Below are 1,153,433 nucleotides of genomic sequence, written 5' to 3'. Positions count from 1 at the left end.
GGGAAGATTTTTCTTTTCTGTGTGTGTTTTCTTCTATTTCTTTGTTTAATGTTTTATAATTTTCATTATAGAAATATTTAACATCCTTGTTTAAATTTATTCCAAATTATTTAAAAATTTTATAGCTATTGTGAATACTACTGAACTTTCAAGTTCTTTCTCAGTCATAGCATTGTCTATGTCTACAAAGGCTATATATTTTTGTGTGTTTTTATATCCTGCTTCTTTACCAAATTCTCTTATAAGTTTTAAGAGTCTCTTTGTGAAGTCTTTAAGGTATTCATATGATCTGCAAATGAGATGAATGATATATTCATGTCATCTGCAAATGGGAATAATTTGACTATTTCCTTTCTATTTTATATCCATTTGAATTCTTTTTCTTGCCCAGTGTTTCTGGCTAAAACATCTAGAACCATATTAAATAGCAATGGTAAAAGTAGGCATCCTTCTTTGGTTCCACATGTTAATGGAAATGCTTTCTCAATCAATATGATGCTGGCTATGGGTTTGTCATATATTACCTTGATTTTGTTAAGGAATATTCCTTCTATATCCAATTTACTTAAGGTTTTTATCATGAAAGAATGTTGTATTTTATCAAATGCTTTCTCTGCATCTATTCAGATAACCATATGGTTTTTGTTCTTTGGTTTGTTAATGTGATGTACCACATTTATTGATTCGCAAAATGTTGATACATCCCTGCAAGCCAATGATGAATCCCACTTGGTCTGGGTGAATGATCTTTCTTATGATATGTTGGATTTGATTACCAAGTATTTTGTTGAGGATTATGCATATTTATTCATTAAAGATATTGATCTATAGTTCTCTTCCTTTGTTGTATATTTTTCTGATTTGGAATTGAGATAATGCTGGAATAACAGAATGATTTGGTGAGGATTCCCTCATTTTCAACTGTTTTGAATAGTTGGAGAAGAATTGAAATTAGTTCTTTTTTAAATATCTGGTAGAATCCAGTAGTAAAGCCATATGGTCCTGTACTTTTCTTTGCTAGGAAAATCGTTATTTCTGATTCTATCTCTGTATTGGTTATTGGTCTGTTTAAGTTTTCTATGTCCTCATGTCTCAATTTAGGTAGATTGTATGTGCTCAGGAATCTATCCACTTCTTCTAGATTTTCCACGCATATATCTTTAGCTTGTGATTATTCTTTTTATTTCTGAGGTATCTGTTTTTGCATCTCATTTTTAATCTCTAATTTTATTGATTTCAATGTTCTCCTTTTTTTGTTTTTTTTGGGCTAGTGGTTTATCAATATTGTTGTTGTTGTTTTTCAAAAAAACAGCTCTTAATTTCCATGATCTTTTGTATTGTTTTCTGTTTGTTTCAATTTTGTTTATTTTTACTCTAGTTTTAATTTTCTCTAATTTTGGATTTCTTTTTTTCTTGTTTCTCTAGATCCTTTAGATGCATTGTTAGATCTTTTTTTTTTGATGCATTTCCTATTTCTTGATGCAAAGACTAATTGATAAAAAGAATGTATTCTGCAGCTGTGGAATGAAATATTCTGTGGAAATCAATCAGGTTCATTTGGTCCACAGTGTAGATTAACTCTGTTCTTTCTTTGTTGATTTTTTTGGTCTGGTTGGTCTGTCCACTGATGAAATTGGGGTTTTGAAGTCCTCCATTTTTATTGTATTAGAGCTTTAGATTCTTTTAGAAACATTTACATTTGCTTTAAATAGTCAGGCACCCTGGCATTTTGTGTATTTATCAACTTCCTGTTGACTTGTTTCCCTATTCTTCTTTGTGTCTTTTAACAGTTTTTATGTTAAAGTCTGTTTTGACATAGAAAACCTATATAGACCCATAACTGAGAAAGAAATTGAAACACTAATAAAGGCCCTCCCAACAAAGAAAAGCCCAGGACCAGATGGATTCACTGCTGAATTCTACCAGACATTTAAAGAAGAACTAATTCCAATTCTCCTCAAACTATTCAGAACAATCAAAAAAGATGGAATCCTCCAAAATTCTTTCTATGAAGCCAGCATCACCTTAATCCCTAAGCCAGAGAAAGATGCAGTATTGAAAGAAAATTAGAGACCAATATCCCTGATGAACATAGATGCAAAAATCCTCAATAAAATTCTTGCCAATAGAATACAATAACACATCAGAAAAATTATCCACCCAGACCAAGTGGGATTTATCCCTGGAATGCAGGGATGGTTCAATGTCCACAACTCAATCAATGTGATACACCACATTAACAAAGTGCAGAAGAAAAACCATATGATTATCTCAATAGATGCAGAGAAAGCTTTCGATAAAATTCAACACCCTTCATGATGAAAACTCTAAGCACATTGGGTATAGAAGGAACATTCCTCAATATAATCAAAGCAATTTATGAAAAACCCATGGCCAGCATCCTATTGAATGGGGAAAAGTTGGAAGCATTTACACTGAGATCTGGTACCAGACAGGGATGCCCACTCTCACCACGGCTATTCAACATAGTTCTGAAAGTTTTAGCCAGAGTCATCAGGCAAGAAAAAGAAATTAAAGGGGTAAAAATTGGGAAGGAAGAAGTCAAACTATCCCTCTTTGCAGATGATATGATTCTTTATTTAGGGGACCCAAAGAACTCTACTAAAAGACTGCTGGAACTCATCGAAGAGTTTGGCAAAGTAGCAGGATAGAAAATCTATGCACAATAATCAACAGCCTTTGTATACACAGGCAATGCCATGGCTGAGGAAGAACTTCTAAGATCAATCCCATTCACAATAGCTACAAAAACAATCAAATACCTTGGAATAAACTTAACCAAGGACGTTGAAGATCTCTACGATGATTTTTACAAAATCTTAAAGAAAGAAATAGAAGAGGATACCAAAAAATGGAGAAATCTTCCATGCTCATGGATTGGAAGAATCAATATCATCAAAATGTCCATTCTCCCAAAAGCAATTAACAGATTCAATGCGATACCAATCAAGATACCAAAGACATTCTTCTCAGATCTAGAAAAAATGATGCTGAAATTCGTATGGAGACACAGGAGACCTTGAATAGCTAAAGCAATCTTGTACAACAAAAACAAAGCCGGAGGCAACACAATACCAGATTTCAGGACATACTACAGGGCAGTTGTTATCAAAACAGCATGGTGCTGGTACAGAAACAGATGGATAGACCAATGGAACAGAATAGAAACACCAGAAATCAATCCAAACATCTACAGCCAACTTATATTTGATCAAGGATCCAAAACCAATCCCTGAAGCAAGGACAGTCTATTCAATAAATGGTGCTAGGAAAACTGGATTTCCACATGCAGAAGCATGAAGCAAGACCCCCTACCTTACATCTTACACAAAAATCCACTCAACGTGGATTAAATACCTAAATCTATGACCCAAAACCATCAAATTATTAGAGAGCATTGGAGAAACCCTGCAAGATATTGGCACCGGCAAAGACTTCCTGGAAAAGACCCTGTAGGCGCAGGCAATCAAAGCCAAAATTAACTATTGGGATTGCATCAAATTGAGAAGTTTCTGTACTTCAAAAGAAACAGTCAGGAGAGTGAAGGGGCAACTGAGAGAAAGGGAAAAAATATTTGCAAACTATGCTACAGATAAAGGATTAATAAACAGAATCTACAAAGAGATCAAGAAACTCCACAACAACAAAACAAACAACCCACTTAAGAGATGGGCCAAGGACCTCAATAGACATTTTTGCAAAGAGGAAATCCAAATGACCAACAGACACATGAAAAAATGTTCAAGATCACTAGCAATCAGGGAAATGCAAATCAAAACCACAATGAGGTTTCACCTCACCCCGGTGAGAATGGCTCACATTCAGAAATCTAACAACAACAGATGCTAGAGAGGATGTGGGGAAAAAGGGACACTAACCCACCGTTGGTGGGCATGCAAACTGGTAAAGCCACTATGGAAGTCAGTCTGGAGATTCCTCAGAAACCTGAATATAACCCTACCATTCAACCCAGCCATCCCTCTCCTTGGAATTTACCCAAAGGAAATTAAATTGGGAAACAAAAAAGCAGTGTACACCTTAATGTTTATTGCAGCTCAATTCACAATAGCTAAGACCTGGAATCAACTTAAATGCCCATCAACAGTAGACTGGATGAAGAAATTATGGGATATGTACTCTATAGAATACTATACACAATCAAAAACAATAAAATCCGGTCATTTGCAACAAAATGGAGGAATCTGGAAAACATTATGCTGAGTGAAATAAGCCAGTCACAAAAGGACAAATATCATATGTTCTCCCTGATCGGTGACAACTAACAGAGCACCAAAAAGGAAACCTGTTGAAGTGAAATGAACACTATGAGAAACTGTGACTTGATGAACAACTTAACACGTTATCCCTTTTAGTATTTTGTTTGTTTGTCCTACTTAATACTATTGGTTGAATTCTGTAATTAATACACAGTTATTCTTAAGTATTGAAACTTAACTGAAAAGTGATCCCTGTTAAATATAAGAGTGGGAATAAGAAAGGGAAGAGATGTACAATTTGGGACATGCTCAAGCTGACTTGCCCTAAACGGTAGAGTTAGAAACATACCAGGGGATTCCAATTCAATCCCATCAAGGTGGCATGTTCCAATGCCATCTCACTAGTCAAAGTGATCATTTTCTGTTCACAATTTATCATAACGATAGGACTAAGAGTCAAAGGGATCACATATACAAGACTAGTGTCTGCAAATACTAACCGATAGAATAAAAATGGAGAGAACGATCCAACATGGGAAGCGAGATACACAGCAGACTCCTAGAATGGCATATGTCCTAAACAGCACTCTGGCCTCAGAATCAGCCCTTAAGGCATGTGGATCCGGCTGAAAAGCCCATGAGAGTATTTCAGGCATGGAAAGCCAAGACACTCTGGCAAAAAAAAAAAACAAAACAAAAAAAAAACAAAACAAAACAAAAAAAAACCTTAATGAAAGATCTCCACGAGTGAGATCCCAGTGGAAAGAACAGGTCATCAAAGAAGGAGGTACCTTTCTCTGAAGGGAGGAGAGAACTTCCACTTTGACTATGACCTTGTCTAAAATATGATCAGAGTCGGTGAACTCAAAAGGCTTCCATAGCCTTGGCAGCTCATGACAAGAGCCTAGGGTGATTACTGATGCCATAAACAAGAGTGTCAATTTGTTAAGTCAACAACAGGAGTCACTGTGTACTTACTCTTCATGTAGGATCTCTGTCCTTAATGTGCTGTACATTGTGATTTAATGCTATAACTAGTACTCAAACAGTATTTTTCACTTTGTGTTTCTATGTGAGTGCAAACTGTTGAAATCTTTACTTAATATATGCTAAACTGATCTTCTGTATAAAAAGAGAATTGAAAATGAGTCTTGATGTGAATGGAAGGGGAGAGGGAGCAGGAGATGGGATGGTTGCAGGTGGGAGGGAGTTATGGGGGGGGGGGAGCCATTGTAATCCATAAACTATACTTTGGAAATTTATATTCATTAAATAAAAGTTTAAAAAATTGTATTTTAATTCTATTTGTATGTGCCAATATTACTCCAATTTGACTTTCCATAAATCAAAAATAAATATACTTTCTTTCCCACCCCTCCAAAAAAAAGGCTGTTTTGTTTGAAATTAGAGTAACTACTCCTGCTCTTTTTTGTTTCCCATCCATTTGCATGGAACAACTTTTTTCATCTTTTCATTTTCAGACTTTTCATTCTGTGTTTAACTTTGTTGGTGAGATGTGTTTCTTTTAGGGGGCAAATAGATGGGATTTTTTTTTAATTCCATTCAGCCAAACTGCACCTTTGATTGGAGAATTTATATCATTTACATTCAAGGTTATTACTGATAAGTAGCAAAGTAGTTCTCCCATTTCCCCTAAATATCCCAATTGCTTGTTCTGTATTTCCTTTTACTAGGATATTTTCTTTTGCTAGGATGTTTTCTGCCTTCACATTCTTCCATGATGTTGACTATCTTTCTCTGTTTTTGTATCATTTGTATGTCTGGAAATGTGATGACACATGCATTCAATTTCTATTTTTTAGATAGTTTTTATTTCACCTTCACTTATAAATGAGAGCTTTACTGGGTACAGTATTCTGGATTGACAAGGATTTTTTTTTTTTTAACATGGACTATGTGTTTCCATTCTCCTCTAGCCTGGACAGTATCTGATGAGAAATCAGCTGCCAGTCTCATTGGAGATCCTTTGGAGGTAATCTAGCAATTCTCTCATGCAGATTTTAGGATCTTTTCTTTATGTTTTAATGCTCAAATTTTGACTATATTGTGTTGTGGTTAAGTTCATTTCTGATCATGTCTATTAGGAGTTATATGTGCTTCTTGTACTTGGATGTCCCTTTCTGTCTAGAAATAAGGGAAAGAGGGGCTAGCATTGTGGCATAGTAGATAAGACCACCACATATGGTGCCAGCACACTATACCGGCACCAAATATTCCACTTCTGATCCAACTCCCTGCTAATGTGCCTGGGAAAGTAGCAGAAGATGGCCCAATTTTTGGGTTCCAGCCAGCTATGTGGAAGATGCATAAGAAACTCCTGGCTGATGACTTTGGACTGGTCCAGCTTTGGCTGCTCTGACCACATGGGGAGTGAAGCAGCATGTGGAAGATGTCTCATTCTCGCTCTTGCTCTCTTTCTCTATGTCGCACTCACTTTCAAATAAATAAAGAAATCTTTTTTAAAAAATAGAGAAATATTCTGCTATTATTTCATTGAATAGGTCTTCTAATCCATTTCCTCTTTCCAAACATTCAGGAACTCCTATGACATGTATGTTTGGTCATTTGATAGTATCCTATAAATCTTGAACACTATCCCCCTCCCCCCCCCTTTTTTTTTTGGTCAACTGATATATTTCCAAAGATATTCTTATATTTCAGATATCCTTTCTTCTGCCTCACCATGTCTGTTAAGGCTTTCTAATGTATGTCTATTTGACATATTGAATTCTTCATTTCTAATATTTCAGTTGGATTTCCTTGCAGAATTGTTCATCCATGTTGTGTATGGATTTCTTGAACTCATATATTTGCTTCTCTGTGCTTTTGAGTTATATCATGATCATCCTTTTGAATTCCTTTTCTGGCATTTCATCAATCTTTTAGTCTTTACATTGTAATATTGAAGTGGTGTTGTGTTCCTTTGGGGGAGTCATATGGTCTTCCTTGTTCATTTTTTTTTATTTTTATGTTTCTTGGGTTTTTGTGGAAACACTTGTTGATTTCCTCCTCTGAAGGCTTTTGTCTTTGAAATATGCCTCTTTGGCTTAGTGGAGTGCCTGCTCCATCAGTCGATAACCAGAGGCATACATTTGGTGGAATCAAGGATCTCTGGCCTCTGCTCAAAGGCAGGGCAAGAATCCAGGGTGACAAACAAGTTGGGTATGGTTTATCTTGTCTATTGTCATCAGTGGGGAGGGAATGACCACGTTGGCTGGCATGATCACAGTATCAGCCTCTCTCTGCCAAGGTGAACCAACTACCCAGGGTGAGCCCAGAGTGCCCAGGTACCAAACCCTTGTAGGCACATGAACTACACAAAGGACCTGTGTGTTCCTAAGTGTGAGCATGGAGCGCTGATACTCTGAAGCCAGATGTAGTGATTGCCCAAAGACCCAAACATACGCTATCTTACAGTCATAGAATTCCCGTAGTCACATGGTGCAGGTCTCCCACAATCACTGGGAATAGAGAATCTACTCTCAGCTCTCCAATCCTCCCCCATCAGAAACAACCAGGGTCATCCCAGAACCAGCTGCCTAAACAATAGAGATTTATTGGTACTCTGCCTTGGCAAGTTAATACTGAGCACCTTGATAGAATAAGGAGAGGAGAGCACTCCATGGGCTTAAGTAGATACCCTTCCCCCTCCATCCCTTCAGGCCAGTCTCAAAGTCAGTAGGGACCACAGATTTATCCCTCTGATAAAATCTCCCAGTCACATGTGAGCCAAAGCAGCATCTATTTGCCTTATTCAGATAGAGTTTTCTCCCTGCTAGTTGCTGGGTACCTTGCTCCAAAAGGATGTGATCCCTTCTAGCCACTGGCTGTGGGAGTCACTGGTGGTATCTTGCTCACTTCTCTGTGATTGCACTGTTCCCACTGCTCCATGGCATCACTCTTCTTGTAGAATTTTCACTGCAAAGTTCTCTGCCACTGTCCCCTGGGAACACAGTTTCTCCCCTTTTCTTCTGTTGTTTACCTGTAGTCAGAATCAGCACGTCTTTCCCTATTCAGCCATTTCAGCCATTTTGGATCTTGTCTCTCTAACTAGCGCTTATTCTTTTTTCAGGAATTGTGATATGCTCATTCTTAGGAAGATCCACCTAATACATGACCAAAATATATGAAGAAGTTATACAATGCTATATAAAAAAATAAACAAAACCTGACTAAAATACATGGGCATGGGTCCTGAATATACACAGTAAGACATACAATGGCTAATAACTATATCCAGCTAAAACCTCAAGAAACTTTTGTGTAGCTTCTGAATGTCTTTCTCCGCATAGCTCCCTTTTCTTTTTTTTTTTTTTTTTTTTTTTTTTTTTGGTGTTCTACTCTACAATGTTCAGACAGCCCCAGCCTCTCTTAACTCTGATTTCTGTTACCTCAATAAAGCACAATCAGTGTGTACTTCTTGGGTGTCCCTTTCCTGATCTGCAGTCTGAAAAGTGTCTCCAGACATAAATTTAGGCTATTTTATGTCATTCTTCAGAGAAAAAGTTTACTGTGTTTCAGAGGTTGAAATTTGGTTTTTCTTATTTCTCAAGTCCTGAAAATAGTTGTTTCATATTTTGTGAAGTTTCGTAGTTCCTTACAGCAGGATGACAACTTTCCTTCTATCACTTTGATTTCCAAACAGTTTTCTTGTGTCCTATAGAATATAAATTGCTTGTTCAGTTTTCACTTTTCCCAATAATAAGACATGAATTCATTGAGATTTAGCTGGAATACAACTCCAGGTTACCTATATTGTAGTCCGAATCACTTTTCCCATGGAAACAATTATTTTATTATTAGTCCAATCATTCTTTCTGGTCTTCTCTTCCTTAAGAATAATTCTATCAAGAGACTTCTTGAATCTTCATGCAAATTCAATCCAGGACCACTGGACTTCCTGACAATCCCAAACATGACTGTATATTAGCTCTTAGAGGTTCTAACCTTACCCCCAATGTTTTATGAACTTGTGAGATTCCCTTACTCTTGGTTATACTGCATGCATAATAAAACTGACTCATTCTTCTTCCCTTTGCATTACATGGTTGTTGGCACTTCCCATCACACATGAGTAAATATGACAAATGATGTAGAGGCTCAACTGCCAAAAATTAGCTGAGAGACTACTTGGTTAAAACAGGTACATTCCTCATTTGGCTCGTTTTTGTGTATATTTGATTTTAGTTGATTTTATCAGGGGATCTTGGTCATGCAGCATGGTCTACATTCTTGGTATTAGCTTCCCTATGGAATAGTATTTTCCTGGTGTACTATAGTCACTCAGAGCTTTCAAATGACTGTCATATTATCCTTCTAGTTAGGTTCATCACCTGTTGATTATTCTCAACCAATCATACAAACATTCACAAATTATGCTTAGTATTTCCTGATTGAGCACTAATAGTAGCCCTGCACACAGCCTTTGTAAAATGCCAAATGGCCCCTGTGTGGCTGCAGTGACCCAAACTCAGCTGCACACATGATGATGAAGATACCAAGGTGAAACCTTGACCCAAAGGAGAGAATTATTAAAGATTTTAGGAGGCCATTGTTTTAGACTGAGCTTCTCTCCCAGACCAAACCAAAATCCATGCTAAAATTCCGGTCATCAATTGAAAACAAACTGTTTAATTAAACTTCAAGAAACCAGGAGAAACAGCCAAGCCCTCCAACAGGTCAGTTTTAGATGACATGATAAGAAGTTCCTTCTGCTATAACTTCACAATGAAAATAATTTTGAAATGATCAATCTGATTTTTATTCCTGTTTCTACTTTCTGTAGTCCTTTCCCACCCAGAAAGCTAACTCATTCTGCTGTGTTCATCAGAGGACCTATTCTATTTTGTAGAATGAGAATTGCTAATAAAAAAGCCAGTTAGATCTTTAAACTAAATTTGTTGAAACTTTATGTTTTGACAGCAGCTAGAAAAGCACTTTTTGTTTTCTCTTGAAATTTTCCCACAAGGATTTGCCTACAGTGTTCATGTTTACTTCTAGTCTGTATTTTATGGAAAATGTTCTGCCTAAAGCAATGATTTCTAAACATTAGCAGGCTGAAGAATCACATGGGCAGTCATTAAAGATTCATACGCAGTAGTCTTTATTTTCCTAATATCAAATAAAATCTAGCACCAAATCCCTCTATTTCCAAAAGCTAATAAGGAATTCATTTCTGTTACTAATTCAGAGAGTCTTCCTTTTTCTAAGCATAATATGGTTCTAGGGATTTTACTCAAAGCAGATTTGAAGGCATAAAAAACTGTCTGCATGTTTTGATTCTGTATTTTTGCACATTCCCTAAAAGGAGGTAGCCCTTTTGCTTTTCACCAGACTTGTACAGAGGAGAGTGGTCTTTGTCCCACATGAAGCTTTGGTCCATGGTGTACTCTGTGGGGATGCACCACACATTCATTCTTCTCCTAATAGTTTCCACTCCTTAAGCTCCGTCAAGGGGTAGGACAAGCACTCTGGGGATTTTTAAAGATACTTTTCTCTCCTGATTAGGGAACTCTCTCTGCTTCTGTTCTCTCTTCTTTTATTTCCCCCCAAGCACTGGTCTCCTTTTCAAGCACATATGTTATTTCTCAATTTTCTCAGAAATTAGCGTTGAGGTGGCAAACCCAATCTCTCTGCTCTTCCACCATCGCTGAGCTACAAGGACATGGCCATCTGCCTACCTGATTGTAACAGAGAAGAGGCATGACAAGAAAATACTTAATCACACCCATGTACAAGTGAATATTTCAACCATTCACCCTGTCAGATTGAATTTTTTTCTTTTTGCATCTGAATGGTCTTGCATGTGGTTGCTGTGCTGTTTTCTAAATACATTTTAGCAATTTAGCAGAGCTAATGTGTATTATTTTGAAATCTATATTATGTTAACTTTTACCAGACAGACATTTACAGCTTCCTGCACTTCTTGGGGAAACTGAATTCCATTTGCTCAATGGGGATAGAGCCTGCAGGAGAAAGAGACGAGGTAATTTTGTAGGAAATTGAAATGTATCCCTCTGATGATTTGGGGAGAAAAATGGAAAGAGCTCCTAATGTAGCAAGATTTTTTTATTTCAGCATATATGTATTGAGTATCTACTCTGGGTGCAGTCATAGCACACTGTTTTAAGTATTGTAGATGGATTCAAAGATGGTCTCTACTCTTCAGAAGCTTGCCTTCTGACAGACTTGGTGCCACATTATGCGAGCCTCCTACTCTCCAGCTTTCCACTTTCCTCTCTCCCTCTATCCCCCCTCCCCCCCTCCCTCTTCCTCCTTCCTTTCCACACACACACAAGCACACCACCCCTTTCTTTCTTCATGTACCCTTCCTGGCATTTCTCCTTCATTCTTCCTGTCTGCTTAATTTTTACTCTGCTGTGAATTTTTCTCATCTTAATGAGAAACTTCTTTTCCTCAAATTGCAACTTGGCTCATAGCTAGTCTGGTGACCAGCTAGTCCTTTTCCTGCTACCTTTCACTTAAATCCTAATTCTTAAATGCTCCCATCATTTGTCATTTATAACTCCCACTGAAGTGCATGAGTTCATATGTGTTTTACAGTGGTGCCCTGTAGCAGGTGGGTAGCCATTATTATTTATGTGTTATGGTTATATCCATTAGGTGCAAAAAGACACTATGGACGACCTTAGTTTAGTAGGCACAAGTGAAGATGACAACCTGCAAGCCCTCAATGAACAATTCCTTTGCAGTCACTATATTGCCTTTGAAGTCTCTTTCCGTGCTTGTACTGAAGCCCTTCACCCTATACAAGGTCGTGTCCTTCAGGAACACCCAGATCATTTTAGTGACTCATCATCTTGAGCCAGGATCTATGTTTTACTCATCTCTCTTCTGTCAGGGTGGCACATTCTGAGGACATAATAGCTCCTCCATAAACAGCTGATGGTAAAATCCAAAAGTAATTTATTTCAGAAAATACAGTGCCCTGGGGTTGGGCAGGCAAGGAGAGCAAAGAGGAGCATCTGCAGAATGAAACTGAAGGTTCTCCTGGTAATCTGGGCAGTTGGGTATGCACAGCTTGTACATTTCTCCCTGATGAAATGATGGGGACATTGCAAATGTCAAGGCGCTATTGTATCTCTTCCTTAGCTACATTGACTGCATTTTAGGTTTCGGACTCCATCGAATGAAGATGGAGAAACTTGACCTTTAATACGGAGGTTAACAAACCTGGAGAGTCCTCATCTAAGTGCTCTGGGAAGATTAGCACTGCTTCCTTCTGCTGCTCCTCCATTTCTCCATTTTACTTATGCTGCATATAGAGTATGCGACAGAGAAGCTTAACTTAAAGAGGATGCTGTGGCTCATTATGCAAGCCACATGGCCATAGATTTCATGCCTTTAAAACACTTCTTTGTGTGCCTAGACTACTTTTTTTTTACTTCAGAGGAATTCATGTATTAAAACCTCTACATGCAGCAGCCTCATGAAAATTAACACCTGCGTTCTCCTTGCTGCAAACAAGACCAGTTGAAGATTACCATTTTTAATAAAGATTGAAATTCTTTGAGTTTTATTGCCACCAATGGAAATGTTATTATGTCACATTTATGTCTGAAACAAGGAGAGTAGATGGATTTCATGATTTGATTAACATTTAACAAATATAAAGTTATCAAAAAAGAAAAAGATAGTGCATGGAACTGTCTCTTACCTAAACAGGTGATTTTCATTATTCAAAAATAATTCTTAAAAACTGTTCCTGTTTTGTGTAAAAGATTTCTGACTGATTGTTTTATTTATGATTAACAAGGCATGTGGAACATCATCTCTACTCTCTGCCATTTCACACAATATCACTTCCCATATAATCCTATTCCACACTTACCCACTCTGCAAGCCATTGTCATCTCTACTGATTCTGCAGATGGCACCTTGTAGAAGAAAGAACAAGGACTCAAAGTCCCAGTGTGACCACAATTGTGACAAACTCTGAGCCCCAGTTTCTACATCAGCAACATAAAGATAATAAAATTGTTGACTTTTATTTGACAGAGTTGTAACCAATGAGATAAGTCAAGGAATGTATTTATAAATCAGAAAAGACTATATGATTCTATTTACCACTTTCATTATCCTTCCTTTGCTCTGTGGAGTCTGCCTGGACTTAATGTAGTACTCTGTTTGTACTCTGTTATTGTGTCTGTTTGCAAATTGTTTTCTAAGCCTCCCCAAGCCCTTTTCATGACTTAAACTCTTCAAGGACAGGATTATACCTTCCGTTTCTTCTTCTACCCAGTGCCTCCTGTACACACACAAGTGCACTTAGGAAATGATATTACCTAGAATGTAAAGTGCCCTGAAAAGCAAGGGAAAGGAATGATTTTGGATCATCCACAGACTATGCCACCGACAATCTCAATAAAGTCCTCCAGTCTAACGACAGCAAGAACAGGGCAATGTGTACTATAATGTATACTACAGCAGCCTTGAGATAAAACCACAGATAAAATGACTGTAATGTTAGCAGTGCACATTCAGGGGTAAAATGCAAAAGAGGTGAAAGGTTTTTGTTTTTAGTTTTTTTTTGTTTGTTTGTTTTTGTTTTTGTTTGTTTGTTTTTTTTTACTTCTTTCTGGATAAAAGCACTGCTCCCTTATGAAGTGATCTATTAAGTGGGGAGCTGCAGCCCCAACAGTGGTTCCCACCTTTGGGCAATTCACATTGCCATTGGCTCTTTTCTATTGATATTGACTGCCTCCATTAATACCTTAGGTCCCAGTGTAGACACAATCCCTTTAGTATAGACAGCAAATGTTGAGAGGACAATAAACCAAAAGAAAAACAATAGCAAGACATGTCAAACCAGTACATTTTGTAAAGCGTAGGTTCTTTCTAGTCCTTGAGAGCTGTCAGCTTGCTGCTGTTATGCCCAGTTCAGTCGTCCCCAAAGACCACCAAGGAGCCGATACTGCTGTAAAGCATACAAGAGTTTCATGGCAGGCCCAGGCCTGGTCTCTCAATCAACACCGACGCAACAGGTCTGAATTGAGAGCCCCGACCCTTCAGGTAACAGCATTTTTATAGGGTTTTCAGAGACATTCTATACATCATGGTACCATTTAGCAAATCATCTCATCCCGAGGGAAATTCAAAGGACATCTCCTAGAATTGATTAGGGCATCCAGTGGCGGGAACGGACCTACTAAAGGTGGTTGGATGGCTTTGGGGTTGATGCCTTTTGAACTGATTGGCCGAAGCATAGGGTCCGAGCTGCTGGGGTGTACAAGCCGAACTGCAGGGTCTCGGGTAGCTATCAATCACCTTATCTGCCCTGAGAAGACACCAGGAACTCTAGGTATTTCTCTGTTATCTGTTAATTGGCTGTTGCTAGGAGAGTTTATTGCAAGGGGAGTTCATTTATTTACTTTTAGGAGGTTCTGGCTTAAGGTTGAGGGCCTGGTCAGGCCCAAGTTACAAGATGGAGGCCTAATTTAAAATAGTTACACCTTGATCCAAGCTCAGGTCTCACACTGCCAAGGTTGAAATTTCATCCACTTCTAACAAATAACTTGATTTCTTCCACCATGAGCTGCTACAGCTTCATAAGCATCTTGCCCTGCTTTGTTACTTCCAGAATGCTTGATTTCATGTGGAGTTAGCCATCTTACACCCTCTTGTTCTATGCTACTTGCTTATAAACGTTGGTATAAAGACTAACCGAGAAACTTGACTAACCTAACTAAATTTCTAACTATCATCTTCCTCTGGCTTGACTGACAACCTAATTACCTTCTGCCTCTCTATCACCCTCCCAGGACACTTTCATTAATTTTGTAACTTCATAAGAGAAATAATTTCTGGCCATTGCCATAGCCAGTGCTTGAGATCCCACACATTTTACAAATAAGAAATGCTCCATTGCATAAGGGCATCTCATTTCATAATAAAAATTATATCCACACAGCATGAATTATGCACAGGCAGAAATAAGGGCTCCCTTCTTCACACTGTAGGAAACTGATTCTTACCTTTTGAAGATTTCCACATTAATTTTCAGGAAAACCTGCGGATTTAAGGATTTGGGTTTCTATGTTTTCAATTTCAATCCTTGTAGCCTACAATAAGGTAATTATTAGTTATTACTTCGTTATTGCTGTGGCTGGGACCTGCCTATGCTACTATTGGGAGCGCGTTAAAAGAAAAGTCATTTACTTTCCTTCTTAGAGTCTCCAGACATTTCAATGTATCAAAAATTATTACCTGACTCAAACTGATGTATCCAAAAACTGAAAGAAAACTGAAACAAAGAAGGTTTTTGAAAAAACTTAGAATAGTTTTCCCCAATGGTAACAATTTTCAACATTATCATAATGCAGACATATTCACATCTTTCTTAGATTTCCCTAGTTTTACGTGTGTGTGTGTGTGTGTGTGTGGTATTGTATGGTTATTTTTCTATTAGGGATTGTGTACCTATCTCCATAATGAAGATACTCAATAGATCCTATATCACAAGACCCCTTTGTGTTGCCCCTTTTATACCTGCCACTGCCCCTCACCCTAGCTCCTGACCCTAAGCATTGCCTATCTATCCTTCATTTCTAAAATTTTTCCACTTTAAATGTCATAAAATGGCAGAAATATACACCATGTGTATAGCCCAAGGTTTTTTTAAACATTCACCTCCTGGAGACTCTCTGGACTGGTTCCAAGTTTTGACTCTAACAAATAAAACTGCTACACACATTTGTTTGTGATTTTTTTGGGGGGAGTGGTGAAAACAAAGTTTTCATTTCTCTGGGATAGATGCCTAAGATTGTAATTGCTGAATCACATGATGGTTTCATGTTTAGTCTCATGAGAAACTGCTGATTTTATTTTCAGAATGGCTATCCTATTTTAACATCTAATCAGTAATACAGAATGGTCATTTCTCTGAATAATCCAGGCCAGCTTTTGTAGTTGTAACTGCTTTTTAAAAATATTTATTTATTTGAAAGGCAGAGTTATAAGGGGCAGAAGTGGAGAGAGAGAGAAAAGTCTTCAATCTGCTGGTTCACTCCCCAATGGCTGCAATAACTGGAGCTGGGCCAGTCTGAAGCCAGGAGCCAGGGTCTTCTTCTGGGTCTCCACGCAGGTGCAGGGGCACAAGGACTTGGGCCTTCTTCCACTGCTTTCCCAGGCCCTAGCAGAGAGCTGGATCAGAAGTGGAGCAGCCGGGACTCGAACCGGCACCCATATGGGTTGCCAGCAATGCAGGCGGCAGCTTTACCTACTATGCCACAGCACCGGCTCTGTGACTCCTTTTTAAGTTAGCCATTGTGTAGGAGTGTAGTAATATCTCACTGTGGCTTTAATTCATGTTAGTGTGATGGGGAACCCAGCCACTGATCTTGAACACCTTTGCACGTGCTCATGAGCCATGCGTATAGTGTCTGTCCTTCACAGTAAAAGACATGTTCCATTTTGCAATTGGATTATTTCTTTTACTATGAGTATTAAGAGTTATTTATAATTTGAGATTTTATTATTTGTCAGATGCATACTTTCTGTTTTCTATTCCAAGAGTAACTGTATTCTCTTGACTTTAGTTTGCTTTCCATTCTCTTCACACGAACTTTCAATGAGCAAAGGTATTTTTTATGATGAGGTCTAATTGATAAAGGTTTTCTTTTATAGACTCTGCTTTTGGTGTCAGGCATGACGATCTCTCATTAGTTCAAGAATCCAGAATGTTTCTACATTTTTTCCAAAAATGGCTTGTTGGTTTTATGTTTAAAATCTAAGTCTCTGATGTATTTGATTTAGTTTTGTATAACAAAGCTGTGAGATGTAGGTGGAGATTCACTTTTTACCTTTGGATGTTCTGGTGCCCTAGCACGTTTTGTTGAAAAGGTTATCCTTCTTCCTGATTTTTTTTTTCACCTTTTCGAAGTATCATTTGATCCTATCTGTGTGGGTTCACTTCTGGGTTTACTAGGTGCTCACTGGGACTCACATGTCTTTTCCTCTGCCAGTAGCATACTATCGTGATTATCATAGATTATCGTAACCATATAGCAAGACTTAACATTGGGTAGATTAATTTTCCCTTTACTCTTCTCTGTCAGGCTTGTTTTAGTTATTCTATTATCTGTTACTGGAGTACTTATAAACTTCCTTATGCCTACAAAAACGTCTTGCTGGATTTTGGTAGAGACTGCTTTAAACTTACAAATCAATTAGAGGGGAGTTGATATTTTCACTATGTTCATTCTTCCTGTCCATGACCTTAATTAGGGATTTTTCACTTCTTTCATCAGCATTTCATAATTCTTAACATATAAACCCTATGCGTATTTCATTAACTATGCCAAGGTATTTTATTTTCTTTGGAGCACTTATATTTTATATTGTTTTTTTTTTTAATTGCAGTTTCTGTGTTTCATTGTCAGTACACAGAAATTTGGCTGATTTTCTGTGTTTAACTTACATCCTATATTCTTAATTAATTCACTCACTAATTTTAGAAGTTTTTGTAAACTCTGGAATTTCTAAGGTAGAAAATCTTGGCACGTGCAAATAGGGATGTGTGTGTACATAGCTTTCCAACCTGCATATCTAGATAGGAATTCCAGTACTATGTCGATTAAGACTGGTGGGAATGAACATTGTTACCCAAGTAATATTTCTTTAAAACATACTGGAAAAAAAAATGGGACACATTCAAGTGAATAGGATTTGTCTTGCCCAGTTTTTTTTGAAGAACCTGGACTGTTTATCGTGGACAAGAATGATAGATATTAAAGATTTTCTTTTAATATTTGAGAGCTCATTTTGGGGCAAAAAAAGTATAATAGCTTATGTTGCCCCATGATACTGAGTGAAATTTAGAAAACCTGCCAAAAGGAAGATTTTTGACTTGGAAAAAGAAAGAGCACTACAGTAAGGTCTGTCTTTGGCATTGGGTGAAGGATATGTCACAGAGGGGTGGTTTTCTTTTCTGAAGATTTCAAACAGAAGGAAAATTGCCTTCTATGAAGAGAGACTATGTAGAAAATTCTCCTCTTTGAGTCCTGGGTGGCCTCCCAGGACCTTTTCCATTTTCCATTCTGATATACTAGGAGGCTATGATTGTCTCTCTTTAAGAACACATTTTTCTTTTGTGCGGTTACTGAATCATGTTCTTTGTTGTTGTTGCAAGGATGACTTTAGACACAGAAAAAGTGTTCAGCTCAGAAAACTAATATGTAATGGATGGTCATGGTGATGATAATCCAAGAGTGACCAAACCACAGAGAAATGATAACCCTAAATAGGCTTAAGTATAGCAATTAAACCTCAGCCACTTTTTCAATAAATTGTTTTTCCTCTTTTACCTACATACTTATCATTTTTCTCCACTCAGTCTCGATATTTTCTACTCAAAACAGTGCAAGTGATCTTTCAAGCTGTTCATAAAGAATACATGCTTCTTTGCAATTGTTTTTCATGCTTATAATTACCTGCTTTGTATGATTAGAGTATACAATTAACAAAACTGAAATAAAAAGAAGAGAAACAGAGATGGAATGTGGAGCTAATGAAGATGACCAGCAGTGAAGGTGTCCAGTATGCAAACAGAAGGGATTCACTCTCAAATCCATGCAAACACCAGATTGACACCTGAGAGTATGCATTTCTTTAAATTGTGTGTCCTGGGCACGGAGATCATATCACCATAGTCCAGACCCCAGGCTCCTGACCCATCCTCAAGTAACACAAGCATAAAGATATCATCTGAACAAGGGACACTCCATCAGTAGTTGATAGTAACTTGTATTTTTAGTATTATAAATATTCAGTGCAATGAACAGAAAGTATTAATTTTTTAATATTATGTTCACAAAGCTTTATTGCTTACAGCAATTCCTTATACAATGTGTTGTCTTCTTTTGTGGCTTTGAGCTTATTACCCTAAATTATAAGTCATAGCTCTTGCATGTTAAAAAATTACATACTAATTATTTCTTGAAATTGGTTCAACTGGTTACTCTATGGTATAGTGAAAGAAGCATGAGCTAGGTACCTTATCTGTCTAAATTCTAGGTATGTCATTTAGGAACTTTGGTTGCTGAAAAATGCATTATCTCTTTGGTTTCCTGAGAGTTGAAATGAATTCAGTTTTCTTCTCATATTGTTTTAATTATTAAATGAAAAAATCTTACTGTCACTAGTGCTAATAGTTATCATCTGCTATACCTGATTATGAATAAACAAAGTATGTATGGCTGTGAAAGTAATAGGGCATACATTTGGTGAGCACACTAGATAAGAGATTTCCAAACCTTCCCTAGTATCAGATTCTGACACAGTTTAATCTGGGGAGGCATTTGATTAACTGTATTTTCAGTGATCTCCATAGGTAAATGAAATGTGCTGTGACATTTGAGAGATTTCCCTAGAGAGCAATAAAAGTCTCTTCTGACTTTGCCTCTTACAATTACTTAATAGGTTCTCTTTTGAGAATATTTATTCTTTTGCTAATAAACACTAGAGATTCCTTGTGTGCAAATGGAAACCATTTCTTCCAGCATCATCTTGTGAACCTACCCGTTTTGTTGTGTATTTTGAGAACTATTTTTAATTTTAAAAAAGTCAAATAAAACTACTTAGTTTTCTTTAAAAGGCATCATTGTCAGTTTCTGTGATATCTGTTTCTTTCTCACTCCCTCCCTCTTCCTCTCTTTAAGACATTTGAGTTCAACAACATCCTCTGTGTCAAATTCAGGATAAAAAAGATGTTTGTTGGGTGGCTGCTATTATCCATGACTGCCACGGTGAAACAATCCATGCCACTAGTCCAGCCTGCTGAGCTGTTGCTGATAAGACCCCTTATGCTTGGTTTGGCATCTTGTTCAGATTCTATAGCAAAAGCTCTTTGACTCTCTGGGGAACAACATGAGTGTCATCTTGGTGGCTCGTGGCCAGCATTCCGCCAGTGGAAAGGGGTCTTCAGGCACAATCCAGAATGTACCTACTACTGAGATGCCTAGGCAGTCTTACTCTCTGTGGAGTTAAGACCTGTTCTCTGGCCCTTCATTATGGCAGCCTTGTTTATGCTAGGGCATACATCCTTCTGAGTTCAATCTAGCTCATTCTAGAAGATGTTTTCAAGGATGCTGTTGATATTTTAGGACTAAATATTAAGGATGAAATGCAGGTTCCACATGGTTTATAGAGGACATACACCTTTCAAATTAACTGAGATGGTTACTTTATTCCTATAATGTTGTCACTCAAAGGATGGATTCTCAGCTGTAGGGAAGTGGGAGACTCAAAGGTCATTAACTCTAACATCCACTCCATTTAAAATCCTTTGTAAAACTATCTGATAAATTGTTATCAGTACCTCTGATTAAAGCCTTGGATTGACAAGAGACTCACTGCATTATAAGAAAAGTCATTTAGTTCTGAAGATCCTTAATTTTTACAAGATATTTCTAAATATTAATCAGTCTCTCTAATATCCAACCATTTATCTTATTTATATGATGGAAAAGCCACGTAGAATAAACTTAATTTCTCTTCTGTATGTAAGCTCTTCAAATATTTGGCAATTTTTTTTCTTTTCATGCCTTCCCTTCAATTAAAATAATTCTGCTTGTCTAGTCTTCATATGCCATAGTATTAAACATCCATAGAAGTCTCATCGTCTTCTTTATAACCTACCTGTGGTCACTTACATACTCAAATGCATATATGTGTCCTGACCAGGGAAGGTTAATGTAGGATTATATTATTCATACCAGATAGCATATTTTCAAAATGCACGTTTTTATCACATTAGTATGTTTCAAGGACCTATCATCTTACCGAAACATAGTAAACTTGAGGTCAACTAAAACTCTGTATGTTTTCCACATGAACTGACAATAAAATCCAGAATTAATAAGGTATGAAAAAAAAATAAATTCAACTTGATTATATTGGGATTAATGTATAATCTCAATCTTTCATCTGAGTTTTTTCTATTTTTTATGTTAGTCAAGTATTAGTTCTTTGTTCAACTTTAAAAATGGAAAATATAATATTATTTCTATGGTCTGTACCAACTATAATATTCTATTATCCCAGGCAAACCACATTTTCTCCTATAGACAATTTTTTTAACCAAATTTTGGGAGTTTCCATTTATCATAACAAGGTTCTTTGTTGTTATAGTGTTTGTGTTTTATTTCTGTTGATAGTCATGTTAACAACTGGGAATCCACAGGTAAACAGATATAGAATTCAGTTATTCCATGAAAAACTCCTAAGTGTAGAATGTAATTAGACATCTTTGATTCCAACATAGAATTGAGAGAAAATACTTGTAGTAGTTAGGGTTCAATCTGGAAAGCATACCCCTACTATGAATGATATGAAATAAGGGATTAGATTGTACATGCTTGTAGATATTATTGAAGATATTCATTGAAGGCAATTGTGTGTACATTTAATGGTGAGCCAATTGCTTCTGCATTCACTAGGGCAAGCAGTTGGGAAAATATTGAGCAACAAGTGGAGAACAATGAGGACTGACTAGACTTTGTAAGGATATACTGGAAACCAAATGGACAAGCTGAAACCTACATCTATGTCTACCTAAATCTTGATCATATAGGTTACCTACAGAGGGAATGAGGTCCTTCTCTAAGGAAATTTATATGTATCTGGCACAGCATTTGGAGAATTTGAAGAAGGAGAAAATATGAGAGAGAGAGAAGCTGAGGCCCATTTGCTATACCACACCAAGAGAAACCAGTACATGAGCAACAAATGGGAATAGATTCTGATGGTCATAGAATGCTACACTAAACTTCACTTCTGTCTTCCAAATCTTAAGCAATTTTCTTTATTATCAATGTTAAGTTGGAATGACAGAGGAAAATGAATTCTGAGAGAGATACTTCAAGACAAGCCCAGTCCACACAGTGTAACATCACTAAAATAATAGCATTTTCTCACCAACTTGGCATTTCAAGATCTAGAAAAAGATCATAGAAGAAATCCATAAAACAAATGGGAAAACAAAAAGTGCTGGTATCAGTTGCTTTTATTACATAATGAAATATAATGGCATAACAACTGAAAAGTCTAAAACAGTGTGTTCACATGAAGAAACTTCAAACTGTTCATCATAATAAAATGCACCAACAAACAAAACCTAGTCTGTTTTAGAGCAGGTATGAATTTAAACTCATATAGTATTACCCATCCACTTGGTAAATTTAGTATGTGTGAGTGTTTTTATGTGCATGTTCATGAACATGTGAGGGTTGGTAAGTATAGGGATGTGGCTGTGCGGATAGCCTTGCCTTTTTCTCTGAGTGACTCCCTCATCCCACTTCCAGTTATTACCACTTCTCCACAAGCATTCATGCTATCCAACACCTAAATTATTAGTTCAAGATTATGCTATAGGTGCCATTATTTTATTTTGTATTCAATACAATTTTATTACCATGCAAGTAACATTTGGTCAATTTATTCTGTTGTGGTTTCAAACAAAGAGACACACGTTTGTAAGGCATCTTTATTCTGAACATTGTAATTACATGTAGTGCTTTGAAAACTCAAAATGCGTTCCATGGCCCATAAGTAAATAGATCTAGGATGCTGAGTATGTCTCTATAGACACAACAGCTTCAAGTCATTCTGTTTTCAGTTGTGCTTTTCTACTTGTCAGGGTTTTCCAGGGAAGCAGAACCAATGAGAGAGAGAAAGAGAGAGAGAGAGAGAGAGAGAGAGAGAGAGAGAGAGAAACTTTGTGTAAGAAATTGTGTCATTAATTATGGAGGGAGGTTGTCAAGTCCTAAGCTCTGCAGGGTCAGAAAGAGCCAAAAGTGTGTGGATGGTATAGTTTCAGTCCAAAGGACCACAGATCCAAGACCCATGGAGAGCTGATGTTTTAGGTCAAATCTGAAGGTTGTCAACTAGGGAATTCCCTCCTCCATGGGGGACGTTCAGTCTACTAGTTCTATTCAGGCCTTCAACTAATGGGATGAGGGAAGGGAGATCACAGATTGAAATGTTAATCTAATATAAAACATCTCCACAGAGAAAATCAGAATAATGTTTATCCAATGATCTGGGCATTATGCTCCAGACATAAAATTAACTATCATAATGTTAAACATCAAAGAGGGACTTAAATGGTTTACACTAAATTTGATGAGTTTTTCGGTTTTACTTATTTTCTACTATATCCCTTCAAATAAACTCATCATCCACACAAAATAATGTTCTTGAGCTTTACAAAATGATTTTTGGTTAAAGTGGCAGAAAGAGTGATCAACAACTTCCTCCTCCTCCTCGCATTTCTTCTTCTCCTTCTTTTACCTCTTTCTTTTTGATCTACTGGAGGTAAAGCACATCTTTCACTCTTAAGAAACTGAATTCTGGCCAGTGCCACGCCTCACTAGGCCAATTCTCTGCCTGCGGCACTGGGACCCCAGGTTCTAGTCCTGGTCAGGGTGCCGGGTTCTAGTCCTCCTTGCTCCTCTTCCAGGCCAGCTCTCTGCTGTGGCCAGGGAATGCAGTGGAGGATGGCCCTAGTGCTTGGGCCCTGCACTGTGGGGGAGGCTGAATCCGGAGAGGCCTAGAGGAAATTTCCTGAGCCTGCCTTGAATTTGAAAACCTGTCTTTAAATTTCAAATCCCTGGTGGCAAACACCCCAGCCCCAGGGCGCTTTTGCCTAATGATCATTAAGATGGCATAATAGGAGTGGCTAAAACTCTTTTACTTCACATCACCCCACCCCTTGCCCACATCCTACCTTTATATAGCTGTACCTCAGCTATACAAACACCTCCCTTTTACAATAAACAGAGATCCTGGAGATCCTGCTTCAACTGGGCTCCCCACTGCCCAGTTGAATGAGAATTAGATTAAGGGAGTCCCCCGGGGCTCAGGGAAGGCTGAGTGGCTGGTGATGCACTTCCTCTCCTCAGGCAAGGCAAGCTGCGGGCAGCCTGCCTAATTGTCCGCAGGTGATGAGGAAGAGTGACTGCACTGCACCCGCATGGGAGACCAGGAGGAAGCACCTGGCTCCTGGCTTTGGATTGGCACCGTGCACTGGCCGCAGCACGCCAGCCTTAGCGGCCATTGTGGGGTGAACCAACAGAAAAAAAGGAAGACCTTTCTCTTTGTCTCTCTCTCTCTCACTGTCTAACTCTGCCTGTCAGAAAAAAAAAAACACCTGACTTCTATGACTGGTCTATACTCCAAAATCTTCCCTTTCTCCTTAACCATCTCCATCACACTGCTGAGTCTTTCCCAGACTAGCTATAACTATATGTCATTCTTGAAATACCAGACTATTCCAGACACTATACATATTTCTGTTTATTAATGGAGTAAGATGCCAAATAAAAGAAATGCTTATTATGCTGTTTTGCCAGATAAGAACAGTTGAATGAGAATTAGATTAAGGGAGTTATTAAGAGCAACTTGGCACAAGAGGATGATGGTAGATGAGATTTAGATGCTGATGATCTATTTAAAGTCAGGAATTCTCAGAAAATGTAGGTATTGATGTTTTCATTGGCTACTTAGAATAGCAGGCTTGTGCTTTTATGGATTAATGCCACAACAACAATAAAACTGAGCAGCTTTTGATAGCCACATGTGTTACATAACATTCTATTTTTATTGAACCTCTGGATTCTGGATAAACTTTTCAAAGAATAGAAGTTCTCCTCTAGCCAACTAAGAACATTTCAATTTCTCCTATTAATTAAACATTAAGTTTTCCCTATGGTTTAGTTAATTAATCTTTGAAATATAAAAATCACCATGTGGAAGACAATTTATTGTAAAGTGATCTTTATAAATCTAAACTTATGTCATGATAATAAAAATAGAAGATATATGAAAAGCAAACACCCGAGGGGGAAGAAACAGAATGTGTATCTTCTTTTCTCCTTTGCACAAAATAACTGATTTTATTTTTTTCTCATATTATTAAAATACTTAATTTATATGCATCAAATTGGCAATTTAAATTTCAAATTTTATAATTCTGTTGGAGTAATGTACTAAATTCTCCTTTGAGTAAGTTGCATTTATAATGAAGTCAAACATTGCTGCTTTGCACATTTCTTGACAGTTCATAAAGATTACTTATGCCTTCAGTATGTTTTTAATTTCTATAACGTTCTCATCATTTTCAAATAACAAGAGAATTCAGTAAGGAATTAGTCAAAGCCTCCTTGTGGCAAGGATCTTCATGAGTGCTTACGCTCATTACTTGAAATAAATACTGAAGCAGGTTAATTACCAAAGCACTATATATCTGAAATCATTTAGGAGGAGGAATCGTGCCTAGTGCCGTTTGCTGCCTTACAAACTGGTGTTATATAAGGTCTAGTCAGCCTAACACAAACATGATGGATATTTTTCAAGGGATAAATATTTTCCAAGTAATATAGTAGAAGATGTACGAAGCACCAGCTGTGCCTCTGTGATGGTGCCATCACAGGCCAGATGAACACTGCTCCTTGTTTCCTGGATAGCATAGGGTTGTGAAAGCTGGTGATGACTGGTCTGAACTAAACAACTGAGTGATGATTCCTGGCTGTTGTGATTTCTGTTTCTGTAGCCTCGGAAATGGTAGCATTGTTTTTCTTGGTGCATGTGATTTATCATCAGCAATCTGATGGCATATTTGAGGCATAGATGTGGAAGAATGTTAAAGTGCAATCTATTAGATTAGAGCTAGAAGCCAAATTGTGGAGAACAACATTGATAAGGTTAGCGAAGAAAGCAACATCAATTATTTGTAACCCTTGGGTCTTTCACAGTCAGTAAGAGTAACACTTATGTATTCTACTAAAGATTGGGTGAATTAAGCAAAATATCTTAAGTACTTACAAAAGATGTCAGAAAAGAGAACAGTCATATGCCTGAAGATGTTCCGTGAATTTTTAGCCATGGTTAGGTGTTTGGAGCATTTGGAGATGTTCTATGCCTGCCAGCTTGTGGAGCAGACCAAAATTAGAGTGAGTCCTATTGTTTATATATAACTGGTACATGGGAAATCTGAGAAGTGTGGACCTGTTTGCCTTTAATATATGCACTGGAAAAATGCTGAAGCTATCAGTTCCCTGTTCCAAAGAGTTTTCATAATAACAGGGCAGAAGGGATCAAGTAGGCAAGTGAAAGGAGCAATTGTGAAGGCAGAGAAAAAATGGTCGTTGGGTCAGAGAATGTGGGCTAAGAAGTCCTAACATCTATGAGAAAAGCAAAGGATGTAAGGCAGATGCAGAAGTAAAAGGAGTGGCATCCGGTCATCACTTGGGAAGACATTAAGTATATTTTGTCCTTTGTTCTGGAACAGTGAGGGCAGAAAGTGATAGAACAAAAGTGAATAGAATAATTGAGAATGTGAGGAGCTCTAAAGGGCCTCCACAGGGGCTTGAAGAGGTGAATTTAAGATAACAAGCATGCTGTTTGTTATGTGTATACTAATCTAAGGACTTTTTTTTTTTTTGTTACTGTCTTATGTTTAGAGAGCCTCCAGAAAAGCACAGAAATAACATTAATTAATAGATTCTCAAAATGCTATCTTTGCTACTAATGTTACCTTACATTTGCATAATGCTCAACAGATTTCAAAGTGCTTCTGTATAAATTAGCATATATGACTTTCACAACCCCTTTGAGTTATGTAGGACAGGTTCCATATTACTGACCTTATAGGCAATGGAATTGAAATGAGATTTAGAAGTGCTTTATTGTCTTTTCCACCATCAACACAACTTGCAAAGAGGTGGACTGGTGCTCAGACTCCAGTTTTTTTTAAATTAGGAAACCAGATATCTAAGTGGTAATCACATTAATTATGTATCTCATATATAGGTATAGATAGGAAACATTTTTGAAAGTTAAATGCTTAGTGTTTTGTTTTGATTCTCAAAATGAACAAGGAACAAAAGCTTTGTGCTACATTTGACAATTATTCTCCCAGGGATAGAATCTTAGTTTGGAAAAAATCTTGGTGTTGTATTTATGGTTCCTAGTTTTCTCACAAGAAGTGGAAATGAGAAATAAAAGATAAAATAGATTAGACTGTGAAAGTAAAGAAAGATTGAGGCCAAGTAAGCAGAAGGATGATTTACCTCTTGCCTTGGTACTTTGAATTATTAGGAGCCACTTCATAGTGTGGGATGGCTTTCTGGTCCTTTAAAAACTCTGAACAGAAATCTCATAATTGAATCAGCTTTATTTCATGAGATAGAGCAGTAAGGTATCTGCTGAACTTCTGAACACACTTCTGAACTCCAAGTTTGTGGCATTTTCCAATCATGACCAGGGGCAATGAAGGCTACTGGGCAAACAGAACCAGCCAGGACTCAAGTTCCAGCTTTGCTCTTTACTGCTTGTCACCTACACTTGTTAATGTTCAAGTTCACATGTCCACATGAAACTACTGCTGACATCTGCTCCATAGTTTGTATGGAACACAACATGATTCAGAGTGAGTAAAATGACTTTGTCAGCATCAGTTATTATCACCCCTATCGCAAAGATTCCACCTTGAAGCAGTCCTCTTTGCAGACTTCTACGATCATATCTGGAATTTCCAGATCTGTATCACATTGAGTCAAGGACAGAAACTTTAGAAAAGTTTGTGTTTTCTGGGCTGGACGTGATGACAGCCACTAGCGAGGAGAGGGAGGTAGACACAGCAGCTGCTCTTGCAGCTGCACAAAGTTGCTGACACAGATTCAGTTGGGAAAGCACTGAATGAGTGCAGTAATTTGGTGGAGAAAGGCAGAGAGGAAGCAGAGCAGGCCGCAGTGAGGAATGACTCAGAGTTTTCCCTACCCAGAACTTTGTTCTGCTGGAGTTCTCTTCAGCATTTTTGTCATTGTAAATTGGAGGCTTGGAATCAGCAGGAGACAGAAAAGAGTCTCTGATGAACCCCCAGATGGAGGTGCTTTGTTTCTTGAAAATAGAGAACGAGAGGTACACTTGCATACAGAAGAGAGGCACAGAAAATGTATGGATGTCAGAGACAAAGGCGGCTGTTAGGTGACTGCAGAGGGAGCAGCTCCACTGGGCAGCCCTACGGGGATCTTAAGAAATGGTTTCATTTTCTCCTGTTCTTCTTTTTGAAGAAGAGGAGAGAATTTAGGCTTAACACTACTAAGTAAAAGAAAGCTAATATTTTCAACATCTAAGATTAATTCCAGCCCAGTGAAATAAAGCCAACTTACATACAGTACATTTACTGGGATCCTCATTTTGTGTTAACAATTAGAGCAGGTAAATAGACCATGTTTTAAGAATTTAGTGCTAAAAATAATAATATTTTTTTTCTAAACCATGATTTTATAACTTTATCAAATGTGTAAAGTCATATAAGCACCACCACAATTGGAAGATAGAACATTTCTGTTTCAATGAAATCATTCCCCTATAAAGCTTTGCTGACAGCCCCTCATCCTGCACTTGACCTTGGATCACAGTGATCTGTTTCTTTCTTTTTTTTTTATTTTTTTATTTTTGACAGGCAGAGTGGACAGTGAGAGAGAGAGACAGAGAGAAAGGTCTTCCTTTTGCCGTTGGTTCACCCTCCAATGGCCGCTGCGGTAGGCGCGCTGCGGCCGGCGCACCGCGCTGATCCGAAGGCAGGAGCCAGGTGCTTCTCCTGGTCTCCCATGGGTTGCAGGGCCCAAGGACTTGGGCCATCCTCCACTGCACTCCCGGGCCACAGCAGAGAGCTGGCCTGGAAGAGGGGCAACCAGGACAGGATCGGTGCCCCAACCGGGACTAGAACCCAGTGTGCCGGCGCTGCAAGGCGGAGGATTAGCCTAGTGAGCCGCGGTGCCGGCGGAATTACTTGTCTTTTTAACCTGAGCTATGATACTGGGTGTGCAGTAGAATCTTGTGACTTTACACTATCACATTTGGTTAAGGGTTTGAAGATTTTGCCCACTTTTTATTTGATTTTATCTTTTATGATTTAGTTATAAGACATTATATATTCTCTGGGCATGTTTAATGAAATTGAGGTTTTGCAAATGTTTTCATCAGTGTTATGTGTCTTAGTTTTTACTTTATGGTTCATCTTTTTTTTCTGTTCCATCTAGGAAACAAATTACTTCTACATTTTCTTCTATTAGTTTTATAGTTTTTGACTCTCACATTCGGGTTTTGATCCATTTAAATTACTTTCTCTATATGGTGTGAGGTTAGAGCCATAGTTTGTTTATTAATTTATTTTATATACAAATATCAAATTGTACAACATCATTTTGTGAAAGGACACGACTTTTCTGAGTAAAACAGCCAGGTGCCTTTATTGAAAATTATTTGACCACATTTATTGTGTGTCTATCTCTGGACTCAGTTTTTTCTACCATCTACCTACATACTGTAATTATGAAAATATGACACTACCTTGACTACTGCAATTCATACTAATCTTTTTATTTATTTGACAAGTAGAGTTAGACAGAGAGAGAGACAGAGACAGAGAGAAAGATCTTCCTTTTCCATTGGTTTGCCCCCCAAATGGCCACTACGGCTGGAACTACGCTGATCTGAAGCCAGGAGCCAGGTGCCTCCTCCTGGTCTCCCACGTGGGTGCCGGGGCCCAAGCACCTGAGCCATCCTCCACTGCCTTCCTGGGCCACAGCAAAGAGCTGGACTGGAAGAGGAGCAACCGGGACCAGAACCCAGCACCCACATGGAATGCCGGCGCCACAGGTGGAGGATTAACCAAGCAGGCCACCACAACAGCCTCCATACTAATACCTATCTTGAAATCAGATATATGTGCTTCCAATTATGTTCTTTTTAAAGTTGTTTTGACTACTTCAGATCCTATGTATTTTCACATAAGGTTTCTTCAGATGACCTACCAGACTTATTTCAGATTATTTTTAATTTATAAATGAATTCGGAGAAACCTGACATTATAGTGTTCTTGTATTCATCTATTTGTTCTTTCAGATTTTATTTCAGCAATTCTTTGTAGTTTTAAGCACACAGATCTTGCACATATTTTGTTAAATTTATCACCAAATAAATTATATTTTTGATACTGATATAAAATATTAATTTGCAGTTTTGTTATTAGTAAATGGAAATTTAATTGATTTTAGTATATTGTATTCACATCTGAAAATATGATAATTTATTAGTTTGTAATAAGTGGAGCAGCTGGGTCTTGAACCAGCACCCATATGGGATGCTGGTGCTTCAGGCTTAACCCACTGTGCCACAGTGCCGCCCTCCATTATTATTTTTTAATAAGATCTATTTTCAATTAACTTTATACACATAAGATTAACCCTACACTAAGTACAGAGTGCAACAAATAGTAAAGCCCCATCTTAACAGTCAAGACAAAGGCGTGTTCAAAGTCATCACATCTCAAAGTGTCAGTTTTACTTCTATAGATTACATTTTAGGTGCTCTATTAGTTACCACAGATCAGGGAGAACATATGGTATTTGTCTTTTTGGAACTGGCTTACTTCATTAAGTATAATGTTTTCTGGTTGCATCCATTTTGTTGCAAATGACAGGATTTCATTTCATATTTTTAAAAGATTTATTTGTTTATTTGAAAGAGTTACACAGAGAGAGGAAAGAGAGAGAGAGAGAGATAAAGAGAGAGAGAGAGATTGAGAGAGGTCTTCCATCTGATGGTTCACTCATCAATAGGCCCCAACGGCTGGAACTGAGCTGATCCAAAACCAGGAACCAGGAGCTTCTTCCAGGTCTCCCACGCAGGTGCAGGGGCCCAAGCACTTGGGCCATCTTCTACTGCTTTCCCAGGCCATAGCAGAGAGCTGAATGCAAAGTGGAGCAGCCGGGACTAGAACCGGCATCCATATGGGATGCCGGTGCTTCAGGCCAGGGCATTAACCTGCTGCGGCACAGCACTGGCCCCAGGATTTCATTTTTTTACCACTGTATAGTATACCACAGTGTACATATCGCATAATAGTTTTTTTTTCTTTTTTTCCTCCACAATTTCTTTATTCAGTGTGGGTTGATTCTATACTATAGCTATTGTGAATTGTGCTTCAATAAACATGAGTATATGGATAACTCTATGCCGATTTCATTTCTTTTAGGTAATTTCACAAGAGTGTGTTGGCTGGGTGATATGGTAGGTCTATATTCAGATTTCTGAAAGTAATATACTTTCTATATAATTTTAAATGTAGAATTGTTATTATATTTACCTGGTGAGTTTTGGTTAGAATAAAGGATTTTGAATGTTTTCACCAAAAATAAATGGTACATGCTTGAGGAGAAAGATGTGCTCACAAGTTTTGAGTATCACACAGTGTATACATGCACTGAAACATCTCCTGGCACCCACAATAAGTATGTACAATTTTATGTGTCAGCTAAAATGTAAATTTTAAAAATGTTTGTAGTGAGGATATGTTGCCCTAGAGATTTCTTTGCGGCCAGTTTTTGAACTATAAATTCAGTGTCCTTAAATGTTATAAGATGATGCTTTGGTAGCTTATGTTATTCTCTATTCTCTATTTCATCTAAGTTATGTATTTTGTTGGCATACTGCTTTCAAAATATTTCCTCATTACCTGATCACTTCTGTGGTATAATGAGGTACTCCTTTTTTTTTAAGATTTATTTATTTGAAAGTCAGAGTTACACACAGAAAGAAAAAGGTAAAGAGAGAGAGAGAGAAAGAAAGAGGTCTTCCATCCGCTGGTTCACTCCCCAAATGGCTGCAATGGCTCGAGTTGGGCTGATCTGAAGCCAGGAGCCAGAAGCTTCTTCTGGGTCTCCCACAAGAGTGCAGGGGCCTAAGGTCCTAGGCCATTCTCCACTGCTTTCCCAGGCCATAGCAGAGGGCTGAATCGGAAGTGGAGCAGCCAGGACTTGAACCAGTGCCCAAATGGGATGCTGGCACTGCGGGCAATGGCTTTACCCGCTACACCACAGTGCTAGCCCAAAGGTGCTCATTTTTTTTCTTGGTGTTCATCATTTGAGTCATTTGTCATTTAATGTGATCAGACTGGCTAGTGATATATTAATTTTATTGGCCTTTGGGAAGAAATAAATTCGATTCCATGGTATTTTTCTCTTTTTTTGTGTGTGTTTGTTCTCTATTTTGTTAATTTTCTCCATTATGGATATGATTTCCTTTTTCATGCTTACTTTGTATTTACATTTATTTCTTCTGTCTAGTTTTTAAGATGGAAGCATAAATCATTCATTTGAAATATTTCTTCTTTTGTAAATTATAAGCCTTTGATGCTATAAATTTCATTCTTAGCTCTGCTTCAGCTGCATCCTCATTTCCAGTTTAGTTCCATTCTATTCAGAAAACAGACTTGGATTAATGGCATTCTTTTAAATAGACTAAAAGTTGTTTTAAGGCTAGAAGACAGTTTGTTTGGGGGAATTTTCCAAGTGCCTTTGTAAAGTAAGCATATTCTGTTATTGTGCGTAGAGTATTTGAATGGCTGTTAAGTGGATGATGGTGGTCAAGCATTCTACATATTTAACATTTTTCATCTGCCTTGTCTGTTAACTCCTAAGATGGTAGTATTGAATTCTCCAGTCAAATTGTGAATCTGTTTCTTTCTACCTTGAAGTCTATGATTACTGTGTACCTTTGCTTCCGATATTTGAAACTCGACTATTTGGTATTTATGCATTTAGGATTTTATGATGTCTTGATGAATTTGTCCTTTCATTTTAAAAAATATACCTGTCTCTAGCAGTACCCACTTTTAAAATCTAGTTTATATGATATTGATATATCCATTCCAATTTTATTATACTTTAATTCAGGTTTATAGAGGTCTAATTTACATATAATAATGTTCAGCCTTTAATTGCACTCTTTAGGAGTTTTACCAAATGAATACATTTGTGCAGCCGCCATCCTAATCAATACAAATAAATTCTGATCCTCAGAAAAAGTTCCTTGAGACCCTATTGGAGTCAAACTTCTTTCATTTCTATACTTTGCAAATCTTCCATTTTCTTTCTTTGCTTATGGATTTTCATTTTCCATTCGATTCTGTAGACAGAATCAAATAATATATGCCTTTTTTGTGACAATACTATTAGGATTTTACTCCTTTTTATTGCCAAATAATACCCTTTTCTAATGATTTACTCCCCTTTGTTCATCTGTTAACCAGGTGATGGAAATTTGGGCTTTTCACTTTAGACCTATGTGAATTGAGCTATGTAAGGATTCACAGAGAGTACTTTCTGTATGTATTTTCATAAAGTTCTAAGCTGTGGGAGGTAAACAGTAGAAGCCTTGGCACGGGAGAGTGAAGATGGTCAGGAATTTGAAAGCACAGTACAAGTAAGTTGAAGACAATTTCAGTGAATCTGATCCTAGAGGAAATTACACCTTTTGTAACTAAAATCCCACAGTGGCTGATTTAACAACAAGAAAAAGAAATAGCTTAATGAGGGGCGGATGCTGTTGTGCAGCAGGTTAACGCCCTGGCCTGAAGCGCCAGTATCCCATATGGGTGCTGGTTCAAGTCCCGGCCGCTCCACTTCCAATCCAGCTCTCTGCTATGGCCTGGGAAAGCAGTGAAGGATGGCCCAAGTCCTTGGGCCCCTGCACCCGCATGGGAGACCTGGAAGAAGCTCCTGGTTCCTGGATTTGGATCAGCTCAGTTCCGGCCGTTGGGGCCTATTGATGAGTGAACCATCAGATGGAAGACCTCTCTCTCTCTCTCTCTCTACCTCTCTCTGTAACTCTTTCAAATAAATAAAATAAATCTTAAAAAAATAGTTTAATGAAACCATGTTAGAAAAAGCTAGAAAAAGTGCCACACAAACTAGTAGGAATAGCATTGTCCCATATCAACTTAAGAATGAGTTTAATATAAAAGTGATGAGGGTATGTTTGTTGCATCATCAAGGTTTTAAGAAATTACTGCCATAATCATACCAACGTCGCTTTTATTGCAGGAACTGAATTTTGTCAATGTTGTCAAAATTAAAGCCAAACATTTTTGCCACATTTTTATAAAAATAGATTTTTCCATGGCTAACTTCCTCAAGTTGTGCATTTCTGTTTTAATGAAGGTTAAACTGATGGGTGGATCCCAAGTCACCTACCTGTACTTCAAATACAAAGGAAGATATGGGGGCTAGTTTTTCTATGGATAAGTACTATTTTGGAGAGGCTGAACTTGTACATTTTAAGAGTTCCTCAGATGCTTTAATAGTTGCTAAAATATTCAGAGCATCAAGAATATGTAGAAAACATCTTCCATATTCTGATTGATACTTCTATTTGAATAACAAGGTAGAGGCCACACTTACTGTGAAAGGAATAAGGTAGATAAGGTTGTTTTGTATTCGACTACTTTTTGTTATTTTAACTAAACTACCTCACAGCAGTTTCTTGGGAAAGAAAAGGTTTATTTGAGCTTACTATTGGAGGGTACGCCTAAGGATTTGGGGGCCCATAGTCTGATTTCTGTGGAAACACATCATGGTAGGTTCAGGGGAACAATCACGTGGTTAGCAGGGAAGCAGAGACAATAGCGAAGCAAATTTTGAACTCAATCAATACTCTGGCAAAAACCACTTTCCAAGGGCATAAGACTTCTTGCCAGACCCATGTCTGAGATACCATCTCAACCCCTAATCCATGGATCATTAACATTAAGACAAAAGGTTTTAAAAATTGGAGAGAAAATTCCTACTTAACCCATATCAGGAGTAGTAACCACAGATGATCCTAAACAGATTTAGGTTTAATGGGCAAAAATAGGCATAAAATAGAGGAAAACAGAGCATAAGCCCTCTGAAAATAGAAACATTTTTTCAAAATCTTTGTTTTTGTCAGCTTTTATGTTGTCTTGTTTTACAATTATCTTTTTTTTTAAAAAAAAGATTTATTTATTTATTTGAAAGTCAGAGTTACACAGAGTGAGGAGAGACAGAGAGAGAGGTCTTCCATCTGCTGGTTCACTCCCCAATTGGCTGAAGCGGCCGAGCTGCGCCGATTCAAAGCCAGGAGCCAACAGCTTCTTTCAGGTCTCCCTCGTGGGTACAGGGACCCAAGGACTTGGGCCATCTTCTACTGCTATCCTAGGCCATAGCAGAGAGCTGGAACAGAAGTGCAGCAGCTGTGACTCTAACTGGCACCCAAATGCGATGCCAGTTCTGTGAGCGGCGGCTTTAGCTGTGGCACCACAGTGCCGGCCCCAACCATTAACTTTTTACTTAAAGAAACTAAGTATCAGGTATGTAATATGTATTCAATTAATGTTTTTTCAAGATGAATATACTATATTGGTACATGGAAAAGAAAATACTACTAATTTCAATTTCTGATTGCCTAAAGAAAAGTGTACTGGGAAAATTTTTATTTGATAAAGAGTTCTTACTTGATAAAATTACTTTTATATGTTATATTTAAATCCAAGTTTTCTCAGTTGAGTGATGTTAAAAATGAGTTTAATTTAATACCATTATTTACACATCACATTTTCAGACATGCAGTTATTGCTTATGTAAGTCAGTATATACTTGACCATATTAATACCACTACTTAGGAGTGTTACATTTGATTTCACCATATGAAAGTCAAAAAATTAATAATCATAAGACCCTTGAAAGAGGACGATTTACTTTATCAAAGCCTGATAGAAAAGTAGGGTGGAGCTAAAGAGTATAAAGGAAAATTAAAGATTATTGAGGTAGTAATGATAAAATAGTATGTATTTACATTTCTGTAATTAGACTATCTGCGAATTTTTTCTGAGATACTGTTTGTAACCATGATGGCCCCCTGCTCCAATGTCCCTTCAAGTGAACTTCTTGTGGGCTGCATAGCTGATAACTGTCTAGCTGCTGAACCTTCAGATTTACCATGGATCATGGAAACTTCCCTGGGGTGCATCCAGCCACTGTAGAGGCATGGCTAAGAAAGAGGAGCCAGGCTATCCATGCCCCATGTGGAATTCCTTTAAGAAGCAACTTCGGCTTCAAGATCCCCTATCACCTTGGAATCGAGACCTAAAGACCTTTCTTCACAATTCTTCCTTTCCTTTCTTTTGTTCACAAGTGTCAGAGCTGTTTCACTGAACACGCTCTCCTAACCTAAGCTCTCTCCCCTTTCCATTTATCTTTGAATGGCATCCTGTTTCTTACAGTAATCTTACTACTTAGTCATATTTTCTGTATCTTACAGCTCCTCAAATGGCACAGTTATATCAATCAAACTAATTTTTAACTAAAAATAATACAATTAAAACATCATCATTGGAAGGTTTATCATATTGGTGATGTAGACTCAATTAACCACCCATGAAGAAAGTGTAGCTTTTTTCTTTTTCTTTTATTTTATTAAAATTTTGATTAACATGTAACACATGTACATTTTTATAAGATACCATGAAGTATTCCAACAAATATACAGCATAAGCTATTAAATTAGGCAATTAATATTTATATTTTCTTACTTATTATTTATGCTATCAACGCTTCTATTTCAGTTATTTAGACAGAATGTAACATATGACTGTAAGCTAGTTGCCCCATTATGTTGAGGTACACTATAGCATATTATTTCTATCTGTGTTTGGTGCCCCTTATCTATCTTCCTGCTATCTCCCTCAGCTCCTATCAATCCAATCTCCTAGCAATCACTATTATAGTTCATAATGACTTTTAAAAAACTTCTACATATGTGAGAGAATACACTGTATTTGTATTTCTCTATGTGGTTTATTCACTTAACACAAATGACCTCAGGTTTGATCGATTTTGCTACAAATGTCAGTGTTTCATTTTTCATTTCAGAAGAATATTCAATTGTGTGTACATATTTTCTTTATCCATTCGTCCACTAGTGGTTACCAGGGTTGATTCCACTTTTTGGCTATTGGGAATTGTGCTGTGATGAATATAGGAGTACAGGAATATCTTTGATAGGCTGAACTCATTTTCTTACATGGTTTGCAGGTATTTTCTCCCATTCTGTTAGTTGCCTCTTCACTTTGTTGAGTGTTTGCAGTGTGGAAGCTGTTTAGCTTGATGTGATCCTATTTGTCTATTTTTGCTTCAATTGCCTGTGCTTCTGGGATCTTGTCAAAGAAGTCTTGTTTGATACCAATGTCTTGCATTATTTAGCTGATGTTTTCCTCTAAAAATCTGATGGCTTCAGGTCATAGATTTAGGCCCTTAATCAATCGTGAGCTTATTTTTGTATACAGTGTTAAGCAGGTATCTTGTTTCATATTTCTGCATGTGCAGATCCAATTTTTCAAACATCATTTGTTGAAGACCTTGTTCTTTCTCCATGGATTGATTTTAGTTCCTTTGTCAAAGATTAATTTGTTGTAGCTTTGTGGGTCAATATCTGTGATTTCCATTTTGTTCAGTTGGTCTACATGTCTGTTTTTGTTCTAGTACCAGGCTACTTTGTTTATAACTGCCCTGTACTATGTCTTGAAAGTCTGGAATTATGGTGACTCTGGCTTTGTTTTTTGTTATTTAAGATTACTTCAGTTGCTTGGGGTCTCTTGTTTCCCTCTGAATTTTAAAATCATTTTTGTAGATTTGAGAAGAATGTTGGTATTTTGATAGGGATCACATTAATCTGTAAATTGCTTTTTGTAGTATGGACATTTTGATGAAATTAATTCTTTTGATCCATGAACATGGAGGACTTTTCCATTTTTGTAAATTCTATTTCTTTCTTTAATGGTTTATCATTTTCATTGTAGAGGTCTTTCGCATCTTTGTTTAAATTTATTCCAAGGAATTTATGTTTTTTGTACCTATTGTGAATGGTATTGATCTTACAAGTTCTTTCTCAGCCATGACATTCTCAATGTATACAATGGTATTGATTTTGGGGTGTTAATTTTATATATTGCAACTTTACTAAACTCATGAGTTTCAAAAGTCTGTCAGTGGAGTCTTTTGGTTCCTCTGTATATAGGGTTATGTCATCTGCAAACAGAGATAATTTGACTTCCTTCTTTCAAATTGATATCAATTTGATTTACTTTTCTTGCCTAATGGTTCTGGCTAAAACTTCCAGAACTATATTGAGTAGCGATGTTGAAAGTGGGCCACCTTGTTTGGTTTGAGATCTTAGTGAAAAGGTTTCCAACTTTTCCCCATTCACTAAGATACTCACTGTGGGTTTGTTATAGATAGTCTTGGTTCTGTTGAGGAATGTTCCTTTAATACCCAATTTGCTTATGATTTTTATCATGAAAGGATGTGGTATCATCAAATGCTTCTCTGCATCTATTGATACAATCATGTTTTTTTTTCTTCAGTATGTTAACATGATGTATCACATTATTGATTTGCATATGTTGAACCATCCCTGCATACCAGGGAAAAATCTCACTGGATCCAGGTGAATTATCTTTCTGATGTGTTGTTGGATTCAATTAGTTAGCATTTTCTTGAGGATTTTGATGTCCTCAAGGTTTTTTTGCATATTACCCTATTAGCATATATATATTTTACAAATATTTTATCTTTATCCATATATTTTCTCAACAGTCTATCAATTCTTTCCTTTCCTGTAAATATGCTTAGAAATAGAATCAATCAAGAAGGTGAATGATCTGTGTACTGAAACTTTTTGATAAAATAAATCTAAGCACAAATTATTGGAAAGATACCCTGTGTTCTTACAGTGGAAAAAATATAATAACATGCTTATATTACTCAAAACAATTTGCATGGCCAATGCAATTCCTGTCAGAAGTCCCATGGCATTTTTCACAGAAGTAGAAAAAAAAACAATCCTAGGCATCAATTTTTTGGGGAAAAAAAACCAGAAAACAAATATGGAAGCATCACACTAGCAGATTTTAAAATATGCTACAAAGCAATTTTGTAGTAGCAGTGGGTACATTCCAAGACCCTAGTGGCTACATGTAATACCAAAGCCTCCATAATCTATGTTTAATTTTTTAAATTTTATTTGTTAATTTTATTTTTTACAAAGACTGAGAGACAGCAAAGCAGATAGCAATCTGTCACCCACAGATTCACTCCCGAATGCCTGTAAAACCTGAAGCTGGGCAAGGCCAAAGCCAGGAGGCAGGCACTCAGTCCCATATTGGTCTTCCATCCATATTGGTCTCCCAATGCAGTTTGCAGAGACCCACATACCTGAGCCATCATCTGCTGCTTCCCTGGTGAAGATTAGCAGAAAGCTGGAACTGGGAACAGATCCAGGCTCAAAAACCAGGCACTCTGATATAAGATGTGGTGACCTGAACAGTGTCTTAACTGCTATTCCGAATACCTGAAGATCTTAGTAGCTTTGGAATACAATTATTTTCCTAATTAAGTCAAGAACTAAACATTTTCACTTAAAGCAAGCACTTTATGATTTTTCATTGGCGTAACAAAATTGCCATTATTGCTACTGTCAAGGCCCATTATTAAGTAAAATAATGATTCCTTTAACCCGATCACTGTGATATCACTGTGGTCACTGATAGAGGCCTAATATGTCCTGACAGACAGGTAGTATATACAGCATGGATACACTGAACAAATGGATGAATAGCATCCCAGGTTGAATGGAGCATAACAGCATGAAATTTCATCACACTACTCAGGATGGTTTGCAACAGAAACCTATGAGTGGCCTATTTTAGAATTTTTAATTTAATATTTTCAGACCATGTTGATTGTGGCTAGTTAAAACTTCAGAACATGAGAACAGTAAATGAGGTACTGCTGTAATTAGTAAAGCATGGCACTGACACAAGAACTGACCTATAGACAAATGGAGAGGATCAGAGAACCCAGAAACAAAACTTCAACTTACGGTCCATTGATCTCTGACAAAGTTGCTAAGAGCACACAATGGGGAAAGTATAGACTCTTCAGTAAATGGTGTTGGGAAAACTGAATATCCACATTCAAGTACGAATATGGGCAGGTTTTGTGAGATGCTTTTGTGAACTGGATTTAGTTTAAGACTGCAGAGGAAGCAATAGTCATGATGGCCTAAATCTGGTTTGGCAAACTGGAAGTTGAACCAGCAGACATGAAGGGGTATGTAAAGAGTCTCTGTACTTTCTTGTCAGTTTTTCTATAGGACTAAAACTACTTGAAAACAATTTCTATTGATTGAAAATAAAAAGAATCAGTTTATAAAATTTCTTAGAAATAGCCAGCCCGATGAGAATCCTATCTCTGGTGCCTTAAATGAACTTCTTCTGCTATTACTACCTGACTTTGAATATATTATAATGTTTCTTTTTGGTCTCTAGTAAGTAAAGCACATTGATTCTAGCAGATTTTGGAGAAAGACACGTTTTTCAAGCCTGAGAGTATGTTGAGTACAAAATTGGGGAGTCCATGAAAACTAGAAAGCGAAGGACATATTTTTTTTCTGCTAACAGTGTTGTCAAGTATTTTTAGCTAGAGAATAATATGTAAAGGCCAAACAACAAAGAATAACATGTTACTAGAATCAGATGCAAAGTTTTGAAGCAAATTTTTTAAATAGCTTTTACATTTGTTGGGAAGATTAATGAGACAAAAAGTTATTCAATATAATCTTGAAAAGAAGATAAGTGAGTTTGGCTTGTCAGTCTCAAGCTGTCTGGAGTAGTTCACGCGTTCCCACTACTGAAAAACCAAACTTCTAAAGAGAAATATGTGAGAGCTACTCCTTGCAAAGATGTCACATTTCAGCGCTGTGATCAGACTTCTAGCTGCAGGTGTTAGAAACGGTCATTTGACCTCTGCTTTGCTGACTGTTCTGTAAGTGTGACCTATTAGAGAGGCAGGATGTCTCCTAAACACACATCCGTCCTCGTGGCCCCACCCATGCAGACTGATATTGAATTCCGCAGTGACAACTGGAAGTCCAAGGACAGCAATAGGTACTGTAGCTCTCCGTGCTCATTCTTGCTCTTTTCCTTTAAAGGTAGCTAAATGTAAGGAGGTGTGTTACATCCACCATGGAAATTGAAGACAAGAAAGCACAAAATCTGTGGAAAGGGGGCAGATAAGAGTTCCTCTCAAAGATGAATTTTTTATGAGGATCAGATTTAGGGGTAAAATCAGTAAAAAGCCCACAAGGGGAATACATAAGAAGAACATTGATAATAAACTCATTAGGAATGTCTCCAAAGAATATCTTAGTAGCAATTCAAATTCTGAGAATGTCTAGATATGATATTAGCTCAGATGGAGGGTGATATGTCGGGCATTTGGGGTGTTACTAGGGGGAATTAGAAGACAACTATTGGAAAGAAATCGCTGTTGGTAAACCAAGGAATGAAAAGATGCATGTGCAACCTTGAGATTGAAAATTAGCAATGCAGTCTCTGTAAAATAGTTTCCTTTATCTCAATATCCAAATCAAGATTCTTTTTAATCTAGGAGACGGATAACTGTGCCAGTTACAAGTATTTGGAGACTATTTCCAGATTTCATGCATCCACATAATGTTTATTTTTATTGATGAGAGACAGTTAATTGCAAAGAGGAGTACAAAGCTGGAGGGGAAAGTGTGTTAATGAACACCCAGACACATTTATCATTTTTCTTGTTTCTTTGGACATTTTTAATGGAAAAGCTCTAAAACAGAGGAAAAATAATTCTTGATCTCTAGAGGAAAATTTCAAACTTTTCAGTTTTGTAATTTCTCTGAAGTTTCTACCTAGGTTAACATTATGTTTACCTAATTTTCTTTTCATATCATTCTTCTTTTAGATTTTTTTTTCCCCTCGATGTTAAAACCTAGTTAATTGTTGCTTTGAGTTTCTACACCACGCAGTCTCTAAGTAATCTTTTCTTTCTGCCTGTATTCTTTTTTCTCACTGCAACTTCTCTTCCAAACAGGGCATGTTTGTTTTATTTGAAAATATCAATAAAAACACTCAGAAAAAAAGGAGTAGCAGAAATGTACTTCCAGGGCCATGTATTTTCCCACATTAATTGGCTTCACTTAGTACTCGTCTGTTTTCACCAGGCTCTTAGTTGCACCTGCTCTAAAATATGGCAACTATCCCCACAACATTTCCTTTAAGCCAAACTCCTCAGGGCAACTTGCCAGAAACATACCTGAACGTGTTTGGATCAAGAACACAAAATTTGTGTGTTAATAATCCTAAGTATGTTTATTTCATATCTTCTCTCTACTGAGCCAAGCACTTTCAGTGTTTCATACACAGTCTCATTTTTTTAGGATTATGGTAGACAGAATCCTAATATGTGCCTTCATTATTCTTGTCCCTTGGTGCTTCAAACAAATGTTAATCTAGGCACTAATGGGAAGGGGTTTTAGAGATGGAATTCAGGTTACTAATTAGCTGACCATAAAATAGAAGATTGTTCTGGATTGTTCTGCGGGGTCCAACACAATCACCTAGGCCTGAAAGGCAAATTAATCAGAGCGATTTGGCAGAATAGAAGAGATGAGGCAGAAGAAGAAGTCAGCGAAAGTGAAAGCAAGGGAAGGATTCTACTACCCTGAGGCTGGCTGTAAAGATGGAGGTGGAAGGTCAAGAGCTAAGGAATGCAGGTGGCTTCCAAAAACTAAAAAGGATCCCTGACCACAGGAAAAGACATGGCAACTGCTATCCTACAACCATGTGGGACTTAATTCTGCAAAATAAAACAAACAAAAATGGAACAAGGTTGTAAGGGGAGTCATCCCCAAAGTCCCTGGAAAAGAACACCTTGATTGTGCCCTTATGAAATCTGGAGTAGGGAGCCAGCTTTGACACACTGTATCTCCTGACCTACAGAAAGGGGCAAACAACAAAGCCATGATGTTTTCACTAAGTTTGTGGCCATTTGATATAGCATGAGCTGAGAAGAGTTAGATACACAGAATGTTTTTTATTGAACACCTATTATACACAAATCTCTGTGCCAGCATCTAGATGGGACAGAACAATGAGAAAGACAAGTTTTGCCCTTTCTATGATTTTTATTCTAGAAGAGGGGATTTATATATATATATATATGCAAATACATATTATATTTATATATAAATATGTATTATGAATAATATATATTTATTGTATATATATATATATATATATATATGATTTGTGTGGGTAAAGCCACCACCTGTGTCTCATATGGACGCTGGTTTGAGTCCTGGCTGCTCCACTTCCAATCTAGCTCTCTGCTATGGCCTGAGAAAGCAGTAGAGGATGGCCCAAGTCCTTGGGCCCCTGCACTAATGTAGGAAACCTGGAAGAAGCTCCTGGCTCCTGGCTTCAGATCGGTGCAGCTCTGGCCATTTCAGCCAATTGGAAAGTGAACCAGTGGATGGAGCACCTCTTTCTTTGCCTCTCTTTTGCTCTCTGTGTAGCTTTTTCAAATAAATAGATAAATATTTTTTTTTTAAAAAAAAGCTCATGGCAAAATTTTGCATATAACTACCCGCTACGCCACAGTGCCAGCCCATATATATGAGCTTTTTTCGAAAGAGAAAATCTCTGGTTTTCACCAGCTTCAATGATGGGCCTCTACATTAAAAAGTGATAAAGTCTTATTTAAAGCCTCTTTGTCTAACTCTTCCTATTTGAAGCAATAAACCTTTTTCCAACTGTATATTCCTCCTAAAAGTAGTCCTTGACAGTAAGTTCTTTCATTCTAGATCTCGTCTCCACTGCTGACTTCACAAGTAATGAGGAATTCACCTTGTTGTTACAACACCCTTGGTGAGGCGTAGCACTCTGGGAAGGAAGGGCAGGTGATTTTAAACACAAAAAACTAACTAACATATAAAACATAGGTCTGGGGCAGAGAGCTAAAGATGCCGCTTGGAATGCACCTATCCAATATAAATGTGCCTACATCCCTGCACCTGATTGCAGCTTCCTGCCAAAGCACATCCTGAAATGCAGCAGGTAATGTGCATGTAGTGGAGTGCCTGTCATGCATGTGGAAAACTCAAGTACTCAGAATGAGTTCCCAAGTCCTGGCTTCAGCCTGGCCCAGACCTGGCTGTTTCTGGCACTTGGGGAATGAAGTAGATGAAGTAAGATATCTCTCTCTTTCTTTGTGTGTTCATCTCTCTGTTTGTTCACCACTCCCCTCACTGTGCCTTGCAAATAAGTCAAATCAAATAAATAAATAAAAGATTTTGAAAACTTCATAAATCCCTCAGTCAACCATAAGGTTTTAAAATTTTAACCATTATCATTATTGTGTATAAGTGATTGGGGTAAAGTTAATGACAGTACTAATCAAAATGTAGCTATCTCACAATTTGATTCATCATAAACACCTTTTATGATATTTAAAACATGTATTTTTTAAAAAAAATTGTGTATAATTACTTAAACTGTAAAAATTTAAACAGAGAGCTTAACCATTACCTTTATATACACCCATGTAACCACCACTGATAAAGTTTCAGAATTGGGCTGATGTGGTGTGGTGGGTTAAGCCACTACTTGCAATGTGGGAATCCCATATGGGTGCTTGTTTCTGTCCCAGCTGTTCCACTTCTGATCCAGCTCCTTGTTAATGTGCCTAAGAAAGCGGTGGAGGATGGCCCAAATGCTTGGGCCCCTACACCCATGTGGGAAACCCAGAAGAAGTTCCTGGCTCCTGTCGTGTGCCTGGCCCAGCCCTGGCCATTGAGGTCATTTGGGGAATGAACTAGTAGATGGAAGACCTCTTTCTCTATCTCTCTCTCTCTGTAACTCTTCCCTTCAAATAAATAATAAATAAATAAATCTTTGATATCCAGACCATTTCTAACATCATAGGAAGCTCGCTCTTGTCCCTCTCTCAGTCATTACTCTTTCTTTGAAGTTATTCAGTCTGATTCCAATAATGAAAACTGATACTTGCTTCAGAACATTTATGTTTAAGCTTAAGTTGAGAGGAGACAGTTAAGAGAAACAAGGAGGACAGGATTGGGAGGGGTTCCTGAGTATTTAGATACGAGTCTCAGAAAGAGAAAGAAAGAAAGAAAACAAGGCGATCATTGCCTTCTTCCCCCACAACCCCAGAGTGTTACGACTCAATTAACAGAGGTGGGAACATTTTGCAAAGATCACATAGTTTGCTGCTGAACATTAGCATAAGGTGCCTCCAACCTGCAAACAAATTGGATCCCCAAAGCTCATTTATAAATTCATCACTCGGAATTCAGAGCCTGCTTCTGCACAGAAACATTGTCATAAATATCGTAACTGATGGTTGGGATCCCAGGTTACTCATAGAAGCCTATATTAAGCATAATGTGTCTGAAATATTACACATTTAAAAAGAAAAATAGGTTCAAATCCACCACACACATAATTAAGCAAAACAGAAAAAATGAATAATTGTACTTATCTTGAAGTTGGCACTTTAGAAAAGCTAGGTTTAATTAGAGTACATATGTGACATTAATTTATTTAAGCTTTGAAGGAATTTTGGGGCCATTTTCAAATACTTTAGGTGAGGTTTTCCTTTATTTCCTTTTTGAATTTTTTAGCTTGGAGCTATCATGTCTTCTCCTTACTCTGTTGCTGTGGTCAGTCAGTAAACCCAGCCCTGCCTGTGTTCATCTGCTATTTGTGATCAAGCGGCTCCGACAGAGAGTTTAATAAGAAGAGAAATGGTCTCTACATTTTCTCCCCTTGCATTCAAAATCAGTGGCCAAGGGCTACTCTGTTGTGCTCTGAAATATGCCAGTGACTTTGTGTGGAGACCGTGGTCGCTGTGGGGTGCTGCAGGCCAATGACTGGGTTCTGCCGAGACCCTCTGGTTCTGGAAGACAATGGGCAGATCTGCCCTGACTGCTGATTTTGGCCAGTGGTCCCCCTCATGGCGTTTCTGGAGCTGCTGTCAGCTGAAGAGCAGACAAGGAGCTGCCAGCCAACATTCCGTCCCATCTCCTTCACTCGGACTCCCGTGGCAGTTGACTGCTTCCTTGATCCTCCTCAGTTTCTGTCCCTTGTTCTCCCAAGCTGTTTCTTCTAATAAATTCTTTGTATGCTTCATCCCATTTTAGTGTCTGCTTCTTGGAAGACCAAGGCTGAAACTGAAATGCTCTTTATTTAGAAGCTGCACTAAGTCTGAGAATATTAAGTGAAAATAAGTTGGGGCTAGAGTTATGGAACAGACATATATATTCTACAGGGCTCTAAGAAGAAACTGGTGTAAGAAATTATTTTTGTCACAATTTATTTTTATTAATAGAAAATAAACACTTATTCCAGTTTCAAAGTTGTTATACTTGGAGTTGTTAATAAAAATGAATTTAATATAATCACTTAATAATCCTGCATTGACTAAGACAATGAAACCGTGGCTTAAAAGAAAGTATTTGGCATCATTTGCTCATAAGTCTTTCAGAATTTGTTCTTAAAAAGTTTCTGAAACATTCTTGCTTGTCAAGTACAGGAATTGCAGAGCTCTATGATAAAGCCACTCTGGGACAGCCAATGGGAAGTTGAGCAATTATCATAAAAGGACTCAATGCATATTTCACCCAGTAACTTGGGCTACACAACAATCCCTCCCCTCCACTTTAGCTCAAGAGGGACATGCTTCTAAGCACTGAGGTATGAGGAGGGGAACTGTTATTTGCTGTTAGAATTGGTCTTCCCAGATAATAACAGTGTATCTCTGGGGCAGATCTTGGTCCTTAATGTCTTGTGATTGTAGAAAATTCTGTAAATAGTGTGGATATTCAAACACTGAAAATGTTTAATAAGGTACATTACTCTGGCAGAGTAAGGATCTGCTGCTTAGTATCTTTTTAAAAAATATATGGAACATGGGTAGGTAAATCAATCTTAAAGCATACTTAGAATACTGTATTATTTATTTATTTTTTTAAAAGATCTTATTTATTTAGAGGTAGAATTATAGACACTGAGAGGGAGAGACAGAGAGGAAGGTCTCCCTTCTGTTGGTTCACTTCCCACATGGTCACAATGGCTGGAGCTGTGACATTCCAAGCCTGGAGCCAGGAGCCAGGGTCCAGGTCTCCCACACAGATGCAGGGGCCCAAGGACTTGAGCCATCTTCTGCTGCTTTCCCAGGCCATAGCAGAGAGCTGGATTGGAAGAGGAGCAGCCGGGACTAGAACTGGTGCCAGTATAGGATGCCGGCGCTGCAGGCAGAGGATTAACCTATTGCACCATGGCACAGACCCCAATACTGCATTATTTAAACCAGTACTGATTTTAACAAAATGTCTATAATTCGAAAGTAGCTGATGAAATTAAATATAATGTACAGGAAGGGAGGCTGTCACTTGCAACTGTTGCTTAGAGAACTGAAAAAGCAAGTGCCCTTAAAGGCATTCTAGAAGACGCAAGCAGGCCCCCTTCCCATTCTTCCCTATGGGATTCACACTGAGACTGGGCTAGCAAACTTCTGAATAGTTCAAGAAAGTCCACAACGTGTCTAAAAGTCTTTTACACAAAAGAGGTCTATCTTCTTGCATCAGTAAGTGGTGCTCATCAGAAATTCCTAATAACACAAAGATGGCAGCAGACCCTACACTGATCAGATGCCAGGAATAGGAGGAGGACTACTATGTCAACTTAGTGCCTCTGCTGGCCTGTTCCAATACGTTGTTCATCATTATGAGCAATGTTTGGCCAGGACCTCTTTTGGGCATTTCTTCCTAAGTGCAATACACAACAGATAAGGGCATAGAGGTGGTAATACAGGGAAGCTACTCTTTCCAGCTCAGAAAGAGTTGATGAAACCCATATATGAATTCACAGAATCCTGTAGCTGTGGATCGTGGCTAATGTAGCCATCCAGAACCAACACTGTGGACCTCGGCAGAATTTTCCTGTACCATTCCAAAAACTCTGGATAGGGATTTATAGGATCCAATGGCCCATAGATAAAATGAATGGGAATAGTTACAAAGGCAAGTACCTCTGTATAATTCAGCACAAACTTCAAAAAGTTCATGGAAAATGGAATTAAAGGATGTTTATCTTAGTGAAAGAAATTTAGAAATTATTGCATAGCATAGATTCTTCATGCATACAATGTGAATTTTCATGAGGTTTCTGAATGCCCCTGCATTAACGTTGAGAATTGAAATCTTGCTATTCACACTTACTAGTTCCAGGAAATTTTTTAGTTGTTGTCAGTTCTTTCAGATTTTCTAGAGAACTGTGTCATCTGCAAGCAAAAGCAGTTCATTTCTTCTCCTCTCCATCATTATACTTTTGATTTCCTCTTCCTGTCTGTTGCATTAGCTGACTTCCTGCAGTTGAAAAGGAGGGCGAGAGAAGACATTTTTCCCTTTCCTGATGTTAGTGGGTGAGCTTCTGGTGTCTCACCATGATGTACATGCTACTTGTAGAGGATTTCACCTTTTTGGTAGATATTCTTTATCAAATTTAGAAAGTTCTCCTTTATTCCTAGCTTATGGAAAATTTTTATCATAAATCAAGTATTAAAATGCTGCTTTTGCAACTATAATAATGTGGATTATTTTCATTAGCCTGTCAATGATGACTACCTTAATTGATTTTTTGACTGTTGAACCAGCCTTCCATCTTTTAGTAATTCCTCCTAATTTATGATATATAATTTTTATATATGTTTAATTAGTTTGATAATATTTTGTTCAGGATTTTTCCTTCATAAAAGGTATTAGTCTGTAATTCTATTTTTTTATAATATCTCTCTGGTTAGGCATTCAGAAAGAGTTAAGTAATATTCCCTGCATTTCTATCTTTTGAAACAGGTTGTGAATAATTTGTATAATGCATTCATTAAATGTTGGCAGAATTCACCCAGTGAAATGATCTCGGACTTGTGTTTCTGTTTTGCAGTATTTCTTTCTGAGGGCAGCATAACCTGAAACACTGTTAGCTGTCTGTTCAATTACTTTACTTTATAGATCTGTTCAGGTTGTCTATTTCTTCTTGTATGAGTCTTTACTATGCCTTTCATAGAATTGGTCCATTTCACACCTGTAGGTTATCATATTTGTGGTCCTAGCATTGATCATATTTTCCTGTATGTACTTTTTAATTCCATGGGATGTATAATGATGTTCCCTCTTTAATTTCTTTTTTTTTTTTTTAAAGATTTACTTATTTATTTGAAAGGCAGAATTACAGAGGTAGGAACAGATGGAGGGAGGGAAAGAGATCTTCTATTCTGTTTCATTCCACAAATGGCTACAAATGCTAGAGCTGGGCCTATCCAAAGCCAGGAGCCAGGAACTTCTTCCCAGTCTCCCAGGTAGGTGCAAGGACCCAAGGACTTGGGCCATCTTCTACTGCTTTCTCAGGCCATAGCAGAGAGCTGGATCGGAAGAGGAGCAGCAAAGACCCGAGCTGGCACCTTTATAGGATGCTGGCACTGCAGGTGGAAGCTTTACCCACTTCGCCACAGTGCCGGCCATACCTGTTTTATTTCTATTACTTATTTGTGTATTCCATTTTTCTTTTTCTTGGTCCGGCTAGATGTTCAATAATTGTATTGATCTTTTGAAGAAGCAGGTTTCAAGGGTGGGCATTTGGTGAAATAGTTACGATGATGTTTGGTATGCCTACATCCTTTACAGTAGTGCCTATTTAGAATCCTGGGTCTGCTTCCAATCCAGCTTCCTGCTAATGTGCACCCTAGATGGCAACAACTCATGGCTCAAGTGCCTGCATCCTGTGCCCCTCTGAGAGTCCTGGATTGCAGTTAAGGCTCTTGGCTTCAGCCTAGCACAGATCTGGTTGCTGTGGGCACTTGGAGAGTGAACAAACAGAAGGAATGTATCTGGACTATATCTGTCTCTTGCCGATCAAGTAAAATAAAAATAAATAAATAAATAAAATTTTTAAAAGCTGCTTTGTTTTATTGATTTTTCTTTATTGATTTCTTTTTTACATTTCTTTGATGTCTACTCTAATTTTTAACTCTGATTATGCTTACTTAAGATTTGCTCCTCTTTTTCTAGTTTCCTGAGGTGGGAATTTAGATACCTTATTTTAAAGCTATTTTCCTTTTCTAATGTATGCATTCATTATTATAGAGTTCTCAGTAGTAACTACTTTTGCTGCACTGCACCAGTTTTGTTGTGTTGTCAATTTCATTCAAAATAATTCCTCTTTTTTCTTGAGCTTTCTTGTTTTACCCATGTGTTGTTCCGAAGTGTGTTGCCGAGTCTCCATGTATTTGACTGTCAGTGCATGGATGTATTTCTGGACCCTGTATTCTGTTCTGTTGGTCAGTGTATCTGATTTTCTGCCATCCTCATGCTGTGTGATTACCAGAGCTTTCTGGTCTACTTTGAACTCATACAGTGTGATGCTTCCAGCTTTGTTCTTTTTATTCACAACTGTTTGGGCTATTTGTGGTCCTTGGTGGCTTCGTATATGTTTCATCACTTTTTCTGTTTCCGTGAAAACCTTACTGGAATTTTTATGAAGAGTGCATTGAATCTGTACATGGCTTTAAGTGGTATGAACATTTTTGTTTTATTATTTTCTTAACTTTTATTTAATAAATAGAAATTTCCAAAGTACAGTTTATGGATTACAATGGCTTCCTCCCCATAACTTTCCTCTCACCCGCAACCCTCCCATCTCCCGCTCCCTCTCCCATTCCATTTGCATCAAGATTCATTTACAATTATCTTTATATACAGAAGATCAGTTTAGTATATATTAAGTAAAGATTTCAACAGTTTGCACCCACATAGAAACACAAAGTGAAAAATACTGAGTACTAGTTATAGCATTAATTCACATAGTACAACACATTAAGGACAGAGATCCTACATGAGGAGTAAGTACACAGTGACTCCTGTTGTTGACTTAACAAATTGACACTCTTGTTTATGGCATCGGTAATCACCCTAGGCTCTTGTCATGAGTTGCCAAGGCTATAGAAGCCTTTTGAGTTTGCCGACTCCAATCTTATTTAGACAAGGTCATAGTCAAAGTGGAAGTTCTCTCCTCCCTTCAGAGAAAGGTACTTCTTTTGATGGCCTGTTCTTTCTACTGGGGTCTCACTCGCAGAGATCTTTCATTTAGTATGCACATTTTAACAATAATAATTCTTCCTATTTGTAAACATGAGAAATTTTACTATTAAGTTGTATTTTATTCAATTTCTTTTATCATTGTTTCACAGTTTTCAGTATATAGGACTTTTATTTGCTTGCTTAAATTCATTTCTATGTACCTTTTCCTTAATTATAAATGAGATTATATCCTCTATTTCCTTTTTAGATATCTCCTTGTTAGTGTATGAAAAACTTGCTGATTTTTTTTGAAGATTTACTGAAAGTGACAGAGAGAGAGAGAGAGAGATCTTCCATCCTCTGGTTCACTTCTCATATGACCGCAACATCTAGGGCTTTGCCATGCTAAATCCAGGAGGCAGGCTGACCTCCACATGGGTGGCAAGGCCCCAAATCCCTTGCCATCTTCTACTGCTTTGCCAGGTATATTAGCAGAGAGTTGGATTGGAAGTGGAGTACTCCAATATGGCATGCCAATGTCGCAAGTGTCAGCTTAACCTGATGTGCCATAACCCTGGCCCCTAACTGCTATTATATTGATTTTTATCCTGCAAATTCACTGAATTCATTTATTGTTTTTAAAGTATTTTTGGTGTGGTCTTTAGGCTATTCTACAATATAAGTTCATGCTATCTGTAAAGACATCATCATTTTTTGTAATTTAGATTCCATTTTCTTGGCTGCATGCTCTGGCTGGGATTTCCAGTTGCATTCTGAATAGAAGTGGTAAGACGGAAATCCTTGCCTTGTTCCAGCTCTCAGAGGGCAAGTTTTTAGTTTTTCACCGTGTAATATCATCATATACAAGGGGTCTTCAAACAGTTCATGGAAAATGTGTTATGAAAAAACATGGCTTAGATTTTAATTTTTTGGCTCACATATAGCTATATTTTAATTCTACTTTCCATGAACTACATTTGGCCTTTGATTGAGCTATATTTCTTCTATACATCATTTTAAAAATTTGAATATGAAAAGATGTTGCATTTTGCCAAATGCTTTTTCTGTATATATTGAAATGGTCTTATGATTTTACTCTTTATTCTATTTATATGTTATGTCACATTTATTGATTTGTGAATGTTGAACATTCCTTGCACCTCAGAAACAAATCCCAATTAATCAATATGAATGATCTTTTTAATATGCTGATGAATTCAACTTGCACCTTTCTTGAGAATTTTTGCAACTCTCTTCATCAAAAATATTGGCCTATAATTTTATTTCCCAGTGGCATTTTTGTTTGGTTTTGCTATCAAGATGTTTATATCAAATAACAGTGTTTGGGGGCAGCGCCGTGGCTTAACAGGCTAATCCTCCGCCTTGCGGCGCCAGCACACCGGGTTCTAGTCCCGGTTGGGGTGCCGGATTCTATCCTGGTTGCCCCTCTTCCAGGCCAGCTCTCTGCTGTGGCCTGGGAGTGCAGTGGAGGATGGCCCAAGTGCTTGGGCCCTGCACCCCATGAGAGAGCAGGAGAAGCACCTGGCTCCTGCCTTCAGATCAGCGAGATGCGCCGGCCGCAGCGGCCATTGGAGAGTGAACCAACGGCAAAAAGGAAGACCTTTCTCTCTGTCTATCTCTCTCACTATCCACTCTGCCTGTCAAAAAAAAAAAAAAAATCAAATAACGGTATTTGGATGTATTCTCTCATCTTCCATGTTTTTGGAAGAGGTTACAAGGGACTGGTATTCATTTTTCTTTATATTAGTTAAAATGAACTTGTGCAAGCATCTGGTCCTGAGCTTTTGTTTGTGGAAAGGTATTTAACTACTGGTTTTATCTTCTTATTTGTTATTAGTGTCTTTAGGCTTTCTCTTTCTCTTGATTAAGAATTGGTAGGTTTTAGTTGCTAGTAATTTATCCCTTTCTTTTATGTTGTCCAATTAGTTGGCATACAATTATTCTTAATACTTAATTGTGATATTTTTACTTCTGTGGCATTGATGTTATATTGTCTCTTTCATTTCTGGTCTTGAATTCGCTACTTCTCTCTCTCTCTCTCTCTCCCCTCTGTTTTTTGTTTCTCTAAAAAATGGGTGCATAATTTTGTTTGTTTTTTGAAAAAAAGCATTATTTACTTATAGTGATATGTTATATTGTTTTCCTGTTCTCTAAGTTATTTCAACTCAGATATTTTCTTTTTGTGTTCCTACTGCTGATTTAAGTCTTTTTTCTTGTTTAAGACACAAAGTTAGACTTCTTATTTGAGATCTTTCTTTTTTATGTTTATTGCTACAGATGAGTCTCTTAGAACTGTTTTTCTGTATTGTGTAGTTGCTGTATAATGCTGTTCCCATTTTAATTTGTATCAAGTATTTTATTTCTATTTTGATTTCTTCTTTAAACCATTATTTGTTTAAGAGCATGCCTTTAATTTCTATATACATGTACATTTTATAAATGTTTTTCATATTAATGATTTCTAGTTACATACTATTGAGCCAGAAAAAATATTGATGCAATGTCTTCTTTCTTAATTTGTTAAGACTTGTCTTGTGGCATGACATGTTATCTGTCTTGGGGAATGTTCCATGTATGCTTCAAAAACATATATATTCTGCTAGTCCTGGATGGAAAGCTCTAAAGGCTTTTATTTCTGTCAGATCCTTTCATCTATATTGTTGTTCAATTCTACTGTATCCTTATTGATCTTCTGTCTAAATGATCTATCCATTGCAGAAAATGGGGTATTTTGGAATAGTATTATTGTTTGTATTGCTGTCATTGTATTTCCCTTTACTTTTGTTAATATTTGCATTATATACATTAGAGTCATGGAGTTTGGTGTATATATTTATAAATATTAAACCTTCTTGATGAACTGACCTCCATTCTCTCTTTTGACAGTTTTGATACAAATTTTATTTTGTCTGATATGAAAATAGCCATGAAATGCTTTTTTTAAAATCCCTTAACTTTCAGTACAGGTATATTATTAAAGCTAAATTGAGTTTCTTTTGGCAGCATACAATTGTATTTTTCAAAATTTATTTGGCCACTCTGTGTTTTTTTGATGGGATAATTTAATTAAGTTATATTTAATGCAATTATTGCTAGGTAAAGGCTTAAGCACTGACTTTTTTCTTTCTGTTAGTATAGTTTCTTTGCTCCATTCCTCCTTTCTTGCAGTCTTCATGGTTGATTGCTTGACATTTTTACAGTGGTATGTTCTGATCAATTTATCTTTCTGGTGTTTACTATAGATTCTTTCTTTGTGTTTAGCACTAGTATCATGCAACAATTACAACAATCCTTTCTAATATAAAACAACATAATGCAAAAAATCTGGGCTTTAACTTTTCTTCCTCTCACATTTTATGTTATTGATATGTGAACTTGTCTTTCTTAAATATAATGTACCCATTAACAAGTGATTGTAATTGTAGTTATTTTTAATACTTTTGTGTTTTAAATTTCATCCTAGAGTTTAAAGTGATTTTCATTCCCCTATTAAAGTATTAGAGTAATATGAATTTGCTGTATGTTACTTTTATGGCAAGTTTTATACTTATACATGTTTTTATGTTGTTGGTGCCTTTGTGTTTCACCTTGAAGAATTCACTTTAGTATTTCTTGTAAGGCAGATCAGTTATGATGAAAGTACTCAAATCTTTCTTGTAAGGCAGTTGTAGTTGAAGTTGTATGTTCAAGAGTTCTTCAAACAGTTCATGAAACAAGCAGATGGCAGAAAAACTGTGAATTACAAACATTTTTGCAGCAAAATAAACCTAGATATTTTTAAAAGATTCATTCATTCATTCAACAGGCATAGCTGCAGAGAGAAAAATCTTTCTTCTGATAAGTCACTTACAACTGGCCACAACAGCCAGGGCTGGGCCAGTCTGAAGCCAGGAACTTCATCCAGATTTCCCGCAAAGATGGCAGAGGCCCAAGCACTTGCACCATCTTTTTTGCTTTCCCAGGTGCATTAGCTGAGTACTAGATTGGAAGTGGGACACCCAGGACTCAAATGGGCACTCATCTAGGATGCTGGCATTGCAAGCAGTGGTTTAACCCACTGCATCACAGCACCAGCACCAGCCTTTAACATATATTTTAAAAATCTATATCAGTTTTCTTTTGTTTTATTTGAAAGGGAGAGAGACAGAGACACAGAGGTGGAAAGAGAGTTATCTATCTGCTGGTTCACTCCCTAAATGTGCATGCAGTCAGGGCTGCACCAGGTGCAAGTGAGGAGCCTGTACTCCTTGAATAATTGCACCATCATTTACTGCCTGCAATGGCATGCATTAGAATAAAGTTGGATCAGAAACACAGCAGCCAGGTCTTGAGCCAAGCTCTGGGATACTGCATGTGAGCATCCCAAACAATGATTTAATTGCTGTGCTAAACATGCACCCCAACTTATCTTTTAATTACACTTTTCCATGAACATTTATAAAAATTTTATTTAACATAAACAAATTCCATATTTTATACATACAGATTTAGTAATATAGCGATACTTCTCATCCTACATTCCCTCCCTCCCTGACTTCTACCCTTCCTCCTTCTTCCTCTCTTATTCGCTCTTAATTTTTGTAATTATCTACTTTCAGTTTACTTTACACCCATAAGACTAACCCTACACTAAGTAAAGAGTTCAACAATCAGTAAGAAGAAAAAGAAAAGAAAAAAAAAACAAACAACAACAACAAAAAAAAAGCACTGTTCCTCAACAGGAGAGACAGGGACTGTGAACAATCATCGAATCTCAAAATGTCAGTATCATTCCTACACATTACATTTTTGGTACTCTGCTATTTACCACAGATCAGGGAAAATATATAATATTTGTCTTTTGGAGACTGGCTTAATTCACCAAATGTAATGGTGTCCAGTTGCATCCATTTCGTTTTTGCAAAACACAAGATTTCACTTTTTTTTTTTTACAGCTGACTAGTATTCCATACTATATACATGCCATAATTTCTTTATCCAGTCATCAGTTGATGGATATCTGGGTTGATTCAGTATCTTATCTATTAAATATAATCTCAAATGTGATGAATTATTTTTTTGCTGCTTTCAAAATCATCTTTGTATCAACTTTTGAAAAATTGATTATAATACAAATCTGGTGAAGATCTTTTTTATATTTAGCATGTTTAGTGTTCTTTGGACTTACAGGGCCTGAATAGTCATTTCTCTCTCCAGATCTGTAAAGATTTTTTTGATTCTTTCTTCTTTTATGTAAACATGTTATTAAAATACAGAATATACACCAAGAAATATATGTATGTGTACAGATAAATGAGATTTTTTTTTGTGCTCTGAACACACTCATAACTAGCACCCAAATTTAAAAATAAAAAATTACAAGTATCCCAAGAGTCCTCAGTATCTCCCCTTCCATTTCTTTCTTTTTTTTTATACCATGTCATTTACATGGTATGATTCAGTGGAGCAATGTTTGTAACTATGTACTCAATGATATGGCTTCCACAAAATCTTTATATCCTGTATATCAAATTCCACAAATAAGAGATAATAGCCATTCTAACTAGGCTGAGGTGATACCTAATTGAGGCTTTTACTTGCATTGCCCTGATGGCTAGTGATCCTGGGCATTTTTCATGTGTCTGCTGGCCATTTGTATTTCATCCTTTGGAAAATTGCCTTTTCATATATTTTGCCTATTTCTTGACTGGATATTTTGTTTTATTGTTGTTGAGTTTCTAAAACTCCTTATATGTTCTAGATATTAATACTATATGAGATGAGTACTTTGCAAATATCTTCTCCCATTCTTTCAGTTGCCTCTTTATTTTGATAATGGTTTCCTTTGCTATTCGTGTTCTTCTTAGCTTGATTTAATACTGTTTGCCTATTTTTTTTACCTGTGCTTCTAGATTCTTATCCAAGAAGTCTTTGGCTATTTCAATGTCTTACAACATTTCTCTATGTTTTCTTCTAGTATTTTGATGATTTCCTATCTTAACTTTAGATCTTTGTTCCATTGGAAGCTGATTTTTGTATTGGGGGTAAAGTAGGGGTTGTTTTTTCAATCTTCTGCAGGTGAAAAGCCAATTTTCCCAATAGTATTTATTGAAGAAACTCTTCTTTCTCTTGGAAATGATTTTAGCTTTTTTGTTGAAGACTGGTTGTAGATATGAGGATTAACTTTTAGGCTTTACGCTCTCTTCTATTGGTCTACATGTTTATTTTGGTGCCAGTACCAGGCTGTTTTGATTATAAAAGCATTGTAGTATGACTTGAAATCTGATATTGTAATGCCTCTGGATTTGTGTTTATTGTTTAAGATTGTTTTGGCTCTTCAATCATCTTTTGTGTTTCCACACAAATTTTAAGATTTGTTTTTCTAGTTCTATGAAGAATGTCCTTGAAATTCTGATTGAAATTTATTTGTGTAGTATGGACACTTTTATAAAATTTATTCTTCCAATCAATGAGCATGGAAGATTTTTCCTTTTTTTGTGTCTTCTATATCTTTCATTAATGTTTTATTATTTTCATTGGAGAGATCTTGTAAATCTAAGTTAAATTTATCCCAAGGCATTTAAATTTTTCTTTTTTTGAAAGATTTATTTATTTATTTGAAAGGCAGAGTTATGAGGGGGTGAGGAAGAAATCTTCCATCTGCTGGTTCAGTCCCCCAAACAGCTGCAGCAGCCAGGGAAGGGCCAGACAGAAACAAGGAGCCAGAAACCAGGAGCTTCCTCTGTGTCTCCCGAGTGGGTCCAAAGGCCCAAGCTTATGGGCCATCTTCTGCTCCCTTCCCAGGTACATTAGCAGGGCGTTGAGTTGAAAATGGAACAGTGGGGACTCATACTGACACTAATGCCAGTGTTGTAGGAGGTGGCTTTACCTACTATATCACAATGCCAACTCCCAGATTTTTATTTCTAATATCAATGGAACTGATCAGATAAATTCTTTCTCAACCAGAGCATTGCTGATGTATAAGTATGCTGTTGAATTTTATGTGTTAATTTTGTATCCTGCAATTTTGCTGAAGTATCTTATGCATTTTTATAGGGTTGGGAACTCCTAAGACTCATATAGTTGGTGTGTGATGGTATCCCATATATTTGAATATTGTCTTTGTTCTTTTTAACTTTTTCTTCTTCGACTAAAATATTTCAAAAGACCTGTATTGTAGAACAGGTATTCTCTTGAATGCATTTCCGAGTCTGTTGCTAAGGCTTTCTACTGACATTCTTATTTGACTTACTGAATAGTTCATTTTTAAGATTTTCTTTTAGTTTGTTTTCAGTATCTCTATCTCTTTGCAGAATTTCTCTTTTTTAAAGTATTAATTTCATTAATTTGAAAGATAGAGTTACAAAGAAAGAGATATGGAGAGACCAAGAGATCATCTAGGTTCACTACCCAAATATCTGCAATGCCTAGGGCTGGGCCAGACTGAAAGATCTCCATCTGGGTTGCCCTGTAGGTGCAGAGTCCTCTGCTGTTTTCCAGTGTACATTAATAGGGAGCTGGATCAGAAGTGAAGCAGCCAGGAACTGAACTGCTACCCATATGGGACATTGGCATTGCAGGTAGAAGCTTAACATGCTGTTCCACAATGCCAGCCCCCACGATTTCTCAACCACATCATGCACTGATTTCCTAATTTCATTGAATTGTTTCCATGTATTTATGAGTAACCTTGCAATAATTATTTAGAAGTTTTTTTAAGGCATTTCTTCAGTCTCCTCTTCTTCATAGCCCAATATTGATGTACAGTTGTGTTCCTTTTTTGGGAGTCATATTGCATTTGCTTTTTATTTATCTTGTGTTTATGTATTGATTTTTGTGAATCTGGGGGATTTCTTCTTTCCATCACTTCTGGGTGGTGTTTTCAAATTTTATAATTAATTAATTAATTAATTATTGAAAAGCTTTATTCCTAGAGATTTGAATCCAGGGCTTAAAGGAGTGCCTGAGGCTTACACTTGAGTTCCATGTGTATATATGCTGAGTGAGATGGGGAGCTCAGACCAGAGTTTGGCAGTGAGGCTAGAGTCCAGAGTGTCATCCAAGATGCGGATGGTGTAGCATCTCTGGCTACAGTCAGTGGTGGGCAGGGGATGTTGGAGCCAACTGATTTGTTTGAAGTCTCACCTTTCTCTGTGCCAGGGTGAGCTAGTAAACTCACAGTGAGATTCACCCACCCAAGCATGTGCACCATCCAAAGCACCAACTCACTCCATAGACTGTCTGCTGATCCCACTATGAGATACATTCCCAGTGGGCAGAGTAGGGCTCTAATTCTCCACAAACTGGCTGGGTACATAGGAACCTAGAAACAACTTGTGATTTTTCTTAGCTCTGTGGCTTTTGCCCAGAAATCTCACAATCATAGGGTACAGGGGGGATCTTCTTTCCACCTTTTAAGTTTCCCTGTCTCTAGCAGGTGGCTTATGGTAGCAGCAGGACTGTTTGCTGTCCACTGAGACAGAATAGAGTTCATCAATGACTCTACCACAACAACCTGACTCTGGCGATTTGATGGGGGAAAGAAGAGGGAAGCAATGTGTCTTCCCTTTATGGAGCAAAGTAATCACTCATATCCTGTCAGCTCCCTGGGCTGGACTTGAAGTCAGTGGGGACTATGAAATTCTTCCTCAATTAAAGCTTCCTGTGGAAGTAACTGTGAAAGTGCTTCCTACCTAATCTTTACAAAATGGCATTTTCTACCTGGGAGCTGATTACGTAGATATAGAGGTGGTTGGTGACCCAGCCAGTGGTTGAATATCTGTTCTCTCTCCTTGTTGCCCCATGGTGTCTCTCTTCCATTCTGTCATTTCTCCACTGCTGGAAATTTTTCTCAGCCAGTGCCCTTGGAACATGGTCTTTCCTTTGTTTCTCTGATAGCTTTTCATGGCTGAGGTCATTGCACCTTCTTAGTATTCAGCTATTTTGAATTTCTAAGGCATTATTTCTTTAATTAAGCATTCTATCTGCTTTCTCTTCCTTTGCTCCTTATTAAATTTCTTTTTTTTTCAAATATTTATTTATTTATTTGAAAGTCAGAATTACACAGAGAGAGGAGAGGCAGAGAGAAAGAGAGTCTTCCATCTGCTGGTTCACTCCCCAGTTGGCCGCAATAGCCAGAGCTGTGCCAATTTGATGGCAGGAGCCAGGAGCTTCTTCCAGGTCTCCCACGTGGGTGCAGGGGCCTAAAGACTTGGACCATCTTTCACTGCTTTCCCAGGCCATAGCAGAGAGCTAGATCAGAAGTGGAGCAGCCAGGTCTCAAACCGGTGACTATATGGGATGCCGACACTTTAGGCCAGGGTGTTTACCCACTGCGCCACAGCGCCGGCCCCGAAATTTCTAAAATATGCATAATGGTTTGTTGGATAGTTTTCCTTAAGTCCTATAAGCCTTTTTCATTCTGTTCTCTGACAAGGTAATTGCAAATAATTTGTCTCTCATTCATTATTTCTTCTGCTTTATTGAGTGTGCTGTTGTAGTTCCCTGGGATTTTTCATTTCTGTCATTGTGCTTTTTAGCTACAGAAAGCAGAATTTTGTTCTGGTTGCTGTCTCTGTTGAACACCCGATTTTGTTCATGCATTGTTTTACTTATTTTGTTTAATTGTGTATTTGTGTGTTCTTGTAGTTCACTGAGCTCCTTTAAGATGATTATTTTGATTTTGTTATTAAAAATTTCATATGTCTCATTTCTTTTTGGGTCAGTTACAGGTAGTTCCTTTGGTAATATCGTGTTGCCCTGATTATTCATGATCCTGTGGCCGTTTTGTTGTTGTTTTCATTGTTGTTGTTGTCATCTACACTTTTGAAGAAGCAGACATTCAGTAAGGAAGCTGTTCTCTTGTCTGCATTTTTAGAGATTCTTTGTAGGATATCTGTTAGCTTCTGTGGACAGGTTTGCTTTTAGAGTCTTTGAGAAGACTACACTGATGATTAGGACAATAGGACAGTAGGTTCCTGATGTCAGACCTGGGATTTGGGATCACTAAGGCAAACCTGTAGCCTGTGCCAATGGGGTCAGCCTGAATTCTGGAACCACAGTGGCCAGCTTGGTTCTCAATCAAGATGTGAGCCTGGATGCACAGGGACTGACATAGTAGCTGATTTGGACTGATTTGGACATGTAGCTTTATTGTTGAAGACTGGCATGTGGTAAGATAGGCCTATACCCTGAGCCCACTGAAGTTTGAGTCTAGGGGGTTAGCCTGCCTTTGGGATCCATGAGTCTCAGACTTGTCATGGAGTGGATTCAGAGACTATTGTTTTACTTGTCTGCCTAGAGTCTGGAAAGAAGCCTGGCATTGCAGGTATTGAGCTAGATCCTGAAGATGTATGAACCAATCTGTAATTTGGGTCCATGGGCTGTTGGGTCAATTGACCTATCACTGGGGCTTGAGGATAGGTCCATTGTAGCATTCTTGGTGATCTGACCAGTGGAATATAGCCTTCAGCTGGTTGTGCATATACTGGCCTGGCACTGGACTAACAGGTAGGTCTTCAGGGATCGGTCTGAAGCTATATTCTTTGAGGTTGGCCTGGTATATCTGGTTTTGTAGATCAATCCTTCTTCTGTAGTCTACAGCTGGATGCTTATATACATCTATGTGAATACTGCCTAATCTTGCAGGTGTGGTGATGCAGTTAATGTAAAAATGTTCTTTCTACCCTCTATAAAACATCTTTTCTTATTTCTATTCCTGACCAAAGTGCCATAATCTCGCACCTTGATTCCTTACCTCTTGAAAAGATATGTTTGCCAGCACTCTGGCCTCAGAATCAGCCCTTAAGGCATTCAGATCTGGCTAAAAAGCTCATGATAGCATTTTAGGCATGGGAAGCCAAGACACTGTGGCAAAAAATGATCTACATGAAGTATTTCTGTGAGTGAGATCCTAGAGGAAAGAACGGGCCATCAAAGAAGGAGGTAACTTTCTCTAAAGGGAGGCAAGAACTTCCACTTTGATTATGGTCTTGTCTAAATAATGTTGGAGTTTGTGGATTCAAGAGGCTTCCATAGCCTTGGAAGCTCATGACAAGACCCCCGGGTGATCACTGATGGAGTCTGTGGATTCAAGAGGCTTCCATAGCCTTGGAAGCTCATGACAAGACCCTCGGGTGATCACTGATGTCATAAATAAGAGCATCAATTGTTAAATCAACAACAGGAGTTATTGTGCACTTGTTCCTCAGGTTGGACCTCTGTCCTTAATGTGTTGTACTATGAGAATTAACAGTAAAACTAGTCTTCAGTCAGTACTTTATACTTTGTGTGTTTGTGTGGGTACAAGCTGTTGAAATCTTTACTTAGTATAGAGTTGATCTTCTGTATATAAAGATAATTTAAAATCATTCTTAATGAAAAATGGGATGGGAGAGAAAGTAGGACATGGGATGGTTTGCAGGTGGAAGGGTGGTTATGAAAGGAAGAACTGTTATAATCTAAAAGTTGTATCTATCAAATTTATATTTATTAAATAAAAGCTTTCTATCAATAATAGATATGTTTACATGTGAAAAACAATTCAAATGAATTTTTCTGCAAGGATATAGGCACTAGAAAGCTCTATTCTGCCATCTTGCTGATGTTATTGACTTCTGAGTCAAATTGCTTATGCATATACAGATTTATGTTTCCTAATATTCTGTTATACTAAAAAATGTACAGGCCATATAAAATTTTAAATTGTTTTAGTAACTTCAAGGGTAGTCTGTTCTCATTTCTCTATGTTTAAAAAAGATCTTATTTCTCTCATTTATAGCTTTCTTATTTTTTTTATTTTCTTATGTATTTGAGATTCAGAGAGAATGAGAAAGAGAAATATATGTATACAGAGCTCTCATTTGCTCTTTCATGCCAGAAACACCCAAATGGTTGGGGCTGGATGAAGCTAAAACCAGGAGTCAGAAATTCATTCCAGGTCTTCAATGTGGGTAGCATGGACTCAGCTAGTTGAATTATCATTCACTGTCCCCTCTCAAGGTATATGTCAGAAAGAAGTTGTGGTTGGCAGGAGAGCTAGTGCTTGAAACAAGGCCCTCTAATATGGGATATACATGTCTCAACCCAGCATCTTAACTGCTATTTGAAACACCCATCCCTTTTCTCCATATTTTAAAAAATTAAATTTAGCATCAAACTTTTCAAGTTCTAGAAAAAAATAACTTCAGCTAATACTTTAAGAACAAACTCATTGCAAGATAAATTTGAGAAGAACTGATAGTTTCACAATATTAGGTGTCTCTAGATTTTCTCTTCACAAACATGATGTGTATTTACATTTATTTAAATATTTCAATAAGACTTTCAGTCACTTATTTGTTTTCTGTATTATTTCAAATGACATAATCTTATCTTTATCTGTAATTTTTATTACAGTAGCTTGATAGTCTTATCTTGCATTATATAACAAAAAGCACTAGAATTTGTATATTAATTTTGTGACGAACTACCTTACTAAACTTAAATTTTTCCTACAGATCTTTTTTAGTTACTTCATTTTTCTAGTAGTAAAATTATGTTAATACCAAATAGTAAGTTAAGCACTTTCCTGTTCAGTATTCAGTTATATTTATTTCTCTAGCATAAATATAAACTAGCACTTCTAAAGTATTATTAAATAACAGTAAAGAGAGCAGGTCCATCAGCTGTCCTAACTTTAATGGAAATTCTCTTATTCCACAATTTAGCAGAATGGTTTGATTATTGCTAATTTAATTACATTTATCAATCATAGATCCATCTATTTTTTTTTTAAATCCAATAGCATCGACTTTTGTTCATTCATGTTAAATCACCTGAAATGAAATCTGTTGCCTTTAAATGCTCATTAATGTAAATGGCTGAACAAATCCATTTCAATGGGTACTCAATATCCCACATAGTTAAGTCAATTCAACACAGTCTCATGACAACTCCCACACCAAAACAAATCTAATTTTGGATATTCTGTTAAACATTCTTGCATAAGATACTCAGTGCCATGGTTTTTAAAATTCTGTCTAGTTAACACTGGAATCCAATAAACAAATTTCTTTTTTAAAAAAAGTCTTGTTCTGTTAATAATACATGATTACAGTTAGTTGTTATTTGCAATATAATACTTAGTTTTCAGGTGCTAATATATAACATATGAGTTCCAAATATATATTTATTAAACAATATTGAGTTTTCTTTTCCAGTATGCTACTTTTCCAGGTTTGGGATTTTACTGACATAATGGCCGAAAGAAATACATTGGGAAATTTTCCTTTTATGTCTATAAAAGTGTTTTTCCTATTCCATTTCATATAAACCCTCAGTATTACAGTACCTGAGAGTGCTACATTTTATTTTTGTTAGTAATCATTGTTTTAATCACTTATTCATATTAATTTTTCTTTCAACAAAATAAGCTTAAATTTTTTTGCTAATACTGCTGTCTTCTACATTTAATTTGTCAGTGTTCATGCTTCTCATGTTTCCTACCTTTTGCATTCCTAGTTTGATTTTCACTACTTTAAATTGAGTAATTTATTTTCATCTTTGTTTATTGAAGCAATATATAATGATAAAAATCTTTATGGGTGCAAATGAGTTTCATCTCACTTTTGAATACACAATATTTCTGCTACTGTGATTTTGAAGATATTCTTTTGTCTCAGTGTTGATTTCTTCTCTGGACTGAGAGTTAAAATTGCATATTTAAGTGGCTGGTAATATCGTGTTCTTCTGTTACAATTCTTTGAATTTCTATTTAGATTGAAATATGATAAGAGAACGTCATCTAAAGTATTTCATAAATTTTAATTCATGTTGTTCTTTTAAGATTACTATATCACAAATATTTGTAAGTATTTCCCGAGGATATAATCATATTATCATAACTGCTTTATCATGGGTTTTATGTATACAGGTATATATAAAGAGCATGTCAATCAATATCATTATTCCAATTATTATATATTTTGAACATTCAAAAGTATATTAAAATATCACTATTTAATTTTATTGATTCCCCATTGTGTTTTCTGTAGCCTTGGCTTTCTGTTTTTATGCTATATTAATTCATGACTTAAAAATCACAACGGCAGCACACTAATGATTATATATTGTATTATTGAGAAAGCTCCCTTTTGCCACATTTCATATATTAATACCTTTAATCAAACTTGTTGAGAATATCAAATTGCTTTGCATCTGCATTTGCCTGCTTTGTCTTTATTCTTCTGCTTTGAACATCTTGAGTTTTATTTACCTTAGGTATATTTTTTGTATATGACCAGTTGTTTTGTTTGAAAGGCAAACTGCCTGAGAAAGAGATAGAGAAACCTCTCATTTACTGGTTCATTTTTTTTGTTATTGACTAAGCAATTATTTTTAATTTTACTGAAGATATACAGTTTGCTTGTATTTCATATATATGGATTTCAGAACATAGTAATAATTCCCATCCTACCCACACTCCTATCCAGGCTCCAACCCCTCTTCCTCCTCCCTCTCCTATTCCCACACTTAATTTTTTTCTCAAAGACCCCTTTTATGTAAAAAATATAAACTTTATGCATTTATTAAGTACAACTTTAGGAATATAGTGATTCTTCCCACCATACTTGCCCTCCAACTCACACTCCCACCCCCCCTTCCTGCCTCTCCCAGTCCTATTCTCTACTAAGATCCATTTTCGATTAAATTCATACACAGAAGACCAACTCTATACTAAGGAAAGAGTTCCAGAATTTGCATTTTAAAAAAACTTCCTCAACAGTTGAGACAAGGGCTGTTCAAAGTTATTGCATCTTGAAGTTAATTCCACTTATTTTGTTTCTTTAGAAGCTTACTTAACTTTAAATGATACATTTTTTTGCAAGCACTTAGACATAATTATAAACAATTCTTTGAGGATAGGGGTCCTGCATGGGAAGTTAGTGTACAGTGACTCCTGTTGTTAATTTAACAATGAACACTTATGTATGATGACAGTGATCACCTGAGGCTCTTGATATGAGCTGCTTGGCTATGGAAGCCTTTTGAATCCACAAACTCCATCAGTATTTAGACAATACCATAGCAAAGTGGAAATTCTTTCCTCCCTTCAGAGAAAAGTACCTCCTTCTTTGATGAGCAATTTTTTTCCACTGAGGTCTTACCACTGACATCCTTCATATAGGACACTTTTTGCCACAGTGTAGATATCCGTTAGGTCCATTTGATTATATTGTGTTGATTAATTCTGTTGTTTCTTTACTTATTTTCTGTCTGGTTAATCTGTCCATTGCTGAAAGTGGTGTATTGAAATCCTCCATTACTACTATATTTGATCCTTTAGACCATTAAAATTTCTATTAAATAGCCAGGTGCCTTATAATTAAGTGCATATACTTTTATAATAGTTTCATCTTCCTGTTGAATTGATCCCTCAATCACTACATAGTACCCTTCTTTGTTTCTTTTAACAGTTTTTGTGTTAAAGTCTATTTTGTCTGATATTAGGATGGATACAGAAGCCCTTTTTTGGTTTCTGTTGGCATAGAATATCTTTTTCCATCCTTTCACTTTCAGTCTGTGTATATCTTAGTTGGAGAGATGTGGTTTTTTTTTTTTTTTTTTTTTTTTTTTTTGAGTTTGAGAAGATCTTAGTGTATTTTTTTTAAACTTTTATTTAATGAATATAAATTTCCAAAGTACAGCTTATGGATTACAGTGGCTCCCCCCCCCATAACTTCCCTCCCACTCGCAACCCTCCCCTTTCCCGCTCCCTCTCCCCTTCCAATCACATCATGATTCATTTTCAATTCTCTTTATATACAGAAGATCAGTTTAGTATATATTAGGTAACGATTTCAACAGTTTGCCCCCATATAGCAACACAAAGTGAAAAATACTGTTGGAGTACTAGTTAAAGCATTAAATCACAATTTACAGCACAGTAAGGACAGAGATCCTACATGATATTTTTTAAAAAATTGATTAATTTTCTATGCAATTTCCAATTTAAAACCAAGTTTCTTTTTTCATTTTCAATTATCTTTATATACGGAAGATGAATTCACTATATACTAAGTAAGGATTTCATCAGTTTGCACACACACAGAAACACAAAGTGAAAAATACTGTTTCAGTACTAGTTATAGCATTACTTCACATTGGACAACACATTAAGGACAGATCCCACATGAGACATAAGTACACTGTGACTCCTGTTGTTGATTTAACAATTGACACTCTTGTTTATGGCGTCAGTAATCTCTCTAGGCTCTAGTCATGAGTTGCCAAGGCTATGGAAGCCTTTAGGGTTCGCGACTTCAATCTTATTCCAACAGGATCATAGTCAAAGTGGAAGTTCTCTCCTCCCTTCAGAGAAAGGTACCTCCTTCTTTGATGGCCTGTTCTTTCCACTGGGATCTCACTCACAGAGATCTTTCATTTAGGTCTTCTTCTTTTTTTTTTTCCAGAGTGTCTTGGCTTTCCATGCCTAAAATACTCTCATGGGCTCTTCAGCCAGATCCGAATGTCTTAAGGGCTGATTCTGAGGCCAGAGTGCTATTTAGGACATCTGCCATTCTATGGGTCTGCTGTGTATCCCGCTTCCCATGTTGGATCCTTCTCTCCCTTTTTGATTCTATCAGTTAGTATTAGCAGACACTAGTTTTGTTTGTGTGATCCCTTTGACTCTTGGACCTATCAGTGTGATCAATTGTGAACTGAAGATGATCACTTGGACTAGTGAGATGGCATTGGTACATGCCACCTTGATGGGATTGTATTGGAATCCCCTGGCACATTTCTAACTCCACCATTTGGGGCAAGTCTAATTGAGATGTCCTAAATTTTACATCTCCTCCCTCTCTTTTTCCCACTCTTATATTTAACCAGCATCACTTTTCAGTTAAGATTTAAACACCTAAGAATAATTGTGTGTTAATTACAGAGTGCAACCACCAGTACTAGAACAAAAAAATACTGAAATTAATGAAGTATTACATTGTACATCAACAGTCAGGACAAGAGCTGATCAAGTCACTGTTTCTCATAGTGTCCATTTCACTTCAACAGGTTTCCCCTTTGGTGCTCAGTTAGTTGTCACCAATCAGGGAGAACATACGATATTTGTCTCTTTGGGACTGGCTTAATTCACTCAGCATGATGTTTTCCAGATTCCTCCATCTTATTGCAAATGACCAGATTTCAGGCAGCAAATAGATGGGTTTTGTTTTTGAATTCATTCAGCCAGTGTATATCTTAACTGGAGAGTTGAGGTCATTTACATTGAAGGTGACTATTATAAGTAACACCTATGCCCTGCCATTTTTCTGTAACTCTTTCTATTGTTTACTTTGGATTTCCTTTGTACTTTTACTGGGAGATTTTTTTTGCCTTTGCCTTCTTTCTTAGTGATGACTATGTTTCTGTGTTTTTGTGTGCTGCACATCCTTAACCCATCTTTTGCAAGGCTGGACAGGTGGTGACAAATTCTGTCAATTTCTGTTTGGTATGGAAAGTCTTTATTTAACCTTCATTTATAAATGACAGCTTTGCAGGGTACAGTATCCCAGGTTGACAGTTTTTTTCTTAAGACTTGGAATGTATCTCACCATTCTCTCCTAGCCTATAGGGTTTCTGATGAGAAGTCCACTGTGTGTCTGATTGGAGATCCTCTGAAAGTATCTGGCGGTTCACATTTTAAAATATCCTTTATGTTTTACTGTGGAGAGTTTGATTACAATGTGTCATGGTGAAGATCTTTTCTGGTCATATCTATTAGGAGTTCTATGAGCTTCCTGCATTTGGATGTCCCCTTTTTTTCCCCAAATGCGACATTTTCTGTAATTATTTCACTAAAAAGGCCTTCTAATCCTTTCTCCCTTCCCATGCCTTCAGGAACTACTAGAACCTTTATGCTGGGTTGATTGATAGTATCCTGTTGATTCCCAACAGCGTTTTTTACTTTTACCAACTTATTCTTCTTTTTGGTCTGAGTGTATAATTTCCTGCAATTTGTCTTTTTAGTCAGATATTCTTTCTTCTGCTTCACTAATTCTGTTGGTAAGGGTATCCACTGCATTTTTTCTTTGTCGTATTAAATTCTTCATTTCCAAGATTTCGTTATGATTTCTTTTTAAGATCTCAATTTCATGACAGAAATTTTCTTTCATGTTATGCACAGATTTCATTAGTTCTTGCATTTGTTTCTGATTACTTCTAAGTAATCCTACAATCAATTTTTTTGAATTGCATTTCTGGCATGTCTTCAATCTCTTCATCTTCACAGTCTAGTTTTGAGCTGTAGTTTTCTTTTGGGGCATCATGTTGTGTTCCTTTTTCTTGTTTCTTAAATTGGTGCATTTATCATTTGGCATTTGTGGAGATACTCTTTGGTTTCTTCTTTACTTTTTGCTGTGGTGGCATTTAACTTTGGACTATCCCTCTGTGGATTAGTGGAGTGTCTATTTTTTCAGTGAATATCTAGCAGTGTGTGGTGGGTGTGGCCAGGGATCTCTCTTCAGTGCTCCAGGGTGAAGGGACTGTCTAAGGTGACACTCAGGTTGGGCATGGTAAATCTCTTTTCCTTTTTTAATCATGAGGGAAAGTTTTTTCTGCTCTGTTGGCAAAGACTCAGCTTTCCTCCTCTCTTCAAAGAAGACCAGTGCCTTTGTGCTATCCCCATTGGGTATAATATTCATCTGCATTGCCACAAGAATGACACAAAGAATCTGTATAGTCTTCCATGTAAGCACAGAATCCCCAGCAATGTCCTTCACTAGAGAACCAGGGAGCCCTGGGTGTGTGCATCCTCCCTGAGTGACTGCCCAAAGATGCTGCCATACCCTGAGTTCTCCCATGCAGCCTCAGTATTTTCACAGTCCTGGATATAAGCCTCCCACAGTCACAAGCATTCAGTTGCCTGTCAGTTATCCCACCATACTCAGGATTCTCTGCTCGGATGGTTGCTTTTCAGAGGCACAAGCTGGTGCAGCTGTTACATAAGTCCAAAATGGTGCCCTCCTTCTATCACCTTATTACAGTATGCTTTGTAGGGTGATTGGGGAGAGGGAAATGTGCCCCCCCCCCTTTTTTCTCTCCTCTAGTTTGGCAGGTGCACTATCCCCTGCAGAGCTCTAAGCCATATTCCCCCCAGGCTCTTGCTGCATCTTTATTGGCAGTGGCTTAGGCAGCTGCAGTCTGGTCTCAGCTCACTCGCCAAAGCTGGTATGGTGACTCAGCTGCTGGTTTCCTGAGCTGTGTGCATCCACATCCTCTACATGGTCCAGAGTTTACCTCTAATTTGCACGGAGTTTCTTCTGCTGTTTTCTCCATAATTATTCCCTGAGACTGCACTCTCTCCACTTTTTTTTAAACTATCTTCTCCTAGACTATAGCAGTAAGCTCACTTCCTACTCAGCAATCTTAACTCAATCTCCCCACTCTTAATTTTTACAAAGATCTATTTTCAGTTTACTTTATACTCAAAGGTTAAGCCTACACTAAATAATGAGTTCAACAAATAGTATGAAGAAAAAACAACTGTTCCTCAACAGTGGAGACATAAGCTATAAACAATCATTGAATCTCAAAATGTCCATTTCACTTCAATACATTACCTGTTAGGTATTCTTTTAGTTACCTCAATTTAGGGAAAACATGTGATATCTTTTTGGGACTGGCTTATTTCACTCACTATAATGGTGTCCAGTTGTATCCATTTTGTTGTAAAAGAAAACATTTCTTTTTTTTTTTTAACAGATGAGTTGTATTCCATAGTAAATATATATACCATAATTTCTTAATCTAGTCATCAGTTGATAGACATCTGGGTTGAATTCATATTTTAGATATTGTATAAACATAGGGGTACAAATAACTTCCATCTGCTGATTTCATTTTGTTTAGGTAAATCCCCAGGAGTGGGATAGCTGGATCATATGTTAGGTCAATACACAGATTTTGGAGGTATCTCCATAATGTCTTCCACAGTGGCTACACCAGTTTACATTCCCACCAATAGTGGATTATGGTATCTTTTTCTGCACAACTTCATCAGCATTTATTGTTTGTTGATTTCTGTATGAGCTCCACTCTAACTGGGATAAGGAGAAACCTCACTGTGGTTTTGATTTGCATTTCCCTGATGGCTAGTGATCTTCAGCATTTTCTTATGTGTCCATTGGCCATTTGAATTTCCTGTCTTGGAAAATGCCTGTTCAAATCCTTTGTCCATTTCTTAATTGGATTGTTTGTTTTGTTGTTGTTGAATTTCTTGAGTTCTTTATAGACTCTGGGTATTAACCCTTTATAAGTTGCTTGTTTGCAAATATTTTCTCCCATTCTGATGGTTGCCTCTTCATTTTGCTGAGTGTTTCTTTCACAGAGCAGAATCTTCTTAGCTTGATGTAATCCCATTTGTCAGATTTGGTTTTGTGATTACCTATGCTTCTGTGTTTTTTTCTAAGAAGACTTTTATTTTAAGATAATTTTATTCTCTGCTCCTTCATGTTTGCTTGGATATCTTAATCTATTTCCCTTTGGCCTTATCTAAAAATGTATGTTTATGTCCAATTTTTATGCGAAGAAATTTAACCCTTTCTTCATTTATGCCATCTCTCCCTTTGGTAGTACAGTTATTATTTTCATTCACAATGCTTCATCAAAGTGTTTGGTTAAATAAAGAAGTATATGGTTTAAATATGGCTATATGGATGATTTCAAGTTTTGTAGCCAAGACTATTAGTTTTCTTCACACTAATATCATAAGAGAAAAAAATGGCTATAATAATGTTGTATAATAGATCTCAAACAAAGTTGTATGCAAAAATAAGTATTACATATTCATGCATTTGGGCTCAATTGATCCTGGTTGTGCTTGTCTCTGAATGGCATATGGGTTTCAAAACATTTTCAAGTATTTCTAATCTTTCTTGGACCCTAGAGATAACAGTCATTTTTTAATGAAAGGGAGGACAAGAATGGAGTTCAAGTACAAAAGCATATTTTAAGTCTTTACTTGTATCAATTCAAGTAGCATCCACACAAGTCACAAGAACAAGCTCAAAGCAAAAGTCGGACAGTACATTCCTTCCACCATGACAAGAATGTGGCTATATGGTGTTACCACAGAATAGTTGTGACATGAAAATAACAATTCAATATTTCATATCTCTTTGTTAGTCATAATTATTATATGTAAAAATTACTAATTCTCATGCAAAGACCCCCAAAATCTCACCAAATCATGGTAACAGACATGAAGACCAGGAACAGAGTATCTACATTATGTATACATATAATTTCTTTTTATTTATTTATTTATTTGACATGCAGAGTTACAGACAGTGAGAGACAGATCGAAAGGTCTTCCTTCCGTTGGTTCACTCTCCAGATGGCCGCAACAGCCAGAGCTGTGCCAATCTGAAGCCAGGGAGCCACGTGCTTCCTCCCTGTCTCCCATGAGGGAGTAGGGGCCCAAGCACTTGGGCCATCTTCCACTGTTTTCACAGGCCACAGCAGAGAGCTGGACTGGAAGAGGAGCAACCGGGACTAGAACTGGCACCCATATGGGATGCCGGCACCGCAGGTGGAGGATTAACCTAATGCGCCATGGCACTGGCCCCTACATATAATTTCTTAAATTCCAAAAACCTATGAACTTATTAAACTAAGATTCTTATAGAATCCAAAATAAAATTATAAAACATGAATAGAAAAACACAATAAACACTCCCATTCAAAAAGTAATAAAAAATGTACACTTTGGTAAATGGCCCATAGAAATTTCACACTGTTGGGCAAATATTGCCAGGTACACAAATGCGGGGAGCAGACAATGTTCTGTTTCTCTCCTTTAAGATTGGTTTCATTGCCTTTCATTATTCGTGGATGCTTTCTGTAATCTCAATCTTCACTTCCTCGAAAATCTCCATTGCTATTTCCTCTCATAGGAAAATTTGCTTTTCTTCAGATCAGAAGAGATCTTTTAACCCACTTCCTGTCTGCAGAAAGGCTCAAAAATCTTTACATTTGGAATACTTTCAGTCATTTTATTCTATACTATGGGGATTTTTCCAATATAATTCTCTCAAAGATTGTAAAATTTCCATATATTTAATACTATCAAATGTTCAATATTGCAAAAGCAGAAACACAATTATTTCTGTGGCATGCCTCTCATTTTTATTGTGATTATAGATTCTTTGCATACGTCAGATATTGGAAAAACATAATCCTAAAGTTTCTATGAGCTCCTTCTTTTTTTTCTAGCTATATAGATCTAAATCATGTTCATTTCATCTTTTCTGAGATATTAAATATATTACAGCCACACCTATTTTGTCATATTCTGAGGTAGCACTTTATAGGAATATCAGAAATTCTTCAGAGACCTCATCTTAATAACCAAATACTTAACATGATGAAAAATAGCTAATTTATAATTTTAATAAATTCTAGATTTCTTTGTTCATTTTTCTCCCCAATCTGTTTTCACCCTGGTCCATTCTTTCCATTTTATAGAGTTTTATAAAATGCATCATGCTGCAGACACCTGGGGATCTCAGCATTTGACCAAAAAATCTCTTCAATCAACACACATGAATATTAGCTATATTTTCTGTTTTCCCTATTACCATGCATAACAAGTTTACCAAATTTTTAGTTCCTACATAGAATAAAATGACATTTTACCCACTTATTATAATTTTATTCACAATTTTTCTAACCTCCTATAAGTTTCTTTGCCACCTCTTGCCAAGATCCAAAACCACTGTCACTAATTTTAGATATTTATAATAGCATCTCCCCTGGTAACAATTGTCACAATAATGCTGCATAACAAAGCACCCTAAAAGTCATCTGCCTATAGCAATAAATCTCTTCATCTGTGCAATGTGGGTTATTTTTAAATTATTTATTTATTTACTTACTTATATTTATTTTAAGTGTAAAGAGAGAGAGAAGTAAATAGAGAAGATAGAGTTTTACACACACATACTCACACACACTCACACACTCACACACACACACACAGAGACATATTTTGATTTGCTCTCCAATACTTGCAACATCTGGTCCTAAACCAGGCTTATAGCAGGAGCCCAGAACTCAATCTGGGTGTCCCATGGGATGGCAGGAGTGCAAATACTTGCGCCATCTCCTGTTGTCTCCAACAGAAAGCTGAGTGTAAATTGGAGCCAGGGCTCAAACCCAGGCACCAAGATACGGAATGCAAGCATCTTAACCACTCGGCCAAATGCCTGTCCTCAATGTGAGTTATTTGCAACTTAGTTGACTAGACTGGGTTTGGAACCAAGACTTAGATTAGATAAAAGTCTGTACAATGTGACACTAGTTCACCATCGGCCAACAACTATCTGTGATGTTTTATTATGACTAAAAGAATTCAAGAAGGCAAACCCAAATATGTAAACATATTTCAAGCTTTTGTTTCTGTTACATATACTAACATCTTATTGTCAAAACAAGGCAAATGGCCTAGCTGAAAGAAAAGAGGTAATTATACTCTGCTCACCATGAAGCCGTGACAATTATATGGATGTATATCCATATCAGAGGAACATGAATAATTTAGAGCTCTAATTCAATCTACCCAGACAGTTTTGTTGTTGTTGTTGAGCAGAATTCAATAGAAAACTTCTAAAATCATATTTCACCCTGATACATATTAATTAGTACTTTATTATATCAAAAATTCTTGAAAATAGAGGTCAGCAGGAGGGGCATTCTTGAATATTTCATGTTCAAGCTATATAGATTTCCCTATGTTTATCTTCTAGTATAGCTACACATTATCATGTCCATATGAATCTAGTTATTTTGTTTCACAAGATAGCTAAACAGGACCACTTTGAGAGAAATTTTTGGAGTTCCAGTATCTCATAGGATGATAATAATAGTGTAAGGTAAAAAAAATTCCGTATAGAACAAAAAGAGGAGAAAATCAACTTTATAGGATTCATGCCTATAGCATACTGAGGACTTGGAAAACCCTACGAGAATTGCCATATAAAAGAAGGGAAATAAACTCCCGAATACCACAGGCATAGCTCTGGAGGCTGTGACTTTGAGGGGAGTTGAAGGTAAAAGAAGATACAAGACAAGTGGGCCAAGAGAGGGAATAAAGATAAGCTACCCCTGGAAGAGAGAATCCTCCATTTAGTATTTTTTTAAAAATGAAGGCAGATTTGTTACCAGTAACTCAGAACAGTAGGACGCAAAGAAATTCTGTGGGCAAAACTTAACAGTTTTAGGAAGGTACTGCTTCTGGTAAAAAGTGAAAACTTGGAACATGCAGCCCCTCTTCTGAGAATTGTTTATGACAATGAAAAAGGAAACAGAGGTAGACATTAAGGAGTATTATTAAAAAAATTACGGAAAGGAAGTGTTACCAAGGATTATGTTTCTGGACAAGCTGTCTTTTGATATGAAATCATTAGAAAAATAGTACTATTCTATAGAAACAAAAAAGAAACCAGAAAAAAAATACAGCTCTCTCACCCTGAAATAATGCACTTAACTAACAAAGAGAAAGATCCTTTTCAATCTATGCAGCATAGGAAACTGTATAAAGTCCTCTACCCACATTTTCATATACCTGCTTACAGTCCCAGAAGATGATATCTCACAAAATGGGCAAATGGTAATCAGTATCAGCAATGTAGATACACCATAGAACCTAAGATTAAAATTTTGAGGTTATGAAAATTTTTCCAACCAAAGGGTCAGGAAACAGAAGAAACTATAACACCCCCACTCTGTGTTAAATCTTGTTAAACAAGCATCTAAAGATACCTAAATACCACTTAAATTGGAAATTCAAACATTCAGAAAAAAACATCAGAGCATTGTGAAACTGGAGCAGAAGGGCCAGCATTGCAGCATAGCAGTGTAAGTCTCTTGCAACACTTGTATCCCACATCAGAGTGCTGTTTTGAGTCTTGGCTGCTCAGCTTCTGATCCAGTTTCCTGCAAATGCAGCATCTGGCAAGTGATAATGGCTCAAGTAACTACGTGGGAGATTTCATTTGCAGTTCCTGTCTCCTGGCTTCAGCCTGGTATAGCCCAGCTGTTGTACCCATTTGGAAAGTGAACCAGTAGGGGAGAAGATCCCTCCCCAAACTCCTCTCTCTGTCTCTCTGCTTAATAAATAAATACATAAATATTTTAAAAAGAAAAATAAATAGAAGTTGACCACAGTCATGAATGAAATTGAAAAAAAGCAAAAAGTCAAAGGGAAATGAAGAAATTTAACCATTAAGTTAAAAAATACCAAAAGGGGAATAAGTTAAATTGACTAAATAAAAATATGGATAAATGTCATTAAAACTGAAAACAAAAGATTTCAAGAAAATTAATTAAGTGGTATAAAAGGATCATAGTAAAATGATTGATAAATAGGCAAATGAAGATACATGTAATTAGATTCCCTGAAAATTAAAAGTTTAAATGAAGATGGTAACAATATTGCAGAATTATTTTTTAAACTACTTTTCAGGAAAATTTATCAGGGTAAAACACCTGAATTTACTTATGTAAAGATTATTACTTAGACAAAAATTAATCTGAAAGAAGCAAAACATGCCATGACTTGTATACAAATGTCAGAAATTAATATTAAAGGGAAATAAAACTTAAGAATTATAGACAAAAAGATCAAGTCATATATTAAAGAATGAAAATTAATGTTAGCATCATTTTTTTTAACAATAACATATAAAACAATAGCAGAATTGCATTTTTCCAAAAAATCTAGGAAACAAAATGTAAACTAAAAGACTATGTGCAGTCAACTTGTTAAGATATATTAAAATGATAATAAGTTGCATTTAACTTCCCAGGACCACTAAGAGCTATATTCAAAGACCTACTACTGAGCACGTTCTAATCCAACCAAAAAAGACTGAAGGAAGAATAAATCATGACCATTGCAATAGTTTGAGATGACCAATATGTTTAGTTTAGATTCTGCCCTATTGTACTGTTTAGTTACTGCGTAGTAAGTATATTTAGAATGCTTTCTTATTTTTTTTCTTTAAAAGCAAGATGGTGACAAGAATAAAATTAATATAAATGTAATGCAAGTACAAAGTAGAAGGAAATGATGAGGAAAAGAAGAATAAGCTTAGTGATTATCCCACAGTAACAGAAATCCAAAGAAACAAAACTTAGGATAAAAGCCAAAGAGCTGAGTGATAAGTAAGTAACAATAGATATTTTAAAAGGCATAAGTATTAAGCTAAATGTGAACAACAATAAAAATTTTCTGAACTATCAAAGAGTGGAAAGAGAATAAGACCTTGCAAAGAAAGTAACATTTTAAATGTGAAATAATTTACCAAGTAAATATAATTAAGAAACATTGTATTCCTTTTTTTTTTCTTTTTTTATTTTTGACAGGCAGAGTGGACAGTGAGAGAGAGACAGAGAGAAAGGTCTTCCTTTTGCCGATGGTTCACCCTTCAATGGCCGCCGCAGTAGGCGCGCTGCGGCCGGCGCACCGCGCTGATCCGATGGCAGGAGCCAGGTACTTATCCTGGTCTCCCATGGGGTGCAGGGCCCAAGCACCTGGGCCATCCTCCACTGCACTCCCTGGCCACAGCAGAGAGCTGGCCTGGAAGAGGGGCAACCGGGACAGGATCGGTGCCCCGACCAGGACTAGAACCCGGTGTGCCAGCGCCGCAAGGCGGAGGATTAGCCTAGTGAGCCGCGGCGCCCCATGTGAAGAGATAGATAGGTCTGGGCCTCTTAACTTACAAGGCCTAAAACCCACCAGATTATTATCAAGCCCCTTCTATCAGGTTCTATTTGCCTCTCAATCAGAAAACTTAATTGTAGCTTAGACAGCACCTTTCTTAGCTCCTCTAATAATGACTCTGTCCTTTGTTCTAGACTGTCTAGTCCACTTGGGCCTCATTCCTTTGTAATCATAACCTCTACTCTACCTCCAATGGCTCTACTCCCAACCTGTGTGTACTGATGGTCCTCTTCCCCACTTAATGCTGTATAATTGTTCAGACCTGGTTAATGCCACTCTTAGGATCATTGGTTACTATCCTCACCCTGTCTTTTATGACCTTGTCTAAATATGATCAGAGTCGGGGAACTTGGAAGGCTTCCATAGCCTTGGCAACTCATGACGACAGCCTAGGGTGGTTACTGGCGCCATAAACTAGAGTGTCAATTAGTCGGGTCAACAACAGGAGTCACTGTGCAGTTGCTCCTCATGTGGGATCTCTGTCCTTAATGTACTGTACATTTTGATTTAATGCTATAACTAGTACTCAAACAGTATGTTTCACTTTGTGTTGCTATGTGGGTGCAAACTGTTGAAGTATTTATACTAAATTGATCTTCTGTATATAAATAGAATTGAAAATGAATCTTAATGTGAATGGAAGGGGAGAGGGAGCGGGAGAGGGGAGGGTTGCGGGTGGGAGGGAAATTATGGGAAGGGGAAGCCATTGTAATCCATAAGCTGTATACTGGAAATTTATATTCATTAAATAAAAGTTAAAAAAAATGTAAAAAAAAAAAAAGAAAGAAACATTGTATTATTAAATTATAATTGAGCTCATATCACACAAAACTGATTTTTGAATTTCCTCACAAAGAAGAATGCAACTCTCTATTTATAAGCCTTGGATAAAAACAGCTATTTGAAAACACCATAGAGCTCAGAACAGCAGACAGAAACTGAAGGATTCAACATGTGGAAGAAAAACAAACTGGGTGAATGTCCTATTTCTGATGTTCTCCCTGGAGGCAGAACATAATGAAGTACATGCTGCGTTGGGCTGTACAAACTTGACTAGAAACCTGAAGCATTATTGGCATAACAAGTCAGAGGAAAAAGAAATGGGCCATCACGGTGGCTGGAATGGAAAGGGTAAATCCTGGAAAGGAGGGAGTATCAGATGAGGAGACCCAAAGTCTGTTTAAAAACTTTGCCCAAATACCTGGCTAATCCCTCAACTATGAATGCACAAGAAACATCCCAAAAAGGCTCAAACAGACTAGAAGAGTGAAAATTACATTTGCTGTAGATTATGAGTTAGATAGTTGAGAGTTTAAATTCAGCTATGTTAACAATTAAAACAAACACAAAAATTGTTATTGTTCAGAAGATAACAGAACTCACAATTCTATAATACATCTGTCACAATATCCAATAAATATAACATGCAAATTTAGTAAATAAATGAAGAAACAGGAAATATGACTCATACTTAAGAGAAAAGAAAATCAATATAAACAAGAATGGAGATGACTAAAATATTAGAATTGGAAGACAAGAGTTTGAAAGCAGCCACTATGAGTACACTCAGTGATAGGAATAAAAGTATAAGAAAGGAATTTATGGAAGCTGGCATTGTGACATATTGGATAAAGTTGCTGCCTGTGACACCAGCATCAAATACAGATGCTAGTGTACTCCACTTCTGATCCAGCTCCATGGTCTGGAAAAAGCACTGGAAGGTGGCCCAAATGTTTAGGTCCCTGCCACCCACATTGGAGACATGGATGAAACTTTTGGTTCCTGGCTTCAGTCTGACAAAATTGGAGCTGTTGCAGCCATCTGGATAGTGAACCAGTGTGTGGAAGATCTCTCTCTCCCCATCTCTCTTTGTAATCTGACTTTCAAATAAATAATTTTTTTTGAAAAAAGGAAACAAATTGATATAATTGGGAAGAACTAAAAGAGAGGAGCTTGAAGACTCTTTGTTTTAAGAAATGATAAAGGAGGGCAGGTGTTGGCCTGACAACAAGACCATACCGAGAAGCAAGACCCATATCAGGAAGTCTGAGTTAAATACTCACCACTGGTTCCTGACTCCAGCATCCTGCTAGTGCCTACCCTGGGAGGCAGTGGTGATGACTGAAATAATTGGGTTCATGCCACTCACACAGAAGATTTAAACTGAGTACCAAGCTCTTGCCTTTAGCCTGATCCCACTGGAATTTCTTGCTTTCTGGTATTTGGCGAGTGAACTGATGAAAGGGAACTGTCTATATTTTTTGTAGAATGTACAAATAAATTATTTTGAAAAAATAAATGAGAATTTTTTAAAAGATTTTTTTATATGAAAACCAAAGTTACATATATATCTATATGTGTATCTATATCAGTATCTATATATCTACATCTAGAGAGAGAGAGAGAGAGATCGTCCATCTTTGATTCACTCCTCAAGTGTCTGCAATGGCCAGGGCTGGCCCAGGCCAAAGCCAGAAGCCAGGAGCTTCATTTGGGTCTCCCACAAGGGTGGCAGGGGACCAAGCACTCAGGCCACATTCGTTGCTTTTCCCAAGCCATTTAGCAGGGAGCTGGAGCCCAAGTGGAACATCTGGGACTTGAACCAGCACCCATATTGTATGCTGGCATCAGAGGTTGTAGCCTTACCCACTGCACTACAACACCAGCCTCAGGGGATGGATTTTTAAATAAAAACAAATAATATGTCTAAACAAACAAACAAGAAGGATAAAAACTATTTCTCGTTTGTTGTTTATTTAAGATTTATTTGTTTGTTCGAAAGACAGAGAGAGAGAGAGAGGGATAGATAGCCAAATCTGTCCACTGGTGCATCCCCAAAATGGCCGAAATGACCAGAGATGGGCCAGTCCAAATCCAGGAGCCAGGAGCTTCATCTAGGTCTCCCATGTGGGTGCAGGGGCCCAAACAATTGGGACATCCTCCCTGCGTCCCCAGGCACATTAGCAGAGAGCTGGATTGGAAATGCAACAGCCAGGGCTAAAATCAGTGCCTGTATGAGATACCAGCACCACAGGAGGTGGCTTTACCCACTATACCACAACACTAGCCCCCCCCAAAATTTTATATGTCATACTTGATATATCTCCAAATTTCTGCAGTCACAGCAGTTGTGTCTTGCCATATGAAAAAGCAGAAAGTGCAATAGAACAAAGTAGAAAGCTCAGAAGAAGAGTTTCATACAAATAGAAATTTAGCATAAGTTAGGACATTTCAATCACGGTTAAAGATGAAACTAATTCACAAATGTGATTGGTGAACTGTGTAGCCATTTGTCAAAAATAACGTTGAGTGTGAATTCCATAGAATACACAAGAAATTTAACTGTACACAAATGGAAGAAAACACTGATTAATTACCTCATAATCTGGATATTGGCAAAGGTTTTCTACTTGCATCTCAAAATCCTCATGCAATCAAATAAAATTCTGTCCAATTCAACAATATTTAAAAAACATTTCCTTGAAAAATAATAAATCAAACATGAATCAGTAAGTGGAAAGATTTTTGTAACATTTATCACAAGAGCTAACATCTGAAATTTACAAAGAATCTTGACAAATCAAGGAATAAAACCAAAACAAAAGGAGAAATGAAAATGTGTGTTTTTTGTGTGCATAGAAATGTACATATCTCCTCCTTTTTCTTTTTTTTTTAAATTTTTTTTTGACAGGCAGAGTGGACAGTGAGAGAGAGAGAGACAGAGAGAAAGGTCTTCCTTTTGCCGTTGGTTCACCCTCCAATGGCCGCCGCAGTAGGCGCGCTGCAGCCGGCGCACCGTGCTATTCCGATGGCAGGAGCCAGGTGCCTATCCTGGTCTCCCATGGGGTGCAGGGCCCAAGCACTTGAGCCATCCTCCACTACACTCCCTGGCCACAGCAGATTGCTGGCCTGGAAGAGGGGCAGCCGGGACAGGATCGGTGCCCTGACCGGGACTAGAACCCGGTGTGCCGGCACTGCAAGGCGGAGGATTAGCCTAGTGAGCCGCAGCCATATCTCCTCCTTTTTCAAAAGAAATGCAAGAAGTGTAAACAATAGAAAGATTAAATTTGTTACTTAACTGAAGGTATATCCAAACATTAGAAACTGCGTGAAAAAGAAATAGATTTAACTACAGTTTGATTTAATATTTTTATATTCAAGAAAATTGAATTCAACAAAAAATTGAAAAAAAAACCCTAAATCTGAATAAGAATACAAGCAAATTCCTACCTGCATATACAATCAAAGAGAATAAGAGAGGATTTAATCTAAATAACTGTTATATAAAATATTCCAATTGTATTCTCAGTAGGATGTCTTGTGGACCAAAGAATCTTCATTTTTAATTAGTAGGTTTGCTAACAGTAGTATTTTAAATGTATTAAATCTGAAACTGTTCCATATGTATTGTATGATTGAGCAAAATAAATCCATATATTGGTATCGATGCAGTTTCCACCTATGGAAGAAAGAAGTTAGAAATGTGAAATGGGAGAGAAAGAAGAATAACTCGAGTGTTGGATTTGAAATGAAGTTGTAAGTATGAGTTAGGGATTTTATAAATATATATTTCCTCACTCTGTTTTATGGTAAAGCTATTAGCAATAATACACCCATTGTAATAAGTATACTTAGCACCTGGATTTTGATTTTATGAGTACTATTTGCCACTGAAAGAACCTAAAGCTCCTTGAAAACTGGCTGTGTCACTAGGACTATGCAGAGGAGACAAGGTATGCTGTGTCACTAGGACTATGCAGAGGAGACAAGGTATGCCTGAGACATCCTGGGTCAGAGAGTAAGACGTTTTCACATGTTGATAGAGATACACAAAGAAGGCACAAAAGCAAGTTTGGAGAGACTCCCCTCAGCTAAATTTGGGACAATTTGAGTAGCAAAAAGAGATAAGGATAGAATTGGCTTATAATACATTAAGGAAGAACTATATCTGTGAGCCATAGTAATACTAATTTTCAAAGGACAGGGGAAGAGGGAATTAAGGGTAATATTTTTTTACTGAACAATGTCAATTAATAAATGAAGAAATGAATTTAGGCCTGAAATTTCAAAGGAAGATAAAACCATTGAGTTATAGATTTGGGGGTAACAGTCTCACATATGATCTCATAGATTAGTTATTAATTATAAAAGGGGAATGATAATATCACAGAAGAGAAATGTGGTGAACACTACCTTTGCCAAATGGACAAATTTAATATTACCAATATTGGGACCAGAATTGTAGCTCCTTTCTTCTGCAGTTGAAAACTGCCTCAATACATTTATATGGATTTATTTGCTCAATCATTCAACACAGTTGAAACCATTTCAGACTTAATACATTCAAACTACTACTGTTAGCAAACCTATTAATCAAATAATCAATTAATTAACTAAATCATAATTAATATCATCAATAGCGGGCTAAGTGGCCACCTGTCACATTTGGGTGCCAGTTTGAGTTCTAGCTGCTTTACTTCCAATTCAACTCCCTGGTAATGAACCTGGGAAGATACTACATGATGGCACAAGTGCTTGGGCCCTTACCACCAATGTGGAAGTTTCAGATTGTACTCCTGGCCCCTGGCTTCTGCCTGGCCAAGCCTGATTGTTGTAGCCATTTGGGGAGTAAACCAGAAGATGGAAGATGTCTACCTTTGTCTCTCCCTCTCTCTCTGTAACTCTTCCTTTCAAATAATTAACTAGATATTTTTTTAAAATATCACCAATAGTATAGTCTACCAAAAGCATGCATATTCTGCTATCATAGACTGAGAATGTTGTAAAATCTTTAGTGTAATATTCTTATGAAAAATGTTGAGCCATGTAGGATCATTCTCTCCTTTTTAATTCTATCATTTATTTGCAGACATTGATCTTATTTATGTAATCCCTTTGACACTTAATCCTATCTTTTGACCAATTATGAACTTAAAATGATCACTTTAACAAGTAAGATGGCATTGGTACATGCCCCCTTGATGGGATTGAATTAGAATCCCCTGGCACATTTCTAGTGCTACCATTAGGGATAAGTGCGAGTGAGCATGTGCTGAACTGTACATGATCCTACACGGGAAGCAGGATACACAGCAGACTCATAGAATGGCAAAAGCCCTATACAGCACTCTGGCCTCAGAATCAGCCCTTAAGGCATTCGGATCTGGTTGAAGAGCCCATGAGAGTTTTGCAGGCATGGAAAGCCAAGACATTGTGGCAAAAAAATGACCTAACTGAAAGATCTCTGTGAGTGAGATCCCAGCAGAAAGAACAGGCCATCAAAGAAGGTCGTACCTTTCTCTGAAGGGAGGAGAGAACTTCCACTTTGATTATGACCTCATTTAAATAAGATTGGAGAAGGTGAACTCAAGAGACTTCCATAGCCTTGGCAGCTCATGACAAGAACCTCAGTGATTACTGATGTCATAAATAAGAGTTTCAATTGTTAAATCAACAATGGGAGTCACTGTGCACCTGCTCCCTATGTAGGACCTCTGCCCTTAATGTGTTGTGCTATGTGAATTAATGGCAAAACTACTACTCAAACAGCTCTATACTTTGTGTGTCTTTGTGGGTGCAGTCTGTTGAAATCTTTACTTAGTATATACTAAGTTGCTCTTCTGTATATAAAGATAATTGAAAATGAATCATGACAAAGAATGGGATGGGAGATGGAGTGGGAGATGGGATGGTTGTGGGTGGGAGGGAGGTTATGGGGGGGGGAAAGCTGGTATAATCCAAAAGTTGTACTTTGGAAATTTATGTTTATTAAATAAAAGTTGAAAAGAAAAAAAAAGAAAAATGTTAAGCCAGGGACTGGTGTTATGGTTAAGCTGTTGCCTAAAATGTCTGCATCCCATATGGGAGCCAGTTTGAGTCCTGGCTTTACCACTTCTGATCCAGCTCCCTTCTAATGCACCTGGGCAAGTGGTGGAGGATGGCTGAAATCCTTGGGCCCCTGCACCCATGTGGAAGACCCAGATGAAATTCCTGGCTCCTGGCTTCAAGCTGCCCCAGCCCCCTACCCATTATGGCCATTTGGGGAATGAACCAGTGGAAGGAATCTCTTTTGCTCTCTCTCTCTCTCTCTCTGTCTCTCTCTCTCCTCCTATCACTCTCTCTCTCTCTCTCTCTCTCCCTGTAACTCTGCTTTCAAATAAATAAAATAAATCTTTAAAAGAAATGTTGAGCCTGAATCACAGGGAGCCATACAAATCCAAATGAGAGACATTCTAGCAAAGAAATGGCTTGTGTTTCTCAAAAATAATGTCATGAAAACAGAAAAAGCTAGATTCATTTTTTACAAGTTTACTAGAGAGTGATGACAACTAAATGCACCATTGGATCCTAGAAACAAAGTGGGGGAAAGACACATGGAGCATTATTGGAACAATCAGTGAAATTAGAATATGGGTAATATAAGGTAATAACAAATCAACATAAAAAATGTCTTCAATAGGGATTTTATTATGGTTATATAAGAGAACATCCTTGCTGCTATGAGCTACATGCTTAATTATTTAGAGATGATAAATTCAAGAATTGATGACAGTGAATGAAGGATATAAATGTGTTCTTTTTTTTTTTTTTTTTTTGGTAACTTCTAAACCAATTGTTGGAGGAAAATAACATTCAAAACCAAACAAATTCCAAAAGTGAACATATTTTATTTGTTGGTTTTGAAAGTCAGAGACAGGCTGGTGCTGTGGCTCACTAGGCTAATCCTCCACCTGAGGTGCCGGCACCCCGGGTTCTAGTCCCGGTTGGGGCACCAGGTTCTGTCCTGGTTGCTCCTCTTCCAGTCCAGCTCTCTGCTGTGGCCCGGGAAGGCAGTGGAGGATGGCTCAAGTGCTTGGGCCCTGCACCTGCATGGGAGACCAGGAAGAAGCACCTGGTTCCTGGCTTTGGATCAATGCAGCGTGCCGGCTGTGGCCATTTTGGGAGTGAACCAACCTTTCTCTCTCTCTCTCTCTCTCTCTCTCTCTCTCTCGCTGTCTAAATCTGCCTGTCAAAAAAAAAAAAGGCAGAGACAATATTAATTTATCCTTGAAATTTAGGGAAGTGAATTATCGTGTAATGCTCTGTACCCTCAATGTAATTTCAGAACCAGGATATAGATAAAAATTAGATTTGACATGAACAATTCTGAACACTGCATTTGCACTTGGAAGTAGCATGCTGTTAGTAGCCAATCCTACATTTAAATATAGTTTTGAAATCTACTTTACCCATTTCCAGAAGGGAATTCTCAGGGAATTTCTCTTCCAGGGAAGAATACCCACACAGAAAAGAACAACATGATATCATCAAGGATAAAATTTGCTTCCCAGTTACTCAGTACTGTTGATTTGTGGAAAAAATGAACATGTACAAATATTCCTTTTTTTATTTATTTCCCCTATGACTGGATTGGTAAAATGAAAATGTCCTTTTATATTTTAGATGTTCTAAGTTTTGTGTTGTTGTTGTTGTTGGGGGGGGGTGGGTCTAAGTAAGATGCTAGGGTAGGGACTTTATTACTAGAACTTAAAGGAAAGTGAAAAAAGGGATATGATTAGGCCATGCGACAGTCTCTGAATCTTGAGAGGCAAGTGCTACTGCTGCTGCTTCTTTATTATCACTCTTGACTGGATATGACATTAGGTAAGAACCTCTGCAACCAACTTGCAATCATGAAAGGAAGATTAAGGGAAGTCATCACAGATTGCTGAGTTTTTAGCTCAATCCTTCAACTGACTACTTCTGGACTTCTTATATAATAAAATGATAATTGCCTGTCTTGTTCAAGCTACTCTATTTTGGTTTATGACCCAGTTCAACTCACTAGGGTAACGAGGAATGTGTCACAAAAACTAACATAGACCATGAAGGATTTAATTCAGTTTGAATGTCCCCGGTGTCATTTCCCTTAGGAGCCTGTGTGCCCAAATATAGTACACTACCACTAGAGATAAATCATATCCTTAACAAGTGTAAAAATAAAAATCCCACAAGGGAGAATTGATTGAGCTATGTCAGATGAGTGGAAGAAGCTGAGGTCCTTAGGAGAGAGAAAGGACAGAGTGAAATTGAAATCAGACCGGGGTTTCCCATACCTATCACCTGGAAGCATTAGAGGCCAGGATGTGTGGTATGAAACAAAGTGATGGTGAGGAAGTGGCCTTTGGTGGGTGAGGCTGAAGAGAAGATATGTAGAATAGTCATGTTTAGAAAGGGGAGCATTGAGTAATTAACCCCAAATTATGCTATTTGTAGTTGGGAATTTGAAGGGTGTGAACTTTCCTCAGTCTACTTAATAAAATATTTAGAAGTGATTATACGACAACTCAAAAAATAATAAATCTTGATGAGGGTAGTTGATCCTGAGGCCTGGCCAATATTAACGCTCCTGCCAAAGCAGCCCTGGCATTTGGCTTCATCACAAAGGCAATCCTGTGGATGCGGAAGCATCTGCTCTCCTCCTGACTGCTGATGTTGAAATGAGAGCTGTTCAATAAAATATTTATAGCTATCACTTCCACTGGTGGCTAGATAGAAATAAAATGGCAAGAAACCAAATTTCTAATAAATATATGAATAGCCATTCAGTTGACCACCCTTTGACATGAACATCATTCATTATTCCTGATTCTCTTTCGATGTGTGCCTTGTCAGAAAATCAAAAATAAAAATAGTCTAGGCCTCTACTTCAAAGTGTGTAAAACAAATGAGTTCTGTCCATACGGATAACAATAATCACTTGCTGTGAATTTTTCTTGTTTAAAAAACCAGATTGCCAACTCAATCATCTATTAGTTAACCCATTCAACACAAATGCCAGATATTGTGGCTCCCAGCTATTGTCACAGGTTCTTCTGTGGATAGAAAAGCAAAATTAGCATTCCCAAAACTTACCTGTAAGTGTTTCATTACAAAGGGGACAACAAAATAAAAGTAAAATGGACTTAGTTCTTTGTTTTTTTTTAATATTAGATGGTTTATTTAGTGTTTTATCTTTATTATTTTTTAGATTTTATTCAGATTATACAAGTTTCATGTATTTCATATATACAGATTTAGGAACAAGGTGAGGCTTCCCTCCCACCCACCCACATTCCATCCCTTCCCCTCCTTTCTCAAATTCCCATTCTTAATTTTTACAATGATTTATTAACAGTTTACTTAGTGATCATGTAGTTAACCCTACTCTAAGTAAAGGAGTTCAGCAAATATTATGAAGAAAAAAAATAAACATAACTAAATGAAAGATTCTTCCTCAATGGAAGAGACAAGGGCTGTAAACAATAATCCATTCTTCAAATGTCTTTTTCACTCCAATATATTACATTTCAGGTATTCTATTAGTTGCATCAGATCAGGGAAAACATATGATATTTGTATTTTTGGAATTGGTTTATATTATGAAGTATAATGGTTTCCATTTGTGACCATCTTGTTACAAAAGATAGGATGTTTTGTTTGTTTGTTTACAGCTGAGTAGTACCATAGTGTATATATACCAGTTTCTTTATCCAGTCAGTAGGTGATGGACATCAGGGTTGATTCCATATCTTAGCTATTGTGAATTGTGTTGCAATGAACATGGGGGTACAGATAACTCTTTCATATGTTGATTTCTTTTGGTTTGGGTAAATTCTCAGGAGTGGGAAGGCTGGATCATATGGTAGGACTACATTCAGATTTCTGCGGTATCTCCATACTGCCTTCCACAGTGGTTGCACCAGTTACATTCTCACCAGCAGTGGATTAAGGTACCTTTTACCCCACATCCTCGCCAGCATCTCTTCTTAGCTGATTCCTGTATGTGAGCCATTCTAACTGGGGTGAGGTGGAACATCTTGTGGTTTTGATTTGCATTTCCCTGATAGCTTGTGATCCTGAGCATTTTTGCAAGTGTCTGTTTGAATTTCCTCTCTTGAAAAATGCCTGTTTAAGTATTTTGTTCATTAATTTACTGGATTGTTTGTTTTGTTTTTGTCAAATTTATTGAGCTCTTTATATATTTTGGATGTTAACCCTTTATCAGTTGCACAGTTTACAAGTATTTTCTCCCATTTTGTCAATTGCCTCTCGGTTTTGCTGAGCATTTCTTTTGCAGTGCAGAAGCTTCTTAGCTTGATGTAATCCTATTTGTCAATTTTGGCTTTGATTACCTGTGCTTCTGGGATCTTTTCCAAGAAGTCTTTGCTTATGCCAATGTCTTGTGGAGTTTCCTTCACGTTCTCTAATAATTTGATGGTATCGAGTTGTAGATTTATGTTCTTGATCCATTTTGAGTGAATTTTTGTGTAGGGTATAAGGTAGAGGTCTAATTTCATTCTTCTGCATGTGGAAATCCAGTTTCTCCAGCACCATTTGTCAAAGATAATGTCTCTGCTTCACGGATTGATGTAAGTTGGTTGTAGATGTAGGGATCCATCTCTGGAGTTTCTATTTTGTTCCATTGGTCTGTAAGTCTGTTTTTGTGCCAGTACCAGGTTGTTTTCATTTTAACTGGACTTAGTTCTTTGCCAGATGCATAAGGTTATTCTATTTGGATCTTGCCCTGAAATCAGTCTCAGCAGTGACTCACTTGAAAAAACAGTAAATAAAGACACTTGGGCCACAAAAGACAATCCCTTTCAAAAAATTGACAGACCTCAATTTCAATATCTAACATTTTCAAAATTCTAGTTTCATTGGGTCTCTGTGTTAAAACCTATGGTGCACATTTTCTTTTACTCTGTAAGCTCTTTAAAAACAAATGCTTCTTTTACCATTTTACGTAGTGTTTCTCAATGCCTTTCTCCATCCTCACTCTCTCAGTTCTTCTTTGCAGAGTTCTTCATCTTGTTTACTCCAGCTTTCTTATTTATTGAACAGTGGCTTGAATGGAGAGGCATAAAACATATGTTTTCCAGCATCTTGTAGGCCTCCACAAAGTCAAGCAAAATGTTTTTATAATACCCTTTTCTGTTTACAAACCAGTCTCTTTAATATTCTCTCATATTTGAGTGGAATTCATGTAGGATAACTACAGGAATCATTTCAAATTCTACTGTGTATTGTCAACCCAGATTCCATCTTGAGATTCTAAGAACTTAAGGAATTTCAATTTCTCATGGGAGGGGACTAGAAAGAGAAAAGTTGGCTTCTTCTTACTTTAAATCTGGCCTCAGAAAAGAATTATAGTAAAACAAAACAAAAAGCAAATTTTGCAATAAAAGTTTTGTTAAGAGCAGTTAGAAATTTGACTATAATCTTTCTCATAAATTTTGCAATGCTTCTAAGATTTTGGGAAAGTCATTCTTCCAATCTCTTGAAATTTATTTCACTTATATGGTATTTTCTCCAACCCCATTTCTCCCAATTTTCATCTCTTAATTTCCTAACTCTGCAAATCTCTCATTTTATGTAGTCTTGATAAATTGCTTTAGTTTCACTTCATCCACACTATACATTATCCTTTATTATTGTAACCAATCTATTATATAGATAACATTATTTTGTTAATGATTTTTCCACTTTACTCATTGCTTGGATTTTTTCCAATAAAGAAATGCCCAATCTGGCATAATGAGGACATAAGGAGAGTAAATGGCAAATATTTATAAATTATTATTATTCCTTTATCCCCATCACAACTGAAAACACACATACGAACACAAATATGGTAGAAGTGAAGGGAGGAAAATTATTTCTGAATGCTTACTCTGTGTTAAGAAACATATTAGGGGGGGCTGGCTCTGTGGCACAGTAGGTTAATCCTCCGTCTGTGGCGCCAGCATCCCATATGGGCTCCGGTTCTAGTCCTGGCTGCCCCTCTTCCAATCCAGCTCTCTGCTATGGCCTGGGAAAGCAGTAAAAGATGGCCCAAGTGCTTGGGCCCCTGCACCTGCATGGGAGACCTGGAAGAAGCTCCTGGCTCCTAGCTTCAGATCAGCACAGCTCTGGCCGTTCCGGCCACCAGGGGAGTGAACTAACAGAAGGAAGACCTTTCTCTCTGTCTCTGCCTCTCACTGTCTGTAACTCTACCTATCATATAAATAAATAAAATATTTTTAAAAAGGGGAAAAAAAGAAACATATTAGGTTATTTTTATAATCGTGCCACTTAATAGAAATTTGACTCTTAGAAGTAAATGCAGGGGCAGGTGCCCAGGGGCTTTAAGCTGCCACTTGGGACACCATCCCACATCGAAATGTCTGGAATCAAATCCTGCTTCTGACTTTGATCTAGCTTTCTGCTGTTGCTACCTTGGTAGGCAGCAGATTATAGTTCAAGAACTTGTTGGGGACCCAAATGGAGTTCCTGGCTACTGACTTGAGCTTTGCCCAGCCCTGCCTGTTGTAAGCATTCGGGGAATGAATCAGTGGTTGGAAGATCAATATCTCTCTGTCTCTCTCTCCATCTCTCTCTCTCTTTCCATCTCTCTCTCTCTCTCTCTCTCTCTCTCTCTCCCTTTCAAAAACACATTAAAAAAAAAAGTGAAGTTGCGGTGAGCGTCTGGTGTGCCTGGGTTTTGGTCCCGCCTGCTAATGTATAATGGAAGGTAGCAGTGCCAACTAAAGTAGTTGGGTCACTGCCTTCCATGTGAAAGACCTACATTGAGGTGCAGGCTCCGGCTGGGCTTAGCCTGGGCCAGGCTTCACTGTTGCAAGCATTTGGAGAATGAACCAGTAGATGGGAGGTATCTTTCCCTCTGTCTCTGACTTTCAAATAAACAAAAATGTTTAAAATAGGAAAAATGAAGAAGTTCGATGTTCCCTATATTCTTTGGCCAACAATTTTGAGTGGGCCATGGACTTCAGGAGTCCTCACCTTGATAGTTACATCAATCATGAGTTTCGAAGAAGGGATTCTCAAACTTTACTTTTCACATCAGGATATACTTGATGGATGATTGCAGGACCCTTCCAAGAAGCAGATTTTGATAAATATAAGTGGAGCCGTAAATGAGATTATGTGAAGCAGATGTAACTACAGAAGTGGCTCGTGTTTGTGTGTGTGTGTATGTGTGTGTGAGTGTGTGTTTGTATATTTATATAACAAACATGAGCTGTCACACTGTTAGTAATACCAAATTATATTTGTCAAAACTCACAAGGACTTGTAGGTTCAAAGTAGTTGTTCAAAATAAGTAAGCAGCAAATAACCAATGTTAAAGTACTTCTAAACAGGTCTAGGTTACCTCAAAAGAAGCAACACACTTTATCCAGCTGGCTGCTGAGAGTTTATCAGTGGAACAACATAAAATGTATCTGTCCTTGTGGAGCAATGACTTTCACATACTAAAGAAGCCAACAGATACTTGAGGGGAACCTTCAAAAAGTTCATGGATAATGTCTATTGCGAAAAAACTAGGCATGGATTTCTCATTTTTTGCCACCAAAATAAACTTATCTTCTAACCTAATGTTTCCACAAACTTTTTGAAGTACCCAGGTGAAACATATATAAAATAGTAAAAAGTTCTTTTTGGCTTACAAAAAGAAAAACAATCCAGAGACCAAAAAGAAGAGAGAGGATGGGCATGGTGTAATTTTAGATAAGACGTTTCAGGCAGATCTCTCGAATGAAATATTAGGTGAGCACAGCCTAGAAAGAGCTGAAGAAGAGTAGCCCATCAGACAAGGCCTCGAGGCAGGCATATGCTCGGAGACAGGATGGGTGTGAAGAAATAGGGTCAGAAAGGTAAGGGAGGACCTGGTCTGGCAGAGGACTTTGATCTTATACTAAGTGATGGAAAGTCATTACAGTGCTTTCAGCAAGGGTGTAACATGATCAGATTAATGTTTTAAAAGGATCACCACAGCTACTGAGCAGAAAATAGCTGTTGGGGGTAGGAATACAGACAAGTGTTCAGGAAGCTCTTGCAATAATGCACAAGGGAGATGTGACCAAGAGGCCTTGAAAACAACTATCTAAAAGTATGTTCTACACTGTGGCTATGAAAGATAGTAGACTGCTCTGAGGAAGGAAGTCTACTGGAGATAGGAATACGGCAAAACAAACAGGTCCTTGATCTATCTGAGAGTACCTAACACTATAGAATAATTTAGAATAATTTTATTTTTGAGAATGAGGGCAATTGTAAGCTCAAGTGTTTATTAATGCAACTGTAATAAATCATGTTTAGTGATGTGCATTGCTTTATAGAAATGATTATATATTTAATATGGGTGGTCTGCAGGTATTGTAGAGAGGAAGGAGAAATAGAAGGCACCCCCAATTTTGCATATTTCCAATGCCTGTCTCTGGAATGCCTGTATTCCCTTGTGCACTTTGGACATTTTTGCATACTTGACAATGGCCTACCCCTCACACTTGATACTTAGTAGTTGCACTGAAGCTCCTGAAGAAGTGTTGAGGTTCAGTAAACTCACAAGCACTGTTAGAGCTTCAGGACATGTTTTCTGCAAGTAGGCCTATACATTGATCAATATGCTGGAAGGTCAAGAGATGTGAATTTTTTTCCAACCATTGCAAAAAGAAGCCCATATGTTGTAGGAAATTCTTTTGGCTCAGACTTCACATGACTCTGAACATTTCAGAAATATAAGAACTCAGGGCTGGCATTATGCTGTAACAGGTTAAGCCGCTGCCTGCAATGTCAATGTTCCATATAAGTCCTAGCTGCTCCGCTTCCAATCTGGCTCCCTGCTAATGCACCTGGGAAAGCAGTGGAAGATGGCCCAAGTATTTGGGCCCCTGTACTCATGTGGAGAACTGTATGGAGCTCCTAGCTACTGGCTTCTGCTTAGCCTATCCCTGGCCATTGTGGCCATTTGGGGAGTGAACCAGTAGATGAAAGAACTCTCCTTCCTCTATATAACTCTGCCATTCAAGTAAGTAAATAAACCTTTGCAAAAAAGAACTCCTATACAAGATTTCTCCCAAATGTAATTAGTATGTTAAATCAAAGGATTACAGAAAGTATGCTACTGTGGTAGGCAAAATATTAATATTAGATGAAGTACATAGAGTATCATATTTTTTTTACTCTAGAATTACTTTCCTAAATAATCATGTACAAACACAAATAGTGGATTTTCTCAGTCTGAGTTTCCTCATCTGTGAAAATATGGAATAAATAACCCAAAAAGTCATTTTCTACTCTTGAATTCTGTCTTTTTGTTGAACAGAATTCTGTGGCCAACTTCTCTCTTAATTCTTTGATTTTGCCTGTGTTTTTTTAAAACCTTTTCCTTTTATTCTATTCCCTTTTTAATTTCTAGCATCCCACACCAAAGTTAAAACAAAGAGTAAGAAATGTTTAGAGGCCTCCAGCCTGTGTGAGCATTCCTTTCTAAAACAGTCAATGAGTCTGTGTGAAGATAAGAGGAGAAAAGTGTGGTAAGTCCTAAGAGCGAAGGACCAATGAGAGGAATGAAATGAACTCAACACAAAGTACGTTGGGGCAGAAAGAAAAAGATAACATTCTGTATTAGGTTGAAAAGTAAAGTTGTAGGACCCTTAAATTTGAGATGTCTTCCAGTGTGGGTTCTTACTCCTGTTAGCTCATCTGTCCCCTGTGGGCAGTGGTTCTGGACACATGTAATTCTTTTCTCTGACCTGGACTTGGTCATCTTGCCTGGAGAAGGGAGAGGTGAGGCAATGTCTCCTGACCAGGGTGAAATGAGCAGAACAATAGGAAATTTCTGTCTGGCCAGGCACAGGGCATATTACAATCCCTTTCTTACAGAAAATGAAAGAGAGATTAGTGGAAAGACTAGGAAAAGAATAACCTGATATAAGATAATATTAATTATAAATAATGTGTACTCTCTTTTTCCTTTTTTATTTTTAAATTTTATTTATGGTATACAAGATTCACGTACTTCTTATACACAGATTTAGTAACACAATGATACTTTCCACCTTGCCGCCCAAGCTCCAACCCTTTTTCCTCCTCCGTCTACTATTCCCAGCCTTAGTTTTTACAAAGATCTATTTTCAGTTTACTTTATACTCATTAGTTTAACCCTGCATTAAGTAAAGAGTTCAAAAAATAGTATAAGAAAACAAAATGCTATTCCTCTATAGTAGAGACACGGGGTGTAAACAATCATTGAATCTCAAAATGTCCATTCAACTCCTCTACATTACATTTTAGGTACTCTATTAGTTACTCCAGATCAGGGAAAATATATGACAGCTGTCTTTTGGGGACTGGTTTATTTCACTAAGTATAATGGTTTCCAGTTGCAGTCATTTTGCTGCAAAACACAGGATTTCATTTTTTTTTTAAGTGAGTAGTATTCCATTGTGTATATATACGATAATTTCGTTATGTAGTCATCAGTTGATGGACATCTTGGTTGAATTATTTAAAGACTATTTCAATAAAGAAATTAATAAGTTGGTAACACTCTGCTGCTTTTAAAATGTTAATGAGTCTAAATCAACCACTCATGTTGGGGCGGGTGTTTGGTGCTATGGTTAAGAAACTGTCTGGGATTCCCATATCCCATATTAGAATGCCTGGTTTTGAGTTCCTGTTCTACCTCTGATCCTTGGAGGTAGCTGGTGATGATTCAATTACTTGGTTCCTTTCATCCATATGGGAGATCCAGATGGAGTTCCAGGTTCCTGGCTTTGACCCAGCCCTGGCTGTTGCTGTCATTTGGGGAGTGAACCAGCACCTGGAAGATAACCCTTCATGCCCCGACCTTTCAAAGAAAAACCAAAACTTTACAAAAGAAATAGTTCACCACTAAATAATCATATGACCTCTGCAAATGACTTTCTTGGACATCAAATTCCTCATTTATAAAATGAGGCAGTTGGAATTGATGCCTCATCTCTTTTTGGACAATTTCTGTTACTATAAATGGAATCTTGTAAGGCTTATCCGTAAAAATGGGAATGGTTTAAACAGACTGCATCTGGACGCCATGCTCCCTTCTCAGGACTTCTTTTCTTCTAGATAGATTTGGTCGTGAGTCAAATCTTCAGTAATGCAGCATGCTGTTTAAATATGGACAGAGGGTAGAGAGATAGACAGAAGCAAAGACAGAGAGACAGAGAGAGACAAAATATACCGAAATAGCAGGAATGTTGAATTGAAAGGCAGGTCTGTGGGATTATGTTTTTTTTCTTTCTATTGCTATTTTCCAGTTTTATTTTTATGAACATTGTAATTGTTGAAGATTATTCCAGCTGAAATCACTGAAGTACTCTCTGTGTCTGCCATGAGGACTGGCTGCAATGTTTTCTTTGACTGTCTTGCTTTTACATTTGAGGTCAGAGAGCCTACTGTGAAGGTTTAGAATCTCTTTCAGACTTAGCCTTGAGCTTGATGATGTTCATGTTGAATTTTCTTGCTGCCAATGTGAAAGAACACATTCTGTAATTTTTTATAGAGTTGGTCCTAGATGAATTTTTTAAAAAATCTGATAATAGATTAGCTTTCCTTTTGATCTGTGAATAGTTTATTTCTGGGAAGAAGGTAACTGACTGGAATACATATTTCACAAGACTCTTTTTTGCAATAGAGCAGCACTAAATACATACTTGGATGCACTTACCTGTACAGTGACTTCCTTTCTACATCATAATGTGTGCCAAAAATCTGCCTAGCAATTAGTGATTTCCCTTTGAAGGCACTAAATGCTACTAGACAGCATTCTATAATTTCTGGACTTATTTTCTTGTTTTAGGTAGTCAATCCTAGTGCCAAGATCTTTACAAGGTGTGAAGTAAACTCAGACACACCATTTCTATAGTGGCCTGACTCTCTAGTGCACTCATATCAATAATGGCAGGCACTAATGCCAACTTAAACTTGATAAATTCAAGAAAGAACAGATAACTAAGAATACTTCAACTATTGGAATGATTATCTCAAATTACCCGTTTCTTCATCAAAACTATCCTTGAATTACAAATCCATTGGCATTTTTGATGGAGAGTGAGTTATGTTTAAATATCTGACTCTTACACGAACATTCAAATAGCTATCTAATCCTTATCCTATTATTACTATTATTGTTATTGTTATTATTCTTTCATATGGTAGAGTCACAGAGAAAGGAGGAGAGAAAGAGTTTGAGAGAGATCTTCCATCTGCTGGTTTACTACCCAAAGGGCTGCAACGGCCAGAGCTTGGACAGGCTGAAGCCAGGAGGTCAGCTTTTTTGAACCATCCCCAACTGCTTCTCCAGGCTCATTAGCAGAGAGCTGGATTGGAAGTAGAGCTACTGGGACCCTTACTGGCACCTATATGGAATGCCAGCTTTGTAGGCAGAGACTTAACCTGCTATGCCAGAACACCACCTCCTAATCTTTATCCTTGCCACAGATGTAAATAAATACTAGATACTGAATGAAGCAAGAGAAATGTGACACTAAAAACAGTCCCCAACTCACTTCCTCACTTCTAATGTGGCTATTAGTTCCTTGAGAGCAAGGCTTTGCCTAATCTGTGAATGTGTCTAAAATGTTAATTTAGATAAAGAGCTTTCTTGTCAATTACTTGAGTATTATAACTCCCTGCTGATATCTCCATTAACAGTGTTTCCCCATTATCTTTTTTTTTAAAGATTATTTATTCATTTGAAAGTCAGAGTTACAGAGAGAGAAGGAGAGGCAGAGAGAGAGAGATCTTCCATCTGCTGGTTCACTCTCCTATTGGTCACAATGGCTGGGGCTGTGCCGATCCAAAGCCAGGAGCCAGGAGCTTCTTCTGGGACTCCCACGTGGGTGTAGGAACACAAGGACTTGGGCCATCTTCTGCTGCTTTCCCAGGCCATAGCAGAGAGCTGGATCATAAGTGGAGCAGCTGGGACTCAAACCAGCACACATATGGGATGCTGGCATTGGAGGCAGAGGCTTTACACACTGTGCCACAGCGTCAGCCCCACCCCCATTATCTTCTGAAAGATAATGTTGGGGTAGATGAGATGCCAAAATTTGGGTATCAAGCCGGCGCCGTGGCTCAACAGGCTAATCCTCCGCCTTGCGGCGCCGGCACACCGGGTTCTAGTCCCGGTCGGGGCACCGATCCTGTCCCGGTTGCCCCTCTTCCAGGCCAGCTCTCTGCTGTGGCCCGGGAGTGCAGTGGAGGATGGCCCAAGTCTTTGGGCTCTGCACCCCATGGGAGACCAGGATAAGCACCTGGCTCCTGCCATCGGAACAGCGCGGTGCGCCGGCCGCAGCGCGCTACCGCAGCGGCCATTAGAGGGTGAACCAACGGCAAAGGAAGACCTTTCTCTCTGTCTCTCTCTCTCACTGTCCACTCTGCCTGTCAAAAATAAAAAAAATAAAAAAAAATTTGGGTATCAAATGCCACAAACTTGTAGACTTTCGTGTCTATTTAGAGGCAGAGGAAGGCTGTGTAATTCATGTTTTCTCATTAGTATAACTAACTGCATTTACTTAGCCAGAGTCCCTTGGAAGGTTTTCTGACAAAGGAAGCTTTTCCCAATTTAAACTTCACCCCAATTAGACATGTTGTCCTCTTCAGCTCCTCTTCATCATTTTTTGTAATTTTATCAAAGTTGACTCTGGTTCAAACACATATCCTCCCAGATTTCTATCAAAAAGACAAGGCATATGGCTATTTTAACTTGAAGAAAAATTTATACAAGGGATGGTCACAGATCCCAAGATATTAATTGACAAACATTTGCTGCAAATTTTCTAGGAATTATAAAATAGGTCTGGTTTAAGATGCAATATAATCCACAATGTTTGGGGACAGGTTATTCAAATGGGTTTTCCATTTTACATGTTTCTCTGTGAGTTGGTCCATTAGTAGTTCAGTGATAACATACTGAAAATCAGTTTGTGGGAGACCAGTGCTGTGGCGTAGTGGGTTAGTCCTCAACCTGTGGCACAAACATCCTGTATGGATGCCTGCTCTGCTTCAGATCCAGCTCTTTGTTAATGGCCTGGGAGGGCAGTAGAGGATGGCCCAAGCCCCAGTGCCCCTGCACGCATGTGGGAGATGTGGAAGAAGCTCCTTGCTTCTGGCTTCAGATCAGCCCAACTCCATCCTTTGAGGCTAGTTGGGGAGTTAACCAGTAGATGGAAGACCTCTCTCTGTCTCTGTCTCTCCCTCTCTCTGTAATTCTGCCTCTCAAATAAAATAGATAAATCTTTAAAAAAGAAAACCAGTGTGTGATTTGAAATGAGAGTGCAAAAGAGAGGATTTCTCAACAACACATCCCAGGCAAGCAAAGGAGGACTGAATATATGGTCCTTTTACCTCTCTAGCTAGCTATTTAGCACTGTTTATAAAATTGACCATACCAAAAAGAGAATTGCAAAGCCAAAAAGAATTGACAGAGTGACTAAAAATGTCTTCTTGGGGAGGTAATTTGGTTTGTTATTATTAATGTAGCTAAAATAACAAATAAAAAGTAATGTTTAAATTTTTATGAAGCACACATTCCTATTGTGACATGAATGGAGCTCCTGACTTCAGTATTTATGATTTTTGTAATATTTTAAAATCATTTAATAAGATTATGACTCATATTGCTCTCTTTTGATTATTTTACTTCCTGGTTTTATATATATATATATATATATGTGTGTGTGTGTGTGTGTGTGTGTGTGTATACACACATATTTATTTGAGTGACAAAAGTAACAAAGTAAGTTAGTTTTTCATTAATGATTATACACAGTTGGGTAAATCAAACTATGTAAGTAATAATAAAAAGCATCTTTGAAAGTGTATAAGTCATGAGACTATTTTATAAGAAACTATCTGATGTGTTCTTTTTTTTGACAGGCAGAGTGGACAGTGAAAGAGAGAGAGAGAGAGAAAGGTCTTCCTTTTTCTGTTGATTCACCCCCCAATGGCCACTGCGGCCAGCACGCTGCGGCCGGTGCACCACGCTGATCTGAAAGCAGGAGCCAGGTGCTTCTCCTGGTCTCCCATGCGGGTGCAGGGCCCAACAACCTGGGCCATCCTCCACTGCACTCCTGGGCCACAGCAGAGAGCTGGACTGGAAGAGGAGCAACTGGGACAGAATCCAGCACCCCGATCGGGAATAGAACCTGGTATGCCAGCGCCACAGGTGGAGGATTAGCCTATTGAGCTGTGGTGCCGGCCCTGATGTGGTCTTACCCAATTGTGTGACATTGGCCAAGGGGTGCATTGTTAGTCCAGCTTGTGACTCCTGTCTGCCTTACCTGTCCTTGCAAGGTCTCAGGTCTCCTTTTTATGTTTTTTTTTTCATTCCATAAGAATTTTATTGAAGTCAAAATGTGTTCAAGAATAACACTATTCCAAGTCACTACAGTATTATAAAATACAGTGTTTAACTTTTGCTCATCATGCAGCACATAGTACAAATGGGGATAAAAGGTAATCTATATGAAAAGTCACAAACAAGTGAGAAAGGGGAAAGTATGACTTATTCATTTTTCTATGCAATTATAAATAGAGGTTGAATATCCTTTATCTGAAATGCTTGTGATGAGAAGTTCCTCAAATTTCAGAGTTTTATAAATTCTGGAATATTTACATAGGCTTCACTTGTTGAGCATCCCTAATCTGAAATCCCAAATCTGAAATGCTTCAAAATTCAAAACTTTTAAGCATTATGTCAGTGCACAAAATGTTTTGGATTTTGAAGCATTTCAGATTATGTGTTTTTGGATTCTCAATCTGTACAATAGTATCATTAATAGATCCTACTCAAATAATGATGAAAACAAAAATAGAAATAACATATGAAGAAAGAAGAGTGTCACATAATATATACGATTAATGATGCAGAAAATGTAAATCAACAGGAATAAGATGAAGGAGGTGTTTCTGTAAGTGTACTTAGTGGTAAGGATAAACTTTTTTAGTTAATTAATTTAGTTGAAAGGAAGAAGGGGTGAGAAAAAGAAATACAGAGAGGAAGAGAGGGAAAGAGAGAGAAAAGGAGGTGTGACTCAAACCCAGGCACTTTGATATGGAATGCAAGTATCACAGGTAGTTGCTTAACCTGCTTTAATACTCCAAGAAAAAGAAAATTGTCAATGTAAGTTTGACCATGAAATATTGATCTATAGATAGGGAAATAAGTGTCAGATCATTTGGCATTTCCTTTCTATATAAGGTATTACACTTTACTATCTTCTAATATGCCATGCTTTTTATATTTCTTCAACTTTTAAAAAATGAGGAAAAGAAAAGTGTTGACTGGAAAAAAACACATTGAAACAAATAAAGGACTAAACCTTAGTATTGTAACTTCTACCCTACTCTAGCAGAATACAGAAAAGAAGAATTGGTTCATTCTGTATCACTGACATGTTTCAACTTAAACAGGTATGACTTTTAGATATCACAGTCCCATACACTAGAAACAGTAAGGGGAATGAGCCAGAGTCACAGTGAGAGAGAGAGCTGTTAAACAAGGGCATGGGGAGGAGTGTGAAGGTAGGGCAGAGAGGATCAAAGAAATCCAATGAAGTGGACCAGAAAAATAAACAACCCTAAAGCAAAATTTGCAATAGTCTGTAATACAAAAACAGAAATAAAAACGGGGATGAGAACTGCTAGCCACTAGGTAACAGGTGAATAAGGAATCTGAATCCAGCTTGCTCAGTCTATCTGAACCTGGCCAGGTGTGAGAACATTCATCAAGCTCTTGATAGACTACAGCACCCATCCATGAGAAATCTCATTTCTGGACATTCGGCAGTCCTTGACCTTGAAGGCAGTTCCGGACTGATAGTCATTCTAACTTGATAAATGATGATTTCTCAAAGAGAAATGCAATTCTCCCACTCCACCATGACCCATATATACACACAGCCACACACACACACACACACATACACATAGACATGGTATAAAAATGTATAGCTCCACACATGGAGAGACTCATGAATGTGTGACATACTCACCAAGCCTCTGATAACAGTGGTGCACTTGATGCATTCAATATAATTGCAGATACCAATGCCTGTGTCTGCTCTACTCAAAAAACTCTCAGAGAAATCCTAGCTATCTGACAGCAAGACGTACAAAGGAGACCTTGCCAAACAGTAACAATACAACTGCTCATTACAAATAATGCCTGGGGTTGTGAGTGTGCTATGTGCAGAACTACAGAGGGCTATAATGTGCTGGAATTTCATTTTTTTCATTTTTTAGTATAAACAAGCATATTGATATTTTCTATCCTTTTTTTACATTACTATTACTGATTTATTTTATTCAGTTATCCAACTAAATTGTGAGTCTCATTTGATGACAGTGATATACCCCCAATCTGTATTTCTGGTTGCAACTATTACAATTCTATATTTCTATCTCTCTTTATCTGTGACACATGATCATTGACTGCTGTGCCTTGATTTATTCAAAGTTTCCATTCATTTCTGAAACAATAATGGTAAATTGGGTATGTATGACATTTAGTGTTCACAAGGATCAATTATTTCTATAATGAACCATAGGGTGAAGTATGTCTACATGGGTAAATATAGTCATTTTTTAAATAAAATGTCAGGTATGAGAATATCCTTGAGACCCAGTCATGGATTCCTTTTTTGCTGTTAGAAATGTTCTATGTTCTGAGATATCCGAATTCATAATGAATTTTGAAATTATAGATATACAGTGGCAATGATCTCTTGAGTTATTAGTTATTGAAAATGTTGATCCACTCCAGAAATTAACCACCATTCTGAGACCCTGTGATGAGTAGACCTCCCTTGTACTCCATGCTCCTCATCTCCCATCAGCTAAATTATATGTTTTCCAGTGTCAAGTATTTTTCCAAATATATTTATGACAGCCTTATATGTTATTGTGATTACATATCTTAACTAATTAACCATTAAACCAAACAAATAATGAAAGCAAAAGCTAGTATTTCAATGAAACTATGCTGCATCATTTGAATATATTTGTTAATGGTGAGCTGTAAATACAGTCAAATTAGGTAAGATGATAGGACTAGTCCATAAAAATATAAAAATCTGTAAAAAAGAATCCCATTGTAGTCTGATGTTTCAGAAATTTTTCAGATTTTTGTAAGAAAGGTACTGGGCTTATCTAATGAAAAGGATTTGAGTTTTTATCAAAATAGTGGGAAGTGAATATATATTTGTAAGTTCTAAGTTAAAATAAATGTCTGAAAATATTACTTAATCTCAAATGTCTAGATATAGTACTTCTCTTTATTCATCCTGTATTTGTTCAACTTCAAATAGTCCTTCATGTTTATACAATTTATTAATTTTCATTTATTGGAAAAGCAAAGAGGGTGAGAGAGAGATTTATTCACTTATTCATTCCCCAAATATCCACAATGGCAAAGACAGGAGCAGGCCAAAGCCAGGAGCCTGGAATTTATTCTGGGTTTCCCACATGATGAAACCAATCTAAATTTCTGAGCCATCACCTGCTGCTTCCAAGAAGGCACATTAGCAGGAAGCTAGATTGGAAGTGGAACCAGGATTCAAACCCTGGCACTCTGATATGAGATGTGGGCATCATAAGTAGAGTCTTAACTGCTATACCAAATGCCTGCTCCTAGTTTGTGTAATTTAGGTGATCCTTCAAAACTTGAAGTGGAATGTATTTTTCACACATTGACTAAAGATCAATTCCTTTTATTATAACTACATGCTTAAAGTAATAATGGTGCAGTGGCTATATTCAGTGGCATAGTCTTTGCCTTCAGTGAACTTGAAATTGAATATGAAAGTATATTACCTGTACACACAAGGACTTATATGAGTGGCACATATAAGAGTCAAGGACGTGTATGAGTGGCGCAAAGTAAAACAGTAGTTCACACCCAGAAAGGTAGATAAAAGACTTATTTCTTCTTTTTTAAGATTTATTCATTTAGTTGAGAAGCAAAATTACAGGGAGAGTTCTTCCATCCACTGGTTCACTCCCCAAATGCCATTGGCAGCCAAGCCCGGGCCAGGCAAAAGCCAGGAGTCAGGAGCTTCCTCCAGGTCTCCCCCATGGGTGGCAGAGAACTAAGCACTTAGGCCATCTTTTGCTGTTTTCCCAGGTGCATAGTGGGGAAATGGAACTGAAGCAGCCTATTTGAACTGGCATCCCTATGGAATGCCAATATCACAGGTGGAGGCTTAGCATGCTGCATCACAACACTGATCCAAAACGTATTTCTTTAATCAACAGATATGTTTAGAAATACTGTTCAGCTATGCTTAGTCTCCAGGACACAATGATGAATGAGTCCGACTAATCCTTTCCTACGTGATATGTCTGACTGAGAAGGTACACCTTGAGTAGTCTGGGAAGGATCCTGATCAGTAGACACAGAGTTTGAAGAAAACAAATGGTGAGATATATGGGTGACTTAAGTAAAATCAGGAGAAAGCTCAAGATCCATTGAGTGGTTAGTGAGTAATTTGGATATAGAATGAAGTATCTAAGGAAGAGTGTAGAGAGACAAGGTTGAAAAGGCATGGAATATGACACTTCTGTGTAAAGACAATTAGTTGAAAAATTCTGCACCTTTAAGAGCATATTTCCTCTTCAAATCTGGACAAGATTCTCAGAGAACACCATCACCAAAGTCCTATATAGATCTAGATTTCTTTTCTTGTATTCTGAATTTAAGTCACCTTTCTGGTCTTTGGAAGCCAGTCAGCAGCCAAAAACATTTCTTAGAAATTTGAGTAGTTCTGGGGCTGGCTCTGTTGCACAGCAGGTTAACACTCTGGCCTGAGGTGCAGGCATCCCACATGGGTGCCAGATTGAAACCTGGCTGCTCCACTTCCAATCCAGCTCTCTGCTATGGCCTGAGAAAGCAGTGGAGGAGTTCTTGGGCCCATGTATCCATGTGGGAGACCCGGAGGAGGCTTCTTGCTCCTGGCTTCGAATTGGTGCAGCTCCGGCTATTGCAGTCAGCTGGAGAGTGAACCAGTGGATGGAAGACTTCTCTATCTCTCTCTGCCTCTCCTCTCTGTGTGTAACTCTTTCAAGTAAATAAATAAATCTTAGAAAAAAAAGAAATATGAGTAGTTCTTACACTCTCATCTTGGGCTGGAATAAACTCAGTACCAGAAGATGAAGAAATAGAATTTTTTTATCCACATTACTCAATCAACTTTTGAAGTTCTGCTAGGACACCCCATTAATTGATTGAAAGTACTACCACATTTGAAGCCACTGGGAAGAAAGTAGAAGTATTTCTAGCTCCTACTGGTCCCTGTAATTTCTTATCTAAAGAGTGTGTTTTGCCCCCCTGAGCCTTACATACAAGAGTGTCATCTAGATTTGGAATTTATAGCTTCTTCTTTTTTATGTTACTTGCTTTTATAGCTCAGGCTTTACAAATTCTCAGACTATGTCTATATAATGCCTAAAAAGATTTATTGGGCAACAAATTTGCTTGGCCATTTGCATCGTAATGGCAAAAGCAATTTCTTTACCCAGAGTAGTTTATTTTCCTTTCAGTTGCAAATGGGGATATTTTAAGGGAAAATACATTATTTTGGTTCAAAGGGGAGATATTATAGCTCCTTATTTCTGACACCTGTCAATGTACCACTTCAACAAAAGTTCTTCCTTGGCCATGATTTTTTATGTCTTGACTCAAATGACCCCATACTATATTAAAAGAACTAGTTCTTACACATTTTAAATTTCAAAATTATTCTTTAGACTTATATAAACAACTCAGAATGATAACATCTAAAGGAAAGAAAGTATTATTTTATGAAAGAGGGAAACATTACTTTTAATTGTAGTCTTAGACTACTATATTAACAATAAGAAGGGAGACTGGCATTGTAGAGTGCTTGATGAGAGTGCTGACTTGACTCCTGGCTACTCTGTTTCACATCCAATCTCTGCATATTAGGCATCCTGGGAGGCAGCAGATTATAGCTCAAGTCCTTGGGTCATTGCTACACATATGGGAGACCCAAATGAAGTTACCAGACTCCTGACTTCATCCTGGTCTAGCTGTTGCAGGCATTTGGGCACTGAACCAGAGGATAGAAGATACCTCTCTCTCTGCCCCCCATCCTCCCATACTTCTCTTCTCACTCTCTCTCAGTTTTCCAATAAATAAACATTAAAAAAAGAATCCAAAGGACTGAGCATTATATTTTTTGTTTAGTCATATGACTTTGGACACATTTCTTGAGTTTGGGAGACAGTAGTCTTTTTTTTTTTAAAGAAATTTTAAAGACTCATTTCAATTTTTAAAAATTAACCTGCCAGGTGGAGGCCCCCACCCCTCCTGCTTCCTGCCTGACAATCTTCCACAATCTCCCAGGTGCAGCCCAGTATCTGCATCTCAAACACCCTGCTACCTTCCTCCTGCCCATAAAGTCCTTTGTTTCAGACCTTGCACAGGAAGAAGCTTCTTAACATTTACATCCATTAAGTCTTTCTTTCCAGGAGGAAGCATCAGTTTGCAAATAATTTCTCCCATTCTGTCATTTGCCTCTTCATTTTCCTAGTGTTTCTTTTGCACTATAGAAACTTCTCAATTTGATGTAATCCCATTTGTTAATTTTGGCTTTGATTGCCCGTGCCCCTGGGGTATTTTCCAAGAACTTTTTGCCTAGCTAATGTCTTGCAGGGTTTCCCCAATGTTCTCTAATAATTTGATGGTATCAGGTCATAGATTCAGGTCTTAGATCCATTTTGAGTGGATTTTTGTGTAAGGTGTTAAGGTAGGGGTCCTGATTCATACTTCTGCATGTGGAAATCCAGTTTTCCCAGCACCATTTATTGAAGAGGCTGTCCTTCAAGGAGGGAGTTGAGGTTAGGGAGTAGCAGAGATAAGTGGTGGTGTTTGAAGTATGTAGGTTCTAACATTCACTGAGTACTTAATATATGCCAGGACTTTATATATATCTTATTTCAAGTGATCCTTGCAGTATCTTTAGGGAAATAACCAGAGTCCAGAGCAGTTAGGGTTTTTACCCAGGGTCGCATGGTTGGTGAATGGAAAACCCCATTATCTGTTTCATGTTACAACTTGATATTTCTTATACAGCACACTGCTTCACCTAAAGTCTCTTCAAGCATTCAGGTTCTTTCCCTTGAAGCTCTACTGTTTGGCTTCTTTACATATCACATGCCAGCATTTTCCTTTTTAGCTGCAAAATTTCTAGAGTGAAATAATTCGAAGGCAACAAGATAAATTCCTACCTTCTGATTTCTTTTTGCACTGCTGTTTTAACAAGATCATGCATGTGAAGTAGCTTTACAACCATGAGGTATTGTTATTATTAGATGAGCACAGTTACTCACTGTGGGCTCTTCAGTCTGTGATTAGAATTGTCTCATTTCAGATACCCACAAAAATCTTCATTCTTTTTCTTCCTTGTTGGATTCCACAGAAATTATGTAGCCATTTCCAAGATCTCTGAAAAGTACACTGGCAGGCACTGGGACAGTCCAAAGAGACCCGTAAGGCGAGACTGCAAAGTCTGTTATAGAAGATATTGTGCATACTGCCTTCTCTTGCTGCACTCAAGTAGTCAGTGTATAATATAGGCAAGAATGAATGGCAGTCACACACTGCTACAGATGACAGTTCTCTAAGGGAGGGAGGTGCAACTCCAACACAAGAAAGGTAAAAATAGATGATCCCTTTCTTTAAAAACATTTCCTTTTTCAGTTTAGTGCTTCAGTATAGAATTCACAAGGGGACTCTGGACAAAAGGTGCTTGCACAGGTGACTATTTGGAGCAGCAGTTAACACACTACTCAGGACACTTGCATCTCACATCACAGTGCCTGAGTTCAAGTTCTGGCTCCACTTTTTTTTTTTTTTTATTTTTGACAGGCAGAGTGGACAGTGAGAGAGAGAGACAGAGAGAAAGGTCTTCCTTTTGCCGTTGGTTCACCCTCCAATGGCCGCCGCGGTAGCGTGCAGCGGCCAGCGCACCGCGCTGATCCGATGGCAGGAACCAGGTGTTTATCCTGGTCTCCCATGGGGTGCAGGGCCCAAGGGCTTGGCCATCCTCCACTGCACTCCCTGGCCACAGCAGAGAGCCGGCCTGGAAGAGGGGCAACCGGGACAGGATCGGTGCCCCGACCGGGACTAGAACCCGGTGTGCCGGCGCCGCTAGGCGGAGGATTAGCCTATTGAGCCGCGGCGCCGGCCCTGGCTCCACTTCTAATCTCCACTTTCTTCTAATGCACACCCTAGGAGGCAGCAGGTGATGGTTCTGATACTTGGTTCCCTGCCACCCACATGAAATCTCTGATTGAGTTCCAGGCCTGTGGCTTCGGCCTGGCCTGGCCCAGTTGGTTTGGCTTTTGGAAAGTGAACCACCTTGCTTGCTCTCCTCTTTCAAATAAAATAAAAATAATTTTTAAAAATTATTTAAATATTCAGTTCTATAGATATATATCTAATTTTTCTTGCAATGAAATTTTGGGGGGATTTGTTTTATGTTTTCCTTTTGGCTTCTTCTACACAGAAAGAGAAAATCCAACTGAAAGTGGAAGGAACTTCCAGAAATTCCTGAACCCCTCAGAAGACAAATCATTAGATGAAATGAAAATGACATCACAGTGACATAGGAAGCTTTCCAGAGCAAAGTACCATCCCTTCGCTGAGGGTTAGCCATGGAGGTTGACAGGCTTTATAAACTTCTGAGATTTTTGTAGGAGTGGAAGGCAGCTGCAGGGAAGGGAAGAAATTGCCCCTAAACAAAAAGTTAGGAAAGGTTTCTATGTGGATACTTTATTTTTCTTATTCTTGATAACCAAATAGTGATAAAGGTGTGTTACATAACTTTCACCTAGTTGTAAAAAATGGCCATGTTTATGGCCATATCTTCCACCATGATGTTAAGAAGGACATCACTCACACCATTACAGAAAGTGAACATCACAAAACATGAGCTGAGAATTCCAACAAAATCTCCATATACACACACATACAAATCTCCAGGTTCAGGGTTCCTGAACTCTGGCAATGTATCAGACTTACATGCACTACCATCTACACCCAAATTAACGCATCAGGGAATAGCACCAAAATGTCTGCCATTTATCAAAGTTCCACTAGTGACTTTATCCAGCCAATCTGAGAACCACTTTCTTATGTTGTAAACAGTGTTCCTTAACTAAAATGAAGTGTATGAGCAGAAATAGAATGAGATACAGTCTTTGCCTTAGCAAAGAATATTTATGAAAAAAGTCTCTAAGTTTAAAATATGTTTAAGAAATCTTTGATAATAATGCTGAGGTCATGGGGACAGGAATGCATAAGCTCTTTCTTGTCACCCACAAACAAGTCATTATTCAATTGCTAGCTATATTCAAAAAATATCTGCCCTGCACCTAGCACTCGGCCAGGCTCTATAAGAGATACAAGACATTTTGAAATGCTACTTACAGACAACTTGGGAAAACATGATACAGACAGTAATTAGAGCTTATGTCTTTAAAGCAATATAGACACAAGTAGATATTACATGTAATATAGTATATGTTGCAGGCAAATATTTAATTTAGGCATTAAGGCCATTAACTTTTTATTTTAATTGTATATGAAAGATGGGAATACAAGAGACAGAGAAACAGACAGAGAGAAAGCTTTTATCTGCTGATTCAATCCTCAATTGCCCAAAACAACCTGGGCTGGTCCAGGTAAAGCCAGGAATCCAGAACTCCATCTGGGTCCCTGACATGGGTACCAGGGAGCCAAGTACTTGAGCCATCACCTGCTGCCTCCCAGGGCACAAATTAGCAGGAAGCTGGATCAGAAGCAGAGTAGCAGACTAACCCAGCACTGTGATATGGGAGAAAGGAGTCCCAAGCAGCAACCATTGCTGCCATAGCAAACTCCTATCTCAAGAATGATTTTGAGGCAACATTAGAAATTGCTGAGGATTATTCTACACCAAATTTAAGGATACCAAAAAGTGCTTTGTAACATAGTTTTTGGCTTTTTTTTTTTAAAAAAAAGGATTTATTTATTTACTGGAGAGTCAGAGTTACACAGAGAAAGAGAGCCAGAGAGAGGTTTCCTATCCACTGTTTTCACTCCCTAAATGGCCACAATGGCAGGAGCTGCACTGATCCGAAGCCAGGACCTTCTTCTGGGTCTCCCACGCATGCCAGGACTTGGGTCATCTTGTACTGCTTTCCCAGGCCACAGCAGAGCGCTCAAAGCCAAGAGCGTCTTCTGGGTCTCCCATGCAGGTGCAGGGGTCCAAGGACTTGGGCCATCTTTTACTGCTTTCCCAGGCCACAGTAGAGAGAGCTGGATCAGAAGCAGAGCAGCCGGGATTCAAACTGGCGTTCATATGGGATGCTGGCATTGCAGGCGGCGGCTTTACCCACTATGCCACAGCACCAGCCCTGTTTTTTGGCTCTTTAAAACTCAACTCTATTCCAGTGACTTAGAAACTCAGGTGATATCTCTAAAACTTAATTTTCTTATTGTCTAGTAACAGAGTTTGGACTAGGTATCCAGGGGGTGGCTGGGATGGAATAAATGAGTCATTCTGCAGATTTTTCTTTATCATGGATTGGGGGAGGTGCCTGTGCTGATGGCATCTATGGGAAGGGATCAAGGACATCCTATGCAAAGGAAAGCCCCACACAGCAAAACTGTACCTGGTTTCAAATGTCAATGGTGCTGAAGGACCTCTGTCCTTAACGATTTGTACTATGAGAATTAACTGCAAAACTTGTTTTCAAACAGTACTTTATACTTTGTGTGTGTTGGTGTGGGTGCAAATTGTGGAAATCTTTACTTAGTATAGAGTTGGTCTTCTGTATATAACGTTAGTTAAAAACAAATTTTAATGAAGAATGGGATGGGAGAGGGAGTGGTGGTGGGAGAGCAGGTATGGGTGGAAGAACCTCTATATTCCTAAACCTGTACCTATGAAATTTGTATTCATTAAATAAAAGCTTTCTTTAAAAAAATAGTGAACTTGAAGAAACTGGAATAGATGTGCTTAAAAATTTCACACAGCATTTAACATTTTGTGGTTCTTAGGTATTGTTTCTCAGTCATTAACAGGCCTAAGAGTCACTAGAGATGTTCATAAAATGCAGATTGCTAGACCCCAACAACTACATCTACCAGGTCTGCTGTGTGATTAAACAGTCTGGAATTCCAGCATGTCCATGAAGTGATTCCCTTGCACCTGAGTCCTACCTTAACTGCATTCTGGGAAACTTTACTAAGATAAACAGCAGCATTGAAGAAATCTAGGTTGATTGTTGAGAAATAACAGAGCTAGACATTATTTATGAGTACCTCATAATTCATAATCCGAAAGCCCACTGAGAGATACAAGGTCTTGCAGCTTGTTAGAGACAAGGTAGGACTTGCACCTGCCTAGTTTTAGCTTTAAAAGCCATGCTCTAGCTGCTCCGCAAATGGCCTCCTGACAGCCTTACAGTTTGGGTAAGACAGATAAGCAGTGAATGAAGCAACTGCAAATGTCCAGCAGAATACTGGGCAATGTGGAAGAGAGATTCTCCGCTAGAGACAGAGAAAGTGAATTGTTGCAGAGGAAATGAGACCCTTCAAAGGACCTTGACGTGAAAAATGAAGATTGAATTCAGTCTCATAAAGCCAGGGTTTCTCAGCCCTTGCTAAAAGCTACGGATGCCAAGGCCCCACTCCAGAACTTGAGATCTAATTGGTTTAGGGTGGGGGTCATGCCTCAGGAGGCCTTAAAGGTCCTCAGGTGGTTCTCCTCGGTACCAAGAAGACCACAGGTGCTGCTGAAGCTAGGAGAGGCGAGAGTCTGCAAAACTACCAAAAAGGATTAACCTGGTGGTAATGATGAGACTCGATCAGGGCAGAAAATGGGGGAAAGGGCTCAGTTTCGAGATTATTGTAGAAATGTAGGGGTGTGGAGATGAGGACCCACACAAGGGAATGGGTCAGAAAGCACTGGAATCAGAGGCTCTCCCTCAGCTCTGCTGATGTTGACACTGGCTTGTGATATGCCCTAGGAACAGTCACTTAATGTTCCTGTCTCCACTTCTCATATACCACAGAAGTGCCAAGAGATTTGAGTTAAATAATAAACCATAAAGCAAAAAGTACACTATAACGCACGATGCATGCTTACTATATAATGAAAATGGTAGACAAGTTCCCACTGTGAAACTGACCAGGAAAAGATACTTCAAAGGTATTCACTGGTGGAACTAGGAGAGCCTTCTAGAAGTAGTAAGAATGGTGGGAAAGGGAACTACTTCGTGAAAGGAAATGGCAGTAGTGGTACATCAGAAGTTGTCCATCGGGGCAGTTTTGCCCTGCAGGGGACACTTGGAGATGCCTGGAGACATTTTTTGTTGGCATAACCACCATCATTTAACGTATAGAGCCTAGGGTTGCTGCAAAACGCCGGCACAGAGTTTTATCTGAGGCAGTGTGTAAACAGCGCCATGACGGAGACACCTGGTGTAGATATCACAGGTTTGGAAGGCACCATGAGCATGTAATTCAATTCCTACCACTGATCAATTAGCCGAAGTTCAGAGATGTCATGACTTGATATCCCCAGCCAGTGGAAGCCACGATGACAGAACAGAAATCCAACATTTCCGGCTCCCAGTCAGTGGTCTCTGGAGCAGACCTGTGTGACCCAACCCCCAACTAGACAGGCTCCCAGAGATCAAATGAGAGGGGCCTGGACCCAGCTGGGAGGTAGGAGCTGCGTGAGACAGGTTTCCTCGTGAGGTAACCAGAACAGGTGCGGCTTATTCCAAAGAACTCAAATGTGGGGAGGGGAAGCAGGGGCACAGGGAGGTATAAATGAGGAAGAGCAGAGGGCCCAGACGACTCTCCGAGGGAAGCGCAGAGACGCCGTGAGTACCCTCTTGATCCTGCCACTGAGAACAAGTAAAAAGGAACAGCGAACACCACGCAATCAGCACGAAAGCCAGGCAGGCCTCGGCTCCGAACTGGCCATTGGAATTTTGAGGTGGAGGTCACCGCGACATTTGCAGAGCGTTTCCCTTGAGTTGTTGGGGAAAGACTGGGGATTTCAGAGAGAGGAGCGGCGGGACAACGATGACGCGTGAGCACCAAGTTCCAAGCGCGCTTCCTCGTGAAAAGGAGAACACTGGGGAGACAAGGTCGAGCCAAGGACTTGAGGAGGCAGAAGCTTCACCTGTGTGCGCAGAGAGCAAAGGGGACTTGGTGGCATTGGACGGACCGCGCACAGCCGCCTGCGAACGCAGGGCCGCGGCGCTTCCCGCCTGCGCGCACTAGATGGCAGTAGCGGGGCCCTTTCGGCTCGCTTCCCGCTCCTATAAGGCGCTGCTTGTTTAAGTACAGTCTCATTTAGTTGGAGCTGCAGGGGAGTGAGGGAGAGGAGGGTAGAAGGCGGAGAGCGGGAGCGCTTGAGGGAGAAGGGGGCTCGCGGTGTTTGCAGCAGGCACAGGCGCCGAGCGTCCACCCCGGGCCGGGCTCGCGCGCTCCCAGTCACAGCGAGGCTGTTCTGGGTCCGGCCGTTGCGCGGCAGGAGCCTCGTCAGTCAGGGCTGCCGGCGCCGGGGGAGCCCAGAGGGGACCCCAGGGACTCGAGCGGCGCTGTTGGAGCGGAGAGCGCGAGCGAAGAGGCGAGAGCCGGAGCGCGCCCGAGAACCTCCAGCGCGGCGGAGACATGAGGACCTACTGGCTGCACAGCGTCTGGGTGCTGGGCTTCTTCCTGTCCCTCTTCTCGTTGCAAGGTAGGGTGCGGACTCCCTGAGCCCCCTCGCAGCCCGCGCTCCCGCCGCCGGGCCCCGGGTGGTCGGGGCAGTGAGGAGCGCTCGCCTTTGGGCCGGAGCGGGGGCGCCTTTCCAAGTCCTGCGGTGCGCGCTTCCGTGTCCTTCCTGCTCTTCGCCCCGGCGGAGTGCTGAGGCGTGCGGAAGGCTGCGGGCGGCAGACTCGCTGCGACGCCTGCGTGGGCGGCGGTGGTGCGGAGAGTGGGACCCGGTGTGTGTGTGTGTGTGTGTGTGTAGGGGTGGGGGGTGGCGACGGAACTGGGGCTGCTCCTCTGTAAACTCCAAGCGCCCCCGCGGTGTTCGCTGTCCCCGCGTCCCCGGTGCTGATAGCACTGCATTCCTCCTCTTTCGGGAGGGAATTGGCACTTAAGTTTAGAAGGAGACTGGGTATCCGCTCGGGCACCTGCTACTGGCATCTGCGTGCAAAATAACCCTTACGGACTCTCCTGCCGCGAGTGGGGAGGAAGGTTGGGGGGTTCTGAGTGAAGAGAGAAACTGAATTCATGGGTTAGCATAATAGCTGTGCTGGCTGGGAATGGTCAGTGTGTTTCGTGCTCAGAGGACTAAACGGCTAGGGCTGGTGTTTACTTTGAAGAGGTTTTTGGGTCTGAGCTCTGACGAGATGATGAGATGAATTGATGAAGGTTAAAATTGAAAACGTACACAGTAAGTGCATTTCACTTATAAGCCGGCATCCTCAGCCTTTCTATGTGTCCAACGTCCCTCTAATACACAAAGTCATTCAAACATAATGCATCCTCCTTCTAATCTCCCCAGCTCACACCTCTACCCGTGACAGGAGCCTTGCACAATTAGCCACAGAGCCCGAGCTGTATTACTCTGCTCTTACGGGTCTACTACAGCTTCATGGTCGGGCATTCTGCCATCATTGGGACCTGTACTTGGCCCCATTCATCATGCTACTGAACATGCAAGTCTCTCCATTTATACACACATGCACTCAGACACACACAGACCCTCGCGTGAACACTCAGCATGCAATGACCAGACTGGCAAACCTCCTCTTGATTTTCTTCTGACAGCTGGTTGCTAATGTTACGTTTGTGGGTTTCATTTTTCATTGCTGGGGGATATTTTGTGTAGCTGTAGAGCCCTCTTGCCAAATGAAGGGAGAATAGACTCCCTGGCTGTTGACTAGTTGAAGCATTGCAAGTGAATAAATTTATTTACAACATTGAAGTTACATTTTGATATATGCTTAGGGGAGCAGCTGGAATTCACCCATAACACAATTGCAAGTTACAGGTTCTAAAAACTTCCTCATCTCAGAACTCACTGACCCATTTCTTCTCTATCTAAATTGCAAGGTCTTGTAATACACAATTCTTCTAAGCGTGCATGCATGGAAAATAGAATCCCAAGCCCGACTTGGCTTTTCATATTTTATTCCTTCACATTTTTTTCCTCCAAAGCTCCCAGGACTTCCTCTGATTTCAGATACTGCTGCAATTCAGTTTTTCCATACTGAGACATTAGCATCGTGACTGTACTATGCTAGCAGCAGAGGTTAATCCCTTTCGTTCCTATTCCGTTTAACTCGAGGAACTTAGCTCTTGAGATAAAATGCCAAGAATGAAGTCACTCGTACGTGTTTCTGTTAAGTTTGAAGAAAGCTGTGGAATATTCATTACACTGCCAAGGGGTCGCGTGAGTGAAGGGCACGTCAGAGTGCTGAGCTGAGGTTAGATGGCACTTTTAAAGGATTGGGACAGTCCAACGGAGAACCGAACCAGGTAATTGTATTCCAGGAGATCCTCCATTTAAAAAAAAAAAAAAAAATGAAGGCTCGCATTATTCTTCAATCATACCAAAGTGAACTATGGTGACAGTTCCTCGAAATAGAAAATCTGGTATTATTTGGCTAAAGGAGATAGCTTTTCCTCCTAGAGAGTATTGTTCTTTCCAAAATGAGTTCTTATGGATTGTGAAAGCAATTCAGTGAATTGCACCCCAGTTCTCATGCTTTGGGATCCCATGATGTCTGGTACAGACCAGGTACCATAGTAATTTGAAGTTTTAGGGTGGGAGGGAAAAGTGGTGTTGTCAGATGAGAAATGTAAGGCAGGTAAGAAATGTAAAGGCCACTCAAATAGTTCATAGACTTCCTTCCTGCCTTGATCATGGCAAGGGTGGGATGCTCTCCTTCTCCTTGCACAGGTTCCTGTGTGGGCTACACACACACACACACACACACTTAGTGATGTCAGAGTATGTGCCCCTTCGAATAGGCCACATCCCTTGTTTACTGCCTCCCTTCTCCAACAGTTACTTCGGTTTCTCATGATTGTGCTCATGAATTCATAGCTGAATGCTGTTCTTAGTGTTCCTTTTTACTTAGATTCGATTTGTTAAATATTCAGTACTTTTAGGGATACGTGGTACTGAGGTGGAGAGATGTCTACTGAATAATTTGGGTTGACCCCATAAGAGTCTGTGTGGTTGAAATCATTACTTTGTGGTCATGGTCCTGGGCAAGTCAGACTGGTGATATTTCAGTAGAAATTGTGTTCTGCTTCTGAGTGATGTAAAAATGGTTACTTGGAAAAAGGTCCTATGAGATACATTGGTCAAGATATGTTTGCATATGAATAAATTACATGTGAATTTTCTTATTTCTACAACTGTCCTAGAGTACTTTGGTATAGTTGATGTCTGTACGACATCCTTGTGATAGTCAATGGGACAGTTAGTAACTTCTGAGCAATGATGACTTGGTGAGATGACATGGTTAGTAGCTCATTTGAGTTTTAATCCTTGATACTGTGGTGCCTGTAGTTGATATTAATGACAGCGCTGTTGATAAAGTGTCTAGTTCTCAGGGGAATGTTCTCTAGACATTTATGATTGTGCTCTTATCATTGCACTTACTCCTAACCTTGAGCAAGCAAATTGGGATTTTTATAAAGGGGAAACAAGCAAACTCAGAAGCAAAAACACCTAATCGGAACTCTCCATTTTGTGCTTGGTTTAGTTTGAAGCTTCTGTTTCACTGGCTCAGATCTGGCTGTGTTTCCTTGTCTGGCATCTGTCCCTTCTTTCTCATGCTCCAGATCCTTTGCCAGAGAGCAGCCACTGCTTTGCTCTGAGGTTGGCTCTGGTCTCTCCCTTTGGCATCTGGGACAGCGGTAGTTGTGTGTCCTTTGGGGATGGCAGAAGACATGAACTGCACTTGGCTGCCCATCCCCCATCTCTGGTTCATCTGGGCATGAAGGTCCCCTTGGCTTCTGCTTACAGCCAGATTTGGGCTGCTTACTGACCAGGAGCAGAAAAGACAGTAGCCATACTGCATCAGAGGCAGCATGACCAACCCCCTAACAGGGAGCCCTGGGGCAACTGCTCAGGGAGGAACCAACAGAAATGCCTGGGATGGGAGCCTGTTCCAGCCACTGATTCTGCCTTTCAAGAACATCTTGCAGTAGCTTTGCCTAACCTGCTCACGAGGGTGCTCTCCATCCCTCTGCCCATTCTGTCACACAAATGGGTCAAGTCTTTCCAGAGGCTTCTTACAGCTCTCTGATGTGGATTAACATGAGACCCTTTAAGAACTGTCTTTTTTGAGTCTACACTATATACTGTTTTAATATCAAGTATAGTGGCAAGTGAATAAAATTTTTTCTTAACAATTCTGATTTTACTGGGGGTAACTTAAAAGGAGTTAAGCACTGTGTGAGGTCTGGTTTTCTGCTAGGTAGGGACATCGGTCTTCTCTTCATTGTCATCTCTATGATGGGAAACCTAGAACAGGTTCTTGAGTACTGAGTGCACTGCAGTGAGGTCCCACTGCTTCAATGTAGACGAAACATGGGTTTCCCCCCCTCTTTTTCTTAAGATATTTGTCTTCTGAAGAAATTTGACAATGCTTCCTTAAAAATAATATATTGACATATTGAGAAATCTAGGCTTTTCCTTTTGTTGGTGGTTGGGCATATCTTATCCCAAGCTTTCAAAGATGTTTATTAGTACAGCCCCCTAGCTCGGATTACTGCTGTGACTTCGATCGTCTTGTCTGTCTGCTGTTATTTTCTGGTGGGAGTTATTTCCAAGTAGTTAGTTAATCTGAAGAGGCACTGTGCAGCCTGGAAGCAAAGAAGTTGACCAGAAGAGTCTTAAGGTTTCTTTGCTTTCCTTTGATAACTGTCAATTCTGGAAGACTGTGGTTCATTTAACACATCCTGAAGCCACCATATCTTCTATCATAGTGTCATGCTATGAACATCATCATTTCTCTTGAGATATGCCTCAATAGTACATTTTCTTCATTGTGTATTTCTATCCTGGCTAGCATACTTGAAGTGAGATATAAAGAAATATTTTTGTTTAAACTATCCCTCATTATATACCTGCCATGATCCATGATTTCCCTGTATGCTCCACCATAATTCATAATCTTAAAGCATCTGCTGTCAACAAACAATGCTAGTCTGGACACTAAGAAGGGAAGATATTCAAGTGGAGAAATCCCTGGGGTACACATTAGAAAACTTAGCTACTAGTTTTGAATTCATTGATCATTTCCTGATGATAAAACCTAGTATTTCACGTGAGCCTCACTTTCTACTATTACTGAATTGGAATATGCATGGCTATAGCATGGCATTATGCATGCATTGCATGTTATAAAGCTTTGAGTGAATGTATTATTTGCTTCTACCAGAGAAGATAGAGTTAAATTAAAAGGAATTATCTGGCTGCTTGCCACTGACTGAACAGAATTCACCAGTGTTCATAGCTATCTGCTTCTCTCTTCGTCCATGCTTGCTTTCTGTCTCTGGACTTGGGTGAGAGCCATATTGAGCTCCCAGTGCTAATTTAATGCTGAAGGGAGATACCAGTATTGATATGGGGTTACATAAGCTGCCTCTGCGTTCTCAATTTGCTGAAAGGGCTTAAGCCAGAAAACAACAAATTGAAAGAAAACACGTGTCCACTTGTAATTCCACGCTAACCACCACCCTTTGTTTGTTTCCCTTTTCTCCTAAGCCAACGACAATCTCACTTAATATGTTAGCTTGCAATACTGAGGAATTGCTGAAGGAAGGAAGAAATGTTAGGGGATCTAGATTCCAATTAACTTTGCCACTGTGGCTGTGCAACTCTGTGTGAATCACTGTTTAGTAAATGAGAGTGGGAATCTCCAAGATTAATGAATCTTGCTGAGGGTGCCAGTGGACCAGAACTCTGCTCCCATCCCCATCCCCTCTTTTTCTATGCCCCCCATTTTTCACTTTGGTAGGAAAAGAGAAAAAAAATCGGTATTTGTATACAAAGAGGTGCTGACATGTTTGACACGCAAAATTCACATTTATCATCTTTTGAAATATCGGTGATATTAAGGGGTTCCTTTTAGGAAATATTTATGGGGCCATTTCAGGGATAGGATTGGGTACATTTTAATGAACAGAGCAACTTAGTTTTTAGAACTTTACAACAACAACACAACTTAAGTGTCTGGAGGAAATGAGTAATTTATGTAAGTGTTGTTATCCCTGCCCTGCGTTTTTCTCTCCTGCAGAATGCAATTTGCGCCTAGGGGTGAGCAGGAAGACCAGTTAACCTCTCCCCCTTCTCTGCTTCTTTCGACCTGGCAGCCTCAGAAGCTGTCTCCTACCTGCAGGAGGAGAGATTTGCATTCTATCTGCTAGCAGAGAGCAGCAGGCCGCTAGGAGGAAACCCAGATTAGTGGTCCCTAAACAATTCTTGTGGACATGATGGCTGGGTCAGCCTGATCCAGGCAGTCGGTGACCAGGCCAGCCTTCTACTGGGGACCTGTGGTCTGCAGGGGAATAGGGAGGAACTGCCTGGGGATTGCTGCCTCATGCAGCAGAGATAAGACTAATCCCACTGACCTGCCCCAGACCTGTGCTGGCATATCAGATGCAGGCTTGAAACTGGTCCTAGTAACAGCTATGGTTTTGTTACTGAAATTTTAATTTCCTATCTTTCCCATTAGGCAATGATGTGGTTTGTACTGAGGAGGAAAAAGAAGAGCAGGCATTCTGTGGATTGAGAGCTATTTCTGTGTGCGGTATGAAGCATGAGCAGTATTGTCAGCTAGTGTGGGTATATGCAAGGTCCAGGGTATAGGAAATGGGTGATCATGCAAGGATAACAACTAATATCCTCCTCTTCCTTCCTTCCTTACTGTTTTCCTTACTCCTTCCATAAATACTTATCAAGCCTCAAGGGTACACTCTCATAAACTTCATAGCAAGGAAGCCAGATACTTAAAAGATAATAAATTAATTACTATTTTGATAAAATACGAAGGAGAGTTGAGGATACCATGAGAATATATTTTAGATTGCTTCTCGGCCTTTAAGATCAAGTGTGGAGCATATGTTTCAGGGAGACTAAGCTTAGTTTGAGTTAATAAAAGCTTTCCTGAAGAAACTGACATGTAATTGGAGTTCGAATGATGGTAGAAGTTAGTCAAGTGGAGGGGGTGGTGGAGGCAGCGATGGCATCAGACCTGCTGTGGCTTTGAGGAACATGGGAAATGGGCATCTTCGGCAAGTGAGGGAGTGAGGATGTGAAGACCAAGGAGGATGCAACAGCAGCTAGCATGTGGGGCTTGAGGTGCATTCCAAGAGTGGGAGAGGGAGAGGGATAATGGTCATGTGGACTGAGGTTGTGGCATCGGAGGCAGAGTGAAGTCACTGAGGAGTTTCAGGGACCAAATCCTCAGGACTTCATTGAGCGAGAATCTCTGGCATGGAGACGGGCTATCAGCCAATGTAGGTGTTGTATAGGATCCAAGGCTTACAAGAGAGCCATGCACAGATTTTACCTGTCCCTTAATACTGGCCTATTACCAACAACCTTGTGGGATCTTAAGCTATTTATACCATACAGCTGAGCAAAGAGGCCCGAAGCTAGTAAAAACGGGGATTGGCGTTGAAGCTTAGGCTGCCTCCAAATCGAGGTTTTTTCCCTTGCACTGCACTGCCTACTCTAAGTAATAGGATGTGTGAGATTGACTTAGTTTTCAAGAATTATGCATGACTAACCACCTATGTGGCCTTGGGCAAGTTATGTCTGATTCTGGAAGTAATCTCTAAGGTGTCTTTAAGGTTAAAAAAAAAAGTATGATTTAACTCTGATTGGGGAGAAGTATATTCTTAATTAACAAAACAGCTGAATTGAATGCCTATCTTTAAAAATAGTACTTAAGTTTTATTACATTTGAGTGCATAAAGAAAAAACTAATTCCTAACAAAATCTTTTCAAGAAACTCTTGCTGACCAGAGTTTATGACCAGATTATAAAAGAGCTAAACTTTACTTAAACTGGAAGCAGCACCACTTATTTCCAGTTGCATCATTAAGTTCACAATATCCGTTCCTTTTTGGTACAGATTAGGCCTTAGAAATAAGACTTATATCTGGATATTTGTGTTTAATATGCATTTTTAGTATTACTAAGTTATTTCCTAAAAATAGATGACACATGATGAAGTGTAAAGCAGAACGGTATGGTAAAGTTGAGAGAACTGAGGACAGGAATATAAGGATATGGACTTAGACCTGTTACAGGAGGATTTATTGTGGGGAAATGATAGAGATCTACATTGTGAAAAATACCAGGAACAGATGAATAGAAGGAAAAATGTTCATTCTGCATTTGAGTTGCAGTATGGTCTCTGGCCTGAGTGGAGTTAAAGTTCATGTTGGGAAGTATTTCCAAAGAAGCCTGGAGAAACGGAATGAACCTTGGATGCCAGGCTGAGCCATTTGTACTTGATCCTGAAAGAAATAAAGAGCCATTGATTGGTCCAGGAAGGAAGTGACATAAAGGAAATGTTGCTTCTGGAAGACTACTTTGATGCCAAGAAACCATTTGCATACGTAATACAGAGTCAATTTCAAGGCTTGCTTTTGTCTACTGCACATTCCAAGCCACTTAGGTTTTTAAAATAAAATCTATGAATATGTGCAGCAAAAGTGTAATTTTTAGGTCAATAGGGTCATGCAAACAGTATGAATATCTGGCATAACATCTTTTGAAGACACAAATGGAATACAGATGACTTTCACATATGGGATCTGTGTAAGTTTTAGGTATGCATGTTGCAAGGCAGTAAAACAGTTAAAGATATGTGTATATGTGTGGGTAATAATACATAGTATTATAGTGTGTAGTATATGATGAGTAGCTATAGTGAGGATGGCTTTTCCTAGATTGCCGGGTTTCCGATGTAGACCATCTGTCTAGTTCTGTTCTTGTATAATATATGGTGAGAAAATATTGTTAAATAAACCTTGGCAACACTGAAGGAACTTTGAAATACTTCCCATTGCATTTTGAAGCAAAGCTTGCTTTTTTATATTCTTAGAATGACTGAAGCTATGTTGTTGCCTAGTATGATTTAAAGCATCACTTGTATTTTTAAAAGTGTATCATTACAAATTAATGTGCTTATTGCAGAAATGAGAATGCTGAAGTAAGAAAATCTAAAAAATCATACTCTTTAAGTACCAGAAAAACCCCTGTTAACTTATTTTCTTAGTGACCATCCAAGACTCTACCCACCCAGAACATACATATTAATGTTACAAAATGATAAACAGTTTACATGTACCTTGTGATTTACTTCTTTGAAGAGTATGTCATAAGAATTTTTATGTATTAAATATAAACACCTGAAACATCTTTGATAATAGTCTCATCATAACTTATTCATCAGTCTTCTAACCTTAAATGTAACTTTTGGTGAGTGCTTTGATTTTTAAAGTAGAAAAATATTACATGGTGCCATCCATGATTAATCTGTCCTTGCTTTATGAACACAGTGGCTTTTAGCAACCTTAGAAAATTTACTAACAATGCAATGTATGATATTTACAGAAACCATGTTGGTCTTCTCCAATAGCTTATGTTGGGTTGCCTGTTCAGTGACACACCCTGGTCAGAAGATTTCATTATTTCTTCTTAAGTGCCTCTGCACTCACAACAATTTACTTAAGAAGTACTTCTACATACACTAGCTCATTTGGCCTCCGAGAATACTCTATGAGGAAGAAAGAAAAGTAAGAATATTGGCACCTCTAATGTAAAACATCGTGGGCTGCCTGGCAGTATACAAAGAACTCTAAAAATACTTGTGTTGGTATTATTCAGCAGTCATGGTTATCTCCTTTAATCCTTAATTTATTTTTGCTGGAGATTATTATTATCCTTTTAAGGGTGACAAAACTATTAAGGGTTATTATAGCCCTTTAAGGGATGAGGAAACTGGGACTTAGGGAGGCTTAGTAATTTAAATGAAAGAAAACCCTGGCCAGTGGTAGAGCAAGCCATGCCCTGTTCCCTCATGGGAGAACAGTCCTTCTCCAGGGTGCTGCTTCTGGCTGCAGAACATCACAGGCTTAATGTTTTCCCCTGGGATTTGAGTTCATTATGAAAGGGAGTTTCCCAGGCTCCTGTTTGACTGGTTGTGGGGAAATCTCTCTGGCTAATCTCAAATCTAGAATGTGGCAGTTTAAAAGCACATTGGCATTGATCTAACATCTGTAGGTCCTACCTCAGTGTTACTTTTAGAATTTATAGATGGATGCCATCCAGCATGAATGACTCGCCTGTATTTAGTTTGTCAGTTTGTTTTCAAAGATCGCATGCATCTAGCATCCTTGGTCTGTCTTTGTAAACTATGGAACTGGCAAAAACGTTTAATTTACCGGTTTTCTTTACCTTTTTGCCCTGGATATGTGTTTTCCTTCCTCCGGCCAGATGGTTTGGGTGATCCCCTCCCTTGGCTCCACTGACAGAACTTGGATTAGGTTCTTCAGTGAGTCTTGAGCAGCATACCTGTGCCTTTTGGGACTCTTCAGTGGTATTCGATAGACCATGTTTTGTGGCCTGTTTCTCTTGATCTGTTTATATTGTATGTTTACTTGTGTGTACCTTTTTCATTCAAGTAGCTCTTACATGTTACCAGTTTGTAATAAGACTTTTTCGAACTCTTGTTTTTACCATGGGCCTACATTGAATGAAGACTTTGAGATGTTTATAAAGAGTTTTAAGATATTATTTATAGGCTTTTTTTAAACTAAAATATTTTTAATATTGTATTAAAAACATATAAATATAAAAATATATTTTTAAAACAAAATAAATGAATCATTTATTTTGTCACTGTTTGCTTCAGCTAATTTCTTCAGGTGCCTTATACCACTTTGTCATTTGCACCATAACTATCATAGGCTACAATTTCAAAGGCCCATCAATCTCATCTTTTTAAAAACAACAACAACAACAAAAAAGCCGGTTGTTTCTGGTTTGCATGTAGCAATTGAGGTCTCATTGTTAATGTCTGCTTGGGGGTTCATTTGCAATGAAAATTGGTTCTATCATAGTAAGATGTTTTATTTACTTCATATAGCATTTTCAGCTACAAACATCCCATGTAACTCATGAGAGCATATTTTCAGTACAATTGTATGTAATCTGGTTTCTAGTTTCAGATTCTGCTTCTTCTGTCCTCCACTTCATTTCCCTCAAGCTGTCATGGACATTTATAGAAAGTGTCCAAATCTCTTCATTCCTGTTGTCACTATTCCTACTGTAGGTAGCTTGTCTCCTGTCGCAGCAGTTCTACAGGTTCTTCATTGGCTGATGGGAATTGGGCTCCTGTGTGAGGCAGAGTGACCCTTATGGTCCTTTCACAAACCTGTAGGTCAGTAGGGGGTTTAGAAAACCTGGACAGCCAGAGTCCAGTTTGGACTCTGACACACTCATTGAGCAAAGTCACTTATCTCTTGCACTTAATTCTGTCACATGCAGTGAAGGGATTGGAGAAAATCATAACTCATTTTATCTAATGCTTCGCTATTTAAAATTGAAATGTGTTCTACTTTTAAACATTAATTCATTTTATAAGGACATACACAAAAAGGAAAGGGGAAATACCAAACACAAGGGACTAGATGTCAAAAGAGGAGTAAGAGAAACAGGATGAGGTACAGAAATTAAAAAGAAAAAAAGACATCCATTTCATTTGTGTGTTTCAGAGTTGACAAATCGTTTTTGAATACTGAACATTTTTCTATGTCTTCACAACTTTCTCTTGTCATTAGTTTATTTTAAAGTGCATTTAAAATATAGCCAAACTTTTGCTTATCTTTTTCTGCAGTACTTACACTGAAAGCAAGGTTGAGTTTAACTCATAATCCATAGAAGGGCAATTTCAAAGAACCTACCGATTGGTAGGATACACTTAATGATGGCATATAAGTCTCAGGAGGACAGTAGTTACCTATAGAAAATTACATTCCCATTGCTTGTGATTCCTATAGTCAACTAATCAAGTGATTTTTTTAATGTGTATGGCTACTGACAGCAGTGGTGAGCAGATGATCATATGAATGTTTTAATGGAATCCATCATTGCATCCTGTTTTTTCCCAAGAGGTGGTAATAATCAAAGTAAAAAGTGTTTTCTCTGATACTAGCCTCAGTAATTTTATTTTATTTTTCGACAGGCAGAGTTACAGAGAGAGGTCTTCCTTCCATTGGTTCACCCCACCCCCAAAATGGCCGCTATGTGCACTGCAGCCGGTGCGCCACGCTGATCTGAAGCCAGGAACCAGGTGCTTCCTCCTGGTCTCCCATGCAGATGCAGGGCCCAAGCACTTGGGCCATCCTCCACTGCCTTCCCAGGCCACAGCAGAGAGCTGGACTGGAAGAGGAGCAACCGGGACAGAATCGGGCGCCCCGACTGGGACTAGAACCTGGGGTGCCAGCGCCACAGGCGAAGGATCAGCCTAGTGAGCCACGGTGCTGGCCACTAGACTCAGTTTTGACATCTCCATAACCTTCCTCATATCACGTCCCTGTAGACTAGAAGGTGCCAAAGAGATGGCTAATGAATATTAAGTAATATTCCACATTGATTATGAGTCAAGTAGAACTGTACTCCTAAGGATTAGTAGTGCAGTTTGGACTCGAGGAAGGATTCAGTAATTGGTTTGTGAGCATGGCAGAAAGGAGACATGATTGAGGCTCCTGTGTGTGTCCTCCTACTGTAGTCACCTAACTAGCACGTTACCCTATGTCTTGTTCTTGTAAGTGATCTCCATGTTAATCTTGCTTAAAGATCTTCAGTTTTTTCTGATTCTTGTTGAACTCACGTGTGTTCCAATAACTGATCACCTTTGTGAAATGAGCAAAGTACATTTTGCTCCATATGAGCCATGTTTCACTATTAGACCAAAATTTGTCTTTGCTTTTTCACTATTCTGTGCTCAGGTGTTTTTGTTTTAATCTTAGTAAATAAAATGGCCCCTTAAACTGCCAACTTTTTCTGGTCATCCAAATGACTAAGGTGTGAGTTCAACGGAGTTGTTTTATTCACTGTCAAATTGTTGCTGCCTCCTAACTCATTCTTTTACTTTGCTTTCAAGCTTAGGCTGTCTTCTTTTTTTTTTTTTTTTTTTTTTTTGGGGGGGGGGGCAGGCAGAGTGGATAGAGAGACAGAGAGAAAGGTCTTCCTTTACAGTTGGTTCACCCTCCAGTGGCTGCTGTGGCCGGCGCACGGCGCTGATCCGAAGCCAGGAGCCAGGTGCTTCTCCTGGTCTCCCATGCAGGTGCAGATGCAGGTGCAGGGCCCAAGGACTTGGGCCATCCTCCACTGCCTTCCCGGGCCATAGCAGAGAGCTGGCCTGGAAGAGGGGCAACTGGGATAGAATCCGGCGCCCCAAGTGGGACTAGAACCTGGTGTGCCGGCGCCGCAAGGCGGAGGATTAGCCTGTTGAGCCACGGTGCTGGCCAGGCTGTCTTCTTTAGAGGTAAATTGATTCTTCTATAGCTTTTCAGTTACTAATGCCTATAAGTCCCTCCAGAAGCCCCATTACAGAAAATATGGCCTTCTAGAATATAGTATTACAGTAGGATATCTCAAATGATGTCTGATACACAATGAGAGATCAATTTCTTATTTGGAAGTAGACAGTGCCATTTTCCTATCACCCTTGATTTCCGTTTAGAAATTCACTCATCATCCCCATGTGAGAAAAGGGTTGGGAACGGTCTCATCTTATTGGCCTTGAAAAACCAGCATGGAATTCTAATAACACCAGTCTACCTGGAGTACTGCAGCTGGGAATGGAATAAAAGATTACAGACAGAAGCTTCACACTGAAAGTCATGGTGATGGAGTACAAGTGAGGGATTTTGTAAGCCAGGTCTTCAGCCATTTCAAAGCGATCAAATACAAAATACACAATGGTTTCAGCTTACGGATTCATTTAATCTCATTATCAACATGTTATAGGTGAAGAAAGTGAAGTATGGAAAAGTTTAGATTGGCTAATATCCTACAACATGATAGTAATAAAACTTGGTTCTGTATCTGTGTAGTTTGGCTCTAGAATTGACACACTTAACCCTTATACTACACTGCTTCATAATATTCATGAGGCCATCATTTTGTAAATAAGAGTTTGCCAAGAACTTCCATGCACACGATCATTATGTAGTAAAGAAAGTTCCAACAGGCCTTCCAAATTTCTGAATTCTCAGTTTCGGCTCTAAATGGCCTTTGTGTACTGGGTTAACTAAGACTTGCTACGCTAGTGAGAAACTGGTTGGAATGTGCTCCACTAGATGTAAAGCCACTCGGAGGTGGTAGAGAATGATGGTGGTGGTGACAGTGCTGGAGAGGACGGTGCTGCTGTGACCAAGGTGAGTGCAATGTGGTTGTGTAATCCCCATGAGAAAAGGCAGGCAACATTTACAGAGTGAAAAGACTGAAGCAGCTTTTTAATACAAGGGCTCAGGTTTTAATATCAGCTACTGTAGCAGAGAGAATGTTTGATACTGCCTGAGAGAGGAAGCAAAAAACATATATTTTGAGTAAATAGGGTCAGTCTTCCTGACAGCATTCAGCCCAGCAGATACTCTTTTCTGTGATAGAACCAGAGAATTGCCCAAAATTTTCTATCCATAGGAAGATGGTTTCAGATGATACAGTGGGAAAAGGTGTTTTTCTATACATTAGCTGTATTACAGAAGGCGATAACAAAATACACTTTTCTTGGACAATGCTTACCTTGGATTAGATTCAATGTATTATTTAGGTTAAGACACGGAGATTTCAGAGATTGAAGTTGGAAATTTTGGTTATTAATTCCAGAGTATTCTCATATTTAAAATAGAGCTAATTGGTACTTCAGAGTACCAATGAATTAAGGATCTCATTATCACAAAACATGTACAATTTTGATAGAACATTTACTAGTATTTTCGTTTAATAGCCTGTGATCCTTTACCTTGAGAATATTTCTAACAAAAATTCCTCTCCATTAATTCAACAAAACAGACTGACAAGTAACCTTTACTTGCGTTCCAAAATAAAGATGTGCTTGGATGTTTACCACACTGTCAATGTTTATTCAACTCTCCTCCTTAGATTCTATATCTCCCCAAGCCTCTTCTTTAAAAGGCTTTCCTCTGCTAGATCCTTGTAAACAACACTTGCCTGCCTTTCAGTAATTTTTTTCCCTAGCAATCCACAGCTCTACCTCTGTATTTGAAGTTTGGCTTCAGTGGGTCTTTGAAGGCTGACTTCATTCTCCTGCCTTGCATTCGTCTCCATACACTGCATCATGCAGCTGCTGCTGCCCAGGAATCTCCGTCAGGCCCTGCGTGTGCCCTGCCTGGCCAAGCCACGTGGCTGAGAGCATCCTTTACAAGTTGATGTCACTGCCTTGAAGATAAAGTGCCGACAAACTGGAGCTGTCAGAAAGTTGTTGCCATATGGAGTAAGTGAGCAGCCCAGTGACACCTGGGGAGTCAAGTTGGGCTCTAGCAGAGAAGCCTGTCCCTTTAGGCTGAAGTTTCTTTTTCTCTTTTTCATTTTTTTGGTAATAGTTGTTAGAGTTCTGAGGAATTGTCTGGCTGTTCCCCCTTGTGCAAGGACAGGATTATTTTTATTCCTCTGATAAATTTTAAACAGTGTTTTATTCTATAACCAGCCTTCCAGTCGTATGATGTGTGCATACACACACAAATTCAACTTAACATTATATATTCTGAATCATATCCCTCAACATCCCAACTCTTCTCAAATTAAATGATTTTTATAATATCTTTCATGCACTAAAGTGGGCTTGACATAACCAGATTTTCCCAACTCCAAACACTATACAATATCAGAATGCAAATGCTGCTTTTTCTAAATTTGCTAGTGACAAACACCCTTGCTTTACCAAATTAATTGCTGTTAGAACTTTTTTTTGGGTATATTGGTTACATAGATGGCATAACTTTCAGTGGGTATTAATTGATCATATATGACCAGTATATGAATGTACACAGCTAAGTTCTTCTAAGAATAATCTAGAGACCCTAGGTCCATAATTCTCAAAATATCATCCCTGGATCAGCTGTAGGGGTACCATTGGGAGCAAATGATGAACTCAAATGAAGAGATTCCTTTCACCTAAGATCCAGTAAAATCAAACTCAAGGAAAGGCCTGTAATCTGGCCTAATAAATCTTTGAGGTAATTCTAATAAACGCCGACATTTGAGATGCCCTGCTGCCTTTGGCTAGAAGCCCAAGGAGACTTTAACTATCTCATGGTGGTGAGGTTATATGAAGACAATGAATGCTGGCTGTCAGAATGTCTTCTACATAACCTGAAAGTGTGCAACAATATTGTGCTTTTTTCCCCTCCACGGTTTAGATCTTGGCAAGTTTTTTACCTGACAGGAGTGACATGTTGTCCTCCATCATAGAAATTTGATGAGAAAAGTAACACTAGTTATCTTAGGAAGTAACACTCCAGATACTCAAAGGTTGAAAAAAATGGGACTATGTGTCTCAAAATTCGGGGCAGTGTCAGGGCAATAGACAGCTTCTGACTCTCATCACAACCTTAACATGTGACCTAGGACTTTGTCCCAGGTGATGTATCTGTCCACCAGAATGGTCAAACAAGGGACTGTTTTATGGTGAATCCTGAAAGTGCTGCATTTAACTTCTGATCACATTCCTTAGGGTGTGGACCATGAGGTGTAGCTGTAGTAATGCAAGAGGAGACACACTTTGGTAAACTGCCGTTGCTATCACAGTAATGCCTGTTTTCTACATAATTCCATTCATGTTCTCACTGGAGAACTTTATTGAGAAGATGTTGACATCCTGGGTCAGGAGTATAGAAAAAAACTAATAGTTCTTACACTGTTAATTTATGAATAGATTGATTTTTACAAGTGACTCAGAGACCGCAGGGTTCTGCAAAAGCAGAACTCGTGCCACTGGGTTGGAGATCAATTCTTTGTGTCTTCATTTGGATCCAGTATCCAGATTTTGAACTGATAGACATGGTAGCTTATTTTAAAACTCACTTGCAGTTATTACAGATAAAATACTCCAATTTCAAATCTCCAAAACTCCATAAAGCTTGAACTAGGAATCAAAAGACCTGTGGATCTTTGTCAACGAGATAATTGGCATCTCTAAACAGAAACTGCTTTTTCCATGAACTAGTGGAGTTAGACTGGATGGTTGTGATGATCTCGTCCAATGCTAAAAAGCCACTGATACACGGGAATTTGCATATTCTCTGCCTGTAATTACTTGTCAATATTTACTAAGTGCCAACCATGTCCAAGATATTGCATTAGGAGTCTGACAAATCCCTGGATAGAACCACTGATCTTAAGGAGTTCATGGTCTTTGAAGGAAATAAATATGCTAGCAGATAATTATTAAGTAATGAATAATAGAAATTGTGTTAGCCATTTCACAGAACTGGTTTAGTAAAATAGGAAAATTGAGAATGTCAAGCTGATATCTATTAATAACCTGGGAGCTAATTACTTTTGTTACTGTCCATATTTCACACATCTTTTCTCACAGAAAGTTTTTGACATATGCGAGTTAGTGCTGTGTATGAGACAGAAATCCAATGTTCTTTTTCTCCAAATGCAATTATATTTAATTATTCAATAAATTCTACAATCTAAATTTTTTTATTTAAAAAAAACTCTGAGCTAACTTAAAGTTCAGCCGTTCCATTTGAGGTAACTTCAACTGGTTATGTTAAAAAAAAAAATTGGCAAAGATCCAAATAGGATTTATAGGATTTATCAAGGTTAATATTATGTCAGTTTTTCTGCTTTATGTAGATATTGATATAACAGCAAATTTATATTTGCTGTAAAGCAAGCCAAATGACTACTATTTATTTCACAACTAATTGACTAAAAGCTTTGAGTGTATTTGGTTTAGGAGGAGTTTAAAGTAAAAACCTACTGAAACAGAAGCTTATAAAGATACTCTCTTCAATTCAACGGGTTACATATTTTTATTGTGTATTAGATAGATATCCCTGGTTCTCCTCACCCAAGTCTTGCCAAACAAAGGCTAGCATACAAAACTACTTTGGATACTAATAGATAATGCTAGAGTTTAGCCCCAAACGTAAGGATAATTATTTTAGCAAAGCAAGATTGTAAAAATTAACCCAACAGAAAGACCCATGCAGAAACAACAGGACTGATGAGCCTGTTATCTGCTACCTCCGTGCTTGCTGTTAACAAGCCTTTTATCTTGGAGGACACTGAGCATCTGGGATCTCAGCACTGACACCGATTAGTTACAGTGGTTTTCTTTGCCCTCCTTTAAGAAGTCTGATAGATACACCTCCAGGTATCCTGCAAAACTGGGCCCTAATTGGCCAAATGAATGGCTGTCTCTTTCTCAATCTAAATTGAAAAGTGAGTTTGCGCCTGTGAGATGAGACAGTGTAGAATGGAAAAGAGATCCCAACTGCAACTCTACTGGTAGGCATCAGTGTGGCCTGCTAATTTCTCCCCAACTCATTCCTCAAATAGCTGCTGAAATGATCCTTCTAAACTCTCCATCCATCTATCTTATCTTGTCTTAAAAAAATCCCCCAAAAGTTCAGGAGGTAAAGTAAGAAATCTCAGATTTAACATGCAATATCCCTTCTATTCCAGCCTTTTTCCTTTTCACTGGTTCCAACACTTGGATGCTGTTACAGTAACAGAGCTACCCCATCCCATGGCATCTTGTACTCTGTTGCCTTAATCTTGAAGTCTTATGTTCCCATCCTATTCTGGTGGCAAATGTATCCAATCTTTCCTTAGTCCAGTTGTACAACTGAACCTTATGTAGCCTTGAAGTCCAGTCAATCCCTTCACTCATCAGTTTGGCAAACATTACTTAAGCTTTTGATATATGGTAGGAATTGTTTGGCATACTGGGTATTTGATAGTTTAATGGTATGTGTGTGTGTGTGTGTGTGTGTGTGAGAGAGATTCACTCTAAAGGTAGAGATAGTAAACAACTAAGCAAATGAGTAATATAATTTTCAGATAGTTTTCTTCATTTTGTCAATTTCTAAGCAATGACAAGTGTGCCTAAGGGACTTTGCATGTGATTACGCCATACATGACACAATGAACTCTACATTCTACCTACCTGAATTCCAACATAGTATCAGACACATTACCTACACTTAATACATCTGGATGAATGAATAGTCTATAGTTATTCACACTACAACTTCATCTAAGAAATGAAGAGTGACAAGGAATCCTCTTGGATTCTAGAAGGAGATAAACTAATTTTAATGTCTTAATTATAGCATTCATTATACCTGAAAACATTTTGATAGTTTCTCAACATAGTAAGTTGGAACTAAAGTCCACATCTTTAAAATGCTTTTTTTCTAATCATATGTCCACTGAAGAGATACTAGAAGATTGTATTTTCTGAGACTTTGCTGAGTAGATTTCTCCTGATTCAACGATAGAACCTATTTTGTCTTTTGAAACTTAATTGTGAAATGTTTTGAATGATACAAGACTACATTTTTTTCTCAAATACTAAGTGAATTAAGTTATATTCAGTGACAATATTGGAATGTGTTTTAAATCTATATTTATAAAATCCAATTGAAATAATCAAAATGTGTGTTATAAAATTCATTGTTTCATTAAAATATTTCATATACATTTTGAATATAAAGCAAAAAGAAAGAAGATAAAATAGCAGCAGAATTTAACTGAAAGCAAAGTATAGAAAATCTTTGGATAAAATAAGCATAATAGGCAAGTATCTGGCAGTTTCAATAAAAAGAAAATGTCCAAAATTACATATGATAAAGGGCTATAACTACAGATAGGGAGATTTAAAAGTACAGAAAACTTATTTTTGAAGGCCACTTGTTTTGAAAATCCTAGTAAATTAGGTGCTGATCCAAGGTAATTGTTAAAAATTCATCCAAATATTAAATGGATAAATATTGAGGAAAAATAGAAAGTTTGAAAGAATTCTTTTAGAAATATTTTATCCTATGCAATAGTTTCATAGGGAAATTGTTTGAAACTGCTAAGGTAAATTTTTATAATAACTTTCTAAAAGCTCAGAAAAGCAAGTTTGTGAGAAAGATGAACACCTTCTCTACTGTTATAAAGCTATGTAAGCATAATATTAAAACTTTGCAAAGACAGCCAGGAACTGCATTCTCTTCCTATATGTGGAATCTAAAAAATTAGGCTCAAAGAAGCTGATAGTAGAATGGTGGCTGCCAAGGACTATAGAAAGGGGAGGAAGGGACTGGGGAGATGTTGGTCAAGGGCACATCAAAATATTTTTTTAAAGATCTGTTCATTAGAAAGTCAGAGTTGGGGCCGGCACTGTTGTGTAGTGGATGAAGCTGCTGCCTGCAGTGCCAGCATCCCATATGAATGCCAGTTTGAGTCCTGGTTCAATCTGCCTCCCTACTAATAGCCTGTAAAAACAGTAGGGGGATTGGTGCCAGTGCTTGGTCCCCTGTACCTGCATGGGAGACCTGGAAGAAATGCCCAGCTCCTGGGTTAGGATCAGCCCAGCTCCAGCCATTGTACCCATTTGGGGAGTGGACCAGTGTATGGAAGACCTCTGTCTCTATCTCTGCCTCTGCCTCTCTGTAGCTCTGCCTTTCAAATAAATCTTTAAAAAAGGAAGAAATATTGAGAGAAGATGCCATTGGAGAGAATGCCATTTAAAGTGTATTATTAAACTCTTTATGTTACCCAGCATGTTATAACATCCTAATGTTAGAGATGCACCATTCTTAATGAAAACATAAAAATTATTTCCCTGTGTTTCATAAATATAACATTAGGAACATAGTAAATATTCCTATCAATAACTTTCAAATCTTAAAGGTTTATTATCCGTTTATTTGAAAGGTAGAGCAAGAGAGAGGGAGAGAGATCTTCCGTCTTCTCTTGGACTCTCCAAATGGCTGCAACACCCAGGTCTGGGCAAGGCCAGAGCCAGGACCTTCCACTCGTTCTCACAGGGTGTGCCATCCAGTGCTGCCTGTCCACGTGCATTAGCAAGAAACTGGATTAGAAGTGGGAGGCCAGGACTCCTGCAGGTGTTCCAGTACAAGATGCTGGCGTCACAAGCGGTGACTTCACCACAATACCAGGCCTAAAACATTTTTCTGAAATGGGAGATAATCTGAAGGTGTCTGGTAAGAGAAATGTTGTTTGATGTATTCTAGGAGATTTTGGCTAATAAAGTCTTCGCTGCTAGGAAGAAAAAGACAATAGGAGGTCTATTTGGGATGAATGTTTATTTGGCAAACCCAGAAGAGTCGACAGAAACATTATTTAGAACTAATGACAATTTTCTAGATATTTGGCTATTCACAAAATAATCAATACTTTCAGCTTTATAAAATGAAAGGAGCTATGATGGATGATAATTGTACAATATTATGAATATATATCTAGTATCACTGAAATGCTTAAAATGGTAAGTTTTATGTAAAGTATAGTTTACCACAAAGAAAACAGAGTAACTGTTACTTTTTCCACATAAAAATGCGGAAAAAGTATACCAAGGAATATCGCATACTTCTGAATATGGAAACAAACTTTAAAGGCAATTTCATTATTTACATGAAAAACTATAGAAGCTATGTTTCTCTTTTATAACTGGAGATATGTCACTGTTCTATGAACACTATAAATGTCAGTTCTTTTTGACTTAATATATAAATAATCTGTCTTTCCCAACCACACTTATAAATTCCTAGAACTTTCTGCAGTTGTGAAGTGAGATTGATTTCAAATTACAGGAGACCATGATAGATAACTCTTAATGATTCACAGGCAATCTTCTAAACGTTGTTTGCGCTACCTGACTCATTCCTCATAAAACTCTGAGATAGTCATATTAACCCCTAGATACAGTTTAGGAAACTGATCATTCTATCATTAGTCCTCAATAATGTGGCCAATCATTTCCTGATTGCAGTAGCCAGTATTTGAACACAAGCGTTCTTAATTCCAGGGTCCATGTTCTTAACAAAAATAATAGTAGTACTGAGGAGAGTGGTAGGCATAGCTGTGACACACAGCACTTGCTCACAGGATAAAGAATTTTAGCCAGGTTGACGAGAAAAGTATATTTCATCCAGAAACACATTCTGTGAAGGTTAAGAAGCAATTATTTCATACAGGTGATATGACAAATCTATGGGGAAAAGAAAGATATTCAAACTATGGCATACAAAGGTTGGTGGACTATTTGAAAAAACTGAACTTGATTCCGTATTTTATGGCCAATAAATGTCAAATGAAGAAATTTAAACATGAAAATAAGGGGAAAATCATTGGTTTTCATGGCATAGGAACATTTCCAAAGTATTAAAAACTTTAAGAAAAGTGACAATAAAACTTCGTGATACAAATATTCTCTCAGAATAAAAAAAATTTATTTTAAATATGTGTGCACCCCATAAAAAGCAGTAAAAATGAGAATGGATAAAATATAGATAATAGCAAAATTAAAACTTGGATATTAAAAACTAAACTCACTGAGTTATTTTGTTTAAATAAAATTTTTTTAAAAATATTTATCATTTCAGAGGTAGAGTTGCAGAGAGGGAGAGACAGAGAACCATCCTCTGGTTCACTCCCCCAAATGGCTGCAATGACTGGAGCTGAGCCAGTCCGAGGCCAGGAGTTTCTTCCAGGTTTCCCACACAGGTTCAGGGACCCAAGCACTTAGGCCATCTTCTACTGTTTTCTCAGGCCATAGCAGAGAGCTGGATCGGAAGAGGAGCACCGGGACACAAACCGGCACCCATGTGGGGTGCTGGTGGAGGCCTAACCTACCGAGCCACAGCACCGGCCCTTATTTTAATATTCATTTACTTGAAAGACTGACAGAGAAAAGGAGACAGAGCGAGGGACAAAGAGCTTTCATCTGCTGGTTCACTCTCCAAATGAGCTGTAGCTGGGCCAGGCCAAATCCCAGAGCCTGGAACTCAGTCTTGGTTTCCCTCGTAGATGGCAGGGCCCAACCACTGGGGTCATCTTCCAGTGTCTTCCCAAGCACATCAGCAGGAATTTGGATTAGAAGTGGAATAGCCAGGACTTGAACTAGCACACCAGTAGGGATGTGAACATCTCAAGAGGTGGGTTACTAAATTAAGAACTGAACTGAATAATGTAGTATGCACAGCATGATGTAGTGATTCAAGAATGAACTTCAGAACTATCAGTGTTCTTCCAGCATTCATTGTGTAAACTTAGCCAAGTTCCTGAAATTTCCATCTCTGTCCTGCTAACATGGTCAATACTTAAAGTCAAAGCATTCTCCCTGTTCTAGTTCTCATTTCTTCTGTTTATATTTACAAAGGGAAAATGTAGTTGTGCTTATTTTAATCCCATCCTTAATTTGACGTATAGAGAGAACACTGCACTCATCATTTGGAGGCATGATGATAAATTCCATCCCTCTGCTTACTGATGGAGTGTGCAGGACAGATCACCTTACATCAATTAAATTGGATTGGATTTGACCAGCGATTTTTTAAAATTTATTTATTTACAAAGCAGAGTTATAGAGAGAGGTAAAGACAGAGGGATCCTTCATTGGCTGGTTCACTCCCCAGTGGGCTGTAACAGCCAGGGCTTGGCCAGGCGAAAGTTAAGAGCTGGATATTTCATCCTGGTTTCCCACGTGGGTACAGTGTCCCAAGTACTTGGGCCATCTTCTGCTTTCCCAGGTGCATTAGGGAAATGGATCAGAAGTAGAGCTTCTGGGACTTAAACCGATGGCCATATGGGATCCAACATGCAAAACAAGAAGCAACTGTCTTTGAAGAGATCCTCAGGTGAAATTCAGGAATAAGAGCTCTGCTAGTTGTAGAATTTCCATGTTGGGAACTCAATGCTGTTGATTTCAGTGCTCTGGGAAACAAAGCTGTTAAATGTGTTGTGGAATTGAGATGTGATCTAGTTGCTATAGAGTAAAATAGTCACATAATTATGAAGTAAATGTAAATTATTGCCATAATGTGTGTTTGTAAAGTAACGACCCATAGTGCCCACTTGAATCCTCAAAATGTGTGTGTGTTTATTTGGTTTTCTAACATAATGCTATCTGTTATTAGGTGGAAGCTGAATTCACAATTGTTTTCAATAGGGTGCCCCTCACAATTTTTCTTGTCTGCTAAGATTTCCTACAGTGCCTCTAGGCTGGCTGTCAGTCCAGATGGTTGTGCGGGTTGTGCCAGAGCCATGCTCCCTGCATATCTTAACAGTGAGGTTGCTCCTGGAGCAGGATGATTGGCATATAGCAATTCCTCAATGACTGCAACTAGGACCTCTGAACACATTTACCATCTGTTGAACAGAGATAGTATTTCAGGACACCAGAATGTATTTAATAACTTCTTCAAGGTTCTCTCTTGATTTCCCAGGATGATCACTGATAATATTGAGTAAAATTTGTCCCTAGGTAGGGCTCCATCAATTCCACAATAACAATTCTTGTTTTCCTTAGAAATTGATATCTTGTAGAAGTCTATGGTACTTATTTGATTAATCTGATTTTAATTTGAAGATGAGATTCTTCGAGATATTTTTCTCAGTGGTTTCTGTCATTAAGTAAGCAAAGGCTACTTTGTATTACCTGAAGAGATTAACTGATGAATAGTTTTTACAATATCTTAATACACTGCATGTGTCAGTTTCTTACATGGGCCACAGGAATTTACAGAATCTAACTTCCTCTGTACAAATGTTAAATACTTAAGGGAACACATTCTGGAATACTAGTGAAAGCTACATTTCTAGGTGAAGTGTCTTAGAAGATAAAGCGGTGTCAATAGTTTTTTTGACTCTGATCTCAGCAGAAACTTCTGCAAATTTGAGGCAGTGGGCAACATTTTTACTTGAAAGTTATCTCATTTGTGTCCAGACCTCCAAGGTTAATACTTACGGACAGGGTCTTTATGTGTAATTAACATGACTCTTGACGTAGCAGATCAATCTCAAGATTCTAAAAATGTCAATTTAAGCAAACTTGTGGGCTTTATATTAAATGCAGAATATAATGTGACCACTGAGATGGTGCTTTGGTGGGTTGCTGTAGACATTAACAATGGGTTTTAACATGTTCATTTTCAGGAATGACTTGAGTAGGCATTTTCATGACATTTCGGAGAATTTTAAGCAGATGCCTTTCAATTTTTATTTAGCCTTAAGGATATGCTTGTGTTGCAGGCAACTCAGACATAACTGCCTGGAGCTAGTGCAGAAAGTTCCCGGGCTCATCAAATGAAGAACAAGGTAGGAAAATGTGAATTAACAGAGCTTCCCAGAGAATGCTGTCAGGTGTATTGATGAGCCTTGAGTGTGGGGTTTGGCCTCAAATATTTGGATTGACCAGGTGTTTTTATGAAAATATAATCATGACTATGTGATCACTTGAGCATAAAACTGAAAATGTATTTGAAAGGAGATCATCTCAGTTTAGCTAGATTTAATGTAGAGATTTCTAATCTGAAGATTACAATGGAATGACCAAATGAAGCTTCACCTTATGCACCAGTTTATCTTAACTTCTCTTGGGATGATAACTTCAGCCTACTAGAATCTGCACATTAAGCCTTTCTCTCTAGAAGAACATAATTCAATGTGTCACAGACAAAGATGCCTGTAGGTTAATTGGACAGTCAATATGAAATGCTTAGAATCATACTTATGGCATGAGAAAGTTTTTATTTAGAACAGATTTGTATGTGACCAAGGATCCATCAGGATGCAAAGCTGATACATGACCTAATTCCCCCGTATCTGTCTCAAAGTAGCCTCCAGGTCAGTAGTTGCAGTGAGTCAGTGTAGGTTAGAGGTCCTACTAACAGGAGGAACAGATTCTCTTCACTTCTGGGCTTTATTCATTATTAACCCTGGGACCACAAAATTCACATTGCAGTGCCAAACTCTGCACTCTAACTTGCATGCCCCCAGATGTAATGTGTTGGATACAAATGTAAAATTTGTAACTAAACTATGGAGTCCATGAACAGTACAACCTAGGATTTATAATCAGTATCAAAGTTCTGCATAAACAATGGAAGTTTTCTAGCCCAAGGCTTTCCTAGCAACTGCAGGTTGGCCTTTTCCTGTCATGTGTAGATTTGCACACCAACTTTACAATCATTTTTAGGGAGAACATAGAACCTCTTAAAGTGGAGTTTCAGTATATTCCAAACTGCAGGTGTGTATGAGCTATTTTACTGATATGGCTGGATCTCATGTTGGGTGTACAGACAGGAGTTTGTGTTCCCAGTTTTACAAATATTAAAATGTAAGGCAACATAACTTACACAGAAAAAGAAATACGTTGCATGGAGGTTCTGTTTTGTTTTTATTTTTGGACAGTTTCAAAAACAATTTATTACTTAGAATTTCAGTCAAGTTAAAAATTTCCGAAGACCTATGTCATATTGAACCTCAAACTGTTGAATTTTCAAGTCTAGTGTGAAGCTTCTCTAATTAGACAGTATGATTGCAATGCTATGTCTCATGGGATTGATTTTTGAAGCAACAATTAAGCCTTTCCCAAGAAATAGGTCAAGTTTCTAATTCTTATTTTCCTGACATAATAGAAGAAAAAGGTGTTATCGTCAGATTAATGGAAGGAAGATGCAAGAAATATCAGCAAATAGGGGATAGGAAATAGGCTCCTCCCCATCCCTGTATTTGAGATTTGCTGTAGTTACTAACTGCTTGTTTCAATGTTCATTTCTGATAGACACATTGACTTCTGGTTCTGCTAAAAACAAGATAAAAGTAGAAAAGGGGAAAAAGCTATTAGGTGAAAATCTGAGAGTTTGCTGTTCCCCTAGTTCTTTGAATTAAGCCGCAGTGAGGAAGGAGATTCTGATTTTCAATTGACTGCACTTTTTCTGTGCCTCTAGCCCAAGTGGGTAAGGCATTGCAGAAGGGGAAGATAACTAGCCTAAAGAAATAGGTGGTTTCCGTTCATGTAAACACTTCTTACGAAGAAGCCTTGTGATGTTACAATGGAGTCACCTCCTGCATATTTGCAGTTTATGAGACAAATTCTCAGTGAATTTTCTACACTGCATTGCATTATAAAAATAGGAATTAGTCTTGTGTTCTCTCTCTCTCAATACTAAAGTGTCCCCACAATGGTAGTTATGAAAATGGCACTACTTAATATTTTCCTTGATAGAGTGATCCAAGGGGAGCCCTGGGAGAGTGCTGCTTGGCTCTGTTATTTTCCAACCCTTAGGCAAGAAGCCGTTTGTTTCGACATTTAGGCAAGAACATGTTAAATGTGAAAGTACGGAGTAGAAATCCCAATTTGTCAATTCACATGGCATTCACCTAGAGAAAATATTGGAAAACTTTAATCTATCTCAAGGCATTTAAACCGAGCACAGACACTCCAGTGACACTTTAAATTTCTTCTTCCTCCGGAGAAATTTGGGCTCCATTACACAGATCCCGAGGAGAGATCTTAATCTCTTTTAAAGGACATATGCTTAGAAAGGTAGAGGAGTTATGCACAGAGGAGTGCAGAGCATGGAAAGCTGCTGCTTTCTGTGTGCCTGCTGACCAAGGGAGTTAGACGCCTCTCTTCTGTAGCTGCTGTGACTGTGTTTGTGCGGTGCTGCTTTTGGTTAGAGCATACTCCTCATCTAAATTTGGTAGCTCCTCGATGTTTGATAGATCTTTTTCTTTGAGAGATGACTGATTTCCTTGTCCAAGTTAGATCCTCTCCTGTTAATCTCAATTCATGGTCATCTTTTCTTTGAAATACTTATTACTGTGAGTGATTGTATGTTTCTGTGTTGAACTGAAACCTGTTTCTTAAAACACAATGTCAACATTGTGAAGGCAAGACATATTCTTAATCTTCCACATGAGTGGAATTAATAGTGCCTAGCACAGACTCACACCCTTCAATAATCCACAATATTACTTTTAAAAATATGAACAGTACTACTTACAATACATTATTTATAACAAATAACCCGAGTTGAAGTTAATATATATTATAGCCTATAGACATGCATGATTTTAAAAAATCAATGTAATCATTATTATAATGAAAGAAGAAATAAAGCATAATTAAGAGACTTCATGTATTATAATATGTAAATAGGCTCACAATAATATGGATAAAGTAATGAGGCATGTGCACATATGTGTGGCACCACTTGGATGTGGCCATTGACCACTAAGAATGATAGACTATGGTTGATTTTTTTTTTGTTGTTTTTTTGCTTAAGTGCTATGGCATGGCCATTGATGATGTAATATTCCTAAGTAATGACCTAGTAGTCAATTCTGAACCAAAAATTTTATAATATTTCTTTAATATATTTGTGTTCTATCAATAAGATAGTATTGTTACTTCTATAAAGGGTAGACAGAGAAGTTTTATTAAAAGATGATGAATTGGCTTCTCACCCACATGAACATTCAGGGGAATATTCAGGTCCTGAATGACTGGGTAAGTCATGCATTGGTGAGAGTGTCCTGAATATGTCAGTGTTTCCAGTATCCCTGGGTACTCCCCAATCAATTCAAAGAGCTCCCTTAGTTATTGTCATAACTAAACCCCATGTCAGCTGAATTCCAAAGTTGCCCACTGTAATTTCTGTAGTGTCACAACTTTTTAAAATTTGTTTATATAAAAGGAACAGATGTCATGTGTTTTACATATACAGTTTTAAGAACATAATGATACTTCACATCCTTCTTCCTCCCTCCTTAATTTTTTTTTTTTAATTTTGGATGACATAGCTTCAATTCACTTTTGAGAACTTCTGGCCATGCCTATATATATATATATATACACACACACACATATACATATACACTTTTAGATTGTTTATTAGAGAGGCAGAGAGGGAGAGGGGAGGGGGAGAGAAAGAGAGAGAGATCCTTTATCCTCTGACTCACTCCCCAAATATTTGGCTGCAAGGGCCAAAACTGGGCCAGTCTGAAACCAGGAGCCAGGAACAACTTGTGAGTCCCTGACATAGGTGAAGGGGCCCAAGAAGTTGGGCAATCTTCTACTGCCTTCTAAGGCAATAGGAAAAAGCTGGATAGGAAATGGAGCAGCTAGGACTTGAACTTGTGCCCAAATGGGATGCTGGCACTGCAGGCAGCGGCTTTACCTGCTATGCCTCCATGTCATCCCCTGGCCATGCCGAATGTAGGTGTTCCATATGTCTTCAATGAATGTTTCTGACACTGTCATTGTGCATTTCTGGTTTATTATTTATGTCTTTTGAATGTCTTCTCTCTATATACATGCTGTTGCAACTTGTTTATGAAAACTCAAAATTCAAAGTGGCAAAACTCAAAATTGCATATTTAATTGAACAAAAAAACAAGTGCTAAAGTGGTGGAACTGGTGAGGCTAACAGAGTTCCTATCTGCCATTCCCCCTCACAGACCTATGCTTTATTGCTTCAGGAACTTTTGATTTTTAATTCCCTTGGCTTCCAGCATGAACTCAGATGTCCACTTTTTCTTTATCTGACCCAACACTCCCAACACTGGTGTTCCTGTTCTAATCTATAATATGCAGATGAGTCACTACTTGCATTAAGAAGCTGGAGGGCAAATTTCCATGAGGCGGATCTGTCTGTGAGGTGCTCAGACCTTTTGCATGTTTTCTTTCATCTTCTCATTGTACATGTTTTTCACATTTGAACATTATTCTCTTCATTAAACTGATTTTCATATCAGTGAATCCAGATTTTACCAAGCCTGGAAAAAGACTTCTGAATGATAGCAGTAACAAAGAGTCCACGTATCAAAGGCTTTTCTAGATTACTTTTCTATATCTACATGAATGACATTTTTATAATTTACTACAATAGAATGTCAGTTGGTGTTTGCAAGAAAAAATTCTCGAAAGCTAAAGTATTTTTCTTTGCAGGTGTTTGAAAATGAGGTATGATGATGCCTATGCTTTATGTGGACTTCAGTATTATCTCAAACCAGATAGTTAACCTATTTCTTACAAGTTACATTTCTTTTGTTAGGCTAAACAAATGCTTACACAAAGTGCTGAGAATGAGTTGTTTCAATGGAAGAAATACAAGGTGTTATTGTAAGAATTTGTGCTTATGTAGATATAGCTTTACTTTCAGAACTGGGCCTATGATTGTTTAGGGATGGCTAAACCTCAAACTGAAAGTTAAGATAATGAGACCAATATTTTCACAGTTTCTTGAATCTGAAAACTTCAAAATACCTCCAATGGGAATACAAATTGGGTATTACACAAACAGAATGAGAATACGCACACGCACGTATACACACACACATATTTATATAGCCACCTGATTTGCAGCAGGAGTCACTGGCAGATGGCAAGAACAGAACTGCTTGATCTGTTCTCTCTGGCTACCTGGTGAGCAAGCTGGAAAGGCAGTGAGAAAAGTCCCAATTCTATAAAGCCAAGCGCATGTGAAATCAAAATGACAAGTTAAATACATTTAAATCAAGTTGATTTTATAATTTAGGATGTTTATATCCATGAAAATAGTGAAACTTGATTTCTTCTTCTCTAATCCACTTAGAGCACCTGCTGCCTTTATCACTCATCATTTATCATGGCACTTAATCATATCTCCCTTGTGTTGTTACCTGTTTTATGGGCATATATCTTGCCTTTCTAATTAGATTACAAACTCTCATGGGATAATGAGTATCTTTTTTTCTGAGAAAATTATTTTCACTATCTTGCTTGCTTTTTGACCTATAGGAGGTAATCCATATATAATTATCATAACATAAAATAGTAAAATAAAGATGTTGAACAATATCATAGCTCATTTCCCATTCCAGAAGTCTCTTAGCAATTCCTATTTGAGTAAAATCTTCACATACGTCATCTTCTCTTTCTGCAAGGCATCAGGTGAAACCATAGATTTCAAGGAATGATTGACATCACCCGTAGACACTTCAGATAATGCTAAAGTTTCCTTGTTGGTGCCCTTTAATCATAAGAGAGGGCATTACATTTCTGGAAAAACACATTGTTTGGAGAAATTGTTTTTCACCACCACTCCTCTGCTGGATTCTAGAACACCAGACTCATATGCTCTTCTGACTAGTCTGTTGTTATGTTGCATAGCAAAGGTTTTCAAAAATTCTTAAACTATCTTAATGTTGATTGTTTTCTGTACACCTAAATTGCTTATGTAGATATATACTGATATGTATGCCAACATTCTTTTATGTACATAAAAACAGTGGTGTCAGTTCTAGTGCTGAAAACATATCATTCTGCCTTCTTTTAATCTAATGCATGTAAGCTGTCTGTCTGAGGTCATTACCCACATTGGATGGACAACTGAGTGTGTTTCACCTTACTGTTTTTACATATTTTGCTGTAATTATATGAACATGTCCACCATGTTTTACCAGAGATAAGTAGATTCTGTAGTGCATTTCTAGTAACACTCTTTGTGTAGGAAGTTAGTAGGTATTACTAGAACAGCTTTTCATGGTTAAAAGCATTTGGAAGAATCCTGGGCTTTTGGGCTCAGCCAAATATTAAATAGTTCTTATGGATACGAGACTTCCCAAAGCCCGTGATATATTAAAGCATTGTCTAAATCTTTAAGAGGACCATATATTATATAGTGTTTTTCAAAGTTGTTTAATCTCAAGAAATTTTCCCAAAACATTCTGAGGGACTGATATTTCTTAAAATATTCAGTAAGACATTTATAATAGATGAATTTGTGATTACCTTGTTCTAAACATATTTTTGTAAATGCAATTATTTTTAACTTTTATTTAGTAAATATAAATTTCCAAAGTACAGTTTATGGATTACAATGGCTATTCCCCCCCCCCCATAACTTCCCTCCCACTGGACCCCTCCCATTTCACGCTCCCTCTCCCATTGCATTCACAGCAAGATTCATTTTCAATTCTCTTTATATACAGAACATCAATTTAGTATATATTAAGATTTCAGCAGTTTGCACCCACACAGAACATAAAGTGTAAAATACTGTTTGAGTACTAGTTACAGCATTAATTCACATTGGACACACATTAAGGACAGAGATCCCACATGAGGAGTAAGTACACAGTGACTCCTGTTGTTGACTTAACAATTTGACACTCTTTTTTTTTTTTTTTTTTCAGTAATCTCCCTAGGCTCTAGTCATGAGTTGCCAAGGCTATGGAAGCCTTTAGGGTTCGCCGACTTTGATCTTATTTAGACAAGGTCATAGTCAAAGTGGAAGTTCTCTCCTCCCTTCAGAGAAAGGTACCTCCTTCTTTGATGGCCCCATTCTTTCCACTGGGATCTCACTTGCAGAGATCTTTTCATTTAGGGTTTTTTTTTTTTTTTTTTTTTTTTTTTTTTTTTTTTTTTTGCCAGAGTGTCTTGGCTTTCCATGCCTGAAATACTCTCATGGGCTCTTGAGCCAGATCCGAATGCCTTAAGGGCTGATTCTGAGGCCAGAGTGCTGTTTAGGACATCTGCCATTCTGAGTCTGCTGTGTTTCCCACTTCCCGTGTTGGATCGTTCTCTCCCTTTTTGATTCTATCAGTTAGTATTAGCAGACACTTGTCTTGTTTGTGTGATCCCTTTGACTCTTAGACCTATCGGTGTGATCAATTGTGAACTGAAGATGATCACTTGGACTGGTGAGATGGCATTGGTACATGCACCCTTGATGGGATTGTATTGAAATTTTAATAAACAATCCCATAAACTAATTCTACAAGCATTAATGATAAAACAACAGAAATACATACTTTTATTTTAAATAAATCACAGAAACTGCTGACCTTAGGTGATTCTAGTATTTGTCCTTAGGTAATGTGAGTGGTCATACTCCTCCTGTCTGTGTGTGTGTTGTCAGTAAACCAGTTTTGTGGTGTTCTAGATAATAGAGAGTTAAATATTGCTGTCTAATATTCTTCTTGGTGCACTGGTCAGTACAACAGACTGAGCCTCATTTAATCCTCTAGAATCATGTTTTGTGATGAGCATCTAGTCTCAATTTATGGGAGTGTAGCTGTAGAAGATTTAAAGACAGATATGAATTGGTATTGCTCCCCCACCACATCCTGAAATCTATAGTTTATGTGAAAACATATCAGCTTATTTTCCCCTTTATCATAAAAGGAAGAATGAAATTGTATAATTTTCTGAGAGGTAGACCAAGGCTACCTTTCAACAAAAAGTGTGAATCCTCAGTTAAAGGAGAAGGGATCCAATATGTATTGATTACCCATTATATTGCCATGACACATAATCATCAGAACCAAGCTATAAGGTTCTTAAGATTACTTTAAAAATAGAGAACACTGGCACCCTGGGTTCTAGTTCCAGTTGGGTCGCCGGATTCTGTCCCGGTTGCTCCTCTTCCAGTCCAGCTCTCTGCTCTGGCCCGCGAGTACAGTGGAGGGTGGCTCAAGTGCTTGGGCCCTGCACCTGCATGGGAGACCAGGAGGGGGCACCTGGCTCCTGGCTTCAGATCGCTGCAGCACACGGGCCACAGCGCGCTGGCCATAGTGGCCATTTTGGGGGGTAAACCACAGAAAAGGAAGACCTTTCTCTTCGTCTCTCTCTCTCACTGTCTAACTCTGCCTGTCAAAAAAATAAATAAAAATAAAAAATTTAAAAATTTTCTTTCCTACCCTTCCTCCTCCCAGATAGAAATGTTGACAGAATTAGAATGGAACCTGAAGTAGACAGATGTCAGTCATCCTCTTCTCTTTTCCTCATATTGTATTCCAAGAAAAAGATACAGTGCCTTGTAAAAGTAATCTACTCCATGTATTGAAATTTTAAAAAACAGTCCGACTTTCAACTTAGACTTTTAAGATATTTGTAGTTAATGTGAAATTTTATATCTATCAAATATATACAGAAATACACACACACACACACACACACAATTGGGGATGTCTTCAGCTTCAAATACCACAACACTGTAATGATAATTTAAACAGAAAGAGAAAGGAGGGGAAATGAGGGTGTGACACAGAGGCAGAGTCCTCTGATACACTGATGTACCCCCCAAACATCTGCGATAGCCAGGGGCCCTGCAATTCAATCTAGGTCTCACATGAATGGCAGGAACCCAGCTATTGCAGTCATCACTGGTGATTCTGATATGGGATGTGAATGTCTTAACACTGTATCTTCATTCCTAGGCCAAATGCCTGTCCCATGCTAAATTTTTTAAAGTCACATATCAAGAAGCCTGTCCTGGAGAAATGGGGGACTGACATCTCTGCTGTTCTTACCTCTCTTTCATGCTGTTTGTTTGAAAGTTCTCAGGTATCACACTTGCATTAAAAGCACATGGAAGGGGATCTTCACATGGTGGAGGGATGGGCCAGGTGGTGGAGACTGGTGCAAGTGATTTGTACCCCTGTGATCAGCAAACATGAACACCTTTCTGGAATCCACATCAGACATCTGTTTGTTTCTCTATGACAGTGTGTCCTATGACCACATCAGGAAGTTGGAAAGTGAGATCTTGCCTAGGCAGGCAAATAGCTGGCCTGAGCATGGTCAAGGTTTTCTTGGGAGAAGGGAATAGATATTATGTAGGTTACTGATAGTGCCTGCTACAATATGCCACTTGCTGCCTTATTGGCTTCAATTCACATTTCTGTCTGAGTTTTATTAAGTTTATTGATTGGTTGTGATGAATCAGCCTTCACCATTTCAAGGTCTGGAGATAGGTTATTTCTAAATATAATAGAAGGGGGATTTTTGCTTCAATATGAACCTTAAACATAATTCTAGATACAGATTACATAAACTACGTTTTCTGTTTTTAAGAACTAAAATATTCTGGTTATATATTCAAGAGGGTCAGTGCTTCCTTTCATAAAATACCGTGAACAATAGCATTTCTTCTTTGTAAAACATTTTGTTCCAGGGAGAGTCTATGAAGTGGCACTTGGAGCTGAAGACAGAGAAAGTAATAAAACGAAAGTGCGTTTCAGAGGTTTTAGAAGACAATTCGGAAATACCTATCAGAACTTAGAGCATGCGTGCCCTTTGACCCAACAGTTTTACCTTCAAATGTCTATGATAAAATAGTTACTGTTGTACAAAATTATAAATAGAACACAGGAGATGTGCTACTACAATTTGTTTAGTGGTGAAAATTTGGAAACTGTCAAAGTAGTTGTCCATAAACATTTTCTTTTTTTTGAAAAAGAAAACACTTATTTGTACAGTGAAGTTAGGGAGAGGGAGAGACCGATCTTCCATCTGCTAATTCATTCCCCCAATGACTAAAACAGCTTAGGCTGGACAAGGTTGAAGCCAGGGACCTGGAGCCTCTTTTGGGTTTCCAATATAAGTGACAGGAGCCCAAGTATTTGGGTTACCTTCCACTGTCTTCCCAGGCACACCAGCAAGGAACCGGATTGAAAGTGGAGCAGCCTGCATGTGAACTGTCACTGAGATTGGATGCTGGAGTCACAGGTGGCAGCTTAGCTTGCTATAACACTACGTTGTCCCCCCCACCCCACTGATGTTTTTTATGTGTTGATATTACCTTCACTTTTATAGTGAACATGATTTCTTTCATGGTAAAATAAAGCAATAGCAACATAGCTGAAGGAAATACATGTGATTTCTCTGAGACTGAGTTTACTCCTCTTTAGAGTTTTACCCATGAACGTGCATGTATTTATCTGCTAGGACTGCTGTAAGCAAATAACCAGAGACAGAGCAGCATCAACAATTGAAAGTTCTTTTCCCATGGTTCTGGAGGCTGGAAATCCAAGATGAAGGGGCCAGTAGTTTTGAGCTCTCCTGTGCTTGCTTTTCTTAGTTTAGAGATGGTCGTTTCCTCAATCTGTCCTCAGTAGGTCTTTATGTTGTGCATGCCGATCTGATCCTTGGTGTCTTGTTTTTATTAGGACACCGGTTCTATTGGATTAGGGCAATGTCCTTTTGATCTCCTTTATTTAAAGGCCCAGTCTCCATTGCAATTATTTTGAGGGGTAGGGGATCAACATGCATTTTTTGCAGAAGGGGGCACAATTTAATCTGGAAAAACATCAAAGATAGAAGACATTCATCATATGAAAGAAATTGAGTTTATCATTTCCTCCCTCAAGTTTTGGTTTCCCAAAATGAGATTTTAATACAACCTTAGAATAAAGGTAGACTGCATAAATCAGACTTGTTTATTGGTTCTTTGGTACTTAGTATATATATGACACTAAATTTTTTATTTGAACTAATTTGAACTGCGAAATGTCAATCACCCATATTGGAAACTATTTATGCATTGGATACCAGTGTAATCCAACAGCATTTCTTGAGTATATGGAGGATGGATTTAGATAGCGTCTTTCTTTAACAATAGGGCTTCCCAGGCCCCTTTTAATTTAGCAGCAACTATCCCCACTCTAAGACATGGACAGGTGGGATCTAGGGACCTTACTGTGTGCCTCGGTGAAAATCCCTACACCAGAAGTGTGGGCTTTTTGTCCAGGTCAAAACATCCTTTTTGTTCTTTAAACCCTGGTCTCGGAGTCTCCTCTGATCCTGTGTCCCTTGCCCTTTCCCTTCACCTTTACATAGTTTTCTTTATTCAGTGTAACTCCTCCCGACTCTTCTGTTTAGGCCTTTTGGAAGCCTTGTGGTCTTGTGAACCAAATCTTGCAAAGCTTTTTGACAGAACTGTTTGCATGTCTGCATCTCCATACCTGCAGATAGATAGTCCACTGGGTGTAGAACTTGTACCTCGGCGCTTATGAACTATAGATGGTAGCTGTTCTCTGGGAGAGATTTTTATCCCCCTGTTGGGGGACTTCCTCTGAGTCCTTGCCATTTGATTGCAGTAATTTCTAACTTCTGCCAGCCTGCCATCCATGGATCTTCAGTGTTGAGGACCCTAGGACAAAACCTACTATTTTCTTCTCTCCACTGGTGGGAGGATAAATGCATGTTTGTACAATCATGGAAATATTCTGCTTTATAAGACTTTGATTTCCTCAATCCTGCACCCTTCACTTGACCTTCACTGTAGACAACTACTTGTAGGTTCCTTACTCAGAAATATTAAATGCCAAAATGCCAATCTTTGATGTCTTATCTCTGCATTAGTCAGATTTCTGTGATGGCAATAAAATACCTTAGACAAGCTACATATGATTGAAGCTTTATTTTGGCTTGTGGTTTTGGGAGGTACCTTGTCCATAATCAGCTCTCCTGTTGATGAGAACATTTGGGGAGGCTGGAGGATGGCGAAAGAGGAGCATCTGTGAAGGAATGAGCACATGATGAGACAGGGAACAGCGGCTGGACCCAGCTTGGTACTCTAATCAAGCCTCTCACAGCTACCATTTAAGGCATCTCTCCAGTAATCTGGGACTCGAGGCTCATCTCCTAGACACCATAATTGGATTAATTGTCAGCCACCCTCTAGCCATCTCCTTCACACCCATTCCTGCTGTCTCATATGCTAAATCACAAAGGTAGGTCCTCACCATGCTCACTGTTGGATTATGTTTGTTGCCTTTGTAACATTGCTAGTTTCCTTTTTCAGCTCTGGGCCTTTTGGTATCTGAATTATGCTGTTTCTGTTAGTGGTTGGTGACCTTGTGCCTTGTGTCCATCTACAAAATCTTAATGTGTGCTATAATATATATAAATATGTATAACACATATACATACTTGCTGTCACTTCACCCTCACAATCCCAGCAGGAGAGATGAAACAGGCTGCATTGCCTGCCTTCCAGGTAGTTTAGTAACTAGAACCTCAGCAACATTAGATCACTTGTCTAATGCCCTGGTGGTTCATAAAAGAGTATAGAACAAAGCACACATTTTGGGATGATTTCAAAGATTTTTCCATGGATTAGGGATATTTAAAGTGACAGTTTTTTTTTTCATATTTTTGCCCAGAAACTAATGTCTTGACATATGAAGTACATGAACAAAGAGTTTTTAGGTTTGTTTTTTTTTTTTTTTTTTTAGTCCAAAGTGGTCCGAGTCCTATTCAGCTTCTTTTTTTTTTTTAACTTTTATTTCATGAATATAAATTTCCAGTGTACAGCTTATGGATTACAATGGCTTCCCCCCCCCCATAACTTCCCTCCCACCCACAACCCTCCCCTCTCCCATTCCCTCTCCCCTTCCATTCGCATCAAGATTCATTTTCAATTCTCTTTATATACAGAAGATCAATTTAGTATACAGATTACAACAGTTTGCACCCACATAGAAACACAAATTGAAACATACTGTTAGAGTACTAGTTATAGCATTAAATCACAATGTACAGCACATTAAGGACAGAGATCCCACATGAGGAGCAAGTGCACAGTGGCTCCTGTTGTTGACCCAACAAATTGACACTCTAGTTTATGGCGCCAGTAACCACCCTAGGCTGTCCTCATGAGTTGCCAAGGCTATGGAAGCCTTCCAAGTCTGCCGACTCTGATCATATTTAGACAAGGTCATAAAAGACAGAGTGAGGATAGTAACCAATGATCCTAAGAGTGGCATTGACCAGGTTTGAACAATTATACAGCATTAAGTGGGAAAGAGGACCATCAGTACACACAGGTTGGGAGTAGAGCCATTGGTGGTAGAGTAGAGGTTATAATTACAAAGGAATGAGGCCCAAGTGAGCTAGACAGGGTCTAGAACAAAGGACAAAGGACAGAGTCATTATTAGAGGAGCTAAGAAAGGTGCTGTCTAAGCTACAATTAAGTTTTCTGATTGAGAGGCAAATAGAACCTGACAGAAGGGGCTTGATAATAATCTGTTGGGCTTTAGGCCTTGTAAATTCAGAGGCCCAGACCTATCTATCTCTTCACATGGGGTATATCCTAAGGGAGGTGTGAACCTCCTAGGGGAAGGCACTCTCTTGACTTTCATAACTTGGCTGGCCTGGGAGGAGAGCTGGCCAGGAAAAGTCCAAAGTGGTCAGAGTCCTATTCAGCTTCTTTACTGCTATTCTAGTTGCCCCAAAATACATTCATACATACATACATATATATATGAATGCTATGCAACACATTTTGGATAATTTTGTATCTCTAAACATCCCATAGCCTTATTATCAAGAATAAACAGACATGTATCAATATATAGTGATTATACAAACTTTATTTTAACAAGTGGAAAGAAAGTACACAATATAGAGATAAATTAAAGTGCCTCCCAAGAGAGAAGTAAAAACAGTTTGATTTCTTAGGTATTGGCCCTGGAACCTGTCTTATTTAAATTTTCATAAATGATTTGGAAGAGGGAAAGCATGGTGAATTATCCAAGTTTGCAGATGACACTAAACTCTTCCAGGTAGTGAAATGCCAAGCAGATGGAGATAAACTGCAGGGAGATCTTGCCAGGCTGCGTGAGTGGGCAGAAAAGTGGTAGATGATATTCAGTGTGGGCAATGAAAGGTAATTCACTTAGGAAAGAATAATACAAGCTATGCTTACAGGAAAATAAATTGAGTTATCTATTTGTCTCATAAAAGATAGACACTTTTAGAGACTATTCTTTGAGATAACACTAAAGTATCTTGACAATTCAAGAAAGGAATTGAAAATAAGCACACAGAAACATTACTCTCGAATTAAATGATAGGTCATAACATGGAATATTTAGTCCATTTGTCAAATAGTGCTAATTGAATGACTATTTTGCATCAGACTCTGTTCTGGAGATGGAAGTCTGCTCAGTCATTGCATCTCAAACAATTCTAAAATATTTACAGATGGTTAATGATGATAGACTGTGAATTAGCAACTATATCAAAACTTCAAACATTAATAAAATTTGTGACCATTTAAAGCATTTCCCTATCTCATTTGATATTATAATTACCTGTATGATAGAATTTGTTTTTCTGGTAGGTTTACAAGTGAGAACTCCGAGGGGGAGATGCTTTGAATGGCTTTCTTAAGTTTGTAAAATAATGGAGGACAAAGATTAAAACATTGGTTTTCTGACTGCAGGGTTTGTTCTTTTCCTCTGGCAGGACAGTACTCTACTTAACAAGTTCTTAACTGAAGGAATTTATTACCTCCCAAAGCAGAAAGATTGGAAATAGGTTCTGATGGGTGTATATCACTTTCAATATCTATCATTTTTATAAAACAGTATGTAGCTTAAGAATCCTGGGTAAGTTCTAGACTGTCACAAACAACAACATTTAGATCAAATGGGACTGTTAGACTCTAGTGCAATGGCAGAAGGGAGAAAGAAAATCCAAAGAACATACAACTCGGGTTATGCCATAGAGGTAAAATATCTGCCTTCTATGTAGGCTGGCATTCTTCATAAATATTGCAAAGCGCAACTTCTGAAGTGATGCATTTTGGTCATAAATTAGTGAAGGATCTACAGATCAGAGAAGAATGAGATCAGAAAATCTTAGCCAGTAACGCAGGTAATGGTAGAGTCTGGAGTTAAAGAAACTGAAAAGTGAACCAAACAACAAAGAAAAAGGACAAAGGCTGTGGGACTGAGAAGGAAAAGGAAGGAAAAGGAGTGATGGAAAAAAAATGTGGGATCCAGAAAGTGAAATTCTTATGTAATGTGACTAAGATAAAGTCAGGCACAAGCACATTATTTTTCCAGAAATATTATTCTGGCTTTTCAAGTCATTAAACTTGTGAGCTATTACCCTGGATTAACTTAATTATTATGATAACATAAACTTGTACTGAGGATTTCTTCTTAAAGGACAGATGATTATAAGGAAATACATGTGATCCTCAGTGGATTTCCTCTTATTTTTCTACAGTTCAGCTTGTTTCTGCAATGTTGGCCACTTGTGAGTACAACCCCACTCTCTAATTGTTGCCTATGGCCTTTGGCCTGGTAAATTCTTAAATGTAAAATATACTCCTTTACTAGTTCCTCAAAGCTTACCATCCCTAGAGACCAAATCCCCAATCTTCTCATTCTTTGATTGTCTTTACAAATAGTAAAATTTTCCTATCTTAATGAGAATTAGCATATCTGCTATTATACATCTCTAGTACCTGGAGTTCATATAATTTTACAGTAAGTAATTTGTGTGTTAGTCTTGCTGTAACAAATACTATTGAATGTATGTAAATTACTGGTGGGAAAGGAACATGCCTTTGAATTTTTTTTTCTATTTAACAACCTTGTCCTTCGTGCTGAAATATAGTATACACTTGTTTGATTGCCTCACAGATTGAAATTGTAATTTGAAAGTGAACACAATATGTATCACCTACTTTGAAGTGGAGAATAACTATGGATTTTATTCTGAACAATTATATTTTGCTTAGAAAATGAGATTTCCCAAATTCGGAGACAATAACAACAACAACGTTTTCAAATATAGCCTGACAATGCTTTTCCCAGTTGAAGAAGAGTTTTCTATCTATTGCAATACTACTCACATTTTCCCCCACTTAAAACTATTGTTCAGTTACAGCCGTTTTCCTTTCTTGGCCATGCAAAGCTTACTTCTTAAATAGTCATTTTGACATCTTGTTCTTCTTTCATATTCAAAACTACTTTTTGCCATTTATGAATAGACTTGGATTTTTTCCTAGAAAAGTCCTGTTGTGACAAGTGTGGGTGTCACAGCACCTGGCTTTGGTCATTTAAAATGTAAACCAAGAAATTCATATAGCTGTCATCATTACTTTAGGAGCATAACATAATTAAAGATGGTAAACAATAACAACAACAAACAGTGGGAGTGCAGTCCAAGGATAAGCAAATAGGGGATCAGTGAGGGGGGTTCTTGGGAAGCCAATGATAAGAAAAGGACAGTAGATGGAAGCTGAGATGTATTGTATCTTAGGACAAAGAACACACGAAACCCTGTAACATTCACTAGGCTAGATTTTGTCAACGTAGGCATTTGGAATGGTGCGGGTAATCTGTCAGAAGACCCTTGAATTGTGGCATGAGAGGAATTGAAACCACATTCCCAGACATTGAAGCCAGGTGTGAGCACATCACTAACTCATTTGCCCCTGCTGAAGTAACTGCATTTATGTCAGATTCAGGTTTGCATCCTTCGTAGCACCTGACGTTGAGTGACCATTACATAGAAACTAGTGAATTCTATTTGGTTAACCTTCATGTACCAACAGATTACCTAGTGATTATGTTAGCTGAATGCAGACCTATGGAAAAAAATAAGATGGGAGCAAAAGTTAGGCTTTGTGGACCAAAGAGCCAGGGCAACTGAGAAGTACTGGTCAGGGTGTTGAATGAACAATCAGTGGGCAAAGGATAATCATGGAAAGAAATCATGGGGTGTTAGACATGATTTTTCCTGATGTCTTAATTTTTTATAGGTCCAAAACTCATTGACTCTGTCTTGGTAGCCTGGTTCAGTAGTTCTGTTGAAAAAATGTGAAAATATTCCCTGTGCCCTCAAATTCCATTTGCAAAAATCTGTTCAGTCATTCCCCCCTCACTTATTCCATTGTACTGTGTCAATAATTCTGGCAGGGGACTCCTAATTTGTGAATGTTCTGTTGTTCCAAGTGTTTTCTTACCAGCCTTTCATCGGTAGCTATTTTAGCAGTGTCTTCATCACTCCCTAATTGTTTACTGTTCTTTGGTGCACTGCTAAAAAATGATTCAGTATTTCTGCCATTGTTGAGTAGTCATTGATTTTATGCCTGCCCTATTTACTTAGTCTATTTTCTCTTACTATCCTTTTGATTCAAAAGCTTTACATATACTTAGTATTCTTATTATTTTTAATCCCTTTGGCTAGTACTAATGTGGCTATTTTTTGTGGTCATTATCTTTCAGCTGTGTAAAACTGATTCATACTCTCCTACAATAAACTATTGTTTCTCATTAAATGCTAAATAATAATGCATAATGATGGTTGTGCAAGAAAATGGAAGAGTACAGCTCTTGCAGTAATCACAGCCTAAAAGAGGAAAGAGAAGACAGACTCACATGGCCCAAACCTCACCTGTTATCAAGTAATCACTATCGACAAAATAAGAAGTATGTAAGGATCTTAGTAGATGGCTCGTAGTGACTGCAGGGAGATATATTTACATGGTAATATTTTTATGGAACCTGTGAGTCTTAAAGACAGCAAATGTGAGAAAACATTAAGAAAAAGGATTAGTATGATAACCTTTGCAAATTAGAAAATGTCTCAGTATCTGGACCCTGAAGTTATCATCTGGGTATATGATGTTGGGGAGTAAGTAAAAACATGAAGGGAGATAATTAAGCCCAGATTCGATACATGTATTTGTTTACTCAAATCCTTTGGAATATTTTAATTACATTAATATACAATTGATTGTATCACATTTATTCACTACAGGTGTTCTTCATAACTAAAAGTAAAAAGACATTGAATATTTTTTCTTACCCAGTGACATGGATGGGGCTGAAGTGGTCTCAGGTTGCAGTATAAAAAGCCCAAATGCAATGGAAATAGCAGACATTATAATGATTTTTACTATTGACAGCATATATTAGGTCAAGTTCAAACACCTATGCAAATTTTCTGAAGAATCACTAACTTGACACCATTGTGCTTATCCAATCCTATTTATAATTTCTTTGCAGTTGAACCTCATTTTAGCCACTGACTCCTGAACATATCATTATCGAAGTTGCTCTTTTCTTTATGCTGTCCCATTTGATCTTTTGAAGTTCTCTGAATCTTTAGACCTAAGTTTAAGCCTTTTATTTTTCAGTAGCTCTTTTCTTAATGTTTTTTAAAAATTACTTGGAAGAGTTGCTGCCATATAGTTATCACGTAGGTGATAGCTCTGGTTTTGAATCAGGATGTAAAATGTGAACTCTTTAGAGGCAAAGTACCAGTGCTGCTTCTATATCCCATAGTGGCAAGAAGAGTGTTAACATATAATAGATTTCTGATATAAAGTTTGTGGATTTATTAATTGCCTAGTAATGTTTGTGTTGTAGAGGCAAAATAATTCAGGGCAGAGGCATGAGCAATTCTTTACCATCATGGATTCTGCAGGTATGGATTTGAATTACTAGGTAAATAATAAACCAAAACCAGTAGTGGCATTTCTGTGGAATCTAAACAATGAATTGTGTCTTAGTGAACATAAAATGATACCTACTTCAAAAATCCTCTCCCCACAATGAGATTCTGTATTCTCTCCTGAAGGCTTATAGTCATGCCTTTTATTGATTTCTGTCTGCAACACCCAGTGCTGTTTGCTTGGTATTAAATAATAGTGATGACAGCAACAGATAACAAAGAGATCCATTCCTTTTAATGTCAGAATACTCTGAAGGGAGTTCAATCATTTGTCTGATGGCTCAATAGTAGGGTGACCATATAATTTATTGTTCAAGCTGAGCTACCTCTGACAATGAAACTGAACTTTATTAGTAAGTACATTGAGACCACAAACATCAAGAAGGGCTGTTTGATATAAACTGAGATATATGGATATCTTACATATTATAATCTCAGTATCGGCTTATGGATTAATGAGAAAGGTTGTAGAATAGAACCTGTTCTAGATACTTATTTACTCTTCTTTCTTGTCTCATAATTGATTCCTTAGTTGCCTCATGATAGACCTTAGGAATTTTGTACATTAAGAATCCTACCAGTAGAATGGCAGCAAAACCACTTACACAATTTTTCTAGCTTACTTCTTTCTAGCTATGTAGAAATCCACTTTCTTCTTTTCCATTATAGACTATGTATGTGATCCATTTTTATCTAACTCTCTAGTGATGTCAGTTTTACTATTTGTAACACAGGACTTTAGCATTTAGTTTTTGCCTATGGCTGGTGCAGAAGCCCAGAATATGTTAGTATGTTACTCTTGGGGCTACTTAAGGCAATGGTTCAATGGTGGAATTTATGACTCCTATTTATACTCAAAATTATTGCAGTCAGACTTCTCATAAGTATGTCTATGCCAGAAGAGGATAATGAATTAAGGATTAGTTACCAGATTAGACCTTTTGAAGAAGTTACATTGGAAGCCTCTTTTGAACCAAGAGGAGTTTCACCATATAGACAGAATGATTTGGTGAATAGTTAAGTTTAACACCTGATAATAAGAGTAGTTTAAGCCTACCCTGTCAATATTATTAGAATAGTAGGTAAATGGGAAAGTGTTCTGTAACAGTACTTTGACTCTATCCTGTGAATATTATAAGAATTATACACAATCCTGGGGAGCAGTGAATATGCCATTCTGCAATCCATTATCAAGTTCCATATCATCTTCCACATGTTTAAGTAGTTGGTAATAAATTACCACAAATTTTGTGCTAAAAAAAAAAAAAAAAGAAAAGCTCCAGGAATTAACAAGTTTTCTGAATTGAGGTTAAATACTATTTCGTGGTTAACATTTTACAAAAATAATGTTTTAAGGAAGAGTATAAGAAGTGTTCATTCCCTGGTGGTCTAGTGGCTAGGATTCAGGTTTCAAGTATTATTGAGTGTGGAAAGACATCATGAAATCAAGCATTAGATAAGAAACATTGTTCAGGGAGTGAGGTGTAGAGTATTCTGAAGTTCAGTTCAGTGTCAAGAGAATATGGCCTACTAGAAATCGCTTGATAGCTACACAGGGACGCTGAGGTACTTGTATCTCAATGGCCTGTCACGTAACAGGAGACAGTGTACTTGGGGCACAGAAAAGACTCAATTAGTGTTTGCTCAGGAACTAAGAGTTCTGAAGTGTGAAAGACTCTGTTTCCTAATGTCAGAGAAGGAGGTGCCAGTCTGACCTAACGCCAGTCCCTCCACCACTTCCCCTCCCACCTCTCAGTGGTACCCTTTTCTTTGAACCCCTTTTCTCGTCACACTACGTGTACTCTCTGCATTCTTACATCTTATTTAACATAAAGTGTAATGTTGAACCATATGGTTTCTGTGAACATCCACGTTATGTTCAAAAATTCATCATCACTAGTTTGCTTAATTAATTTTGTTGACATAAACAGGATCTTTGGCCCAGCAGAAAAGGTAACAGATGGCATCTAAAACCAGAAATAATCATTAACCTGTCCTATGGAAGGTGTGAAGCAGCATGTTTGGAAACAAGTGTGGCTACAAGATGATTCCTTGTAAACATCTAGGACATGGGTTCTTGAGACATTTAGTGAATGAGGAGATGCAAGGGTTGAACAGTGGCACACAAAAGGACAACTAGAACTTTGCAGAGTGAGGAGCTGTGAGTTCTCAAGGTCATAAACGTATTCAGTACTTTGCAATAAAACTTCCAGATGTTTTGCTATAAACAGCACTTATTTACAATTTGATAGATGCTGTCTTCAATATATTGAACATGATTAAAAATTGTGTATTTCATGTTAACATAGCAATTAATAAAATACTTACTAAATATAAGTATACAGATGTATCTGAGCATAAGTGTAAACTTTATAATACTAAGTGAAAATTGATTTTTGATTATATATGATAGTGCTCATATTCCTTTAGGTGTTGATCAAGTGTTTTCACTATTTTGTTTCCTATCTAGATTCTTAGAACTCTTTGATCCTCTTCAAAAGGATGCTGTCAAATTTAACCACAATTGAATCTTAGGCTAATATTTGTATAAACAAGTAATAAACACAGAAAAACATCAACTCTGGTTCTAAACTTACTGTGACAAATACTGTGTTATTACAAGTTATTTTATCATTTTGTTCCAATGTTTAAATATTTGTAATAACATTTTTTTTGCCTTAGGTATTAAAAGAATTTGAGCCTTCCTCCCCTCACATACTCAAAAAATTCTTGCGGGAAGAGCTGCTTAGCTTGCTTCTGTGGGGAGCTCACCGATGTTGGTAAACACTGGGAGCACCAAACATGCAGTCATCTAGAGATTGCCATTGGCATACATTTTCTGGGCTGCTTTGTCAGTGTAAAGAATCCAGATGTCGCGTGAAAAGTCAAACCTTCACTTAAAAAAAGGCTCCCCCAAATGAAGATGATTAGAAACTGGTGTACTTAAAGCTTTATTTTTAATTAAAATCGCAGTATTGTTTTAACATGATCATACCAGTATAGCATAAAAATACGTTTTTGCAAAAATTTAAAAAATGAAGGAAGGAGGGGATTGAGGAAGGGAAAGTGAAAAGGCAGAAAGAGTATAGTTTCTTCTTAGAATTGAAATTCATTGAAACACATGAAAGCTGTTCTCCTTGATAATTTTTTAAAATCTGAAAAAATAATGTAAACTGAATAACTAATGAACAGAAAATTATTTTTCTCTCTTCTGAGAGCTAGAAAATCCAATATCAAGGGACTAGCAGACTTGACATCAGGTGAGAGACTTAGGTAGAAACTTCTAGTTGTGTTCTCACCTTGTGGAAGGAGGAAGACAGCTTTGTGGAGCCCATTTTTGGGGGAAGCTAATCCCACTCAAGAGACCCTCCCAAGTCCCTACCTCCTATTGCCATCACCTTGGAAGTTAAGATTTCACATACAGGAGGACACAAACATTGAGACCATAGGATTTTGCTACTATTTCCACCCAAAATCACTTTGTTCTCACATGCAAAATATATTTATTCAATCCCAGTGCCCTCCAACACATTGTATCTTTTTTTAAAACTTTAATTTAATGAATATAAATTTCCAAAGTACAGTTCATGGATTACAATGGCTTCCCCCCCCATAACTTCCCTCCCACCCGCAACCCTCCCCTTCCCCATTCCCTCTCCCCTTCCATTCACATCAAGATTCATTTTCAATTCTCTTTATATACAGAAGATCAGTTTAGTATATATTAAGTAAAGATTTCAACAGTTTGCCCTCACATAGCAACACAAAGTGAAAAATAATTTTGGAGTACTAGTTATAGCATTAAATCAAAATGTACAGCACATTAAGGACAAAGATCCTGCAGGATATTTTTTTTTAAATTGATTAATTTTCTATGCAATTTCCAATTTAAAACCAAGTTGTTTTTTTTTTAAATTTTCAATTATCTTTATATACAGAAGATAGATTCAGTATATACTAAGTAAAGATTTCATCAGTTTGCACCCACACAGAAACACAAAGTGTAAAAATATTGTTTCAGAACTATTTACAGCATTACTTCACATTGGACAACACATTAAGGACAGATCCCACATGAGATGAAAGTACACAGTGACTCCTGTTGTTGACTTAACAATTTGACACTCTTGTTTATGGCATCAGTAATCTCCCTAGGCTCTAGTCATGAGTTGCCAGGGCTATGGAAGCCTTTAGGGTTCGCCGACTTTGATCTTATTCCGACAGGGTCATAGTCAAAGTGGAAGTTCTCTTCTCCCTTCAGAGAAAGGTACCTCCTTCTTTGATGGCCCCGTTCTTTCCACTGGGATCTCTCAGAGATCTTTCATTTAGGTCTTTATTTTTTTCTTGCCAGAGTGTCTTGGCTTTCCTTGCCTAAAATACTCTCATGGGCTCTTCAGCCAGGCCCGAATGCCTTAAGGGCTGATTCTGAGGCCAGAGTGCTGTTTAGGACATCTGCCATTCTATGAGTCTGCTGTGTCTCCCCCTTCCCATGTTGGATTGTTCTCTCCCTTTTTGATTCTATCAGTTAGTATTAGCAGACACTTGTCTTGTTTGTGTGATCCCTTTGACTCTTAGACCTATCGGTGTGATCAATTGTGAACTGAAGATGATCACTTGGACTAGTGAGATGGCATTGGTACATGCACCCTTGATGGGATTGTATTGGAATCCCCTGGCACGTTTCTAACTCCACCATTTGGGGCAAGTCCAATTGAGCATGCCCCAAATTGTACATCTCCTCCTTCTCTTTTTCCCACTCTTATATTGAACAGGGATCACTTTTCAGTACACATTGTATCTTATTTTGGCACCAGTTCAAATATGTAAAGACAATAGTTTCATGCAAATAACTTTTACATCAGAGGAATGAAACTCAATACAATTAGCTCTGAGCCTGATTGCTCTCCAACCATGAACTTATGAAATGAATGGATAATGTGCTTCCAATACAATGGTGGGGTAGGACGGACAATTTCATCCCACGAAGGAAGATCAGGGAAGGAAGAAGTAGAGACAAGTCTCAAGTCCCAAACGCAACAGAGAAAAAATGGGATACATCAGGCTCACTGGAGCAGAGCCAAAACAGCTTTACCAGACAGGGATGATGGAGCCTTGAAAGTTCTGGGCGGGGCCAGCTCTGTGGTGCAGAGGGTTAACGCCCTAGCCTGAAGCACTGGCATCCCATATGGGCGCTGGTTGGAGACCTGGATGCTCCACTTCCGATCCAGCTCTCTGTTATGGCCTGGGAAAGCAGTACAAGATGGCCAAATCCTTGGGCCTCTGCACCTGCCTGGGTGACCTGGAAGAAGCTCGTGGCTCCGGTTCGGTGCAGCTCCAGCTGTTGTGGCCAACTGGGGAATGAACCAGTGGATGCAAGACCTCTCTCTCTCTGCCTCTCCTCTCTCTGTGTAACTTTTAAAAAAATAAATAAAAGAAAGTTCTGGGCAGCACTGTACCCCATCACTTGGGGTGTTCTGCCTCTCCTCTACTTTTTTGTTAGGTGCAGTCCACATGGCAACTCTAAAAGGTTGGAGGACATCCCTGTTCTTCTCCCAGGCTGGACTCAGATGCTGATAGCTCTAGACAACTTCACCGGGTATTGCCCTAGTGGAGCGTGCTTACAATGGGCCTACTTTTGCCATGGTATCTGCTTCAGGGGAGAATCAGAGGCTCCATCTATTGAAATACAGGTGAATAGACATCTCCCACAGTTGGTGAACTCAATGCTGTGGTGGAAAAGGCACTGTACAAATGCCACTAAGATTTACTCCCTTTGTCCTCCAGAGGAGTGATTACTATGGTTTGCACTGCACAGTCGGGGTTCAGAACAGAGCCTTGAAATCATTCTGCCCTCAGGTCTCTTGTATTCTGGGCATATGGTGAGAGGGAAACCCTCATCTCTGGAATGCATTTGTTTTTCCCTTGTCTTGATGAATAGCACCTGGATTCCATAGACATCCACCACCTCCCCAACCTACCCCAGTAAATGGTGGCTCAACCATGACCTTGTTCTCTTTCAAAGAAGCTTTCTCATTTTTTTATGATGTGGTCAGGCTGAGAATTTTCTAGCTCTTTAAAGTCTGCTTCTCTTTCATTTGAAAATTCTATCTTTAAATCATTTCCCCCCTCTCTTGCATTTCACTGAAAGTAGTTAAGAAAACTCCTTCTGCTTTTTCAGCACTTTGTTTAAAAATTTTCTTCTGCCAAGGATGCTATTTCCATCACTCACAAGTTCTGCCATTCACAGAACACTGGGATGTAAATGCATTGCCATTTTATGACACAGATTACTTTTTGTCCAGTTTTCATTGACATGTACTCTATTTCCCTCTGAGACCTCATCAGACTGGTCTTTACTCTGTTCATGACCGCTTAAATATTTTTGGGAAGATGGAGGCTTTTTCTTCACTTCCTCTCCTGAACCCTCACCAGATTTCCCCTTCGCAGTCTGTTCACACAGTGTACGCTTTTCTCACATGCATTTCTGAGCTCTTCTAGCTGCTGCTTGTTACCCCATTGCAAAGGCACTTCACATTTTTAGGTGTTTGCTATAGCAAGCAACCCAACTTCTCAGTATCAATCTTATTTTTCCAAGTCACACATCTGCTTATTGGTAGTGAAGTGACAGTTTACATGATAATGACTTGGCCTTGGGATGTAGTGTCTCGGGTTATCAAGACAGAAGATGCACAGTTGTGCAGCATCTGGACACAAATGTAAATACATCGTCCTCGGCCCGAGTCTGTCATTCCCTCTCCCTGACCCTCCACTCCAACAGCATGAGCCTGAGGCATTCAGAACATCTAGACTTGATTGACATTTTTGAGTGACTTTTATGCTTCAGGAATGATCTGATTTTGATGCTGTTCAAAAGGACTAACACAGATAATCAGTTGTAGAGGATGAACCCACACTATAGCTGTTGCTGTGTCTCATGTCTAGGTATAGGCATTAGCCTACCTGGGTTTGTTAATCATACTTGTGTAAATATGAAACCTGTAACACTAAATATTATAAATACCAATATTTTACTAATTTACTAATTAATTACTAATACTTTGTCATACTTTAGCCTTTCTTAAAAATTCTAATTTTTATCTTCCCAGTCCCTCTGCAAGGAAATCTCTCCATATTTGGAGAAAATGAAGTCAGACCAACATCCCTCTCTCCTTACTAAGGGAGGGGAAGACCAAGTTGACATTCAGATCCCTGGTTTCAGGAACGCCATGGTACACATTTGTTCCATTCCAGCATCCCACTCAAATCATATTAGTGGAGAATATCGGAGTCTTCTGTGTATAAACAGTGATGACTTGCTGTGAGCATTCTCAGCAGAGGAGGAGTGGACCATTACAGCTATTCCTATCAATCCACATGAACATGAAGCAGCAGATTCCTACTCTGTGGCTGAGCTCAGAAACTTGCCATTTTAGTAAAAAGCCCTAAAATAACTCAATTCTTATTTGGAAAGGGGGGAAGGGTAAGTGAGAAGAAAATGCCCTCAACCTTCATTCATCTGCTCACCTATTATCGCTATAATGAATATTATTGCTGGGGATTTTTCTGAGTGCCTTGGATAAAACAGTGAACAAACAGCTGTTGTCACAGTTAATCAATTACAATTACGCTAAATTCAATGAAGGATATAGTGTATGAAGATGGGCCTCATCAGTGTATTGGAATGAAGACTTCCAAATATCAAAGCATTTAAGAACTGTGTATAGTGATGCTGAATGTGGACCAGGTAAGCGTTACTAGTTCTACTCATATGCCAAATCCATCTGTATGTGGGCACAGGTAGGTAAATTTGAATAGTCTGGTATTCCTGGACTCTGCTAGTGATAATCTTTGATCTCAGAGACAGAGAAAACTATTTAAACATAACTTCCTGCTCAAGATAGAGTCAAAGTCTTAGAAAGTTGGGGGTGAGAAACATCACACTGAAGCCAAGCACCAGGGGGAAGATTGTCATCTTCTATAGAAAGTCATTCCACATCCATTATTGATCCCAGAAGACTGGGAACATCAATACCTTCCCTGATTTCCTGAAAATTTTTTTCTTACCTATTCTTTCATGGACTCTCAAGGTGAATCTAAAAATGAGGCTGAATGTTGGATACTTGGATGTCATAAGAGTAGATTTGCATAGTTGTATCAGTACTAGGAGCTTTATAGCAGGTGGGACTGTGAAAACATAAGTTATGCTAGTGGTTTCAAAGGCTACTGTAAAGGCCCTTCCATTTAGATTTTTTCATTTTTTTAAGATTTTAAAGTGGGTGGGGGAGATTCCATCTGTAGATTCATTCCTTAAATATGTTCAACAAGTAGGATTAGGCCATAGCCAGGAGCCAGGAACGTAATTCAGGCCTTCTGTGTGGATGGCAGGAACCCAGTTGCTTAAGCCATTGTTACTGCCTCCCAGAGTCTGCATTGGTAGGAAGCTAAAGTTGGGAACCAGATTTGGGAATTGAAGTCAGGCACTCCAATGTATGATGCAGCCATCTTAACTGGTAGGTTAATTGCTCACTCCCATTTTGGCTTTTAAGATCATTTCTGTGCCATCTAAAGATGATTAATGCTGAGTCAAAAATTGCTATGGTCAGATTTTTTTTAAGTCATCTAACTGTGCCTACTCCTTGGCTTTATCAGTGAGATAGATTCTCTGATGATCAAACTTATTTTTGAATTTCACCTCTCAACTCTGAGTAAGAAGGTTATTTGCAGTTTATTGTTCAGTCTGTTTTCTGACTAGTTACCTGATACTGCATTGATTGTTGGGTTTTATTGGGAAAAAATCCACAATTCAAATTGGCCTATCTCTTCCCAGGAAACAGTTCCTTTACAGTTACTGTTTACATGAAGGGTTTTCCAAGTGCTATAGTTAGTTTGCAAGGAGTTTCTTGGGTCAGATACAACTTGTCTTCTCTTTCTCTGAGGAAGGAAATAAAAGTACACAACATCCTAGTTTTTGTTTTGCTGACTGTATGTTAGACAATTTCTTTTCCCTTTTGCTCCTTTTGTTTATATCGTCCCATTGCATATACCTAAAGAAAAAAATGTAAAAAGCTGTATTTGTTACAGCAGCCTGATTTTATGAAAACAAATGTAAGGTATCTTCAGAAAGGGAGCCCTAGTGGTCAGGTGGCTGGACAGCATTAATATTATCTTCATAAATTCTTCTTTGCCTGGGTAACTAGCACATAGTGATGGAATCCAGCTTTCTGGACTGTGTGATCAGTTCAGCTGAATAACAATATGGCTCACCCTATGTACATAGAAATGCTTTGAATTTCCATACTAGGGAAATGGATAGTTTAATAAGACTTGTAATTATGTCAAGTATGCTTTACTTCATTTCGCCCACTCATGACCTGCCCTAGACAGACACAGCAGATATCCAAGAGTAAAGAAATAAAGGAATCACATCTTGAAGCAATCATGAAAAGAAGGTAGAAATCAGAATATCACACACTGTCTCCCTCCATGAGGCTCCTTAACTATCGTCTCCTTCTTCCAGACTCTGATTCCATGATTTTGCTATCTTGAGACTCAACAGCAAGGTATGCTCACCAAGAGAAACTACTTGACTTCTGGCCCACCCTTTAGCAAAACCACATTGAGGTTTCTCCTCACTCCAGTTAGAATGGCTCCCATATAGAAATCAACAAACAATAAATGCTGGTGAGGATGTGGGGGAAAAAGATAGCCTAATCCACTCTTGGTTGGAATGTGAACTGGTGCAGCCACTGTGGAAGACAGTGTGGAGATAACTCAGAAATGTGAATATAGACCTACCATACAATCCAGCCATCCCATCCCTGGGAATTTACCCAAGGGAAATGAAATTAGCATATGAGAGAATTATCTGTACACCCATGTTCATTGCAACTCAATTCATAATAGCTAAGATATGTAATCAACCCAGGTGTCCATCAACTGTTGACTGAATAAAGAAATTATGGTATATATACACCGTGGAGTACTACTCAGCAGTTAAAAAAATGAAATCCTGTCTTTTGCAACAAAGTGGATGAAACTGGAAACCATTATACTTAGTGAAATAAGCTGGTTCCCCCAAAAAAGATACTGTATGTTTTCCCCAATTGAGATAACTAATAGAGTACCTAAAATGTAATGTATTGAAATGCAATGGACAATGTGACATTCAATGATTGTTCACAGCCCTTGTCTGTTCTCTTGAGGAACAGGTTTTTGTTTTTGTTTTTTGTTTCTTTAAATGTTTTTATTTATTTGAAAGAGAAAATTACACAGTGAAGAGAGGCAGAGCAGTCTTCCATCTGCTGGTTCACTCCCCAATTGGCCACCAAGGCTGGAGCTGTGCCAATCCGAAGCCAGGAGCCAGAAGGCTCCTCTGGGTCTCCCACGCGGGTGCAGGGCATCCTCCACTGCCTTCCCAGGCCACAGAAGAGCTGGATCGGAAGTGGAGCAGCTGGGACTCAAACTGGCGCCCACACGGGATGCTGGCACCGCTGGTGGCAGCTTTACCACTACACCAGAGTGTCAACACTCCCCCTTTTTTTCTTCATACTGTTTAAGTTCTTTACCTAGTTTAGGGTTAACTTTATGATAATTAAGTCAACTGAAAGTAGATCTTTGTAAAAATTAAGAGTGGGAATAGGAGAGGAAGGAAGAAGAAAGGTTGGAACATGGGTGGGAGGGAGAATAGGGTGGAAAGCATCACTGTTCCTAAATCTGTATATATGAGATAACATGAAACTTGTGTAACTTAAATAAAATTTTAAATGCTCTGTTATTGAAGGAAAAACATAAACATACCCATTTCCCACTTTGTTCCCTGAACATTTCCTAAGAACCCTATTTAACATCTGATCATCTCCAACATTTGTGACCAGAAATCTAATGAAGTAGGCCACATGCATAGCTTGAACCAACTTCCTACAGTGTCACAGAAAGAATATGCCTTTGGAGATAATAAAAAATATACAAAGAAGGCTTGATTTACCCCAAAATCTTTAACCTTCACTTCCCTATCTGGAACATCAGAGTTAGCGGTAATTGATTTGTCTAATGAATACATTAGCATATTCAAATGTTTCCTGAATAATTCTTTGCAAGGTTCTGGGGTTATAGCATTGACCAAAACAAACTATTTCCCCCCTCCCTACCCCTCACCAGATAGAGCCCATATCCTAATGGGGAAAGACAAGAAAATACACTATAGAAAAAGTAAATTACATAGTGTATCTGAAGTTAGTTGTAACAAAGAAAATTAGGTAAACAGAGCTGGAGCAAGTGTGAAAGGGCCAATTTTATTTTATTTTTTTGAAATGAAGGTAAGGAAAGCTGACAGTGAGATAAATTCTTGATGGAAGTATATGAACAAGGGATGGGTATATCTGAGGGAAAAGTGACCCAGCAAGAAGGTACAGAAATCAGGATGGTAAAGCCAACACATGCATGGAATTATCAGAAGGCAAAATGTTAGGTTCAGAATGAGCAAGAGATAACTGAAAGGAATGAGATTGAGTAGGATCTTGTAGACCATGTCAGGGCTTAATTTTTCTCTGAATAAGAGGAAGAACCATGGAAAGGTTAAACAGAAAGATGAGTGTTCTGATTGAGGATTTAAATGGATATTTTTGATCATAATAGTCTGGACAGGAGGATGAATGTGGCAAGTGACATCCTCCTGTAGATGTATTTAAGAAGCTATTGTACATGCAGATGGACACAATGTGAACTTGGGGAAAGGAGATAATAGTGAATGTCATGAAAAATGGTAATATGAGGGATACATGCTGATGGTAGAGATGCTGGGTCAGTGATGGGTTGGAGGTTGGGTACAAGAGAGTTAACAACTGTAGGGTCCAAGCAACTCAGAAAATGGAGTTGCCATCAACTAAGGGTAAACCAACAAGTAGAAAAGTATGATGGAGCCAGTGAGGTGATTTTGAAACATTAGAAGATACTGCCCTGATAACAGTATTTTGTGAATATGCTTATCCACACTGAGATTTTCTTAGTTGTATTTCCTAAGGATCATAGGGATTTTTTATTGAGGTGTGTGGAATGGAACACTATAACATAATGCTTTAGGCTGAGAAGCTGAAACAGTAAACACTTCTCAAAATTCTGCAGGCTAGAACTTCAGGATCTAGGTGCCCGAAGGTTTGATGGTTGATGAGGACATGTTTTGCAAATGCTAAACAGTCATCTTCTATGTCCTAAACATTACAAGAGTGAGTGAGCTCATTGGGATCCCAAGTAAAGTGGCAGTAATGCTATCCTGGAGGTTTCCACCATCATGAACTCAACACGCTTCATCTCCTAATACCATCACATCAGGTGCTAGATTTTAAACACGTGAATTTGGGGACTGGGTGGAGGGAGAGGGCACAAGCATTCAGTTAATTTCAGGGAAGGTCATTTGGGAGTATGGCTTCTAGAAACCAAAACTGTGTTTCAACTTAGGAAGTTTGGTACAACGTCTAATACATGGGTCCTGGACCGGTGAAGTACTAGTCTGTTGATAACCTTTTCCAACTCCATAATTTTCTTGTTTTGTTAATTTTTAAAGTGAAGAATGAAGTTTAATTAGTGTGATATATTCCTCTTCCATTTTTATGGCTGTCAATTAGAGTAACTCTATAGGAGAATATAGGGGAAGCTAAAAAAAATTTTCACAATTTTGCCCTCATTCATACACTACTGCTATAGAAGTTTACTAGAAAAGAAGAATGAAGGTCCTTGTGTATTTAACTAAATCAAATCAGACAACCAAATAGGATAATTGAGTTTGACGCCCTGTGGTATGTAATAGGATATTTTTGGATTAAGTCAGAGTGTTCATCCCAAAAATTGATATTATCATCCAGTTGTACTAAACATATGGATACTACACCATCAGTCTATCTGTTATAATATGGGATATGTTGGTCATAGGACAAATTAAACTCATCTTGTGGTTGTCTTCTATGAATGTGGCATATATTTATAGTTGCTATTGTTTTATGAAAGATCCCATTGTATGTATCTTTTGGATTGAGAATTTCCCTTTGAAGCTACCTGACAAACTGTCTGGGTTTATGGTGGCAGATGAGAAATATTTGTAAGTTCAATGCTATTAAAATCCATATTTCTCCATTGCTCTAATGCTGGCATTCCAAGCACACAGGCAGTTATGCAAGAATTGATTTTTGCCATGGATGGGGTGGAGGTCTGTGCAAGCCCCTTGGTCAACAACCAGTTCTGGAGGGGATGTGAAACCCATTATTGATCCAGAGCTGAGAAATCAGTGACTGTTGTATTATATAATTATTGATGGAGCCAGAAAATGCCACAGGCAAAGCACAACTTACTATTTGTTATGCTGGATTGTCTTTCTCATTTGTGTCAGGCTGCTATGTTCCACTCATGTGTTCCCATACCATGTTTATTTATACTATATGCAGTTAGCTTTCATATTTCTCTTGTGATTCAAGCTTGGAAAATGTTACACTGGTTTTGTTCAGAGGCTGAAAAATTAAAAATTTTTTCAGACATTCTAATGTGCCCAACCTGAACACCAAAGTCTAGACCCAGGGAAGATGGGGTTATAAGAAAGAAGTGTGACTGGTGGAAGAACCTCTTTTCTGGTTAACTTTGTTTTATCTCCCTTTTTCTTACTATGTGCCCCTGCTGGAGAATACTGACTGAACACCTGCTAGCTGTAAGGACATCTAGTGGATGCTTAGGAAGGGAAAGGAGAGGTCTGAGAATGAAAAGATAATATGGTTGTAACCCACATGCTACATAAATTGCTCCTGTGTAATAATCTAGACTAGTTGGTTCTACCATCTCATATCTCTCATTTCATTGTTCCTTTCCGCCTTCTCTTGTGTGCTATTTTTTTTCTTCCTTTTTGTGCTTATCAGCAAACTTAGTTAAAAGATAAAAACACTAGCTTATTGCATAAATATCATACTATGACTGGAATAGATTCTCCAAAGATTATTTGTTGGAAAACTTACGAGTGGGTTAATATCATTGTGGGAGTGGTTTAGTTACTGCAGGAGTATGTTCCTGAAAAGGATGAATCTGTCCATCTTCACTACCACCGCCATGCTCTCTTGTGCTTCCTCCTTCCTGCATGGGATGACATAGCATGAAGGTCCTTTCCAGATGCAAGACCCTTGACCTTGCACTTGCCAGCCTCCAGAGTTACAAGAAATAAATCTCTGTTCTTTATAAATGGCTCCTGTCTTAGGGATTCTGTTACAGCAGCACAAAACAGACTAAGACAGCGTGTCTTTGATTCTACAGCCATGTCAAATTTATGAATGGAACAACTATCTACAGTAGAAAAAATGACTTATTAGGAAATAAACTATCTCCCTTTTTTGAATTTATTCTGGGTTTCAAGGATGTGGGTAAGCTATGAACAGTGAAAGGCCACCAGTACATAATGAATGTTGTAGTTAACATTCAACAACTGACCGCTCTTAACAGATGGTTTGGTAAGATTATCAAATTACCGTTAAGGATCTCAATTTTTTAAAATAAAATCTGCCAATAAAATTTGAATATGCTAAATATTGTCCTAAAGAGTTAAAGAAGGAATAATGGCATGCTATGAGGAAGGAGATCTAAATTAAATTTAGGGAAAATATTTTCAGTTCTGTAGGGTGATGATGCTGATGCCGGTGCATCTTTGTGGGCATAAGCACTACAGACCTTTACTCTTACAAAATGCATTATAGAGATGCAGATTATAGTAGTGTATTTGAAGTTTCCTGGTAAATAAACCTCATGAATGTGTTTCCTTCAACGTCAAATTCAATATCCTAATGTTCACCTGTTAAACTGAGGGCTTTGCGATTAAAAACAAATTAAGCTGCCACCATGTTGCTTATGTATGGATAGCATAACACCAATCTGATTTCCAAAAAAACAGTCTCCTGTATTAAAATGTGAACTCTTTGTCCATCTATGAATACTTCAGGGTTTTTGTGAGAACTATTTCTGTTCAGAAACCATGGAAATAGCTTAGACTTTTATGTGCATTTAACCTTTGCATGAATGATGTATTTAAACACCAATAATTACTCTTTAATTCCTTGACTTAGTTTTTGTTATGGTGAGAATGCTGCCTTTAAAAATTTGAAGTTTAATTTTTCCTAGTTAGTAATTTAATTTCTTCTCTTATTCTGATATGAAAGTAATTTACAATTAAATGGTAACAAAATCAAAGTTGATAATTAAGACAAAATATTTTTCTTCTCATAGATTGTCTACAGGAAGCTAGATTAAATAGGCAAATAAAATAAATAGCAAATTTTATACAAAACTTCCATGTATAGCAGACACAAATGTTTAGAACTGAAGACTCTGACAAAATATTCAATTGAATACTTCTACCTTAAAATCTCAAACTGATACACAAAGACACTTCATTTCTAAGCCATCTCTCCCCTCCAGTCATAATTAAAAATCAACAAAGTATTAAATATGTGAAAGCTGAACTTAGGTAAGTCGTATAATGGATTACTTTTTCCCTGATATTTCTAAGTGTTGCAGATCTCATAAACTCATGTGTGTGTGTTTAACTTGGATATCATGAAAGATATATCTATGCTCAAAGATAAATTTACTAGAAATGTTTAAAATTCTCACAGTTGACATTATTACAAGAAAGACATTTTCCCTGTTCCTAAGGTTTGTCAAAGGAAAAAGGTAAAAATAATCAACATGCTGTAAAAGCAATTGGTCAAAGTTATTAATGAGGCAATTCTTTCTGTATAAGGCATCATAGAAAAAGTAATCAGAGAAAATTTGACAATAAATTGCAGGATACTTTGGATTGTATGACATTTTTATTAATAAAAGTCAGCTTCAATGGAAGAGATCGACTATGTGCTTGCAAATACAAATTTCAAACGTTATGCATTATATACCACCATGTTCTTTTATCTTGAACCTGGGGCAAAGTCAGTTTTTGTGGACCTTGTGGCATTCATAGTTTTGCAAAAAAATACTTTGGAAAAATTAATAAAACCTGAACATGTTGCTTTCCAGGATCTTGGAAGAGAGCTCTGCTTGTGCTTTTTCTGAAACTTAACTTTCATTAACTACAGGACAAATGATTCTGTCTTCATTAGTTTACTTAAATCACCAGAAATCAGTCATTAATATTTGATGCTTGTTTGTAAATTAATAAATTAATAGAATTGCATACCCATTGTTTTGGTTAGGGTTACTCTGTTAGAGCAGGCAGTCACTCATAGTCCAGTGGCTTAACACAATCGAAGGTTGCTGGGGCGGCAGCTGTTCTACAGTGAGGTCTCTATACCACAAAAGGATAAACATATATTTCTTGAGCATTGAAAATCTGACATACTCATTTTTTTCCTTTCAAAGTTACTATATATCAGACACTGTACAAGATACTAAGAAAGAATACATCTGACAGAGAGCTGAAAGTTGAACTGTGGAGTATGATTAGAAATGGCTCTAATGATGGAATGTAAGTTGATAGCCTAAAAGAACTAGAATATAAAAAGACAGAATCTCCTCCTCCTCTTCCTTCATGTTTCTTCCCTAATTTCCAACATCTTTTTTGCAAACTTCCTGTGTGAGTTTGGAAGCATTTATGTTAATGTGGAAAATGATACCAAGTTACAAAGAAACTGCCTGAAATGAAGTTATGAAATACACTTTTTAGAGAACATGCACATTACTTAAGAATTTTTGGTACACCATTTGAACCTAACAAGAGAAAACATACCTTTTAACAACTAGCAGAGTACTTAAAAAATCAAAGTCTATTAGAGGTCCAGAGATCTTCTAGTTACTTCTCAATTCTTCATGTGGTCAGATGTATTCAGAAGAGTGGGTAGGAAGTCCCAAAGGAACCTGATTTTGGAGTAGTTTCCTGTCCTAACCAAATGTGTGAGAAGTTCATTAATAGCTCTTGGGTTGCTAAAGTCAAAATTTAGTTTATTTTTATTTAATTAACTTTAAGTTTTGGATTAACATGGTACAGCCTTTTTTATGGGGCATAGTGTAGTACTTCAACACATGAAACAAGCACACAAGGCAAGTAGCCATTCCGTTTCCCTGTGATAGTAAACTAGAACATATTACCTTCCCTTGACTCCATGCTGGCACACATTACCTAACTTCTCCCCACCCATATTCCCCCACCATTCCCAGCCTCTATTAATCATTATTTTAGATTCATATTATCTATATTATGCATATATTATGTGATTCCCAAGTATGAGGAAAAACATAGGTATTTGTCCATTCTAGCCTACTCCATTGAATAATAATCTCTAGTTGCTGCATTTTGTTGTAAATATCAATATTCTGTTCTTTTTACAGCTGGGTAATATTCTGTTGTATATATGTACCACATTTTCTTTATCTGTTCATCTGTTGGTGGATACCTTGGTTGATTCCATATCTTGGCTCTTGCAAATAGTGCCACCATATACATGGGAGTTCAGATATTTCTTTAAAATGCTATGGAAATATTTTCAGAGGTGGAATAGCTGGGTTAAATAGTCAATCTATTTTTAGTTGAGAAACCTCCATACTATTATCTATAATGTCTGTGCTAATTTGCATTCACTTCAACAGTGTATTACAGTTTCCTTTTCTTAACATGCAATTTCTTGTATATTTGCCTTCATGTTCTTCAGATCACCCAGCTCCTGAGTGATGGCTGCAGACCTTGAGCAGATACTGCAAAGAGGCATGCTAGGAAAATGAGCAGCATAATCGGGGAGAGGGGGAAAAGGCAGTGAGATGACTGCTCATTGAGTCCAACAGCATCTAAGGTATTCAGGAGACATGCTGAATTTAAGTCTTAGAATGGACATGATTCTGAGCATTGAATCTACGTGGGAGGTCCCAAACACAATTCTTTCGTATAGCATAGTTGTGCTTTTGAGCACCAGGTAGTTAATATACAGACTCTGCCAATGTGCTGAGGGATGTTGGAACGTATATCATGGTTTGATTTAGGTATGATAAACAATAGTACCTATGTAGATTACATAGACTCTGGATCAACAGACTGGATTTGGGGGAATACCTCCAAGCAGTAAGTTGGGTTAGATGTTGACAACTTGTAGCAGGCAGGGAGTAATGGGATCAGTGACTAAGGACCAGCTTTGTAACATAACTTTTTGGTACTAGGAGGACAAATAATTTCTGAGTGGTAGGGCTATCATGTCTCATACTGCTATGCCCTAGCTAACATTACATCTCAGGAACTTGAGTAGATCTCGGTATAAAGACGGAACCATCAACATGGACTTGGAGAAAGGAGTGTAGACTTCGGAGGTCAAAAGGCCTGGATTCATATCTATCATTTAATAGTTAAGTGACAGTTGTCAAATCCCATAAATTATCCAGGCTTTACTTTCCTACCCTAAAACATGGAATTAAGGTTTCTTCTTTGGGAAAAAATATATATTTTGGGTTTTTTTTTTCTCTTTTTTTATTTTTTATTTTTTTATTTTTGACAGGCAGAGTGGACAGTGAGAGAGAGAGAGAGAAAGGTCTTCCTTTGCCGTTGGTTCACCCTCCAATGGCCGCCGCGGTAGGTGCGCTGTGGCCGGCGCACCGCGCTGATCCGATGGCAGGAGCCAGGTGCTTCTCCTGGTCTCCCATGGGGTGCAGGGCCCAAGGACTTGGGCCATCCTCCACTGCACTCCCTGGCCACTGCAGAGAGCTGGCCTGGGGTATTTTTTTTAAATATTTATTTACTTAAAAGTCAGAGTTACACAGAGAGAGGGAGAGGCAGAGAGAGAGAGAGGTCTTAAACCTGCTGGTTCACTCCCCAGGTGGCTCCAACAGTGGTAACTGCACCAATCCAATGCCAGGAGCCAGGAGCTTCTTCTGGGTCTTGACGTGGGAGCAGAGTCCCCAGGACTTGGGCCATCCTCTATTGCTTTCCCAGGCGATAGCAGAAAGTTGGATTGGAAGCTGATCAGCCGAGACTCAAACTGGTGCCCATATGGGATGCTGGCACTGCAGGTGATGGCTTTACCTGCTATACCACAGTGCTGGCCCCGATTTTGGGTATTAATGGACTAATGTGTTTTCATGTACTAATGATGCCTGAAAAAACAAGAAGAGCTGTTTTTGGATGTAGCTGCATACCATAGTAAGAGATTCAAAAAACATTTTTGAGAAATCTCTGGGCATCATTTAATTGACTAGAATTGAGGTTCTGAGGATTTAAGTAAGCTATTAGTATCGTACCATAAATAATAAAGCAAAAATTTTCAATCCTGAACAATTTTAGCCCAGTCTTATTACACTGTATCATGTTGTTTCTAAAAAAACAAACAAACAAAAAAAAAAAAACCAGCAATGAGGTGAGTTTTAAGACTTCATACAGCTCCTACATATTTCCTATTAAAAACAACCTGTAAGCAACAAATTTTGGTTGAAATTGGCTCTTGGGTATCTTCTCCAGCTGCTTGAGTTTTCTGGGAAAAGTATTTTCCATTTCAGTGTCTTAGCTGATAGGTAGAAGAACAGAGATACTGTTGAGGTGAATTCTGATATGTCCTTGTGCGTTGTGAGCCTGGTGAATCCTTGTGGGACGAGAACGTGGAGCATTTGGATAATGCTATACTGGGGCTTTGTGAGTCTTTTCTTCTATCACTTGAATTTAAGGCATATTTGTAATTTCAGAGTCTGAACTAATTCTGTACTTACTAATGTGGACATAGGTTTTGAGCTTCAACCTAAACTGTGCTTCTCAAGAATACTGAAATTTTAAGTTCTACTCCAGTCTTTTTAAAGATTTATTTATTTGAGAGGCAGAGAGGGAGGCACAGAGAGAGGCAGAGAGAGTCTGCCATCGACTGATTGACTCCCCAAATGGCTGTAATGGCCAGAGCTGAGCTGATCCAAAGCCAGGAGCTTCATCTGGATCTCCCATGTGGGTGCAGGGGCCCAAGGACTTGGGCCTTCTGCTGCTGCTTTCCCAGGCCACAGCAGAGAGCTGGATCAGAAGAGGAGCAGCCAGGACTCGAATTGGTGCCCATATGGGATGCCGGCACTGCAGGCAGTAACTTTATCTGCTACGCCACAGTGCCAGCCACTACTCCAGTCTTAAATCAGCTCTTTTGTTCCAGTCTTGTGGACGTTCAACAGGTTTTCTTCTCTGCTTCAGAGTTTTGACTCGCTCTCTTCTCAGGAAGAGGATGGCCTCTCCTTAACCCTAAAACGGGGAAACTGGCCAGTTTTTAGAGTTCTGTTACCTTCACTGCCCCTACCAAACTTCAGCAACCTCTCTGGACAGCACCCTTATTCATCACCAGCACTTGGGTGCCGAGGTTGTGGTGAAGGTCTAGCACATCTACAAGTGCTGGAGTGACTGAAAAGATCCTGACACATCACACAATACACATTACTCTGCATGGCCTTGGGCCGTGAAAACCCTCTCTATGGAATTTGTAAAACCTATTAAAATACAGACTTTGGATACCATGTGTTCTCTTTTGTTAGGGGAAAAAGACTATCAGTCTCTCAAGCAGGGGTTGGGAAACCTCTATAAAAGATCAGAGAGTGAATATTTTAGGTTTGTGACCATTTAATCTGTTACATTCACTCTGCTCATGTACCATTAAAAGGGGTTTAAGAAAATGTATAAATGGGTGTGGCTGCATTCCAGTCATTCCTCATTTAAAAACAAAAACAGGCTGTGGTCTGTATTTGGTCCACAAGCATTAGTTTATTGATCCCTGACTTAAAGTCCTGGAAAAGTCAGACTGGAAACTGATCCCATTCAACCTGCTCATTTTACAGATTACAGAATCAGAGTCCAGTGAAAAGATGTAATGTAACTAAGCTTGTTCATAAAGAGTTCATATTTGGAGGTTAATTTTATTTATTTATATGAAAGGTAGACACAGATATAGGGAGACATAGATCATCCATCCGCTAATCCACTCACTCCTCAAATGGTGGTAACAATCAGGTCTGGGCTAGGTGGAAGCCAGGGGCCAGAAATTCCATTCCCAAATCCCATATGTGTGACTTACTACTTGAGCCATTATCCTCTGTCTTCCCAGTCACATAAGTAGGAAGCTGGTTTGGATTGGAAGTGATGTAGCTGGAACTCAAGCTGGCACTCTGATATGGGATGCTGACATCACACGTGACAGCTTAAATCACTTTGCCATAGTGCCTGCATAAAACCTAGTTTTAATTCTCCATCGGAATCTCCGTTGTATCAAGACATGTCCTGCTCTTTCATTCATCTTCCTCCAGGAGTGTCTTCTGTGCTTCTAATCATGATGGAGACATTTGTATCACTGGTAACAGCAATGAAGCTCTGAACCATTTTTTTTTTATTCAGGAGGAATATATTTTTGGAATGTATCTTTCATGTTGAAGTTTGACACAGACATACAACTGCATATCTGGGAAAATTCTTATTTGGAAACACAAATCATTTTAGGAAAGTTTTTGAGGGATTGTCTGAAAGCCTCTTTCTTCTAACACTTTCCATTCATGACCAAACATATTAAGTGTAATGTTTATCTCAAAATCACAGAAGAGACATAAGTAATGTTTAGAATGAATTCAACAATCATCTGTATTTACAGAGGCCTTTGTAATCTTTTCATTTTATGACTTTGGACTAGTTATAGTTTATTCACTTGAAGGAATAATAGTCTTGATAAAACAGGATCCAGACAGAGGCAGCATGATGGCTGTCTTCAGAGAAATTCCGTACTGTGCCTGCTATGAGTTCATATAGCATTTTTACTAAACTTACCAATAAAGAAGAAAGATTTTTTTTGACAGGCAGAGTTAGAGACAGAGAGAAAGGTCTTCCTTTTCCATTGGTTCACCCCCTAAATTGCTGCTACGGCCGGCGCGCCGCACCAATCCAAAGCCAGGAGCCAGATGCTTCCTCCTGGTCTCCCATGCGGGTGCAGGTCCCAAGGACTTGGGCCATCCTCCACTGCTTTCCCAGGCCACAGCAGAGAGCTGGACTGGAAGAGGAGCAACCAGGACAGAATTAGGCGCCCCAACCGGGACTAGAACCCAGGATGCTGGCGCCACCGGCGGAGGATTAGCCCAGTGAGCCGTGGCGCTGGCCAAGAAGAAAGATTTGGTAGTAACTTTTAAAACTGTCTCATGGGTGGAAGATACATTCATCTGGATTTTTAAATTGTACTGTACAGTCAGTAGCGTAGGTGTTTCTATTAATCACAAAAGCATAATGAAGTCCTTCTCAGGCCACAGAGTGCACGACGAAATGTAGAGTGCATTTTTGGCCATTATCCAGTTTGTTTGGTCAATGTAGACAGTCAATCTAGGCAATTGAGGACCTAAATTGGATTTTCTGGCCATAATTATTCCTGTTTGTCTATACACATCCATCAAATTTATCAGATAATTGCCATATAAGGTTTTTCGTTATTCTCCTGACTTAAATTGCCTAACATGAAAAGAGGACTGGCCTGAGAATGAGCCTTGGACCTAGTTTTGGTTATGTCTATAAGTGTTTATGTGACCTTTGGGAAAATTTCTTTAACATCACTGCATCTTTGTGTTTTTCTGAATTTGTATTTGTACAGACCTTGTCATGTCTGAAATAGCCTTTAACTGTAATGATCTTAGAAGTAGATCAGGTCTAAGGCAGTGATTTTTAAATGTATTTAAGAATTTGATCTGTATATTTAAAAATGATTAGGATGGTAAATCTCATATTACACATTCATAAATGTTTCTAAATTGACTTGAAAATAACAGAGCCCATCTATCACTTTCAGAATGAGTAATCTAGTTATGTGGCCTAAACATTGAAATAACAGAATGCCCATTTTTTTTTAGTCATTAATATAACCAAATAGGATAGTACATTGGATATTCAACTTACTACTTTGACTATTTTGACTGACAGTTGAGCAGGCTTGACCCTGATGGTTGCTTACCAAAGTATCCAGGCTATTCACAGGAAGGGGGGTCAATTCCATGGAGATGATTCACTTATGCAGCACACAAGCTGGTTAAAAGCAAACCATAACTTTCTTCTCAGATATAGAAAAAAAGGATGATAAATGCATATAGAAACACAGCAGACCCTGAATAATTAAAGCAATCTTAAGCAACAATACAAAGCCAGAGACATCAAAATACCAGATTTCAAGATATACTACAGGGCAATTGTCATCAAAACAGCCTGGTTTTGGCACAAAAATAGACATGTAGACCAATGGAACAGAACAGAAACTCTAGTCCATGTGTTTACAGCTAGCTGATCTTTGGCAAACAAGCTAAAATAAATCCCTGGAGAAAAGACAGTCTCTTCAACAAATGGTCCTTATGAAATTGAATCTGTACACGCAGAGGTATGAGACAAGACCCCTACCTTAGAACTTAAACAAAAATCAACTTGCAATGGATCTGGGATCTGAATCTGTCATCTGATAGCATCAGATTACTAGAGAACATTGACAAAACTTTCTAAGAAAGTGGCAGAGGCAAAGACTTGTTGGTGAAGACCACAGAAGCACAGAAAATAAAAGCAAAAATAGACTAATGAAATTACATCGAGCTAAGAAGTGTCTGCACTGCAAAGGAAGCATGCAACAAAGTGAAGAGGCAGCTGACAGAATGGGAGAAAACATTTGCAAAATCTGCAACTGATAAAGGATTGATATCAAGAATCTATAAAGAACTCAGGAAATTCAACAGCAAAACAAACAATCCAGTTAAAAAATGGGCAGTGGAGATGAATAGACATTTTTCAAAGGATGAACTTCAAATGGCCAACCTACACTTAAGAAAATGCAAATAACAACTGCAGTGAGGCTTCACTTCATCCTGGTGAGAATGGCTCTCTCTCCCCTCCTCCAAAAAAAAAAAAATAATAATAATTAGCAATGGTGCGGAGAAGAGATGCTCTAATCTTCTGTTGGTGGGAATGTAAACTGGTCCAGCCACTGTGGAAGATAGTATGGAGATTCCTCAGAAATCTGAAAATCTACCATATGACTCGGGTATCCCACTCCTGAGAATGTACCCAAACAAAATGAAATCATCATATGAAGAGTTACCTGAATCCCCATGTCTATTGGAGTTCAATTCATAATAGCTAAGATACAGAATCGTCCCAGATGTCCATCAAAAAAAAAAAATGGGAAATAACCACTCCTACATCATAGGAGATATAAATAAGCAAATCTTTAGAAAAGTGTTAGGTATAATAAAATAACAAATACATTATTGAAGAAGAAAAGTGGTGCATATACAGTATGGAATTACTACTCAGCCATAAAAATAATGAAATCCTGTCTTTGGCAATAAAATGGATGCTTAGCAAAATAAGCTAGCCCCCAAAAGCCAAATACTATGTTTTCCCTGATTTGTGGTAACTAACATACAGACTATAAAAAATGAAATATAAGCAATAGTGACATTTTGATATTTGATTGTTACATCCCTTGTCTATACTCTTAAGGAATTGATTCTTCTACCTACTACTTGAATTCTTTATTTAGTGGAGAGTTAAGCTTGTGATTATAAAAAAAAATCTGAAAGTATGTCATTTTAAAAATTGAAAGAAAAAGGCCGGCGCCACGGCTCACTAGGCTAATCCTCCAGCTGCAGCACTGGCACCCCAGGGTTCCAGTCCCAGTCGGGGCTCCGGATTCTGTCCTGGTTGCTTCTCTTCCAGTCCAGCTCTCTCCTGTGACCCAGGAGTGCAGTGGAGGATGGTCCAAGTGCTTGGGCCCTGCCCCTGCATTGGAGAGCAGGAGAAGCACCTGGCTCCTGGCTTCAGATTAGCGTGGGGTGCCGGCCACAGCACGCCGTAGGAGTGGCCATTGGGGGGTGAACCAACGGAAAAAGGAAGACCTTTCTCTCTCTGTCTCTCTCTCTCGCTGTCCACTCTGCCTGTCAAAAAAAAATAATAATAAAATTGAAAGGGAGGAGAGTAAGTAGATGCATGGCAGGAGGGAGGATAGGGTGGGGTGTATCATTTTGCCCTTAAATCTGGATATATGAAATACATGACATTTTTTCATCTTAAATATTAAAGATTTTAAAAACAAACCATGTGCTTGCTTTCCATTTAAAAAGTTGCAACGTAATACCTTATATTTCCTCCCTTGGGAGGAGGAAGAGGTGATCTGAGCAAAATGAGATGTTTTAAGATAGCCAGTATTCTAAAATTAAGTAAAGTAGCCCAAAATGATGTACCAGATAATGTAGTGATTCATCAAATATTTTTTTAATATGTGAATTAAAGTATACATTAATCAACCTGCCAGTATCTTAAAAATGACATCAAATTAACATCTTTGGAATAGAACTTGTGGTGGAATTTAAAGGAAGTGACATAGTTTTCTCCCTCCCCAAATGATCCTTGACCCTCTCAGTTTATATTTCCCTTGACTCCTAACCTTACCAGCTATGACTACCTGTTACTGTTTGCAATTTCTCTATTTCATTCGCTTCTAAATCTGACTGGCCTGTCCCTGATTGCCTTATCTCTGCTTTTCACTGGCTGGCAACCTCTGAATGAGCCCATTTCATTTTGTACTTTTCACGTTCTGAAGTTTCCTCCTCCAGCACTGTAACACTCAGGGCAGCATTATCTCAGACTTAAAAATCATTCACTCTTAGAGAGGTTGAGATTTTTTAATGCCTCAGTGGTCTTTCACTTAGCCAAGGGTGATTGCAATAGGAAGATGGGAAGGAAAGTGGAAGTGTCAGGAGATCAGTACTGGTTTTCAGCTGCTGGAAGAATTAAAACCCCCAAGAGAGGTGAGAATATTACTCTGCTAAGCTGCTCTCCACCTCCACTTCACCGGAGACCTATAAAAACAATGACTCCCTATTTCATTCTCAAGTCACATCAGACCTTCCCTATTCCTGAGTGGTTAATCTGATATTACAAAATCTTGACATTATCTTTTATTATTTTCTTTGAAATAAAACCTGATAGCCAAGTAAAAACCAAGAAATGCCGGTGATGGCTTAGCTAGGTAGAAATATTAAATCATCTGTTCTCTGTGCTTGTTTTTTTCAACTATTAACTGCAACTTGGTTAATACACTAAGCATTAGTATCAACACAAATTTATAAATATTGTAGAGGAAATTTATTTTAACCAACAGATATGATCAAATACAGGAATATTACAGTTAGCACAGTTTTCCATGGAACTACAGATGAAATTGATTCCTGCATAGAAATGGCCTGCAATAAGTAATTTACTTTGCAATATTCCTCATTAGTTGCCTGGGCTCCACTCTTAGCATTTTGGATTTAGTAACTGTGGGGGTGGGATTAAATATTGCCCATTTCTAACCATTTTCCAGATGATGTTGTTGCTGCTAGTGTGAGGACCATACTGAGAGAACCACTCTTGTCAGACATTCTGATATTTTTTCTAGAAGGTGTTACTTTAATATAAATGTAGTTATAAAACCATCATATATCTTTATAGTCTTTTATTTACAGAATCACATTCTTTTATCAAAAAATGATTTCAGTTAGGATAGCATGCATCTTCATGCAGCAAAGATTTTGTTAAACTGGAAGGGGAGGGCAGTGAATGACCTCTTCTCTGTAGATGGGAAGGCTTAACCTTTTTTTCAGTGATAAATTAATTGCCTTTGAAGTTTTTTCATCTTTATTGAAAATAATTGACAAAAGTTGTATATGTTTATAGTGTATAATATTTTTTCACATGTTATGAAATGATTACAATTCAGTTAATTAATACCTTTGTCACTTTTATATTTCTTAGTTTCTTTTTACTCTTAGCAAACTTTATAATGCAGTATTGTAACCTATAGTGACTTACTGTATATTAGATTCACAGAACTTATTCTTCCTGCATACAGAAACATTATGCTCTTTGATTAGCATCTCCTGTCTCCCTCTCCCCCAACCCAAAGAATCAGCTTATGTTCTCAGTATTTAAAATATTTTCTATCATTCTAATTTACAATTAACCTACTAAACAAAGCTCACCCAACAGCCTAAAAATTGAATGTTTATGTTATTTCAAGTTTTCCTGAATCATACATAAGTGAAATCATGCAGTATTTCTCTTTCTGTTCCTGGCTTACATCATTGAGCATAATGTCTTCCAGGTTTATCCATATTGATTTCCTTTTTATAGAAAGATTATTTTTTACTTTATCTGAAATGCAGAGAGATAAAGAATGAGACAGAGATCTCCCATCCTGTGCTTTACTCCCCAAATGCACACACAGCAGGACTGGGCCACGCCGTAACCAAGAGGCAGGAACTCCACTGAGGTCTTCCACGTGTACACTTGAGTCCTAATCTGCCTGCCAGGGGTACATTAGCAGGACACTGGAAGGTAGGACTCTATCCCAAGCACTCCAGTATGGGATGTGGGCATCCCAAGATGTGGGTTAACCTTCTGTACCACAATGTCTTTTTAAAATTTTTTATTTTTATTTGAAAAGTAGAGAGTGCTTTCTTCTGCTAGTTCATTCAAATGGCTGCAACAACCAAGTCTGGGCAAGGCCAAAGCCAGGGGCCAGGAATTCCATCATGTTCTCACAAATAGGTGGCAGGGGCCCAAGTGCTTGGGCCATTTTCTGTTGCCTTCTCAGGCACTTTAGCAGGAAGCTGAATCCAACATGAAAAAGCCAGAGCTTGAACCGTCAATCAGATATGGGATGCTAGCAGTGCAAGTGGTGGCTTAACCTTCTGCACCACTCCAGAGCCACTTTTGCTTTTTTTTTTTTTTAAAGATTGATTTATTTATGAGAGGTAGAGTTACAGAGAGAGGGAGAGACAGAGAGGTCTTCCATTCTCTGGTTCACTCTGCAAATGGCTGCAATGCCAAGGATGAGTGAATCTGAAGCCGGGCACCAGGAATTTCTTATGCAGGTGCCCAAGCACTTGGGCCATCTTCTACTGCTTTCCTAGGCCATAGCAAAGAGCTGGATCGGAAAAGGAGCAGCAGGGACTAGAACCAGCACCTATGTGGGATTCTGGCACTGCAGGCGGAGACTTAGCCCATTAGACCATGGCACTGGCCTTCTCTACTCTTTAGTGATCAACAATTTTTCATTATATATCAGCTATAGATACTCATATAGATTCTGGATGTGAATGAACCCTCTACTTATTTCCTACATTTGATCAACCATAATATAGTTACAGGTTGATTCTGGTGAAACCAAGTTTCCATAAGTCAACTTACATACAACTCAACTCATAGATCATCTGTCTTCTGCAGCCCAGATGGCACTATTTTTCTGCCTCTCCAACTTGATTTGTGTCTGGCTTCATCGCTCCTATTGCCTACGTACCAGTTATCCAGGAATGCTGTGTGCTTAGATGGTGCCTTTATTCTCAATTGGAGTGGCTATGGAACACAAGTAAGCTGATTAGAAATAACTTTTGTGCACTGAATTAGATCAGTAATACATATAGGGCCTGAAATTGCTTAAAGAAATATGGCAGTGACCTGAACTGCATTTCCCAGAAACAGTAGAAAGCATAAGTGATTAAAAAAATACACTCCGCTGTCATTTCTTATTTTGGAAAGCTTTCACAAATAATTCACGTTAGGAAATAGTATCTATTGTCATGTTGTGCTGGCAGCATATCAGTTCTCATGAAGTTAGCTCTGCTGCAGTACAGTCGGAGCAGATGCTTCAGCACACTTAAGACATTCTGTAACCTGTGGGAAAGTGAAGGCTTGAAAAGGCTGCTTGTACCTTAGGAAAACCCTAGGTGAGGGCCCAGACTTCTGAGGTGACCTAGAGATGCCTTCTGTATTCACAACATCTGTGCATGTCTTTACACAGCCACCTGCCACCCTAGAAAACTTGTGAAAAGTCTACAGTCTGGCTTATCTTGTGGCAAGAAAAAAAATAGTCTACCTACTGCAGCTAAGACTTCCCAATTCAATTTTGTATATGATTTCTCTTTATCTGACATTATTACATTTTTAACAAATCTCTTAGGACTAGGATAATGAACCTTGAGGGTTATTGACAATAACTTTGCCCATAGGAAAATTATATAGTTTATTAGAAACAGGCTTATTTAAATCAGAAATTTAACTGATCAAGTGAATCAAATGATAGATTCCGAAGGTTATGCACATTCAGACTCTGATATATTCATGGGCTAGAATGGAAAGACAAGAGCTTTTGTATCTTTGCAATTTCTGAACTATTATCCTTCAAATTTGAATAAAGTAATCCAAAGGAAAAGCAAGTTTATGCTTACTGAAGACGCTGTTGTGCTTTAAAACTGTATCATCACTTCAGTAGTCTCTTATGAATCTATTTGCTTAAGTGACTGCCATTAGTTCACTCATGTAATTTCTTCAAAACCTCATCAAGAAACATATGTTTCTTGAATGGTTCGTATCTTAGTCCTAAAATATAGTTTATCATTTTGGAGGAGAAATTGCTTTGCATTTATATCAAATATAAGTCCTTGGTTGCAGTAAAGGATTGACCTACTTATTAAAAATGATGGCAAGAATATGAGCTAGTATGCACATCATTACTATCTCCCACTTTTCTCAGCTAGTCACTCAAAGAGCTCAAATTCCAAGCTGAGTCTTACACCTGTAGCTCCTGGGTTCTTCACAGTTTGTCATATAGATGCTTTATCCTATTTGTAAGGAGCTTACATAATCACACAGAACACAGAAGAAAAACATAGAAGTCAAAAACCTAAAGAGATACTACAGGTCTATGAACTAGCAGCTATGTGCACATGATCACTGTTATGTGGACTTAGGACACCCCTATGAGCTTAATTTATTTCTGATCTTGATAGAAGTTTATATTCTTTCCTCTGAAAATTTATTTGGTGTATTTTACATACTTTCCAAAAATCCAGCAAAATGTGATTTTCTTGTTGGTCCATTTCCCAGATCCTTGCCTTCTGAGCAATTCTCAAGGACTCTATCCAATTACTTTTTATTTCATTATTATTTATTCTCAAATTGTTCTGATTTTTACTGGATAGAATTGCTTGAAGTTGGTTATGATATCCCCAGCATATTTTGATCATTTTCTTATTTTCTTGAACAATAACATATTCCAAGCTAACTTTGTACTTTCTCTACCCCAAGTAGCCACTCTTCAGAGTTCCGATTGTCTTTAGAAGACACGATCTCAATTACTTGTTTATCAATAAACAGTCACTATATCCCTATCTCCAAATCCACAAGAGATAATAAACTATTTGGTAAGTTATTAGTATGTTCTAAAAATATTGTATATCTAAACCACTTTGCACAAAATTGATAACAGGAATTAATATTTATTTACACATGCAGAAGGATATACATATTTATTTCTCTTTAATCCTATCACTGTTTCATAAATATTGTACTTAATCCATCAATAATACAACATGCTCTCGTTAATCCCAAGAAATAATTAGAAAACATTTATGATAATGATAATATTACTTTATACAAATATTATACAAACCCATTAAATCCTTAGGGAAAATCACAGCTGGTAAGAATGTCAGATGCCCTGTATTCTGTAAAAGAGATAGTAGGTCATTGATTTGGTATTTAATGGAAAATTAAGCTAACTACATCATAACAAGAACACTGATTTTCGTCTGTGCCCTTAAATCTTCTCTAAGATAGTCTTTGGCAGTAAACCCTACCTTATATGTTCTGTTTCTCATGATTCCTATAAGACATTCCAGTTTTATATCCTTTTAAAAGTCATGTTTTGTGACATTTAACCGTTGACAATGGTCTTAGTGATAGGTCAAGATTTTTCCATTGAGCCTTTGCAGCTTGCTTTGTTATTGGCCTATGGATACTGCTATACTAAATTACTTGTTCTGATACGTCTTTTAAAAGTAGTGACCTGCTTCATGTCACAGTGTTCTTTGAATAATAAGTGGCCATTTAGTGACCATGCAACTACCTGCATAGATTAGAATAATGATGGACAATTTACAGGTATTCACACCACTCCACTTAAGGATTTATGCCTCTATGGTAGTTTTTATAAGGTGGTATTTCCTGCATAGTAATGCATAGTAAGTAGTCTCTTTCAAACTACAAAAATGATCCCAGACTTTGTATTAAGAATATTTTCAAAATAATAGAGATATAATATCTGTTACAAAGTTGCGTTCAAATGTATCATCCTGGAAGCCTTTTGACCTCGTGCTATGTACCGCTGACACTTACAAATTGGAAAAATTACTTAGCATTTTGGATTCTCAACTTTAACATTTATATAAATAGAATTATAATTATATTTAACTTGCAAAGTTTTAATTAGGTAATTTATATGAAAGTACTTAATGTTTGGGAATATACAAGTCATAACACAATGTACTTAAGTCTTTCCATCTTTTCTTCCAGTAGCCATCTAGCTCTTCCTGATTTGCTATTTCTCTCTTAAAGCTTATGTTATGGTTACTTATATGCATCTCTCAAGAGTTGGAAGGCTAGAGTCTGAGGTTGTTGCATTCTGCACCATGGCTAACATAGTACTTTACAGAAATATCTACATGCTAAATATTAAATTTTTATTAGGGCTGTATTAGTGAATGTTTTATACTCATCGGTTGGGGGAGTCAGTTGCCAGGGAAAACATATTATATTCTCCAAGTATCAAGTAAAATATCATGATTTCATGATGTACACACTGGAAAGAGAGGGAGATGGACAGAGACAGAAAATGGAGGTGGGAGACAAGCAGAAGCAATGCCTGTCACTTACTGGGTGAAGGGTATAATTGAGGAATTCTTTCCACTGCAGGAGGAACACTGTCTCTGTCAATACAATTGGAAATAGAAATAGCAAAAAGAGGAAGATGGGATCAAATGCTGACAGTCGAGATGAGCCAAAATACGGAGGAACCATAGATGTAGGTGGATGCATAGAGAAGCTTGTAGCTGATAGTGAACCGCTGGGGTATTCCTGAGTCTAGGATTCGGAAAAGACCTCCACAAAGAGCACGAAGAAGACAGTGTTGACTTGAATGTTCAAAGGAGGACTGATGTGATTCTGAGCCTGCAGCAGGGTGGCTCAGTGCTCTGGGGAGACCTCTCTTTATTACTTTCTAGCCAAGTGGTTTCATAGCATGCTTCGTGTTTGTAGTGGGCTTAACAGTCATGTTTTATTAATTAATCCTTACAGCCTTGCTCTGGGCCACATTTGTATTATTAGCCTCATTTCACAGACAAGAAGGCTGGCACACCGTGGCATTCAGCTTCCATAGACATGTAGCAAATGAAGGATCTTCCTCAGAGAAAGCTACAGGAGAGCCCTGAACTGTGACAATAAAAAAAGAAAAAAAATAAAAACAAAAGAGAGGACTAATTTAGGTTAGTCTGCCACCCCTCTCTTCAAGATTCACTTCTTCTTTATTTCTGGTCTAATTGGCTACCCCTTCAGATCCAGCAAGATAAAAAATGGGTAGTCCCATTTTTATTAAAATGAAAGAAAAGAAACATGCTACAAACCTGTCATGAGAATCCCATTAATCATCCAGGCAATCGGATTACTGGGCACTGCAATCAGTATTAACGACTGATGTCCGAAACTATCCACTTGGCCTTGTCATAGGTGACATCTTAGCCATCCTTTCTGTCATCCAGGGAAGTCGCAGACAGTTCTGTCCAGAGCGGTGGAGGTGGGGTGGAAGGGCAGAACAACTGGCAGCTCTACTTGGATTCGGTGGTGGATAGGGCTCTGCAGTGACTCTAATCTCTAGGGAAAAGTCATCAGACATTAGGAAAATTTTTTTTTTCAAAGGCAGCAAAAACACCTATCCAAAATTTCTGGTATTTTGTGAGTGGCCTTACATGTGGCAATTCAGATTTTATTCACTGTGAATATTTCATAAAGTTCATAGAAAATATGTCCTATGAGAAAACAATTCATAGATTATAGTTTTGCACCAAAATGAGCTTATTCTTTAATTCCATTCTCCATGAACATTTCGAAGCCCCCTTGTATAGTCCATGCACCTAAAATGCAAATTATGTAGGATCTCTGTCTTTAATGTGCTGTACATTGCTATTTAATGCTATAATTAGTAATCCAATGGTAGTTTATTCACTTTACGTTGCTATGTGGGCAAAATGTTGAAATCTTTACCTAATATATACTAAACTGATCTTCTGTATATAAAGAGAATTGAAAATGAATCTTTACATGAATGGAAGGGGAGAGGGAGCGGGAAAGGGGAGGGTTGCGGGCGGGAGGGAAGTTATGGGAGGGGGGAAGCCATTGTAACCCATAAGCTATACTTTGGAAATTTATATTCATTAAATAAAAGTTTAATGAAAATGCCCTTACCTCTTGATTGTTTAATCTATCCTTAGCTATTCAAGTCTAGCTCAGTGCCTTAAGGACTGAAAGGCATTTAGCTATTCTGTGAATGACCATCACACTCTTTCCACCATTTATGTGAAGTGCTTCCTTAACTTGGTATTTAAATTCTGCATCATTTTTTTATTTTTGTAAATATATTTTGTCATCTTAAAGTCATCTTCTCTGAAATAGCATGTGTCGTGTATCTGGGGTTTGAATTGGATCTAGTGCACTATATTCTCAATCACGGATCTTTTCCTCCTGCGTTTTGCATGTCAGAGAAAACAAGGCTGCCACCCATTCATTAGAAGCTTGAGATTTTAGTGAAGGCTTTTAGTTTTAGTGCTGGTGATAGGTAAACAGATCCCAAAGGGAAGAGTTTGAAACTGTAGAAGAAACATTCTGTATTGAATCCATCCATTTCTTTGACAAATGAGAAAGTCTGGGGTCAATAAGAATTGTAGATAAAAATCATAGTGTTATCAAAGTGGAGTGTCTATCATTCCCTTCAAAACACACACATACATATCATATCCTGGAAGCCACCCAAGCCTCTGTGGAGGCTCAGTTGTATACCTGAAGGAAACCAAACTGTTGAAGTGACCAGAAGATGCAAAGGTGGTCAGACTGCTGTCAGCCAGTACATCCTGGGCCTTTGGCCTTCATGTAAATTAGTGGTTGCTGATAGGGGATGCATGCATAAATGCAAATTGACCCACCAGCTGAGATGCTTCTTGTTATGAATCACATCAGGCCCCTCCCCTGTCCCAAGAGGGGTCTGGTTAGTTTTTCAGAGTCGGCACTCCACAGTATTTTCAGTAAGACTTGATGTCTTTGCTGTGTCAGGGTCTCTGGTTGCCAGATTTCTGAGCTAATTAAAATGAATGGACAGGTCTTGCATTTTTTTCATCCTTAGTATGTTATTGGCAGAATTTCTAGACTCTCAGGTCAGAATTTGTGGAAACAAGTCAGGAAACGCTCTGATTGGCAGCTCAGATCCCTACCACAATATAAGCTCTACAGAACCACCATTGCTTGGGTGACCTTACCTCCCACAGCTATGGGCTGGGCACTGTTTTGATTGAGGGGATCCCACTATGTTTTACAGGCAGGGATTGTGACTTCTTCAATTCTGTATCCTCTTTTCCAGATGCGGTGTTGGGTACAAAATATTGCTTCAAAAACTCTTCAGTACTGATTGATTTAATAATCCATCCCTTAAAATATAAACTGCATCAGGCACTTGTAACTTCACACAGTGAAAATGAAGGGAAGCATGGGCACATGAAATTTGCTTTCCATCGTGATCCCAATACTGCTCTAACATCATTTGATCTTACTGGACTGATTTCCCCTTTGGTGTCTTTTGCTATGCTCAGCCATTGGTAATATTCCAGGCCATCTGTCTGGCTAGGCTGGTCATATATAGTAGCAGCAGAGATTTTCCTGTCTGTGCATAGAGGTCATTGTCACAGAAGGAGTAAGGTCAGCTATTGTAGGACAAGCTCTGAAGAACTGGTGGAAGTAGGTATGTGTAGAATAGTTTTGAAAATTTAGATTTGGGGAATGGGAAGCTCAGCAGAAACACAGAAATTGAGCAATTGAAGATGCATACAAATAGCAAAATGTATATCAGAAAGGGATCATGGCATTTTTGCTTACAAAATCAGATAGATAGAATTTTGTTGCACTCTTCCCAGACTCTGCACTTGTTTAAATCTTTGGTATTTTAATAAAAGGCAGCTATGTATTGACACTTCTGGTTGTTAACCAGTTGTTGAGGATGATTTTCAGGTTGCTTTTGTAAGGCAGTCCTTCACTCCATCATTGTGGTCTCCCCAGTTTCTGTAATTGAAAGTCCCTTTTGTCAGTAAACAAAGCTTTGAGTATTATTTACGCACATTGAGGTGTGAGTGACCTAAAGTGATACTTCCCTTAGGCATATTTTTATCTCACAGGATAAAACAGAACAGTGATTAAACCACAGATACAGACTGCTAATGGCAGAATTCAAAGTGTCACCTATGATCAATGGGAAGATATTTTTATAGTCTGGGTCCTTTCATGATACTCATCAACTTACCCTACTAGCATAATATCACAGCCCATACATAAAAGATGCAAGCACATATTTATCCTAAAATATATCGGATATGATTTTTTAAAAATCATAAAACTTTAAGTATGAATAGATTCTTCAAAAAGCTGCAGGGCAAATTGAATTCAAAGGTAGTTTTATTTTGGTACAAAGCATTTCAAAAATAGCTTATATGAGGAATCTTAAAATGTTAAGAAAAATCATATTATGGAAAAACTATGCATGGATTTTAAATATTTGTGCACTAACATAAACATTTTTCAATCCCATTTTCCATGGGTTTTTTAAGTACCCTGTATACTGAATTCAAATGTTAGCTGAGTATTCTGCATACATTTGGTTGCTTCCTCTTTGTTTTCACGGAGGTTAGAAAATTGAAACAATCTATAGGTAGAGTATTGGCCAAAGTTAAACTTCATGACCTAAAGTAAGTTAAGCCAGATCTGTACTATGTCATCGACTTCATTGCCAATTACAGGAAATTGCTGTATTTTGTATTAATATACATTCCAAGTAATCCAAGTTCTATTAAAGAAGAACTACTACAAAAAGCTTAAAACTTCACAAGCTTGCTAGCGTGTCATCTGCATTTTCACCTGGAGCACAGCAGTTCTTATGCAGTGTTTAATGAGTAATGAAACAGACCATCAGGATGAGTAGGAATTGTATTCTGAGATACTCTACTGATGTTTTCAGGTCTAGGCAGGTTGTTGTTAACCTGACTATCCCTAATTTTTTAAAGATTTGTTTGACTTATTTGAAAGGCAAAGTTGGAGGGGAGAGATCTTCCATCCGTGGGTTCACTCACCAAATGACAGCAAAAACCAGGGCTGGGCCAGGCCAAAGCCAGGAGCCTAGAACTCCATTCAGGACTCCCATGAGAGTAGCAACTGCCAAAGCACATAGGTCATCTGCTGCTGCTTTCTCAGGCCTGTTAGTAGTGAGCTGGATTGGAAGTACATCAACCCATATTTGAACCAGCACTCACATGGGATGCTGGTATAGAAGGCAGCAGCTTACCTGCTCTGCCACAGTGGCTCCCTGTTTATCCCTCTTCTAAATGCTTCATAGGTTATTGCATCCTTATTTTCTACTTTCACTGCCTATTTCCTCAATGTTTCCACCATCCACTTCTTAATATTCTTCATTCCTTGTGAAACATAATCTTGATGACATGGAATTTGTCACTCTTGTTTTCCATCTTGTGCCCCTCCCTCCTTTTTTGTTGTGGCTTTATTTCCTGTTTGTGGAAGACTTGACAAGGTGATGCATTAAGTTGTGTTTTTCTGTAAGCATACTTGAACAATAATTTAGAGATCATTTATTTGGAAGATAATCTGAGAGGGAAAACAGTGATAGGGTGGGGGAAATATGACTGAGAATGGATAGAAAGTAAATTCAGGCTGTGTCAGTTACCACAGGGGCTCAGTAACAATGGCAAACATTGGGTCACTGTGATGAACCAGTTCCAGAGTCATCCCAGGTCAAGTCAAGGAAGGTGAGTCTTTTTTTTTTTTTTTTTTTTTTTGACAGGCAGAGTGGACAGTGAGAGACAGAGAGAAAGGTCTTCCTTTTGCCGTTGGTTCACCCTCCAATGGCCGCCGCGGTAGGCGCGCTGCGGCCGTTGCACCGCGCTGATCCGATGGCAGGAGTCAGGTGTTTATCCTGGTCTCCCATGCGGGTGCAGGGCCCAAGCACTTGGGCCATCCTCCACTGGACTCCCTGGCCACTGCAGAGAGCTGGCCTGGAAGAGGGGCAACCGGGACAGAATCCGGCACCCCGACCGGGACTAGAACCCGGTGTGCCGGCGCCGCAAGGCGGAGGATTAGCCTAGTGAGCTGCGGTGCTGGCCAAGAAGGTGAGTCTTTCAACTTCTGTCTGTCATTGTTTGGCAGCTGTCCCGAAGAAAGTAACTCTTCAGCACATCTGATAGGCCCCCTGGAGGTAAGACCAAGTTCCCAAATGGACAAGGCCTCCAAGTAGAGAATCACACACACTGGCAGTAGGCCATGGCATGTTTTGCCTGGAATGGTACCAAGTGAACTTGGATAGTTTAACCAAGAGTAATGGGCCACAGGCCCATTCCTGATAAGGAAATTTGGACTATGTGAGGGGTCACTGTATTTATCTCTTTTTTTAATTCCAGTATTTTTATGAGTAGATACTTTTATTTATTTCTACTTATTTGAAAGGGAGGGAAGGAGAGAGAGCAATTCAGAGAGAGAAAGGGAGAGAAAAAGAAAGAAGGAAAGAAAGGGAGAGGAAGAAAAAGAATATCTTCTATGGCTGGCATTGTGACATAGTGGGTAAAGCTGCTGCCTGTGATGTTGACATCCCATATGAATACTGGTCTGTAACCGGCGCCACGGCTCAATAGGCTAATCCTCCGCCTTGCGGCGCTGGCACACCGGGTTCTAGTCCCGGTCAGGGCACCGATTCTGTCCCGGTTGCCCCTCTTCCAGGCCAGCTCTCTGCTGTGGCCCGGGAAGGCAGTGGAGGATGGCCCAAGTGCTTGGGCCCTGCACCCCATGGGAGACCAGGAGAAGCACCTGACTCCTACCATCGGATCAGCGCGGTGCGGCGGCCATTGGAGGGTGAACCAATGGCAAAGGAAGACATTTCTCTCTGTCTCTCTCTCTCTCACTGTCCACTCTGCCTGTCAAAAAAATAATGGGAATGCAGTGGAAAATGGCCCAACTGCTTGGGCTCCTGCCACCCACATAGGAGACTCAGATGAAGCTCCCTGCTTTGGCCTGGCTGAGCCCTAATTGTTGTGGCCCCTTGGGGAGTGAACCAGTAAATAGAAGACTTAATATTCTCGCTCTCTCTCTCTTTCCTCTTTTATTTCTTTCTCTTTCTCCCTCTTTGTGTGTACCTCTCACTTTCAAATAAATAATCTTTTTAAGAAAAAAATCTTCCATCTACTGGTTCATTCCCCAAATGGCAATAGCCAGGATGGACCAGTCCAAATCAAAGAACCTGAAACTCAGTGTAGGCCCATTTAGGTCTCCTACATGTGTTGCGAGGACTCAGGTACTTACCCATCATCTGCTGCCTCCCAGATGCACATTAGCTGGAAGGTAGAATGGAAGCAGAACAGGGATTTGAACCCAGACACTCGGATACAAGATGCTGGTGTCCCAAGTAGCATGTTAATTGCTGCAGCAAATGCTATTTCATATTCTCAGAACAACCAATGGTTCTGATACGGGCTAGAGCTACATGTGAATACTTCATTAGTCACATTTCAGTTTAAAATTTGTTCTTGTATCGTAATGATTTATTTCTTGTCTGACTTTAGTGTAGATATGTTAAATGAATAGCATGATAAACCATGTGTGCTTATTGCAAGTACTCAACATGAGTCAGCCGGTCCTCATCACGGCACCCCATATGCAGCAGGCATGGTTAGGGTGTTGTTTAATTGGGCAGGTGAATTATACTTGCCCTGTAATATCCAGTGTCTCCATCAATGTTGAGGATATCGCTTTCCATAGTCTCTGCTTGAGAAGCATTTTGTGCCTTTTGTTGTACTCTGTCCCATTATGATCACATGCAGGAATCTTCCACTAAGCCTCTCTGCCCTGTACCCTGCAAGTACATATTATGTGTCTTACACAGACAAACCGTCTTTTCTCATACACAGGCAGCAGATGTGATTAGAGAGAAATCTAATTTATCTGAAGTACTATAGAAATGGAAGGAAATTACTTCACAGCAATATTTGCAAATGCGTTCATCACAGACTTTCAGCTATTCTGACGCTAGCAGATGATGGCTTTGTGATCTCGATGTGGTCTATTTTGAACTGCTTTCTAATGGTCTACATAAATTTACTTCCTTCTATATTCAAGTGTTCCGCATGGAGTATTAGACAAATGCTTTGGACAAGGGGGGAGTTAGGTGCGTGTGCAGTTTTTTTTTTTTTTTTATTTCTAATCTCTGTAGCAAAGACATCTGGATTATTGTCAGGTTTGTCTAAGTATGACTTGTTTGAATTTTTATATCCAAAGTTGTCTCTTATTGGAATGTTTTTATATCTCATGTCACCTTGAATTTTTGATCTGTATTTAGAATGGAAGACATTTGGTTTAACACAAGACATGAGGTAGCTATGTTCTCTGGACGCTTGGTCATCTCATACCTATTGTATTTGCTGCACATACATTCTCAAGCGGTTAAGCAAGAATGTGCGAGGAGAACCATAGAGGAAAGATGCTAATGGGACCTTTGAAAGTCTGACAGGTGTTTTGTAGGAAGAAGAGAAAGATGATACTTTAAATACAAAACCAAATAGTAGACCCATAACTAAGAGAACGTCTATTGAAAGGATTAGCTAGCTACTTGCTCTTTCAGGTCTGTGGGGTTCACAACATTTACTGACACTGCTTTTTATGTACATGTGTGCCTCTCTGAGGTGTGAGACAAACCCCACTGAGCTGCAGTCCCCTCATCTGTGGAAGGACATGTGTGGCTGTCAGTGTCTTCCAGGTCTGTACTAACATGAGGCTGCCTGGTGGTTAAATCCATGTGCATGAAGGTTTTACTTAGCTTCAATTCTTTTTTAGCCACAATAAGACACAATTTAGTAATGTTTGTTCTAGATTTACTTTTATTGTTTTTTTAAAGATTTATTTATTGGAAAGAGTTACAGAGAAAAAGAGGTCTTCCATCCACTGGCCCACACCCCAAATGGCTGCAACAGGCAGAGCTAGGCCAATCTGGAACTAGGAGCTTCTTCGGGGTCTCCCACATGGGTGCAGGGACCCAGGCACTTAGGCCGTCTCCTACTGCTTTCCCATGCCATATTAGAGAGCTGGATCAGAAGTGGAGCAGCCGAATCTTGAACCTGTGCTCATGTAGGATGCCAGCACTGCAGGTAGTGGTTATATCCGCTATGCCGCAGCACCAGCCCCTAGATTTACTTTTCTTAGCCATATCTCATTAATAGCAATCATATAAACAATTGCTATATTCTGAAAGAGAAAATACTGAGCTACAGGAGTAATAAGGTTACACATACCAAAAAAAAAAATCAGTCAAAGAACAACAATCTACCATTTATAAACATTATGGGATAAAATGTAAATGTCACTGATGGAGATCTATTTATATGCATCAAGCTATAACCTGGCACTATGTATTTCAGTTTTGCATTTTGCCTTTCTTACAGAAGTTTCCCAGAATGTTGTGGAAATTGGAAATAAATGAATGCCCATAAAAATAATATCTCCAGGCAATTGCAATATCTGATGTAAAGAGTATCTACAGGTTGTGAATTTTAACCACAGTTGGCTTCTTCTGAAAATGCTTATAACACAACCCAGAGGCACTTAAATCTGATACATTCAATGGTTTGGGGACCAAGTGGATAGATACTCTCAACTTATATTTAATTAATACATAATAGATTTAGTTGCAGTCAATTTTATTTTGGATAAGGTGGAGGAAATCCAATTTTGCTGTGTTTTCTTAACAGTTGGAGAACTAGCTTTGGGGAAGAAGTCAGAGAAGGGAAGGATGAGAATACTAAATGGACAAAGGAGAATTCTGGTGATACTGGGTTTCTTAGCATCAGTAGACACTAGCAGCATGTTCCTATCTTTTTAAGTCTACATATTTAGACATGTTTCAAAAAAACAGAAAATGTAGGAATCAGTACCTTGAAAATGGGGACATGAATATAAGAAACAGTTCATAGTGACAATGAAAGACCATTAAAATCACTTTACAAAATAACTCTGCTTTATGCTTTGCTTTCTCAATATTGGATATTGAGTCAGACCCAACTAATAGAAAAAGCAGACACTAGGAAGTCTGTTAAATATTTATTTATTAAAAACATAATTTTTCTGAGGGCAGTCAGGGAAGACAAAGCTATGTGTTAAATATGAGCTCCCTGTCCAAAAGAGAATATACATGGGCTGCCCTGAGCAGGGCTCCCCCAGGCTGCAGATGAAGAGCTGGGACCTTACTCACATGCAGTTATTAACACTCCCAATAAATCCTGAAGATCACGATCCCATTGATATATGTCGTGGCAGAAATAGCTCAGTACACGAAACGACAAGAAATGCTGTTCCTGTCATTGGAGAGATACGGTCGCCCACATTAAATCAGGGGCATATGGAGACACGGAGAGCCTGAGTTCATAATGCTGGAACTTCATGGCTACCACGGTTCCAATTTTATCTCACTCGGTTGTTCGCACCATGAGGTTGACGGAGATCACTGCATTGGAGATAATGGTGGCCAGTGGTCCTCTGCCAGACAGGGCACCTGGAAACCGATTTTTTGTGAAATTTTGTGGTTTATGTAAACTTCTGACAACTGTTGTACCCTTGCATGGGCCATTTCAATTTGACTCCTTGCAGTTTTATCATTTGGGAGACAAGGAAAGAATGTTTACTCTCTTCTATGGGTATGTTATGAAAATTCTACAACCCGTTTCTTCTTTGGTCATTAGGGAATGCAAGTTCATGTGTCTCACACACACACACACACACACAAAAATACCACTTTCAATATTGCTGTTCTTGGATATGTCTGGTTTCTAACCTAAAAGTAGAATCGGTGAGCCCCTGAGAGAGGACTTCTGCTGTGTGCATGGTGCCTTGTGAGTAGCAGAAGTGTTTCAGGGGCTTGTGGACATCAAAGGAGGTGAGGTGGTCGTGTGCAGTCAGCTGGCATGGTGACTCATTCCTACTTTGTCTCCAGAAACATGGGAGTGATGTGTGCAGTAAGTAGACAGTTAATTTGCTTTCTGTGATTCCTGTCCATGGCCAGCCAAGGTAAAAGATGCAATTCAACTGGTACGGATTCTCTCAAGGCTAGTGACATGCTAAAGGGGAAACGAACAGAGGGAAGCTGGGGCAAGGCAAATCACACTTAGTTCGATTAGCTCTCCCTTGCCAAGGAGAGGGAAACTGCAACTCAAGGGTTATCAGCCACGTGCTGAGTGCCAAGCAGAACATATGATTTGCAATCAAAATCAGACCTATCAGACAACATGCTGTTCTCAAATGTTCAAGGAAGGGTTTCGTTATTTTATTGAAGCTAAATCTGGAAATGTCATGGAAAAAGACAGGCACATTCTCTGAGAACCGAGGGACTTCCCAGTTGAAAGTATGCCTAAAAAAAAAAAAAAAAAAATGACCTTTCCATGCTAGTCTGGCCCTATACCTTCTGGACTTTCCAGGGCTATGAGCAGACACTCTGTTTTACAGATAGGAAAAACGGTAAAAAAAAAAAAAATAAATAAAATAAATAAGGGAGTGGAGATTAGGAAGAGCATTTTCAAAAGCAAGCAACAGTGTATGTAAAATCTCTGATAGTGAGCCCGATACCAGAATGAACAGAGGGGAAGAAATGAAAGGCCATGGACTTGGGATGGTGTAGCTAAGTAAAGTGAGGCATGGGTGTGTGTGGGATGTGCTTGGATCCACTACGTAAGCAGACACGATGGAGACTCACTCCTACAGAGTTCACAGCTCTGTTAGGGAGGTTGCCATTTTCTATTCTTCATCACGACTCTAGTTTCATTTTTTTATTTCAATTTTTGGCCAGTCAGGTATGAAAGCCCAAGGTGTTTTGGTACTAACTTAAGTGGTTTTGATTTATTATCTGAAACCAGATTTTGAAGTTCCAGAGGCACTTGCTCTTCTCCCAGTCACTTACTGTGTGGAATAGTAAGCTTGCTGTTGGGTGGATTTTTTTTTTCTTTGTTCCAGATGAATGACTTTGACCTCTTCTCTACATTGCCAGAGAATTGGAAAATACACTACAAAATGAAATGGAAAAAAGCACTGGGCATCTGGAATAAAAGCTGATGAGAGAAAGTATTGCCTGGCATTTTTGCAGAGGGAGATATATACATAGACAGGACAATATAGTAGATTCTGGGAACTGGGAGTACCAGCAGTCTACAAGCCAGGGTGTTTGTTAGGCAGTCCAGTTTCCAGCCAGCCAGGAACTCAGACATGTGAACTGACACTTCAGATTCTTATACTGCTGATTTAAAGAATATATTTATTACAAGTATTGTAGGAACTCACTTGATGCTGCTGTATACCTCTCTGTCTTTGAAAGGACCCAATGTGGGTGAGTGCTTGGTTCTCAGAACTATGAAGAGAGATTTGATAAAAATCTTTGGGGAGCTGTGAAACTTAAAATTGACCACATTATGACATTTACTTGGGATTCTAGGAAGTTCACAACCAATGGTATTGCCTAATTTAAGCAAATATGAAGGGACTTCAGAAAGCTGATGGAAAAGTGTGATTAAAGAATTAGTTTATTTTGGGTCTCAAAATGTTGAAATCTATACATAGTTCTGCCATAATATGAACTTCCATGAACTTCTGGAGAACCCCCTTTTATAGATACATATGACTCAGCTCCCTTTTTTTTATCTTTCCTTTTGTGATTTTTGATATATTTTGAAATTCACAGGCATTTTTGAAACTTGACACAGGTTTGTGAATGAGACTTTTAAAAATGAGCTGCACCTCTAAATATTAAATACATAACGATAGGGTGAGGTAGATGCTACTAAAACGGAAACCCAAGTACTGATCTGGGTTTCTAGGTTTGCCTCCTGTACAGTAAATGCTTTTAGCATTATTATATTAATGGATAACCTTTAGCCCTCACAGATCCAAGATGTAGCAGTAAGAATTTTATATTGCCAAGTACTTTATTTTTATAATTTCATTCACGCTTGACTATAACCCTTCGAGTTAGGCAGTTGAAGACAAAACAGATTTTGAAGGACTGAGTTTTCTTATACAAGGTCAAAAATCTAACAAGTACTGGAGCTGGCTTTCCAACCAGGCTGTCTCATTCCAGATCCCACTCTGTTCATTCAGATGGTAGATCTGAATTCAAATCACTATTCTATCACTTAGTAATGGTGTAATCCTGGGGAAACACTATCATTTTTCTCTATCTTACTTTAACAGTCTCTAAGATGAGAGTAATTCTACCACTAATCTCAGTGTTTAAAATGCTAAAGAACAGTGCCTGGCACTTAGAAAATGCTCAATAAGTGAAAAACATTAGCTATTGTTATATTTAGTGAGTGTGTCCATAGTATACATAATTAAAATTCTTTCCCTACCCATACAGACATTTCTTCAATATTCAATTAATCATGTCTTATAACCCCTCACACATATGCTGAGGCAGTGACTGTTCCCAGGAGAACAGTGCTGGAATATACATGTCGACATTTCAGACATAAGGCAATGCCAAGGTCGGTGTGTCCCTGGAGAAGCCTGGCTGCCAAGAGACCTTGCAAGGCAGCGTTTCCAGTGTGAATTCATCACAACTGGAGTCCAGACCTTGGCATTGCAGGTCCAAGTGCTTGGTCTGGCCAATGCCCAGAGCTGATTATTCAGGGCAGATGACTTGCGGCAACTCACAGAAGACCAAAGCATATAAATTGGAAAGCCACTGTATTAATTTACAATGAAAAATATTCCTGTTAACTGGACCAGACATTTGCATCAGTCTGACCAGTGATTTCCTGCCCTGTAGGAAAGCTACACAGGGAGCTACATTGAAAGAAGGTTGCTTGGTGAGCAGGATGCTTGTTTCAAATGCTTAGTCTCATCAGGTTCTAATGGCAGCATACATCCATCTCCATCTACCTGCCAGAAAGCACAGACTTTCTGAGCAGTCTGACAATGCCAAGATGTCCCTACCGTAGACAGGTGCAGGATAGAACTCTGACTTTCCTATTTCCATGATGCTATGGCTGACCAGTCTCTGCTTCAGATTGTCATTTTCTTTCCTTAGACATGTTCATTCTCACAGGAAGCCTGCTATGGTCCAGGAGCCTTCCTGTCTCTTCCTGGGAATGTGTGATCTTTGCTCATTTAATATTTCTGTGTTAGATGGCATCTTCATTGCTTAACTTTCCTAATTCTTATGGGTACTTTACAAACCACATAAACAGTACATAATCTTTCTGATGTTATCAAAGCATCATCTGCCTCAAATTATCTCTGATTCGGAATCATCATCCAGGTAAATTCCTGCTAAACGCAACTTCTCCCTGCTGAAATCGACTAAGAGTCTGTACATCAGCTGTCATACTATCAGTGTTACCAAAATGTAGCTCTATCAGTTGTTACTAGCCCCCCTTAGTGTATTTAAGACAAAATGGGCCTTCCTTAATATGTACTATAAAGACTTGACACTTTACCAATAATGATAAAAGCATTTTTGGAATTATTCACATTAATTAGGGAACCCACTGGTTATCGACAGCAGTGTTAAAAAGATGTTATCATGAACCTCTTCTTGTTGCCCATCAATCACATCTAGGATAGAATCAAATATCCTGAACACCATCAAGAATAATGTGCACGATCTTGCCCCTGGTGCCTCTTTGATGAGCTTCCTCCTGTTCCTCTACCTCTCGCAGCCTTCATGAGTCTTGAAATATGGTAACCGTACAGTCACATCTGATCCTTCACTGCTGCTGTTCCTCTGCCTTTGGACACTGACACCTTGGTTCTGTATTCTGTGTGTTCAGGTCTGTTCCAAAGTGACCTCCTCAGAGAAAACTTCGAGTGGTCTCTTCTAGAATACCGTCTTGTCACTCTATTACCTTGCTTTATTGTCCTTCCTTGAGTCATCATCACCTGATGTAGTACCCTCATTGTCTTTCTGAATGGGGTGTATCTCAGGAGACAGAGATTTGATACTTCTGTTTACTAACTGGCATATAATGGGTGCTTAGATAATATTTTGTGAATGAAAGAATGAACTACGTAATAACATTTTGATGATCATTAGGTTTTCCTGCCTTTCATATTAAGCCAACCATCCAAGCTTTTAACAAATGTTATATAGGTGCTGACTTTGTCATTTTTGTGATGCTTTATCATGGCTGTGTCAAAAGAAGCCAGGGTAATGGTTAGACTTGCTCAGAAGCTTATTCCAGGGTGAATATCCAAATCTTATTCCATGTCAAGGACTTTCCTAGAGATTGCATTTAATTATACCTTCTCTATTTCCTTTGCAACTTGCTTGTCTATATACTTCCTCACAATTGAATAAATCAGTTTTAAACCATCCTTCCTTCATTTGCTCCCATGAATGGTAAGGTGGAGAAGGAGCATATCAAACAATCACCATGCAGTTATAGCACTCATGTGTCCCATCCTCTATTAGCACATCTCCTACTCCTCTTTCAGGCCTTCCTTCTGCCACCTCTCCTATCACTACTCTCAACAAAGGACATTGTAAGTAAGAAATTGAAACATTTGTTGAATTCTGACTTCAGAGAACTTCTTCTCTTGTCCCGTTAAGTGTACCTGGGTGAAACATGATTATTGTACTGTTAAACCCAGAACATTCCTCAACACAATCAAGGCAATTTATGAAAAACCCACAGGCAGTGCCCTATTGAATGTGGAAAAGTTGGAAGCATTCCCCGTGAAATCCCAAACCAGTCAGGGCTGCCCACTCTCACCATTGCTATTCAATATAGTCCTGGAAATTTTAGCCAAAGCCATTAGACAAGAAAAAGAAATCAAAGGGATTCAAATTGGGAATGAGGAAGTCAAACTATCCCTATTTGCAGATGTCATGATTCTATATATAGGGGATCCAAAAGACTCCACCAAGATACTATTGGAACTCATTGAATAATTTAGTAAAGTAGCAGCATATAAAATCAGTACACAAAAATCAACAGCCTTTGTATACTGATACAATGCCATGGCTAAAGAAGAATTTCTAAGATTAATGTCATTCACAATAGCTACAAAAAAAATCAAATACCTTAGAATAAATCTATGCAAGGATGCCAAAGATCTGATGAAAATTACAAAACATTAAATAAATAGAAGAAGATACAAAAAAGGAAAAAATCTTCCATGTTCATGGTTTGGAAGAATCAATATAATCAAAATGTTCATTCTACCAAAAATAATCTACTGACTCAATGCTATATCAATCAAAATACTAAGACATTCTTTTCAGATCTAGAAAAAAGATACTAAAATTCATATGGAAACATAGGAGACCTTGAATGGCTAAAGCAGTCTTATACAACAAAACAAAGCTGGAGGCATCACAATAACAGATTTCAAGACATACTACAATGCAGTTGTAATCAAAAGAGCCTGGTACTGGTACAAAAATAGATGGATAGACCAACGGAAGAGAATAGAAATGCCAGAAATCAATCCAAGCATCTACCACCAACTTACATTTGACCAGGGAGCTAAAACCAATCCCTGGAGCACGGACAGTCTATTCAAACAAATGGCACTGGGAAAACTGGATTTCTACATGCAGGGGTATGAAGCAGGACCTCTGCCTTATACCTTACATGAAAATGCATTCAAAATGGGTTAAAGACCTAAATCTGTGACCTAATACCATCAAATTGCTAGAGAACGTTGAGGAAATTCTGCAAGACATTGGCACAGGCAAAGAGCTGGTGAAAAAGACCCTAGAGGCACAGGCAAAGCCAAAATCAACAAATTGGATTATGTCAAATTGAGAAGCTTCTGTGCTGCAAAAGAAACATTCAGGAAAGTAAAGAGGCAACCGACAGAATGAGAGAAATTACTTGCAAACAATACAATTGATAAAGGATTAATACCCAGAATATGTAGAGATCAAGAAACTTCACAACAACAAAACAACCCAGTTAAGAAATGGGTCAAGGCCGGTGCCATGGCTTAACAAGCTAATCTTCCGCCTTGCGGCGCCGGCACCCCGGGTTCTAGTCCCGGATGGGGCGGCGGATTCTATCCTGGTTGCCCCTCTTCCAGGCCAGCTCTCTGCTATGGCCCGGGAAGGCAGTGGAGGATGGCCCAAGTGCTTGGGCCCTGCACCCGCATGGGAGACCAGGAGAAGCACCTGGCTCCTGGCTTCGGATCAGCACGATGCGCCGGCCACAGCGGCCGTTGGAGGGTGAACCAACGGCAAAAAGGAAGCCCTTTCTCTCTGTCTCTCTCTCACTGTCCACTCTGCCTGTCCCCCCCCCCCAAAAAAAAAATGGGTCAAGGACTTAAACAGACATTTTTCTAAAGAGGGAATCCAAATGGACAATAGATAAATGAAAAACTGCTCAGGATTACTATCCATTAGGGAAATGCAAATCAAAACCACAGTGAGGTTTCACCTCATTCCAGTTAGAATCGCTTTCATACAGAAATCAACAAACAACAAATGCTAGTGAGCATGTGGGGGAAAAAGATACCCTAATCCACTATTGATGGGAATGTAAACTAGTAAAATTGCTATGGATATCAGTTTGGAGATACCTCGGAAATCTGAATATAGACCTACTATTTGACCCAGCCATCCACTCCTGGGAATTTACCCAAGGGAAATGAAATCAGCAAATAGAAGAGTTACCTGCATCTGCAGGTTTATTGCAGCTGAATTTACAATAGCTAAGATATGGAATCAATCTAAATGCCCTTCAACTGAAAACTGGATAAAGAAATTGTGGGATATGTACTCTATGGAATACTACACAGTGGTAAAAAAAATGAAATTAAGTCATTTGCAACAAAATGGATGTATTTGGAAAACATTGTACTTAGTGAAATAAGCCAGTCTCAAAGGATCAAATACCATATGTTCTCCCAGATCTCTGAGAACTAATAGAACACCTAAAGGAAATCTGTGGAAGTGAAATTGATACTTTGAGAAGCAATGACTTGAACACCCTTGTCTGGACTGTTGAGGAACAGTTTTCTTGTTGCTGTTTTTGTTTTTGTTTTCTTAATGGAGAATGGGCCTGGGAATGGAGATGGAGGAGGAGTTGGGAGGGCAGGTGTGATGGGAAGAATCACTAAAGTTATGAAACTTATTAAATAAATGGTTTCTTTGAAAAAAAAAAAGTTAATGTGATGGGTGTTTATCGTAGAAATTAAGGCACCTGTGTCCCACATTGGCTTGCATGTGTTTGATACCTGGCTGTGGTTCCTGACTCCAGACCCTGAAACCGTGGGCCTTGGAAAGCAAACATTGGGTTCCTACCACTCACATGGAGTCCTGGATTGAGTTCCTGGCTCCCAACTTCTCGATTTGGCTTACCTCAACTCAGTCTGCTATTTGTATTGGAGGGTGACCTAGTACATGAGAGATCTCTATCTATTTGTCTCATTTCTGTCGGTTTTGCAAGTAAAATATTTTTTAAAAAATTAATTTTGTGCTTTTTTCTACCTTTTTCACAGAAGTGTTAATATGGAGATAATTAACCAAAAAACCTAAAGCTTCCAGTTTTTCTTTTCTTTGGTTTATCATGACAAGTTAGACTTTTGAAAACTATTGACATCTATAGGACATATATATTACAGCAGTAGGAGAATATAGTTCAATTTGATTATTATTTGATTATTTGGAAGCATTCTAAAATTTTCTTTAGACTTAGATTTGGAGGGAGAGATATTGTTGGTCTCTATTAAAACTCCGCAAACCAGTTCATAGATTTTTGTCAGTACAAGTTTTTTTTTATTATCTGTTGTTCTGAGTGCCTTTACATTTTGCCTAAGCAGCATGCAATAAAAGTTAGACTTGCCACTTAGATTAATTTACCCTCAGAATACCCAGAATGTGTCACTGGGATGTCTTTGCACAGGTATACGCATGCTGCTTAGGATACTATTCAACATTAAATGCAAAAAAGAGATGTTCTAAGCCCTTAAAATGGCCACAAACTGAGAAGGAAACACGAATTCTGTTCTGATGAATCATATTTAGAAATGCTCTGGCATTTCAAACTTACTCTGTATTGAAAAATATGCACGTTGGCTTTGTATTTGTACGTGTGTATTTCTTAATATTTATAACAGACCAGAAAGATGGGCCTGCGATATTTATTACTGCAATACCTGAGTAGGCTGCTAGATGGCTCTTTGCTTTGTAATCCTGTGTCTCTTCTATCTAGAAAGTTTTCTCTGTTAAGACTTTTTGCTTGGCTTGCAGGCTGTAATTGAAGAACACATTCTCCCAGGGACTGATTAAGTCAGTTGCGTATGTTGTGACTGCCATTTCCCAACATTTTGTGGAGCTGTGACACGATAGATGTTGTGTTTGATATGTTAACCATGTTGCCTTCTCTCTCTGACCCTATCTACAGTCAGTCTGCTGTAGAGCTGCCATTCATTCTCTGCACTTGTACACATGACTGGAGCTGGATTGTAGTTTGTATCACTTTGTTAGATTTTTTTTTTTAATATCATTGATTTTTTTTTTCTCTATGTGAGATCTGGGATGATCCAAGTAGGTCTTATCAGCTAGGGGAGTGAGATGACTAGCCCATGTGGCTTAATTTGAGAAATGGCAGGAAAGGTATTGAATCACCAAATAATTTCTATCCAGGTATCAATCAAGATGCCTGACATTCCATTTCCAGAAACGTTTCTTTTCATTCACACTTTGCCTGTTCTCCCCTTGGGAAGGATTGAACACTGATAGACTAATATACTAGAATGTATGATGCTCTTACTATTATTTGGAGGGATGTTTGCCTCTGTTCTGGGGACTGGAAGGAACACAATTGTGAAGAACCATTTTCCTCATAAATTTTAAAGATAGATGATTTTCATTGCTATTGAATGAAATAGGAATCCAGTGAAGACAACATTTGTTGTATTTTTTCCATTTAAGTAGGTGGGATGAGATGAAGCACTGAACTCAGTTTTGATAAGAAAATAGCACTCTAGTTTTCCACATAAGGAAGAGGTCATGACTAATGTTACATCCCTATCTGTTGATATTTTCAAAGAGGGTGGAATAAGAATTGAACAGTTTAGGTCTCTGTGTGTTTTCCCAATTTATGGAATTCTGAGAAAAAGGTAATCTCTCTACCTCTTGTCTCATCATAATTAATAAATGAGAAGATAAACAGATAAATATTTAAAAGAATTTCTGTCTGAATTGAAGGGAAAAATATATTGTCATTGTCTAGCACAAGACCTGGAAGGATGTTCATGTCTACGGCGGAGTTGGAACCATCTAATAGGAATTATCTTCATGATAATTGCAGATATAAGTGTGATGCATGTAAAACATGCAAACATCCATATTCTATGCTATGTGTGATTTTCGATCTTAAGACATGTACTAGTATAAGCAGGTGAAGCAACTAGTATGAAGTTTCATCTAAAAAGGAAAGCCTTTGATTTTTTGAGGGGAAGCAGAATGCAATCTACAGCTCCACCTTTGAGTTCGCCTTGTGCTCACCAGATGGATGGGATTTTTCCCTTAGTAGCGTAATTTGTTACTGTAGATTGGGCTCAAGGAGTTCCATGGACTATTTGAAGCAGAACCAAAGAGATATTGGAAGAAGGCAGAGAAGTACTTTCCAGTGCTTTTCCCACTGTAGGATTACCAACTGAACAACTATCCATGCATACTAAAGCATGACTCAAAGTATAAATATTTTCTTGAAGTGAAAAGGAATTAATACGTCATTAAATATGGAACCTGGAAGAGTTGTCTGAGATCATCTGACCACAAGTTTTTCAAAATTTTTTTTGTGTTAATGGAACCTCTATTTCCCAAATAGATTCTTATGCATAATCTCCCAAACCAATTATATATGTGTATATTCATATGTACATATACCAAATGAGGTACAGCCTAATGATTTAAGGCAAAATCAGCAACAAGCCCAACATAGGAAAGTTTAACGAAAATTATAGGTAAAATAAGCTCCCAAAATACAGATATGCAAATAAAATACAAACATACAAAGAGAAGTACACCTTTTGGGAAAGATTAATCTCCAATAAAGAACTAAAATGTAAACATTTGAGCAAAGCATGGCATTCTTAATGCTTGGATTATCGAATTGATTATGAGATAGTTGGGGAATTTTCTATGTAATAAGCATTTGGCTTATTAATGATGCTGACAAATACTTATTCTGTGCTTAATGCATCTCCTTTTATCTAATGCACCATTGGTGCCAACCTAAGATCATTGAACTCTCTAGTGTATGTTCCACCTAGCACCCAAAGATCTCAAACACTCAGGAGTCCCATATTAAGTTCAGTAAGCTCATTTAGACTATTTCTCCTAAGCAGACATACACACTACAAGGTGTCTTGTTTGTATTTTTAATTATTTTACAATACAAAAAAGTCTTATATAAAACTTTGTTTAGAAACACAGAATCTTATTATAAAGCAAATGAAAACCTTACGTAAAACGACTGCTAAAACACCAATAAATGCCTGTTTTATCTAGTTGAAGTCACATTGAAATAATTTTATTTCTTTCTTTCATGCTAACAAGCATTTCACATTTTTAAAACTCCCTTCAGGAATAATATTTTGGTGACTACACCATGGTATGTCTATATATATCATAGTTATATTAATATTTTATGGTTATTGAGACAACAGATACAAATATTCAATGATCAGCTAACATTGACTGGCAGAAAGTGTGTGTATATGTGTATTGTGCAAGTTGATGGAGGGGTTGGGCTGACGGAAAGTATCTTTCCCAATTAAATTTACTTTTTTTTATTTTTTTAAAAAAATTTTTTGACAGAGTGGACAGTGAGAGAGACAGAGTGAGAAAGGTCTTCCTTTGCCATTGGTTCACCCTCCAATGGCCGCCGTGGCCGGGCCATCCTCCACTGCCTTCCCGGGCCACAGCAGAGAGCTGGCCTGGAAGAGGGGCAACCGGGAGAGAATCCAGTGCCCTGACTGGGACTAGAACCCGGTGTGCTGGCACCACAAGGTGAAGGATTAGCCTAATGAGCCACGGGGCCAGCCCCCAATTTAATTTAGTTAGGGACAAGCTAAGGATTCATTTAAATCCTGACAAGAATACCGACAGTGAACTAGGAAGGAATGGAACAGAGAAGTAAAACAGAGAGGGATAGTGTTGCAAGAAAAGTTTAGGAGAAAGGAGGGGGTCACTAGAGGGAGAGGATATTAGAATGGAGGGAAGGGAGGAAGCAAGGTATAAAATAAGATAAAATAGTCGGCCTACTAGATTCTTGATGAGTTGCCAAGATACCTGGGATAGAATTAGGCTTTCAAAATAAGGTGTTTAAACTCAACATCTTGTTCCCTTCTTGTAAGAACCAACTTCACTATTTTATTTTTGTATAAGCTTATGCATTTATTGGTGATATATTTCGACTTCTGATACAGGGAACTGTAGCATTTCAGAAGCCAGCCTTATTTCCAGGAATCTGTGTTACATTTGTAGAAATCTAGAATTAGATTTCCCACTGCCCCTTCACCTCTTCAACTGCGTGGTATAACCACAACCATCTTTGTGATGGAAGTCCTGAATCCTTGGCCTCGTACCAGCACAGTCTCCTGGGGCTGCACACAGCAGTACTCTGAAATTCCTACTGACTAGCTCCTTCACAAGACTGATGCTGAAAGGGCTTTGCTTCTGCTTTCAGCATTCATTACATTCCTTATAAATGAAACATGAATGTAATTCATATTTCTTCTAGGGAGAGAAGTTTTAGAGGCTTCATTTATTCATTCATTCAACAAATATTTATCAGCTCCCTCCTGCACTAAAATACCACAGCAGGCACTGTGAGGGATACAAAGACATGTAAGTATAGCTTCTACCATTAGGCATCTAGTCTACCAGCATGTGCTGTTAATTTTACTTACTCAGTATCTCCTGCCTCTGTTCACTTCTGTCCATCCTGGATTACTTTATCTTAACAATTTGATCAGATAATGTCCATGCTGAAAAACATTGTCAGACCAAGTTTTTAAGTCCTAACTGTAACATATAGATCCTGGTAGGATCTGGACATAGTTAACCCTCAGATAACACCTTTTGGTACTCCAAACTTGAAGTTATTTTGGGTTTTTTTTTTTTAAACCAGTCCTCAATATGTAATGGTTACTTTATTACAAGCATTTTGTGTATACTGTTTCTTGTGCTTCTAAACTCTCCCTACTTTACAGGTCCTGCCTCTTAATATTTATATACCAAATTGCTATTTAATATTTGCATCTTAAATCAGATATAGCATCATCTATGAATATTTCCCCATCTTTCATGTACATCTCCCCTGTAGATGTAGACCATATTTACTGCCCCTTCTTTGTGTCCCATGACATCCCGTGCTTCCATTCATCATACCTGTTCATTGCTTACTTGCATTAGATTAAAATTCTCACAAGACAAATATTGTGTCTGCCTTGTTTTCTGTTGTGTCCATATCATGTATCACAGTGATTCCTCATATACTGTATTTCACACTGAGACTATTTTTTTGCCTATTGCTATTTTGACAGTAAAGATTGTTTGCAGGTATAATTATTAACTTTATTTAAGGCATACAAATTTCATGTATTTCATGTATACAGATCTAGGAACATAGACATACTTCTCACACTGAGATATTTTAATTGATTTTTTAAATACTTATTTATTTATTTATTTGAAAGAGTTACACAGAGAAAGGAGAGGCAGAGAGAGAAGTCTTCAATCTGATGGTTCACTCCCCAATTGGCTACAATGGCCAGAGCCAGGAGCTAGGAGCCTCTTCAAGGTCTTGCACTTGGTTGCAGGGGCCCAAGGACTTGGGCTATCTTCCACTGCTTTCCCAGGCCATAGCAGAGAGCTGGATTGGAAGTGGAGCAGTCTGGAGTAGAACTGGTTCCCAAATGGGATGCTGGCGCTTCAGGCCAGGGCATTAACCTGCTGCGCCACAGCGCTGGCCCCTTAATTGAATTCTTAAGAAACCTGTAGGGGCCGGTGCCGTGGCTCACTTGGCTAATATTGTGCCTGATGCGCCAGCATCCCATATGGGTGCCGGGTTCTAGTCCCAGTTGCTCCTCTTCCAGGCCAGCTCTCTGCTGTGGCCCAGGAAGGCAGTGGAGGATGGCCCAAGTGCTTGGGCCCTGCACCCGCATGGGAGACCAGGAAGAAGCTCCTGGCTTTGGATTGGCACAGTGCCAACAGTAACAGCCATTTGGAGGGTGAACCAACAGAAGGAAGACCTTTCTCTGCCTCTCTCTCACTGCCTATCTCTGTCAAAACAAAACAAAACAAAACTGTAATTTCATTCAGGAGGCCTTACATTCATCAGTAATGTTCTATACACTGTACACGTCATATGTTCATGTCAGGTAAGACTACATATGATTAAGTCTAGTTTCAAGGGAGTGTCAAAAGTGTCAGAAGTCAAAATAAATATCTGAATGATTGGAAGTGTCAGGCAAGATTGCATAGAAGAAGGCAAAGTTGAATTGCATCTTGAAAGGGAGATAAACTTTCATAAAACTACACTGTGAAGCATTCAAGATAGTGTCAATTGACTGATTTGTAATATAATGCATGCATCATTCTTACCTGCCATATTAGTCTTTTATGTTAATTATATAGTACCACAGATTAGATAAGTTACAAGGAAAATAGCTTTAATAAGGTTCACTGTTCTGTCCCGTGATTGAGAGGCCATTCCTGGTGGTGGCCTTGTTCCTGGCTGAGTCCCAAGGCAACACAAGGCATCGCATTTATAGAGCATATGTATGTGTCTCCAGTGGTTTCTATTCTTTTAATACCACCAGAATTCAACTGTGGAAGTTCCCCACCTGATGATTTTTCTAATCCTAATCTCCAAAATGCCCCATCTCTAAACACTGTAGTCAGAATAAATTTCTTCTTTCTTAATACTTTACAATGGAGATTAAACTCCAGTGTGAATTTTGAAGATGATAAATGAAAGCACATGAAAGAAAAATAAGATTGACTATGTATATTTATTGGGGAGGAAAAGTATACTGAGAAAAAGTAGTAAGAAGATTTGACAAGAAAAGTGATATTGTGGAGGGTTGTGAATGTTGGGCTCGAGAGCCTGAATGTCCTTCTGTATGCAGTGGAGTCAGGTTCACATCAGCACTCAAGGAGCAGAAAAGTGTCATCTGAATCCTCTGTGGCGTACCAGACTGGCAGTAGTGTTTCTGTTGGATTGGAGAGAGAAAAGGGAAGGAAACAGCTCATCATAATGAAAATCTGCACTAGGATGGTGAGAGTGGTAAGATTGTAAAGACATTCACATTGAAAAAAAAAAGTAATGATAAGCTAAAAATGAGTCTTCAATTCAAAAATCTAAAACTGATATGAACAGTTGAAAAATATTGTGACGTAGTAGAGGGGGAGCTTGGGTGAGGGTAATAAAATTGTCAGGATAATATAGAAAGTCATACTGGAAGATTGTCAGGGTCACTGAAGATTATGTGTATTTGTATTAAAACACATAGAAATTAGCTACAGGGGCTAATAAATGTCCTGTGGTGTATGTCTTGATAGAAACTTGCAATATTGAAAATTATAAGAGGGTGTGATATAGAAGTCAGAGTTGGGGCTGTACATTTAGGAATCATCTGAATATAATATGCTGTGGAATCCCTGAGTGAGTTTCTTGAGAGCCAAGGCAGAGGTTTCAGATTTCCAACTTCGTTCATAATAACTGTAGCAGTGTATATTACTTGATTTATCTCTGGTGTTGAATTGGCAGAGTGGTGGTGGTTGGACTAAGAAGCAAGTGATAAGAAAAGGTAAGGGTTTAAGTACTGAGAATCTAACTTCCACTGAAGATGTCACATAGTCTCTCCCTTGGAGAAGGGATTGAATAAGAAGTTGGGCAACTACTTGACTAAATCTTAGAGTAAATCTGAGTGATTATAGGTCTTGTGGTTTTTGCATTAGTGTGTAAAGATGTTAACTAAATTTCAAATACTAAATGATATTTGAATAAATCATGTTGAACAGTATGATCAAAAGACTAAGGAAATAAAGAATAAGAGATGGGAAACCAAGGGAGTATATGTGGATCTAAATAAATAAAACCCAATGTTTATTGAATACTTCCTGACGCTTTGCCATTTATATACATATTATCATAGTAATATTTACAATAATGTGGCACTGTACTCTTTCCTCTTATCAATGAGAAAGTCAAAGCCCATCTAGGGTCTGGCAAGGATTAAGGTTCATGAAAGCCTGATATTGCAGGTTCTGAAGCCTGGAGAATTTCTCTGAATGGAAGCATTAACTAAGAGGTGAAAGAGATAATGTAGGGACAAGAATAAAGGTGAAGGAAAATGTGAACTGGCAGGTGTTAAGTGAAAATCAGGTATCTGAAACTAGACTGGAAGAATTGTGGCAGTGTAGATAACAAGAGCTGTATAGAGTCACCATGTCCTATATCCTCAGAATAGCTTCATCATTTATGAGGTTTCTTAAAAGCTGGCGTAGTTCACTCCCAGGAAACATTAGAAGTCTGGTAAACAGGCATGAGAATTACTCAGTTTGCCCACTCCTGACATGTGTTGCATGTCCACAGGGGCTCTTCAGGATTTATCAGGATCCAACATTTCCTGATCGTCCCCTACTGTATGAGGAAATAAAGAGGGAAAAAAATTAAAAGGTATCTCGGGGGCCAGCACTGTGGCGCAGCGGGTTAACGCCCTGGCCTGAAGTGCCGGCATCCCATATGGGAGCCAGTTCTAGTCTTGGCTGCTCCTCTTCCTATCCAGCTCTCTGCTGTGGCATGGGAAAGCAGTGGAAGATGGCCCAGGTCTTTGGGCCCCTGCGCCCACATGGGAGACCTGGAAGAAGCTCCTGGCTTCGGATCAGAGTAGCTCCAGCAGTTGCGGCCAATTGGGGAGTGAACCAGTGGATGGAAGACCTCTCTCTGCCTCTGTTCTCTCTGTGTAACTCTCTGACTTTCAAATAAATAAAATAAAATCTAAAAAAAAAAAATCTTTAATGTCACATAAAAAGGATATCACAGCAAATATTACCAGCACTCATTGCTGCAAGTGGAATGAGAGTAACTTGCAAGTACAATTCATAATTTCCTCAGCTCGGGCACATGCTTTAATCTGTGGGTGAAACTGTGTAGCCATTCCCTACAGAAAAAAACCATGGGCGGGAAGGGAAAAAACCTCCTTGGCCCTCGGTGACCTAATAACATGGGGAGTGAATTCAACCCATGGTCAGTAAATCTCCCTGGCTAAAAAGATGAGCACCAAATGAATTTCTTGGTTGACAGCAGAAACCTTTAATATGTGTGGGGACCATTTCCTGGTAACCCTTGCCTTCTTTGACATGCCACTATTGGATACTGGTGATCCATGTTGCCACTGTGCTGCATAAGGGCTGACTGGTTTTTAATTAAATCCCCCTAAAGGATGGTCAAATCGACCTGTCTTTGCTGAAAGAGTGGTTGTGACCCGGTGTCCTGGGAATACATAGTCCCGCTATGGCCTTGCTGTCTCCCCAGAGGCCGTCTCATTGCATCACTGATCAATGTCTCCCACTCCCTGACTCCCGAGTAAAAGCATGACCAAGACAGAGAATGAAAATCTAGTGTGGTTTCCATGGCAACATTTTTAGAAAGAGAGGAATGAACACATGAAAATGGAAACTCTTCTGTGATTGAGGTTCTGAACATCAGCTAATTTGTTGCCTTTTTTCAAACAGTCACTGCCAGGTTTATATGTGTCTGAACAGGAGTGATAGTATCCTATTGAATTCTTTCAGTTACAGCATCTTTCACAGGAGGTGGCAACATGTAGCCCAAGGCCTAAATGAAGAAAAAACAAAGCCATACATGTACATTCTTGGTCTGATTTTGAGAGAGAGAAAGAATGAATGAATGAATGAATGAATTTGAATGGGAATATCTTCCTTCCACTGGTTCACTCGCTAAGCACTTGGACCATCCTCTTCCACCCTCCCAGGCACATTGATGGGAATTTGTTTTGGAACAGGAAGCAGGATGGGAAGTAGATCAGCCTGGACTCTGACCAGCAATCTACTATAGGAAGCTCACATCCATGGTGGTGGCTTTATCTACTGCACCACATTGTCAACCCCTTCTGGTCTCTGACCAGTGCTATATGTGTAAGAAGTAAGAAAAGAGTTTGACGGGCTGGCATCGTGGTGTAGTAGGTTGAGCCTCTGGCTGTGGTTGGTACTAACATCCCATATAGGCGCTGGATCCTGTCCTAGCTGCTTCTCTTCTGATCCAGCTCTCTGCTTGTAGCCTGGGAAAGCAGTGGAAGGTGGCTCAAGTGCTTGGGCTCCTGTACCCCTGTGGAAGACCTGAAAGAAGCTCCTGGCTCCTGGTTTTGAACCAGCTCAGCTCTGGCTGTTGTTGCCTTCTGGGGAGTGAACCAGTGATAGAAGACCTCTCTCTGACCTCTCTATAATGCTGCCTTTCAAATAAAATCTTTAAAAAAAAAAAGGGTTTGGTAGTGCAGGCAGAATAGATGAATTAATGAGGAGCAGAGAAATTTATATTTGGATTAAGAGGCCATAGAGGCTTTCTAAGATACTCTTGGGTTACTTATATAGGAGGTGCTTGAGAAAAGTTTCTCATAAGTGTATTAAATTTCTGGGCTACAGGTTGTAAGGCGTGAAACAGAGATTGCCATGGCCTGCCGTGGAATGACGCATAGTAAAGAGGAAACCTTAAGAATGAGGATCACTGTGGTACCATCAGGAGTAAGAGAAATTTGGAGGATGGGACTTCACATCATTTTCAGTTTGGGGAAAAGCTATCCCTGTAGTTTCCATTGATTGCATTTTAATTGATAGCAGCAGGAGTAGCAAACTGTGACTTCAGATAAGCTTTCTGTAGTTTGGAAATTTTCAGCTGTTGCATGGGGATGGGAACTACCAAGCCAGGAAAGGGAAGGAGGTCAGCCTGAAAGGAGAACCACCAGCAGCTGTAGTTAGAATCACTCTCCACTAGCCTTCAGCAAAATGTCCTTGTAACTTTCTCTAACCCTTATCTTGAAAAGTGGAAGCCTTTTGGTTTATAGTTTAATAGAACTTCCATCCCTAACTATTCAAACCTTAAATCTTAATACATGTGTCTAAAATTCATCCAAGTCTCTCTCTAATGTCACATGAAGGAAGAAAGCATTTCATGTTCTTTTGCATATTTTCCTCAATTCTTTCTGAAAATGATAACCCTAGGGTCTCATAGCATGCCTTCTGCTTCTGTGCCTAATTTGCAAGGCAGATAGTATGGTTCCAAATGGTCATTGATAGGTAAGAAAAGGAAAAGGAAATAGTGACTGTTTGATGTCAATAACAGGGAAATGTAGGCTTGGGTTTAGTTTAATTCTGAATCCATGATAAAGAGGATTAACACTAAAATGAAACAGTGCTGAAATTAGCAACTTCTCTACTTCTTGAGGCAAAGTGGAAGTTTATTTGCCGTGTTTAGAATTCATATTCTAGAAGTAGAGATCCATATTCCAGTCCAGACCCTAAGACTTCCTAGTTCTGGTACCTTGGGCAAGTTACTTAACATTTTTCAGCTTTTGTTTTCTCATCTATAGATTGGAGATAGACATACACAGCACCAGTTTAGGAAATAGTTGTGGTTAGGGATGGCTACTGCTTGTAAGAGCGAAGATGGCCAGATTGCAGTAAACTTAATACAGTAGGTAAGGGAAGGTACTCTGTACATGAACAAAGCTGCAGATTAGGTTTTTTCAGGTGTGTAGTCACTCATCTTCATGTGTACTGAGAGTGATAGGAAGATAGAAGCCACAGAGTCGCATAGGTAGGGAGTGTCTTACGAAGGGGTGTGTGTGTGTGTATGCAAGCAAGCCAGGAGCACATTCTTGTACCTAAAACTAATTTGCAGGGATAAGTTCTCTTACTTCCTTGCCTAGTCTTGAACAGAAGTTTAAAAAGCACAAAATATCAGAATGAGATGTAGAAGGTTTAGCATCTTCAATTATACATATACAGAAGATTTCTCAATCAAAAGCAAAGCTGAGAATAACTACTATTGTTAGAACAATGTCCCGTTTAGGTAGTTGTAGTGATACTTGTCATCTTGCCTTAGATTTCAACTCATCATTTGACCTGCCATTTGCTATGGAAGTTTTACAAAATCTATCTTTGATAAATAATTCCTCTAAGTACTCTGGTTCCTATGAAACCCTAATGCGGGTTAGATGTGTTTGAATACCGCAGTTTCTATATAGCACAGCTTCACCTTTCTGTCTGGGAAGACAAAATTGAAGCCTGTTACTTTAGAGGTGAGAAGTAGACGACTTTACTCTTAAATTATCTCAAATACAACCAAATTGTCAATGACTTAAGGCTGCCCTAATATCTACAATGTGGTCCACTTTTCCCTATGTATTTTTATTCCCACGTTTATAAACTTGGAATTAAAGTATCCTTATGGCTCATCATACTTCAGTTTTTCAAGCTGGTAACCTCTTGTCCCATTTCCATTCATTCTACATGTGGGCTATAGATTGGATATGCTTTACAATACTTGCCTTCAATAGTTTCTAAATAATTAATGCAGTACTAATATTGCTTCTTTTTCCTTACCAATTGTTCTTAAGTGTAAAATCAATTGCAGATTAATTGAAACTTCCTCACCACTTTCCCTTCTCTCTCCATAAATTAGCTGTTACTTTCATTTTCTTTCATGGATCATCTTTCCTCTTCTCTTCAGGCATTCTCAGAGGGCATCTAAAGTTCTTTGGCTCTGTAGTTCTGAAGTGTGCAAATTTGAAGGAAGTCGGTCTGGAGGGAATTAAATTAACTGGAAGCACTCTGATTTTTGATTAAATTGCTTCTTTCAAAGATATTATAGAACATTCCAGACATTTTCAGATTTTCTTAAAAGGGCGGGGGCATTAAGGTTCAGACACTTTTGGTTCCTTTTTTTTTTTTTTTTTTTTTTGCTTAAGATCTGTACTCAAAATACCTTTAACATGTTTTCCATACAAAGTTTCAAACATTAAGAAAATACATTCATTGAATTTAATATGGTGAAAATAAGAGATGGCAGGGCTGGTGCTGTGGCGCAGCAGGTTAAAGCCTTGGCCTGAAATGCCGGCGTCCTATATGGGCACCAGTTCCAGTCCTGTCTGCTCTACTTCTGATTCAGCTCTCTGCTATGGCCTGGGAAAGCAGTAGAAGATGTCCCAAGTGCTTGGGCCCCTACACCCACGTGGGAGACCCGGAAGAAGCTCCTGGCTTCAGATCAGCTCAGCTCTAGCAATTGCAGCCTTCTGGGGAGTGAACCAGCAGATGGAAGACTTCTCTCTGTCTGCCTCTGTCTCTCTCTGTAGCTCTTTCAAATAAATAAAATAAATCTTTTTAAAAAATGAGAAGTAGGAAATGAGGGGTACAGAACAACTGTAAAATGAAAAGAATGTGCAAAGTAAGGCTGCATCCTAAAGCTAAAGGTGAAAATCCTCTATGACTGAGAATTTATTGACAGTGGTCAAGCACCAGAACAACAACACACAGAAAGAATAAAGAGGACACTTCTGTAAGGCACATACTCTGAATATAAGACCGTAATACAGAGAAAGATGTTACCAGTTGTGTGCACTGAGGGTAGAAAAATCTATGGGTCTTTGTGTGTCATTACTGGGCTGCTCGTTAGCATTGTTGCACCCTCTGGACTGGTAAAAGCAAGTGTGATTGTGAAAAGTAGAGGAAGAGCAGCCCCTCTGTAATCATCGGTGTGACTCAGGTCTTGGTTAATGCGATCAGGCCCTGTGATTCTTTACTGCAGGCTGTGCCTCACCAAGCACCTCAATAGAAATGGAAAACAGCATCAGGAAAACAGTGGCCACTGAACATCTGCACATTTGTGTAGATCAGATCATGTGGATGATAAGCTCAAGTGTTCAATTATTCTTACTACGGTTAGCTTGCTTGCTTCAGGTAAGAATTTTGAAGATGCAGCCCAGAATTAAAATGGTGGTTACAATTTAGAAAATAGCCAGTTAGTCCTTCTGAAACAGAACTCATCCTGTCATACTCCTAAAATTCTTTAGTGGATTGCAAATGTTAGTATGAAGTCCAAGTCTATTAAGGTGACTTTTGGGGCAGACGTCCTGGTGGTATACCTACTTTCGTTGTTCTTATGTTTTTCTTTCAGTTGCTACTGAACAACTTGAATTCGTTTTTAAAGATTTATTTATTTGAAAGTCAGAGTTGCACAGAGAAGGAGAAGCAGAGGAGACAGAGAAGGTCTTCCATCTGCTGGTTCACTTCCCAGTTGGCCGCAAGAGCTGGAGCTGTGCCAATCCAAAGCCAGGAGTCCGGAGCTTCCCCTAGGCCATTCATGTGGGTGCAGGGACCCAAGGACTCGGGCTGTCTTCTGCTGATTTCCCAGGCTATAGCAGAGAGCTGGATCAGAAGTGGGGCAGCCAGGACTTGAAGCAGCGCCCATATGGGATGCTGGCACTGCAGGTGGCAGCTTCACCTGCTATGCCACAGCACCGGCCCCAAGTTGAATTTTCTTAAGGGACACAAATGATCCCACCATGATTCAAGACCATTGGGCATGCTATACCCTATATTCCATTCCAGTCTTGTTCTGTGGTCCCTCCTACTTTTAATTCAAGATTTGTTTCAAGTATTAGAGTATGCAGGAACCCTTCCCCTGTGTGGTCCAGGGGACTTTAATTTTGCTGTTCATAGCAGCATAGCAATAATGCCCTTTATGGGTCCATCTCTTGGATTAGCATGTAAGTCAAGAAGCTTTAGGGAGAGGCCATGTATTCTCCATTTTTGTTTCATATTGCCTAGCAAAGTAGCTATTAAATTTGGGAGAATTCAATTTCAGAGGACATGGGAATATTTTATTAGAAAGTGCAATGGTGGTGTTGTCCACATGAAATGCAGATACTGAAACCTAGTCATCAAGGTAGAGATACTAGGAGAATAGAGCCTTCATGAGTAGGATTAGTGCCCTTGCACAAGAAATCAGAGTGGCCTTGCCCTTGCCACTGTGTGAGGACATGGCCAGAAGATGTCATCAGTGAGGAACATAACCTCACCATATACCAAATATGCGAGCTCCTTGGTCTTTGGCTTTCCAGCTTCCAGAACTGTGGGGAACAAATGTTTACTGTTTCTAAGCTACCTAGTTCATGATGTATTTGTTACAGCAGCCTGAATGGACTAAGACAGAAGGAAAGCTAAAGAGCACTAAATAGGATGGGGGACGTAAGCAGAGAGCATGTAAAATTTTGTTCAACAGCTGATGATTTTGTGGAGATGAACATCATTCTATAAAATAAAAAAACTGTACTATGAATGATGAGCTACCCCACAGTACTCCTATCATGACTGTGCTGTGTAACTCTCAAATCTTCCTGTACAAAGTTGCCTTTCATTATATACTGTGATGTGTGTAAAGGTGTGTGTGTGTGTGTGTGTGTGTGTGTGTGTGAGTTATAAATCAGAGATGTAATATTTGAATTCTTTTTAACATGTATTCCTTTGAAAGGCATAGTTACAAAGAGAGAGGGAGAGATACAGAGATGTTCCATCTGCTGGCTGACTTTCTAAATGGCCACAATGTTTAGACCTGGGGTAGGCCAAAATTAAGAGCCAGAAACTCCACCTCAGTCTCTTAAATGAATGACAGGGGAGAGCACTTGAGCTGTCTTCTGCTTTCTCGGGCACATTAGCAGGGAGCTGGATTGGAAGTAGAATAACTGGGACTCAAACTGGTGCTTGGAAGGAATGCCAGCCTCACAAGTGGTGGCTTAACTGGATGTGCCATAGTGTTGACCCAATATCTGAATATTTTTAAAACCTCTCAAAGACAGGTTTTTTGCACACAGTAGGTATTTCATAGGCCTGTATTTAATAAAATATTTTTGGGATGAAATAGCTTTGGAAGAGAGGCTCTGTGAAACTGTTAAAAACCAAAGAATGTTAAATCTATATTCTTTCTGCATACTGGTCATAATATTTCTTCGACATATAAAGAAACTGACATTTTAAAGGATGAGGCTATACCCCATATTTCTTTTTATCTGTCAGTGGAATTAAATGTTCTTCAACAAAAGTTCGTGGATAGCTCTACTAGTGGGTATCCATACCAATGAATTTTATTTGAAAAAATATGAATGGTATTAAGCAGAAAGAAGTTAACTCATTAAAAGTGTCCGATTTTTTTCAATAATGTGTGGTATTATAATTGTTGAATGAAAGCATGGGCATAACCTAAAAACTCATTATAAATGCAAATTCTCAAGTTACCTTACACTTAGGAAGAGAAACCCTGAGGTTTAAGTCCAGTCCTGTGTTTAACAAGCCTTCCAAGTGACACTGGTTCACAATACATTTTGAAGCTACCAGAAGCAATGTTTCATTGTCGCCAGGAGCTTCAGAGGTAGCATTGGAGGACCCGGGGTTTTCTAGGATTGAGCATTCTCTGAGAACTGGGCTCAGTCCAGATTTTAGCACATCCCTGTTTCCCCTCTCAAATGCTCTTTCTTGACTGAATCTGATGTCTAGAAAGCATAGCCCACATCTTTGTGCAGTAGAAAACACTGAGAGTTGTCATGAGTAGCAAAATGTCAAATGCTGCCTGAAACTTTGGATTCAGCAAATAGAATAAGTCAGGATAGAAAACTTGGCCAGTAACACTGAATATGGTTATAAGTGGATTTTTCATTTTCCCATGTTATATTATGGCACATGGAATAATAAAACAGGCTAGTTGGCAAATGTTACATGTTGGGGAGTGATAGCAGACTGTGCTAGCTACTTCTGTACCTTTGAGGCATTGGAGAATCACCTTTTTAAAAATGTAAATATTGATGAAACTGTTTTCTACTCCATTTTATCCTCTTCCTTTTTCTGTTTTGTTTTGCTGTACAGTTTTTTCCTGTCCACATCTTTCTGATCTATATACCAGAAAAGTTTAATAGACTACTGAAAGTATATTTGAAAATCATATTAAAATGAATGTCCATTCACTTCTTTTAAACTCCTTAAAATTGATTGTTCCCTCATAGATTATGATTTTAATATTTGCTATACAGTCTGATTCATAGCTTAGTGTTACTTCAAGACTCTCCTAATTAGAGTGGTCAGTGAGAAGTCTCTAAAGAAGCAATGCAGTTAGTTGGTAGTCTTATTTGGGTCAATGAAGTTTTTAAGCATGCATTTATTTATTTGAAAGGCATAGCTGGAGGGAGAGAGGGAGGAAGGGAGGGAGAGAATGAGAGAGGTCTGTCTTCCATCCACTAGTTCACTCCCCAGATGGCTGCAATGGTTGGGACTGAGCCAACCCAAAGCCAGAAGCCTGGAACTCCACCTGGATGGCACTGGTCCAGCTACTTGGGCCATGTTCTGCTCTTTGCCCAGTTGCAGTTCAGGGAGCTAGATTGAGAGTTGAGCAACCAGGGCTCAACCAGGGCTCAAATGGGATTCCAGCGTCACAGTGGCTTAAGCCACGGCACCACAACAATAGCCTTATGGGTGAATGATTTTGGTGGCTAATATTTTTTTTTTTACTTAAATGCCTATGGAAGAATATATGTTTGAATAAAACCATATGAAAAATCTCACCTCTTCAGATCAAAGAATGTATACATAGGATGCATATCTGTATTATGCACATCATATGGAGAGAAAATGAAGAGTTAGAGCTCCCTTGAGTTGTACGTCTAGGAAGCCCTAAAAGTGCCTATGTGACTCAGGTCATCTTAAAAAATAATATACAACATATAAAATAAAGAGATGTTTAATGGATTATAAAATCTGTGCTACCTACTTATATTCTAGTAGTAAGTCTATTCATTATTGTCATTGTTAATAATACTAATATATACTGAATCTGAATATATTAAAAAAACATTGAATTATCCACACAGGATAATTTTCCCTCTGGGATTTAATCGTGGCTTTTGAAGGAGGCAAAAAGTGAAATCATGAAATGCTGAGAGATTCATACCTTTCTGCTCATGGCTCTAACCTTCATTAATATTGATGTGAGGATCTGATTTTATGTGGCAGAGAAGTAGGTTAAATGGAAGCCTATGTGATGAGTACGAAGTGTAGGAATGTGGTATGCAGGTCAGTACACTGACACATGGATCAGTAGCCAGATTAGAAAGAGGGAAAAAGTTCTCCCTTGAGTCAGAAAACATCATATCTCTGTTCTTTTTGGTCCACAAGTAAGGTATTCACTGATGGTGAACTGTGTCTTCCTTTAACACAGGAGGCCCCTGTTCCACTGTCTGGAGAAAGATCTTGAGACTCCAGGTAAATGTCAAAAAAGCAGGTTTATTTTGGCCCCATGATTTGTTATCAGCACAGAGTGTGCCAAGTCTTAATTTGACTTAGTATGACATTCTCTTCTGCCTGTTTCTCTGAGCTGAGCTCAAATTATTTCAGATACAGTGACAGACAATCCTCTTTGAAATGATACACGATTAAGCATTTTGATCTCTTTTACTGCAGTATGTATCCAGTGACATTGTGAGAATTTCCTATGACTAAGAAGCAACTGTGAACAGTTATACAATAGTTATTAACAGAGATGGGTGAACTAGATCAAAGAAAGAAGACCTGCACTTGAATTTAGTAAGAGAGCACAGACATTGCGGGTCTGGTATTTGGCATAGCTGTTAGAATCCTGCTTGGGATGTTGGCATTCCATATCAGGTGCCTAAGTTTTGAGTCCCACCCCTGCTCCTTTCTAACTTCCTGTTACAGTGCAACCTGAGAGACAGGAGGCAATTGCTTAAGTCCTCGGGTGCCAGCCATCCACATGGGAGACCCAGATTGAGCTCCCGGCTTTTAGACTGTCCCAGAAGGGGCTGAAGTAGACATTTGAGAGAATGAAAGAGTGCGTGAAAGACCTCTCTGCCTTTCATATACGTATAACAGATTTTAAAAATTAAAGAATTTTACATTGTATCACTCATAAGATCTTGTGAACTAATTGGATGAAGAATAATTAAGATTTGGATAAGAAACAATAAGACAGAATTCAGGAAGGAGCTGCCTCTCATGAGTCATAAACAGATCCTGACCTAGCACCTTGGACACTTTTCTGAGTCAGAAATGAACCACTGCACTATTCCAGTAATAACATGGGGATACAATAAAGCATCCTCCAAGGAGGCATTTAGTGGTGAGGTAAGGCTGAGAGCCTTCAAGGACATTTATCTCCATAGTAGCAACGTTTGACTCTTTGTGGTTTCCACAAATCTCTGTAAAAAGCATTGATCGCCACTGTCAGTATGACTAGAGGAAGCGCTGATGCATAGCATGTTTATGATAAAAAAAAAAAAAAAAAAACCTCACTTACTCAACATGTGTCATGAGGTTTTTATTCTCCTGGGAAGACAAAATTTTCTCTTCAAAGAAATTCTTTCTTCATGTAAAATCTTTATTATACTATTTTGGTTTTTATTTAAGATATAGCCTAGTGCAAGGACCAAGATGGTTATGCTTGCTGTGAGACTTTAATCAAGTCACTTTATTTCTCTGATCTTCATTATTAATGTATTTAAAAAAGAGATTGGTGTTCCTCTAATACATTGTGCATAGTGGGATTCTATGGTACTTACTCCAAAGATGAAAATGTCAGTAAAGTGATCATCAATATTCAATCACCAACACCTGTGGAGCATCTATGAGTTATTTGAAATTGTCAATCTTGGGCCTGAAGGATGTAGGAGATAAAATTGTGATAACATAGCTTCTGACTTCTGAGAATATTTAGTAAGTTAGGCAATGAAATGAAGAAAGTATTAACTGCCTTAAGAATATTACAAAGTGCAATTATACACACCAAGGTTTCTCAGCCTCCTTACCCTTTGAGACAAACTAGTAATTATTTGTTTGGGATTTCCTGTGCGTTACAGCATTTTAGAAGCATCCATAGCCTCTTTCACTAGGTGTCAAGATATGAACAGTATTCCCATCATTATGACAACTATAACTATTTCCAAACATTGCTCAATATTGACAGGGATGCCAGTTAGAAGCACGACACTAAAGGATCACAACTTCAGTAAGATTTTCAGAGAAGATGCATTATAGAGGCTTCATTTGACCTTGGTCCTAAAATAGGGAAAGTAAAACAGTCTAGCAAAACAGAATGAGGTTATATTTTGTAGGACCCTAGTGTTGCCACTGGGGAGCACTCAAAGTTGGGAGATGAGGATTATGGCGGGTGGTAATTATAAATACTGTAGTAGTTGAACCTGGTCTTTGGAATGGTCCAAAACTATATTCAAATTCATAATTAAACACATTGCTAGTTGTGTGATGTTGGGTAGGTAATCTAATAATTCTACATGTGATCCTAACTGTAATATATAAAAATAGAGCATGGTGTCTGACATACAAGGTACGTCCTGTGTTGATCACATGGAATTATGCATCAAGCACAAGGCCTTTGCACCTGAGTCTACACGTGAATTACCGGTTTTTTTGGAAGTAGCTTGTTAATCATAATGAAATACTTACTGGGATGACTTATTTTTACATGTAGAAAGGATCAGTGATATTTCTAATAAAAGCCATCTAACCCTTTGATAAGCTTTCTTAATTATTGTAGAAAGAAAGTATTTAAAGCTAGAATATGAAAATTGAGAATTTCACATGAGTTCAGGGAGAGGTAAAGTAAGCCTAGGTCAGTCTTAATGTGTGTCAGGGCTGGAAACTGCTGCTGAAGTAGTTGGTAGGGCATGAACAACAGCAGTTGCATGGCTCACCGATTCTAAAGGTTTGCATCCCCATGATGATGTTGGAATGTGAAAGTCAGCCCTCAGCTATGTCTTCCTGTTGTGCAGAGAAAATTGGAGCATTCATGTATCTGGCTATGTGGCTGTGCTTGGCCACTATCCACAGAGGAAAGGTAGCGTTTTCATTTTGATTCTTATAATATATAAAGTGATTATACAGATACAGCCTTCAACATTTTTCAGTAAACTTCAGTTAGCCATTCAAATAATCTTCTTAACACTGCCTTGATTCAAGTAACTGTAAAGATTAAAACCTGTAGTTTCCAGTTTGGGAACTTTACCTCCACAATTTCAGTGTATTCAAGTCTTGAAATAAATGATCGGGTTAGAACTAAATTAAGACAAATTTCTATGATCCTTAAAACTGTTGGCAGCCAATTCCTTAAGGCCAGCATTTCTTCTAAGCATTGAATGTTATCCTAACATTCAATGGACAACATGGACAGATATTGCTATAGGAACTGTGAAGCTTGAGCCTTTTTTTCTTTCCCAAGGCTCACTGTTTTATCTTGCTGCTGCTTCAGGTAGGTTGTTGCCTTAGTGCCAAACCCAGCAATACACACATGAGTATCACTAATAGGTGGCAGCTCCAACAACAGCTCCTTAACCATCTCTGGGAGAGAAAGGTGATAAATGTCACCATGGGAGATTAATTGCATATGTTCTGCATGACATGACATCCCATAGTACTTAAGAAGATGTTTGTGGTTTTATAAAGCATATTGTAAATATCAGGCTCAGCTTTGGCTGTGACCCTGCCAAACATGGGGCTAATGTCATTTGTCATATTCAGACATTGCCTTTTAAAAAACATCTTTGTATAGGCTGCTGCTAAGGTGTGATGTGTGTGAAGTGTCTGAAGAAATTGTCATCATGTAGAGGGATAGAAAGCCTGCAGGAAGAAGGGAGGAAAGGTAGTGGGTACTGGGATGGAGCAAAAGTGTGGCTCTCAGTGGAATGGGGAAAATGTTTTAGTTGTCATTGTCGTTTTACTTTTTGATGAATGAAGGTTACGGCACAAATTTTTTCACATCCTGCATAATGATTATCATTTTTTAGAGATTTATTTTGTTTATTTATTTGAAAGGCAGAGTTATAGAGAGGCAGAGGCAGAGAGAGAGGTCTTCTGTCCACTGGTCCACTCCACAGATGGCTGCAACAGCCGGAGCTGCGCTGATACAAAGCCAGGAGCTTCTTCCAGGTCTCCCCTGTGCATACATGGGCCTAAGGATCTGAGCCATCTTCTACGGCTTTCCCAGGCCATAGCAAAGGGCTGGATCAGAAGTGGCGCCCATGTGGGATGCTGGCCCTGTAGGTGGCAGCTTTACCCGCTGTGCCACAGTGCTGGCCCCAAGATGCTCATCTTTTGACCTTGTTTTTAATGTTTTTAATGAGAACAGAACATCAGGGCTGGCCAGGGAGGAACTGGATGCTTCCAGTGTCTGACTATGCTGAGGCTTTTTGGAGTTCTTGCTGTGAGAAAGAAAAATGCAGTGAATGGATGCCATGATAGTGGTGAGGAACAGCACCATCTCACTGTTGCTCAACTATGAGTTTAGTGGGTAGTTTCACAAGTGTCTACCATTTGCCTTCAGAGTTGAGCCAAAAATTATTTGAATTTAGTATGTATCTTTCCATCTTATGAGTGATGAATCTGAACTCGGCACACATTGTTGAAAAGCTTTAACTAATTGTCTGGTCCTAGGGAATTTATTCTTCTAGACCTGTGCATGTCTCACTCTTCTCAAACTGAATGGAACCAGGGTGTAATCTTGGTTGGAACAGACGGATGTTCAGGGCATGTAACCTTTCCTGGAGAAAGGAGCTATGGTGTGCTCCGTCCATCTGCCCACTGCAATGATCAGCCCGTGATTGTTCCATTAAATAATCAGCCTTATTTTGGACACTCCTTCTACCTGAGGCCTCCAAGGCTCAATTCTGCTACTGCCTTTGCCTGCTTTCTCCTGTGAGTTAACAAGAATGTGCGATTTCTCATGGCTGGTAGTTTAAAATTCCTGGTGGCAATAGAGAGGCAAAATAAAATATGAAATTGCCTCTGAGGGGAAACGGGGCTTAGTCTCTCAGTGCCTACGTTACTGTGATAGTGCATATCTTGTGCTGAAGCCGAGTCTGAGGATCATGTGTGTGCGCATTGTCTGCCGTCTCTGTCACGTGCTTTCTCGGGTAGTGAAGGCGAGGGGTGATGAAGCTGCCACAAGCCTCCCTCTACTCCTCTCTCCCCTGTTTACCTGCTTTCTTTCTCCTCTGTGCTCCTCCGCTGTTTCTTCATTTCTGGCTTCAGTTCCTTTCCTATGTTGCGTTTGCAAGTTTGCTTTCAAGTGTTGAAGCTGAGAATTATGCAGTCACCAGAAGGGCCAAAGTGCTGCTAAGGTTCGGCCACACTGTGAGTGAGAAAAATATTTGCTGCTCTGAGATTGTCTTTATTGTGATTAAAAACTAGCATCCTTTCCATTAATTCACTTGAACATTTATTCCCAACAGTTCTTTATTGAGCTTTTCTTGTATGACAACTATTGAGTTGTGTTGAGAATGAACAGTCTGTAAGGCACTGAAAATAATGATGAGATTACAAGACAATGCTGTGCATCCTGGAAAGAGTATTTGACAAGAGCCAAAGACACCATTAGAAATAATTGTTCACAGATAAGGAGTGGAGAGACTGGAGGAAGAACCACAGAACAGTGATGTTTGACATGAAACTTGAAAGGATTGGTAAAATGGATAGATCCATTGCATTCAGAGGTATGTATGCCTGTGTGGAAGCATGGAAGAGCCTTCCACTGTGGTGTTGTGTGGGAAAAGTAATTTAATTGGATAGGACTTCAGAAGATCAGAGTGAGTGACTGGAGAAGGGGTTAGATTGGGAGTTGACCTGGGACTTTCTGATAATTTCCTCTTGGAAAACTACCATTGGTAGAACTGTGTCATTTGGATTCAAGAGAAGAAATTCAAGACAAGGAGATCTATGTAGAAGCAATAACAATAATCCAAGCATAAACAGGCAATTAGTATCTGCTGTAGAAATAACTATATAATATATACATGTATAAATACATATAGACAATAATATGAATGCATGTGGAGGTTAGTTCTGTGTTGGAAGTTTAGAAAATATGTTTTGGATAGAGTGCTGAGTTGAGATATAAAGGGTAAAAACATAGGTTGGGGAGAGGAAAAGAACTTTCCTAGATAAAATAGGACACAGAAGAATGGGCTATCTCAAGAAATGGAATAGGAAAGGGTGTGATAATGACATTGCAGTTCAGTTGGTGTTGCTAGAATGAAACATGAGAGGCAGAAGAGATAAGGAATAACTGTAGGTGGGAGATGGTGATAGACATTGTATTCTATGATCCTGAGCTTGGATTTGGCTTATAAGTGATTGGAGACACTGAATTTCAGCCAAGTTCAGAAACAGGAAGTTCTACATTATTCAACAATAACAGTGCATACTAAACATTCGTGGAGTTATTTTGTGTCAATCAAAAATGAAAAAGTTTAAAAATAGACCTCAGTCTCCTAGCAGTATAGGGGATGGATTTGAGGTAAGCAGACTCAGAAAGAGAGACAGATACATTTGGCATAGCCCAGACACATAATGAGGAAAGGGTGAAACAGTACAGAACAAAAGTGGATGAAATCTGAACATTGTTATTGTATTACAGTTAGTTGTATTGACATCATAAAACTTAACATTTTTACTCAAATTATGTGTTTGATTATATATTCAGATAACAGTTGGTGTCTTGGTTTGGTTTTTTTGAAGAAGCAGACCTTGAGATGAGAATTCAAGTGATAGGAGCTTGGTTTGGAAAGAAAGAAAATGCTGGCAGGAAAATAGGAATTAAAACAAGGAAGGACATTTACCAAATAAAGGGCATACTCTAGAGCAAATTTGCTCTGTGGTAAACTTGCCCTTCATCCTGCTGAGGAACTTTGGAAAGCAGTGTAGAACATAAGCTTTAAAGATACCTTAGGGGCCAGTGCTTTGGCATAGCAGGTAAAGCCTACAGTGCTGACATCGCTCATGGGCACTGGTTCGAGTCCCAGATGGTCCACTTCCAATCCAGCTCCATGCTAAAAGGCCTGGGAAAGCAGTGGAAGATGGCCCTCATCCTTAGGCCCCTGAACCCAAATGGGAGACCCAGAAGAAGTTCGTGGCTTTTAGCTCCGGCCACTGAGGCCATCTGGGGAGTGAGCCTGTGGATGGAAGACCTCTCTCTGCCTGTCAGTAACTCTGCCTTTCAAATAAATAAATAAATCTATCTTTAAAAAAATAAAAAGATAACTTCAAAGATATACATAACCCAAGGAGGAGGGAGCATGCTTATTGATTAGCTCTCATCTATTATTGGTTGAAGACAGAGAATGTTAATTCCTGTTACTTCTGACTTATTATGCAGATAGTTGTAGATGTTTACAGTAGCAAGTCAAGGGAGCATGCTCTGAAATGGAAAGGCCCTATGAATACAAACTGGAGAACAACAAATTCTGTGAAACTTGGTTAAAATAACAACCGAGTTCATGCCTAGATTTTTGGTTTGGGTCAATGACTAGATGATGATTTTTTTAATTGTTCAAATATGAGAAGAGAGGCCGGCTCCACGGCTCAATAGGCTAATCCTCCGCCTAGCAGTGCCGGCACACTGGGTTCTAGTCCCGGTTGGAGCTCCGGATTCTGTCCCGGTTGCCCCTCTTCCAGGCCAGCTCTCTGCTGTGGCCCGGGAGTGCAGTGGAGGATGGCCCAAGTGCTTGGGCCCTGCACCCCATGGGAGACCATGCGAAGCACGTGGCTCCTGGCTTTGGATCAGCGCGATGTGCCGGTCGCAGTGCGCTGGCTGTGGCAGCCATTGGAGGGTGAACCAACGGCAAAGGAAGACCTTTCTCTCTGTCTGTCTCTCTCACTGTCCACTCTGCCTGTCAAAAAAATATATATATATGAGAAGAGGAATGCGTTTAAAAGAAAATATGCATTCAATTCTGGACATATTGGACCTCCCCAGAATATTCTCTATAGCTGACTATGGGTTTCAGATTCAAATATGAAAGGGAGATTTATGTTTGGATGTCATCAGCAAGTAGGTAATGTTGAAATAATGTAGACAAGTAAGATCATTCAGGTAAATTGTGCAGTGGATAAAGGAAGTAACACTAGAAATGATCAGCATTTTCGAGTGCATTGGGAAGAGTCAAGATGTATGCCATTAGGACATCAGGCAGTTTTAAGAAGGAAGGGAACTGAGCAGTTTTAACTGCAGCCAAGACTAGCACCAGGGTTTAATGATGTACATCTAACTGACAGTTGTTTGGTCTTCAGTGATACCAGTAAGAATGGTTTGGAGCAGAATGATTGATATGAGATTGCACTTGGTTTTGTATTGAGTGTAATTCTCTTCTGTGAGCGAGATGAAGGTTATATGGTAGATAGAGGAGATTCTTTTCAAAGAGGGTTGTACAGTACACTCACAGACCAAATGAAGAGGAATTAGCAGGAAGTAAGAAGCTGAATGAAGTTGGTGCATAGAGGAGCGGGATCTCAGAAACAGCAGCACTAACTGGTCTAAGTGAAGGGAATGCCAAAGCCAAAGTAAAGGTATCTCATCATATGAGGCAGTAAGAAGAGGATGAGGATGAGTTTGGGTGTAACTCGGTTACTACAAGGGACATGTGAGAATCTACAGAGGAGAATGCCCTAAAGTCTTAGTGCCGTTCAAGATTCCAGAGGCTGGTTGCTCTGCTGAAACTGCATGGAGTGAAGTTAAGTGGGAGACTGAAGGTGAATAATGAAAGTTAGGAGGAGTTGTTGTGGAAATAGGAGGAATCTGAGTTCAGATGAAAGGGTTGTTGAGTCCCCATTGATCTTGCAGATTACGAATTTGTAGCCCTATGATTTCCTGTTTTTTGTTTTTTTTTTTCCAGCAGTACTTAGCTATGTTAGTGTAGAGAGGAGAAGACTGGATTATAGTGTTCATTTCTACTTCATAGGATAGGGGATCCACAACAAAGAACATCAAGGATGCTAATTTTCCCTCTACTTCCTAGTGATAACCACAGAATTTATAATGAGTGATTGCTCTGCCTTCTTATCTACCCATCCTTTCCTCAGATTCTGGTCTATATTTTGCACCTTACATCATTTTCTTTCAGACCAATACTAACATCTTATTAGATCCACTGTCTTTTTCTTTTCCAGTTCTTATAATCATTTAGACCTTTCTGTTGTATTTGCAAGCATTGATGTTTTATTTCTAGAAAAATCCCTACTCCAGTTAACTTAGCAGTGAAACCTGAAAACTCATCATGGCTTCAGTAAATGAAAATTTTACCTTTTATTTGTGCTACCTGCCCAGTTATGCACTGGGGATTGGGATGCTGTGTACCTTTTAAACATTCCAGAACCTGGCCAATTCAGAGTCTGTCTCCCAAGCTACACAGTCTATCACAATCTCCATAGTCTTGGTAGCAGAGGAAAGTATTTTGGCAAATCCAACATTACTACTTGTTATTTATTTATTTATTTATTTATTTTGACAGGCAGAGTTAGAGAGAGATGGAAAGGTCTTCCTTCCATTGGTTCACCCACCAAATGGCTGCTATGGCCAGCGCACTGCGCTGATACGAAGCCAAGAGTGAGGTGCTTCCTCCTGGTCTTTCATGCGGGTGCAGGGGCCAAAGCACTTGGGCCATCCTCCACTGCACTCCCAGGCCACAGCAGAGAGCTGGACTGGAAGAGGAGCAACTGGGACAGAATCGGCGCCCTGCCCGGCAGGGACTAGAACCCGGGGTGCCGGCGCCGCAGGTGGAGGAATAGCCTAATGAGCCGCGACACCGGCTCCAACACTACTTCTTGAAGCTTCCATCCAGAAGTGATACACATTGATGTTCACATTTTATTGACCAAATCAAATCATCTGGTCATTTCTGAATTCAAAGTGGACAAGTATATACTGTATTCTTAATGTCAAGAGGAGAGACAGGATACTTGTGAGAAGCCCCACTGACTATTTTGAGTTGAGTTTCTATAAGAATTTCACCATTCAAATTCTTGGTACCTCATCCACTCTTATCTACTAGGTTTTCATATATGCCAAGTTCAGTCCGGAGCCATGGCTCACTAGGCTAATCCTCCACCTGCAGCACCGGCACACCGGGTTCTAGTCCTGGTCAGGGCACTGGATTCTGTCCTGGTTGCCCCTCTTCCAGGCCAGCTCTCTGCTGTGGCCCGGGAAGGCAGTGGAGGATGGCCCAAGTGCTTGGGCCCTGCACCTGCATGGGCGTCCAGGAGAAGCACCTGACTCCTGGCTTCGGATCAGTGTGGTGCACCAGCCGCGGCGGCCATTGTAGGGTGAACCAACGGTAAAGGAAGACCTTTCCCTCTGTCTCTCTCTCTCACTGTTCACTCTGCCTGTGAAAAAAAATTAAAATTAAAAATTAAAAAAAAAACATATATGCCAAATTCAGACCTTACCCAGGTATTTATCAAATTCTTTCCCAAAGGGCTCATTTTCTTCTCTGATTTGCAAACTCATGATCTTTGTCTTAACATGTGGTCTTTCCAAGGTAAAATACTGTTCAAAATATCCTAAATATTTCCAGTAGCATGTTTTGCTTTGACCCACATTCGAGTAAAATACTACTTAAAATACTATTCTGAAACTGACCTCTGCTCGTCTTGGCTGCTTTTGTCCATTAGTTCTTCTGGAGATCCAGTATCAGAAGCCTGAAATTTCTTTCTGCTGTTGTTACTCTTTCATGGATGCACACACAGGTGTTTCAAAAATACTGTCTGCTAATTTTTGTCTTTGCCTACCTTAAAGACAAAATGGAATTCATATTTTCTTACAGTTACCCATCTCAGTCACCAATCTGTGTGGGTTTGTTTCTCCCATATAATAATCCATCCTACAGTTGACACCATCTAGGTGTCCAATAATTTTACTTAATTCTTACATTATGCACTTGATTTATTATTAACAACAAGGTTGAGAGCTCAGTATCACATACCATCCCCACTTCCAATGCAAATGGCAAGCCCTGCGTTGTGACTGGTACTTCGCACAGAATGACTATCCATCAAGATTAAACAACTCCTCATTGGGCTTATTTAACTTGCTACAGTGACTTACAGAAATTGGGGAAACATCTTACGTTTACCTGTTTTTGAAGAATATTACAGTGGATACAGATTTTAAGTATTTTAGTAGGTATGAAACAGAATATGGGGATTAAAAACAGAATACTTAATTCTACATTTACAGGTAATGTATAGAAGATACATATTTTTTATGTTTCAAATAACATCAGAACCTCTTCTGATGAAATGGTTTCCTCTATACATATTTTTACTAAAGGCAAAGTAGAGACTGTACTATTTTTAAGTTTAAGTGTAAAATGTGAAAATTTCATAAACTACAAATGTATAAGTAACTATCACCCAGATGAAGAACTGGAGCAGTACCATTCACCAGATGCTACATTATGCTCTTTCTCAGACATTGCCATACCACACATTCCCATCCCAAAGAAAAGCACTTACTCATACCATAATTTGTTTTGGTGCTTCTGAAATTTATATGGATGTGATCATAAGATATGTACTTTTTGTCTTCATTCTTATGCTCAATATTTTATAGGATTAGTCCATGTGTTTGCATATATCATTGTCTACCAGTATTTCTATATTTAAATGTAAGTACTCTATGCTTGTCCATTTTACTGTGGGCATATATTTGTTTACAGTTATATGTTACTATGAACAGATCTGATATGACCATTCTTATATTTTGCTGAATCCATGTATACATTCCCATTTGGAAGAGTGACTTGATTTATGCATTGGAATTAAGCATTTACTGGCAAACAGTTTTCCAAGGAGATTATACTAATGTACATTTCCACCAATGCATCCAAGAGTATCAGTTGCTGAATGTCCTTGTCAGCTTTTGAAGTGTATCTGTCTTTTATGTTACCAGTTTGGAGGGTGTTTGGTCATACCACCTTGAAAAGTTAATTTGAATTTTTTTGATAACTGGAGTATCTCAGCTCTTTTTCATGTGTTAATATTTCAGTATACTCTTTGATAAAGTAACAAAGTCTAATGGCTGTTTTATTGAGTTACCTGCCTTATTGATTTCTAGGAATCATTTACATGTGGTAGATTTGAGTTCTTTGGTGGTTATAATTCACATTATACACCAAAACTGTTCCAAAATGGATCAAAGATCAATATGTCACTGGTAAAACAATAGAGAATCATTAAGGCAGGGATCCAAAAGATAGAACACAAAAAAGTGCTACTCATAAAAGAAATAACTGGCAAATTAGACTGCATGAAAATGGAGAATTTTTTTTTTTTTTTTTTACAATTTCTTTATTTTCATCCAAGACATTTTACTTGCGTTGTCTTCATTCTAGGACATTTCAGTTATCTGTCTGGTTAGGTATTAAGAGACCCTGCCATATCAAGGGGAAAACAGACATTATAGAAGTCCAAGTTTTTTAAGCTTTCATTTAATGAATGCATTGTTCATAGGTACAACTTTATAGGAATATAGTGGTTCTTTCCCTCATACTGCCCTCCCACCCTAACTCCAGTCCCACCTCCTACTCCCTCTCCTGTCCCCTTCTTCATTGTGGTTCATTTTTAGTTTTACTTTATACAGAGGACCAACGCTATGCTAAGTACAGATTTCAACAGTTTGCATACACACACACACAACATATAATGTACAGTTTGAGAGGCTGGCACTGTGGTGCAGCATGTTAACAACCTGGCCTGAAGTGCCGGCATCCCACATGGGCACCGGTTCAAGACCTGGCTGCTCCAGCCTCTCTGCTATGGTCTGGGATAGCTGTAGAAGATGGCCCAAATCCTTGGGCCTCTGTATCACCTGGGAGACCCAGAAGAAGCTCCTGGCTCCTTGCTTCAGATTGGCTCAACTCCAACCGTTGTGGCCAACTGGGGAGTGAACCATTGGATGGAAGACCTCTCTCTCTCTGTGCCTCTGCTATCTCTGTGTAACTCTTTCAAGTAAAATAAATATTAAAAAAAAAAGTACAGTTTGAGAACAAGTTTTGCAGTTAATTCTCATAGCTCAACTCATTAAGGACAGAGGTCCTACATGGGGAGTAAGTATACAGTGATTTCTGTCATTTCACAATTAGCACTCTTAACTTATGATGTCAGTGATCACCTGAGGCTCTTGCCATGGGCTGCCAAGGCTATGGAAGCCTTTTGTGACCACAGACTGCATCAGTATTTGGACACCACCATAAGCAAAGTGGAAGTTCTCTCCTCCCTTCAGAGAAAAGTACATCCTTCTTTGATGGCCCCTTCTTTCCACTGGGGTCTCAAAGAGATCCTTCTTGTAGGATATTTTTTGCCACAGACTCTTGGCTTTCCATGCCTGAAATGCTCTCACAGGCCTTTCAGCCAGACCAGCAAACCTTAAGGGTTGCTTCTGAGGTCAGTGTGTTATATTTACAACGAATGCCATTCTAGGAGTCTGCTGTGTGGGCTGCTTCCCATGTGTCCAAATTTTTGTTTTAGTTATTTTAGGTTCCTAGTTGGTGAAGTTCCAACCTTAGGAAAGTTAGTAGATAACATATAAAAAACAAGGAGAGTCTGACTAATATCATTCTAGTTCAAATATAAGAAGGACTCACTTTGGAATTGGTTCTCTGCTTTTACTTTCTGTGTAAGTTTAACATGGTTTTGTTACCGGAGAAATTGCAGGGTTCTTGTCTTCGCGCAAGAAAGAATTCAGGCGTGAGACAGAGAATAGTGGGAGGTAAAATAGCAAGGTTTATTAGGAAGGGACATCTGTCAGGACAAATGAGCACCTCTCCAGACAGAGCCTGAGAGGCTGGGGAGGAGGAAGGAGGGAGGTTACATGTTGAGTGGAGAGATTACACCTGACCAGGCCAGGCGGGCGATTCACCAAAGATGCAGAGAGCTGAGAGCACAGTCCAGTTGAGGCTGGGGGTTTTTAAGGAGATGGGTCTTGCTTCCCCACCTCTGCTCCTCCTGGAACAAAGGGCTTTTTGGATGTAAATAGAAAAACTTCTCTTGAAGGTCTGAAACAAACGACTTTATGGATGCAAATGTTATCAGACCAGAGGAAGGGAGCAGGGTGTTTGAGATGCAGATACTAGGCTGCACCTGGGAGATTGTGGAAGATTGTCTGGCAGGTTATCAGGTAGAAGGGGGCAGGGCAGGATTAGAGGGCCAGGCTGCCCCTGAAACATTATGGGGATGACTTTGAGATGCAGATGCATATGCTGGACATAGATGTCTTCTCTTTAGGCCTGTTACACACACATAAGCTCATAACTGACTTCCTACCTAACAGTTTCACTAGTTGAATTATATAAACTCTAGCAGACATGTGTATGTTCACATCAGGTTGTTCTGGGACATGGTTAGGCTAGCGGACCACTGACCATTCTTCTCAGCCATTGTTTATAATATGGGTTGATAGAATTGAATCCCTTATTTTGTTCTAAATTTCCTAACTGGAATTCTATGTGATAACTAACTACTAAGAAGAGAGGAAGATAAGGTTTGATGTGAGGCTTTAGGGTCAATTTATCCTGTCCAGACAGTAGAATCCTGGGATGTGATCAAAAAGCCCTTGGATAGAATTTAAGAGAATGTGGTTGAAGTTTTAGCTGTGTCGCTTAAAAGCCAGGAGACTTTAGATTGGGCTCATCACGTTTTTCCTTCTCTTTTTGCCTCAGTTTGCTTATCCTTAAACAAGATCATTATACTAAGAGTCAGCTTCTGAATTTTAGTTATCTTACTGTGGTGAGAGATAAAGGCATTTTTTAAAAGTCAGCAATAAAGACACAGAGTGAAAAAGAATAGCCTTTCTGATCAGCTTTAAGGGTTTGATGTTTCAGTTCTGAGGACATCCGGGGAAAGGGTGGAAAAGCAGGATTTGCCATTAATTATGGTCAGGCTGCTTCTTCAGGGCTGCACACCCAGGAAGGGTATTCCATCTTCAGAGACAGAGGGAGAGGCAGTGACTAACTGGAGGTGGCCGAGAATAATGTAGAACACAACTTTGTTCAAAACAGTACCTTCAGTTCATGGCTATGCTAGCCAAGAGAAGACATGAAGTCAGAGTCACTAACAGAATAAAAAGTAAGGAAAAGATTTTTTTCTTTGTTTTAAAGATAGAGAAAATATTACTCAACAATTAAATGGAAGACAACTTTGGAAAAGAAGTGAGAAATACCTACATATCCTTAAAAATTTTCACATAGAGTGGAAAAGATGGTATAAGTGGATTGAAAAGAAGGGGGAAATGAATAATTACAATCTGAGCAGGAGGAACTGGGAAAGAAAAGAAAAATATCCCAAGGGTGAGTACAAATAAGGAGAGGAGTCTCAGAACTGCAATGGAGATAAAGCTCACAGTGTGATAGGGATGGATAAGATAAAGAGGGTGAAATACAGTCGATTTGGTTTGTGAATCATTTGCTATGCAACAAGCTCCTATCTTTGTCAGTAGTGATGGATAACTAATGGGGACCTAGTTATTCCTTATGCTACTTCTTAAAACTGTCAGGAGAGGTACACTTCCTGCTGGGGTCACTGCAAATGCTCTGAGGTCACTCCTGTTAGCAAAGTAGAAGGAGGCGTTATACAGTGGGAGTGAGTACTGGGGGAGAACAGGTTGGGTGAGGAGCACTGCAAGTAGTCTCATTAGCACAGTCAAGCTTGGTGCCTGATTAATTATGGACTACTTGATAACGTCCTGAAGTCCTGGAAATCAGGAGAAACGGTAGAGAAAATTGAATGCAATTGAAGAACTGGTTGTGTTGAGAACATCATTAACATATTTTTGCTGCTGTTATTCTTCTTGGCATCTGCTCTTGTCACAGCTGACTGTGGGCTTCCTTAGCTGCAATCTTTGGAACAAAGTAGAGACAGGGAAAGAGAATGGCAAGGGGGGAAGCTGTTACCTGTGTAGAAGCCCAGCAGTCCACTGGGGTTTGAAGCCAGTGCTGTTCTCTGGCGTAGGCCTTGCCTTTATTTCTTTCCAAGATCCCAGTGTCAGTTTCCTGTAGAAGTCGGCTGGGTGTGGGTGAAAATGGTTGAGATGTGTCCTTTGGGACTGAGCTTAGAAAGCTCATGTCTGTGTATGCCAACTGGTGATCATTTGCTGCCACTCAGAATCAGACAGGTTTCTGTTAGGAAGAATGTAATGAAACCTCATCAGTGTTCAAGGTCTGACTAGACATCTCATTGCACTGGCACCTTTACACGTGTGAATTTTCAAGACATCCAACTTTTTTATCCCTCCTACAGACTTCTGAGCTTTTTAGGGCTCTCTGTGTCTGTATAGTAACACATTCGAGAAAAAATTTTGAGGGAAAGTTTGCAATATAACTATTTTCACCTTAGTCCAGGAACAAATTTGATAGAAACCACACCACAAACAAACCCAGAGGATACAGTATTTTCTTCTTTGTCCCTGGAGAAGGGAAGTGGGTGTCCACCCACTGAAATGTTGGAACTGTAGCTGGAGATGGTGCTGCTTTCTGAGACCCAGAACATGTTTCAGCTCCGTGAGATGTCACCTGACATGCTCAGTTCTGCCTCTGGTTTGCAGGGGGAAAGTGTGTCGCTAGAAGGCTGTGCAGAACGCCGGGGTCTGAGGAGCAGCAGCTGCTTTTGCTGGCTTTTTTAGTGCAGATAATAAAATAGCTTGGAGAGTATCACATGAGATTGAACCCTTCTATAGAAAATACTGCCCCTTGGGGTACTGCCAAGTTTTATCTATCCCAAGTGTTTTTCTACTCAGTTAATTTTTTCTCCTTCTCTTTCATTTTTGTTGAAGAAATAGAAGAACCAATCGAGATTGAATAAAAATTGACCTAAATGCTCATTAGAACACAGGCTTTCTAGTCGATCTTCAGATACATTTTATTTACACAGAAACCACAGTAATTCCTTCCTTATACTATAGCCCAAGGGCATGGATAAATTCAGGACCTAGACTCAAGAAAGTGTTCCCAGGCAAATGGGGAGAGAGGGAAATGCAGAGCCCTTAGGAGCAATGCTTCTCAACAGTTGTTTCTTAAATTTTTATACAACAGATGCTTTACCTCAGCCAGAAACTGTTCTTTTGTTTATGTTTGTTTTCTCATCTTAGTAGAAATTCAATTTACAGGTTATTTTTTAAAACCCTCTGGTATTTCAGTGTTGAAAAGTAATGTTTCAGGAAGAAGTTTTCCCAGGTGAATCTCAGATTTTCCCTCTTCTAGTAACAAGCAGACCCAACCAGATACACTAGAATGTTGATTCTATGAAAACTGGTCAGTTGACGCATAGAACACATCTATGGGCAAGGTAATCTGTTGGACTCGATATTGACAGAATGAGTGTGGAAAGTTTCACCAATAACCTAAAATACTTTAGCATTACTAGTAGTCCAGAAAATTCTGACGGAAGTCTTAAAATTGACTTAAAATCTTTTTAGTGGTATTTTAAAAATTATTCAATTATTTGTGAGGGAGAGTGAGGGGAATGAGAAAGAGAGTGATCCCATCTCAAATGACAATGGCTGGCTGGGCTGGGCTGGGCTTGGCCAGGCTAAAGCCAGCAACCAGGAACTCAGAGTAGCCCCCCATGTATGTGGCAGGATCCCAGCGACTTGAGCCATCACCAGTGTCTCCTAGAGTCTGCATTAGCAGGAGGCTAGAGTCAGGATGAGGCTCTCTGATACAGGATGCAGGTGTTTTAGCAGACTTCTTAAACACTGACCTGAATGCCAGCCTCTGCTCTAATTTTTTTAGTCTTATTTGTGCATGTAGATCTGAAAATTAGAGTTAGGCATGAGCAATGACTACTTCAATATTTTAATTTTTATTCAATTCCGGAATTTCACAGTACACCAAGGGCTCAGCAAGAAGCCCTGAAATGCAGCTTCTAGATGAGTTAAATCCGTTCTTTGCTGAGCATTGCACTTGCCCCACTGATTTGTTCTAGAATGCCCATGGGAATTTCTAGCAGGATGCAAATTGCACTCACAACCACCATGAACCAATAGAGGGAGGAAGGGCATGAACAATGCACCTCAAAAGCCTGACTGAAAACAAAAGTATATGTCTCATAGATTGACTCTTCAGTCATTAGGTGCTTCAATTAATACACTAGAATCCCAGAAGATGACATGCTGATGCCATGGGATGCAGGTGGGAAAAAATCATGTTTTATCTTCCAAAATTTTGTCAAATTTTAAAGAAATGGGCCACTAAAATCTGGACGCTGACTTTTTGAGACTGTTTTTCTCTTTAATAGCTTGCTGCTTTGTTGAAATTATTATATACCTAAAGATGTTTTCAAACAGGAAAACAGTTTTCCAACAGTGACTTGTCGGCTCATTACTGTTTGTAATAATCCTACTTCTCAGTATGTTTCTCTGTATTACACGGGCTGATCTCGACTTACGGATTGGCATGCTTTCATATAACTTGAGGTGGAAAGACTGCCAGGAGATGCTACTATAATAAAAATGTAACAGATGCTGAAGGGAGTCAAATTATTTATTCTCAGTTTCTATATATTGCATTTCAAAGTATTGTTTTTATTTATAAACAATATTCTACTGTGCACATTAACTCAACTTGTTATTTGTGCATTTTTGAACTTCTTGTTTACTTTAACTTATTTAATATTTTCTTTTAAACTCTTGTGTTAATTCTCTTTTAGTCTGAGGAAGAAAGGAGTATTGTAGTTGAGATCTGATGAGCATCCCTTGTAATTCAAGATTGCAAATGAAATTGTTGACCAGATTGGCACCTCTGAGCTACAACTCATGGCTATGTTTTATTAAAATAAACATCTAGAATAGAAAGAAAATCGACAACAGACCTTCAGATACTTTGTCGTCATGCTGTTAAGTGTACAGATGTTTTAGAAACATCTGGTGTGGATGATTTTGTTTACTTTCATGACTGTTTAGTATGGCACAGACTCAGATGTCCCTTTAATTTGAAGACCCCAGTGATTTAGAACAGAGAGATTCAAATTATCTACCAGAAGCCTTAGTAAAAGAATCTATTTTACATCATCACTGTATTTGTGCTAATTCACAATGCATCCACATCAGCTCCCACATAAATATAGAACAGAAACAAGTTTCACAAACTAATACACAGCCTTTAGACATGTGATGAATTCTGTTCTTTCCTTTTTCCTTGCATTCCTTCAAAGTTGAATAAATATTAATTTGATTGCTCATGGAATTAATGGATTTCAGCTCCCATTTAGAAAACTTTTTATTACTTTGTACCTTCAACTCGGAGTGTTCCCTTATAGGAGAGTGTAGAATGACCTTACGGAGTGTAAACTTAAGATGAAGTCCAGAAAAGGAATTCAGTTCAAGTTATAATCTATACACTGACATTATGTGAGTTTGTAGTATACTGGTTGATACGTTATTAACTTGTTTGTGCTTGTAGGGGTCCCACCAAAGAAAGAGACCGTGAGTTTAGGGGCCAGAGGCTTCCATTTTCCATTGCTTTTCAGCAGTTGGCAACCTTCATGAAAACTTCCTGGGGAGAAAAATCCCCTGTCAGTAGCAGCAGACATGATGCCAGCTCTCCGAGGAGCTGTATGCTACTTGCAGCCGATGCTGTCCTTGATTAAGTGTAGAGGAGACCTAGTGTACCACCTTAGGCTCTGCAGGTGGGAGCTGATGTGCCCTGCCACAGATTGAATATTTGTGTACCCTCACAATTTGCATAGAGAAATCATAACCTGAGGGTGATGGTATTAGGAGGTGGGGCCTTTGAGATGTGATGAGATTAGCGCCTGTATGAAAGGTGATCCAAAGAGTTCCCTTGTGTATTCTTCCTTGGGAGGTTAGCAGTAAGAAGACTGCTGTCAGTCAGGAAGTGGGCCTTTACTAGGCACTGACTCAGCAGCATCTTGATTTCGGGCTTCCTGGTCTCTGGAAGTGTGGGAAGTAAATTTCTAATGTTGATAAGCCCCTGAGTTTAAAGTTTTGTGTTAGAGTAGTGCACATGGACCAAGACTGCCCAATTGCAGAAGGTCCTTTAAGCTTGTCTTTAGCACCCACACACTACCTGCTTGCTTTTGCTGAGTCACCTGCCACATGTCTTGACCTAGGTAATCTAGAGGTGAGATTACCTCCTGTCAGAAGTATTTAAGTTTGTCATTCAGCTTTTAACCATTAGTATGAGCGTGTTACAGTATAGATCTAAAGCAAATCTCTATCATGTCCTTATTACCTTCAAAGATTCATAAATGCTGAAACCCTTAAACAATGTTACTGTTACCAGTCTTAGAGAACTTGAAATCTTGCCTTTTGTTAATGATTTCTATTGGAAGAAGAATAAACCTCAAGCCTTCATAATATACACCAGTATTTTTTCTGGAAGACATCATTTGCTTCTGTTTGAAATCATTCTTAAATTTGTTTTTTTTAAAATTTACTTACTGATTTGAAAGGCAGACTTAGGAAGAGAGAGAGAGAGAGAAAGTCTGCCATCCATTGGTTCACTCCCCAAATGGCTGCAGCGGCCAAAGCTGGGCCAATCTGAAGCCAGGAACCAGGAGCTTCTTTTGGGTCTCCCATGTAGGTGCAGAGGCCCAAGGTGTTGGGCCATCTGCTGCTGCTTTCCTAGGCCACAGCAGAGAGCTGGATTGGAAGTGGAGATCCCTGGACTGGAACTGGTGCCCATATGGGATGCCAGCAATGTAGGTGGCAGTTTTACCTGCTATGTCACAGTGCCAGCCCCTGTGATTCCTAAATTTGAACTTACTTTTTCACTTTATGGAAATGGAAAACAGTTGTTCCTTTGCACTGTTGTAGAAACAAAAGAATGCTAAAGCTCTACATATTTATGTATTTAATTATAGGATGAAGAATATCAATCTCTTAGGTTTTTCCCTGAGTATTCTTAGTAAATATTACTCCTACAGCTGTATGCTCTTTTAGGTTATTTTCATGTCATTACCTTTTGGTAGCTTTGAGATCCACAAGGAGAGAAGGCCTACACTTCCAGGAATGGAGAGTCCCTACCTGCACTTCCGGGGATGAAAAGTCCTTGTCAAGGTCCATAAAGGTCAACCAATGAGGATCAGACCTGCCTCAACCTTTTAACCCCTATGCCCTGTATCTATAAAAGGAGCCCTCCCAACCTCTGACGCACAACTTCCCTGGCCCCCGCTCTGTTGGGACCAGGGAACCTCACCAGGGAGCGGAATCCCAATAAAAGCATGTGAATTAATTGATTCGTCTGCCTGGGAAGATTTGTTAGGCGCCGGACATCTTGCACCTTTGTCCCTTACTGTTGATGTCAGAATTGGTACTCAAGATTCCTAAACCTAAGAGTTTTCATCACATATCTCAATTTTTTTCCATATCAGTGATTAAAATAGAGAAGACATTCAGTAATCCTTTAACTGTACTGCCATTTGGCTAATAAATGTTCACTTCTGGCTTTGCCTATATGTTTATTTTTCTTTTCCTTATTTAGCTTATTTTTTTCATTTGCAACCTTTTCTAAAATTTCTGAGACAAAAATTTTATTTGTAGGGTTTCTATATGACATTTCAATACTTGTCCACATTATATAATATCCAATCAGAGTAAGCATTTCTTCTCATACGTTTAGTACTTCTCTGGTAAAAGCATTCAAAATCCTTCAGTTCTTTTTCACCTTGGAGAAATGTACAATGCATTATCATTATCTGTACTCACACTACTGTACAATAGCGTATCAAAACTTCATACTTCAAACTATACTTTGTCATATATTCATCAATCTCTACCCTTTCATCAGCTTCCTTCCTTCCCTGGCTTTTATAGCTACCATTACACTGTTAACTTCTAGGAGATCAACATTTTATATTTTTGCATGAGAGAGATCATGTGGTACTTGTGTTTCTGTGTTTGTCTTATTTCCCAGAATATAATGACTTCCAGCTCCATCCATGTTGTTATAATTGACAAAATTTCAGCCTTTTATGGCTGAATAGTATTCTAATGTGTATATATTATATGTGCCACATGTTTTCTGTCTGTATAACTTGATGAACATGTAGGTTGTTTCCATTTCTTAGCTACTGTAATGGAATAATGCAGCAGTAGACATGGGAGTGCTGATGTATCTTCAGTAGACTCATTTCATTTCTCATGAGGTATATATTTCAATAGTGGAATTGCTAGAATATATGGTAGCTCTGTTACTAGTTTTTGTTTAAAACCTCTATATTGTTTGCCCACAATGACCGTATTAATTTGTAGTTTCCCAACACTGTGCAAAGCCTTTCTTTTCCCACATCCTTGGTGACACTCATTATCTCCTGTTTTATATAATAGCCAATATAGTTATAGTCGGATGGTAATTAATTGTTGTTTTACATGGCCATTTGTATATCTTCATTTTGTAAATGTCTGCTTAAATCCACTGCCCATTTTTACTTATTTTTGCTGTCAAGTTGTTTGAGTTCCTTAGATATTCTGGACATTAATTCATTGTCAAACGTAGAACTTTCAAATATTTTCTCCCATTCTGCATGTTGTCTTGTCACTTTGTTTACTGTTTCCTTTGCTGTTCAGAAGCTCTTGAGTTTGATGAAATCCCATTTATCTATTTTGCTTTTGTTTCCTGTGCTTTTGAGGTCTGAACCTAAAAACCTTTGCTTGTTCTAATGTCTTGAAGTATTTCTTCTGTGGTTTTTTCTAGTAGTTTGAAGTCTTAAATCCATTTTTAGTTGATTTTTGTCCATGCCAAGAGATGGTGTTCTAGATTCATATTTCTGCATGTGGATATCCAATTTTCCCAGAACCACCTGTTGAATATACTGTCATTTTTCCAGTGCATGTTAAGACATTTCTTGATATGAATGAAAATGGAAATGCAACATACGGAAACCTACAGAATATGGCAAAAGCAGAACTAAGAGGGAAGTTCGTAGAAAGTTCACAAATAGAAAACTCATCACTGCCCTGTAAAGAACTAGAAAAACAAGCACAAATGAAATCTAGTATGTGGAGAAAATAATAAAAGTTAGAGTAGAAATAAATGAAACAGATAAAAGTACAATGTGGAGGGGGCACGTTGTGATGCAGTGCATTAATCCACCAATTACATGTGCCTACATCCTGTATCAGAGTCCCTGGTTTGAGTCCTGGCTGCATCATGCTTCCAACCTAGCTTCTTGCTAGTGTGCCTAGGAAACATCAATTGATGGCCCAACTGTTTGCTTTCCTGCCAGCCATGTGGCAGGATAGAGTTCGTGTATTTGGCTTGGGCCTGGCCTACCCCTGGTTGTTGCAGGCATTTGGGGAATGAAACAATGTGTGGGAGATCTCTTCCTTCTCCCACTCTCTTCTATCACTTTGCTTTTCAAATAAATAGATAAGTATTTAAAAAAATACAAAACTATAAATGAAATTAGTTCTTTGGGGGTAAAAAAGCACTTAGCTAGACTAAGAAAAAGAGATTCAAATGCAATCAGAAAGGAAAAAAGAAAACTTTATAATTGATACCACAGAAATACAAAAGGATTTTTAGGAATTATGTGCAATTATACAGCACATTTGATTACCTAAAATAAATGGACATATTACTGCATGTAGCTACTACAGTTCCTCAAGATAATTCAAGTACTAATTTTATTTCATTACACCTACATTTTGTGTGTCTAAGGAGTTAATCACAGTCTCTTCAACCCATTGTCTAAGTAATCAATGAAATAGTCATTTTTTATAAGACTGATGTATCCTGAATGCTAGTTGTTAAGTGTATGCAAGATAATAACATGAACAGATTACTCCTTAGAATATTTATATAGCCAGTGGTGGCTATTGTGATCTTCAAAAAGTGCATGGAAACTGAATGTTATTAAAAATGTGTGGATTTCAGGCCGGCGCCATGGCTTAACAGGTTAATCCTCCGCCTTGCGGTGCCGGCACACCGGGTTCTAGTCCCGGTTGGGGCACCGATCCTGTCCTGGTTGCCCCTCTTAGTCCAGCTCTCTGCTATGGCCCGGGAAGGCAGTGGAGGATGGCCCAAGTCCTTGGGCCCTGCACCCGCATGGGAGACCAGGAGAAGCACCTGGCTCCTGGCTTCTGATCAGCAAGATGCGCCGGCCGCTGCAGCCATTGGAGGGTGAACCAACAGCAAAAAGGAAGACCTTTCTCTCTCTCTCTCTCTCTCTCTCTATCTCTCTCTCTCTCTCGCTATCCACTCTCCCTGTGCAAAAAAAAAAAAAAAAAAAAGTGTGGATTTCAAAATACTTTTTGCACTAAGTAAACACATTAATCTATATTCCATGAACCTAGTGAAGTACCTTCTATAGTGCAAGAAACTAATTGTTTTGTGATCCTGATACTTCTCAGTGTGTGGAATTCACATGTCAGCCGCACATCTACTTGACTTCAATGAAATATGTTAACAATTGCACAAAGCTGTGCCCTTATGGAAAATGCATTGGCTGCCATTTGGTTTTCAGATGGTACACTTAGTCAAAGCTGAATTTAAGTTGTCTCTTGTTCTTTTAAAGAGTATCACATTTGGTCAGATTAGCTCATTTAAATGTTTCATGAAATGAACTAACACACTGCAGGTACTAACTGTATATACTAACTGAACTCGGATAGAAATGTCGGTTGGGAGGAATATTTGATTGTTTTCCGTGGTTATGTTGAAAGCCAGGTGATGAAGACATCTGGTAACGAAAGAAGATAGGAAAGAAAATACTCTCCGAGTTTGGAAATGTTATTTTAGTCTTTCACCTGCTTTGAGATGAAATGCACAAGATGCAAATGACAAGATGACTAGGCTATCATCGATAGTCTCTTGTCACAGAGGACCTTAGAGATTCCTGTGCCGCAGGGAAGCGTGGGAGAAGAAGCAGTAGATAAATGAATGCTTTGTGAGTCCTAAGTTTTAGAGAGTAAGAAACTGAGAAACGACACATTGTAGATAATACCACTTATATTGAGAGAATTTCATTACAGCTCTATCATTTCTACACCTTTATTCAAAGAAGTCTTGGCTGTTTATAGTTTTTGTTGCTATATATTCTGCCAACATGCATCTTGTGTATGTGTTTTTTCTTCCCTAGGATTGATTCATTTTCTTATACATCGTGGACAAGAATGCAGATTCACTGATAAGAGGAGTAACACAGGGATTCATCCACATGGAACCAAATAGAGACATAGTTACTGCTGTGTTTGTTCTGTCCTCTTTTTTTTTTTTTTTTGACAGGCAGTCTCCTCTTTATTCCATCATTCACTAGGCATCTATTGACTGGCTCATATTCTGTATGGTTTGGATGGAGTGGGAAACAAAAGGAAACATGAAGTACATAGCTTGCCTGCCAGGGTTTTTGTAGATTATGTAGAAATACATTTTATAGTTTCATGAAATAATGCATAGTGATAAAGGGGTAGTATGTCTTTATGAAAAAATAACAATAAACAGAGTTGTGGGTTTCATAGGCTGAGGGGATTAGATAATAACACTCAGATTACCTACCTCTAGGCCAGCTTTTAGGACAGTTCTGTCTTTAGGAAAGAAAAGCTTATGAAGTTTCTGTTCAATAATCCCGGTGACTCAGAATCTCATTAACCTGACTGCTGAACCATCTATATTCTGTTCCAGGGCTTGTACCCTGTGCTATACCTGGGACAAAGCCATAGCAGTATGCCCTGTTGACAACTGTTAATTTTGTTCTCCTGTACTTGTAATGCCTTTGATTTTCAAACAAGGATTGTGTGATAAAATTGCCATACTTGGGAATGAGTTGTAGTCTTTTAGTCTGCCTGTTTTTACAGAATTTGCTAATAACATAGGAATATAAAAGTTCTAAGGATAACTCGGGGTAATAGATTAGCAGATATATACAAGAGAAGGCCCAGAGGCTTTGTTTTTTTGGTATGGCTTATTTCTGACATGTTAGATCATAAATAAACTTCAGTAGGCTAAGACAGCATGATGCCAGTGGACTAAGAGGAGAATGAGAGTTAAGTGAGTGAGAATAAAATAAGGATGAAAAGTGCATTTCATGGAAGGGTAAAAGCAACAGGGTAGGAAGTATGAAACTAGGGCCCAGAAGAGCAGAAAATATGGTGTATTTGTTATTGCATCCCAAATGTCTAACATAGTCTCTGCAACATAGTAGATAAAATACAAAACCTGCTGAGGACCAATTGAGAGAAGATGTCACGTTGGAGATTCCAGAAGTATATTAACATAAAATGATAGTTGAAAAATAGGGGGTGGTGCCACTATTGTATACCCAAGTCAAAGAAATAGGACACTCCCAAAAAATCATCTGAATTTTGAAGGATTGTGAGGCCAGGTATTGTCTGGAGGCAATTTTCCAGTAACAACTGGGATATAACATTTCTACAGTTTGATCCTACACACATGCATATACATATAGAACAAAAACCTCACAGATAATAATAGCAGGAAGTAATCATAAAGTCTACCGGGGAGCAATGAACAAGCAGGTCTCTTATCCCAGCCACTTGAGTTTGTGGGAGGTATGTGGGGTACAGGGGAGGGAAAGGCAAAAACTTTGGACAAGATTGGATGCCACATGGTAATTTTTTAAAAATATACATTTTGCAAGAGAAAGAAAATTTTAATTAAAAATGAGGGCTTTTGTTCAGAACAGAGTAGAGATTGCACATAAAGGGGCACAGATAGAGCCAGTCTTGGAAGAAGAGAGTCTGGGAGCAATGGAGATGATCTGAATAAGGCTTAGAAACTTGGGATTATAAAGAAATGATGGAATTAGGGGAAATCATACCAGCAGGAGTGGGAATTTTGTTTTTGAAACTTTTACTTATTTTTCTAGAATTACTAGGTATGCAAGTGGAAATATCTAGTGAGTAGTTAAACATGGTTAAATGCAGTTACGTAAACCATTTTATAATGCCTACCATTTTCATTACTTTCCTTTCAATTTTTGATACATTCTGGAGGAAATGGACACTGTGGAAAAACATAATCAATCACTGCTGTTGAGGAGCTTAACATTGCTTAAGATGCTGAAGGTGGCATTTAATGAGCACTTGTTAGGTGTCAGGAAGGATTTGACAAGCTTTAAAGGAAGCAATTTTTATTGGCATAAAAGGCATTGTAAGATGAGTACCTGTATTGTCTCTGAGCCATAGGGCACATGAAAGGTAAATAAATAATCCTACATTCACACAGAATCCAGTAATGGAGTTGTGATTGGACGAAACTACATGATTTTTCATCTTGATAATGAACATTATAATCTTTCAGACAACCACCAACCAAACTCCTGTTTGTGGGAAAGTTGTGCAGAGTATTCGTTTTGCTACATTTAGCAAGAGCAGATGGGACGATGGAATGGGTTAAACAATAGAGGGAGTCAGCACTGACAGAATAATGTGAGCCGCCGTGTGAGCAATACAAAGAGATGAAGGATGACACATCATAATTCAATGGGACGATCAGATGTGATGGATTTCCTAACCACCCAATCTTTCACTGACAAGCTTGTCTCCCTTTCTTTGTGATTCTGCTTGATTACACTGGCCTGCAAGATGCCAAATAGCCCTAGTGTTAGAAGGCGCTATGATGCACTGTCAATCATTCACTAAGAGGCGAGATGAACTAGGTTACAGATAATCCCTAAACTCTTCCTAAAATTTTGTGAGCTGGTTGTCTGTGCTATCCTAAATTCACTCAATGTCTAAAAACCTGGTGTCTTAAAAACCCAGGAGAGGAGAGATTGGTTCAATAAGGTTGCATAATCTCAGATCACTAAATGTTAAGTTACTTGAGTTCTACGAGGAACAGCAGTAGTGCCTAACAGATTCTCTGTGTTTGTGCAATTTAATTTAATTTAATTAACAGAGGACCAGTCTATAACTCTATACATGTAAAATTATAGACTCTTACCATGCCAAATTTAAGATGTTGACTCAGATCCATATGTATTGACTTGGAGTGATGTCCATAGTGTCTTGTTGGTGAGAGAAGTTCCAAAATATAACACATACTTGGATTCTACTTAGGTTACCTGATTGGAATACACTGCTTTTAGAGCTCTCTAATTGAACAATCTGAGGATCAGCTAGCATAGCAGCTGAGTGTGAGGGATATAGAATGAGACCACCAGGCTTTGAAACCATGGCACACCTCTGAGTGAATGCTGCATTTTTCTCTACCTCAATTTCCAAATTGGCAAAGTGGGTTATAATTGAATGTGCCTAATAGAATTCTATTGACTATTAAGAAATCATATGTATAAAAACATTACCATGCCTGGTTTATAATAAACATGCAGATAATTTATTACTCTTATAATAGAGAAATATGGAAGAAGGTTTACTAAAATGTTAACTGTCATTTCTTTCTTTTTGTATCTTTAAGTGGAAGCATTTTTTATACTTTGATAACAATAGAGGATTATTTGTTAATTTTTAAAGGTTTATTTATTTTGAAAATTAGAGCTACAGAAAGAGGGAGAGACAGAGAAATCTCCCATCCACTGGTTCACTCCCCAAATGGCCACAGCATCTGAGGCTGAGCCAAGTTAAAGCCAGGAGTTTCATCTGGGTCCCTCATGTGAGTACGGAGGCCCAAACACATGAGCCATCCTCCACTGCTTTCCCAGGCACAATAGCATGGAGCTGGATCATAAGTCGAGCAGCTGGGACAGGAACCAGCATGTATTTGGGATGTTGGTGTCACAGACTGGTTTTAGCCGCTGTGCCCCAGTGCTGACCCCTCTTGGTCAATTTTGTTAAGAAAATAGCATAGATTCTTTGTCTTGGAAGGAAATTTATATAGTATTTTTTCCTAATTTTCTGAGTGCGGAGACCCACATTACAAGTTTCTTAGCACACTGATCTTCAACCTCTGCACAAACTTCTCATGTTATCTCTTACACCATAAGAGGTATGAGGACAAACCCTCCATTTTCCAGTCTCTTTGAATGTTTCATGGAATAAGTATTGCCTAAATAGGACTTTAATTAATTGTGGTTTTCAGAAATCAAGTCATTTCTCTCCCAAGTCATTGCCACCCTATCATGGGATACATCTAGATTGTTAATGCAATTCTCATTCTCTCTCTCTATGAGAGGATTTCAGTAACATTGCCTCCCAGGGCCAAAGGGAAAACACCTACACCTTAGCATTGTCCTGAGTCTTTTTCACAAGAAGATCTTATCCACAGAAGAGTTCGACTTTCCTATCATTAGCCTTAACATCTGTCCCCCAAATAGCATCATGTTTCCTTCAATGGCTGTTGGAGAAGATTGCATCAGGAAGAATATAGCACAAAGGGCTGCTCATGAGTGAATGTAAATTTCCTACTCTATCCTCTCAAGTTATTCCAAGCAAATATTTCATACAGTAGTTCCCAGACTCATGATGGGCTATGACGAATAGGAGTAAACAAGAAGTGTGTGTTTAGAATTCAGCTTTCCTTTTTAATTTTTGGGGGGTTTTATTTTATTTGAGATGTAGAGTTACAGAAGGAGAGACAGGTCTTCCATCTGCTGGTTCACTCCCCAAATAGCTGCAAGGGCTGGAGCTGGGCCAATCCAAAGCCAAGAGCTTCTTGTGGATCTCCCACGTGGGTGCAGGGGTCCAAGGATTTTTAGCATCTTCTACTGCTTTCCCATGCTATTTGAAGAGAGTTTAATTGGAAGAGGAGCAGTTGGGGACACAAACCAGCACGCATATGAGATGCCAGCACAGCAGGCTGAGGTCTTGCCTACTCTGCCACAGAACCAGCCTTTTGGGTTACCTTTTATACCTGGGATCCCTGTTTTTTGGGCTAAAGGTCTGTTAACTCCATGACTTTGTCTGAACTCAGATTACCTGTAGGCATTATAATGCCCAAGGCTGTTTTCAGAGGAAAGCTTTAGCCCAGAAAGTACCATGTCTTTGAGCAGATCTGAGTGGTATTTGCATCAACATTACAATATTTGAGTAACAGATATAGTTGGAGGTTACATGACACACAGCTCTGGAAGAGTAAGAAGCCATGTACAACTCTAAGTGTTAAATACGCACATAATGTAAAAGAGTAGACATCTACCACTTGCATTTTAACAGGCATTAGAAAAACGGGTTTGCTCTTGCATCATCAAAGGTTGCTGTCCACTTTGTCACTGTGAAATGCTCCCTGCGGGTTGGTGCTGTGGTGCAGCAGGTTAAAGTACTCGCCTGAAGCGCCGGCATCCCATATGGGCGCCGGTTCTAGTCTAAGCTGCTCCTTTTCCGATCCAGCTCTCTGCTATGGCCTGGAATAGCAGTAGAAGATGGCCCAAGTCCTTGGGCCCCTGTACCCACGTGGGAGACCTGGAGGAAGCTCCTGGCTTTGGATTTGCGCAGCTCTGGCCGTTGTGGCCATCTGGGGAGTGAAGCTGTGAATGGAAGCCCTCTCTCTATGTCTCTACCTCTCTCTGTAACTCTGTCTTTCAAATAAATAAATCTTTTTTAAAAAAATGCTTCCTAATCTTTGGGTAAGGAATCAATGCATGCAAACCTGCTCACGTAAGGCCAGGGAATGAGAGTGAACAACTTCCTCCCAGCAGTGCCTCTCTGTTCTTGCTATTACTCCCTTCTTTTGGTGATCTCCAGGATTCTTGGCTCTAACTATCTACTTGGTTTTATGGCAACCCCAAGTTCCTTCCTGAAGCTGATCTCTTATGGCTTGTACTATGCAAAGACACTATGGCTCTGCTAAGACAATAAGCTAAAAAAAATAAAGTACAGGGGCCAGTGTTGTGGTGCAGTAGGTTAATCCCCAACCTGTGGTGCTGGCATCCCATATGGGCACTGGTTCTAGTCTCAGCTGCTCCACTTCCAGTCCAGCTTTCTGCTATGGCTTGGGAAAGCAATAGAAGATGACCCAAGTCCTTGGACCCCTGCACCCATGTGGGAGACAGGGAAGAAGTGCCTGGTTCCTAGCTTTGGATCTGTGTGGCTCTGGCTGTTGCAGCCATCTGGGGAGTGAACCAACGGAAGGAAGACCTTTCTCTCTCTCCCTCTCACTGTCTGTAACTCTACCTCTCAGATAAAATAAATAAAGTCTTTAAAAAAAAATACAGTTGCATTGAAGAATATTTGAAAGTACCATAGTGGTATTAAAATAGATATATAATCTTCTGGAAAACTTTACCTAAGAGAGATGAGGATTTTGCTGACCTCTGAGAAATTTTAGTTTCCTATTTTTATTTTGAGGTTCTTATAAGAAAACGTGGATTTTAATGTGACTTTGATTACATAGCCAATGCAACATCATGACCCAGTACCACCTTTGTTTGCAGCACTGATCCTGAGGTCTAACAAAGACCACCAATAAAAATGGAAAGCTGTGGAAATTCATGGGTGCCTGCTTATCTACTTGCTGGATCTGTGCCTCAGTTTTCCCTTGTATAAATCATAGATATCGTTCTTTTTAGTTGAGGTTAAATGATGAAGCTCTCAGTTGGCTTACTTTGCCACTTTGATTTTTTTGTTCTTCAGCCCCAGCTCTTCCTCTCACCTCTCATAAACAAAGTACATTTTTCTTGTTCTTATTTTATACATGGTTTCATGGCTTTATCCTACTTTACTGAAGGGCTTTATCCTTTATAGATTCTTTAGAACTTACTATACTACTTTTTTCTTAATTTTATATTATCAGTTGGAAAATCTGTCAAGGAGAAAAATATATTTTCAATTAAAATTGATACAAATCTGTCTTACTGACAAGTATGGCAATTGAAAATGCATTGTTTTATCAAAGGAAAAACAACAGCATGCCATCTCCAGTTCCTTTGTGAAAAATACATTTTTTAATAATTAAAATTATAGCCTTTTTACTTTCTATATAATGAATATAACAAGTATTACCTTATAAATGTAGTTTCAGGAATGATAGTATAATCCTTTCCACTGTCATTATTGATTAATTTGATTAACATTATTCCTAAAATACTACAAAGAACTATTTTAGCATTAATTAAATTTATATGAGGCCTCAGGTAGGAGCTGTGCAAGAGATATTGCAAGAAAAATGGCTATACTCCTAGGTCAGTGATTTGCAATTGCTCTTGCTGGCAGTTATCTGAATTTTGAAAGAGCATGAATGATCAAGCATGAATATGTGAGGCCATATTAAAAGTATAATTGTCTGAGAAGACTCGAGGCTACCTTTTTTCCCCCATAGTCACTATTTTCACTCTTCTTTCAGCAATTCATATAGCTTAACAAAAATGAACTATTGGACGTAATTTATTTTTACAAAGACTATCATGGTATTAACATGGGATTATCATTTAGAGATATGTTTTTGACCTTATAAATTAAATGAAAATACATACTTTTCTGCTACTTATTTAGATGAATAGAAAACTTTTTTTATAGTGTTAAGATGATGGCTCTACCTGGCAGGTAACTATTCTTTTTTTTTTTTTCAATTTTTATTTAATAAATATAAATTTCCAAAGTACAACTTTTGGATTATAGTGGCTTTTTCCCCCCATAACCTCCCTCCACCTGCAACCATTTCATCTCCCGCTCCCTCTCCCATCCCATTCACATCAAGATTCATTTTCAATTATCTTTATATACAGAAGATCAACTTAGAATACACTAAGTAAAGATTTCAACAGTGTGCACCCACACAGATATACAAAGCATAAAGTACTATTTGAATAGTAGTTTTACCGTTAATTGCAATAGTACAACACATTAAGGACAGAGATCCTACATGGGGAGTAGATGCACAGTGACTCCCGTTGTTGATTTAAATATTGACACTCTTATTTATGACGTCAGTAATCACCCGAGGCTCTTGTCATGAGCTGCTGTTAACTATTCTAATATGTTTGTTACCATTATTGTATATACACTGGAGTGCTGACCATCTAATTTGAAATGAAATACACTGGTTAAAATTCACTAATATATTCAAGCAATTTTTAAGACTCTAAGCCCTTTCTCATGTCCTGGAGATAACAGAGACATAATCTACATCTTCCATGGAGTTTTCAATGTACTGGAAAGTAATAAACAAATGACAAATCGTTTCTAAGCATCCTGGTAGAATTATGTAGAGGGCATAGTGGTGGCTTTAGAAAAAGAGCTACCAACTATTTGTGGAAGTATTGTGTAAAGCAGTAATTCTTAAATTTAGTTTTCAAAGTCAGGATTACATAACTAGGAGGCAGGAAGGGGAAACAAAGTTATTCTTGCAGAAAACATGTTAAAAGTAGGAAATAGGCTAAGACCTGGAAAGTCAGGTTTAGCAGACTGTAGTAAGAGATAAGGCTTACATGAGCAGCCTTAGAACACATGAGGCACCATGATTGAGTTTGGGTTTTAAGAATATGATCTGATGGCAATATTTCAAGTTACATTTAAGGGTGGTGAAAATATATTTGATGTGTTATGAAAATGGTTAGTCTATTGTAATCCAAAAGAATTATAGATGGCAGGGAATAGGAAGAGATCTTGAAGAGAGGTGAAAAGATTTAAAAGCTTTATCATGAAGTTTGTAACAACTTGGACCTTGATGGGAATGGAAGAAGTTTGGGATGGAAGGGAAGAGTCGGTGGTAGCCATTGTCATTGGGTTTGCATAACTTAGTGGATGTCATTGTCAATAACTGGAAAAAGGAATAGAGGAAATAGAAGTTTAAGCAAGGTTCTGGTACTGGTATAATAAATTATCTCCAAAATTAGCCATTAGGAGAACAAGCATACAGCCTATATTTTTCTTTTGTCAGAAGTTTGGGAACAACTTAACTGACGAGTTATGACTAATGGACTTTGATGCAGTTGCAGTAAAGATGTTGGCCACAATTGCAATCATTTGAAGGCTTAAGTGAAGCTGTAGGAACTGTTTCCAAAATAGTTTATTCCACGGTTGTTGTCAGGATACCGGTTTCTTAACACATAAGTTTGCTTGAGTATCCTCATGACAAAATAATTGTGTTGTTGTTTTTTTTTTTTTTCTGAGAGTAAGTGAGTAGGATCAAGGAAGAAGCCACAGTGTCTTTTATGACTTAGCCACATAAGTCACACATGCCAGTTCTAAAATATGGCTAGCCTATCATCGCACAGTTCAGCACAATCTAATACGGGAGAGGACCTGAAAAAGGCAAAGATACTAGGAAGCATGCATCATTAGGGCCATCATGAAGCCTTGTACCACAGGGCATGTTGATTGAATTGTCGGTAAGTAGCAATCTCAGGAAGTAGTAAATATATATATATATATATATATACATAGTCTGCAACAATTCCATCCAGAAACAAGATTTTGATGGATGATAGACAAAGGCAAAAACATAACATTAGAGAATATCTACATTCAGAAGTCATTCAGAGGGAATTACTATATTAAAAAGACTGAGGGGGCCTGCGCCATAGCTCACTTGGTTAATCCTCTGCCAGCGGCGCCAGCATCTCATATGGACGCTGGGTTCTAGTTGCGGTCGCCCCTCTTCCAGTCCAGCTCTGTGCTGTGGCCCAGGAGGGCAGTGGAGGGTGGCCCAGGTGCTTGGGCACCTGCACCCACATGGGAGAAGCTCCTGGCCCCTGTCTTTGGATCGGCATAGCTCCAGCCGTGGTGGCCATTTGGGGGGTGAACCAATGGAAGGAAGACCTTTCTGTCTCTCTCTCTCTCTCACTGTCTAACACTATCTGTCAAAAAAAAAAAAAAAAGAAAAAAAAAAGAAAAAAAAGACTGAGAAAGGAAGAATCAGAGAATGGGGTCAGTAGTTAGATTAGTAGTTCAGAAACTCAAAATAGTTTCATGTAGTATAAAATTAAAATAATACACTGGGTTTGGAAATTAATTAATGACCTTTGCCAGTGAGTAAGAGTACAAAACTAATGACACAGAGCATGAAAAGGAAGTTAAAAAAAAAGACTTTAAGTCATAATTACACTTTCAGGGACTTGCATAAGCCATCAGAAAGGGGGTCTATGATGGCCAGCAGAGTACATGAGGAGATCAGGTGTCTGGTGGGAGGAACCTGGAGACAGAGAAAATACGGAGAAACTGAGGCAATAGTAGGGGCAACCGAAAGAGGAGAGTAGTAAAGCAGAAACATTTCTCAGCAAAAGGCTCACTCTACATTTGGATAAAAGTTTTCTCGTCCTCTGGAGTCAATTTTTGCAGAGATATGAAATAGGCTATGGGTATTGTTAGGGGAAATTAATTTTCAACTGCTGGAGAGCAGATTTTTCTCTTAAAAAAAAAGTTCTTGTGACAATGTGGTCTAGAATATTAGAGTTGAAAATAGGTAGCTTGGAATACTCTTGCAAAGAGTGGAAAGAGATTACCATACCAAGATGGCTCAGTGTTCACTGAGAATAAAGAGCACAGATTTGTGGTGGCACCAGAGGATACACTGAACTTAGAAATATGGAGATAATAAAACTAGGTCACTAAGAGAAAATATTCTCAGGTGGTTCTGATGGTCTCTGGTTTTAAATACTTTTTACATTTACTGTTGTGTAATCAAAGATGGGTTAACCTCCCTGAAGCTGTTTCTTCATCTGCAAAATGTAGTTAATAATAGTATCCATCTACTAAATTATTGTGAGGTTTAAATAAATACATGGACAATACTAAGAAAAAGTACATGGTGTAAGTGTACATTAAAGTAGCTATTATGAAACTTGTGGTTATTTATTTATTTACTGTATTAAAGAGGCTTGCTAGGGTCGTGTCGTGGTATAGCAGGTAAAGCTGCTGCATTCCATGTGGCGGTGGTTTGTGTCCTGGTTGCTTCACCTCTGACCCAGCTTCCTGCTGATGACCTGGGAAGAGTAGCAGAAGATGGCCCAAGTATTTGGACCCCTCCCATCTACATCTACATGGTAGACCTAGAAGGAATTCCTGGCTTTGGCCTGGCCCAGCCTTTGCTGTTGAAGCCATCTAGGGAGTGAACCAGAGGATAGAAGATCTCTGTTTCTCTGTAACTATTCAAAATAAATAATCCTTAAAAAAAAAACTTAAAAAACTTTGTTACTTTAATAAACACATTTAGTTAGAAGCATTTTTATGAAAATGTTTGAAATACAATAAATGAATTCTTAGATTTGTAATCTGATTTTATAGATCAAGGCATTAGATTTATGTGCTGAAAAAAAATGCAGAGACTAATAAGTCAACAGCTACACATGCCATGTGATACAAGATAGCGTAGATAACCAATGGACATTCCCACCTGCCTCTCTGTGTGTGTGTGTGTATGTGTGTGATTTTTTTAACTCAAAAGAGAATCTAGAACCCAAATCATTACAAATATCGTTAGTATCTCCTTTTTTGAAATCTGTTAAAAGCAAATAGTTTTCCTTTTGGATCTCCTGTTGTTAACTTTAAAGGGTTCAACATTCTACAATTATGTATAAATATGCATGTGAATTTATCCGAAAAGCTCCATTTTGCAGTTGTCTTTCAGTCCACCAGAATGTTCTACAAAACCTAGGTGAAATTTAATAATATTGTGAACTAAAGCTATGTTACAGTATATCAATGTTTTCCTACATGGTTATGGCCAGAAGAGAATTTGTTGGCATTAATTTATTTTAATGGAAACGGTAGGCTTTCCAAGTTGTTAAATTGGCACAGGTACATTTTAGAATGTTGCATAAGGCTTATTTCAGTTCCAGAAGGGGCCAAGGTTTGATCAGGAGATAAGATAGCTCAGTATTTGCAAGAATAACCTGTACCTCACGGAAACAGATTATAGCGTTACACTTCATTTTGGACTGATCTGTTTCTTAGATTTTTGCCTTGATGATGAATTTTCTTCTCAAGCATAAAAAATGAAAATATCAACAAATACATTACAGAATTCTTAGATATCTAGAGTTATTTGGCATATTAAATTAACTGATATATGTAAAGCATTGAGGAAGTGTTGTAAAGACCAACCAATGTAAAAATAAATATTAGAAACATTGAAAAGAATCATTAGCATGTTATTTTTGTGTTGCTATACCAAAATATTTGAAGCTGGATATTTCATAAAGGAAGTTCACTTAGTTCCATTTCTGGAAGTCTGAGAGCTTGGATTCAGTATCTGCTCAGCTTCTGGTGAGGGCCTCATGGTGAATTGTGTTATGTGGTAGGAATGTGTGTTTCTGAGAGGGAAAGAGGGGGAGATAGCTGAAGAGTTACATAAAACTAGAGAGGGAGCAAGTTGACCCTCATGACAACCAGTCCAGTCCTGTGAGACCTGGCTCACTCCTGTGAGATTAAACATTAATGCTTCCTGAGATGGTGTCTCCGTGACAAAATCATTTTACTTCTTACGGTTTTACCACTTCTCCTATCAATACTGTTAAATTGGGGATCAAGCTTCTGGCACATTAACTATTGGGGCAAAAGTCATATCTAATCCAAAGCACATGAAAATGTAGTTTTTATATCTGAAACAATTGAACCAGGTACTTAATGTTGTATGTACATCATTTGTTAACTGCAGAGCGTTTTAGTGATCAGTTTGAACTTTGAAAACAAAGGGTAACTCACTGATGGGAAAGTAGTTAAGAAAGATCAAATAGATAATTGTTGGATTAATCCAGGTTTATTATTGTATCTATATACATTTATGCTGTCAGTGAGCTGGCATAACCTTATGACTTCCTTTCTCCTGATGAAGCATGACTGATTCAGCTTGTCATATGTGTGACCCCCAGGCTTGATAAGCATTGTGGTACACACTTGGCTTTTGGGGAGAGGAGCTCTATGGGTTTACCTGTTTTCCCATCTATGCTGTGCTTGGTGCAGTGCTGCACTTGGAATGGCTCACATTGATCTCTTGATTCTGTGGTTAATTAAGATGTATTTTGCAGCACAGCCCATGGATTCCAAGGCTCATAGGATTAGTCAATAGTTTTCTGCAGCCCTGCCATTAGCAGGGCTGTCTTAAAGAAATAGTCTGGTTTCCTTAGAGCATGTGCATTTTCTTATATTTCAGGAGAGTTGATGTTCTGTCCTGCAGTCAGAGATGGAGGTAGTCAGCTGTGAGAAGGTAGACACATAAATGGACTGGAGTTCTAATTCCAGCCCAGAGCATTGCACCCAAGAAAATCTGGGCAGAATTAGTCTGTCTGAACCCAAGTGTTCATCTATAAGGAGAGACAATTCTTGCTACTATCATCATAGAATTGTTGTAAGTGTCAGATTCATTAGTGTGAAATAAATTGTGTTGAAATCTATGAAGCATAATACATGAGCTTTGGAATTGGAATGAGTCAGTACAAAAATTAGAGTGTTAATTTAAAATATACATAGGAAGAGAATGAGGCATAAATTCAGAGGTGAAAGGAAGAAGTGAGAAATGAGCTGTGGAGTTGAAAGTTTGGAAGGGAGACAGTGCAGGGGAGTGAGACAGAAAAGCTATACTTTATAGGAAAATAAAAGGGATGCAAGTAGGGGAACAGGAATGAAGAGGCATAATAGCAAAAGCATGAGATAAAAAAGGGTATGGGCTGATGGCATGTCCAGTGCTTTTAGACTATTGTGGGTCTGGTGCTGTAGTTATTGGTATGCAAAGAACTGCTAATGTGTGTCCTTTATCATGCAGATTTTCATGTTAATACTATGGAAGAATTAACAAACCCTTAGTCTTCCAAAGATTCTTGCTTACTGACTACAGTAGACCTGATATTGGAAATGACCCCCTAAATTCTATACAAAAATGTGGCCCTTGAAGTCCCCCAAAAGTGCCATCTGGGTTGCCACATATGCTACTGGAATTTGGGGTGCCATATGATATCACCATATGCTTATTAATAAATCCCCAATATTAATAAGCCTGAGAGGGTTCTTGCCCAATATTTAGAGAAGAATTCTAAATACCGGCACAGATAAATGAGGCAGCATGGTACATTTTAAGCCTTTATTTAGTGAGAAAGATGCATAGAAGAGTGAGAGCTTTATCTAAGAGAGAGAGGTAAATCTGGGTTCTTACCCAGCACCAGGAACCAGCCACATGGAGGAGCATCTAGGCCAGGAAGCCTAGGGCAGGTGGCCCAAAGGCCACACACCCTGGAGGCTCAGGGCTACAGCAAGGCCCCTCCTGGCAAGAGGCCAGCGAAGAAGAGAAAGGTAGGACACACTGTGTCCCAGGCTTTTAACCTACTTCCAAAGGGGAGTGGTTAATTAACCTGATTGACCAGTGGGCACCCAGGTGTGGCCAGGTAGAGGCAGGAGGTCACACAGGGGCGTGGTGAAGTTATCAGGTAGGGTGTGAGGTCACACAGGGGCATGGTGAAGGCGTGGTCTTCCAGCTCACAAACCTAGTGGATTTTAACCTGTATGCCTGCCGACTTCAGACCCAAAGCTGCTGTCTTGTGGTCTGACTTAGTAGTCTTATGTCCTTAACTCTTATAACAGCACACACTCAGCCAACCAAGTGATCACCACAGTCATCCAAAGGAGCTGGCCAAAAGAGTTTGCAGATGTCACGTGGGTCTAGCAGTGTGTATGTCTCCCTGGAAGAAGAATCCTGTAGTCACCAACAGCTAAACTATTGCATTTAGATGAAAGAAAGAAGGTAATGGAGTTGGTGTAATTTGTTGAGGAAATACTTGATTAGTTAAGACTAGCTTACATAAATTTCTTAAGTATTGTATTTATTTTCAACAATAGGTATGAGGCAAAGAAAAGTGATGGACTTACTACACTGCCTCGTTTGAAAGAATTTATTTCAGTGAGTTGAGGGAATTTCACACATAACTAGCTGTGAGACTGAGACCTAGTATAGGAGAATGGATTTTCTGTGTTATTTGACTAATATATTTCAGTCCCTACTATCAAAACTAAAGCACTTATCAGTGACAGTGGAAAGAAACTGGATTTCAGTTTCAGATAACCATTGGATAAATTGTCCATTTTCCTAAGACTACAAAAATGATTGTTATATCATAGGGTTTATTTTTATTATTGATTTGGGAAGTATAATCTTTTCCTTCATGTGTCTTAAACCCTTAAATTATTGGATTAAATTGATCAGGTGACTTTATGAAGACTAATTTTTGACTAGAATCGCCCTCTGATGGTGGATACTGAGGAAACGTGTGTTAATGATGACTTTATGATGTACTTAAGTGTATAACACTTCTATCAGGATTATCACATTTGGTGATATAATCTGAATTAACTCATCTGAATCATAAATAAAAATCCTGAATGTCTGTTAGCACAATGAATACTGAATGATTAATCCCTCTGTCAGGATTTGGTTATCCATTCCCTCAAATTACCTTAAATGTCATTAAATTTTGTTGCCTAACTCCATACAAAATGCAATTCAGAGGTGAGGTTTAAATAGAGAAAGCCAAATGATAAGCGTATTTCTTCTGAAATAAAACAGATACTTAGAATTCCAGGATTTTATGGTTCAAGTTTTTAAATTTGTGAACCACCCAAATACCTATTATAAGAGGTAATATAAGATATTGCCAAACATAGGATTTGAGTTAGTTACATAAAGGCCAATCAGTGGCTTACTACGCAATAATCACAATGCAGCATGAATTCAGGGTACACATTTATTTCCATAGACTCAAACGCTCACACAGGGTCAGAAAGGGACTCTTAACATTTTACGGGGAAAATATTATTAACTCAGGAGTTAGAGAACATTTAAAAGGTAACTCATTAGAATGTCAAAGGTGAATTTCTTTTTTTTTAATCAAAGGTGATTTTCTTCTTTTTAAAGATTTATTTATTTATTTATTTATTTGAAAGTCAGAGGTGGAGAGAGAGAAAGAGAGGTCTTCCATCTGCTGATTTACTCCCTAAATGGCCACAACGGCCACTTCTGGGCCAATCTGAAGCCAGGAACCAGGACTTTCTTGTGGGTCTCCTACATGGGTGCAGGGGCCCAAGAACTTGCTTCTGCTGCTTCCCCAGGCAAATTAGTAGAAAGTGGGATCAGGAGTGGAGCAACTGGGATTCAAACTGGTGCCCATATGGGATGATGGCACCGCAAACGATGGCTTATCCAATAGCGCCACAGCACTGGCCCCTGAAAAATGACTTTATTTAAAGCATATTAACTTCATCATCTCCTCTGAACCTCTCAGTTCCTCTGTCCCCATTTCCAGGAATATCTGCCTGGGACTTCAGTCAAGGAAATATGTAGATATCAAATCTAAACTTCGTTATTAAGTAGTAAGGCTTTCACTTAAATCTATATATAACTTCCAAATGTGTAACTCCTGGGGCTGCACTGGGCCGTGCCTGTAAGTACATGGCATGCTTAGGAGCGTAGGTCTCTCCAAAGCTTGAATACCACGGTGCTGCTTAGCCCTCTGTGTTCAAGCCCAAGATCGTTAGTTAAAGAGAATTTAGCTTCACCAGATTTCAGGTCCCCTCTCTCCCAGAGATCACTGTGCTTCTATGGTGCTGGCCAACTTTTATTGTTCCAAGATGGGAGTTGCGTAAACATAAACTTTGGCTTTTGGGAAGTTTAAGGTTGGGATATTCTGAATGGTGCTTTTGTGGAAGCAGTACTCTGGGTCTCTTAAAAGCACACTTCACAGAGAGGAGTTGCATCTCTCTCAAATCCCACAGGCATCTCTCCATACTTAGTATAGAGAGAAAGAAGTTGCTAATGGAGTTTAAAAGGTTATCTTCATTACTAAAAATAAATGTAAAATGAATGGCCTTCCTTCTAAAAGGGAGCATTTGGGATGGTCATTGTTAAATGAAATGAAAGGAAGATGAGTTTTGATGATGTTATGTGCTGTTCATAACCGTCAGCCACCGCATAGTCCTCCCTGGAACCTGATTAGGCTCGAGGGCCCTCGTAATGTTCCAAGGTGTGTGCAGATCAATTTCCTGCATCATTTCTGCCATGGTAAATCATTTATTGGGATGAATGTTTTACAAAGGCAGGCAAGAGCAAAACTCATGAAAAATAAATATGGTAAAATACACTCGTCTGTGCTGCATCAGGCTTCAAGGTTTCATCGTGTTTAAATTCTCTGTGGCATTGAAGCAGTTAGAACATTTCCCCTCATTTGGTTGCGCGGTGGCCAGTTGAACTCAATTAACGCTTGGTGCCACTGAGGCCAAAAGGGTACATTTTATTTCCTCACATATCATTTGACGCACTCTATTCCATGACCACAGATTCCTTGTTCTGATCCCACAAGCAGTTGTCAAATTAGGGAGTGGGACCCAACAAGGAGGGAAGGATTCAGTTCTACTCATCCTTACTAAAGACAAAAGCAAGCCAGCCAGCAAACAAAAGCAAGGAAGTGCCAGCCACACTTGGTGTGCCACTGAGCCTGAGTTCTAAGAATTGACAGAATAGTATGTGTATTATGCACACTCAAAAGTTATTTCAGGGGCTGGCACCATGGCTCACTTGGTTAATCCTCCGCCTGCGGTGCCGGCACCCCGGGTTCTAGTCTTGGTCGGGGCGCTGGATTCTGTCCCGGTTGCTGCTCTTCCAGTCTAGTTCTCTGCTATGTCCCGGAGCGCAGTGGAGGATGGCCCAAGTGCTTGGGTCCTGCACACGCATGGGATACCAGGAGGAAGCACCTGGCTTCGGATTGACGCAGTGCACTGGCTATAGCAGCCATTTGCGGGGTGAACCAACGGAAAAAGGAAGACCTTTCTTTCTGTCTGACTCTGCCTGTGTAATAAAAGAAGCAAAAACAAAAAACACAAAAGTTATTTCAAAGTAAATTATTTTAACCACTGGGCAAAGTTAAAAGAATTGGTTTTCTCATGATAAAGCTATTTTGCAACTGAATATTTGAGTTAAATCCATCCCTCAGCTGAAAAGGTGTCATAATAACCATTAAAAGAAAGCAAATAAAACCCTGACATGAATAGCAACAGTGAGGACTTTGGTCCCCAAACTCTGATGCTTCCTGTGTTAGATAAAATGATGGATAAAGTGCTAAGCTACATGCTCTGGTTTCATATCAGACACATTTCACAATGGGATTTAGTTCTGAACTCATGACTACCTGTAGAAGTTTTTTACTTTTTTAAATTATTTTTTTACATCTTACTGATAAACAGAGACTAAAAAAACTCCTGAACACCATGGAATTAGTGAGGTCATACCGGGCTTCAAGTCAGTTCTGTCTGAAATTTGAACGATGCTGTGTGTGGCTGTGTCTAAACAGGTTCCAGGTAGAGCACTGGAAATGTGTCCCAGCAAGGTAAGCTCATGTCAATCATGAAGGGAGACAAAGAGGCAGCAGCATCTTCAATTGGAGTAATATCATAGAACGGAGCAGAACACGGATCCTCAAATGGGAAGTAAAGATTGTAAATGACAGGAGAAGTCCTCTAAATGTCTCTCCTGCGAGGACACCTTTTCATGGCTGCGCCATCTTGACTGGGTTTTGATTAAATCTCTCCAGAACCTTCCTTGGGGAATTCTTCAGATTCTCTGGTGCTGTCCTTTGTCGAGAGGAGGAACTGAGAATATTTCTGATTGCCATTTCATTCCCGGAAGCATTTAGTAGATTTGAATTAATAACTCTTGTACACTTCTACTCCCTCACTCTACCCAGTCCATCTGCTGCCTTGCCATATATCAATCTAAGAAGGACTTTACATTTAAAAAATCAGTTCCCAGTGCAAGGATATCAGCGATTCATCCTGATTTTAAACACTTCCTGAAATACGTCCAATCACATTTCCAGCTGTTTCCCCAGTGTGCGCACTCTGCTGTGGCCACATTTTCATCACTTACATCGGGTACATTACTCTCTTCACCTTTGCTTAAGTGTCCTGTTCTGTCCTGTAATTTTTTTTTCCATCTCTGATGCGCACATCTGAATCAAGTTATTGAAAAAGTGTTTAATATTTAGAAAATCTAGTATAAAGGATTATTAAAAATGGTCCCTATGGGCCAGCCTTGTGATGTAGTGGGTAAAGCCGCCACCTACAATGCTGGATCCCATATGGGCACTAGTTTCTGTCCTGGCTGCTCCACTTCTAATCCAGCTTCCTGCTAGTGGCCTGGGAAAAGCAGTGGAGGGTAGCCTCAGTGCTTGGGCTCGAGAGACATGAGAGACCTGGAGGAGGCTTTTGGCTCCTGGCTTCAGCCTGGCACAGCCCTGGCCATTGAAGACATCAGGGGAGTGAATCAGAGGATGGAAAATACCTCTGTCTTTCCCTCTCACTCTATAACTCTATCAAATAAATAAATAAATTTTGAAAAATAAATAAAAATGTTCCCTATAGTCTAAAAAAAAACCATTGCAAGGCTTATTACCAGCCTTTTCTATGTTTTTAATGAAGCATAAATGTATATATATATATGTATATGTATATATATAAATATACCTTCAAAATATGGGTCACATTATACAACATTTTTACTTTTTACTGCATGGCAGTATTTTTCACATCATTAATTATTTTTAAAAATTTGGTCTGGCATTGTGGTGTAGCAGGTAAAGCCAACACCTATGACTTGGGCATCCCATATGGACACCAGTTTGTGTCTAGGCTGCTTCACTTCCTATCCAGCTCCCTTCTGAAGGCTGGGAAAAGCAGCAGAGGATGGTCCAAGAATTTGAAGTGCCTGGCTTTGGCCTGGCCTTGCCCTGGCTTAGCCAGGGGTATTGGGGCCACCTGTGGATTGAACCTACAGATAAAAAAAATCTCTGTCTCTGTCTCTTTCTCTCTCTCTCTGTGTGTGTGTATATATCTGTCTGTCTCTACATCTCTCTGTAATACTGACTTTCAATAAAATCTTAAAAAAAAAATTCCATCATACTTAATTTAGGAAAGTAGTACTCTGCCATCTAACAGTTTTGCCTTAATCCTCCCTGCATGAGTTATCTCTTAATAAATAAACTTGTACATAATGTACCTCTATCTTTTATCATATCCCTAATATAGACTCTTAGGTGGGAAAAATTTTTTATCTAAAAATACGAATATTTTCAGATCTCATTATTATTGAAAAACTACCCAGAAAATTACCTCAATTTATATTCACACCAAAAAATAAGACATTGTCTAATTCACCCTAAAGTTAAGTATTATCTTTATACTGCTTCCCAATTTTATAATCTTTTATCCCAAATGATTTCTTCATTTGTTATTCAGTAGAGTTCAATCTTTAAAACTCAATGGTTATTTTTTTTTTTACAGTGATGTAACTCTATGGCCTCTGCCTGTTTTCTTGCTCTTCCATAAAAGAGTAACAAGAAAATGAAAATTATCAAATTTTTGTTTTACCTGAGTTTTCTAAAGTCATATTGTTGAAATTAGGCAAGAATTGGTAAACCTATTTAAAGCCATAGTACAATTTTAGTCAGTTACTGCTGTGACTGCTTTTTTTTTTTTTCTTTTGAAGAAAGAATGTGTGTCATACAAGGGTATGGTTGCTCAATTTTCTATTTGTCAAATAGCTTAAATCTCTAGACTGTTGACTACAAAATGAAGGAGGAATGGGCTGGTTTTTTTGTTTGTTTGTTTGTTTTTTTGTTTTTGTTTTGTTTAATTAGAAAGGCTGGTTTGATGTAAAACATGGGTAGGGTTTCCATCTATTTGTTCTAGATCCTGGTCAAAAAAAAAATTTTCTCAAATTTTAGTTGTCACTAAGAATGTGAGTTGACTATTTTGATTGGAAGCCTAAGCAATTGTCAGCATTGAAGTCCTTTCCAAGAAAACTAGAACTGGAATTATTTGTCCTTCATTGTAATGTTTGAGTACAACCAGTTTAACATTTGCTATTTCTTTTGTTTAAAAGATTTATTTGAAAGGCAGAGTTACACACACACACACACACACAGTCATTTTATTCACTGGTTGGCTCCTCAAAAGGCTATAATGGTCACAGTGGGGCCAGACCAAAGCTAGGTGGCTAGAACTCCATCCAGGTTTCCCATGTGGGTACAGGAGCCCAAGAACTTGGGCCATCCTTTGCTGCTTTCCCAGAGGCACTAGCAGAGAACAGGTTTGGAAATGGAGCAGTCAGGACTTGACTTGGTGCTCATATGGGATGCTGGTATCAGGCAGTGGCTCAATTCTCTGTACCACAACGTTGACCCCAAGTATTTGCTGTTTCTCTGTTTTTTTTTTTTTCTTTTACACTTTGTTTTTCTTTTTTTCTTTTGCAAGAAATGCAATTTCAATTTCTGTTAGGTCTTGTAACTTGAAAGATTTCTGGATATTACTAAATGGCATATTTTTTGGCAAAGAACATGGAGTCTACCTATGCATTAGCAAAACCAGCTTACAACAGTTAGAATAGGAAAGGATTGAAATGTAAACTTTTTGAGCCCTAGTTTTCGCAACTGTAAATATTCACAGGTCTTGATAGGATGAATTCATGTATATGAAGCTTAGAACTTTGATTTCTTCCTTATCTTCCTTTATAATCCAACCTTATCTATGAAATTCTGATTCAAGTACTTATCTGATTTTGTGAATGGGAAACTTTTTGTTACAATTTCTTGTTCATAAATGCATGTCTTTTTTGAATGATAGGTCCAAAATTGTGAGCTAGATTGTTATCAGAATTTGATAGAACATGTGTTAAGTAATTTCTTGGGCTGCCAATAAAAACATGCATTTTTATCTTTCAGGTAGAATCCAAGTTAATTTTGGTAAGTTAAAAAATCACAGAAAATCAACAAAGTTGTTGAATAAAGCCAGCGATTGAGACAGGCACCTACATAGCATTTCCTTCAAACAATCTATACCTACTTCACCATTATGCATAAGTTTACCTTAGATGGGAGATCTTTAATAAGTCTCTTGGATCTGGCTCAGTGTTCCCCAGACTTACAGAGCCAACTTGGAAAAATAATACCCAGGCACCCAGGCGCTGCACATCTCCTTCAGGCCGCTGTTAAGAATGATGTTGCGAGACACATTGCTGGAAATGAAGGCTTTACAGCTGTTTGAGAAAATGTCCTCCAGTTTGTAAGCAGTGCTGTTCCCCCCTGCAGTATATACTGATCCAAGGTGAAAGGGGAATCTATGTTATCCCTAGTTAACTTCAGGATTTCTCTTTCCTCTAAAATCCATTTGAACTAAGGAATGATAGTTACCAGTAAGAATGACATTGTATGCTGTGTTTTTAGTTTTAATTAAAACAAAAAAGCCCCTATTTTATTTCTTTACACGAACTCTCTTGTATAGAGCCAAAGCATGAAATCTATGTGACATCTTTTCTTTACCCTTGTAGTCACATCTCTTTTGTCTCTTACCTTTGGAGTCCTAGCTTGCTGTGCAGATGTATAAAATTAGTAGGCCTGTACCTGATGCATCAAATTAAAACAAAAATACTTGCTGATCAGATAATAATTAACCACTTTCTGTATCACTTTCCTGTTGGATATAAAGTTCACTTGCAAAGTGGTTTTCTGTTTTATGCTACTGTTTTTGTAGGACCATAATTAGAAACTCTGAAGAGAGATCTTCTCAATCACATTAGGATTTGCACAAAATTTACTGATGCCCAATGCATGTTCTCAGAGTTGGCTGATTCCAAGTAAGCTAATTTACAATGGGTAATAGTGGGACTTTACACTGAGTTCCTTTTGCTTTCGTTTTTACTTTCAAGAGTGAGATTGTTAGAAATATTGACTGGGGTATAGAAGTTGAAAACTTGATTGCTGACAAAAACTAATCATGCTCCCTTGATCTAACCCTATTAATGAGATACTTACAGCAAATTTCTAGGAGTTTGTCTCACAGAGCAAAGAAAACACAATCTGTTAGTGAGAGGGTCTTATCAACTGTTTCCCTTATCAATTGTTAGGAAGTTATAGCAACTAAAGACACAGGTTTGCTCATCCGATTTGGTATTTGTCAGTATGCACAGTGGTGTCTGAAGGACCCTGAGAGGTACCTTTAACTATAAGTTTAGGTCAGACTAATGGGTTGTAATGTTTTGCCTAGCATCTTTAATAAAACATTTTCTGGCTTATATTCATCATCCAAACAATATTCACTGATCCATATTACCCCAAATGAGAGGCTCCTTTAAATCCTTCCTTGACCACGGAGTAGTCCGTGATGTTATTTACCTTTAATATGATACCTTAGAATGGCAAGATGCATTCTTAGGAGAAGTGTATTTCTTCACTGATTCATTACCTAAAGAACCTCATATATATCTCAAAGACTCAAAAAGGAGCCAAATTTTGCACTGTTTTGTTTGATGGATTCAAAGAAAACCCCATATTCATATTAAAAATAATTCTCTACCAGACATATGAAAGGAATAAGACTTACTTACATGTACCGAACATAGAAACTCTTCAAAGTCTTTGCTTCTCAGTGGTGTGCTTTTTAAACTTCACAAGAATGAAAGGTGGGCAGATCAATGTTCATATTCCTATTATAAAGATAAGAAAATGAAGAACATATGAATTAACTGATTTGTGTTAAATAACAGTTCTTAACATTTTCTGAGTCACTGGCTCTTTTAGAAATATGATTATAAATCATATACTCTATCCCAGAAAATGTACATGGAAAACATACCAATACTCTTTACATCTAATTTCAGGTTAATAATCCCTGGACCAGGTAATAAGTATTAGACTAGCCAGGACATAAGCCCAGTTAACCCTCCTTTCAAACTTAGTCTTCTTCCTTCTCCATGTTTTGTCCTATTATTTGTAGCAAAGATGGGCTTAGAATATTCTCTCTCTCTCATAATGTTGTGTAAGATTCAGTATCTTTTTACAGAAAATACACCTATTACATATTTTTTCTTTCTGTACAATATGCTACTGAGCTATATAAAACCTGTGTAAATTAATTCTGCTCATTTCCTCTTCCACACAATTTCTACTCAAGTTTCTTTTTTCCATGTTGCTTTCCCAGTCCCTATGGGATGTGGAGACAGCATATGCTGATATTACAGTTTCAGACTGTACAATTTATGCTTCACACATCAAAGAACGGGAACTTCGTAAGCTGTGCCTTCCTTCCCTGCTCTTCCACTACAGAAACAATATATTAATTACATCTCCAAATATTATTATAATGATGTCAATGTTAACTTGTAAATTAGAGTCCTTATGAGTTATGGGAGTTGACTTTTTGTGTTTCTCTCCATTGTTTTTCAGATTTGGAAAAAGAATGGAGAAAAGAAAGACTAGAACGACTGTGTATAACACTTTGGTAGAACAAAAACCTTACACAAAAGCATCTGTGTCCTTTGTTACCTAATTGCTTTCTCTCTGTACAATTCTTATTTTCTGATCTCAAATAGGGATAACATCTTTTTCTCTGTCTTTTCTCTTGAAAGGAAACTTCATTAACAAATTAATCCAGTGCCCTTATTTTTAGTTTACTTTTTATCACTTTTTGTCACTAGATTTTAAATGAAGAGAATATTTGAATTAGAAAAAACTGCAAACTCTTTTATATTGAGTACCTAAACACAATCATCATAATTAATTTCAGTACAGAGGTTGGGTATTCTACCATTGCTCTAAGCAGTTTTCTTTGGGAGATGCACAACATCAGATCTGAGTGTGTGTAAGTTTTATTGGTCATTGGTTCTCTAATCTGTACTGCTTTGCTTTCAAGGAAGGCTGTTACTGCTCCTTATGACCTGTACTGCAGACCTTATTTCCTTATAGCTCCTTGTGTATGAGGAGTCTGATGAGTTGTCTCTCAGTAGTAGAATTTGAACCTTGTTCAATCCCATTTTTTTATTTTTAAAGATTTTTTTCTTTATTTGAAAGGCAGAGTTTCAGAGAGAAAGAGGGTAAGACAGGTATCTTCTGTCTGCTGGTTCACTCCCCAAAAGGCCACAACAGCCCAGGTTGGGCAGACAGAGCCAGAAACTTCTTTCGGTTCTCCCGCATGGGTACAGGGGCCCAAGCACTTGGGCCATCTTCCTCCGCTTCCCCAGGCCCTTTAGCAGGGAACTGCATTGGAATTGGAGCACCCAGGATGTGACCCGGAGCCCATACGGGACCACGACTTTACCTGCCATGCCACAGGGCTGGCCCCTGTTCCATTGTTCTTACTTCATCTCCTTGATGAAGCCATGACCTTCATTTTAATGATGGCATTGACATTTTTTGTCACACTTACTGCATCATTCTGTATCATTGTTGCTTCCTCTTGGCATGCCAAGGAATTATCAGTCAATATAAGCAATCTGGAATTGTGACTAGCACCAGGCAGAAGGAGGAAGCTTGAGGGAAAGTGGAAGATGGGACACAAGGTGGTAGCAGTCCTTCAGGATGCAGAAGTGAGAGGACAGGGGTACCATAGGATAATGTTAATGCCAGTTGCTTTAATCACATTCGGTAATAATATACAGCTCCAGTTTGGACTATAAAAGTAAACTTTTAGAGTCTTGATTTCTATTTATCTCTTCTGGCTTTTTTTTCTTGTCATTTTCTTATGTGTGTGAGTTAATGCATGTGTATCCATGTGTGCCCACATGTCTCCCACCCCGGCTTATCCCATTTTATTATTATTTTTTGCTCTTAGAATTCCTCCCCCAAAGAATGGCTCAAGTGCTTGGCTCCCTGCACCCGCATGGGAGACCAGGAAGAAGCACCTGGCTCCTGGCTTCGGATTGGCACAGCGCCAGCCTTAGCGGCCATTTGGGGAGTGAACCAATGGAAGGAAGACCTTTCTCTCCGTCTCTCTCTGTCTCTCTTTCTCACTGTCTATAACTCTACCTGTCAAATAAATAAATCAAAGAAAAAGAATTCCTCCCCCCATACTTTCTGTCTATTTGTACCTGGATTTAAAAAGACTGCCTTCAATTTGTAATTCGTTACGGTTTGTTGAAATTCTTTCTTCATTAACAATTCTTATGGCCTTAATAATAAGTTCTAGTGGGGCCCGGAGTTGTGGCTCACTTGGTTAATCCTCTGCCTGCAGCGCTGGCATCCCATATGGGCGCCAGGTTCTAGTCCTGGTTGCTCCTCTTCCAGTCCAGCTCTCTGCTGTGGCCCAGGAGAGCAGTGGAAGATGGCTCAGGTCCTTGGGCCCTGCACCGGCATGGGAGACCAGGAGGAAGCACCTGGCTCCAGGCTTCAGATCAGCACAGCGCCGGCAGTAGCGGCCATTAGGGGGGTGAACCAATGGAGGGAAGACCTTTCTCTCTGTCTGTCTCTCTCACTGTCTAACTCTATCTGTCAAATAAATAAACTAATTAACCTTTAAAAAAAAATAAGTTCTAGCAAATCATAGAAAATGACTTGTGGTGTTGTGACTAGCTCATAATTTAATAATTATATTTTGTTGAAATGTGTTTAAGTATAAATGGCAAACAAGGGAAAAGTACATCAAAACTACCCTTTATGTAAAGTAATATTTTTGCAATAGTTAATGTAACATCTGTTAAAAATCTTAAGGCTTATTTTTCTGACATAGTTAGTATCTGATATATTTACTTATTGATCAGCTGATCAGTGATATTCAAGTCATTATTTCTGAATTTCTTTTGGCCTTTGGTCAGTGATTATGGCATAATATTCCCAGAATAGCTGCCTCAACTCTCAGTATGATGTTCATATTAAAGGCAGGAAGGAGAAGCGGAAAGGAATTATGGCACCTATTGGTCCTTTTCATTTAGGAAACCAAACGTCTTCCTATCAGGCCTCAATAAACTTTGGTTTACGTCTTACTGGTTATATCAGTGTTCAGTTCTGTCTCTCACGATCACCCTACCCACAGAGAGTGATAAAAAATAATTGTTTATCTTTCCCAGCATCTACAAAGGAAGTGGTCTGAGGAGTATTGTGAGTAGATGCGTCAGTTAACTGAAGAACCACATTTCTTTACTGGAAGATAATTACAAAATAGTTGAACACACACATACACATACACACACAGGCTAGATAGAAGTATAAAACAAGTCACAACTCAAAGAATGAAACTAGAGATGGTTCTTGGCAAAATATTCGCTATCTTCGTGTGTCCTTTCTTTAAACTGTGCATTTTGAGTCTTCTCAGCAATTGATTTTGTTTGGATATAAATAAGAACTTAACAATGGAGATTAGCTAATTATGAATTGATCGGTAGGATTTACAAAATGAACTACCATAAATGCTTCTAGAAATCTTGTGTCTTCTTTGATATCCTTAGATAGTCAACAAAGATTTTAAAATGTGTCTGTCTCGGTAGCCTTTCTTCCTCTACCATTCAAAGTCATATTTTGGTTATCTTAGTAGAGAGAAAGTGAAAATATGTTGCTCTTCTCATGCCATCTTTTCTACTTTATAGCATAAGTTCAAGAATTTTGGTGAAGCTGGGCCTCCGATGGCTAATTTGATTCATGTGTGCCTTAAATGGGAACAGGAAATTTAGGTAGGCATGAGACAGTTCCATGGGCCTGCAAATCTATTTATTATTATTGAGCTGGAGAATTACAGAGGTGAGTGTTTCTCCCTGCAACTGGGAAGCATCTAGGGAGAGTTTTCCGAGTCCTTATGCCTTTACATGCTTTAGTTTGTATCTTTCTGATTCTGTAAGGAGCAAATTGGTGAATTATAGGTCTGTAGTGAAGGGTAATCATTTGTTAGGTTATGTAGGGTGCCTTTCCTTGATTGCAGTGTTCAGCATTGAATATATTCACTGCACCTCTGATCCATTTGTTGAAATGTAAATTATATGAAATGTTTGTGAATTTATAAAAATCAAATGCACTGTTGAAAGTCATGGCTTGTGAACTAAAGGCAATGGATTTTGCTTTAAGTGAATACTTTATTAGGATTGGCAGTAGAAAACTGTGAACATAATGTTTTTGTATACCTACTAAGGTACTATTTGGTAATACTGTGGAGCCAAATAATTTGCTTATGCTAACACAAATGGGAATGACAAAATATTTGATACATTTTCTAATTATTCTTTGATTTGTTCCATAATTTAAATGTATTCTCATTTACTTAGATATTTCTGGAGTACTCAGTTTTAGAAAAATTATCATGGAACTTTTACATGTCTATAATAGAGGTCTCTAGCTATACAATACAGCAGTACTTTATTTTTTTCCAGAACCCACTGAGATACTAAAGTTTGTTCTAGAACTATTGTGTATCTCATGATACTTCCCCCTTCCCAAACCATCCTTAGCTTATGGCACTTAAATGAAAACTTGTACAAGATTCTCCTTGCCTTCCAACCTACAATCTATAAACACAGCCTTCACTGATTATGAATTAACTGATGCTAGAGTTTTGCTGTCACAGTTGATGAGAACCTATAATTAGTGCTCCCAGGTGTGTTTTGGGAGACAGAGGACAGGTACATTCTGGGAACTCATTCATTTCCTGATGTGCGTTCCTCAGATTACAGAATTGTCAACCTGTAGGTTTTTTAGAAATGTAAAGAAAATCCCATGTAGCTAGAAGGAAGGAATTAAAGTAGCAACTTATGCCATGGTGTACATTAGTGTCCCATGTCTCATCAGATGATATTTGAATGATTGTTTTACCTGTAGACTGGTGTTTGCCTCATTCTGGGTGGCATATTGCCCAAATGCACTCGACCATCTGTGGTAACTTGTACAAAAAGAGAATATTCTTGGGCTTTGAAATACACTAATGGATTTTATGAAGATGGTGGACTACATAAACTTGGGATAGGATTCACAGCATGGCAAAAGTTTCTTTGTTCTCATTACTCCTAGGTCCCAGAGAAGTAAGGGTATTATGCTTATCTGTCCCATTTGTCTCAGTTTTTACAGAGTGAGTTATGTGGCTTTCCCAAGATCTGCAGAACAAGCACAAAGTAAACCAATTAAAAAGGTGATTGGATGAGATATTTCTCCTTGCTGACAATGTTCTCTTTGCTTTGTTAGAGGAATGGGGTTATTCTGAAATGCCTCTATGCCTATTTTTCTCATTCTTGATATGTTCAGGAAGACAAGAAAATATTTTACCCAAATTATATAAATTGTTATTATTTCATCAACACACTTGTGCCTCTTGACATTTGTAGAGAGACTTTTATTACTTGGTTTTGAAGCAATGCTCATAACTCCCTAGTAAATAAGAAGAGGCTTGTACATGCTCTTCATAGGTAAGATCTTTGATGTGCTCAGTCATTTCATATTCATCGGCATTAAAGAGGCACCTGGCTAGTATAAACTATGTGGAACAGTTTAAAAGTATGTCATTCTTTCCTTGAACATACATTTATTAAGTGTCCATTATATGCCAAACTGTCCAAGGTGTTATGAAGAAAAAGATAAACAAGATAATTGGAAAGCCTCTGCTCGTGGATCTCAAAGATTAATAGCAGAAATCATGCAAACAATTAAGGACAATACAGTGCTCCAAGTATTGAAATAAATGACCTTATAAACAGGTGATGGCTCCTTGTAATGGATGCACCTGTAATCCTGATGTTATATGCAGTACCCCATATGTGCATAATTTTTTCAAGCCACATTATTGTAAGATACTAGGGTTGTAGTGTAAAGAAAGTCTTACAGCCAGGGGCCCAGGAATTTATAAACACTGTTTTGTTCCAATTGCTTCTCTCTCATGAAGTTGCTGAATGAGCTGAACTTGATAAAGGGCGAAATTGCTTATGGGTCCTAATGCAAGGCTTTCTGAAAGACTGTATGGATACTTGGGTCCATGCCAGACTCACTGCCCTATAGAGGTGCAGTCATCTCACCAACCATCCTGTGGATAAAATTCAGCAGCCAATGACCTGGATTGTGTTCCATCAAATTAGCCACTCTTCTCTTCGGTTACTACTAGAAGAAGATTTAAAAGGAAAATGGTGAAGGACAGACAATCCATTATCTATTGATAATAGGGTAAAGAGTGGCACCTAGGAAACATGAAACAAGCTGAGATTTAAACCTTAAGTATTCACCAAAGAAGCAGTGGCAGAGAAGGTTTTTGGAGAAAGACTGATGGCACAGTTCCCGCTGCCATAACTCTTCTTCAAGAGTATCTATCTATATATATATATATATATATATATATATATATATATATATCTTAATACACATCATACATATTAACAATACCTACACATGCCTTAATACAAAGAATGCAATTTTAAGTTTACAGCAAGATGAGATTGATAGATGATTTTTTTTTCAAGTACCTAGTTCTTAAATAATCTGGATTAAGAAAACATTGAAAAAACTGGTTTTGGAGGTAGTATGACATAAACAAGATAGATTTAAATATGGGAAGGAGGGGATAGGATAGGATGAGTAGGTAGAAGACACTGAAGAATGGTTGGAGGCTACTGGTGATTCAGTCAGTGTGTCAGATTATAAACAAAGGAAAATAACTGACTAGCTGTAGTAGGATCAGAAGACAAGCAGTCCCATCTAGGAAGAATGGGATTCTCTGCTACTGAGAGCCCAGAGAAGGTCGTGCCACAAGAAGTCAGCTTAGAAGCTGCCACTGATAGGAGACTACTGGTCAGTGCACCTTAGCTATGTCAAATCCTTGAGCAGCATTGTAAATTCTTGCTCTTTGAAACCCCAGGGTCATTACATTCCTCCTTTGAGATCCAAAGTCACAGGTCAATTCAGTATCCTGGATGCCAAGTTAAAAGAGAAGGGATTGCTTGAGCAATTTCAGCTTTTGGTAACAAGAGGAAGGGGGCTCTTTTCATTAAAATGTGTGCACTGAGACATACCACACTCCCACCCCCTATCCTCCCACTCCCCCCAAAAAAGAATCGGGAACTGGTTAGTCGCAAACAAACTATATGTGTCTACTGCATCCAGGAAGCCTTTTGTTCTTCTGAAATCTCAAATTTATCTCCACTATGCTGACCACACTCAGAAGCAGATGAACAAACTGATAATCAGAAACATAGTAGCTTTCTTAAAGACCCAGTGACTCCCAGAGAAATTTTGACAGACTTGAAATAGGAGGAAAGGGGCCGGCGTCGTGGCTCACTTGGTTAATTCTTCGCCTGCAGCGCCAGCATCCCTTATGAGCGCCAGGTTCCGGTCATGGATGCTCCTGTTCCAGTCCAGCTCTCTACTGTGGCCCAGGAGGGCAGTGGAGGATGGCCCAACTGCTTGGGCCCTTGCACCTGCATGGGAGACCAGGAAGAAGCACCTGGCTCCTGGCTTCAGATCAGTGCAGTGCCAGCTGTAGTGGCCATTTGGGGGGTGAACCAAAGGAAGACCTTTCTCTCTGTCTCTCTCTCTCTCTCTCTCTCTCTCTCTCTAACTACCTGTCAAATAAATAGAAAAAGAAATAGGAGGACAAGTGGTAATAGTAGCAATTGGAGGTGATTGAAAAAGTCTCAGAGTGAGTCAGCCAAATGTGTTACTGATGCAACTATGACTTGAAAAAATTCACTTAATTTTGATGGCTTTTAGTATCTTCAGCAATAAAATGCAGGAGGGATTTCTAATTGCCTGTTACATATACTCTTATATGTATTCATGTATTCATCAAATATTTATTTTTTATCTTCACACTAGCTAGTAATCTAGGCATTGGATAACAGTAAGCAAACCTAACTGATTTGCAACTTTCATAGAGCTTCTATTGGATACATATACTAAACTTATAGGATAACTGGAGAGGGAGAATTAAATCAATAATTGTGTTTTGAATATCCTGAATTTGAAATGACTATTAAGTAACCACTTAGAAATGTCAGAGTAAAGGGAAGAATTGAAAATATAATTTTAGTGTAATAGGCATACAGTGTGGTATTTACAGTCATAAAATGGCCTTAAGTCCTACACGTTGTGAGGATAAATTACAAAGAAGGTCAAAAACTTAATCCTTGAGTATTCTAATATTTAGGTGTCTGTCATTATAGACACCATTGAAAGAGAATTTGACTCCTGTGATATAGGAAGAATTGAGGACAGTTAAGGAGAAATGGTTCAAATCTATGGAATGCACCTTTGTGTTTGGTAAGTGTGCTTTCAGTTAAGTGCTATTAATGAGAACCCATCTGAAAGAAATGGGGAACACGATGGAAGATGAGAATGTAGAAACACAAAGTATGCTCATTGCTATTAATACTATTAGGAATATTGTTAAACTACTGGTGCCATATGCTGAAGTCACCATCATAGATCTCTTCTAATTATAAGGAGAACCTTTGCATTCTAGGATCAGAGTCTTCATATAGTTGCATCTATATTATATGTCTTTGCTCTGAAACAAGGACAGGAAAAAGGGAAGCTTGATAAAGATGGTGTCCTAGCTCCAAACAAGAATCACATAATGGGAGATTATCTAAATGAAAAGCGGATTTTCAGATACTGTGTCTGCATTGTATCTTTTGCACTCATTGTGATCTCTCATTTCAAATGCAACTACAATCATTTTGACCACCATTCTTTAACATCTGGCTAGTAGATTTTTCTTCCTCCAACTTCTCTCTGTTATGAACCATTACTATATTAGATTAGTTTTCATCTGCATCTCTGATCATCGCACCTCCAGATAGAAAATACTCAATTTCCCCCCTAATTTTCCACAGAATAAAATTCAAATTCCACAATCGGGAGTCTAAAGCACTTCATGATTGATTCACAGCCAGGTTTTTTTTTTTTTAAAGTTTTATTTTCTGATTTTTTTAAAGTACCCTCCACAACAAGACTGAATTAGCATTTAAGGTGGATTTTTACTTTTGCATAATGCTACTCAGTTACCATTCCTAAAACTGTCCCCATGTTTCTGTCTACTCTTCGAGTAAACCTCCTAGAATTCTACTCCAGGAGGAAATCTATTTTCCATACTGGATGCACAACATCATCGAGAATTTTGAATATATATGGGGGTATATATGACACACATAACATATACATACATGCATTACATAACAGTAGCAAGGATATATTCTGACAAATGTGTCATTAGGCAATTTTGTTGTGCAAATATTATAAAGTTTATTTATACAAACTAAGATGGCTACAACATTACTAGGTATGACAATATTATCATACTACTATCATATATGCAGTTTATGGTTGATAGAAACATTTTTATGTGGCCAATTTGTGTGTATGTATACATAGAGACTTATTAATTTCATTTTAATTTTTGGATTACCCAGTCTTTTGGCTTGAGCATTTTGCATCCTATAGCTCTGTAGAAAACTATAGCCCTTTCTCAGTTGGCCCAAGATATTCATGATTTTCCAGGGGTTAAAATTTCTTGATCATTTCGGCCTCTGAATTTCTTGAATATTGTCTTTTAACATTTAATTCAAGTGAAACATATCCTTGTGTTGTTTCTCACACAAATAAAAATTGGTTAAACAAATGAACAACAAAAACCTACTGAAGATGTGATTACAAGGAGGGATCTGGTTTTCCCAACACACAAACTGGATTTTTGATTGCATATTTGACAGTGCTATGCTTAAATAGTTTTTGTTTGGAACCTTTTTGCTGTGGAACAAATTTCCCCCATATGTAGCAACTATTTTTACACTACCTTCTAAGAGGGCCACTTCCTTTCATTATTTAACTTCTGATTACAGTTCAACTTTTTTTCTTGGTTACCAGGTTTCTAAGCCATCTATGATTTGGGCTTCATCCTTTGTACAGAGTGGCCTATCCTACCATGTATACTAAAATCATTCACTTCCCAAAGGGCACTCTTAAATGTTAGCTGTTAAATTTTTTCTACCTGATAATGAGTTTATCATACTCATATTTCACTAGGCAACAAATTTTCAGCACTTAGAATCATATATATGTGTTCTGACATATGGGGCATTGAGTAAATTAGGATGAATGTGCGAGTGCTTCTTAGTGTTTTTCTATCAGGTTAAGTTTTTTTTTTATTTTTTATTTTTGACAGGTAGAGTTGTAGGCAGTGAGAGAGAGACAGAGAGAAAGGTCTTCCTTCCATTGGTTAACTCCCCAAATGTCCACTATGGCCGGCACTGCACCGCACCAATCCGAAGCCAGGAGCCAGGTGCCTTCTGGTCTCCCATGCAGGTGCAGGGGCCCAGGCACTTGGGCCATCCTTCAATGCACTCCCAGGGGGCCACAGCAGAGAGCTGACTGGAAGAGGAGCAAACGGGACTAGAACCGGTCGCCCATATGGGATGCCAGCACCGCAGGCGGAGGATTAACCAAGTGAGCCATGGGAACAAAGTGTCTATTTTTGTATTTCTCCAAATAATTTATTCAAAACTCAGCAGAAATGCATAAGAATGGGTCTAAATATTATTAATAGTAATTAAATCATGTATCTAGTTGAATAATTATTTATTTAAAAAGAGTGAACAGAAACCATGAGTGGGAGGGACATCAGGTTGGGTTGAGATGACAGTCAAGGACATTTCTGTTTGCACCAGTGTGTTGGTTGAAGTTTGTGTTAGTTTCTGTTTGCTGTTACTTCTGTATTGAAATTAAAGACGATCAAGTCTTCAGGACTCAGGAAACCTAGGTGTATTGCTCACTGATACACAATGGCATTCATGTAGAAGCTGCTTCCACCATTGTCATTGGTTCCCCAGGATGTATCAGGTCTCCCCTGTGGGACAATACTACCTCCTCCTGGCAGGCACTGCCTTATGTTCCATATATAGCTCCACAGCACTTAGGTGTTCAATCAATTTTTGTTAAAGTGAATTGATTAGAATTGGGAAGTTCTGTGAGTTTCTGGGTATTGACTCTCATCTTTGTTCCACTTTAGAAATGGCTACATCTTTTATGTTCTCCAGAGACGAAAGCATATACCCAATGTTTCTAAGTAAAGACTTTTTTTTTCTACTTTGAATATTGAAAAATTGAAGAAAACAAATGAAAATGAATGAAATCTATAAAGATGAAATAATGGAATATCCTTTTTTTAGATGAATCAACAAAACCAATACTCTAAAGACAAGGTATTTAATCAAATAAATAAATCAAATGCTAAGTTAAATTAAAGGCCATCAAAGAGAAATAGTTTTTCAGATCTTTAACAAGGATGAAAAATTGAACCATATGTCAGAAATAAGAATGTGTTGTTTTGTATAACATAGCAACGTTTCTCAAAATGTGGCCTGCATGAAAAATAGTCCAGGGAGGGAGAGCTCTTACTCCTCGAAAGAGAGAGGTGGTTTAGCTAGAGCAGTGCCTGTGATAGATAGGCAGATTCTCGAATGGGAAAACAAGTGTTTTGTTTTGAAATCTGCTAATAAGATCCATGCCAATAGAAGACTAAGTAGTTTATAAAATAAAAATTCACTTTAAATACTCAAATAGGTAATAGAGATGCTTTAGAAATGTTTGAATCCCCACTCTCCAAATTAACATGCTCGAGTACCATTATGATGCCTGAAACATGGAATAAAGCTTTTTGGATCTGTTTTCACCCAGCTGGATTTGGATTTCAGACACCAGTACTCAATCCCTGAGTAACATAAGCAAATCACCCACAATAGTCTCAAATTCAGTGCCTTAATTTATGAAATACGGGGAGCAATACTTTCTTCAAAGCATTAGTAGATTTTTTTCTATACAGGCCAGAAAGTAAATATTTTGAGTTTCATAGGCTAGATAGTTTGTTACAACTCAACCCTGTCATGGTAGTATAAAAGTAGTCATGGACAGTGTATGAATAAACCATGGCTGTATTCTGATAAAACTTCATTAGCAAGAATAGACAATGACTTAGGTTTGCCCTGTGGACCAGTCAGCTAACCCATGTCAGGCACTGACTTGAGTGGTGGCAGTCACAAATAAACCAGATACAGTAGATAACCTGACATAATATTTGTCATATAGAGAATTTTGAATAAATGCATTGAACCAGTGCATCAGTTGAGAAATCAAAGAGTGGATTTGACCTGATAAGTGTAATTACTGTCTCCAAACTTAGTATTTTTCTATTTCACACACCACTTTTTGTTTTTATGAGATCACTTCATAGTCCCCACTGAAGTCCCAAATTTAAAAAGGCATTACCATTGTGCAGTTAGAAGTTTGTTAAACTCTTTTCTTAAAACATTTCTGAAACAATTGGCTTAGAATACTCAGGAAAGCTCAATGCTGGGACTTAGACAAAATTCTCTATCACATTGTTTACTTAGCAGTGCTCCATGGATGAGGACTAGAACATAGGAATGATGTTTTATAATAAAATAATTTTGAGAAAAGCTGTGTTGAAAAAATGTTTTTATTACATAAGTCCCCACAGTCTTTGATGTTAAAAAGGGGTTGAGGGGGCCTGCATGTGGCATAGCAGGTAAACCCACAGCCTGCAATGCCAGTATCTCATATGGGCACCAGTACCATGACATGGCTGCTCTGTTTCCAATCCAGCTCCCTGCTAATGGCCTGGGGAAAAGGTAGAAGATGCCCCAAGTGTTTGGGCCCCTTCCACCATCGTCTGAGATGTGGATAATGCTCTTGGCTTCAGCCTGGCCCGGTGCTGGCCATTGTGACCTGGTGGGTGCAAGAGGACTACATTCTGCAATTTCCCAAATATTATTTAGGAAATTTTTAAATTAAGTTTCACACATCTGTAACAATTTGGCGAATGCAGTCTTTGGAAAAAAACTGCTTGGGTAAACCTTATTCTGTAACGTAAGTTGAATTTTGGTACATTTGAAATAAATGGTATGAATTCACACCTCTGAAAAGGAACTTGGTAAACCCAGGCAAGGAAGGTGCTAGCAATTTACTGTTAAAATTCTTTTTCATTCAACCATTTCTTCTTTCACTTATTCAATGGCATTTCATTATTTTTTTCTTTTCAAGGTAGAACAGTATTCTTCTTTCAGAAAGTAAGAGGCACCTTTATGAATAGAAAGTTTAGAGATTCTAAAATAAATGGCTAAAATCTAAGCCTCTTTGTTTCACATCTATAAAAATCTTACTGGGCTTCATGGGAAGATAAACTTTTATTTCCAAAGGAACTTGAAAGTTATATGAAGATAAAAGAAGCGCAATAGTGAATGAAGTAGAGTAATATTTGGCAATAACCTGCTGGAGATCTCATCTGAATTAGAAAGAACTCTGATAATAGATCTCTTATAGTTTAGATCCACAGAAGCTTGAAATAGGGTTGAGTCATCCTAGTTGAAACCAATATTCTTGAATTAGAGTCATTTGAAAGGTTTGATCATAAATTTCATTTAAGCAGAAATAAGGAAGATGAATGATTTTCAGGCAGTCCTCTGAGTGTCTAACAGCACGCTTCTCCTTTGGACTTGAAGAAACACTGGAAAACGCAAACTAGTTCAACTAGGAAACTTCCCTAAATTCAACATCACCAATCACCATTATTTCTGTCTTAAGGCTTTCCTGTGATGTTGGTATCACAGAGGACACAAATCGTCTTATGAGTATCCTGATATAGAGAAACAAGTATCTTCTAATTCTTAATGTCTTTCACCCTTCTCATTCTCACCCCCTGCCACACACATGTGTAGTCGTTAACTTTTCAGAACTGTTTTCAGTATAGTAATTTTAACTACATTTTTATTCTTGTACAAAATCAGCCCAAAATAATACTATTTATAGGACAACTGAGACAAGAAGCTGGATCTATACTCTGATAAACTGTGGAATTGAATGTTGCCATTATATGTTACGGATGTGTAGTAATCTGTGTTTCTACAGTGTTTGATGTTAAGTGTACTTAGAATGATCAGTTAAGGTTTACTTTTCAATATAAAGTAGAATTGGTGACTAAGACCACCCAGCCTAAAATTGAGAGTGTTGAACCATTTTTAGATGAATATAAGTTTTCCAGTAGCAATACAGAGGAGAATTACACCTCCCAAATACTTATCTCTGTTAATTCTATGGTTAAAATTCAGGCAGGGAGAATATATGTAATAGTGTGCAAAGCAATTTCTGTAAGATAGGTGAAACATGGCCTTCTCTTAAATTAAAATATTTTTTTATTTGACAGGTAGAGTTAGACAGTGAGATACAGAGACAGAGAGAAAGGTCTTCCTTCCATTGGTTCACTCCCCAAATGGCCGCCGCGGCCAGCGCTGTGCCAATCTGAAGCCAGGAGCCAGGTGCTTCTTCCTAGTCTCCCATGAGGGTGCAGGGGCCCAAGCACTTGGGCCATCTTCCACTGCCTTCCTAGGCCACAGCAGAGAGCTGGACTGAAGAGGAGCAACTGGGACTAGAAGCTGGCACCCATATGGGGTGCTGGCGCTGCAGGCAGAGGATTATCCAAGTGAGCCATGGTGCTGGCCATTAAATTAAAATCTTAAAAAATTCCAAATCCCCCTAGAAATGGATTGGAACAAGGCTGGGTGGAGAGTGTAACTTGACCTTCAGATTAAAGTTTTAGGTTTGTGAAGACTGAGGAGGACCTATCTACCCAGCTCAGTAGGTTCCTCAAAATGATGGAAATAGAATCAGGAGACATGCTATTCCTTAGAGAACAGCTGCTCAAATCCACAAAGAGGATATTTTTGCTTTCTCCTTATGTGACAGACAAGTAACACCATTCCAGGATCTATCATTATTAATATCACATATGAAATGAAAATGGTCCAATTCAGAGCACACAATTCTCATTATTTTTTCAGTCTGTAACCCTTGAAAACTGGATATCAATTGCGTTCATTCCTTTTCTTCATACAGCATCGAAAAATGCAGAGGATAAAATGCTGAGAAATATTTAGGAAAGAACCTGAAGTTAATTGATGGAATTAATGACAGAAATACAAAATGAATTGTGAAAAAGAAAAGTAACTTACTCTTAATAAGCCCAGCAGAGCCAGTGTAATTAAATAGCAGCTGTGGTATCTTTTAATTATTTTCCCTAAACAACACTATCATTATATATGACCAAGAAATAACTTTTCTGTATTTATTTGGCGAAGTAGCAAAAAACAAATTGAAACTTACATTATCAATTGCAAAAATGGCATTACTGTGGATTGGAAGTAATTTGAAATTACACCTAATAGGACAAAGCACACTCCAAATTAATGTATAGTGCTACTAGGAAATAAATGAGTTCTTTACTCTTAAGTCTTCTTTTTTAAAGAGAACCTTTAGCAGTGGAAGCCAAATAATTGTCCTTAAAACCATGGAATGAATCAAAGCAACCATCATTGGCATTCATGATTATCGGAGAAGATTTTCTTCTCTTTGAATCATTCTTTCTTTATGCAATGCAGGCAGCAAAGCCCTGTTGTATGACATAGAGCCTTTTAGGTCATTTCCTTGATGGAACTTTCACATCACTATTCTCTATTGTCTGGTTTCTTCTTTTCCATTGCACTTTGTCTCTCTCCTACTTCTTACAATTGCTGCTTGTGTACCTGCTTCCAACCATTGGTAAGACTGTATATGATATGACTTGTAAACAAGGAACTGCTCTTAGATAAGTCATTACGTAGGGACTTCTCCAATGTTTACCCGTGAATTATAATCTGTTAGCTTGGCAAAAACTTTGCCTTTCCTGAGAAATGTCTGAGAAGGATATTGATTAAGAATGGACCCTTGCCTGGCAATATTTGTACAATTTAAATTTACTTGAGGGTTTTCAAATGTACTCTTCCTTTTATGGTAAGAGATGACTGAAAGAAAAACTAATTCCTTTTAAATAAAGAGTTCTTAGTTGATAGTAGAAACATAGCTCACCAAAAGGATAATAACTTTTTCTGAGTTAGCAGTTATTAGATCAAATTGGAACACGCACCTACATATACATTAGTATTCTATATTATTTACTGTCCATAGTCTGTTCATATAATTCCCTGCATGTGAATGGTATTTTCCTGCTTGCTTAATTTTAAAAAAAAGTAATTCAAAGCAATCATAGATTCTGTCATCTTATGTTCTTGCTAAATGTTCTAATAAATTTGTCTTCTCTTTCTTAAGCATCTTTATTCATTTCTAGTTAGTAGAAAATATCATTCATCTCAAGCTGTTGATTTCAGAGTGACGGTCAAACATGGCTTATTATTTGCTGGTGTCCTTTGGTGAAACTTAGATGTCCTTCCAAGTCTGTCTCAAATATTCACTCCTTAGTAAGATGTTCCTCTTCATGTGCTTTGCTATTGACTTCTAAGTTTAAGCCTCTTTTTTGGCCTTGTGTTTAATTTATTCCTAGATTATTTTCTTTTTCCACTGTCCTGCTTTTCAAATCTGACACTATCACCTGAGCAAGTGAAACGCCACTTCACATCATGGGAAAAATAGACTAGACCTCTCCTCTTGGCTCATATTATGTGGCAAATGTGTTGAGCTGAGAGATATCCGAGCTTTGGGTTGAGGAATTAGTTTTAAACTCTATGAATGTAACTTGGAGAAAGGATAATCTGAGTGTCTGTTATCTAAACCTGTGACTCCTCTCAGCATACTGTGTGTGGATGAGGTCCATTGTACATCACATTTATTGAAAATAATACAACTGTATGTTTTCATTATATTCTAGAACATTTTACATCATGTGTAAATCTGTCTTCAAAGATACAGGATCTTGGGAGTTAGCACTGTGGCTCAGTGTGTTAAAGCCTTGGTCTGTGCTGCCAGCATCCCTTATGGGCACCTGTTCAGGTCCTAGCTGCTACACTTCCAATTCTCAGCTCTCTGCTAATGTGCCTGGGAGAACAGTGGAGGATGACTCAAGTCCTTCCGCCCCTGCACCCATGTGGGAGACCTGGAAGAAGCGCTTGGCTTTGGACTGGCTTGTGGCCATTTGGAGAGTGAATGAATAAATGAACAATTTCTTTCTTTCTCTCTCCCTCTCTCATTCTCTCCCCACTCCCCTCACTCCATAACTTGGTCTCTCAAATAAATCATTAAAAAAAAAACTTATAGGGATCTTCAAATGCAACTGGCAAAGAGGAGGGAAGAAGGTCTAGAGCATATGAAATAGGACTGGGATCTAAATGGAATATAGGAATGGTTCCCAAGGTCAGGATCAGAATGGCTTTGTAACTATTTGGCAGCACAACATAAACAGAGCACAAAAGGGGCTAATGAACTCAAGCCAGGTTTAAGCTAGTGCATATATCTTTAAACCAGTATCTGTATGACGAAGAAAGGCTACTGTTGGTTAACAGGTCTTGGGAGCAGTGATGCGTACGGTATGATAACACTAGATGTCATATTGATGAAAGCTTGACAAATTGATAGTATTCAAAAAGTCATTATTTCTATGGAAGAACCCAGCCAAAAAATAATATTAGGAGAGTCAGGTGTATCTAAGGTGAAGAGAGGGTATTAGGGAGTCATTTAGTTCAGCTGGGCTCTAGCTATATCTTCAGTTTTACAATAAGTCAAAGAAATTCCATTGTATGCATTAGGCCAATATGAGAGGTAAGTTCTATTTAAATAGACTAAATAAGCACACTGCCTCATGTGCATATCCTGGGCAGACTTATTGATGTGCGTGACATGTTAACATGCAGTGAAAGTGTTAAGTGACTTCTAAGGAAGTCAATTTTTCCTATGTGCACTCAGCACTATGATAAAATATCTAAAATTCAAATTAACATCATATTGTCTCCATTTTTCATGTCTATCTTCAATTTAGATCATGGATTCTTCAGAGCAGACATAAAATTTCTTTCAGTTCGGAATCTCAGTGCCTAGGATGATGCCCAACACAAGCACACAAGAAATGCTTATGGACAAGTGAATGAATGAGAGAACTAACAAAGCTGTATTCCAAGGACGTAGGATACAACTCTGAAAATGCGTGCCTTCATCACTTAATTAAGCAGGGTTCAAGCTAGGGATGATGTAATGTCTGTGACAGATGGTGGGCTATGGATGAGGAAGAAGTCAAGGGTGTCTTCTCACCCATCCTCTGCTTCTTCCTGAACCAACAGGATGTGAATCTCTGTCCTAAGAACACAGTGCCACGTGCCGCCATGCGTGTGCTTCCTTCCGGTGTGGTGCTAGCAAAACAATGGCTAGCATATATCCTAGTGGAAGAAGGTTCTTGCTCTTTGATATTGCCCCATGGTGTCTTGTGAATGTGACTATTTCCTTGTGGAGCTCAATACAACTGTCCAGGGAGGGAAAATAAAAAAGGTATTTGTGTTCTTTTTTCTCTCACATCAGATTTTTTTTTTCCACTGAGGGCTTTAATGAGAAAGAGTCTGAAAACTAGTATTCTTCATGGAATTTTTCTGTTCTGGCATCGTATCGGTTTTCTAGATAATTATCACATTGCTGTGGGAGGTGTTAGTGGCTGCATTCATTTGGAGGCTGTTTGGATTAATTGTGCAGTTGATGATCCTGAACTGTTCAGGCCCGAACTTCACTGCCATAAATACAGAGGAGTACTTGTCCCCAACTTGTAATGAGGAACACATTTTGTCAAACTGCTTCTTAAAATCCAAAATTTGGACTTAAGTAATACTTTAAAAAAAAAAATTTGGCTTAATCTTCACACCTACTTATTTCAGAGTGTTGAATTACCAAGTAAGCCAGGAGAAGATTATACTAAAAATGGGACTTTCATATTTGAGAAGGTATTGAACAGAGATTTTGCAGAAACCTCATGGGATTTTATTCAAAATATAACTTGATTAATTTTCAATAATACTCTCTGGTTTTGGAAAACTGCCTCTGAAAGTCTCTTTTTTTCTTCCCAATGTATGTAAAGATGTTTAGCTTCTTTAATTTTTTTTAAAAGTAGTGTTACAGGGGATTATTGAAGATCTAAATCCCTGGTGAATGCTGTTGGTTTAAGTTTCTGAAAAGATTTATGATAAGTTGTTTTGGAAAAGTATGTTCAAGCATAAAATTCTACTAAATCCAACTATTTGGCCCAAAATGTGCCGAGTGCCTACTCTGTAGAAAGCTTGTCAGATGTTTCAGACAAACTTGATTATAATTTGAAGTTAGCACAGTCAATCCAGCTTTGTTGTTTTTCTCAAGCAGGATGCAGGAGACCTGGTTCATCCCCCAGATTCCTGCAAGCGCTGGGACTCTGCCTGGGCTGGGAACTGGGAACTGGGAACACAGCCCAGGTCTTCTACAGGTGAGGCAGGAACCCAGTAATCTGAGTGACATCAACATCTTTGAGAACATCTGGGGGCAGGTCATGTACCCTAAGCTAAGGTTGCCTGACGTAGCAGGTTATTGGAATTCTCAAGTCAAGGAGGTATGTGACCAAGAAGGGCAACTATAGCTTTACCCAAGGTTCTCGGGTAAGATGTGCAGGAGGATAAGACAGCAGAGACTCCAGAATGAAGAGGTCTCACAGAAAAAATGACTTTCCCTCTACCTAGACGACTCTTCTGACATCTCTAGGGTGCCACCTCCTGTCACCTATGTCTCCTCCTGTGGAGGCTTTTACTGGTAATCCATTATGAGTCAGCACTGCCCACACATTTTCTAGCCTCCCCCCCCCCCATATAATTTTCTTTTTATCACTACTTAGCAAGGTACTAGAGGACATCAAAAAGTTCATGGAAAATGGAATTAAAAGATAAGTTTATTTTTGTGCAAAAAATACTCTGATATCCATGCATACAAGGGCTCTTCAAAACACTCATGGAGGGAGCCATTGTGACATATTGGGTTAAGATGCCCCTGTGATGCTGGCATCCAAATTGGAAGCCAGTTCAAATCCTGACTATTCCACTTCTGATCCAGCTGCCTACTAATGTGCCTGGGAAAGCAGTGGAGGGTGGGCCAAGTGAACTAATGTGCGAGACCAGGAAGAAGTTCTTGGATCAGCTCAGCCCAGCCCTGGCTGTGGTGGACGTTTGGGGAAAGAACTAGCAGATAGAAGATCTGTCTGTCTCTCCACTTATAATTCTGCCATTATGTTAAATAAATATGTCTTTAAACACTTGGGGCCGGTGCCGTGGCATAGTGCTGCTGAGTCGTCTGCTTTACTTCCAATGCAGCTCGTTGCTATGGCCTGGCAAAGCAGCATAAGATGGCACAAGTCCTTGGGGCCCTGAACCAGTGTGGGAGACACAGAAGAAGCTCCTGGTTTTGTTGGTCAGCTCAGCTCTGGCTGTTGAGGTCATTTGGGGCCAGAGCTGTCACGCAGCGAGTTAACATCCTGGCCTGAAGCGCCAGCATCCCATATGGGCAGCCAGTTCGAGAGCCGGTTGCTCCACTTCCCATCCAGCTCTCTGCTATGGCCTGGGAAAACAGTAGAAGATGGCCCAAGTCCTTGGGCCCCTGAACCTGCGTGGGAGACCCGGGAGCAGCTCCTGGCTTCGGATTAGCGCAGCTCTGGCTGTTGCCGCCATCTGGGGAGTAACCAGTGGATAAAAGTATTTCTCTCTCTTTCTGGCTCTCCTCTCTCTGTGTAATTCTGACTTTCAAATAAATCTTTAAAAAATAATTAAATCTTGAAAAAAGCTCATGGAAAATATGCATTATGAGAAAACTGCATGAATTTCAAAATTTATTGCAATAAAATTTACTTTTTAATTCCATTTTTTCTGCAAGCCATTTGAAATACCTTGTATAACAAATAGTTATATATTTGTTAATCTTTTTAAGATTTATTTATTTGAAAGGCAAAGAGGCAGAGCAAGAGAGAGAGAGAGGGAGAGAGAGAGAGGTCTTCTATCTGATGGTTCAGTCCCCAAATGGCCACAATGGCCACAGCTCAGTTGATCTGAAATCAGGAGCCAGGAGCTTCTTCTGGGTCTCCCCTGTGGGTTCAGGGAGCCAAGAACTTGAACCATCTTCTGCTGTGTTCCAAGGCCATAGCAGAGAGCTGGAAAGTAAGTGGAACAGCCAGGACTCGAACTGGCAGGCATACGGGATGCCAGCACTGCAGTTGGCGGCTTTACCTGCTGTGCCACAGTACTGTATTTATTTATCTTTTGCCACTAAAACAAAAACAAAGCCTCTTGAGGGGAAGGTCTTGATCAGTTTTGTTCATCTCTGTTTTTCTTGTGTTTAGATCACTGGTTGGCAGGTACTAGGGCCTGCTGAGTGAATGTATTTGTTCTGAGAAATAAATGATACCAGAATGCTTGCCTGTAGGAAAGTGGGCAAGTTGAATTAGGACTACAGGTAACAATGAGTAAAGGGTAACTAGTAGGAATAGGAAGGGTTGCAGGTATGTGGGAGGGCAGAAGTACCTTTAGAATTAAAATGATAAATATCAAACTCCAAGATCTTTGACAAATGCTGAGAGAGGAGACAGGGAGAGAATGAATGAATCATGAGGCCTAAGGTAAGGTTCCTGAAGTAGGAAGCCATTCAAATTCATGAGGATGAGAAGTTGTAGAACAAGATTCCAGGAGAGCTGAAGTTGCTCTGAATTTTGGGGGTAAGACAGGGGGAAACCTGGGCTCAGTGTTTTGAATCAGCGGGTCAGAAATAAATACCCCCAAGGAAAGGGCTGGAAGAGGAGAACCAGCCTTTGCTGAGTGCCTCCCTACGGCCCATATATCCTTGCCTCTGATTTCTGGGGAGAACTATGATGCTCGGAGGGTGAAATGCTCAGAGATACGTAAGTGAGAATCCACACAGCAGCAGTTAAAGCAGTTTTGTGGCACAAAGTCCCACACTCGCACTACAAGATCCTCCCCTGCTCAGTTTTGCCTTCTGAGTTCCACATCCCCCATTCTGTTTGTTTCCTTCTTCCTTTTAACTGATTGTCCTAAATAGGAAATATTTTAGAAGTTTTTAAAACCATTCTAAGTCATTTTTCTCTCTTCTCTCCTAGTTTGGAGGGAAGATTTGAGAAAGCTCGAAAGACTACAAGTAAACTACTTTCCAGAATGAGCAGGGTTTTTAGCTGGTATTTTTGGTTCATAAAGGGGAAAAAGAGCACATGAGAACAAATCACAGTAATAAAAGAAAATGGTGTCAACATTTGTTTGAAAAATAAATGCATTGCAACTTAAATTTCTAGAATTTAGCCAAGGAAAATTATATCTCCATTAACTTAAAATACCTTCGTTCCTAAAGATTTAGCTACTGCCTGCAAAATGCCCCATGTGACATACTTAGGAATTATGGGGATAATGGTTGTTAAGAAAATCTCTAGGAGGTTCCAAAAGGATTGAAATGATTTAGGCATAAAATAGAATTTTAGCTGAGTTTATAGCAATACTGCAATATGTATTTTTAATTTTGCGCATGGGGATTGACTATAGGACAAAATAAGATTTCCAAAAAACATGGAGTCTATTCGTTATAAAGGCAAAATGCAGCTGTGTGTTCTGTTATACCACTGATTACACATTTGCAATGAAGTTGACATGCCTATTGTATGGGTATGCCTACAAGTTGCCTAACTATTCAGGAGATCCCTAGTTAAGATTAGGTCTGATGGAAATGTAGTCATGACTTTTTCATTACCTGTATGATGCACATTTTCATTACTTTTAGTTTTGTATAACTTTGTGTATTGCATATTTAGAGATTAGTTCTTTAATAAGTCAGTGGCAGCTCTCAATTAGGAACTTTCAAATTAAGTTGGCTCTCCACGGGAATGTGGAATATCCTCCTGAGAAAAAAATCATCTACTTATTCAAAAACATGTATTTATCAATGTGTACATATTTGATATTTCCCTATGATGTGAGTACTCAGGAATGAAAAAAGGTAAAATATCCCTACTCTCCTGAAGCTTAAATCCAGTAAGGGTGAGAGAACACACACACACACACACACACACCAGAATTCCCTTTAAATAAGAGTTACAAAGAAAATGGGCTCTAAGGGATGAGAAAATGCTAGGAAAGTGAGAATTGGAGGGATGCTAACTTAGGTTGTTAAATAAAATCTCACTCTGAAAGTATGACTTTTGAACAGGATTAATTTAGACAAGTAGGAGGAATAAGAGGAGATAAGTTATTGGACTTATGAAGAAATAACTTATTAGAGGCCAACTGTTTTTGCAAAATAACTTTTAGGCTATTTCAAGTGATATTTATAACTGCATAGCAGTAAAAGGATTACCATGCTCCTGTTGAAGGTGGTGAATCTGATATTCAGGAAGATTGACTGATTTTCCCAAGATAATCCAATATCTAATTGAGTCAGGATTAAAATGCAGATCTCTGTGGTTTCAGAAAAACATGTTCTTTCTATTGTACTAAGCTATCTCTTGAATCATATATACTCATCTTTTAATATCGTTCTTTTCTCTGAAAAACAGCTCTGTGTAAAATGAGACTTTTTTAGACAATTTCCCCTGTAGTCTCTTTACAGAAGCTGTATTTGAATTTTTTATTCTCAGCGTATATTTTCTCCTGTGTGTCAGTAGTTGCTGGATGCTAGAGACAGAGTTGCTCCAGGGAGTCCTAAACTAGAGAAGGGGAAAAACAGACAAAGACACATTTTAAGGAACTGTGACAGATGCTAAAATAGGTTCAATATGGGAGACTGATAGGAACTGTAATCTGGCAGGTGAAAAAGAGAAGAGGGGAGAGCATTGCACGTAGAAGTGATAAATGTCTGGGTCTTGAAAGACTTAGCCAGGATCAGAAAGTTCTGGGGAGGAATGCCTTCTGAAGAGAGCTATTATATTCTTACAGTCTTTTGTAGCTAATTAACTAAAAATGAGAAGTCAAAACCAACAGCGTTTCCTTCTCTCATGATTTTAGGTGTTAGAAATACAAAATCGGTATCTGTGGCCTGAAATCAAGGCTGAGCCAATCTCTTTTTGGAGACCCTGGAAGAGAAACTGTTCCCTTGAGCCTTTTAGTTTCTGTGCTGGCTATTGGCATTCCGTGGCTTAGGGCTGCGTTGCTTCAATTTCTGTCTCATTCTTCACATGCCCTGTTCCTCTACATGTGTGAAGTTTCCTTCTGCCCCTCTCATGAGCTTATGTGCAATTGTATTTAGGACCCACTCAGATAAATAAGAGCCTCCTTATTTCAGAATTCTTAACTGACCTATACAAAAAAGGCCCCTTCTTCCCTCCATTCTACTACCCTCCTTTACCTTCTCCCTTTTTCTTTCTGTTTCTCACCATATAAGCTTACACTTACAGATTCTAGAGATTGAGATGTAGTTACCTATTTAGGAGGGGCGTTTTTCAGCCTACAATAAGAATCAAAGAAAGTGTCATGCAGGTAAATCAGGTATTTAGAGGCCGTAGGCCACCAATTACTGTATTCAAAATGAGGATCTGAATGGGTCTAGGGAAGTCATTGAATTGCGTTGACTTTGCACTTATTTTTGGAAATACTATACACCATTCATTAATTTCATAATACGTTATTTATTTGGTTAATCTGTGTGCTAGAAATTAGGAGAGTATAATGGTAGGACAATAGCTGTGGTCTCTGTCCATGTAGAGATTGCAATGTAGGTGATGATAGACCACTAAAAAAATCAAATGGGCAAACTATGCAAATAGACCCTGATAAATGGTTTGGATGGAAATACAAGATTCCATTGGTACTGACAAGTCAAAGGAAACGAAAGAAAATTCTGATCATGTTCCTTAGTGATACATAATGTATAGAAAGGTTTTTAGCTAGTCCATCCTTTATGTAATACTCCCCCAGTCCCTAGTTCATTTTTAGGTTGTTTTTCTCCACTGAAGCCTAATTCTATTCTCTGTGTCTGGTATCCCCAGAGATTTATTTTCATGATCTCCTTGAGGATGCAGCATGAGAATTGAGATCTAATGGATGTGTCATAACTGGTGAAAATTTGGAGGTAACAGAAGAGCATTCTGGGAAGACATTAAAGTGCACTGAATGGATAAAATTGAGACCAGTGCAGCTACTTTGCAGAAACAGAGCAAGATGGGTAGCATGAGATGCACCAGGAACCATGGGCAGAAGTCAAATGATGAAGGGCTTTCTAGGCTACACTCAGCTGCTGCTGCTTAAAATATAAGCATTGGGAAATAAGGGAATAGATTTTTGGGTTTCTGTTCTCCTATTTTTTGCTTTTGCAATTTCACCTACAGTAAAATTCCCTTTTTGGGGTACTGTTTGACACAATCGCATATATTCATGGTAACGACATCCATAATCAAGATATGACCCATTCTGGCACTCCTGCATTTCTTCATGCTACCTGTTTGTGGTTAGCACCTCTTTCCCATGGCCCTTAGTGAACATATTAAACAGAGAGGTCTTGCAGCCATGTAGAAGATCAGTTGCAGAGACAAACTAACATTCAAGTGAAAAAAGTCATGGCCTGCTCTCATGGTAGCAAATTGGGGTAGGCATAAATTCAAGAGCTGCTTAGGATCTGCAATCTAGAGAACTCAGGGAAGTTAGATATTTTAAACTGGGGAGTGAGATTCCAGGTCTCTGTCTTTAGTAGCTAGAAAACTAACGGGGAACTTCAGGGGGTAGAGAGAACACTGTTGGAATTACGATGAGGCAGTGGTTGAGTTCAGTTTGTGGTGCAAGTAAGACATTCAGAACTTGTTGGTGGTTTGTGGCTTTTGCATCCTAATCTCATTAGATAGGTTTGAACTAAAGATTTGTATTGGGTAGATGGGAAATTCTGAAAGAATATTAGCCCTTTTCTCACACATAGCAGTTTTTGTAAGTTTAAAAAATATTAACAGTATTCATTTTGTGTAATCTTTTTTTTTTTTTTTTTTTTGACAGGCAGAGTGGACAGAGAGAGACAGAGAGAAAGGTCTTCCTTTTGCCGTTGGTTCACCCTCCAATGGCCGCCGCAGCCGGCACGCTGAGGCTGGCGCATTGTGCTGATCCAAAGCCAGGAGCCAGGTGCTCCTCCTGGTCTCCATGCGGGTGCAGGGCCCAAGGACTTGGGCCACCCTCCACTGCACTCCCAGGCCATAGCAGAGGGCTGGCCTGGAAGAGGGGCAACCGGGACAGAATCCGGAGCCCCGACCGGGACTAGGACCCTGTGTGCCAGCGCCACAGGCACCTATTGCAATAGCACCTACATTGCAATAGTCTATTGAGCCACCGCGTTGGCCTCATTTTGTGTAATCTTAATACTCAGAATTGTTTTAACTGTATGTGAATTTAGTCTTAGACACAACCTAAAAGTAAACCACATTTCTATTTTACAGATGGGAAGAGAAAAGTATAGAGAAATTAAGAAATAGGCTAGTTTCGCAACTAGTTAACACAAAGAAGTTGGTAATGTACATACAATAGATAGGTAACTCAATTACTAAAGACTTCTTCAAATACATTTTATTAGATGGTTAAGATAGAAGTACTTACTGTACTAAATTAATCATAATTGTCTCTAAAGCTTTTAACTCTATAATGCAATGTGTATTTATGCCCTCTTCCACCTTATCTGCCATCAAGCTAGGAGAAGAGCAGAAGCTGGAAGATTGTTTTAAATATTTATACCCAACTCTAATGTGCCCTTTCTTTCCCCTTTCACAATTACACATCGCCACTGACAAACACTTGGAGGTTGACAACCACAGGGTTTGTGGTTAGTGTTCTGAGGTTATTGATTCATTGTGAATATTAATGGATCTTAGAAGTATGCAGCAAGTATGTACTGAACAAACAACTGTGGAATTAAGGGTGTCGCCAACATAGTAAGAGTATGTACCCAGGTGCTAATGACCCTAAACAGTGAAGGTGTAGCATAAGTCTGCTTTATGTGGACCATTTGTTACCTATCAGTATTACAGCACTGGATTTATAGGCATACTCTTTGAAGAAGAGTGAAAATCAGATTGTTTTCAATGTATCCACTGGGTCATATGGACACAGTTCTTTAATTTAGCTAAGCTTGAACAGGGTGCATTGATTGTATGTATATATTGTTTTTTCTTATAGATATATTATTGAAATTTGAACTGTACATTTCATATGTAATTTCATTTCCACATTTTACAATAACGTATATTTAAAGGAATATTCTTTTATAAAGACCTTCACAAAATAAATGAGCATTCTGAACTATCTACTTTGTTAATCTACGTGTTTATATAATACATAAGGATATAACAATGTTCTTCTATATTCATGTTTAAGGGGGTGAAATTTCAAATTTTGATTCATAGGAAACATAATTTTTCTTTCAATCTTGCTGTATAATTTGAAGAGCTGAGGGTCTCTATCCTATAATTTTTTTAAAAAGGATTTATTTATTTGAAAGAGTTAGAGAGAGAGAGAGAGGTCTTCCATCCGATGGTTCACTCCCCAGTTGGCTGCAATGTTCAGAGTTGAGCTGACCTGAAGCCAGGAGCCAGGAGCTTCTTATGGGTTTCCCACATGGGTACAGGGGCCCAAGGAGTTGAGCCATCTTCTGCTTTCCCAGGCCATGGTAGAGAGCTGGATTGGAAGTGCAGCAGCTGGGTCTCACTGGTGCCCATATGGGATGCAGGTGCTTCAGGGTGTTAACCCGCTACACCACAGTGCCGGCCCCTCTCTCCTATATTTTTTAGAAGATTTATTAATTTAATTTGAAAGGCAGAATTACAGAGAGGAGAGACAGAAAACGGTCTTCCATTCGCTGGTTCACCTCACAAATGGCTACAATGGCTGACTGGAGCTGGGCCAGGCCAGAGCCAGGAGCCTAGAGCCGCCTCTGGGTCTCCCACATGGGTATAGAGGTCCATGAACTTGGGCCATCCTCTGCTTTTCCAGGCACATCAGCGGGGAGCTGGATTGGAAGTGTAGTAGCCTGGACTCAGTGCTGCAGGCCGTGTCTAATCTGTGGCCCCACAGCAACAAAACCTTCCCCCTACTCCCACTCCCCACATATTCTAAAGAATCAAGAAAGAAATCTCTTTACGCTGATTTTTTTTCTGGCTCTGCCAAAAACAAAAACAAAGCTCAAACAAATCAAAATAAAAAGCTAAAAAAAATAATATAAATGCATTTGATTTGCTAAATTTAACATAAAACTTTCATTTTAATCTATGAATTTTTACCTTTTTGCAATATTGAAATCTTTTCCATTACGTCAGATGCAATACTGGCCTTACTGTTGTGTTGTGTCTTTTTGCTTATTTAGTATTCACCTATGTTGAGAAACCTAAGTGAATTGGTAAATGGATCAATGGAGGTGATGTTTTGCAATAGACTACTAGTGTCAAAATGTATTTGTCATCTTTCTTTTCCTAAAGATTGAAGGATTATTGGGCAATGATACTCCAGCCTGCCATATTCACATTTGAGAGCATGAGATCCAAGTTTCTGGAATGGATTAAGAAGAATAGATGGCCGGCACCGTGGCTCATTAGGCTAATCCCCTGCTTGTGGCGCTGGCACCCCGGGTTCTAGTCCCAGTTGCTCCTCTTCCAGTCCAGCTCTCTGCCAGCTCTCTGCTGTGGCCTGGGAAGGCAGTGGAGGATGACCCAAGTGCTTGGGCCCTGAACCCACAAGGGAGACCAGGAGAAAGCACCTGGCTCCTGGCTTCGGATCGGAGCAGCGCGCCAGCCGTAGTGGCCATTTGGGGGGTGAACCAATGGAAGGAAGATCTCTCTCTCTCTTTCTCTCACTGTCTAAATCTGCCTGTCTGAAAAAAAAAAAAAAAAAGAATAGATAATGTACCCCTACTCTAGGGGGAATTAAATGTAATATGTCAGAGATAAAAGCTCAGAAATTTCAACTTTATGTTGTTCTTTTCGGTTTACTCCCCATTTAACCTTTAGAAAAGTGAGATAAATAAAGATGAGCAGTCCATAGTCATTTCTTTTACAAAAGAGTTGTGAAATTGTGGCCCAGCTCTTGGGGCCTTAATGTAGATTTTCGTGGTTTTTTTTTTTTTTCCATTAATTTACAATGCCACAGTTGTTGGTTTTGTGGGGGGAGAAACAATACAAAAACCTAGGCCTAGTTGTTAAGATACCTACATCCCATATTGGAGTACCAGTGTTTGATGATAGGCTGCTGACCCCAGCTTCTTCATAATGTAGATCATGGGAGGCACTTGTGATGGCTTGCTCAAGTACTGAGACATAGATTGAGTTCCTAGCTTCAGATTTCCCTCTTGGAGGCATTTGGGGAGTAAACCAGCAGATAGGAGTTCTCTCTCTTTCCCTCTCTCCCTCTATCGTTCCCTCCTGCCATAGGAAATAAATAAGTAAAAATGTTTAGAAATTGAGAAAACAGAAGCCAACAGAGTATGATTAAAACAGAGAGAAACACATTATATATTAAAAAAAAATACTTGGCAATGATTTTATACTGTTAAATCCTATAGAGAAATAATATAGGAAATGCTTATAATGTAACATAAAACAAGATCCATATGTGTGCATATTTTACAATTCCAACAGTTTTTCAAAATTACCAAATCATAAGCGTGGTGGGGGGAATAGAAAGAGAGACCAATATGTTAACAGTTGTCATATTTTGGCAAAGATTATATATTCTTTCATATTTTTGAAATGCTGCATTTCCTAAGTATTTTAATGAATTTGGCCAACTTTTATAATATAAAAAGACACAATCTAATAACAAGAGACATAATCTGGTTGATAAACCATGAGTCTAATTAGGGTTCAAACCAAAAAATATAGAAATGAACAACAACTGAAGCTGATTTTCAGGATACTTTGCTTTCTGTCAAATCCTGCATTTCCATCCTCATCACATCCCATTTGTATTTCTCCCCGGTAATCTACCAGAAAACCTTCAAGACCTCTTTCAGCTTAAACTTCCTACTCTTTCTATCCTATGTATGGAGAGATTCTTCTGAAATCTCCAGGGCCAGCACTAAACTCACCCACACAGCTGCTGTCATACATCATTTGCAGCTAATATGATAAAGCAAATATCAGTAGATGATATTGTAGAACCCATTTATCCTGGGCAAGTTTTAAAGCATTATAAGCACTACTGGGGAAATATTTTTATATACAAATGGAGAGCTTTACCATAAATGTGAATTCATGGACACCTGGATCTGAATCCTGTTTCTGTCAATTTGAAGTTTGCTCAACCTTGCTTTTGTAAGCCTCAGTTTTCTCATAATTGCAGTTGAGAAGATAATACGTACGGATTTGTTGTGAGGATTAGTAAATCTTGAGTACATGCACTAATCTCTTATCTCAATCTGAATAAGATAGGTATGATGAAGATGACAGAGCATTGCATTAGAACCAAACTTTAGCCCATGCTTCTACAGTTCATGTGTAATTTAAATCAATTTAATTAAACTAACGTTTATAGAACATTTACTATAAGTGAAGTGGTATTCAAATATGTTCACTTTTTATAGATTATGTCTTGCCTGGTAGCTAACCAATCTCTGGAAATCTGTGTTTTAAATAGGATCTATGAAAATATAGTGTAGTGGTAGGGCCATGACATGCTTCAAAAAAGATTTTAAATTATTCAAATTACTACTTTTGTCACTTTTTGTCCCCTCCCAAAGTGGGCCTCACTGACTTTGTGGCAGAGATGTCATGAAGTCATAACTTTGTCCTGTATTAGCAGTCATTGGAAAGGTTAAAGTTTAAAAACAATGAACAAAATAAAAGAAGAAATTAATGTGAATCTTCACTGGCCCCTAAACGTACTCCCTGAGCTCTCTACATCTGAGAGATGGCAGAGATGAGAAGGGAGGGTAGATAAGTATTGGTTTTCATTTTTAAATGAGTTTTTCTGAGGATCAGAGGATTTCTCTTTATATCTATTTCACCTTGAAAATGGCATCGCTGGGTTCCCAGTAAAGGTTACTCATGGATCTGAGGATTTGCCTTCTGACTCAGAGTTTACTGGCATTTGCTAAATGTTTGGCTTTGTATTCATCTTTGCCTTTGACCATGATTAAAGTAAGGCATTGTCTCATTTATTAGATAACACTCCCTGTGCTGAATCAGGTTGAATCATTTGACATTGGCCCCACAGTGGTTTGAATTACCCAGTGAATCTTCTCAAATGTATTGCAACCAGAACCTGTTTCTACTACATTTTGATTCTTGTCTTCTCTGGCCCCTTAGTGTTGTCGAAGGCCAAACACTAGCTGCTGGAAGGTAACTGCTATGGCCTCTCCAGAAACACACGCTTCACATGTAGCTTGAGATACTCCTTCAGTGGGAGTTTTTGAAACATCAATTGCCCCTGTATCCCTTCTTCTTGGCTGTGTTTCTGTAAAGACCACATTTGGGAAATACAGTGTGTAAGTGGAGTTTCTTCCCCAGTTACAAATGCTAAAATATTCCTTCCTAGGTCCTCATGGAAAAGGTCAAGAAATTAATTTTGGATGAATATCTTCACCTTCTTAGCCAGTTGCTGTATTAATGATCTCAAGACGAATTGCTCCTTAAACTGGCCCCAGCACAGGTCAGAGTGGAGTGAGAGTATTCTCTATTTAATGAGGCAAGGATCAATGCCCCTCATATTTTATCACTGGCATAGAGGTGGAAGGAGTCATCGTGGAATAGAGAATGGCTTAGGAAGCCCAGCACCATTTATGGGGATATGAGTTCTGCTAAGAAGCTCACCAGCTTTGGTGAGTCTAAACATTTTTTCCTTTTGCTTGATACCTTTTTAAAACTTCTGAAACTTACTTGAAAAGCAGAGAGAGAGATCTTCCATTGTCTAGTTCACTCCCCGGATACCTGTAACAGACAGGGTTAAGTCAAGCTGAAACCAGGAGCCTGGAACTCAATGTGGGTCACCCATTTGGGTGGCGTGAACCTCAGTACTTAAGCTACCAGCTGCTACCCCAAGGGTGCACTTTAGCAAGAAGATGGAATCCAAAGTAGAACAAGGACTCAAACTCAGGCACTCTAATATGGGATGTGGGCTTCCCAAGTAGCTTCTCAACTGCTAGGCCAAACACCCACACTGCTTGCTGCTGTTTTTTTTTTTTTTTTTTTTTTTTTTTTTTCAGAACAGCTTAAGTAAAAATCACATTTTTTATTTCACTTTTAATTTTTTTCAAAAATACCAAACTATAAAAGAATGAATAACACCTGTATACTAACCATCAAAATTCAGTTATTATTGTGTTGACCAACTTATCACTCAGTATTGCTTTCTCAATATATGTAAATATCAGTATTTGCTTACCAAGCATCTCATAATAATTCCAAATTCACTTATAAATATGACACTTTATACCAAATAATAAATAAAATAGTAATTCCTTGTATCTATTAATTTGTCTCCCAGTTATCCCATCAATATTTTATAACTTTTTAAACTAACTTTTCTGTTATAGTTGTTTAGTTTCTTTTAATATAGAAACATATATTAATATTTTTTATTTATTTTACTTTTTACAGAGACTAGATGAATTCTCTTGTGACTATTTTTAGCATAATCTTCATTTATTTGCTTTCTGGTATTTTAAATTTCCTGTCTAGTCTCTGAGTTTCTTGTAAACTGGATGCTTGGTTTCAAAGCTTAATTAAGTTCTTGGGTTTCTTTTTTATTTTCTTTTTGGCAAGCATACCTTGTGGATGCTGCTGAGTAATTCATAGTACATGCAAAGAAGAGATACATAATGTTAGATTAATTTGTTTCCAAGACTGAGGAAGTGACCAGTACATCTCTCCACTGAACTTACATCTTTCCGCTGTCAATATTAGTAAGTGAACTTTGACATGATATTTTATCAATAGATCCATGTGCTATTGCCTAACAAGCATTGTCCTACTGGCTTTGATATCCATTGATGATCCTAGCTTTCTGAATGAATTATTTCATTCATGGTATTTGTGGTGATTCTCTAATTCTATCCTTTCTGGCATTCTTCTGTAATATTAAGCTTCATCAACATACAGGGATGAACTCTGGTTATTCCTATAGAGGAAAGGTAACTTACTTGATTGTTTGTATTCTAATATCAATTTTCAGAGTATAAAATTGGTGTAAAAGTCATCTCTAATGGCATAAGTGCAAGTTTTTATGCTTTCTCATCTGTAATATCAAGGCAATAGATATATTTTAATTTTTTCAGTATCATAATCAATATTAGTGGTTTTTTTTTTTTGATGCCCCATTGTCTGAGATTTGGGCCATGAGAACCTCTTTAAACTGCCTTCTGTGTCTTTTCTATGGCCCTTGTTAACCTTTGAGTGCTCCCTTGTTTTCCTGTACAGAGTTAATGGTTCCCTTTGTTCTTACCCCACCCCGCATCAGGAATATGGAGTCCTGTTTCCTTTTACTAAGGAATAGAGACCAAGATCTTGGTGCTCATTGAGTTCACTCCTACCTGGAAACCACTGCTTCCAGAACCTTTGAATATACAGAACTAGAAAAAAATATTTTTAAAAATATTTTATGTATTTGCTAGGTAGAGTGAGAGACAGAGAGAAAGGTCTTTCTTCAGCTGGTTCACTCCCCAGATAGCTGCAACAGCCGGAGCTGTGCTAATCTGAGCCAGGAGCTTCTTCTGGGTCTCCCAAGTGGGTATAGGGGCCCAAGCACTTAAATCATCTTCTACTGCTTTCCCAGGTAATAGCAGAGAGCTGGATGGGAAGAGCAGCAGCCAGGACTAGAACCACTACCCATATGGGATGCTACCACTATAGTTGGAAGATTAACCTGTGCCACAGTGCTGGCCCCAAAAATATTTTTTTTAAAACATCATGAACTAGTACTTAATACTATAGATAATTCCCCAAAGTTTTTTTGATACCTGTATCTGGTTTTCCTATTATATTTATTTTAATAAGCTGAATTTTAAGGCCCATTTTACTCTAGTTAGACATTTATATTGCTTAGTTTATTCACAGAATGGAATGACCTGACAAATGTGTTCTGTTCTTGCTTCTAAATTCTGCATGCCAATCAAGCTTACCAAGGTGCTTGCCAAGTCTTTAAAATGACAGTACTTCTGAGTTTATTGTGTGTGCGGATTTTAATCTTTTTAACAATATAACTTTTGGATAAACTTTGGCATATTTATTAAAATGATAACCTTGATATTTAGGAGATTCCATGGAAATCCAGTGCAACTCCCTTGACTATGGGTTCTAATCCTAGCACTCATTTACTCTGCGCTTGTATTTGGCCTCTGAATTTTTCTCAAGTCAGCTGTTTGGACAGGTTCCATCTACTGGCCAATTTGCCTTCCTTTCCCTATGTTGTTAGAGTCCTCCTGCCTGAGATAAGAAGTTGTTCATTTCTGAGTTCTGGGTGGGGCTTCCAGTTGTAACTACAGTTATTGTGGAACTTGGGTATATGTGGTGGGCAAAGAGTAGCACAAGCAATTTGATGATGTATTTAGGGAATATTTAAACCATTTGGGTGTCTAGGAAGCCTGTGTGCAGTTTGGGAAAGCTGAGATATCAGAGCAGAAACAGACACGGATCATCTCAGTGCCAGTTTTGTGTTTTGGTTTAATAAACTACAAAATTTTAAGAATCAAACAGTCTCAAAAAGAATAAATGGTGGATGGTGAACCGATGTTTGAATCGAGAAACTTACAGAGGAAAACTCTGCTCTTAGATGTGTACATGCAAAGTCTCCCCAATGAAAAAGTTAGGAGTAACAGCATTAGCTGAGGTAGTTTATATCTGTGCAGTGGGTTTACTCTGCTGCGAAGTTACTTTTTTTGTGCTCTAAGATTTTTTGAGTATTGGCCAAGAAGACAGATTCTTCTCTTTGCAAATAAGGCATAGTGATTTTTTTTTTCTAGAAGCTCAGAGCTTGCCCTCAGTTCCCACCAGGTGCTTCTTAATGTGCATGACAACAAGGCTGTGGTGTCCTTCCACTGGTGCCATTGATTGTCACAAACAATCACTGTTGACAAAATGATCCACAGGGCACATTGTCATTGAGAGTGGGTGAATTTTTGGTGCAAAGACGAAAACTGTCTTCAGAATTCAAAACAGGGAGCCTGAACTTGACCTGTTGTGAGTAAATACCATCTTCAGGACTATCCCATTGCATAGCTCCAACTCCGTGGGGTTTAAAGTGGGGACACCATTCAATAGGATCCTTTTAGAACAAGGAAGCAAAGGATTCAAAAACTTTACTCCTGCTTTTCCAAAAGTGTAGGGGAGAAGATGTGGTAACTAGCCACATTATGTCTGTTCCTGCTCTCCAAGCAATGCTATTGGCCAACTGCTTTCCTGACTTCATGATCCTTTAGGGTAATCTTCTTAGAGTTGTATTTATGAAATGCATGAAATCTGTTCTCTATATAGTAATACAAATTTAAGAAATAATTTTTTCAAGGCCTCCTTAACCTTCCTTAAACACTTCTCAGTGTCTCCCATCTGAAATGGTAAGGTTTGTCTTTGACTATCTAGTAGAGCAAATGTCCCTAGAGATGCCAGAAAGTGTTTGACCCTGTCACCTGATACATTTTTGGGTCTTTGCAGTTCAATTGTATGGGCATCCATGGAGAATCAGACAAACTGAAATTAGCCAAGCTTGTAAAACATGAGTTGACTGTAAATGATATTTTGAGCTCGACATATTTAACCAGTTGCTAGCATCAGAGTCAGGTGGAATTTTAGTAGTTATGTTAAAGAGTAGACAGTTTGTTAGCATTAATTCTGAACAACGAAATAATTATCCTATAATTTTAATAATGAATATACTATTTTCCCAATATTTTTCTATATGAGATCTATAATAGCTTTTGTTATCTTTTTTTTCTTTTTTTAAGAAAAGATTGACTTATTTCTTTGAAAGGCAGAATTATGCAGAGGCAGAGAGTTGGTCATCCATTTGCTGGTTCACTCTTCAAACATTTGCAACAGCTAGAGCTGGGCCGATCCGAAGCCAGGAGATTGGTCGTGGTCTGCAAGTGGGTGCAGAGGCCCAAGGACTTGGGGCATCGTACACTGCTTTCCCAGGCACATTAGCAGGGAGCTGGATTAGAAGTGGAGCAGGTGGGACTTGAAATGGCACCCATATGGGATGCTGGCACTGCAGGCAGTAGCTTTACCCACTGTACCACTGCACCAGCCCTAGCTTTTGATATTTACACCCTACAGAGTCCCTAACAGTGCAGAGCACAGGATAAGTGCAGACTGAACTTTGAGGAGTGTGTGTCTGTGGGTATAAGATTGACAGAAAAATCTTAGGATAGTTAGCAAAATAATAAAGGAAAAGCAGATTTTAAACATGCAATGCTTAATATCTGATACACAGAAAAAGAGTTATAAAATAGAGTATATGATTCAATGAATAGAAGGAAAAGAGCTAAGGTAAGTTAAGACATAGAGTTTCCAAGAAAAAGAGATTCAACTAGAGAAAATGTAATCTAGTGATATTAGTAGACAGACATGGGCCTATTGGAGAAACAAATGATGAGTCATGCCCCTGAATGGTATCCAGGGAAACAGAAACTCCAGAAATATTAAGCAGTGTATATACAGTGTTAGCAAAATTATGTAGAAAGCAGTAGTGCTAGAGTTGTTTTTCAAAGTCAAAACTGTGTGACAAGTAACTTTTTGGATAAAAATTTATATATTTATAATACTTATGTACCTCGTATTGTTTTTTTCTAGAATAAATTATGTCCCCAGAGAGAAATTTAGCCAGGCCCATCTATTTTCCTGTACATCTAACCGGTAGCTAATTTGTTGAGAGTTTGTGAAGGTACAGGCAGAAGGGGCACATTGTTTGGGCGATGGGATGTTAGGAAGGGCGGAATGTTCAGCAAACAAGCAGCAGGGCAACTGGAAATGCAGGCAGAAAAGACAGAAGGGCAGGCAGAGCTGAGGCGGCGTTCAGAGCAGACCGGTGCTTCAAAAGAAATGCATACTGGACCTATACGGAAAGGAAAGCACAACTACAAAAATGAGAACTTAACCTCTCACATCTGAGTGGCGCTATGAGGAGGTTGCACATGGAGTGAGGGTGAGAAGCGAGAGCAAGTCACAATGAAGTGTAATGATAAAGCGAAGCAGCTAAACCCTTAAGTTAAATACTAAACAAGGCACTGAAGTGGGGCCAACACTGTGGCACATCGTCTTAAGCTGCCCTTGGAGATGCCTGCATCCCATATTTGAGTGGTGGTTCACCTCTCAGCTGCTTAGCTTTTAATCCAGCATTCTGCTAACACACTGGGGAAGGCAGTGGAAGATGGTGCAAGTACTTGGGGCCTGTCACCACGTGGGAGACCTAGATAGAGTTTCTAGCCCCTGTCTTTAGCCTGGCCCAGGCCCTGCTACTGTGAACATGTGGAGAATATTTAATTCTTGAGAATAATTTTCAGAGCAAAGACAATGAGAAATGTATGATTATAAAATGATTAAATATATATATATATATATATAACCTATACCAAAGCACACATTCAAATGTACATAGAATAAATCATTATTTGAAGTAGGGGGATGAACATCTAAGGGAGAGTAGGACAACAGATCATCAGGAATGAGAGGAGGAAAAGCTGAGACATACTGTCCTTGTATGCCTCTCATTTGCAGAGCCTTTTCAGGGCACAAATAATTTGGAAGGCAACTTAGAATCACTTTCCCATGGGAATAATATATCGAATTAGGTTTCTAGGCATGTTCTCAAAATTATTTTTATACAAATATGAATCTGCAGTATATAGTATATCAGCAGTAATATTTTACTATTTCAGTAGTTTGACTTTAATTAACCACTGTGTCTCAGACTGTCTTTAATAAGCTTGGCAGATTGAGGAGTTTCAAGAGCTCAAATGACTTGTTAGTTTCCACAGGCATTTAATAGAACCTCTTCCCCAGTTTATGAAGTCAGGCCATCTTCCACACTTTGCTTCCTATTTCCTTTTCAAAAATGTCTCATTTTATGTTATTTGAAAGTAATACACCTTGGGTAGTCATTAAATGCTAGAATATTTATTCTTTGCTTTTCAAAATAAAGAAGGCCTTTCCACCTTCTGGTTCAGGACTTATAAAAAGGTATTTTAATTTATTTTGCTAACAAACAATGATGTAACAACAGCAATTAGAAGTATATTACATCTTATGCAGGGGTAGTATCAGAAAGTAGGACGTTATTTAAACGAATCTTTTGGTGGTGTATAGCTGGCTGCCACTAAAACAATGTATAAATAAAGTGAGAAAATAAGATAATGTTACATGAATAGAAATGCATAATAAATTCTACACAAGTAGAATTGAATTTTTACAAATGTCATTTTAACATCTGGCTCTGTAAGAAGATAGTTTAAAAATCTTTCTAACAGTCCTTAAATATTTTATTTTTGCTGACAAGGAGAAAAGAAAAATATTATAAAACAAATGTATTGAAAAGTTCCTTGACATAGAGACAGTAACCCTTTACTGCAGACAAATCTGGGAGGAGCAGAAGAATGGCTGGAGAGAAGTAAAAATGTAGAATGCTCGAGAATGGAAGAGCAGAAAAGGGCTTGGAGGCGAACGGGACTAGTAGGATGCAAGTGGCAAGTCCAGTCGATAGGCCCTCGCTGGCACTCCAGTCAGAAGGACAAACTGTTTATTGTGGCAGAGATGTCAAAAGTCTGCTTCCTCCTTCCAGCCAAGGACTTGATGTTTTTGTTCTTGTTAGTTGTATCCATGTCCTTAACTTGTTTAGAGCTCTTTGAACTAATTATTCAAGTTCATTTGTTCAAGGGAAATTAGAACCCTCCTACCCTACCCTCACCAAAACCTACCTTTTTAAGTATTTAACTTTTGTTCTGGAAATTGACGATACAGAATTGTGGTAATGCATAGTTCATACATTCTAGTTTTGTGCATAGTAATACAGAGCCTGCTGCTGGCCTGTGGCATAGATGTTTCTATTTAGATCCCAAGGATGACCAACTCTACAAAAGAGTCCTATATTTGGACATTCATGTTCACTGCCTCCTTGTACTTTACTGTTTTCATTACCTAAATCTCTGCTAGTATATCTCAAGAATGATGTTTCCTTGTCATTTTGGTTTCAACTCCAATACTACCTTTCTATATGACTTCCATTAGCAGTCAGAAGGACGCTGGCACTTTTTATCCAGTTACCCAATTTTATTATTTTTATCTAAACTTATCACCTCTGTATTATTTTGTAGCCTTTCTACAGATAATAAGTTAGAGTATTGTAAGATGAGTCATTCATATTCAATGGTGAATCTCTAACACCTAGAAAAATGCTAAGTCACTTAGTTGATCCTCAGTAATGATTAGATATATTAATATGAGCTTATTCTGTACCTTTCTTCTAAACCCATGTATTTATGCTCTACCAGTTGTCAGAAGGATTTTTTTTAAAGATTTATTGATTTATTTGAAAGAGTTACACAGAGAGAGGAGAGATGGAGACAGAGAGAAAGGTCTTCCATCTGATGGTTCACTCCCCAATTGGCTGCCATGGCCAGAGCTGCGCCAATCTGAAGCCAGGAGCCAGGAGCTTCCTCTGGGTCTTCCCATGTGGGTTAAGGGCCCAAGGGCTTGGACCATCTTATACTGTGTTCCCAGACTATAGCAGAGAGCTGGATCGGCAGTGGAGCAGCTAGGTTTCGAACCAGCGCCCATATGGGATGCCAGCACTGCAGGCGGGGGCTTTACCGCTATGCCACAGGGCCGGCCCCAGGATATTTACTGAAGTTCTCATAATTTTCCTGTAAATGCTTCCCCTTTCCTACCATAAAACTAGCAATTGTATTTCTTCAGTCCACAAACATTGAATACAAATATAAAACTCTCTCTTACTCTGTTTTTTTTTTTTTTTTTACATACAGAAGACCAGTTTGTATATATTAAGTAAAGATTTCAACAGTTTGCCCTCACATAGAAACACCAAGTGAAAACTACTGTTGGAGTACTAGTTATAGCATTAAATCTCAATGTACAGCACATTAAGGACAGAGATCCTACATGATATTTTTTTTTAAGAATTGATTAATTTTCTATGCAATTTCCAATTTAACACCAAGTTTTTTTTTTCATTTTCAATTATCTTTATATACAGAAGATCGATTCAGTATACACTAAGTAAAGATTTCATCAGTTTGCACCCACACAGAAACAGAAGGTGTAAAAATACTGTTCCTTACTCTCTGTTTTGAGGGAAGACTTAAGTAGTTCTTTGTATTCACCTTAGTAATTTAACATGTAACTGATAACATCAGAAAGGTCATCCACTCATAAATTCTGGAAGATCCCTACCCTCATAGTAAGTTCCTGAGAAAGGCTACAGTTGCAGAGAGATTGCTTGGAAGCCATTTTGATCCCTTGGGCAGAAACATTGGGAAAGTGACAAGGATCAGATACAGTATGTGGTGAATAATATGTTTCAGTTGTCTGATGCCTAATGGTAAAATCTTGACCCCAGGAACTGTGATGGAGAGAGGAAGACAAGAATACCATCCTGTGAAGCATCTCGAGAATGCAACAATGACTTGGGTAGGGTTCCCCTTTTTGCCCTCATAGGACTTTGAGAAGAGCTTGCTTGAGTTGTCAGATATAAACCTGGGCCTTGATTTCCTTTTTTTCTCCCCATTTGTGACTGTTTATAGGCAAAGATAGAGAATTCATCTCCGCTTCTCTTGGAATCATCTTTATAAATTCTCCCTTACTTGCCTTGTTGTAATTCTAGGTAGTAGTAAATGGGAATACACTAAAATTTAAATGTCTTTCTTATTCTTTGTTTAATTGGCAGAGAAACAACATTCAAACATGGGTGGAGTTTGGAGTAGTAAGTGTTGATGAGTCAGAAAAAATTACATATGTAAACTGGATAGAATACAAAGAAAGCTGATTAGGTACTTTTTTTTTCTAGTAAATGGATCTGTATTGGAATAGAGCATTAGATTTCAAACAGAGTAGGGGAGGATCAAGAAGGCAGTGTAATTTTCAGTTATTTTAAGGTCCAATGCCCAGTCTTTTCAGAGAATCTTTCTGTGTCTTTGATTGTCCTTGATTGCCAGGGACTTGAGAGGTGAGAATGTCTGACGTTATGGGATGATGTACTAATGGGGAGGGATGGAAAGGGGCTCAGTGAATATATGTAATGGTAAAGAGGTAGGACACTTCCTCAGGGAGATTCCTCCTTTCTGTAGGGCAGAGGAGGAGGCGAGAGGAAAGGCTTCTGAAGAGCACACACTGTAACTCAGTTTTTCTCTCATCCATAATTTGATATTTAATTTATTGTCCAATATGGGACACTCTTCACAGTAAAGCAAGGGACTATTAATAATTAAGATTTAATAATTAGAGATTTAATTTACTCAGAGATTACATCATCTTAATATCTTCTATATAGGCACCGTATAAAGTCTTTCATCTCATTTAAAATAAATTAAACTCAGCAACTATGGTGGATCTGCGATGAGAAAGATAAATGGTATTATTTTAAACACTTGAGAAAATGCTTTACTTACCATTCATCCTATATTGCATCTTCAAAACTGAATTTCAGTTGGCTTGGGAGTTCCCCCTAGTGAAGTCAATTAGTTTCTATCAGCCATTCAACCTGACTTAGTGTGAATGCATGCATTACAGCATTTTTCTGAACTTATTTTTGATTGAGACCTAGAAATTCAGAGTTTGTAAAGTGTAGATACTAGAGAGGTGTATGTGTGTGTGTGTGTGTGTGTGTTAGGAAGCAAAAATTAAGAGAAGTCATCAGGTAAAAAATAAAAAAAGGGCTATAGTCCTCTTTAAAAAAAAAGAAAAAATGTATTTGAGAGGCAGAATTACAAAGAGAGAAAGAGTTATTCGATCTGCTGCTTCACTCCCCCAGATGGCTGCAATAGCCAGAGCTGGGCCAACCCAGAGCCAGGAGTCAGGAGCTTTTTTGAGTCTCCCATGTGTGTACAAGGTCTCAAGCAGTAGTGCCATTTTCCGCTGCTCTCCAAGGCACATTGGCAGGGAGGTTGATCAGAAGTAGAGCAGTTGGAACTTGAACCTGAACCTGTATGGGATGCCAACACCACAGATGGAAGCTTAAACTAAGCCACAGGCCTGGCCCTGCCATAGGCCTCTTTACATCACTGTCCTAAGTGTGCCTGAAGGATGAACCCTGATTATAGCAGGGAAGTTCCGATTACTTCTGCCTTTTCACCAGTACTGAGTTTTGCTACTCTACTGTGCCAACCAATTTAACAGAAATTAATTTTATAGTTGTTTCTAAAAGTTTGCACGACAAGGGGTAGGTGTTGGCACAGCAGTGAAGTTGCCAGCTGGGGCATTGCCACATCTCATATTAGAGGGCTTGGTTGAAATCCTGGCTCTTCTGCATGCTAACACACACCCTTGGAGATGGCAGATGATACCTCAAGTTCTTAGGTCCTTTCTGCCTCTATGGGAGACCATGATTTGAGTTCAGGGATCCTGGCTTCAGCTTGGCCCCAGGCTGTTGTGAATATTTAGGACACGAATCTATGGATGGAAGATCTGTATCTGTCTGTTTTTATGCTTTTCAAATAAAATGAAAATAAATCCTTAATTTTTTTAAAAAGAAAGGAGTTTTCATGATGAAAGAAAATAAAGCAAAGAAAGAATACCTGAGAGGATTAACTAGTATATATTAAAACCTTTGAATTACAGGAATAAAGTCCTAGATAAACACCAATTCATTATCATAGATTTCCTCTGTTCTTGCAAAGAGAGCTAGAAAATCCATATGGTCGCATTTTAGTCCTATCAAGTAACATTTCAGAAATTCTGTCCTCAGAGCTCAAGATATTTCAGACATATGGTTTTGCCTTAATACGTCCCGATGTCATCTCATTCCTCCATTTCATTTTACATGTGTAGACTAAGCCAACATGGATTTTAAGTGAAACTGCCTCTCCCTTAGACATTCGAGCACCTGACTCAGAATTAAACTTCTAACATTTCGTAGGTCAACCTTAAATCAGTGAACAGAAGGTCTATTGTACATTTGTCTGAGGGGGAACATGAAAAAAAGTGAATGGCTTGAGAAGCTATGGTAACTAAAGCTGCTAGCAGAGAAATGTGACAGTCACAGAATGTTCTTGAAGCATTGGGCTAGAAGAACAGATTTCTGATTTATGCTTCAGTCTGGAGATGGTGAAAATCCATTTGTGAGAGTTTAATGTGAAGAAGGCATACACTCTGAAAAATTAAGTTTACAGAAATCATACTGCATATGAAATAGTCATTTACACATGAATTATGTTTAATTACTGAATAGATTAGAAAATATAGATTTGTGTCTGTTTATATCGTCTATAAACAAATACCGGTTTATTAAAATGACACATAAGTGATGTGATCTCATTACTTCTGCTGCATGGGCTAGGTAAGCTCCTCTGCCATCTCTGGAAATCTTCATACCAACACTTAACAGAGAAAGAAGACTCCAGATGTAGAGTTACGTGGATCATTAAAAATGTTGCCTCCACTGGTCATACTCCCACCCTCAATTCCTGCTCAAGGAAAGGGTGAAACATCCTACCACACCTCCACGTCTTCAGCACAGAGAGTTCTAGAAGCTTTGGAATTTAGAGATGGTGAATTCATTTGTGAGAGTTTAGTCAGTGTGAGGAAAGCATGTACTCTGAAAAATTGAGAGCAGAAAGATTTGCCCTCTTGTCATTCTGTCCTTACTCTCACAGTAACAGTTATGGAAAGAAAATATTACTTTCTGGGAATTATTCCAGAAAAGAGGAACTAAACAATAAACTCAGTGGGCAAAGGCAGAGGGAAATGAGATCTAGAAAGTCTAAGAAAGAGCATGTAAAAAACAAAAAACAAAACAAAACAAAAACATTAGGCAAAGATGAGAAAGAAAACTTTTCAAAATTATTAAAAGAATAAATATAGTGAAGAAGCTAATTTTCAATGTGAAAAATGAATGAAAAATTACTGTACATTCTAAACTAGTTTCTGAATTACCAATAACTCAAGGAGAAAGAAAAACTAAAACTAAATGTAAAAATAGAACATTAATTTAAAGCCATGATATTGATGGCTAAGTGTAGTGTTGCCTATGATTCTTGTTTTTAAATATCATGAACTGTCTGTATGTACCTTAGTATTAAGATATTTCAGAATCTGGCCGGCGCCGTGGCTCAACAGGCTAATCCTCCGCCTTGCGGCACCGGCACACCGGGTTCTAGTCCTGGTCGGGGCACTGATCCTGTCCCGGTTGCCCCTCTTCCAGGCCAGCTCTCTGCTGGGGCCAGGGAGTGCAGTGGAAGATGGCCCAAGTGTTTGGGCTCTGCACCCCATGGGAGACCAGGAGAAGCACCTGGCTCCTGCCATCGGAACAGCGCGGTGCGCCGGCCGCAGCACGCTACCGCGGCGGCCATTGGAGGGTGAACCAACGGCAAAAGGAAGACCTTTCTCTCTGTCTCTCTCTCACTGTCCACTCTGCCTGTCAAAAAAAAAAAAAAAAAAAAAAAAAAAAAGATATTTCAGAATCTATGCAGACTTAGAGTTGAGTAGGTAATACATGCGGATATCTAAATTATTTGTTAATCTTCATTTAAATAATCTTGGGTTTTGTATACAATTAAAAGAAAACCTAACAAGAATACAGGGAAAGGTCTAAGATGTAAAGAGAAAATAGTATAGGAAATAAAAATATATATATGAAAAGCAGCTTTTTATTTTTCTGATTAAAATTTGTATATTCCCAGTATTTTTCCTTAAGAATTTGAAATGTGACATATCTACTTGTGATCCTGGCTCCACCCGCATTTCCTGCTGGGCTTACTGACAGATTTGCTCATTTACTTACCTTTCCTGGCAGAGCAAGCTGTGATACATCACTGGGTAAATTGCATGTGCTTTTGCTTTATATTTTTTCTAACATTCATATATTTGGACTGTGGTAGAAAGCTGGAGAAATACGGTGTGTGTAGTTCTTAATAGTTGGCAGGTCTACTAATATTTCTTTGGTATTGGTTCTGCTTCTTTTCTAAACCTGATCCAAAAATAAATGGAAATACATTAAATATATCTAAACACTTCTTGTGCCAGTTTGGTAACTGCCTTTGCCAGTGTAATTTTTGATTTTCCTTCCTAAGAGATTCTGTTCTGGAGATTTCTGAAACAAGAACTTTCTGTGACTTTGTGCACCAGGGCAAAAATGTCTGTCAACCTTCATGACATTGAATGAGAGTCTTGGAAAACCACTTTGTTGATTAAAAAAAATTACTGGACAGAGAATTTGTTTTCCCCTCCTGACTTAAGTTCAATTTTCCCCTTCATTTGCTAAAAGGTTCGGTCTCTTAAAGCGTGGCCTGCATATTTGCTCTTTGCTGTGCTTAGACAATATGGACTTGACTGGTATGCTACATACAGGCACCATGCAAACCTTAAAACATAGCTGGGTGTACGTAAAGCTTCAAACCAGGTTCACATGCTTCTCTATATACCAGCAACCTGAAATATACAATGGTGACTCATTAAATTGGGAATTTCTGTCCTCTTTGCATTTAGAAAATAAATGATTGCTTCCCATGGGGGAAATAAGAAAGGAAAGGGAATGATTTTTGTAATAAATACTATGTAAATAATTTTTATTCATATGGACCCATTTATACTAAAAGACAATCTCTGGCAGATAGGACAATCAGAAAGAAACTCATGTTTGTGAGTGATTAAGTAGCCTTGAAAAGTACTGAGATAGTATAAGAATTGAGTGTAAGTATTAAGTATAAGATTCAATATATTGGAGGTAACAAGAGAATTGAAGACAGATCCAACATTATTGGCCAGGATAATACTGATTTCAAAACATCTGTCTTATTGTCAAATATTAAATTATATTCTGTATGACACTCTGCATATACAAGGTGACTTCAAAAGGTTTTCAAAAATTGAAATGAAAAGGTAGATGTATTTAGGCCCCACATTTTGAAATCAGTGCATAGATTTTTTTTTGACCATGAACTTACTGAAGACCTTGCAATAGCCTGGATGTCATATCTCTTGGACCTTTTTAATAGTGATATGGAGAAGGTAAACACACTCTCCAAGTTATAGGGGAATACATTTTTAAAGGAGGGGATGGATGGATACACCTGTTTGAAATTATATTTGCTTTTAATATTTCCACATCATCTGACTTGGACATACAGACAATGTGGTTGTAGCAGCTGTTATCCCACTCATCATTCGGGTTGATTCAGCCATTCTGGCTGCTGACACCATCTGACACTTAGTCTGTGACACTTAACCTTCAGACAAAGATCCCTAGTGGATGGTGACATTTTCATGGATTAACTGAACCTTTTCCTCTTTATCTCAATGCTTCTGCACTCAGACACAGCTTTTAATTCTTCATATTTACCAGGTTTCTACTGCGTTTTATAAAATTGGGGCTTGACAGGTAACACATCAACTATTACCTTGAAAACAAACCAGACAATGACAAGGAATGACTTGCAGATAAAGTCAGATAGTCATCTAAGATCTACTCATAGTTGAGATTTTCTCTTTGATTTAAATCCTATTAACTGAGAATCAATAAAGTTTCACTAAAATGGTAAATCATTGCCTTAAAGACAATTTAGAGACATGAAATATTAGCTCAGAAGTCAAAGGATGTGGACTCAAGTTTCAACTCTTCAATTAGCTGACCACATGACCTTGAACCAGTCATTTAATCCTTTTAGATCTTGGTTGTTTCATCTGCAAAATGATGGGAGGGTGTTGGACTAGAGCACCATTAAGTTTTATGAGATATTTAAAAAGATTAAAATTTTTTCAACTCTAATATGAATCTAAAAGTTCAGAATCCAAAAGTATTCCTTCAGAAGGGAAGCATGATCTTTGCGATGCCAATTGTTTTACCATATATGATCATATGACTGATTTAATTCTGTGTAGCAAATCGGCACAATGCAGCAGCTTAAAATGACATAGTTATTATCTCACACTTTCTTTGGGTCAGAAGTCTGAGCACAGCTTATATGCATCCTAACTCTGGGACTCACAAGGTTGCATTCATGGTGCCACATGGTGCATGCTCTCCTCTGGAGGCCCAACTGGGAGAATCCATATTCAAGTGCATCCATCTTGTTGGAGGAATTCACTTAGAGCTGTACAGTTGAGGGTCCCAGATTTTTCAGACTGTTCGTTGGAGGTAGTGCACAGGTGCTAGAGGAGCTATAATTTTTTTTTCTGTTTTGTCTTTCTAGATAAGACCACTTACTTCATCAAACCTGTGAGGAGAATACTTAGTGCCAGTCTTCCTAAATGGAGTTCTATATAATGTAAAATCCATAGTAGTGATAACTCCCATTGCCTTTGTCACTTACAGTAACTCGATTATAGGAATAGCATCTCATCACATTTGCTGAATTCTGTTGGTTAAAATGACATCAAAGGTCATGTCCATCCTCAAGGGAAGGGGGTTGCTCAGAGGTGTGAACAGCAGCAGACAGTAATCATGGTGGTCACCTTTGGGTCTATCTCAATAGTATTAATAATATCTGAACTTTCACTTTGTTCTTTATATTGCTAAGAGTCTGTATCATCATTACTTATTTTATCTTGGCAAAGATGATACAATGAATTTCTTCATTTTATTTATGCAAAAAATGAAAAAGAAGATCAGTAACTTACCCTAAGGAGATTATTTTGAGTGTTTTGATCTTTCAAATATTTAAGTTTCCAAAACTTGTCCCATGGAGGCTGTCTATATTCAGCCTGTTTCATTGTTGATAAAGCCAACACTAAGCAGTAGTGTGTAGTTTGAGATTTCATAGACAAAGTAGCTAAGCTCTCAGAAATGTAAAAAAATCAGACAAGGAAGTAGCATGTATCTTTGTGAAGACATCAAAGAAATTTTGAATGCTTGTAGATAAGTGAAGCACAATGACACTGGTTGAGGGTATAGAGTCCTAGGTGCTCACATGTTGGTCTTTGCAGGTTTTTCAATGGCAAGATCTGTGCAGTGGCAATAGATTGGTGGGAGATAAGCTGAAAACCCTTGATGCTGTCTGTGGAGTCCCTGGAAGACTGCCCTTGCTTTTCTGGAATTCATAGACTCAAACTTTGTAGCCCCCTACATCCAAAGAGAAAAGTGATTCCAACAGAAACTTGATTGTAAGATAGCATGACTTTTCAGTCAGGAGCCAGCTATATTCGAAGTAAAACTGAAATAGCTATATAGCACAGTTTCTTCTGCTCCTTCTACCAATGTGCTATGTGAAGCCAGAGTCAGGTTCATTAATACCAATGAGAAATATTGGGTTTAGTCTATTTTTCAATTCACTTAGCTTTCTTTTAAAAAATTGAGAGGTTTGTCTTTGTCATATGGTGTGTCATGATTAATCAGATATATTGGATGGGCAAATGGTTTAATAGTTATTGCAATTTGTCACATCAGACATGGCTTATCATGCATTATTAATACCTACATGTAAAATTAGTTAAACTGGGTCTGGCTTCTGTTCGAGAGTGTGTGTTCACAGTAGCGAGTTTGAAATAACCCTCACAGGGATGGTTTAGCCAATATCATCTTATCCTTTCATTTCAGTATCAGGGCATCCTCAGATGATAATTAAGTCAAGGAAAGCTGCATGCAGTAGGAGGGCAAACAGCCATCCCATTGAGAGGAGGAGGTTTCACCTTCATTAACATCGAGACCCGAGAGGTCACATAATCTAGAAAGGTGCTGTTCTTTTTTTTTTTTCCAAAGCAAGATGAAAGTTCAGAAATGTGTTTATTTTTTTTAATTCATGTTATTTGCCAGTGTTAAAATGTGTTTATTTTGGTACTTGTTTTCTTTTGCTAAATTTGGTAAATATTCAATTATACGTTTTAAACAAATAATAAATCTTGGTGCCTGCTAGAAGTAGATAAAATTGCAGAACAGTAGGTATCTTGTTCATGTCTACATGTCAGTGTCTTCCAGCAGTAACAGGTTACTTTTAGGCGTATGTAGAAGTCAGGTCTTCTGTGTTTCTACTTCATTCTGGAAAGGGCTTTTGTCTGTGTGTCTAATATTAACACCCACTGAGTAAATTTTTCAGGTGTTTATTCCATTAAAAGAGAGGACTTTGTTACAAGATAATTAAAACCCTGGTGCAACCTTGGCTGCCTCATATTTTTACATTACTTCTGATTCCAACTGCTTCTGTTTTCTTTTGTTCTAAGGATATAGCATTCCCAGTACAAAAAGTCCTAATGGTCACTCCAGTGGTAGTGCAGATTTCCATCCTTCAAACTCTGCGCTATGCCAAGTAGTTTTACATTTTCAGTAACTACTAGAAATTCCCATATATTAGCAAAAAAGTTATATTTTATCTAATTGATAAAATCCATTTTCTAAAGTACTTACCACCTACTACATACAGTGAAATGTTTAGAAGTATTAGAGTCTATAGAGATCATAATACACTTGGGAATAGAAGGGTAGAATATTCAGCTAGAGTGTAATTTTTATCAAATTTGGGACATATGGATTTTGTATGTTACAGATATTCAGACATCTGCTTAGGCTCGAGTTGTCAGCTAGCTCTTTATGAAAAAGTTCAAATTTGAATTTGGGTAGAAGTTGGCTGCAATTTAGATGGGTAAATGGACAAGGAAGAATACTGCATAAGAGGAACAATGTTAATAAACGTATGGGATTGTTGAATATTGTGAGTGCTGCAAGTGACAATGTGAAACTGACTTGTTAAGGTAATTGCCTTAGGTACATAGTGTAAAATGTCAAATGATGGGCTACTTTTTACATGGATCAATAAAGCAGTTAGGTTTCATGTACCAATTGATTAGGGGCTCCTGGACTTTCTGTTTGCCTCCAGAGAATTGGCATATTGAAAGTACAAATTCACCTAGGAACAGTAAGAAGAGTTAGTTTTGAGATGTAAAGTTAATGTTGGCACCCAGTTGACACATAGGTGATAGGCGGAAGAGCATGTTTCAACCTTTTTAAAGTATTTCTGGCCGGCGCCGCGGCTCACTAGCCTAATCCTCCGCCTCTGGTACCGGCACCCTGGGTTCTAGTCCCGGTTGGGGTGCCATTTCTGTCCCGGTTACTCCTTTTCCAGTCCAGCTCTTTGCTGTGGCCCGGGAGTGCAGTGGAGGATGGCCCAAGTGCTTGGGCTCTGTACCCGTATGGGAGACCAGGAGAAGTACCTGGCTCCTGGCTTCAGATTGGTGCAGCATGCCAGCCATAGTGGCCACTTGGGAGGTGAACCAATGGAAAAAGGAAGACCTTTCTCTCTGTCTCTCTCTCTCTCTCTCTCTCTAAATCTGCCTGTCCAAAAAAAAAAAAAAAAAATTAAAAGTATTTCTTTCTACTGAGGGCATTGACACAAGAGCACCTTCTACTTTGTGGAAAGGATCATGATGTAGTAGTATAAGCTGTAATCAATCACTGAGTGTTTGTGAATCTGAGGCATCTTACAAGTTTCATGTTCATCCCAATAGAATTTTTATTTTAGCTGAGTCTATTTAAAATTTGTTTCTGAAATTTCAAAAGGCAGTAAAATTGTAACTTCTGTCAATGAAGCCTAGAAATACTTCTGCCATGATGTTACTAAAATGATGACTAGTGATTGGGTTTGCCTCAGTTTTATACCTGATAGATTCTTCATGAATTTTCATAAGCAAAAGAAAAGTATCCATAATCTATGACATCAAAGTGGATTTGCTGTTTAATACAGTGCCATTTATGCTATTTTGAAGTAAGCTTGATTGTCTTTTCTGGAATGCATCCTCAGTGCACTCCACTTTGTGTGTAGTGATGGTATAGAAAATATCATCTTTAGCGAATGTTTCCAGGTACTGTCTGAACCTTCTATACATAGTCTGTCCTTCTTTTATAACTTGTACGTGAATGTATATTCAATCTTCCTTGTGTTGTTATCGTGACCAGGATACTCCCCCTGATAAATAATGATAACTTTATCCATGAGATTGTTTTCTATAGAATAATTCCTATCGATAAGACTTACTTTTTTTTTTTTAAATCCAACTAGGATTCTACAAAGTTTTGCTTTAAATATGCAAAGAAAAACAATCTAGTAAGGCTGGCTGGCTAATTCTAGAGTTATTTTAATCCTAGTGAAGAATTTTAGGCACATCTATAATTTGTATCAAATAGTTTTTATATTGTTCAACAAAAAACTGTATAAATTAGTAGAAGAATCATAATGTTTAAAGAAGCTTTAGACTGTATTCCTTCTAGAGTTTTCTGACAGATGGTCAGCAGCTGCAAATTATTTGGCATGCATTTACTTTGAATCTTTTTAAGCCTGTAAGTAACTGGAAGTTAGATGCAAAGATACAACCAGAGTATACAAAGAAACAAGTTTACCTCAATCCTGACAGTACCTGTCACATTTTAGCCTGTTGATTTACACCTAGATGCTACCTTCAGAAGGCACTTGAGGATTTTATTTTTCCTGTGCAGATTCTCCTCTTGAAAACTAATTGGTGTGGTGGTTGTTTGGCCCAACATTTAGGATGCCTGTTAAGTGGTTTGTGTCCCATATTGAAGTGCCTGGGTTTGGTACTGTTGCTCTTGATTCCATCTTTCTGCTAATGCACACCATGGGAGAGAGAAAGAGTGGTGATGGCTCAGCTGATAAATTATGTTCCTACCATGTATGTGGTAGAAGTGGATTGAGTTCTCAGTTCCTGACTTGGGCCTGGCTCAGCCCTGAAGGCATTTGGGAAGTGAATCAGAACATGGCACATGGAAGTAATTGTCTGTCTGCCTCTCAAATAAACACATGAATAAATAAATTTAAAAAACAGTAATCAGTATTGGGTTAAGAGTATATGGAAGAACTCTAAAATTTCTAAAATCTGAAAATACAGAGTCTCTCTTTGGCTCAGAAGTATCTAGGATGACAATCTAACATACTTCTAACCACATTATCATCTACTTGATAATTTCCACGTGCATAATTCATTGCCATCCATTGCCAATTTATATATCGGGAAAATTTTATAAAGAAAGTTAGAATTTCATTAACACTGCACCTGTGCTCTAGATTGCAACATGATCTTAAAGAAGTATAAAATATCTGGGTTTCGTTATGTTTTATTTTCAGTTGACAAATAATTGTATATATTTATGGGGAACAGTGGATGTGATATTCTGCATATATACATTTGGAAGATGCATGTTAATAATAAAATTAGGCTACTTAGCATTTCTATCACCTCAAATGATTTTCATTTCTTTTTTTTTTTTTTAAAGATTTATCTATTTTGCAAAGCAGAGTTACAGTGAGAGGGAGAGACTGATCTTCCATTTGCTGGTTCACTCCCTAAATGGTCACAACAACCAGGGCTTGGGCCAAGCTGAAGCCAGGAGCCAGGGACTTCATCCAGGACTTCCACATGACTGGCAGGGGACCGAGTACTTAGGCCATCTTCCGCTGCTTTTTCCAGGCCATTAGCAGGGAATTGGATGAGAAATGGAGCAACCTGGACACAAATCAGCACCTATGTTGGACGCTGATGTTGCTTTACCGCAATGCTGTCTCTCCATTTCCTTCTGACAAAAAACCTTTAAAATCCTCTATTTTAGCTATTTGGATGCTTTCAATATGTTGTTATTAATCAAAATCATTAGATTGTGCAATAGGACATCAGAACATGCTCCTCCTGTTCACCTGAGACTTTGTAAGCCTGGACCAAAGTCTCCCCTTCCCCACATCTCCAGTCTCAGGTAACGATCATTCTCTTCTTCTGTAGGTTCAGCTGTTTTAGATTCCATGTTTTAGTGAGATCATGCTGCGTTTGTATTTCTCGGCCTGGCTTATTTCACTTAACGTGAAGTCATAAAGGTTTGTCGCTATTGTTATAAATGATGGAATTTCCTTTTTTTTGTTTTTTAAAGAATATTGTCCCATTATGTATATATACAAAATACCTGAATGAATCATTTCTTGTTTTTTAAAAACCATTATTATTTGTAAGATTTTAGTACTATTTGGGATTAGAGAAAGAAGGTGGAAAAGTCTGTTTACCTGAATCCCCCCGGATGTATGGGATGTATTGTTCTGAGGAGTTGCTGAGGTGTTACCTTGTATATTTAGACCAAGGTCTTCTAAGATAGGAACCTTTTGATACTTGACATTCCTTGAAAGGGCCAAAGTTGCAGACTGTGCCCAGGACTCTTTTTTTCCTTCTCAGTGCCGCCTTTTTAAGAAACTCTAATCCTTTTCCAAGCAGGATTTTTGAAGGATTATTATTATTGCTATTGTTATTACTTTGGTGAGTAGTTCACACTAAAACCAATGACATAAGTGACAGGGTGAAACAGGCAGTGTGTGAAAGAGTAGGCTGCCTATGGAATGCATATGCTGCCAGAGAGAACAGCTTCCCATCCTAGCCATGCAACATCTTCAGCAAAGCAGGCATAGAACTCAGGAGTCTTATTCCCACTGTTCCACCATCGCCACCCAATGCTGCTCTGCCTTCCTCCACATACCAGTAAATCATTTGGATGCAAGAAAAAGAAAAGGAAAGAAAAAGTTCCTCAGTATCAAGAGAAGTGAGATGGCAAGAAGACAATGAGGCGTTGGGAAAGACACTGGTTCCAGAAATTGGATTCTGGGCATGTATTGCCGGGATGGAGGACTTTTATTTAATTTTATAGAAAAATGTTCGGGTTATTTTACACTGAGATGTGAAATCTCATTTGCAGCTAAGCCCCGGAGGGAGTAAAAGGAACTAGAGGAGCTCATAAAGACAAACGTAATAGGATTAATAAGAAAAAGTCTGAAGACATAAGCCTTTATTGTAGGAACTCAGTGCTAAATTTTAGCATTGATGAAGGGTGAAATGTCGATACTTACCCAAACAGTTGTGCCTTCAGGGAACAACAACTGAAGGATGATGCCTTCATAGGTTTATGCTGCCTGGACAGATTATCTGTTCGTCTCATAAGAGGGGCCACGCCGGTTGAACAAGAAAGGAAAGTCACTGTGTGCTAACCACTCCTGAATCCTCATTCCTAGAAGTGATTCTCAAATTGTATGTTAGCTAATTAAGGGAAAATTTAGGGTTGCATAAAAATTCATTGAATTAAGGATTGGAAAATCACTTGATAATCAATGGCCAGAATGTTAATTGCTTATCATTTTGACTTGAGGAAGATCAAGCAGGCCTTTAAATCTAGAACGGCCATTCATATGAGAGCTGCAGATTGCTCTTGAACATGGATTATATTATGTAAGATGGTAATCAAATTGTTGGTGCTAGAGTTTTTTTTTTTTTCTTTTTCTTCTTTTATAAAAGTTGATTGCTATGAAATGATTTTGGCTGAGAATGTGGCTGCTGAAGCTATTTAAATAACTATACCAAAGGGGACATCATGTAGTTATTTTAACTGTGCAGTCATAGCTATTCAGGGTAATATTTGCAGCACCTATATTGTAAGTGGATAAAGAAGAAGGTGTTGACTTTAGGCTAGGAAAAGTCTGGTACTGATGATTTCAATTCGCATAGGGCTTCATTCATTTTTCTAATTTATGGTGCTGAATTGACTTTTTCCAGTATTACTTTCCTAATAATATGAATTTTTAAGTATTAGTTTAAAGCAGTATTAATGCTGGCAATTTGACAGTTTCAGTGAACTGAATTATTATACCTATCAGGGGAACCAGTTTGACCATTTTATACACTGTAGATAAAGATGCAGCTGTAGTTCAGAAATAGTGTGAAGCATGAGAGGACATTTCCATCTGTCAGTGAAATCTTTGTCAAACACTCACATTTCATATATATAAAAATAGATGGATATAATGGATTCAGAAATTGAAGCTATAGGTGGATGGATATATGTCTTAGAAAACGAAGATTAACATTCTAAGTTGATGCAAGGCAAGAACATGTATAAAAAGACATCCTTGATTTAAATGTTTGAATGATAAACACTTAAAAATTTGTGTTCAAAGTTTGCATTGTGGCTCAAAATGTTGAGTCATAGCCTGTGACACAAGAATCCCATGTTAGAGTGCTGCTCTGCCTCTGATCCAGCTCCCTGTTAATGCATCTGGGAAAGGAGTAGGAGGTGGGTCAAGTATGTGGGCCCTGCCACTCTTATGGGAGTTCTAGAATCCTGGCTTTGCCTTGGCACAGCCCCTGCCATTCCACCATTTGGGGCCTGAACCAGCAGATTGAAGATTCTTTGTCTGTCTGTCTCTCTCTCTTTGTGTGTGTGTGTGTGTCTGACTTTGAAATAAATCTATAAAAAAGGTTATTCTCAATAATCTGATAACCAGTGCCTTCATATGCAGTAGAGACATTGTATATAACTCCTCCTTCTAGGAGATTATCTTAATGAGGTGATGCCAGTTAGGATGGCCAATTCTTTTTTCCATGTTTGTTTAATTGAAGCACATCTAACCTAAAAGCCTATATTTTAATACAAAAAGACTTTTACTTTAGGACAGTTTCATTCAAAGAGCAGTGCGTGGTCCCGCAGTGTCAAATGGAGATGTAGTTTTCCAAAGGGAACACAGATTTTAGTTTAGTTATTAGGAGTTCCTGTTTCTAGGGCTTGGACATATAGAAAAATGAACTGAAGGAGAGAAGATCCTTACATATCACATTTCCTGTCTTCATTGTGGCTGTCCTCATCATCATGGTTACCATTATCATCTCCAGAAACATCGCCATCCTCAGACCTTAGGTCTCCTGGTTAAAAATGATCCCTGTGTATATAGCCAAATCTATTACGAGCAAAATGTTCAGTCTGGCTGTTTCTTGCAAGGCTGTTTTGGCCTGAAATGCAGATGCTGGGTCCAATGTTTTGAGTATCCACCATGTGGCTTGGTTCTAAAGATGGGCCCCAGCCAGTGTGAAGCACTGAATGTTCTAGCCCCACCATATTTCCATGGAACCAGCATTAGTCTTAATTTTACAGCTTTATTCACTGATTCAAACTTGTTGAAAATGGTAGATAAAAATGAGATGTGACCAAAAATCTGTCCACTTTTATTTGAGTGAGTCATCAATACAGCCATGCAAATGACAAGGTCTTGTAAACACCAGCTACACTGATGACTGGGCTGCCTTGCTGAGCCAATTGGAATGGCTATCTCTGATTCAAATGGGGCACAGAGATGAGGGCTAGACTCTTGCCAAATCATGCTACTCCCAGCACTCTAATTTTGTTGCATTTTTATTTAAACTTCCTCTTCAACACTGAGCACTGATTACTGAATGCCCTCCTCGTGGAAATACTCTGTCTCTTTATGAGTAAAACAATGCAATCATTTGATCTTCCCTTCCTTTCCTGACTTTTTCTCCACACTTCAGGACTCTTGCAATAACAGTTTTAGGAAAAGGTTCAGCTCCTTTATGATTTGAATAAAGGATTCATTGAGAAATGGATGATAGACCTGGTAACAAGTGAGAGAAAATGCAATTGGGTGCCTGAAGGAAGAACTGAATATCTACCTTCATCCATCACTACTGATTAGCTACTGCATGAGAGAGGCAGAGACAGAGATAGAAAGAGAGTGGAAATAACAAATGTATTTTGGAGAGAGGCTTGGCTTTGCTGCCTTGTTTTTTCTGGCTCATCAATCAACTCTGGTGTGGCTGATAGGTGGCTCTGTCACTCCCACCTCCATAATACCCTCCAGAGAATCTGTAACTGTGACAGGCATCCCCAGGCATGCAGTCCTTGCAGTAGCAATACTGCACAGAATGTCTGAGTTGCAGTGTCATACTGTCTGATGTTTCTATTCCAGCTTACCTTAGGAGAGTGTGTTTACATGATTCTGATCTATTCTCTCAGGTTGTGGCCTTGCTAGTCCCTCCTTGGGATCATTGTTGGCAGCATGCCCATCATGTACACATCCCTGCACAATGAGAGGCAATGAGAGGCTGACATTACATAAAACATTCACAGGAGATGTAGTAGGGGTTGGGAGTGTCCATAAAAATGTTGAAGCCATCCAAGTGTGAAATGAAAAGATGAAGAAAATGTTTTTTTCAAAGCCATCCATCGCCATTGACTGTCCCGGGGCTCACATTTAATGTGTGAGTTGTTCGATACCTTCCTTTTACCTTTGCAGCTTAGATTTGGGCCTCCTCCTGGAAAGCACACCTGGAAAAACACAGTTGCTAGGAAAGTCATCTTTGTATATAACAAAAAATTTTGTAGCAAATCTTTCTATGGGCATTGTTCATTCTCTGAGGAGGGTAACATCTTGGCTTTCATTCAGACACATCCATATGAGTGGCTACTAAATCACACGCTTTAACTTCTGATATGTGAGAGTGAGAACCTGTGTGCTTCCCTCCATTCTGTTGTGGCTGTACCTGCTCTGAATGAGAAACTCATGAGGTTGTATCACTTAGAGCAGAATGAGGAGCTACTCTGAAAAGACATTATCCATTTTCTTTACACTGTTCCTTGATTCAGTTTCCATTTTTCTCTAACACATGGGTAATAAGCTGTGCAGTGTTGGAGACTGATATGAACGCTCAGTCTGGGAAGGTTGACTCTTCAGTGTACATTAGCCTTTGTGTGTTTTCTAGTTATCTTACTCTAAGGGAATTCCTCCAGGTGAACAAGACATGCATGAGCTTCAGTGAGAAGTAAGGTGAGGTACTAACATTGTATTCTTACTAGTAGTCAGACAATGACTAATGGGCTTATTTCTTTGGATCCATACAATGAGTGAATGACCATTAGTAGTTCGACCTGAAACACATGAAAAGTGAATCCTTGACATGGACTGAAAACATAGCCAGTGCCGCTTTCCTTTCCTAACTTGCCTACAGACTTGATGGTGACGCAGTGGTGTCTTTGCTGCCTACTATCCTCTTTGACTCCCTAGCATTGTGTGTCTGTATAGTGCTCAGGCTTCTCTTTGGAAGACATTCAATACCAATGTCTCTTGGAATCACCATCAGGAACTTCAAATTTAACTTTCAACTTCTTCCCTCCTCAAACAGAGAGGTCTCCCAAGTTCTGGTTCTCTTTCCACATGATGCCTTAAACACCTGAACTGGACCCGGAGCTCAGAATTCAGTGTGGATCTCACATGGACAGGAGGGTCCAACTTCTCCCTTATTTTAATCGGCTGTATCTTTTTAATGTAAACCTTAATATGTTATAATCCTTGCTTTATGCTTGTGGCCAAAGCCTCTGTTCTCTTTTTCAAGATATATTTTATTTATTTGAAAGGCACAGTTACAGAGAGAATGCTTCCATCCACTGGTTCACTTGCTAAATGGTTGCAATGGCCAGGGCTATGCCAGACTGAAACCAGGAGCCAAGAGATTCTTTAGGGTCTCCATATCATCGCAGGGGTCCAAGCACTTGGGCCATCTTCCTCTGCATCCCAAGGTGCATTAGCATGGAGTTACTTGGGAAATGGAGCAGCCAGAACCTGAACTGATGCCCATCTGCAATGCTGGCATCACAGGTGGCTTTTTCTGCTGTGCCACAATGGTGGCCCCAGGATCCAGTGTCTTAAGCTATCACTTGCTGCTTCCCATGGTGTGCTTGGGTAGGAAGCTGGAGTTGGGGGCAAGGCAGAGACTCATATAAATGGTAAGAATGTCTTAAGCAGTGTCTTAATCATTGTGCCAATCATCCCCTCAAACAGCATATCCTTTAAAACTCTGAATTTCCATGGAGCAAGTACTGGATTATTTAAACCAATGTCAAAAAAGAAATGTGAAGTAGTAAAATGATTTAAAAATATATATGTACATATGGAGAGGTATGGTTTGAGAAAATATCTACTTGGTTAAAAATCCAGTTTTATTATTTGTGGATAGACAGGAAACATGCTTGGCAGGCAATAAAAGAATGGTTCACTAATTTTATGATATATAGGTAAATTCAGAGTAATACAGATTCGAAGAATCAAGAACACACATGCACAGAAATGAGACCGAAAAGTAAATACTTGTTTACTATCATGTATATTCATGCTTTTGTAATGAAAGCTTCCTTTTTAATTGGAAATTCTTGAAAGAAAGGAGCATTCCTCTCTGTGCTGGGTGCTTGGCTGTTGTCCCAGAACCCATTTTGGGTGTGTTTGAGTAAAACTTCTGATCTGGCCATTATCTGAAACAATGTCTTTATATAGTCATCTTTAAGGATTTCTGGCTATTTCAGTGGTTTCAAAAACCAGCTTCATTAATTGGCAGGTAGTTAACTATTCTACACTCTACTTGTCTACAGTCAACTCAAGTAATTGGAATATATCCATCCATCCTTAGAGGATGGATGCCATGTTAATAAAACCCAGTATGTTAGACCTGAAACTTCTGAAATCAGGACCTGTGTGTATATTAATGAATAATTCTAGAATTACAGTTGCAGCATTGAAGTCAAAGATTGTTATTAAACTATCATAACAGCCATTGGCACACCTCATTGTGGCACTAACTCCTAATCCTCATATGTGTTTAATTAGTATAATTGACATGTGCATTGACATGTGTATTTTACTTCATTCCCCAAAGCCTGGTTTCCCATTGGAATTTTATTTCTCTGATTGTAGTGTTCACATTTAGATAAAATAAGCTCATGGGACAACACTTTTCTCAGGCAAAGGCTAATAAAAAGGAGGACTACATCTGCATTAGAGTTGGTACACCTCAGGCTGGGCCAGGGTTGGAGTTGTGACTTCCTCGGAAAATGCCGTAGTGATGAGTGCTGAGAACTCACTGTTACTTACTTGGAGCCATCATGAAGTTTTCCAAGAAAGCATAGTAAAAGATAATAGAAAATGAACCTTAAATCTATGCCAGTACAGGGTTGAAGAGAAAGGTGCCAACTGACTAAGGTTGCAATATTCAATCTTAAAGTACAACTAGAATACTAGTTTTAATAGGTTTACTTATTTCCTTGAAAGAGTAGAGAGAGAGGAGAGGGGGAGAGGGAGAAGGAGAGAGAGAGAGAGAGAGAGAATTTCATTGATCCATTGGTTCACTCCCCTAAATGGCCATGATGGCTAAAGCCATGAGCCAAGAGATTCATCCTGGTCTCCCACAGGGGTACACGGGCCCAAGCGCTTGGACCATCTTCAGCTGCTTTACCAGGCACATTAAGGAGGAGCTGGATTAGAAGTGGAGCAGGCAGGACACCAACCAAGGCCAATATGGTTTGCCAGCATTGCAGGCAACGGCTTAACCAACTGTGCCACAAGAGCAGTTCCCAGAATATTACTTTTAAAAATCCTTGTACTTTAAAACCATCCATTCAAACACAGCTTATCACCATGTAGTAGTATAATTTTGGATGATTTATTTGCATATCCTTTTAAAGGGTTGGTAGCATCTACCTCCCGAAGTAGTTATGTGAATTAGAAATAATCCTTATAAAACATACAGCACCTTGTCTAACACAACACTGTTATATAAAATATTGCAGGTACAATTATCTTATGTGTCATTAGCATAGCCATCATCCTCATAGTCATTATCACCACTTCACCACTGTCATCATCATTACTAAGTAAAACAGCTGGGAATTTTTCTGAATGTCTATGTCATCTGTGTTTCCTTTTTTGCTGCTTCATTACAGGTATGTCAGTTTAATTTCACCACAACCTTAATTTGGTTACACATACACTAGGTGATGTCTTTAAGAGGTAAAATATAGAAGAGTGTGTGGCCTGAGTATCCTGAGGTGGGCATTTTGGTGCAGGTTGCGTTGCAGGCCATGGTGTGACATGGTGTATTTTTTTAGGTAGGAAGAGTAATGTGGAGATCTTTGCCAGTTTGATACTACTCTCAGTCATCTGTTTCTTTGTTCCCTCTTTTTTTTTTTTTTTTTTTTTTTTGACAGGCAGAGTGGACAGTGAGAGAGAGAGACAGAGAGAAAGGTCTTCCTTTTGCCGTTGGTTCACCCTCCAATGGCCGCCGCGGCTGGCGCGCTACGGCCGGCGCACCGCGCTGATCCGATGGCAGGAGCCAGGTGCCTATCCTGGTCTCCCATGGGGTGCAGGACCCAAGCACTTGAGCCATCCTCCTCTGCACTCCCTGGCCACAGCAGAGAGCTGGCCTGGAAGAGGGGACAGAACCGGCACCCCGACCGGGACTAGAACCCGGTGTGCCGGCGCCGCAAGGCGGAGGATTAGCCTGTTGAGCCACGGCGCCGGCCTCTTTGTTCCCTCTTACTCGAATTGCTTGCTATAGTCTCACATTTCCTCTTTTGCTATCCAAAGTCTTTTCCTTTCTATTGCAATTTTTTTTCAGCACATGGAAAACAAGCACATTTGCCTTTCTTTTTCCAGGTATCCAATTAAGACATGTTTTAAAGCACGTGCTGTGTGTGTGTGTGTGTACATGCATGCTTGTATGTTATGACTTGTTATTACTTCTCCTGACTCTGGCTTGGCAACTATATTTATCTTAAAAAAAATGGTGTAATTTGCTTTTCTAATTTTCAAAGAGAGCTCTCCTGGTTGCATGGGGGTTGAATTTTCCAGTGGCTGGTGCCAGAAAACTGGGACTGCACACAGAGCTCTGGGCTAGGCAAGAAATACTTCATTAGACTCGTATTCCACGAAGACACTTTCGCTTCTTAACGCCTGTGATTTTAATTAAAACCTGGAAAGTAAAGAATTCTCTGATTGTATTAATGCTTTCATTTCCATTAGGATGGTAGAGCTTATAAACACTATCTGGGTTTATAAATTTGTTCTCATGCGAATCATAAGTGTACAATGTCACACTGAAAGCTATACTCCACCGGCCCATCTGATCCTCTTACATATTTTTCTTCCATTGCTTCCCTGTTGAGAATCTCTCAGAGGAGTGATCCCTGATTTTCTTGACCTCTGAGTATCTCATCAACATCATGACCCCTGGCTATGCTAAATCTACATGTTACACTGAGTTGATAGAAGGAGGCTTCAGTGGTTCATTTGGATGTAGATCTAAAATAAAAATAAATAAAATTTAAGCCATTATATTCAGATGGGGAATAGGATTTTCTGTTTTCTATAAATCTAGATTTCCTGGAGCATTTACTCATGTACATATATTTGTTTGTACATAGTATTTGATTAATGTGCTACCATTCTCCTTCATGTGTCTCAATAAATGTAACCAGATAAACAAATAAATTATTAAGACTGGAACAAAAATATATAGAAATAGTACTTTAAAAAGTATTAATTTCAGTGAAAATTTTTAATTAAAGTGATCTGGGGTCCAAATGAACCACGAATTGGACATAAATCCATTATATAGACACATTGTTCTCTCAATTTTTGAAATCATGGCAGTGTAAATGATAAATATAGAATATTAAGGAAGTCAGTGTTCTTTGAAAAGGAATCAGCCCTGAGAACTACCTCCTATTAATTAGAGACTTGAATAGCTTCTGTTCCATAAGTATTTCAAGAGTGTGGTTGCACTAGAGCTTGAAAGTGTTGATTTTAAGGATGTGGATACTTTCTGCCAGTATCTTCTGAGAATTAAACCTCAAATTGGCAATGAGAGATTATGTATGCCCTCTTGGGTGAAAAAAGTGATTCTGAGTGACCACATGTATTGCCTTTGCCACACATGGGAGCAGGCTTTCCTCCTCTGAGTAGAATTTTGTGTTTCCAGCTCTTCTCATCAGGAGAGAAGGTCTCTGCTCACTTTGTCTACATCTCACAAACATAGGAATCTCATAGTAGGAAGGCTGTTGGCACTCTATATATGCCTGGCATAAATAGATCAGAATACTGCTAATAGGCACGTCTGTGGTGAAATGTGCCAAAAACGAACATGTTTTCTTATAACGAATTATGCATAGCACAACAAACATATGTATGGCAGAGAAATTTAAAGTCTACTAATTGTCATAATTATAAAATAACAAATTAAAATAGTATATACCCAGGGCTCCTCTACCAGCCCTGGCAGCTCTGCCAAGAGTTGGATCACTGGAAATGGACCTGCCCTGGAGTCGAAGGATGCCCAGGTCAGAGCCACAGATCTTATTGGCTCTAAGCTGAAAAGCCCTTCACTCAGCCCAACTTCCAAAGGGACCACTGCAGCTGAGGGGATGGTCAAGTAGGGTCAGCAACATTGCAGGCAGAACTGTAAATTTCTTGTTAGAGATGCCCCCTGCCTTGACCTGGCCAGCTCTCCTCCCAGGCCAGCCAAGTAATGAAAGTCAACAGAGTGCCTTCCCCTAGGAGGTTCACACCTCCCTTAGGATATACCCCATGTGAAGAGATAGATAGGTCTGGGCCTCTTAACTCACAAGGCCTAAAGCCCACCAGATTATTATCAAGCCCCTTCTATCAGGTTCTATTTGCCTCTCAATCAGAAAACTTAATTGTAGCTTAGACAGCACCTTTCTTAGCTCCTCTAATAATGACTCTGTCCTTTGTTCTAGACTCTGTCTAGCGTACTTGGGCCTCATTCCTTTGTAATCATAACCTCTACTCTACCACCAATGGCTCTACTCCCAACCTGTGTGTCCTGATGGTCCTCTTCCCCACTTAATGCTGTATAATTGTTCAAACCTGGTAAATGCCACTCTTAGGATCATTGGTTACTATCCTCACTCTGTCTTTTATGACCTTGTCTAAATATGATCAGAGTCGGTAAACTTGGAAGGCTTCCATAGGCTTGGCAACTCATGACGAGAGCCTAGGGTGGTTACTGGCGCCATAAACTAGAGTGTCAATTTGTTGGGTCAACAACAGGAGCCACTGTGCACTTGCTCCTCATGTGGGATCTCTGTCCTTAATGTGCTGTACATTTTGATTTAATGCTATAACTAGTACTCAAACAGTATGTTTCACTTTGTGTTTCTATGTGGATGCAAACTGTTGAAATCTTTATACTAAATTGATCTTCTGTATATAAAGAGAATTGGAAATGAATCTTGATGCAAATGGAAGGGGAGAGGGAGCGGGAGAGGGGAGGGTTGCGGGTGGGAGGGAAGTTATGGGAGGGGGAAGCCATTGTAATCCATAAGCTGTACACTGGAAATTTATATTCATTAAATAAAATTTTTAAAAAATAGTATATACCTTTATTATCAAAATTAAGTGGGCCTTTTATTAAAGAGTATATATCCTATAGGTACCTAAATGTGCCTTTATGATCTTGATTGAGCATTTTGCCAGAGTATCCAATTAGATTCTTGACCAATTCCTGTCTGTCCTGGATGTGAACATTTTAGAAAGGCAATGGTGGCCAGCGCCGTGGCTTAATAGGCTAATCCTGCGCCTTGCAGCGCTGTCACACCGGGTTCTAGTCCCAGTCGGGGCGCCGGATTCTATCCCGGTTGCCCCTCTTCCAGGCCAGCTCTCTGCTATGGCCTGGGAAGGCAGTGGAGGATGGCCCAAGTCCTTGGGCCCTGCACCCGCATGGGAGACCAGGAGAAGCACCTGGCTCCTAGCTTTGGATCAGCGAGATGCGCTGGCCACAGCAGCCATTGGAGGGTGAACCAACGGCAAAAAGGAAGACCTTTCTGTCTCTCTCTCTCACATCCACTCTGCCTGTCAAAACAAAATAAAACAAACAAAAAAAGGCAATGATAATAGTCCTGTGTGTATTGGCACAAGATTGCTTGTTTACAAAGACCATGTTTACATATATTTTGTCTGTCATCACAGTTACTTGGCGATTGAGGAAGTTTGTGTGTGTGTGTCTGCATGTTTGACTACATATGGGAGATGAGTTTATTTACTGGGTCTAACACCTAGGTCACATATAGTTCCTAAAACATGAGTGCATTGTATGGTTTATGTATTTCAGTAGCCTATTAACTTCTTTTTAAAGTGTTCCTAGGGATTGTCTCCTTTTGGTTTTTGGCTTGCGTTGACCTGGAGATCATTTTCCTTTTGCCTACCCAGTTTCCCATGTTTGTGAGTTATATTTCCTACAGTAGTAGAGATTTTATCTCTAAGGGACATAAAAGTACACAAAAATGCCATTTTACTCACATGATAATGAAACTCTCATCTATCATTATTTGCATCTTCCAGAAGATTGCAGTCACTGGGATCTCTTGTCTTAGCCTGGCCTCAGAGCAAATTGAGAAGTGAGGGGAAAGGAGAGGCCAAGAAGTCATCTCAGCACTGACAGTGGCTGACTTAGTGGCTGTGTTTTGGCATCTGTAGCCACAAGGGTGTGCTAATCCCAAGCCCCTCATTTAGCAGACAGGCCTCTCCTGGGCCTAGCAGCCCTCCCTTGGGGAGGTAATCTCTATGACCACAGGACAAAGCAGACACACCTCTCCTGGGCCTAGCAGCCCTCCCTTGGGGAGGTAATCTCCACGACCACTGGACAAAGGAGCTGAGGAGCTGTGGTCAGGTTTGGCAGACCCTTTCAAGAAGAAGAAAGAGTGAAATTCAGCCAGTTGGGCATTGTTCTTTCCAAATTTAGCCTTCAGAAAAGCTACACCACCTCCCCAGGAGTAAAGGGATGGAGAGAAGCCAGGAACAGGCATAGGAAAAATACCCTCATAAAGAGATGAGGAGCAAAGAAAAATCAGTCCTTTCTAATAATATATTTACCTAACTGAATATGTAATCACTGAATAACCTGCAAGATTTAGGCCAAGGAAATATGGCACGGCCTCATTTAAAATAAATCTTGGTAAATATTAAAGAAGAGCTGTTCCACAAAGGGGATGCAGTATTGGGATTTTCTGAAGATCAGTTCAAATTGCAATGGAGATGGAGCAGAAGTTTAGTTTTTGGAGTGTGTGCATAATTGTCAGCCTGTTATCAAGCCTCATTTTGATAAATGGTTGTGAACTAATCATTGTAAGGCTTGCTTACCAATGTCATTCCGACAGTTCTCAGCAGCTGTCTGTCCTATGTGTTCAGCTGATAAGAACCTAAGGACAGGCTCTTTCTGTTGAAGGTCCTTGCAGCCTCTGCATGATCAATGGGGGTTGGAGACAGGGTGCAGAGGAGAGGGCAGATGGATTCTCCTCCCCTGGCTTCTGGAGCTTAGCAAAGGGATGTTATTGAGATATCCTTCCAAGTAATTTAAATAGAAGTGTCTGCTAGCAAAATGAAAACAAATGGAGAAGGCAGTGACACCCACACATGGGGCTTGGTTTCCTGCTGCCTGCAGCCCCTGTGGGAGAGGCAAGCTGGCACTGCCATCCAGAGGAATGCATCTCAGTCAGGGGTGGGAGCTGTCAGAGTCAGAAGGGAAGAGGAGGTGGTGCTTTCTGATGGCTTTGTAAGCTCCCTGGGATTCTCTGACATTGCTGAATCTGTTAGAGGCCAGTATACAGTCAGCTTAAGCAAAATGGGCTTTCTGACTCCCAAAGGGTTACAAACTCATCAATCGGTCTAATCAGTGTTATCTCCTTTAGAAGGGCCATTGGGACCTCCACAAATGCGACAGTTCAATTCTTGGTGTTCTCTCTGCCCATTCATAGTCAAGGGAAATCTGCAGATACCACTTGAATCCTGCTGGCTCAGGAGTAGTTTGGTGGCATTTTCTCTCTTTTACCCTATAATGTTGAGTACTGTTTCCAGCTTAGTCCCACCATAGCTGTTCTCTCTCCACTGGCTTTGTTCTGTCCCTTCCTCTTCATCTCCCAGTTAAAAAAATACTAGCAATAGTCTTGGTGCTTTCTTTTGACATCTAGGGACTTGAGAACAAAGCTTAACTTGCACCTTCCCTTCTGCATTCGCCAGTGCTTGCTGCTCTCTAGAAATGAGGTGAGTTATTTGGTCCACACTATTTCATGAGGCTTGTATGTATACACTTGAAAGAGATATAGACAGGGAAAGCCTAGAGTATTCACAGTGCAGTGTGGTATATCAAGGGACCAACATGGAAGAAAAATATTACCTGCAGAACCTAGTTGGATATGTGTAGGATAATGGTGATGGCTCGGTTTCTGCAAGGGAACAGAAAATTAGACTTTTTGCAGGTAAGTATTGAGAAGGATAAAGAGTATTTTGACCATCCACACTGAAAGCTACATGTTTAGTGCTAAGACTTTCATTAGGGTGACTGAATTCTTAGGATGAGTGTTAATAAAAGTGAAATGATTCTTATTTCCAGGAGTTTTTTTTTTTCCCTTAGTGGTTAGTAAATTGCTTGCTATTAAATTGATTAGAGGGGTTAGGGAAATAGATTCTGGTTTTACAGTTCAGAATGCCATGTCAAGCATGTCATGGTACCCTGACTCACATGTTCCAGTGTCACTCCCGCCCACAGATGATAGAAGCTGGTAAAGTCAGGGGACCAAGGATGGGGAAAAGATACTGTGTTACTTTCTCCTGGTACCTTTAGAAGCCAAAGTTTTCTACCATAGTACTGAAACTGGCAGAAAACTAAAGAGGTGGGATTTGGGATGAAATTATGTGCTTGTATATTTTTTGTGTGTGTTACTACAACATGCTGGAAAAAAAAAAGTCTGGTAATTATAATATCCTTCATATAAAGGATACTTCAAAAAGTCTGTAGAAAAATATAATTGAAAGTATTATTTAATTTTGATATTGGGATATATTTTAATAGTACATAGAAATGCATATCATGAAAACCTATGGATATATCTCAAAAAAAATCACATCAAAATAAATGCTTACCTTAAATCCCAGATTTCCAATTCTAGCTTTTTATGAACTTTTAAAAGTATTCTCATAGACAATTTTATTTTCAACTTCATCCCTCTGCATTTTTGTTTTCATATTTGTAAAATGAAGATAATGCTGATGGCTAGTTATGAAAATGAAATGAGACTTGTGAGTTTCTTACTGTGTGGTTAAGCTCAGGTCTTCTGAGAAGCAAAAACCCAGATGCACGAGATGTGCAAGTGATTGGGAGAAACGCAATGAAGGAAAGAGAAGGTGGGAGCTCCAGATGGCAGTGTAGATCTGACACGTGACTAGAAGAGTATTATAGGGGTTATGTTAGAAAGGCTTTTGACTATGGTTCTGAGAAAGACTCAGGCCACAAAAAAAGATGTCTGCTAGAGGTGTCCTGCTCTGGGCAGAACTTGCCCAATTCTCAATCCCCCGTTGAGTCTTAATAATGATGTCACGTGAAACTTTGTCTCAGTGCAAGCACCAGTGGGTCCAAAAGTATAAAAACTGCCAGTAAGGTTGGCCTCCTTAGAAGAGATTGTTTTGAATGGAGGCCTAGAATGTAGTAAGTACTTAAAATAGTTAATTATTGTTACCATTTTTTTTTTTCAGATAACGGAGCTGCATTCCTAATGACATTGCATGATTTAGCTAGGGTCTCTTATAATAGAATCACGATTTAAGCCTACAATTCTGCCTCTGAATCTTATGTTCTATTGCACACATCAGACAGCTGTTCTTTAATAGTGTATACTTAATGCATTTTCTTTTGTGATAGATAATAATCTCATTGCAAGTAACAAAACCTTACCCAAAGCCTTGGCATTGCATAGCCTTCTTGTTGGCCTTTCAGAGAAGTTTGGTTCATTCCTGTGACTTCTTGGGAACAGCATCTTGCCTTTAGCATCCAGAGTCTGGATCTTGGGATTTGGGCAAAGGCAAAGTCTGGGGCAGCATCTTAGCCCTCAGGAAGCCCATGCTACTCTTGGTTTCAGAGTTCAGAGGACAGCATGTGTAGCTTCTCTGTGCATGTATGGAGAGGGTATGAAATAACATTGTGTATATTCTCTACTGGAATAACATTGTGTGTAATTTTCACTTCAGTTTCCTAGTATCCTAATGGCCAGATTCTTTGAAGCAACCAAAATTACCTTCTGTGGTCTCCAGTCTGTTTTTCAGTGAAGAGATCTTAAAATTTCCCTTTTCACCTAAAGTTTTAAAGTTGTTTAAGACAACTTACACATAAATCCTTTTAAATATCTCTTTGAAAGTTTCAGTGTGTGTGTGTGTGTGTCTGTGTGTGTGTGGGGGGGGGAGGGAGAGAGGGAGGAAGGGAGAGGGAGAGAGAGAGAAGTAAGACTATAACACAGCCATTCTCCAGTGAATATGCTTAGGTTCCAGCAGGCCAGCTTCTAATTGTCCTAGTAGACACACAGCTGCATTGTTAGTTTTTGAGCCAACAGCACAAATGGAGTACAATTTCTGGGATGATGTCATGTTTAAATAATTACAGTCTCTTATTTATAAATAGAATTATATATCCATGAATCAGTATGTGCGAAATTGTGTATTGCATGTACAGAGAGACACACTCAGGTACACTGACACTTGTGGCAATGAAACATAAATGTGAGGACAAACTTCAAAGAAGTCTGGAGCAAATGCTGATAGAATCAGGCCTTGAGGTGGAGAATTGTAGCAGCCTCCTGTGGTGGAATGGAACTTCTTCCCAAGATCACATTAGTAAAGCCTTCCTTTTCATGCGTAATCTAATATAAAGGCTTCAGTCCCACTATCGCAATGTCCTCATGGCCGCCAAAGCTAACTAGAGGCAATGACTATCCCCAAGATCAATGAATAACAACAGCCAAGATGTCTTCCATGGAGGCTGCTAAATCTACCACTGGAACAGACTCCCTGAGAGGTGAAAATTGGTTTATTTGTACCCTGCCTTTTCAAAAGAAGATAGGAGACAAGGGAAAGAGGTCACACACACTGTCAACTGGCAAGATGTGCCCAACCAACAAACCATTAACATTGGGTTGAAGTGATTTTGCATGGACTCAGAAGGCCCCAAAGAATAAAACAGGCCACTTGTGGATTAGATTAGTATGTGAAGGTTAAATCGGTCATCTGATTTTTGCTTCAAGTAGATGCAAGAAAGACTTTAAAACCTAATCTAATTGATACTGGTCACTTTTAGACATTCCAGGTCAAAGTAAGCATAAGCAACTTTGGCAGAACTCTAATAGTCATCTCTGAAAGAACATCCCAGAATAACCCAGCCATCAGGATTGCTGCAAGGAGTTGGATTGCCTCAAGAGGCTTGAGTCTAGTGAAGAATGTCAAGCAAGTTTCCCATACCCAGGACTTCTTACCTGCCTGAGTTGTGGTGCTTCTTATTCAATGTTCACTGAAATGACATTTCTAACTCAACCCGGAGGCCCGAGTTTCCTGCAGTGATGGGTATCTGTCTTCATCTTGGCTTTTTCCCCTGGCATAGTTCTTTCCTTTACCATCTCCCAAATAAAGAAAAGTACTCTTTTATTTGAACTAAAGAGGACAATTCCAGTGGTCACAAAAACAAATCACAAGGGTCAGCACTGTGGTGTACTATGATAAGCCTCTGCCTGCAGGGCTGGCATCCAATATGGACACTGGTTCAAGTCCTGGCTGCCCACTTGCAATCCAGCTCCTTGCTAGTGGCCTGAGAAATCAAAGAAGGTGGCCTAAGTTCTTGGGCCCCTGCACCTACTTGGGAGGCTGGAAAGAAACTTGTGGCCCCTGGCTTCAGATAGGCCCAGCTCTGGCTGTTGAGTTCATTTGGGGAGTGAACCAGTGGATGGAAGAGCTCTCTCTGTCCCTCTTTGTAACTCTTCCTCACAAACAAATAAGTCTTTAATTAAAAAACAATTACAATACAAGAAAAATTATGTCTGTACTCTAGCCAAGTGGTTGACTTTCAACACCAATATTTAGTAGTAATTAAATAGATAAGATATTTCCTTGGAGTTTACTTACTTATGAGCATTTAACCTATAAATTACTCCTGTGATTTTTGTATGTCAATAGGTTTTACTTTATTACTCTGAAGAATAATCCCTATTCTCTTCTTTCCTCCTGTGTCTATTTAGTCATAAGTCTTGAAAATCACCAACACTTTCTCATACTTCTAACATCTCCAGTGAAAATAAGAAAGGGTTACAACCATAGACCATGTGACTGATTTGAATTGCCTGTGATTATCAGAAAGGTTTTTAGAAGTACCTTTGTGTCTTCTCTTTTAGCCTCATTTTATTGCAAAAAAAAAAAGTGTTTATTTAGTCATTTGAGGTGTTCAACTCATATAACAAGATAGCAAATATGACATTTGGTAAGGAACATTTTACAAAGGGTGGATAATATACTTCCCATTTCACACAAGAGGAAATTAAAGACCAGTAAGGTCAGTTGACTCTCTTCATGGGTTTTTACCAGATACAAGTAGATCTTAACTCTGAACATAACATCTATATAATCTGTTCACTATAACACGGGAATATTTTGTCTCTACAATTGCATCCATGTCACCATTATAATCTATCCTTAGTGTTGTAACCAGAACTTTATTTTTAAGAAATAAACCAGATAAGGTTGCTCTACTGCTATGAAACTTACCAAAGGATTCCCTCTGTATTCAGAATAAATATAAAAATGTTACTACCTACCCTTGATGATGTATGCGACCTCAGCTTAAACCACTCTCCTCTACTCTTACAAACTCAAGGCATGCCCATCTTCTTCCTCTGACTGAGTACAGAAAGCATATTACCTTGTTTAAGACTTAGTACTTGCTGTTCTTCCTGTCTAAAACTGTTGTGAGATTTTTGTATTACCTCCTCATCTTGTCAACCATGTCAGTGAAAACGTAGATATTTAGGGTAACATTTTGAAAATCAAGTTTCTTTATAGTACACATTATCAAAAATTATCTTTTTATTTGTTCATCTGCTTACATGTCTATGTTATGCTTCTTCTTACATTTCAGTGTAAATCACACAAAAGTTGAGACTTTGCCTTCTTTTTTCTTTGCTGAGTCCCTAATACCAAGATCCTGAGTCTTTTACATTGCTATTGTTTAGTTTTACTTAAAAACTCAAAAGTCCTTTCTTCACATGCTAATAGAATCTTCAGACATCAGTGAGAAGGTAAATACTAATTTTTAACATAAAGCTTTCATGATAAATGCCACGTGGTAGCCTATAAGACTGTATGCAGTATGTTCAGAAATGTATCTATGCAAAACACCAATGGTGTGGACCAAATGCTAAAAATAACTATATCTCCTTTGCTATAGTATTATTTTACCCTAAGTTTTCTACAGTGGACTTATTTTGCTGTTATAATTGGGAAGAAACCAATTTTAAAGCACAAAATAAAATATAAAGGAGAAAACCTGTTTCTTCACTGCTAAAAATATTGTTTTCTAAATTTACTCTGCTGCCCAATAGGTGCTAATGCTGGTATTGACCTGTTCTCCAGTTCCTGGGCCTCAGCTCTTCTACTGTGTCTCTTGGGATGGCTTCGAGTATTTCTCTTCAGAATGAAATTGAGCTTATTTATATCTGCAGTGCTTGGTACTATGTATAATTCTCTAGGAATAATGCAAATGATGCAGTGTGAAATGGAATCATCTTCTTCCATTTTCTAGATAATTTCTTGATGCTTATTGCGGCTTCAGTTTGTGTGTGAATTTTTGACAATTCAAATTTTGGAATCAGAAATCTAGGCCATTTTCTCCAAAGGATAGCTATTATTCCTATACTCTTCCCGCTCACAGGTGTATATGTAACTTTGGTTGTAATCACAAATGACACCTAACATTGTATGTAAAATATGTCAATGCTTCATTTTGTCTTAATCTTCTAGCATATTGAGTTGTTCTAAACCCTAGGTCCATTCCCAGCTGATTAACTTTTTTCTGCCCAAATATTCATGTTGTTTACAAATGTGATGGTCTCTTTTTTTCTTTTATTGTCACTCTTTCTTTTTTTTATGACATCTTTTTTTTTAAATTTTATTTTTTAACGGTTATTTAATGAACATACATTTTCAAAGTACAGCATATGGATTTCAATGACTTTCCCCCAATAACTTCCCTCCCACCCGCAACCCTCCCCTTTCCCACTCCCTCTCCCTTTCCATTCACATCAAGATTCATTTTCAATTCTCTTTATATACAGAAGATCAGTTTAGTATATATTGAGTAATGATTTCAACAGTTTGCACCCACATAGAAACACAAAGTGAAAAATACTGTTTGAGTACTAGTTATAGCATTAAATCACAATGTACAGCATATTAAGGACAGAGTTCCTACATGAGGAGTAAGTGCACAGTGACTCCTGTTGTTGATTTAACAAATTGACACTCTTGTTTATGGCATCAGTAATCACCCTAGGCTTTTGTCATGAGTTGCCAAGGCTATGGAAGCCTTTTGAGTTCACCGACTCTGATCATATTTAGACAAGGTCATAGTCAAAGTGGAAGTTCTGTCCTCCCTTCAGAGAAAGGTACCTCCTTCTTTGATGACCTGTTCCTTCCACTGGGTTCTCACACGCAGAGATCCTTCATTTAGGTCTTTTTTTTTTTTTTTTTTTTTTTTTTTGACAGAGTGTCCTGGCTTTCCATGCCTGAAATACTCTCATGGGCTTTTCAGCTGGATCCAAATGCCTTAAGGGCTGAGGCCAGAGTGCTATTTAGGACATCTGCCATTCTATGAGTCTGCTGTGTATCTCGCTTCCCATGTTGGATCATTCTCTCCCTTTTTTATTCTATCGGTTAGTATTATTCAGACACTAGTCTTGTTTATGTGATCCCTTTGACTCTTAGTCCTATCATTATGATCAATTGTGAACAGAAATTGAAAACTTGGACTAGTGAGATGGCATTGGTACATGCCACCTTGATGGGATTGAATTGGAATCCCCTGGTATGTTTCTAACTCTGCCGTTTGGGTCAAGTCAGCTTGAGCATATCCCAAATTATACATCTCTTCCCTCTCTTATTCCCACTCTTATATTTAACAGGGATCACTTTTCAGTTAAGTTTCAATGCTTAAGAATAACTGTGTATTATTTACAGAATTCAACCAATACTATTAAGTAGAACAAACAAACAAACAAAAAATACTAAGAGGGATAACATATTAAGTTGTTCATCAACAGTCAGGGCAAGGGCTGATCAAGTCACCATTTCTCATAGTGTCCATTTCACTTCAACAGATTTCCCCTTTGGTGCTTGGTTAGTTGTCACCAATCAGGGAGAACATATGATATTTGTCCTTTTGAGACTGGCTTATTTCACTCAGCATAATGTTTTCCAGATTCCTCCATCTTGTTGCAAATGACCGGGTTTCATTGTTTCTTACTGCTGTATAGTATTCTATAGAGTACATATCCCATAATTTCTTTATCCAGTCTACTGTTGATGGGCATTTAGGTTGATTCCAGGTCTTAGCCATTGTGAATTGAGCTGCAATAAACATAAATGTGCTGACATCTTTTTTTTTGTTTGCCAATTTAATTCCCTTTGGGTAAATTCCAAGGAGTGGGATGGCTGGGTTTAATGGTAGGGTTATATTCAGGTTTCTGAGGAATCTCCAGACTGACTTCCATAGTGGCTTAACCAGTTTGCATTCCCATCAACAGTGGGTTAGTGTCCCTTTTTCCTCACATCCTCACCAGCATCTGTTGTTGGTAGATTTCTGAATGTGGGCCATTCTCACCGGGGTGAGGTGAAACCTCATTGTGGTTTTGATTTGCATTTCCCTGATTGCTAGTGAACTTGAACATCTTTTCATGTGTCTGTTCACTATAATATTTGCAACCACCATGCTTATTGTAAAGTGTATTGTATCTACTAACATTTGTATTCCCTTCACAATGGAATTAGAAGTAGATGGCATGCTTATAGTTATGCTGCAAACGTTAATCAATTGATTATAACCCTTAGTCATAATTCTGGAAACATTTTACAAATATTTCCCAATTTTGCACTTTAATATTTTCATTGTTTTAAAAATGGTTGAAGAGGAGTGAGAAACAAGTTTAAGAGAAAACTATACCATTATAAACCTACATAATATTTTTCAGCATTCCCCTAAAAATCTCACTTTGAACCATTGTGGTGCCTTACATTTGGAGGAAAACTTTGACTAGAGCTTGTTGCTTAGGTAAACAGTAGAGTGAAGCCCACCCCTGCCACAGTATCCTGTGAATGGGAGTTGACAATTGATCTGTGCTGATAATCCCTATTCATCACAGGTTTGTGAAATATCATCCTATAAAACTGCCCAGGCTTTTGTACAATTTTCAAATTAAGAAAATAGAATACATCCTTTAAGTTTGCCCCTAGAAAGAAGCCTATTAGAATCAAATGTGTGGATATAGTCCTATTTAGGATTAAACTTGATTGAATTCATAGAAACATTTTAATGTTAGTAACATGTAGCAGCAATGGTCCACTGTTTAGAGATGCTAACCAAAGTTCATCATAGTAGAAATCCTAAATAATTTAGATAGTGGTTCCAGAATTGGAAGTAGAAGTATTTTGTCTTCTTTACAACTCTGCAAAGTCAATTTTAAATTGTTCAGCATGTTGAAATGAAAGAGTCAAGAACCAGTGGTTAGGAAATGAGCAAATTTTGAAGTAATTACAACCATTATTAAACCACCACAGGGGTATTAGGGAAAAAAGGTAACAACTTAACATAGAAATACAAATATTTAATTACTTTGGCCTGTCACTGGTCATGTGACTCTATCATTAGTTTTGAAATTTTGGTAACCATTGCAATATGACATAAGAAAATTAACCTAGTCAACTTATCAAAAGGATAGATATGATAAAAAATGTATCTGAAATTCCAGAATTCTGGGAAATTATCATCAATCTTGAAGAAACCAGAGAGACTGATTTTGCTTAGATCAGTGAAACCGCCGTGACAACATTTTTACTGTTACGCACACATCTGTAGTTATCAGAATATGATGCCAAAACAAGTTTCCTTAAAATATCGAATTTCAAGTTTTTATTTCTATTTAAAAACATTGAGTAAACCAATGTAAACTTTGAGAAAAAAATGGAAGCCATTTGGAACATACCATTCTCATATTCTCTTGGTAGCACTGGATGACAATTTCTCAGCCATCTGGCAGTGTCTGAGACATCTAGGGCACTGGGTTCCTCCACTGTTAATGACCTATTGTGTATTACACTAGGAGCCATGTAAACTGTTCAAAACAATTAGTATGCTAAGCACATCTTAGGGATACTAACAAAATTTGAACATGCCCATTGGTTTCTAAGGTTGTTGAGATTTTTTTTTTAAGATTTAATTATTTGAAAGGCAGAGTTACAAGGAGAACAAAAGGGAGAGAAAAAAGGAGATGGAGAGACCCATCTTCCATCTGCTAGTTCATTCCCCAAATGACCACAACAGCTAGGGATAGAGCAGACAGAAACCAGGAGCCTGAAACTCCATCCAGGTCTCCTACCTGGGTGACAGAGGTCCAAGAACTTGGGTCATTTTCTGCTGCTTTCCCAGGTGCATTAGCAGGGAGCTGGATGAGAAGTGGAGCAGTCTGAATTGGAATAGGTGCCATATCGGATGCTAGCATTGCAGGCAGCAGTTTAATCCATTGCACCACAACACAGGCCTCAGTTGAGATTTTCTTATTGTTTGAATTTTCTCACTAGAATTGATTTTCCCAACTCTGAGTGTATAATATCATTGAGCATAGACAGGCATTGGCATAGAAGAAATTAAGATAGGCAGTTTGACTCTTTGAGTTCCTGGGGACATCTACTCCAGGCAACATAGCATTACACGGTCATGAGACATATTAGAAACATAACCACTGAAAGGAGTACAACATATTTTTCAAACTCTGGGAAAGCCCAGATGCCTCCTTGGGAAAGAATTCTGAAGCTCAGACAACTGCAAATGCTTATTTTTTTCCAGGCTATCATCTTGGTGATGTTTAAAAATATAAATATACAGTAAAGGCTTACTCAAAATGCAGCTGGCTGGTATAAATCAGTTGTTTGGTGATGGGCAGTATGTTTTGTGGAAGATTTTCACCCATTAGGAATGACCCATTTTATATTTTCAAGGGCTTGTTGCCTTTTTCCACTTAAAATATTTTATCATCTTGCTCCCTATAATTTATGTATGTCTGCCTACATACATTGTATATGCAAAGATTTTATTTATATTGATTTATTCACCTCATTCTGTATTCACCATACACTTAGTCTGGTCTCTAAAGAACTTATAGTAAAAAAAAAAAAAAAAGTATGGTAAACATTAAGTAGCCCATCTTCAGCATTTTCTCCTAATGCACAATTATTCCAGTTTCGCAGATGAGGAAACTGGCATAGAGGAAATAAAATGGAGCTTCAAAAAATTAGTGGAAAACCACATTAATTATATATTAAATACATTATCCTTGAGTTAAAAGATGGTATACATTTTACATGAACCTTTTGAATCTCCCTCGTATAAATTCTGTAATTTCAGAATGAATGTTTACTGCCAAGGAAATTTTGACTTCTTTCATAGCACAGAACTGTTCTGGTTACCCATTTCCAGACTAATGTCAGACACAAATTTAGTCTTGTTTATGTAGGCCTTTTATTTTACCTAACCTTGTGTTTACTCATGATTGCTGAATTGTTTGCTCTCAAGACAAATTCCTTTCCACCACTCCTAACAATCCATCTCTTTACCATTGATTAAATAGGTGGACATTTGAAGGGTTCTGTTTCTCAGATAATTCAGATAACTGAATCTATAATCAGTTGATCTGGGGTGTTTATTCCTAGATTGATGTCTGTTTTGGTGACATCAGAAATTCAGGTAGCAGAAAGTGACACTCTAGGCAATCGTAAGCTTAGTTCAAATGTGAAAATCAACATCAGACTCATCTGTTTATTTGTATGTTTGCTACTGTTCACGTTGGTGTAATTATCAGCATGTATATCTCATAGTCAAGAAGCAAGTAATTTTTTTCTTTTATTCATTTTTTAAGGTGAACAAATTGCATATACTTCATAAATACAGATTTAGGAGCATAACAGTATTTCCTACTCTACTCTTCCTCCCTCCATACTCCTACTCTCCCTTCTCCTTTCTTCATTAGTCTTTTAATTTTTACAATGACCAACTTAGTTTATTTTATACTCATAAGATTAGAACTATGACTGGTTAATGAAAATGTGGTATGTATACACTATGGAATATTATTCAGCTGTAGAAAAGAATGAAATCCTCTCTTGCAACAAAATGGATGCAACTGGAAACCATTATAACTTAAGTAATTTTCAAAGCTGAATTGCAATACATGTTCTGTCATGTGTTCATTTTGGACTGCTATGAGCTGACACCAGACCCCAGAGGAAGCCTACAGCCTGCTGACAGGCAGTGCCTAGTGACTCTTTTTCTGGGAGAGTTGCAGCCATGCACTCTGATGAAACCGTAACAAAGAAAACATATGCAGATCTCCCCATGGTATGTTATTCCAGGAAACTGTAAAGTGTTTTCATAGGATCATCCAAATATGACATTTTCTCACTATAAGCTATTTCTATCATTTTTGTTAAAATTCCATAAGGCTGGGATGCACATTTAGCCTAGGGGATAAGATTGTCTGCATTGCACATTAGAATATCTGGCTTCAATTTCTGTCTGTAGCTCTTGACTCAAGCTTCCTGATGATACAGACCCAGGGAAGTTCAAGTACTTGGATCCTGGCACCCACGTGGGAGACACAGATGGAGTTCTGGGCTCTTGGCTTTGCTTGGCCCAGACTAGGGTATTGCAGGCATTTGAGGAGTGAACCAGCAGATGGATGATCTCTTTGTGTTTGTCTCTGTGTCTCTGTATTTCTGTCTTCTGTTCTTCAAATAAAATGAAAATAAACATTAAAAAATGTTTTAATGGTTCAGTGAGACATCTGCCTACAACATACAGCATATCAGCTATATCTGCTTATTTCTGTATTGATTTAAAGACTCACTTTCTAATATCCTGTGTTTGTAGCATGGTTTTCCAAGGTGACCATAAATAACTTTTCCAATCCCTTTTCTCTCTTACAGAAGCTGGCATAGTGCAGGGTAGACATTTTTTGAAAGTTGCCAGCAGTTGAATTAAGACTTGTTTGTGTGGGACCAGAGAGAGCTTATGCATTCACAGACTGATTACCTGAATACCTTTATTAAAGGTTTGTTTCATATAGACACTTTTTTCATAAATATTCTTTCCTAAAGGAAATATTGTATTTCCTTATATTTCTGCCCAAACTCTTCATTTTAGTTCGGGGATAGTGTTTACAACATGGGAAAGTGGTTATTTTATCAAATAGTAGGGATAAAGTCACTTGTGGAAACTTCATAAATAGAAGACATCCAGACCCCATCCCTTAATGCTTTAAATTTGGTGTGGATGGTGCTCAGAAATTTGTTTCACTCTGGACCAAGCTTACAGTTGGATGATTCAGATACGCTTTGAAAGTTGGCTGAATCATCAGAATAAATTTGGAGCAGTCTTCTCCAGTGATGATTGTGAGTTTCATACAACCCTAAGGTTCTGGTCTGAGGTAGCCAACCTCCATAATCAGAGGTAACCTAGCATCCTATGTTGAGGAACATAATATGTGTAACCACGAGACCTTCATGAGAAAGCACAGCAATGCAGTCATTTGAAGCAACAGAAATTTGAGATTAGTTAGACACTGTGTCTGTTAGTCTCTATAGAGCTTATATACTGTACCTAAATGTCTTTAGATGGCCCAATCTAAAACTAAGTAGTGCTAGCCAAAGAAAACACAGGTGGCACCTATTTTGAGGTTCCTGCTGAAAAACATGTCTTCTTGTCTATCACCTGGAAATGATGACTGACCAGATTTTTATTAAGCATTCATGAGAATATCACAGTCTGTGATCTTGGGAATACATGTATAATTTTGTCACACCTAATTCATAATAGCTGATATTTATTGAGTTGACTTCTGTGTCAGATATGGCATCACGTACTTTCATAATTTTATAGGTAAGGAAATTTATGCTTTCAGGATCCCAAAAGAACTACTGAAGTCCAAATTCCTTTGATAATTTTATCAACACTCAGATTTTTGTATATGTACATACATGTATGTATTTGTGTGTATACACACAGGTACATGTTATGTAGTTGTGTCTTCAGTGAAATAATTAGAATTGAACATTTTGTGATTGTCAGAGCACCCTGTAGATTACTTGATTTCCTGGGTGAGTACTAAACCGAGACCGAAGAGCAAGAGGGATTGTAAGAAAATATAGGCAGGGGTGAGGTATCAATCTTGATAAACAAATGCCAACACAGTACTGTATTATATTTTTCCCTCCACCTCCACATCCCAACACACCCCGATCACATCTGTTTAAAACCCAGTACACTAAGAAACATTCTTTAACCAGAACTATGAAGTTCTCAGAACTCTGACCTTAATTCACATTTCGTTTCACTGTTCCAAGAGAAAATGGAGGTTCTTTCAACTTCCCAAAAGGAGAATTGCTCCCCACCAGACAGCACTGTACATGTTGTTGTTCTCTGTATAATGCCCTCTACTTATTCTTCCCCTTGCTCTTGTTGTCCCTCTTGTTTGATTTTTAAATGACACTGTGTGAAGAGACTCTTCTGAGCCCTGCATCCACATTCTCTGATACTCCAAACTTAGATACTTTTATTGTTTGTACTTACATGTGTGGTTTTGAAACTATTTATATCCTTTTCCCACACTGAGGAGAGGTAGAGCTGTCTTGTCCACCATTGTAACCTAGCTCATGGTAGTCATTTCATTGCTGATTAGAATAGTAAGTAGTGGTTACTGACACTGTTATACAGCTGAGAATGAGGAAATCAAAGCTTAGGTTTGGTAACTGTTACACAGTCAGCATGTTTGAACCTACAGTTGTTCAATTCCAGTGTCTACTTTTTCCAATGTGCTTTAGAAGCCCTGAGGGTTCGGGCTGGTGTTGCAGTGCAGCAGGTTCACCTGCCATTTGTAATGCTGGCATCCCATATCCAATTTCCTGCCTGGGTCCTAGCTGCTCCATTTCTCATCCAGCTCCTTGCTAATGTGCTTCGGAAAGCTGCAGAAGATGGCACAAGCATGCCTCTGCCAGATGGATTTTCTGGGCTTCTTGGATCAGACTGGCCATTGTGGCCATTTGGGGAAAGAACCAGCAGATGCTTCTCCCCAGCAACAACCCTCTCCCCGCTGCCTCTGCCACTCTACCTTTCAAATGAAGGATAAATCTATAAAAAGGGACAGGCGTTGTGGTACATTGGGTTAAGCTGCTACCTGAAACACCAGTATCCCATATGAGCATGGTTTTGTGTCCCAGCTTTTTAACTTTCTTCCCAGCTCCCTGCTAATGCACCTAGAAAAGCAGTGGAAGATGACCCAAGGACTCAGGCCCCTGCCACCTGCATGGGAGACCTGGTTGGAATCCAGGCTCCTGGCTTTGATTCACACAGCCACAGCTGTTGCAGTTATTTGCAGAGTAAACCAGCAGGTGGTTTTCTATCTCTCCTCTTTTCTCTGCATTTGAAACAGAAAAAAAATATAAAAAATATTTTTAAAAAGTTATGAAATAAAAGAAGAAAAGAAACTCTAATAGTCAAAGCCTGTCTAAAACGCTCAAGACTCAGGTGATTTTGTTTCTAAAACAGTTACAACATTTGATTGTTGTCATGAGCAGTAAGTAGTTGCTTGATGGGCTGACTTGGGCCATCATTGTTCTACAGATGCAGACCTGGTCTGATTTTCCTAGGAGAGTGGAAAATGGTGCTTGTTTCTAATCACATCGAGACTAGTTTTGCAAATTGATGTTTTATAATAATTTGTTTTGATGTTTAAACACATCCTAAAAAGGAATCTTCTTTTTATTCTTAAACCACATTATGTGGAGATTTTCACCTTCACTTGTTAAAGTTATAAGGAATTAAAATAGGTAGAAGTGGAAAATATGATAAAATATAGAAAGACTAATGAAAAACAGAAATAACAAGGACAAATAAGAAAATTAATCATGAGCCAAAGTATTCCCAAAGTCCCTCATATTTAAATATGAAAACCTCCCATCTAATAGAGATGGATTTTTAGCAACCTGAGCTTGTAGGAGGTTGCTTACTGCTTAGAGGAGAGCAAGAGTTTTGTAGCTGAACACATCTGGCATTGCATTGTGTATCACACTTGTAATCAGTGTGTGAGTGTGCAAATTAATGAATGTTTCTAAGCTTGTTTTCTCATCTGAAAATAGGAATACAAATGAATATCCAGTGCCAACTTTAGTTGTAAGGATTCACTCCATGGATCCTTCCAAATTCTTACCTAAGGAGTAAATGATTACCAAGTACTCTTGTCTCTTCCAGAGCACAGGCTGTGTGACAGCTACTCAGAAGGTAGCTATGTTCTTTTACCTGTTTCCTATTCTTACTTGCAGTTTCCAGAACAGAAATAACCAGTTATCCCATACCATTAATAAAATGTCCTGCTGTTTATTTTTTCCAAGTATTTCTGATGCTAAATGCTTTGTTAATTATTGATAGATTCTTAAACAATTGGAAAGTAAGGTTCTGAAATACTCAAGAACATTCATAGGATACATAGCTGAAAATGGCTAGAAATGGAGCTGAAATATAAAACTGGGCTACTACCTAATCAAATACTTCTGGAAACTTTTCTTTGCTTACATGGCATTGATCTGCCACCATAGGTACTATTCTTCTCACTTTACAAATGAGAAAACTAGGGCATAGAATAATTGTTCTTCTGGTTCTTTCATATTCTGGTTCAATGTTGATACCTACATGCTTTACTTAACATTGGCTTTGAGCCTTTGTATGCACTGTACTCCCCATGTAATGTTGAAAGGGAACATTCATGTTCTCTTCTCTACCTTTGTGCATCTCAAAACCTCTGCCAGGTATTATCTTCTCTATAGGTTTTCAGTCTAAAATTCTCTCCCTATTTTCCTAAATATGATTTTTCTTGCCTGACACTGAATCACGGGCCATTCTGCTTGATAATTGGATTCTTTAACCATGCTGGAGATTTAGTGAGTCCATTAACCTAAGTTGACACACAAATCAAGGAACATTTGTTCAGTTCCCATGGCATGAAAAACCTCTGTGCTTTAGGCTGCTACAATATAGTATATAGTTGGCTAAGATATTGTCCCTGCTCCTCAAAAATTTAGACCACCACCTGTTGACCTCTATGGGATTATTTGCATATATAAATAAATACTTGATATGAATAAATGCATAAATAAATGCTGTTGGCAAGATATGTTTCTAGATATCAGGGAGACTTAGCAATAACAGAATGCAACTTCTTTCTCTTTGTATGATTTACGGTCAAGATGAGAGAATATAAACACTCTGCAGTGGGTAGACCCAATTACTTATTGCCACCTTTATGAGGAAATTGTGACCCTTTGGGTTCAGAGCAATCCTCTGAGTGAAACCACAATATGACCTTGAATAGAAATGAATTGACACGCTTGCTTCTGACCAAAAAGCATCCAACTCTGGCGTTTGTGGGAAGCTAATCTGTAGGAACCATTAAAGAGCTTCCACTTTGCATTATCACCCATTTTATGAAGCAGGAAGACGCTTTATGTTAATTCTGTAATTTGAGCATTAATATTGTGGTTATACATCCTGTAAAGTAAAGCTGTGTGATTACCAAAAAGCTGGCACATGAAACATCCAGCAGTTCTCACAGAGAGCTCAAGACATATCCAATGACAAGCAGCCTGGCTGTGCCAGGGATCTACTAGATATCCCTTTTCTTCCTGGAGTGATTGTACTCTTCTTTCCTCCAGTATTTTACCTCAATCCTCATTTTGTCATTTTTTTAGGACTTGCCTGTACTCATTTAATTTCCATCAGCCAATATATTTCCATTGATTACACAGTAGCTAACTCTTAATACAACTCAAGAGAAATAACTTAGGCACAGAACAGTCCATACGTTTGACTTTGTGTGGAGGAAAGGCACAAGTTGCTCAAAGCTGAGCTCATGGACTATGTGTCATGTTGGTAGGGCAAACAGTACTAGCTTGATGATCCCAACCATGTAAGTTGTGGTTCAAGATGTTGTAGAATTTTAGGAAAATTACATAGGAAAATTACATAATTGGCATGAGAAGTAGTGCTTTCCTTGAAGCAAGCACTCAGTCTTGTGTTCTGCCTTTTTCCAGGTTAATGCATATTTTTGTATCTTAGAATTGCTTATGGATTAAGTCAGCAAGAAGACAACTTGTGTGTATGTTTCTGAGAATGAAAAGCATGAGTAGATTTTAAGTGCCATAAAAGCAGGGACCATTCTATCTTGCTTATTTCTTTTTTTTTTTTCCCTAGCAGATAGGAAGTGCTTAATACATATTTATTAGCTGAGTGTAAAAGAAATAACTGGAGCTTCTGAGTATATATTAGAAGTATTGTTGGCAATTTACAATATAAAGAGTATGATGTCACTTTAATGCATCTTTCCTCAAGGAAGGATGGGCACATCTAAAGAAGAGAGTTCTGTGGGATAGGGTGGGTTGGACAGCCTGGGACCCAGAGGGAGAATGAATAATGTTTGCTATACTTTATGTCCTTGCAGACTCGATTCTCTCTCCATCGTATTGAGAAAACTGCGCTACCTTAATAGCCTCAAGAGTACTAAGTCATTGGTATAAATTGAAGAGACCTTGAAAACACTACATTTATTTCAAAAATGACCAATAATTTTACAATAGAAGTTTCATCTGTGTTTTCATTTTGTGTAATTTATGCTACCCTCTTGGGATCTTCATTAGACATAGATCTGAAGCCAGTCTTCTGCCACCCTTGAGGATGTGAGAAAAAAATGTGTACTTTAGTGCTTCTTGATTTAGCTACTAAAGGAAGAAGTTTCCTTCAGAGATTTGGTGCTTAATTCTGAGAAAGCAAAGGTCTCTAGATCATACAGTTGCAAAACTATGAATTTTATCAGATGTAAAGTATCTCACTTTGTATTTCTCTTGCTTAATTACTTAGGGTTTCACAAAGGTTTATGATATCAATAGAAAAATTCATATAGTCATATGTAATTGAACTACTTGAGTGAGATTTAATCTTTTGCCCTGGGAAGGGAAGCTTCAAAGACTGTTTGAAAAAGAGAAGAGGCATATTTGGAGAGAAGGGATGTGAAAGACAGTTGAGGAAGAAAAAAGCACATGTTCAGGACTAGTGGAGGAAGTATGCAGAATATGTAGTCATCCCTGGGATGTGTATAAAATGACCCTTTAGTACAAAGCCAGATGAACTGAAATAGATTCTGTTAAGGAAGACTGTAAAGCAGCAAAACCTGAGTTTCTACCTCTACCTTCTTGGCTAACCATTTGTATTCCATCAGCTACTGGTGTTGGTTTAGGGTATATTGAGGCCTGCAATCAGTAACTGAATTAAGCATGTTTGTGGGGATATGCTTTGGCCCTGGGACTTCATTTGGAAGACTTGCTTTGGAATTTTTCATGCCATGAGTAGTCTTCTCACTTCATGTGAAATCGGAAAAGACCCCCTAAAATTTGCACTGAAATGTGGCCTCTTAAAGTTCCCTAGAAATGCTATTTGGGGTGCCACATGTGCTACCGGAATTTGGGGTGCCTTATGATTTCACCACAGGCTTATTACTAAATCCCCGATATTAATAAGCCCAAGAGGGTTCTTGCCTAATATTTAGAGAAGAATTCTAAACACCGGCACAGATAAACGAGGCAGCATGGTACGTTTTAAGCTGTTATTTAGTGAGAAAGATGCATAGGAGAGTGAGAGCTTATTTAGGGGATAGAGGTGAATAGGGCTTCATACTGAGCACCAGGAACCAGCCACATGGATGAGCATCTAGGCCAGGAAGCCTAGAGCACATGGCCCGAAGGCCATGTGTCCTGGAGGCGCAGGGCTACAGCAAGCCCTGTCCTGGCAAGAGGCCAGGGGAGAAGAGCAGGGCCAGGCCACACTGTGTCCCGGCTTTTAACCCACTCCAAAGGGGAGTGGTTAATTAACCTGATTGGCTGGTGGGCACCCAGGTATGGCCAGGTAGGGGAATGAGGCCACACAGGGGCGTGGCAAAGGCGTGGTCTTCCAGCTCACAAATCTGATCAATTTTAACCTGTATGCCTGCCTACTTCACATGCAGACATCACTCTGAACCTTCAACCAACACCACTTTTAGGCTCAATTAAATTGGAAGTGGGAGTACAACATTCTATGTTTCTGAAGTTGACCAGGGAGTTAATGGATTTGGAAAGTGGAGGTCGCTGAGACTTAATGGGAAGGAACAACTTGTGGTATCTTCTATAGAGGCAGGCAGTGGTAACCAACCCGTCCTCCCAGATCTGCTCAGGTAATGTTCACCCTGTGCTGTCAAATAGCAGATGTGCTTAAGGGATGAAGCAGCAGACATTCAGTGCCATAGCTCTGTGCATGAATACTTTGTAGGGACAGACTTTTATGGTTAATAAAAACTTCTTCTATTTACTTTGAATTATACCGCCTAATATTAATATTCATACTTCAGTTTTAAAGGTAATTCAACCAGTATCATGTCAACTACTCTTATAGTAAAGTTAATTTATCTCTGTTTTCTGTTTTTTTAAACTTTTATTTAGTAAATATAAATTTCCAAAGTACAGCTTATGGATTATAATGGCTTTCCCCCCCATAAATTCCTTCCCACCCGCAACCCTCCCCTTTCCCACTCCCTCTCCCATTCCATTCACATCAGAAAAAAGAAAAGTTAATTTATCTCTCACCCTTCCAGAGTTGTCAGTAGGGTGGGTGAGTTTGAATGTAACCACTTTGAGGGTTAATCTGGGAAGAAGGATAGATGAAGTTAAATTATTATCCTGGAGAATTTAGAGAAGGTTTTAAAGTTTTGACTTGATTATATATTTCAACATATAAAGCAGAATCCATAATTTTGCTTTTGCATTTTTAAAAGATAGATACATTTTGGCCAGCGCCCTGGCTTAACAGGCTAATCCTCCGCCTTCTGGCGCCGGCACACCGGGTTCTAGTCCAGGTTGGGGTGCCAGATTCTGTCCCGGTTGCCCCTCTTCCAGGCCAGCTCTCTGCTATGGCCCGGGAAGGCAGTGGAGGATGGCCCAAGTCCTTGGGCCCTGGACCCGCCTGGGAGACCAGGAGAAGCACCTGGCTCTGGGCTTCGGATCAGCGCACTGGCAGCAGCGGCCATTGGAGGGTAAAACAATGGCAAAAAAGGAAGACCTTTCTCCCTGTCTCTCTCTCTCTCTCACTATCCACTCTGCCTGTCAATAAATAAATAAATAAATAAATAAATAAATAAAAGGTAGATACATTTTAAAAGGTAAATACATTTGAAAGGTAGAGATACATGGAGAAAGAGACAGAGATCTTCTATCTGCTGGTTAACTCCCAAAATGGCTGCAATGGCCTGGGTTTGGGCCAGGCTGATGCCAGAAGCCAGAAGGGTATTTCATGTGTCCCACGTGGGTGCAGGGGCCCAAATACTAGGGCCATCTTCCATTGCTTTCCCAGGGAGCTGGATCAGATGCGGAGCAGCTGGGACTCAAACTGGCAGCTGTACAGGATGCTGACACTGTAGGTGGAGGATAATCTTCTATGCCTCAGCTCTAGCCTCTGCATTTTGTTTTACTATGAACACCAACAATTGAAGGGTATTAGAAGAGGAGGACTACTATTAACATTTTAAATACTAATCAATAGGAAGTTGAAAAGTGGCTAATCTGTGTAGAGTATTACGGAAATGTGGAGAAAGTTCAAGACTCTGGTCTTGGCAGTATATACTCTAGACACAGGGACAAGATGAGGCTACTTCACTTAAAAGAGGAAATCTATGATTAAAGGATAAAATGTGTATTGTGTGCACTAAGTTCTGTAGACCTTTAGTGGAGGAAAATTCAAGAAATGTGAATAATGAAGAAAGACAAAATAAAGGGGTGATAGCTGAGATGGGAAGATTTTAAATGCTTATTATTATTTCTGATTAATTGCTGAGCCCTGCATTAATAACCATAAGGCACTTTCACAACCTAAAAGACTCTTAATGACCATCTTATCACCTTACATCTCCCTATGTTGTCCCTAGTATGCCACCCTTAGAAATTTTTAGTACTAAAAAGTCTGCAATCAAATGATTCTATTCTTGGGATACCCTGAGCCCTTTCACTAGAAAGACAACTCTCTGATTCAGTTGAGAAGTTCTTTGTCATCTTTTTAAGTTCCCCTGAAATATTACTACTTTGGTAAAATTCTCTTAAGTTCTCTTGTCCTAGATATTTTCTATCTCATGTGCCATTATGGACTATCTCAGTTTTGGCTGCTGTAAAAGCATACCATAGATGGATGGCTTAGAGAATGAACATTGACTTCTCAGTTTTTGGAGGCTTAACTTCCAAAATCAAGGCACAGCAAATACGGTGAGGGCTCAAATCCTGGATTGTAAATGGCTGTGTCCGTGTTTACTCACCGTTAGGGAGCAGAGGATGATCATCTCTTGGATTTATCTTCTTAAAAGGGCACTAACCCTTTAAAGAAACTGTAACCTCATGAACTAGCTACGTACCAGTGTTCCCACCTCCAAATAGCATCAAATCAGGAGTTAATCTTCACTTTGAATTTGAAAGGGACACAAACATTCAGTCCTTGAGCTGAACTTTGCAGAAAACTGTCTCATCTCCCATGTGATGCCTTGATATTATGAGTGTTTGTTGTAATGCCGCCCTCCAAGTTTGCAAGTGACCTGAGCACAGGAATGCTGTAGTTGTTCTCTCAGTTGTAACATTCAGTCCCAAAGCATGTCGGTTGAATAAGTCCATTAATGTGACATATTTTGAACGTCAAATGGCCTGGTGAATTAGGATTGCTGATGAATTAAGCCTGAAGTTTCATTTTCATTTTAGCTATCGGCATCCAAACATTTTCAATAAAGAATGTCAATTTCCTGCCTAATTACAAGGCATACAATGCAATGATTCATTTGTTAAGCCTTGAAAATGTGGATTGTTTCATTTTGAACAATAAATCTCTCACTTTAGATTTTCATGGCAAAAATGCCTAAGAATTGGGTTGAGTCTACCAATATAAGCCATACCTGAAAGTTAATCTTTTGAATAAATCTGACACCAGCTTCTTTTCCCTGTGACTTGTCTGTTTTCTCCCCAAATGCTGGATATGAGAAAGGTTTCTGTTTAATTTAATGAAAAATTCAAAATCAGAGTGTTGCTGTCACAGGGAAGAAAGCAGTGAGTAACAAGTACATAGACAGAGGAGGACAAGGGATCCTTGGCCGCAGATTTCTAATACCAGCATTATTAGCCCTATACTGAGAACACTGTTCACCAATGGCTTTGCATCATTTCACTTCTCATCCTGCGAATACTAAGGAAAGTAAAATCGAAAGTTGATCTTACACTTATCATTAAACTGAAGGAACAAAACGAGGAAGGACCCTTGCTGTTGATCATCACAACTTTGCCTGGGCTTTGCTCAGGCACTTGTTACTAGTTAGTTGAATGGGAGGATAGACAAAGTTCATATTGTGGTTGGTTTTGTTGCATACACCCTACTTTACCACTGAGAAGTAAAAGTCTCTGCCTTCCAGATAGGTTGATAGATTTCAGCAAACATGTGTCCATGGGAATATTTCAATCAACTTTTGGTAAATGAACTTTGAAAAAACTTATTTTTATCTCCTAAAAATGCAAGGGGATTCAAAAAGTTCATGGAAAATGTGTGTTCTCTTGTAACTCGATTTTCCATGAGTTTTTGAAGCCCCCAAATCAGTGTGAATTATCATCTGTGAATTAGATTTTCTTCTGGGTATTAGGGCCATGTCCTGTTGATCTGTTTGTCCTCAGTCCAAGGTACATGGGTGATTCTCAGTAAAGGGTGTTAAATTCCTAAAGCAAATCTGTGTGTGCCCTTGGAGAACTAATGCCCCTTTGAACAATCAAACCTAGCAGCAATGTCAGACAAGGAGGCAATTGGGTGCAGTGAGAGCAATGTTAATGAGGGTCCTGGGACTTCTTGGTGACAGCAGGTGGGTGTTTAGGTGATGCTTGTGCTGGCTTTTAGAGGAGAGGCAGATCTGTATCAGACCCACGTGCCTAGGAGCAGCATTCTAGGTAAAGAAAGGTACAGGCATGGGCTTGTTAAGGGCCTGAGGAGGACCTTTTCCAAAGTGTCAGGGCCGCATTATGGAATTTTGTAGATACTATGAAACTGGGCCTTCTTGGACAGGGTGGGTTTCTCTTGGCATCCAGAACTCCCCCACGAGCTGAGCATACCTCCTATGCTTCCCTGTGGACTCGACTGAAGGCTGGCCCAGCACAGCCTTCCTATTGTAACTTTCACTCCCTCCAAATCACAAAATGAAATGGAGTTTTCTTCAAAGTGACAGCTAAATCTCAGCCCCTCGCCAGCTGCTGTAGCAGTGCCGCTTAATTCTGTAATCCTTTTGCCCTCCATTCCTCGTTGTGGTTAGCAAATGCCAGGAAATGTTGGAGTGACAAGTGAGTTCTCTGTGCCTGACACCTCTGCCGGAAGACTTGATAAACTGCAAATACCATCACAGTCATTTTTCAGGTGCAGGCTCAGAAGCGTGCCCAGGGAGGAGCCATTCTGGGGAGGCAAAACACTCCCCCTCCCTGCCTGCCTGCCTGGTTCTCAGATTGCTATGTACTCAGTGTGTTTCTCAGAGCAGATTTCCAGGCAACCCTTCTGGGGGAGATTTTCCTTTACATCTTTAAAACTGAGTGGCACAGAATCTCATGTTCTGCTTCCTCTCCATGGAAGATATTCTGTCCTGCCTAGGGGAGAGGTTCCAAATCGACAGACGCCACTATGAGCGTCAGGCCACATCCTAGAGCTTGGCAGTGTAGAGCCATGCTGTGAGTGGTCATGATTTTGCCCACAGTCTACACCCTGCAGGGTCAGTCTCACAGGAGCTTCCTCTGCTGGGGAACCTTGGGCTCTTCTCCAACACACTGTCATCTTGGTTTTCACTGTTCCGAGAGGGATAGCTGACTCACACAGCCTGGCTTCTCTCTCTCTCTCTCTCTCTCTCTCTCTCTCTCTCTCTCTCTCTCTCAGTATTAGTATTCCATGGTACACTCTTAAGCAAAACCTGAGCAAGGAATTAATCTGTCACTAGGAAAGAATGCACTGGACAGTGATTTATGCAGATGCTGTACTCAAAGTGATGGCGTTCATTTCATCTTTACTTCTCGGAGGCAACACACAAAAACTTGCTTTTAAAATAAGGTTGCAGCTGGGTGGCCGGGCACTGCTGGAGCTGGGCCTCCCTGGTTCTAGCCACCCAGCAAATGAGTAGACTCACACAGCAGGGTTGAATTTGGGGATTTCCCGATTCGTGATGCCTCCACTCTCCAGGTCTTAGGAAAAAGCTGCTCCACAAATCATTTATGAACTCACGTCTGTCCACCCTTCCCCCTCACAACGCTCATCTCAGAAACTTGCCAGGGTCTGATGAGCCCTTGCTGCCCTTCTTCACAGCCCACAGCACTTTGAGATTCTGGTCATAACCAGGGGAAGATTCATTAGGCTGGCATTCCTTCTAGCTGGCTGCCGCCTTCACTGTTTTTCTGGCAGTGAGGCTGGGAGTCTCCCGAGAGAGCTTATTTTCCTGAAATTTCCTGCGGAGTTTTACATACATATGTGGGCTGGACGAGCTTGTGAGAATCCAAATCAAACTTAGCCCTTGAAGTTCAGACTATCAGTGGGGGAAACCCAAAGCAGATACGTCGTCCCTTGTCACCAAGCACCCAACCTTCCTCCTCCTGTGTTGGCTCCTGGACGACCCGCCCCGACCCCCAAAGCCAGAGAGAAGTCTGCGTTACTCTGCTTGTGTACTGAGCAGCAGGCAAGACCCTTGGATCCTGCTCTGTCGGGCGGGGCGATTTCTGCAGACATTTTTCTTGCCATTGTGGTTGTGATTACTCAGGTTTTTTCCCACCCCCACCGCTGTCTAGAGATTCATCTGGGATTTATCTCCATAATGAGAAAAGGGAGATAGGGAAATGCTGGAGTATTTTTCTCTGCCTTAGATTATTTGTCATTCTGATACTCATTTTAAAAGATGCTTTTCAAATATTTAAATGTATGTGTGCTCACATAACAGTTCCTCAGGATGAATTGCAGATGACACAATCACTGCTTTATCTCCTTTATGTGCTGGGTCTTTTTCCTGAGCCACTTGCCAACAGAAATTTGGTCAGGAGAAAGGATAGGTTACAGAGAATCTGAACTCTGATCTCTGCAAATAGCAGTTTTGCTCTTATTTCTTCAAAGATCCTAACCCCAGTGTATTGGTTTCTTTACCCATCATTTCTTGCATGCCCTGAACAAGCTGGAACTGACAGAGAGCAAAACTCAAATTTTAGTAATCTAAATGTCCTCCACGTGCCTCTCCCCTTTTCAGACATACCTTTCACCAAATAGGACCGGCTGCACAGAGTTAACCCCATTTGTAATCCAACCCCCACTTTGTTGGTAGAGGATCACTGAGACCATGTGCAGGTTTAGCTGTGCTGGTGGTAACAGAATTTGAAATGCAGAACATTGAAAGGCCCAACACCAATCACTGTAAGATGGTTGCTTATTTCTAGAGAAGCCCAGGAGAAGATAAAGAATCCCCATTATTAAAGTTTGTTGGCTGGATTGGAAGTGAATAAGTAGTAGAATCTAAAAAGGTTGCTTAGTAAATTGGTAGGTCAATTATTCACTTCAAAAACATGTATGGAGTATCTGCTATGTGTCTCTTTGTGTCCCAGTCACTTGAATTTATCCTGGAAAATAAAAATACGAACACTGGTTAAATGGGCCTTGACTGGACCTGGGGTAAAGAGATGTGAAATGGATGTGTAGCAGATCGTAAGGAGCAGTAGTGAAAAATAGGAGTTGCGTGGGAAGAGGGCCCTGTGCTGGCCTTAACTGGGAATGGGACCAGAGAGAGCAGGAAGGGCAGTATCAGTTACATTAAAACTCTAAGGAAAATGACAAAGATGCACCCACTCTCCCCAGTTCACTGTGGTATCAGAGAGGACAACACTGATGAATGCTTTGTCATGGCATTAAAAGGGGTCCGTGTAGGGCAACGTAATGGAGGTCTTGTGCCCTCCATTATTAGAGAGTCAAATTTTGAGCTGAAAATGACAGATCTTTCCCTGGCACAAGACATACTTCCCAGCAGCAGTCCAGCTTCCTGGAACTCAGCATACAAACACTGAGTCTCTTATCAATTAAATTCAGAAACTAATCATTTAGGGCCTGGTTTTTGCAAGATGCTGTGTCAGAAGCCTGAGCTTTGTGGTGGCTGCCATGACTCAAGGATGATCACACTGGCGGTCATTGTTGACAGATCAGGTATCACTGACGTCATCCCTCAGTTCTCATCTTTCTTCAGTTGAAGCAAAAATCCTCCCAGGTGATGTGTGTTTGGCCTACTATACACAATGTTCTGTGCACCTCTCTGTGAGCTGCAAGAAAACAGAGGCTGTGGTTTTTACATTCACAGTGATTACCATATATTGCAGGAGACAAGAGATAGTTACTTAATAAAATCACACAGTGTTTTAAGATGATTAAGTGTTTAAGATGATTAAGTTCTGAACTGTGTGGTATAGCATGGAGTGAATTGGATATGTAGAGGACTAGGGTCCTTAAATACCGTTTTTGATTTTTAGGTAGAAAAATTGTGAATGGAGCCACAGAGGATGGGTAATGAGAAAATGGCCATGGCATATGCTCTTAACTCACTGTTTTTCTCCATGAAATATTTTCTGTTTCTTTGCTACACTAAATATAGTTCATTGGATTTTTCAAAAACTCAGAGACTTTATAAGCATTCCTAAAAATTGTATCCATTGTTTGTGAGTACAGATCCTTTGAAAAACAGGTTATCTCCCAACTTCTCTCATTTTTCCATCCCCTTGCTGTCTAGCACAGAGGTCTTGGCAAGGGGAAAGTATTTAATAAATACCTGATGGGTGGTTTGTTATTGTATGTCATATACAGAAGTCCAAGCCATAGTCCAATAAATGTTTGCTAAATTGAATTGGAAAAAATATCACTTATTCTGTTCTTTAGACAATGAATTGCATAGGTGAGCCTGGTGAGCTGGCTTAGGCACAGAAGACGATCCTCACAGATCTAAGAGGGGCTAGCAAGAGGCTGGAGAAGGACTACATGCTTCTTTTACAAGACTGGGGGGGGTCATGTATAGGTAGTATATATTTCAGGAGAATGTTCTAGAGGTAAGTGGTACTGTCCTGGGCTATTTGCTTAAATGTGATGGCATTTTCATTTTCATATAACTGGTCCATCACAACTGGGAGCTACCCTACTTTAGATGTCTGAGTAAGTCCTAGTTATTCTCTCCCACTTTGCTTTAGAGGTGGCACTCTAATCTCTCCACCTTCTTCAAAAATACCAACTTGCTAGAATGTCCAGATTAATAACAGGGGAACTTGTATGGTTTTCGTCCTACTTTAAGTAGTGATGTAGCCTAGACCTTCATTACTCAAATCCCAGAATGCCAGGCATACCCAACAGTGCCAGTGTTTTATTTACTTTGCATTGTCCAAGAATTTTTGATCTCCATTGAAATAAAAAGCAAGCTTTGAGAACTCTATCATCCTTGAAATTTAACTCAGGTTTCTCAGTTTTTCCTTATAATCTGCTACAAGGCCTTGTAGCTCAGAATATTCTCAGATTGTCAAGGTGAAGGATGCTTTTGGCATTTGTCGCAGGCTACTTCATTGTTGTGCACAACGGTACTCCCAGCCCCTTACATTGACGGGCATCTGGCATTCCTGGATATTAAATACCAGTGGGAACCTCAGTTACTATGTTAACAAAAAAGGCCCCACATATTTCCAAACACTCGCAGCAGGTGATGTCTCCCGCTTGTTTAAAACACTGGCATGGACTTGTTGGAATGACTGAGTTTGGAATGATAGAACATTGCTCCATTATTTCGCAGTGGCTAATACCCAATGTAGAATTCCTACCACTGGGATACCACATATAGCGGCTTTGCATCTACAGGTACAGAGTAATGGAGCATTGCAGGCACGCTGTAGGCCTTCTCAGACAATTCAGAGGCAGTGTGGGGAAGCCATGCCAACAGACACAGATGGGCAGGAACGCCAGCCTTGTCATACTGATTTACCAATTATGCATTGTCTTCAGTGTACCCTTTACTGTGTTCAATCTGGTTTCCTAACCCCCTAAGCACAGTGTTTGTTTTTCTGCCACATCTTTATTACCCTGGATTTATTCTATGCATGGAAACGTTAAAACCTCTTAACTCCTGTGGGAAGATGTAGAGCCACAGAGATTTGTACAATTAACTGACACAGTTTAGAATGTTTCAGAGGACTTGACAATATTAGTGTTGTCATTACCATTGATGTTTATTTTATTGCATTTTGGGATGTAGATTAAAGCCTTGTAGCAGCTTGGTATTGTGGAAAGCCTGAATTCTCTGTTCCTATGTCCTGTCACCAACTAGTTGGGTAACACTGAACAAGTCATTTCCCTCAGTGGCCTTCAGTTTTATCATGTGGAAAAATATAAGACTGGACTTAAATCTAAGTACAGGATTTCTATAAATTTTAAGATTAAAAATGTATAGCATTTTGATGGATTAGATAATAATGAAATAGAAAAGATCAGGGAGAGGAAGGAAGGTGAATGGATCCCAAGTCACTAACCTAAACACACCACGGTTTTATTCTTTGCTTCCTTACCTTCTGGAGACAGCACAGTTGATGTGGACTGTGTTGCTTGACTAAAGCCAAGCCTCCAGGACTTGCATAGGTAGAGATGCAGTTGTGGTTGTACGTTGTCAACCAAGCACAAGCGTTCTCCTTAGTCATACCTCACCTTTGATTACCAGTGAAGCTGTGCGAAATGGCCTGCTTTGCACATCTGTTTAACCACATTTATTGTACTCAATGTGTATTAATCCCCATGCCTTAAAACATGATTAAGACAAAACCCGTATGTTAAAATCTTGCAATGGGGATGGGGATGTAATGAGAGAGGTGGTACCTGACAGGTACAGGGCTAGAGTTGGGATTTGAGTATTATGGCAGCGCTGAGGAAACTGTCCTCTTGTAACTATGGATGGTGAGATTAGGAAAAGTTTCCCAGAGGAGGTAACCTGTGGGTAATGATACAGTTGGACTTTAACTTACTTGGAACTTGATTCACAACTTCTTGAAATTTCATTTTATTTCATTCTTTCTCTCCCAGTATGCTTTCACTTCAGTGTTGGGAAGTGAAGTAGTAGCAGTCAATATGTTGATACTTTTCTCCTATACCCCACCTTTATTTGAAGGCCCTTCATTACCATCTAATGTAGGAAGATGACACCAGACTCCAGTCTAAATATAGCCAGTAAATTTTTGAGTTGTATTTAAAACAAACCTGTTTAAGAATTTCCAAGAATGATGTCATTGATTCAGATTTTACTATCATTTTTATTTGAATCAAAACCACAGGTTCTTTGGGTCTATGCTGAGAAGTACTTGATTCTGCAAGTATAAATGATTAAAATAATTTATAGTGTTTCAGAAGGCTTGTGTGTACTGTAGACTAATGTAGATAGACATACCATACTTTAAGCTAGGAGGACGGAAGTCAAGATGCTCTGCAGATATGAATGGAGCTATATCTTCCCCGAAAAAAAAAATACATCTATCAATACTCAATTATTTTGAATTGAATTTTAGGAGTTTCCCAAGCTTCTCGAAGCTTTGTGTCAATCTTAGTTTACGTGATTAAAGAGAATAAGAAAAGTAGAAATAGTCACAGAAGTCCTCTTTCCCAGGCTTATTAGAGAATGTATTGTGTTCTGGTGGCTTCCACTTTCTCGATTCCCCTACACCCTTGTCTCTGCCCTTAGGCAATCTGCTGTCCCTCAGCCCAGCCATCTGCTCTTAGCAATGAGAGAGCAGTGTGGAAGCCATAAATCCTGGCAGACATTGCAGTCTGGCCCTGTGAAATGACAGCATGCAGTATGGATTCTTTGGCAAGAGATGAAGCCATGGCTACAAATCCAAACACTGTAAACCAGATGATGGAGTGGAATGAAGTGTCTGGCTTTTTCCTTAACCACCAGGTGATATATCCAGAAGCCACTATGCATCTTTGTCAGTGACTGTTGGATATTGAAGTATTGTGATTAACTTCTTAGAAAAATGAGAGTAGTAGATCCTATTTCATGCAGACGTATTCAGAATTTCTCATAGCGCCCTCAAAATAGTTTGTGATTTAACTTAAACATTTCTTAAACATTGCAAAGGTCACTTTGTATGAGGTGGGTTTTTATTATTGATTGCTTCCAAAATCATTTTATTTAACTCATTCAATTCCATTGTTTTGTGCACCAAGTTTATGTACTCCATAGGGAAAAAAAATCAGGTATTTTTAGATTACTTTTGGAAAACATAGTAAGTAGATAAAATTGAATATTTGCCAAGCTCAGCAAACATGGCAGATTTTGCTGTTAGCTATATGGATTCATTTAGTGCGATGAGTGTTCAGGCAGTATAGTCTGAGTAGATGCTCTAGCAGTCATTGGGATATGGAGATGGCAGAACATAAACCTGAAGAGTAAAAATGTGGCCAGATCTTAAGAGGTATAAAATGTCAAATACTGAAATAGGATGAGTTGGACGTTAAAAGATTGTTTTAATCCATGCTTCAGAATCCTTTGTGACTCTCTAAAGAAGGCTTCCATGTAAGTGCTAAGTAAGTGTAAGTAACTAAAATTAGATATTTGCAGGCAAGCCTTGAAGTTGGCTATGATGAACAATAGCCACATGACTTAGGGGATGCAGATGTATGGAAAGTGATGTGCCCTTTACATTCCACAAGGCTGTACAGCTGCTTGAGGTCTCCAGAGGCTCTCTCTGCCTGCCTTGTCCCAATGTGGATGCAGGTTCTGTTTGATTCTATGTTAAATAATTGGGTATACAGGTCACAATTGTTTACTGTGTTACCCACCAATGTCTGCACCAGAAGCTAGGCTTTGGATGCAGAATATATACAAATACCTATGCAGTTTATCATTTTGCAAGTAACATTTTATTATTTTTTTAAAAATTTAATTTTATATTTTATTATTAGTTTATGCTATAGAATTTTTTAAAATATTTGAGAGGCAGAGTCACAGAGAGGTTTTTCATCCCTTGGTTCGACCCCCAAATGGCCACAGTGAGAGGGCCTGCACTGGGCTAAAGCCAGGAGCTTGATCCAGATCTCAACCTGGGTTCAGGGGTCCAAGGACTTGGGCCATCTTCTCTTGCCTTACAAGACACATTAACAGGGAGCTGGATCAAAAGTGGAGCCGCTGGTATCAAACTGGCACCCATACAGGATGGCTGGCACTGCAGGCCTCAGCTTTAATCTGCTGAGCCACAGCGACAGCCAGTTGTTCTATAAGGACAGCATTTTATACTACCCTCAGCTAAAACATATTTTAAATTCAGATTATTTTGTATTACTCAGCAATAAAAAATAATGAAATCATGTCTTTTACAACAAAATGGATGCAACAGGAAACCATTATATTAGTGAAATAAGCAAGTTCCATAAAGACAAATACCATGTTTTCCCTGATCTGTGGTAACTAACAGAGTACCAAAAAATGTAATTTATATCAGCAAAATTGACATTTTGAGATTTGATTGTTGTTTACATCCCTTGTTTCTACTGCTGAGGAATAGTGCTTTTGTTTGTTTCTTCTTAGTATTTTTTGAATTCGTTACTTAGTGGAGGGTTAATCTTATTATAAAGTAAACTGGAAATAGTCATGGTAAAAATTAAAAGAATGAATAAGGAAGGAAGAAAGAGGTTGGAACATGGGCAGGAGTGAGGGTAGGGTAAAGTATCACTATGCTCCTAAATCTATATATATTAAATACATGAAATTTTTTACCTTATATAAAAAATAGTTTAAAAAATTCTTAAAAATGGAATATAGGGGAATAAGATAACAGAATCTAAATTCAGAGTATTTTATAATTATGTTTAAAGTTTAATTTTTGTGCATATTAGAGAATTAAGGATGCTTTAGATAAATTTAACATTTGTTTCCAAACAGGGCATGGAGGTTTTCTCAGACTTTTCCAATGATAATAATTTTAGAATAGTTTTAGAGAGTAGTAGTTTCCTATTTAGGTAGAGTAAGCTCATTGTATCAATCCAATCTCTTAACTTGAGTGACTCATAGTGTTTATGAAGTATCTAAAATATTTTAGGTAGTGTTCCAGGAGCTTAGCTTTACTAGCTTTAGTTCAGGCATGGTGCTAGTGGCCAATATCAGTCATGGACATTCATAGCAATGAGTTGAACCATGTGAGTCTAGGGCTTTTGAGTCTACAGCTGTTGCCAAGTTGAGTGTTCCCACGCTTCACTTTCCTAATTTATAAAAAGGAAATGATACCTGTTGCTTCGTGAGGGAAAAATAAGTTTGTACAATGAAAGAAGGATGCAAAATTTTAATTATGTTGTGATGATATCATTCCATAGACAGTATAAAATTGTATATTTATTGTAGTTAGTGGACATAAAATCAAGTGAGTGACTTAGTTAATGCTCTCATCTCTCTTTGATGTACTTATTTAACCAAGGAATAAGTACTTTAGAGTTTCAGTCAATATTTTAAAAGAAGTCCCCTCAAGGAGAGTTCGTAAGTGCCAAATAATAATTATAATTAGATGTTCACACCAAGTTACTAGAGTAATAACGTGTTAAAATCTGTTATAGTCCCAAACATTAAAATTACTAGTGTTTATTTTTATTATTAACTGAAATTGTTCCATTCTTATCAATAAGGAAACCAAGAGGCAAACAACTTATTTAACTGTTGAGGTGCAAGTGATTTAAGAAATTCCTAAGGGGAGTTCACATGTTAATGATTTGCTGAAGCCAGAATAATATAGCCTTGCATGGAAAACCATATTCTCCTTAGATTTCTGGACTACTCTGCACTTCTACTCTAGCAGTGACCAAAATGTTTCCTAAAGCTGTATTTGTAGTTCTCTGACATGTTCCTGACATCATAAGAACTTTGACAGTGATTGAATTTATGTAGTGGCTGACACATGATAGGCAAGTTGTTGACTTGTACATTTGTATTTCTGTAAAATTCTGTTCCCGTTGCAATGCATGTTGATGCGTATAATCTGGTTTCCTTTTTCCAGTCCCACACTAGATCCCCTCAGCTAGATTGCTTGCTTCATGGATCCCTGACAGTAACTGGCAGGACCCTAACTTCTGATTCCCAGTCTGGTGTTCGCATTCCTCAGGAATCTCCCCTTGGTGGTCTTTACATCTGAATTTCAAGCTCCGACTAAAAGGTGTTCTGTGGGGGTGAGAGGAGGCAGTTTTCCATCTCACTGTTCTTCTTCAGTTTGGACACTCAATCCTCCACACTGTTGTGCTCATCACGTTAGGGTCAGGATTGCTGAAATGTGAAATGAAATCTGTGGCAATTTATTACTGTTTATGAGAAATTCGGTGACATAGCTGAGCCGACTTGCTTTCTACTATCGTGTATGAGATCTGAAAGGATCAGCAGATAGATTAATTTAAGGCCGCTTTTGCTGACACTGGTTACCTCTAAATAGATAATCATTTATCAGTAAATTACTTTTTCTGAGCTAGGTACTTTCTGATCAACATGTTCATTCTTATTTTCTGCATTCCCTCCCTTTCTCTCCACCTCCTGCCTCTGTGTGTGTGTCTCTCTCCCTCCTCTCCCCCCCCATCTCGCCTTCCTGATTGCTCACACACACTTTCACTAACATGTTTCCCCTCACATTTCCAAACATGCATACTCCCCAATAAACACGCCTTTCAAAGTAAGCATTAGTTGAAGTATCTGTATTAATAAAATATCCATTTCTGTTGGCTAAGTGAAAGTCCAAATTGAATATAAGTGGCCTCTATATAGGGGGAGCCTGTAATACCCATTATAAGGGAGGGACAAATACTAGAAGAAACAAGGCTTAATGGTACTACAGTATTCAGAAAAAGATTAGAAGTTTATTAGCACTACAGCATACTTGTGAAAAACTTGTGAAACTAGATCTTGGATGTCAACATCAAACGGTGTGCTTTATAAGTGCCTTTCTACTTGCTGTTGAGCTAACACCTCTTGCACTCTCTAAGAGACTGTCTGGTAAATATAGGGTATGGTATAATGAAGATGGGTTTGATTTACTTACAAAGAGCTCTGGGTGGGAAAAGATAGCAAGGAATCCCAGGGTTTTTGCAAGTCTGAAATGAAATGCCAAGCTGTGGGTTTAGAGGGGGAGAAGAAAGAGAGCAGATGAAAATTTAGTTGCAGGATTGCATTGTGGAAGGTGTTAAGTGAAATTATAACTTTCGAAATTCGTTAATTCATGGATGGCAGAAACTAATGCCAACTTGAAGTTGAGGTTTCTTACAACTTTAATTTGCAGTGATGCAACTAGTATCTGATTTTGTGATAGTGACAACATTTCTAGCACCGAATAGTCTTATTTCAGCACCATGGCATCAGTTATTATATATTCCATTATCAATATCTAATTACCATTAATTAGCCTTGTTCTATATTCTTTCTAAACTGTGCCTAGTACTACAAAAAGTTTATGGGAAAAGGAAATTAAAAGATGAGCTTCTTTGGGTCTTTGTTAGGGTACAGCAGGTTAAGCTACCTCCTGAAATTCCATATGGCACCAATGTGAGTCCTTGCTACTCTACTCCCAATCCAGCTCTCTGCTAAGGCAACTGGGAAAGGTGCAAAAGATGGCCTAAGTTCTTGGGTCCCAGTGGAATTCCAGGCTCCTGACTTTGACCTGGCCCAGCCCTGGCTGTTGCTGCCATTTGGAAAGTGAACCAGACAATGGATGATTCATACTCATCCTTTCTCCCTCCCTTGCTCCCTCTGTCCCTCCAGCCCTCCAACTTCCTCTGTTACTCTTTCCCAGAAATAACTAAGTCACTTTTGTTGCAAAAAATTGGAAGTCTATGCATAGTTTTTAAAACAAATATTTTCCTTGAAAGTTTTGAAGTACCCTCGTATATCAGGAAAGTAAAGGTCTCTCCTGAACTAACTTTGTTGATTAGAACTATCTTAGTGTTGCTGAGCTTTAGAAGGCAAAGGTGCTGCTTTGGTTCCAGGATCAAGCATTATAGGCTTGGAAAGCTGGCCTGGAAGTTAGACTGCTTGGCTGTAGAGAGAGCCCTAATGCAATTGCATCAGTGACTGAGGTTCTGGAGGGCTGCTCTGAAGAAAAGGACAATTAACTGCCTTCATTTTATTGCATGGAGCATTTTAAATACATTTGCATTTGGCATGTAAGTGGATGTCTATTAAATGCCTACCTAGCCCCTAGTATTCTACTAGTTGTATAGGTCTCTGGTGATGGTAAAGCCAAAAGAATCGCAGTGGACCGTTTTTGTTCCTTCATATATGTGAACTACTGTTTCATTGATGAATGCAACATGCTCTGCTCCTAATTGGGAAGAGTCCTTGAGGGAAAGGTCTGTGTACAACACTGGCACCTAAAAGGGTCTCGCATCCACAATAAGTGTGTGCCCTTCAAGGAGAGACTGATTTAATGACTGAAAGCTGGCTAGCTATATGCTAAGTCATTGCTATGCTCACCTCTTAGTCTGTGAGAATGGTAAAGAACAGAATGACACACGTACTCTGAGAACCGATTGTCATCAGAGATAGACTGCTGGTGGTGGGAGAGGGAAAATCCTGAATGAAGACATCACTATGTAGGGTCCATCCTTTGGAGACAAAGGGCGCTTCTGTTGACATTCTCCATAGGAGTGTGTGTGCTTCAAAGCAGCTGGTAGTCACTCAGTGTGTTTAGTGTTCAGTTTTACATCCTCAGCAATCCCCTTTGCCTCCACCGTCAGCATCTGTGCTGAGTATATTCCTTAGCACTCTCCCTCTAGGCCTGCCTACTCTTTTTTTTTTCATCAATATCCTTTCTAATACCTACTGTCAGAGCCACTAAAAACTGTGAGGTTTGTTTCTTGACAAATGTCCCATTTTCACAGGCAGTTGAACTGAACTGCAGCTTGTGCTCCGTTCAAACATGTCAATAAACATTATTGCAAAGATGTAGAAGCAATAATGGGAATGTATAAAACTCACCTTTATTGCTTCTTGCCATGAATTTACACGCTGCTCTAAGCAGCTTTCACTCCCTCAAGAAGAAGCTGCAGGAAATCTGTTTTGGGTTGTGGGGACTGAAGATGCTGATTTGCTTGCAGTCTTCCCTGGAGACTGCAAGCAGAAGATGACCATGCCTCGCAAGCTGAACCTAAGCATGTTACTTCAGGCCATAATGATCTTTTGTAAAGAAGGCTAGTTGTCACAGGTGAGAGGAGGGTCTTACAGGGTGCAATATCCAATGTCACAGAACAGGAATGCTCGTGACAATAAGGATCTCAAGCACAGAGATATTCTAAAACCAGGTTTCCATGGCTGTAACTATTCACTGAAAGGAACATTGTATGGGATGAATATAAAACAGACCGACCGGTGGCGGCAGCGGGAGAGAGACTTCACTCTAATTTATTCTGCTCTGAAACAGAACATAGCGCCTGGAACTGGTTGGGGTCATCAGGATGGAGGTAGACACTGGAATGCAAAGTTACTCTTTGTGAATAGTGTCTGGATTTTGGATTGCTGCATCTTTGAGAGACATGTTGAGGACGAGTGTTTCCTGTGGTGAAATGCCCCAGAAAGGTCTCTGAGTAGGTTTATGATACTATAGCAATACGTTTACAACGAGGAGAGGCTTCCAGGGGGATAGATCAACCCACATTTCTATAGCTGTAGGTCTGCGTATGGTTAAGTTGAAGTAAAGGGAGTTTATGAGAATTGGTGTCAGAATCACTTCCACTTCTTAGTCTTGTTTATCTGTGTATGGGTTGTCTGTGTTTGTGTTTATGTGCTCCATTTATTATGCTGTCTTTTTTTTTTTTTTTTCAGGGACTTGGAGATATTTTAAAGCTAAGGCCAACTCACACTTTTTTTGAATTTTCTTCCTTCTCCTTTCCAGAGCCAATAACAACATTTGGAATCATCAATTTCACTTATCAGCTCCTAATAAATCAAAGGAGTTTTGGCATTCAATAGTGACAGTGTGTATACCATGATGGGCCCTGGTTGAGTTTGAGGTAGAAAATAATGCAGAATTTAAAAAGAAAATATTTTAATAAGTGTTATCAGAATAAGCTGTATTCTCAGTGACAAAGCGAAATTATCATTCAGGTAGAAAGAATAATAGAAAAGGTATATTCAACTTTCTCGATAATTTGATTGTGTTAATTCAATCAGCCAGTATTTACTGAATGCCTGTTTTGTGCCAGCCACTGTTAGACACAAGGCTCTTTAAGGAAATCAGTTAGAATGGGGAATACTCTTTTCTCTCTCCTCACTCTAATTCATTAATTAGTTATTTTTAATCACAGTGAACAAACATTCAGAAGTCAGAGGCAAGATTCAATCACAAGGGTATTTTCAGAAAAGTGCCTTTTAGTCTTGATTCAAGACAGGATTAGATAATCTGATTATTCCCACACTAGTCCTCAGTGCTCTGACTATACGGTTTCTTGTGTTCCTAAAGCCCAGTATATGGAGCCTTTACCCCAATCTCAAGAGAGATGGACAAAATCACTTTCCTAAGCTCCATAGACACAACCACTCTGGCTACTCCGCTAGGAGTAGTTCCCTGACTCCTGCTTTTCCAATCTAGATCACTCAGGGAAGATCTGCTTAGAGTTATTCGATGTGTAGTAAGAAGAAAAGTCTTTGTTCTTCAGTATGAATATTACAAAATAAAAAGCTGTCACATCAGTGCCCAAGACAGATACCATGTTTCCTTTATATTTCAGAGAGGAGCAGCCTTTAACCTGGCAACAGCTGTCGGTGCTAAGGTGGACAGGCACTATGGGAGTAGGAAACAAGTTAGACTGCGGTGCACAGGGAGGTCAGAAAAGTGCTTTTTAAGTAGAATGTTGAAGCATAAGTAGAAGGCAGTGAACAGAAGGGAATCTTTAGGAAGGAAGGAAATGCCAAGAGAGGAAAGATGCACATGGTCCGTGTGAGGTACTGAATGAAAATCAGTATGACCAGAGTAGAAAGGCCAGGCATGGAGATGTTTGGAAACTATTAACTCTGGGAATAGTAAGGGCCCATACCATGGGAAACCTATTCAGGAAATCATTTTATTTATTGAGTACTGGCTTCATTTTAGTGAAGAGAAGTCATGAGAAAGTGTGAAATCTTCCATAAACTCCGTATCCTTCCTTGAGGTTCCTAATGTGTTGTTAACACTATTATGAAGCAAAACTGACAGCAGGGTGGGGATTTGGTGGAACAGCTAAGCCATCACTTGGGATGCCTACATCCCTTGTCAAAGTCCTGGGTTCAAGTTCCAGCTCCAGTTCCGATCTAAGGCACTGTTAATGCACATCCTGAGAGGCAGCAGGTGGGGACTCAAGTACTTGGGTCCCTGCTACCTACAATGGGAGACACAGATTGAGTTACAGGCTCCTAGCTTCAACTTGGACCAGCCCTGGCTGTTGCAGGCATTTAGGAAATGAAACACAGGGAATGAACTTACAGATCAAACATCTCTCACTCTCTCTGTCTCTCTCCATTCAAATAAATGAAACAAATAATTTAAAACGATGGTTATTTGTGTTTCAAAGTCTCAGATTTCAGAGGGAAACTGAAGAATGCTATCCTGAAGCCCTATCTCACAGGTGATGGTACTGTCATCTCTCATGAGTTATGTAGTATAGGAGATAAGAGAGAAGAGTATAAATAAAGATAAATGTCTGGTGCCCTAGATTACAGTGTCCTTAGCTCCTAAGGTTCCATTCCTGTAGTCTAGGAGGCATTCCTCTTTCTGTTCTTGATACTGAAGTATGTATGACTCTATCCCTATTACATACTATCTGAATGGCAGTTGGTCTGATTCTTGGTGGCTTTTCTATCTTATCATGCCACTTGGAAGGAATCCTGATACACCAGTTCAATAATTTCATATGGCATTAATATGGCCCTCACTGATTTGGATCAATTGAATGTTAAGATTTTCTATCCGTGTTTCCACATGGAGACGTATCTGTGAACTTCACCACTTTCTATTTCATTCATATTGTAGATTTTTCCATGTCCCTCAGATAAATGCTCTGCTAAAGACCTATGTGTCTGCCAGCTTTAACTCTCTGATGATATTGAAGGATGCAGTACAGAGGACATGTACAGCCAGCACATGCAAGGGCTGTACCTCCTCCAGCTATAGGCCTGCATAAGCTGAGAATAAGCTTGTTGGCTGAAAGAGAAACGGAGAAAGGTACAGAGCAGGTGGAGGAATGGACAAAGAGAGGAGAGAAAGAAGAGAGAATGGAACAGAAAAGGGGCAGGGAGGACTGGAGGAGAGGTTGCTTTTGGAGGATGAAAGAAGATATTTCTCCAATGGATGTAGAAGTGAACTTCGTACTCTGGTTTATTTTCTTTGGTTATCATTTGTAGCATTATTCATCAAAAATAGTCTCTGCTTTATTATGTGATATACTGAAGATAATCTGATTATCCTGAGCATTTTACATTACCATGAACTTAAAAGGATCAGCAACCTCTGCCCTGGTAGGATTTGATCTTAAAGGGTAAATGAACAATAAACTATATTATGCCCAGATAATAGGAAGCCATCTTATTTTCTATTACTTTGCTGATGTTCAGTTTCAGTCACAGGCTTCCTGGTAGAAGTTGGACAGGAGGAGTTCAAAACACTGTGTCCTGTGCCTATGGCACAGATGGCTTTTATTCAATAAGTGGGCCAAATTGCAGTAACCAGAACCTGGAACTTTTTGTGCTCACAGAGGTGATGTATGTTCCGGGAAATGATGTTCTGGCTCCAGGTAATACAGAGTAGCCAGGCTAACACAGTATGTGAGACAATGGACTCCAGAGCAGATGAGGGACATATTTTAATGGTTGGCAAAACCACCATTTTCTTAGATAGTGGTGCAAACAGAAACCTTAGAGGTACATAGTAGCATTAGGAAGAGTATCAGTCTCGGGCCAGTGATGGAATATGACTTGGGAAGAGAGACCTAAAGTTCCTGGGTGACCACCAAGAATGGATTATCAGAAAAAAAAAGCAATTTCAATGCATGTTCACATGGTTGCTGACAGATAGTTTGAGCTCCAACGTCCTGCCCTTCATCCAGTACTCTTCTCATCTTTCTCTGCTTGTCTATTGAGTTGTACGATGCCAATGGGACGTGCTGTCTTCTCTGCTGTCTCCTCTGTACATCCCACTTGCCTGCAGCTATGACCCTTCCCCTGCGCTCTGGGCAGTTTTGTGCAGCTACTACCCTGCCAGAGGCCTCCTGATTGGTAGGAAGCTGATACTTCCTCAGAGACCATTCTGCTGGCTTGGCATAGCTCAAATTGCATCTCTTGGCTCTTGTCCACTGCTGTCCTATTCTACTCTAATGCACTGCCCTTGCCAGTTGGTGGGCTTCTGATAAACTCATGCTGTAGATATTGCCCATCTTGTGTTCTTCAGGATGTACTCATTTTGTACTTGGATCCTATGTTACTAACCCGTTGACTGCCTTGCCTTGCTGCCAGTGGACTGGCCTGATCTGATTTAAATGTTTTCTATTGAGACATCTCCTGCCTGGCTGGCATTTTATTGCCTGTTCCAGTGGGTAGATTCCTTCCAAGGGGTTTAGTGCACCTTGGGCTCTATCTTCTACTCACATTGGCTATTCTATGGCTTTTACCATCCTACTTGGAAGGATGTACCCCTAGCATTCAATTGCTTCCATATTATGCTTGACCTTCTCTCCCTCTAAATTACCTCCTGCTAAATTCTGCTTTGTCAGTGGTACCCTTATCTCTCACTTGTGATGTATTCTTCAAAGCACATTAACTTCTATTTGACTAACATATGAATCACTGGGAATGCTTTTGCAGTATTACATATTCCTGCATATAAAAAGATCTTTTAAAAAAAACAAATCAGATTCTCACTATTATATGATAGTGTATTTATGACCTACTGTCAATGAAAAAAAAAAAAAAAGATCTGTTGAGCACTTACTAATTGCCAGATTCTGGTCTCTTCTTACTGCACAACTTCATGCTTATGAGAGACTCTTGGGAACCCTTGGCCTCTTCATCTCAAGTGAATCTTGAAAGGAAATCCAGTTCATTTGTTTTACTTTAGAGATGGCAACTGCCCAAGTATTCAGACAAATGAGTTTTTAATTTCTGATGGCTTCAGGAAGAAGCTCTACGGAACTCATCCTAGTATTTAACAACTTTGTTAGGGGTATGTCATATCCAAGGTAGTATCTTGAGCTCTACCTCCCACCCCACTAATAAACTCTGTTGTATCCCTTATTGCCATAAGTGAATGTAAGTTTCAGGGTTTTCTCTTTTCCTTAAAATGACTCATTAAAATAAAAAGACTACTAAATTTTGCCCTATATCTTCCTTTGTCATATCTCTGTGTTGCAAATTACTCCAAGCTTTTCTTCTTAAAGGATTTGACTGCTTAGTTCTCAATCCAGTGCTTTCCAGCCTGTGCTTGTAAACATTGTGAGAGGAAAGCCCGCCCTATGCTCAGTGCTTCTGTCCTGGTTGCTCCCCTTCCAGTCCAGCTCTCTGCTGTGGCCCGGGAGTGCAGTGGAGGATGGCCCAAGTGCTTGGGCCCTGCACCCCCTGGGAGACCAGGATAAGCACCTGGCTCCTGCCTTCGGATCAGCGCGGTGTGCCATCCGCAGCACGCTGGCCGCAGTGGCCACTGTGGGGTGAACCAACGGCAAAGGAAGACCTTTCTCTCTGTCTCTTTCTCTCACTGTCCACTCTGCCTGTCAAAAAAAAAAAAAAATCAAGAAATAGAAAATATAGGGACCATCCACCATCTTACCATGGCTATGCTTAAATCCCTTCAGTGGTTGTCTAACCAAGTTTCCCTGACTTACAACATCATGCTGATCACATGGAAACTCTGCATGGAACACCTTTCCTGTATCGCAGATCTATGTCTTGACCTGTTCCATTCTGCTCCAACCTTGCTGGACTGCATTGAGGCTCTGGAATATCTAAGTTGTTTTCTGCCTCATGTTTTCATTGGTTGCTGTCTCTATGCAGATCCCTTCCCATCCTTCTGCATGATCTGAACCTGCATCATCTCTTAAGATTTCAATTTCAGTGTCATCTTCTCATAGATGTCACCACAACCACCCCTTCTCTTATTCTGTTTGTTTTGCTGTTTACTCTCCATCCCTTTCCATTTAAAGAATTTTCAATAACGTTCATAGGATATTTGTGTACATATTTTTTGTCTCTTGGCCCATTCAGCCATGAACTAGGTTAACATACAGACCTTACTTACTAAGCCCAGTGTTTGGTACATGGTAGGCATTTAATAATACTGAATGAATCTTACATAGAATAATGAGCCTGTTTGTTGTGAGAGGAGGAGGCCCTGTGAGTTCCTGGCATCTCTTTGGTATTGAAGAATCTGCTCCTACATGTGCTATCTTCCCCAGCCATGCAGAAAAGTAGAGAAGCTAGAAGCCAAGTGTAAGTTGCCAAGATTTGAAACAGTCAGTTTATCCTGGAGATGATCATCACTTCACATGCTTAAGGCTGTAGTTAATTTAGTTCTAGTTAAGCTGACATCCTGTAAGAATAATATAAAAAGACACAAACAGTATAAAATGAAAGAAGATAAAGGCAAAAGGATAAAGAAATCGACTAGCTTGGCTCTGTCTTCAGTTACCTGTCCTTTCTATGTCTTGCCTTTTGATTCATTCGTTTTCAAATCAATACATACCTTCTTGCTACTACTTCCCAAAACTTTACATCTAGTGTCAATACTTCTTGGTACCTTCAGTTAAATGTGCCTGCTGAACATATACCATGTTGGCAGTCCTCTGTTGCTATAAATGTAACAGATCTGAAACTAACCTCAGTAATTTCAATTACTTATTCATTAACTGAATCCATCAAGATACTACTGCAGACGCTCAGGTTACGATGATGAGTGGACAGCCTTTCTAGCGCAGAGGACTGATGATTAAACAAATGATCTCATAATGTGGAGTTATGAATTACCGTAAATGCTATGTGTAAAATGTAGTGTGCTGTGGGAAAATATGCTAGACAGCCCCAAATTAGTTTAGGAGGTTATGGAGTTCTTTGGGAAAATAAGATCTGACAGATATGTAAAATGTGATGGGAAGAACAGAGGAAGCATATATAAGGCAAGAGGAAAGTATGTATGAATACCTAAAAAGTGGGAAAGATGGTTGTTTTCAAAGAAATAGAAGGAGCACTCTGCCTGGATTGTGATGAGAGAAGAATAAGTGGTAAAATGGACAGTGTTCCCTACCAATTTACTTGTTCATCTCTGATGTCGCATTTCTCTTTATGTTTGCTTTGTTCATTACTTTGTCCTCCAAATCGAGTCACAAGGACCAAACATGTTTTTCCTTCTTTTTATACCAGAATATGTCTATGAGAAGATGACTCTAAAATTGAAAAATTAAGAGGCAGGTTCAGATCATGCAGAAAGATGGAAAGGGATCTGCATAGAGATAGCAACCAATGAAAACATGAGGCAGAAAACAACTTAGTATAAAATGCATCACTCTAGTAAATAAAAAAAAAAGTGGATTTTGTGGACATGATCTTTTTTTTGAAAAAACAGATACATGGCATTTTCATTTGAAATATAGATGTTATTTTGAAAATATACAAGCAGTACACATTTAATATAGAACAGGTGAATAACACGAATGAAAATGAAAACTAACTTACTCTTTGATCACCCAAGAAAATCTGAACTTTTGCTGTTCATTACTCCATTTTAACTTTAGAATACATACACCCAGAATTTTGTAAACTTTATAACTTCTTTTTGACATTTAAAAATATTAAGCTAAAAAGAATTTCTATTCTAGAAAAACTTATAGTTATGATGTGTTTCTTTTCCTCAATATTTCATTGTAAATATTTTCAAGATATTGAAAAAGTGAAAAAATTAAATTGTGAACACCATATGTTTAATACTTGGAATCTATAATTAACATTTACAAAATTGCTTTAGTATCTCTTCATTTCACCACTCATGGATCAATTTATGATACATTTTATGATATATTTCCAAATAAGATACAAAGTGTTTATTGAATTATAGATGCTCTTTATGTATCCTGTGTCCACTTTCAGATATATGCAATATTAATAGTTTCATCCAGTCTTTTGTTCATCTGTTGGTTTTCTTAATGATGCTTTGATGAACTTCATTTCTAATTTTGATGAAGTCTAACATATCATGTTATTTTTCTTTGTGGTTATTTTTTTCTGTATCTCATTTTAAAAAACCTTTTGTCAATCCCCAAATACAGGATTTATATTTACTCCATTTATATTTCATCTTGTGGTTTCAATATAGATTGTTTTAAGTCTATCTCCTGTCTTCTATATTAGAGATTGCCTGCCTTCAGCTTTCTTTCACCTACAAATTTGACAACTTGTTGAATGTTTAATAGGAAGGTACCTTTTTAAAGTAATTAGAACCTGTAACACCGGCATCCCATTTGGGCACTGGGTTCTGGTCCTGGTTGCTCCTCTTCCGGTCAAGATCTCTGCTGTGGCCCAGGAAGGCAGTGGAGGATTGCCCAGGTGCTTGGGCCCCTGCACCTACATGGGAGACCAGGAGGAGGCACCTGGTTCCTGGCTTTGGATTGGTGCAAGCACCAGCCGTGGCGGCCATTTGGGGGGTGAACCGATGAAGGGAATACCTTTTTCTCTGTTTCTCTCTTTCACTGTCTATAACTCTACCTGTCAAAAAAAAAAAAAAAAAGTAATTAGAACCAAAGATCACAGTTACTATCTTATCATTCAGAATATCTTAGGAGATGAAGTCAAATTATCTGCACACCTCCATAGCACAGGAGAGTCTGTGACGGTGACCTAGAGCCATATTTCTAAAATTTGGTGTTGTTTCCTTACATGCTCACAGTTGGTCTTCCCTGAGTTATTTTCTGAGATTTTTTTTTTCTCCAAAGAATCTGTCTATCCCACCATGTCGTAATCTCCATTGGAATACACCATATGTATATCGAGCAGTTCAGAGACTTATTAGTTAATATTTATAAAAAGAAAATGTTTAAAATTTTTTAATTTAAAAACTTTTCCTAGATTTTCTTATCTTGGCCTGAATCTAGGAAATGTATCTGTTGACATTCTTTTTTTTTAAACTTTTATTTAATGAATATAAATTTCCAAAGTACAGCTTATGGATTACAATGGCTTCCCCCTCTCATAACTTCCCTCCCACCCGCGATCCTCCCCTTTCCCACTCCATCTCCCCTTCCATTCACATCAAGATTCATTTTCAATTCTCTTTGTATACGGAAGATCAGTTTAGTATATATTAAGTGAAGATTTCAACACTTTGCCCCCCCATAGCAACACAAAGTGAAAAATACTGTTGGAGTACTAGTTGTAGCATTAAATAACAGTGTATAGCACCTTAAAGACAGAGATCCTACATGATATTTTTAAAAAATTGATTACTTTTGTATGCAATTTCCAATTTAACACCAGGTGGTTTTTTTTTTTTTTCGTTTTCAATTATCTTTATATACAGAAGATCGATTCAGTATATGCTAAGTAAAGATTTCATCAGTTTGCACCCACACAGAAACACAAAGTGTAAAAATACTGTTTCAGTACTAGTTATAGCATCACTTCACATTGGACAACACATTAAGGACAGATCCCACATGAGACATAAGTACACAGTGACTCCTGTTGTTGACTTAACAATTTGACATTCTTGTTTATGGCATCAGTAATCTCCCTAGGCTCTAGTCATGAGTTGCCAAGGCTATGGAAGCCTTTAGGGTTCACCGACTTTGATCTTATTCCAATAGGGTCATAGTCAAAGTGAAAGTTCTCTCCTCCCTTCAGAGAAAAGTACCTCCTTCTTTGATGGCCCTGTTCTTTCCACTGGGATCTCACACGCAGAGATCTTTCATTTACACATTCTTTACACCTGGATATTTTGGGCTCTCAGAGAGGTTAAGTTACTTACTCATTACAATTGGTAGTAAATTCTTACAGAAGAATTTAAACCAAGAGTCTTGTTTGATACCCAGTGTTTTTCACTCTTGGAAGTTGTTACTGTGAGGGGAAAAGAAGTCTAACAAAACATAAACTTACCTTAGGATGTGTGCTACTCCAACTCAGAAATGAATTCAAAATATTCCCAGAACTCATTTTTCACAGTCTCCTATAGACAAATTTACTCAAATGCATTCATTGATGATAACGGTTAAGTTATACAGGATAAAGTAAACTTTTGCAAGTGACCCAAGACCAGAGTTAAAGACACTATAAGATGTCAAAAGCCAGTTGCAGAGTTTCTTAAAAATTTGACCATGAAAGATATTATTTTCATCATTTTAATTTTTTTATAAAAGATTTATTCATTTGAGTTACAGAGGGACAGACAAAGATAGAGCTTCTCTGTCCTCTGGCTCACTTCCCAAATGGCTATAGTGACTGGAGCTGGGCCAAGCCAAAGTCAGGAGCCCAATACTCCATCCAGTTCTCCCTGACAGGTGCTGGGCCCAAGCACCCAAGCTACCCTCCACCACCTTCCCAGGCACACCAGTAGGGAGCTGGACTGGAAGCGGGAGCAGGCAGGACCTGAACCAGTGCTCATTTAGGGTGCTGGCTCGAAGATACTACTTGAAATAAGGGTATAACCTCTTAAACCAACAACCTTGAAACAAAAGGGACTCAATGACGTTTTGTTTTTGTTATTGGAAAATCAGTCACATTAACTGTTTTCATGTGATACTGAATCCCTCCCAGTGTGCCCTTAATGAAAACTCTTCCGTTTTCAAGGTGAAAGCCAAATGAATAGGTCTTTCCTTGCACTGCTTCAGTGCAGTGTTCAAACTCATGGCTGTACCTTCAGATTGCCTCAGTAAGCTAATGTAAAAATCTGAATTGGTTCAAAAGTAATTCCTATAAAGGAAGACTATACAACAAGCTCAGTTATCTCCGGTCTTTCTGCTAATGAAACATAAACTTGCCCTGACAGAGGTACTCATCTTAAGTACAGTTGTGAGAGGTCAAGCAACTGTATCACTTAATCTCTTGCTTCCTTTTCTTACAAACATTGGATAAGAAATAAATTAACTTCTCCATGATAGTTCAGAGGAAATAAGAATGGTGTGAATTTTCCCTTGCATGTGACAAAGCGCAAATGCATCAGCATCACTGTGGGGCAGATAATTGGCCAGTTCTTTCCATTACAGCTTCTGAGACTGAGAAGTGAACTGACATGTTTAAAGACACACAATAAATAAACATCAAAGCAGGGAACAGAAGTCAGCATTTCAAGTTTACATTTAACCAGCTAATAACTTTGGATGTCTTTGAAATCAGAAGGAGAATCCATAGAGAGTGACTACATTACCAACATCTTCAGCGGTGCTGCATGAATGGCAGCATGCAAATACAGCTTGTCTAAAAGTTTGCTTCACTTGTTGCTTGGCACTGGAAGATGAGAATCAACCATGTACTCTCAGGGAGAGGGGCCTCTGGAAATAAGGTCCCAACCAGTTACTTTCTGGCTGATTCAAAGTTGCTGATGGAAGTCAGGAGGACAGGTAAATCTTCAGTTCTGAGACAGCAAGACTGACTTGTTGCTTGACCCACATGATGAGTCATTTTTCACTCTCACCTGTGACACAGACTACTCATTTACTAGCTGTTTGTTTCCCTTCTCAGTATTCTGTCTGCATAGTTGCAGCAGCTGACACATAGAAAAGAAGAGAAAGAGAACAAGTTGGCAGAGAGTCAATACTTCTCAGTGTTTTATTATTACGGAACTCTAGTAGCATTTAGTTGGTGAGTCTGAGCAGAAAATGAGTATTTCTAAAGTGACTCAGTTTTCAGGGGAAATGATTAAAGGCATAACAGCAACAAAAATCCATGGATTAATTAGCAGGTCAGTGGCGGTTGAGTAGCTATTACTAAATAACATGGTTTGCATACAAGACGAAGAGTTAGTCTTTGACAGGTTTCCCGCTTGGGTGTTTGGCGTGTTAGAATTCCAGGTCAGTAAGAAAAGATTCCCATTGATGGGTGGATGGGTAATGAGATCAGAGGACATAGTACTTGGATTTCCTTCAATTCTACACATTTAAGACTTAATCTTATTTTCTGTCAGTGATACATCCTTCTTCCTATAGTTACTGCGAGTGAGGTCTGAAGACTTGATTAATAATGAATAAAGAGAGCACAGCTAGCCATGCTGTGAGAGGAGAAAAAATCAGGATCAGCAAAAGAAGACATGGGTTTTTGCCAGCTGGGACAAACAAGTTCTAGGAGAGTGGAAGGGCAAGTGACAATCTATTCTTTGCAAGAGATACAAGTTTCAAAGGAAGGAAAGCAACACATATACCAAGAGGACTACTGTTTCATAAATTCCTGTAACAAATATTTATGGAGAGCGCTCTTCCCGACATACTTACATTTACGTATCTGGTACCCTATATGTATAATATATATTGGCCAATATATGTGTATACATTCACATAGTTATTGTGTGAGTGTGTGTGCGTGTGTGTGTGTGGTAGAGGAGAGAAGGCAGAAATAATAAAATACAGAAGTCAATTAACTACTAGTGTAGAGAAGTGCTATGGATAAAACACAAAGTAGAGCCTTTTAAGAGACTGGAAGTTCAAAGGGCTAGCATAAGTCAAGTTTCAGTATCAAATAGGGGTAGTCAGGGGAAGCCTCCTGAGAGGTTCAGCAGAGGTTTGAAGGTGACACGAAAGTTTAGCTGTGCAAATATCTGGGGAAGACTAGTCTAACCAGACCTAATAGCTAGTGCAGAATCCCTGGAGTCATGTTGGGGTCGGTAGTTAGGAATGGAGAATAACAATGTGTTTGGAGTAACATAGGCAATGAGAGTGGAAGTAGTGGGGATGGGTCAGAGGTCAGGGGTTGGGTATTACAGATCTTGATTTGTCTCCATTAGTACCCAGTTTAGAGGACTGAGCCACAGACCTCCCTCTCTCCTGAACCTACGTGCAAAAGGAGCAAGGCAAAACATTTATGATAGTTCCAATGAGAAATAATATTGCTATAAGAATTGTGTAATTATTCAGAAAGAAAGATCCTTGGGGCTTTTTGCATAAATGCAATGAAAAACATACAGTCGGGAGAGCCATTTATGTATAGAGGAGAAATCCGTTCTAGGAATTGGGAGCAACTAGATTGTGCTAATGTGCATAATAATCAAACTGTCAGAGTGTTTTTGTTTTAGGTCTGCATCTAGATAGGCACTGCCTAGAACATTTTACCTCACTTCCAAATGATTTTTATGCCTGTTAAAATGTTGTTTTCATTTCAATTATTAATTGAGCCAGTAATGCAATTATGAAATACAACTTCTGCTGATAGCTGTTTCCAGAAGGCAGATTGAAAGGACCTAGGAAATAGAAAAGGAAATTCAGGAGAGTTTACCTCATCAGAACTCATTGTGGTATAAGCAGATGTTGGAAGATGTCAATAATCAAACATGCCACACAATCTCCTTTTTTCCATTTTGATTAGAATGAATTGAGAGTGTGAAGATTTGATATTGGAGCTATTCCTTAGACCCCTTTTAGGGGCTTCATGCTGTACCAGATTGACCTTTGGGACACTACTGGTTTTAGTTCCTTCTCTTTTGCAGAATTTCCATTCCCAGTAGGATCCAAACAGGTGACTAAACCCACTTATGAGTATTGTGTATGTGTGTGTGTTTGTGTGTGTGCACACATGTGCTCCCATGCTCAAACATGCTGGAAATGTTGTTTTATTCAGGCAAAACTTCACTGTGAATGTTCCTGGGCTGAAGATAACAATTCAGAGGATATATTGGCTGCTGGATTATGCTTAATTTTAGGAAGAGTGATTTGTCATCATTAGCAGATGTATTTTCAGAAATAACGTGGAACCTCTATCATAAACATAGCTTTATATCGGTGTTCCACATTTCAAAGAACTATGAACAGGGAGCCAGCATCATAGTGTAGCAAGTTAAGTTGTTGCTGGCAACTCTGTCATCCCATATTGGATTGCCAGTTCATATCCCTGGTAATCCACATCTAATCCAGCTCCCTGCAAATGCACCTAGGATTGCAGCTTAAGATGGCTCCTGCAGTTGGGCCTCTGCTGCCCCTCTGGGAGACCCAGATGCAGTACTTGCCTTCTAGCTTCACGCTGGCCCAGACTTGGCTGTTATGAGTATTTGGGGATGGAAGGTTTCTTTCTCTCTCCATCATCATTGCTCTGTCTTTAAATAAATAAATCTTTTTTAAAAACTGTTGACAATATTTGTTTCTTTGAATGAGTCTTTCAGGTTTACCAGCCTTCTGTTTCTCTTTAAACTCAAGCAACATCTGTAAGATACCGTTCAAGATGAGAATGGGTAATAATTCCCATTTAACCTCTTTACATAACTAAGTGGCAACAAATAATGTCCTCTCAGGACCACAGAAGGCACACCCTTGAGTGCACTGAGTTCTCTGTTACAACCATCACGTGTTCATGTGCAGTGATGTGTCAGATGAAATATATTTTGTTGCATAATATCAGAGTAAAAACTAAGAATACTTCCTGTTTCTAGTCTTTATCTGCTGTTGTCTCCCTTGAGAGTGTGTGGCCACTTAATAAAGGCTCTAGACTAAATTGAAGAAAATAATTTTTCTCTGCTGCCAGGGAGCTTTTCTAGTTTATATTGTTCATTGCTTAGCTACTCAGTAAATTTTCCCCTTGTATTGTGGGGGTCTCACTTTCCTACTGTGCTGGAACTTTCAAAACCATATTGGAATCACTCATGCTTCTTCCACATGGGCCTGATCTTTATGGACTGGTCCTTTACTATCTTATTGTATGTGATTCTTTTATCAGCTGCTTATTGTTTAGCATCTGAATGTAGGAATTTCAGTTTGCTCAAGATAATGCAAAGAATTTGTCTAGTTCTGTGAAAAGGAAAATGTGTATGTGGGCATGTATATACACACAGTTATAAGAAAAAAAATGAAATTCTGTTTTGTGCAACAAAATGATTGGAGGGCATCATGTTCAATGAAATAAGCCAGACATAGGAAGACAAATACTACATTCTCCCTTATATGTGGGATTAAAATTAAACTCAGAAAAAAAGTTTTACTGTAATTGCAGTATTTCCTAGAAGTTTAAATAAAAATGATAAAAATGGAAAAAGTTATTTTTTCTTGTATCAGAGAACCTTACAGTATAAAACAGAGATGACTGTATTAGAGATGTCTTCCCACTGTCCCACAAAGTTGAAAACTTGCTTCAACTTCTAGCCTTCAAATCGTATTCACTTCTGTGGTTGCTCCAAGTGAAACATATCAAAGGGACCCTATAGAGTGCACACAGCCAAAATGGATTCCCTAAGTCTAGTTAGTCATTAAAGTTCCCATACAAAGCTTTGTTGAATAACACAGGCCTTATAATTCTTCCCAGAATGGGGATACTGCCTCTACTACTCAGGGCCATAGCCTCCCTGAATGAACTGGGTTAACTAAGTGAGGTAACTGTTTTACAGAATTGGAAGCCTTGTTCATAAAATTTTAGCAGAATTGGCTTGTACCGACCCTGTAATGCCTTAGTATTTGAGAGTATGTGGCACAGTAACAAGCAATCCCAGCTTCATGAGATTTTAAGATCTATAAAATATTTCAAAGGCAGAGTGACACAGAAAGAGGTGGTAGAGAGATCATACATCCTTTGGTTCACTCTCAAAATTACCACAACATACGAGGCTGGAGGCAGGAGCAAGGAACGCCATCTGAATCTCCCACATACATACCAAGGGCCAAAATGCCTGGGTCATCTTGCTCTGCTTTCTCAGATGCAAAAGCTGGGAGCTGGACTGAAGCTGAGTAGCCAGAATTTGACCATCACTCTGATAAGAGATGCTGGTGTTGCGAGTGGAGGCTTAACCTGTTGCTGCATAATTTCAGTCCCAGTCTGTGAGATTTTTGCCAGAGTTTCTATAAGCTCTGCTTTGATTCACATGCAATATCTCAGCCATCTCTCATAGTTCTTCCCTGTCTGTTATCATACAAACCTGGATATAAAGTTAGACAGTGGAGCAGAGCTGTTCTTAGGAGACCTAAGAAAGAGTAATCTTTTTCAGTTACAGTCCCCTCCATTCCATCAATGTTTGCGGATTTTTATCCAGACAGTATGTGGATTTTTTAAAATATTTTATTTATTAATTTGAGAGTGAGAGTTACAGAGAAATGGGGAGACAGAAAGAGTTCCTCCATCTGTTGGTTCACGCCCCAAATGGCGGTGATGGCTGGAGCTGGGCAGATCTAAAGCCAAGACCTTCTTCTGGGTCTCCCACATGAGTGCAGGGACCCAAAACACTTGAGCCATCTTCTGCTTTCCCAGGCCATCAGCATGGAGCTGGATCAGAAGTGGCGCAGTCAGGACTCGGTCTGGCACCCATATGGGATGATGACAACACAGGAAGAGGCTTAACTTTCTATGGCACAGCGCTGGCCCTAGAATGTGGATTTTTAATAAGACTAGCAATGATGTACTCATCAATCCACATTTGAAAGACCATTTTTGGGTGAGAATCTCCTTACTTCCTAGTGTGAAGAGTATTGGTGAGTCTGTACTCTGCTGAAAAAAAAAAAATTTGCTATTCAATACTCAGTGATACTCCATTCATAAAAACGTATTATACTTTGTTCAGTGATTAAGGGAGTCATATAGGATATGGACCACATCTTACCAAACAAGGTGAGATGCAGGACAAGCCCTAGCAATGTGTGTGCCTGTCTGTTTCTGTGCTCTGCGCAGCCCCCCCCCCCCCCCCAGCACCAACAGATGGGCAATGAAATTTCATCAGTGGCAGGGCTGCAATCTCTGGCCTTTGTTCTGAAGCCTTTTGACTGGTAAGACCAGCTCAGAAAATGGGTGAGCTGAGAAATGGAGGTTTAAACAAGACAAGGAGTCCTGTCAGCTTCTCTATCTTGACTAATAAGAAATAATTTGAAATACCACAGGTCAGAGAGAAGACAAGAATTTTATCTTATGGTCCCTTTTTTGTTTTAAAAAACTTATTAATATAAAGCAAACAGATTTCATGTATTTCATAGGTACAATTCTAAGATGACAACCATCTTTCCCCCACTTCAGTCCCTTTCCTTTCTTTCCTTTTTTTTTTAAATTTTTGCAAAAACACAAGTCCACTCTAGGATGACAGGCTTAATGCACCAACAAGTGCATTTACTTCAACAAGTAAAAAGTAGAAAGACACTGAAGTACAAACAAGAGTTAACACAGTGATCAAATCACAAGATATCTGATTCGTAAACAAAATTCATTTTTGTATTTTACATTAACTACCATGTATCAGAGAAAACATACACTATTTTGTTCATGGTGCCTTAAGATCACAGAGATAGCGTAAATACCGTCTACCACAATGAGCGCAGTGGTTCTCCACTAAAATTATTTAAGATAGCCCATTAGTGTGAATGTCGTCAAGATTTTCTGTTCAGCATATTTTATGAATTAGTAACAATGTGGAGCCTGGAAATTCCAAGAAGAGTACGTACTGAAATTTATTCAAAGCAACTCTTCTCCTAGCAAATTAGCTTTATTTCAACTTAAGGGAAATGATATTTACCTGAGAAGCTGACAGAATACCTAACAGTAGCACTTTTAAAAGTTGTCACCAATACTATTAGGTTGAAAATAAACCACTTTGTGTAAATGAGAGCACTTCATTTCCAATAAAGCTCCTAAAATTCTACAATATTGTGTAAGTCTGTTACTTGGGAGGCAGAGGAGAGTGAGACAGCTAGAGAGCAGAGAGTGCTCCCATCTGCCGGTTCGTTTCCTAATTGCCTGCAGCAGCTGGAGCTGTACTGGGGTGTAATTTGGGAGCTAGGAACTCAGTGCAGGATTCTCACGTGAGTGATGGGATTCCAGTTACGTGAACCATCTCCACTGCCTCCTGAGATCTGCATTAGCAGGAAGCTAGACTGGGAGATGGGACTGGAACCTGGGTACATGGATGCTGAGTGAGGGCCTCAGGATCACTAGGCTAGATGCCTGGCCCAACGTCTTTTAAACATGTTTTTAAATCGACATATTTGAGAGACAAGTCAACAATATTGTTGAGGCCCTATAATGTGAGGCATTTTGTTAGGCCCTGTGGGGGACTCAAATATCAGAGAGCTGTGTCCCGAAGTCTTAAGCTACTCATAATCGAGAGGGATTCAGCACACAAATAACAACGAGCAAATCATTGTAATGGAGAACAATTGTCAGATGAATCACTGGCACCTTGGGACTTGATGTCATTTATTTAAGTCGGCAAACAATGGAAGGACATAGGGTCTGTGGATTTATATTGATTTAATCTATTTAATTACCTTTCTTTTGAACAACTTCATCATTTTAGATTAGTTTCTGTTTCTGCGTTGAAAGATTCTCTTTACCATAGTTTTCTTCAGTGGATTATTTGGGTGCTTCCGCAAGTTTAATTCTTCCCTGTATTGGCTCTTGTGCATGAATATGTGTGTCAGTGCATTTATTAAAGGAAGCTTTAATGGAAACACCTGCTTGTTCTTGATTCTCTTAATGAATTGTCCTGGCATTACTAAATGGCACCACAAACCAATTATGATACGCTGTGTAGGAGCCATGCACTGACATTGCTTGCTAAAAGTAGGCCACTTCTTTTTCTAATTCTTTTGAGAATGGTGTATGCATGAATTACATCTATTCTGTGTATAGGAAAATACCCCTAACTTACGCCTTAATAGCACTTTACAGCTTACAAAAGGTTTTCAAGATCATAGCTCACCTAAAGCTCCTCCCCATCTTGCATTTCTGTTTCAGGATTGGCACCACCGTGAACACTTATGTATACACTGCTCAAAGCTGGAAACTTTGGCATCTCCTTTTTGTTCTCTCTTTCACATCAATAGATACTCTGTCTCCAAACTTCATTCTGTTATTGAAGCAATCTGCCTTCTTTCTTCTGCTGCCTTGTTCACCATCGGCTAAATTTTATTATAATGTCTTGCCAGGCTTAATGCTATGATGTCTTGTGGGTTTCCTTGTCTCCACTTCTGCTTTTCCTGTCATGTCCCTTTCTAAACAGGGAGCCAGAATAATCTTCCCAAAATTCTAATCTGATGATAATGCTCCTTTGCCCACTGCCCAGCTGAACATAAAACACTGACTGCCAATTGTTCTTAGAATAAATTTTAAACTCTTTAACCTGGCCTAATAATCGCCTGATTGATCCAGGCCTTTCTTCTTTCTAGGTTTATCTTTTCACAGCACTTACATAGCCATACATAATTATTCAATGTAATCATGTGAAATTGCCACTAAACCATTTTTGGGAAGATAAGTGTGTCAGTTTTTTACTGTTCAAACTAAAATAGGCTAGAATTCCCCCCCTCTTTTTAGCCTATGTGTACACTTCACCTTCCACCGGGGTATATTTTCGCTTGTTCTTTATCTGGGCATTTCTACCTTGTCAATCTGATTTGAATCTAGACTTAAAAATTAATCTGTGGAAGCGTTGTCTGATTAATCACCATGCTTTCCATCCTCAGTTGAATATCCCCGTTTTTTGTTCTAATCTCTGCACAAATTGAACTAACTGTACCACAGTATGATGATCTCATCTTTCTGTGTTCTGTTAGTAGCATCAGTTCTCTGAGAGCAAGGGACAGGCTTATTTTGTCCACAAAAGTACACTAAGTGTCTGGCACAAAACCTAGTGTATTGTAAGCTTTCAATAAATGCTTATTGAATGAAGAATAATTAACCTAATAAGATAGTGCAAGGAATAGGATATTTTTTTCCATTATCTTAGGACTTAGAAAAAATTGGTGATGTTTCCTGCTTTTGATACAGAATGATTTATGATTTATAGTATTTGCACTAATTTTGTAATTTCCTTTGTTTCTTAATTATTTCAAAATAAAACATTGAAACAGCGGTGATGTAGGTGGACCCGATGTCTTAATTTTTGTTTACATATGAGGAAAGCAAGCCTTGGAATGATATAATTTGTACATGGTCACGTAAGTGTTAACTGAGAAATGCATAGCCTGAATGTTTTTGAGTACAAAGAACATTTTACCCTCTTCTGGATCTTCCTGTGGACCTAGCAACCCAGTACTTTGTTCTGTCCATGGAAAACTTCATACTCTAACCTAGATTTTGTGATTATTTTCCTAACATGAGAATCTGAACAAGAATGAAACAGGACAATATGTTTAGACTAGACACTTTTTGTTCTATCATTGTTATCTCATTTACTTATGTGTATTAGTTTCTTTTTCAAAATATGTTTCACTTTGTGTTTAAGTGGTAGAATGTACTAAAACATTTACCAAGGTAGAACACATTAACATATTTATCATTTCACAAAGATATAGTTTACCTTACCCTGACCCTGTGGCAAAGAGAAGTTATAGCCTAGACTCATTAAGCAAAACTCCGAATACACTAAACTATTAACTAAAGTCCTCATGCTGCATCGCTAATCTCCTGAATTGTTCATCCTATGTATTTACTACTTTGTGTTCTTTGCCCTAAATCTCCTCCATTTCTTCCCAACCACCCTGTGACTCTGTTAACCACCATTTTATCCTCTGACCTTTCTATATGCTTGATCTTTTCTTAAGTTTGATTCCTCATTTCAATAAAATCATGGAATACTTTTTTCTTTCTGTGGCAGGTTTATTTAGCTTAGCATTATGTCCTCTAAGTTTTTGTGTGTGTGTGTGTGTGTGTTGTAGCAAATGATAATATCTTCCTTTGAATGATACTCCAGTATGTATATGTGTGTTTCAGTTTATCTGTTCATTCATTGTTGGACAACAAGGTTCTTTTCATCTCCTGGCTACTGTGTCTACTGTTTTAATTAACATGAAAGTATGCGTATCTTCAGCTGGTGGTGGTTTCATTTCCTTTGGTGATATCCTCAGATGATTTTTAGGTCATATTGTAGTTATATTTGTAACTTATTTAGGAACCTCCTATTATTTTCCATAATGTCTGTGCCAATCTATATTCCCAACAGTGTACAAGAATTGTCTTTTCTTCACACCCTGCCAACACTTGTTATCTCTTGTCTTTTGATAATATGTATCCTGACAGGTATGAGGTGGTATGAGGTTTGACTTTGTATTTTCAAGATGGTTAATGACATTGAGTATATTTTCTTACAGCTGTTGGCCATTTTTATGTTACTTTCAGAGAAATATCTTTTAAGGTCCTTTGTCCTTTTTTAATTCAATATGTGCTGTGTTCTTGATTTTTGTAAGTTCTTGATAAATCTTGGATATGAATCTCTTGTCTGATGTATTGCTTTCAAATAATTGTTAAGCAGCCTATATGTTATCTTTTCATTATGTTGATTGGTTGTTAAGTGCAAAAGCTTTTTAGTTTGTTGTACTCCTGTTTATTGACTTTCGTTTTTCCAGCCTACTTTTTTGATGTGTTAAACAACAAAACACTGCCAAGACAGAGCCAGACAAAAACACTACATGGAAAGAAAACAGTTAGCCAATATTTCTGATTAACGTTGATGCCAAAATCTTCATAAAATATTAGCAAATTCAATTCAAAACCACATCAAGAAGATTAAACATCATTGGCAAGTGTCATTTATTCTTGGCATGTAAGTCTGGTTTCACATACATAAATCAGTCAGCATGATACATTAAAGACTGTAATACAAAATCATATTGATAATGCAGAAAAACCATCTGACAGAGATCAGCATTCCTTTTAAAAACTCTTAACAGTTTACATGTAGAAAGATATTTCTTCAACATAATAAAGACCTTTTAGGGAAACCCCCAGAAAGTGTTATAATCAGTGAGATTTTACCTTAAAATCTGGAATAAGGCATGGGTGCCCACTCTTGTGCTTTTATTCAAAATAAGACTAGAAGTACTATCTGTAGCAGTTAGACAAGAAAAAGTAATAAAATGTATCCAGACTAGAAAGGAAGACATGAATTTGTTTATATGCATAGAAAATGTGATCTGATATGAAGCAAAACTCAAAGATTGCCCCAAAACAAAAACTGATAGGATCTAATAAATGAATTTTAGTAAAGTCTCAGGATATCAAATTGACATAAAAATCCATGGCATTTATGTACATGAATAATGACCTAGCCAAAATACAAATAAGAAAACAATCCAATTTATAAAAGCAGCAAAATATTAAATACTTAGGAATTAACTTATACTAGGAGGTAACAGGCCTGTATAATGAAAACTATGAAACATTGACAAAAGAAATAGAAGAGAACACAAATATAGTTCATGCTCGTAGACTGAATGAATTTATATTGTTAAAACTATGCATACTACCTGACATACATAATTAAGTTTCTATCAAAATCCTAATGTCATTGTTCACAGAAATAGCAAAATATAAACTTCATACAGTACCACAAAAGATCCCAAATGGGTAAAATAATTCAAGTACAGTAAAAATAAAATTAGTCATCATGCTTTCTGAATTCATGTTTTATTAGAAACCTGTAATAATCAAAACAATATAGGACTGATGTTAAAATATTTACAAGTAGAGCAGAATACAGAGCCCACAGGAATTCACACATACATACTCAACTGTTTTCCCACAAGGGCACCAAAAAAGGCAAAAGGAAAGGAATAGTTTTACCAATGAATGTCATTGGGAAACTGGATATTTGTCTGCAGAAGAATGAAATTGAACACTTTACTTAGATAATGCCTGAAAATCAGATCAAAATAGATCAAAGACTTAAACATAAGACCTGACACCATAAAATATTAGAAAGAAACATTTCTCCCTTAAAGCCTAGATTCTAGAATTGTCCTAGATAGTCATTTCCACCTGCCTTTTGTTACTTTGAACTGAGCTCGCTTTGCTTAAATAAGTTCATTTATTCATTACTCAATATTTATTAATTTTCCATACCCCTCATTATACTCTAGAAACTGAAATGAATAAGGAATGAAATGCAGACTGTTCCCAAGGAGCTCATATTCTAGCAGGGGAGAAGGACCCATGAAATGGAGGGCAGTGTCGTAACTACTGCTTTAGTAATTAATACAGAAATCTAGGTGTACAGATGAAACACCTAACTTGAGCTTTAAATGTATTTAAACTATTCTTAAAGGTTTTTTTTCTGTTTAAAATGCCTTAAGTTGGGCAGCTGGAGGAAACTGGGTTGTGTTATCATAAGACTGAATAATATGGTGGATGCGATGGAAGGATTTGATAGAAGGAATCAGGTGCAAAGATGCACAGACAAAAAAGACCTTGAAATCAGCTCTCTCAAGGAGCCTTACTCCACCTGAAAAAGCACTGACTATAGCTGAATATCACTGATCCATGTCTTTCCATTTTGAAATAAGGTTATTTTCTCACTTCTCACAACTTCAGATACTTAAAGACAAGGTGTGCAGAGGGTGGACCTTGCTATTCTCTGTTGGTTGGGGATAGAGAATGAATCATCTCCATTGTTTTCATGAGATTGTTGATACTGATCCTCATTCTTAGATGTTTATAATGATTTTTCCTGAAAAGTGAAAAGCCAGGGGAAGGAATCAAAGAACAAACATAGCATTGTAAAAGTCAATGTATTCCACTTGGGACTGGCTTATATTTATATTCTCCCTGATCGGTGACAACTAACCGAGCACCAAAAAGGAAACCTGTTGAAGTGAAATGGACACTATGAGAAATGGTGACTTGATCAGCCCTTGCCCTGACTGTTGATGAACAACTTAATATGTTATCCCTCTTAGTATTTTTTTGTTTGTTCTACTTAATACTTTCGGTTGAATTCTGTAATCAATACAAAGTTATTCTTAAGTGTTGAAACTTAACTGAAAAGTGATCCCTGTTAAATATTTAAACATAAGAGTGGGAATAAGAGAGGGAAGAGATGTACAATGTGGGACATGCTCAAGCTGACTTGACCCAAACGGTAGAGTTAGAAACATACCAGGGTATTCCAATTTAATCCCATCAGGGTGGCATGTACCAATGCCATCTCACTAGTCCAAGTTTTCAATTTCTGTTCACAATTGATCATAATGATAGGACTAAGAGCCAAAGGGATCACACAAATAAGACTAGTGGCTGCAAATACTAACCGATAGAATAAAAAAGGGAGAGAATGATCCAACATGGGAAGCGAAATACACAGCAGACTCATAGAATTGTGGATGTCCTAAATAGCACTCTGGCCTCAGAATCAGCCCTTAAGGCATGCGGATCCAGCTGAAAAGCCCATGAGTGTATTTCAGGCATGGAAAGCCAGGACACTCTGTCAAAAAAAAAAAAAATGACCTAAATGAAAGGTCTCTGTGAGTGAGATCCCAGTGGAAAGAACACGTCATCAAAGAAGGAGGTACCTTCTCCGAAGGGAGGACAGAACTTCCACTTTGACTACAACCTTGTCTAAATATGATAAGAGTCGGTGAACTCAAAAGGCTTCCATAGCCTTGGCAACTCATGACAAGAGCCTAGGGTGATTACTGATGCCATAAACAAGAGTGTCAATTTGTTAAGTCAACAACAGGAGTCACTGTGCACTTACTCCTCATGTGGGATCTCTGTCCTTAAAGTGCTGTACATTGTGATTTAATGCTATAACTAGTACTGAAACAATATTTTTCACTTTGTGTTTCTATGTGGGTGCAAACTGTTGAAATCGCTACTCAATATATACTAAACTGATCTTCTGCATATAAAGAGAATTGAAAATGAATCTTGATGTGAATGGAAGGGGAGAGGGAACGGGAAAGGGGAGGGTTGCGGGTGGGAGGGAAGTTATTGGGGGGGAAGCCATTGTAATCCTTAAGATGTACTTTGGAAATTTATATTCATTAAATAAAAGTTTTTTAAAGAAAGTCAATGTATTCCATTAAATTGTTTCGCCTCTTATCTTCCTTTTTTTGTTTTTTCCTTTAGGTAAGTGAAATAGTTACAGGACTGCCTCTGCATGCAGTGACCTTGTCCTCTGATTATACCGCAAGTTAACATTCCAGTGTCTTCCATCGCCTTTACTTGACTCGTGAGTTCACCCAGATGTGCTAAATAAGCATATGTAGGATTAAGATATGTCAATAGTTATATTTCTCAGTAATGTACAGTTGTGCGTTTCTTTAAGGTAAGTGAACCCATTCAAATGTTGATTTTGCCCATACATGCACTAAATAAAATACTAATCCATTTACAGCAATATCCATAGTAAACAACAAACCTGTCCACTTTTATTTTTTCATTTTTCATTGGTTTACAGTAAATAAGTTTTGGGAGGAAAATTCAAATATTAGACTACTTTAAAGTTTGAGATATACCTTCCTTTAACTATTTTGTTCCTTTTCTCCTTAAGAGTTATACTAAAAGATAAAGAATTGTCATAAATTTTGTTGTGCTCTGAATTCTGGCTTCTTCCCTATGTAGTGTCCAAATCTGATGAGAGATCATTATTCTCAACTTGAAGAAAATGAGTTCTTAGCAGTGCTTTGTGCAATAGAATTTGCTTGGCAAGATGGGATGTAAATAGAAAAAGTGGAAAAAGAATACTTGGAAGTTACTAAGTGTTAGAACAATGACTGCTCCTGGAAAATTGGCAGTTCTCTTCTCCTCTGTCCTGGGCTTGGCCACTGTCCTGGCTTCACACTTAGCTATTCTTCAATTCCTTATCTTATTCTCAAATTCAGCTTTTGTTTTCTGCATAGACTACATCAGCTATGTTTAATTTGACAGTTTGCACTTACTGTGGCCATCTCAGATGTTCCAGCAAACTGACTTGTATGTTACTTGTGTATAATGCAATGCAGGCACACCTGTCCTCCACAGAGTTACACACCTCCTATTTCGCAATAATTTTCCTAGCTGATGGAGCTCATCGAGCCAACCCCTTTGCTCACCTGATGGGGACTGATTTTTTCTGAGGGGCTGCTGATTCCCTTGTTTGAATTCTGTCATTGATATCCAGGTGTGAAATTATTAATTATGAAGCACAATGCATGGTGTTACAGCAAAAGATTAAACAGCTTTCCTTGAGGATCATTGTTGGAATGGACCATCTGTGATAAATTAATATAAACTAAACACATCAGTTTGTTACATTACTGTCTCATTCAATAGTTAACTACTGTGTGTCAAAGTGAGTCTTGCTGCATATGGAAAATGTAAGATGGATGTATTTCTGTACATTGTTTAGCTTCTAATTACAGAAGTAAAAATAGGCAATGCACTACTGTCTTAAGGGGAAAAAAGAAATCAGTACTGATGTTGGTGGAGAAGGTAATCTTAAAATTTGGAATTTGTGTCAACTCTACTATAGTTCTACAGATTTTAACGGAATTAATAGTTGGATAGCCCTGGAGACATAAGTCAAGAGCGTGAACCCAAATTTTACCTTTTACCAGTGGGAAATATTGAGCTAGCTGCTTACTCTTGCTGAGTTTCTGTTATTGTTTTTTTAAATATGCAAAATGGGTATAATGGTAGCTACTTTCAGAAGTTACAGTGAGTATGCAGGGAAAAAATTTCATGAGATAATAAGTGTCACACTGTAAATACATCATATATAATCAATAGTAGCTGACATGGGAAGGTGGGAGAAGAGAGCTGGGGAAATGGTGGTGGTGGTAAGCGGCAGTGGTTATAACAGTGGTAATGATGTTTTGAGTCTTGAAATGTTAGTGTAATTGCTTTTGTAAAGCTTGTTTTTGTTCTGTTTGTTGTTTACTGTTGTCAAGTAAATATGGACAATCACCTAACAGAGAATTTTTATTGTTGTACTCTTGATATTATTTACAACCACCTTAGAATAATGGACAGTTGCATTCTTAGCTTTTAGTCATAGATTCTCAGTGTAAAAGATCCAGTTTTGATTGATCTTAAGTCAAATTGGCTAGGTGTTAGTGTTACTCCATTTTCATTATTACAAATAAATACCTAAGGTATTACAATTATGGTGGTATCAGTTTTATCCTAAACACTCCATTATTGTTACCATTTGTAATTTATTAAGCTTTGTAGTATTCCAGGTGATACCCATTTATTACCTCATTTAACTCCATGAATAACCATTCACTTATTGAATGTTTTCCATTTGATAAAGAATCACACTCTGAGAAGTGAATCAGGTGTGCACGATACAGTGAGAGAGCAGCAGATCTTGATTTTAAGGCAGACCTGCTTGACTCAGCATACATACCCTCATTCACTTTTTTATACTCCTTTTTGCAATAAAACATTGCATAGGACCTCCCTGGTCCATGCTGTGACTACTCTGGGGGTCTAGAGATGTGGGGACTTTTTTCTTTCAGGGAAGTACTCTCTGTGTGATCTGTCCACCCCATTGGTATTGTAGGGTTTTTCAGATGAGGAGACAGGACACCGGAGAGTCCATTCTGAGAGTGTGCTGCTGGATAGCTATGTGCTTCTACTTTTATCTAGAGGGTACCATCAAGTCTACAAGCCATCAGGCATGTAGGCAAGGTTATACATCAGCTTAAGGATTTGGGAAAAGGAATTTGGTCTGGGGGTCTAACATAGGGATTAGCGCTGTGTTGTAAATCTTCAGAGACAAGCCCATTTAGATTCTTATGTAAATGTACAAATTCCTGAAAATACTTCAGGTACCTACATATGACCATTAGCTTCCTGCTGCTCCAGCTGCCACATTCCTTTGGGGGCAGGTGTGCCCATCCCCACCCCAGCCTGTTTTGGGATAAGCACAAACTGCGGCCTTGCCTCTAATTTCGGGGGGGGGGGGGGTATGCCCCCCCTGAGAGGCACTTATGCAGCATCTCTTCATGGTATGATATCTCTTTGCATAGCTTTTTGACACATCCCAGATCTGCATGTCCAAGGTATTGGCTTTAACAAGGCACTAGATTCCATGTGGTTTCCAGCCATCAGTTATGTTGAGCAAATTTCCATTGGACAGCTGTATAGCACTATTGATTTCATTCTATAAATATGTGGCAAGCAGTGCTGTGCTAAGAAATATGAGAGGTTATCAAAAAGTTCATGGAAAAACAGAATTAAAAGATAAGTTTGTTAGCACAAAAATTAAGTCTGCTTATAGTTTATCCATGATACTCATTAGCCATGAACTTTTTAAAGTCCTCCCCTATCTTTACTTTGGATACATGTCTAGTGTCTCTTGGTTTAAATTGAAATCTCTGTTAGACAGCAGTGCAGAACGACTGAGTAACAGGCCCCACTTCAAAAATATTCCCATATTCAGCATCACCCAAGAGAATTTCTAAATCCTCACCATCTCCTTTCTTTTGATTATATTTTCAAAGAGACTGAATTTGGATTTATGTGATCTGCCTCTCCCAAATACTGTTCTTTAGTTAGTGTCTGCACTCCTCTGAACTGTATCCTTTGAGCACAAGGCTTTGATGCTTCTTCAAACCTTGATAGGCCCTTTACACATTGTTGGAATGAGTGTAAAGTCATCTCTGAAAGTGGATTTTGGTCAAGTCATGGAGAATGAGATACAAAATTTCAGGTGTCTCTGGGAGGCTAGGAGGCAAGGGTTGCTCCACCGCCAGGTAGAGAAGACTGCATAATGAGGTAGGAGGCATTTTTGCCTATTAGGCAATTCCCCCTGGGACCAACTCCATGTATGGTTTCTGTCACACTTTATCTCTTTTTTGAGTAAGGCAGAAGGTTTCTGGGAATAATGATCTGCTTTCAGAAAGTACATGTATGTTGAAATTGTCTGCCTCAGGCTACCTGTATTGATTGTTTTGAAGAAAATGCTTGATTAGCTAGGAACACAGCTTGGCACATATTTTGTTCTCTTTTTCAAACTGGATTTATTTTTCTCAAGGTAGGGATGGGGATGAAGCAGAACAGATACAAGGGTAAAGGAGTGTTTTTTTTTAATATTGAATATAAAGAGAACAGATTTCATGCATTTCAAAGATAGATTTCTAAGAACATAAGGGCACTTCCCTCATTCCCTCCCTCCCTCTCTCCTTTCTTGTTTTTTCTTTTAATTTTTGGGTTAACATACTATCAGTTTACTTTATAATCACAGACTTTATACTTCCCAAAATACAGTGTTCAACAAGTAAAACGTAGAAAGACCTCTGTTCCACATGAATAGAACCAAGGGCTATAATGATAAACAGATCATCAAATGTCAATTTCATCCTTATATATTCAGAGGTTTTTTCTTTATATGTTAGCTACCACAAATCACAGAAAAATACAAAATTTGTCTTTTTCGGTTGTCTACTTATTTCACTAAGCATAATGCTCTCCACTTGCATCCATTTCGTTGAAAGGGATAGGATTTCATTCTTGTTTATGTCCGAGTAGTACTCCATGGCGTGTGCGTGTGTGTGTGTGTGTGTAATATTCTCTTTCTTCAAGTCATCAATTGATGGATGTCTGGGTTGATACCATATCTTAGCTATTGGGAGTTGAGTTGTTGTAAACATGGGGATGCTCCTTCATATGCTGATTTTATTTCCTGTGTGCATATTCCCAGCAGTGGATTGGCTGGGTCATGATGTAAGAAGACTATGTGTTTGGTTTAAAATTTGAAAAATGAAAACCTCTGAATAATAACAAAATATAAACATGCTTTTAAAACTGTACAGTAGTATATACGTGTTGGTTATTCTTACAGGTTTTAGTATTTCACTTCATGCTAAAATCTGAAAGGAACACTGTAAAAAGAGTGCTGAGCATTCTGTGGAAAAATGTTCTATGCAAATCTGTCTCATCTGTGATACTTTCAAGGACTAGAGGAGGAGGAAGGATTTCCCTCTAGTTCTGATGTAGACTAATGACCAAGTAAGTACACATGGAAATTTTTCCTATAAAACAATTACATTTATCTAAACATATTCAGTTGTTTTTATAATGACTCCATACCCAGTAACACAAAGACACAAACTTAGTTTTCCCCAAATATTTTATGCTGTATTCCTGAGGCTTCATTGAGGAATTTTATGTTTCTTAACTGATAAATGTGTAGGATGCACTCCAGTTGATCAGTATCCTTGAAGTTTAACTCCAGAGTGGAACCCAATGTTCTAGTTACCATCTGGCTAGGTCAACTCAAAGGTGTGTAATGAATGAATAATTGTTACAGAAACAGACAAAGTATTATGGCAGTTTCCCAATTGAGGACACTCAATCAGACCTCAAGTGAAGTTCTAGGAGTAGAAATCTGGGTTGCTATGTGTATGTTATCTTCCCAACCACTGGATTTTGTCTATTCCCAGCCTGCTCCTCCATGTATCAAATAGGTGATCTGAATGAAGTTCCTTCTTTATTGTGGGGATTAATAAAATTAATTTATGGAAGTCACTGAAAATATTCTATGGACAGCAAAAAGTGCTCAAGACATATTCATTCTTATAAATAGAGTCCAGGCAGTTTCCTAAAGGAAATTCTCTTGTACATTTTAGGGTCTTTCATACAACTGCTGCCAGCATGAAACCAACCATCTTTCTATAGGGAAGATATATCCTCAGGGGTCTTTCTCCATTTGACAATGGAGATGGATCCATAGATTAATTATGAAGCTTTGTGTCTGCCAAGCACCATGTTTTCAACATTCATATTTCTTCCTGAAGGAAAAGAAATATTTTTGACTTGAGTTTTTAAACTATAATATTTAACTGCCGGTTTGTGCAATTAATCAAGTGTTTTCGTAATCTAGTTACTCTCTTGGACTTGTAGAATTTCAAATTTGGGTGGCTAGAATTGTAAATTACTTCACATATCCAAGCTGGGCCATATGTATAAAGGGAAGTAGGAGAAAATAAAGGAATAATTTAGATAGTACAAGGCCAAAAAAATCATCTGCTGTTCAGAACTGCTTCAATTATTTGAAGTGGAGTGGAAGATTTATTTAGAATGAATAAATTTCACAAATTCATGTCAGACAGTAAAGTTTTAGACTAGCAGAGGATCCTACATCAACTGAACCTGAGGTGTTGGAAAATACATATAGCCTCTTCTTCTCCCAGTCTAGCTAGCCTGTGTCTGAACGTCTTTGTATTCAGCATGGTCTCCATTCCTTCTTTGGATGGATCTGTTAGAAAATTCTTTGTTATTTAGACCTGTGTTCTCTCATTCATCTGTTTCTACCCTTGATTGCTCTGTAGACAACCAATTCTAACTTTAGATTTCTATTCTAAAACATTGAATATATTCTTGCCTTTCTTGACATGATGTTTCAAATTCACCAAACAATTTAGCTCATTTTCTTTATCCTCTGTAAATCAATTAAATAACTGCTAGGAGTTTTGATTGAGAACTCAAAGCAACTAGATAACCCAGTGCCCCCACTCTGGCCAAAGGTCACATCTTAGCCTTTCTTGGACAAATGTAGATTTCTCCATCCCCTAGCAGCGTTCTGATCCAATTTTGATATTTATCCCAGGACAAATAGCTGCAGAGGTTCTGTTTTTCGGAGAAATATCACACAACTGTACCTTTTACTCTCTGAAGAAATGTCTTTCCTGAAGAGTTCTATATTGACTGTCAATTTCAAATTATAAAAACAAAAGCTAAGAATAAAAGGGAGAGGAAAATAAAGAATTGAGTAAAGTGAAAGAGAAAGGGAGGAAAGAGAAAGTAGTAGTAGTTGTTGGGGTTTATTTATGAGTTAGAACTGATGTAATTGTATAACACAGAAAAAAAAAGTAAGCAGGAAACCTCCTTGATTTGTGATAGTAAATTGAGCACTTTGATACATAGTAAATATTTTTCTAAGGGCTTTAAATATAGTGACCTTCCTAGTTTTTCCTCAAACCAATTGAAAGAGGTTTGCTCATCCCCATTTCTGTCATTGAGACAACTGAGATACAGTGAGGTTGTATAACTTGAATAAAATCACCCACCTAAGAAATTATGGAGCTGGGGATACATTCCAGAAAATATTATTCCAGAGTTCATAAATTTAAAAGAAATTTTGATTCTATCAGTTAGTATTAGCAGACAATAGTCTTGTTTGTGTGATCCCTTTGACTTTTAGACCTGTCAGTGTGATCAATTGTGAACTGAAATTGATCACTTGGACTAGTGAGATGGCATTGGTACATGCCACCTTGATGGAACTGTATTGGAATCCCCTGGCACATTTCTAACTCCATCATTTGGGGCAAGTCCAAATGAGCATGTCCCACACTGTACATCTCTTCCCTCTCTTACTCCCACTCTTATATTTAACAGAGATCTCTTCCCTCTCTTATTCCCACTCTTATATTTAACAGGGATCACTTTTCAGTTAAATTTAAATACCTAAGAATAATTGTGTGTTAATTACAGAGTTCAACCAATAGTACTAGAATAAAAAAAATACTAAAATGGTTAAAGAATTACATTGTACATAAACAGTCAAGACAAGAGCTGATCAAGTCACTGTTTCTCATAGAGTCCATTTCACTTCAACAGGTTTCCCCTTTGGAGCTCAGTTAGTTGTCACGGATCAGGGAGAACATATGATATTTGTGCCTTTGGGACTGGCTTAATTCACTCAGCATAATGTTTTCCAGATTCCTCCATCTTGTTGCAAATGACCGGATTTCATTGTTTTTGACTGCTGTATAGTATTCTATAGAGTACATGTCCCATAATTTCTTTATCTAGTCTACTGTTGATGGGCATTTGGGTTGATTCCAGGTCTTAGCTATTGTGAATTGAGCTGCAATAAACATTAATGTGCAGATGGCTTTTTTGTTTGCCAATTTAATTTCCTTTGGGTAAATTCCAAGGAGTGGGGTGGCTGGGTTGAATGGCAGGGTTATATTCATGTTTCTGAGGAATCTCCAGACTGACTTCCATAGTGGCTTAACCAGTTTGCATTCCCACCAACAGTAGGTTAGTGTCCCTTTTTCCCCCACATCCTCTCCAGCATCTATTGTTGGTAGAATTCTGAATGTGAGCCATTCTCACCAGGGTGAGGTGAAACCTCATTGTGGTTTTAATTTGCATTTCCCTGATTGCTAGTGAACTTGAACATTTTTTCATGTGCCTGTTGGCCATTTGGATTTATTCTTTTGAAAAATGTCTATTGAGGTCCTTGGCCCACCTCTTAAGTGGGTTGTTTGTTTTGATGTTGTGGAGTTTCTTGATTTCTTTGTAGATTCTGGTTATCAACCCTTTATCTGTTGCATAGTTTGCAAATATTTTTTCCCATTCTGTCAGTTGCCTCTTCACTTTCCTGACTGTTTCTTTGGAAGTATGGAAACTTCTCAATTTGATGCAATCCCAAATGTTAATTTTGGCTTTGACTTCCTGTGCTTCTGGGGTCTTTTCCAAGAAGTCTTTGCTTGTGCCTATATCTTGCAGGGTTTCTCCAATGTTCTCTAATAATTTGGTGTCAGGTCATTGATTTAAGTCTTTAATGCATGTTGAGTAGATTTTTGTGTAAGGTGAAAAGTAGGTGTCTTGCTTTATGATTCTGCGTGTGGAAATCACATTTTCTCAGCACAATTTATTGAATGGACTATCCTTACTCCAGGGATTGGTTTTGGATCCTTGATCAAATGTAAGTTGGCTGCAGATATTTGCATTGATTTCTGGTGTTTCTATTCTGTTCCATTGGTCTATCCATCTGTTTCTGTACCAGTACCATGCTATTTTGATTACAATTTCCCTATAGTATGTCCTGAAATCTGGTATTGTGATGCCTCCGGCTTTATTTTTGTTGTACAAGATTGCTTTAGCTATTCGAGGTCTCCTGTGTCTCCATATGAATTTCAGCATCATTTTTTCCAGATCTGAGAAAAATGTCTTCGGTATTTTGATTGGTATTGCATTGAATCTATAAATTGCTTTTTGGAGAATGAACATTTTGATGATATTGATTCTTCCAATCCTAACTGATAGAATCAAAAAGGGAGAGAACGATCCATCATGGGAAGCAGGATATACAGCAGACTCATAGAATGGCAGATGTCCTAAATAGCACTCTGGCCTCAGAATCAGCCCTTAAGGCATTTGGATATGGCTGAAGAGCCCATGAGAGTATTTTAGGCATGGAAAGCCAAGACACTCTGGGGGAAAAAAAAAAAAGAAGACCTAAATGAAAGATCTCTGTGAGTGAGATCCCAGTGGAAAGAATGGGGCCATCAAAGAAGGAGGTACCTTTCTCTGAAGGGAGGAGAGAACTTCCACTTTGACTATGACCTTGTCTGAATATGATCAGAGTCGGTGAACTCAAAAGGCTTCCATAGCCTTGCCAACTCATGACTAGAGCCTAGGGAGATTACTGACACCATAAACAAGAGTGTCAAATTGTTAAGTCAACAACAGGAGGCACTATGTACTTACTTCTCATATGGGATCTGTCCTTAATGTGTTGTTCAATGTGAAGTAATGCTATAACTAGTACTGAAGCAGTATTTTACACTTTATGTTTCTGTGTGGGTGCAAACTGATGAAATCTTTACTTGATATATACTAAATCGATCTTCTGTATATAAAGATAATTGAAAATGAATCTTGATGTGAATGGAATGGGAGAGGGAGCAGGAGATGGGTGGGGTGTGAGTGGGAGGGAAATTATGGGGGGGAGGGGGAAGCCATTGTAATCCATAAACTGTACTTTGGAAATTTTTATTTACTAAATAAAAAAACAAAATTTTAAATTTATTTAAACAACATATTTTATGTATATAATTTTAAGTACATAATGATATTTCAACCTCCCACCTTCCCTCTTTCTCTCTTTGTCTCTTTTAACATTCGTGATAATATGCTTACTAAATATACTTAACATTTTCAGGTTCTCAGTCTTTAATCTCATCAAAAACTCTCTGAAGCAGGTGATCATTATTTTCTACAGGTAAAGAAATATTTACCCACATATGCTTGCCTGTATTAACACATCTCATTAGTGGTGGAGCTGGTATTCAGATCCAGCCCTGCCACCATGCTGGAGACAAAAATCCTACTGAGGGTGTTCAGGGTGATTGTGTTTTAGAGGATGGAAAGTGCCCATAAGCACTCAGCATATGTAGTACTCCACAAGGATTTAAGAATGCTTAGCAATGTGTGAGCAAAAAATTGTTGTAATGCAATCTGGTTACACAAGTGCAGATAAGACTTAGAATAGTTTATCTGATGAGGGAAGATACATGTACTCTGTTTCTACATGGAACACACATGCAGCAGGTGATTGAAAGAATTAAGGAAGAAAAGGTTTAAAGAACAATCACTTACCTAGTAAAGTTGTCTTGAAGAAGGAATAGTTCTAGAATTTGCAGAGTGCAGTGTGTCAAGTTCAGCTTGAACACAAACCTGTACAGATCCAGGGACTGTGAGAAATTCTGGACTAAGATGTATTTAGGATGCCCACTTGATTATCCCTGAACCTTTCTCAGCTCTCATAATTGAGGGAGAGCAGCTTTATTCTTACCCACTTTTGTTTTGAAAAACATAGCCTAAGACTCAGTTAAAGTGCAGTGATTCTAAATATCAAGTGCTTCCTTCTGTCCCATTCACTGAATTGCAGCCTTAGTTTTCTTAATGGACGGACATTAATTCATCTTTACTCAAAAGCTCACCATCCCCCAATTCCTCATAGAGAGAACCTTTACTACATCCATGCATTTCCTTGGTTGTTTTGCATTGAACATGTTGTTTATAATGTAACTTCTTCCTCAGATGGGCTTCTATTATGTTTTTTGCCACTTCTTGTATCTTTGAGCATAAGAAATAACTGCAGCTTCCTGTTTCCCTCATGAAACTCAGATCAAACATCTTATTAAATCTGTTCTCAGTTAAATTAATTATACCATAAATTTCCATACCTCTTCGGCAGATGTGTTTCACATATAGTAAAACTGATATACTTCCCATGAGTTGCCAATTTCCCAAATAAGGTTATCAAAAAATTCTGTCTACTATCAATATAATTTCATAAATGAAAGGACCCTTGCATTCTCAAATTATAGGTTGAAATAATCTTACCATGGAGGGTGGTTATTTACATTGTAAAAAGGATACCTTTAGGAAAATAAGTAATTCAATAAGGTTATGTTTTTTATCATAGTAAGCCAGCATTTAGAAAATGCTCTGATAATACACCTGTAGGTATGTTGTGATACCCATAGCTTTCCACATGCAGTTATAAAATATCTCTTAGCAAAGGCAATTATTGTGCATAACTTAGTCATATCATTGTTTTTACAGCTCAAAACAAGAAGTCATGGAATCACAGATCATCAGTGTTTGGGAGTCCTTGAAATCATTAAGTTTTTGCTTTATTACCCCATGTCTTGATGGCCATGTAGTATCCTGTGTAGGTTATCTAGAGCTTGTTATTTTTTAACCCTTTTCTTATTTATCCCTACCATATAGGTTAGGCCTAGGGTTTGCAAAGAAGACTAATGTGATTCCTTTGCCCTTAGGTATTTACTGACTCTGCTTCACACCTGGCTGCCCACCTGCCCTTTGGATATTATTCCTCACTTCAGCTCCCTTACAGCTGAGCTGAGACTTATTAACAAGGTGAGGCCCAGGAAACCCTGAAGTCATAGGAAAGAATAATGAAAAATTAGGGAGCACAGCTATACTTAGGTCTTTTACATCCGTGAGTTTTTACTGTCAAGAAAACCTTTTGAGTTGGTGTAATTTGCAATTATTTACTGGTGACAATCTGTTTAAAAGAAAATCAGAAACTTACTGGAGTTTTCTCAAGGGCATTCTGATGACTGTTCCCAAGATTTGTTTGCCTGGTTTCAATGACCAGGGTTTTTTTACGTGTCTAGCGATGGGATTTGTATAGGAGTGGAGGCTGAGCTTGTATGCCAGTGGAGGTTTGGTTTCTAGGATATGTGATCTGGGTGTTTACATGATTATACACTGCCCTTACATGCTGACTCTTTTCCTGGCTGTTCAGTGTACCTGAAACTTTGCTAAGAATTTTTTTAGAAATCAGAATATAGGTTTCAGTTCATGCTTTCCTCTCTAGTTGAAGCAACCCCTGTCCACTGTACCCCTGTCCATGTTACAATTTTTTACCGCAGTCATTGTAATCTGAAATTCTTATGTGATTATGTGTCTGTATTCCCCAAAAGATTATTAGCAGTTATTTGAAAGCAGGTTATTTGAGTTATATAACTGTATTTCTAACATATAGAGTAGTATCTAACACAGAATATGTCCTCAATGAAATTGTTGAAGAAATGTGTTCTTCAGGTAAAATTAGAATTATTTATTCATCAGAATATCACATCATCTTTGCAAATGGATATTTTTTCCTCACATTTTATATTTTTCTAAAGAGATATGAGGTGTTTTAGAAAATAAACAAAATTGCAATTTCAGGTTACAAAAGACATCTAACTATTTTGGAGACCTATCAGTCTTTCTGTGTATGGAAAATATCCTTTTAAATAACCACCTTTATATTTCCATATCACTGTGATTTCTCTTGCACATTTCGGAAGATACATAAACTTAAGATGGCCAGACTGAGGAGGAAAATTATATTCAATTTTAGGTAAGGAATGGATACCTGGATGCAATTGCTCTTTATTGTCAGCAGGGGTCTCAAAAAGTCTTTTACCCACCAGTGTGTCTATTAACCAAGTTACTTGTTTTATTGTTGTCAACAGCGTGCACACACATACTCTAAAATGCATTAAATACATTTAACATGTTCTTTTTAAAATTACATATTTGTTCATTATAAGTATTGACAACTGTTATTTATTGTTTACCTAGCCATAAGTTGCTAAGTGTATCTTAACAAGAATCAAAGCCAGTGTAGAAATAGGACTTTATTTGTGTTTCCAATTAAGGGTCACAAAATAAAATTTGTAATGCATTTCTTGCCTTTAAACAAGTCCAAAGAATTGTATGTAACTATCAGAATTAGTATAAAAACAGACTGCCACTCTTCATTCTGACTCTTTATAAATTATTTCAATGATTATTCATGGAGCAAATAAATGTAATTTGCCTTGTTTAAAAAAAAAAGTAACTTCCACTTATTTTTCTTTTCTTTGATTCAAGAGACTAAAAAAGAGAGAGAACTATCCCATCTATTGGTTCATTCCCCCAAAGGCCCACGACGGCCAGGGTTGGACTGGACTATAGTTGGGAGCCAGGGCCAGGTCCAGGTCTCCCATATGGGTAACAGGAACACAGTTACTTGAACCATTGCCACTAGCTTGCATGGCCTGCACTATCAGAAAGCTGAAGTTAGGAGCTGGATTTGGACCACACACCCACACCCTCTCTGCTCAGATACACCAGGCACAGATACACCAGGACTTTTCAGGCATAGTAACTGTCAGTCATAACCACCACAACTCTGGTTGCAAGAAGTGAGTCAGATCCTGGACGCAGTTTCTGCTACCCTCCCCCACATCCTGTTGGCCTGACCCATCACCACAGCAGGTAGTTCTTCCATCCAAGTCTTTTTCTTCCTATCTGGTCTTTCATGTTCACTTGTTGTTTGACAGTGCACTGACAGCTTTTTCTAAGTTGGCATCTCTTCCTTACTCTGATTACCAATAGAAATTCAAGGTTTCAAATCATCATGACAAAAATTAGTTTCAACAAAGGTCATCTTTACCTGGGCATCCATATCATTTATTATGAGGCATTCTCCCAAGTTATGTGCTCCTTGTTGATGGTATCCCTTTCTTCAACAACATCTATCTCTAGACAGATGGGTAGAAAGATGGATAGATAGATGAATAAGTAGCTGAAAACTATACAGATAAATATGTCTTGAGTTATAATACATATATGTTTAGTAATATATTCATATATATGTTATGTAACATACATAAGCTAAATACATTCATATTTGTCTATACTTTGCAGCTTGTCCAACCTTATTGTAGAACCTAAAGATAGAAAGAATTGACTCAACCTGGGAGTCAGCTTCACCCTTTCTGCTGACCTCTGAACTGGTCAAGGAAGGTGAAAATCCTACTTTCAAAACCTCATGATTTAGCAGAGGCTATAAACATCAGTATTTGAAAACATCATGAACACTTACAAAGAGGCATGTTGCTCACTTCAGCACCGTGTATACTGTGTATGTTATATTAGGAATGGAACTGCAACATCTTGTACTAAGGGTGATGCCTACTGAAAGGGGGTCAATAAGCCCACTATGAAGGGATAGGTCAATCACATATTGTCATAGAAGAACACATGTGTAGAAAGGAAAAAGGGTGCAGTAGGCCTAAAGAGGGAATGGAAGAAAGGCTAAGAAATGTGTGAGGTTCTATAGACTTTCTCATCCTTGAGATGATTTGCGTTCTTACTAGTGTCTTGCCCATCGCTTCTCAGCCTTTTGGCTAAGATGAAGTGTAGAAGCAGCTTTCCTAATGATGAAGAACAAATGACACAGAAAACACTTGGAAAAACATTATGATGTCCGTTCAGTCACTTTCTCTTGGGCTCAGTTCCAGGCATACATCAGTGTCTGGCTTTTTCCATATATTTTTGTAGGTGCTCTTGTCTTTATCTGAAATACTGTTATATTTTTTCACCCAGTGGGCCCATTCTCCTTTCTCAGTTCTTAATTGTTTTAATTCCTCAAAGTAGATTTTTCTGGCCAAAGTATATAACAACATCCTGATTTGTTCTCACAGAACCTCCTGATTTGCATTGTTTATGCTTACATTTACCAATGGGTTGTTTGTCTTGCCCAGGAGATTGGGAATCTATGAAAGCTTTATCTGTTCTCCTCACTATAATGTGCCTGTGACCCAGCACGGTGACTGTTGCATAGTAGGTAATTGATAAATACTGAGATGGATAATGTGTGTGTGTGTGTGTGTAACCATGTGAATAAGTATGAAGAGGCTGAAGCAAAGAGTCTCTTATAGACTCTGACATGAAACTCAAGTCTAGATGGAATCCAGTCATATCCTTCAGGCAGTTTCAAGTGCTTGCATAGAAACTGTTATGTACTGAAGTGATCCATGGTCTGTAGATAAATACTAAAAATAAAAGTTGATGTGAATATTTACTGGTGCATGGCTCCGTATGTCCCAGAGGTACAAGTATAAGTGTGTGTGTGTGTGTGTGTAAAAGCCTCTTAGAATACTGGAACTGATATTGTAAGATATTAGACAGTTTTTGCCTTAAAAGATGAACATGCATTTTTGACAGCAGTGTAAATATCATGAATATTTATTAATTACTCTTCAAGGAGTTGTACAGTGTGGTTTAGAAGTAATCCCTACCTATATGGAAATTTGCAAGCTATAATAAATGACATTTGTGTGGGTGGCAAGGTGAATTTCTATGAACCAGAAAATGTCCATTGACAATTAACATATTAGTAGATTATGCCTGTGTTGACACTTCCAGTCTCAATAAATGGTTTGTCTCATTATCTGGTGTTGTTATTGAGCTATTAGTGCTATCTCATGCACCAGAGCTTTGTTTATTAAGGGAAGTTAAGTTGTGAAGTGAATGTGTACTACTTGGTTTGTTTCCAAGGATAGTTTATATTTTCTATCATTTTATCCTATACTAAAGAAAATGCAAATCCATCAAGGTCTAAATTCATTTAAAATGTTCACAGCTATATCTACAACTCCCAGAAAAACTCTCATAACAAGTTAAGGGCTCAAGAAATACGTGTTAAACGAATTAATAAGTCCAAAATTGTGGTTAAATTTTGAATGTCGACCATGTGTCAGACATTCAGCTAGATGCTTTGATTCTTTAAATCTTCACTCTAAGTCTGCAATTTTGTGAAGTTAGCCCATCTTATACATAAGGGAACTGACTTACAGTAAGATTATTATGCTGATTAGTATATTTCCAGTGAGCAATGAAGAGAGCATGAAGCCTCAGACTCTCTGACTCCAAAGTTTGCTTATCTTCCATCATCCTGCTCGTGTTACTAGATCAAGAGACACTGAAAGATTTTACACTGAAAGACTTTACACTGTATGACAGGCTTGGATAGAATGTTCTTACTATGTTGATGTTGATGTTGTATAATGAATAGATGGGGAAAGATGTAATTAATAAATACCACACAGAAGTAACCACAAAGGCAAACTTAATGATAATACAAATTAGTGAAATTCCAGGCTTTATGGGTTATAGATGAACTGTGCTAAGTAATTCCAAATAAACATGACTGCAGGGGAAGATAAGTGCAGTACTTTAAGTAGTATTAGGTGTGAGATGCTAGACCAAATGGATCCCCTGTTCTGATTCAATATACTTATCTGTAAAATGGAGATAATGATGACTAATAAATACTCTAGTGAGTACAAAGTATTTATCACAGTGACTGACAAACACTGAATAACAGCTGTTAACTATAATCGCTCATTCATTCTATTCCAGAAATAAAAAGACATGACAAGTGTTCTCCACATCTCATGAATTAGAAAAGAAAATCCATTCCAGGGGTGTGTGTTTCCACAGCAGTTACAATGCCTGCTTGAGACGCTGGCGTTCCAGATCAAACTAACTGGCTTTGCGTCCTGGCTCTGGTCCTGATTCCAGCTTCCTGTTTTCTGTACCCTGGGAGGCGGCAGATGATGGCTCCAATACTTAAGTCCCTGCTACTAATGTGGGAGGCCCAGACTGAGTTACTGGCTCTCTGCTTCAGCTTGGTCCAACACTGGCTGTTGCAGGCATTTGGGAAGTAAACCAGTGGATGGAAGATTCTCCCTCCCCTACTTCTTTCTTTCAAATAAATTTAAAAATTTAAACTGAAAATGGCATATTTTCTGTTTAAAGATGATGTATCCATCTTCTTGTCTCTGTCCATTACTCTGTGGATCATCTAGAATTAAAACAAACTTTGATTAATTCAATCAGAACAATGTAATTGTCTTCCCTTATCTGGTGCTTGATTGTATGCTTTTTGTGAACTTTTCTTATATAGTTTGTTGTTTGTGAAGTGAGAGGTAATCAGAGGTTATAGGACTAGTGATTGATAAAAGAACAAAAGAACAATATGTTCTTTCATGAATAGCATGCTACCAATTTTGTCTATTAGAACCCTAGAGTTTAGTCCTCTTCTGACCCTAGTGACACCAGTTCTCTGAGGACAGACACTCAAGATTTTAAGACCAGTAAAATCTCCTCTAATGAAAATTCTATATGTGCCAATAGAGATAAGTGGTCAAGATAACTGTAAATTATCTCACTCATCTTAAATTGTCATGGCAATTTTAAAATGCAGAAAATAAAAATTCTAGCATTCTAAGAAATAAACTTATATTTTTCTGCATCTTCTTCAAGGATTGATTATATTTCTTTTTCTACCCTGCATTTATTTTTAACATTAAATCAACCATGTTTCCATGTAGCCTATTATTCTTCCTGAACACTTTTTCAATTGGATATATGTAATTATAATGTGCTTATTCAATCCCTCATGATAGAATAAAAACTGTTTCTTGTTCTCCTTTCCAGAAATAACACTACAAAAATTGTTGTAAACACATTTCATTGTGCTTCTTGGAGGATGGATTTCTAAGGATAAGATTTCTTCAAGCATTTGAAACATTTTATGACAACTAAATTTTATACTTACTATGATTTTTTTAAAAGATTATTTATTTGAGAGAGAGAGAGAGGGAGGGAGGGAGGAAGGGGGAGGGAGAGAGAGGTCTTCCATCCACTGGTTCACTCCCCAGTTGGCCACAATGGCTAGAGTGGCACCGATTCAAAGACAGGAGCCAGGAGCTTCTTCCAGGTCTCACACATGGGTTCAGGGGCCCAAGGACTTGGGCCATCTTCTACTGCTTTCCCAGGCCATAGCAGAGAGTGGGACTGGAAGTGGATCAGCCGGCTCTCAAACCATTGCCTAAATGGGATGCTGGCACTGCAGGCCGTGGCTTTACCTGCTACACCACAGCGCCAGCCCCTACTGATTATTTACTTTTTTAAAAATTTATGTATTTATTTGAAAGGTACAGAGAGAGATATCTTCCATTGGTTCACTCCCTGAATACCACAGTGGCTAGGGCTGAGCCCAATCAAAACCAGGAACCAGGAGCTACTTTCTTGTCTCCCAGATGGGTGTGGGGATTCAAGGATGTGGGCCATCTTCTGCTGCTACACTGCCAGGCACATTATTTAGCTGGATGGGAAGTAGATCAGCCGGGACTCAAACTGGTGCCCATTGGGATGCTGGCATTACATGCTGTGTTTTATTTGCTGTACCATAATGCTGGCCCCAGCTACTAATATTTTGATATTTTCTTATTATGAAGGGGACGTTCATGTAATGCAGACTTTGATAATTTCTATCCTGTATATTTTTTTCTTAAGTTTAATTTTGCATGCCAAAGTAGTTTGATGTTTTTCTGTTTCTTTGAACATTTTAGAAATTCTATAGTTCCTACATGAATTTGAATAAACAATGTATAGTCAGCATTTTTTTATCTTAAAAAAAAAAAGAAGATACAGGATATATTTTCTTTTTCATATAATTACCATGTCCTAACCGATTGCGTGACTGGAGCTCCTATATTTTCTTTTTCAAGCATCAAAATGCTAAGCTGTTTTCCCAGGATTATTTATCTAATTACATTTTCGCTGCTCATTGTTTTGTGGTGCTTGCTTTGTCATATATTATATTCTTATAAATAACTGAGTATCTTTATAGGCATTTCAAAAATGGGATTTGACCTATATAAAATAATGTTGACTGGACATTACTCTAGGATGTTGATTGAATACTTCTGGGTGGCATCTTATCTATGGCAGGTTGTTAACATTTGAGTGTTTTATAGAAGTGAATTCTTGAAGAGATGTTGGTGAGTGCATTGGAAACCTTTTAAAATGGCTGTAATTAGGTTCTCCAGGAGAATGTTACCGGCTTTGATGGGCCCCTCAGTGGCAGTTTTAGTGGCCTATCCTATTGACTGACAAAAGATTGTAGGGGAATATTTAGTGTTATTTTAATTAACAACTCCTAAAAGAAAATGTCAATTATCTTCCATTAGCCTGAGGCATTATCTTTCCAAAATTTTCCCTTACCCTCCTTAAAATTGTATATAGAAAATTATCTCTCTCATTCCCCCGCCCCGGACATCCATTGCCTTTTGGAGTTGAGACCACTCTTCAGTTGTTATTTCCTGAGTTTTTGATTTTAATTTTTTTAAATGCCTCCTTCCAAATAACTTCCTGGCAATGACAGAGACTTCATATGGGATGTCTGTTTATGAGACAGCAAAGCAGAATGTGTGGCAGTCCCAGAATACACTCAAACACATACATGCAATTATATGTAATTATATGTATAATTAATAATATGTGTGTTGCAAGCAAAAAGAAATTACAAATGCAATTGTGTACAAGGAAATGAAATACGAAGTGATCTTTCAGATGCAGAATGGGCAAATGTGAGTTTGTAGATGCCGTCTCCGAAATACGTGGGGTTTGGAGTGTCACAAGCTTCAGTGGTTAGCCTGATTGTTCCACTTGCTGTGTGTTGCTTTGAGAAAATATTGCAACGTCTGTAAATCTTAGTTTTCTGTGTGAAAAGGGGTGATGACAATGGCTCTTTCCTTAAAGAATTGCTGTGAGAGTTAACACAACACATCTTACATCTGTGTCTATCACCTGGCTCGATGAATGAATGGTGATTGTGATTATCACTGGCCAGCCCTGTTAGATACATACCGATATTTTAAGTATTTTAAGGTCTATATGCAGAGAAAATAAAGAGGATGTTCCCAGTAGAGACACTGTTACCCCTGAGATTTGTTGCAAGCGAACATCTCTGCTTGTATTGAGGGACCACTTGGCCCTTGGAGGAAGTTAAGAGGGGTTCCTAAATCAAGGAGGTTTGAAATTTAATGCAGCATTTATGAGCATACGTTTTTGTTTTCTGAAGGTCATATGTCAGAGAGTATGTCACTACTTAACAGAAAAAATGCCACCCTAGGAGTTTTCAGTTTGGCTGGTGCAATGAAATAATCTCGATTGTGAGATTGCCTGCCTAGGCCTATAGCTCTATCACTGGCACTTGTCAACTTCCTGCTTTCCTGAACTATGGAAATCCCAAGTCGTTATGAGCTGGCAGAGGTTCCTTAACACACAACAGATTGTTACTTAAAAGTCACAAAAAAGTTGGTATTTGGGACACTAAAATAGATTCCCTACTATGCTTTTAATGGACTGTGTAGTAGCAGAAAAACAAGATTTTTTTTTTTCATTTCCTCTGAACAAATGAACAATTAGAGAAAGGCAAGGAAATTATTTGGTCTGTTTATTAGAATGCAAATAAATTGTATCTTTGTAATAATAGGTTATACTCTATGTGCCTGTAATTATTTACTGTATCTTAGGTGCTGATGACAGCACTTTATGTATTCACCAACTGTTCGTTAGAGGAAGCCTAGCAAACAAGAGGTATTGTGTTTTAGTTCTTTGCTGATGAGGTACCTGAGACATGTAGTGATTAAGTAACTTGTCCAGAATGGAACCTGAATTTGAACTGAGCAATGTGGTGCCAGAACACCTATTTTTTTTCAAGATTTATTTATTTGAAAGCCTGAGTTACACAGAGAAAAAAGAACAGGCAGAGAGAGAGAGAGAGAGAAAGTCTTCTATCCACTGGTTCACTGCCCAGGTGGCTGCAATGGCCAGTGCTGCGCTGATCCGAAGCCAGGAGCCAGGAGCTTCCTCCAGGTCTCCCACTTGGGTTCAGGGGCTCAAGCACTTGGGCCATCTTCTGTTGCTTTCCCAGGCCATAGCAGAGAGCTGGATCGGAAGTGGAGCAGCCGGAACTCAAACCGGCGCCCACATGGGATGTTGACACTGCAGGCGGTAACTTTACCTGCTGCATCACAGCGCTGGCCCTAAATAACTGCTCTTAACCCATAGCACTCCTAGTCTCTCTACATTACATTAGGCTCAGCTTTTGGGGAATTGAACAAAGTCCTTGGGTATAAAGAATCTAACAGGTGATATTAAGGCTATCATCCTGCTTGCATTCCTCTGGATCTTTGTCTAGAATGAATCAGTCCTTTTGAAAGTAATATAATATACATTTTCTTCCACTTGTCCGCTGTGAAATTTCACAGTTGTCATTGCACCATCTGAAAACATCCTTAGCCCTCCTGAACATTTGTTACCACATTCACAAAGCATTTGCAAGCAGTGGTCTCGTCAGGTACTAAATGTTTTCTATTTCATACTGTATTCCGAAATCTGTGGAGTTTGTCATCCTTGCCAGTGTACTAATGCCATCAGTAGAATGTGTGTGTGTGTGTGTTAGTCTGTCTGTCCATAGCCAGCTTTCTCTACTGTGCCCAGCAGTTTCTAAGATTCAAAGTTTGCACACATTGTACCTGTGGAGTTTCTCTTTAGGAGGCTGTTGGCATGGGCTGTTGAGACAGAGAGGTCTGATGGGTGAACCCAGAAAGAGCGGCAGGGAAAGGGACCAGAGGGAGAGCTCCGCAGAAGAGCACAGGAGGAAGGAACCTCCAGAGGGTGACTGTATTTTCAAACCTGCCTGAGATGCCTTTCCGAGAGCTCTTACACTGGAGTATGTGGTTTGGCTAATTCTTGAGGAAAGGCAGTGAGTGTGAGATATACATGGGGAAGGAGGAGTGTGAGAAATTTAAATCTTCCACAGCATGTTAAGTCAATAGCTCTATTTTTGATAATTTTTTTAAATTACCTTATTTCACACAAAAAATTTGAATTTCAGCTCAATTTAATTTTTTAAACTTTTATGTTAAATTATTAAAATTATAAATGTTTAGTGGGTACCATGTAATATATTCAGAGATACTTTAAGAAATCATACATTGTGTGATGTTCAAAGCAAGGGAACATACTTAACTCCTCAAACACCATTTCTTTATGGTGAAAACATTAAATCCTTTTTCTCTACTATTTAAAAATATATATCCTACATTGTGGTATCTGTTGCACTTTAGTTTGTTTTTGTTTTAAACTTTATTTTTTTTTCAAAGTTAGAGTTACAGAGAAAGGCATCTTCTAGCCACTGGTTCACTTATAACCCCAAAGGCCAGAGCTGGACGAAGCCAAAACCAGGAGCTAGAAACTTCATCTGGGTCTCCCATTTGAGTGTCAAGGGCCCATGCTGCTGGGCCATTCCTTGCTGCTTACCTGGGTCATTACCAGGGAGCTGGATCAGAACTATAGCAGCTGGGATACATACTGGCCCCCTTATGGGATGCCAGCATCACAACCAGCAGCCTCACCTGCTAGGCAACAATGCTAGATGCATGTTTTTGTTTTTTAAACCAGTTTATGGAGACATAGACAAAAAGCTGAGTATTTAACATACACAACTTGATGAATGGTGAGATAAGTATATACCGTGAAACCATCGCCACCATCTGTACCGTAATGCATCCGTAGTCACCAAAAACATCTTCCCACCTGGTTTTAAAAGGGAGACTAACCCACTGTTGGTGGGAATGCAAACTGGTTAAGTCACTATGGAAGTCAGTCTGGAGATTCCTCAGAAACCTGAATATAACCCTGCCATTCAACCCAGCCATCCCACTCCTTGGAATTTACCCAAAGGAAATTAAATTGGCAAACAAAAAAGCTGTCTGCACATTAATGTTTATTACAGCTCAATTCACAATAGCTAAGACCTGGAATCAACCTAAATGCCCATCAACAGTAGACTGGATAAAGAAATTATGGGACATGTACTCTATAGAATAGTATACAGCAGTCAAAAACAATGAAATCCGGTCATTTGCAACAAGATGGAGGAATCTGGAAAACATTATGCTGAGTGAATTAAGCCAGTCCCAAAGGGACAAATATCATATGTTCTCCCTGATCAGTGACAACTAATCAAGCACCAAAAACGAAACCTGTTGAAGTGAAATGGACTTTCTGAGAAACAGTGACTTGATCAGCTCTTGTCCTGACTGTTGATGTACAATTTAATATTTTATCCCTTTTAGTATTTTTTGTTCTACTTAATCCTATTTGTTGAACTCTGTAATTAACACACAATTATTCTTAGGTGTTTAAATTTAACTGAAAAGTATTTGCTGTTAAATATAAGAGTGGGAATAAGAGAGGGAAGAGATCTCTGTTAAATATAAGAGTGGGAGTAAGAGAGGGAAGAGATGTACAATGTGGGACATGCTCAAGCTGACTTGCCCCAAATGGTGGAGTTAGAAATGTGCCAGGGGATTCCAATACAGTTCCATCAAGGTGGCATGTACCAATGCCATCTCACTAGTCCAAGTGATCAGTTTCAGTTCACAATTGATCATAATGATAGGACTAAGAGTCAAAGGGATCACACAAACAAGACAAGTGTCTGCTAATACTAACTGATAGAATCAAAAAGGGAGAGAACAATCCAACATGGGAAGCGGGATATACAGCAGACTCACAGAATGGCAGATGTCCTAAACAGCCCTTAAGGCATTCAGACATTCGGATATGGATGAAGAGCCCATGAGAGTATTTTAGGCATGGAAAGCCAAGACACTCTGGCAAAAAAAAAAAAAAAAAAAATAAATAAATAAATAAAAATAAAAAAATTTAAAAAAAAAAAAACAAAAAACAAACAAAAACCACAAACACCCTAAATGAAAGATCTCTGCAAGTGAGATCCCAGTGGAAAGAACGGGGCCATCAAAGAAGGAGGTACCTTTCTCTGAAGGGAGGAGAGAACTTCCACTTTGACTATGACCTTGTCTAAATAAGATTGAAGTCAGTGAACTCAAAAGGCTTCCATAGCCTTGGCAATTCATGACGAGAGCCTAGGGAGATTACTGACGCCATAAACAAGAGTGTCAAATTGTTAAATCAACAACAGGAGTCACTGTGTACTTACCTCTCATGTGGGATCTCTGTCCTTAATGTGCTGTACATTGTGAATTAGTGCTATAACTAGTATTCAAACAGTATTTTGTACCTTATTTTCTGTGTGGGTGCAAACTGATGAAATCTTTTTAATATATACTAAATTGATCTTCTGTATATAAAGATAATTGAAAATGAATCTTGATGTGAATGGAATGGGAGAGGGAGCGGGAGATGGGAGATGGGAGGGAAATTATGGGGGGGTGGAAGCCATTGTAATCCATAAACTGTACTTTGGAAATTTATATTTACTAAATAAAAGTTAATAAATTGTTATTTTTTATGATAGGAAACCTTAATATATGAGTCATCTCCTGGCATTTCTTAGTGTAAGGTGCTAATAATGTAGGCACTGTGCATCACAAGGCTATACTCATCTTAGATAACTGAAATTGGGTTTTGCTTTCCTACATGATATCTATTTTGTTTTAAGGCAAGATAACAAGGTTTGCATTCTAAAAGTGCCTTTGAACCTTTCCCTCCCTGATAGAGACTTAATGACACCTTGGGTATAAAAGGGCCTGACCCCAAAACAGCTGCATTGTGTCCTGCCCCATCGCAAACCATGGGGGTCTGCCTCTCCTCAGACTCCATGGGGTGAGAGATGCTGAGCTTTTCATATAGCTCCATGCTATGGATCTGGATAGGTAGAAGAATTTACTTTAAAGATTTCCTTTACATGTCTGAGAAATAAAGCTGCTGTATATAATAATATAGCACAGATTACTCTTCAGCTGTCTACTCTGATTCTCACAGGTAAAGAATTGTCGAGTGATAGAAAATTTATCCTTTTACCTTTGAGAAGTGTTTGCTGGGACACACTCAAGAACTAGTGACATTATGATCATGCATGTGTGAGAGCATAGTTTCTGAGTTATAAATGATAACCAAACACCTCAGTTATGATACAGGGAAAATATCATGCAGTAAAGGAAGGAAGAGTGCATGTAGTGATAATAATAACAGCATATATGTTGAAATACAACAGTGCCGGGAGTCTAACAGTCATACTAATAACAGCAGTTTTTTTTTTAGGATTTACCAAATGCTACTCCAAGGGCTCTCATTTTTAGTATTACTTCATTTAAATAAAACAAGGAAATGGACAGAAAATTTTAGTAACTTGCTTAGTTCATCCTGTCTTTTTATTCAGAAGTCAAAATTTGCATCAGGTGTGTTGGATATTAAAATCCATATTCTCCTTGCTCTCCCTACGCAAAGACTCTCAGTGACTCACATAAAAGGCTCAGTAGTATGGTAAGAAAGGAAAGGATGACTCAGCAGATATTCAGAGTCTATCTATCAAATGTCTTAACTTCTATCACATGTAATCACTCTTTGTCCAAAGGTTTACAAACCCAGAAAAGCCCATTTCATTTTCCAGAAGTGGGACTGCTATGTTTGGAAAGAACTAAACCCTGGTACACAGATGTATCTAGAAAATAACATAGCTGCAATGCTTATCCCACAATAAAAAAAACCTGATAATTTCTTACTGCATTAAAAAAATGATATGACTAATTTGGCTCCTGCTCCAAATTCCTGCCAGTGATCATGGCTCAAGTAATTGTGTTCCTGCCACTCAGCTGGGCAGTTGGGGAATAATCGGTGAAGGGGGCTTCCATGTGCCTGTGTGTGTGTGTGTGTGTGAGTGTGATGTGTTTCTTCTAGAAACAACAACAAAACTTTGCCTCAATTTTTGTCAGTATCTTCCCAGGCCTCAGATAGAAGGAATGTTTAATCTCATACTGAAAGGAGGGAAATTTCAATTTTCAGTGATTTATAGAAGAGTATTTCAAACAATTAATTGAAAATGGAATAAAAAGTTTATTTCTGGTATAAAATACTTTAAAACTCATACACAAACAGGGGTCTTCAGAAAGTTAATGAAAAATGTCTGTGGAAAAAACTATGCATAGTATTCAAAGGCTTTTTATATTAAAAAGTGAAGTTCTTCCCAGTTTTATTTATTTATCTATATGAAACACAGACAGCGAGAGAAATAGAGAAATCCTGCATTCCCTGGGGCACTCTCCACATACTAACAGCAGCCCCTTTCCACAAACATTTTGAAGTAAACATGTATTTTGCTTCATCTTCCATAATAGAATTGAAAGAATATGCGGAGAGCCTGCAAAAAATGACAGGTTACTCCTTTACTAGTCTTTCCTAGACTGTATCAAGGCATCATTCATTTTGGGGATACCTCATGGCTGATGTTTTAACTAAGCTAGTTCTAGAAATTTTTGTAATTTTTAATATAAAATGGAGTGATTGTTTTACCTCAAATAGTTTCTCAAATAGAATTCAGGTACCACAGAAGAAAATACATGCACTATGAATTTTATTTGTGTGTGTATCTGTGAGACTATATGCACTTGTAATGTAAACTTTTGTTTACCATACTCTATCTGTAATATTAACATTCAGACTGCATTGATTTTTTGATAAGTTACCTTGCTATATTCACACTACCAGTGGCAATAGCCTCTCAGTAGATCATTGAAAGGAAAGGTTGGGAGAGAAGCCTAATTGTGCTCCTGGCATGTTAGATCACCTTTAAAAAATATGCATATGTAAAAAAGTGGCATCTATTCTTTGAAGAAATATTCTTAATATCCAGCAAAATAGACACACTATTCCTATTTGTATCTTAAAGGAGAATGAGAACTGGAATTGACCATGCAAAAATCCTTCTGTTAAGAGAGCATAAGCATTTGTGTCTATGGCCCTGAAAAGGGACTATAAAATCAGAAATTAGGGGAATGTTTGTATGCATAATTCCAAGGAGGAAATTAAATCAGAAAGGCTTTGAAAAGAGAGTAAATTAAGATACAAGTGGTTGCAGAATTTGCGCTATTGTCAGTGCTTGTATTTCACCGCCCATCTAATTACGTGGACTTGTATCAATAATACCTCTAGATGGAAAAAAAAAAGATTGTAGCAACAAGTAACAAAATAAAGCATAAACTATTTAAATTACGTTTATGCATGAAGGTGGAATACTGTATTATTACAGTATTTGGCTATAAACTGGTCCTTATGTACATTCAGGTAGCAATAAATTACAAGTATTTATACCCTGGCTGGTTAGAATAGGGTATTCAAGGGGACAAATATGAAGGGACAGGCTATGCTTAAAATAATCCCTCTCGAGGCGCCTTTCTCTGAAGGGAGGAAGGAACCTCCACTGTGATACGGCCTTGACTAAACAAGTTCAGAGTTGGTGAACTCAAGGGGCTTCCATAGCCTAGACAGCTCATGGCAAGAGCCTCGGGTGATTGCTGGCGTCATAAATAAGAGTGCCAATTGTTAAATCCACAATGGGAGTCACTGGGTACATGCTCCGCACGTAGGATCTCTGTCCTTAATGTGTTTTACTGTGAAACTTAAAGACAACACTACTAGTCAAACAATACTCTATACCTTGTGTGGTTGTGTGAGTGCAGCCTGTTGAAATCTTTGCTTAGTATATACTAAGTTGATCTTCTGTATATGAAGGTAATTGAAAATGAAACTCGATGAAGGGCAGGATGGGAGAGGTAGTGGGAGAGGGGAGGGCTGCGGGAGGGAGGGAGGTTGGGGGGCAGAAGCCACAATAATACAAAAGTTGCACTTTGTGAATTCATATTTATTAAATTTAAAAAAAACTCAAGAAAAAAAAATCCCTCTCAATAAATTAATTCATTTACTTTTTAATTATGATGGCTAATTTTTGCCACTTGTAATTTATACAGCATATATTGAACTTTGATCCTTGTGAATCCTTCCCTAAAATAGAAAAAAATAACACAATTACCAGTTTAACTGACAAGGAGCGATTTTAGGAGCTAATTTTATCAACATAATATTAAAGAAATTGATGTTCAGAATAGGAAGCCACCTGTTTTCATTTATTTAAGATTGAAGCTCATATTAGAGAAAGAATATTTTTCTCTAAGGATTGACTCTTGAAATACATGATCATTAACACAGAATAGTTGAGTGAATATAGAAGAACAAAGCTTTGGTTTAACCATTTTCTAAATGATTGGTTTAAGAAAAAATTCAAGTTCCAGATTTTCTAATAGCACTTTCATAATTGTATAAAGCCAAGTTCAGAGGTCAACAGCCATGAGTTTGGCAGGCACCTATTGTATGATTCTGTGTTCACACAGTTTAGAAGGAGAGATCATGCATTTACCTCACAAGGATACTTGCACTCAAAGTGCAGGTAAAGAATAAGGTGTGGAGAAAGGATGTTTTGTGTTTTGTTTCTGAGAGAGTAATGATCGCTTAAAAAAAAAAAAAAAAAAAAGGCAGGCCCTGCATCATGGCACAGCAGGTAAAGCTGCCTCTTGTGACTCCAGCATCCCATATGAGCACCAATTCAAGACCCAGCTGCTCCGCTTCTGATCCAGCTGATTGCCTGGGAAAGCAGCAGAGGATGGCCCAAGTGCTTGGGCCCCTGTACCTATGTGGGAAACCAAGAAGAAGCTCCTGGTTCCTGGATTTGGACCAGACCAGCTTTAGCCATTGTGGCCATGTAGGGTGTGAACCAGCAGATGCAAAATCAGTCTCTCTCTCAACTCTGCCTTTATTTTCTTTTTTAAAATTTATTTATTTATTTGAAAGGCAGAGTTACAGAGAGGGAGAGAGAGAAAGGGAGAGAGGGGGAGGGAGAGAGAGGTCTTCCATCCACTGGTTCACTCCCCAGATGGCTGAAACAGCTGGAGATGCACAGATCTGAAGCCAGGAGCCAGGAGCTTCTTCTGGGTCTCCCACGAGGGTACAGGGGCCCAAGGACTTGGGCCATCTTCTACTGATTTCCCAGGCCATAACAGAGAGCTGGATCAGAAGTGGAGCAGCCAAGACTTGAACTGGCATCCATATGGGATGCCAGCACCGCAGGCACCAACCCCACCCTGGGTATTTTCCTTAGCCTTTCTGTTTTCCAATTTCCATATTGTAATACTGTTCCATAACACTGCTGTAGTACTAGGACCTTAAATTGTTGGGAAGATGACCAGAGTTAAGATAAAGTTCTGAGTATAGAACCTGGCAGATAATTACCATTAAGTTTTGACTATTTTTCAAATATTTATTTATTTATTTGAATGGCAAAGTTACAGAGAGGCAGAGACAGAGAAGTCTTCCATCTGCTGGTTCACTCCCCAAATGACTGCAGTGGCTAGAGCTGTGCTGATCTGAAGTCAGGAGCCAGGAGCTTCTTCTGGGTCTCCCACACGGGTGCAGGAGCCCAAACAATTGGGTCATCTTCAACTGCTTTCCCAGGCCATGGCAGAGAGCTGAATTGAAAGTGGAGCAGCTGGGTCTCGAACCAGCGCCCATATGGGATGCTGGCATTGCAGGCGGAGGCTTTACCTCTATACCACAGTGCCAGCCCTATTATTTTTAAAAACCACAATTCTCTTTGGTAGTGAGCAATGGAAAATATTTGCTTTTTTCCTCTCAAGTATCTCTTCTCTTCTTGATAGCTTTTTATTTTCAATAAACCTAAAAGAGTGCATTTATTTAAAAAAATTTAAATTTAATGATAATTATGTTCTCTTTTCTGAGGATTAAAGAACAAACTCTCCTAGTTCTCACCTTGGTTTACCTGAGGAAAGAAATTGTTTTTCGGACAGGTTTTCTCCCCTATTGAATTCTATTTGGGCTTTTGAGGTTTTTAAAAATGATGCGGCTCACTAGGCTAATCCTCCGCCTTGCGGCGCCGGCACACCGGGTTCTAGTCCCGGTCGGGGCACCGATCCTGTCCCGGTTGCCCCTCTTCCAGGCCAGCTCTCTGCTGTGGCCAGGGAGTGCAGTGGAGGATGGCCCAAGTCCTTGGGCCCTGCACCCCATGGAAGACCAGGATAAGCACCTGGCTCCTGCCATCGGATCAGCTTGGTGCGCTGGCTGCAGCGCGCCTACCGCGGCGGCCATTGGAGGGTGAACCAACGGCAAAAGGAAGACCTTTCTCTCTGTCTCTCTCTCACTGTCCACTCTGCCTGTAAAAAAAAAAAAATGATACTATAGGGATCGGCAATGTGGCGTAGCAGGTAAAGCCACAGCCTGCAGTGCCAGCATCCCATGTGGGCACCGGTTCAAGTCCTGGCTGCTTCACTTCCAATCCAGCTCTCTGTTATGGCCTGGGAAAGCAGTAGAAGATGGCCCAAGTCCTGCACCTGCATAAGAGACCTGGAAGAAGCTTCTGGCTCCTGGCTTCGGATCGGCTCAGCTCTGGCTGTTGCAGTCATTTGGAGAGTAAACCAACAGATGGAAGATCTCTCTCTCTCTCTCTCTCTCTCTCTCTCTCTCTCTCTCTCATTCTGGCTCTACCTCGCTTTGTAACTCTCTTAAATAAATAAAATCTTTAAAAAAAAGAGAGAGATACTATAAAGGAGTGGGCAGTTAAGACACTCCTTGGTGACACTTACATTCCATAACAGTCCTTGTATTCAAGTGTTCCTCTAATTCTGATTAAAGCTTCCTGTTTATGCACATCCTGGGAGGCAGCAGATTATGGCTCAAGGACTTGGGTCTATTGCAACCATAGACTCCATTGCGGGCCTTTGGCTTTGTCCTGGACCAGTTCTGGCTACTGCAGGCATTCTGAGAGAGAGACTTCTGTCTTTCCCTGCCATTCTCTTTCACTGTCTCTTTGCCTTTCAAATAAAATGACAATAAACAAAAATTTGTGAAAGTAAAAAATATTATTAAATGACATCAAATATATCATAACTGCAGTTTGCAGCTTATAGCTTGTGAAGGTGGATGTTAATTCAAATTAATACAGTTGCAGAATGAGGTGCTTCTGAATTTGCACCTCATGTGCTATTGATGACTCCTTGCCAACTCCCTCTGCACCTTCTGCAGTCAGTGCTGTTCTTCAGTTTTCACAGCTGAAAAGCAATCTTCACTTACTAACCCAGGTCTTAGAAGCTATAGTTCTTACACTGTCCCTCTGTATGGTGCTCTCAGCTACTTAATTCATTTATATCTAGCCAACTAAGAAATACATTTTTCCTTTTTTCTTACAAACTGTCATTTTTTATGAAGCATAGAAACAACAGATAATGTTGCCGAAATCTCTTTGACCATATTACTTCCTAGTTTAAAAACTTTTGGTGGTAACTTATTACATATTTGGTAAATTCAAACTCTTGACGGTAATCACCAGGGTATACCCAAATACATGTAGTTTATTCCAGACAACCTGATATTCCAACTCTCATTTGTGGCTTGAACTTTCCCTTCTCAGCCTGTGATGTCCCTATACCTTAACTTATGGCATTGTCTTTGTAAATGCTCTGATCAAAGAACCCTTATTGATTAGGTTCCCTATACACATTCTAAATATTCCAAGCTCAGTAGATTTGAATACTTTTCTTTTGTGACATTCTGTAACAGTTTAATAACATCAAGTTGCTTAAAACATTTCTGGGTCTTATTTACCATGTTCAAAAAGTATAATTTATATTTTATTGCACTCATGGCTAGGTTGAGCATTTAATGAGATAATATAGGGAAAATTGATTGAAAAAATGCCATATACAAGATAGTCAACAACAGTGAACATTACTCTTGATTTCTGCATAATAATTTATTAATACTATAAATTACATGTATTTGTGGCCTGTTACAGGTTCTACATTCTTTGTTCTACATTTCTGAATAGATTGCAAGTTCTGTAATAGCTGGAGTCATCTGTTAGGCATGTTTTTATCTCCACTTATACTAGTAGAGGGTTTCTGTATATAATGCAGGTAGAATAAACAGTTTTAAGATTAAGCATAGAAACCATTTTCCACTGTGCCCTGTGACTAAGAAATCAACAGAGCAGAAAATATGCTCTAGCCCCTGTCAGGGGAGGTTCAGGAACTTGAAATAGTGGCCTTTGTATGAGCCTAAATGTGGAAATGAGAGGATAAACTCTAACTCTGAGAACCTTGGCCAGTGCCGCGGCTCACTTGGCTAATCCTCCGCCTGCGGCGCCAGCACCCCAGGTTCTAGTCCCAGTTAGGGCGCCGGATTCTGTCCCGGTTGCTCCTCTTCCAGGCCAGCTCTCTGCTGTGACCTGGGAGTGCAGTGGAGAATGGCCCACGTGCTTGGGCCCTGCACCCGCATGGGATACCAGGAAGAAGCACCTGGCTCCTGGCTTCAGATCGGCACAGTGCACCAGCCGTGGCAGCCATCTGGGGAGTGAACCAACGGAGGGAAGATCTTTCTCTCTGTCTCTCTCTCACTGTCTAGCTCTGCCTGTCAAAAAATTAAAAAATTTAGATCCTGTCCAGGACAATGGCTTCTTGTCCAGTGTCACATTTGGATAAGCTTGATGGACATTACAAACAGTTAGAATTTTGTACCTGCACATTATTTACAAAACGTTGCTTCCCATTTGATCATATCTCTACTTGCGCATTCACTGTCTACTGTGTACATTTATATATGACCAAAATATTTTCCTTAATACCTACCTATTTTTCAAGACTGTTTTTGATTTATTTTATCTATTTGAATGGCAGAGTTAGACAGAGAGGCATAGAGATAGACTTCTCATCTCCTGATTGACTTCCCAAATGGCCGCAACAGCCCCTCTTCAGCCCAGCTGAAGCCAGGAGCTTCATTCAGGTCTCCCACATGGGTGCAGGGTCCAAAACACTAGGGCCACCCTCCACTGTTTTCCCAGGTGCATTAGCAGGGAGCTGGAGCAGAAGTGGAGCAGCCTGGACGCAAATGGGTGCCCAGATGGGATGCCGGTGGCACAAGTGGTGGCTTAACCAGCTGTGCCACTACGCTGACCCTAATGCCTAATTTTTTCAAGGTTCGTTTATTTAAATAGGAAAGAGAACGAAGGGGAGGGGAAGGAAAAGAAAAGAAGAGAGGTTGACAGTCTCCAGGTTCATTCCCCAAACGTCTGCAACAGCCAGGGCTGGGCCAGGTGGAATCCAAGAACCAAGAATTCCTTCTGAGTCTCCCATGTGGGTGGCAGAAACATATTTGGTAAATTCATACATGGGCCCTCATATGTCCCTCCCAGACACATCAGCAGGAAGCTGAACTGGAAGCAGAATAGTTGGGCCTCCAAGTCCACTCACATACCGTATGTGGCCATCCCTCGAGGCTGCTTAACAAGCTGCACCCCAGTGCTTACAGCATTGTATCTGGAAGGACTATTGTGAATACATGTAGGAGTCCTACTATTAAGGAGCCCATAATCAATTACAAATATGAGTTTTTACTGCAAGACTTGAGGAAATGCCTGCATTACTTTGACTTGGTTACTGCTTGAAAGTTTGCAATCAGTACTCACGAGAAAGTTTTATATATTTGAATTTATGAGGGTTAATTGGGAGAAAATAAATTTGTATTAAGCAGCTATAGGAGATATAAGTATCATTTACTTTTTTTTTTTTTAAGATTTGTGTTTATTTATTTGAGAGGCAGAGTTACAGACAGTGAGAGGGAGAGACAGAGAGGTTTTCCTTCCATTGGTTCACTTCCCCGATAGCCTCAACGGACGGAGCTGCGCTGATCCGAAGCCAGGAGCCAGGAGCTTCCTCTGGGTCTCCCACACGGGTGCAGAGCCCAAGGACATGGGCCATCTTCTGCTTTCCCAGGCCACAGCAGAGAGCTGGATTGGAATAGGGGCAGCTGGGACTAGAACTAGCACGCATATGGGATGCAGGTTCCGCAGGTGGAGGATTAACCTGCTGTGCCACAGCACCAGCCTGGATAAGTATGCTTTACTGTTAATGAAAAGAAGGGATATGAAGATGGAAGAAATGAAGAGAAAGAAAAAGTTTGCATAAACGCAGAGGAGCAAGGATTCGCGCTACTTAGTACCCCTAGCTGGGGCAGTTATCCAGCTCTGCACAGGGTTCTGAGAACTCAACTTCTTCTGAGTGCTCCAGCTTCTTTGCTCTTGAACTGCCAGGCTTTGATAGGTCATCCTAAGAAATGAGTTTATGGGCTTTGTTAGTGGGTCTGACTTGACTCTCCCTGCAACACTCAGACTTTTCTGAGAAAAGCGTGATTTTTACAGCCTGTTTGAGGGTATGAGTTGGAGGAACTGTTATGAAACCAAAATGAGTCCATGTACCACCACCGCCCCCCCATCACAAGGCTGACATACTGAAGCCATGGTCTCTTGAAAGAGATGCTGTATCATAAGCAAGCAAGCAAGCAAGCAAGGAATCTGAAACGGTCCTTAAATCTGACTCCTTGATGGGTCTGGGGAAAGCTTTCATAGATTAGGTAGGAAACTCTAGAAACTCCCAGAGGCAAGTTCTGAATGGAGGGGCTTGGGATCTGGCCAGCATGGTGAAATGGGATTTAATTCCAGATTTCATTAACAGACCTATCCCTTCTGAAAGGGTTCCAGTATATTTAAGTTCCCATCAAACCTTGAATTCTGTAGTTCACATGACTGGAGTGTTTGCTTCTGCACATGCCCAGTTTGGGTGACCTGCAATTTTCTGCTCTGGGTTCCCTCTCTGTGCAAACATGTTCTATAAAGCAGGGACTTAAAAAAACTTGATCTGAGGGCCAGCATGGTATGGTAGGTTAAGCCCCCACCTGTGATGCTGGTATCTCATGTTGAAGCACTGAATCATGTCCTATTATCTCTGCTTCCAGTGGAGCTCGCTGCTAATACACCCATGTGGGAGACCCTGCTAGAATTCCTGGCTCATGGCTTTGGGCTGGCCCAGACCTTACCGTTGCGGCCATTTGGATAGTGAACCAGAAGATAGATGGTCTCTTTCTCTCTATCACTCTGCCTTTCAAATAAATAATAAATGTTTTTAAAATGCATCATCTAACCAGTTGTTAGGGAGTAAGATGGAGGAATTTCCAGGAAATAAGGTGGAAAATAAGAGGCATTTGAGTTTGGAATGTGTGTTTGGAGAATAATAAAAGGGCTGCCAGATATCAAAACCAGAAATGATGTATATGTAATATTTGTCCACCTGCCCTTATATTAGGTGTTAAGAACTACTTCATTAGGCTTCAAATAATCACAGCTTTCTCTGAATTCAATTAAAAGAATTCCATCTTCTGGTTTGACTTTTTCCTAACTGACCTGCATCTGAAGTTCATGTATATGCAGATCTCCAGGGTCCTACTGAATCGTATTTTATAAATACCCCATTACTGTTTGTAACCAAAGTCATTTGTGATCCATTGGGGGGGTGGGGGTCTCCAATCGAAAAGGAAACAAAGTTGCTAAGCCTTCGCTTGACAGGGCCGCTAAGCCTTTGCTCATAGAGTTTGCCGCACTTCCGCATCCCAGTGACTCAGTTTCCAACAATCCAAGATGGCGCCCGGGGGAGGTACCTAGCCTGACAGGAGACTTCCATATTCGTGAATAGTATGTGTCTTCAGCTGTGATGGGCCCTTGAGGTTGTGCCCGGCTCACGTCCTGCCTTACCTTTCAGCTGGTTGGCTCGGTTCCCTTGTGCCCTGGACAGCCCCCTTTCTGTGTCTGTAAAAGCTCTTCCCCTCCCAATAAAGTCGGGAACCCGGCTGCACCCTGGGCGTTGACTGATCCACTGGCTCTGGTGTGGTTCCTTTGCAGTCGACACTCATCATCCTGCTCGGCCCCTGAGCACCCCAGGCTGGCCCTATCGGACCTGCTGCCCCGTGACAAGCAGCAATCCATGTGACAGATGAGCCTCTAATGTTAACCTCAGCCATGTTAACATGAAACCAGTGTAAGAAATGGTCCCACTCCTGCATGTTTCTGTCCTATCTGGGAACAGTCCTGAGCATCTTGTGAGCAGGGAAGAAACTGCAGGTGCCTTTAGTATGTATGGCATAAAAATGTGAAGTGAAAAAGGACAAAACGTGAGAGAACTTGGAGTAACTAGTCCTGACCTCACTTTACAGATGGGACAGCTACGTAAGTGAGATGTTCTCTCTCTTGGCTAAAATGCAGGAGCAAGGACTAGAAATGACCTCTCCCAGAGTGCAGTACAACCCTTCTCCATGTGATTGTCTCACCCAACCCAGTATTTTTAGTCTAGGCCACCTCACTGTCCCGTTGGCTACAAAAGCACAGAGATGATTCTACCTCATGCCAACTTGTAGCTGCCTGCTCTAGGACGCAGTTGAGTGCAGCACTGGAACCTGAGAAGGAAATGGTTCTGCTGTGGTTTAAAGTCTTTTCTGCACTCTCTCCACCCACATATATTTACATCTCCTGCATTCCTAACTGAATTACAGTCAAATGCTTCATTACAGAGGCTCAGCCAACAGGACCTGCCCTGGGGAGTGTATTCACAGACAAATGTATTATTCAATAGCTTGATCTGATCATACAAAATTTGCACTATAACTGCACGCCCTGAGGAAATTCCTTTTATAAACCTAAATGATTATACTTAAAAGAATAGTGTAGAAAAAAGAAAAGTCTATGTGCAGGAAGGGGGAGGGGCTTTTGGCTGTTTGCCTGTAGGAAGCTCACTGAGGAGCCTCTTCTGGGTCTCCTCCCACCACACCCACCCCTTTCCTACTCCAGAACACTATTTCCTTCTCTTTAAGGAGCCTCCATTTGATAGCTTTAAAGGGAGGGGAGAATGATGAATTTAATAGAGATACTGCATTTTTTAAATAATGGTTTCTGTGACAACAAGACAAATACTTTCCACATACCCATATACCTTGGATCTTAGGCACAGAAGCACCAGGCAAATAATTTATCTGAATAGTTAATGTGATTATGAAAAAAAAAAAAAACCTACTTGGTTTCTATCATGTGGGAATGAATACTTGTATATTAGAAATCCACCTGCAAGATAAAAGTAGTTCTGATGAGAGTCAACAATTTCATAACATGAAACCATTCCCTGACCAAAATGATTTGACTTAAACAAATCCTTTTAAATTCTTCAGGGATGGACATCCTTAGTTTCCTCCTAAAGTGGTTTATGCCCACATCCATATAAATAAGGCCACTGCTTGCCTTCTGTTTTCTTAAAGTGCACACCTAGGCAGAGTTCTCGTTGGTCATTCTGTAAGGGCTATCCTGGCTCTAACTGACCAGCTTAAAGTGACAGATGCACCACATTCATGTAATATTCTTGCAGTGAGCATTGGTCAGCACAATGCTTTGCAATTGATACTTCTGCTACTCCCAGCTCCAGCTCTGCATAGAGAAGCCTATCTATTATTAAAAACCCTATTAGCAGTGGTAAGATTGTACTACTCTCTTACTACAGCTGCTGAGTGTTATCTAATTGGTTTTTATTACTTCAAAAACCCTGGGAGTGTGGAGCTCAAATGCACATTCGTGAACAGTTGTGCTCTTTCCTCTTGGAGTTGTTGGAGATGCTTTTAGACCATTTAGATTTTCTCAACAGGAAAGAGGGAGCACATTAGAGAGTGTTTTGTAGAGTCCTCAGAAAGGGACTACAGGCCCAGGAGTAGGTGTAATTCCCCTGGGACTCAGCTACATGAACGCAGATCCTATGTGTGGTTTTCCCCATTATTATCTGAAGCACAGGGCTGGTGCTTGCCTCCACACTTGCAGATTTATCAGTTTCTCCTGTGAATGAATGCTATTGCTTGTTCTCTGTAGACTTGATCTTATTTGCATTTTTAATAGGGAAGTCATAAAGTGAGTAAATGAAGCCATTTTTAAAAAGTTTTATTTATCCAAAAGTCCAAGTTGGGGGGGGTGGAGAGAGAATGAATTAATATCTTTCATCTTTCCATCTGCTGGTTCATTCTTCACTTGATCACTATGCCTGGGGCTGGGCCGGGCCAGGCCAAAGCCAGGAACCAGGAGCTCCATCCGGGTTTCTTCCATGGGAGGCAGGGGTCCAAATTAATCAGGCCATCCTCTGCTGCCTTTTCCAGGCCATTACCAAAGAGCTGGATTGGAAGTGGAACACCTGGGACATGAATGGGTGCCCATATGGGATGCTGGGGTCACAGGCTGTGCCTTAACTCATGGCACAACAACACTAGACCCCAGATGAAGACATTTAACACTGAACTCTTAGAGTTGGCCTACACAAAATGCATTTCTATGCAGTCGTGGATGTGTTGTTAGAAAAGATGTTTTGCCAGCGCCGTGGCTCAATAGGCTAATCCTCCAGCTAGCGGCGCCGGCACACCGGGTTCTAGTCCCAGTCGGGGTGCCGCATTCTGTCCCGGTTGCCCCTCTTCCAGTCCAGCTCTCTGCTTTTGGCCCAGGAGTGCAGTGGAGGATGGTCCAAGTGCTTGGGCCCTGCACCCCATGGGAGACCAGAAGAAGCACCTGGCTCCTGATTCGGATCAGCGTGGTGCGCCGGCCCCGGCAGCCATTGGAGGGTGAACCACCGGCAAAGGAAGACCTTTCTCTCTGTCTCTCTCTCTCACTGTCCACTCTGCCTGTCAAAAAATAGTAAAGAAAAGATGTATCCTTTGACCAGCCTCAGTGATTACTGTCTGTTTCCCCTTGAGATATTACAGGTTTTGCTTGAAATGAATAGTAGTAATAATGACTATTTGTAGTGGTTATATTGCTGTGTATGGTAATTTTTAATAATGGTAACCACGGTAGCATTAGTGTTTCCTCTGGTGACTTTTTTTAAAAAGGGCTTTGTTGTTTTCTTTATTACTTTGAGCCAACATAGACATTCTAAACTGCCCCTGATTACACAAGATTTGTTTGTGAGTGCTCAGTTTGAAGTCTGCTTTAGTTCTGCATCTCCTTCCTTCCTGCCTCCAAAAACCAGGCTTCTCTCTTAACCACCTCACTGAAGTCATATCCAGGGCTTTGTATTTTGCTCTCTTATTTTTGTCCCTTTTGATCTCTGCTTTGTCTTTAACCATGTGGTCCTCAATAAGTAGTAGTAGTAGGGAAACTTGTTGAATACCTATTATGTGCAAGATTCTGTGCTCGTTGCTTATTAAACACTGTCATTCAAGTGTTTCATTAACCTCCCTGAGTTCTCACAAAATCCCATAGTTGAAGAGTACTGTAGTCTCCAATTTGCAGGTACAACCAGTGAGACAGAAAGAGGTGCAGTCACTTGTCCTAAACTTCCCACTTCCTAGGGGAGCAGAGCCTCCATTCTAGAAGGCCTCAGAGATCCACAGTCACTGCTTTCATTAGCACTCCTGGCTGCCTCTAAGAACTCCCTCTGGCTTGTCGTCCAGGATGCCCTTGCCTCTCATACCTCTCAGGCCAAATTCAGCTGAACAGCCATCGATCAAGTGCCCGGTCGGGGCTAGCACATGGCCGCCTTCACAGTCTCCTCTTGTCCCCTTGCCCGTTAATTCTATTCAGGAGGGAGAGATTAAAGGTAAAATTATGCTGTGGCTTCTAAGGTCTTGGAGCTCTCCTCTGGATGGGGAGAAGACCCACAAGGGGAGCACGGAGGAGCAGCACAATCGGTCCTATCCCATGTCCTAATTATTAATAATTTCACTAGGATCCTCTCAATGCCCCAGTCTCATCACTGTAAATTCATTCCATTGCTCCTTTTCCTTTGACCTCCAAATCTAATCAGTTACTAAATGTTACTGGTCTCCCCCTTTAACTTTTATCTCTAGGACCATAACTCTACCCTAGGCTCTAATTATTTCGCTTCTAATTATGATCCTGCCATCTGAATGGTCTTTGTTCTCAAGGGTTCTATCCATTCCAAACTAGTTATCCCTGGCCATCAGCACTGTCCCCCACTCTGTGATCCGGGTCACAGAGTGATACCTGCTCTTCGAAGCCCACCTGGATCACACCACACTTAACTGCCCCTTGTCCCTGTTCCATTGGGAACCAGCCATGGTTTGAGTCATGTTTGTCATCACATTGCCTGTTATATTCCTGTGGCCTAGGCCATCTGTTGTTATTCTTTGTATCTGTAAGACCTAGCAGTGCGTGGTATACACAAAAAACAATTCAAGTCTACCTAGTACTGAATGTACACTTGACTATGGGAATAAGTGAATGAATAAATGAAAAAGAAAAAACCTAGTGACTCTACAGGGACTTCCACTTGCTTACCTTGCCAAGTCCAGGTGTCTCACCATAGTCATGGAAGCCCAGGGACATAACCTTCCTTTCTCTCCATTACAATTGTCTTGGGTCTTTGTTACTTTAGCTCTGGTTTGCCTAAGCAGATACACTTACTGTCTCATCATGTGACACTTTCTTTTTGTGCTGGTAGTGAAGGCGTTCCTTTCTCTCAGAACATACTTTTGCATGTTTCTTTCTTGCATTCTTTGTGTACAAAGTCTGCCGCAATTATCTTACTGCCCACATTCACCATCCCCTTTATTCATATGAATAACGATTGCAGTAGACTTATATAGGGCTGTTGTTTTCATGATACTTTACTGAAGAGATGCTATGCACCAAAGAGTTGGTGTGATTTATTCAGCATATTTTGCATCAAGTGTCCAGGGACCAGGATCACAACATTAACATCTCATATGCACCTATGCGCCTATGCATGACCTACAAGCCTTGGTTTGCTTGTTTGGCACAGACTAAAGCTTATTAGCTACTTCATGAATTTGCTGTTAAAATTATAGGAATCCATGCATGTAAAAGATAACATAGTCAGAAAATATTTTTCCCACTGTAAAATATTACATAAAATTGCTATATTTAATGCCTGTAACTGCATTCTCAAGACCCCAAACAAATGACGAAATGAAGAAATACACCTTGCTCTCATCGTTCCTGCATTACCTAACTCTGTGCTTTCTGTCCTTGTCTCTCAGGAATTTCTTTCAAATATATCTCAACTGAATTACCCTTCCCAAAACTAGCCCTTCCTTTAACAAAGACACTGTTTATGGAGTGACTTGATGATCTCTACACCTATCAGCAACCTGGATGGCAAACCCATCGTCCTCCATTCACAGATGAACCACTTGTGGCTTAAGCAAGTCCACTAACCTTCACTGGTCACGGGACTAGCTAATTTTGAGGTAGAATTTTAATGCAAGGTTATCTCTCTCAGAAGTTCACACATTATTCATGGTCCTAGGTTGTCTCAGTTACCCTGGGACCTTATTCATTTTTTACTGATAACCCCATTTCACAGCAAAAGCAGCATCCTGATCAGTGGCTCATGAGATGTAAAAGGAGACAAAGGAATCACCTGCCATTCTGGGTGTCTTATGTGGGGCACTGTCCTGTTGGGGTCAGCAGGTTGGCTTCTTGCCATTCAGGGATGATGCCTTTTATAATGAGAAGTTAAAGAGATAATTATGGAAATTAATTCCTGAACTGCTGTGGCCTGTGAACTCTACGAAGCAGAACTTTGAATATCAAGGGCAGTGCTGCAATGCAGAGCAGAAAAGGGAAACCTTACCTTAGCAATCTCTTAAAGAGGGAGCTAAACTGTTTCCATGCACAACTGTGTGTGTGTGTGTGTGTGTGTTTTCACATGCCATGGTATGGTGGCAGGCATCTGAATGTTCCTGTCACTTGATACACACAGATGGCCCATTAACCAGTTAACTTGTTGAGCTAAATAGGCTAAATCAAACTAAGTGTCATCAACTTAATCTGCAAGAATAAAAATAAACTAGGATAAGTGTGTCTGAAATGGCATCCAAAATGACTGGATGAAAAAAGAAAGAAGAAATGAAAAGAGAAAACCAAATGTAATCCCTAATCTACTCACTTCTTCCCATTTCCAGAAACTGCCTAATCTACTTTTGCAGATAGATTAGAAAACACCCCAGCTTGCAAAAGCTTGTCAGCACCTTGCCACGTTGCACACTAAGTTGACACCAAGCTCAAAGCATGAAGAAATTCAAGGTTAATGCTGATAAAGTCATTTCTTAGATTTTTTTTTTTTCCTTTTGAAGGACAGTGAGCAAGACATAGACACACACACACACACACACACAGAGCGAGCTCCCATTTGCAGGCTCACCCTGCAGCTCCCACAACCAACAGAGGACCAAAACCTGGGGCCATTCAGAAATTCAACCCAGGTCTCCCACATGGGTGGCAAGACTTCACTTGAACCATCATGTATACCTACAGGGTCCACATTAGCAGAATTGCTGGAATCAGGTGCCAGAGCTGAGAACCAGAGCTCAGTGTCGGATGTGGGTTGCAGGCTTCCTAACCACGAATCCAAATGCCCAACCCTATTTCCTAGATTTTTAAATATCCTTTGCCCATAATCTGCTTTCTTTTCAGGCAGTCCAGATTCTTTGTAGCCAAGTACATCAGCTAATAAAAACAACAGTAGACATATTCTGAGTGTGAATTCTGAGAAGTCACCTCAGAAACATTCTTTCTGGAATTCTGTGGGTTAGAGGAAAACATCCACAAGTAATATCCATGTATCACGAAAACAGAAAGGAGAAAGAACCACGTATTTCCATTTTCTAATACTACCAAGGTGCACACCTCCTGTAATTTTCAGAGACCCACACTATAATTCACTCTCTGTCCTGTGATCTGCCTCTTTTCTCTCTCTCATTAGATTTAATTCAGTAATCACACCCTACAAGCCATTCAAGCAGAAATACCCTTGCTGATTGCAACTTTCGCCAGCTAGACCATGAATATTGCTGCAACGTGTGTGTGTGTGTGTGTGTATGTCTGTGTCTACCTTTGAGAGAAAGAAATGCTGCCTTCAGCAGCAGCTGCTCTCTGGCTCTCTTTCTATTCTTTTCCTATACTATGTCCCTGCAGTTGGTATTCCATTCCTCTAGGATAGTATTGACAGTAGAGGAATCTTCTTCCATACTGTTTGCTACTTAATGTGAAATTCTGTTACCTCCCTTTGTTATTTGTGTGTGTGCTATCCATCCTTGTGCTAACCGTGGACCATCACCACTTCTGAAAGGCTTGAATGTTTCAGTGGCTCTTGTGGGCTTTTGCAACTGAGATTTCTCCCTAACCCAGTTCCCCTTTCACTTCAATATCTGTCCGTGCTTGCTTTTTGTCCACATTGCTTTTTGTTTGTTTTGTTTCTCACTTACCCTCTCATATCTACTCCCCCCTCCCCAATTTGTTTCTCCAGTGTAATTATCTTTTTCTTATTCACAGGTGACCTTGTGAACATGATTTCTTTTGCTCCCCGTACCTCCTCTCTGGCATGTATTTGTCATTTTCCCTTTTCCTCTGGGAGAGGATGAGGAGTAGCAGTTGCTGACTGGTGTGTGCATTTTAGTTCAGAAGATGTTTCTGCATCTTGCCACTGCCCTGTTTCGTGTCTGAATGCATGAGCAGCATCACTCAAGTGGAGCTAAAGCTTAGCCGTCTGAAACTGCCAATGCATATCCCATAAAAAGTAGTTCTGGGTTCCCAAATGAATATGCAGCATTGATCTGTATTTTAGAAAAGCTAAAGGGTCCAAAGAGTCTAAGATTTTATATTTAAAATAATTTTCCCTTATGCAAAGCCTGAAAGAATTGTTGATTTACATTCTAAAGGATAGAAGAAAAGCCATAGCATTTTGTTATTTTGAGCAGTGAGACCAGAAATTCCAAATGCATATTCTGAGGCAAGCACAAAACAAGCCACCAGATTTAAAAGGGAGTAGCAGTGCCTGGAGTAAGGGCATTACCAGCCAGTTGACACCAGTTTGCCTTGTGTTTTTTTCTGACCTAGCTCCATCTGTTTCCATTTTCCTCTTTTTTCCAACACTAAGTTAATTTGTTCTCTTTCTGTACTTAGGAATGATTTAAAAACCATGATGAAAAAGCACAAGAAGATGTAAAGAAAACAAAGTTCTAGGATTTCTTTTCCCACCCATATATTTAGTAATTCTTATTTGGTTGCATAAATTTGGATTGATATAGTCAATTATCATGCATTTATATATGTAATATGTGTACAGAATATATATACACACATATACACTTGTTTATAGAATGTAATGTGTATATATAATGGTGGATAAACCAAAGGACAGGCAAGAATAGGTATATGTCAAATACACAGCATTTCTCTTTAATGGGAGAAATTAATTGTATGGATACAAAATAGGTACCATCAAATAACCCTTGAGAATATGAGGATGAAAAATACGTTTGTTGCCTCTCAGAAAGGGCTTTAAAGAAACACAAACTAAGAAAATAAGAATGAAGGGTGGGTATTTGGTGCAGCAATTAAGATGCTACTGTGGACTCCCGCGTCCCTTCGCAGAGTGCCTGGGTTTGAGCCCTGGCGCCACAACCTGCTAATGTATACGCAATGAGTGGCAGATGATGGCTTAGGTAATTGAGCTTCTGCCACCGACATAGGAGACATGAGTTAGGTTCCTGGCTTTGGCACGACCCAGCCTCTTCTGTTGTAGGCATTTGGGAGTGAGCCAGCAGGTCAAAGCTCCTTCTCCCTGCCTGTGTGTATTTCTGTCTTGCAAATGAATTGCTTTTTGTATTTTTTTAAAGAAAGGGTGAGAGGGAAAATAAAATTCATGTCCATCAAGCATCTACTAAGTGTTTAAATGCAGAATTGCATTCATATAGAAAATAAGTTAATATAATTCTCTAGTCCTAAAATAAGAAGTACTACTATTTTTGTAACCATGAAAATCGGGACTCATTTAAATTAAATCGTTTTTCTTCACACCATGAAGTTCTGTTACTGGTAATAACGAAGAGTTGATTTGATACCAGTTGACTTGACTTCAAGAAATATTTTTCTTGTATTTATTTGAGGATTTATTTTTCCTGTCTACAATTAAGTATCTTCTCTGAGTCAGAATGATATGATTTATGATCAATTTTGGAAATTATTTTTCAAATAATTTTTGTAGAACTCTGCTGCTCCACAATACAAGAAGTTGAGAGATGTTTTAGGTGAGCATCTTTTTAGCTGTGGGTAACAATATTTCTGAATCTTCCCCAGAGCCAGGAAAGAAAAGCCCAATGTTGGGCCCCATCTGTAGTTCACTCAGGTGGGGATTGCCATGGCTGTCTTCTTATCAGCTGAACAGTCTACAAATTAAAGGAACCTCCACTTGTCACTAGCCCTATCTCTTTTAGTTTGTGGCCGGTGAATCCCAGAATTCTCTGTCCAGAGAGTACTGGACCCATTTCCTAGATCTTCATAGGCCTGTGTTTGTAAAAAGTATTTGAGCCAATTTGCTTTATTTATTTTATTTTTTTAATTTTTTGACAGAGTGGACAGTGAGAGAGAGAGAGAGAGGCAGAGAGAAAGGTCTTCCTTTTTCCATTGGTTTACCCCCCAATGGCCGCTGTGGCCGGCGCGCTGATCCGAAGCCAGAAGCCAGGTGCTTCTCCTGGTCTCCCATGCAGGTACAGGGCCCAAGGACTTGGGCCATCTTCCACTGTACTCCCAAGCCACAGCAGAGAGCTGGACTGGAAGACGAGCAACTGGGACAGAATCTGGCGCCCCGACTGGGACTAGAACCCGGAGTGCCGGCACTGCAGGCGGAGGATTAGCCTTTTGAGCTGCGGCGCTGGCCCCAATTTGCTTTAAAAAGTAAAAAGAGTCATCTTTCCTGTTTAACTTGAGATGTCCACAGACAATGGCAGCTGCTGATCTTAATTTATTGCAGTGACGCATTGTTTAGCCTAAAACTCACAGAGTACTCACAGGTGGATACAGCACTGAACCCTAAGAAAGTGGCTTTGCCCATTGCTAGAGGTACACCAGCTTGTCTTCCCATAGAGAATTTTCCAGTTCTCAATCTCTGCTTCCCGTACTCTTAGCATATTGAGGGAGACTTAGACTAGGAATTATAGCTCTTCCTTTTCCACATTAAATGAGCATGGAGTATGTGACATATGTGTTTGTGGACATTTCAGATTTAAATAGGCTACAGCTCTGTGCAGAACAATATGGAAAGAGAGTATGTCCTGTGTTCTGAAAATAAGAGCAGTATATCCAGATGCAGGTTTTCTGAAAATATCATTATTAGGGGTATTTCTCTGTTGGTTTCTCCAGTAACCTCTGAGTAACAAGAGTTTTAGTGTTAGGATAGCTTAATGAGGTGCTAATGAGCAAAGAAGAACTGAGCCCTGTGTTAAATCCCCAATACCGCTTTGTTTACAAGGGGTCGAATGCTCTTTGCATATTTCTGTATGAGCAAAATAATTACTTTCTAATCTCATTTCAAATATCAGTCACCGTGTTTTTAGCCCACATACAAACATACGTGCATACATGTGCACCCAAACATGATTTAAATGGATTAAGCAGAGTGGACTAGAAGCGGATTATGTTCAGTGGAAGAAGGCTGATCCACTCATCTTTATTCACTTCCCTCAGAGTTAACTGCTGACTTATCAACAATGAATTTGAGCTCAGCTTGAGTCAATCATATTTCATTCTGAATTGACAGGTTACAATCTACCTATTGGCATCCTGCTGACAGCACATGTTACACAGTAGTGATAGCTGCCACGTGCTGGACATGTCCAAGATGAGCATCTTTAGGAGGACTTTTCCAAAAAAGTAGTAAGTTATTTTAAATAACAAGTCTTTCTTTAAGCCCTGGACAAAGAAGCTTGTGTGACTTAAGCCACACTGAGGAAGCACGTGCGCACACTCACGAGGCCATCACACAGAATCAGTTTCCAGTCCACCTAATAAATATTTATTTTAAAGCTTTATTTATTTATTTGCAATGTCAGAATTAGAGACCAACCTTCCATCAGCTGATTCAGTCCCCAGATGGCCACAATGGCCAGCAGTGGGCCAAGAACTTCATTCAAGCTGCTCACGTGAGTGCAGGGGCCCAGACATTTGGGCCATATTCACCTGCTTTTCCCAGGATATTAGCAGGGAGCTGGATCAGAAGAGGAGCAGCAGGGACAGGAACTGGTGCCCATAAGGGATGCCAGTGTCACAGGTAGGAGTTTGACTTGCTAGGCCACAGTGCTTGCCCCATAGAACCCTTTTATTTAACAAGGGATAGATTGCTAGTATTTTGAACAACTAGAGAGAAGGCTTAAATGTACTTATTTCAATCATTCAAATTCATTTTCTTGGAAAGTTAAATGAGTAAAATTCAACAACCTGCTTTAATTACCTATTTTTTTAAGAACTTTGTTCTCAGATCTGTGTAATCAGTTGTCAGTGTACTAAGCCAGGATTTTTTTTTTTTTAAAGCCATGGTAATTCCCTGGTTTGGTATGGTTATGATCTTGAAACATGCTTACTTTTGCCATCTCATTTTAATGGTCATGAAAAAAACACAGACATGTCAGTGTGTCAGACGGAACAATCCCATCGTCTTTGGATGTAGAAAGAGGCAGTTGCAGGGATGTTGACCTTAAAGCTTGAATCATCATGAGGAAACTCATCTTGATAGACTGGGAAGCAGTGTTTTGTAGGTATTGATGACAACAGAAAAGCCATGAAAATTATGAGCATTCTGGGCCATTTTCTGGAGGGAGTCTGTAGTTTTATTTAGCTGAAATTTTGGTCATGCTACTTCAGTTCCGTGTCATGTGGGGTCGCAAGTGTCAGTGAAGTAATTAGGATGTAATTGAAAGTAGTGAGTGGCTAATGATGGTTTTAAGGCATAGAATAATAAGGTGATAGCTGTGTTCTAAGAAGATTAATCTGTCAGCAGAGTGTAGAAGTGAGAAGACCACGTATTTTCAGGTAAGGGGCAACATGTGTCTCAATTATAGTGATTCTAGTGGGGGAAGAAATGGGTTTGACAGATAACATTCCACAGGCTGTTGTAGCAACTGAAAGTGGTAATCCAGGCAAAGGGTGATATCCAAAAACATTAGGAGCTGTGAACTTTAGAACTGAGTCTGAAATATTGGTATCAAATTCAACAGCAAGAGACATTGCCGAGAAAGAATGTGGAGGGGAGGGTCATGGTGCACGCAGGTGAATGTTTATAAGAGGCATAGAGGAGCACAGATGAGGTGTACATATGAGTTACACTGAAGACTGTGAAACCCTCATCATTGAAAGTATTTAAATAGGGGACTGGATAAAGTCTGTAAGGGAAAATTCTGTGTACAGTGATGGGTAGGAGTGTGTAATACGCTTTAGGGGGCAGACACAGTTGGTTAGAAAAAAGCCACTGATGAATACATAACAGGAGAGGAGATTCTCGGGAGGAAAAAACTTTTTTGAAAGCAAGAAGATAACAAAATTAAAGAGATGAGAGAGCATGGGGAATTCCCAAAGTAAATTGGTTGGGTTGTTAGAGGCTTCTTGCAGACTCCCAAGAAGTAGACAATTAGATGTAGAAGTGATACAGGATGAATAAAGGAATAAGGTGGACAATGTGTTAGTAGAAAATGATTTTCAGAGCATGGATGAGGGCTTAGACTTTGTGTCACAGTCGGTTAAACCACCCACTAGCAACATCCACTAGTCTAAAGTGCGGGTTCCAGTCCCAGCTACTCTTGTTTCCCACCCAGCTCCCTGGGACACACCTGGGAAGCAGCATGTGAGAACTGAAGTCCTTGAAGAATCCTGCCACCTGGCTTCAATCCTGGCTTCAAGCTGGCCCAGCCTCTCCTGTGGCAGCCATTTAGGAAAAGAACCTGAGGCTGGAATATCTATCACTCTGAATTACAAATAAATGAATCTTAAAGCAAAGAAACATTGATAAAGGAATTGGACAGAGGGACAGTTTAACTGCGATGAGGGAAAAAGGGAGATGGGTGTGTATGTGTGTGTGTGTGTGTTGCATTGCTTTTTTTTTTTTTTTTTTTTTAAGATTTTTTTTGCTTGTTTGAAAGAGGGAGAGAGAGATTGATCTTCCAGCCACTGGTTTACTCCCAGATTGCCACACCTGCCAGGGCAGGCCAGGCTGACGTCAGGAGCTTCTTCCAGGTCTCCCGAGTGAGTAACAGGGGCCTGAGCACTTGAGCCAGCTTCCACTGCTTTTCCCAGGCCATTAGCAGGGAGCTGGGTTGGAAGAGGAGCAGCCGGGAGGTGAACTGACACTCCTATGGAGTGCTGGCATAGCAGGCGGTGGCTTTACCCATCGTACAACAACCCCAGCTTGGCTGCTTTTGTTTAGCTTTTTACTTATCTGTTGGTTTGTTGAGAGAAGGAATCATTGTGTGTGTGTGTGTGGAAAGTGGACAGAGCCAGGGGGAAGGGAGAATTAGAAAGGACAGGACAGAGACAGCGAAGCTTTAGATCAAGATTCCTCAAGAAACCAAAGGCGCGATGTTTCACATTTTCAGTGAGGGCATTAATGAGGCCTGAAAAGACAGTTGCTTTTATTCTTCCTTTGTGAATGAACAAAGGCAGATTGTTCCAGATAAAGAGGATTGTTGAGGTGAGGAGGAAATTTTCTGTTTTGTCCTCAGAAGAGCAGTCGATTCAGGAGATAAGCCAAGGCAACCACAAGTCCCTAAAAATGGGAAAATGGGAACAGGAAAATAGAGAACAAGGAGAGGGGAGCACCAAATAACCCTTCCCTGTTCTTTGATTTTGGGAAGGGCGAGCCCTGCGCAGAGGTCTTTCGGCTCTCCTGTTTTTAATGCAGCCGGGGAAATCAAAGGGCTGCGTCACACTGACAGCGCTGAGCATAGCATGCCTGATCTTGTCACTTCAGCTGCCACTGCCTTGCATTCAAGAGGGACCTCGGTCGTACTCCAGCCTCAGAAAACAGAATTCCAAGCAAGACACAGCAGGCTCCAGTCATTTATATCAAAAAATAAAACAAACATAGCCATTTTCTACAACTACAGCTAAGACACAAGTGTTGGTGCTTATTCGGGAGGGGAACAGAGAGAAAAAGATGAGGGGGACCTCCGGAGGACAGGAAACAGGAAGGCAAAGCAGACCATGCTTTGTGTCTTCAGGAACACAATCCTTTCTCTTAGCAGAGAGGCCAGATCTCTGTGGATCCTGAGTTTTCAGCTAATTGAAATGGGGAGTTTCTCTGTTGCTGCCTTAGGTTAAAAAAAAAAAAAAAAAAAGAAATGGTTGATGGAAAGAATCCTTATGTCTTAATTCAGAGATTTTATTTGCAGATGTAGATCATCAAGGTCAAGCTGGTTTTGTCATTTCTGAAGAAAGCTGGTGGATTAATTACTCAGCATCGTTAGAGATGACAACCAAGGGGGAATCCACCCCCCCCACACACACACACACGAAGGAAGCATCAACTGATGCTTTCTTGAGGCTTAAAAGTCCCACAGTGTGCTATGTACCTGCTGGACAACCGAGGAAGCCCATGATGTCACTCCGTGCAAGCCCAGAGGCCTGAGAAACAGCATAGCTGAAGGAGTGACTCTCAGTGTGAGGCCTTTCCCTGAATGTGTGCTGCGAAAATGGCCTTCTAAGTGGCACAAGAAGCCCCTTTAGTCTCCAGGTTAAAAGGACAGAATCCAGTAAACATTGGAGCATGAATCCAAGAGCAGAGCACACTGAGAAGACTGCCACTGAAGTCTTAGAAAGGATTGGACACAGCCACTCCACAGGGCATTAGATTCCGCTTCCCTGATGGGCTCGCATTATTATTATTATTATATATTATCATCAGCCAAGTTCTGAGAAACAGTACTTGCTGTTTATTTCGGGCCTTTAAAAATTTTGTCTATGAGTTGGCACTGTAGCATACTGGCTTAAACTGCCGTTGGCAACACCAGTATCCCTTATCATAGTGCTGGTTCAAGACCGGACTCCTTTGCTTTCAGTCTAATTTCCTGCTAATGCAACTGGGAAGGCAGAGAAAGATGGGTCATGCTCTTGGAACCCGGCCTCGCATGTGGGAGACTAGGATGGAGTTCCAGGCTTCTGGCCTACGACTGGCCCAGACCTGGGTATTGCAGCCTTTTGGGGAGCGTACCAGCAGATGGAAGATTTCTCTTTGTTTCCCTCTCTGGTTTTCCTTGTCTTTCTGTGTCATTCTGCTTTTTCAATACTTTTTTTAAAAAAAAATTGTGCAAATATTTTCCTCCTCAGTAATTCTTTCTCCAGAATAAATAGGAATGTTTTCGTTTTTTGTTTTTATTTTTTTAGAGAAATTTCATTCCAGAACTACTTGCCTGTCTTAACATAGCACTAGTTGCTGTGTATCAGTAATGTTGCAGCTGAAATTGTTCCCTTCAACTCAGTAGAATATGTGAGAGTCTGTGAAACAGCTGATGGACTCAGTATTGCTCCACAATCTAGCTGGAGCCCAAGGGAACTGTAGAGACCCATTGGAGTAGGTTTATATTTAGGTAGGGCCCCTTTCTAATATGTTGTATTCCAGACCATTTCCAGGACTGATGTCTTTATCTGGGGCTCATAGGATGGTCTTGTCTTGGCATTACTGTCTTCCACTCCAATTCTGATCAACTTTGTTTGTTTGTTTTCCTTATCTTAACAGTTGCTTTGAAATTGACTGGCAGCTTCTTGGGTAGGGCCACATTGACTCTTCATTGGCTGAATTGTCCTCAGAATTCAGAAACTGGCTCACGTGTCACCTGCTAGATAGGGGTAAACTAGTCCCCTGAGTTGACATGGAAATCTCAAAACAAATTTATAATTTGAAAGTCAGACCAAGAGAATCCATCAACTCACCTAAGTTGTCCTGTGATTTACCTTCCCCATCCCTCTGACAGGTCAACCCTAGTAAGATCAGGCAGTCTCAAAGGAGCATTTATTTATTTTTTTAAAATCAGTCTCCCTTTTTTATTTGAGAGGTAGAGTTATCGACAGTGAGAGGGAGCGACAGAGAGAAAGGTCTTCCTCCTGTTGGTTCACTCCCCAGATGGCTACAGCAGCTAGAACTCTGCTGATCCAAAGCCAGGAGCTTCTTCGCAGTCTCCCACTTGGGTGCAGGGACCCAAGGACCTGGGCCATCTTCTACTGTTTTCACAGGCCACCGCAGAGAGCTGGATTGGAAGAGGAGCAACCAAGACTAGCACCAGTGCCCATACAGGATACCTGCACCACAGGCAGAGGATTAACCTACTGCACCACGGCACCGGCCTCAAAGGAGCATTTAATAAACATGTTGGGACCAAGGCTGTATACATCTGGCAAAGGGAAGCTGTGATTTATAGCATACTATTCTTCTTAAGCTCTTGGTGTCTGTAACAAAGTTTGCCTTATTTTGACTGAGCCAAATTAATGAGCCAGGCTGATTCTGGATGGCTGCCTGTATAGTACATTGGGACTTAACAGAGGGCTGGGCTCTGACTCGGCCTCCAAATAACAGTATCTACTTTCTTGCCATGGCATTGTCTTTCTGTTGGGTTTGGCTCATATGTTCAGATTGAGAGCGATTTCTCAGAAAGCATACAACACACACATAGTCCTCTGCTGGCAGAAAATCTCAAAATGTGTGACGTGTTTGACGGAAAGATTGCTGGTGGATTTGTAAGCCCTTACTGCCATATGCTGTATTTTATGAATATAATATCAAATGCTATATTTGGAATATAAGCTGCATATTGTCCTGAACCTTCAGTAGGTGCAGCCTCTTGTGGTTGGACATAGCAAGCTCAGGGAGAGATCATAATGAACTCATACTCCTTCAAAAAGTAGTTGAATTAACTAAGAAATAGTACACTAGAAAACCTGGTGTGGAAGCATATTACTTTTATTAAAATGATAGAGAAATGTAAGCATTATACTTTTTATTTACAATTATTTATTTATGTTGAAGTCAGAGGGAGAGACAGAGAGATTTTCCATCTGCTGGTTCTTTTCCCAGATGGCCACAACGGCCAGGGCAGGGCCAGGCCAAAGCTAGGAACTTCACCTGGGTCTCCCATGTGAGTACAGGAGCCCAAGTACTTGTACCATCTTCTGCTGCTTTCCCAGGCCATAGCAGGAATCTGAATTGGAAGTAGAGCAACTGGGGAATGAACCAGTGCCCATGTGGGATGCCAGTTTTGCAGGCACATGTTTTACCCACTATGCCATAGTGCCAGTGCCAGTTCCATTATTATCTTTTTTAAGGAGGCTTGATTAGAAAAATACACTAACAGGTATGAAAATAAGCTTTCCTTTTTAAATATTTTACAATAAACCACCTCTTCAAAATAAAAAATAATCTTTAGGAAAATAATTAGTTCAATTTTAAGTTGGGGTATCATTTAATTAAGTTTACATTTTGGTTAACCAAAGTAATTAATCATTTTTACTATGTTGAGCTTTATTTTATTTCATAAAGAAGCAATATCCTTGAACAATCAACTTATTCATTTTTGGCTTCCATATAAGCTATTATGAAAGTTATAGTGTCATTTGAATATTAAACATATACATTATCTTCTGTCTCATGACACATTCTGTAAAAGTAATGAATTTTAATAAAATTTGATAGAATAGTAAGACGTGGAGGTTTAATTTTATATATTTCTGTTTCATTCTGACACCTCGAATCAAAATTATTATCATTTTTAATGGAATAATCTCTTATATTTTAAGTAATATCATTCAATTTGGAATAGAGGTGTAATAATGTACCTATGGAAAAAAATGTATACTGTATTCCATGTAGACAATTCCTTGGAAAGCTGAGGTCAGGAATTTTACAGTTAGGTTTGGTTTTATTTTAATGTTCCTGCAAGTTATCTGAGGATAGAATATGTAACCTTAGTACTTCTAAATAGTCCTTTAAAATCAGAGTGAGAACATTTTGTGTTATTTGGATTTTTAGCTGCATAGCTCCATAGTCAACAACCATTAGGTATGCAAAGACGACATAGTTCAAAGCAAGATTCAAAGACCTCTATCAGAAGAAATTGCATAACTGGTTTCTGTGTCCTTATACATGATTTTTTTTTCTAAATAAAAATGATACCATATCTGGCCCAGGGCCTTTGACTCCTTCACACTGGCAGACATGAAACTTCTAAATTCTAGCACCATCTGTATGTCTTCAATCCTAAGAGATGTATTGTCTCTGCTGCCAGGGCCAGAATCAACTGCAGCTGCCAAATATTAGACTGAAAAAGGAATGTAAACAGCTTGGCTGAGGGGTGGCTCCTGGTGCACCTGTAGTTTTGACAGCTTTGCTGCTGCTTGAGGAGGAAGCAGGTTTCGTGTTTGTTCTTCAAGAGCACTTCTGGCATCCAGGTATTATGCAGGCATGCACTGCCAGCTGTGAAAGATGCTGCTTCCTTGTCACTTCAGAGAAAGACGCGCCTGCAGGAAGATCCCTCGTGATGCTTCTCTCAGGGAGCCTGGGGAAGGAAGACCAAAGGGATCCAATGCAAAGCACACATGCTCGAGGGACAAGGGTCTGCAGTGAAGTCACTTCTTGCATTCCAACTTCATAGTGGAACTGCAGATAAGAATGACCTCATTGTAACTTTCAAAAAATGAGTCCATTTATGAACGAGTCAAAAAAAATAGCAGGGACCAGTGTTGTGACACACAAGGTTTCTGTGCCTTATGACGGTAGCATTCCTTTTGAGGGCACTGGTTCAAGTCCTGTATGCTCTGCTTCTCATCCAGCTTCCTGCTAATGCGCCTGGTAAAGCAGTGGAAGGTGGCCCAAGTACTGGGACCCCTGGGATGGAATTTTAGGCTCCTGGCTTTGATTTGGCCTACCCCAGGTTGTTTGTGACCATGGGAGGAGTGGAGCAACAGATGGAAGATATCTTCCTCTCTCTATCACTTTGCCGAACAAGTTAAATACATACATAAAGCTTTTTTTCAAAAAAAAAAAAAAATGACAAGGAAGTACATATAGACCTGATTTTGACTGTGTCTTCATGCATCCAGTTTTTGATTGTAAGGAAGCAAAGTAGGGTAATGTTTATGTCAAGACATCATAAATGTAGAAAAATAGAATATTAAATCTTTCAGTCTAATTAAAAGAATATGCATCCTAGATAGTCTACTACTGTTGCATTCATTATTTATTTCATGATTAAATTAAACATGTCTATACCTTCAGGCAGATTTTAAAAATAAAACTTATAAAGACATATTTGTTATCAAATATTAAATCCATTCAGTAGTTAAAACAATATGATTTAACTGATGTAATGGATCAGTACAACAGAGTGTCTAAGATAGACTTAAGAATACAAAGGATTCTCATGTGTGATAAAAAGGTCATCTCAGATCAGTGTTGTGTTAAAGATACATTATTCAAGATATTGTGTGCGTCAGTTGGATAACTATTAGGGAGAAAGAAAGTCTAGAATAATTATATTAATCACCTTAAATTATACTGAAGTAAAGGTGAATGAAAGTCTGAAACACAAAATTTGAATAGAATCATGAAGATAACTTCGTAGAAGATAACTTAAGTCAAAAAATATTTAAAATTATTGAGTAAGAGAGCTCCTAACACAAAAAAACTAGAAAAAAAAAGGAAAAATTCACAGATTTTGATTATATGTACCTATAAACTTTCAAAAGACAAAAAGTAAGTTTAAAATAAAAACTAATGGAAATATTTTCAATAATGTGTGAAACATTTACATCTTTAATAAGTAAAACTCTTAATGAGATTTAGAAAACAAATTTTTCTCTAGGATCACCTTTTTTAAATTTGATTGATAAAGCAGTAAACAAAAAAGGAAATTTGAGTATCTATTAAAACAGATAGTAAATTAGTAGATAGATACCTAGAAGGATAGGAGGATAGGCAAGGGAAGAAAATTTAAAGGAAAGAGAAAGGGAGAAAGGAAATTGTATAATTGTCTACTTAACAAAGTGGACAAAGATTTGGAAAATTGGAAACTATTGTGTACTAACATACAGTGTATTCTGATATGAATTTTTCATAGATTTGATGCAGAAGTTTCCATTCTAGAAAGTTTCTCAGGCTAATATTTAGGCTATGAAAATATTCACATCAGAACACTTTATAATAACAATTATAATAAAAAGCATACTAATATATTTAATTGAATAAATGCTTATCATATGGTTGCATTTTAAAATTCCATTGAAGTAATGATATAGAATCAATTTGAGTAAAAAATGCAGAATAACATTTAGGGTGTTTTCCTTTCTGTATATCCTTATGCATTCATATTATTACATATGCATAAGAAAGCATAGTAAAAAAGGAATATCAGTATCTTAGTAATGACATATAGCTGATATGTCATTTTGCATTTGTACATTTTTGGTGTTACTATACTTTGAGAGTGTGTCCTTGTGACAATTAATAACGCATTCTACATGAAGGAACTCTGTGGGTGAGACCCCAGTGGAAAGAAGTGTTAATCAGTAAAGGAAGTACTTTTCTCTGAAGAGAGGAGAGAATTTCCACCTTGCTTATGGCCTTGTCTGAATACTGATGGAGTTTGTGGATTCAAAAGGCTTTTTCCTTGGTACTTCTTTAAAATTTTCTAAAAAAAAAAAAAAGTGAAATTAACTTCAAGATGCAATGACTTTGAACAGCCCTTGTCTGGACTGTTGAGGTACAGGTTGGTTGGTTGGTTGGTTGGTTTTTCTGTGCAAATTGTGAAAGTCTTTACTTAGTATAAAGTTGGTCTTCTGTGTATTAAGTTAATCTGTATTAAGTTAATCGAAATTAGATCTTAGTGGAGAATGGGACAGGGAATGGAAGGAGGGAGAAGGAGGAGGAGTGGGAGGGCAGGTATGGTGGGAAGAATCACTGTATTCCTGAAGTTGTACTTATATGAAATGCATGAAGTTAAATAAAAGGTTTCTTTGTGGGGGAAAAAAAGGAAAAAAAAATTTTACTAGTTCTAACTTTGAGTTGCTTCTTTGGGGTTCTTTTAAACATTGTGCATTTTACCTTGAATAAATGGAGATGATTGTCCCTGTGCTTTCTATTAGCCATGTCTTAGCTGGGATAGTGTAGCCTGAGGGGATAGCTCCCTGGCCTTACCTTCTTTCTCTGTTTACTGGTTGTTCACTCTTGGTCTGTTTGGCATTTTGTTTAACCTGTATTTCAGAAATACTCAGCATATCTTGTAAGATCTAACAATCTAGTTTATAATTACTTTGATTATTGTAAAATCTTGAAATTTGTTGGGTCAATAAATAGATGGTTTGATTTTTCATTCTCTTTATAACAACATGGAATGCTCCCGTTTCCTTTGAACATGTCTCACTATCCACAAAAAAAAGTCTCTATAAACAAAATTAAGTTTAATTCAGTCTAAAGGAAAGTACTTTTAAAGGCCATTTTAAGGATGGGGGAGATAATTTAAATAAATTATCAGATGCTCATTTTATACAGATGAGTGCTGCTAATTACAATCAGTCCTGTCTATTCATTAAAACTAGCCCAGCAAACGTGGATAAACTTTGTCAGCGGTTAGTCACTGCACTTACTTGAAACCTTTAGCATATTTCTTTATATATGATACATTATGTGCATTTTAGAATATTTAGATCATTTCTCAGACATCCCTGGAGATTTTTTACCAAAATTCAAATTTTTGCATGAATCCTCCCTTGTGATATGTTTAGGTTTTAGCCATATTCAGTGCTGTGTTCTTGGAATTCTCAAAATTTCTGTCTATATTCTGTCAATTTTTAGTTGTTTTAAGTTAGCAGATACTCCTAGTTGTCTAGCCAAGCTGTGTGTACTAGGAGAATCACCCAACTGTTCTTGCAGGCAGTTGGATATTGCATAATTCATTTCTTATTTGACTTTCCCAGGGTGGTGTCATATAAATTAACACATTCTCCATTTCATTACTTCCTAGGCCTGTGATGGAAAAATCAAACTGATGCTTTATAAAAACCCCACAGCATACCACTTGTTTTTCTTTCCTAGAATCATTAGGGAAAACCATGTACTGATTCTCTGTTTTATGCCTTTTATTGTTTCTCTAAAAATTTATATTTACTATTGGAAGCAGAGCAAATGGCCTCTCTGTTTACCTGTTCATCTAAGCATGTTTTTGATTAACAGTGTAACTTGCTGTGCTGTTCTATTTTTTATATTTTTTCTTATAGTAATAAGCTCACCCAATCAAAAACCTGCATAACAATCTCCAACCAGAAAACTCTGAGCCTGTGCCATATTATATAATAGCTTAACCTGTGTCCCTACACCTACACTTTAATACATTTTCAGCAGCTATAATTTTTGTTCGAAGATAAGCTAAGTGTGCAAGATAGCATGATGCATTGAAACAGGACAGAGGACATTCTGTCACTTTACATTTGTTTCTCTGGTATCTGGCACTTTGTGTGGCACACTAGGGATATTCCCTGAATCCTTGTTGACCAAACAGATGTGTTTTACTTACTAGATTTAATAGAGCCTGAAAGTGTAGGGATGCCCTTATTTTTAGAACAACTTCAACACAATACATTTCTAGAGTCACGGCTATTTGATCCCTACCAGGAGCAACGTTATAAGTTTTAAAACTTGATGATTCCTTGAGAGTCCTTTTATCAACTTAATAAGTAATTTAAATCTGCTATAATTAATTTCTGAGAAACCTGCAGAAGCCTATTAGTTGCTATTTGTAAACCAGTTGATACTAACCTCAGAGAGCTGGTTGGAATAAATCAGCCTATATTGGCTAAATATGCTGCCCTGGCATCTATCCAAATAGAAACATACAATTTCCATGATCCAGAAGAGGTAATTAAATTTAGCTTAAAATGCATCTAAAAGTCATTGTCTGATGTACTGGCCCGTGGAAATAAATAATTACATATTGCATTAATAGAGTATCTATTTATCAGAAGTTCAAAGCATTGTTTTAATAAGCAGATATTCATATTGTTATGGTAAACTAGAAAAGAAGTCCATGTTTCCTGTGTACAATTTACTGAAAAATTCTGCTTCATGGAAATCATTGGCAGATAAAGAAAAAATCATTCTCTCTTGTTACAAGTCAATATTGTTATTGTCCATAGTAGAATGTATCACCCTGCAGCCCCCATCAAGGGCAGGGCTGTGGTTCCATCTTTCTTCTTAAAAAGTGAACGAGTCTTTGAATACATGCAGCACCCTGATTGTTAAATGCTCAGCCTCTGTCTTAGCTATGACCATGGTTTCTATGTTGTTTCACAAATTTCAAATCTTCATTGCTTTTAATCTGAGAATACCAACTGAAAACCTCTTTCCTTCCCTACTACTGCTCTCTCCTTCAGCCTTTTCTCCCTATATTACCACATACACATACACACAAAACAGGAAGCTGAACATTAATATACCATCTCTGACCTAAGGATCTTCCCTAAATCAGAGATTATGATAATCTTCCCTTTCTTTCAAGCCAGGCTATGTTACCTGTTAGGTCTTCTCCGGACCTCATTGTGGTCTACTGTACTACCTGGAGTTATAATAAGTATTTACTTCTCTCTGCTTTGGAAAATTTAAAGTTTTGAAATTAACTTGCTAATTTGGTTGTTCTTTCCAATCTTAGAATGGCTGATAGGTAAAACATGTGTTTTTGGCCTTCCTGCTAAGACCTGATTGAAAGACAACTCCTTTAGAAATTGTATTCCTGGCATAGGGTGTGAGTTCTCCCTTCCTACAGATGACTTTGCATCTTTTTCTGTGTTGTGTTTATTATCCATTAAAAACATTCCTCCTTAACTAGAGCTTTGTCTGACTCTCCTTAAAATTGGTAAAATTGTTTAAGATTCAGTTTTAGTTACTTGAAAGGCAGAATTAGAGAAAGAGAGAGAGATCTTTCGTCTAGTGGTTTAGTCCCCAAATGGCCACCAGCAGTCATCACTGGGCCAGGTGGAAACCAGCAGCCAAGAGCTTCTTCAAGGTCTCCCTCTCAGTGGATGCAGGAGCCCAATTTCTTGGGCCATCCTCTGCTGCCTTCCCAGGCCCATTAGCAGGGAGCTGGATCTGACATGGAGCAGCCAGGACTGGAATCAGCATCCATATTGGATGCTGGCATCACAGGTGGCAGCTTTACCAGCTACACAACAACACTGGCCGCAAAATTTGGTGAAGTTGTTACTCAGAACCCAATGTGCTTCCTCAGAAATTCAAAGCATCACTTATGTCTGTAGTGGTTCACCACCGCTAATTGGCCCTTGCTGTAAGAGGACAGGAGACTCAGTTTTGTGAGCTGGTACTATTTAATGAGTATAGAATTATGTTCAGGGATATCAACAATAAGTATTATAGAAGATTTACAAATCTCAAATCAAGGGGAAACAATGTGAAATGTAGTTTTATTTTGTACCTGACTTTGGATTCGGTTAACCAGTGGAACATACATACTAGCTATGATCTAGTTTATTTTTTTAAATTCATTAGATATAACTCAATTTTCTGTAAACTTCAATTTTCAACAATATATTATCTTCATAAAACTACATTTTTAAAATTTGCAATGAAAATGAAACAGGAGAAATTAAAAAATCATTGGAGAAATTTATCCTTCATTAGAGCTCTTTTGTTTAAATAAACGATGAAAATATTTCTGTGTATCTGCTTAATAACTCAGCGAGGGTAAACTTCTCAGATAGTTTCACCAAGGCCATGGGAAACCAACAAAGAAAGTGATGTTAAATTGATAACTTCAACATTTGCTGTTAACATATGTGGATACTAATCTATTGGTGTGACAATTCAGTGGTTGTGTGTTATTCTTCCCTTTCAATTTTCAGAACAGAAGAATGAGAATTTGCTCCAGTGTTACCAGTTTTGATTTGATGAAAATCAAAAGGTTCCGAATAAAGGACAAATCATTATGAATTCTAGGTGTTACAATCACTGTGGGAAATGGCGATTTGATTCTGTTAACTCACTAATTCAATTAAGAATCAACTGGCAAGTATCATCTTAGAAGAGCTTCTGAATTTTTTACCTAAAAGATATTGTATAACCTCAGGGTTTTGTGAAATTGGGCATGGTAGTTATAGAAGTCCCATAATTTTCAGCAATTTTGCTTTACTAAATGAACAGAACTGCAACTCAGGTAGGAAATGGCTATGAAATCTGGGTGTCTTGAAAGAAGGCTTCTAGACATTTTGGAATTTTATGTAAATGTAATTGTTCTTGGAGTTTGAAGGACATATCTAAGTTTAGGAGCAGACCTACAAAGAGAACAGGAAGCTTCCAGGTCCTTTTAAATAGCACAGTTCTAAATGCCACCACTCTGTGCTTCCCTCTAACAAGCACTCATCCTAAAAATACTTACTTCACAAACAGCTATTGGAATTTTAATATGTTCTAGGAACTGCTTCAAAGACTTCACGTATTAATTCATTGAGTCCTCACAACAAAGAGACAGAAATATTTTAAGTACCTTTTCCCAAGGTTAAACAGTGAGAAGTAGGCAAAATGAGGACTTGAACTTAGATAGCTCTAGCCTCTGCTTCATACTGGTTTTCAGCCCATCATGAAAACTATGCTGCATGTTGAAAGCAAATAGCAATTGGATTAGATTAGCAAGATTGAATGTCCTGGCATACTCAGTCAAAATAGATACCATATAATTCACCTGGATTTTGTTTATCAAACCAAATTAGAAAGCAATTGTATTAGCAAGTAAAACTGCAAAGTTTAATTCTGCTGGAGAACAAATTTACTACTTGTGAACTGTGCCAACCCATTGATGACAATGAGAGGAGGCATTTCTGAACCACTTGATTTCTTGAATTTCTCTCAGCATCTAAATGGCACTTGGGTGTCTTGGTGAATCTCGTTCAGCTGGTGGACTCACAATCTTAGTTTTAGTTCAGAATTTTGCTTGCCTTAATGCAATTTGAATGCAGAGCCAGCTACTCTCTTAGGAAGCCAAATTATGGTTTATATTGGAAGTATCAGGCCGGCACCATGGCTCACTTGGTTAATCCTCAGCCTGCGGTGCTGGCATCCCATATGGGTGCCGGATTCTAGTCCCAGTTGCTCCTGTTCCAGTCCAGCTCTCTACTGTGGCCCAGGAGGGCAGTGGAGGATGGCCCAGGTGCTGGGGCCCCTGCACCCACATGGGAGACCAGGAAGAAGTACCTGGCTCCTGGCTTTGGGTCAGCGCAGCACCAGCCGTAGCAGCCATTTGGGGAGTGAACCAATGGAAGGAAGACCTTTCCCTCTGTCTCTCTCTCTCTCTCACTGTTTGTAACCCTACTTGTCGAATAAATTTAAAAAAATATTGGAAGTATCTGCTATGGAAAGATGTTTGTGCTAGGAAGCTTGCTCCTAATGGCATTGGGTTAGGAATTTTCATTCATTGAGTCTCAGCTCCCTCAGACGTGGAAAAAAGGATTTGGAATAAATGATCTGTAAGATTTCTTTTAGTTCAAAGATTCTATGATCCACTGAATGAAAGAAAAAGCACTTACCTTTGGTAAAAAGGCAAGGTAGCATTTACAAAGATCTTCATAAATAGCTAAATAGGAACAAGAGGAATAATTTAATTTCCATTCCAGAATTTTTTAGGACTTGTACAGTATTAAGTTCCATTTTTTAATTTATAGTTGTAACCTTTCCTTACACCCCCCCCCCCACACACACACATAAAGAGAGGGAAAGGGATAGGGAGAGGGATGGGGTGCGGGGAGAGAGTAGCATTCATGAAAAAAGTTATCTCTGCTTTGGACACTGGAATTTTAAAATCTTATTTATTTTTTCCTTTTTCGGTTTGTATTAATATAAAGAAAAACAGGTTTCATGTGTTTCAATGATATAGTTTTAAGAACGTAACAGAATTTCTTTCCTTCCTCCTTCCGTGGCTTTTAAAACATTTTTTTTTAACTTTTATTTAATGAATATAAATTTCCAGTATACAGCTTATGGATTACAATGGCTACCCCTTCCCATAACTTCCCTCCCACCCGCAACCCTCCCCTCTCCCGCTCCCTCTCCCCTTCCATTCACATCAAGATTCACTTTCAATTCTATTTGTATACAGAAGATCAATTTAGTATAAAATACTTCAACAGTTTGCACCCACATAGCAACACAAAGTGAAACATACTGTTTGAGTACTAGTTATAGCATTAAATCAAAATGTACAGTACATCAAGGACAGAGATCCCACATCAGGAGCAAGCGCACAGTGGCTCCTGTTGTTGACCCAACAAATTGACACTCTAGTTTATGGCGCCAGTAACCACCCTAGGCTGTCGTCATGAGTTGCCAAGGCTATGGAAGCCTTCCAAGTTCCCCGACTCTGATCATATTTAGACAAGGTCATAAAAGACAGGGTGAGGATAGTAACCAATGATCCTAAGAGTGGCCTTAACCAGGTCTGAACAATTATACAGCATTAAGTGGGGAAGAGGACCATCAGTACACACAGGTTGGGAGTAGAGCCATTGGTGGTAGAGTAGAGGTTATGATTACAAAGGAATGAGGCTCAAGTGCACTAGACAGGGTCTAGAACAAAGGACAGAGTCATTATTAGAGGAGCTAAGAAAGGTGATGTCTAAGCTACAAGTAATTTTTCTGATTGAGAGGCAAATAGAACCTGATAGAAGGGGCTTGATAATAATCTGTTGGGTTTTAGGCCTTGTAAGTTAAGAGGCTCAGACCTATCTATCTCTTCACATGGGGTATATCCTAAGGGAGGTGTGAACCTCCTAGGGGAAGGCACTCTGTTGACTTTCATTACTTGGCTGGCCTGGGAGGAGAGCTGGCCAGGTAAAGGCAGGGGGCATCTCTAACAAAAAAATTTACAGTTCTGCCTGCAATGTTGCTGACCCTACTTGACCATACCCTCAGCTGCAGTGGTCACTTTGGAAGTTGGGCTGAGTGAAGGGCTTTTCAGCTTAGAGCCAATAAGATCTGTGGCTCTGACCTGGGCATCCTTCGATTCCAGGGCAGGTCCATTTCCAGTGATCCAACTCTTGGCAGAGCTGCCAGGGCTCTTCACAAGCTGACTTCTGCAGAAGCCCAGGCTTACCACATTGAAAGCCACTGCAGTGGACTGGCCTGTTGGGTCTCCTTGAGGGCAGATCACTGCACAGATCAGCCATAAATAGGCCTGCCACCCATTGCTTCTGATGCCTAGCTTTCTTTTCCTCCTGGTTTGTGTTAAAGCAGACCAGAGGATGCAAGTCAAGGGAGTGCCCGTGTCCCATCTTTAATCTTCGGTGGCCTGAACTACAAGTCTATAGTCACAGGCATGTTCTGTAGTAGTTTTTCTAAGGTAGACAATGCCAATGAGGAAAATTATATTCTCACTTTAAAACTTTCTTTCCCTTTGGTCTGAAAGGGAGGTTTTTTTTTTTTCTACTTACTGTATACTTCGCTGATGGCGATGTGAATCTCGCTATGAGATTATTGGTTAAGTTCTTATTTTGGCTATGCTATTACAGAAAAATGTCAGCCATCTCTTATAAGGTCTAAAGATTAAATTGTGCGTCCCACAGATTCCTTCATAATAGAATTAGTTCCCTACCTTGAAGAGAATAGAGAAGTGAAAGAACAAGTTGGGCTTAGGATAGAGAAATGAGGGAGCAAGTCCTAGATCACTTGCTGACAATAGCAATATTACATGAATACTTAGCAAACCGTTTCAACCCTTAGATAAGAACTTATTTTGTGACAGCATGCTCTTAATTTACTCTATGATCACAGGCTTAATACTCCACCAGACACAGTGTTCAACATGGAAACATAGAAGGACCATTGTCCAACAAATCCCTACATGTTTCATTCTTCACGTTGGTTGTGAGGAAATACTGTAATTCACTGTGTCTTGAGAAAGACCTGGAGTATTGCAGCTTATGTGAGATGTGAACATTCCTAGTTGTTCATGGAAGGGTAGGAACAGGTTCCTGTAAGCCATTGAAGGAACATGAGAAACCTTTCTGGAATGCCACTTTTACTTACCAATTACAAGGAGAAGGGTTGCTATTTCTCTATTAAAACAAACATACAAGCATAAATCACTATGCCAGAGAATAAAAGAGTGTATTAATGTCAAAGAAACACATGGATTCAAAGAAATTCTTATCCCTAAAGCAGATGCTTCAGGTAACCACAGCCAACTGCAGAGATACGTGTTTCCTTTCTTCTGTGTCTAGGATACTTTGAAGGAAAAAAATCTGAGAAGCAGTGGTGTTGAGAATATCAAATATTTATTGGCATAGTTTGCAATATAAATAAAAGTGGAAGCTTGTCTTTTATCATCAGATGCAGTTTTGCATAATGAAAAAGCATTTTCTTTGAGTGAAACAGAACCAGATCAGACTGATAAGTCTGTCATTAGCTTTGTAGACTGGGAAGATAACTTCATTTTGCAGAGCCTCTGTTTCTTCATTTAGAAAAGAGAAACAATCAGTAAGGTTACCATGAGCATTATATTAAGTCGCTTAGGTAAGAATCTTTCTGTAGTAAAATTCATAATAAATATCTATTTCTTATTCTTTTCCTGCCGGGAGCTTTCATGGTTGCCTTTTAGATGATCTCAAATCTGACAAGTAAATGTCTTCAGGATTTATCTTCTTATGGGTTTTAAAGAGAAAAATCTTAAATGTTGACTGATTAAAGGTGGTGTCAGAATTTTTTTCTGTAAGATTTTTTAATTAATTTATTTTAGAAGTAGAGTTACAGTCAGTGAGAGGGAGAGGCAAAGAGAGAGGTCTTCCATCTGCTGATTCACTCCCCAAATGGACATAACAGCTAGAGCTGGGCTGATCTGAAGCCAGGAGCCAGGAGCTTCTTCTGGGTCTCCCACATGAGTGCAGGGCCCACGCACTTGGGCCATCTTCTACTGCTTTCCCAGGCCATAGTAGAGAGCTGGTCCAGAAGAGGAGCCGTGGGGCCCTGAATGAGTGCCCATATGGGATGCTGGCTCTGCAGTCAGAGGCTTTCTACACCGTAGCACTGGCCTCCCAGAATTTTTAAAGTTGCCATCTATTTTCATGGATTTGCTGATTTTTTTTTACCAATAATAGCAATACTATTTATACTCACCATGCAGAATGGATATACATATATTCCCCAGTCATACAGAGTACATATACAATAGATAAAGAATACAATGCTAAAAGAAATTATAAGATATCTGCAGTCATTTACGAATAGATATATCTATGATCCATAAAGTTTGACAAAGGTGCAGATCCCCTAACTCTCACTTATTATATTCCCATTGCTTCTTTTTACTTCCCTACCCTTCACAAATATTTCACGCCATGTTAAATACTAGGGATACAAACAGAACGGACAACATTCCTTAGAGAGCTGATAGATCTGTGAAGAGGAAAGGAGACAAATAAATCAAAAATTATATCACCATCAGGTAGGTGAGTACCACTATGAATTATCCATCTTTCTCCCTAGAATCAGGACCTGATATCTAGTTTCTTTCACATAGAGGCTCTGCTGTATTTTTCTCTGGGTCCAGAACTTTCTAAATGACATCCTGTTCACCTCCCTGATGCCATTTATTCAGTAAATCTATCAAGCAGAGAAATGTGCACTGCCACTCATTGGCATTCATGTAGAAAGCCCATGTGTTGCATTAAGAACCGCAAGGTTTGAAGATGCAGGGAAGCTTGTATAAGGAAAGTTTGGGCATGCAGGATTTAAAAATCAATATCAAAATTGCCATCACTCTCAAAATAATGAAAAGTAGAATAACCCATGGAGAGAAGAGATAAAAGGACATGAAAGCAAGGGAAGAAAAATTTAATTAGCTATTTTATAAGAGAGAAATGCATTTTGAATAAAATCAGCAACGTTGGATGAAGATTACAGATAAAAGATAATAGATTTAATTTTTACTTATACTAGAAACATATTTAGTTTATTCAGTTTTTATCAATTTTGATTTTCATTTGCTAATTAAGTATAGTCTTGCTTTTCACCTGGACTTGAGGTTTACACAGAAGTCAGTTATCAAAGCCAGTCGCCCTAACTATTTCATTGGGCAGGTTTGCATGATATTAAGAATGTGTCTAAAATCAGTGGCTATCAAATACCTGATTTGTCTGGGTGTACAAGGAGAATCAGGCTGTGTGTGGGCAACAACTGTAACAAGGGGTCTTAGATCCATGCCAGCTCTTAGACAGACTATTGTCTCTTACAAAGACGTTGTCCAGATAGACTTGGCAGTGTCCTTTGAGCAATGTTTACGTGGAAGCCATAGCAGTAGTTGTCATAACACTGATATCGATGGAAAGTGATGAATAAGGCAGTCACCCATTCTCACAATGGTATGATAATATGACTCTCTTTTTCTTGCCAGTTTCCAGAGGTCCTAAATTAAAGATCCTCCAGAACAGTTCCAGAGTATAGCGTGATCAGGCCATACACTTTGTCTTAGCAGCCATTGTGCCCCTCCCTCTACCTGGCCCACAACTATAAAGTCATCTTCAGAGACAGGAGGAAATCAGCCTTTTTTTGTACCAAGTTCTTAGCAGGAATACATAGATGTGTAATTTTGTGTCAAGTATTGAGAACTAGAAAGGGCCCAAGTCTTACTTACTTTGAGACTTCAAGGAAAGGTATGTTTACCCATTGAAATATTGTGACAAATAACTACTGGTTTGCAGATTTTTTAAAATCCCTCTATAGTGCATTGCAGTTTAAAAGGTCAATTTTCATAAACCCTTTGGTAAGTGTAATTTATCTAATTTCTTAAGAGAAAATTATTTTAATTCTATGCTAACTATTCAGATTTGGGTAAATGTTCTATATGTATGCTTTTGGTATTCTGTCTAATTTTTCTTTTTAGAGTGTATAACCATTTTAAATAATGAAGTTTTTTTAATATTTTATTTATTTGAAAGGCAGAGTTACAGAGAGGAGAGGGGAAGGGGGAGGAAGAGAGAGAGGGGAAGAGAGAGAGAGAGAGAGGTGAAGAGAGAGTGAGAGAATGAGAACCTTAGAACTTTGCATTCACTGCTTGATTTCCCAAATGGCTGCAATGGCCAGGGCTGGGCAAGATAGAAGCCAGGATCCAGGACAGCTTCTGTTTCTTGGCAGGGCCCAGGCACTTTAGCCATGTTCTGCTGTTTGCCTAGGAACATTAGCAAGGACGTGGATTGGAAGTGGTGCAGCCAGGACTGGAAATGCTGCTCATGTGGGTTGCTGACATTGCAGGTGGCCCCTTAACCCATTACACCACAATGCTGCCCCAGAAATGAGGTATTTAAAGTATTTGCTGTCTACTCATCAGATCATATACTCCACAAGGGTGCTCTCAATGTCTCTCTTACTGACTTTGTATCCTCAGCATCTTTTTAGTACATACCTGGCACATAGTAGGCATGGTACAAATTGTAGAATGAATGAAAGGATGAATGGAGGAATAGATGTTTACTATGAGTAAGGTAAAGAACTAGATAGTGAGCTTGACTATTGAGGTAAAGGAAATACACATGATTTGCCTTCACAAAGATTACAATCTGCCTTAGGGAATGAAAGATGTACCTAAATAACTAAAATGGACAGCATAAATATTGTGAGATAACCTACAGATATGAATAAAACAAGAAAGAAGGAGAACACATTAATTATTTATTATACTTTTAATGGGATCGTACACATTCTAAGTTTTTAACAACCAATTTACATATTCAATTTTTCAGCATAATAAAGTAGAGAAATGTTAGTTATTATTTAGGTATAATCCTTCTGTAATGTTTGTTCAAAACTGATATACAGGGGTTGTCATAGTGGCATAACAGTAAAGCTGCCTCCTTCAGTGCCAGCTTCCCAAATGGGCACTGGTTCCATTTCCAGCTGCTCCACTTCCAATCCAGCTCCCTGCTAACATACCTGGGAAGGCAGTGGAGGACGGCCCAAGTACTTGGGCCCCTGCACTCACATGGGAGACCCAGAGGAAACCCCTGGCTTCTTCCTGGCCCTCCTAGCTGGTCCAGACATTTGAGGGGTGATCTAGTAGATAGAAGGTATCTCTCTCTCTCTCTCTCTTTCTATCTGACTCTCCCTCTCTCTCTCTGTAACTTTGCCTTTCAAATAATTAAAATAAATCTTTATAAAAACCTGTTATGTAAGCTATACTGTTAAGTAGAACTCTGTTAACCAGTAATTTAATGTCAGAAATGAATATTGCCGTACAACCAAGGAACAGTATAGTTACTATATTCAACCCCAAGACACAGCAAGATCTTTAAGTGTCTTCCTATCCTTTAAGAAAAACATGAATTGTATTCAGAAAGTAGTAACTAGTTCCTGTGCCATCCTTGTACTCTTGTGCAAAGGAACTGAATGGATCTGCTTTAAAATATAATTCTACTCAAAGGATCTTCAGGAAGTCTCTAATCTCCTTTAGCTTTACTTTCTTCATCTAAAGAGGAAAAGAAGTTACCTTGTAGGATTGCCATAGGATAAGATTTTTTAACATTATTTATTTGAAAGATTAAGAGAGGTAGAGAGATCAATCTCCCCAAATGCCTGCTAGGCCAGGCTGAAGCCAGGATCCAGGAATTCTATCTGGGTCTCCCATGTGGGTGGCAGGGACCCACCACTTGAGCCATCCCCTGCTGCCTCCTGGGTGTGTATTAGCAGGTACCTGAGATCAAAACCAGAGCTAAACTGGAGCTCTCTGTGTAGAATTCATTTGTTCCAGGGGATGCCTTCACCACGAGGCCTAACCTGGACAAGATGTAAGACATGTAACAGTGTTCGGAACAAAATAGATGCTCAAAACTATTACTTTTATGGTATTGATTGTGATTATTTTCAAACACCCACTATTTGCAGGCTGCTAATTGATCACTGTGGAGGAATACTGCGAAATTGAATCTGGCTCCCTGCTTCTTAGAAAAGCTTTCAGCTTATTTTAACGGGAGTTTTAGAGCAATCTGCAGGCAAGGAAATGAGAGCAATAACAAAGTTGACATGAATATCAAAGCAGCTTAATATAATGCAACGTGTATAATTGGAATACTTGGGGATAATCAAGGAGGATTCCATAAAGGTGTTTGTTGTATAGGATCATTCAAGAGACAGAGGAAGCCATCCATGTTAGCCGACTAACAGTTCAAGAGGGACCAGTCTAGGTCAGTCATATTAGAATGAACAGCTGAGTGTAGAGTTAACGGTCTCTCCAAATGTCCTGTATATGTTCCAGTGGTTTGTAATGTGAATTTTCCTTCTCTTCCATATCCCAAATGTCTTCCTCCTTCAGTAGCCTCCTTGTCTCTTAAGAATGTGTGGGTACAAACTGATGAGGTCTTTACTAATTATATACTGAATTGATCTTCTGTATATAAAGAGAATTGGAAATGAAAAAAAACAACCTGGTGTTAAATTGGAAATGGCATAGAAAATTAATTAATTTTAAAAAATATTATGTAGGATCTCTGTCTTTAATGTGCTGTACATTGTTATTTAATGCTATAATTAGTACTCCAATGGTAGTTTTTTCACTTTATGTTGCTAGATGAGCAAACTGTTGAAATCTTTACCTAATATATACTAAACTGATCTTATGTATATAAAGAGAATTGAAAATGAATCTTTATGTGAATGGAAGGGGAAAGGGGAGGGTTGCGGGCGGGAGGGAAGTTATGGGAGGGGGGAAGCCATTGTAACCCATAAGCTGTACTTTGGAAATTTATATTCATTAAATAAAAGTTTAATAAAAAAAAAAAAAAGAATGTGACCACAGGAGGGGTCTTCGAAAGTTTACGGTAAATGAATACTCTGAAAAATCTAGACATAGTTTTCAAAACTTTTTGTGCCAAAACAACATATTTACTCTCATCTGTCAATGAACGTTTTGAAGTACCCTCGTATTCTTCAGCCTCCAGTGTTCCTTTTTTTTGCACTTCCCTCTCCTCTCTTTGTCTTCACATAGCTAGTCTTCATTAGGCTTTGTTCTTTGCATCCTTTATAAAAGGCAACTTCATGAAGTTTGCAGAAAGTGGAATTAGAAGATGAGTCTATTTTGATGGAGAAAATTTTTAAATCTATACATCACTGTTTCCCAGAACATATTTTCCATGGTCCTTTTGAAGACCCCATCTATATCTTCTGGTTTTCAATTCCATTCTTGTGGAGAGGCCATCACACCCTTACCAGCATCATTACAGCAACTTGGAGTGCCTCATACCTACCACTCACAACCTGAAATGGTGCTGAAAGTGTATATGTATTCACAGCTACTCCCTATTTAAACAAACTTTGCAGATTTCATAAGGCATACTCTGGGGAAGGGGAGATGTGACATGTTTCTTTTTGCATATCAAAGAGCTCCAAAGATCTGCTCTAATTCATCTTTCCCTTCTTATTTCCCACCGCAAATGCCTCTCGTCGTCCCTTTATATTTGGTGTCCTTGTATCTTCAGCTCTGGCTTTACCACCTCATTCCACACACATGCTGGGCATCTTCTGTTTCAGTGCATTGGGTCACTGCGTCGGTGTTTTGCACCTGGGTTTAATACCCAGCTGCAGCTGCTGACTCTACCTTCCTCCCTATGTAGACCTTGGGAAGCAGTGATCATGGCTCAAGCAGTCATCATGCCACCCAGGTAGGAGAACTGAGTTCCCAGCTCCACGTTTAGGGTATTTGTGTAATGAATAAGTCATTTGAGACTGTGCTCTCATTCTCAAATAAATAATTGTATTTTTTAAGTTTTGATTTTTCCACCACTATCTAAAAACTATTCGGCCATTACGTGCTTGGAGCCTAAGAATATTGAAGCTGAGCTGGAGGATGTTGGTCTTTGAGCAAGAAAACCCCATCATAAGTATTAAGAAGCAGCTTGAGGGAGCATCAGTCTTCAGAAGCAAGAGATGATGATGATATCACAAACCTCATGGTGGGAGACAGGATCCACAGTACCTGAGTGACTTTGCAGAGTGATGTCAGACCTGCTGGCTTCATTGATGTGCTCAAAGAAATGAGATAGGAGATGTATCTCCACTGGGGAGCTGACATCATCTTTGATAACTCACCAGTGACTCAGCTTTATTCACAGTCATGAGAATTTTCCCAGGATACTGGAGAGGTTCTGGATCTTGTAGCCAAAACCAGGTGCCATTTGTTCCTCTCCAGTGGTGCTCTCTGACTCAAGGACACAGCGCAGGAAATATGGATGAAATTTTACAGACAAGAATAATAAAAGCACCAAACTGAAAGCCACAGCATCCAAGTGCTCTGCCTAAAGCCCTGTCTTGGCTTCTAGAATCTAGGAAAAGGAAACAAGGCCCGTAACTCACTTTTATTATCTCAGTCCACCCTTGAATATTGGAAAACACCTGCTCTTTTCTATGGAGGAGGGGAGGAAGAGGATAATTGTGTTGAGTAAATAAGTAAGTCACCAAGAAACTTCTTAGTAAAACATGGTCAGTTCTTGAGGTTTGAGTTGGACATGAGCAAGTTGTAAAACCGTCTTTTGCTCCAATCCTATTTAAATTAGCAGCAAAATGTAATGACATTTTGATTATGATAAACCAAAGAAAAATTAACTTTGGAGAGAATCTTAGTATTCTAGTACTTAATATAGTCCAACAAATCTGTAGCTTATCACCTATGAATTGTAAATAGTAAATTCAATTTAGTCTAAGTGAAGCAAAGAACTAAAGTATTGTGTGCCTGAGAGATTTGGTATGCAGTCTGCTCAGTCACTATTCCATTATTATGGCCCAGGATGGGGAGCATAGATGTGTGGGATGTGAAGTCAGCATTTCTCTTGCCATTGGCACAAGGCATAGAACAATTAATGATACTTTTCTATTGTTACTGTTCTTCTGGGGGATAATCAAAACCAACCACTTGTACCCTGACTACTCCAATGAGGGTTTTCAGACTAACAACCAAACTGTTAGATTTCTGCAGTACCATCAGGCTCTTTCTAACCACTGACCATTTCACTGAACATAATTCAAGAGCATATATATCAAACATATTAAAATATATAGTCATTTTCACTACTGAATGTAGAGACATTATTTGTGGAAATTGAGACCAAAGGCATTTATTGGCACAAAGCATCAATATATGATGCTGAAAGTGTATCACGACTTAGAATTTTTTACAAATAAAAAGCAGTGCCAGTGTAGGCATTTGGTACAGTGGTTGAGTTACCTCATAGAACACCTGCATCCCATATTTGAGTTCCTGGTTCAAGTCCTGGCTCCTCTGTTTCCAATCCAGATTCCTGCTAATGTGCACCCTGGAAGGCAGCACATGGAATGGCAGAACTTGGGCCCCTACCACTTGTTTTGGAGTCCCTACCTTCTATGTGAGAAACACGGATGGATTTCTGGACACCTGGATTTGAAATACTCTAGCCCTGGCTGTAGCAGGCATCTGGGAAGCAAACCAACAGATGGAGGATCTCTCCAACTCTCACTCTAGTTCTAGCTCTCTCTTTCAAATAAAATGAAATCAAATTTACAAAATGAAAGTGTTATAATAACAATGCCACAAGATTCTACTCTGCCCTTCATAAACACAGTACAAAGTAGTGTATCAAGTGGTACATCCATTTTTACAGCTGAAAACAATAACTGAGGCCGAGAGAAACTTAGAAATCTGTCAATAAGCATACAGCAATGGAGTAGAAATAGAACTAGGAAATCTGAAATTTTAAAATTTAATGATAAATTATTTTAAGGTATTCAGTGCCATTGACTGTTTACAGATCTCAAAGTGAATGCCCTTTTAGAAATGCTGGCACATGTCATGGCTGGATCAGAATGAACATAATACCAGTTCAAGATAAAGAATAAGAAAGTCACTAAGATTTAGAAGCGCTCTTCGGTCAAAAATATACTCAAGAAAAGATACTGCCTAATGGACTACATTTTCTCTTGAAGGGTTGCATCAGAATTAATAACAAATTTCTAACACTTTAATGGCATAGTGATATCATCAATAAAACTAAATTTGTGTCATGTTTCCATGTAGTAATTATCTCAGGACTACATGGTACCTTACAGTTTCCCCCCTAATTCTTTGAGCTTTCCTCATAACCACTGTGCCATATTTTGAAGTCATAAAAGACTAGCATATATCATAGAAAATCCTTCTCTACTCACACTTCCTTTAAAAGCTCCCAGCTAACTCATTGCAATACATGAGAGAATCATCTTTTTGTTGAATAGAGGTATATAAAATGTTAGGTAAGACCAATAATAACTTCTCGAAGTACTATATTAGCCATGTTTTACCTTAACTTTGTGAAAATGTTATTTAGACACAGCCCAGTAGTAGAATATAGCTTTAAAATCTGTCTTGGTGGTTGCTAAGCTCAAGGAATATAAAGACTGCAATCTACACAGATTTTAAAAGAATATAGGAAATTTAAACTCACCACAGTCTTAAGTTCTGATAATAAGTACCTTGATTGTAACATAAACAATCAAGGAAGTAAAAAAGATCATCTTAAAATAATGTTCTTTTTTGCCACTATCGCAAATATTTAATTATCCTACTTCCTAAGGGGAGGTGTGCGTTGTATCCACAGGTGGCTTGGAGTGGACTAAGCGTTTCTGTATGTTAAGTAATGACTTGGGGTGAGTGAGGAAGGGCAGCTGTCAAGGGAACAGATCAATCGGCTGATTGAAATGTCATTTCTCCACTTGCTGTAGGATGTTGTCACGTCTCTTTGCCGTCTCTCTCTTTTTTTTTAATCCTCTTTTATTTTGATTTAGATATAAAAGCTGAGACATAATTTAAACTGACAGCAGAATCAAACAGTGTGACCTTGCCAGGATTGTTTCAGGCCTTCAACACAATCCACTGGGGGTGAAGCGCAAGCAGAGGGAGGGTGAGTGGGAGTGAATGAGAAAGGAGCACGCCGGCCTCTCCAGATGGCCATGCCACTCACTGGTTCCTGGAGGACTGGTCTCAGGCCTGGGTGTTTCTGAAGCTGTCTGACAGGGCAGTGAGAGCTGGAATGAAAGGAGAAGGGAAGAGAAAATACAGCGTGATCAAAAGACACAGTGGTGGTGATAATAGAAGTGCTGGTAGGTGGCAGTGTCGGAAGTGGAATGACTGGTGTTTAGTGTCGCAGAGTTTAGTCTTGCTCAGGTAGAGAGAAATAGCCAGCATCTATTTGCTAACAGGGAATCTAGAGGAGCACCACCTTGCCAGAGGACAAATTCAGAATGGATGGCTGGCAGGAGGGCATGTAAGGCCTTCACTCACAACAGGTCATCAAAAGATTTCTGAGCAATAACTGCCATTTTTATATCCAGGGGCAGTCTAATAATCATGTTTGAGATGACGACAGACAGTATAAAATTGCATCTGGATATATAAAAATATCTTGGAATGCTGTGCTAATTATCACTTCTGGTAGACTTCTCCACCGTCCAGCATGCCCATGTCCATGTCCACCTGAGGAATGTGTCTCTGCAGGGAGCATTTTGTTGGACAGTCAAATCAGCAGATGGTAGAGCAGGTGGATGACTGGGCAAGCCTGGATGGAGCACCCTGTCCACAGCAGAGAGTACCTTTCTGGGCACAGTGTTTGTTTGCCTTAAGTGATGGTAGAAAACTTTGATAAAATTGCCAGCATGATTTTTGAAAGCAGAAGAATGAGAAAATTAGGGCAGTATTCTGACTATGGGGAAACACTTCTAAGAAAAAACAGCAGTGGGAAGACAAGGTACATGTACAAATGGGTTAGGAAGAAGTCTAAGGCTGGCCAGATTTGTTATTGGCCATGAGAGCAGTAATGCTATTAATAATAACTATAACAGAAACCACATCAACAGCTGTCAGTTAACAAGCACTTGCTTTATACCTGGCTTGGTTTTAAATGCTTATTGTGGCCTTCCATGTAACCTTCCCACAGTGTGATGAGATCAGTGCTTAGAAAGTGTCAGTGTATTTGTAAACCCATGCAGGTTGATTCCAGAATTTTCTCATTTTAGCATAAGGGGTACCAGATGCTATCAACTTGTCTGTACCTTCCATGATCCTTGATTTTGGCCTTGGGGTTTGAAGGTGACAAGGAAATACAGAAATAATTTGTGTATATAATAAAAGTTAAAATTTAACTACTTAAGACACAATAACACATGAAACTAAATTTTCTGTAGAATGAGGTAAGATATAAATAAAGAATCTCTATACTTCCATGAAATAATTGAAAATAATGAAATACTGACCTAAATGATGCTTGACAGAGACAATAACTTAACTGGATGATTAGAGTTGGGAATGGGGTCTGTTGGAGGCATGAGGAGCTGCTAAGTAGGTTAATATGAGGAAGCAGGAAAGACTTGAGATTGGAACAAACCTCTTTTTATTTTTTATTTGACAGGTAGAGTTACAGAGAGAGAGAGAGAAAAAAAGGTCTTCCTTCCGTTCGTTCACTCCCCAAATGGCCGCTACGGCCGGCGCTGCGCTGATCCAAAGCCAGGAGCCAGGTGCTTCTTCCTGGTCTCCCATGAGGGTGCAGCGGCCCAAGCACTTGGGCCATCCTCCACTGCCCTCCTGGGCCACAGCAGAGAGCTGGACTGGAAGTGGAGCAACCGGGACTAGAACCCGGCACCCATATGGGATGCCTGCACCACAGGTGGAGGATTAACCAAGTGAGCCATGACGCCGGCCCCAGGAGCAAACCTCTTGATTTCTGAGCACCAGGGCCAGGGTTCCACTGGATATAAGCAGAATCTCAGGAGGCATCAACTGATGCTTGTGTTGGCTCAGCCGATGGAATAGAATATTCTAAGAGTGGAACATGCAATCTGGTCTCCCTTTGTTAAAGGAAAACAATCTCTACGTAGTAAGCATAACTTCCATGAGGTGCAGCCTTAATATCGGAAAGCTCAGCTTTCTCAGCGAGTTACAGATGCCAACAGAGCATGTGCCCCACACCACAGAAATAAATCAGCCCTGCCTTTGTCACAGTCAGCTTGCATGCCCGAGATACAATATATGGGTTTCCCCTACTCATAGCTCCTGAGGTGGAAGTGGGAGGAGGCGGCGCAGGGTTGAAAGGTACTAGTTTCAGGCTTGTAAATACAGCTTTCAGTTGAACAGAAGTATCGTGTTTACAACTCACGCCTCCCCTGCTCTGCCAGCTGAGCCTCATCCTTCAGCTAACTGGAATTACCACATCATTTCACTCCACCAGGTTTCCTTGACTTGGCAGTTTTCTGATTGCCTGCCGGTCACAGACCATACTCCGTATTTTGCTGATACAGGCACCTGAGAAGTGAAGGAAGTGGAAATGCACAGAGCAGTTTTGGGGACCTTGGCACAGAGCTGTCCCTGAGCTAGGATTTGTGCTGTTGCTACGTAGAGACTCGGAAGTTCCTTCTTGCCATTTCTTCGCTGCCTTAATTTTTCTTCCCCACTATCACTTCCCTTTTTCCTCTCTCTTTGCTCACCTCTGTCAGGCAATCTTTGTGTACCTTTGTGAGCAGAAATTGTCCACAGGTAGCCTGGGCACCACTCGGAAGATGCAGTGGGATTCCATGATTCCTGTTCAAGAAAAATAAAACTTCATCTCTGTAACCACCTGTGTCTAGAGCATGGGGCACGTAGCAAATCACACTTCCTATGCAGCTCCTGACACCCTCCATTGTCACCATGGACTTCCAAAGCCCTAGGTGGGAGAGACCTTGCTATTGACAGAGGTTCTTTATATAGTCTGGTTAGTGATATTGGAAAGTAAACAGGAAGTACTCAAAGTGTCTTCAGAATGTTCATGGAAATGCATATTATAATGAAATTTTGCATGGCTTTCAAAAAGCTTTTCATAAAAAATTAAGCACATCTTTTAATTCCATCATCCATAAACATTTTTAAGTTGTCTGTATAAGTCACTAGTGAAGGCCACTTTAAGTTCACAGTTACCTTTGCTGCCTAAATCCAGCATCTCCACTGTTTCCCTTGAATTGACTAGTGGCTGCCCCCTGCAGAACAGTAGCCAACTTGAAGATTTTGTTTTAGAGCACTTTCAGATTTATTAAAAAATGCAAAGATGACACATATACTTTTCCATTTTGTTGTGTTAGCATGGTGTATTAGTGTAGTATTGGTCACAATTAAGGAACTTATGTTGATACATTTGTATTAATTAAGCACACATATCATTCAGTTTGTCTTCTTACCTAATGTTCATCTTATCCTCTGGTATCCCACTAGGATACTGCATTATGTTTAATCTTGTCTCTTCAAACTCCTCTAGACTGTTAGAATTTCTCAGGCTTCCCTGTTTGTGATGACCTTGACAACTTTAAGGAGTGCCAATCATGTATACTGTAAAATGTCTCACAACTGGGTTTTGTTATTTTTCTCATAGATTGGGGTTATGGATTTTAGAAAAGAAAACCACAGAGGTAGTTTCATGTCCATCATATCATGTCAAAGGTGCGAACTGTCATTATAAATTATTGTTCTTGCTGTTGACCTTGATCACTTGACTGAGAAAGTGTTTATCAGGTCTCTCCATGCTGAAGGTATGGATTTTCCCTCTTTCCATACTGCACTCTTTGAGAAGTTACTACATTCAGCCTACACTTAAGAAGTAGAAAAAAAAAGTGGGGAGTTGTGCTCCATCTTCTAAAGGAAGGATTTCTCCATAATTTATTTGCAGTTTTTATAAGTATTAAATTGACGTGTCCTCCTTTATTTATTCAATAATTTTTATAGCAGTATGGACTTGTGACTATTGATTGTGTAGTTTGGCTTTTACCCAATACTACTTCATTGTGTTCCTTAGATTGTGCATCTTTGGCTGTTAGGACCTCTTTTGGTTATCTGGTGTGTCCCTTTGACATATCCTCATCATTGTAGGATTTTGGTTTGTTTGTGAGCATTCCCTTCCTTTCTGGCACTACAATTTGTTCCTGACCCATCTTGACTATGTCTTCCCTATTCCAAGAATATACCATTTATTGAAGGAACTCTGAGTCCCATGACTAGAGAAGACTCTTAAACATATGGATGCTAGGTGGACAGAAAAGTTCTGGGACACTCTGACATTTTGTTTGAAGGTCAATGAGATGATGAATATGTTTTATAAAACTTGACAAGAATTAGTGTTTTCTATAGTAGGATGAAAATGGGGTGTTATAGCCCAAGGGTTACAAAGCAGCAAATGCACAGTGAATGGGTTGAAAGAGCTCATGAACACCAGAAGAACTAATGTTAATAGTGTATAGTAAGGTTTTTTGCTGAATATTTTAGAGAAAAAAATGAATCACTATGTGAGGTGCTGTATATGCTAATTTGTTCTATATCATTTTAAAAATAACTATTATAGCATCATGTTGTATACCTTAAATATATGCAGTAAAATTTATTTTTGATGGAGTGTTGAAGTTAATGAATTGTCCAAGTCTGTATAAACCTTGGCATAATAGTTACAATATGAACTTTGGTTATCCAACTCTAATGGTGTTCTCTTAACTATTCACTCCTTTGAAAAAAAGTTTGAAATATTTTCATTTCATTTGAAAGGTATAGAGATGGAAAGAAAGAGAGAGAGAGAAGGGTTCATTTCCCAAGTGGCTGTAACATATAGGGCTGGGCCAGATAAAAGCCAGGAGCCTGGAACTCCATCTAGGTCTCACCCAAGGATGTTAGGGACCCAAGTACGTTAGCCATCAGCTGCTTCCTCCCAGGAAGTGTATTACCAGGGAGATAGATTGCAAGCAGAGGAGCTGGGATTCAAATCAGGCACTCTGATATGGGATGTGGACATCCCAGGTGGTGACTTAAGCTTCTGCACCACCCTTCTCAATCACTTGTTTTATATTAAAAACTGGTGACACCAGAAACAAGATGAAGCATAAAAGATGGATTTACTGCATTCAAAGGAGTATGGTTTGAAATACCATCTTTTGTCTGTGTGTGTATGTGTGTGTGTCTATATTTTAAGGTACTTGTATCTGTACATGAAACTTTAGCATATTCCCTGACTGTGGTAAGCATTTCATTAATTTACACATTTGCTCTATCATTGCCATCTTCATTGTGTGCTTCAGTGAGGTTCTCTTTCCCTTCCCCATTCTTCAAACTACTGTTGTGGGCATCCTGAATTATCCCTATCTTGGTCCTAACAGAATTCATAATGAGGGCAAGTGTTGTGGTGCAACATGTAAAGTCACCACGCATGACACTAGCTTCCCATATGGATGCCAGTTCATGTCCAGGCCACTCCGCTTCTGATCTGAATCTCTGTTAGTTGCCTAGGAAAACCAATGTAAGATATTCCAACTATCTGGGCCCCTGATACGCATGTGGGAAACCTGCATGAAATTCCTGTCTTTGACCTTGACCAGTCCAGGCTGTTGTGGCCACCTAGAGAGTGAACCAGCAAATGGAAGATCCATCTCTACCTCTCTCTCTAATTCTAACTTTCAAATAAATACATCTCTCTTTTTTTTTTTTTTTTTTTTTTTTTTGACAGGCAGAGTGGACAGTAAGAGAGAGAGACAGAGAGAAAGGTCTTCCTTTGCCGTTGGCTCACCCTCCAATGGCCGCCAGGGCCCACACGCTGTGCTGGTGCACTGTGCTGATCTGAAGGCAGGAGCCAGGTGCTTCTCCTGGTCTCCCATGCGGGTGCAGGGCCCAAGCACTTGGGCCATCCTCCACTGCATTCCCTGGCCACAGCAGAGAGCTGACCTGGAAGAGGGGCAACCGGGACAGAATGCGGCACCCCGACCGGGACTAGAACCCGGTGTGCCGGCGCCACAAGGCAGAGCATTAGCCTATTGAGCCATGGCGCCGGCCAATACATCTTTTTTTTTTTTTTTAATTATTTATTTATTTATTTGACAGGTAGAGTTAGACAGTGAGAGAGAGAGAGAGAGGGTGGGAGAGAGAGAGAGAAAGGTCTTCCTTCCATTGGTTCAGCCCCCAAATGGCTGCTACGGCCGGAGCTGTGCCAATCTGAAGACAGGAGCCAGGCGCTTCTTCCTGGTCTCCCATGCTGGCAGGAGCCCAAGCACTTGGGCCATCCTCCACTGCCCTCCCGGGCCACAGCAGAGAGCTGGACTGGAAGAGGAACAACCGGGACTAGAACCCGGCGCCAATATGGGATGCTGGTGCCGCAGATGGAGGATTAACCAAGTGAGCCACGCACCGGCCCTCAAATAAATACATCTTTAAAATAAATAAAGGATTCATCAATGGGACTTCTAAACACAAAATTCAGTATACAGGTGAGTTCCTTTTAACTCTGCAGTTCCCTTTTCCTTGCTGAGTTGTAGTTGAATGAAAGTATGGAAAATGTATAACAAAGGAATATAGGATGGAAAGAACTAGGCGTACCATTGACTGTAGTGACCAGATGTCTTGAATCAGTTTTCAATCTAGCCTTATCCCCATTTTCTGAGTTTATTCAAACTGCTTTCTGTACTCCTCAGTCTCCTTTTTGAATGTGGGTATGAATGTGAGTGGTGATGGGGGTACATGTATCCCACTTCCTCTCCTATGGGAAAACGAAACAACTACATGCTCTTTGACAGAGTGCCTGCAAACTCTCATGGCAGTCACTGTGTGATAATGACTAGTAACCTTCATTAACTCTGGTGGTGTCATTCCCTAAATATTAATCCCCAGGTATGTACAACCATCATTTACAACTCTGAGAAACATAAAGCTCCTGTCATCTCTCCTTTAGCTCTGCAGCATATTGAAAAGTCCTATTCACAGAGCACCTGCTTCAAGCAAGTAATTTGGACGAAATATGAGAAGAAAGGGAAAGAAAAGGCAGTGTTTTCTAATGAATTAATATTATGATTTTTCTTTGATTTCAAGTGTCATGTTTAAGGCTTAAGCACTCACTATCTAGAGGAAGACGTGAGAGGATCTTGGAGATGTGGCACAAACATAAGGTCTGCCACCACACCTTAAGTATGTGTAATGCAGGAGAAATGATCAGAAACCATTACACAAGCAGTTCAGTCCTGGCTGGCTGCTAAATTGCTTTCATAATAAATGGATGGCATTGTGGACCCAGTTTAAAATTGGCCAAATTGAGCATCCAGTAGTGGCAAAATAAATAATTAAGTAAAACCTGGAGCAGTGAAAGATACAAAAGGAGTTGGGTTTAGGCTAGAAAGTGAACCCTGATTCACTGTCCCTCACCCCTTGTCACTCCTCACTCGAGCCAGTGCCAAGTTCTTGGCTGCCCATAACACATCATTTCTGCTCTCCTTGGATGGGGAGGACATGTGCACCAATAGGATTTGTTTCCATAGAGCACCCAGTGAGAGGCTGCTGCTAGCCAATGCTGGTACTATAAAGAAACAAAATGAAAGAAAAGGAAGGAAGGGGCAAAGAGGAAAAAGGACTGGAAAATCTGTATAATTGTTCCTGATTAATTTCTTAGTATACTAACGAGAAAGAAGTGGGAGTGAATAGATAGGCACATCTATCTGATGTCAGTCAAGTAGGCATTCTCTGTTTCCTCTGCTAGAATCATAGACATGTAAAAGCTGAAAATAACCAAGATGATTACCTAAAGCAATCTTTTTATGTAAATAGATGAAAAGTTGATTCCTAAGAAATGGAGCTCTTTTGTGAAATGATTACAAAACTGGCATTTCAACCAAGCTTTTATGATTCCCACTGTAGTGTGTTGGGCTGTTCTACGTATAGTCTGCTGTGTCCTTTTTTGTCTTTGTCCTCTTACCCTGCAACCACCCCTAGCCACATGCGGAGTCAGTCCTGTGTTTGTGTCTGTTTCTGCTATATTTGCAACTTAACTTACGATGGAAGCACGGAGCCTCGTTGCTTTCTGGCAGAGCTCTGCTTCATGTGCCGACGAACATTCCCTTGTCCTGGGCTCCTGTCCAGCAGCAGGTGCCTTGCTCAGCAAATGGCTCTGTAGTTGCATCTTAAAGGAGGCAGATTGAGGTCCAACACTGATGCCCTGCTGCTCTGAGGTTGTGGTCTGCCACCAGGATTTCTCTCACCACGTGAAAGGAAGGGAACCTATTACTGCCAAGGTTAGCGATACTAGACATGGGAGTTGGCCGTAGAGAGCATTTGCAACAGCTTAGCAATGCTTAGCTTGATGGATGGGTAAGAAGATGAGACGAGACATTTGAGTTTGTTTACGTAGGATTGTTGTCAGTGAATTTGAGTGGGGTGACCTTCAGGTCACGACAAAATGGCTATGTATTTTCTCATTGAGAGAGCACAACAAGATAAAGTTCAGAGGACCTGAATTTACATCACCAGAGGGCTCTTAGCCAGACTATTCTTGTTTAATAATATGCATTTGCTTTTGTATATTGACCATCAATATAGATGCACATAGAATATATGACACAGTTGTAGTTATAGATGAACAAACGAAAGGTAATGAAAGGGCTTAAAGTTTTTAGGAGGCCTAATGTCTTAAAGTTAATAAAAGGTTATAGGCACAAAAAAGGAAAAGTAGGACACACTATGAGACAAATGACACAGAGACAGAAAAGCACAATTTGTGCATAAATGCAGTAAAAAAAATGTTTTCAAAAAGGATAAATGTTTTGGTAGGGGTGCAAGAAAAGATTGTGAATAATGACACGTAGACTTAAAACGCCTGGGTCGATTTTGTCTTAGGTTGATGAGCCAATGAAAGTATTTATTAGGGGAGTGATATGATTTAAAAAGCATTTAAAAATAAGTACAGCATGCAAATGATGCAGTGGAAATGCTAAATCTCAGAGACAATGGGTTCTAGTCAAAAAGTTTGTCAGTTATCCTACGGTACTAAATTATGGGACCTAAATGAGGGTGATGTCAGTTAGGAGAAGTAAAGGTAGGTAGACTGATGAATGGAAGCAATACCACTCAGAAATAATGCAATAGCTCTGTTGATAAATTGACATGCAGGGGCAAGGAGAAGGGGTTAATTATGATGCACAGTTAGATGTGAGAGTGATCTGACTATAACACAATTCTCCCAGTTGTGTCAAAGGGGCAGATTTTTCTTGGTATGATCAACTTCAGCTTTGATCTTAGCTGATTAGGAAAATGGTGTAACTGCACATGTAAAGAAAAGCCAAAGAACAGACATATTTTATAGGACAAGGGAGATAATTTTACAGGACAAGCTCTAAGTGATAGCATAACATGGACTAGAAAACTATGAGAAAGTCGGTGCCGGTGCCCAGGAAAAGCAGCCAATTAGGAGCAGAAACAACACACTGAAAATAGAATGTACGCAGGTCAGGGAGCAGCAAGCCAGTGAGTGAGCGTCTATTGCTTCCTCCCTCCAAGTGTAGGAAGGGGAAAAGTAGTTTTCAGAGATGAACAGTATCAGAAATAGGAAGAAAAACAGGAATCCATTTTACTGGGGCTAAGACTGGGTAATTTATGAAGAAAAACTTATTTCTCACCATTTTGGAGGCTGAGGTATGGAAAGGGCCCTCTTTCTGTGTCATCCAATGGCAGAAGAAGGTAGAGCAGAAGAACACCCTTGCAAGAGAGAGCAGGGAGGAGCTCAAGTCAATTTTATATCAAACCCACTCTCGAAATCATGAACCCACTGTCATGCTGATGGTAGTAATCCAATAATGAAGGCAGGAGCCCTCATGACCTAGTCTCATCTTACAGGTCTGCCTCTTAAGATTGTTGTGTTGGAGGTTCAAGTTTTCATCACAGGACTTTGGAAGATAGTTAAACTACATTACATGGGTCAAGGAGTCAATAGGTATAAACACCTATGCAGTAATTATAGAGTAATGTTCAAGTGCACCAAGTTAATGACATCCATAGTGATGCATGTAAAACTGCTGTTCAGGAATGAAATGTGGGTTGCCCTCTTACTTGAAATCTTGCCCCTTGCATACTTCACATTTTTATTTGCTTACAGGACTTACTGTTGGATGCAATTTGACCAATTTGTGTTTTTTCTACATCCCAGGAAGCAGATATAGTGAGTCTAGTGAGTCTCATAATTTTCTGGCCCAGTAAACTCACTTGTCTGTGAGGCCCAGGGAGGCTCGACACCTATGGTTCTGTGAGAAAGATTGTGCTTCTTGGCTATGTTTTTCCTTTTGGAACTCCATTTGCTGTGTGCAGTCCACAAGCTTTCTCTTACTTTGTTCTCTGCAATGGGTCTTGTTGATCCCACTGCAAGATCTCCTTTACTTTTCCTTACATCTGCCACATTCTGTTCTGCTCACACACCTTCTACAAACATTTAAGAAACTGTGATGTTAATAAAATGCTTTAAACATTGACACGATCATTGTTATGTGTGCATGTACACTGTTTATCGTTTATGAAATGTTATTGTGTGTGTGTTTCTCTTGGCCTTCATGACAATCCAGGAGTTGGGTAGGCCAAACATTGGTGCCCATTTCACAGAGTGGGTGAAGTCCTGGTGAACGTGATATAACGAATGCACACAGAAACCCAGATTCATATTTTCTGACTTGTGTGCCAGTTTTCATCTCATGACCACAGAGCAGTCCTCTGTTGTAGAAATCCTCCCTTATGGGAAATCCCAGGCTGTGCTTTCATAATGCACTGGCTTTGTGATCACTGGCTTCCAATTGACAAACAAAAAGGTTGTAACCCTGCAGTGTGACCTTACAAAACTACACAAACTCTGAATCTCAGCTGCATTACTTGAAAAGCATTGAAAATAATAGTATGCCATAATACAGTTGCTACAGATATCACATAAAACTATGTTTTACAGAATGCATAGGGATCACCCAACAAAGGTTCATACCAATCAAATTATTTACTTAGATTCTGCATTGGCATTTGATTATGAGCTACCTGTCACAAGTGTTTCTCCCAAAATTCACATAGCTTGACCTTAAGTGTACTTCCCCATAAGGAAAATTTGCATTTGGGAGAAATAAAATATGTCTTCAGAGACAAGTAATTTGTACCTACCTGTTTACCTTCAGAAATGAAGCAACAGTACGGGTTAAACATGCCCGAGTTAAGACAAGCTGTAGTCTAGAGCTTCCTTTCTTTTATTCTTGCTTGATCCTTTCCCACATCCTTATTTCTCTTTTGCCTTCCTCTTGAACCATGACACCTTATAGTGCCGTTCTTTCCCTTCACTGATGGAGAAGACTGTCGGGTGTCATAGCCAGTGAACAATGAAGAGGAATGGCCAGAACTCTGGCTCAGTTGCAAATATTTACACTAGTCACTGACATTAACAGTAAAAAGGAAAGTGGAAGATTGCAGGCAAGGAAAGCAGCTTTGGTTTTGAGTGTTCTGCATGATCACAGCATGAGGTGCCTTTTCTTCCAGGGCAAGATGAATGGGACAGGAGATAGCGCAGTGTTTGGTGCCTCCTAGGAATGTCAGAGTCATCCTGTTCCTGAGTGCGTACCTACTCCTCACCTGTGCCCCTGCCTGTCCTACCCGAGATGGAAGAGCATGGAGGGATCATTGGTAGAGTCAGACAACACCGAGAATTAGACCTGAGATCTAATCTGGGAAGCTCTGTAATGGGCTCATCTTGTAATAAATTGAGTTCAGCCAGTCTGGCACTCATTCAAGAGGGAAAATAAACTTCTAACCTAAGTGAGTCCCTGAAAGCTTTGAGGATTAATTAATAGAGGTATATTCACTTGGAAATTTAGATTTTTGTTTATTGGCTTCCCTGAGAGCAACCAAATGAGGGAATATTTTTAAGGCTTCATCTCTGCTGAAAAGTTGTATTGGCAATACCATGTAGATAACAGCAGAGACTTTTGAAATCAGTTAAGTTTGATACCTTACTTTTACTCTTCTATTAAAGAACTATGTCAGGCTTTGAGAATCTGCCTTCCTGAACCACTGACTCTTCACCTACAAATTTAAGTGGTCTCAAGCCCGCCTGGGAATCTCTGAAAGTTTTAAAAAAAAAAAAAAAAAAAGCAAGGACAGAGCGCATAATTAAGGAGCATCTTACAGCTTTTAAGCACTGACCTTGTTTTTAATAATGGGAAGGGCAATCTCTAAGAAATCTCTAAGAAACTCGTGTTTCTACACAGGAGACGATGGGTGAGATGGCCTTAAAAATTATTGAGAGCTGAAGAGGTGGAGTCCTACACTTAGAGAAGTCAGGTACTGTAGGAGAGTTGAGTAATGCTCATTCATGTGGCAACTTTCCATGAGCAATAACTGTGGTTCTTTCTGGAGAAGGAAAGGGACAAAGAGAAGTGGCCCCAAAGCTTTCCTGCTGCTTTTGTCTTATAATCAAAGGCAACCTTGCATAGCAAGATCTTAAACCTCTTCATGCTGCAGATGACACAACTGAGACATGAAGATTTGCACATTTTTAGGCAAATTTGCTAGTTGCCTAATCAAGGCTAAAAATCTGACAGTCCTCCAAAGTCTTGGTTCGTTGCTCTTTTTTACTATTCCATGTCTGAGATGTGAATAGGTTTCTTGTTGTATACTCCGTTCAGAAATCTTTGTTCCCTCATGTTTTGATGGAGAGGAGAATAAGCAGAAATGAGGGAACTTCTTTCTGCCCAGCCTTTGCTACTCCTCACTGAATTCCTTTCATCCCCTCTATTCTCTACACCAGTTTTCACAAAGCTCTTCCTATGGCATTGTCTTAAAACTAATCGTGATGTTGTGGAGTCCTCTGGAAGGAGGAGGCAGCTTAAAGGGCCCTTTCCTGCTTGGCTCAGAAGGTCATTCTGTTAACCCGGTGATCCTTGATGGAGTGAACCCCTGTGAGAGCCAAGGTGCACTTACTAAATGCTCCTTCAGAGTCACCTGTAAAGAGCACCTCTGGATTATATCTACCTATTTAACCCTCTTCTGCACCAACTGACTCAGATCTTTGACTATGATTACTGGACCTAGAAACAGATACATTTTTAAGTCATAGTTTTTGTATCAGATGAAGGGATTGTCATTTCCAGTGTTTCAGTCACTTACTAGAATTCTGTTTGTATTTTTTAATGAATGTGCCCATGTTCTTTATCAATTCCCTGGGGACAAATGTATTTAAAATATACACAAATCTATGTATACTAGTTTGATATTGATTTCATGAATTCCAAAACTAAAATTTTGTATATGCTTTCAACTTGAAGAGGCATATGGTTTCATTCTTCATGTGTGCAATATGAGGTTATTAAATAATGATGCATTCAATATAATCTTAAAAATCATGACAATAATACATATACCATTACTTATTATAGTAGTTGGAATCTAGTTGGTCAACTATATAACAATTTGTCATTAAAAATCAACATGTCCCTGGGGCCCAGCGCTGTGACTCACTTGGTTAATGCTCCGCCCATATGGGTACCAGGTTCTAGTCCCGGTTGCTCCTCTTCCAGTCCAGCTCTCTGCTGTGGCCCAGGAAGGCAGTGGAGGATGGCCCAAGTGCTTGGGCCCCTACACCCGCATGGGAGACCAGGAAGAAGCACCTGGCTCCTGGCTTCAGATCGGCACAGTGCGCTGGCCGTAGCGGCCTTTTAGGGGGTGAACCAATGGAAGGAAGACCTTTTTCTCTTTCTCTCTCTCTTTCTGTCTATAACTCTACCTGTCATAAATAAATCTTTATGAAAAAATCAACATGTCCCTAAATACCATATTCCAAAATATCCAGAAATGTGATTCTTGTTTCTGAATTACATTGGAAACCTAGGTACCAATGAACTTCAAAAAGTTCATGGAAAACAATTAAAATATAAATTTATTTTGGTGAGAGAATTTGGAAATATGTGCATAATTTGTTCATGAACACATTTTTCATCAATTTTTGAAGGCCTCCAATACAGTACATAATTGTGTAATAGTTATTTTGAAATAATAAAATATAATATTGCTTAATATTTTCCATCAAAATGTGCACTTTGTGGTGGGTGGTAAAACTGCAGCTTTGACATACACTTAAGTTTGTTTTTCCTTCTGCCAGCATGGTGAGTTAAACCGAATGTCAGATCCATGTCTGTTTGTTTTATTACTTGTGGACTCTGAATACCATATCCGCCTTTGTATGCTGTGCAATACTTGTGAACCTAATGTGGTTCCTTGTGAAAAATATCTCCAGGATTAAGTGGCTCAACCATAATGCAGTTTAAAGAGACAGCCAAAGTGAGCCAGGTCTTAGATAATGGTCATAGGAACCATATAACAGGTCATAGCTAAGGAGGTGGGAGTGCTGAAGAGTGATTTGCTCCAGACTACTAGTTATTACTAAGGAGGGCAGGCATTTAGTGCCGCAGTTAAGATGCCACTTGGAATGACTGCATCCCACATCGCTGTGTCTACGTTTAGGTCCTGGCTCTGCTTCTGAGTCCAGCTTCATACTAACGTGCACACTGGGAAGCAGCAAGTACTTGAGTCTTGTGGAGTAGCAGGTAAAAGCACTACCTGGGACACCCACATCCCATATGGGCCCTGGTTTGTGTCCTGGCTGTTCCATTTCCCAATTGAGCTCCTTGGTAATGGTCTCAGAAAAGCAGTGGAGGGTGGCCCAATTGTTTGGGCCCCTACTACCCATGTTGGGAAACCAGATGAAGCTCCTGGCTCCTGGAATCAGCTTCACGTAGCCTTATCCATTGTGTCCATTTGAGAAGTGAACCAGCAGGTTTAAGAGTTCCGTCTCTCTATTTCTCTCTCTCTCTTCCTCTCTCTCTCTCTCTCTGATTTTCAAATAATTAAAATAGTACTCGAATGGCCCTTCCACCCATGTGGAGACACTGACTGAGTTCCAGTCTCCTGACTTTGATCTGATTGGTTCCAGCTGTTGTTGACATTTGGAGAGTGAACCAGCAGGTGGAAGAACTCTCTGGTTCTCTTTCTCAGTGCCTTTCAAATACAATGAAAATAAGTAATTTCAAAAAGTAACAAGAATAAATATTACTGTATCTGGGGAAAACATTTAAGCAGCCTTGTATATGGGCTGAGGCCCTTTGGATTCTTGAATTAGGACTGCATTACTGCACACCTTCATAGAACTTGAAAATTTGAAAATAATCCATGGTCCATGTCCCCTTCATGTGTCTCCCACCTTGCTCCTTTGGCAACATGATTTAATCATTTTCAGAGTTACACTAATAGTCCAATTTGGAAGAATGCTTCTGCTGAAAAAAACTTCAAAAAGCACCTACCACAGCCACCAGGAAACAGAACTCAAAAGATAACCTCAAAACATTTTTAATTTTTTAATTTATTTTAAAATAAAGATTTAATGGCAGTTCATAGATAAAATTATATGAATAAAATAATACATGCCTTGCTTCCTCCTTCTCTCCGTTTCTCTTTCTCTCTTCCTCACCTTCCCTCCTTCCTACTTTCCAGATAACATATTTTTAATTTACATTATACTCAAAAGCCTAAGGAGGACATGAAGGATTGGTATTTTCCATTCAGAGGATATAGTGAAAAACCCTCTCTGAGACCCTTCAGATGCTAGATTCTTAACATTCAGGTGCAGAAGAATGATCCCTGGGTAGTCCTGGGCTATTTGAATGGGTCCATACATAGGTGGGTCTGAAGGAAAACAAGTGAGACGTGCAGAGGCAGGAACAGAAGCAGGGCATGGTGGTGGGGGAGGGGATGCAGAACGACATGATGACGGATGTGCTGGTGCTGCAGAAGGTGCCAGAGGAGAAGACGAGGGAGGAGAGGATGAAGGAGAAAGAGAAGGAAAGTAAGCTCCATGCAAAACCTGATGGAACTGGCAAGAAGAGGTTAATGATTTCGTGCCAGAAGCTAGGCTTTGGCTGTCACTTTGCATGTTAAATATTGGTGGAAACTTAGTCCATTTACAGTGTTTGCAGGTGGGCCTTTGGGGGGTGTGTGTGGTTAGAGTGAATGAGTTTGTTACCTTGGAGATACAGTGATTGAATCTTTTTGGCTTTATAAGAGGCACAGAGGGACATATTTTCCCTCTTGCTATGTGATGCTCTGCTCTGCCAAGGGACTTGACCAGCAAGAACTCCACGACCAAATATGAACCAATGGAAACACCCAAATTTGGACTGTGAGCCTCCATAACTATGAACCTAAAAAAACCCTTTTGTTTCCTTCATATAAATAGTTTGCCTCAGGTACTGCAATGATGTAAAGCTAACTAATACACCATAGTGTGAATTACCTTGTTCAAGTATATGCATGTGTGCAAACATAAAATCACAGAAGTTCCGGGTTTGGTGTGTGGCACAGTGGTTGAGTTGCTGCTTGGGACAGCCACCATCCGTATTGGAGTGCCTGGTTTGTCTTCTGCTGCTTATCCAGCTTCCTTGTAATGCACACCATGGGAGGCAGCAGAAGATCTCTCAAGTTCTCGGGTCCGTGTCACCCAAATGGGAGACCTGGATGGAGTTTCAGGCTCCAAATGCCCAAGGCACCGTAGGCATCTAGAGAGTCAACCAGTGCTTGGAATATCTGTGTCTCTGTGTTTCTCTCTATGGGTGTCTGCCTTTCAAACAAAATTAAATGAAAAATTAACAAACAATAAAAAGAATTCTAGAAGTCTGGCCCACTTAGTGTACTGCAAGATGCCCAAGTTATGCTAATTTCTGACCTTCTGGAAGTGTCTTGAACTCATAATATGCCTTTATTTACCAGGGAAATGATAAGAATGTGAATTGATTTAATTTAAATGTATACCCAAATCTCTGGAATATCTAGCAGTTATTTATGTAATTTTTCTTGTTGATTTAACAAATCATGTAGGCATATTTTTGTTTTCCTAATTGTGATTTTTTTTTCAACTTGCTCTTCTCATTTCAAAAACTAAAAATTAAATATGAATGTCCAAACTTAAGTAAGTAGTTTAAGGATTTTCACATGGAAAAGGCTTTTATCAGTGATCCCCTATTGACAAGTAATGTAAAAATATAGAGGAGAAGGATAATTGATATAATTTGTAAATGTTCATATGGACAATATTAGTTGTATTATTTGTATTATGAAATAGGGATAATGTTCTCTGCATAGATAATCGTGTGGTATAGCTCTTGGTGCTCCTTAGCTTTTGAGTTGTTCAATTGATATGAATAGGTTTTGACCTAAAATAAAGCTGAAATCTGGGAACAGATTTTTACTGAAACTAAATTCTGTAATTGGGAGTCATGTAATGGATTTCTTTGACCCGAATGAATATGTAGGGTTCATTTAGGAAGTTTATAAGCGTATTATCATCATTGTGTGAGGATGTAATCACCAGGCTTGCGGGACTCTTTTATGATCAGGTGCTGTACAATGCTCTGGCTGTTGTCTGTGGCTTCAGACTAGAGTCTAAGAGGGAATAGGAAAAGGTTGGGGGGAACTTGGGAAAAGTTAGACATCTTCAGAGTAGTGACTCCTGAGCCAATTTTTCTGTAAGCTTGAGAATGCCTGTGCCATTTTCTGGGCATTGGTTCCCTGTTTGTCCTGTGAAATGCTTGCATAAAGACCCACCTGGACTCTCGGAGACAGCTCTAGGAGATTTTCCCCAGTGAAAGCAACTGTTGCATGTGATTCTTGACAGGACGCAGAGGACTGCCCAGTCTTTGCAGGAGGTAAAGTGTGGTGAGTGCCTCTTACCTAACTCAGCTGCTGGATCCATGTCTCTCCATCACCACTTCTGAATGTCGTTGTAATGACACTCTGCCTGGACTGTCACAACGTAGCAGATTCCCTGGGCTGGTTTGAAGGTGCTGTCATTGAATAACATCTGGTGACCTTTAGCTACTAAGTCATAAACAACATTTGTAAAACGTTTTATGTAATTCATTCATCAAGTGTCTGCAGCTGATCTATGTTTTGTGATTTATGGATTGCCTTTCAGTCATATCCAATGTTCTTACCATCTCACAACACTTAGCATGCCACAGATCTGCTGTGATAACCAGCTGTACCACATGCTGTTGTTTTAGTGTAATGTGGGTGCGTGGGTCCAGCCAGGAGTAAAAACTAAATGAAATTTTAAACAGCAGAATAACAATGAAGACTTTCTGATGAGAAAGGCATGTTACTTGTCTGTTCGTTTATATATATATTTCTGATGAGAAAGGCATGTTACTTCTCTGTTAGTTTATATATATATATATATATATATATACACACACACATACACACACATATATATACATATACATATATACATATATATATCATAGGTATAGATACATGATCTGGAATCTGTCAGGCAAACACAATTTGAGAAAATATTCAACAAAATATCTGAAAAGTATTATTCACATCTGTCAAGGTTGTGAAAAACAAGGACGTAAACAAAGATAGGAAGAGTGAGTGAGTGAGTGATATACCAGTTAAGATGCTACTTGGCGTACCTGCATTCCACAGCAGAGAGACTGAGTTCTATTCCCAGTCCTACTTCAGATTCCGTTTCCTTCTAGGGCATACCCTGGGAAGCAGCAAGTGATGGCTCCGGTACTTGAGTCCCTGTCACCCACATGGGTGACATGGATTGAGTTCCTGGCTCTTGACTTAGAGGTGTTTGGAAAATGGATCATCAGATAGAAGATTTCTGTCTTTCTGTGTGGCTTCTTCTATGACTCTCTGCCTTTCAAACAAAATAAAAAATAAATAATAAAAATTTTTTAAAAGAACTAAGGAAGCATGAGGACTAGATCATTATTTGGATCCTAGAACAGGAAAAAAAATAATACTGGGAAAAATGGTGAAATCTGATTAAAGATGACATTTTAATCCACAGTAAATATCCAAGTTCATTTTTTAGTTCTTGTCTAAAGTGCCTTGTTTATATGTGAGATGTTAGCATTAACATAAACTGGGTTTGGGGTATATATAAACTGTCTGTTTATAATATACTAATATTGCATCTGTTGTGAGACGAACAACTCATTTAGGATATGTGCACCTGTGTTAGTTTGCTAGAGCGTCGTGACAAAATTCCACAGACAATACAACCTATAATGATGCTTCAGAGTTCTATAGTCTTTTTCATTCTCTTTCTTCGGCTTCATTGTATTTTAGTTTCTTCTTTTTTATTCCTCTACCTCGAATATACAACTAGATTCTACTACTTTTACTCATTGAATGTTGCTGAAAGTGCACATTTTTCTTCTGTCCTATGGTGATGGGACAATTCATCTTGACTGGGGAAAAAGTGTCCTGACCTATTTCCCAAATTCTGGTTTTTGTTCTTCTCCAGTTCACTCTCTGTGTTGCAAGCAGAGAAGTTTTTACACAGTACAAATCACCTTTGCTTGAAAACCTTCCAGGTTGTCTCATTGCTCTGAGAATATATACCAAAGTCTCTATTGTGGCTTCAGGGTCCTATGTCCCTGCCAACCACATGGCCACACTGTAAGCCACTTGCTATGTCTTTCTTGATGCTCAGGCTCCACTAACAAACTCTAAACTATCTTGTGAAGTGGGAGTTCCTACCCATCAGGGGCATTTTCTTGCACTGTACCCTCCTCACCTAACTATCACGTCCGCCTGGATACCTCCTTCCTCCTCACCCTGCAGATATCAGCTCTGGCATCAGTGATTCATATGCACCTTTACTGCGTCCTTGCCTTAGCAAGTCCTTTGTTATGTGCTCTTTGAACGAACTAGAAATTTTCCTTAGGAACTCTTGTCATACTTTGAAATCTTATATTTATGCAATTATTTTCTTTCTGTCTGCCCCACTGGACTATAAGACACAAAACATGGAAACGACATCATTTTTACTCACTCCCTTATGCATAGCACTTGGTATAATGCTTCTCTGATTTGCGTTATGATTGGTTCTCAAATTCTTAATTAATATTCCTATGGCTTTCTTTTTAGTTTGTTATTCAAGTTGACACTTTATTCCTTCTCCTCATTCCTTCTGTTGCTTTGTATATTTGCTGATAATATAGTTTACCTTATAGTTATTGGACTTGAGTCAGATCATATATACTCTGGGAAAGAAAAGGAATAATTCTCTTTGTGATTTCCCTATATGCACAAGATGCCAAATTTGATGCAGTTAACTAAATATAAATCTAACATCTACATTTTAAAATTGACCAATATTTGTAAATTTTTTTTCATTCTGGTTTCCTTTTTTGAGGAATTTATTAATAAAATCATCAGGGTCACAACAAATGCATAATAATTACTGCAACACAATTCTAATCAATTCTTATGTTAATGGGATAATACAAAGGGAACATACTCTGGTTCATAGATATAATTATAAGAACATAATAGTTTCCTCCTTCCTTTCTTCCCTCCCCACCTTTTCTTAATTTTTGAGATAATGTATTCTTATTTACATTATAGTCCAATGATTAATGCACCACTAAATAAAGAATTCAACAAGCAAAAACATCATAGGTCAGCAGAAATATAGGCAAGGGCTATAAACAATAATCACATGGAAAGATGACCATTTTACTCATAGACAATAAATTTTATAATAGTCACAGATCATTAAAACTGGAGTAGTATATCATTCTTAACCATTGGTTTGACAAAGATATAAAACAAAGTTTGACAAAACTATACTCAGCAACACTGAGAGAAACAGGCCTAATGGTGAATCTCAGAATTTATATTGACAGTGTTCTAAGTTGTATGTGACTAAGTATAGGCTTTCTGTTGATTGCTTTGAAAGGAATATGTTTATTAAAAATGTTCTTTGAGATTTTCCTGTACATTGTGGTAATATCTCCAGTCATTTTTAGATTTAACAACACTTATTAGTATTTGTAGCAACAAATCCTTTGTAGTATCTACAAAGCCCTGATAGGAAACATGTCCTAGATAAGTTTTCTAGGTGAACTGTAACCAAGCATGGGATACCATACACTCAGTGGTTTATCGATTGCGTCACTCCATAGATAACGAGTGCCCACTTCACTAGACAGATCAGAAGGGAGAATTGTTCAGGAAATTTTCATTTCTAAAGGATTATATTGTTTTATTGCAACAGTTATACATACGAATATTATACTGTATATGTAAAAGATGGAGGGAAAAAGAACCTGATTGCCCATTGGGGAAAAAATGTGCTCAAATTACAATTTAAGATACCAAGGTGGGAATTTCAGTTGGAATTTCAGTTTGAATATTTATTTAAAATTCAGTGCACTTAATAATTTTGTGATGAACACTTAGGATATTCTAGTTGTGTGCTCAGTCAGGAATCTACCACAGTGGCTCCAGTGGTCCCTGCCCCTGCTCTCATGGAGCTTGTGTTCTAATGTAGCAGCTCTTAATGTATGCCAATCAGGCTTACAAGGAGCTATCTTTGGTTCAAGGGCAACTTCAGGGATATTGATTCAGTTCTATTCTCTTGCTTGAAACTTTGAGTCTCTAGGTGTGTGCCTTGAATTAACCCTTCTCACCAGAAACATGTATGTCCAGCCCAAGACAGGCCATGAAGATTAAAACCAGGAAATCCTTGCCTAGTTCATCCATAGTGACTTCTCTGAGCCTTCATGTGAGAGCAGAGCCCTGCAGTTGGGATGGTTGGCCACTCGCTGGCTCTTGTCCTGTTTGAATGCAACTTCTCCCACAATGGTAGTGTGTATCTGTGTGTGTGGTTTTTTGGAATGGCATTGGGTCATGAAGCTACTCCCTCACTGAGGACTTGAGATTTTTCGTACTGCTAACATGGCAGTAGTCATATGGAAAAGTGGGGTGAATAAAACAGGTCAAATGTCTGTAGTCTGTGAGGTCATGTGTGTTTGGGTATAAAAATCTGTGTTCCATACATTTTACCCATTTTTGAAATGAGTACTCCTTTCTTTAATTTTAACCTTTCTACGTATTTTTTCTTCCAATATGAAATGGGTTCATTGAGTTTCCCAGATGAGGAATAACCACTTTGTAACAAAAGCAAAACTAGAACACAGAGCCTACCATTCTTTGGGTTGTCCCATTCCCTACTCAGCTTACACAGCTGCACATGGCCAGGGTCTGTAATGTTGTTCTACCCTGACTTCCTCTGTACCAAATTTAACCCTCTGCCTTTGTATCTTCATCCTACTTAAGGGCTTCTTCCTAGGCAAAGCCAATCAAAGGAATTCATATTTGAAAATATAAAACATGGCAAAAGATGATATTTTAAACAAGTTTTACATTCACAGCCAAATTGAGAGACAGGTACACAGATTTCCCATGTATACCCTATCCCCACATATGCAAAGTCTTTTCCCTATTAATATACTCTTCCAGAGTGGAACATTGTTTATAATTGATGAACCTACATCCAAGTGTCATAATCACCCAAATCCATGGTTTATATTTAGGTTTTATCTTGGCCTTGTACATTCTTTGTATTGACCACTAAAGTATCATACAAAGTTTTCTACAGCCTTGATAGTTCGCTGTATCCAACCTATTCATTTCTTTTTTCTTTGCCTTTTCTGCACCAGCCCTTGCCAATTTCTATCATTCACTGTCTGCACAGTTTTGCTTGTTCCAGAGTAGCATATGGTTGGGATCATACAGTTTATAGCCTTTTCAGATCAGTTTGTTTTATTTAATAGCATGTATGTAAGTTCTTCTTCATAGCTGGATAGCTCACTTCTTTTTAGAACTAATATTCCATTGTCTAGATGTACTACAGTTTATTTATCTGTTTACCTGCTGAAGGCCATCTTGGTTGCTTCCAAGTTTTGACAATTATGTAAAAAAGCTGCCATAAACACTTCTTTTCAGAATTTGTGTGAGCAAAAATTTTCACCTATTGGGGAGACATAAAAAGGAACTCAATTACTGGATCATGTAGTAAGAGTTCATTTACTTTAAAAAAAAAAAAAAACTGCCAAACTGCCCTCAAATGTGGCTATATTATTCGGCATTCCTATGAGCAATGAATGAGAGTTCCCATTGTTCAACCTTGTCATCAGCATTTGTTGTGGTGGTATTCAGGATTTTAGCCATCCAATATATAGTGTGTAAAACTGCTTTAATTTCTCTGTCTTGAGAGATGATGTGAAATATATTTCCATATTCCTATTTGCCATCTTTTTCTTCTTTGAGGAAGTGTCTTTGATACTTTAGCGTCTTTGATACTTTCTTTGCATTGGTTTGAGTTTTTGCTGTTGAGTTTCAATGATTCTTTACATAGCTTGAAAAATATTTCTTTATCAAATATGTCCTTTGCAAATGTTTCTTCTCCACTGGCCTTGTTTTCTCATTGTCTTGAGTGTACTTGATTTTTAGACTGAACATGGCAATTGATATTACACTGCTTTAGCTCTTGGTAACTACCATGACCCTAGATGTGTTAATGATTACAGTTGTATTGGTACATTCTACATGAATAAAATGTGGAACTTTTTCAGATGGTTCAAGTCCAGTTGAACCCCTTATCAACCACACATGACATCAGGACTGAGAAGGATAATTTGAGTAGGTATCTTTAGAATATTTGATTTTACTCATTTGTTTCCTGAACTTACGCATGTTTCCTATTAATATTTTGCCAATCAGAATGCATACAATGTTCCCTTCTGTTTGTCAAGCTGTGTGTTTTTGGATTTCAAGAGAAACTCATTGTAGAACTCTGCCATCAACATTGACAAGCTATAACACTGTTCACTTGGCAAGATATGACAAGGTTACTTCTTGGGGTTGTGCTAAGTGGCAAGACACCCATTTACTTAGAAATGAGATAGAAAAAGAAGCTTGCTTAATTTTTATTAAACACTATTTGGAGATTGCAATGTTTGTGTAAGCTATTTCTCAGGAATAATTTGCTCTAACCCTAACCCTATTCTTAAGGGTGACGTGCTCATGCATAACAGCTACAGAATATAGGCCGTTGTCTTTTATCTCAATGACACTTAGCATTCCCTCCATCTGACAAGTCCAACACTACTCCTTTTCCTCTTTGCTCTTGACAGAAATGAATGGTGAGCAAAAAGGAAAAGCCAAAATAGCAAAATAAAATATTTTTGAAGTGGAACAATTTCAAAACTGGGTATATGGATGAGAAGTAAAAATCGAATGCCTGGCTGGCGCCTCGGCTCTATAGGCTAATCCTCCGCCTTGCGGCGCTGGCACACCGGGTTCCAGTCCCGGTCGGGGCACTGATCCTGTCCCGGTTGCGCCTCTTCCAGGCCAGCTCTCTGCTGTGGCCAGGCAGTGCCGTGGAGGATGGCCCAAGTCCTTGCACCCCATGGGAGACCAGGAGAAGCACCTTGCTCCTGCCTTTGGATCAGCGCGGTGCGCCGGCCGCAGCAAGCCGGCCGCAGCGGCCATTGGAGGGTGAACCAATGGTAAAGGAAGACCTTTCTCCCTATCTCTCTCTCTCTGTCCACTCTGCCTGTCAAAAAAAATATATATATATCGAATGCCATTCAAAGATTTTCTAACCTAAAACTTAAAAAGAGCTTCAAGTTATCTTAGTGAATAGAGCGAAATGTGTTTTCTAGATTTTGATAGAGGAGAGGGGTTGGTAGGGAGAAGTAACCTCTTGCCTTCCAAGATCTTCATGGGTTAATCCTGGCCCAAGCAGAATGCTGATGTTACAGGCATCATGAGAAGGGACGCAATTATAGCGCAGGAATGGGATAGACAGTGTTTCGTTTGTGGTGGAGCCACCACCACTGAGCTGCTGAAAATGTTGTTAAGCTGAAATGGAGGAGCTGATCTTCATAAGGAATCATCACATGAAGCTCCAGAAATTAAGGGAAAATGTGAGAAGTGGAACTGAGGCAAGTTTTTCATGATCTCTAAATGTGGAGGCTATTTGTGGGAGAATTAAAAGAGCTGGAAATCAAATCCTGAATGGCCACTGAGGAGTCCCTGTGCACCACTATGGCAGAACTCATGTCCCTCAGTAATAAAGCCTGAGAACATATGTGTCAGCAAATGCAAGTTCTGTTTGTGCTCTTATGGTTTTATTTATTGTTTTATGAATCGAATTGAGTTCCAATTAAAAAAAAAATAGGGGATTTCCACTTGGCTCTCCTTGAGAAATTCAATCACCAGTAGTGTCATTTTGGAGTGGTTACCTAGGGGAGGACCTAATGAAAGTTGCCCCTTCAAGATTTTTTATACTTTGTCATTATTAACCTGCTCAGTTGTCTTCCATCCAGCCAATTTGTAAGGTGACATTATTCACTCGACCTTTTTAAGTATTTAAGATTTTTATACCTCTTTTGATGACCAGTATCACAGCTGTAGAATCAGTTATTCTCTGCCATTGAGATACTCTACCTTCTCTATAATATTTATAATATATTAATAATTGTCCTCTGAAATATGGTCAGTTCAGTTTGTAAACTTCTGGGTTGCAAGACAGCCTAAGAGGGTACTTCAAAAGTTCTTAAAAATGGAATTAAAATATTTTTCTTTTGTTGTAAAAATATGTTGAAATTTATATTTTTATAGTATGCATTTTCTAAGAACCTTCTGAAGATTGCTCATATGCATAGATTTAAATATTCTTTGCACTAAAATAAATTTCTTTTAATTGCATTTTTCATGAGCTTTATTTAAAATGCTCCCATACTTAATTTGCTTTATACACAATGTATTGTAACACCTCTGTAGGCGCTCTCCTGTGAAAGCATTTGCTTTCTTCCTGGTTACTTTTTACTTCATTAGCCTTATCAGCAACCACATTAGCAATGTATTCACCATTGGCCTTCATAGGATGTTCACAAAGCTCAGGGAATCTAGCATCATGTGGAGCTGGGAGTTTTTACCAATCACAGTGAACACATAAGCTAAACGTATGTGAGTGGTGGTACTTATTGAAATTTAATTTGGTGCCTGCGTTGTGTTGCAGTGGGTAGAGCCACCACCTGTGATTCTGGGGATGGTTGTTCCACTATGGATCCAGTTCCCTGGTAATGGCCTGCAAAAAGCAGCATAAGATGACAAAAATGCTTGGAACCCTGTGACACATGTGGGAAAGCCAGGTCAGACTCTTGTCTCCTGGCTTCACCCTGGCCATTGTGGCCATCTGTGGCATGAACCAACCAATGGAAGATCTCTCTGTCTCCCTCCCTCTCTCCCTGTAACTCTTTCAAATAAATGAGTAAATCTTTAAAATGAAAAATAAATAAAAATATAAATTGACCAAGCGACTTCATGTAGTTCTATACCTTGATTCATGTTAGCCTATAGGTATATTTACAGAGTTAATTTGCATGGCCAATACACAGGTGCATATCCATGCATATTTATTTTAAGTAATTAAGGATGTTAATTTTGTAGATATGATAATGCAATTTTAAGTTAAGCAAAACCATGACATGGAAGCCTAGTAGTGTTAGGAGTCTGAGTATGATTGCCTCCCTCCAAAAAAAATTTCTCAATTATACAAAATCCATGATTTATTTTTCTTTTGTTATTTTAAAATTATATAATTTACATGATTTTCCACATTATATTTCACTTCATGTTCTCCACAAGGTCAAGGAATATGATATTTTCTAAAAATAGATAGGATGTTTTTAATGAATATGTATTTTATTTCCTTATTATTTTTAACATCAGAGCATCATATAGTTCAAAACAGGTAGAAGGGATCGTCTCCAGTGAGGCAAACTGAACCACTCAGAGGTCTGTTTTTATGTTGTCCATTCACCTCTCTCCTACTCCTGTACCAGAAACCTCTTAGGTACCTCATTGGATGTCCAGTGTTCTTCAAAAATATGGTTGAAACCACAGTTCTGGGACACAGACCGATACTCTGTGCATTTGGCTGTCATTTATGTTTGTCTTGGATTTCCTTTGTGATTTGATTTGATGTCAATACATTTTTTAAGTAATATAGTAACTGCACTTTTTTTTCTGATGGCAAAACAAGAAACATTATATTGTTAAATTAATCGTGAGACTGGGAGATAATTTCTTAACATTTGAAACCCACAAAGATGATAAATGATCCGCATGTGTACATTTTCCATCTTAAATACTAGATGTGCCGAATATCAGCTTTCCACATTTGATCTGAAGGGTAGTACGTCTCACTTACCAGCCCTACTATTGCTTTTATACCGCCATAAAGACTTAATGATGTCCCATCAAGACATATTAACATGTCCCTTGAGCTGTGCTGATATGAACCCCACCTTAATCTTTCAGCTTTTTATACTGTCTTCTCAATAACGGTTCTTATATTTTAGAGCAAGTGGAGCACCTGTTTTATGTGTGCACATGGGCAGTGTACCTTGACTATAAGTTAGAATGTAAAATGATAAGGGGAAAAAAAGCCACAAGAAAAAGCCTCCAAGAAAGCACTTGGAGCACATCCAAACTAAAAATAACCAAATCCCCTGTGCCCCTCTGAGTCACCGCATGGTGTGTGTGTGTTCCTCCGAAACCTCAGGGCTACTTTCTCCCAACAGAGGTAGAGGTACCTGAGTCAGAGTGGTGCTCAGGGAAGAAGCCATGGGAACCATCGGAGCACATTATGTATGAACAAGAACATCGATATTGGATGAAAAACATTCCAGCACACAGTCTTGTTTCCCTTTTTAAAATTGGGCATATTAATATTTTATTTTCACCAAGCTGTAGGGAAGGTATATATTATGGATGAGATCATGTTTTGTAGAGTTTCACTATTTCTGGCTTTTCCAAGTCTATCATCTTCGCAGCCTCGGTGCCAAGAACATTTGAAAGAGAACCTTTCCCGATTCTAGAGCCCAGGATTGTTGGAGAGTAGACTGGATGTTGTTGATTTCTGTCACGGGGAGCTCTGTCACCTTTTGGTCCTCTTCCCTCCACTGTTTGTTGAACTGGGAACTGGGAACTTGTGAAAACAAAGAATGGGTGCTTTGTAGAGGTATCTCTAAAGCTTTTTTGGATAAGAGGAAGCTGAGGAAAAGAATCAGTCATAGATCTGAGCTTAACTTTGTAAACTCCTAGTCTGAATGCCTGGGAGAGCAGTGTTAGGTGCAGGCTATAGGGCAGTGAGTAATTATTTCTATCATGCTCTCATCTGCATAGCAACTCTGTTTCTCCCAGCCCATCTATGCCCAGTTACTTTCACTCTGTAGCCACTCAAGCCTGAGGATGTTATAGGAATCAGCGCAATGCAGACTGAATGCTTTGGAGTCCAGGTGCCACCATGATCAGCTGGTACCTAGGAGCACTATAAGAACATGTAAATTTTCCCCTCTGGAAGATAAGTAAATGAACGTTTGTCATGTGCTCCTTTGGTGCATTTTGCCCTGAAAATCTAAGTCCATTTGTTATCCAAATCTATAGAACACAGCTATAGTCAAACATTGCATCCAGACTTGTGTTTTCCCTGTATTCAGCAAAAGTGATAGGCTGAATCTTAAGTGAATCTGAAATTGCTCACTGTAAACAAATCCAGTGCCCATGGAAGAGTTGGATAGAGAATACTTACACATATGTTTAGTATTTGCCATATTCAGTACATTTTTCCTATTTGGACAGACCTTCATCTCATATATATACTAGCAAATTACTAAAACTCACACAATGTGAGGCAGGCATTTCCTGCAGAGGTTAAACACTGTCTGGGCTACCATATCCCATATTAGAATGCCTGGCTCAAGTCCTAGTGACTCCAAACATTGCTGCCTGTTAGTGTGCATTTGGAGAGGCAAAAGGTGATGGCTGAAGTACTTGTGTCCCTGTCACCCACATGGGAGACACAAATGGAGTTCTGGATTCTTGGCTTCCCCTAGCACAACCCTGGCTATTGGGAGCATTTGGAGTTTGAATTAGTGAAAGGAAGATACCTCTCTTTCTCATCCTCTGCCTTTGAAATAATAAGCCATCACAAACAGATTAGTGGCCATCCAGCCAAATAGGTGGACCAGCTAGCCTCAGATATTCCTGCCCTACTTGTTCCTACTACACAATGATGCATGGTTGTCCTATTCATGACTCTTGTCCTTGTAGATGATTGAATTTACAAGGAACTCAAGATCAGCACTTGTGTAAGTAAATAAATTAATTACTTAATACGATTGCCTAGTCATAAATCTTACACCCTCTCTATTTTGAGATCAATCAATATTTTCCTTGAATAGTACCCTCATTTTTAAAACTTTAGAATGCTACTGTAAGAACAGAGGCCCCTTAGGGTATTAAGAACATTTATCAGTATGATAGCCTTCATCCTGTCTGAGAAAGTCTTCACCCCTTCCTTTAATCCACCCGTCTTCTCAGCTCTTCTAGTGCAACTGTGCTGCCACTAAGAGACCTTATCCATGAAAAGGTCTTACTGAAATTCTGTTCCTGAAGAAAAGTGGTAAGGGACCACCTGGATTTGCAAGAACTGGCTGACCCTTCCTTTCTCAAACTGAAATAAGTGCCGTTAGGTGTGAGTTCCTAGGACACTTATTAGATGGTGAAGCTTAAGTTACATGGGTGTATATTTTTATTTACAAATAAGTACTACAAAAGGAATGGATCTTGGTTATAGTGATGGCATCACTTATGATCTTTTGTTAGATTTGTCCAAATATTTTTTTTAGATTGTGCTTTCCAAAGTATACATTGATCTCAATATTTAGGATTGGGGCATTGACCTTGAGTCCATCAAATGGTATTCATCGTAATTGGCATTACACATGTCCATGCAGAAGGATAGGAAACATATTAGCCATTGTTGAGTGGAATATGAATGGGGACAGAGCCTGGCTTACAGGCAGGAAAATACATAAAAGTTCAGGAACCATGCTTAGCCATTTGATATCACCTCACAGGTAGGATACTGTGAATAAGTTTAATAGCAGTGCAAACAACTGGTCAAGTCATCAGCTACAGGGGCAGAAGGAAAACAGAGCAGCTACGGATTATTCACCCTATAGGAATTGCCAGCAAAAGGTTCTCTTGCCTGAGTGCTACAGTCCTCTTCAGCAGTTTGATAAAGACAAATGTGCCTATTCCAAAAATAATTATTAATATATAAACAAAAACTACAGAATTCAGACTTCATTTCTGGGTAGATGGAATAAGTGAGTTTGTCTTTCCTGTCACTACATTTAAATAAAACTCCAGGAAATTATATATAAAACTATGAGGATATTCTAAAAGTGTAGAAGAGGGAAGTGTAAACTAAAAAACTGATATGGGTGTTACTACCTGGGTTTTCATTTTGTCCCATAGCTCCCAGGCTTGTGGATGAAGAACCCAGCACACTGTGCCAACAGAAATAAACAAACAACAAAACCAGATGCCTAAAAATGTCTCCTCTCTATACCCAAAGCATAAGGAAAGGAGCAGATTATTAGCAAACATTTTGACAATAACTGCTCTGATCCAGCCAAACACAACAAGAAAACTGCAGCTCAACCCCACCATGGCCAGCAAAGGCTGAGAGGAGTAAAAGAAAGCCTGAACTTCCACTTATATCAGACTGTAAAGAGCCTAACCTAATGTTGTGGTGTCATAGAAGGCTGAATAAGGAGATTTGAGTGCTACCTGTAGCTTACAGTAGGTTGTGTTATGAGATGCTAGTGGAGAGCCAAGATTTTGACCACCACCCAGCAGTGACAAAGCCAGATGACACTGGAAGCAATAGCAGAACTAATAAAGAGGTACTGTTAGCCCACCCACATAGAGTGTTATCAATGAAAATGCCCAAACCTGCCCTGAAGTAACATGGAGCCCATTCTCATTATCAGTGGAGGCCCAATAAGAAACCTGGGTTTTTCTCCACCTGGAAGTAATAAGTGCCCTTCTTCCCCAGTGTGCTGGAGAAATTTCAGAGGAAGCTACTAAAGAAGGTGTACATAAGATGCAGAGTCTCCAACATAATGCCCCAAATATATATGCTCCAGTCACTCTTCATATCAAGAACCAGGAAAATCTCAACTGGAATAAAAACAAACAATAGATACTTACACTGAGAGGACAGCATAAATTATATAAAGCCTTGAGCAACCAATAAAGTTACATATAAAAAAGAGAAATTTAAAATCCTTTAGACTAAATGAATTTCTTTAAAAAAATTAAAATAACACATAGAGAAACCAGAAAAACAATAAATAAGACCTAAAAGGAAAATTACATACTTAATCTATACCATATCAACTGAATTAAATGTAGGTAGAATGACAAATATATCCACTAAAAATAAAATCGGTAGAGTAATTCTTAAAGCATCAACTATCTTTATTCTGTCTAAATGAAATTTACTTTTAAAAAATTATTTAAGGTACACAGACTTCGTGCAATTCATATATATATATATATATATTCATATATACAAATTTAGGAACATGGAGAATCTTCCCATCCTATTGTCCCTCCCAACCTTTTTCCTCATCTCTCTTCTATTCCCACTCTTAATTTTTACAAAGATCTATTTTCATTTTGCTTTCTACTCATAAGATAAATCTTACAGTGAGTAGAGGGTTCAACAAATACTACAAGGGGGAAAAAAAATCACTGTTCCTCAACAGTAGAGACAAAGGTTGTAAACAGTCATTAGATCTCAAAGTGACAATTTCACTCCTATACATTATATTTTAGATGCTCTATTATTTAGTTTTCCCAGAACAGGGAAAACATATGATATTTGTCTTGTTGCAACTGGCTAATTTCAATAAGTATTGTGGTTTCCATTGCATCCATTTTGTAGCAAAAGACAGGATTTCATTTGTTTATACTGCTGAGTAGTATCCCATAGTGTGTATATGCCACAATTTCTTTATCCAATAATCAGTTGATGGACATCTGGATTGATTCCGTATCTTAGCTATTGTGAATTGAGCTGCAGTGAACGTGGTGGGAAAGATAACTCTTTCATCTGCTGATTTCATTTCCCTTGGGTAAATTCCCGGTAGTGGGATGGCTGGATCATACGGTAGATGCATTTTCAAATTTTTGAGGTGTCACTATAATGTCTTTCACAATAGCTGCACCACTTTACATTCCCACGAACAGTGGATTAGGGTACCTTTTTCCCCACATCCTTACCAGCGTTTATAATTTGTTGGTTTCTGTGTGAGAGTCATTCTAACTGGGGTGAGGTGAAACCTCATTGTGGTTTTGATTTGCATTTCCCTGACGGCTAGTAATCCTGAGCATTTTTTCATGTGTCTGTTGGCTAATTGAATTTCCTCCTTTGAAAAATGCCTGTTGAAGTTCATTGCCCATTTCTTAACTGAGTTGTTAATTTTGTTGTTGAATTCTTTGAGCCCTGTATACATTCTGGATATTAATCCTTTATCAGTTGCATACTTTGCAAATATTTTCTTCCATTCTGTTGGTTGCCTCTTCCCTTTACTGAGTGTTTCTTTGGCAGTGCAGAAGCTTCTCAGCTTGTTGTAATCCCATTTGTCCATTTTGGCTTTGATTGCCTGTGCTTCTTGGGTTTTTTCCAAGAACTGTTTGCCTTTGCCAATGTCTTGCTTCCCCAATATTCTCTAGTAATTTTATGGTATCTGGTCATAGTTTTAGGTCTTTGATCCATTTTGAAAGGATTGTTGTGTAAGGTTTAAGGTAGGGGTCTTGTTTCATACTTATGCAGGTAAAGATCCAGTTTTCCCAGCAACAATTGTTGAAGAGAGTTTCCTTGTGCTAGGGATTGATTTTAGCTCCTGTGTTAAAGATAAGTTAGTTGTAGATGCATAGATTGATTTCAGGAGTTCCTTTTCTGTACCATTAGCCTACACATTTATTCTTGTCAGTACCAGGCTGCTTTGATTATAACTGCTTTGTAGTATGTCTTGAAATCTGGTATTGTGATACATCTGGTATTCTTTTTGGTGTAGATTGACTTAACTGTTTGGAGTCTCTTGTGTTTCCATATGGTTTTAGCAATTTTTTTTAGATCTGAGAAGACTGTCATTGGTATTTTGATTGGGATTGCAAGGAATGTGTAAGTCGTTTTGGTAGTATAGACATTTTGAGAATATTAATTTTCCAATCCAAAAAATGCAAGATTATTGCCCTATTTCTTTCATTAATGTTTTGTAATTTTCATCATAGGGATCTTTGACATTCTTAGTTAAATTTATTCCAAGGTATTTAAATTTGTTGTAGCTATTGTGAATGGGATTGATCTTAGAAGTTCATTCTCAGCCATAGCATTATCTGTGTATACAAAGCTATTGATTTTTGTTTGTTAATTTTATATCCTGGTACTTTCATCACAGACTTTTATGAGTTCCAATAGTCTCTTAGTAGAGTCTTTTGGTTCCTTTATATATATATATATAGATAGATAGATAGATAGATAGATAGATAGAATCATGTCATCTGCAAATAGGGATAGTTTGACTTCCTCTTTTCCAGTTTGCATTCTTTGATTTCTTTTTGTCACCTAATAGCTCTGGCTAAAACTTCCAGGACTGTAGTGTAGGCTGGTGCTGCAGATCACTAGGCTAATCCTCCACCTGTGGCACCAGCACTCCGGGTTCTAGTCCTGGTTGGGGTGCCAGATTCTGTCCCGGTTGCTCCTCTTCCAGTCCAGCTCTCTGCTGTGGCCCAGGAAGGCAGTGGAGGAGGGCCCAAGTGCTCACCCACATGGGAGACCAGGATGAAGCACTTGGCTCCTGGCTTCACATCGGCACAGCGTGCTGGCCATAGTGACCATTTGGGCGGGTGGACAAATGGAAGGAAGACCTTTCTCTCAGACCCTCTCTCTCACTGTATAACTCTGCCTGTCAAAAAACAAAAACAAACAAACAAACAAAAAAAAACCTATAAACTTCCAGGACTGTATTGAATAGTAAGGGTGAGAGCAATCATCCTTGTCTGGTTCTAGATCTTAGTGGGAACTTTTTCCCATTCAATAAGATGCTAGCTATGGGTTTTTCATAGATTGACTTGATTGTATTGAGGAATGTTTCTTCTATATCCAAGTTTCTTAAGGTTTTCAACATGAAAGGATGTTGTATTTTTTTTTTTTGACAGGCAGAGTGTACAGTGAGAGAGAGAGAGAGAAAGGTCTTCCTTTGCCATTGGTTCACCCTCCAATGACCGCCGCGGCCGGCATGCTGTGACCGGCACACAGCGCTGATCCAAAGGCAGGAGCCAGGTGCTTATCCTGGTCTCCCATGCGGGTGCAGGGCCCAAGCACTTGGGCCATCCTCCACTGCACACCCTGGCCATAGCAGAGAGCTGGCCTGGAAGAGGGGCAACCGGGACAGAATCCGGCACCCCAACCGGGCCTAGAACCCGGTGTGCTGGTGCTGCAAGGCGGAGGATTAGCCTATTGAGCCACGGCGCCGACCTAGTATGTTGTATTTTATCAAATGCTTTCTCTACATCTATTGAGATAATCATATGGATTTTTTCTTCAGTTTGTTAATGTGATAGGTCACATTTATTGATTTGCAATGTTGAACCATCCCTGCATACCAAAGATCAATTGCACTTGGTCCGGTCCAGGTCAGTGATCTTTCTGATGAGTTGTTAGATTCGATTAGCTAATAGTTTGTTGAGGAATTTTGCATCTGTGTTCATCGAAGATATTGGTGTGTAGTTCTCTTACTCTGTTGTATCTTTTTCTGGTTTAGGAATTAATGTGATGCTGGCTTCATAGAAGGAGTTTCAGAGGATTCCCTTCTTTTCAATTGTTTTGAAAGATTGGGAAGAATTTGAGTTATTTCTTCTTCAAAGATATGGTAGAATTCAGCTGTGGAGCTTTCTGGTCCTGGGTTTTTCTTTGTTGGGAGGATCTTTATTACTTATTAAAAATCCATCCTGGATATAGGTCTGTTTGTGTTTTAAATGTCTTCATGGCTCAGTTTAGGTAGGTTGTATGTGTCTAGGAATCTGTCCATTTTTTCTAGGTTTCCCATACATACATACTAAGGTTTCCCATACATAATTTCTTATGATTGTTTTTATTTCTGTGGTATCTGTTGTTAAATTTCCTTTTTCTTCTCTGATTCTATTGATTTGGGTCTTCTCGCTCTTTTTTGGTTAGTTGGGCCAATGGTTTATCAGTTTTGCTTATTTTTTCAAAAAACCCAGATCTTTATTTCACTAATCTTTTGTAATTTTTTTGTTTTATTTCTTAAAAAGAAATATACTTGATTCAAGCAAGTTGCAAGTAAAATTATAGAAAAAGATGCAAGATGTCAACATTAATTAAGATAAATCAGATATGTCTGTACTAAAATTACATAAAGTAGATTTCAGAGCAAAGAAAATTTCCAGAAACAGAGAGGAACATTATATAAAGGTAAAAAGGTTATACCACCAAGATGACATAGCAGTTCTGTATGTATGTATAGCAAACAGCAAAGGTGAACTACACGCGAAATAAAAACTTACAGAAGTGAAAGGAGATGTCTATTTCACTCCAATACATTGCATTTCCGGTATTCTATTAGTTACATCAGATCAGGGAAAACATATCTGTCTTTTTGGGACTGGCTTATTTCACTTGAGAATAAGGTGATCATTTATAGCCTTAGTCTGTTCCATTAAGGAACAAGGTTCTGTTTTGTTTTGCTCTTTTCTTCATACTATTTGTACTTTACTTAGAGTAGGGTTAAGTATATGATCGTTAAATATACTGAAAATAAATCATTGTAAAAATCAAGAATGGGAATCCAAGAAGGAGGAAGAAGAGTCAAAATGTGGGGGTGGGGGGTGTCTGGCTAGGTTCCTAAATCTATATATATGAAATACATGAAACTTGTATGACTTAAATATAAGTTTTTAAAAAGAACACTTCATATGGAATTCAAAAAAGTGAAAGGAAAAATGGACAGATCCACAATTAGAGAGACTCAAATATCCCTCTCAGCAGTTGATAGAAAGAACATGTGCAGAGAACCAAGCAATAGATTTGAAGAACTCAAAATGCCACTAACCAGCAGAATCTAAACAACATTTGTAGAATTTCCCACCTAATAACAACAAAATACGTGCTTGTCTCAAGTGTTCAGTAAAACAGAAAAGAGAATCCAGTGTTATATGAATATAACTATGCTCAGCTGATTTTTTACAGTGTTGCAAAAGCAATTGAAGGATAAACTTTTCAACAAATGTTACATGGAGAAATTGGACAAGCAGAACAAAGGGGGGAGGTGTTGAGCTCTAACAACTTGATACTTATACAAAAATCAACCCAAAATTGATAATAAACACTTTGGTAAAGGACAAAGCTATAAAACTTTAAATAATATAAAACGTCTTTGGAATCTAGGATTAGGCAAATAATGTTTGCTATTGACACCAAAAGCACATTCATGAAAGGACAACCTGATAAATTTGGCATCATTGAAATTAAGATTATTGTCTCTGCAAATAACCTTAACAAGAGGATGAGTAGAAATTCCAAAGATATGAACCAGTATTTTACTGAAAAAGATCATACAGATATACAATAGCACATTAGATATTGTTCAGTCTCATTATCCATTGGGGAAATGCAAGTTAAAACCACACTTCAGTATCATTACAGACCTATGAGAATGGCTACTTTTTTTTTTAATTTTAAGAAATGTGATAATACCAAATAATGAAAATCCACACATTGTTGGTAGGAAGGCAAAAGCCCCTAAAGTTTGGCAAACAGTTTGATGAAATTTTTTTAAAAAAACATAAACCTACTGTATCACCCTGTGATAATTATACATAGTCACTTATCCCACAGAAATAAAACTTATGTTCACACAAAATCTTGGACACAGTTATTCATAGCAGCAACTTTAATAGTAATAGGTAAAAGAAAAAAAATAGTTAAATGCTGGCAGATTTCCTTAAATTGATGAATGAGTGATTTTATTTACTAAGGTACATCCACCATGGTATACTGCTCAGCATGCAACAACATGGACAAATCTCCAGACTTGGATAAATCTCACTGAGTGAAAAGAGAAATCCTAAAAGATTACATACTATATTATACCAATTTTATTACATTCTTGAAGTGAAAATTTTGGCAATGAGGAATAAAGTAGCAGATTTTTGGTTGGCAGAGGATGATGATGGTGTGTGGTCCACGGGAGAGAAATGAATGCAATTATAAAGGGAAGCACAACAGGACTGAACCTCCTATTGATGTAACTGTTGTGTTCATGACACAGTCAATACCAGTCTCCTTGTTAGATTGTACTATAGTTTTGAATGGTGTTAGTAATGGAGTGAAAAGGAGTGAATACATGGTCTATTTATTCTTAAAAGTATTTACAACTGTATGTCAAAGTATTTTACACTTTGTGTTTCTGTGTGGGTGCAAACTATTGAAATCTTTACTTAATATAAACTAAATTGATCTTCTGAATATAAAGATAATTGAAAATGAATCTTGATTTGTATAGAATGGGAGAGGGAGCGGAATATGGGAGGGTTGTCGGTGGTAGGGAAGTTATGGGGCGGGGGGGGGAAGCCATTGTAATCCATAAGCTGTACTTTGGAAATTTATATTTATTAAATAAAAGTTAAAAAAGAATCGAGGAGGGAAAAAAAAACAAAAAAGTTAAATACACATAATAAAGTAAACCAATTTTTTCAAAGTATACTTATCAAAATATATAGATTTTTTCTTTTATTCAAAATATATAGATTTTTTCTTTATTAATATACTAAGTAACATGATGTAGAACTGGCCTTATTTATACTGTAAGTTCAAAAGATGGAAGAGTATCAGTTACATTTTGAAAAACCTATCTAAAGTAATGTGAATTGAAAATATCTGTGGTTTTGAAAACAATGACAACAACACAGGTAATTTTGGTATTACCATAGTTTGTTGGCTATTTTCCTAATTGAAGTAAATGCAAAATTCAATTTGAGCTTACTGAAAGCACTGATGTAGTTTTTTTCCCTTTGAGGTTCACAGATTTCCTGTTAAAAACTCCATATGCAGCCAGCGCCGTGGCTCAGTAGGCTAATCCTCTGCCTTGCGGTGCCGGCACACCAGGTTCTAGTCCCAGTCGGGGCACCGATCCTGTCCTGGTTGCCCCTCTTCCAGGCCAGCTCTCTGCTGTGGCCAGGGAGTGCAGTGGAGGATGGCCCAAGTTCTTGGGCCCTGCACCCCATGGGAGACCAGGATAGGCACCTGGCTCCTGCCATTGGAACGGCGTGGTGTGCCGGCCGCAGCGCGCTACTGCGGCGGCCATTGGAGGGTGAACCAATGGCAAAAAGGAAGACCTTTCTCTCTGTCTCCCTCTACTGTCCACTCTGCCATTAAAAAAAAAAAAACTCCATATGCAGAATGAGTATTCAGTAAGTTGTGAAATTCTCTGAAGAATTGTTGTTACAAGAGTCATCTTGAGAGATCTAATTTGGTTGTTCTTGGCACTCAAAACTTTAGGTTGATGTGGAATGCACTTCGTTTTTGTGGTGTTTGTTTCAGTAACTGCCGTAGCCTTAGTGATCCTTGTTCTGCAGAAGACCACTCCTTGAGTCTCTGCAATTACACTGAAAGTTAGAGCACGTTTCCTGGGTGATGGTGGGTGCCCACGTGTGATAGTACCATCTTCAGTCAACAACAGAGGCCTCTTTTAGATGTGCTTTCACTGATTAGTTAATAGTAGTAACATATTTTTAAAGGAAAAGAAGAAAATATACTATGGCCGTGGAGAGTATTGTTATTTATTAGTATTTGCTGTAGCTATTGCTGCTGTTATTATTAATGGGGGAGATTTAAGCACATTTAAAAGGTGCCTGGAATATCCTGGTAAATTGAGGAAGTTGAATCATAATCTATGGGAAAGATCTCTGGACTCAGGAGACTGCCTTTAAATCCCACCTCATATTCCATGATGTATGGTGAGACTTTCGACAGATTTATCAGATTCCTTGGGCCTCAGTTTTCTTGCGGATAAAATAGAGATTGAGAATTCTCTGGGTTCACTGCCTCTAACTTTCTCAAATTCTGCAGTTTAAGTTTTAGTGCTAGAAACACTACAGTAACATTGTTACTGCTCCACATCTCTGGCTACCCTTTTCCTCCTTTTGAACACATCAGTATCATGTCAAAGCTTCCCATTTCCCTTCAGTATTTGGAGCTGGCTATCTTCCCTTATAAAATGTTAAGGCTGTGGAGGGTATCCTTTCAAAAGGATTTGACTCTGCCTGTCACAGATTACACTGGTCTGAAAAATGGTAACCGTGTGCAGATTTCCTTCCAACACCATTGCCATTGTAGCTGACTTTTCCCTCTTATTTGTCTATAGTCCTGGCATCATAACTGCATTACCTGGTGATCTGTGGGTGTTTGCTCTTTGGCTATGATACCCATCACTTCTGAGAGTATGCATGTGTGTATGTGGTCCTTGTAAGTTTTATTGGTCCCTGTGGTTGGATGCGGCAATGTTTGTGTGTAGAGATTCTTTAGCAAGGTTTAAAAACAGTGTTGTTTTTTAAAAAAAAAAAAAATATATATATATATATATATATATGTATTGTCTCAGGTGTATCTCTTTAAAAAACTATTTCAAAAGCATTTTCTAATTACGTAAGTATTGGAACAGAAATTGTCAGATTCTAAAAGCAGTAACAGATGGAAAAAAATCAAAGAACTTCAGAACCCAGAGGCGTCAGTGCTGCCACACACATTTGCAGCTGGATTAGCTATTTGGTTTCATTTTCCAGCCTGTGTTTTTTCACACCTTTGGAGAGAATTTTGGTTTTGAGGAAACGTGGAGCAGTGGGAGACCCTCTCTCAGTCACAGCCTTGCCTGACCCGCGCTTCCTTGTTTGTTCTCCTCCTATCTTATTAATGCAGCTGTGAGTACATTTCCAGAACTCTTCACCTGCCACGGTGATGAGGGATCAGGTGCCAGGTAGGGTAATCAATCTGGAGGGCTTTTAGCAGAGCATCCTGCCACTGTTTGACAGCATGTCTCCGTCAAGGAGACTGTCTTCCTTAGATCGATAAATCAATCAGTTCTTTTTACATCTTATGAAGCACTCCTCACGCCCCATGTCACTCATGCTGCACCACAGACAAACGGAGAATCAGAGCTGAGGTCGGTCCAAACCATCCCCATTCACATTCTATCCCATAATCGCATATCCTTCCCCAAAATCAATTCTCGCCACAGTGGTAATGGATCAAAGTCCAGTTCTTCATTCCTCTGAACTGAAGAGTAAATCTGTCTAAAGTGCTGGATGTTTCAATATGTTTAAATAAATCACCTCTGTAATTCAAAGAAGACTAATTGCAAGGTTTATGATTAGAACTGCTCGCAGGAGATAGTAAAGGTTTTATTAAAAAATAGTAGATTAACCCATATTACTCAAGGGAATCCTAGAGCTGTCATAGGCTAGCAAGCTTGTGAAGGGGCCCAGAGGCCACCTAATAGATTAAAGCAGGTGTTCGCTCCTGTACAGGGAGGGAGATGTCTCCGGCTGTCTTTTTGGCAGGGGTGACTGAGGTATGGTAGTCACCCAGAGAAAACCACTGCATTTATTTCCTCATGTTCCTTTTGGGCTGAGGATATCATGTATTCAATGGATTCTACTGCACAGGGGGGAGAGTGTCTTTGAGCAAGTGGAAAACAATTATTTAATCGTCTTCACGGTGTTCTTGTTACAACTGTGGAATCTAAAATCCATCTATGCTGTGTGGTGTGACTTAGGCAAGGTCACACATCTGGTAAACAGTAGAGCTGAGAAAGACCCCTTCCCCCAAATGTCTACCTCTGCCACGTTCTCTTGGGGAGTGATGTGAGCTGTTCTCCTGGGCAGAGATGTTTTCCTTCCAGAGCAGGGATGTTTTCCCTTCCAGGATCACCAAAGGCCGTGTTGCCTGATTCTTCCTGGTAGAGGGTACGACCTGTGGGGAACAAGGATTTGATGACTTTTTTTTTTTTTTTTTTTTTTGTCATTCGCTTTCAGTTTCTTCCATGTCTTCATTATTGGAAGAAAACTTGACTTTGTGGGTATGACTGTGTGTTTAAATGTCGGGCTCATAGAGAAGTGAAGCCTGATCCTCCCCGCCACCACTCCCAGATTTATGAGCCAGAGGAGCCTAGTGGTTCAAAGAATCATGAGTTAATAGAACCAGGTTCAGAGTGGGGAGACTCAAGTACAAATCTGGCCCCAACTTTCCTGTGGAACTCCGCACAAGTGACTTAAACTTATGGGTGTCAGTTTCCTTATGTACCAGACTGTGAGCCCTGGAAAAGCTATGCTCATCCAGCTAGCGCACGGCCACCCCACAGCGGGCACTGAGTATGTACTGGTCCCCATCCTCTCACCCCTTTTACCCACCTGTGAGAACTGTTGTTTGCTCAGTAACTCGAGCTGGATGGCACGAAGCCAGTGCTGAGCCAAAGTTTTGTATCAGTAGGCCAGCACCGCGGCTCACTAGGCTAATCCTCCACCTGCAGTGCCGGCACCCCGAGTTCTAGTACCGGTTGGGGCGCCGCATTTTGTCCAGGTTGCTCCTCTTCCAGTCCAGCTCTCTGCTGTGGCCCAGGAAGGCAGTAGAGGATGGCCCAAATGCTTGGGCCTTGCACCCGTGTGGGAGACCAGGAGGAGGCGCGTGGCTCCTGGCTTCGGATTGGTGCAGTGCGACAGCTGCAGCATGCCAGCCGTAGAGGCCATTTGGGGGGTGAAACAATGGAAGGAAGACCTTTCTCTCTCTCTCTCTCTCTCTCTCTCTCTCTCACTAACTCTGCCTGTCAAAAAAATTTTTTTTTACTTAAAAAAATTAAAAAGGAAGTTTTGTATCAGTTTCCCTTTTCTTTGGCCCCCACTCTCCATGTTTGAAACTTAAAAACTCAAAAAAGTAAAAACAAACTCCATTTTCTTTTCCATCATCTACAATCCATGACATTCTTTCTCATAAAGAAACATGCAGCTTCTGGCTTTCACAGAAAGCAGTAAGAGACAGCCAATGAGTGGGATGACTACAGATACCTTGAATTAGTTAAGCAATGGATGCTTCATTTTAGCCATGTGCCTGTTTTTTATTAAGGATCACTGGCTTCTCAGAGACTTGTGACCATCTCAGCATTAGAGAGCTATAGAGCACATCTCAGCCCACTTCCTATAAGAGAAGTATCACATGAAAAAATAGTAGATGAGTGCTTTCTCAAAAATGTATTTGAAACTCCATTTTCTTTGGGCAACTTCTTGACATGCTTTGTAATAATTGGTGATAGATGATAAAGATAAAAAGAAAGAGCTGGGAGGGAAAAGCAGGCTGTGCAACTAGATTTCAGAATCTGTCCTAGAGAGAGAGATAACTTAGAGATTGCACATTTGAAGGAGGAAGGGAGATGACAGTCTGTCCTTTCTAACAAAGCCAGGATGTAAATCCTGACCAAAATCCAAAACCAGGACCAGAGATTATTTAGACAATCAGTTGGGGGAAGATCAGGATAGATTTTCTATTGGGAAGGGATGTTCATAGGGTTCATAGGGTGCTATCCAAGTGTAGGACTAGACAGGTTTTGGAGGTCATCTGATGTCATCCTTCTCTCTTTCCCTGTACCTTCCACCCACAGAGGAGCAAACGTGTCATTTATTAGTAGAAGCAAAATTGGAACCAGACTCCAGTTTCCCTAGTTTTCAGACAATGGCTCTTTTCAGTGTATTATATTATCTCTCGAAGCAGACGTCTGTCCACACAGCCATCAGGGTTATCCAAACCCGCGTTGTGATGACAGCCTGCTGAAATGAGCATCTAAACTGATAATGATAGTTCATTTCATATGGGCCATAAAATAGCAATAACTGTCTTTAGCTTCTTGGTTGAAGCCAGACTCATAATCTCAAGATAAATAGCACTGCATGTTTTTTCCAATCTCCTGAGCAAACCAAGTCTTCTCTGTTCGTCCATTTAAAATAGCATATGCTTAATTTTCAGGCTAATGAAATGATTTCAAGGAGATAAATACATATGATATATTTAGTTGATTCTTATTAAGTGGCTCCTTACAGTCCTGATGTTGTTATATAGCTGCCTGCTTATGTTTCAATTTCCTGATTGTTCATCCTCTCTGAATCACACATGGTTAACATACTCCTATAAGGTTCCATTGTACTCCCCCTTGCCGGTCACAACTGCCAAACAAATTATGTTACTGGCTGTCTACTTTTTAAATAAGTAAATGATATGTATGATTTATGTACCCAGGTCCTCTGTAGTTACAAGCAGGAACACAACAGCAGATACTCAGAGTGCTTAGACAAAATATTAGATCTAAAATGCATAGCATAGAACAGTTTTTCTCTAATGTTAAATGCAGGCTAAATCTGTTGAGTTATAATTTCTGCAGTCTTTTAAGTGTGAATATTTAGCCTCTTCTCTCTCTAGATCATTTTTTATTGGTTTGTATTTTTTCTATCCTAATACAAGGTCCTGAAAGGTAACAGTGACCTCAAGATTCTGTTTCTTAAAATAATGGCCATCTTTACTTTACAATAGCAATGGTAGCCTTTTCTATACAATATATAATATGATTTGGTTGGTAGTAATGCATCTAATGTGATTTTCTTGTGTGTTATCAGAGTAAGCTGTGCCTCATTAAAAATATTTACTACAATCAGATCTTATTTTTTATTGTTTTTATTAAAAACCAGTACATGAAAAGCATCAGTGATTTTTGGAAGCCAGTCCATATGTAGTACTTAAGGCTAGTAGAGCTCCTTGAGTATAAAACTGTGAGTTGTGTAATCCATGCTTATGTTCAAGAAAGTGGTACCTGGGATGGGCACTGTGGTATAGTGGGTTCAGCTGCACCTGGGGGGTGCCCACATCCCACATCAGAATGCCTGGTATGAGTCTAAGCTACTCTTCCTAGCTCTGGCTTCCTACTCATGCATATATGCAATTAGGCAGTATATGGTAATTCGACTTCTTGGGTTCCTACTACCCAAGAGGAAGACTTGGATAGTCCAATCCTAAGCTAATGTGGGCATTTGGGGAGTGAACTACAGTTGGAAAATCTGTCTCTCTCTCTCTATCTCTTTCTCTCTCTCTCTCTCTGTTCATTTCTCTGTCTCTTTAAGAATAAATGAATATATACATAAATGAAAATTTTAAAATACATGATTCCTGACATCGGATAACTTGTAATTAAATAAGACAAATGCAATAAAAGTAAATTAATTATTACATATAAAAGCCTAAATGTGCATTACAGATAAATCCTGCTGAAGAACATTCAGAGAATTTAATGCAGGAATGGAAAAATTGAACAGGGGCCTTGAAATAAGAGGTGTTGGATGAGTAGGGTTCGTGTAGAGGAGTACTTTGAATTGTGGTTCTCAGTATTCACTGCCTTCACTGGAAGAGGAGTGCATTTCACAGGCCTGTTGGTGTGAGATTGTGCCATGGGTTTTGCTCTGGTCAATTAAATGTGTATCATTTCTGGGATGAAAACTTAAGGATCAGCATATGCTTTGTTAGGACCTCTTTTCCTTCTGCCATACAACTGGCAGTGTTCCAGATAAAGCCTGCTCTGTGGAATAGAACTGTAGTCGACACATAATAGATTTGTAGCAAGAGAAAAAATAAAGCTTTATTATTGTGAGACATTGAGATTTGGAGTCATTTGTTACTGCAGTATAACCTACTTTATCTTGACTGAAACAGGTAGAAGCAGTTGTTTCCAGCTGGAGAAAAAAAGAGTATTAAGCAGTTATAATATTATTTGTACGGAGTGAGGAAACCAATCTAATTTTAGGAAGAATATTTTAAAATAATGGTAACTTGGGCCCAGCATTGTGGCACAATGGGTTAAGCCTCTTCTCGTGATGTGCACATCCCATGCCAGAGTACCATTTTGAGTCCCAGTTGCTCTGCTTCTGACCAAACTCTTGATAATGTTTTGGAGTCAGCTGGTAATGGCACACATGCTTAATCACCTGCCACCCAGATGAGAGATCTGGATTGAGTTTCTGGCTCCTGGTTTTGACTCGGCCCAAACTTGGATGTTGGGGACATTTAGGGAATAAAACATAAGAAAGAAATCTTTATCTCATTCTCTGTTATTCTTTCAAGTAGATGAAAATAAATAAACTTAAAACATAATAAAGATAGTAAAATTTAATAAGGTGGGACTAGTAATATACGAAAGTTGGTCTTGAGACTAAATTAGTTTACTAGTCCTATGAACTTCAGTACTATATATTGTTTTCTTTACATTTCCATTCCTTAGAATATGCTAACTATTCACTAATATATGGTTGAATTTGTAGACTAAATTCAGTTGACATATTGAACTGTGTAGTGAATTTTCATTCGAAAAGGACCATGAAAAAAAGACAAAATTGTGACCTAAGGAGAAGGGTTGTAACAATTTATAGAATGAAAATCGTAGGTTACAAATAGTAGGGTAAGATAAAGAATATGCAAAAATTTCCATTTGGAGGACAGTTTTTAAGTATCATTTATGATATGTTGATCATTGTGAAATTTCTGCTGGCAATAAAAAATGCTTCTATATTTGCTTAGTGGTGTGTTATGCAATTTCTAGGAGGGGAGCAATCACAAATGCAGGTATGCTGCATACCACCAAGACTTCTGTCTGTTACAGAATTTTAAGAATTATCAAGGGTATTAGAGGATAATCCAGATCAAAATATGACATCCACTTGAATGAAGTTGGCCATCTGGCCAATCTGTCAGTCTTCAGTGCCAAGGCAATTGGCTCTGAGCATCATCCTACGCCTTGTGGTTGATGGTCACCTTTGGTAGTTACAAGCATGTGGGATCACTGACTGCTCTTCTCTCCTCTAGCTGTTTGAGCTCATTAGTGTGGTTTGTTTTTTGGTTTTTTTTTTGTTTTGTTTTGTTTTTTTTTTTTTTTTTGGACAGGCAGAGTGGATAGTGAGAGAGAGACTCATTAGCGTTTTTAAGTAATAGGTGCAAAAATGTTAAATATTTGTATAACCCTAGTTAGATTTCTCTTCAGTCCAGCATGCAGTTTAATAAATTCTGAGTCTCTAGTCTGGCCTGCATAAGTTTGTAGAATATGCACATAAAATTTTACTTTTTGTATATCAACATTAATGTTTAAAGATCAGAGAGAAACAGACACAGAAAAAGAGAGATCCTCATCTCTTTTCACTTGTTCACTTGTTTCACTTTGTTCACTTGTCCAAATGCCTGCAATAGCCAGGGCAGGGCCAGGCTGCATCCAGGAGCTAAAATATTAATCTACATCTCCCATAAATGTGACAGGGCCCCTAACTACTTAAAACATCCCAGGCCACCTCCTAGGTTGTGCATTAACAGGAAGCTGCTTTCAGAAGCCAGGCTGGAACTTGACACTAGCCACTCCAAAATGGAATGTGGGCACTTTAACTGCTGCACCAAATTCCCACCCTGAAACACGTTTATTAAAAACGTATATGATTGAGAAACTCATGTTACATTTAATTCAGCATCTACTTCATCTCCAACTGTGTCATACTGACCATGTCAAAAATAAATTTATTCAGAATTCATTCCAGTAGGCAACAGCTAAGATACACTGAACTCTATAAGGAGCAAGAAGAAATGTCACTCCAAGCTCAGACACTCCTTGTTGACATGTCACTAGTATCAAGCAACTGAATAGTTTCTATGCAGTTGTGGCCACTTGCTATTTCTGCTATTGATTCCTTCCTTGTATTAGTTTTCTTGTGAGAACAAGTGGAAAACAAATACACTGAGTTCCTTCGAGAAGGATATTCTTTTATTAATACTGCATGTTCTACAGGTATAGGTCTCTGTGCCTACATACCGGTGTGCGGTGGGAATAGGGAATAGTACACACTGTATAAACTGGCCTGAAGCACCAAAGGAGACAGAGAAGCAGCGGCTTCGAGTCTGCACCTGCAACATCTGCAGGATGACTCTTGAGTGTCCTAGTAAAAAGGTCCCGAGCCTGCGAATGGAAACCCTGAGGCTGATTGGCTGGAGCGGTAGGACGAGATGCAGAAATCTTGGCTTGGAATTCTCTCTTCTCTCGCTCAGATTTCTGGCAGCCTGCCAGTTAATAGCAGCAATTTAGGTTTCTTTGCTTTTCTTTGGGCTGACCCATTCAGAGAATGAAATGGGTACTCAGTGATATCCAGGGAAACGCATCTGGGCCTTCAAACAGCTTTCCAAAGCCTGGGGCAACATCCGTGAGCCTGGGGCTTGTGCAGGGCTGTGAGCGAGGACACCCCTCACCCCTCCTCAACCTTGTTCTATTCTTTTCCTGTCAGTGCCCCAGCAAGTTCAGCCTTCTGGCCACACTGAAAGAGTGGGACTGTCAATATATTTCAGATTGGTCCATCCCAGACCTGGTGTTTGACCTGTGTTCTGTAGTCACTTGTTGGCCTTTATGTAAGTATGGTGCCATGTAGTGTACTGTACAAAAGGAAAACAACAATGTTCTCTGGAATCCTTCTTTAGACTTCGAATCGGATGACTGTATATTCAAGTTACAGCTTTCCATTTAATAGCAACATGATTTGGGTTAAGTTGGCAGCTTTTGATCACTTACTTGGAAAATCTTACTTCAAACACATAAATAAAGGATTATTGTAAAAGCTATTAGCACGCTGTAGAAGTTGTATATGAGTACAGTTGGTAAGAGTGTATGAGTATAGTTTGTAAGTGTAGAACTCTGCCTATGTATTAGATGGTGAGACATAGCTTACAACCTTTTACACTAAAAGAAATTTACAAGCTGCTGTATCAGAATCATTCTAGATTAATTACATAATCATTTGACACTATTTGAATATTCCCCTCTGGTTCATACACATAGTAGGGACTCTGAAATCCTAATATATTTTTCTTTTTTTTTTTCTTAACTTCCCATCATAGCCTCTTCATTTCCTCTAAAACCACTTTGTTTCATGAACATTTTTCTTCGATTCACACAAAGAAAAATATACGAAAGTTCACAGTATGATATTTTCCAGAAAATTACATTGCTTTTTTATATTAAAAAGCTTCTTCCTTTATAGAAAGCAATGATGACTTTTAGTTTAATTTCATATATCACCAAGCATATTCCTGAGAACCCAAAATGGAGTTAAAAGCATGCTGGTAAGTGTGTAAAAGACAGGATTTTATTGAGATCATGACAAGTGAGTGGGCTGGGAAGAGGGGAGATGATGATAAAACTTCAGAGATAATTTAGTTTTTTAAAAAAATTGTTTCCTCTAAGAAACAGAAACTCTGGTACATAATGTGTTTTTAATCCTGTAGTGAGCATTTCATAATGTTTCTGCATGTCGGAGAGGCAGATGGATGTCACACTGTGGTTTTTAAAGTGTGGTATCCAGGCCAGCAGCTCCAGCAGCTCCAGCAACACCTAGGAACTTGTAATTCCCAGAAACCAACACTGACCCCATAGCATCGGAAATTCAAGTGGTCATGGCCCTTTAATCCACATGTTCACCATTACTCCCCTGTGTCTGGTGCAACCTAAACTTTGAGCATGATTGATATATTAAGTGAAGCCCTGATCTAACTTGGTTTCATTGTTTCAGAGATCACCTTCCCAACTGGGAAATCAGCAGTTTGGACTAGACGTTTAAGCTCCTGTCATCTTAGTGCTCTGTGATCCTGTGTAGGAAGTAGCTGGTAAATATTTCATGGACAGTGACTAGGTTCCTCCAGGATCTGGAATACTATTTTGAATCTGCTGCTCCACTCCTAGAAAATGTCTGGACTTTGAAAACTCATTATAAGGCTCTTTGCCATGGATGAAATCCTGTGTATGCCAGTAAAGTGGATTCAAATCCTTTTAAGCACCTGCCCTCCTGATCACACCAGATGGCTGCTAGACAAAACAACACCAAAAACCAGAACCCAAAACAAAAAAACTAACCCAAGCACAAATGAATTAAGAAATTCTTTTTTTATTTACAACTGAGAACATATTTGCTCGCTTTTAGTTTCCAGGAGTGCTAGAGTAACAGGATCAGACGGGACTGGATCCACAGGCAGTTCCTGCTCTGAGTCAAAAATCTTTTTTAGTTCCTCCAGGGATGTTCTGTCAGTGACTCCTGGGGAGTGGGTAATAACTAGAAGGCTCTGCAATTCCTGGAGCTTAAGGAAAGTTTATAGCTACGACTCAGGTACTGTGGTTCTTGCATTTTCCCCCAATTCAGGAGAAACACTATTTTTGTGGACAATTTGGGTTGATGTTTGGAAGTGAACCTCAACCATAGAATTAGAGGGGAAGAAGCACCGAGGGAAGACTGAGGACATCATTCCAAAAATTGGGTGGATGAGAGTGGGCTAGAGTTGAAAGGGTGGGGCCCAACTTGGAAGTCAGAAAGAATCAGGTAAAGGGATGTCAGGTGCTCTAGGCTTCCTTGCAGCTGAATTCTCACACCAGCACACATCTAGTCATTGAGTGTACGTTTACGTTGGTAGATTACAAGTGTGCAGCTTAATGGAAACACTGGCCTTTATTCTTGTGTATTTGAAAGGCCTCTAATTAACTGTGGAATCGGTTTATAAAAATTTGGTTTACTGTGAGGTTGGCATTGTGGCACACCAGATTAAGCTATAGCCTGTGATACTAGCGTCCCATATAGATGCCTATTCGAATTCCAGCTGCTCCTCTTCTAATCCAGGTACCTGCTTATGCAATCCAGAAAGTAACAGAAAATGGCCAAAGTGCTTGGGCCCCTGCCTCTCACTTAGGAAAATCAGATGTAGTTTGTGGCTCCTGACTTTACCCTGGCCCAGTCTCAAAGTCATTGCTGCCATTTGGAGAGGGAATCATTGTTCAAAGAAGATCTCTATCTCTCCCCTTTTCTTCTCCCCCACTTTCTATCTCTCTACAATTTTGCCTTTCAAATCTTTAAAAATATTTATTTTGGTGTAAAATAAAGTGATAATATATATACCATGGATTTGAACTCCCATCAAGTCAGTTATAACAGTGATGATGTAAAGACGTGTGATGATGGTCAAGATGTTAATAGCTGTTCTTTACTGGTCAGTTTTTCATCTGTACCAAATACTTTTGGAGCTACTATGGAGGAAGAAGGTTTGTTTTGGTTCAGAATTTTGGAGGTTCACAGTCCAAGATCAGCCAGCCCCCTGGGTCTCAGGTGTGATGAGGGTAGTAGGTAGTATAATACAGATAGAGGAAGGATCACGTGTGAGCTGGGAAGCATGAAGTGAAGCAGTGTGGTCTGATGGAGGTTTGTACAACCTGCCCTTTGTGGAGAGTCACCTTCTGAGGCTTCAATCCCAATTACCTCCGGACCTCCTACACTGTGAAAGTTGATCAAGTCTTCTCCCTCTCGCAGTAGTGCCACTCTGGGCCACAGCTATAGCACATGGGAGTTTGAGGGACAGCATCCATTTTCAGGACCCAACTGTGTGCCAGAGCTTGTGCCAACAGCTTTATCAGATGGATAATATTTCCTTCAATAATCTGAGGATCAGAGAGGTGAAGCCGCTTTGCAGTGTCATGCAGCACCATTGCCTGCCCAGGAAATGCCATAACCAGGTTTCAAGCACAAGTGTGGCCCACAGCCTAAGAATTTGTAGGACTAGCATGCTATCTCACTGGAAGGAAGAGTACTTCCCCAATTAAATTACAGTGGTTTATATTCACTTCTGTTGTTTTGGTTACAATTGAACATGGAAATAAAAGGATTCATAACAAGCACATGAGTTTCAGCTGAATGGATCAAGCAGAAGTGTAGTAGTGTCATTAAGTAACGTTTTTAGAAACTATTTCAATGAAAGAGCTCCTTAATTGAGGCAAATTTAAATCAGCAGAGTCATTGTGATACAGTGGTTTGACTATATTAGACTCATATATAATTATTGTTTTAGGGTCTTTGCTATCTTCTCCTAAACAGACATTATTCCAGACATCTGATCTCGCACCAAAGCTATTTATAGCCTCTGCAATCCTGGCTTTCCCCCTTGTAATTCATCGTACTCACACAGGGCTAGAATAATCACTTCGAACGTACAGTGTAACCTACTCAAGTTTGCAAATGCTGAGCATTTATTCTTCTTGTCTGACTCCCTAGTCTACATATCTTCAGAGTTGGCATATATTTCCTCGGCTATAATAAGTAAACTCATCTGTTTGACTACCAAATCTGACCCACTCTTTCCATTGAGTTTGATTTCACACAAATCGCCAGCGTGCGGCTTTTACTCTCGTCGGGGAGGTTTGCTTTATGCACCCTTAAGACCTATGTAGAGTTTCATTTGCCTTTTCCCTAAAAATCGTCCCACATTCCAAGTTGAGAGCATACTTCTATTCCCTAACTTTGGATAGCTTTTTAGACAAAGTTCCTGTCTTACTCTGTGATTTTTAGAAGTTGCTATATCAGTGACGCTTCATTATTTTAGTACCAGTATTATCTCCAAACTAGAGTAGTAAGCAATTTAGGGGTAGTATTTGTATCTTAGAATAGAACTGCTCAAATTTTATTGTATATATGAATAACCTCAGAATTACTGCAGACTCTCATTCAGTACTCGTGGGTAGAACCTGCAATTCTGTATTCCTAACAAGCTCCAGGAGATGCCAAGCCCGCTCATCCACAGACCACTCTTTGGTTTCAGGACTGCGCAGCTTCTATCCTTGGTGCAGACACAAACTGCCTCTAGAAGAATGGGTGTTCGGTAAATGCTTAGACATTAGGAGCTCGCGGGGGGTTTCATTTAAATCAAATTATTGGCAGGTGAAAAGTAATATGTTGATCCTACTAAGATAATTAATAGCAAAGAACGCAGACTGGTCCCATGTGTCAGAAAATCACCATCTGACACTGACTGGAAGGGCAGTAAGGGAATCTGGTTGTTCCTGAAGACTGAAGGAGCACACATGAGAGCTCACAGGGGGAGAGGCTTGCAGCAAGCTCACCATGCTGAAAGCAACCAGAGTAAGTGCATGGGAATCTTGTTTGTTTGCGTTCTTCCTACTCTCCCTTAAGTGCATCTGTCTGCTAGGAACCTTCTTTTACTTAATTGTTTCCTGATGCTCAGCTCCTGTGCACTTTCTGGGACCATTTTCAGTCTTTCTACCAAAAAAAAATTAGACATTTCCTCCCTCATCTCACTAACTGTAGTTTCTACGGAACCTTGTTTCCTAAGATCATATAATTATTAGAATCCTTGCTGTAAAATTAAACCCACTATGCAAACAGGTGGCTAACAGTTAAGGGGTAACCTTTCTGCTTTTTATCCTTCAAACCAACAACAAAAAAAGTTGTAATTCATTGCTACCTTCATCACTTGTGCCATAATCCCTAGTTTTATTATGACACTGATATTTACTTTAAAGACTTTTTAAATGAATTTCAAAAAATATCTTATTAGTACCGTGAGTAGAAAAGCCACATGTTGTACCATAAATAAAAGGAAAGTGTTAAAAATAACCATTTCGGGGCTGGCATTGTGATGCAGTGGTTAAGCCACCTCTTGCAGCACCAGTTCCCATCACAGCTGTTCCACTTCTGATCCAGTTCCCTGCTAATGCATCTGGGAAAGCAGCAGAACGTTGGAGGCCTGGAAGAATCTCCTGGCTCCTGGCTTCAGCCTGGCCTAGACCCACTTGGGGAGTGAAACAGCCCGTGGAAGACCTCTGTCTGTCCCTCTCTCTCTGTAATTCTGTCTTTCAAATATAATCAATCTTTTTTTAAAAAATAACAAATTCAATGAAAACACAATGTTACCAGTTTTTAGCTTCGATGCCATTCCCCCTCAGAAGACTCAGCTAAAGGGCTGCTTTACTTGTCAAAACGGGGGACTAGCAAGCAGAAGTGGCATTAAATGCTTAAGACACTGAAAGACACTTTCTCTTTGACTTGATCAGGGGGCTAAAAAGGAATTGAAGAGAGAATATGGTGCACACAGTGTAATTCAATAATCTTCACGGCCATGGTATCACAGCATCTCCAGTCATTTTTCTTTAATGTGTTGTATTTTGGAAGCATACCTCTAGATCACAGGGATAGGGGGCGGTAATCCAGTTGAGATGTTGATTTCGGAAGAAAAGCAAGGAAAATGTCCCTTTGAAGACTGAAATGCACCCTTTAAGCTCAGAACATTCCAAGAGAGTCAATATGTCTTACAGACAAGAACAGGAATTGGTCTGGTTGTGTTTTTTCTTTTTCCGTTTATTTTTTCCATCTTCAGAATTACAAATGTGATGAAAACTTGCATACTACATGTAGTCAAGAATAGGTAAACTTACTAGGAAAGCCTGACCTAGAATAAAATCTCATCTTGTGACCTCATGTTAAGCCAGATTGGTACTTCACCTGGTCTAATAAGGCAATAGGTTCAGTAAGGTGATAGGTAGCTTCAGTAGGTTCAATGCCTATAATGTAATACAGAACACACATTAGAGGTGAGACAAGATACCAGTAATACTACAATTCAGTAAGATGGCCACATCAGTTACTTTGAGGACTGTAAGTCTGTCAAAATAGATAGGGTAGGAAGAATAAAATATAAATGGCTTTTGCAACAGATTTTACTTTGACATCAGAGTCACAAATGTTTTTCTTTTTTTTCCAAAGGAAAAGGGATCAAAGCAAAGAAAACTGATCCTGAAGCTTACTTTCCTCATCTTCCTGTGGGAGATGCCCCCATTCCATTCCTGCCCAGGGAAGAGAGATTCTATGTCCTATTTCTTCCTCTCTAGCTCCTATTGTGTCCATGACTTGATTAGTGATTAAAGTACTCACAATTCTGCTTTTGTTTCAGTCTTGACCAACTACTTAAGAATGACTTATTTAATGAGTCAGGCTTGTTTCCTTTTCCTTTTCTCCTCTTCCTTCTTTTTTTCCGCCTTGCAGGCATAGCCAGACAGGTTTTGAAGTACTAATGATGATTAGTTCATTTAAGCCAGCACAGACCAACAATGGGTTTGAAATGTTAATCAGATGAAGAGCTTATTGCTAAACAGCCCACAGAATAGCAAATGAACCAAGAAAGGAAAGCATGGAGAGAAAGAGGCTGAGTGGAGATTTGACACAAGCGTTTTCAGCTGCTGGGGCTCTTTGATGTGTGAGTGGGACAGATGCACTGCTCTTCTCCTGAGAGAACCCTCTTTTACACAATAGTGTGCTGATTAATATCACTTCACTCTTCCCCGAGTGGAGCAAGGCTGGCTCTTAGTCATTCTCTCATTGGGCATCATTGGCCCCTTTTCTCCTTCCTACTGGTAGGGACTGACTTTGAGTTTCCTCTTTATATAAAAGCTCAGATTCATAGAAAACCCATCTTCCTCCTTTCATCACAGCCCCAGTGTGTGTCTCCTTATATGTAAAGTGTACAATAGATGAAGCCACGATTGTGAAGTAGACACAGGGGGACATGACTTCGGAACCCACAGAGGTGAGAGTAACTGGATAGGTCAAGGCAGTCCCCACCCCACTCCCCAAATATTGCTGCTTTGTTCCTGAGCAGAGGGGTCCAGCAGAACTTTCTGAAATCATAAAAATGTTCTATGTCTGTGCCATCCTATGCAATAGCCATTCCTGACAAATGCTAGTGAATGTTACAATATGGCTAGAGCAACAGAATAAATGAATGTTGTTAATTAATTTGAATAGTCACCTGTGACTACTGATTACCCTATTGGAGAATTACCTTTAGAGGTTCAAGAGCCTTGGCACACAAAATGTGACCCCAAGATCAGGGGTCTTCTAAGTAGTGTGGACTCTTAGACACACTCAGACTTTCTATTGTGAGTTCCACATTTAAGGGTATCCCTTTCCCAGCAGTGATTGGTGAGCCTATTAAATGTTGAGAAGCCTTGCTCTAGAATCTATATTTAAAGCTAGATGTACTGAATTTGACAGATTTCATCAAATAGTACAATAATGACCCTATGCTCTCTGATTAACTGCCCCCTTAGAAAATATTTGCCTTAAAATACGATGGAGTCATTCCTGGTTTCTGGGCTCATAAAATCTTTAAAAGTTAACAGGGGTCTGTAGGGAAACAATAGTGTTTATTGGCCTTCCAAATAGAATGGAAACCCCTTGGGAAAGGTGCTGGAAGTTTGTTATGCAGGATTTTAAAATGTATGTGTGCATACTTTTTGGGTTTGTTTTTGTTTTTGCATTTACAGAGCCTTCTCATCAATGATATGTTAAATTGATATTGTTTTTATCTCCATGAGATGTGTGAGGAAATGGTTTAAGAGCATTTGTCACTTAGCATCTCGGCTGACCATAGCTACAGAACTAGTAAGGGTCAGATTTATGGCCTGAGTGCTGACCTCTGCTTTTTGGGACTTTTTTCTGTGTAGCAGAAGGAAATTAGAACCCATATTTCTTGGAAAATCTCATAGTGACAGAGTTTAGGATTAGCCAGTTGGTGAATTTTAAGCCTATGTCTGTCACCAAAACCAACAAAAGATTATACACCTCCTTCTTCCTTTCTTCTTTCAGGATTAAGTTATCTTCTGTTACTGCAACTGTAGACACTTAGATTGCATAGGTTATTTATAGATAGCCAATTATATGTCACTTTTTCCCATCTCTTAAGACAAGAATGACATATTGTGATTTTTAAAAACAGTACCGAGGGCCGGCGCCGTGGCTCAATAGGCTAATCCTCCGCCTTGCAGCGCCAGCACACTGGGTTCTAGTCCCGGTCGTGGCACCAATCCTGTCCCGGTTGCCCCTCTTCCAGGCCAGCCCTCTGCTGTGGCCAGGGAGTGCAGTGGAGGATGGCCCAAGTCCTTGGGCCCTGCGCCCCATGGGAGACCAGGACAAGCACCTGGCTCCTGCCATCGGATCAGCGCAGTGCGCCGGCCATGGCGGCCATTGGAGGGTGAACCAACGGCAAAAGGAAGACCTTTCTCTCTGTAACTCTCTCTCTCTCTCACTGTCCACTCTGCCTGTTAAAAAAAAAAAAAAAACAAAAAACAAAAAACAAAAAAAAACACAGTACCGAAAGTTACTTCAAAAAACCAATTGCATTTATTCAACAGGTATTTCAAGTATTTTCCAATAGATAACAATTCATCAGGCTGTAACTCTAGTTTGCTAAGTTATGAAAGGTCATTGTGAGTGCATTAAAATTCAAGAAAATGAGAGTAGGGTAAGCTTTTTTTAAGTCTGAAAGAGTAGATTTATGGGCCTATAAATAGAAGTGCCTATGGAAAATTAATAATCTAAGCAAGTGATTACCTCAAGAGATCACATAAGCTGATAGTAACAATTAAATGTGTTTATATTAACTCATCAATGACAAATCAAGATTGAACTATTAAATAAGTCTGACAATATTTGGATATGTACCTCATATTCAAACAATTGATGGGGCAAATCAAGAATTCATTTGTACAAATCATCTTGTGTTGTTTTTGTCAAATTGAAATTGTTAGCCAGAAATACTGTGGGGCCAGATTTTGGGGTACTTGTTATGTTCTCAGTAAAATTCTTATGGAAATTCAGTAGTTTTTTATTTTCATAGATGCCACACGATTTTCTCTGGTCAGCTTGGAAATAGCTCTTGGTTTTGATTTCTGTCATGAAACCTCAGATTGGCAAACAGGGACTCCTATTTTCCTGTATCTTTCAAGCTCCTGATCACATTAAGATAGGCTTGAGGAAACTGATCAGAATGATTTCATAATTATGCGCAGTTTCTTCCGAATCTCTTACCATCCTTGTTTTACATCAGTAAAACCTTTTGATTAAGTCGTCACTCTGACATTTGTAGGGGTTCCCTCACCCTGGTACAGAGAAGGTATTACCCACCAACACAGCAGGATTTCAACAAGGCAGAATGAGGCCTTAATTACAGATTTAATGAGGAAAAGCCCCATCTTCACTTCTTGCTGATTTCCCAGCTGCAGGGTGATGTCTGAATACTTCCAGTATGCCAGTGGTCTACTTTCCATCTGCTGCTGTCACCACCATCACTTTGGTTGGGCAGCTCTCTGCTGGTCATTTTGTTCCTCTCTGTCACACAGGCTCTGAGAAAATGGAAATGTCAAATTTACGTACTCTGTCTGCTTTCGTTAGAGAGAAATATCCTGAGAGATATGGCACCAGCATCACTGAATAATTGGGGTTAAAATGATATCTCCTTCTGATTTCCTAAAGGAATACAATGTATATATTGCTCATATCTCTTAGAGTGTCAAAAGGGATTACATTTCACTTTTTATTACATCCCTCTGTTTTCATCTGGTTGTAAATTTTGGAAAGAATATCCAAGGGATGAAAATTAGCATTCCTTTCCTTTCTCTAGAATAAAAATTTTTCATCTGGGCATTTATTTGAGTTTGAAAATGGATGAAAAGAAGCAATATATCTGTGTTACCTGGCTATTACCTTCTCTATGCCTCAATCTCCTTATCTGTACAATGGAGACATTTATATCTGCTTCACAGGAGTTTAGAGAGAAATAAATTATACTAATGAAGGGAAAAATGGTTAGCACAGTTTCTATCCTATAATAAGTCACAGGATGTTTATAACTTTTGGAGTTTTAATAAATACCATTCCCTAATAATAGACTATTTGATTTTAGGCGGCATGAGTTTGTGTCTAAGTTTTCTGTGGGTGAGTTTTGTTAAAAATCTTTAAGGGATTAGAAAGAAAATCGTGACTCAGCAAATTCAGCATAAACTAAGACCCTTAAAATCTTAGTAAAACTATTACTCACCAAGAGGACTTGTTAAATTAGAAGCAGAAGCTGTGATTTCAGGCAATACAAAGAAGATACATTGACCTTGGCCAACAAATGACATTTTTCTGAGACAATCATTTTCCACTAGCTGTCTGATGTTACTAAATATTCAAATAGATTAAAGTGAAATGAAATCTAATATTGATTAGGCTTATAATTTCCAAACATAAAAATCTGAAATGGATGGTTTAGAAAGCCAATATATTCTGTTGTTCTGCGTTAATAAGGTAATAAATATTGAGTTGCTCTGATGCTTTATATTCAGTATATGGGGTTTTCAAGTGTTACACATCTGAATTATTGTTATTCTTGGTACTCTAAGTGCTTAAGGTCAGAGCTGAAGTCTTATTTATCTTTGTATCCAAGCCCTACTCCACATACACAGGAAAATACTAAATATTACACATATTAGGTGTCGAATACACATTATGTAGTATGAAGATGTTACCCGTTTTTATTTAATCATCCTATCCCTTCTCTTGGCATTGTTCGTTCAGTAAATACTTTCTCAGCACCTACCACGTTCGGCAGTGATGCTCAGGCCTTTTTTCTTGTTCTATGAATTAAAGTGTTGCTAGCAGCACATACCATGCTGCCTGTTCTGCCCAGCCTTAATCCTATTTAATTTTCCAGTTTGACTTCCTTGTCTCTGGGGGGCCCAGCAGCTGCTAAGAATTCACCCACTTTCTTTTTGATTTTTGCATCCTCTTTTGTGCCATTCCAAGCACCATCTCATCTTTCTACTAACAGACTTCTAGAGCTACATCCCACTGACAGTTCTGTCTTTGACTGTAAGATTCATATCTTCAGCATGGCCTCTCCTGGGTCAATGCCATGCCTTCCATGGCCCCACATGCTTTCTGCTTCTCATTTTTCCAGAATCCAATGCCCAGTTGGGACCCAAATGTGATTAGCAGTAGTAAGAAGAAAGACACTACCAAGGAAACAAAAAATGCATCTCTTCACTCTTTGTGTACTTCTTTTTCACTTCACTTGGTCAAATAATTTTACAAGTCAGTTTCACTTTATTTTCTAAGGAACTTTCTGTTTGAATTTTTTTGGATCCTAGCACATTTGGATGCACAAAGCTAAAAGACACTGTCAGTAAGAACCAGCTATTTAATTTAAAAATATAAAAATGTAACAAATGTACTATAATAAATCAATACATATTGAAAATATCTTTAATTGTTGACTTGTTTCATAGTTAATCTACAGTGACTTCAAATGCTACATATCAGCATATGTTAAATGCCATATGTCTGAGCTCTTTATGACATAGATACATTATTTTACTAAATTGTGGCAGCAACTCTGTTAATAAGGTATAATAATACCTCTTTACAAATGATGAAATAAGACCTCAGAGGAGAGAATCAATATAGAGCAGGTATTTTGACCAAAATCTCTTGGCTTCAAAGTTCACTTCAGTGATTTACAAAGTTTAGTGCTTGAATCTTCTTTCCTTTTTTTTTTTTTTTCTTTGTTTTGTGTTTTAACATTCAAACTGTCAGACCTCACCTGCAGGCAGTTCTTAATAAACCTAGCAGAAATCTCAGAAAGCTTACTCCTCTGTTTTGATTTGGAGTTTGAAGTTAAAAACAAAGAATTTTACTGTAAAACAGTTTGAGAACATTTACTCCATCACTCATCAATTCCTGTTTATTTTAGTATAAACATAGATTCCAAAAATAGCATCCTATTGGAGGAGAGTATTTGTTATTGCCATCTTCCAAGAGTAGCAGAGGCAGTTATTTTGCTTGCGATTGTCTGAGCCCTGCCCAGTTTTAAGTTATAAAATATATGCCTGCAATCTCTACAAGTGATTTATTATGACATACACCAATAACAGTGGGCATAGAATAACTCAGTGATCTCTCAGGGTGGTATCAGCCATAGGGTAAGTCTGAAGGACTTCTGAAAATTTACCTGCTAAAAAACTAGGATCTAGGGAACTCTAGTAAAACAGTTCCTGGAAATTGGGCCGAAACTATGAGTCAAGGGCAGGCAGCTGCAGTTTGAGATAAGGCGCCAGATAAAGGCATGGGAAGCACCCAACCACCCCTTATCTGTAGGTCCCGGCAGACGGCAAAAGTATGCAGGGTATTTTCTGCACGCCCCCGCCCTGCTTGCTTGGGAAACTGCCCGAACTGCCCCCTTCCTTAGCCCCTTACCCAGTAACCATTAACATATCCAATGAAATTGTAACACGACTAAATATGCTAATGTTGTGGTTTAAAGCTTTAAATACCCTGGAAAACTGATGTTCGAGGCTGCTCTCTCTGCACTACACTAGGGGGTGCTATTGAGACAGCCCATTTGCAAATGAAATAAACTTCCTCTTATTATTACAGCGGTTGGAGCGGAGGTCGTGTTTCTGGGGTCCGGTCAATTTGTGGGACGCCTGCTTAAGGGGTCTTACATTTCTTGGGGGCTCGTCCGGGATTTGGAACCCCAGATCCACCCTCCATCTCCCAACCGGAGGTAAGTCTTTTCTGTTCCGTGTATTTGTGTGTGTTTTATTGTTTGTCTGTACGGGCGATAGAGCGTCCGGGCGATAGAGCGCCGAAAGAGTGGGAAGCCAGTAGTAGGCAGGACAGACGTGTCCGGACCCCTGGCTTCAGCCGTGGGGGGACGCCCCCAACGGTGTATTGGGGGGAAGGGAAGGACTTTGTCTCCCTCCTCCCCCGGGAAAGGCTGATAGAGCGGCCGACCCCATCTGCAGTTTTGTTTCGTCCGGGAAAGGCCGATAGAGCGGCCGAACCCATCTGAAGTTTTTGTTTCAGTTTTGTTCTGTTCTGTTGTCGCGCGCAGTGTCTCTGTTTATCTTGTGATTGTGTTCTGTGTTACGGTTTACTTGCCTTTTGTCATTAACATGGGACAGGGACTAACTTTGAGCCTTGGCTGGACTGCGCACTCAGCTCTCTGCGTCTTTGCTGGGCCGCCCGCCTGGCCTGGTCGGGTGTGGCCTCTCCGCTCGAGCCTCCCTCCTTCCTCCTCCCCCGAGTCTCTCAGGCTCTGTCTGGAGAGGTGCCCATCCATCCTTACAGATGTCCCTTCCTAATAAACCTTGCTGTTTTGCCTCCCGCTGCTCTCTGTCTCACGCCTGAATTCTTTCTTGCGCGAAGACAAGAACCCTGCAACTTTGAGAAGACATCGGAGGTCAGTATTCCTTCCCTCAAGCGGGACCGGATCTGTGGAAGTGACCGTTGAGTGTCCGGCACCCCACAGCTCTCCGAGAACGCGGAGTCCCCCCGGCCACGGCTTAGCTACGGCCGAAACTCCAGAGGGATTGTAAGGAACGGGAGGGCGATTAGGAAGGCTTATGGTAGCTTTGGTACATCTTAAAGTTTTTGTGAGCTATTACTGTTGCTAGGCTTTGATTGTCTGAGGACTGAATCTGGAAAGGAGCTCAAGTTAACTATCTGTTTTAATTGACTGTTTGCAGTAGTCCTAATTGATCTGGCTTTGGCTAAATTATAGGAGGTTCCCAGCACTCTTGGTGAAATGGCGCACCTACCCAACCCCACGGCCAGTCCTGCCAGGCCCCGGTGTGCGCAGTTTTCCCTGTAAATGGGGGACCACAGCCTTTCTCTGCACTCTATTCCAGTCCACGTGGCCTGCTGCACCCAGGCAGGCATAGCCAGATATCCCTATGGAAAAGCGCCCCCCCCCCCCAGGGCTGCTTTTTTTTCCTCTCCTGGAGGAATTTCCAATTCAATACTACTGCCGGCCTTACCTAAGGGAGCCAGAGCCTTAAGCCATTAACCCTTTCCAACCTGATGGGTTTTTCTCTTTGCAGTTAATGGAAGCCTAAGCAATGGTTCATATGCTGATGTCTAGTTCTTTTCTGTGCTGCTGTCCCTGACTTATCTGATGAGATAAGTGCCTTGAAGGTTTCACGTTTTTCTATTGCCATTATGAGTCTTGATTGGGAAAACTGCAACGCAAAGTTGTTTATGTTGTTTATCTGTTTTCAGTGTTTGAGTGATTACCCAACTGATCAGAAGTGTACTAATTGTTGGCTAAACCTCTTGACTCTGACAGCTTAAATTCTAAACCGAGTCTTCCAACTTTGGGCTTCCAGTCGGATCCCTGGAACTCTCAAAGGATGAGACTAAAATTTGTTAAAGTAACAGCTGCTTGAGTCAATTCAAATTATGTAAAATGTATTAAAGTGTTGTAAATGGTGTCAGACCTATGCTGTATTCATGTTTTTGCTTTCCAGCTAGAGTGGTCTTATAAAAATAAGAGTAAATTCTGTGTATACAAGCCTTTATGTTGTTAACATTGGTTCAAAAAATTAAGTTAATGCCAAAGCCCTTTGGTTTGCTTGGTAGCTCACTTGCTCGGTTTTACATGTCTTTGATATGCTTTAAACACGTTTCTCTTAACGATGAAGATCTTTTCAAAGTTGTGTCCATGTTTGCTGTCCAGGAGGAGTTATTCTTATGTTACTTAAAAGCATGGAAATGTAATTTTGACTTTTAATTCAAATAATGGTGTGGTATTCAGTAATAACTCGGTGTCTTAAGCCATCTAGGCATCAATGCTAAGCAAAATGTAAAAAAAAAAAAAATAATGTATTGTACTTTTCACATCTTAAATTTGATAAGAGAGACTGTTTAAGTTTGTTAACATGTATTCTCATAGATTGTCTATACATAACAATTCAAGACTATGTAAAAGTAACTACAGGTGTAAAGTTTCAGAAGGTGTGAGCAAGTCATAAAAACAGTCAATTAAAACAGATAGTTAACTTGAGCTCCTTTCCAGATTCAGTCCTCAGACAATCAAAGCCTAGCAACAGTAATAGCTCACAAAAACTTTAAGATGTACCAAAGCTACCATAAGCCTTCCTAATCGCCCTCCCGTTCCTTACAATCCCTCTGGAGTTTCGGCCGTAGCTAAGCCGTGGCCGGGGGGACTCCGCGTTCTCGGAGAGCTGTGGGGTGCCGGACACTCAACGGTCACTTCCACAGATCCGGTCCCGCTTGAGGGAAGGAATACTGACCTCCGATGTCTTCTCAAAGTTGCAGGGTTCTTGTCTTCGCGCAAGAAAAGACTTACCTCCGGTTGGGAGATGGAGGGTGGATCTGGGGTTCCAAATCCCGGACGAGCCCCCAAGAAATGTAAGACCCCTTAAGCAGGCGTCCCACAAATTGACCGGACCCCAGAAACACGACCTCCGCTCCAACCGCTGTAATAACAAGAGGAAGTTTATTTCATTTGCAAATGGGCTGTCTCAATAGCACCCTCTAGTGTAGTGCAGAGAGAGCAGCCTCGAACATCAGTTTTCCAGGGTATTTAAAGCTTTAAACCACAACATTAGCATATTTAGTCGTGTTACAATTTCATTGGATATGTTAATGGTTACTGGGTAAGGGGCTAAGGAAGGGGGCAGTTCGGGCAGTTTCCCAAGCAAGCAGGGCGGGGGCGTGCAGAAAATACCCTGCATACTTTTGCCGTCTGCCGGGACCTACAGATAAGGGGTGGTTGGGTGCTTCCCATGCCTTTATCTGGCGCCTTATCTCAAACTGCAGCTGCCTGCCCTTGACTCATAGTTTCGGCCCAATTTCCAGGAACTGTTTTACTAGAGTTCCCTAGATCCTAGTTTTTTAGCAGGTAAATTTTCAGAAGTCCTTCATTCATAAGTGGTGATTAGTATAACCAAGTGAATGCCTATGAGAGGAGAGAGCTGAAATAAAATGGGAGGTGGCAAGACTATGCTCCAGGAGGCTTTTGTGCCTTTATCAGAAGAGAGTCTAAAAGAAGTAATTCTGCAGGAGGATAATGATGAATTAATAGGCCAAAGGACCAGAAAGACAGAATAGAACATGTTCTATGATAAGCTGTGCCTCTTAAACTCATAGGCTTGGGCCTGGCTCCTAGGAAAAGGTCAGTAATTGCTAGTTGCATTAATAAATGAATCAGTGATTCATGGCATATTTTTAAAGAAAGTAAAGAAACTGAGAAGCCTAGGAAACTAAAATGAGGCAGAAGGAATCGTGGAAAGGATGAAGAAAATTGGTGGTCATTGAGAAATGGAATGACCCTGACTGGAGGAATGTGGGTACCCAAGAAGAGTTCTGCGCAGAATGCTTCCCTCTGGTTTTGCTGTGGAATGTGGACAGGAGGCATTTTCCATTCTATAACAGCACTACATAACCATGTTTTGCATATGAAAATCTAGTTAAGCTAACGAGGTCCTTAATTAGGGCTTTTATTATCCTTTAATTCCTTGCTTAAAGGAAAATGATTACAAAGCTCATCTTTATGATTTAGGAAACTAATCTTTCATTTCTGGAGTGTTTCTTTCCTTCCCTCATCACAGATATTAAAAGAAACAAAACCATGGACTCATGTGAAGCTGTGCAGTAATAATAAGGAGAAGTAGTTGAATCTGTGTATTAGAGTTGTCATGAACTACAGAAAAAGTCTCCTGTATCAGGCATGACCTCATCTCTGGTTTTTAATTTAAAAAGGACCTAGAGTGACTCTGTGTAAAGGGCAACTAACATTATTTCTGGAAACCTAAATTCTTTTGCATGCATTCTTGAGTTTTCAATTACAGAACTCTGCATAGGCCTCACTCTTTTCCTAGTGAGAAACATCCTTGTTCTTCCATTTCTCTACCAGAGCATCTGCTTTAGCCAGTGAGGACCAATCCCCATCTTGACTCTAGGGACATAATTCAGACAGTATTGTCCCTGGGGTGCCCCATTCACCCAGTTGTATTTTCCAGTTAAAATAAAATTGATATATAAAGATTTAAAAGTTGCCTGAAAAGGGAAAATAACCTCTAAACAAAATGTTTCACTGGTCTGAGAAAGCATAGCAACAGTTAAAGGATTCCCTGTTAAAAAGAGGACAGGCAGTTATCAACATTTGTCTTTAGTTTAGTAGACACATGATGACCATATTCTACAAAACTTCGTGGGTACAACTATGAATAAATTGTATTTGCACAAACATTTCTAAAAATGAAAACTAAACAGTGTACAATTGAGCCCTGGGAAAGTGATACGGCAGTTGGGAGGTAGTACAATCTGAAGATTCACATAAAGCCTTTTAGAGATGATGGCGCATGAGCAGTAGGTGAGCATTGATGGATTTGAATGGCCCCAGAGAGGAGACTAAGAAGGCCAGGGAGGGGCTGGCATTGTGATGCAATAGGTTAAGCAGCTCTTGGCTGGCATCCCATATTGGAATGCTGGTTCAAGCGAGTCCAGCTACTCTGCTCTCAATCCAGCTTCCTACTTATATGCCTGGGAAGACAGTGGAAGATGGCCCAAACACATCAGCCTCTGCCACCCATGTGGCAGACCAGGATGGGCTGATTGACTCCAGGCTTTTGCCTGCTCCCACCCTGACTGTTGCATCCTTTTAAGGAATAAACCAGCAGGTAGAAGATATCTCTTTATGTACTCTGGTTTTCTAATAAATAAGTCTTTAAAGCAAAAAAGCCAGGTCAAAGACTATCACAGTGTCCCTATGAAGAAAGATAAGAGTCTGAGTAGCCTCTGTCAACAAACTTAGAAAGAGGGGCTATGCGAGCTGTGAGGTACAGCAACTAGTTAATGTTAGTTATGTGCAGTTACCCAGGGAGCACAGAATAGCTGAAACTCCAGGCTTTCTGACTTGAATGACAAGAGGACAAGAGGTACTGTCATGTGATTAATAAATACAGGGACTTCTGAAGGTTTCAATTTTTGGTCTGGGTGTTTGTTGCATGGACATTGCCACTGGTCAAAAATTCAAGGTGTGCATTTCACATAATTTGTCTTTTACTTAAAGTTAGAAAATGGGATATAAAAATATTAGCTAGTAGTTCCATAAAGAAGAGCTTGGGTAATGTTAGGGGCTCGTGTATACAAGTATATTTGTATTTTAATTATGTTTTGCTGTTTATGAGCCCTGGGGTGCCTTACCTACATCTCCCATGAATCACTGTACAGGTATTTGTTATTAGGGTTGTGTTAGTGTTAACTGACAACTCTATGTGCCTAAGTATACTTAATGGTTTTTCCTTCTTTCTTCCAAGAATGCTTGAGAAATGAATAAATGATGACTCTGGAGCTTGCCTCAGAGAGAATGGATGAGGATATTCAGATGGTTGTACTTTGGCAAGCTCAATAAGCAGAAATAAAATGTATTCCTCTACAACAATGATAACCAATTCAAAATGTAACCAATAAGAATTATGTGCTACAAATAGAAATAAACAATGTAAAGCTACTATAAATAAATACTAGCAATTAGCAAAACCTTTATGAAGAAAACATTAAAATATTAATAAGGACATAGAAAACCAAAATAGTGCAATAAAACATGTGTATACTTGGGAAATTCTAATGTCTTAAGTTGTAAAAATCTTCTGGAATTAAATTTTAAATTGAATACAATTTCAGTATAAATCCTAAAAAAAAAAATTTCATGAATTTGAAAAGCAACTATAAAGTTAAATCTAATGTTCATGTTTTAGAAAAATACAAATTTGATTACAACACTTAATATTTAATAAGGATTTTCATTCTTTACAAAATGTTTATTTTTCCATGTAAGTGAACTTATAATGGTAGTGTTTCCTGAAGTGGCTTGCCTTCTTTTGTACAATGAAGGTGAAATTGTACCTACCTCAAAAGGTCAATAAAAAGCACGTGTGAGATTACACCTGTAAAGTCCTCATCAAATAAAACACACAGGAAGTACTTATTCAATATAAGCTATTACATTTAAAGTAATAAAAATATATTGATTCTTAAGCCCCCATTCCATTAATAAGAAATCCAGGTATTATTCTACTTCATCAACAATAGTGTTGCATAAAATACACAACATGAGGAGCCGTTGCTGTGGCATAGCATGAGTGGCAGGAGTTAGAGAGCAAGGAAGCTACCACCTGCGGTACTGACATCCTGTATGGGTTTCGGGTCAAGTCCTGGCTGCTCCATTTCTGATTCATCTCCCTTCTAAAGTGCTGGGAAAGCAGCAGAAGATGGCACAAGTCCTTGGGCCCCTGCACTCACAAGGGAGGCTCGGAAGAAGCTCCTGGCTTATGTCTGACCCAGGTCCTGCCACTGTGGCCATTTGGTGAGTTTAACCAGTGGATGGAAGACCTCTCTCTCCGTCTCTCTCTGTTACTCTTTCAAATAAAATAAATCTTTAAAAATATATATATACCAAATGAGCATATTGATCAGACTCAAATTATTATTAACATAGACTTCTAATTCATTCACAAAATTGAACATATATTTGAGCCCCTCCCCCTGCATTGATGAAGGCATAGGTGTATTAATTTCTTTCCAGGTTCTTTTCTCCTTTCTTCACACAAAGATTTTGAAGTGTAGGCCGGCGCCGTGGCTCAACAGGCTAATCCTCCGCCTTGCGGCGCCGGCACACCGGGTTCTAGTCCCGGTCAGGGCACCGATCCTGTCCCGGTTGCCCCTCTTCCAGGCCAGCTCTCTGCTGTGGCCAGGGAGTGCAGTGGAGGATGGCCCAAGTGTTTGGGCTCTGCACCCCATGGGAGACCAGGATAAGCACCTGGCTCCTGCCATCGGAACAGCGCGGTGCACCGGCCGCAGCACGCTACCGCGGTGACCATTGGAGGGTGAACCAACGGCAAAAGGAAGACCTTTCTCCCTGTCTCTCTCTCACTGTCCACTCTGCCTGTCAAAAAAAAAAAAAAGATTTTGAAGTGTAGACTTTTTTAAAGTACAAATGGACACTTATAAGGTACACAGCTAGGAACAGGATTTAATTAATAGTGTGCCCAAGTGTGAGCTGTCCCACATGAAGAAATACCCATTATGAGTGGGCCAGAGGATTGCCTGAAGGGGTGAGGGGCAGGAGAGGGGAAGAGAGCATACTTGTGTAGCGGGAGTGCTGTGCCCTGGCTGCTGGCCACTACTATGAGGTAGATGGTAGGTGGTTCTTCCACATAGGGGAAAATACCTGGGGCTTACTCTCCATATTTTTCATGGCTTACCTCCTTCTAGATCCCAGATGAAACAGGTGCATACCGGAAAAGGGGAAGAGAGCTAACATTACTTTGTGGCATGTGGGGACTATCAGCTCATGTAGACCTAATCTGGCTAGCTAGTTATACCATATCACCTTCTCTTAGACCCTAAGTTTTAACACTTTGCATCTTTTAGAATAGTTTTGTTAACAGATTTCTATTTCCTTAGCTAAAACCACCACAACTCAACCTTCTGTTACCTCATTCTTGCTCTATTCATCATTCTTAGTTTTTTTTTTGTTTTTTTTTTTGTCCATTTTCTCTCCTTTATATCTTTCCTTGGTTTTTTTTTTCCCCCCAATGGAACTTTTATTTTAGGAATACAAAGTTCATGAATTTCTTAAGTACAACTTTAGCAATATAGTGATTCTTCACACCATACCTACCCCCCCCTTTGCCCTCCACCCTCTCCCATTTCCAGTCTCGTTCTCCACTAAGATCCATTTCCAATTAACTTTATACACAGAAGACCAAGAATGATAAATCTTTTGCAAGCATTCAGACATAGCTATAACTTATGGAACATAAGAATATGCTCCACTTAATACATTAACAGAAAATAAGTCCTTGAGAACAAGTTATATCATTAATTAAGGAAGCACTTAAGAAAACAACCAATGGGGGTGGCTCCATGGCATAATAAGTTAATCCTCCACCTGTGGCCCCGGCATCCCATATGGGTGCCGGTTCTATTCCTGGCTGCCCCTCTTCCGATCTAGCTCTCTGCTATGGCCTGGGACACTTGGGCATAACTAAAACTTATGCAACATAAGAATATCCTCCACTTAATATACTGAAACAAAATTCATTTTTGAGAACAAGTTTTATTGTTAACTCTCACAATACAATTCTTTGAGAACAGATGTCTTGTATGGGAAATTAGTGCACAATGACTACTGTTGTTAATTTAACAATTAACACTCATGTATGACATCAGTGATCAACCATGGCTCTTGACAGGAGCTGCCTAGGCTATGGAAGCCTTTAGAATCCACAGACTTCATCAGTATTTAGACAAGGCCATAAGCAAAGTGAAAAGTTCTCTCCTCCATTCAGAGGAAAGTACCTCATTCTTTGATGTCCACTTCTTTCCACTGGGGCCTCACCCACTGAGATCTTTCATGTAGATTTTTGCCACAGTGTTTTGACTTTCTATGTCTGAAATGCTCTCATGGGCTTCTCAGCCAGAATGCATTAAAGGCTGATTCTGAGGTCAGAGTTCTACTTAAAGCAACTATTATTCTATGAGTCTGCTGTGTGGACTTCTTCCCAAATTCGAACATTCTCTCCTTTTTAATTCTATTATTTTTACCAGACATTTAATCCTATTTATATGATCACTTTAACAGTCCTATCCCTATGATCCCCTTAACACTTAAGATATTATTGTTACCACCCAGCTTAAGGGGAGTTGATGTCCCATGGCACATTTTTAAACTGTACCTTTAGAAGAAAGTACATAGGAATGTATGGAGAGCTATACAGCTTTACAGCTACAGACTTCATACACTTCATAATTAAAACTTTAGGAACATGGTGATTCTTCCCACCATGCCCACCCCTCTTCCTCCTCCCTCTCTTATTCTGACTCTTTTCTAAGATTTATTTTCAATTGACTTTATACACAGAAGATTAACTCTATGTTAAGAGTTCAATAAATAGTATGAAAAAAAATTTTCCTTAACAGTCAAGACAAGAGCTGTTTAAGTTATTGCTTCTCAAAGTGTCAATTGCACTTCTACAGATTACCTTTTATTACAGGTCAGGGAGAACATATGGTATTTGTCCCTTGGGGACTACTTATTTAACTATGATATTTTCCAGATTCATCCATTTTGTTGCAAATGACTCAATTTTATTTTTTTACTGCTGTGTAGTATTCCATGGTGTACATATCCCATAATTTATTTATCCAGTCTTCAGTTGATGTGCATTTGGGTTGATTACATGTCATGACTTTCTGTTTGCCCCAGCAGTGTGAAATTCTTTATAAGGAACTGAAGTTCTCCCTATCAATTGCATTTCGTTAAGTAATTTCTTTCTCTTCCTACCTCCATGTTCAGTCAAGCATTTTTACCTGCTGTTTCCCAGCTTGTTTATGAACAAAGAATTAATTCAAATTTGGAAAGTAGTGTCACAGAGCAGAACATCCACTTTAATTGTCTCCATCAGGTTTGTGGCAGCAAGCAGTGACCTGTAATTAGATAATGGGATTCATAATAGTGATGCTCGAGTTCCAACCACTTATGATATTTTGCAAAAGCAAGATAAGATTTACCTTACAGCAGCATACCTTAGGTTTGAGGTTAAAATGAGATGAATTAATAAGTCAAAATGTGCTTGTCTCTTGCAGTGTGTGAGACACTCTCTGTACACATTATTATTTTTAAGTACACTTTGACGATTTTCATCTCTCCCTAGCAATTATCAATTATCATTTAACTTAATCAAACCCTTGGATTCTTTCCCAGACCTAAATTACAATTTACTCTTATCTTTTTTGTGAAAGCCAGAAGCCTCTGGCCTATGCCAGTGACAGTGGGACATCTAAGCTAGTTCAGGTTTTGCTTGGAAAATCCCTACCAGCTGCTCTGCCTGATGCTGGGTTAATTGCCTTAATTAGCTTTCTTACAATAGCCTCCTTAATCAGTCCTTGTGAGCAGATCTTAAACTCACATCATGGTTCCTTTCTCACTATACACTGACCTTTTCAAAATACTCATTTGGACTTTGTGTACAACTCTTCTTGAAGTCTAAATGAAAGATATAAAAAGGGTATTGAGAGTGGGGGAATCCTCTGCTCACTGATTTTTCTGAACTCCATGCCCTCCCCCCAAAAAAAAACCAATGAACCGTATCTTCTAATCAAGACAGGTTATTCTGCTTTTCTAAATTACTAACAGCTAGCTTGCTCTCTATTCTCTTCTTTTCCCATGGCTCACTTAGCCTTCCTTTCTAATGAATGCTTAATTAACATTGATACATGTTTTTTTTTTTCTTTCCTGAAGAAACTTACAGTTTTCAAATGTTGCAACCTCTTGCAATTGTCCCATTATAGGGGCTTGGCTTTCAGTTGAAAAATTTTAAAGCTCGTGAACATTGTTGAAAGCATAAACTAAGAAGTTTTTATGAGTTCCTTTGTTGAAATTTTATGCAAACCAAAATCATGATGATGTCAAGGAAGATCACCTTTGTCTCTTCCCTATAATCTGTGATATTAATCTGTCATTCCTAGAGTGTGATTAGGTTAACCCAACAAGATTTGATTTTATAAACAACTTATCCTTGTTACTGACCAGTAATAGTGTTTGCTATATGAGATGTGTGTTAATTGATATTTTGATTTATTCTAAATGCTCATAAAATGCTTTAATGGTATTTAAGTCACTGAGTAGAAATACGCATGGGTTCTCAAGTCCACTGAGAGAGAACACATGCTCAACTCAGCCAAACAAATTTATGCCTCAGATAGGCAGCAAGAATAAACAGAAGCCCAGGATCCATGATGAGCAGGTCCCTCAAGGCTCAGAGAGCTGGCCTGAGTGGAAAGAGGCTCATTTCTATATGCCCCACATGACACTGCAGCTGGGGGGGCCTCAAAAACCCTCTGTTTTCACTTTTATACTCTAGAAGCAACATGATTTTATGAGTTCCAGCACTGCAGGGGATTGTGTGCTAAGAAGAAAAAGAGCGTCTCCTGGGCTGTTCCATGTAGTTCCTCCTCATCTCTGGACACTGCTTCCTTGCTGTGTTTTACAGTGATTCTGAGAACTACGCATGCAGAGCAGGGAGAACCGACTAAGTCTAGGCTATCTGGGAACAATGTACTCTTGCACAGTAATGTTAGTGAGTGTTTTAAGTACATGTGTGCACATTTGTTCACGTACAATTCTTGGAATTTATTTTACGCTCTAAAGATTTCCACTTCTTTCAGGATCAAATGAATATAAACGGAAAAGATGCCTGATCTTATTTTCAAACAACAGAGAGAGGAGAGAGAGAGAGAATAGGAATCATTCCATAACTAAATAATTCTGATTATACTGGGGTTAATTCCATGTGATTCTTTGACTTCATGGAAATGCAGTATGCTTTATTGCTCATGTTGTCAATTTCTGGATATCATAAAACTATTTACCAATTGCTTGTCATAATCTCTCTCTCCCTGCTCTACCCTCTACTCCTAGAGTTCTTTAATGAAAAAAAAAAAACAATTTGATACAGAGTGTTTTAACTTTTCAGGTGTTTTTCTAGGGCAGAGGAGCAGAGGCTGTGCAGGTATAGCAAAGATTCGATAGGATGACTGGTATGGATAGCATAGTGAGAGTAATGTGTGCTATGGAGAAAAGCATGAGCCATTATAAATAAATGTGTAATGAAAGACAATAATGACTTCCATTTGATGGCTCCAAAAACATCAGTGTAGATTGAACCTTGAAGTAGTACTAGATTCCTTGTAGTACGAGTAAAGACAGTCAAGTTTTTGTGTTTGGAGCAGAAATTTTCTATTTTTTTAAATTATTTGTTTGAAAGGCAGAGTAACAAAGAGGGAGAGACAGAGATTTTCCCTCTGCCAGATTACTCCACAAATGGCCACAACGACCAGGCCATAGCCAAGAGCCTGGCACTCCATTCGGTCTCCCTTCCTGGTGGGTCATCTTCTATTACTTTCCCAGGTGCATTAGCAGAGAGCTGGATTGGCAGTGGAGCAGCTGGGACTTCAGCTGGCACTCTGATATGGGATGTTGGCCTTGAAGGTGGTGGCTTAACCCATTATGATACAACACTAACACCTATTTTTTAAACATATATTAAGTAGTTGCTCTCATGTATCATTTTGACTTATTGAAGAATATAAAATAAAATAAATTGTTCTACCTCATTGACTGACATGAAATGGGCTTTGTTAGCTTGTTTTACTTTGTAAGAGGTGACATGCCACAATGTTAACTGCAGTTGTCATTTAGTATTTCCCTGGTTCAGTTAGTGATAATAGCGTTATAACAAAAACTGCTGGGAACCTTCAGTTTTGGAAGTGACAAAGACTAAACATACACCATAGAAAACAATTTCAATATCATTCATTACATTATTTAAGTATAATGAAATGCAGTCAGCCATATGTAATATGCAGTATATTTCTGATACTGTAATTTCTTCCTGCTCTCCCTGTAATGACTGCAGTTTACCCTCTCTGCCCTATTTCTTATTTGCCTTGTTTTTTTCATTAGTGTTGACTCTGCTGCTTCTCTTCCCAGAACCTCCCAGAATGGGTCCACCATGACTGCTAGTTTGAGTCAGTATCCTTGTTATTCACCCTTAAAGGGGAATCTAGGCCTTGGCTTTAGCAGTCACCAGAGTAACTCAATCTTGTAAAAGGAGTTCTCACCAGTAGTACATAAAGCAGGCTATGGTGTGCCTTCTCCTGATTTGAGATCAGGGGAGAGTTCTCTTTGTTTGAATGGAGCAGGAGGTCTAGTTCTTTCAGAACAGTCTCTGAGATTAGGTATGGAAGTGTGCTCCCTGCGCTGTATTTGGCAGTTCTTCTTTTTGATCTGTCTGGGAAACTTTCTCCTTGGTTCGGTCTGTGAGAAAGAGATGGGGTGGGATTAGTCCAGCCTGCTGACTGAGTTGAGAACAAACTGAACAGAGATTTGCATGGAGAGAAGTCCACTCTGTCCTATCTGAGCCACAGCATAGAACAGCTTTCTTAGCCAGAATCTGTTTTTTCACACTCAGAGTCTTTCATGCTACGTATGTATCAAAGTTCAGAGACTGTTTCCCTCGAACTCCCTTTCAGAACCTATTACTCGTACATGAGATAATTTGTTTAGACTTGGTGATCAGGTTTTTCAGCCCATGGCGTTTTCTTTGCTGTCAGATGGCTTACTGTCAGAGAAGCAACAAGAGTTTAAAGTTGCTATGGGTTGGGGCCCATTTAAAGTAGGGCTAGCCACTCTTACATGCTTCAGCAGATCCTGCTCTTAAAATGGCTAGGCCTTGACTATGCAGGAACCTTCATTTGTGTCTATCACCTTATTCTCTGGTGATGTCAAATAGATGAGTTTCACATAATCAGAAGTATCTTTAGGATTACCTAATAATTGGCTAAGAGTAACCTTTAGTAAATAAACTCAACTATATCATTGTTGAAAATTTATATTAGCAGTTAGAACGGCCTTCCAGAACTACCCTCAAGGAAGCTGAAATTCCTTTAACAAACAGTCATTGTTTAAGGGGAATCCCACAAGACCTACATGTGGCATTTCAATTATTTAAATATTTTCAATTCCAAGGTCACCAAAAGCTGGGGTTGACATTTGCTTCTCTGCCCCCAAGGCCTTCCTGTGTCTTCTTTCAGCTGGTCTGTTTGTTCCTGTTCAATATAACTATGAAGTCTCAAACAGTCATTCGAGGCATGTGTACTTGCTCTTCAACTACCAAAGATTCACTCTATAAAAAGTATTGCTTCTGTTTTAAGGACCTTAATTAAATGGGATCTAAGTAGCTGAGGGATTACTACAGGATCACTCTTACGGAAACAGAGTAAGTCGAGTTATATGGGTTCAAATCTTAAAATAATGAAATTTCCTGCCCTTGGAGGATTCAATAATCCCACACATCGGAGAGCTCAATGAGAAGATGAAAATCTTTTAAGAAGAAGTACATAAATTACTTTATTCCTCATCTGAAGTTGTAGCCTACTGTTGCCCAGCATCTTGAGCCATTGTTTCTGCTGACATATATGACAGATGACGTTCATATGTTCAACACACTCCCATGGGTGTAGCCAGATCTTGACAAAATACTACACCATTTATAGTAAAGTCAGGCACTGCAATAATTCATATTCAACACAATTATTAACATGGCTTCAATGTTTTTTGCTCTCTGTAGGCCTCCAGAAGGGCTGGATATGAAGTGAACTTAATTAATTTCATGCTAACTTAACTCCACTCCTTTTTCTCTCAGTCCAGAAAGTCATGAACTTCCAATAAGTAATGATACATGATTCAAGATATAATTTGCAATCATTATTAGCTATATTTATTTTTATATTCAAAGATTTTCATATTTTATGTTAAGTATTGAATTATTTGTGCTTGTAGGCCTCCCAATCAATTAAATCACTGACATTGATTTAGAACCTGATAGGTTGGGATTGGAGATACAATTTTGCCATTAATTTTTAGAATTCTTACAAACTCTTAGCATCTCAGTGTTAGCATTTACTAAAATTATGATAATGACCCTGATATCACTGAAGACTAAATGAAATACTTTTGGATTATGCCTATTAATTTCATTGAAAATGTGAATGATTACAGTTTTTCAGTATACATATACACACACGTATATACACATTCCTTTGATGTTGTTAGGACCTCCATGAGGTTTACCTTCTAAGTATTTATGGAAACTAAGGCTACTGTATTTCATGGTAAATAATTTGCCTAGGATCTCTTTCCCATTCCATTAGACTTGAACATTTGCTGTTGTTAGTTTTTAGATGGACTAAAGTAGGTTTATGGAGAAATGGAATTAAAATAAAATGTAAATTTTCCATGAGCTTTTTATAACCCATTGCATAAGTTCTTAAAAACTAATATTCTTGATAAGTTTAAGAGAATTTGTAGAATATCAGAAGTCATTACTGCTTTTATATGATAATCATTAAAAATGAGTAACTGTGGAGTTAGAAAAAATTATTTATAATAGGGAGTTAGATTAGAAGCAAGCAAGAAGAAAAAAGATAGCAATATATATTTATTTTTATGTGTGAGAAAGCCTAAATAATTAAAAATCATAGGGCTCACTGTTGGGACCAGTTGTGGAACTTTTATAAATGGCTTAGATGAGGGCATTCACACTGAAATATCTACTAAACGCAGACTCTGATAAATTATTGACCTGGCTTACTTTGCTGACAGTTTCATCTTTCTAAGGCGGAAGACCTTATAGTGGGAAATTGCAACTTTGGGCATAATTCTAATCTCAAGGAAAGCTGGCTGGAGATGTAGTAGGAAAATCTACAAAGAGGAATAGCATGTGTATTTGAGTGAGTCACCAAATCTGGGGGAGAAGATGAACCTGTGGGTCTGGTGATAGGAAGGAAGGAAAACCATCAAGTTTGAATCCAAATATTAACATATTAATTGTAGTAAGCCTGCAAAGAACATGCAGTGTTGAGCTTTAACAAGGCATGACCCTTGTCATGATATCTGTTATTGACTATGTCATACAAACAACTATTAGTTATAGGTGATAATGTGACAAGATGTTAAAAAATATAATATATTAATGAGAGTGAGGACTTAAAATAATTCCAACAGGCTAAATTCATTGGCCAAAACCAACATGATAAAAATATGTATCAGAATACCTGATGTCTTTAAAAAAAATGTTACCTAGTGATTTTGGGGATGTTGCTGCTGGAATCATATACCGATTGGACCCTCCTGGAGGGAAGTCATTAAATGCTTACAACTTTCAAACTGGATATTGTTTTTTTAGAAAACTTTTATTTAATAAATATAAATTTCCAAAGTACAATTTTTGGATTATAGTGGCTTTTCCCCGCATAACCACCCTCCCAGCTGCAAACCGTCCCATCTCCTACTCTCTCTCCCATCCCATTCTTCATTAAAATTCATTTTTAATTATCTTTATATACAGAAGATCAATTTAGTATATATTAAGTAAATATTTCAACAGATTGCACCCACACAGACACACAAAGTATAAAGTACTGTTTGAATACTAGTTTAACTGTTAATTCTCATAGTACAACACATTAAGGACAGAGATCCTACATGGGGAGTAAGTGCACAGTGACTCCTGTTGTTGATTTAACAATTGACACTCTTATTTATGATATCAGTAATCACCTGATGCTCTTGTCATGCGTTTCCAAGGCTATGGAAGCCTCTTGAGTTCACAAACTCTGACCTTATTTAGACAAGGCCACAATCAAAGTGTAAGTTTTCTCTTACCTTCAGAGAAAGGTACCTCCTACTTTGATGGCCCATCCTTTCCACTGAGATCTAACTCACAGAGATCTTTCTTTTCTTTTCTTTTTTTTTTTTTTTTTTTTTTTTTGTCAAAGTGTGTTGGCTTTCCATGGCTGAGAAACTCTCATGGGCTTTTTAACCAGATCCAAATGACTTAAGGGCTGATTCTGAGGCCAGAGTGCTGTTTAGGGCATTTGCCATTCTATGATTCTGCTGTGTATCCCACTTCCCATGTTGGATTGTTTTCTCCTTTTTAATTCTATCAGTTATTATTAGCAGACACTGGTCTTATTTATGTGATCCCTTTGACACTTAATCCTATCAATTATGAACTTAATCTGATCATTAAACTCTTACTGAGGGGCCCATGCTGTGGTGTAGCTGGTAAAGCTGCCGCCTGCCATGCCGGCATCCCATATGGGTGCCTGTTCGAGTCCTGGCTGCTCCAGTTCTGATCCAGCTCTCTGCTATGGCCTGGGAAAGCAGTGGAAGATAGCCCAACTCCGTAGGCCCCTGCCCCTACGTGGGAGACCTGGAAGAAGCTCCTGTCTCCGGATCGGCATAGTTTTGACTGTTGTGGCCAATTGGGGAGTGAACCAGTGGATGGAAGACTCTCTCTTTCTCTCTCTGCCTCTCCTTCAATCTCTGTGTAACTCTGACTTTCAAATAAATAAATCTTTAAAAACTCTTAATGATGTGAAAATATATCATAAAGCATACAAAAGGATATCAGAATATTATACATATGAGCTCTACTTTTATGAAGTAAAGCTTATGTGTATTTGGATAGGCAAATAAATTAACAAAAATATGGGGTGGGATATCAAGGAACAGATCAGTTGTTTTTCTGGTGTATCATTTTAGGAGTTAAATTATCTTCTTTACACTTATCTGACTTCAAATTTTATGTAACATATGTATTGATTTGATGATAAAAATTATCCTAAAAATACAAGATGTAAATTATTTGTATTCTAAGAGAATTTTTTTTTTGTTAATTGTAGGACAAACATTACCAGAGTGTTGTTGTTGCCATTAAAAAAAAGATTGTGGGTTGGCCATTTTGCCTACTAGTTAAGTTATTCAAGTGTGTGGCTTCAAAACTGACAGTTCCTGACTCCAACCTTCTGCTATTGTGGACACAGTGATGGCTCAAGTGGTTGGGTTCTCAACACCCAGCTTCTGGGTTTGGCCTCAATCTGACCCTGGTTGGTGTGGCACTTCTGGAAGTAAACCAGCATATTGGAGTGCTCTCTTGATCTCTCACCACTCCTCTCTGTCTGCTTTCAAATAAATAAGTAAATAAATAAAAATATTACTACTTGGGATGCCTAAATAACAGTAGAGTTGTTTATCTTAGTTGATACTAAACTTAATTGTAATGTTTTTGATATATGTATACATTGTTCAATGTTCAGATCTGGGTAAACCTCTGTTTCCTCAAGGAACTATTATTTTATGGAAAAACTTTCAAAATCCTTTCTTCCAGCTTTTTAATGATAAATATTCAGCACATTACCATTATCAATATTAATCTTATTGTGAAACAGAACACCTTTCTAACTATAACTTAGTATCCATTAATTAAACTTTCCCAATCTTTTTTCTTCTCTTTTCCACAGCCTGTGGTAATCTTCACTTTGTTTTCAATTTATTTGAAATAAACTTTTAAATTCCACATACAAATTTTATGAGTGAGGTCATACAGCATTTGTCTTTATGTGCCTTCCTATTTCACTTAACATAACAACCTCCAGTTCCATCCATGTTGTTGCAAATAACAATATTCTTTCACTTTATGGATAAATAATATTCTATTGATTATTATTGATGGATTCTTATATTTTTTTCATTTCTTGGCTGTAATGAATAGTGCTGCCATTAACATGGGTGTGCAGATGTCTCATTTACAGACTGATTGCATTTCCTCCATTAGTGGGATTGCTAGATCGATCATATGATCATTCCATTTTTAATTTTTTGCCTCTATGTTGTATTCTACACTGGATATACTAATTTATATTCCTGCCAAAACTGTGCAAGTGTTCCCTTTTCTCCATATCTTTGCAAGTACTTGTTGTCTTTTCTTAAACTAATCAGTCTAACTGTAGTGAGGTGATATCTTACTGTAGTTTAGATTTGAATTCCCTGATGATTAGTATTGCTAAGCATTTTTTCATATGCCTATTGGCCATTTATATGTTTTCCTTTGAAAAAATGTCTATTTTGATCTATTGTCCATTTGTAATTGTATTATATTTTTTCTGCTATTGAGTTGAATAACAATGAAGTTTTAACAAGGGTGGGTGAAAGAGGTGTCACAGAGCTGACAATCCAAATGGTCCTATGGTATTTTATTACAGGAAGCTTGTTTAAATAAGAACTGTCACTATATGCATAACTCATGGGATGGAAATGCATTATTTAAGGAAAAATTGTAAAAACTCAAGATATTTATCCAACAGAATTGGTAACATGAGAAGCTAGGGAGGAAGAGTCAGGCTGTGCTCAACTATTTAGAGGATAACAATGAAAGAATTTTTTACTATACTGTAAAGCTTTAAATATAAGACATTACCAAATAAGCAAGAATATTTTCAAAATGTTTTACCACCATTTTGAAGATGATGAGGCAAGTTTTAATAGAAATAAATGCACTTCCCCTTGTAGGATTATTGCTTGGGATCATCTATATTAAAAGTGATTTACAAGATCTCTGCGAGTGAGATCCCAGTGGAAAGAACGGGGCCATCAAAGAAGGAGGTACCTTTCTCTGAAGGGAGGAGAGAACTTCCACTTTGACTATGACCCTGTCTGAATAAGATAGAAGTTGGTGAACTCAAAAGGCTTCCACAGCCTTGGCAACTCATGACAAGAGCCTAGGGAGATTACTGACGCCATAAACAAGAGTGTCAAATTGTTAAGTCAACAACAGGAGTCACTGTGTACTTACATCTCATGTGGGATCTGTCCTTAAAGTGTTGTCCAATGTGAAGTAATGCTATAACTAGTACTGAAACAGTATTTTACACTTTGTGTTTCTGTGTGGGTGCAAACTGATAAAATCTTTACTTAATATATACTAAATCGATCTTCTGTATATAGATAATTGAAAATGAAAAAAAAAAACAGGAAAAAGGTTATTTACCAATTTCTGCTCAAACTATTTTAAAAGTGTAATTCATTGGTGAGAAATAGTGGGCTTAGTAAAGCTTCATCATCCAGAGCCTAAGTGCAGGACTCTGAAAATGTCTGTAGCAGCCACTTCCCCAAATTTTCCCAAATGGTTTCATTCTGGGTGGAACTTGGTTTCATGACAGTAATATGGCCAAGACCCTTTGGAATTCCCATCCTCCGTTTAACATTCAAGGGAAAGACCTCCCTCATGAAAAATAGAATGTGAGTCTCAGAACTGACTACCCTTACCTAGGATTGCCCCCTTCTCACCTTCTGGTTCAATTACTGTTGCCAGCGAGAGGGGTGTAGGATAGCGCATTCATTATTGAAGTCCTTCAGGGCCCACCTTCTTCCAGACTGAGGATGAGAGGAAGCTTGGGCAAACAGATTTGAGCAGTGGCAGGGAGGAGAGGTTTTTGGAGGGTAATTCATGTAATCTCCTATCAGGAAATCACTACACTGAGCTGCAAAATGACAGATGTCTATTAAAACTATATTGGCAAGTGTGACTGGATGATTTCTTAGAGCTTTTCCAATGTCAATATTCTATGAGACTGTGATTCAGGTCCTCAGGTGACATTAAAATGTGCAAGGAAAGATATATAAAAGAAGTACAGAAAGAATTGATGAACTGCAGGAATATATTGATGAACTCCAGGAATTCTATAAGGGAACATGTGAAAGCAATTCTGTGAGCAAATAAGGTATTAAAAAGGGAAACAGGAGCCAGCGCTGTGGCTCACTTGGTTAATCCTCCGCCTGCAGCGCTGGCATCCCACATGGGCACTGGTTCTAGTCCCGGCTGCTCCTTTTCCAGTCCAGCTCTCTGCTGTGGCCCGGGAGGGCAGTGGAGGATGGCCCAAGTGCTTGGACCCCTGCACCCGCATGGGAGACCAGGAAGAAGCACCTGGCTCCTGGTTTCTGATCAGCTCAACGCTGGCTGTAGCAGCCATTTGAGGGGTGAACCAACGGAAGGAAGACCTTACTCTCTGTCTGTAACTCTACCTGTCAAATAAAAATTCAAAAAAGAGGGAAACAGTGTAAAATATACCCCCTCCATAGTTGTGAGATTTTGAATTTTGGGAAAAAAAATTGAGAATCCCTCTGTTAACCTTTATTTACCCCCAAAGCTTTCTGATTTTACTTGGTCAAATGTGCATTTTGTGCAGTTATATTGCATGCCCTATTCATTTTTCCCTTTTTATAACGCTGTCTGCAACACACAAACACACTTCTGCTTGGAACTCTGCAGAAAGAGAAGGAAGAAATCAGGTCTGCCAAGCAGAGCCCCCTGCCTTTGTAGTTGTGCATCATCCAATGTACCCCCAGAATGTGATCCATCATAGATCATTTAGGTTTGACAAATGCCTTTCAAAAGTCTTCCGATCACTGGAACGGTTAAGGCTCATTCACACTCAGAGTAAATTGCTCTAATGAGATAATTAAATAACCAGCCCCTTAAGTTGCCAGCTCAGCAAGATTTCTATTGCAAATTCACAGGAGAATTTTCCATTGAGAGTGGGAGGAGGTAGGAAGAGAAAACCTTGAGAGCAGATGGTGATTTGAGGTATACCTTGGGCAGACAATAGACCACTTAAATAGTAGGGAAAGTCAAAGGAAGAATGGAAACTCAGAAGGAGTGGATTTTGAAAGAGGGATGGGTCCTAGCAAAGACAGTTGTGCCTGGAATCCCGTCAACTACCATATGAACCTGCAGAAAGTAATGCACTTTTGTGCTTCCCCAACATCTCTGTGTCTCTTCTAATGTCCTGCTATCCAGTCCCCAGCCATTTCCATTCCAGATGTGAGAAGGAATAAGCACATTGAGGCAGAAGAGGGAGATTTTAAATGCATGCACCTATTCCCTTGCCCTTTTTATTTTCCATACTATTTCAAGTTGTAAATCCTCAGATTTGCCTTTTTTAGGGGAACTAGATTGCATCTCCCAGGAAAATCAAGGGCAATGCTCTTGTACAAAACCTTAGTTCATCTGTGGTATATGTGGTTCTGATTGATGAACCTTAAAAGAGAGGAAATGGAGCTAGAAAGGTCTGACAAGGGCAGATAAAATGATCAGAGGGATAAAGGAAAGGGTGCTGTATGAGACCAGATTAAAATGATTGCTTTTCTATGTGCTGACCTCTCCACAAATATGAAGGGCACAGATAAGTTAAAGACAGACTGGGTGGCCAGACCCTACAATGGAAAAGCCAGGGAAGATGGGGGTAGAAGAGAGATGAGGAGAAGATAGTGGTTGTTTACATAGCAGGCAGTATGTTTTTGCTGTCCTCTACTTCGAAGTTGTAGTGTGAAGTAAGTTTAAACAGATTTTAGTAAGACTGTAGTTGAGAATACAATATTGAGTTACCAGAATAAGCCAGATGATGTTTAGGAATGCTTCTTAATTTCTTTGAATACAATTAAATTTCTTTAAATACAATTGATGTGACTCAACTAGGGAGATGTGATAGAGATAGATATGTAGATGTACATATTCATACTGTCCCAGAATGCATGACTATGTGGTGGAGAAGTGATGTGAGCTATAGAAACAGGCAGACCCAGAAGTAAATTTTGTCTTTGCTGCTTCTCAGAGGGTGACTTGTGAAGTTGCCTCCTTTTCCAAGCCTGAGTTTGTGTTAAGAAATACTAGATAAAATTATTTGGTGCTGAGTTAATGTTAGCCTATTCATTCCCACCCCAATCTTCTACCAGATCCTGTGCATTTTCAAGTGAAGAGTTCTAGGCTAGTGAGATTATTTATTGAAGCACATTGCCAGTTGTTAATATGTAGGGTTTTTCAAAAAAGTTAATTTAAAAGGTATTCAATGAAAAAACTATATTTCAAATAATTTTTTTAAAGTTTGTTTTTATCCAAAATTATTTGGAAGGCAGAGAGCTAGAGCTTTTTCTCTGCTGGGTCAAACCCCCACTGCCTAGCATTGGGTCAAGCCTGAAGCCAGGATCAAGGAACACAGTCCAATCTCACACATGTATGGTCTCAACCCAGTCGCCTCAGCCGTCATTGCTTCTTCCCAGGGTTTCATGGACTCAGGGGCCTGGAGGTGGACACTGAAGCCAGACATTCCAATGTGTTATGCAGGTATCTGAAACACCAGGCCAAACCCCCATGCCTAAACTCATTTTTGAATACCATTTTTTCTGTGAGCACTTTTTTTAAACTTATATTTAGTAAATATAAATTTCCAAAGTACAGTTTATGGATTACAATGGCTTTCCCTCCCATAACTTCCCTCCCACCTGCAACCCTCCCAACTCCCGCTCCCTCTCCCAGCCCATTCACATCAAGATTCATTTTCAATTATCTTTGTATATAGAAGATCAATTTAGTATATACTAAGTAAAGATTTCAACAGTTTGTACCCACACAGAACATAAAGTCTAAAATACTGTTTGTTCTGTGAGTACTTTTTGAAATGTTCTCATTTACCCAAGTATTTGTTGTACCTGAGGAGGAGAGAAGCCTGTTGTGTAGGAAAGAGTTAATGTAGACACATCATCTTTGTCTCTCTGCTCTGACATTCGGTGCTTCCAGTTACAGGAAAGCTAGTGAAAGAAGAAACATATGTCTCACAACTATCAGGTTTCATTTATTGGATTCATGGTGTTTTCAGCTCATTTGTCAATATTTTGGGTTTTTGGCTCCTGTTGAGACCTGTACCCTTTAAGATTAGTTTATTGATACTTCTGTGAAGTTGAAAATCAAAGGAAAAACAAATCAGTGGGGATCTCAAAATTTATGTGACACCTGTTGGGCTGTGGTGTGTGGGGGAGCAGCTGGTGAGGAAATAGAAGATTCCCCACCAAGTCGCAGTTCAGATCTAGGGAAATGAGCAGAAAACTAAGAAATGGAAGGAGCAGATAAGAAATGGTTTCCTTCAAGAGGCAGGTGCAAGAAAGCAAATGCAGGTGTCAGGCTTTGGCTGGGCTAGTTGGAGTGGAGAAGAAGGTGATTTGAAATGTGGTGTGAGCCAGGTTATCACCTGCTCCAGGGCCTAGCTAGCTGCTCCCAGGGCTGCCGTTGAGTTTACTGGAAACTCCATCCGCTCTATGGATACACACTTTTGCAGGCAGGGAAATAAGCTTCGTGGGGTAAGCAGGAAGGAATGTAGAGGCAGCCTCTGTGGTTCTGAGTCTTGCCCCATGCCATTCCACAGAATGGTGTGTCCACTTCCCCAACTCTGTCTCCTTCCAGACATCTCCTTTGGAGTCTCTCTCAACTTCGATCCAACAATCTCTACTTTATGCTGATTTTGTTGTAGGCCTAAAGCTGTCTGTTACGGAGGAGGGAGCAAGTTTGCTTATTAGATTGGAAATGTGATCAGCACCCCAAATGCAAGCCAAAAAAGTGCTAAGGATTCATATTCCAGGATTTAAGAATCATGCGCATGGCCGGTGCCGTGGCTCAATAGGCTAGTCCTCCGCCTGCGGCACTACTACACTGGGTTCTAGTCCCGGTCGGTGTGCCGGATTCTGTCCCGGTTGCCTCTCTTCCAGTACAGCGGGCAGTGGAGGATGGCCCAAGTCCTTGGGTCCTCTCCCACATGGCAGACCAGGAGGAAGCACCTGGCTCCTGGCTTTGGATCAGCGTGGTACGCCGGCCGCAGCGGCCATTGGAGGGTGAACCAATGGTAAAGGAAGACCTTTTCTCTCTGTCTCTCTCACTGTCCACTCTGCCTGTCAAAAAAAAAAAAGAGTCATGAGCTGTTGTGACAACATACCTATCTGAACTTCTTTGGGAGATGCAGGTAATCTTCATCTGTCTGTTGCTATTTGACCAGCTGTCCTACTGATTTGAATCTTTGCAAATGGAAGTAGTAGTAGAGGGAGGTGAACAACTGTGAGGTAACCTCAGACTAAACCCTGTCCTCCTGCTTTCTGGCATGTGCTATAAACTGGATAACCATGCCTCCCCCCTCACGCTGCCTAATTCACATCTTGAAATTCCAACCCTCAAGGTGATGGTATCAGGAGGCAGGGCCTTTGGTAGGGAATTAGGTCAAAAAGACTGCAAACACATGAAATTAGTGCCCTTGGGGAAGAGACCCTTGAATCCCAGCCCTGTCTTGATATTGAAACTACTCAGATTCTAAAATAAATGTTTGTCTTTAAGTCACTCTGTTTGAACTATTTTTGTTATAGCAGCACAGATGGAGGAAGATAGAGCATCCTTCATATGTGGGTTCCCCCTTTGTCCCAAGGCATGACAAGGAAGTAGTCTTTATTGTTGAGAACACCTGTCCACCATCAAAGGGCTGTGTCCAGATTCCTGAAAGTGGGAATGAGAGATGATGGAGGTAAGGATATACCACAAAGATACAGTAGGGACAAACGTCCCATGAGAAGATCAGCTTTGGTTACTCACTACTTGGGTTTTGAGAAACAGTTACCTTAGCATGAGAAACAGCAATAATGCCATCAACAGGATGTCATTCTCAGCCCCAAGGAGACACGTATCCTTCCATAAAACTCTGGAAGAGAAAGAGACAAGGAATAGAGCAGCAGGTGGGAAAGGAGTGTGCAGTCCTCACCCCACTCTGTACTTACACATTTGCAGTCACCCACCACAGTCACATGGGTTAAACTGTATAAGCTGCCAGAAGCAGATCGATGAAGTGTGTTTGAAAGTGAAGTTTTGAAAGAAAAATGGTACCATCCTACCTGCTTGGTAGCTGGATTGCTTTAATGAATGCATGCAACCGAGAAGCTAGGGAATTGGGAATGATTATCAGGGCATGGTTGCATTTTGGGAGGTTGAAGAATATAGAGAAAGTAAAACCATTTCAAGTGCATTTGTTCCACAGCGTGAGATTGCTTCACTGTATAGCTAATGCCAAAGGGGTAGCTCTGTGGAGATGATCCTTAAAGGTACTAGCTTTAACGTTGGACATAAAGACATATGCAAAGCATCAGGCTGCACATACACTCCATCTCAGAGCTTCAAAAGTCTTGGGGCCTTCAAGGAAAAATGTTTAACTTCCAATTGAGAGCTTTTCTGAAGAGATGACACTTGAGGTGCACCATGGTGCAAAGGCTGATGTTCCTCCAATCACAGATTAGCATGGAAAGAGAGCAGTCTAAATGAATAGAAGAGCTTGTGTGGAAGGCTGGATTTAGGAAATGTGGCAGATGTTTGAGACAGTTTCCGATTTGATTCACAGAAAGCAGTAGTGAGGAAATAATGGTCTAAAGACAGAGGGGCCCTTCAGGAGTTTATGCTTACTTGGGAGAAGAATTAGAAAGCGCATTGTGATGTGCCCTTTGCTTTGGGAAAAGGACTCTAGGTGTGTATTAGATATGTTTTAATTATTCTTAATTATACAAGAGCTGCATAGCTATATGTTTAATTTAGAAATCAGAATATTGAAGAGAAAGAGAAATGGGTTTACCAGCACATAGACTTTCTTTTGCTCTTTCTTTATAAACACACCTGTATACACAAGGGGTTTCCATAAAATCTGTTACCTTTTAATTCCATTTTCCATTATCTTTTTGAAAATCCTTTGTATATGTACAGCTACATAATCTGTGTTTATACGTGTCTACTATTTATCCACAATAAGGTATGATGCAATATAATTTTTCTAATGGGGCTTTTTGTGTTTTTAAAGCTGTCTTTTTATATTATTATTCTTATTTAATATGTATGGTATAAGTATAGAAAATAAACCAGAGGTGAGCATTGTGACACAGTTAAACCATAGCTTGAGGAACCCATATCCCATAATAGAGTGCCAGTTTGAGCTCTGGTCCCTCTGCTTCTCATCCAGCTTCCTGCTAAGGAAAGCATATGTTAAGAGCCTGACTTGTAGAGACAGACTACCTGGGTCCGTGTACTGCCCCTATAACCTTGAACAAATGATTACTGTTTCTGGTGCCCACTTCTTCATTGGTGAGTAGGTTTGTATATTTGCTCAAACTCCCAAGTTTGTAGAGATACAGTAATTAAGTGAGTTGTTACATATAAACCACTTGGAACAGAGTATGACATGTTATAAAAGCTATGTGTTACAAAGAAGTCAGATTCATCCTTAACTGCTACATTAAATTCTAGCACAAACATGTTATATTCTATTTAGCAATTTCCTGTTGATTGACATATAGGCTCTTTTCTAATTTTGTATTATTGCAGACAGTCCTGCAATAAATATTTGATCGATTTATAACACATGTTTTTGGAACATGTGTTACAATTGGTATGGCAAATGGCACTATTGTAATAAATGCTTTTGAAATCACACTGGTGTTGAGAATTTAATGTAATTTCTTCCTGATTTACACACTTGAGATCATTTTTCCAATCTCTGAAATGACTTGAGAGAAGCTGTATCCCAAAGATTTAATGAGGTTATGTCCCTTTTAACTGTCAAGAGCTCCTCATTCTCTTTACTGATATTCTTTTGAATTGTTGATAATTAATCAGGAACATCAGTGGTGAAATGTCACACAGATATCACTCCAACTGTTGGATCTGAAGCTTTAAAGGGAGATTTTTCTGCCTTTTTGTTGGCCCCATCATTGCTAAACCTCCCTCTTATTAACCTTGAAGTCACACAGAACAACCTCTCCTGTGATTTCATCCTATCTCCCATCTGAAGAGATGCTATCACACTCCAAAAGGAAAAAAAAATTAAAAGGACCACAATACTCCTACACCACAGCAGGTCACAGGTTTAAGTTTTCCCCCAACACTGGGACTTCCTGCCCGACCTGTCATAGACAAAGCATCTCAGGCTTCATTGTGTATTTTCTATCACAACACCTTCCCTAGGCTGTTTTAATATTAAAATTATTCATGAAGTACACTTTCTTCTGATGAAGCCAGTCTTCTTTTTTGGAAAAAGAGCTCTTGGCTTCCTTCAGCTTCACAGTGATGATCTTGATAAATAACCAATGATAAAGCACATTTTCATAATGCTTTCCAGTATATCTGTCAGTTGCCCAAGGTAGAAAAGCCTGTTTGTCATGTAATCAAAAATTAGCCTATGCACAAGCTTTCTTGGATTCAGTGTGGTTGATGCCATACAGAGCTGACCCCAGGCAAAATAGTGAAGACTGTGGATTTGACTTTAGCATCTTTCTCTTCAATAAATAAAAGATGTTAATCGTTCCAGGTTACACCTATTCTTCTTCTTCTTCATCTTCTTCTTTTTTTTTTTTTTAATAACAATCCTTTGAGCTAAACACTGTTTTCTCCACATTAATAGAAAATCAGAATATTGAAGCAGAAAAGGACAGTAATTAGCAAGAAGCAGGGCGGGGTGGAGGGGGAGTTTGTCACGAGGATGACAAAGGAACCAAAACATGACCTTGGCGTGAGATGTAGGAGAGTTTACTCAAATTGATATACTGGAACCACTGTCAACAAGATACATCCAAGTAAATCCAAGGTTCCATTTTAATTCCAAAGCATCAGATGCAGGGTTTGCACAACACTTAGGGTCAAAGCAGACTGGGAAATAACCTTCAGGGTAGGTTTGTTGAAGTTGCAAATTAGAGTCTTCCAAATGTGGGTCAGAATTCCAAATGCGTCCCCAGAAGTAGGATCAAGGACTTAAGGGTCAAATAAAATCAAATCATTGCAGAAGGGGCTGCACTAGTAATGGCTATGACCAGGAGAGGCTCAAGATGAAAAGTATGTCCCTCATTTCTAGGAAACCATAGACTTCGGAATCTGTTGAAATTGACTGAAAGGAAATTCTCTTTTTCTGTTTGAATCATCATCATTACAATCAGCAGCACATGCTGTAACTTGCCATGTTGCAAACAGTCTGCTTACAAAAGGCATTAGAGTTCCAGAGAGAAGGTTGGGAATGATGTACTCAAAAGGACTGGACTGATTTAAGGTTCCTAGGGGTCTAATGCTGTGACTTCCTCAGGGTGGATGGGGTTTTGTCACCAGCTTCTTCTGGTACTGGATGTTTTTCTGCCTTATTGTGATTTTCGTGCTCAAGGCCACTCTGCCTCTTCCTATAGCTCACTTTCCCCATCCTCTCAACTTCAAGTTAAACCTTGATCTTCCAATGCTCTCCCACTACTGGTGGGAAAATATGTTTTCATTTTCTGGCACATTTTGATATGGCTTTAGATAATGCATATTTATGGATTTTTTTCACAAAAGTCTGCCATTTCTGACATCTGAGAACATTTGCTTTCATATTATTCTTCCCTTTGTTTATGAAGCTCCTGACAAAAAGAAGAATTAGAATCTGTTTTCCACATTAATGAAGGTGTCTAAACCAACTTTGATCCAAATTGAGATGAATAGGTTGCCGGTTTATTTGAAAACAGGCCAGGTAAGCTGTAAGGGCACCACAGACAAATTTAAAGTATTAAGTATATATAAAATACCTGCAGAGTGAGCCTTTACCCAGGAATCAACATTTTAATCATCACTGCAGGTAATTTTGACATGGGTGGTAGTTGAATTACACTTAGTAAAATCTCACAGTGTTTTCTACTGTTGTATGGATGTTATGTAGATCACTGTGTTTTGAAGCTAATTTATGTCTTCTCCAAAAGGCAGTGCAGGAGGAGTCTGAGATGACTTACCACGCTACAAAATGTTCTTTTAGGTAAACCTAACAGATTTTTGCCAATGTGTTGAACTCGTGTCTAATGTCTGAAAGAGCTGAGCTCCAATTTCCTGCTCTATTAGTAATTTTGTGTGTTGTTGAGTAAGTCATTTGTCTTAGAGTCCATTTCTTCTTGTATATAATGACAATAATAATACTGTCTTTAAGGTTGCTATGTGAAATGCATTAATATGAAAATTTCTTAGTATAATATTAGCACTTAGTAGGATTTACTCAAAATAATCTTTACTGATCTTTATTACCGGCTTTCAATTTTTACAGTGCAGGAATAACTTTCGGTGCATATACGCAAGCTTGTACACTCATAGACACATTTCCACTCATACAGAGAGAGAGGTAGTTTAAGACAGCAGAGCAGAGAGAGACAAGGAGATTTTCAGGAATTTTTGGCTTTGGGTACTTTCTAACTTCAAGGGATCTATTTCTTGTCTTTGCAGGAAAAGCTTCTCAAAGTATCTTAGGTATATAAAGTCTATGGATGTGTATGGGCCCAATTTAAGAAAGAAATAAATTAGGGCTACTTGTAAATGTCACAGTAATGAGTACTTTTATCTTTGGGTTCCCCCTCCCAGCAGGTAAGGAATCCCATTCTATTGCATCTTTTTGGGAATGATTCTTGTGAACACGTTGGCTTCACTGCTGGACTTATTGTGCATGGGTTTTAGGTAGTAAAAATAATATAAACATAGTCTCATGTATTTCTAGGGATGATTTTAGGACAGCCCATGAGGAGTAATATTTCTCTGATGAACCATCAGGAAATCTCCATGTGCATCAGTGCTCCACACTGTAACTTGACCTTTAAGACTTGTAACACATAATAACATGGGCATGAAGTTAACTTAGTGAAGTTGAATATGTGTAGAGTGGTTTTCTGAATGACCCAAGTACGCAGGCATTTGGCATAGCTGTTAAACTGCCACTTGGGACATCCACATCTTATATCACAGTGCTGGTTTTAAGTCTGAATTCTTTCTGGGATTCCAGCTTCCTGTTAATGTACATCCCGAGAGGCAGCAGGTGATGACTCAAGAAATAATAGGGTTTCTGTCACCCTTGTGGGAGCCCCAGATTGAGTTCCCAGGTCTCAGTTATAACTGAGTGAGCCCCTGGCCATCAAGGGCACTTGCAAAGTGAAGCAGCTATTTGGAGCTCACTCTCTTCTGTCTCTCTGACTCCAAAATCAAATAAGTAAGTAAAAAATTTTAAAAATAAAAGACCTAGCATACACTTATGTAGTTCTCTTTTAGGCTGCTTCACTTTATCAAATTTATGGCAGAATTAAAAATTAGGTAGAATTTGGAGACCATATGAATCCTTGTCAGATGTCTGTAAACTGAAAAGAATTTTGGAAACTGGTCCTGGAAGATCTTCCTTAAAACCGTACAGGAATGGTGTTTTTTTGCACCTTTTTTTTTTTTTTTTTGACAGGCAGCGTTACATAGTGAGAGAGACAGAGAGAAAGGTCTTTCTTCCATTGGTTCACCCCTCAAATGGCCACCACGGCTGGCGTGCTGAGCTGATCCGTAGCCAGGAGCCAGGTGCTTCCTCCTGGTCTCCCATGAGGGTGCAGGGCCCAAGCATGGTGTGTGGTTCCATTTATAAGACATCATAGAAAGTCTGAATTCGAGCCATTACAAACAGATCAGTGGGTGAAAGGAGAAGATTGAATAGGAGAAAGTAAAGCACAACAGGTTTTGTAGGAGGGCTTAATGTTGCATTTGTGACTCTTTGCCTTTATCAGAACCCATGGAATTTTACTGCACAAAGATTAGACTTGAACTTGGTGAAATTCACTAAGGAGATGAGGCAATTCTAAGCTATAACTCAGACTGTGATATATATGTTAACTGTATTACAAATGCATGAAAAAAACCTATTATGAGGGCTAAGTTGCTAATCGAGGTCACTTTGGAAGGCGGTAGAGAATATAAGATTAATGGCAAAAGGAACTCTACGTTAGCACCATACCCTATTTAGAAAAGTTGTTTCCTGTGATAATAAAGAATAATAATTCAGATAGCACTATAAATGTACCTGGTTACTTAAACTTCAAGTAAAAATGGAATTAAAATGTTTACTTTGTTGCCAAAATTTTTGAAATCCATGCATGGTTTTATCATAAATGCATTTTCATGAAATTTTAAAGATCCTCTTCATGATTTTAAAAAATTTTCACAAAAAAACCTGACTTTAATTCCATTTTCCAACAAGTTTTTTAAAGTGCCCTTGTGTATTGGAATTGAGATTAATTATACTGATTGCATACTGAGTCCACTGGATATTTCACTTTTGAAGTTAGAGGATACAAATAAGAAAAGTGTGGAGCTGGAAACATCAGTGTGAATTCATGTTTAGTTTAACAGAGAAAGGTACATATAGAGACAGTTACCGATACCCAGGATCCAGATCTTGGTTTTATGATACAATTCTCCAAAAAGAAACTAGGATCCTTCTGAGCAATGGCTAGTTATAGGGCTGGGACAGGGAGTATACAAGATGAGCATGAAGTTTCTTGTAGTGCTATACTGATATAAAAACTGCAGACAAATAGAAACCAAAACCAATAAACTGTAATGATGAGGATAAGTCCAAGAGAAATAGGAGCCAACAGCAAGAGCCCCTAGTGCCCAAAATGAGAATAGTTTGAACAATGAAATCAATAATGTGTTGGAATACAACCCAAAGAATCAAATAAAACTCTGTGACTCCATACTGATGGAAATAAACAGGTGAGAAGAACTAAATCACAATTCTGCTATGCAGACAAATTGCAAATACTTTATATGAATATTTGTTTTAAGAAAGTAAAGCCTAACTCACTGCCTTTTAAGTGTAGACAGTGCCTAGAGATACCCTCTCAGTCAGTGCAGGTGTAGTAAGTGTAGTGTGGAAACAGAGAACAATAGTAACAATACTGTGGAGAAACCTGTCAAACACTGCCTCAAGGCCACCACGAACCGAGATAAGGTAAGCTGATCTATAAATGTTATGTATGTTAGGGTGCAGATGGTACTTCACGTCTTTGGTCTTCTTCCTCTGATCTTCAGACTCTCCTAAAAAAAAAAAAAAAAAACCCTGTGTAACTATGACAAAATACATTAGAGAAGCCCAAATTGAAGAACTGTCTATAAAATATCTGACCACTGCTTCTTAAAACTCTGAGAAACTGTGAGAGCAAGATGTGCCTAAACAGACATGACTAACTGCATTGTGATATCCTCGATAAGATCCTGGAACAGAAAAAAGACATGTGGTTAAAAACTAAGGAAGTCTAAATAAAATATGGAGTTAATAAAAATTTACCTTATTATTTTATTCATTGTGACAAACGTATCATACCAATGTAAGATGTTAACTCTGTGAGGAACTAGGTCCAGGGTACTTATGAACTCTGTACCATCTTTACAGCTGTTTTATAAGCACAAAACTGTTCAAAACCAAAACAAAAACTTTTTATAAAATTTGATATAAAATATTTTTAGTGTTTAGTTGCTTCTATGAGTTTTTTTTTTCCAAATGCAATTTTGAAATAGGATCGATCATCTCTTCCTCATTCATGAATATCATTTTCATAATGGAGGCAAGAACGAAAGGAAGGAAACATGTGTAAACCCCCATCCCCAGCTTAGAGGTGATTCCACTTAGAGGAAAACTGTGCTTCGGAGCTCCAGTCACCAGTGACTTCACTCTGTTCTGCTAATCTAAAATATCCTCCCCTCATTTCTCATGCCACTCAGCCTGTCCACGTCCTTCTTCTTCTTAATCAATGCAGATGATTCCAGTGAGGATGCTAAATTGAGGGGCCTAGGCTGGCATCTCGTTTACCCACAGAACAGGTAGTGCTGTGCATGTCCTTGCTGTTTGTGTCGTTCCCCTGGGTGCCCTGGCCCTGACCCAGAGAGGCTGAGCTTTTAATGAGTTTAGGTCTGCCTTGCTCCTTCATCCCCATCCACTCTCCTGGGACTGACAACAGAAGCAATTAGGGGGCCCGTTGTGCTGGTGTTGGCTGCTATTCAAAACAGAAACCATATCAAAATCCGTGTGAGAGCTTGCCTGCCTTTCACTTTCCTTACGGACTGCAGAGACATTCATGGATGATGCTGAGAATTACCAGATGATCCTTGGAAGTCTGCGAGAGTCCAGTTACCTACACTTGTTTACAGTCTCATTTCTCAGAGGTCCGGAAAGGATACGCTGCAACAGTGATTGAGGTGGTGGAGGAGACAGGGGAGGGAAAAGGAAACCTTCCTGACAACAAAATAGTTCTCACCAGGCCCCAGGACTCTAACACAAGAGGTGACTACCAGAGACTCAGGTGTGTTTTAGCAACTTTGACTGTGGTGGGGAGGTTGCTTCTCCACCGACTGTGGCATCCCTCACAAGGCTTGTGTTCACTATAGCTTTGCTATATGAACTTGAGGAGAAGTAGCATTTTGGGGCAGATGAGGGGTTGGGCCTTTGGTTTCCTTCATGCGTAAGATAATACCATAGCACTATAGGAAGCTCTTTAAAAAAATGCCAACTAATGTTTTCATCTGTCACCTATTTTAACACTTCGAACAAGTTTTCCTTGTTTTATATTTAGAGGAATGATGACTCAATTCAGAATCCACTAGAAAGTGAGGAAGCCCTTGTTAAACTGATAGAGATTATTGTTAAAAGTTCCTTCCTTCGGGAAAAGAGGAAGAAGCCAAAATTTATTTTCCCTTTGAGCACGTTTTCCCTTGTCAATTCAAAAAGAGATAATATAATAGATACCTACTAAATGCTTAATTTTCATAATAAAGTCATAAGCGATGCTTTTCTTTCTTTTTTTTTTTTTTAAAGTACAGCAACTAATATGCTCTTATTTGGAGTCTGATTTCTTATGTACCTCTAACTGCCTGATAATAAATCAACAGCTATCATTTATGAAGACAGGGGATCACTACTCAACTCCACTCAGAATTCTTCTGAATCACTAGTCCTATCCATCAATTTCAGCAGCAATAAAGGCACCACGTGGGGAGATATTTCTTTCTGTTTACATTAAAATTTCACCTTTGTAAAAATGTCTTGCTGTTTTCCTTTCTTTTCTTATAGTTACTATCTCTTAAATTACACTATTAACATATATGCACACCATCATAGCTGTATTTCTGGAGTACTGGAAATTGTGCAATTATGTGCATAAGCCATTTGCTCTTCTTTTTAAGAGCATCTGTGTTTCTCCATGAGTGCTCATTTCTGCAGTTTATAATTTTCATTTTGGAGCATTTTTGTGCTTTAGATCATTCTTCACTGGGCAATGGCAGCTGTATCACCTCAGATAGGATTATATTTCAGAATCCTGGATTCTACCAACAAATGTCTCAGAAGGAAGGCATAGTGGTGTGTGTGTGTGTGTGTGTGTGAGATTGTGTTAATCAACTCCTGTCTGATTGTTCTCATTAGACCTCTCCCAACTTTTCTTCACTCTACTGGTTCAGGATCCTTCTGGCTGCTCTGTCATGTCCTTTACAGTAAGAATTGAGATGCTGGTGGAACTAGATCTGTTTGCACTGGGATGCATTTCTTGTTCAGTTGCCTTAACTCTCAACATTCATGTTAGATTCAGAAAAAAGTAGGATTTCGTGAATTTTAGTGTGTTCAACAGTGGTCACTCAAAGATGTCAAATCATAATCCCAGGAACTGGTATGTTACCTCACATGGAAGAAGTCTTTGCAATAGTAATTAAATGGCAGATCTTGAAATGAGGACATTACCTTGGATTAATCCAGAGGATCCTAAATGCCATCACGAATTTCAGTAGCTTCTTGTAAGTGTCCTTATTAGAAATAGGCAAAGGGTGATGACAAAAATACACAAGAAGGCAATGTGAATACAGAAGCAGAGATGGCCATGGCAAAGTCACAAATCTAGGAATACTATGGAGGAAACCAAAAACAAAAGAGACAAAGGAAAGACAGTTCCTGACAGTCATCAGAGAGGATGGCCCTACTGGATTTGGATGTCTAACTTCTAGAATGCTGAGGGAATAAGTATCTGTTCTTTGAAGCTGCTGTTTGTGATACTTTGTTAGAACTGCGTCAGGAAACTAAAACAAAAACAAAAGCCCCATAGGGTGATATGTGTCATAAATGCTATTCCTAACAGATGTATTAAATGATCAGAAACCTCCAGGATACTCATCAGCATTACTCTTGGGCATTATGATGCTCTCCTTCCCCTACAGCTGCACTACGCAGTAGTGTGGCCACTAGCCACATGTGGCTCCTGAATAATTGAAATGTAGTTACTGGGACTGAGCAATTGAATTTTTAATTATATTCAATTTTAATTAACTTAAATTTTTAAAACTTTATTCAGTTATTGGAAAACTTTCTAAATAGACTTGGAACAATTTGAGTATGGGGATTTGCTTTTCCAGCTGTAAATTTCATGAAACACATATTTCAAATACTGCCAATGGCAACTTAGCATCAAAATTGAGATGTGCTCAAAGTGTAAACCATATAACATATTTCAGAATGATTAAAAATAATGTAATACTAATAACATCAGATTGATTATATGCTGAAATGGCAAATTTCAGCATATTTTATTAAATATTCTAAAGTTAAATTTCATTTTACTTTTTAAATGGGGTTACTAGAAACCTTAAATCATACACTCATGTATCTCACATTTTATTTCTTTTGGAAAATGCTGTCCTTCAATTTCTCTTCTGAGTGACCTAGTAAACTGATCTTAGCAAATAGTCTCATTTCTCGTGGCTTATGGACCCGACTTTGACCACATGTCCGCTCTCATGGATGGTTAATTACTTTGGTTCTTTGATTGAAAGCAATCATCTGTGGAACTAGAGTTTAAAAATGAACATTAAAAACTTGTCATTCACTATAGCATGTGAAAGAAAAATGACCCATGATCACACACATATTCTTAGAAAATACAGTATTCTTGATGTTTTTCATTTGAGAATATTTACAATATTTGGAAATGAGACACCCTGTCTTGAAACTATTGAGTTTTCAGAGCTTTGGCGAAGATAGTATAGTTCCATTTCTCATGTTTCTGGGTATTCTCTGTAACAACAGTATTTTTATTCTTTCTTTACTTTATTTGCCTCCTGAATCTCTTTTAAATAATTTAAAAATAACATCGTTACATGATTATGTGAATCAATAACTTTAATTAAATTGATTAAAAATGTCATTTCACTTGCATAATACAATAATGTTTCTAATTATCTGCTATTACAGTAAATATAATATGTTTTAAAAATTATTCCTTTAAGACAATTTCCATAATAAAAAATAACTGCATCAAACCAAGAATTGTAAGTAGAAACATTATTACCTCCTAGTCTGTTCTAGACTGATTATAGATCTGAAAATCTCGAGTATGTAAATCTCTCTTTATTTGGTATTTGGTCGTAGTCCACTTTTGTTTGTTTCTCCTCTTGGATCTTCAGCTAATATATGCCTTCCATAGAGCCCTGCCACATTGCTGCCTCATCTACATCTGATACTGCCTAGGATTTGAGGCCCAGAGAAGAGAATCCACAAATAAATCTCTTAAATCACAGAAACCATGGGAGACCAGGAGAAGCACCTGGCTCCTGGCTTTGGATCAGCGCAATGCACCGGCCGCAGCACGATGGCCATTGGAGGGTGAACCAACTGCAAAAAGGAAGACCTTTCTCTCTGTCTCTCTCTCTCTCACTGTCCACTCTGCCTGTCAAAAAATTTTTTTAAAATCACAAAAGCTGGAAAGGAACTAGAAATAACTTAATTGTTCTCCCATTTCACTGATGATACATAGTTCAGAGTCAAAGCTAGAACTAGAACAAAAGGACTTCTTTCTGCTAGATCATACTTTTACACTGAACATGATCTGAGCATGCCCTGTTACGCTAGCCCATGATCTCAACTCCCCAAAGAATATGATTACACCAGAAAAGGTACAGTTGTCTTCCATCAATTAAAAGGAAAAAAACTGAAAAGCTAGTCCTTGAAAAATTAGAAGTGATAGGTGGTTGTTCTGATGCCAGTACAGCTGTGGATGAATCCTGAAATCACAAGATGCTGTTCACTCACTCCTCATACTGTACCTAGAATGTCTGCAACTAAACTAGGATTCTGGTCACAGAACAGACAGTTCTGACAATTGTAGTAACCATTTCTAGTGCCATTTGTAAAGTCTCATGTAAAGTTCCTTAGACAAAAACTAAATTCTTAGTCATATACGTATGTGTCCTGGGATAAGAGATAATGTATATATTCTAGGTTTTTAAAAATTACACCTATTTATTTTTGCTTTATTACTTCTGAACCAAAATATTAGTTATTTCGTCATGAATTTTGACATATTAGCGATATTTAAGATTCAATTTTAAGAAATAGTAGTTTCTTTGTTCATATGGGCACACTTTTAAATGCTTTGAAAATGGTATTTATTTAGCATCTAGGTTTGCTTTTCAGTGTTCATGCTCACAAAATTCAAATCTGTATATTCCTCTTCTCAAAAATTTTCTGTTCCTTTTGGTCATGGTCTTCCTAAAGGATATATGGTGTCCTATCTCTTGTAATAACTACATTGTTGATCCACCTTTAGAGTCTTGCCATATGAGGCATAGTGACCAGAGTCAGGTAACATACATGGTCATGATGACCCAGTCTGGGAAAGGCAGAAATGGATAGAGCCCTCTGGAATATCTACTAATGCTGATATGCAAGGTGTTGCATCTATAACACTGAACTGTTTTCTCTAGGCTTTATATTCCTAGTTTGGAAAGCTAGGAAAATTCCAGGATTAGCTACCTCGTGGACTTGGGAGGTAGTAAATTGACACAGAGTGTGAAACATGTTTGTAAAGCACAAATAATTGCATTAGGTGACTTCAGGGCCTCTATTGGGTTATTAAGACAAAGGGAAGTGGAAGGAGAAAATGATATGAAATCAAGGAATAAGTCATGAAGATGACCATGGGCCTAGAATGAGTCATCTTCAGGTACAGCATTAGCAAAATTTATCAGGTATAGTTCAGGGAAATGTAGGGGAACACTTCAAATATTGCACTAGCAGATTTCGGTAGAGATTGAGACAGTAATATTAATTTTATGCTTGTCATTATTTTAAAAGATTATGCATCTATTTGCAGTTCTTTGTAAACTATAAACCTGCATTATAATTGCAGGATAACCTTATTATGAAGTGATATGTGTGACTCTCATTTGTTGGGTGATACTTACATTTGTTGGAGAAGGGGGAGCTTATTGATTAATATGAAAGCCTACCTGTGCTGATGATTCTGGGAAGCTACTGTTCCGCTCCTCTTAATATCTTAGTGTTACAGGTACTTCATTATGTGTATATGGGTAGAGGGTGGGGAAAACAGGAACAATTAGTTCCCTGAATTGGAGGGTAGACATTCCAAGGGAAACATTTTTTGGAAATGTTCTATCTGCTTCTTTGATTCTTAGCACTTCAGTGGACTTCCCATGTATGTGTTTTGATTGTCATTATGATTAACCATTTGTTTATCTCTCTGGTTTTCTCTGTAAAGTGGATTTTGGTTAGTTCTCTGCTCAGTCATGACAGGTGACCTCTGAAAGTAGCCATAAATGCACATATACGCATGATATGTGAATACAGGGAGTTCTTTCTGCTATTTCTTTTGTACACAAAGTTTTCTTCAAAGCAATAGCTTCAGCTTTTTGCCCTTTTCAAACTCTCCAAACCTCAGAAGGTTATTTTCAGTGAAGTGGTGAGAGGGAAGAGTTCAAATAGGATTGATTTAATAGAGCTATGATGTGAAAAATCCCGCAACATGCTGTCTTCCTGAAATGGCCAATCATGGAAACGTTAAAATCAGAGTGGAGAAGGAAGTGGAGACATCCCCAAAAGGCACCTGAATTAAAGAATGACTGCCCCTTGCCATTCCTGTAAAGGGAGATCAAAGTATTAGAGAATGAAAAATTGTCAGATATTCAGAAGAAGCATCATTTGTGAGCTACAAACAGCTTCCACAATAATTTAGTGCAAGAAAATATCCCCACTACCCTCTCCTCACCAATGACCCAGGAAATTAAGAGAAAACCTTCATATTTCTTTTGCCCATCTGTCTACCCATTTTCTCCAAAGTATCCAATTTTTCTTCCTTTTATTTTATTCTTATCACAAAAATTTTTCTCTTTAATATTTCAATAGGGTAATTGGTTTATTTTTCTTGTGCTATTAATTATTCTGAAAGCTATATACTCTTTAAAGTTGCCTGTCAGGGCATAACAAATCTCACCCAAGGGCCCAGTTTTCTGAAAGAGTGCTAAGAAAGCTGGTGATAATGGCAGCGAGGGTATGGATGGAGGACCACTAAACCATACTGTGGAGTGACTTGATGACCAAATGTCAGCAAAGAGTTCTAGAATTGTGATCTTGCAATGGACTCAACCTCTGAGTAGTTAGTTGCCCTTGCCAAGGTCATTTAATCCAGTAAAGCAATCTAGACATTTTGTCATTTGTGACATGAAATACTTGCACAAAATTTCTTTGCACAATATAACTCTAGCGAAAACCATATCTTTATTTTTATGAGTATATGGGTACATGAGCATCTGTACAGAAATCTAGGAGATTCGTTTAAGCATGTAGAAAATAAGCATCATCCTATTCCTTCAATAAAGTTACAGCTTTTCTGATGGCCACCCTTTCAATCCATGTGTACATGTACTGCAGCAGCTTGAGAAATGAATTAAAGAGTTGAAAGAAGCGTGGATATACGGGTCTTTGAAGAGTTTGTGACTAAGCTGCTGGGAAGTAGGTTGGAGGGAGAGGAGACAACTAAGGAACAGAACCTACAGAAACAATGGAACTGCAGTGTGATTGCATCAGGACCACCTCCTCTGTTTCTTTCATAGCAGGAGTTAGAGGGATGTGGATACAAATAGGTTTACAAATAAAATTACAAGAAAATGATGAGAGTCTATTGGCGACTTGTCTTGGTTTGTAAATGAAGGCTGAGGGAAAGTGCAACTGAATGCAAAGGAGGAGGGGTTGTAGAAACTTTGAATAGAGAAGAGGAAGTGTTAAAAATTTTCTTAATGAATAAACAGTGAAATTTCTAGCACACTGGTGGAATCGCCTTACAGTACTGACTTGCTTTTTGAGGTTCACAGTCATGCAATTAAAACAGAACCAGCTAAATAACAGGAGTGATTTTTTTGAAGGAATGTTTAGTTGTTTAGGTGCAAGTACAGAAAAGATTGATGGTATAATCCTTTCAGGGTTGGAATTTTGCCAGGTGTCTAGAACAGAGGGGACTGAGAGCATCTGCAAGACAGATAAGCAAGTAAACAATCAACAAGGAAGTGGGGCCAGGAAAGGATGAATGGGATATTTGGGAAATCAAAGGATGATGGCAGTAGCAGTACCCCAGCAAGTCAGGTTGGACATTTAGAAGCGGTAGTCAAATATCAGAATATTTTAAATTGAGTTTCTAGTTAGCATGAGGTCCAGAATGTGCCCTTGGCCATGCACTTGAATTGGAAAGTTGTGGAAGAAAGCAGAAAACAAGGAAAGCAGCAGCAAGTTGAGTGATTCATTAATGTGGGTCCTGAACACACTATGAATAATGGCAACAATTGTGGCATGAAGGAGCTATGTGGTAACATATTTTATGAAATAAAGGAAGTGACAAGAAGGTATGGAGGTAACTGCCTCGGGTAAGGTAAGACTGATTTATCAAGATGGTATGCATCTTAAAGGTGGTTTTTGTAAGGGGAGGGCGTGGTAATGGCCTGGAAGCCACAAGGGGAAGTAAGAAGGACACCAGCCCCGCTCCCTGGCCTTGAGCTAATGGCATAGTGAGAGGAAACGCCATCACTGCTTGAGGTTGCAGAAGAAATCTCATTCTCAGAGGAGAGTGAGAATTCTGCTAAGATCAGGAGGTCAAGGAAATGTTCTAAGAAAACAGTGATAGAAAGTGTCATGGGGAAGTGAGGAGAGAGTGGGGATTGGATTTGAATAGGAGATGAATTGAAAAATGTGGACACAAGGATGGCTTAAAACAAACAGGCCAGAGGTTGTAGGTCACTGTTGGTAGCTGAGGTAAGCAAGAATGAGAGATTTTGGTGAGGTAGTCCTGAGGGATCTCATACAGGGTGTTTTCAGGTCTCTGTCGTGGGATGATGGGGTTTCCTAGGCTTTGGAATCCCTAGAGAAGGGGTAGTGCTGCTCCAGTGCAGTTCTGATCATCTATTTTTTATATGGACTTCCCCAGGAAGTTCTGTCTGAAGTGCCATGTGGCTTTCAAAAATTAGAAACTACAAGCGTGCTTCAAAAACTTTATGGAAAATTGGGTTGAAAAATAAGTTCAATTTGGTGCAAAAGAAGTTTGAAATTCATGTATAGTTTTGTCATAATGCACATTTCCCATGAATTTTTTGAGGACCTCCTATTACTTCTCATTCTCTTATTTGTCATCAAGCCCAACTTGGTTTAATCCCTGGGACATACAGAAAGAGAATGATTGACTTACCTTCTTTAATTTTTAGTGGCCATCTTTTCCTGTCACAGGACATGGTAGATTTGATCATAATCGGGTTTGTGGGTAGGATTGGAGCAGAGAAAGAAAAATTTACCAGGATACAGGGAGTCAGGTTGAGTAAGCAAAGAGTTGTGATTTTTTTTTCCTTTTTCTTGTCAGATAAGATGTTGAATCTCTTATCAGGGAATAGCATGGCAAACCGTGGACAAACCTATCCATTAGGGACGATTTATATACATCAGATTCATTCCAGGCTCAAAAGAGGGCTGAGAGCTAGGACAGACATGTCTTAATGGTGCCAATTCACATGTAAGTTGAGGTATGCTGTGTCCCCTCCCATTCCACCCTTACAGCAGATGACAGCAGCTTCTCGTCCCTAACATTTCATTGAGTGGGTGAAGGGGAGACAGGCCCTTTTTTTCTTCCCTAGATTCATGATTTTTCCAGCATCTAGACTGTGTGTCAATGACATCAGGGCTCTCAGCCACCCCCAACCTCCTCCTCCTCTTTTTTTAATCCAAAGTAACAACATCTGGATAATTAGAATGATTAGCGTTCTTTTATAGCAAGAATTCTCAAACATTTGTGTTGGCTGAGATAATGGAATTTCCCCTCACATAATCTCCTATCTTCAGTATGCTAAGCAACGTAATTTTCATATTATGAGAGCTCACTTCTTCCTTTTGGGGCAAAGATCCAAGCCATTTTTGAACATAGATGAGACAAAGTGATTTGCTAAATCAACACCTGTCAGAGAAGTTTCTCTTTCAGAAGTTTTCTATAAATTACTCTAATTATTATCATTGTAGTTCATTGATCCTATTGTTTGGTCTCCTAGAATTTTAATGAGCTCTGCTTATCCCATCTATTGAACTTTCTCCTCCTTCTTTGCTTTCTCAGGAAAGACTTCCTGATAACGGATATGTGTCGTTGCTATTCATAGCTGAAAAACTGTTTTCCCCTGCTTGTATTCCTTGTGTGATAGATTTGTCTTTGCCTAATTACCTGTATCTGTTTGTCTGTGAGGGAAGAGTACATACCTTGTTCATTTCTGTATACCTGGTATCCAATGCAGAGCTTCATATTGAATCATTTGTTGAATGACTAAGGACCCTGGTTTTGAATTTGGAATATTATTAGTTACAAGAATTGTCATGAAACTAGCCATGCAGTTCCTAAAAACTATACTGTCTCACCTTCAGTGTGTGTTTTGTTTTGTTTTGTTTTAACTCCAACAAATTTCAATGTTCAGCAAATTTTGGGATATTCAGTATTTGTTGAGTTAAACAGTGAGTACCCAAAGTTAAGAAAAGTAGCATCTGGAAATATAACTATGATCCAGATCACTTGCAGCTTAAAAATGCCCCCATATTTATCAAAGACTGCTCCAGAATTCTACTTTAAGTTCTTTTGCCTCAAACCTCTTCCTCTATTATGTGTAAATAAGCTAAAAATTTGCTACCCATCCTCAATCTTTCTAATGCATTCATACATTATCTAGTGAATGTCCCTGAACAGATTGATTTTAATAAAAAAAAAGGATAGATTTTATTTTTTCAGGAAATGGGCTCTTTCCTACTTCCTATAAAATATCCATTGAACTTCAAGGTCACTATTCCAGTATTCATGCTCAGGAAATCAAATATGATACTACTGTATAAAAGGAAGAATCAAGACTGCATTCCATGTTAATGCAGCTTACCCATGTAAGGGACAGGATTACAAGCAGCAGAACTGTGAATCCCATAACAGTCCAGGTCTTAAGGTTAATGTCAAGTACAAATAATCTGTAAAAAAATCAGTTTTCAATGGAAATGCCCCTGTGGAAAGAGGGTAAACAGATAAATGACAGGGACAGGCAAGTAGTTAATTTTTTTTTTTTTTTTAAAGAAAAGTTTCAAAGAGATTGCCACAGCATCGGTGCGAGCCTTCACCTACCTTCTTCCATGAAGGCCACAGTCAGGACTGAATCAAGTATAATTTGGCAACAGGTGATCCTATCCATACCCTGGCATATGCAATCTAATTTTCTAGGTTGGAGATTCATCTAGAGAAGAATTTAACTGATTCAATGAATCTTTCAATGCTTAGGTCATGAGTAGTTTTGGTAATTTCAAAATGTCATAATTTAAATTCAAGATGGCCAGTGACTCCACCTTTCAGATCTTACATTCTCTTCTAAGTTACATTATTGTCATTTTAACATATATTGAAGGCATACCATCTTTTGAGTGTTGAGAAAGCTACTAGCCCCAGTATCCTTGAACTAAGATTCTGATTTGGTAGAGTGATGTTCGGAGAAAACACACCAAACCCTAGTTAAAGCTTCAGAGTAGACCACTTGAGCACAATATCTAAAGTTATTTTTGTGATTATTTGTTTATCATCATCTTCTTAACATGCTAATGTCCACAATAGCCATGGAAGGAACAGGCTGAAACCAGGAGCCTGGAATTCCACTGGGAATCCCATGTGGGTGACAGTGCCCAAGTTCTTGAACCATCATCTGTTGCCTCCCAGGATTCATTCATTGAAAGCAAAATAGCCAGAGCTTGACTGTGCCTTCCAATACAGGATATGAGCATCCCAAAATAACTTTAACCAACTGCACCCCAAACAAATTATTTTAAGAATGCATGTGACTTATCCCTGTGAGGAAGCAGAGAAAGATATTTTGTGTACAGCCAAGTATGTAGTTCTGTGTGCATTATAGGGTGAGGATAACTAAAAGCAACTGCAAAGACTAAAAGTAAAGAAATGAGGAGTTAAGCAAGTGTCAGAGTATTGAAAGGAATTTCATGCTGTATTAATGAACTGGAAATGTATCCCGAAGAAAGAATTTAAGCATGGGGAATGTAATGTCATATCTTCAGTCAAGAGACTCTGGTGAGTAGATATTTGAAGCAAACAAGACAATTTATAAGTGCTCCAATTCAGTAATATGGGTCAGGGTGGTAGTGATCAGAAGTAGAATTTAAGAGAAAAAAATAGGAGTTATTAGAGGGAGAAGAGTACAGGACTTTGTGCTACCACCAATATAATTATCCTGCTATCATTACATATATGGCTTATTATAAAATATAAAACAGTAATGGTGAAAATATATTTAGATACATTGACTGAAAGGTATATGCTAGACTGTTAAAGTAAGGAGTGTTTTTAAGGAACACCCATTGGATGAATATGAGAATCAGGTCAAGAACTGAAGTTATATCATAAACTAAGAAACATGGGCTTAGATCTTTGTGTAAGGGGTTGGGAATAGAGTAGAGATTAACAGTTACTTGTCTCTGTAGGACTTCTACAAAATTATCTGTAGTAATGTTGTAAGGCAATGAAGGTGATTTCAGTTTTTGTCTTGTGTTAAAGAATCTCCCCATGGACAGGGACAGTGAGCAAAGCATAGTTTATTGAAAGCAAGAAACCTCCTGTCACAGAAGTCAAGAGGGGAATTCCAAGGCAGGAATTGCCAGGGTAGCATGCAGGTGCGGCCTCTTTTATACTCAAAGTACCTCTCTCTAATTGGCCCCTTTGTGAGAAGCAAGTACATATTCACCTAATCAGCAAGCTGGAATACAACCAATCAGCAGGCAAGGATTATTAACTATGTTTCACCCTGCTTTCATTCACGCCTTCAGGAATCCTGGGCAAGCCCCAAGTATTTTGCATGATCTCTGGTGGTGTCTGTGTTGGAGTAGTGGTAGAAGGAGTCTAAGGCTGTAGTGGCTTGCATCTGTGTTTTGTCTCAGAGACATGTAGTCGACTCTTTGCTGGGTTCTTCAGGAGCCACACAGCTCTAGTGTTAGAGCTGTCTCCTTTCTACCAGGTCACAGCTTCTCCTGTCTACCAGGTTTATTGACTGCTGCTGTCATGTGGGTTGCTGTTTCTCTTGTTAAGGAGGTTCTTTGTCTCGTGACCATGAAGAATGAGGTACATGGATAAGGTAAGAGTGAACCAAGATCTGTGGTAGCTGAGGACTACTCGGAAGGCCTGCCTGCCTGCCCTGAGCTGCCTCTCAAGATTGCCTGTTTCAAACTTTTATGCATTTCTAAAGCAGGATATTCTCCCTGATTTGTCAGTGTGCATGCTGATGAGGCCTGCTGTGTGAAACAATCAGGGAAGTAGCATTGGAATCACCTGTTTTGTTGCACAAACTCTGTGCAAGAGTGCTCAATGATGTCCTTTTGCAGATGCAACAACATCTCAATATTACATTTTGTATGTTTCCCCTGTCTCTTGTCTCCCCCTCCCTCAGGGCTCTTAAAGTTACCCCTTTGTTTTCCTTTGCTGTGTGTTTTTCTTCCCACAGACCCCTGGAGTTCCTATCTTTAATCTTGTCATGTCAGTTTATAATACAAAGTTTATACTTTTAATTTAGATACATAGAATTATAGTAAGTTTACTCTTTTAACATATAAACATGTCATTCATAGCTTATTTTCCATGATTTCCACTAAAATGCTACCTGTTGTTGTTATCATTGTTTCTTTAAATGCAGTGAGTCTTATTTCTCTGACATGTTTAACATCTTTTTTGTTTATCTTTTGTTATGGGCAGTGTTGTTATGTTCTACCCAGATGATTCTCCTTGCATTTATCATACTTGGGATTTATTTAGCTTCTTGAATTAGTCCCTTGATGTCTTTGATCTTACTTGAAATAGTCTTGACCAGTGTCTCTTCAAATATTACTCCAGCTTTTATCATCTGTCCATTACATACTTGTTAAAACTCCAGTCTGTTCTATCTAATCTGCTGTTTAACCATATACTTTCATCATTTCAGTTATTGGATTTTTAGCTCTAGAATTTCTATTTCATTGTTTTTTACAGATTATAATTCACAGGTGAAATTCCTCATCTTTTCATATGTCTTCTTAACATATTATTTGTAGTTATCTTGAATCCATATCTAATAGTTCCAAGAATGATTTTCATCAATGTATCTGTTCCTATTCTCTCTTTTTTCCTTCTTTGTTCAGATATTTTATTCCCATTTTGTGATACAGCTGGCAACTTTTTACTGAATGCTGAACATTGTATGTGGTAAATTTTTGGAGGTTCTGGATGAAATTAGGAAGCAATTTTATTTTCCTCCAAGGAAACTTTGATTTTCCTTTGGAAGATAGATATAGGACATTGTTTCTTAACCCTTTAAAATTACTACCTTACTAATCAGAAGTTTTAGATACTGTGTTTCCTAATTGCCTCATGGCCCCCATGAAATTATATCATTACTGATAGACTGTGAATCTGCTTTTTGATTATTTATTTATATTTGAAAGACAGACGGAAAGAGAGGCAGATAGACAGACAGAACTCCCATCCCCTGGTTCACTCACAATATGCCCACAACAGTATGACTAGCCCAAGCTAAAACTGGAAGCTTGGAGCCAAATCTGAGCACCCAAGGCAGGACCCAAGCACTGGTACCATCAAGGACTGCCTCCCACAGTTAGCATTAGCAGGAAGCTAGACTGAGAAGTAAAGTTGCAACTTGAACCCAGGCACTCCAATATGGGAAGAAGGCATTCAAATGATGTTGAGAGCACTGCAACAAGTTTTGGCCGTTAAATCTGTTAATGTTTGTATATTTGTGCTTTACACATAAAAAATATACAGCTTATTTTATTTAATGCAAGTTTAGCAATGACTGACCAAAGTTTTAAGTTGAGCTAATTTAACAATTAAAAATGATTAACGTTTCTCCTAGCAAATGTTTTCTGAGCTTTTCATATATTAGGTTAAATGTTCAAATTACCAGTTTATATAAATACATGATAATCACAATGCATTCACATTTAAAACTAATAATTGTTGGAGCTGATGTTATAGCATAGCACGTAAAGCTGCCATCTGCAATGCTGGCATCCCATATGGGCACCAGTTTGAGTCCTGGCTGCTCCACTTCTGATTCGGTTCCTTGCTAATGTACCTGGGAAGGCAGTGGAGAATGATCCAAGTGCTTATGCCCCTGCACCCACACGGGTGATCTTGAGAAACTTCCTGACTCCTGGCTTGGGCCTGATCCAGCCCCAGCCATTTAAGGCCATTGGGAGAGTGTACCAATAGATGGAAAATCTCCTTCTGTCTGTTTCTCTCTCTCTCTCTTCCTCTCTCTACATAACGCTGATTTTCAAATAAATAAATCTTTAAAAACTAAAAAAAAAAAAAAACTAACAATTTTCCACCAAAAGTAAAATAATTTTGAAAATTAGTTTCTTAAACTATTTTAGTGGTTTTACTTAGCTTTTGCATGATGTGGAAAAATGATATTAGCTTATGTCACTGTCAGATATTGTGATATTTGTTCTTTTAAGCACTTGGAATGGTTAATGATGGATTAAGTAATTTCTATAGAGTGAAATAATAAAATTTAAATATTTATTAAATTTTCAAAATCTGACTCACATGCACAGAGCACTGTGGCTGTAACATAAGCAACACTCATAAGGAGTCACCTCTTGCCATGGATGTGACTTTGAGATTAACAATTTCCTTTGATTATATACCTCACTTCACCATAGTTTTACAGCACAGATCTTGTATACATTTGTGTATCTTCTATGAACTCAATTTATTCTTTTTAAGATTTACGTATTTGAAAGGCAGAGTTACGGGGAGGTGGGTGGGGAGAGCATGAGCTCTTCCATCTGCTGGTTAATTCCCCAAATGGCTGCAATGGCCAAGGCTGGGTCAGGCCAAAGCCTGGAGCCAGGGACTTCTTCTGGGTCTCTCACATGAGTGCAAAGGCCCAAGCACTCCGGCCATCCTCTGCTGCTTTCCCAGGTGCATTAGTAGGGAGCTGGATGGGAAGTGGAGCAGGGGGACTCAAACCAGTACTCTTATGGGATGCCACTGTTACAGGTGGCTTTATCAAATATACCACAACAGCAGCTCCTGAACTCATTTTCAATATTGCCCAGGTGGTACCCAAGAAAACCCACAAGGAAAAAAAGCAACATTAAGGAATAAGGTTTTTTGGATGGAGTTGAGCTTTGGTGGCCAACTAACTGAATATCTATGATTTTTCCTTAGTACCCAAGGACCAGTCTTTACTCCTTAGGGCCAGTGTCACCAGTATTGAGAACATGTGAGCTAGGGATTTATCATCTTGACCCAATAAGGCATCGAGATAGTTTGAAGCTAATTTTCAGTCTTTATGAGAACCAATCATTGGAGCATTTGCTCTTTTGCACAGACTATAAGCTGTCAGAGTTCTCAATAAAAAGCTTGCGCTGTTTACCTCTGATCCTTTGTTTGCTAGTGCTAAAATCAAAATGTTGTCTCCTCAGTATCTTGAGAGTGTGAAACAGTCTACTTGATTTTGTAACTTCCTATCTGCTTTATTTTTTGTCTTTCTTTTTAACAATTTTGGTCTTTAGGCTTCCTGTATGGTACCAGCTAGGAATACTCAAGTATCTTGAAGGTAAAAGTGTCAATAAAGAAGGGTCACTTCTCTTAAGTTCCTGTTTTTTCTTCCATCTCAGCCCCCTCATGCTAACAGCCTTACTAATCCTGAACTTCAATTTCCCTCTCCCCAGTCTCACTCATGAGCTTGTCAAAAGTGTTGAGCTCCTGCTTTATGATTGCACTTTCAACCGTGTGCAGCTTACAAAAGGCAAAAGCTTTGAGCAGAAAACCAGTGGCATAAGTTGAACTCACCTCAATGTGTTTCCTTCCTGAGACCTTGGATGGTTAAACACTGGCTGACTTGGTTGCCTGTGAGCCAGTCATGTATGTGCCTTCTGTATCTCATGCAGCATCTGTAGTTTGCAGGAGGAGGGGCAGTTTGAATACCATGGATAGAAGCAGAAGCTGATTCAATGCTGTGGATTAGTTGAAAGTTTGATTAGCTTCTGTCAGAGATGATTGAGAAGGACTTCAGGCTGGATAGGCAGATGCTCTACCAACAAATGATGAATGGTGAAATTACTATTATGTTATTAATATCTTTCTCTTCAATTGAGCCTCAGGCAATTTTTGGGGGTCAGTCAGATGCTTCATTTTAAGGGAAACTAATGAGGAAGGGAAGTTAAAGTTGGATTGTTTGCTTTATAGACACTTTTCCAAACACATCGAGTGCATGTTTTTCTGCTCATTGATCAAAATGATTGCTCCATTTTCATAACCAACCCTGGAAGGCTGAAGTTTTCTTGAATTCCTAGTAGTGAACCATTGAGAGATAGTGTGTTTATCTCTGATAATCTTTTTTTCTTATGATTTGGGATTGGCGTTACACCAGACCTTTCCAGTTCTACCATTTATGAGTTGTTTTCTCTTTTCCTTTTATGCCTCTGGTCTAATTCTCTGCCAGCAATCAGAAATGGAAGGTTCATTTTATTTTATTTTTACCCCATCTCTATCCACAGCTGAAATACAACATTGAACTGCTCTTCCAGTTGCTCCCAGAAGCTATTATAAAGCAGTTTCATCCCTTCACTTCCTAATGCTGTTTTCCTTGTGCTCTTTTAAAGGAGGCAGTTGAATGTTTTCCTAGTCAGTCATAAAAGTTTAATGCTGTTGCCTTCTCTTTGAGGCCTGACTATAGAACCTAAATCCACTGATAAAATGTATCTTGTTTGTTGTTTTGAAAGGCAATGAGAACAGTTTCTTTTTTTTTTCTATTTATCTTATCTGAAATTTTCTGTGAAATAAGTCAAGAAACCAACTTAGTTCTTTAGTCAGTGCTTCAGGACTTTTAAAGTAGCTAATATCTCTGCATGTCTAATTAAAATATTTCAATAGTTTTATTATTTAAATAAGGCCACTGAGTTGATTGGTTTTTCCCCCAATTCTTTACTGAATAATGTTGTTATTTATTCTTCCATTCAACATTATAAATTAAGCCATTCCTCTGTTTTAATAGTTTCCAGTCTAGTGGAGTGAATACAATGACAAAGATAAGTCCTTTGGATTAAGGGATACCAGAGACCAAACAGGCTGGGAAAATTCGATGAGGCTGTGAACACAGAAGGCTGGATATATTTCTATTTTGATAGTCCTCTTATAAGGGAAATGGATTAAGAAGGTTAAGATTAAGAGTTCAAGGAAGATAACTGAGTTTCGCCATTGCAGGAGTGCTAGAATTCTTTGAGAGAAAGGATTTTTTTGTCTAGCTCTTGTAGAAAGGGGTCTAGCTTCTGCTCCTGCTCTTTAGCCTCTTTGCCTCTTGGAGTGTGGGCCCCTGTGGGAAAGTGCTGAAGAGAGGACAAAGGAGAAAGTTCAAGGACACATAAAACATCTTGTTTCAAGACAATGGAGGTAACATGATTGTTTTGAGGTGTGTAAGAGCCAAACAGGCTGACAGAGTGTGATTGCTCTTCTTTGAAATACTCATTTTACTAGGTTGCAATCTCAGTCAGCTTTTGTTGAAAAAGGTACATCTATGTGCCAAGGAGAAATTGATAAAATTTGGTCTGAGTCTTTATTATTCTGAACTACATGGATACTGAATCACAAAGATTGAGTTTACACCTTGAAGTCCATTTTATTATAGGAAAAGCAGTCTTTTGTGGAATTATACGACAACAAAGAGGAAAAACAGAAGAGTGGCTATTCATATATTTTTTTTCATTTTACTCGTAATTAAGAGGTGGTCTGTTTCCATATGTTCAAAATACTGTACAGTTTTTAAACACATAGTCATTTGGGTTAGCAGAAATTTCCAAAACTCTGCTTTCTTTTTTTTTTTTTTTTTTTTAAGATTTATTTATTTTGGGGCTGGCGCCGTGGCTCACTTGGTTAATCCTCCGCCTGCGGCGCCGGCATCCCATATGGGCACCGGGTTCTGGTCCCGGTTGCTCCTCTTCCAGTCCAGCTCTCTGCTGTTGCCCGGGAGGGCAGTGGAGGATGGCCCAAGTGTTTGGGCCCCTGCACCCGCATGGGAGACCAGGAGGAAGCACCTGGCTCCTGGCTTCGGATCGGCGTAGCGGCCATTTGGGTGGTGAACCAACGGAAAAGGAAGACCTTTCTCTCTGTCTCTCTTTCTCACTGTCTAACTCTGCCTGTCCAAAAAAAAAAAAAAAAGATTTATTTATTTGAAAGTCAGAGTTAGAGAGATGGAGAGGCAGAGAGACTCCTCCATCCAATGGTTCACTCCCCAATTGGCTGCAACGGCCGGAGCTGTGCCAATACAAAACCAGGAGCCAGGAGCTTCTTCCAGGTCTTCAATGTGGGTGCAGGGGTCCAAGGATTTGGATCATCTTCCACTGCTTTCCCAGGCCATAGCAGAGAGCTGGATTGGAAGAAGAGCAGTGGGACTAGAACCGGTGCCCACATGGGATGTTGGTGCTTCAGGCTGCGGTGTTAGCCTGCTGTGCCACAGCACCGGCCCCAAAACTCTGCTTTCTAGAAAATCAGACTAATAATTTCCAACTAGATGTGAAAATGTAACATGGTATAATTTGGTCCCCCATTTATATAGATTACAAAGTATTCTTACTGCCATCATTCTGGAAGAGCAGAAGCATTACAAGTTAATCTATCTTCTGTTTACTTTTATTTAACATATTTTTGGAATGACCTCAAAATTTGTCTATTGAATTTGTTCCAGGTTTTTCAAATGCATTAGGAAACAAGAGCTCTCCTTCTTAATGTTCAATTCTTTCAAATACAAAGTATCCAGTAGTTTTTTTCAAGACAGAATATTTCTGAGAGAATTAATTCTTTTAGTAGCGTTTTTCATTACTTTTTACAAACAAAGCCCTCAATTTTTTTTTCTTTAGAAATACAGTCTCAAATACAAATCCTCTTTCATATGGTCCAGCTTCATTTAGTAGAAGTACTGCTTTCTCATTTGATGGGTGTCGGTTGAAGAAATTTGACAATGCATTGCTCTTTCTTGTTTAGAAGTCTGTCAACTTCTTCTTACTGAACATATACTTACGTTCTTTGAAGGCAAAAACAATGTTACCTTCATCACAGAACTTTACAATGAGTAATGTGATTAGAATTCTTGCCTCTGTTTTGTTCATTTCTCTTCTTTCAAATCTTGAGTGGAGATTTGAAGCAAACCAAGCTATATAAATGCAGGTGAATGATAAAATATTCTTCCTGTTCATAAGAACCAGTGTACAACCCATCTTAATTATTTTGGAAAGAAATGATGAGCACATGAGAAACTCCCCCCCAGATTTCCAGTACTAAGCCCCAAACCCAGTAGTCTCCATCTGGACGCCATCCATGCTGTTCCTTGGATATAAGAATAATTAGACTGTATGTGAAGAACCAAGTGATTAGAGTTCAGAGAGAAGGACTATGTTGAGGGAAAATATTATCTCAACTGATAGATACAGAATAATTTTTATAATGGATGAACATGCAGCTGAATTTTTTTCCTTTGAATTAAAAAAAAAAAAAATAGTGCTCAAATCCCTGTTGTGTCTTCCTGACTATTCTAGGGCATGCAATCTTAAACTTAAAAACTAGAGGATTGTTGCATTGGTGTCTTCCATTTTCGTACACAATTTAAATGTACTATAGGAGTAAAATGCCAGGACCTCTGTAATCGCATGGAAATAGTGAGGAAAATGCATTGCATGAAGCATTTCCATTGTCTTAGTAGATTGGCTAAATAGAAGGTGCAATTATTTACTTATGCTAAGACATGTAAAAGTCTGCACAGAGCATACAACAGAATGTTAAATCCAGGACAACATATAAACAGATCAGATTAATCTAAGAAAAGGGCTCTCATGAGGAAAATTAGTGAGTGCAGTCCTCCTCACTGATAGGTTGCTCACTGCCTATGTGTCCCATGGTTCTGCCGAGTTTTGCTTCAGACTTTCCCCTATGACCAATTCCACTACCCATTTATTTTTCCTTCCTGCATTCTGCTTCATTTTACCAGCTTTTCAATTATTTTCTCATTATTTCTCCCTAACGCTTCACTTTTCAGTTTCCTGTTTCATTATATTTGTCTCTCTCCCTGTCCTTCTCCTCTTGATTCTCTCTTTCTCAATCACTGAACTGTCTCTTTGTTGTGATTGCATCACAACTCATAAGCAAATAAATTGCCAGGCACATCTCTCGTCAGACACCAGACAAGAAGCAAGATGCAGTGGAAAGAACTCTTCTGGGGCTTGCTCCCGTGTCCTTAGTCAAGACTGCTAGCCTTCTGAAAGTGTGCTTGCTTCACCTCCCTGTGAAGGAGCCTCCATTCTTGAAGCTGTGGTGCAGAAAGAACAAGTCTGAGATCCCTGCATGTGATAGCTGAACTCTTCCATAGAAGAATCAAGATAGCCATCAATGGCTTTGTCAGGACTTTAACAAGTGTATTCTTTTTCAGAATTGTTTAAAATACCAGCTTTGGAATGCCAGATCTTTCCTAAGGACACAATGGTGAGAGTTTCCAAAGCAGAAAAAGATGGTAAAACATCTTCAGTTACTCTGCCTACAAAAGGAAATCATGATTTTAGATCTAAACTTAGCCTTTCCAAATACACATGTCTGATGATTAATAGGTGACACTGAAGCCCGCCACCACTTGGCCTGATGAATGGCAGTGATATCATGACTTTTAAATATGCTATTAATGCTAGAGTCTGTGAAAAATGCAAATGTGACATGTGGATTTTCATGGCATTTGCATAGATGCAGAAAAAAAAATTTAAAGCAACCTTTCCCCTTAGATTAATCACTGATTTGTAAGGCAACATCTTAGGGCAGTGAGCTCCAGCTACTCTGACTGATTTGCGGGCAGATTTTAAGTTTCTCTAGAGGTGTTGGAACAGCTGTGAAGTCTCCTCTTGACTCCTAGCTGACTAGAACACAGGTTAACCTGTGCAATTCCTACTCTTGAATGATTTCTTGGAAATTTTGTATTCTAGATATTTGAATGTTAAAATGAGAAAAACTGAGTCAAATTCATTAAGCGTTTTCTGTTGTTTTTCTATACCTTCACTTACCCCAGAGAGCAAAGAGGAAATAAGGAGAAAAAACATTACTTCATCATTACTAATCAAGAGAAAAATGCCTCAGCTCTTCCAACTGACAATTGGAGTATGAGTTCTTTATACTGTAAATGCCACTGGATGTATACAGATTTAGCTATTTCCAAGAATTTTTACCAGGGAATCTGGGACTCTAGTTCAAGGTTCCTTCTTCCTTCTCCCTCAGATACTTAAGCATATGGTGCATCTGCAAAGTGCATGCATGTTCATATCCCCATGTCATGTTCCTGACCTAGTGTAAGACAAGTGATACCCAAAGACTTCCACCTCAGGTTTAAGAAGATACTACACATTCAAGACAGATCAAGGTATTTGTGGAACACAGCTTTAGAAAACATTGGAAATGGGAACAGATTAGAAGACTGCTTTAAACAAAACTACATACAGAATGTGGTGGAGAGCATTATTTAAGTGCCTATTTAGTGCTTAATAATGTACATAATTAAGGTTCTAACCTTATCCAATACATTTTCAGTAAGCCACACCATTCCTTTGAGGTTGCTGTGATTGCCCACATTTACATATGGGAAGTCCAGGATATTTAGAAGATATTTAAATTGCTGTATGATTCAGAGCTAAAAAATGTTGGAGCTAGGATTCATCTCTAGGTTTGTCTGACTTTCCCCATGTGCTTTTTTTTTTCATTTCATACTTCCTTTCAGAATATATGTAAAATGCAAATGATATTTAAGGCATCTATATTCATAAGTCATCAGCTGGGAGGTACATCCTATTTCTAAAGACTGGGTCAGGGCCAAGGATATATTTCTGACACCAGGATCTCCAAGATCTTGTTTAGCTCTAACATTGTGTAGTTCTGTGACCGCTCCTCTCAATGAATACTGTATCTTGGCCTTTCTCTCACCCCATTGCCCTTTGCTTACACCTCTTACTCAGTCTTTGACTGGCTTCCATTACTTAGCTGCACTCGTCATTTTAACTACAAGACACATATTATTTTGAGGGAAAAATAATTGGCTCCTAACTGCAGGGATCATGATTGACATTCACTGCAGCCTTCAGCCAGTTAGGGTAGCTGTGACATTATAAGTAGAGGTGCCTGACCTCTGATTGCAGGGAAGAACAAAAGACCTGGCAGAGAGACTGTTTCTATGCAAAATGTGTACCTTGTCTGGTTTGAAATGGGAAATGAGGTTAAAAGAATTATATACAGTCTAAAATGCAAGGAATTGAATTTTGCCTTAAAGGACAGTTTCATGTCAATCCTGTTCCTGAAAGGTCTTGAATCTTAGCAGACCACTGAAGGTATTTCAAACACAAAATGATGAAGCTAAAAAGGATCTTAAAGATAAGTTAAGCCACCTGTGCCCTTTTTAAATTTTTTTTTATTTATTTTTTTTCCTGACGACCTGGATGTCTAGTAATGTTAGGATAAAAAGAAATAATCAGAACCCTAATGACAACCATGTATCTCAGCCTGTCTTTAGATCATACGTAGAATATGGTAAATTAAGTCTTACAATATTGTTTGAATTTTTTAATTTACGTTTTCAAGAAACAGCAAGAGAGCTAGACACAGGTCGCACCCACTGGTTGATTTCCCCTCAAATGTTTGTAACAGTTAGGGTTGGGCCCAAGGCCAAAGTGAGGAGCCAGGTCTACACATGGGTGACAGGAACCCAAGTGCTTGAACCACAGCTGCTGCTTCTCATGGTCTGCATTAGGAAGGACGAAAAATGAGCCAGAGCTTGGAATTGAGAGATGCCAAAATGGGATGCACATATCCCAACAGCTACCTTACCTGGTAGACCACACATTTACCCTACATCTTACAAATTTTTTCATAGTATTAATTTATCTATTTTATTTGAGAGGCAGAAAGAGAGAACTCCTGATGACTGGTTCACTCCCCAGATAACCCACATCGAGGAACTCAATCCAAATTCTCACTTGGGTAGCAGGAACACAACTACTTGAACCATCACCTGCTGCCTCCCAAGGTGTGCATCAGCAGGAAGTTGGAGCCAGATACAGAGCCTGGACTTGAACCCAAGCACTGCAGTGTTGGATAAGGTTGTTCCAAGAGTCTTAATGACTATATCAAATGCCTGCCCCCTAGGTCCTGTAATTTTAACACTGAGAAGTAGTGCTGGCAAACTCTTACAGGAATTTTAGTAAAATTCACATTCCTGCTTTGAATAAAACACATATGTGGGAAACTCATTATTTTATGTAGCATTCTAGGAAGACAATACAGTGGTCTCACTGTATCCATAGGTTTCATATCCATGAATTCAACTGAACATGGCTAGAAAAATTTTTTAATTCACCTGTATTGAATATGTATAGATACTTTATTCTCAATGTCCTCTAAATAATACATTATGAAACTATTTGCAAACATTTTACATTGTGTTAAGTATTACATATAATCTAGAGATGACTGAGTATACAGAAGGCTATTTAAAAATATATTCTTCTTCTAGATTCTCATATTTCTGCTTTTCATATGCAAACTAAGGCAGGAAAACAAAGAGATAGAAATGACCTTGAGCTGAGAGGAAGATTGTCAAGCAAGGGCAAGAGCTTGCTCCAAAGGAGAGTGAGATGGAAAAGAATCTACAGACTTTAGAACTTGGGGCCAATGACCAATTCAAAAATATACTTAAAAACCATTGTGGGGCCGGCGCCGCAGCTCACTAGGCTAGTCCTCCGCCTTGCGGCGCCGGCACACCGGGTTCTAGTCCCAGTCGGGGTGCCGGTTCTGTCCCGGCTGCCCCTCTTCCAGGCCAGCTCTCTGCTGTGGCCAGGGAGTGCAGTGGAGGATGGCCCAAGTGCTTGGGTCCTGCACCCCATGGGAGACCAGGATAAGCATACTGGCTCCTGCCATCGGATCAGCGCGGTGCGCCGGCCGCAGCGCACCAGCTGCAGCGGCCATTGGAGGGTGAACCAACGGCAAAGGAAGACCTTTCTCTCTGTCTCTTTCTCTCTCTCACTGTCCACTCTGCCTGTCAAAAATAAATAAATAAATAAATAAAAATAAAAAATAAAAAAAAAAAACATTGTGGACTACCTCTGTTTTTCCTTTATTCTACTCGTAATATATGAGCAAATGTACTTTCCTTTCCTCTCCAAATCTATCTAGCACCTGACTGGTACTCACAACCCTTAGTAACTGACCATCCAATACAAGTCACCATCGTCTCTCAAGTTGATTGCTGCAATGCCTCCTAAGCTGGTCTGTGCTTCCACACTTGCTCTTTAAAGTCTAGTCCAGGGGTAAGCACACTTACCTTTAGAGGGGTGGGCGTTGGGAGCCATATGATCTCTGCCACAACTATTCTGCCATTTTACCATGAAAGCAGCAAGAGATAATAGATAAATGAATTAGCATGGCTTTGTCCTGATAAAACTTCACAGAGATACAAAAATTTGTACTTCATGTGATTTTTACATCATGAAATATTATTCTTTTGATATTTCTCAGCCATTTAAAAATGGTAATTTCTATTATGCTTCTCAAAAATAAAGAACAGAGAATTTTTCGTGACCTCCAGTGGTCTGTGTGATCTGTCCCTGTTACCTCCCTGGCCTCATCAGCTGCTCTCCTATCTGTCCTGTGCTCCAGCCAGGCTGTCTCTCTGCTCTTCTTAAATGCATCAGTGAGACTTCCCCTTAGACCTTTGCAGTTGTTTGTTCTGTCTGCAACAATCTTCTCCAGATGTGTGCTTGGTTTGGTCCTTACATTTTTTTCTATTCTGAGAAGTGCCTCCTTCCATCACCCTTATTTATAAACCCATTATATAACTTTTGGAATAGACATATGCTCCTGATTACTTTCTTCTTCATAGCAATTCCTTACTAAGATACTCTAAATTTACTCATGTTATTGTCTGTGTCTGCTCAGTGAATGATAAGCTTAAAAGAGACATGCAATTCTACCTCTTTGCATCTGTTTTGTTTACATAGATCAGAATCTGAAACACATAGAAGGCATTCAGTAAATACTGAATAGTTATTGAATGGCTTCTGGTAAGCATGAGTTATTGTGGAATTCAAGAATATGGATCTCATTAAAGCCATTAAAAAAGAAATACAGATCTACAGAGGCTTATTTATTCTTCTTACTCAGGTGACAACTGGTCCTAAAATTTGGGAGGGTCTGGGTGAGAATTTGAATTAAACAAGCTTAAGAGGCCCAGCATATGGAAAGGAAAAGGGCTGAAGATGCTCAGTCTCATATTTTACAGCTGAATATGTTTGTAGGTCTCAGACCACACATGTAGTGTTTGCTCAGCATCCATTCATTCAACTGAAAGCAGGTTTCATAGTATCCACTAGGTTGTACCACATGCCCTGCACCAAAGTCCCCTGCTAAGAACAGCGAAAGCTGTTGCAGGCAGCGGTTGTCGGTTCCTAGCTGATCTGCCTGCCCACTGCTTGGAGCAGTGTTGTGCCACAATAGGTTAAGCTACCATCCGTGATGCCAGCATCCCATATGAGTACCAGTTCGAGTCCTGAACTGTTCCACTTCCGATCCAACTCCCTGCTGATGTGCCTGGGAAAGCAGAGGAAGATGGCTGGAGTATTTGGGCACCTGCCAGCCACATGGGAGAATCAAATGTAGGTCCAGGGCTCCTGGCTTTGGCCTGGCCTAGCCTTGTCTTTTGTATTTGGGGAATGAACCAATGGATGGAAGATCTGTCTCTCCCCATATCTCTGTCTTTGTTTCAAATAAATCTTAAAAAAGCAAAAAAAAAAACAGGAAAGCTGTTGAAATGTGTTGGTGTAGAGCTGCTCCACCATGCCACTCCCATTGCCTCACTTTCCAGAGCTCTTGCCCAGCTCAGTGCACCACTGTTCACCTTTGCTAACAGGTGCCCGTTCTGCTGCCGGCAAAGGGATTGGCAAACACAAAGCCATTTCTCTCAGTTGGCTTCACAAATGAAATGAACTTGATGTGGTCTGTGCAGCTTCACCGCATGTTACTATATTGACCTTCCTTGTCTTTGCCCATGGATAGAGAGAGAACATCCTTTGCTCCACCATATGAGCCTATTCTCCAAGCCTGTGAAGGCTGCCTTCTTCACAAGTTTTCTTTCACTGGGTGTGAGACTTTAACAACATGGTCTCAAAATCAAAATACCCGTTTAACCAAACATAATACTTTAACACAGTAAATGAGAGGGAATGTCTCTTCACAGATCTGTTTTCTCTGAAAATTTTTACTGCCAGTTTAGGAAATACTAAAAACTGCGGACATAGAAGCAGAAGGTCTTCATTTAAGGCATAGCTCTATCACCTTGCATTATGACTTAGAAGTTCTTTTCAAATATAAATGTCAATGCTAATAAACAATATTTATCAAGGCTTTGTTGTATGAATTATTTACTTTTATCAGCATTCTGACTTCTGTGATTTTTATCTTTGCTATTCAGATGAGAAAACAGGCTTAGATTGATTTTGCAAGATCACAGAAGTAGTAAGAATCAGAGTTCAGATGTCAGCCAAGTTTGAATGATAGCAGAGCCCTCACTCTTTACCTCTCCACTCTGCTTTTTTTCCTGTGTGATCTAGACTCCATAGTTAACCTTACTTACTTTAACATTTGGACAATCACTTCCCCTATGTTAAGTCTTTGGTTTAGATAATATATTAACGAGGGTTTGTGTTACGGTTGTTTCAGCATTATTGTTAAATGCAAGATGTAAGAAATATGTGGGAACTATTTCATTACTGATATTGTGTAGGGGATGATTCTTTGCTACCAACAAAGGAAAGTAAAATTTCCCTTACCCCACAGGGCACTGAAACTTCTAAAATAATTTGGATATTCAAAGACCATACAGAAAGAGCATCAGTGTTAGCATTTTAAAATTAATCACTTATTAGGATAAATCAAAGAGAGGAGATTGAGTTTGGGTGAAAAAAACTTTCCTCCATTTTCTCTAGGCTCTTCTTGATAAAGCAATTCATGCAATAAGAAATCATTTTTTCCCACTTCCTCTTACTTCCCATGAGAGCATTGGGCATCTGTGTCACTTTTCAATGGGCCATTCAGTCTTAATTACTCTTCACTCCATCATAGATCTTCAAATGACAAATGCAGGCTATATTTAGGTACTTCTTATATGCATCCTGTGTAATCACTCCTCACTGCCCCCCCACATGCTCACATTTAACCGTTTTTAAAGGTACACACTCATAGCAATCTGTAATACTTAATGTGTAAAACCAGTTTGTAACAGCACACAAATGTGTGTTAATCTTTAATTTGCTACCCACTTTATTCATAAAATAAGTTTCTTTGCATAGCTAGGGGGGAAGGAGATTATGTTACTATAAACAGATGGTGAGGGGTCGGCACTGTGGCATTGAGAGTAGTCACCGCCTGCAGTGCCTGCATCCCATATGGGCGCTGGTTCATGTCCCAGCTGCTCCTCTTCCAATCCAGCTCTCTGTTGTAGTCTGGGAAACAGTAGAAGATGGCCCAAGTCCTTGGGACCCTGCACCCACAAGGGAGACCCGGAAGAGGCTTCTGGCTTCAGATTGGCTCAGCTCCAGCCGTTGCAGCCAATTGGGGAGTGAACCATCGGATGAAAGACCTCTCTGTCTGTCTCTACCTCTCTTTCTCTCTGTGTAACTCTTAACTTTCAAGTAAATAAACAAATCTTTTAAAATAAATAAACAGATGGTGCTTGTCTTATCACCATGCGATTCACCCTACTTATTCTGTCCATCATGCTTATGTGATGGACTTTAGAAGTATTCCTTCAATCTAAGGGGCTGTTCCCTCATTTTAACCTCACGGGAGTCGTCAGTCAGAAATGTGATCAGGCAACATTCTTCCTCAACACTGTGTTGCTCACATATCCCATAGCCTGCAAGTATTCTCTACTGTGACATTTGAGGTTTTCTTCTGTGTCAAAACATACCTGATCACTTCCTACCTTCTTGGAATCTTGTCCTGTGCAGTTCTTATTTGTTGAATGTAGTTCTCTGTTTTTCATTGCAATGGGTGGCTAACTGGATGCCTCCTTCCAAAGACCAGTGATGTAATCCACCAAATATTGCTGGTATTGGAAGCATGTGGAGAACCACTGAGCTTGTATCATTGATCAGACATGACTTTGGGTTCTCCTTGATGAGTGAGACCAGTGATGGGAGGCTTCATGGAACTCAGACTTAGCATGAAGTAAGAAAGAGTCCATTCTGTATACTTGGAGCGATAAATTATAATAATTATATGCAGAATCCACAGTTTGCAATATTTCTGTTGATACTTTTATATAGACTATCTCTAACACTCACAAGCACCAATATTGGAGAGAGAATTTACATATCATCATCACATAGGTCATGAAACTGATGGTCTTCAAGATTAAGTAACTTAAAACAGCTAATAATGAGTAAATCCTGGAATGAGGTAAGAAATAAGTGTGTGAAAAGGAAAACTCTTTGAGTATTTGCAGTAAAGGGTCTATCAGTCAAGTTATTCCTTCTGTCCAATACTGTTTTCTCTTACATGCTGTTTCCTAAATGTCCCTGCAAAGTTATTCACTCTCATATTGTAATTTGTTTGCTCCTCCATAGAAGAACTTACATTTCATTCTTTCTCTGATCTTGCTCTCTCCCTCCCCATACTGTGTTCCCATAGGATTTTATCCTTATTTTTAAAAACACTTACCATGCTGTATGCAGAAATATTATTCAGACATTTGTGAACAGCCTGGGTTCCTTGTGGGATAGAATTAAGTTTTATCCATTTTTTGTTTCCCCTTCATGGTGCTTGATTATTTAGGAGGTATTCTGTAAAACTTTAAATGAATGAGAGAATCCTACAAAATGGATTTTTAAAAAAATAGATAAAGACAGAATGAAATTGCCTATTTATAACTTCATCCAGAATGCTGAGATTAGAAAGGGTCAGATGTCATTTGCTCTTTAATGACTAGTAACAATTAGCAATGGACATTTTAGTGGAAAAAATGCTTTTTGCTTCATGATACACATGATTGCCATTCTTCTTCTGCTGTGTCATTATTGATGAAATTTTATCACTCTTTACGGAAGCAATCAATCCCATTTCTATTGCTGCCCAGCTGGCTGCTGTAGTTCTTACGTTGACCTCTCATGCTTAAGGTTCTATTTAGCATTAGGACCCCTTCAGATAGACTTGCAAAGTGCCTGCTGATTAGATCAGGAGACTGGTTTCAAGCATTCTATTTTTATCTCTATCACTTCCCTTATTGTGTCACCTTGGACAAAACACTTAGTCCAGGTTTACATGTAAGGTTTTTTCACTTAAAAACCATGTCTCGTGATAAATTCTCATCCAGACAGTAGAAAGCAATTTTCCTAAGTGCTTTACTTAATTGGTTTCCATCCACATGTGATCCTCCAAGGCTGTACTTACACATCCCATCATGCAATATTGCCTCCATAATTCTCTGCCTCTCAGGAAGGTACATGTCTCTGGTAATTTGTTTGTGGCTTCTGAGTTCATTCACTCATGCTTGCTGTTTATTGCCAGTGCGCTATCCTTTTTGGGCAGAAAGCAAGACATTTCTTTTTAGTAATATGAGTCCTGTAAAAGCAACATTTGCATTTTCAAAAATGCTCAATTACCTTAAATTAGCATCCAAGACTGAAATTCTGACCCATGGAATATGTACCCTTTTATTAGGAAGCAATATCCTTATTTACTGAAGAAGGTACACAGCTTTCAGGGTAGAAGCTTGTTGGTTAGGAGCAGCAGTCCTGCTGAGAAGACCACTCCCCTACCTCCCCTTTACTATTTGGTAATAATGATGAGGCATGTGGGAGAAAGAAAAAAAGAACCCCTGGTGTGTTGTTTCTATGAATTAAATGTAGACAAGTGGAGTGCTGACTCAGCTAAGTACATTTACCAGGGGCAGGAATTAGTTAGTTAGACTCAGGGAGATGATAACTAGAAGAAAAGAACAAGAGCTGAGATTAATTAATATCACCTAGCAGTTCTGTCAAAGATTTTCCTTGGGTATAAACTTCAAATAATTTTCCCACTTGTTTCTAAAGTTGTCAGTGACACCCTCTGGTTCTCTTGAGTCTTTCTGGAGGTGTTGTGTCATCCAGCTGCCTGAATTAAGGGTGGTGTCCTTAGTCACAAAACAGAACAAGGATGTTGGACATCTGACCCTATTTTCCTTCACTCCAGCTCTCACAGTCAAGAGAGTGGAGTTCACTGGCAACTGCAGTGAATAGTGAAGGGTGCGGGGAGAGGGCAGAGGAGATGTATCTGTGGTCAGAGAGCTGGCCTTTGTCCCATGTGATTACTAAATGCATGAATTCAAGTAAAGCAAAATATAAAATCACATTTATTCTTTGCTTCAGTCTGTAGATCAGTGGAAATGGATTTTCTCAGGAATACTTAATTAAACGTCTATGTGTTTCCATGAGAGTATTCAACAAAGGAGATGCTAAGTGTTCCTCAAATATACAGAAAAAAAAGAATATGGCCCAATTTTGTACCACTATATATTAGCTGTCTTTAAAAAGGCAAGAGAAGGCTGGCGCCGCTCCTCACTAGGCTAATTCTCCGTCTTACGGCGCTGGCACACCGGGTTCTAGTCCTGGTCGGGGCGCCGGATTCTGTCCCGGTTGCCCCTCTTCCAGGCCAGCTCTCTGCTGTGGCCAGGGAGTGCAGTGGAGGATGGCCCAAGTGCTTGGGCCCTGCACCCCATGGGAGACCAGGAGAAGCACCTGGCTCCTGTCATCGGATCAGTGCGGTGCACTGGCCGCAGCGCACCAGCTGCGGCGGCCATTGGAGGGTGAACCAACGGCAAAGGAAGACCTTTCTCTCTGTCTCTCTTTCTCACTGTCCACTCTGTCAAAAAATAAATAAATAAAGGCAAGAGAAATACATACTAGATTTATGTTATAGTAAATATTTATATTCTATATTCTGATATTTTTGAAGGATCTTTAAGTACCACTTTGGTGAAAATGCTAAAGATCTCTCTTGAGTTCACTTAGAGTGGAACCCGCTGGTGTGTTTTGTCCCAGTTTGTTTGGTAGTCCTCTTGCATATACCTTGGTTGACTCCTTTCGTGTCCTTATTTCTAAAAGGTGATATTGGAAAGAGTTCATCGGTTTCTGTCAAATGTTTGACCTTAGAAGCTGATTGATGAGTATACTTCTTTGACTAATGGAGTTATTTATTTCTGATATGGTTTTAATCCTGTTCTTTAACCTGATTGATGAGAAAGTATGCATAATTGAAAACTAAAGAAACACTGTGTCTTTTAATGATGGATAGGATGGGCATTATCTTGGGCATGATTTAATATGAAAGATAATATTTAGTAGGCGAGCCAATGAGTTATGATTAGAATTGAACTTTTGGAATATTAATACTTAACAATACATGGTAACACATTAAATAAATAAGTAGAACACACTTGGAAACTGAAATGCCTTTATTAAATAAATAAAGAGAACATCTTTCTCTGTAATGAAATGGCTGGTGAAACTTTCACACTGTCAAAATAAGATATCCAAATGTAACAACTTTTAATTTTATTTTTTCAGTCAAAATATATAAAGTATAAAATAATGACCTCCCTACTTGTACCTTAAGGATGAGACAAAGCATGCATTCATTCTAAATTCATAGAATATTTACTCTGCAAATGATAGTAGAGACTGTAATATTGAAGGAAGACATTGTCCCTTCCTTTCTTCAGTGAAAAAGTGGCCTCATGGGTGCATAAGAAATTGTATTCTAGAAAGTCTTGAGTGCTACGAGAGAGTTTGCTTGTGGGTTCAAAAGATTTATTCTAACACCTAAGGGGTGTTTTAAGAAGAGATTGACTTTGAACTGGCTTTGAAAGCCTGTAATTTGAACTAGCAGATAGAAAGACAAGAGAAATAGTTGCGATTGTATTTTAGAGTACTTTTTTTATTACACCAGGAGATTTGAAGTGTTTGATAGACATTAGTAAGCCAATGAGTGTGTTTGAGAATAATATGATCAAAGATATAAAGAAATTTGTCTGATAACCACATGTAGGTTGAATTTTAAAATTAAGAAATTTTGGAAACAGAATTACTAACTGATGGACATTTAAAATAATTTGGGTGACAGTTTCTAAGGTATGAATTTGTGTGGTAGATATGGGAGTGAAGAATTAGTGATGGACTGCTGGGAGGTAGGAATAGGACAACTCCGTGAAGGGAGGACCCAAAGGCAGAGTCAGGGATGACTCTGAAGCTCACTGCCTGTGTGATGATGGTTTGTTGTAGCAAACTTCTTGCAGAGCTGCAAGAGACATAGGGCTCATAGCAGCCTTTGTTACACAGTGGGTATCAGAAGCGTGCAGCACCTCCAAGAGTTGCTAGGTAGACGTTACTTGAGGTGAAAACATAATAAGGTGTTTTTTTAAAAAAAAAAAATTCTTTAAAGCTTGTGACAGCTAGGGCTCATCTCCTAATTTACACACACAGCCTCTGATGTAAAATCTTCTAGAATTATTTTCCTAAATGCTTTATATGTTTTCTGTCTGAACATTCTACACATATTTTTTTTAAGGTTTTGGGAATGTGAGTTTACAATAAGCTTTATGAGAGATTTATAGAGATTTTGAAAAGACTAAAGGGAAGGGAGGGATCAACTAACATGAAACTTCATTTGGAAGTTGTGGGAACTGAGGCCAGAGAAATAAATTCCTGCCTTCATTGAATGGCAGAGACTAGCTCATGGCTCCTAGTTTCAAGTCTTTTTCTGTTTTCACAATACATATATAAGAGGTCAGCCATATGCAATTTCCGTTTTTATGAGTCAAACTTTTTAGAAAGAAATTTCTAGTGAGAAAATATTTAATAAGGATAAAGTGTGTGACTGCTTACACATAGACTGAAATTTCTGTAATAAAACTAATCCATCCACATATTTACTGAGGGAATAATTTCAGTGGCAAGTGGTGGGTGCAGATTAAAGACTTTATTAGAAATAAAGAAAAGCAATAAATAACATTGATGGCACATTTATTTGGAAGACAGCAAGAAGCTCTTGCAAGCATTATTAAAGTTTGAGAAACACAAATTGTTTAGGTTCATATGCATAAAGTATTTAAGGTCATAGATCCAAACTAATAAATCATTACTACTGGCCGGCGCCGTGGCTTAACAGGCTAATCCTCCACCTTGCGGCGCCGGCACACCGGGTTCTAGTCCTAGTCGGGGCACTGGATTCTATCCTGGTTGCCCCTCTTCCAGGCCAGCTCTCTGCTATGGCCCGGGAAGGCAGTGGAGGATGGCTCAAGTCCTTGGGCCTTGCACCTGCATGGGAGACCAGGAAAAGCACCTGGCTCCTGGCTTCAGATCAGCGAGATGCACCGGCCGCAGGGGCCATTGGAGGGTGAACCAACGGCAAAAAGGAAGACCTTTCTCTCTGTCTCTCTCTCACTATCCACTCTGCCTGTCAAAAAAAAAAATCATTACTACTATAAATATGTTAAATTTTAAAAATATCAAACGCATGCACTTGGAAGCACAACATAAAGTTCTTTGGAATGAGGAGTCACAGGAAGATATATATTTTTTCTGGAATAAAGGCAAAATGCGTATTGTTGTATAAAAGTATTAACATCAATGCTCAGTAGGCCAAGGGCTGGGTACCCAACTCACCAAGATTGTTAGGATACTGTTATGTGGGAGATGACAGAGCCAATGCATAGTGAGCATCAGTAGATTAATCCTAACATCAAAACTCAAAGCAAGATCCAGAAGGCATTAGACAAAGGAACCAAAAATATGTGGGTTGTTGGTAAAGAATTGCCGATTTTATATTTCCTTTAGGAAATGAAATATTTATGTCTCTGATAGAAGTGGTTTCTCCTTCTTGATAAACATATATGTAAGATACATGTCTGTATGTTATGTATGTAGGCAGTAAGGGGGGGGTAGGGATAGATAGAGTATGGAAAGGGGGCAGCAGGGAGAGAAGAAAAGAGGGGAAAAGAGAGAGACTATGGCCAAGGATAGCACACATGAGAGAAGCCTGGTTTTCTTACATACACCTATAAATACATATTTTAAAAAATATTCACTGTTCATTCAGTGAACATTTATTCACTATTTTTTGCATTGTCATTTTATGCTAAAAGAAACAAACACAAATTAAATGAGACAAAACTAAGAACCTGAGAGATACATACTCTCATATTACCGACCCGAAAAGTAAATCCTGGAAAAGAGAAGCAAAACATACAAGTTCACATGCCAGTTGAGGACAGATCTTTCCTTTAATCATTCCTTGCTACTGAGTTGTATCTCAAATGGAATGCTCCAATCCTTCAAAGAGAATAAAATATGTTGTATTTCAACACAAAGTAAACTACTGGGGCAGTCATGGGGCCATAGGAGCGTAACCGGGAACTGGCGAAATAGAAAAATCACGTATAGGGTTGTTATAACAACACATATAGGGCCTTAGAATGGTCCTAACTGTGCTAGCACCTTGCATCTCACTAACACGAAACCAGAGCAGAGCAGATGGTGCTGATTTTATACTTTCAAGAATTAAGTATTTCTGCTATCTGCCCATAGTATAGGAACATAAGCACAACCCTTGGTAGGGATTAGGAAACCAGGGCATTGGTGCTGGCTAAACCAGTAATTGGCTGTGTGACCCTGGACATACCTTTTCATCTTTCTGACCCTTAGTTTCTTCATTAAGCAGAACGGGCAGAAGAAATTTTAAGGTCCCTGTTATCTCGAAAATGTTAAGAGTTCAAGAGTGAGGGTACATTCTCCTTATTAAATCTTACCACGTCTCATGAAGCTGATGTTGACTGAAAAGAAGATGCTGACAGTGTGAGTTTTATGTGGCTGCCCAGGATTTGTCCATCCGTGTCTACGTTTGCAGATTCCCAGTCCCTTCCTAGCCACGTTTCTGTGTCTCAACGTGCAGACTGCTCCTCCTCCTGGAGAGGAAACTGACTTTCCCAACTTCCTCTGCAGCTGGTGCCGCAGCCTAGGATCTGCACTCTGGGAATCATATGTCCTAAGCTATGTTTTTCGGTTAAATACTTCAAGAAGCAAATGGTGCAAAATCTCTCTCTCGGGAGGCAGCCTTTTTTCTCTGCATCAGAACCAATTCTTCTGAGGTGTAGTTTGGAGCATTTAGTCCAGGCAGCCTCCAACCGTGTTCTCCAGCTTATCATTCATTCTGTGAGCTACTGAATTTATTTTTTACAAAACACCAAATTTGCCCTTCAAAGCTTACGTCCAGTTTGTCACCTACTTCTTTCAGACCACTTGAACATTTACAGCATTAAACTTTCTGTAATACTCTGTTTCATTTTGTTTTGTCAGTCAGACTGTGAATAATTAATTGTGCCCTTTTTTTGTGAATTAAATAAGCAATTAGACTTTTAGCTCCAGAGAATCAATTATTTCCCATGCTGTTTAATAGAATCTTTTTTAGTGTTCCTCTAAGCCTCAACTCTTGAAGAGCACTTGTATAACTTCCTGATCAGAAAAATGAAAATATATCTTCCATCAGGGAATGGGAGGTAATGCAGGTGAATTTTCTGAGTGTGCCTTTTTTTCCCCTTTTCTCTTCTCCAAGTTGCATTTGACTCCAGACACCTTTTTTGAGACTTATTTTATTTATTTGAAAGATTTAAATGGAGATATTTTCCATCTGCTGGATTGGCTGGTCCGAAGCCAGGAGCTTCCTCTGAGTCTTCAACATAGGTGTAGGGACCCAAGCACTTGGACCATCCTCCACTGCCCTCCCAGGCACCTTAGTAGGAAGCTGGACTATAATTGGAGCTGCCGGGACTCGAACTGGTGCCCAAATGGGATGCCAGTGCCACAACACTGGTCCGAGTGTGCCTTTTGAACTAATTCTTTCCTGCATTTTTCAAAACTGCCCTCAGCTCTTGCTGCCACATTTTGCTCTGTTGACCTTCAAATCTTGGTCATTCCCTGTGACATGGTAAAGATTGTACAATGAAACTGATTATGACAGTACTGAATGACACCGGGGGGCCTTGTAAGAATTACATTTTCAACATGAAATGTTGGAGATGAATTGATCAGAGAAGAAAAGAATCATGGAAAAGTGACTCTAGGGAACCTATTAAAGAAGATAGATTTATATAACCTGACTCATTGCAAAGGATAGCTACAGAAAATTTTTCTTATAGCTATGAATATATAAATGCAAATAAGATTATATAACCCAACACAAGGGGGCAGAGTTACATTTTTATGGAGTAAACATAATGTGTTTAGTGCAATAGCTCTTAGATAAGCAACGAATGGTCCACAAGCTGGAAGAATGAGAGCGTGAAAAATAGCACTGCATTTCCACATCACCTTTCCCTTTAAAACTTCTCCCATCATCAGAGTTCTCAGCCCACCTCATAAAGAAGTTGCTTCTGTTCCTGATTTACAACAGGGAAGTCTGAGACATAAAAGATTATTGTCTAGCTAAATTCATATCAGTAGATCCAAGATTTCCTCATCTTAAAGTTCACTGTTTGTCCAAGAGAATAATCTACCTTTCTTACATGGGTATATTGATACAATGTGTTGTGCATTCATAATGCCTGCCCTATAGGCGTTAGCTACTTAATGAGGAAGGCAGGACCAACATAATACAAGTATCTCTTATCCATAGCAGGGAGATAGAGCTAACCTGGCACACACAGAAGAAACTATACTCACATGCCTATTTCTATGTGCATGTTTATATATTTAACATACTCTGACAAACATATAGATGAATAGAATTAGACCAGAATGTTTTTTGAATTAACTTTGAATAAAAATGTAAAGGCAGTAAGAGGCCCAGTGCAGCCAGAACCCGATGAAGTGGGTCGTCCTTCGGGAATGGGAATGCAGCACTGTTCAGCCAGGATTTGCCGTGCATGGTGTTCCACATCGCTGTATTACTATCACCACTGCATGGGATCTGAGGGGCAATGGAAGTTGACTCATGCTTCTGGTTTTAGGTTATGCCCTGAAGCCTTGTTCTAACAGCCTCACACCTGTGCATATTGCTAGTCTCTGCCTGAATTTGACTGCATGTGAGGTGCCTAAGACGACGAGATTCTTCAGTGCCCTATAGAGCCCGCTGCTTGTACTGTAGGGAGTCCTGCAGCGACACTCCAATGCACTGAAGCGTGTTCCCTGATGTATGATGCACTTTGTTTTAAAAATGTGGTTTCCATGGACATTTTTCAAGCCCTGAAGACAACCTTCAAGCATCCACTGAGACTTAGCAGCTGACTTGCTTCACATTTGGTGTGAGGTGGAATTAAAACTCGGCTAGCGACGGCAATACTTGAATACTATTGGAATGCAACAGCATTGTCTCACAAAATGGATTGTTTTGGATGGTTGCTGGTGCTTCGTGCCAGGTCGAGCAGGAACTGTGAAGGATCATATTGTCCACGAGAAACAGTGGGTCATCACATACCCGTGAAGAGCTGCCCCTAGTCCTCTTCTCATTCCAACACGAATGCCTCTTCTCTTCTCAATTCTTCCCACACACATATCCTAGAGGAATGAGTCTCCCCCTCTGCAAGAGAGTTGGGGAGTTTAAGAACTTTAGACAAATAACCAGCATCTGTGTGCACCAGGTCAAGTAGCAATTGTGCAACCCTTGCCAGCTGTTAGGCCTTTGTGTCTGAGGAGCACTGTAAGCAAGCAGCTGCACAAAGGGTGAGCTAGAATTGCTGTCTAGGCTATGGAGGATAATAGAAAATAAAGGAGGGAGAGGAAACAAGACTTTTCTGTTTTCTGGGATCAGCATTTTCTGAAACGGAACTCAAGATATGAATACAGTGACTCATGCATTTTAAATGTATGTAGGATGTTGATGCGAGGCGTGTGAGTGTTGAGGTATTCTAGTCCTGTGCAGTCCAGAAGGAGGACAGAAACGGGCTTGCAGATTTTCTCAGGCAGGGGCAGAGAGTCGGAATGAAAACCTGACTGAGGGAGAAAGGTGTGAGATAACTAATCTCTACTAAATTATCTCAGAATCCTTTTGGATTTTGTGGGTGTAGGATAACTCACTTTCTGCCACAGTGCCCAAGAGGCAGTTTCAAGAGACAAATTACAGATGATGGGATTGTTCATAAAGTTGAGGAAAATGGCACTCTGATATTGGCTGAGATGTAAGGGAAAGAGTTTAAATAGAGAGAAAAGCAGAGTGATCCTCAGGATCTTAGGATCTGCCAATACCAAAGCAATGAGTTCAAAAAAAAAAAAAAAAAAAAGGAGGAAAGAAGTCAGGTATGAAGTATGCACTTACACTTAATCATAACCAACACATTCCTTATCATGGGGAAGAGGAATTCTGTCTGTCTTGTTGTTTTAAATCTATAGTCCTCTGTGCAATCCCCTGTGTTAGTTCAGGTCATCATAGAAACAGATGCCAAGACAGAAGTGGAAGGGCTCCATGGGGAGAAGTGCTTATGAGGGATAAATGGAAACACGCAGACAGAGGCAGGGAGATACTTCAGACTGTAATGCTGGAAGGAAGGAAGAATTTTGTACAAAGGGACCTAGAAAGCAGCACAGTTCTGAGGAGAATCTCTGCCAGGCTGAGTTACCAGTTAGAGAAATCCAGTTGGAGTGGGTCAGACTCAGGAGCCCCCCCAGGGCTCAGGCTCTCCTCCAGGACAGCCTAGGGCGAGGTGGCCTTGGCACAAACATTGGCAGCAGCCAGGGATTTTAGTCAATTCTTCTCTTTGAAAGGACAGATCCTCTAGAAAAGACAGCTGAGTGACTCTTTCTACTGCCTCCATGCAAGTGCTCATTGTATTTTTGTTGAATTCATTAAGCTGGTTAAAGCCAGTCCATGGTGAAAGACTAGTCCTCCTACGCACACAATCTTCACATTATCTACCACCATGAAATGTCATCCATTCCTTCTAAGGACTGCTCTCACTGGATTCCACTTACAGACAGATAATGGTGGAATAGTTGTCCTGTTCTCTGTCTGATATCAACTGTAACCTTAATATATTTGAAATTTCTCTCTCTAGCCAAGACTACTGTACTGAACTTCAGCTTTTAATATCCAATTGCCAACTGAACACTTCCAAGGGAAATATAGTTATCTTCTTATACCTCTACCTATGAAATACATGAAATTTATTCTCCTTAAATTAACAAAAAACTAAATCAGATTATCCAAATTGAATTATTTACTTCATGTCCAACACTGTCACTTATAATTCATAACCAACACCTAATTTTTCTGTCAGTAAAATATCACTGCTGGATTCTTTTTATCTCCATTGCTTTCTGATTCTGCCCTGTTCAGTGTTTTCTAGTTTCTCACCAGGACCGTGTTAATAGACCCCTCATTTTTCTACTGGCTATGAGCAGTACTCATCTCTAATTTATGTAATCTTTAAAATGATTATGTCACTCTCTTGCCTAAAAATACTCATGATAAAATTTCATTCTGTAAGATGACAAAGAAGGCCCTGCCTTCTTGTTGTACCACCTGTCTCTCCTCCACATACGTTGTATGTCCAGCTTTGGGGAAAGATGGACATTTGCTACATGAATGCCCTTGAATAGCTCTACTCTTGTATAAACCCACCATCAAACTAGCATGAAGTTGAGTGCTGTGGTTTGGATATGGTTTCACAGTGTCCTCCAAGGTTTCTAGTGTTATGATTCAGTCCTCAGTGTGATGCATTAAAATAGTGGAAACGTAATTGGACAATGTGGACTACCTTAGCTGCTTGCCCTTTCCCTGTAACTCTATTTTGGAAAACCTGTGGTTATCCATCAAATATGTCTGCCCATATCATTGTTTGCGATCTTTGTTTTTCTTGTTTCTTCTTCCCAAATCAGCTTTGAGTTCTTTGAGGGTTTAGAGCATGAGTCTAAGCTATTTTATGGGATGCAGGATGATGTTTGCATGTGGTGGTTCTCAATTAAAGATTGTCGAGTGAATACTAAATAAAAATCAATTGAAGAAGAATACGGTTTGGTGATAGTGAGGAATGAGGCAATCGATTGGAACAGAACGATAATTTCCCTGAGAGTGGGTTCCATTGGTAACATAATTTGTCTAAATGGCAGGGTTGAGTGATACTGGCAGCAAATTATCATGCCTAGCACTCGGCCTCATAGTCTCCTAGGAAAATGAGTTACCAGTAGCAAGGGAACAGGATGGAAGGACGCTCCCTTGTGGCAAAAACAGTGTCACTGCAGCCCTTCTTTCATTTATTAAAGTACACTGTGTGTAGTGGGGGAAAACATCAAGGAAAAATACGGAAGCTTCACAGAAAGTAAAAGTCATTAGAGCTCAAGGTTACTCATTAAGATCTGAAGTAAAATATGTAGAGGGGAGACAAATGTGCTCTGAGCTTGAAAATCTATATTCATTCAGTGACAGAAGGGGTCATATAATGTGGGTAATTCACTGTCAGTGTTAGTTTACACCAAGTACAGCGAATTTGCAAATCAAAGTAAATTTGGAGGTGATTTAGAACAAACAGGAATAATTTTTTGAATTCAAAGAAATGATGCCCAAGAGTACAAATTGCCCTTCAGCTATGACTGCATTTGATTGTGATATAAGATACTCTTAATCAAAACAGATGCTTTTGAACATGTTAAGTGGGGTTTATTAAGTTTTTTTAAGACTTTGAGGCCTCATCAGGCCTAACACTAGTTCCAGGAACAAAGGCATGAGGCAATTCACTGTTGTTAATGAACTGCTGTCTCTGGATCTGGGCAGGTGGAAGGAGATTGGAGCAGTGACCTGTAGGTACATGGAAGAAAGTCACAGGCGTAATTTGAATGTGAATGTGAAGTCCTACCTTAGCCCTCCATGCATGTGGAAGGAGAAGGGAGAGACAAATCTCTTGCCCCCAATCCCTACCTGCAAATATTCTCTTTTCCATCCTCTCTTCTCTCCCTTCAAGACTTCTTGCTACACAGTCAGGCATCATTAAATGGCAGGGATATATTTTGAGAAGTGCACCATGAGATCATTTGTCCTGTGAGCATCCTAGAGTATACAGCGCTTACACAAACCTAAGTTACAGAGCCCAGCACACCCTTAGGCTGTAAATGCAGCCAGTAGCTCTTATAGGCTACTTATAGGCATGCCTACTTATAGGCATGTTACTTTACTCATTGCTACAGGCAACTGAAACAAAATGGCACTTATCTGTCCATTTAAACATAGAAAAGACTGTAAAAATTCAGTATAAAAGATCAAGATGGATGGAGTACTTACCATGAATAGAGCTTACAGGACAGGTAGGTGCACTTGGGTACATCAGTGAGTGAGGGTGGGTGACTGTGAGGCCTGTACACCACTGTAGGCTTTATAAGCATTGCTCCCTTAGGCTACATTAAATTTATATTAAGAAAATTACTTTCTTCAATAATAAACCTTAACTTGGCATAATATTTTTAACTTCATAACCTTAATTTAAAAAAATTTTGATTTTGTAATATCACTTAGCTTAAAATATAAACACATCTTACATTTGTACAAAAAATATTTCTTTATTCACCTTATTCTATAAGATCTTTTATGTTTAATTTTTACTTCTGTAATGGTGCTACACTTGGATTTGAGGAACACTGGTTGAGATTTCTATAAAGATTATATCAAAAATCCAGCCAACTTCAAATTGGCTAAAACATGAAGTAAGCTATAAGATGGAAATATGTGGGAAAGTATATCTCTTCTTCTTCACAATAAATGAGTAGAATTAGATTTTTTTAAGCTAGTGATTTTTCTCTAGTTTGAATTAATTTGAGTTTATCCGTGAATACAGGACTCAAAAGTCCTATACTGATGATAGACCTGTTACCTGAGTCTTTTTCATTCACATATTCTACAAACATATATTTACTGTCTATTTGATTCATCACTGATGGACCAAAAATAAAATAGAGTACAGCTTTCCCCAACAGGTTACTCAGAGTGTAAGGCAAAACTTTTCAAAGTATTAGGTTGCTAAAGAGATGCAGATTCCTTTAGATTCTAAAGATTCAGGGATAAGTCTTCAGCAGCAGCCAGGAATCTTCATCTTTTATGGACTCCCTCTTGGAATCAGTGGAAAGAATCATATGTAACTTATCTGTACATAACATCAGTGTTCTCAAACCATCATGGCTAATACCCCACTTCCTGATTTTCTTTTTAAAATTTCTAACACATAACGAACTAAGTAAAATTAACAAAAATAAATTCTAAGAGTGAAATTGACATTTTGAGATTGAATGATTGTGTACAACCCTTGTCTCTACTATTGAAGAACAGTGTTTTTTTTTTTTCTTCTATTTGTTGGATTCTTAGTGTAAAGTCAATGTTATAAGATAAACTGAAAGTAGATCATTGTAAAAATTAAAATAATAAGAAAGGAAGGAGGGGGTGGGAGCATGGGCAGAAGGGAGAGTAGGTGGAAGTATAACTATGCTTCTAAATCTATAGCTGTATATATAAAATACATGAAATTTGTTCACCTTAAAATTTAAAAAGTTAGAAGAAGAAAAGCAATGAGGGGAAAACATGAACTTCAATCCCTAATTTTTATTATTGTATTCAACAAACTAAAATTATTCTCTCAAATTGCTGTGACAGTCTTTAAATCTCTACTCAGAATTTTTGTACTTATTTTGGCATAGACTGGTAAACAATTTTCAGACCAGTACTGATCTGCTAACCAAACATTGTATAGCAGTGTTTTAATTTTTGTTTAGGTTAGCACTAATTCCCTGAGATACCAATAGGGTAGAAACTGAAGGAAAGGAGTCCATGGTCAATTAAGTTTGGGAAGTACTGTAATAAAATTTCCTTGTGTTAAAACAACTTAAAATGTCTACTCTACCAATGTGTTTGTAAATGCAAAAGAATAATATAGCCTATGGGTTTTCCACAAGTTATTCAACCATGAATTTCTTTTCAACGGCTCTGATTAACAACTTTAGGATATCAGGTTTCAGTAGAACACAATTAAGGAACTGCTGATCTAGGTAAGTTTCCTTATTTTACAGTTGAGGAACCAGAAGCCTATGGATGTCAGGTGACTTGGCTTATAGTCAAACAACTATTTCATTAACCAGTTAACTGAATACTTAATTATTTTAATTTGTAATATATTAAACAAAAGTTTAATGGGTATTTGCTATGTGTCAGGTCTCTATTAGGTGCTTTATCTTCCAAATCGATAATTATAATTATTTTGTAGACGTGAATGCCTAATCATTCAACTTAGGAACCCGTGGTTCAAGTTCCTCTACGGACACGTCACTAATTTTTCTGTGTTACTGTTTTTTCTATAAGCTTCTATTCTTTTTTCTAAGTTTTCTGTGCTGTTTGTAACTGAGAATATTTTTTCTCGATGATTCTTTCTAACCATAGCCAACATTCTTGAGATTGAGTAGTCATTCAGTCTGGTAAATGGTTAGCTTTGGGTATATTTTTCATTCAGGGAATATTTGCAAAGCAGTTGCCATGGGTCATGTTACATTTTATACATTTTATATATATTAACTGACAAATCTTATAGCCAGAGCTAAAAGTCAGTATTTTTATTGTATTCATTTTAGAAATGGAAACCAAGGCATAGAAACATTAAATGTCTTGACCAAGTTCAGAGAGTTTATATTGGCAGATCTAGGACTGAACTCCAAAGTTTGGTTCAAGTGTTCAAATGTTAGGTTCACATATGTGTCTCTTTTATGAGAAGAACCAATATGTTGATTTAGTAACAGGAATTCATCTGAATGATTGGGAGTTGCTCTGAAGAGCTCAGTGTGATGATTAAAAGGGTTTTAAATGCTTAGAGAAATTATATACTTTTTCAGTATCATCCATGTGGGGGAAAAACACGAGATATACTACAGAGGGTTTTCAAAGGCAGTAAGAATTGTTATGAACAATTCAAAGATCAGGAAAATTCTTAAAGCTTATCCTGTCCAGAGTTCTTCAATGCATTCTAGGAGTTGGACCAACTCTGAATTTTCTCTAACAAAATAATGGTGGCACTATATTACCTACACAGGAGGGAAGAAGTTTAACAAACAGAATTAATAATTTTCAAGATTTTCTCCCATGATTTCCTTTTGCCATTCATTCAATAAAAACGATTTATTGAGTGTCTAAAATGTGTTATGTACCATGGAAAGTGCTAGATACAACATTGACTAAAACATGTTCTATGCCCCAATTCAAATCAGTCTGCTGAGAGGAGGCTTTAAAACACACAATTAAACAAACAAATGTGCTGCATATTACCTTTTATCTGCACTATAATTTATCATGAGGCAGCACATGACAGCACTTTCCTCAAAATAATGTTTTGTGTATTCCCCAACAGCACCATGATGTGTAGGTGTAAGAAGGACCCTGGCTCCCACATTCACGTTAAGGATTTACATAATGGATACCCTCAACTTTATTGCTCTTTCACATCACATGGTCAAGATGTGGCCCCCAGCAACAAGTTCTAAATTGATTGCTCTTTTCACATTTATGAAATGTAGAGTCATATTTCACCTTACAGTGCCATCAATCTCAACCTAATGGAAGATAGCTCATACTTTCTCCTTATTTACTATGAAAGAAAAGTATTTTGATTTAGGGATGTTTATTACTGACCAATTTTTGTTTCTCTATGCTACCTTCCATATAATCATATATGTGTAATTAAATTTCACCCAATTACCCATAGATTATAAATTAATATCTTACAAATATATCAAGATTCAACATTTTTAAAAAGTTTTCTTTATTTGAGAGAAAGAAATGGAGAGTGACAAACAGGTAGAGATTGTTCTTATCTGCTGCTGATTCACTACCAGAATGGCTGCAAAGGCCTAGGAGTTGAAAACAGAAGGTAGGAACTCAATCCAGGCATCCCACATGGGTGGCAGGATCCCAGGCACCTAGTGGTAACTCACATCATCATTGGTGCCTACCAGGATCTGCATTAGCAGGAGGCTAGAGTCAGGAGTGGATCTCAGAATTGAACACAGGCACTCTGATGTAGCAGGCAGACATCTTTTTTTTTTTTTTTTTTTTTTTTAAGATTTTTAGTTATTTATTTGAGAGGTAGAGTTACAATCAGTGAGAGGCAGAGACAGAGAGAAAGGTCTTCCTTCTGTTGGTTCACTCCCCAAATTGCCGCAACAGCCAGAGCTGCACCGATCTGAAGCCAGTAGCCAGGTGCTTCTTCCCCATCTCCCATGTGGGTTCAGGGGACCAAGCACTTGGGCCATCCTCTACTGCTTTCCCAAGCCACAGCAGAGAGCTGGGTTGGAAAAGGAGCACCCATATGAGATGCCGGCGCCGCAAGCAGAGCATTAACCTGCTGCGCCGCGGAGCAAGACCCAGATGCAGACATCTTAACCAGCACCACAACTACTAGGCCAAATGCTTGGCCCTAGGTTCAACATGTTTAGTACTAGTATTAATGACTAAAGCATTGCAAATAAAAAGTAAAACATCATGAAAACCAGTTTGTCTCCTAGGCTTTGTCTTCCAGCTATTCTTTTTCTAAAAAATTATTTTCTATATTTGAGAGGCAGAGTGTTAGAAGGGGGAAGGAGAGGTGTTAGAAAGAGAGAAAGAGAGATTGTCTATCTTCTAGTTCACTACCCAGTGACTGCAAGGGCCAGCTTGGAGTGACAGGAAGAATTCTGCAGCCCAGAACTCCATGTGGGTCTCTGAAATGGGTGGCAGAGTACTTGGCCATCGTCTGTTTCTTTCACAGGCACTTGATCAGGAAGCTGAATTGAAAGCAGTGCAGCCAGGACTTGCTCTGATATGGGATGCTGGCATCACACATGGTGGCTTAACCTACTGTACCACAATGCTAGCCCCAAAGCCTTATTCTCTTATTTTTAAAATTTATTTAAGGTATATTTATTTCTCCATTTTTTTGTGTTTCATATATACATATTTAGGAACATAATGATACTTCCCTCACTACCCTCCCTCCCACTCATACTCTTATACTTCTTCCTCATCCCTCTCCTATTCCCACTGTTAATCTTTACAAAGATCTATTTTCAATTAACTTTATACTCAAAAGATTAATCCTACACTAAGTAAAGAGTTCAACAAATAGTATGAAGAAAAAATCACGATTCCTCAACAATTGAGACAAGTGTTGTAAACAGTCATCAAATCTTAAAATGTCAGTTTCACTTGTAGAGTATCTTTTAGGTTCTCTATTAGTTACCAACAATCAGGAAAACATATGGTATTTGTTTTTTGGGGATTGTCTTATTTCATTAAGTATAAGTGGCTTCCAGTTGCATGCATTTTGTTGCAAAAGACAGCATTTATTTTTTTTACTGCTAAGTAGTATTCCATAGTGTGTATACACCATAATTTTGTCATCCAGTCATCTGTTGGTGGACATCCGGGTTGATTCCATATCTAAGCTACTATGAATTGAGCTGCACTGAACGTGGGGGTACAGATAACTCTTTCATATGCTGATTTCATTTTGTTTTTGTAAATTCCCAGGAGTGGGATGGCTGGATCATATGATAGATCTGTTTTCATATTTCTGAGGTATCTCCATACAGTCTTCCATAATGGCTGCACCAGTTCACATTCACACCAACAGTGGACTAGGGTATCTTTCTCCTTGCATCCTCACCAGCAATTATTGGTTGTTGATTTCTGTATGAATGCCATTCTAACAGGAGTGAGGTAAAACCTCATTGTGTTTTTGATTTGCATTTCCCCGATGGTTAGTGATCCTGAGTATTTTCTCATGTGTATGTTGGCCATTTGAATTTCGTATGGAAAATTGTCTTTGCAAGTCCATTTCTTAACTGGGCTGTTTGTTTTGTTCTTGCTGAATTTGTTGAGCCCTGTATAGATTCTGGATATTAATCCTTTATCAGTTTCATAGTTTGCAGATATTTTCTCCCATTTTGATGCTGAATGTTTCTTTTGCAGTGCAGAAGCCTCTCAGCGTGATGTAATCCCATTTGTTAATTTTGACCTAGATGACCTGTGCTTCTGGTGTCTTTTCCAAGGAGTCTTTGCCTAGGCCCATGTCTTGCAGAGTTTCCCCAATGCTGTCTTGTATTTGATGGTAGTGGGTCATAGATTTAGGTCCTTGATGTATTTTCAGTGGATTTTTGTGTAAGGTCTAAGGTCTTGTTTCATACTTCTGCACCCAGAGATCCAGTTTTCCAGCACCATTTGTTAAAGAGACTGTCCTTGCTCTGGGGATTGATTTTCTCTTTTGTCAAAAAGAAGTTAGTTGTAGATGTGTGAATTGATTTATAGAGTTTCTATTCTGTTCCATTGGTCTAGATGTGTATTTTATTTTTTGCCAGTACCAGGCTATTTAACTGCCCTGTAATACATCTTGAAATCAGGTACTGTGAAGCTTCCCATCTCTCATATTCCAGATGTAGCTATTAACATTAGTTTAATTTATGTCCTCAGGCTATTTTCTATCAGTTCATATACTAGTATCCTAAGTACACCTCTGTTGCCAACTTAGAAAATATACTGTGATTTTCTTAAGATAGGTGGTGTTGTAAGAAAGTATCTTTTAGCTAAGTGATTTTTCCCCCTCAGTAGTAAGATATGAATTTTACCAGGCTTGTATCTACCTTGTCCTTCCTAATTGTTTAGTTATTTAGATATATTTTACTATCCAAACAATTCCCTATAGTAAACAATACCTCAAAGAATATCTTTGAGAAGTCATTTTATGCACTGGAGAAGTTTCCTGAGATGTCAGATGTAAGCTGAACAGGAATGTGGCAATGACACTGCTGATGAGATAACTATGAATGGGCAACTAAGGCAAATATTAGCTGCCAGATATGATCACATTTTGCTCTCATGGGTCAGTTTGTTGGAGAGTAACATGAAATGATAAGATTGTAGCAAAACTAAGGAAGTTTGCATGCATTGAACAAATAAAACTAAAAATATAGGACATATTTAATATATATTTATCAATTACTTCTCTACTTGTTGCCACGGTGTTATATGTAAAATAAATCAGTGCTGAACAAGACACAGTTCCTTCTTTAATGGAGCTCACACTTTAAGGAAAAGAGAATCAAACACAAAGGTTATCACAAGTCATGTAGATTTTACTGTAGGGCTATGCATAAGTTGGTGTGGGAACTTATTGGAAGACCTCAAAGGGGAAGACTAAGGCTGAAAATCAGGGAGTTACTTCTAACTTGGGATCTGAAGGATGAGTAGAAATTACAGCCAATCTAGGGGGATGTGATAGGAAGGATAGTCAATGCAGAGCAAACTGCTTGTTCAGTCATGGAGAGTGAAGAGCTTTTGTTACTTGGGTCTATGAGTAGCTTAGTACTACCACAGTACACATATTAAGCTACAGTATGAAGCAGGAGATACATACTAAGTTTTAGTGCCATGATCTTTATTTTAATGCTATAATTTGATGATATCAGTCAAAAATAATTTCCCTTTTGTAACCTGTCTGTATTTAATATAATAATCTGATGCACATGATCTTTGGTTATTTATTAAAAATTTAAGGAATATGTACAGATTCATGACCCATTGACACAATTTGATACTGAAACATAGGAAAAAAGGACATTAGTGCATGTGGCCAGCATTATGGTACAATGGGTTAAGCTGCCACCTGCAAAGGTGACATCCCATATGAGCTTCAGTTTGAGTCCCTGCTGCTCTGCTTCCAACCCAGCTCTCTGCTAATGCATGTGGGAAAGCAGTAGAAGATGACTCAAGTGCCTAGATCCCAGCCACCCATGTGGAAGTCCGGGAGTTCCAGGCTTCTGGTTTTGGCCTTGCCCAACGCAACCACTGCAGACATTTGAGTAGTGAACCATCTGGATGGATTCTCTCTCTCTCTCTCTCTCTCTCTTTGCCTTTCAGATAAATAAGGAAATCTGTTTTAAAAAGCAGAATACAGTGCATATATGAAGTGAAATGCAAATTCAAAAGGGGAAAATACTTTCCATGAAATAAGTAAAAAATTTTACAGTGATTTATTTAGCATATTAGCAATATTCTCAGAGAAATGAAAAAAAAATTCTCTATTCTTATAAACCAGTAATTTAAGTAGGAATTTTTTGAGGCTTTGAAATACTTAGTTACCCAGTTAACTCCATTATGTATGTGGTAACCCAAACTTTAGTTATTGAATAATTTATTTTTTAAACATGTATTTATTATAATTTTCCTCTTCTTTCTCTCTTCATCCCTTAAGCATATCTCATTATTTTGTGATTTAATGATTCTTTAATTTGCGTTTGCTCAAATAAAATATGAAACAATTCTCACAGCAGCCACTTCAGTAATCAAGATGATAATTCAATAATTGGATGTTGAAATATTGTCTCATTTGAAATAAATGTAATGTAAAATACATGTCATCTGCCCCAGATTGTTTCTAGACATCCAGTTGGACAAGTAATCAGAAAGCATGGTAAAGATCAGAATATCAGAGCATCTCCATGGAGAATATCAGGAGAATATTTTTTTAAAAGATTTGTGGAAGAATTAGTAGGAGAAAGTAGAATGGATTTGAGCTTTGAGTTAAAGTAGTATATTTGAAGTGGTATAGAATGTACCAATAAATGTCAAGTGAGAATTCTTTCATTCTTTTTTGTACATATTTATTAAGTACCTACTTGGTAGCTGTTCTAGGCACTTGTAATTCATCATTGACCAGAACAAAGATGACTGCCTCTCAGGCACATGTTAGGAACTTTTAAATTTTCATTTACCAAGGAAACATGGCAAAAGGAAAGAAGTGAAACTCATCACTTCAAAACAAAAGATCTAAGCATATGTTTTTGGGTGAACAGTTCAGTACCAGTCCCAAGTTCTTTGGGATTTATAAAATTATTTGAGTGTATATTCTCTGGGTGCTTTTCTTTTTTAGATGCTTTTGCTATTGACAGCAATAACTTGTTTCTTGAGCTCAGTGGAAACATATGGTTCTTGGTGATTGACAATTATTACTTAAATCCACTACTTTGGGCCCCAAAAGTTTAAGTGAATTACATTTTAATTGCAATACTACTAATTATTCCTTAAAATATCAGTGATTTTGTTTGACCCATGTATTTTTTTTAAATTTGTTCTTATAACTCTTTGAAAATTTACTTCTCAAAAGATATAGCAATTTCTATATTTTAGGAAAATTGAAAAATTTTTATAAGGATTAGAAAAGAAGGAATTTTTGTGAAGATAAAAGGGTTGCATTTATCAAATTGAAACCACGACTTTTTTTGCAGTACCTGGAATGGGAAACTCTTTAAATAACATTGCATTCAATTAGTTCTAAAGCATATGCTTTACCAATGTTTTTGCTATTAAAAGCTAAGACTAACTTTTGAATTTTTTAAGGTTTGTTTATTTATTTGAAAGACAGAATGACAGAGGGAGGGAGGAAGAGACAGAGAGAGAGATCTTGTACCCACTGGTTCACTCCCCAAGTGCTCACAATAGTCAGGGATAGGGCAGGCTGAGGTCAAGAGCCAGGGACTCCATCTGGGTTTCTCATATGGGTGGGAAGAACCCAAGTACTTGGAACATCATCCACTGTCTCTAAAGCACATTGTAAAAAAGTGGATCGGAAGTGAATAGCCGAGATTTGAACTAAGCACTCCAATATGGGATACAGGTGTCCCAACCTGTAGCTTAACCCACTGTACTGCAATGCCTGCCCTTTTTCAAAATTATAACTTGAAAATACTCTTTCTGATAATTGCCCAAATTAGGGATACAATTATTATTTGGATAGACATAACTTAATTGTTTAATTCTTTTTTAAAAATATCTTATACATTTCTATAAATAAGACAGCAGTATCTTACTACAAAATTTCTGAGAAATTTGAGCAGAGATTTAAGGCTTGACTTACTACCACCCACTCCCTCATGGCGTTTTTATTAGAGGCATTTCTCTGTAAACCTAACATGATAGAGAAGAACCAAAGGGAGAAAAGGGATTAATAGGAAGCTTAAGGCAAAGAAAGGTGACAAGATCCTTCAGGCATAAAATCAAATTTGCAACACTTGAAATTCCTAAGGGGATAGGAAGCTGGATAGGAGTCTAAGGTTGCATACAGAAAAGACATAATCCATAAGAAATTGTAAGTGTGAAGAAAAATAATGGCATGGGTGGAAAGAAAAATAAACTATCGATAATATCACATGGTGGAAAAATAGTAGGGGATGATGTCTTTAAGGAGTGATCACTCACTCAGACAGAAATACCCCTAGAGTGGCATTCAGTATTAACAGGGAGTTTTGTACTATTCATTTTTTAATGTAATATCTATCCGACCTACCCTCCACCCACTGTATTCTCTGTAGTGTTACTGTTGATGCACTGTCTAGTCCTACCTGCTCAAGAGCAAGCTGTATTATGCCAGGACAGGGCTGGGAAAGGGCTGTGGCTACACAATCACTGACCCTGTATAATTCAGCATGCTATTTTGTATGTACCTAATAGACTTCCTCAAAATCTTCATTGAATGAAAAAATGACTAAATGGCAGGAAGTAAATGGATGCATGGATGATGAGCAGAAAAGTGACTTAAAGCAGTAAGTCCCATACTGTGTATTAGAAACATGCAACTTAAAAGGGAGTGAATACATGACTGTAGGCAGGTTCCCTGGAAAAACATACTCTGGGGGAAAAAAAATCAAAGTTTTCTGGCTATGCAGGTGAGTTCAGTTCCTCTGACGGAAAGAAGGCAACCTGCCTGAGCAGAGCAAGAAGCTTAACCATTATTCAGTGCAGTGGCTTCAGCTGGCTGCACTTGGGGTTACTGGCTAGGACTTTCCGCCCCTGCACATACCTGTTATTGGGCAAAGGCTGTTCCTTGAAAGCATAAATTTGGAAAGAGACAAAATTCTGTCCCCAGGATGAAAGCAGAGGATTGGGCATTTTAGTCCCAGTAAAGAGGACCTTTATAAATGCAGAACATGTCCACTGCAAACAACAAAAACAAACATGTTTGCTGTCTCTCTAGAGGGCAATTCTAGGTTCAGTAAATAGAAGGAATAAAATTTTCATCTCAAGATACAGAAGTGTTTTTAAGCAACTTTCATCATTTTGAGAATGCTTATAATGCAAATATCCAAACAGAGCATAGATAGTGTTTTTGTTCTATTGTGTAAGTATTAAGCAGCAAGGTGTTGCAGGTATGGGTGTTCTAATCTCTGTTCCAGGTTCTTGTCTCACACAGAGATAAGGATTCTCAGCTGAGACAGGTATAAAGGTAGACAATGTGAGAACAAGGTTTATTTGATTGGTGAGAAAGTGAATATATATTACTGTGTGAACACGGACCACCTCACACAGAGAAATACCCATTATGGGTGGGCCTCAGGATTACCCAAAGAGAGAGGTGGGGAGTTAGACAATAACATGAGTAGCACCCCCAATCATGGTCCCTGGCAAAAAAGGGCTCTCTCCCATTTTTAGTCTCTTTATGATATAGGGGGTGAAGATTTAGCATGAGTGAGGCCATCCGGGAAGCTCATGGCACCTGTATAAACTTCATGGAGTTTAATATCCATGTGTCCTCATGGTGACTAGCCTTGTTGATCCCAGATGAGACAACAGGATGTTGAGAAGGTGGAGGTCTTTGACTGACAGATGAGTAGATAGCATGCAGGCTGCAAGACTTCCTGCTCACTCAATGCTAGCTAGCTTACCTAGCTGCCTGCCTGTTCACACCACAGCAAAATGACAAAAAAATTAATAATTAGAATTTAAGATCTTTAGCAATTCAGAGTCTGAGAGTCTGAGTCTATGGTTTCCTTTTTTAAAAACAAGTATACATTACTCTAATCCACAGGAAAACTTAAGCAGAAGTTTGTATGCAGATGTTTCCTTATTCTTTTTTTTTTTTTTAATTTTTGACAGGCAGAGTGGACAGTGAGAGAGAGACAGAGAGAAAGGTCTTCCTTTTGCCGTTGGTTCACCCTCCAATGGCCGCCGCGGTAGGTGCGCTGCGGCCGGCGCACCACGCCGATCCGATGGCAGGAGCCAGGTGCTTCTCCTGGTCTCGCATGGGGTGCAGGGCCCAAGCACTTGGGCCATCCTCCACTGCTCTCCCTGGCCACAGCAGAGAGCTGGCCTGGAAGAGGGGCAACCGGGACAGAATCCAGTGCCCCGACCGGGACTAGAACCCGGTGTGCTGGCGCCGCAAGGCGGAGGATTAGCCTAGTGAGCCGCAGCGCCGGCCTGATGTTTCCTTATTCTTATCATAAAATGAATCCATCAGAATTCCAGGATGCATCTATGATATGAATGACAATAATTAGACTGTATGTAACACTGGTTTGTATTTCTCCCAAGTCTAAAAATATCTTTTAGGAATATAAGAGAATTAGTTTAGTGGGGGAAATAAAAGCAGCTTGAACAGTCAATGAGTTCAGTTCAGCTGACTTTTTTTTTTCTGAATGAAAGCAGTATATGCTTCTATATGAGGAAAGGGAGCTAGAAGTTGCCAGACCACTTCTTAGTGCCAGGCTCTGGGCTGTTGCTCTATTTGTGTTAGCAATGTAACAATAGACATTGTGTAGCACTCACTGGGGACAAGGCACTCTTTTAAGCAGTTTACAATTTATGGTAGGTGTGTTAATATAATAGTTAGATTACAGTTGGTGAAACAGAAGCATAGAGATTTTCACTAACTTTTCCAAGGTCACTGAGCTGCAAAGTGGTCATGCTAGGATTTGAATTTGTGCAGTATGAATTACCATCCCTCATCTTAATTAAAAGACAGGGCCTCATTGTTTGCTGCATAAGGTGAAGCATATTGAATTGCCAAATATCTCCAAGTACTGAGATAAAATTGCCAATCAAAATAATACTAGTCCAAAATGCAATGAAAACATCCCCCTTAACAGGGATTTTCTAAAGCAAGTTTGACATATCTCATTGGTCATCACTCTTTTGTGTGTTCATATGCAGCTTGTATTCAATTGCCTGTTTGTGCGTGTATGTGCATTCCTAATAGTTTACATTTTGTTATCCTTCAAGCTGTACAGATAGTTTCCCATTGCTTCTAATATAGAAAAAAATTTTAAAATGGAAACAGTGTATTCTTGAAAGATAGCATAATAGGGTAGAATCTTGTCCACTTTCATTCCAGCTTTATCCTTCATTAGTAGTGAAAATTTGGATATTTAAACTTTCTAAAACTCAATTTTCTTACATGTTGAGTAGTGTGTGATACCTACCTTTTATTTGCTTGTTTTTTATTTGTAATAGTTTTTAACAGATTCAATTGTGCTTTCTAGATACAATTCTCAGAACGTACTTCCTCCTTCCCTCTGTCCCAGCCTCTCTTCCCCTTCCACCCTCCTTCCTTTTCCCTTGCTGTTTTTATTTTATTTTTTTTAGTTTTTGAGATAACATTTTAAATTTACAATTACAGTAAAAAGGCTTAATACTTCACCAAATAACAAGTTTAACAAGTAAAAAGCAAAAAGACCATAGTTTAATAGGAATATACACAGTGGCTATAAAAATTAAATAGAAAGATAACCATTTTTAAGTAACCACAGATCATAAAACTACAGTAGTATAACATTCTTAACCTTTGGTTTCATAAATGTATAAAATAAGGTTTTATAAAATTGTATTTGTAGCAATACTGATACACAGAAACATTTCTTTATTTCTTTCTCTTTTATTTAGTTTCAGCTTCCACATATAAGGGAAAACATGTGGTATTTTTCTTTCTGGGCCCACTGTATTTCACTCAACATGATGTCTTCCAGTTACATCCATTTTGCTGCAAATGGTATAATTTCATTCTTTTTCATAGCTGAATAATGTTCCATTGTGTGTATATATATCACATTTTCTTTATCCACCCATGTGATGATGGACACCTTGGTTGATTCCAAATTTTGGCTATTGTGAACAGTGCTTCTATAAATACGGTGGTACAGGTATCTCTGATACATTGTGTTGAAGTCTTTTGGGTATATGCCCATTACTGGGACTGCTGGATTGTATGGCTAGTTCTAATTTTTTAAGAAATCTCCACACGGTTTTCCACAGTGATTACACTAATTTGCATCCCCAAAACAGCTTACAAATGTTTCCCTTTTTCCACATACTCCTTAGCATGTGCCACTCTCAGTGTTTTGGTGCTTAGTCATTCTGGCAGGGGTTAGGTGATAAGTCATTGTGGTTTTGATTTGCATTTCCCTGATGGCTAGTGATGCTGAGCATCTTTTTGAAAATTTTTTGACCATTTGAATGTCTTCTTTTGAGAAATATCTGTCGAAGTCCTTTGCCTATTTCTCAACTGGGTTGGTTGTTTTTTGTTTTTGAGTTTTTTAAGTTGCTGATACATTTGGGAAACTAATTATTTGTCAGATAGGTGGTCTGGAAATATTTTTGCCCATTCTGTTGGATTCCTCTTCATTCTGTTGCTGTGCAACAGTTTTCTGAGTTTGAAATAGTCGTATTTGTTTAGTTTTGCTTTTCTTGCCTGTGTTTCGGCAGTCATGTCCAAGAAGTTGTCTCCTACAACAATATCTTAAAGTATTTCCCTTACATTTTTTTCCAGCAACTTCATAGTCTCAGGTCTTACATCAGGTTTTTGATCCATCTTGAGTTGATTTTTGTATACAGTGATGTAATTTCATTCTTTTACATATATAAATCCGGTTTTGCCAACACCAGTTGTTGAGACTACTCTTACCCTACTGTATGGTCTGAGCACTTTGGTCAAAAATCAGCTCACTGTAAGTATGTAGGGGCTCTCTTTTAATTAATTTCTGGGCTCTCTTTTCTGTTCCACTGATCTATTTGATACCTACCTTTTAAAGATACTGTATAAGAAATACTAAGGTAACACATCTATACTCTTCTAGCATATTGCGTAGGCTGTAAACATGATAGGTTAATTCTTTTTTATCTTCTAGTCCTGTAATTCCTCAGTCTTCACTTGATTTAAGATAGCACATAGAGTCTTCAGGCATTCTGATTTAACAGTCTGAAATTGCACTAGCTCAGTGGCCATCTCTAAATTCTGTCCTACTTTTCTTACCGTTTCTCTTGTCCATTTCTTTGAATATTAACTTTTCCTTCAATGGGTATTCAAGAGAAACAATAAGGAAATCATTGTATATTTCTTTGACTGACTTTTTATAACATAAAAAACCGACATGTCCAGAGACTGAGGTGGAAATTCTAACAGGATTACAGCATTAGCTAATGTAAGGCTTGGGTGTTTTTCTATAGATTTATTTATCCTATCTCTACTTTCTCCAACCACAATAAATATGAAATGGTTGAGGTTATGTCAAATAGGACGAGTATATATATTTTGTTGTGCAACTTGATGATGGGCCAGGAAAACCTTGCATGGAAGCTTCATACTTTTATGGTTACTTTAGTTATTTCTCGACAGTGGTAAGGAAAACTGATGGAGCCACTGCTTTCCTGTTAGTGAGCTATTCTGGGCTACTGTAAGTTATAATTAACCAGTTGTTGCTAGATGAATAATATTTGTTTTTGACATTTGACTGTAAGGGCATATTTCCATCTCAACAGATTGCTTATTTTGAATGTTATAATTTTTTTTATTATGGACTTACATATTTTTTTGGCTAACTAGCAATTTATTCATACAGTCATCTCTCATTTTAGCAGAAGCCAGTTATTCGGTGTAATAATTACTTGGGCCATTTGGTTTCAGTTTCCCCCCTTGCATGCCCTTTATTGGCCTTCATCAATAGCCATACCACAGAGAACAGATAGAGGTAGGAAGTGTAGGTGAATCTCATGTGACATAGCCAAGAATCACGATTTGAGAAGGTCTAGTAGTGAAAATGTCAAATGCCGGGCCAAAGGAAGATTGTGTTTTCGGAGTGGCAGTAATTTTTCTATTTTAGTATTGAAAATAATATGTAGTATTGTTGCTCTTATGTTTCAAGTCAAAATCAGCTACAATAACCAAAATAACTAACAGGCTGTATGTATCTCTATGTCTGTGAGAAGATATTTGGTCAGCACATTGTCTCCTTCGTTAAATCTTTGTAACACTGAAGCTGCATCATTTTAATACCATCCTGTACAGATTTATTGTTTGTAAACATATCTCATGTGCACACCTTTGGCACAAATTGTTTCTTACTCATCTCTGCTTCTCCCATTGCTGTGGATTTGCCCCATACTCTTTAGAAGCAGTGCATTGCTGCTGACAACATAAATGAAGTTTAAGGAACATTACATTAAAGCATTAGTTAAATACCTTTTCATATCACATAGGAGTTTCCATAGTTCTGGCCCTTATTCCAAACTGCAAAGTTGAGTCTGTGATATTTTGGTACCAACTTGAATCCTGGAAAGCAAACCATCAGAGCAGCAACCCTCCACAGAAGTGCTCTGTGTAATTCAAATGCATGTTATGCACTAGCTACTGCCTGAGTGTTGGCTCCTGATGTACAGTCTCAGAATCATAAGGAAGCAGACAAAGAATCCATCAAAAGACTGGAGACAAGTTTGATACATGCAGTTCATTGCTCATCTTGCAGCATCACTGCCAGTCATACCTGTGGAGCTGTGGGAAATTTTGTTCAGTTTATAGCACCTACAACATGACTACATAAGCTTTTATAATCTGACTGTCAGAAACATCTCAGGGTGAGTATTGTACCTAAGAAAGATTGGCATAGCCTGGCCAGGGACAGAACAAATGATGCATGAGAAGCAGCAGCCAAGCCTTTCTTGAGAAGGTTTTTTTCTCTTCCTCTGTGTACTCAGGATCAGGGAAATATCTGCACCAGTGTCATACCAGTTACTGGAGGTGGCCCTTGTTACTGTGATACACTCATGGAGATTTCAATTCATTTTGAACACTTTCGGAACTTGGTCTGACATAAGCACATTAAGACAGTATGTTGAAGGGCCAGTATTGTACCAGGGTAAGTTAAGCTTCTGTCTGTGACACTGGCATCTCATATGGGTGTCAGTTGAAGTCCTGGCTGCTCCACTTCCAGTCCAGCTCCCTGCTAATGTGCCTGGGAAAGCAGTGAAAAGATGACCCCAGAGCTTGGGCTCTTGAGCCCGTGTGGGAGACCTGGAAGAAGCTTCGGGCTCCTAGCTTCTGCCTCGCCCAGGCCTGGCCATTGTGGTCATTTAGGGATAAACCATTGGCTGGAAGAGCTCTCTCTCTCTCTCTGTCTCTCCTCCTCTCTCTGTAACCCTGGCTTTCAAGTAAACAAAAAATAAGTCTAAAAAAAAAAAAAATGTGAAAATGCAGCTGTTCCCTCTTGCCATCCCCACTGAGAAGCCAGACTGATAATTCTGATTGTTTTGTCCCAGGGGAGTGGCTTGGAAGTGGAATTCAGATTCCCAACTCTGCTCTATTGGGAAGTTTTAGGACTTTATGCACTTGCCTAAGAACCATTGAGTATGGAGCTGAGGTGGAGAAAAGGAACAGGACCAAAAAATACTGGCCACAGCCCCACTGTAGTGTCCCTCCCACCTGCTGCTCTGGCCTCCCTGAATCCCCACTTAGTACCGGAATCACTTTGGTACATGGACAGCCCCAGTACAGTCACAAATACTGCCTCATTTCGGTATGATGAATGAAGAGTTTTAATGAAACTGGCCCAAACTGCTCTGGCAAGCTGCCGTATTTTTGTGTTTTAAATGGGAGTGATCCATCAGCCACACGCAGCGCCTCCGTCTCCGCAGTCTCCTCATCTCCTTGCACTGCCTGCCTGGCCTTTCTCACGGAGCTCTGTGCCCCCCGCTCCTCTCACCTTCCTGTACTCCTGGTCTGCAGGGCATGGCCAGTGGTGTGCCCACCCTTGACACCCTCCACCTTCACATCTCCGATTTCAGTGGCTGCATTGCTTTCTGCAGATTGCTCCCTCTTCACTCGTCCCTAACCCAGCATCCTGGCACGCTCATGTGGCAAAGTGTCTGGCGGGGATTAATTACACTTGCCGGCTGCTCCTTCATTAGAGTTGCCTATCTCCCCTGAGCGAGGTTGTAAATCAAACGATGATTCATGACTTTTAAAAAATTGGAAAAGATAAACAAACACTAAAGGGGAAAAAAACCCTACAAAAATAATAAATATAAACTAAGAGGAGGGATGACACCTTAATCAAGAAGCTCAGCATTTTGCTAGAATAGAAACTGGAGGCTTGTTAGATGGTTCTCTCTCCTTGCTATTTGTTTCATTTAAAAAAATAGGAAACAGCATAAGCATTATTTTTCTTTCTTTGTGAGGGTTGCTTAAAACAGCGTGCATGATGAAAAATGCGAGTGGAATCTGCATGGTTGTGTGAATGATAGTGAACCGAGGTTTCATTAGCCAGCAGTTTAACTGAAAGGAAGAGAAAAATAAAGGGGGAAGGGGACCAACTTTGAAAGGTTGGAAGTTCCTCTTGGAGTAGCACTCTTCCACACAATGCCATCTCTGGAGAATCATAGGCTGGCAATACACTCCAAAGCTTTTTTAGATTACCTTTGAACTAATCCTAAAGCAGCAATGCTAATGCAAGAATGTGCATCTCTCAGAGTTTCAGTGAGGTTTACCAAGAACAGTGCAAATAAAAATATTTTTTAAGCTCTAATGTCCTTGCTCACATAAGAGGAGACTGCAAAAATTCATGGAAAAATGGAATAAGAAGGTAATGCATATCACCCATGCATTTTTGAAGACGTGTGTGTTTGTGTTTGTGTCATGACCTTGTATGTGTAGATCATGACCTAGTGTGGTAGAAAAAAAAAGACCAGTTCTATTAACTGGCTATATTGGTGATAGATAAAAGTTTTCAAGAAAACCTCAACTAGCACAGGTATTCTATAGCCATCCATTTCTCTTTTGTTCTGTTTGCATGCTAGAATAACCACATTAGGAACACAGAATGTGGAGAGAGAGGCTTGAGATGTTATTACTCTTTTGCCTTGCATTTTGGTTCTGCACACTGACAGTGAAAGTAGTTAATGCTCAGCCTTTATATTAAGACAGAACTTGTGGGAACTGGGAGGTTGGCCACATTACCCAGCACTCAACCCAGTGTACCGTCTGACTTCCATTTCTGTTTTGAAGACTTTTGAGGCTAGTTGGCCAGGGGACCATTAGAAACAGTTGTCCTCTTCAAACCGGTCTCTACTCAGAAAGACTACAGGGGGAAGGGCAACGCTACTTGAATTCAGAGGATGATAAGACTGCAAAGGACAGTTGTACAAAGTACCACAAACTGATGACTTCAATGATAGAACCATGATATCCATCCTGGAGGCTGCAAGTCCAAACCCAGGCATTGAAAAGATGGATTCCTTCTGAGGACTGTGAGGGAGAATCTGTTCCTTGTTTCTCTCCCAAGTTTCTGGTGGTTTGTTGTCAATTTTGTGTGTTCTCTGGCTTATAGACTTATCACTCTAATCTCTACCTTCATGGTTACCTGGTGTTCTCACTGTATCTCTGTCCAAATTTCCCCTCCTTATCAGGATATCAGTAGTCCTGGATTAGAGACCTACCACCACACTCCACTAGGACCTCATCTGAACTGATTATACATGCAACAACCCTGTTTCCAAATAAGTCACATTCTGAGGTACTGGGGATTAGGTACCATGGCTTCAACATGAGAATTAACCTATAATGGTATCAGGTAAGCAATAGTGACTTGTTCTTTCCAGTCACTGTGGACATGACTCCTTTCCGTATAAGATGCAGTGATTGGGAGCTCATTGATTAATCTGACCCATCTTCCAGACTTAAGTTTGTAATCTGAGGGAAGTGCAGGAACAGGAAGATTTCTCAACAAACCCCATTTTTGTTCATCTCAGCTTGCTTTCAGACTTCTGTCTGGAAAGGGTTATACCTCATTCATTACATAACTGGACACCAACATAGCAATTGCTTATTATCTCACCCCATTAGTCCCTCTGAAGAGTAGAGTTGTGTTAGTAGTAGCAGGAGGAAATGGGAAGAAGTGAAGAGCTGAGAAGGAGACCGTGGTGGTCCTCTTTCTGTGAGTAAGACCACAAGGCCATAGCATCCTCTCCTGCTCAGTTCTGACCCAGAGGTTGCAGCCACATCTCGGTCTGCATCAATGTGAGAGTTAAAAATAGGAGCACATTCTGTATTTTGTGGTTCTGATTAGAAAGAAGCCAGCATTTTCTAAAACATTAACACTGGAAAAAAATTGTTCTGAGTGTGTTTTGTGTAAAAATAATATTTTCAAAACACATCTGTCTGTTGAACGAAACAGTCAAAACACATGCAAACATTTTCATGGTTTTCCACCAGGGGGTGCTCCCCCCAATGGAAAGACGCATAAGAAAACTTGAAAATATTTGACTGTCTGATCAGCCCCAAAGAAAACATTTGTTTCTGTCCAAACCATGGAAACAAAGAATTTTTTTTCTTTGAAAAACAACTGTATTGGCTCATAAAATGAGACTTGAAAGGGGGAAAAAAAACAGCCTCTGTAACATATGTGTATGTTGTGAACTTGCCTGAAGGCAGGTATGAGTGAGAGTTGACTGAAGATAAGTTTGATAATTTAAAAATTGAGGAATACAGTCCCACAGAGACTTCTCAGACCATTTCCAGCATAAGAAATGTTAGGACATTAAATGCAAATGCAGAGACAGAAGCCAATCCTCGTGCCTCCTGTAAAGCCCTCTAAAATATGCGTAGCTTGTAATGTAGACAGCTAAACCCCTAAGAAGCCATATAAGAATTATGAGTAACAAGCAAGCATTCTAGAAACTGATACTGCCCAGGCCCTGGGAAATGCAGCTTGATATGTTGTATTTCTGGTACCCTACCCTTGGGAGTATTTATGCAAATCACCAACCATCCTACTTTTATTTACTAAGAACTTAGTCCTATCATGTGGGGCTCAAGGAACAAATTTACATGAGGCTCAAATATTTGATTTTTTTCTTTCAAGTATATTTTAAAATGACATTAATCTTACTGTTTATTATACAAATCATATTTTTTTCCATTCAAGGAATAAGATAACATTTAGGGGCAAATATTATGCTAGTTCCCCCACCCTCCACCAAAGAAGAAAATAGAGCTCCTTGAGTTTAAATTAGTTGCATGAAAGCTCCTGGACTGTCTAAGGTAGCAGTGAAAAGGATAGAATCAGGTTCTTTTACTCTTACCCGGCCCAGCACAGGGTCCCCAGTTCTTTTCTGGCTTCTGAGACACACATCACATTCTTGCTACTCTGTCATCACTGGGAAGGGAAAAAAGCAACACAGATGCTTTTGTGGCTAAAGTGGCCTTGGTTTTCTTTTGCATCTTATAGAAAAATTTATTGTGAATTCCCCTCACATCCCACAGATCTGCTACATTTAATCATACTGCCTGTTGACATAAGTAAACTAAAACCATCCCTCCTTTTTGCAAAAGTGCATTTTACAGTTTCTAGAAAACTCACAGCAGCCATAATGCCACAATGGATTGCCTCAAGGTCCAATGTTGATTTCTGTGTGGTGCACGTGAGTCCAGAAAACAACTTACTTGCAAGAAAGCAATGCTACATCGATTCATTTATATCATTCTGTGGAAAATTATAACCCTAGAAAAAAATTCCATAATCTGTTTCTTTATTGAATTCTGTTTTTTAAAATCAGGACAAATAGGTAACTGAGAGAATTAGAGGGGTGACAGTGTGAGGTTTAATTCCATATTGCATGTCTGTGATGCTTTGCTTTTTATAGCTCCTGCTTAAATAAGCTTGAAACTAAAGCCATGGATCGATGGCCTGAGATGTATCATTACTGAGAATGCAACCCTGGGATTAACTTAACCAGCCATTCTTCCATGCAATGAACAGAGCTTGTCTTGGGTACCTCACACATATGCTGGGCCTGGCATGGCTCTTCTTATTGCTTATTCCCTACCCCAAGTGCTTGATCTCCCTGTATGTCAGTGGGTTCTGTGCAGAAAGACCCAGACCATGTCCCTGCTACACAAGAGGGAAGAAGAAAAACTCACAGGGAGTTGGGAAATGGTAGAACTCCAGTGCAATAGGGAGCAACAGTTTAGGGAGTGTTTTGTAGTTAACTAGTATTAATAATAATGTCAGCAGCGATCTTTGAGAGGTTACTACATGCCAGGTATCTCTCATATATTTGACCCTCACATAACCTTTGTAAGTGTTGGCTCCATTTTCACAGATGATAAAACTTCTAGTCTTAAACAGATTAGGTAACTTGTCCAGGAATTATGTATGTGGCTGAATTTTTTTTTAGTATTTATTTTGACAGAGTTAGACAGTGAGAGAGAGGAGACAGAGAGAAAGGTCTTCCTTCCGTTGGTTCACCCCCCAAATGGCCGCTACGGCCCGGGGCGCTGCGCGGATCTGAAGCCAGGAGCCAGGTGCTTCCTCCTGGTCTGCCATGCGGGTGCAGGACCCAAGCACTTGGGCCATCCTCCACTGCCTTCCCAGGCCACAGCAGAGATCTGGACTGGAAGAGGAGCAGCTGGGACAGAATCCGGCACCCCGACCGGGACTAGAACCTAGCCTAGTGAGCCGCGGCACCGTCCATGGCTGAATTTTTATTTTAACTCAGTCTTCTCTTTTTCAGAGCCATTGTCTTTCTTTAAATCCAGGCCCATGTTCTAAAGCACCATCATACACTTTTGGGTTTTCTTGCATTAAGTACAATTTGCAGAGTGGTTTACTCAAGCTCTGTGTGACTCTGTGCAAATCATATAATCTCTTGGTGTTTTATTTCTTATTTGCAATATGGCAACAGCAATATTTAGTGATAGGAAGGATTAATACATAAATATGTGTGAGACACTTGGAAAATGCTTAGAATACACTAAGCCCTATATAAGACACCTATTATAACAAAACTATTGTTGAAAATAAACAGGAGATAAAAGGGTTTTCCCAAGACTCCTTCAGAAAACAGTTGTATATATGAATTATGAGCTTCTTGAGAACATGCACACTTTTCATCCTTCTATTGTTATGTGGTAGAGTACCAAGAACTTGGGAGTCCACCCAAGGTAGTTAAATTGATAAAAACACTAAGGAGTTTCAGAAATGCAACACTCAGCATCCAGGAACTTGACCCTTTGTGCTCTGAGATTTATTAAACATTCTCCTGCCTCATTGGTTCTTCTCTTTGTGTCTGGCGAAACTACCATATAAGCCAAATCTTTTATTGTGAACCTACACAAGTGGAGGGGAAAATGGTGTGGCAAGATAGTGAGGAGTTGACAGCCTGAGGATTCTTGGCCATGGTCCTTTATTCATCTCCTAAGTTTGCACCATTCATGTGGAGACAATCGCCCGCCCTCTGACTTTTCCATCTTCTCTGACCTCCTTGCAGTCTAAACTCTTGTTGTTGGCTCAAAAGACAGCTGGGTTGGTCAGCACTCCTCATGTTTTCTTTTGGAAAATTTTTTTTAAGTAAAAGCCATTATCCCAAGGAAACATGTGTTCTGTCATTTCCCTCACAAGTGTCTTCGTTTTTCTCTGATGTGTAAGTGTGGGTGCTCATGAGTGGTGTCTGCCTTGTGTGATCCCAGGGAGGGATTCTGCCCCCAAGGCTCTCCCCTCACTCAGATGGCCTGACTCAGGCACTGTCACCCAACTGCTGCATCCTAAGTCACAGCTCGGCTCCTTGGATTCCTCTTTCCCAGACCCACATCCCATCTTAGCCTGCAGCCACTGTGGCATCCATCGTAGAAACCTCATGCTTCTGCCTGTGCACACACCCTATGGTTTCTCTTGTTATCCCAGAAGGAGAACATGCACAGCCTTTGAGATCTTTTAACCAAAGCCACACAACCTGGTGAGGATGCCAGTCTTCCATCCTGACAGCTCTACAGCCCGGCCAAATGTGGGTGAAAAAACCGATTGTAAGAGCCGAGCAGATGTGTCCGTATCATCCTGTCTACAGCCTTCATTCTCGGATAAGGAAACAGATGCCCCATCACTGTTAGTGGATGACCCCAAACAGAATCCAGGCTTTTGAAAAAATGATGCCCTTTTATGTTCCCTTCGTGACACGTGGCGTGACTGTAGGTTAACACTCTGATTTGTCTTGATACTTATGACATGTATTGCTGTCTCAGGTAGCTCATTGTTAGCTTCAACTAACCACTGATTTTTGTGATCTCTCTCTGTTCTCAGTTTATCTGTGGGTAGATATGAGTGGGAATGAATACGGTATAATTTCAGAAATTCCTGTTGAATGTATGAAGGGACTTCATAGAGTTTATGGAAAATGGAATAAAAATATTTATCTTGATGCAAAAAGCTTTTGAAAGCCATGCATTGTTTTGTGTAATATGCATGTTACATGAATGGAAGAGGAAGGGCCCTCTTGTTTCCAAGGACTGGCTGATTCTTGTGACCCTCCCCCACCAAATTCAATCTTTCTAATCTTTCCTTTCTTTGCAGTCTTGTCAAATTATAATTGCATGAAATAATGGAGAATTTCATATTTTAGGATTTATAATCTAACACAAGGGAGTAAGACTGTGCATTAAGGACTTACTTTTATTAATCAACTTTAGAAATGTTAACCCTGGTACACTTTAAGATTTTTTGAGAAACTTTCTTTGCATTGTGTTCAGATTCTCACTAGCAGCCAATAGCGAATTTAAGTGCCCCTGGTCCCTTACCTCTAAATATATGTAATGATAGGCAGGTGTTTGACTTATCATGTTCTTATTTAAAATAGAATAATTAAAAAACAAAAACTATGGCTTCCTGTGTTGATTCAGTGTATTTTGAAAGTCAGATTGCTCTTTCCTTGTCCAGGCCTACTAAATTATCATTATTGTTGGTGGGGGCATGGTGGGGGTTGAAATCTGCATTTTAAGCAATAATTGTCCTGATTCAGCTACATGAGGAACATTCTTTGCTAAAATCTGAATTAAGCATTTGTTTGCTCAAAGGCAAAGTTTGTCAAATAAAACTAAATCCATATTCAAGTATGCTTTCATACATTAATCAGTATCAGAGATTTTTGCTTTTAAAATTCTGAAAACACTATCAAAGTTTCTGCTTGAAGTTCCAGCTAAAAGTGTTGTTGCTTAAAGTGTGCAGATTAAAGATGAAGAGTCAGGGCTCAGACTCTGGCCACATCAGCTTGCCCCTGGAGTCTCAAATGCTTGTTGTGGTTGAGGTGATGCACCCTAAGCCTACTCCTTCAGTCTGTAGTCTGCTCCTGCCGGTGTCTCTGCACTCAACTGACTAGCAAATATGGACCTCCTGACCCACTCACATTGTACTCTACTGCTGTGTCTAGAGTTTGCGGAGGACAACTGATAGAACTTCATTGTGCCTATCCCATATCCCATAAGGAGAACTCCAAGAGTGTAGGAGCCCTTATTTCCATCTCGTGCTTTCTAATATAAGTATAATGCAAGTCACATGGGCTATTTAGTATTTCCTAGTGGCCACATTTTTAAAGAAGAAAAAATAAATAGGTGAAATTAATGTTACATTTTATTTAGCAATGCATATAACCATGTCAATGTCTATCAACATAAAATATTAATGATATATTTTATCTTTTTTCACAGTAAGTCAACAAAACTCAGTATGTATTTTATAGTTACAGCAAACTCTATTTGGGCTAGTCACATTTCAAGTACTAAATAGCCACATCTCACTGTGAGTGGAAGCTACTGTATTAGACAGTGAAGCTCAAAAGAATTAAAATTTATTTTTAATAGTTATTTTAGAAAAAGTGAATTAAGCTGGTGTCAAATGTAAATGTGCACATTGAAAAATATGTGGCTTATTAATCACTACTATAGAAAATACTGTATCGGATTACTGAAATTATTAGTGGTGATTCCCAATCATGCTTCCATTTTATTTACATGAACTTGTCCCACATTTGCACTAAGGGCAAAGGAAGAAAGGAAGGAGGAAAGGAAAGAAGGACAATTTAGACTAGTTTCTAAATGTCAAAGCAGCTTTCTTACTTCAGATAATAGCTTCGTAAATCAATATGCCCCTATCAGGCTCAATAGTTCTTTCTGAAAATCTTTGATTCCTTTACTTATTCAAAACCATCAGAATCCCACAGGAATTGGTTGAAAAACTTCACAGTAGAGTCTGCACAGAGCAGCAAGCATGCTGTTTCCAAGAGAGGGTGCTGAGATAGTCAGGAAAGGGCTATTTCGAGAGATTAGATTGCTAGAGAGCTAATCAGACTTTCCATGGCTAGTGACAACGGGCAATTTATTGCAATGCTTCTCAGCTCATGGGAACAGCAGGATGTGACAAGAACAGTTTGCCTCAGACACACATCATAGTGTCCTTTAGGATTTTAAAAATAATAATAACGTTTACTTCTGCAGAAAAGGACAAAGGCTCAAGTATTTTGGAACACTGACCTCAGCATACAGGACCACCAGTTGGAGATTCTCCATCGGACTGGTCTGCATACTGAGGAGTCACCTGAGATCTGCTCTTGGCTGTTATAGTCCTAACAAAGGCAGCATGCCAGAGGGACTTCTTTGGAGGAGAAATACCTTCTTTTTTTTCTTTAAGGTTGTGGAGAGGGAAGGGGCAGGAAATGCAATGAGTAAATACAGTATTTAGCCACTCCAGGAGTGCTTTAGTGGCTCTTCATGGTTGTTTAATATCCTAGAGAAGTGATTTCAAAGAAAGCAGTTTCTAAACCATTAGCTGTTTTGTAAATTAAAGCCATCATGTTAATTGAGCTAATTAGAAGTTCATTGTAGCCTGCAGGGTACAGGTTGTTCAACTTGGTTCCATTGCCACCCGCAAAAGGTTGTCAGTAGAGCCCTCCATGGAGAGGATTCTGCAAAACTCTTTCCTTGCTTTCAAAAGCTTTTGTCAAGAGATCTCACCTTTTTCAAGAAAGTTTCCCATAACATTCCCATCCCTTTCAAATGGGCATTTTTTTCTATGTCTCCTTGGCACCAACTTTGTTTATTGATGGATTACTTTGTGATAGTCCATGAATAGCCTTGGTATTACTTTACACCAAACCAAACAAAAAGTCAACAGCATAAAAGGATTCAACTTGCATTCCTTTAGAAATGTGGAAAGTAATGTGTCTTTCTGTTTGTGTATGACTTTAGTACAACTAACACACAGCAAGGAACCAGACAGGTGTGACACCTGCCCTCAAGGGCCTTATTGTCTGGTCGAAGGAACAGATTTTTAAACATGTTACCCCCAAATATTTATTACAGTTGTAGAAAAACTGCACAAAGAAATATCAAGTGGAAGATGGTTCAGGAGCTGCTTGGGATATCTGCATCACATATCAGATACCTAGGTTTGAGTCCCAACTCCAAATTCCAGCTTCCAGCTAATGTGTACCCTAGAAGGCAGCAGGTGATAGCTCATTCCTCCCACAGGGAGGTCCAGATTCAGATTTGGTTCCTGGGTTAGGCCTGGCTCAGGCCTAGCTATTGCATATATTATAATTTTTTGAAGTCATTATAAATTTATGCCACCCATTTAGTGACCAACTTGGCAATGTAGAAAAGCTACACATTTAGCCTTGCAGTTAAATGCTCACTTCTCTTATTAGAGTGTCTAGGTTCAGTCCTGGCTCTGATTCCTGACACTAACAATACTAATGAACACCGTCGGAGGCAGTGGTGATGGTTCAAGTAATTAGATTCCTGCCCCCATGTGAGTGACCCGAATTATGTCCCTAGCATCTATCCTAACCATTTTAGACACTTGAGGAGCGAACCCACTAGTGGAACTGTTATGTATCCCCCCCACCCCTCTCTCTCTGCGTGTGTGTGTACTTTTCAAATATTTTTTTTTTTAAAAAAGCAAGACCTACCATAACAATGCGCATACTCTATAACAACTCACTTCTGAGTTTCTATTCCAAAGTTTAATGATGGTTAGAAATCAGAAATGTTCTAAATGTCAGGAATTGATCAATGATTGAGACAGTGTTGAAAATAGTGATGATAAGAGCACTAGGCTTCAGTTTCAGGCAGCTCTAGTTTTATGCCCAGCTCTGTTTATTAGAACAGTTTACTTGTCTGTAAAGTAGAGCTAAGACATCTGTCTCAAAGTAGCAAATGAGCTAACATTAGTAAAGTGCTCATGAAAAATGTGGTGCATTTAGAAAGTCAGTTCTATCATTGCAAGCTCCAAGTACTTCATTTTATTTTCGCCTCAGAACATTGAAAGCAGCAAAGTTAGGAACTAATGTACCTAGAGCCTGTGTGAGGGTATGGGGCAAGGTGCTAGTTAGTGCTTCTTGGAAAAAGAAATTCTTTCAATTTATATTAGCTTAACTTACACAGTACCCTAAATACAATGGAAAATACCACTCCTGATAAATGCCTCCTGTAGCCTTTTCCACAAAAACCATGGCTTGTACTGACATTTTGGTGAGAGTTAGCTGAACTCTGAAGTTACTGGAAGGTGTTTTCTTCTCTGTGCTGCTTTCAGATGGCAATTGTGTAAGAGCAAGACTCTAGAAGAGAATTTAGACTTTGCAGGATTTGATTCATAGTGTCTTCTTTGCTATCTGTCTTTCCTTCTGTTTTTGCATTCCTGACTGTACACTATCATGACTTGGGGAAATTAGATATCAAGGCTTCCAATCCATCAACCATGCCCAACCATGAGAGATTCTCATTTCACTGGCTTGGGATAGAGTTTGGGCCACAGGTGTCTTTTTTAAGCTTCCCAAGTGATTCTGAAGGTGACCTCACAGTTTCTGGACTGCAAGACACCCAAGGAATGGGAAAATACAGGTGTTTGTTGTTTGTAAATGTAGGAACTACTGAGTGGCTTCTTTTCTCAGCAAAAGCACAAGACAGACAGTAATTAGCTCATTTCTACATTTCTGCACACCCAGGTACTCTGAACTCAGAAGTTTTCATGATATACTTTTCCCCACTTTGAAGTATCAAGCATCATTTTTCTGTTCCCTGCTCAGTGAGGCAAATTCTGCAACCCACAGCACACCTTTCACCATTTTTCTCAGACACTTTAGACTGCAATATTTCCTTTTGTTCTTCTGTCTTTCATAGGCATTTCAATATTAGCTCATTATACTCTGCAAGGGAATGAAAATGTTTTGAATTCTAATCCCTATTAGGTATAGGCTGTCATTAGGTGACGCAGACCATTTTGCAAAAGTTGTCATAATTTAGTGATAGGATTTTTTTTTGCTTGTTTTTACATAAAAACACAACGTGATACTTCTAATATCTTAATGCATACTTTCTCAGATTGAGTTTCTAGTCCTTGGCATTGCCCTGGCCCCGCCCTGGCTGTGGTGGCCATTTGGGGAGTGAGCACATGGATGAAAGCTTTCTCTCTTTCTCCCTCTGCCTTTCAAATAAATAAATAATTTTTTTTTAATTTGGCACACTGATTAGACAGGTAGCTGTATCTTGCTGGCTCTAGATTATACTATGCTGCTTAGAACCAAAAAAATTTTAAATTTTTTGGAACTCAACACGCTGAAAGTCAGCTTTATCATTCTAGAGGAGGAAAAATTTTCTCTCACTGAGAAAAGTCATTTATCCAACAGTTAATTGGTGCGTGGGATACACTGGAAAGCAGGACAGATAAAGTAATTTTTATGGAGATTACATTTAGCAATTAAATCCACAGAAAAATTCCTAGAACTAAGCAAATATAAAAGCAATGTCAAGCATATAATTAGAAATATTATATAGACAATCTAATAAAATATTTATTGTAGGATATTTGAGTCTTAGATATCAGCTCTTCATTATATACTTACTTTTTTAAAAAGATTTTATTTATTTATTTGACAGGTAGAGTTACAGACAGGGAGAGGGATAGCCAGAGAGAAAGGTCTTCCTTCGTTGGTTCACTCCCCTAATGGCTGCCATGGCCGGATCTTTGCCAATCTGAAACCAGGAGTCCGGTGCTTCTTCCTGGTCTCCCGTGTAGGTGCAGGGGCCCAAGCACTTGGGCCATCTTCTACTGCTATCCCAGGCCACAGCAGAGAGCTGGACTGGAACAGGAGCAACTGGGGCTAGAACCGGCGCCCATATGGGATGCTGGTGCTGCAGGCAGAGGATTAACCTGATATGCCACAGTGCCAGCCCCCATTATATACTTTCAACTTTAATGAGTATTTGAAATTTTTCATAACAAAGTATTGAAAAATAATTTTCAGGAAAAGAAAAACTTGCCTATCTAAATGAACACTAATATTTAAAACTAAACAATATTTAAGAGCAAATGTCAACATGGCAAAAACATATCTAACTAAGATAGCAGAGGATTTATTCTCAAAATATACACTATGACTATGTCACTTAAAAAACACTGGCTTGCAGCTGGTGCTATGGCATAGCAGGTAAAGCCACAGACTCTGGTGCTGGTATCCCATAAGGATGTCAGTTTGAGTCCCCGCTGCTCCACTTCCAATCCAGCTCCCTGCTAATGAGCTTGTGAAAGCAGCAGAAAATGGTCCAAGTGCTTGGGCCCCTGCACCCATGTAGGAGACCTGGAAGAAGCTCCAGGCTCTTGGCTTCAGCCTGTCCCAGCTCCAGCCACTGCAGCCATTTAAGGAGTGAACCAGCAGATGGAAGATCTTTGTTTCTAACTCTGCATTTCAAAGAGAGAGAGAGATGGATGCATGCATACATACATACATACATACATCTTTTAAAAAAATGGTTTTCCACTTCTGAAAGAATAACAAAGAGAATACACATAAAAAACAAAGTGCACAACAGATGAGTGAAAGAGTCAAGTTTCATGCTAATGAAAACAAGCTTGAACCATTGAAGTTCCTTCAGGGTCTACTCTTCTTGGTAGGAGGGATTGTGTTGGAGTTCAAGTTAGCAACATTTTGGGGAAGTAATTAGAAGATAATTATCACAAGCTTTAAAAAAACAGTGTCCTCTTGGACACAGTCATCTCAATTCTAGAAATGTTTATATAAATTAAAGATGTCATCCAATACTTACACATAAAAGCATTCTAGAACTCCTTTTAATAGCAAAGCAGAGCAAAAATAAATGTCCAATAACAGAAGAGCATCTAAAAAGAATGGACCATTGTGGCATAATGGGTAAAATTGCTATCTGCAATGCTGGCATTCCAGATGGGCATTGGTCATGTCTGGCTGTTCATGGCTAATGGCCTGAGGAAACAGCTGAAAGTGGCCCAAGTGTTTGGGTCCCTGCTACCCACGTGGGAGATGCTTATGAAGCTCTTGGCTCCTGGCTCCAGCCTGGTTCCTGGCTCCTGGCTCTGGCTCCTGGCTCCTGGCTCCTGGCTCAGCCCTGGCTGTTGCCACTGTAGGGAGAGAACCAGCAGATGGAAAATCTTTCCCTCTTTCTTTCTCTTCCTTTCCAAGTCCCTCTCCCTTTATAAATCTGTTTCAAATAAATAAATAAATCTTAAAATAATAGAACTGTTACAGTAAAAGAAATTAGTTACTAGCTGTAATTTTCCAAAAACATTTGAATAAATGTGTAAGTGCTCATGAAGTAACATTAGGAGGAAAGCACTTTATAAAACCAAACCACTTAAAAAACTGAAGTATACTTTCAAGGGAAAAAAGTACATATTTAAAAACAGCAGCAGTGATTTTCCTTGGATGGTTTCTGATTTAACCTTTCCAAGTTTCTGCTCTGTGAACATTCATGATGGTTATTTTTTAATGTTATTTTCAGCAAAACACATGTAAACAATGAACTGAGAGATTATAAAATATTCATCCCAAACACTTCTCACTGCAGATATAATACTTTGTTAATAAAGGCACATAGCATTTAAAAGTGATGCTTTCCCATTCTTTTTATTTGTTTATTCCTGGTTTATTTTTTACAGTTGAGGAGGTTTGGAAAGAAGTGAAATATTCTTTCTTGCTATCCTCATTGGTCCAGTGTGGAAGTCAGGTCTGTACAACAGACTCTATGTGCACTGCAGATCAAGCAGGTGGCCTTGTGAAGGGTAGGATCCAGACCAGGGTTCCTACTGCCAGCCTCGTGTATTTTCCGCATTTCTCCATTTTGCTGAATTAAGGGTTAAGAATAAATCAGAAACCATGGCTCACACTATACTCTGCTTCATACTTAGTAGCTTCAAATTAGGAGTCAGAATCCTCGCTTTTTTTTGAAAAGAGAAAATGGCTCTCCCAGACACCCAGTGATTTCCTCAAGTCCACCAAACCATAAATGTCACAGTTAGGACAGGTGACTACAAATCTCATTATTTTTTGCTATTCCAGGTTAACTTCAAGGCTATTAACTCGATCATGAGGAGATCATTTAGGAAATGAATACATTATTCTTTGATTTACACATCTCCAACAATGTTCTTAGTCATAACCGTGATTATAATTAAGGCAAAATGTTGAGAAAATTGTATAACGTTATTTTGTAAAATGTGCTCATCTCTTTAGGGAAGTGCTGCCAGTTTGGAGAAAGTTCCACTGCCTTGCCTAATGGTTGTGTTCTGATAGGCAGGGGAGGAGTGGGGAGAGGACTTATGAAAAATATACATATTCCCAGGCCAGGGCTCTTGGGATTCTCCTTCAGAAGATCTGACATAGCTCTGGAATGTATAATTTTTGCAAATGCCTTGAAAGATGCTTACACTAGGGCTGCTGCAGGGAAACATGTATCTAAACCAATTGATTTCAAACTGCAGGGTACACATCTGACTCCTGGTCGCTAGGTAATAAGGATGCCAGCCCAGCAAGTCTAGGGTGTTGCCCAGCAGTGTGCCTAGTGCTCAGACTCTTCAGGGGGTTCTAATGGTATTGGTACACAGAACTTTCAAGAAAACTACTTGAATATAATTTTATAGTGGTACATTTATAAAATATAAAATATATTTATATATTTTATAAATATATATTTATATATTTTATATGTATTTATATTAAATATATTTATTGTACATTTATAATTTTTTATAGATGGTACTGGAGGAAAGTAAAAAATCTTAAATATATCCTTTGTGACTAAAGGGATATAGGGGAAATAAACAAAACAAGCAATGGTACCATCTATAAAAGTAAAAAAAGGAAGTTGAACATGGAATTCACAGAGGGGAACAGGAATCCCTGGAGACATCCCCAGAGACAGCATGCTGCCTAATTGGCTAATGAAGAATGTGTAGGGTGAATGGGGAGATAAAAGACTACTCTAGTGAGGGGAGCAGCAAGAGGAACTGAAATAGAATAGAGCAAGGGCTTGAATAAGGCAAGGCAAGTGGGATGTTTTTGGAGAGGAAGCCTGGGTCTCGCGATGACATGGCCTGCGAGCATCTCAGACTGAAGGCATAGAGGAGCAGACATTGGGGAGCCAGTGGCTGGACGTAGTTGATGGACTCTCCAATGATATATTGCAGTATACACATTGACCTTTCAGAGAGTTAAAGAACTTTGAAATGAGGGTTGACATAAACTAGATAGTTTAAGCATTTAGCCACCCCTCTCATCAACTCAGGACAATCTCTGCTGAGCGTTTAGTGCTTTGTCTTCCCTTCCCACAATGCTCCCCTCAACATCATGCCCGTAAGCATTTCTGAAAGAAAAAAGGACAGGTGAAGCTTACCATTCGTGTATATAGATTAAAATGCTGATTTCAGGGTAGGGATATAAATTTCAGATAATAATTTTCCTGGGCACATCTATGCCCTAAAGTTCAGAACGAAGGCTGTGTCCTAAAACCGAAATTCTTTCTCCAGCCACGTATGCATCCACATAGACAAACAGAAATGCACAGACCGCATTCCAAGTTGCCTCTTCTTGTTCACTGCAGTGAAGACCTTCTTCCAGTCTCTTCTCAGGTCATCTTGATGTTTCTCTGCTTCAGACTATTGTAGAATGGATGGTCTGGTCTAAGGGAAACTCTAGCCCTTAGTGATTCTGATTCGTTTATCTCTCTGTCTCTCTGTGCCTCCTTGAACTCATTTCATAGACACTTTTTAAGACCATACTGTGAAACAGCATTTGCCAGACTAAACCAGTAGTCATTTCACTCTCTAGTGATGGCCAATGCTCCTATTTTGGAAGGATAATAAGGTTTTATCCTGACCTGTGCTGAGAGGCTAAAAAACTGATTATCTTTGTGATGTTCACTGTGCATAATAGCCCTGCTCATATAAACAGATACAGATAATTAGCCATGGCTGTATTAATTAATCTTTTGAAGAGATATGATCTTCAGCATACACCACTGTGGATTTAAAAAGATATGTGTTGATTTTAGCTGAATGAGTCAAATAAGTGTGCGTGAAGGAAAGACAAATTTGAGAGTGAAAAGTATTATATGTACTGTAGAAATAAATCTTATTTTTTAATGCAGACCTAGATATATGACTGTGTGTGTGTGTGTGTGTGAAAAAGAGAGAGAGAGAGAGAGAGAATTTAGACAAAGACTTAACAATGTCATACATGGAGGTTAATCATTATCCACTATCTTGTTGATATGTTTTGCTAAATAATTAATGAAAATGTAGTAGCATTTATTATAAATGTATTTAGTGTAAATGTAATCAAAGAGCTAAATAACAAGAGTGTCATAAATATTATTTGGGCATGAAGTGAAAGGAGAAGAAGGAATGGTGAACCACTCTTTTGCCTTTATTATTTCAACCTGCACACAGTTGTCAGGAGGACTCACATCTCTGATTCACATGTTCTGGAAGATTACAGTATAATTCTCTGCCATATCAAGTCAGAGGGAGGACAAAAGGCCTGCATCACATTCCATTTGGTAAGATAGATAAATCCAGATTGCAATTGGAGCACTCACACAGTCTATATCAACACATATGTAGGCTTCCTTCTGAGTCATAACCAGATAAGTGGTAGGTGATGGCCAAAGGGAGGAAAAGAAGTTGTTCAGGAAATAATGTTTATGAATTTTAAGTTCTCAGGGGAAAAATGTGTGAAGCATCTATTGAAATCTGTCCCTTGCTAATTGAACATAAAGCATTATTTGTCCTGCAGTCGAGACAACATATTTGAAAGTGTTAGGACCTAAAATGCGTATAAAAGCTTTCGTTTACACTAAGCAACTTACACTAACTAAGCCTCATCCAAATACAAGACCTACTACATGTTCATCATGAACTGTACAGGGCCTGTGGGGCTTTTAGGCAATGCAAACACAACTGTTCTCAGTGCTTGTTTCTAAACCACTATTTTTGTGTTTATTTACCCAGCACAGATGTTATGGCTCATTGGAAACTAAATGGTTTGTGTAGGTGGCCATGTTTTCATGGTCCAAGCAGCTCGTGCTGAGATATGAGTGTTCATTCCACTGATGCTCTCACCCTAGGAATGATGATGGAGAGGAATGCAGTTTAATTCGGCACATATTGAAGAACTGTAATATCTAAGTCAGAGATGGATCTCATTTTGAGTGAGGAAGCAGGTACAATATTTCGAATGATCTATCAAAATAGCAGCTTTGATCCTTAGAACAAGACCACACCATTATTGAGAAGGACCCAATGTCCTTTTTCAATTCAGATTGGCAGATACAGCCAGGTGTGGAAGTCCTCCTGGATCATGCACATTTATAGTCTACAGGCAGGAGTGGTCAGAGGAAGCCATGGGCTTCTAACTGTAGGCAGTGGTAGAAATTGAGAACATCTTCATGGGATTCCTGACTTAGTGAGAATCTGTCACTTCTTAATCTGGCAAAATTAAGGGCCTTCAGTAGCCTGAAAGGATGAACCTTGGAAGAAAGCAAAGATGATGAGGGAAAGGAGAGGTCTTGTTGAAAACAGTGAGAATCTCCTCAGTGAATCTTCCAGGTGATGCAAAGCAAGAGCTAACAGTAGAGAAATAAATCTTCTGTATGGCACCAAAATATGTTTGATGTCTTCTGTATAGCACCAAAATATGCTTGTAATCAGAATAACCTTGGACATAGATTTTTGAAAATGCATTTGCTATGGTAGTCCTATTTAAATTAACAGGGGTATCTTCAGGATTGAATTTTCTTTGGGTAACATTTTAAGCATTGTGCTTTGTATTCAGTAAACAAACATTAATTGGCTGTATACACAAAATCTTGGACCAGTTTTACTCCTTATGGTTAGATGAAACTATTTCCTGGATAGGGTGATTGGAGTCGACATAAATGCTTTCTGCATGGCCCAATAGCTGAAAGGATGTTGGAATTCTTAAATACAGGTATATTCTATACCCTTTCTCCCCTTCATTTCATATTCCTTATCTCATGGTTCATATCTGTTATCTTCCTAAGCACATCTTGTCTTTAAATGAAACCCACCAATTTTTCACTCTTATATACTTCTTTATTTAGTTTTTTTCTATCCCCAACTCGGTTTTGATAATGTAGCTCAACTTTTTTGGATCCTGTTGGGGAACTTTTATATTACATTTTAAAAGTGCCCTTTGGGTGGTTATCACTGGTCAATTCTAATGCACCCCTAGGAATGGGGAGGTGTTTGAGCCCAGAAGTTGGTTGTAACCCCCTTTTTCATACTTCTATAAGCCAAAAGAAGTAAATAAGACAGATCTGTGCTAAGAGCTGCTAGGTATATAGAGAAGGCTGTCTTTCCATCATCCAATCCAAACTTTATATAGTGAGATCTAGCATATTTTTTCTTCTCTTTTTTTTTTAAAGGAAATAATGTTACTATGATCCCTTGGTCACTGCCCCCTGTATAATTCCTCTCACCTTAAATTATTCTGTGGCATACTCATTGAGCCCAGATTTTGAGAATGTATCATGATTTTGCTAGAAGAGCCTTCAGACATGGTTTATCTGTCTGGAAAGCTATTCCCATCTTGTTTTGATAGGCTCCTTCATAATATCTGAACCCATATCTCATGGCTGCCTTCTCCAGCTATCACAGGTCACCTTTTCCACAATGCTGGGCAATAGTGTTCATCCCCATCAGTCTGTGCATTCTCTGTGCCAGCATCCGCTCCTTGTCTCATGGCATTCTCATACATTTCTCATTAGAAATGTTTAAGTGTGTTCAGCATTTTCCTGTGTATCCCTCCCCTGACTGTATCACTTTCCATTCCATGGCAAGTACATAGCAGCTGCTTGGTATACTTTGTTCAGTAAACAAATGAATAAATGAACTAGTTCCTGGGCGTGAATTAACATTTCACTAATCTCCTAGCATTTGACCTCAGAAAAATAAAATTAAACTTTAGGAATTAAAAGTGGAAATGATTTGTTCTTACAACTTTCTGACTTATAGTGAAAATGATAATAAGGATAAAGCCGATGGGGCCGACATAGTGGCATAGTGGGTAAAGCCACTGCCTGCATTGCTGGTATCCCATATGGGCACCCGGTTCGAGTCCCAGCTGTTCTACTTCCAATCCAGCTCTGTGCTATGGCCTGGGAAAGCAGTGGAGGATGCCTCAAGTCCTCGGGTCCCTGCACCCATGTGGGAGACCTGGAAGAAGCTCCTGCTTCTCTGGCTTCGGATCGATGCAGCTCGTGGCCATCTGGGGAATGAATCAGCAGATAGAAGACCTCTCTCTCTGCCTCTCTAAATCTGCCTCTCCTTCTCTCTCTGTATAACTCTTTCAAATAAATAAATAAATCTTTAAAATAAAATACAGAATTGTTATGAAAGAATGCATAACAATTGAATTAAGGTGATTAAAAAAAAAAAGGATAAAGCTGAGTACTGATTGTTTTCTGTGTGCCAGGAGGAGCTCCATGGCTTATGTCATTGCATCCTCAGTAACAACAACCACAGCAAACCGAGATAGAATGCACAGGTGAAGCTTTTGAAGCCTAAGTTTCCAGGTCCTTGTTTGCATTGAGCACAGAGGGAGGCTTCTGGCTGTATGTCTAAAGGTCATTTTGTATGCATGTCTTCATAAAAAGACATACTTCCTCAATTATATAAACGTCATGCCTTGACAAACCTGAATCTGTCCCTGGAAAAGGACTTAGAATATGAGAATTACAGTACAGGATAGGCAGCAAGTAAATGTCTGCTAGTAAAATACAGAGTTGAATGTTTCTACTACCCACTTTCATCTACCTCACTGGTTATTTTCACATAAATGACAGATGTAAGGGCATTTCGTAAAGGCATTCTAGAATTAGAAATGTTAAATGATTACAAGAATACTCACATCAATAGCAAGTGATGATAGAACCACATCTTTCTAAAGACTTAGAAATACTAGACATAGCATATAATTTTTAAGGTTTATTTTTATTTGAAAGGCAGAGTTATATACAGTTAGAAACAGAAATGAGAGAGATTGATCTTCCATTCCCTAGTTCACTCCCAAAATGGCTACAATGGTCAAGACTGGGCCAGACCCAAACTAGGAAGCAGGAGCTTCATCTGGGTCTCCCATGTGTGTGCAGGGACCCAAGGACTTGGACCATTTTACACTGCTTTCCTGGGCATGTTCGCAAGAGCTGGATGGAAGTGGATTAGCACAGAATCAAACCAGCACCCATATGGGATGCTAGCTTTGCAAGTGGTGGGCTTAACCCTCTATGCCAGAGTGCTGGCCTTATAGTGTGTAATCTTAGCTGGTTAGACTAGCTGGTCTCAAAAAGGTGTTACATGAATAAAAATGTTCAGTATGGTATGTTTAGATTAATAAAGATACTTATTATATCCTAAAAATTAATGTCTCTTAATAAAATGTGGTAACCATAGCAACCTGTCTCAAAATTGCTGGCGCTGGTTTCAAAGGAAAGAATTTTAATAGTATGTTCACTGTCCATCCTTATTTCTGTGAAATGGACCTGAGACTCATTCATTAATACACCCATTCATCTGAGAAACGCCTTTTAGGAACTAGTGCTATTTTGTCAGACCTTCTGCTGTATCCTGAGACATAGTGGGTGAGCAGAATGAGCCACATTACTTTCATCCTGAAAATTATAGTCCAAGAGAAAATAGATATAAGCATTAATCAAATCATCACACTAATGAATTCATTATTTCAAATGGAGTTAAGTGTTTTGAAAGAGAGCAATGTGGTACTATAAGAACTGATAGGAAAGTGCATAGTAGGGGTCAGGAAAGTTTTCCCTGAGGAAATACATAGCGGCTGAAATTCTAATGAGCAGGACTTGGTGGATAAGGAACAGTGTAAGCAGGGGCAATGTGGGACATTTCTGGCTAAGAAAGATGTCAGCTTGACTGATGAGGTAACAATAAAAGAGGTGTCTGGTTTATGATAAGAGTAGAGAGGGAAGCAGAGAAATGCTATAAAGTACCTTTGAGACACCTCCAAGGATTTCAGTCTTTACTGTAAGAGTAATGGGAAGCCATTGAGTGGTTTCAGAGTGTGGCAGTAGGGTGAAGGATGAATCATTTGATTTATGATTAAAATACTTGTCTGATGTCATGTCAAAAATGGGTGGAACCAAGATAGATAAATGCAGACCAACTAGAAGACCACTGTAGGCAAGAGATGCCAGTAACTTGGACTATGGGTTTTGCAAGTCATACGGAAAGAAGTTGTCAGATGCAAGTTAACTGTGGTTTGGTGCTAAATGAGGAACAGAAAGAAGAGGCAAAGATGAAGGATGTCTTCCAGACCTCACACATCTAAATTCTCCAGGAGCACATATATAATACCCTTCTACAAAGAATGAGAACTTACAGATGAACTCAGTTTTTTTGCTACAGTGCTTCATTGATTTAATAAACGTTAGAGTGCCCTTTCTGTGCCAGTGTTTTCTGTGTCAGTTGAGTAAATATGGCCCTCACCCTCACAGAGCTCATGGTTCCACTGAGTCATCATCTTCCAACCTGTCACATCTGTGTTGTAGGAGAGTAGACAGCATTCTGTTCTGTGTACACAAGTTAGCTGTTTCTTACACTGGTGGGATACTTTATTTTCAGAGGAAACCCAATATCAGTTATAGGTTTTGTTGGTTGGTTTTTATCAAGAAGAGCCAAAAATGTTCTGATTTTGTGGAAAACTCAGCTATCATTATTATTTGAGAAAAGTGTCCAATTTTTGTGGCTTATTTCATAGAAACACATGGCTAGGTTATAAGAAATGATTATAGAGGTGTAATGTGCCTACTGTCAAATTCCAGACCCAAGCAGTGGCAAGAAACTCACAAAGCAATAGGACTTTTTTATTACTATACAGTCTAAAAAGGCAGCTACTCCTTGCCTGGTTTAGATTATTTCTGGAAACATACGTAACTGTATTTGCTGGAGGTTTTTGTGCTTTGCTATTCCTTGCCAGTGGTTTGTGCTGACAACTAAAGGTATATGGTTGGGCATTTTTACTGGACAATTTCTTGTGAAGGGGATCTTCTACACAAGATATCCAACATGAATCTACTATACTAAATAAAAATGAACCATAAGCTACTGACAACAACGAACCACGTTGTCACAGACTGGAGAGCGCTTCATCTTTTTTAGAAATTAAAAACACCTTTAGCAAGAAAAAATATTTGTATTTACAAACCTAAGTATGCCTAGTGATTTGGGAAGACAGTTGTATGTGTCTAACAGAACCACAGCTGGGGTATGCGGAAATAAATGTCAAAAGACATTCTGTTGTTATTTGGCAGAACTAACCTTCCTAATGTAAAACGAAACATCATTCAGTATCGTTATTAGATTGACTTCAATGACTACTCAACATTATTTATAATGTTGTTCAGGGAAGGATATGTTGATGGAATGGCAGTTTAAACAAAAATCACTTAAGCAACAAGTAGTTATTAAGGACAGACTTCACTTGTCTGGTTCCAAAATGTAATGTTCTTAGATTAACTACAGTTAACCCAAATTGCTGAAATACAAATTTTATTGATGTATAAATTAAGTGTTTTCAAATTAAATTGCATTTTCCACGATAGTAGTTCATTGTAGTATTGTTAACTCTCATTTAAAAAATATCCTTCCATAACCATTTCTGCATAGCTGTATTTTGCTATCTAATTTATGGAAGTTGGCTTTTACTAATATTACCTATCAGATGTAGCTGTAATAAAATTTGTTTAGACTGAATCCATTTTTACCATGCTTTGTATGTCACTCTATGCCTACCAATTATCTTTTACTTGAAGATCTAAGATCTATAAAATATTGAATATCTCCAATTAAATTGGACTTTAAAAAATGTCATTTTGGTGGCATTCTGGTTTTGTTTTGATCTATTTTTATCTACTTGCATCCCTTCTTTTAGGAAAAAGAATTTATCTGGTCTTTTTTACTTACCAAATTTTGGGAGGTATAAGGCAGAGAGGCCTGATCATGAAGAACTCAATTCTGTTAATGAAATGTGTATTAATGCTCTTGCATGCCATTATCTGGTGCAATCATTTAAACATGTCAGCTCATAAATGGGGCATACAGTTAGCTACAAATTTAAAACAAAATTTGTTTTATGAAATATAAATGACCTAATAATGAAAATATTTCACTGTTACTGATATTAGTTGGTTAATAATGAGACATACTTCATCAGCATATTTCCAGTTAATAAAGAATAGTTTTCCAAATAAGAAAATGTTTAATTTAAATGAAAAACAGGGGAGCTAAGAATTACATGGGAAATGCTCTACTGAATCGTTTCTCTTTAGTTTAAAAAAATACAGATGAGAACAGTGATTTTCTTTTCTTGGGGAAGTTAATCCCTTCTAAAGATTTCACAATAAGTCATTCTCTCAGATGCCTTCTACTTGCGCTGAAATTAAAAATAATGTAAATAAATTATTAGCATTGACTGTGATAAAAATATATAGACAGTTATCTTTGTCTTGGAGCAATGTATTAAGCCATTAAGTAGATTTGTCTTGTCAACAGAATAAAAATGGTCATTTAATGTTCTGTTTTCACAGCTAGGAGACAAAATATCTTTCCAATTCTCAATGCAGTTCAAAATCTGAAACAAAATAAGAAGTATATAGTAGTGGCTGTTTGCCACTGAATAGACTTATGAGAGAAAGAAATTTGTATTTAGAAATAAGTTTATTGTTGAAGACATCAAATAATATGTTTTTATGATTACAACTGTAGCTTTATTTTCAATCTCTTTAATAAAACTAAAAATGAAGTAGTTGAAGCATTTTGATTTTTTTTTGCTTTGGGATTTTTTTTTTTGTTTTATTTTTCTGTTTTTATTTTAACTTTGTACATTCTACATTGTTGTGGTCCTCGGAATGTGATTTGCATTAGTCCTGGAATTCAAGGAGTTAAATTTTCATCTTCAAAAAGTTAAATTTGTTTATTTGCGTGCATGTGGGATATACATAACAAAAAGTTAGATTATCTTAGAGTTTTTTTTTTCACATTTAAACAAGTATTTCATTTTTGAAGACACCATATGTTTTTAGTCATTTTTTTTTTCATATTGGAAAGGAAGCATAAGAAAAAAACTCTCAAATCTGACTCATTAAGTAAACCGATCTTAAATTAGGCCGAATCTGGCAGTGGCATTGCCATTATCCCATACAGGCTCCCCTTCAAGTTCCCACTGCTCCACTTCTCATTCAGCAACTAGTTAATGTTCATGGGAAAGCAGCAGAAGATGGCCCAGCTGCTTGACTGATGGCCATTGCAGACATCTGGGGACTGAAACAGTAGATGGAAGATCAATCTCCTCCCTCTCCCTCCCTCCTTACCCCCTTCCTCTCCCCCCATTTTTGAACATTTTTTTTTTTCTTTTAAGGGATAGGGAAAGGGTTTATTGTGGGAAACCCAACAGACTGGAGGGAAGGGGTGAGGAAGGAAAAAGAGAGGAGAGCGTAAAAGATCAAGAAAAAGAAAAAGAGAATGAGGGAGAGAGATCAAGAGCCAGAGAGAGAGATTGAGAAAGAGAAAAAAAAAAAAGAGACTCATGTTCAGGAACAGGTCCTTTTAAAACTTTGCCAGGGGGCGGGCAGGGAAGAAAGAGCAGGAATCCCATTAGGTGGGGGTGGGGCTGACACTGGTGGTTGGGCCATGTGGCCACTTGGCTTCCAACCGGAGCCTAGGATGGTGGTGGTGGTGGTGGGGATGTAGATTGCACCATAGATAAGACTGCACCATTTTACTAACATTCCTTCCTTTTGAACAAATAAATCTTAAAAAATTAGGGTATCTCTTATTTATTGTTAATCTTGACTTTTGTAGAGAACCTGTAGCTCTGACTGGAGCTATCTGGATATTACTACTTTGATGATTTTATTAGACAAATATTTTTTACGATTTATTTTTTTATTTGTAAGGCAGAGTTACAAAGAGAGGGAAGGACAGAAAGAAATTTTCCATTGCTAGTTCAATGCACAAACGGCCCCAACAGCTAGAGGTGGACCAGGCTGATGATAGGAGCCAGGATCTTTTCCTGGGGTGTGGGAGCAGAGGTCCAAGCACCTGGGCCATCTTCTGCTGCTTTCCCAGGCACTTTAACAGGTTGCTGGATTGGAAGTGGAGATATGCAAAGCCTGTATCACTGGCACCTAGAAAAGTGTTTTTTGATTTCCATCTTTCCCAATATTTAAGCTAATTATTCATATTCTTTGTTCCTTCGCTTCCTAATCACTTAGCTCTCATAAAGATTTGACAAACAGTTACATGAATGGTGCCAAATGAGCCATTTTTGTTCATTGCAATAGGTCTTTATTGGATTAATGTACTCTTTTTGTAAGGTTTCAGAGATACTTATAATGTCTTTGGTCCTGTAGGGATTGCGGGAATGTAGGCGGGAGGGAGGGAAGATGGAGAAGTATGCTCTTACATCTGTATGTTTTTTTTTTTTTTTTTGACAGGCAGAGTGGATAGTGAGAGAGAGACAGAGAGAAAGGTCTTCCTTTTTGCTGTTGGTTCACCCTCCAATGGCCGCTGCGGCCGGCGCATCTCGCCGATCCGAAGCCAGGAGCCAGGTGCTTCTCCTGGTCTCTCATGCGGGTGCAGGGCCCAAGGATTTAGGCCATCCTCCACTGCCTTCCCGGGCCACAGCAGAGAGCTGGCCTGGAAGAGGGGCAACCGGGATAGAATCCGGCGCCCCAACCAGGACTAGAACCCGGTGTGCCGGCGCCGCAAGGCGGAGGATTAGCCTGTTAAGCCACGGCGCCTGCAGTGTATGTATTAAATACATGAAATTTGTTCACTTCACATAAATAAAATAATTAAAATAAAGGTCATTTTGACAGCAGATTAAATTTAAGAAAATCACCTAGCACAGAGATACTATATATTTAATAATAAAACCTATTATCAAAAATTAAATAAAATAAAAAATGGTAGAAGTAGTTGACAAAAGAGAGAAGCATGAAAATTTTCCTCACCCATGAGGGTTGACACTGTAACAAAAGATAGCTTGCTTTGGAAGACATAAGTTCTTGTTTCAGCAACCTAATTTGCAGAAGAAAAGTATCCTCTTTTCTGGGGCTCACTTTGGGTTGTGGTGAGGGATGAGAGACAGGAAGAAGGTAAGAAAGACTTTGCTTCTCAGGTCCTTCTGATCCCTTTGACTCAAAATATTCAACGTGCCAAAGTGCCACACTTTAGCATATTGTAACAGAGCTGCAACATTCATTTAATACACATCCTTGTATATTACAAATAATCCAAAAACAAATACACTAACATACTACACTGAAAGAATCTGAGATAAAAAGGGTAAGAAAGAAAAATAAAGCTAAGTGTCTAGCTAAGTGCTGCTAGACACTTTTAAATGAAGAGCTCTTTTAATCCAGAAATAATGTTACAATTTACCTATTTGGAATCTATGAATATGAAGTGAAGTTAACAATATTAGGAAGCTTATAATATCTGCACTGGTTTTTTTCTAAACTCTTCTTTATACATAATGAAAAGAAATAGAGTAAGAAAGAAATCAGTGAATGGGTGGTGCTCTGAAAATAAATAGAAGGGAAACTGTTCAATTAATTTTTTTATATTTCTTTATTTGAAAGGGGGGAAGGAGAGAAGAAAGCATGATAGGGAGGGCAGGCAGGCAGCAGGCAGGTGGGCAGACTTATCTCTATCCACTGATTCACTCCCCAAATGTCTTCAACAACTACGTGGGCCAGGCTGAAACCAGGAACTCCATCCAGGTGTCCTATTTGGGTGGCAGGATCCAAAGTACTTGCTGCTTCATTGGGTGTGCATAAGCAGGAAGCTGGATCATAAGTGAAGCTAAGACTTGAACCCAAGCACTCTGACAGCAGATACAGGTATCCCAAGCAGCATATTATCTGCTGTGTCAAATGCTTGTCTTGAAACTGTTCTTTTCATCACTTTCTGGGGCATTTTTTATTTTCTCGTACATAAACTACTTCAGAATCTTTGCAGACAAAAATCTGTCTGTCCATACCCTGCATTTAGATCCTCAAGAGAGGTGGTACGAGTCCAACCAGAGCATCCATCTTCTCAGACAGTATCCCTACATTTGTCAGCATCTGCATGTTAGCATTTCACTCACTGGCCTCATACAACTTCTCAGGTGTGTTGGCAATGATCTTGAACTGACAGCATCTCTATGGCTCACCAACAACTGAAGTGTATTTTTAGCAAAATCTGAATTCAGAACTCAATCTCTTCTAAATCAGTGTGCCAGAAAGAGCTATCTTTAGTAGATAATTCTCTCAACTGTCTATTGAAGAGCAAAACTTTTGACACATTTCTTTCACCAACAATGGATTCCTGGGAAGAATGAAATATGTTCAGATACTAAGGAAAACCCATTGCTAGGCAACTGTCTAGAATGGCAAATTCATTTATTCTTGCTAATTATTTTAAATTACCTAAGCTTTCCAGCATCAATAAAATTCTGTTATCGTCATCTATCATTTGTTCTTGTCCCTTGCAATTTGTTTTGCATGCCCTTTTCTAAGAAATGCAGTTGTTAATATTCATGTAACACACAAGCCCCTTTTGAAAAACAGGGCTAGGTACCCATTTCCTGAAGCATCTGAATTCTGTCTTCACCCATCAAGCGAACATATGTGCACTTTGAGTTTGAAAAGATCAAGGCTAAGTTGCTGATGTGGGCAAGTCACATAGTTAGCTCATAAAGCCTTAATTAAACAAGCATTGTGCTTTCTTAATTCTAGTATACTAAAATCTACAACATCCCTTAGGAACTTTTAAAATATCCAACAGAGCGTTAGCACCTCATTTAGCAATCATTGACTTAAGCCAGTGAATTGGATGGATAGGGTTTGGATTCAATTACTTTGAAATAAGGAAACAAATAGAAGTCAAGTTAATTATCATATTGCCTTAGTTGAGATGCTTTTTTAATTTAGAAAAGGGGGTGGGAACAACCTCTGATCAACTCTATTCAGTGGGCTTTCAGACTCTAGAGTTTGTACAAACTACCCAGTAATTTTGGTGCTGGCATCATGTCTACCAAGGAACAATGGCCTCATCATTCATAGCAGCAGCACCATCCTTCTAAAAGAAGGCTCCGTGGAGTGAAAACACTGCTGTGGTTTTTAGAAAATCCTGTCTAGTAATAGTAGAGTGAGGGAAATACTTGTTACTACAACAAGCTCTTGCGTGTGAACTAATTTGCATTATTCACTGGTGCACTGCAAAAAGCGTGGTTGTGAGTTCAGATATACAAAATTCAACTTGCAGCGCCTCTCCTTCCCAGTATGTACTTAAAATTATCCAGCATTTGTGGGCTTCAGAGTCTCATTTTACTCTGTTAATTAGGTTAGTCAGTTGCCAGAATATCTTTATAAGTATTAATGTAATGGTGAATAATCTCAGAAGTGTAGCAGTGCTTTTTGAAGAATACTCAGTAAATCATAGCATTTTAGTTCTGCAGTATAAGCTCTAAGCAGAAGATATTTTAAAATCCTAGCATAACTTGTCAAAAAAAAAAAACACACATTCAACTGATTATTGAGATTTGGTGAGATAAAGTAGAACATTTGCTAATCATTTGCGCAGTTATAAAGTTGGGGATCTGGTAGCATTGGAGGAAAATTGGTGTTTAGTTTTGCAAACAACCATCTTGATAAATAGGATGTGGTGCTGAAATCAATAGAATAAGATTCAATAAAAACAAATGTAAACAGCACTCACAGTTGTTCCGTGGAGATGGCGGTGTAAGTGCTACAGGTAGAGGTATGATGAGTGATAAATTGAGTGTAAGTCAAGAACTTGATGGTGCTATATAAAAATCCCAGATATCTCTGGGGCATTTTAACACAGAGAACATGGAATAAGGGAGAGGTAATGACTTGGCTTTACCTGCACTCTTTAGGACTCAATTGGATGACTGTGTTCAGTATTTGTTCCTCAATTGAAAGAGAATCATAGGTAAATTTGAGTTCAGAAGAGAGAGCAACAAAAATGATAAAAGCCTTGAAAAACAAGATCTATAAGTGAACTGGGAAAATTAAGACTGGAGAAAAGATAGCAGAGGGTAAGGACTTACACATAGGAAAGAGATACTATAAATGAAAGAAGGGATCAGTTATTCCCGTAGTCACTGAATATTGAGTAAGTTGGACTTAAACTACAATCAGTAAAGCTTAATATGAACATTAAAGACAATATTGTGAATGAAGAGTCCTTTAACATGGAAATAAATTAGTGATTATGAAGATAAAATTAATATAATCAGACTTAGATCTATTCTTTCTCAGTTTTGGTACAGTAGGACAGAGATGTTCCAGCATGTACTAAACCCTGTTTTACTCACTTCACACATATGCCTTTAGCCTATGCATCCCCTGGTATAATTGTCAATAAAATCCTAGTTGATGAGCTTTTTAAAAAAAGAGAAAGATATTTTCTTTGTTGGATGTTTTGTCTTAGTTTAGGTAGTAGATGTGTCTTTGTTCCTTCAATATTACTCCATTCTTCTTCATAGTCTATTAGATTCATATTTTTTTGCTTCTTCATACTATTATGAATGACATAAATCTGTAATGATACTAAGTGTTATATGTCAGTCTTCAGAGTCACAGACTTTATAATAAGTTTGCTGAAGCTTTATAACTTTCTGGTTTGCTAGGTTCAGTAAAGTAAGGTAGGTGGGTTCCTCACTAAGGTCAGACAGTAGGTTTCCAAAGGCAAGATAATTGGCCTTTTTGTATTAGGCATTGTTATACTTTAGATTGGCATAAAACTAAACAAGCATAGTCACAACCATGTATTTTGTGAACTTAGATACTATTTTAGCTAGTTGAGATTCACTTGCCTTTTCTTGTATGAAGAGGATAATATCCATACCAGTAAGAATAAATAAGACTTAATAAGTAATAAGTAAGACTGTTTATATATATAGAGTTCCTGACAGAATAGATATTTAATAAACAAATGTCCTCTTTTCTTTATGTTGGGAACATTGTGTGTGTCACTTTCCTGAACAAACTCAGTAGTAGCCCTCCGTGTCTTGTGTCAGTCTCATTGGCGCTGTATACAAGGGCTCCTATAAATTAACTCTATTCTTCCTTTCCTGTCGTAGTTTGATTGCCTATTGGTTGAGAGTATTTATTGTCAAGTAGATTAAGCTGTTTTAAATAGTCTGAATCTACAGCTATTGAGGGAGTAGATCATTATAAGTCAACAAGACAAAGGATAATTATGCTTATGATTGATGTATAAGACACATCCAAACAGGGTTCAGGGAAGTATTGTCACTTAATTTTATTTTTTGTATCACAGTGTTTTTCACACTCATTTAAATATATTGACTTCAATATTTCTCCTATCTCTTCCACTGGACATGGCAAACCGGAATAATAGGAAATGCGTATTTCAGAGATGAAATAAAGTTGGGAAATAGATAGCACAATAAGATGGATGACACAAAATGCTTTAATTTTAAAGTAAATAGAAAAGCTAGAAAATAGATCAATACAATAAGCTAGATGAAACTTAATGCTTCAGTTTTTATTTTTGTTTTATTTGAAATGCAGAGAGGCACACAAAGAAAGTGACAGAGATAGGTGGAGAGGGAGTTCCCATCCACTGGTTCACTCCCCAAATGCCTACAACAGCCAGGGATTGGATAGGCTGAAGCCAGGAGTCCAGAATCCAGTTCAAGTCTCCCACTTGGGTGGCAAGAACCCTAGTATTGAGTGATCACCTGCTGCCTCCCAGACTATGCATTATCAGGATGCTGGGTTGGAAGCAGAGTAGCCAGGACTTGACCAGGCACTCCATTATGGGATGCAGATATCCCAAAGAGAGACTTAATTGTTTCTAAGGATGGCAAAAATGACTATTAATTTATGTGCATGCCATCAGTGAATCATTGGAAGTTCAAAAAATCATTTTAAAATGTTGTGCCTTTTTCTTTCATCTAGAATAATCAGCTAGCATGTTCTTCTTAAGTCATAAATAAGACATATATTATAGTAAACTATTTTTAAAATTTTTGTATCCTCAGGCCTATGTTTCAAGAATTGTCCTAGTAGATAGTAACAAAGGTATAAATTCATATCAAATTAACTTTTATCATCATAAATGGGTAAAACAGATCCTTTTGATTTAGTAAACTAAACTGGACCATCAATGATAACACTACTTGGGACACTTCTTAGCTCTGCTAATATCAATTAGAAAACAGAATTTTGGGTGCCCATATGGACACTGGTTGGAGTCCCCATCTGCTCCACAAAATCCAGCTCCCTGCTAATTTCCTGGGAGAAGCAGTGCAAGATGGCCTAAGTGTTTCATACCCTGCCACCCATGGGGGAGACCTGAATGATGAAGTTCCAAGCTCCTGGCTTCAGCCTGGCCAAACGCTGGCAATTGTGGCTGTCTGGGGATGGATCACCAACAAAGGAATGACCTTTCTTTCTCTCTCTCTCTCTCTCTAACTTTCAGAATATATAAATAAATCCTTTAAAATTAATAATAATAATAATAAAAATAGCCTTTAAGATTCTTTCTGCTCAGACACTTTTTCTTCTTCTAAACTGATTTATACCATTCATTAATTTTCATTTTCCTTGGGCATAAAAATCTGCATATTTGTGCATTTTAAATCCTGTACATTCAACATAATATGTATGTGTTAAATATAATATCCTTGAACATAAAAACTTCTATACACTTGTGCAGGGCTTTAGCCTAACCAGTTAAAACACTGGTTAAGACACCTGCCTCTTATACCAGAGTACTTTGGTTCCATCGCAGCCTTCAGCTCCCGACTCAGGCTTCCTGCTAATACAGTCTCTGTGAGGAAACCATGATGGGTCAGGTAATTGGGTTCCTGGCACACAGTGGGAGACCTGGATTGAGTTCCAGACTCTCTGTTTTGGAAAGGCCCATCCTCAGGCATTGCAGCCATTTGGGGAGTGAATCAAGGGATGGAAGTGCGCTCTCTCTTTCTCTTTTAAATAAATAAGTAAATTAAAAATTAAAAATTCCAAACACTTAATGTGTTACTCCAGCTTTTCCTGAGATGATATGAAAAACACTTTAAGATGATACCTGACACAACATGATATCATAGGACACTGAATCATATAGTGAGAAAGTTACTGTCACATCTCCTCAACCATTTGATTATACCATGTACTAGTATACTTTAATATTTTTATAAACACTCGGTAATTTCATCTTTAAAAAAAAAGATACAGCATAGTCCTAAGACTCTTGGATTTCAACAGAATCTAAGTGGTAGTGATAATTTTATTTTCTTTTTGCAAATCTTTCATGTTTATTTGTGACAAATAGTGTGCAGCAGTCATATAATTTTCAACCAAAATAAACATAATTAAAAAGCATATATTTAAAAGAAAATATATTTAGTATGAAAGCTCTCCAAAAAGTTCATGAAAATTATATATTCCTTAAACTATGTACAGATTTCAAAAATGCTTTGCAACAGGACAGGCATTTGGTACAGCTGTTAAAATGCCACCTGGAGTGCACTCATCCCTTATCGAAGAGCCTGGGTTCTATCCAAGCTACACTCCCAATTCCGGACTCCTCTTAGTTCAGCAGTGTGATACAGCAGGTGATGGGTCAATTAGTTGGGTGCATGCCAACCACACAGGAGACCCAGATTGGGTTTCTGGCTCCTGGCTTCAGCCCAACCCAGCCTTGGCTGTTGTAAACATTTGAGGAGTGAACCAGTAGATGAAGCTCTCTCTCTTTTTTTTTTCAAATAAAAAGTAAATTTTAAAATGATTTGCACCAAAATACAATTTTACCATTCATTTGTCCACAAACTTTGTCATACTCCCTTAGTAGAGGTGGAGTATGAATATGGCAGAAAATTGCAAAAATGGAACTTGAAAAGTTCTTTGAACAGCCTGTGATATCAGCTCTGGGAAAACATATGACAATTTGAAATCTTGCTCTATAAATTTAATGAGCATATTCTTTCAGATTCTGAAGTGGTTTAACTGACTTTAGCTGCGAAGGCATTGATTCAGCCTTAAATAAGCTAAGTTTCTTTGAGCCCATGAAACTTGTAATCTTGTTGTGATGACAGCCATTTACATTCTGAAATCTATAACTGTATTTCAGACAGTGACAGCTTTATACCACACAATTTCGGCACACTGTCTCTTCCTTATAATTTCAAAAGCCTTCACAGCCTGGAAAGTTGATGTCTGTAAATTACTTTATAATCAATGGATTCTACTAGACATGGGGGAATTATGTAAATTAATAGGCCAGTAGTAAATAGACTTCTAAGGGCTTACACATTTTTACTTGTAATAGTCACTTGTTTTCATTAATGGACCAAGCTTAAATGTATGTTGTATTTATTACACTTAAATGATACCTTTGGTCAATTTTTTCTTAATCTGAAACTTTTTGGAAGTTAAAAATTGAACAAGACTGTCATATTCAAATATCCATTCATTGCATGTATTTCAAAACATTGTACACTATATATATTTTTTTCTTGTACATTAAATTAAATTTTAAAAGATGATAGATGCTGGTAATTTAGGGGGGACCAAAATAGTCTTTACCTTCATAAGTGTTTACAGTAGAAGCAGATGAACAAGCAATAAAAGTAACGTACTTAGTGCTTAGACACTCATGACAGAGCCAAGTAATTTACCTGTTATCTACTAGGGCCTGGTACAGTTTTGATGTACATAATTTTCATGCCAGTCAAGAATATGAAGCCTGTAAAAACGTAATAAACCAATGCACCTGTGCAGGTGTACCTTTACTCACCAAGTCTGGTGTAACGCAAATGGACATCTAGCAATGTTTATCCTCACCAGTGTGGACGGAAGTGGAGGTTGTGGGATTCTAGAACATTATGTTGTTTCTTTACCTTCCTCTTATTTCAACCACTTATAACTTATGATATGTTCCCACACGTGTTCTTATTTCATCCCTATGCAGTCTCACTGAAAGAGAGCTCACTTAATTTCTCTTTTAGAAATGAGGAAACAAAGGTCTACCAAATGACCTGTCTGCTATTATGTACGCAGAAACTGATGATAGTTGGCCTTGAACATGGACATTTCTACCATACTGATACTTATTTTGTTAGTTTGGAATGTCATAATCACATCTTAACCTCGTTTCCCCCTGATTTTATGAACAAATAAGCTCCTGTGTAGAAAAGATGACTGCCTGAGACTGGTCTTGTGGTTCAACAAGTTAAGCTGTCGCTTGCGGCAGCAGCATCCCATGTAGACACACCTTCAAGTTGCAGCTGCTCCACTTCTCATCCAACTCACAGCAAATGTACCTGGGAAAGCAGCACAAGATGGCCCACCTGTTTGGGAGACCCGGATGAAGCTCCTGGGGTTTATGTGTGGCCCAGTCCTGACTATTGGGCCATTTGGGTAATGAGCCAACAAAGGGAAGATCTCTCCCTCTCTCTATTTTTATTTTTTAAAGCTTTTATTTAATGAATACAATTTTCATAGGTTCAACTCCAGGAATACAGTGGTTCTTCCCCCCATACCTACCCTCCCTCCCCCATTCCCGTCCCACCTCCCACTCCCTCTCCCATTCCATTCTTCAAGATTCATACCCAATTAACTATATGCAGAACAACAACTCAGCACTAAGTAAAGACTTCAACATTTTGCACACATACACACACACAGTGAAAAAGTACTGTTTTAGAATAAGTTTTGCAGTTAATTTTCATAGTGCAAGTCATCAAAGACAGAGGTCCTACATGGGGAATAAGTGTGCAGTGACTTCTGTTGTTAATTTAATGATCAACACTCTTATTGATGACCTCAGTGATCACCACTGAGCTCTTGCCATGAGCTGCCAAGGCTGTGGAAGCCTTTTGTGACTACAAACTCCATCAGTATTTAGACAGGGCCATAAGCAAAGTAGAAGTTCTTTCCTCCCTTCAGAGAAAAGCACATCCTTCCTTGATGGCTCTTTCTTTCCATTGGAGTATCTTTCACAGAGATCCTTCATGTAGGGTATTTTTGCCACAGTGTCTGGGCTTTCCATGCCTGAAATGTTCTCATGGGCTTTTCAGCCACATCTGAATGCCTTAAGGGCTGATTCTGAGGTCAGAGTGTTACTTAAAGAAATTGTCGTTCAATGAGTCTGCTGTGTGAACTGCTTCCCATGTTGGACATTCCCTTCCTTTTAATTCTATCTATTGTTATTTCCAGGCACTTGATGCTATTTATATGGTCTCTTTAACAGTTAATCCTATTTATATGTTTACCTTAACATTTAATATGATCACTTTAACAATGATGATGGCATTTTACAGCTTTACAGTTAGAAACTTCCTCCTCCCTCTCTTATTCCCCCTCTCACCCTTAACTGAGATCCATTTTCAATTGACTGTCAAGAGTCTTTAACTCTCAAGTAAAGAGTTGTTTTTTTACTTTTTAAAATTTTTAAGTTTTATTTAATGAATGCATTTTTTTTTCATAGATAGAACTTTAAAAATATAGTGGTTCTTTCCCCCATACCCAACCTCCCACCCCACTTCCCTCTCCCTCTCCCATCTCCTTCTTCATTATGGTTCATTTTTAGTTTGATTTTATATACAGAGGACCAACTCCATGTTAAGCATAGATTTCAACAGTTTACACTCATGCAAACACAGAACATATAGAGCACAGCTTGGGAAAATTTTCAGTCGACTCTCATCATACAACTCATTAGGGACAGAGGTCCTACATGGGAAGTAAGTGCACAGTGATTCCTGTTATTCCTTTAACAATTCGCATTCTTATTTATGGCATCAATGATCACCTGAGGCTCTTGCCATGGGCTGCCAAGGCTATGGAAGCCTTTTGTGACCATAGACTCCATCAGTATTTGGACATGATCATAAACAAAGTGGAAGTTCTCTCCTCCCTTCAGAGAAGAATATATCCTTCTTTGATGACCCCTTTTTTTCCACTGAGGTCTCAGAGAGCTTCTCCATGAAGGATATTCTTTTGCCGCAGAATCTTGGCTTTCCATGCCTGAAATGCTCTCACAGGCCTTTCAGCCAGACCAGGAATCCTTACGGGTTGATTCTGAGGTCAGAGTGTTATTGAAAGCAAATGTCATTCTGGGAGTCTGCTGTGTGGACTGCTTCCCATACTGGACGTTGCTTCCTTTTTAATTCTATTATTATTACTAGAGATCAAGTAAATAATTCAACATATAATATGAGGAATAGAAAAGAAAAGAAAGAAAAAAAATACAAATAAAAGACTGTTCCTTGACAGTCAAGATGAGGGCTGTTCAAATCATTGTTTCTCAAAGTGTCAATTTCACTTCTACAGCTTTTATTTTAGGTGCACTACTAGTTTTCACAGATCAAGGAGAACATACAGTATTTGTCACTTTAGGACTGGCTTATTTCACTAAGTATGAAGTTTTCCAAATTGGTTCATTTTGTTGCAAATGACCAGATTGCCTTTTTTTTTTTTTTACTGCTGTGTAGTATTCCATAGTTTACATATCCCATAATTTCTTTATCTAGTCTGGTTGATAGGCATTTATGTTGATTCCATCTCTTAGCTATTGTGAATTGAGCTGCAATAAACATGGAGGTGCAGATAGCTCTTTGGTTTGTTGATTTCATTTCCCTTGGGTAAAATTCCAGGAGTGGGATGGCTAGTTCATGCAGTAGGGCTATATTGAGATTTTTGAAATATCTCCAAACTGTCTTTCATAGTGGCTTAATCAGTTTTCATTTCCACCAATAGTGTATTAGGGTACCTTTTTCCCTACATCCTCACCAGCATTTGTTGTTTGTTGATTTCTATATAGAGCCATTCTAACTGGAGTGAGATGAAACCTCATTGTAGTTTTGATTTGCATTTCCTTGACAGCTAGAGATCCTGAACATTTTTTCATGTGTCTGTTGGCTATTTGGATTTTCTCTTTCAAAAAATGTCTGTTTAAGTCATTTGCCCATCTCTTAACTGGGTTTTTTGTTTTGTTGTTGTGGAGATGCTTAATCTCTTTGTAGATTCTGATTATGAATCCTTTGTCAATTGCATAGTTTGCAAATAATTTCTCCCATTCTATTGGTTGTCTCTTCACTTTCTTGATGGTTTCTTTTGCCATACAAAAGCTTCCCAATTTGAAGTCATCCCATTTGTTGACTTTGGCTTTTACTGTCTATACCTCTGGGCTCTGTTCCAGGAATTCTTTTCTCCCTCTCTCTATAACTCTGCCTTTCAAATAAAGAAAAAAATAAACCTTAAGAAAAAGTGAATAATATATCCAAATCTGTGTTCTTATATTTTGAAGAAAACACCCATAGTTATATAAGAAACATTGGGAGGATTTTCCTGGCCCACTCAGTGTTACTAGACAGAGACAGTACTTTGGAAAGATCATTGTGTGGGCCATTGAAAGACCCAGGTTTTAAATCTTCATACTCTAAACTCTCCATGGAACTCTTGGACAAAATCATTGCTTTTTCTGTTATAGGACCTCTATTAAATTAACTTGTTCAGAAAGTGGAAGACATACCAGGTGGTGATTCTTTCTTTTTCCTGTAAAACAGAACTGAAAAATTGCATTCCAAGAAGTCACAAATGAAGGGATGAATGGTTATACAGGGTTCCCAAACATCTGGTATCTAAAAAGAGACCAGAATCCAAGAATTAACCGAAGGTGTGTTCTCAGAAATCTCTGGAAGATTTGTGCATCGGTATAATTATCAGCGTCATTATCCAGGTCTCTTCCTGGGTAGATATTGGCAATAAAATAGTTAAGTATGAAATGAGTTAAGCTATATTTCAAAAGCAGTAAGGAAATTGAGCTTTTTTAATAATTTTTAGAGAATTTTATAATGTTATCCTTTCCTTAACTTTTTTTAAAAAAAAATTACTATTTTATTTATTCATTTATTTATTTTTATTTGACAGGTAGAGTTGTAGACAGTGAGAGAGAGAGACAGAGAGGAAGCTCTTCCTTTTGTTAGTTCACCCCCAAATGGCCGCTACAGCCACGCACTGTGCTGATCCGAAGCCAGGAGCCAGGTGCTTCCTCCTGGTCTCCCATGGGGTGCAGGGCCCAAGCACTTGGGCCATCCTCCACTGCACTCCTGGGCCACAGCAGAGAGCTGGACTGGAAGAGGAGCAACTGGGACTAGAACCCGGTGCCCATGTGGGATGCCGGTGCCGCAGGCGGAGGAGTAACCAAGTGAGCCACGGCGCCGGCCCCCCTTTCCTTAACTTTTACAAATGCAGTCCCCTTTGCTTTGCTACTAATGCACTATATTCATTCTCTAGGAGTGCTGAGACAGATACCACAGACTGTGTCGGCAGGGTTGGTTCTGTGTGTGTGTGTGTGTGTGTACCGGGACAGAGAGAGACTGATTCCCCTCAATGTGATATGAGTCTGAAATCCATAGGGCAGGCCATCATGAAGGACAGTTTTGAAAGTCGTGGGGAAGAGCCAGTGCTTCAGTCTGTGGGGAGATTTTCGTTTCCCAGTGAAAACTCAGCTCCATCCCTAAGAGTTCTCAACTAGATTGTCCAGGAGACTCTCCTGCCTGTAGAGCCAACTGATTACAGATGCTAATCACATCTACAAAATAGTTTCACACCCACCCCTGGATTCATATTTGGTTGAATGGGCTGCATGGCTAACCAAGTTGACATACAAAACTGACCATCACAACAAATGGGAGAACAGGGCAGGAGACTCCTGCATTATTCCTTGGCTCCAGATGAGCAGGGATAAATAATGCTGGGGATGGTATCAGGTATCGGTGGCCCGACTGGTTCCTTTTGGAGAGCCTGAGTGTGCAGGAGGTTTTCATGGTGTTTTGTCACGGCCCGAGACTCTCGGCACATTAATCCTTTCTCACATTGCCTTCCCACCAGCTCTTCTCTGCCCGTGTGCACATCACGGAGCTTTAGTTTCGTTCTTCCAATTCAGTCTTGTGCTCTCTGAAGAAAAAATATCCAAAGCAATTTTCACCCCATCACACACTGGTAATCATTTTATTTTTCTGATTATGTTTCCTTCTCTCTTTCAGCCCTTTGGTAAATTACGCAGGGACCCTTTATTCTCATTCTCCCTTTTTCTGTCTCTCTGTGTGTCTATGCTAAGTGCCAGCTGTCATTGCTTGGCAGATAATTACCATTTTACAAACAGTATTTAGGGAAATGACATCAGTATCTGAATGTAGGGCTGTCATGGCTTACTCACAGGGCTTTCCTCTGTTAACCACCTTCTCTGTGTGCAGGCTCAGTGGAAGCGGTGGGGATTAAGGGGAGGGGAAGAGGGAAGACCCCTTGGCTCCAGGCTTTTGGAGAACAATTGCATCCCATTTGTCACTGTTAGTCTGACAACTCTCATTTCTCTCCTCCCAAACGCCCCCTGCCATGTTCTGCTTTTTGTGAATAAATAAATGAATTCTTATGTGAGTTCGGTGGCCTGGCTCCCCTATTGGCAGTTCTCGTGATCTCACGAAGCTGATAGCGCTGGTTTTCTGTCCTGGTTGATAGTGTTAGCTAATGGAGGCCTGTCTTTCTCTCTATGGTTATTGTTGATTGTTCTGTTGAGTGGAAGAAAAAATGATGAACAAAATGTGCTAGTCTAAATTTCTTAAATTAATTCAGTAATGTGCACACCAGCAATGTTAGTTAAAGATCCTGTTAAGTCTGTAAGATCAAATAGAAACAGAGTAACAAAATGAAAAGTGCATTTATTAGCTTCAGGTTAGGGGTCAAATAATGTTATAAAAAGAACAATAGATTTAAATTAGGCAAACGCCATTCTACTCTGGGCTTTCAGTTGAGAAAGATAACTCACTTGGCCTGCCCAATACTCAGATTTCTCCAGTAAAATAATAATATTATTAAACTGTCTGTGTGTCAGGTACTATTACAAGTACTTTATGTCAGTTACTTAACTACTCTGTAACCTTACAGGTGTGCGTATAATCCATATGTCACAAACAAAGACATGGAGACCCAGAGAAGTTTTGGTACTTATTTACTGGACTGGATTCTGGTCACTGTAGTAGTTCTAGAGTCTAGGCTCTTTGTTACTTTTAGGATTGAGTAGCTCAGTTATTTCAACAACCATAAAAGAAGTTGATGAGAAAGATATAAGAGACCTTGCACATTTGTCATCCGAGGAGATTTTAAAGCTGTGTGGCACTCCTGTTCCTCCCACAGCACCTCTGTGATTCGGATGCTTGTATTCTTTCCCAAGTGGAGCATCAACAGAGAGGGAGGCCTGTACAGTGTGGGAGGATGGAACGTGTTCTTAGAAAGGTGTTGTTAGGCAATTTCGTTGTTTTGTGAATATCACAGAATGTACTTACATAAGCCAAGAAGTTGTAAGCCAGTCACTCAATGTGGTCTCTTGCTATAATCAAGAGAATTGGTAAACATTCATTGTCTGAGGTGGTTGCCAATGTAACACAGAATACTGGTTTATGATCAACATAATTTTTTTAAAGATTTATGTATGTATTTGAAAGGCAGAATTACAGAGAGGCAGAGAGAGCAACAGAGAGAGAGATTGGTCTAGTTCACTCCCCATTGGCCACAATAGCTCGAGCTGCTCCCATCTGAAGCCAGGAGCCAGGAGTCTTCTCCGGGTCTCCCACATGGGCGCATGGACCCAAGGACTTGGGCCATAGCAGAGAGCTGGATTAGAAGTGGAACAGCTGGAACTCAAACCAGCGCCCATGTGGGATGCTGGCACTACAGGCAGCAGCATTATCTACTATGCCACAGTGCCAGCCCTGGGTCAACATATTTTATAAGTAGAGGTATACTCTAAAATAACATAAAATGTATAGTGTAGTAAAATATAGATATAATCTAATACCATAGCCATTTATTATCATTATCTAGTATTATCTTTGGTTCATAATTTTATTTCCTATCCTTTTATACAACTGACTGTGTAGTAGGTATGGTTAGCATCAGCCAGGTGGGTAGTGCACTGCTTTGGGACTTGGGACAGCTGCAGTGTTACTAGGCAGTAGAAATGTTTAGCTGCATTATTACTTTACATGACCATCATCACATTTGTGACCACTCACTGACTAAATGTCATTATGCAGGCCAGCACCACGGCTCAATAGTCTAATCCTCTGCCTGCGTTGCCAGCACCCCGATTTCTAGTCCCAGTTGGAGCACCGGATTCTGTCCTGGTTGCTCCTCTTCCATTCCAGCTCTCTGCTAAGGCCCAGGAGGGCAGTGGAGGATGGCCCAAGTTCTTGGGCCCTGCACCTGCATGGGAGACCAGGAAAAAGCACCTGGCTCCTGGCTTCAGAGCAGCGTGGTGCGCCGGCCGCAGCAGCCATTGGGGGGTGAACGAACAGAAAAAAGAAGACCTTTCTCTCTCTCTCTCTCTCACTGTCCACTCTGCCTGTCAAAAAATAAAATAAAATAAAGTCATTATGCAGCATCAAACTAGAATTTGAAAAAGTTTGCTCCCACTACGTTGATGATTGAACTAGAGGGTCCCTGGCTTTTCCAAGGACTAAGAAAACAGATCCTATGATGATAACAAACTGAGATGAATAGCTAAGCCTTGGTAGAGCTGCTACATTTTTCATTGAATCAGAGGCATGATCAGAATAAATTAGTGAGTTGAAGTTTGTGACGAATCATTTGTTTTGTCTGACTCACTAATTGCCAGTTTACCTACAAGGGCCTCTTAAATAAGAATGATGCCTTGGTTCACGAAGCTGCAACCCCGGGAGCCTGCTTCCTTCCCGTTGCAGCTGCAGATGTTCTTAGCATTTCTGATTGCACTGGAATTCTGCGTTGACTCTCTCCACCCCCCCCCCCCCAGCTTTGCCCCTTCTTCCCCTCGTCTTTCCTCTCTTTTCTATTAATGAAATGCACAGAATGGCAGCAAAGATGGATGTGTTCCTGTCACTGAAGCTAAAACTGAGATTCCATTTGATATAGGATAAACATGATACAGTTGGCTTCAGCCGTGATGCTTTTTGCACATTGTAGTTCGGTAGTGTGCTAGTAGAGGTTAAATGACATGCTTTGAGTAGAACTGTGACTCCAGGGAAGCCCCTGGCTTGTTTGACAGACAGACTGACCAGGGATCCTGGTTAGGTTTCTTCTAAATGCCAATCCTGCCAATATTTGCTTGTACAACCTTGAGTGAGTCACTTAATATTAAATTTTCTAACCCATAGCATGGAGGTAATAATATTTCTTTTGCAGTATTGTTATGGCAAAAAGTGATAATATGCATAATCTGGAGCTCCAAAATGGAGCTCCGTTATCAGTCATGTTCTTATGAAAATACATGTATTTCCATGGGGAGCTGTAAAGCCACATACTGGACAAACAACTGCCATTCATGCTGTTGTAATTTTTAATAGAAATTGGAGATTATCCCTATGTTATTACAAAATATTTTTTCTATATTTAGTTTTTATTTATGAGTTAAGATAAATAAAGCAAAATAATGACTCTTGCCTTAGCAACTGAACTAAATTAATGTGCATTCTACATAAAAATAACTCACGTTTGACACACTAGTGGAGATTTGTCAAAATAATCACACTAGGAATAAAAATGCATACATAGAAACATATACACACCATGTTCACCTAAGATTTTCCCAAATCCTTTAACCTTTCCTCCTTCATAGTGTGAAGTTATCACATAGTATCACCTTTTGATTAGATCTCAAAAGTACAGAAAATAGTTCTACAACAAACACACACTGTTAAAATATCTTTTGACACCTAGTACCTAGAAAGACAGAGATAGCCCAGAAATGGGCTTTTCTAGGCTTTTGCTATTAACACATAAACAGATGTGGGTTTATCAGATTAGCTCGTTAGATGGAGGTGTTGCAATGTGAGACAGTTAGAATTGGGCACTGAAAAAAAAAAAAAAATAAAGCACCTTCGGCCTGAATCTAGTGCTGTAGACTTTCATTACCTATGGATTGACATGTTCCCATTACAATTATTACTATTATTAACATATGACTCAATAACAAGAGGTCATAAGATCTTTTGGCTAAAATTATTCCCTGTGATGAAACAAAGTATCCCATTCTGATGAGACATTTTACTGGCTGGGTAGTGTTTTAACATTAATGCTAAGACTGTAAGGGGAAAATGAGGTGAAAATAAAGTTATTATATATTTATCATTCCAACTTGTTCTAGAGTAGATTTAGAATGAAACTAAGGTAATTATCTGATTATGCAAGCAGAAACAACAAAAAAGTAAATAATCCAGATTTCACGAAAAGGAGCTTTATGCACATACACTTGCACAAGTGTATTTGTATTCCAAACTTTTTAGATTTGCATTGCATACACAAGTTTAGAGAAATGAAATTGGATGAAGAGGAACTGCTAATGAGATTGCAAATTACCCTCTGCTGTATAAAGATGACAGAGACAATGTTAGAGTAAAGCGAGGAACATGTGGGAAGGAAAAACATTCATGCTCTTTGCCTCTTCCTTTCCTGACCCACAAACAACATGTCTCTCCTTGAAGATCTGAGATTTGCTCCAAATGGAAAATGCACACCAGATTTCTGGGACTTAGTATGCAAAGTATAAATTATCTTGATATTTTCATAGTATATATTGAAAAAATAGAGTGAAATATGCCTTATTTACCTTATTTAATTTTTTTAAAATGTTGCTGTTTGTTGCTTGCCTTATATTTTTATTGGAGAAAACAAAGCTATCCATGCAGTTCTAAGCATGGGATCCCATGAAAGGTAGTAAGCAAGTGGTGGAGTTAGAAGAGCTGATTGATAGGGGTGAAGCTTCTAGCTTGCTGGGAGAGTGTAAAGGCATTTCCTCACTGTGATCAGACAGATCTAATCAGCAGAGACACACTTTCATCACACAATTGGTACATCGGCGTCTGGAGAGGAATACTAGGGAGCTGTGCCCTTTTCCTACTGCATAGGGATATCCAAAAAGACAAAAGAAAAAACAGCAAATGATTCTACCTTGAGTTTCTCTCTTGTCCTTCAGAAGGAACATACTATGTCTGAATATTATGTTTGTTGTTGCTGTCCATTTCATTCTAGGCAGACCTTGCCACTCCACTGGGTCAATATCTCCTCAAATAATGACTGCTGAAAAAAGGTAGTCCTTCTTTGCACTGGGTATGTAGCTACATTATTGTCAGAGAGGTGAGGGCATTTATTTCCTGTCCCTGATCTGCCCATGATGTCTGCCTGGGTCACTGTACCTTGCTCAGCCTCCTTTTCCTGATTTGATGGTTCTGGGAAGCACATTGAACTATTTCTTTGCTCATTCATATTTTGTCTCTGCTACAAGAACCTATACCCAAATGTGCCCACTCACTCATTTCTTTGTAGTTCCATATCTTAAAACCACCAAGATGGGAGGAATCTGCTTCACTCAGAGGTGTCATGGTAGAGGAAATCTTGTCCAGGTGATTGGTTTTTCACCCCTATTTTCATTTTCCAAAGTGGTCCTAAACTGGTTGCTATGGCAGCACATACCCTAGAAACTTGATATGTCCTCTTTAATACATCTTACTTTAAGAAACCTATAAAAACAATGATTCTGTATAGTGCCAGCATCCAATTCACTTTAATTTAAAGCTGTTGACAGTTAGAAAGATGATCCAAAATAATATTAAATGTATATATGTGTGTGTGTGTTAAGTATGTATTCCCAAACCTCCATACCTTTAGGAAACAAGCCCCTAGGTACAGTAAAGAGGAAGAAAGGAATGGCTGTATTAGAGAGAGATCTGCAGAGCTGTCAATCTACAAGTGTTTGGCAGTGGGAAATTTCCTTGGCAAAGAGGAAAAGCTCAGAGAGATTTAAAGATCCTATTGAAATTCACACTGCGAATTGCCATTCCCCACAAAGGCCCCTTAAGCTGAGACAGTGAGTGAATACAGGCCTCCCTAACTGGGCCAGTGCTGACAGCCTTGGCACCACTCTTCATGTTCTAGCCACCTCTGCTGTCAGCTGCTGAGCCTGTGGGACCCACAGGGGTCTGGGGAGAGGCAAGCAGAAGATTTTCTCAGGCCCTTGTGATCTCCCAATGGGGCTACAAGCTAAGATGTTCCCTCAATCAGATTCCCTCTGTGCTCCAAAAGAAAAAAAAAAACTGATTTCAAATTCACTTTAAGATTTAAAATCTATTACGTGATTCAGTTGGGTATTTTGCACACCTGTAATTCTCTTCTTTTAATCTCTTTGCAGCAGCATTCCAGTACCACTGATGGGTTGACCAGCAAGATGGCTCTTTGTGGTTAAAACCACCTGAGAGTTCCTTGCTTTTATTGCTTTTCTCATCAGCGCTTTCTATTTTAAGCTCTCATCTGATTCCCTTCATACACATACACACTCCTTTGACATTGCATCCCCCATTGGTCTTGACATGTACCTTTAAGCCTCTTGTTTCATTGTTCACAGTACATGTGAAAGCACTAGATTGGGAGCGAAGGGATCCCAGTTCTCTTCCTGGATTTTCTGCATTCTCTACCCATGATCTTTAAAAGCAGTGTTTTGTTTTGTTTTTTTCTCTCCAAGAGGGTAACCTTTAGTAAAGGTTAACCTTTGGTAAATGTTAGTGTGATATAATTGATTATATGCACAATAACAATGAGATTAACCAGAAGAGGGGTCCTTGCAGAGAGCATCCTCGGCTACAGATCAAGAGATAGGAGATTTGGTTACTCTTCCTAGCCCCAAACCTAACAAATATAAAGCCAAGGAAGATAGACACAGCAGCAGTTGAGGCAATCTAAGAGTAAATGTACAGTCTACACCAAGGTAACCATAGAGAAGAATCAAAAGCAGGATTGTAAGTAAAATTTTATATAAAGAATGTGTAGCATTTGTCTAGGATTTTACACATAGATGAGGAAGCTCCACAATATGGAAAAAAGAATTAAAAGATAAGTTTATTTTGGGGCAAAAGTGTTTGAAATAGAGGAACAGTCTTTTTTAATATTTATTTATTTGAAGGTCAGAGAGGAGAAGAGAGAAATTTTTCATTCAGTAGTTCACTTCCTAAATGGCTGCAACATCAGATTGGGCCAGGCGGAAGCCAGGAGTCAGGAGCTTTTTCCAGGTCTTCCACATGGGTGCAGGGGCCCAAGAACTTGGGTCATCTGCTGCTGCTTTCCCAGGTGCATTATCAGGGAGCTGGATCAGAAGTGCAGCAGCCAGAACTCGAACCGAACCGGTGCCCCTGTGGCATCTGGCACTGCAGGTGGCAGCTTAACCTGCTGTGCCACAGCACTGGCCCAGCATGGTTTTTTAATAATACATGATATTTTTGAAAACCCCTTGCATGCATGGGTTTCAAAAATTTTTGCACCCAAATAAATTTAGCTTTTAATTCCAGTTTCATTAATTTTCTAAAGTACCCTTGTATTTTCTCCTTTTTAATGTTTTGTTATTATGAGAAAGACGTTGTTTGAAACACTCTGTTATAAAACCTTTCACCTGCTTGACAAAAGTTCTTTCATTGAGGCTTGAGACTGGCAAGTATATTAAGCCAGGGTCCCAAAGAAAGGCACATGTGGAAGTGTCAGGCCTTTGTAGATCTCTAGGCACTTCGTGAGATAATCCATAGCCTGGGTGCATTGCAGATTTCCAAGTGACACTCCAACTACGTATCAGGACTGATATCCCTGGAGACAATTATGCCTTGTAAGTTATAGATTATATCAAGATGTCTGTAGCCCACCTAATATCTGCTTCAGGAATTGCCAGCTACATTACTCCATGACAGCAAATCACAGGCACTCCAGAGGCTTATTTTTTTTTTTTTGTCATACTTGCTGGAAGAAAAGCAGCATCCTCTCAATACTTAGGGTTCTGTGCAAAATCTCTCTCCTGTGAAATCATTTTGAAAGTACAGGAGTTAAGTTTGTGTGTATGGTAGGCCTAATTATTTCCTTTTGTGCCGAAATTGTCATAGCATCTCATTTTTGGAATAGATGTGTCTCTAAACAGTCATCTCTGAAGTGAGTTTTGTCAATTCTGTGTGTGAAATATTATTTTACCCATTATGTGTCATTTAAATTAAGTTTAATTCAGCAAACATTTTGTGAGGGCCTATTACATGCCCAGTGCTGTGCTGAATGTATGGGCTTTGCCAGATGAATGAGATGCAGCTGTTGCCTTCAAGCAGCTAGCAATCTAGCGAGAGAATCAGACCTCTCTGAAATTAACGCTGGCAGGGCGTAATGGTGCTGTCGTGGTTATGTGAAAAACTACTACGGAAGTAAACGGGAAAGAGTAATTAATTCCATTTGTGTGGGTCAGGAAAACTTTCAGAGGCACGAGGCTGAGGCTTTGAAGGACGTTGGGAGATTTTTCTGAGTAAAGACTAGGAGAGAAGTCCTAGTTAAAAGCACAGAGCAGAGGGCATGAAAGACACAAAGACAAGTTTAGAGAATGCTCATAAAATACTGCCTCCACAACTGCCCCCCCCCAAAAAAAAAAAAAAAAGGAAGAGAAAAGGTGCTGTCATTGCACGGTGTGGTGGAGGAAGGGCAGGACAGTGCAAAAGCAGTGAGTGGCTGCATTCTGAGCCTCCCATCCGTGTCCTGTGTCCTGTCAGCAGCACCCAATGAATCTAGCAAGGGAATGCCACATTAGATTGTGTTTGCAAAACCCTGATGATGGCGCATGGAGAATGCACCAGTTGAGGGAGAGATAGAAGCCAGAGAAACTAAGTTGTAGAAATAGTGTGGATCAAAACTAAAGCGTGACGGGAAGGAGGAAGACAAGGTAAAGAAAGGCACGAGATATTTGAAAAAAACAATATAAGGAACACGGTGATTGACTGGATTGCAGAGTAAAAGAGATATAGGCATGGAGCAACTTCTCCAGGATTACCTGGCTTGAATGACTGCATAGGTAAAGATGTTTTTGGCAGAAATTTACAACATTGGAGGGGGTAATATTCCAAGAGAAAAAAAGCATTTACTGTAACTGTGGATATTTGCAATTTGAGATGTTTGTGAAACGTTCAAGAGGTGTAGTAGAAAGTCTGGAATTGATGAGAAAGGTCAAAACTAAAGCATGAATTGGAAACCATTAGCATATAAGTGAGTGTTACAACTCTATAGCAAATGACCTCCTCTTAAGTTGAAAAGGGATACCGACTTCCACTATTCTGGTATATCCTGCTCACTAAGGAGCGGGTGGAGGAAGTGGAGGAGCAAGTATGATGTTGATAGAAGAAAAGCTCAAGAAAACTGCTATCATTAAAACTGGTTAACAAGCTCATAGCACAATACTGGGGAGCAAAGGAAGTAGAGTTTGTTTATTATGAGAGCTTAAACAATGAATGTAGAACAAGTTCAGGAGAAGGCCAGAGGCAGATAGACCTGAATTCTGTCCATCAATCTACCACTTGTTCTTTGCGGGATCTTGGAAAATGGCATAGCCTTAGTTTCTTTACCTATAGAGAATGGTGCATCATGGAAAGGTCTTGAAAAAACTGCATATGAAGCACCAAGAAAAGGTGGTATACAAAGTAGCTATTGGAAATGGTAGCTCCTTCTACTACCAGGCTATCAGCAGTGGTTGTGGTGAGAAGCAGGTGAGTCTAGGCACAGGTCAGAGAAGGACTGCAACAAGAATCTGATGGGAAGAGCTAAGCCCTGGACCTTTAGATGTGGAAGGAGGCTAGCAGGGCTGATGCTTCTGCTTGCATGTCTGTTGACTGTGTGAGCCAGAGTGCATCGCTATGCCAGTCCTGCAGAAGGCACTGAAACATGATGAGTCAGCAGGTATGACTTTCTGAGGGCCTCATGTTGGGATAGGTACCGGGAGACTTAGTGAAGTTGAGCCAGTACCCTGTCTTGAAGAACTTACAAGGTAGCTGGAGTAAAGATATACATAAAGACAATGCTTAGAGCATTGTAGGAGGCTCAGCATTGAGATATTTTAGGGAATTACAAAGGCAGAGGAGATGGGACAGAATTAGGAGTGAGACTGAAGAAGGCGACTTTAGGCTTGATGTAGCAGATTTCCAAAAGCTCCAAAAATAGGTGGGTGCATCTCCAACTCAGAAATACCAAAACAGATGAGCAGGTGGGAGAGATGAAAATTTCTGTTTACTCTGTGTGATCACTGACTTCCAGTAGAGCAGGTAGTGAAGGCATCAAAAGAAACTCCAATGGCAGATTCCCCTTTCACATGTCCTTCCTCCCATTTAGCTGGCTTCACCATCCTTTGCCCTTGTGTTAAGGTCAGGCTGGTTTGAGTCAGCCTCTCTACGAAGACCCAGATGCCATGAACTGCCTAGAGCTCCTAAGTGAATGGATGCAGCTAAGGCAGTAGATGAGCATCTCTTGGCGCATATCATGCCACTTGGGAACAGGCAGGACATTACATCAAAAGGGAGGAGGCCACAACCATGCCATTGGATGCTGAAGCACACTGAAAGCAGAATGCCAGGCATGCTGCCTCAAGTACCACCTGTAACATGTCATCTGCAGGGCCCTGAGGTCAGCTTGGGTAAATACAGTACTCATACCATGAAACAAGTATGTCAGGGTCAAAGCCCCAGGATATGTGAGCCCTGTGAGGATTAGCAAGTTTAGGCACCCCTAAAGTGATGAAAAGGGAAGTGGTGGAGAAAGCACTGGTTTGAATCCTTGCTTCACAACATGCTAATGGAGTTACTTTAGAAAAATTCATTCGCTTCTTTAAGGCTCAGTTTCTTTATGTCTTTTCTTAGGCAAAACTTCATTATGGGATTTATATAAGGATTCTGTGACATAAAATATTTGAAGGTGTCCAGCACAGAGCCTGGCATATGGTTGCTGCTTAATAAATATTTATGGACTCTGAACCAGAAATAACTCTCCCAAGATCTTGCTGTGCTGACATTTGCTATCTGGATCATGTGTCTATCTAAATGCCAATGAATCGCAAATTTCTACCTCTAGTCTAGATGTCTCTCTGAAGTTCAGATTCATCTATTTCATTGCCTACTTAATATCACTGCTGGGTTATCTCAATAAATGCCTCATCCTTAAAATATCAAAACCTGAACTTCTGATCTTCCCTTCAGACATTCTCATTCCTTATGCCTCCTCATCTTAGTTGGAGGAAATATTTCCTTCTGGTTGTGTACCCTAAAATCTAAAATTGACCTTTCTCTTCTTTTCCCCTAACAATAAGAGGGTCTGCCATATCTTGAGGCTTTCCCTTCAAAGCATTTCCAAAATTTGACCAACTTCCCCCACTTTTATTGTTACCACTTTATGTGACCTACTAGTGTGTAATACCATCAGGACTTGCCAATAGAGTTCCCTGCTTTACTTCTTGGTTCCCAATGCTTATTCTCAAGCAAACAACCAGAGTAACCCAATGGAACATTTAGGAATATGAATTGATCATCTGAGGTCCTAATGTAAGCTCATAAATATGTGATCTGTATATATAACCATCAAAAAGAAGTGAACAGAGTTTGAAGGAAAACCAAAATAAGATAGTAATATAGGTAAGAAAATCTGCAGCAAGATGCAACCTAATTACAATTGAGAGCTGCAGGCATGAAGGGTAAAGGAATTACTGTATTTGACTACTGTTGAGTTACCTGTGAAAGTGGAAGAATGTAATAATAGGGAAAAGTGAAGATAAAAGTTTATTAGGTTCACAGGATATGTGATCAGAAATGGAAAGAGAATTATTGGTAAATTGTATAAAGTTTTTAACTAGGGATGGCAAAAATGAGATGGTAGTTGAAGGGCATACTGAAAGATTTGGATCACACATTTTCATTTGAAAATATGCCTGTGGATAAATACCAGCAATTTCAGAACCCTCTAAGCTTTTCTTCCTAACCTTGATTCTAAGGCATTTTAATCTTGATTCATTCTGTCCTCTGTCTGTGGTTTTGTCCCTCAGTGGAACTGTCTGCATGTGATTAATGTTGCCCCCAAATCAGCTGGGTTGCATTTTGTGCTGCTTGGATATTAAGTCAACACATTCCACCACATTCCACCTCTTAGCACCTGTTCTTAATCCAGGCACCTAAGACCTCATCCTTGTCTAGCGGCAGACTCCAGCACGTTGGAAAAGTTCAGTCTACTGGGGATTAAGGGAGTAATTCATATACTCTCTTATAAGTGCAAGGCAGGGGTAAGTAGTTGGAAAACCACAAAGAATGAAGATGCAGCAGAGAGTTAATGATAGAAACAGGTGAGGGGGATGTGAGGGTTACCGTCAGGAACACAGGTAGAAACTAAGCATGTTTCCCAGATGAGAAATAGTGTTTCAACATCTCTGAGCTTGAAATACAGGAGGAAGGGTAGCTGATGTAGACCCTTTGTCTGAAGCTAGCGGGTCCTCCAACCTCCATGCCCCTTCTTCAGTACCATACACCCACTGCTTTGGCCCCTCTCATCCTGCTTCTGAATACCTGGCTGAAATTTGCCAGGTTACCAAGTTCAGCAGCCTAGAGACTTCTTGAGTTTCTGTTTGCCATGTCATTAGTGACCGCTCCAAGCCAAGGCAAAGATACTCTAAAGAGAAGAGGTGGGGTTGTGATATCTTTACTTTGCCATAAACTGAGCTTTAGACCAAGAAAACTAAACAAATAACAATGGCAGCTCCTCTTTGGCTGCTACTACAGGACCAATTTATTGCCAGGACATTACCTAAAGCCTCCTGTGATCATGAAATACCTGTCAAGTGGAAAATCTTTTTTCATTTTCCTCTTCCTTCATCAACTGATTGTTTCCACCAGTATATTTTGTTTTGGACACACTTCTACAAAAGGCACTTGAGCTTCCTTTTCCTCTCTTCTCAATGAGCCCTTTCAGTAAATGCTATAATTAAAATGCACAAATTAGCTTCATCAGAAATCATCACATCTCAAGATTCAAGTTCAAAGGTGCCATGCTTTAAGAATTAGAAACTGTTTTCCTTGCTCGTAGGCATTTCTCTATCACATTTTTTGTGTGAATTATAGTGTACACTAAAACATAATGCTGGCCAGTTGTAAACAATTGAAGACAAGGTTGATTTTTTTTAATGTCCCTAATATTGTATATATGGTAAATATCCAGTAATTGAATTGAATGTTTGTTTCACGCGTAGGAAAGATCTGCTCCTGGAGATGCTCTCAATTCATTAACTGTCCCATTGAAAAAGCCTAGTGACACTGGGCATGCCATTAGTTATCCTTTTTCTTCACTGCTGTGCCTAAATGGGTTCTGAACTCCTACTAATGTCATTGACAAAGGTGCCCCATATGACTAACTTCTTCATTAGCTGCATGTTATTGGACATTTTGTTGCCTTATTTTGAGAGGTTGTGCCATTCCTGTGAAACCTCAGTATAAAATCAAATCAATATAAACTCCCTGCCTTGGCTGAATTTATAGTTCCACTTGTGTATTTGAGATAATAAAGACACTCAGCTCTTGGAAATGCTTTAGACTCATGATTCTCTTCTAATAGTTGTGAGGTGGGTGTTTACTGGCAGAGACTCATTTTTCTTCTTGTCTATGAAAATAGAACAGGGGAAGGTCAATTTTATGAAGATATGCTCCAGAATAAATGCAGGAAATATCAAAAGCAATTAAGGTATCAGGATAAGCATAAGGTGTGGCAAGATGAGGGTGGGAAATGGGCAGAGACTGCAGAAATAGCTACAAACTCTTAGTTGAGCCTAGACACTTCCGATGTGGTGCTTTTGGGTTGTCAAGAGACCTTTTTCTTTCATTCAATGCCACAAATACCATAAATACTTAGAGAAAATATAAAGGATCTGGCAGAGCTGTTTTTCATATTTCCTTAATTCAGAGCTCTAGTGTAAACTGTGGTCTTTCTGTGTTTTACTTGTTGGGTATTATAGTTAGTAGTGCATTAGCCTATGATTATAGAAGGGATTAAGATAATGTTTTTGCAAAAATTAAAAGGAAGGATGGAGGGGGGTTGAGGGAGGGAGATGGGAAGTATGGTTATCTTAGAACTGTACTATGAAATACATGAAATCTATTCTCTATGTTAATAAAAATAAAAATAAAGATTGTGACAGAACACATATAAATATAGATGTAGATATAGATAGATGTGTTTTTTAAGAAATCTATACTGTAAATAAGATTATCAAGGGAACATTTAAGATATTCAAAAATGGATTTTTAATATTTTAGCATATTCATAAGATGAAAATTCAACTCCTGGTTATAAGTGAGGTGTCCCTATACAATAAATGAAATTCATGCAGGAGTTCTATTTTGGAAACACTGTGGTATTCATTAATTGAATTATTATGAGTTCTTATAAAACAGAACTGTTTTTAATTTTTTAGGATGTATCTAATTTAGACATTAACTGATTTTGATGGACTTCCCCTCTTGAGGTTGAATTCATTATTGTTAACTTTTTTCATTACCATCAACAACTCAATTATCAATTAATATTTATCAATTCCACTAATATCCATGTCATTTCTGATTTACTTACCAAAGAGAACTTGACATGCCTCATCACATTTAAAACTAGCTTAAGAATATTTACAGATATTAATTAAAGGCTCTTAATTGCTGTTGAGTATTAAATCCTTCTGTTTTTTTCACATGTGGTTTCAGTTGGAAAGGTTCTTTTTGTGGCTTCGCTTTCACTCTTGTTTTCTATAAAAATAGGACATTAACTTAACAAATTCATTTATCTGTGATATAACAAGTTACATGGTACCCTCACACCCCCACCTTGTAATTCTAAGTAAGTAAATGTTCAAGGCAAATGAAATTAAAACATTGGCTTATTGTTGGTGCAAAAATTATTGCATGCTTTTTTTACAATATGCATTTTCCTTGAACTTTTGGAATTATCTCATATGTATATATAGAGAGAAAGACAGGGAGGGAGGGAAAGAGAGTACCTAGAACTCTTTTATTGCCCAATAATCATACTTTACAATGTAATTCTAAATAATTGGAATATATTCGTATGATATTGTAGCATGCAGTAATTAGAACAGTTAAGGTACGTGCAATGATATGAATAAATATTTCAACCTAACACTGAGAAAAAAGGCACTAGACTCCATTTTTGATACATACATGAAAAAGTTGATTAATCCTGATACATATCAGAAGAGAAGGATAATGACTGGAAGAAAATATGAGGGGGTTTCCAGATCTGGTGCTGTTTACACAGTTTTGTTGAAGTTAAGAGACTGCATCAAGAGATACAGTTTTGATCTTTGCACTTTTGTGTATGTCATGCTTTAATTAATTCATTTACACTTGAATTTCAGTATAAATGTAGATATTTTTGATTTTGTGGCCTCAGCTCCCTTAGAACTTTGTTTAGATCTCACTGAGAATCTGAAAATCAAGAAATCAAGTTGAGATTTAAATATCCCTTTTCTCATGTGTCTGAAGACTTGCTAGAGGACATAGTTTATAATTCTAATAGATGTTATGAAGTAAAAATAGAAATATGTCCCAATTGTCTCTTGCCCTCAAACCTTCATTTTTCTGACCTCTCTCATTTGAAATTAGGCTATATCCCCACAAATGTACTTCTTTTCTATTAAAGTATATTCACTAAAAAAAGTAATTATCAGATTTAATTAATAGTTCCTCCTTTTAAAGAGTTGAGATAATCATTGATTTGAAAAGATATAAAAAGACCTTGAATAAATATAATTAACATAGTTATATGTACATAGACTTATGATTTACAATCATATCTCATATGCCTATAATCTGTTATAAATCAAACTTGGTTTTGACCTAATTCCAGCCTTGGTTTGGTATTTGTTTTTAATCCCACGCATCATAAATTATTCTTTTACATGACCACATTTATTGAGTACTCTTTACTTAGGGGAAAAGATTGGGTTGGGCAGTTCAAAGACCAAAGTCTTTATTTAGAACTAGAGCAAGGACTGTGGAGAAACAGTCACCATGCTGCAAACTTCTCATGCATATGTCTGAGCCTGTGTGTCGTATCTCCCGGAAGACCTTTGAAGAAAACCCTAGCAAAATTTGTTAAATAAATGCACTCTGAGAGAGAAGATTTGCCAGTTGCTCCTGGTTGCTAACCTCCAATGTTACTTGGACAGGACACAGAATACCGAATAGATGATTTCCTATGGACTCTCCACTCTCAGCTGTGCTAATTCAGGGGATGCTATGCTGGTCAGACAACTCAGAGAGGCTGCTTCCCTGCAGATCTGCTCCATACTCTAACTACAGAGACTTCAGCCAAGGCTCTGTGAACACTCTAAGAGGAATGGATAGAAAATCAACCTGCACACATGATTTGAAAAGCTCATGGAAAATGCATATTATAAAAAGAAAACTATACATGAGTTTCAAAATTTTTGACACCAAAATCAACACATTTTAATTCCACTTACCAGAAATGTTTTGAAGTTCCCTAACAGTCTACAGTCACTAAATCTATGTATATCCACTATATGCAGGGATTTGGAATACCTTCTTTTCTGTGGTCATGAATTTATTTTGTTGTTTGGTTGGTTGATTCAGCATGGAGTCATAATCAATAATCAAATATTGCTGACAAATAGGACATACAGAGATTATAAGTGATTTAAAAATAAATATGATTATTATGTTTTGAATTGTAGTTATTTATAAGCAATGGGGCCAATATCAGCATTGTATTTCGAGGAACATTCTTGCAGTTTTATAAATGCATGATGATATTTGGTAGGAAGTGGTTTCTATTAGTTCTAAATATGTTTCTGTTGGAATTTTTTGCTATTATATTTCTTTCTACATTTTGGTCATTTTCCTAATAGCAACAAATAATAGCGACAAATAAAACTGTTTCCCATGTGCATGGTTTTGATTTCTGTGTTTCAGTTTCTATGGGTCAACTATGGTCTGAAAATTTGAATTGGAAGAGTCCATAAATAGTTCATAGTTTTTAAACATGCCATTCTGAGTAGTGTGAGAAATGTCACACAGCCCTGCTGTCTCACCCAGGATGTGAATCATCTCTTTGTCCAGCATATCCACAATCTCATCCACCTGCCCATTTGTGCAGAGGTAGCTCTCCGAGTTATCAGGTTGACTGCTGTGATATCTGTATGGCAGTGCCTGTTTTCTGTGCTTAGTAATGGCTCCAAAGCATGAGGGCAGAGATGCTGCCAATTCAGGTATGCCGAAGAGAAGATTCATAGTGTTTCCTTTAAGAAAAAATGTGAACGTTTTTAGCTTATTAAGAAAAGGCAAAGAACATATATACTGGTGCTCAGCCCTCTGCCTCTCTGCTGAGCCGCCTGCCTGGCCTGCCCAGGTGTATTCTCTCCACTCAACCATGTAACCTCGTTCTCCCCCAGTCTGAGCGACTGGGCACTGTCTCTCAGGTTCTGTCTGGAGAGGTGCCCATCCATTCTTACGGATGGCCCTACCCTAATAAACCTTGCTATTTTGCTTTCTACTTAAAAAAAAGAACATATATACTGAAGTTGCTAGGATCTTACATAGGTCATTACTATTATTAATGTCTTTCTGTGCCCAGTTTCTATATTAGATTTTATCATAGGTTTGTCTGTGTAGGAAAAATGGTAGACAAAGGAGGGTTTGGTACCACCAACAATGTTAGGTATCCAATGAGGGTCTTGAAGCATAAGGGGCACTGTGGTAAAAGTACATAAGACACATTAAAAATGTTGAAGTCAGTCGTTTGTATTAAACTTTCAGACATTGAAAGATCTTGCACTTAAAGAGGTGTATAATTGGGCCCTACAAATGGATCTGGCAGAATTTGTTTTCTGTTATGCAAATGAATCTTCAGCATGTTTGGGTTGACTCATTAATATCTGAGACAAATAAAAAAATGAAAAAGTCGGCCGGCGCCGCGGCTCAGTAGGCTAATCCTCCGCCTTGCGGCGCCGGCACACCGGGTTCTAGTCCCAGTCGGGGTGCCAGATTCTGTCCCGTTTGCCCCTCTTCCAGGCCAGCTCTCTGCTGTGGCCAGGGAGTGCAGAGGAGGATGGCCCAAGTGCATCTGCATGGGAGACCAGGAGAAGCATCTGGTTCCTGGCTTTGGCCATAGGAGACTGCTAATTTTTTTTTTTCATTTAAACTTTTATTTAATAAATATAAATATGTATGGCTATCATGAGCCAGATTAATTTCTTCAGAAATATCCAATCACTCAGCGGCCATTGGAGGGTGAACGAACGGCAAAGGAAGACTTTTCTCTCTGTCTCTCTCTCTCACGGTCCACTCTGCCTGTCAAAAAAACAGATGAAAAAGTCAAGGGAGGAAAACAATTGTTTTATGAAATTGTTTAATTTCTTCCTTGTTGGTTTATTATCTAGGCCCCCTTCCAAAAGGATTTTGAAGTAGTCCAATCCGTTCTCTGTCTCCTGCTGCAATATTGAGTCTTTGCTTTTGGGCCTTGGCCATCCCTCTGGGAATCAGGCAATACTTGATATTTCAAGCATCTTTTTTATTTATTTATTTATTTATTTATTTTAAAGGACAGAGTTACAGAGAGGTAGAGACAGGGAGAGAAGTCTTCCATCCAGTGGTTCACTCCCCAGATAGCTGCCACAGCCGGAGCTGCGCCAATCTGAAGCCAGGAGCCAGGACCTTCTTCCAGGTCTGTCACGTGGGTGCAGGGGCCCAAGCCAGGCCATAGCAGAGAGCTGGATTGGAAGAGGAGCAGCCGGGACTTGAACCAGCGCCCATATGGGAAGCCGGCGCTTCAGGGCTTGAGCCCACTTTGCCACAGTGCCGGCCCCTCAAGCATCTTTTGATTTATAAAACCACTGTATGTTATTCAGACAAAATTAATGAAGAAACATAACCATTGATAAGGTGCAAACTTCTTATATCTTTAATGTGGTTTTATACCTTTTGGTTTAAGGAAGTAACTTTTCAACAAAGTTTTTGTAACCTTAGTATCTAATAGAGCAATATTTTTAATACAGATATCTTTCGAGGCAACTAAAATCCTAGCATATACATAGCTTGTTCTGGCTACAGCCAATCCAGCTTATTAAAAATTTAATTTTGATTCTATTCATCATCATTAACTCCAGCAATTGGCCAATATATTTAAATGAGGCAAGTTGTGAAGATTTAAGGAGCAACTAGCAGTTCTTCAAGTCACCAAGAATAATATCTTCAGCTTAAGAAAATTTGTATCAACTCAATTTATGATGAATAAAAGTGCCATGAATCAGATCATTTTATATATAGTATTTTGTATCATCTCCAACCCAAAGACTTGCAGTCGCCTAATGGAGAAAATGAATTAAGATTTATCATCAATAAATGAAAAGCATTTTCTCAATCACTTAAATGAGTCCTTCACACAAATTGAGATTTCAATGAGATCTCATCTTTAAAAATAGAAAGTAGACTTTTTAAGAATTCCCCTTTGAAATGTTTTTGATCTGTAGTCTGAGTGGGCTGATTGTTGGACTAATGCTTGTGTGTGAAGAACAGCATGTGTTACACATGTTTATTTCTCTGAGATTTCCATTTTGACTTTCTCTCTTACACTCTGGTTAATGGGTACTTAAAATAAAGTGGCACCCATTTTGCTTTATTACTTTAATTTCTTTAAAAGTGAGCTCTGTTCCTCCTCTATTTCCAGTTCAGAGGCAGCATAGAGTCTTAATAAACTTCAAATGTATTTGGATAGCTGATAAATTTAATGATCTCATCAACTTAAAAATAGCAAGTAAAAGTAAGTGATCTTGAGAATAATTAACAGGGCAATGATGGGAGAAGAGAAAATTATACAGAATAAATGGTAGTGCCCTTATTTATGTGAAAAGTTCCATTGAGAAAATGTAATCTCTGTTTTGCCTTTATTTGTAGCTTAACATGTACTATGTCCTACACAATATTTTATCTTAACAGTTGAAAATAATTAACAAATGCAACATTATTCTGTCTTCTTTGTATCTCAGTAAAATAGAAAGCAAGTTTTCAACTAGAAGGGTAGACTGAAAAGCTATAATCAAAGATGGGTGCATAGCAGTTTCAAGATGGCCAGGGAATAATTAATATGGAAGTGATCATGCTTCCTTAAATGAGATCAGTACTGAGCCTAAAGAGACTATTTTATCTCCCTATAAATGTCTATGGTTTTATTTCAAAATATGTTAATATGATAAATTAGAAAGGATATGTATTGCCTTTATCTAATGCATTATTATTCTTAGCATATTCTTACCACAAGTTTTTAGTGGTATACTAAGAGAGAGGGCTTGGGAGTTTCTGCCCCTGAGGATAGGAATATTATAATTTTAAATTTTAGATATTTCAAGACATCTTTAAAGATATTCTAATACAGTATAAAATTAGGAATAGAAGTTTAAGCATATAGAAAGAATATTAATGGTGTTATGATGCATGATTATAATAAAAAGTAGACTAAGTTTTAGCTGGTTTATTATTGTTTTAAAATTATTCATAAAAAACCCTTTAACATGCATGTGGAGGAAAATGCCTCCATTATATTGTCCACAGCCACAACTGACAAAGCTGACAATTTTTGAAGCACCATGTAAACCTGTGAGGAAGATGATATTTTTCACCTTTTACAGATGATAAGACCAAGGTATAAAATGTTAATTTCACAACATGTCACAAATTTGTCAGTGGTGAAAGCAAGCAATTAGATTTTACCCCTTATTCTCAAGTGCTACATTCCTGGTTCAGCATAGCTGTGTGGTGAACTCACTGGAATGTAGCTGTATTGTAGCATGTTCAGCTAGTGTTATTCTTACTTTCAGTTTACTTTCTGAACTGAGAATTTTTCAGAATTAGATCCAAAGATCAAAAGGAAATTAGAAACCACAGTCTATTAATGTAAGTTTGTACATTTGGGTTAGCTGATTTTCTCATTCTTTCACATTTTAAAAAATCATTTAATGAGATTGCTAATCACCTAAAAACTTGAGCTGTCTACCACTTGCCAGTTCTTCAGTATAGTAGTTGGTTAGGGTATACACTGCGTCAGGACCATATAATCAAATTTCTTTTTTTTTCAAGTGAGGTCAGATTGTCTGAGGGTTTGGAATGACCTCAGCAAATACTTCGATAATACCAACAAGTAGGTCTGGGCCAGAAACTTGCCATTAATTTGTGAAAATTTTCAGCTTGTCTACAAAATCTGGTTTGAGGGCACTTAAATGCACAGGGAAAAGGTTTGTTTGAGCTTCTGGTATGTAGTTGTTACACAGGTGTATTCCTGTATAACCTCACTCTTCCCCTTCCTTGTGCAGCCATTACTGCAACCAGGGGGGGTATTGCTGAGGAGGTTTTATGACAGGTTCAGTAGAGAAAGGCATAAATCTGTACTGGAGCGATTATCTTAGATACATATATAGTATAGGAGGGGCAGGAGTTTTAGAATCATCGTTTTCCATTATCTGCTTGTTTTCTGTCACATTGTGTCTGTCCTACCGTGTTCCCATTTACATGATTACAGTTGGTATTTGCATGGTCTCATTATCATCATCATCAACACAATTGATAGCTTCTACATGTGGTAAACTTCTACTATTCCTATTTTTTCTTTATGGCATATTAGGCTATTTCTTAAGATGTTTTGAAAATCTAAACTTTGATATACCTATATATCTATATCTTTATCTATATACTTTAAACAAAAGATTTAAGTTCCTGGTCTAACTGTTCATGTATATACTTAGGTTGCAAGGAAGTTAGCAAGTGCCATTTAAATAAATATTAACACACCCACTTAACACTTGCATAACACATCTGTGAACCAGTAACATATTAGATATTACAGGTATAGTGTCAATGGTGGGCTCTTTTTTTGTAGAGCTCACAGAGTGAATTAGAGAGAAATCAAGAAACAAATTAAGTATGCAAGGAAAGTGCTATTATAGAGGATAAGCAGCTGGAAATTTCCTGGATTCTTAACAGCATGCATTCAAATGGTGTCTTGAGTTATCTTTTGATGTTACAACCACAAGAGAAAAAAAAATTGGCTTTTTGGGATGTCATCAAGGTTATCTTACTTCTAGGGACAAAGTATGGGGGGCTTATTGCTTTACTTGCAACCATATCTAAGATTGAGGTGAGAAGAGGAATTTCTACAGTATTCATCTCAGAACTCTTGCTAATGCAGTAAAGAGCACCCAATTTTAGTTGTTTAGATACTGAATTCTGGAAAAGTGTGGTGGAGTTGTAACAGGAATATTATTGGAGGAGAAAGGGTTGATGATAGTATCAAATCATCAGTCAATGTCCCCATAGAGAGAAGAGTAAATGCCACCCCGTATCATATTTGTTACACGTACCTTTCCTTCCTTCTCTGTGAAAGAGTGGATAGAACCCTTGGATAAACACGTTCCCCTCCATTAGTATAGGATTAGGGTCAGAATTCCTGGTTTGCATGATGGTATTTGTTTGTTGTCCACGGGTAGAACTTGAAATCAACTTTAGCTGACGGGGTGGACACCATGCACCACTTGAGCCAGAGGCCTGGGACCATTAAAATGGCTGTCATGATTGCTGTCCTAAGCACTTTTTGCTGCTGACGGTGTTATTTCTTTTCAATTTTATCCCATCAGCAGAACTTGTCCTGGGATTGTTTATGGTGATGACTGTCTCAGTAGCTCAGTTATGCCACAATTCCTATGCTTTGGCATAGAAATAAACCTGCGACAAGCATGATAGTTTAATGATTAGATTCTAGATTATTTTAAATAGCTGAAAACGTAATACCTTAAATGCCCCCAAGTTGATTTTTGATCATTTGTGGCCTGGGATTTTAAGGGCCACTGTACCTAACTTATGTGTCTCCAGAGTTTATGAGCTCCTTCTCCTTCTTATTCTGTATCTTCATCGTTATATTAAGAGAGTTAAGAAAAGAGATTTCAACCTGAACTTTGGTGCTCAGTATAATCACTTTCTAAAATGATTCAGATGTCCTAATGGTGTCCTACTGTACATTTTCTCTTGGGTAATAAACGTACATCCGATATGGTGCCTCAAACATATTTTGCTACCTTACTTTAACTTAAATTTCCTGACATTTTATTATATTAAATACTTTTTGTCACCACAGTTCCATTTCCTGCTATTGGTATTCTAAACAACTAGCACAAAGAGATATTTCACCATGAAAGTAGGCCATAAATAGGTTTGTGTTCATGGTGGACTATTATAAAAAGCAATTTTGTAGATATATGGCCAATAGTGCTATAGTTATAGTGCAGGTAGCGCTCCTAATCTTCATTTTGAAATGATTTTCTTTCTTTTTTTGTCCTGACTCTGCTGATATCAATCTTATATCTTCTCTCCTAATATTGAACATTCATTTTCTTATATAGGTATTTTTAATTGAATGTTAAGTCACCATCATTTTGTCACAGCTGCTAATTATACCACATAGAAAATCTGCATGTGGTATTTCTGGGGAGTAGTGCTGCTTTGGCCATGTGGCTCTTTGAGACACAGTCGTGCGTGGGCTACCATTAGAGAATGGCTTGTGAACAAACCCAGGATATCAGAGGGAAGAACCACATGGTGACTACGAAAATACAGGTCACCTGAGAGCGTGATATGAGTGTATTACAAAGTGAGATGAATTTCCTTTTTTCTTTGCAACCACTACTGAATATTGATTTCTTCCCCCTGCAGCTTTTACCTATATCCTCTGATTTCCCTGCAGCGTCTAACAACCTCCAATGTTTGGGGATGGGAGAGGAGTACATTCGCATTTATGTATGTGGAGGAACATGCCTACATACATTATATAGAAATCCGTAGACTTTTACTATTCACAGGAGTACACACAGAGCCATTCGCATATTCCTCGCTGCAGTCTCGGCTAAGCACTCGCGCTTACTCTACAACCTGGCGGCTGCAGCTCAGTGTGACTTATCATAAGGCAAGCATCTCAGCAGGTTATTGGGAAATATTTGTTTAAAATGGTTTCCTTCTAGAAAGGCTGATGCGCTACTCTTACTGACCGTTCCATCTGATGCCATTCTTTCAAATTGCCCCAGTGGCACCCATTGGGTCAGTGTAGGCACAAGGATGACTGCTGGAAAATAATTGTGATTTTACCATCTTCTCCTAACAGAGTATACCCTCAGGCCAAGTGGTAAAATACCACCTCCGCCAGCCCAAACATCCATCACTATAATGAGCTACAAAATCAATCTGTAATTGACAAAAGCATTTTTAATCAAAGTATGAGGCATTTAGAGCCTCCAGATACTGCCTTTTTGTCTGACGTCAGTATTTACTTTACAGCAGGAAAGCAGATAGTTGATTCTGTTTGAGAGCGTAAATTATTTCTGCAGAGGAACAAAGATACACTTTTCAGAAACTCTGCTTGTACTCACCTCCTCTACTGAAAGCACATAAGCCTAATGCCTTAGTTTTGTTGTAAAATACCAAGTCAGAAAAAGAATGTTTGCTATTTTATAGGAAAGTAAGGGATTATGCCCAAAAAAAAAAAAAAAAAAAAAAAAAAAAAAAAAAAAAAAAAACTGCCTCTCTAGACCAAACTACTACTCTTTGACTCAAAGAAGCCCCAAATTTGCAGACAGTGTAACCCAAAGGACCACTATTCTTTTTGGTCCACACTCCCAAGTTCTTTTCTTTTCTTTTTTTTTTTTTTTTTTTTTTTTTTGACAGGCAGAGTGGACAGTGAGAGAGAGAGAGAGACAGAGAGAAAGGTCTTCGTTTGCCATTGGTTCACCCTCCAAAGGCTGCCACTGCCAACGCACCGCACTGATCCGAAGCCAGGAGCCATGTGCTTCTCCTGGTCTCCCATAGGGTGCAGGGCCCAAGCACTTAGGCCATCCTCCACTGCCTTCCCAGGCCATAGCAGAGAGCTGGCCTGGAAAAGGGGCAACCGGGACAGAATCCGGTGCCCCGACTGGGACTGGAACCTGGGGTGCCGGCACTGCAGGCAGAGGATTAGCCTGTTGAGTCACAGCGCTGGCCACTCCCAAGTTCTTTAACTCTGGTTAGAGGAATTTACAGGTATCACAAGGCATTCATCTCAGAAGTATTGTTCGTTCTTGGTCAAGTTAAACTCCTAAAAGTATAACACTACGTGGACATTTTTGATGACTACCCTTGAGAAGTTTTAATATGTGTTCCAGTAGTGGTGATTATAGCCAAGAGCAACAGATTTATGAGTATCTGCAGTGACTTTCTGGGCATGAGTTGTTACATTTTTGTGGGATGTGCTCCAGAGATTTAGTGTCAACTCTTAAATTCAGGGACCAACTCCAACATTGGTATCATCTTGGAAAGCAAGACTCTTAGATACTGAACCAGGCTCAGTCATCTCCTGGATATTTTGGCCTTAGTATTCATACATGCGAGAGTAGCTGCACCAGTGTCTGGCATCACCATCTGGAAGAGGGACTAGAATCTTTTCCATGAAAATTAGTCAGGGGATATAAAAATAACCATAGTCTATAGAGTCAAACGTTCTCAAGTATGAATTTTATCATTGATTATATGTATGTGTGTGCATACATGCACACGTGTAAGTTTCATTAGGTTTTGCTTGTATCGACTTAAAACCTTGAAAATATCATCTAAGTGATCGCAACATTTCTAGAATCTTAAGTTGACAACTGTTTTTGAACATTTCTTGCTGCTCACTTATTTAGAATATGTGACTTCAACGTAAATTAATGAATATTGCTGACAATGTAATATTTGGGGATTACTTATTTGATACAAACACTATGCTAAATATGTATGTCAGCATTTCACTTTTTCAACAAATCTGTGAGTAGATTCTACCTTGACTCTCATTTCTGAGGAGTGGAAATTGAGGGCTAGAGAAATGATATAATTTGTCCAAGGTCACATAGCTTCTAAGTAGTGGAAATGCAATTAAGCACAGGCTATCTACTTGAAAGCCAAAAGTCTCATTTCAATGAAATCCTAGTCCCTGTAGCAGCTCCTATGTTGAAGAAAGACAAGTCTATGTGTCAACTCATACTGTCATCAGTGTTGGTTTTAAGCAAGCCCATTCTCAGTTAAACATTTTCCTGACCTTTGTCCAAGGAAGCACTCCTAGTTTACTTAAAGTTATTTATTAGATTATCAGTAATGATACCATTTTACATCACTGGTTTTAGTTGAATTTTGAAATCTAGTGGAATAGATATTAATTATTAAAATCGTAACTCTGTTGCCAGTGCAAGTATATTAATGGCACTGCTTTGAGTTTTTTGGTGCTTTTGATAAGAAGAGAAATTACACTAAAGAAAAATTATATTAGACCAATAAAGCTTAACTTTGCCTTGGGAAGAAACACAGGTAAAGGTATAAATACAGGGGTAGAGTTGTAATAAATATAACTCTTAATATAATAGCTAGCCCTTGACTTGTTTGGGGGAGGTTTAGTGAATCTTAATTTCTCACTGAAATTCAGCATTGCCTTCAGTTTGAGGGATGTGCTTAGTGGCAAGAATAGCATTCTCCCCCTGCTTCCAGAAGTTTATGTTACACAGTGCCTTATTCTCATTTATATTGCCATTGCTTATTAGTAGGTAACTTTTATTTTTCAAAATCTTTTATTTTAACTAGCATGCCATACACATTCAGCATAGGTAATTCATAATTACCTACACTAAAAAATTCCTAACTCTGGAATATTCACCATAGTAGCTGGTATCATATTATTATACTAGTGAAAACTTTTTTATTCAGACGATACTTAAGAACAAAAATAAGCTACCACATGTATTTGTTGTACATTGGGAAATGTGTTGAGTGATTCAAATACATGTAACTTGCTAATTAGTATTTTAAAGTCTATTTTTGAAGAAATATGTTGAAGTTTAGATTATTTACCTTCTTTATATGCTTGTAACTGGAGAACTGTCCAGATTTATAGTTGATGACATCAAACCTTAGATTCTTGCCTTTTTATGTATATATTTTTAAAGATTTATTTGTTTATTTGAAAGAGTTACAGAGAGGCAGAGGCTGAGAGAGGTCTTCTATCCACTGGTTCGCTCCCCAGATGGCCACAATGGCCATAGTTGGGCCAATTCAAAGCCAAGAGCCAGGAGCCTCTTCTGGGTCTCCCATGCATGTACAGGGGCCCAAGGATTTGGGTCATCTTCTACTGCTTTCCCAGACCATAGCAGAGTGCTGGATCAGAAGTGGTGCAAACTGTTGAAGTGTTTACTTACTATATACAAAGTTGATCTTCTGTATATAAAGATAATTAAAAATGAATCTTAAGAATGGCATGGGAGAGGGAGTAGGAGATCAGATGGTTTGTGGGTGGGAGGGTGGTTATGGGGGGAAAACCGCTGTAATCCAAAAGTTGTTTTCTTGAACTTTTTATTTGTTAAAGTTTTCTAAAAAAAAAAAAGAAAATGAAAAAAAAAAAAAAAAAAAAGAAATGTAGCAGCCAGGACTGGAACCAGCACCCATATGGAATGCCAGCACTGCAGGCAGCTGCTTTACCTGCTACACCACAGCGCTGGCTTCTCAGATGTATTTTAAAGATCAGTAGTCCTTTATTTCACCTGAATATTTAAAACTATAATTTGGCATATTCTATTTTCCACTCCTAGATATGCCACTGTAAAATGTTTGGATTATTAACTTTTTTTATCTTACAAAGGTTCTAAAATGAAACCTAATTTTTAAAATAACCATCAAGACAATATTCTTACTTTCTCATACCTAAGCATTCTTGGTATCATCCAGTTCCACAGATATGTAGTCAATTTTAAAACAATTATAAATAATATGGTTGTAAGTGTATATGAAAATAAATATAATTATTAATGGTAGTAAGTATAATCCCTGTAGTTTCTTTGATAATCTAGTTCTAAACTATTCCTCAGCCTTTGCTAACAGGCATGTCTAGTTGTTGCACTAATGTAGATATAAGATGATGTGGAAAGGTTAAAAAAAAGCAGTAAAATGCCTAGAAAAGATGAATAGAAAAAAATCCATATTTTCATTCCAGTAGAGATAAGTAGTATGGTCCGTATCCTTATTGGAATTGACAGGAGTTAGAATTCATAGTCACCTATTGACCTGAACTAAACTCCATCTAATGGCATTCAAATCAGAATAACAATAAGAACAAAGGCCACAGGCCTATATTGTCAGTTCCAATGGAGCCTGTACTAACTAGGGTCCATATTACCCTTCTCTTTTAATACTCATCAGAATTGATATTGCACATTGTGATTCCCAACATCTTTGGCTGCTAATGCATTGATCACATGGTCCCTGAGAATTGGTGGGTAAATCCTAAGCAATAGTCAATTATTCAAGTTGTTGGAGAGAATATCTCAAAAATGAGGAAAGTACATGGTGAAAATCTTTATATAGCTTTCTACTTCTCATATCACCTTTCTTTCATTCTTCAATTGCTCCACACCAGTTCCAGGAACAGCTTGCAGTCAAACTGATTAAATTGATTTCCCAGAAACTAGAATATAGATTAGAAGTAAAGTTCAAGCGTTGGAAGTCCCAGCCTTACAACTGACACTGTGCTTGAAATAACATAGTTTTCTCATGCCTTAGCTCTGATATTTCAAAAACAAGTAAAATGACTTCCATGAGTTTCCTGATATGTTGGAAAGGTGAATAGAACATTAGCAAAGACATTACAGATACATACACAAACTCTTCAGACACGGCAGGCACTTTGGAGACTTTGTTTTAAAGCAGTGGTAAATCAAATGCATTATTTCAATATTTTACATCTTTTATTACCATGCATTTTTGATGAGTTAGAGTCTCTACAACACAAAAATAATTTGCTGGGATGATCTAATATCTTTACAGTCTCTTAGCTATGTACCAAAAATGTCCTACCTACTACTCTGGAATCTTCTAGGGGAAGTCTGGCTAGTATAGTGATATTGTAGAAAGAACTTTTATTTGGCATTTATAAGGTCTGTGTTCTGGTCCCACCTAAATCACTAGTTAACTGTTAAGAGTTTTAGCAAGTGACTTAATTTCTTTAGGCTTCACATTCTCCATATATAATTGGCAGCATATTCAAAAAAGAACTTCTTTTTTATTATTCATTCTCATGGGATTTAGTTGGAACTATTTGGTTTATCAAATTGAAGCAATTAATTTTTTTTCATTTTTATTCATCAAGGAGTATTTTATCATATTATATATAAAGAGTCAAAATATCCAAAAAGCCACAAAAAAGTTAGTTATTCATTAATGTAGTTGCCCTTTTTATGACCTTGTAAGACCCTAGGAAGATATTTAATATCTACTAGTCCTTCAAAATGTTAGAAATAGATCTTTAGCGGCCAGTGCTGTGGCACAGTAGGTTAATCCTCTGCCTGTGGCGCTGGCATCCCATATGGGCACCAATTCTAGTCCCAGCTGTTCCTCTTCCCATCCAGCTCTCTGCTATAGCCTGGGATAGCAGTAGAAGATGGCCCAAGTCCTTGGGCCCCTGCACCTATGTGGGAGACCTGGAAGACGCTCCTGGCTTCAGATCGGTGCGTCTCCGGCTGTTGCGGCCATATGGGGAGTGAACCAGCAGAGGAAAGACCTTTCTTTCTGTCTCTCCCTCTCACTGTCAAATAAATAAATAAAATTTTAAAAAAAATAGATCTTTGATCCCCTTAAGCATCATAGTAAACCTGGAAGAGACACAAGTCAATGAAGATGTGAATTGCTGAACTGGGCCACCATTAAGGTCCTGTCCAAGTCAAGTACCCTGTGGTGCTAACTATTAAACCTCAGCCATCCATCATGTATTGTGGTTCCAAACTAGATTTTTTTTTTTCCAGAGGTTGCCACTTGACATTCTGACTTAAGCTCTGTGAGGTCAACAGTCTTCACACCAAAAAATCTTACTCATAGGATCGTGAACTCATTCATCCCATTAGTAATAATAATAGACTCTGAGGCAAGTGGTGAAATTAAAGAGCCTGGGTGAATATGCATATAAATGATGCTCCCTAACCACTATTAGCATAATTAGAAAATGTTCTTGAAAAATCAAAATTTCAGGGACAAATGTTTCAACTAGTGAAGTTTTCTGGCAACACATTAGAGGAAGCCAACCATTCAGAGGCATTCGCTCTCACTATATTGTAAATGCCTTCACTTTGCGTTGCCACTGTTGAAGAGTGGATAATATTTCTTTGGTCCTAGGTCTAAGGAATACTACTGTCTCACCCCGACAGACCTCATCAGTCATTTTTGCCTTTAATCCTTACATACTGGATTTTCAGGCCAAACTAAACAGATAGCTGTTCTTCAGAAGTTCTGAAGGCCTTGCATTGATGCCTTTACTTAAGCTGTTCTCTGCAACTAGACTTAATCACATGTTTAAATTCAAGGCAATTCTTCAAAGCCATGCTCAGAAAATGAGTCCCCCGTGAAGCCTCACTTCTGCTCCCACATCATGCTCTTGTGCTATATCATATCATGTTCTGAACTCAGCACTGCACAGTCCTCCCCGCTGACATTGCATTTAGGTTCTCTGTAAGTATGCCGTCTTCAGTTTCTTTCCTTCCAACTTCCTCTAGCATAAAAACTACATCATATTTGTCTTCATATTCTTAGAATAGCATCTTGTGCTTGTAAGTCACACAGTTAATAATTGTTCAACAAGTAAATAATGTCATTGGACTGTAAGGTTAAAGAGTTAACTGATGATGGTTAGAATGATGTAGAAAGGAATTACTCCTGAACTGTGTGAATACTTATTTTTTTTTTTCTGATGATAATTAAAGAAGACCCATCAATTCTCCTTCTTGTTAATCCTATTCCCCACTTGGGCAGTTTTGTTAACAAGAATTTGCCAACGAGGCAACAGAGCAAATTCAAGAGATTAAGAAAAACACATCAGACTTATTGCACTTGAAAAAAAAATGATGTTGATATCATTTATCCTCTAGCTGCTTGTTCTGGTTGCCAGTTTAGTATCAGGACAAGTTTTTTCTTCCTGTACTCACATACCAGATTATTTTCTTTGTAAATGAAAGGGGATGGAAGGAAAGGAGATAGTTCACACTTAAGATACTTTTGGAAACGCGGTGACAAATTCACAGTTATGGTCCATGAAGATAATGCCAACCACATCAGCAGCTGGGAGGCCACGCTGGTTCTGACATTTTCTTCTATCTGAACCAGTTCCAGTTTTTCTTTGTCTTTTATGATTACAAAGTGTGATTGAAAAATCACAAAAGCATAGTTTTAAAATCATCTTAATGAAGTAATTAAAAGCTACAGAGATACAATGTCTCATTTTAAAAAGTAATAAAATTACAGTCAATCCATTTTTGGGGCCTCTGAGGTATGTAGGGAAGAGAATATTAGAAATTTCATCACATTATCAGTCTGGAGGTGATGACTCCCTAACTTATTGAAGGAATTTTTGTCTTAGAGTGCTATTCTGCAAGATATATGACATTGGCATTGAGCTGAAACAAAGGATCAGAGATAATCATCAAAAAGCCAGAGGAAAACAGTACCATCACCCCCTGCTCAGATGGCACTGTTGTGTCCTGGGCTGCTTTTATTCCGTCTCTTCCAGTAGGCATAGTGGTGGCTACAAGTGTGGGCCCTCTAGTCAGACAATCAGGGTTCATGTCCCGTCTCCACCAATCATAGGTTACTAATGAGAATTACTTAACCTTTTTAAACTTTAGGGTTCCACTCTTAGAAATGTAGGTAGAAATACCTTCTGCCCCACGGGGATGCTTTGAGAGCTAAATGAGATGATGTATGTCGAGTACCAACCACAGTGGTTGACAGTGAGTACCACTTCAATAAGCAGCAGTAACTCACCATTCTCACTCGCTGTTTATTTTCTGCTGCCTGAATCTGGATATCTTACTGTACCCAGACACCTATGGCATGCACTTCATGTGTCTTTCTAATCTGAATCCTCAGATAACATGGGCGTTGGCAGTGCCCTTGTGCTCCCTTTATGTCTTACTGCTTTCTCCTCTTTTGATGTCCCCCTTCCAGTGATCTGAACAGTAGTGTCCATGCCTCATTGACTTTTAAGTTCCAGTGCCTACCTACCAAAACCATTCTCAATTAGCATTGCATCTTCTTTGAAGAAACAATTGATGTGGCTACCACCCTCAAGGCTGGACCAGTCCTACCTAACCTTGTGGTCCACAGACAGGTGAGAAGAAAATATTTCACTGGAAAATCATTGAGAGCTCTTTGGGCTGAGAATGAACGAGACTGAGTATAAGGTAGAAGGTGGCAATGAATACAAGGGGGCATGGAGCAGCGAAGCATAAATGAGGAGGAAGGAGGAGAAGAGAACCCAAGAGGTGAAAAGAACAATAGCAGGAAAGATGCAGGAGTTCCCAAGTAATAATCTGGAGGGGCTTTATTCCAATGGAGAAAGATAGGGACCAAAAAAAGAAGAAAATATGAAAAATAAAATCCCCGAAAGTTCTAATGGGCAAATACAAAAGCTATAGAACATAAGCAACAGAGGAAAATTTATGTGAAGCTTGATATAATCATAAAATACATGAGTTGGGGTAGGTATTGAGAATTCTAAGTTTTACAGCACAACACATTGTCCCCACCTGTGTTGTGCACACTGCATACTCTGGACAGATTCTTGGTACGTAACCAATGCTGTCACGGACAGAGGGACCTTTGCACCTAACGGGGAACTTTCTGTTTTTCAAAATTTGTGTAGTTTCAAAAAAAATTAACAACTTTTGAAATTACCATATGAAGGAAATATCAAGGGGATATCACAAAAATTATATGGATTTTTGAAGTAACAAAATAAATCAATAATATGAAAATAGCAAATGCTTTTGTATTGTCAATGAAATGGGTTAGGTGTTTTTTGAAGTATTTCAAAAAATGGCCAATTTCCTACCACAATGAGCAGCAGAAAAGACCCAGAAGGAGATTGATAGAATTTTATTGTTGTCATCTTTGTTATATTCACCATCTTTTCTGTTATTATTGTTACTATAGAACTTATCTAGTATTTGGTAATTACTGTTTTAAGCTTTCTGTGTGTAAAAGTCTCCAACTTCTATGTTGTATTTTGAATTATTTATAATTTCATCACATTAACTATTGAAGTAAAGGTAGAAAAGTATTTCTCTAGAAATGTGTCAGGTACATTTTTAAAGATTTACTTATTTATTTGAAAAGCAGAAATACAGAGCGGCAGAGGCAGAGACAGAGAGAGAGGTCTTCTACCTACTGGTTCACTACCCAGATGGCTGCAACAGCCAGAGCTGTGTCAATCTGAAGCCAGGAGCCAGGAGCTTCTTCCTGATCTCCCACATGGGTGCAGGGGCCCAAGAACCTGGGCCACCTTCTACTGCTTTCCCAGGCCATAGCTGGGAGCTGGATCAGAAGTGGAGTAGCTGGGTCTTGAACCAGTGCTGTATGGGATGCTGGCACTGCAGGCAGTGGCTTTACCTGCTGTGCCACAGTGGCAGTCCCAGTGTCAGGTACAGTTTAGCTTTAAAGATTGATACCATGCCTGGTGTTTTTGGTACTGGCTTGGTCAATGCTAGTTGAAGCAAAGAGAGGTAGATGTTACCCGGACATATCAGACATGGAAGATGCGTAAGATTACATTAGGAAATACCATCCACAGCATCACAGCCTGGGAAGGCCCTAGGGGCAGGAAACTACCTGGTGTGTGGTGGTATACAGTGACATGAGCAGCTCTTTTAGCAACTTTCCAATGTCTGTGCCTGCTCAGCACCATTCAAGTTTTGTCAAATATCATTTGAAAGGAAAGAATTTTTAATTATTTGCCCTTTTTATTTCAAAGTAAGAGATTGCTTTGGGTCTTTACCCTATATGGTGGGAGAAGAGTTGTGAACTCCCAGACTCTTTTCTGAGATCCACTTGGGCTTTCCCACTCCAAAAAGCTCAAACACATTCCTTCCTTCCTTCCTTCCTTCCTTCCTTCCTTCCTTCCTTCCTTCCTTCCTTCCTTCCTTCCTTCCTTCTTTCCTTCCTTCCTTCCTTCCTTCCTTCCTTCCTTCCTTCCTTCCTTCCTTCTTTCCTTCTTTCCTTCTTTCCTTCTTTCCTTCTTGACAGAGTGGACAGTAAGAGAGAGAGAGAGACAGAGAGAAAGGTCTTCCTTTGCTGTTGGTTTACCCTCCAATGGCCGGTGCACCGCGCTGATCCGAAGCCAGGAGCCAGGTGCTTCTCCTGGTCTCCCATCTGGGTGCAGGGCCCAAGCACTTGGGCCATCCTCCACTGCACTCCTGGGCCACAGCAGAAAGCTGGCCTGGAAGAGGGGCAAGGGGGACAGAATCCGGCACCCTGACCAGGACTAGAATCCAGTGTGCCGGCGCCGCAGGCAGAGGATTAGCCTATTGAGCCGCGGCACCGGCCCAAACACATTTCTAACCAAGAACAACACTAGCAAGAGATAGCTCTTAAGCCTCAAGAAATTCCAGACTCCCCAGTTCTAAAATCTTCCTCGTGCCAAACTTCCAAAAAAAAAAAAAAAAAGTATCCCACGAAGCCACCGTCACTCACAATCTGGACATCTTCCATATGTTCTGACAAAAGCATCACTGTTCCAGCAAAATTTCAGGCCCCCAAAAATATTAAATGAAATGCCATTTTTTTCTTTCTTCTCAGATCTTTATTGTCTATATTATTTGATAACTTTTAATTTTTTTGGCAAATTTTACTTTATGTGATGACAACACCTACTTAGCAGAGTTAGAAAGAAAATGGAGTTTAAAATTTTGGGCTTAATATTTCAATCCTTATGTGTGTCATTTCCCATATTTAGTATCCTTCTGTTTCCTTCTGGACAAGTGCTTCAAAATAAAGTTTAATTGATCACAAAATATGAAGCAGCATAATGTGTTTGAATTAACGCATTTGTAACACATAGCACACCCAGACAAAAGGAACGCCTCTTAGAACAATGTGTTTGGAGTGGATGCTCATGCCTGATTTTTTTCTTAGTTTGAATGCCAGAGTTTTAAGTCTAGTAGAAAAGAACTAATCATTTTTGTTATTTTTCTGTTGAAAATTCTAAGATTCACATCCTTGTACCCAAGAAAGTTCTAAATAATTTAAAAATGACCATTAGGAAACACTGCCTCGTCCAAAATTATATGCACAACAGAGAAAGAAAAAAATAGGGTTCTGACATTGTCTAGTTTTCATCTGAGAAACAAATTACTAATTGGCGGCCTGCTGAGACATGACAGTTTTTTCTCCTTTGATGGGGAATCTTGTCTGTTTGTAGGGTCCAGGTAAAGATTTCCAGGCATTCCATTGCTGGGCTACGATGCTGTGTCTTCCCTGTGACCCTGTACCAAAGTTTAAAGCTTTTGTTCACTTTTCCAAAATGTGAAAAATTTTTAGCATCGAGCTATATAAGTTCATTCATTCAGAAACGCTATACAAGGTTTCAGCTTAATCCTCTAATCTTTGGAGTCCAGGGTTTTTAATTCTGTTCTCAGTCATCACTGCATTTTGCATTGAGGTCTTCATGATGAGGAGGAAGTCTTCGAGCAAGACTCTTCTTGATTAGGTCTGAACTGAAAATGGATCTCTCATGTTTTTTCAGCTTTGTCTCTTCCTAGTTAATACCATTAAGCATTTCTGGGCTAATGGTAGCTCCGGATCCTTGTTTGGATATTCCATGTTGATGTGGAATACTCAGTAGATTAAACACATTTGTGACTACTGAAGTAGAGATAACTTACAGCCTTGGATCATCTTTCACCAGTAGCATTTTTTATGTGAGGAAAAAGTGTTATTACTGGGCCAATTAGTCCAATTAAACCACCCACAAAACTACAACTTAATGATAATATTTTTGGAGAGTCTTCCAGGCTCTTACAATGTGCATGTATTTTTTTACAAAAGCAGAATACCTTCTGCATATATTTTTTGCAAAATAATGTATAAAGAATGTTTTTTCAGCTCACTAAGTATTCTTCTGCAAGGTCTTTTGTATTTTTTTTTTAAACTTTCATATGCTTTGACTTTAAATGAGGCTCTTCAAATGAATTTAAAATTGAGGAAAAAAGCTGTATTTTCTATACCTTAAAAACCTGTACATGATTAAATAACCAGATTAAGTTTAGGCAAGACATTTCTTCACCTAGGCCCAGGAGACTGCTCCAAATTCATTTTCCAAGTAGGCCAACCATTTTCTAAGTAGAAAGGACCACTTGTTCAACAAAGAACAAGACACTAGAAATGCAGGAGGAAGAGTTAAGAATGGATTAATAAACCTGATCTGTATGAGCATTGCTTTTTAAAACCTCTATTGTGTTGGCACAAATCTACTTGCAGAGAATAAAATAATACTCTTGATTTTTAAGTAGGAAAGACTCCCTCAAAGGAATATGTAAACTTATAAAACCCATGGGTGGGTTGAAGAAAATTGTCTAACGCTACTACACTCCAAAACCCCTGTATCTATTTAGTGTATTGTTTTCACAAGGAAATGATTCAGTGACTTCTTAAGGAAATCCGTGTATTGTTTGAGGGGTTTTTCTGCTAAGTAATTATAGATTGTAATGATCTATCTACACACTCCCATGTACACTCCCTGCGAACTTAGAGAAATGCAGGCTAGCAGTACATGCATATACTTTTGGGTAATAAGACAGAGAAGTCTGACTCCTGATGCAGACTGATGAGAAACCCCCTTGAATTAATCAACTGCATACTAACCAGACTTTCATTCCGGGTAGGAGAGAACCTGCTGTGCCTTGTTTGGCTAGGGATCTAAAGATTGGGTAAGGATCAAAAGAAGTGACACTTTTCCAAAGCTTCCCTGAAGTGAGTGAGGGTTCTCTAAAATCTACATTTTAGGGTTCTCTCAACTCAGAATAACTATTTTCACCCATTCTCATCACTAAGAGAAGGCTGAGATAGATGTCTTGCTCCTTAACTATCAGGTCGCTTTTGTGAGCATATATTTAAGAATTCTGTGAATGGATATTTCTGAAGAAATTAATCTGGCTCATGATAGCCAGAGGAGACTGCTAGTTTTTTTTTTTTTCATTTAAACTTTTATTTAATAAATATAAATTTCCAAAGTACAGCTTTTGGAATACAGTGCCCTCCCCGCCCCCCAGAACCTCTCTTCCACCTGAAACCATCACATTTCCTGCTCCCTCTCCCATCCCTTTCACTTCAAGATTCATTTTCAATTATCTTTATATACAGAAGATCAACTTAGTATATACTAAGAAGTCAACAGTTTGCACCCACACAGAAACACAAAGTATAAAGTACTGTTTGAGTACTAGTTATACCATTAATTCACATAGTACAACACATTAAGGACAGAGATCCTACATGGGGAGTAAGTGCACTGTGACTCCCATTGTTGACTTAACAATTTGACACTCTTGTTCATGGCGTCGGTAATCACCCAAGGCTCTTGTCATGAGTTGCCAAGGCTATGGAAGCTTTTTGAGTTTCCCAACTCTGATCTTATTTAGACAAGGTCATAGTCAAAGTGGAAGTTCTCTCCTCCCTTCAGAGAAAGGTATCTCCTTCTTTGATAGCCCGTTCTTTCCACTGGGATCTCACTCTCAGAGAGCTTTCATTTAGGTCATTTTATTTTTTTTAATTTATTTTATTTTTTTTTCCCAGAGTGTCTTGGCTTTCCATGCCTGAAATACTCTCATGGGCTCTTCAGCCAGATCTGAATGCCTTAAGGGCTGATTCTGAGGCCAGAGTGCTGGTTAGGACATCTGCCATTCTGTGAGTCTGCTGTGTATCCCGCTTCCCATGTTGGATAGTTCTAGGAGACTGCTAATTTTAAAAGTGTAGCTGAACATTGTTCAAGATAAAGGAAGAAAAAGGGAAAAATAACTTAGCACAGTGGAACTTACTGAATTCTTTCATACTACCCACTGATAATCCTCCCCCCCCCCCCAAGCCCCTCCACACACACAAATACCTGCCTCATCTCTTTAGCTCTCATTCAACACCCATATGTATCCCTGTCTTTCTATATTACATAGGTTGAAAATCAGCTAGGTCATTTTATAAAATGAAGTGTAATATCAAACATATTTATAGGGGCTGGCGCTGTGTCTTAGTGGGTAAAGCTGCCATCTGAGTGCCAGTTTCCCATATGGATGCCAGTTCAAGTTCCAGCTGTTCCACTTCCTATCTCTGCTATGGCCTGGGAAAACTGTACAAGATGGCCAAAGCACTTGGGCTGATGCACCCATGTGGGGGACCTGGAAGAAGCTACAGGCTCTTGGCTTCATTTCGGTCCAGCTCTGACTGTAGTAGCCATTTAGGGAGTGAACCAGCAGATGGAAAACCTCTCTCTCTGCCTCATCCTCTCTGTAACTCTTTCACATACATAATTTTTTAATATTTATTTATTTCCTTGTACCCTATTTCAAAAACAAGGGGAAAACTTTAAAATGGTAAATGGATAATCATTCAAAGACACAGGTTCATGAAACAAAGGTCCTCATTCAGTTTAAATGTCCTTATACTTTAAAAACTGGAAGTTTAATTGAAATTTCACAGATGATTAGTTCATAATATGGGTTAATTATTACTAGTAATGAGATTTGTCCCCAACAAATTAAATATTAGATCTTTACAAGGTTCATTCTCAATAGTATCTATTAAAAAGTCGATTCATAGTTGGAATAGTTTTGGATTTTCTAGACTTCATTTGTTCCCTTCTTAGAAAGCACATATTTCAGGCTAAGCTAGAAATAAATTACGACCAAAAATAGCCTAGAAACACATGTACATATGAAATAAAAATGGACTATTCCATTTTGTCCTCAGGACTGTAAGCTATGACAGATTATTTTTCATTGTTTTTCTTTGATCAGCTAAAAGTTTCAGATGCTAATTTATTTCTCTGCCAAACATACCAGATCAAGAAACTTTGATTAAGAGGTCAAATGGAATGGCCGGCATGTGGAATGGCTGGTAAAGCCATCGCTTGCAACACCGACATCCCATATTGGGCACTGGTTTGTGTCCCAGCTGCTCTACTTCTGATCGAGCTCTCTGCTAATGTACCTGGGAAAGTGGTAGAAGGTGGTTCAAGTGCTTGGGCCCCTGTACCCATGTGGGAGACCCAGAAGTAGCTCCTGGTTTTCGTCTAGCCCAGCCCTGGTCATTGTGACCATCTGGGGAGTAAACCGGTGGATGGGAAATTCTCCACACACACCACCCCCCCTTATCTCTCACTCTACCTTTTAAACAAATATACCTTTAAAAAAAAAGGTCACAGGGCTGGTGCTGTGGTGCAGCAGGTTAAAGCTCCAGCCTGCAGCACCAGCATCCCATATGGGCATTGGTTTTAGTCCTGGCTGCTCCTCTTCCAATCAAGTTCTCTGCTATGGCCTGGGAAAGCAGTAAAAGATGGCTCAAGTCCTTGGGCCCCTGCACCTGCGTGGGAGACCCGGAAGAAGCTTCTGATTGGCGCAGCTGCAGCTGTTGCAACCATTTGGGGAGTGAATCAGCCGATGGAAGACCCCTCTCTCTGTTTCTACCTCTCTCTGTAACTCTGTATTTCAAATAAATAAAAATCTTTAAAAAGGTCAGAAGGAAATCCTTCGTTTGGATTAAGCACTGATATAGGTAACTATAGTAACTTGGTTCTCTTCAGTGATTTATTGTTGACATTGAATGTTTCCATTGCAATCCTCAGCTCCGCTAGATTAAATTATTAAATTATTCCACTACATCTTATGGTCTGATCGTCTTTCTCTCTCTCTCTCTCTCCAAATTATCTTTCTAATTGCTAATTCTTCAATACCTTTTCACTTCTCGCCAAGATCTGTTTGTGATCTCCTTTGTTTCTGTGCACTCGCCTTCCTGCAGTCTTCCTTCTTAGCAGGATCAGAGAGGCCTCGTTCCTGATGTTGTATTCGGTCCTTTACAACTCTCTGATCTTCTTCATTCAAGTCACAACGTTTTTAATCCTAAAATGTGACTGAAACTCAATAATAATGTCTTATTCATCCCTTCATTTAACAAATATTTACTGGGGAAGCATGAAGTTTCTTGCGCTGTGGAAGATACACAGAACATAACTGAAGACAAAGCAGTTTCTATTTTCAGGGAATTCAACTTGCATTAACAGTTGGAGTGCTGGTTGGAGTTCTGGCTGCTTGGTTTCCAATCCAAGTTCTTGCTTGTGTGCCTGGGAAGTCGGTGGAAGATGGCCCAAGTGCTTAGGCCCCTGTCTTGCACATGGGAGACCAGGATGGAGTTCAGGGCTCCTGCCTTTGGCCTAGGCAAGACCTGTCTATTGCAGCTATTTGGGATCTGAGGAGTGAACCAGAGGATGGAAAGTCAGTCTCACTCTGTCTGTCTGTCTGTCTCTCTCTCTATCTATCTCTCCCCCCCCCCCCCCGCCTTCTCCCTTCTCTCTGCCACTATGCCTTTCATAAAACTAAAACAAATCTTTTTTTTCAAAAGCAAAAGAATTCCATCTACTCTTGGAGATAGCATTGTATGCCATTCTGCTAGCTGCCCATCTTTCAGAGGGAAAGCCACAGATGATCCTACACAGGAAAGAGCATGGAGAGAATCATTCAGAAACATGTGTGAAGGAGGAGGCAGGGAAGAATGAAAACTAAAGAAAATAGTTGCAGTACCTAATGTGTGAACAGATTTGAGTTAATACAGTGATGTGTGGGGTTCAAGGGAAAGGGTTACAAGGATAGAAGAATTTTAGAAAATCCTTATGTACTTGTTTGGGAGTCCAGTGTCTTTTCTGATGTTCCCTCAGTAAGACTTCCAGTATAGAACCCTAGCACTTTTCAGGGTGATAGAAATAGATTTGTGAATTGATGTTTAGTTAATATATGTCCTTTATGATTGTGTTATGGGACTGCTGGTTTCACTAAGCCTTGTTTTATCAAGTTTATTCCTGTAACAAAAGTGCACTCTTGTACACATACACACATGTGTATGTCTTGCACTTGTATTACATTTATACTTGTTTTATAGGATTGATCCTTGTGATTCATAAACAAAGATGTGATCCCTGTGTTACAGAAGGGAGGTAGGTTAAATGTCACTGCAGGGAATGTGTATTTCCCACCCCAACCATCTGCAGATAGAAGCAGACCTCAAACAATCCAGAATAGGAAACACTTCCTGCATGTCTTAAATTTCTCCTTCTCCTCTGGGTATGGGATTCAAGGAGTCTAGGTTTGCAAGAGTAGCTTCTTAGCAATAGTGCAAAATTGTGCATATACTCATATAGGAGGATATAGGGGGATTTTCATCAGAGCCTCAAAGCTCCCCCAAAGAGATTAAAATTTTGATCTAATTGTATGCTATATACTTTGTGTTAATTTCCCTTTTCTTACCCTGAGCCATTAGCCTTTTGAAAATACACTAGCCTGTCCAAGAAAATTAAGAAAAGTGGTGCACATTCAGGCTCAGAAATTTAGAGAGGATGCCCATACCCCATCCAGTGCATTACTGGCAATATTCACCTAAGATAAATCTCCAAAGGGACAGGGGTCAGGCTGGGAAATTAACCACTTCCCTATTCCCTCCAACCTGCCTTAGAGATGTATCACATTGCTTATCTTGAGAAATTTCATATTTATCTGATCAGGAAAATACAAGTTCTCCTTATATTTCTTACCAGGTGTCTTCCCACCTGAATCCTGCACCACAAACTTAATGGGTTCAAAAGCAAGTTGGCATTCAACCCAATGTAGCATAACCCAAAACATCAGGGTCTCCCCCAGCGTTTACTGTTTCTGTGAAATGGCCCCTAAAAATTTTTGCTTTTTTTCCCCTTCACATCAGTATTTCCCACATCCACACCTTAATTCATATGAATTCTTCCTCTCCTGTTTGCCTCAGTCACCTTTATGCATCAGAGAAACAAGGTCCTCATTCAGAAAGCAGCTCACACCTGTCTGGTACAGGGGATAAGTTGAAAATCCTTTCTTTTAGCTTCTGAAAAAATATTTTTAATGGGAAATAATGACATTTGTTAATATTTCAGTTTTTCCAAATAAACATATTTATGCATAAAAGAAAACCAGATTAACATAGTATCTCCATTTTTTTTCAAAAAGAAAAAATGGAAAAGTCAAAGAAAATACATTCTTTGCAACTTAATTTAAGCTCTTTGTATTTCCTTTTTATGCTTATTTTTCTCATTTACCTAAGACTTCTGAAAAGTTTAAGATTTAGCTCTTTTTTTGTTTTTTTTTTTTAACTTTTATTTAATAAATATAAATTTCCAAAGTACAGCTTATGGATTACAATGGCTCCCCCACTACCCGCACCCCTCCCATCTGCTGCTCCCTCTACCACTCCATTCGCATCAAGATTCATTTTCAATTCTCTTTATTTACAGAAGATTAATTTAGTATAAATTAAGTAAAGATTTTAAAAGTTTGCACCCACACAAAAACACAAAGTGAAAAATACTGTTTGAGTGCTAGTTATAGCATTAATTCACATTGTACAACACATTAAGGACAGAGATCCCACATGAGAAGTAAGTACGCAGTGACTCCTGTTGTTGACTTAACAATTTGACACTCTTGTTTATGGCATCAGTAATCTCCCTAGGCTCTTGTCATGAGTTGCCAAGGCTATGGGAGCCTTTTGAGTTCGATCTTATTTAGACAAGGTCATAGTCAAAGTGGAAGTTCTCTCCTCCCTTCAGAGAAAGGTACCTCCTTCTTTGATAGCCCGTTCTTTCCACTGGGATCTCACTCTCAGAGATCTTTCATTTAGGTTTTGTTTGTTTGTTTGTTTGTTTGTTTTTGCCAAAGTGTCTTGGCTTTCCATGCCTGAAATACTTTCATGGGCTCTTCAGCCAGATCTGAATGCCTTAAGGGCTGATTCTGAGGCCAGAGTGCTGGTTAGGGCATCTGCCATTCTATGAGTCTGCTGTGTATCCCGCTTCCCATGTTGGATCATTCTCTCCTTTTTAATTCTATCAGATAGTATTAGCAGACACTAGTCTTGTTTATGTGATCTCTTTGACTAAGACTTAGCTCTTATCCTAGGACAGTAAGTTGGGGAGTTGAGCCGCTATCTCACTCCATTTACTCTATATAAGGTTTAAGAGTTTATGCTCCGGAGTCAAATGGATAGGCATATTGCATACTGACTTTGCAGTTTGTCAGATTGCTTCAAATTGCTAGCCCTAAGAGTCTTGACATGTAACAGCATAATTTTGAAGGATGCATAGCATTTGCCTTGTAGGACCTAAGTGTACATAACTGAGTGACTAATCATTAATTACTCATTATAGGACTTAATTTACAGTAAGCCACCATGAAATGAAATCTATAATACTATTATTAGTTTTGAACTCATACTTTCTATTTTAAATTTTTATAAATGTTAAATTACTTTCTTAAATATATGTTCTGATTAATTAAACTAAGCTAACCACTAGGATGCCTAGGTTTCTTTTTTTTTTTAGATATATTTTATTTATTTGACAGAGTTAGAGAGAGAAAGGAGAAGGCGAGATCACCCATCTGCTGGTTCACTCCCCAAATGTCTGCAACAGCTGGGGCTGGGCCAGGCGGAAGCCCAGAGCCCGGAGCTTCGTTCAGGTCTCACATATGAGTGCAGGGGCTCAAGTACTTGGGCCATCTTCTGCTGCTTTCTCAGGCCATAGCATGGAGATGATGAGAAGTAGATCAACTGGCACAGGTCCCAGCACCCGTCTGGGATGCTGGTGTCACAGGTGGCAGCTTAACCTGCTGTACCACAGCACCAACCCCGTGGATCCCTGGTTTATTTTATGAGAGAATAGCTATCGCATTGGTTCATCATATTGAGAAATTATTGGTATTTTTCAAATATTTGTGATGAGAGACATTCATCCAGAAAAATCATTTTGCTGGATATTGTTATTCTTACCATGAAAATTTTGAGTGTGTGACTAGTTTCGGAATATGGACTCCATTTGGGCCTTTCTGTGACTGAAAATGAATGAAGATTTTACTGTATGATCCAGGCTTAACAGTCACCTGAAAGAATCCCCTTTGGGCAAGACTGCAGATGGGTTTTCTGCACCGCTGATTTCTACACTTACTCATAATTAAAAGGGTGGATAAAACCCTCCTCACTTACATACTGATCTCAAGAATGTTTACCTATACATGACCAAAACATACTGGCATTCTTCCAACAGACAGAAATATTGATTTATTAATAATATTACTTAGTGCAATGAAAAAATATGAAAGCAAAGACCTTTATAACTGAATACTCTTGTCTCTGCTAGAATACGATTGGTGGGTAGTGATGTTTAACTGTTTTGGTGAAGCTAACAGCTGCATGAAGCACTATGCAAATAGCACAATCAAATGTATAGGAAATAGTTAATTTACACCTTTGAATTTGTTGGTTGGATATAATAAGCTTATTTTGTTAAAGGAGAATTAATCCTTGCTACATACTTGCATGAATCTTTATTTGATGGGGAACATAAAGGGAATAATTAGTGTTCCCTGTTGCATAACTAATGTTCTCATAGGGATAAAGAAAGTACAGAAGATATGTACCACATATCTAGGCAAGGAGAAGCTAAAGCGTGAGTGAGTTGGAAAGTTCAATGGGTTAATACAGAATGGCATGTAGAGGTTCACACCTAGTTCTTTTCCTAGGTGTGTAGATTTGAATTCAACCAACTCTTATATACTTGATCTTTTATTTCTTCATCTGTAATAGGGATAGTAAGATTTACCTAAAAATTGCTAGTTTGTAAATTTTTTTGTTTGTTTTTACTTGAAAGAGAGAGAGAGAGAGAAAGAGAGAAATCTTTCATGTACTAGTTTACTTCCCAAATGCCCACAACAGATAGAAGAGGGCCATGTTGAAGCCAGGATCCCCAAGCTCCATCCATGTCTACCATGCGGATGCCAGGAACTCCAAAACCTGAATTGTGATCTGCCGCGTTACTGAATGCATAAGCTGGAAGCTGGATTGGAAAAGGAGCAGCCAGCACCCTGATATAGGATTTGGGTGTTCCAAGCAATGATGCTTTAGCCACTCAACCACAATGCCTGTCCCTAGGGATGGTGCATTTAAAATTCTAGTATGGGCATGTCATCAAAGTAGCAGTAATAATGACAAGAGCATATCCTAAGTATTAGGAAGTAAACCTTGTAAATGGATTTTAAATATTAGACACATACACACACACATACACACATACACATGAGGTAGGGGTGGGGGAGAGAATCAGAGTCATTGGCTTACTTTTTTATAGTTAGGAATTTATTCTGTGCCAGACTATGTGCTAGGCACTGGTAGTAAGGAATATAGTAATGGTCATTGAACTTATGAGGCTTTAGATTAGTGACTAAAACTAGGTTTGATTTTTTTAACATGAGTATTAAGTGATCGCTGTGTCTGTGAATCTATGTAAATTTGTCAGAGAACTTGTTGAGTCGGTGACTTAACTTTCATTCTCTGTACAGAACCTTAACTCCTTCTTCTAAAAGTTTAAATTGACATTGTGATTTTACATAGGCCTGGGGAAAAGTATGACTATCCAGGGGCTATGTATATAGGTTAATAAAAATAAATAAAACATTTTCTCGCACCCTTTTCCTGCGCATAAGACTCAAAAACTTGTAGGATCTACGTATTTTCACTTATTGTTAAGAGTAAGACACTATTGAAAACCATTCATTGAACATGAATATCTTTTTGCAATGAAATACTTCCTATTTTTTTTTCTTTTCTCCCTCTTGCTTTATTTTTTTTATTAAACTTTTATTTAATGAATATAAATTTCCAAAGTACAGCTTATGGGTTACAATGGCTTCCCCCTCCCAAAACTTCCCTCCCACCCACAACCCTCTCCTTTCCCGCTCCCTCTCCCCTTCCAATCACATCATGATTCATTTTCAATTCTCTTTATATACAGAAGATCAGTTTAGTATATATTAGGTAACGATTTCAACAGTTTACCCCCATATAGCAACACAAAGTGAAAAAAAAAAATACTGTTGGAGTACTAGTTATAGCATTAAATAACAGTGTACAGCACATTAAAGACAGAGTGGAAAAAGAGAGGGAGGAGATGTACAATTTGGGACATGCACAATCAGACTTGCCCCAAATGATGGAGTTAGAAATGTGCCAGGAGATTACAATACAATCCCATCAAGGTGGCATGTACCAATGCCTTCTCACTAGTCCAAGTGATCAATTTCAGTTCACAATCGATGGCTCTGAAATACTTCCTATTTTAAATGTGAAGCATCGCCAACCGTAGTATATTTTGTAACCATCCCACACAGGCTCTATATTATGTAGCTGCTGTTATTCTAATTTTAATGAAAATGGGTAATATTGGATATGAGCAAATATTGGCATCATGAATTAGAATGCGCCAAATACAGGCATTATTAATGTCAAAATTGATCTCTAGCACTTATTAAACATATATCATGTGTTCAGAATTGTGATAAGTGGTTTATTTTCTCTATAACCTTACGAGGCAAGCAACGTTATCAACTTCCTGTGTTGATAAAGAAACTGAGGCTTCGAGAGGCTTAGTGACTTGAGCCATTCCCACAGCTCGTAATTGGTGCCTATAAAATTAGGAGTCAAGGTCGCTTTCCTGCAGAGCTTGTCTTCCTACCCACTACTCTAAACTGCCTCCCATGAAACTGAGGAGTCTGTTAGAAAGCGAGTTATCTTTCCTACCAGGTGTTCTTTAAACTTCACTGTATTTATTTCTACTTTTCTCATAACCTCTGTAATCATCCACTTATTGAGTTGCAGCTCACAGTATGTGTGTGGGAGGTTGCAGATAACATACCAGCGGTGCGTGCTCTTACGCTTGCCAGCTGTTCTGGCACAATATTTATTTGCACCATAAATCCTCCACTGCTCATTTTTCTATAAAAAAAAATCCGTCAATTGACAGCTCATCTTATTTTTCAGCCGAAAACACTGGAAGCTGAGGTATCTTGACTTGAGGTTCACAGTCTCCAAATAAACAGAATCGTGGGCATCACGCCTGACAGCGTGGGTGAACAGACAGTAGTATCTGGCCTACTCACAGAATTCCACTGAGTCTAAAAGCAAGGCTCTCCCTCTCTCCTATATTTGGAAAATTATTCGCTCTACTTTCATCAGCACAGGTAGGGGTTAATGAAGGTTAAATCGTTCTAATTTAGTTGTGACTGTGCCAACTCAGTGCTTGAACAATGTGACAGGTGTCAGGCATCCATACTTCCTTCCAGAAGGCCCTCACAGTGGCCTTCCTGTCGCTGATGCCATCTCTGCATCATCTAACACCATATGGCAGAACTGCCATTCCCCTGGTAGAGGAGACTGGTCCTTAGCAAACTTTTTCTGTTGCTCCTCTTCTATTTAAGAAACTCGTGTTACGCACTTGATCTGAGATTATCAGTAGTAACACACTAATTAAACATTACACCTTTCCTCCAAGTTCAGTGTTTAAAATATGAATTTCCAGTGAAAACATTTTGATACGTCTGCTTCCCCCTTGGAAACCATTCCATCTTTGCCTTGATGTGTGGAATAATTATGGCTCCCATGTTAGTTCATTAACTTTTCTTTTCCATTAAGCGGTCTGTCTTTTTTGACAGTACCTTCTGGCAACTAGAAAGCTAAATGCAAAATAAATTGGGATTAAGGGGAGGCCATTCGGTAGTTATCCAAAAACAATAAAGTAGGACTCTGTTGAGGGTCGAATATATAAGGCTTCTCCATGCTGTTACTAAATTTCTAAGGAAATGTTCAAACATACGAGGACTGACTCTTTAGAGGGATTATTCTTAGAGTGGGGAAGAATAGGTACTATGGGAGGATAAGACATTGGTCACTCTTTTTCCAAGAACTGGAATAACTTGTTTATTCTGCTTGTAATCTAGCTCTCCAGGGCCCCTGCATGTGCCAAACATTCCTGGAGCCCTGTATCAGCCTCTGGGTATGCTTAAAAATATGCTCATATAATAGGAAAACTATTGAAAGTCAGTATGAAAGACTACAGTATACCTATAACCTATTACCATGTGGGCTGGTTCTTACATTCAGCATTTAAAGAAGGCATGGTGTTTAAGGGAAAAGGCTTTTAATTATGTTCTGTTTTCAGCAATTATTGGGTGAGAAAGCCTTTGAAGGTGGATAGGGTCTTACCACACATACATCAGTGAATAGAAAGTAAAAATACATAGGGTTCTCTGCTATTTTTATAACTCTGTTCATGTACCAGTGCCTGGGGCCTTCATCATTTCTGACCATTTTCTCGTAAGCTGCAAATTGCAGACTCCATTGAGTAGCAGCTTTAAGTTTAAAGGATATTTACAAAAATCCTTATCTTTGGTGTGCTGTGAAACCTATTCACTCCTGGAGACACCGTTATTATACTTAGGTTTTTGGTTTTTATTTTATTATTTAAGAGTATTTGTGAGAGAATGCTTACCATATTTTCATTTTTGCAATTATATGCACACATATACTTGAACCTGGATACATATCATACCCAAATATATATCTGAAAATGTAATACTGAGAAAAATCATAACAACATTTAAAAATAATGCCTCTAAAAGTCTGTGGCAGGGAATGGGCTGTCAGTGAAGACTGCCACATATCGCAATGCTTGGTTTAAGTCCCAGCTCCTGTGCTTCTGACCCAGCTACCTGTTAATGCACAGTCTTTGAGGCATCAGATTATGGCCCAGATAGTTGGGTCTCTGACACCCATGTAGGAGATACAGATTGAGTTCCAGGCACCTGGCTTTGGCTTGGCCCAGCCCTGGTTGTTGCGAGCATTGGTGAGAGAACCAACAGATGGAAGACCTTTGACTCTCTCTCTCTCTCTCTCTCTCTCTCTCTTTCTTTCTCTTTCTCTGCCTTTCAAATAAAATGAAAATACATCAAAATTTTTTAGAATATTCAGCTGATGGAAAATTAGTGAGTAGCGCTCAGTTCCCTTGTATCACATTAGAAAGCTGTGATGGTCCTTGCAGGATCTCACCGCATACCCATTCTGTACCAGGGCTTAAAGATGCTTTCTCATCCCTTCTTTATAGAGAGGATCTCAAAATAGTATATGGAAAGCAAGAAAGCTACCCACCTTAAAGCACTTCATACTTCTGGATAATGTCTGAGTTAGTGATTTGGTATCTCATTTTACAGTGGCCCAGGGGAAAGGAGTCAAAGAGTGACAAACATTGTGGAATGCACTCAGCACACAACATACAGCACAAGGGTGCTAGCTGAGAGCTTCCAGAAAGGTTTAGCCAGAAGCTTGCAGGCAGTACATGGAAGGACTATGGCTGCCTTCCTTTAATTAAGGGGCTGCCCCATAAGACACTTAACTTAGTTCTGAACCATGCTTTCAGGACCAGCTCAGTCGGATGGCAGCTACAAGAAGGAACATCTTGCCTTATTAGTACACATAAGTTTCTAGAAAATGACTTGCTTGAATGCAATCATTTGCCTTAGATTAAAGAAATGTTCCTCTTCCTGCATATATTGTGGCAAAATGATACTGGATTCTGAGGAGAGGAGTCTTACCATGGATTATACTGGGTAACATCTGTGTTCATTTGTTAGCAGTACCATAACAAAATAATGTAGACTGGGTGGGAGAAGCACCTGGAATGTACTTTCTAACAGTTCTGCTATTTTATAAAGGTTTATTTTATTTATTTGAAAGAGTTACAGAGAGAGGTAGAGACAGAGTTCTTCCATCTGCTGATTCACTCCCCAAATGGCCCCTGTGGCCAGAGCTGAAAAGATCAGAAGCCAGGAGCCAGGAGCTTCTTTCTGGTTTCCTACATGGGTGCAGGGGCCCAAAGACTTTGTCCATCTTATGTTGCTTTCCCAGGTGCTAACAGGGAGCTGAATTGGAAGTGTTGCAGCCAGGACTCAAACTGGTGCCCATATGGGGTTCCGTTGCTGCAGGCCAGTGCTTTAATCTGCTATGCCACGGTGCCAGCCCCCTTCCCACAGTTCTGAAGACTACAATTTAAAGTCCAGATGACAGCAAGCTTGGTTTCTCCTGAAGCAGCTCCAGCTTGCATATGGCCACCTTCCCATTTCATACATTCCTTGTGCCATGTACACACAGTCTTGGCACCCCACTGTGAGTCCAGATTTCCTCTTATAAGAACACCATCAAGATTGTATTACATCCCATCCTAAAAGCCTCAGTTTAACTCAGCCACCTCTTGAAAGTCCCTGTCTACAAAAGAAGTCACAATCTGAGCTGGGGATCAAGGCTTCACATGACAATTTAAGTGGGTAGGTAGGCACCTGTCGGTCAACAACCATATCTGAGTTCACTTTGAATTTCCAGGGGTTCTGGAGCAGAGAAGGGAAAATTCAGACTACAGTGACGTGTGCTTCTCGGGAGAGCAAAAACCCTCAACCAACATAAACAAATTGGCATCGCTGGCAACACCGCTGTTTAAAATAATTCCTAACACCAGAGGAATCTCATGTCATCTGTCTCCAAATGCAGGTTTAACCATAAACGGTGCTCTCTGGCTTCTGGTTGAAAATGGAGAGGATTACATTTGTGATAATATTAAATAGATCAGGTGAAATTAGCTCTCAGCAGAGAGCAGCTGCTGGTTCTCACAGTGTTGTGACAGGCTTTGCCAATTATGCAATGCAAATATAATCATCTGACTTCTACCATTCTCAGACCTTGACAAGCCCCACAGATCTGTTGGGCAATTTCTTCGGATCTGGTCCCATACATGTTGGCTTGACAGTGGCTGTCTCAGAAGCCAAAACACAATGTCTCTGACAGTCATTCAGGATGAAAGCTAGAATAGAAGTTTGAGCTTCCAGTGATTGAGGGAGAAACCATCCAGGCACATATCGTCATTTTGCTTTTATTAATCCAGCTGATATTGATTTAGCCTCAAGGAGTGTTGTCTTATTTTTGCTTAGAGCAGCAGAGTGAAAATGATATACAGATACCTTAGCACCCGCTCTATTATTAAGGAAGTTTAATTTTGCTGAGTTTGTACATGTATGATTTCATAACAATATATGACAGTCTTTCAAAGGTTCATGGAAAATAGCATTAAAAGATAAATTTAAGGTCAGGCATTTGGTGTAGTGTTTAAGATACTACTTCAGATACCTGCATCTCATATGAGAATGCCTAGCTTTAAGTCTGGGCTCCACTTCAGATTTTAGGTTCCTGCTGATACCCATTTGGCAGTGGCTGATGGCTAAAGTAGTTGGGTTCCTGCCACATATGTGGAAAACCCAGGTTGAGTTCTGGGCCTCCTGGTTTTGGTCTCTCCTAGTCTTAGCTGTTGCAGGCATATGGGGAGTGAACCCATGAATGTGAGCTCTCTGACTCTCTTTCTGTGTCTTGTTCTTTCAAAATATACATGTATAAACTTAATTCACATATTTTATATGAAACTAGATATTTTTAAATTTATTTTTTTGGTTTAAGAAAGTAATAGATAAAATTATAATAATACAAATTAAACTTAAAATATATGCCAAATATTTAGTTATCACAATGTGAATAGCACACAAATTGAGAAAATATTATTTCAGTACTTAAAAATTATAGAATTCATCAGATAAGTCATTCATGTCATTGACAAATGGAGGAAATTCCAACATAATTCACATTTTTAAAGAAACAAGCAGGGCCAGTGCCACGGCTCAATAGGCTAATCCTCTGCCTGCAGCACTGGCATACCGGGTTCTAGTCCCAGTCAGGGCACTGGATTCTGTCCCGGTTGCTCCTCTTCCAGTCCAACTCTCTGCTGTGGCCCGGGAGGGCAATGGAGGATGACCCAAGTGCTTGGGCCTTGCACCTGCATAGGAGACCAGGAGAAGCACCTGGCTCCTGGCTTTGGGTGGGCGCCGGCCGCAGCAGCCATTGGGGGGTGAACCAATGGAAAAGGAAGACCTTTCTCTCTTTCTCTCTCTCACTGTCTACTCTGTCAAAAAAAGAAAAATAAACAAGCAATTTATTTTGTTAAAACCTTGAAGTTCATGCATAATTTTTTCATAAATCATCTCCCTTGAACCTTTTGAAGACCCCTTCCTATTAACTTGAAAGCCCATAAAGTCCTTTTTTTATGGCAAAAAGTACTAGGAAAATGTATCTTTGGTCTTACTGGTTTACACAGATCTTGGTTGTGGTGAAATCGTTTAATACAGAGCTGGCATGAAATCTGACTAAGTGGAGCAGATCAAAGTGAACCCTCACAGAGTTATAGGATGGGTTTAGGCAAAACTCACATAGAAGATAATGAGATGTGAGCAGGAATTCCTAACTTGAAGAACAAGTGTACCTGCCCAAACTGCTAGTAAATCTGACCATTTAAGGAGAGTAGGTACAAGACAAGAAGACGATGTTCACCAAAATTACCTGTAAATGCAGGTAGAGGTATTTGTTAGTCTAATTTTGTGTCAGTGGAAAGTAAGAAGATTACAGGATCGAGTTACAAGAAGGCTTCACTGAAAACTGATCATAAAATCAGACCAGAGAATGCTGCCCAGGATGCCTCTCTTGTAAAACTGAGTTGGGTCATATTTTCCTCTGGGTCTGTTTGTGCTGTTCCTGGGGTTAGATGGCTTCCACGGAGGTTATTTGCTACTGTTGTGTGGATAGCTCAGGAGAAAATTAGAAGAATAAAAATAAAGACAGATGGCTTGTCAAAAGAAGAGCATCACCTTCATTTACCACTATCTTCTCTGACGGAGCATGAGTTTGTAAGCAGGGTCAGAAGTGGAAGGCTGCATTTTCTGGATTGCTCTGTATTGGAAAGAATCCTCTGCACTCTCACTGTCTGACACAAGATGCTACACCTTGCAAATATGTTAGTGAGAAGCATATACTGCTTCAATATTCATATCCTCCCTGGTAATATAGGAGCATTTTGTAAAGGGTCTTTTACTGACACAGTTTTCTCTTCCCTTTTCCCAACTATATACAGATGTACTCACTGCGTGAATGTCTTAAACAGGATAACAGTTGTAATAGGCAATGGCGGGAGAACTCACAAGTTAGTTATCTGGGCTTAGAATGCTTAACGGTACCCCAAATGAGATGAATATTTGTCTCTATTTTTACATATATGCCCTCTATGCTGACGGATGGGTGATCATGAACTGTGCAAGTTACATTCTGAAGCTTCATAAGCTTACAGATTGGATTTTGAAGGGAAAACAAGTCCACATAAAATCTGTATTTTCTGGCCAGTTGAGAAGAGCTTTATTTAACCTTCATTCATAATTGATCTTTGTCTTCATTCTAAGCTACTCTTTTAGCCCAACTGTCTTTTTTCACCTCCACTATCTCTAAGAATTATATTTCAATAACAATTTTGTAGAGAGATGTCTTCTAATTTCTTCCTTTACTTGTGCTAGAAAGTATTTATTCAGTATTTCTAATATACCAGATACAGAGGGAGGGAATGGAGATACAGAGAATGTGACTTGATTCAGTTCTGTTCTGAAGAAAGTCCGATACAAACCAAAGCTTACTGTAGACTGTGAATTTTTTATGGAGTTATTTTCAGATTCTAGGGCTCCCAAAGAAGACACATGTCTCAGAGTGGGGAGGAGTATGGATCTCTCTATACACTAGTCTGTTCGTTGGTTAGGATTACATCACATTTCCAAGCCTGTTGTCTTTTCTTGCAGTAATTCTCTAAGAGTAACATGTTTTCTTTCCATTCATGGTGCATACACCAGCTAAGATGTTGTAAACACTCTTTGCTTCCATTGCTATTTGCAACAGACTGGTCTTCCTTATGGACTCTAGGCAGAATTTTACTTCTAAAATCTATTAACAAGCACACATAGCCCTGGAGGTCATCATAGAACACTCTCAAGAAACTAAGTTGTCAAAGGTGAATGGGTTTCCAGGAACAGAGAAAAAAGAAAGGACACAGAAGTGTAGATAAGTGAGGTTGTATAGCATTTACTCAGAACTGTGTGATCACGGATTGCCTATGAGATTGCCAATGTAGTAACACATTCTCACATTAGAGAGGTCTTCAAAAAGTTAATGGGAATTGTGTAATAGGAAAAATCTAAGCATGTACTTCAAAATGTTTTGTACTTGAATAAAATTATCTTTTTTGTTTTTCCATGACCTTCTTGAAGTACCCCCATACGTGGGCCTTTTCCTTGAAGATGTTTTCTTGATCCATTGGAAGTAAATTTAGAACTTGCAATTTCTCCTCAAAGATACTGATAAATATTTTAAAAGGCAAGCAAAAAAAAAATACTTTCTGTTCTGTAGTCCCTCCCTATCCTTTTCTTTAGACACAATATCAACTTGAAACTCTATCTTTCAAATACACAATAGTCGGTAATTGGGAACCACAAACCATGAGCATAGTTTTACCAGTGTATGTTGAAGATAAATTTGACCCACTTTCATTGATAGATCTAAGGTTAAGTTTTTGAGATCTTCATCAGGGGTTTGTGTTAAGGGTTAAGAAATGAGCAGAGAAAGATTTGGCAAGAGAAGCAGCGAAAAGATGGCCAGCAAGCTGGAGGCAATGTGTCCATCAAGCGCTAGGGTCCAGCTTGATATTTACTTGCCCTGTCTCTTTCTTGTTTGTTACGCCAGTCTTTGCAGCACAATGCCCACAAAGGACTGATCTTTGAATAGAGCTGATAGGAGGGATGATGTGACAGTGATAGGGCAAGTGCCTTATTCAATCATTCAACAAGCATTTGAGGCCTACTCTGGTGAGACATTGGTGAAACTTTATTTTATTTCAGTCTTTAATAAAATAAAAGTCATTGTAAACAAAACTTGCAAGGAAACGGGCAATCCAAGTAGTGGGAAAGTAGAGACATGGAAGCAAAGTAGACCCATATCTAAACCCCATCTGTAGCCTTGGCAGATTAGTTCAAAGCTTAGAGTCTTGGATATTGACAATTCACTGGTGATAGTAATACCTACTTCACTGAATCGTTAAAGAATGTGACAACTGTGTGAAACAAATAAGCTTTCAAAAGGATGCATATAATATTGTGTGACATAGGATTGAGATGTTGCTATAGAACCTCCAAATCTAGGTCTACTCACCTGACACACAGAAAGCCAATCACTAGGTTCAGGGTGATTGGAGAAGTAGGGATTTACTGTGAAATGTAGAGCAAGGGACCAGGCAGCTAGTACTTAATTTCTGTGCTCCCCAAGGAGTTAAGGGTGATGGTTATTCCTTGTTTTTCAAAGTTGTATTGGATTTTATTCAGTTTTTAAATTCAGAGTTTTAGCTTATTGTGCTTTGATTTCTTAATTTTTCTTTTTTAAAATTTATTTATTTATTTGAGAGGCAGAAAGAGAGAGAGAGAGAGAGAGGTCTTCTATCCATTGGTTCACTTCCCAAATGGCTGCAAAAGTGAGTGCTGGTCCATCTGAAGCCAGCAGCCAGGAGTTTCTTCTGGATTTCCCACTTGGGTGCAGGAGCCTAAGCACTTGAGTCATCTTGCACTGCTTTCCCAGGCCATAAGCAGAGAGCTGGATTGGAAGTGGAGCACCCGTGACAAGAACTGGCACCCATAAGGGATGCTGGCACCGCAGGCAGAAACTTAAGCTACTACACCACAGCACCAGCCCCAGGGGTGAAGATTCTTAAAGAGGTGAGAGGTGCTTGATAAGCTCATGTCCAAGATCCTGGTTAGTCAGTGGTGTTCATGACCTTCCTTTGAAAAGCAGAGTTACAGATCAGACTTCCATCCTCTGGTTTATTTCCCAAACGGCCACAATGGCCAGGCCAGGGTTTAGGCATGTAGAACTCCATCCAGGTCTCCCATATGGATGACAAGAGACCCAAGCACTTGGACTATCTTCTGCTGGTTTCCCAGGCATATTAACAGGGAACTGGATCTGAAGTAGAACAGCCAGGACTCAAACTGGCATCTCTATGGGATGCAGTCACTGCAGGAGGGAGCTTAACCTGCTGGGCCACAGTGCCAGCCCTTCTATAGGGAATTTACCATGGCCAAATTAGGTTCAGTTGGTTCAGGAGGTTACTTATGAGTGGTAGTTACCTTCTGCCCAGACTTGAAATTTCCCTACCTGACCTGAAAATCCTCTAAACAAACCCATCGGGACAATACTGGCCAACAGTGTTTTATCTATTAGAAATTCAAATAACTTCTTGAGTCCAGTGATTAGAACTCCATTCCACCAGCTGTATCACTCCATCAATTCACTGAATTCCTTTTGATAAATGACAGCAAGGACACCTTGGGCTAAGGGAGATGGATGGAAGGCTGGGTCCTGCTTTACACTGAAGTGATTCTGTCTCACTGTAACATGGCAGGACACGATCTCTTTAGGTCTAATCTCAGAACATACATACACATGTAGGTTCTGCCCTTGGTGGAATCTCAATTTCCACCTATAATTTCTACCCACTAACTATACTAATTTGCAATCCATGCAACATCCTCATTCTTAAGTAGCAAACCTGAGCCCATCCAGTACAGTTGTGTATTATGTGAGTAAATGTGAACACATTATGATTGTGTGTACGCATGTCATTGCCTCAACCCTCAAGAAACTTTGCCTAGTATGTTAGAAAATACATGCTTTGGCCTTTTCACCAAGATGGCGCTGAAGGCGAATAAGGAAGCTCCTGCCCCTCCTAAAGTCGAAGCCAAAGCAAAGGCCTTAAAGGCCAAGAAGGCAGTGCTGAGAGGCGTCCACAGCAACAAAAAGAAGAAGATCCACACATCCCCCACCTTCTGGCGGCCCAAGACACTATGCCTCCGATGGCAGCCCAAATACACTTGGAAGAGTGCCCCCAGGAGAAACAAGCTTGACCACTATGCCATCATCAAGTTCCCCCTGACCACGGAGTCGGCCATGAAGAAGATAGAAGACAACAACACCCTGGTGTTCATTGTGGGATGTCAAGGCCAACAAGCACCAGATCAAATAGGCTGTGAAGAAACTCTATGACATTGATGTGGCCAAAGTCAACACCCTGATCAGACCTGACAGAGAAGAAGGCCTATGTGCGGCTGGCTCCTGACTATGATGCTCTGGACGTTGCCAACAAAATTGGGATCATCTGAACTGAGTCCAGCTGGCTAATTCTAAATATATGTTTTTCCATCATAAAAAAAAAAAAAATACATGCTTTGGGGCCGGCGCCGCAGCTCAATAGGCTAATCCTCCTCCGCCTGCAGCGCCGCCGGCACACTGGGTTCTAGTCCCTGTCGGGGCGCCGGATTCTGTCCTGGTTGCCCCTCTTCCAGGCCAGCTCTCTGCTATGGCCCGGGAGTGCAGTGGAGGATGGCCCAAGTGCTTGGGCCCTGCACCCCATGGGAGACCAGGAGAAGCACCTGGCTCCTGCCTTTGGATCAGTGCGATGTACCGGCCATTGGAGGGTGAACCAATGGCAAAGGAAGACCTTTCTCTCTTTCTCTCTTTCTCTCTCAGTATCCACTCTGCCTGTCAAGAAAAAAAAAAAGAAAAAAGAAAATATATGCTTTGATGCTATGGTATTCAGCAGATGGAATGCACTCCATTATTTCTTAACCGCTATGATAATTAAATGAATCAGCCATTTAAATAAAGCATATAATAAAGTACCTTGCGAAAAACATTTTAAAAAAGAGAGAAACAAAAAAGGAGAGAGAGAGACAGAGAGAGAGAGAGAGAGCGAGGAAGTATGCTATAAATTGTCAGGGAGATTATGACAGTGAAAACCAGAGCTACAATTTTATTGTTTTTTTTTTTTTTTTCTCTTTTCCTTGACCCCTAGAGAATACACAAATAAAATCAATTAATGGGCCTTGAAGAAGAATCACTCTAAACTGTTCAATTAAACTCCACAATGCAGAGAACAGAAGGGAGAAAAAAAAAAAAACAATAAATACGTCTTAAAAAATGGACTTGTCAGAGGCGCCAGGGTCCCGACATGCACCGTTACTGACGGATCGAATCGCAGTTCCATTAACACCATAATCTTATAGACTCCACAGGCTGTAAAAAGGGGATTTACTTTAATCAGGTTTGGTTAGGACTGAATTTGAAAAGCGCTACAAGTAAAATAAAACATGACCTCCACCTCTTTGATTTTTCTCCAGCATTGCTTCCCTAGCACATAATTTGCTGTCCAGTGACGGGTCATTTCAAATGATTGTGATCTGCCAGTACATCTCTCTGTCTTTCAGTAGTGGAAATCATTAATGCAAACCTGCAGTGTTTCTTCCTAACAATTTTTCTTCATCTAATTATTTGATGGAACAATCATCACCATCTCCATCATAGTTCTCCCAGTTCTCTCCCTCCTTTTAGGCAAATACCTAGACTAGTGTCTTGCAAAGTTCCCAAAGCATAGTCACAAATTTTATTTAGAACAATAATGTTATGGATTTTGGTAGGTGCTGAGTAAAACAAAGCTAAACACCTTTTTTTGTTGTAGCTCTGCTTAGTGCCTTTCCCATGCTAATATACTCCTGAGAGGGGTTAGAGTGTTGGCCACTCTTACTTGTCTATGGGGGTAATTTTTGAATCTTATAATGAGACTTGTATTTCAGAGGAAGCATGACAAACACTGACTTAGGCAGCTTTTATTTATCTCGCTCAGTAAATTCCCTACCATAATTTGATTGCTGCCTTGTTGGTAATAAGCACTCACCCAGAGGGTGGCTGGAGCAACACTGGCAGGCCAGGTGAGATGTGAGATGAATGGCCATTAAGCAGACTGGGAAGTCTATAAATCTAAAAGGTGTCAGAGTAATCTTTTCTCACTGCTTCTTGCTTCATACTTCAGCTTTTCCAATTTGTCAAAAGACACAAGCTCAATAGCGAGTTGGATTTCTCCTCCCTGCCTTCTCAGAGGAGGGCTCTAAAAAGACATGCAACGTGGTGTCAGGGAGCAATGCTTTGGGCCTGTTAGCTACCTTGAGTGTGTATGTTGTTCAATGTTAAGAAGAACTGTGCGTTGTTTGGTATAGATTTTTAATTTGAAGGAATAATAAAGGCCAGTGAACCAGAACTATTTTAATAGGCTACATAATGCTCTATGGACTTCAGTGATTACAGTTGAGTAGTGGTCGTATGAGAGTAGAGTTGTGATTTTGGATCTCCTGTCCTTAGGGTAAATCCTGATGCTTCATATAATGCTTGCTTCACTTCTCTACTTCTACCACTTATTCCTTTCAAGATTTGATTAATATTTTTTTTCAAACTAAAATAAGTCAAATTTCTTTGTTAACTTTATCTTCTTCTCTTGTCCATTAAGGTTCACAAGAGCAGAAGAGGGTGAGACTTATCAGAAAGGAGTACATGTGGTTCAGCTGTGTCTACAAAATTCTGCCATTGAAGGAGAAAGGGAGAGAATTCTGGGTTATCTGCATGGTGTCCTCATTAGGATTATTTGTGTCCACGGTGCAGAGGACCAAAGAGTATCTCAGAGGAGAGGTAACTAAAACCGAGGTGATGAAGGAGGAAAGAGAAAGAAGAAAGAATGAAAGTCCACCCAAAGAATATTGTCATAATGATGCAGAGGGAGAAGAGAGAGATAAATAAGGTACATAAGGCATGAGAAAGCAGGTAGATTGGTCATGGGACACCAAGAGCAGCTCAGAGAAGATGAGCAAATACAATAATACAAACATAATAAAGCTCCCTCAAATTAAAGGATCTAATGGAAGAGTTGGTCCTAGGATTGCAAGGTTAATTCTAGAAACATTTTTAAAAGCCCCCAAAACCATAAAAATCACTTTCAAAGAGCTCCAATTTTAAATGCTCCCTAGAGGTACTGTAATAGAAAAGGGCTTTTAAATGCTATTTCTATTTTTTTCCTCTGTTTTCCTTAGGGGCTGTCTCAGAGGGATGATTTATTGTCTACTATATTTAAAGTGACAGAGCCAATTTTGAAGGCCTGCTGTAGTGGTGCTAGCAAAGACGTCCATGGGACTGCAGAAAGCACCCTGTACACATCAGTCAGTGCCTTACTTTTGTTCGGCTTTGGTCAGCATGACTGACAGAAATGGAATGAGAAGAACATGAGCCTCTACTCTTAGGAGGAGAAATTCTGTTCAATAATGTTAATTACGAGAGTCAAAAAAATTGTTCAGGAAGATTTTGATTTTTTTTCTAAAATAGTAATTGGGCAAGCTTCTTTATAAAAGAGATCTAGAATCACATAAGGGGTCTTCAGAAAGCTCTTGGAAATGTACATTATGCAAAATCTATGAATTTCAAAATTTTTATACTAACCTAAGCTTATCTTTTAATTGTGTTTTCCATGAACTTCTTGCAATACCATTATGTTCCTTCTAGCCAGTATGAAAGGGCTCACCTTTTTATGTAATAGATAGTTAATGTACCATGTATTAGGCATTAGGCTAACTAATTGCAGAAAAGTAGGTAATAACAGAGGAAAGAAAGGGGAGGAACAGCAAGAGAGAAAAATGACATACAATGGGTCTTTTTTAAAAATTTGTTTATTTGAAAGTCAGAGTTACACAGAGAGGAGGAGAGGCACAGAGAGAGAGAGAGACATAGAGACAGAGAGAGAGAAGTCTTCCATCTGCTGATTCACTACCCAATTGGCCACAATGGCTGGAGCTGTGCCTATCCGAAGCCAAGAACCTGGAGCTTCCTCCAGGTCTCCCATGGGTGCAGGGGCCCAAGGACTTGGGCCATCTTCTGCTACTTTCCAAGGCCATAGCAGAGAGCTGGATCGGAAGTGGAGCAGCCAGGACTCAAACTGGTGCCTGTAAGGGATGCTGGCTCTGCAGGCGGCAGGTTTACCCATTATGCCACAGCCTTGGCTGTACAATGGGTCTTGACCCATGACATTGCCAGAGTTTAAAAACAAATACCTGAGTTAGGGTCTATCTGAATTAGAGCCATGAATGGACTTGAGTGAATCATTCAACCCCTTTAAGTCAGAAAAGCATTAATACGTGATCTGCTTACTTTGGAGATTGCTGTAGGAATCAGTTCAATGTAAGATAACAGGTGCCAACACTCTGAAAGTTGGATTGGAAGTGCAGTAGCCAGAACTAGAACCGGTGCCTATATGGGATGCTGGCACTGCAGGTGGTGGCTTCACCTGGTACACCACAGTGCCAGCCCCATTGAGTCCACCTTTAACATGATATTTATACAGTTGAATATATACAGTAGAAAAAAGAAGATACAGCAAATGTGAGTGTGAAATTTACTGTTTTCTGAAAGTAGAAGTGTATTCATATTTTCATTAGTAGAAAACGACAGCATTTTTTCCGAGACAAATCTTTTTGGTGATAGTAAACATGAAAATGAATTTATCTTATTGAATTCTGAAGTGTGTTTAACAATATAATGGATTATATATTAACTGTGTGGTAACAAACCCAAAAATTTTATATTAGAGTTTATTATATCTGCCCTCATTAAACTCTGAGAAGATATTAAAATATGGATCAAGTAATTCTGTGGAGAATTAGTTATTTTGTTTGAATTCATAATTGATTCACTTTAATTTAAAGACAGAATACTTGTGTGATTTTGGTAAACATTTGATGTATACCGCTAATCTTCATAAATTAGTAAGATGTGTGTGTTACTTTACAGATGAAAACAGGCTTATAGAAGTTGAGACATTTTCTCAAGGTCATACAGCTAGATGATATCAGAACTAGAACTTGAATCTAAGGTTAGGTTTTCAATCATGAGGCACTACTGCTTCCTAATTCCTGGAAGAAAAATTGCCAAGCAAAATGGTGTCATTAGCATTTCCATTAAAGGCACAGAGGAAAAGGAGAAATCTGCCAGCGACTTCTGCTTTGATTTAATAAAGCCTGTGACACTTTAAGGCTTTTCTGAAGGTCAAAGAAAAAAAAAAGTTTTGTTCAATTGTCTTAAGAAAGATGTAGGGTTTTCTTTTCTCATCTAATTTTTTTCAAATATGTCATCATTTCTCAAATCCCTGCCTGCTATTGGTCGTGCTTTAGTCTGGATAGCCCAACCAGACATATAAAGATGAACATCTTTGTGCTCAATCAAGAAAAATTTTTTGTTAGAATTCCCAAATTGTGGGCAATGTATAACATGCAAGTACTCCCCACTTTTTGCCACATGAACTAGGAAATTATCAAATAGATGGTGATAATAATAATATTCTTTGTTTATGTTTTCTGCTTAAATATTTTGACTCTTACAACTTATTTTCATCTCATCAGATCATTCATTTTGAATGTTATTTTTAAAATACATTTATTCATTTTTAGATAACCTATAATTTATACATATAATCAACTCTCATTTATGCAGTAGTCAATTATACAATGTAATAATTACATGGGCTGCCTTATGACATTCCATCTTTTGGCCAGGCAGTGATACTACTACCTTAGGATGCAGAAAGAGAAAAAGAAGCATGGGAGAATCTTAATCCATATAGCTAGACTTAGACTTTTTGCAAAAGTGGCTAAAAGTCAGTACATTTAAATATCCTCTGCTATCTCTTCCTTCATCAGTACTGATAACCACAGGATGAAAATCTGTTTTTTCATATTAGAAGGCTAAGGCTAAGTAAATAATATAATAATAAAATCTAACATCGATCTCTGTTGTCTACTAATTTATTTTGTAAACATGGATTTTGAAAGCACATCTACTTTCACTTGAATATTTCTATTTCTGCTGTTCTTAAATTTTTAAAATAGCTTTTATAGTAGCTACTATTCAAATAAGCTTTAATATATTGCAGGAACTGTTTTGAAAGGTTTATATAGTGTCAGGTATTTAGCCCAGTGTTTTTCACACCAGTTGGGATGCCTGCATCCATTATCAGACTGCCTGGGGTTGAGTCCTGGTTTCACTTCTGATTCTAGTTTCCTGCTCATGTACAACTTGGGAGGCAGCAGGTGATACTTCATATACTTGGGTTTCTTCTCACAGGCTTTTGCCTGGGTCAGCCATGGTTTTTGTGGACATTTGGAGAATGAGCCAATGGAAGAGAGATGTCTCTCTCTCTCTCTCTCTCTCTCTCTCTCTCTCTCTCTCCCTCCCTCCCTCCCTCCCTCCCCCCCCCCTTTCTCCCCCCCCTCCCCTCTCTCTCCCTTCTCTCTCCCCTCTCTCTCCTCTCTCTCCCCTTCTCCCCCCCCCCACCCTTTTTGGCCTTTGTATAGATAAAATAAACAAATAAGATTCTCTCATGAATTGACTCATTTAATGATCCCATAACCCTATGAAATAGATAAGTTGTATTGAAGAGAAGTGACATGCCCAAAGTTACACATCTAGTAGGAGATTTGAATGATAGTACCTGATCTATAACCTATGTTCTTAAATACCACTGTGTAATTCTATCATATGTAGTATTTTCATAGTAATAAGTACCTATGCCCTTTTGAATTTATTCTACTGCATTATTCTTAGATTCTATTCCTTCTATCATATACTTTTAACATTTATAGAATTTATTTAAGCCTACTAATGTTGCATTTCCCCATCATTATGGGATAAGGCGTCTCATATATCCCCAAGATTTAGCATATTTTTTCTGGATATACAATACATAGTGATAGAAATCTTCCACTTTGATAGAATCAAATTCTCACAATCTCAGGAGTCATTTTACCCAAATGAGATGGATTTTTGTCTAATATCTTTCAATCTCCTTTATTGTCAGAGAACTCTTCCATTTATTAGGGAAGTTGTTCTACTTGTTAACTGATCTCTTCATTTGTGTTGAAATTTCTACTCATTGATTTTTACTTGTGAATCCACTGCAACTAAGTCTAAATCTCTTCTCTGTTAAAAACAAAGTCTTCTAAATAGCCCCCTTGCTTTGCCATTGCTCAGCCATGCTGTCCCTTGATCTACTTTCTTCAGTTTCTCTTCAAGTGAAGGTGTCTATGGCTTCCTCATCATTTAGGTACTCTTTCTTCACTTGACCTAAAATTTGTTAACCTCTATAAGTGTGGTAGCCAGAGTTAAAATATATGTGTATCCAATCTGATGATGATAATCATAAATAATAGTGGAATGTGTCCAGACATTGCATTCATGGTAAGCGTAAGAATGCATGTGCAGGGAGGCTGGTGTTGTGGTGTAGCAGGTTAAACTTCTGGCTGTGACACTGACATCCCGTGTGGGTGTTGGTTAAAGTCCCGGTGGCTGCACTTTCAATTCAGCTCCCTACAGATGTACCTGGGAAAGCAACAGAAGATGGTCCAAGTGCTTGGGCCCCTGCTACCCATGTAGGAAGTCTTGATGACTTCTACTCTCCTGGATTTAGCCTAGCCTAGCCATGAGTGCTGTAACTATTTGAGGAGTGAACCAGAGAATGGAAAATTTCTGTCTCTCCTTTTCTTTGTAACTCTACCTTTCAAATATACCACAAGTCATCAAGAAAAAAAACACGTGGGGCTCTCTCTGGCAGCATTGACACATAATGAGGCTTATGGTGCTATGTATCTCAATGACTAACTCAGATTACATTCATTAGTTGGTACTTAAAGTGATGGACCAAAGTCCAGAAGTTTAAATTTCTCCATTTTGGATTTTCTTGTTTTGATTTGGTTCAAAATGACCTGGAGTTCTTGTATTATGCTTATGTTTTTCTTTTATTTAGGGAAGTGAATTGATAATCTTGCCATATATATATATATACGTATATATATATACGTATATATATATACGTATATATATGGCAAGATTATCTATATATATATATATATATTTACCCAAGTAATCAATAATTATATTGAATGAGATAGAGCCTAGAATGGTGCCTTTGTTAGTCTTTTCTTTGTTTTTGAAAATTTATTCATTTGAAAGGAATAATAACACAGACAGAGGGAGCCTCTTTCTGCTCGTTCACTTCCCAAATGCCTACAATGGCTGAGGCTGGGCCAGCTGAAACCAGCAACCTAGAACACCATCTGGGTCTCCCACAATGGGCGCTAGGGGCCCAGATACTTGGGCCATCTTCCACTTTCCCAGGTGCATCAGCAGGGAGTTCGATCAGAAATGGTGCAGCCAGAGGTAGAACAGCTGCTCATATGATATGCTAGTATTCCAGGTTGCAGCTTAACCTGCTGCATCACAATGTCAGCCCCTAGTCTTTCCTTCTGAGTCATAAATTCATGAACTAATACTTTCCGATGGTTATTCTATTAAGTAGTTAGCAAATACCTTACTAGTTTTCAATCCAGCCTATGCTTTCCCATTTATTTTTTTTAAACTTTTATTTAATGAATATAAATTTCCAGTGTACAGCTTATGGATTACAATGGCTTCCCCCTCCCATAACTTCCCTCCCACCCACAACCCTCCCCTCTCCCGCTTCCTCTCCCCTTCCACTCACATCAAGATTCATTTTCAATTCTCTTTATATACAGAAGATTATTTAGTATAAAGATTTCAACAGTTTGCACCCACATAGAAACACAAAGTGAAACATACTGTTTGAGTACTAGTTATAGCATTAAATCAAAATGTACAGCACATTAAGGACAGAGATCCCACATCACTGCTACCTTTACTGTGGTAACATTGTTTCATAAGCATTTGTTCAAATATCAGTATTCTCCCTTTCTGTTAGCGTTTGGGTAAGCTACTGGGAATTGACAATGAGTCAAGTCTTTTTGGAAAGGAAGACAGAAGTATTAATATTCCATGACGTGATAAGTCTGTGACCACTTCCTTGAAATCACAGCTGCTTCTTGATGTAACATTACTTGGAGTGAGCTCGTTGCCTGCTATGGTGATGGTTAAGCATTGATATGGAACTTTCTTTTGCAAGATGCCATACAGTCATCTTTGTTATTTATTCCTTTCAGTAGTTACATGAGGTATTTCCATATTAAATTCGAAAAAGACTGGGCTGTCATCACCCCAGTTAAAACATTCTTTTGAGATGTTCATTCAAGTTTGATTTTGTATTTGCTATGGTATAAAGTACCCCTTCCACCACCTTGAAAAAGGAGAAGTGGTAGTGAAGAAAAAAAGCTTCCTTCTTACTGCCAAGTAACTACAGAGCCACTCACAGAGGTAGAATTAGAAAGCAAGTTCAAGAATGCTTCGGCACTGCCTAGGAATGCATGAACTCTTCTAGTTCTGTGGGTTTGCCCTCTGAATAAGGTGTTCTCCTGTCCCATTTCTTAACTATGTCAGATAAGCTTTTCAAATGGAAAAATTACACCTTCCAATCTAAGTAGCACAGTATATCTTGTTTTTATGTTTATGACATTTTATCAAAGGTGGTTTATTAATTGGACTATCTGGGGGAAAATAGCACTTGAATTGGTTGACAGGATTTAACATTACGAGAGCCTTCGCTCCCTTGCCTAATTCTCTAGAACTTATTTATTGCTCAGGGAAAGCAGACTCTGACATCTAGCTTGCCTGAGAGTGCTCTGAGCACTGAGATTCAGCTCTCCACTGACCCTCCTTGTAGCATCAGACTCCACCCTTGCTTTGCTTGGCTCCCTTTAAGCCAAGCTCAATGGACTGCTTTGCATGTTATAAATGCTGCGTGGTGCTTCCCCTGTAATCAGGCTGAGCTTCACTGCTTCCCCCAATCACCCTCTGCACTTAATTGACCAATAGAGCTAGACATATGGAGGATCGAATCACAAACCCAAATCAGCAGTTGTCAGAAGAGATTAATTCAAACAGGAGGCAGCAAAACACTTGTTTTTTTCCCCTCTCACTCTGTGCTCATTTTTGGCGGTCTGATGAGAGAAATGATTATTAATATCTCCAGCTGTGCCCTCAGGCAGATGCCAGGAACTTCAGTGAACTGCTTTCCTCTCCCCTAGCTCCCTTAAGTCTTTCTTCTGGAGATACCGTCTGGTCCTTTGGTTAAGCAGGTGGCACTGGAGTGAGTCTGGCACATTTCTGTCCATGCATCAGTTCCAATCTGCAGAATCCTGTTGGGAGAATCTCCCCTATGAGCAACTCCGATACCACTTGCCTTGTCTGACTCCCACTCAGGGCCAGAAGTGGAAAAGATGAGTGGATACGCTCTTCCTGTCTGATCTCTCCTGGGGAAAGTTCTCAACCTGTCACTTGATACATGTATCCTATCTTCTATCTCCCTATTTATTTATTTATTTATTATGTTTCAGACCATTTCTAGGCTTATGCAAAATATTGAACATAGCACAATTTTTGCTTTTGAAAATCATGTAAGAACGGTGAAAGTTAGCATTTAGTAAATATCTAATATAGGTTAGCTATTGGATTAAGCATTAGAAGCTTAGAGCTTTAAGTCAATTGCTTAGCTGCTTACTCATAAGGGACTTACTGTCACATGTCACTTTGTGATGGAGACAGGTTCTGAGAAACGTTGCTAGAAAATTTTGTCATTGTGAAGACATCCTAGAGTATATTATATAAACCTAGATCCTATATAGTATACTGTACACCTAAGTTATATGATATATATGATAGTATACGTGGTTCATTGTTGACTGGAATTTCTCATGCATTATGTTACTTTATTTGAGGTAGAGCTACAGATAGAGGGAGGGAGAGACAAAGAAAGGTCTTCCATCTACTGGTTCATTCCCCAAATGGCCACAGCAACTGGAGCTGCACCAATCTGAAGCCAGGAGTCAGGGCTTCCTCTGGGTCTCTCACGTCCAAGCACTTGGGCCATCTTCCACTGCATTCTCAGGCCATAGCAGAGAGCTGGATCAGAAGAGGAGCAGCCAGGACTAGAAGCAGTGCTGGTATGGGATGCTGGTGCCAAAGGCAAAGGCTTAGCTCACTGTACCATGACCCCAGCCCCGTGATCATATATTTTTTTTTTTTTTGACAGGCAGAGTGGACAGTGAGAGACAGAGACAGAGAGAAAGGTCTTCCTTTTGCCGTTGGTTCACCCTCCAACGGCCGCCGCGGTAGCGCGCTGCGGCCGGCGCACCGCGCTGTTCTGATGGCAGGAGCCAGGTGCTTCTCCTGGTCTCCCATGGGGTGCAGGACCCAAGGACTTGGGCCATCCTCCACTGCACTCCCTGGCCACAGCAGAGAGCTGGCCTGGAAGAGGGGCAACCGGGACAGGATCGGTGCCCCGACCGGGACTAGAACCCGGTGTGCTGGCGCCGCAAGGCAGAGGATTAGCCTGTTGAGCCACGGCGCCGGCCATATTTATTTTTAAGTGACAGAAAACAAAACTCAACCTGGCTTAAAGGAGACTTTGGTGACTCAGATGTCAGAGAAAAGTATACATTCCAGTTTCAGGCACAGTTGGTTCTAGTGAAACGTAAGGTCCTGGGACCTTACTATCTCTGCTCCTAGTTGCAGGACCGAGATAGTTGCAAAATTCCACAATTGCAACCTTCTCATCCAGCAACCCTAGTAAGAAACTCAGGGAAATCTGCACTTTCTCAGTTATTTCTCAAAGAGAATCCTGGGATTAACTCATACTCACCTAAAACTAAGGCCCTGTGCTTTGAAAAATCAGATTGTTGCAAGACAAAGTCTTACCTATCAGTTAGATAGTATATTGAGGTCATTTAGTCCAATTTTTTAATGCTGAATTAGCCTCCTAAATGGGTGTCATCCATCCTAAATATAAACAATAAAGATCAACTAAATTTCTGACACTATTCTTAGAATTTTCTATCATTTAACATTCAATAACCCATGTAGATATTACTAGATTCTTTATATCCTTTACAAGTAATAAAACAGAGACCCAGAGAAACAGAATCATTTGCCCAGGGTTACAAATTAAAGCTTCGATTTGTTTTTGATCTTGAATTATCCATTTCTAACTAAACAGTTTTATGATTTATTTACAGATTTCACAATCTGTAAACTATCAGCATAGACTGTAAGATATGCTACTCTGTGTTTCCATAGACCATTCTCTGAAACAGAAATTCATGTTTCATCACGGAGAGCTGTGTGTTGCATGTATGACATCTCACTGTGAAGGCTCTCTGCCCTCCATAGCATAGGCACTTGCTCTGCTGGCTTGTACAGCAAAATGAAGTTGGAACCTGACTGTAGAAATCCTTGGCTACTGTTGTTTTTTGTTGTGCCAGAGTGGCAACTTTGAAAGGTGATCATGGCTGGTATGTCCTATTGGAGTTAGAAAGGATGACATGTCAGGATTGGACAGTCACCAACTAATCTGCACAGCTTTTTCAGTTCTCCTAATGTGAACTGGATGAGGGAAAGACAGCAGAAGACACAACAGCACACTAGCAGAGGGAACTGTGAAAAGAGTACTGGAGGCAAAGACATCAAATTGCTTGGAAGGAAATAAGAGACATGGAGTTTCAGAAAGGCTGTGGCATCATCGGAGGAAAAGCTGAACTTGCTGAATGTATTCTTTCCCATAGAATGCTTCTTTATCTTTGAAATAATTAGTTTTAAACGTGGTAGACTGTGCTTGCTTTGGCAGCACGTATACTAAAACATATAGACAAGAAAGAGCTTTATATGCTAAACAAGGTAGGGAGGGCCCTGCACTGTGGCACAGCAGGTTAAAGCCGCGGCCTGCAGCACCAGCATCCCATATGGGCACCAGCTCAAGTTCCGGCTGCTCCACTTCCAATCCAGCTTCTGCTTTGGCCTGGGAAGACAGTGAAAGATGGCCCAAGTCCTTGGGCCCTGCATCGGCTTGGAAGACCCAGAGGAAGCTCCTGGCTCCTGGCTTCAGATAAGCTCAGCCTTGGCCGATGGGGCCACCTAGAGAGTGAACAAGCAGATGGAAGATCTCTCGATCTCTCTCGCTCTCGCTCTCTGGCTCTACCTCTCTCTGTAACTCTGTCTTTCAAACAAATATAATAAATCTTAAAAAAACAAACAAGGTAGGGAGAGGTCCTTTGTTCCTCTGGTAACTAGTATTTAATGATTGTGATCCAGTTACCCAGAGCCTGGATAATTGCTTGATGGGATAGTGGCTGTGGCATGCCATGAGAGAAGTGGGATGCAGAAACTGTATGGACTATTACTCTTTGTCCACGTTTGATCTATTTCACATACACTAGCCACATGGTAGTAGGAATTGGAGCATCAAGGTTAGGAAGGATTTTATTAGTTGTTTCTGAAAAACATGTCTGTCATTGCTTTGATTCACCATCACCTTGTAAAGTTTACCTGAAATTTTTCAGTTTATTGGTGAGAAGCCTTCATAGTGCAGGCTTTTCTTTAGCCTTCCAATTCCTGCTGAACTATGGGAAATAGACAAAGATTTATCTGCACTATTAGTGAAAAGATATGAAAAGAAGATCAGTGGGCATCCTCTACCACTTTCTCTCCCTACTTTCCTGCCTTATTAGCTGAGTACTTTCTTTTCCATAAGGCTCCCTGAGTCACTTCTGTGTTTCTTAGCATTGTATTTCAACTTAGGATAAATTAATCTGTAGTCATCTTTCTCAAAGTGTGCGACAGTGACCATCCGCATCCAAAATACCCAGTTTCTTGTTGAAAATGCGGATGCCTTTGTCATAGGTTTTAGATTCACTGAATGCCTAGGAATATGAATTTAAGCTCCTTGTGTGACCGTAGCATACTATCAGTGCATGTATGGTCATAAGTTCAGAGCATCACTGCCCCAAAGAAATACAATAGGAGTCATACACATAATCTTCATCTTTCTAGTAGACAAAACAACAAAAAATAGTTAAAATTAATGTCAACAATATATTTGATCTAACCTAACTTTTGCAAATCATTATTTTACAAAATAGTATCACTTTAGCATGTAATTAGTATAAAATAGCAAGATACTTAATATATTTTTTACATAGTAGGTTTTCAGAAATTCATGTGTTTTATATCTACAACACAGTTCAATTTGAAGCAGCAAATTGCAAGTGTTCAATATGCTCATGTATTTATAGGGGCTACTTTATTGGACAGTAGAGGTCTAGAGAGATAAGGGACTATTTGTTTTTTAACACAGATTACTAGTATGGTTAGAGTTTTACTGTGCTGCATGAGTTGTATTGATCATAGAATTTAAACACTTCTGATTTTGAACTGACTGAAACAAATGGTTACAAAAACCCCACATTCTGTTGGCCATATATTTATAATATTTGAGCTAGTAGTTTTTGATTACATAACAAACGAGATCATTATTTTAAACTCTTTTCTCCTTTAGGGTATATTTTGCTTCCCTTCTGTCATTAAAGGGATGATTTATTCTGAGAAACCATGTAACAAGGACAAATGTTCTTCCAATAATATGTACCTTAAAGCCACAAGAAACAGACTTAATTGGAAAATAATAGTTACAGAGTTAATCAATTACTTGATTGGTGCCAGATAGACATATCTGTAGTATATTTAATATAAATACATATAATGTATTTAATTTATTTCTTATGACCTCACTAAATTAGAAGTTTATATTAATAGAATGAAAAACCCTAGAGAAGCTAATTGCATAAAGGAAAGAGATTTATTTTGGCTCATGGTTTGGAGTTCCTTGGTGCAACATCAGGCAACTTCATTAGCTCAGCATCTGGTAATGGTTTGCTTGCTGGCAGGTCCCGAGGCAGCACAGAACATTACATTACAATAGGGACCTTTCCTTACAAGCCACCAGGGTTTCATCCTCAAGTCAATAGTCTGACAACCTAACCCTGTCTATCCTTGGACATTGCAAAGGTCCATCTGTATCACCATAATCAGTGTTTCCATCCTCTTAGTACCACTAACATAAGATTCTGAGGACTGTAACATTTGGGCCTTTGGAAGATACACAAAATAATATCCAAACCACTGCACTCACAAACCCACATAATAGTTTCATTTAACAACACAAGAAATGGAAATTGAATAAGTTGCTGAAAGCCACCTAGTTAAGGTTCTTTCTGTCACACAGCATATTACAGTTCTGCACCTTTGTTGTACTTAGAATTCCCAGAATTTTTTAAGTGGTTTCAGTAAATAGTACTAGGCTGTTTTGTTTCATCGTTTTTGACTAGGTCTTTCATAGGCAGCTATCTCATTCAGAAAATGCCTGGACAAAGCAATGCTATACATATGAATGCAGGTAAACTATGAAGCGTCTTCTTGGTTTTGTGAATTCCCATATTCTAGTCGGAGACTTGTTAGCAAGGAAGGAGAAGCAGCTTTTCTCATTTCTTTCTCTTAGCTCCCTCTCACTTACAGCACTGGTTCTTCTGGTTGTCTTTCTCAGTCTCCAATACTCACCCATCTGCATGGTGAACTGAGAAGTTGGAGCAATCAGAAAGACATTATGCTTTTTATCTCTATTGCATTTAAGGATCGTGTAAATGCAGATAAATGAAATCCTAATAAAAGCACCAATCCAGCAGACGAGTCAGGCTGTACTCTATGGGGAAGGTGGGCCGATGAGCACATGTGAGGAGAAGGGCTGGGAAAGGAAGGAGAGAGCAGGAAACAGCTGTCTGGTAGAGCTGCACAGGTGTAGGGGGTGCTCATTAGGTTCCCATAGGCTCTGTCATTAAGGTGGTGGCAGATGTTCTCGAATGTGACTAGCACAGTCACTGGGGAGGCACTAAACTCAGCTTAGCGCTCAGAGCACTGGTGTGGCACCGCCGGGCAGAAGCTTGGCAACTTGCATCTCCTTGCCAGAGTGGCAGCTGTTCTCGTCTCCTTAGTTTGTGGATTCTCTGTCGAATTCTTCTTTGGCAGTCTCACCATATCTCACAGACTCAATTCTGCTGCTTTATAACTGGGCTTGATTTATTTTTTTTTTAAATCCCACACAAACAGAAGCAACATAAATAGAAAATCTCCCACTTGGGACCACAGTGGAGTCCTAGACCCAGAACCCTATGAGGGCTTGCCCATCATTACCCTAGCTCCAGAAAAATCTAAGAAAATTTCAGATGAGTGATAGTTGCCTGGAATGGTGGCATAAAGCCCAGAGCAATTTTGAAAATTGCACTTAAGACCTTGGAATGTTTACAACTATGCTACATAGGGGAGGTGTATGAAAAGCCATTTGTTCTGCTAGAAAATGGAAAAATGGCTATTTGTCCCTAGATCTGTAATAGAATTACACCACTGATATTTTCATTCCTTTCAAAATATTCAGTGTGCCAAATTTTGTGTCCCACACCTTAAGAATATAGATTGTTGTTTTTCTGCTCATAGAGATTGGAAAAGTATTATAGTACTTTAGAAAGTTCATGGGAAAATGAAATTAAATGATAAATTTCTTTTGGTACAAAATTTTTGCAAACCTGTGAAAAGCAGTCTGGCATTGTGTGGTTGGGCCACTAAATGCAAGACCAGCATTTCATGTGAGCTCTGGTTCAAGTTTTGGCTGCTCCACTTCTGATCCAGCTCTCTGCTGATGTGCCGAGGACAGCAAAAGAGGATAGTCTGAGTGCTTGGGCCCCTGCCACCCATTTGGGAGACCTCAATGGAGTTCCGAGTTCCTAGCCTCTCCCAGCCGAGTCCTAGCTTCCGTGGCCACTTGGGTAATTGTCAACAGATAGAAGATAGCGCTCTCTCACTCTTTCTTTATCTTTCTCTTTTTCTCTTTTTCTTCCTATCTCTGTAACTCTGCCTTTCAAATATATAAATCTTTTTAAAAAGAAGCCTATGAATAGTTTTTTTAAAATCCGTATTTTCTACAGAATTTTCAAAGAACCCTCGCATTTGTAACACAGCCTCGTGACCTATTAATAGTGATAGATTGGTATTAATTTAGTGCACTAATGGGTTGATATGACATTTTTAGACTAAAAAAGCACTGATCCTTTTATGTGCCATTTTGTGTGTGTACACTGAGGCCTTTGTCTCTGAGCGTTGGCATTTGACAAGACAGAGCAAATCTTACTGGGAAAGATTTGAGTTGTATGATTTGTTCAAGATCAAGCCAGCCTTCTGCAAGACTAAATATCTGTTAGATACTCTTCTTCTTTTTAACCTATTTTTAGGGATTCCCATTTGGGAAAATCTTGGTTGTCAATTACTGACATTTGAAAGAAGATAAGAGGTAGGTCTTCAGCAGATGGCTGTTTAACTGTTTGTCAAAAGATCTTACAGTTAGCATAGCTTTAGTGAATCTATCGAAGTTCTGGGTTTCGTTCTCAGTGGCCCAACTGTCAAACTTACCAGTGACCATAACCGATTGGACTTAGAAGACTGACTAATAATAATAAAACTGACAAAAGACTGAACTGTGAACCAAAATACTAAATGATAGATTTAAGATGATATAAAAATCAAATTGCTAAAATCAGCCTAGTGAGTACATCCCTCCTCAGTGGCCAAGTCCACATGAGACAGAGAATTACTTAGTATTTTGAACTTTAAACAGTTACAGTTAGTTGTATAACTCACATAATCATATTGATAGGTGTTGTATCTATTTCCAAAGTGGTAATTTTAAACACTTATACCTACTCATGGGCCAACTACCATCCACTACCATCCCAAATGCTTGACAAATATGAATTCAATAATTGTTATAACCTAATGATGGAACCCATTGCATGCATTTATAGGTACAGAATTAAATCACAGATATGAAAATAAGTTGCCCAAGGTTAAGGAATGCAGGCTGATTGGAACACAGGTAAGCTGATAACAAACTCCATATTTAAAACACCCTACTTTGTATAATGTGTGAAGGTATCTTTAAAAGATTGGTAGCAAATGTGTATTGCATAAAAACTTTGTGTGGATTTGAAATTTTTGTGATACCAAAATAGGCAAATCATTTAGTGTATATTACCCATGAACTTTCTGAAGTCCCTTCCTATATAACTGTTGAGAAAATTCTGCCAGTTCCCAAAAAAAGAGATAACCTTGTGTTGTGGCATTTGATACTCTACCAAATTCTGGCCCTTTGGTCTCCCTTTCTACAACTCAAGCTAATCTTTCTCATTTTGTTCAGTTTTCTCTGGACAGGATATACAATAATTGCTTGGAGTCCAGCTTATTAAATTTCAATCAGACTGCTGCATTGTTTCCCCAGTTCACCTTGATGGAAGTTAGATAGAATTCTCAAACCTCTTTGTTCACATGTTTATAAATATCATGACCTGATTTCTTACTGGAAGTGGACAGTGTGCACACATCATCTCCGCATCCAACTCAGAGGTCAGCATCATTTCCTGGTCTTCAGTGGATTCTGCGGTGATAGCACTCACGTCTTCCCTCAAACTGGCCCCCTCTAGAACAGTAACATCTCTCTTGAGTACTCAATCCTGTGGGCTAACTGCATTCCAGACAAAACTTTCTCTCTCCTGGAAAAGTTATTGGGGAAAGAATCTGCCTTGAGGAGGCTTTAGTCTAAGGTTCAGGAACACAAACTTGAATTTGCTGTTTAGTGTTTTGTTTGCCTATAAGAAAAGAGGTGCTAATATCCCAATTGATGCCTCCCTTTGTGTTCTGGTGTTGGCTTAAAAAATCAAGGAAGAAACCATTGCTTAGTTTAATTTGATTGGCTGCATTGGCCACACTGTAGTGCAGCTGACCTTCTACATGTCCTAGATTTAATTTCCAAAGCAGATAGTTTATCCTTGGCTGTTCACCTGGACATAACACAAATTGCTTATTGTATCTGGAATGAATTCTCTTTTTAAGTCAATAAAACTGTCATATAATCAAGAATTTCTCAGAATGTAGAGTGAATCAAATGCAACCAAATTATTATTTTTTTAAAAAAAAGTTTATTTATTTCAAAGTCAGAGTTACACAGAAAGAGAAGGAGAGGCAGAGAAAGAAAGAGAGATGTCTTCTATCTATTGGTTTACTCCCTAACTGGCTGCAATGGCTGGAGCTGTGCCAACCTGAAGTCAGGAACTTCTTGTAGGTCTCCCATGGGGGTGCAGGGGCCCAAGGACTTGGGCCATCTTCTGCTGCTTTCCCAAGCTGCAGCAGAGAGCTGGATCGGAAGTGGAGCAGCTGGGACTTTAACCAGCACCCATGTGGGATGCCGGCACTGCAGGTGGCGGCTTTATCCATTACCGTATAGTACCAACTTGCAACCAAATTATTAATCGAAAGGACGCTGTTTTGCTGGGTGTTTCTTTATGACAAATTTAAAATTTTAAGATCTTTATGTTTTTTCCGAGGTTTGTGTGCATAATATTTACAAGGTTAAATGATTCTATTAAAATCATCATAATACACTGTATGACCCAGTTCACAAAACGTGCACTGTCTTAATTTTTTCCATCAGTACAAGTGGAAAGACAGTCTCATTTTGAAAGGACCAGCAGAATTTTCTTTTCAGTGTCTGAAGTTTGATCTGCAAGCATCAGCTGAAATTTGGATCATGACTTCTTGAAAACCACTGATACAAGTCAAGAAGGTCAGCAGTCTCTCAGGAGAATCAGTGGAAACCTATTTGTCATCAGGGAGATAAAAAAACAAAATACAAAGCTTAGCACTAGGTTTTCCCATATTCTCAAAACAGTTCTAGTTACAGTGTGCAATAATGTGTTTTCTGCTTTTTGTGTATCCCAGTCACCCATTAGGATTTGGATATAATATGAAATATAATATCACATATTAAAAATTGTATTTCCTTCAACAGGTAATCAAAACATTGGGTTTATCTAAATCTGCATAGTCCAATATGGTACCACTAATTGCTTGTGGCTCTTCCAGTTTACACTTTCATTAATTGAAATTAAAACCTAAAAAATCAGTTCCTGTATCACACTATCCACATGGCAGGTGTTCAGTGGTCACTTGTTGCTGCATAGTTAGAATCAGTGCAAGTGTGGAAGTTTCTTCTAGTGCTATAAATGTCTCCATTAAAGTTCCTGTGAATCGTTTTTCAAGCACTGTTTTTGAAAATAGGCAGATGAGAGGGGCCAGCGCTGTGGTGTAGCGGGTAAAGCCGCTGTCTGTAGTAAAGGCATCCCATATGGGCGCCGGCTCGAGACCCGCTGTTGCACTTCTGATCCAGCTCTCTGCTGTGGTCTGGGAAAGCAATAGAAGAAAGCCCAACTCCTTGGGCTTCTGCACCCACGTGGAGACCTGGAAAAATCTCCCGGCTCCTGGTTTCTGATTGGCGCAGCTCTGGCCATTGCAGCCAACTAGGGAGTGAACTAGCAGATGGAAGACCCTTCCCCCTCTCTCTCTGACTCCCCTGCTCTCTCTGTGTGACTCTGACTTTCAAATAAATAAATAAATCTTTAAAAGAAAATAGGCAGATGAGAAACACACTTGGCCATAAAACAGTACGTTGTCTTTAATTGTAAAAAAATATATAGCTTTTGTAAAGAGTAATTCCCTTAAATTTCACCTGTTAGTCTGAACTATACAGAAAATCCAATACCATCCACTGAAATAAATTATTTGGGCATTAATGAACCACCATATTAACATTGCTTTTCCCATGTAGGCCTGCTTCTAAGTTATTACAGAGACAAAGCAGAAAATTATGCACAATTCCAGTCTATTTTGACCTTATATCTCTTTAAATACAACAAAAACTCTTTAGTGAAGTTTAGATTTCAGTGATAGATTTCATGATCTGGGGCCGGCACCGTGGCTCACTTGGTTAATCCTCCGCCTGCGGTGCCGGAATCCCATATGGACGCCGGGTTCTAGTCCCGGTTGCTCCTCTTCCAGTCCAGCTCTCTGCTGCAGCCCAGGAAGGCAGTGGAGGATAGCCCAGGTGCTTGGGCCCCTGTACCTGCATGAGAGATGGAAGCACTCGGCTCCTGGTTTTGGATCCGCATAGCTCCAGCCGTAGCGGCCATTTGAGAGGTGAACCAATGGAAGGAAGACCTTTCTCTCTGTCTCTCCCTCTCACTGTCTGTAACTCTACTTGTCGAATAAATAAATAAATAATCTCTCTGTCTCTCCCTCTCACTGTCTCTAACTCTACCTTTCAAATAAATAAATAATCTTTAAAAAAAAAAGATTTCATGATCTGCAAAGTATCATTGTACCAGTGACAACCCTCATTCATGCCTTGAAAGAGATCTAGATCTACTCAACCATATAGGTCTATTTCCTCATTTCTCCAGATAAGCAAATGGACTAGAAAATGTTATGGATCTATACCATTGTCATAACCCATTAACAGCATGATTTTTTTACGTAAACTAAAATATACCAGGTAGGATATCAAAGTGTATTGCACACTGTTACACTGTAACACTAAAATATGTTTCAGTTTTAGGTATGCGGGTATTGAGTTATATAATGTGTTTCTTATTGAAGGTTGTAATCCAGTAAGTGTCAGCTCCTGGGGGACATACTACTTCAGAGGGTACCCTCATATAAGTTAAGACTTTATTTTAGGCCCATTCTGGTATAAATTATGCTAGAAAAGTCAAAGAAATCTACTCTGAATTCGTGTGATTATCTCCCAGTTGATTCTTGCCACTGAGTAGAATAGACACCTTGTCAAAGTTAAATGCGTTAGGTCATTTTATTTACTGGATAACAGATGGTCACATCCTATTACTTTGTAATTTGGTCAGTGTTTGGAAAGAGGTTTACATGAGTGTGTGCTAATGACATTTACGTTTCAGTCTATACAGATGTATTGTGCATCTACGAGATCCACTGCTCTGTGTCAGGCCTGTGTGTGTGGAAGCACCTTGTGGTTCAGAGTAGAGAGTGATGTCGTTAGGTGGGTGACCCTTGCGATTGCTCTTAAAATGTGGTTAGCAGTTTGACAGAGCCAGACTTCTTACAAGGATGGAAATGAAGGGCATCAATATATCTTCTGTTTCAACAACTAAAAAAAGTCTTTGTTACTGAAATTATGTTTGTATAGGTTTGGGAAACACGTAGGGTCATGAACTGTACATCTTAATCCCAAGACTCCTATCATTCATCTTTAGTGTAGAAAGGGACTTTGAAATCTGAGATGTTAAAAGACCTAAGACCTTACCTCCAGTAAGGTATCCTAGAACATAGACCTTTAATTTCTGTATCCACACCATGCTTGTACTCCAATGGGTTCCCCATCAATGTGAGTGGTTGAGATTTTTTCTAAGTTTGCATGGGCTTATAAAAAACAACAATTAGATATTTAGCAATTTTCAGTCAGTTTTAGAATAAGGAGAATGTACAGGCTAATAAATAATATTTGAAAATGTTTTGCTAAAACCAAGCATCTTATAAATGTGCTGTAGTGTTTGCCAGCTCCTATGATGTCACTGATTTAGCCAGGATTCACTAAGAATGGTAGCTTTGTATTCTTGTTGCATTCACCATCTATTTTTTTCAGTACTGCATATAATCACTTCCGCAGAGAGAGGCATGTCTTACTGAATTTCCCTTAGAGCTGCCTTCTGATGTGCTATAGGCCTTGGGCATGTGAGCTTCTAGCAATTTGCGTGGTAATTAAACTCATTTAGACAATACACTGCTTAACGGGATGGGACACCTTCTCACCTGATACTTCGTTAAGCCATCTGTGGTAAAGCCTTCCTAAATGACAGGGCCGAGTCCACATCACAATATTAAATATGTTGTACATTTCTTTAAAAACATGGTATCCAGCTATAGAACATTCATGTTAGGTTCAGAAACAAATGTTCTCGTCCTACTCTGCTTGTTTCTCTGTGTATTAAATTGCACTTCACTTATTTTTTCACTTGTACCTCAGTGTTTACTTCTCAAACCAGCACATATTTGTTGAAACCCAGTTAGATAGATCCTTCCAGGAGAAGGGATACACATATAAATGTGACAGTTCCTGCCTCTGTAAGCTCATAATTTGGAATTTCTGATGGTGAAGAGAAGATGCAAAGTTGTGAAAAGCTGCAGGCGATAAAAGAGACAGTGTTTTCAGTGAAAAACAGAGGTTGTATTAATTTTTAAGGGACTGCAAAGAAGCAGCAGTTCTACTGAATTTATTATAGGAGATATTTTTTTAAAAATATATTTACTTATTTATTTGAAAGAGCTACAGAAGGGAAGAGAGAGGGAGAGAGATTGACTGATTGATTGAGAGATTGAAATTGTTCCTCCACTGGTTCACTTCCCAAATGGCTGTAATGGCAGAACTAAGCCAGGCTGAAACCAGGAACCTAGAACTCCATCCAAGTTTGCCACAGGCCCAGGTATTTGGACCATCCTCTGCTATTTTTCCAGACAAGTTAGCAGGAAACTGGACGAGAACTGGAGCAGCTGGGACTGGAACCCTGGGTCATAATGTGCCCCAACCTGCTGCATCACAATGCCAGCCCCTAGAGAAGACATTTTTTTTCCAATATTTATTTATTTATTTTAAAAATCAAGTTAGAGCAGTCTTCTGTCTGCTCTTTGACTCATCTGGTGGCCACCATGGCCGGCACTGGGCCAGGCAGAAGTCAAGAGCTAGAGTTTCATCTTGTCTTCCACGTGGGTGGCAGAGGCCCAAACACCTGGGTCGTCATCCACTGATTTTCTCAGGCCATCAGTCTGGAACTAGATCAGAAGTGGAGCAGCCTGCACTTTAATTGGCACCCATATGGGATACCTGCACTGCAGATGGTTGCCCTACCCACTACACCACAATGTCAGCCTGGGGATGACTTTTTAGAAGTAAACTTTCTTATGTTTTATTCCATTTGATTTAAATTTTATGGAATTCTAATCAATTATAAGCTCAGTTCAAAGGTTATTATATCAATCCTTACAACACTCCCTATGGGGTCACAATTTCTCCCTCTCCCCCCTTTCCCTGTTTTCCATTGTACATCCAGAGAAAATTAGACATATTTAGATGTTTTTCTGGGGCTGGCATTGTGCCATAAGCCATCGCCTGCGATTCCAGTATCCCACATGAGTAACCAGTTTGAGTCCCAGCTGTTCCACTTCTAATCCATCTCTCTGCTAATGGCCTAGGAAAGCAGTAGAGAATGGCTCAAGTACCTGGGCCCCTGCTATCCACATGGGAGACCTGGAAGAGCTCCTGGCTCCTGGCTTCAGCCTGGTCAAGCCCCAGCTATCTGGGGAATGAATGAGTAGATCTGAGCCCTTTCGCTGTGTCTCTGCCTTTCTCTCTCTGAAAACTCTGCCCTTCAAATAAATAAATAAATCCTTTAAAAAATATTTTGCCAAAGTTAATTTGCTTTAAACAATGAAGCTAGACTTGAACCCACTCTGGCTTACACAATCCTTCTTAGCTACTATGTTAATGCACCTCTGTTGGCCTTAAAAGATTAAAGGTATTTTGAAAGGTGATTAGTAAGACCATGGGTGGTTCTGACGATGTAGAATCATGAGTAAAGGCACAGAAGTACATGTGTTTATGTTCTTTTGAGCCGCCCTGCTCCAGGTTGCTGGCATGTAGGACTTGTACTAGAATGTCGAGGAAGGAGGCTGTTAGATGAAGCTTTGGGAGCAGATGAACTTTCCTGGGTAAGGATGCAAATGAGGAGGGGCCAAGGACAAAGCCCTGGGGATTGCTGACATTTACCAGACAGATGGCAGTTGGTGAAGGTGATAGAAATAAAAATGCCTCTTCTATACCTTTAATAGGAAGGTAATGGAAAATAATTAAAATAAAGATAATGAAACAAATACTAACTGTGAAAGTTCATGCCCATCAAATATTTATTGAAGAGCTCCCCTTGGCATAGTGCTCTGCTATTACTTTGCAGAAGTCATTCTTAATGGGTTGGTGTAGGGAGAAAGTTAAAAATTCTATGGTGAAAATTTCCAACAGTACATATCCTGTTCATTCGCATCCAACTTGCTCTTTCCAAGATTTTAACATATTCTGCCCTGCAAGTATACACAGAGAAACATTACCACCGTGATTTGTGGAAAAGGCAATAAATTAAATACATAAATTAAAAAAGCAAACAGTATTGCAGAGAACTACAAAAATGTGTTCACTCCGGAAAGGAAAATACAATCAAAATAAACAATGTAAAAATTATTTGTGTGTGTGTGTGTGTGTGTATGGTAGAGTCTTGTTTCAATTATAGAACTTCTCTGTCTTTGATAAGATGATGGGAAGAAGCCGGCTTATATGGCAGTTCCCAGGCCAAGGAATCCTTTCAGATGGAGTACCTTGTAGGATTTCTGTGGAACACATGGGAAGTGCCATGCCCTGTGGGGCGAACTATGTCTTATGATAGCAAAAGAGACAAGTTTGCATCATGAAAGGCTGTAGTTGCAAGTAGCATTTCATAAATTGTTTCTCGGTCCAATCGTCAGTGTTTCTTCTAAATTTCTGCAGTACTTTGTACCAGTCCTGCAACTTTCATCTCATATTTTCTCCTGCTGTAGTAAAAGGTCCCTGATCATAAAGAGTGCCTCTCCACCTTTTGGACAAAACTATTTTCTACATGAATGAATAAGAACCTTCAAGATATTTGACAGGACTAAAACTGTCTTACAGATAAACAAAAGAATTCTGGACGCTGGGGTTTTTATTGTTTGCTAATTGAATGCAAATATACATCAAAAAGCATGAAAACAAAGAAAAGAAGCCCAGTTTTGCTGTTTCTGAATTCACTTTGTTCATCAATCAGTCACGTTGAGAGAGAGAGAGAGAGAGAGAGAGAGAGAGAGAGAGAGAGAGAGAGAGAAGTTAGAAATCTCTGCCGCTTGTCTGGCCATGATTAGGTGGGCATGGGGAGCACTCACTGAGGGGTGGGATTGGGGTGCTGTGCAGGCAGAAAAAAAATTACGGATAAAAGCTGAGAGACTCTGAGAGCAGTTCCTAAAGACTGATTAGATGCTGAAGGAACCTTGTGCCTCTTTCTCTGATAAGATACTAACATAGTAAGAGCAATTGGTTTGTTCCCGGCTGGTAGTAGTGGCAGCTGCAAATTTAAGCCCAGCTCCTATCTAAGAACAAATAGCTCTGGAGGGGGGGGGGGGGAGGCAAACAGCAATTGATCTTTACAGGTGATAAGGGCAGTCACAGAGGCATACACACATTAACAGGACTAGCAAATCTATTGCGTTTAATTTTTACTTTAATTTGATGGCCCATTTTTAGAAATGTCTCAAGATACATGCTCATTTATATGCGAACTGCTTTTTTAAAAAAATGACTGTATGCTATTTATGGAGAAGACATGTACTATGCTGTCTCTGAAGTTACCAAGAGGAAGTATAGCTATTATGTTGTGGTATTTAATTAGTCAACAGTGGCATGCAGAATCTTGACCCAAGAACCTTGTTTGCCTTAATCAGGCTCTCAGGATTGGTTTGGCAGACACCAACAAAAGTGACAGACACCTTAGACTAGAGCAATGCATTTTTTATACCTCTGTTGTTTGAGGAAAACTGGGCCAGGGTAGACATCAAATTTAAAGACTGTAAACTACTAATAGGATGAACTGGAGCTGATATGGGTGAGGAAGAGTGAAATCCTACTGACGGGCTGGTGCTGTGGCATAGTAGGTTAAGCCTCTGCCTGCACTGCCAGAATCCCATGTGGGTGCCAGTTCGTGTCCTGCCTATGTCTCTTCCAATCCAGCTCTCTGCTAATGCCCTGACAAAGCAGTGCTTGAGCCCCGGCACTTGTGTGGGAGACCCAGCAGAAGCTTCTGGCTCCTGGCTTGGGATGAGCTCAGTTCTGGCTGTCGTAGCTATTTGGGGAGTGAACCAGCAGATGAAAGACCTTTCTCTCTGTCTCTCCCTCTCTCTGTCTGTAACTCTGCCTCTGAAATAAATAAATAAAAATCATAAAGGAAAAAGAAAAGTGTTGACTGATTCAACATTTAGGAAAAAATCCAACTGATTATCCAATACCAATATGAATCTCAGTCGGTATAAATCAGCTCACACAGCCAACTCTTGTTTGAATTATCCAGATAAATTTCTGCTATACTCCCTCTGGTTACCAAGTGACATAGGTGCTAGCTCTTAGGCCCATAGAGAAATAATTTTGAAAGTCATCCAACCTGGACTAAACGGCACTGTACTCAATTCTCACTCAAGGAAATTTCCCCAAGGCAGGAAAACCATCCAAGATATAACTATCTACCCTTTCCCTACTGTTCCTAAATCCTTCCCATTAACAAAATTCATTCTTTCTCATTTTCACTGCAAATCTTCTACTTTGGAATCATCTATTTGCAATCTCAACTCCTTTTTCTGCCCTGAGTTACTACTCAAATTCTACCACTATCCATCACCGATTCCTCACTTATGAGCTAACCAGCTTAGTTGATTTTCTTTAATAATAACACCAAAGGAAAAAATAATTTGGCTTTATTTTGCTTGTTTGTTAGCCAAGTCTTAATCCAGCAGAGAGGATGCTAATTTGTATACAGAATAACACATAGAGCATTTAGGTGGCTTGTGCATATGGCTGGCAATTCATTAGATTCCTAGTAGGAGTACTTCTGACTTATTCCTGTCACCTGGGTGAGTTATTTTCTGTGAAATGCTAACTTCATATTATTTTGATTAGAAAGCTTTGGGAAATGAATACATTTCCCAAATGTGGGGGGAGGGTAAGGCAAGTGACTATCCTGGGGAATGTTGCCCCCTGGGCTCTGAGGATAGGTTCATCTGATAGACTATCTCTCGTCCCAGTAAAATTCTTACCCATATTGAAGAAGGAAGACAAATAGAAGGGAGGGGAGAATGGGGATTGGGTGGAAGAAAGGAAAGAAAGGAAAAGAGGGGGAGAAGAAAAGGGGAGGGGATGCAGAAGGGTGGGAAAGGAAAAGTAAGAAGCTGTGTGCTCTGGGGAAAGCAGGGGCATAGCATGAGGTTGTCAGTCATGAATGATTGCAGGAGCTCCCCTGAACCTGAATATGTTCATGACACCTCTAAGGATGATGTGTCTCCCTCCAGATTCCTAGTCTAGGATGCTTCCAAATTCCAGGAAGCAGCAGCAGCATCACGCCTGCTCTCTTCTCATTTTGTAGCAATCCAGAGACAGTTTCTATCTCCCAGAATTCAGGAACATCTCCACAAAAGAGGAAAAAGAAATACAAACAGGAAAGCTGAGAGCAATCTAGAAAGTGTTAATTCAGGTGTTGGGTGAGAGAAAAAGAAGCAAATCTTTTTTTGTTGTTGTTATGGCGTTCACAGCTCTCATCCTTTTCCTTAGCACATCCCCCCTCCTTCCCTCATCCCCATCAAGCTCAGTTCTTTCTCTGTCTTTCTCTCTCTGTCTCTCCCTCCCTCTTTCTCTTTTTCTTTCTTGATTTATTTTATTTATTTAAAGGGCAGAGTGACAGAGAAGAAAAGACGGGAAGAAAGAAAAAGGAGAGGGGGAGAGATCTATCTTCGATCTGCTGGTTCACTCCCCCAAATGACCACAATGGCCAGGGCTGGTTCAGCCAAAGCCAGGAGCCTGGAACTCCATCTGGGTCTCTCACATGGTTGCCAGGGGCCCAGATAGTTGGTCCATCTTCTGCTGCTTTCCCAGGCATATTAGCAGGGAAGTGGGTCAGAAGCAGAGCAGCCTGGACTCAAACCACCTGTCATGGGATTCTGGCATAGCAAATGTTTGCTTACTCTACTACACCACAATGCCAGTCCTTCAGTTTCTTCTTGCCGAGTAGCAGTTGCAATGCTCTGCTCTGATTTTGATGCATTCTCCAAGGCTTCAAGAGGAAAACAAAAGGAAGCGGACACTATTCGGACACCTACCATATGCTGGATGGCTCCTAATGCATTGCCTTTAATTGTCCTTGCATTGGGCCATAAGCGGTTTTATCTTTGTATCACATTTGTAGAAAACAGGGCTCAGATTTTCTGTTACTTTTCCAAGCTTTTGCGTGATAAACCATAGATGAAAAATTGGGCACAGGTTATTATGACTCCAGAGTGCCTGCTCTGTACAAGATGTCAGATCTGCAACTGTCTATGCTTCAACCATGCTTTCTCTCTATTCTAATTAGAGGTACTAGAAGGCAGACTTTGGCTTCTGGGTTTTGTCTCTTCTATTGCAGATAAAATCTTATGTTTCCATAGGGCCAGACCTTGTAGTAGGGGAGATTAAGATTTCACTATTGTGAATTCTCTTTACAGATAAAATTTTGATTTTTAAAAAATATTTTATATACGGGCCGGCGCCGTGGCTTAACAGGCTAATCCTCCGCCTTGTGGCGCCAGCACACCGGGTTCTAGTCCCAGTCAGGGCACCGGATTCTGTCCCGGTTGCCCCTCTTCCAGGCCAGCTCTCTGCTATGGCCCGGGAAGGCAGTGGAGGATGGCCCAAGTGCTTGGGCCCTGCACCCGCTTGGGAGACCAGGAGAAGCACCTGGCTCCTGGCTTCGGATCAGCACAATGAGGGTGAACACACAGCACAATGGAGGGTGAACCAACGGCAAAAAGGAAGACCCTTCTCTCTGTCTCTCTCTTTCACTATCCACTCTGCCTGTCAAAAAAAAAATTATATAAGAAATATCTATTTGTTAAATAATAGTAACAAATGAACATAAAAATGAGTGACTCCCCCCAAAATTGGCCCTGATAATGTCATCCAGAGATAACTAATATAAAAATAATTTTTTGTGTGTATTCTTTCATGCTTTGTGCATTTTTATAAACTATGGTAAATTACCATATGTACAATTTTACAAATGGCTTTTAGCATCTAACATTATAGTATTAGCATAATTGCATGTGAAAATATACATTTATAGCATTGTTTTTAACAGCTGCAGAGTATTCTGTTGTAAGGATTTCTGAAAAATGTATTTTAATCACATTCCTATGAGTTGACATTTAGGTGGACTTCTTCCCCCATACTATAAACAAATCTCCACAATGGATTCCTTGTGAACATTGTTAATTGCATCTTTATTACAAATTCTTAGACCAAAAATTATTCTTTCAAATTGTTACACCTATTTTGAAAACACTTAATAGATATTGATACATCTTCCTGAGAGTTTGTGCCATTGAATTTAGTGGCCAAACTCATCATTCTAATTTCTATTTATTGACTATTACTTTGCTTTAGCAATTTACATTTTTCTTATAAATAGTCTGTTCATACACCTGCTTCTTACCAGTTTGTTATTTATATTTTACTAGGATGAAAGTTTACATATTTATGTCTCCAAATTTATTACTCTTTCTCACTTTTCCTGAGCTTATTTTCTGAAGTTGGTGTCATTCTCTGAAAAATATTTCTTATCTCAGTCTCATGAAAACATAAAACTTGTTTATGATTTTTTATTTTGTTTTTTCTAATTTTACAATTATATAAAGTTATATATTACATAATATATAATATATATGACATAAAATTATATAAAATGCATATTTCATAATATAGTAAAATATATGGGATATAATAAATTATTGAATTATTATATAAAATTATAATTATAATTTTTATGATTCTTTTTTAATTTTGAGAGGCAGAGGACAGACAGACCCACAGACTCTATCTCCTCATTCACTCCGCATGCCCACAGAGGTCTGCAGCTGTGTAGGGCCAAAGCTGGGAGCTGAGATCTCAGTCTGGATCTGTCATGTGAGCTGCAGGGACTCAGTTTTTGATCCATCACCTGCTGCCTCCTAATGTCTTCATTGGCAAGAAGCTGGAGTCACAAGCCAGAGCCAGGTATTAACACAGGTACTTGGATTTGAGATGTGGGGAGTCTTAACCCCTAGGTCAAGAATCTGCTACTAGCTATATGTTCTTACTGGTAGATTCCTCTAAGGACATCCTAGCTAGCCAGGTACCAATGCCTGGACTCCATATTTCAGTCTCCATTTCTTCTGCTACTCTTCTGTGGACTCTCTTGAAAAGGATTCTCTCAGGAAGCACTCTGGAGAAGAATACAGACCATAGAGTAAAATACCAGTGTGTCTTCCTCTGGTGACTGTTAGCTCAACAGTGTCCTGGGATAAGATGAAAGAGGAGGCACCATAGTTTTTGATGTAAGGTGCATAACCGAAGGATGAAGTTCCTTTTTGGTCCCTGCAGCTTTCACCCCTGGGCTTTGTGTCTCTGCCCTGTGGAGCAGTTTTCAGAGCACTTAGAACTGCCTGCCAAGTAAACTGAGCAACTCTTGAATTTTCTGGGCATTTGCAGAATATCGTAAAGCCATGGTTATTATCCAGAATAACAGAGAATGACTTCCAAGTCAACAAAACAGTAAAAAGAACATGTTTTGGAGTCAGCTGAAAATTAATCACAAGAAATGAATTTGTAAGATAAACTTCCCTATTTATGAAAGTGAGAATAATATTTCACTGTAAGAATAATACAAGCATGTAGATCAAACTGCCTAAAATGTAGTAGAAAGCATACAAAGAATTTAATTATTCTTTATTGTTTATTCCTTGCACTGATACTCTGTAAGAACAAGTTATCCTGGTTAGAGATCATATTTTTCCACAAAGTAGCTCTCCTAGAACCCTTATCCCCTTTTTGCAGAGCCTGCAGTATTTAACTTCTCCATCCCTCATGTTTGGCACTAGAAAGTGTCATTTGGTAAGGTTGTTCATTATATTTTCATGGTGTTTGCAGATCACTCTGCAAATGAACAGTATGCAGAAATTCAACACATAGAATTCTAGCAAAGAAATAGCTATTATGTGCATATTTGAAAAACGTACTAGGATCTGAGATTGGATAATTGAACAAGGCATTACATCTGCTCTCAAGGACCTGAAAAATAAGACAGGCAGATATTCGTATAATAAGGTAGATATCTATAATAAGTATGTTATTTGGTACTAGTCCATATATATATATATATATATATCCTCTATATATTTATTTATATAAAATATTATGGTAATCGTTTCTCGGCCTTTGGGCTAAGATCATGTGTGAAATATTACGGTTATATTTGAAAGAATAGATACATTTAGATTTCACCAAAACCTTTGTGAAGTTTATGCTCCCGTGAAGAGAAAAGGAGACACATGCATCAAAATACAGAAAAATGCAAATAGGACATTTAAGAAAACACCAAGCAATAATCAACATCGATATATACATACATGTTCTCACGGATATGTGCTGTGTGTGCGTGTGTGTTATGGCATGTTGAGAACATCTCAGCATTAATCTGCATGTGTGGCAAAGTAAAGGCGGAATATGACAAGATGATATTGAACCAAAAGTTGGTTGAGTCGTTTAGCAGGTTGAGAGAGGCAGTAATTGAGTTCCCCATGATACCAAGAAGCCGCTAGCTACGCTGAATCCTATTTTACTCTCCTGCCCCAGCTAACAGGTTATCGTGACATCCCAGTAGCTCCGAGCAGAAGGGGTGTTAGGGCAACCTGTTTGGTTGTCCAGTGGCCAGCTAGCAATCCCCTTAGGACAGAGGAGGCTTCCAGGAACACCATCCTCTGACGTAGGCATTGGATCTTAGGGTTAGCTTAGTGATCATTGAAAAAAATCATTTCGAAATTCTTGAAATTTTGCATAGGTAACAAGAAACCTGATTATAAAAATATGCATTAATAAACTGCTTCTCATAACATTTTGAGCAGCTCTGTTATTATCCACATTTAACGGATAATCGAAGTTGAGACCAACAGGTTTGCACATCTTGCCTTGGGTTACATGAAATGTTAATATATAGAGCTTATCTTTCCCTGGATTCCATGCCACATCCCCAGTATTATTGGACTGACTCCAGAATTCCTTTCCTTACAGGAATACTTAATATTCTTTTCACTTACCCTGTTTGTTGACAATAAATTGACCCTTTTCTTATCTGTGGCAATAGGCATTTTTGTTAGTAAAAATTCTGGAGGAAGTTCACTGGATAATAACTAAAGGCAATACCTTACCTTTCCAAAATGAATGAAAAGCAATTAAACGAAAGCATTTTCCTTTTCGTACTAAGCTTACTGGCAACATGTTTTCAGGGAAACTCCTTATCCCTTTAGCTCTCCCCGGATTTGAGGAGCAAAGTTAATTCTGCTTGAGTGTTATTAACAACATCTTAGATCTGGTAACCCCAGCGTGCTTTTGGACAAGGAGAATTGATCAGTATTCTTGTAGCATTGCACTTCCTTGCTGGGGAACTTCTGAGATGGGACCTTGAAATGTGAATACCTGAAATCCTCGCTCTTTTCACCATAAGAAATGAACCCCTCGTGCCACAGGGTCTCATTGTCCTTCAGTTGCAGGCGTATTTTAATTCATCATCTCTCTGTAACCTGATGTTGGCTCTGGCTCTGAAATGCAAATCGCCTTCCCCATGCTGCTGCTGCCTCCTCCGAGGTGACTTAAAAGAATGTATAGACAATACCTCTCTGACAATCTTTGCTTTCAAGAGATCTGAAAGGTGAGAGTTTTTGTAATGTCTGCTTTCAATTCTGTTGCCATAGACCATTCTGACTTTCACAAGACACACAGGCCAGAGTACATTAAATTTGATTAAAACTGTGGATTTTGTTTACACATAGGAGAGGATTTTGAGCTCACTTAACGGATGCCTTCACAACCCTGATACCAATCAGTGAAAAGTGCAGGGTATGCTGCAAAAATCAATATGCCATTCGCTTTGGACATTTCAAAAGAAAGATAGCATTTCTGAAGTTAGAAATATGCTTGTTCCCAAATATTTCATTTTAGTTCTACTTCTAGGACTCTCTTCCTAAATTCTTCTGTGTGTGTGTGTGTGTGTGTGTTTGACTGTTATTTTTTTAAGATTTTATTATTTTTTATGGATGAATAGTATTATTTTTTTTTTCTTTACTTATTTGACAGGTAGAGTTAGACCGTGAGAGAGACAGAGAGAAAGGTCTTCCTTCCGTTGGTTCACCCCCCAAATGGCCGCTACCGCCAGCGCTGTGCTGATCCGAAGCCAGGAGCCAGGTGCCTCCTCCTGGTCTGCCACGTGGGTGCCTGGCCCAAGCACTTGGGCCATCCTCCACTGCCCTCCCGGGCCACAGCAGAGAGCTGGACTGGAAGAGGAGCAACTGGGACTAGAACCCAGTGTCCATATGAGATTCCGGCGCCACAGGCGGAGGATTAGCCAAGTGAGCCCCGTTGACTGTTATTTAAAGCAAGCATTAACAAAATGAAATCCCCAGAGAGAGAACCAAGCCAGAGTAGGTGGCTCAAATGAGGAACTGGAGTGATCATCCTAGTGGGTTAAGATACCAGTTAAGACACCTGAGGCCCTGGGCTTAACACTCAGTTCTGTGTCCAGTCTCCAGCTTCTTGACCCTGGAAAGCAGTGGTAAAATAGTTGGGTTTTGCCATGCACATGGGAGAACTAGCTGGAGTTCCCAACCTCCCAGCTTTGGCCCTGGCATTTGGGAAGGGAATAGAGGAGAGCTCCCTCTCATTCTCTTTGCCTGTCTCTCTGCCTCTTAAATAAGTCAATGAAAAGAGTTTTTAAATGTTAAATGAATGAATGCACACTATTTATCTTCCCCTGCTCTGTGCCTCCTGCAATTTAGCAGCAAAGGAAAATAGTAGTGGCCGGCATTTATGTCAGCCACTGCTGCATTACTTCTTTCTAGGACACTTCTTGCCTTCTGTTTTTGTTTTTCATCAGTAAGTGCCTTTTCTAATCCATATGTATAAATATGCTACAATCGTAAATGGTCTGATCACTGAGGTGTAGTGAGTTCTCATTCAGTATTGAGAATATAAATAAACAAAGCTGTTAGGTAAGAAACACCAAGTTCAAAGCAAGTAATATAAGTAACATCTTTTTAGTGCAGGGTAAATGCATTTTAATATTCATTAGCTCACTTCATTCCTGTTTATAGACCTTTTTTACTATTTGTGTGCTGTACTATTCTAAAATCTCTGAAACACATTTACTTCTATCGTTGGAAAGATTTTATTTTCCAGTTTATGTCCACGTTTCCCAAACAAAAATAACTGGATTTTCTCTTTGCTTGGCAAACCTGACTCATAAATCAGTTAAAATTTTAAAACCTCATTGTTTAACAATGACTTTGAAATCAGACATGACCCCCTAAAATTTATACTGAAATGTGGCCCTTTAAAGTTCCCCAGAAGCGCCATCTGGGGTGCTACGTATGCTACCAGAATTCGGGGTGCCATACAATTTCACCATATGCTTACTAATAAATCCCCAATATTAATAAGACCAATAGGATTCTTGCCTAATATTTAGAGAAGAATTCTAAATACTGGCACAGATAAATGAGGCAGCACAGTACATTTTAAGCTTTTGTTTAGTAAAAAAGATGCATAGAAGAGTGGGAGCTTTATCTAAGAAAGAGATAGGTAAATCTGGGTTCATACCAAGTACAAGAAACCAGCCACGTGGAGGAACATCTAGGCCAGGAAGACGCAGGGCTACAGCAAGGCCCCTCCTGGCAAGAAGCCAGGGAAGAAGAGAAGGGCCGGGCACACTGTGTCCCAGGCTTTTAACCCACTTCCAAAGGGGAGTTGTTAATAAACCTGATTGGCTGGTGGGCATCCAGGTGTGGTCTGGTAGAGGGATGAGGTCACACAGGGGCATGGCGAAGGTGTGATCTTCCAGCTCACAAGCCTAATCAATTTTAACCTATATGCCTGCCTACTTCAACTTCACAGGAAAAGTTTAAGCCATTCTTTTGAACTATCCAAATCACTGAATTAATGGTCATTTCACAATTAGCTCATGTATACCACATGGTATCCTGCCCCTTAAATAAGCAATAATACTACTTCTATAAAAATGAAGTACCATTCTCTAATAATTTTAAAATGCACACACATTTTAGTGTTGGAAATATTTTTAGAGTATTTTGATTTTTTTAGTAAGATATCTTAGTTAAGAGTGTTTGCAAAAGCACTTTCACAATGGAAGCTATTATTATAATGACGATCAGCAGTTGATTTGAACACTAGAATGTCATAGATCTTCAAACATTCCTTGTGCTTTTTTAAATATGTGCTATTGAAATGGGAAGTAGATCATTTAGGCAAAAATAATACTAATGTGTAAAAGGGAATTGCAGGCTGTATTATTCTGATAGACTATTTGATTTAATTTCACCATTTATAACTTGTCAAATCTTCATTTGTATGCTTGCTTAGATAAATTTAAATGACATAGGTACCACCTAGCAGAAATAGGTATGGGGGAAGAAAAAGCTGTCCCCAGTTTTTGTTTGATTAGACAGCGTAAATATTTTCTGACTTAAAATTGTCTAGCACTGGAAATCCTACTATATGACATGAATCCTTCCTTATAGAAATTGCATTTGGCAAACACTTCCCTGTCTTAATGTGTACAAAGGGTTGCATGCTGTGTGTGAGACGCCATACAAAGAAATCCAGAACATGAGCTTTCTCATTAAACTTTCGAGGGTGCAACGGCCAGTAAATATTGCAGTTTTTATATTCTAGCTGGGAAAATATAATTTCACTTGTCAAAAATTTTATGTAGTTTAGCAGAGAAAAATCATGAGGGAATGTGTCTGAATATCCAATAGAGCTATTAAAAATAATATTTTGAGATATGGGGCTCTTGATTCAAAAGCACCATGAAACCTAATGCCTAAGAAAAGTGTTCTCTTGATGCTGTTCTCAGGATCTGTGACTGGATTATCATTCAATTGATTTAACTTGGTTTTAGAATAAATAAATAACAAAGATAACTTTCAGGATGATTTTTGTTGTTGATGGGCTTTTACTGTTTCCAGGCAAAAACTGATGATGATATCTTGGGGCCTGGAGAATAATGTTGATTAACGACGGGTCTGGTTATGCACACTCTGTTGTAGCAGTAGCAGGCTTTAAGCATCAAGAAACAAAAAATTTTGCACATGTAGCTTTTTCTCTCATGTAATGGTTCTCATGTGCTGTATTATGTGCTTTTTTAGGGATCTCCTACAAAGAGCCGTTTACAGAGCTGCTTGCTGTACTGGGTTCAATGGCTACAAAATAAATGTTTATGCATAGATTAATGACTATGTGTCTGTGAATGTGTGTGTGAGAGAGAGAAGGGAAGAAAGAGAATGGGAGAATGAGAAAGAAGATGCCCTTTCTCTAACAGCAATTTATATCTGCATGATCTAGAACAACGTCCAAGTTGGTTGGAGTTGTTGGTATCAAACCCACAAAAGAGTTCTCTTGGTGTGCAGAAAACCAATCACTAACAGGGTGGTAGAAGAAAGGAGTTAATTGCAATGTGCAGACCAAGGGGCTGGCAGCTTTTGCTTAATTCCTAGGCTCCCTAGTGGCCTGGAGGTGAAGGTTTTCATGGCTTGGAGTTAGGGCAGAAGCTGTGTGTCCAGGTTCCTGTTTGGTTGGCAGTACCTGTGGCCTTCCTTTGATTGGTAGACTAAAACATTTTCTTTAGGGAATTTTTATGATGATCAAGCTGGCTTCAGTTAGTCTAGGAGCAAATGAATGTGGTAGTTACTTTCTGCCCTGGACCTGGAATTGCTCCAAAAGAAACATCTCCAGACAATACTGACCATCAAGGTGTGTTACCTATTGGAGAAGCAAATGACTTCACAAGTCCAGTGATCAGAACCCTGTAGTCCTACATGGAGCATCTCTTAGCTCAACGAGTGGTTGATTTGCTATCAGAAAGGCTAGGAAAGGACACTGTATGTTATGGGAGGGAGGGTTGGAGACTGGACTCTGATGCTATCTAACATAGGTGTTTAAACTGCTATGAAAGGACTTGGAGGCAGGATAAATATGTATGACACATGTAATGTCATGGGGTACAGCCCTGAAGTTTTACCTTCACATAGAGAGCAGTGGGTAATTGCTTGATTATGGCATCAGATAGGTTTCTGTTCTTACATGTAAAGTGGGATAATAAAGGCACTTCCTTTAGTTTGGTTGCGAGTATTAAATAAAGCATTCATGTAAAGCAAGATGCCAAAAAAATAGCAACTATTCCATAGCCTGAGCTACTATTGAGCAGTAGCACTAAAGGAAAAAAAAAAAACTTTTAGAATGTTTATGGAAGTAAAGAGTTGTCTATTTCTTCTAATAAGAATCTAGTAAAAGTTCATTGCTGATAAACTCAGAATAATATGATTCTAGAAGAGATGTGAGGCTCACTGATAATGCAGGTATCATTCATTCATGTCTCAATTTAAGTAAATACTGTGCATCTATTCACACTAGGGACAGTGAACATGGGAAATATAGCTGGTTTAAGGAATGTTCTGCCTGATCACAAAGGCAGACCCATTTTAAACCAAAATTAAATACACAATTTAGAACCGTAAGTATTCTAGAGAGTGGAGTGTGCAGCGGTCGAGAGCAATGACAGGTAGGGGACTCAGAGAAGCCCACCCCCCCAGCACCGCCCAGGAGGTGAGTGTGAGAAGCAGCCAGGCACCCATAGAGTAAAGCCCACCAGAGTAAATGAAAAGGCTCTGAGGGAAAGGAGGTGGTGTGTTTCATCATTGTCACCAGTAGTAGCCTCATCACATGGTCCTTCTGTAAGTCTGTAGTTGTAATTGCAATAAGGTCATGCTTGTTTAGATTTATTTTTATCACCAGACCAATATTTCAAGATGCCATAAGCCCAATGACTTTTTTTGAATGCAGATGGCATTTGTATACTTTCAACAAAATCAAACAGCATCAACAAAACTTTTCAGCTTATTTTTTTTAAAAGATTTACTTTATTTATTTGAAATGCAAAGTTAGAGAGAAGGAGATCTTCATTCCACAGGTTCACTCCCCAAATGACCACAGTGGCCACAGCTGGGCCAGGTCAAAGCCAGGAGACTGGGACTCCATCCGGGTCTCCCACTTGGGTGGAAGGGGCCCAGGCATGTAGGCCATCCTCTGCCTCTTTTTCACATGCATTAGCAAGGAGCTGGATGAGAAGAACAACGCTTGGGACTTGAACCACTGCTCATATGGGGTGCCAGTGTCACAGTCAGCAGCTTAAACTGCTGTGCCACAATGCCGGCCTCTTGGCTTCTTATTGTAAGAGGTAGTGTAACGAAGCAAAGTATGTGTGCGAGCCAGAGTCACTGCTTTTGTAAAGGGAAAGGCAGCACCTAAAAATAATAATGCTGCAAGTAGATACTAGGTTAGGAAGCCCTGAAATAGACATTGTGGGACCCACTATACTATATTTTCCCTATTTTATGTTATCCCATATCTGGGTCATAATCAAATACCCAGAATAAGTTTTTGCCTTTGGAGAACCACATTTAGGTCGGCCACTTTCCACTGGGATGTGGATTGCTCCTGGGAACAAATGCACCACAGCAGGCTGATGCCCATAGTACATTTGGAAGTGGGAGACAAAGGAACTGGATTCTGAGCTAATACTCTTAACCCTAATTTAGAATATGAGAAGTTCAAGAAGTCCACAAAAAATCTCCCAGTAGCACTTCTGAAATGCCCACCCTCCCCTCAGGACCTAGTAATCGTCTCAAACTTACATGAAATATGTTTTCACAAAGCATGCTGGACCCCTGCCTTTTCTAGCTCGTCATTTGCACACCACACTTATCAAATTGTTGCAGCTTGATAGCCCTGGCCTCGTAAATACATTCAACTCTCAATTACCCTCACCAATGAAGGAGAGACTTAGTGCAGATAATTGAAATTGGTGAATAATCTGCTCCACTGGGCTGCAGCCAGCTCCTCCTACCAAGGCTGTATTTTTTTTGTGTGTGGGGGGGGGAGTAAAGGCAGAACCTCTGTTACAGGTCAGAGCCTCTGCTAAAAAAGTCTTTTCTCCCACCACTCTGGTAGAGGAAGGTCAAGTCCGTGCTGCCTTAAGTCTTCCAAAGCCTTCCCAGAATCGTTACATGTCACAACTCCCCAAGACCTTTATCTAGACTGCAAACTCTTGGTGCTGCAGAGTCAATAAAGAGCTGGGAAGTTAACATCCACTGCACATTCCAATCTCTGTGTCACTCTCAGCAAACATGACTTAATTCAACTAAGAAATGGAAGCATGGTCAAGCGTGCCTCCTCTTTCCTGCTTTGTGTGTTTATTTTCCTATCTCAGGGTTGGTGTCTAGGGCATTTCTTTCCTGTGAAGTGCCAAAAGGTGCTGTTCAGGTTTTAATAACCCTCTCAAAAATCATTCGTGTCCCCAGCATTCTCAGGACAGGATCATCTGTCGTGAAAGCTTCAGGGTGGCGATGCGTCTCAGAAGGAAAGATGGCTGATAGGAAGCCATCGATTAGAGACTCACACTTCAGTCAAGTGGTTCTGCCAGGATCATAAACCCGGAGACAAAGCTCAGTCTGCTGGAAAGCTCATCGCAGCCTGACACTGAGCTCCCCTCGTCTTCACAGTCCATCAGAAGCTGTTTTCTGCTCCCCAGCTACCCTGTCTCCAGGGTTGGACTCCCTCCTTTTTTCTCATCGCCATTCAACTTCACTTCCAAACATCCTTGCCTTTCATTCCCCCCTGCTCTTCTTCGTGACATTACCTGTTAGCTACTTCTCTGGTTCTCATTTCCTGTGCTCCCTCTTTCTTTTATAAAATGTCTCACCTCCTTAATTCCCTCCAAAAATCCTTTGAATACTTTCCTTAACTCCCCACCCCATATTCTCACTTTCCTCACTCCCCTCTGCCCTAGCATCTTGCATTCTGATGAGATGCCATATGTATAACAAGGGAGACAGATGCTTTGCTGTTAAACTAAAGGGCTTTTTAATCTACCAGAACAGAAACCATGAGCTTTCTTTTTGTTTGGGGACATCAGCAATTCATGGCAAAGGGCTAAGGAATACAAATGAGGGGTTTTTCTTCAAGCAGCATGGAGTCTCAGCATGTCTCTCCTTGTTTTACTTGGTCTGCAAAGTAAAAATCTGCACATGTGATGGATTCATAAACACCACTAATGACACATAGATCTCTGTAGACACACCGCATTCACGGGTAGGGGCAGCAGGATTAGGTCTGCGATTGTCAATGCATTTTACCTATGATCCATCTACATATTCTATTCAAAGTCTGTGACTATCAGCAGTGCTGATTTTGATGGGTGTTTCTCAGTAGCAATTCATCTTGTATTGAAATTGAAAATATTTTTTTTCTTTATAGCACCCTGTTTGTAAGCAGACATGGCCTTTGGATAGATAGTGAAGGCCACAGACAGTGTCACAGGCCACCTGGCCACAAAATGCCTGTAGTGTAAGCTATTACACAGTAGGATTCTCCTGGGGCTAGCTCTGATCCAGGAGAGAAAATGATAAGAAAAGCCCATGATTTTAGTGCAAGGTCAGCTAGACGGCAAATACTTGGATCCCAGAGTTTGTAGAGTAGACTTTGCAGTAGAAGTCAGCCTCTGTTTCTCCTTGGGGTAAGACAGTGCATGTGCCATGGGGGGGGGGGGGGGGGCGGGGAGGGCACTGCCGCCTGTTCATCAGTTGACAGGAGCATCTTTAGGATGAGGTTGCCATGGAGGCAGAGGTGTCCATGCCACACCAGGACCCCTTCATATGGTGATACGGTGTGTATCAGCGTGGCTCCAGAGGAAATTCAGCTAGTTGACATTTCAGGGTCCTGTCCACAGTTCTGGGCCTATTGTTTCAGCAAATGTGCTTGATAGTTTCGTCCTCCCTGATCGACCCTGTCCTGATCATTTCAGAATGTCAGAAGTCTGCTGGTTCCTGTCTTGTTTCTCTCTGCTGTGTCTCTGCCTCTGACATTTGCATTTGCTAATGCAGAAGCTTCCGCTAGAATTGTCTGGAACATCCATCTGCCCCCAAGACCTTACCTGCTTGCTGGAACCCAAAGTGTCACGAAGGACCCTCTGTGTGAAACGTGCAGTGCTGTGTGTGAGGAAAACATATGGACTACATCGTGGTGTGAAGGTTTTCTAATTTGCACAAAATTTTCGCAAACATTAGAAAAAAGGTTCATTCCAGACTAACCTCTTACTGCCTAAAACTGGGAGTTCTTCTTTTTTTTTTTTTTTTGACAGGCAGAGTGGACAGTGAGAGAGAGACAGAGAGAAAGGTCTTCCTTTTGCCGTTGGGTCACCCTCCAATGGCCGCCGCGGCCGGCAACCTGCGCTGATCCGATGGTAGGAGCCAGGTGCTTCTCCTGGTCTCCCATGTGGTGCAGGGCCCAAGCACTTGGGCCATCCTCCACTGCACTCCCTGGCCACAGCAGAGAGCTGGCCTGGAAGATGGGCAACCGGGACAGAATCCGGTGCCACGACCAGGACTAGAACCTGGTGTGCCGGCGCCGCTAGGCGGAGGATTAGCCTAGTGACCCGTGGTGCCGGCCTTAAAATTGGGAGTTCTTACCAAACAAACTGTAGTCCTGACTTTCTCTAAATCTGATCGCATGGCTCTTGATTATACACTCTTAACCTGACTTCTTTACTTTGCACTTGGCAGTAACAGTGTGCTTTTGTGGTTGTATTGTTTGCACTGTGTGAGTTCCCCTAAAATTTCCACGAAGGGAAACAAAACACATAGTTGTTTCCGTGGTTGACTGAAGTGGAAACTGAGGACTGGGCCTTTCCCCAGTGAGACACTAGAAGAAATGGAATAAGCAAGCACAGTACCCTTTCTTATTTTTTTTTTCCCTAAAAGGGGGGGAAAATGTTTGCCTTTTTCACATGGGTGGAATTTTATACTCAAACCGAGTGCTGTGGGACTCAGGCAGAAAAGACCACCTGTTATGGAGGTTAGCTAGGTCAGGAGCTAATTCTTGGCTGTTCAAACAAATCAACTTCAACACCGCAGGTCACCCCTTCTACCTGCTCTTTGTGTTCAAAGCACCCTGCTAGGCGGTCAACCCATTTACCCCTTTTAATTGAGCAGACCTGGCCTTTTCCTGCCTGTGCCTTTATTTATTTATTTTTGGGGGCATGTTATTGCTACAGTAAACAATTAACACTGTTTAAAAAAAAAAAAAAAAACCGGATGTCTGCTCCAGAAGCCAAATTCCTTACCAATGAGGGAGCTATGTAAAGGGAGTCTGTTGGACTCAGACTGGCCAGGATTGCACAAAGATAGAGGGACCACCGCTCCGCCCTTGTGTACCTAGGCAAAGCATGCCGCACGGTAGGAGTTTTCGTGATTGTGTCTCTCACAAAGAATACTCTCTGGCCAGTCAGAAGGCCCTGGAGATAGCTCCTTCTAAGAGCAGCAGCGTCTGTGATATGGAAATGCTCAATTGAATGGGCCTGGTCCTTCCTTCACAACGGGGAGGCCTGGGCAGCCGGCCTGCCTAGCGAGCATCGCCCTGCTCCCAGGGAGCCAGCCATCTCCCTAAGGAGCAGAACCACTGAGTCCCAGGATCCTGGGACTAAACTATGCTGATGGCTTTGAGTTAGCTGTCTGCTCACTGCTCCTCTGCAGGAAAGCTTTCTCCACCCCCACACACTTCAGAACTTCTGTTCACTTTCAAGTTCCTTTTTTTTTTGTTCTTTTGTTAAGATCATTTCTCTTCAAGTCTTTCAAAGCTTCTTTGAGGCTTCTCGGAGACACAAAGCACTTCTTTTGGATTGTGTTCCTGGTTATTTCAAGGAGGTGGCTGAGAATCAGATCTGTATCTGCGTGCACGTGGCCCCCCCACATGGGGAGGGTGTGTACAGGCCAGCAAGAGCATAGGGGCATGACTGATTGATCCAAGGTGGAAAACCTGCGCGGTGCATAAGGCGAGATTTGTTTTCATTCTTGACCTGGACTTGTTTGTCTTTGTAACCTTGTAGAAGTTACACCACCGATCTTCTCTGTGAGGTCAGGATAACATATTGCTCAGGTAGCTTCATTTCTTCACAGATCAAAGGACTACACATCTTCCCTGTTTGGGTTTTCACATGACCGGATCTGTCAGTATGCCCGGTGTAAGTACATAATGCTTGAATATTCCTTGGATCTTCAACACAGCAGTTTCAGGGTAGAAAGCTGCTACGTGGGAGGCAGCAAGAGTATAGGCTTCAGAGCTTGATTTCTATAACTCTAGCATTATCATTCACCATGCCTTTCCTCCTGTGAAGTGATGGTTGTAGTACTATCCTCTGTATGGGGTTCTTAAGAGATTAAATGAGCAGATCCAAGAAAGCAGCCTGCGGAAGAGTCTGGCATCTCAGTATTGCTCATACATGTGAGTGACGATGGCAACTTAGATCCAGCCTCCCAAGTCTTTGCCGCCCTCCCAACCTCAGGACACCAAGATCTTTTTAACATTGCTTTTTCTGCTACTCAGAGAGGGTACTCTCCCATTGTCTATGCCTTTTGTCTCAGTGTCACTGCATGTTAAGCTTTACCTCTTCCTTCAGGTACCATCCATAGGATGACCCTTTATAACCATTTGAATTCAAACTACTTCTGCTCTCCTGTTTCCCTCTGTCTCAGTGCCCTCTTTATTGTTTGTTATGCTTACTGAAATTTGAAATTACTGCTTGTGTGCATTGTCTCTCCAGGAGGCTGATTTCATGGTGGGAGTTGACAGTGACTATCTTATTCATTCTTGCAGTTTTTAGTAGTTTAGGATTTCATTTATGCCAAACACTCTGCTGCACTGAGCATACCATGAAGTGAACAAATAAATGCCTGCCTTCATGGAGCATACAGTCTAGTGGGGAACAGAAAAAATAAACTAAGACAGGAAAATACGAACTATGGCAAATAGAGAACAGTGAAGAGGAGGGTTGCCACTTTAGATGGAATCATCAGAGAAGGTGTCAGAGTGGGTAGGTATGGGTGGGCATGGGTAAGTGGGTGAGTATAGATGGGTTCAGGAAAAGAGCAGAAAACATAAAGATCCTGAGGTGGGAGCTGTGCTGGTGTCTTTGGAGATAGAAGGGGATCTCTGAGGTGCAGTACAGCAAGTGAGGGGGGATTCAAAGGAGATGGGTCTAAGAGGAGCCTGAGGATCACATGTGGCATTTTTACTCTGAATGGCCTGAGATGCCCTAGAAGAGCAAAGAATAGAAGACTTGGGTTTTAAGTGGATTATTTTGACTGTGGAGTTGAGAATAGCTTGAAGAAAGCTAAGGGCAAAAGTAGAGAGACCAATTAGGAGACTATTTCAAGAATTCAGAGATAAAGATAACTTAGTAAATGATTGCAAATAAATAAATGTATTTGTGTAGGCTATTAGAAAACTATGAGTCTCCAGGTGGTTAGATTGGGCATTGACACATCAAGGCTGTCTATTCAGAAATAATATATAGTCTGTTTCTATTTTGCAAAAGACAAAATGTTGGAGATGATGGATAAAGCCAGAGAGAGTTATGGTATGAGACATTCGTCTGGTATTGCTGTAAAGCAATGCCTTGCTTTTGATCTGTGAAACATGTGTTTCCTTCTCCTTCATCACCTAGCAGAAAAATGAACATCATTTTTAGTACACAGGAAAAATAGGGAGACAAAAAGAAGTGGTTAAGAAATAACAAGAGGCTGGTGCCGCGGCTCAATAGGCTAATCCTCCGCTGGCACACCGGGTTCTAGTCCCGGTCAGGGCACCGGATTCTGTCCCAGTTGCCCCTCTTCCAGGCCAGCTCTCTGCTGTGGCCAGGGAGTGCAGTGGAGGATGGCCCAAGTCCTTGGGCCCTGCACCTGCATAGGAGACCAGGAGAAGCACCTGGCTTCTGGCTTCGGATCAGCATGATGCACCGGCCGCACTGCGCCGGCTGCGATGGCCATTGGAGGGTGAACCAACAGCAAAAGAAGACCTTTCTCTCTGTCTCTCTCTCTCACTATCCACTCTGTCAAAAAACAAACAAACAAACAAACAAACAAGAAATTTCTATCAACACGTAGACTGTCAGGAAGAGACATAAGTCATCAGAGTTCTAACTCAGATAAACTCACCTTTATCTGAGTTCCAAGGAGAAGGAGTCCAAAGAGAAGTTGTGTGTGTGTGTGTTTATATGTAATACATTAAATATATTATCATCTTCATCACTTTTAAATAGCTTTGCAAGCTTCACAAAAATTTCCTAAATAACTAATAGCAAAACACCTTTTAACAGTAACTACAACTTCAAGAATCACTTGGTCTTCAAGATTTCTAGATTATAAATCTGCCTTAAAATAAGTATTACTGACTGGAGAAGATGTCATTTGATCTGTTATAAAAAGGTATTAGAGTTTCATACAATCAGGTACTAAATACACCAATTTATGCTCAAGGGAAAAAAATGATGGACAAAATAAATGCAGTTCTTTAATTAATGGTAACAGTTCTATGACAACATTAATATATCCTGCTGTTGTGTCCAGACTTCCTCACTTTCAGTTTTCCCTGGACACAGGAGAAGAACATCATTGGGAAGTGTGTTGCATGTGAGGGATTGAGGAGGGAGTGAGTGCCAGGTGTCCCCTCAACACTGATTACCAAAGAGTTGAATCTAATCGGTGCTGCTGCTTCTCAGAGTTTGAAACTTTCATCTTTGGATTAGAGTGCAACACTCTGGGCTGAAAACCATCTGAAAAACTTGTTCCCATCAACATTAGGAATAAAAGAAACCTGAAGAGCAAAGTTGAGCCTTTAAGCTCTGAATATCAGAGCAAATTTCCTGCTTTGAAATGTACTTTTTTTATTTATAGATTGAGCGCTGCCAAGATGATGCTTCATGGCATATTGTGTCACAGGTAGAGCCAATCTTACCCGAGTAATCCAACAATTTTCATGAACCCAGTCCTGCTCTAAAGAGAAATATTTCCTTGAGCTTCCCTATTCTCGTTTATTTTCCTCGGCCTTGGTGCCCGTTTTCCACAAGACAGAGGAAAGCAGTAAGAATGTTCTCTTCGGAAATGATTGAGCGCTGCTCCAATGTTGATGATGTTCCTGCTGAGCCCTCGTATGTCTTACGTCTCCCAAGTGGACATATAAAACATAATATATAGTTCTGTTGTCTCTTTCCAAAGCCTGAACTTGCAGAATATTTCTGGGGGTAAGCATCACAGGTCGGGATTCAGCCACATCCCTGACTAGTGCATGGTATTTAAAGAACCGAAAGAGCAGGTGGGTGTAGGGGAAGTCATGCATAAAGGGGGAAGCACAGTAAAACAAGAGAGCAGCGTGAATGGGCGTGGGGGCACTGGGAACGAGCAGCCAGGGAGAAGGGAGGTGGGGAAAGCGGTAGAGATTTTTTTTTACTATTTGCCTTTTTCACTACTCAACACTTTCTGAAAGCATTAATGCACTGAATCAAGTACTGAACTGTTTCTGTAAGAGGAAAATACAAATAAATGGCACCATAAAGGTGAAGGAAGGTTTTTAAAGCACAGAAAGGCAGGGATAACACAACATAGCTGTTTGTAAGGCAACCAGATGGAAAGACACAGGCAGATTTGAGGGAGAGAAAAGTAGAGTGAGAGAGACTCAAGGAAATAGGAAGAGGGAGTTCCGAAAGGAGCAACAGATAGAAAAATACAAGAGGGACAGAGGTGCTTATGACAGCTGGGAAGAGCTTGAGAAAGGTCACGTATGCCCTCTGGGCTCCCGGTTACACAAGAGCTGCAGTGGACTGTCATGGCAAATAAACAAGAGAGAGTGGGGTGGAATACAATTTATAGCTCGCTTGTCATCACGGAAGAGAGTGCAGATGAATTGTGCATCCCTCTCCAGCCATCAGGTTGGATAGGGGAACATGCCTTGGTCTGTTAGCAAGCAGCAAAGGGAAGAGGACATTTTCAGGCTTCCCTGGGAGGTCTGAGCCATGTTGCACTGGCTGCCTTCTGCCATTCGGACTTCGGTGTTTGAGCAGAGTTTGCTGGTGTTCTTTGAAAAGTGCAAGAACAAGGCCGGCATCGTGGCTCACTTGGTTAATCCTCCACCTGCGGCACCGGCATCCCAAATGGGCACCGGGTTCTAGTCCTGGTTGCTTCTCTTCCAGTCCAGCTCTCTGCTTAGGCCTCTGCACCCACGTGGGAGACCAGGAGGAAGCACCTGGCTCCTGGCTTCAGATCGGCGTAGCTCCAGCTGTAGCAGCCATTTGGGGGGTGAACTAACAGAAGGAAGACCTTTCTCAATGTCTTTCTCTCTCACTGTCTAACTCTGTCAAATAAAAAAAAAAAAAAGACAAGTGCAAGAATTTCCAAACTGTGGTGTTAGGGGTTATGAAACACACACACACATACACACACACACACCTGGCTTACACTTTCCAAAGGAGAGGTAACTTTATAACAAACTTTTATGTAATTAATTAGTTTTCATTTTATTTGAAGAGCAGAGAGACACAGGGACATCTTCCATTCGCTGGTTCACTCCCCAAATGCCTGCAACAGCCAGGGCCCAGGCCCTTTGAAAGCCAGGAGCCTGGAACTCAACTCAAGTCTTCCATGTGGGTGGCAGGAACCCCACTACTGCAGCCTCACCTGCTGCCTCCTGGAGTGCCCACTGGCAGGAGGATGGTGTGGAGGCAGAGCAGCCGAGATTCAAACCCAGCGTCTGATAGAGGGTACGGGTAACTGCAGCAGGTCTTAACCACTGTGCCCAACCCTGGCCCCATTCAGCAGATATTGAATCCCTACAAAAAAAAAAAAAAAAAAAAAAAGTGTGGTAAACAAGAGAACTGAGAACTTTGGTTATGGATTTTCTGTATCTCCGTCAGAAACTAGCACAATTCAATGGAATCTTGGATATGGAAGAAGTGCATGCTTGTGTAGAAATCAACAGCAGAGGGTGACATTCAACATAGCTGAATTGTTTGCATTTTATCTCAGGTGCTCAGTGTCTGTCTGATTTCCACACACTGTGGAGAAAACCCGATTCTCATCCTGGAAGAGAACCCAGAATTTCCTAAATAACACTTTGATGTGGAAGTGGGTCTGCCTACCTAGTCTAGACTGTCCTTAGGAGGAATATGATTTAGGATCTTATGTGTTAAACTTGGTCACATTTTTGGCAGCGTGCCTGGTGCCAGAGCTGTGGTTCAGACCACCACGATTTGATAGAATACCGTATCCTGTTTAAGAGTCTGTGAAATACTGCCCATTGTCCTACAGAGGAATAATGGACTGGAAATAAACATTAATTGTTCCTCAAAGCTAATGCTGTTGAACTTCTGAAAATCAAAGGGACAGAATTATCATGGGACTGTGAGGAAATATAAAAATTATTTTCCAGTGTGAGTTCTTGTGCTTTGTGAAAAATAGAAGTAGTTGCGAGGGGGTCAGCTTGTCTGATTGCTGGGCTTGAGGTACAGGTTGGGGGGGTCTAGAGCTTTGTGTCTTAGTGTTGTCTTCAAGTATTGATTTGTAGATTTAAAAATCTGTGTGTTCTGTAAATGACAGCAAAACCCAGGAAACTGTCCAACCAGGCTGTCCTTTTAATCAGTAGGCCCTGGGCACATAATAAATGCCTTCAGCTTAGATACAGGATCTTCCCTGTGAAGCAAGGGGAGTCATGGGACAGCAAGGATTATCCTTATTATTGTCCCATTTCACTGGCTGTTTATCATACTCAACATTATCTTGGTGCTTTCTCCACTCAGGATTGCCTGGAAATCAGAACAGTTCCATTTTCCCCTTTGTTTCCTTCTAAGGTTTCAGTATTCCAGTGTCTAACTGGGTGCATGTGCACACACGTACTCTCAAACACACACAGAAGATGTGTACTGATGCAGGAAAGGGAATATGTGGAGAATGTAAAGTGTTTTCCTTTAAGCACTGCTGGTATAATTTTGTGTGTGTGTGTGTGTGTGTATGAGAGAGAGAGAAACATGAGCCACTGGTTGATTATGTGCCAACTGGAAAAAAACAAAACAAAACATGGGTTTCACACATGGTAGAGTGTAATATCTATGTATATGCAAAATATCAGACATCTTCAGGAAATTGAAAGAAATTCTGAAAATTTTTCAAGCTACAGTGCCTAGGATAGATAATTTTCTAGATACTCATTTAGATATCTGCTTGACTTTCAGCTCTCATCAATGAATGTCATTCTTGGAACATGTTTTGAGTGTGTGTGTATGTGTGTGTGTGAAGCACAACAAAGGTGTCCACATTTTAGTGCTGTGTAGATGTTTTGTGTTAAAAGTCAAAAGGCCATTCAAGGATCCTCTAATTGTCAGGGCTGAACGATAAAGCCTGAATGGCAGCACTCATCCTTTTACCCTGCTTATCTGCTCCTGTGAGGCAGGCTTGTCACTATATATTTTTTCATAAACAGTGCAAACTCCTTCATTTCCTTTATCAGTGGTATATCTAAGATGATTATTCATGTGAACAATTCATGCAACATCCAAGTTCTCCAATTCAGATGATGCACAAGCCTGCACAGCTTCCCTTCTACTCTCTCATTCTTTGAATGAATTCCACATGCTTGGAATTCTGTTGCAGAGATGGGACACCATTTCTGTGGAGGCAAGCATAAGCTGTTTTCCTTTGACTTTGAAATGTTCATTTTGCTTTGCTAAAAACCTACCAGTTAATGGAGATACAGGAATGGAGAGGATAAATGTGGAAAGCAAAAAAAAAAAAATGTAGACAGGAAGAAGAGACTTTTTTTTTTTTTTTTGTGCCGGCAGCAAGCAGCAGCATAGAGAAAACGAAGACAGCTACAGCTGCAACAAGAAAGAACAAGTCAACAGGACTTGTATAAAAATAGGGAGAAATGGATAGCGAGGAGGACAGAGAAGGTGAGAAGGCAACCAAAATGCAAAAAACAAACTGAGTTGGGCACGTGTGCCTGGAAGAGCAACAGTCGGAGGACAGAGGGGAGAGGAATACTGAAAAGATCCTGTGCCGTTAAATATGGTTACGTGAAGGTTAGGGATCAGTTAAATGAAACAGTTTATTGTTGGAAAACAATTAAAATCAGTAGTAAGAAACAATAGAATATGAGCTAGATTAATCTGCAGGGAGCTGGAAAATATATAAGTATAGGACCCATTATAGAGTAATCATATAAATCAACCTCCTTCCTTTAACTCCCCCTCAACCCACCTACCACATCTCACTCCAGATCCCTTTCCACACGTGCAGTAGATATTTTGACTTCTTACTTTGTACATTTCTCATGTAACTTTTTGTAGAAAAAAAGAGAAATAGCATGTTTAGAAACATCAATTTACCTTAGGGAAACACCAATTTCGGTTCCTATTTAAAATATCACCTGTATGAGCCCTTTTGACAGTTATCTAACCTATAATGACAGGTTACGGACTTCAGAAAAGAAACAGTGACTGCAGGTTTATTTATTCTACATGCCACATACTCATAAATAAATAACTACTAATGGAAACTCATTCCTTTGCTATTGTTTACCTGTCACTCAAACTTATCTTTCTGGAATTGACTGTAATGTCAAAAAGCCACAGCTTTATTAATTTGATGCCTGAGGATTTGGTAGAAGAAAGACTAGAAAGGGAGGGGGTTTTGTAATGTATTAAATCTGGAAAACCTATCCTTGTTAGGCTGGGAAGGCCTGAGATCCATTAGCATCACCGCCTGGCTTTCCTGGGTCTTAGGAGAACACAACAAAGGTGTCCACATTTTGGGGTGTGCACCAGTGGGACACTCAGTGATAACCAAGATCCTTGCTGACCCAGGGACTGTACTTCTAGTTCTCTATTAGACCGAGAGGTTGCAGGGAGAGAAAGAGCAAGCACCCAGCCCTGGGGTGTGAATGGTTGTATGAAAGTTCATTTTCCATTGGTCCTCCTTGTGAGGGTAGAAGTAGCTAGGTTCTCTGAATTTATTCTAGACTTTCTCTTTTTCCTCTGGATGAGACTTCAACAAAACTGATGTCTTGGAGCTAAGAGTGAGGAAAAAGCTTATATCTTTCCCATGGTTCAGTGGGTAGTTTTGTAATGCATGAAAGTACTTCAAAAGTTCATGCAAGAAAGGAATTAACCGATAAATTCACTTTGGTGCAGAAGAATTGCCATCAATGCTTTTTTCCCCTAATGTACATTTTCCATGAACTTTTTGAAAGCTCTTCATATTACTACCACCATTGTTTTCTCCATAAGTTGTTTTTAACTGAAGTATCTCCCTTAGAAAATACTGAATAATCTTTTTGTACTTAATAATATACTAAGTTTTTGTGAGTATTTTATCATCTCATATATTAGCCACAAGCATCTATGGAAAGTTTTGCTCTCCAACCTAGGAGACTGGGGGTATGTGTGTAAGTGTGGGGTCTGCATGTGTGTGTGTGTGTGTCTGAGTGTGTAGGTAAATAATGAGTTTGCTTGCATGTATAATCCTGGAAGGAATTGTGGAGTTCAGGGAAATCTGGCTTTCCCAGATACCTCTTTCAGCTTGGCTAAAAGAAGCTATGATTCTTCGTCAGTAAATGGGACAGACAAAAACAGCTACCTTACATTGTCTCTCAGAAAAGGCCCTGTCCCTGCGATAGCAGCTCTGGGTGTTGTGAGTGGCTGCAGGAGCCCCGAGGAAGCGCTCTGCTTTCTGCGTAGACAGGAGCCAGTGTTCCCAAGGCCTTGGCCTTTCTCAGGTAGCTCCTGGTTGGTCTTCCACTCATCCCCACCCAAGGTGAAGCTGTTCCCTCCTATCCAACACTGTCAGCTTGTCTGTCTTAGTAAGTAATGAGCACAGGAACTCAGAAATAAGGTATTTGGGCTCCTAGCAATCACATAAACCTATGATAATATTTAATTTACAAATTAGGAACAGTAAGAGACTAAAAAAAGTAATAATAAAATAGAACTGTTGAAACAACACATGATAAAAATGTCAGTGTCACTACTCTTGTACTTTGGGGCCATTATCAAGTAAAATAAAGGTTATTTATGCACAGCAGTATGAACTCAGATAGCCAAAATGATAATCAAAGTAGCTACTAAATTGAACCATGGGTGGGTAGTATTCATAGCAAGGATACAGTGGATCAAGGGATGATTGACATCCTAAATGGGATGGAACAAAATGGTACATCACACTACTCAGAGTGGTACACAATTTAAAACATACAGATTTATGTTGTAGTTTTATTTGTAGAATTTTCTATTGGATATTTTGGGACCACAAATGACCACAGATGAGTGAAACTGCATAATGTAAAATCACTTATAAGCAGGGACAACTGTACTGTGGTTTTTCTCAGGGTTATTGAAAAGAGGGGACTATTACCAAACTAAACTCCTGAACAATATTATGGAAAAATCAGATTTAGCCATCAGCAGTTAGAGGGATAAGACAGGTAAAAATAGAGAATAACTTCCAAAGATAGTCAAGAAAGGAGATTCTAAGTTACAGAGGGCTACAAGGAAGTGTTTTATAATATGCATATTCTGTAAACTTTTTGAAGATCCTTTATATATATAATTTCAAAAATATTTTGCACCAAAATAAACATCTATTAATTACATTTCCAGTTTTTGAAGTATTCTCATATATTTCTGGTTAGAAATTAACTATACAAATCAGAAAGCCAGATTCAGGTGCATTGTGGGTATAGTGTGTATTATCATCACCCCAGTACTTATCATCAGGATTGTGTTAAGTAGTCCTTATTGGAGTGGAGTACTGGTTTTTAGCCATTGTACTTATTGTGTGACCTTGTAGAAACCCGTTTGTCTCAGCTTCATAGCTGGTAAAAATATGACTGATGGCAGTATTGTCCATCCCACAGAGACAACTCTAGAACTAAATGCATAATAACATGAGTTAAATTCTGAGATGGGAAATAATAATGCAAAGCATATAGATCTTTCAGAGATCGGCACCACATAAACTTCACATAGGATTGGAAACTTGTCTTGTCCCCTTTTCCTTGTAATTTATTCTTCATTCTCCTATTTTATGGAAGCCCATAAAGTGTTTGGAGGATATACAATTTGTATGAAAAAGGCTATAGAAAAGAAAGATGATTCATTCTAAACATATATAACCTGCAAGCCTTTTTTCTTCTCTCCCAGTATGTTGCAAGGGAGAAAAGCGATCCTTACCTGATATACAGTCTTGGACTCTGAAGTCAATGGGAAGGGTGCACAGGCATCTACAGCCAATTTATGGTTCATTGTTTGTGTATTAATTTGGAAAATATTTTCTCATGGTTTATGGTGGGCAGTCTCAAGTCAGTTGCAGTGCCACTACTGGCAAAAATGAAAGACTGAATCATGTCTCTTGGGAAGGTTAAATTGAAGAGACCCTGCCCTGGGTCAGTCTTTGATCAGATGTTAAGGGGTGAGCCTTAATAGGCTGTCTGGGTAAAGGATGCCATGAACCTATCTTATCTCTGCACCAAGGTCACATTCTACCCTAACGATGCGCAGTCTCAGGCTCCAGTGTAGAGTGCTGCTGTGAAATGGCCTCAGTGTGGTCTGAACTTGGAACTTTTTCTAATTAAATTTTGAAGTGTTTAGTGTGTTTTCATTTTGGTTTTCTAATTTGATAGGTCTCATTTGTGTCATTACTATGGATTTCTTAAACTGTTGCTTCGGTTATTAATTTCTCAATTGTCCTGGGCCAAGTTGTAAGGCTTTGATGTACACATAGTACAGAAGAGAACTAGAGAAATTATCCAGAGAATTTAAGGGAGGGAGGCATACTTGTATGAAAACACTTCTGTTTGAGCACAAACTGTGTGATTTACTTAAATCTCCAAAGTGCATTGACCCTCTACTTCTCTGAAGGTAGTCATACCTTGGACTTTGCAAAACTGAGTCTAATTCTAATGATTTAGGGGATAGCTGGGAGCAGGAGGGGTTTACAGTTTCCAAGATTGCTATTCATTTTTTCAATCTGAGCAAACCTTCTCATGTCAGGAAGGTCGGTCACATCTATAGAGCATTCCCCATTAAAATCCAAAAGAAACCATCATTAGCCCAATTCTTCCACTTAGCTCCTCAGGACACTGCAGCAGAGGCGGGGTAGGTAAGTTCCCCTGCTGATATAAATCCTCAAAGAGCTCCCCTTCATAATTTATGACAAACAGAATCCTGAATCTAGATGGCAGAAAATTGAGCTGAATATTGCATATGAAAATCTGTGCTAAGTCTTAAATGCATTTGTATTAGATTTCCTTACTATCTCAAGGAATACATTTGGATGGATACTGGAGCACACCCGTAGAAAAAACCTGGAGAATGAAAGCAACTGTTCTCTCACATTGTTTCTAGGTCAGTGCATTCTTGGTTGCAGTTGAGGCCACCAGGATCACTGTTGTCTATCAGTTCCTTAATGAGAAAAGAAGAATTCCCATTGCTTTTGATGGAGTATTCCACCCAACTCAGGTCGCTGGTTGGGAGTGAGAGCCAACCTCATCTACCCGCTGCTGTGAATCTCTCCTGTACAGTGTATGTAGATGCTCCTGTTGAGGGAAGGGCTGATGAGGGGTCTATATGTGTGAGAATTCTAGAAGAACAGCTGTCCTAAGTGAACTGTGACTCATTTGGTGACATGAAGAGCCAGTAAAGGGGATTCTTTTTTTTTTTTTTTTTTTTTAATTTTTTGACAGGCAGAGTGGACAGTGAGAGAGAGACAGAGAGAAAGGTCTTCCTTTTGCCGTTGGTTCACCCTCCAATGGCCGCCGCGGAAGCGCGCTGCGGCCGGCGCACTGCACTGATCCGATGGCAGGAGCCAGGTGCTTCTCCTGGTCTCCCATGGGGTGCAGGGCCCAAGCACTTGGGCCATCCTCCACTATCCTCCCTGGCTACAGCATAGAGCTGGCCTGGAAGCAGGGCAACCGGGACAGGATCGGTGCCCCGACCGGGACTAGAACCCGGTGTGCCGGCGCCGCAAGGCGGAGGATTAGCCTAGTGAGCCGCGGCGCCGGCTAGTAAAGGGGATTCTTTAGAAATAACATCTTAATGTAATCAGAGCCTGGGGACAAGTGAAAACAGTTTATGTGTCTTTGTGTTATTTAGTAGCAGGTGGTAATCATTGGAGAATCTTAGTATAAACACGTGTTAAAGTCTCATTGGAGGTGCCAGCCCTGTGGCATGGTGGATAAAGCTGCCGCCTGCAGGCTAGCATCCCATATGGGTACCTGGTGGAGTCCTGGTGGCTCCACTGCTGATCCAGCTCCCTGCTAATGTGCCTGGGAAAGCAGTGGAGGATTATCCAAGTGCTTGGGCCCTGTACCCATGTGGGAGACCCAGAAGAAGCTCTTGGTCTCTGGCTTCTACCTGGCCCAACCCTGGCCCTTGTGGCCATTTGGGGATTGTGGACATCTTCCATCAGATGGAAGACTCTCTCTTCTCCCTATGTAACTCTGACTTTCAAATAAATAAATAAATGCTTAAAAAAAGCCTTATTTGATAATAACTAAGCATGTGCTCATTAACTTATTATTTATACTGCTAAAGATAAAAATCTTGGCTGGCACGCAGCTCACTTGGCTAATCCTCTGCCTGCGGCACTGGTACCCTGGGTTCTAGTCCCAGTTGGGGCACCTGATTCTGTCCCGGTTGCTCCTCTTCCAACCCAGTTCTCTGGTGTAGCCCTGCACCCGCATGGGAGACCAGGAGGAAACACCTGGCTCCTGGCTTCAGATTGGTGCAGCGCGCCAGCCGCAGCGGCTATTTGGGGGTTGAACCAACGGAAAGGAAGACCCTTCTCTCTTTCTCTCTCTAACTCTGCCTGTCAAAAAAAAAAAAAAAAGATAAAAATCTTATTCAGATATTCTAAATAAAGGTGATATAATATGAAATGTTAAATGTATTCAGATTCAACTAGCAAAGTCATACCGAATATAGTTAATTAACTTTCACATATTTTTTTAAATTTAGTTATTTGAAAGTCAGTGTTACAGATAGAGGGAGATACACAGAGAGAAAGAGATGTTCCAATGGCTGGTTCATTCCCCCAAATGGTTGTTTCAGCTAGGAGTGGGCCAGACCAAAGCCAGGAGCTTCATCTGGGTCTCCCACCTATCTGGGTGTCAGGATCCCAAACACTTGGACCATCTTCTGCTTTCCTCAGGCTACTAACAGGGAGCTGGACTGGAAATGGAGCAGCTGTACATGATCATGGTAAATGATCTGGCACCTATAGGGGATGGTGGCATTGCAGGCAGTGGCTTTATCCGCTATGCCACAGTGTATGCTACTTTCTTATTAACACTCACCCTACCATCAATGGACCTTGCACAGGTCAAAAGACAATTTAGTCAATGGTAAATTGGCAGAACCCATAAGACTCTCTACTAAGTACTAGAAAGCTAATTGGTAGCACCACTGCGTTTATCATAGGCTTATAGCACAAAATACACAGCACATCTGCAGTTAGGGAGCTTTTCCATTTCTCTTCCTCCATTTATAAATCCGACGTACTATGACGTTCAGAGGTGTATATATGTGGTGGGATGGTTAAATCTAATTAACAGATGTGTTATCTCATGTAGTTACTGGTTGTTGTTTTTCATGGGTTTGTTTGTTTTGGTTAGAGCATACAACATCCACTCTTTTCAAGACTGCAGTAATCATTAAGTACAATCACATAGCTGTGTAATAGATCTCTTGGAATTTTTTTCTGCTATTTGAGTGCAGTGATGTACTCTTTTGCCAAATGTATTCCTTTTTTTTTTTTTCTGCTAACCCCTCCAAACCCTGATAACTACTATCATACTCATTATTTCTTTGAGATCAACTTTTTAAAAATTTTTATTTGTATAAAGGGAAAAAATTTCATGTATTTCATATATATAGAGTTTTAAGAATTTAATGATACTTTCCATTTTTCCCTCCCTCCCTCACTCTTACACTCCTTTTCTTACTTTTCTTTTAATCTTCACAGTGACATACCTTCAATTTATTTCACAATCTCAAGCCTAACCCACCACCAACGAATGCAACAAGTAGCAGCAGAAAAACCACTGTTCCTCAAGAGTTTAGACCAGGGGTATAAACAATAATCAAATCACAAAATGTCAATTTTGTTCATGTACATTACTTTTTTTGCACTCTGTATGTTAGCACAAATCAGGGAAAACATGATATTTATCTTTTCTGGTACTGGCTTATTCACTAAGCAAATGATCTCCAGTTGCATTCATTTTATTCTACATATGGGTGATGTCATGGTATTTATCTTTCTGTGCCTGGCTTATTTCACTTAGCATAATGTTCTCTAGATTCATCAAGGTGGCTTAAAATGGCAACATTTTTGTCTCTTGATTGAAGAGTAATCCATTGTGCATATGACTATATATTATGTTCTTTATCCATTATTCTATTGATGGAAACTAGGGTTGATGGAAACTTAGGTTGATTCTATCTTGGCTACTATCAAAAGTCACTGTTAGTGCAAGTGTTTCTTCAACATACTTATTTCATTTACTGTGACTACACACACACTGTAGTGAGATTGATAGATTACATGGTAGTTTTATTAATTTTTGAGGATTCCAAGGCTCATTTTGGACATCATTAAGACCCTTATAAGTGTACTCAGACCCTGTGCTGGATGTTGGGAATTTAAAGATGATTTAAATAGGTTTTTCCTCTCATCCAGAAAATGAAAAACTTTATAATATTGAGTGGTTCAGTTGATCAGTAAATATCAGTAAAGATATTGTATGGCTCAGTACAACATTCCCTAAGGAATTTATTTAAACAAGTGATTTAATTTGTTACAGAATTTTTCATGGTCTTTATTATGAGATTTGTCATGGTGAATCTCCAAGATGAAGATTTCTATTGCAATACATCTCCAAACTTATGGAGTATGGAATTATTTTCTATAAAAATTTCAAGTAACGTCTTGGAAAATACCTTCCAAGACTCTAGAAAGCCTTACTAGTATAATCTTTGCCCCCATAGATGTGGTTTCCATGTGAATACATATGTTTTGTTACAGTTATTCAAAGGAAAAATATTGTATGTGCATGCCATGTAGAGTGGGCTCAAAATCAATCAGAGCCGAATGTGGAGGTCTACGTCCAAGTCAGAAGTTAGACATGGAGGAAGTAGAGGAGGGATGAAGAGGACTTCACAGCAGTTGAGACTGCAGAGATTAGCTGACTTGCTGTCAAAGATGGATTCACAAAGGGAGTTGAGGAAGTGGAGAAGGGAATATAGGATATTCATTCAAATAGCTTCGCTGTGAAAGGAAAGAAGGGAATTCAGGAAAAGTTGGAAATGAAAATAGGGGGCTGGCACCTTGAGTCATTTGGTTAACCCTCCGTCTGTGGTGCCAGCATCCCATATGGGCACCGGGTTCTAGTCCCGGTTGCTCCTCTTCCAGACCAGCTCTCTGCTGTGGCCTGGATGGGATGTGGAGGATGGCCCAGGTGCTTGGGCCCCTGTACCCACATGGGAGACCAAGAGGAAGCTCCTGGCTGCTGGCTTTGGATTGGTGCAGCGCCAGCTGTGGCGGCAATTTGAGGAGTGAACCAACAGAAGGAAGACCCCTCTCTCTCTCTCTCTCGCTCTCTCGCTCTCTCTCTCTGTGTGTGTGTGTCCAAAAAAAAAGGAAGTGAAGATAGGTGATTCTGAGTATACTTACATTCTGAGAGGACAGACAATAGAAAGGAAGAGTTTGAAGATACTGGAGAGACAGAAAAGAGAATATTCATTCAAACTTCTAATGTGTTGGTGAGGGAGGATTTGTCTTTGAAATGAATGATAACCCCAACCTTCAAGGCCAAAATAAGTTATGTTTAGACATATCTGCAATTCTTTTGTGGAGGTGATTTCACACTATGTTATTAATGTAAACTAGAAACTTCAGCCTCTTAGAAGGCATCTTGTTTGCTGCTCGCTCTACAACTGTGTCTAAATAATGTCACCGTCACTGCCGGAATAAAGAAAATAATCACTGTTAGTTATAGATTTAGATTTGTTGATAGTCACAGATGATATTCATGGAGGCACCACAGGCTGCAAGCTGCTACATTGGGTGCTTGAAAATGGGTTAAGGGAAAAAAAATAGACTTCCTTTTGATACCCATTCCAGCAATCACAGGCAATTATTACAGAGACACATAGAGCAAAAAAGAAGCTTAACATGAGAAGACAAACATATTCCTTTTAAGGAAGGATAAAGTCACAGTGTTCAGAATGTTATGCCCTAACTGTGAAATGTAGTCTAAGGAAAATATCTGAATTTATTCAGAATCAGAGTGCATAGCTTATCTTATGAAATGCCAGTTTGCTGGATGAGGAGAGTAGATATAATTTCCTTTAAAACAGCATGCACCATATGAGAGCTAGCTTACAAACTGTGTATCTAACACTGTCATTTTTTTGTTGGGAAATTTAACCCTGTGTGGTTCAGGCATTGGGTTAATCCTTAGAGTTATTATAACTCTGTAGGCAAATGCCGGGTCTATTAGAAACTTCCAGTGTGGTATAGATTTTCCAAACTGAAGGATAGGGAGTCCTTAAGCATTGCCATCCTATCAAATGCTGGTAGGCATTTGATCAGTAAAGATATTGTATGGTCCCGTACAACATTCCCTAAGGAGTTTATTAAACAGATGATTTAATTTGCTGCAGAATTTTTCATGGTCTTTAATATGAAATTTGTCATGGTGAATCATCCAAGATGATTTCCTTTGCAGTGTCTCCAAACTTATGGGGTGTGGAATATTTTTCCATAAAAATTTCAAGTAACATCTTGGAAAATACCTTCCAAGACTGTAGAAAGCCTTAATAGTCTAATCCTTGCCCTCATATTGGCATATTACCATAGAAGTGGACATGGTTTCCATGGGAATACGTGGGTGTTTGTTACAGTTATGCAAAGCAAAATAATTGTATATACACCATACTATATGAAATTGCTAACATTTGATGAATTTTGTCCTACAAATAATAAGTTATTGCTCCAAATTGTTTACATAATGTCCAATGTCCTGGTAACTAGAGATTAGTGTAACAAAATGGTGATTTTTTTTTCCAAAATAAAGACCTAATCTAGACTGTTAAACTCTTGTTATGAAATGTTTTCTCCATGTCTGATTTTAATCATGCAAATAATGGTCCTGAGCTTTCACTTGTCACACAAAGGGATGGTGTTTATCCTTACCTTTGCAATCAGGGACTATAGGAAGTCTGCAGATGAATGAAAGCTGTTGAGATTGAAAGCAAAAACAGCCACACAAATAGCAAACAAGTGAGAATTTCAGGTGATAAGGCAGCCTCCATACCAATGTCTGTTCACCCCTTCCTTGTGTCCAAGTCTGAAGAGGCTGCTCCCCTTGGCAAATTCTTATTCTAATTCAGTTTCTCTCCACTCCCACAACAACCCACTTGAAAACATGGAAATCAGGCTTCCAAGTAGAGTTAGGTTAGAGGATTCTGAAAAGATAATATTCAATATGTGGAAAACTTTGTGCTTTTTATATTGCTGAAATTCACCATTTCATATTTAACAGTAAATTGAATTTTTAAAAAAATTTTTAAAGATTTTATTTATTTGAGAGGTAGAGTTATAGACAGAGGGAGAGACAAAGGGAAAGGTCTTCTGTCCACTGGTTCACTTCCTGAATGGCTGCAAAAGGCCAGAGCTGAGCCAATCCAAAGCCAGGATCCAGGAGCTTCTTCTGAGTCTCCCATGTAGGTGCAAGGGCTCAAGTGCTTGGGCCATCTTAAACAGCTCTCCCAGGCCATACTAGGGAGCTGGATCGGAAGAGGAGCAGCCGGGACTAGAACCAGAGCCCATATGGGATGCCGGCGCCACAGGCAGAGTATTAACCTACTGCTCCACAGCACCAGCCCCATGATAATAACTTGAATTTTAAAATAAAGTGAGGCCGGCTCTGTGGCATAGCAGGTAAAGCCACCACCTGCACTGGCTGCTTCACTTCCTGATCCAGCTCTCTGCTGTGGCCTGGGAAAGCAGTAGAAGATGGCCCAAGACCTTGGGCCCCTGCACCCGCTTGGGAGACCCAGAGGAAGCTCCTGGCTTCTGATAGGTGCAGCTCTGGCTGTTGGGGCCATCTTGGGAATGAGCCAGCAGATAGAAGATCTCTCTGCCTCTGCCTCTCTGTAACTCTGCCTTTCAAATAAATAAACATCTTAAAAAAAAAAAAAAAACTTAAAAAAAGTGATACATTCTAATACCTGATTCATTAAAGTATTATCCAAAATGATAAATGTTTCTTTGATAGTTTTTTCCCTTTTGTTCTTACAGGGAGTATATATTTATTAAAACTCAGAGAGTATCTATCTTAACAGAACAAACCAATGGCCCACTCTGTTTAGAATCCTGCCTCCAACAACAGTTAACAGTGAACGCTTCATAGGAAGATGGAAACATTTGATAATGCTGTCTAGGCAGTGAGAAAAAGCCTCTGCCTCCTGCAGAATGAATACTAACAGATAGCAATGAAATGTGGAATGAATTTGATTTTAAGCAGGTAGCTCCACGTCCATAGTCAATGCCCTTTATTATTTTGAAATGTATTTTTGTTCAAGTCAATACAGAACCAGTGGTGCAAACCTGATCGTAAAGGAACCAAGCTATTAACACAAAGCTAAGAGATATGAATTTACAGATTTTTTTTAGACAATTTCCATTCTCTCCAGGCCTCTGGGTAGTGGATACTCTCTGTTTGTGATCTTTGCATTTTAATCTCCTAGCACAATTCAATAGAACCAGGATGTATTTATAGATTTGAATCAAATATGATTTATTCTTAAAAGCTAAGAAATAGCCACTGATTCAGTTGCCCATGTCATATATACATGTGTGTATAAAGTCCATATATATCTATATATAAATACATGGGGTTTATATATACATAGAAATGTGTATACACACTCATGTTCATAGTGTCTTAGTTTCAACATTAATTGGCCTCAGCCCTAAACATGAAGTTATTCATATTTCCTAAAACTTTGTTTTCAGTTGAGCATTTGTGAGTAGAAGGAAATAGAAGGAAAAGTTGGTTCCATTCATCTGTACGAGGTACAGGGATGGGAGAGTTCCTTGATTTCCATCATGAAATGCATTCACATTAATATACATCCCTAGCACTAGACAACTCAATTAACTCAAAACTCATGCATTGGGTCTGACAGACCCAGTGGTCTTTTGGGGGGATAAATGTTGAAAATGTCAACTCCATAATATGGTAAAACCTGATTTCTCTCTATTAAAGTCACCAAGAACCATTTATTGATTTTTTTTAAGGAAAGAGAAATAAAGAGAAGCATGTACCAATTGAATAGGAAGTCAGACAATCCAATTACAGTTGCAGCTGAAGCATTGGGTCTGACAGGCCCACTGATTGCCAATAACTAACAGAAAGCACAAGAGAATAGTCACCCATTCAAAGACACATACCTGGGACATAGCATCTGGGTAATGAAGTAGCTAAAGTAAGGAGACATGGAAGGCCAAAGGCCAGCATTTTATTACCTGTTTATTATAGTCATATTGAATGAAATACATATTTCAAATATATATTTGAAAGTTCACCAGTGGTCAGTGGCCTCTGAGGGATTTTGGTTTCATTTATGCTGTACTATAGAATGATATGACCATCAGAAATGTGTACATAAAATGAGATTATTATTTATTGTGCTTCATAAAATCTGACCTCTTTCAGGTCAGCAACTTAGTCTTCACTCTGTGGCTTAAACTTTATCCATCATCATCCAATATTTATTGATTGCCCATTTGATTTACGACATTGTATAAAGGTGTTTCAACAATAGCTATTGAAATGAATCATTGATGTTTAGACTCTGAGAAGGCCGGGGTCTTTGTTAGGCAGATAATCAAACAGGAGTCATCTGGAGAAAGAACAAATTATTTCTGAAAAATATTATTATGAGTATGTCACAAAATTTAACTATTTCCTATTTTGTCATGGGCAAGGGAAGGGAAGGGGAGTTGAGTGCTGGCAGGGACTCTGAAAGCAACTGTGTGGAGATGAAGACTGAAAGATGCCCTTTCTGGCTACTGGGAAAACATTCATGAGCTGTTGGCATCGTCTGAAACTTTTCTTGGACTGAGTGAGATTTGCCTCCTTTATTCCTTAAGTCTTGTTAACTGGTTTATTTATTTATTTGCAATGATAGAGGGAAGAAGAGAGGGAGGGAGAGTGATTCCATATGCTGGTTCACTCCCCTGATACCCATAACAGCCAGGGCTAGGCCAAGCCAAAGCCAGGAGCCAGGAACTCCATCTAGGTCTTTAATGTGGGTGCCAGGTACTTGGATCATCATCCACTGCCTCCCAGGATGCGCTAGCAGGAGGCTGGATCGGAAGTGAAAGTGCCAGATGCAGGCATCCAAACAAGCAGTGTGATCAAGTACACCACACAGCCCTCTCCAAGATCTGCTTTCTTAAAACAAACTATAACTTGTTCTCCTGAGCAATGTGTTAAAAACTACCGTAGGAACAGAAAATGGTCTTAGGTTGCTTGTCCTTTGAGTGAGTTGGGCTATATTTGCACAGTAAGAAATCAAGATTGCCTTATACTTACTCTCTCTGTGGAATGGTGAAAAGCAGGTAAGGACCTATGACAAGAAATACATAAAAAAGTTTTATAACTTACCTGAATTCAGTTACCTGTTTTCTCATTAATACAAAGAAGCTGCTGCCAATGTGGGATACAGATGGAGGAAAGGACCAGTTCAAAGTTTAGCAAGGCCCTTTAGATCCGGGGGACCAATGTCTCTGCATTAAACTAAGTGGAATCCAAGCAGACATTTGGTGCAGCAGTTAAGCTGCCACATGGTATATCTGCATCCCATTTCTGAGCGCCTGGGTTCAAGTCCTGACTTCCCTTGAGAACCCAACTTCCTGCTGATGCAGAAGGTGATGGCTCAAGTACTTGGTTCCCTGCCACCCACGCTGGTGGCCTGGATTGAGTCTGGGCTCCTTTCTTTGCTCTGTCCCAGTCCTAGCTGTTGCGGACATGTAGGGAGTGATGGTAGAGGGAAGATCTCTGTCTCTCTTTGTCTCTGCCCTTCAAATGATGATGGTGATGAATTAAGTGAAATCCTCTGTTGTTGTTGAGGTTGCTGGGATCAAGGCCTATTTGCACACTGTCTTGAGTGTCCAGGAGAATGTAAAGTGGTAACTCTTTGGCTCCAGTGCCTCATGTTGCTCTGTTGACATCTCAGATACTGTGGGAAACTTGATATTGAAAATCATTCTGCTTCAGTCGTATAACCTGAGTTCAGTGTTACGTTACCTGATTATTCCACTCTAACCTTTCCTTGATTCCATGTGACCTGTACAAGCTGCCCAGCAAGATTCTATCTTCTGTCGACACACTTCACCAGTCACTCTCAGCTCCACATCACCACAGTTCAATTACAAGAGTTTGGGATACATTTTCTTCTAAAATATAAAGACTAAATCTTTGACCAACACCAGACATCATATCCATTGCAAATAATTCAATTAAAAGGGCTCAGGAAATAAAATAATAGTTAAAATTTAGATTCCACTCAATATGCAAGATAATTCTAAATATACAAAAAGACCCATAAAATCTGTCATTTTTAAAATTTATTTATTTTTATTTGACAGAGTTAGACAGTGAGAGAGAGAGAGAGAGAGAGAGACAGAGCGAAAGGTCTTCCTTCCATTGGTTCACCCCCCAAATGGCTGCTACAGTCGGAGCTAAGCCAGGTGCTTAGGTCTCTCATGCAGGTGTAGGGGCCCAAGCACCTGGGCCATCCTCCACTGCCTTCCCGGGCCACAGCAGAGAGCTGGACTGGAAGAGGAGCAACTGGGACTAGAACCTGGCTCCCATATGGAATGCTGGCGCTGCAGGCAGAGGATTAACCAAGTGAGCCATGGCACCAGCAAAATCTGTCATTTTTAACAGCATGGATGAACCTAGAGGGTATTGAATTAGGTGAAACAACCAAGACACGGAAACACTAATACTATATGATCTCACTTACATGTGGAATCTAAAAATGTTGAACTTGCAAAAGTGGAGAGTATAAAAGTAGTCAACAGAGACTGGGGGAGGAAGAGGGAGCAGGTTGATAAATGGGCACAAAGTTAGTTTGTTGGGAGGGATAAATGTCTGTGGATAGAAACCTCACACTGAGGAATCTCTAGAAAGGTAGATCTATATGACCCAGTTGTTCCACTCCTGGGAACATATCCACAGGAACTAAAATCATCATATGAAAGATACCTATACTCATGTTTATAGCGCTCGATTCACAATAGCTAATATAGGGAATCAACCTAGATGCTCATCAACTAGTGGCTGGATAAAGAAGATGTACTATATATACATGGTAGAATGTTATGCAGCCATCAAAAACGGAAAAAAAAAATGTCATTGGAAACAAAATGGATGGATCTGGAGATCCTTATGCTAAGTGAAGTAAGCCAGACCTAGAAGACAAATATCACATGTCTCCTTTTATTTGTCTAAGTTAATATGTAGAGAGAGGATAAATAAAAAAATCATGTTGTACCCCATAAATAATAGAATTGTTAGTTTTCAAGTAAAAAACAAAATAAATGGACAAAATACCATAGACGATTTTTAATGATCCTTTGATTTTCTAGAGATACATGCTTTCTTCAGCTTAAAATTGGGACATACGTAGAAGGTATCAGGGGAGAACTCATTCGACCCCTCATTCTGGGAGAACCAGTTTCCATCACAATGCCTTTATTTCTTATTCCTGTTCCGGTGTTACCTTGTCACTCTTGTACCACCCCTGACTGTAACAACAAATGATACACAATAGGCAGTCAGGTCTTGTGGGTAAGTCTCAGCATCTTCTCTTTCAGAAGCAAGCATTCTTTCAAATGTTGAAAAACTCCAGGAATAACATTTGGCAAGTAACATTTCACTAAATATCTATGGAGATTTTAATTACTTCATCCATTAAAGTATGTTTTTAATTGTGCACTCAGAAGTAGCAAAAATAAATAGAACACCATAAAGTTAGACATTGGTAAAGAAAAATAGTCCATTTATAACTCAGTGCTGCTTGGCAGCCTTTGTTTTCATGATGGTTGTTGGACCCTGCAGAATCCTATCAGTCTGTCTCTCTCATTAGCAGAGGCAGAGAGAGAAGAACCCAACTTGATTCTGGATGATATACAAAGTCTCCCTGTCCTCCCTCAAAGCCTGTGATATTAGCACTCTTTTACGTGAAACTATTAGCATGCAGAAAGAGTCGGCCACAGCAAAGTCTCATTAAAGGCAGCAAATCAGATTTTGAACCTATTTGTTTTGGTTCTAAAACCCGATTCTTTCTAGTCCACCTGACTGAAAACCATATAATTCCCTTGCTGTTGTAACTAATACCCCTCCAGATATATTGCTTTTTACCACTGGCTTAATTAAGTCATTAAAGTTTATGGTATTTTCATTTGTGAGTATTTGGTAACTATAATTTCTAAGGTGAAAGTTGGTGTACAAATATCTCTGTCATTAGCATCTTTTTCCTGCCTGCAAGTCAGAAAAGCTGATGAATCAACAAACAAGATCAAAGTTACCCATGTGAAATGACCCCATTTTAAAATATTGCAGCATTAGTGAAAAAGCTTAGGTTGTAGAAGTAAACACAAAGTCAAAAATATTCAGACATGAAATAGATTTCTGTTTAGATCATATCCATTTTGAACATCGGCTTAACTTATTTGATCATAAACTTCTAAAGCAAATCCAATGTCAAAGTTGAATCCTTAAGTACATGATATAAATGAACACCCAAATGTGCATGCCTCTTAATCCATCTTGCTTTGCACATCACAAAGCAGGACACATGACAGAGCACAAGGAGATAGAAAACTTCACACAATAGCATAAGCAGCACCTGCCCTGACAATGCATTTCTGTTTATTTTTAATCCATTCTTTTAGTAAGCAGTCATTCATTCATTCAGCCTCTTCTTGGGACTGGGTTAACAGAATGAAATAGTTTGTGGTCCTTAAGGAGAAGACACTATTGTGGGAAGACAGGCATACCAACATCCAGAATATGACTTCTTTGGTTCAAATTGCAGTGGGTTCAAGGCATGCCTGTATTCTCTGTTGATGTTTCAGGGAAAATACTCCCTGCACATAGAAGATATTCAGTGAGTTGATATGGAATGGATGACACCAAGAATATGTGTTTTCATCTGTGTACATTATACCTTTTGTGTCTCTACAAATTTCTGAATACATCTAAAATATTTGAAAACCTGAAGATTATTGCTCAAAGTAGTAGCATGGTGATGCCTAGGTCCTAGGTGAAAATGGAAGATTCCCAGAAAAAGTCTTATTTCCTGTTTTTAGAACCCAGACTCTGGACTCAGACTTTTTATGGAGAATCTGAAAATTTCAGCATAAATAGTGCAACTCCTTTCTTCATCACATGGACTCTGTCTATAGCCCTCACTGGGCAATCTAGCAATGCTGTGACAAGTTTCTCTACTCAGTGTTTCATTTTGCTGCACTTGTTAGGAAGTCTTCACTCCTTGCTGTAAAAACACCCACAAACAATGCCTTGCATTTGTGAAGAAAAAGTAAATTTTCTTATCTTCTTAAGTTTTTTAATTGCTGAAGGATTTTTTTTTAGGATATAGGTATTGGTATTTAAACTTAGAGCAAAACAATCCATACAAATAAGAAGAAAGGATAGATGGGAACTGCATGACCAGACCAGTTCTGGTGTGCATTGGTTTGCTGGTGGAAGCTTTTGGAAGACAGTAAGAGTGACTGTGCTGAGACAGCTTTTCACCTCTAGGGTTATGTATGACCATTCGTGTTCAGAGAAGTATGAAATGGGATGTAAAAAGTTCAGATCAAGCTATTGTATTTGAGCACCTATGTCTAAATTTCCTCTTATTTTTTATGAACATATGGAAAGTAGATGGGATGCTGAAGAACATATTTGAAAACATAAGATAGCTTTAAAATGTTCATGGAAAAATAGACTCATAGGACATGTTTACAAGAGCATTTTTTTTAAAAGCCATGCATACTGTTTTCATAATATGTATTTTCCATGAACTGTTTGAAGCTCCATTGTATTACTAGAGAAGAGGAACCATAAGAAATAGTGAGAAGTGGAAGTATTTCCTTAAAGAAGATACTGGAAGATGTCCAGTCCACTTGAAAAGTAGGTTGCTGTGGATATATATATATATATTATATATAATACATAAATAATATATTAATATTGATATTATATAATATATTAATATATATAAAGCAAAATTTTTGGGAGGAGTAGGGGAGAGCTATCACACCTAAATTAGTGACCACATCCTCGGAATGCAAGCAGTCTACCAAGAGTTGACGAAGTGTGGTATGAGTTTGAGCATCGCTAAAATATCCCCAACTACCACTGTTAGTCATCCCTGACAGTGTCTACTGGGGCATTGTAATAATCTTTCCATTGTAGATTTCTGTAATGTCACGATAAAGCAGAATGTATTGATTCTTTGTTCAAGATGGAAAACAAACTTTCTAAAGAAATTGTCTTCATTTGTGACAAAGTAATAAAAACATGACAAATAGCAGAGTTGCACAAATATAAAGAAGAAAAACATGAATTAGATGCTAAATATTTCAAAAAGGACTCAAAAGATAATGGTTGAGAATTGCCTACAGAAGAAAAATGATCTTTCCAGGAGATGCATGATGTATGTATCACAAAAGATTGACCTTGGTGTCCTGTGCATCCTATGTAAATGGCATTAGGAAAGCAGGAAAGGATATACAGTAACTGAATTGAGAAATAATCATTGCTCAGGTAGTGTAAATTGTGTTGCAAAAACTAAAACTGTTTCTTCAAGATCTCTAAACTCTGAGACAAGTTTAAGTTGGTCTTCAGGAGGGGAGGAGGGACTTGAGAATGGATGAAGGTAGAACAGTTTGGTCTAGACAGTTTTGTTCCTTATTCCTCCATTGTGTGGGTCCTGGACCCCCAAAATAATGTACTTTTAGCTGTGGACCTGGATCCCAGGACTGTCCTGTGACCTAGCTACCAGCTTGATGTGTAGCATGTGGACAGCAGGGACAGTTGAGTGAGGAGAATTAGAGATTCTTTGGAAAATCATTAGTTTGTTTTGTGACATGCTAAGTTTTCAGATAGGAGTCATTAACACTTTTGTTTTTGAAAAATGTATTTTTGAAAGTAGGTGAGATAGAAACACTCCAATCTGCTGGTTAATTTCCCAAATGCTTGCAACGCTGAAGCTAGGCTAGACAGAAGCCAGGAGCCTAGAACTCAATCTGGATCTGTCAGGTGTATGCCGGAGATTCAGACCTGCTGCTTCTCAGGGTGACATTAACAGGATGCTAGAATCAGGATCAGAGCCAGGACTAGAACCTAGGAATTCACATGTGGGATGTGGGTTTTCCACCCCACTGTTAGGTCAAACACCCACCTGATAAGCATTTTTAAGTGACAGATAAGGGCCTATAGGGGCATGACTATGTGTTTATTTGGAGGAAGGGAGAGAGGAGTGATAGACATTCAGAAAAAAAGAAAACAAAAACTGTAGTCATGAGCTTTTTTTTTTTTAACTTTTATTTAATGAATATAAATTTCCAAAGTACAGCTTACGGACTACAATGGCTTCCCCCCTCCCATAACTTCCCTCCCATCCACAACCCTCCCCTCTCCCGCTCCCTCTCTCCTTCCATTCCCATCAAGATTCATTTTCAATTCTCTTTATATACAGAAGATCAGTTTAGCATATATTAAGTAAAAATTTCAACAGTTTGCACCCACATAGAATCACAAAGTGAAAAATACTGTTTGAGTACTAGTTATAGCATTAAATCACAATGTATAGCACATTAAGGACAGAGATCCTACATGAGGAGTAAGTGCACAGTGACTCCTGTTGTTGACTTAACAAATTGACACTCTTGTTTATGGCATCAGTAATCCCCCTAGGCTCTTGTCATGAGCTGCCAAGGCTATGGAAGCCTTTTGAGTTCACCGACTTTGATCATATTTAGACAAGGTCGTAGTCAAAGTGGACGTTCATATGAGTTTTTTATAATATAACTCATATAAGATTTATTCCTTCATCCTTTATCTAATGGTAAATTTAAGAGAAAAAATAACTATTCAAAAAGCCATGGTTAAATCATAGCTATTTAATCTGACAAGTAAAACGAGAATTAAAAATGACTCTACATTTCCAGGAATAATACGTTGATGGCTTGAATTTATATTGTGCTTTATACATTTAACACCCTTTTTATTTCTTCTCCAGAATAACCCCTGAGGATAGGTACATAGATGCTTAGCATAGAACCTAGTGTACTGTAAAAGCTCAGTACGGCACTGATACCTCAGATGGCAATCATCATGCTGATTGGGAGGACAGATTGGGCAGAGTTTAAGGAAATCAAGAACTGAAAAATCTGATACTTTATACACCCTCGGGAGTCACTGAAGCCTATTCTGTAATATCATCAGCAGATGACCGTAACTATGAATTATGGAGGGAAGTCGTCAGCAAGATTACTCAGGGATAGTGGAATGAGACATTCTTTACCTCAGCTGTTGAGAATGGAAACTATTCTCTCCTAGTTAGGGTGCAGGTTTCATGGTTGGAAACTGCAGAGTGAAAAGAAGAGACTGATTAAACGTGTTGCTTCCCATCCCAGCCATGAACAATTTATCATTTCCAGCTACTGTGATTATTTTGCATTCAGCACAAAGATGGCAATCTGGCAGGTTTGTGAGCCTTGAGACTCCAACAGATTGGGGCTGAATTCTTGCTTGTTTGTCAAGGCAACAGAGCATGCTCCTGTCAGTCAATAAGCCTTTTCTTGCCTTGTCGAAACCATTTCTACTCTATGCCGGTGTCAGCTGCATTTCCTAAATATGGCTCCAAAATATTGTAACAAAAGTTGCTATTTAATTTGAAGTTGTTTTGGCAGGTGAGCTCTGCTGTTGTAAATTGTGATTCTAAATCTATGATTTACAGAGCAACAAGCCCTTGTTGAAATATGAATGCTACTTAACTTTGAAGAAAAATAAAATGCTATGTAGTCAGTCAGTCATTTAATCTGTCTGATGACAATACTTCTTGAGTACCTGTATACACTGAAACCATAACTTGCGCCTAAGGGAAATATAGAAGAAAAATGTTGGTTCATCCTGCCATGAAAATCTTCATTTAGGAAGATAGAATGCATCCAAATAATTAAGGGTAACTTTGACACTTTTTGATTTGTATAAGACAAGAAAAGCAATGAATACACAATACCCTACTACTGTTCATCCTTGAATAAAAGAGTAACTTGGTGGGTTAAGGCCGAGGGAATTGTATGTTGACAAAAACTTTACTAAGATTCTATGTTATAAAACACAAATTATGGGTTTCCAATACTAAGAAAGAATGAGTGCGAATAAATGCACCTTCCTCTTACAATTGAATAAAGCTGTGTACATTCTAAGCAGTTCCTTTCTCTCTCATTTATTAAGGTTTATTGGTTTATTTGAAAGGCAGTTTAGAGAGAGGTGGAGGGAGAGATGAGGAGAGAGAGAGAGAGATCTTATGTATATCGGCTCACTTCTCAAACGGCTGCAAGGACTGGGGCTGGGCCAAGTTGAAGCTAGGAGCCTAGAAACACATATAGGCTCCCACTTGGGTGCAGGGGCCCAAGCCCTAGGGCCATCTTCCACTGCTTCCCCAGGTGCAAGGAGCTGGATAGGAGATGGAGCAGCTGAAACTTAAGCCAGCACCCACTTAACCAGTGGTTTAGCCAGCCCCAGTATTTTCTATTTTTAAGCATCTAAAATTTTCTTTGGAAAAGCAGCCCCAGGCTCCCTGGGATACCTGACTGACTACAATAGTAGGCATACCTGGGCAGAGGGTAGGTATGAAAATTCACAGCATGATCCCCTTACCTTGCTGATGCAACAGTGAAGATGTGGCAGCTTCTCACTGTCCTCCACAGCCCTCCAGAACATTGGTCCCAAGGTTGTTTGGAGAGCAGGGTATTAGCAGATAACAGAGCATAATGTATAGGTCGCTTCTCTCTGCATCACTGTACTGTGATAAGGGTTAGAATGATGGCTTTGGAAAGCAATCCATACCTGCCACGAATATCTCTGTAATGAAATCTTAGTGATGGGGAGCAATGAATTCAAGGGAAAAGAAAAAAAGAAGAGGAAATTGCTGTGTCTTGGTATTTCCAAAGAATTGGCTAACACTCTTGACATCTTGGAATGAATCTAACCAGTGTGGTAGATGAGTTCAGTCCTGTTCACCATTCTCATCTCTTTTCTAAAAACACTTCTGTAACTTTTGACTACTTATGTTTCTCCTATGTCCTAGTACAATTCTTCCTTCTTTATCTTTGATCATTTCCCTTGGAAACTTGAGTGAACTGATGGACCTTCTGAGTCGTTTTTTCTGAAGTCAGGTTTAACATGGATGGTTCCTGGGGCCAGACTATGTCAAGTGTAACTGACACCAGCAGACAAAGTTCTTACTTGGAGGGAGTGCTTATCTGGGGTTCTCCAGCATATGAATATTTGGCCCAGTTTGAAAATGAAATACTTTGGAGAATATTCAATAAACTCATGTAATGTGATTACAAACACAATGGAAAGTGGGCCCAGTTTAGTAATTCCTCATTGATCCTGTGATCATGAATGGACTGTATGTGTTTGGTGATGTCAAGGTTCTTGTTTCATATTCTGTGTTTTCTCCCCAGTGCTTAAAAGATAAATGAGATGCTTACTAATAATCCCTTGCATTAACATATGTACGTTTCCAATTAAAAAAAAGTATATCATCTCCTACTGATTTTGATTCTTATAAGACCCCTGTATAATTGGTGAGGTAACTATTATTATTCTTGTATTGAAAGTAAGAGGAATGAGACTCAGGGAAGTTAAGTAGCTTGGGGAGTTATATTCAGAATCATATTCATTTGTTGCTCACTGTGCATCTACCAAGTGTTAGGAAATTGCTATAAGCTAGCACCTATATGTTATCTTTGAGTTATAATGTATAACAACACACTGGAAGTGATAGTGCTACTTGCATTGAATACAGAGGTTTCATAGCATCCACTGTTGAAAATCATGTAGCTCTTAAGGAAGAATGATGATTTTTAAACTAGGATATTGTGAATCCAAATCCACTGTGCTCTATACTATGAAACATAGCACTCTTCTACTGTTAAATAATATTTGGGCCACATAAGCAATCACTCAAATTCTGTCCTGGTCATACTGATTGCCTTTTAGATACATGGCCTAATATTATTTTCTCATGATTCTAGCCAAGCATCAGAAAGCATAGACATATGTGTGATAACTTATGTTACAACAATGGTAATAAAACCTACAATTTATAGGACATGTTCTAGACATTTTGTGCCATTTGAAAGAAAGAGTTCAACTGCATTTTTGATGTTTGACTATTGGATTCTCAGTTCCTACCATTCCCATTTATCTTTCTGTCCTGTAACTGGGAAGCCACTAAGAAAGTCCAGATGCTCCTACTTTGCTGCCTACACTTTCAAGAAAGCCTCTCTAAGTGAATACTAAACATTTTCATACCCACTTGATAGGTATCTAGCATTATCAGTTGAACCTGAACCAGATTTTGGGAGGGAGATCTGCTCTGCTTCTTTGTAGTCTTCAACATGTATCTGTTACTACTCTGTCACTCACCCTGCAGCCATGCAGTTATTATCACCCACATTTTACAGATGAAGAGCCTGGAACACAAGTGAAGAACTAACTCTGTACTGTGTGTGTGCATGTGTGTGTGTGTGTGTGTGTGTGTGGGTAGGAACTGGGTAACAGAAATTGGCTGAATGTCTAAAGACAGAAATTGGAATTTGTTTTTACAAATTAGAGTTCTTAAACTTGACAACCAGTGACTTGAAATTGCAGATGACTGATGGTTGAGTTAGATAATGTTTGATAAGGTCTTATACAGTCCTTGGTAGATATTCCAAAGACAGGTATAATGAAAATTGATATTTCACAAGTTTCCCTCTGTTAGTAATCAAATTGGATCCTTTAGATATATAAAATCTCACCCTCAAAACAGTTTCTACATATGTTCCCTGAAGAAATAAAATGGAAAATAAAATACTGGCTAAATTTTTACTTCCTGCTGTGTTGGAGAAAGCTTAATTAAAATGTGTTACCTTCTACAATCCCTCATCAAAATTTCAGTGCAACAGGAATGGGATTTCTGGAGTGTTTCATTTCCTCATTTTATCTGCCTTTTCCTCAACTCCAGAACCTAATCAGAGCATTTTTCTAAGCTCCCATTGTCACCAATAACTTTGATGCCATTTTTTTGGCAAAAGAATATACAAGTGGTCAAAGCTCGAGAATGAAGACCCAGGGGCCATTTCTACTTCTTCCTAAGATCAGAACACCCTCAGAGTACTTTGGCCTTATTAACTCAGAGGGTTCTACATTATGAGACATAAAGGACATCAGGAGTAAGAGATATATTTGAGAACTCAAGCCAGAATTCTTAAATTGCAACCTACTTCTCAAAGTTTTCTGTGTAAAATGATTCTACAGTTATTTTATGAAGAGTGATGATTATTAAACATCTTTCTACTGTGCATCTTATTTTATTGTCTACTACTGTATTCTTACGAGTATACAATATTGGTCTGTGCCATGGCTCACTTGGCTAATCCTCCACCTGCAGCACCGGCATCCCGAGTTCTAGTCCCAGTTGGGGTGTCGGGTACTAGTCCCAGTTGCTCTTCTTCCAGTCCAGCTCTCTGCTGTGACCTGGGAGTGCAGAGGAGGATGACACAAGTGCTTGGGTCCCTGCATCCGCATGGGAGACCAGGGGGAACTACCCGGCTCCTGGCTTCGGATCGGTGCAGCGCCAGCCATAGCGACCATTAGGGGAGTGAACCAACAGAAGGAAGACTTTTCTCTCTGTCTCTCTCTCACTGTCTATAACTCTCTCTCTGTCTCTCTCTCACATTGTCTAACTCTGCCTGGCAAAAAATAAAAAAAATTTAAAAAAGTATACAATATTATATAATGTGTGTAATATGTTATGAAATAATACTATAACAATCCACATTATAGTTGCATTAAGTTTATGCAACTAGTATATATAAGTTGTTATATATACAAGTTGCATAATAGTACATGCTATATAATTCATACTAATATAAAATAATATGCTATTGTATACTTGCTACTCTTCAAAATTTTTGCTATATTTTATAGCAAATTTCATTGCAGAGTATTAAGATCCTTTAGTGGTTTCTTTTAAAAACCTTTGTTACCCTAAAGAGAGCAGAATTCATGTGATTCATAGGTAAAATTCTAAGAAGATAATGATATTTCTCTCCCTCTTTCCCCTCCCTCAGTTGCCCTCCTTCCTTCCTTTTCTTCTAGTTTTTTTTTTAATTTTTGCAAAAACATAATTTCCATCTACTCTGTAATCACAGGCTTAATGCACCACTAACCATTATATTCAACAAATAAAAATTAGAAAGATCACAGTTCCACAGTACTGTATAAACAAGAGCTAAAAACAACAATCAAATCAAAAGAGGTCCATTCCATTTTGGTACTTCTTTTGTATTCTATATTAACTATCACATATTAGAGAAGACCTATGATATTTGTCATTTGGGGACTGGCTTATTATTTCAATAAGCATAATGATTTCCAGTGGCATCCATTTTATTGCAAAGGACAGGGTTTAAATTTTAAAGAAAAATTTGTTTATTTTTAAAGTCAGAGTTGGAGGGAGAGGGAGAGAGAGAGATCTATCAGTTTCATTGGTTGTTCACTCCTCAGATGGCTGCAGTGGCTGGGGCTGGGCCAGGCTGAAGCCAAGAACCAGTCAGGGAGCCAAGCACTTGGGCCATCTTCTGCTGCTTTCCCAGGTCCATTAGCAGGGAGCTAGATTGGAAGTCAAATAGCCGGAACTTGAATCAGTGCCTATGATTTCATTCTTATTTTATGAATGAGTAGTATTCCATTGTGTATAAATCACATTTCCTTTGTCCATTCCTCAGCTGATAGGCATGTGGGTTAATTCCACATCTTAGCTATTGTGAATTGAGCTGCAATAAACATGCCGGTACAAATAACTCTTTCATATGCTGATTCCATTTCATTTGGGTAAATTCCCAAGATTGTGATGGCCAGGTCATATGGTAGATTTATTTTCAGATTTCTGAGGCATCACCACATTGTCTTTCGTAGGCTTGTACTAGTTTACATACCCAGCAATAGTGAATTAGGATACCTTTTTCCCCACATCCTTACCAGCATTTATGATTTTTAAAATTTTTGGATGATAGCCACTCTAAGCGGGGTGAGGTGAAACCTCATTGTGGTTTTTCTTTGAATTTCCCCAATGGCTAGTTATCCTGAGCATTTTATCATGGGTCTGTTGGCTATTTGTATTTCATCCTTTGAAAAATGCCTATTCATGTTCTTTGCCCATTTCTTAACTGTATTGTTTGTTTGTTGTTGAATTTCTTGAGCTATTTATAGATATAGGATATTAATTCTTTATCAGTTCCATAGTTTCTTGATAATTATTTCCTTATGCAGTTATTATTTGTGCCAGGTACAGCACATTTCTTGCCTTTGACCATAAAACAACTAATCTGTACTATTTGGCTTCGTACATTTTTATTCCACAAACTCACTTATAGACTGTCTTCTCTTTTACCATTCTCTTAGCATGTCTAGTGCACAGGAGTCTCTCTTGGGCATCTGATCGTGGTCATGAAAGAGAAGCTCTTTACAGGAGATTGTAATGACTTGAGTAGGATCAATAAACAGGCCAGAGTGGTACACAGTGAATGTTTGACTACAGCTGATAAGAGAAGATGGAAGACAAACAGAAAAAGCTTATTTCTTTGAACTCCATCTGAGGAATCTGACAATAATAGCTTCCCCTTCACGTGAAGTGAAAATAGCAGTGTCTATTAAAAACTATACTATGTGTTAAGTAATGCCAAAGTATATCCCTGCACTGTACTATGACTGTAGTATATACTATTACTCAAGAACTCTATGCACTCACTGGAGGAGAACAAGCATCATAACTTAATTGTACATACACTAAATTAAAGAGGACACTAGGTGAGAAAAAATCTGCAGGATAGGTAACATGGAAAGCATGGTCTTCCATCATCAGGAAAGCAGGTATGACACAGTTCATGCCTGGGGACTTCAGTAGGTAAATCTTGGTTCCCTGATAGTAACTGAGAAAGTTGTTTAAAATAACCATGGAACATTGAGTTTGGGAATAGTTATAGGCCTTTTTATTAAAGTGCTTTACAGGTCTGTTAACTTCCATTAACCTACTCTCCAATCTATCTTGAGTGTGTGGATCTAGATAGATATTCAGCGGTCAAATCAGGCTGTTTGTATTCCTATTATGTCTCTTAGTTTTTGCATCACCCTTAAGGAAGTCAGTTGATCCTTCTGAGATATTTTTCTCATCTTTAAATGGGTATAGTTTGCTATACTTATTTCATAGGGTCAATGTAAGAAATAAGATCATGCTTTGAGATGGTGAAATTATACAAATATTATTGGTTTCAAATATGGGTTATTAGAGATGCAATCAACTGAGTATTATTTGGGTGGTCACTTTTGATAGAATTTGTTTTGTTTGTCTCTTTGATTTGATGATAGAGATGACAATGTTGGAAGAGATGGTGTTTTAAAGTATTATTTTTGTGAAGTGTAACTAAGCAACAAAACTTCCTTTCCCCATTTTGTAAGCTGTGTTAAAATGGGGACTGAAAGGGATCATAGGGACAAATGCCAAGACTGAAGGAAAGGGCAAATAAATCCTAGGCAGCATGTTCTAACCTGAAGCAAAGTGCACCTTCTTTATAAAGTTGTGGCAGGATTAATTAAAGCGAAATTTAATGAGCTGGAAAAGACTTTGTACCCTGTGGACATAAAGACTAAACATCCAGCCCCAAGCTATTAGTATTTAGAATGCCCTGAAGATCTCAAAATTATTAGCAAAAAATTGGTCAGGTTCCAAATGCACCATAGCAGCACTTAGCTTAAGAAAATGAAGATTGGTAGGGATAGGGTAGAGGAAAAAGAAACTTATGCTGAATCTCATAGTACAATGAAAATGGAAACACCTATATAAAAATGTTTTAGATTTTCAAGAGTCGAAGTTCAATGTGTGGCAAATCGGCTTTGCTTTGAGGGGACCAAGCTTCTAAAGAAGCAGACAAAATTAAAATTTGTTAATTAATCACAAAAAATGTGTTCATATAAATTCATGAGCTACAGTAGGTGGATGGACAAAAAGCTTACTTCATAAGCATCGGATAAATGTATTTTTTTTCCTGGCATTATTTGAAACATAACATTCTTAACCTCTTTTCTTTACTGTGGCCTCAGGATTTTCAGCACTCATATCATCATTATCATTGTCGGGATGAAACAACCATATCTATAAATGAGAAATAACTTTACCACGAAAGTATAGCCAATGACCTTCATAACTCCTTGCTGGAATTCAGCATTTCTGAATCTCAGCAAACTAATTCCCCTCTACATTGATATATTTTTGAATAATAAGGAAATAACTAGTTCTCTTTACAGTAACAGCCTTTTTAGAATAATAGAAACATATCTTCTTGAAAGATTCAGGTTTGTTTATCCCAGGAGATAATCTATAGAACTCCTGGTGACCTGCATCTGTGACCTGACCAGGAATGAATGTATTTCTCTGATGGGTAGAGTTGGTCTCTGACTAATGATTTGGCAACCACAGAGCGTCCATCTCTGCTTTCAAAATGCCCATGTTTTTAATCCCAGTGGATGACCTGCTGCAGTAACCAACAGTGCCTTGATAAACCAAAGACACTTTCATAGATTTCTAATCTTGACCCAATCACAGTGTGAATAGTAGGGAATTCATTTTAGAACCATATTTCCATTGTTAAATCATAGTGTGCACAGAATAAATGTTTTAAGTGAAAATATCTTAAAACAATTTCTATATATATAATTCTGAAGCTATACTTTCTACTATATTTCAATAAATATGAGACAAATGTGTGGAATGTATGTAGTTGCTTTGGTTTATGTTTGTGAGGCAATTTTTCATAATCTGAGCATTCCAGAAGAGTTTTTCTCGTGTGTGTGTGTATGTGTGTGTGTTTAGGAAACATTATAGAATGAAAAGTCAACAGAAATAGACCCAAAGATCAATGGTGCAATCCAAAGACCAAGCTTTAGGCTTGAATGAATTGAGAGCAAAACCTGACTGCACTGTTTTCTACCTGAATAATCCTGACTAGGTTTCTTTCTCTTTTTAAAGATTTTTTTTTTTTAATGAATTTGAAAGAGTTACAGAGAGAGAGAGAGAAAGAGATTTTTCATTAACTAGTTCACTCCCCAGATAGCTTCAAGGCCAAGGCTGGACCAGGATAAAGCCAGGAACCAGGAGTTTCTCTGAGGTCTCCCATGTGGACAGCAGGGCCCAAACATTTGAGTCATCTTCTGCTGATTTCTCTAGGCCATTAGCATGGAGCTGGATTGCAAGTGGAGCAGCTGAGACTGGAACCAGCACTCATATGGGATGCCCAGCATCACATGTAGCAGCTTTACCTGCTACACCACAACGGCCCCTTGAGCACGTTTCTTAACTTTTCAAAGCTGTGGTTTCCTTTTATGTTTGGGGGCCAATAATGTTATTTTGCAGAATGATTGTTGCAGTTTACTAATCACTGACTTAAATGCTCAGTACATACTCAGTACTGTTCTTCCTAAGTCTAAAACCATACCTTTCTTCCAGGGCTGTAACATTGCCAATCAGTTCCAACAATTACCACAGAGAGAAAAACATACATCTATCACTCCCTCTTTTGGAGTGTTGATGGACTACCGAATAACTCCACATACAGGCTCCGATGAGTGCTGATGTTTAGAATAAATTGTTCAAATCAAAGTGATGAATACATTGGCATAGCAGTTATTTTTTTCTTTCATATGAAAACAGCAACACCTAGGTTTAATTATTTTTCAAACTGTTGTCCTAAAAGCTATTAATTCACCTGCCAGACCAAGTCATGATCAAGAATTAGTTCACCTTGATGCACACACTTGTAGCCTATGCAATATAATGCGCTGTTGCTTTGGGCCTGTTGCAAATTGTGTTAGGAAACAACAGTAATGTGGTTCCCTGAACTGTGGTTTCTCTTTCTGCAGTTTGTTACAGTTAAGTGTGGTCCAAAAATATCCAAAGGAAATTCCAGAGATAAACAACTCACTATAGTCAATAATTTTTGTACAGTACACTGGTATGATTGTTCTATTTAACTATCAGTTACTGTTGTTAGTATGTTACGAGGCCTAACTTATCAATTAAGCTTTATCATAGGCATGCATGTATGAGAAAAGCCAGTCTGTCATAGAGTTCAGTACTACCCAGAGTTTCAGGCATCACAGGTGATCTTAAAGAGTATAGCCCATGGTCAGTGGGGAATTAATGGGTCAAACCCAAACTGCTTTTTCCAAGTTGTCTGAAAAGGAGCACAGTTTTTCTTGTCCTTGTTTCACTCTTTCTCTTTTTCTCCAAAGCAAGGGTACCTCACCGAAGCATCCTACCACTTGGAGTTCGGAGTAAAAGTGTGGCTGTTTAAAGAGGGCAATAAACATAAATGATACCTATGGGTAATAGGTTTAAAATTGCTATGTTCCTAGGTAACTCGATATAATTACAAGTACCCTGATTCCACAGGGCTACAGTGCAATTATCACTCTAATTTCCAGAATAAAAGAAAAGGATTACAAACAGTGTTGCCACAATTCAATAATGTGAGAAAACAGATCTTGCTAGAAAGATAACAATAGTTCTGCATGTTTTCCTAGTTCTCATTTCACATTGGGAGCCTGAGTATTTATAAGTGTAAAAGCATACAAATCTATGTGATTAAACCCACATACATTACAATATATCAGAATTATACTAAGGCTACGTAGGGTTCCTTAGTAAATTAAAAAAAAAAAAAAGAGGAGAAAGTAATGAGTGATATCACCGCATAGCAACAGTGGGCAGGTTACTGTATATTTTGAAAGTAATTAAAGATGATCGAGTGATGCTTCCCAGCCTAATGAGTGATTCTGCCACAGCTCACAGCAGGGAGGCCCCCGTGTGTTACTATGCATTTCCATCGTGTTTACTGGGGTGATGAGTGTTATTACTGTGGTGTAACAGCAGGGTGCACTGCTCGCTGTGTTTCTGAGAGCTCGGCCATAATTAGAAGGCAAAATGCGATTACTGTTCTGCTAGGCACCAATCATGATCTGTTCCTCTATTGTTCCATAGTAATTACCAAATGACATAGTACCGTTTCCCAGGGTGTTTACTTTAGACATTAAGGAAGATTTTTAAAAATTGAGTTACTACAATTTTTTGTTGTTGTGGTTTAGTGACATTATTTCTAGTTTGGTTATAGAAAATATAATTGCAGAATTTTTATTGGCTTATGATCACTGCCTCATCTTCCCATTTTGTGGTTGTTTCTCCTGAACCCAGGCAGTGGGTTTGCCATGCGTTGTCTGTGCTTTTGAAGCTTTATGGTGTAGGCTGCAAGCAGGAACTGGCAAAGCAAAAGGTGATGTAGGCTGGACCACGTGGTCAGTGACTAAAACATTTCACGGATTCTCTTGTTTTCATATTGGGATCTGTTGCTGTCTTTCCTTTTGATTTTAATTTGGGAAAATGTGATCCATGTAAGCCTGTTAGAGGCACTTTGGAAGGTATGGAAAGGGGCCTATAATCTGTGGGTGTATGTTACTCTACCTTTGTACAACATTCACTTGGCCATGAAGAACTGACTGTGGCAAAGGATATATGTGCTGGAGTCAGACTGCTCAAGTTAAGTCCAAACTTGACCACCTGTGAGTAGGGGATCCATGGGAAAATGAACCTCTCTAAGCCTCAGTTTGTTCACTTGCAAAAAGAAGGAAATACTGAGAGTGCCTTGCAGTACTTGCTAAGATCTATTGTAGAATTTCAAGAGAAAATATAGTTGGATGCTCCCCAAAACAGTTGTACCGAGGAAGTCTTCATTAAATGTTAGCTATGGCTATTCTTCAACCTGTTGAGTCTTATAAGAAAAGTGTTATCATTTTCCCTGAAGATTTCTTCTGTCTCCCCTAATCTGGGATTCTGTGAGATTTTCTGTTTGAGTCTATAGCAAAAGAAAGCTGAAAGACACATATAATCAGGGCTCCTTTCCCAGCCCTGACCTGGAATGTCTTGTTTCCCCATTCTCTGCTTTACATCCAAGACAGATGATAAACAGTTGAAATCTAGCTGTGATAAAAGAAGAAAGAACCTCAGAATGACCAAATAGAAACTGAGAATCCCCCACCCATAACTCTGGTGTTTAGAGCTCCCCAGGTGGGATTGAACTCAGTAGTGGCAGCCAAATGAGAGAGAACCCTGATGAGGTGAAGCCAGGGGAGTGTGTAAAATAGTCTTCCTCTGTGAATCAGCGTGAGGAGTGTTGAGCTCTCTCTCCCTTTACTGAAGAACTTCTCTGAAGAAAGGATTTTCAGCCAAATGAAACTCATCTATCTGTTTTTGCCCATCATCTGTTTACTTCTCTGGTCAATTTCATCACTATTTTATGAATTCCTCCCAGTGCTGGGTAGCACAGAGAGACTGGGGAGATGAACCTCTCAGAATAGAGAGGCTAGAAGTCTCGTTGGCTTCTGGGATGCAGCTGCTGCTCTTGATGTGGGCGGGAAGGACAGGAGAGTGAGTTTTCTGTCCTGGTCCTGTGCAAACCTTGACCTCGGGCATTTGATAGAATCTTCACACAACTATAGAACTAGGACAGCTGCAGAATGGCTCTGAATTACCTATCGTTAGTGCTGCAAATCCCCAGATAAGGAAACCAAAGCTGACCACAATAGCACACAAACTTGAAGTCAAGGAATCTGACATTGTCATAAATTGAGTGGATTGAAAAGTTAGTAAGACCTGGATGTTATTCTCTCAAGGGTGTCATCAACCATACTGCATAGAATCCACTGTGTTGTGTATGTGACAATAAAGTAACAGATTAGTTGTTCAGTCAGTTAAGTGCAGTTATAAGTTAGCCCTTTTGTTTTCTTTTTAAGACCCTGAACACAGAGGTAAATTGGACAAGATGATAACTACCAACAAAGATTTTTATATGCAATATGTCAGGCCCACGGGGTGGTACTCCTAAAGAATTGTTCCTCCACCTGGTTTATTTCTTGTCCAGGCTGTCTGTGCAGCACCTGTGGTCCAGCAAATCTATTCCTTGCTAATACTGAGTCCTCCATCATCCCACCATGGCATATCCGTCCATCTTTGTGAGCACAATTTTTTATTAATCAGCGAAACGTTTGGGCCTTTGAAATTGAAATGGATTTCAGTCTTCTTTATATATTAATTATTGATAAATGGAGCCTGGGAGACAAGGAAGAAGCCTGGCATGATTAAAGACAGATAGTTTTTAATTTTATGTCTCTTGCAGTGACAGAGAAATTTAGTTTAATAGGAGTAATTTTTCAAAGGAGATGCAATCATGAAAGAGGATGTATAGAAAATGGGCAAAGCGTACTAAAATAGAAAGAACTTGTAGGAGACATAGGATGTGCCCATAGATTACCAAAAAATTTCCTAGAAGGTGTTATCAAAAGTATATGTAGAAGTCTCTTGGTAATTATATCTGTACGTTTGCTGATATGAACTGCTGCCCTACAACCAGACCCATGGCATATTGCTTTTCAAAAGGTTTACAGTCCCAAAAAAGACAATTTCCTCTCTTAAATTATACAAAGTCTCAAGCAATCTGAAAATGTATATTGTCCCAAATATTTTATATAAAGACCATGAGTTATAGTAAAAAAAAGAAATTGTGATTTCTGTGTTACAAGCATTTATTAGCTTTGCTTGGCTCAGTGGGGGAGGTTGTAGGGGTGTGGAGAGACCCACGTACCCTTCTTTAAGTTCATTTTTTCCATATGGAACATTTAGACCAGATAGACAACTGTTCCTTCCACCAGAGCCATTGTAGTTTCTGGGGATTAAGTGAGGAAGTCACTCTGAAAAGTTTTGATGACTTCCCTAGGTTAAAAGAGTTTTCTCAGAAAAAAAAAAGAAAAGAAAAGAAAACATAGTTCTACCAGTTGTTCCATGCGAACATATTTACTGAAAATTCATGACTGATGCAGTTCAGTACCACAAGTATACCTGGGCCCTGGGATGTTTCAGGGTCTGTTCTGGGATTTGGAAATTTGAGTTAGAATGCGAGAGTAAGAGGGAGGAACAGAGCCAGCCAGCCAGCCAGCCCACTCCTAAGAATTGTACAGGTTTCCTTTCTTTTCTTTTTTCTTTTTTTTGATGGAGAATCTGTACTTTCTTGGGCTACTATAAATTTGACACCATGTCTTTTCTCCATCCCCAGTTGAACACATTGAGTTCTGTACTGTTGTGTTTTGAAGAGTCAGCCAGGAAGGGGAAAGCATTAAAGATAGAGAATTCTATTAATCAGCTTTTTATAACTGTAGTAACTATGGCAGGCTAACTTCATGGCAGAAAGAGGCCTGGTAAGTTCCCACATTTTTAGTACTACTAACGTAAGACTTTGAGGACTAAGCTACTGAGTTGGGTGAGAAAATATTCAAGCCATAGCAAGAACAGAGGAAGAATGAAGGAGAAAGAGGAGAAAGAGCATTGGCTTTTGATTAGAAGCATGAAAACAGCATTGGACCGAGGCTTACCTTAACTTGGCTGATAGGAAGAAAGGGCCCCTAGATAAAACCGTGCCTTGCATATTTTAGTAGTGATATGATAATCTTTCATCTGGCCTTTCATATTAATCTTCTTAAAATCTGTTCCTTATAGCCTTATGCTTCTCAGAAGCCTTCAATGGCTCACCCTGGCACCACACTACATCTATCTTTACATCTTTTTTCCTCCTTCTGGTCTCTCTCCCTCTTCATTTATTTTTAAAGGATTATTTATTTATTTATGTATTTGAAAGGCAGAGTTAGAGAGAGAGAGAGGGAGGGAGAGAAACACTTCCCTCCATTGGTTCACTCCCCAAATGGCCACAAAGGTCAAGGGAAAGCCAGGCTGAAGCCAGGAGCCAGGAGCTTCTTCTGGGTCTCCCACATGGGTACAGGAGCCCAAGAACTTGAGCCATCCTCCACTGCTTTCCCAGGAGCATTAGCAGGGAGCTGGATCAGAAGTGGAGCAGTCAAGACATGAACCAGCACCTATATGGGATGCCAGCATTGCAGGCAGTGGCTTAACCCACTATACCGCAATGCCAGCCCCTGGATATGTCTTATATCTCCTCAGTAACACTGTCAGCTTCCTTCAAGTGTGAAGCCTATCTTAAACAATTACTCCCCTGTAACTTGCATAGAGCCAGAGACCAATAAATGGATCTGAGTTGATTGTAACCCTGTAATTTAACACTTGGTTTTACAGTTATATGTTCCTTTCTGATTTTTGTCTGCATAACTATTCTGTAACTGGATTACAGTTTTTAAAAAATTTAAAGATAAAGTCTTGTGCTTCTGTGTGCCTGAAGGAGCTATCAGTATTAGATGTTAAAGATGTGTTTTTTAATTGATTGGTAGTAAAATGTAAGTGTTCTTGGCAATAAAATAATTTCCCTTAATGATATTCACACATACTTTATTATATGACACCCTTTCTGTGTTTACCCCCTCTCTTCTTCTAGTAGCTTAATATATACGTGCATACACATATATACATAGCCTGAGCCAGGAGAGAAAGAGAGTGAGAGAGAGAGATTTTCAATTTGCTGGCTCACTCCCCAGATGGCCAGGAGCTTCACTTGGATCTGAAGTTGTCAGAGTTTAGGTGGTAGCTTAACCTACTATGCCCAATGCCAGTTCCCAATATTTGTTTATAAGAACACCTGAAAGTATATATATATATATATATATATATATATATATATATATATATTTTTTTTTGACAGGCAGAGTTAGACAGTGAGAGAGATAGAGCCAGAAAGGTCTTCCGTTGGTTCACCCCCCAAATGCCCACTATGGCCAGTGCGCTGCACTGATCCAAAGTGAGGAGCCAGGTGCTTCCTCCAGGTCTCCCATGCAGGTGCAGGGCCCAAGCACTTGAGCCATCCTCCACTGCCTTCCAGGCCACAGCAGAGAGCTGTACTGGAAGAGGAGCAACCGGGACAGAATCCAGCGCCCTATCTGGGGCAGGCGGAAGATTAGCCTAGTGAGCCGTGGCAACGGCCATGGAAGTGTATTTTAACTAATAACTTTATGACTTATGACAACAGCAAACACAATTGTTATCTGATTTACAATCGGATTTTAATTTATGATTTTTCTACTAAAAGATGGTACAAAAGCAAAATGCTCTCAGTAGAAATCGTACTCTGAATGTTGAGCTTTGATGGTTCCCAGGATGGTGGTGTGTAGCACCTTCTTCTCTCTTGCTCTCCATTCTGAATACTGAGGACAAACCACAGCTCCCAGTCCGTCATGTGAGCACAGGGGGACACACCCCAGGCTCCATAGGATTGCTGAACTTGGATGTTCATTGAGTTAGGTGTGTTCCATGCATTTTTGACTTACAATGTTTTCAACTTAAGTTTATTAAGTTGCCTCTTCTGTAAGTCAGAGTTCTTCCTAGTGGTTGTAAAAGACCCAATCTAACACATGAAATGAGAAGTGCAAGCTGTTTATCAGAGATAGCAAATACCTTCACCTAACCAGGCACTGCTTAAAACTCTGGAACAAAAATGGGCAAGAGATCACTGGCTCCTCTGGTTCATTCTCAGTTTTTCTTCCTATTGTTTAGCTTCTACATCTCTGTGGTACGGTCCTCTTTCTTCTTGTGCCCTACCATGCATGCTGGGGTTTGGTCAGGTCTTTGTATTGAGTTCTTGTTACTATTTTCAGAAATTCTAATTCTTTATCAGTGCTGTGCGGAGAAGGCTTTGCTTCCTTCCAATAAGCTTTGCATAATGCCGGCTGCCAGCCTTTTTAATAGACCAAAAATATCTGTGCTATGCCTTAGCTTACCCTTTTTCTAATCTGAGGATTCTGGATTCTGGCCAGCAGCATCTACACTCAGCTTTCCCCACCACCACTTTTTTTCTTTCTTGAGTTAGGTTGGGGTTAGTTGGAACATGAGCTGAAAATACATTCTGCCACTAGACAGATAGAAACACATTTTTTCTGTCATACATTTATGATTCTCTTTACTGCCGATGTCTGTGTGTGGGTCAGTGGATAGGGGCGGGGGTTACTATTTAATTATTACATGTGGTGCTGGATTCATGAGTAGAAAATGAATTCCTTGTGAATTACCAAGGAAAGTCAGTTTTTAAGGACTGTTAGACTTTGAAGGTAGACAAAGCACTTCTCACTACACTGAACAATATCCCCAAGGCTGAATGAAGAAGAAGCACAGGTGCAAAAGAAATTCAAACTTAGAACAAGGAATATAGGGCATTTGGCTCAGTGATTGCTACAGGTTCAGTTTTTAAATGCAGATGAAAAGGTACTCCAGCATTGAAAGCTAAACCACGTGAACTGTGTCCGAACTCATGTGAACCTACACAGAATGCAACCTGTGTAGGGAGCCCAGTGAAAGATTGGATCTGACTCAGTGATTTCCAACACAATTGGCCTCTTGCTTTCATTAATTATCCCCCCCAATTTCAAGATTAACCTTAACTTTACATTATATAGGATTCCTCTTTTGGAATTATGTTAACAATTGTAGGCTTATCTGAATGTTACTGGGTTGGAGTTTTTTGTTTTGCTTTGTTTTGTTTTTCTCTTCTCCCTGAATAGAGATGTTTGTTCTCAGTTATTATTCTCATAATGACCCTGCCAAAAAATAATAATATTAGAGGCCATGAGGGTCTCCCACCAGGCCATTGTGGGATCCCTGATGCCAGAGCTAGACTGCTTGGCTGAAAAATCATATCTCAATATAATTGGCTACAATGACTAAAAGGAGTAAGAAGGAAAGAAAGAGAAGTCAGCAGGTCTGTTAGGAAGGTTGCAGGCGTTCATATCTAAATGGTCTCCAAATGTACCATTTTGCTTCTAATGACACAGGATTAGGAAGGGAATATAATTGAGGTTTTATCAAATGTTCAAATAAATGTTCTGGCCACCCCCTCTTCTCAGTACCTCTTTTTCTACCTCATATAGATATAAGCAAAATGGAATTTAAGTATTAAGAAAGACAAATTTAGCATAAAACTGGATGTCATTTTTTTGTTCTCCTTTTCACCCTTCTCTGCTCACATAGTAATTAACCTTTTTAATAGTCTGCCTTGCAATGCTGTTTAAATTACCCTTCTTTTCCTCATCACTCAATGTTCTGAAGTCAAAACTTGACCAAGTATCTTGATAAAGAAAGTGAGGGATTTCTGGAAATTGTATACATTACCCAGAGTGAAACAGTGCCCTGGTAAGGAGAGATACCATTAACTGAGTGACGCATGGCACTTGCAGGCTTATAAACATTTGCAAAAGAGCTTCCAGGGCCTGGCCCATAAGCTCTTGCTTTTTTCCCCCTTCTTTGCTTCACCAGCCCAACATGGTCCTCATCTTCATCTCCCAACCAAAAATGGTGCCATTTGTCATCTTTCAGTGCGTTTCCTGTTATTGAATTGACTTCCTCCCTTCTCTGCACCACTCATTCCTTTAGATTACAATCCCTGGTTTTCCAAGTGCTAATGCTCTTCCTCCTTCACTCATTTCTGTGTGTTCCCTCTTATTTTGTGTACGCAGCCTTCATAACCACTCTATCAAATGTATCTGTTGATTCATTATTGATTCATTATATGCATCTTTCCTCATTTGGTTGATGTGCTCCTTGACTTCAACTCACTCATATTTCTGTTAATAATGAACACTATGTACAGTATGCAATGGACCCTCAACAAATACTTGTTTCATTGGCAATAAAGCTTACTTTGCACACTGCTCATGCTGTTATTTCCTTTACTTCTCATATACCCTCACAGATTTTCTTTATTGATAGTCCTACACTAGCCTGAGTTAAAAGGGGAATTGGGTATCAGTGATAGGTACTTATCAAAAAGTTCCTGGTTCTCTGCCCAGTGCAGGCTGTTGTGGACTTTTAGCGAATGAACCAAAATGTCTTTCTGTTTGTCTGTATCTTTTTCTCTGCTTCTTATATAAATAATCAGTTAAATTAAAAAATCCAGTCCCCAAATGACCACAATGGCCAGGGCTGTCAGCAAAGCCTGAAGCCAGGAACCCAATCACAGTCTTCTATGGGGGTGGCAGGGGTCCAATGGCTGGAAACACCATCACTGCCTCCCAGGATTCACATTAGCTGGAAGGCAAAATCAGGAGTTAGAGCTGGAAGAAAAAAAACACACTCTAATGTGGAATGCTGGTGTCTTAACTAGAATCCTAACCACTGGACTAAATACCCACTCCCTAAACTATCTTTTCATTTCATTTTCTACAGTCTTTTAAAGTATCCTCATATATGTTGGAGAAATGGATATATTGCTTGAATTTTTGTGTACTTTTATCTTGGCAAATCGTAGAATACTCTCCTACATATTTTCTTTCTTTTCTTGGCCTATAGACTTGCTTTTTACTTATAGTTATTAAGTTTAATTCATTGTGCATAGGTAAAAAAAAAGTCATTGACAAATTTAGGAAAAATGAGTTATAGTATGTTTTATTATCACCATAGAATCTCTGCAATATGGAAATATGATAGTTCCTTTATGCTACAGTACATGTTCAGGTGTGTGCCTGGACTATGCAGTATGTATGCAGGTGTGTGCTTACAGTGTGAGTTCAGATGTGTACCTACAGCATATATTTAGGTATGGCCTACAGTGTGTGTTCATGTGTGAGCTCAGGTATATGTCTACAGTGTAAGTTCAGGTTGTACCTGTGTTGTTACTTAAGGTTTGTGCTTACACTATGTATTCAGGTGTGGCCTACAGTTTATGTTCATGTGTGTACCTACAGTGTGAGTTCAGATGAGTGCCTGCAGTATGTACTCAAGTGTGTACTTGTAGTATATGCTCAGATTTGCCCAGGCTGTCTTGAATCTTGCAACACTGGGAACATTCAGGACTTGGCACAGGAGCCCTAGGATGTATTCTTTGTTACAAATATGGTTATTATTTGAAAATAAGTAATTTTGTCCTTTGACATTGAGCAAGTCACTTAACCTTGTTGTGACTATTTTCTTATCCTTCAAGGAGGCTAATGACACTGCTTGTACAAAGTTGTGAGGGAGGCCAGCACCGTGGCTCAATAGGCTAATCCTCCGCCTTGAGGCGCCGGCACACCGGGTCCTAGTCCTGGTCGGGGCACCGGATTCTGTCCTGGTTGCTCCTCTTCCAGTCCAGCTCTCTGCTATGGCCCGGGAGTGCAGTGGAGGATGGCCCAAGTCCTTGGGCCCTGTACCCCATGGGAGACCAGGAGAGGCACCTGGCTCTTTCCTTCGGATCAGCGGGATGCACTGGCCGCAGCGGGCCAGCAGCGGCAGCCATTGGAGGGTGAACCAATGGCAAAGGAAGACCTTTCTCTCTGTCTCTCTCTCACTGTCCACTCTGCCTGTCAAAAATAAATAAATAAATAAACAAAGTTGTGAGGGAGATTGTAAGGGATGGCATTGGCTGGTACTCACAATGAAGTCATCCTATAGATATTGTCAGTCAGTCATGTTGTCTGTATGAGGACTTCTATGCTGAGGTAAAGAAATGTCCTCATTGTGACACTATTATGTTTTGAGAAGGGTAGTAAGAAATAAACTAAATATTTAGTGGATAGCTTGTTTGTACCTGACGCTATGTGGCAACGAGGCAATTTGCAAGCGTGTACATGAGGTACATTTTCTGGGATATTAGGAAAATCTTGCTGATTTTTCAGGGAATTGCACAGAAAAATATCATGCTTATAAACATCCATCCTGAAGTTCCAGGTTTTTGTCTTGACTCTTTGCTGTCTAAACATTGTACATGCAACTCTAGTTGCTAGTAACTGCTGAAATGTTAATTGACAGTAGCTGTGTCTTAGCGTACTAGTGAATTTTAAGACTGGTTCTTGATAGGAGTTTCTTCCAATCCTATTTCTTTAAGAGTGTCTGAAGAAATGCACAGTCACTCCTGAGACTGAAAGCCAACTGAGAGGGTTGCAATGAATGTCACTTACTCTCTGAGTTCTGGCTTCTGGTTGGATAAAAATGAAGTAAATCCAGATGATGCCAGATTCCAAAGTAAGGCATGGAACAAGAGAAAAAAAAATGAAATTGTCTCACCCCTGTTTCCTTTGCAGCTTCTGCTGTTTTCCTGTTCTTTGACCATAGGAATGATAACAATATGTGCATTTTACCACTCCTGGGTGGTAGAGAAAAAAACATGGAGTATTTTTTGTAGACAACTTTAAAACATTTCTTTTTCAATTCTATAATATTGTGTGTTCATATTCCCTTTCTTTGGGTCTCGGGCATTGATAACAATGACTCCTTCATTTTAGATACAGTTTAGTCTCACTTACATTGCCACCATTACCTAGATGGAAGTAACAACCTGGAGCTACAGGCATGGGGAATGGAGGCTAAATTAGAGACAACTATTTTTAAGTTTATACAGCCTTCATTATATGTATTTTTATCCTAAAAAGAACAATATAAGCCAGCCAGCTGTCTTCAGGTTGAATAGAAATCTCCATGCACTTGTTTTAGCATTTGAAGCTCATAAATATTCCATGCCTGAAGGTAATATTTTGATTGCTTGGCAGTGCTATATCAAATAAATAAGCTGTGTGTTTATTATGTATGTGTTTGTATGTATACACACATCTATTATGTGTAAGGTGCTCTGCTAGACATCTTAGAAATCAGATTAATTAAAAAAAAGAAATCAGATTAATTAAATCTCATCCTGTTTCTGAAAATTGCAAGTTAATCGTTTCTTGCAACATATGCCCAAAAGAAACTGTGTGGACCATGGGGTGAACAGTGTCCTAGCAAACCACTCATCTGAGGTCAGAACCATAAGTGTTAGTCCCCTTTGAAAATACGAAATGAAGGTTTCAGAGGCTGGTGTTGTGGCATAGCAGGTTAAGCCTCCACTGTAATGCTGACATCCCATATGGACACTGGTTCAAGACTTGGCTGCTCTACTTTCTATCCAGCCCCCTATTATTGTGCCTGGGAAAGCAGCAGAGGATGGCCCAAGTGCTTAGGCCCCTGCAATCACATGGGAGACCTAGAAGGAGCTCCTGGCTCCAGGCTTTGGCCTGGCCCAACCCTGGCTGCCACTTGTGGAGTGAACCTGTGGATGGTTCGTTCTCTCCTCTCTCTCCGCCTCTGTCTCTGTCTCTCCTCCTCCTCTCTCTGTAACTTTGCCTTTCAAGTAAATAGTTGGTTTTTTTGTTGTTGTTGTTTGTTTGTTTGTTTTGTTTTTTAAGAAATGAGAGGTTAAGACCAGTGAGAGACAGATAAAATTTGGCTGATATGGAGGAAATGGAATAAAAACATGACTATGTCAGATCTGATAAGTTGAGCTTCAAGTTTCACTGTAGTTGAAGAGATTCAAGACTGAGCTAAGACCTTTGCATTTACCATGAGAAGATATAATATCCTAGAGAAAAGTGGTTTTTACAGATCGTGGAACTGTTAGCTGTGATGAACAGGGTTGAAGAGAGTGTTTAGTGGGGAAATAATATAAGTAGGTTGTTTTGAGAAGTTTGGTGCTAAAGGAAAAAATATAGAAGATGCAGGGATCATAAGACAAAGGACTATGCATGTTATGCTGTGGAGTTTGCTGTAGGTGGGTGACTTATTTGTAATATAGATATGGTTTGTGAACAGAAGGGTGCAGTATATGAGAAGGGAAACAGAAGGGGTTGGGAATGCAGTGGGTAGTGGAGTGGTTGATGAAGACAGATGCTGGAAGAAGCTGAGGTTTATGGAGTAAAATATATTTTTGATGTTGGCTTTAGGATTCTGTAGAAAAATCTTTTTGAGAAAGAAAGATCAAGGCCGGCGCCGCGGCTCACTAGGCTAATCCTCTGCCTGCGGTGCTGGCACCTCGAGTTCTAGTCCTGGTCGGGGCGCCGGATTCTGTCCTGGTTGCTCCTCTTCCAGTCCAGCTCTCTGCTGTGGCCCGGGAAGGAAGTGGAGGATGGCCCAAGTGCTTGGGTCTTGCACCGGCATGGGAGAGCAGGAGGAAGCATCTGACTGTTGGCTTCGAATCGGCACAGTACCGGCCATAGTGGCCGTTTGAGGGGTGAACCAATGGAAGGAAGACCTTTCTCTCTTTCTCTCTCACTGTCTAACTCTGCCTGTCAAAAAAAGGGGGAAAAAAAAAGGCAGCAACATTTGGTACAATGATGAGGTAGCCCATACCTGGTTATCCTGGACCCCTTAGCAGATTTGAGTCATCTGCCCAGCCCTGTGCCTTGGTTCAAGGGATGTGTAGTGTTTGAAATGCCTATGACGTGAATTGCAAAGGGCCATCACTGCCCATAAATCCAAACTTAATTAATGACTGAGTAAACAATTCCCATGAAGTAGTTCAACCCATCTTTAGGCCTGATTCTCTGAATAACAATAGGTAACCAATAGCAGTATGTACACATCTAAGAGAGTGAACAAAACTAGAATTCTTGCGTGTGATGGAATAAATAGTTGCTTTAAGTACTAACTGCATTCCAGACACTGCAGTAGGCTCTTTAAATACTAGTTCTTTATGATAGCCACATAAGATAACATTAATTAGTTTAATGATTACAGAATTTAACCAAAAGGTGTAAAAATAACTTGCTGCATTAGTCAGATTTTTGCTATTACAATGGAATACCTAAAGTGACAAACTTTATAAAGAGGAACCGCTTGTTTAGCTCACAATTTGGGAGACTCAAGTCCAAGACGGGGTGACCCCATTGGCTTTGCCTCTGGTGAGGGAGGCAGTGGCAGAGAATGTGCCTAGAAGGATCCCTTGGGGAGTCAAGAGGCGGAGGAGGAGGCTGGGTCCAGTTTCAGTCTTCTGGGGCAACCCTTTTGCAAGGACTATCTGTCAAGGGCATGCCAGATAACCTAAACAACTCCTAGAAGATCCCACCTTCGAAACCCTCCCCCAGTGCCCAGTAGTGCCACCCTGGAGACTTTTGGGGCACATTCAGTCTCCAAACTAGTATCCAAGCCATGACAGTTGCCTCAGATGACTAGTAGGTAACAGAAGCAGAATGGTACAAACAATTAAAATCTTAGATTCTGGAACCTAAATGCCAACAATTAAATCCTAGCTCTGCTATGTATGTTTGAGCAAGTACCTTAATTTCTCTGAATCTTGGTTTCTGTCTCTGTAGAGTAGAGGTAATAACATTATTTTATTTTTAACACTTATTTATTTCTTTGAAAGAATTACACAGAGAGAAGGAGAGAGAGAGAGAGAGAGAGAGAGAGAGAGAGAGATACTCCATCTGCTGGTTCACTCCCCAGATGGCTTCAAGGGCTGGAGCTGGGCCAGGCTGAAGCAAGCATTCCATTCAGGTCTTCCACATGGGTGGCAGGGGCAATCTTCTGCTGTTTTTCCAGACCATTAGCAGGGAGCTGGATTGGAACTGGAGGAGCAGAATTTCAGTCTGACACCCATATGGGATGCCAGTGTCACAGGTAGCAGCTTTATGCACTATGCCACAACACTGGCCCCAATGACATTACTTTAATTACATTATGTGAAATTAGATGTGTTGCTACATGCAAGTCACATACAACAGAACTTGTCATATTTTAACTAGTTAATATGTCAGTTAGTAATACTATCACCACTCTGATTTTCTAAGTTAAAATTCAGTGTCTTTTTTTTTTTTTTCTATTTTAGCATGATTTCATAGGATGTTGTCAGGTATAAAAAGACACCATGGGCCAGCGCCGTGGCTCAACAGGCTAATCCTCCACCTTGTGGCGCCGGCACCCCAGGTTCTAGTCCCGGTCAGGGTGCCGGATTCTGTCCCGGTTGCCCCTCTTCCAAGCCAGCTCTCTGCTATGGCCCGGGAGTGCAGTAGAGGATGGCCCAAGTCCTTCGGCCCTGCACCCCATGGGAGACCAGGAGAAGCACCTGGCTCCTGGCTTCGGATAAGCGCGATGTGCCGGCCGCAGCGCGCTGGCTGCGGCAGCCATTGGAGGGTGAACCAATGGCAAAGGAAGACCTTTCTCTCTGTCTCTCTCTCTCTCACTGTCCACTCTGCCTGTCAAGAAAGAAAGAAAGAAAGAAAGAAAGAAAGAAAGAAGGAAAGAAGGAAAGAAGGAAAGAAAGAAAGAAAGACACTATGACTGCAGAAACTTGGGAGATAGAATTTAGACCAAGTTCATCTCTACTTTTTATTGCAAAACCACATAGAACCTATAACAAGCTATTAGATTATTGGGACTTCTAATATGTGAAGAGAGTGAAAGAAGATACTATTTGGCTAAAACCTATCGAAGTTCTGTTTTTTCCTAAAAACACCTGATAACACTTTAGGAATATGTAGTTGTTCTGTGGGACATTTGCAGAATATAGTATTACACATTTTGACTTGTAGATTGAAAATCTTGGAAAATATTGTTTTATACCTAACACAAGAGTGAGTTTGTGGGGCTGGCGCTATGGCGTAGTGGTTTAAAGCCTTAGCCTACAGTGCCAGCATCCCATATGGGCACATGTTTATGTCCTGGCTATTCTTAATCAGCTTTTATAAGTGGCTCAAGTATTCTGACTTACTTCTTACACTATAATAAAGTTATTAATTGGAAAAAAATAAACTTGGGAAATCAGAGAGCTTCATTTTGAGTTTTAAAATGAGTGTAAACAAAAATACAGGGACGTCAAAGAACAGGATATATTTTGAGAGCTGTGGACAGTTCAGTGAACCTGGATCAAAAGAGAGGATCTGACAGGAAGAAACAAGAAATGAGACTGAAGGCTTGGGAATGGTGGGAGCTGGGTAGCTGGTATGTTGCAGTCTGACAGTAGCCAGATATCTTTAGAGAAAGACACTAAGAATTGAGTTAGAAGTGAGTCAAAGGAAAACAGAATGTCTGAAGGGAAAGGAAGAGCAAAGGGAGCTATTTAAATAAAGCCTTGGCTTCAGGAAAGAGTTGGTGTTGTAAGTATGCAAATTAACTTGTGTGGAGTGGTGGACCCAGCTCAGACACAAGCAAGATGGGTGCTATTAAAGGGCCGTAAACTTAGACGGAGGCAGGCCTAGATATCCACAGATTAGAGATTTCACTTCACCAAGTAGATGGCAAGGAGCGGTTACTGGGGTGACAAGAGGTATGATGGCCCTGAAGTGGTGCACTCTGTGGACTACTTAGATGACTCTCTCTGCCCCTTGTGTACTGCATGAGAAAACAGAGTGGCAGGCAGGAGCCTGGGTGGTGCCTGAGGAAGTGGAGGAATCCCGTAACTCATGTTCTCTGCCTAATTGATTCTCCAGGGCAAGTCCAAATAGACCCCGAAGACTGATACTATTCTTTTAAGTAACATTAGCTTTGGCTTGTGTCAATTAATGAGGGAATTAATGAGCAATTAAAGTTCCCACTATTAAATAGTTGGTCATTTGTGTTGATCGGTACATTGTAAACTGTGATGTACCAAAATAGTGGATTTTCAGCACTAAAATATAAAATATTCAAGATAGTAGTAGCCAATGAAATAAGATTTCCATCATGTCATTATCTGCAAAATGTATTATCCACTCTTCATTAATTAATACCAAATGTTTCCCTACAGGCTTGAAAATATTTCACCTGCTGGCCTCAGGTGAAATAAACTACCTGAATGTATAGAAATAAATTTCTGATAAAGTGTTTTTAAGATAGTAGTGAAAGAGTACAATGATTCTTATCCCCATCCCTCAAAATAAATATGTAGCAAAACATGTGTGTATCCCTATATAACTATTATCTATCTACAGATTTATTTCAAGGGTGAGATAACATTCAAATAACCTTTGCTTTTACGAATCAGACTTACACAGATACAGGCAAATCAAATAATATTTTTAGTATGAACTATGTGGGGAATAGCTACCCACGGCTCTGAGTCAGGCTTCTGCGTATGATCCAGCCATTTCCCAGCGGGTGAAGCACTTGCTAACCAACAGAAAAACTACATGATATTGTCAGTAATACAATGGATTTTCAGTATTTTAGTTAGGGGAAAAAAGTGTCATTGGCTAACAGTCTCATAGGGAGATAATTATGGGACTAGATCTGGTGTAACACACCTCCTGGTCACTACTTGGAGTAATGGTACCTATTATCACATCTGCAATATTTAATAAAACTACTGAGATTTCTGTAGTTGCTCCCTAGGATGTGGCAAAGTTGACTGAAGGTTTTCCCTAAAGATTGACTATAGAAAAAGTCAGAAGACCTACTCTGATCTAAACAAGTATATTGGTTAAGATATATATTACCTGATAAAAAACATGATGGCTTAAAAAGCATCCAGAAATACTGTTGGAAACAGCATTGAAAAGTAATACTTAAAAAAGCACTCAAAGTCACTGTCTCCAGGTGTGTGTATTTGTTATGGTAGACACCCAAAATCTTAGATACTATCCTAGATCTGCTAAACATTCATGTGTACAATGTATTTTGACATCCCCTGAGCCTCAGTCATTGTTAATGCCTATTTTTACTGGGATTAAAAATATACTTGGGGATTTATTCTTTATTGTATGACTCACTCTACTCTAAGTCAAGAGAATAGATTCTTTATGGGAAGAGAGGTGCCAGCCATGAGTTTCTGTGGCAGTTGCTCTGGTAATGTAGAATGATACAAGAGCTCAGCACCAGTATATCCCTCCCAGTGCCTGGAATGTTAGGCCAGTTTAGAGAAACAAGGAAAACAGTAGCCTGTAATTTTTCTGTCTGCATTTCTGCTTCTTCCCTGTCAAGTTGAAAAGGGAATTTAGGATAAATCCCATTGGAGGGAAGAAATGGAAGAGAACATAGAAATGTAGTGTAAAAATAAAATATAAAGGTATGGTAGCCTGACCTCAATCTCTCTGTAAAATTTAGGACAAAGTGAGCAACAAATGTGTAATTTAAGGAATTCCACCTGTGTTTTAGCAGTAAAAATTCTGCAAGCTGACCGTGTATAACACTTTATCTTTAGAGATGAAACTTCACTATTTTACACCCTTTATCCAGTTTGGATGAAGAGTGTATCTTGTTAGGTTGGGAGGTGAAAACTTGTGTAACCTATTTCAGCTGTAAGAGAATAGAGATATTTGATTTATAGACAAAACAAGAACTTTGGGAAAGACCACTCCATGCTTACAGGGAATTTATTTCTTGCACTGCCATCTGCATTTTGACTGAGTTTTAAAAGCATTTAATAATATTTATGGCTAATGACTGTCCAACATATTTTTAATATTTATGGAACACATGAAGCTTGTATTTTGGATTTCTCAGGGAGTAAGTGGTAACATTAAAGTAAAACTACTCATGTTACAATCTCCATGTCTTGTTAACCTTTTTTGTGCCACACATGAAAATGAATAGGACAAAAACTATTAAAAATATCAACTAAAATCAAAAAGCATGACTGTTCTGAATCCTGATGAGACTTTTCAGTAGCCGTAAATAGCACAGCTCATTGAAACCTAAAAAAACTCTTTAAGGATCTCGTGTCTGTCTAGGTTTGTATTCCTGAAGTCTGTGAAGATACTTAGTTTCTGCATTTATCATTGTGAATTGCAGTGATGCTTCACTTAATGACAGAGACACATTCTGAGAAATGCATCATTAGGCGGTTTTGTCACTGTGTGACTATCATAGAGTGTACTGACTCACGTGGCACGGCCTCTGATGCACTTAGGTTGTTTTATAAGCCTGTTGCTCCTCAGTTACAAACCTGAAAAACTGAACTGGATACTGTAGGTAATTCTAACAGATTGGAGTAAGGTTTTGTATATGTAGCCACAGAAAAGTTACAGTAAAAATACTGGGTGATAGAAATTGTTCAGCTCCATTAGAAAAGTGCCAGCGGACTCCAATACTATCCCATCAAGGTGGCATGTACCAATGCCATCTCACCAGTCCAGGTGATCAATATCAGTTCACAACTGATCACATTGATAGATCTAAGAGTCAAAGGGATCACACAAACAAGATTAATGTCTGCTAATACTAACTGATAAAACCAAAAAAAAGGGAGAGAAGGATCCAACATGGGAAGGGGGAGACACAGCAGACTCATAGAATGACGGATGTCCTAAATAGCACTCTGGCCTCAAAATCAGCCCTTAAGGCATTTGGATCTGGCTGAAGAGCCTATGAAAGTATTTTAGGCATGGAAAGCCAAGACACTCTGGGAAAAAAAAAAAAAAAGATGATGAAGAAGAAGAAGACCTAAATGAAGGATCTCAGCGAGTGTGATCCCAGTGGAAAGAACGGGGCCATCAAAGTAGGAGGTACCTTTCTCTGAAGGGAGGAGAGAACTTCCACTTTGACTATGGCCCTGTCGGAATAGGATCGAAGTCAGTGAACCCTAAAGGCTTCCATAGCCTCAGCAACTCATGGCTAGAGCCTAGGGAGATTACTGACGCCATAAGCAAGAGTGTTAAATTGTTAAATCAACATCAGGAGTCACTGTGTACTTACGTCCCATGTGGGATCTGTCCTTAACTGGTTGTCCAAGGTGAAATAATGATATAGCTAGTACTGAAACAGTATTTTTACACTTTGTGGTTATGTGTGGGTGCAAACTGATGAAATCTTTACTTAGTATATACTGAAGCGATCTTCTAATATAAAGATAATTGAAAATGAAAAAAAAAAAAACCCTTGGTGTTAAATTGGAATTTACATAGAAAAGTAATCAATCTTTTAAAAAAAAAATCATGCAGGATCTCTGTCATTAATGTGATGTACACTGTTATTTAATGCTATAACTAGTAATCCAACAGTATTTTTTCACTCTGTGTTGCTATGTGAGGGCAAACTGTTGAAATCTTTATATATACTAAACTGATTTTCTGTATATAAAGAGAATTGAAAATGAATCTTGATGGGAATGGAAGGGGAGAGCAAGTGGGAAAGGGGAGGGTTGCGGTTGTGGGGGATGTTGTGGGGGGGAAGCCTTTGTAATCCAAGAGCTGTACTTTGGAAATTTATATTCATTAAATAAATAAAGAAAAAAAGTTATATATTAAATGGTATTTTTTTTTTTTTACTATCTGATACTTTATTTGAAAGCAGAGTTACAGAGAGGGAGGGATAGAGAGACAGAAAGAGAAAAAAAAAAGAAATTGTTCAGCTCCATTGTACTATCATAGGATTACTGTCATACAAGGGGTATATTGTTGCCCAAAGCATTGTCATGTGGGAAATGACTGTACACCTCCCTCTGAGAAGCAGTGGAAAGATTCCATTTTCAAGTTTACTGGGAATTATGCTAATAGGGAGGTCTTTGTTATACAAATTACATAAAATAAACACCCAGTTACTGTACGTTTTCTCCTTGCATTGGCAAGGCAATAACAACCATCACAAATTTATTTTCCTTCTCTCCCCTTTACTGAATTTCATCCTATGTAGTTCTAGGCTCACCTTTGTCATCTCAATGTATTAAAAATATGTCATCACTGTTAGCCTTTGTTATTTATTGTTTTAATCTCTTCTTTTTCTATTTATTTCTCCTAGGTAAGTCCTGCCTCTTTCTAAATCTTCCCAGAATGTCCTTTAGAGAAAAGGTAAGTCTATCTTCTACGATGGCTTCATTTTCCACGGTCATGTGTTTTAAGCTGCATTTTGTGTCATGCAATTTCTCAGCTTTTATTCATTAACACTAAGAGACCACTTTGTCATGAGTGAGGTGGCAATGTCTGATACATTGATGTACGCTTGCTACTTTGGGTTTTCAGAGTGCCACTGTTTTAAGACATTCTAGAAAATTGAGAGTCTGCTGCTGAGACTATTAGAGGCTGCTCAGCTTCTCACAGACATTGAACTGTGGCATGGTCAGTATTGCAGATGGTGTCTGATTAGTTTGGAATTAAGGTAGCTTACATTTTTGAGCATTATGTTTAAGAACCCTTCAGCTAAATATTATTACAGTGATATTAAATAATAAAATCTTTTCTTAAAACATTTCATGCCAAAGCTGTCAAGTGAAATATGAGAAGTGAAAGGAAAAATGAGAAGCAGAAGTTCAGAAAACCTGTTTCTTTTGTTGAGTGCTTCAGAAGGAAGGATATTGAGCCAGCAGTCCGCATCTGCTGGAATTAGCTTCATGGTCCATTAAAAGAAGCACAGATTTAACTTTGTATATTGCAGTCCATATTCACTGATGACGCAAGTTGAAGGGAATTTTGATTCGTCTTCCTTAAGAGGATAGTGTGTATAATAAGCTGAAATTACAACTTCTTAGGGTTGTCAGCTATTTTATTTTGTGTCTTTGGTTTCACTGCTGTGTTGTACGTAATTACACTTGCACTAGAATCATACTTTGTGCTGTTTTGGGAGACCATTGCAAAAGATTTCTTATCAAGTTGAGCATTGGTTTGATGGCATCAAAACAAAATAAGTATGTGAAAAAATATTTTGTTGAAGCTATGAGAAAAAGAATGAGAGGGCTCTTGATTCTCAATCTTTTAGTTAGAATGATCTTTAAAAAAATTTTTAAAAACTTTGATATTTAGGTGCTAGGTCATGATCTTTATGAAATATGTGTAATTATGTTATCAATTTGTGTATTTTATAATAGAAGCTTCCAATAAACAATTTAAAGAGAAATCACTAAACAATGTGTATACTTCTCTACATGAAAGTCTGTAGAAGTATCTTTGGGTAGAAAGATCATTAACTGGAATGTATGCTCTGTTATTCAGATCTCTTAATTTCTCATAGAATTTTCTGCCTTTACCCTTCATCACATCATCCCTTATGTATGAATGTTTCTTACAGTACCATTTAGGCATATTTCTGCTGCAGGTAATGAAAAAGCAACTGGTTTAAGCCAAAAAGGAGTTTGGGGGTTATATAACTAAAAAATCTTGGGTTATACCTGGTTTCTGGCATAAAATTAGGCAGATGTTCAGAAAGCCTAATGAGGAGTTGGTTACACTGTCTCAACCTCTCACCTGTATTGGCTTCTATAAACTCATTCTCAAATCCCATGGAGAAAATAACATTAGGGTCACTGTAATTGCTGTCTAAACTACAAACTCATTACATTTCATTGGTTCTGATTTTCTCATGAAATTATGTCTATGAATGAAGCAGTTAACTCATTGACTTAAGTCTAAATTATGTACTTTATTTCTTATATCAAGCAGTAGGCAGAGCTCATCCAATCCCTGGAACAAAAATTAAGAGATGATGCCTTAAACTGTTAGTTCTTGAGTTAGAGTGAATAGATGCTGAGAAGCCAAGAAATAAATTAATATATATCTACCTCATCTTCGTGTGTGTGTGTGTGCATGTGCCTCTTTTAGAAGAAAAAATGGAATGGTGTAATAAATTTAGTCAATACTATCTATCAAACTTTGCCACCAGTGTGATTATGAAATAGGATAAATCGACTTTTCCAGTAGGTATTGATATGGAACTATGGAAATAGTTAGTATTTCTTATACTGCACCCAGAATATTTGAACAGCAGACCTGTGACTAGACATGCTAGAGAAAAGCTTAATTTTATAATCAGTTTTACTTCTCTCTTCTGCTCATCTCTATATGTTTATTGTATTCACTGAGTCTAATTATAGGAGAGTGCTCAGACTTTGTATTTTGATGTCATTCTTATTTTAAATATAAAATGATTAAATACAAGGGCTTTGTTCAAGGAGATAGAGCACATAAAGGTAGTTTAGCTCCCATATAAAAGCTAGCTTAAGAGAATAACTTCTGGGACCAGTGTTGTGGCATAGCACCTAAAGCTGCCACCTGCAATACCAATATGGGTGCCAATTGGTGTCTCAACTGTTCCCCCTACAATCCAGCTCCCTGCTAATAGCCTGGGGAAGGCAGCACCACATGCCCCAAGTGCCTGGGCCCCTGCCACCAGGATGAAGCTCCTGGCTTCGGCATGGCCCAGGCCTGCTCATAGAGACACCTGGAGAGTGAATCAGGAGATGGAAGATCTCTCTCCTTCTGTCTCTCTCTCTCCTCTACCCCAACTCTATATAACTCTTTCAAATAAGTAGATAAATCTTTTTTTAAGAAAAGAGAATAGCTCCCTTTTGTATCTAGAGTAGTTATTAACCCATGAACTACCACTGCAACTTCCCTTTGCTTATTTGTGGTAACAATTTGCATCTAGGAACAATATGTTAATGGAAATCATTATTCCAAATTCAAGAAGACATTTATTATTTTACATATTTTTAGAATCCCATGGAATTTACAGAATGCTGCTACTGCCCACCGAGGCAGAATAAATGTCTTGGAGCAAATGATCAGGATCCCCAGGTTTAATCTTCAAAGGGAAAAAATAGATTGTTGCTTATTTAGAATACCAACTATTTAAAAATTTATTTTATTTATATAAAAGACAGTTACAGTTACTCCCTACATGGCTTCAATGGCTGGAGCCAGGAGCTTCTTTTGGGTCTCCCACATGGGTGCAGGGCCCAAGGACTTGGCCATCTTCCAATGCTTTCCCAGGCCATAGCAGAGAGCTGGATCAGAAGAGGAGCAGCCGGGACTAGAACCAGCACCCATAAGGGACGCTGGCGCTTCAGGCCAGGGCTTTAACCTGCTGCACCGCATCTCCGGCCCCATTTACCACTGTTTAGGGAACTAAGCTGTGAGAGAATTCCTGAAGAATTGTATTGGCCTTTGTAGATGGCAGTGATTTCTAGATTCTCAGTCTAGCTGAGCAAAATTAGATCTTTTTATATCATCTCTGAAAATCATTATCCTAGATGAAGCCAAGCTGCTGCACAGTTCAGTGAAAACCCTAAATAGTCAAGGACATTCTCTAAGAACATTTGCTTCTCTAGGTCTTGATTATTCAATTTTTATTTAATGCTTTAACAATTATACTAAAAGCAATAATATAAATGCTAAGTTAATAAGACTAAAACTGATTTACTCCTTACTGTTTTTCAGTTTAAGGTGACACATAAAATATTTTTGGAAAATAAAGATAACTCTGTAGAATAAAAACAAGTTTTATGATCTGTCATTTCTTAAAATATATCAGCAATAAAAATCCTGTTGAAAACTATCAATCTTTCCTCAAAGCACCCTGGTTTTACACACAATAGGTGCTTTTTATTCTTGAATATTGACTAAGTGAATGCCATTTCTGAAAGACATTTTCATGGATAAACCCAATATGAATTATGAGAAAATGTGAAAGTTTAAATAATGGAAAAACACTTTTGTATATGTGTTTTTCTTGTCATAAAAATTATAGCATATTCAGACTATAAAGGTTCAGCAAGTCCCTTCTGAAAAAAGACCGAAGATATAGGGAGAATATAGTGACATATAATAGCTATAAGACAGTTTATAAAGCTAAAAGCAGCTAAGACATATCAGAGGCCTAAAAGCCTATTTTAGATGCATGTTTCCTCCTTCTAAAGCATGTATTGATCACAGACCATACCCCTCATGAGAACATTTGTCACACACTCAGCTTCTAGACCCATTTATAGGAGTCAGTAGGAGTGCCTCAGTGTTTATATTGTGCCTTAGAAAGTAATAAAATTCCCGAGACAGATCGGAATTCAACATGATCTTATCCAGTAGCCTTTCAGTGCCTCTGATACAGAAATGTATGATAAAATTGGCTATTTAAAAATCCACAGCTTCACTTCCAAAACAGAAAACTGGGCAAACTGAGAAATCAGTGACATTTCATGGCCTCATAGGAAAGCTGAAATAATAGGACAATTTTCCACTTTCAAATGTGGAGTGAGCAGAACACAGTCACTCTAAGATCTGTTTACTTGGAGGAATCACCAATGGAGCCCTAACTTTGATCGGTTGAACAAGCCAGGTGTAGACCATTACCTGAGAGAGAAACTCCAGGGAGCTGTCATCTTAGAAAACACTTGCTCTTTCATGCCCTTTACCACCAGCAAACCCACCAGAGTCTCACATCAGAAAGATCTCCTGTGGCTCTGGTGAGGTGGGCATAGGGAAGTTATCCTCATAAAATAAACTCAACCCCTGTTTATAATAAGTATTCAAGTCATAGGGGCAGGGGTTTACCAGAGCCTCGCCCCAGACATCTGAAGTGAGTTCATTTCTCTCAGTCCAGCCCTTTCTAAATGTTAGGTAAGGATTGAGAGAAAAGTATCCAAGAAGAAGCACTTGTGCAAATCATAGAACAGAAACACAGTCCTATCAAAAGGGAGATTTAATCAGGAGGCTACACACACCTTACCACCAGGGCTCCAGGATGATAATAGTGAGTTTCAGTAGAACACAGATTCAGAAGTACAGGATTTATTCTGGTAAAGCTCAGATTGAAAGGGCAAGAATTAAAAGGGCAAACAAAAACAAGATTATCAGAGAAATTGGAAGTTCCGTTAGTTATCAACGTAGCAAAGATGAATCAAATTTCAACTGCTAGCCAAATTCACTTAAACCCTTACAGTAGAAACTTATTTTTTGAATCTTATTACCCAATACAGTTTGTGCAAGTTTAACCATGACTGTGGAAGAAAAATTCAAAGCATTCAAAAGCCAAGGTGAACCAAGGTGGTGGTGGTAGGGGGAGAGATCCTAAAGAGACAAAGCAGTCATCAGAACCAGACTCACCTATGACCCGTGTGTTATAATAATCACAGAAGGAGATTAAAATACCTGAATGGAGAAAGTAATCAACATTGAAGAACAAATGACTTATGTAAGCAGAGGGACTGAAACTAAAAAAGATTCAAAAGGAAACCCTAGAAATTCAATACATGGGAAAGGAAATGAAGAATGCTTTTGATGGATATACCAGTAGATTTGGCATGGCTGATGAATGACTGTGTGAGCTTCAACATAAGTAAAAAAAAAAAACAAAAAAAAAACAAAAACAAAAACAAAAAAAAAACTGTGCAAACAGAAATATAGAAAGCAAGTAAGCAAGCAAGCAAGCTGCTGTAGAAGATTTGGTATATGAGACAATATCAAAAGGTACATGTGATTAGAATACCTAAAGGAGGGAAGGAAGAAGGGAACATCATGTTCTTAAGCTGTACTTTGGAAATTTATATTCATTAAATAAAAGTTTTTTAAAAAGTGTACCTCACAAATCACATTGAATCTGTTAGAAACTATTTAAAAATCAGACTAAAAAATTAAAAAAGAATACCAAAAGGATAATGAAAAATGAATGTAGCAGTAAAAATATTTAGAGTAATAAAGACAAGAAGTTTCAGAAATTCATCATAGATACCAAACCATGGGTCTGGGTAGCCCAGAGAATTCCAGGTGAACAATCTCTGCCAGAACTATGCTGAGTCATGTCAGATTCAAACTGAAGAGAATTAAAGACAAAATATTGAAAATAATTGGACAAAAATGAAACCACTTATACAGATAGTGCAGAACGAAGATAAGACTTACAGTAGGTTTCTGATCACACACCATGCAAACAAAATCATGGAGGGAAATATTTAAAATAATGAATGCAAAATATCAGCCTAGGTATTCAGTGAAAGTGGCCATTTAAATAAAAACTGAGGGAATTCACTGCCAGCGGGTCTTCTTTACAAAGAATGTTAAAGATTTTTTCCAGGAAGAAGGAAAATTATGCAGGTCAGAAAGATGGATCTGCATAGAGATAGGAAGAATATTAACAGAATAAATGAGGATAAAATGAAATCATTTTCTTATTTTAACTTATCTAGAAGATAACTCTTTAAACTCCCAATAGTACAAGGACTGGGTGATTATAAGTGAAATGTATGCCAGTAATGTCTCAAAAGAAGAGAGGAACGATTTGGAAATCCAAGAATAGTATTGTTTAAAAGTAGAATGAGATTTTCAAAGTTGTTTTTTTATTATTATTTGAAAAGGTTACAGAGAAAGGAGAGACAGAGAGAGAGAGCTGCCATGGCTAAGTTGCACCTGGCTGAATCCAGGAACTGTGAGCTGTATCTTGGTCTCTCATGCAGGTGTAGAAACCCAAGCACTTGGGCCAGTAGTAGGGTCTTAAACCATGTGGCAAGCCAGTGTCGCAGGTGGTTACTCAACCTGCTACACGACAATGCCACCCCCTAGAATTAGATTTTTAAAATGTAAATTATACATTCTAGGGAAACCACTTAAAGTTTTCTTTAAGGAATATAATTGGAATTATTATCAGATATAAGAGAGGAATAAAAGTCTCTGACAGTGAACAAAGCACAATTAAAAGTATGACAGATTTTAATCCACATATGTGAATAATCACTTTAAATCTGAATGGTCCATATTGACCACTTCACTGACAGAGATTTCAGGGTGGGTGCATAAACAAACCAAGTATATTTTGTCTACAGAAACTCATTTAAAAAAAAAAGTCTCAGAGATTAAATGTAAAGGGACAAGGAAAGATAACATACTAGAACTAATTGAAGGAAAAGGAAGAACTTTGTTAGCTTGAGACAAATCAGGCTTCAGAACAAGGGAAAATAACAGAGAGAAAGAGGAGTATTAGTAATGATAAAAGGATCAGCTCTTCAAAAAGATATATTTTAGCAATAAAGGTGTTTGTAGACAAAACCAAAAATATTCCAATGCATCAAAATAAAAAAGATAAAAGCTGATAGAACTGTAGCATACCCATACAATACAACTCGGTAATTAAAAGAAATGAATTATCAAGCCACAAAACATGGGTAAATGTTAAATACAAATTGCTAAGGAGAAGAAGGTATTTGGCACAGCAGTTAGGTCACTTCTTGGGACACCTGAGTCTCAAGTTAAGTCCCAACTGCACTACTTCCAAGTCAACTTCCTGCTAATGTGCACCCTGGAAGGCAGCAAGTGATAATTCAACTGTTCAGATTCCTGTCACTCATATGCGAGACCTAGATGGAGTCCCAGGCTGTTGGCTTTGGTCTGGCTCAGCACTGGCTATTGTAAACATTTGGAGAGTTGAAATAGTAAATGAAATACATTGCTACAAAATATATAAATTATTTGTAAAAAGCTAATATGAAAAGGCGGTATGATTTCAACTACATGACATTCTAGAAATTCCAAAGCTATGGAGATGGTAAATTGAAAACTTCCTGAGCAAGAAACATAGTAGAAGGGAATTATATTTATTAATGGATTAGATGAATATTCATACAAGTACATACTTTACAACTCTGTACTGGCAGTATTGTGGCACAGCAGGGTAAGCCACTGCTGGTGACACTGGCATCCCATATGAGCACCCGTTTATGTCTCAGCTGCTCCACTTCTGAGCCAGATTCCTGCTAATGTGTCTGTGCAAGCAACAGAGGACAGTCCAAGCACTTGAGTTCCTGACACCCTCATGGGAGATCTAGATGAAGCTCCTATCTCCTGGCTTCACTCTGGCCCAGTGCTTTCCATTGTGGTCATCTGTGGAGTAAGCCAGATGACCTCTCTCTCTCTCTGTGTCTCTCCCTGTCTCTGTAAATCCACCACTCATATAAGTAAATGGTTAAAAAATAAATAAAACAGTACTATTTGATCCATAAAGAGGAAGAGCATGTTTACATGTTATGAAATTTTCTGATACTAGTAAATAACACATAGAGAAGTTACCACATTCCAGAGAAAGGGTACTTTGCATGCTTAAGCATAGAATATGTAATTTGCCAGCATATGAAATTAAGTATTGGAAATTGAGTTAGAGGCTGAAAGTTCATACATAATGGGTGCCTAAAAAATTAAATGGTGAAGCTACTCTCAGTGTTCCTTTGTGGGAACAAAAATGATGCTTTTCTATAAAATACTTTTTAGCTCCACTGGGAAGGATGGATGTGTTCTGATCTGAGTTTCTTTGCTCTTAACAGTTTCTGCCAATTCAGGGCTCCGGGATATAAGAGTGGGAATGTTCCTCAATGGGGCTTTCCCTAACTATGTGTAGCTGCATAGGTGTCAGAACACCATTCTATGATGTCTAGGACTGGCTTCGCAAAATGGTTAAGGAAGTTTAAATATGGAAAAGGACTGAAAGTGAGATAATGCTGAAGACATCCTCAGAACAAAAGATTGCTTAAGAGATTTGTAAAAAGAACTACTATGCAATGCTTTTGTATGATTTCTGAAAGTGAAATTATGGATAAACTTCAGCATGTGAATGTTAGTGATGACCAATGGAAGATGTTTGCTTTTGTTTGGATTTCCACCAGTGTGGAATGTTGTTTGCAGACTTGGACACAACTACATTACTTTCAGCACCAACTGGCCACATCCGCAAAGTGGCTGATCACTTACATTCCATAATACAGTCATCCACATGAGGACTTCTGTAACATGATCTTTCCTTCTTCATGTGACGTTTTAATCATTTGTAATATGTGTAAAACTTTGTGTCTCTTTATCATGTTTCTACTTAATGATCTGTACTTTAATATGCTCGGCGCCGTCCTCGTCCAGCAAGAGACAGAGACCGAACACTTTGCACGGGGTTCCTTTATTGCTCGGCAAGCAGGAGATCCAGCTTCGATCTCTTCTGGGCAGGAACTTCCCTTACACCCGCGTAGCAAGGGTTTATATGCACAATACACGTCACAAATCAGGTGATAGGCTAGAAGCGCGGGGATAGGACAATCTCGTGGCAAGGCGGGAAGGAGCGAGCTAGAGCGGGAAATCTAAGGCGGGAAGGAGCGAGCAAGAGCGGGAACTCCCTGAGATGAGGAAGAACCCGGAAGCAGGGAGTCGGCGCCATCTTAGGGGCACGGTTCCTCCGGTCTGGTTCCCTACATCTCCCTCCTTTTGTTTTTGCACAAATCACATCCCCGACGGCCCTGGCTCATGAGGGCCGGGAGAATATTTACTAGGCAGAGAGTAGAGGTGCATACCCAGCGTGCTTGTGATCCGTTAGTTACGGAACTTCAAGGGCCTGGCCACAACCCCTGATGTCTCCGTTAGGGATCAGTTTTTATTCCCTTTTGCTGGGGCAGGCTGGGAATTGAACCTGCATGCATATGCATATGCTCTCCCAGGACCCCCGGAACCCCCGGGTGGACTCCTGCTGCAGTACCTTTGGTCTCGCATACCCAGTTTTCGCTCCCCGTCAGGGATGGGTGATACAGCCCAATGAATGAGAGGGGGAACAAGACAACTCGAGGAAGGTGTGTGCCTGATGGAGGCATTGTCCATATGTAGCCGCGTGGTAGGGATGGGGGGACGAGGGTTTTAATCGCTTTGTTAGCTGTTGGTGGCGGAGCTGGTCCTGTGGGCCTCCGCCATCAGAGATATGCACGGGTGCCGTAGTGCGCCAGCACGCCCACTGTCCAGGCGTACCAACACAGGGGGCTGAGAGGTAGGGGGATGAATGGACTACCTGTGGCAAATGGTCAGGACTAGAGGACCTGCGAGTACTTTGTAACTGGGTGGCATAGTACGACTGACCGCCAGAAGTGCATTGGAAGTATGAGGAATCGCAAGAGCTGTGCATGGATTCTTGAAAGGTCAAGCAAGGACAGGAGTGGTTTTTGCTATGGGGATCAGAAACGCGGGGTTTGGGCACACATATGTAGCCGCGTGGTAGGCCGGGGATCCCCTGGAGGGGCAGATATGCAGTTTTGTCCCCACAATCAGCTGTGGCGATGTGAGTACGCTGCAGTACGGTGTTGCTGGTCCCCCCCTTGCAGTCGCAAGGGTTGCCTACGTTCTGCAGTAAAGCAGTGGGGTTGGAGTTAAAGCCCGCATAAGAGCCAGGGAGCAAAGCCGCTGCCAGTATGAAGAAGCGGAAGGGGTGCATCTCACGTCTCGTTGTTTTGTTGCAATTTGTCGTCCTGTGAGAGCGTGGTAATCTCGGTTATCTCGGGGGAGATGTCGTCCGTAGGTGATAGAGGTGTATCTTGTGGCGGCGGGGCTGTTTTTCTGACCAATCTTTCCGGTATCCAGAGAGGTTCTCTTCCAGATTCCTGTGGGAAGACACAGACCGCGCCTCGGTTCCAGCATAATACCGGATCCGGGCCGTACCACTTTCCCGTGAGGACATCTTTCCAACGGACATAGCCTCGTGAAGATGGCTCCTTTAACATGTGTCTCTCAGCGGGGGACATAGAATGATCTGTCAAATTCAAAAAGTTTATAGTAAACAGTGCAAGGGAGAGGCGCATTCGAGGGGTTTTGCCCGTGGCAATTCCCTCCTTTTGTTTTAAGAGAAAAGCCTTGAGGGTTCGATGAGCCCTTTCAATTATGGCCTGTCCCTGAGGGTTATAAGGGATTCCAGTTTTATGTTGTACCTGCATACGGGTGCAGAAATCTTGGAATGATTTACTTGTGTATGCAGGACCATTATCTGTTTTTAAAGTTTTTGGTTTGCCCCAGGCTGCCCATGCAGCAAGGCAGTGATTAATGACATGGGTGGTACGCTCACCCGTCTCCAGAGAAGCAAAAATTACTTGGGAACAGGTGTCAACTGACACATGAACATACTTTAAGGTCCCAAACTCGGATATGTGGGTGACATCCATCTGCCAGATATGTCCTGGTAGTAATCCTCGGGGATTAACCCCCACCGAAGGCACAGGGGTTAAAGTAGGGCATGCGGCACAATGGCGAACAATATCGCGAGCGGCAGCACGAGAAAGACCGAATTTGGCGGCAAGGGTTTTTGCGTTTACATGGAACTCTGAATGAAACTGGATAGCCTGCTCTTCTGGGGAAGAAAATTGGAGTATCCAAATGGGGCGTGTGGCTTGATCAGCTATAGCATTGCCTGTGGTCATGGGTCCAGGTAAGGAAGAATGAGCTCTAATATGAGTAATAAAGAAAGGAGCAGACCGATTCCAAATAGATTTTTGCAGGGTGAGGAAAACTGTCGCTACGGAGGATGAAGAATTGACTAGTCCTGCGGCCTCAAGGATAGACACAGAATTAACCACATAGCGTGAATCAGACACAATATTGACAGGTCCGGGGAAATCAGAGAAGACTTGGTTAACTATAAGAAGTTCAGTTACCTGGGGGGAGTTAGTAGCGAATTGGAATGTTTTTGGCACAGATCCTGAAACAACATATGCACCGACTCCTGTTTTAGAACCGTCGGTATACACTACTGGGGCTCCCTGTAAGGGCTTTTGGGATGTGGACTTTGGAAAAATAACTGGGTGAGACTGAACAAAGGTTAGCAAAGGATCAGAGGGTGTTCTGTTTGTAATAGTTGCGGAAGTGGAGCAGACTAAAACCGCCCAAGCATCAGTACAAGCGATTAGCACACGTACCTGTTCCATGGAATAGGGGACAACAATGGTGGATGGTTCGCGTCCAAAATGTTGGATAGCCCTCTGAATGGCTAGGAGAGTTATCTCCGCCACTGCCACGGGATAGTAACTAATAGATCTAGTAGATGACATTGAGGGATGGATCCAGAGGAGAGGCCCATCCTGCCATAGGACCGCGGTGGGCTGTTTAAGGGTGTCGAGGACCCAAAGAGTAAGGTCTCCCGCAGGGTCCCAATGTTTTAGGGCAGCTTTACTAAGGGCATCGTTGACAATTGACAGTGCTTGTTTGGCCTCAGAGGTGAAGGTTCGGGGGGAAGCAAGATCCGGGTCTCCTTTAAGTATATTAAAGAGGGGCTGCAATGCAGCATTAGGAATGTTAAGGTAGTGCCTAATCCAATTGATATCCCCTAAAAGTTTTTGTAAGTCATTTAGAGTGGAGATAGCATTGATTTTTATTTGAATTTTTTGAGGTCTAATTTGAGTAGGGGCGACTATAGCCCCAAGATAAGAAACTACAGACGACAATTGCACCTTATTAGGTGCAATATGCAGCCCTGCCCCTTCCAGCACTTGTTGGAGTGTACTGTATAAGGCCAGGAGCCTCTCTGCTGTGGGGGCTGCACACAGTAGGTCGTCCATATAATGTAGGCACCTGCAGTCGGAATATCGGTCTCTAAGAGGTTTTAGTACTTGGGCTACATAGACTTGACACATGGTGGGGCTATTAGTCATACCCTGAGGCAAGACTGTCCACTCCCAACGCTTGTCCGGTTGTTCCTGGTTTTGGGTGGGGACAGTAAAAGCAAAACGTGGGGTATCCTTTTTGTCCAATGGAATGGAAAAGAAACAATCCTTAAGATCTATTACAATAACAGGCCATTGGTTGGGAAGTGCCGAAAGCAGAGGAAGACCACGTTGCACAGGGCCCATAGGCTGCATCTGTGCGTTGACTGCCCTAAGATCATGTAAGAGTCTCCATTGACCTAATTTTTTGCGGATGGCAAAAATAGGCGTATTCCATGGAGAGGTGGATGGGATCAAATGACCAGCGTTGACCTGCTCCAAGACCAGAGTGTTGACTGCCTCCAGTTTCTCCTGAGATAGGGGCCACTGTGGAACCCAGACGGGTACGTCCGTTAGCCACGAGATGGGTAAAGGCTCCACTGGTTTAGGAGGCGAAACAGTGACCCCTAGGAAAAACCCAGGCCAACTTTACTTGGTCTTTGTTTTGGTTCAATGGGGGAAGGGTGGCCCTGGAGCTGGACACCGAGTCCCTTGCCTGGGACGTAACCCATATTTTGTAGCATAGATCGTACTGCAGGGGAAGTGGTGACCAAAGCAACATCCATTTCGGCCAGGACGTCTCTCCCCCAAAGGGAAATGGGTAGAGGTAAAATGAATGGAGAAAACTGTCCTCTATGACCCTCGCTATCCTGCCATGACAACAAGGCTGCACTGATTTTTGGGAAATGAGCAAAACCAAGTCCTTGCAAGGTTTGTTCCGCCACATTTGTAGGCCATGTACTAGGCCAGTCCTTTGTTGCTATAATGGATTTGTCGGCTCCTGTGTCTAAAAGTCCCTTAATGTCCTTGCCATTAATCTGCAACACTAAAGTGGGACGTTCATTTAAAAGCATATGTAAGCCGGTAAAATTAATGCCAGAGGACCCAAAGTTACCAGCGCCGCGAACGTGGTTTTTAGCTGGGATTAAAGAGTGAAGACTGGGCAGTAATAACATTTGTGCGATACGGTCTCCAGGATTGATTACTAAAGGTCCCTGAGGGGCCTGAACCATGATCTTTACTTTACCAGTGAAATCAGAGTCAACTACCCCGGGGATCACAGCTAGCCCTCGGAGGGCGGCGGAGGACCGACCCAACACTAATCCAACCGAATCCGGGGGCAGAGGACCGGAGCAGTCGCTCTCCACTAATTGTACCCCCATCTCCGGAGTTAAGAGGAGAGGGGAGGTGGCGCGGAGGTCCAGGCCTGCGGACCCGTGAGTGGCACGGGCTGAGGGTGCACTGGGTGTAGCGCAGACACGGGAGGTGGAACCTGAGAGTAGATTTGATTTTGGGGGCTCCTCGCTGGGTTGGGGAGCCCCCTCTGGCCGTTTTTTGGCCCCTGGGCGCTACCTGTAAGTGGGTTGCCATCGATATCGAAAGCAGAACGGCATACCTCTGCCCTATGAGGGCCCTTGCGGCAACGGCGACAAGGCTCTATGCCTGAAGGCTGTGCCGTGGAATACCCATGGCTGAGATTGGGGCAATCGCGTTTTCTGTGACCCGGTTGATGACATTGGAAGCAAAGTCCTGAAGATATGGGGGGTCGGGTCGATTTAGATTTTGGACTGTTTTCTTTGACTTTTGCCAGCATCGCAGCTAGGCCCGCATTAGTAAGTGGCCCACCGGTATCTCTGCAGTATTTTAACCAGGAGTCCAGAGATTTATGTCTATATTGTCGAAGAATGTTTTTGCACTCTTTATTAGCCTGCTCAAAAATAATTTGTTTGACCAGTGGCTGAACGTCAACCTCGGAAGGGAAAATACGCGACGCAGCCTCAAGTATGCGAGCGACAAAATCAGCGAAGGGTTCGGCCGTGCCCTGAACGATCTTGGTGAGGTGGCTAGCTGAGTCACTTGGATTGGACGCCTGCCTCCACGCACGTTGGGCACAGTTGGAAATTTGCCTGTATACTTGTCTAGGGAATTGGGTCTGGTCAGCCTGATAAGGTCCACGCCCTAAAAGCATATCAGCATTCCACGTAGGGTGGCCGTCCTCAGCATTTTCATCTGCCTGGTCATGACAGCACTCTGTATTCATAGATTGCCACAAAAGAAAGCCGCCTGGACTTAAACAGGCCCGAGCCAATTGGGTCCAGTCGCTAGGTGTTAAAATGGACTGGCCGACTGATTCAAGGAGTGACAATGTGAATGGGGCTGTGGGTCCATAGTCATGGACCGCAGCCTTAAGTTGTTTTAATACTGTCATGTCCAATGGTTCGTGCCGGGCCTCTCGCGTGCCCAAAGCCAAAACAGGGTAAGCCTGAGCGGGGGCAGCGGGAGCGCCAGTTCGCAACTGTTTCCAGGCTTGTTGATGAAACTGTCTGCCTGAAAAAGGTGGCACATTTGGGACGTTTAATGGCCATGGCGGCACGGGTGTTAGATGGGGCTGAGGCACGCCTACATGACCGCCAGTAGGAGGCGCTGCGTCTTTAATCTGATGGGCGGGCACGACATCGATAGGAGGAGCCGTAGGCACTAGAGGGCGTAAACAGGCATCTTTTAACTTTTGCCGCAGCTGCGCATACGTAGGAGGCGGGGATTTAGGATCGCCGTCCCCTTCCCCCTCAGACTCAGAGGAGGCGGAGCCACATTCGGAGCCTGAGGCCAGTGAGGAAGTCTGGCATCCCGTGTCCTTAAATTGTATGAGGTCCCGGGCGCCGTCCGAGCTCTGAGAACGAACTTCCTCGAGAGCCTCGCGAACCGCCGTAAGAGTCGGGCGGTCCGCTCCCACCGACCTCTCCTCTTGGAGGCACGCCCGCAGTAGTTCCCATAAGGGGAGAACAACGGGGTCGATATCGGGTTCCTGGGGATCGTTAACTGTGCGCCGGAGATCCTTTCCTAATTTCTCCCAAGACTCAAGAGTTATTTGGCCCTCGTGGGTGAGCCACGGCGCAAAGAAATCAACACTTCCAAGGAACCTGACAAGTGTGGTCTTAGAAACCTTAATCCCTTTGCTACGCAATAATGCTTTTAACGGATTAAGCAACATTGAATGGCTAGATGAATTTCCCATTTTCAGTTTAAAGCGGGAAGACACGTCCGCTATCTTATTTTCAGTTTAAAGCGGGGAAACAAGTCTGCTATTCTTTCAGTTTAAAGCGGGGAAACACGTCCGCTATCTTAGGGTGCGTCCACCCTCCAACCACGAGATATACCTCACTCGCGGGGCCCAGACGGTAAGACTGACCTCGCTTACCTTCTACTTACCGGGCAACGTAGAGGAAGCTCCCCGTACGGGCCACCAGCTGCTCGGCGCCGTCCTCGTCCAGCAAGAGACAGAGACCGAACACTTTGCACGGGGTTCCTTTATTGCTCGGCAAGCAGGAGATCCAGCTTCGATCTCTTCTGGGCAGGAACTTCCCTTACACCCGCGTAGCAAGGGTTTATATGCACAATACACGTCACAAATCAGGTGATAGGCTAGAAGCGCGGGGATAGGACAATCTCGTGGCAAGGCGGGAAGGAGCGAGCTAGAGCGGGAAATCTAAGGCGGGAAGGAGCGAGCAAGAGCGGGAACTCCCTGAGATGAGGAAGAACCCGGAAGCAGGGAGTCGGCGCCATCTTAGGGGCACGGTTCCTCCGGTCTGGTTCCCTACATTAATATACTCCTTAAATGCAGGTAGAGTGTTCTCAGTACCTTTGAAGAAGTATCTTTGCAATTCCAGGGGAGAATAGAAAATACTTCCATTTAATTAAATTGTCAAGCTAATAGTGACTATTAGAGGATTTTTTTACAGTACAGTTTCCTACAAAATTAAGCGAGTAAAATCAATACTATTTTAGAATATTTTCATGGCACATATTAGAGTAACTGAAGAGCAGTCAGATCAAGATCTGCCTCTGGTTAACAGGCGAAGGCTTGCTTTCCTGTGTTACTGATTACTTTGGGGTGGCTAAGGAATGGTTAGGGCACACAGCTTAGAAGCCTTTTTCATAAATAGTACCCCATTGTGTTCAGATATATTTTTTAAAAATTCATTCCAATGTATTTATTTGAGTTGGATAATAAATATTTTTAAAAGATATCTCATTTTCCTTTAAGAAGAGTTGATGACAAAAAGAATCAGCGAGTTCTGCAAGGGTCATTTTCATGGACATGGGAAGTGTGGTAAGGGTCATTTACCTGATACCTCATTAACTTTCAGATTCTTCCATACTCCAGATGATTAGTATTAACATGGAACAGTAGGTAGCACCTCTGACCTCAATTATTTTCATCTATGGCTCTCTGCCTTCCTGTATTATTTTTTGGGAACTGACTTATATCAGAAATATATTTGAAAAGCAAGATTTACCGATGCAAATATAGGGGTAAATGTCTTTTGGTACAAGGGGTTTTCATGGAATTGTAATGCTGAAGATCATAAATGAATTCAGCTGTGGCTCTTGTGTCATACTCTGCTCCCTTCCAGCCTCTCTCATTTTTTTCTTTTATAGCACTTGTGTCTCTTTGTTAAAATAATTATTTTTTCTCTGTGTGAGATTTTGTCATTAGATGAAAGGTCATGGTTATAATATGAATCCTGGATAATAAACACAGTGCAAAATGGATTGAAATGCATACAGAAAAAAGACTTTCCAATTAAAAAACACTTTGCCAAGCCTGCACCAAACAAACAACCATATAGACTCTGATTTTTCTTCACTTATAATTAGCTGCCACTGGAAGTTAATTACTTTCAGGATCAAAGGAAACAAAACTAGAAATAAAATGGAAGGATTCCTTTTAGATTTACAGCTTAAATAAATGTTTGCCTTAGTAGCAGGCCATATGCTGAATCTATCCCAGAGGGAAATGAACCTAAGGTTCTTCAATACATATAGACCAACTTTAAAGTTCACTGCAGGTGGGCAAAGAAATAAGGCAGATTTTATTTCCTTTGGGAGTACCAACTGAGAGATTTTGTAAGGGAACAGCAAAGACTCTTTGTGTACCCTTATGTTTGCTCTATCAGACAAGCTGGTTTTCTTTTAGAGATTTATTGTTAACATTCTTTCTTCGAAAAATACCACTAAAACCTCTAATTTGACTGCTGATTTTTCGGAACACAATATATTTCTTGTTAAGAAAGATAATGTATTGTGAGGGTGTGAGTAGCTCAATTCATGGACATACATACTAGTACCAGTATTTATTGGTTCATGGGTAACATTTTTTGCTGTTTCACTGTCCTATATTTAACATATTGGATTTGGTTTTGCCCTCAGGAAAGACTTCAAAACATAAAATATAAGAACCAAAGTAGGATTTACATTTGTTTCTAAAACAAGTATGATCTTTAAGAATGATTGGGTTTTGTGATGTTTATGGATCAGTTAAGATAGTATATGACTAAGGTAGTTCAGGACCATGGGTAGAGAAATGACTAGCGCTTTGGGTGTTCTCCCTGATAGGAAGTTCGGATGCTCATCCCATAATCTGGGTTCAGCAATAATGATAATATACCTGGTTTTCAAATACCCACTTATCCCAATGATATCAGGAAAGGACCAGTCCTCATCCCCAATCATTCAGTGCTACTACATCTTCCTGTTACAACAATACTGTCAAACTACTATAGGAAGCCTGGCTAAGAGGCTAAGTAGACTTCTGGCTCATAGGAGTCTGAAGCCAGATTTAATCCAAGTATTGGCAGAATCTAAAGCCTGTGTTCATAATCACTATGCTGATATCTCCTACCTATAATACTTCCTCTTGTGTTAAAACTCATATATATAATTTACCATCTTAACCATTTTAAGCATAGGGCAGTGTTAACCATATATACATTATTGTGTAAAAGGTCTCTATAAATTTTGTTATCTTGCAAAACTAAAACTGTACACATTGAACAATAATTCTTTATTTCTCTATTTCTCCAGCATCTGGAAACCACATTCTACTTTGTGTTTCTATGAATTTGACTACTTTAAATACCTAATATAATTTAATTAATCACATTACATTAATTTATTCATGCAACATTTATTCATTACATTAATTTAATTATGTAACATTTGTCTTTTGTGACTGACTTATTTGGTTTTGTCTATAATGTCTTCAAATTACAAATATGTTGCAAATATACTAATTTTTTTTTCTTTTATTGAGGTAGAAGAATATTCCATTGTAGGCATACATTGTACTTTTAAAAAAATATTTATTTACTTGAGTGACATAGTTCCAGAGAGAGAAATCTTCCATCCGCTGGTTCATTCCTCAAATGGATGGACTAGGAGCCAGGAGCTTCTTCCAGGTCTCCCACATGAGTGCAGGGGCCCAAGGACTTGGGGCATCTTCTACTGCTTTCCTAGGCCATCAGCAGGGAGCTGGATTGGAAGTGGAGCAGTGGGATCTCAAACCGGCACCAGTGCGGGACTCTGGTGCTGTACACGGATGCTTAACCTACTACACCACAGCACTGGCACCTGCATTTCTTTTTTATCATCGTTGTATCATAGACTTGTTTTTCACTTTTGAAATTTCTATTAATATAAAGAGGACAGAGTTCTTGTCTTTCATAGGTACAATTATAAGATAACAATAGTTCCCTGCCCTTTTCTCCTTCCATTAATCCCCTGACTTCCTTTTTTTTTTTCTTTAACTTTTGCAAAAACATAATTTCAGTTCAGTGTATAATCACAGGCTTATTAATGCACCACTAACCATTATATGCAATGGGTAAAAGTAGATAGAGCATAGTTTCACAAGAGATACATAAGGATTAAAAACAACCATCAAATCACAAGATGTCTGTTTTCATTCCTATACATTTTTGTATTCTGTATTTATATTGCACTTCTTCATCTATTTGTCTTGTTGAGAGACATTTAAGTTTCTCCTGTGTTTTAGCTCTTTTTAATAATTCTGCAGCCAACATGATTCTCCCTTTATTTGTTGTGGATATATGCCAAAATGTAGTATTGCTAAATATTATGGTAATTGAATTTTAATTTTTTGAGGCATCTCCCAACTGTTTTGTGCACAGCAGCTGCACCATCTTACATTCTCACTAAGTTATATCAGTGTTCTGACTTCACTAGTTCATCACCAGCATGTGTTATTTTGTCATTTTTTTTTTCTTGATGTTAACCATCCTAATAGGTTTGAGGTGGTATTTCAGTCTGGTCTCAATTTGCAATTTCCTGGAGAACAGCTGAGAATCTTTTCGTAAGATCACAGGATACATACGTATCTTTGAGGAAATGTGTATTCAAACCCATTGCTCTTTTTAGTTTTTTATTGTGTTTTTGGTGCATTACAGTTGTCTATGATTAATTTGGATATTAGCCCCTTATTTGGTACATGATTGGTCAATGTTTTCCACAATTTGCAGGTTGCCCTTTCTCCTGTTAATTGTTTCCTCTGTTGTGAAGCAGTTTATAGATTTGGTCTTTTCCCATTTGTCTATTTTTGCTTTTCTTCCTTGTGCTTCTGTAATTCATTAAATCTGATATTACAGAAAGTTTTCCCATATATTTTCTTCCAGGAATTTTGCCATTTCAGAACATGTTTTTAGGTTTTACAAATGGATATGCAGTTTTCCAGTGTCATTTGTTTGAAGCTATCCTTCCCCCATTTTGTTTTCTTGGCGCCTTTTTAAAAGACCAACTGACAATAACTGTGTGGATTTTTTTCTGGGCTGGTCCATGTTTGTTTCTGTGTCAGTATCATACTGCTTTGGTTATTGAAGGTTTGCAATATGTTTATATTAGTAAGAGACCTCCAGTACTGTTCTTTCTCAGAATTGTTTTTATCTATTTTATAATACATATGAAGTTCAGTATTATTTTTTCAATTTCTTCCCAAGATGTCATTGGGATACTCAGTGGTATTGTATTGAATTTCGAGACTGCTTTGGGAAATAGAGACATTTTAGTAGTATTAAGTCCTGCAGTACCTAAAAATAGGATGTCCTTTCACTTATTTACATCTTTAATTTCTTTCATGAGTTTAGTTTTTCTATATAATTTTTTTTATTTGACAGAGTTAGACAGTGAGAGAGATAGACAGAGAGAAAGGTCTTCCTTCTGTTGGTTCACCCCCCAAATGGCACTATGGCCCACGCGCTGCACCAATCTGAAGCCAGGAGCCAGGTTCTTCCTCCTGGTCTCCCATGTGGGTGCAGGGCCCAAGCACTTGGGCCATCCTCCACTGCCCTCCCGGGCCACAACAGAGAGCTGGACTGGAAGAGGAGCAACCGGAACTGGAACCCGGTGCCCATATGGGATGCCGGCACTGCAGGCGGAGGATTAACCAAGTGAGCCATGGTGCCGGCCCCGAGTTGTTTAATTTTAAATGTATATGATTTTGTCTCCTTGGTTATATTTATTCTCAATTTTTGTGTTACTGAAAATGGCATTCTTTTTCAATTACTCTTTTTTAGCCCATGGAGACACAATTGATTTTCACACATTGATTTTGTCTCTTGCAACGTTACTAATTTTATCCTAGCAGTCTTGTGGGGTGTGTGTGTGTGTGTGTGTGTGTGAAAGTATTCTTTAGGACTGTCTAAAATAAGGCCACAACATCTGTAAACAGAGCTAATTTTACTTTTTTTCTTTCTAGTATATGCTTTTTATTTCTTTTTCTTGACCTATTTCTGTGGCTAGGTCTTTTAAATACCATGTTGCAGATGTGGCGAGTGAGCATACATGTCTTGTTCTTGATCTTGGAAGAAACATCTTTGGGTGTTTCACTGTTGAGTGTGGTGTTAGCTGTGGCCTTTTCATGTATGCTCTTTACTGTGTTGACATAATTTCCTTCTACAGTTAGCTAATGGAGTGTTTATTTTTAAACAGGAATGTCTGTTGAATCTTCTAGATAGTTGAATCTTCTAGATAGTTGAGATGATCATGTTATTTTTATCATTAATTCTACTTATGATGAATAGTACATTCAGTTTTGTATGTTAATCCATCCTTGCATCTCAGGGATAATTCCTGCTCAATCACAGTATACAGTTTGTTAATGAGATGGTGGAAGATTTTCTATCAATGTTTATAAAAGACATCAGTCCTTAGTTTTACTTTAATATCTCTGTTTGGCTTTAGTATTAGAGTAATAGCAGGTTCATAAAATGAATTTTGAAGTGTTACCAACTCTTCATTTGGGAGTGTTTGTAAAGGAGTGATGTTAATTTTTTTTTTTAATTTTGCTGAAATTTTCGAGTGTAGCCATCTGATTCTGATTTTCCTTTGCTTGGAAGTTTCTGGTTACAGATTCAATCTCCTTACCCATTACAGGTCTACTCAGATTCTTTTTTAGATCTCTTCATAATTTAGTCTTGGCAAGTTTGTTTCAAGAATTTACCCGTTTCTTCGTGGATCCGGTTTGTTGGCATATAATGTTTTAAAGTAGCTTCTTATGACTCTTTTTGTTTGGCATCAGTGGGGATTCCCTTTCCAGTATTTCTGATTTTTGCTGTCTGAATCTTTTTTCTTTTTTCTTAGTCAAGCTAATAGTTGGCCAATTCTTTTTTTTTTTAAATAAGTGTTTATTATTGAATTTTTATATTATTATTCTCTGTTTTACTTCTGCTTTTTTTTTTAATTACATTCCTTCTTTTTTGATTAGTTAATTCTTTTTCTGTCTGCTTGCATTGAAAAAAGTTCAGTTGTTGATTTGCATTCTTTCTTCTTTTGAGGGGTTTGAGTATTGTTGCTATAAACTTCACTCATAGTACTCCTTGTGCTGCATCCTCTAAATTCTGGAATGTTGTGTTTATGTATGTATTTGTTTCTAGACAGTTTCTAATTTCCCTTGTGACTTTATTTTACAACCATTAGTTGTTTAGGGGGATATTTAATTTCCACATATTTTTGGATCTTTTGGTTTTGCATATTGTTTTGATTCCTAGTTTCATTTTATTTTGGCTCAGAAAAGATAGTTGATATTTTATTTGGAAAAAGATAGTATGATTCCAGTTTTTGTAAATGTTTTAAAGAATTATTTTATGACCATGTTATAAATCAATCTTGTTACAGATGAAGATGACATGGGCAACTTGAAAATGTTCTGTGTTCTTATGAAAATTTATTCATTTATTGTTGGATGCAGTGTTCCATATGTTTTTCTTAGGTCCAATCTGTCTATAATTTGTTCAGATCTTGTGTTTTCTGCTGCATGTTATGTCGTTGTTTTATCCATTACTGAAGGTAGAAAGTAAAAATACAACATCAACATCTGCTTCACATATTTGGGTGTCTGATGTTTGTACATATCTATTTAAAACGGTTATTTTCATTGAATTTATATTTATGTCTTTATGTGTTTTCTTTCATTGTACCTGTGACAGTTTTTAACTTACCATGATATCGGTATTGGCTCCTCTGACCTCGTTTGGTTATCATTTACTTCAATCATCTTTTTCTGTCCTTTTAGCCCATATGTTCTTTAAAGTGAGTATCTTGCAGACAGAATATAGTTGGATGTTGCTTTTTTTTCTTGGCTTGTTTGTTTTTTAAAAACTGATCACTCTTTTAATTGAATATATTAATCATTAACTATTTAAAGTAATTATAGTTAGGAAAATACATAGTTTTGTCATTATGCTGATTGTTTTTCCATGTGCCTTGTAGTTATTTTGGCCCTCTTTTCAGTTCCTGTTGGTTTTATTTGTGCTTCATTTACATTTTATGGTGTTATGCTTTGATTCTTCTCTGATTTTCTTTAGCATATCTTCTGTAGGAATTTGATTTTTACTATGAGGTTTATATGAAATATAGCAATCCATTTTAAGCTGATAACAATCCCTGTTACCTACAGAAATTTTATTAAATGAAGATTTTATACATTCATTTGAGAGGTAGAGTTACAGAGAGAGAGAGAGAGAGAGAGAGAGAGAAAGTCTTCCATCCACTGGTTCAAACTCCAAAAGGCTACAATGGCTAGAGCTGGATAGATCTGAAGCCAGGAGCCAGGAGCTTCCCCAGATCTTCCATGTGGGTACAGGGACCCAAGCACTTGGGCCATCTTCCATTGCTCTCTTAGGCCATAGCAGGGAGCTGGATCAGAGCAGCTGGAACTAGAACAGGTGCCCATATGGTATGGTGGAACCGCAGGTTGAGGCTTAGCCTACTACCCCACAGCACCAGCCCCTATTTTTTTCTTTTTAAAGGTTTATTTATGTACTTGAAAGTCAGAGAGAGAGAGAGAGAGGCAAAGAGAGATCTTCCATCCACTGGTTCACTCCCTAGATGGCTGCAATGACTAGAGTTGGGCCAGGTTGAAGCCAGGAGCCAGAAGCTTCCTCTTGGGTCTCCCATGTGTACAGCAGGGACCCAAACACTTGGGCCATCTTCTGCTGCTTTTTTCAGGCCATTAGTAAGGAACTGGATCAGAAGTGAAGTAGCTGGGAGATGAAATGGTGCCCATATGTGATGCTGGCATCTAAGGTAGCAGCTTAAACCACTCTGCCAAAATGCTAGCCTCTACTTTTAGAACTACACTCCTGGCTTCAGATCATCCCAGCCCTGGCCACTGCCACCACTTGGAGAGTGAACTAGCAGATGGAAGATTCTCTCTCTCTCTCTCTCTCTCTCTCTGACTTTCAAATAAATAAATAAATCTTTTTTTTTAACTTTTATTTAGTAAATATAAATTCCCAAAGTGCAGTTTATGGATTACAATGGCTCCCCCCCCCTCCATAGCTTGCCTCCCACTCATACCCCTCCCATCTCCTGCTCCCTCTCCCATTCCATTCACATCAAGATTCATTTTCAATTCTCTTTATATACAGAAGATCGATTTAGTATATATTAAGTAAAGATTTCATCAGTTTGCACCCACACAGAAGCACTAAGTGTAAAATACTGTTTCAGTACTAGTTATAGCATTACTGCACATTGGACAACACATTAAGGACAGATCCCACATGGGACGTAAGTACACAGTGACTCCTGTTGTTGACTTAACAATTTGACACTCTTGTTTATGGTGTCAGTAATCTCCCTAGGCTCTAGTCATGAGTTGCCAAGGCTATGGAAGCCTTTTGAGTTCGCCGACTTTGATCCTATTCCGACAGGGTCATAGTCAAAGTGGAAGTTCTCTCCTCCCTTCAGAGAAAGGTACCTCCTTCTTTGATGGCCCCGTTCTTTCCACTGGGATCTCACTTGCAGAGATCTTTCATTTAGGTCCTCTTTTTTTTTGTCAGAGTGTCTTGGCTTTCCAAATAAATCTTTAAAAGTAATAATAAACCTTGATTTCTCTTGTTCTTAACTATTGTTTAAACCAGGGTTATACTGGGTTTAAAGAATTATTTGCAATAGGTTAAATTTCAACTGGGTACAGATTAATGGTCCCTAGGACAACTGGTTAACCCTTTGTATTCTGATTACCCTTAATTTGGATTTATTTTATTTTAATTAGGAGTGATCATGGGAATATTCTAGCCAAAGTTAGAATTTTATGTAAAATTAAGAGAAAGGAAGGACATGAGAGATTAGAGACTAATGAAATTTTTGAGTTGAAACTAGTAACCTCCAACTGATTAGCATTAAAATTAAAACTCTTGGACGTTCATTCTCCACAATAATCCAGTGACTTTTTCACTCTCAGTCATGTGATCCCAATGCTAGGTATATTATCTACTAAAATGCCATATGGGGCGATGATATAATTATACTGATGGCAACACTTCCTTTATATCAGAAAATATTTGAGGACTGTGAGAAAGATCCCCTTTCCCTGATTGACTTTAAATAAGCCCTTCATTTAAGATTAAGAGCATTCACAGTAAGAGTGCTTCTCCCTCACTTTCCCCGTAGCTTCCTGTCATCCCATGATACCCCTTTCTTCCTTGCCTGTGATTACCAGTGTGAGGCAGGGGAAGACCACTCATACTACCATTTTAAAGGTAAGCAGCTGACCAGAAGGACAGGGATACCTACATTCCTGAAATCAAACCCCAGTCAATAAAAAATAAAATACTGAGAGTTTGAGAATCTGGGGATTTTTGTTTTCTAAGCCCAATTTTTCCAGTTACTGGCTACGTGGTGTTGGGTAAATTATCTAAGATTTCTGTGCCTTTATGTATCTAGAATATAAACATATTTTAGTGTAAAAATGAATTTTTTAGGTTAAAAAGTATAATTGAAAGGAAATAATGTCTTTTAGAATTTTTCAAAAATATGTATTAGTTAAAGTATAGGAATGTGTTTCTTTCTACCTTTAGCATATAATTACGCACACGCACAAGTTTGAATCATGGTATACCTATAGTTTTATGACCAGCATGTTTCTCTTAACATAATATTATGATGGCCGGCGGCGCCGTGGTTCAATAGTCTAATCCTCCACCTATGGCACCAGCACCCCGGGTTCTAGTCCCGGTCAGGGCGCCGGATTCTGTCCTGGTCGCTCCTCTTCCTGTCCAGTTCTCTGTGGCCTGGGAGTGCAGTGGAGGATGTCCCAGGTCCTTGGGTCCTGCACCCGCATGGAAGACCAGGAGAAGCACCTGGCTCCTGGCTTCGGATCAGCGCGGTGCACCGGCCGCAGCGCACCAGTTGCAGCGGCCATTGGAGGGTGAACCAACGGCAAAAAGGAAGACCTTTCTCTCTGTCTCTCTCTCTCACTGTCCACTCTGCCTGTCAAAAAAAAAAATAATATTATGAGCATCTTTCTTTGATTCCATTTATATATTTATCATTCAATTGTTGATAGGTAAATGTCCATATTCCTACTGAATTAGGGTCTTTTGCTTTTTACTTGTTACACTTCTTATCTGGTGAAATATTAAGCTCTTTTATTGAAATGTAAATTTAAAATGTTATTTCAAAAAACTAAGAAGAAGAAAGGTAGAAGGAAGGAGGGAGGAAGAGAGGAAGGATATATCACTATGTTCTTAGACATGTATCTACAAATCATATTGAATCTGTTAAAAATTAAAATTAAAAATGAAATAAAAACACTAAAAACAGTGCTATTCTTCTAATTAATATTTTAATTTTTATTAACAATTTAACATTAATCACTGTTTTAAGAAATTGTGCTTTTTATGTTAATATATAATTAGTTAATTAATATACTTCTATATGAGTTAATAAACAAGTATTTTAAAAATTGTATGATAAAAATTGTTTCCCTATTCCTTTTTATTTTCATTAATTTTGTAGATTATCTACATTTATTACACATTCATCTTATTCAAATTTGCCTCAGGGCATCCTTCAAACCTATTTCTTTGAAAATTTATCTCCTATATGGTAAGTTCCTTTAGAATTAAAAATTCTATATTAAAGAAATTCATATTTTTGTACATTTGCTGTAAAATGCAAAAATAATCTAAATGAATCAGGAAAGGTACATGTAGTTGCCTTTCACAAAAGAGAAACAAGAATAATAAACATAAAATATTAATGATTGAGAAAGTGCAAATGAAAACCATCATGTATTTAATTGGCAAATGTCTGGGGCCTGTATTGTGGTTTAGTAGGCTAAGCCTCTACCTGTGGCGCTGGCATCTCATATGGGTGCAGTTTCATATCCTGGCTGCTCCTCTTACAATCCAGCTCTCTGCTATGGTCTGCTGTGGCAACAGAAGATGGTGAAAGTGCTTGGATCTCTGCAGCCATGTAGGAAACCTGGAAGAAGCTCCTGGCTTTGGATTAGGTCCAGCTCTGGCTGTTGCAACCATTTGGGGAGTGAACCAGTGGGTGAAAGACCTTCCTCTCTGTCTCTTCCTCTTTCTGTCTGTAACTCTACCTCTCAAATAAATAAATAAATCTTAAAAAAAATAGCAAACATTTGGAAGTCTGATAAGACCAGGTGTTGGATATGAGCCAATGAATTTTTTAGATATTGCAATTTGTAGTTTAAATTGGATCAATTGCTTTAGAAAACACTTCCGATCTATATTATAAAACTGTACATTACGTACCTGGTAAGTCAGTAATTCCAGGATCGATATACAAGCTTGCTCATGCTAACAAAATCTGCAACTACCCCACATGTCCATCACTACACTGATAGGGAATGCTTGAGTGTAAGAAAGAGGCTCTGATGATGATCTGAAAATTAATATATGTAAAGAGCTGTGTTACTGGTTTGCACACAGTATTGTTCCAAGAATTCTAGGAGATAAAGTTATTCTTCTCATTTTATAGATAATGCAATTCTGAGAGATTAGATGCCTACTGGCCCAGGCTCTGATACTATTGTGGCCATACCAAGAGTCTAGAAGATGCTCTTTCATCACTGGTACGTGCTGCCACAAAACTTCTCTAGAGCTATCCTACGATGATGATATGACACTGGTGGGAAACTACTACATGTGAAATTCTGAGCAAAAAGTTTTTATGCAATAAAAACCCTGGAGGCCAGTACACAGTTTCTTATAAATAAAGTAAATTAAGATAGTTACGAAGGACCAGGAGTGGCAGAAAGCAATTCAATTTAGCACTATTCTTTTCCAGTGAGCCATTATGTATTTTGAAAGATTTAATAGCATGAAATCACAGGGAAATAAAAAAAAGTATCTGAAAGCAAGCCTACAATAAGAGGGCAGTAACTTCTATGACAAGCAAGAGTATTTGAAAAATGATTTGCAGATTGTAGAAAAAGGCCTTTGGAAATAGTTGCCTGATAAAATAATTCAAAAGACACACTGATCCTCTGAGCCATAGCATTATGGTAATATTTTTCCACATTGGGGTTAGGACCCAATAATGATCTCTGGAACCAAAGAGTTGGTGGTGCCTACAAAGCAAATGGAGGATTTTCTTGTGTTAGAGAGGAGCCCTGCAGGACCCCACAACGTGGTGAGAGCCCTAAGGAGGGGCGAGAGGTTCCAGGAAAATCATTGCTCCGGAGCATGGACTAAATATATTTTATGAAAATATGCAAACTTGGACAGAAAGGACAGTACCAGGCAACTTTGAAATAATATATTTATTTTTAAATATGAAATTCAAATTCACCGTATAGTCATGCACACCTTTGCACACAGAAAAAAAAATATATGTAATACATATAGGCAAATATGAGACAAAGGAGTTAGAAAAATTATAAAACCTAATTTTCAGCAGAATTATATTAAGAATTGCAGAGGATTATGGAATATATCTTCAGAAAATAGGCATGGCTACCCCATGTTCAGTCTTCTGTGTGTGGAATATTATATAGTTTACTCTGACAGAGTTAAGAACAGTTTTCCTGCCACAATATTACATATGTTATTACTGTTAGGATATAATATAACAGGTTATTAAAATTAGTATTTAGCTCCTTTAGTGAAATGAAGACTTAGACTTGTTTATTATAGCAGCACTGTACTGTGACATTTGTTCTCTAGGAAATTATGTTTAAATGTCAGTCTGGCACACCTCTTTGAAGACTTGTGAGTTGTACTGAAGAGGCTGCTGTGGCCAGGGAGTGCAGTGGAGGATGGCCCAAGTTCTTGGGCCCTGCACCCCATGGGAGACCAGGAGAAGTACCTGGCTCCTGCCATCGGATCAGGACGGTGCGCCGGCCGCAGCACGCTACCGCGGCGGCCATTGGAGGGTGAACCAACGGCAAAAGGAAGACCTTTCTCTCTGTCTCTCTCTCCCTGTCCACTCTGCCTGTCAAAAAAAAAAAAAAAAAAAAAAAAAGAGGCCAGGAACCAATAGGCTGGTATAGAGAAAATACAGTAGTTTTATGAATAATTAGGGACTTTGTAACCTGTTAGACTGGAATTAAATTCTGGTTTGGGCTTTACAATGTGTGTGTGTGTGTGTGTATTTTTTTTAAATATGTATGGCCAGAAGCAAATTTCTTCAACTTTCAAACCCCTGGTTTCCATGTCTCTGTAGGGCATTAATGGTTTCTATTTCCTTGTCTTTTAAAGACACAAGGATGATTGAGTTAAAGCAATATGTCTGACCTGCGATTAATACACAAAACCAAACTGGGTATTTTAGTAAAGTGAACATTGGCCTGGGTCAGCAGCACACAGGCCAATGGTAGCTGTGTCACAAATCCTCTTCTGTACTAAACTCATCTTGTGATTGGCTTTGGGTGAATCACAGTCTCCCAAGATCTCCAATTCTCCAGCTGCAGAAAGACAGTTTGTACTCAGTCTCCTAGGCCTCGAATCCCTGATCCACGTGCTTCCTTTGCTCTGTAGAACATGGTACTTTTTGCCATTAATAGAGGCAGCAACCTTGACCATCAGAAAATAATCAACTATGACCCCAATTTTGAATAGAAAACATGTATTCTTGAGTATTGGCAGCATTTGTCTGAAGCTTTGCAGACTGTTACTTAAATGCACACCTTCTCCCGGCAGGATTTGGTAGGGTGGAGGAATGGCCAGGGACGGCCAGAAACACTTAACAGAGGCCTCAATGAATCCAGGGCCTTTCAGCAGTCTTCTACAGCAGCCCTGACCACTTCCTCTCTACAGCCCTGGCCCGCATACAGTTTAAAGCAACTTGAAAAGATTCTTAGTTAAGGAAAGATACGAATTAATAGAGCTGACCTTTTATAAACAATTTCCAAAGAAATGATCATGAAGGAGAAAGCGTAATAACAAGAAAAAGATTAGTAAATAAACAAAGTGTCCACCTAGATACTCATTTTTCTTACGTAACCGCTTTCTGAATGTGTCAGGTCTGTGCCATTCACTATTCCTTGTCTCTGAGAAGTAAGTTGTGTTTAGCAAACAGAGGGAGATGCAGGTGAGAACAAGGTGAGATCCCTGAGCGTGAAGGGGATTTAGACTGGCTGTGCACAGGGCATGTTGGCACTTGAGTCTGGGAGCCTCGGGGCTGGGGTGGGGTGTGTGTTGTGAGGATGAAGATTCAATGACCCTCAAGTGTCAGAAGGGCTCATTACTTTACGTTGGGGAAGGGGAGGTCCTGTGTAACCACGTTCACCATGATGGCATAAACTGATTGGCTGAGTAAAGCCAATCTGGTCATTTGTCTTTTAATATCTAGATCCAGGGACATAGTGGGAACTTTCAAATATTTTTTTCAGTTACTTCAAAGATACTTGTTTTTGTGTCTTTTTTAAAGCTTAATAGAACCCAGATTTTGCCAGACTTCCAACTTCATATTACTGGTTTGACAAGATCTCTCCAGGAAGGCACTGGGGACAGCAGAGAAACCCTCCCTTCTATGTTGACTTACTTCATTCATCCACCCCTTCTCTTTCCTCCTGAACTTGCCTCCCAGAAAGACCCTTAGAGACTAAGGAGTCTAAGGATCATTGGAAGACAAGTTCATGTTTGATGAAAGTCTCATGGTAATAGAACAAGGTAATGGAATAGCTGATTTATTTGGAGAAAAACTCCATGACTTTGGTGATGCTGAGCCTGAGATGAACTCTAGGTTCATGGGGGGAAAAGGCAGCAACAATAATAGATGTCTGTCTGAATGATTCATCAGCAAAATATGAATAGACATTCCATTCTTAGGCAAACATAGTGAAAACAGATAGGTTTGAAGTTCCTAGACAATAGTAGAGAGGCAGTACCTGAAATTTTTTTTTTTCCTTTTTGACAGAGTGGATAGTGAGAGAAAGAGACAGAGAGAAAGGTCTTCCTTTTTGCCGTTGGTTCACCCTCCAATGGCCGCTGCAGCCGGCGCATCGTGCTGATCCGAAGCCAGGAGCCAGGTGCTTCTCCTGGTCTCCCATGCAGGTGCAAGGCCCAAAAACTTGGGCCATCCTCCACTGCCTTCCCGGGCCATAGCAGAGAGCTGGCCTGAAAGAGGGGCAACCGGGATAGAATCCGGTGCCCCAACCGGGACTAGAACCCGGTGTGCTGGCGCCACAAGGCGGAGGATTAGCCTGTTAAGCCACGGCGCCAGCCCAGTACCTGTTATTACTATTTGTGTATTACTCAGTATCTGTAGATCTGTAGACTGCATGAATTGTGCAAAGGAAAGAGGATCTGCAGGCATGTTCAGTAAAAAAAAAAAAAAAAATAATAATAATAATAATAATTCAATCACATAGGTACCATGCAAATTTATGTTTTACCAAAGGAGTACAAAAGTAATGAGAACACAAAAATAGGTAGCAATTGAAGTGGTTTATAGGTTAAGTATTGTAAGATTTCATTGCTGACCTAAACTGAAATCTATATTCTGAATGAGCAGCAAGAAATCATACATTAGAAAGAAAGGAGAAAATAATTCAATGGATAAAGAGGCACAGATGCAAAAACGGAGGTAGGATGAAGGACGAACAATTCCTGTTAAAATGAGTCAAAATTAATAATTTTTATGGTCAGAGAAGTCATGTTTAGTTATAATGGAAAATGTGGTTGATGAATGCATGCTATTAAAGTGATTCTTGAAAACACAAGTAGAGAATTTGGAGCTAATATACAATAGGGAACATCTGTCCTTAATTATCAGATGAGTCCTTTGATACACACTCAGTTGAGGAGCTTAGTTCCAGAAGTTATATGTTGGAGGAAAAATGCAAGATTGTCACTATAATCTCTGTTGGGTCCCAGGGGAAAAGTGAAAATACAGGGTATCTGTGATAGTTGCTGATTGATGATGCAAAGGACAAAAAAAGAACTACAGAACTTCAAATAAAAATGCCATGTATTTGGGAATAGTACGGCATTGCAGATAGAGGTAAGGGGGAGTTTATAAAGACCAAAATGAGGAAGATTGCAGCAGGTGTTTTGAAACAATGCTCTTTGGCTACCATGATCAATAATGGAGGTGATTTTAGTCTGAGTTTAAACAGACAGTGCTGAGCAGATGTCCTTGAAATAGTGCTAGATGGGTAAGGTTGCAATGTCCTTGGTTCAGAGTCTTTTGTGATGGTTTCTATCAGGCTATCCTGCATAAGAACTGGTTCTTCATAGCCTTCGTTTGACTTTATTTACTTTTATTAAGATTGCTACAAGTCACTGCATTTTGATTCTGATGATATTTTTAATTATTTTATTTTTTTAAGATTTATTTATTTTTCACTTGAAAGTCAGAGTTACGCAGAGAGAGGAGAGGCAGAGAGAGAGACAGAGAGAGAGAGAGAGAGAAGTCTTCCATCCGATGGTTCACTCCCCAGTTGGCTGCAAAGGCCAGAACCGCGTCGATCTGGAGCCAGGAGCTTCTTCAGGATCTCCCACATGGGTGCAGGGCCCAAGGACTTGGGCCATCTTCTGCTTTCCCAGGCCATAGCAGAGAGCTGGATTGGAAGTAGAGCAGCCGGGACTAGAACTGGCGCCCATATGAGATGCTGGTGCTTCAGGCCAGGGCATTAATCCGCTGTGCCACAGCGCCGGCCCCTGATTCTGATGATTTTTACAATACTTTCACACTATACATAGATGGTTATGTTGACTCCTGCTCCTCAGTGAAGTTTGGAATTTGGAGATTAATAATAAGTATTTTTGGTAGAATCTTCTACAGTCTAACTAAGGTCAGTTCAGCTAAGAGAGAAATTACAGTCCAGTATGATATGATAGCTTATGGCATCATTGAAGATAATTACTATAAGTCCACCTCAATCCAGGTATATCAGAAGAGAATATAGCATAGGACTTTGCTACTTTAGCTTTTAAAAGAATTGTTTCAAAATATCCCTTTTATCATTATATTCATAATGTTTTACCCATTTTCAACAATTTTTTCTACATTTTAATATATGAAACAAGGTTTTTCTCAATAAACTAGGCAATATAAAAATATTTCTTATAATTCATCATTTCAGTTACTAGTTTTTATTTATTTAATACATGCTTCAAAATTATCTGAATTTAATTCTATGTGCAATTCACACTGCTATGACTTTACTAAATTAATATCAATTATAATTCATTCATCCTCTGGCCTAGAAAGTGAATATGAAATGTGAAGTTTAACCTAAGGGTAAGAGACTTCACATCTTGCCACAGAGACTTTTTTTTTTTTACTTTTTTCCATTGTAATTATTTTTCTTAATTAAAAACAATTTCTCAAAGAGAAGGCTTATCTGAGTATTCACAAAGAATCATACTTCACATAGCTCTCTTTTTTGTTCTTTCTCACTGGCTTGTACTTCTAAAAATTTTTTTAAAACTTTTTTTTTAGCTTCATTCACTATGATGGTTTTATATAGAAAAGAATTTCCATTAGAGCAAATATCTAACGGGACGTCCTTGCCATTTTTGGAACACAAATAGTTTTCTTTGTGTTGGGACTCAAATTACGTATTTTAACTTTTGACTTATTATCTTAGTCATGTCAGAATGAAAAATGGATCTCTCTAGGGACTTCCATTATGTCAAATTGAAAAATCATCTCTCTTGACTGCTTTGGGCAACTGCATGTTCAGAGCCCTTTTGCCTCATTTCTCATCATGCTTTGTGTGACTGTACCTTCTACCTGTTCTCAGGCCCATTTCCACTGCTGATGACAAATCTCATGTGCAGGGTCAGGCTGATTCCATGTGTACACAAGAATCCCCAAGCAATTGGCAATGATTTATTCATGAGTTTGATTTATTTAAAACATTCTCATTACCTAGAGCTATTTACTGCCTGAAATGTGAGCTTGTGCACATGTAATTGTGAAGTAGAATTATTTATTTTTCTGGACACACACAAATATTGGTTTGGGGCAAAGGTCATTTAAGGAAAGCAAGATTTTTCTTGAAAATGTGCATTTACTTTAAGGAAACATCATATTACATGAGTTTTCTGATCTATACCGTAGTTAATCTCAGCCACTGGCAACCATTGACTTGTTCTTTGTGAGAGTATAGATCTCTTCCTGGAGATCTGGGGCACATTAATTCTAGAGCCTAATTCAGACTTGTCTTGCAACCATAGGAGAGAACATTGTATGACCTCACATCTGATAGTCTTAGTTCCTCTCAGTCCCCATCACCTTCACAACATTCTTATTGTCTTAACTCCTTTGACCATTTGTGCTCTGCTTGAGTTGAAAGGAGAAGGTAGGAAGATGCCTGAGAAACCTTCTCAGCTGCCTTCCTTAACCTTCTGGCTTAAACCATCCAAGGCCCAATGATTAGAGTTCATGTTTTGCCTGGCCAGGCTTTCTTCTTGACTATTTGGGGACTTCCTTAATTCTTTCTCTCCACTGATTTTCTACCCCAGAGGCATCTCTTCTTATCTGGCTCCATGATACTACTACCCTTGCATGACTCAGATGGCATTGAATCAACCTATTTTGCAGGATAGTTATTTATTTACAGATCCAATTAGTTTTTCTAGGTTGTCAACTGCTTGAGAGGTTATGCAAATTCATACCCAAAAAGCACCCAACTTTTAGTCCTTGTAGCCAATGCTGTTTGTTTTCAAAATAGCCATTCACTGAATGAATACATCAAGGGAGATCAGGAAAGCAGTGATAAATTAAGGAAAATGTTAAACAGGAAAATTTAACCACAATGTACAGTGTAATGGAATGCTCATCAAAGTGTAATGATTCATTCTTGAATTTGAAATAAAGGATGCGTATATGTTTAAAGGGCATTTTAGCTGGTAAAAAGTCATTGAGGCATTAAATATTATTATAGTGACCCTTATTACTGAAAATTGGCATTTAAGTTTAAATGACACTCTATAAAATTAGATTTTTCAATAACATATTAGACAAATACCATAGTTTATAGGTTATGCTTGAGATTGTTTAGAATCAAGAATGAATAGAAAAAAAAGAAAATTTCAAACTAAAAATGTAACTATTGATTTGGCATTAAATTTAGTGACACACAGAAGTTAAGTGTTGTAAGCAAAGAAATAATAAAATAATTTTTTTCAAGTTTCTCCTGTAGAATTAAATTTTAGTTTTGATTAATTCCTGGAGTTCATATAGTCTGAATATTTTATGTATGGAAAAACTGTAGCTTAGAGATCCTAAGATCTCTAGATGCCAAGATGTAGAAGCAGGAAAACAGGAAAATGTGTGGGAGGAAGGTGTCATATGGTGTGAATAAGTAACAGAAGTCATAAATCACAACCATTTATTCACATATAGCTTTTGACTAAATAAATTCATGTTTTATAAACACATGGATATTATAGGGGTTATAGCTAGTAAGCAATCAGCAAAACAAAAAATCTAACTTCCAAGTACACTTTAATTAAGATACTTAAAGTTATTATGTTAAGCAATTTTTATTTATTTTCGTTTTTATTTGAAAGAGAGAAGTTTTTTACCCAATGGTGAACTCCAAGGACCAAAGTACTTGAGCCATCAAGGATATGCATTAGCTGGAAGCTGGAACAGAAGCCAGAGAATTGTGACTCACATCATGCATTCTGATAGGGGATACAGGGGTCCCCTATGGGTGTGCTACAATGGCCACCCAACTCATAATTTTAATATAAAAATGTCTTGAGAGTTCATGTGCATTAACACCCCCTCCCTGGCTATGTGCCATTTGAGAAAGAAAGGGAAAAGTGTGAGATACTGACCATTGGTTCAAGAATTCAGTGTACCTCACCAGTCCCATTATGGTTACTAAGTTTGCTCGGGCACAATTTTTCTTCCCCTGAAGTTCATGCTAGGAATAGATTATTTTTAGTAGCATCCTTCCATTTTCCATTTATTTATTCAAAGCAATTGGTTTAGTCACTCTGAACAAAGCAGAGAAAATTTCTGCTCTTATTAAGCTTGTATTCAAGGTAGAGAAGGCATGGATAAAATAATAAATCATCATATAATAATAAAAATATTGAATAATAAAATACAATAATTATAATTAATAATAAAATAATATTAATAATATATATATATATATATCAGGAAGGGTAAATATAAGACCATAGAAAGAGCAGCACAATGGCAGTGTGTAGAGAGAAGAAGGTCAGGGCAGGCCTATTTGATAAGAGCCATAATCATGTTCTGCATTATACGTGATAGGAGACCTTGTTGAAATTGATGACTCATCCAAAGGAAAAAAAATTGTAAACAAACTATTGGTGACTTCATTTAGAGACCCATGGAGTAGAGATGACAAAGCTGCAGGGCTCATGGATTCAGCCATCACCAAACCAGCCTCAAGACACATGGTGTACAGTGGAAGGGCTAGGAATGGGAGGGAAGCACATGCAAGTAGAAGGCTGAGAACACGTTCTTTTATATATATATTTTCAACTTAATAAAACAGAGAGATGGTTTTATGCATATTCATGGACTCTCTTGATTAATAATGGATGGGAAGGCCTGGGGCAGGTGGTTGAGAATGAAAAACATTTAGCGGGGAGCAGAGTGGAGATCTCACACCAGCCTGCATCCTGAGGGGAATGGAAGCAGGAAGGAGAGGGAGGAGGAGGTGGGCACAGACACACTGCTGAGTGGCATCTCGGCAGTGCAGTTCCCTTGATTTACATATTTAATTGCTTCCTGTCTTTAGCAGTTGGAGGATTCTGACACACTTTCTGAGAAATTTTTATCTGAGAGTTGGAGAAGCTTTACAGCGTGAGAGTAACTGAACCCAATCCTGCTGGTGTCCTCAGGAGCTGGGGAAGGGTCATTTCCATTAGTTCTTGGATTATCAAGGGACTGGATAAACAAATCTGTTCCCCAGACCTGGATAGTATTGTGGTACTCCAAAGGCCTGAATCTTAGAGAGCAGGAGTTTCATAATTGACAAAAAATATTATCTTAATCCTCATTAAATCAAAATTCCTTGTATATAGATGGCTATAATAGTTTTAAAAACACTTTCATTAAATCCTCTTAATGAATCTCTGATGTTAGCATCATCATCTCTCTCTCTTTTTTTTAATGTGAGGGAATTTAAATATAATGCTCCATAAGACAGAAGCCGGGTTATGAAGCTAGGCTCTCTGGCCTGCAGTCCAGGGCTGTGTCCACTGTACCTATAGCTCACAGTGTTGTAAGGCAGCCCGCAGTAGACAGCTTCCCATATGTTTAGATGCGTCTATGGACCTTGGCTTGAATTCCCAGTGATACCACATGAAAATCTGATCATCTCCAACATGTTAAGTGACCTCAGTGAATTATGTACAATATATTACTTAAAAGTACCATGTGAGTGATTATTCACTATTAGCAGTAGTAGCTATATTATTTTAAAATTCCAAATAAGATTTCTTTACTCTTATAGATTAAGCAAATAACCTAGAGAAGGAGAGAACCTTAATTCTTTTGACACCTCAAAAAACAACAAAGCAAACCTGAATTTCACAGGATATTCAGTAATCTTTCATATTCAGGAATATAGTTGAGAAACTGCAGGCATGTTCAAAATTAGTGATAGCAACACAGAAAGAAAGGAAATATAAATTGACAGTGGCACAAATGTCTGCATGAGAAGTGGCAGGAGAATTTGAGTGATCAGGGCATTTGTTTTCATTATTATCCTCCCAGCCCCAAGCAGCACACAGTACTCTGTCTAAAAACAGGAGCTGATATTTGAAGTTTAGTTCATGTGGAGTGTGCAAGTAGTCCAGGCCAATGTTAATTCATCATCTTGATTGTTCATATGCACAAGATAATCCTTTATTTATGATCTGGGTAGTGAAAATCAAAGTAATATTTAAAAACAATGGCAATTCTGGCTACTCAGTCTCATTTTCTGTTGCAAAGGCAATGATAAATAATAAATGAGCAGTTGATGCATATTTTAACAGAAATGAATCATTGTATAAATGTTAACTACTTTATTTATTAATACTTAACTACTGTATATTGTACTTAATGACAAGTATGAAAGCAAGTGATTTTTTTCTTTCTCATCCTTGACAGGCTCAAAGAAACCAAGAAAGTTCACCCAAATTGCTCAGTTTTTACAATTCCATGATTGTTTCCAGCATTGTTTTGTGAAACTTAAACATGAAATTTCCCATTGGGTAATTAGTTGAATGTATCTTTATTTTCTGAAAGGTATAATCAGATGCCCATGCAAAATCCTGATATTTCATTATCACTTGCCAGTGCAAGTTCTACTCTTATGTAACTTCATCAAATCTATTGTTTCACCTTTGCTTGGTGCTCACGAGTTTGACTCCTCTCATTGATGGGGTTACTTTCTCTTGTTTGAAATGTCTTTTTAAACATATTTGTTTATAGACGTCTTTATTGCAAAGTCCAATCATTTGTTCAGTATTCACATCATTACTGCCTTCCCATTCTCCCCGCATGACTATAGAACTCGCTCATATTTGTCTTTCTAGGTAGAACCAGCTCTCACACTAATCTCATCTCTCTTTTTAGGATCTTGTTCCCTCTCTTACAATTTGTATAACATAAATGGTGACTTTGCCTCTTGCTGACAGCCTGACCTCAGGGATCTGGTATAGAGTTAAGTTTTAAAATGTTGTTCTAAGTCTTGGCAAAGCATTTCTTCATACATCTGCTGTAGAATGGCTTGTGTTTTGATGAGACAAAGGCCTCATGGCAGCCCTCCTTTCTCAATGACTATTTCTCCAGTTCTTCCATTCATGCCACAATAAACCATAATCAGGGACTGCTGCCTTTGAATTAGAATTTAAGCATTTATGAGTGTCTCTTTTATAGCGTACTTTTTTTTTTTTTTTTTACAGGCAGAGTGGACAGTGAGAGAGAGAGACAGAGAGAAAGGTCTTCCTTTGCCGTTGGTTCACCCTCCAGTGGCTGCCACGGCCTGTGCACTGCGGGTGGCGCACTGTGCTGATCCGAAGCCAGGAGCCAGGTGCTTGTCCTGGTCTCCAATGGGTGCAGGGCCCAAGGACTTGGGCCATCCTCCACTGCACTCCCGGGCCATAGCAGAGAGCTGGCCTGGAAGGGGGGCAACCGGGACAGAATCCGGTGCCCTGACCAGGACTAGAACCCGGTGTGCCGGCGCCATTAGGCAGAGGATTAGCCTATTGAGCCGTGACACTGGCCTATAGCATACTCTTAAAATCAGTCGCAGATTTTCATTTTAAAAAAGTGTCCTTTTTGCTCATATATAACAAAATCTTATTTCTCTTGTTGGCTGCCACTCCTTTTTTTTTTTTTTTTTCTTGGACACTAATTGTTAACAGGTCGTCACCAATTAGTATGTTGCCCTTCCCCACTCCTTCCGGAATGCTTAGTGCTTTCTGCTCACAGAAATTCTAGTCACACAATCAAAGATTCTGTGGTAGATGACAACAAGACTATGCATCAGAATTACATCAAATGCCTTAAGAAAGAGTCTGATGAATTCTTGGTGAATTTCAGATTCATTGTAACTAAGTGTAGAGACCAAGAATCTGTAATTTTTTGGAGTTCATCAGGTGATTCTGAAGTATGAATAAGTTAAGAACTTGACTCAAATGACTATTTTATATTTTTGTACATAATGACGTAGGTTCTGTTACAAACTTGAACCTTATTTAATTTACAAAAAATTTCTCTTCTGTCCAATTATTTACTTACCCACAGATATTTCTTTTTTTAAAATTTCGCTTGTTTTTAGATAATTTATAGACAGTATTTTTGGCTAACAAATCCAAACATTATTGGGCTCACCTATTCTTTCAGTCTCATATTTCTAATCATTTAAGAAGAGAAATATTTTAGTTAACTAGCTAAGCAATGTAAAATATCAAAACTAATATGTGTTTGACAATGGACTAAACAGACCAGTGAAGGACTCTAAGGGCAGGAATCCTCAGTTCTTAAAGGAACTGACTGCCTTAACACAGTGGCAGGAAAGAAGTTAAAGCAAATTAAAGAGGGGTCAAAGAGATTTTTGTGAGAGCAATTGTAGCACCCTATCTAGTAGAATATCCCCAAATGAACACAGGGATTTACAATTAAAAATTGGAGCACAGGACACGTATCTCCAGATGAAAAACTTTTTTTTTTTTTTTAATCTTTCACTTGCCATGCAACGGTACCTTGGCTCACTGGCATCAGAACACACAATGCCATTCTATGTGGACTAAAAGGCTGCTAATGTACAGGTGAAAGGAGGAGTGAACACAGTCTATCGTGCTTAACCCTCAAAAAGGAAGTGCAACTCTCCATCAGTACATGCTCATCAAAGTCTCTTAGAAGCGGCCATCTTTGGTATCTCTGATTAGGGTTGAAAATGAGGTTGAGAGTAGCAATGTTGAGCAATTTTGAGAGAGAGCAATCAGGGACACTTATTTGAGATGAGACTGTGAAGTTGGCCCAAGATATGGATTCACCTAACTGAATGTGCTTTAGTATAAAAAAGACCTTCAAGCATGTACCTTAAGAGTACAGATAGCAATGTAATCTTTGTTTATTTTTTTTTATTTTTTTTATTTTTGACAGGCAGAGTGGACAGTGAGAGAGAGAGAGAGACAGAGAGAAAGGTCTTCCTTTTGCCGTTGGTTCACCCTCCAATGGCCGCCGCGGTAGCGTGCTGCGGCCGGCGCACCGCGCTGTTCCGATGGCAGGAGCCAGGTGCTTATCCTGGTCTCCCATGGGGTGCAGAGCCCAAACACTTGGGCCATCCTCCACTGCACTCCCTGGCCACAGCAGAGAGCTGGCCTGGAAGAGGGGCAACCGGGACAGGATCGGTGCCCCAACCGGGACTAGAACCCGGTGTGCCGGCGCCGCAAGGCGGAGGATTAGCCTGTTGAGCCACGGCGCCGGCCTGTAATCTTTGTTTATAGAAGTGAGTGCTGCGTATGTAGAGGTTAAGACTTGGGTCTCATTTGTATCTTTGCCTAACCAGTTAAACCAACAATATACCCATTTTGTCTATCTTCTATATAGTAGTCTTAAGAATGCAGGGCAGGCTACAAGAAAATAGGGATTAAGCAAATAGCTGCTTAGGTAATAGTATGAAGTGAAAAAGGAATGTGGGAGAGTATAGTCCAGCTTTAAGGGATGCAGAGGTAACCCAGAACTAGCAGACTAATGCTAGATACCTTCTACCATTAGTGTCCTACCCTTTTCTGCTTTGATTTGTCCCAAGCTGTTGCTGCTGTCTCATTCCCATACTTCTGGTGGGATGTCTACAACCTTCCTTTGCAATTTTGTGGCTTTATCATCATATTAATTACAATTTTCTCTCTGTAAGAAAAGTTCATTATATAGTGAAGTCTTACTTCTTTGGCATTTCTGCCTTTATAAAATGGTGGGTTATGATATTCTTGGTGAGTAAATATAAATTTGATATATTTCCGCTATACATTCATTTGTGACGCTAGTAGATGTGTTACATTTTGCCATTCCATTCATAATTTCCTGCCCCAATTCTTTTTTTTTAATTAATTTAACAAATGCTCAATGATTGCCTTTCCTGGGCTAGTGCACTTAAGAGAAAGAGGATATATACAAAAACTATTCAGTGCTGTCACAACCTATTTCAGAAGAGAACACCTGAAGATGGGATTGCTAATATTAATGTGAACAAATGAATCCTTGATGGAAATATTTCAAACATGATTGCAAAAGGAAATCTTTTTATATGGGATCAGGGCCAAACAACAGGGATTTGTGAAACAGTCCTCCCATAAGGCAGATGAATACTCCACTTTAGCAAAGTTCCCAGCAGTGGGATAATGAGCATTTACATAACATACGGATTTCTACATGTCCTGTTTAGGATACTGTTCTAGTAAGTTAACTAACCAAATTAGTCCAAATGACATCCCTTAGAGGACATCAGCCCTGAGAACTTTAGTCTTGGCGATGGTTAACGATATGGGCTCTGGAGCCCATCCGTTTGCCTGGGTCTGAATTTTGAATTTTGCCTCCAGCATTATCTGTCTGTGTGACCTAAGGCAAATTATCTTCCTCTACCTGCCTCAGTTTTATAGGTAAACTTGGAATTACAGCAGCACACTTCTTCCCCATTAGGTTTTGTGAGGATTGAATCAGTTAACCAAGTAAAGTGTTTTTGAACAGTATATATTGAATAGAGCGTACTGTGTATTCCTTGTGGAGAGCAAGCATGTTTTGCTTCTTCATAGTTCTTAAATTATCAATTCTCCAGAAGATGCTTTTGAACGTAGCAGATCCCATTTTATAGCTTTCTGAGTTACTGGTTGTATTTTCTTCTTGGGATATCTGGCATTTATTTGAAGTTTCCAAATTCTAGTACTGCATAGGACAATTTCTTCCTGCTCTGCATCCATATAATCTACCAGAAACTATGGGAAAGAAAAACCAAAGGTAAGCACTCTGTGCCTCGTGCATACCAATTTTCCCATTATTTAATAGCACAGATAATAAATAATTGTTTGAGAATAGCTGGGCAGTGTTCTCTAAACAGTAGTATTTTATACTGTGTCAAATTAAGTGTACAAAAAATGTGCCCATAGCAAAGTGTGACACATAAAGAGTTGTGACCTTTTATATAAGAGGATAATGAAGTGAGATTAGCATTGGTGGAAGGTGCTAGTTTGACTGCCCTAGAGGCTGAAATTCTTTATCTGGAAAGTAAAAATAGTATGGCAGCCCCCGCAGCTGCAGAAACTTTCCCAACAAATTGCTTCCTCTGCAGAGATGAAGTGTAAGAGATGAAGCCATTTCCTGAATGTTGAAGATTCTACTCAGATAAATACCCACATATTTCAGCCTTAAAAAATGAGTTTGGAGGGAGCCGGTGCCCTGGCACACTAGGTTAATCCTCTGCCTGTGGTGCTGGCATCCCATATGGGTGCTGGTTCTAGTCCCTGTTGCCCCTCTTCCAATCCAGCTCTCTGCTATGGCCTGGGATAGCAGAGGAAGATGGCCCAAGTCCTTGGGCCTCTGCACCCACGTGGGAGACCAGGAAGAAGCACCTGGCTCCTGGCTTCGGATCAGCACAGCTCCAGTTGTCGTGGCCATTTGGGGAGTGAACCAGCAGAGGGAAGACCTTTCTCTCTGTTTTTCTCTCTCACTGTCTGTAACTCTACCTGTCAAATAAATAAATAAAATCTTAAAATCGGTTTAGGGGCCGATGCTGTGTCATGGCCGTTAAGGCTGCCACCTGCAGTGCTGGCATCCCACTGTCCAGGCTGCTCCACTTCCCATCCAGCTCTCTGCCATGGCCTGGGAAAGCAGTGGAGGATGGCCCAAGTCCTTGGGCCCCTGCACCCACGTAGGAGAGCGGGAAGAGGCTCCTGGCTCCTGGCTTCAGATCAGCACAGCTCCAGCCATTGCAGCCATCAGAGGAGTGAAGCAGCGGATTGGAGTTCTTTTTCTCTCTCTCTGCCTCTCTCTAACTCTACCTTTCAAATAAAATAAATAAATCTTTAAGAAAATTAGTTTGGTGTGAATTAGACTGGAGAATATTTAAATTGACAGTGTCATACTATTTTTTTAATTATTTGCTATTTTATTATCATAAGTGGTATTTATTGGATATTCAGGTCACAGCAGCTTGTTTGGGATCATAGAGGACATTTTTCTCCACTGTCCCAGGAAGGCATGAATTAAAAATAAATTTGTGTTTGTTTCGTTTTGTTCATAGTGGTAGTGTAAGGGGTTGTGTGTTTGTGTTTATTTGTACATTTGTTCACAAAGGAGGTGTGGTTTGTTATGTTTAGAAAAGTAATAATCCTTTTTTTTAACAAAGGTTCAATGGAGAAAGTGGAATTTAATATGCACCTAATTGAAAAACATTAACAATTTAATAGATCTGACATGTGATGCTAGGTGGTGGCAAAGAAAATGACAGAGTAGCTTGGGAGCTCTGGGGAAAATATCAAATGACATGAATAGGCTTAAGATATCAGAGAAAAACAATCAAAAACTAAGTATTTTTCAGTAACTCCAGTGCAGCATTGTAGACTATAAAATCTAACCATAATGGATTTTTAAAGGTACCGTATCTGAAATATACTAGGAATATATAGCAGTAGGTAGTAAGTACATTTAAAATAAAAAGCTGCTGTGCGTATTATAGTTGCTGTAGATGAGAAGATTGAGGTTGAATAAACTCATGTCAACAGATTAAGAATGGAATTTCAAACTGGTTTTGAAAAGTACATATTAAGTGACTGAATCTCAGAGCAGGAAAAGAGAGTTATATCATGTCTTGAAACTTCAACCCATCTGTAAAATAGTATTGCTTCTTATTACATGACCAGAAAGTGAAGAAGAGGGTAAATTGGCAAGCATATTTGTCAAATTTCATTCATGCATGATCTGAGAAAAAAAAAAGACACGATAAGGGCCACAGAAGAATGTTGGAACTGTAAGGAGGATCAACTCATCTGCATTCTATAAGCCAAAGCTAAATATAGATGATATAAACATCGGGGATATTGGGTGGTGAGAAAGATACAAGGGAGATCTGTAGTCTTGACTGTGGAAACTTTTCAGACTGGGGGAGAAAGAGACAAGAAAAATGTTCTCATATTGAAGCTAAAGTAAAAGAAACCAGGAGAAAACTAAAAGGAAGACACTCATAAACCTACAATAAATCCCAGGGTGACAGACCAGGTGAGACGTTAGGGTTCAGTGAGACCAACTGTATATTGAATGCTGCAGTCATGCACTGTGATACATCTCCAATCTCCCTGAACTCTATTTTGCTGTAAATTATGCTGTCCTGTTGTGCTCGAGTTCCTCTTTCCTATCTATCCCATATAATTTAGGAACTGTGGAGTTGAAAGCTAGCCATTAAATATTTAGATCTGAAAAACCAGTGTTAATTACTCTAAAATTTAAGAATAGTAAAAATCATTTACAATTATTCTTCTAAATCAATACTTAGTAGAATAAATCTGAAAGAAAATTTCTTTATATTTGATATGGCAGTTAAATAATAACTATAAAGTTCATTGAAAACCAAGTTAGAATTAAGGAGTACAACTAGACTCAATATCTACAGTTTATTCCTCAGTGAGATAAGACAACTGAGAAAAAATCAGAACTTGTTGGGAAGAAAACTGTGGTGAAAATTTTGAAACTGCTGTGTTGAATCATGATATTCCAATTTTAGCAGTATGATATCCGTGTAATATGTAGATGTGATTAATATCACATATTAGTTATTCACATGTAATACTAGATCTTTATCAACATTTTTCTTTCGAGTAAGCCTCTAAAGAACACATTTCACATAATGTATTGGAGTGAAATGAATATTTTGAGATTTGATTATTGTTTACAACCCTTGTTTCTGCTGTTGAGGAAGAGTGTTTTTTTCTTCATCCTATTTGTTGAACTCTTAACTTAGTGTAGGATTAACCTTACAAGTATGAAGTACACTGAAAACAGATCTTGGTAAAAATTAAGAGTGGGAACAGGAGAGGGAGGAAGAACAAGGGTTGGAGGAGGGATAGGCGGGAGGGTAGGGTAAGAAGTATCACTATGTTCCTAAATCTGTATATATGAAATACATGAAATTTGTATACCTTAAATTTTTAAAAAATAAATTACACATTTTAGATATCTTTTCCATATGGTCTATGTACTTATTTGGACATTTCTATGCATAATTTGATTTTATCTCTTGATAATGTTTTGGAGATAAAGTTAGGTATTTAAAAATTACTGGACTGAGAAGTAAGAGTTGAGTTCAGATTCAAACTCAGCTACTCGCAACATTTTTTAAACTGATTCTACTTCACTATTATCTACAATTGAGAGCATGGAATTAGATAATATCTGAGTTTTCTGTTGGAATTTAAAAGTAGTGGTTGCAAATTTATCACTCAGAGGTTAAATGAGATCATTTTTTAGAAAAGTTATCCTAAGGCGATTTTATGGTCCCTCTGTCTAATACATAACAGGTATCTGTTCATCCTAGTTATTGTTTTTCTGTTTATAAATTTCAGGTGTGTCTCTCCCAGAGCACACAAGTGCTTGGTTCTACAAATGGTCACTGTATAGGTGCTTAAGACCTACAACACAAGGGCTGTATGCATGCCAGAGATTGCCGGCAGTGCTCTCCAGGTTGACTTTTCACTGGTTGTCTTCTTATGTGGGCTTCAGTCTGTTTGTCAGTAAAGGCCTTTGTAAAGAGATAGTAACTGGTGGTTGGCATGCAAACCTCATTTCCCTTCTATATTTTCCTACATTTTTTCATCTCCTATCGTTTCATTTCCTTTATCTGTTTAGAGTTGTGATGATCAAAGCTGTGAAGAACCCTATAGGTATTACAAGTACAGTAGTTAGGACAAAAAAATTATGCATTATCATTTTCTCAAGTCTTTTTCATTAATAACACATTGCGCTGATGACTTTTGAGAATAAATCTGAAATATGTTTTGTCTCATTTCCTGAATTATAACAAACTTTAGTCCACTAAATTGAGCTTGTAATGATTTTCTCAAAATGTTTTAATTATCATGCTCCCAAGTGCACTAAAGCACTTTGATACAGAAGTGTGAACTCTCCCAATAGCATATCTGCTTGTTACTTCCCTATCCAAACTGCATGCTGATATCAGATTGTGAATAATATAATCAAAGTAAAAAAAGTATGCCAACATATATGTGTGTGTGTTTGTTCTTATATACATATATAATATAAACTTAGACTATCCAAGTGAGAACTTTGATCCAAGTCCTATACACATACACAGAGAACTTATGGAGACCCATACAAGTCTTTCTGATGAAGCTATTGATGTAAAGTCAAATTGGAAAAAAGGATTTCATCTCTCTCTAACAGTGCTTGAGTTGTGTTATTTTTTTAGTTTGCCATGGTTTTATCAAAAATTAATTGCCACTACTACCAATGTTTCTCTCTGCTAGTGAGTGACTCTTTTACAGAGAAATAAATTAAATCCACTGTTATTTTTCTACATTAACTGACAGTAGAGAGGTAATATTGTTGTCTGTGAGAAGATCATCACTATTCCAATGCCGTAGGAAGAGTGACATTGATATACCATAGGTTTACCAGCATTAATTATAGTTATACCATCAGTGACTACTTGTAGAATAGTGTTATAGTAGTGTATTTTACTTGTGAATTTTCTGTAGACTTGGGGGCCCTTGAACATTACCAAAATATGTATTCTCAGGACAATAAGAGCCACTCATTTAAATTTATTAGTTACTAATTTGTTTCTATTTCCAATACTATTTCATTTTATTGGTGACAATTAATTTGGAACATTATCTAATTACATAGTTTTGAGCAATATAATAAAATAATCAAATAATATATGGAGTCATGCAATCAGAACACTCCAGAAAAACCTGGGATTCACTTCTTTTGTATTTCTTTTCAACATAACTGTTATTTTTACTCTATTTTTTTCTTATTGTAAATCCCATAAGCTATATTCTAGGTCTATAGACAGAGGAAAATTATCACAGTATAGATTACAGAAATTTTTTAAATTTTGTTTTGGTTTTCCATTGTAAAAATTTTATGCCACTTGGATTACTCTTTTGAATTTCAGTTTGAACTTCTGCAAAACCTCATGTAACACTCTACTTTTATCTCTGGAGTCTTACCTGGCTTTTTATTAAACCAGAGACAAACTAATTTTATTTGAAATTGGCAGAAATCTTAATATATATTTTCCCAAAAGTGTTGTGACATTTGAAAATATTCCACAAAAATGTCAGAGTTTGCTGATTTCTAGTTATGTCAAGAAACTCTGGCATATTCTAATAGCACCCGACCCTAGGTAGAAAGCCTTTTATAAATGAGCTAATGTAACAGGTAGTACACCCTGACAAAAATAAGCTTGGTTAAAATGGAGCTGTGTAAAGGGAGTTGCTTCTCTCATATTTCCTATTCAAGACACTTGTGTCTTGACCGTAACAAGGCAGTCCCTTTCCACTTTGAGTCTGCACACTGTGTGTGGATGTGCATGGCTGTGTCTGTGTATCTGAAGAGCTGCAGTATTTTAAGACTTTATAAATATTGAAGGAATATGCCTAAGATGACTGAATCCATCCGCTTTTTCAAGGATAGTAGGACTTTTTTGTATTATATATTTACATATGTTTGATTGCTCTTGAAGTTATGACAATTACTATTAAGTAAAGAACCAGCAATAATCCTTAGTTGTAACTAAACATTCCAGTCTGTGTTTTTGTTTCTGAATATTTCTCAGTTTTTTCTATATGTCTCCAAATGTCTCCATTTGATCTATGTTTATTGGCCTGTATGCATGTGTGCGGCAATGTGCTTATGCATGCACACTTATTCTTTATCTTGTAATGAAGACGTGATCACTGGTTCTCGTAAGCAACAGTTAAGAATCACTTAGATCTGTGAAACTCCTTGACCTCTGACTTCTTCCCTCCCCATGCTGCCAGTATTGCTTTTCAATAGAGAAAAAAAAAACTCTCCCAAACTTCTTTTCTATGTTTCCTAACCCCAAATTTTTGTAATGAGTCTCCATACTCTTTTGGATAGCCACTATTTATTAAAGGAAGAAACCAAAAAAGAAAAGGATCAAATGGCATGTGATACAAGACATTGCCTGGTCAAATTTAACAAGACATCATTAGGATGCTCTTGTCTCATCTGGTTCCTGAGTCAGAGCCTTGTCTCTGGGTTTATGAACCTCTGGGGAAGAGCAGAGACCAACTAGACTCTAATTGTGCTTTGTTAATGTGATCATTTAAATGTTTCTTTTTCTAACACATTATTTTCAATAGCTGTTATATCTTTTTATGATCTGGTATAAATTAACCTTTTTTTCAGCTCTGCCTTTGGAATGGATGTTGAAATTTCAGCAAGGCATTTAAAAAGTTATTTGCTTAAAGAAATCTTGGAGGCTGGCACTGTGGCATAACAGGTAAAGCCACCACCTGCAGTGCCAGCATCCCATATCGATGCCGGTTTGAGTCCTGGCTACTCCTTCCGATCCAGCTCTCTGTTGTGGCCTGGGAAAGCAGTGGAAGATGGCCCAAATCCTTGGGGCCCTGCACCCGTGTGGAAGTCCCAGAAGAGGCTCCTGGCTCTTGGCTTCCGATTGGTGCAACTCCAGCCATTGCGGCCATTTGGGGAGTGAACCAATGGAGAGAAGACCATTCTCTGTAAATGTTGTGGATGAAAGACCTTTATCTTTCTTTCTCTCTCTCTGCCTCTCTGTAAATCTTCCTTTCAAATAAATAACTAAATCTTTAAAAGAAAAAAAAAAAACCTCCCCCCCCCAATCCTATATTAAAAAAAAAAAAAAAAAAAGAAATCCTGAATAATGTGGTACGTTGTCCACTGAACTGTAGACATTTGACAAGGCCAGTTCCTGTCTCATGGGTGGACATTCTGCTGGATCAGAGATTATGCTGAAGCCCAACAGGAAGGAAGCTGCCTCTGTGACACTCAATGCCAGCTCTTTTCTACAGCATTTGTGGGAAATAAGCAAGAGGGATGGGAAAGATCTAACTTGTGTCCACTGAGGTAGAGACATTTTACTGCTTGAATGGGCTTTTCTTCAATTTGTTTATTTCAGAAGCATTCTTTGGTAAACTACCTTGGAATAAATAAATGAAACACATCTCTGCCTTACTCTTCCTAATATCCCGTCCCATAATCTTTTTCTCCACTTTCTTCTCCATGTGTTTCCTTTCTCTCCTCCTTGTCACTCTCTTCCTGTCTCTGTTCCTCTTCTTCTTTTTCTCTCCCTTCTCTCCCACTTTTTCTAATCTTCCAGGGGATACCCCCTTTCATATTTTGTAGAGGACTTGCAAACATAGCAAGTAGCCAAAATGATTTATGGTCAATAATTAACAAATTTAGGCAGATATCACAGTAAATCCAATTCTGATCCCTACATTTTTTTTAAAAAGAAACATTTATTTATTTATAAGAAAGTCAGTTGCAGACAGAGAGCAAGAGATAGAGATATTTCATGTTCTGGTTCACTCTACAGGTGGCCACAATGGCCAGGGCTAAGCCAGTCCAAAGCCAGAAGCCAAGAGCTTCATCTGTGTCTGCCATGTGGGTTACAGGTGAACGTGTGTCCATGTAGGATGCCAGTGTCACAGGCAGTGGCTTTACCTGCTACACCACAATGTCAGTCCCACGATCCCTTTCTTCTAATTGATATTGTATTCCTTAGCCCTGAATATTCATTATGGGATTTTTCAGACCAGGGAACTGAAAGAATGATTTCTAAGGAAGTACAGAATGATTGCCTCATTTTTATGGACAGCAGCACATGAGGGACCTGTTCAATTGTTACTCTCATCATTTCTTATCTGTAACAGTATTCATTATGAAGTTTTGGAAAGGAAGATGGGTGTCTCAAAAACAAATGCTACTTATAGAGGAGCAAATTGTCTAGTGATGATTCTCCCCTTTGTTTGCACATTAGAAACACAGGAAGCAGTTTAAATACAGAAGCTTGACCCATTCCAGAGGAATTAAGTTGGAATGCATGACAGAATTCAGTATTGTATTTTTAGACAATTCTCATCCAATTGATTCTGATGTTCAGCCAGGGTTACAAATATTTACTATGGAAAGAAAGGGTAAACTCCATCAATTCCACAATTTAAAATTAATCTGAATTTAAAATACTTTGGATCTTACGGTGGTTTTTTTTTTTTTTTAAGATTTATTTATTTATTTGAAAGAGTTACACAGAGAGAGAAGGAGAGGCAGAGAGAGAGAGAGAGAGAGAGGTCTTCCATCTGCTGGTTTACTCCCCAATTGGCTGCAATGGCTAGAGCTGCGACCATCCAAAGCCAGCAGCCAGGAGCTTCTTCTGGGTCTCCCATGCAGGTGCAGGGGCCCAAGCACTTGGCCTGTCTTCTACTGCTTTTCCAGGCCATAATAGAGAGCTGGATCAGAGGTGGAGCAGCCAGGACTTGAACCGGTACCCATATCAGATGCTGGCACTGCAAGCGTGGACCTTACCTGTTGTGTCACAGCGCCGGCCCCCTGGATGGGTTTTGTTTAAACATATTTCAGCTGGGGCTGGTGCTGTGGCGCAGCGGGTTAAAGCCCTGGGTAGCAGCGGCATCCCATACGGGCGCCAGTTCCAGTCCCAACTGCTTCTCTTTCAATCTAACTCTCTGCTATGGCCTGGGAAAGCAGTAAAAGATGCCTCAAGTCCTTGGGCCCCTGCACCTGCGTGGGAGACCCAGAAGAAGCTCTTGGCTCCTGGTTTCAGATTGGCACACCTCCGGCCATTGTGGCCATCTGGGGAATGGACCAGTGGATGGAGGACCTCTCTCTGTCTCTACCTCACTCTGTAGCTCTGTCTTTCAAGTAAATAAAATAAATCTTTAAAAATAAATAAATATATTCAGCTGAAATGAAAGGAACTCCTTGGTTCCCATCATTGGTTCCCCATCAGCCCCTTTTGAATCTGCATGAGGTATTCCTTCAGGAACCATAGCAGTGCCACTGTAGCCAGCGGGGTGGTAGGAGTGTTCTTTCTTCCATTGTTGTTTGATGTTTCTGTCTTGTAGTTGCCATGTTCCTCATACTAGCGGGGTCTCAGCAGATGGCTGTGCTTAACAGAAGTGGATTCAAGATGGTCAAATTCTTGACTGCTATGATATTAATCACTCCTCAGAATCTTTCAGAATAAATTGGGGCTTCAAAGGAAGAGAAGAAGCAAGGCTAGTGTTAACATATAGAGGGAAACATAGTAATACCAGTTTTAAACAATCAGTAATTTTCTAGTGCATGTATAGCTTATATAATATTTATAACATGCGCTTAAATTCCAAAATAAAAATTGTTTATATGAAATTCAAATTTAACTGAATTTCCTGTATTCTTACTCACTGGAAACCCTTTTTATGGTAATAGAAAAGGAAAATAAGGTATCCAAGTGCTCAGATGATAATATAGGATGACAGCTAAAGAACAGAATAAATACAGGTGTTAGAGGAGATAGAAAATTAGAGAACTATGTATTAGTTTGATTTCCTCCTCCTTTGCAAACCCAATATCTGTGTTTCCCTGATGACAAGTAGAGCTTCTGTTTTATGTTCTTATTTCAAGGTTAAATCTAACAAAAGAAATTTGAGTTCCCATGACTTTCCTTTGGCAATGAAAATTCACAGAGAACTGTTTCCCAAGAAGGCCATTGAGTCACCTGCTTTTAACCCAAGATATCTCTGGCCAGGGTAGTTGTTTTGGGTTCAGGTTTTAGTTATAATCCCCAGAAAGTGCTCTGTGCTGGGCATATGTTGATTTACTAAGCAGTTGCAGCAAGCAGGCAAATAGTCTTATATACAGCAGATGCACAACCATAGGGAAACAAATCTTCATGAAAGTCACATTGGAAAAGTTTATAAAAATTGAGAATCGGCATTGGATTTTTTTTTTCTGGAAAAAATGAGCTATTAATGTGCCTCTTTAATCTACCTTCCCTGTGAGTAAGATTGAGCAGTTCCTAAAGTCTTGTTTATAAGTTTGTTAACTAAGTGTTTTAATCTATTTTCTGATAGTCTCCAGTGCTTTCCAGTCAACTCAAGTCCTTGGAAGCAATCCATAATGTCAATCACTTTAACATATTTAAGCAGGAATCTATATTATTGTGGTTACCACAAGAATTGCGGTGAGGCCAGGAATCATTCTGTGCACGTTTGAGGAAACTATTCCCTACCCATTTTTGGGCTCCTGCTATTCTGCTTTCTTCCTTAAATTAATCATTTGATCAGAAGCCAACTATACACACAGCACATTTTACACAGTTCTATTATTTCACTCTCTAGGATGGACACAGACTAGGAAAATGTCAGTATATTGAAAGACTAGCCATTTCCTTTTCTTCCCAGTGCCTCAGACAGTAGATGATACATAAATTTCTGAACTTACATTGGCTGCCCTCAGCAAACACAAGAGGGAGTTGGTTGGAATTAGGACTGATGGCCACAGCAGTCTTAGGTCAATAATGCTTGACCTAGATTCTGATGTGAAATTAGAGTCCCATTGAACTAATCCTAGGCAAATTCTCATCTGTGAAATGGGGATGACATTACAGTTCATCATGAAGAGTCATTGGCAATTATAAATGACAGTTTTATGTTGAAGTTCTTTGTGAGTGATGAATTGTTTCCTAAATGCAGTGTATTGATATCACCTTGGTAAGGGTGACAAAGGAAGTTAAACAAGAAAATAATGACCTGCACACATCCTAGGGGAAAGGTGAAGAAATAAATTATGTATCATGGTTTTATTCAAAGTCTAATATCAAGCTTCTGATATTGCCAGATGATATATATTGATATTAAACTACTAGCTGTGAATAATCAAAATTTGTAGGCTGTTGTGGCATAACTCATCAGAAACTTTATATTCAATATTTAATCCAGAAATTTAAGCAAATATATAAAGTATGTAGAAATTTAAAATCTAGGTTGCATCACCCTTACATAATGTTCATACAGTCAATCCTTCAGATTTGTGAGTTTGTCACCCACAGATTCAAACATGGATCAAAAATACTAAAGAAATTGTACTGAACATGTACATGTCTAGCATTAAAATCATATTAGCTATTTTAAATCAATAGTGATGTCAGTAGGTTATATGAAAATTCTTTCTTGTTTGACTTGACCATCTACCGGCTTTGGTAGCCTCAGGGATCCAGAATCCAGTTCTCCTCAGATGCCAAGTGACAATAGTGCTTTTTTTCATTTTTTCTCAGTCTTTTTATCCTATGCATGTATGTACACATAAATATATATTTATGTTTAGTAAATATTTGTAACATATTTTTAGTCTATTCATTATTGAATTGTTATGAGGTCAATGTGTGTTTTTTATATAATCTGTATCCTGAGGGTTTTTTTTTTTTTTTCTAAGATTTGCTTATTGGTTTCATTGAAAGGCACAGAAAGATCTTCCATCTGCTGGTTTACTCCCCAAATGGCTACAACAGCCAGGTCTGGGCCAGGCTGAAGCCAGGAACTCCATCCTGGTCTACCACATGGTTGACAGGAGCCCAGCCACTTGGGCCATGCTCATCTGCCTTTCCAGGCACATTAGCAGGAAACTGGCTTGGAAACAGAGTAGCTAGTTTTCAAACCAGCACTCTGATATGGGATACTGGCATCAGAAGAGGTAGTTTAAACCACTTTGCCACATTGCAGGTACCATGTGGTTTGAGTCTTAATTCCTGTTGTTTCTATGAATAGACATCTATAACATTTATATAATCCTAATGTTTTATTCTGAGTGCCATTGTATTAAAGAGACACTTTAGAAAACCAATTTACAAATTTGTTTTCAATTTTTCTGTGTTTGCATAGCACAATATACAAATGAGCCAAGTATTCACCAAGAAGTCCTAATGGGTGGAAAATACATTGATAGATTGTAACGCAACTTATGATGAAATATTTAATGCTACACTCTCCACATCAGTGTGATAGTTTCCAATAAACAGAATTTTCCAAGATTCTAGAAGAATGTGAAAGGTGTGCATCTTTACTCTTGTGGGAGTCAATATTGGGAAAATGTGGAGTGATTTGCGTTTCTGCTGCACCCTTAGCTCCTTGGGCCAGAAGAGATCATCAAAAAGAAGGATAGATTTTCAGTCAGATACATTCTAGAGAGTGATTCATTGGAAATAACTCCTTGGGAAGAATTATAGGGACAGAAAAAAATATATACTGGGAGAGGAGATATACCTGATTTGATGGCCAATAGAAAAGAGATCTCTATCCTTACATCTATATTTAAATCCATATCTGTGTCATCTAACTCAAAAATGCTGTCTAAATTTAGACTTTTGTTCGAACTGTCTATTTCTTTCTATTTTTTTTACTATAGACAGATAATGTGAGCTATATGAGAAATGAATGAAGAATAGCAAAGGGTTGTATAATTTTAAAAGAATACACACTTTAAGCCAAAGATGGCCTGTCAAGATATTCAGATAATATTTGCTAGTCCTAGAATATGAAAAAAAAATCCCTTCACACACTGTATATATAAACTCCAAACTTTAAATGATATATTTATTTTTAAACTACCTACAATATGAGCCAAAAGACAAATGTTAAACTAATACTGGTGCTCGATTATAACTGACATTTCGGCAATTCCATCTGACAACTTTCTCTAAATTTTTGGTCATTGAAAATAAACCAATATAGAATCTGGCCCCTGAGGCAGAAAGTACAAGGAAGGAGTATTTCAGGGTACAAAAAAGCAGGATTTAAATTCTAGTTGGTTTTAGCTTAACAGGACACACACACACATGCACACCCATAGATCCTGTCACGTTGTTTCTTCATTGAAAGATTTTATTAAAAGATTGGTATTTGGAGTATCTGGAGTGAAGAAGAAAAATTGATCTGTCAGGGAGATAGAGATTAAAAAGCAAAAGTGCAGGTAGGATTCATCCATCCAACAGTAACTAACACTGAGGCTCCACTCTGCACTAGGAGGGTGACAATGACCTTGTTTAAGATCAGCTCTTACAGCAGTTCTCTCTGAGGAGGTCACTTTTAGTAGACTTATAGGATGGGAAGGTCATTAATTGGAGACTTAAAGCATTAGATGAGTCAAGGTCTTCTTCTATTGTTCTTTGAGTGCCTTGTTCATTTTCTTTATAGCATTTAAACACAACATTGTAAATATTATAACCATATTTCTCCAACTTTTTCTCTCTCGTCACATAAAAACGTAAGCTCTAGGAAAACAGAGACCATCAGGCTGAGAATGGTGGTGATGATAAACGTGTTGGTGAGTGAATGAACACAGAGGAGAAGAGAGGATAGAAATCATGCAGAGGTATTTGGGAGTCTTGAGGAGATGAATGGTTTTTTGGACGTTGTAGGCAACATTTGAAATTAAGAAAATGGGGACAGATTCAGTATAATATATTGGAACTCATATTCTTAAAAAATGGAAAATTGGATGTGGCAGGCGAAGAAAAGGGAAGAAAAGAGGACACTTCCTATTATTTAAAGCATGTGACTCAGTGAACAAAAATGCCTTCTTCTGAGGCAAGTGAAATTTGGGCAGGGGGCTCACTTAGAATTGGAATCTAGAGTTCCACTTTGGGTATTTTAACTGAATACATCTACAGTCAGCCAGGTGGAGATGCCAAAAATGTGGTTAGATGTGCTTGTCTTGCGTATTGTGTTGGTGATATTTGACCTTGCACTTCATTTCCATATTTGTGTGTGTGTATTCCAAAGAAAGAGAATGTGTCTCCAATATCAAGGACCTGAAGAATTCCAGTAACAAAACATTGCAGGAATAGAGAAATCATAGACCAACTAGATGGAATTGGTTTTCCATGGTCCTGGAAATGGTTTTTAGAAAAGTTCTTTATATGCAAATAAATAACACATCTTTTGTGAACTGACTTTTATGGATAGAATGTTTAGGGCAAGAGTTGTTCCATTTCTTGGTGTCAACGTAGGGTTTGGAAGAAAGCAGCATACGAAGCTACTTTACACTGGGGATCTTCCAGATGCATGACAGCTGCCCTCATCTAAACCTGAAACTTGCTGTTATCCCTCCCCTGACCTTCGCTCTGATTCTGATTCTTGGGCTAAATGAAATCTACTCTTGCTGGGTTACCTCACGTGTTGTAAGTCAGGTAATACTGGGGTCAAAGGAGGATAGGGACCCAGAGTACCAATAAAATTGGTGACCCTTCTCTTACCTCTGTGCAACCAGAGCCACCTTGTGTGTGTGTGGATATGCAAGCTAGTGCCAGTGATGTTCTTGCCTTTGGTATATTGTTGTGAAATGCCTGGCGACTCCTGACCTTACTCTGTGTCTCTCAACCACAGGAGGAAAGTTAATCAAATGACGAAGTAGCAAATTTTGACTGGACAAAGCTCACGCTCTTTTATGTAGGGAATAATTAACCTATGAAAACCACTGATGCTGGACAATGTTAAGCAGGTAATTTAGGACGACTCTAAAAGAGGATTGAACATTTATATGAATGTAATTAACAAAGGCAGTTTTAGATTCTCCAATAATGACCTGTGCATCATAAGTCTTGATTTAGAGAATAAGCCTCTTAACTCTTAGAGAAGAGCCAATCCACATTGCCATAGCCACTGTTGAGAATAAACGTCTTAGGTACCAATCCTTCTGCTAAGCAGCCTTCATGAGGAATGACCACAGATAGCGTACTCGGGTGGTAAGAATGCTCATCATAACCAATGACCGGATAGTACCATGTATTCACTAATTACCTCGAAAATGTTGAACTCGCTATCTTATAAATATGTTAAGCTGTTCCAGGAAGATGAGGAGAGGACTAACTGAGTTTAGGGATTATGGAATTGCAGATAAGTAAATACTATTGTAATGTGCATCATTTCCTAGTTCTGATCATTAAGGAGAATGCACAAGACTCCTGAACGTGACTTTCTTATTTTTCTGAAAAGGCAATTTATGGGGCATCTCTGAAAGAAAGTGAAACTGTTACATGGGGATATTGTAAAAAGCACAAGACATTGATCTGAAAAATAAAAAGATTTGATGGCTGTAAAATATATTAAGAGCCCTTTCCTGGGAATATATTTTGCTTTGTGCAGACACGGTGTATTAGTGGTACTCGTTCTGCCTGACCATATTTAAGCTGTGCCATTAAAGATGCTAGTGCCTCATCCAGCTGTTTTAAGACTATTAGCCATGTGACAGCCAGACGGGAGAATAAGATGGCAACAGCCATTTCAGCACAGACAGATGTCTCTTTTTTGTTGGGAAAAAAAAAAAAAGAGCCCAGTGAATAATGCTGGTAGAAGATATTAAATTATCTTCCTTCAGAGTGGTTCGTCAGTTTGGCTAGAATCTGAATCATCTTCTGTCAGAGACAAGACAGTGACAAGCCTTGACTGCTTTAATATTGTTTAAAGATTGATTAATTGAGTATCCTAGGTAATTTGAATTTAAATGTAGCAAAAGTAATGATCCTTAATTTTTAAAGTTCTTGATGATTCACAAACTCTCATTAGCTTTAAAATTAGGGCTGAAGGTGAAACTCTGAAAACTAAGTAAATCTATTTGCAGCAATACCCCCTCCAAGGCTAAAAGCAATGCTACCTTTCAAGTGATATTTATTTGGCTTTAAAATGTCATAGAAGCAAATATTTATTTTTATCTTTGTTTCTCTTTTGGATGAGGCTCAAATACAAGTTCCTTTAAGAATAAGAATGCGGTGGGTTCCCATTCTGCTAGCCATTATCCCACTGGCACATCACCAGCCCAGGCCGATATTATGGCCCCTCATCCTATGTGCCTCAGGACTTTCATCTAGGCTGCCGAAGCAGAAGCCTTGTCTAAGTTTCTGCTCTGGCCACATAAGCGCTCAGAATGGATGTGGAGTGGCAGTAGCCCATCTCACTAGACATCGACAAGGCTGTAAATAAATTTTCCACCCTGGGCCTCTGCCAAAAGCAGTCATCATTTTGCAGGCCTGGCTCTCCTGGCCGAGGAAAGTCATCGAGAGCGTTAGTCTCAGTTTCTAGGTTCCTGTACAGGGAGGGCAAGGGAAGCAGACTGAGGAGCGAAGGGAATAACCTTCAACCTGAGAAGCCCTTCTTGCAGGGTGTGGGAGAAGGGACGGGAGAGTAAGAAAAGGCTGTCCTCTTAGGCCTGGAAAGACTGCTTAACACACTATTCCACAATCCACGTGAGTCAGCTGCGTTTTCCAGCCTTTTTAATATGGCACTAAAATGCTATTTTTAAAATAGCTTTCTGTTTTTTTTTTTTTTTTTTTTTTTAAGATTTATTTATTTACTCTTTGAAAGGGAGATGGGGGTGGGGGCGGTTAGGGGAAAAGACAGAGACAGAGGCAGATATTCCGTGGAGAGATGACTGTAACAGCCAGGGCTGAGCCTAGCTAGGGGCCAGGAACTCCATCCTTGTCTCCTACAGGAGTGGAGGGGCCTAAGCACTTGAACTGTCATTTGCTACCTTCCCAGGTGCATTAGCAAGAAGCTGTATTGGAAGCAGAGCAACCGGGATGCGAATCAGCACTCTTAATATGGAATGCTGAAGTCATAAGTGACAGCTTAACCAACTGGGCTACAATACCAGCCCCTATTTTATTATTCATATGGAATTAGAAATCTTTAAATCTTTAAATTGTTATTAATTTTTATGTGTATGAGAGATACACATATCTAGAGATCTTTCACTTGCTAATTTACTTCCCAAATGCCTGTAACAGGCAGGGTGGTGCTAGGCTGAAGCCAGGAGCCTGGAACACATCTAGGTTCCCCAGTCTGGTGGCAGGGACTCAAGAACTTGAGCCATCGCCTGCAGCCTTCCAGAGTGCACAATGCGGGAATCTGGAATTGGAAGTAGAGGTTTGATTCATGCTCAGACACTACTGTATGAGTTATAGGCGTACCTCAGTAAGGTGCATTTTATAATTTGCCCCTGTTCTCTGTGTCAGTCCACTCTGCTATTTCAACCTCGCTTATATTTCCATTTTCAAACTTTCTGTGAGGGTTGGATTTCTGCTTCCATCCCAAACCATTACCTCATTTTTCTTAATTTGCTCTGCCACCATGCCTTTTCCTCATGATGTATAGAATTCATCCTGCAGCCGGCATTGTGGCTTTAGTGGATTAAGCTGCCACCTGCAGTGCCAGCACCCCATATGGGCACCAGTTCAAGTCCCAGGTGCTCTGCTTCTGATCCAGCTCCCTGCTAATGTACCTGGGAATGCAGTAGAAGACAACTTAAATGCTTAGGACCCTGCACCCATGTGGGAGACCCAGAAGAAGCTTCTTGCTCCTGGCTTTGGACCGGCCAAGCTCTGGCTGTTGAAGATGTTTGGGGAGTGAATCAGCAGATGGAAGACCTCTCCCTCTCTTTTTCTCTCTCCCCTTCTCTCCCTCACTCCTCACTCCCTCACTTCCCCACTCTACCCCCCTGCCTGTAACCCTGCCTTTCAGTTAAATAAACTAAATCTTAACAAAAAAGGAATTCCTCCTTGTTTTCTGAGTCTGAGAGGAGTAGGCCTGTGGAACATGTGGTCTCAGTGTGTGAGGTGAGTGGCATTTTTATCCTTTACTCAAGGCAGCTCCTGTGATCCTGCAGTATGTAATATGGCCGTAGCATTCCTCATGCATGGAGATGTTAATGTCATTGCTAGCCTCATCAGGCACAAAAAAGTCAAAATCCTCTGCCCTGGGTGTTGCCTTGTGTGCCATGGGTGAAGCGCTTTTTTTGCCTCAGCCAGAACCAAGCTTTATGGAAGATGGATACGGATCATCAAATGAGATTTTTACAGTACAGTAAAGTGTGATTCTAATTGCAGCCAGAGCCAAAGAATTGTAGCGGAGAGGCAGTTTCAGGCAAGAAATAAAAGAGCCAAGCTGGATGTGTTCATGTGAAATGCTAGCCATGAGACCATTAGGATCAGGAAGCCCCAGGGCATCACAGTTGGAAAGAAACACTCAGGTGATGCCCAAGGGCATTTAATTACATTATTCTAATTTGTATTATTAATGGCAATATTAAAACACAGGCGGGCAGTTTGGTGGAAAATTTAGAAGAATCAAAGATGGCATAAATATTCATTTTCCCCATCTCATCATTTTGCAAAAACACATACAGCCAGCCATTCACTCCTGCGCAGGCCCATAACCAAATCATCATTAAGCATAGATAGAGTGACATGCCCTCAGGAACAGTGCTCAGTAGATATTTGCATTTTGGCATAGCCACTGTCTTCCCTGCAGAGTCATTATTCTGCCAAGTGGAGAATGTTGCCCCTGATGTTTGGTGTCTCTTAAAATCAAGCCCATCAATGTGAATTCTGTGAAGGAGCCAAAGAGAGAGATTCACCTGTTTTTTGCCTGGGTTTTTGGTTTGTTTTGTCATGTTTTTTGTTTTGTTTCTTTATTTTTTTGCTATGAATGAATAATCAGCTTGGTAAAGATATAAGTGATCTGAAAAATCTTTCATTGAAGATAATGCCCCCCCCCCCCCCCCGTCTCTCTCTGTCTCTCAGCCAATTTTTGATATTCTTAGAAAGGTAAGTGTCAGCCAGGGCCAAGGTGGCCTACAAACAGTAGAGCTCACACTTGTTCTTCCTTTCCAAGTAATGAATGAATTGGATCCATGATAATTTAATAAAAGCTTTGGAGAAACAGTACTTCAAACCATTTTATATCTGCCATGTAATTGTTCACTAGTATTTTATGAGGATGTGAATAATAGATTTGTAGTTAAAATAAGTATTGTTTAGCTTTCACATTCTAGTGAAATGTCCCATTCTTGGGACATTTCTTACAGAATTCCAGCTGGGGGAGAAGAAGGAGGAGAGAGTGTGCAGAAGGAGGGAAGGACTCGTCACGTCATGGCTGCTTTGCCTGATGTGACTGTTCATACATGACCACTCAGTGGTCACCCCCACTTTAGCGCTACTCCAGGGCAGAATGGTTCATGTCTTCTAATAGTCGAAACAAGACTGTTGCTGAAAAACTAGTTGGAGGTGTTGCTATGGAACCTCCAAACCCGTGTCTGCTAGTCTAATGTGCAGAAAGCCATTCACTGACATTGGAATGGTAGAAGAAAGTAGGTATATATTGTATTTATTGCAAAACAGAGAGCAAGGAGCTGAGCAGTTGTTACTTAATTCTCAGGCTGCCCAAGGAGTTAAGGGTTAAGGTCCTTATAGATTGAAATTGGGCTTCAGAAGTGCATGATCACCTCATGTCCAAGTTCCTGGACAGTCAGTGGTGCTCTTCAGGGAGTTTGTAATGGCTAGGTGGGCTTCAGTTCATCTAGGGAGGAGGGGTACATGAAAATAAGTTACCTTCTGCCTCAATTATGGAATTTTCCTACCTGGATTTAGAATTCACCTAAGCAAACCTCTTTCAACAAAACTGGCCAATAAGTATTTTTTTCTGTTGGAGAAGTAAATGGCTTCTTGAATCCAGTACTTAGAACCTTGTTTAGCCAAATGTGTCACTCCCTCAATTCATTGAATGCCTGTTGGTAAAGGACAGGCAAGGAAACCTTGGATTAAGGGAGACAGACTCCTGCTTTTACATTGTAAGTGTTCCATCTCATAACTACATATTTGTAGTTTTCAAGGAAAATACGACTCTACAGGATATTAGGCGAATCAAATTCAGCACAATAATTTTGTTCATTCTTGGCTTATGCCTGGAAAATGATTTTGAAATAACAGAGAGGGAAAGGCATGAGGGCAAATTGGAGGAAGACTCTGATATGAGTGTCTGAAGGAGAAGGGCCACAAAGATGTGGAAAGAGTAATGCAGGGACCAGCACTGTGGCAAAGTAATTTAAGCCTCGCCTGAGGTGCTGGCATCCTATATATGCACTGGTTCCAGTCCTGGCTGCTACACTTCTGATCCAGCTCTCTGCTGTAGCCTGGAAAGCAGTAGAGGTTGGCACACACCCTTGGGCCCTTGCATCCATGAAGGAGACCCAGAAGAAGCTCCTGGCTTCTGGCCAGCTCCAGCCATTGTGGCCATTTGGGGAGCAAACCAGCAGATGGGAGACCTCTCACTCTATCTCTCCCTTTCTCTGTAACTCTGCCTCTCAAATAAATAAATAGGTCTTAAAAAAAAAGAGTAATATAAACCATTGTTGTTATGGACTCTCTAAGAGAGAAGTAAAGATAAGTGTGCAAATGAATGAGTAGAGAAACATGGCTGGTAGATAAAAAAAGGGGAAAAGTTCAAAGAAAATAATGATGTTATAGTGCATACTATAAGCTGATACTGGTATTAGGATCTTCATGCAGGCATATGGTAATGGTAATAGTTCCTATTATTCACATTGTACAAGTTAGGAAGCTGAGAAAAGCAACTTGTGCCAAGATCACAAGTTGAGGACAAGTCGGTGTTGAAAGCCAGAGGGTCTGGCTTCAGAGCCTGTGCTGTGCACTGTTGTCTCCGTGGCCTTTCCCACTGTAAGCAAGAAGGGAAACAAATACAAGGACAGAACAAGGGAGAATACAAAGATGTTGTGGTGCTCAGTGTTTGGTTTGGGTGGAAATTGTGTTTTTAGGTTTGGAATGTGTGCTGTCAGCCCTCAGCAGCCTTGCAGCACAGAGCAGCGGCCGGGTCTGCTAGCTGCAGGGAGGGAAATGGATAAATAATTGATTAGGCACAGCATGCTCTGTGTGTGCAGATCTATAGGGAGGAGAGAGGTCCAAGAGGCAGAGCCAGATGGTGAGCTGTAATGTGCCCATATTAATAGATGTCTTCATTAGATGACATATTCACAGGAGTCCAGGGTGAATGCCTTTCAGCCATTGCCAGGGACAGACAAGGTCTAGAGATGAAGGTGACACTTACCTGGAAGGCAATCAAAGTGACAGGTCAGGAGCAAAGAAGTGGAGATAGAGGCTTCCTCTTGCAATAAGAAAAATAACTTAGATTTCAAAGACTGTCCCTTCTCTTTCGGTGAGCTCACCTCCACATACATAAAACAGCAAGGCTCTCCCTGCACCACCTCCTCCTTTCTGCATACCTGGGGTGGATCTCTGTCTATTGTATTCCTGTTCTTAACTGGATCAGTGCTCTCCACTTTCCCTACCAATTGCAGCTTCTTCCTGCTCTAGACATTCATTGCTTTCCACTAAATGCCCTTCTTGGGCCTCTTCCCGGACCTATAATCCCTGGCCACAATCTCCTTCATTTTCTTAGCTAATAATATTGCACTCGGTCAAAATTGCCAGTAGACTGATCCTGTATTAATGACCAGTTGATAGTCAACTGAAAACTGTTAAACAAATGTCGAGGCTGAAACTTTTGTATTATATGTGAATTAATACAGGTGACATTAATCTTAAATATTGTTGAAATGTTGGCTGAGCAGATGTTCAATGTTTCAAGGACTTTGGCTCTTTGTACTCCTTATGTATGCATAGATGCACACATACATATTACTCCTCCAGAGATTAAATGCTTGTCATACCTTGAATCCTATATGGCTACATTAGAACACAATTTTAACAGAATAATATTTTCAAAACTATTATCAGTGACAAATACTGATTACTCACTGCTCTACTTTTCCCCAATCCCTAGGAAAAAAAAATTCACCCTATGGAACACAATGCTAAACATGTAACATTTTGGTAATAACACATATTTATTGAGTACTCAAAAAAATACAGAGGACAGGGCTAGTGCTGGGTGTTATGAATTTTAGAAAATTACATCAAGTACCTTAAGCTACAGAAGAAAATGGGATGCATCATTAAAACTAAGTGGAAGACTCTTTAGATTGGCAAGCTAATTCCAAGTCTCCACTGTTAAGGAGAGTTATTTGCATCCTAGGGGTGGAGATAAAAATACTTGTGCCCTTGCCTAAACCTCAGTTAGTTTCAGTACTTTTTCCAGCTCAGCCAGAGTTCTTTATTTCCAGATTGCCAACATATTTATTTTGGAGCCAGACTTTCAGAGGCATTGTGGCAGTGGGTTTCTCTGAGGAAGCAGACTCCACAATAGGGACACACTTTCCAAGGCATTGACCTTGTATCAGGGCTCAACATAACTGCAGGTTAACAGAGAGAGGCATTCGACAAATGTAGTAGTCCTAATTTTATCCATCCTAAGTTTTAGATGAATATGAGGTTTTGCTTGATATTCCCTTATTATTCAAGGTATGGTTTAGTAAAATTCTTTCTCTTTCTAATAGTAGAACTTAAAATTCACTAGCAAGTTTGACCTGAAAGGAAGCAACTAGGAGATTTTTGTACCTTATTCAGTTCAAGTTTTCAGCCAATCTCAAGTTACTATTGCGGGGGTGGGCATTTGTTCAGTGATTAAAACCCTGCTTGGGATAGTCATATCTCATATCAGAGTGCCTGGGTTGAAATCTTAGCTTTAAAATTGTTCCCAACTTCCCGCTGATGTATACCCTGGGAAGCAACAGGTTATGGTTCAACTACTTGGTTCCTTGCCACCCATGTATCCAACCCAGATTGAGTTCCAGGTTCCTGGCTTATGCCTAACTCAGCCTGGCTTTTGCAAGCATTTGGGGAGTGAATCAGTAGATAGAAGATCTTTGTCAATCTCTGTTTCTGTTTCTTTCTATTTTCCTTTCAAAAAATGTTTTTTTTCTAATTTTTCACATTTTTTTAACTTTTATTTAATGAATATAAATTTCCAGTGTACAGCTTATGGATTACAATGGCTTCCCCCTCCCATAACTTCCCTCCCACCCACAACCCTCCCCTCTCCCGCTCCCTCTCCCCTTCCATTTGCATTAAGATTCATTTTCAATTCTCTTTATATACAGAAGATCAATTTAGTATAAAGATTTCAACAGTTTGCACCCACATAGAAACACAAAGTGAAACATACTGTTTGAGTACTAGTTATAGCATTAAATCACAATGTACAGCACATTAAGGACAGAGATCCCACATGAGGAGCAAGTGCACAGTGGTTTCTGTTGTTGACCCAACAAATTGACACTCTAGTTTATGGCGCCAGTAACCACCCTAGGCTGTCGTCATGAGTTGGCAAGGCTGTGGAAGCCTTCCAAGTTTGCCGACTCTGATCATATTTAGACAAGGTCATAAAAGACAGAGTGAGGATAGTAACCAATGATCCTAAGAGTGGCATTTACCAGGTTTGAACAATTATACAGCATGAAGTGGGGAAGAGGACCATCAGTACACACAGGTTGGGAGTAGAGCCATTGGAGGTAGAGTAGAGGTTATGATTACAAAGGAATGAGGCCCAAGTGTGCTAGACAGGGTCTAGAACAAAGGACAGAGTCATTATTAGAGGAGCTAAGAAAGGTGCTGTCTAAGCTACAAGTAATTTTTCTGATTGAGAGGCAAATAGAACCTGATAGAAGGGGCTTGATAATAATCTGGTGGGCTTTAGGCCTTGTAAATTCAGAGGCCCAGACCTATCTATCTCTTCACATGGGGTATATCCTAAGGGAGGTGTGAACCTCCTAGGGGAAGGCACTCTGTTGACTTTCATTACTTGGCTGGCCTGGGAGGAGAGCTGGCCAGGTAAAGGCAGGGGGCATCTCTAACAAGAAATTTACAGTTCTGCCTGCAGTGTTGCTGACCCTACTTGACCATCCCCTTAGCTGCAGTGGTCACTTTGGAAGTTGGGCTGAGTGAAGGGCTTTTCAGCTTAGAGCCAATAAGATCTGTGGCTCTGACCTGGGCATCCTTCGACTCCAGGGCAGGTCCATTTCCAGTGATCCAACTCTTGGCAGAGCTGCCAGGGCTCTTCACAAGCTGACTTCTGCTGAAGCCCAGGCTTACCACATTGAAAGCCACTGCAGTGGACTGGCCTGTTGGGTCTCCTTGAGGGCAGATCACTGTACAGATCAGCCATTAATAGGCCTGCCACCCATTGCTTCTGATACCTAGCTTTCTTTTCCTCCTGGTTTGTGTTAAAGCAGACCAGAGGATGCAAGTCAAGGGAGTGCCCATGTCCCATCTTTAATCTTCGGTGGCCTGAACTACAAGTCTATAGTCACAGGCATGTTCTATAGTAGTTTTTCTAAGGTAGACAATGCCCATGAGGAAAATTATATTCTCACTTTAAAACTTTCTTTCCCTTTGGTCTGAAAGGGAGGTTTTTTCTACTTACTGTATACTTGGCTGATGGCGAAGTGAATCTAGCTATGAGATTATTATTTAAGTTCTTATTTTGGCTATGCTATTACAGAAAAATGTTAGCCATCTCTTTTATAAGATCTAAAGATTAAATTGTGCGTCCTACAGATTCCTTTTTAATAGAATTAGTTTCCTACCTTGAAGAGAATAGAGAAATGAAAGAACAAGTTGGGCTTAGAATAGAGAAATGAGGGAGCAAGTCCTAGATCGCTTGCTGACAATAGCAATATCACATGAATACTTAGCAAACCGTTTCAACCATTAGATAACAACTTAAGAAAACATTTACCAGAAGGTCCAATGCCTTCTATAAATTTTAAGAATCATGTATTTGAAAACACCTCTTAAATATCTAACATGGTGTAGTTTGTTTAACCAGTAAACTTAAGCACAACCATATAAAATGATTTTAGTTTCTTTCTACCAACAAGTCTAAAACATATGATACACAGATTCAGGTCACACAAATTAACATGTATCTTTGATTGATTTTAGCAGCTTAAATTTATGGACAATCTTATCTACAAGCCATTTAAAATAAAACTCTTAATAAAATTTCCCCATGTGGACATACAATATGTACACACATATAACATAGCATAGTAGACCAATATAGCAATTTTAATAATAGCTTTTAAAATCTTTAACTCTTTTTGTAGATTGCCAATTGATTTGAATTGCTTTTTGTTTTTAGTAACCTCAGTTAACCATACTTTCTCTCAGTTGGTACTGTCAATACATTATTGGCTTCATCTGTTTACAGAGCCATCCCAAAGTACTGAATACAATAGAAGTGGCTGGAAAAAGTCCATAGGAACCTATAGGAGGACAGCTAAACACAGAACCAACAACGCTTTAGTTTTATGAGCAGCACATCATATATAACTGTGGATGACAAAAGACTTTAAGTCGCCATGTTTAAAATTATAAACTCATCAACCAACAAGAGGCACTGGCTTACTTCACAGTATTTTTGAAAGGACCTGTAGGATTTTACAATTATTTAACCCTTTAGGCCTCTGGGGCTTTCTCATTAAGATAACTATCCTGTCTAGTAACACAAGATCATTAGACTTTTTAATTCTCAAACATTTGTATTAATAGCATTTTCCATTATAGAAACTTAAAGTTTGGTACCACATCACATCTTGACAGTCCTTCTAATATAAGCCAAATAGCCTGATTGGTTGGTGTCTCTATAAGATGAGAGACATAGGTCCTTCGATTTTTTTCAGTTGGGCCTAAACTGGAAAAACCAAAGTCCAAGATTTACTGGAAATTTTAGAGTCCAGATTGTTTGAAACTTTGATTTTTTGAATGTCTGTCAAGAATGCCAAGAAGGCTCAAAATCCAAAATATCTGGTTGAAATAAGATTCCTTAAAATCATGACATAACATAGACCAAATTTGATCTTGTTACAAGGTGATTATTCAAATCTTTGAAAATAAGCACATATTTAAATAACCCATAGCTCTTAACAAAAATTCAGCTGTTTTTGAACAATTAGAATTTAACAGACATCAAGAGAACATAATAGATTACTTTAACACATTGCTTTAACAGAGCATCAGAGTTTAATTCTATGTCAAAGAGAAATTGAGCTTCCTGTGATCTTTTGCTGTGAGGTTTCCTTCCTTTACCTTCTTTCATATTGGTGACCATGTTTCTGTGTTTCTGTGTGTAAGACATCTTTAAGCATCTTTTGCAGGGCAGGGTGAGTGGCGACAAATTCTTTCAGTTTCTGTTTGCTATGAAAAGTCTTAATTTCACCTTCATTCACAAATGAGAGCTTTGCAGGATATAATATTCTGGGCTGGCAGTTTTTCTCTCTTAGTACCTGGGCTATGTCTCGCCATTCCCTTCTAGCTTGTAGGCTTTCTGATGAGAAGTCTGCTGTGAGTCTAATTGGAGATCCTCTAAGAGTAATCTGATGTTTCTCTCTTACACCTTTTAGAATCTTTTCTTTATGTTTCACTGTGGTGAGTTTGATTACAACATGTCGTGGTGAGGATCTCTTTTGGTCATGTTTATTAGGGATTCTATAAGCTTCCTGTACTAAGATGTCTCTATCCTTCTCCAAACCTGTGAAATTTTCTGCTAGTATCTCACTGAAAATGCCTTCTAATCCTTTCTCCCTCTCCATGCCTTCAGGAACTCCTAGAACCCGAATGTTGGGTTTTTTAATAGTGTCCTGTAGATTCCCAACAATATTTTTTAGATTTCTAATTTCTTCTTCTTTTCTTTGGTTTGCCTGTTTCCTTTCCTGTTCTCTGTCTTCTAAGTCTGATATCCTCTCTTCTGCTTCGCCCATTCTGTTTTTAAGGCTCTCTAATGTGTTTGTCATTTGATCTATTGAGTTCTTCATTTCATTGTGGTTTTTTTCACGATCACAGTTACTTGTTCTACTAGTTGTTTCATTTCATTTTGATTCCTCCTTAATATTTCATTTTCATGAGAGAGATTTTCTATCTTGTCCATTAAGGATTTCTGTAGTTCAAGAATTTGTTTTTGAGAACTTCTTAATGTTCTTATCAATTTCCTTTCAAAAAATGTTTTTTAAAAATTTATAGTACTATTTTAATTTAATGTAGAGTTGTTTAGAAGAAGGATCTAAGTAACTTCTGCATCCCTCTATAATTTATAAGCTAAGGTGACTTTTGAATATGCTTACCTTTTTTCATTTTTGAATAGTTGCCCTGCAACCTGTCCCCCATCAATTGTCTTGTTTCCCCGATCACAGCTGTCTGCCCACCTGAACTATACGCACACAACCTGTGTCAGTTTTTGCAGGATCCGCAACTCTTGTCCTCCCCTTTAGTCTGTGTATTTTTACATCTAGATTAAGGTATGTTTCCATCCAGAAACCAGTTCTGGCCTCAGAAAAAAGAACTATAGAAAGAATTTTAACTGAGAACAGGATTGGCAAATAGAAGACTTGAGTTTTCCCACAAATACTTTGTGCCTCTCACTGGAGTCTTTATCCAGACTCTGCCTTTCATGTTGTCCATCTGCTGCATAGAGTCTTGGTGGTCATGAGAAAAAAACACAGCGTGGTTGTGAGAATGATGATTTTAGAGTCAAGAGTGCCTGGATTAAAAATTCTGTTTCTGCTACTTCTTAGGTCTATGATATAACAAACCTGTGTGGGCCTCGGTTTCCTCCTCTGTAAAGAGGGTTAATAATTTCACCTTTTGGAATGAAACTGTTGTACCTCAGTGGTAAGGTTGGGATGCCTGGGTCCATTATCAGAGTGCCTAGGATGGAGTCCAGCCTCTGCTTCCAATCCATCTTCCTGCTAATGCACATGGGAGGTGGCAGATGATGGTCTAAGTAGATGGGTCTCTGTCACCCATGTGGGTGTTCTGGGTGGAGTTTCTGACTCCAAGTTTCAACCTAGTCCAACCCCTGATATTGTGGGCATTTGGGAAAAATAAAATAGTAGATAGAAGATCTCTCTCCCCTTCCCCCTTTCCCTCATCCTCCCTCGCCGTCTTCCTCTCTCTTGATCTGCTTTTTCAATCAATCAATCAGTCTTTTAAAAAATAATATCCCCTCCTCTTAGAATCATTATAAGAATTCATTGAAATAATGCATGTAAAGAACTTCATCACTTGCCTGTCACAGAGAATTCTATGAACATTCTTTATTGACATTTTTCTTCGTCTTTTGTCCCTCTTGCTTGAACTCTTATATTCCAAAATTCATATAAAATATTTCTCATTTTTTTAAAGATGAGGGAGAGAGAGAGAGAGATCTTCAATACTCTGGCTCAGTTGCTTCTTGGCCTTTTGGCTAAGCTCAAGTGTAATACTCTGGTTCACTCCCCAAATGCCTGCAGTGACCAGGACAAGACCTTCTTCCAAGTCTGCTATGTGGGCGCAGGAGCCCAAGGACTAGGGTCATCCTCTGCTGATTTTCCAGGCGCATTAGCAGGATCTGGGTCAGAAGTAGAGCAATGGGGCTCGAACCGGTACCCATATGTGATGTCGGCGTCCCAGGCAGCAGCTTTTATACCACACCACCTGCCCCAACAAATATTTATTAAATACCTACTATGTGACAAGCCTATGACAAGCTCTGGACATAATACTTTCTTTGCTGGATATATTCTTCATTATCAATAGTTTAAAAAATTAATATCAATAATTTTAGTTTTGTTTTGGTAAAATTCGGTCCAAAATTATTTTTCTCTCATTTCTGAAAGTTTTTAAATAAGATTCAACAGATGTGTGGGAGACTTACTCTTCTTCAAGGTCATCTTCTTGCTGGTTTACAAAAAAACAAGATATTTAGACTAAAAGCTGAGTCTTTTCTCCTGTTCGTTAAACTTAAAAAAAGAGTCAAACAAAGGGCTAAACATGGGATGCTAATGCACCTTTAACTCAAAGCAGTGAACACAGCTCTATAATTATCTTAAGTGAAAAAAATGATTTCTGTAAATAAGCTAATTGATCAAAATTTTGAGGTTGAAACCAATTCCCTAAAAACTTGTTGAACTATGAAATTGTCAGGCAAGTATTTTAGTGATACATAAGAAATATAAAAAATTCATCTCTGGTAAATATTTTACCAATATGTTAGAGTTTGTGTGTGACAATATTATATACAAATGTTTACCTGTCAAAATTCCAGACAAGTAAATATTAACATGTCTGAGTAACAAACTGTGAGGTAGAATTGACAGAAAGAAAAAAAAGTAGATAAACAAAAACATCCCCAAAATAACAAGAAAACCTGCAGAATCCACTGCTTTTTAAGATGTCAACATTTTACAATAGTCAAAGAAGTTATCATGGGAAAGCGAACAACAATGTAACTGACCTAACAAGCTCTTTGATACCTATTGGGTTTTTTTGAATCAAGAACTTGTAGGTGGGGCCAGCACCAAGGCACAGTAATCTTCTGCTGCCATATGGGCGTGGTTCTAGTCCTGGTTGCTCCTCTTTCAATCTAGCTCTCTGTTGTGGCCTGGGAAAGCAGTAGAAGATGGACCAAGTCCTTGGGTCCCTGCACCCACATGGAAAATCAGGAAAGAAGAACCTGGTTCCTGGCTTCGGCTGTTGGGGCCACCTGGGGAGTGAACTAATGGATGGAAGACCTTTCTGTCTCTCCCTCTCACTGTCTATAACTCTCTCAAGTAAATAAATGAAAAATCTTAAAAAAAAAAAAAAAAAAAAAAAAACTGCAGGTAAGGGGCCAGCCTCATAGCATAAAGAGTAAAACTGCCACTTGTGACACTGGCATCCCATATTTGCTCTGGTTCAAGACCCAGCTGCTCCACTTGTGATCCAACTCCCTACTAATGGCCTAGAAAAGCAGAAGATGGTCTAAATACTTGTGGTCCCTGCCACCCATGTGGGAGACCCAGATAAAGCTCCTGGCTCAGCCCTGGTGGTTCAGACCATTTTGGGGTGAACCAGCAGATGAAGATCTCTCTTCATCTTCTCCCTCTCTCCCTTGTCTCTCTGTGTTTCTGACTTTTGAATGAATAAATAAATCATAAAAAGAAAAAAAAAGGAGGTAAATAATTTATAGGTAGAAAAAGGAAGCTGTAACAACAAATCCAACATGCTGGACAGTAAGAAGTATCATAGCAATTATCAGCATCTTGTGAATAAGCGCTTTTATAACAGATTTCGTTATAAATGAAGGGGAGATGAGACCAAGTATAAATTTCTTCTGAGTGCAGTAAAAATATAAACAATAAAACAGCTGTAGGGAGGCAGTCTAAACCTGTTGGATGATTTCTTTGGAAAGAAGCTCTGGTACAAAGAGATACAGGAAGTACTATACTTTTCCTTTTCAAATTGAATAGCCTACGTCACAGAGTTTTTAAATTAATTCATTTTCATTCAGATATTAGGATAGCAGGAGGCGACTGAGACAGAAGGGACAGAGTGGGAAAGGAGGAGAGCTGGCAGGGGGATGCATGCTGGTGCTGCTTCTGCCAGTGATTTATGTGGTGCGGGCCAGGCAGTACAAGGCAGCACAGTGCCTGATTTAGAGCTTTTCAGTCTAGGTTAGAGAAAACTGCAGCATAAAACTTATCAGCTGATAAGATGTCAGCCCTGAAATGCAAAGTTCATTGACATTTATGCCTGTGGATTTTGGGGGGTAGAAGTAAAATTTTGCTGGAAAGGTGAAGGCTTGGGCATAGATCAAAGGGGCACGTGGTGAAAGTCCTAGCAGGAGCAGGAAGCGCTGCCAGTGGTTCAGACAAGGGCAGCTCCTCACCTCAAGGCAACTCTGTATCTGTTTTGCACTGTATTCCTGGCTCTGGAGAAATGCTAGAAAATTCACAGACTACATAAACAGGGTTAATGATGCCCTGAAATCTGTAACAGGAAGTTTGCTTGCTGTGTGAAGGATAGGTCTGCAGAAATAAACTTGTGTGGGAAAGACAATGAAAGAAGGTTTGCTTATCTTTCAGAAGGACTTCATTGATGTTAGCAAAGCAAGCTGAAATAATCACCAAAAAGTCACCAGAGCACAGGACTGATGGGGATACTTAGGAAGCATTTGATACAGCCCAGGCATTGCTCAGAACAGTCTTCTGCGTGTTTACTCTTTTCAACAAGCTCTGACAGAGAAACACTTCTCATTGTGATTTTGCACGTGAAGAAGTGGAGGCCTAGAGTGGATGATTTTTTTCTTTGAGGCAATATTTTAATCCTAGAGCTCCTGAGGCGATGACCCAACTCCTTGGCACCAAGCTCTGACGGAGGCGTGCCAGGACCTGGAAGGGAACCCAAGTATCCTCTCTTAAAGTGTCTTAGCAAATGAAATTTTTTTTTTACTCAGTGAAAGCAAACTTTTAAACTTGAATAAAGTAAAGATGACACATAAAATGGGCCGGATGAAACAAGGCAACTGACCAGTGTAAGGAATTGCTCACAATCCCAGCTGGATTCCTACAGGAAGATTCTTTGACCCATTCTCTGGAAGCAGAGTTGTTTGCCTAGACTGGTAATAGGTCTCTTAGTAGCTCTTCCCTTTCCTCGAATTGCTGACTCAGACTGTAGGTTCCAGCACCCACACCTTCTCAAACATTCATTGAGCTTGTCCTTGGGGTCTCCTAGCTTGTTTCTAGGCACAGAGACAAAGAACCTTTTATCGTGACATTCAGCAATGTGCGTTAAGCCAGTGTGAATACAACAAAGGTGGAAATACATAGTATTTTTAGGGCATGAGCAAACCCAAGGAGGAGCTGTGCTCACAATGCACACAGAAGAATTAAGTGACATTCAAGTTACATTTATGTGATTCTGTCTTCTATGGGAATAATTTCTTCTGCATCACTATATCCTCATTGTTTATTTCATACAGTGAATGGCACTGTAGAGATTTACTAGATATTTATGGAACTGAGCTAAAAAGGTCACAAAAAGCTCTTGGGTACTTAGCAAAGACTGAAGCAATGGGGATACTAAGAAATAGGTGTGCTTGTGGTCCATTTCTGATAAAAGTCACTTGGGAACTTTCTGAGGTGGCTGTACACACAAGTGCAAGGAAGTCATGCGATGAAGAAATTATGTAAAAGGAAGATCTGAAACTTGAAAGGACAAGTTGGGAATGTTTATGAGTGACATTAAAATCATACTTTCAGAGCAGGTATTTGGCACAGCAATTAAATTTCATTTATCCCCCATCCTAAATTGGAGTACGTGGGCTTGAATCCTGCTTCCATTTCTGATTCCAGAATCCCGCTAATGCACACTGTGTGAGGCAGCAGGTAATGGCTCAAGTACATCGGTTCCAACTACATATGTGGGAGGTCTGGAAGGAGTCTAGGCCCCTGGCTCAGCCTTAGCTGTTGTGGGTACTTGGGGAGTGAACCAGTGGATGGAAGAGCCTGCGCTCACTCACTCTCTCTCTCTCTCTCTCTCTCTAAGTAAAAATAAAAATGTTTAAACATTTTTTAAAAACAGAGAATATAATACTTACTTAAAAACCTTTGAACTGATGAGGACATCCCAGAAATACTGGGGTAATAAGAGGCTGAAAAGAGGAAAATACTGAACATATTTATTGTGGTATGACACTCAAAAGGCTGTTATTTTTGGAGGCACTCTATTTAGAACATTTCATCATGGAATAGAGGGTGACAGTTCCACACTCAGTGACATTCCTGAGACCTATTCTAGAATGCCCTGTTCTGTTTGGTTTGTCTGAGTACCAAAAATAAGTAGACAGATTGGAAGGCATCCAAAGAAGAGCTTCACAATTGATTAGGGGAAAGAAGCTGACTTATGGGGATAGTTTGAAAGGGTTGTGTCTACACAGCTTGTCTGAGGAAAGTTTGTGTGCCATACACACCTAATGGAGGAAGAAATAATTTACTCAGATCAGAAAGATACTGTTTGAACTGTTCACTGAAATGGGTTTTTAAAAAGAGAAACCAGCTTACGTATTGAGTGGAAATTGGTTTCCGGTTAGTGACATCTAAGTGATATTGACTTGAAAATGTTGGGCACCCTGAAATGGAATACTGCCATGCATTTTCCAAACACATTCAAGTGAGAGATGGGAGACAACATAGGAGGTGAAAAGATTTGATGTCACATTAGATACTTTCCTTCTCTGACCTCTCCTGTTACACAATGTAGTTGTATCTACCATAAACATGTACTATCTTTAATTCAAATTTAATGTTTTTAAAAAATATTTATTTGAAAGACACTACATCCACACACACACACACATGCACACATACACAAACACACAAATCTCTCATTGCTGTTTCACTTCCAATAAGCTTTTAATAGCTGGGATTGGACCCGGCTGATGCTGGGAGCTGGGAACTTATTCTGAGTCTCCCATGTGAGTGGAAGGGACCCAAGTACTAGAACCATCACCTGCTGTTTCCTAGGGTGCACATCAGCAGGAAGCTGATATCAGGAGTGGAGCCAACTGGTGTCCCATCTGGAGTCTTAACTATTAGGCCATATGCCTTCCCCCAAATATAAGTTATTTTAATCCCAGGCACATATAAAAAAAAAAAACTTGTTCTTTCCCTCCATTTTGAATACTCTTTGGGGAAAACTAAAGTGATGAATTCGTAAATACCATCTAGAAATATTATCACTCTTAAAATCAACAGTATGAAAATAATTCAAATATCTAAGTGGAGTGAGCCTTTAGCTTAGTAGTTAAGAAGCCACTTGAGACCCCTGTATCCATATCATAGTGTCTGGGTTTGAGTACCAGCTTCAGTTCTCCCAATTCCAGCTTCCTGCTGATGTGCAACCAGTGGTGGTACTAGTAGCTGGAGCCCTTTTACAAAACCAAGTGGGAATACTGGATGGAATTCTGGGCTCCTGGATTTGACTTCACCCAATCCTGGCTGTTGTGGTGATTTGAGGAATGAACCTGTGGATAGGACCTCTGTCTTTCTATCAGTGTCTCTCAGTAAATAAATAAAATACAAATAAATGTATCTAACAGTTTGAAATAGTCTAAAAAGTTACCAGTGTTAGGATAATATGATAGTGGTTGTGATAAGTGCACATGCAGAGTATTGGGCATGCAAAGAACCCTTATGTGGATTTCTTAACTATAAGCTTGGAACATGCGATTCCTTTTGTTGGATTATTATTTCCAGCTGTCTGTGTAGAAATTCGACCTGATAATACTGAGACTTTTAATAAAAATAAATATAAATTCAGTAAGAAAGCAAGATGATCTGGAAGTATGGGTAAAGAAAGAAACAATAAACAGAAGTAGGAGCAGGCATTGTAGCTCACTGGGTTAAGCCACCCCTTGGGATGCCCACATCTCATTTCAGTGTGCCAGTTTGAATACTGCCTCCTCTGCCTCTGATCCAACTTCCTACTACTGTGCCTAGGAAAGCAGCAGATAATGGCCCAAGTACTTGGGACCCTGCCAGCCACATGAAAGACCTGGATGAAATTCCTGGGTCCTGGCTTCAACCTGTCCCACTCTCAGCTGTTGTGGACCTTTGGGAAGTGAACCAGTGGGTGGAAGGTCTCTTTTTCTCTCTCGCTTTCACTCTTGCTATTGCTGTGTGTGTGTATGTGTGTGTGTCCCTCTCTTGTTGTCACTCTGCCTTGCAAATAAATGAATAAATATTTTTAAAAACAGTGTAATAGGAGAGGGAGGAATTGGTTTAAATCATCAAGGCCACAGTCAGTTCTACATATTAAAGACAGTGGTGCTATTCTTAAACTTTACACACTGATCTTCGATTGTTAGAAATAATAACTTGTACTCTAGAAAACTTCTTGGTATCTTTGTTTAAACTATCCAATTTCAAAAACTCTTAGTTTTAACAGAGAACTGACAGCTAGAATATAAATCTTTCATCATTTTGTTTTCTCTTCTAGGCATATAATCAACTTGCCATCTTTCCACACTCTTTTTATTGTCTTTGCTGAAATATACTTTGTCTGTATAACATATTAATATTATTAAGGTCCACAAGAAAATTTAGAGGGCAAAAGAAGAATAGTATTCCACCAGCAAAGCTACATAATGGTCACACTGATTGAAAAAGAAATAGGAGGGCTAACAATATTCAGTTTTGATGTAAATTCATGTAAAAATTCAGTGGTCTCAAAGAAAAATGCAAGAATACCTCTGAGTTTACCAACTCCAATCCAAACTTGAATTTCTGGTAAAGGTAAGACTATGTATTACATTTTAAAACTTTTTTTATAATTCCTAAGAAATTCTGGGCTAGTACAATACCACAGAGGTTGTATACACTTCTACTCAGTTATTACTTATTTACCCATTTATAAATTTCCCTGGTGTATTCAGAAATGAATCAAGTTCAGTAGGGATAACATGAGGTAGATTTGTTCTGTGTTCTTCACTCATTACAATATGTCTGGAAAGAAAAGTAAGAACAATTAGCGAAGAAATTCAATGGTCATGTGTCACAGCAGGAATTGCTAGTGCAAGATACACTATTAAGGAACAATAGACACACTCAAATTTCTTGCAGCAAATCCCTGAGAAAAAGTAGTTTACTGCCATGATTTAAAATGGGAAATTCAGAGTAAAATCATGCTAGTGACAAACACATGGGGAACTCTAAAGAAAAAAATGGTGTCCAGAAAGAAGGGCTTTCTTGGAGAACAATCATATACCCTTAGGTATAAGCAGTTCCTGATTATTAGGCATTTTTCACTAAATAGCCCTTGTCTCTTTCCTGTCAACAGACATTCTCATTGACTCTCACTCCTGTTTCTTGTTTCTCACTTTGAAGTGGCTTGTTTATGGGCATAGGTGAAAGTACTTTATGGCTTCAGTGTTATTGTACTAACTATTTCATTTTTGTTAGAAAATGGTTCACACAATAATAAAGTCAGTGTGTGCCCCCAAAGCTAAAAATCCCTGAACAGTCGAAGTCAAAAGCACCCAATGAATTGAATACTGTAATCTCATTGTGACTCTTTCCCTCATCCCTGGTGATATAGACTCCCTCTCAATGCCAATAGCACTAAACTCCTTTCAACATTGATTTGGGTACCTACTTGTCTTGTATTGACATACACTGTTTTTTAAGGTTTTCTTCTCAATTGCGTTGAAAGTTTTTGAGGACTGGAACAGCTCTTACACAAAACTAGCTAACTACACAGCAGATACCAGAAAACATGCTCTGAGTAAATGGGTTTGTAGGATGGTACTTTGTTTTCTTTCTTTTTTTTTATGTCTTAGAAGGGCCTATTTCTCACCTCTGGAGACAATATGAGTGGGCAAAGATCATTCCATCGCACACATATGCTGTCAATCCCACCATATATTGATCTCCATCATTTAAGTTTTTGCTGTGAAGCCTTTGACTTTTTCCCTGACAAGCCTATCAAAGCCAGGCTGTGGAAGCTGGGCTTGAGGTGTCTTGTTTCCTTTGTAGAGAGTAATAAATAATGCTCAGAAGCACACTGCTTTGCATACAAGGGGTGTTCAACAAATGGCGAGCAGGAGGATAATGATCTCTTCCAATCTCAGGGAAAAAAAAATCAAAGAAGATAAGTCTTGGTTGATTATGCTATCTTTAATGTTTTCATAGATTTAGCTTCTTCCAATCCCTCTGTCATTATCTGATGTGTTGTTAGATAGACCCTTTGAAGCAGTTTGTTCATGGGCATATATGAAATTACCTTGTGACTTCAATATTGTTATGATAAATATTTCATTCTCCTCTACCTTCAAATTCCTTTTAGCATATAAGTGCTTTTTTTTTCCTTTCTTGGATAGTAATTACAAAAGTGTTATAGAGTCAAAATAAGAAACATTTGTACATTTCACCCATATACAGTAAATTTTAAAGTAATCGCAGATTATTAAAACTATAGTAGTATGCTTATTATTCCATTCAATTATTGTTTATAGCAATTGTCTATATTCTCACGAAATCAAAGTCTTTTTGATTTTTACTTAAACTTCTTATTCAGTGGAGTATTAAGTCTGTATAATGTAAATTTAAAAAAAATGTTATCTCGAAAAGTAAAAGAAAGGGAGAAGGAAGGAGGGTAGAGAGGAAGAAAGGGAGGAGGAGGGAGGGAGTGAGGACAAGAGGAAGGGAATATCATTATATTCTTAGAATCGTATCGACAAAGCACATTGGAAATATTAAAATCTACCTAACAATTAAAATTTAAAAAATTAAAAAGAAATGTATGTACACACTCCTCTTCATCTCTTCACATATATATAATAAACCCCAGCTTTTATGTCAGTTACCAGGAGCCCAGTGACCCTGGATCAGATCTGTGTGGTACAAACTTCATCGGGTTTGAAGTTGAGCATTTTCTTTTTTGTGTCTCTGCAAACATTCCTTTTGTCACATCTCCCAACAGTCAGGTAAAAATCATCCCACCACTGACAAGAAACTGAATTAATTTTGTGACAAGGTAAAGAGAGGCTATGGAGAGTACCTTCTGCTCACTCAGAAAATATAAAATCACTTAGCTATGAGAGAAACAGAAAACCCTGGTAATGCGAAGCCCTTTTTTTATGCTACATGTGGAAGACAGTAGCATTCCAATGCCTGTCCCTACTCCTGTTCTGCAGTGGGAAGAGGCCTCTGATTCTCCACAATCTTACCCAGGAAAGCAAAACAGTCATCAAAAGCAGTTCCAGATCTGTAGTCACCACCTCTGGGCCAAAGTTTGTCCATTGCAATTTAAGGCAAACTGTCTCCTTTCACTTCAGATCTCTCCTTTTGAACTCAGAAGGAATTTAGGTTAGTGAACCATGGGAGGATTTGAATATGTATTGTCTAAGGATAACTAAAAAATACTATTTTATATGTTGTAACATATAAATATAAGAAAATAATTTGGAAAAAATATTTATGTGCTTGGAAAAAGGAAATATAATTTCTGTGACATTGTTGCTATTCCACTGTTCACCTCATATGTTGACTGACAGATAAAACAGTCTTGTGTCAACCTGAAGTGGCTCCTCATCTCTAAAACTTTCCCTGTGCAGTGAAATCTCTGGCAGGTCCTCTCAGCTGCCTCAGTGGGGAAGTGAACACGATTACACAGAGACAGCCATACCTGCTATTCCTTCAGCTCTCGGCTTTGGTTATGTTTCTTTCATTTGCCTTTATTCTCTTTGGTAGTTTTGATTCTGGTTTGTTTATTTATTTAGTGAATACTGGGTGTTATATTCAGTTTCTGCAAAACAGTTAAAATGAGCCCACTGCACATTAATATATTATTATCCTTGGAAAAGAAAGAATGCTAGAAAGAAAGCTAGCACTGAGTAAGTATTTTGCTTTTACCTAAAAACTGCCTGTAGAGTAAGTGAAACTCATTTTAAGGTTTCCTGGGGAAAAAAAAAAGGGTTTCTGATTAGGTCTTGATCTTGTCATTCTGGACATTATTTAGCCAAATGATTTCTCCCAAAAGCTACGTAAGAGGCACCCACAAGTGGTCCTGTCATTCAGAGAAGTGATGGAATGGTAACGGACAGGACAACAAGCCACAGTGTGCACGGGGCCTACACTGATTTTACTCAGATTCTGCATTTGGGAAGGATGGTTTGGGGGTGAAGTCATGAGGAAGAGCTTAGAATTCCCATATCCCTTTCAACAAATCAAGGCTATGTGTATTTCAAAAGTTTCACAAGGACCAAGTGACATTGGCTGCTTAAAGTATGAAATCTGCTTCACCACCATTTAAGGCTAGTTAGTTCTTTGTTAGTAACTTAGTGTAGATTTTGGGATCAGAAGTATCTATGTGATTTCATTATAACAACAACCTAGTTAGAAACAAAAGAAAAAAATACTAATTTTCTTGAACTGATACAGTAGGCCCTACATACCACTTAATAGACACCCAAACCAAATTTTTTAGACCTGCATTTGTGGCTCTTTGTGAGTATATTTCTCATTGCATCAGTGTCTTCAAAAGAATACTCTTTTAAATGCTCCCAACCCTTTTCTATCTGGTAAAATGCTGTTGGGAAAAAAATATGAAGGTCTTTTCTGCAACATCACTAACAGACACTGGCAAGTCACAGAATGCCAGTGCAAACTCTACCTGGTAAACCTCATTTGCTACTAGTAAACTCAATGTACTTTTATTCTTCTATCCTTACTGAAATACACAGATAGCCTATATTTTTCTCCTGAGAACCACTTGCTGGTATCATTTGCTTGGACTGCCATACTGCTTTTTTGATCCCTGGCATAAGAACCTCTTAATGTACATATAAAACTATAGCATCTCCCTGACATTAACTCATTAATCTTTCTTAGCCAAACAGAATCAATGTACCTTCTGGATTCACCTTTATCTTCCAATTAAGAGTTTGTTTTCTTACCTTCAACTCTGTTCCTGCAGCTCACCCTTGTAGAGCCACCTTTCTCATTCCCTGTGCTTTCATTGACTACCACCATCAGTTCAATGGTTGGAGAACAGAGCTCTCATCTTTTTACTTTTAGTTTAGCAGATATGATACTGGCATTAGAATGTCATCAGTGCCCAAGGATATATTTACGATTAATATTAATCCTTATTTTAAAATATCACAATTGCTTAATTCTGCACTTGAAAAGGAAATATTAACAAGTAAGACTCAACAAGTAAGTCTCACAAAACCCCAAATGAGTGTTCCTCGCTTTCAGAAAATATTTGATCATGGAAACAAAAAGATGAAAAGGTAACAGAGTCAGAACTCTTGAAGGCAGATATTGCAGAAAAATCCCGAGATTGAACAAAATCCATCAGTCCTGGTCCCTTTTACATTCTTTACTTCATCTCTATGGAGAAGCCAAGTAAATGCCTTTTCTTCATGACTGTTCATGTTGCATGCTCACAAATCTGTGGAGGGAGGAACATGGAGCTGGCCCTGGTGCTGAAGCTATCATTTTTTGCTCTCCATCCCTTCTTACATGCATCTGTCATTTTAAATTTAAACTGTATAGGATCAGTGCAACAGGAATAAAGTCAGCCTTAGAAAAATCACAGACTGTACCTTCTCTTTGTGCTTCTCTTTTCCTTGTCATGGCCTACTCTGATGGCTGTTGTTAGTGGGGTATAGCATCTACCTAGAAAATGGACAAAGGCAAAACCATGTAGGAGAGGAAGCTAAACCACATAAAGCAAATGAAATTTTGTTTTAGAGAGCAAATAACTCAATGCCAATGACCAAAAATGTATTGCCAGCTATCAGGGAAATTCAAATAAAAACTACAATGAGGTGTTGACTCACTCTGGTTAGAATGGCTGTTATCCAAAAATCAAAAAATAACAAATGCTGTTCAGGATGAAGAAAACAGGGAACGCTTACACAATGTTGGTGGGAATGTAAATTAGTACAAGCTATTTTGAAAAACATCATGGAGATTCTGGTAAAAAAAAAAAAAAACAACTAAAAATAGGTCTACCACATGATCCAGCTATCAAATGTCTTGGAATATATTCAAAGGAAATGAAGTCAACATATGAAAGATATACTTGCACTCATGTGTATTGCAGACCAGTTTACATAATAGCAAAGATATGGAATCAACCAGATGTCCACAAACTGATGACTGGATAAAAAATATAGTAGATGGGCAGGGTGGAATACTACTCAACCACAAAAAAGAATGTAATCCTGGCATTTGCAAGAAAATGGATGAAACTAGAGATCATTATGCTAAGTAAAATAAGGCAGACACAGAATGACAAATTCCACATGTTTTCTCTCATTTGTGTAAGTTAATATATAGACATAATATAAAAAGTCTGGTTGCCATATGGTATAGATATTTTTATACTTTTTTCACTGAATTATGCCACTTATTTTATATCTCACTTTATGGTACTTGTCATGAACCTCATCATATGTGATACTAATGTCCATGCTTTCAACAAAAACAGTGTATTTATGTTCATGTGTGTGTGTGTGTTTATAATATTCACAGATAAAGAGAAAATGGCAAAATCTTAAAAATTGTTAAATCTGGGGCCAGTGCTGTGGTATAGTAGCTAAAACCATTGCCTGTGGTACTGGCATCCCATATGGGTGTCAGTTCAAGTTCACATCCACTTCTTATCCAGTTCCCTGCCAATGTACCTAGGAAGTCAGTGGAGGATGGCTCAAGTCCTTGGGCCCCTGCACCCATGAAGAAGACCCAGAAGAAGCTCCTGGCTTCTGGCCATGGACTGGCCCAGCTCCAGTCATTGTGACCATTTGGGGAGTGAACCAGCAGATGAAAGATTTCTCTCTCTCTCTCTCTCTCTAACTAATTCAAATAAATTTTAAAAATTGTTAAATCTGTATTCTCATTTAGTTCTTCTTTAAACTTTTCTGCATTGTCTGGAATAAAGAAGGCAAAAACAACAAATGAAAGAAGTAGGAATGAAAGTAAGCAGGTCTATCTGGTAAAATGTGTAAAGACACACAGGACCTGAAAGGATTCTTCCTGCTATTCAATAAGAGTGCCCAGTGGTTTCTGAACACATCTGAACTCGGACATGATGCAAACATGGTCAGTATCCATTTTCTTCATAGCTTGAGTTCTCAGGTATTCTCCATATGCCTACTAACTGCAGTATTTCATTTATGGTATTTATTATTTACCTGATATATCTAAGTTTTCACTACAGAAAACTTAGAGGTTTCTTTTGGGACTTTCATTTTTATGTCCTACTTGCTATTGTATAAATCACTCATGATCATAACAAAGTAAGCCTTCTCTTCAGAGCCTCTCCCTACAATCACTATAATATCTGTATGTTTTTTTTTCCCTCAATAATTCTGAAAATAATCTGAAATTATTCTTTTCTTGAATGACTTATTTTAAATTTTTTTAAAGATTTATTTATTTGTTTGAAAGTCAGAGTAACACAGAGAGAGGAGAGGCAGAGAGAGAGAGGTCTTCCATCCGCTGGTTCACTCCCCCAGTGAGCCACAACAGCCGGAACTGCATCGATCCAAAGCCAGAAGCCTGGAGCTTCTTCCAGGTCTCCCATGCGAGTGCAGGGGCCCACAGACTTGGGCCATCTTCTGCTATCCAAGGCCATAGTAGAGAGCTAGATCAGAAGAGGAGCAACCGGGACTAGAATTGGTGCCCATATAGGATGCCGGCACTTCGGGCCAGGGCATTAACCTGCTGCTCCTTCTTGAATGATTTATTATGTTTCCTTTGATAGAATATTATAATCTTCATGAGGGCATGAAATCTGCCCAGTGTTCTACTCATTGTTCCTACTCCCCACCAAACAGTGCTGGCACTTACAGGCACTTCATAATGGAAGGATGAATTCATTAGGTAATACATAGGTTCCCCGGTCACAGAAAAATGGTAACATTTGTAATGCTCTGGTTTTCCAGTGCCCAGTTCACTTAGTTTTTAGACCTTTAAATCTTTTATTTTTCTATTAAAGCAAAATCGGGTTTGGGCTGAGTCTGGCTTATTCACTGAAGTTCAAATTACGAATCCATACATTTTTAGTCTCTCCCCTATTTACCTACTTTCTGTATACATTTCTCACTTTTCCCTCCCCTTAAAGTGTGTCTAAGTAATTTATTTACATTGCACCATTTTAACAGCAACACTAAAACTCAGCACCCAGTAGTTTGGATTGATTTTGCTTTGATTCCTGTGTAAGTTTCAGTACTCAAACTTGTAAAACTTCTATCTCATTATCTTTCCCTGGAAAATAGTACTTGCAGGATGCTCCATCGAAATCAATTAAATTTAAACCTTTGATCAAAATGCTCTATGACTGTGTGCACCTATCTTCCTTATCTACAATGGTATAAAGACATTCATTTGAAATAGCATTTCCTTTGCCTTCAGTTTAATAATAATTGTTTAAACTTCTCATATATTAGAAAGTATCAAAGCTGTTTGAAATCGCAAATGTTATCTTTATGTATGCTGGATTTTGAAGAGTAAATAATTGCCTTTCAAGAAAAACCTACTGGTCTATGCCTGATCCGATGGAACCAGTTTACCTCAGTTTAGTCATGTCCTTGAGGTTTGCAGATACCTAATTCCTGATCGCTGTATCCTCACCTGAATTAATCATGTTCTATATCTGTACCCATTATTGACGATTTCAATAAGTATGTGCTTCCTTTTGCCAGCCTTGTAGAAATGATTTAATATAAAATGTGCCATTTCTCTTTAAATCCATGTTATTTACATATTGTAATAGTGAGTGGAGATATTTTGTAGAAAGTATTGGCTAACGGTTACTGTTCTTGTCAATCAGTTTTCTTTTCAACCAGGATAAAGAGATTAATTTTCAGTTTTGCTTCATTTTGGTTCTTTCTCCAACAATCAGAATATTGTAATAAATAGTAAAATATATTTGACTAAAAAGTTAAATAAAGGCTTGGCAACCACGTGGTCAATGTAATTAATACATTAAAACCAACAACTTTGTCACTGAAAGTTGCCAATTATTTAAATAAGATAATAATAAACATATCACTTAAAAGGCACTAAAGTGTATGCCAACGCATTGTTTGGACTCTAACACAGATTTTGCAACTGGTATGAGGAACTTATTAAATGCAGACACATTGAGTCAAACTATTGCCAAACAATATTATATCTGAGAATTGTACCCACTGACTGAGAACTTCCCTAACCTCTTGATTTAAAAGTTTCTTTGCTGAACTTACAGCTTCATTCATATATATATGTACATATATATAAATATATATATAAATGCAGAGTATAAAATATATAGCTGAGTTGAAGGTAACACTATCCTCAGTCTTCAAACAGTTAAAAAATGTTTGGGTTAAGAAATTATTTTTCCTTTTTGCCATACTTTCCTCAACTATAAAGAGGGTAGAAAACATGGGTTCTGCTTTTTTTTTTTATTTTTGACAGGCAGAGTGGACAGTGAGAGAGAGAGACAGAGAGAAAGGTCTTCCTTTTACCGTTGGTTCACCCTCCAATGGCCGCTGCGGCCGGCACATCACGCTGATCCGAAGCCAGGAGCCAGGTGCTTCCTCCTGGTCTCCCATGGGGTGCAGGGCCCAAGCACTTGGGCCATCCTCCACTGCCTTCCCGGGCCATAGCAGAGAACTGGCCTGGAAGAGGAGCAACCGAGACAGAATCTGGCGCCCCGACCGGGACTAGAACCCGGTATGCCAGCACCACAGGCGGAGGATAAGCCTGTTGAACCATGGTTCTGGCCAGCTTCTACTTTTTTCTCCTTAAATTCTTGGTGAGAGGCAAAATGAGGTCATACAGGAGCAATCTGAATGCAGTATTTCCAGAAGTTTGCTGAAGTAATCATTTCCCCCCATATTTCTAAAAATAGTGGTAAATTAAACAAGGTAAACCATGGATTACTTAGCATTCTATTAACCAGGCATTTCTATTAACCATCATAGAGGGCAAAAACCTCTTCGTTGCATATATTGTACTCTGTGGGAAAAACAAATACTGAACAAAAATACTAATGTTAGACAATATTATAAGCAACTTCTAGACTTCAACAAAAACAAATTTACCTTGACTTTTTACTCCTTCTATTAATATAACATTAAGATACTACAAAGTGCTAAAAGGCATGCTTTGTCAGATAAATTTAAATTATTTTGAATTTGCTTATAGTGGTAAGCTTATTAAATCATTTTTAAAAAATATTTGCAAATAGAGTATACAAATACTACAACTAATTTATTTGTTAAATATGCCCCCAATGAGGTAGCATCTTATTTTTATTTTGGGTATCCAGATGTAAAACCTGAAGCAGTAGACAATGCAATTGTGAGGGTAGGACTCAGAGGTTTGAAAGTCTTTTCATAGTCACTAGACCAAATTTTCATGTGACTCTCTTGCTTAAATAATTGTCCTGTATGGGGCTGGCGCTGTGTGCACAGCCGGTTAGCTCCCTGGCCTGAAGTGCCGGCCATATGGGCACCAGTTCAAGACCCGGCTGCTCTGCTTCCGATCCAGCTCTCTGCTGTGGCCTGGGAAAGCAGTAGAAGATGGCCCAAATCTTTGGGACCCTGCACCCACATGGGAGACCCAGAAGAAGCTCCTGGCTCCTGGCCTCAGATTGGTGCAGCTCCGGCTGTTGTGGCCAATTGGGGAGTGAACCAGCGGATGGAAGACCTTTCTCTCTTTCTCTCTCCTCTCTCTGTGTAACTCTGACTTTCAAATAAATAAATAAATCTTTTAAAAAATTGTCCTTTGCATTATTTGTTGGTGAATGTTATTTGTTTCTCCCTAAGCTGCATGCTCCCCATCCATAATAATGGGGGGTAAAAATCCTTGGTTCCTTGGTAAGTCATGAGGATTAAATGTAAAATTTGGTGCAAACTTAATGTAAATGAATAAACTGTTCAGTGTCACTGAAAATGGAAGTTGACATTATTTTTTAGTGGCTCAATTTGAGCCATAATTACCAAAGTCATGTGATTTTAATTTCTTTCTTTTAAAATGTAATTTAAAAAACCCTTTTGTCAAGAAATATAAATTTATGAATCAAAGTTTCATCCCATTTTTGTAGAGAAGTTTTCTACATAAAGCACTGTGAATATAAAGATGGCTTTATTGAAAGCAAGTTTTTTTTTTTTTTCATTCAAAGATGTATTTCTAATAGATCGTACACTTCAGGCAGGAAGAATGGCTTTCTTGTTCCCTTTGTATCCACAGTTCTTATCCTGGAGCAGGTGCTTAGTAAGTGCATGTTGCTAGGGAATATTGGAGGTAAATCAGAGCCACAGGAAATTGACAACTCTCATAGCATAGTCAGTACAATTTTCTCTTTTCTTCCTTGCCATTACTGGCAAATTAATGAAATTATCTGTCCGTTGTTTGCTTCAAAAGTAATAGTTTTGTGTGTTTTTTCGTTATTTCCTCTAAGTCTATTGACTATTCAGATTTGAATCCATTGTTATTCACACAGTAGAATTTTTGAATTACCTTGGCACATAGAGTTGATATGTTAGCTATATTTAAAAATGTTTAGGTCATATCAACTACAGATAAAATTAAATTGCATGCTTCATTTCCTCATACTGTTTAAATGAAGATGTTTTGAAAATTGGAAGTCCTCAAAGGTTTACTTAGATTAGCACAATTATTCCCAGTCAGAGAAATACGAGCTATTCAATAAATGGCAAACAGATTGATCTCTATGCAAGGCACTTTACCCATATGTCATTTTATGACAGTTGATTGAATTAAGTGTTATTATCCCCATAGGCTAGGGAAGTTGAGCATCTTGCCCAGGGTCACAAAGCTCATAAGGCCTGACCTCAGAATATAAAAACAGAGAAGACCCCAAAGCCCATGTTAACATCTACTGCCATTATTCATTATTATTCATGCAGTTTGAATATGGATACTGGAATGGCCTCTCACATCCCTAAAGCTTTCTCAACTTTAAAGGCTGCATGCTCACCTTAGGAATACTTTCATTTAACATAAATGTTTGTGCCATATTAAATGGATATGATCCCAGTGAGAGGAAATTTTACCTCCCTAAATATATATCATCCTTATGTTCTATTACACTGAGTTTTGTGGAATGCATTTTCCATAAACTTACTTTTACTAATTAATTAGCTGGTCATTCAACAACCAATTCAATGAGAATATTAGGTGGAACACATTGCCCATATTCTACAAAGATAGAACAAGAGCCTTACGCAGATGTATTGAAATATAGTTAAATAGACTTACGTATGATAACAAACAATAACACAGTGAGGAATGGGAAAGTGTTGGAACCCAGGTAAAGTTGATGGTATGCTAAAGAAACATGCAAAGAGGCACTGAATTACAGCTATTGACAGAAGGAAGGCTTCAGAAAATGTGGAGGGATGCACTGGCTATTTGACAGAAAAAGGAAAGAATTCCAGAATCAGTATTTGGCATGATTATGGCATGGTATCTTCAATGTCCATAGCACATTTGGAGGATGGCAAATGACCCACTGTACTGGAAGCATGACAGTCATGGGAAGTTGTAGAAGAAGACAGACTGGGTAGAAACCAACTCCTGGGGGTCTTGACTGTAGTGCTGAGGTGATTTGCACTTGCCTCCATGAACATAGTAGAGGTATAGAAGTATTTGATAGTGATTTTCATTATTTAACTTGCATTTTCAAAAAATGACGAAGGCAAGTCAGTAGAAGGGAGATTAGAGAAATGAAAAATGAGAGGTATTTGTACCAGTTTAGAAAGAATGGTAAAAGAGGCGATGGTGGCAAAGGGAATGAAAAGGAAGGGACAATAGGGAACTTTCAGAAATGCAACTGGGTAAAAACAAACACTGCTGATTTGAAGACGTATGTTCCAATTTATAGTGCCCGGGGTTCTAGTCCTAGCTCTCCTCCCTATTTCAGTTTCCTGCTAATACAGACCCTGGGAAGCAGCAGATGGCTCAAGTAATTGGACTCTTAGCACACAATTACAATCCTGTAATCCAGGATTGAGTTCCTGGCTTTGGCCTGGTCCAGCCCCAACCACTGAGGACATGGAGAATTGAATCAGGAGAAGAAATAAATAGGTATTTTTTTAAAAATTTGATCATGTGTTTTCGGAGGATTTGAATTAGTTACAGAGAGACATGGGTGAATTTATTCGATGTCTTTTTTCTATTTGTTCCCGCCCCAATGCTAGCATTTTTGCCATCCTCTGGACATTAGGAAGTTAGGCTTTCAGATGAGCAGAAGACTCCAGCAACATAACATCATATTCTAGTTAGTGGACTGGGTGCCCTCACAAGGGAATGATATTAAGGGTATTTTTTGATCAGATGAGATTTTGACAATTTTTTTCTTTGGCTTTCTTCCCTATTTTTTTTTTTTTTTTTTGACAGGCAGAGTGGATAGTGAGAGAGAGAGACAGAGAGAAAGGTCTTCCTTTGCCGTTGGTTCACCCTCCAATGGCCGCTGCAGCCGGCGCATCTCGCTGATCCGAAGCCAGGAGCCAGGTGCTTCCTCCTGGTCTCCCATGCGGGTGCAGGGCCCAAGCACTTGGGCCATCCTCCACTGCCTTCCCGGGCCATAGCAGAGAGCTGGCCTGGAAAAGGGGCAACCGGGATAGAATCCGGTGCCCCAACCAGGACTAGAACCCGGTGTGCCGGTGCCGCAAGGTGGAGGATTAGCCTGTTAAGCCACGGTGCCGGCCCCCTATTTCTCTTATATTACATCATATGGATACCCCTACTTCCTTACGTCCTTTCTCAAGTCAGAGACAAAAGAAAAAAGAAGGGGCTGTCGTGCCTGGACCCCTGACCACATCTGTTTCCTCTCCTTGACTCTTTTTTTTTTTTTTTTTTTTTAGTTTATTTATTTGAGAGAGAGACTTACATAGAGAGGGAGAGACAGAGAAAAAGGTCTTCCATCCACTAATTCACTCTCAACATAGTCTCAATGGCCAGAGCTGGGCCAGTCCAAAGCCAGGAGCCAGGAGCTTCCTTCAGGTCTCCCATTTGGGTACAGGAGCCCAAGAACTTAGGCCATCTTCCAACGCTTTCCCAGGCCATGGCAGAGACCTGAATCACAAGAGGAGCAGCTCGCGCTGCAAGAGGAGGCTTAGCCCATTACGCCACAATGCCCTCTCCTTGACTCTTGATAACTACAATATTGAAGACCATATTAAGAAAAAAAATCTTTCTCTTTAGAATTTATGCATTGCACAACTCCAAGTGTACTGTTCACAGAACAACAAATAGGACACAGTGGGGTAGCTTCCCTTGCTAGCTCCTGCTCTTGTTCTAGCATTTTCTAACCACCCAGACCAACCCACTACTTTTGCTTTCCTCTCTCAAATTTTTATCTTTTTGATAAGATCTTAGGCATAATACAATCCGCTTGAAAATTTCTGCTTCAACTGTCTCAATTTTTTGTTCGTTTTGATCATTGCATCTGCTTTCTAGTGTTATTTCTAGTGATCATTCATTAACAAGGAAGTCTACAAAATAGCCAGCCTTTTGTAAAGGACAGGTAGTGTAAAATCTCCTAAGATATTAAGATAAGGAAAACAAAGAGAAGCCATTTTTAAGGGTGTATCTGCATGTCCTCAGTTACCATGAATGCTTTTCAGAACACTTGGACAGGAGGTGCTTCTCCACCAGGATCTAACCTCATAATTGTGAGTAATGATCACAAGGAAAAAAACAAAATAATTTAAGAAAAGAAACCTAAAAGAAAATCCTATATTTTATTGTTAAACAAATGTAACATGCTTTTTTCTTTTTTTTTTTTCTTTTTTTGCCCCTCACTCCCATATTCCAAGACTAGGAAGATAAATAACAGCGGGTTTAATACTATTGACAGAAGACTTTCTGCTATGTAAACCTGCTTTCTCTACAAATGTATCATGGCCATAGGGGACAGAGAGAGCAAGATTGAAGATTCATTACTATATCCCCGTAAGCAAAGAGCAAATGAATCTTACGCCTGTCTCTCAGAATACTTGGAATGACTCACTCAACCAGCTGTCTACATCCCTTCTGGCTGGAACTATCAGAACTGGAATTGAATAATCTCACATTAAAAGATAAGGAAAAATATGAATCTACTGTACATGCATGTATTGTAGAGTAGCATTGTATCTAATTGCGGATATACTACAAAATATTCTCTGTATTTAGATTGCTATACGATCAGGCATCAGATCCTTGTGGAACTATTGTAGTTGTTACAGACGGCATTTTTGGTTATAAAAGTCATGGAAGATTTTTATTTGAGGTGACACTTCTATTGGGTCTTTGTTTCTAAATTCAATATTAGTGAAAGATGGAAGCTTTAGAAACTGCCTTATTTATTCTTTCCCCAGCTACTTGGAGCTAGACTATTTTCAAGCATGATCATGTGCTTCATCTTTATTTTGGAGAGGGAAATACTACATTTGAAAGGACGTAAGAGCTGCCATCTGGTCCTGGTGATTTTTCCACATCTCGTTTATCTATTAGGTGTAGAACATCTTGTACATTAACCACTATTTGATCTCATAATTCTCATTTGTTTGTCTTGCCTGCTTCCAAAGGCACTTAGCAAATGAGATTCTCCATAACATCTTGCTTAAAAATGCAGAAACAAAATTCATTTAACATCCCAGCCTATCAAAAAGCTCATCAAGGAGTTTGTGTTCCTCTGCCCTCTTCTTTCGTGCTGTTTTCATGTTTAACATCTAGGTCTGTGGTCCGTGTGCTCAGTTTTTTTCATTTTTTCTCATCTAATGTTGTCAATGAAGAACTAACGTACACTTTTGTAATTAGGAAATTGCATTTTGTTCAATACCCAGAAAAAAGCTAAATAGATTACTGGATGATGAAATCGTGGCTATTTTCATTCTTTTCTGTCTAAAGTTATATATTGTTCTTATACATATAAGAAGTGTTATGGTATAAATATCAGGTGCTATGGAAGGGAAATGTAACATTCTACTGACAGCAGGAATTAAAGGTAAACAAAGTGATTGTTTTTTGGAGTGAATGCCTATTGAAAACATATTACTATAAAAAGGTTTTCTGCAATTGATTAATACAGGCACTTCTTTTTAGTATTTAATTTGAAAGTAAGAATAGTAACTACAAATGAAAAATAAGAAAAACACTTTTATTTGGTTGGTTGGTTGGAGTTTTTGTGCTAAACAAGGTAAGTTCTGTACAGGACAGCCATGTTAGTCTGGAAAATCTGAGAGCTTCCTGGGAAGAAACTTGTGATTTTCTAAGGTTAAGTGAGAGAGAGTGTTCCAACATAGTGAACAGCAGTTTGAAGGCCCTGAGGCAAAAACAAATGTCCCTGTTTTGAAAAATAAGAAAATTAAAAATAAGAAAATTATCATAGTGAAATGGTACAAAATGTACCTTTGAGAGAATGTGGGAGTTGGGTCATTCTGGGCCTTTGGCCTTAATAAATTATTTTGGTGCTTGTCTTTTTTTTAAAAGATTTATTTTATTTATTTGAAAGAATTACAGAATGAGGTAGAGAAAGAGAGAGAGAGAGCCTCCATCCGCTGGTTCACTCCCCAGATGGCCGCAACGGCCAGAGCTGTGCCGATCCAAAGGCAGGAGCCAGGAGCTTCTTCCAGGTCTCCCATGCGGGTGCAGGGGCCCAAGCACTTGGGCCATCTTCTACTGCTTTCCCAGGCCATAGTAGAGAGCTGGATCAGAAGAGGAGCAACCGGGACTAGAACCGGTGCCCATATGGGATGCCAGCACTTTAGGCCAGGGCTTTAACCTGCTGAGCCACAGTACCGGCCCTTGGTGCTTATCTTTAAGAGAAAGATGGGCTATGAAGAGATTTAAGTTGTATATTTGCCATGCAAAGAGGATACCTAACCTACTGGAGCATTTTGGGGATTAATGTTTAACTCCAAGTTTAATTCACAGAGACAGAACCGGTAGCAGGTGCATTTGTATTCTAGAAAAGTCTACAGAGGTATGGTAAAGTCAGATACCACTTGTCAGCAGGACCCCTCACCTTTGGTCTGTAGGGCTTTTAAGCTGCATGACAAGAGGAACACTAGGTGACCAGGGGCAGGAATGAAAAAAAAGTAGCACTATTTTGAGGCAGAAACTGAGCTCTAGCCCTTCCCAGCATTTGTGGTTGATGGTAGTACCAGTCCCTCCTGTGACCTGGTATAGCCGATAAGTAGAATTCTACGGATCCAATTCCCATTTAGGCAAGCACTGGCCTCTCCTTTGGCACAAGAAAGGCCTGAGGCTATGATTTTGCCAGGGTTGATTGCCTTAAGCTCAGGGCCGTAAACTTAGGGTCTTAGCCAATTTCCATGGAGCTTTGAAGAAGACTCTGAGACTCTGTCTTCGAAAATTGAACTTTTATCTCTTAGCAATAACATACCTAGTGTTGTGCATTAAAGAGATTACTCTGGGTGCAGATTGAAGAGTGTAAGAGTGAATAAGGAACACATGACCATTGCAATCATCAGGCAAGAAGTTGGAGGAGTTTGAATTACTGCTGAAGTGAAGACATGTAAATGGGATTTATAGATTGATTTAGAAGTGAAATTGGCCAATTTTGTAATGAATTGATTATGAGAGGTTGGGAAAAAGGCAGTTATGAGGTTGGTTCCAGGATTTCTAGCTTGAATTAAATGTATGGTGTTTCCTTTCTCAGAGAGGGAACACATAGCAAGATCCCAAATTTGAGCAGCCTGGTCATGAATACAGGTTTGGATATGTTGGGGACACAGCTGATTAAATGAGATAAAGCTCAGACAAGGCATCTCTTGCTTCTACAGGAAGCTCTATAGAACAAAGTCACTAATCAGTAAAGAAAAAACAAAGCATCCTTCCACCTTTAGCTACTCATAGGGCAAGTTGAAGGCTATAAATCTAAGTGGTCTCTCTTGTTCACAACATTATTGCCATCAGTATATTTACAGAGATTCTCCATTCTCTTAGGATTACCTAAAGTAATTGCCTTCAGGCTTATGTTGTCTTCAGAGTCTCAGCCTTAAATGTGTCAATATACAAAGCAACCTAGGAATCCATGGTTACTCTTGTGTATAGATTTAAAATAAGAGCAGGTGTCAAACTTAGTAACTTCATTGGAAATGTCATTTTGGTCCAAGCTATTGATCACTCTCCTTTGTCCACCAACAGGATTCCATGGGTTGGAAGGTTGCTGTCTGTCTCTCTTTCTCCCTAATTTCTCCTACTGTACCTTCATTATTTATCCATTTATCCCAAGTCTGGGAGTTCATTTCTCTATAGGAAGTAAGTGATGCTCTATAATATGTTCTAAGTCATCCTTGTGTATTCCTCCAGACCCCATATATGTTCCCTGGATGAAGTGTGTGTGTGTGTGTGAGAGAGAGAGAGAAAGAGAGAGAAAGAAGAAAGACTATATAAAACCATCTGAATATTTATTAATATAATGTGTTATGTAAATGGAAAGATTACTCTTCTGTAATGCAATGTTCAAAATTTTAATATATTGTTTCATTCTTTGATGATAATCCTGTCTAAGGCTCTTTTAGCTTTAAGAGCACTTGAATAGACAGTTTGAGATATTTATTTTCTCTGTACAATGTTGAAAGACTTGATTGATTGTGGTAAGACGGGTTTTGAAATGCAGATTTGAGGAACTCAGTGGTAGATGTCAAAGCACTTATGTATATGTATATTGTTCGGTTTCTCTTGCATTTAATAAAGATTAAAGTTTTTAGTGAAGAATATTCAGCTCATGGGAAAACATTAAGTATAAGCCTACTCATTTTTAAAAAATGTGATCTATGTTTAAGTGATGTTGAATTAGTGATCTTTTAAAACATTGCTTTGTTTGTTATAATTATAAAAATGTCATCAATTCCACACTTACATGAATCTTTATTATACATTAACATGAAAAAGAGCTAAAAAGTCTGTAGAAAATAAGGTATCTTAAATACTGTATCTTCTCGCTGGCACCGCTGCTCACTAGGCTAATCTTCTGCCTGTGGCGCCGGCACCCCGGGTTCTAGTCCCAGTTGGGCCACCGGTTCTAGTCCCGCTTCCAGTCCAGCTCTCTGCTGTGGCCCGGGAAGGAAGTGGAGGATGGCCCAAGAGCTTGGGCCCTGCACCCGCATGGGAGACCAGGAGGAAGTACCTGGCTCCTGGCTTAGGATTGGCGCAGCGCGCCAGCTGTAGCAACCATTTTGGGGAGTGAACCAACGGAAGGAAGACCTTTCTCTCTGTCTCTCTCTCTCTCTCCCTGTCTAACTCTGCCTGTCAAAAATAAAAATACTGTATCTTCCCTATGTTTAGTTTTTCTGTGAAGCATAAAACAGTCCCAGAATAAGTTGCCAGTCAAATGTCAGCTTCCACTCAGCCTAACTAATGCACAGAAAGTCAAGGAAGATCAGGAAGAACATTGAATCTTCCGTGGTGTGGAGCCAGTTGCCTGGTTCAGGTGAACAGGTCTTAATTAGCAGAAACTTCCTAAGTACTTTCGATAATGATGCTCTTGCCTCTGCAAAATCCAGCAGGCAGCAGGTGAACTTCAAAGTAAAGACAGTTTTAACAACCTCAAGTCTTCAATTTTGAAAGAAGATTCAGTGAGAACTCTAACTGGCTGAATTCTAGTCTTTAGGAATAGAGTAGTTAGGAAAAAATTGCACGTGTCTTTCACATACAGCATTTATTTTTTTACTTTTATGAATGCTTCCAAAGAAAATTAATTTTGGTTTTGATACTGGGAGTTGTATAGCTTGACAATTGAGAAAGCACATATAAAAACTTGTTAATGATTTGTTATGTGGAAGGATAGATGTCTATGCATCCTAAATACATTGAAGACTTGAGATATTGGTTGGAGGTACTTAAAAAGTTCATGGAAAATATATATTATGAAAGTCTATGCAGGTATTGCACAATTTTTTATATAAAAATAATATTTTACTTCCTGTTTTCTGAAAACTTTTTGAAGTACCAGAGTATGTTGCTTTCTAATGACTGAATATTCAAGCCTTGTACAGTACCCTGGGGAGGGTGACAAAATATTTGAAGGTAGGTCAGTGCTCTTAAATTCACAAAATGATAGCTGAGCACCAGAATAGCAATACCTCCACTCTAAAAAAAGAAACAAACAATTTTCTAATATCACTGTATTTGAAAAAGCACTTTAGACTATGTGTTGTGAATCTACTTGAAATTCACAAACTTCTTTGATGTATCATATTTAATCTTCAGGCAAGTCAAATCATATTCCACATATGCATCTTAATGATGTCTCTGCCATTATAATGTGGATACCATCCTTATTCTGAGTAAGCCAGCACACTAAATTGGGAACCTGGGATATACATTATCAAATTGTAAAGTTTTTCATGGGATTCAGAAAGATAATGTTTGATTTTACTTAACTTACACATGTTCTATGATGAGGAACAGAGTAAGACCTTTTTTTTTTAATTTTTTTTTAAATTTTTTTTTTATTTTTGACAGGCAGAGTGGACAGTGAGAGAGAGACAGAGAGAAAGGTCTTCCTTTTGCCGTTGGTTCACCCTCCAATGGCCGCCATGGTAGGCGCACTGCGGCCGGCGCACCGCGCCGATCCGATGGCAGAAGCCAGGTGCTTCTCCTGGTCTCCCATGGGGTGCAGGGCCCAAGCACTTGGGCCATCCTCCACTGCACTCCCTGGCCACAGCAGAGAGCTGGCATGGAAGAGGGGCAACCAGGACAGGATTGGTGCCCCGACCAGGACTAGAACCCGGTGTGCCAGAGCCGCAAGGTGGAGGATTAGCCTAGTGAGCCGCGGCGCCGGCCCGAGTAAGACCTTTTTGAAGATCAAAAATACCCTCTTTCCAGTCCCATTATGTGTTTTACTTTGCATACTTTCTTGCCAATTGATTAAGAAAATCACTATAAGCAAGGGAGAAAGTAATCTAAATAGCTATCACATCAGGTCCTTTCTAATCTACTTCCTTTATTCCTGGCTTCATTATTATCTCAAAGTAAAGCCTTAATATTATCTTTTGGCACATTTCATCCCAATAGTTGTCATGCCAGTGTACTTTTTATTCCATCCAGATTTCCAACTTTTTTAATACCAGTATTAATATGACCAGTTGTTTTATAAACAATCAAAATTTTAAACATAGTGTTAAGAGCTTAGAAAAATTTGTAAACAGTTATTTGACCTACAATAAGCACTAATGGAAAAAAAATACTGATGTAATAGGAATTTGCACCAGCCAATGCCATGCAGGTTTTTAAGCATGAAGTTGAGATCAAGAGTTTGAATGATTTATGAAAGGTCTGCTTCATTCCAGGCAAGAAAAATAAGAAAGTCCTAAAAGATCTTTGCTATTTGAAAATTCTAACTTCAACTCAAGAGATATGTCAGGAGTATTTTTACAGGAATATGTGCCTAAGTTTTCCTCATATATGAAATCTAAATAATGGTATACATCTCATAGGGTTGAGATGCATACATAAAATAACATAGTATCTGACACATAGTAAGTATTCTACAAATATTAGCTGTTACTAGCTAGGCCATGTTAAAGAGCTTGCTTTTGTTGATGACTGGGATCAACTGAGGAGTATTCTTTTTCAAGAGAATCATGGTTCTATTTGCATTATAGCCAGCACATTGGGACAGTAAGAAATAATACAGGAGAAGATTTGACACAGATGGTCATAGAGGTAATGAGGGCTCACTCCGATAATGTCAGAGAGATAGAGGTGACATATTTGTTCAGGAGGGTTAAATATGCAGAAAACCTGATGATCAGTTGGTTGTGGGAGGTGGGGTAGAAGGAAGCAACATGAAAGATGCCCATGATTCTGATTTAGGTCCATAGATGTGGACTTCATTAAGATGGGGAATACAGGAGGGAGAGCAGATCAGGGAATAGGGGAGAGTTTGAATTTAGTATTTAGACATGCTTGGTTAAAGGTGCCTAGGAGACATCCAAGCAAAGGTAGCTGGTAGCATGGAGCTCAGAGGAAAGGCTTGGTCTATCTAGAAAGTTGAAGATTGACTCAGCACATATTGATTGAGTCCTTTCCTTGTGCCAGGAACTGTTTCAGTGGTAGAGAAGTAGATAGAAAGCTGGTAACTAATCACGTAAGTTCAGGAGGTAAGGGCCAAGAAGAATAAAGTGCAGGTAGGGGATAGGGAGTCACAATGAATGGGTTTTAAGGATGTGGGATAGACATACAGCCTTATAAACATAAAGTAAAATTTCCCATGCTGTCCTTTGTAAGAAGCTAGGTGCAGCCCATTGGCATATGACAGGTAAACTATGACTTTGGTATCTAAATCATTACAGACAAATGAACAAACAAAAGACAAACAAAAGCCTGTTAGCAGGTACAGTGTTGAGGTGGACCAGGGAGTGGTCATATCTGGTTGGAGAGTTTGAGGAAGATGTTTCAAGAATCAAATGGCATTTGAGATGATTGTTAATAGGTGGATAAAAACAGAAAATACCTATTTTCATCAATGGAATGGTAGTTATGTGTATTGTGAAAAGTTTATAAAATGGAAGATATTTTAGATAAAAATATTTACCTTTGCATATATAGCTAATTTAGCTAATAAATTTAGTTTAATACTGTAAATACAGATTTTTATTGTTACTTTTTATTAATATATAGAGAATAGTGTTCAAGAATTTGCTAGATATGATTCCAAGAATACAGTGATACTTTCCTTCCTCCCTCTCCCTTCCTTTCTTTCCTTTATTTTTGTTTTGATTTTTTTCTTTTTTCTTTTCTTTTTTTTTTTTTTTGAGATTTACAAAGATTTATTAGAGTCAAAGTCCTCCAGCCAGAGCGGCATGGAAGAGAGCTTCCAAGAGAGGAAAAACCCAAAAGACCCCGTAGCATTTGGGTTTTTTAGTACAATTTTGGAGGAAAAAATACATGACAATCCAATTGGCATTCAGTGACCAGGTGGGGACAAAACCCAAAGGACCTGATGTACAATTCTCCATCCTGTCTGGCCTGCTCATGATAAAACAAGTTAATTGGAAGTATGTTATCATAAAATATATTTTAAAAAGATGTCTAACTTGACAAGTGATTATGTCTCTAAACCTAAAGGGATAGTGTAGTGCAAATGATAGAAGTGGGGTTCTACTGGACAAGTTGAAGATGCTGATCAAGGATCAGAATAGAAGATTGGTTTCTTCAGCCACATGAGTCTTCTTTTTCCACCACCCAAACCTGTTTCCTAACTCTCCTCCCCATCTTCCTTCCTCTTCTCCTAACTCCAGATCCTCCTTGTACTCCTTCCCCTTCTCCTCAACTTCCCTCTTCCCCCTCCTCTTTGGGAAAACCTGTACTGTTTCTACCCAACTCCCTTACTTGCACCACACATCTGGCTTTGCTGCTCCACTTGGGACAGCTCCAGACCCAGTGTGGCTGTCCTCCCCTTTCCTTGATTACATTTGCACACATGAAATAATTTATCATTTTCAGATAGATTTCAGTAAACACTAGCAACAAAGGGTCCAAGGAGTCCTGAGATGTAACACAGTTCTGCTTGTAAAGTACAGGTTTCTGTTGCATGTATCAGAACTATTAGATGGGTCCTGTTTTATTTTAAACATTATCCAGCCTCAATCCACAGCAACTACCACTCTCTATATGGAAGATGCTTCCTGTTGACCAACAATTCTCTGTTGATGTCTTGATGCCTTCAAGGTTTTGTTCTCCAGATATTAACTGGAATTGTTCTCTTCATTAACACAGAGATAATTTTCCAGAAACATCATTCCAGTGGATTGTTCAATGACCTCTTCAAATATCTATAAATTCCAGAGAGCTTATTATTTTATAATCACTGCTCGCTTTGATCTTCTGTCTCTGTTGGATTCAACCACTTTATATTCCTTTACCATCCAGCAGCAGGTATTTTTGTCTCATATTCTCCTAATTCACATGAAAAGCATTGAAGATTGTACACTTTTTTTCTCCAAATTAAAAAATAACATACCTTATATAAGCAAACACAAATAATTCATATAGGATATTCACTTCCTAACTAGAGGGGCAGTGGGATTCACATCTGAATGTACAAAAAAAAAAAAAAAACAAAAACAGTTAAATATGAGTGGTCATCAAAATGTTCATGGAAAATATGCGCTATGAAAAAACTTTATGTGGATTTTAAATCTTTTCACATCAAAATAAACTGATATTTTCCCAAGAAATCTTCATGTTAGAATACCATAAACCTTTGTTGCCACATATTTCTTTGGTTAGTTCTATAAACAAGAGATTACTCTCCCAGTAATTTCCCCAGTCTTTGTGTCTTTATCTTTCTGCCCTTCCTTTCTCTTTGTTCACTTCCCTTCTCTCCTTTTTTTTTTTTTTCTTTACTTTTTTGGAATTTTATGGTCCATAAAGTCATGTAACCTAAATGCAGAATTAATTCTGCCCTTAACCCTGAGGACAACCTCTGAGTTTTATCCAATTTCTGGAAAGTGACTCGGAAAGCCTCCATGTGACAACGGATCAACCCACATTCTAAAAAGAAAACCAATCAATTTACTTTATAAGGCTTACATTTTAGCATTGTTTGAGACAAAAAACAAGTTAAGATTTATGAGTTCCAAGTACTTCAGCAGCCAACAACACAACCAAGGAACAGAAAACAGAGAAAGAGGCAGTTCTTGAGAACAAATGAAATTCCTCATTGGCTGCATCAATTTTCATTAAAGAGACATGGCCAGAGCAAATGTATTAAGGATGTCTCTAAAAGAAAGCATTTCAAAGTAAGCGTTTATCATAGAAACCCTTCTTTTATCCTTGCTGCAAAGGCTTAAAATCAGTTACCCATTATTAGTATTACCAGTAGAAAGAGTAAATTCAAGTGAGCCAAGCCATATATGGAGAAAAAAAGAAGCATCTCCAAGAATTGATTAATATAAAATGCTCTCTAGGTCATTAACATATGCATGTCTTCATCTCAGTTGATGTTCCAGTGGAAATAGTTTAATAGGGAATACAGGAGATCAAAAGTTAGGGCCCTTAAATTACTAGTTACTATAATACAGTCCCTGTAATGATTCTGCAGTGGCCATACTCAGTTTTCAAATGAGGAGATACATTCCAATAGGTATTTATTTGCTTATCTAAAATGATATGCTATTATATGAATCAGGATTCAAACTAAAATCTGATGAAATTCTTAATTCTTTCCCCAAAATGACCTTGTTGAGAAGAACCATTTAGAGATCAAGTCAAGAAGAACGCAGAAAAAAACATATGTTGCATGTTTCTAGTTTCTTTATAACCTTTTCATAGAATTATTCTGTCACTGTTGTGTGAGTTTTTTTTTTTTTTTTGCAATAAATTTCAACTAACCAATAGTGTAGAAATCGGTTTGCCTACTTCCAAGTACATAATTAACTCTAAATATTGTTGATTGTTTTTTACGTTTACTTGGAATAAGTTGATCCTTAAGTCAATCAATTTTGACCAAGTATAAAATCACCTAGTTGGGGCAAGCATTTGGTATGGTGGTTAACATGCTCTTTGGATGAAGGCATCCCTTTTCAAAGGGCCTTGATTCCAGATTTGGTTTTGCTTCAGATTCTAGCTTCTTGCTAATGTTCACCCATGGAGGCAACAGATGATGGCTTGGGGACTTGTGTTCCTGCCACCCATGTGGGAGACCTAGACTGGGGCTGCAGGCTCCTTTCTTTGGCCTGGACCAGCCCTGTCTGTTGAGGGCATCTGGGGAGTGAACCAGCAGATGAGAGCTCTCGCTCTGTGTCTCTTTGCATTTTAAATAAAATGAAAACAAATTAATAATTCTTTAAAAAATTTAAATAAAGGGGAGATTTCAATTTTTAAAATCTGGTGCTTTTTTTTTTCCACAGAAAACAAAAAGCAATAAAAGAGACTGTAAAGTGCCCATTCCTAGGTTTTTATGTTTTATGGTTTGTTTAGATTTACCTTTTGCTCAGTACAATGGAGACTGAGAGAAAATGGGGCAGAAAATAAATACATAAGGAAATAAGGAAGGAAAGTGAAAAGGAAAAGAAGTATCCAGGATGGAGACCCTGGGCTAGAACTCAGGGAAGCCCACAAAGAGACTTAGTATCTGCTTCAGTCTCACCTCTGTGGCCTGTACTGCTCTGCTAAAGGAGAAGCTCAGGATTCTAGAAATAAGACTCTCCTCACAAATCCTGACTGAGTCTTTGAGGGCTTCCATTCCTATCCTCTCTCCTGTGCGGCATTGCCATATGGTCCCGGGGAGACTGCAATGGATCCTCTCTCTCTGCCTGTGCACCTGCTCATGCTTAGAAGGCTGGGGAAGCCGTGAAGGCTGGGAGAAGAGGTAATGATGGAAGGTAATGAAGGATTTGCAAGAAAAGTCATTTATGGAGAAAGCTGTGTCCTGAAAAGAGACAGAATGAGGGAGGGATGGAGGTGGGCAGGCGTTCGCTTTAGTTGGGATGTGAGGGCCTAGATCCTGTGGCAGTACAATGGCAGCTCCGTCTCCATTGTGTTTGTTAAGTGTCTTCCTATTTCTGTTTTCCAGAGCATGTTTAATGTGTCCTTGGCAGGGGACGCTGATGTCAGCAACAATCTCTGCATTACCAATAGGCAATGCACGAAGCCTGGATCAGGGATTACATCGAGGGCTGGCTAGCTAATGAAGATGAGGCACAAGGCACAGATGCACACTCTCTGATAAGAATGGGTAGCTCTCTGTGTTTAAGCAAAGTGCAGTGTTGGTGTCATTCACAGCAATAGGGGATTTGTTTACTTGATGTTTGTGTGTGAGCATGAAAGCCAAGGTGGGCTGGTGAGGAGGGGCTGCCCGGGGTACAGGATGAAGCGGCAGGAAGCACAAGGTGTCAGACCTGGGGACCCCATGAGATAACTGAGAATGGCCTTGTTTAGCATTCAGCTACTCTTCCCTCTTCTCAGCCATTTTCCTGCATCCCTCCTCTGCAGTCATCTATTGCTGTACGTCTTCTGCCTCCTGTCTCTTTATCACTTCTGCCTGCACCGCCAGCCATTCATCGTCCTTCTGCAACCCCAAACCAATCTCATCTTCTGGAGACTCAAGGATCTGTCACACTGCTTGTGTTTATCAATCTCGCCCCACCCCACCCCCCCACTCCGCAGCGTCTGTGCAGGATAGACCCCAGATAGGCTGACTCTATAGCGTTGTGAGGAACAAGTGTTCTCAGTGGCATCTGGAAAGAAAAAAAGAGAAAGACACAAGAACTGGCTCTTCTTTTTATTTCTTTTTTGGCATGAAAGGGTTAAGGATCAGAGCAACACATTGCCTCTTACATGTGAACTCTTTCTGAATCTACTAGAAAAACTTTTTCAGAACTTTGAGTTAATGATGGCATAGCAGAGAGAAATGACAGGAAGGAAGACGAGATTTAAGGGGACGTGTGGAATGGTAACGACAGAAGCGGGGAAAACAAAAGAAAGGAAAATAGAGTTAATGTATTTGGAATTTTCAGAATGTTCAATGTGTCTTTTCTCGGCTATTTTAACATGTAGAATAATGCTGAGGCATGGCTGCCTCGCTTATCTTCTTTCGCCACGGTCTCTCTTACATAAATGTGTCCTATGTGAGACAGGCCAAACCTGAAATCTCTCTGCTAGCTCCTGTCATTCGAAGGGCTTGCAGTCGAAGGAGATTGGGAGATGTCTGTTGGAGGCGTGTTGTTCTAATGAATACCCTTAACTTCTGCCAGGAACCTCACAGCCTCAGGTGGGAGGGGATGTGCAGCGGGCCAGCACAATGGGGACTTTTATTGGATTGGTAGGCTGTTAGCCAGGCCCTGCTGCTTGAAAAGCAAACAACATCTCCCTACTTGCAGAGGTAATGGAGCTGTTAGGGCAGCTATTCAGGAATAACAAAAGACCAGAACTCATCAGACCCCACACAATGGGTTAATCTAGTTACAAGGTAAAACAGAGGTGCCCTCCCTTCTGCCCCGGCTCCTAGCAGGGCTTTCCCTTGATGCAACAGTGAGCTAATGAAGTCAAGCTGCATAAATTTCAAGGGGAACACACGAGGAAGAGGCAGAGCAAAAAACAAAAAGAATGGGAACTGCAATAAAATAGAAAAATAAGCAGGGTGAAAAATTAAACAAAGAAGGGGAGATACTCAAAGACAGTGAAGGATTCCAACAGGCAATCATCAGGTGAGAAGGGAATAACGACAGAAAGTAGGATTTAAAGCAAAAGAGAGGGTCGGTCCGATTGATCCCGATCATCTCTGCAGAGAACGGATAGCCTCAGCTCAGCCTCACTGTTTATCGCCTGAACTGTGTAATTCGTTTGCTGTAATATGGGCAGACCAGAGAGTTGCCTGTTTCTCAACAAATCTGTCACCTGTGGGCATCCATCACAGACTTGCACTCAGTGGTTCTTGTTGGAAAGGGTTGAAAGGAAAAAGGATTCCATTCAAGGAACAATGCTTTGAAAGTGTTGGAAGGAAAATTGGCATCTTTTGTTGGGGTTGGCAAGAAAGAGACCTTAAGGGCTTACCAGTAGGGTCTTCAACTACTTAAGAAGCATTTCTTTACTTCTTTCCCTATGTGAACAGGGTCTTCAGTGAAGGGCAAAAATTGGAACAGAACACATAGGAGTGAGAAGCATATTTAATCAGCAGTAAGGAGAGTTCCGTGGCCGTGGCCTGACACTGCATCTTGAGTGTTGTGCAGGTTTGCTGCCCTCTAGTCCCCATCAGGATTGAGGACGCATCTCTGTTGGCTGTTAGAGCCTCGTGCTGTCCAGTTTTCACCCATAGGCTGCAGTGTGGCTGTCCTGTCGACATGTTGTCTAGCAGTACACGCTCTCTGGAGGATATACATAGAGGAAAAAGGGAAGAAGACAAGAGGGTGAGGAGTGAACAACCAGGAAAAGCTACAGCAAAACAGCTGTAAGCAAGTGTTCTACATGGTCAGCAATCCCAACCACTCAGGCGTGTCCGTCTTCTTGCCAGGTGCACTCCTTCAGATTATCTTTATCTGATGCCACTCACTCTCCTTGGCCTGCAGTTTCCCGTGTCTTTCTCATATTTTTTTCTTTCTTTTCCTATCGTTCCACATTTGGAAACTTCAGTGTTGGTTTAATCTCCATGCGCCACAACTGTGAAGGATGCTGTGAAATGTCTGCTGGGCCTCTGACGTCTAGGGGCTTAAGTCCTGCTGCTGAAACAAAACTCAGAAACACAACCCTTTTGGGAAACAACAGTCAGATGCTAAGAAGCATGAGGGAAATAGGAAGCGAAACATGCAGTTGTATGGCTGCCTATGCTTCAGGCTATGAATGTGGTGGCCCACATTCCTAACCTGCTACGTGGCGTTGGGCCAAGGTTTAAACCCATTCCACTCAGCTTGTGAAGGACCACTCAGAGTTTAATGTGTCAGCAAAAATGAGAGAGCTTGGCACACGTCCTCCCGAATACATCGTCAGGGCCAAGCAGAGTTTTGGAATCCATGTTGAGCCAGGAAGCCCATATGTCTGAGTGATGGATGTTTGTGTATTGTTGAAAAGAGAAGTCCCTTCATTACTCATTCATTCCCTCTCTCTTTTCTGTAAATTAAAATGATACAGAGGAATACCTTTTACCATGAGCAGTTAAAAAGGAAACATTAATATATAAGCAATAATATAATATAAACAATAATATAATATAAACAGTAATATATATGTATACACACACACACTTTTACCTACTTATTTAGCCAGTGGGTTATCAAGGGTGCATGTTCTGGCCCCAACATTCAGTGTTGTGTTGCCTCAGAGTTGCAGACTAATACAAGTCCATATTTTCCAAGAAGGTAAAACAAGACAGTTCTGCAGTTTTACCAAAGGTAAGATCAAGCAGATTTCCACATTTTTTCTCTAGCCATGGCTGTAAGGAGAGTAAGAGGGGAGCCAGGTACATGTTACGTGTCACATTTCTGCCCTATGCCCACCTGACTTTTGTCTTAATTCCTTTCCAAACATGGCCTGAACCCTGAATAACAAAATCATGCCTGACTGGAAGACGGGGCCAGGAAATACTTTGCTGGTGTGTGCAGGGTTAGGGAGGGGGATTGTTTTCTGAGGATCCTCTAAAACTGCTGCTCTTTTTAATGCTGAATATATCACTAGATAAATGACTTTGAAGAAAGAGGCCTAAATTTTTAACATAAAGTATAATATATGAGGGTACGTCAAAAAGTTTTTGGAGAAATGAAACTGAAAGATTTTTTTTTGGTAGAAAAAAACTTCGAACACTATGCATAGGTTTTTTTTTTTCATAATATACATTTCCCATGAGCTTTTTAAAAGCCCTCTCATATAAAATAAAAATAAAAACCTGAAATCATAAATATTCTGTCATCTCAGTGCTGCAAACATGGATGGTGTTATTTGTTGGTGTAACTGTAACCATTTCACTTGGCTGGATGTGCTTAGTTGGTGACATTGCCATGCTACATATTGTGCATTCATACCACAGAATAAGAAGTCAGGTGAAATGACTCAAAGAAATTCATTTTTATACAAGCCCAAAATAAGTGCTAATTCATTTTTTGAGATTGAAAACAGTTGAGAGTCAATATATTTCTGTTTTATAATCATGCCCATTTCTATATAATTTATAAATTTGACTATTCCAAAGAAAGCCTTTTATAAGCTGTCAGAAAAAAAGAATCAAAATTTTTCTAAAAGCCATATTTAAAGCCAATGATATCCCTAGAAGGTTTGGTTTATTTAGATATAGAGCATTTTTCCAAATCTAATGAAGAATTTTGATAAACAAACTTGATGTTTGTCCTTACTCATTCATTTTGCAGTTCACCCATCAAACCCAACATAGTGCTCTTAGCCTACAATAACTAAACTGCTCTCTCTTGCTCCTCTAGGAAAGATTTTCCTAATTTCTGAAAAGAGTCTACAGGGCAAGCAGATGAGAGAGATCAGAACAATCATAAGTGTACACAAAAGGGTGTAAGAAAGCAAATGCATTGCTTTCCTAGGAGTAAGACCAAAAGTGGGGCAGAGAACAAAGAGATAGAAAGCAGATGTCAAGAAAACTCAGCAAGACCAAAAATACGTCAGCAAAATTCACTCTTCGCTCTTTGTCCAAAATATCTCCCTTTGTCAAAGCTCACAAGATTTCACCTCTGGATAATAGATTTAGTCTCCAAGCTAATCTCTCTGCCTCTTATCCAACTGACAGATTGATTGTAAGTTATTAGATTGAACCATATGAAATTGCCATTCCTTTCTGTAGAAAAGATCAAACATTGTCAATTTCATTTTTGAATTGGATCTGCATTTCACTACATTTCTTCCAAAACTCTTGAGTGTTCCACTGATACCTTATGAGTTAAGACAAAAACACTGAAAGGTGGAACTCATGTGACTCCCCTTCCTTAACAGCTGTTTTTCTTCTCTTACCCTTATCCGATAAAGACTGTCTCCAGGCTGGCGCCGCGGCTCACTAGGCTAATCCTCCACTTGTGGTGCCGGCACCCCAGGTTCTAGTCCCGGTTGGGGCGCTGGATTCTGTCCCGGTTGCTCCTCTTCCAGTCCAGTTCTCTGCTGTGGCCCGGGAAGACAGTGGAGGATGGCCCAAGTGCTTGGGCCCTGCATCCCATAGGAGACCAGGAGGAAGCACCTGGCTCCTGGCTTCTGATTGGCACAGCACACCAGCCATAGCGGCCATTTGAGGGGTGAACCAATGGAAAAAGGAAGACCTTTCTCTCTGTCTCTCTCTCACTGTCTAACTCTGCCTGTCAAAAAAAAAAAAAAAAAAAGAAAAACAAAAAACACTGTCTCCAAAGTACCCTCTCTAGGTCCCATAAATTCCAGCTCTGAAATATTTGTTTTCTTTCTTCCTTTCCGTTGTTTTATAATTCTTCATCCTTTCTAACTACTCTGCAAGTACCAAACTGCTCTCCAGTATTTGTTCACAGTTCATATTTAGCTGAAAACTCCATGAAAAAAATTCTACTTCATTGAAACTTCCCTTCCTATAATATCCCCTCAATTGTATAATTAGCTCAATAATATAATATGTGATTCGCTCAGTATATCAGTCATATAATTGAAATATGGCTAAATAATATATTTTTTTCAGATATTTATTGTTTGAGATATTGTTTCAGTTGTAGGTACATTTTTAATACCTGACTAAACCTGAAGTACTTCCAAGATAAAAATAACTTATCTTTTCATTTGTTTTTATAATTTTGGACCTCTCCACTGGGGGTTCCTGGAACAGTTCTGAGTCATCTAAGCAGATCACACTAGTTAAATGAACCCTTCTCCAACAGTTTGTTTCTCTGTAATAATCACAAAGTGCCAATCTAGACACTAGAAGCAGCCTTTCAATCGCGACTTTCCTTCCAACTCTCTGGGACTGCAATTTGTGAATACATATTGCTCCAGAAAGTACTGGTTATGGGTCATAAAAGAAAGAAAAATAATCCAACAGCAATCAGTTAGACTCCCCTTCCTAAACCTACCTCCAGTGCTGATTGTTCCAAATCATTACTTACCAGTCAGTCTGTTAGTAAAGGAGCTTGCTAAAGACGCCCAACAGAGAAGCCGGAAATTACTACCCCTCGGGATGGGGAAGCATCATGATAACAATAATGGCAAAAATTCATTAAGTGATTAACTATATGCCAGGTGCCACTGTAAATTCTTCAGAAGCCCAGTCTCATTTAATCCTCATAAATTCCTATGAGATCTGTGTATTTCTATAGCTGGGGGAATTGAGGCAGAGGAAGAGGCTAAGTAGCTTGCCCAGGCTCAGTCATTATGAAGTGGTAGAATCCAAACCACGTACCGAATTGCCACCTTCTATGGCATGTCCTTCTTGAGATTTTTCTGTATCACTGACTCCTAATTCAAGCTTTATGGCTTGCTTGAGATCCTATAGCTACTCCCTGGCTGAGTTAGGACTGCAATGTAGTTGCTGCCCTTATGCCTAACTCCTAACCCTGTGCTGTTCCAATTAAATTTCACTGTGTTTTATGAACAAAATAAGAAGAGTGAAGATGTTGAGGTAGAAAGAGTCCTTTTCAGGCCTCATAGATAAAAGGTTCATTATTTTAAAAACTCCATTCTTGAGCCATTGATTTCTTTAGATTATAGCAGAAATCTTGCCCTAGCACAAGGGAAGATAGAAAATACAATGGGAAATAGAAAGCATTATTCTGTCCCTGGCTCTGTCTTTCTCTTGGAGCCATTTCAGGTTATAAATATGCACTATTCATATGGAAGTTTTTGTGTTCAGTATGGGCTTCCACTGACTTTTCAGGAAGTGGAGTAGAGAAAACTGTTCACATTTGGAATTTATCCAAATATAACAGGAATTAAGCTTACAAATGATTCCAACACATTTCACATTTCTGGAGAACTGGGAAACTTAGATGTCTGTTTAAGACACACCAGTGAATAGACAGTGAAGTTGAGTTATCCTGTTTTGTACCTAAGTGAGAATTTACTGCTAAAGAAACTCATGCAAAAATGTTTAAAACCGAGAGCAGAAAACTATTATAAGGCTGGCCTTGGCTGTAGTTTTTGGTCTTGATTTATTGCATACTACTATAATGTGAATTCATTTTTTCAAGACTGTTCCTGGACCTCAAGAATGGAACTGACTCTGCTGACTTTCCCTTTATCCGCATCACAGGCGAAGAGGTGAGGCTAGCGTGCCATCTCCCTCTGCCCAGGCTCCATGGTGCTCTGCTCCCCGGCATTGAACTGTCAGGACATGCATCCTTGGTCTGTTCTATTTTCTACCTTGTTCGCTGGCCATTCTTCATCACTTTCTGCTCTCTTTTTCCTTCTTTTCTTCACTTCCTGAGGTCCAATGCCTAGCAAGTAGGAATCGGAGTTACCAGTTATGTTAGGTATTATCACTGCCTTCAGAGTTCGTGCAGTGGAACTTGGGGAAAATCATTTCATTTTGTTTATCTACAAGTGGGGGATCACAATGCTGCCCTCTGTTTTAAAAGATCTCTGTGATATGTTACCCCCAAAGAAAGCAAATTCCAGGTGTGGGAGGAGCTGTAATCATTTACACCCATGCCTAGAACTGAGCCGGTACACAGGAAGCTACAGCTACAGCACCAGGTAATGAAGCCATGCCTGACTGTGATGACCAATACCCTAATGAGATTTCCCACAATGAACACACATCCTGCATTTTGTTTTATTTCATTTTAATTGAAAGCTTAGGAAACGCTTCATGCTTCATAAATGTTCTGTTATTTTCAGATCAATCTACTATACTGTAAAACTTAATAAACAAATAGATAATGGCCCTGCTGAGTTGTTCGGCATCTCTTATTCATATCTCATCAGCTCCGTGCCCTGCCCGCAAATTTCCATCTGCTTTTTGTTTTTGTTTTTGTTGTTTATTTTTTTCAAACTAATTTTCAGAAAGATACGCTCTGCTGCAGAAATGGTGATGAAGACCACAGCAACATTCATCTGAACTATTTTGCATTTCACTGGTTTTTGAATTATGTATAATGCTCTATGGTTAACACTATTTTTTTTTCAAAATAAATAAATAACGTGCAGGATTGCTTTCTGCATTCAGTATTTTTTTAAGAAAGCAAACATGTGTCTTGGAAAGATCTGCCTACAGGCATGTGTGTGATGTGTCATCTTGGTTTTTTCCAATCAACTCCTAATGGACCACTATAGGTGGCCCACGAGCTGTGACAAATAAAAAGACAAATGGTTGGGTATCAGGATCCTGCCATGGTCCTTGCTGCTTTTACATATCCCACCCTGCAAAGCTTAAAATTTAATACTAAAATGAAACAAATTAAATACTCAAAATAGGCCATTGGTGATAAGAGTGACTATAGGGTGGGAGATCCTATATAAACAATGTTTTTTTTTTTTTTCCCCCAAGTGTAGAGAATTAGTGGGGAAACAGCTATTTCTTCAAATTCCTGGAGAGAACATTCCTGGGCAGGAAAGAAAACAATTATTTCTTGGATGTAGACACTCTGTTTTATTTGGTATTTATTAAACATGAAGAATGTAGAATATTGTCTGACACAGAGTAAATGTACAAAAATATAGTCATGAGGGTGGGCATTTGGCCTAATGGTTAAGATGCTGGTTCAGTTGCCTGAATCTTACAATAGAAATGTCTGAGTTTGAGTCCTGACTCTGCTCCTGATACTGGCTTCCTGCTAATGTGTACCCTGAGAGTAAGTAGGTAATGATTCAATAACTCGGGTTCCTGCCACCCTTGTGGGAGACCTGGCTTGAGTCCCAGCTCTGAGCTTTAGCCTATCCCAGCCCTGGCTTTTGCATGCATTTTGGGAGTGAACCTATGGATGGGAGATCTCTGTTCATCTGTCTGTTTCTGTCTCTCTCTCTCAAATAAAAATAAAATAATAATATAAAAATATGATGATTGTATATATCCAAAATATATAGGCTAGATCTCAGACACAGCAGTTACTTGTTAAATCACTGTTAAACTTTTAAAAATGAATAAAGTAATATTTTATTTCCTGCAAACCACAGACTGGTGGTAGATGATTTCATTGTTGCTGCCACTCCTGTACATGGAGCTAATAGAGTCTCGTGAATCAGAGCTTCCTTAAAATGCCTACCCCTTGGAACAATACTCAAGACACTGAAAGATGCTTGGGGTTCAAGTTATGGCAATTCTTGTCTGCTGCAATTACCAGGGCCCTGAGTCCTGTATATGATAAACCAGAACCAGGGCCATTGTCTTCAGAACTCCGTGTCTCTCAAGTCTATGCTACTGTAAATGGCTGGATTCTGACATTTTCAACCTGACATGAGTGAGAAAAATGTCAAAGGCAGAAAAAGGAGAAGCAAATGGGAAAAGAAAAGACCATTAGGGGATGTTCATCATTTCTAATATTCGTTGGGAACTGAAATCATCTCTGTGTGCCTAACGTTTGCCTTGTGGTTGCTTGTTTAAGCCATAAGATGTTGAGAACTGAGATCATGGATTATGTACTAGAGTCCACAACATATAACATGGTGTCTGGATTGATAGGTTGGAAAAGTCCAGTCAGGTAATGTTAAATATGAAGAAACACCTATCTCTGGTATACTATACTGTCTGCATTCTCTTTATAAGGATAAGTAAACAGAAAGAAATGAACAAGAGGAATGTGTGAGTTTATGCCTTTATTTTTATGCACATTTCATATTTGACTTTGTTCCTTGTGTTTGGAAACGAGGTGCTAGATTATTTATTTTTGCTTACTATCTAAAAGAACTGCAGCACCGGTGGAAAAAGCAAAATTCCTTCTGGAGTCATGGGTCAATATAGTGTAGGCAAATACAACCAATGAGAATGAACAGGGGAGCGGGAGCACAAGACAGGGGAATGCACACACTGAGGAGTCTGTACATATGCTTGACCTTAAATGAATAGTTCAAGTCAGCAAACATACATGTTGATGTTTAACATGTGCATGAGGACACATGGGAGGTTACAGTTCGCCTAGACCTGAGTATATTTGTTGGACATGGCTGTACCAGCATGCATCAACACAGTAAGGAAATGGAGGGAGAATGAATCGGGGTGGGGCGATAAATGAGCCTTTACTTTTATTCGTACACTAATTAACAACAAAAGTGCTCTCAACCATGTATCAGCAGTCATAGTAAGAGTCTCACCAGGGAAAGATGGTTTGAAATTTCTTACAAAAGCCAAGTAAAGAAGTGGGCTCTGAGGGACATACAGTAAATCTCCTCATTAATGAAAATCTGTTTTTAAGACAATTTGCTTTGGTTCACAGCTGATTTTCAAGATCAGGATTAATATTAATTGTAAATTTATGGAAAGTGGGAATACTTAAGAGACAGCAGGTTCTCTGCACATCGCCATGTATGTCCTCTGGGGATACATGACTTGGAAGGAAATGGCCTGCACAGCAGGTTACATAACTGGTATGATTATGGGCTGTGCATGCGTTCTTGATGTCCACAACAGCTGCGTGCTTGTAAAGGTGTGCATCTTGTAGTTGAGAAGGAGTCCCCGGAGCATGGCAAAGATTTGCATAGTGACTTCAGTATGGCTCACATCTTCATGTACGCTGTCTTCTAAATAACTATATTAATAGTAAATACTATTAGGCAATTAATATGTGCAAAGCATTTTTACTCAATTCTCACAAAACCCTTTGTGTTATATTTCATTACTATCCGCATTTGAGAGGAAAGAAACATAATCCACCCAAAGGTTAAGCAACTTTCCCAAGCACGTACATGGAGTAAATGGTAGAGGTATGCTGTGAACCAAGACAAGACTGTTTCAGTGTCCATATGATCAATGCATAGTGACCCTACCTAGGCACACATACTAGAAATGAGGCTGTCGAAAAGTTAGATGACTAGTGATTTATGTGTGTAAATTACATGTAAAAGAATATATAGCTTATACAGCATTCTGTGAGAGCTAATATGACACATGTAATATTCATCAATTCTAAGACACACATTTTATTCACAAATTTATATTTCTGAAAATGAATTGTCTTAGAGTTGATAAGAAGTGTTGTAACTTAATTGGTTATATGTTTTATTTTTTTAAAAGATTTATTTTATTTATTTGAAAGAATTACAGAAAGAGGTAGAGCGAGAGAGAGGTCTTCCATCTGCTGGTTCACTCCCCAGATGGCCAAAGCCAGGATCTAGGAGCTTCTTCCAGATCTCCCATGCAGGTACAAGGGCCCAAGGATCTAGGCCATCTTCCACTGCTATCCCAGGCCATAGCAGAGAGCTGGATCAGAAGAGGAGAAACCTCGTCTAGAACCGGCACCTATATGGGACAAAAGGGTTACTACTTATTAGAAGGTTTAAACCAATGGTTTTAGGGAATAAGCTAAGACTTACAATACAAACCAAATGTCAGAAGTGTCATCATGTCACACTAGCTAGCGTTTCTCTGACTAGTGTGTACCCAGAATCATCCTGTGAACTCAAGGCCCAAGGCAAGTTTTATTTTAGGAGCCCTTTGCCTCTCTTCCTGTCTGGTCTGTTCTGGTCACAGAATTTTTCTCAGATGTGACCATGACCATCACAAGAGTCCCAGGAGAGGTTATTATTTCTTGTGTAAACTATCGCAGGCCTCTTCTCCCATGCCAAAGTATTTAAGCAATTAAACATCTCCAAAACATGTGCCATCAGATGTCTCAGGCCTCCCAAGGCCATGATCCCTCTGCTTCTTCGTGGATTCTGGGAGGAAGGTTTTACTCCACTAACTGCTCACCTCTATCATCAGTGCACAATTTCTGTCTGCTTAGGATGTTACATTATTTTATGTAAATAGCCCCAGGAAGACCAGAATTAGATCTGTGTGTTTTGTCCTCTACACAAAAAAGTGTAATTCATTTGTAATTCCTTCATTTCTTCATTCTCCTTTCAATGTCAGTTGATCAATTTAGAAGATCATGATCTTGGACCTACTCCTCTAGAAAAATACCTCTGCCTACTCAAATCCCATTAGTTCACATCACCCAGTGGTTTTCTGCTTTCTGGATAATGCCCTAAAGTATCCCCTACCATCTCTATCAACCACTCTTGAAACTGTTACCTACTCATTTATTTATTCAATACTTACTAACTTGTTATCTAAAGAGTGTCAAGTCAGGACAAGAGAACAAAATAGTGAGAAAAAAGAAAGTAGTCTCTGTCCTAAAGCAGATTTGAGTACAGGGGCAGAGATTTTCAACTAAACTGACCAAGGCAACATGATAGGGAGTGAAACCAGGGTGATGTATGATCATACAAATGTTCCTGGAGATAGACTGCTCAGGGGTTCTTGTCTTTGTGCAAGGCAGAATTCAGACATGAGACAGAGTAGCAGTAGGTGAGATAGTTTTAGTGAGGAGAGGGTACATCTGATGGGCCAGGCTGACATCTCAGGCCAGGATAGAGAGCACCATTTGCATTCCAACTGGGGTGGTCCCCCTGTTTCTTCTCCCCTCCTCCCTCTCCTGGAAAATTGTGGGTTGGGGATTTCAGGATTGGGGTTCCCAAAAATCTTCCCAGGGCCTTATAAGTTATTTATAGGCTATTTATGACCTAATAGCCCCCTTGGTGCAGGGCATAGGGATTCCCCAGAGCTGTGCCCAGGGAGGGAGCTGGAACCCATCTAGCAGGGTTATAGTATAAGAGCCATTATTCAAGGTGTAATTGCTGCTCTGCTTTCATTGCTTGTTTGCTTGTTCCACTGCACAGAACTGTATTTTCTTCGTCTTGTTTTACGCACATAGGCAAATATCTACCTAGCTACCTTAACACGGAGAGCCCTTAACATCTGACTCTGAGCATTGAGGAGTCAAGGGGAGGAGAAAATGGAAGTGAGGAAAAAGGAAGAGTCAGGGAGAACAAACAGTGAAGATCTAGGTGGCGAGAAAAATACAGTATTTGAAGGACTAATAGACGTTCAGTGCCTTTAGGGCTTAGGATGGGATGAGGTAGCCATAAGAAACCAGGCAGCAGTCAGATCAAGTAGAACTATGTAAACTGCTGTAGGTGTTCACATGTTGTCTGTAGACAAAAGGGAGATAAAAAACTAGAAAAGAGAGTTAAATAATGATTTGCATTTTAAAAAGATTACTCTGGTTGCAGTATGCAGGAGAAATAGAACCAGATTGCAGGTAATTCTGAAATGCACACAAACAGGCGCACACACATGAACAAATTCTTTATAGTACCCACATTCATTGGCTTTGAGACACAAGTCCTTAAAGTCTCTTTCCTTAATCTATAGTAGTTATTTGTTTCTCTAGTTAGAAATAGATCAAACGTAGAGAAAGAATGTGTTTTCTGTAATAGAGCTTTGTTGCTTCCCACTCATTTCCCTCTTATAAACCCTTGTTACTCACAATGTAGTCCTTTCCAGAACATTCAGCCTCTCCTGGGAGATGTTTAAAAATGTGAATAGCTGTTCCCACCCTAGACCTACTGAAACTGAATCTGCATTTTAACAAGTTTCCCAGTTGATTTGTATGCACATTAGAACTTGATAAGCCTGTTCAAGAAATCTAACCATAGAATGTCTCAAAGCTTGATTCTTTGTCTGTGTATTAGAGACTAATATAAGTTTATTAGTGAGATTAAACATAAGCAATGTATAAATATTATAGTAGCTTTCAACACTGTATCTTTAAATACAATGAGTAAAGCTCCCAAATTATTTTTTCTGCAGTTGTCCTGACCTCAAAATGAATTGATTACAAATTTTGTGAGTTGTCCAGGTGGGGGCCTCAATAAATGAAGGTTTTCTAAAACTTACCTCCACCAAGTTGGACACTTAAGCCTTTCAGAATTGCAACTGGATACTCAACCAGCATGTGGGCACTTAATTCTAGTACATGTGATTACTGTTATAGAATGTTTCTTAAGCAGATGTTTCATTTCTCATTTTTGTGTAAAACTAGTCAGTCGGTAACACCAACAAATCTGACTACTTTCTTTTGCATATCTTGCTTAGTGATATTTATGACAATGATGCAAACAATTAGCGAACACATGCCTATCACTGGTTTGTTTAACAGGGTGCATTGTCATTTGTAATGGGTGGTCATAAATTCAGGCCAATCTCCTATGTTTGTAACTTCTACCTGTTAGTGTGGTCCAGAGGGAATTATTATCTGTCATGATGACCTCTAAGGCACTTAAAATTCTCCATCACCAAATAGTATTAAAGAATATTAAGAGTTACACCTCCCCCAGGTAAAGATTGACCTCCAGGTGAAGAAAGCTGTGCTCTGTTCTTGGCTGCTTTACTGATCAGATGTGAGCTTCACACGTGTGATTCCTAACTGAGCCTACATATCCTTATCATTAAGTTGAAGCAGTACACAAGACAACCTCTGAATGTCTTGAGATTCCAAATGCATTTCATTTATCTGAAAATCGGTAATCTATATGTGAAGCATAACGAGGAGAGCTCTTGGGAAAGCATCATGTCCAATTAACCAGTGCACAGCCATTGCCCAGGCACCCTGAATTAGCAGCAATGCACACTCCTGCGTGCAGGCTGCCCCTCAATCACACGCCTTTAAGTGGCAATTTTTGCCAAGTCTAACCGGTACTTATTTTGATGTTTTACTCTTTATTTTTTCCTCCAAGATAACTAAAAGATTATACCTTTCCTGAAGCTTCTGCCAGTTGCTTTCAACCCTGCTTTAAAATCAGGATGAAAACGTCTCTGGGAGTCCGTCGTTAACTTGATCAGCAGTGTTTTTGCAGTACTGCTCCATGTGAACATTGGCTGGTGCCTTTCCCCTTTGGCTGTAGTCCTGAAAGAGAAGCACATTCAGAATGGCTCAGCCCCCTGTCCAGCTTTCTCTGGAGACCCCGCGAAGCTGTGCATTCTCTGTAAAGGCTGCTTCTTCCTGGCCCTCCCTGGGGACTTGCTGGAGCTATCACCTGCACCACCGTAGCAAAGGCTACTGCAATCTTTTCTTCTTTTCTTCCCTGTCATTGCACTTCTTTTTTTTTTTTTTTTTTGGACAGGCAGAGTGGACAGTGAGAGAGAGAGAGAGAGAGAGAAAGGTCTTCCTTTGCGTTGGTTCACCCGCCAACGGCCGCTGCTGCCAGCGTGCTGCGGCCGGCGCACCGCGCTGATCCGAACCAGGAGCCATGTGCTTCTCCTGGTCTCCCATGGGGTGCAGGGCCCAAGCACTTGGGCCATCCTCCACTGCCCTCCCGGGCCACAGCAGAGAGCTGGCCTGGAAGAGGAGCAACCGAGACAGAATCCAGCGCCTGGACCAGGACTAGAACCTGCTGTGCTGGCGCCACAGGCAGAGGATTAGCCTATTGAGCCCGGGCACCGGCCGATTGCACTTCTTAAAACATTCCTTTTTCTTTACAATAATCTCACTTTAAATAGTGCTGTTTACATAGAACCAAGGCTGAATTTGTTCCAGACTTGAAGTTAAGAGTATTTAACAGGGACCAAACCATTTCGACTGCCTCTTTACTGATATCTGAAACCAGCTATGGATTTTCTTTTTAGGTATAGTGCTCTACCACTGGCCTTCTAACAGTTATAACAGTGGCCACAGCAACTTGGGTTATGCCAGGCACTTTACATGAAGCATCCATGTTATCGTCAGAATGAGCAAGAGTGTGGTGTTTTTTTTGTTTTGTTTTGTTTTGTTTTGTTTTTTTTGTTTTTTTTTTTTATCACCAAATTTTAAGTAAGGAAGCTCAGGCTAGAAAGGGTGCTAGTTGCCCAGTGTTACACAGCTGGTGAGTGGCAGAGCAGGAGTTTGAATATAAATGAGTTTTTTTAAAAAAAGATTGATTGATTGATTTGAAAGACAGAGTTACAGAGAAGGAGGGAAAGAGAGGGACATTCAGAGAGAGAGATCTTCCATCTGTTGTTTAACTTCCCAGATGATTTCAATAGCCAGGGCAAGGCCAGGCTGAAACCAAGAGCCTGGGACTTCACCCAGATCTCCCACATGGGTTGCAGGCGCCCGAGGACTTGGGCCATCTTCCAGGTTTTCATAGGCACAGTAGCAGGGAGCTGAATTGGAAGTAGAGTCACTGGCATTCATTTGGGATACCAGTGTCACAGGTGGTGACTTACTCTGCTGTGCAACAACACTGGGATTTTTTTCTTTAAAAATTTGTTTTATTATTTATGGAGAGAGAGATAGAGAGAGAGAGGGAGGGAGGGAGAAATGCATGCACAGTCCTAACCCCATCCTCTGGTTCACTGTAGGTTACTCTGACAGTCCCTCAGCTATTGCTGCTTCTCTCCTATCACAGGTTGTATTCTGGTGTGATAAGCCTGACAGTAGTCTATCTGGTCCAACTAAAAGGATAATGCCCAAGAGGTAGACTCAGTGTTTAGGGTTGAATCTGCGCCCCTTATTTCCATCGGGTTTCTCCCTTCATCCATGCTCCCACTTGTCTGGGAGTTATCACCCATATTCTAGAGCAACAATTCCCAAATTTTGATGTGCTTAAGAATCTTCTGGGACATTTGGAATTCAATAGCTCTAACATTATTAAATTTACTTTGAATTACCTGGAGAAAGCACCCTAGTTTTTAAAATTTTTAATTGATATTTAATATTTATACATGTTTTTGAAGAACTTTACAATAATTCAATACATGTAAAGTATTGGATGTGTAATGATCAAACCAGGGTAATTAGTAACTGCACTTCTTCCAACATTTATCATTTCTTTGAGTTAGGAACCTTTAGACTCTTCTAGGTATTTTGAAATATATACTAAATTTTTGTAGGCTACCCTATTTTGCCATAGGATGCTAGAACTAAGTTTTCTTGTCTACCTGTATTTTGATACCCATCGCCTAAACACTCTACCTCCATTCTCTTCTTTGGGCATTATAAAAACACTGCTCTCCCATATATACACCAAGGGAGACACATTTTGAAAACCAACATTTCCTGCTTATCTTCTTTGTCCTTAGGATGCAGTAATCCCAGGCTGGAACACACATTACAGATGAGTCCTTTTCTCTTTGCTTTGCTGAAGTGTAACAAAGATACTTTATGATAGGCTGTGAGCTAGTAATACTGGTGACATTCTATGTTTTTTCAGCCCGTGTCTTATTCTGGAATATTTAGATCCTTCCATGTAACCCTTTACTGTATTTTCTCCATGGACTTTTCTGAAGGTCATTGAAGATACCCTCTTTTTGGTCCTAGATGTGTTTTCCTAGGGTCATTATATTATCCTGCCCAATTAGACATTTTCTCTTCCCCATTCTGAAGATTTCTTTCTTTAACTTAAGGGGAATAGCTCTGAATTTTCTCTCTACCACTTGTTAACTCTGTGATTTGGGTAGGTTACTTATCCAGTATTAGTCTTGGTTTTCTCCTCTGTAAGTGAGGAAAAGAGATTGTAGTGTTTATAATGTGTAAACATAATATAACGTTTAATGTATAATGTAAAGTTTAAAAAGTCACTGTCCCCACGTGGCTCATTCAAGTCATAGTATAAATGAAAGGATATCTGTACACCTAAGTGACCCTCAAGTGAACTACTGTTACTTACAAACTGACCATACTCCTTATATTATCATTGCAAAATGCTACCTTTATCTAACATTTATCCTCACGTTTCACTACTTGGACTATTTCCATCTGATTTGTTTTCGTACTCTTGAAATGCATCCACTAGCCTTTGTTAAGGTTCATTCGCCTTGTTGATTGTTCTTGACTGTTTGATTATAGGTCCCAAGTGACTGTGCTGGTGATGAGAGTGGCCTAATCCCACTGAACCTGGATTTGGCAAAATCCACTCCCTCTCGCTCATCCCAGTCTGCTTGTAACAGATACACCTTTGTAATGTGACTTATTGAGGCACTGACTGTACTCCTGAGCAACAGGATTGTTGTTTTTATCCCTCAGTGAAATAGGCGCTGGCCTGCTTTGGGAATGAACTTGACCTCATTAACACTGCACTCCGAGACACTGAACATTTGGCTTTCATTATTTTGATACAGTGACAATGATTATTAAGAAATAGCAAGAAAGCCACTGAATCTAGAAATTTCATTATTCCCATTAGTGATGCAAATCAGAGGAAGTATGCATAAGAGAGAATGAATGAGAGTCATCGCATGGAAATCAGAAGTCTGGGAAACAGGGAGAAGAATGAATGTGTACTATATGAATAGGTGGTATGTAAGTGTGTACGTAGACTGGGAGGGGGGAGAAAGAGTAAAGAGGCAGACATACTAAAACAGATGAGTGCAGGTGAAAGAAGACAATGGGGAATATCATGCAATTTGCTGCCTTCTTATTTCATATTTTTGTGTCCTGTAATTACTGCTAAAGAAAACAGCTAGGCAAGAAAGCAAAGGATGCTTTATCCATTTGGTATTGTACCAACATTAAATCTGATCCTTTTCTACTACCAATATTAACAGAAAATTCTAGGTGTGTGTTTCTGTATGTGTTATTTCAAGAGGGAACTAGAAACAGAAAATTGAAGTATCTGAAAAGACTCATGCCCTTGTGAAGCTTGCTTTGAACTGGGAAGAGTCAGATGCAAATATAGCTCTGTGATTAAGTGAACGAGCAAATTAGTTAAAATCACATGTTATTAAAATGTATAACACAAATGAAAAATGGAAAAGTAAAGGAAGTGGCTGGAGTGAGAGAAAGATACCACCAGGTAGGTTATTATAGCTAAAACAAGAAATCTTTCCCAGTATAACTTCATTGGGGGAAATTTGCAGCTTTGAGACATCTGACGGGTCTGGCTCTAGGATTGTGGAGGAGAATGTATCTTTTGTTTTTAATTAATTTATGTATTTGAAAGAGTTACAAAGAAAAAGGGATACAGAGTGAGGGAGAGAGGAAGAGAGGGAGGGGGGGAAGAGAGGGAGAGAGAGAGAGAGAGGGAGATCCTCCACCTACTGGTTCACTCCCCATATGGCTGGGTCAGGAAGAAGCCAGGATCTAGGAGCTTCCAAGGTTTCCCACATGAGTGCAAGGGGATCAAGGATTTGTTCCTTCACCCCTGTTTTCCTGGCGCATTAGCAGGAAGTTGGATTGGAAGTAAAGCATCTGATAGTTGAGCTGGTGCCCATATAGGTTGCCAGCATTGCAAGAGGTGGTTTAACTCTCTGCACCACAACACTGGCCAGGTTATGGTATCTTTGCTATCAGGTATTTAAAAGGAATTTGAAGTTCAAAACATGAAGCCATCTATGAAGCCACTCAATCCCCCTTAGTCTCCCCATCCATAGGCAAGGTTGATTCTCCTTTCCACACCTCCTGCTGGCTAAGAATCTGGGGTTCAGTCTCTTCCAGGCTGGCCCAGATGGTTCCCCCATGAGTTTATTGCAATGAATAAAGCACACACTGTGAAGGTGGCTCAACTCCAAGGATGATTTTGTCCTCCTCCATCCACTCTGCCTCCCTCATCTTCAGAGTTGGCTTTGCTGGTGTAACTTGAAGACTTCACAGTTGCAAGTTCAAGACTAATCCCAAACCTTGACCCCTTTGTTAATCGCCTAGTAACACAGCCAACCTTGGAGCTTGGGCTCCACTCAGCCTTCCTCAGGTCTCACAATCCCTTTCACTTCTCCTACTTTCTCAGTCTTGTTCAATCAGCTCTGATTTTTTTCCCTTGACCTCTACTCCCTTGACCATTTTCCTGTTTTCACAGTTCATGAGCTTGCTTCTGTCTTCATTCGTCTTTATACCCACTGTTGGTCCTATTGCAGACACTTCTGTTCTTCATATGCTTTTATTTCCATGTTTTCTAATTTTCATGTCTCTGAAATCTTCTGCTTTCTCCTCTTATTTAATAATTGAGAACTGCAAAGCAATGTTAAAGGTTTTTCATTTATCACTGAATTTCATGTTATTCTTTGTAAAAATCATCACCATTCATTTTCATATGATTCTAAATTATTGAAAACATTATTTAGCAAATATTGAGTAAATACTTGTCAAAGTCCAAGCACTATTTTAAGTGACACAATTTCATGATCAGTATTGAGTAATGATTATATCTACAGGTGCAAAAAGATGCAATTGAGGGAAGCAGAGAAGAGAGGGAGGGGGTGGGGTGAGATAGGGAGAGACACACCCACACACACAAAGAGACAGAGAGAGAGAATTATCTCAGATGAACTCCTGAATAGGACTGTGCTTAAAGATCTACTCATAAACTTTTCAGTTACACGAAACAATGAATTTCTTCTCTAAGTGACTTTGTGTTTGGATTCTATCATTTGCAACTGAAAGGGTCCTGAATAGAATAATATAGTTATTTGCATTTATATATTATCCTCTCCTATGCAATCATAAACTGCTTGAGAGAAAAGATTACATTATGCATTTTGTATCCTCCAGAAATGTTTGCATATTGTAAGTGTCCAATAAATATTTATTGAATGAATAAATCTATTTATAAAAGAGCTTCAATTAGGATTGATGCAGTCTTCAGACTTCTCTGGAATGATCTGGATAATGAACAGCATCACATGGCAGAAATCTTAAAGATCTTCCCTACCTCCAAATGGGAGTGGCCAGCACTCACTCATCCTGCCTTTCACTCATCCATCACTGTCAGTTTCTCTGTATCCTCATCCAGCTCTGACTCCGAGAAGAGAATAAAAACACCTGGGTAGCTGTGTTTCCATGGTCACCAGTCAGAGCCCCAGTTCTGAATATGATACTTCCGAGAGGAAAAGAAACACTGGATTTTATTCTCTATTGATTTATTCTTTTTTTATTTTATTCTTTATTGATTCATTTACAACTTCATTTTATAGAAACAGCACTGAGACCCAGTATTTAGAGCAAATTCTAATAAATTGTACTGAGTAAGAGGAAGACATTGGAAGATGATGATTTTCAAGTTTTGTCTATCTCTCTTACACACACACACACACACTTCAAAGCTGAAGAATTAAACAGAAACCCAACTGATGCCCAGGGCACACTTCTGCAAGGAAAGCTCAACTCGGCTTATGGGAAAACAGCTCTCTCTTTCTATAGCTATGAAGACAAGTACACACAGAGACAAATATTTTCGCTTAAGAAAAAGATCCTCTGTGCATCTCTGGAGACAGAGAAGTCAAAAGGACCAAGAACTCTCTCCTACAGCAGACAGAATGGGAGTGGAAGCAAAAAGAAGAATGTATTTAAACATTTAACAGGAAGGAAATCTTAGAGAGTCAAAACAGCATCCTTATTAATTGCCAATTTTAGAGGCACTCTAGCATACAACCACTTTCTCCTGTCTTATTATTTGTGGATAATACAATAGGATTTGGGTTGGGGAGAGCAAGAAAATTATCTCCTTTTTCTGGGTGTGCATGCATGTTTTAATTATCTCTCTTGAGATACATCTTTGCATGGTTGTGCTTCAATCTGTTGCTTACAGTTTTGTTTTTGACAGCAGAGTTTACATTAGCAGTAGTTGCCAGTGTGGTTTTGTACTTGATATTTTGAGGAGGTGGAGGCAATTAGAGAGACCAGCAAATCTTGCACACTGCTCACCACTTGGAAGAGGCTAACCTGCTTATCATTAAAGAAACTGAAAGTGCATGAGCTTTCCCTGCACCCTGCCTCCTGGGGTCAGGAGATCATGCTGCTGAGGGTGAGAGCAGAAATAGATTTCTGAGCTTCTATCTGAAGACCACATGCTGGCTTGATATTCATAGATTTCTTCTTTGAAAAAATAACCAGGTTACTGTCAAGACAACTCCAACAGTCATGATAACTAAGCCAGTAGAGAGGCACAGTGCACACTAACAAGCAACTACTTACATTACAAATAGAAGTGGCAATTCTCTCTAATAGCAAATGCTAAATATTCAACATTCTACATCTGCCTGTGGAGATGGAGATCTTTTTAAGATATTGATGCTCAGAAAGCCGCCCTCCCCCCCCCAATTCCTGCTATGTTAAGAATGCAAATCATCTTTGATTCAAAACAGGGCATGTTCTTAGAAAAACAGAGCTTTCATTCTAACAGACTGCCTCAGTAGTGTGGTGGAAGTCGGAAAGAGAGTTTTTAATATAATGTATATTAAATGGAAATACACAAAACTTACTCAAACTTCGCCTGCCTCATAGGTGATCACTCAGGTGCATCTGGTATGTAAGGCACATGAGCTTTATAAGGTCACAAAACTGAAAATGCAGGCAAGAAGGTAAACTTATATAGTAGTAAAGGGTTCTAGAGTTACTTGCTCATAATGCTAGCATTTTAAATATGTACACATCATGTTATTATCTTGCTTTTGTTCTGATTATAAAATACTACAGGAAAAACTTTGGGACAAAGCAACTAGAAAATGACCATTCAATTAACCATCCATAGTTTGTTTGACATTTTAGATAATTTCCTTGTAGTCTTTTTTTTTGTGCACTTTTGTATCTATAAGTGCATCTGATACTCTGGATATGCCGTAGCCATTGGTTCTCAAATGGTGTGACCTATATTATTCTCATATTCTTACTAAAGGTTTAGTTTTGAATACTGTCCCACCAGAGTCTAAAAGAATAGGTTTCCAGTGATCCTATGCCAGTTCCAAAAATGGTCTGTGATTTGGATGTGGAGAAGATGAGAATATTAGATGGAACAAATATTTGGATCAGACCGTGGAAGCTAGCTGTTGCAAATACCATTTTTAAAGTGTTCACGGTGAAAATTCTTTCTTGATTATATTGAGTGTATCTGTTAAAGAGATACTGGAGGGACTAATTAGAGATAAAAAGTGATCCCGGGATAGATGGTTAGCCTAGTGGTTAAGACACTAGCTGAGAAGCCTATGTCCTACATCAGAGTTCCTAAGTTTGATTCCTCTCACTAGTTTCTGACTTCAGCTTCCTGCTAATGCAGACCCCAAGAGGCAGCAATGATGATTCAAGTAATTGGTTTACTACCTCAGGTATGGGAAACCTCGATTGAATTCACACCTACTGGCTTCAGCCCCACTCAGCACTGGCGATTGCAGGTATTTAAGGAGTGAACCAGCAGACAGAAATTCTCTGTCTCTCTGTGCCTCTCTGCACCTCAAATAAATGAACAAAAATTTAAAAGTACATATAATATTAAAAAGAACAATTTATGGTGCTTAAAGTAGCTTTGTGTTAGGATGACAGTTTGATATATAAGGTTGCATGACTGGGTGGAAGCTGTCAGGTGGAATTATGGATACAGGGATGAGGAAAGATTAGAATCATCAGGACCATTACCAACATCCAAGGATCACATTTCACCTGTAATCTCTTTTTCCACTTATACTTACAGCTGTTTCTGACTGGACCACTTGAATATGTCAACAAGTACAGTTCATGAATATATTACTGCTCTGAAGAATTGTTTCAAGCACAAGAAAACACTCTCACAAGAATAGAAAAATAGATATTTCTCTTAAGGATGCACAAGTGTTTTCTCATAGGAAATCAGAATCTTAATGTGACAAAACAGGTGTGATGTTAAAAACCTTATTAATTAAAATATGTAAGTGTGGAATTATATGAACATCCTCTAACATATGGTTATTAAAAGATAAAAAATGGTTGGGCATACCTAAAAGATTAAATGGAGCTTCTATTTTTGTTTAAAATGAGTGCTAGCTATTCCATCCTCTGATTTAGCCTCTCCCAATCATCTGCTCACATGGTGCATTACAGTGCTTGGAAAGGCAATAAACCATGAATATGGCAGGATCTCTCTCCTTCCTCCCTCCCTCTCTTCCTTCACTCCTTACTCCCTCCCCACCCCATCCAGCCAGCCATCCAGCCATCCTTTCTTCCTTCCATATTAAAACTTTTCCTTTCAGTTGGATGCGTGTTGGTTCCCAACATTCTGCCCTCCCTGAAAGTGTGCATGCCTCTGTAACAGAACTCTGGTCTCTAAATGTAGCAGGAAGTCAGGGGAACTTTTTGGGACCTCCCTTTCAGGGCAGCTTTTGCATGTGCATTATCCTTTGCCTTTTCTTACTAGCCCCTCTCTCCTTCCTGTTAACTAGAATGCAAGTACATTGGATGACAATGGTGCAGCAGGACTGTGATACAACCTTAAGAATTGAAGCCACAATGGAACAACAAGTTAGAGGGAGCATACCCCCCAGGAGCTGGCCATTGCAACTACCATATTACCTACAGTACCTCCAAATTCCTCCTGACAGGAGACCAAGCTGACATTCTGGTTCAGATGCACTTAAAATGGAGTTAAAGGCTAATGGAAGCACTGTGCTGCTATCCAAAAGCAGAGTTATCTGCAAGTCTTTGCACCGTCTTCTGAAACCATAAGACTAACAAAATAGGATTTAAATATCTCATGAGGGGTAAACCAGAAATAGAAGACAACTACTCCCTTAAATATGGATGCAAACAAGCCATCTTCCCATTCTTAGTATCTGCCCTTTGGATCAGAAAATAGTTAATAGGAATCCTATTAACCAGTGCTGACCAGGACAACCAACTACTCCCCTTTCCTCTTTCTTTTATAATGATCTATTTATTTATTTGAAAGGCAGCATTACAGACACACACACACACACACACAGAGAGAGAGAGAGAGAGAGAGAGAGAGAGAGAGAGAGAGAGAGTTATCTTCCATCCACTGGTTTTATTCCCCAAATGGCCGATCAGGAACCATGAGCTTCTTCTGGGTCCCTCACATGTGTACAGGGTCCCAAGGACTTGGACCATCTTCCACTGTCATCCCAAGCTACTAGCTCCTCTTGCTAATTTGTGTGTTCTTTTTTTTTAATGAACACCTATTTTTTAAATAAAAAACTTATTTCAGTTTTATGCATTTGAAAGGCAGAGAAACAGAAATAGAAAGATAAAGAAAGGGAGTGATGGAGAGAGGTCTTTGATTCACCGGTTTGCTCTCCTGATCCCTACAACAGGCAGGGCTAATACAAAGTTAGGAGCCGAAATCTTCATCTGGATCTCCCATTTGGGTGTCAGAGAACCAACTATTTGAGCTATCACTGCTATTCCCAAGGTACACATTATCAAAAAGCTGGGATTCAGAGCAGAGCTGAAACTCAAGCCCAGACCCTCCTATATGGGATGTGGGCATCCTAAACAGGGTATTAACTGCTACAACAAATCTCTGCTCTGATCTCTTTCCAGATCTATGCTAAGACTATATCTTCCGTTAAATGAACAGAGGAGATATGCTGGAAGACAAGCTGTGATGCATTGCATTCTGGAATGTGTATTTGTGCAGAGCTATTTGGGGGAGTTGTACAGATGCGAGAAAAAAATTCACATCAGCAGATACTGGAGACTAATTTTGCCATGCAATTCATCTGTTGTTTGTGTCAAGCCATAAGGCATTTGAGATAAGACACTCTACTGTTTCAAGTCAGTAAAGGCACACAGAATAAAACATTAGAAGACAAGAAGACTTAGGCTAAAGGTTGTACCTATCAAATTACTGTTAGTGAATCTCTAAATATTTGACCAGCACCCAAGTGAGCAGAGAGTAAGGACACTCTGGGGAATAAAGAGTGGGCTTTAACTCTAACTGTAATGGTTTGGTTCTTTAAGTGAAAGATATGAAACTAGGAGGGCAAAATGTTAATGTCTATTAAATCTGACTTCAGCATTCTTCGCTATTGCTGGTTATAACATTTTCTGTAGTTTTCCATATGTCTGCAATGTTTTGAATTTTAAAGGATTAGTTTGGGAAATTGTGAAGGTAACCACTAAGTAGAATTAAAATAAAAACATCTTCCAGTGTATTATTCCCAATAGTTCTGCACTTCCCCCAAGGTGTATATGTACTAACCATGTACCAGTACATCACTGGAAAAGAAAACAGTAAGCTATATAAGATACAGAAAGTTTAGCGTAGCAAATAACAGAATGTGAAAAGAACCCGAAAAAAATACTCAGAACACAATGACAAAAGCAAGACTGTAGATCCATTGTGAGAATCATTGTAAATTGTTTCAGCTCCTATATTAAATAACTAGTAATAATGATAACGATAATAATATCAAATATTCATTACTTTTTAATATGTGTCTGGAGCTCTGCTATATGCTATTCTACGTGCTTTAAATGTTTTATGTCCATTAATTCTCGTGACAACTCTGATTCAAGTATTATTATATGAAATTCTCATTGACTTAGTTACAAAAATAATTCAACCAAGAGATACATCTTTTCTAAAAGACAGAAAGTTAAAGTCAAGAACATGCAGTGTAATGGTCATTAAATACAAGTATTAACATTGTATAAATGGCCAGCACCGTGGCTCAATAGGCTAATCCTCCGCCTAGTGGCGCCGGCACACCAGATTCTAGTCCCGGTCAGGATGCCGGATTCTGTCCCAGTTGCCCCTCTTCCAGTCCAGCTCTCTGCTATGGCCCGGGAGTGCAGTGGAGGATGGCCCAAGTGCTTGGGCCCTGTACCCCATGGGAGACCAGGAGAAGCACCTGGCTCCTGCCTTCGGATCAGCACGGTGCACCAGCCGCAGTGGCCATTGGAGGGTGACCCAACGGCAAAGACCTTTTTCTCTGTTTCTCTCTCCTCACTGTCCACTTTGCCTGTCCAAAAAAAACAAACAAAAAAAAACAAACAAAAAAACACACTGTATAAAATAGAATTCGGAGTGGATATTTGACACAGCAGTTTAAACATCACTTGGGATGCCCTCATAGGTTCAAGTCTCAGCTCTACTTCCTATTCCAGCTTCCTGCTAATGCATATCCTGGGAGGTAGCAGGTGACGGCTCAATTAATTGGGTTTTTGCCACATACATGGGAGTCCTGTACTTTGAGGTTCATGGCCTCTGCCTGATGCACCCCTGGTTGTGGACATTTAGGGGGTGAACCAGTAGATGGGAAATATTTGTCTGTCTGTGTCTCTCTCAAATAAATTGCAAATAAATAGAAACAGAATTTTAAATAGTACTAATGCTATAAACAAATTAGAATTGATGGTGAAAAATAATGTTATGGAGATTAATTTTTACTTATAAAATTTACTTATTAATGTTTTACTTATAAAATGATCTTCAGGGTGAGTTTTTGGCCTAGGGGTTAAGACACTGGTTAAGATGTGCAGTATCCTTTTCGGAATGCTTGGATTCAATACCTAGACCTGGCTCCTGACTCCAGCTTAGTGCAAGTGCAGACCCTGGGAGGCAGCTGTGGTGGCTTAAGAAACTGAGTTCCTGCCACCCACATGGGAAACCTCAGCTGAATTCCTGTATCTTGGCTTCGACTCCACCTGGAGCCATTGAGGGCATAGGAGGTGTAGATAGGCAGATGAAAGATTCTCTCTCTTTCTCCCTCTCAAATATCTTTTAAAAAGAGGTGGATGGCTAAGTTTGTGATTATAAAATAAACTGAAAGTATGTTGTTGTAAAAATTAAAAAGTAAGAAAGGAGGAGGGAGGGTGGGAACATGGGCAGGAAGGAGGATAAGGTGAGAAGTACCACTGTGTTCCTGTATCTGTATATGTGAACATGTGAAATTTACTTATATAAATGAAAAGTTTAAAATAAAAATGTTATGTAAATAAATAAGTTAACTCTAAATACTGAACAATATAACATTGAAATAATTGGACAGAATTAGTACAAAATACGCCATGGTCTGAATATTTGTGTCCCCACCAAATTTATATGTTGAAATCATAAGCCTCAAGATGGTGGTCTTCGGAAGGTGATTAAATTATCTTAATATTTGGTATTAGCACCTTTTATAAAGGGACTGCAGAGACATAGCTAGTCCCTTCCACCATGTGAGGACACAGTAAAAGGATGTGATCTCTAAGTCAGGAAATGGCCTCTTACCAAACATTGAACCTCTGCATTGGGGATTCCTAGCTTCCAGAATTGTGAGAATCAAAGATTTTTGTTATTTGTAAACTCTGCAGTCTACGAGAGCTTGTTACAACAGTCCTTATAGACTAAGACAAAATGCAAAGAATAATGTATGAATTCAATGTTTTTAGCAATTTCTGGATCAAGGAAAGAAAAAGAAAATAATGACATAGTGAAAACATTGTTTAACCTAAAATTTATGGATGTGCTTATTAAATTTTTAGGATATTTTAATTCTATGCAAATTATTGCAGTTCTGAGATATCACTAAACGTGTACAAATTATTGCTTGTATGTGACTCTAAACTTTTCAGGAAATACAATATCTTTCCATGGCTTCCCCCAGAATATACACAAAGTGCATACAAAATATTTGAACCTTATGGTGGAAAATTAAGTTATATTTTGTATCCATAGAATGTGTATCCAAAAATTACACGTATAGTCTCAAAGAAAAGAAACCTTGCATTGTTCTTGGCATTACTGATTTAATGTTTGATTTTCTTGCTAGGTTTCACATTCTGTGAGGATAGGGACCATAAATATCTTACTTGTTCCCCACTCAGCACCATACATGGCAGGTATATTAGGCTCAGTATCAATTGGATTAATCAATCCACCAATCAGTAACCATGAAATGAGCTAGTATATTGTCAAATAATTAGCTGCCCAAATAACTCCAGATCAAGACAGTTTTATCTGGATTTGAATAACCCTACAAAGATTAGATGCCTGCAAGTTTTAAACTTTTCCATAGTATGTAAAACAAGCAATAAATGAAACTTCTTAGCTTCAAAGATACTCATATGAAACTCAGAAACTATGGCCTGAGCTAAGTAGCTATAAAAATTCTATACCCTAAAATCACACATGTGCACATACCTAAATACACATCCATATATAACAGAATAAACCAGATGCTATCATTTTCATATGTATTTTATCTGATTTTAAAAGATTTCAAATAATAAACTACAAAGGAGACTTTAAGAGCACAAATTGATTTAACAAGTTTCCCTATTCTCTTTATATATGAGAGTATACATGCATATATAAACACACATACAATTTCTTTAAAGCAGGAGTGAATATATTAATATATAACATGATTAGTAACAAAGATCATAAAGTGAGAGAAAAGTACAGTGTTAAGTAAGGGGTATAATTCAATGAAGACAACATTTGCAAATATCTGTACATTAAATAATATGACAAATTCACCAATGTGTGAAAAATATAACAATACAACAGTATGATTTAATTCAGGGGAAAGGTTTAAATAGAAAAATGAGATAAAAATATTTAAGTCAGGTATGTCAATGTGATTTAATGTGAAATAATTGACTTAAATAATGAAAAATATCATTATATTAGATGAAAAATGTTATGATTATCTGAAATGATACCCAAATGGTAATTTGACAAAAAATTTACATGTATTATGATAAAAAAGTTTTAATGTACTAATAAAAGAAAAATGTTCTTCTTTTAGCCTATTTATCCCATTATGTTTTAACAGAAAAATAGTAGAGGTTAAGCCTTAAAAGCAAGCTAAAAACTCTATTATTTGTATTTATGGAAAGTAAGATACATTTGATAGTTATATAAATATATATAACATATAGTGTGTATTTTATGGTGATATAATGTATATATATATATATACACACATATATTGACAGCATAGGAGACCTGAAATAAGACAAATCTAAAACATATGATTAGAGTAGAAAAAACAGGAACTTTTAGTTAGAAAATTCTAGATCAGAGAAAAATAAAAGCTTAATTTCATGTAATATTTCTGCATTAAGTATATAATAGTGTGGTTTTAAATAACAGAAACTCTAAGAAGTTAGAAAGTTACCAGACTTAGAGGTAAAATGAATGTATAAAAATTACTGGGTTTCCTATAAACCTATTAAATATTATAAGAGGTTAAAGATTCAATAAAGAAAAACAAAAATATATACCATCTTTATTAAGGTATCTGAGATATGACTAACAGAAAAAAATTAATAGAATTTCAGGATGCAAATTTCCTCCTACATTGTTTGGTAGTCTTAGTAAAATTTCAATTTAATGGGGTTGGCACTGGAGGTTAAGACTCCCCCTGTAGCCCGGCATCTCATTTGAGTACCAGTTCATGTCCTGGTTGGTCCACTTCTGATCCAGCTCCCTGCTAATAGGCTGGGAAAGCAGTGGAAGATGGTCCAAGTGCTTGGGCTCCTGCAAGCAAGTGGGAGACCCAGAAGAAGTTCTTGGATTTGGATTGGCCCAGCTCTGGTCATTGGCAGTCATTTGAGGAGTGAACCAGCAGATGGAAGACCTGTCTCGCTGTCTCTCCCTCTCTGTAACTCTGCCTCTCAAAAATAAATAAATAAATGAATAAATTAATTAATCTTTTTAAAAATTCAAATAAGTAATTAATTTACTGTAATAACCTTTAAAATTCTATTTAAAAAATACATTCTAATAAAATAATCAGTTTAGTGGAAGATTTATGAAAGGATTACCTTTTATTCATTTTACAAAAAAATTTGGGGACCAATAGTGTGGTGTTATTGATAAAGCTGCTGCCTGCAATACTAGAATCCCATGTGGGTGCCAGTTCAAATCCCAGCTGTTCCACTTCCAATCCAACTCCCTGCTAATGTGCCTGGGAAATCCGCAAAAGATGGCCCAAGTCCTTGGGACTCTGAACTCACGTGGGAGACCCAAAAGAAGTTCCTGGCTTCAGATCTGCCCAGCTTTGGCTTTTGTGGCTGCTTGGGGAGTGAACCAGTGGGTGGAAGAGCTCTCTGTTTTCTCTTTCTTTTCCCCTACCCCACTCTGGCTTTCAAATAAATAAATAAATAAATGTTTTTTTAAAAAAGTTTGAAATGCTGATATCATATATATATATATATATATATATATATATATATATATTAAGGCATGTTAGGAATGCCTATGCCAGTATTCGCTGGACTTATAAACCAATTTAGCATTGTCTCATTCTCAGGTTGCCTAGAAAACAAGTTTTCTTTCTTTACTGTCCCGACCCGCGGGACAGCAACTGGGGTCGAGTACCTAGAAGGAGAAATGAGAGGGGCAGGAGACACAAGGATGGCAGCAAGACAAGTGCTGATCAAGCTGCAACTTTATTTTTTGAACTGCTCACTATATATCATTGAGGCATGGGAAAGAGGAAGGGCTTGTCTTCGCTACTGCAGTGCTGACGCAATCAAGAAAAACCCGCGGGGCCCTATTACGGGAAGGGGCCCTGTTACGGGAAGCTACAAGATTAGGGAAGGGGGGTAGGGCGGTTACAGGCGCATGGCTTCTACAAGATTAGGGAGGGGGGCAGGGCGGTTACAGGCGCATGGCTTATAGTACATTTTATCTGACACGCCAGGTTTTTCTATTACCAAGAGGTAAGGCCACCTACTGCATGGTCCCTGACATATCCCCCTTCTTTATCAATTTAAGAAGGATAGCTGTGGTTTAGGCCAAGTTTGACGAACGAGCAGTGCCTGTCTTAGGAATCGACCCGAAACCCTAACACCTCTTACCCGTCGCTGGATATCCTTGCCAGTCCCCAAGGACTCCTGTCTTAGGCGGGTGTGGGTACGGGAAGGTGCCCGTCATTGGCTTACTGCTCATTTTATTGATAGGCCTGGGGCCCTTCCTGGGCTCCCGACTGGACAGCAATGAACGGGGGAAGGTTAGCTGTTGAAAGGACCGTGACCTTATTGGCTATACTTTATTGGCCGGAGAGGGGATGATAAGTTTCCATGGGATCTTGCATGGCTAGACTCTGGTAATGTATTTGAATTGGCCTGGCTGCCAAATTGTCTACTTGTTGTTTGATGAAGGCCACGAGTCTATTGAAGAGACAAGGACCTACAGATAGTATAATAAGTATTCCAGCAAAGGGGCCTAGAAGTGGCAACAAATAGGGAAGCAGTTCATTCCATCCAGTCCAGAAGGGGTTTTCAGCCAGGGCACGTCGACGACGTTCCAGGTCTTCTTGAAGTGTTTTGATTTTATCACGAACAATGCCGGACTTGTTGGCGTAGAAGCAGCATGTTTCCTGTAAAGCCAAACAAATACCTCCCTGTTCGGCAGTAAGCAAGTCTAAGCCTCTACGGTTTTGGAGAACGACTTCCGCTAGGGAGTCAATTTGATCCTGAAGGTCCTGAATGGTGGTGGATAGGGTTTGTACATCATTAATAAGCTGTTGGGACAATTGTCTATATTTGTGGACCGCAATTCCTAGTCCTGTTGAACCTGTAACCATCGCTGAGGAGATTCCCAATGTAGCTATTAAAGGAATAAATTGAACAGCTCGTTTCGGTCGCCCCGCAATATAATCAAAGGAGGGGATGGGAACAGGGGTATCTCCCGAAATGATTTCAATATTGGGGAAAAGCGTAGCATGTGCGCAATTACCGCTCCAATTTGCTGGTAGGACAGTATAGGCTAAATTATCCTTGCATACAAATACGGTGGAATTGGGGGCGTAAAGAGGGAAATCTATTGTTTCATTATCTGTACAAAAGGGAGCGAGGCCTACATCAATATTAAAGGAATTATTAAGGGGAGGTTTATAAAGGCAAGTGATGTTTTCAGCTGGGTAAGGAAGAACAGGAAAGGGATGTGTAGGCTGAGCGTTAGAGGAATCATTAAACATAGAGGTACTATTAAGCGGTAAAAATACGGCAAGAGGAAGGGGGGGTCCCTGGCGCAGACAGAGCCAACAGCTGTTTGCAAGGGAGGGGTTAGAGATATTAAGTAATTTATGGGACTCGGTGAGGATATCGGCGGTGTTGGCATCTAAGCCTTCCATTCCTCGAGATCGGATGTTAGCCAGAGGGTGGTATTGGAGAGAAGGATAAAGGCTTTCGAATGCGGTTTCGAGCATCTTTTGTGTTTTTAACCTGGTAAGTGTGTCCTGAGGGCCACCACCATCAGACACTCCCACAGGGGCTGCAGGGTACCAGCAGGCCACTTGTCCCTTAGGGGGGCAGGGAGGAGAGCTGAGGCGTGAAGACGATAAGTCTCCTCCAAATATTCCCCCATGATCTCCTGTTATAGTGGCAAACAATAAATGTTTACTCCCCTCATTACAGGTTTGATACTGAGTATAACAGGAGGAGTGCACAGAGTAGTGGATAGTACTATTGCATTCTGATGGGCATTGATCCTCAGGGCGGGAAGAGTCTAGTTTAGGTTTGAGAGTACACTGCCATTTGGAATCTGTGGCAGCCCGATATGCAGTTTTATCTCCACAGTCATGTGTAAAATGAGGCTCACGATTGAGGACTCGGGATCCATAGGAGGTTGATGTTTGTGGGAGTAATACTGTTATGCCCCCCGAGCAGGTACAAGGGTTATGCTGTTGAAGGAGTTTTTGAATGGCCTGAGGGTTGTCAAACCCTGCAAAGACTGGTGGAGCCCAATGGATGGTGTAGATTGCCATTATCAGGAGAGCAAGGAAGAGGGACATTTTGTTAGGGCCCTTCAGAGGGGTTAATCAGTGAGCCCTCAGGAAATGTGGTAGGGGAAGAGCGAATAGAGAGAAGATAAGATACACAAATAGCAACAATGGCAACAATACCGACAATAACAAGGAGTCCTGTAATGAGTCCCAGTAGAGTCCAGCCGGGTCTTTTTATTCCTGTAAACACAAGGGGAAAATATCCTCAGGGCCAGATGTAGGCTCTGGTGTAGGGTTAATATTAGAAGAGTTTGACGAATTAACTTGTTTAACTAATCTTTCAGGCAGCCATCTGGGTGCCGATTGCTTTTGATCCAGGATGCAGGCTGAGCCGCGGCCCCAGATAAGTACTGGATCTGGGCCATGCCAGCTGTTGGTGAGGGGGTCTCGCCACATCACCATAGGTGGAGCCGTATTAGGGGAAGGGTGCCAGTGACGGTCAGCAGCGGAATGACCATTATTATCCAAAGTTAAAAAATTTGTCACAAAAAGCGCATGATTTAAGCGATCGCGGGGAGAGGTAAAAGAGAAGGAAGTGGCTTTAAGCCGAGTGAGCCAAGTTTTTAATGTTTGGTGGGCTCTCTCAACTATTCCTTGTCCCTGTGGGTTATAGGGAATGCCTGTAGCATGGCTAACATGGAGCGCTTCACAGAATTGTTTAAACTTAGTGCTGACATAAGCAGGACCATTGTCTGTTTTAATTTTAGCAGGTTTTCCCAGGACAGAAAGGGCAGTGACAAAGTGTGAGATGACATCCCTAGCAGCTTCTCCTGAATGGGGGGAAGCAAAGATAAAACCACTATACGTGTCTATAGACACATGGAGATACTTTAATTTGCCAAATTCTGGGAAATGCGTGACATCCATTTGCCACAACTGATTAGGGAGAAGACCACGCGGATTGACTCCTAAATGCGGTACAGGGAGGCTTGTGATGCATGTGGGACATTGTTTTACTATTTCACGAGCCTGATCTCGTGAAATCTTACAAAGTAAACGGAGGGATTGAGCATTTAGGTGATGTAACTTATGTAATTTTTGAGCTTCTTGTACTGATCCCATAATTATGGGGAAGGCAAGCCTCGTAGCTGCATCTGCCTGGGCGTTACCTTCTGATAGTGGCCCTGGTAGGTTTGTGTGTGCCCTGATATGTCCCAAGTAGAAAGGCTGTTGTCTCTTGTGAATTAACTTTTGAATTTGTGCAAATAAGGGCGTAGCGTTAGAAGTTGTCTTAAGAAAAGGGGAAGTTTCGAGTAACGGGATAGATTGAGCCACATATGCACTATCAGTAAAGATATTTACAGGCTGATCGAAAAATTGTGTAAAGACTTGAAGTACGGCATACAGTTCAACCAACTGAGTTGACTGATAAGATGTTTTAAATACATGAGAACGGTTATTTGCCACGAAGGCGGCCATCCCATTGGAAGATCCATCTGTAAACACCGTGACAGCCTTTGGAATGGGGTTACTTTTTGTAATTTTTGGGAAAATGAAGGAATAGGACTGGGCAAACTGTAGTACCGGGTCATCAGGGAGGTGATTGTCAAGAATCCCCATAAAGCCTGACATGGCTATTCCCCAGTCGTCAGATGTTTGAAGAAGGAACTGGGTCTGTTCTTGAGTATATGGCACTATTATTATATCGGGATCCTTTCCAAAATACTGGCGGGAAAGGGAGCGAGCCTTAATGATTAATGAAGTGGTTTGGGAAGAGTATACAGAAATTACCTTAGACGAGGAGGTGGGGAGATGGACCCAGAAAAGAGGTTGACCCTTTTTACCAGGTGTGAGGGCCTTTTGCCAAAACACTCCAGTGGGCGTGTGTGGCGTGGCTAAGACAATAAAAGTTAAAGGGAGGGTATACGAAATTTGAGAGACAAATTGTTGGCTGATGGCTTGTGTTACTTGGTTTAACGCCTCTCTCGCAGCCGGGGTGAGTTCACGGGGGGAAGAGGGATCTGAGTTTCCTCGAAGGATGTCGTAAAGGGGCAAGAGAGTGTTGTTAGGGACCTTTATATAGGGCCTGAGCCACTGAATATCTCCTAAAAGTTTTTGAAAGTCGTTAAGGGTATGGAGGCAGTCTAAGCGAAACTGGATGCGAGGCACGAAAACCTCGTTTTGTTGTAATTTTAAGCCTAAATAGGTAAAGGGGTCTTGTAACTGAACCTTATCAGGGGCAATTTGTAAACCAAGGGCGAGAAGGGTTTTAGTAAGGTCCGTGAAGCAACGAAGTAGGTTTGATTTATTTTGGGCTGCCAATAGAATATCATCCATATAATGTAAAATATAAAGATGTGGCCAGCGTAAACGAATTGGGTCTACTGCTTGTGCCACAAATTTTTGACAAAGGGTGGGGCTATTGGCCATTCCTTGGGGTAAGACCTTCCATTGAAATCTTTGCATTGGTCCCTGGAAGTTAACACGGGGAAGGCTAAAGGCGAAGAAAGGACGGTCATCAGGGTGTAAAGGAATAGTAAAAAAGCAATCCTTAAGATCTATAATTATTTTAAAATAACCATTTGGAATGGCTACAGGGGTGGGGATGCCAGGTTGGAGGGCACCCATGGGTGCCATGACCTTATTAACGGCACGCAAGTCCTGTAAAAGGCGCCATTTGCCAGATTTTTTCTTTATGACAAAAATGGGTGTATTCCAGGGAGAATTAGAAGGCTCTAAGTGTCCAGCCTCGAGCTGCTCCTGTACAAGCGCTGTAGCGGCATTTAGTTTTTCTTGAGTAAGCGGCCACTGGTCCACCCAAACAGGAGTTTGAGTATTCCATGTGATTTTATCTGCATGGGGTACAGGAAGGCCAGTGGCCGTTGCTAAAAATCCGAATATCCGAGCCCGTGTTTATCTGCTTTAGAGGGAGTTGTAATGGGTTGAGTTATGCCCTGTCTTGTTTTTCCAAGTCCCGTGCCAGGCACATAATCCATGCGCAGCATTTGTTGTGTGACCACGTTACTAGGGCTGCACAGGATAACTTCCATTTGGGAGAGAATGTCACGTCCCCACAGATTAACAGGAAGGCCTGGTAATACAAAAGGAGTTACAGTGCCCTGATTGCCTTCACTATCCTTCCAGTGTAATACCTTTGAGCTGACTTGGGGGTTATTAGATTGGCCTATACCTTGTAAGTCAGTAAAAGATGCGGTCAGCGGCCAGTGGGTGGGCCAATGATCTTGAGATATGACCGTGGCATCCGCCCCCGTATCTAGAATGCCCTTAAAATCCTTTCCTTCAATAGTAAGGGTTAGTGTAGGTCTATTTTTTGTGATTGGCTGGACCCAATAGGCATCCGAGGAGCCCAAAGGGGTAATGCCTCGGGGCCTGGAGGAAATTGAGGATGTATTTTTAGTAATTAAAGGCATAAGAATTAGTTGTGCTAGGCGGGTGCCCTGTGGAACGGCAGCCACTCCGTTAATAGCGGCTGCTAGAATCTTTATTTGTCCGGTAAAATCACCGTCAATAATGCCAGGAAAAACTTGAATGCCCTTAAGGGTGGCTGATGCTCTACCAAGAATAAGAGCACAGGTACCCGAAGGCAGAGGGCCCCACACCCCTGTAGGGATAATTTGTGGGCCCTGGGTGGAATCTAATATTGTATCGGAGGCGGCACAGAGGTCCAGTCCTGCGCTACCTGTGGTTGCTCGTTGGAGGGAAGTAATTGTTGAGGCATTTGAGGAACTTGTTGTTGGGCTTGGGCCTGAGGAGGGACAAACCGTATCGCCCCAGGGTTTGTCCTTGGATAATTTGGGGCCAGGGGCTGGCCCCTCTGGGAGTTTCCCGGCAGCCTAGGAGGGAGGGGCTGGCCTGAAGAATTAGTCTTTGACCTACATTCATTTGCCCAGTGATAACCCCTATGGCATCGAGGGCACAGGGTGGAAGGAAGTGGCCTACCTGGAGGGGATGGGGTTATATTTTGTGCCATAGGCCTGGTTGATGAGGCAGTGGGACAATCACGGGCAAAATGTCCAGGCTGTTTACAAGCATAGCAAGTGGAGGTTTTTGCGGAGGGGTTGTGAGCCGATTTAAATGCAGCTCCGATAGCCAGACCCATAGCGTGGGCTGATCCCACGCCAGCGCAGAGCCTCACGAATTCTGAAAGGTCATTTTTATGTTTATGAGGCCGAAGAACGTCCTTACAAACTGGATTGGCGTTTTCAAAGGCAAGGTGTGTAACGAACGCGCTTCCACTCTCTCCCGGGCCGACGAGTCTCTCAGCTGCCATATTAAGGCGCGAAACGAAATCACTATAGGGCTCGTCGGGCCCTTGTTGAACTTTAGCTAAAGAGGCGGTGACCGCTCCTCTCTGAGGGAGTTTTCTCCATGCCCCCATGCCGGCAGTGCTAATTTGTGTTAGTAACCCAGTAGGGAATTGGGCTTGTAAATTATTGGAGTTATACGGGGGATCTCCCAAAAGTTTTTTGAGGGTCCAATGTTTTGATGAGACTTTAGTAAGGTTTTGTTGAGCTAACTCTTTACAAATTTGAACATAATCAGCCCTCCACAGGACGTAATCACCCCCGCTGAGAGTGGCTCGGGCAAGAAAATCCCAATCATTAGGCGTGAACCAGCGGGTTTTTTGGTTTTCTAATAAGGCCTGAGTGTACGGGGCGGTGGGGCCGTATTGGGTGCAAGCTGTTTTAAGTTTTTCAATAAATTTGAGACTAAGCCTTTTGTAAGATGACGGTTGTCCATCTCCCGGTCCCTGATGGGGGGCCTGATCCTCTCCCTCTGACCCCGGATCCTCACTGTCTTCCTCATGTTGGTGGGGTGAATTATCCTCATCCTCATCTTCCCCATCAGTGGTAGGGTCGGACTGGCCTTGGGCTTGTCTCCTGGTTACAGGGAAAGCCAGAAGGGGTTGGGTTTTGGGCTTGGTGTTATTTTGCTTAGATCGTGGAAGGGGTCGTTCCAAGGCGAGATGGCGGAGCTCATCATCGAGGGTTCTTAGTTCTTTAAGGAGCTGGATGTGCTCCCGCCTGGCTTGAAGTGACTGCCGCAGAGCCGACAAGTCAGGTATAGGTGGGTTAAGATCGTGGAAGGAGGGGGCGCAAACGGTAAGGGGTAGGTGAGGATTATATGGCGGGGGTTTAGGGGGATCTGGGGCACTATGGGCAGTCTCCTCTCTCTCTTCAAAGGCTGACCGGTCTCGAATAACAGGATATAATTGGCCCGTCTTGTTGGAGAGGGAAGGGGTGGGCTCCTCGATCACATCTGGGGGGTCATCTGGGGTGCCATTGTCAGAAACAGGGGGCATATCTAGAATGACAGAAGGGCATCTAGAGGGGGGTTGGGAGCATCGCCGTAGCGTCTCCTCGCCTTCCCTCACCAGGGCGTCGACAGCTTTATCTGTATGCCGGGTTTTTATAATATCATTAATTAGATTCCAATATGAAAAGATGGTAATAGGCACCTTGGCAGGGCCAAAAGTCTCATGGAAATCTTTTAGACAACTTCCAACTCTATTCCACTTAACCTCGTCGATTGTGCCTTCCTTGGGAAACCAGGGACACAGTCTTTCTATATGATCAAAAAACACTTTTAAATCTTTCTTTTTAACCCGAACTCCTCGTGTCTTGAGAGTATCTTTGAGGCTTTTAATGAACATTTCCCGTGACGATAATGCCTGCCCCATGGCTGTCACTTACCTTGCGCCGTCTTCGCTCCTCAGCGTCGACCGATGCTGATGATCTCGGGTGGGCAGTTCCGAGCTGGTCGCACAATCACTTGGATCCAAGTTTTCCTCCTGGAAGGCGGCGTTTCTCCAATCTTACAGGCACTTCGAGCCCCAAGGGCCACACTCGAGCCCCACGTTGGGCGCCAGATGTCCCGACCCGCGGGACAGCAACTGGGGTCGAGTACCTAGAAGGAGAAATGAGAGGGGCAGGAGACACAAGGATGGCAGCAAGACAAGTGCTGATCAAGCTGCAACTTTATTTTTTGAACTGCTCACTATATATCATTGAGGCATGGGAAAGAGGAAGGGCTTGTCTTCGCTACTGCAGTGCTGACGCAATCAAGAAAAACCCGCGGGGCCCTATTACGGGAAGGGGCCCTGTTACGGGAAGCTACAAGATTAGGGAAGGGGGGTAGGGCGGTTACAGGCGCATGGCTTCTACAAGATTAGGGAGGGGGGCAGGGCGGTTACAGGCGCATGGCTTATAGTACATTTTATCTGACACGCCAGGTTTTTCTATTACCAAGAGGTAAGGCCACCTACTGCATGGTCCCTGACACTTTACCAACTTAAAAACTAGGGTGAGTAATGGAGAGTTCTATGCTTATGAGCATAAACTGTGGATTGTTTACTGTGCCTTAACAATGATGAAATCACTAAAGGGTTCATAGCAAAACATGAAACCGTGGGGAACCTATTAAGAGTTCACTATTAACAGTTTATGGAGGGAAATGGATTCCACATACTAAGATGATTTAAAAACGTTTTCTTTAAAATGCAAATATGGCAGCCCTACAAAGTTGCACATTTCAGAGAGATTTTCTTCCAATCTTTGTTCTTGCATGAGGGTGATGTGTTATTTCTAGAGGAATCCCAAGATTCTAATGTCTAGTGAGTAGTGGGCATGTAATAAACTTTCGATAACTGCAGAAGAGAAGTGATTGTTCAAGTTGAAAGAGTCTGGATGCTTAAAGCCACTTGCAGGCCTAATAGTGTCTAGTGCAAGAGAGAATTCTTCGGTCCAAAATTAGAGCATCTCTGGCACTTCACCAAGACCCATTTCGTCTTCACTGCCTTATTCGTGCGGACACTATGACGCCCTCAGGCAGAGAGAGAAAATGATTATAACTGAAAGAGACAGACTTTAGCATGATTCTCTGGAATTCTTAACTTGTCCCCCCAGGAAACCACACATACAACACACACACACGCATACATACACACACATACACAAATGAAATGTGGAGACCAACACCTGATAATAGGAAAGGCATATACTTACATTTGAGGATGATTAATCCATACTTTTAAAATACCAGCGAGTCTTTCATTGCTTCATTTGAGTGTTTAGTCATTTTATAGTGACAGTTAAGCAAGGCAAGTGCCATGTCCTGAAATTGCTCTTGATTTAGCTTATGGAAGGTGTGACTTTTTCTGCAGTTTGTGAGAGCACAACTAAATTGGAGAGTTTATGTTTCTAGAATTGGAGAAAAATGGCTTTCAGAGACATGTTTGTGATTGCTGTGCTGGTGCTTATTATTATCATTCTCATTGAATCAATTTTTCATTAACGCTAACTAGCCTTTTTTAAAAAAAAAAAACCTGTTTTTCTTTGATTTTGAATTTTACTCATTATGAATAATTTTCTAGTTCTTACTTAAAATAAATAGAATGCTGAACAATATGAAAAGTCAGTGTTGGATAAGGATTTCCTTAGGGTTCAGAGAAAGAAAATAAGGAATAAATCAGGAATCATTTATTTCTGTCAATGCCTCATCAGTTTTTCCCCACGTTTGTCTCATCTCTGTGTGTATTTGTGTGTGCCTGCCTGCATGTAAGCTCACTTTCTGTTTGTGTAGGTCTCTTTTCCTCCTTCAGCCTGCCCCTCCTACTGCCTCTTCCCCCATAATGAAGGTAGATGGGTGAATTCACACTGGATTCAAGATTCGTCCCTGGAAGTACTGCCTGGGTCCCAGCCCAGAGGGTGCATCTGCTCTGGAAGCCTCCCTCAACTGGCGTGGCAGACGCCACACTCACTGGCTGATTCCCTAACAGTCCCACCCCAGGGATTGCCGCGGGGACCTCACATCTTCTTGTAGAGCTTGGTGTTCCAGACCATTACATTCCACAGACAGGGCCAAGGACACGAGCATTGATTTTCAATGGCAGTACATGCCAGTGCAGTCACCTCTCTGTGTCAGCCTTTGTCCTGTTTTGTTTCAGGGCCAGAAAAGGAAAAGAAAAAATTTTGGACATGACAGGGGAGATAAAAGAGACTTTTTCTTTAACCCCAAAGAAAGGAAAATTAATTCTGTAGAATTATGTTACATCAAGAAATTCGTGATTAAAGCAACCTGAAATGAATATTCATCCCTGGCTTGATGGAAGGGTGGTGCCAGCGGAGTCCTACTGCTTGTTGTTATCATTGGAGATCTCTTTCAGCAACTTGCCTTGTAAGAGAATCTGTGATTAGGTCCTTTGGCCCACACTGCAGGGAACTTGTTTTTTGATTTTTGTTTTCTTAATCTTGGTGATTTGGATGTCCAGCTTCCTGCTGAACTGAATTTCTCTCTAATCACAACAATCCGAGGTGGTTTGCTGCTCACACAAGGGCCTTGCAGGCCTCAAGGCAGGTGGGAGGAAACATCCCAGAGTTACCACAACAACTTAGGATCCATTGTGTAGTAGTGTCTTTGTCCAAGCAATGACAATGTTTAACTTGTTGCTAATTAGTTCTTCATTGCCTACATTTAAAGAGCAACCATAGCATTTTGTGCAGCCACATCATTTTCCCTACCATGAGAAAGGTTGCCTTCTCTCATTCCCAGTCTCTCATTCTCACCTTCAGCCAGCACTGTCCATCTGAACTCCTCAGAGATGACAGAATGTTCTATATCTGCATTGTCCAACATGACAGTCTCTACTGACATGAGGCTTTTGAGCACTTGAAAAAAACTGGGCAATGAATTAAAATGTCATTGAAGCTTAATCAGTCTCAACTAAGCAGCCACGTTTGGCTGATGGCTACTATATTGCGCACACTGCTAAAAACACTTGGAAATGTTAGGAGAGTTCCAGAGTTCAAAACTGTTCCAGAATCTAAAACTGTCAAGAATGTGAATGCGTAAGTCTAAGTACATATACATGTTAACATTCTCTAAGAATACTTTTAACTTTTCTAATCTTTCTAAATCATTCATCATCATTTGTCATTAAATCTCAGTTGTGCTAGTCAGATGTTACAGTTGCAGAGGACTCGTGGAGATAAAATGTGACATTATTGTTAACATCACTCTACTGTTCTTCAAATAGCTAACACACAGGGGCGAGGAAGTACAGTTATACTTCATATCAAAATGATGTGCACTGAAGGGGAACAGTCATTTCTAATGTGAATTTTTGATGGGAATTTTCAGCAAATTTGAGATAACCACACTTTCTGTTCTTTGACTGAAAATTACTGATATTTAAAATGAATCAATGTTACTAACATTGTCATTGTTGTTTACATATAGATCTTTCTATGCCTAATGAAGAGAATTAAGGTATACTTAGGTTCTATCTCTGAAAGGAACCATCAGTTTAGTCTGATCAGTGGAATGAAACTCAAATTACTTCTTTAAAGATGTTGATGATAACAATGATATAAATTATTTGTACTATTTGTTGAATGTCTACTATGATTAGACACTTATTAATTTATTTCTTGAAGCAAGTCTAAGATAGAAGTACAATTCTCATATCCCTTGTTCATATAAATGAGGCAAAGAGATTTTATTTTCCAAGGTCAGTCAGAGTTGTCATTCAAATATAGGTAATCTAACCACAGAGCCTGGCCTCTTACCTATAATCTGGTCAACCTTATGCATGGAGGAAGAAGCAAATCAGATATCTGAAGTATTTCATTTTTTGCCAGATGAACATGATCCTCAGCAGAAAAATTCTGATTTTGTGGTCAAATGAGTTGTTACTGATTTATAGTTTAAAACAATTAGCACTTACACTTGAACTAGAATGGTATACTTGTCCAGAGCAATGAGATGCTAAAAGTGACAAGAGATTGTCAAAAAGATACCATGGGGCAAATCTGTCTTCCGCTGATAATAAATACACATAATATTCATCCAAGATTCAAAAAATATAGTTGAGAGGAACATTATATTCTGCATTTACCATTGGTTAACTTTCCTATTTGTAATTCAGCTCATTCTCATTTCTTAAGATAAAGTTTCTGGAATTGATATTCCATGGGTTTGGAAAGTACTTTTGAGTGTATAACACATTTCCTTCTGCTCTGTTTTCCCTTTTTCTTTTTTAATTAATTAGAGAGAGAGAGAGAGAGCTCCTGCTCTGTTTCACTTCTCTAAAGTCTGCAGTGGCTGGGGAGGCCAAAGCCAGAAGCCAGAACCTCAATTCAGGTCTTCCATACAGGTGGTAGGAAACCAATTTCTTGAGCCATCGCCACTGCTTCCTGCATTAGCAGGTAACTGGAATCGGAAGCTGGAACCAGCAATCAAATCCAAGGACTCTGATGTGGGTCGTGGGAATTTTAACAGCTAGCCCAAAGGCCTGCCCCTCCTTTTCTTTTTGATTGGATGCCGTTTCCTGTATCACTTCCCACTACTGCCTAATATTTTAGAGAACCTGTGGGCTACAAGGTCAGGAGTTGCCTTTTTTCAGCTTAGAAGACAAATGCTCTTGCTGCTCTGTTTTGTATTTTTCTCTGCACACAGTCTATGCCATATATTAGGATTGGATTTTGAAAAGAAATTGCCCTCAAAGAGTTTGTGTTTGGAGAACCTGTGTTGTATGTGATTATAGATATGGGATTGGGAATAATTAAGGTGACAGTTCTAACTCTGTTTTTGTTCAGAACAGGGAAATACAAAAGTTTTAAATGTTCTCAAAAACAATCTTTAATTTCTTATGCCAGTATTATTCAACATTGTTTGAATAACTCTAGTGATAGAGAAAACTCACTACTGCATCAGGCAGGGTGATACTGTTTTATAGTAATTAAACATTTTTAATTGTTTATTTGCTTTTCTTTGAAAAGCAGAGAAACACAGAAAGACGGACGGCTGGAGAGAGATCTTCCAGCTACTGATTCATTCCCTCATTGTCCTGCAACAGCCAAGACTGGGCCAGGCTGCAATGCAGAGTCCAAAAACGTCCTCAGTCTCCCACATGGGTGATCGTGGATCTACTGCCACCTAGATCAGGCAAGAAGCTGAATTGGAAGCAAAGTGACCGGGACTTGAATCAGGCACTTCAGTTTGGGAAGTGGGTGTCTCAAGCAGCAATTTAAACTGCTGTGCCACATGCCCATCTCAGGATTTGCTTTGTGATAGTTCTAATCATTACAGCATTTTTTTAAAATAAAGTGTTTCAGGGACAGCATCATGGCACAGCAGCTTAAGCTGCTGCCTGCGACACCTGCATCCCATTTAAGCACTTATTCCCATTCTGACTGCTCCACTTCCTGTCTGGTTTCCTGCTGCTGTGCCTGAGAAGGCAGCGGACGATGGCCCAAGTTCTTGGGCCCCTATCCCTCATATGTGAGACCTGGATGATGCTCCAGCCCTGGCTTTTTCTGCCAGTTGGGGGAATGAAACATTGGATGGAAGATTCATTCATTCTTTCTTTCTTTCTTTCTTTCTCTCTTTCTCTCTTTCTCTCTCTCTCTCTCTCTCTCTCTCTCTCTCTCTCCCCCTCCCCTCCCCTCCCCTCCCCTTCTCTCTTTCAAATAAATAAAATAAGCCCTAATAAATAAATAAGTAAAATGTTCCTTTCCCACTTAACTTTTTGAAGTTGAATTTAATTTTGCTCTTTTGGGTCAAAAGTAAGTCCAATTTGATTCTCACATCATGCTCCATCAGATATTTACAAACAGTTCTGATGTACTCCTGCACTCTCCCACTTTGGCTAAGTATGCTCTTTTTTTTTTTTTTTTGTCCTTGATTAGGAGGTCCTCATCTTCAGTCTCTTCACTATTTTCCTGAATGGCTCCATCTGTTAACTCAGTTGATCATGGTCTCATTTGCTGTGTACAATCACTTTTATGATGCTAGTAACATTTTGGTCAGCTAAAGTAGACTGGCAAGGTGTTCTCCTTTGTCTTTTATGACACCTCTGTAATAATGAGTCCTAAGGTTAATTGAATGAGCATTCATGTGATTTTTTTTTAAAAAACTTTCTTAGCTTTGCATCTGTCCCCCAATCATTGGAAACCTGGTAGCCACTTCAGTATCAGAAAACTAAAAATAGCACGAATGTCAGTGTTTCCCTTTTTCTGATCAGTGCTGCTAAAGTTTATAAACCTTTAATTTATTAGCTTGTATTTTGAGGCCTAAGTATTTTATTGACATAGATTTAAATTTGTATCTGGTTAAGAGTAGGTGATCCAGGACCATATTTGCCTAATTCTACCATCTACTGGCAGTGTGAACAAGCATGTGTCATGAGTTCTCTAAGTTTCTAGACTGTTTCAGGTCTCTAAAGGTGGACCACAATTACATCCCTCTATAAGGTCATTTGAGTCTAATGTAATAATACAAAAAGTACTTAGTGTCATGTTCAACATACAGCAAGTGTTCAATAACTTTTAACAATCATTAAGATGTGAACTTATTAGAAGCATTTGTGGCCCTGCACTGTGGCTCACTTGGCTAATCCTCTGCCTGCAGCGCCGGCACCCCGAGTTCTAGTCCCGGTTGGGGCGCTGGATTCTGTCTCAGTTGTTCCTCTTCCAGTCCAGCTCTCTGCTATGGCCCAGGAAGGCAGTGGAGGATGGCCCTAGTGCTTGGGCCCTGCACAGGCGTGGGAGACCAGGAGGAAGTACCTGGCTCCTGGCTTCAGATCGGCGCAGTGCCAGCTGTAGTGGCCATTTGGGGAGTGAACCAACAGAAGGAAGACCTTTCTCTCTGTCTCTCTCTCTCTGTCTAACTCTGCCTGTCAAAGAAAAAAAAAAAAAAAACATTTGTGGAAGCTGCACAAGTAGACAGGCTTTTTATCATTGCAACTTTCCTTATGATCTCATTCATTGCACAGAACATCACTCAAAGTGTTCAGAAACTGACGCTGAGGGATTCTTTGAGTCTTCTTACTGTAGTTTATCTTTCTGTGAGGAGGCCAAAAAAGTCTTCACCAAGACCAGCGCATGTAGTCTTAGAACACAGTATCCCTGTCTCTGAGTCAACCTCATAGCCCATATAGCTACTTAGATCATGTCTCAGTTGCTTGATTTCCTGGTACCAATTTTTGGAGAGAGAAAATTGATCATATAAGCCAGACTTCATCTGCAATAATTTTCGCCCCTGCTTCATAGACTCATCTGGGTGTGATCCTGGGGAGATGCCCTTGTGTAGAACACGGCCATAACACACAAGAGCTGTGCAAGAGATTAATGAGTGCTTGATTTTTCTAGTATTGTGGTTTCATTTTCCATGCTCCGAATAATTCTGATAATTCTGAAGCTTAAATTACTTAGGTTTTTTTTTTTTTTTTTTTTTTTTTTTTTAAGTTTGAGGCAGGCTGGTAAATGTTTTTACAACCAGCTCTCTGAGAAGAAGGAGAAAAACCCTGTTTTCCAGTATTTTCTGATTCCTGTGTTACAAATATTCCCAACTTTGACAATTTCCGTCCAATAAAATGAAGTGATTGGATGCGAGGTCCTTGTACACACAGTTGTGAAAAGATAGACAGTAGCACAATATCACAGAGTAGTTGCAAGGTAAAAATGTAAGAGTTGCAAATAGCACAAATAATTGCAAAATATAGTAAAATAAAGAATGAAGAATTTTGAAAATATATTACTGTTTCTATTCATGTAATTTATTCACATGTAATTTATCTATATAAGTACATATATTTTGATCTCTCATCATGACTATGTAAGAGTTTCCTAGCGATTTTGAAATCTGATCTCACAAACTTCTGCAAGGTACTTCCAACACAAAACTGCTAGCAAGATGAGACCATGCCAGACTTGGCCTCTACTCTTAAAAATTAATTGGGACAATGACACTTTTTCTTGTGAACCAATAGAGGACACTTCAAGTCGTTACAAACTTAGGAAGTTGGTGGATATAAACAAGGCAAGGATTTTAGAGGAGAGAGTTCTTATGCATACAAAAAAAACCCAAGTGTTTCTATACTGTGTCAATTTTCTATCTTTCCTGAACTTCCCAAAATATACTCTAAAGTGTTCAAACAAATCCAGACAAACCAGATTCTCGTGGGGTAAAATGAAATACTATTCTTCTGGGTAGTATTTATTGAAGGTCTCTAATTGTACCTGCAACAAAGGATTGGAAGGTTCTTTGGGGACAGCAGAAATTAGAATTGCCAGATCCCATAGATCAGCTTAATAATTCATAAAGTCTGGGCTTAGAATTATTTGCAGACTGAATTGATGGACTATTAGAAATAGTCAATGACTGCCCTTGGGAGACCTTGAGAAAAGTGATTGAGAAAAGTGGCACTTGGGTTTAATAAACTTCAGGCCACTCAGATTCATCTCCTAACTAATGGATTGTGACATACATAGCCTGGGCTTTGGCCAGCAGTGATACCCAGTGCTGTAATTGTCTTGCATATAGAGTGTCTGTTTCCAAAGAAAGTTGTTGCTGTGTTGAGAGAGTAATTACAAAGCTGCCAGGAGGAAGAACAGTCACCCCACCAAGCTCACCATGATTTATTGGGTGTATTTGTACTCTTAAACGGATCTGTCTTTTTCTTCCTGGAATGTTTTCACACCTCAATATGAATCTCTCTTCCCCTGAGCTCACCTCATTTGTGTCTGAAATATTGATCTGGTTGACAAAGGACAGGGGAATATGAGAGAGAGGGGGCATTAGGGAAAGGAGTGAGGGAGAGAGAGGTGTGGAGGGAGAAGCATGTGTGTATGTGCACAGTATTCAGTTATGATTTTTCCTTTCTTATTATTTTTATAATCTAAGGAGATTTGGCACAGAGACTGCCCTTTCTCCTTGAAAGTTCCGCTGTTGAAAAACGAATTCCATTGTGAGACTGAAAAAGCCCTTCAGTCTTTTCGATGGCATTTGTCCATGAAGTCTGCAATAAGAAAGGATTTATGAAAGCACACCAATGCAAGAAAACCATAATGTTTGTGACAAATTCTTTCACATCCATTTCAGATCAGCAGTTTTAGGAATGTGGTCCCTGCGGAATCCTAAATATCAAATGTCTTCCATCAGAAAAAAAAAATGCATCTTGCTAAATTTGAAGAGAAGCTTGGAAGGTTTTACTTAGCCATCTCCACTTTGGAGAGGTAATCAAAAGTTGCTTTTTCGTAACTCGAGCATTTTCTTTCTTGAGTAAATACTTTTACTTTTCCAAACTTGTAGTTACTGAGGAACAGCAGAAGGTGTTAGTCTACACCAAACACTTGCTGGAAGCATCCATTTTGCAACTGTCTCTGACTTTTCACCCCACTCTTCACAGAGGGGAACAGTTTTGTGTCTCTCACTTCTCTTCAGCATTTTTAACTTCAGTCTAAAAAAATCAAGCTCTCTTTGATAGAAAAAATAATACTCTCTATTGGCTTAAAAGCCAAGAGTATAAGATTATCAAAAAGATCAAACCTATCTCAAGGTTATAACTCAGGCATTCAGAAGCATCTGAATTCAGTATACTTCTTGTTTCACTAAGAGCCTGTGGCCAAGATTGGATTGTTGCTGATCAGCACAGGCAAATAAAATGTGTGGAAAAAAAGTGAAACCATGGCATATGCTAGAAATTCCTTGTTTTTGGAGGACAAAGGAGAAAACCATTGTTTTAGAAAAGGTTCTGGGTCTTCTTTTACCAAGGGCAAAGAATAAATTAGGGAACCTCCCTTGGTCCCTTGTACTTTCCACAATAACAGATACTATGTGATTATCATTCAATTTTGAAGTTGTTTTTCTTTTTAGAATCACTTTCACAGCCCTGGGTCAGGGCCAGGCCCACCCAAGTTGAACTGACCTTTCTCCCAGGACAGATTTTGAATATAGCAGACTCACTTATGTTCAGCCGAAGTCAGAAGTCTTGGCTTTTGATTCTGCAGACAAATGCTATGAGGAGGTGAATATAGTTTCTCTGAAGTGAAATTGTCTTCAGCTAATCAACTAATTTTCTTGAGGTGACTTATAACTGCAAGAACGGTAGATACAGTGTAATTAAGGCTTCATTTGGATTTTGGATGAAGAGGATGCATTTCTGCAAGATTTACCACAGCTACCCAGCAGATGATAGAAAGAGGTAATTCGCTGAGAAATAGAAAACTATGTTTAGAAATAAAACAAAACGTATTTCCATGGCTCACTTGGCTAATCCTCCGCCTGTGGCGTCGGCATCCCGAATTCTAGTCCCGGTTGGGGCACGGGGTACTACTCCTGGTTGCTCCTCTTCCAGTCCAGCTCTCTGCTGTGGCCTGGGAGGGCAGTGGAGGATGGCCCAAGTGCTTGGGCCCTGTACCCGCATGGGAGACTGGGAGGAAGTACCTGGCTCCTGGCTTCGGATCAGCGCAGCGCCAGCCATAGCGGCCACTAGGGGAGTGAACCAACAGAAGGAAGACCTTTTTCTCAGTCTCTCTCTCTCTCTCTCTCTCTGTCTCTCTCTTTCACTGTCTAACTCTGCCTGGGGGGAAAAAAAAAGAAAGAAAGAAAGAAAACTTCTTCTGCTTGAACCAAGAAATGACTAACAATGGTACTCCCAGGAAGAAAGTGTTAAGATTAGTTTGACATGGCCAGTGCTGCAGCTCACTTGGCTAATCCTCCGCCTGCGGCGCCAGCACTCTGGGTTCTGATCCCAGTTGGGGCACCAGTTTTTGTCCCAGTTGCTCTTCTTCCAGTCCAGCTCTCTGCTGTGGCCCAGGAAGAGCAGTGGAGGATGGCCCTAGTGCTTGGGCCCTGCACCCCATGGGAGACCAGGATAAGCACCTGGCTCCTGGCTTCAGATTGGCTCAGCGTGCTGGCCACAGCACGCCAGCCATAGTGGCCATTTTGGGGGTGAACCAGTGGAAGGAAGCCCTTTCTCCCTCTCTCTTTCTCACTGTCTAACTCTGCCTGTCAAAAAAAAAAAAAAAAAAAGATTAGTTTGACTTAATACTTGAATAATGATTCTGGATTGATATTACATAGGGGAATACTAGGTTTGCTGAGGGTCATAACCTACCAGTAAACAAACTTAATAATTTTCAAAGTCTGTTTATAAAATTTATACTTTTGGGCATCAATCATATTACAGCATATGAAAGGAAGATATAAACAGTGCTTACTTTCAAGGGACTTACATCCGAGCATATATTTAAAATACTATTTTTCTTACTACTGGGTTAAGCTGAAAGCCTTAACTACCCCACCAGAGGAATAAGTAAAATACATTAAATTTCTGACTGCAAAGCTTTTCCTTCTGACTTGAGCAAAAAGGAAGAGAGTCAGATTATCAGGAAGGTGATAGATAATATTTACACTGGATCTTTAGACCTCTCTTCTTCATAAAGCATTCAGGATTTCTAGGCATGTGGACAACACAGGCAAAAATGGAGTAGAGAAGACAGGAATAAATGATGTCTAATACGTAAACAGCAAGTGTTTAGGGTTTGGTGTTCTTTCTTCTCACATGAAGAATATGTGAGAAAAGAACAAGATTGGCCCAAATGGTAAAGAACTATGAAATGTTAAATTAAACAATTTGAGCTCGACCTTGAAGACTGAGAATTCTCAACTCCTTTCTTCCTCAGCACACATGGTGGATCACATTTAAACATGCAACTATGCTAATATTATGCACAGATTACAATTACTCTTCAAAATACCATGCAAAAGCACATCATTTTAATTGAATGGCTAATTTTGGAAAACAAGAATAGTCATGAGTCTGTTATAAAGTTATTTTCAAACATCAGTGTGTAATTATTAATGATGGCAAATTACTTTTGACATATGTCAAAATAGATGACAATATTTCAGTGTATTCACATAACTGGATTTGGGTCTGCAAGCCATGGAAATAATCTATTTCAAGCAAGAAAATATCATGATTAAATAGTTTATTTAGGAACACTTTGCAATTTTTAGAAATTAAAGTAAGTTGAGTATGAAAGCAAATACAATAAAGAAATGATAACTGATTATAATATCCACTTGAGTGGCAATGGAGACCTGAACTCAGGAAGCAGCAGTGAACATGAAGACGACTCGGGGAAGTTGTGAGTTATTGCAGGACAGTGGCTCCTGGAACAAAATGGGATTAGGGAAGAGAAATGAATTCTGGTGGGTGGCAAACGTCGAGAGAACAATCATAAATTAGATAAAGGTTCAAATGGGAATTTGAGTGGGAAGATGGTGTCATTAAGAAAGGAAGAGCAATGAGCTAATAAAATAAAACTGTAAATTGATGGATATAAGATGGATTCATGAGGCTTAGGGAACCCTCAGAGGTTCAGTAGGCAAATTGAAATATTATAGACCTAGAAATCCAATAGAAATGAAAGCTAAAGATTATAATTTGAGAGTCATCCATGATAGTTGGTAATCAAAATCATGAGACTGGTTAAGATTTATCTTTTTAGGGGATGGAATTGTGGCACAGCAGGTTAAGCTGCCACTTGCATTGCCAGCATCCTATATCAGACTGACAGTTTGAGTCCCAGATATTCTGTTTCCATTCCAGTTTCCTGCCAGTGTGCTTGGGAAGGCAGTGAAAGGTGGCCCAACTGCCACCCATGTGTGAGACCAAGATGGGCTTCCTGGCTCTTGGTTTTAACCTGGTCCACACCTGTCTGTCGTGGCCATTTGAGGAGTAAATCAGCAGGCAGAAAAATCTATTTTTCTCTCATGCTCTGCCTTTTAAATATATAAATAAATCATTTATACAATAGATTTCTTTTTGCTTAATACCATCTCCCTTGATAACCAGTATCTTAGGAATCATTTACATTTAGAGTTCAAGAGGAGGAAATCAAACCACAGAAAAAATTTAGTTTTACCATTGGTAGAAAAAACAATAAACTAGAATGCTACAAAAGTCAAAAAACCACAGGACTCAAACTGAGCGTGATCCATCATATCAAATGCTCCATAAAATTTGAAAAAGATGGGAATGGAGAAAAAAAAAAAACCTAATGCATTTGGAGAAACCATTAGTTCAAAACAGCAGTTAGTATAATGATCACTAATGTGAATATACAGAGAAGTAAACTTATTTGAAGAAGTTTATTAAGTATTAGAAGTGCGAAATAATGTTCCTTTGTATGTGTCTGTGTAGAGAGTCTGTTTTATGGGGTTTGAGAAACTTTGAAATGATGCTAACAAAGTTGATAATAGAATGTTGGCAATGGAAGGAATATAAAATCACCCATGAGTTTGGTGCAAGAGCCATCAAGGAATGTGTCGTATGGTGAGGGACAAAAAAGGGATTTAAGTTGTTGTATTAGTGTTGCTCTTCTAAGGGTAGATGAGTGGAACTATATAGGAAAACATCTTTGAAGGATAAAGGTCAGGGAGCCAGAGTAGGCACAGAAAGATTTCAAACCACACGGTAGGTTTCACACATGTGAAAGGAGAAGAAGAACTGAACAGGAAGAGTCTCAGAGTGTAGCACACCTCCAAAAAAAAGTTTCGGGTACAGTGATGGGTGCCTCTGAGTCCAGTCACCTGTATGAGGGGTCTTTCATGTCATGGAAATGAACTTGCATTAGTATTATCACCGTGATCAGTGCTTGAAAGCTGGAAAGTGTGTTCTTGACATGAACATGGTGGCAGATGGCAGATCCAGGAGACAGGAACTGCAGCTACCAGTTAGCTGTGCTTTCTGCAGCAGGAGACCTAAGCTGCCGATTATCAGGACTAAAATATTAGTATGAGGTAATGTGTTTAACTTCATATGTGGATCATGTTTTATGATTAGCTCATTCCATGGTTGGTTATGAGGGGGAAAAACAAAGAATAAACCATCTTAACCATCATGTCCTCTTGACGCTTTGAGAGAAAAGGAGCAAGTGCAAATCAATAGGCTTTTATTAAATACATAATCTTGGCCGGTGCTGCGGCTCAATAGGCTAATCCTCCGCCTAGCGGCGCCGGCACACTGGGTTCTAGTCCCAGTCAGAGCACCGGATTCTGTCCCGGTTGCCCCTCTTCCAGGCCAGCTCTCTGCTGTGGCCAGGGAGTGCAGTGGAGGATGGCCCAAGTCTTTGGGCCCTGCACCCCATGGGAGACCAGGATAAGCACCTGGCTCTTGCCATCGGATCAGCGCGGTGCGCTGGCCATTGGAGGGTGAACCAACGGCAAAGGAAGACCTTTCTCTCTGTCTCTCTCTCACTGTCCACTCTGCCTGTCAAAAATTTAAAAAAAAAAAAAAAATCTTAGCAGAGCATTCCAGTTCAGATTGCTAAACAAGAGAATCCCAGAAACAGCCCAATGTCCTAAAGGTATGCTAGCATAGATAACTGCCATTTGTCTCAAGTACACAGTTAAAGCCATCTACGGTGGCAAGTGCATGATCCGTGAGATTTGCTAGAGAATGCTAATTCTTTTTTTTTTTTTTTTGACAGGCAGAGTGGATAGTGAGAGACAGAGAGAAAAGTCTTCCTTTTTGCCGTTGGTTCACCCTCCAATGGCCACTGTGGCCGGCGCATCGCGCTGTTCTGAAGCCAGTAGCCAGGTGCTTCTCCTGGTCTCCCATGCGGGTGCAGGGCCCAAGCACTTGGGCCATCCTCCACTGCCTTCCCGGGCCATAGCAGAGAGCTGGCCTGGAAGAGGGGCCACCGGGACAGAATCCGGTACCCCAACCGGGACTAGAACCCACTGTGCCAGCGCCACAAGGCGGTGGATTAGCCTGTTAAGCCACGGCGCCGGCTGAGAATGCAAAATCTTTCTGCAAAGCCTAATGCTATCTTAGGTCACATTAAAGTCTGGTCACTTGCTGTCTGTGTTATGTTGGATGTGTTGCTTACTTTTTCAGATCTTCATTTTCCTCATCTTCAAAGTGCGACTACTATAGCTCAGAAATTGCTCTGAGGGTTATTTTAGTATTTTGTGTATTCTATTTTTAATCATAACACAGCGATTTCCCTTCCTCAATGAAAACTTTGTTTTAAAACTTTGGCTGCTTTCCCTCTCAGCAGTTGAACTGAAGATATGTGATTCCCCACTTAATCCTGTACTATGTCTCAGTCTCTACCTTTACTATTTACATTATCCTATGACAATACAACAACCAGTACCACCAAACTTACCATCTCTACCACCATCACCTGTTCTCTATGTCCTCTCATCCATTTAGTGGTAGTTCTTATGCAAAATGGGATGTCAAAAGCATAGCATTACTGCATTGCATTGATGCAAAACCTAATGTGAGTAAAAAAGAAAGGTCTCATGGAAAGGTAGAAGATAGGTATTTATTCCCAACATATCAGGGATGCCACAGCCCATTGTTGAAATGGAAAAAATACAAAAGGGGAAAGACATAAGCATGGTTTTGACTAAGCGTTACAGTGAAAAAAGAAAAGAATTCAGATTTATTGATATGGTGTTAAATTTCAGTAACAGAAGTTGAAACATATTTAGAAAGTACCTGGAAGACATAAAATTTCAACCTATTAAACAGGTTAATAAAATGATAGAATTTCAAGATTCTCTTTAACTTCTATTACATAGTATCTTTAACTTCTAGTCCATTAAAATTAAATCTTTATTTTATGGGAAAAAAAATGCTTAGTTATTCTTACTGTGTTTGAATGGCAGGGAGAAACAAAGCGATCTTTAATCCGCTGGTTGACACTCCACAGACTCACAATAGCTAGGGCTGAACCAGTCTGCAAGAACCTGGACCTCAGTCTGGGTCTCCCATGTAAGTGCAGGGATCCAAGCACTTGAGCTATCACTTGCTACTTCCCAGGATATGTGTTAGCAGAAATGTAGATAGTAAGTAAGGGAACTGGGACTCAAACTAGGCACTCCAATGGGATGTAGGCAGCACAAAACACCACTTCAATTCCAGTACTTTAAATTTATGAAAGAGTTCATATTTTTGCTCTCCAAGAAATACGAGATCTCAAATAAAAAATAGAAGCCAAAGAGAGTCATTTGAGAAATCAATGGAAATAAGGTTGGAAAAAAAGAAATATTCATCTGAATATAAACGAATAGTTTATGTTCCATGCAGTAGTTATTACTCCTTAACTTGCAAATACAATGATAGAGAACATATAAGACAAAATCATGAAGCTGATTATGTACATGCTTGTAAAGTGTCATTATAGAAGCCAGCATTGTGGCACATTTAGTTAAACTGTCACCTGCAATTCTGGTTTCCTATATCAGAATGTCTGTCTGTGTCTCAGTTGCCCCACTTTTGATCCAGGTCCCTGCTAATATGCCTGAGAAAGCAGTGGAAGATGGCCCAAGTGCTTGGGTCCCTGACACCCTTCTGGGAGACTGGAAAGAGTTCCTGTCACCTGGATTCTACCTGGCCCAGCAATGGCTGTTAGGACCATTTTGGAAGTAAAGCAGTAGATAGAAGATCCCTCTTTCTGTGTTTTTCACTGTGTGTGTGTGTGTATGTTTTCCCTCTTCCTTCTCTTTCTCTTTCTCTCACGCTGCCTTGCAAATAACCAAGTCTTTATAAAAATTGTAATTATACTAAAATTCTAAATTATTGTTAATGTTTGTCCTTTTAATATAAGCAAAAATTAGTCTACTTAAGAACAGTTATAGAAATAATTATAACAGTATTTGTTTAATATTGACATAATATTATGTCAATACTTTCAAAGAGGGTGATATTGGTATAGGAAGGGAACTATTAAATATACGATACACATTTAAAAATATCTAACAAGTTTCAGGCACTGTGGCCATCTACTTGTGTTTTCTCTTTTAATTTTATCAATAAGCAGACAGAGGATTAACAAATCCATTTTATGTGCATGAAGCTTATGGTATTGGGCGCAAAGGTGGGTTGTAGAAGGGCTCACAGAGTCATTCGGTCTGGCTCTGCCAAGGCAACCTCAGGCTGGACTCAAAATTAAAAAAAATCTATAGCAGGGGCTGGCACCGTGGCTCACTTGGCTAATCCTCCACCTGTGGCACCGGCATCCCATATGGGTGCCGGGTTCTAGTCCTGGTTGCTCCTCTTCCAGTCCAGCTCTCTGCTATGGCCCGGGAAGGCAGTGGAGGATGGCACAAGTGCTTGGGCCCCTACACCTGCAGGGGAGACCAGGAGGAAGTACCTGGCTCCTGGCTTCAGATTAGCACAACACTGGCCATGGCAGCCATTTGGGGAGTGAACCAACGGAAGGAAGACCTTTCTCTCTGTCTCTCTCTCTCTCTCTCTTACTATCTATAAATCTACCTGTCAAATAAATAAATAAAAAAATACTACTTTGAAAAAATCTATAGCAGACTAATTTTAAGTTGATAATTTCATATGACTTACAATTGATGTTATAAATTTCCAAATGACCCTTTGCAGAAAAAGGTTCTCAGTCCTGCTTGTCTGAGTTCTCTGAGCTCCATCTCGGTACCTGTAGACTTGGAAATGAAATCCAATTCTAGTGGACTTCAAAGTCAATGTTCATATGCCACTTTACCTCAGTTACATAATATCCCTCATTCAGAGCTATAACTTTTATGATAAGGTAGCCAACTGTGTGGTAATTTTGACCTATTTTAAAATCATGGGACTTAGGAGACCTGCATTTGGTGTGTTTTCTTAGAGACAAGTTGTAGAACTGAATGAACCATGGAGCTAACCATGTATAACATTTTCACTGTTTTTAAATTCACTATCTGGGGGACGTATGTTGGGGCACAGTGGGTTAATCCACTGACTGTGATGCTGGCTTCCCATCTGGGTACTGGTTGGTGTCCTAGATGTTCCATTTCTGACTCAGTTCTCCGCGAATGGCCTGGGAAAAGCAACAGAAGATGGCCCAGATACTTGGGCCCCCTGCAACTCATATGGGAGACCTAGATGAAGCTCCTGGCTCCTAACTTCACCCTGGCCCAACCCTGGTGTCTATGACCATATAGGGAGTGAAGCAGCAGATGGAAGATTTCTCTTTCTCTCTCTCTCTCTCTCCCCCCTCCTCCCCCCTTCCTCCCTCCCTCCCTCCCTCCCTCATCTCTCTCCCTCTCGCTCTGTACATCTGACTTTCAAATAAATAAATAAATCTTTTTTAAAAAAATTTACTATCTAGAATGGGCACTTTGAAAGACGAAACATACTGTAAATAATATTCACTCAATAAATATTCATTTTTGATGCTATAGTCAACATAGAAGAAACTAAAATGTAAACTAGACAGACCTACCCAGAATATCAGAATAATTAAGATATTTTTGAAGAATAATAGGGGTATAAGTCTTAAAATACTGATCCATATGCCCATATGCATGCAGAAATACCCAACAATCAAATCCCAAAGGAGGCATGTGTCATTTGATTCCAAACACATCTTTGAAGTTATATTGACATTTCAAAAAATAATCTTTATAAAATCCTATTTCTTTATATTTTGAAATATTTTCCAGCTATACCAAACAACTAATCACTGCAAGTGATTGCTAAGAAAAGGGAAAAATTGAATGAAAAATTAACAAGGATATTTTTAAAAGATAGTTAATGGAGAAGCTCTGCCTTTTCAACAAAAACTTCTCTCTGTCCTCTCCTTGGTCAAGGCCAGTCTTTATAAGCCCTTTTTAGCCCAGTTTATAAATTGCTGTTGACTCCAGTAATGGAATTTCATAAATAAAAAAAGATGACAGAAATTACCTTACTACTGTAAAATGAATCGATACATTCTGAATTTTGACTTCCAAGAATGTTGTTCAGGGACATTCTGTTTACTCTGTGGAGGGCTATAGGCATTCTGGATAAAATAGATATTCTCTAATTTGAATCACGTATGTTATTGAGTTTTTCTGTTATAAAACATAAGCATTTTAAATTCATCACTAGAGAAAAGATTTTTTCTTTTACAACCACTTAAAAAAATCTGCTATGCATGTACTAGTTCCTGGAAAATATGCTGTAAGACTGAGGATTATTTAAACAAAATTTGGAGGCTGTTATGTTTCCAATTAATACATTTAATAAAATTTCTCTGTCGTAATAGAATTTTACCTATCTAATATATCCATTCCTTGTGGTGTTTTCTTGTATTAAGAAGTTTACCAGAACTCATTGATGGAATCCCTAATCAAACAGTTTAGCACAATTCATGAGCTTCCTAGAATCTTCATACAAAATGTGCTCTGATCAGCTATTCCTAGGATTTTGCTAAAAGGCCATATACTTTCATATAAAAAAATTACTTGAAATATGGTCAGAATTCTTGTGTATAATTTGATAATTCTATTCCTGTTTATAGAAATATTACAGATGTTTTTGTAGGAACTGATTGTTACATAATTAACTAAGAGAAATAGATTTGTCATAATTTTTTTTGTCCTGAGGTTAGTCATTCTTGCTGCCTGCGTTTCAACCAGAGTTATTCTGAGTGTAGCCCAGACTAGAATTATCTTGAGTAACATGAAGAATTGGTTAGATTTGATATCATCTTGTGAGATTTCCTCTACCCTTAAGTTGTCTCTTGTTGTGGTCTTCTCTGGAGAACAATAAGGACTCAACCATATCAACTTCCATTTTTGCTGATTACTGAGGATTATGAATTTCTCATGTGCTCCATAGGACTAATTAATCTTTCAGAAAAATTTTACATTTTATGTAAGTCAATCCAGACCAGGTTATAGCGGTCAAAATGAGAACTAGTTGGTTATGTGCTACCAGAACAAAGTTTACTTTCAAGGAACCTTGTAACCTCATTGCAATCCCATGTGACTAGAATACCATTTTTCCATAGTAGAGTGATATATATCACATATATATTGATTGTATATATGTCATCATTTTTTACTCAAAATTTTGTTCTGTCCTTTTACTTATTCCATGTAACACCATTGTTTCAATAACTTGTATGGGTTCTAATCATTCATCATCAACATGTAAATTTATGGACTGTGTTAATTAATTGTCTCTTTGTATGTTTTTTCAATTTTTTTACTTATATAAACCGAATCAATTTCATGTATTTCATATATACAAATTTAGGAGCATAGTGATACTTCCCATCCTGCCCTCCTTCCTACCCATGTTCCCACCCTCCTTCCTTTCTTATTCTTTCTTTTAATTTTTTACAAGGACATACTTTGAGTTTATTTTATAATCATAAGCTTAACCCTCCACCAAATAAAGAATAGTAAGAAGAAAAAACACTGTTCCTCAACAGTAGAGACAAGGACTGTAAACAATAATTAAATCTCAAAATGTCAACTACATTCACATATATTACAGTTTTTGTACTCTGTTACTTCAGAGCGGGGAAAACTTGATATTTGTCTTTTTGGGACTGACTTTTGTATGTTTTTTTTAAAGATTTATTTATTGATTTGAAAGGCAGAGTTACACAGAGAGAAGGAGAGGCAGAAAGATAGAGATCTCCCATCAGCTGGCTCACTCCCCAAGTGGCCGCAACGTCTGGAGTTCCGCTGATCTGAAGGCAGGAGGCAGGAGATTCTTCCAGGTCTCCCACACGGGTGCAGGGGCCCAAGGACTTGGGCCATCTTCTAATGCTTTCCCAGGCCATAGCAGAGAGCTGGATGAGAAGTGGAGCAGCCAGGACTCAAATAGGTGCCCATATGAGTTGCTGGCACTGCAGGTGGCAGCTTTACCCACTACGCCACAGTGCCAGCTTCTTTTGTATGTTTTTAAAGCAATTATTGACATCAATTAGTAAAAACAGGACTATTTATCATTAAATTTATAATCTATTTATATTTCTTTCTTAAAATATTTATTTGCTTGGAGGGAAGAGTTAGAGAAACAGATATCTTCCATGCACATGTTCACATCTCAAATGACCACAACAGCAGAGGCAGGGCCAGGCCAAAGCCAGACTCCACCCAAGTCTCCCACATGGGTGGCAGGAATATTAGCAGGGAGCTGGATTGGAAGTAGAGCAGTAGGGGCTCAATGGTGCTCATATGTGATGTTGGCATTGAAAGCCACCGTGTGACCCACTTTGCCACAATAATAGTGCCATACAATGTCTTTTCTTAATGAAAACCTAGACAAATAGGTCTTATAAAGTGAAGAAAGATCCCCTCTTTGTTGGTACAATTGACTAAGCAAGAGTATTAGCTTCCTATTTGTATAATTCCATAATTATACAAATTCCATAACCAGTTATCACTAATTGAAGTGTTTAAAGCAACACAAATGTATTTTTGTATAGTAGTGTCTAAAGTCAGATACAAGTCACACTAGTCTAACATCAGGATTCTAACAGGGCTGCGTATTTTCCTGGAAGTTCTAGGGCAGAATCTGTTTCAGTGATGTGTTTGGCTTTTGGCCACATTCCTCCATCTGGAAAGCCAATCGTAGCAGGGAGAGACCTCTTCACATCCTATCATGTTGATCTCTTATAGTAAAATATTCCTCTGCCTTATGCCTCTTCCAGTTTTAAGGATCCTAATTATTACACCAAGCTCACACAGATAATCCAGGACAATTTCTTATCTCAAGATCTGAGATTAAGGGCTGGCATTGTGACACAGCAAGTTAAGCACCAACCTGCAATGCCAACATCCCACATTGGAATACTGATTTGAGTCCTAGCTCCTCCACTTCTAATCCAGCTGCCTGCCAATGTGCCTGGGCAGACAGCAAAAGATGACCCAGCTGCTTTGCCCTCTGCAACTCATTTGCAAACTCTGAATGGAGTTACAGGCTTCTGGCTTCATCCTGACCAATATCTTGGCTGTTGTGGCCATTTGGGGCATGAGTCAGAGGATAGATGATCTGTATCTCTCTGCCTTTCAAACCAATAAAATAAATAAATCTTTAACAGATAATAAGATTAACTTAATATCATGAAAAATCCCTTTTGCCTTGCATATTCCAGTGAATAGGACATGGACATTTCTGGGAGGCTGTTACTGTGCATGTCACAGTGAATAAGAGTTGAGACTTAGTATTAACACCATATAACCTTTTCATAAATATTCCCCCCCTTCCAGTTGACCACATCCTTTTTATGCTGCCAATAATAAAGCATTGTGTTAAGTATGCACATAATAATTTTATCTTAAAAACAATTTTGGGGGCTGGCGCTGTGGTGTAGTGGGTGAAGCTACCACCTGCAGTGCCAGCATCCCTTGTGGGTGCCAGTTCGAGTCCTGGCTGCTCCACTTCTTATCCAGCTCTCTACTGTGGCCTGGAAAAGCAGTAGAAGATGGCCCAAGTCCTTGGGTTCCTGCACCCATATGAGAGATCTGGAGAGGCTCCTGGCTCCTGGCTTCAGATTGACTGAGCTCTAGCTATTTCGACCAATTGGGGAGTGAATCAGCTGATGGAAACCTCTCTCTCTCTCTCTCTCTCTGCCTCTCCTCTCTGTGTGTAACTATGACTTTCAAATATATAAATAAATAAAAACAATTTTGTATAACTGCTGTTACCTAATTTCTGGACTGCTTTTTTTCCCCCTCTACCTATTTATGGGAGTATTAGCACACAGTTGGTAGTTGCTCAATACATTTTGAATGAACCCAATTACAAATGAGGGTATTTCATTAATCTCTTCTGTTCTCAAGCTGAGGGAACTTTACTTGTGACTCCAGGATAAAGACACAGAATAGAATAGAAATATAATAAACCTTATGGAATGATTTATTGAGGGTTCATGCAAGCATAGTTCACTTGTGTACCTCTAGGGCACTTTATCTGTTATTCTCTTATGATGTCTAGTGCGCTTTTCACGTATAAGAGCTTATGTTCTGTTTCAAACTTGATATTAAACTTATTAAAAAGTCATTTAAGAACAAAAGTTTTCTAACTCGTGTTTGTATCATAAGAATTTCTGTGAAGTTCTGTTCTTATAGAGTCAAATTTTAAGAATACCTTGTCTTCCTGGCCAGACCTCTCGTGTTTTCTGCAGTTTGCAGAGATGGCAACCTTGTGCTCATCCTCTTTATTGAGGGAAGTTCAAAATGCCTAGGCCAGGTCGCTCCCCAGTCTAATACGTGGTCAAGCTCAAATGCAATTCGTTTTGCTTATTAGATGGAGAGTATTTGTAGAGTTTCCACTCCTTTCAGGGTGTGGGGTGGGTGCAGGCAGTTCTGGTGTGTCCTCCCTCTCAACCCTGCCTTTCAAGGTTTGTGTTGCTGGGAGAAGCGAACCCTGAGGATTTGAGTCACAGTGAAGCAATGAAGGGAAGCAGCATTAGGTCAGAGAGCTCTAAGCCTTGGTGGGAAAACTCTGCTGGAGCCCTTTATCTCAGCCGGAGTGGTCATTCTTGGCCCACCTTAAATGTCTCAGAAAAAGAAAATGCAAAAATATATATTCTTACCTTTTTGCCTGGTGTCCATGTAAATTTAAAAAAATAACTAAAATGGAGAAATGTGGATTGAGATATTTTAACAAGTGCAGTCAAAGGATGGCTGGCTTAGACTGATTTGGAACATCGAAGTCACCTGGGAATCCAGAGGAACTGCTGATTCTGACTCAGTAAGCCTAGAATGAGATAGAAAATTCTGCATTTCTAAGAAACTCCAAATAAAATGAGTGCTGTTATCTCTCAGTTCTCTCAACAGAGATTTAGAACAACACTTAACTCCATTGTGTGGTACAACATGAGGTATACAAGGAGGTGTGGTGTATAGGATTCCTCTAACTTTATTGTCACCATCTACTACAGGATCAGGAAGAATGTGGGCGGGACTATGTGCAGGGAGTGTGTGTGTGTTTCTCTTTGACTTCTCAAAAACAGTGTTTCACAATCTGTAGATAGGATTGAGAACAAGTCCCAGCTGAGCTCCTGTCTCATTAGAGATAGCCAAAGCAAGTTACTTCACCGACCTGTCCAATTATTTTTATTTCTGAAATACGGATCCGGATACTTGTACAAGACTTCTCTCACAAATGCCATCGGTACCAACAAGGGATCCTTGTTAAGAAGGAATAGCTACAAATAGAAGGCACTGTTACTGGGCTCTGCCATCTCTCTTCACTTAACATCCAATTCCCTTCTTACCACTTGTACTTGATTTATCTTTATCCCATGTGCTCCCCATTTTCTTGGCATTCTTCTCATCTGACCATGTGATGTATTATTCAAATACCCAACTCCTTTTATTGCTAATTATATATTAACCAGGTTCTGACTTCATTCTTCTCTGTACTGAGTCCTGGTCTAGGAATGACACTGACAAAAAGGATTCCTAGAGCTCAGAGGAAATTTTGGCAAATGACAGTTCTCTTTTAGGCTGTTAGTCTTAATGGAATATTTGATAAGATGGTAATAACCCCTGAGATCCTTTTATAGCAAACCCAGGGGCGAAATATATATATATTTTAACAGTCTCAATGACTTTTATTTATTCATTTAAGTTTGCGGTGAGGTCAGTTCTTGAAGGCATTTCACAATGGTGTTTTCTTCGAGTGTGATGAACTTGTATGATCCAAACTGTCTTCCTCCTTTCAATTATACCTATTGATATGTATAGAAATTCTTCTCCACATTTATGATTCCATTGCAGTTTAAATTTCATTTCATCCATTTAGAAGTGAAAAACTGCTCAAAGAACTCTAGGATATTCCTTCTATTCATTTGTGGAACCAGCAATTTTTTTCATTTCAATATGTAGTCTCATCCATGTGTCATCCATTTATGTCCTCCATTTTAATCTCTATTCTCAGAGAGCCTTTGTGTTGATTCAGATGTTTAAAATCTGAGTGTTTCCCCTTGGAAAACATATTTAATGTCCTTGTCAGTTTTGTACAACATAATATAATTCTTACTCTGTTTCAAACATAAGGTCCAATTATCAATACAAAAGAGCAGGCAAGGTAAGCATTTTGAGGATAATAATAATGACAAGTATTACCATTTATTGAGTTCTTTACTCTTTCAGACACCATGCAAAGTGATTAACATAGGAGTCCTAATTTAATTATCACCACAATTGTGTAAAGAAGCACCAACCAATACTCTCAGTTTGTAGATGTTGACACTAGGGTTGAAAGATGCTGAACATAGCTGGACAAGGTCAGACAGAAATAAGCAACAGAACCTCTAATAAGGAAATGAACTTGTCTCATGCTTAATGATTATGCTAAATTATTGTAGCAGAAGTTTACTACTTCTGGATCTGGAAACTGCCACTGTCTAAAGAGAAATATACTTCCATCTCAGATGCAATGCCCTCTAATGCTCAAAGCCTCATTCAGAGACATTTATTAGAGTTGAACTATTCCAAATTCCACTTAAGGAGCATGTGTGAAGTTAACAGAAAACCTGTCCCATTATACCATCAGCCTTAATTAATATGTTTATAATAATGGCTTGGAATTTATTTAACCAAAATAATAACTTCATTTAACATAATGACTTGATGCACAGGAGGCATTCCTGCCATTGTTTCCAGAACATTTACCATGTGGCTAATGGGAAATCACCTTTGTGATCCTGAAACACCTGTTAATGCCTTGTTTCACCTCTGAAGCTTGATCTCTTTAGATGAAGTTAGGCAGCCATCATGAATTAAATAGGGACCAAGTGAATTATTAATTATTTTAATAGCATTGTTATGGTTTCAATGCTATAATAAGAGATTCACAAAGCATAACCTTCATAACCTTCATATAGTTGTCTGAAAAGCCACAAGATCAGTGTTGGGTATGATTTAGACTAGTGTAACTTTTGATGTGTTTATGCAAAGTGATGTTTCCAACTTAGTCTCTTCATTTCTGGAATTGAAATATGAGTTGTATGGAGGTGGTAGGGGAAAGCTTACCAGTTCCCTAACTCTATCCTTTAACTTTATTTTCTCTTCTTGGTCAAAATATAAGGAAAACTCCGATTTTTAACAAGGCAGTAAGAGGTTTGGAGTGGTAGTAGTAGATGTCCCTCTGGAGACTACATTTGAGGTGAATGTGTTGGAGATCCAATCCATGTTTGAGTCATGTAAAGTTAGAAAAAATTCTCTTCCCCTTGTCTGAGGGGAGCCACTTAGGCAACTGCTTGGATGTATTTGACAAGAGTAGCAAGATTGCTGCTCATCCATTCAACCATATTTGCCTTCCTCCCAGGGGATAGAACTATAGCTGGTAACATGGCTACCCATTTGGAATCTGTCGTTTCCCATTCTTGCTTCCAGTAAGTACTTACTAAAGAAATATGATAGGAAGTGATAAGTGGTTTCACTTGGGCTGGGACTTGAGACACTAGTCATTTGCTTCTCAATGTTTTCTCTACCTTCTTCTCACAATGAAAACACAGGGATATCCTAACCTAGGGTCATCCATCTTCATTGTTTTTCCCAGGCCATTAGAAGGGAACTGAATCAGAAGTGGAGCACTCAGGACATAAACCAGTACCTTTATGAGATGCCGGTGTCACAGGCAGCAGCTTTATCTGCTGTATCACAATGCTGGCCCTAACATGCTACAGGTTTTTTTAATTTCTAGTCCCGACTATGGTTGCCCTGGCAGGGCCAGACTAAATGATTGTATTGCCTTTATATGGATAGATGTTTCCCCTCCCCTGCAAGGCAACAAATGACCAAAACTGTTCCGTAAAATCAATTTTCATTGATGTTCACTGCATAAAATCTTATGGGAACAAATCTCCTTAACAAATTCGGTTTTGCTAGGCAGGCATTGTGGCACAGTAAGGTAAGCTGCTTATAGGGTGCCTGCATCCCATATGGAATGCCATGCCCAGTCCCAGTATTCCACTTCATCCAGCTTCTTGCTACTGCACCTGGAAGTCAAGAGGTGATGGCTCAAGTACTCAAGTCCCTGCCAACCGTATGGGAGACCCAAATGGAATTCCAGGCTTCTGGCTTACATCTGGCCCAGCCCTGGCCTAGCTGTTAAGGCACTTGAGGAGGGAACCAAGGGATGGAAGGTCTCTCTCTCTCTCTCTCACTTGTGCCTCCCAGGTTGAACATTAGCAGGAAGGTGAATCAGAAATGGAAGAGCTAGGAGTCAAACCCTGGCACTTGTTATAGAGTGTGAGCATCCCTGGCAGCATCATTATTACTGCCCCAATGTACCTGCCCTTACCTTTATTTTCAGCTTAAAAAAATTTATGAGGGCCGGCGCCGCGGCTCACTAGGCTAATCCTCCGCCTTGCGGCGCCGGCACACCGGGTTCTAGTCCCGGTCGGGGCACCGATCCTGTCCTGGTTGCCCCTCTTCCAGGCCAGCTCTCTGCTGTGGCCAGGGAGTGCAGTGGAGTATGGCCCAAGTCCTTGGGCCCTGCACCCCATGGGAGACCAGGATAAGCCCCTGGCTCCTGCCATCGGATCAGCGCAGTGCGCCGGCCGCAGCACGCTACCGCGGCGGCCATTGGGGGGTGAACCAACGGCAAAAGGAAGACCTTTGTCTCTGTCTCTCTCTCACTGTCCACACTGCCTGTCAAAAATAAATAAATAAATAAATAATTTATGAGAAGATAGACATAACTCAGAATCATTGGGATATTTGAAGAAACAAATTCCTAGCTCAACACCCAAGAGCAACTTCCCAAAGCACACCACAGAGTTAGGCCACAAATGAGCTGACACAGCTATCATCTTTGCCATGCTCTGAGCTTCAGACAGCTGCAGGGTTAGGAGGCGAGGAGGCCATTTCCAATTAGGAGCTGTTCTCACACCTTCCAGCTCCAGAGCTAGCTCCATTCTGCTCTGATCAGGGAACTAGTGATATTAAGAAACTGCCACTGAAATTATTGACTCAAAAGACTTGCTTTTTTTAAAATTTTTTTAAATTTTTTTATTTTTTATTTTTGACAGGCAGAGTGGATAGTGAGAGAGAGAGACAGAGAGAAAGGTCTTCCTTTTTGCCGTTGGTTCACCCTCCAATGGCCGCTGCGGCCGGCACATCTCACTGATCTGAAGCCAGGAGCCAGGTGCTTCTCCTGGTCTCCCATGTGGGTGCAAGGCCCAAGGACTTGGGCCATCCTCCACTGCCTTCCCGGGCCATAGCAGAGAGCTGGCCTGGAAGAGGGGCAACTGGGATAGAATCTGGCGCCCTGACTGGGACTAGAACCCTGTGTGCCGGTGCCACAAGGTGGAGGATTAGCCTTTTAAGCCACGGCGCCGACCAAAAGCCTCGTTTTATATGCCAGATCCTCAAACAAAATATAGATACCCCACAACTTATCCCTTTAATATTTGTCTGGTCCCAAAGTCTCAAAAATGCTTATGGAGTTGTTGATATAAATAACAAGATCATTAGCAAAAAAAGGAGTCTACAGGACACAGTATTTCACTTTTTCCTTTTCTTCTGTTTTTCAGCTTTTACCTGCCAGGATGATTTAGGGGTAGATGCTTAACAGGCTGTGTATATTACAGAGCTTTAGGACAAGGACTTGGACTTGAACGTCCCTATTGCATTGTGCAGGTTTTACAGTGGGCTATATCACAGTGGCAGCTTAATCCTGGAAGAAGAAATGTGGGAAAAGGTTTGGGGTGAGAGTCCCAGGGCCAGAATGCTCAAGAAATTTGGTCATGAAGATGCCTGCTCAGACTAGAAAGCTAGGGTGTGGATTTAGTTCTTGTATTGTCCAAGTGAATTTCCAGTTGTGCTATATATATTCAGTTTTCGCAGCCTCAGCCAAGACCGAAACCTTTGCCTCTCAGATTCCCATGAAGCAGGTGTCTTTTAAAAAGTATTACAAAAAATGGTGTTTTATGGCTGTCAATATGTGTGTTTTTACTCTAGTGGATTGGTTAGCCAGTATTTCTTGAGGCCCTTTAGTTATCAGGTACTGTGAAAGTCCTAGAGAAAAAGACATTGTTCCTTCCATGAAGGAGATCACAACCTAGGTTGGATGGAATCCAATCATAGGAATGCAGTAAATAGAAACAAGAAGACTCTTTGCTGAAGCTGGTAAAACTGTGAACATCCCCCAGTGCCACATTGTTATTACGAAGGTGCCCTGTATCCCTTGACAGAGTGAAGGATTTTCATTACCACTGTTCCCCACCCTGTGATTTAGGAGATCATAAACTCAGCCATGGCTCCAGACATGGAATAAGAAAGATGTAGATCACTCTAGTTTACAAAATATGATGCCATAAAATAACATCTCACACTTAGTGGAGTGGTAGTCTTGTACTTTCAGCCATTAAAGATTCTATTCTGCATAAGTAACAAATAGAAAAACACCGTATGATGAATCTGTACCCATATTGTTGCTTTTCCCTTAAGCAACGTTGAAGGCACGATTGGCTACAATTATTTTCATGAGTTTATGAACAGTGTTTAGCCAAACATGGTCAATTGGCATGAGTTCTCAATCGTTTGAGGATTTTCTTTATGTTCTTTACCATACCTATTATAATTTCTTTAATTCATTTTTAAGATTTTTATTTTTTATTTGAAAAAGAGAGAGAATCTTCCATCTAGTGTTCATTTCCCAAGTAGCCACAATGGTCAGGGCTGGGGCAGGCCAAAGCAAGGAGCTAGGATCTTCTTCCAGGTATCTTATGTGGTTGTCAAGGGCACAAACACTTGGGTCATCCTCCACTGTGTTTCCCAAGCCATTAGTAGGGAGCTAGATTGGAAGTGGAGCAGTGGTGACACAAACCAGCACCCTATCAAATTCATTTATCATGTGTAGTGTTATCTTAACATCAGCATTAGCATTAACATGGCATTAGCATTTTACTGTGTTGCTGGTACATATTAGTTGTTCACTGAAAAATGAGTAGCAGAAAAAATTTTAAAACAAATATTTCCTCTTACTGAGTGTTGGCTTGACCTTGGGGCATTTGGCTGAGGGTTAATAGGGACAGTTGTCTCTATAGACCTTTAACTGAATCAGTACTAAGACTTTGCTGGTGGGGCCGACACTATGACACAGCGGGTTAATGCTCTGGCCTGAAGCGCCAGCATCCCATATTGGTGCCGGTTTGAGACCCGGCTGCTCCACTTCTGATCCAGCTCTCTGGTATGGCCTGGAAAAGCAGTGGAATTTGGCCCAAATCCTTGGGCCCCTGCACCCACATGGGAGACCTGGAAAAAGCTCCTGGCTCCTGGCTTCAGATCGGTGCAGCTCCAGCCATTGTGGCCATTTGGGGAGTGAACCATAGGATGGGAGACCTCTCTCTTTCTCTCTCCGCCTCTCCTCTCTCTGTGTAACTCTGACTTTCAAATAAATAAATAAATCTTTTAAAAAAAATTAAAAAAAGACTTTGCTGGTAACATACACCTGTGTGTGCCCTCATGTATTATCTTCCCTGTGCATGAGTGCAAGGCTCCATTTCCTTCCTAGCTTGACCAGGCATGTCTGTCTCAATAGCCATTTGACTATATCATGAATGTAATTATTATTTCTTTTTGACTCAACTAATTGTATTTGCAGCCTGTTCCTCATCCTTGCTGTATGAAAAGTCCCTCAGATGGTGTTTAACAAGAGGGCATGTAACAAGAAACAAATTGTTTCTGGGCAGTGCTATTTACCTTTTTGATTTTCTGCTTTGTTAGCATGCAGAGGTTTCATTAGCAAGGAACAAATGAATTGCAATGCAGCTAATCACACACACACCCACACACATATGCACCCAGAAAACACAACTACACCATATTCTCATGAGAAAGAATAAAGGAATATGAATTGCATTTTGGGTAACAATACTTACTGTTGCATCAATATTTGAATAAATTATGATCTAAGTAATTGATAGTCCACTCACTTAATAGCGTTATATATTTTTACCTAGGAAGAGATGGATCTAAATTGGTAGTAGTTCACAAACCTGAGATTGAGTTCTGTAGCATTTTTATTGTGTCAGAAAGTTCATATGTTCACATGAGAAGAATACCTTGTATTTGGAATAGCAGAATAAGTACAAACAAAACTAAAGTTGAGAGGATTAGTCTCTGTAAAAGTTCCAAGACAAAGACAGAAAACCTCCGACATATGGATGCAACATGTAGGGCTGTGTGAGATAAACTGCCCGTTCCGTATTGAAAGGCATATCTGCCACTCAAGGCTGAGCAGAATGCCCTAAGAACATTAAAGTAGAAAAGTAAAACATGCCAAACAGCTGAGCCAAGGGAAGGAATGCTATCGTACTCTACTACTGAAGAAGAGCATACTGCATTTCTAATACTAGGTAGTTCGGAGAAGCCCTTCTTTAGAAGCGCTCATTGTGTTCAGCAAGTTTAAAGCCTTGAGTTACTCTTGCAGTATTTCTCCTAAATGTTTAAAGGATAAATCACATGAAGTACAGAGAAAAGGAATTTGGAATCTATCAAATAATTGCGTACTGAGAAATTCATTAAAATATACCAGGGCAAGAGATAATCAAATCAATACTCTGTTCTTAACCATGGTGATTCCTCATGGCATGTACAACAAATAAAATTTTGGTTAATTATAAGGATAAAGATATTAGAAGTTAAAACATTGTTCAGTAATGGGGTAGGCTTTCTTAAGAATTAGTAAGCTCCTCATAACCACAAGGATAAAGCAAAGATCACATGACTGTTAATATTATTCCATTGATTTATTAGCTCATACATGCCCTTAACAAAAAATATTAACTACTTATGTGTCAAAAGATGCTGAGCTAAGAGACATCAAAGATAGACTCAACTCAAAATTTTGTAAAACTTCTGAGTTTAAGGCAAAAATTGCAAATGCAGAAATTAATCAATAATGACTGAGGCAATTCTAAATACATGTATCTTTAATGCCTGAATTAGCTACACTTTTGCAACTGAGAGGATTTTCAATCAATCCATGTATTGTAAAATGCTACACAGTGCTCCCAGTCTTCTTACTGGTGGCTTCCTTTTCACCTTTATCTTATTGTTCAGTAGTTACTTTTCTAAACAAATTGAGTCAGGAACATTGCTTTGGTGCTCTTGTTTGCATGAGAAGTTGTCAGGCTTGATCTGACCTGCCTCTCCATCAGGATTATAAAGGTGACGGATAGTCAATTTCAGGGATTCATGATCCATTTTACCACAACGCTTCACCTTGCAGCTAAGTAATACAGCTGTGATAAAATCGGCCATGATCACTGCATCTTACTCAGCCCTGCCTGAGCCATAAATACTAGGTTCATAACGGAAAAACAAATGGAACGGGAGAGGAGATAGAAGAAGGATGAAGGCAAAGCTGAAGGTTTGTTCATAGTGACTAATAGGAGTGTGTGTTTATGGTTTTTATCCTATTTATTTTTCTGTAGAGAGAATGGGATTGTATATCACACAATCAGGAAGTTTGCTTGTAGTTGATTCATCAAAATCAATTATCAACATTTGATTAAATACTTACCTGCATTCAGAAATTTTCTTCACCTGTACAAGTAGTTAAGCAAATCCTAAGCGTGAAAACCTTATATTTAATATATACATGTGCATATGTACACAAACACATATCCAATTTTTTATTGGGGACAGATATATAGGCAATGGTGTAAATATTAAACATGGAAAGAATTGAATAGAATAACATGATAAATACTAAAATTTATCATTTTACCTCCTCATTGCTGAGTCACACACTGCTCTCATAGAAATAAGGGAAGGTATGGGGTAAGTTTCAGATGTCCTGGCTGATACTAAAGACACCTCAACACATCTCTGAGAAGGTGAGAATTGAATAAAAATCTTTGAAATAAGTTAGAGAATAAGTCAGCCAGATGTGCAGGAGGCAAAGTTGCACAAGACAGAGTCACTAAGGTAGGGGGATGCCTCGTGTGTGAAGATCCAGGAGAAGGCAGGTGTGGCCGTGGCGGCTTGAGCAAGGGGGAAGATGGCCCAGAGAGAACGTGTGGTCTAGATGGGAAGACCCTCGAGAGCCCTCCACAGGACTTCAGCTTTTTCTCTCAGCGTGATGCAAACCACTGAAGCCTCTGAGCAGACAGGTGACAAGATCTGACCTCAGTGTTTAAATGACCAGTCCAATTGAAATGTGGAGAATATATCAAAGAAAAGCAAAATATTCTAGACTGGAGGAGATGATCATGCAGACCAGAGTGATAGTGGTGGTGGTGAGAAGTGATGAAATTCAAGAGGTCTTTTATGGGTAGCGCCAACTGGACTAGAATCAATGTGGAGAATGAGAGGAATACAGAAGTCAAATTGTTTGAACTCGGGAACAAAGGGCGACTCTGCCTTGGAGTTGAATGGGAGGCATTTGGATGATAGGAGATGATCAATTACAGATGTGGAATTGAGATGCCTATCTGGCATCACAGAGGAGACATCAAATAAGTAATTGAATAGTTATCCTGAATTCCAGGGGAAAGCTTCAAAATTAGAACTCATCAGCATATTAAAACCGTGAGACTTGGATGAGGTCACCCATGTGGACAGAAAGAGGAGTCTCATCACAGAGTCCTCCATTCTTAGAGTGAGCTTCCAACGTTTCCAGATTCTCTTCTGGAAGTTGTAATTGACCAGCTGTTTCCTAGCTCTGCATGTGACTAGCCTACACTGTGCTGATGTGTTCTTCCTAAGAATCTAAGAATCTAGCATTTATTTCTCATTTTAGGCATTAAGATTGATTTGGGTGTGGGGGAGACATTTGGTGTAGTGGTTATGATGCCACCTGGGGGGCCTGTATGTCATGTTGCAGTGCCTGGGCTTGAATACCAGTCCCTCTCCCGATTCCAGCTAATGCACATCGCTGGAGGCAGCAGGTGATAACTCACAGAGTTGGATATCTGCCACCCGTGTGTGAGATCAGTACTGAATTCCTGGCTACAGGCTTTATCCTGGCCAACCTCAGTTCTTATAAGCTTATGGGGAGCAAAACAGCACACTGGCCTTCTCTTATATATAAAAATTAATTAATAAATAATATATAAATATATATTTTATTCTTATATATATATATCTACATCCAAAAGGCAAAATATATATTACATATTATATTAAATATTACATGTAATTATATATAATTAAATACATTTATAATTATATGTAAATATATATTTATAATTGTTTCTGCATCTAATTCTCCCTGCCTCATTAAAACAATTGAAATAATTTCACCTTGAGGTTGCATGTTATGGGTTAAGTGACGAAGGGGAAGGGATTCGAACTAGGCAGAGCTAGATTTAAATCTACTTACTGTCTGTGTGATTGTGAGGAATTTACTAAACTTCTCTGAGCCTCTAATTTCCTATCTCCAAAATGGGAGTAATAACACCTTACTAAATGATATTTAACCAAAGGATGGTGTGAGGATTAAGTAAACGCTTGTGCATAAATGACTCACAGACTCACAGAAATGTCCTGATTGCTGTTGATACTATACTCATTCTCCTCCTTATTGTTTGAGGAACATGCTGCCATCTGGACCTTCCTCATGCTGTGCCCTACCTGGTTGCTCTTTATCCTTCTGTCTAAAGCTGGGCTTGCCCCCTACCTCTGCTCTCTAGAAATCTGCCTCTCCTCACTACCCTAGGAAGTTTCCAGATTTCAGCTCTTAGGCTGCTCACACCTGCTTTCCCATTATGCTCTGTATTACAGCATATTTCATCTTTTAAGGAATTCTAAAGTGTGTTGTAAATCTGTGCAACACAACTATCAGGCAGAATGACTTGGTTATAGAGCACATTATAGGAAAATCAAGGTCTTTACCATTATTCTCTTCAATATTGAATATTTATATGTTAGGTACTCAAAAGGCATAACAAACACTACCAATATTACTACTGCCCTCTAGAAGCACCTGTGTTAAAAACAGTAGTCTCCCAAGTCACACATTATTGAATTGAAGTGTCCTTCCCTTTCATTCTACCTACATACTCAATAAAATGGTTTCTTAAGACATCTGAGTTAGATTAATAATTTCCAGGAAATTTATTTTATTTTACTTGTTCATATGCAGTTCATATGAATTATTTTTAGTAGACTGTATGAAAGTAACGAAAGTATTGGTGAGGTTATAAAAGACTTTCTATGTTACCATTCTCCTCCTTTCGCATTCCCCAGGCTGCATTTCACTCTCTTGTTCTTTGTTAAATTTGAGGGTTAACAACTAACTCTCCAAGGCTTCTCTCCACTCCATTCACTTCCACTGTGACATTTTTTGCATACTTTCTCATAGTCTATTTGTTCTTAAATGTAGCATTGCCCTCTGCCATCTTCTACTCCATTTCCCTGAGGTTCGTTTCATGTTCCAGTTTGTTTTATTTGGGTTTTGTTTGTGAGTCTCTATTCCTTTCCAGTGTAGCATGCACACTGGTCTGTACCATCTCCCATCCTCCCTCCCTGTAGCTCTTCTTGTATTCAGTGTCAGAGTCATGATGATATGTGCTTTAACATTATCTATAAAGCATAGTAAGTTATCCAAATGTTACTTGCAGTTTTATTGTTTAAGCTTGGAGAGAAGCAAGATGAGAAACAGGAACTAAATGGTAAAGATTAATAGGTACATTTTTGGGAGACAAAAGTAAAAGCATTACTTCAGGATTTAATAACTTGATTAGAGCAAATGCAGAAACTCCAAATAAGTTGATATAAAGAGGGAATGAAACTTCCAAGTTGATTGAAACAGATTTCAGGAAGGTTTCATACATGTATACATATGAACTGAGAAGTAGCTGCTGGCCACCAAAGTGACCTACCAAAGGTAATGGTTATGAAGAAAAAAATGAGCCTCGATAAGCCCTTACTATTGATACAGAAGGAACCAGTGTCCTTCTTTGGATAAAAAAAAAAGCAGAAAATGGGCATAGTAAGAAAGGTTATAAGAAATCAAACAGAAGTGCCTCTGTGTACATTGTGTGTACAAAAACAAAATCCATGAAATTGGACCAGTGAGTTTGAACACTCCTGACAGAAGAGTAGAGAAGCAGCTAAATAAAGAACAGAAGCTTTTCAGTTTGGAAAAGCAAATAATGGGATTAATTTTGGTATTAACATCAAAGATCAGTCAGTGCCTATTTTTCACAAAGTGTGTTCCATGGAGTACTAGCTATACTAGGGCTTAATAACTAAATTGTGAAGATGAGAATTGAGAATTTGAGTTACAACAGGAATTCTTATGTGCTTCAAGATCCTAGTATTTATTTTAAATCTATAAGAAATATGCACTATGCTTTGTTTCCCAGCTTTATTTGATCATTGAGTCTATAACTTGCATATGAAATGTTTGTGCAAGACTCAAATTCTACTAGTAGTCTTTGGTACAATTTTCCTCCTCTTTAGAGATTTCACTTAAAATAAGGGGAGTAAATGTGTACAATCACTGACCCCTCAAAGAGATAAAAATGCACAATATAAATAAGTTCAAGCAGGCTTTTCATAAATTTTTCCATAAATTCATCCATAAAGAAATCTAAACTGCTGAGGTATATTTTAACCTTTGTGGAAACTTCAAGAAGATCAATTGACCTTTCAAATAATATGGTAATTCAGGAAAATGAGGTAAGTTGGTTTACTCTGCCTCAGTGTGTAAATATTTATTTTCTAATATATTTACTTAAATGAGGTATCTGAAGCTGGGACTCTCAGAATGAAAGTTTACGTAATTCTAAGATACACACTGTGAAATTGTTTTCTCTGATGGTACATAATTGAAATAGTATTTGTGGGATAAGAACACAGTTATATGTTACTTAGAAGAGAATGCAAAATTTATAATAATTTTAAAGTAAAATACCAGATCTTATAGAAAACAAAGTTTTGATGAGTTGTACACTCAGATTCCTAGGGGAATAACACATTTCTTTTATGTTAGTATCATTTAGTGCTAGAATTTGAAATGCATTGTCCCGGTATAAGAAAATAACACCTGGGAATATTAGACGCAATTTTTGTATTATTTTGAATACAAGTATGGAGAACATCCATTCTTTTCATAAATTCCCAAGACACATCCGCCTCCTTGGTAAGCTCCATATATCACAGTTGATGAGGATGTACTGTTCACGGTCTGTGGTAGAAAGCTGCTTTTGCAGTGAACTTGAAATGAACTGCATTGATTTGAGAGATCACAGGATCTGTTCTAAATATTAGAAAAAGGAATGAGATGCTGTGCTTGATATTATCTTGTCTCCAATGTGAACTTAATTCAGATGTAATGCAATTACTCCACGTTGATTAAATCTCAAACTGTTATTAAAAAACTGAATTATTGAGGTTTACCATTTATATAACAAGTTTGGCCTTCTACATTGCACCATAAACCTTAATCATTATGTTGGCAATAATCGCTTTGTGGTTATTTAACATAAATAATTACTTCAGTTACTAAAATGAGATGATGCAGCGTTATACTGTCCCCACAACTTGTAGGATAGCACTGCTATTGCTACTGGAATTACTTAACTCTTAGCATGCAGCTATTTTTCTCTGTTTCCATCTGGTGAATACCAAATACAATAATGTTTAGGCCTTTGCCACTGAATCTTTCTCTGACACTTCTTAATTTTACTATACCTGCCTCTAAATAATGTCATCTACCTCCTCAGGCTCTTTTATTTATCATGGGATAGGGATTTACCAGCAAAAATGGAGCCTTTTAGAGTAATCAGTTGGGATTTGGAAGCTAGCTCTCTTCTTTCTCCATCTGGATCATAAATTACCTACTCTATGAAAAATATTCCAGCAGCATATTTTTGCTGTTTTCTTTTTTTTTTTTTTTTTGCAATTTTTCATTTTTTTCCTTTGGTAACAAACATTTGTATGGGGATTTTAACAAAATTGTTCTTAGTCCTGTCTGTGCCAAGCAGGGTTAATAACTGAGACTGGCTCCTTGGCCTCATGAAGTTTACCATCCAGTGGGGAAGGTCATGGGGGCCAATATTTTCCTGCTCTGAAATCATAGCATAAAACTAGAAGGAGGCAGTGCAAGGCTGTGTTTATCTCATCCTGGGTCATAAGTCTTAATTCTAACTCCTGAGAATCTTTTAAGGTTAATGTCAAGTTTTATAAATGGCCTTCAGCTGTTTTGAGTCTGAAGTCATCTTTTGCACATGAGCTCGAGGTTCTTTACTCGGCTCTTCTTTGTCATTTATTTATTTATTTTTTAAAACTTTTATTTAATGAATATAAATTTCCAAAGTACAGCTTATGGATTACAATGGCTTCCTCTCCCCCCATAACTTCCCTCCCACCCGCAACCCTCCCCTCTCCCACTCCCTCTCCCCTTCCATTCACATCAAGATTCATTTTCAATTCTCTTTATATACAGAAGATCAGTTTAGTATACATTAAGTAAAGATTTCAACAGTTTGCCCTCACATGGCAACACCAAGTGAAAAATACTGTTGGAGTATTAGTTATAGCATTAAATCACAATGTACAGCACATTAAGGACTGAGATCCTACATGATAGTTTTTTTTTAAGAATTGATTAATTTTCTATGCAATTTCCAATTTAACACCAAGTTTTTTTTTTTCATTTTCAATTATCTTTATATACAGAAGATCGATTCAGTATATACTAAGTAAAGATTTCATCAGTTTGTACCCACACAGAAACACAAGGTGTAAAAATACTGTTTCAGTACTAGTTATAGCATTACTTCACATTGGACAACCCATTAAGGACAGATCCCACATGAGACGTAAGTGCACAGTGACTCCTGTTGTTGATTTAACAATCTGACACTCTGGTTTATGGCGTCAGTAATCTCCCTAGGCTCTAGTCATGAGTTGCCAGGGCTATGGAAGCCTTTAGGGTTCGCAGACTTCGATCTTATTCCGACAGGGTCATAGTCAAAGTGGAAGTTCTCTCCTCCCTTCAGAGAAGGGTTTCTTTGTCATTTATTAAATAGAGGCTCTCCTTTAGAGAGATACAGTGGGGTCCATGATGCTTAGGATTACCATCGCTGCATTGGATACATTTTGGTGCACAATGAGTGTATAAATTCTGCTTCTGTCACTCATTTATTGATGTGGATTTTAGAAAGGCTCTTCGGATACGTTGAGCTGTGTTTTTTCATCAGTAAAACACGTATAGCAATGCCTACTTTCTGAAGTTGACAGAAAGACTTGAGATAATGCATGGAAGTCACTGGGCACAGTGGCTGGCACATTGTTCTTGCTCAGGTAAATGGCAGCTGTATTTTCCCTTATTGATGATGAATTTACTATAGAGGCAACCTCTGGGGATAAAATGGTTCTTGTACACAAGCAATATGTCAGGACATGCATTTGTTGTCCATTTGTCTTAGAATATTTCATGAGAAATTATCAAAGAATGGCACACATGTTGCTACCTCACCATCATGTACCCACCGCAGGCACTTTCAATCAATCACAGTGAGCCCAGACATAGCCTCATAATCTTTCTCCAAACAGTATTCCAGGCAGCTGCTACTAATCAATTGCTATTGACATGAAAGATGAATCCTATTTGCCATCTAATAGGTAAACAGCAAAGAGACAGATAGGAAATAGAGAGCTTAAGAAATTAGGAACATGGATGGAGAAGGTATTTGGGTCCAAAGCACAGGAAATTGTGAGGCAGAAGCCCCCTTGGGGAATGGTAAAGCACTAACTGGAACATTCTGGAGCCCACATAACGGAATACAAACGTGCAGTGGTTTGACGCATTTACCAGTACGTAAGTGATTTTCCATTCTGGCTATTTTGCAAGAGCCAGCCACAGCCTGCTCACTTCAAAGGGTGCCAATGTGCATAGCAATTTGTCTGTCACTGATTTACTCTGTTAACTTATCTCATAGCCAAATAAAATAAGTAATAAAATATTTTTAAAGAAATTGATTAATTTCTTCAAAGGCAACGTTCAGCTGGACCTGACATTGATTTAAAGTACAGGTCTGGGCTGATTCATGATCTCTAATTCCCAGACTCTAGCCTACTTAGACCCTGGGTTGTGCCCCTCGCATGCCTCTCTCTCTCAGAGTTGCACAGAGTCAACATGAGATAATCCTCACACTTCGGGCCCAGGCAGATTTACAGCACATCTCTAGGTTTGATAAAGTCATACTCTTTTCTCTAAAGAGACGTGTTCTTGTCTTAACTATGAACTCACACACAGTGAGTCATAAGCCCAAACACATAACCGTTTAAAAGATGCTGCAAGACATCAAAGGAGCAATGTTTCACAAAAGGATGACAAGCTCTTGCCAGTGTGGTGGTCTCTAAGCCTCTGAGACACAGTTAAATACTCATTTGCTTGCAGTGGGTCGGATAGCAGGAGTTTAGGTTCATGAGCATGCCAAATGAAATATCAAACAGAAAACCTTACTGGCAGTTCCCAAGGCCCAGCTAGCTTTCACTATGCTATTTGGCAGACTGGACTGTGCACTATCACTTTCAGTCTTGTACTGAGATCAGCTGGTCAAATAACCTCACTCTAAATGTACCTAAGGACTCTTGACTTTGGGGAACAAAATACAGTGAGAGAGCTTGGTCACATTTGTCCCACCAGGTGCAAGGTCGCTTTTACATGAATGGCCGTAAAGGATCAGATTTAGTGATCACTGTAAAATCAGAATCGTGACAGTTCTATGTATGGCTGGGTTTGGTCGCTTTGTTTTGGATGAAATGGTAGACATAATGTGCACCCACTCTAATACATACGGGTTGTTTATAGGGAGGGTGTGGTAGGTAAAACTAATGAACATGAAAATATCATGACTTCTAAAGATGTATAAAATTTTAAAGCTACAGCTTTTATTCCCTCTTGATTTTATGGATTTCCAACTTAGGACAACTTGAGGGTATAGTAAGAGCCAAAAATATGCTTGTGTTTTTAAAATGTATACTGTTACAAATAAGTACAATGTACTTTATGACTTGGAAGACATCAAGAACTCTGAGTTCCATTCTGAACACTAGAGCAGAATCAGGATAGTAACAAATAGGATTGGCTCAAAAAAGTATGGGGCCGGTGCCGTGGCTCACTTGATTAATCCTCTGCCTGCAGCGCCAGCATCCCATATGGGTGCCGGGTTCTAGTCCTGGTTGCTCCTCTTCCAGTCTAGCTCTCTGCTGCGGCCCGGGAAGGCAGTGGAGGATGGCACAAGTGCTTGGGCCAGACCAGGAGGAAGCATCTGGCTCCTGGCTGTGGATCAGTGCAGTGCTGGCCATAGCGGTCACTTGGACGTGAACCAATGAAAGGAATACCTTTCTCTCTGTTTCTCTCTCTCACTGTCTAACTCTGTCATATTAAAAAAAAAAGTATGATCAGAATTGTGCAGTATCTCCTGTAGAATGAATATTGAAGAGAATGGAAATATTGAACTTAGACTAGACTCGTGGAGGAGCCAGCATTATGGTATAGCAGGTAAAGTCACTGCCTGTGACATCGGCATCCCAAAATGGGTGATGGTTCTAGTTCCAGCTGCTGCAGCTTCAGATCTAGCTCCCTGCTAATGGCCTGGGAAAACAACAGTGCAGGGCCCAAGTTCTTGGGCTCCTGCTACCCATTTGGGAGATTTGAATGAAGCTGCTGGTTCCTGGCTCAGCCCCAGCCATCATAGCTATTCAAGGAGTGAACCAGCAGATGGAAGATCACTGTCTCTCTGTCTTTCCCTACCTTTCTGAACTCTTTCAAATAGGTAGGTAGGTAGATAGATAGATAGATAGATTTTTTTAGGAAAGATTTGGTGAGGGTAGAACTTTAAAAATTGTTAAAGTTACTGCTAAAGGGGAGAGAGATTAACTTTACTCCACATAGCAGAACTTTGTCCATGGATGACGGTCATTCAAAAACAAATTTGGGCATTAAGTTATCTGTTGTGGCAGTTAAGATGCCACATAGAGGGCCAGTGTTGTGTCATAGCAGGTAAAGTTGCAGCCTGTGACACTGACATTCCATATAGGTGCTAGTTCATGTCCTAGCTGCTCTGCTTCCAATCCACCTCCTTACTGATGGCCTGGGAAAAGCAGTAGAAGATGGCCTAGGTGTTAGGGTCCCACTCACATGGGAAATCCTGGTGAAGTTCCTGGCTCCTGTCCTTGGCCTGGCTCAGCCCAGGCCCTTTCCCTTTCAGCCATCTGTGGTGTGAACAAATGGATGGAAGATTGATGTCTCTCTCTTTCTCCCTCCCTTTCTCTCTCCCTCCTACTCTCTCTCCCTCCCTCCCTTCCTCTGTGTGTGTGGGGGTGGGGTGGGGATGGTGAGTGTATGTCTGAAACTCTGACTTTCAAATAAATAGATAATTTATTTAAAAAAAAAATGTCACTTAGGATGCCAACATCTAATATATGAGTGCCTGGGTTTGAGTTTGGGCTCCACTTGAATGCCAGCTTCCTGTAAGGTATACCTTGGGAGGCAGTGATGATAGCTCAAGTAGTTATGCCCCTGCCATCCATGTGAGAGGACTCTGGGGAGATCCTGCTTCTCACTGACCCAGTCTGGCTCTTGAGGGCATTTGGAAAGTGAACCAGCAGATTGAAGATAGCTACCATTGTCTCTTTCTTTCTCTTTTAAATATATACTAATTTTTTAAGATTGATTTATTTATTTGAAAGTCAGAGTTGCAGACAAAAGGAGAGGTGGGGGGAGGGTCTTCCATCTGCTGGTTCACTCCCTGGTTGGCCACAACGGCCGGAGCTGCGCTGATCCAAAGCAGGAGCCAGGAGCTTCTTCTGGGTCTCCCATGTGGGGCAGGGACCCAGGGACTTGGGCCCTCTTCTACTGCTTTTCCAGGTCATAGCAGAGAGCTGGATCAGAAGTGGAGCAGCCAGGTCTCGAACCAGCGCCCACATGGGATGCCGGCACTGCAGGAGGCTGCTTAACCTGCTACACCACAGCACCGGATATATACTAATTTAAAAAATTATCTAAGAGTTGTGGATAATATTTTCATAAGTCTACCTAAAAATAAAATGATACTTGCTATCTTGCAAGGTAATGAAAATGCTTCAGATTGAAGTGATCATTATAAAGACTACTTGAACACTTGTCAAAGATATTCCAAAATGTCAGTGTTACCTGATGGTTCCTGTCTTAGAATACATAAATACAGGGACAAGCACTGGGGTACAGCACGTTAAGCTACCACCTGCAGTGCCAGCATCCCATATGGGTGCTGGTTTGTGACTGTAATTGGTGTTAGTCTCTTTCTGCCATACAGAGTATATGACTCTGACTTGCAGTGTCACTCATTTATGCACTGCTGTGAATAAAGGGACTATGTTATGGTTTGGTTACGAAGATAAAACGTATAGAGTGCAAGGGTTGGGGCTGACTTTGTGGCCTAACTGCCTGAGATTCTGGCATTCCATATGGGCACTGGTTCATGTTCCAGAGGCTCCACTTCTGATCCAGCTCCCTGCTAATGGCCTGGGAAAACAGATTAAGGTTCAAGTGCTTGGGCCCCTGTACCCACATGGGAAACCCAGAAGAAGCTCCTGGCTTTGGCTTGGCCCAGCTCTGCTGTTGCAACCATTTGGGGAATGAATCAGCAGATGAAAGATCTCTCGCAGTCCTCTCTGTCTCTGTAACTCTAACTCTCAAATAATTAAATCAATCTTAAGGATACATAATGCAATAACAGTTCAGTAAAGGTAAATATATTACCATCTTTCTTCAACAAAAAAAAAGATGATGTGAAGAAGGCTTAAATGTAACATTTCATATATTGAAGTACATGGGGAACTTGCTGCTGGTAAGTTGAAAATAGAGAATTAAAGTTGGACTAAAGATGTAGGTAAAAGAAAGTAAAGCTTCTTGGAGCTGAAAGAGTTCTGCCAACTGGCATACAATTGTGATGGGGTGGAAATGGACCAATAAGAAAAGGGAACCTAAAGTTGCTCTTTCAAAGAATGTGTGTGTGCACGCACACACCCACAAACCTGCATGTGGGATGGTAAGCAGGCAAGAGTGTGAGAAAGCGAGGAAGAGTGAAAGCAATTTTTAAGAGAGAGGCAAAGGGTATAACCGAAGAAGATAACTCAAAATTCAGAAAGAGGGAGAATTAACATTGGAAATGGAAGCCAAAGAAAGATAAGAAAGTGAATCTAAAAGAAATGAGTAGGCTACACATGGGGAGAGAAATGATAAGGAAGCCAGATGTGGTCTGGCTCAAGTGGCCAAAGGAAAAAATCTGTGAATGGAATCGGGAACACTGCCTCTTCCAGCCAATGGGCATATTTGAGAACTGTTTGTGCTGGACTAAACTTCACATGTTTACTGAGCAGGTGCACCCTAGATCTGTGGATCAGTTCTGATCTAGGCAGAATCGGGATGTGATATGCATGATTTTTCCCCTTTCTCTCATCTTCTGTAAGTCATTCACAGCTCAGGCTCCACCAGTAACCCCTCACCTAGCATCTGTCCTTTCTGGCACCACACCTCCATCAAGAGTTTCATTACCCTGATCACCACCGCCACCATCCACTTTCCCTTCAGTTAATGCGCTCCCCTGTGTGGCTATTCTCACCCTGTCTTCCACAAGTGACTATTACCAGAGAAATGGCTCATTCTCAGGAAACAGACACTTTGTCTTCAGTATGCTACAGTGATAAATTAGCCATGTTCTGTCCTCATGAGATCAAGTTAGATGAGTCTTCAGATTTTTTTCTTTCTGAACCAAGCAATGTGAAATTACGGATTTTCCATGCAGACGCACCCCATCTTTTGTTATCCAAGCCAGGATAGTTTCTCTAATGATGGACATCAACTCCAGTCGAAATGAAGTCCAAGCCACAGTAGCTGCTGTAAACATGAACATCAAGTCCAATTAAAGTGAAGGTTTGTAGGGCTTGGGAGATTTAGGTGTGAGTTTTTGTCACAATTGAACCTAACAAATTGCCATCTCTCTTCCTATATCTATTTCTCATAGCTTGAGTGATACAGTATATCCAAGCATTAGATTTTGCATCCGAATGAATTTTTGCAACAACAGAGAATTATGAAAATGCCATTAAAGTTTTAACACTTTGGATTTTTAGATCTCCTCTGTGTCATGTGCATCCTCAAGCATGACTTAATTTTAAAATGGGAGAAAAAGAAAAATTATGGCTAGCATTATGATGTTGAATAAGGTTTATAATAGCAATAATCCCCCATGAAAACAGTTGTTATCATAGTTAATGCCCATTTTGTCAGTGTGTTAACCTTCCCCGGCTCTGCCTCGGGCCATTAAATGGCCAACCATTTGTTAAGCACCCCAGAGCAAGCAATTTCAGGGGGAATATTGCTGAGCTCATTTGCTAAGAAAAGAACCTCAGATGACAGTGATAAACTTTCCACAAGTTCATGTACACACATGTATCTCTACATAGACTTTTTCCACATCCTTCCTGTAGGGAGATCCGGCCCTATAAATTATCTCTGGGACTGTCAGAGTTGTTCTGCAGCCCTGCAGTATCCATTCTCACTCATACAGGTCATCTCAATACTTGGACCCCTGCCATTCTCACCCAAGTCTCAGCTGACATTGGGGTTTTAGGTATTTGTTAATTTCAACTGCAACCCTCAAGAATAGATCATGTCTGAAACATACTTAAAGCATATAATGGAAGAACAGCATGAAAATGTTACTTGCAAGCAAGTACAAGAAAATAAAGGGATGAAATATCTCCATCATCTAGAGATAGTTTTCTCTTGAATAGTCACAATTTTGCAATAAATTCTGTTGTTCATTTACTTAGAGTTAAATGCAATCAATGTTTTACATATATCATCTCTTTTAATCCTAACTGCCTTTAAACAACGTTGGTATGATTAGTATTTCTAATAGATGGAAAAAGGAACAGAATTTGAAATCAGGCTGTTTGATTCCAAGCTCTTCGATACCATGGTGATAAATACATTGATTTCCATATCAGGACTAAATGGGCAAGGTTTTCAAAATGTGACTGGCTGTTCTCTCACTTTCATTATATTTCAGTTCTGTACCAGACCAGCCAGTTATGATCAAGGGTGAGATGATTACTGAAGTTTGTTAAGCTTACCTGTTTGTTTTTGTCCAGATAGGCTACATTGGATGTCTTGTCCAACTGTCAGCTGGTTTTCAAAATCACAACAATAGAGTTCCATAACATAAAACACTGATCAAGGACACTGTCATGTGTGTTTTTTTTAACTTATTCTTTCACATTAGAAATAACTTTATGTTCTGCCAACATAAAGCCTCAATTGTTCCAGAATTATCAATCTCTAGTCCTGGACAGGGTTCACTTGATGCATTAGAGGTAGCTGCAAGTATCTGCAGGTATTTCTTTCAGGGGAGAGTTATGTCATACCGGTACCGTTTTAGGGAAAAGGATGCAGGTCTGTTATGTAGGTTTTGACATAATTAGTCATTTCATTAATGAAATAATTAGACCTCCTTAATCAAAGGTGAATTTCTTCCTTAAAGCTTAGTTTGAAGAATCAAATGGGCGTAACAGTAGGAGGCACAAAAATTGGTTCAGAGGAGACAGGAAAAATTTTAATGAGGGAGAGATCTTTTCTCATTAAGCTTCTAATTTGGTAAGGCTATGTTCTATATTTAATTTTTACTTCCCATCATCATTTTCACCATAGTTAACACTGTCAACTTCTAATATCAGATGAGAACCATACATAATACATGCAAGACAATGCCAAGGGATGAGAGGAACTGTGGATTGTTTGCCATGATTATGGTTAGTTCTTGATTTCTTGTATTGACAGAAGACTCAGAGCCAAGCCAAATCTCTAAATTCAGAGAAAATCCTACACTCTTGATTAGCCATTGCCTTCAATTGTCATAGCAACTCAGTATTTTCAGGCTATGAAAGCCCAATTAGAATTTAAAAACTATGGAAGTATCATGTTTAATTCTCCTTTACCTCACCACCAAACACCTAAAATTTACAAACTACTATAAAGTTATAAACGAATATCCAATTCACTGTTTCCCAAACACTCAAAATCCAAGAATATTCCAGTGGAGGAAGTGAGAAGCTGGCTCATTGGCGTATGAGTATCAGCTCTCTGTAAAAGTAGTTCTCTTTGTCATCACTTAATAGTTGCAAGTTTTTCTCACTTGGCATTCTTGTTCGCAGAAAGTCATAGACATCTCAATATTGCTCAAATTAAATAGGCTATCCCACCTCTGTGTCTGTTAGGGTTCCTTGGAATCAAGGTGTTTGAAAGCAACAAACCCATATGTTTGCTCTGTATGAGGATAAAACTGGGGCTTTAGTTTTCTGCAAATTTGTAACATAAACATACAGGATAACCTTAGATAAGCATGATGTTGCAAGATACTGTTCATTCATGCTAACCTCCAATAAATGTTAAGATCAATTGTAAGGTATCTACAAATATGTCTAATGTTAATGTATGAAAGTTTGCAAGTTTTCTTTCATAAATTAGAAGAGAAAGTAATCCCTATAATAAAGCCATTCTCATTCCTGTATGTTCTGATCCATTTTCTTGGGTAGGAAAACAGTAGAAAGACAACTAATCAAAAAGTACAGAGGAGTAGGCATTTGGTCTACTGATTAGGTTGTCCCCTAGAATGCCGTTATCCCACATCAGAGAACCCATGTGGAAATCCCAACTGTGTTCCCAACTGAAGCTCTCTGTTAATGTACACCCTGGGAGGAAGTGGTAATAGATCAAGAATTTGGGTCCCTGCTACCCACATGAGAAACCCAGATTGAGTTCCTGGCTCCCAGCTTTGGTCTGCCAGCCACTGCAAGCATTTAAGGGGAGTGAAAAAGTATATGGGAGCTCTCTGTCAGTCTTTCTCTTGAATAACTAAATAGGTAATTTTTTTAAGTGCATAGAATTTGTGTCCTGAATGTTGGTGTCATGCTATTCTACTACCAGACTGAAACTGCTTTAAGGAGAACCCATGGAGACTAAAGATCTGACACAGCATGAGTTACAAATGAGACTCTCAGCACCACTGGGCAGCCATACTTGGAACTGGGACTTGAAGCAGGAGGAGATAGAAGAGTAAGATTCCGAGGCTGGCGCCATGGCGCAGAGGGTTAATCCTTCACCTATGGCGCCGTCATCCCATATGGGCACCAGTTCTGGTCCCGGCTGCTCCTCTTCTGACCCAGCTCTCTGCTATGGCCTGGGAAAGCAGTGGAAGACGGCCCAAGTGCTTGGGCCCCTGCATCTACATGAGAGACCAGGAGGAAATACCTGGCTCCTGGCTTCGGATTGGCACAGCTCCTGCTGTTGTGGCCATTTGGGGAGTGAACCAAGAGAAGGAAGACCTTTCTCTCTGTATCTTCTTCTCACTGTCTGTAACTCTAACTCTCAAATAAAATAAATAAAATCTTGGGGCCGGCGCTGTGGTGCAGTGGGTTAATGCCCTGGCCTGAATCACCAGCATTCGATATGGGAGCCAGTTCTAGTCCCCGCTGCTCCTCTTCCTATCCAGCTCTCTGCTATGGCCTGGGAAAGCAGTAGAAGACGGCCCAAGTGCTTGGGCCCCTGCACCCACGTGGGAGACCTGGAAGAAGCTCCTGGCTCCTGGCTTCGGATCAGTGCAGCTCTGGCTGTTGCGGCCAATTGGGAAGTGAACCATCAGATGGAAGACTCTCTCTCTGCCTCTCCTCTCTCTGTGTAACTCTTTCAAATAAATAAATATTTAATAAATAAATAAATAAAATATTTTTTAAATGGTAAGTTTTCTCTCTTTGTCCCCCTCTTGCTTTTCTTTAATAGCTGCCCTGGGCTGGTAATTTTAAATTAAATTTCCTAGATGTGGATGTGCAAATAAGAAGTGACAAAGTCTAATTTATAACTGATTTATAAGCTCTAAGCCTGTGCTCTCCAAAGAGCTGTTGCCCCACAGTAATCCTCTGACAGAAAGAAGCTGGGCTCCCCCAGGGAGAGGAGCAACCCTTGGAATCTCAGGGCCCACAGCAAAGACAGAGCCTACTTCAGGGTGCAGTCGCCTGTCAATGTGTTTGCATGACCTGAGTTTACATTTCTACAGGAAAAGAGGCCAACAGGGGCTGTGACACTTCTGTGTGCTGGGAGTCAGTGTAGTGGGGATGTCTTGAAAACCTTTTCTTCAAAGATTTATTTATTTGAAAGGCAGGACTGCAGAGAAAGAGGGAGAGATACAGAGGGAGAAGGAGAGGGAGTGAGAGAGGAAGAGAGAGAGAGAGGAGAGAATGAGCTTTCATCTATTGGTTCACTTCTCAAATGGCTGCAGGGCCGGACCATGACTGGGCCAAGGTGAAGCCAAGAACCAAGAACTTGACCTTGGTCTCCCACATGGGTGGTAGGGTTTGGAGCACTTGAGACATTTTCTGCTACCTTCTCAGGCACATTAGCAGGAATGTTGGGTCAGAAGCAGAGCAGCAGAGACTGAAACCAGCACTCTAATATGGAATGCTAGTGTTGCAAATGGCAACTTAACTCTGTGCACCACAATGCCAGCCCCTCAAAAACCATTTTTGATTCCAGCATATGGAGATAAGTCTTTTATTCTCTCTCCCCTGTTGTAACTCTCCCAGCTTCCTGATCTTTTCCACACAGCCTCCACTCCCTGCTGCTGAAGTCCTAACTCTAGGTAGGGCTGCCCATTGTGTCAAGAGTTCCATTTGGTCCTTGTCTGTATCAGAACTTTTGATTGAAGAACCTATAATAAAGGGCTTGGGACCTTAAAAGCATAGTTTAATAAATCCAGGAACAATGGCTACTGATCATTCTTTTTAACTTGTCCATCTTAGAAAATCCTCAGTTAATATTTGTGTGGAAGGCTCAAAATGTTAAACACTACCAGCGAGGGACCAGCAACTGTGGCACATTGGGTTAAACCACTGCCTGTGGTGCCGGCATCCCACATGGACACCAGTTCAAGTCCAGGCTGCTCCACTTTCAATCCAGCTCTCTGCTATTGTACCTGTAAAAAGCAGCAGCAAATGGCCCAAGTTCTTGAGCCCCTACACCCACCTTGGAACTGAGATGAAACTCCTGGCTCTGGCCTGGCCCAGCCACGGTCAATGCGGCCATCTGGGGAGTGAACCAGTAGATTGAGGATTTCTCTCTGTCACTCCCCTCTCTCTGTAATTTTGTCTTTCAAATAAATAAATAAATCTGAAAACAAAAACCCTACCCATGGGCTGCAGACTTAGTTTTGCCCCCAGTAATAACAGGGCTGCGTGGACATGGTGGCAAGCTGCTTGCCAGTTCATTTATTGCTCAGCACATCAACTTGATTCTATTCCCTAAATATTCTTTCCTCCCAGAAAAAAAACAACACACGCACACACACACACACACACCACAACACACTCCACACGCCACCCTCCACACCTCTTCTGAAAGACAAAAGGCACAGATAAATTGTAAGAGGGCAATGGATCAAAGCAAATTATTTTTTATTCATTCACTCTACAATGTTTAACAGCTACTATGAATTAATAAATTATTGGCTGAACAGCAACAACGAACCAGAGCAGTTGCTGGAACTACAGTTAGGAGGTAACTGGTTTGTTGTGTCAATGAGAACAGAAACACAGCCCAGCTCATGACTCGGTGCTCCAGGCCCTGAGTGACAGCACTGTCAGAATAGGGAGCAAGCAGCTTTAATAGTTGGCAGTGGGAAATGCCTCCTGAACAGGTGCAATACATCTTGCCACAGCTGGTAAAAGAAGGCATGAAACATGATCAGCGCTCTGTGAATATTGAAGTGGATGAATGAATCAAGAAATGAATAAAGAATGAAGGCTAGTGTTACAGGAAAATAGAGAAAAGTAATGAAGTGTGACGCTCTGCTGCTAAAATCTGTGTCTCAGCCTCAGTTCTCTGTTCCATAAAATGGGAATCATATTGCCAGCTTTCCTGCATTTAAACAGAAATAACTTGCTGCATAGCATACAGACAATACTGGATACTTTGTATTCACTGAATACTTATTAGCTGACTCTGAATTTGGGATTAACTCAGAGAAGTGTTTCAGGTGTGGCTGTAGCCTAAGAAGCATAGCCAGGTGCCATGGAGATGAATCCTGGAAGAGGTGAGAATTAACCCTTGGTGCCCCAGTAATTCTTGGTGTAGTATTTGGGTAAATTGGCTACTTCCTACAGTCTCCCTCCCTCTGTCTTTTTTTATTCTTTTCCACAATTATTCTTTGTGCCCATCACCATTCCTTTTTGTTAGTTCTTTTAGTTTCTCAGTAGGCTTTGCATAGGGATTTCATGATAAGGGCTGTTTGGGACATCATTGATAAGATAGGTTAAGGCCAGGCTGCATAAATTTTTGGAAGCTATAGATTTTATGTTCTTACTGAGGGGGAACTTTGGGATATTTGGAATACAGAAGTAATGATATGAAGATATTACAGAAATTGAAACAACAAGAAATTATCAATTTGTTTTAAGGGCAGTAAGAATTCAGTCAAGGGACAGTAGATTCTATTTCAGTTATTAGAATAATGCAAGTTTTTTTTTTATTTTTTATTTTGACAGGCAGAGTGGACAGTGAGAGAGAGAGACAGGGAGGAAGGTCTTCGTTTTTCCGTTGGTTCACCCCCCAATGGCCGCTGTGGCCGGCGTACCGCGCTGATCTGTAACCAGGAGCCAGGTGCTTCCTCCTGGTCTCCCATGCAGGTGCAGGACCCAAGCACTTGGGCCATCCTCCACTGCACTCCCAGGCCACAGCAGAGAGCTGGACTGGAAGAGGGGCAACCAGGACAGAATCCGGTGCCCCGACCAGGACTAGAACCCGAGGTGCCAGCGCCACAGGCGGAGGATTAGCCTATTGAGCCGCGGCGCCAGCCAGAATAATGCAAGTATAGTGTGGTTTGTATCTGGACTGTATCAATGGGAATAAAACGTAAGAGAGATACAAAAACTATCTCAAAGGGAGAATCAACAGAACTGCATCATCAATTAAGTTTTAGGAATAAAATAAAGAATTTAAGTTAACACTAAAAAATGTTCATTTTATTGTCTTTAATTGCTTTGAAAAATATTATATTTTAAAACCGGTGACAAGTTTGCTTACTAATCACCTTACTAGTTATATATATGGAAAGAGAGAGAGAAATATATATGTAGCTGCATGTATAATATGTGTATATCTATCATTAGCAAAGTTGTCTATATGCACAAGATTACATACATACAGACATACATATACACATATGTACACATATGTATGCCTGTTATACAGACATTTGTATGATTGATATGATATATTTGTACTTTGAAGGATTTATGTTTTTGTTTTTACTGGTGCTCCAAACCAAAATAAGGAAAGTGGGATTAGAACCTGGGTCTCTGTTTTGAAAGACTCCCTTGGCACAGAGTCCAAGCCTCCCACCCCAATATTTCATCTCATTAGCTGGGAAAGTAGTAAGGCTCTGGGTAAATCAATAAGTAGTCAATACAATTACATATTCATCTAATGTGATTTGAAGAGTTTGGTTTGGGGTAACAAGACCCTGGGTTGTTGCCTGCTCTGTTCTACTTATTAAGAGTCAGATATATTCTACAGGATCTCATCTCTCTACCAGGTAGAATATTATTTACTCAGCAAAGTCAATACACTTGTTAAAAGATTATTATCCCTTTTTCATTATGTAATTGATCTTCCTAGATCACAGATTCAGAAAGAAGGAATTTCAAATTTTCTCTTTTCCATATGGAAAAGCCTCCAGCATCAAAGTCATCAGCTCCACTAGTATATTTAATATTAGAAATTGGGGCTGGCGCTGTTGCACAGCAGATTAACACCCTGGCATGAAGCGCCAGTATCCTATATGGGCGCCGGTTCGAGACCTGGCTGCTGCACTTATGATCCAGCTCTCTGCTATGGCCTGGGAAAGCAGTAGAAGATGGCCCAAGTCTTTGGGCCCCTGCACCCATGTGGGAGACCCAGAAGAAGCTCCTGGCTTCTGGCTTCAGATCGGCACAGCTCTGGCCTTGCAACCAATTGGGGAATGAACCATTGGATGGAAGATCTCTCTCTCTCTCTCTCTCTCTCTCTGCCTTTCCTCTCTCTGTGTAACTCTTTCAAATAATATATAAATAAATCTTTAAAAAAAAAAAAAAGAAATGAATCAGGCATATTAGCTGTTGTTTGTCTGAGTTCTATAACTTATGAGAGCTTGCAAACTCTAGCCTCCCTGCTAAAATTCTATTTAAACATCACCAGTGGCGGGTGAAACTGACAGGTTAAAGGAAAAAAACCCTATTCATATATTTGCTTTTTAGAGTCAGATGCATTATAAAGCATTACAGTCAAGGCTGCTTCAAGATTTTAAAGAGCTTTTCCAAAGGAGGTCTTTATGAAGATACATTAGCATGTGCAAATTAAGATTCTTCATATACTATGCAACAGTTAACGCAGAAGGGAAAATATAAAGGCGAACAATCAGAGACAGCCCAAAGCTAATTAATTGCCTATCTTTGGGCTCAGTAGATGGCAGTGCATTTATCTAGGCTCTTTCACTTCTTTCTATGAGAAGGAAGCTTGCTTTTCATTTTCATATTACCAAATCTTGAATAAGGCAGCTCTCACCTAAAACAGTTTCTTCACACATGGATTTCCTCCAGTATGGACAGTCAGTGTCATTCTAATTAAAGTGTATATGTGAAACATTTTTTTCTCACCCTGTAGGTTATTCTTTCATACATCAATAAATGATGTTGTACTAATCTAATACTTCAAACAAAATAAAGATAGGGACAGCTTACTTCTAATACATCTTAACCATAATGTTTTACATATAGGGAAACTGAGGATCTGTGCAAGAATCAGAAAGACTTGTCCTTTACCATACAATACAGATGACATTGGGACGTGATCTTCTGACCCTATGCCTAGTGCAATATGTTTTTCCTTAATAGGTCTGATTATTCATATGGCTGAATTAAAATCTCAATGAGAAACTTTTGAGTTTACGTCAATCTGTCGTCATTATTGTCTCCCCACCCTTCCCACCCCCAAAAATAGCCAAAGGAAAATAAATTTAAATGGATTCAGTAGAAACAGTTTATTCACTAATATGCTAATTGGGAGGCAATTGAGAGTGCAGATTGACACGCCAAGATAATAGACATGTAGTTGTAGACACATCTTGCCAGGCAGAATTTGATCTATTGTGACTGTTCAGCTTTTTTCTCTCTAGGAGATCATCCCCTCGCCATTTTATAACCCTGTTCATTAACACAGCCTAAGAAATAAATGCATTGCTCATGTCTTGCAGATTGCTTTAGATTTAGTCTATAAGACTTGTTAGCCATACCACTAATGTTCTAATGTTCATTTGCCGTATTTTCTGGTTAAATATAAGTACATTGATAAAATTTAATATACAAAAATGAGGAAAGGAGTTTGCATTAAGAACAACTATTACCTTAACATTATAATAAAAAGAATATATAGATCATCAAGATGGACCTGACATAACAGACCACTTGATAGCTCCCTGTTCTATGACTGAAGAGTTAGAGGGAAGTAGTGCTGTGTCTTTGGCTAAGGTTACAGACACAAAACAAATAAAGCAGAGACTGCTCACTGGACCAAAGATTTCTTTTAGAATCTTCATTCATCCATCAAGATTCAGTTCGTCACTTTGATACTAGAAATCCTGTGTGGGCTGCCTCAGCCTCAGGGGGAGACTTGCTTCTAGAGGGGTTGGAATCAGTCACGAGCCAGCAAAGTGAAAGTGAGCGGGTTTTATTAAAGAAAGCATCAAAGAGCAGGCTACTCGATACAGCAGTCCTGTGTGATTTCAACTCCTTTTGGTGGTTTTCACAAATCTATGTTAATAGCCAGGTGGAATACTCATCTGTATTTCTGGAAAAAAAAAAAAAAACAGTAACTTCCAGGAATTAGGAATTCGCTGCGTTTCTCTCTTTATATGCTCTCTTCCATAGGTTGTCGTGGTGATTATAACTATCATGGCATGCAGGGGAGTGTTTAGTTCTTTTTACTATATGAATGCTTTGTAATGGGGTCTGGATTCTCTTGAGGCCAGATTAGGAAGCATCTTGGATCTGGTTGGTTTGAACCAGTTTTTTTTTACTTGCCCACTTCCTGGTAGGTGAAGTTGGAGCTTGCCACATTCCATCTTGATTTCTTTTACTTCCATAAAGGATTATTATCTCTATGGGGTGAGCAAGTTGCTCTTTGTTTTCATGCTACCCTATGCTTGCTTCTGTCTGTGTACTCAGCGTGTCACATTGACATTTTATATGAATGCCTCTCTTGAGATAAGTGCTAAGATTTTTGTAAAGGTGTATAACTTTTTTTAAAGATTTTATTTTTTGTATTTGAGATGCAGAGTAACAGAGAGAGAGGTCTTCCATCCATTGGTTTACTCACAAATGGCTGCAACAGTCAGAGCTGGGCTGATTTGAAGTCAGGAGCCAGGAGCTTCTTCCAAATCTCCCACATGGGTGCAGGGGCCCTAGCACTTGGGCCATCTTCCACTGTTTTCCCAGGCCATTAGCAGAGAACAGGGATCAGAAATAGAGTAGCTGGGACTCGAACTGGTGGCCACATGGGATGCCGGCACCACAGGAGGAGACTTAACCTACTACACAGCACTGGCCACAGTGCTGAGGGTTTTGATGACAAGAACCAAGTTATATTCATCTGTATATCCATAGCATTGAGTTCAATTGTCTCAGTGAAGCCTATTCATCTTTTAGGGATATATTATGTAAAGTGAAGTAGAACACTAATTTGTTTCTGTTAGAAGTTAAAACTTGCCAAGCTAATTCATTTTGTGAAAAATAAGCTATTTAATGCCATGACTTTATTTTAATTATTTTAATAGGAAATAATATAATGACTGAGCATTAGTAATAAGTATCCCTAAAACCAGAAAGATGACAAAGATGATCAATCCATACTATGGCATCTGAGGGTTGCCAAGGATTATTGAAAGTTATTTATTTCCTGATTTTTGTGTCTCAAATAACTATCATATTATGCCAAAAGAGAACATTTTATTAGGATCCACTGTGTAGATAGCTAAGTGTATATTGATTGACAGGGTGACTACAAACAACCAGAGAATGGTCTTAGATCTCTGCTTTTATCTTCTGCGGCCATCACTGGTCTCAAACTCTCCTTTTCAGGGGATGAACCCTTTTCCCCTAAGAGCAGTGGCATATTTCAGAAAAGATAAGGCTGCTTCTGTACACCTCTTCATATCCTTTGTTTTCTATGAAAAATCCAGCCAGAGTCATCTGACAAAACTGTTACATCCTGACGTGGATCGCTTCCCCTTAAGTGAGTGACAGGTATACAGTTGGAGACCGTGGCGTCTCCTCCACATCAATGTTTGCAAAGACATCTGGACTTCTTTCAGCAGGAGTAGTTCAATTCAATTATTTCTGTCTATGGTTTAATACTTATATTAAAAATGAATGCGTATTTTCTATTGGCCATAGCCAAAACCACATGATCATATTGCATCTCAAGGAAAAGTATCTGAAGATTCTATGATAAGGTGAAAATAGCTCTTTCACATTTCCACAAACTAGACAAGAATTGCCTCATTAATGTAGAATCATAAGCAGCTTGAGAATGCAGCCATTTCCTTAGTTGTCTCTGCTTCTCATGGCTTCATGCGGTATATTTTTCAAAATAAAGACTTGTTCACTGATAAAATAGCAGATTGATTTTTAAAGATAGAAAGTATGAGGTTTTGTTACCCAGTTCTCATACATTTGTTGATTTATATTAATTTCCAGAATGGCTCCTAGGACATATACATGATTGTGCTCACTTGTGTTCTCAAGCAGGTTTAGGTTGCCTGTCAAGCTGCCAATCATACACTCCACATGAAATCATAAAGCTTCTTAGTGTGACAGCTCTGGGGGCTCAGTAGAAGCTGGGGAGAAGGTACAGACTTACCAGTCAGATAGCTCTGAAAATTTTGTTTTCTGTATGAATTGTGATTTCTCTGATATTTCAGGAATAGCAGAATGTACAAGAAAAATATGACTGAGAATTGTGAACTCAGAGTTTTGTCTTTGCTTTTGCATTATAATCGCAACTCAATGAAAGCCTTTGAATAGGAACTTGAGTACTTTGCACTTTGTGATTTGCATGAGAAATGAAATAACATATCCAGAATCATTAATTCTTAATAATAAAGCTAGAACCATGTGAAAATATGGCTCATAATTATATAGATTCAGAGCACTCTGCAGCTTAACCAACATAACCACATAAATTGTGAACTGTGAAAGCATAGTATCATTAATCATCTAACACTGAAAACACAAGATGCCTATGTATAAGATTTCAGATACTCTGCCTAAAACATGGAAATCTTTTATGACTTGGGAAGTATTTCTGATCCCAACTTAATACTTACAGTAATCAAGTAGATGATATCTTTCATTAATTCCTCTTTCCCTTTTTTTGACATCTTATTCATTTACCTTGATTTTTCCTTTACAGTCAGAAAGCAGAATTGCTCCTTCTACACAATGTCTTCACAAACTGCCTGACATCTGTTAATAGCTCCAGGTATTGGAATATTAATTAGCATCTGACTAAAATCTTTATAGAAACTCATCATCTTCATGCTCAAGAACAACTATGACCTCAGAAATTAAAGACCGGTGGGAGACTCTGAGATTTGGAAATATGTGGAGCCCCTTAATTTACTACCCATTAGAAAATATCATGTGTTTTCTGTGATTTGTGGTAAACAATTCAGAATACTAAAAAATTACTATATATAAGCATAATTTGCATTTTGAGATTTGATTATTATTTATAGCCCTTGTATGTACTCCTGAAGAACAGTGATTTTTTTGCTTGTTGAATTCTTATTTAGTGGATGGTTAAGTTTGTGATTATAAAGTAAATTGAAAGTATATGAATGTAAAAATTAAAATAGAAGTAAAGGAAGGAGGAGAGAGGGTGAGTGTGAATGAAGGAGCGAGGGTAGGGTGGGATTATCACAATGTTATTAAAATTCTATATGAAATACCTGAAATTTGTTCCTTTTTATAAATAAAAAAAGAAAGTAAATAGTCAACAGTCAATGATCAAAGTCTTCTTCTCCCTGGCCTTGGGACTCTGACTTCTAGCTCTCACCCTGCTAAAGGAAAAGTGAAAAAATGAAGAATGAAAACCATTTGGGAACATCTGTACCAAGTATTTATGAATTGTATTTAAACTTAGACATTGCCTGAAGGAAAACATGCAGCATTTACACTTTCACCTGTGATTTCCCACTTGATTTGTACACTTGGCCGTGACTCTTAGCCTTAATCTAGTGTAAATCACTCCACGATAGAGATATTCCCTTTCCATTCTCCATCTATTCACACCTGGATGCGAAATATTTCCCAGTTGTGTTTCCATTCATCTTCACCCTGGCAGGTGGTCTATGCTTACTGGTGCTTCTGAGTTTGTTCCATTTAGCTGAGGCTTCTAGACAAGACTTGCCATGTCCATGACAGCTTGTAGGGGAGGAGGGACAATATTTGAAAGAAGGTGTATTTCTGGCAGCTGTTACTACAGATCGCCCAGGGAAACCCAATATTGGAAGAGACGATGTAAACATAACAATTTTGGAATGAAAATTGCAGTATCTAACAAGTAGAGCCTATCCCCAGTGTCTCAATCTGAGCCTGCCCTGTTCTGTCTTCCTGTTACTTCCTTCCTGTGTTCCTTCTTTTCCTGGTTTGCTTTCCATTGATTTACTCTTGCATTTTCCCATGAAAAGCTGTGCTGCTTCAGGGTCCATCTTCATCCTTGATTTCTGGATGACTTGCTTAATCTCACACACAGGCATACTTCTGGGGCTGTTGTGAGAAGAGTGACAGGGACATATTCCTTAAGATAGTGAGATCAGAAACTATTATTAAAAAAGTCATAGATGTTGATAGCTTGCCTTTTTGATCCAGCCCAGAGGACTTTTCCTCAGACTAATGGCCACTCCTTTGTATATTTCTGTACCTCTGATCCATCCTCCCAATATGAGACGTACTGTTGTAACACATATGTTGGTTCTAGCTGCCTACAGACGTCTGTCTTCCTCAACATAAGACATTGATCTTTGAATATTTAGTGCTTAGCACTGCCTAGTACATGTTTGATGCTTAAGAGTTGTTTCTCAAATTCCATTGGCCTTCCTTGCTCACATTATTCAACAGTAGTCATCTGGACTTGTAGATTTTTCTCTTTCAATCCGCGGATTTTGAAGAACTCAGTACTTGGCAGTCTGCTGGAAAGACTGGGACCAGGTCAGACTTCCTTCATCTTGGAGGCTGTGGAACAGGAAACATCTGAGGGGTCAAAATGATTTCAAAGAGACAGGTAGACTGTGTCAGATAAAATAGAAAATAGCACATGCTACCAAACTCCAAACGTCAAATTGTTCTGTTGTCATCTAGATTTTTAAAACTCTGATTACTCTTTCTACCCAATGTAGTATTTGGGATCCCTGCCTTTGCTGGCTCCAAGGAGAAGTGTGTTCTGTCAAATACGCATTCCTGGGCTTGTTTTTCTGGGCATAGCTTTTCCTGACACATTAAAAGGCTCCCTGGTATCAGTCAAGGGAGTGTGTCCTGACTTATGATCAGGGTAAGAAGAGAGAGAAAAACAAGACCTATCAACTGCTGCCTTGTGCAGGACAGCGAAAGTGTGCACTGGAAAATGAATTATAGTCCAGCCCTTGTTTCATTACTACCTCCTGCCAGTTACGTGGTGGGAGAAAGGATGATGGCTCATAGAATGTTACAGATGTCTGAGCTAGAAGACACCTCAGAAATCATCCAACACAATTCTCTTATCTTATAAATGAGGAAAGAGAGGTTATGAGAGGTTAAGTGACCTGTGCAGGGAGGTAGTGAATGGCAGAGCAGGGCTGGATTCTATTTTCCTAACTACCTGCACAGACCTCCCACTCATCACCTCTATGCAAGGTGAAGGAGCAAATAGTTTCGCATTGTCCCTTCTCTCTTCCAAATAGCTTCCTTTGCTCCTCCAAGTTCCAGCTCACTAGGAGGGAAATTAGCATCTCATAATTCTCTCTCCTTGCATTTCAAAACTTATTTTTAGGAAAGTTAGGGACATTATCTTTATATCTAACCTCTAAGTGTTAATGTTAAGCCATGTTTTGAAGAAGTTTTGAAATATAGAAATAAGCCATGTTTTAAAGGACTTTTGAAATATAGAAATAAACAGAGAAGAAAACTCTATAAAATATAAAATCAGAGCTTATCTAACCTCAGTTGACATGACTTCCTTTTAAAAATAAAAGCAACATCTTCACAAAGTTAAAAATTCAAAAAGTACAGAAATGTAAACTATTAAATGTATTTCCCTTTCCCCTAGTTATTCTCTCCAGTGAATGTTATTCCTATTTTTTATCTATATTTTCAGCAAAATACTATTTTACACATGAATAACCATGGTTAGCTAGACACAAGGATGGATGGATGGATGGACAGATAGATATACCCATAAATGGATGATAGATAAAAATTTACAGCAAAGAGTTCAGCCTTCACAAATAGTTTTCATTTAATAATATAACCTGGAGATTTTTCATATCCACAATAAATGTGTTTATCTCATTTTTCACAGCTATATAGTGTTTGACTCCATAGATATACATTAATTCATTGAAGTAGCTGCTAAGTTTTTCTTACCTTGCTATAGCAGATAAGAATAATTATGCTTGCATCCAAATGTGTGTGTCTGTGTAAACAGAAAACCCACATACACCTTTATTTTATTTTATTTTATTTTGACAGGCAGAGTGGACAGTGTGAGAGAGAGAGAGAGAAAGGTCTTCCTTTACCATTGGTTCACCCTCCAATGGCTGCCACAGCCGACGCACTGCGGCCAGCACACCGCGCTGATCCAAAGGCAGGAGCCAGGTGCTTCTCCTGGTCTCCCATGGGGTACAGGGCCTAAGCACTTGGGCCATCCTCCACTGCACTCCCTGGCCACAGCAGAGAGCTGGCCTGGAAGAGGGGCAACCGGGACAGAACCCGGCGCCCCGACCAAGACTAGAACCCGGTGTGCCAGCACTGCAAGGCGGAAGATTAGCCTATTGAGCTGTGGCGCCGGCCCATACACCTTTATTTTTACAAGCATATCTGTAGTGGTAGTTGTGTTGGGTTGGAGGGTATGAACACTCAAAAAATTTGATCAATACATTCAAATAGGTCATTTGGATGTCAGAAGAGGGAAGAGCACTAGGTAAGATCCAGTAATATTTTGTTGTAGCATTTTCCTTTATCTCTCTGAACACCCAGAAAACGTGTTAAGGAGTAAGTAGCAGAGGAGAACTAGCACAGCAGCCTCTACTACCCATAGGCTCAGAATCTCAAGACCTGAGTTCAGTTACACCTTTGTTGTGATATTTATCCAGGTTTATTAGTTTGATTCATTTCAAGAGAACTTATCCAGCAGGTGGCCATGAGATTTTGCAACCTAAATGCCCTCATCTGAAATGCAATCTAACTACACCATAGGTTGATGGCAAAATATTAAGTAGAATGATAAGAGTCTGATTTAACATGGCTGTTCAGGTTTGGATTTGCATCTTCAGTGAAAGGGCCCAAACTCATGCACTGCAGAACAAAGACTGGGGCTCCTCAAAGGAGCATGTGGTTGTCTTCATCCCAGCAGGCTCTCCCTGCCCGGCACGCACAGCGCCCAGCTCCATACAGTGAAGCCGCCCAAGCGAAGGAGCAGAGGGAACCTGGCAGCAAAGCAGGTGCTTCTGAAAGGCTCCGAAATGGAGGCTATGGAGTTGTCATCTGCTTCTTTTTGAAAAGGAAGATGCACCCGTCTCTTCTCTTCTCGGACCAGCTTATTAGTTACTAGGGCAGCACTGGCGAGCTAAGAACGGCAGCCACAATCTGATCAATAATGTATCCGCCTGTATCTGAATCAAAGGCGTGGTGGTAAGAAAGGAAAGCATGGAGCACCTTAAATCACAATGCACACCAGCAGGAACCAGACAGCTGAGAGGGGCCTGGGGTAGAGCAGAGAGAAGAGAGAGTCTGGGCAGGGGGTAGGAAGCCTGGGAGAGAGACCGGATTGTTAAAAAACAATGCGCTTCTTATTTTGAGAGGTGAAAGCTTCAAAGGACAAAGGAAGCACTGAACTTTGGGAAATCAGAATCACAGAAGTACAGGGGTCAAATGAAGCAAAAGTCTTGGACAGGGTTTTTTTTGGGGGGTGGTGGTGGTGGTGGAGGAGGTAATTTGAACAAAGTCTCTGCATTTCCTGGAATTTTCTAGTTTCTCTTTAGCCTCCTTTTTCCAGATAATGGATCAGGCTTCTCACTGAGAGTCAGGGCTCAGAGTTCCATCATTTGAAACGAAACCGTGCAGAATGGCCCTTAGCTCTGCATTTGAGCCGCTCTTCTACGGTGATGTTTTGCATCACCTTCCTCCCATACCCCTGCCTGCAACGATTTAGGTTCTGAGTTAGAAGCTGGAAGTATGCAAGCTGGGAGGAATCTTCCAGAACAATTAGTGCAAACTGTCAAATTTGCAGAGAAGGAAATGAAGACTGCAGAAATAACTACCTTAGCATCAAGTAATTAGGAGTAGACATTAGATCTTTTTAAGTATCACTCAGTCATCCCTCTGCAACTAGCACGCTGAGTGTCTAGTCTTGTTCATGGGAGGAAATTAAAAAAGCCAAATGTTTTATTTCTTAAAAGAAAATGCATTTAGAGTTTTTTTTTAAATTTTCAATTGACTTTTTACACATGCTTAGCTCTATGTTACGTAAAAAGTTCAACAAATAGTATGAAAAAAAAAAAAACTCCTCAACAGTCAAGACAAAGGCTGTTTAAGTCATTGCTTCTCAAAGTGTCAATTTCACTTCTACAGATTGCCTTTTAGGTGTTCTATTCGTTATCACATATCATGGAGAACATATGCTATTTGTTCCTTTGGGACTTGCTTATTTCACTAAGTATGAGGTTTTCCAGATTCATCAATTTTGTTACAATTGACTGGATTTTTTTTTTTTTACCGCTAAATAATATTCCATGGTGTAAGTATCCAATAATTCTTTATCCAGTCTTCAGTTGATGGGCATTTGGGTTGATTCCATGTCTTACTTATTGCTAATTGAGCTGCAAAAACATGGGGGTACAGATAATTCTTTCATGTGCTGATTTCTTTTTTTTTAAAGATTTATTTTATTTATTTGAAAGTCAGAGTTAGAGAGGTAGAGAGCGAGGTCTTCCATCTGCTGGTTCACTCCCCAGATGGCTGCAATGGCCAGAGCTGTGCCAATCCGAAGCCAGGAGCCAGGAGCTTCTTCCAGGTCTCCCACGTGGCTGCAGAGGCCCAAGGACTTGGGCCATCTTCTATTGCTTTTCCAGGCCATAGCGAGAGCTGGATCGAAAGAGGATCAGCTGGGACTAAACTGGCGCCCATATGTGATGTCAGCACTTCAGGCCAGGGCGTTAACCTGCTGTGCCACAATGCTAGGCCCTCACGTGCTGATTTCATTTTCCTTGGGTAAATTCCCAAAAGTGAGATGGCTGGGTCATATGGCAGGTCTATATTCAGATTTCTGAGGTATCTCCATACTGTCTTCCATAGGTTTTTACAAATAGATTATTGCACAGAAAGAATGGTGAAGTGAAATTTCTAAGTTGATGTGATCTCTCTAATTCTGAATATAGTGAGGTCCGTCACTGTTTCAGAAAATAGAATTTTCTTGGAGGAAGTGGTATGCACATATGTTGCCACAGGGAGGGGTACAGGGTGAGAAAAAAAGCTACTTTAACATTGTAAATGATTTTTATGTCATCACTCCTTTTAGTCTTTGAACATGAACCTAAATTATCTATATCTACGTGTAAGATTTTCACAGGTAAATCAAACACCTGCATGTATGTGGCTTGATTATCACCTGTCTGTCATTAGAATGTAACACGAAGAGGGTAGAAAGCTAGTCTGCTATTCGTCTTTATGTCAGAGAGGCCCAGTTTATCTCTCTTTCTTTTAAAGAGAATTTAATGCAGGTATGTTTATTTGTAACTTTCATGTATAATTGTACATGCTTAAGGGGCACAGTGTGGTATTTCAGTGTATGTATACCACATGTAATGATCAAAGTAATTAGCATGCCCATGAGGAAACATTCAAAATCCCATTAGCTATTTTGAGACACACGGTTAACTGATCTCAGCCAGTGCCCTTGTTGGGCTGCAGGTGATCACAAGTTACTCCTCCCACCCAGCTGCACCTTTGTGCCCATCAACCGTGCTCCTGCCTGTCTTCCCTCCTCCCCTTTCCAGCCTCGGGTAATCAGGATTCTACTCTCTCCTGTGAGATCAGTTTCCTAAGCTTTCACAGGTAAATGGGAACATGCAGTAGTTTTCTTTCTGTGCTGACCTGTTTCACTTAACACAGCGTCCTCCAAGCTCATGCATGTTGTGCAAGTGACAGGACTGCATCCTTTTTTATGGCTGAGTATTATTCCATTGTGTAGAGGTAACCACGTGCCCTTTATCCATTCATCTACCAATGGAGCACCTAGATTGACTCTGGCTGTTGTGCACAGTGCTCCACTGAAGATGGGAATTCTGGTATCTCAGCTTCCTTTCCTCTGGGTATATACCCACAGTGAGATTGCCGGACTGTATGGCAGATCTAGTTCTGGGTTTTTGAGGAAACTCCACACTAAATCACCTCAAGTCTAAAATCAGTGTTTCTTCTTTTCTTTTAAAAATTTTATTAGTATAAGGAGAACAGATTTCATGTATTTCATAGGCACAGTTCTAAAAGATAACCATACTTCCATCCCTCCCCCTCTCCCTCTCCAAGTCCCCCTCTTTCCTTCTCTCCTTTCCTTTCTGTTAATTTTTGCAAAGACATAATTTTAATCTACTCTATAATCCCAGGCCTAATTCATCACTAGCCATAATATTCACCAAGTAAAAAGTAGGAAGACCACAGCTCTACAGGAGTAGAAACAAGGGCTAACAGCTACAATCATATCACAAGGTGTCTGTTCCATTCCCATACCTTTTTTTTTTTTTTATTCTGCATTAACTGCCACAATCAGAAAAAAACATAGGATATTTGTCTTTTTGAGACTGGCTTATTTCACTGGGTATAATGGTTTCCAGCTGTATCCATTTTGTTGCAAAAGACAGAATTTTATTCTTTTTTATGGGTAATTGAGATTCCATAGTGTAAAATCAGTGTTCTCATTGTTGTAGTTTAAGGGGCAATTCTTCCTCTCTCTAATGGGTGGTCCCCCATCACACCATCCATGTCACTCCCAAAGTCAGATAGTAGGGGAAGACCATGGAGAATCCACCAGTTGCAGGATGGAGGATAATGCCTCCCCCACATTCAGTTTATCAGTCAGCTATTCATACCTCCCTCAGAAACAGTAAGGAAATATAGATCAGTTGTGTCCACCACAGGAAATAGGTTCAGACGCCAGCCATTACCTTTTGCCATATCACTGAGGGGGTTCAGAACATCCTACCTCAAAGATAGCATCTTAGCACACTGGACATCTTAAGCTAAACAAACAGAATAAGCAGCATGTGTAGGAAGATCTCTCTGACCTACACTTGTACTCTTCCAGCGGAATGACCCTCATGTCAGAGGTATCCTCCCCACCCTTACCCATGAAAATGAAGGGTGGTCATAGAGAAAAGTCTGAACCAATAGGCCTTGCTATACTCCTCTCAGTTATTATCACTTCGTCACACCCTTTATACTCTGTCATATTTTTACATGACTGGCTGCCCACATTTCATGAAACCTGGAATAAAAATACACAGGCTTCACTGTTTTGGTGGTCTGTGTTTCATTATGAAGTCTCCTGAGTTATGGAAAACTTTCATTAAATAAATTTGTATGCTTTTCTCTTGTGCCTTTTGTTATAAGGATCTCGACCATGAACTTAACATGGGGAGAAGGAAAATATATTTTTCCAGGCAGGTTTACTGCAGTGGTTAAGATGTCACTTGGGATGAATACAATCTATGTCCATTAGTGCTTGAATTCCAGTCCGCACTCCACCTTTCTAATGGATACCCTGGGAGGCAGCAGGTGATGGTTCAAGGTAACTGGGTCCCTGCCACCCACTTAGGAGACTTGGGTGGAGTTCTGACTTCCAGCTTTGGCCTGGCCTGCTCCTGGCAATTGCAGGCATTTGGGGAATGACCCAGTGGATGGAATATCTCTGTTTCTGTCCATGTATCTGTCTCTGGCTGTCTGCCTTTTTAATCAAATTTGAAATAAAGAATATTTTTTAAAAGACATAAAAGATAATTTTCCTTCTTGACACTACAACAAGTGTCTAGGATTGCTTGGCACACAGTAGATGCTAAAAAAAAAATAGTGATTGAAAGAATTTTTGAATGAATGAATGTAGTCCACCCTGTATCTCTCTCACAGTCCTGTTAGTTAAGTAATTAAGAGCAGAATACTTACCCAAATAGAAATGAGAATTCATTAGGATTCTGTTTCTAAAGAGGATCTTATTACTCTTCAGCTCATTTGGTTTTTCTTTCCCCTCAGCAATGATCCTTAACTGAAAACAACTTGATTTTCTTCATTAACCAGTTATCATGAAATGACGGCTATGCTCATTTTGTGTTCCTCCAAGTTTCATCAAGACTTTAGGGAACCTTGCAATGAAAACTCTAGTCACCACATGACACAGGATTACTTGAAAATCTGTCCCCACGGGGATATCAACTGTCTACATTGCATGTGAACATTTTGGAGATGGCCTGTATTTTGCAGTTGACAACACAAGTCAGGAAGCATACTAAGATGGTGCAACTCAGGTGAGAATCTGTCCTTGTGTCTGAATACCCAGAGCAAGACTTTGAACCAAAGCCTCTGGTTCCTAACCAACCTTATCTCCTTTTCAGAAGTTTCTTTCACCTCTGTTCTCAGACTGCTTGTCACACCCAATCTTTTGTTTTCTGTCCACCAAGAGACCAGCAGGTAAAAGTCCCTAGAATAACAAGTCTGTAGTACAACAGCTGCCTGGGGCCTGTCTTTCTGCCTTCATTAACACCTTAAAGGCTTAAGGGCTGTAGTTACAGCCTTTGAACACAGTCTTTTTCAAGCTTTCTGTCCTTTGACCTTGCCCTTTGCAAGTCTCCTCTATGTCTGCCTCAAGTCAGCAATGTTGACTCAGGGCAGCTGGCAGACTATACTGTTTTTAAAAAAAATAAAACTGCAGGCAGTAAGAATGAGATTAATACAAACTATTGATTTGGGGTATCACAAATTCCTTCAGCAGTAGAAAGTAGAAACATGGGCAAGTAATTAAATTTTTCTTTGCTTCAACTTTCTCATCTATGTAATGAGGAGAATGATAACTTCCTGTTGAGTTCATATGAAGACAATGGATGCTAAAAAAAAAATTGTACAGATGTTTTTCTACACCTTTCATTCCACTCCATGTTATTCCTGTTTGACTCCTTATGTCACTCCCTGTTGATGGGTAATTATCCTCCCATTATCAGTGTATATTCTTTATGCTTACATCACCCCATTTTGAAATTAGTTATTTTTAATGCAATGTCCCTTCCACTGCTTTCTCTGCTCAAACTCTCTTCTTAAACCACCAGGCCTGTGGTTTCCAACACCGTGATCTCCAGCAAGGAGATCTTGAGTTGGTTTGAAGCACTTGAAATGGGACTCTTCTGAACAAAGGAGTGCTCTAAAGTGTATGACAACACCAGGGGTTTGTTAAGGTTCCAGATACAAAATGAATGTAAAGTCTCTCACCAAACATTTGTGTTGCTTATATCTTGAAATGCCAATCCTTTAGATATAGTTGATGGCACTCCACATGTTATTCTAACTAATCTCACCTGTTTAGAATTACTCTTTTACACAGCTACTAGGAAGTTTTAAAAGACACATGTGATTCACACGTGTGTTTTGCCGTGTACATTCATACCTTCCAGATTCAATCAACAAGAAATCAAAACTATTCACCAAAAAAAAAAAAAATATGTAATGAGACATACACAGACTTGTTTTCTCTTGTCATTTTCCTTTAAGCAATACAGTATTACAGATATTTACACAGCATTTGTGATGTGGTGGGTATTGTGAGTAATCCATAGATGATTTAAAGTAAATGAGAAAAAGTATATTGGTGACATGCAAATACTGTCACTGATAGAGTTGAGGATCTAAGAATTTTGGTATCCATGGGATGGCCTGGAATCCACCTGCTGTGGATACTGAGGGATAACTGCCTTTCCATCAGATAGCACTGTAATTGCTTTATTTTGAACTTCAATTCCACTGTTCCAAAATTCTCCTCCAAAAGACTCCTCTCCTCTGAAGTCAATGCTCCTCCTCACAATTTGGTCAACTGTCAGGCAGATCTGTTCCTTCTCCATCCCCACTGACAATGACCAATTTTAAAGCAAGAGGATAGAAATGATAAAGTTTCCAAAGAACTTTGATTATTGTTGTAGATGGAGGAAAGGTGGTTGAGGATCCCATTGTAGACCCCACTTAGCTGAAAGAAAGAACTGGGCTTTGAGTTATTCTGATCTTTGAAAGTCTTATAAATAAGAATATAGCAGAAAAACTGGCAGACTTGATTTTGGATTTGGATGTATCTATGTTTAAATCTTTGCTCTGCATTAACTTGAATTTATAACCCTAGGCAAGTCACTTGAGCTCTGTGAGTCTGTTTCCTCAATGTTAAGTGTGTGTTTGTGAAAACTAGACTTAAATTATGTCATTAGACATATGCAATCTTTAGTGAGTGTTCCAAATATTATTTCACATGAAAAATCACACTGCGCGTTAGTATATGAGGACTTCTAAAACTCGGACCAGGGCTTGAGGGCAGATGCTGGGGAACTATAAATCCCAGCAGCCTTTTATAGAACCTTCTCTATACCTTCTGTTCTTCAACTTCATCATTCCTATTCCTTTAGCCTCTTCTATGCCTCTTATTTCAACAGAGCTATTAAAAATGTCCATAAAATGTTGAGCATAATACCAGGTTATGAAAACATTAAAGGTATAATTCTAAAGGTTAAAGGATCACTTTTAGTCCACATTTAAAGCTATTCATAACAGGCAAGTGGGCCCATGATCTTAGAAAGAACCTTCCAGTTAACTTGGAGACTCTTCACGTTGTTCATACTCAGAGATATTAAGAAGTTGAGTTGTATCAAACTTAATATGGCTGTAGTCCAAGAAACAGAGAGTAATTTCCACAGAACAGTGGAAAGAGAAATTCTTCACTAATATTCTGGAAAAATAAGAAAAGCTCAAATGCATTAAGAGTTAGTTTAGCAGACTGTGGAGTCTTTGACCTTGGAATATTTAATTTTTCCAAATCTCTGTGTGCATTATTATTCCAGCTGACCTTTAGTGGAGACAGTAAATATAGTATGACAGAAACTAAGGCAGGACACTCAAGTGGTTTCAATGAGTCAAAGAGTCTTAAGGCTTACATCTGAGATTCTGGATTCATGGGTGCTGATTGGGTTTGGGGTCATGCCTACCAATGGAGTGATGATTTTAGAGTACGGGAAACTTAGGTCCTTGCTCTTCACCATCTGTGTTCTAATATTCGAAAACTTCTCTGTTTCAATTAATGGAGGCAAAGAAGGCAGTGGTAAAAGATAATTAGAGTAGAAGGTCAACAATGTCAGATTTTTAATTCAAGAAGAAATATAATTCTGGATAAAATAGACTGTGATCCAGAAAAGCCTAGTTTTACTGAGTCGCAAACAGGCAAGTACCTAGAGGTGCCATGGTTTTTAAAAGCTTTTTGTGGAGCCCTAACATTGTCTCAGCCAAGAAGCAACTTGGAGACAGTCAATGAATAGGCTGTAAGACAAACTGTACCTGCCTGCCTACTTAATGAACCCCGAGAATAGCAGCTGTGTAGAAGCTTCTTGAGATTTGAACTTCTTTGCCTCCCTTCACCACAGGGCAAGTTCCTGTAAGTCCTCAAGGCCCAGCTGACTCGACCTATTCAAGAGGCTTGTTACTTTCTCTCCTGCTATGTACTTAGTTGTCACCTATCTAATCAGCTACCATTGCACTTTGCACTTATCTCCTCTACAAGTGCTGTAATGAACTGTGTAGCTATTTTTCTCTCAGTATAGACAATGGGCAGGGTTTACTCACTTCTTCTGTTATCCTACATACCACTCAAAACTCCTGGAGTAAGAGAGAAAGGCTCAGTCTTTGGATGGGTGGGTGTGTGCCTTTTCTGAGATCCAAGTCTGGCAAAATTGTATTTGACTCCATCTCAAACACAGGTTTTGCCTTGGCACCAAGTGTCTTACCTTTCTCTTCTCCATTCTTCATCCTCTCCTTTCCCACACAATCCCTCTCTTGTTGCAGCAACTTCCCACACAATCCCTTTCTTGTTGCTTAAAACAAAACAAAACAAAACACCTGAAATTAATGTGTTAAATTTATAATATTACTGACTTTCTTCTGTTTCTGGATGGGGAGTGCATCAATGAAAAACAGGGCTAAAAAGACCTCTTTTAAGAGTTGGTTGAAGGATGGGCATTTGGCCCAGAAATTGGTCAACATACATCCCATATTGAAATGCCTGGGTTGGAGTCAGTCCAGGCTCTGTTTCCACGCCAGCTTCCTTCTTAGGCACATGCAGGGAGGCAACAGGTGTTGGCTCAAGTAATTGGGTCTTTGCCATGCACATGGAAGAACTAGACTGAGTTCTCCCCACAAATGTGGCAGGCATTTGAGGAGTGAACCAGGGGATGAAACTACGGATAGAATCTGAACCAGGACACCCAAGTGGTTTCAATGCATCAAAGAGATTGAGAGTTAAATTTGAGATTCTGGATTCATGGGTGCTGTTTGGGTTTTTGAACCATGGCCTACCATGTCTTTCTCTCTCTCTCTCTCCTCTCTTCTCTCTCTCTACCTTTCAAGTAAGTAAAAATCACAGAAAAAAATTGGTTGAGTCAATCAACTGATAAACTGATCAAATTCCTCCCCAGAAAGTGGTCCTTTTGAATGTCTTTACATAAAAGCATAGATAAACTTAAGAAATTTCTCATTGTCTTCAGTTTCTTTTGCAGAAAGATAGTTGGTGAGTGAAGAGCATATCATCTGATTCATAAGTTGTTTTCTTTCCATCAACATTCACAAGAGCAACCATTTGACTTCCTTTAAACTAAACTCAAGTAGATGAACCATCTTTCAGCGTCCCTATTGGGATCATTTGAGGAACTCGATACCTTTTTCAGTTGCAGAATATGGGATAAAGCATAATTCATCATGTTTTTAAATGATTCATCAGTTCAGCTATTTTCACATACGGTTATTATTACTATTGGCAATACTGCCTTTTGCTACTGTTTACATATTTAGTTCCAATGTTTCTTGGGTATTTTTCCTTCTTTGTAAAATTTAATAATTATAAGTGAATATGATATAAATCTGAATGTTGAATTTTGAGAGACATAATGAAGGGCTCTGGAATCCTCCTCTTATTTTCCTGAGTAGCTCGTTGATGCCTGAAATTGTAAAACTTGAGATTCATTCTTTGGCTCAAGACTTGGGCTGTTGTTAAAAGAGAATCTTTCAAAATAGATTTAACATTTTCCTTCTTTAATCTTGCTCAGAGCTATGTGTGTCACTCATATCATTTGTCATATTGATTTTTTTCTTAGACTTATTTGTGCATTTATCTTCAATCCCTATTCGATTGTTGGCTTCTTGAAGGCAAGAGTTATTCTTTTTGCGTTTTTCTGTGTCCTGCTTTTTTCAGCTACATGTTTTCAGATAAATTAAGATAGTTTGTAAGAAATGACATCCATCATTCCACTGTAACGTCAGATTAAATCTCCAATTATTTGCCAAAAGTCAGAGTAGGAAAAATTAGAGCCTATTGCATCCTCATTTCCCCCTAATAAGTTGACTGAAAGCTGTTGATGACAATGGTTTCACAAGGTTTGTTTTTTTTTAAGATTTTATTTATTTATTTGGGAAGTAGAGTTATAGACAGTGAGAACGAGAAACAGAGAGAAAGGTCTTCCTTCCATTAATGCACTCCCCAATGGCCGCAACGGTTGGAGCTGCGCCTATCTGAAGCCAGGAGCCAGGTGTTTCTTCTCGGTATCCCATGTGGGTGCAGGGGTCCAAGGACTTGGGCCATCTTCTACTGTTTTCCCAGGCCACAACAGAGAGCTGGATTGGAAGAAGAGCAGCCAGGACTAGAACCAGCGCCCATATGGGATGCTGGCGCCGTAGGCAGAGGATTAACCAAGTGAACCACGGCACCGGCACCTTCACAAGGTTTTGATGGACCTGAGTCCCTTACTGTTACACCGCATCACAATTGTTCCTCTTTGGGAATTCCATGATAATCATATAGAACTGATGCAAATTTTCTTTTTCACTGGGGCTTCATTTGATGGGAATACTTTGAAATTGCTTGCTGTCATTTCTTATGCCGGAAAGTAGGAGTCAAGTCATAGCTTCCTGTGGGAGGATAGAGTTGTGTTTCCCTTTTATCCTGCCAGCACTCTGCAGGCCCCAGGATGTCTCATCTCCCTACATCAGCACAATTTTGCACATCATGGTCATTCCATAAAAATTATTCATACACACACACACACTTATCCACAGACACATATACCTGTGTGCAAACTTGGGCCTGAAAGAATTGAGAAACAAGAAAGGAAATTTGTCCTGGGAGTCTGTGTCATCCACATACAGAGAAAACAGTGAGGCTGAGTAACACATCCATGATCACACAGTATGTAAAGGAGCCAGTTTCTCTCCCTTGTGTTCTGACTGCAAGCCCTGAGAATTTTTCCAAAACACTATGATTCTTCAATCATGTATTTAGAAATGAAAATGATCTATTCCGTGCTTTTGATTTCCTTTAAAAAAAAAAAAACACTTCCACACTTTCCTTTCTTCTTTCTATTTATATTGAGTCTGGATTCCCTCCCCCATATTTCTTTTATTGTTATTAAATTCTGACCTTTTGTTTTTTGTTTGTTTGTTTCTTTCCTCCTCCTGCTCACTCATCTCTTCCTTCTTCCTTACTCTTTATCTCTTTTCCACTCTCTCTTTTCCAATTCCATTAATGAAAGTAGATAATAACTTGTGAATTCAAGTGGAACTTCATTTCTGAAACTGCACACTCATGCTGGAACCCATTAAGCTCGATAGCGAGAAATGAGAGAAATCATAATTATCGGGCCACTAAAATACATGAAACATAAAATTTGTCAGGGAAAGTAATTGAAATTATTGGAGCAGTTGGGCCTGGTGCTGAGCAGACCCTCAGTGATAATGGAAAGGTTACGGGCGATGTTTAGCAATGCTGATGAGGTCCAAGGTGACTCTGCGCCACCACAGTCAGCAAATTTATGCTCGGTTTATATTAATTTGCTAATCCATCTCTGGAAATTGGGAGAACAGTGGTGCTCAGGGAAACCCTTCAACTGTCCAGCAAAACAGGTACTGAAAACTTGTTCTTTCCCTCATCTCTTTGTAGATATTTTCTCTTCTTTTTTTTCTCATTTTTTAAGATTTCTTATTTTTGAGTTTCCCTACATTCTCATTTGCCTTCTTCCCCTTCTTGCCATTATTCTTCTTTTGTCTTTTAGTGCTTCTCTCTGTCATTTGCCATCTATTCTAAGCATGTAGCAGTGTGCCTGATTGGTGTGTAAAGTGTCCTTTTTACCTGTGGCAGCTTGAGAATCAGAATTTGTCTTCCCTTGAACAGGGTTGTCTGCCACTAAGGTGACACCAGAGTCTCAATGGGTGAATGTCCCTGCCATTAGCATGACCAGCAGCAGTTGTGTTACTGGGCATGCTCAGTGTTTGTGGTGCTCAGCAGAAATGAAAGTGCAGGAAAGCAGAAAAAGATTCTCACACACCAGCATCACAGTTCATAACGGGTCTCTGCCCTCAGCAACTCAGTAATTTTAAGTCATTAGGGCTGCATATGTGATGTGCTTTAAAAAAAAAAAAGATTTATTTATTTGAAAAAGTTATGGGGGGGTTAGAAAGAGAGAGAGAGAGAGAAAGAGAAAGAGGGAATGAATATCTTCCATCCACTGGTTCATTTCCCTGATGTAGATGGCTGAAATGGCCAAGGATTGGTCCAGCTGAAACCAGGGGCCAGGAGCTTCTTCTAGGTCTCCCACATGGGTGGTAGGGGCCCAAGGACTTGGGCCATCTTCGGTTGCTTTTCCCAGGCCATTAGCAGGGTGCTGAGTTGAAAGTGGAGCACCCAGGAGATGAACTGTCCCCTATATGGGATACAAGCATTGCCAGGTGGTGGCTTTACCTAGTATCTACAATGCCAGCCCCCTGCGATGTGCTTTTGACCTAAGGGTCAAGACACAGAACATCATCCAGTGGAGTCACCAGTTCACATAAAATAAACCAATATTTTCAGGCCACATGAATGGGAAAAAAATTTTAGAAGTTTTGTTCATTTCAAAGGCTGAGTGAAAGAGAGGAAGAAACAGAGAGAGAGAGAGAGCTATTTTGTCTAGTGTGCTACTCTCCAAAGGCCTGTGACAGCCAGAGCTGCACCAGGCCAAAGCCAGGAGCCTGGAATTCCATCTGGGTCTTACATGCTTACATTTGGATGGCAGGACCCAAGAACTTGAGGTACCATGAGCTGCCTACTCGGGCATATTAGCATGAACTTGAATTAGAAACATAGGGTAGCGGGGTTGTGAACCAGGCGTTCTGACATGGGATTCAGGTGTCCCAAGTGGCAGCTTATCCTGCTGTGCCACAATGCATGCTCCAATAATGAGAAATATTTTACACAGATAATCTGAGTCAAACTGAAAGCATTTCTGTAAGGTTCCACAGCTGGTAGAATAAGTACATTGATACCTGACATCACTCGATGGCTCCCTTGTAGCTGTGTCTTTTCTGAAGGATAATGTATATCTATTGCACGTTTTGCCACTTTCAAACATCGAGCTTGATGCTCACATAATTGAAAGCAGGAAATCTATTATTTCCCTCCTCCTATAGCTGAAGAAGCTGAAGCTCAGGAAGATTAAATGATACAGTGAGGGTTGTTGGACTAATGAGTGGGGGACGTGTTCCCTGACTTTTTATTCTGCATGCTTTCCACAGTACCTTATGTCTACTCTTAGAAAATGCTTGATTTGCTCCTGTGGTGTCTTAGTTCTTGGAAAGAGGTAGTGACCTCATCTGGACAAGTGATCACTGTCTTTCAGTGTATGCCTGACCAGAACATCCTGACATTTGGCTATGCAGACAATTACAGGTACCTAATCCCTGTCCTATATGTGAATTCCAGTTCTAAAATTCCCTACTAATGGTAGCATAGCCTCTGCTTAAACATTTTTATCCTTAAATGGCTTCAAGTCTACCCTAGTCCATTTGCTGGATAGCTCTAATTGTTCCAGTTTGTTTTTTGTTTTTTTTGGTTTTTTTGTTTTTGTTTTTGTTTTTGTTTTTTTTTTATCAATACCAAAGCTATTGCCATTTAATGGAATTTCACCCTTTAGGTGACTCAGAGCAAATCATCATAGAGAAGACTATTGAGCTCAGAGTAAATGCTAGCTTTGTGTTGGAACACTGGAGGTAGCATCTTCCTCCTTCTACAATAGCTGTGGTTTCCATGTATAGTAAGTAAAAGCATGGGCTTTGGGTATAGGCTGGCTGGAAAGATGCTCCCATTTTCTGTGCACAATTTTGCAGGTTACCTAAATTCTCTGCGCTTCACAGTTTCTTGTGCAACCTAAGGATAGGAATAATGCCACCATGTTAGTTTTGCCAGTATTACAAGGCATGGTTCATAGGGAGACCTTGAACTATGGCATGACACTTATTTAGCAATACTAGCTGGTAAGGATTACTTTCACATGTTAAAGGAAGTACTTCAAGATATCAAGACAACTCTCTTCTCCAGATTAAAACTCTAAATTCATTATGTGGGCCATTCACTCATTTATTCATTTATCTAAAACTGAGTGGTTCCTGCGGCCAGATGTGCAGCTAGTTCTTGAAAAGAAAGAATGAACAAACAGTGCCAAATCTTAGGGAGATCACTGTCTCTTTGCAGGATGCAAATATTCACAGAGATCATTGTAATTTAGAAACAGGTGTTATGGTTTTCTTATGAGTCAGACGGAACATAGGGCAAGATACACACATCCTTTTCTTGCTGGAGCTGGAGCTGAGCTGTGGAGTACTTGGGCTTTCCAGAGGGAAAGTTTGAACCAAGTCTTGGAAAAAAAGTTAGAACTAGCTGGAATGGGACATGGCAGAGAGGAGAAGGGAATTCCAAACAGTAGTAGTTAGGCCTATATCGAGGAACAGGGGCAAGAGGCATTCGATGGGAGCTGTAAGGGATGTAGGATGGCTGGAATACAAGATACATGCCAGAGGGAAGAAGCTACAGGGAAGACTGGAGAATGAGTCCGGGTCTTATAGGTGCTGATTTAAAAAAATAAATTTGGCTTTTACCTTGATCTTTACTTGGCAGCCTCATTACTTGGAAATAAATTAAATTTCAAAACCCTCTTTCATATGTGCTGCTATTAATGAAGGTTTCTTTGAACAATAAACAAAAAGCAGGGCATCCCAGGGCCCTGCACAAAGACTCAATCAGTAACAATGCCAGGAAGAAACCAAGGAGCCACAGGAGTCTCAGAACACCTGATAGGCAAACCTAGGCATTGTTTCAAAGTCTTTGTGCAGCAGGTTCTTATATATGAAGTTGTGGAAAATAATCATGTGTAAGTGAAGTTCTAAAGATTGCTCAGTGATAACAATAGGAAAGATGAGGGGAAGGAGGAAGGGAAGAAGGAAGGATGACACACACCTGAGAGATTCTCAAGAAGAAAGTGTCAACTGGGAGAATTCACTAAAATTGCTTTATTGTCCTCTGGTTGTCATAAAACCATTACATGAATACAAAGGGACTTCATAAAGCTCAAGGAAAATGGAATAAAAAGATGCAATTATTTGGGTGCAGAATTTTTTAAATCTATGCATGGTTGTTAAATAATATTGTACTTCCCCAGGAACTTTTTGGAGACCCCTTGTATTTCCGGGGTGTTGCTTAAGGACACGTTATGATCACTTTCCCAGCAAGTTCCATGATTTCATTTTATTCATTTTGCTCAGACAAATGTTTCTACAGTTCTCTTGAAAAAAGTAAATTATATCTGTAACATGAATGGCCAATGAATGACTACTATGGCATTAAAAATAACTTTTATTGTGGATCACAGGAATAAAAAGACTAGATTACATGAATCTTTTAGATTCTGTGTGGCACATGTGAAAACACCCTACACCACCAAACAAAAAAATTAATTTTAAGCTCCAGGCATTGAATTGTCTGTCATCCAGGGCTCCTAAATTGCCAAGATGATGTTACTACTATTTCAAACCTGAAATTATCTAATTAAAATATCTGCTGAGCTGTTGTTGTTTAATAGGGTTTCTCGTGTTTGTTTCACTATTGCTAGAACAAACTGCATTTTGTCAGTGCAGTTCAGACACTTGTTCTAAATGATCCCAAGCATAGCCAATGGGCAGAATTTCTGAATATATAAAGACATGCTTGTATAAATAACTTCTCCAGCAAATGGTGTAGGTGCCTTTCTCCAGCAGTGCAAGTTAGAAAGGGCATTGCTTATTGTTCTGCACAACTCAAGAAGACAACTGACAGTTTTGCCCAGTAGTACATCTAAAAGAAATTTAAAGTTAAGTACAGTGTGATTTTCCTCCCTGTCTCACTTTGTGCCATGCGAAAAGTACTCATCCTTAGTGGAGAGATGATGGAAAGAATTTTGAGAGCTTTTATTATAGCATTTTATTCAGCAGATGAGTAATCTGTATCCCAAAGAGGATGACTAATTTGCCCAAAGGCCTCATAGTTAATTAATAGTAAAGCTAAGACTCAAATTCACCTGTCCAGTCCCTAATTCATTGCTCTTTCTACTTTTATTGGGTTTTTGGACTTTACTGTTTTTTACTAAACCATACTGCTTTAGGAGATTTTGTCAGCATTAACATTTCTCCTCAAATGTACTTTGGTCTTCTCTGTTTAGCAGAATATGAACAATAATAAAGTGTATCCTTGCTCATTAATTCAAAATTGTTTTATTGAAAAAAATTGACTTCATTGAAAACATACCACAAATAATATAAATATATGTCCTCAGTTTGCTGATGCAAAATTTTATTCTGTTAGACTTTCCAGACTGAAAACACCATATGAATGTACAAAAGAGGCCTTTTCAAGAGAACTTTAAGATCTGATGATGCTCAGGAACTATGTCAATTAGCAAGAAAATGTATCTCTGAATCAATCCTTTGAGGACTAGAAACTCTTTTATGTTCAGATGCTACTGGAAAAACTGTTATTGGACAAAGCAGCTCTAAAGCATTTGAGCAACAATGAAATTTCACAGGAAGAAAGGTTAGAGCTGGGAGCACACCAGAGAACTAATTGCTAAGAGAGCTGCCTTTCTCTTCACTGTAGTAATTCATATAGATACCATTTAGAGGGAGAGAATCAACAATGCTATTCGACAGACACTGCGTCTTCCAGAATAAGAGGGAAAAGGAGGGGTCCCCAGGGCTCTGGGGATTTTCTGAAAGATACACCTGGGTATGCATCCCAGGAAATTGTGTGGATAGTCTGCCACGGCAGAGAAGGGGATCGTTCAAGCTTAAGAATTCAACAAATGTATCACTGTTTTCCCTCTACAGCTTCTCAGTTTTGTCCAAAGCAGTGTGATGCTTTCAGTGATTTTTTTCTTTTTAAAACAGTTTTGTTGAAGTATAATTAACATGTAACAAATTGACTTAGTTACTTTTTTACCTGAGAAGGAGAGTGAGAGCAAAAATGAGGGGAGAGAAGGAGAGAGAGAGATTTTTCCATCCAGTAGTTCACTCTCCAAATGTTCACAGCAGCCAGGCTAGGCAAGGTGGAAGCCAGGATTCCGGAACTCCATCTGCCTCCCCCATCTGCCTTCAAGGGTGCTAGTGGCTAGTGGGAGGCTGAATTGGAAACAAAGCCAGGAATCAAACACAAGAACTCCAAAATGGGATGCAGGGGTCCCGAGTGGCAGCTTAACATCAGTGGCAAAATGCCTGCCCTGGACTCACATATATAAAGAGTATGATATAATTAGTTTTGATCAGTTTCATACTTGGAAAATCATAGCCCAATCAAATTAATAAATATTTCCATAATCCCCAAATGTTACCTCATGCTCTTTGTAATTTCTCTCTGCAACCATCTCTGCCTCCTCTTCTGATGACCACTAATCGACTCTCTCTTACTTTAGGTTAACCTGAACTTTCCAGAATTTTGTATGACTGGAATCATACAGTAATGTTTTTTTTTTTGTCCGGCTTCCTTCACTCAGTGTAATTACTGTAAGATTCATCCACGTTGTCATGTGTATCGGGAGTTGTACTTTTCTGCTGTGTGGATAGAACACATATTGTTGTTGATCCATTCAAGTACTGATGGGTGTTTGAATATATTTCCCATTTGGAGCTATTGCAAATAAGGTTGATATTCACGTTCATGTACGAAGATTTGTGTGCACATATGGTTTTCCTCTCTTGGGCAGACACCTAGGAGAACGGAGAGTAAATGGTAGAGTAGGTTTAGACTTTTTTACTACGGGGAGAATGGGGAGGAGGAGCGCTGGTTCTGCTGAAACAGGTGCCCTCAATAGGCTTTAGGGGAGTTTTGCTTTCTAGTTAGTTATGGTTCCCCAAAACTGGAAAATACTCAAAGTCCCTCACCATCTAGGAGCATGTACTTCAGCCAGAAATTAGAATTATAACTTCGGAAGGGCCCTGTTCCATTGCTTCTCCATGACTCCCTACTGCCCCGCAGACCTCTTGCTTAGTGCACACAATGCAGTGCTGTTTCCTCAAAGAGCAGGTGTGGAGTTCTCAGAATAAGTGGCTTAAAACTGGGTAGTTCTCCCAGTGTATGCAGTAACCACATACTAGGGAGCGTTGAAAACTTCATGAAAAATGTGTTTTATGAAAATACCATGAGTGGACTTCTGAAATTTTGCCCTCAAATAAACTTATCTTTTTTCCTTTTTCTTTCTTATTTTTTAGAAAGCTTTTATTTAATGAGTACAAATTTCATAAGGTTCTTCTACCTGTATCCACCCTCCTACCCCTACTCCCATCCTACCTCCTCTTCCCTCTCCCAGCCTATTCTTCATTAAGATTTGTTTTTAATTAACTTTATGTACAGAAGAACAACTCTATACTATAAACTTTTAATTCTATTTTTATGAGCTTTTTGAAGCCCCTTGTACATTCCTGGAAGTTTTTCATGTACATTTTTTTTCAACTGAAGTTCATAGTATCCCAGAAAAAGAAGTCAGAAAAATTATGATTTTGCCCAGTTCAAAGTTTTGGAAAGTAGACCATAGAAAAATTTAGAAGCACAGCATGGTATAGTAGATAGGATTTCTTAATTGGGAGTCAGGACAATGGAGTTGTAGCAATGTCTTTTTCATTCCATTACTGTGGAACCTCAAGCAAATCATTTAATTCTTCTAGACCTCAACTTTCTTCTTGATAAGGTAAAAAAAAATGCATTGGATCAGCCTACTCAAAGTGTGAAAAGATGTAACAAATTTTTTAAAATAAAATTGTTTTATTAACTTCTTTTTTTTAAAAAAAAAAGGCAGAGAGATTCCCCATCTGCTGTTCCATGCACCAAATGCTTGCAATAACTGTGACGGGGCGAGATGAATGCCAGAAGCCAGGCGGTCAGTCCAGGTCTCCAATGTGGGTAACAGGGACCCAATCAATTGAGCCTTCAGCTGATGCCTCCTACAGTGCACAAAAGCAAAAAGGTGGAATTGGGAAGAAGCTGGAATTTGAACCAAGGCACTCCAATATGGGATGCATGCTTTCCAAGCAATATCTTAATTGCTATGTTAAACACCTGCCCCTCTTTATTGATTTTAAAAATTATGAAGCCAAACATGACTGGAGAAAATGGCATGTTTAATTCCTGCTCAGGAGAGCTACAACATAATTACCATATAAAAGGCTCGGAGAATTCCTACAGTAAAGAATACTCTTTAACTTTGGGTCACCCAGCATTTCCCAAAGTTATTAGACAAAGAACCTTTTTAGATGCACTTTCTAGAACTGACACTCCATGTAATTGTTATTCTGAAAAAAAAAAATTATGTTGAGAAGCCCAGAAAAAACAATCTTTCAAATTTCTGACAGCCCAAACATGTGTTCTTCCACATTCATAGAGGAAGATACGGAAGAATAGAAAGGAGAAGCTGAGTTTCCTATTTATTCATTTTAAAAATTTGTTTGCTTATTTGTAGGTGTGTGTGTGTGTGTGTGTGTGTGAGAGAGAGAGAGAGAGAGAGAGAGAGAATGAGAGAGAGAGAGACAGAGGGAGAGAAAGGGAGAAAGAAAGTTCCAGTCCTCTGGCTCACTCCCCAAATGCCTGCAGAACCTGAGGCCTGGGGTGAGTTGGAGCCAGGAGCCAGGAATTCATACCAGGCCTCCCATGTGGGTATCAATTATTTGAGGCATCACTACTGCCTACCAAGGTCTACATTAGTAGGAAGCTGGAGTCAGAGCTGGAGCCAGAAATCAATCCAGGTACTCGGATGCAGGATGCAGACATCTTAACCAGTGTCTTAATTGCTATGGTTAAATGCCCTCCCTGATTTAAATAAAAATGTTTATTGATTTTAAAGGCAGACAGAGGAGACAGACACTGTTTTTTCATGGCAACTTCAGCTCTTTGCTTGTGCTGCTTGCTGCGTGCTGAAGTCTAAAGGTGCTGCCATAGACTAAAGGGTCAGAGTTCACGTGAAGCAACTTGCCCGGTCCTAATTCTAACCAGGAATGAATTTGCTAGTATTTGTTGCTCCTCTTCTACTTCCATTGCCTTCCGAGGACTTGTTATAACATTGAAGATGCTGTAAATGTGTTGAATTATCTCTCTAAGATCGTTAGGGGACTGTGCTCTACCCTTTCCGGGAACGTGTGTTTAAACTAAAAACTGTATTTGGAAATCACAAGGCTTCTTCACTCAGACAAAATAAAACACAGGAACTTCGAATCACCAGCCAATTTCCTTTTTAGTCTTTGTTTCAAGCCAAGAGTGCTCTGCTCCCCAAATCAGCAGGTAGAGAGGATTTCTGTGAAGTCTCTCTCAGACTATTTAGAAATTTTCATGGCCCCAGAAAACAGTATCTAGAGAATCCCAAGGGAAAAAATGAGAGGAAATGATCCCCTCATTTCTCACCCCCTGTTCTGCCACTAAGACAGCAGGGTCTTTGTCTCACACAGGGGTAAACAGACAACTCTATTTTAGAGAGAGAGTAAAAGTCTGTAATTTTCTCACTTGTGTTCTAGCTTTACCTTTAATTTCTCCAGGACAATAAAAATAATGACGTTCTGAACAATATAAATAAAGATTGAAGTTTTTTCTATACATCTGTATCACAGAACCAAACAATGAAACTCTTCGAGCCCCTGGAGATTTAGAGAAATGTGCTGGCAAGATCATTAAATAAATTCAAGTGTGTATGTGCATCCGAAAGAAATACAACTGGTATTTATGGCATGATATTTTTTATTTTGAAGGAGAAAAGATGGAAGATGGAAGTAACTAAAGTGTACAGATATGCAACTTGGGTAGGTTCAAAAACAGGCTGAAAGGGATTGAAATTCAGCCATAAAATGTCCCAAGTTTCATGCCTACTAAGATCTGTAATGTGTTCTCCCAGGTAGCTCAGCTGGCATTCACATTCCCTCCTCCGCTCTCAAGTGAGATCACTGAGATCCACACGTTGACTGATGTTTGATCTATGTAAGATTCAAACTGGATGTTTAGGAAGTCAGCTGACAGCCTTCTCTCTTATTATCAATTTCTCCTTTCTAAAGTTGTAGAACAGATGTCCATTTATTTTCCAGACTTTTAAAAATAAATGGCTTAAAAAAATTGATATCATTTGATAAAGCCCAGGAACGAAAACTGAATCCTTCCACTAGATGATTGTGGTTTTGCTCACAATAGTGGAAAGCAGGTGAAAAAACGAGGGTGGGGTTGAAGGAGGCGGTTCCATTATCTTTTTAATATTCTAGCCTATTTTCAACTATTAAACTTGCATGTATTTTATTTGATGCAAAATAAATAATAACACCTTTTCTTCTCCAGTTTTTTTTTTTCATCTTAAAAAGCTCTTGTTTCTTGTTACCATGGTGATGGTGCTACTCTGATATTTGTTTAAGTGGAACACTTTCATCTCACTGACTTCAAGACAGGTACTAGAAGGGCCAGAATAATAATTGACAACACAGCCTGTTAGCTGGAATAAAGGGTCCTTGTTCTGTGTCCAAAGACAGTAGCCTTGGTAAGAGAACATGTCCTAATAAGAATGATGAACGGAAAGGCTATCTCTCACTATGAGATTTATTTTCTGTTCTCTTTCAATTGTGTCTTATTTTGTTTCACTTTCAAAGAAGGTAAGAAATAGTTCTAAGAGTAAGTAGGCATTGTTTTAAACTGCAGTCATTTGTAAACCAGTTTGCTGTTGTGATTTGAGGGCATCTTTGGAGATGGAGAAGGACAGGGGACCTTTAAGAGAAAGCTCCTTTTCCTTCATAAGATGAATGAGAACCAGGAAGGGCACCATGGATATCAAGGAGGCACTCCCTAAATTGTATGTAGGTTTGTTCCCATGGCCAACCTGTTAAAATGGGCTTGGAGTTCACAGCTGGAGTTAATACCGTGGCATATTCATTCAGAAAAATCCAATGCCTTTCCACTTGCCTCACAGCACAAGGGTTGTTGGTTGTACACAAGTCTTGCATGGGGAGACATCATGACAGTTACTTCTGATGAACTTCAGCTCACAAATGCACTAGCTCTCATTATCTAGAACATGCTGCTATAAGACTTAATTCTTAACAGATAGATAATGTTTGTATCTGCTCTTTATTTTTCTGCTCTGCTGATACTAATGTCCTTGGCAGAAAAGCAGAGAGAGGTTAAAGAATGATCTTTGGAATCAAACTTGCTGTAGTCACAAACCCCACCACTTTATGTGTGACCTTGGGCCAATGAGTTAATGTCATTGATGAAAATGACAAACCTAATGGTCTTAACAGTGGACTTGACTGAACATTAAAGTGAATGCGTGTTTTATAAACTATCCTCTCAGTTTTAATGATCATGGAAACATGATATTGAACTTTGTTTCAATCAAAACACATAATGTTTCCTTTAAAATTATAAGCACTGTTAACACGTTTATCTAAATAAATTTGGGGTAAGAATGATTATTGAGCTGGTCTGCCTGTGAGTTTAGTTGGTTTTGTCCTTGAAACTTATCTGCATTTGGATGGCTTCTTTCATTTCTGTAATGTACAATGTCCTTATTGAGCAAAGGAAGGTAGATAAAGCCTAAGATGGATTACTTCTCTCAACTCTGTGATATTTCCTTTGTTGTTTTTGGTGGTAAAATAATACAGTAATGCCTTCTTCTTAGGTTAAGGTTAAGAATCAGCTCAGCCTCTGATTGTTGGAGGAGAACTAGGTTGGAGGGCTTTCTGTTGAGCTGCCCATCTGGTGGGGTATAGGCTCTAACAGCATCTATATTCTGGATCATGAAAAAAATTGTGTTTTAATAAATCATGGAAAAGAAACTTGTCTAGAGCAGGTATTATGACATACCAAGTTAAGCCACCACTGGAGACCCCCACATCCCATATTAGAAATGCTTGGGATTGAATCCTGCCTCTGCTTCCCATCCAGCTTCCTGCTAATGCACCTGGGAGGTAGTAAGTCAGATGACTCTAGTACTTGGGTCCCTGCCACACAGGTGGGAAACCCAGATGGGGTTTCTTGTTTCTGGCTTTGGCCTAGGCCAGACCTCCTGTTACGGGCATTTGAGAAGTTAACCAACAGATGGAAGTGTGTGTGTGTGTGTGCATTTCACTCTGTCACTCTGCTTTTCAAATAAATAATTCAATTTTAAAAAACCTTATTACTCAAAACACAGACCTAAGAACACAGTGATGGAAGGTAGAAGGGCTGAAATCTCCCATGTCATTCTTGTCTTGTGCAGCAGCAGTTGTGAGAGTCTGTAAATCACACTGGGCATGATAGAAGCGACTGGAGTTACAATCAGCTTCTTTTCTCAGACCTTTAATTATGTCTACATTCCTTTTTTATCTCTAATCTTCCCAAAAGGTCATACTTGTTTACTGTTTTTGATCTGTGTATTTGTGTGGCTACTTTTCCTTTGAGTATGAAAAAAAGAACAGAATATTAAAAACTTTACAAGCATTCTAGATGACTGGAAAATGCTTGGCCTTCCAATTTTAAAATCTTCAATCTAAGAACATTCTTTTCTCTTCCTTTCCTGCTTTGTTAATTTACCTTCTGTTACAAAAAGGATTGACACAGCAGTTCTTCCCTTCATCTCTTTTTTTTTTTTTTTTTTTTTTTTTTTTTTTTTTTTTTTTGACAGGCAGAGTGGACAGTGAGAGACAGAGACAGAGAGAAAGGTCTTCCTTTTGCCGTTGGTTCACCCTCCAATGGCCGCCGCGGTAGCGCGCTGCGGCCGGCGCACCGTGCTGATCCGATGGCAGGAGCCAGGTGTTTATCCTGGTCTCCCATGGGGTGCAGGGCCCAAGCACTTGGGCCATCCTCCACTGCACTCCCTGGCCACAGCAGAGAGCTGGCCTGGAAGAGGGGCAACCGGGACAGGATCGGTGCCCCGACCGGGACTAGAACCCGGTGTGCCGGCGCCGCTAGGCGGAGGATTAGCCTATTGAGCCGCGGCGCCGGCCCCTTCATCTCTTTTGTTCCTATCTTCCTCAAAGAGAATCAAAAGCATACATCCATAGTCTTTACATACTCCAGAGACAATAGTCAAGTATGTTGAGATTTTAATATAGTAAAAGAGTAACAGAACAACATGGAAAGAAGAAAAGCACCAAAGAGAGCTAGGAATTGACTGATCTGCAGCTAACTGAGGCAGGCGAGGGAATTCACACACCCTCTCTTATATAGTACTTGGTGTTCTGGAAAGTTTGCATAGAAATCTATCTTTAAAGATTGACTTAGGCTTCTATTTCACTGGGATAGCTTTAGAAACTTGATTATACACTTTCTGTGCAACCTAGAGCTGAAATAGGGACCCTGAGTCCTGCTTTACTTTTGTTTTGAAAATGTGCTTGACTGTAAAAGCTGAGGATGAGAAGCACTGAGCAGTCTTTAAGAAAAATAACTTGCCAACATTGCATCCTCTCTTGGAAGTTAAGCAAGTTCATTCTAGATCAATGGTTTTCATGTGATTTGATCATGGCCTGCAGTAAAAAACTCATTCTACTTAGTGGCCAGTTATATACATATGCACATATGTGAAGGAACTTCAAAATGTTCATGGAAAGTGGAATTAAAAGGAAAGGTTTTGTTTGGTGCAAAAATTTTGAAATCTGTGTATTAAGAGTCACCCGAAAGTCTACAGATAATGGGTATGAGGAAAGAACTATGCATGGAGTTCAAAAATTTTTTGCAGCAAAATAAATTACTTTTAATGCTATTCTCTATGAACTCTTTGGAGTACCAGCATGTCATATGTATTTAAAAGTTTCCCAGAGCAGTGTTTACCCTTCTATGCATGATCTATTCTAGTTTTCCTTTCCTTTCTCTTTAATTTTTAAAAAATATCATTGAAACTCACTAAACTGATTTTATAATAATATGTCACAATGCACAGTTTGAAAAACACAGCTGTAGCTAAATAATAGGTCAAGATAAACCTGAAGTAATTACATAAATAACTGGCAGAAGTTGAAATTTGAAATAGTAAAGCTTGAAAATAGTGATTCAAGCAAATAGATAAACCTGGAGAGATTTTCTGATTAGAGATAAGAAATAAGAGGCCGTAAGTTCTCCTGGGATTTATCTTTGGATAAATTGAGTCAGACTTTGGTCTGTGAACAGCACTCAAGCATTTGAGAAATTTCATCTGCTGTCCTTTTATCTGAAGCATGGGGTTGCCCAAGCACATTAAGGCAGCCTATGGTAACTATATGGATTTTCTCAGGGCTAAGATTCAAAAGAGGAGCTAGAAAGGACAGAAAAGACTAACAGATTCTGCTGTTAGTGAAATGGGGCTGGCAGGGAAGTTGACTGTAGTCTGGATTCATGGCATGCAGTCCTAGGAATTCATATATAAACCACATGGAAAAGCAGAGTCTGCACATTCGGGATGTGTGCAAGAACTGGACGTGGAGATGAGGGAGCTTAGGGCAAGCTCTCACACTGGTTTGATGTGTTACCACTGAATTTCTCTAGTCCTCACCTTCTTCATCTGTTTGACATTGAAATGCTTATCCAGGATAACCAAGTGTGATCTTGTCATCTGAGATGTCAGTCTATGTGGATAGCAAAAAGAAGCTGGGCATTCTCTGAAACATCAAGGATCAGAAAGAGGGGACAAGGTTGTCAGCTTGGAGAGACCAGGCACAGGCCAAAACCAGAGCCTTGCTAGAGGGTCTTGATAGAGGGGTTTAAAACACCTGCACAAAGTCTAGACTGAGAGCAAGACAATCAGGATCAGACTGACCGTGTTGCTAAGCAGCCTCTTCCAAGACCAGAGCTCTTTATTAATACCGAACCAGGACAGGGTGCCTGGTAGCAAGCAAGTGAGGCTGTCCAACAGTCTCACAACCAATGAGTGTGTCTGGGCCATGAGCAGAGAGCAGGAGTAAAATTCCTGCTGTCCCCATCTGAGCTGGACAGAGGAAGGGGTATCACCTTTGAATGGCATGGGCACTTTTCCACAAAAATCTTTGAACTGCAAAATTTGGACTACCAACTTTAAGCAATCTGTAACTCGACTCTTTTTAAAAAGCAGTGTTTTATAGGAGACTGAAAAACGTGTTGTTTAAGTTACATATGAAGACTTTATTCCTTCACGTGCTTGCTTAAAGCATCTATAACCTGGAATAATCTAGAATTGAAATTAAGCATTCAGTATAATAAGAGAATTCATTCATTTACTTGTTTACTCACCAAGTGTTACTTGAGTATCTGCAACTGTCTGGGACCTTGAACTAGACCGAGTCTAGACAGATGAATAATACTGAGTCTCTGTCTTCACAGATTTCATAGTCTAGTAGGAGAGATAGACTTATAAATAGATAAATTGCAATACAATGTGATAAGTACTTTAATAGAGATAAGAAATGATTAATATAAATGAAAACCAAATTAAGCCCATTAAGCTTTTCTCAAAAGAGGAAAAATTTGTTCATGTAAAATATTATTATTAAACTGTATTATTCTTCAATTCCCTAAATGATATTTGAAGTTAATGTCTTGCTCTTTTCTCTCTTAGCTCTGTTATTTTTCTTTTCTACTCCACTGGGATGAATGCGCATGCGTGGGTACATGCACAGGTGGACTTGGTTTCATCCTTTTACTTCTAATTCCTAGAAATGTGGAATATTTTTTATAATTAATACAAAATATAAATTAATATAAAAAGTAGAAGTGTGGCTTGCATTGTGGCATAGTGGGTAAGCCACTTCCTGTGATGCGGGCATCCCATATTGGTGCTGGTTTGTGTTCTGGGTGCTCCATTTCAGATCCAGCTCCTTGCTAGTAGCCTGGGAAAAGCAGCAGAAGATGGCCCATGCTTGGACCCCTGCCACTCATGTGGGAAATAAGGATGAAGTTCCTCACCCCTGGCTTTGGACTGGCTCAGCCCTGGCCTGGCTGTTGTGATCGGGGGAGCGAATCAGTGGATGTAAGATCTCTCTCTTTGTCTCTCCCTCTCTCCCTATAACTCAGACTTTCCTATAAACCTTAAAAAAAGAAGTAAATATAATAAAAATATCTTTCAAAATCATTTATTTATTTGAGAGGCAGAGACAGAGATCTCCCATTTGCTAGCCTATTCCACAAATGCTTATGAGGCAGGAACTCATTCCAGATCTCCTGCACAAGTTGTGTGGACCTAACTCCTCAAACCATTAACTGTTGTCCCAGGGTATGCATTACCCGTAAGTTGGAATCAGGAGCAGAGCCAAGACTCCCATCCAAACACTACCACTAAAGCAAATACCAGTCACAGAAACCAATCTTAAGACAGCAAAGTGTTTTATTCTACCCACCAACTGCAGTTCTCTTTGTGGCAATCAGAAGATAGGAGTAGAAAAAAAGCAGAGCAGGAAGTAGAAATATGGACACAGTGAAAAAATAACGATATCTAATATTTGTTGAAGTTTTTATGTACTGCTCTAAGTCCTATACATATTTTGAAAATCTTAAGTCCTAAGAGCAACCCTGTGAAGCAAATATTTTATTATTTCCTTTTTTTTTTTCTGATGAGAATCTGAGCGCACAGAGGTTAATTAACTCGCCCGTGGCCGCACACCCAGGACATGCAGAGCCACAAGCCGAAGCCAAGCTGCCAGACTCCTGAGTCTGCAGTTTAACGATTGCACTGGCCTGTGTTGGAAAACCTTGCTTGTCACACTTTTTTCTTGGAGAATTCTGAAGTGATGCCCATATTAAATATATATTAACAGAGTAAAATGCACCTAGCAGGAGAAGGGAATGAAAGAAAAAGCTTTGCAACAGCTTGCTCCCTCCTCTGTAGCTTCCGCTTGTTGCCTTATCTTGTGAGGAGCATAGATCATCACTGTGGAATTGTCTGCAGCCATAAACTTCTCCTTGATCTCTATGCAGGTTTTTTGGTAGAAATCTTTCTACTCACATTCTCTAAGCCAAGACATTTTCTTCTTTCATTTTCTGTGAGAGCAGTCCAGTTCATTGAGAATGGGGTCTTTAAAAAAAAAAAAAATTACTTTACAGTTAACTGTATTTCTGTTCAAGTTCATTTCCTCCATAATCACAAATATTAAGTGGCTGCATTATCTTCACAATATTCATGAGGAAAACTGAGGCAGTGACAGCATCCTATCACAGGAAGGTGTTTGTCCATTTGAAGTGGAAGGCAATGAAACAGGTGGGTCCTGGTGAATGTCTTATTGCTCCTGGCACAAGTTTGTTTCTCTAACTGGTAGTCAGAAGAAAACAGCAATTAGACACGGACCTCTCCAAAATCCTTTAGGATATATGGCCACTGTATTAACCAGCTTTTCCTACCAACAACGTGCTCTCTTCTGCCTTGATGCTTCTACGCGTGGCCTGTTATCCAAATATGAAGATAGTTGTGCCCCAACTCTCAGGTGTTGATGTTCTCTTTGCCCATAGTTATAGCAGCCACCTGAGGTTCTCAATGGCTTGTGACCTGATCTGACAATTATTGGTGTGTTTTAGAACTGAAAAAAAAAAGTCTTAGCGGTCAGTCATCCAGTCGCTTTGCCTCACGTGTTACCAAAGGCAAGGTGTAGGTGTGAGAATTACCTCCTTGAATAGTTCCCCCTTCGTGGAGCCCCTCAAGTACTAGCAGAATGTATAGGTAAACTGTCCATGTATAAGGGACCTTTGCTTTTCCCTTTTCCCTTGTGTAATCTTCTCTCTAACACTCAGTGGTATGAGGATGTATCCTAACTTGAGGATGCTGCTTATGACCCTCTCTGGTCAGCTAATGGTAGTTATTGGCTATCGAAGAACAGACATTGGGCTTAAAATCAAAGACCTGTGTTGCAAACTGCAGCATCTTGTGCCTATGTGAGTGTATGCATTTTGTTCAGTATCTGATTTTTCATTCAGTGTCCACATCTGTAGATTAGAGATATTATCTAGTTTTTAAAGATTTACTTATTTATTTGAAAGAATTACTCAGAGAAAGGAGAGAGGTCTTCCATCCACTGGTTCACTCCCCATTTGGCCGATCGAGCTGCACTGATAAGAAGCCAGGAGCCAGGAGCTCCCCCTGGGTCTCCCACGTGAATGTAGGGGCCCAAGGACTTGGGCCATCCTCTAGTGCTTTCTCAGGCCATACCAGAGAGCTGGATCGGAAGTGGAGCTCGAACTGGCGCCCATATGGGATGCTGGTGCTTCAGGCCGGGGCGTTAACCCGCTACGCCACAGTGTTGGTCCCAGAGATATTATCTATTACATACACACAGGGTTGTGAGGATTTAATATAACCACAAAGATTATTACATACACACAGAGTTGTGAGGATTTAATATAACCACAAAGATTGCTACATTGTAAAAAGAAAAAAAAAAGATGTCTTTATTTTTTTCAACTTTTATTTAATAAATTTCCAAAGTATAACTTTTGAATTATAGCAGCTTTTCCCCCCATGACCTCCCTTCCACCTGCAACCATCCCAACTCCCACCCCCTCTCCCATCCCATTCTTCAACAAGATTTATTTTCAATTATCTTTATATACAGGAGATCAACTTAGTATATTCTAAGATTTCAACAGACTGCACCCACACAGACACACAAAGTATAGAGTACTGTTTGGGTAGTAGTTTTACCATTAATTGGCATAGTACAACACATTAAGGACAGAGGTCCTACATGGGCAGCAGGTGTACAGTGACTCCCGTTGTTGATTTAACAATTGACACTCTTATTTATGATGTCAGTAATCACCGGAGGCTCTTGTCATGAGCTGCCAAGGCTATGGAAGCCTCTTGAGTTCACCAACTCCGATCTTATTTAGACAAGGACAGTTTCAAAGTGGAAGTTCTCTCCTTCCTTCAGAGAAAGGTACCACCTTCTTTGATGGCCCATTCTTTCTGCTGAGACTCACTCACAGAGATCTTTCATTTAGGTAATTTTTTTTGCCACAATGTCTTGGTTTTCCATGCCTGCAAAACTCTCATGAGCTTCTTAGATCCCAATGCCTTGAGGGCTGATTCTGAGGCCAGAGTGCTATTTAGGGCATTTGCCATTCTATGAGTCTGCTGTGTATCCTGCTCCCCATGTAGGATCATTCTCTCTTTTTTAATTAGTATTTGCAGACACCGGTCTTATTTATGTAATCCATTTGACACTTAATCCTATCTTTTTCTGATCAAATATGAACTTAAACTGATCACTTTAACAAGTAAGATGCCATTGGTACATGCCACCTTGATGGGATTGAATTGGAATCCCCTGGCACGTTTCTAGCTCTACCGTTGGATTAAGTCCGAGTGCACATGTGCTGAACTGTATAAAAGATGTCTTTATTTTACAGATAGTGAAGAAGTGAGTAGGTAGGTAGATATAGAGACAGAGCTAGAGAGAGAAAGAGAGTATTCTATCTATTAACGCACTCCCCAAATGCCAGCAATGGCCATGGCTGAGCCAGACTGATGTCAAGAGCCAGGAACACATGGACAATTCCAACCACTTGAGATATCACTTGCTGCCTGCCAGGATCTGCATTAGCAGGTATCTGGGTTGGGGAGAGGGTCTCATATAGAACTCAGTATGGGACTTGGGTATCACAAGTTTCTTAACTGCCTGTGCTACTTTTTCTTTACTCAAACTCTTTCATTTACTTATCACTACCCTTAGACAAAGTTTCAACTTCTTAATATTAGCTCCATGATCCTGTATGGTCTCTTTTCCTACTTTTCTCTTGTTCTTTTTGTTCTGAATGTTCTAGAATTCTTTCAGTTCTTCTGAAAGTCTATCTTCTCTCTTGTCTTGGAGTCTGCCTTTTCTTTTGCCTCATGAGCTTTCACCTTAACACAACCAACTCAGCTATTAGGATAGCAAACATGCAAATTCTTTGGGTATTCCAGACTCAGTTGGGTTACCTGCTCTATTCTGCTCTCCATGATGTTCTTCATTTTTGTGACCATTGGTTTGACATTTCTTTTCTTCTCTAAAATGTAGGTACCAGGAATTTAGTATTTACAGGTTTTCTCAAACCTTTTGTATCCCCAGTACCTAGTAAAGTACCTGATACCAAGTGTCAAGATATCTGTTTGCTCTTTAATTATTTATCTGGGTATAAATGCAGTTCACACATATACCAGAAAATATACTATAGGAATATTATGTGTACCTTCCTACTTACGTAGCATGTGTATAGGTATACCTGCAGCATTAGACTGAAAACAAATGATCTACCTCGGTAAATAATTGCTGAAACTGACAGCTGCTCTCCTGGCTGGAGCAACCAGAAAATACACAAGGCATCATTGCATTAACATTTCCACTTCTAGCAAATAAATGATAGCTTAGACTTCTCAGATGTTCTCTTAAGTTGGACACATTCTTCTACAACTCCGAAGTCCATGAAAAACCTCGTCCTGCTCTCCCGTTCAGCTAACAAAGAGATTCTTTGTCACCTTTAAATTGGTAGTTTGAAAACCACAGGAAAGTGTACCAAATGTAAGCTTCAGTTAGTTGCAAGTCACTTTCCAGCAACTTTGTCTTTTCACAAATTTATTTTAATATTAAATTTAACATTTTCACCAGTTTATTTCAATATTAAATTTAATGATTAAAATAGAATAAATTTGACAGTGTTGCTAGCAGCCTAGACTGCAGTTTTCTCATTGTGCACATTTCAGTTAGTAACATCAATTTCAATATACATATTACATGGCCTAAGAATAATTATTCCATTCCTTTGCTACCTTATTTAGTTATTGCATTGCTTTTATCTGTTTTAAAGTTGAATTTCAAGTGAAGTTATAAAAAATCTATAGTAAATATCAAATATTTATATAAATATTTTACTTACCAAAAACCATTTACTTGGGCTTGGTTTGCTTATGTTGTGCACAAATTTAACAGATGTTGTTGCTTTGGATTCCATTTCTCAATCACACACATGAATGCAGTTAAACAAATGAAGTAAAGTTTAGTTAAAGAGTCTGGATTGTTTGAATTCCAAGAGGTTTATGTGGTCTAATTCAACAGTTTAATTTACAAGACAATGGCTTATTTTCTCCAAATAAGTGATTGCTAGATGCTGAGTTACCATAGCACCCCAGACTTTCTCACCATTTCACCTGAAGTATAGATCAATTATGAACTTATCTGTTGTTACTCCAGTCATCCATTATGTTACCTAGGCAACGTGATATGCTCTGCTTTCAAAGAAAAACTAGAAAGCTTTCAAAAAAAAAAAAAAAAAGAGAGACAGTTATAAAAATGAGTATGGGGACTCTTTTCATCTGAATAGCTATATCTTTGAGAAATCCTGTTGAAAAGCAGCCGTTAGCTGATGTGACCAGATTATTGAGTACCAAATTCAGGTGTGTGTGTGTGTTTGTGTGAGCATGTACACATGCTTGCACTTGGATTTCTAAAGTAATCATTCCAGCACTATGATTTATCAGCCTCTAATTTTAATCTTCTTTCCTGGTTGTTTACAGCTCCTTTTTTGTAAACTTAGTGAAAGGCAAAATATAGTTATGCAAAATATATTTTCTTTCAATTTTGAGACTTTTTATTCAGTGCAATGTTTTAAAGTTAAGCTAAATTTATTTTTGGAAGGAACACTTTCTTTCCCTAATGAGGGTTGTGTTCACAGAAGATAAAATGGAAAAGGAAGGCGCTAGGGGAAAAGAGAATAAAGGATTTAAAAGCAAAAGAAAACCTTTTTTTATATTTATATTTTTATTTTTTTGTTTAGACACTTTCAAAAACCTGCTTAATAAAAACAGTTTGTACAAGTTTTCGTTACAAAACAAATGCACTCTTCTTTTGTGGAACTAGGAGGTGAGAAAGTACACAGAGCTATGAGAGAGATTTTTCTCTCTACTGGAAGGTGAACACTCATTATAAGCATGTTGCTGCACCTTATGAGAACATGGTTCAGCAAGAGTCAAAGTGCAGTGAGGGTTCTCCTCTTCTCTCCTCCTGTAATCCAAGCAGAGCATTTATAGTAAGAATTTTGACATTGTTACACTATTTTTTAAAAAATCTTGGGCAAAATAAATTGTTGGCTGTAAGGCCTTTTCCATACCAACTGTCTTTCCTTGGTACTTTTTATTTATTTATTTTTTTGACAGGCAGAGTGGACAGTGAGAGAGAAAGACAGAGAGAAAGGTCTTCCTTTACCATTGGTTCACTCTCCAATGGCCGCTGCAGCCAATGCGCTGCAGCCGGCACACCGCGCCAATCTGAAGCCGGGAGCCAGGTGCTTCTCCTGGTCTCCCTTGTGGGTGCAGGGCCCAAGAACCTGGGCCATCCTCCACTGCTCTCCTGGGCCACAGCAGAGAGTTGGACTGGAAGAGGAGCAACCGGGACAGAATCCGGTGCCTCTACCGGGACTATAACCCTGTGTGCCGGGTCCTCAGGCAGAGGATTAGCCTTTTGAGCCGTGGCGCACCGGCCTCCTTGGTACTTTTTAAACTACACTCAGCTTGAGACCAACTTTCTGTATGATTCCATACCACAGTCTTCCCTCTACCCCAAGCAGGGATGTGCATCTCCTCCCCTGGGCTCCTAAGACACCTTTTCTCTCCCCTGCTGCATGACTGACCATTTGTGTTGGATCTGATTTCATTCCCATCTGTCTCTAGACTTTAAGCATCTTGAGGTCAGAGATAGCATTTTTAATGTTGGCACCCACATGCTTTTAACTGTGAGTGACACATAATATGAGTATGCTCTCAAATTCGATTTCAATATATGTTTGATGAATAAATTTAAAAATGAATGATTTTATTTTTAGGATCATTTTGAATTCCTATCCTGTCATTCATTCCAGTTTGATGGTATCTACAAAGTTCTAAAGCATTCTTTATTTACATTCAAGTCATTGATAAACATGGACATGGACATAGGTGATGCAGATAGATAGATATAGACACAGGTAAATATACAGCTACAGCTGCAGACACAGGTATTCCATGGCATTTCATGGAAAACAGGCCTTCAGGGGCCTTTTACCGTTGTAATTTTCTCAGGGGAGAGTAGTGTTAAGTGTTTCATTTAATCTGACATCTTTGCATCATTCAATTACAGTGAACTAGAAGCCATTGTCTTTCCCATATCCTTTTTCATATGCATGATTGAAATAAACAAGATCTAAAGACTTCTGATTTGATGCTATATGGAAAACAAGTTTAGTTCCATAATTGGGAATAGACTCTTTCTGCATATGCTGTTAACTAATCTATGTCCTGATTCATTCTAGAATTTTGCTAGAAATCAACATTAAGTTCATTGATCCATAATTTTTCCCATTTCTTTAAATTGGGATTTTTGTCCCATCTTAATCTGTATGATATAGTGCCAATTCTTTTTACATTCTGGCAATAAAATCTTTCAGAGCCTAGAAATTTGAAGACATTTAAATGGCCTAGGTAATAATTTACTACCACTTCACCTGCCAGAACTTTAATTCCTTTTTACAATGTTTGTCCTACCCCTTCTACTGGGAAGATTTACTTTCTTGCTGGAGAAGATGAATGAAACACAGGAGTTAAAAATTTTGACTTCCCACTTTGATTCGTGCTTTTAAGTGACTACTTTCCTTAAACCACAAGGTTTTCTGAATAAACTTAACAAATACAAGCACATTTTCTTATTGATTTTAGGATACTTCAGAAACCTAAGACTTATTCTAGATTTAAGCCTTTTAAAACTGTGTTTACATATTCACAGCACAAATAAAATATATTTTTGTGCCTCTCTTTTCTTCTATTACATGAGTTTTAAAATAAGCAAGAATTTCTTGTGGAATAATTTAATCATGTATTTAATTTCTGAAAATAGTGATGCAAACTTAATTTCTTCTCTTGCTTGGCTCCCATTATTTTAGTCAATTCTGATTTTGAGTGTAGGGAAATTTGACACCAAATATTATTGGGGAATTAGCTTTTGTGTGGGTGTAGCTGTATTTACCTCAATAGAGACATAGAAGCCATTATTTAAGACACTGCCTTGTAAGGTTCCTCAGCTCTACAGAACGTCCATCCTCTGACTGTTCTGCTTGTTAGGTCCTACACAACCCCATACATGCATGGGAACAGAAACAATTCCCTACAAGTACTTTGTATAGAGTAAAAATTCAAACTCATTGCCCATGCATGCTTTTAAAGATCTGATAATTGTTTATAGCCCTTGTCTGTACTGTCGTGGAACAGTGTTTTTTTCTTCATACTATTTGTCGAACTTGTTACTTAGTATAGGATTAATCTTATGAGTATAAAGTAACTGAAAATAGATTGTAAAAATTAAAGAGAGGGAATGGGAGAGGAGGGAGGAGAAAGGATGGCAACATGGGCAGGAGGGAGGGTAGGGTGGGAAGTATCACCACGTTCCTAAATCGGTATACATGAAATTTGTATACCTTAAATAAAATTTCAAAAAATTATACAAAGTGTAGCCTTCGATTTAAACCACAATTGCACAGAAAGCTTCAGTTGATGAATCAATTCTATTTTTAAGTTGTACTAGGAAAAAATTCTCAGAGCATATCAATAGCCAACTAGCTATTAAATTGATCCTTCACCTTTAAGCTGATGTTATGAAGGTCTTCAGTTTAGCAATTAATTTGTGTTTGTAAAGCTTCTACTAGATTCCTATTTATTGCAAAACCGAAACAAATATCTTGTATACAGAACCCTGGAAGGAGAAGGCTAGGGTGCCCTTTGTGTGAAATAATTACATGTTCCATTCTGCCGAAACTACAGAGTATGTGGGAAATAAAGATTTGAAAGTGATTACTTAAAAAAAATTCACCGGAGAGTTATATATATATTTCACAATGGATCAAAAAACAAAGTATTTCTTTGACTGAATTTCATTTTGATGTAATATGACATCTTGTAGGGGACATTATGAGGAAACATTTTTATAAAATGCACTGCTTTTTTACACTTAGTGTACTATTGACGCTGTTGTCATATTTCTACATCTTCACAATAAGCTACTTCTGTTTTTTCTTTTTTCTTTTTTTTAAAAACTTTCATTTAATAAATATAAATTTTGAAAGTACAACTTTTGGATTATAGCGGCTTTTCCCTACATAACCTCCCTCCTACCCGCAACCATCCCATCTCTCACTCCCTCTCCCATCCCATTCTTCATCAAGATTCATTTTCAATTATCTTCAATTACAGAAGATCAACTTAGTATATACTAAGTAAAGATTTCAACAGTTTGCACCCACACAGATACACAAAGTGTAAAGTACTGTTTGAATACTGTACACAAAGTATAAAGTACTGTTTGAATACTAGTTTAACTGTTAATTCGCATAATACAACACATTAAAGACAAGAGATCCTACATGGGGAGTAAGTGCACAATGACTCCCATTGTTGATTTAACAATTGACACTTTATTTTATGTCACTCTTATATATATATGACAGCTACTTCTGTTTTTTAAAGATTAATTTGTTTATTTGAAAGACAGAGTTAGAGAGAGAGAGGGAGAGACAGAGAGAGATCTTCCATCCACTGGCTCTTCTCTCCCCAAATGGGTCCCCCACATGGATACAGGAGCCCAAGGACTCGGGCCATCCTCCAGGGCTTTTCTCAGGCACATCAACAGGGAGCTGGACTGGAAGTGGAGCAGCTGGTAGTTGACTGGCAGCCATATGGGATGCAGACACTGCAGGTGGCAGCTTAACCCACTACGCCCCACAGCTGTTTCTGTGTTATTTGTCTGGATGAGTTACAATTTTCCTGTTAGCCATATAACTCATCCTGTTTTCCTCTAATTTGTGGCTGTCATTAAAAATCATATAGTATAGGAATTTGCTCCATGCATTTTGGTTTTAACTACACTTTGGGTTCATACCTATCCATATTTGTTATGTCTTCATAAATCATTTACATATTCTCTTTTTAATGAGATAAGATTAGAAGAAAAGAAAGACAACTGCCATCAATTCCTTTATATTTTGCAGAACCACAATGATGCTTTCACTCAAGTTTCCCATTTCTTCTTTCGGCCCATTAGTCACATTGAAATCATTAGAGACATTGTGGGTGTGTGGGGCGGGGGCGGGGGGGATGGAATGAGGAGTTGCAGTTCTCGTGTCTGTTCTAAGAACTACCTATTTATGCATAAAGATAGAGAGAGAGCATCAGGATAAAACTCATCAGGTCAGTTTTCACAATTCCTCTATCTCTACCTCAATCAAGTATTAGCCAGAATTATCAGAGGCCAGTTTTAACTCATCTCCTATTCCTGATTTGCATTAGGAATTTGGGCTGTTTGTCCTGGGGGTTAAGCTCCTGGTTAGGACATGTACATCCTGCCTGGAAGTGCCTGGGTTCGATACCTGGCTCCAGTTCCTGATTCCTGCTCCATGCTGATGAGGTTTTGGACATGACTCAGGCAGTTGGGCTCCTGCCACCCATGTGGGAAACCTGGATTGAGTTCCTAGGTTTTGGCTTCAGACATCATGACTGTTACAGATATTTAAGGATTAAACCAGTGGGTGGGAGTGCTCTCGCCCCAAATCCTTCTTCTCTTAAATAAATAAATAATTTTTATTATGCAATTTCTAAATCTATGATCTCTTTAGAGGAACTTAATAGCAGTATTTGATTTGAGTGATTTATACTAGGTGCAATTTCTATTGCCACTTAATTTGTGCTTTGAGGCAACCTCCAAGTTCAACACTTCTTTGCGAGATCCTCGGACTTCCCTCAGCTTGGCAAGTGAAGGAAAAAAGATTCAGAGTAAGGCACAGAAAGAGAAAAGAAACAAATCAAGGGAGCCAGTCCTCTGACCATTGAGATGGTCCTTATGTGTTTATAAGGCAACTCTACACATTTTTTGTACTCAATGGAAATATTGTTGAGAAATAGGAATCATTTGGGAGATAATATCTTCATAAGCATATCATTTGAATGTATTTGAGATTATAAAAATGCATCTCCATTACCACTTTCATAGTGATCTCTAAATCAAACTTTTAAAATTATCTAGAAAAGAATAAGCCATGTTCTACTAATTGCTGCCTCCGTTGTGTAGGGCAGGAGGCAAAATATGTGGTTAAAATGGGAAAGCTTTTGATTTTGTGGTTTCAGGATCAAACTTAGCACTGGTATCTGAATTTGGACATTCAAGCTAAACCTTTCAGGCTCTTGACATTGTGAAGTAACAATCTTATAGGAAATCAAAGGATGAGAAATTCACACAAGTGAGGGTTGGCTCATGCATTTTAAAGACAAGTTTGACTTGAATATATTAGGGTTCAAGGTGAAGCTGCTAGTACAGATAAGACAGCTACTCAAGAAGTAAAAATGAGAGGCATTCTGTTTGCAAACCCAAGAGGAAAACAACAGCCGGATCTCTAATATCTAAACCTGCAGCATAGAAATTTATAGTGAAAACGGAAGACAATAAAATTTCTTTCTAAACTATTATATCTAAATTACATCATATAATCCAAATTCTCTTCAAAAAGTGATTTCCAAAACCCTTCCAGAAATATTTTTATAAACGTTATTAATTTAGAATAGATGGTTCTTAAACACTTTTACCTCCTAATTTGTTGATGTAAAAATGAAGCAAACAGCACAGAAAATATTAGAAGTTCGTGCATCTATATCTGGCTTCTGGAGAGTTCAACGTTGTGGTTTAGATAGAGTTTCTGGGATGACTATTACTGCTGTTTAAAGAGATTATTTTCTATTTAGTGCATCCACTGTAGTTAATAAAGCATGATTAAGTCCATGATGATGAAGAGCATATAAAAATTGCAATACACTATTAAATTCAACATCTTATGTTGATACAGGGTCAGAGTTGAAAAATTAGCACTCAGACACTCTTAAAACTCTAGTATTATACGCTCTGAGGCAAAATGCACTGTGCATTTAAGAAATAAATGCCATATATTATGATAAGCCTCTACCAGGAGAGAAAAGTATATGCAAAATATGAATTTATACATTTAGGCATCTACAAGAATGAAGAATCATCATATTAACAGCATTGAAAAAAGTGTTTTAGCATGTTAAATGCTCAGTTTTAATGCTGCTTGAATCTACTATTCACTGTTCTTATTATTCAAGGTACATAAAGCCAGTGCTCAATTGAAAGGGAAACATAAAAAGGAAAGCACACACAGGGGCACATAATAGAGAACATATTTTATTATACCATCTCCCAAATTAATTCAAGATTTATTTTCCACAAATCAGCATGGTTTGGGGACAGTTTTCAATTAACGACAACCATTACATTATATTATAATTGCATACATTTTTGCTTTGTTCCTGGTATATGGTGAACCCTCTGAAGGCAGAGTCTCTGTATTTCAACATCAGATCTGAACACCTAACCAGTGACTGGTACATGGTCAGCAGTGAACTTCTGGTTGTTTGATCTAGGAACAAATGCATGCATGTGTAGGCACAGGATGGAAGCCTGGGCGTTTTAGGATGCGCTTGGTGCTCTGGACATTACTCTAAATTTGAAACATGGCTGAGGTTGTAGATTGTTGAGATATGAGACATACTTACTTCTAATGATTACTTAAATACAATTTTGGGGGGAAAGTACACTTTTTGCCATCTTTTTGTGCAGCTGCTATCCTATGAAATGGACAGTCCTTAGTCTGGTCATTTCCAGGGAAAATTCCTCTATCCTGACTGTGTTAATGAGTCTGGACCCTGTCCAGCTCCATTCTGTTCCCTGGAGAGTGATGAGCAAATGCATGATACACTCAGGGGCTGTTGCACTGTGTTTGGTTCAGTTTTGTTTTGTTTCCATTGCGAACATAGGCGATCCTCTTAGTTCTGTTTATACAAAACTCTGTGAGGAAGCATGCATTTCACGGGTCTCTTAGCCCTGACAGCATTTTCTGCCATTGCCTTTAGTGAATTATGCACTCATAGGCTTTAAGATTGTTAGTGATAGCTTGGAGCCCATCATCTTGTAGTTTGGATTATTTCCCCCAAAACTTATTACCTTACATTTACTGTCGCGGAATGAAGCTCATTGGTGATGTGCCACTTTCATGCCCACTTACCCGAACTTGTAGGCGTCTTCCTGAATGCTATCCATGTTGCCTCAGCACTTCCTCACCCACCAGAGCTTACTGTCACGTGAGAACGTGCAGATTTCATTGGGCATAACCTCTCTAACTTCTCGTGTTAAATGCTGTAAGTAATATATATTGGTTTCAGCTCAGATGTCTGGGTGTTGGTGGTAGAAAGGGTGTATGGCATAATTCTGAGTATTACTTTAGAGGACTTATTTTTTTCTTTTCTTTTGTCCTCCTCCTCTGTCAGAGCCCACAGGCACATCTGCTGTTTTTGTTTACGTCTGTGGGCTCTGGGGTACCTGAATTCTTCCGTTAGCCCACTTTTGTCCTAGGACAGATAAGTGCCTCTGATGATAGTTGCCTTGACCTAGCTGGTCTTTGGGGCTGTACTTTGAACACTTTTCTTGGATTAAGTAATGATATTGGGAAAAGAAACCTAACTGTAGAGTCAAATAGTTGTACAGATCCTGTCATTTTATCTGAACAGGAGAGAGTAACTTGAGTTTCTTCCCTCATCTGCAATGTGCAGATTCTAATACACTGCAGGATTTTTGGAAGATTTAATGAGAAAATCAAATTGTATATCATGGTGGGCCTTATTGTGTATCACAGTCCTCAGGAGCCTTTATTTCCTTCTTCCTATGATTGCTGATAGCTGCCTAGCCTTTAACCTGGATCTTACTGTTTCCCAGCCTCCATGCCTGAGATAGCCCTGCTCTCCTTTATAATACCTATCTGACCCCTTAGTCCTTGGTTTTCTGATTGTGCCACCTGCTAGGTAATAATTACTGCCCAGTGTAGCTAATCTAACTAAACAGCTCCCACATTCAGTGACTTTTTAGAAGAAATCATTCTCACAGACAAGGTCTTAGAAATATTCTGAATTCTTTATGAATCACATGTGTGCCCATTTCCCCCCTCAGTGTGCATATCAGTCACCTTGGAAGAATTCCTCTGATTATTATCATCTCCACTGAATGTTGAATAAAACACCCCTGCCCAGTTGCAGGGCTCTAGGGAGTATCCAGCACAGCCATGACCTCTATTCATATCTTGCATAGAGATTGAGACACAGTTCTGATTTGGGTTGGGGTGGGCCTGATAATGCCAGAATTGGAAACAATCTGAAGGGCAAGTAGATATTTTAGCAGAGGAGAGGAGGTGTACCCCAAAGAACCATCTGTAATAAGAAGAGTCTGTAGCTAGAGGCAAGGAGACAGAGATGCCAGGTGCCGCACAATGTGAGATAAGGTGGTAGGGTTAAATCTTCATGACATGGACAATTCCATGGTCTATAGAGGAATTGCTTTTAGTGAATGAAAATCCAGTGGCATAGGGGAAGCCATCAGATTTTTAAAGGAGCATAAACTGAATGGCAGCCATAAGGTCTTGTCTTGGAATACATAGTTTCTAATTACAGAGGTTGCAAATATAAAAAAAAAAAAAATAGGGTGGTACAAATTATTGAGCACTGTGGCCTTTATACATTTTGAGTTAAGTTCTCAAAAGAACCACAAAAAGTATACATGAGTTCTATCAGACCCTGAGAAAAGTATCTGGGTACATGCCAATAAAGGGGCCATTAGTGAGCACTGAGAAGCCCACCTTCCCCTGATCGGGAGTTACCCCAGAAGGCATGAACTTCCCACACTGTCGTTCCCACTCTGAGTGCAGGAAGAACATTCTTGTGGCCAAAGAAAACAGGCAGAGAACACAGGTGCTTGGTGTCAGGTAATTGTCTGTAGAAGCATATGATGCTTCCGAAGTAGTCAAAGGAGCTGCTGGGGGGGACACTAACAGTTTCTGATGCAGACTGAAAGTAGGCATGATGTTATCCATATAAAAAGGGAATACACTTAAGATTGTGTTGAAAATCACTTATATCAAAATATGATTTGGTCACATTTTTGTCCCTCGGATCCAGGTCCTGAAAAGAGGTTATGTTTGTGCATTTTTTTGTCTTTTCTATCAAAATCTACATATGTCAGGACAGGATCTGGCATTTGTTTTATTTGCCTCTTCACCACCCAACACGATGCTCTGCTGAAATGAAATGAATTCAATTCTAGTGAAATTGGAAAGCAACTGTTCTATAGGAATCCCTTTTTCCTTAAAAAAAAAAAAAAAAAGCAACAACAACAACAAAATGAGCTTTTGCTAGTTGTAACCTGCTTCCCTATATCTATTTTTGTAACGTCTCCAGTCCCTGTGGATCCAAATGCACTGAATTAGCAATTACGGTATAGCACATTGAGCATACTTAGAAGTCTCTCTGCCCGCCACTGGAATGCAGCCACTGGGATAGAGTGCAACAGCTGTTCAGCAGCTACAGTAACACAACATAAAAATTTATGATGAATAACGCAATTGGCATTTGTCTCCATATAACAGGTTGCATATTTGCAATCGCAGAAGCCTCTCTAGACCACATTTGGACTTCTAGACTCAAGAGTGTATAACAATATTCTTAAAGGAATTACACTTAGGAAGATTACAAACAATTCATAGTGTCCTTTAATCTGATGCATTAGAATCAGAAGTGAGAAAGATAGACTGCCAATGGCCTACATCTTTATTATGAAACTTGACTGCCCAGTAAAGAGGAGACTGTGTCCTTGAAGGAATGGTCTCTGTACCATATGGAATGATGATAGTGACATCAGACAGGTAGGTGGTTTGTCCGAGTTTATAAAGCTCTTGGACATGTGCTATTTAAATTAAACCTCATAATATACCCATTTTGTAGATAAGGACCGAAAGATCCTGCGAAGAGATGCCTCAAGGATCCCTGAAGGTCATAATGTAGTAGCAAGACAACTGCTGCTTCCAACACTGCTTGTTGCTTTTGTGTACTGTACCTGACCACCACCCCATACAACCTTCTGCATGTGGAAAAACAAGAGATTATGGATGTCAGGTGAAATTGCTGTCCAATTGAAACATAATCCTATCACTTCTTTTAAAGGGCCTTGTTCACTGTTGCCTCAAAGGTACTGTAAACCAGGCATCAGGAACCCATTGCCATGGTAATGGGCGCATCTGCTACAGATATTGAATCACAGATTAATTACTAAGTATATCTGAGTCTCAGGGTCCTCTCTCACTCTCTCTCTTTTGAAAGGCAGAGTGAGAGAGAGAGAGAGAGAGAAAGATCTTCCATGCAATCATTCACTCCCCAAATGGCCACAATTGCTGGGGTTGGACCAGGCTGAAGGAAGGAGCCAGAATCTTCATTCAGGTCTCCCCCATGGGTGCAGGGCCCAAGCACTTGTGCCATTTTCTGCTGTTTTCCCAGGCACATTGGCAGGGAGCAAGATTAGATGTGGAGCAGCCAGTACTTGAACTGGTGCCCATATGAGATATTGGGGTTGCAGACAGTGAATTTCAAGTGCTACTCTGATAATTTTCCATACTATTGTAAAAAGTATCCCATACATTTATCCTTTATAAGCTCTAACAAGTTGTGTAAAAGACAATGACCATCATTCACTAAAGACTGGACAGCACTCAGAATTTTTTGCACATTGTGTCTCCCTTTACTTATACAGTTTGGTGTATGTGATCAATCCTATGTCTCGCTAGGAGAAGGAAATTGAAGTATGGTGAGTTGAAGTTTATTATCAAGGATCACAAAGCTTCTAGGTGGGAACAGAATCTAAATACAGGTCTGTCTGACTTTGAGCCCTCTCCTGTCCACATACATCTAAGGAAAATCCCAGGGTTCTTCCAGTTAACATGGCACAGGAATGTTTACCTGGGAATCTATGCTAACAGAGTGTGTTAATGAAGATGGAATTTGGAAGACACTCAGAAAATCAGCGCTGTTGGGACCTTGAGTTTGGCTGACTCAGGATTCGGAAAACATGAGCAGGCTTTCTGTTGTCTCCCCTCATTCACAGTCTTTCCTGCTTCATCTTCCTCATGCTCGTGCCCCAGTGTCAGGGCACCACGGCCACCACTGCTTGAGTGGCTGCAGGAAGCACTGGGGAGGACACAGTTCTTGCCCACAAGGAGGAGAGGCAAGAAGCAGACAGACAGGCACAACTCAGCAGGTTCTGGGGAACCTCAGTTCTAGGCTCAGTAAAAGTGCTGAGGAAGAGATCCCAGAAACTGAGGGAGCAATTCCTCTGGCTGCTAGTGAAGACTGTGTGATAGTTCCTGAAAGTATATTAGGAACACATGACAACCAGGGTTGCTTGGGGACCAGCCACTGAGAACAGAGACCATTACAATCGAGAGCCTTGGAGGCCCCTTTGCTGTGCCCAAGGTTAGTATAGCTGTGGACACACAGTAAGGCCCAGAGGGTCTCAGAGGAGGGCCTGTGATGGCCAAAGTTGTAGAGTGGGGATGGGGCACAGGCACTAGGAGCTCAAGGCAGTAGCTGTTGGAGAATTGGTGCAGAAATATCTCCATATTTTCACACCTAACAGATTCCTCCAGCCCTGTTGAATACCGGCCTGTTATTTGCTTTTAGAGGCCACTCTTTTGTTTGCCTTAAGCCTTTCTGAGATTTGCCTTAAGCTCTCCTGTGATATTTCAGACATCTGCAGAGCATGGAAAGAGGTGCCCCCGTAATCCATGTTCACAGCTCCCTGTCTTATGAGTGGGTAATACCACATACCCACAACATTGGGAGAAGCCGTGGAAGATTGTTCTGTGTGAAGATTGTTCTGTGTTAAGAATTGATCGAAAGAAAACTGACATGCAGCTTGCAAGGCCTTCTTAGTTTATTTAAAGGGAATACTAATAACCGCAACAGTGTTAAAACCCCTTTATACTGTGACTTAACAAACTATTTCCATATATAATGCATTTATTTTGTACTACCATGCACTGAGCAGGCTGCTATTATTGTTAGTGCAGTTCTATAAGGGAGGAAGTAGAGGCTCAGGAAGGATATCTAACAGGGGCATGCTATCAAAACACAGTGACTACTGAAGAGGTGAAAGCATGGGCTTTGGGATCTGTCTGTAGCTGAAATCTGGCTTTCTTTCATGGCTGGATGACTTCAGACAACTTCTGTTTTCATCACTGCAGCCTTGGTTTCCCTTTTGGAAAATAGAACAGTATCAGCGTCTACCTGTTAGAGTTGTATTAGGTTTAAATATGGCCATGTTTTTAAACTACACAGTGCTTGGCACATAGTAAGCACTCAATAAGTAGTGGCTACTCGCATTAGAAATTCAGTCCTCTGATCTCCTAATTGAGTGTCTTCTCCTTTATTACACACCTCCACTTTTATATCTATTAATAATACAATCAAAAACTCAACTCTGTAATATAAAATCAAAACAGAATCCTGAATAATTTGAGATACCAGCTGTTTTGGTGGTATTCTTTAAGTACTAAGTGCTGTATGATATTAGTTACATATTTTAGTGCTAGTAAAAAACTAAGAAAAACAAACATGAAAGAAATAGAAATGTTTCATGTTTGGAGTTTTAATACATGAATCTATTCTGTAGTATACTAAAATATACCAAACAAGGAACCTGAAATTCCTTATCACAGTAGGATGTTGATTAATTTCACAGCCACAATATTGGGGTGAGTAAAGTTATAGAGAATTGTGGTACCCTTATCACACCCAGAAAGATTTATTTTCTCAAATCTTCTTTGTGCAATAAACCATTCTATGCAATTTTTGCATTGAGTTTTCCAAGCTGTCAACCTGTGGACTTTAATTCCTCACCTCTTGTTTTAGGAGTAGAGGTGGTGGAAATTGGGCAAAAAGCTTAGTTTTTCAAGCCTTCTGAACCTAATCCAATTTTTGTGTAACTTTAGAAGGCACAAATTTCATGGTTTAGAGTGGAAAATATTTCATTCAAAGACCTTTACTGAGATGATTGGAAAAACCACCAAAACAATTCAAAAATGGCTTGGGAGACAGAGTGTGGGTTAAAATAAGAATGTAATTCTTACCTTTGAGACAGTCTCCTTGCTCTAAGAATCAGTAAGTGGTTATTTTACTCTGTATTGAAAAAATGCACACATTTCCCTAAACACTAAGAATTCTTCCCGAGTGTCTTAGACACAGTAACTGGTCACTACTGCTAAAAATTGAAAACCATCTTGGGTTTCAGCACTGTTCATTGGATGAGGACTTTGTTGAGGATGTAACTGACTTACACTACTTGTCTTATCTCAAGAATCCTGCAAATCTAGATTTCCTGGCCCACCACAGCCATAAATGTGACTCATTAGCTGTCTAACTTTATCAAAATCATAGACCTAGATGTTCAACCCAGTTGTCCCCTGGTGTAAAAAAGTGTATATATATATATATATAGGTCAGCTATTAATCTCTGTGGGTAGCATTATTTGAAACTACACTCCAAAGGAGAAAAATTTTTGCATTGATGGATTTCCAAAAATGTGTAATGCTTTGTCCCTACTCTTTTTCAGAGGAGTTGGGGGTGGGGGGAACTAAGTGAAATATTGCACAAGTATTGTCATCTCTACCAAACTTAGATCTGGTCCTCATTCCTAATGAACAACAGCATGTTGAAGTTGTCCTGAAAGTAGAAGTCCTTGAGGTTGTCCCCTTCATCTCTGCCTCTGAGTTTTGGCTACATTATTCCTTGCAATGTGTTATGTTTTGTCCCTCTTTAATTATTTAAACCGTAGGCATCCTTCCAAGCCTAGGTCAAGCCCCACCTTGATTGTCAAGCTTCCCCTATTTTCCTAAGCCCTAGCCTAGCCATTCCCTTCTCTAAACAACTGATGCATCCACCCATTAGTTTCACGAGAAAGCATTTAAAAGCATAAATACTGTCTGAGTCAATTCAGACTGCTAAAATAGAATACCACAATTATGAAGGATGGAATCCAAGATCAGGGTCCCATTGTGGGCAAATTCTGAGGAAGATGACCCTCTTCTAAGTTACATATGGATGTCTTGTATGCTCCTTGCAGGACAAAGACAAATAACTCAGACTTCTTTATCCCTTTGTAAAAGTGCTAATCCCATTCATGAGGGCTTTACCTCTTAACACCATCACATTGGGAATTTAAATACCAGCATTGGAATTTTGAGGGGGACACAAACATTGGGTCCATAACATATGCAGAGAGTAAAATTAAAGATGGTAGAATTAACTATGGTAAAATTAAACACAGATAATACTGGGAAAGTTAATGTAATAGAAACTTTAATTCAGACCAGCTAAAATTGGAAATAAGATGGATTATGAAGTATTAATATCTCTGTCACAGTAAGCATTGAAGAATTGGCTGAAAATTGGATTGTTGGTCTATTCTAGAGGGGACCTAGTGTTACATGGATCATTTAAGGAATACTAAGGCTTCTGAGTTTATACCACTTTATAATTTTTAATAGAGTGCATATTCAATAAGAGTAGAAATCTTATCATTTACTGATTCTGCATCTTAAAAAGTAAAGCATTTAGCATTGGCCACTTAATTCCAAATTGATTAATTGTATTGTTTTCACTAGTTAATTTTCTTTTGTATCAAAAAATACTGGCCAGCAAAAAACACTGATAGAAAAAGAAAGGAGAAAAGAGTAGCTATGAAAATTACAGGATATGCAGAAAGATCCTTTAACAAGTTGATGAAAAATAGAATGAGAAGATAAGTTGGTATTGATGCAAAAGACATCTTTTGAAATCCACAAGAGTTTTTTCATAGTACACATCTTCCATAAACTTTTTAAGACTTCTCATATACCATGCTCAATTTATAACTCTTGACTTCATGTAGCATCTTTAATTAAATTTTACTAAGAGAGAAATACACTAAGGCCTTCTAATTAGGATGATGCCAGGTCTGGTTACAGGCAAAACTGAAACTCTGAAAAGTATATTCATGCCTTGACAGTGTACTACTCAGAAGAAATAGTTGTCTTTTGTTTTGCATTTCTAATTGCCTTTGAGCTTTCTTGCTCTTTCTAAAGGACAAAATGATCAAAGCATAATGAACTTGACCTTGCCATACTTTGTTGTTTTTGTTACTGTTGTTTCAAAGACCTTACACTCGTTTCATTTAACTCTCACCACAGTCCTGTAAAATTTTCCCAAGGAAACTATGGTTCAAGGAGGTTGAGTGATTTGTTCAAGAACACACAGCCATTACTGAAGCAAAATCTCAATCTTTTTTACTCTTAAAGCAATAATGACATCAGCAGCATAATACAAGTAGGGTATTTACACAACGCCACTTCCAAGAGTTGTATAAATGAGCTTAATCAAGGCAACAAATATTTAAATGTGTAATGTGAAACAATTTTCTGTATATAGTTAAACATGACTAGAATGTGAGGCATACTTGTATCTATATGTGTGTATATGTGTGTCAATATATAGATATAGATATATAGATATAGATGATATTGATATAGCTATCTGAATGCAAGGTTTAAAGCATATCCTATTTTCAATAACTAAATTGAAAATGAGTTGTGCTAATGTTTAAAAACTCATGGAGAGAGAGCTAGAGATATCTTTATGTTTTGGATATAAGAGTTATTGTAAGGAAAGATGCAGAGCCAAAAGCACTTGTGCCAAAAATGTCAGCATATTGAAACTGAGTCATTTAGAAAAATGAGTACAGAGAACAAAGGATTGATTAAAGAGCAAAGCAAGATTATGAATTAGACTGAGTGAATAAATGAGTATGTAAGACATAGAGGGATTTTGAGCAGTGGGCTCCCAAGCTTCTCTTTGTCTACAGGGATGTTTTATATACAGGAATTTATTTTTATATGCAGAGATAGTCTGTATACAGGGACAAGCCGAGGCAAAGAACCAAGGGTGCTGAAAAAACCTGCTGCTTAGTGCTTGACCACTCTTTACCCCAGCTGCCCACACTATAATAAGAAACAGGCAACAGTGCTCCCAAGAGCAGGTGTATAACCTCCCTGATGCTTCTTAAGTGGTCATAAAGAAGTTGGCTGAGCATGAAATTCTGTCATTAAAGTTTATGCTTTGAATTGGGGGAGGGGGCAAGAATCAAGATTAGGAAAGAGAAGAGGAGGGGGAGATATTGATAACAGCTTATGTGAGGAGATGATGTGGTTCCTAGGAGATAGTTAATTTTTATGGGGGAAAAAGGATTCTTTCGATTCTAAATCTCATGTGTGCTGGTGGCTAATACTCTTCCTGTCATCCAAAAAACAAAAATAAAAAGTGAAGGAAGGAAATTGGAAAGAGGTTCTACTTATTGATTCCTGAGCTTTACATGATGGCTGGTGCTTTGCTGAACCTTCTCTAAACATATAGGGAACAGAATTCTATTGGAGGAACTCAAAAAGTATTAGTTGAGGGGGTAGTATATTTATTTGGTAGCACAGTTATGTTTGGAAATCTACCTGCTGTCATTCAGATGATTTCTTGTCATTAATTTTCTGCAGTGGTTCTATTCCTCTCAGTCTTCCTCTTGCTCTGTATACTGAGTTTAGGGTGGCATGAGAGAACATGAACATAAACAATGTCTTTGCATTTGTCTCTAGTCTACTTTGGCTTTCTAGTTGTCTTTTAGATAAATACCACCTTTCACATTTACCCTGCCTTCTCCTACTGCTGTTTAACTTGACATCTGGCTCCAAGGTGAGAGGCATGAAATATTTTATATGAGCTCATAAGACTGTAGTAGAGTGGGACTTGAATGTCAAGAATAGGGCTCCTACCTGCAGTAGGTGGGTCATCTGTTCTGGGCTTTGGACTAATGATCACAGAAGTACACTGTTTCTGCACAGCCCTTGGGAATGATGTGCTGACAGTGACTGCTGGACCCTGGACCTTGGTTCTAGCCATCTGCCCTCTCATTCCAAATCTACGCTTGATCTTAGCCGAAAGGCCAGGAAGCGATGGGAAAAACTTTGTAAGGGAAAAAAAAAAGAGTGGTTATCTGCCAAACTTCATATCAAAGATGTAATGCTGATCTTCAAGGAGCTCAAATTCAATTTCTAATCGAATTCTATCTAGCAAATTATTTGATTCCATTATTCCATCTTTACATGTATTTAATTTTTCTCCTAGAATTTAAATTTAAATTAATACACATGCAGAAGATTTTTATTGTTGGTTACTTTTCTTTATCTTGAGTTACTATTTGGTGTTGTATGTTGATAATGAGGTCACATGCTTATCTTCACAGTTAGAATATGAGCTCCCAGTGATTATGTTTTTTGCTTGCTTGTTCATTTGCCAGGAATAAGGTATTAAGAATTTAAGATAATAGGCAAAGTTATGAGTCTTTGATGCATTCACTATGTGCTGTCTGCTTAACAGAAAAAGAAAATGAAAAGGGTGATGTTTCAGGGTTGCAGTTTTTACCATAATCCAAGTAAATGTGTTACTGAAATGTTTTCTCTTCAAACTTCCCCTTTTCATTTGAACACTCTTTCTCAAAGACTGCACCTGCTAGAATTATTAATATAGTGCTTTGTAAATGTTGTTTTAAGTCCAAAGCATACACAAACATCCAATTTTAGTGTTTATTGGTACAAATATAATGGTCAGGAGATAATCCAAAATGCTCTCTCCCTGGTTGAAATATTTTTAAATTTTGTTTGTTTGAGGGACAGAGAATGAGAAAGACAGAAAAAGAGAGCCCCGATCAATTGATCCTTTACAGATGCTCACAACTACTGTGGCTGGGCCAGCGCAGAAGCTGGAACCCATGAGCTCAATCTACATCTCCCTCATTGGTGGAAGGAACCCATTTATTTGAGCCTGTTATCTCCCAATATCTGCATTAACAAGAAGCTGAAGTCAGAAGTTGGAGCCAGGAATTGAACCTGGACCCTCTGATGTAGGCTGTAAGCATGCTAAAATGCCCACTCTCCCTCTGAATTTTTAAATTGTGAATCCCTTAGTAGGCTTACATTTCATATCTGTGATTCTATAAACTCCTACTTCTCTTGGCTTCTCTTTATGCATTACAACACCAAAACAAAGAGCCAGCCAAGGTGAGAAAGTCCTTACAAAGTGCTGTTCTGATATAGCTGCCTCTTACTGTTCCTCAACCTATGTTTATTGGCTTCTTGTTTTTGTTATGAATTAATAAGAGTTTATAAAGACTGTACTCTTTTTACATTTTTATTTATTTATTTGAAAGTCTTACACAGAGAGAGGAGAGGCAGAGAGAGAGAGAGAGAGAGAGAGAGAGAGAGGTCTTTTATCCGATGGCTCTCTCCCCAATTGGCCATAATGGCCAGAGCTGCACCAATCCGAAGCCAGGAGCCAAGAGCTTCTTCTGGGTCTCCCACGTGTGTGCAGGGGCCCAAGGACTTGGGCCATCCTCCACTTCTTTCCCAGGCCATAGCAGAGAGCTGGATAGGAAGTGGAGCAACCAGGTCTCGAACCGGGGCCATATGGGATGCTGGCACTTCAGGCCAGGGCGTTAACCCGCTGTGCCACAGCATCGGCCCTAAGACTGTACTCTTAAAAGAGTCATAACCCAGAAAGGCAAATTCCACTGGCTTTGGAAGTGGAATGTGGTAATAACTGGTAGGCAGATGAAAGGAGTGGAAGAACCATGATAGCTATATGATGCAATAGGAAAAAGGAAGGAAAAAAATGTACATTTAATTCCTTCAATGTCTTGAGAATCCATCACTCAGACAGAACCCGTAACAGAAATCTAATTCTCCAGTTGCTGGACAAAGTTAATTAATTTGCAAATATATTTCATCTTCCAAGTGACAGCCTTGTCTACTGAAGGCAAGGAGGAGAAGAGGCTGAAACTGGAACATGAAATGCTGGCGGGCTCACATGACACACACTAACCCTAGAGAATCGAGGTGACACCAGCTCATTACGTCTCCTCTAAATGAGCTCCTCGTACAAGGGAAATATTTTGATTAAGGTAGTGAGGGGGGCACTTGGCAATGCTCTCCATGTGCTGCTTCTAATTGCTCTGCAGTATACTTCACTTTCTTCAAAGGAACAAAGCCTGCCAGGAAAGGGGCCCTCCTGGCTTTTGTCGTCAGCCTCGGAAGTGGGGTGGAAGATGTTTGCTTTTGCACCCTCACTCCTCTGGTTGCTAAGTTCCTTGTCTTCCGCAGTACTTTCATTTTGGATCCACTCATCCTGAGTGGGACTCTTTCAGATTATGTTGGTTCCTAACTTGCACCAACCAGATTCTAGCACCAGGGATGTTAGAGACTACAGGGCTCTAACTTGGGCCTTTTCTTTACATTAATAAATTTCCAGTGATGAGGGGCCTTTCCTGTGTCCACATGACTTCAAAGGCTAAGCATTGGCAGAGTAATAACAAAATGAAAACTGGAGTGACAAGAGGAGGGGAAATAAAAGCCTAGATTCAAAGTAGAGTCCGGCTCTGATTCCCAGTGCACCCAGTTTTCCGTGTTGTGCAGGGCTGGACTTCTTGGCCCTGATTGCTGGCTCAGCAGTGTCCCAGTTTCTAGAACACAAAAAAGAGAGAGTGCTTATCAGCATAGCAAACAGGAGGAAACAGCTAAGGATGAAGTTGGAGGTTTATAAAAGGAAAGAATTGTGCAGGGCTTTGCAGACCATGTAACAGGGTTTGGCGCGTATCCTAAGTGTAACGGGAAGCCACTGAAGACATTGAATTAAGGAAATTAAATGGCTTGAACTGTATTTTTAAAATCAGATTTTAGATGATTTGGGGTGAGTGAGGAAATAGTAAGGAGATCAGAATTGCTGTTGTAAGAGCCCCAGTCAAAGGGTGGTAGGAGAGGACAGAGAGTGGGAAACTTGACAGACTGAAGATGTAGATGGGAGTAGAACAAACAGGTCTTGAGAAAGGATCTAATGTGGAAAAGCAGGAGAAATAAGAGGATCGGGATGCCTTCTAGGCTTCTGGTTTTGGACATCTACATGAGTAAAATCATCAGAGAAGTCAATATTTTTAGAACTTGGACCTTGATATGTCCTTAGTTCCTATCCCAAGGGTGAAAGATACAACTCCCACATCTGTTTGGTGGATACATCCTTGAAATCAACCTTTCCCATACTTTATCTCTGTTTTAGGCCCCTGAGGCCTTATTGTCCTTTTCGACCATTGCATTAGCTGTGATGCACCTGTTACTACATTCTACTGATCCTTATGCTGCAATTGGCACTACCCCCAAATCCCTATCAGGAAAGATTTTGTTTTGACACAGACATTCCCCACCCCCATCCTCTACTGCTGGAGTCCCAGCTCCATGCCGTAGCCTGTACTGCTTTGTAATGGCTCTAACTGTAGCTTCTGGCTCCTTGATTCTCTTTCATTCATTTGGTGAGCCTTTCCCTGCTATATCCTAAAACAGGAAGGATAAATAAATAAAATACACATTGATACAAAAATCTGTGATAGATGTTTTTAAAAATTCCCCTTCATTTTGAGATGAATATCCCCAGAAATAGCTACCCTAATGTTTAGCCCTCTTGTTTGGATACCTCTAAGCAACATTAAGGTTGTAGAAATACCAATTAATTTATCTAAAGTGATCAGCCCATTATTTTTACAGAGTGGACAATGACAATGGCAGAAAGGCAACTTCTCAATGATTATGTAATTATGAGGAACTGTAATTGAGTCCGTGGAACAAAACAGGAAGAAATGTTTATTTAAAAGATGAAAGGAGAAACTAAGAGAGAACTGCACGTTCCCGTCCAAAGATCAGAGCCACTTTGTCTCGTTAGTGGGCATCCATTTGGAAATTTTTAAGATATACAATGCATCTCATTTTCTGTCTTGCAAAGTAGAAGAGACAAAATACTGTTTCTTTTCAGTTAGTAGCCAGAGATTTATTTCTAGGATAGTTTTACAATATACCAATCAAATGAATTGTATCTAAATATTCATTTTATTCAGGTCCACTGAATTACAGGTCCAATGGACTAATGAACAGGAGTATCATCTGCTTCATTCATGAGTATAGAATTCTCCTACAACCCCCCAAAAAAAGCATAAAGAAAAGACAAAAAGGAAAGATAAAGCAACAACACAGATTCAAAAATGATGTGAAGGGGATCTGTAAGCCAGCTTTTAAAAAAATGATCAATCACCTCCTGCAATCTAAAAATGGGGGTATAGAGCAATTTTTATAATTCCAGATAGCACTAAAAAGCTTGAAATTGCTTCATTCTTTTAAAGGAAAACATTATTCTAGCTAAACTTTCCACCCAGTTGTCATGACAACCTTGCCATTTTCTACCATGTGGAGACAATTAGATATTAACCTGGGCATTTAGAGAAAGACACTTCTAATGCAAGAGAAAGACTTGTTGATTTGTGTTTGGCCAAGTAAGCCAAAGAATTACTATTATATTTCTTCCAGGAGCTAGTACTTTGAACCTTATAGACCATTGTCTTAGAAAGGAATATCTCTGAATCTTACAGATAAGCCAAACAGTGTGGGGGATATAAACTGGATTGTGTTAACTAGTAGTCTGCCAGCTAGAAAACTAAAGAAAATCACTTTTTGGGGGATTCTCTGATATAAATCTTTAATAAATAGATAATGTATTCATTTCGTTATTATTTATTTGAGAGTTGAAGGAAGAGAAAGGGAGAGAGACCAATCTAGCTTGATCTACCACTGGTTTATTTCCCAAATGCCTGGGCAGGGCCAGGTTGAAGCTGAGAGGTTGGAATTCAATTCAGGTCTCCCATATGGATGGCAGGGACCCAAGTACTTATCACCTGCTGCCTTTAGGTTGCATGCTAGCAGGGAGCTGGAATCAGAGCCAGGGACTCAGAATCAGGCACTCTGATAAGGTGTACAGCATCCCAAGCAGCATTTTAGCTGCTACATCAAACCCCTACCCCAAATCTTTAATGACTGTCATCATTATAGATTCATGCTAAAATGAAGGCGCAATTCACCTGAAATTTAAATGTGGAAAGAAGTGGCAGAGAAATGTATCTCTATGTTTTCACAAACAAGATTAGTTACTAAATCTATACCCCTAACATTTCCATTTATTATATATCTGGGGGGAGACAGCATGGGAAGCAATGATTTGGAAACCTCCTGAGAATGTAGGAATTAACTTTTCTTTTGCTTTTTCTAACAGGCACCCATCCTTTTCCCATCAGCTCAGAAGGTAGAACTTGCTTTTTCTTTCATTATCTCCCCTCACCATTGACATTTCTTCCTACCTTCCTGACCATATTCAGGGTGGGAGAGGGGTGAGGCATATGGTTAGAGAGACAATGTTGTTTTAGATTAAATGGAACTCCTAGAACCTCTCTGCTGAGACATTGCTGTTGTCACAGAGCCCTTGTTTAACCACAAGACCGTGTTATTTCTCTGGTTAATGTAGACATTTACATAGATTAGAGCTATCCCCAAACATGTACTATAGAGATGAGGAACAAGGTAGAATGCATTGAAAAATGTGACTATAAAAAATGGTGACTTTTGTTAGAAAAAAATTGAGTTTTTCTCCAATATTCTAACCAAAGGAAAGTGATATATTTTCTAATTATGCTGTCATTGTTCAAAATATTTAGAGAGCTCTTCTCCTAGAAATTGCTTCTGGAATCTCTTCCATGTTATTTCGATTATCCTAAGTGAAGCCAATCTATATTCCTGGAGAGTAAGCCAAGACTATTAAAAATGTGGATATTCAAGTTCAGCAAATCTGTTTTTTCTTTAGTATTTTTACGTTTTTTAATAGAGCAATGAAGGTTGCATATGTGTGCCTCAAGGTGGGGAAGGTGTGTGTATGCGTGTGAAAGGGCTATTCTAGAAATATCACCTACCAGATGGCTTAAACCAAAGACATTTATTTCTCTCGGTGCTGGAGGCTGGAAACCTGAAATCAAGGCATCAGGCAGTAGGGTTGGTTTCTTCTGAGGACCATGAAGGAAGGATCTGTTGCAGGCTCTTCTCCTTGGCTTGTAGGTGTCCCTGTGATGATCTTTTCCCTGTGTCTACACGTCATTTCCCCTCTGCACGTGTCTGTATCCAATTTCCCCTTTCTCATGCAGACACCAGTGGATGAAGGCCAAGCCAAATACCTGCACTTTAACTTAATTATTGTTTTAAAACTCTATCTCCAAAACAGTGAAATGCTGAGGTGCTGGGATTACAACTACAACATAGGAATTTGGGGGTAGTAAGTAAATTCACTCTGTAGCAGTGGGTGGGGCTTCTCCGTAAAATGTACAGGCAGTTGCCACTGGGAAGTTCTATGAAGGTAAATACTCCTCTGAGGTTGCATCAGTTATTTATTTATTGTATAACAAATCATCGCAGAATGAAGTGGCTTAGAAAACAACCATTTAAAACTAACAGAGTACTAAAAGGTAACCTATAGGAGTGAAATTTTGAGATTCAATGATTGTTTACAGACATTGTCTTAACTGTTGAGGAACACTGTTTTTTTGTGCATACTATTTGTTGAACTCTTTACTTAGTGTAGGGATAATCTTAGGAGTATAAAGTGAGCTGAAAGCATATCTTTGTAAAAATTAAGAATGAGGATAGGAGAGGGAGGAGGAGGAAGGGTGGGAGTGTGTGGGGGAGGAGAGGTAGGGTGAGAAGTATCATTATATTCCTGAATCTGTGTAGAGGAAATACATGAAATTTGTATACTTTAAATAACATTTAAAATAAATAAATCTTAAAATAAAAACAAAAACAAAACAAAACAAAATAACCATTTAGGTAGCAAGCGATAACTTAGTCATTGGTACCCACATGCCACATTAGAGTACTTCTGTTTAATGTTGAGCTCTGGCTTCTGATTCCAGCTTCCTGGTAACGTGCACCCTGAGATGCAGCATGCAGTGGCTTAAGTAACTGGGTCACTGGCACCCACATGGGAGATCAGATGAGTTCCTGACATATGGCTTTGTCAAGGCCCAGCCCTTGCTGTTGTAGGCATTTTGGGGGTGAACAAATAGATGGAAGGTTCTCTCTCTCTCTCTTTCACTCTCTCTCTCTCCCTCTACCTCTTAAATAAATTTTTAAAAATCCTGCTTTATTTTAAATTGTATTAATTTTGTTTATTCTATGAATCTCTTGTAAAATCAGTTTGCATTCTTCAAGCACACACTGGCCAGATAAAAGAGAAAACCTGAGGTATTGCTGACGAGCAGAAAACAGAAACTCGCAGACAGTATTGCTGGTTTCTTTCCTGTCCTAGGGAACAGAGAAGTACAGCTACTCAGGTGATAAAGCCATATTGTGGAGATACATGAACTAGTAAAGGAAAATGGAACACTCTCCGCTGAGATCCAGCCAGGCCGCCTAGAGAGCTCACACATCATAGTAGGCATGTGCTATGTGGCACAGCAACCACGCTAGTTTCCTGAGGCTGCTATAACAAATTACAACAAATTTGGTGGCTTATAACAACAGCAATGTATTCTCTCCCGGTTCTACAAGCCAGAAGTCTGCAATTCTGCAGGACCGTGCTGCCTCCAGCCTGTGGAGACAAGAATCTCTGCTTCCCTCTTTGAGTTCTGGTGGCTGCCCCAGAAGTCCTGGACTTATGGCTGAATTACTCCAACCTCTGCCTCTGTCTACACATTAATTTTCCCCTTGGGTGTCTGTGTTACTCAGCTTTGCCCCTTTCTTATCAGGATACTTGTGACAGCAATTAGTACCCACCCAGATAATCCAATTTCATTACCTCTGCAAAGACCCCTTTCTCAAGCAAATTAAATGACAAATTCCAGGAATCAAGACTTGAAATCTGTGGGCCATCATTATGCAACCTATTATGCTAACCAACAACATTAGGCTCGTTCAGCCCCCAGAGCTGACCTGTTGCAAAGGACAAGTAAGATGTATGAGGGCAGAGAGTTGTGCATATTCGGTTGCCAGCCTGCTTTCTATATTCCTTCATCTCCAGCGTCAGTACAACACTCTGCGCCTCCATGTTCCACGTAGTTGTTGACAACATAATTCCCTGTCATTCAGGAATCAGAGGCCCTTCCCATTTTAGTGAGTATAGGAGGATATGACTCTAGCTTTTTCCTTTTTCTGTGAATAAATCCTCTTGTATTAAAAAACTTGCATTAATTTCCCTGAATGCCAATTTAGTAGCAGTAATGAAGCTTAACAGAGAGTAGAGCATGACCTTTAGCTGAGTTATGATAGAGCACACAGAAATGTCTTCCAGGTGATGCCTTCCCAGATGACAGCCAGCCTAGAGAGCTCTAACTGTGAACCCTCATGGTCCAGGGACAACCTGGAAGGGCAGGAATGGCTCCATGCCTTTTAAAGGACAATCCACCCCATTTTTAATCTGTCTTTGGAACAACTCCCAGATGTCACAAAAAGTGCCTATGCATATTATTTCCCATGTAACTTTAGAAGAGATGGTAATTTCTAGTATAATATAGGGTAGAATATGTACTTAACAGAGGTGGAAATCTTGAAATACTTGAATTTCAAGTGCCTAGAATAGAACTAGGGATAGCTCGAGTCATATTATAATCTTAAAAGAGGCTTCACTGGGCCCAATGGGTTTAATGATCATTTTCCCCTAGATTTTCCCTGGATACAGTTTCCTGAAATGTGTTTAATGATTTTTAGGTTCATGACTCCCAGTTATCATCAAGTAAGCATACTTAGGCATGAGGCCATTGTGCTACTCTCTTTAAAGCACATCAACTAGCTTTGTATATAACATCATTACTGCATATAAATCAGGGGATGTTTGATAAAAGAATTGCTAAATGCTGTGAAATTTTAGTGTGCCTGAGAATCACTTGGCTGGTTTGTTAAAGATAATATTTTCTGAGCCCATTGCTTGGAAAAATGTTTTTCAGTGGAAATGTGATAACCAGGTAATTCAGGTACAGTTAATTGAAGACTGCATATTGAGAAGCACTGTCCATAGCGAGATTCCAGAACTTGTAGTTTATGATATGCCGTGTTCTGACAAAGCCAACGCAAGCGTCCTACTCAGTAGGTGGCCGGAGTGAGGTTGGGAAAGATAGCCTAACTGTGCTGAAAACAGTACATCTCTAACTTGTTCCCCTGATGTTTTGAAGAAATGACCCATCTAAGTTGCAGGCACCTCTTTGGAAATAATAATAGGATATTTTAAATTAAAACAAAATACCTAGAATAGAACTTTCATCAAAGAAAAGAATGTCTTTGTCTTACAACAAAAAGAAATGGCACTCTCTCCTCATTGATGTTTGGTTCACTCCTAGACATCTGTAATTTCAGGGTCCATGTCAAATTTCTCAGCTCCACTTTGTAATCCTATATCAAAGACAGAGCATGCTGGCAGTCCTGAAAAAAGATTTGAGACATACATACACACAAAAGGATCCAAAGCGAAGCTTTCGCTGGTGGAAACCCGTTATCTGTGTGATCACCACGTTACCATCTATACATGTAGAGGGCAGTTTTTCCATTATAGCAAGTTGTGGTCGTTTAATGAAGCTCTGTGTTTAAATCTCACTTGTATGACCTATTTTTGTTCAAATGAACTGTGTTCTAAATGAAAATAAATAAAGTAAATATCGGGGGAAAGTTGAACTATTTTTTGTCTTCATGGGGATTTCAGAGCAAGGTCATGCTTTTAGAAGTGTAGAGTAATAGGTTAGTTGATAAGATTGTAATGATCAGTTTGTCCCCAGGAAAACTGGGACAAAATGGGCCATGTTTAGTAGGCTCTGCGTCTAGCAGAGAGCATCAAGGTCCTTAGAAGTGGCTGGCCTGTCTCTTTCTTCTTGCCACTGAGGGAAGTTGATTACCAACCAGTGAATGTTTCCTGGGATGACTATTCATGGCTTTGTCCTTGACAAAGCTTCCAGGAGCCTGAGCCAAATGCTAATTCAAAGTGTACCACTGACATCTTTGAGTATGCACAAGCATGTGACAGATCTTCAGACAGGTCATATTTCAGAAGATACATAATTGGAAGAAATATGTAATTTGCCCCCTTTTTAAAAATCTAACACTACTTGTCATGGCATTTTTTTCTTTTAAAGTTACGTTCTTCTCTCCAGTTATAGTTTTGATCAGATTTTATAGAATTCACTTCGAATAAATCATAATTATAATGATAAGTCCCTAGAGAATTTGAATATTATAATTAATTCCATTGCTCTATTATATTTTATCAAACTTTAGTTCCTGGAAACAGAATATAATTTATTTTTATCAAATGCAACATATTTATAAAATTTGTGCACATATTGACCTCAAAGAAAATCCTCAATGAATTTGAAACTAAAATAAAAATACTAGGTTTTTTGAAAAGCTATAATTGGGCTATAAGCCATTGGCAATAGTAGAAACTAATGTACCAGTAGATATGTAACTTTAACAAAATGGTATATAAATTTTGAACACACTTTTCTAACATGAAAACAAAAGTAAATGTACAGAATATCTAGAAAAACATTAGAAACATTGGAAATAAACATTAAGCATTAACATTAAAAATGTTTGGAGGGAAATAGCCTAAAATTATTACATGACTGTCTACACAGGCTGACTTCAAAATGCAGAAAATGGAATTAAAAGATATGATGAGGCCTGCATTTGTTTAGCTGGTTAAGATGCCAGCTAAGATGCCCACATCTCATATCAGATTACCTGAGTTTGATATCCAACTTGGGCTCCTGATTCCAGCTTCCTGCCAGTGCAGACTTGGGAGGCGTTAGGTGATGGCTCAATTTTTTGGGTCCCTGTTACCCATGTAGGAGAGAGACCTGGATTGAGTTCCTGGCTCCTGGTTCCTGCCCTGGCCCTGACCCTGGCCCTGGCCCAGCTCTGGGCATTTGTGGAATATACCAGAAGGTGGGATCTCTGTCTCCCCTCACCTCTCTTTTTCTGTGTGTGTGTGTGTGTCTATCTGTCTGTCTGTCTTAACCTCTTGAAAAATGAAAGGTAATGCCTCCCTTCTTTTAAATTTTTAAAGACCCCTTCATACTTGAGAAATTAATATTCAATTAAAAAGATAGGAAAAGAGCAACAGATGTATTCAAAGAAGTTAAAAGTTTTAAAATTAAGTAACTTATAAAAGGAAAATACTAATCAGTTTGAAATGCTGATTTTAAAAAGAGAAAAGGATATCAAAATAATAATAAAACAGAAGGCATAATGTGCAAAATTAGAAATAAGGCCACAACTAATAGTTATGGAGAAAGAAACAAAAAGAATAATTCATTACTCAAAACACTTTGAGAACATGAATAAAATGAATTATTTTTTAGGAAACTAAATTATCTGAATGTAAATAAGCACACATATAAATCTAAGTGTATAAACTACCAAGAAGAAACACTGAGAAATTATCTGGCTACCAAGAAGGAGACAGAACTAGAAATTGCTTAAATGGTTTTTCTTTTAAGTTTTCAAGAAAAAAAAAAAAAACTTCTGTAAACAAAAAGAAAGCCACATTTTTATCTTAAAACAAAAACTTGAAAAATCATTCAAAAAATCATTTTTATGTGACTGTTGATACAGGTAATCTAAAGAAAGTATTATCAATGTGAATGTCTGAGTAAATCAGGATAAAGTTACACTGTGACCAACTGAGGTCTATTTCAAAAAAGGAAAGATGGTTCAAGAATAAAAAGCTACTTAAAATATTTCAGCCTATGAATAAATTAGCAAGGGAAAATATATTTATCTTAGTTGAGATTAAAAGCTTATTTGGAAAATAAATTCAACTTCCATTTCAAATGTTAATGCAACTTAAAATACCTTTTCACAAATTGGAAAGGTGGATATTTCTCTGACATGATATAAATGCATTCTGTAAACTGAAATTCATGGCCATGACTAATGGTGCAACACTAAAGGCATTCCTACTGTTCTGAAAGGAAACATTACCATTCTTAGGGTGAGGGGAAAATGATCTTCAATAAATGTTGTGTGGCATCTGGATAGCAATCAGAAAAATGTATCTGGATTTACATGTCATTCTTTATATTATCATAAATTATAGATGCATAATGGTTTAAATATGAAATGAAACCTTAAAAAGCCAGCAGAATTTAAGAATGTATTTTTTTTTCAGAGTTTTGAACTGATGACTCTGTTCAAGAAGGGAAAATATAAGAGTCATTATAAATGAAAAAATAATTTATTTGGGACAAAATGTGCTAAATATCTGTGTGACCAAATAAATAAGCTAAGAGATAAGGAAATAAACATGCTAAGGAATAGTATTTAGATAAACAAGGATGACAAAGAGCTATATTCTGTAGTATACAAGAAACTCTGACAACTCAAAATTAGAAGGACAGAAAATAGGTAAAAGTCTTGAACAGGGACCACAGAGAAGCAAGTATAAATGAATAATTGGCCACCTTCATTTGTAATAAAAGAAATAAACATTTAAACAATTGGATAATAGTAAGATTGACCAGAATAAAACTTTCCAAAACATCTAGAACTGATAGGCATAAGGAAGTATGCTTTAGCATATTCTTGTGATGAGAATGTAAATTGGTACACATTTTTGAAGAAAAATTCAGCAATGTCTACCAAATTATTAAGTCACTGAGAAATTAATTCCCTTCTAGGATTTTTTTTCTCAGATTTTCTTGTTCATGTATACAAAGTGTCCAGTGATGGTCCTGCTAAACTGTAACAAGAAAACTAGAAATAAGCTAGGTTTATGCCAGTAGAGACTAATTAGATTCATGAACTGGAATGAAGAGATTCTCTATACACGAACATTTTAAAAGTTATCAAGATATATTGAGACCTAAATCAGGTAGATATGATTGCATTTGTAGAAAATATTAGAAGAAAACATAAGCATTAAATTTAAAACAAAATTAAAAATAAAAGCCTAGCAGCAGAGGTCACCACAGGAAAGAGGAAGAATTTTAATTTTTCTCTCTCATAACCTTCAAGTTTCTTGTTTGAGCAACATGTATTAGTTTATTAGTAGCTGTAATAATAATAATGATAATTTCAAAAGCAGTAGATAATGGGAGGCGTATGAGCCAGCAGCTGCAATGAAATATCTGTTCTGCAGCTTTCTAATGGCGTCAAGGAGTGTTAGAAATATCAGCAGAAAAGGCACTAGCTTCAGGAACCATGACTCTATAATACTCCTCAATACCCATATGGCAAATGACGTCTGTTCCTTGGTTTCATCAAACAGGAAAAGAAAGTGATTTGGAACACTGGATCATGGTATATCAGAAATAACAGAAATGCCATTGCCAAGCTATCTCCAGGCACAAAACTTGGGTTTTGCATTTACTGGGTGGCCATACACGGTTAGTTAACTCTGCTGTGCCTCAATTTTCTCATGTATAAAAGGAGGATAGAGGTCTTTAACAAATCGAACAGAATGACAGCAAGAGACATGAACAGTACAATACAAAATAAAGCTTAGTGTAGCTTTGTTTTAAAGGAGATCCATCGTCCTTGATATTCCTATCTCTGAAAGTGGTCTACATCTACGCAGGTAGCTTTTATCAGGACGGTGTCTCAGAAAGGCTGCAAGAGGAAGCCTGCAGCAAAGCTTGTATTACTCTAAGGCTGAGATGTGCTGAAATCCAAAAGGAGGCACTGGGCTGGTCAGATGCGCACTTGACTAGGTTTCTTTTCAAAAAGCTTCTCTCCCTTACCCCAGTTTTTCTGGCATCTGCCTTTTTCTTTTATTTACTGTTTTACTCAGCCGTAATATTTTCTTTATCTCTGTTTATTGGAATTACTGAGCATTAATTAAAACAGTGAGCTGATCCATTATCCTCTGAGCAATACTGTATCAGATATATTAAAACCAGAACCTAATTTGGAAAATCAGGGATGTACATACAAATTAACCCTGGAAAATCACTATTTAATTCTTGCTAACTATAATGTCTTTGCCTCTTTGCTTAGAGGGGAAATGAGTTAGTCTTTATGTCATTGATGATTTGACTATTTTCCTGTCAAAAATTATCCCATTTACCTCGCCGTCAAGAGTGTAAACTTCTCTCCATGAAGTAGAAGTCCATAGTATGGGAGCATTACACATTCCAAGCCTGGTCTTTTATCATTTCTCATAGTGAGAAGTTCACCATATCTGATCAGCTACTATGCCTAGTTAATTTTCCCCCAGTGTCTCTGTTCAGGCAAGGTTTTCCAACTATTTTGTACTGCTCCCTGGCTCTCCTTCTGCTGCAAAGTCCTCCTCCCACTGCTCTCCTGCAGTTTTGATCTGTCTCTGTGCTCCTTGATACTCAATGGCTGTGTCCCCCATTGTGACTCCTCACATTCCTCTCAATGACATTTCATGTCACTAATTTACTCTGACCTTGAACAACTCAGTATCTCTAGACTTCCCTCTCCTATAAAATTAAGCAGCTGAATTCATTTATCCAACAAATATTTTACTAGCAATCATTTTATACAAGAGACTTTTATATGTGCTAAGGACTCAGTCGTGAAAAAAAAAGTAGAATTAGCATATGATCACATTTCTGTAAGAGAGATACAGTATTAGTGAAAAATGTATATTACATAATGAGTTAAATGATAAGTGTTATCGAGAAAACTGGTGGTTATTGGAGGGACAGAGGAAGGTAGGAGTTGGGTTACAACTTTCAGTGAAGACAAACTTCTCATAGGTTCTGAGATTGTTCACATTTGCATTTCCTTCAGGAAGAGTGTAAGTTCAGAGAGCAGTAGGACAATCATCAATAGTACTTGTTGTTGTTTCATTCTATGAAAGGTATTTTATAATGGAAGGAGTTTTAGTTTTTGGAATCAAAAAGATTTGGATGATAATTTTTTTAAAAAAAATTATTCATTGAGGGCCGGCGCTGTGGCTCACTTGATTAATCCTATGCCTGCGGCACCAGCATCCCATATGGGCTCTGGGTTCTAGTCCTGGCTGCCCCTCTTCCAGTCCAGCTCTCTGCTGTGGCCCGGGAAGGCAGTGGAGGATGGCCCAAGTGCTTGGGTGCTTGCACCTGCGTGGGAGACCAGGAAGAAGCACCTGGCTCCCGGCTCTGGATCTCCGGCCGTAGTGGCCATTTTGGGGGTGACCCAATGGAGGGAAGACCTTTCTCTCTTTCTCTCTCTGTCACTGTCTAACTCTATCAAATAAAAAAAAGTAATTCATTGAAAGGAAAAGTTACAGAGAAAGAAGGAGGGAGGGAGGGGGAAAGAGAGAGAGAGAGAGAGAGAGCACATGAGAGAGAGCGAGCTTCCATCAACTGGCTCACTCCCCAAATGGTTGCAATTGCCAGGGCTGGGTCAGGCTGAAGCCAGGAGCCTGGAACTTCATTTGCATCTCCCACATGGTTGGCTGGGGCCCAAGCTCTCAAGCCATCTGCTGCTGCTATTCCAAGCACATCAGCAGGGACCTGAGTCTGAAGCAGAACAATCAGGACTTGAACTGGTGCTCATATAGGATGCTAGCACTGGTGCCTCAACCTGCTGTACCACAATGCCAGACCCAGTGGATGACAATTTTAAGTCTGTGGCTCTGTGAGAAAACAAGCTCCCTAATGTCTCGATACCCTTGTTTTTTCCTCTGTAAAATAATTTTCATAAGATTCTCGGGAGAAGTTATAGAGTTCACATTAGTATAGTCTGTCCTTTTGTAAAACATTCAACAAATGGAGCTATTATTATTTATTCTATTTAAAAAGTTGACACACAACACCTGTATGTTGAATGAAAATGAACTAAGTATGTTGCCCACTCTCTGGTACCTTTCACTTTCTCAGAAGTCTCTTGTCCTTAAATGCTACAAACAACATAATCCTAGGTATTGAAAAGGTTGTTGTAGAGGCCGGCGCCGCGGCTCAATAGGCTAATCCTCCACCTGTGGCACTGGCACACCAGGTTCTAGTCCTGGTCGGGGCACCGGATTCTGTCCCGGTTGCTCCTCTTCCAGGCCAGCTCTCTGCTGTGGCCCGGGAGTGCAGTGGAGGATGGCCCAAGTGCTTGGGCCCTGCACCCACATGGGAGACCAGGAGAAGCACCTGGCTCCTGGCTTTGGATCAGTGAGATGCGCCTGCCACAGCGCGCCAGCCCCAGAGGCCATTGGAGGGTGAACCAACAGCAAAGGAAGACCTTTCTCTCTGTCTCTCTCTCTCACTGTCCACTCTGCCTGGGAAAAAAGAAAAAAAAAGGTTGTTGTAGGAACATTTAGCAAAATCTGAAAATTAGATGATATTATTGTAGTGATCTTTCTTGATTTTGATAATTATATTGTGAATGTCCTTATTTTTAGGAACTTCATACTCAAGTATTTATGGGTAATAGAGATAACATATACAGCTTTCTAATAGTTCAGAATAGGTATTTATATGGACACACACAGAAATTTGAGTGAAGGTGATAAGAAAAATCTTTCAGCTTGTTTCTAGGTCTGATATTGTATCACAAAAACCAGTTACAATTAAAAATATGTTATTGAATGAATAATTGACTAAACAAGGAAATGAGAATGTGAATGAATCCTAGCATTCTCAGCAAAAAAAAGAAGAAAATTGTTTAGCTATCTGGTACACCTGCTTCCCAATACAGCTCTTTCCTACAATTCTTATGAAGGAGTAACATGTATAGGCATTGCATTGGCTTGAGTGTGTCTCCCAAAACTCGTATGTTGGAAATTTAACCCTAAGGGCAGCAATACTGGGAGCTGTGACATTTTGGGAGATGTTTAGGTCATGCAGCCCCAGTACTCATGAATAGATTAACTCCATTATAAAAAGGGCTTGCAGGAGTCATTTCCCCCCTTGTACTTTTCTGCCATGTGAGGACATAGAGTTTATCTCCACTTTTTGATCTTTTGCCTTCTACTGTCTGAGAGTAGAGCAAGAAGGCCCTAACCAGTCAAAGCTGCTATTTTCTTGATCTTGGACAGCTCAGCATCCAAAACTGTGAGAGAAAAATTTCTGTTCTTTGTAGATTACCTAGTGTCAAGTATTTTTGTTGTAACAACACAAATGAACTAAGACAGTATCACGTTATTGAGATGCAAATGTGATGAGGATTTGAGTAAGTTTTAAAGAAAGCAATTTTGATTATGAATGATCCATGTAAAATCTCATTTATGTCAGTGCTTAGGAAAAATAGAAGTCATGCCTCAACTGATAAATCTATGTACCCATTTTGTGCACTTTCAACAGTGAACAGATGCATGCGTAAACCGTGGATGTTTTCCCTAAGTCAACTGTACACAGCTTTCTGGAGACAAGCAGATTCAACCATCACAATATAACAGGGATTGTATTACCAGATTCTCTTAAGATTCTATAAAAAATTAAAATGAAAATAAAAACTTTCAACCTTCTCTCACTCTGGGCATTACTAACTCATCAAAATTTTATATTCTTTTCTAATTAAGTGCAGAACTTGTCTACGCAGCATATATTCCAAGAAACACAGAGATGCTGTAATTAAAAGAAAAAAAAACATACAAGGAAATACGTATACTTTTTAAATTTTCTTAAGATGTTCTGTGAAATTCATATTGAGTCTATAAGTATGTGTATTTGGATGTCAAAAGCTTTATTTCTCTTTTCTTTTTTTTTATTGTTTTTAAACATTCAAGTATTCATCCAATCAGAATCTCACACACACACACACAGATCAATTTTCTCTCTATCTAAAAAGACCCCTTTTCAAAGAAAGAAAAAAAATGCCCAAATAAAAGCTCCTGTAATCAGTTACAAGAGTGCTGTACCAATTACTTCCCCACGGGGTGACCTTTTCATCTTTTAATGGCATTTTGGAATAAAATCGCCCTAACACGTTGAGAGTGTTATGTGTGTCACATTTCCAATTCTATTTTTTCTCTTGTTGGCACGGAATAAGGCCTAATGTATTCATGACCTAATTAGAGTAATTTTTGAATAATAATGACCTCCTGGGGGAGACTTTTTTTCTCCTTACTATTCAGACACATTAACTAGAACAAGTGTTTCTTAATTTTTAAGTGTTTCTCTGGTTATTGGAAGTATTTTTGCTTCATTTAAAATGGAAATTATATAACAGGAATCCCTAGAGGAAATGAGAAGCACTTTGTTTTAGTTTTCATGATGCTCTCTTCTCTTGAAATGCAATATTCTTGTTATGTTGTTGTTGCTGTATTCATTTCTTTCATTCTCACGGCTGTGACTATATCCAGGAAAGACATAACACCACATTTGGGGAAAAGCTTTAGCAATTCTGACAGCCCTTCTTGCAGCTGTACCTCTGAGTTTCTGAATTAGTTGCACAGTGCCTTTCTTTCCATCCTTCTCGTTCTTTCTATCTTATCCATTTTTTTGCAATGAAAATACAACATAGTACAAAAGCAAATAATAAACATATAGACACATTTTGGAAAAATATATTCTTCTCCAACTCATGAAGAGTTTTGCTTTGTTTAAATAAAACTTATGCTGTTATGTGTGTGTGTGTGTGTACATTTAACAACCACATTTGCCTACAAGATCAACATAATTGGCCTCACTCTGGCTCCTTCCTCCTGACCCCTGGAAGGACATACTGCCCACTCAGTCTCCCCCCATCTGGAGTCACTTCTCCCCTTAAACGACTCACTCTCCCACAGACCTGTTGTCCTACCTAGAATTCTGTCATTCAAATTCCTGATATCTCTCTGTCATCATTTAAATTTCTGACATCTTTGAACTCCTTCTCTCACTCTTCACTTTAATGGAAACTGGACCATCACTTGAGGATCCAGATCCAGTCTATCTAATATAGGTCCTTGGGTTGAGTTGAGATGAGGCACTTGATTTTCATTGCCTGTTTTAGGTCATTATTCATGCCCCCACCTTCCAAAATCCTCAGAAGTTCTGCAGCTAATCATACCCCATCATCTACTTCCACTCTCTATTTCAATCATATCATTTCCCGTTCTCCAGATAGTAAGAACTGGCTCATTCTCTTTTGTCCTACACCCACTACTATAAAAATTTAAAAACACCAATAGTAAGCATGAACATCTCCACTTCAATAACTCCCCTCTTATATTTCAAATTCATTTCATGTGTGTACTGCAACCACTCTTTGGCTCCATTAGGATCAATCTTTTTTTTTCACTGAGCAACATTTTTCTTATGTCTGTACTTGCCTTCTTACTAATGGGACACTATTGTTCAGTACAGTCACTTCCTTGTATATGTTCTTGCCCTGGGTCCCTCCCTCCAGCTTTTGCACTTGTAGAACACACCTAATTAAATACCAACCACCAATCTTTTTGCATATACATCCCAACAGCTGAATTTGGCTTGAGAAAAATCAGTGCCAGCTATCCCAATTTTATGACCACAAGTTTCAGAAAGGCTCTCTTATTCCTAATGATAATACTAGATAGTTCTCTATTCTCCTAGTCAGTTTGCTCTGCCAGTAACTAAGATGGCTATTTCATACCTTCTCTTTGCTCAAAAGCCTCCTCATTCCCATTCTCTCCCATTTGCATCCAATCTATATATGCATTTTTTGTTTAGCTTAGAGAGAAGAACAAGAGTTTGTGTTTAACATAAAAGGCATTTGTAGTTTTGATGAAGGAATAAGCCTGCAGGTTATTTCCAATTCTAGCTTGGAAAATATAGTTACATGCACAGCACTTTTCCTAAATAGCTGTCTAAACTCTGGCAAACCTTTAAGTTTCTTAAGACCTCTTTCTTCAATTCTACAGTGAGATTTGTGGCTGGAAAGTTTACTAGAACCCCTGTAGAAATAAATTGGCATTAATCTGACTTTTTTTTTTTTAAAGACTCTTTGAATTTTGGAAAGGCAGAGCTAGAGAAAAAGAGAAACAGAGAGAGAAAGATCTTCCATCTGCTTGATCACTCCCCTAACTGGCTGCAAGGGTTAGGGCTGGGGCAGATCAAAGCCTGGAGCCAGGAGTCTCTTCTTCACCCACATAAGTGCAGGGGCCCAAGCAGTTGGACCATCTTCCCCTACTTTCCTGGGCACATTAGCAGGGAGCTGGATCATAAGTGGAGCAGCCAGGACTTTAATCAGCATCCGTGTGAGATGCTGGCATCTCAAGCAGCAGCTTTATCCGCTGTGCTTCAACGCCAGCCCTGACTCTTTTCTTTTAAGCCGTATGAGCACCATGACAGCGTAGCCTATGGAAATCTGCAGCCATTTTTGTCCTGAAAGTTGAGTGTGGAGAGGTATGCAGGGGGACCTAGAACCACAAGATTGGGAAAGCTGGGAGTTGCAAATAGCAAGTCAGTCTTTAAAAGCACACGAGACTATCTACAGGTGTCCTGATCTACATTGTTCAGATTAAAATCTGACATCATAGGATATTACAAAACCATTTTACTGTTTCTGATAAATGCAGCAATTAGAATTCTCTGGGTCATTAATTAGGGAGGAGAGTTTCTTGAATGCCATGTGTATTTTTTAAAAGAAGATAACACAAGAAATATGCACAAGAAGAAAAACCCTGGATAATGACACAAGCAAGGACCCTACTGTGTCTCCACATTCTTTTTTTTTTTTTTTTTTTGACAGGCAGAGTGGACAGTGAGAGAGAGAGACAGAGAGAAAGGTCTTCCTTTGCCATTGGTTCACCCCCCAATGGCCACTGTGGCTGGCGTGCTGTGGCCGGCGCACCGCACTGATCTGAAGCCAGGAGCCGGGCTCCTCTCTTGGTCTCCCATGCGGGTGCAGGGCCCAAGGACCTGGGCCATCCTCCACTGCCCTCCTGGGCCACAGCAGAGAGCTGGACTGGAAGAGGAGCAACTGGGACTAGAACCCAGGGTGCCGGCGCCACAGGTGGAGGATTAGCTTAATGAGCCACGGCGCCGGCCAGCGTCTCCACATTTTTAAACTGAAAACATTTGTATGAGTAGAGGTACAGTGACTGAACACTGGGCCTCAGGAATGGCTAGAGCAGTGCAGTGCAGAAGCTATGCTAGCACGGAAAGTAGCTTTGTACCCACTGGAAAAGATGTCACCTCTGGGTGAGCCCTTCAGCCTGCTCCATGAATTCCCGTGTGGCTCCTCTATATGGACAAAGGGCACCTTTTCCCTGTGTAGTTGCAACTCTGTTTGCTTCCTGTGTCCCCAAGGTTGACCACTTGGCAAGCATTTCAGCTCCCATTGGTCCCCCTTGTCCAGGTATTCTTGGGCTGAACACCACACACATCCACAAGCAGGGGTGCTGGGAGTGTACCTCTGTTATTTATGGATGTGTTAAGGGAAGAAAGAAATATTCAAGGCAAATGCTAACCTCTGTAAGCAAATATCTCAAAGGACAAATAATTACTTCCCCAGTATTTGATGTATCTGCCAGTGATGGAACACGATCTGTCTAGAACACTTTCATTGAGAGAGGCATTTCCTACATTGTTAAAAGTAATGGAGATGAAATACTGCTGTAGTTTGAATGTTTGTATCCCTCCAACATTCATGTTCAAACTTAATCTGCAGCGCATTCATAGAAGAAGGCAAGGAATTCAGAGGTTGTGACTGGTCTGCCTTCAGGATTGAGATTAGTGCCCTTTAACAAATCTCAACGAGGCCCATTTGGCCCCACTGTCCCTTCCAGCATGTGAGGATACAGCCTTCGGCCCATTCTGCCATGTGGACACAGCAACAAGACACCATCTCTGAGAGCAGAAAGCAAGCCCTCCCCAGACAGAGTCTGCTGGCGCCTTCATCCTGGACTTCCCAGTTTGCAAAACTAAGAAAAATTTATTTCCATTCTTTAAAAATCATCCAGTTTACTGTGCTTTGTTACAGCAGCTTGAACTGTGCAAGGCACATATTATAGCCATTCATAGGAAAATCTTTTTGATGAAATGATCCAGGAACAACTGGATAGTTAAATATGAAAAAGAATGAAATTCCACTGCTACTTCACATCATACACAGAGATTACTTTAAGAAGGATCAGGGACCCTAATATAATGCTTCTTAAAAGAAGATGCAGCGTGTGCCAGTGCTGTGGTATAGTGGGCTGAGCCTCCACCTGTGGCTGTGGCATCCCACGTGGGTGTTGGTTCTAGTCCCAGCTGCTCCTCTTCCAGTCCAGTTCTCTGCTTAAGGCCTGGGAAAACAGTGGAAGATGGCCCAAATGCTTGGGCCCCTGTACCTTTGTAGGAGACCCAGAAGAAGACACTGGCTCCTGGCTTCAGCTCCAGCCATTGAAGCCATTTGGGGAGTGAACCAGCAGGTAGAAGAACTCTCTCTCTCTCTGTCTCTCCCTCCTTCTGTCTGTATAACTCTACCTCTCAAGTAAACAAATAAAATCTTAAGAAAAAAATTTAAAAAATGAAGATGCAGTGTAATATCAGGAGACATTGGGATATGCAAAGCTTTCTTCCATAGGCCAAAGAGAGAGCACTAACCACACACAAGGATGAATTTAAAGGAATTTATCAAAATTGGAAACATCTGCTCATCAATGACACCATTAAGAAAATCAATAGAAAGCTCATAGACCATATGGAAATGTTTGTGTGTATACCTAACAAAAGACTAACGTCCAAAGTAATTAAAGAATTCCAAAGCAGTTAAATAACATAAACAACCAAATAAAGTGGACAAAACACATAAATATCATAATTAATGGCACATGAAGGGCTAATATGTTTATTGGGAGTGATTCTCATCATTTGTCATCAAGAAAATTAAAATTAAATTCATGTATGTCTTTTCACATTGACTAGAATGGAAAAGATTCTAAATATTAAGGATATGGAACAACCAGAATTCTCAATAGCTACTGATGAGGGTATGAAATGCCATTACTATCTTAGAACTCTTTTTAGGTTTCTTATGAAAATAAACATCTCTGTGTTCTGTGTGGCAGCAATCTAATTCCAGAGAAATGAAAATATATTAATCTTGGCCAAGAATATTTATAAAAGCTTTATTTATAATGTCTCATACTGGATCAACCAAAATATCCATAAGCAAGAGACTGGTGAACTTATACTGGTATAATCCTACAATGAAAGCAATTCAGTAATAAGATGTAACAAATAATAATCACGTAGAGAAATTTCAGAAACATTATTTTGAAGCAAAGAAGCCAGTTAGCAGAGCATATGTCATTGTAGTCCACTTAAATGATTTTCTGGACAGGAAACATAGCCTATGGTGGTGGAAAAGTATAACGGGCATGTAAGCAGGAAGCAAGATCAGAAGCAGAGTGCCAGCACTCTGACACAGGAAGCTGGTGTCAACCTGCTATAGCACAATGCTGACCCCAGGAAATTGTCTACATTTTGATGGAGTATGGATTATACAAGTATCTGAATTTTCAAATCTCACTAACTCATCCACCTAAGTCCTATGCCTTCACTGTATATAATGTACACCTCTATAAACGTACATAAACATAAAATAAGTACATCCTCTCAGCTTCTTATCAATGTAACAATTAGCTCGGAAAGCTAATTAGAAGCCGGAAGGTTTATCTTGGCCCATAGTTTTGGAGGCTTACAGCATGACATCAGGTGGCCCCGCTGGTCTGGCAGTGAAGATGGACTGCATACAGTAGACAGATACAGGCCTTCCAGGAAGCAGAGTGACAGGGAGCACACTTGTTCCTGTGGTCTCTCCTTATAAAACCAGCATGATTAAATCACCAGGCTCCATCCTAGTGGCCTGATTTAATCCAATCACTTCCAAAGGCCCCTTTTAGACACTGTAATTGGATCAAGCAGTCTCCACCTCCTGTAGTAACATTAACTGATGACTTTGGGTTTTCAATGTCTGCATGAACTGGGGAGCCAGATCTTGTTCCAACCATAGCATTCTCCTAGATGTGCAAGGGCATTTCGTCTCCTGTCTTAACTTTATGTATGAATATTCATGTATGTTAATATCAGTTCAGTTACGTGACTAGCAAGGTTTCACGCCTCCAGTCAAGCTGGCAAACTGTCCAAGACATCAGCATTAGGGACTTTGGCAAATTACAACCCCAAGAGCTTCTGGCAGATTCATGATTTCTGAGCCTTTAAGGAATTGTTTCTGTTGTATCCTAAAAATTTCCAGCACAAAATATCTGAAGACAATAGGTCCTGAGATGAAATGAATATGTGCATGTTGTAATTCTCAGCCTGGACGTGTCATAAAATCGATTGCGTCTGTTTAATAATGTCTGGATTTATGTTCATACATAAATGACAGGGAGACTGTAGTCCAGACGAAGTTTGTGGCCCACAGTTCTGAATCTCTTGGCTATTTCTACTTCCCAGATATAAATTTTCTTCTAAACTGATCTTCCGGCAGGCTTGTTTCTGCCTTAAATATGAGGTTGTATACATGATGATACAGAAAAGAATTCAAAGGCAACAACTTTTAGAAGTCAATTTATTTTTAATAATAATTTAAGTATGTGATTTGTGAAAGACACTGTAATAAGCCCTATAAAAATGTCATAGCTACTAGTGCCAAGGCATTTTTTCTACCTGCTTTGACCTCTTGTACATGTACCAGAACTGTGACAGGGAAGCCTTGGGAACGATTAAAGAAACCTTATGACCACTTGAGATATTTTAATTGTTATTGAATTATCCCTGTTCTTTGCTGTTGTGAAATCCAAGTGTTACTAAACTGACCCAGTCAATCTCAGTTCACTTTCACAGGGGCTGTCACACAGTCCTGGGGGACAAGAACAGTGTGCCCCACTGTATCCTTCACAGTGGTCCCTGGTGATTGAGTGAGCAGGGCTGTCAGTGTGTAATGATCATGACAAACTTGCCAAGAGATCTTAACACACTGCTTATGAATGCACCGAGCAATTTAATCATTAGGGTCAGCAATACCCTAAATGACTTTGCTAATTCTCCATAGAGCTTTGAATTTGCTACTTACTACATATCCTAAAAAACACAATGAATCATACTATCTTAGTCTCTTAATATAAGCTCATTTTAAAAGCAGACAAAGCCACAGTTTCAGAGTACAAGTATATTTCACTAGCCAAATCTAAGCAGTTCTTCAATCTGGATAGTGAAGTTCAAAAGTAGCAAGTTCAGGGGCCGGCATTGTGGCGTAGCTGGTAAAGCCACCACCATATGATATGAGCACTACTAGCTCCACTTCCAATCCAGCTCCTTCCTAACGGCCTGGAAAAAGCAGCAGCAGAAGGCCTAGATGTTTGGGGCCCTGCCACACATGTGGGGACCTGGAAGAAGCTCTTGGTTCCTAGCTTCCCTCTAGTCCAGCCCTGGCCACTGTGGCCATCTGAGGAGATGGAAGATCTCTCTCGCGTGCTATTTGTCTGTAACTCCAACTTTCAAATTAACAAACACATAAATGCATCTTTTTTTTTTTTTTTGACAGCTAGAGTTAGTGAGAGAGAGAGACAGTGAGAAAAGTCTTCCGACTGTTGGTTCACCCCCCCAAATGGCCGCAATGGCTGGAGCTAAGCCAATCCGGAGCCAGGTGCCTCCTCCCGGTCTCCCATGCAGGTGCAGGGGCCCCAAGCACCCAGGCCATCCTTCACTGACTTCCTGGGCCACAGCAGAGAGCTGGACCGGAGAGGAGCAACCAGAACCAGAACCCGGCACCCACATGGGATGCCGGCGCCACAGGCGGGGGATTAATCAAGTGAGCCATGGCGCCAGCCCCCAACAAATACCTCTTTAAAAAAAAAATAGCGGCTGTGGCTTGCTAGGCTAATCCTCTGCCTATGGCGCTGGCACCCCAGGTTCTAGTCCCTGTGGGGGCGCCGGATTCTGTCCCGGTTGCTCCTCTTCCAGGCCAGCTCTCTGCTGTGGCCCGGGAAGGCAGTGGAGGATGGCCCAAGTGCTTGGGCCCTGCACCTGCATGGGAGACCAGGAGGAAGCACCTGGTTCCTGGCTTTGGATCGGCACAGCACACCAGCTGCAACGTGCCAGCCATAGCGGCCACTTGGGGGGGTGAACCAACGGAAAAAGGAAGACCTTTCTCTCTGTCTGTCTCTCTCTGTCTAAACTCTGTCTGTCCAAAAAAAAAAAAAAAAAAAAAAAAATAGCAAGTTCTGTTAGCAAGCGGTACAAATGTATATGAATCTGTTCAGTGTTGGTTTTGGTTTTGGTTTTGGTTTTGGTTAGCAAGTTCAGAGACTGAGGAATAAGTTTAAATATATCAAAATCTTCCAGACTGTTGATTTTGGATAGTGAGAGAGTTTAGATAACTTAGGGGGAAAGGTTGGTGGCTTTATGCTATTCTTTTGGTTTTATTTTAAGATGCTTCAAAATACAAATCAGCCCCAATTCCTCTCCAGGTGTGTAGCTATAAGGGCCTTGGAATTTATGATACAGTCTGAAATTGCAATCATCTCTTTAACTCATAGTTTAATTGCACTGGAAAATTCACTGCCTTAATGGAGTTATAAGAAGTGCACATGGATTATGAATTTATGTATATGGATTATGGTTTTATGCATTTGAGGAAGAAAAAGGCACAGATGGTTGGGCTCCATAAACTACTTCTCCAGTGAATCAAATAAGCACAGGTACATTTCATGCAGGTGACAGTGAAGGAAAAGAAAGGGAGAAGAAAAGATGTGCAGGTGAATTTATTGGATTCTGACATTTCAGGAGAAATGAGCTTTTGAAAGTTTTTTCCCATTGTTAGATAGTAGGAATAAAGGTATCTTTCCATGTTCCAATTCCTTCCTGGATGAATTATACTCAAACCAAGGGTCAGTGACCGAAAAAGTATTTGTAAGCACACATTGAAAACAGATCTTCCTGACATTCAGTGAAAATGAGTTCATCATTGCAGGTGCAAGAGGCCCCCATTTTATACTAATGATTTCCTCTAGGCCTGCATGTATATGATGTTGACCTTGGGAACTAGGATAAGAGCTACCTATTAGGAGGATAGGAGTAAGTTTGCATTTTCATAATCAGAAATATTGGGGCAAAAAGAGCTCAGAATGTTATAAAGGAAGCTCACAAACTGTTTTGTGAGAGTCAAATCATAACAGAACCTCACAATACCCAATCCTCTTGGCTAAAACACATATTTCTGAGGACTGAGTAAATCCAATGTGCACAAGTTTCCTGGGGTCACGAGTCATTAATAGAAAGAGTGTGCACAGAGAAATGGAATTATTACTCTGAAAATACCACTCAAATAGAAGGTGCACTAATACTGAATTACTGGAAGGTAGTCTGCTGATTAGTTGGACTCTCCTGTGGCAATATGCATGCTTTGCATTTTGGGGGTTAAGAGATGGGTGATTTTTAGGTAGAGGCAATTGCCAAGGAGGCAGCAGTGAAAAACCAAGCCAAGGCTAACTTCTCCTAGAGAACTTAAACTTCAACCTGTCCCCAGAAATCTCCCTGGGATGAAGGGGTTCCCCCTGTGGAGTGCATACTTTCTATTGACTTAAATGGGCTTAAGATTGCACTAGGGAATGTATACAGAAAAAGCTCATATTGTGGCCCTACCTACCTATATTAACATGTCCATACATATCAGTTTTATGTGAAAATATCTCTCATTCATCTATTGCATAGTTAGTCACACCTTAAGCCTTAGGCCCTGATCATATACCAGTAAGAGATGGCCCTCATGGTATTTACATGACAGTTGGGGGAAAAGAAAATTAAGAATTTATTCAATATAGGTAAAATTTTAAGTCATAATCAGTGCTAAGAATAAGAAAACATGATGGGGTCGGCAGTGAGATGTAACTGGTTGAGCCACCACTTGCAATGCTGGCATCTGATGTGGGTGCCAATTCAACTTCTGCTTCACTCCTGATCCAGCTTCCTGTTAATGCACCTGGAAAAGCAGTTGAAGAAGGCTCCGGTCCTTGGGCTCCTGAACCTACCTGGGAGACCTGGATGAAGCTCCTGGCTTTGGCCTGGCCCATCCCTGGCTGTTGCAGCCATCTGGAAAGGATGGACAATATCTCTCTATCTTACCCTTTCTCTGTCTGCAACTCTGCCTTTCAAACAAATAAAATGTCTTTTGTTTTTTTATTTGACAGATAGAGTTAGACAGTGAGAGAGACAAAGGTCTTCCTTCTGTTGGCTCATCCCTCAAATGGCTGTAACAGCCGGAGCTATGTTGACCTGAAGCCAGGAGCCAGGTGCTTCCTCCTGGTCTCCCATGTGGGTGCAGGGGCCCAAGCACTTGAGCCATTCTTCACTGCCTTCCTGGGCCACAGCAGAGAGCTGGACTGGAAGAGGAGCACCTGGACTAGAACCCAGCGCCCATATGGGATTCCGGCGCCACAGGTGGAGGATTAACCAAGTGAGCCACGGCGCCAGCTCCAAAATAAAATAAATCTTAAAAAAGAAGTGAAGCAGGGGAAAAGATTCTAACAGCTCAATGGGGAAGGCCTCTTAATAAGCTGACACTAAGAGGAACATAAATGGATGAGAAACATACAATTCTAGGCAAAGAACATTCTTGATAAGAAAAATACTATGTGCCAACACCTTGAAGTCAGAACGAGCCTGACATACTGGAGGATAACAGGAGGCCATTTTAGCAAGAGGAACGTCTGTGGCAGATGAGCTTGCGGGAGTAACCAGAGAACAGACCACACAGGGTCTTATTATACACAGTATGGACTCCTTTTCTTGGTTGTCCCTAGCATTTTAATGATTGTATATTTCCTCGTTTATTTATTTGAGAGTAGCGAGAGAGTGTTCCCATCTACTGTTCACTCCCCAAATACCTGAAACAACTGGGGTTGTGCCAGGGTGGAAGTTCAGAGCCAGAAACACAATCCAGGTCTCCCGTGTAAGTGACAGGAAGCCAGGTGGTGGAGCCATCACTGTTGCCCTCCAGTGTCTGCGGTAGAAGAAAGATATAGTCAGGGGCCAGAGCTGGGAAGCAAACCCACGCGCTGTGATGTGGGACAGGGACATCTTAAGTGCTAGAGTGAAGGCCCGCTCCACGAATTCTGGTTGTTTTTAAAAATGGGAAAGATCGCCACTGAGGAGGTGACCAGGGGAGGTCATAAGCTGACTTAGAAGGTTACTGCATGTCACGTGAGCATACACTGTTGAGGGTGTGCACAGACGAAACAGGATAGATTAGTGAGTTTCTATAGTGGTTTGGAGGGAAAGTGATAGCAATTGCTGCAGAATGATGCCAGCAGCTCTGGAAATGGTGAGGTCTAATCAAATCCATCTACTTTGAAAGGTAATGCAACTAGGCTTATTGATAGAGAGGCTGTACTTTGTGTACTTCGTGGAAGGATAAACAGAATAAAAATGGCTATTAATTTTGAGCCTGAGTGCTTGTTATGGAAGCCTTTATTTCACCTTGATTCATAAATGAGAGTTTGCAGGGTTCAGTATTCTGGCTTGACAGGTTTTTTTCTCTTAAGACTTGAAATGTATCTCGCCATTCTCTCCTAGCCTGTAGGGTTTCTGATGAGAAGTCAGCTGTGAGTCTAACTGGAGATCCTCTGAAAGTAACTTGGCATTTCTCTCATGGCTTACAATGTGTCGTGGTGAAGATCTTTTCTGGTCATGTCCATTAGGAGTTCTATGCGCTTCCTGTATTTTACATCCCTTCTTTCTCCAAAGTAGCAAAGTTTTCTATAATTATTTCACCAAAAATGCCTTCTAATCCCTTCTGTCTTTCCACGCCTTCAGGAACTGCTAAGACTTGTATAGTGGGACATTTGATTGTATCCCATAGATTTCCAACACTGCTTTTTAGTTTTCTAATTTCTTCTTATTATTATTTATTTATTTTTGGTCTGGATGTAAAATTTCTAGAGAATTATCTTTTAACTTGGATATTCTTTCTTCTGTCTCACCAGTTCTGTTGTTAAGGCTTTCTACCACATTTTTTATTTGTTCTGTTGAATTCTTATTTCTGATATTTCATTTTAATTTCTCTTTAAAATTTCATTTCATGAGAGAAAAGTTCTTCCATGTCATAGACAGATTTCTTAAATGTGTGGATTTGCTTCTGATTACTTCTAAGTAATCCTACAATCAATTTTTTTAAAATTCTGTTTCTAGAATTTCTTCAATCCCTTCATTTTCACATTCTAGTATTGAACTATTGTGTTCCTTTGGGGGGAGTCATATTGTCTTCCTTATTCTTGTTTCTTGAATTGCTGCATTTATTTTTAGGCATTTGTGGAGATACTTGTTGGTTTATTTATTTATTTTTTTTTCCTTTGATAGCTCTTATCTTTGGACTACACCTCTGTGGATTAGTGAAGTGTCTGTTCTTTCAGTGAATACCCTGAGGTGTGTGCTGGGTGTGGTCAGGGAGCTGTACTCAGTGCTCCAGGGTGAGAAGAGTGTTCAAGGTGACTCCCAAATTGGGTGCGGTAAATCTCTCTCTCTCTTTTTTTAATCAACGAGGAGGTTTGTTCAGCTCTGTTGGCATAGTCTCAGACTCACTTCCTCTTCTCCAAGGAGACCAATGCCTGGGCACTAGCCCCAGTGGGCACAATATCCATCAGCACTGCCACAAGGACCACGCAAAGGATTCATGCAGTCCTCTGTCTGAGCATAGATCCCACAGTAATGACCCTCACCAGTGAATCAGGGAGCCCCGAATATGTGGAGCCACCCACAGTGACTGCCCAAAGTCCCTGCCACACCCTGTGCCCTTACACAAAGCCATGGTGTTTACACTGTCTCAGCACACAAGGTTCCCACAGTCACTAGCACCCAGCCTCCTGTCAATTTTCCCAGACTCATGCTTCTGCTCTCTGTTGGTTGCTGGGTACACAGACATGAGCTGGAACAGGTGTTACATATGTCCAAAATGGGACGTGATCATAGAGTGGTTAGTCCATATGTCCAAATTGGCACCCACCTGGTCTTGGATAATTATAGGACACCGGGTGCTCAGGGAAAGAAAAATGTACCCCCTTTTTTCCCTCTATGTTGATAGGTATATTGTCCCCCATGGGACTCCAAGCCAGAATCACACCAGGCTCTTCCCACAGCTTTATCACCAGTGCTTTGGGCTGCTGCAGTCTGGTCTCACCTCACTTTCCAGAGCTGGTGCGGAGGTTCTCAGCTGCTGGGGTCCTGAGTTGTGCATGTCCATACCCTCCACATAGGTCCCTCCTACTAGTGTGCAGTTTCCTCTTCTGTTTTCTCTCTAACTCTTCCCTGAGATTGCCGTCTCTCCATATTTTTAAAACTACCTTCCCCCAGGATAGAGCAGTAAACTCCCTCCCTATTCCACCATCTTGGTGCCTGTCTGCACAAACTTTTAAAAATAATTTGTTGTTATATATCCTTAAAACTTAGAAAGTTTGGGACTCAAGAAAAATTGGGCCTAGTTTAAAATATATAATTCTATTAAAAGTCTCAAAATATGTGAGAGAGTAGTATAACAATCACCTTTGTCATTATTTAGCTGTAATTATTATCAGCACACGGACAATCTTATTTGATTCATCCCCCTGCCATTTTATTCTCTTTCATATTAATTTGGAACAAACCCTAGATGTCATTTTCTGAGTACAGACAATCCCAGCTTTATAATGTTTTAATGTAGGATTTTTAAACTTTACAGCCATATAAATACAAATATACATTCAGTTAAACCATACTAGAATTTTTAATTTTGATCTTTCTCCAGGCTAGTGCTAAGTGGTAAGACACTCTCGTGAGATGCTGCACTGTGGCAGTGAGCCAAGCTCCCAGTCAGCCACCCCGTCACAGGGGAAACAACTGGAAAGTCACCGTGCACTATGTCACAAAGCTAGGATGTGCAGTACATTAGATGTATAAAATGCGCTTTTGACTTACAGAATTTTCAACTTACAATGAGTTTATCAGAAAACCACCCCAGTGAGAGCATTTGAAAATGCATATGGATTTCAGTATGCTTATAGCTGGTTTTTAAAACAAGGACTCTTGACAAAATTATCTAGGAACAAAGTAAAATAGTGATGGGAAGATAGCTTATGCATCTTTTGAAGCATCCCAAACTTAGGTATAGTAAAGAGAATCCAACAAAGAAGAACGAGAAGAAGCTGCCACTGAAAGTTGAATTCTAAGGGAATCCACCCCTAGCTGAATTCTAGGGGAATCTGGTATCTTGAGAATTAAGTGAAAATAGTATTTCTCTTGTGACAGCTGTCACTGAAGTAAAATGAGATAGGCACAAAGCATTGACAATTGAATTGAACAAGGTTCAGATCATTGTTAATTTGACAACAGTGGTTTCCCTGAAATGATAGAGACAAAGTCTTGAATGGAATGGATTGAGGAGTGAAAGGAAACAATGAAGGTAGGAAACATAAATAACTATTTAGAAGTGATTTGTTGGAAAGAGGAGCAGAGATATGTGACAAGAGATGGAAGGGAATGTTGGGATGATTTTACATCTGTATCATGAAAGATATTATCACACGTTAAAATCCTGCTAAACATTTGCCATAGAGGAGAAAGCTGATGATGTAGGAGGGAGGACAAATGGAAAATTACATCCATAAGAAGTGAAAGGAAAAGTCCTCTAGTGCACAGCTGTAGGGGGGTGGTCTTAGAGCAGTGGCAGTTCATCAATTTTAACGGCAGGAAAGGCAGTATGTATTGATTCAAATGCAGGCAGTTTAGTGGATTTGAAAAAAAAACACAGGTCAGGGTTAGTCCACTTAGAATACTTGTGTTTTCTGAATTAAATTACTGTTGGAGTCTTCAATCAACATGTTTGTCAGCTTTTCATTACTTTAAAATATGAGAGAGGAGCTAATTAGGGTGGATGAAGGTTTATTTTGGCTTACAGCTTTGGAGATTCACTAAGATCAGGTGGTTCCATTAGTTCAGGCATCTGGTGAAGCCAGAGGTTGGGGGAGTGATAATCACATGGCAAGCCAGAGACATGCTGTACCTCCCTGTCCATGTGTCTCTCTTTATACAGCCATCAAGAATCCATCATGGGGCCCCATCCTAGCAATCTAATCCAATCCAATCACTTCTCAAAGACTCATTCATACATCATACCAAAATGAAGCCTCACTCTATTCCATCAACCATTGATAGTCATTAACTATTAATGTGAGAGTTTGGGTTTTAAATGTCTGCATTAGTATAGGGAACCAAATCCTGTTAAAATCATAACAGTAGATTATGACATAAGTTAGATCTTACTGAATATTTAAGCCCTCTTAAAAATGAAAGGCAAACTCATTTGAGAATTATTGTAGACCCTATCAGGCTGCTGAAGTCCCACGTTAAATGTGTGGTCAAATACAGAGTAGGTCAAATCATCAGAGTTGGATGTTTTATATAACCAAACTAGTCTGCTCACATAATGAAAGACTGGGTTTTATCAAGTAGGGTTTTAATATGTTGGAGGAAAATCAAGTCTGAGTGGATAATGATAGCAAGAGATTGTTTTCAGTGATGAATTGTGGCATCTAAGCTTTATAAAACAAACAAACAAACAAAAATGAAAACAGGAGAAGAAGGAAAAAAGAAACTGAAGACATATTGATTTATAGATTAGCAGTCACTGGAGCCAAAGCATTAGAGCAGCTGAAGAAAGAGAATAAATGAGTCTTAAAAATAGGAAGTGGTTACAGGACAACATTGATTAAACTCAAAATAATACCATAGTATCATTATACATTGTTATCACCAACTTGATGTATAATGATACCATGGTATTAATTAGCTGAGGTTGAGTAAAATTTCACTGGAAATGAAAAGAATAAAAAAATTGATAGAATGAGGGGGGCATTTGGTTTAATGGTTACAGCACCTGCAGCCCAGATCAGAGTGGCTAGGTGTGATACCCAGCACTAACACCTGATTCCAACTTCCTGTTAAAGCCAATCCAAGGAGGCAGAGTAATGGCTCAAGTTTAAGTCCCTCCCACCCATGAAGGAGATGTGGATTGAGTTCCCAGCTTCTGGTTTCAGCTCCAGCTTAGTCCTGGCCATTGTGGCTGTTTGTCTCTGAAATTAAAAAGAAAGAAAGAGAAGAAATTAAGAAATTGGTAGTCCAAGGTCTTGAATAATCTATGTGCATGGTGAACAGAGCAGTAATTAAAATCCATTCAAAGATAGGAACAAGCTGTAAAATTCTTTAATGAAAGAAAAGATAAGCAGAAGGTCAGTAGATGATCCAGGCAAGTAGCCAGAACAGATGGTATGGGTTGATGACATGCTTCAAAATCCCCTGAGTTACTGGAGGAGGAGGAAAGAGAAGTGGTCTCATGCCCACAAGGGTGTGCATATGACATGGGAGAAAAAACATGAATAAACCCTTCCTTAAGAAGACTACAGACGTACTGTGATCCCAAGGAATATTTATGTTTCAATTAGGCAAGAGTGAGAACATGATGAAGGATTTGAGTGGAAAGCTAAACAAGGGTGAGAGCTAGGTCAGATTGGGATGGCATGGTGCTGGGTGAGATGGAGGCCAGACACTACTGCGTGAGTGGGAGGTTTCTACTTCTGATGGGGACTGTGGTAAGCAGGAATGAGGACGTGAGGGATGAATTCCTGTTCACTGTTGCTATGGTCCTGTTGTTAGGGGTAGTTAGCCAGTCACTATCTCCTTCCACTACAGGACCAATTTCTTAGATACTTTACAGTGGTAAGTGCTGGTTTCACAACCAGGGGTTTGTGCTTTTAGTAAGGGTTCACTCTATTTCAAGAGCAAAGATTTAGACTACAGCAGGCATTGTCCAGCCAAAGGGCGCAGAGGGAGTTGGCAGAAGTAGATTAGCAATGGGCTCTTTCTCGCCCTTTTCCTTTCTTTCCTGTCACAAAGAAATATCTCGATCAAATGGAGGTATGACATGAAGTCTACAGTCTGAATAATTAAATCCTTTTTTTTTTTTTTTTTTGACAGGCAGAGTAGATAGCGAGAGAGAGAGAGACAGAGAGAAAGGTCTTCCTTTTTGCCGTTGGTTCCCCCTCCAATGGCCGCTGCGGCCGGCGCATCTCACTGATCCGAAGCCAGGAGCCAGGTGCTTCTCCTGGTCTCCCATGGGGTGCAGGGCCCAAGGACCTGGGCCATCCTCCACTGCCTTTCCGGGCCATAGCAGAGAGCTGGCCTGGAAGAGGGGCAACCGGGATAGAATCCGGCGCCCCAACCGGGACTAGAACCCGGTGTGCTGGTGCCGCAAGGTGGAGGATTAGCCTGTTAAGCCACGGCACCGGCCAAGAATAATTAAATCTTGTTAAAATAACACTATTATCTTTTCTCAAATTTTGTACTGTAAAAGGATTCTCTTGGAAAAGGAATAGAAATGCACGTTTCTGGGACCAAATCTCCAAAGAGAAGCAGATCTGAGACAGGTAGGGGCATCCAGTATTCTCTCTTGCCCAGGACAGTACAGGTTATGCTTGTTAGCCTGGCATGATTATTTATAGAAATTCCTTTCACTCTGAGATGTGTCCAGCTTTGATCAACAAATATATGGTAACCTTAGGAACAGAATCTGAGCAGCTTTCCCTTTTAAATAAGTACCCTAAGTGATCCTGATGCAAGTAGCCGAAGTTCCACGCTCTGATGATCTCCACTTTTAGAAATAATACTGTTTGTTTTGCCAATTCTGATCATTCCTAAACCCAATCGAGGTTCTTATGTTTAGAAGTATCTACAAGAGTCCATTGTTTTTATGAAAAAAAAAAAAAGATTTATTCACAAATGACTCAAATGTACTCTGAAATTGCAATTACATGTAATTTATTACACCAGTTTGAGTACAAGCACACACAAATGCAACGCAAGCTAGTACTGTTGAGTGGTGTTTAGTATGTCCCTGGTATTCGTCTAAGCACATTATATATATTGACTCATGTAAACCTCAAAGCCACACTTGGAGTGTTCCACTAGTAGTTCTACGAGTATTATTCCCACTTGATAGTGCTGCACAGACAGGTGAAATTACTTGACAACAACGCGAAGCTAATAAGTGATAGAGGTTAGATTCTAACACAGGCAGTCCAGCTCTCTGGTCTAAGCACTTGACCGTTTTGCTATACTGTCTTTTGGCGCTTGCTCAGTCTTCACTTCCTTCTCTCCAAATCCCTGATGATCGTACTTCACAGATTACCCACTTGTCATTGCTTTGTCTTAGCTTTTTTCTGCTGATCTTCTATGCCTGGTTGAGCTCTTGCTCATGTATTATGATGAGTAATATTCAGGGTCTATGCCACTTTTAGATGGCCCTTGTCTTCTCATTCACCAAAGTCTACCAAAATTGTAGGTTTTCTTCTCTCACAAATGTAGCAATAGGAGGAAAACAATGAACATTCGTTTGGCATTTACTGTTGGCTATTTTGTTGGGTTTTATGTAATTTTCTCATTCAACTTTTATAGCAGTTCCAAGGTAGAAATTTTTTATGTTTCTTTTTTTTAAATAAGAAAAATGAACTTTGAAGAGCATAACTAGTTTTCCCAGGGAAACAGAGTAATGGAACCAAGATTTGAATGCTGGGCTGCTAACTGCAAAGCTAGGCTATATTTCCTGCTTTATTTTCACACCAGGAAAGACTTTATTTTTCTGTTGGCTTGGCCTTGAAGTTTTCTCCTTGACCTGTGTTAATGATAGCAAAAGAAAGAATCCTATTGCATTCTCTTTGGTGAAAAGAGCCACTGCTTTGATGAAGTCCAAGCAGAAACATTAAAGATAGTCCTTCAGCAACCTGAGAGCTGTTGCTATTTAACCATTTCACACCCTCTGTTGTAAAAAATTCTAGGTCTCCTCCTCAACCTAAAAATTTCTTCTTTTCTGACATTTACTCATGTATGGATGGATCAAATCAGCAATGGGAAATTATTAAATGGGTCAGAGAACTGATAATTAATGAATACTGAAAACAACGCACTCCCCCCACCCCCAGTAGGTATGTGTTGGAGGGAGTAAAGTGAAAGATAGCACTGACCACAATTCTCTGCTTAAAGTTACTGCTTATCTACCTGGTCATAAAATACATATTCAAAAGTGGATAAATTCATCAGCACCTTCAAAAATCAAACCTCAATACTGAGTTGTAAAAAGAAATGTTGGGGGTCCAGCACTGTAGCAAAGTAGGTGAATCCTCTGCCTGCAGTGCCAGCATCCCATTTTGGCACTGATTCTAGGCCTGGCTGCTATGGCCTATGAAAGCAGGGAAGATGGCACAAGCGCTTGGGCCCCTGTACCTGCATAGGGGACCTGGAGGAAACTTCCGGATCCTGGCTTCGGATCGGTCCAGCTCTGGCCATTGTGGCCGTCTGGGGAGTGAGCCAGCAGATGGAAGGCCTCTCTCTCTGTCTCTCCCTCTCACTGTCTGTGGCTCTGTCTCTCTAATAAACACACAAAATCTTTTTTAAAAAAATAAGAAATGTTGCTATAATCCAGTCATGTAGGATACCAAGAGGAAAAAACAATGATAGAAGAAGCATTCAGGAATGGACAACAAGTCCCCTGAAAGTGACTGCTCCTGGTGCAACCTCCATATCTTGAAGATGCTTAGTGAGGCCATGCAGTTGGCAGACCTCCTCAAAGCAGTGTGAGAACCTGTACCATCTTGTGCCTATGCCGTACCGTCATCTTCTTCCCCAGGTCCAAATGGAGTCATATTTTCCTCTATAGGGACATCTAGATTCAATATGGTGATGGCTTCTACTCTTTGAAGGAAGCCAGAGGTTAAATACATTACTATTTTTCCTGTTTCCCTGAAACTGGAAAGGACACTGAGGTTTTCTGTAGGAAGAGATCTCAGGGTCCCTGCAGAGCGGAAGTACTTTGGTAGCATTTCTTCAGACATTGCACCCAACATTGCCAATTCTTTCCTAATCTACAGAGAGGCCTTATGTGTAGAGATGGCTGTCTCATGTTAGCATCTTTCCAAGCACCAAGCACATGTACACTCATGATGTTGATCAGTTCTATATCTGACAGGCATGTCACTCAGAAGTTGGTACTTGGAGACCTAAATATTTTTGTGATTGTGAGACGTGAAGGAGGGGTAGATGTTTTGTGTAGTGGTTAATTCGCCACTTGGGCTGCCTGCATCCCCCTTGGGAATGCCACCTTTACAGTCCTGGCACCTTTGCTTCCAATGCAGCTTCCTGCTAATGTGCACTCTGGGAAGAAGCAGTAGTCAGACCCCTGCCACTCAGGGGAGACCTGGATTGGGTTCCTGACTCTTGGCTGATACAGATATTTGGGTAGTGAACCAGCAAACAGAAGGTCAAGATCTCTCTCTCACTCTCTGTTTCTCTCTTTCTGTCTTCCAAGTAAAATTAAAATAAAGAAAACAATTTAGGGGCCGGCGCCATGGCTCACTTGGTTAATCCTCTGCCTGTAGCGCCAGCATCCCATATGGGCATCAGGTTCTAGTCCCGGTTGCTCCTCTTCCAGTCCAGCTCTCTGCTGTGGCCTGGGAAGGCAGTGGAGGATGGCCCAGGTGCTTGGGCCCCTGCCCCCCATGGGAGACCAGGAAGAAGCACCTGGCTCCTGGCTTTGGATTGGCTCAGCGTGCTGGCCGTGGAAGCCATTTGGGGAGTGAACCAACGGAAGGAAGACCTCTCTCTCTCTCTCTCTCTCTCTCTCACTGTCTACTCTACCTGTCAAATAAGAAAAAAAAATTTTTTTAAGTTAAAAAAAAAAACAATTTAAAAGACATGAAGAACTTGTATAAAGTTTTACAATTACCTTGTTGCTATGAAATATCCATGTGATATGTGAATAGACAAAATATATAAATGTATATAATATATGCACATATAAAATGTAGGTATCTATCTGTATAAGTATATGCGTTTTAATGTGTCTAAATTGTAGTAACTACTGGTACACACTGAATAAAATTAGATGGTCCGAACAGGTAAAATTTAATTAAAATTTGCAGTGTGAATGTGTTTTAGTGCAGGAAATGGTTATAGGTTATATAGCCCAATGCAGAAATTACCTTCTCATCTTCCCCTTGGACAACTTGGGATGACTTTCCTCAGGTTCAGTGCATGAAAAAATACATGCTTTTGCTGACATTCACATTTTTTTTAAGATTATTTATTTGGAAGGCAGAGTTACAGAGAGGCAGAGGCAGAGAGAGAAAGAGGGAGAGAGGGAGGGAAGGAAGGAGGGAGGAAGAGAAGTGGGGGGAGGGAGAGAGAGAGAGATCTTTCATCTTCAGGTTCACTCCTCGAATGGTCACAATGGCCAGAGCTGGGGGGAATACAAAGCCGGGATCCAGGAGCTTATTCTGGGTCTCCTATACAGGTACAGGGGCCTAAGGACTTGAACCATCTTCCACTGCTTTCCCAGGCCACAGCAGAGAGCCAGATTGGATATGGAGCAGCAGGAACTTGAACCAGTGCCCATATGGGATGCCGGCACTGCAGGTGGTGGCTTTATCCACTATGCCACAGTGCCAGCCCCAACGTTCACATTTTCTTACCCAATACCCAGTCATTTGGCTTGGGTGGGGAGGGGAGGGATGTTAAGTCTTAAAAAAGTAAATTCTATACACACAGAGCTGTGTATATCAGTAGGTTCTCTAGCTACAGATTCAAATACCCATGGGTTAAAAACATTCTGAAAAAAATGAAAATGCATCCATTCTGAACATTTTCAAACTTTTTTCCTTGTCATTATCTCTAAACAATACAGTATATGATTTACATAGCATTTACATTACATTATATATTATAAGTAATCTAGTGATGATTTAAACTATATGGGAGAATGTACATGGTTCTATGCAAACACTACAATATTTTAAATAAAAGGCGAATATCTGTGGGTTTTCCTATCTGCAGGGTGAGTCTGGATCAGGGACTGGCTCTGTGGCACAGCTGATAAAGGTGCTACCTGCAGTGCTGGCTTCCCATAAAGGTGATGAGTCCAGTCCTGGGATCCCTTTCCAATCTAGCTTCCTGCTACTGTGCCTGGGAAAGCAGCAGAAGATGGTCCAAGTCCTTGGGCCTCTGCACCCATGTGGGAGACCTGGAGGAAGCTCTTGGTCCTTACCTCAAGCTAGTGCAGCTTGGACCATTGCGGACATTTGGAGAGTGAAAAGCAGATGGAAGAATCTCTCTTTCTCTGTTTCTCCTTCTCTGTAGCTCTTTCAAATAAATTAATTGATCTTTAAAGAAAAATTACCTGAAGATACCAATGGATAGCTGTATATCAATTATATATATATATTCTTTATTATATAGACTTTTTTTTTAAAAAAAAGTTGTTTATTTATTTGAAAGGCAGAGAGAGAGAGGGAGAGAGACAGTGGGAGAGACAGACAGAAACAGAGACAGAGACAGACCTTCCACCTGCTGGTTCACTCCCTAAAAGGCCACAATGGCTGGAGCTGAGCTGATCTGAAGCCAGGAGCCAGGAACTTCTTCCAGGTCTTCCCCACGGGGCCATGCACTTGGGCCATCTTCCTCTGCTTTCCTAGGCACATTAGCAAGGAGGTGGATCAGAAGCAGAGCAGCCATAAAGGATGCTGGTACCACAGGCTTTACTCGCTATGCCACAGTGCATATATATCTTTATATCTATATCTATATTTATAGCTATATCTATATTTGGAAGATCTATACTTTCACCATTCTGAGTCTCATTTGACTTTAGTGTGTTAAAATTCTTCCTTACTTACTTTTATTTTGTTGGACACAAACCTTACATATTGTTCTCTGCACATACTACAAGGATTTTAAAATAAGCTGACTAGAGTTCGCCATTCAGCATTCAGCCCACATTAGATGTCTTAATAAAGTTTTGTTGATTGAAGCAAGTGCAGGGGTTAATGGAGTTTTTGTACCATTTTATTATATACCCAATGATGATTTCAAAACCCTATGGAGATTTTTCTCAGGGTTTGACTGCAGTTCCCACTTATTTATATCTGGCACAAGGGAAAAAATAATCATTTCATGACAATTCATGTCACAGTTCTATTTTAAGCACCAGGATGCAATCTAAAGTGATCATCCTTTTATTGTTGTTTTCAGGATGAGACTGAGGCTGCCTCCCATTAATCTGCCTATAAAATTTGCAACAATAAGTATGCTCCGAGTTAGACTTCCAGCTTGCCATTTACTAGCTATGTGACCTTGAGCATGTTCGCAACCATTATATGCCTTGGGTTTCCTGCTTTGCAAAGAGAGGCTGGCAGTGCATAATTTGAGGGATAATGTAAGTATTAATTGACTTGAAGCATGGAAAAGAGTTTAACACCATCTCTGTCACCCGCTGGGCTTTCCCAAACTTCTCATGGCAGACGTAGAAGAGAATTTTAAGGCCTAAGGGGACCAAAAATACATTTAATCCTACTCACTCCTCTCACCGATCAGGAAACAAATGATTAAAGGAAGGAAGTGGCTTTCCCAGATGGTTAGATTCTGAGCCAGGACTGAAACTCTGGGTAGCAGTCCTCAATTCCCTGTTGATTACAGTTCCTGAGGACCAGTTTGTCCGTTCAGTCCAGGCAGTAACATCGGATATATGACTCTTCTCTCTGAGTTCCATGATGTAGGTGATCTAGTTTGGTGAACCAGGAATGTCCTAGCAATAATGTAGTTTAAGAAAACAATCATGCGTTCTGAATATGTCACTGAGCATTAGATAAACTTCACCTCCCCCTCTTCAATTCCCATCATGGACAGCATGCTGAATTTTCTTGTTTTTTTTTTTTTTTTTTTTTTAATTGAAAGGCAGAGTGACAGAGAAGGGATGGGGTGGCAGGGAGAGAAAGAGAGAGAATCTTCTACCCACTGGTTTACTCTCCACTGACTGCAACCCCCAGGGCTGGGCGAGGTCGAAGCCAGGAGCCAGGTACTCTATCAAGGTTTCCCTTGTGGGTGGAAGGGACCCAAGCACTTGGGCCATATTCCCCTGCCTGCCCAGGCACATTAGCGAGAAGTTGGATTGGAAGTGGATCAGTTGGGATTTGAACCTGCGTTTTAATATGGGATGCTGTCATTGCAAGCTGCTTGTCAGCTGTGCCACGACCTCTGCCTCATCTATACTTAGCCTTAAACATCAACCATGGCCCTTTTTTTACTCCTCAACTTTATGACCTCTACACAGTATAAATTCATTCCTCAAGTAATTATTGCACACCTTGCCTATGCTGGATGCAACACTGGTCGATCCTCACAAGTTTCTGGAAAACCAAGATTATTTTCTCCTTTGCCTGCTAGATGGATCTTTTTACCCCTATGCATTTCTGAAAACCAACATATTGTTCTCTCACACTGTTCACAGATAAATTATTTAAAAGCTCTCTTCTTTGGTCTGGGAACAAACCATCCTCTTTGTGAGTGATTGATCAGTGTATTTTGAAAGAAAACTAGTTCTCAATTATCTTCTCCGGTAAAAACTCCAAATGAGCTCTTGGCAGCTGGAGATAGGGTAAGGCGAGAAGAGGGAGAAATACTTCTAAATGATAATTCAGTATCTTGCTCCAGTTTGCATAAGATCGCTGCTGTTTTCTGTCCTGTTTCCCAGAAATCATTGGAGCAGATCATATAGGGATGCTGCTGCTGACTAATTGGAAAGAGCTGGAGTAGAGACCGCGACCCAGCGAGAAAGTCGGAGTCACTTTTAGTCAAAGGATAGGGAAGAACATTCCATAGACATGCTATTATGTTCTGCTGAGATTAAGGGGAAATCAGGTTCTAAAAATTCATGAAGAAAGATGATTTTTAATGAGGGTTTTTATTTTCGTTAGTGATTGCTTACTGACTCAGTTAATGAGAAGTCAGGACTTGAGTTGCAGAAGAAAATGAGAAGAAAAACAAAAGTGTAACTATCTAAAATGTTCCTCCAGATTACAGAAGAGAAATATCTTCAAACTATGGAATCAAGATTGTATTCCTTATGTATATTATTCTTAATTGCATGTGTCAGTCCTTGGTAGCACAGTTTACAAAAGTAGGATTTTATAATGGTGGCTCCCAATGTGAAAGTTAGAGGAACTACCTTCAGTGTGACTATTTGAGCCAAAGGAAATTTCTTTTTTTTTTAAGATTTATTTATTTATTTGAAAGTCAGACTTAGAGAGAAGGAGGGGCAGAGAGAGAGAGAAAGAGAGAGGAGAGAGGTCTTCCATCCGCTAGTTCACTCCCCAATTGGCTGCAACAGCTGGAGCTGCGCTGATCCGAAGCCAGGAGCCAAGAGCTTTTTTCAGGTCTTGCCATGTGGGTGCAGGGGCCCAAGGACTTGGGCCATTTTACTGCTTTCCCAGGCCATAGCAGAGAGCTGGATTGGAAGTGGAGCAGCTGGGCCTCTGGTGCCCATATGGGATGCCAGCACTGCAGGCGGAGGCTTTACCTGCTATACCACAGCACCAGTCCCATGAAATTTTTTATAACTCTAAACATCAAACATTCAGCAATATCACACAATTCTTGTGTTTGTGGGTGCCTGCATACATACATTTATTTAATTCAACTTCTTATGACTGACACCTGGAGGAAGACTCAGTGTTTGGGGAAGCCAGAGTCACAGAATGTTCGTCTCTGTTCCATCACTTTCAAGCTCTGTGAATCTCTAAGTACCACTCTGGGCCTCAGTTTCCCCATCTCTAAAATAAACCCATAGTCTTGTCAACCCGTTGATGGTCAGTGCTTTTCAACACCAGAAGCCCATAAACACGGATATGTTACAATAGGGGACTGTCTTCTGTTACCAGGCTGTTCTTTACTACTGATTTATAGCTAAAAGTCAAATAAAGTAAGCATATTCACAACTTCCTCTCCTCTCCCACAATGGAAAGCAGTATCATTGCTGAGGCAACAAACAACAGTATCTGGATTTTGATTTGTCCTTTTTTGTTTGTTGTCTGATTGAGAAAATGGGCTGAACCTAAGAAGTAGAAAGAGTTAAGAACACATAGATTACATGGAGGACTTTGGGAAGCTGGATAGGATTCCTATTCTGAAAAGGATCTTTTGGAGGGCTTTCGGGTTCTCCTGGGATTTCTGGAGATATTTTCATGATTACTGAAATGCTTTTGCAATGTTTCTTTAATACTATTTGACTCTAGCCTGGAAGAGACATGTTGGGAGGGACATGCGGCAGCTCACATTTATTAGGGTGTGTAAGGATATGATACATAATTAAAGTTTTTATTCCCATATAAAATTATTTCAGTTCCCAAAAGATCATCAGTGCTGCTCCAACTACTCTGGCCAGAAAATTGGTTATATGACTTCTTCATGGATATAATGGTGTCACACCAAACTTTTCTTTTTTTTTAATATTTATTTTTATTTATTTGAAAGACAGAGTTATAGAGCGAGAGGTCTTCCATCTGCTGGTTCACTCCCCAGATGGCCACAACAGCCAGAGCTGTGCTGATCCAGAGCCAGGACCTTCTTCTGGGTCTCCCACATGGGTTCAGGGGCCCAAGGACTTGGGCCATCTTCTACTGCTTTCCCAGGCCATACCAGAGAGCTGGATTGGAATAGAAACAGCCAGGACTAGAACCGATGCCCATATGGGATGCCAGCGCTTCAGGCCAGGGCTTTAACCTATTGCACCACAGCGCCGGCCCCAGTCACACCAAACTTTGACTGACAAATGTACCTTCAAGTGTCTCTTGCTTCCAGTTCAAGTTGTTTCTTGCATTTACCAGGGGGTGAGTGTATTAATATCACCTACACACTAAAAATGGAGGTGGAGGTTGGAGGGGAGAGAAAGTCACAAGGCTGTTTGGCAAGAATAGAGAGACTGGTAATTCCTTTGAGGAAGCTGTGAAGGTGTCTCACAGGCAGCAGCTGCAGCAGTCTTTCACAGGCCTGCACGTCCGCAGCAGGCCGCTGGGTCTAGCCTATGTCTTGCTCTTCTCAGCCTTTCTAGATAAAAGTCTTAGGTGTCACCATGGAGAAGGTAAATTTTATGAAAATGGACAAGGGGTCAAATATTCCAGAGACTAGGTGCTTTCCATTTTTTTTTTTACTGGGTAATATGATTCTCTATGTTTATTTTTAAACTTTTATTTAATAAATATAAATTTCCAAAGTACAGCTTATGGATTACAATGGCTTTTCCCCCCCCATAACTTCCCTCCCATCGGCAACCCTCCCATCTCCCGCCCCCTCTCCCATTCCATTCACATCAAGATTCATTTTCAATTCTCTTTATATACAGATGATCAATTTAGTATATATTAAGTAAAGATTTCAACAGTTTGCACCCACATAGAAACACAAAGTGTAAAATACTGTTTGAGTACTAGTTATAGCATTAATTCGCATTGAACAACACTTTAAGGACAGAGATCCTACATGAGGAGTAAGTGCACAGTGACTCCTGTTGTTGATTTAACAAATTGACACTCTTGTTTATGGTGTCAGTAATCTCCCTAGGCTCTTGTCATGAGTTGCCAAGGCTATGGAAGCCTTTTGAGTTTGTCAACTCTGATCTTATTTAGACAAGGTCATAGCCAAAGTGGAAGTTCTCCCTTCAGAGAAAGGTACCTCCTTCTTTGATGGCCCATTCTTTCCACTGGAATCTCACTCACAGAGATCTTTCATGTAGTTGTTGTTGTTGTTGTTGTTTTTTTTTTTTTTTTTTTTTTCCAGAATGTCTTGGCTTTCCATGCCTAAAATACTCTCAAGGGCTCTTCAGCCAGATCCGAATGCCTTAAGGGCTCTCTCCATTTAATTTTACACTTTCTAACACTTTCTTATATATCATTTTATTTGATATTCCCTTGCAATCACATGATGCAGAAAAACCAAAACCATGGCCCAGAAGATTCAAGGTTTGAAATGTTAAGTTAGTTGCCCAAGCCACACAACTACTGTGAAGGACTCTGATGGACTTGGGACTTGGGATTTAAGTTCATTTCTCGATCAGCAGTAAGATGCTCTCTCTGGGCATTGTCTATCCAAGGTCAGAACCATGTTTTGTCTTTGACTGGACATTGCAGTCAATGATCCCATAGGATCATTTGATCTCTTAGCTAGGGTTGGCTGTTTTGTCACTGTAATTTGATCAAGGATCAGCTCTAGAAATTTCAGAGACAAGGAAAAGCCATAAGCATTATGAGCTTTCTCACCTGGAATAGATCCCATGCAATCATCATGTACTGGAGAAGTTTGTTTAGCTAGGTTACAACTAATTAGTGAATAAGAATAATTAGCTGTAGTTTAGAAATGGGAAAAGTGCAGGCATAGAACATTGCCTACTTCCTGTATTGCTTCATTTTTTTCCTTCGCTACTCTAATCACCTCCATCATGTTCCTGTTATGTGACTGTTAGGAGAAAAAAAACATGCTGATTTTGGTGGAAAATAAAATACAAAAGGCAATAAATTAAGGCCATTTGTATGATGTTTGGTAATAGCATTCACAGCAGTCAGAATGTTGGCCTTGGAACTATTGTCTGCTTGCAAAATTTGAAGATGTGTTTCTTATTTTGAAAAGAGACTAAGGTGTTATTTCAATTCCTCTTTCAAAAATTATTTATTTTGAGTAGAATTTCAGTTTGGGAAAATGAACACTGAGCTTTCCTTGCCTCTTGATCAGACTTCCTGTTAATAATAAGACAGTAAATTCATCATATGTTTAGTTTAACGTAAACCTCCTGTAAGTTGCCATAAAGTCGTTAACCCATCTGTGGCTTATTATATTTCCTTTTTATATGCCTTTTGGCTTTAATTATTTGCAATCTGTTAGAAAACCAGCACTCACTGAGTTCTGCACAGTTCTTCATCTGGAAGCTGTGAGACAGAGCATCAGGTTTCCAGAGTGCAATAGGCCATGGTAAGATACTGGAGAATTGCCAGGCCTGTCTTTGAATCCTGAGCCACCATTTAGTTGCCAAGATATCACTAGTCATTTATATCACAATGCACCAGTGTGCTCCCAATAAAATGAGATTCTTGAGTTACAGTTGTGATAGTAAACAACTTAGCCTGCTCTGGGATTATATGTTTATAGAAAGCAAAAGGTTGAAAAATGCATTGATTTTCTAAGTTAAAATAAGCAATTATAAAAGTTCCCGTTTACAAAAAAGACTTCTCAAGAGGGGGTAGATATGTATTCTTTATTTTTTTTCTTCTTAGAATATGAGATGTACAGAACCCCAGGAGAAGTTTTGGCAGGCCCTCTCCCCAAGGCATCCCCTGAACATTTGAACTACGAAGTGTTAGAGGGTGTGGCCCTAGGTTACTGAGCATGAGCGGCATTTGCTGTTCTTTCTGAGTGACCTGTGGAACACTGTCGACCGTGGAACACTGGATGCATAATGCTGCATCCAGGGATGGCCATCTTACATTGCCCCACTGCTAATCTAAGGCAAAAAGATAAATGTGTGGCTTTGGTGGTTGTGCAAGGCTGTGAAACAAGGTAGAAAGCATTGTAGCCTCAAGAACACATTTTGTGTTATTGGGCAAATCATGTAATCTCTCAGAGCTCCACTTCTTCACCTGTGATATAGTAATATCTATATCACCAATCAATTGTGATGATTCAGTGAGATAATATTTGAACACTTTTCACATCACAGGCCTTCAGTACAGATGTAAAGAATTAGCTGGAATATGACAGGCTGTGATGAGTTCTGGCTAGGGGCTATCAAGGAATTTTCAAAATCATAAGCATACATTTCCAAACTGTTCTGTGGAATATGGCCATGTCTTTAGTAGTTGAAAGATTTTACATAAAAATTAAGTATGTATGTCATAGTCAAATACATTTTATGAGCTACTATTGGAGAGTCATAACATACATAGAAGCATACTAAAGTAATTAAAGTCCTATCATTTTTTAAGAAGTATTTTCTACCATTTGCTCTTGTTATCAAAAACAATTCAGCCGGCGCCGCGGCTCAATAGGCTAATCCTCCGCCTAGCGGCGCTGGCACACCAGGTTCTAGTCCCGGTCGGGGCACCGGATTCTGTCCCGGTTGCCCCTCTTCCAGGCCAGCTCTCTGCTGTGGCCCAGGAGTGCAGTGGAGGATGGCCCAAGTCCTTGGGCCCTGCACCCCATGGGAGACCAGGATAAGCACCTGGCTCCTGCCATCGGATCAGCGCGGTGTGCCGGCCGCAGCTGCGGCGGCCCTTGGAGGGTGAACCAATGGCAAAGGAAGACCTTTCTCTCTGTCTCTCTCCCTCTCACTATCCACTCTGCCTGTCTAAAAAACAAACAAACAAACAAAAAAACCACACAATTCAACCCTTCTTGCAAAACAAAAACGAAATAGGACACATTGGACACATTCATCCCATTTCTCTTCCTATGGCTTTAGCCTATTCCTAGCCTACAAAAGAGGCTAAGAGAGAGAGAAGAGCCCAACAACAGCAAAAACAACTCCACCTGACCACACTCACAGAATGTCAGCAGTCCTATCACTTAAAATCATCTTATGCATCTTTTTGTATCCAAGTGTTTAGCAAACTAATTTTGTCATAGATTACATTCTCACAGAAAGTTTAATGAGTTATTCTAGAGTATATGTATTGCAAGATGCTGTTATAAAATTTGGAACTTATAGGAGATCTTAGAAATTGCCAAGTTCAAACTCTGTCCCATGTCATAGGTGAGAATATTGTGGATCACACAGGTTGAGAAACTTATGCAAGATCACATGACTAATTAATGTTAGACCCAAGACCATGATATAGATTGGTGTTCTCTCCCTTGTAGTATCTAATACTGATCTGCATTAGCTGTCCCTTGGCTCCCTATAAATTGCTCACCCAGGGCCTTTACACTAGCAGCCCATATCATTTCCACTCTGTGTAAACCCTCTACCCTTCCGTGGAGAGCACTCAGCATTTGAGCCCCATGCTCCATTTTTTTTCCTGCATCAGTGAGCATGTGTAGAGTCACCTGTCCATGCTGAGTTGAGAAATACCTGGCTCTAAACACTAGTTTATTCAACTGGATTTAGCTTATTTCAGCTCCCCTGGGCAACTGCTTATTGTAGCACAGTAAGAGATCCCAAAATGAGAAGGATCTAGGCCTTAAGGAGTCTTAACCAAAAAGCCAGGTTCAGAAGTCTTGGGTAGTTTTAAGAACTCTCCAGGGGTCTATAATTATCCTTTTAGGTTTAGACATGCACATATATTATATATACAGGGACAAAAATTAGTTCTTACAGCATTGCCAGCCTATATACCCTACAGCAAAATGGATGGAAACCTAAAATTTAGATTAAATGTCTTCCCTTTAAGTAATTATTGCATTTGGTTTCTTATTCTATTTCCTTTTTTTGGTATGTGTTCCAGTTAAAGCTCTCAAATATAATTTTAAAACTTCTTGAGATTTGGGGCTTTGTTCCAACACACCTTCACATAAAGATATTTAAGACATACTCGCATTTTTATATTATGTGTCATTGAAATTCATTGTTGAATCATATTCAAATGGACAAAAGAGAAAAAAAAAGTGTGAGAGTGGAAACTTGCAGAATTCATGAGGAAAAAAATGGATTAATTAGAACTGTTGTAGACAAATCCTTAGCACACTTCATGTCCCGTTTGAATGACGAGACTCAGCACTTCAGTTGTTTGAATTGATAATATAAACCCTATAACTGAATAAATGCCTTACTGTTAACCAAGCCATTTATTTTACTGTTTTCTATGTTTAAACATAACCTCTAAATTTGCAAGCCTTTCTAAAAAAAGCTGCTCTCTTACGTAAGATAAATGTGTTTATCTTTACTAAGCAGTTGGGTTCACCCTTCTTAGCCACAGATAAATGTCTTATAGTTCTCATAAGCTACAATCACCATGTGCTAGAACCATTAATAGATCTTTGCTTAAAGTTTCCTAGCATTAGATTCACACAGAGTATCATATCTAGAGCAGAGTATGTAATCACACATTCTACTAAACATATAAGCAAGTAATTTAATAGGTAATAATCTGATCATTGCTTATTGCAGAAGACTCTAATGGCTCCCATTTCCCATAGCTCTAATTCTTTTAAGTCCTCTCTCATCAGCCAATCTGTAGTTCCATCAAAAAGTATTTATTGATAATATTGTATGGGGAAGGGGTGTTTTGGTTAGTGATTAAGATGCTAGTGTAAGACACCTGTGTCCCATATTGGTGGACATGAGTTCAGTTCCAACCTCAGGCTCCAACTCCAAATTTCTGCTGAGGCCAACCCTGAGAAGTAGCAGTGATGGCTGAAATGGTTAGGTTCCTGCCACCCATCAGGGGATGCTGGATTGAGTTCCTTTTCTCAGTTCTGGCTTGGCCCAGTCTCAGCCATGTGAGCTTCTGGGGAGGGAACCAACGAGCAGAAACACTCTTCTTTCTGCTTTTTCCTCTCTCAAATAAGTGAATAAAAATCAGGAAAGAAAATCCATGGGGATTATTTTTTAAAATTATTTTTACCTTAAGCTTGATGTGGTTCATGCTGAAATTTAACTGTTTATTTGTATTTTTTAAATTCTTTGAAGGCTTAAAAATAATTGCTATTGTGTCCTAATGAGGCGTTTTTCCTGCTAAAAAAGTAGGGAAGGTGATTAAAAATAGGAGGAAATATCAACTGACAGAAAAAGAAGATCAAAAAGAGGGAGAACTATTCCCAAACAGCAGCAGTAAGAGGAGATTGTTCTGGAAGACAAGAAAAAAGCAGACCAATGACTATGAAAAAATGATGAAATATTGTTCTTCCTAGGAATTAACAAGAAAGTTTCTAATTATACTTTGGGTCTTTATTTAAGAGAAAAACAAATATTTGTTTCTTTGAAATGGAGAGAGAGAAAGAGAGAGAGAGAGACAGAGACAGAGACAGAGACAGAGACATCTTCCTTTGACTGGTTCAGTCCCCAGTGGCTGGGCCAGGCAAAAGTCAGAAGATTGGAACTCCATCCAGGTTTCCCATGTGGGTGGCAGGGATCCAAGTACTTGGGCCATCTTCCACTGCTATCCCTTGGCACATCAGCAGGGATACTGGATCAGAAATAGAGCAGCTGAAACTTGAACTGGCACTCATAGGATGCCAGCATCCCAGGCAGGGGCATCCAGGCTATGGCTTCACATGCTGCAGCACACTGCCGGCCTCATATTTTTCAATGTCTCTTTTAGCTCTTGAATTTTTTTCTCTAAACTCATCTTCTCAGACTTCAAAAATCAAAAGTATTTTAATTTTATACAATTGTTTCATCATTCTATTATATATCATTTAAGTTCAAAATTAGTCTTCATTCTCTTTTATCTTTATGGTAACATTCACTTTGTGGTTGGGTACCCAGCAAAGCTTTAACAGATTTTATCTCATTCTTCATCTTAACTATTAAACTAAAAAGTAAACCAACATTTGGCTAAGTATTAGTCTTGAATGTTGCTATGCTTATTAAAGCACTGGACATCATTCTTAGAGGTGAAACTCACTAAAATAATATACATTCCTGTCTTACTCATATATCCCCTGAAATATCATCATTTTGTGTTTTCTACATTTTTCTATAGCATTAAAAAATCTCTAAGGCGTAACAGGGCAGGCATTTATCCTAGCAAATAAAATGCTTTGGTCCCATACCAGAGTACGTGGATTTGATTCCTGGTTTCAGCTTCTTGTTAATGCAGACCTTGGAAGGCAGCAGTGATGGCTCAGTAGCTGGGCTCTTGTTGCCCTTTGGGAAGCCTGGATTGGTGGTTCTCAGCCTTGGCCTGGCCTGGCTCTGACCATTGCAGGCATTGGGGTAGTGAACTGGGAGATGGGAGCTTTCTCTATCGCCATTGCTGTCTGCCTGCCTCTCAAATAACTAAACACATTTTTACAAAATGTATAAATTCATTTATGAGAGAGAGAGAGAGAGAGAGAGAGAGAGAATATCTTTCATTCATCTGCTGGTTCATTCCCCAAATAGTTGAATCGGCCAGGACTGGGCCAAACTGAAGTCACGAGCCTAGAACTCCATTTGCATCTCCCATATGTGTGGCAGGGACTAAAGTACTTAAACCACCTTCCACTGTTGTCCCAGGCAACTTAGTAGGGAGCTGGATTGGAAGCACAGCAACCAGGACTCAAACCAGCAGTCATATGGGATGCTGGAGTTGCAGTTGGCAGCTTAACCCATGGTGCCACAGTACTGGCCCCAATATATATAAATTCCAAAGATATCTAGTATACACGTGTCTTGTGCTATTAAATCATGTCTTTTAAACAGCAAAACTTTCTTCATTGGAGACCAAATATATTGTACCCAATGTATCTAGAGTGATTATGAATTGTCAAGCTTATGAGTTTTCAAGAGGTGCCCTTATGAGATAAGTTTAATTAAGCAAGGCATTCTATTAATCATTTCTAATTACTCATGCAAATCACAGACTCTCTGGCCTGTGATTTAATAGTCTGATTTGATCCCAAATGCAGCTGATGTCTGTGGCCCAATGGGTATTTCAATGAATACGTCTTCACCGATCTTGTTACTTTGTGGAGATATAATTGTGGGAAAATCATAGTTTGATTTGTGAGTTTTACAAGTGATTTAATTGCTGTATTAAAGAGGCAAAGGTAAAAGAATGCAAGAAAAGGTGGTGTTGCTTCATGAAGTAGGGATTCACCTCAGTGCACACACATATCCATCTAACTGTGCACTGTACAATGTGCTGACCTAGAGATACATCCTGTTTTCTTCTTAACTATTTATTCCTTATAAAGCTGTGGCTGATGAAAAGATGGTAACACTGAGTTCAGCACCAGCATTTGCATAAGTAAGTACGGCAAATAGAAGAAAATCAAACCTGTTCACCCTTATTTCAAATTTCTTCTCCATACCAATGGTTCATAGTCCAAGTATGAGGTTAAAAAATGCAGCCTCCAAATTGTTTGAGAAATTCATTGATGACAAAATTACCATGGATTTATGTTTAAATAAATATATAATTTAGAATATATAAACTTTGGGAAATGGATAGACACAAATAAGTGAGACTTAATACTTATTTCCTCTAAAGGCAATGTTTTGTGAACATGTAAATTCAAGAATTACCTTGTTATAATTCCATAAACTCCCTAGGGGTTAAATCTCAGCGACATCTGTACTTTTTCTATTCTATAAAACAAATGTAAGCCTGTTTTGACCTTCTTACTCATATAGAAATATTGAGGGACTAGCACTGTGGTATAGCAGTTAAAGCTGCCGCCTGCAGTGCCAGCATCCCATTTGGGTGGCAGTTCGAGTCCCGGCTGCTCCACTTCTGATCCAGCTCCCTGCTAATGTACCTGGGAAAGCAGCAGAAGGTGGTCCAAGTGCTTGAGCCCCTGCACCCACACCCACGTGGGAAACCCAGAAGAAGCTCCTGGCTCCTGGCCTTTGATCAGCCCAACTCAAGGTGTCACAGCCATTTGGGGAGTGAACCAGCAGATGGAAGATTCTCTCTGTCTCTGTCTCTCTCTCTCTCTCTCTCTGTAACTCTGCCTCTCAAATAAATAAATAAATCTTTTTAAAAAAATGAAAGATTGAAACATCCAGTATCCCAGTGTTAAATAAATCTCTGCCTACCCAACCCCTAACACACACATATAGGCAGACACATATGCAGGTTGAAACTTCTCCTAAATCTACAGTCAACCCAGGCAAGCTTGAAGTATAGGTCAAAACCTCAACTTCCCTTTCCCCTTTCCAGCTCCTACTCTATCATCTGTGTTTCAGTGTTCCCTTGGACATTGTAACCTTCAAAATCTGCTTCACAAAATGTCTTGCTAAATCAATTTATACTAAGATATACAGAAAGGACAAAGTTGAATTTGCATTTGAATAGAGACCATGATGTTTCACTAAAGGAATTAGGCACTGACCTGGAATTTTAGGCATCAGCAGACATGATAGGAGGGTGTTTAAGGCAATGGAGCCTCCTGGTACCCAGCTTCCACTCAATGCACATTCACTTACTCACCCAGCAGAGTAAGAGTGTAATCTAGTAGCTAAAAGCCCAAGTTCTAGAGCCAGAATTCTGAATTTAAATTCATTCTCAGGCCCTTTCTTGCTTGTGTGACCTTGGGAATTTTTTTTTTTAACTTCCCTGTCCCTCAATTATTCCACCTGAAAGATATGAAGAAAAGAGGTGAAAACAATAATGTCTACGTTCTAGACTGTAAAACTGCATGACTTAGTGTATGAACGTGCTTAGAAAATGCCATACACATATATGTTTAGTGCTTTATATGTTTGATAGGTATGTACCAATAAGGCTGGCCCTGAATCTTGATCTTTCTATCAACAATGAGGCTTAAGTTCCTGATGATGTCTGAGTAAAATCTGGAAACTAGAATATGTAGTTGGGTCTCTAACTAGGGTAACTTCGGTAGACAAGTTAGAAGGATGCTCTTTAATGTATAATCCAATTTGGAGGAAACTGGAAGGGAAGAGCAATGGAGAAGGGAGTTTTCACCGATTAGTAATTAACACATTTCCTTAAACCACTGTTCTTCTTAACCATGAATATGTGTTGTAGAACAGTTTGATGGGTTGTAGCCTCTAAACATTTTCCTTTCTCACTCCCCTCCTTTATTCATTTCACAAATATTTGGACAACTGGAGGAGGAGAAAGCTGACAGGGAGTGTATGTAAGGTACATAAAGAGCTCATTTATGGACTTCTAGACTTGAGTTTTCTGTTGAACAGCCACTTGACCATGTCCTACTGGAGTCTGAACTCAAGAGATGTAGGATGAAGGACAAGAAGTGAACCCAATCTGCTTGATTCATGGAGAGCAAAGGAGAATACTGTTCCTAAAGAAATTTATGTATTGAAAGCTATTTCTGGTAAGACAAGGACATAAATGGGCAGGGGATTTGTAATGAGGTCATCTTAATGGTCTTTGCCAAAGGAGTTTCAGAGAAGTGGTGAGAGAAAAAGCCAGATTTCAGTGAACTAAGGAGTGAGTTAGAGGTGAAGACATAGAGACTAGGAACTATACAGAGAAAATCAGGTAGGTTGACAGGCATAAATATATGGTTAAAATGACTTCACATGCCTTGTAACACCTAGGTCATTATTGTATACTCTCCCCAAACCCCACCTCTTCTCTGTCCTGAGACTGAAATGCCAGAAGTCTATCCCCAGCCTCACAAATCTAAGTTCTTCAATGAGTGGGACTCAGATGTGCACAGATAAGGTTGTACTGAAAACAGCAACCAGGTGAAAGAGATACAGACTAGAAAATCCGTTTGAAAGTCTATTTGATCTGTATGTGTGTGTGTGTGTACATGCATATCTATACAAGGGTAGTTTAAAAAGTGAATGGAAAATGGCATTAAGAAAGTCTTTTGATTCAAAAAATTTTGAAATCCATCATGATTTTTTAGAACTTTTTGAAGACCCCTTCTTATGTGTGCATGAACAGGTATATACACTGCAGTCTTATTAAGATATAATTCTTATACCATACAATGTACTCATTTAAATTGTGTGATTCAGTGGTTTTTAATGTGTTCATGGAATTGTGCAGTCATCATCAATCGATTTGTTTTTGTTAAGAGATGATGGATATCTACCTTAGGAAAATCAGTGTCAGTAGAATAAATATGGGTCAGGCAGCGCTCCAGGAACTAACAGAAAGTGAGGGGTAGATGGAGTCACTAAGAGTCAATCATTTCCCTGACAAGAAAGAATGAAACAGCAATGGAGGTCAAAGGATGACTGAGTTAAAAACAGATTTGCTTCTAAAATTCTTATTTTGGGTTTGCTGTGTGTAGCCTTTGTTTGTTTACAAAAGGAGTAAGACACACAGAGAGAAGTCAAGAGGACTCCACCTTCAGAGTGTAGGAAGTGAATCTGAAGTTATATAAGCCAGTATTTGATAGAATTAGGTCATGAAGGAAGCCATACGGAAGGAGAATAGTAGTGACTTTAAGTCTTAGAATGAAAGGAGCCCGTTCTTCCTCTGAGATGGAAAGCAGGGAAGAGAGTTGGTAATGTGCATAGGTATTGAGAAGTTATGAATAGGATACGATTAGAAGTATAGTTTGAGGAATAGAGGAAGACAGCAAGGCGGTTTATATCTTATGACTTTGATTTCTCTTTAGTAAAGCCGTAGCCACAAGATGTGCCAGGTTGAAGTAAATAGTTAACAAAGAAGAGGTTTTTGTGCACAGAGGTTTTGCTACATTAGTTAGCTTACTTGGAGATGGAAGGAGTTGGCGTGGGAGTTTAGTGTCTACACAGGTTTCCTGTATTATAGACCTCCTTAAATTCAGCACTGGTCAATCGTGTAAACCGACATGTGGCTACTGAGCACTTGAAATAGAATTAGTCAAAGCTGACATTTCCCAAAAGTGTAAAATACACACCAGACTTTGAAGACTTAGTACAAAAATTATAATATCTCAAAAAATAATTGATCTGTTCATCATATATGAAAATAATAATGATTGTGGACATATTTGTTTAAATAAAATAGCTTCTTAAGTCAATTTTACCTGATTTTTACTTTTTAAAAAATAAAATTACTAGAACATTTTAATTACTGAGGTAGCTGACATTATAATTATATTACACAGGTTTTTCCAGACCTGAGCATTTCTATTTCAGTTTGTCCTAAGTGCTACTTACAACATTTCTTTCAAATACTACATCAATCTATCTTTTGGAAATTTTGTAGGGTATTTATGACCCACCTCTTTATGGCATATTTTCATAGAAACACACTTTTAGGTCTTGTTTGATGATGCCAAAGTGATTTCTAAATAGTGAGAAGAGAGGGACCTGGAGCAAATCTTGGAGAGATGTTTATAATTATGGTGACAGTAACCATTAAGTGAGAACCTACAATCAGCTAGGGCAGTTCTAGATGTCTTGCAAGTATATGAAAACAAATTAGGAGGAATGAGTTTCCAAGCTAACTTCCCTTGAGTCTCCATGAAGCCCAGTCTTTATAATGACTGAATTACCAATAATCAAATATCTAGTCATCTAAAAGGTACAGAGTATATTAGTTATTGCTACATGCTGATTCATGTAGTTTAAGGCTCAAGTGTTCCCATTCTACCTTTGAAGCAAACCTTCCAATATTAATAGACAAGGTTAGGTACCACAATTAATAACCACTAAGTCTGACCCATATCCATGATCCATTTTCTTTCCACAGCATTGTACCATGAAGAGGAATAGTTCTTTCACATGATTGCTTTCAAAATGAAATGAACTTGAGGGACGTAACTCCTATGATGTCCTCTTATTCTCCCCTTGCTCTTTTCTTGTCTCTAGAGCTGTGACATTTGTCTTGTTATGCTTTCACTCTTTGTGTCCACCTGTGTAATACTCGGTATTTCAGCTGTCTTTCTGCTCACTCTCTATTGTTCACTTTCTGTCTCAGTGAAGTCTCTCTTTATTTCTCTGTTTCAGTTTCTCCTGTTTCTCAGGTTTCTAAAGTTTTCTCTAATATAAGAATATTTTGACCTGTGGCCCCAAGTCTCCACAATTATCCTGGAATTTTTTTGTTTTGTTTTATTTACGAAAGGCAAAGAGAGCAATATAGAGTGCTCCAAACTGCTGGCTTAATCCATTGACTCCATCCTAGGGTTTGAAGCTGGGAACTCAGTCTGGGTAGAAGTAACCCAACTATATGGGCCAATGCTTGCTGATTCCCAACATGGCTGTTAATCAGGAGGGAACCAGGATTTGAACTCAGGCACTCCAATACGGGTTGTGGTGTTCTAAGAAGTGTCTTAACTACTATCCTAGACACATGCCCCATCTTAGAATTTTAGTTGGTAGTGTAACATATCTGTACTATTTATTCTTCCCATTTTTGAGTAAAAGCAAATGCAAGTCTGGGTAGCACAGAAACCTGAATTAAACAAAAAGGTTAGGAAACATTTTTTCAGAGTTAATTTGAATTATTTAGAATAGCTTCCCAGGGAAGTGGCATTTTGTCAACATGCTTAAAACTATATATTCAGGGATGCTGTATTGTACTGGGACTAATACATTCTCTCTATCCTGCAGCTTTGCTGCATGTAGTAGTTAAACATTTCCATAGATAATGGCACTTTCCCTTCTTTCTTTCATTTGAGAAATAGGATAAAATAATGTTTTAAAATATTCATTGTTAGACTTAATCATACTCCAGACACATCTTGTTTGTGATATTGCATATAACAAAACAATCACTTTATAAATTTTCTTCATTTACATTTTACAGTTCTGTGAATTTGATTATTAGTTCAGAGTTTATTCTGATAAAAGCAACAGTTTCTTGAGTGTGCATGCAAACAAAGGAGTGAGATTTTTGTAAATACAATTTTAAAAAAAAGTATTTTACAGCCTCTGAGCTGTGAAATATGGGGCTCTCATTAGCTGCACTGAGAGTTCCCTGTTACCACTCCAGCTGTTGACTATTTACTACAGGAGCTGGTGCTAGTGGAATGCAGAGAAAAGTGCTCATTTAGTTCAAGCTTTTCAGGTGAAGCTTTCTTTGAGGTTGATTTGAACATTTGCCTATAATGAGAAAAAGCCATGCATTATTCAAATCATGGAAAAACTACAAGAATCTTCCCAAATTGTGCAGTGTTTTGTCAAATAAAATAAGTGCTAGTATTTAGAGGAAAATTCCATTACACTAATGAACTTAAAAAATTCATTAGCTAACACTTTTTTTTTTAAATGATAGATACCAGGAAATCCCATATCTAATTGTTTACAGACACATTTTCATGTATTTGTGAATGCTTCATTCATAGCCAGACTAAGCTGTTGCTTCCAATTATGGTTACTATATAATCTAGTTTTTAAAATCTTACCGGCATCTTAAATTATCTTAAAACAGTTGTCTGTATTTCACTGACCTCTGGGGATGAATTTTTTTTAAATGCTCTCATTAGGAATCACTAGGCAATGTGCTCTGGTGGCAAAAACGCCAGCTTTAAAAAAGGCAAACCTGGACTCAGATCCTTGATCAAGCGCTTCACAGAGAAGCAACCTTAGCAAGTGGCTCTGACCTCTCAGTTTATTTTCTCACATGTTAGCCGGGCACAGTGATCCCAGTAACTGGATTGATTGAGTCATGTAAATCGCAGGGATCATTAATCTAAGTCAGTGGTGTGATAGGATATAGGGTGCCTATTGTTTTTCAGTTTTTCCAGTCATAAATTTGCATGTGTTTTGTCTCTTAATCAAAATCAAAATTATACATACAGACATTTATAAAGAGGCCTTAAATGGGAAGGCATTCTTTTGAAAGGCAAGCCGAAAGAGTTAAAGAATTCATCAAGGGAAAGGATTATTGAGTCAATGTCCATCCGCTGCCACTCTCCTCACCTCCCCAACTAAAGCCTCTGGAAACAGACTTTGCCATCCACTGTCACACTCCTAGGTTTTCCGCTTGCATAGCCAAGAAGTGCAAGAACCATGTTGCGAGATTTTCAACTTGATTGTCTCACATGAGGGTACCAGTGTTTTCAGACTGGAAACAGCATGTTACTACACTTTGGCAATAATGCATTAAATACAGATGGGTTTGTTTTTAGCCAAATATGTATCATACAGCCAACAGCTGTTTAGATATTGCCAACGGTCTGTTTAGTACACAGAGAGTCTGCTAGTGTCTTTTCTTACAAAAATCTAGTGGATATATGTGAAATCCCTGTAAGAGTGTCCAGCCGGCCACAAAATGGGAGACAGAAATCACTAGCACCCTAACAAAAGCTCACAATGATTTTTTTTCTCCCACATTTTGACATCTAATTTATTGGAGTAAGTAGGATTAAGATATATTTTAATATATCTATGTTAAAATTCTAAATCTTCCAGTAGATAAAGGATCCCTTATCATCTCAGCAGTAATGGAATCAATGATAGTATTTCGTAGGTTTTCATGTTTTCTTTAAGAGCACAAAGCAGTGCAGACAATTGAGGGGCCCTGGAAGCACAAAATATCACTGCCCTCACTTTCAAGTTGTGAGAAGCCATGAACTTCAAGTATGGTATTTCTCATTGCCTTGGACTTGTATTTATTTTAAATGTTTGTTTATTTTTATCTACCTGGAAGAGCAAGAGGGAGAGACAAGGAGAGAGAGAGAGAGAGCTGCTACGTACTGGTTCATTCCCCAAAGGCCAGCCAACTGCCAGGCCTGGACTAGACTGAAGCCAGGAGCCGAGCGCTAAGAGCCAGGGACTCCTTCCAGATCTTGCACATGGGTGGCAGGGAGCCAAGCATTTGAGCCATCATCGTCTCCTTCCAGGATGCATTATTAGGAAGCTGGATTAGAAGTGGAGGAGCTGGAACATGAAATGACACTCTGATTTGGGATGCACACATCCCAAGTGGTGGCTTAACCTGCTGTACCACAAAACCTGCCCTAGGATTTATTTGTTACTATCAAAGACATTCAGATACCTAATGAAAAGACCACATAGATGTGTAATATATAAAATGAAAAACCAAGACCCAAAACAAAGTAGGATTTTATTGTTATCATTTCATAATTGAGCCAACAAAAATGTCACAGTATAAACAAGTAAAACAAAATTTAATACAATGTTATAAGTACAAGGGTTCCCTTCCCATAGTCTTTTGTAAACTATTATTTTATGGCTTGTACTATTTCAGGGATACTGCCACCAGGAGGTGTTAAGGAAACATGAGTACATTATACAGTCCATTGTTTTTACCCCATAACCATGGATTTCTAGGTCTTAAACAGCTTTTTCAAGGAAAGGCATAAACTGAAAACATTGTAAACAATCATCAAAAGGGCTATGTCTTTCTGGAAGAGAGCAGTGATGGCTCAAGTACTCGAGTCCCTGTTGTCCTGATGGGAGACGTGGACTGGTTTCCAGGCTCCTGGCTATGACCTGGCCAATTCCCAGCTGTTGTGAGGATTTGGGGAGTGAACTAGCAGACGGCAGATTCATTCCTCTTCTCTCTCTCTCTCTCTCTCTCTCTCTCTCTCTCTCTCTTTCTCTGCCTTACAAGTACAGTGTAGAAAACAGTGCTATGTCTTAGCCCAGTTTAAATGTATAAAGAAGGATTGACTCTTATAAGACATACCAGAATGTTCTAGGGTTCTGAAGTTCAGAAAATTTGGAGTAGGAGAGCTCTTAAAATGCAAAAATAAGGGTTGGCATTTGGTGGTCATTAAGTCACTGCTTGGGATCCCTGCATTCCATATCGAAGTGCTTGGATTTGAACCCCAGTTCCCCTCTCCATTCCAGCTTCTCACTATTGGGCATCCTGAGAAGCAATAAAGGATGTTTCAACCACTGGGAGACCTGGACTGGATTCTGAGCTCCTGGCTTCATCCTGTCCCAGCCCTGATTGTTGAAGGCCTTTGGGGAGTGAACCAGCAAATGGGAAATCTGCCTCTCTGTCTCTCTGCCTTCCAAATAAACTAAAATATTACTTTAAAAAAAAATACAATATCAAACATGGGATTATCTATGAAAGTGAATAGTATTTTGAATTAGAAATCAGATTCCTATCAAACGCCTCACTTGGAGATCCTTATTTCTTATTTCTGAAATCTCCTAGAGGCTTTCTCCCCAGGAAGCACATTGAGAAACAAACACCTTCTCTTTATGATGGGCTTACTTCCCGCCTCATTCTACTTGACAACACCACACATCCTGCAACACTCATTGTAGGCTGTGCAAGAGGAGAGTTTAGGAGCTTAACTATTACTAGTTTCATGATAAATTCATCAGAAGATAGAGTTTGGCATTTCTTAGCACTTTTTTTTTCTTTCTTTTTTTATTTTTTTTTCCTTTTTATTTATTTATTTATTTTTATTTTTGACAGGCAGAGTGGACAGTGAGAGAGAGACAGAGAGAAAGGTCTTCCTTTTGCCGTTGGTTCACCCTCCAATGGCCGCCACTGTAGGCGCGCTGCGGCCTGCGCACTGCACTGATCCGATGGCAGGAGCCAGGTGCTTATCCTGGTCTCCCATGGGGTGCAGGGCCCAAGGACCTGGGCCATCCTCCACTGCACTCCCGGGCCACAGCAGAGAGCTGGCCTGGAAGAGGGGCAACCGGGACAGGATCAGTGCCCCGACCGGGACTAGAACCCAGTGTGCCAGCGCCGCAAGGCGGAGGATTAGCCTAGTGAGCCGCGGCGCCGGCCTCTTAGCACTTCTTAAGCATTTATTTAAGGCTGTCCTCTAAAATAGGGACAAGCAACTATCTACAACTTCTCAGTTCCAAAATAGTTTTATTATTTTCTAACCCATAAACATTGTTCTAAATATTTCCAGTAATGGCTTATTTTCACTGTGGTAAACATCCCTGGTGATAAGTCCTTTGTTTCTTTTCTTTTCTTTTTTCTTTTCTTTTTTTTTTTTTTTTTTTTTTGACTGGCAGAGTTAGACAGTGAGAGAGAGAGAAACAGAGAAAAAGGTCTTCCTTCCATTGGTTCACCCCCCAAATGGCCGTTACAGCTGGTGCTGTGCCCTTTGGAAGCCAGGAGCCAGGTGCTTCTCCCGGTCTCCCATGCAGGTGCAGGACCCAAGCACTTGGGCCATCCTGCACTGCCTTCCAGGGCCACAGCAGAGAGCTGGACTGGAAGAGGAGCAACCGGGACAGAACTGGCACCCCAACTGAGACTAGAACTCAGGGTACCAGCACCACAGGTGGAAGATTAGCCTAGTGAGCCGTGGCGCTGGCCTAACTCCTTTGTTTCTGAAAGGTGGGAATTTTACTATTTCTCATGTGGCATCCACTTTCCAGACTCCTCTCTATGTGTTCTCCACCGAGAAAAGATTGCTTGTGTTTTCAAACCTGTAGCTCATGGATTCACCTTCCTGGTTCTGATCTGCAGGACTTAGAATGTGTAACCAAAGGATCCAACTGGGAGGGGAGCATTGAGGAGGAGGGAGCAAGAGGGAGAAACCATTGCCCTAGAACTTAGGAAATCTAAGTTTGCATCTGTTTGACTAGTGTTTTTCTTCTGATGTTGGAAAAATTGTAAATGATAACAGAAGATTATGTTGTTTGGACAGTTTGTTGTAATCGCGGCTAATGTTCCCAACTCCGATCTGATTATAATATCCTACATACTAGACAAAAAATTTTCCCAGTAGGAAGAAAACTGAAAACAAACTAGTATTACAGCACAGGTTTGTGACATCATCACTTTTGTTATTGGACCCTTCCTCCCACTGACTCGTCCGTCCTTTCTCATCTTCCAGCGCCAGCCCCTGTCCTGCTTCAAGTGCTCTCTGGGGAACATTCAGTGGGACTCTTTCTAAGACCTGCATCAACCAACGTCATGAATTTGTACTAGGAGTTTATCCTATCCATGTTCCATTGTTAGCAGAAAGGAGAGGGTGGAAAAGAAAAAAAAAGTCAACACAGAAATTTCTAGAAGGCACAGGGAGGGGCAAAAGGAGTCAAACAAAAGCCCAACAAAGCTGTCTATTTACAACTGGTACTGAATATTTGAATTTTATAAAAAGCAGGAATTAATGAGGAAACTAATAAACTTCTAAATCTTTTTTTCACTTAAAGGCAAGGTTAGCAAAGGCAATTTGCATGTAAATCAACATTTACCTGACACGTGTGCTTTTCACAGTTCGAATAAACTGTGACATGAAAAAGATGAAAGACATAGGACGGGGATGAAAGTCTTTAAAAGGTAATTGGCAGGCACTTGCAATAAATATTTATTAAGCAGAGAAATGTCCTTTTCTGTTTTTCTGCCACTGTGATTCTTGCTTTGTCTCTGTCGTCTTCCCACTTTCTCATTAGGTATAACTTCTCTTTTATGGTAGGGTTCAGGCTGTATCCTGATGACGGAGGAGGGAGGATTTTATATAAATAAGCTGCATTTTGAAGCTTTGCGAAATTCTGGGACAAAGCTGAATGCCTGAGAAATTTGAAAGGGGAGACCGTGAGCATCAGACTAGCTTTGCTGCTCCTCACTTCCTGCCACCTTTTAAATTATTCTCAGATTGTCTCTTTTGCTCCTTAAACTCTAACAGTCGCTATCTTTGAAAACTGTGCAAAGAGGGAAATCAGGCATTTTTTCCAGTGGCACTAAGATCCAGTGGCCTCCTTAACAACGTTTGAGATGAAGGAGAAAGCAGACTTTAAGCTCACCCCTCTGCCCTTTGGCTTGTGAAAGTGTTGGCCTGATTGACCTTGTGGATGTTGTCCAAACTGAACACTTCGTGACCCACTAAAATACAAGCCCCAGAAAAATCCTATAAGCCCTTGCCAAGTTGCTTTTAGAAATACTGTTTTTGTTTCTAACCATTATTTTCCATTTCTTTACTTCTCCCTCCTGTTCCATTGGTTGTCTTTTATAACCCATTCCACAGTTTAGAAAATGCTCCTGTATTTATTAATGACTTTAAATAATTTTTAAAATAGGCATTCTAAAATGTGTTGTAATCTCATTCATGGAGTTTCTTTCAACCATTTACACGAGAAAGAAGGTTCTGTGGACCAGCACTGTGTCTTGCCACCTATAAACACTCCATCTCTCCCTCTGATCTTAATCCATGTAAAATGCAATTTGAGCTATATATGGTCTCTACATGTAACTAATTACCTCTGCACCCCTACTTTCAGTATCTCAGAATAAATCTATGCAACAAAGTTGTCAAAGATGCCCTGTTGTATCGCTACATTTTCTCAAACTTCTATCATTTTTAAGTACATTTTATGCAAATTTAATACATTGTGATTGAAGTTACTCAGTCTTCTCTGGAAATCATGAGAGCAGGTCTGGAATACAGAACCAGGGCTGAAAGTCCCTCGTCTACATGTGTAGCAGAAGAACCGCTCTAAACTGAGTTGTGGCTTTTACCTAGCACCCGGTGTATTCAAATGCCAATTAAGTTAAGAATCTTGACTGTTTCTTGGTCCAACACAATGTGTTGGACAGTACTTCAAAACCATGGTGTCCATTCTTTTTGGAACTGGTCATCTGCCATTTAAGTAATTAAATTCTGTTCATGTCAGAGTAGCCCATATCAGGCCTGTGGAAGTCCCGAAGGGCCTGTGGTGAACTACTTTGGAAAAGTACTACTACCTACTGGGTCTCACTCTTCTCTAATGAGGTATTTACAAGGGACCCTTTCCCCTTTCCTAGATTTAAAGTACACACTTCTTAAGAATAGAGTCCATTTCAATTGCTATCTGAATGTTTACCTTCAGTATCTCTATATGGATTAAAACAAACATTCCTGATTAAATGTTAACTTACTTTAGGCATTTACTGCAAGCATATCAGACATTCCCATTATGGTTTATATGTGAACAGTACTTAATGTGGAAATTACTTTTTAAAAAATTGACAAGAAGATGGAATAACTCATTTCAACATTTCTGCAGGTCTCACCTTTTGGAAAGCTTATTACTGAAGCAGGGAATGTGAAATTATATGTTCAAAACTCTAAGCTGCCAAAAATACAGTGTTGCACTTTAGAATACTAAAAGATTTCACTTATTTTATAAAATATTGCATAATTTATAAAATGTAAATTAAAGTTCTATTGAAAATGGCATTGTAAAAGGATGCTATCAAGTAATTCTTAATAGATTTTCTACCCTGCCACTGTATCTCTGGACACTTGAGCAATAATAAGTGTCACCAGCAGATAATCTTTCCGTTTCCAGCAAATTTTACCTTGTTTCTTTTCTTTCTCTTAAACCTATGGCTTGTAGTACTTTGCTTTTATTTAGTCTGACTGTAGGTTCCTTAACTTAGGTGTCTTAAAACAAATGGACTTAACAGGCTTTATTTTTGCAAAAGCTGGTGTATTTTCCAGGTCTTCTGATTTGTAAGGCATTAGTGCTTCTCTGTCTTCCCTCTACCCTCTGTCCCACTACCACTATCTCAGGCTACATCATTCATCACAATGGTTGCTATAATTTACCCCAATTTGATTCCATGTACCAAATCTTTACTCTCTTTTTCTATTCTAAACATGCTAGGCAGTATAATCTGAAAGAAAATGTGATCCTCTTGCTGTTCCTCTCTTAAAGCCCTCGAAGGAAGTCCCTCTTTGCCCTAAGGTTCCAACTCCCTAACATCACTGTAGTAAATTGAAAAGAACAGTGAAATGCCCACTGCTTTTATTTTCTATGCATGCCATGTATGTGAGATACTCTTCCCATCAAGAAGTAGAGCCTGTTTCTCTACCTTTTGAGTCTGAGCAGAACATGAGTTGCTTTGACCAGGAGAATGTGGTGAAGGGATGGTGTGGGAGTTTTGAATCTGGCCATCAGGAGACACCACAGCTTTTCTTTGGTCATCTTGGATTTCTGCCCCAGACCTCCATGTGAAGAATCCTAGTCCAGCTGACTAAAGGAGTGGAGACCATCTGGGGCAGAGACAAGTTTTCTCAGCTGAAGCTCAAAGAACAATCAGCCAACAGTCAGCTCCAGTAAGTGTACTAAGCCAGTGTATATAATATATATTTTTCGATGACTTTAAAAATGCGGAGGCCAAGGGAGGTCCCCAAGTCCATGGTCCAACATGAAATGTTGGAGCCAGAATACAAAATTTAGCTCTTAACTGTCATACTGTATTGCATACTGTTCCCACACACTTAATTATATCTAGCTGTGTGAACTTTATATTGATCCTTTTAAAAAGATTTATTTATTTGTTTATTTATGTATATTTTTATTAGTTCAAAAGGCATAGCAACAGAGAGGGGAAAAGACAGAGACAGAATGACATCTTCCATCCACTGGTTCATTCCCTAGATACCTGCAACAGCCTAGACTCAGCCAGGCTGAAGCCAGTAGTCAGGAAATCCATCCTAGTCTCCCACATGGGTTGCACAGCCAAAGAACTCAGGTCATCTGCTGCTGCCTTCCAAGGCACATTGGCAGGAAATTAGTCTGGAAGTAGAGCAGGCAGCATTGAACCAGCACTCCAAAATGGGATGCTGATGCCACAAGTGGCAGCCTAAATCATTGCACCACAGCACTGGCCCCTTTTTATTGATCCTTAATCCAACTGTATCAATGTTGCCTTGTGGCTTGTGATACCAGAGAGATCACACACTTTCACCGCTTACCACAGCTCCCAGAACATATGAAGTACTGCAAAAGGGTTAAAATTCCAATGTAGGTAACAAATCTCACACTTTAGATGCGAATTTTATTTGCCACAGACAAAAGTTATTTTTGGAACTTCGGTGAATAGACTGGTTAATGCCAACTTTAGCTTGACTTTGCCTTAATAACAACATATATTGGTAAAATAAGGAAGATGCCTTTCTCATCTTCATTAGGATCTGAATTTAAAAGTCATTCCCTGCATATTTTGACCAAGCATTGCCACTAAAGTGAAAGACAGTACCCACCAAGTGGAGCATTCACATGGGGATATAAATTCTTCTTTTTTTTTTTTTTTTTCTTTGACAGGAAGAGTGGACAGTGAGAGAGACAGAGAGAAAGGTCTTCCTTTTTGCCGTTGGTTCACCCTCCAATGGCCACTGCGGCCGGCACATCGTGCTGATCTGAAGCCAGGAGCCAGGTGCTTCCTCCTGGTCTCCCATGCGGGTGCAGGGCCCAAGCACTTGGGCCATCCTCCACTGCCTTCCTGGGCCATAGCAGAGAGCTGGCCTGGAAGAGGGGCAACCGGGATAGAATCCGGCTCCCCAACCGGGATTAGAACCCAGTGTGCCGGCGCCGCAAGGCAGAGGATTAGCCTGTTAAGCTACAGTGCCGGCCGGGATATAAATTCTAATATAGGAAAACATCAACCTTTCTTACAGTGAAACCTCATGCGTGTAAGTTCACATAAAGTTTGTATAATAAACTACCAAAAAACAAAAGACAGCTATAGTTTAGAGGATTCGGTAAGATGATCAATGCATAAGATGTGCTTGGGCTAGCTGTGTTCAGCCCTCATACTACTCAGAAGTCACTCAAAAATGAAGAAACTTGAAGGTCAAAGGACTTGAACATCTTCAAACTCTAGTGTTTACTTGGGAGATTGTACCAGGCTCAGACTCCTCCAAGAAGCCTTATTATACCTTACCTAGGAGATATTGCTCAGTTAAGAGCCTTTTTTTCTTTCTTTGTGTTATGCATGGTGTTGAAATCATTCTGTTCCTGAAGAGAGTGCTTGTTTCTCTACAGAATAAAGCCCTAAATCCTCAACATGCCATCCAAGCCTTTTGTGATTATTTTTCATCCTAGTTTCTTTTCTTTTTTAATTTTTAAAAAAATGTTTGTTTGAAATTGAGAGAAACAGAGATCTTCTATCACCTGGTTCATTCTTCAAATGGCTGCAACAATCAGAGCTGAGCCAGGCCAAAACCAGGAGCCCAGAATTCAATCCAGGTCTGCCATATGAGTGACAGGCACTCAGGTACATAAACCATCCCCTGATGCTTCACAGGATGTGCCTTAACAGAAATTGATCCAAAACAGAGTTGGGACTTGAGCCTAATTATCCCAATACTGGAGGAGGGCATCCCAAGGAGCATCTTAACTGCTGAACCACATTTCCACCTCTCTCACCTGTCTGCACCCTCTAAGTCCTCTCTTCTGTTCTTTATTCATAATTATCAGTGCCTAAGATGTGCATTTCACATTCTTGTTCTCCCCCATTTTATTTAATCACTCTTGATCCAAAATTGTAGATGTCCATCAAATCATGACATATTCTCAGGAATTCTACTCCAAATCATTATTTAAAAACAAATTTGTATCTTAGGTTTGCAAATAAAAGTCTTTTACCAGAGGCTACCTGGATAAAAATATAGCAGAGATTGTTTTAATAGCAAACAGAATTAATGATAGTAACTGTATCACAGTTAATGATAGTAACTGTATCACAGTGTCCCTTCCAAATTTGTTTATTGGAACATAATCTCTAATGTAGTGATATTAAGAGATGGGCTCTCTGTAGGTTGAATAGATGATAAGATTGAAGGAAGTCCTCATTAATAGGATTAGTTTCTTTATAAAGAAGGCCTGAAGGAGCTTGTTTGCCTTTACCACTTTACAAAGACACATAAACGGTAACATCAATGAAAACAGAGAGTGAGACAATATCTTGATCTTGACTTCAACAATCTTCAGGACTGTAAGCAATGAATTTTTAATTTTTACAAATTACCCAGTCTAAGGTATTTTGTAGGAGCAGTTAAATGAACGAAAACATGGGATTAAATGGGTTATTCTATACAAAGAACTTAGAACAGTCCTGTGTATATAATAAGCATAACTACTATATAAAGTTGGCTATTGGTATTACAAGTATTAAGAAAAAATAAGTACATTGTATGAATAGTTTCATAATTTTTAAAGTAAAGCATGATATAGATATCAGGATATCAAGAAGTCTATGTAGATAAAAAGTGAAAAGAAAGAGAAAATGCAAACTAGTTGCACCCTGGATTTGCACATGTACTGAGTAGTCTGAAAGGCAAGGTGTTAAGACAATCTATGAGGTGAATCTAACCAAGATTAAAATAGAGCTGATGGAATTCAGTTAACCTTGTGGAATTATCTCTTTCCAAAAAAATTGCACTGCAGAATGAGGGAAATTATCTTACTTCCTGTGCCTACTTCTTGTCAAATAATAGGGTAAATCATCAGATTAATTGAATGAAATCTTTCTTCTCAAAATAAAACCCAATGCAGAAGTCAAATCTGTTAAACAATGATGATGAAAGAGAGAAAGAAGGGAGGGGGTGGGATGAAGCAAGTGAGGAAGGAAGGAAAGTGGGACGAAGGGAACCGAGGTAATTAGCAGAGCTAGAATGGCTGAGGAACTAAGATGCCTAAACAACTTCCCTGCTGATTTTCATCCCCACAAACACCAAGAAGCTGCTGCCCTCTTCCCTGCCGCCAGAGGTAAACCCTATATACATTTAGTTATGAATTCTGTGTGCAGGAGTATATGCATGATACGTGTATGGATATGCAACTATATGATTCATCTACTGAATATTGGATTTCTCTGAGCAACAGTACTCTCTAATAAACCTACAGTCTCAAAATTTAATAAAAACATCTGTCCGTTCGTCCTCTGATCGGTAATAAATTACAGCCTCCATGGGTAGTGGCTGTGTTTTGTTATCTGTTTGTCAGTGTATGACCACGAGCACGCTTCATCCGTAGATTTTCCATAGTTATATGAAACATATAAGGAAACCATTCTATTTCTTGATCTAGTATACCTACGCAGCTTTTGACATTTTCTTTTACCAGTAATAAAATACAATTATTTCCTTTTTTAAAAAATTATAATTTTAATTTTTAATTAGTTTTTAACAGATTCAATAGGATTTATAGATACAATTCTAAGAACATAATAATCTCTCTCTCCTCCCTCCCACCCTCCTTTCTTCTGTTTTTCCCTTTCTTATTTTTTTTAAGATTTTGATTTAATATTTTAAAGTTATATTATACTAAAAAGGCTTAATACTTCACTGAATAAGAAGTTTAAAAAGTAAAAAGTGGGAATACAGACAATGGCTATAAACAATAATTGAATGGAAAAATGACCTTTTCATCCACATATACTAAATTTTAAAGTAACCACAGATCACTAAAACTATAGTAGTATAACACACTTAATCATTGGTTTGACAGAGTTACAAAGCAAAGCTTTACAAAACTGTGATTTGCAGCAATTTTCATATGCACAGTGTATAGTCAACAAGATCAGCCATATTTCCTGAGAAAATACATTAAATCAAGTTTTACCCCTCCAGTATGTCTTAAACATTAAAGCAAGAGTGTACATTAATCCATACTTTATCATATCTCACTAATTTGGACCCATTTGCCATGCTGCCACAGTCTTTTTTTTTTTTTGAAGCCTCATGATGGCTGGTTTTCCCCTCTTATATTATCTGTCTTTTTCCCTTTGTCAGAATGTTGTTCTAAAGTATTACTCAAACACACAATAATTTCAACAATTAGAAACTCAGGATACACATTCCTGGAGCTCTTGCTAGACACTGGCATAAAGAATCAGTATAAAGGATTAATGGTTCATTCTTTTGGAAAACAGTTCCAGGACATGCTTCACTGATTATATCAGAGACTTGTTTCTCCTATTCAAATACCAGTATACTGGACACAGACTGAAGTTTGCAAATAAATACCTTTACTTTAAACTTAAATTGTCCTTAGCAAACAAGTTTTCTAGAATTAATGTTTGTCATGAAAACAAACAATGGGGTCTGTCTGGTGTGCAAAAAAAGAGATAATAGAATTTAATTGGGTTTAACTGAATGATATTAGTATGTTAAATTTGTATGGCTCTTGTAAAAACAAATCATTTCTTAGAACATATCTGGAAATTTCACCTGTACTTTATTCAGGTTTATGAATTTTAGAGTCACTCGCTTTTCCAATAGTGGGACATTTGTGTATTCACTGCTGTTCTAAAGCTTTTCTTTCTTGGTTGCTTTGCTATGCTATTAAATGTTGATATGCTCCTCCTTCTCATAGAGCCAGTTTGTTTATCTTTTCCAAAGTTTTGCATTCATCTGTCAAGGATGATATAAGTAATAAGCCAGCTTCCATTTATTTAGGATTTATTACACATTAGGCCCTTCACATCACTTTTTTTTCATTTAATCCTTCAACAAACCTATGGGGTAGGTACTGAGAGTAAGAGAAGTAAGCAAGTTTTTCCAGAGTAAGCACCTTGCAAAGGGAAAAGCTGGTTTTAAACTCAGGCTTAACTCAATCCATATCACAGAGCTTTACTAGAATTTTCCCTGTGCATGGGTGCATTTATTTGCACATATATTTTTTTCAGAGTTTCAGAAATGATCTCCAATAAACAGGATTCACCCTGTTTATCACTTGACCCATAATCCACTGAACTAAGTTTTCTTTTTAAAATACTCTATTCCAGGCTTGCTGCTAACTCAAAATATTTTTCTCCTGGTAAATGTGACTCCATTTTATCTGTACTCTTGGACAGCTACCTTGTAAAATAAGCACAGGATGCAGCTACATTTACTAATTCCCACTTTAAGTGCCCCTATTCAATGCATCCTACCTTATCACTCGCTTTTCCAGCTGCCTCAAGCTTTGTAGCAGGCAAGGAGATTATCAGACTGAAGACTGACCCAACTCACTGCCTTAAAAGCCTCCCTCCCATAGGTCTCCATTGACTTTAATATTTCAGGCTATGATTTTGAACCACTTAGCATGAAATATAAAGAGAGCCCTTTGGGATTTGAGCCTTGTTTACCTTTGACTGACATTTCTACCAAATCCCTTTGGCAGGGTAGGTGGCAAGTAGGAGAAGTTTACCACTCTCTACCTCAAACTCTTTCTGCCCTTATCACCTTTCCTGCCTGGCTAACTTCAGGCAAGTGCTAAGATTTATTCAGAGATTTGACAATGTGCCTAGAACCCAGGTCCAGTGGTAGATAAGGTGCTGCTGCCTGGACCCCAGTCCAGGAAGTACTCAGAGTCAGGAGTATAGAGCGTGTGTGCGTGTGTGCGACAGACACCCTCTAACCGCAAGCTTTGCAGCACCCGGGCCCCCGGTGCACCCTTACTGAGGGAAGCGGAGCAAAACCAGTGCTGGTGTTTAAGGGTGTAGCCCACATAAGACACCCTAATTGGAAATTCTTTACGCAAGAGGTCAGTCAGTGCTGTTTAGCTGAGGTTCTGTTGGGCCCGAGTTGCTTTGATCTTTTCTTCTGCTGAATCCTGCTTCCTCCAATTTCCTTTCACTGGTGTTGATGCCCAAGCACTGTCTGTTCTGCTCCTGCAGACACACTGGAACTTTTTCTGACATCCTTAGACAATGTCTTTCTCTTGTCCACAGAATTACTGCAGCAGTTTCTGACACCCTGGCCTCCTAGGATGCTATGCAGAGATCACAAAGAAGGCGTGAGGGGCGGGGGTTTAGGAGTGAGGGCATCAAGAAAGCACTTTGTCTTGTTGTATTGCAGAAGAAAGTATTTTCCAGAATCCTCCAGCAAAATTAGCTCTTCATTTCACCCATCACATGATTAGCCCTAAAATTTGAGAGGATAAGGAGAAAGGATTTTTTTTTTTTTAATCTCTAACTTGAGATGCTGACTCAGTAAAGAAGGGTATCTAAAAAGAGTTTATCTAGGATAAGTCTTCAAAGTTTAATTTCATGTACCCCTAAAAAGGGTTTTTTGAAAAATATAGGATTCCTTGCATATTACTTTCTTATCAAAACCAGCATTACTGTAATTGTTGTTAAAGAGTATAATTTCCAAAATTTGCCAATATTTTCAAATAGAATATTGTATTACTCTTGAAATGCATACAATGGAATCTGAATAAAGCAGATTTTTTTAAAATAAAAAGCCTTCATTATGCAAATTTTCAAACATGCACAAAAGTGGAACAGTATAATGAGCCTCCATGGCATATCATCTTACTTAAACAAAATCCACATCCTGCTCTTCTTGCTGCTGTGTTACCTGGCAGTTCCCCTTACCCACCCACTCCCATTTGTTCGGCTGTTTCACAGCAAACCCCTGACATCATATAATTCCATTCATAAATGTTATCAAGGGAATATCTGACAGCAAAAACCACAATATCATTATGTTACAACCAGCACAATTCAAATAATCCCTTAATTGTGTCTAATACTCTGTATGTGTTCAATTTTCTCTTCTTGCTTAAATACTTTCTCTTCTGTTGGCTTATTTGAATTAGGATCCAGAAACTATCCACACACTGCATTTGGCTGATATATTTTGAGTCACATTTAATCTGGAACATTTTTTTACTGTTGTGGCTGTTGTATTTTCCCCCCATTTTGTGTTGAAGAAAGTTCATCTTCTGTTTCATAGACATCTCCACATTCTAGATGTGATTGTGCTTTTATAGTTGTCTTCATGGTGTTGTTTAACATGTTTTTCTTTCCCTCACATTTCCTGTAAGCAAAGTTAGACCAGAGAATGGATGGACTTAAAGATTGTTTTGTTTTGTTTTGTTTATAAGGATATTAAGTTGGTTATGTTTTGGGTTTTTTATTGCAGGCACTTAATAGCAGATTGTCCTGCTAATCCTTAGGTTACTATGATTGATGGGATCAGGTGCTATCAGCCTGATCCACCCACTTAAAATTAATCAACAGACAGTCAAATAGTTTTGGCAGATGTCTCTAATCATGTCCATTATTGTATTAGAGTTAAAAATAAAGTGCCTTTATATTTCTATCATTCTTCCTGTATATTATTCTTCCTGTATATTATTATCCATGGTATCCTATAAAGAACTTTTCTTTATCTACTGTTTGATTACTTTGAAAAATAGATCTACAGGAAAAATAAGAAAAATACTTAATCAGTTTTCAGAATAATGAACTGTTTTTTTTTACAGTAATTCTTTTTTTTTTTTAACTTTTATTTAATGAATATAAATTTCCAAAGTACAGCTTATGGATTACAATGGCTTCCCCCCCCCCATAACTTCCCTCCCACCCGTAACCCTCCCCTTTCCCACTCACTCTCCCCTTCCATTCACATCAAGATTCATTTTCAATTCGCTTTATATACAGAAGATCAGTTTAGTATATATTAAGTAAAGATTTCAACAGTTTGCCCCCACATAGCAACACAAAGTGAAAAAAAACCTGTTACCCTAACAACCTTCTTAGGTTATAAATGAGAATTTATTTATTTTTTTTTAACTATTGTGAACTTCTGGATTTTTATATGTGTTCCAGTCTGTTGTAGTTACTATGTTTTTGATGCTCATATTTTTCCATTTAGGGCCATGCCAGCCATTTTAAATTGGCTTTGTCTTTGACAGGACCCAAGTAGTCTTCACAATCATCTTTCTTGTAGGCATGGCAAGTCTCACCTTATAAATGCCCTGCTGCAGACCTGACAGCAGCCACTTTTTTCTTTCTTTGTTTCTCTTTGTTTTGTTAGCCAAAACACAAGTGCTATTTAAAGGTAACAATCCGGGGCCACAGCTGTCTCATAGTATGGTAAGCATCCACCTGCGGTGTGAACGGGCTCTGGTTCAAGTCCCTGCTGTTCCACTTCCAATCCCGCTCCCTGCAGATGGCCTGGGAAAGCAGTAGAAGATGGCCCAAGTGCTTGGGCTCCTGCACCTGCGTAGGAGACCTGGAAGAAGCTCCTGGCTGTTGGCTTTGGATTGGCCCAGCCCCAGCTATTGTGGCCATTTGAGGAGTGAACCAGCAGATGGAAAACCTCTCCCTCTGTTTCTCCCTCTCTGTCTGTAACTCTGCCTCTCAAGTAAATAAATAAATCTTTACAAAAAAGAAACAGAGATACCAATTTGTACCCACCATGTGGTTTTGGTATTCTCCATTAGTCCAAACAGGGTAAAAAGACCTAAAACATCTTCTCTGTCAATAGTTGTTCCTTCTTCTGAGCTTTGATTCACATTGCACTTCCCTGATAACATTTTTTTAAAGATTTACTTATTTATTTGAAGGCAGAGTTACAGAGAGGCAGAGGCAGAGAGAGACAGACAGAGACAGAGAGAAAGAGAGACAGAGAGACAGAGAGAGA

The sequence above is a fragment of the Lepus europaeus genome, chromosome 2, assembly GCF_033115175.1.
Source record: "Lepus europaeus isolate LE1 chromosome 2, mLepTim1.pri, whole genome shotgun sequence".
In the NCBI taxonomy this organism is placed as follows: Eukaryota; Metazoa; Chordata; class Mammalia; order Lagomorpha; family Leporidae; genus Lepus; species Lepus europaeus.
This window is presented reverse-complemented; position numbering follows the sequence as displayed.